At 44.2% G+C, this 1047771-nt stretch overlaps 2 protein-coding genes across 5 annotated transcripts; both read left to right on the top strand.

Moving 5' to 3' along the window:
• Positions 1 to 183603: 183603 nt before the first annotated feature.
• Positions 183604 to 291538, top strand: RAB32 (RAB32, member RAS oncogene family). Its single transcript, XM_033938538.1, is given in 4 exon segments — positions 183604 to 184233; positions 286786 to 286830; positions 286833 to 287065; positions 290521 to 291538. Coding segments are annotated over 4 exon segments (642 nt in total). The 5' UTR covers positions 183604 to 184019; the 3' UTR covers positions 290671 to 291538.
• Positions 291539 to 324095: 32557 nt separating this feature from the next.
• Positions 324096 to 957770, top strand: ADGB (androglobin). Of its 4 annotated transcripts, none has more exons than XM_033939743.1 (36): positions 324096 to 324246; positions 350250 to 350412; positions 359266 to 359355; positions 364783 to 364854; positions 396991 to 397200; positions 412543 to 412682; positions 418530 to 418616; positions 427612 to 427790; positions 448567 to 448677; positions 471534 to 471628; positions 501758 to 501932; positions 525041 to 525131; positions 570891 to 570974; positions 590247 to 590361; positions 615676 to 615730; positions 640152 to 640314; positions 665774 to 665837; positions 672592 to 672694; positions 684835 to 684976; positions 704348 to 704462; positions 733000 to 733170; positions 752310 to 752448; positions 785623 to 785751; positions 805644 to 805737; positions 811805 to 811939; positions 829440 to 829593; positions 848659 to 848846; positions 879246 to 879436; positions 890832 to 890992; positions 894602 to 894734; positions 906808 to 906959; positions 919062 to 919232; positions 928498 to 928603; positions 944457 to 944568; positions 944693 to 944876; positions 957063 to 957770. In XM_033939743.1, exons 1-36 carry the CDS (start codon positions 324173 to 324175, stop codon positions 957243 to 957245), a joined length of 4731 nt encoding a protein of 1576 aa, XP_033795634.1. In that variant the 5' UTR covers positions 324096 to 324172; the 3' UTR covers positions 957246 to 957770. The 4 variants fall into 4 exon arrangements, with proteins under 4 accessions (XP_033795634.1, XP_033795635.1, XP_033795633.1 ...); XM_033939744.1 differs by having other exon boundaries at positions 359263 to 359355; positions 894602 to 894713; XM_033939742.1 differs by having other exon boundaries at positions 359263 to 359355.
• The last annotated feature ends 90001 nt before the right edge of the window (positions 957771 to 1047771 follow it).

Below are 1047771 nucleotides of genomic sequence, written 5' to 3'. Positions count from 1 at the left end.
TATAAGACAGAGAAAAATGAATATCATCAGGAAGCCATCTTTTTTGGCTTTCTGAAAAATTGGTTTACATAACCAGCTATTTTTTTCCACACCAGATCTTAACAACTACTTATAAATTATTGTCCGAGGGAGAGGAAGAGGGAAAAGAGTTGAAGACAGTAACTGAGCTTTGGAATAGAGAATAAAACGGTGTCTGTTTTGTGCTCAAGTATGCAAAGTGCCAAGGGTTTACAATGATTTTATAAAGACCCAACAAAACAGATGTTGAGTACATAAGATGCAGTCAAGAGCACATGCGTCTCTTCTTCATGGTATCTTAAAGGGAACCGTTTGGTCTCAAAAACAGATATTACAACACAGAGAGAGATTATTTTTTCTCTAGGAACAACCTGACGACTAGAACTTTACCTTCTATGATAATAGCGACCATATATTTCTCATGCAACTACCATGTGTAGTTTCATGCTGCTGCCATTGGAAATTAAAAAAAAACTCAAACAAAGGGCAATTCTGTATTGATCTCACTGCATTCATTGTAGAAACAGAAGTGAGATTTGGGGGGTTTTAAACGTGTGTGTGTACGTTTGTACAGTGTATGTGATAGAATGTCAACTAACTGCCACTGGGAGATTGTCTTACAAATATGCTAATGATATTTTATTGTTCAATCATGTTTTCTATAGCATTGCAACAAAATATGTATAAAGGTTTGTAAGGTGCGCACATTTATTTCTAGCTGCGACAGGTGTCTTTCTTGCCCTTAAAATAAAAAGGGACTTCTATCGCAGAAATTTTACGATGTAAAAAATATGCTACTGATAATCAAGTTCTTTGGTGTTTGAAACGTATTGTGACCGTAGTCGAGTATAGCATTTTAGAAATACTGCACATACCAATATTTAAACTTCAGAGTAAAAGTTGGGATAATAAAAATTATTTATACCACTGCTAGATAGACTGAAAGGTAAAAGTTTATGTTTAAGACTAGAATCACACTATTAAGGTCTTATGAGACTGTTTCAACTTTTCTTAATTTTTGCTTTGCATTATACCTATACCTCATTTCCTATTCTTGATTTTTATGTACCTGGTGAATTTTACTCCTTTTTCTACTTGTAATTTCATAATCTGTTCTTTAATGTCCTTAATACCAGACGTTAGCAGTGATTTTTTTTCCCTGCATTACTAGAAGTATGCAAATGCTAACAGATTATGGGCTCCTTTTACGAAGGCGCGTTAGGGCCTTAAAGTGCGGAATAGCACGCGCTAAAATGCCGCACGTGCTAGCCTCTACCGTCTCCTCTTGAGCAGGCTAAAAACGCTAGCACGCCTTCGTAAAAGGAGCCCTATATATTGCTCCTGGCTATGTTGATTTTATGTCTCTCCTTTTCTTGCTAAACTCCTCTACAACCATATTACCATCACCACAACAAACTGTTTCATGCTTCAAGCAAACTGAGGCATGATGTCCAAGAAGACTTACTGCACCTACACTCCCTACCAAATTCATACTCACAGCTGTAATTTTGATCCTCTTAAAAAGCAATGATGCCAGTAAATTGGACAGTCCTTGATATCTTAACATGAAAATGATATATCTATACTCATAAAATCATATTTTGGTTTAAAATATAATGCCAAAACTATACCAATTTCAGCCCTGCCCCCACCACCCCTCTCTGCAACCCCCTCTCGATAATGAAAAAAGGCATGGCATCATAATGAATGTATGCAAGCACACTAATCCAAAACAAAGCAAATTACACTTCTCCCTCCATATTCGCGGTCTCAGCATTCGTGATTTCGATTATTCACGGTTTTTAGTTTGCTGGCTCTTCCCCCCCAAATGACATCAGCTTGCATAGAGAAATCATTGATTACAAGCATTTATAGAGAAAATCGCCAATTCCCGGCACTTTCCTCACCGTGTTTTGCCTCTCCTTCAGGAACAGGCCAGGTCTCCCACCATGTTATTCGCGGTTTCACCATATTCACGATGGTTTAAATAGAAAACAGCGAATAACATATGAAAAAGTTATTTGTGTTTTTTCTGTATTTGAGGTTCTGTTAATCCCCTATCACAGCGAATACGGAGGGAGAAGTGTATGATGTTATCTGCTATATAATTCTATTCATTTTGTCTCAGGCAGTTTGTATTGAACCTGTATGTTAACTGATTTTATTTGCCGCTCTGGGCTTATATGGAAAACCAGATCATAAATAAAGATGGATTTAGATCTGAACAAGTATAATTCGATTATGTTGAATGATTTGGTTGTGTTTATGCCAGAAGCTTAATGGCTTTTAAGCCTATCGCTTCAAGATAGCTCAAGTTTCCAACCTGCCTGATCAATACCATGTACTGAGCATAGAACTTTGATTATATATCTAATACTGGGAGTAGGACTTGAATTAAAATGTAATCTGTTGTATTAGCAATTACGTAGAAACTGGAACCATAAATCTATGTACAATAAAAGAAAACATACCTAAAAGGCAGGACCTCACCTCAGTGTAAACAAATTACCGTGCTTCTTGTAAGAGTTCATTTCACTAGCTTGTTAAATGCTTGATTTCAATTGCCATTTTGTCAAAATGATCTCAATTCTGTATAATAAATATTTTCTATTTATTGTACTTAGAAGTTTCTGTTTTTGTTTACAAAAGACTGGCAGAATGTGCATATCAAAATGTTACAAAAGAAAACTTATTTTAAATGTATTTTATAGAATAAGGTGGTTCTGGTGATTATAGTTTGAATTTGGTGTGTGGTCATCTAGCTGGGAAGTGTGGGACTTTTCTTTTTTTAATAAACTAGCAAGTGGTTTCAAATCTCATGTCAAATGTCAAAGAAATTTGGGGCCCTTATACAAAGATGCATTAGGAAAGAATGCACCCCTAACACAACTTAAAATGGCATTGTCAAGGGATGCATTTAAGTTTCCTGCGGTAACTGGTTCACTGCAATGCAGGGCTATGTTGTCTTCTGGTTATTCCTGAGGAGAGGATAACATTCAGTAAGCATGACCACTATTTTATTTATTTAATTTTCTAACCCATCTTCCCAGAAGAGCCCAGAATGGGTTATAAGTTTACATACATAATAAGAAGGGTCCAGGGAGTGTATTCTAGAAGTATGAAGAGAAATAAAAATGGCATAGAAACAGCTAATCTAATCAAATGTTATTTGTGCATCGCGCAATACCTACGGCTCAAGGCGACTTACAGCAAAAAATGAGATACATTAGAACACAAAAGGATCAGGGACGAATGGGATGAATTAGAGCGGTATTGAGATTAGGACAAATTAGACATAATAGATTGACATTTCACAAAGTTGGGAGGTGGAGGGATAGTAGTAGATGAAGTAGAACTTGGATTCAAGTAGAGTACAGGTATCAAAAAAAATGGTTTTCAGTTTCCTCCGAAATGTGTTGCAGTTAGGTTCTGTTCTGATAGTTTCTGTGAGGTCGTTCCAAGTTTTCACTTCCAGGAAGGTGAGCATGGAGTAGAATATTCATTTTGAGATTTTTTGTGGTGGGGAGGTTCAGTTGTATCCTGTTAAGATTTCTGCATGAAGTGGACCTTGCCATGGAGAATAGGTGAATGAGAGGTGCAGCTGAGTTTCCATACAGTATGCGATGTATAATGCAGGATGTTTTGAATTCGAGCTATAGTTGCTTGAGGTAGGCGAAGACTTAGTCATATCTTTTCAGTTTGAATATGAGTCTTATAGCAGTATTTTGAATGAGCTGCATTTTATGGACAAGGGTGACATTGATTCCCATGTAGGCGGAATTACAGTAGTCAGGCTGGGGAAGGATCGTCATCTGCATGATTAGGGCAAACAGGTGTTGATGAAAATATGGTCTGATGAGTCTGAGTTGTCTCTTGGTGAAGAAGGGTTTCTTCCAGAGGTGGGATATTTGAGGTTCCATAGTTTGTGTGGAGTTGAGGAAACAGCCTAGGATTTTGGAGGTTTTGTCTACTGTGAGGGTGTTTCCAGAATGGAGAGTGATGCTTGTTGGTGCTATCTGTTGGGTGGTATGAAAGTAGAGAACTTTGGTTTTTTAGGCATTTAGCTTTAGTTTGTGGCAGTTGCTCAGGTTTGGATTCTTTCTATGTTATCTGAGATTTTTGTGGTAATATCAGTTTGGTTGCTGGTTATAAGGATGAGGAGAAGTATGTCATCCACATTTGACATAATGCTCATTCTCAAATTTGATGTCTCCAAGCGAGCTCATGAACAGGTTAAATAGGATAAGGGAGAGCTGGGAGCCTTGTGGAACTCCACATAAGGCCTTCCAGCTGTTGGAAAGGACCCCATCCTTTTTGACGATGTATTCTCTGTTCTGAAGAAAGTCAGTAAACCAGCTTAGCACCGTATCTGCCACTCCTATCTCAGAGAGTTTCTTTAGAAGGAGGTGGTGGTCAACGGAATCGAAGGCAGCAGAGATGTCGGCCCATGCTTAATAATCATTTAATTTTGGTGATCAGGGTGAGGATAAGGAGTTCTGTGTTGTGCTGCTGTCAGAATCCAAATTGGGAAGGATGGAGGCAGGAATGTTATTCAATGTATGCTGTGAGCTGCTTGCTTACATGGGTTTCTAGCATTTTGGTAAGTATGGGGATGCCGGCGATGGGCCTATGAATGTGTAAGGTGGTTTGTGTTCCAAGATGCAACATTATTTAAGAAACCCTACCCCTGAAGAAACTTTCAAAGTGAAAACGGCTGAGTCAACGTCAGGTGAAAGCTAAGTGTTTCTTTTTCAAATTGGATCTTGAGCATATAATAAGGTAGGTGTGTTTAGGGATGGAGCGTGACTTAGGTACAGCTAGGTGTGATTCTCTAAAGGACTTAGGTGCCTATGTTACAGGCACCTAAGTTTTAAGTTAGCCACAGCTAAGAGTGATTCTGTAATGGGTGCCTAAGAGTGATTGACATACGATAGGTGCCATATTTATAGGCACCTTATCTTTTTTAGGTGCCAATTACAGTGTCTGGCCCAGAATGTCTAATGGTAAATTGCCCCAGCTCTAAGTTAGGTCCATCAAGTTGCCAAAGGGGAAATCCTGATTGTAAAATGGTTTGGGGAAAATTGCATACTAGGAGTCCCCTAGAGGTTCACAGTTCTTGGAAGCAGGGCTGGTTCAGTCACTGGGCCAGGTGAGGCTCTGGCTCAGAGCGCCACAGATACAGGGCACCTTAATCCCTGGCCCCTGAGCTCACCACCAATGTTTCACTTGGTCCAAAGCTTTCACCCCCTTCTCTCTCAGTCCAACATTCTTCCTCTCTCCAGCTCCTAATCTGGCATTGCTCCCTCTCTCTCTCCTTCTCCCACAGCTTGGGGGAAGGAGGGAGGGAGGGAGAAATTCTGGGCTAGGGGCTGGAGAGAGAAAGGCAGAAAGCTTAAAAGCTTTGTGGGCAGGAGCAGTGGTGTGACCATTGAAATTGGCTCATGGAAACATAACCCTTTGAGCCAGCCCTGCTTGGAAGTGTGTTGATAGAGAGATAATTGTTTTGGTGTGACTGTTAGAGCAATGCTTCTCTTGCCAGTCCTGGAGTACCCTATAACCAGTCTGGTTTTCAGGACATTCACTACAAATGTGCATGTAGTGGAGTCCAAGTATGCAAATCCATCTGATGTATTGTAGATTCATTTTGGATCTCTTGAAACCCAGACTGGTTAGTAGGGGGTACTCCGGAAACAGTCTCATGGGATTCATGAAGGGTTGCCCATTAGAAGAGGAGTCCTGGCTGAGGTTTCAGAACATTCTGAAGAGGAAGAGGAGTCCCAAGACAGAGGAGGAAGTAATCCAGTACCTGTTTGTCATCTTTTTGCTTTCCCATGCCTGTGCAGTTTAACAGACTGACATAATTCATATTGATCACTGAGTTAATTACAGCAGTAGTATTCAGCCAGCACAGCTAGCATTTTTTTTAAATGATAGCTGCTATTGACTGAATTGTGCCTCTATCTTGAAACCAGCATTGAGACCCTGATTCTATAAAGTCCACCTAAAGTTTGGCATGGATATCAGCACTAATTCTGTAAAACTTAGGCGTCCATTATAGAATTATGCTCAGCGTCGCCTAGGCTTGCTTAGGTGTAACTCAGCGTCCTAACATTTAGGCATCCCAAATTTATGCCATGGTTTTCTATGCCTAAAGTTAGGCATCGATATTTGCGCCTAAAGGCACCTGATTAACAAAGAGGTGCCTAATTCAAAATCATGCCCATGAAATGCTGCTAACATCACCCACTTTTAGTGTAGAGCGGCGCTTTGGTCTAGGTGCCTACTTTTTATAGAATCGAGATTTTGAGTTAGGCACCTAACTTTCAATTAAGTCCTATTGTGAGGTGTTGAATGATCAAACCTGTTGTTCAATTAAAGTAGGCGCTGATATTGGTGCCTAACTAGGCCTGAGTGTCTAGGCAGTCAGCAGCTGGCTGGAAGTTTTCAAGGTACTGCCAGGAATCTGGGTACTTGAATAGTGGTGGTACTTGGGTAACTCCTGGCTCTACCCTGACTCTGGCCCCAGATCACCCCAGCAGGGATCTCCCTAGATTTTCAATAGCGCTATCCAGTTATGTGCCATTGAAAATCCAGGAATTACTTGGTCAACGAGAGATAACCAGATAGGAGCCTCTCCTAGCTGGTTATCTCCTACTGATAATCAGATATACTCGTATGCATTCAATCAATTAGGAATGGATTTGGACTAACTTGGGTAGTAGAAGGAGCGAGTGAGGAAAGTGAGACTCTGGTGACCCATGTAAAGAGTTTATAAAAGGAGACTTTGAACATCTTTCTCCCACTTCATTGCTGTAGAAAGTTGGCATTAATACCAGTTCATTAAAGAGTCCACTACACAACAATGGACCAAACGGTGCTCTACAAGATATTCAAACTGATTTAAAGTGTCTTATAGTTGTCTCCATTCTATACCTTTGAATCATTTTATCGTGGGGATTTTACAGCAGCTCTATGTTTGGCATGTATAGATTTCTGCTTCAAGTTCTCTCTGTAGAACAGAAACAGCTTGGTTCTTCATCTGGGATTATTCAGATCAGCTACCATGACTGGTAATTGCTGGAAGAGGAAATAATGTGAGTATGCAATGATAACAAGTGTAAAGGTCTATGCAATTATAGGTTTGGTTTCTTATTCTTAATTAATTTTTGAATGTTTCCATAATTGTTCTTTCATGTTGAAAATATAAACACATTAACACTGTAACATAGTAAATGACAGCAGAAAAAGACCCACATGGTCCATCCAATCTGCCCAATAAATTGACCAGAGCCTTGTTTAAATGTTGGTTGTGAAGTCATCACCATGCCAGCCATGATGGAGATAATATGTGGTATGGAAAGGAGGGAAAGCATGGGTAGGGGATCATGGCCCCCAGCTGACAGCCTGAGAGGAGTTACTGAAAGAGGAACTAGAAGGTTAAAAATACAAACGTACACAGCTTTTATGATGCGATATAAGTAAGGAGGGGTGCAAATGTTGATATTGGCTCTCAGCTGTTGGAAACCCATGGTATACCAATGTGATGATCCCTACTTGAAGAACAGAAACCACCTGATATACCCTATATTACAGTTCAAAGGCTTGTATGGACACAGCTGTAAGAATTTTTATTTTTTAGCCTGAATGAATGTGGTCTGCTCTGTCCTATCTTTTTAATGGCATTACTTTTTTATGTCAATTTTAATAATGTAAACTGCATTGACCCATTCGTGGAAAAGATGGTATTTCAAGCCTCATTAAACCATAATTCTATAAACTAGTACCTAGAGGCAAGTACTACTTACCTAGGTCAAAGGCACCATTAAATTAACCACTAGGTGCTATTCTATCAGGTAATATCTAAGTGCCACAACTCCTAAATGTAAGGGGGCATAGATGTATGTGGGCCATAGGCATGTCGCCTAGTTACATACTTAGTTATAGCAGTGGTCGCCAACATTTTTCATTTAAAGGGCCACAGTGTGAATATGAAAAAGCTCTTGAGGGTCATCAAAAAATTTCATGTTTACACAAGCTACTACTTTTGCAAACCGCCATTGCAGACTGGATATTGAACATTAAAAATTAATACTAATATTGATCTTACAGCATTTCAAGGATATATTTTAAAAACTCACTATTTTGGATCGTCAACGGTAGCAAATTCCCTAATTGAGATACCTGAGTAACACACATGAGACTGTTTGCAGTTACTTTATCAAGTGGGCAAGATTGAAATTAACACATTTACAGGATTTAAAAAGCATTTCAGCCAACTGTTTGAGGGCCGTAATGGAGAACTTCAGGAGCCACACTTTGGAGACCACAGGTTTATAGAATGCTATAAGCAGCATGTGTTACTTGGTGCATTGAACAATGCCGACTTAGGTCTGCCATTGAAATGGTATAAGACGGTGTACCAATGCCGACAAGCCAGTATTCTATAAAGGAAACTTGGTGTCAAGATTCTGTTATAGAGCTGGCACTAAGCACAGAGTATCAGGGTGGCTAAAGTGAGGCGCAAATTTCTAGAATTGCTACGAGAGTCTGTAGTACTGTGGAGCACCCAGCAACAGTCAATCTTTACCAACCCTTCTGAAATTATTTATTATTTAAAAATTTATATACCACATACAACTAAGCGGTTCCCATATCATAAAATCATGTTTCCCTCCGATTATCACATATAACATAGACTTGTCAAGACAACATCGTTAATCGTCCCTGTTATAAAAGGGATAGATAACAAATTCAATCAATTCAGAAGTACAAACAAGCTTTAAATCATACATTGATGTCAGAAAAGTTCTAAAAGGTGATTATCAACTGAAATATATCTTAGCATAGGAAGGCATTGGCAAATAACTAAGTTTTCAGCATTTTCTTAAAATTTATCCTCCCCATACAAAACCACAGGATACCAGGCAAGGCATTCCATAGTTCTACGCCAGCCACAGATATCATTGATTCTCCGATCCTAGTATGCATAGTCGACATTTTACCCTCCAAACTTAATTTCATCCCATTTACATCGCTAAAGCCTTCTACACATTTATACTGAATTTGCACCCAAAAATACCTAGCATGTATCATGCACTTGTTCTGAACCTTGTACAATAAGTAATGACACACAGATAATAAGGATTATACATTTTCAAGTCAATTTTCAGTACAAGATCATGGGAATAATTAGAAACATTTACTCTAGAAGTCTCAAATTATTCCTATATTTAGCAGCACTCCCACATATAGCTGGTACCATGACATCTGCAAGGGTAAATTATGCATATAGAATGTAGAATAGGCTCCTAAGACTACAGCAGTATTAAACAGAGGAACCCAGTTGTAGAATTGCTCCTTTACACATGATCAAAATTATATATATAGCACTGAAAAATCATTTTGCCCAAAGTGCTATTCTATAAACGGAGCTCAGAGTTGGGCACTGTTTATGGAATAGAATTCGGTGCTGGGTTTTAAGCCTAATTTTAGGTATGAGGATTTACAGGAAGTAAATTCAGGTTCAAATTTTCACACCTAAAACAGCACATAAATTCCAGGAATGCTCCAATCCACCCACACCCCCTTTTCAGATCCATGCGTAACGTTTACACACTGTACCCAATTGTCGGTGCGAATTGGTTTGCCTGCAATTAAATTGTACGCTGATATTGGGCGCCCTTATTTCTGCATGCAATTTTAGCACTGTATATAGAATTAGGCCAATAAGGCCTTGATTAGAGGAGTAAGACCAGTACCGGGCAGACTTCAACGATCTGTGCCCTGAACATGGCATGCTATATCGAGATCAATTATACAATGTAACTTTCTGTGTGTCGAATTAGGTATAACTTGTACTGGAAACCTTGCATCATAAGGACAACCATAGCAAATTGTAACCAGTAAATTGTATATTATCATTAGCCCCTAGCATGTATCAAGTTAGGATAAAAACCTGTATCATAAACTTGTACAGAAATTATGTATGTTAAACTGTGATGAGTCAAAAGCGCGTGGGACAACCGCTTTAGTCTATGTACCATGTTAATCCTGTAACCCTTTCTGATCTCTTTGGGGACAACGAGCTAGAAAATGAATTAAATAAATTATGCACATGTTACATTGCATCATATCATATGCTATAAATTTATCTTGTTGGGTAGACTGGAGTGACTGTACAGGTCTGTACCTACTATCATCTACTGTGTTACTATGTTATATGTAAGTCCTAAGTTTGTCAAACATTTAATCTCTGCATCTATATGCTGAATGAAGACTTCCCGGACAGGCCGACAGCAAAAGGCTCATCTCATTGATGCTGCAGCTGCCTCAAGATTTAAAATAACAGCAACCAGGGAGGAGGTGTGGGAGATTCGGGAGCTGAAGAAAGAGGTCATGCCACAGGGTCCCGCTGGGGTGGGGGAAGGGAAGAAAGAACATATGCTACACACCAAAGATTTAAAATTAGAGCGGACAGAAGAGGAGGTAGGTGGGGGAGCAGAGCAACCACCAATTTGGGGGGAGGCCATGGGCCCTGTGCCCCACCCCTCCCGTTCCGCCGACTATGAGAATCCCTCTAGGGGATCAGTGGCGCCATTTTGAATCTAATGCCAGCAGGGGCAAGGGCGGCAGTGCATTGCTTTTGTTCTAGACCAGTGGTTCTCCGCACAGTCTTCAGGGGGACACACCCAGCCAGTCAGGTGTTCAGTATATCCACAATGAATATGCATGAGCTAGATTTACGGGTAAGTGTACATTGACAGGCATACAATAAGTGTTAGTAACCTAGACATTTGCATGTTTCAGTCTGCTTTCTGAAAAAGACTTGCCTTTGAACCTGAACTTAGGGGGCTCAGAACTGCATGCAGATTTTTAAGCTGGCCATATGAGGCATCTGTCAAACTCCCACATTGTATAAAAGGCACACCGCTTCTCAGTCCTTGGGTCTCAGTTTTTGGAGCACTGACATGGGCTTAACAGCAGGACAGTAAATCACACCAGCAACTTGACAGCATCACAGTGTCAGCTGGAGACATATCGGAACAGAGCATGAATAATCAGTTCATTTCCATTACTGAAAAAAGCTGTTGGTAGAAACAACGATAAACTAGCATCATGTTTTTAATCATTTATTTCTCTTTATTAATCAGTATTCATCAACATTCCGGATCCAAGGATCATCCAAAGTGGTTTTCAATACTAGAATAATAAAATAGGTCATACACAAAATAAAATACATTGAAACAAACAAAAAAACATTGAAAATCATAATGCATATGCCCAAGGATCAGAGAGTATTTAGGGGATAATGGCTCTACCACCTCTCTGGGTGGTACCACTGTATCCACCCTGAAGAAAGCCACAGCAAGATGGCTGACATGTCAGTCAAGTAAATGTGGATGTGGAACAACGTGGACAGCTGCAAGAACCACGATACCAGCCTTGGAAGACTAAGGGCTCCTTTTATCAAGGTGCACTACGGGGGGTTAGCGCATCGGACATTTCATCACGCGCTAACCCCCGCGGCAAGCCAAAATACTAACGCCCCGTCAATGGAGGCATTAGCGGCTAGCACGGCAGGTGGTTTAATGCGCGGTATTCCGTGCGTTAAACCCCTACCGCGCCTTGATAAAAGGACCCCTAAGAGATTATTCAGGGATAACTTTGCAAAAGGTTGCATAACTTGGAAAGCCAAATAGGTACCTCATTTGAGACTATTTTATAAAGATAGATGTGCCTATGTGTTTTTATAAAAACAAAATTTACAGAAATAATGAGTAAAATCACCTGTTTAGATTTACACCTGCTCAGGAGCTGGTGTTACTGTATGTGGGTGAAGTACATACGTAGGTGGTATTTTCTAAACTCTCCTCCTCATTCTATAACAGGTCGCTTACATTTAACTGCTATTTGCACACTAACCACCTAATTCTATAAAAGTGCCAAAAATCATGTGTGTACTTTTGGTTGCATACCCAAATTGAATGTGCAATTTAACAAGTTAATTAAACCTCGACCACTCCCATTTCCAACCTGCTGACAACAACGAGCGACCTCAAAACATTTCGAAGAGAGATCAAAACCCTGCTATTCAAGAAATTTGTCCAGACACCTTAACTCTCACCCTCACTCCTCTCCTCCCTGGTAAAATCCCCTCTCAAAGCCTCCACTTCTCTGGTAATCTTTTCCTCTTCTAAATATCAACCAAGATTACAGTCCCCTAAAATGTAAAGCTCCTGGAAATGTTCAACTTTCCCAATTGTTTCCCATTTGTAATATTGCCTAGAAATGTCCACTTATCTTATTTGTTATCTAATTCGCAATTTCTCCTGGAAATATCCAGCTTTCTTATCTCACTTGTAACAAAAAATTGTAACTATCCTGGAAATGTCCAGTTAGCTCTTTTGTAATCCGCCTAGAACTGCAAGGTACAGGCGGAATAGAAGTCACTAATGTAATGTAACGTAATGTAATGTAATTAGTACCAAAAATTGACATTTTAACGAGAAATTATTGCCATTAATTGGAATCACGCAAAGGTTATGTGCATAAATTTAGGCACAGGACACGCGCTTAAATGTTATGCTCAGCTCCAAAAAGGCGGCACAGAAACAGGTGGGTCATGGGCATATCAGGACGTTCCTTTCAGTTTTGCATATAAATTATTGAATATGGGCCTCCACACCTAAATTAGGACCCCTTTTATCAAACCGCGGTAGAGCTTTTTATCGCAGGCCAGCGAGATAAATGCTCCGACACTCATTCAATTCCTACGTGCCTCGGAGCATTCATCTCACCGGCCTGCGGTAAAAAGGTCTACCGCGGTTTGATAAAAGGGGGCCTTAAGGCACAGGCAGTTGCACCATGTTTTCCATAGTGCAAACGGCCGCACTTAGGGCTCCTTTCACAAAGGTGCGCTAGGGTCTTAACGCGCAGAATAGCTGGCGCTAGCCGCTACCACCTCCTTTTAAGCAAGCGGTAATATTTTTGCTAGCACGCACTAATCCGGTGTGTGCGCTAAAAACGCTAGCGCACCTTTGTAAAAGGAGCCCTTAGTGTGGTTCCAGGACATATGAGCAATTCTATAAACTGTGCCTAACTTTTAAGCGAGGCTTGTAGAATAATGTTTTTGGTGGGATGCCCTATGGGGCTGATTTACTAAGCTGCGCTAAAAAAATGGCCTGCAATATTAGCATGGTGGTTTCCCATGCACTGAGCCACTTTTAGCTGTAAAATGGCCACACGCTAATTTCCCAATTACCGCGTGAGCCCTTGCTGTTTTTTGTAGGCAATAAGGGATCCAGCACTAACCAAGCACTAATTAGTATGTGAGTATGTAGATGCACTAACCAATTAGCACTGGGCAGGCCTACTCTCCGTCCCAAAACATGCCTCTAGCACAAAAAAAAATAAAAAATATTTTTACTGTGTGGGACACACAAGCAGATCTGAAAAATACAAAAGGAATCCTGAGCACACCCCACAGTAATGGATTTTGATCTGCGGCAAGTACACATTAATATAGAAAAAATAAATAAATAAATAAAGTTATTAATGCTTACTGTAGCAACAGTAAAAAGACCCCTTACATTTATAGATACTACTACTATTTAACACTTCTACAGCACTGAAGGGTACACAGCGCTGTATATTTTGACATTAAATAGACAGTCCCTGCTCAGAAAAGCTTACAATCTAACTTGGACAGACAGACATGACATAGAAGGTTGGGGATACAAAACCCAAGGTGAGAAGAGTTAAGAGTTGAAAGCAGTCTCAAAGAGGTGGGCTTTTAACTTGAACATGAACACTGCCATACAGTGGCGTACCTAGGGTATGTGGCACCAGGGGCCCATCATTTTTTGACACACCCCCCCCCCCCCCCCATGTAAAAAAATATTTTTTGTAATAACCATGAAAAATAAATGGTCATAATAGAAACAGGCACTGAAAATTTTCTTTTATTGAACCTCATATATGTAACCATTATTCCAAACATAACATAAATTATGTCTGAATTGTCATGACATCAGAAGTACATATGAATTAGTTGCAGGTGATGCTTGGGACAGTTCTGATTGTGTTAATTTGGTTTTATGTGTTTTTTGAATAGAAGTGTTTTTATTTCTTTTTTGAAGGTTTTGTAGTTTGTGGTCGAGGTCAATAGGTTGTATAGTTGGGGGTCGAGCGTTAGGAGGTTGTCGAACAGTTTTTTTTCTTTTGACGACTTTTGTTGGAGGGTGTGTAAATGGTGTGCGAGTTCTCCTATGTCTGGTTGAAGTGGATTTAATTATTTAGCTGAAGAAATTAGTTACCCCCCCTCCCATTCCACACACATTAATTCTCTTCCATTATAAAAAAAACACTGATAAGTTCCCAGAAAAAAAATACATTAAAATAAAAAGTGAAAACAAAGGGCCCTACAGATGAGAACATAACATAAGAATAGCCTAACTGGGTCAGACCAATTGTCCATCATGCCCAGTAGCCCATTCTCATGGTAACCAATCCAGGTCACTAGTACCTAGTCAAAACCCAAAGAGTAGCAACATTCCATGCCACCGATCCAGGGCAAGCAGACACTTTCCCCATGTCTTAATAACAGACTATGAACTTTTCCTCCAGGAATTTGTCCAAACCTTTCTTAAAATCAGCAACGCTATCTGCTTTTACCATAACTTCTGGCCACTTCATTTTTAAGCTTAGATCTTTCCTTCCAAACAGAGACCTTGCTAGATGTCAAATACAGAAAGAACAAGGTAACTTCACAAGGACTTAGCTGTGCAGGAAATGTGAATCTCCTCATACACCCACCATATAGTGCAAAAATGTGCAAAGGTCTGGTTTTTTCTTTCGATCACTACATAGCCTAATGCCACACAAGCAGCGCTGTTATAAACATATTCTGAAGATCAATGCTAAGGTTAACAAAGTTTCCTTCCTTGGATCAGAAGGAGATACTGACAAACCACTGGAAGAGATCCCAAAACAACTACCCAGGCACAACACCCAAAGACCCACTCAGTGTGTGAACCAGTTAAATGGAGTGGACTAACTGGGGGGTGGAAATGGGCCCGGAGTTTGCTCAGCAGAATTTCCCAGACCACCTCTTCCTCTCAACACATTGACACGCTGCCGCCACCATCGCCACCATTAGGAACACCTCACCGGGTAGGCCAGCAATGCTTATAAACTTTATAAAACACATTATTATATTTTCTTATAAAGCACATATTTTAACTGAACTCTCCGACATCCTCAGCCTTGCCATTCACAAAAATAGAAGGAAGAAAAGTTCCTGTTTCCTGCTGTCTCATGTCCCCAGCCTATACAATATTTTTCTTCTGCAGACCCTTCAAAGGTCTGACCAAATCCTCATTTCACTTGCATTATAAAGTACTGAGGATGCCATTTCTCTCCAATCCCAGGTCCTAAAGTCTAAGACAGTAGCGCAAACTAGTGCTGCCCGATTCAAGAAAAAAAAAAAAATTCTATTCGTCAGAGGAGGAGCGGGACTGCGGCGCAGGAAGCAGCGCCGAAGCAGCTCAGGGATCGCTGATATCGCGATCCCACTGCCAGCTGCTTCTTGGTGGTGCAGGGAGGCCAGGTGGGTGAGCGGTGCTTTGGGGGTGGGGGGGACTGAACGGCAAGGCCAGGAGCACCCCCTCAGGGCTTGTCACCCGGGGCGGACTGCCCCCTCCGCCCCCCCCCCTTAGTAAGCTACTGCTGCCATAGATGAAGCCCACCGTAGGGTTTCAGGCCGTTTGTTTCAGGCATACGGCACAGCAAGACAGAAAGGATGGAGTCTGGAGTTGGCAGAGGAAGAGAAGGGCACAGATAGGAGGGACTTACCTGTTGAGCGGAGCTCGCGAGGGGGGGGGACATGGGAGAGAAGTGAAGAGAGATAATGAGGGGTAGCTAAGTGAATGCATTTGTAGGACAGTCAAAATTTTGGACTTTTGCTAATCCAACTATCTGACATATCCGACAGTAGAATGGAATGATTCATTGTGACCAGTTCATTGTGGGATGTTTCATCGCAGCCATGCTAAATCATCCTAGACACGCCTCTCCTTAACCAATGGAGCATTTGCAGTGTGGTGTGTTGTTGTTTTTTTCATTTTCTCCTGCCTCCACACTTGGCAGTTGTGCAGCTGCAGCGAAGGGGACTGGCGGTGAGCAGCAGGAACATCAGGGAGCAACAACAGGATCATCAAGGACTTTGGGAGAGCAGCAGAAGGGACAAGCAGTAAGAAGCAGAAGGAGCATTGGGGAACAGCCGGGATCAACAGAAGGTGCATTGGGACCAGATAGAGGAGTGGCATGGGCTGGGCTGCGGCATTAGAGGGGCTGTACGCATGTACTGTGGGTGGGCATCACACCCCTCCCCCATCCGAGCTGGCATGAAGCGTGGGTGTAGTTTGTGGTAGGAAAATGAGCTCTAGTTCAGCATCTCACCTCCCTCCCCCAGCATGGAATGGGATGATTCAACATTGAAATGGCTACGATAAATCGTCCTAAATCCATCCAACAGACCCCAACCCCCACCCGGTGACATCATTGCATTGCCATTAAGAAGCACACAGTTTCTTTGTCCATTTTCCAGTTTAGCACAGAGGGAAGTTTATCACTTGAAGTTTTGAACCAGGACCCTGTTTTTACTACAAAACAGCACTATACAGAACACTAGTTTACTTCTATTAAACAAACGCACATACAGTAATTCTGTTTTAGTGCTCCAATCATGCTGAAGAACGTGCTGTCAGTGGCGTAGTGGGGGGGGGAGTCCTCCTCAGGTACCACCATGGTAGGAGCGCAGGCTCGTCTCCGACCCACTGCCGCACGTGCTCCTTCTCTTCCCTAAGCTAAGATAGAGGATTTTTTTTTTTTTTTCTAATGTCAAATTATGATTTAGTGGCAGTATTGGAACAATTTCTGAATGGTGTTTCTCGTTCCAAGTGACAAGCCTCCATAATAGCCTGGAATTCTGGTTCAGTGTTGCAAAGTGAAGACAGGAGAGTTTGACGTTGTCTGGGTTCGGTGCCCGAGTTTCCTGCTGTGCGAGTGCATTGGCTGCTGCATCCTGTACTCTTTGCTAAAACTCAGCAGAATATCAGATCCTGTGTATTCCCTCCACCCCCAAAGCTTCCAAGAATTACAATTGCTGCCCATAAGGCTGGAGAAACTTTCGGTGGTTAATTTGGCTGGACAGCAGACTTGCACTGAACAATTTTCTCCACTGAATTTCAGATGTTATCTGTTTGTTTAAATTGCATTTTGAATAAGCATCTTTTTGAAATTTGGATGGATGTCATGATGCGTAATTTTAAGAGTCAACTACACCAGGTACTAACTCTTTCCAATTGGTTGACCACTTCAGTGGGTAGACCATGAATGCAAGATGATCTCTTAAATGCCATCCTGGAACAGGCATATGGGATCTCTTAGAGAGGAAGAGATAATGGTTACTGCAGATGAGCAGACTAGATGGGCCATTTGGCCTGTATCTGCCATCATGTTTCTATAATCAGAAAATTCTATGACATCACAATGCAAGTGTTAAGAGCCTTAACCAATAGGGAGAGGAGGAGATAGTGGATGCTGCAGATGTGCCATTTGGCCTATATCTGCCATCACATTTCTATGTTTCTATCCTGGATTAGACCATTGCTATTCTGAACACAGCATGCTATCTGTGTCTCTCCTGATCATTCAGATGCACCCAACAGATCCTGATAGGGAGATTCATTCCCCCTTCACTGCCAGGTTCTGGTAGGAGGAGGTGGCAATCCCCAGGCTTACTTGGCTAATGTTCCTTACACGTCCTGTCTTCTAGTTTATGAACTGAGCATGTGTGAGAAGTCCCAGTAGTAACTGGAGACATGCCACCAACTTCTGCATTAAAGGTGCAGTGCCAGGAGGAGGGGAGCAACTTGGAAATGGGATGATGGGGCTTCAACATCCTGCCAGCCATTTAAATGGAATGCTGCAGTTCCAGAGTTTTGGGGGGAGGGGGCAGGCCTCCAAGGTCCCCCCCCCACCCATGGCTTGAGAATGACATGGAGACAAATTTATCCCCATCCCTGTAAGTTCTGCCCCTGTCCTGTCTGCCTTAACCGCACAATTCTCGAACACTTACGATTTTAAAGTGTTCAAGGCTTGTGCGGATGAGGACAGAGCTTGACGCAACGGGGATAGAGAAATCCCATGGGGATGGGGAAGATTTGTCCCCGTATCATTCTCTAGGGGTACAGCACTGCTTGTTAACACTCACAGATGTTTAGAACAATAGCATTTGCATGCATGTGTATAAATTTCTACCTCAGCATTGTTTTGTGAATATCTGTATTACTTAGGTTGTGCCAGAGGTTGTGGTAAGAGCGGACAGCGAGGCTGGTTTTAGGAAAGATTTGGACAATTTCCTGGAGGGAAAGTCCATAGTCTGTTATTGAGAAAGACATGGGGAGAAGCCATGGAATGTTGCTACTCTTTTGGGTTCCGGAATCTTTTGTTACTCTTTGGGGTTCTGGAATCTTGCTATTCTTTAGGATTCTGAATGGAATGTTGCTACTCTGGGGATTCCGCATGGAATGTTGCTATTCTTTGGGGTTCCGGAATTTTTTGTTACTCTTTGGGGTTCCGGAATCTTGCTATTCTTTAGGATTCTGTATGGAATGTTGCTTCTTCTAGAGTTTTGGCCACATACTAAGGACCTGGATTGGCCACCTTGAGAACGGGCTACTGGGCTTGATGGACCATTGGTCTGACCCAGTAAGGCTATTCTTATGTTCCCTTGTATCTACCTAAAAATTACCATGGTGGTAGCGATTTTTCTTTTACCAGCAATGCTCAGCACAATGGCATGTAAATTATATGCATGCTATTCAAGCAGAGAATCACAGCACCTCTCCGCTCCCCCTATGCCACACTCGTACCCTCCCTTCCCCCCCATACCTCTTTAAAACCTTTGCCAGCGTGAACAACTACTCTAGCCTGTTGCTCGCGTAGGCCTGGCTCCCTCTGAAATCACTTCCAGGTCATGGGACCAGGAAGTGATGTCAGAGGGAAAGCCAGTATGAGCAGCAGACGGAGAAGCTGCGCTGAAGATTAAGAAGTACAGAGGAGGAGAGACTAAACAAACTACAGCTCTACACTCTAGAAGAACGTAGGGAGAGGGGAGACATGATTGAGACATTTAAATACATCACAGGACGTATCGAGATGGAAGATGATATCTTCTTTCTCAGGGGACCCTCTGTCACCAGAGGGCATCCGCTCAAACTCAGGGGCGGGAAATTTCATGGCGACATCAGGAAGTACTTCTTCACAGAAAGAGTGGTTGACCGTTGGAATGAGCTTCCAGCGCAGGTGATCGAGGCCAGCAGCGTGCTGGACTTTAAGAATAAATGGGATACCTATGTGGGATCCCTACGAGGGTCGAATAAATAGTCACTAGGTATAGACTTAAGAGGAAGGGACAGTAGGGTGGGCAGACTTGATGGGCTATAGCCCTTTTCTGCCGTCATCTTCTATGTTTCTATGTTTCTATGTTTAAGTGTGGTGGTGGGGGCACGGAAGGAGCAGGAGAGCAGAGAGGATGGTGCAGGGGGGTTGGAGCGGGGGAGCGGAGAGGATGGTGCAGGGTGGTTGGTGCAGTGGGGACACCACCCACCATCGCTATACCGCTGCCTAAATATAACAACTTGTGGGACACATAAAAGTGTGTGTACCGCCTTTTCATAGTGCATTATACACATACTGCATGTGATAATATTACAAGTTTTTTAACAAGGCTAAAACAGCATTTATATGTGATAAATCCTGTATAAAACTACCCATTCTGAGGACACCAGAAAAGAAACAGGTTTTAATTTTTTGGGGTGAAAATTAACAGGCTTAGAATATCATCTGCAAAATGCGGCAATGCTGCATCCCTCCACTGGCAAGCAAGAAGACGCACTGTGGCACAATACACACACTTCACATGCAAAGCGACACACTTCCCGGTTGTGTTTATATTTTTCTTTTTCTATGAGCTACTGACTAATGGCAAGCAAAACTGATTTTAGAGGTCAAGGCTGAAGAAGCTGACAGTTTTGTTGCAGCAAAGAGCTTTTTAGGAGGCTTTATTAAAAGCTTAGGTTACGAGTGCGTTAAGATTGTAAATCATGTTAAAAGAAAGCAGCATTGTGGTTTGCAGATGGCAGGGCTCCAGGCAGAGGGATTTCTCAGACCAATGGATGCAGCTTTGCTTGTTTTAGTAATAGTGCCATTTACAAGTATATAAGCTACTTAAAATACTTAAACTTGAAGGCAACAATGTTAATCCAACATTAAAGAGTTTGTGTATCAAACTGAATAAAAATCCACAGTTAGCATAAATTATTTGCCAAATCTAAGTCTGTGTTAAACCCAAGATCAGATTTACATATAAACTATAAACTAGACATGTAATCTGCAGTGACCTAAATATCACTGCGTTAGGACATGACAAGCTGCGTTGGAGCCCTTTTAAGCCTCGCTAAGGGGTAATTACTATGACTTAAGACCCTAGCAAAGCTTGATAACTTTTCCCCAACACAGCTGTGCCTTTTAGGGGGCTCTTTTACTGTAGTATAGCAAGATTTTACATTTACCATGAATTAGTTGTAAATCTAACGCATTGTAAATGCAAAGCCTGTGTGGTAAATGCAGAATGTGTGTCCATTATTAGCCCTACATTTACCACACAGGGCAAATGCATACTGTATGGCACCACATGTGGTCCAGATAGCACAGGTGTATGTGCTAATTGCCACTGTGGATAATGTTGTGTGGGCTGAAGAATTATTCAATAAATAATAGAGATCTGCCCTTGTGGCACTTCCCTACACAAATCCCCCCCCCCCCCCCCATATCTAATTCCTTCTCTTGAACTCCCCGCCCCCTAAATCCAGATCCATGGCATCCTATTCCTTTCACTTCAGTCAGCCCCGCTTTCGTTGCCTCACTGACGTACTGTGCCAGTAACAGTGTCCTTCCCTGAAGAAGACTTGAAACTCGAGTCGGGGGGACAGGGTCATTAGAATGGAATAAACAACTATCAATACAGAAATTGTTTTAATCAGCACGAGTCACTTTCAATACCACTGGGGTTCTATGCCAGCATTTTACTATCCGAATCAGATAAGTTTTTTTCTTTATTTATATTTTCAGTGTGGATGGTAATAGGGGACAGTGGAAACGATGATAGTCCCCCAATGAACCTCAGTTGGTGTTATCACTAGTTCACGGGTTCAGGGTCTGAGTTTTTCACAAATTATTTATTATAAGTTATAATTAATTGGAGCTGTGATTATTGTTAATAAATCTTATTCCTTTCAACACCCTCAATTTCACCCTTCAACCTCCCCACCCCTGTGATTGCAACCCTGACTCCCTTAGAAAAGCCCACCTCCAATCTTTACAGCCCCCTAATCCTAACCCCAGATAAGTGGCTTCCTTAAACCAAAGCCCCACCCAAAAGTTGGTAAGAAAATGATCTTCCAATCCTCCTCAGCATGTCCATAAAACAAAACTTATAAAAGCATGAAAAGAACTATAATAAAAAATAAGACATATATTTAATTCATGTATTGTAACACCATTACTGAAGCTCATGCAAGCCACTCTGAAATGACTCCCCAGTCATCAGTAGCGGTATAGAAATTTCCAATAAACAAAACAGAAGAAGAAAGGAGACAAATAGAAGAGCAGAAGGATAGGGTTAGAGAATATGCCTCTTCCAGTCCACCAGCATCACCAGTTCCCAGGGAGAGGCTCTAGGAATCTCTGACATAAGTTCTGCTGGTTGAGAATTCCAGAGGGTGGCAGTGATAAAGAGAAAAACAGCATATCTTGGGGATTCTAACCATGAACAGTGGACAGAAGGAACTGATAGCTGATTTCAAAAAGAGTGTAAAAAACGAGTGGGCCAATAAGGAACAATAAGGGAAGAAAAGGGGGAGGGAGTATTCCAGGATGAAGGAATTTATGTATCAGTGTAAGGATTTTATGCTGGATTCTAGGGGATTGGGAGCCAATGATGAGGCTGGCGGACTAATGTGTTCACAGCAGTGGGCATGGCAAAGGAGCCAGTGGTCTGAATAATTGATGTTTCTTAATAAGAGAGGAAGACCAGAGTAGATAATATTAGAGTAATCCAACTTTCAGGTTTCAGGTTTATTTAAAAATTTGATATACCGCCTTATTAAAAATTCAAAGCGGTTTTACATAATATAAAAACAGAGTATAATAAAAACATACATTAAAAACAAATTACAAACAATGCTACAAACAATCAAACGCACTGACTTACCAATACAAGATGGAGAAGGGCAGAAATACAATTTGTATGAAGAAAAGAAAGGGAAAGAGGGATCAAGACAAAAGGAAGGAGAACAAAGTATAAAAAGTCTAGAATTATGTAAAATAAGCTAAAATGATTAAAAGATGGCAGGAACAGATTTCCATTACCGTCCTTAAAAGGACTATTATACACCATATGCGTCTTTAAAAAGAAAAGCCTTCAAGTTACTTTTAAATTTATCAAGGGATTTAATTTCTCTTATATAATTTGGTGCTGAATTCCAGATGGTAGGGGCCGTGACAGAAAAAATGCTAGTGCACATAATGTATCTTATAGAGGGGATGGATAGCAAGTTTTGATTAGATGAACGCAATGTACGATGGGGGGTATGGAGGATTAATAGCCTGTTAATGAAATCAGGTTGGCCAGAAGTTTTGGTCTTGTAAGTTAACAACATTATTTTATAGGAAATTCGATGATCTATAGGAAGCCAGTGAGCATTGATCAAAAGAGGTGTGACATGATTGTATTTACGTGCTTTTGAAATCATTTTAATGGCAGTGTTTTGAATCATTTGAAGACATTTTATTTATTTCTTAGTGATTCCTTTGTATATTGCATTACTGTAATCCAAGCATGAAATAACGAGCTAATGAATAAGAATATTTAATGATGATTGATTTAATAGGGTAGCAAGAGATCTAATCATTCGAAGACGGTAGAAACATTTCTTAACTACTGATCTTATTTGTTCATGGAAAGAGAGTTTTCCGTCAAAAGTAACACCGAAGAGTTTAATGGAAGTGACTATCTGAACAGAGACTGATTTTATTGTTATGGGACAGGGAAGGGTAAGACCTTCCTTGATTGAGAAAATCATAACTTTGGTTTTGCTGATGTTGAAAGCTAGCATATTAGTGCTTTACCAAAGGCTGATTTGTTCTAGTTTCAAATTAAAAGACGAGATACCTGGAGGGTTGTCCAGATCGACAGGGTGAGTGAGTTGAATATCATCCGCATAGGCGAAGATAGAGAATCCAATGGATTGCTCTAATGTAATAAGAGGAGTAAGGAAGATATTAAACAGCATAGGGGAAAGAATGGAACCTTGTGGGATCCCATAGTCATTAGAGAACATGTTAGAGGTAGAACCATTGAACTGGACTTTCGAAGAATGATCTTTAAAATATGATTTAAACTAGTCTAACACTTGATCAGAGATCCCTATGTCGTAAAGCCTATGAATTAACAGTTGATGATCTATAGTATCGAAGGCTGATGATAAATCCAATGAAATAAGTAGAACTGATTTATGATGGTCTGATTGGTAAATGATGTTAGTGGTTAACCCTATCAAGGATAATTCAGTTGAATGGTGTTTACGGAAACTTGTCTGATTAGGGTGAAAGACATTTGTTTGTTCAATGAAATCAGAAAGTTGATTAAAGACAATTTTTTCTGTAAGTTTAGCCAGAGGAAAGAATGCATAAAGAAGCGTAGCAAATAAGGATGGAGAGATGGAATAGTTTGTAGAGAAAAGAAAAACTCAAGATTTAACAATTGAGATTTGACAATTGAAAGAAAGACTGGGATCAAGAATCACACCCAGATATTTCATGGGCTCTTAACTCTTTAAGAGTTAAAGGCAAACCATAAAGCCTGGGTGGAAATGAAAGGGTAAGTAATGTTACCTGTAACCCAAAGGGCAGCTGACTTGTAAGAATTAAAAACAAGATGGTTAGACCTAAGCCAGTGGTCAACTATGGAGAGACAGGGCTGAAGTATAGAAAGGTCCGCAGCATAAGAATCTTGAGTTGAAACCAGAAACATATTGACAGCATATATGTAAAAGCTAATACTGAAACTCTGAATCAATGTGGCCAGTGAACTGAGGGAAAGCCGGGAGGTAGAGGGGAAGGTACTGAGGGGGAGATTCTCTAATGTTCTCAGTAAAATCCGATGGGCCACTGTCACAGTTGTTATTGTAACAATTTCAAAAAAATGAGTCATTCTCAAAAAACCATGCATACAAATGGATAGTTCTTTTAATGCTCAGTACCTTCCCCTCTATTCTGGGTTGGGCCCATGTGCCTAAGGCCCCGCCCACAGAAGGGGCCTAAGGCAACTGGGCCTATTCTGGTTGGCCCAGGCGCCTCAGGCCCCACCTGTGGGCGGGGTTTGAGGCACCTGGGCCAATCAGGTCCTAAGGCTCGCCATTCTCATTGGCCCTGGTGCCTCAAGCCCCGCCATTCTGAGGATGGCGGGCCTGCTGGCCGGCCGGGCTTGGGACACGTCCATCCGGCCAACTTTCTTAAGGTACCTCATCCAGTCCCCAAGATCTTACCCATCCGCTAAAGCTTTCAGGTGTAGATGGCTGCTGTTCTTCCAAGCCAGCTGGGCCTGCTCCTGCTGTGATTTTCTGGTTTGTTCTTGAGCTCCGAGGACCACTGTATTCCCAAGAGCTCTTCTCCTTTGCTGCTTCTAGGGAGCCTTCTCCCTTGCTGGGCTACTAGTGCCGATCTCACCCTGGCAGCCTTATCCTTCTGTTGTGCTACTGGTGTCAAATGCGCCCTGGTAACTTTGCTCCTCCATTGGGCTACTAGTGCCAATCGCACCCTGGTAGCCTTATCTCTTCAAGAAGAACTTTTTGGATAGACTCCCAGCCCTCTGCAACTACCAGTAACAGGGTTCCCGCTAGAGGGCTGCCTCTGATCTTCCCAGCCCTTAGGCACTGATAGTGCCTACACAGGCCCTTTTCTTCTGCCCTGTGCCTTGAGCTTAACTGGGTTGCTGCTGTTTTTTTTTTTTTTACTATTTTCAGGACAGCCTCTAATGGTACACCTCTGCTGGTCCTCAGAATACCAGCTCTCATAAGAGCTCTGCAGTAACCAGTGACATGATTTTCCTCCAAATAACTATCTCCCAAGTGAGTATAAAGCACGGATATAACTCTGTACAGTACAAAAACTCATTTCCACAAAATGCCATGAGCCTAGTATCTTTATTTCCCCAACCATTTCTTCTTTCTTTTGACCTCATGGAGAATTGATTTCTACTTCCCCTATTCGGATTCAGCTCTTCTGTTTAGATCCCCACATTCATTTGGGCCCACAAATTTTATTCACATTTCAAGTTTATTATAAATTTGATTGATCGCTTATTCAAAATTCTAAGCGATGAACATATCAGTAAAATTGCAAAATTAAGGGGGGCAACAAAACAAACAGAGAACTAAATTTTACAAAACATATTGAAGACTAACTTTACAAGCATAATAAAACACGAGGAAAGGATGATTTAATCCCTTAAAAGGTAAAACATTCCTCCCAAATGTCTGTTTGTTTACCACCTCAGTGCATGATTTGTATAAGTTGTTTTCATAGGGTTACCACTACCAGATGTCCGGGTTTCCTTGGACATATCCACTGTTTTGAGAGTCCAGGTGGCTTTTTAATTTTACAACTTTTATCTGGGGAAACCGGATATGTGATAACCCTACAGCAGCTCATGCACCTATCTAGTATTCTTTACCCCCCCCCTCATGCACCTATCCGGAGTCCTCCCTCTCTCACGGGATCCGGTGCTTGCTCACCCAGCACTGTGTATCTTTCCAGAATGTTAGTAGTGTGAGTGAAGTAAATACACTGCCTTCAGCGACCTGGTAGCTTTCTCTCTGCTACTGCTTCCTGTACCCGCATACCCGCATGTTTACTTCACTCACGCTGCCAATGGCCAAAGAGTTACAGCAGCGCTGGATGAGCAAGCACCATATCCTGCAGTGGGGGGGGGGGGAGGGGAAGAGGGATAGCATAGGGAGGGTAAGAGACATGCTGGACTGCGTGATTGGGGCGGAAAGGGAAGGAAAGATGCCAGACCTCCAGGGGAAGAAAGGAAAGGGAAGGAACAGATAGAGATGGCAGATCACGTTAGGGGGGAAGGAGAGAAATATCAAACCACTGGATGGGGAAGGGGGGAAGAAAAGAAAGATGCCAGTCCAGGAAAAGGAAGGAGGAGGGAGAGATTCCAGACTAAGGCAAGGGGAGGGGAATGGAAAGACAGAGAGATGCCAGACCACAAAGGGGAGAGGAGGGAAAGGAAGGAGAAAAAAGAGATGCCAGACTGGGAAAGAGAGGATAAAGATCCCAGACCATAGGAGGGGGAAAGGGGGAAGACAGATGTCTGTCCATAGGAGAGGAAAAGAGAGGGAGGAGATGATACAAGGAGATGAAGGGGAAAGGGAGAGAGGGAGAGGACATGGTAGAAATACTGTTTATGGATAGATGGGAATAGGGGAGAAGAAAGAGAGAGGAGATGGGACACATGGATGGGCAGAGAGAGGGAGTGCACATGGATAGATATGAACATAAGAATTGCCATACTGGGATAGACGAAAGGTCTATCAAGCCCAATATTCTGTTTCCAACAGTGGCCAACACCGGTCCCAAGTACCTAGCTAGATCCCAAGTAGTAAAACAGATTTTAGGCTGCTGATCCTAAGAATAAGCAGTGGATTCCCCCAAGTCATCTCAATAATGGGCTATCGACTTCTCTTTTAGGAAATTATCCAAGCCTTTTTTAATACCCTGCTAAACTAACTGATTTCACCACATCATCCCGCAAGGAATTCTAGAGTTTAATTACACGTTGTGAGAAGAAATATATTCTCCGATTTCTTTCAAATCTACTACTTAGTAGCTTCATCACATGTCCCCTAGTCCTAGTATTTTTGTAAAGAATGAACAAGCGATTCATATCTACCCTTTCCAAGCTGAAGAGCCCTAGCCACTTTAGCCTTTCCTCATATGGAAGTCATCCCATCCCTTTTTTTCATTTTGTCACCCTTTTCTAAACCTTTTCTAATTACGCTATATCTTTTTTCAGATATGGTGACCAGAATTGCACACAGTATTCGAGGTGCAGCCATACCATAGAGTGATACAAGGGCATTATAAAATTTTCATCTTTGTTTTCTATTCCTTTCCTGATAATTCCTAATATTCTATTTGCATTCTTAGCAACCGCCACACATTGAACTGAGGGTTTCAACGTATCCTCAACAATGACACCTAGATCCTTTTCCTGGGCAGTGATTCCTAACATAGAACCCAGCATCATGTAGCTATAGTTCGGGTTCCTCTTTCCCACATGCATTAGTTTGCACTTACTCACATTAAACGTCATCTGCCATTTTGAAACCCAGTCTTCCAGGCTCACAAGATCCTGTTGCAATTTTTCACAATCCTCTTGAGATTTAACAGCTGTGGGAAGGGAACACATGGAAAAGTACCGTATTTGCCGGCGTATAAGACGACTGGGCTTATAAGACGACCCCCCAACTTTTACAGTTAAAATATAGAGTTTGTTATATACTCGCCATATAAGACTACCCCTTCTTCCGCACACCTTCTGTACAACAAATAAAACTTAAAAGAACATCAGAATTTATTTCAACAATTTTAATTAATTCACTAAAGCTGAATAGAACAATAAACCCATGGGAGCTGTCATGCTATTTGTTTTCTAAACTGTTAACCAAACTGAAACTGTCAATGATAGAAGGAAGATAACACATAGAGGGAGAGAGCAAGTGCCGGGCAAGTCCCTAGCAAGTTTGCTGGCATGACAGTTTCCCTTTAAAAGCCTTCAAAAGCCTCCTGTTCGCCCCCGCAACTTCCTTAAGGGCTAGACTTCACACACGGCCGCATGTGCGAGAGACGTAGTAAAGAGAAAAGGGGTGGGGCCAGAGCGCCGCTGCTTCCCGCTGCGCAGGATGAAGGAGCTGGCACCCTTGTCACACTGATGTCCCGCCATGGCCCCGCTGATGTCCCGGCAGGTTTACTAGTACCGTAAGCACCGTAAGGAGGTAAGGAAGGAGATATTAGGGCATGTAAAGTAAGGGCATGTAAACAGTACCCGGCGTATAAGACGACCCCCGACTTTGGGGAGGATTTTAAGGTACTGAAAAGTCGTCTTATACGCCGGCAAATACGGTAAATAGATTTGAGGAGGAAAGCAGAAAAATGGAAGAAAGTTGAATGTTAAAAGTTAATGCCAAAGATGGACGTAGGCAGAAAGTGAAGGAGAAAAAAAACAGAAAATGGATAAGAAGGCCCTGAAAACAGAGTTAAGGGCACAGAGAGAAGGAAGTTCAACCAAAGACTGGGAAAAGATGAGTAGAAAAATAAAATCACCAGACAACAAAGGTAGGAAAAGTGATTTTATTTTCAATTTAGTGAATGAAATGTGTCAGTTTTCAGAATTTACATCTGCTGTCTATATTTTGCACTATTCAGGAAGAAATGTATTTCTTTCTCTTTCTCTGGTGTTGTACTGCATGCAGATTCTGGCATCTTAGGGTTTCATTTAAGAACATAAGAATTGCCGCTGCAGGGTCAGACCAGTGGTCCATCGTGCCCAGCAGTCCGCTCACAAGGCGGCCCTTTGGTCAAAGGCCAGTGTTCTTAATGAGTTCAGCCTCACCTGTGTACGTTCTGGTTTTGCAGGAACTTGTCCAAATTTGGCTTGAATCCCTGGAGGGTGTTTTCCCCTATAACAGACTCCAGAAGAGCGTTCCAGTTTTCTACCACTCTCTGGGTGAAGAAGAACTTCCTTAGGGATATTTATTTATCCCAAAATGCCCCACCCCCCACGTGTCACCCCCTACATGTCCCACATGCCCCCCACATCCCACCTCCACACATGTCCCACATGCCGCCCCACATGACCCCCTACCCCCCACATGTCCCACAGGAATGTCCCTCTCTATGGGGCTGACTTGGACTTAAATGGCATCGGGAGTGTCAGTATTCATCTCAGCGAGCCCGAAAACTATGGGTTACACACTAATATCTGCCGTTTTTGATAATTTTTACATGTCACCCCCTTCCCACCCCCATATGTATACCAAGTTTGGCTGAAATCTGTCCATGCATTTATGGATTAGACACTAATATCTGTCATTTTCGAGGTCACCCCCTTCCCACCCTCTGCCTCCCCCCCCCCCCACAGTATTTGTCCTCAGATAGTAAGTCAGATGTATACCAACTTTGGTGAAATCTCTCCATGTGTTAGGACTTTTAGTTTGTGATCCTGTATTTGCATAGGGTTTATCTGTGTTCTACGTGTGTAATCCAAGGCCAGGTGTTCTGGTAGGAATGAATGTTGTGAAGCGTTATTGGTGTCATGTCCCAAGTAGGAAGATATATGTTGGCAGTTTGTCTGGGTTCTGGAAGGCTCCGAGCTCGAGGCCGCTTCCGGAGAGTGTGATAGGACAGAGTATGGTTTTGGGATTCAAGAAGGGATTAGATAATTTCCTGAAGGAAAAGGGGATAGAAGGGTATAGATAGAGGATTACTATAGAGGTCCTGGACCTGATGGGCTGCCACATGAGCGGACTGCTGGGCTTGATGGACCTCTGGTCTGACCCAGCAGAGGCACTGCTTATGTTCTTATGTTCTTAATTATCAATTCTTACAAAATTTTGTTAATAGACCCCAAATCTCTTTGAATTTATTATAGTTTCCCAATTGTAACGAATTCATACATTCAGACTTATAAATTTGGCATAAGGTTTCCCACCAAAAGTTGTAATTTAACCTATCCTAATTTTTCCAGTTTTTCGTCATTAGCTGCATAGCAACTCCTGTCATTAAGAGAAGTAATCTATTCTTATTTGCATTGATTGGACTCTTGAGCATTAATAATGTTCCAAACAACACTACATCATACCACAATGACAATGGGACTTCCAATATCGTATTGATTTGACCCCATATGGATCTCCAAAATTTAAGTATCAAGGGACAATAGAATAGCAGATGATCCAGTGTCCCTATATCAAGATGACAGTGCCAGCATCTATTTGACTTAGAACTGTCTAACTCTTGCAAATGAACAGGGGTCCAGAAAATTCTATAGAACATAAAAAAACAAGGCTGTCTCATAGATGCTGATGCTGTACATCTCATCCTCCAAGACCAAATATGTGGCCATTGAGTAGCAGAAATCTGCTGCTTAATCCCAATGCTCCAAATGTCTTTTAGACTAGTTTTAGGTTTCTTGTTCAAAAAGTCAGATATTAATTTATACCACTTGGCTGCCTGAGGCCCTATAAAATCCGTCTGGATTTTTCACAAATATCTAATATTCTAAAATCCTCAACTACCATGAAATCTGAGAAAAGAGTTTGCAGTGCAGCAACAATGTGCCCAAATACTGATTCCGATTAGAAATGCCATTGCGTTGCTTGGCTAATCAAATGAGTCTTTCAATTGAGATATTTGCAGTTAGTACCCTGTCTACCGAATTACCTCACGATAATTAAACTGTTTATTAAATGACTGCTTACTAAACCTTTTTGAGAGAATAGATTTTGTTATCCTAAAACTCCTTGGGGTTTGACATACCAATTTTCATTTTTTACTTTCAGTCAAGTATTTCATTAAAATCTACGTGCTGCTGCTCAGTCAGTATTAAGTGCTACAATACAATCCTGCTGTCTGATTGGCTGCATTCCTAATTAACCGTTATGAAACCTTTAAAAAAGAGATAATGCATTTAAAGTACTCCTTTAACGTGACCTTTAATAACAGTAATTCACTAAGCAAGCTGTAGCCATTGTTTGTAGTTAATACATGGTTTCGCTTCAGATAAAAGCTTCAGGGAAAAAAGAGAAAAAAAAAACCCACCCCGCTTGCTTGCATGGGGAATTTGGGTGCATGTTTAGCTGAGAATGAAGGGGCCGGAGAAGTTGCCGTACAATGAGAGATTAGAAAAAACTGGGCCTCTTCTCCCTTGAAAAGAGGAAAATGAGAGGGGACATGATTGAAACATTCAAGATAATGAAGGGAATAGACTTAGTAGATAGAGATAGGTTATTCACCCTCTCCAAGGTAGAGAGAATAAGAGGGCACTCTCTAAAGTTAAAAGGGGATAGATACCGTACAAATACAAGGAAGTTCTTCTTCACCAAGAGAGTGGTAGAAATCTGGAACACTCTTCCGGAGGCTTTTATAGGGGAAAACACCCTCCAGGGATTCAAGATAAAGTTAGACATGTTCCTGCTGAACCAGAACGTACGCAGGTAAAGCTAGTCTAAGTTAGGACACTGGTGTTTGACCTAAGGAGCGGACTGCTGGGCACAATGGACCACTGGTCTGACCCAGCAGCGGCAATTCTTATGTTCTTAAGAGATTTGAAAATCCAGCAAGAAGTATTTACAGATATGTTGCTGAATAAATGAATCACCAATTTTTAGGCCAGTGTTAAGAATATCAATTTAAGAGTGAAGCAGTATCAATATCTCAGCCCAGATCAATAGCTACACTCATATAACTATCATTTTCATTCACCCATAAACAAGTATTTCAAAATTATTATCCTTCATTCAATAGCGTTTCATTGCATATTTCATATACTTGAACATTCATTGAACAATAATTCATTCATTGAACAATAATAATAACTTTATTTTTCTATACCGCCATAGTCAGTCGACTTCTAGGCGGTTCACATCGAAAGAAGGCTGGACATTCAGCGAATTACAAATGCATGAGGGGAATGTTACAGAAGAAAAGGGTTGTAGGGAGGGAAAGTAAGGGGGGGAAGGGAAAAAGTGAGGGGGGGTAGGAATTGCCTGAAGATTGCTTAGGGGATTTGAAGGTGGAAAAAGAGTAGAGAGCACAGAAAGGTCTGTTTAGGTGAAGAATTTGTCAAACAGAGTGGTTTTGATAGATTTTCGGAATGCATTGTAGGTTTGTCTGGTTTTATTTATGTAGTTTCCCAGCCAGGATTGTTGTCGGTTAGCTTGGGAACATGAAGGTTCTGTCAAAGTAGGATTTGTATTTTGCAGTCAGTAATATTAGGATAGGCGAAGATGTTTTTGTTTCTGGTTGTTCGTGTGGGGATGTGTAGAGCAAAGTGTGCTTGCAGGTAGGAAGGTGCTAGGCCCCAGTGGCTACACTCGAACTATCTCTTTCATGTAAAGTTCGAGCTAACTGTAGCAAGCCTCCTCATTTCATTTTCATAAGGAGATCATTAAGCTAACTGCAAAAACAGTGGCCATAAACAACTCATCTTAATCAGCAGGGAGGGACTTCGACGTGAATTCGCGTTTCGCTATAAGTTTAAGTTTAATAAGTATTTGATTAATCGCTTACTCAAATATCTAAGCGATGAACAAATCATTCAATTTACAGATAATACAGGGGTTATAAAAGACAGATGGACACTAAACAAAACATATTAAATTAACGACTAACAGAATAATCAGAAAAGGAAAACAAAGGGAAAGGAAGGGTAATGAAATACAATAATAATGATAGAAAGAAGGACGATTATGGTAAAAAACAATAGGAGGGAAATAAAAGAAGTAGCCTTATGAAAATAAGCAAAGATAGGCTAGGACTCCTAAATATCGTAAGCGTCTTTGAAAAGAAAGCTCTTAAGTTTACTTTTAAATTTATCTAAGTTCTTTTCTTCTCTGAGATAAATAGGGAAGGAGTTCCAAGTTTGAGGAGCTGTAACAGAGAAGATAAAGTGCCGCCGTGTATTAATAACTTTAAGTGAGGGTGTAACTAATAGATGTTGGTCAATAGATCTCAATGATCTGATTGGGGTATAAGGGATCAATAACTTGTAGATGAAATCAGCTATCAGCTGTATCAGGGAATGTCCCCCTATAACAAACATAAAGCGCTATTAAGAAGAGCCTAACCTCTAGATATTCAGTACATCAATAATACATAACTAAATCCTAATGGCTCCTTTTACAAAAGTGCGCTAAAATGCCAAGCGTGCTAGCCACTCATTTTTCGGCTAGCGCTCACTAATCCTGTGCGCGCGCTAAAAATGCTAGCGCACCTTTGTAAAAGGAGCCCTAAGATTTCTCACTAGATCAGATCACCACACTCTCTGTGCTGTTCTAATTTGTTATCTGACCAAGGAAGAATCAGCTATGTGATAAGTGGTTCTTTTGATATTGACTGTTGCTAGATATCCTGCTGGCTCCCCAGGACTAGGTGATACAGTGTATTACCATTTAGAGAAAATATAAAACGAACAGAATAACTGAATAGCATTCTACCGAGATACTATGCACAGACTTTGGGAGAAAGTTCAGAACTGAAAGATTTATATTAGAATATTTAATAATATTTTTTTCTTTAAAGCTCTTTAAAGTTGTTTGAAGACTACTAAAAGTTCTTTGAAAATCTTTTTTTTTTTTTTTAACTTTTTTTTTGCACTAAGAGGTATATATGTCTGCCCAGAAATGGCTTAAGTAGTCTGGGGTGTGGGCTAGTGAACCACAGAGAGGAAGACCCAAGCCCAAAAGCCACTCTAACCACTACATCAATGGTGAAAAATGTGAGCCCACAGAAACCCCCCAAAACACTACTGTACTGCCATATAGGTGCTACCTGCAGCCATAAGGGCTATTGGAGTTGTAGACAGGTGGGTATAGTAGGTTTTGGGGGACTCACCATGACCTATAAGGAAGTTGTAAGATGTTTATGTGGCACCCTTTTTGTGTAGTTCACAGCAGTGCCCTGTAAGGTGCCCCACTGCTCTGCTTGACCTAAAATACTAGTGCCTAACTCAATCCACACTCAAACTCTGCTCCTAAACAGATCTACTCTTTATGTAGGCACCTCTGTGCAGAGGAGGGGCAGGACCGCGGCGGAGGAAGCAGCGCCGAAGCAGCGCAGGGATCGCTGGCATCGCGATCCCGCTGCGGGCTGCTTCGTAGGTAGTGCGGGGTGGCCAGGGGGGACGAGCGGGCCTTCGGGGGGGGACTCAACGTTAAGGCCGGGAGCACCCCCTCAGGGCTTGCACCCGGGGCGAACCTCCCCCCCGTCCCCCCCTTGGTACGCTACCGATTGTGCATAATACAAAAATAATAATAAAAATGTACATTTCTTAAAGGAGACACATCTCAAACTTTAAAAAGTATAAAATACAAATGCTGTTTTTTATTTATAAATTTAGATAATTATAATATCAGATGATACAAAAGAAAAAAAGGATCCTCATTAAATAATACATAATCATTTATACATAATTCCTTTTTAAGCCCACATAAATGGGGAGACATGATTCAATTACCAAAAACAAATTATAAGAAAAGATAAAGGAACTAATTCTTGATTCATCCTCGCGAATCCTAAACCATTCCTTACTCTTATAGGGATTCTTAATTTTTCCTCCTCTTATTCTCAGCAGTGAAACTTAAACCTCTTAAATTAACTCATTTCTGTTCTCAAGCAGTTAGAAATTTTGCAATTGTATGGGATCCCAAAAAACATATTCAATGTCTTGTAACTTAACAAGGCATTTACATGGAAATTTTAGGTAAAAAGATGCCTCTAGAGCTAAAACTCTAAATTTTAACTTCAGAAACTCTTTCCTCTTTAATTGAGTAGCTCTAGAGACATCTGGAAAAATTCTAACCAAACCCCACAAAATTTTGTTAACCTATTTTAAAATAAACTTTCATTATTAACCCAGGAGGTGGACCATTTGGTCATAACTGAAATTAATTTGACTGAGTTTTTGGAAGATAGTCAGGATGTGATCCAGAGTCGGTCCACTCTGGTGATAAAATGCTTTTTATTTTTCTTTTAAACCCTTTGTTGTCTGGACATTTAATTTTTCTAATTGGGTTGGTCTCAGGCTCTTGTGTAAGTCTTCACCTAAATTTATTTTCCAGATTTGCTTCACATTTCTTCACATGGGGGGAGGGGGTTCCACTTTTTCCCTCTCAATTGTAGTCTTTTTTTCACATCTCATTTCCCTATTTTTTTTTTAACCATCATTCTCTCTCCACATTCCAATTGCCCCCTCAATCTCCTATACCCCCCCCCCCCCCCCATTTTTCACCTACTTCCTATTTTCTATCCTCTGTACTCACCCTATTAGTCCTCATTTGCTCTTCACAGCATCTCATCCCAAGGACTAGCCTAGTGGTTAGTACAGCAGCTTGAGAACCTGGAGAACTGGGTTTAATTCCCACTGCAGCTCCTTGTGACTCAAGGCAAATAACTTAACCCTCCATTTCCCCAGGTACAAAATAAGTACCTGCAATATCATATGTAAACTGCTTTGGTTATAACCACAGAAAGGCGTTATATCAAGTCCCTTTTCATTCCTGCCTCTCCTTGCCTCCAGGACATTCTTCTATCTCTTACCCTAGACTCCATATCTTATTGCCTCTCTTTCATCATATTTTAACCTAATTTCCAACCTCACTCAACCTCTTGATAGACCCACCCCATCCCTTTTCAATGCATCTCATCCTCTTTCTAGCCTTCCACCTCGCACTCGCTCTCTCAAAACCACTGTGGTTGTACCACAAAATGGCTGTACTGTACATCAAATCTATGACCCTTTATCCTCTCTCACTCCCTTCCTGGGTCCAGTGTATTTCCTACTCTTCCTTCTCATCCATCCATCCATCTGATCTCTCTTTTCCTTCTACTCACCCTCATCTCAGTGTCTCTCCCTCTTGTGGGTCTAATGTTTCTCCCTCTCTCTTTCCCATCTCCTCATCTGAGCTCTCTTCTCATCTTCCTACCCATGGTCTGACATCTCATGTCATCATTTCTTTCGCCATTTCCCTTCCGTTGGTAATTCATCTCACTCCCTTTACCCTACCCTCAGAGTGGGTTACTTCTGTCTCTCTTCCTTCCTGCCACAGCGCTGAAATCCTCCAGTTTTCAGATTTGGCGCTGGCAGCCTCAGCATCATGAAAGCATTTCTGCCTTTGACTATCTCTAGAAGCTTTCCCTCTGCTAAAACTTCTTCTTCCCACATAGTAATTATTCTCACATACTAATTATTCAGGAAAAAAATAAGTGGCTGAGGGCATCCATACTAGGCTATGATCTTAGGTAAATTGAAAGGTTCCATTTATCCTTGGTTGTCTTAGGCTACAAAAGATAAATATCTGACAAAGTTTGGGTTTTGATAAGTAGAAACCATTCTAATAAGCTTTATTCAGTAGATATATGTTTAAGAAAAGGAATCTGGGGCACATAAGCTCCATTATTAATTCTCTCCAACCAGAAATGATTCACTAAAGATTATCAATCCAGCATCACCACCTTTATTTGCTTTATGCTCTCTGGGAGAGATTTTTGTTCCTTTTTATTTTAAGGTATTTTTCCTCTCATAACTATCATAGCAATCTAACTGAAACAAATTGTGCCCTTTCATTTATCACGAAAGGTCACAGAAGCTTCTTCAGGCTGAAAACCCACTGGCTGCACTTTCTTTTGACAAAAGGGGCCATACTGTGTTTTTCACAGCAGATTGAAGCATTTGTCTTTCTTAAACGTGCCTTTCCAGGCCCTTAATGCATACAAACAGCTGATACTACAGGAAGATGTAGAGCCCGTGGGTACATGACTTGTGGATTTTGCACCAGATCTCAAACTAATAGCATTTTCTCTTTGAAAATTTCCCAAGAGCAAAGTACCTACAGAGATCTGTACCTGTATTTTTTCTGACAGATTAGAAAGTATACAGTTTTGGAAATGTATTTATTTGATGATTTTTTTTTTTTTTTTTTAATAGCCTGTCCTCCTAAAGAAGCTGAGAAAGGGTTACAAATCAGGCACTGAAACATTTTTCCTATCTGTCCTGGCGGGCTCACTGTCTATCTAATGTACCTGGGACAGTGGAGGATTGAGTGAGTTGCCCAAGGTCACAATGAGCAGCATGGGGTTTGAGCTCACAGCCTCAGGATGCCAACCATACAGATCGCTAGTGTGCATTCCCGACACATGCACAGACCATCTGTGCATGGTCTACGTATGCGTCTAAGAACCGTCTAGAGCCGCGACTTTTTATTTTTTTAACTTTTACAAGCTCAGCGAGCCCGTGGTTTTTACCCACTTTAAACCCATGGGTTAAAACCACGGGCTCGTAGTGCGGGGAAGGGCAAGAGAGTCGGGGCAGCAGGCAGGAGAGATTTGGGGCAGGCAGGAGACGGCAGGAGATCGGGGCAGGCAGGAGATCGGGGCTGAGACAGGGCAGGAGATCAGGGCAGAGATGCAGGGCGGCAGAAGGCAGGGCAGTCGGAGAGGACCTCAGCGAATGGTCCTCAGCAGTTGCTTCTTGTGTTGATAGGCCAGCCCAGTCAGTTTGCAAGATTTCTGTAGTGAATCACATCCCTGCTTACTTTGTATGCCGTTCCCCTCATTTGCATGCACAGATCGGAATCGGATTGGAGGAGAGGTAAGTGAATCGGGCTGGAGTAAAATCGGGTCGCAAACCGATCGGTACACGAGCGGTTTGCTTAGTGAATCTAGCCCTTTGTTGCCTCACCCTGCTTACCCCCACCACTGGGAATATCTTCAGGAAAAAATGGAAGGACAAAATGCATGCACTATTACTCACCTTAATGAGGTGAGGCTTGAAATCAGGTGGAAAAAATTAATAGAATTCTTCACGTACAGGTTGAGCAATTTTCCAAAACAGTGACATTCACTCCCAGTCCTCACAGGGTCAGTTTCTCAGGATATACATATATAAGAGAGATATTGCTCTATTATATGCAAATCTTTTTCATGCATATTTGTTAATATTTAAACATACAAAAAAGCTAATCTTCAATAACTTAATCATTTATTACAATACATCAAAGCCTAATTATATAACTTTATCAATTACAATATATCCCACCATACATTCAATACCCAGACAGAGCCCTCCAGTTCATTCAACCCAATTAAAATCTCTTATTAAAGTGTATAGCGATGTCCATAACTTAGCAGCAACTGTATATCCACTTAATGTTTTTCATTGTTGGTCATAAGGAGAGAAAAGCAGAGAAGAGAACAGAGAGGGGAAGAAGGAGCAAGAGAAGAACCACAGAACTCTGGAACAACCTCACATCCCCGCTTAGAATTTCAAGCCCCCTCCAATCCTTCCGCAAACACCTGAAAACTTGGCTCTTTTCAAAAATCTAACACCTCCCGCTCTTTGGTACCCTGTCCCTCTTTATCTTCCTAGCTCCTTTCCTATAACCCTTCATTGTAGCTCCTTTTCAACCTAACCCTGTAAACCGTGCCGAGCTCTACGCTTGTGGAGATGGTGCGGTATACAAACCTAAGGTTTAGTTTAGTTTAGTTTAGTTTAGAAGGCAGGAGAGAGCAAGGGGCATCAGCGATAGGTAGCTCCACCCCCCACATCATCCACCTGAGTTCCTCCTTAAAAGGGGAGGGGCCAACAGAACTCAGTTAAACAGGCTTGTGCAGGCAAGCAGGAAAGAAGGAGAGAAAAGCAGAGAAGAGAACAGGAGAGGGGAAGAAGGAGCAAGAGAAGGCAGGAGAGAGCAAGGTGCATCGGCAAGAGGTAGCTCCGCCCACCCCCAGCATTACCGGAGCTCCTCCTTAAAAGGGGAGGGGCCAACGGAGCTCAGTTAAACAGGCTTAGGCAGGCAGGCAGGCAGGAAAGAAGGAGAGAAAAGCAGAGAAGAGAACAGGAGAGGGGGAGAAGGAGCAAGAGAAGGCAGGAGAGAGCAAGGGGCATTGGTGAGAGGTAGCTCGGCCCACCCCCGACAACATCCACCGGAGATCCTCCTTAAAATGGGATAGGTCAATGGAGCTGCCTGCAACCAATGCTTCCAGAGGACCTTAGACTTGCCAATTTGAATCTTAGAGTTCAACCATAAGGACTGACACGTGGATTGATGAATCTGAATAGGTATTAGGTTATTAACAAATTTTAATGTATGCCATGTGACAAATAAAATTCTATTGTCCTTATGAATCCGAGGTAACTTGATACTTAAAACATGACACAATCACAATGGAGACAAGAGTTGCAATTCTAATATTAGCCAGTCCAGAAGATGCTCCATGATGAGTTCAGGAAGGATCCAATATAACGGCTAAAGTGGCGCGCGGCTGCACGATACTTAAAGTCCTAGATTTCAAATGTACAAACTTTAATGCAATGGGAGAGTACCTGAAGAAAGAGTTGTTAGGATGGGAGGACATAAGAGATGTGGAAAGACAGTGGTCTAAGCTGAAAGGAGCAATAAAAATGGCTACGGACCTTTATGTGAAGAAAATCAATAAAACAAGAGAAAAAGGAAGCCGATATGGTTCTCCAAACTAGTGACGGAGAAAATAAAGGCAAAAGAGTTGGCGTTCGTGAAATATAAAAAACCCAAGAGGAGTGCAGAAAGGACTACAGGGTAAAACTGAAAGAAGCCAAGAGAGAGATATGTCTGGCGAAAGCACAGGCGGAAGAACAAATGGCTACAAATGTAAAAAAGAGAGACAAAAATTTTTTCAGATATATTAGTGAAAGGAGGAAGATGAAAAATGGAATTGCTAAACTAAAAGATGCTGGGTACTGATATGTGGAGAGTGATAAGGAAAAACTAAATGTGCTAAACAAATACTTCTGTTCTGTGTTCACAGAAGAAAATCCTGGAGAAAGACCGAGATTGTCTGGCAAAGTTACACGAGAAAATGGAGTGGATTCTGCGCCATTCACAGAGGAGAGTGTTTATGAGCAACTTGAAAAACTGAAGGTGGACAAAGCAATGGGACCAGACGGGATCCATCCCAGGATATTATGGGAGCTCAGAGAGCTTCTGGTGAGTCCTATTAAAGACTTGTTCAACAAATCTCTGGAGATAGGAGTGGTTCCTGGGGATTGGAGGAGAGCGGATGTGGTCCCTATTCACAAAAGTGGTCACAGCGATGAAGCAGGAAACTACAGGCCAATGAGCCTCACTTCAGTTGTTGGAAAAATAATGGAAGTGTTGCTGAAAGAAAGGATAGTGTACTTCCTTGAATCTACAGGTTACAGGATTCGAGGCAACATGGCTTTACAAAAGGTAAATCGTGCCAAACGAACCTGATTGAATTTTTTGATTGGGTGACCAGAGAGCTGGATCGAGGACATATGCTAGATGTAATTTACTTAGATTTCAGCAAAGCCTTTGATACAGTTCCTCATAGATGGCTGTTGAACAAACTTGAAGGGCTGAAGTTAGGACCTAAAGTGGTGAACTGGGTTAGAAACTGGCTGTCGGACAGACGCCAGAGGGTGGTGGTTAATGGAAATCGCTCGGAGGAAGGAAAGGTGAGTAGTGGAGTCCCTCAGAGTTCGGTGATTGGGCCGATCCTGTTCAATATGTTTGTGAGTGACATTGCTGAAGGGTTAGAAGGAAAAGTGTGCCTTTTTGCAGATGATACCAAGATTTGTAAAAGAGTAGACACCGAAGAGGGAGTAGAAAATATGAAAAAGGATCTGCAAAAGTTAGAGGAATGGTCTAATGCCTGGCAACTAAAATTCAATGCAAAGAAATGCAGAGTAATGCATTTGGGGATTAATAATCGGAAGGAACCGTATATGCTGGGAGGTGAGAAACTGATATGTATGGACGGAGAGAGGGACCTTGGAGTGATAGTGTCCAAAGATCTAAAGGCGAAAAAACAGTGTGACAAGGCAGTGGCTGCTGCCAGAAGGATGCTGGGCTGTATAAATAGAGGCGTAGCCAGTAGATGGAAGAAAGTGTTGATGCCCCTGTACAGGTCATTGGTAAGGCCCCACTTGGAGTATTGTGTTCAGTTTTGGAGACCGTATCTGGCGAAGGACGTAAGAAGATTTGAAGTGGTCCAGAGGAGGGCAACGAAAATGATAGGAGGCTTGCGCCAGAAGACATATGAGGAGAGACGGAAGCCCTGAATATGTGTACCCTAGAGGATAGGAGGGACAGGGGAGATATGATTCAGACGTTCAAATACTTGAAGGGTATTAACATAGAACAAAATCTTTTCCAGAGAAAGGAAAATGGTAAAACCAGAGGACATAATTTGAGGCAGTAGCGTACCAAGGGGGGGGGGGGGGAGGTCCGCCCCGGGTGCCGCCTTAGGGGGGGTGCACAGCTGGCACGGTCCCTATCCCACTCCTACCCTCCCAGCGAAAGCAGCATCGGCGCCATTACCGAAAAAGGTAATGGCGCCAGGCCTTGGAGCACCGAGGCAGACCGTTTCTCCCCCCTCCCAGCCGAACCCCCGCTGACCCTCCTATCTCTCCCCCCCCAAGTGAACCTTTCCGACCCTCCCAGCGAAAGCAGCAAACCTCCCCCCAGTAGCGTCGGCTTTCTCCTCCCTCTGCCACATCACTGATGACTTCATACCCTAGGTACGCCACTGATTTGAGGTTGAGGGTTGGTAGATTCAAAGGCAATGTTAGGAAATTCTACTTTACGGAGAGGGTGGTGGATGCCTGGAATGTGCTCCCGAGAGAGGTGGTGGAGAGTAAAACTGTGACTGAGTTCAAAGAAGCGTGGGATGAACACAGAGGATCTAGAATCAGAAAATAATATTAAATATTGAACTAAGGCCAGTACTGGGCAGACTTCCATGGTCTGTGTCTGTGTATGACCGTTTGGTGGGGGATGGGCTGGGGAGGGCTTCAGTGGCTGGGAGGGTGTAGATGGGCTAGAGTAGGTTTTAACGAAGATTTTGGCAGTTGGAACCCAAGCACAGTACCGGGTAGAGCTTTGGATTCTTGCCCAGAAATAGCTAAGAAAAAAAATTTAAAAATTTAAATTGAATCAGGTTGGGCAGACTGGATGGACCATTCGGGTCTTTATCTGCTGTCATCTACTATGTTACTATGTAATACATACCCTGCAGCATAATAAAAGCTTGATGGTATCTATAGAAATTTGGAAAATTTACCCCACCCGCTGCAATTGGTTTTTGCTATACTAAAGCTATTCTAGTAGTTTTACCCAGCCAAATAAATGTAGTGAGAATTCCATTCCATTTTTTATAGAAGGACCCTTGAAAATAAACCGGCAACATACTCATTTGGTAGCAAACTACAGGCAAAATCATCATCTTGATAGTTTGGACCCTCCCCCACCAAAAAAGATGTAATGGGTTCCAATGCTCACACATTTCTTTGACTTTCAGCAATAAAGATTTTTCATTTACTGTCATTGTATCTTCCAATATTTTTTGAATCAAGATACCCAAATATTTTATACCCTCTTCCTTCCAAAGGAATGGGAATGGATCAAATAGTTTTTGGTGCTAAGGCCCTGAAGCAGTGGTTACTGGCCACGAAACAATCGTCGGCCTGGCCTGTTTGTATTCAGTGTTTTTTACCATTAATCATTCTCGGCTATTTTTTGCTCCCACCTGCTAACTTTAAACTTGTGCGAAAGTTTTTTGCCTGTGATGCTTTGGTGGAAGAGTGTGGGTACACCTCTCCGTTTGTCTGAGGCTTTTCTTTCGCTTAAGTAATAAGCTAGCTTTCTTGGCTTGTGTGGTGCTTTTGTTTTGGAGTGATATTTTTGAATCTTTGTCAAATAGTCCTTTTACACAATGCACATTTAATCTGGCAGAAGGGGAACTATACAAGGTTTGAGTCATTTGTATATAGACTATAATAGTACCAAATACATTTAGTCCAGATGCCCATGTGGTTTGTCAAAAAACAATTGTACACCCTACTATGTCTGCAAGTGTTACATAGGAAAGCCTTGGGCCAATGTTCAGCCACAATGGTTCGTTATCATGTAAACTTTTCTTGGATTTTTTACAGATGTGCTGCTGGATTTCCAAATACAGTGAATCTGATATAGATTTTTAAAGAAATTTAAAGTAAATAAAGGGGAGCAAAATTATTTTTAAAATATTTCCCTCATTCTATTGAATGCCCATGAAAATAGATCATTCATCATTTCCAAGTAGAATAGGTTCAGTTTTAGAAAGAACTCTAATTTTCAAAGGTGCTTGTCTTTCAATATCCTCTAGAATCCAACAAACTCCTTTGAAATTATGATTCAAATTATTGTTTTATAATCTGAAAATGTTTTGTGCCCCAAATTGTAATGGTAATTGTATATCTTCTGTACCACTTTCATTACATATTATGGCATGATATGATAAGTACTCCAAAAAGTTCAATCCTTTGCACTAAGCAGCTAATTAGCAACATAAAAATTTGGGGCACTTAGGTAGTTTCGCATTTTCTAGCTTGAAAGTATGCTTATTGCCAAGAACAAATTTCCTTGATGTTCACCGAGTACATGGCTTCTTTATTGCACATTCATGACCATGTGTTCAGCTATGGCACCATGCCCTCTAGCAAAGTGGTTTAATAATTTCAGCACAGCACAGGTGGCCGTCAAAGATGGGATCAGACAAGCAGGCTGTGAAATTTTTCAACTTCTGTGTCTCTTGCTGAATCTCTATCCTGAATGTCAGTATTGGTATCACATGTTCCTTTGCACCTGCTGACATTTATATGCCAAAACCAAAATCATGAGCACTGGGGAGACTTTAAGTAGCATTGCCCCCTTTCTACAAGTATCCAGGAAAATCTGTAGACAAAAAGGCAGTGTCCAAATCTAATTTGTTGCACAAAGATACCATCTACAATGCCGAAAAGGATGTCATCAAATGTGTATTATATGTGCAGTACGCATTATAAAATGGATTACTCATTTTTTGCTGAAATTTTCCCCAAGTTTTCTGTTGGGCCCCTTTCATTATCTTCTAAAATCATGCTTTTCTCTATTTCAAGAAACATTCCTGTTGTCCTGCTATGCATTATAGGTTATAGAGTGACTATGATTAAGTTATGTTGTTAGAGAATGATTGGTAACATTGCAAAATCTTTATTTAATGATTATATGGAGCATAGTTTGCAGTACTATTGGAGATATTCCCTCTAATTTTATAGTCAGGTGTCCAAATTTATACTTACTGTGCAAAGCTGCAAGTATAATTTATAGAATAAAAGTTAGTTTCATCTGTACCTTCAATAATTAGCTATTAATCGGAGTACGTTACAAGGCTTCAAAGAAGGTTTGGATAGGTTCCTAGAGGATAAAGGAATTGAAGGGTACAGATAAGAGTAGCGGTAGGTTATAGGGATAGCCTGGGACCATTGCTCAGGCAATGGGCCTGATGGGCCGCCGCGGGAGCGGACCGCTGGGCGAGATGGACCTCTGGTCTGCCTCAGCGGAGGCAACTTCTTATGTTCTTATGTTCTTAACAACCAATTATTGGCTATAATTGGTTTTAATTGGTGCCAATCAGCACCAATTAGCAGTTTGTGTGAACTGCCCTTAGGGCTAGATTCACTAAGCAAACCGATCATGTACCGATCGGTTTGCGATCCCTTTGCGACCCGATTTCCCTCCGACCCGATTAAGAACATAAGAATTGCCATTGCTGGGTCAGACCAGTGGTCCATCGTTCCCAGCAGTCCACTTACGCGGCGGCCCTTTGATCAAAGACCAGTGCTCTGAATGAGTCCAGCCTCACCTGCGTATGTTCCAGTTTAGCAGGAACTTGTCCAGCTTTGTCTTCAATCCCTGGAGGGTGTTTTTCCCTTTAACAGCTTCCGGAAGAGCGTTCCAGTTTTCTACCACTCTCTGGGTAAAGAAGAACTTCCTTACGGTTGTACGGAATGTATCCCCTTTTAACTTTAGAGAGTGTCCTCTCGTTCTCCCTACCTTGGAGAGGGTGAACAACCTATCTTTAGCTACTAAGTCTGTTCCCTTCATTATCTTGAATGTTTTGATCATGTCCCCTCTCAGTCTCCTCTTTTTCAAGGGAGACGAGGCCCAGTTTCTCCAATCTCTCACTAGCCTATGTCCCAATCATCCTCTGATCTGTGCATGCAAATGAGGGGGAATGGCATTCAAGTGATGGCAGGCAGTGATTCACTAACAAAAAATCTGCAATACCAACTGGGCTGGCCGATCACAAGCAAGCGACTGCTGAGGACCAGTCGCTCAGGTCCTGTCCGACTGCCCTGCCTTCTGCCGCCCTGCTCTCTATCCTGTTTTTCTGCTCTGTGCCCAGAACTCCTGCTCTCAGCCCCAATCTCCTGCCTGCCCCGAACTCCTGCTCTCAGCCCCAATCTCCTGCCTGCCCCGAGACTCTCCCACCGTGGGCTTAAAGCGGGTTAAAACCACCGTCTTGGGAAGAAAAAAAAAAAGAAATTTCCTGCTCTGCCGAGCACAGAGGGCCAGCGCATGCGCAGACTATCTACAGATGGTCTGCACATGCTCAAGGATCGCTGTTCAGCAATCCGATTCAGTCTGTTGGGGGCATGATTCCGATCACCCTTATTTGCATGAGGGCGATTCGTGAATCAGCCCCTCCAGTGTTTCTCAAACATTTGTAGCTCCGGCACACTAAACAGAGCAAATATTTTTCATGGCACACTAAATGGACAACATTTTTTCACAGCACATTATAATTGAAATTATAAAAATGCAAATTAAATTAAATTAAATTTTAGAGTTATTTATTTAAAGTTCTTTAAACTATGTATGGGTAACTGTAACAACATTGAAATTAGATAGAATAGAATTGCTCATCAATGTGATGGATGTGCTTGTTTTTGAGTGCAAATTAACTCAAAATGTGGCTCGATATTGACAAGCAAACGCACATTTCATCATCCACAATCTGCAGTCATTCTCTCTTTATTTAATTTTTGTCAAAGTTGAAAATCCAAGTGTGCAAAGATAAGAAGATCCAAACAGTAACAAAGCCTTGATTGCTTTGTTGCTCAAGTTAGGATAACTACTGCATAAAAAATAAAAATAACTACAATTACTTGCCATGTTTTCAAGGACCAATCACGTCAAAGAATGGTGCTTTTCTGGGCAGTTGTATCCTTATGCATTCAGATGCTCATAACATTGACAGACTCTTGAGTATACAACATACATGTCATCTATTCTAGTGCATACTTTTGAAGGGAATTTTTTAAAATAAAGAAATTCTGGAATCTCTTTGGGGTGTGTGCTGTGCTGTGGCACACAGTTTGAGAGGCACTGCACTATTCTATAAGTTGCATACTCAAATTCCACTGCGTACAATTTCAAAGGGGCGTGGCCATGGGAGGAGCATGAGTGGGTCAGGAGCGTGGCAGGCAGTTAAAGTACACAGTTAAGAAAAACAATTATGTGTCTAATTGTCTTTGAGCTGGTATAAGTACTCAAGCCTAACATTAGATGTGTAGGTACACACTTAAACTAGTACACTTCCCCTTCCGTATTCGCAGTTTCATTAACCGTGGTTTTGGTTATTCGCGCATTTTCGTTCGCATGCTCTGCCCCCAAATTTATGTCACAGGAAATTGGGGGAGGAATTACCCGAAACCTGCAGTCGAGGCACAGCCCGATGAACTGACAGGATCCAGAGCTATTCCCAGAGACCCTGACCTGGTGGGAGCTCACAACCGAGCACACATGTGCCTGCAGCTCAGTGGGCACGCACCAACTCTATACCTGGTATTTTCCGGTGCCAGGCACGCAGTCTGAACCGGAAGTCCACTGCCAAACCACAGCTGATGCTGCCCCTGCACGAACTCCCCGAAAGCGACTCCCTGTCGTTTCTGCTCCCAGCCCGCAGCCAATGAGCGCGCTATTTACTACCGTCCGCTCGAGCTTTTTCACCAATGAGAGCAGTGACATTCATTGTCATTTCTAACTAATCCCCTTCCAACTTTCTCCACCCCTAAGTGGGCGCATTGAACCCACAGGCTGAGCCCAGCGCGCGCAGGTGGAGGGGTGGTGCCAGGTTACTGATCTCTCCCTCGTGCAGTGGTGGCCCTGCGCTCTGTTCTGTTCTGGAAGCGGTTTTCAGGATCTAGACCCACACTTTCCTTTACAGCCGGTGGTATTTGCCCAAGCGATGCACAGAGAAAATCGATCCTCCCAGCATTGTACAGAGAAAAATTGCTGCACAGGAACAGGTCAGGTTATTCACAGTTTTGTGTCTTTGCTAGGTTTTTTTTTTTAACAAAAAATCTGCAAATAACATATGAAAGGTTATTCGTGGTTTTTCTGTATTCGCTGCCATGCTGTTCCCCTATCACCATGAATATGGTGTATTCCATAACAGCGGCTCCATGTGGAACTGCTGTTACAGAATTTGTATTCAGTTCACATCATCCTCGTGCCTAAATTTGGGTGCCATTTATTGAACTGATTCTGTAATGTAGATTATTTTCATTTTCAATAGGAAATTCCTTATCTGCTTAATTTCAAGGTTCTTCATATCAGGTACAATAACAAAACCAATTGAGGGCTAATATTTATTTATTTATTAAAATTTATACACTGCCTAGAACCAATGCTGTTTCCATACAAACAAACATAAAACAGACCTTTAAAAATTATAAAATACATAAGAATTGCCGCTGCTGGGTCAGACCAGTGGTCCATTGTTCCCAGCAGTCCACTCACGCGGCGGCCCTTAGGTCAAAGTCCAGTGCCCTAACTGAGACTAGCCTTACCTGCGTACGTTCTGGTTCAGCAGGAACTTGTCTAACTTTGTCTTGAATCCCTGGAGGGTGTTTTCCCCTATAACAGCCTCCGGAAGAGCGTTCCAGTTTTCTACCACTCTCTGGATGAAGAACTTCCTTACATTTGTACAGAATCTATCTCCTTTTAGCTTCAGAGAGTGCCCTCTCTTTCTCTCTACCTGTCTTTATCTTGAATGTTTCGATTATGTCCCCTCTCAGTCTCCGCTTTTCAAGGGAGAAGAGGCCCAGTTTCTCTAATCTCTCACTGCACGGCAACTCCTCCAGCCCCTTAACCATTTTAGTCGCTCTTCCTGGATCCTTTTGAGTAGTACTGTGTCCTCCTTCATGTACGGCGACCAGTGCTGGACACAGTATTCCAGGTGAGAGCATACCATGGCCCGGTACAGCGGCATAATAACCTTCTCCGATCTGTTTGTCATCCCCTTCTTAATTATTCCTAGCATTCTGTTCGCCCTTTTTGCCACTCCCACTGCGCATTGCATGGATGGCTTCATTGACTTGTTGACCAGTTCTCCCAAGTCTCTTTCCTGTGGGGGGTCTCTCCAAGTACTGCACCAGACATCCTGTATTCATGTGTAAGATTTTTGTTACCAACATGCATCACCTTACACTTATCCACGTTGAACCACATTTGCCATGTCACGGCCCATTTCTTGAGTCTAACTGCCATCCAAATAATTCACATTCACATAAATGTTATTAAAAATAGCTGAGTTTTAAATAATTTATTGAAATTACCATATATTTGAATATAAACTGGCCCGAATATAAACCGAGGTAATCTTTCTTTCCCCACAAAAAGGAGGAAAAAGGTTGACTCAAATATAAACTGGGAGGGGGAGGGGGGTTAATATTCAAGTGCAGTGCCTTGCTTTGTCTTGTTCTGCTCTTCCAGACTCTGCATCCAGCCCCCTCACTCACTCCCTCCCATGACTTGCCAGTCTCTGTATCCAGCCCCCCTCCCTCCCTGCCAGGTTCTCTACCCTTTCCCCCCTCTCTCTCGATGCCTTGCAGGCCTCCATTAGGCCTGCCATGAGACTTGATGGTCTGGTGGGGGCCGGGATAGGAGAGATCCCTCGCGTCTGCTGTCCCAGCTTGATTATAATTATTTTTATCTCCCTCCCGCCTACCCCACGTAAATTAAGTATCCCTGGGGGTCCAGTGGTGGCCTGGACAGGAAGAATTCCTCCCGCCTTCTGTCCCAGACTGATTACAGTATAATTATTTTTATCTCCCTTCCGCCTCCCCCGTGTACCTTAAGTATCCCTGGTGGTCCAGCCACTAGAGCATCCACTTTTGGAAGCTTAAATTTATCCATCTCATTCTGAGACACTGGATATAACTGCCTCATAGCCTTTACCACCCAGAGACCCGCTTCCAGTGTGGAACATTCTGCCAAAATGAGCTCCTACATGGCTTCATGTACTGGAAAAGTCTTGGGAGGCTTTCTTGTGCCAACCATGAGGGGGTTGGCCGCCGTAGATTACTGTGGGTCAATTTGCGATTTATTGAGGCACTGCAACGCTTTAGAAATAAAAGTCATCAGTTCCTCCCTATGGAATAGGTGAAGCACTATGGGATCATCTGGCTTCCCCCACCAGAACATTCCCCAAATCCAAATCTTGCAACTCAATCTCATTCGAGGACCCTGGGAGAGAGAGAGAGAGAGATCCAGGTCTAAGAACAGGTCTTCCCTAATCACAGACACCACCTTAGCCTCCTGCTGACCCAACCCAGAGCCATCCAGAGGCTGGTCAGCAGAGAACCGAGCAGAGACTCCCAACAAAGTGCCCCCAGGCTAACTAGGCTTTACACTTTGCAGTAAAAAGACCTTGTGCAATAACAGCACGAACTCCAGGGGAAAGAGCAGAGCATCCTGTTCCCCCTCCCTCACTGCTCTGCCAGACTCTGCATCCAGCCTCCTCCCTCCCTCCCTCCCTCCCCTGCCTTGTCAGTCTCTGCACCCAGCCCCCCTCCCTCCCTGCCAGGTTCTCTACCCTTTCCTAGACTGCATGGCCTCCGTGCCCCACAGCCACCTGCTGAAATCCCGGCTGTAGCGTCAGAGAGCTCATCTACCAGCAAAGAGGCCTGCAAACCCAAAGGCGCCACCAAAAGAGGAGAGGAGCACATACGCACGTCATTAACATGGGAAACCAATGGAGCCTCCGACACTAAGATGGACTCTTCAACAGGGCCGTTCACACAACCAGCTGTACACATTCCCAATGTTCGGTGCTTCCCACAGCGTAAACACCGGGAAGGTGTGAAACGCGGACCTGACGGACCTCGCGGATCTAAAACCACGTCCTTAAAAATCTGAGGTCCGTGCCACTTACAATTAGTTTCTGGCTCTGACAGACCTCGATGACAATTTAGCGCTGACGGTTCCATCTCAGCATAGGGAGGGGAAAGTATTAGGATCTGTCAGCATTAAAATGTCATTGAGGTCTGTCAGAACCGCGGACCTCAGATTTTTAAATTTACTGGGGGCTGCAAGAAACCGGTTTAAAGAATTCGTTTTAGTGCCGCTCCAGCACTAGTCTCTGGCTCTGACAGACCTCAATGACATTTTAGCGCTAAATTGTCATCGAGGTCTGTCAGAGCCAGAAACTAACTATAAGTGGCACGGACCTCAGATTTTTAAGGATGTGCAGTTTTAGATCCGCGAGATCCGTCAGGTCCGCGTTTTACCCCTGTTTAACTACCTCAGCCACCATGAATATACACAAACAGCACAGCACGACTGCAAATAACTCCCGACCGAAATGAAATCACTTAAAGGGAAACACCCCATTTACGCAGACCTGGACGGCAACTCCTGTCACAGCCGGTAGTTGCAACCTTTCTGGTAATGATAAGGTGACCATACGTTCCGTTTTGAACGGGACAGTCCCTTTTTCACATCTCCTGTCCCGTTGTCCCCACTCACAGCTTCGGGACGCCCGAAATGTCCCGTTTTCAGAGAGGGCGTCCAAAGCTGTGAGGGGGGACAATGGGACAGGGGATCGCAGCCTCCTATCTCTCCCTCCCGACCTTCCCAGCGAGTTGACAACCTCCCTCCAGTAGCGTTGGCAGCCGCAGCAAGCTAAACAGGCTGCTTCGTGGCTTTCTCCTGCCGGTGAAGTGTCACTGATGACGTCACCGGTGACGCGGCAGAGGGATTCGCGGACAGGAGAAAGCCACGAAGCAGCCTGTTTAGCTTGCTGCGGCTGCCGACGATACTGGAAGGAGGTTGTCAACTCGCTGGGAGGGTCGGGAGGGAGAGATAGGAGGGTCAGCGGGGGTTCGGCTGGGAGGGGGAAAAGCGGTCTGCCTCGGTGCTCCATTACCTTCTTCGGGCAGCAGCAGCATTTACAATTCGCTGCTGTTGCCGGCTTCAGGCCTTGCTCTCTGCCGGATCCTGCCTACTTTCTGTTTTCATGAAGACAGGACCCGACAGAGAGGAAGGCCTCAGTGAGTTGTGAATGCTGCTGCTGCCCGATGAAGTTCAGGACACCAGGCCTTGGGTGACAAGGAGGAAAGGGAGCAGAGGGGGAGAGAATTGGGGAGAGTGTTGAAGGAAGATGAGGGAGGGAATGAAAGGAAATGCCATGGCTTGGAGGGAAGGAGGAAGGTATGCCAGGCCAAGGGAAAAGGAAGGGGGAGATGTCAGAGCATGGAGGGGGAGGGAGAGATGGAAGAAAAGGAAAGGAGAGAGATGCCGGGAATCAGGGAAGGGATGATGCCAGACCATGGGGGAAGGAAAGAAAGGAGAAGAGAGAGATGCCAGAGCATAGGGGAGGGTGTGGTGACAGAGAGAGAAAAACAGAGAGGTGACAGAACTGAAATCAATCATGTACAAAGGAGAGAAGGGGCACGGGATAGATAGTTTATGGAAGGAGCATAGAAAGAGGGAAGATGCCATATGGAAGAGAGAGAAAGAGAGAGAGGGCGGACACTGGATGGAAAGAGCACAGAGGGCAGTGAATGGAAGGGGCGAGATAGAGAGTGAACAGTAGATGGAAGGGATAGAGAGAGGGAAACAGACACTGAATGGAAGTGTGGGGGAGAGGTGGGACAGCCGTTGAATGGAAGTGTGAGGGCAGGGGGAGCAGACACTGGAAGGAAGTGGAGAGGAGAAAGAAAAAAGGGCACATGCAGGATTGAGGGAAGAGGATAGAGTTAGTTACTGGAAGGGGTGAGGTAAAGAGGTGGCAAGCTATAGGTAGACACAGTGAAAGAGGGAAATTGAGGACTGAATAGTAAAAAAGAATTTAGAGAGAGGCAGAAAATAAATTGAGAAGGAAGACCAGGGAAGAACAAGAGGAAGGGAGTGGAGAGAGAGATGTCAGAGCAGGGGGAAAGGAGAGGAGACAGATACCAGACCTGGGAGGAGGAAAAGAGGAAGGAGACAGATACTAGATCCGAGGGGAAAAAAGGAGGAGAGAGATATGCTAAAATCTGCTGGGAGGAAGGAAGGAAAGAAGGAGAGAAAGAGGCAAGGAAAGGGGGGGTTGTAAGCACATTAGAAAGACTACAGAGAAAAAGGCTTTGATGAAAGTGGAAAGACAGGAGGCAGATGCAGGACTTTGGGAGGTTCAAACAGAGGGGGAGAGAGAGGGAGACCTGGAACAAAAGTAGAAAGGAGAACTGACACTGAATCTGGGGAGGGTAACAGAGGGAAAAGAGAGAGAGACCTGGACCCAAAGGGGATGGGGCTGAATTCTGAAAGAAATGTTGAATGCAAAAGAAAGAAAGATTGGATGCACAGTCAGAAGGAAGTGCAACCAGAGACTCATAAAATCACCAAACAAAGGTAGGAAAAATGATCAATTTAGTGATCAAAATGTGTCTGTTTTGAGAATTTATATCTGCTGTCTATATTTTGCACTATATTTGTCTATTTTTCTATAGTTACTGAGATGACATTGCATATTTTAAAGTAATCTGCCTTGACATCTTTGAAAAAACCCTAAAACTCGTAAATGATAATTAATATTTTCTCTGCGTAGTGTGCATTGTGAGGTTTTTTATATTTTATGTTTACCATTATGAATTAATAAGATATTGTGTGTACAAGAAAATGAATGGAAGAAATTGGAGGCGGGGCTAGGGTGGGGATGGGGGTGGGGCTAGGGCGGGATTGGGAGCGGGACTGAATATTAATAGATGTCCCGTTTTGATGAAAAAAAATAAATGGTCACATTAGGTAATGACAGCTGATAAACTGCCATGCTCAAAAATGGTCTCCTTTTTTTGGGGGGGGAAAGAAGAAACTGAGACCAAACAATCAACAGGGGGAGGGTGGGGAAGGGACCTGTGGGGCCCAGATATAGCCCCTAAAGCTGACACTGCTCAGCCAGACACCCCTAAACTCTACTGAGGAACAAGCAACAGGAGATAGCTCTTCTAGTTACAGAAGCCAGGAGCTAGAGGAATGGCATTCATCCGCCTGCTGGAGATAGAGCATTCTAATTGCCAGGAGAAGTTCCATCATCCAAAAGGAGCACCTGCAAATCAGTTCTCTATCTCCACATGTTGGTAGATGTGCGCTATCCCACTAGACTCTGGATTGATCTGCTGCTGGCGCTAAGAAGATGTAATTGTGCAAAACTTTGAATAGTTCTTACCACTTGTAGTTCTCACATTGAATAGTTCTTACCATTTGACATTTCATGCTTAAGGTAGAATCTAGTTTCACACCTAACAAAAGCATTTCCCTATTAACCTTCAACCAAACACCATTACATGCAAGTACTCTGGCCATGATTCATCCTCAGTTCTTCCCACAAACATTAAATCTTGTAATAACATTAAGTTTCAGTTCATGTAAATTCATCCATCCCTTGGAGTACAGCAAGGACCGGCATACACCACTGATACGGCCCTGGCGTGCTTCCCCAAGTAGGAGGAAGTCCCTGTATTGGTGAGCTTACCTAGCTTATAATAGTCAGAATGGTTCACAATAGTTAAGTTTTCAAAAATTAAACAGAATTTATTTGGCATTCAGGATAATCAAAATGTGTTCTTTAGTACAGCCAATCATAGAGCACAAGAAACCAAAATTCAAACTTTCTCTCATCAGCCTGGTCTGGTGAACACCCTGAGTACTCAGTTCATGTCCCAGGAAAGTTATTCAGCAACAACAAAACAGGAATCAAAGCATCATCATTATTATCCAGTCCTTTAGAAGAAAAAAAAAAAACATTTCAGCTCAGGCATTGAGAAACTTCACTTCTCTCAATGCTTTAAGGAGAGCAAGGCTGGTGGATCTGCCAATTTGGCACTTTGCAAAAACAAAATGCATAAACCCACAAAATCTCTCCTCTGAGATGACGGGCAAATCCTGCCCCCAACGTTAATGTCTCCTTAGCTTTGATGAAGTCAAAACAAACTTCCCAGCAAAGACTTAACTCTGCTTAACTGCAGCAGAACTCCTGCCTGCAGTGCAGCCATCTTGAAAAGAAAAAAAAACCTTCAGCAAAAAAAAAAAAAAAATCAATTCATTGGCAGGTTTCCAGGGATAAACTTTCCCCTATCAAAAGTCCCAACAAGTTCACAAACATTCCAATAGAACTTTCAGTCAAGGGAAAAAAAACCCCAAACTTCCTTAGAAGTAGTTACCCCAGGAAACACACAAACCAAAACTCTTGCAGAAAAAAAAACCTTGTCAAAAAGCAAACAGTCAGCTCAACTCACTTCCATTTCTTCTGCAAGTGCTAGCTCAGGCAGGGCATTCCATTCCATGACTTCAGGCATACTATCCTCTTGAAAATCCTCTCCTGCCTCAGATGTCTGCATTTCAATATCCTCTGGTTGCTGGGATGTGGAGGCTCCTCCAACATAGGAGCTTCCCTGGGCTGCCTCCTTGACTGAGCTTCCCAGCCCTCTAAATGCTGCAGAGCTGTAGAGCCCCGATAAACGAGCACTTACAGCTACAGGCAGTACCACTTCAGGGGGATGCCTCCTCCGTCTGCCAGCCAACCTTCCACGCTGGGTGCCTTCCACACCATTTTGGAGAGCCTCTGAGCCCATGCAGCCAAGCGCCGTTCCACCTGAACGATGATCACCCACAACGTCAATCATTGACATTGTGCGTGATCATACGCAACGTTCAGATGGGACAGCAGTCGGCTATATGGGCTCAGATGCTCTCCAACATGGTGTGGAAGGCATCCAGCATGGAAGGCTGGCTGGCAGATGGAAGATGGGCTCAGGGGTTCTCCAGCAGCTGCCAGATGGAGGAGGTGTTTCCTTGAGGCAGCGCTGCAGCATCCGGCACCCAACAGGTACACACCCCTGGGCCACCCCACCCCACTTCTTCCCAGTGCCTTGGCACCTTTTGGGTTGTGGAACGAATTGTCAGCGATGCCATTATGGCATATGGGGAAAGTTGCTTTGATATATGAATACTTTGGATTACAAGCATGCTTCGGGAACGAATTATGCTCGTAAACCAAGGTACCACTGTACTGTAGTTTAAATTGAAAGAAAAGATAGGAGGTTTACACTTACTTTTGTTCTTCATCCGTCATACTGTTCTCTCTCCACCACCACATCCAACATTTCTCTCTCTCATCTCTCTCTTCCCCGTGCATCTGTACCTCACACCTCTCCCAACATCATGTCCAATATTTCTTTCTCCCTCCCATGCCCAACCTCTTTTTTTTTTTTATATTTCCCCATGTGCACCTTCTCTTTCTCCCTATCACTCAGGCACCCATGCCTAACACTTCTCCCTTTCTATTCCTTCCCCCACCTCAGCATCTCTTTCCCCCCCTCACTCCCTCAATTGTTCCTATCTTCCAAGTTCATGCTCCCTCCCTCCTTTCTTCCTTCCATCCTTTGTTCAAAGTTTGTGCTACCTCCGTTCTGTGTCCCAACGTGACCCTGCTTCTCCCTTTCTGTCCCAAAGTGCCCCTCAGTGTCTTTCCCTCCGTTCTGCGTCCCAAATTCATGCCTCCCTCAGGTGTTTAACTCCTCTGGCTGGCTCCCTCCTCCCATCGCTGTTCTCCTTGCAAAGTTGTGGCTCACGGCAGACCCTGCGGTCTTACCCTTCGTGCCTCCCATGGGTGTTTACCTTCTCTGCCCTTCTCTCTCTCCTCCCAGTGGCACTTCTTTTCGCGAAGCTGTGGCCCCTGGTTCCAGCTCACAGTTCGTAGCTGAACATGGAAACCTTCACTCTGACACGAGGAAGGCATTCGGGTCAGCCGCGAGCCTCATGCTGGAACCAGCAACCGCAGCTTTGCGAACAGAAGTACGACTGGGAGGAGATAGCCAGGTAAAATTCCACCCTCCATACGACACTCCCCTCACCCACTGCTGCCTGGCCCTCCTCAACACCCTGTACAACATAAGCAGGAGGATGCCCACTCTTTTCTGCCACCACTGCTGGGGTCTCCTGCCCTGTAACTTTTTAAATTGAAAGATAGCAGGAGGGATGCCCACTCCTTCCTGCCACCGGTGTCTTCCTCCTCTCTGCCACAACCTCCTGACAGACACCCCCCCAATGTCACTGTTCCCTCTAAGCTGAGCAGGTGTCCTCCAGCTGCATTGCTACCACTAGGGGGTGGAATATTTTCAGTCGCTAAGAACAGGTATGTTCCCTGAAGTCCTGCAGAACTTGCCTGTCCCTCACAATTGAAAATGTGACAGTAAAACAACACCCTCTACTGGTGAGACTGTGGGTGGAGGACTCCTGCTCAGCTTAGAGGGAACACTGCCATACCTTAAAACTGAAAGATAGCCAGAGGAATGCCCACTTCCTCCAGCCGGCAGGAACACCTCTTCAAAATGGTGGGCCTTCTCCTTCCCAGTGCATCCTGGGATGGCACTAGGAAGTGCACTAGGCCCTGATTGGCTCGGATGCCTAAAACCTCACCCAGGGGAGGGGCCTTAGGTGCCTGAACCAATCAAGGCCTTAGGCCCCTCCCAGTGCATCCCAGGATGCACTGGAAAAGAAAAGGTCTGCCATTTTGAAGAGGCAAGCCTGCTGGCCCGAGGGAGTGGGCTTCCCTCCAGCCGTCCCTCAATTTCGAGGTACTGGGAAAGCGGGGTCTGTTGGAGGGATGGAGGACGCCATCGGCAGGAGGGAGTGGGCATCCCATCTGCCATTTTTCAATTTAAAGGTTGGCAAATTGTTGGAGGGTTGTCGGGGGTGGAGACCCCAGTTGTGGCTTCAGCAGGAGGGAGTGGGTGTCCCACTTGCTGTCCATCAATATAAATGTGCGGGGGATGTCGTGGGGTTGTCAGGAGAGTGAGGAATGGTCACCCTCCTGCCAAACAGAGGGCATCACATCGAATAGCCCGGGGGGGGGGGGGGTTTGATGAGAGGGAGGGAGGAATCAAAGATCTTTTTTTTAATTTGGGGGGGAGGGGAGGTCTGAGCTGTCAAGCCTTACTTTCCTGTTAGTGGCTGAGGCAATTAGCGCTGAGGCACTGACTACAAAGTAGGGCTATGACAACTCAGACCCTGCCAGAAAATTGAGCCCACAAATGTAGTTCAAGGTTTGAGAATCACCCAGCGATGATAGAGAATTGCCCAGAGTGGTCATTTAAATATTAATGAGCTCATTTTACTACCATTTTAATAGTAATTACCTCGTTGTACTCATTTGAATGGCAGAGTCCGAGTCTGCTAAGAAGCTCGCTATTAGGGAGAAGTGACGTCATCGAGAAGTATGGCTGCTTAAGTCTCGAGCTCCGGAGGGGCTCGATCTCGTCAGTATAATCTAACCTCTCTACAGCCTAGTGGGAGTTTGGTAACAGCTACATACTACCTGTGAATGGATGGCGAGCAGGAAAAAGCTCGCGAAATTCCAATACTCGAGCGCAGTGAATGTGAAAACGAGGTCGCATGCTCTGGAGTCACCATCGGCCTCTGTTAAGATGGCGCAGCAACCTGGGCCTAAATCAGCGGAATCCGCACAGGCTGGCGCCGAGTCGGGAGGAAGTTTACTGGAAGGGACTTTGGAGAGATGGTTTCGAGAACTCAAAGAAGAAATGGTGGGGCTACGCTCGGATGTTCGAGTGGCTCTGGCGGAGATACGCTCCGAAGTGAGCGAGCTGGGTACTCGAGTGACGGAGACTGAGAGCCGATTGACTCACGTGGAATCCACGGTACAGGGCTGCTCCACAGACTTGCAAGGGGCGGTATCCCAGCTTGAAGTCCTGCAGAATCAAGTGGAGGACTTAGAGAACCGATCGCGGCGCCATAATTTGCGCTTTAAAGGGTTTCCGGATACAGAACAATATAAGGATGCAAAATCAGTGATCCAGGATTTTTGTACAGACCTGCTGCGAGAAGAAGATCAGGCCGACAGGAGTCTTATAGTTTTGCAACGGGCCCATCGGAGTCTAGGACCAGCGCGAGGCACGGCCAATAGAGACATTATAGCTTGCTTTGGAGACTTCCCGATCAAAGAACGGATCCTCCAGGCTGCACGGCGTCATCCTACCTTCACGTGGCAAGGAGTAGAGGTGGGGGTATACCAGGACTTAGCGGCAGTGACCCTCCAAAAGCGGCGTGCCTTTAAAGAAGTTACTCAACTTATGCGAGCTGAGGGGTACCGATATCGCTGGCTCTTCCCATTTGGACTGCTGATCACAGTGAATGGGAAACATCGCCGGGTGGATTCATTGGCAGATGCATGGATCGCATTGAAGGACTTGGGGTGCAGATTACCAGTGGTAGACCGCAATCGGAGCTCGACAGAGACGGAGGATGGAAGACCGTGCAGGGACATGGGGGCTCTTGCTGAGATTCCTCAGCCCTCCACATCAGGCACCTGAATTGCTGACCTATACCCGGAATTGATTGTTCTGGGGCTGATTACGTGTGATATCTCTCTATGAGATAGAAAGACTGTGGGCTTGTGGTTGTGGAATTATCTGGGGCAGGAGGTTGGAAGTGTCTGCTTTGCTCTCCTGTTGAGACCTTGTTGAATGGTTCTTATTTACTTTTCTAGCTTTAACACATGGATTGCATGTTTGCTTGTGAAAAGAAGAATGATGGGGGGGGGTGGGGGTGGAGGGTGGATCATTTGTTTGTTTGAAGGATTCTTTAGTAGTTTAGGTATCCCTGTAACATGCCTCACACTGATTCCATTATTTGGGAGTAGGTTTTTCACTAGTCTACTTAGTATTGTGCTGTTTAATTTTAAGGGTCACCTGCATATGTTCTTCTTTCCTTGAGATTTGGGATTATGTTTTAGCCAAGTTTTCTTATTGTGCTATTACTGAGAGAGTATGTAGGTTTGCTGAATGTAGAGTTATGGAAGGGGGGGGGGAAGGTTGAATGTATGAACGGCTTGTGAGACTGTAGAGACTATGTAAGCAATCTAAATGAGCCTCTTTGAAATGACGTACATTTCTAGTAATGGCTGATTCCAATTTGGGTAAATCAGCTAATTGGAGGGGGGAGGGGGGTGGGAGGGGCAGGGTTAGACGGAGGGAGCAGACCAGGCAGCAGGAAAGGGATAAGGAACCGGAGATTCTCATTGGATCCTGGAATGTCAATGGGCTGAATAGTCCTGGTAAAAGGAGCATGGTGTTTCGGGAGTTAACACGTATGAACTGGGATATCTGTCTGTTACAAGAGACACATTTGAGACCCCGTGATGTTGGTCTGCTTCAAAGACCACAATTTGACTTAATCTGGACGCATCAAAGTGAGAATGCTACTAAAAGGGCAGGTGGGCTGGCCATTCTGGTGAGAAAAGGGTTGGGCCTTCAAGTGGATAACATATATCGGGACAAAGGCGGGCGTTGCTTAGCTCTGCAGGGAGTGCTGCAGGGCCAACAGGTGACAATTATTAATATTTACGGGCCATGTTCAGCTCAAGTGGCTTTTTTTAAGGGCCTTCAATCTAACTTGAGATCTTTCGTTAGAGGGGCTATCTACTTGGGGGGTGACTTTAATGTTCCGCCAGATCCAGTGTTGGACCATTCGGGCGGGGGGCGTAAATCCCTGAAAAGTCCAGCTAGGGCACTAGGCAAATTGATGACTTCATTGGGTTTAGTGGATTGTTGGCGCTTACTACATGGATCACAGAAATCGTATACATTTTACTCTCATGCTCAAAATACCTATACTAGACTGGATGGGTTGTGGACTCATCGCAATCAGATGGGAGGGATCTCCCGAGCTGAGATAGAGCCGATGCATATTTCTGACCATGTACCTGTCTGGGTGGCCTGCACTGGGATGCTGGATCGGGGGGGGCGCAGATACTGGAGGCTTAATGAGTCTCTCTTAGGCTCTCCAGTGGTGCACGCAGCGGTGGAACACACGATAACGGACTATTTAGCACAGAATGATAATGGGGAAGTTACTGATGCTGTATTGTGGGATGCTTTAAAAGCAGTGGTGCGTGGGGAACTTATCAAATGGGGGGCCAGATTCAAACGATACAGAACCCAGAGATTCCTCCAGTTGCGCCAGAGGTTGTCTCTACTGGAGCGGACCCATCAGGGATCCCGGGATACGCAGGTATTGACCCAGTTACAGAGGGTGAGAGATGAATTATACCAACTTCAGGTGGATGAAATTGACAGGATGCGAGCACGGTTCCGACTTCAAATTTACGAACATAGTAATAAGGCGGGAGCTCAATTGGCTAGATATATTAAAATAAGGCAGAATAGAGCAACTATAACACGGATACGGGGGGTACAGAGGGGGGATATACAGGTGGTGGACTCGGAGATAAGACGGGAGTTCTTGGCGTTTTATTCTGAACTGTATAGTAAACCGGATCTGGTAGATCAGGAAGTTCAGGCTGCTTTTCTGGACTCCATTCCTTTGCCGCGACTATCAGCGGCGGACCAAGCGTATTTACAAGAACCAGTTACAGTGGCGGAAATTTTGGGAGTAATTAAGAAGTTGAAGAATGGGAAATCACCGGGACTAGATGGGTATACTGGCTGTTTTTATAAACAATTTTCAGGACAGTTGGGGCCACTTCTGGCGCGAGTGGCGAATGGGATCCCACAGGGATCCAGTCTTCCGAATACTATGGGGGAGGCTGGGGTTACTTTGCTTTTAAAGCCAGGGAGAGACTCTTTGTTATGTGGGTCCTACAGACCTATTTCACTGCTGAATCTAGATGCTAAAATCTTAGCCAAAGTGCTTGCTTTGCGCCTGGGTAAAGTACTGCCATCAATAATTCACCAGGATCAGGCAGGATTTATACAGCGTAGACAGGTGAGCGATAATATTAGGCGGACCCTTAATCTGCTATGGGGAGCGGGCCTTCGGTCAGATAAATCGGTATTGATGTCAGTAGACGCGGACAAGGCCTTTGACAGGGTGCTATGGGAATTTCTTTGGGATGTGATGGACCGCATGGGGTTGGGCCACACCTTTATTACATGGATTAGGGCTCTTTATAAGGACCCGCGGGCTTGTCTACGTATCAATCAATCTTATACGGATTTTTTTTCTATTGGTCGAGGGACTAGACAAGGGTGCCCGCTTTCACCTTTATTGTTTGCTCTTTCTATTGAACCTTTAGCGTTGAGCATTCGGAATCATCCAGACTTACGTGGATTTGAGATGAATGGAGTTGAACACAGGGTGGCGCTGTTTGCTGACGATATTTTACTATATGTGGGAAGGCCGGAGGTTTCCGTTCCACACCTGGTGCAACTCTTTGGGTCGTATGGGGGAGTCTCTGGGTTCCAAATCAATCTGGATAAAACGGAAGTTTTGAATTTGAATCTCACGCCCACGGAAGTGGAGAACATTCGGGGTGGTTTTCCTTTTAGATGGGTAACTTCTGGACTTAAATATTTAGGCATCTATATACCCAAAGATATAACCCTACTTTACGAGAAGAACTACCAGCCCCTTTACCGTCGAATAAGAGCTGACTTGCAAAGGTGGCATGGCCTTTGGTTAAGTTGGTGGGGCAGGATTGCGTTGGTTAAAATGAATGTGCTTCCAAGGTTGCTGTTTCTGTTCCAGACATTACCAGTGCGGGTTCCAGCTCGGGAGCTCCGGGGGATGGGGAAGGAACTGCGCAGTTTTATTTGGCAACGAAAGTCCCCTAGGATATCCCAAACGGTGCTGTGGGCGGCTAGAACTGAGGGTGGGAGGGGACTCCCGAATCTGGAATGGTACTATCAATCAGCTCAGATGAAAATGATCCTCGAGTGGGACTTGGGAGAATATAAAAACGGGGTTATGCTCGAACAGACCTCAGGGGGCGGATTGAGGTTGAAACATAGACTTTGGATCTCTGGGTCCCCTAGCTCGTGGATCCAGGGTATACCTAATCCATTTGTACAACACTTGGCTAAGGTGTGGAGTCAAGCTCGGGCTCGGTTGGGTAATGGTATATTGATTTCTTCTTTGGCTCCGATACAATTTGAACCTAAATTTCAGGCTGGGAGAGATAATAGGGTTTTTCATAGATGGGCCCAGAGTGGATTGAGGGTGTTTCGGGATTTGTTGGGAACTACCGGGATATTGTCCTTTGCCATGCTCCAGCAGAAATATAACTTACCGGACCGGGACTATTTGGCCTATTTTCAGATCAGACACTTCATGCAGGCTCAGGGTTGGGGAAGGCCTTTGAGCATTGAGCAGGAATCCCTTGAGAATCTCTGGTTGCTGCTTCGGCAGGTGCCCCGACCCCTTTCAGTGTTGTACCAATATTGGAGAGGTCACTTAACTGTACAATTTTCCTTTCAGAAACACTGGGAGCGAGACCTAGGGTTTTTCTTCACTACTGCACAGTGGGAAGTTATCTGTAGGGAGGTATCCTGGGCTTCTACTTGTGCTCTGGTCCAAGAAAATGCTTACAAAGTACTTACTAGATGGTACTATACTCCAGTGCGGTTACACAAAATGTTTCCCGGGGTTACTGCTACTTGTTGGAGATGTGGGATCCACGAGGGTTCCTTCCTACACATATGGTGGGATTGTGTGGTTCTTGGTCCATTTTGGACAGAGGTGGCAGGTACTTTGACCTCCCTGCTTGGAGATCTGGTAGAGGTGTCTCCTCAGTCGTGTCTTCTGGGGCTCTTTAATGAACGAGAATACCCTTGGCAGACTAAACTACGTCGTTGGGGTCTGGCTGCTGCCAAATGCCTCATAGCTAACCACTGGAAAAACACTGCTGCACCCTTATTATCAGATTGGAAGACTAGAATTTTGTCCATTGGGAGGATGGAGATGGCAGTGGCTACTCGTCGTCATAAGTTCCTGACACGATCTGTAACTTGGATCAAAATTAGAGACCTGTTGGATTCTTTATAGAGTATCCTCGGTCACTTCTGCCTGGTCTGCTCATTGGATGATGGGAGGGGTTCTGAGGGGGGGTCTACTAGGGGTAGGATGATGGGGAAGTGTGTGTGGCGGGGGGGGGGTTAGGGTGGAAGGGGGGATTGGGGCGCATTTAGTGTGGAGCAAGAGCATTTTTCTGTGAGGAGCCTTGTTAATAGTTGTTGACTTTGTTAATGCAGTGACTGAAGAATGCTGTATACTGATAGTTGTATAATTTGAAAAATTGAAATAAAAATTTAAATATTGAAAAAAAAAAAGAAGCTCGCTATTAATCAGCCAATAAAATACTGGCACTTTAAACTAGCTGCTACCGGTTTAGTGACCTTTGTTAAAGATATGGTAAAGTTTGAGAATCTGGCCCTTGGTCTTGTTAAGTTTCAAGTTTCAAGTTTATTTATTCATTTGATGAATCGCCTATTAAAATTGCTAGGCGATGTACAAAATCCATGATGATGATCCAAAATCCTTTTTTAATAATTCCCAGAATCCTGTTTGCTTTTCTGGTCGCCGTCACCACACATTGGGCGAAAAGTTTCAGCCTATTGTTTACAGTTACACCCCGATCTTTTTCTTGAGTGCTGACACCACCCCCTCCCCCCCCCCCCCCAAGGTGGACCCCAGCATCTGGTAACTGATTTGGGTTATTTTTCCCAATGTGTATCACTTTGCATTTGTCCCCATTAACTTTCATCTGCCATTTGGATGCCCAGTCTTCCAGTTTCTTAAGGTCTGCCTGCAATTTTTCACAATCCCTCCCTGAGGTTTTAACAGACTTGAACAGTTTAGTATCATCTGCAAATTTAACCAGGTATATTTAATGGCACTATCTGGTTAACTACTGCTGAATATATCTGGTTAGCATCCAAGCTGAAACTGGCTATTTTGTGGGCAATCTGAGGCAGAGTCAACACATATACAGTTAATTACTGATATTCAGCGCTTAACTCATGGGTAGGGAACTCCGGTCCTCGAGAGCCGTATTCCAATCAGGTTTTCAGGATTTCCCCAATGAATATATATTGAAAGCAGTGCATGCAAATAGACCACATGCATATTCATTGGGGAAATCCTGAAAACCCGAGTAGAATACGGCTCTCGAGGACCGGAGTTCCCTACCCCTGGTGCCTTAACTGCATAAATAGGACCACATAAAATACAGTTCTATCTTTATATGGCTCATTTTATGCAATTAAGTGCTGAATATCGCACTTAACTGCATATGTGTTTACTGGCCGTGTATGCCCAGATATTAAAATACTGGCACCCAGACATGACCAGCATTGTATATCAGTTGAATATCTACCCCTTAAAATCAATTGAGCATTGTTCTCTATCCATCTTCTACTGACAGAAATAATTCACTGAACTCCCGCTGAGATTGTGCAAGTATATATTATTCTTTGTGACCTAAACTGATTAAGCATGTAATCTGGCTTTTAATAGGGATTCACAGTCATCATAGAATTGCATTAACTATTAAAACAGCTGCTAAATACTTAACACTGACGTTTTTATTTGGGGTTTGGAATGGGTGGGAAACGATAAATAGTAGTAGTAAATGGGAAAACACTGACTTGATTATTGTGCTCTGTGATGTCCCATCACGTGTGAGAGTACCTTCCCAAGGGAGGGCTACACCGGAGTCTACCCCTCCTCAGAGTTCCCATGGGAAATAGGTAACCAGGGTTAAACAGAGAATAGCTGGGTTCAACTAGTTCCAAATGGGGTGGTTCTAGTCATAGAGAAATTCTAGGTGAGTGGTTTTAGGAACCAGCTACCCCTATTTCCCCGGAGTATTGGGTTGCCCAATAGTAAAGATTGAATGGCCTTGCCATTGGACTTGAATAACTAATTTGCATAAGACAGTGAATTGCAGAGAAAAGGGGTGATTTATATAGAAAAGAGACGCCTTAAAATCCAGGAAACAACTATCCAATTGAAAGGTCAATGTTTTGAGATAGTACCTAATTTGAAAATTCTGGAAATAACTTTAGACCGTAGTCTAACTTTTAGGAAGCATATGGATTAGTTAACTAAAAAATGTTACATAATACTATGAAAATTAAGGACCGTTAAGAAATATTTTGATACAGAGTCCTTCCGGCTGTTAGTCCAGTCTACCTTGGATTATTGTAACATCATTTATCTAGGGTTAACAAAAAAGTCCTTATTAAGACTCTGATTAGTTCAGAATGCTGCAATCCGTTTGATTTTTGGTCTTAAGAAATATGGCCATGTAAGCTCCTTTTATACTAGACTGTATTGGCTCCCATTCGAAGCCAGAGTATTTTTTTAATTTGGGTGTATTTGTTACAAGGCACTTTTCGGTTTACTGCCTTCGTATCTGGTATCTTACCTGAAATTATTCAAGTCAAACAAATGCACCAGAAATTCAGGTATGTTCATCTTCCCTGCTCTAAAGGCCTTTTTGAACAGGACACCAGAATACCAAGTAGGGAAGATGAATTCCTGGACATGCCCTCTGATTGCCCAATCCCACTCTTACCTCAAATTTAGGAAATTATTGAAAATTTGCCTATTTGATAAGCAAGAATGTTAACTTTTTTAACAGCATATCAACGATGATATATTTTATTTAGGAATGTGTATTTTAATTGAATTGTTTTTACTGATGTTGTATTTAAAGTAGTAATAAGTTTTCATTATTGTATTTTTTCACTGAAATGTTTCAGTTTCTCTTTTGTGAACCACCCAGAACTACTGGTAGGGGGCTATATAAGAAAATAAATTATTATTATTATTAAACTGGATTCCTGATAGGGAGAGGAGCTTTGGCTTGGACCCCCAGAATACTCAGGGGACATTTTGAGGGGGTCAAGAGGGACCTCACCTTGAACTGAAAGGGGGGTTGGTTAATGGACTCCCAGCAGAAAAGAGCATAGTTTGAGTTCTTGGAAACAAGAGCTCCAGGACAACTCTTGAGAGGAGAATGTTGGCTTCAGCCTAACTCTCGGTAAGCCTGAAACCTTCTCAGAGCTTCTGAGCTCCAGCTAGCTAGGACACTCGGCCTATACCCCGGTAGGCGGTGTACGGACACTTGGCCTATATTCTGGTAGATGGTGAACGGACACTTGGCCTACAACTTTGGGTAGGCAGGGCCAGGGGTGTGACATGCTCCTTTATCACCGTGTTGCCCCAGGATGACACTACATTTGTCAGTGCTCATGAGGCCACTTTTACTTATCTTCCAGCCTTGTCACAGATCCACTTAGTTGTTCCTGTGCTCCAGGTCCCACTCCTGTGATAGTCATGGTTGCCTGAAACATTGTCTCTCCTGCTTTGTCCTCTCTCCAGGACAGCTGCCCTGCTTACTTGACCTGACTACTCAGTCTTTCTGACTTTGACATCATGTTGATTTATGAACAGGATTTGTTTGGCTGCTTAGAGTGCTGCTTCTGTAATGTAAAACCATTCTGTGGGAAATTTGTACTTTATAGTACTTAGTTGTCCTACACTCGGCCTGAATCTAACAATGTGTCAATCACTAAGCAGTTATCCCTCTAGTGCTCCATCAGCATAAAATAAGACATGAAATGCCTTAAGCCCAAGAAGAAATGTAACATTGCAGTGAACACAAATAAGATCTCTGCCGCAATGCTGCTACATGGTAAAATGGCTTTATCAAACAGCACACACATTTATATTGAAGTAGAATGAATGACATTCAATTTGATCCTTTAATCTAATCTAGCTTTTTTATATCACCTTTTCGCCAACAGGGTCCACAACAGCTTACAAAAATATAGGAACTACAAAGTTACACAATAGAATTTAAGAAAATTTATTTTATTTTATTTTTTTATATTAATCTTTATTCATTTTTAACATATAATACAATAATTTATATTTTAACATCACTTAATATATAATCAAATTCTAACTCGCATTAAATGTCCCCCCTCCCTTATAACCAACAGTTATTCATAAGCAAAATAAATCATAACATATTTCCACCCCACCCTGGACGTGTATGAACAAAAGGGAAAAAATTAATATTTATTCTATGCATTAATTTCAATCTTTACAGTATCTTGTTAATGGCTCCCAAATAACCTGAAATTTTTTAAAATTTCTCTGCTGCATGGCAATTATCCTTTCCATTTTGAATATATGACACAAAGAGTTCCACCAAAAGCTATAATTCAGCCTATCCCAATTTTTCCAATTATTCATAATCTTTTGTATGGCAACCCCTGTCATAATGAGTAGAAGCTTATTGTTATTAGAGGATATTTGGCTTTTAGCTCTCATTGACATGCCAAACAATATGGTGTCATAGGATAATGCCACCGGATTATCTAACAAATTATTTATTTGACCCCCATATTGATTTCCAAAAAGCAAGTATTAATGGGCAATAGAATAACAAATGATCTAATGTCCCAGCTTCAAGATGACAGTGCCAGCATCTATTAGATTTAGAGCTATGTAATAGAAAAAAACAAATTTGTCTCATAGATGCAGACACTGTATATCTCATCCTCCAAGCGCAAATACGTGGCCATTGAGATGCAGTAATTTGATGCTTGATCTCAATGCTCCAAATGTCCCGATATTAATCCAGATATTAATTTATACCACTGAGCGGCCTGATGTCCCAGGAAGTACACCTGAAAGCATAAGAGCGGCAAACTGTACTGATTACTGAGATTTTTCCATTCAGGGAACCCAACCTGAATGGCCTGCTTCAACTGCAACCATGTATAATTTTGTGAAAGGACACTTCCTTGTTATGGTAGATAGGTTTGTGTGTTTTGATGACTCAGAGGGCTATGCTGTAGGGCCACCTGTATTTTATTTTATTTTTAATTTTCTATACTGTTCTCCCACAGGAGCTCAGAATGGTTTACATGAATTTATTTAGGTACTCAAGCATTTTTCTCTGTCTGTCCCAGTGGGCTCACAATCTTTCTACTGTACTTGAGGCGATTGGGTGACTTGCCCAGGGTCACTAGGAGCAGTGTGGGTTTGAACCCACAGCCTCAGGGTGCTGAGGCTGTAGCTTTAACCACTGCACCAGACAGTCCTCTGAGGAGAACCCAGATGAAAACATAGGGCAAGAGGGCTGACTGAGCAGATGTGTGGCAGGGAGCACTCCAGTGATCTGCTGGGTTAAAGTCTGCAGAAATAACATGGTGAAACAAAAAGGAAAAATATGAGGGCTGTTCAAAAAGTATCAGACCTTAATTTTTCTTGCGTAAACAAATAAAGCTAGGGATGCGTGGTTTGGTGCACATATGTAGGCGACCCTAATGCACATGCTTGAATTTTTTTCTTGCCTATAGAAGCTGTCAGTCACCGGCAGACCGTCAATGAGTGAGGAAGTGTAAGTAAGAGCCGTTTGATTTTCATTTTTGACAAAATGACAGAAAAAGGTTGTACAACGCTACTGCATTAAATTTTGTATAAAGCTTGGCGATTCCCAAGTGGAAATGATCCGCAAGATTCAACAGCCTTCAGGGGTGAAGCAATGGGCACCACACAAATAAAGGAGTGGTACAACCGCTTCAGAGATGGACACACATCAGTGGAGAGTGAAGCATGTTCTGGTAGGCCCTCCTCAACATCCAGAAACGAGATTGTCATTGACCAAGTGAGGACCCTGGTGATGCAGGATCGTCAAATCACCAAGGGGTAATACCAAGAGGTTCTGTGTCGCCTTCGTAATGCTGTGAGATGCAAACAGCCGGACCTGTGGGCACAGGCAATTGGCAGCTCCATCACGATAACGCACCTGCCCATTCTTCACATTTGATACGGAGTTTCCCGGCCAAACACAACACACCTGTGATTCCTCAGGCTCCCTACTCTCCAGACATGGCTCCTTGTGACTTTTGGCTTTTCCCCAAGCTGAAAATGGCCCTGAAAGGGACTAGATTTCAGTCAAGAGAAGACTTTATGCAGGATGCGACGAACCAGTTGCAAGCAATCTCAAAAGAGGCATTTCAGTGCTGCTTCCAACAGTGGCAGAACCACTGGAAGAAATGTGTGGCAGCCCAAGTGGACTACTTTGAAGGAGATCAGTATAAGATTGTTGTATCTGAATATGAGTATTTTTTATGAATAAAGGTCTGATACTTTTTGAACAGCCTTTGTATGCCACTATCCACCAATGGAAGCATTACCTTCAAACTCAAACCAGCAGACTCTGGAAAAAATTTTCACACAAGGAAGAAGCCAGAGGTACGGAACTGGGTGAGAAAGGATCCTTTCCAGTAGTGTTGGAAATCCTGCTGACCCCTGACCCATGTGAGACTCCCCTCAGAACCAGAAGTGAAGGCAGGCTACAGTGGCAGAGAACTGTTATGGACACTAAAGAGTTTCTTGAAGGCAGTGCCACTCAATCCAGCATTGTGATCCTTGTGGGAAGAGAACTCCCTTTGACAGAGGGTTCATAAGAATCAGCTGCTGTTTGGACTGAGTTTATTCCCAATGTCAGTAGAGCTGGAGACATACAACGCCTGGAGGGGCCAACTTCAGCAGGTGATATTACTCTGTTGGAAATATGGTTGGCATTTGGAGCCCTTAAGTAGACTGTTGTGGAAAATCTCGCTAACTTATTAGAATGTACACAATCTCTTCAGGCCCAGGCATGCTCTCATACTGAAGTTCTACCAAGCCAAGATGCTAGATTGCTTCTTTTTTCTAAATCTTTCAGTCTCTGATTAGCAAACAGTGCAGAATGTTGTGCTTAATGGAATATGGTAAGTCAGAGGCAGATGGAAAGACTGGAGAATTATGAGAGGTGTTCAAATCTTTGTTTCTTAAACTTCCCTAAATCATCAATACTATCACCTTTGCAAATGTTGGAAGAAATAGCTTAAGAAAGTTTTAAAGATTTTTTGGATGCTATGCTATGCAAGCTTACTTGGTTGGTGAAAGAGGTTGTGACCTTAATAAAGATGGAGGAAGGGGAATTGTTTATCTAAATTTGACAGACTTTTTAGAGAATTTTCAGGTTGTATTATCTAAAGCTGCTGTCATCATTACCTTTGCCATAGATCCCAGCTGTGTTTGGGTTCTAGATTTACATTTCCGGTATAAAGATACAAGGCTCAATATTATGCCTGCAGGAGGCAGTCTGGCTACCTCCTGTGGACCACAATGATCCTGGCTGGCCAGCTAAGGTAAAACACCCAAAGATAGACCTGCCTTTTAGGTGGGTCTTTGGGACCAGATCAAGTGAGTAGGGAGGGTGTTCCAATGCAGTTATTTGTTTTCTGGCTAAAAACTCCATCACAGACAGTGCTGTGTGAGCTGGTGCAAGAGCCATGAGTTGTTGGCGAAAAGTTCAGGTTGTTTTTGTCTAACTTTTTCATGCAGCCTTTTCAGCACTTCCAAATAGTAAACTTGGTTAACTGTTTGTCCAGTTGGTACAAATTCATAAAGAACAATCCCTTTGATATCAAAAAAGGTTAGCAATATCGTTTTGTTTCTTGATTTGGACTGGCAGAACTTTTTTGGTTGTGGAGAATTGAGAGTCGTATTGGTACATTCATATTTCATCACCAATGATAACAGGGCCCAAAACATCGTCTTGGCTCTCCAAAATGTCTTGGAAGCTTTAACTCTCCTTTGCTTTTATTCATCGGTGAGCTCCTTTGGGACCATTTTTGCACACACTTTTCTCATGCCAAGATTTTCAGTTAAGATTTTCCTGTTTCTCTATCGATGTTTACTTGGTCTGCTATGCTTTTCAAAGTCAGCCGACGAGTCTGATGCACAGTTCAACAAATGTTTGCAATGTTTTCATCAGTTCTGCTCATTACTGGCCTCCCTGAGGCCAGTAATCCTCTAGTGCCCACCACTTTCTTCATCAGTGACATTTTCTCTTCCCTCAGAAAAAAAAAATTAATCCATTTGTACACTGCCATTTTCTTCATAGAGGAGGGCTGCAGTCCGGCCATCGGACCAACGGTTGTCTCGGGGGCCCGTTCCAGCAGGGCACCCGACACTGTCTTCGCTCCTCCCCCATTCCAGCAGGGGAGAGCCGACGGAGGAGGGCTGCAGTCCGGCCATCGGACCAACGGTTGGCTCGGGGGCCCGTTCAAGCTGGACTTCAGTTTTGACTGTTTTGATTTTATTTTCACTTCTTTTTAGTTTATGATATATTTTTTAATCTCACTTATTGTTTTACCACTTATTTTGTTTTATTTTATCATTCAAATTTCATTTAAATTTCCCCAGAATTCTATTGCTTCAACGGTTCTCCCTCTGCATCTATTCTTATCTCCCCTCTTTTTAACCTTTCAAATTCCTTTAGATCATTGTAATCTTATTAGTACGTTTATTTTCTTATTTTTCTCCTCTATCTCTATTTTCTTTCTTTATTACTCTTCTAATTGTCATTATTCCTGGTACTTTAGTTAGATTGTGAGCCTTAGGGACAGTAAGGGAATTTCTAAGTACCTATCTTACTTATAATTTTAATGCACCAATATATTCATTGTAACCCGTTCTGGGCTCTTTTGGGAGGACGGGCTAAAAAAATCGAATAAATAAATAAATAATCCCCATAACTTGGACTAAAATGTCGCTAATTTCATTTCCACTCTTGCCAAGTTTAAGAAGAAATCTATGTTTGTTTGTTGCTCTAATTCAAGCTCCAACATTCATACAACGGCACACAAAAACATGCAACAATAATGAACGCCACTCAGCAAGACACCACCACATGTCAACACGAACACAGCTGTGAAACATTGATATACCAAGGCTATGAAACCTTACCGAGTTGTTTATACAGTGTTGCCAGCGTAAGTGCATGGAGGCAAGCTCACAAACTTAATCGTCAGACCTTGTATATGTCACAAAGTGAAAAGTGCTTCAATCAATTCCCTACTTAGAAAAATCTCACATATTGTTACAATTCTTCAAACTGTTCAAGAGATCGATCTTAGCAATGAATTTCTCTTGTCGGACACTGTCGGTGTTTTGCGGCCTCTACCGCTGCTGTCTCAGGGAAATAACTGTTTCTTACAATGATCCCGTGAAAAACTGCAAACTTCAGTGTACCTTCCAACTTCTTCAAAACTGTACAAACATTATTTATAGCAAACACTAACCTTTTGTTCAATATTCCATTCCCATTTTATGCATGTTCCCAACACAGTGTCTCAGTTCATCAAACAAACCCATTAACCGATTGCCAATCCTATCATTTCACATGGCAAAAGCTGATAGGTCTTCTATTACTCAATATAACTTTATTGTCACTATGGTGATTTAGACCAGTGTTTTTCAACCTTTTTACACCCGTGGACCGGCAGAAATAAAAGAATTATTTTATGGACCAGCAAACTACTAGGACTAAAATTTAAAAACCCTGTTTCCGTCCCATCTCCGCGAGCTCGGTCACCTCAGTAACTATATAGAAAAATAGACAAATATAGTGCAAAATATAGACAGCAGATATAAATTCTCAAAACTGACACATTAAGATCACTAAATTTAAAATAAAATCATTTTTCCTACCTTTGCTGTCTGGTGATTTCATGAGTCTCTGGTTGCGTTTCCTTCTGACTGTGTTTCCTTTCTTTCATTTCTTTCTTTCTGCACTCAGGCCCAAGAATTGTCCCTTTCTATTGCCTCCCTCTTTCCTTCCCATGTCCTTAGTGCCCCCTGTGCCTCCTTCCCATGTCTTTAGTGCCCCCAGTGCCTCTTTCCCATGTCCTTAGTGCCCCCAATGCCTCATTCCCATGTCCTTAGTGCCCCTTCCTGTCTTTAGTATCCCCAGTGCCTCTTTCCCATGTCCTTAGTGCCCCTTCATGTCTTTAGTGTCCCCAGTGCCTCCTTCCCATGTCCTTAGTGCCCCTTCATGTCTTCAGTACCCCCAGTGTCTCCTTCCCATGGCCTTATTACCCCTTCCTGTCTTTATTGTCCCTAGTGCCTCATTCCCTTATCTTTAGTGCCCCCAGTGCTTTCTTCCCATGTCCTTAGTGTCCCTTCCTGTCTTTAGTGTCCCCAGTGTCTCCTTCCCATGTCTTTAGTGTCCCCAGTGCCTCCTTCCCATGTCTTTAGTACCCCCAGTGTCTCCTTCCCATGTCCTTAGTGCCCCCAGTGCTTTCTTCCCATGTCCTTAGTGTCCCTTCCTGTCTTTAGTGTCCCCAGTGTCTCCTTCCCATGTCTTTAGTGTCCCCAGTGCCTCTTTCCCATGTCTTTAGTACCCCCAGTGCCTCCTTCCCATGTCCTCAGTGCCCCTTCCTGTCTTTAGTGTCCCCAGTGCCTCATTCCCATGTCTTACGTGTCCCCAGTGCTTCCTTCCCATGTCCTTAGTGCCCCTTCCTCTCTTTAGTGTCCCCAGTGCCTCCTTCCCATGTCTTTAGTGCCCCCAGTGCCTCTTTCCCATGTCCTTAGTGCCCCCAGTGCCTCATTCCCATGTCTTTATTGCCCCCAGTGTCTCCTTCCCATGTCCTTAGTGCCCCCAGTGCTTTCTTCCCATGTCCTTAGTGTCCCTTCCTGTTTTTAGTGTCCCCAGTGTCTCCTTCCCATGTCTTTAGTGTCCCCAGTGCCTCCTTCCCATGTCTTTAGTACCCCCAGTGCCTCCTTCCCATGTCCTTAATGCCCCTTCCTGTTTTTAGTGTCCCCAGTGCCTCCTTCCCATGTCTTTAGTGCCCCCAGTGCCTCCTTCCCATGTCCTTAGTGCCCATTCATGTCTTTAGTACCCCCAGTGCCTCCTTCCCATGTCCTTATTACCCCTTCTTGTCTTTAGTGTCCCCAGTGCCTCATTCCCTTGTCTTTAGTGCCCCCAGTGCCTCCTTCCCATGTCTTTAGTGCCTCCAGTGCCTCCTTCCCATGTCCTCAGTGCCCCTTCCTATCTTTAGTGCCCCCAGTGCCTCCTTCCCATGTCCTTAGTGCCCCTTCCTATCTTTAGTGCCCCCAGTGCCTCCTTCATATCTCTTTAGTGCCTCCAGTGCATCCTTCCCATGTCCTTAGTGCCCCTTCCTGTCTTTAGTGCCCCCAGTGCCTCCTTCATATCTCTTTAGTGCCTCCAGTGCATCCTTCCCATGTCTTTTGTGCCTCCAGTGCATCCTTCATATCTCTTTAGTGTCTCCAGTGCATCCTTCCCATGTCTTTAGTGCCCCCAGTGCATCCTTTCCATGTCTTTAGTGCCCCCAGTGCCTCCTTCATATCTATTTAGTGATCCCAGTGCATCCTTCATATCTCTTTAGTGCCCCAGTGCCTCCTTCATATGTCCCTCTCACTGCCTTCCACACTTTGTCCCACCCCTACCCCCCAAGCCAGCCTGCCTGCCTGTCTACCTCTCTCCCTCCCTCCCTGGCCAAAGCCAGCCTGCTTGCCTGCCTACCTCCTTCCCTCCCTGCCCCACAAAAAAAAAAAAAGCCTCCCTCCTTCCTTTCCCCTGCTTTTACTGCCTTGCTGCTGCTGCTAAAGCCGACAGGAAGTCTTTTTTCCGACGTCAATTCTGACGTCGGAGAGGATGTTCTGGGTCAACCAGGCAGCGATTGGCTGGCCCAGAACGTCCTCTCCGACGTCAGAATTGATGTCGGAAAGAAGCCTTCCTGTCGGCTTTAGCAGCAGCGGCAGGGCAGTAAGGGAAGGGGACCCGGTGAAAGGAAGGAGGGAGGGACAGGAAATGATCACTTTAATCTTGCCGGCCCTGCGCGGAACGGCAGAAATTTCCTGCGGACCGGCACTGGTCCACGGACCAGCAGCTGAAGAACAGTGATTTAGACAAAGGAGATGTCATTAAAATAGTGATACTTTTATTATAATTAGTTGACTTTAAGGGCTTTGCTCATAAAAATGTTGCCATTCTATACAGGAGCTCTCTAGAGAGGTGGTGGATAGTAAAACTGTGACTGAGTTCAAAGAAGCGTGGGATGAACACAGAGGATCTAGAATCAGAAAATAATATTAAATATTTAACTAAGGCCAGTACTGGGCAGACTTGCACGGTTTGTGTCTGTATATGGCCATTTGGTGGAGGATGGGCTGGGGATGGCTTCAGTGGCTGGGAGGGTGTAGATGGGCTGGAGTAGGTTTTAACGGAGATTTCGGCAGTTGGAACCCAAGCACAGTACTGGGTAGAGCTTTGGATTCTTGCCTAGAAATAGCTAAGAAGAAAAAATTAAAAAATTAAATTGAATCAGGTTGAGCAGACTGGATGGACCATTCAGGTCTTTATCTGCCGTCGTCTACTATGTTACTATGAATATAAACCCGTTGTTTCAACAGTGCTTAGTCTATAAATTCAGTAATGTTCCTGTTGTGCCAAAAATCTATTCAAGTCCCCTCCAAGTGGTCCAGGTCTAATTTTGGTAATAACCACAATTTTTTTTTTTTTATATAATCTTTATTCATTTTCAAACTTACAATAAGTGTGACAATCTGTCCAAACAAATAAATATATCACCACTATTTTAAAATCTTCAAAAGAATGAGAGAACTGCTTGCAATGATCTACCAATGGAGCATTGATCTTGTTACATTTAATACTACTCCTGTGTTCAATTAATCTGTTTTTTTAATTTCCTAGATGTTTGTCCTATGTAAATCTTACTGCAGGGGCATTAAAAATATGGAAACGCAAATTTTTTGAAATTTTAAATCATAAATGGTGCCATCCTCAGGATTTTTAAAAACGTTTGTGGTTAACATAATAGGAGGAGAATGTGGCGTAGTAGTTAAAGCTACAGCCTCAGCACCTTGGTGTTGTGGGTTCAAACCCACACTGCTCCTTGTAACCCTGGGCAAGCCACTTAATCCTCCCATTGCCCCAGGTACATTAGATAGATTGTAAGCCCACCAGGACAGACAGGGAAAAAAGCTTGAGTACCTGGTGACCTGTCACATGCACACAGGACAAACACACCCCGATATTTGCACACACGACAAATGCGCACATTGAATGGGAGGTCTACCCCAACAGGATACTATTTTGTCTTTTTGAGGGGGGTGGGGGGCCCCTCCTCTACACTATACTTAAAATATTCATTTTCTTTCCAGTGTTAGGGTAGGTTTACAGCAGTGGCATACCTAGCCTATGTGACACCCGAGACGAAAACATGATTTTTAGTAACAAACCACATGTCACACAAGAGTGTACCTAGGAAAAGGCAGCATCTTACATACTGCAGTGAGCAGTACAACATCAATACACCCATTGTAAAACTAAACAAGCCAGACTAGTGCAGATCAATCCTGCACAGTCAATCCTAACAGTAAACCGTGTCTTTCGAACACACAGAACACGAAAACACCTTTGCCTAGTATGGAATATGTAATCACAAACTAACCCATCCCCCTTTTATAAAACTGTAGTGTAGTTTATAGCCATGGTAGTAACAGTTCAGACTCTCATAGAATTCAGAGCATCAGAGCTGTTACTACCACAGCCGGCGCTAAAAAATACTCTACAGTTTTGTAAAAGGGGGATAAAATAGAAATACGCAGACAAAGGTTAAATTCAACCACCAAGGAGCTTGACTCTGCATACAATGCAACACCACAGACACAGCGATGCATCTCCCCTAAAGCAAAAAAATAAATAAATATAATTTTTTTTCTACCTTGTCTTCTCTGATTTCTGCTTTCCTCATCTTCTTGTTACTTTCTCCCTTTCATCCACTATCTACCCTCTCTCTGCCCCTTCTATAGGGCATCTTCTTTCATTCTATTCCCCTTCCAGAAACTTTATGCCTCCCCCTTCCATCTCTCCCTTAACCCCCATTGGTCTAGCATCCATCTTCTTCCCTTCCCTCCTCCAATGGTCTGGCATCTCTCTCCTCTCCTCTTCTTCCCTTCCCACCCCCCACCCCCATGGTCTGGCATTTCACTCTCTCCTCTCCCTTCCCCCCTTCCATCAGCATCTTCCCCCTTTCTTTCCATCCAACCCAATTCCTTCCAGTATCCTTTCCCTGCACACCAATTCCATCAGCATCTGCCCCCTTTCTTTTTCCTCCAAACCAATTCCATCCAGTATTCTTCCCCCTTATGTCTCTCTCCCCTTTCCCTGCACCACCAATTCCATGAGCATCTGTCCCCTTTCTCTCCTTCCACCACCCTTCCATACCACCCTGACCCTCTTTATCTCCCTCCACCACCCTTCTATGCTCCTCTCTCCCTCCCTCTAAACCGGCAAGGTCCCACAATGCCTGCGGCTGCTGGTCCACTCCCCCCCCCCCTGACGTCACTTACCTCTTCTGGAGTAGAGGCGGCAGACGGCAGTCATCGCGGGACAGTTCAGCGCAGCTGTCAACTCTGCTTCAGAATAAGTACGGCAGATGCAGGTGCCGTTTAGAGCAGCGCGGGAGGTTCCAGACATGGCTGGCTGTGCACCCTTCTAGGGCCGGCACCCAGGGCGGTCCACACCCCCTGCCCCGCCCTTGGTACACCAATGGTTTACAGCATGATTAAGGGAACCCTTTTAGTGGATATCTGGAAGGCCCTAATTTGCTGAGACTCCTCAGGCCTCATTCCTTTGGAGCCCCCCCTCCCTTCAGGGGATGGGGCCTGAGGAGTCTCAGCAAATCAGGGCCTTCCTGATATCCTTCATGGGCCGCAGTTGTCCATGTGCTTAATTGTCGGGGCGCATTTGTCAGAGCGGAATTGTCCTGCGCAGATTTGTCGGTTTACCAATTACCTGAATAAACTCATGTAATCTGTTCTGAGCTCTCCTGGGGGAACAGTATAGAAATAAATAAATAGGATACAGAACATTTTCTGCAGGGATTATGTCCCTTCTCAGTTGTGTTATGTTATATGTCCCTGGATTATGTTTTATGTCAGTTGTTTTATGGATTATGTCCCTGGATTATGGATTATGTTTTATGGATTTTGTCCCTTCTCAGGTGTCTCAGGATTATGTCCCTGGGGGTTTTCTGCGGGGAGTATGTCCCTTCCTAGTTGTCTTATGTATGACCTTGTTACATGGTATAATTGGACATAATACCTCTTTCAAATTCCTGTCTCTATAGTATGCAGTTCTTAAACCAGATCTTGCAAACACTTCTGAGGACTGTAGTATTCGCCAATTTTTTTTTTCAAAATAGCTAAAACTGAGTAACTTTTGGGAGTAAATCTCATCACACATGTAATGCAATTTCTATCAAAGGTTTCAATGCTTTTAGGTCAGAAAAGTAGCTCTCTTGTTATACTGAGCTCTTTTGTATGCTGTTTGTATCCACGTTCACAAAATCTGTCCATTAGCTTTCTAGTTTGTAGCTTAAACTCTCCCACTGAGGAACAAATTTACCTTACTCTCAAAAGCTGAGAAAATGGGAGGATGAAAACTGTCAAAATGAAACAATGTATTTCTATCTGTAGCTTTTCTAAATACATAAATTTCAAAATTGTTTGTGGTTAAGGTGAGCTTAACATCTAAAAAAGAAATTAATTCATCATCTTAGGACATTCAGCTATTCATTGAATCCCAATAATTGTTGTTCATTTCCCTTCCAGATGAAAAAAATATATAAATATCACTCATAGAACCACTTCCTGGAAAAAAAACAGGTGGAGTATACCTCCCAATGAATAGACCCCCCCCCCAAAAAAAAAAAGGTTGTGGGTTGAAACTCAGCGCTGCTCCTTGTGACCCTGGGCAAGTCACTTAATCCTCCACTGCCCCCGGTACATTAGATAGAGTGTGAGTATATTGGAACAGATAGGGAAAATGCTTGAAGTGTGTGGCGCAGTGGTTGAAGCTGCTCCTTGTGATCCTGGTCAAGTCACTTAATCCTCCATAGCCCCAGGTACGTTAGATAGATTGTGAGCCCACCGGGACAGATAGGGAAATTGCTTGAGTACTTGATTGTAAAACCGCTTAGATAACCGGACAAGAGGTCATAGCCTGAAACTGAGTGGCAGCAGGTTCAGGACAAATGTCAGGAAGTTCTGTTTCACACAGCGAGTGGTGGGCGCTTGGAATGCTCTCCCGGAGGAGGTTGTGGCGGAGACTACTGTTCTGGGTTTCAAGCGCAAGTTGGATGCACGCCTTCTTGCAAATCATATTGAGGGATACGGGAAATCCAGGTCTCCAAAAAGGAGTACCTAAATGGGCCTCCGCATGTGCGGATCGCCAGACTAGATGGACCTAGGTCTGATCCGGTGAAGGCGTTTCTTATGTTCTTATGTTCTTAACCTTGATAGGCGGTATGTAAAATCCTAATAAAACTTGAAACTTGAAACTTTTGAGTTTGGTTGTAAAACTACAAAAAGGTGGTATACAAGTCCCAGTTCCAATCCCAATTTCCAAAGGCTGAGGGAATGGTTTCAAATTTATCCTCAGAGACTGAAAGAATTCAAAGGGGCTTTCTACTTGGAGCACCTCCTAGCTAGTCAGATTTTCAGGTTATCTATAATGAATGTGCATGAGATAGGTTTGCATATATTGCAACAGCACATACAAATCTCGTAAATACACATGTATTATGGCTATGCAGAAAATTCAATAGAGTTGCAAAGTTCTACTGTAGCTGATGCCAAGAAAAGTGGTGAGGTGTTATCAGGTAAAATACAACTGAACGGCCATGAGTTACTAGAGACCATATTAACATGAAAGGCTGTATATATAAGCTTTGTGCAAACAGCTGTCCTATAACTAAGGTATTGCTTTCTTAAGTTTTATACTGTACACATTATTTGTTAAGGCATTTTATAAATAGATATATTGTATTCCCTCTGGAATGCAAGAAAACAAAATTTGAATAACACAGCTGTGTTATTCTTTACTCAGCCATTTCCTTTCCCATCTTAGAGGAGTTATATGTTATCATAGTCAACAGACTAACTTAGTTTTGATGGTTATAAATAATAATAATTTATTTTTATATACCGCCAAACCTTCAGTTTGAGGCGGTTTACAATAAGAAAAAGCTGGACATAGAGCGAATTACAATAATCATCAAATGGTTTCCTAGGAAAAATACAAATTGCAATTAATTCAAAAGTCTGAATCATAATTAATTAATCTCAAAGGCAGTTCCAATTAAATAGAAATCAAAGTATAATGAATAAAAATCATGCTCAAATATATGTTTCATATTGATATGTTTTCTCTGTATTTCTCTATAAACCTCCTGTATCTAATCTAATATAGCATTTGTGGATCGTTCTATGCCTGTAAAGGTTCAAGGCGATTTACAATTACTTAAAAACCTACTCACTGGTAGAGCTGCTGCCTCTGCACCCAGAGGTTGTGAGATCAAATTCCAGTGCTGCTCCTTGCGATATTGGTCAAGTCACTCCTCCAGTGGCAGTACAGTATAATCTCGTTATAACGGACTCGCTTATAACGAAAACTCATCTATAGCGGACAAGGTCCACTGGTCCCAGCTGTGCGCCTTTATAAACAGGCAGAAAATCATCGCTTATAGTGGACTCGGATATAACGGAAAACCAGTTTGGTCCCCAGAGCTGCTTTTAGCTGGAGTTTTGTTCGGCTATAACGGACATGCAGGCTCCGCCTACAAGGCGCATGGCGTGCTGGTGATACAGTATCAAAATGCAGCCCAGAATAAAATGACAGATTATTTTTCTTTCCAGTAAAGTACAACATAATGCTTTAGAGGCAGCTGGCAAGAAACATCCAAAACGCCATAGACCTAGCTTTAAACTGAAGAGAAGGGGAAAGCCGGAAGTCGATCTGGCCTCGACACACCGGACATTGGTATCAAAAAATGATACCGAACAAGGACATTGCAAAAGAGAGCTTGGGACCGAGTGGGATCTTTTGGACAAAGGGACTGAGAGAAAATTCTTGGGCAAAGGGACTATGAGAGGCTTCTTGGATAAAGGGACTGAGGGGACACTTTTGGGCAAAGGGACCGAGTGGGAACTCTTGGACAAAGGGGCTGAGAGGGACTTTTTGTACAAAGGGACTGAGGAGACACTTTTGGACAAAGGGACCGAGTGGGAACTCTTGGACAAAGGGGCTGAGAGGGACTTTTTGGACAAAGGGACTGGGAGGGAACTTTTAAACAAAAGGGCTGAGTGGAAATCTTCAGAAAAAAGGCCCACAGATGCAATGCAGGGGCCCAGTGCACAAACGAGCCTAACAGGCATGGTTGAAAGAGAACAATGGGAGCAAGAGGACCATCCAAAAAAGGAGATACTGGATGGGGGCAAAACGGACACGCCACGGGAGGTGGATGACCGAGTAAAGGCAAGCCAGGTGGGAGCGCCGAGCCATGGAAAGAAAATAGCAGGGCGGGCGACAAATCAGGACCTATATTGCCTCTACACAAATGCGAGGAGCCTCAGGGCCAAAATGGGAGAGCTGGAAATTATAGCCAGTCAAAAAGCCCTGGACATAATTGGAATCACAGAAACGTGGTGGGCTGAGGATAATAAATGGGATGTGGTCATACCAGGGTACAAACTTTACAGGAGAGACAGGACACACAAGAAGGGTGGAGGAATAGCGCTATACATAAAAGACTCCATACCCTCAACCAAAATGGAAACAGCAGTAAGGTCGGAAGGCTTGGAATCAATATGGGTTAAGCTACCAGGAGGATCTGGAGCAGACATCAAATTGGGTCTATACTATCGTCCGCCTGGCCAATCGGAAGAAATCGACCGGGACCTGGAGACGGAACTGCGGCAGGTATGCAAAAATGGAAGTGTGGTGGTGATGGGAGACTTCAACTACCCTGGGATAGACTGGACTATCGGGCACTCAAGTTGCGAGAGAGAGACCAAATTCCTGGAAGCCACGAGGGACTGCTTCCTGGAACAGCTGGTCATGGAACCTACACGAGGAGAAGCTACTCTTGATCTAATCTTCAGTGGACTGGGGGGACCTGCAAAGGAAGTAGCGGTATTAGACCCACTGGGAAACAGCGATCACAACATGATCCAGTGCAGACTAGAACTGGGATCATCCAGGGTGAAAAGAACCACAACAACAGCGCTCAACTTCAGAAAAGGGAATTATGATGCAATGAGGAAAATGGTGGGGAAGAAACTCAACGGCAGCACAAGGAAGGTAGAGTCCGTAGAAAGCGCCTGGACCCTGCTCAAGCGTACGGTGCACGAAGCACAGAACCTGTACGTCCCCAGGTTCAGAAAAGAGTGCAAGAAAAATCGAATAAAGAACCCAGCATGGATAACGGCAGCTGTAAAAAAGGCGATCAGTAACAAGAAAGCATCGTTCAAAAAATGGAAACAGGATCAAACGCAGGCCAACCAAAAGGAACACAAGGAAAGCCAGAAGGAGTGCCACCGAGTGGTTAGGAGAGCAAAGAGGGAATATGAAGAGAGACTAGCGGGAGAGGCAAAAAATTTCAAATCATTCTTCAGGTACGTAAAGGGGAAGCAACCAGCGAGGGAGGAAGTGGGGCCCTTGGATGATGGGGATAGAAAGGGAGTAGTGAGGGAGGAAAAAGAAATAGCTGACAAGTTAAATGACTTCTTTACGTCGGTCTTCACGAGGGAGGACACATCCAACATTCCGGAACCAGAGGAAATAGAAAATGGAGATCAAGATAACAAGCTGGTCAAATTAGAGGTGAGCCAGGAGGATGTCCTCAGGCAGATAGACAAGCTAAAGAGCGACAAGTCGCCAGGTCTGGATAGCATTCACCCAAGGGTGCTCAAGGAATTAAGAAATGAAATAGCAGAGACACTTCAGCAAATATGCAACCTATCCCTAAAAACTGGAGAGATCCCGGAGGACTGGAAAATAGCTAATGTCACGCCCATCTTCAAGAAGGGTTCGAGGGGCGACCCGGGAAACTATAGGCCGGTAAGCCTCACATCGGTCCCGGGAAAGATGATGGAGGCACTGATTAAGGACAGCATCTGTGACCATATCGAAAAAAATGGACAGCTAAGGTCGAGCCAGCATGGGTTCTGCAAGGGTAGGTCGTGCCTCACAAACTTGTTGTACTTCTTTGAGGGGGTAAACAACCAGGTGGACAAAGGAGAACCCATAGACATAATTTACCTAGACTTCCAGAAAGCCTTCGATAAGGTACCACATGAGCGGTTGCTCAGGAAGCTATGGAACCATGGGGTGCACGGGGAGGTCCACCGATGGATCAAAAACTGGCTGGCAGACAGGAAGCAGAGGGTTGGTGTAAAGGGCCATTACTCGGACTGGCAAGGGGTCACGAGCGGGGTTCCTCAAGGATCGGTGCTGGGACCGCTCCTGTTTAACATATTCATTGACGACCTGGAGGAGGGAACAAAATGCGAGGTCATCAAATTTGCAGATGACACCAAACTATTCAGCAAGGTTGAAACCACGGTTGACTGCGAGAATCTCCAAAGGGATCTTACGACATTGGAAGAATGGGCGAAAAAGTGGCAAATGAGCTTCAATGTTGGGAAATGCAAGGTCATGCATATAGGGAGAAGGAACCCGATGTTCACTTACAAAATGGGGGGATCAATGCTAGGGGTCAGTAATCTGGAAAGAGACTTGGGAGTGATGGTAGACACGACATTGAAGGCGTCGGCACAATGCGCCACAGCCTCGAGGAAAGCAAACCAAATGTTAGGTATCATTAAGAAGGGTATCTCGACCAGAACGAAGGAAGTCATCCTGCCACTGTACCGGGCTATGGTGCGCCCGCATCTGGAATACTGTGTACAGTACTGGTCACCGTACCTCAAAAAGGACATGGCAATGCTTGAGGGAGTCCAGAGAAGAGCAACTAAACTGATTAAGGGTATGGAAAACCTTACATACACTGACAGACTGAAGAAGCTGGGGTTGTTCTCCCTGGAAAAGCGGAGACTCAGAGGAGATATGATAGAGACCTTCAAGATCCTGAGGGGCATCGAAAAGGTTGACAAAGACAGATTTTTCAATTTGAAAGAAACCACAAGAACAAGGGGTCACTCGATGAAATTGAAGGGGGACAGGTTTAAAACAAACGCAAGGAAGTACTTTTTCACACAGAGGGTGGTGGACACATGGAACACCCTTCCGGAGGCCGTGATAGGAAATAGCACAGTACAGGGTTTCAAGGAAGACCTGGATAGGTTCCTGGAAGACAAAGGGATTGAGGGGTACAGATAAGAGCAGTGGAAGGTTTAGAGATAACTGTAGAGGTAGGCAATAAAATTAGTCAGGGACCGCTGACCAGGCAATATGCCTGATGGGCCGCCGCGTGAGCGGACCGCTGGGCTGGATGGACCTCTGGTCTGCCCCGGCGGAGGCGACTACTTATATACTTATGTACTTATGTACTTATCTTTTAGTGTTCTGGTTATGCAATCATTTCGTGCCATACCAATGTTTTGCTGAGTTTTGTTATTGATGTTGCTGATATTGTCTGCACTGACTGTTGTTCATTGATTGTATGTTGTTTCAAGTGACCTAAATAAGGTTTTTAAAAAATGCAACTCTAAATATAACGGACTGTTTTTTCAGGTCCTTTGAAGTCCGTTATAACGAGATTATACTGTATACAAGTCCCCATTCCCATTCCTGTATATTATCCACTTTCCACCCTTTGATATAGAAACATGATGGCAGATAAAGGCCAAATGGCCCATCCGCAAGACATGAGGGAATAGCTAACATGCATCCTATTGCACTTCTGGGGTTCTTTGTTAAGACTTTGAAGGACCCTTAAGGCTTACAAATTATAATACAACACATACAGTATTTTGCAATTACCTGAAGCTTTTGTTATGGGTCAAAGCAGATTACAATTTTGAAGATACTAGAATAATTCTTATTCTTAGGAATCTACAGCTTAACAAAAATAAAGGTGTTTTATAAAAACACAAGCTACCCCAATCAAGAATTTCTAAAAGAAAAAAAAGGATTTCAACTTTTCTGAAATTAAATAATTTTGTCTCTGATCTAATTACATTACATTACATTACGGATTTCTATTCCGCCTGTGCCTTGCGGTTCTAGGTGGATTACAATATAGAAAATATCTGGGACATTCCAGTAGAATTACATTTCAGGATAGGAGTAAGTTACAGGAACAGTGAAGAGTTATGATATTACAATTTCACAGAAGATATTACTTATTACAGAAGATCATACATATAGCAGAAGATAATGCATTTTGCAGAGGTAATACATGTCAACTCGATCAGTTAAGTCGGGTGTAGTGTAGAAGAGTTACAGTACATTCTTGATCACAGACAAAGGGATAATATGGATGAGTGATTCCGAAGTCGTTGAATGGGAACTCATTGGGCGGTGTTTAGAGTGATGGGAGATATTTTTTGAACAGTAGTGTTTTTATTTCTTTGCGGAACTCTTTTATGTCTGTTGTTTTGGTCAGTAATTTAGAGATGTCAGAGTCTATTTTGGCTGCCTGTGTCCCCAGGAGGTTGTCATAGAGTTTCTTACGACAGGTACCGTTGAGTGGTGGATAGGTGAAGAGGTTCTGTGTTCTCCTTTTTCTTGGTGGGTGGTAGTAGTGAAAATGGTTATTTAGGTAGCTGGGTGCCGTGCCATGGGTTACTTTGAAAATGAGACAGTAGAGTTTGAATTGTGTTCTTGCTTTTATTGGTAGCCAGTGGGATTCTAGGTATGCATTGGTAATGTGGTCGTATTTGCTGAGTGAATATATGAGTCTGAGGGCTGTGTTCTGGATGGTCTGTAGTTTTTTTATTGTGTTGGTCGGGCAGGGTAAGTAGAGGCTGTTGCAGTAGTCGACGATACTTAGTACCATGGATTGGACAATGATCCTGAATTGGTCTTTTTTAAAGAATTTTCTGATTTTTCTTAAATTTCGCATTGTGAAGAATGCTTTTTGGGTGATTTTTTGGATTTGTGTTTGCATTGTACAGCATCTGTCTAAGTGTATTCCAAGGATTTTGAGGGAGTTCTGTATAGGGTACTTGATTGAGTTTACTTCCAGTTCTGTTAGGGATGGTTTTTTGTCTTTCTCTAGTAATAAGAATTTGGTTTTGTCAGAGTTCAGCTTCAACTTGTGGTCTATCATCCATTTATCCACTGTTTCCAATGTAGTTTTCAGGTGTTCTGTGGAGATTGGGTTATGTATGTCGAATGGAAGGAGGATGGTAATGTCGTCCGCGTAGCTGAGAGAAGTAATATTTTGGGCGTCTAGGACGGTGCCTAGGGAGGATATGAATAGGTTGAAAAGTGTGGGAGAGAGGGGAGAGCCTTGTGGTACTCCACATGGATTGGACCATGGTTCAGATAGAATGTCTTTAGATTTGACTCTGTATGTTCTATTTTTGAGGAAGCCTTTGAACCAGTTATGAACTTTACCTGAAATTCCTATTGCGTCTAGTATTTGGAGGAGTATGTCGTGGTCCACTAGATCGAATGCAGCTGATAAATCAAATTGGATGATTAGCAGTTTGTTTCCTTGGCTGAGGTGACTTCGAGCTATGTCTAGTAGAGATACTAGTAGAGTTTCGGTACTGTAGTTGGTTCTGAATCCGGATTGGGATGGGTGTAAGATATTGTGGGATTCAAGGTACGTGGACAGTTGTTGTGCGACTAGTCCTTCTATTATTTTGACGTATGTTGGGATAGAAGCGATTGGTCTGTAGTTTGATGGGCTGTTTGTTAGACCTTTGGGATCTTTCAGTATTGGCGTGATTATAATTTCTCCGAGGTCTGGTGGGAACTGGCCTTCCCTGAGTGTGGTTTGCAGCCATAATGTGTAGCAAGCTTTGAAGTTGGTGGAAGCTGTTGCTAGTAGGTATGGTGGGCAGTTATTCAGATCACATGCTGATTTGCAATATTTTTTGTATAGCCTGTCCAATTCGGTCCATTGGGTTTTAGGGAAGTCGGTCCAGAACCTGTCTGCTGATATTGCTTCGGCTGTTGTGGGTTTTGTTAGAATCTGGTCTGTGTTGTATTGTGAGTTGTTGAATGTTGTTCTAATTGAGATGATTTTATTTTTGAAGTGGTCTGCTAATTGAGAGGCTGTAGGTGTTAGGTTTTCCTGGGTGGCTAGACATGGTTTAGTGTCGGTGAGGTTTCTTACTAGGTTGAACAGTTTTTTTGTGTCTGGTTTGTCGGCGCCTATGAGGTTAGAGTAGTAGTCTTTGCGTTTTTCCTTCAATTTGATTTTGTATTGCTTGAGTTGGGTTTTCCATTCTATTTTGGTAATAACTTGTTTCTGTTTTGCCCATGCCCTTTCTAGTTGTCTACATTTCCTTTTTAGTTGTAGGAGTTCGGTGTCAAACCATTTATCTGATTGTCTATGTATTTTGTTTTTTTCTCTTAGTGGTGCTAGTTTGTTCAAAGTCGATTCGCTGAGAGACCGCCAGGTGTTTATGAATTCACTAGGGTTGCTGGAATCTATTTCTGGGTCCACTGCGCTCCAGAATGTGTTTGGTTCGATTTTCTGTCTAGTCTTATAGCTTGTTTTGAGGGGGATGGGTTTGTTTTTGGTATGTTCCCAGTTGATGGTGAAGTTGTATTTATAGTGGTCCGAGCATAGGGTGGGTTGCCAGGTGCCATTGGTGATTTGGATGTTTTGTGTGTTGTAGTTTGGGGATGAGTATGCTGCGATATCGAGTTGATGACCTTTTTCATGTGTTGGTTCCGGGTTGAGGATCTGGTACGATAGGGTACTGAGGTATGATATAATATCTTCTACTTGTTTGGAGGAGTGGTCTTCTAGGTGGAGGTTTAAGTCACCAAGGATCAGATTGTTTGTAGAGGAAAGCGAGTTCTGGAGGATGAACTCTTCTAGTTCATGTTTAGTTATGTTCCATTTTCCTGGGGTGATGTAGCATAGAAGGCAGTTTAGATTTCCTGTTAGGGTGGTGTCAGAAAGTTGGCAGGCTAGAAGGTCTAGATGGGGGGAGGAGTGCTTGGCTAGGACTTTGATGTTGAAGTTGTTTTTTGCTATGATTGCAATCCCTCCTCCTCGTCTGTTTGCTCGGCATACTAGTTCAATTTTGTATCCTTTGGGACAGATTTCTATAATGTGAGGGTCTTTGTCGGATGTGAGCCAGGTTTCAGTGAGGAAGAGGCATCCTAGGTCTTCTTTGATTAGCCAGTCTTTGATTAGTTCTGTTTTTGGACCTACCGATCGTATATTTAAGTATGAACATGCTATTTGTGTGATTTTTGTGAGTGGGCAGGGGGTAGGAGCTATATTTGATAGTATTTTTTGTGTTGTCTGGGGTCTTTGAAAGCTTATCTTGGCTTTTGTTGTATGTCTTTTTGGGCCTAGGGTGCTAGTCGTCCAAAGTCGGCAGCGTCCAAAGTTCATTCTTGAAAATACGTCCAAAATATATTTTTTTTTTGAGAATTGTCTAATTATGCGTCGAGCCGTTTGATCGTCCAGACCGCCAAATCATCTCTTTGTACCGCATTCTTGTCCAAAACGTCTAGAAAAAGACCTTTTTGACATGGGAGGGGTCAGCAAAGTAATGGGCTGGCCACCCAGACATGGCAACAGAGTAGTGGGGCACATAAATATCTCACCACAATTCTGTTGCAGGTCATGTTGAGCCCCTCAAAACACCCCCAAAACCTACTATACCGACCTGTCTACCACCCCAATGGCCCTTATGGCTTATGGGGGGGTGATTTGGTGGTTCATATTTTCCACCATGAATGCAGTAGTTAGAGTGGCTTATGGGCCTGGGTCCTCCTCTCTATGATTCAATAGCCCACCCTCCAGACTACTTAAGCTACCTCTGTGCAGCTCTACTAGGCTTTTCTATGCCAGGTGCTGATGTTCCGGAGGCAGGTGTGTATATTTTTATTCCGATTTTTATGGCAGTATGGGGGGATTAGTGATCACTGGAGGAGTATGGGGAGGGTCTGTACTTTGTCCTTGCAGTGGTCATCTAGTCACTTTGGATACCTTCTAGGCACTTATACCTGTTTTTAGATTGCCTAAGTCACAATGTATAAATTCCATCTAGTCAGTCTCGTCAAACTTTCGATTATCGCTGAATTTGAGGATGATTTTAATCCAACAGGAAGACAGTTGGAGCATGTTCATGGGTATGTTCCATGGGCATGTTCAAGTTTTCTTTATTTGTGATATACCGTTTATCATACAGGTATCTAAACGGTTTACAATAATATGTAGTAAAAGTTAAAAAAAAAGAAAAAAACTTGGCTAAGCTAAAAAAAAAAAAGGGAGAAACATTTACGCATGAACATACATGATACATTAGGAAAGAATGGGAAGGAAAAGGTAATAAATACATCAAGATAAAAATAAAATAGGGAAATGGGAGAGGGAGGTACAATTAGGCTGGGGAGGTCACCTCTAAAAAAAAAGCGTTTTGGTTGCCTTAAGAATTCTGTAAAGGATAATTGAATTTCAAAGGAAATAGTATTTACAAGGTAAAGGCGTCTTTAAAGAGGATCGTTTTAAGTTTGGATTTGAATTTATCTAATTCTAAAGAGTTTTCTAAACGAAGATCAGTGGGTAGAGCAGTGGTTCCCAACCCTGTCCTGGAGGAACACCAGGCCAATTGGGTTTTCAGGCTAGCCCTAATGAATATGCATGAAGCAAATTTGCATGCCTATCACTTCCATCATATGCAAATCTCTCTCATGCATATTCATTAGGGCTAGCCTGAAAACCCGATTGGCCTGGTGTTCCTCCAGGACAGGGTTGGGAATCACTGGGGTAGAGCATTCCACAGTGTGCGAGCTGTCACAGAGAAAATAGATTTGCGTTTGGTGTCGTAAAATAGTTATTTCAGAATGTTGTTGGTATCGATGACAGAATGGACCAGTTGTGGAAGTATGCATTAAATATTCACTTGCCATTTCTAGAGATGCAATGGGCTAGAACAGGGGTAGGGAACTCCAGTCCTCGAGAGCCGTATTCCAGTCGGGTTTTCAGGATTTCCCCAATGAATATGCATTGAAAGCAGTGCATGCAAATAGATCTCATGCATATTCATTGAGAAAATCCGACTGGAATACGGCTCTAGAGGACCGGAGATCCCTACCCCTGGGCTAGAATAACTGATGTCATTATCATGAGGCTCTCCACACAGATGAGTGGTTCAGAGCTATTTTCAGAATAAAAGCTTTAAGAACAGACTTAAAAGTATATGGGTCCTGGGTCATATTATCTAATATGGTCCATGAATTAAATTGAGACATTCTTCTGGGGGTTTGTGAATCATGATGCGCCATTTTTGTGTGAACATTAAATGTTCAAATTAAAAATTATGTTGGACAGATAATTATATTCTCAGGCTGCTGGAATTGTTTCATAGATATCTTTCATTATGAATATTCCAAAAATGTTTCCAAAACATTTGTTGTACATATAACAGTTATTAGCAAAGGTTTAATCACGTTGAGCGAATAGAGTATATCCATCTATGTACAACATACTGTATTAAATTTAATCCACGAAACAATCACAAGGAACTTGATTCATCAAAATCTTTTTTGGCCACTGGAGGGCAAGCAGAGCCATACAAACCAATAGCAACTAACATAAATTCTACAATAAGGGCCTGTCTCAAAGAGTAGGATATACTTAATGTGACATAAGAACATAAGAAGTTGCCTCCACTGGGTCAGACCAGAGGTCCATCGCGCCCAGCGGTCCGCTCCCGCGGCGGCCCATCAGGTCTATGACCTGTGAAGTGGTTCCTGACCATTTCTATAACCTATCTCTACTTCTATCTGTAACCCTCAATCCCTTTAACCTTTATGAACCTATCTAAAACTTCCTTGAACCCCTGTACTGTGCTCTGGCCTATCACAACCTCCGGAAGCGCGTTTCATGTGTCCACCACCCTCTGGGTAAAAAAGAACTTCCTAGCATTTGTTTTAAACTTGTCCCCTTTCAGTTTCTCTGAGTGACCCCTAGTACCTGTGGTTCCCCACGGTCTGAAGAATCTGTCCCTGTCTACCTTCTTTATGCCCTTCAGGATTTTGAATGTCTCCTCTAAGTCTCCGCTTTTCCAGGGAGAACAGCCCCAGCATTTTCAACCTGTCAGTGTATGAAAAGTTTTCCATACCTTTTATCAGTTTAGTCGCTCTTCTCTGGACCCCCTCAAGTACTGCCATGTCCTTCTTGAGGTGCGGCGACCAGTACTGGACACAGTATTCCAGATGTGGGCGCACCATTGCATGATACAGCGGCATGATGACTTCCTTCGTCCTGGTTGTGATACCCTTTTTAATGATACCCAACATTCTGTTCGCTTTCTTTGAGGCTGTCACACACTGTGCCGATGCTTTCAATGTTGAGTCCACCATCACCCCCAGATCTCTTTCAAGGTTGCTCACCCCTAGCAATGATCCCCCCCATTTTGTAGCTGAACATCGGGTTCTTTTTCCCTACATGCATGACCTTGCATTTCTCTATGTTAAAACTCATTTGCCACTTTTTTGCCCAGTCTTCCAGTCTCATTAGGTTCCTTTGCAGGTCTTCACAGTCTTCCGTGTTTCTAACCCTGCTGCAGAGTTTGGTGTCATCAGCAAATTTAATAACCTCACATTTCGTCCCCGTCTCCAGGTCGTTGATAAATATATTGAACAGGAGCGGTCCCAGCACCGACCCCTGCAGAACTCCGCTCGTGACCCATTGCCAGTCTGAGTAATAGCCCTTTACTCCAACCCTCTGTTTCCTGCCTGCCAGCCAGTGTTTGATCCATCGGTGGACATCCCCTTGCACCCCGTGGCTCCACAGCTTCTTAAGTAGCCATTCGTGAGGTACCTTGTCGAAGGCTTTTTGGAAGTCAAGGTAAATGATGTCTATGGATTCCCCCTTATCCATCTGGCTGTTTATTCCTTCAAAGAAGTACAGTAAGTTCGTGAGGCATGACCTTCCCTTGCAGAAGCCATGCTGGCTCGTCTTCAGTTGTCCCTTGCTTTCTATGTGTTCGCAGATTGTGTCCTTGACCAGTGCTTCCATCATTTTTCCTGGGACCGAGGTCAAGCTCACCGGCCTGTAGTTTCACGGGTCCCCCCTTGATCCCTTCTTAAAGATGGGCATGACATTTGCTATTTTCCAGTCCTCTGGGATCTCCCCAGTTTTTATGGATAGGTTACATATTTGGCGAAGTGTTTCTGCTATTTCGTTTCTCAGCTCTTTTAGTCTTTTAGTCTTGGGTGGATGCCGTCCGGGACCTGGTGATTTGTCGCTCTTCAGTCTGTCTATCTGTCAGAGGACATCCTCTTTGCTTACCTCTAGTTGGACCAGCTTTTCATCATGGACTCCGTTTATGATCTCCTCGGGTTCTGGGATATTGGATATGTCTTCTCTCGTGAAGACTGACGAGAAGAACTTGTTTAACCTGTCAGCTATCTCTTTATCCTCCTTTACCACTCCCTTCCTGTCTCCATCGTCCAACGGTCCCACTTCCTCTCTGGCTGGTTGTTTCCCCTTCACATACCTGAAGAATGGTTTGAAGTTTCTTGCTTCCCCCGCCAGTCTCTCCTCATATTCTCTTTTCTCTTTCCTGACCATTCGGTGACAGTCTTTTTGGTGCCTTTTGGGCTCCTTCTGGTTTTCTTTTGTTTGGTCCTTTTTCCATTTTCTGAAAGATGTTTTCTTGTCACTTATCACCTTTTTCACTGCATTTGTTATCCATGCCGGGTTTTTTGTGCGATTTTTTTTTTTTTGCACCCTTTCCTAAACCTGGGGATATACAGGTTTTGTGCTTCGTGCACTGTGCCCTTGAGTAGGGCCCATGCTTCTTCTATGGTCTCCATTTTCCCTGAGCTGTTGCTGAGCTTCTTTCCCACCATTTTCCTCATTTACTCGTAATTTCCTTTTCTGAAATTGAGTGCTGTCGTTCTGGTTCTTTTCACCTTTGATGTTCCTATTTTTAGCTTGTACTGGATCATGTTGTGATCGCTGTTTCCTAGTGGCACTAGTACTACCACCTCCTTTGCGGGTCCTCCTAGCCCGGTGAGGATTAGGTCAAGAGTTGCATCTCCTCGTGTTGGTTCCATGACAAGCTGTTCCATGAAACAGTCCCTCACCACCTCCAAGAATTTTGTTTCTCTCGTGCAATTTGAGTGTCCAATGCTCCAGGGTAGAAATCCCCCATTACCACCACACTTCCGCCTTTGCATACCTGCCTCAATTCAGCTTCCAGGTTCTGGTCGTTTGCTTCCGGTTGCCCTGGTGGGCGATAGTACAATCCCAATTTTATGTCTGCTCCATTTTCTCCTGTCAGCTTAACCCATAGTGATTCCAAGCCGTCCGCCCTTACTGTTGTTTCCATCCTGTTTTACTGAATGGTGTCCTTTATATATAGCGCTATTCCTCCACCTTTCTTGTGTGTCCTGTCCCTCCTATAGAGTTTGTACCCAGGTAGGACCACATCCCATTTGTTGTCTTCAGACCACCATGTTTCTGTGATTCAAATTATGTCTAGGTCCTCCTTACTGGCTATAACCTCTAGCTCTCCCATTTTAGTTCTTAGGCTCCTAACATTAGTGTATAGGCAGTTTAAGGCCCGGTTGTTTACCTTCTCTGTTGGTTTTCCTCGTAGTTTGGTGCTCCTGCCGACCTCCTCATGGGCTGCCAGTCCCCGAACCTCATTTCGCTCATCCTCCTCCTGTGGTGTGTCTGTTTCATCCTCATTTTCCTCCTGTGGAGTGTCTATCTCGTCCTCAGTCTGCTTCCCCATTTTTGGATGTCCCTCTGTCTCCGGCTGTTTCCTCCTTTTTCCGCTCTTTAGCTTCATTAGTTCCTTGGGCCCCTGCATTGCGTCCTTGGGTTTTTTTTCAAAAAATGTTCACTCAGTCTCGAGCCCTCTATCGCCTATTCCCTGGTCAGTATCCTTGTTTGATACTCTGGTCCGACGTGTCGATGTCAGATCGACTATCGGCTTTCCCCTTGTCCTCAGTTTAAAGCCATGTCTATGCTGGTCTGGATGTTTCGTGCCAGCATCCTTGTCCCCGCCGTGCTCAGGTGCAGTCCATCCCTCCTGTAAAGCTTGTTTTTCCCCAGGAAGATTGTCCAGTTCCGTACAAAGTGGAAACCCTCCTCTTCATACTATCTCCTCAGCCAACCGTTTATTGCTTGCAACTCGGTCTGCCTCCTTGCATCCGCCCTCGGTACTGGCAGCATCTCTGAGAAGGCTATCTTCCTTGTCCTCACCATTTATTTTATTCCTCAAAACGGGACAGGACCCCCGGATCCTCTGGATCCCATTAAATATAGTGCAAAATATAGGCAGCAGATATAAATTCTCAAAACTGACACATTTTGATCACTAAATTTAAAATAAAATCATTTTTCCTACCTTTGTTGTCTGGTGATTTCATGAGTCTCTGGTTGCGTTTCCTTCTGACTGTGTATCCTTTCTTTCATTTCTTTCTTTCTTTTTTTCTCTTTTCCTGCCCCCCAAGCCACCCTGTTTCCCCGATGTACCCTGCTTCCCCTGCACCCTGACAAGCCAAGCCATGCCACCCTGCTTCCCCTGTTCCCCCAATACACCCTGCTTCCCCTGCCCCTATGCACCCTCACAGTGGCGTACCAAGGGGGGGGCGGGGGGGAGGTCCGCCCCGGGTGCCAGCCGTGAGGGGGTGTTCCCGGCCTTGCCGCTCAGTCCCCCCCCCCCACGCCCAAAGGACCGCTCGCCCCACTGACCTTCCAGCATACCTATGAAGCAGCCCGCAGCAGGATCGCGACGTCAGCAATCCCTGAGCTGCTTGGGCGCTGCTTCCTGCGCCACAGTCCCGCCCCATCTCTGACATCAGAGGAGGGGGCGGGACCGCGGAGCAGGAAGCAGCTCCTAAGCAGCGCAGGGATAGCTGACGTCGCGATCCTGCTGCGGCTGCTTCATAGGTAGTGCGGGGAGGCCAGGGGGACGAAAGGTCCTTCGGGGTGGGTCGGGGCATCAGGCCTTCAGGGTGGGGCGGGCGGGCAGGCAGGCAGGCAGGCTTTCAAGGGGGAGGGGGGTGACAGGCAGGCAGGCCTTCAAGGGGGGGTGCAGGCCTTCGGGGGGGGTGCAGACCTTCAAGGGGTGCAGGCCTTCAAGGGGGGGACAGGCCTTCAAGGAGGGACAGGCAGGCAGGCCTTCAAGGGGGGGACAGGCCTACAAGGGGGTGGGACAGGCCTTCAAGGGGGGGGGACAGGCCTTCAGGGGGGGTGCAGGCCTTCGGGGGGGTGCCGACCTTCAAGGGGGTGCAGGCCTTCAAGGGGGGGACAGGCCTTCAAGGGGGGGACAGGCAGGCAGGCCTTCAAGTGGGGGGGACAGGCCTTCAAGGGGGGGACAGGCCTTCGGGGGGGTGCAGGCCTTCGGGGGGTGCAGACCTTCAAGGGGGTGCAGGCCTTCAAGGGAGGGGACAGGCCTTCAAGGGGGGGACAAGCAGGCAGGCCTTCAAGGGGGGGACAGGCCTACAAGGGGGTGGAACAGGCCTTCAAGGGGGGGACAGGCCTTCAGGGGGGTGCAAGCCTTTGGGGGGGTGCCAACCTTCAAGGGGGTGCAGGCCTTCAAGGGGGGGACAGGCCTTCAAGGGGGGACAGGCAGGCAGGCCTTCAAGGGGGGGGACAGGCCTTCGGGGGGTGCAGGCCTTCGGGGGGTGCAGACCTTCAAGGGGGGGACAGGCCTTCAAGGGGCGGACAGGCCTACAAGGGGGTGGGACAGGCCTTCAAGGGGGGTGCAGGCCTTCAAGGGGGGCAGGCAGACCTTTAAGGGGTGACAGGCCTCTTTGGGGGGGACCCTGGTTTAGAAGTACAAAGAGGGAAGGGGGTGTTCAAAGAGACGTGCATATGCCAAACTTTGGGGGGGGAAAAAAATAATGGGTCTGAAAATAGAGGAGAGGGAGAGAGATGATGGACCATGGGATTTAGGGAGGGAAGGAACAGAAAGGGAGAGAAATTGGACACAAGGGATGGTGTGGAGGAGGGATAGAGATACTGGATAGAAGGGTAATTGGGAAAAGAAAGGGAGAGATGGTGAACTCTGGGGTGGTGGGGAAAGAGGGAGAGATGCCGGATGAAAGGGTAGTTAAGAAAAGGTGGATCTGTGGAGGGAGATGAAAAAAGGAAAGATACCAGACTTCCTGGGGAGGGAAGGGAAATGGAAAGGTAGGACAGAGTTGGCAGATGGATGGTTAGCATGCAGAAAGAAGAAAGAAGGAGACCCTGGCAAGCAAGTTATCGGAAGAAAACCAGAGCCTTGGACCAACAAGATTTGAAATATAACCAGACAACAAAAGGTAGAAAAATTAATTTTATTTTCTGTTTTGTGATTATAATATGTCAGATTTGAAATGTGTATCCTGCCAGAGCTGGTGTTGGACTGCAAACGTGAGCTAGGATTTAACAGAGAGAGGAAAAGTCCTTTTTGTTTCTTTATTTTATTTACACCATAGCGCCAGTGTGGTTAGGAGAAGCCAAAGGGGGTGAAAAAGCTATAAAACCCACCAGGAGTTTTGAAAAAAATCACCCAACTGAGCAGGAAAATCGAATTGAAAAACCAATTCAATAGGCTGAATCGAATCGAAATTTTTTTTTCCTGAATCTGGCAGCATTAGTTTGCGCTACTGTCTTAGACTTTAGGACCTGAGATTGGGGATAGATGGCATCCTCAGTACTTTATAATGCAAGTGAAACGAGGATTTGGTCAGACTTTTGAAGGGTCTGCAGAAAAAAAATATTGTATAGGCCGGGGACATGAGACAGCAGGAAATGGGAACTTTTCTTCCTTCTATTTTTGTGAATGGAAAGGCTGAGGATGTCAGAGAGTTCAGTTAAAATATGTGCTTTATAAGAAAATATAATAATGTGTTTTATAAAGTTTATAGCATAGCTGGCCTACCCAATGAGGTGTTCCTAGCGGTGGTGGTGGCAGCGTGTCAATGTGTTGAGAGGAAGAGGTGGTCTGGGAAATTCTGCTGAGCAAACTCCGGGCCCATTTCCACCCCCCAGTTAGTCCACTCCACTCAACTGGTTCACACACTGAGTGGGTCTTTGGGTGTTGTTTTGGAATCTCTTCCAGTGGTTTATCAGTATCTCCTTCTGGTCCAAGGAAGGAAACTTTGTTATCCTTAGCATTGACCTACAGAATATGTTTGTACAGCACTGCTTGTGTGACATTAGGCTATGTAGTGATCGAAAGAAATAAACAGACCTTTGCACATTTTTGCACTATATGGTGGGTGTATGAGGAGATTCACATTTCCTGCACAGCTAAGTCCATGTGAAGTTACCTTGTGCTGTATTTGACATCTAGCAAGGTCTCTGTTTGAAAGGAAAGATCTAAACTTAAAAATGAAGTGGCCAGAAGTTATGGTAAAAGCAGATAGTGTAGCTGGTTTTAAGAAAGATTTGGACAAATTTCTGGAGGAAAAGTCCATAATCTGTTATTAAGACATGGGGGAAGTGTCTGCTTGCCCTGGATCGGTAGCATGGAATGTTGCTACTCTTTGGGTTTTGACCAGGTATTAGTGTCCTGGATTGGCTACCATGAGAATGGGCTACTGGGCATGATGGACCATTGGTCTGACCCAGTTAGGCTATTCTTATGTTATGTTTTCATCTGTAGGGGCCTTTGTTTTCACTTTTTATTTTAATGTATTTTTTTTCTGGGAACTTATCAATGTTTTTTTATAATGGAAGAGAATTAATGTGTGTGGGATGAGGTAATTTCTTCAGCTAAATAATTCAATCCACTTCAAACAGACATAGGAGAACTTGTGCACCATTCACACACCCTCCAACAAAAAATGTCAAAAGAAAAAAACTGTTCGACAACCTCCTAGCCATTCGAGCTGCAACACTCGACCCCCAACTCTATAACCAATTGACATCGACCATAGACTGCAAAACCTTAAAAAAAAAATAAAAACCCTTCTATTCAAAAAACACATAAAACCGAACTAACACAATCAGAACTGTCCCAAGCATCACCTGCAACTACTCCATATGTACTTCTGATGTCATGACAATTCAGACATAATTTATGTTATGTTATGTTTGGAATATAAGAAAATTTTCACTGCCTGTTCTATTCTGACCATTTATTACGTTTCATGGTCATTACAAAAAATATTTTTTTCCATGGGGGGGGGTGTCAAAAAATGATAGGCCCCGGGTGCAACATACCCTAGGTACACCACTGCACCCTGATTACCTGACACAGCAACACCAAGGCGTGTGCAGCAATTGCACAAGCACCAGGCCCCCCCCCCCCCAACCCCACCCAACCCCACCCATCAATTCTGATATCTGGCCTGGAATTTCCTCTCCGAAATCAGAATTGACATCGGGGGAGAAGGCTTGTATGCCCGGCTGAGGTGCCTGGCCTGTTGCTGCATCAGGGAAGCAAGGAGAAGCAGGAAGAAATCCTGGGCTCTGAAAATGGGAAATTTCGGGTGTGCTTTGGGACGGTCCCATTCAAAACGGAACATATGGTCACATTAAATATACTACCCAATGAGGGAGACTGAAGACAAAAGAGTGACAATTTTTCAGTGGTGTGTTGGGTTTGAAAATCTGAAAAGATTTTATTATTACATTGCTCTTCAAATTAAAGAATCAATACAAAATTATATTTATTCTTTTTCGGCTTTATGGGAGCCCGAGGCCTCGTGCCGATGGGCAAAATATAATACGGGGCTGGTGGGCCTCCGTGTTGCTCATCGGCCGGGGCGGTCGGGGGGGCGGTGCAATTCGCCCGACGGCTGATTGGCCTGTTAAAAGGCGACAGCCAGCTTTTAATTTGATAAGGTGCGTGTCGGAGGAGGTGCGGAGGCGAGGGGATTTAAGGAGGGGGCAGTGGAGGACTCAACCGTTTGGGTCCTCCAGGGCGTTTTTTTTTTTTCGTTTCCCCTCTTCGGCGTGTCTGTTGCGGCGGCGGCATGGCGGCGAGGTCGGCGGTTGCGGGTGGTCCGGTGTCGGATGAAGCCGACATCTCTTTGCTGGCGGGCGATTCCCTTATCGAGGACCCGGAGGAGCAGGTGGGTTCGTCGGGCGTTTCGGGGCAGGGTAGGCCGGATCGCAGGTCGAAGCGTGAGGCGCTTTCGGCTATTGCGATCGCTGGTGCTGCAGGTCGTCTGGGTGGGAGGTCTCCCGCAGCGGGCGTCGGATCGGCTGGGGTTGCATCGACGCGGGGTCATGGGTCGAGTAAATCTGGTGGGGGGGGTAGGTCAGGCAAGTCGAGCGGGCGGCAGCCTGCTGGGCCGGAGGGCCGTAGCTCTGTGGCTCCTGAATTCGGGGTTAGGGCTTCCCCACTGGATCCCGTTTTGGTTTCTGGGCCTGTAGTTGCTCACCAGACTCCATCCTTGCCTGGTGTTTCCGAGGTTCGTGCAGTGCCGGTGTCGGGGGTGGAGGGGTCGGGTACATTAGAGGGGAGTCCTTTTCAACCGGCGCCTATGCCTTCCACGAGCTGGGGGGCTGGAGCGTGGGGTCCTGGTTCTGCGGGACATTTGGGGGTTCCTTATGGTTCCTTCCCGTGGGGTCCGGGGCAGCAGGGTTGGAGTCCTGCCTTGTTTCCCCCATTCTGGGCCGGGGGGGTTGCTCCTGGGTGGTCCGGGGGTATGTTACCTAGTGGGTCTGGCAGTGCTGGTTGGGGGGCGCCTGGGGGCGGTTTTCCGGGCTCTTTTCCTGGTTTTGGTTTCTCTCCACAGAGTCCGCTTGTGCTGCCGGAGCCCCAGTGGAATGCAGGCGGGGGCGCTCCAGGACACTCGACGGGCTGCCTTGGTTCTGTTTCGGAGCGGCAACACAGTGAGAGCGCATCAGCGGCTTCTGCGAGGGAGTCGGTGGCTGCTGGCGGAGGCGCGGCTGGTCCCTCGTCTGATGTGGTGGTTGCTGGCCGGGGCGTCACTGTTGAGGAGCGACCATCAGGAGCGTCGACGGAAGTTATTTCCTGTGGCACCTCTGTTGCTGTGGAGGGACCTTCCACTTCGGGTAAGGTGGCGCCTGCTGTGGTTGCTGGGGGGAGTGCATGTCGAAAGAAGGGTAGGGGGAAGCGACGGCGCAGGCGTGACTCTTCTTCGTCTAGTCAGTCTTCCTCGGCGTCCTCTTCGTCGTCTGCCTCCTCTTCCCCGGCTTCCGGGCCGGTGGGGGAGGTGGGTCAGGCCGGGAGTAGTGGCGTGGCTCCGCAGAGTGAGGGTCGTGGTGTGCCAGCTTTGGTGGCCCTGACGGAACTTTGGGAGCGGGTGCCGAGGGCTTTACGGCGTAAAATCAGACGCCGTTCTTGTATAGATATTTTTCGGCTTATGGAGGGCAGAGCGCATCGGCGGAGTCGTAAGAAGTCAAAGCGGGAGTCTGGCGCGTCCAAGATCTTTCCGGTTGCGCGATCCATTCTTAATTGGATTCGTTCTTTCATGCGGCTGGCTAGTGTTTGGGGGCGTGCTCATCCTGGTGATTACGGTTTATTGTTATCCTATGCTGACTCGGTGCTCGACGCGTACCAGCGCTTTGGGGGATGGACGTGGTTGAACTATGACGAGGCATTTAGGGATAAGATGGAGGAGAACTCGCATATGTCGTGACGCAAGATGTTAATCTGTGGCTCACACATATGTCCTCCAAGGGTGGGGTTGCCTCTGCGAGTGGGGGCCGTATACCTGTGGGCGTTTCGGGCGGCGGGCGGCCCTTTCGGTCCGGGGCGGGGGTTGGGACCGGTGGGGGAGCAGTTACTGACGTCTGTTGGAGATTCAACAAGTCGGGCTGCTCCTTCACTGACTGCAGGTTTCGTCATGCGTGCTCCCAATGCGGTCAGCCGCATTCCCTGCTTAAGTGTCCCAAGAAGCAGGTTGGGGGTGCTTCAGGGGTCGGCAAATAGGGATATGTTGTGTTCAGTACCGACGCCGGTTTTGGTGGGTGTTTTAGGCCCGTGGCTGCGTCGTTACCGGCCTTTGAGGGTAGCTACTCTGTTGGAGCGTGGTTTTTCCGTGGGTTTCGAGATACCGTTTCGTGGCGAGTTGTCGGGGGCTCGGTCGCGGAATGCGTCGTCCGTGCATCATTTACGTTCTGTAGTTCGTAGCAAATTGGAGGAGGAATTGCGTTTGGGGCGGATTGCCGGTCCTTTTCGGGAGCGGCCGTTTCCGGTTATGATGGTGTCCCCGCTGGCGGTTGTTCCTAAGAAGGAACCGGGTAAGTTCCGCCTTATCCACAATTTATCTCGGCCGGTTGGGTTTTCTGTGAACGACGGTATCCCGCGGGATTTGTGCACCGTGCGGTATTCTTCAGTTGATTGTGCTTTGCGGCTTATTCTCAGGGCTGGCCGCGGTGCTCTGTTGGCAAAGGTCGATATTCAATCGGCCTTCCGGTTATTGCCGGTCCATCCTCAGTCTTACCCTTTGTTGGGGTTTTGTTTCGAGGGCGCTTACTTTTATGATCGCTGTTTACCGATGGGTTGTTCTATCTCATGTGCCTATTTTGAGATGTTCAGCACGTTCCTGCATTGGGTGGTGGTTCAGCGTTCTGGGCTGGATGCCGTGGTTCACTATCTTGACGATTTTTTGTTCGTAGGCTCTGGTGATTCGGATGATTGTGTGCGTCTTAAGGGGGTTTTTGAAGCAATGGCTGCGGAATTTGGGATTCCGTTGGCGCAGGACAAGTCTGAGGGTCCAGTTTCGTCTCTGGTTTTTCTGGGGATTGAGTTAGATTCCGAGGCGTTGGTGACTCGTTTGCCGTCGGTTAAGGTCCGGCAATTGCTTGATCTTATTGAGCGAGTGTTATCTTCTACAAAATCTACCTTACACGTGGTTCAATCTTTGATTGGCTCTCTTAATTTTGCTTGTCGGGTTTTGCCCATGGGTCGTGCCTTTTCGCGTCGGTTGGCGGCTTCCACGGCTGGTGTCCGGGACAAGCATCATTTTTTGCGCCTATCGGCTGGGGTGCGGGCGGATCTGCGCATGTGGTCTTGTTTTTTGCGCGACTTTAATGGCTGCTTGCCTATGCAGGCTCTGGAGGTGTCTAATGGGGACTTGGAGCTGTTTTCTGACGCGGCTGGAGGTGTGGGCTTTGGCCTTTATTGTCAGGGCGCCTGGTGTGCTGAGCGGTGGCCCCAATTTTGGGTTGATCGGGGTATCACGCGTAATGTCACGCTCTTGGAATTATTTCCGTTCATTGTGGCCTGTGAATTGTGGCCTGACAAATTGAGGGATCGGCGGGTAGTGTTTTGGTGCGATAATCAGGGGGTGGTGGAAGTGGTCAACAGACAGGTTGCGCACTGCCTGTCGGTGAATGTGTTGGTGAGAGCGTTGGTTTTGCGCTGCCTGCGTCTTAATGTTTTTATTCGAGCGCGGCATGTGCCCGGTCTGCAGAATGGCATAGCTGATGCTCTCTCTCGTTTCCATTTTTCGCAGTTTCGTCGTCTGGCGCCGGAGGCCCAGGAGGACGGTTTGGCGATGCCGGAGCATTTGTGGAGCCTGGTCGAGAAGGAGTGTGGGAAATGCTCCGCCTGTCGGTAGCACCGACTACCTGGTCGCATTACTCAGCCGGGTTCCGTGTGGTCTTTACCTTTTTGGTCGGCAGGGGTTGGGTTCCAGGAGATGTGGCCGAGTCCTTTCTTGAGGATTTTGTGCTGGATTCTGGCAGGTCTGGGGTATCTAGACGGGTAGTGCAAGGGAGGTTGGCGGGGTTTGCCTTCTTCTGTCGGGCTTTGGGTTGGAACTGCCCTTCCTCGGGTTTTCTTGTCCAACGCCTGCTGCGTGCGTTGGGAAGGGTGGCCCCTCCTAGGCCGGATTCTCGTTTGCCTATCCGGCATGACTTGCTTGTTCGACTTTTGTCAGTATTGCCCGATTTGGCTCGCTCTCCTTACGAGGCGGTTCTTTTTCGGGCGGCTTTTTCTCTAGCGTTTTTTGGGGCATTGCGCGTGGGGGAATTGTTAGTTAGTGCAGCCGATATGGCAAGGGGGCGTGGTTTGTTGGTTGAACATGTAGAGCTGGGCGCCAGTGAGGCAAGAATCTGTGTGGCTAGCTCTAAGACAGATCAGGTCGGGCGTGGCCAGTGGTTGGTTCTCCGCCAGGTGGATGGTTGTGTTTCTTGTCCAGTGTCTTGTTTGAGGGCTTTTTTACTGGTGCGGGTTGCGGTTTCTCCTGTCTTATTTGTGCATGTGGATGGGGTCCCTCTCTCTAGGTTTCAGTTCTTGGCTGTGCTGCGCCTTGCTTTGATACGCTGTGGCGAGGAGCCTAGGAGCTACGGCACTCACTCCTTTCGGATTGGTGCCGCCACCAGCGCTTGTGCTGCGGGTATGTCGGAGGCGGGTATCCGGCGGTTGGGGCGATGGGTGTCTGGGGCTTTCCGCGGATACATTAGGCCGTCGTGTTCGGCTAGGGGGCGTGGGCGTAGTTCTGTGGGTCAGTGATTGTATTGGGGACGTGGGGTGAGTCTGTTCTGTTTGTGGCTGATTTGTTTTGTTTTTCAGGTGCTGGTCGGAGCTGTTCTGTGTGGATAATCGGGCATTCCTTTGTGCATTGGGCTGGAGAGAGGGCTTTGTTGCGCCCTGGAGGTCGACATCTTGGGCTTGGTCATATGGGTGTGCGGGTATCTTGGTGGGGGCAGCGTGGCATGAGATGGCATCAGCTTTTGCCGTTATTGTCACCTTTGCGAGCTGGCCCTCGTCGTCCGGATGTGCTCATTATTCACTTGGGGGGTAATGATGTTGATGTTATGACGGCTAGACAGTTAGTTAACATCATTAAGGATGATCTGCGGGTTCTTTTTGCTTGGTTTCCGGGTACGCGTGTTTTATGGTCGGATGTTATTCCACGTCCTCGGCGTCTTGCGTCCCGGCGGTGGACCCGTGGTTTGTCTAAATTTAACCGTCAGGTGGGGAAGTGGGTTGAGTCGCAGGGTGGTGAGCAGCTGTTACATGGATGGGTTGATGTGGGTTGTGGAGGGCTCTTTCACACAGATAGAGTGCATTTGTCTGACATTGGGTGGGATCTGCTCTTGGACGATTTTGCGGTGGGTTGCGAGCGTGTTTTGGGTTTGGGTTAGCCGCTGCTCTGTTGCCGGTGGGGGGGGGGGCCTGTGTGTTCACAGGCCTATGGCGGATCTCCCGAGCTATTCGGTCTTTGGGCTCATCGGGTGATGAGCGGTGGGCCGGCGGGGTGCCGTGCCCGGGGGGTCAGGTGACCCGGATAAAGGGGCATGAGGGACATGCCACCCCTCTGACCCTTGTTGAAGTGGCAGGGTCGAGGGCACTGAAAGTTGGTTTTTTGGGGTAGCTCGGGAGGAGCTCTTGGATTTATGTTAATCTCTGTTTGATGGAAATTATAATATGTTAATTTTATTAATAAACTGAGCTGCGGCTAATTCCCAAAGTTGTTGTCGTGTTTTTATTAAAAGGTAGGATGTGTATCAGGGTAACATTTGTAGGGTAGGGGTGGTTAGTCAGGGAGCAAAGGGGCACATCCAGATCCCGATGTTAACAATATTTAAATTGTACTTCTTTAATCCTGTATGGAAACATTCATGGACCATGGAGTTGCTGCATAGCTCTTTCCAAAAGTGTTCTTTACAGGATATACAGTATGTGAATCGTATGTATGTAATACCTGGTCCCAACAATCCCTCTGAATCTTCAGTCTGTTACCCACTCCACACAGCAAACCACCTCTTTTGGTTTCAGTTTCCCTCTTTGTTCTCTGGCTACCTTTTACCTCTATCTCACCATATTTGGCCCTCATCGTCATCCTTCCAAGTTGTTTTTATCTTTTCTGCCTTCAGTTTCGATCAACATTCCCACACATGCGCATCTAATTTGCCCCATACATTGCCAGCTTCAATTTCAGATCCTCCACTTTTTTTGGTCACAGAACCTGAGAATATCTGCTGTTTTCACACCTCCAGCTCCAGCTCCACTTCCTGTTTTCTTGAATGGCAGAGTCTGGGGATCCTCACTAGTCATTTGGATTCTCATTTGTTGCTTTCTTGGGGGCTTCCAAATGTAAAAGACTTGCCATCACTGTATAAAGTTTTATCTAAATATAGGTAGTACCCAGGTTAAGAATGAGTTACATTTTTAAAGTTGTTCATAAGTTGAATTTGTATGTAACTCAGAACTTGTACATTTTAAGATTCTTGTTGCTCACCTCTGCTCCCAGCTGACAAAGGGGCCAACTGTCCTATGAGTGTTCCCTCTAAGGTTCAGCATGCACAACCACAGACTGTTCTTAATGCATCATTCTGAATATGCTAAAGAAGAAGTGTAGGAGTCTATCCAACTGGAAATATTGCTCAATGAAATCATATTTAAGGCGGGCGTCTGTAACTTGGAGACTGCCTGTACAGGGTGAGGTCCCTATTTAATCTAACTGTACTTATATGGTAGTTCTGGGTCTGACAAAATCCAAGTATATTTCACACTGCTTTTGGATCTTACCAAAACAGAGGGTAGGGTTAAATGGTCATTTTTCTCAATGTAGGAGAGTAAACAGTGGAGTGGTCTGTACTGGGACCGGTGCTATTTAACTTATTTGTAAATGATCTGGAAATTGGAATGAGGTGATTAATTTGCAGATGACACTAAACTGTTCAAAGTTGTTAAAACGCATGCGGATTGTGAAAAATTGCAGATGGACCTTAGGAAATTGGAAGACTGGGCGTCCAAATGGCAGTTGAAATTTAATGTTGACAATGCAAAGTGATGCACATTGGGAAGAATATTCTGAATCACAGTTACCTGATGCTAGGGTCCACCTTGGGGATTAGCGCTGAAGAAAATGATCTGGGTATCATCGTAGACAATATGATGAAACCTTCCGCCCAATGTATGGTGGCAGCCAAAAAAGCAAACAGGATACTAGGAATTATTTTAAAAAAAGGGATGGTTAATAAGACTAAGAATGTTATAAAGCCCCTGTATCGCTCCATGGTACGACTTCATCTGGAGTATCTGGTCTCCTTATCTCAAGAAAGATATAGTGGCGCTAGAAAAGGTTCAAAGAAGAGCGACCAAGATGGTAAAGGGGATGGAACTCCTCTCGTATGAGGAAAGACTAAAATGGTTAGGGCTCTTCAGCTTAGAAAAGAGAAGGCTGAGGGGAGATATGATTAAAGTCTACAAAATCCTGAGTGGAGTAGAATGGGTACAAGTGGATCGATTTTTCACTCCGTCAAAAATTACAAAGACTAGGGGACACTCAATGAAGTTACAGGGAAATACTTTTAAAACCAATAGGAGGAAAAAAAATTTCACTCAGAGAATAGTTAAGCTCTGGAATGCATTGCCAGAGGATGTGGTAAGAGTGGATAGCGTATCTGATTTTAAGAAAGGTTTGAACTAGAGAGTTGCGCGGGGACAGAAATCTCACCCATCCCCGCCAGGATCCTCTCCGTCCCCACCCATCCCCGTCAGGATTCGCTCCGTCCCCACCCGTTCCCGCAAGGAATTACCTCCATCCCCATAAAAAGCAGCAATTTACTTCTGACTGGATCATCAATTCCACAGTTTCTTTTGTGTTTGCGCTGCCGTTTTCCTTGTGGAATCTCTTTGGTGGAACCCTTTTTTTTTGTTTTCTGTTCAGGTAATTAACTTATAAATCCCCTCTTTTACTAAGGCTGACATGTCCATTATATTATACGGATGAACCCTGCTTCCAAAGCCTTGCATCCCCATAGGAGTCCCATTGGCTAGAGGGGGGTCCCTGTGGGAGTCCCGCGGGTCAGAGTGGGGTCCCCGTGGGAGTCCTGTGGGTTAGGAGGGATTCCCGCAATCCCCGTTCCCGTGCAGACCTCTAGATTGAACAAGTTTCTGGAGGAAAAGTCCATAGTCTGCTATTGAGAAAAGCATGGGGGAAGCCACTGCTTGCCCTGTATCTGTAGCATGGAATATTGCTATTCCTTGGGTTTTGGCCAGGTACTAGTGACCTGGATTGCCTACTGTGAGAACGGGCTACTGGGCCTGATGGACCACTGGTCTGACCCAATAAGGCTATTCTTATGTTCTTATGAGCTTTAGTTAGTCTGACAACTTCTCTTCTTTCCTAGATGCATTAAAACAATTATCTTTTCTAGAAAATTTGCCTGAAATCTAGTTTGTGATTCATACAATAAATAATCCTTACTGGATTAATGCTGCTGAAAATGTCCAGTTGGCACCTCTCTCAAAACCAGCTATTTCAGGTAGACAAGCTCCAACAACTCCTAACTATATTTTTATATGTTGTTCTATCTGTCCATTGGAGATGGGCAAAAGAAGAGGGGTCATGAAATATTCCTTAACAAGTATTCCTCAATTGCTCAGACAACAATAACAAAGTTTGCCAGACTCCTGAGGTCTAAGGAGCTCCTAGAGGACACCTCATGGAAGCAGTCAGGGAAAGAAGTCTCCACTGCATAGTACAGAGCATCTCTTTGAGCCCTACAGTCTATACTCTCCCTCAGCCGGCAGCTACTAGTTCACCAATTCATGGCAAAATAATTATTCCTGAAGTTTCTGTCTGGGTCAAGGTAACCTAGCAGTAGTGATGGCGACAAGGCAAGAACCAAAGCTAGGGAGGTATGAAAACCAGAACGAGAGATCTTCTAGGTTCTGAAACTATAACGTCGGGAGCTACAGTACATTGGAATGCTGCTTAGTGGGGTCAGTTGGCATTACAGCACAGAATGATTGAGGTGGAGGAGTAATAACGTCAGTAATCTTAGACTATTTGGGAAGTGATTACAGATCTGAAAAGAACTTTGAATTTACCGTATTTTCACGCAAATAACACGCACCCGTATAAAACGCGCACACGAATATAGCGCGCAGAAATCACGATGATTTGCACAAAAACTTTGATATACCGCGCTCACGGGTATACCGCGCATGCTGCCCGACGCTCCTTTCGCCCGCCCTGACTTTCCGTGCGCTGTCCCGACTCTCCGTTCACCCCCCCTGACTTCCGTGCACTGTCCTCCCTTGAAGGTCTGTCCCCATCCTGAAAGCCTGATGCCCCCCCCCGACGTCCGATACATCCCTCCCCCCCCCCCGAAGGACCGCCGACTCCCCAACAATATCGGGCCAGGAGGGAGCCCAAATCCTCCTGGCCACGGCGACCCCCTAACCCCACCCCGCACTACATTACGGGCAGGAGGGATCCCAGGCCCTCCTGCCCTCGACGCAAACCCCCCTCCCCCCCAAGAACCTCCGACCGCCCCCCAACCGACCCGCGATCCCCCTGGCGACCCCCACGACCCCCCCACCCCCCTTCCCCGTACCTTTGGTAGTTGGGCCAGAAGGGAGCCCAAACCCTCCTGGCCACGGCGACCCCCTAACCCCACCCCGCACTACATTACGGGCAGGAGGGATCCCAGGCCCTCCTGCCCTCGACGCAAACCCCCCTCCCCCCCAAGAACCTCCGACCGCCCCCCAGCCGACCCGCGATCCCCCTGGTGACCCCCACGACCCCCCCACCCCCCTTCCCCGTACCTTTAGTAGTTGGCCGGACAGACGGGAGCCAAACCCGCCTGTCCGGCAGGCAGCCAACGAAGGAATGAGGCCGGATTGGCCCATCCATCCTAAAGCTCCGCCTACTGGTGGGGCCTAAGGCGCGTGGGCCAATCAGAATAGGCCCTGGAGCCTTAGGTCCCACCTGGGGGCGCGGCCTGAGGCACATGGTCGGGTTGGGCCCATGTAAATAAAGTATGTTGTACATAGATGGATATACTGCATTCACTCAAAGTAAAGGTTAAACCTGAATCAAGTTGAAGGTGAGCTTGCTTACATTATCCTTATGAGTAACTGATTCTGAGAACAACGCTGCTATAAAACTCAGCTTTTAATATACTATATCTGTTCTTACATAGAAACATAGAAATAGACGGCAGATAAGGGCCACGGCCCATCTAGTCTGCCCACCCTAATGACCCTCCCCTACCTTTCTCTGTGAATAGATCCCACGTGTCTATCCCATTTGGCCTTAAAATCAGGCACGCTGCTGGCCTCAATCACCTGTAGTGGAAGACTGTTCCAGCGATCAACCACTCTTTCAGTGAAAAAGAATTTCCTGGTGTCACCTCGCAGTTTCCCGCCCCTGATTTTCCACGGATGCCCTCTTGTTGTCATGGGACCCTTGAAAAAGAAGATATCTTCCTCCGCCTCGATGCGGCCCGTAAGATACTTGAACGTCTCGATTATGTCTCCCCTCTCTCTGCGCTCCTCGAGCGAGTATAGCTGTAATTTGTCAAGCCGTTCTTCATATGGAAGATCCTTGAGTCCCGAGACCATCCGGGTGGCCATTCTCTGCACCGACTCCAGTCTCAGCACATCCTTGCGATAATGTGGCCTCCAAAATTGCACACAGTATTCCAGGTGGGGCCTCACCATGGATCTATACAATGGCATAATGACTTCCTCCTTACGGCTGACGAAACCCCTTCGTATGCAACCCATTATTTGTCTTGCCTTGGATGAAGCCTGCTCCACTTGATTGGCAGACTTCATGTCCTCACTGACGATTACCCCCAAGTCTCGTTCTGCTACCGTTTTTGCTAGGATCTCGCCATTAAGGGTATAAGACTTGCATGGATTTTGGCTGCCCAGGTGCATAATTTTGCATTTTTTGGCATTGAAGTTGAGTTGCCATGTCCTAGACCAGCGCTCCAGCAGGAGTAGGTCATGCATCATGTTGTCGGGCATTGAATCTTCGTCTGTTGTGCATTTGCCCACTACATTACTTAGTTTGGCGTCATCGGCTAATAATGTTATTTTACCTCGAAGCCCTTCTGCCAAGTCCCTTATAAAGATGTTGAATAGGATTGGGCCCAAGGCTGAGCCCTGTGGCACTCCACTGATCACCTCCGTCATTTCGGAGGGGGTGCCATTCACCACCACCCTTTGAAGCCTACCTCCAAGCCAGCTCCCAACCCATTGCGTCAATGTGTCACCTAATCCTATAGAACTCATCTTGCCCAGCAACCTGCGGTGTGGTACGCTATCGAATGCTTTGCTAAAGTCCAGGTACACGATGCCTAGGGACTCCCCAATATCCAGCTTCTCCGTCACCCAAACAAAGAAGCTGATCAGGTTGGATTGGCATGATCTCCCCTTAGTAAATCCATGTTGTCGGGGATCCCGTAGATTCTTTTCATCCAGGATTTCATCCAATTGGTGTTTGATTAGAGTTTCCATTAGTTTGCTCACTATCGATGTTAGACTCACTGGTCTGTAGTTTGCTGTCTCCATCTTTGAGCCTTTCTTGTGGAGTGGAATGACGTTAGCCGTCCTCCAGTCCAACGGGACGCTGCCTGTACTAAGGGAGAGGTTGAAGAGTGCGGAAAGTGGCTCCGCCAAGACATCACTCAGCTCCCTAAGCACCCTGGGGTGCAGGTTGTCCGGCCCCATTGCTTTGTTAACCTTGAGCTTCGACAGCTCACTGTAGACACTGCTGGGCATAAACTCAAAGTTACTAAAAGGGTCAACTGAGCCAACCCTTGTCTGTAGCTGAGGGCCAAGCCCCGGCGCTTCTCGGGTGAAGACTGAGCAGAAGTATTCATTTAATAGTTGGGCTTTTTCCGAATCCTTATCCACATAGTCTCCGTCTGGATTCCTAAGGCTTACAATCCCGCCTGAGTTTTTTCTTCTGTCACTGATATACCTGAAGAAGGATTTATCTCCCTTCTGGATGTTCTTTGCCAGAGACTCTTCCATGTGGAATTTAGCCTCTCTGACTGCTGTTTTGACGGCTTTTGATTTGGCTTCTTATTCCCTCTGTAGCCCCCACCCTTCATTACCTCTTCTTCCCTTATTTGTCCCTTCATGAGCACCATATAGTGATCCACCCTATGTCCTATGTGTCTGTCGTAACTTAGATTGTAAGCTTTTATGAGCAGGAACTGTCTCTTGCGTGTTTAATGTACAGTGCTGTGTACATCTGCTACATAAATAATAAATAGTAGTGGTAGTATGTGATATAGTGTTTCTCAAGGATTTCTGTTAACAGGACGTACACAGAGCTCCTGTTCTACATTAATGTAGTGTGATTGCATACAAATTAAAATAACTTGATGCGAAATGTTGATTTAACCGTATGAGAGGCCAGGATAATAAGCAAAACGAGTTCAAATTTGTCACTTCTGTTCATAATCCTACTGTGCTTCTTACTCTTTCATGTTGTTTTTCACACCTCACATATTTGGAAACCTGCCTGTAACTTTCACAGACTGCTGCTACCATTTGCTAGTGAGAAGGCTCATTTCTTCCTTATTTACCAGACAGAAAGAGCACAGCAGCAACCGCCTCCCACCACAGAGAAATGTAGTGAGGTTCTGCTATATCAGCTGTCTACTCAAAAACTTCAATTGATTTATTTTATAAGGAAGTTGTTAATTGAATCCTTTGATTTCACAGTTGTTTAGGTATTTGCCCTATGATAGAACCTGAAAAAAGGCATTGGCTAAAAAAATTACATGTCTATCGTTCAAATATTGTATACAAAACTCAGATCCCCCATTTGACCACCCCTTTTAAAATAGTAATCTGTATTTAAATAGGTTTAAATCATCACTTCCTAGAAAGCTCACATGTGCGTCTGCAAAATATGATGGGTGCATTTTGTTTTTAGATTGCTTGGCTACCATATCTGTGAAAGATAAATATATCTCTTTATCTCTCTCTCTCTAGATATCAAAATTGGTCACAGGCAGTCCCCGGGTTAAGAATGAGTTAAGTTTTTAAAGTTGTTCTTAAGTTGGCTTTGTATGTAACTCAGAACTTGTAGATTTTAAGATTCTTGCTGCTTATCTCTGCTCCCATCTGACAAAACGGCCAGCTGTCCCCTGCAGTGTTCCCTCTAAGGTACAGCATGCACAACCACACACTGTTTTTAATGTGGCCATGCATCATTCCTGAATCTGCTGCAGGAGAAGTGTAGGAGTCTATGCCACTGGAAATACTGCTCAGTGAAAGCTGCAATTGCGTACTTAAGTGAGATGTCTGTAACTCAGGGACTGCCTGTATATACTCCTAGTGGGGCGGGGAGGGGAAGGGAAGATCACAGAGCAATAGCTCTTCAAGAATAAAAACAATTGTTCTTAAAAATTTGCAAGATTTAACTTTATTCCCTACCTACTTCCAATTTTTCCAATAACTTTACTTGGGTTCTGATTCTCTTTTTCTACGCTGTTGTAGAATGTAATAGTTTAATTATATCAACTAACCCAATTAGAACATAAGAGTTCCCTTATTAGGACAAACTGAAGGTCCATCACTCCCAGTATCCTGTTTCCAATAGTGGCCAAACCCAGGTCACAAGTACCTGGCAAGATCCCAAAAGAGTAAAACAGATTTTATGCTGTTTATTCTAGAAATAAGCAATGGATTTTCCCAATTCCATCTTTAATGGCTTATGGGCTTTTCACTTAGGTAATTATCCAAACCTTTTTTAAACCCTGCTAAGCTAACTGCTTTTACTACATTCTATGGCAGCTAATTCCAAAGTTTAATTATATATTGAGAGAAGAAATATTTTATCTGGGTTGTTTAAAATTTACTATTTAGTAGCTTCATTGCATGCCCCAAGTCCTAGTATTTTGGGGAAAAATAAACAAGCGATTCACATCTCCCCTCGGCTGTCTTTTCTCCAAGCTGTAGCCACTTTCACTTTTCCTCATAGGGAAGTCATTCCATCTCCTTTATCATTGTAGTCACCCTTCTCTTTATCTTTTCTAATTCCCCTATATCTTTTTGAGATATGATAACCAGAATTGCGCACAATATTTGAGATGTGGTTGCACCATGAAGCAATACAAAGGCATTATAGAATTCTCATTTTTGTTTTCCATTCCTTTCCTAAGAATTCTTAACATTCTTTTTGCTTCCTTAGATTCTTTTTCTGAACAGTGTCTCTTAATGTGGATCCTTGCATCTTGTCAGCAAATTTCATTACCTCACTAGTTATTCCCATTTCCAGATCATTTATAAATATAGGGCTCCTTTTACGAAGTCACGTTAGCGGCTTTATCACATGAAACTTTTCAGCGCACGCTAACTCCCGTGCTAGCCGAAAAACTACCGCCTGCTCAAGAGGAAGCAGTAGCTGCTAGCACAGCCCGCAAATTTGCGCACGCTATTACGCGCATTAAACCACTAACGTGGCTTCGTAAAAGGAGCCCATAGTATGTTAAAAAGCATCAGTCCCAGTATAGGCTCCTAGGAAACCTCACTATCTATCCTTCTCCATTGAGAATATTGACAATTTAACCCTACTCTCTATTTTCTATCTTTTAACCAGTTCTTAATCTACAATAGAACATTGCCTCCTATCCCATGACTTTCTAATTTCCTCAGAAGTTGTTCATGAGGTACTTTTGTCAAATACCTTTTGAAAATCCAGCTACATAATATTGACCGGCTGAACTAATCTGTACAATTATTCAGCCCAAAGAAATGTTGTAGATTGGTAACGCAAGATTTCCCTTGGCCAAATCCATGTTGGCTTTGTCTCATTAATCTATGCTTATGTCTACAGTATACTTCATAAGTACAGGGTGCTCAGCAGAGCATTCATGTCATAGAACATGAGGAAATTTCTTTTCCCTTTTGAATTAGGTACCCAACTGACAAGTCTGTCACACACAGCATTAGCGGGTTCTCTGAGGAAGCCAGGACGGCGAAAAACGTCAGAACCCCGCTGGGTCACCGCTGCAGAGACATTGAAACTAAATCTGTTTACTTATATTAGCTTTTCACAAAACTTTGGACTTTGGACTTTATTTTCACATTATGGAGATTTAAGAATTACTTATGAATCTATGAAGTTATTTAAAAATCATTTATTCTAACAAGATGGTGCAATGATTGATTCTATGAAAGTTTATAAAAGGGTTTTTCCCTATGCTGAGTTATTTTACTCTACTTTTGGATTCTAAACGCCATTTTTGAAACTGTATTAATAACTATTATTGTTCCTTTTTTGCTGTTTGTACAGTATACTATGACCTGAAAACTCATATCAACAAAAATTTGCCTTTTCATCTCCTTTATTCTTCCTTAAATTTGAATTTTAAAAGTACTGCCTGAGAATCCAGAAAATCAGCTCCCTGAGCAGTACAGATTTTTGGACTTTCATAAGGAGAGTGTGGCGCAGTGGTTAAAGCAGTACAAAAGGAAGTGGGGACGGACAATGAACACTTTTCTGAAATAAACAAGTTAGTTTTACATCAGTGATCTTAAGTGGAGTGTTCATTGACCGTTCCCACTTCCTTTTGTAATGTTTTATACCCGTGGGTTCTCTGTCCTGTTGGACTTTTTGGTGTTTGTTTGCAGTGGTTAAAGCTATAGCCTCAGCACCATGAGATTTTGGGTTGAAAATCACACTTCTCCTTGTGACCCTGGGCAAGTCACTTAACCCCCCCACTGCCCCACGTACATTAGACCAGTGGTTTCAAAACCCTGTCCAGGAGGACCACCAGGCCAATCGGGTTTTCAGGCTAGCCCTAATGAATATGCATGAGAGAGATTTGCATATAATGGAAGTGAGAGGCATGCAAATCTGCTCTGAAAACCCGATTGGCCTGGTGGTCCTCCAGGACAGGGTTGGAAGCCACTGCATTAGACATTGTGAGCATGCCAGGACAGGCAGGGAAAAATACTTAAGTATCTGAATAAATTCATGTAAACCATTCTGAGCTCCTCTGGGAGAACAGTATAGAAAATTGAATAAATAAATACTGTATTTTATCATGGAATCTGGGTACCCAGACCTCGGCGTAGGATAGGCTGTCACCACACAGCATTAGACTACCTAAAGGAGGGGAGAGAAGTGCCCACTTACAAAATTATCCCTTCTGTGATCCATGACATCTCTTTGAAATCTAAAAAATGTTATCAGGATGATCTTTTAAAGAAATGTCTGAGTAGAAGCAAGGAAGAAATATAAGCAATATCCCATGTGTAGCTTAATTGAAGAGCCCCAGAAGGGAAAGAAAATAAACGGTAATAATATGTATCAGATCAAAGGAGGAAATGAGAAAGTATAAAGAGTGAATGCCAGGCGTTCAAGTAGCAATTTGAGAAATTTCATTCCAGTAAGCCACATAACACAGTGCCATAAAGAAAATGTACTAAGAAGAAACTGCTTGTAATACTAGGAATGTGTTGGATATTTTGCACATAGGAATGGAGGAGTAGCCTAGTGGTTGCATTTGTAACTAATTGACTTTTTTAAAAAATATTTTCAATTGAAATGTTAGTGCAGCAGCCTGAGAACAGGGTAATTGGGTTCAGTTCCCAATGCAGTTCCTTGTGACTCTGGGCAAATCCCTTAACCATCCTTTGCCACAGGTACAAAATAAGTACCTAAACTAAACTAAACTAAACCTTAAGTTTATATACCGCATCATCTCCACAGATATTGTGGAGCTCGGCACGGTTTACAAGAACTTAAAATATAGGAAGAGAAGAAAAAAAAAAAAGGTTTACATGAACTTATATATAGAAGAGAAGAGTAAGGGGGGGATAGAATTACATTTTAGTGAAAAGCCAGGTTTTCAGTTGCTTACGGAATAATTGGAGGGAGCCCAGGTTCTGCAGCGGGGTAGTAAGGTCGTTTCAAAGACCTGTGATTCTGAAGAGAAAGGATTTTCCCAGTTTGCCTGCATAGCGAATACCGTGTAGAGAGGGGAAGGATAATTTATACCTTTGGGTGGGTCTGGTAGAGTCAGGACTCGAAGAGTTATAAGATAGTGGGATTAAGGGAGGAAGGATGCCGTGAATGATCTTAAAAGCCAGGCAGGAGCATTTGAAATGGATTCTGGAAATCACTGGGAGCCAGTGAAGTTTGGCTAGGAGTGGGGAGACATGGTCAGACTTGCGTTTTGCAAAGATCAACTTGGCTGCAGTATTCTGGATTAGCTGGAGTCTTTGAAAACTTTTTTTAATAGGCTTAAGTAGATGGCATTGCAGTAGTCTAATTTGGAGAGGATGATGGATTGGACAAGGACGGCGAAATGTTGTTGGCGAAAAAGTATATATATACCTGTATATATAATATGTAAACTGCTTTGATTGTAACCAGTGGTGTAATAAGGGGAGGGGTGGAGTACCCTAGGCACCGTCCTGGTGGGGGTGCTGGCACCTTCCCTCGCTCCCCAGTACCTTTTTATAATCTTCACCAGTGAGAACAACTACTCTAACCTGCTGCTCGCACTGGCCTGGCTCTCTCTGAAATCACTTCCGGGTTGCGGAGCCAGGAAATGACATCAGAGGGAAAGCCAACATTAGCGTGGGCAGCGGGCCAGAGAAGCTGCTCACACTGGCGAAGATGCAAAGAGGTACGGGGTGGGAAGGGAGGTGGCACGACTGTGGTATGGGGGCATAGCATGAGCAGAGTGCAGAGAGGAGGGCAAGGGGGTTTGGCATGGAAGGAGCGGGGGCAGAGAGGAGGGCATGGGGGGCACTACCACCCTAGGCGCCTCCTACCCTTGCTTTGCCACTGATTGTAACCACAATCGGAGGTGGTATATCAAGCCCCATCCCCTATCCCTGGATATGTGTGTGTAAAGTGCTTATTATAAAATTATCCCTATTCTCAATGATAAGAAAGTACATACTTTTATGTAACTCAAATGTAGGCATGCTTGGGAGTATAATTTGAACAGAGAACAGTCAAACTCACAAAGTATGAGTATAGGTTATAAATATGCACCTATGCACATATTCCAGCCACAAACATTTACACCACCTGTAAAAGGGGAAGTTTTACTAATATGTGATTTTAATATGCCAGATGTTGATTAGGGTTTCCCTACTGTGAGGTTTCCTAGAAGTAGGGAGACCTTGGATTCTCTATAGCAGTTAATGGAATCCATACGGGATGGGTCAGGTTCTATAAATTGCACCTAAGTTGGCGGGCGCCTATACAGTCACATGTCAATCATGCTTAGGCACTATTTAACGAATTGCGGCTAACAATACCTACCAGAAAATTTATGTAACAAGTTGCTGTCTTTTATCGCTTGAAACTGACAAATATTAGACCATATATTCAATCAATTCCATCATCTATATATAATTGCAACTGTTAATTCAACTTCAGCTGGATCTTCAGAGTACCAGCAAAGTAACATAACTTCAGCTGGCTGGAATCATCATCGATCCGGTTGCTGCAGTGAATGATTTATACTTTCTTATCAACACACCATTTTGTTAGTTATTTTGCTTTTTGTGGGGGGGGGGGGGTTGTTATTTTTAGTAATGCAATAATAATTTTGATTATGTACCTCTGAGTGTCCAGGGACTTTTTGTTCCACCTTTGTGTCTTTGGATTCATCTGTGGAACATTGGCCCTTTTTCTCCTTGATTGATGTTTGCTCTTGTCGGGTCACCTGCAGCAACTAAAAAGGCATTTCCTGAGGAAGCGAAGTTGTGAAAAGGGGAAGCTCCGTCAAGCGTTGGCCTATTCAGCTAAGTTGTCATCTATTGGTATTTTGTTGCTAATGCTGAGTCTGAGCTTTCTTATTTTCCTGTCAGTGCCTGAGCCAATCAGGAGGAGAGTTTCCATGTTGTAATCGCTGAAATTTTACATTTTTGAAAAAAAAAGATATAAAGGGAAAATGTACCCATATTTCTTCAGGAGGTCTTTATAACTAATGATAGTTTGCTCTAAAAAGTAAACAGCCTGGCATTGTTTGGGAATAAAAGGATATGTAAGAGCTATCTACAGACCTGGAGGTCAATCAACAAATATATTCAGATATGACTCAAGATTTCAACTTCTTTATGATCTCTCTCCTCCCACAGGATAACTTCCTCTTAATTTGGGTGATTACGGTAATTTGGGCTTCAGTGCATTTAACGTGGCAGCATCTACACCACAGCTTTGTGAAAGGGACCCTTTGTTATGTTTAATGAGTTGGTTCTATATGAATGTTAATAAAGACTTTATTGTAGCAATGCAAATTTCAGTCAAAATGATCTGCCAAGAAAAAAGAAAGAAAGATTCAGGACTTCGAAAAATGTTTAGCCCAAAGTTATCTATCAAGTCAAGCAAATATTTGTATTCTATATTTGAAAAAGGCAGCAAAAAGGTTGCATGTACTGTATATGAGAGAAGATGAATGCCCCATACAATCACTACTACATAATACATTCTGAGCTTGATAACAGTATACACTGAATTATTACACACTCTTAGAACATGAAGTTATGCTGCTGCTGACATTAGCAACATCTGGAATAGGGTAGAGGGGGTGTATAGAGCATACTCAAGGCATGATGTCAAGTATCAGCTAAAGACAAGAAACCAAAAATGCATGTCCTTATTTCAATAACCACACTGACTCTAATATACTGTCAAATACTTACATGCCCCTAGGCCACAGCAAACATTCGGAAATACAGGAAAATTAAAGTTCATATAGAAAATCTGTCAGCTACAGTCAGAAAATGAACTTTTTTGCTTCAGAAAAATATAAAGTCTGTAGGCCACTTTAACTTTGAATGGAGCCCTGGGCAAACATCTGTGGCTAGGTCTTCTTTTATTCATTCATTTTTCAGGTTAACCGCTTCTTCAGTGGCATGGTGCAGAGGGGGGGGACCGTCCCAGGTGCCGTCATGGTGGGGGGTGCTGGCACCTCTCCGCCCACCTCTTTAACATCTTCACCAGCGTGAGCAACTACTCTAACCTGCTGCTCACACCGGCCTGACTCCCTCTGAAATCATTTCCCGGTCACGGGACCAGGAAGTAACATCAGAGGGAAATCCAGCATGAGCAGCAAGCCAGGAATTGCTCGTGCTGGCGAAGATTTAAAGAGGTACGGGGATGGGAAGGAAGGACACAAGTGTGGTATGGATGGCATGGAAGGAGCAGTGGGGTTAATGTGGAAGGAGAAGGGGGCTGCACAAAAAGAGTGGTGAGGCGGAGAGGAGGGCACGGCGGGGGGGGGGGGGGGGGAACCCACCGCCCTCTGCGCCTCCTACCCTCACTATGCCTCTAACCTTCCCAAAATTATGTGTCCAGTAAATGCTACATCTCCTCCCATGGCACAATCAACTTTACATTTTTATTTTGTCATATCAAGCATCATCAAAATGGCGGGCCTTCCCTTCCCCAGGACATTCTGGGTGCTCTAGCAAAAGAAAAAGGTTTATTCCTGCTCTTAGAAACATAGAAACATGATTTGTGATTATAAAGTCATGGCCCAGCCAAAGGACAGTATCAACAAAGACAAAGCTGATAGCTTCTTTATAGAGAAATTGCAGTAAATCTATACGAAATACCAGTCAAGTCAGAAGAATATTGTCAGTTCCTGAGCAGGAGAGACAGCAAGCTACAGATCTCACACACTATGCATGGTGACAAGGACACTTAAAACCACAGAACATCACACGTATCCAGCAGGGGAGAATGAGTCCAAAATTACAAGGGGCCGCTGAAAAGTTCAAAGCCCAACCAACAAAATTGGGGCAGTCTCCATCAAGGGCTATACACCCAGTCCAGCGATTTTCCACTTTATTCAGTCCGTCTGAAAAATATGGAACAAAAAAAAAGGTGGAAAATCGCTGGACTAAGTGTATAGCCCTCGAAGGAGACTGCCCCAGCTTTGTTCATTGGACTGAGAACTTTTCAAAGGCCCCTCGCACTCTGGCAAATCTAAATGCAGTTCCAGAAGTTCTAGAACTTCTTTACCTGTCCAAGGGGGCTCAGTCCTTAGGGAGTTCCCATGAAAAGAATGTGGATTAGCAGCTCTATCTGGCATTTTTGGTGGGAGCCTCAGAATTCAGGCAACCATTTGTGATGGTTACATAACTCCATGCTTCATTGGTTCCAGCAGTTGCCAGGATTCCTGCAGATTTCTGACCTGCAGATGCAATGGCCTTTTTGGGTGCACATCCTCTATCATCTAGTCTGTCTGGCTTCCCAATCAGTGGCAGCGTTGGGGGCTGCCGTTGGTTGTGGCTTCTAAGAACCTTTTGAGTCAACTGCCCATTAGGAGGTATTTGATCTTTAGCGATGGCTTGGAAAAATTGGTGAAGGATATGGAGAAGTGTGGCTCTCCATCTCCCTGAGCTGTGGCAAGGGTGCACAGCAATCCTCAGCCTCAAGGGGACAGGCATCTTCAGGTCTGTTCAATGCACTTTGGCCAGGCAGGGAGAAGTCTCAGGTCCCTCAGGTAGGGCCTGCCCAGTAAAAGTGTGCCTGGTTCCTTATTGTTTCTGGTGGGAGGCAGGTTGTCTCTCTTCTGTACAATGTGGGTTCACATCACCTTATATCAGTGTATACTTGAGGGGATGCTCCATGGAGTTTGACTGTATGGTTCTGGATACCTTTCCATGTATCTTGGCTCTAAAGCACCAGGCTGTCGCTCCTACCTTTCAGTATCCCTGTGATATAGAGTGCAGCACTGAAATCAGGGTTACCAGTCTGTAATTTCCCAGATCTCCTCTGGAACCCTTTTTAAAAATCAGCGTCATTGGCCACCCTCCAATCTTCAGGTACAACAGACGATTTTAGCGGCAGGTCAGCATTTTCATGTTTGAGTTCTTTTAGTTCCTTGGGATGTATACCATCCGGTCCAGGTGACATCACTTTTTAACATGTTGATTATGCTTACGTACTACATCTTCCAGATTCACCAAAATTTATTTCAGTTCCTCCACATCAACACCCTTAAAACCATTTTCAGTCCAGGTAGATCTCTTACATCTTCTTCCATAAAGACCAAAGCATAGAATTCATTCAGTCTCTCTGCTATGGCCTTATCCTTCCTGAGCACCCCTTTTGCTTCTTGATCACCATGTTTGATTATCTCCCAATTGGGGAGAGGTTTTATGTGTGTGTTGAGTGCATAGGGCTCCTAGCACTCAGGGAACGGGTCCAATCTCTTGAGTAGCAAACTTGGAGGAGATGAGGGAAACAGAGAGGTACATAGAGGAGACCTACAAGGATGTTGTAGAAAGTCCCACCTCCAGTCTGGCAGCCTCTGTGCTGCCTTGGAGGAGAAAGTTCTTCTTAAAGGAAAGCATCACCCTGGTGAAGTAGGAAGCAGTCCTGTAGCCAGGACCTTCCCACCAGGGAATGCAATGTCCTCTCACATTGAGGATGTGTCTCCAGGGGCTTTGGCCCAAGAGGGAAAGGTTAGGATGGCTGCTATAGTAAGAGATTTAATCATTAGGCATGTAGATAGCTGGGTGGTTGGTGGACCAGAGACTCGCTTGATCACTTGCCCGTCTGGTGTGAAGGTGGCGGACCTCACGCATCACCTAGATAAGATGTTAGACAATGCTGTGGAGGAATCTGTTGTCTTGGTACATGTGGGTACTAGTGACATAGGGAAATGTTGTAGGGAGGTTCTGGAAGCCTCCAGGGTAGCATTTTCAGACATGCTCCCTGTTCCACATGCAGGACCCAAGAGACAGGCAGAGCTCTGGGGTCTCAATGCATGGATGAGGCAATGGCTCATTAGCCAATCCAGACAATACAAAAAAGTGTGGAGCAGGTATATGAAAGTATTCAAAAACATATTCATTCATTCAATATGTACAAATAGGTTGACTGATTCAATATCATAAAACTACTTGGTAGTTACCATTCAAATAACCATATGTGAGGAGTGGAGAGACCGCAGTAGTTTACAGCCCAAACTCATTATAGAGCCAATCTACTCCATAGGGCTTTTTATAATCATTAGTCAGACCACCTCCTCCATAAATGAATGTTAAATATGTGCTTATACTTCTATTTTCAATCATTAACTTATCTAAAAAAACTGGAAACTAAAAACTTAGCTGTAGATAGCAGGTTCAATCTGTAATTCCAGATCTCAACGGGACCCGTTTCGCACAGCTTCTTGAGGAGATCGAAAAAAAAAAAAAATTTCTCTAGCCACGTTCCGCTTTTAACCTATAACCCAAAAGTACACAATCAGCCAACATACACACAATATATAAAACTGGATCGCTAAAAACTGTACCCAAACTAGCCTACTTGGAAACCCGGAAAAAATAGGCTACCCTTAGAGAAAGCTCTGCAGGATAAACAACCCCCATTGAGCAGAGGAGAACTGAGTCACATTATCATCATTAGACTAAATACCTTAAACCAGGGATGTCAAAGTCCCTCCTCGAGGGCCACAATCCAGTCGGGTTTTCAGGATTTCCCCCAATGAATATGCATGAGATCTATTAGCATACAATGAAAGCAGTGCATGCAAATAGATCTCCTGCATATTCATTGGGGAAATCCTGAAAACCCGACTGGATTGTGGCCCTTGAAGAGGGACTTTGACACCCCTGCCTTAAACCAAACAAACAGCACAATCATATAATATCCATTTACTCACATGCATAAACATGCTTGACATATTCATCCGCTTATCGGACACCAGCTATCCTGAAATACTGTTTTCATTAATGGCTAACTTGGACGCCGCAGCAAAATAAAGCCCACCCATTCAGAAGACGTCAGCAATAACCAATCAAACAAGTGTCAACCCGGGCCAATCAAAACATTCTTGCAGCAAATGATCTCACTAAGAAAACTGCTGATCTTGACTAGCACACCACTTAACCTATAACTGACCTATAACCAGTGCAAGGACACACATTGTAAATCACCTCACTGAAATATATAACAACATTACTAAAAAAAACTCATCCTTGATATCACTCTACTACGGCTGCCATTATATACGAGTTTATTCATACATAGCCCTTATACTACCATGTACTAAAACTCAAAACTAGCCCCTCCACCAGGTTACTTAAGACACCTGTATGATGCTTTTCTAATCTTTCCCATACTAGATGCTGCTAGTCTAAAGACAGGTATATACTCTTTTATTCATATTTTTGGGGGATGAGAGTCCACCAGAATCCTACTATACTGCCATGTAGATTCCACCTGTCAATAAACTTTCTTGTGTTCACCCAGGTACTGGCCTTTTTTCCCTCCTTGTTGTGTTTGGTTTTTCATTTATTATGAGACTTATTTTTACCCTTTCTTTTTGTGTCTCATAGATGTAAAATAAACAGGAGAAAATATTTCTTCAGTCAACGTGTAATTAAACTCTGGAATTCGTTGCCAGAGAATGCGGTGAAAGCAGTTAGCTTAGCACAATTTTAAAAGGTTTTAGATCATTTCCTAAAAGAGAAGTCCATAAGCCATTATTGTTCCTAGAATAAGTAACATAAAATATATTTTACTCTTTGGGATTTTGCCAGGTACTTGTGACCTCGGTTGGGCCACTGTTGGAAACAGGGAATACTGGGCTTGATGGACCTGTGGTCTCTCCCAGTATGGCAACTCTTATGTTCATATGCATGACCTTTGAAGAACTATAATGTTTTGATAAATTTAAATCATCTTGAAAAACCTCTTATGGACAGTATGTCAAATATAAATAAAATATGAAAATTTGAAACTGATGTTAAGCAAACAAAAAAAAAAAAAGACAAGTGGCTGGAGGATGCACGGTTAATATTTGGCCTTAACAGTCTTACAGGACTGTTTTGTAATGCAGGCTCTCCTCCCTACCGCTGTTCCTTTTCTCAAGGCAGCTTTTGTGTCACAACCCCCAGGCAGACCCAAATGGGCAGGACCTCTGATTTCCTGGTCCTGTGACTCCAGTCAGCTGCTGCCACTTCAGAGAGCAAAGCAAGGGAAAAAAGGGGGGGTTTTCCCCCGCAAATTCAGGAAGTAGTCTACAGTTAATCGCAGCAGAAACAATGTCAGAAAGTAAACCAGAAGAGAACAGTAACAAGCAGGACTGGCAGTGCTGTTTCTAAGTTTGAAGCAGGCTCTTAGGTTTCTCTGGGAATTTCTATACGCTGAGTTAAAAGCCTGGCCCCTCTTTTCTGTGTCTCACAGCTGCTACCTTCCCCCTGGAATTTGGGGTGATACTCTTAGCTTTCCATTGCAGTTGCAGAAGGCTCCTCATTATGGCCAATTTTGACAGCCCTGATCACAGTGAGTATCTCTTCAAAGTGCTGGTGATCGGGGAACTCGGAGTGGGCAAGACAAGCCTCATCAGACGCTACGTACATCAGCTCTTCTCGCAGCACTATCGTGCCACCATCGGTGTGGACTTCGCTCTCAAAGTCATCCACTTAGACAGTAAGACGCTGGTGCGGATGCAACTCTGGGACATCGCAGGTGAGTGATGGGGGATAGCCGCAGAACCAGTGTGATGATATTAGGTGCCCCAGGCAATCCTTCAACCTTGTGTCCCTCTCGATAAACTTTCAGGCTCCTAGGCCACTCCCCCCTTCAAAAATGAGATAATTAAACTCAACAGTCAACAACATCCCTACTTGTTCAAGCACATAATTGGATGTCATACTTTTATTTTGAGCAGAGATTGTCTCATCTGTGTTTTGATGTACAGTGCTGCGTATGTCTAGTAGCACTATTAGTAATCATAGTAGTATATAACTATAATCGCAATTTCAGAAAGCCTTCACTCTCTCACCCTGGCAAATAACTAGTCAAGTAAATGAGCTGTTTGTTAATTGTCCTGCATGTGCAAGCTATGTTATCCTATTGCAGTTTTCGGAAGTTAATTAAGACCACTTTGTTCGATACGTTTATTACTTAGTGAGTTTTATTTTTGAAATTCTATTATATTTGCATTTTTTTGCTGTATTATTGTATTTTGCTGATTGTCCAGCTCTTTTTAGTGTAAACCGCCTAGAACTTTTGGTTATGGCGGTATAGAAGAATTGCAAGGTCAGTTTATGGCTTTGCCTGGCTGTTAGGACCTATTGTCATGCTGTAACTGCAGCTGCTATTTGCCACCACACTGATGCTGCCACCCTAGGTAACTGCCTAGCATGCCAAATAGTTAAGGTGGCTTGGGAGTATGGAGACAGAAAGGTCCACTTTTAGCTCAAGCACTAAGGGCTGGGGACATGTCAGCAATCTTTTCGCAGTCACTGCAACCTGTGTTAGTTATAGTGGCGTATCAAGGGGCGAGCGGGAGGGAGGGCGCCCTGGGTAAAGCCCATAAGGGGGTGCTTCGAAGGCCAGCATCATGAACTTCTTTTGACAGTGACAGCATTCACAATTCACTGTTCTGCCGGCATCAGGCCTTCCTCTCTGCTAAGTCCTGCCTTCGTGGAAACAGGAAGTAGGCAGGTCCCGGCAGAGAGGAAGGCCTGAAGCCAACCAGAGAAGTGAGTTGTGAAGACTGCACAGCCTCGGGGGGGAGGGGTGACAAAGCGAAAGGGGGGAGGAGAGAAATGTTTTATACCCAATTGGAGAGAGAGGGAGAAGAAAGACCAGGGAAGGGAGAGGAGAGGAAAGAGAGATGCCAGACCACAGGGAAGGGAAGAAGAGAGGGGAAGGAAGGAAGGAAATGAGATACCAGATCAAGGAGGGGGAGGGAGAGATGCCAGGACATGGGGGAGGGAGGGGAAGGAGACAGAGATTCCAGATCAGGGGAAGGGAAGGGAAGGAGAGCGGGAGGAAAAAGGAGATGACATACCAGATCATGGAAGGGAAGGAGAGGAAAGAGATGCCAGAGCATAGGTGAGGTGGTGGAGAGAGAGAGAAAAAAAATGGAGAGGGGTGAAACTGAAATGAATCATGTACAAAGGAGAGAAGGAACACAGAATAGACAATTTATGGAATGGACATAGAAAGAAGGAAAATGCCATATGGAAGGGGCAGAGAGAGAGGGTGGGTAGTGAATAGAAGGGGCAGAGAGAGAAGGCAGACAGTGGATGGAAGGAGTAAAGAGAAGGCAGAGACTGGATAGAAGGGGCAAAGAGAGAGAGGGCAGATGTTGCATGGAAGGAAGACAGGACAGACGCTGTATGGAAAGAAGAGAGCGAAGAGAAGATGATTAAAGCAGAAACGACAAAGGGTAAAAAAAAGATTGTTTTATGTTGTTTTAGAATAAAATAGTTTTGTAGCTGTATTGATACAAGTTTATAAACAGGAAATGGAAATAAGGCAATCTTTGTATTGGACTAAACTCCCTTCAGCAATATACTGTACTGACCTGAAGAAGGAAGATTTAGCCTCTGAAAGCTAATTGAAAAATGGATTAGTCCAATAAAATTGTATTTTCTTATTTCTCATTATTTGTTTTATTTCTGATTGCTTTTTCTCAGTTTTTTCAAATTTACATATGCTTTCTTTATATTTTGCACAATATCAGGGGACATGCATCACTGTTTCTGTGGTGTTGCATTGTATACAAAGCAAAGTCTAGCTTCTTTGTGGTTCAATTTAACTTTTGTTTACATATTTCTATTTTTAGGTTGTGATTACATATTCCATACTGGGCAAGGGTGTTTCTTTGTTCTGTGTATACGAAAGACATGGTTTTCTGATAGCACTGACTGTGCAGGATCGATCTGTACTAGTCTGGCTTTTTAGCTTTACATTGGGTATATTGATGTTCTACTGCTTGCTGTAGTATGTAAGATGCTGCCGTTTCCTAGGTACATTTAGAAGTCATGTTCGGGTAGTATTTGTAAGACCATCTTCCATACTGATGTCTTATCATGTCTTGACTATTGTAACCTCATTCTTCTAGGAATAACGGCCTCAATGCTGTGTGCTTTGCAGGTTGCACAAAACTCGGTTGTTAGGACGCTTTTTAGGCTGCGGATTCATGAACATGTGACAGAATACTATATTAAACTGTATTGGTTGAAATTAGAGTACCGGATATGTTATAAATTGTTGGTAATGGTGTATCTTTCTTTACATGGACTAGCGACAAAGTACTTATTGGATAGTATTCTGTCATATGTTCCGCTTCCAAAGCTGCATTCTGTGGATCGCACTGACTTGTATGTTCCACCGGTTAAGCAATTGCGGTTGAAAGTGTCCAGGGCAAGCATGTTTTCCTGTGTAGGACCACAAGCATGGAGTGAGATTCCGACATATATACGTGAGCAGGAAAATCTGTATAATTTAAAGAAATTACTGAACAGGTTTGTTTTGCAAGGTGAAGTATGGGAATTGAGTCCTTTATGGTCCTTTTAAGCGCTGGTCACTGAAATGTTTTTTTACTGTCTGTGCTTAGTCTGCACTGTATGTAATGATGTTATAATTGTGCATGTATTTACTGTGACCCGCTTTGTATAAAACGGGATACAAATAAATAAACTATAAGCTATACACTCTTGTGTGACATGTGGATTATTACTAAAAATCATGTTATTCTTATAGAGGATGGGGGTGTTAACAAAATGATGGGCCCCGGGTGTCACATATTCTAGGTACGCCACTGGTTAGTTATTTCCAAGTGGGGAGCACTTGTCCAAAATTGATCATTTTTAAGTGTTTGTTTACAACTGAAGAGAGAAGGAGATTGCGTCTGTCTGTCTGTGACCTCTTTTCAGCAGACGCACAAGTGAACAGATTGCAGTGAAATTAGAGACGGAATGGTTTGGAAGGTTGCCTAGTCCCAGTGTATGCAATTCCGGTCCTCGAGAGCCGGAGCCAGGTCATGTTTTCAGGATATCCACAATAAATATGTATGAGATGGATTTGCATGCACTGCCTCCTTGAGATACAAATCTATCTCATGCATATTTATTGTGGATATCCTGAAAACCTGACCTGGCTCCGGCTCTCGAGGATTGGAATTGCCTACCCCTGAAATAGGCAAACACTTTTGTTAGCACACCATTCTCATTGTTCCTTGTTCCTTCGTAGATACCATTAGTATGTGTGTGTGTTATATCTGCCTGCACAACACTGTTATGTACATTAAGCCCAGTGGCGTAGTAAGAGGGGTGCGAGGGGGTGGTCTTCCTCGGGGCACTGCACTCCTCCTCCTCTCTGCTCCCTTCCAACTCCTCCCGCTGCTACGCACACACGCCGGCGCCCCTTCCCCGTACCTTTTTAAATTTGGCATGAGCAGTGTCGAACTTGGTGCCTGCGTCGGCTTTGGCGCTTTCTCTGCCGTCACTTTCGGGCATGTGCAGGCGGCAGGGGAAGGTGCGGGGGAGAGGGGCGCTACTCCCCATGCGCCAGTCACCCTTGCTAAGCCACTGCTTTAGACCAAACTGAATTAGTCTGCAGCCTATATAAGGTAAATTCTGCTATACAGTAATGTGCACCTAATGGGAGCATGTAGCTCCTGGTGGGCTGAATCTTTTCCCTAACCTCCTGCAGCCCATTTTCTTGCCTTCAGGCCCATAAACAGATGTAACTGTTGGAACAGCAAGAAGAATTCTACACAAGGAGAGATCACAAAGCTCCACCTAAAATCTGAGAAAGAAACAAAGGTAGACAGGTAGAAGCTGAAGGGATGTATATTAGAGGAAAATGTGTGTGTGTGGGGGGGTTCTATTTGTCTACCTAACTACAGTATTTGCAAACAATCATTTTAGTAACTAGATACTTTGGCAAAAGTTGCCTGGTTTGAAATGTTGCCTTTCAGGTTTATGCTGATTTTATTATAGAGCTGTATGACAGAAATAGCTGCTTTACCAAAAAAAAAAAAAAAAAATTGAAAATTGAGTTTTGTGTTTTCAGACTAGGGCTATTTTAGGAAATGTGTATCTTACCCAATAGACCGTGGGGACTTGCAAAATGCCATGGGCAGGAATGTTGACTTCCTTGTTCTCGCTTTCCTTGAAATAGAAAAATAAACGGTTCTTTTTTAAAGTTCTTTTTTTAACTTTCAGTGGAAGGATAGTGCTATACAATTTGGAAGGGTAGCAAAGTACTTCAGTCTGCTGACCAATATGAAGAGAGGCATTTAGAACACTTATTACACTGAAGAGCTCTTTCACCATCTTTTTTATTTTTTTCTAAAGCAGGGCATTTAAAAAAAAATCTCTGTTTCTCCTCCCTCACCTCATAATTTTGTTGAGACACACTGCTTTGGGCAATACACTCTAAACAGGAACAGGCATTTTCACGCCTATCTTCTGCTCTGTTAAGGATGTCCAACATGCATTGTTAGCCTTTGCACAGGGTGGACTAGTCTGTTTTATAATATCTTAGACTTGGTTATGGACTTTTAGTGCTAATAACATTAATAAAGCATCCAGAAAGCACAAAATGGCAGCAGGACAGGCCAAGTTGGAATCTGATGCTTTTTGAGTCTCTGTGCACTTTACATATGTCATCATGGTGAAAGAAGATTACCAATGTTTTCCACTGAATAAAACAAAGATCTGTGAGGGCAGTGACAAGCTAGGAGGCTTTTTAGTACCAGGAATAGTGCCTGATCTACATTCAGCTGCAGAAAATAGGCAATTAATTCAAACAATCAGTATTATTAACATTTTACTTGGTGGCAGACAGCAACTAACAGAGGACTGGCAATGTACAGAAGTGCTGAGTCATTCCACTATGAAGATTTCAGCTGCATGCGCACATAAGGAAAAACATCTTTTTATCATATTACTATTGTTTAGGATTGATTCTACAAGGATGAAACCAGAAGGATATTGTTGAAACATCCTCTCCTTTAGGGAGCATGAGAGCAAAGGATTAGGATTTATAGTCCATGAAAAATTTGGTTGTAAATGTCACATGCTATACATAACTGTCCTTCATCTTCTCTCTTTCATTGCAAAACTATAGGAATTAAGGTCCTCATTTATCAAACCACGGTTGCAAGTACTGTATGGCGAATGCACTGAAGCCCATTCAATTACTATGGGCTTCGATGCATTTACCACCCATGCACCTGTGCCATTCAGCTTGATAAAAGAGGCCCTAAGGACTCCTTTTACAGACGCGATAAAGGTTTCTTTATCCGCGGGAAACCATCCCTTGTCATTCATTAGTGTCTATCTCAACCTCAGTCCTTCTACACTAGTATTCTTTAATGCAAGCCTTGAGGGTCAGTGGTAGTGCCATTCATACTCTGATTCTTCCCTTTCTCTTTAAAGAATAATACGGGGATGATTTCCTGCAGTTATCCACAGGGACAGGGACAAATTCTGTCCCCATGTCATTCTCTAGAGACCGGCAAGGTAAATGCACTGATGCTCATGAGCATCGCCGCATTTACCTCATCGGCCCATGGTAGAAACCTCTGCCACAGCTTTTTAAAAGCCAGGGTATATATGCAATTCCTGCACACCAAGACCCCTTTAACTGCAGCCATTAAAACAGCAATTTTCTATTTATTTAATTAATAGCCACGCGCTAATGTTCTTCAAAGATACTCCTCAAGATAACTCCTTTAGTGAAGACAATATTCTCCAAAAAGTTCACTTATTAAACACACTGAATCTCTTCCTCGATGTGATTAAAGCTAAGTTATTAATTCTATCTATGAAACCATTCTATTAAACCATTGAAGTATGTTTAAATGAGAATTATTGAAGAATTTTCAGTTTTCAGAAATTATTTGTTACATGCACAAAATGATTGAAAAAGTAATCTAGAAAAAGTTAAGCTAGTAGACTGATGATAAATATGGTGAATCAGATTATCACTGATTTTATTCTGATAATTTCACCTCTGAAGAATTGAATAACCCCCCTTTTTTTTATATATATAACCGTAGCATGATTTTTAGCGTCTGCCATGTTGGTAACAGCTCCGATGTTCATAGAATTCCTATGAGCGTTAGAGCTTTTACCACTGCGACCACCGATAAGAAACACTAACCCAGCTTCATAAAAAGGGGGTTAGGAATGCATTATTTACAAACCCTCTGGGAATAGGAAAATGTCTACAGTACCTCAATGTGCCTCTTCTTTAGCCATCACTGAAAAGATGTAAGCTAAATCCAAACTCTCAGAAAGATGTCACCAGTGAAATCAAGGCTGAGAGAACCACTGTAAATAATGACTTTGCAATATTTCAATCAGGCTTGTACTATAGGAATGGCAGGTGTCTGTGCTGAAACACAATTTAGAAAATTTAAACATTAGGACTGGGCAAAATAACATTTGTATTTTGAATATCCCAGAAGATATAGAAGTAAATAAGCTTATTAGATTTCTGAAGTCCTCTCTGCCCAAGATGCTTGATATGAAATTTTCCAAAGATTCTGAAATTACCATCTCATTGTGTCAATGCAGTGAAATTACCAAGGCTCTTTCAATTGTGAATCCTCCACTTCCTACACATTATGGCCATTACTGCAAAAGCTACATCTCAGGCACCTATGGTTTATGAAGGAGAGAGGCAACTAATTCTAAATTTGAATAAATGCATTTGCTATGGATTCTAGTGTATCATCAAAATGAGGGTAACTCTAAATAACCAAATTAGGTATTTTGAAGACCTAATTATTTACTATTATTCACTGAAATTGGATCTTTGTCTCCAACGGAAGGTTGCTAAAGAAGAGTTGCCCATTTTGTATTACATGGTATTATGGTCCCTTACTGCAACCCTGCTCCAAGACAATGGGATATATGTATTCGGTCCTTCTTTAGATGCTCATGTCTATCAATATTTCCTCCTTGTTAATGTGCATAGTTCTTATTTACCTTGTTTTGTGACTTCTAACCTTTGGTTGAGAGCCAGGCTTTGCCATCACCCTCTTCTATTAATGCCTTATTTAGTAACTTTCATTCTCAAGTTCAACTACATGCTATATAGCCTCAATCATGCAAGTTCTCTGCTATCTCTGATGAAGTTGCTGATGATTCAACTCACAGCTACTTGACCTCGATGTTCTTGGCTACTCTAAAAGTTATGTCTACATTCTAGCTTCCAATTCAGTATATCAAGGGGATCTTTTCCAATGATCTGATATGGCTTTTCTTGCAAGATAGCAGTATGTGGCCATATCTTAATTGTCTTTTAATTAATTCTCATGTAGTGTCTACCCTGGCAATCAAGATGGACATCTTAATTACTACTGCGACTCTATCAAAAGATATCATGTATATTTGGAGGCATGAGTTTAAATGTTAGTGGAAATGTGGAGTTCATAGACTGTGTTTGAATGGATGGACAAGTATTTTTGCTGTTCAGTCTGTATAACACAGTATTTTTCAACCTTTTTACACCTATGGACGGCAGAAATAAAATAATTATTCTGTGGACCAGCGGTTGAAGAACACGGGGCTAAGTCGTGGCCCATCTCCACCCCAGACCCCGCCCCCATAATAGTACTAATTGCACCTTGCACGTCCCGTGCCTCATCTGGAAGCCTTCCCTCTGACGTTGCAACGTCAGAGAGAAGGCTTCTGGTTCAGGCGCAGGATGCCCGTAGGAGCCACTGCTGGCTCAAAGATAACGCCGCATCGATCGCATCATGGACCGGCGGTTGAAGAACACTGTTTTGGGCCTGATGCACGTGCTGGTCCTGTGGACCGGCAGGAAATTTCTGTGCACCGACACTGGTCCATGGACCGGTGGTTGAAGAACACTGGTATAACAGATGTGTTACTGTTCTAAGATTGTTAACATAAGAACATAAAAATTGCCATACTGGGACAGACTGAAGGTTCATCAAGCCCAATCCTATTTCCAACAGTGGCCAACCCAAGTCCCAAGTAGTAAAACAGATTTTATGCTGGTTATCCTAGGAATAAGCAGTGTATTTCCCCAAGCCATTTCTTTTAAGAAATTATCCAAACCTTTTATAAACCCCCCAAAGCTGATTTCATCATATTCTCTGGCAATGAATTCCAGTTACACATGTGAAGAAATATTTTCTCTGGTTTGTTTTAAATCTACTAGTTAGTAGCTTTATCGCATGCTCCCTAGTCCTAGTATTTTTGGAAAGAGTAAACAAGTGATTCACATCTACCCTTTCCACTCCACTCAGTAAGTTGTTTTTTGGTTTTTTTTTATAAATCTGTATTAATTTTTAAGACTTACCAAAAAGTGCAAACAAATATGCATACAGATATAACAATTATCATCACTTATACTTGAACAAATCTTAACACAAATTACCCTCCTCCACCCCCCACCCCCCTTACCCTCCCCTCCTAACTGGGTGTGTGTGGAAAATTAAGAAATACCGGGAATTAAGGATATTACCAATTTAATCAATGTTCTGCTTATCATATGCTTCCAATGGACCCCATATTTCTTTAAATTTTATATTGTTTCCCAATTGTTCTGCATTCATTCTTTCATACCTGTAATACAAACACAATGGGCTCCTTTTACTAAGCTACGCTAACGTTTTTAGCACGCGCTAACCCCGCGCTGCACAAAATATACTAACGCCAGTTCTATGGAGGCATTAGTGTGTAGCGCGCGTGGCAATGTAGCTTGCTAACCCCGCGCTGTACAAAATATACTAACGCCAGCTCTATGGAGGCATTAGCGTGTAGCGCGCGTGGCAATGTAGCGTGGTAACCCCGCGCTGCACAAAATATACTAACGCCAGCTCTATGGAGGCATTAGCGTATAGCGCGTGTGGCAATGTAGCGTGCTAACCCCACACTGCACAAAATATACTAACGCCAGCTCTATGGAGGCATTAGCGTGTAGCGTGTGTGGCAATGTAGCATGCTAACCCCGTGCTGCACAAAATATACTAACGCCAGCTCTATGGAGGCATTAGCGTATAGCGCACTTGGCAATGTAGCGCAAAACTGCTAGCACAGCTTAGTAAAAGGAGCCCAATGTTTCCCACCAAAAAGAAAGGTTTAACCTATTATAGTTTTTCCAGTTCCTAGTTATCATTTGTATAGCAACCCCCATCATAATTAAAAGAAGTCTACTTTTATATGTGTCAATTAGATTCTTAGGTCTCAATAATGTTCCAAATAAAACCACATTGTAAGTCAATGGTATAGAGACACAGAGTACCATACCATATTAATTTTCCCCCATATTGATTTCCAAAAATTGAGTATCAAGGGACAATAAAATAACAAGTGATCCAGTGTCCCTACTTCAAGATGACAATGCCTACATCTATTAGACTGTGAACTATCCAACTTTTGTAAACAAACTGGGGTCCAAAAAATTCTATATGACAAAAAGAACCAAGTTTGCCTCATAGATGCTGACATTGTACATCTCATTCTCTAATTCCAAATCCGTGGCCATTGTATAGCAGAAATATCCTGCTTTGTTTCTATACTCCAAATATCTTTTAAGCTTGTTTTAGGTTTCTTTTCCAAATATTCAGATATTAATTTGTACCACTTAGCGGCCTGATGCCCTTGAAAATCCGTCTAGAAGCATAGGCCCGGCAAGCTATACTGATTTTTTAAGACGCGCCAATCAGGGAACCCTTTCTGAATGGCCTGTTTCAACTGCAACCATTTATAACCTTGAGATTTTGAAATGTCAAATGATTGTTGCAATTGTAATAAATTTACCATTTTCCCATTTGAAATTCATCCAGAGTACATATGCCTGCCTGCAACCAATGTTTCCAGAGGATTTTAGACACGCCGATTTGTATCTTGGTGTTTAACCATAGGGACTGACACATAGATTGTTGTATTGGAGTAGGAGTTAAAGTATATATATATATATATATTTTTTAATGTATTCCAAGTGGAATGAAGAATACTATTGTCCTTGTATATTCAACGAAGCTTGATATTCAAAATTTGGCTAAAATGTAATGGGGGCCAAAAGATGACTTTCCAGTATCAACCAATCTGGTAGAGTCTCCATGAGTTCAGGAAAGATCCAATACATACCCTGACACAAAATGAAAACTTGATGATACCTGTAAAAATTTTGAAAATTTACCTCTCCCGCCGAATATGATTTTTGCAAAGATACTAAGGCTATTCTAGAAGTTTTTTCCAGCCAAAGAAATTTTGTAAGAATCCAATTTAGTTTTTTATAAAAAGAATTTTGAAAATAAACTGGCAACATACTCATTTGGTAACAAACTACAGGCAAGATCATAATTTTGATGGTTTGGACTCTCCCCCAACAAGAAAGATGTAATAGATTCAAATGCTCACACATTTTTTTGACTTTCATTGTGTTTTTGAATCATTATCCCCAAATATTTTATACCCTCTTCTTTCCAAAGGAATGGTAATGGATCAAATAAAGCCTTTATACAATGTTCATTCAATGGAAGAACCTCTGATTTACTCCAATTTATCTTGTATCCAGAAAATTTTCCAAAACGATCAATCAATTCTAGTAAATGAGGGTTGGTTGATTCAGGATTTTTCAAATGAAGCAAAATATCATCAGCATAAACCGAAACTTTATAATCTCGACCTGCATATGGAATTCCCTGTATCTCCTTTGCCTGCCGAATAGCCAACAATAAGGGTTCTAAAACAATATCAAAAAGCAAAGGAGACAAGGGACATCCTTGTCTAACTCCCCTCTTCAGACAAAAACGCTCTGAGAATGTATTATCTAATATAATAAAATGGTAGGCCGCGCATGCGCACTAAAAAAAACGTGTTCCCTGAGCTGTCCCGAAAATACGAGTGCGCATGCGCGCCTACAACGTCACCACAGCCTGCTCTCCGTCTCCACCTCGCGCCGCTGCAGGCCCCACACTCGCAACTCACACATCCGCTGCAGCCTAGCAACTCCGACCACAACCTTCCACTCTCAACCGCCTATGCCGGCTCAGGCTGGCGCGTTGAGGAGTCGGAATGCAGACCCGGAAGAGCGAAGGAAGCCTCACACTGAGCAACTGTATTTACACTGTGCAACGAGCCTCTGCCACGGTCCCGGGTTCCTCTCAGCCTACCCTTCTCGCGGTCTGGCCGGCTACCTTAGTCCTTTGCCGCCGCCGCCACCCCCTTCCCTTCCCTACCCGCGGTTGACAAAACTCTTGCCTCCAGCAGCCGCCGCAGCACTGCTTCGCAGCACTGCTTCGCGGCCTCTACTGCCTTCATTTGCTCTTCCGTTTCTCTGATGACGTCATCAGGGACATGGAAGAGCAAATCGGGGCAGTAGAGGCCGCGAAGCAACGTGTTTACAGTGCTGCAGCGGATGCTGGAGGCAAGAGGTTTGTCGACCGCGGGAAAGGAAGGGGGTGGCGGCGGTGGCAAGGGACTAGGGGAGCTGGCCAGACCGCGAGAAGAGAAAATCGCGTGGGCCACGAAGAGACAGGGAGGAACTGGGAAGAAGGAAGAGGGAAAGGGGCCTGCTTTGGGGTAAGGGTGTGCTTGGAGGCACACAGCTTTGCTTGGGGGGGAGACAGAAGGGGGGCCACGGAGAGACAGGGAGGAACTGGAGCTGGAGAGGGAAAGGGGCCTGCTTTGGGGAAGGGCTGTGCTTGGAGGCAGACAGCTTTGCTTGGGGGGGAGACAGAAGGGGGGGCCACGGAGACACAGTCAGGGAGGAACTGGAGGGCCAGAGGGAAAGGGGTCTGCTTTGGGGGAGGGGTGTGCTGGGAGGTAGATAGCTTTGCTTGGGGGGGAGAAAAAATGGGGGGCCACGGAGAGACAGTCAGGGAGGAATTGGAGGGGTAGAGGGAAAGGAGTCTGCTTTGGGGGGGAGGGGTGTGCTGGGAGGCAGACAGCTTTGCTTGGGAGGGGAGACAGAAGGGGGACCACGGAGACACTGTCAGGGAGGAATTGGCAGGGTAGAGGGAAAGGGAGCTGCTTCGGTGGGGAGGGGTGTGCTGGGAGGCAGATCATTTTGCTTAGGGGGGGAAGACAGAAGGGGGGCTACGGAGAGACAGGGAGGAACTGGAGGGGGAGAGGGAAAGGGGGCTGCTTTCTAGCACCCGTTAATGTAACGGGCTTAAAGACTAGTTAATATATAATCTGGCAGAGGGAGAATTATAAAGAGTTTGAATCATTTGAATAAATCTGGATCCTATTCCAAACCAATCCATTGCTTGGTACATTAAAGTCCATTCTACACAATCAAAGGCCTTCTCTGTATCCAAAGATATAGAGAAGGCTGGATCATCCAGTGTTTTCGTTAAAATTAGCATATGAAGTACCAATCTGGTATTATTTGCAGAATGTCTTTAAGCAACAAAACCCATTTGGTGCATTCCAATCATATAAGGGAGAGCCTTAGCTAACCTCAGAGCCAATAGTTTAGCCAGTATTTTTCCATCCACATTAATTAATGAAATAGGTCTGTAGTTTGAAACCAACATGGGATCTCTGTTTGGCTTTGGCAAAACTATTGTTAACACTTCTGTCATAGTACCTACTATTTGACCTTTCGTCAGTTGTGATTGATATAATTTGAAAAGATGAGGTAACAGTATAGTTTGAAAAGATTTGAAAAACTCCACTGTGAATCCATCACTACCCAGAGCGGACCCAGCTCTGAGAGACTTCAATGCTGTGTGGAGTTCTGTTAATGATATAGGCGTCTCAAGTTCTTCTTTTATTTTTATTTTTAAACTTTATTTAATTTTTAATGCCAACAAAAAGTGCAATACAATTTACATACAAATAATAATAATCAAATAAGCACTTATAAACAATCAGAATCTATACAAAAAATAAAATTACCTCCCCCATCCAACATTACCATCAGGAATAATACCAAAACAAAAGATATACCCCCCTTCCACTCCCCCACTCCCGAATGTGTGGGTGCAAAACAACGAAAAAAAAAGATAAAGATAAAGGGTAACTATAACAAATCTATAAAAGACATCAATGGACCCCAAACCAATTTGAATATCTTATTATGCCCCAGCAAGTCAGCATTCATTTTCTCATACTTATAAGTTAAGCATAAGCTTGTCCACCAGAAAGGAAAACTAAGGTGCTCCCAATTCTTCCAATTGCAAGGCTATCCCGGTCATAATTAGGAAAAGCCAGCATTTATAGCGGTCCATGGGGGGCTTAATATGCAATAATGTTCCACATATGACTACCTCATACGTCAATGGAATTGATGCCTCCAGTATGGTATTAATCTGTCCTCATATTGACTTCCAAAAGTTAAGTATCAAAGGACAATAGAACAGATGATCCAGTGTCCCTACATCAAGATGACAGTGCCAGCATCTATTAGATTTAGAACTGTCCAATTTTTGTAAAAGAACAGGGGTCCTGAAACTTCTATGTAACAAAAAAAGCATGTTTGTCTCATAGATGCTGATGCTGTAGTGTACATCTCATCCTCCAAGTTCAAATTCGTGGCCATTAAGATGCAGAAATATGCTGCTTAATCTCAATGCTCCAAATGTCTCTAAGACAAGTTTTTGGCTTTTTATTCAAGAATTCAGATATTAATTTATACCACTGGGCGGCCTGATGTCCTAGCAAATCTGTCTGGAAGCATAGAACCTGCAAGCTATAATAATTTTTTAAATTTCGCCATTCAGGGAACCCCTTCTGAATAGCAATGGTATGTTTCAACTGCAACCACTTATAAATTTGAGACTTTGAAATACCAAAAGATTGTTGCAGTCGTGAAAAATCAAGCATTTTCCCATTTGATATAACATCATCTAATGTACGTATGCCTGCCTGCATCCAGTGCTTCCAGGCAATCTTAGACTCGCCAATTTGAATCTTGGAGTTTAGCCATAAGGGTTGACACATGGATTTCTCTACTGGAATTTCTGTTAAATTGTTAATCAATTTCAAGGTTTTCCAGGTGTCAAATATAATACTATTGTCCTTAACGTAACTAGGTAACTTGATACACAACACATGAGACAGCCATAATGAGGACATAATTTGCCACTCTAAGTGCAGCCAATCAGAATTATTTTGTGGACCGGCAAACTACTAAGACCGAAATTTAAAAAACCCACCTCCGCCCTGTCCCCGCAAGCTCGGTCCTGCAAACCATCTGATCCCATCCTTACAAGCCTCAAATAGTTTTGATTTTATATTGAACATATTTTATTAAAGTATAAAAAGAAACAATATTCTGTATAATTGTCATTTTATAAATACAAATAATACAGAGCAAGGATCAACAAAACCCCTGTCTCTCCTCCCCTTCAAATATTGTGATAAGCAGACTATGCCTGCTAGGAGTGTCCCTAGTGCAGGTAGAAAATCAGAGGAGAGAAGAACAGCAGGAGGAGAGGTCACCGAGCTCAGGGCTGAGAGCTCCTGATAGCAGCCAAACTCCTGAGTCCATGGAGTTTACTGAGGCTGGAGAGGAAGTACCTTCCAGTCTGTCTGAGGAACCGCTTGCCATGGAGTTGGAAATAAGCCCTGAAGCTAGTGCTGTGCTGGCTCCTGAGAATGCTCCTATGGAGGTTTGCCTCACAAAAACAAGCATCTGAATGTTGCTGAAGTTTATTGCAAGTTTGTTTTGCCTACCTTGTCTCAAGAATTGAATAATGCTCACTCATGCTATAGAGTGCATTTTCTCTATGCTGAAGCTAAGCAAGGACTTTTATTTTGAAGTTTTGTTTTTCCTTTTTGAAAGCTTAATTGTGCTTTCTCTTTGAGGAAAGTGTACTGTGGTATGCTAAGGCAGTGGGGCTTGCCCCGTGTTACGTGGTGGGATAGTGGGCCTAATTTCTGGCAATTAAAGACCATACGGAGCACACTGTCTTTCCAGCATTTGGTTGCTGAAGAAGCCAGTACAGTAGCGCTGACTTAGAGCTGGAGTATTTCATTCCAGAAGTATTGCTTTTTGTTTTGGGAAGTTTTCTTTTCTTTTGTGTTGGACTATTGCTGGACTGCAAACTAAAAAGAGAACTTATCTTTGTGAAAGACTTTCTTTGATTAATCCTGACAAATAAGTTGGTTTTTTTTTTTTTCGTTTTGAAGATTAAAAGCCTTGATTTCATTGAAGATGTGCCTATGACTTTTGAGAGTGTTCCTTATTCTGAACGCTAAAATTATCAACTCCTTGTGCGGCTCGTGGCAGCTCACAAGAATCTACTTGTACCGGTGACCCCAGACACCTTGCCTGCAGCTTACCAGCTACAATATATACCCTCTACTATCAAGAAAACTGAATAAGCCAAATTATTACAGAATGGTACACAGAAATATAATACTAGTAGAATGCTGCAGTCACACATGACAGGAATAGTGTTAGAGGAGTGCAACTAGGGCAACTGCCCCCTGGTCAGAGAGAGCCCCCAGTTATGTCAAACACCAGCTCTAGCAGGATACATATTTCAAATTTGATATATTCTAATCAAAAGATAGAAATAAAATTATTTTTTCTACTTTTTGTCGCCTCTGGTTTCTGCTTTCATTGTCTTTTCACTCTCTTCCATCCAGCATTTGCCCTCTGTCTCTTCAATCCAGCATCTCCCCTTTCCATATGGTATCTACCTTCTTTCTAAGTCCCTCTCCCCTTTCCATCCAGCCTGTGCTCCCTCTCTCCTTTTTACATGATTCATTCTGCTCTCATTTTTATCTCTCCTACACCAGATCTAGCATATTTGTCCCTCTCTCCTTATTTCTCATCTGACCCCCTTCCCAACATCAATCTCTTTCTACTTTCTCATTCCTCTGTTTCTCCCCTTTCCCTCATCTGATCGATCCATTCCATCCTAACTCCTTCCCCTCCTCTAATCTCCTTGCCAGCTGTTTCTATCCTATTTTCCTTCCTCCCCTGTCCAGCAGTACCCCTTCCCCTCCGTCCTCCCCTGTCCAGGAGTACCCCTTCTCCCTTCCCTCCCCTCATTTCCTCTCCAGCAAATGTTTCTTCTCTTTAGGCTAGCGGCAGCTCTGTGTGCTTCTAACTTCGGCACACAGCTGCCTTTAAGCAGTAGTTTAGCCACGGTTTCATGAGACAGCCTCAGGGCGTTTGGTAGGCCGGCCCACATCGCATCATCGAAGCGGGCCAGCCTAGCAAAGGCCCCGAGGCTGCCTCATGAAACCGTGGTTAAACTACTGCTTAGGGGCAGCTGTGTGCTGAAGTTAAAAGCACACAGAGCTGCCACTGCTGGTCTGGAGGTGCGGAGACATACACAGCAGGAGGTAGGAGATCCAGTGAAGGCAGGAGGCAGCAGTCCCGGCATACACGATGGCAACAGGAAGTTGCAAGTCAGCTGACACCGGCACCGCAGCCTCTCTTCCTGCCTAGTGTGCAGTTTGTAAAGACCCGAATCCTTCACAGACCGGCAATAAATTTTTGTGGACCTACACCGGTCCGCTGATCTGCGGTTGAAGAACATTGCCCTAGATGTTACAGCTGGAGAAGAAAATGTAGATTTGAAGAATGGAGGATGGGCAGAGATGAGGAAAAGGTTAGGCAGAAAGATGCTCCAAGTTTCAGGGTTGAAATGCTGAGTTATTCTTACATGTGATTGGATAGCTTAAAGTAAAATACTGGTGCTTTGCTGGGGATACAGCCACGTGCTCAAGATAGAGGCATAAGTATAAATGGGTTAAAGATAAAAGATTCTCAGGAAGTACCCAGAAAGCAGGGGAGGGAAGAGAAGGAACCAATAGGGACAAAGCTTGGCAACAGGTAACAGAGCGAGGTCATGCCTTTGCAGACCCATCAGAGCAAGGGTTGTAGGACAGACTAGGAAGTACAATAGTGAGACAAAAGACCGAAGCTTAGGTGAGAAGAAAAGGGAGGGATCTTAGGAGAAAGACCACTAGAACAAGGATTATACAGGTAAGCAGGAGTGACTGCAGTATGTAAGAAACTACATTACACACAATGCCTTGCTCACACAAACTGTAGCATAAATTCCCATAGAGAGAGGGAATACATTAAACACATTTTAAACTAGTGCAAACCCCTGAGGGAGTACAAGGAGCTTCTCAGGAGGTACAGAGTCTGTTACAAATGCTGTGCCTCACAAGCCACTGTGCCAGAGGCTGTAAAGTGCCATCCAAGTGCACAAAGTATGGCAATGACCATATGTCTGGTCCCTACACCCAGATAGTACAGATCTAAACCCCCAAGTCTCTCCTACCCCTCAGACAAATCACAACAGGCAGACTGAGGAAGAGATGGCTTCAGAGCGCCAAGTTACCCCAAAGTGCACAATGGTGTGTGGAGAAGAGCAAGAAGAAAGATCCTGCACTAAGATAAGCCTGGCCCTTTCCAACCCCCTTATCCCAGAGAACAACATGTATCCCTTTTTCCTTCTTCTGGGTGGTGCCACTGCCTTCCTTTTTCCCAAAATAACCAATAAAACAGTGAGAGCGTAAGCAGTGGTTAACTATATGTACAAATACCAAACTAGTAATGTACATGTGTTCACTGGCAAATGAACTTTACGTACTCTATTACTCAAAGCTGCACATATGAGAGCCAATTAAGAAGGCAGGTGAAATAGCTTTTTCTGGAGGTAAGAAGTGATCTAGTGGTAGAGCTGCTGCCTCAGCACCCTGATGTTGTCAAATCAAATCCCAGTGCTAATCCTTGTGACCCTGGGCAAGTCACTTAATCCTCCATTGCCCTGGGTGCAACACAAGTACCTGTATATATGTAAACCACTTTGAATGTGTAACCACAAAAAGCCCTTTCCCTTTTTGTTGAATTGACCTCTCAACTAGTAGCAGATAAAGACAGATTGGACAGATTCTCCAAGGTAGGGAGAACAAGAGGACACTCTCTAAAGTTGAAAGGGGATAGATTTTGTACAAACGTAAGGAAGTTCTTCTTCACCCAGAGAGTGGTAGAAACCTGTGGAACGCTCTTCAGGAGTCTGTTATAGGGGAAAACACCCTCCAGGGATTCAAGACAAAGTTGGACAAGTTCCTGCTAAACTGGATCGTACGCAGGTGAGGCTGGATTCATTTAGAGCACTGGTCTTTGACCTAAGGGCTGCGTGAACGGACTGCTGGACATGATGGACCAATGGTCTGATTCAGTAGCGGCAATTCTTATGTTCTTAAGTCTAAACAAAACAAGTAGCTGACACGTGTCTGCCTTGGAGCAGATATTCCTTGCCTATTCTTTCAATCTGCATGTGCAGAAGATATTAAACTTCCCTTTCATCTTTACATCTCTCAGCATGGAGTCTCTTAACTGGAATGTTGTTTTAGACTTTTATGTTGTTTCTGAGAAGGTATTAATTGATAGTTTTAAAAGCTTTCCAAAGTATGCACATTATTATGAACCTACAGAGAAATAACCTAGCAGGCAACTTGCTTCTAGACATGTTGGGAATAGGGACTGGAGAGGATACATGTGAATTATTTTTTGAACTCCTCGTGCTGTGGGGCTTGCTAGTTTCCAAATCTCCCTCCTCATAAATAAGGCAGCTGAGGTGTTTACTGTATGCCGATTGTAGTCCAATGTATTGATCACTGATACACCTAAATCTTAAATATAGCATTAAGAGGTGAAGTGTGGCCACAGTGAAAGCCATTGATTAAAAGAGCATTAAAAGGTGAAATGGTCCCTTTTACCAAATATTACTGTTTGACTGCCCTTTTTACTATGATTTTTGAATAACGGGATGTGATCCAATGATAACTTATAATTTTTGCTAAAAATGATTTTTGAGAAAGTTAATGAGCAATAACTAACAGTTCTATATGGCTCATCCTCTGTCAGTCACAGCCACAGCAGGCTTCAGCTTTCTTTGTGCTCAGGAACTGGAAGGAGATCTGCCTTATGATTCTAAAAATTGTAAGTCTGATTAAATAGTTTTAGACAAACAAAGAGAATAATGGAGCTCAGAAGCAGGCAAGCTGGAGAATCGGATGGAAATAATTATGCTCAGAATTAGGAGTACACAGAGGGGACATGCCTTCATTTTGCACAATAGATTCATTGAGGTACATCTATAAAATGTCAGCACAAACTTAATTTAATGCCAAATTAACTTATGAATCAATACATGTACAGTTGATTTCCATGCATTAAAAAGTTCTAATGTGGGTTCATTTTTTTTTTTTTACTAAGAAAATGTATGAAATGAACCAAAAAGAAAAATGAAAATCATGGGAAAAAGCCAACCCCTTCTTCCGCTACTATGCTAGCGGTTATTAGTACAGAGAGCGTCGGGAGCAGTGCTAGAAACTGCAAGCGCGGTTTCGGAGAAGAGGGGGAAAATGTTCTAAGAATGAACCAAAAACAAAACAAAGAAAATCACCAAATTGTTCCACAGGGAAAGGGAAAAACCAAACAAGGAACAAAACTGTGGAAACTGGAACCGTGGTCATACGGATTTACCAATTGGTCTGCATCACTTTTATTTGTGAAGAATTCATTAAAAACTTTTACATCAAGACCACGGTTCCAGTTTCCATAGTTTTGTTCCTTGTTTGGGGGGTTCGGGCCTGCACCTCGGCAGGAGGACTTGGGATCCCTCCTGCCGGTATTGTCGGAAGGGTTGGGGTGCCAGCAGGAGAGATTGGGCAGCCGCGATCAGCTCAGTGGCCCCTATTAGAAACTTATACCTGTTTTGACTTGGTCTAAGTCAAAACGTATAAGTTCCGACTGGGCAATCTCATTAAAGTTTTGGTTATACTAGCTGTACAACTAAGTCTAGGTCGGCCCACCTCCTGCCCTTTCCCCTCCTTTAAAAATGCCTCTTTTCGCTCTAGGCGTTTAGAGGCAGGGTAAAGGCCTAAGCTGGTTTTAGATACATCTAAAACCAGCTTTGATTATCGGTACTTGGACGATCGGTCTTCTTGATCGTCCAAGTACCGATTTAGTCCACCTTTTGAACATTTTTTTTTATCATGAGCCCCATACTATTCAAGAAATATGTCAAATGATCTAACCAAACCGTATCGACCTTTCCCAGGTCCTGGTGCAAACTATAGCTATCAACTTTGTAATCTCCCTGGGAATGCCCAGGCTAATTTCTTGTTATAAACCACCTAGAACTGAAAGATATTAGTGGAATAGAAGACACCAATGTAATGTAATGTTTCAAACCCCAGAAGAAGGTGATTCATAACCGAAACATGGACTGTGTTGGGCCCACACTACAATTTTTTCATTGTGTGTTATATGGATTTACCAATTGGTCTGCATCGCTCTTATTTGTGAAGACTTTTATTAAAAACTTTTACATCAAGAACATCGGTTCCACAGTTTTGTTCCTTGTTTAGTTTTCCAAGAATGAACCAAAAATCTACAAAGGACTAGTTTCAGCTAACTTCTATGGCTCTAGCTCAGTGCTCTCAAACTCAAACCCTTCGCAGGGCCACATTTTGGATTTGTAGGTACTTGGAGGGCCTCAGAAAAAATAATTAATGTCTTATTAAAGAAATGACAATTTTGCCTGAGGTAAAACTCTTTATAGTTTATAAATCTTTCCTTTTGGCTAAGTCTTAATAATAATATTGTAATTTATAGCTAAAGAGACATATGATCAAGAACTGTTTTATTTTACTTTTTGTGATTATGATAAACATACTGAGGGCCTCAAAATAGTACCTTGCGGGCTGCATGTGGCCCCTGGGCCATGAGTTTGAGACCACTGCTCTAGCTTGAGGAAAAGACAGAAACTGCAGCTGGGTCAAAAAGCAGAGATTCCCTTTATTGAATAAAGTCCAGAACAGACAGAAACCAAGGCTACCATGGTGGTGGGCAAACTGGGGGAGGCTTTTGAGGCAGGAAGCTGCTCTCTGTGACTTCTGGACCAGAGAGTTCCCTGATTCAGCAATAGACCTGAAGAATTCAAGTCTGAGGGTGACAACAGAAGTAAATCCCTACAAAGAGCCAATAACTAGCATGCAGAGCAGCTCACTGAGAGGTTTTTGATTAATATCTGTAAGTCTATTCCCTTCATTATCTTGAATATTTCGATCATGTCCCCTCTCAGTCTCCTCTTTTCAAGGGAGAAGAGGCACAGTTTATCTAATCTCTCACTGTACAGCGCAACTCCTCCAGCCCCTTAACCATTTAGTCGCTCTTCTCTGGACTGTGTCCTTCTTCATGTACGGCAGCCAGTGCTACATGCAGTATTCGAGGTGGGGGTGTACCATGACCCGGTACAGCGGCATGATAACCTTCTCCGATCTGTTTGTGACCCCCTTCTTAATTATTCCTAGCATTATGTTCACCCTTTTTGCCACTGCCGCGCATTGCGCGGACAGCTTCATCAACTTGTTGACCAGTACTCCCAAGTCTCTTTCCTGGGGGGTCTCTCCGAGTACCGCACTGGACATCCTGTATTCGTGTATAAGATTTTTGTTACCGACATGCATCACCTTACACTTATCCACTTTAAACCTCATTTGCCATGTTGCGATCCATTTCTCCAGCATGTTTATGTCACGTTGCAGGTCTTCGCAATCCTTCTGTGTATTCACTACTCTGAATAACTTTATATCGTCGGCAAATTTAATCACCTCGCTCATCGTACCAATTTCCAGGTCATTTATAAATATGTTGAAGAGCACTGGTCCAAGCACCAAACCCTGCGACACTCCACTCGTGACGCTTTTCCAGTCCGAGTATTGTCCATTTACCCCCACTCTCTGTTTCCTATTCACCAACCAGTTTTTTATCCATGTGAGTATTTCACCCTCGATTCCATGGCTCACAATTTTTCGAAGTAATCGTTCATGCAGGACCTTATTGAACGCCTTCTGAAAATCCAGATATACAATGTCGACCAGCTTACCCTTGTCTATCTGCCTGTTTACTCCCTCGAAGAAGTGCAGCAAGTTTGTCAAGGAAGATCTTCCTTTGCTGAAGCCGTGCTGGCTGGTCCTCATCAGATTGTGTCCATCAAGGTGATCAATGATGCGGTCCTTTATCAGTGCCTCTACCATCTATCCCGGTACCGAGGTCAGACTCACCTGTCTGTAGTTTCCCGGATCTCCCCTCGAACCTTTCTTGAAGGTCGGTGTAACATTCGCCACTTTCCAGTCTTCCGGAATCCTTCCTGATTTGATCGATAGATTGGCTATTAGTTGAAGCAGTTCAGCTATAACCCCTCTCAGTTCCTTGATTACCCTCAGATGGATGCCTTCCAGTCCTAGGGATTTATCATTTTTAAGCCTATCAATCTGCCTGCATACCTATTCTAGACTGGCCCTCAACCCTGTCAGTTTCCTGTCTTCGTTTCCTGAGTATAGTATGTCAGCTTCTGGTATGTTGAGTATATCCTCGTCAGTAAATACAGACGCAAAAAATGTGTTCAGTGTGTCGGCGATGGCTTTGTCCTTCTTTAGCACTCCCTTTATTCCATGGTCATCCAACAGCCCCACCGCTTCCTTTGCAGGTCATTTCCCCTTAATATATCGAAAGAACGGCTTGAAGTTTTTTGCCTTCTTGGCTATTTTTTCCTCATAGTCTCTTTGGGCCCTTCTTACCGCCTTATGGCACCTGCTTTGATGATGTTTGTGTTTTCTCCAGTTTTTGACCTTTTCCATTCCTTAAACGAAGTCTTCTTGCCTCTGATCGCTTCCTTCACCGCTACATTGAGCCACGCCAGTTCCTTGTTCTTTTTCCTCTTGTTCCTGCTGTTACATTATACTGTCCTGACCTGAGAAAGGGGTTTTGGTTGCTAAAAGTTAATTAAAAATGTATTAAAATTAGTCCAATAAAAAGATTACCTTATTTTCTGTTAATAAAAGTTTTATCAATACAACTACAATACTATTTTATTATAAAGCAACAAAAAAATATTTTTTCTACCTTTTGTCATTTCTGCTTTAATCATCTTGTCTTCACTCTCTTCTTTCTAGCCAGCATCTGTCCTCTCTCTGTCTTCCATGCAGCATCAGCCCCTTCCATCCACTGTCCGCTCTTTCCCCATTCCATATGGCATAGAAACATAGAAAGATGACGGCAGAAAAGGGCCACAGCCCATCAAGTCTGCCCACTCTATTGACCCACCCCATTGAGTGCTAGTGACCTAGTTCTTTAACTTGACCCTCGTAGGGATCCCACGTGGATGTCCCATTTATTCTTAAAATCGAGCACGCTGGTGGCCTTGATCACCTGCACCGGAAGTTTGTTCCAGTGATCTACCACCCTTTCCGTGAAGAAATACTTCCTCGTGTCACCACTAAATTTCCCCCCTCTGAGTTTGAGGGGGTGCCCCCTTGTGACCGAGGGTCCCTTGGGAAAGAATATATCGTTTTCCATCTCGACGCGACCAGTAACGTACTTAAATGTCTCAATCATGTCATCCCTCTTTCTATGCTCCTTCCATATCCTGTGCCCCGTCATCTCCATTTTTATCTCTCTCTGTCACCACCCCCTCCCTTATGCTCTGGCATCTCTCTCTTCTCCTTTCTTTCCCTCCCACCCCACGGTCTGGCATCTCTGTCTCCTTCCCTTCCCTGATTCCCTGGCATCTCTCTCCTTTCATTTTCTTCCATCTCTCCCTTCCCCTCCATGCTGTGACATCTCCTCCTTCCTTTTCCCTTGATCTGGCATACTTTCCTCCTTCCCTCCATGCCCTGGCATCTCTCCCTCCCTCTCTTCCCCCATGCCTTGGCATCTCTTTCCCCCATCCCTTCCCTCCAAGCCCTGGCATCTCCTTTCATTCCTTCCTTTCCCTCCAGTTGGGTACAGCAATTCTCTCTCCCTCTGCTCCCTTTCCTCCTTCTGTCACCCCATCCCCGGTCGTCAGTGCAGCCCCTAAGCGGGTGCTCCAAGGCCTGGCATCATGAACTTCTTCAGGCAGCAGCAGCATTCACAATTTGCTGCTGTTGTCGGCTTTGGGCCTTCTTCTCTTTCTGGTCCTGCCTTCATGGAAACAGGAAGTGGGCAGGACTCAGCAGAGTGGAAGGCCCAAAGCCAGCAACAGCAGCTAATTGTAAACGCTGTTGCTGCCCGAAGAAGTTGAAGATGCCAGGCCTTGGAGCACCCAGGGCAGACTGCTTCTCCACCTATAGACAAAATGTTCCGGGGCCCCTCTAAAAAGGAACATTTAGCTCTCCCTCCCATGTGAACCCCACTGACCCTCCCACTGTGAGAAGACCGACAAACCTCCCTCCAGCACTCGTCGGCAGCCGCAGCACTCTAAACAGGCTGCTTCATCTATCCTTTAATCCGGCCCTGACTATCACAGTGACTGTGACAACTTTGTAGGGTTCATAAAAGCAATTTGATTCTCTTGTGTCATTCATCCTAGTGCATTGCTTTCTCACATTGTTTCAGCTGTTAATGTTTGCTCTAATTTGACTTCTGTGCGACTGAAAATGGGAGGGGAGTTTTCTTATTGGAACCAAAATAAATTATTTTGACTGTTTAAATCTGGGTTTTGTGACAGAAATGGGTGTTTAGGGCAATCTATTGTCCTCTGCAACAAAGAAACCCGAGATAAATGGCTGAAATATAGACAGTCAGATACTGTGATTTTGTTTTTTGTTGTTCTGTGGAATCTGTTAAGAATCTACCTAACCATGACCACAGATCTTAAGCCGACCATGCTTTGTGATACTCAGCCAGCCATTGGTTACATGGCAGTAAAGGGTAAAATGCATGGAAGAAATGTTGCACTGTGATTAACAAAGTCATATCGATTTGCAGTCTCACTAGTAAAAACTTCATCTGTAAAAAAAGATGCTTGTCAATACAGTTCTGTAACAGTTTAAAAATCATCTACAGCCAGGAACATAGCCAACGCTGCTGGGTTCTTAAAAACTAGAGTAGATTTTGTGCTGATGCAGCGCTGTAGAGGCAGTAATACATGCTGCTGTCTGGAACAGTGACAGCCTTAGAGGATGGCAAACTGAGCAATTGCCAAAGGCCACAGTTTTGCAACAGATTTTTTGGGGAATTAAAGTGTTTGCTCTGTCTGCATTTTAACACTAGGGCCAGCTCAAAGGATCTGGCATCCTTGGTGAACCTTTAGCTGTGCACCCCACCCTTCCACCACCACCGAGGGAGCAACTCAATGTCTTGCCCATCATGTCCAGCATTCCAGCATCTCCCCTCCCAGGTATCCAGAATTTCTCCCCTTCCACACAAGGTGTTCACCATCTTTATCCTTCTTAAGCCTCACGCCCCACCCTACAAGTGTTCAGCATCTCCCATATCGTCCTTCCCTCCTGCCAAGATGTTCAACATCTTATGTTCACTTCCCCGAGATGTTCAGCATTGTATATTCCCTCCTTTTCCCCCTCCTGCCCCAATGTATTCAACATTCCACGTTCCCCCCCCCCCCCCAAAGTGTTTCCCTTACCTCTGGGATGTTCAGCATCTCCTGTTCCCTACCCTCCCACCAGGTGTTCAGTGGCTTCCCTTCTCTAACCAGCAAAGCAGTCAGCATGTGTAAAAATGCCTCACTACTGCTAGAGTAACCACACATGCATAAGACTGCTTGTTGCCACCCCTCTGAAACAGGAAGCTTGGAGTGGGTAGGATCTGGCAGACCTTGAGCTTGTTTAAAACAAAAGACTGTGGATGTGGATGCTCTGAAAGATGATTTATTATTCGCTCTTCACAATAAAAACATATAAATACAAATTAAAGTCAGAATATGTAATACATGTGTGATTGTCCTACCGGACCCTACACTGTCCGTGTTTCAGCGAAACCGCCTTCCTCAGGGGTCCAGATGATATAGGGTACACGGTGTCAGGTCAAAAGCGCACCGGGACAAAGGCGCGCGCAGACAACTGAGCGCAACGTGGAGGTGCGCACCAAAGAAAATGACTGTTTTAAAGGGCTCTGACGGGGGGGGGAACCCCCCCACTTTACTTTATACAGATTGTGCCACATTGTGGGGGCATTGTGGGGGGTTTGGAGGGTTGTAACCCCCCACATTTTACTGAAAACTTCACTTTTCCCCTAAAAAACAGGAAAACAGTTAAGTTTCCAGTATAATGAGGGTGGTTACAACCCCCCAAACCCCTCACAACGCCACCACAATCTGTATTAAGTAAAGTGGGGGGGGTTCCCCAACAAAACCCCCCGTCGGAGCCCCTAAAAACACTCTTTTTCTTCGGTGCGCGCTTCCGTCTTGCGCTCAGTTGTCGGCGCGCGCTTTTGTCTTCGGCAGTTTTGTCTATGAACCAGGGTACACAGATAAAAGTATGAACTAAAAACAATGTACGTGTCTTTGAGCAGAAAAATGAAAATGGCTTGAAACAAGCAGAGTGGCGCAACAGTGATGAGTCTTGTTCGCTGAAGCCTCCCAAACTGTGACACCCTAAGCAGATATCCAGTTCGCCTAATGTTCATGCCAGTCCTGTTTAATACTCTACTGTTTGTCCAGTTATTCCCAAACAATATTAAAGAGCCATGAAACAACTTTCACTGCAGTTCAGGGCAAAGTGAAATTAAAATAAAGAAATTTGAAAACAAACATATGCTGTTAGTGACACTTAGACCTGTGTGTATGGGGAACTTGGTAGGAAGAGTGTTCAGTTTTGGAGACCGTATCTGGCAAAGGAGGTAAGAAGACTTGAAGCGATCCAGAGGAGGGCGACGAAAATGATAGGAGGCTTGCACCAGAAGACGTATGACGAGAGACTGGAAGCCCTGAATATGTATACCCTAGAGCAGGGGTGCTCACACTTTTTGGCCTTGTGAGCTACTTTTAAAATGACCAAGTCAAAATGATCTACCAACAATAAAATTTTTAAAAAACACAAAACACACTGTACGCATAGAAAATGTTAATTATCATTCCTATTCCAGGGTTTTTCAAAGAGGTCAAAGCAGATGATTCTATGTACTATCACCTCAGTAACAACCATACAAAAATAGACAAATATACCCCCTCCCTTTTTACTAAACCACGATAGCAGTTTTTACCGCAGGGAGCTGTGCTGAATGCCCAGCGCTGCTCTCGACGCTCATAGGCTCCCTGTGCTAAAAACCGCTATTGCGGTTTAGTAAAAGGGGACCATAGTGTAAAATATAGACAGCAGATATAAATTCAGACATATTTTGATCACTAAATTTAAAATCAAATCATTTTTCCTACCTTGTTAACTGGTGATTTCATGAGTCTTTGGTTGCACTTTCTTCTTATGACTGTGCATCCAATCTTTCTTCCCTTCTTTCAGCCTGTATGCTTCCTCTCCTCCAGACCTCATTCCCTCCCCCAACTTTTTCTTCCTCTCTCCCTGCCCTTTCTTTCTCTCTGCCTCCCTTTCTTTTTTTTTCTGTTTCTCTTCTTTCCTTCTGTCTCCCTGTCTGCCCTTTTTCTTTCTTTCTCCCTGCCCTCCCCCAAGCCACTGCCACTGCCATCGGGGACCAGAACCCAAACCGCCACCAATAACAGGCCCCAAAGCCTACGCCAATAACAGGCCCGAAAGCCGACGCCGCCCCAACCTCTCCCTGCTTCGGCTGACCAGCATCGCGATTGAGCTGTTGGGGGAAATGCTGCCGGGTCCTGCCTTCGCGTAAACAGAAAGTAGGCAGGACCCGGCAGCAAGAAGAGGAAATGCTTCACTAACATGTCTCCCGCCTTAGCCCGTAGCGAACGCTTGCTTCAGGGCTCTCAACATGTGCGTGCTGGCTTCCCTTTCCCCCCCCCCCCCCGGACATAACTTCCGGTTTCAGAGGGAAGAGAAGAGAAGCCGGAACGCATATGTTAGAGCCCGGAGCATAAGTTCGCTTCGGGCTGAAATCTCCAAGCCGGTTTTTTTTAAATGTTCAGCAGCGGCGGCAGCAGCTAAAAAGCCCTAAGGAGAACACCGAGGAAGGCTGATCGGCCTGGTAGATCAGGACGGCAACACTAGTCTATCACGGAGCCCGGGATGAGCTCCGCGATCGACTCATGTTGCCTTCCTGAGCTACCGGTCGATCGCGATCGACATATTGGGCACCCCTGCCCTAGAGGAAAGGAGGGACAGGGGAGATATGATTCAGACGTTCAAATACTTGAAGGGTATTAATGTAGAACAAAATCTTTTCCAGAGAAAGGAAAATGGTAAAACCAGAGGACATAATTTGAGGTTGAGGGGTGGTAGATTCAAGAGCAATGTTAGGAAATTCTACTTTACGGAGAGGGTGGTGGATGCCTGGAATGCGCTCCCGAGAGAGAGGTTGAATGGAGGTGACGGAGTTCAAAGAAGCATAGGATGAACACAGAGGATCTAGAATCAGAAAATAATATTAAATATTGACTTAAGGCCAGTACTGGGCAGACTTGCACAGTCTGTGTCTATCTGTATATGGCCGTTTGGAAGAGGATGGGCTGGGGAGGATGTAGATGGGCTGGAGTCAGTTTTGACGGAGATTTTGGCAGTTGGAACCCAAGCACAGTACCGGGTAGAGCTTTGGATTCTTACCCAGAAATAGCTAATAAGGAAAAATTTAAAAAATTTAAATTGAATCAAGTTGGGCAAACTGGATGGACTATTCGGGTCTTTATCTGACATCATCTACTATGTTACTAGTATGTCTCAGTAGGATAGCAGGTGGTATGTAGGCAGGCATGTGATTTGGTGGTGTTTATGTGGTATGGGGTGAATGTTTTTCTCAGTTGGGAAGATATAGGGGTGTGAATGAATGTATCTGTGGGTGCTGGGTTGGTGTGGGTCATATTTGTCTTTGTTGGAGGTGGCTAAGGGGGAGTGTGTGGTGTAATGGTTAAAGCTACAGTTTCAGCACGCTGAGATTGTGGGTTCAAACCCATGCTGCTCCTTGTGACCCTGGGCAAGTCACTTAATCCCCCCATTGGCCCAGGTACATTAGATAGATTGTGAGCCTGCCAGAACAGACAGGGAAAAATGCTTGAGTACCTGAATAAATTCATGTAAACCATTCTGAGCTCACTGGGGAGAACAGTATAGAATATCAAATAAATAAATAAGTGTCTAGTCCTTTCAACCTCTTCCTATGCACCCTAGCATCCTTCTACCTTTCACCATTGTCTTTTCAACCTTTTAGGCCACCTTCCTCCTCCTCCTTGAAGCAAATGAATTGTGCGTGTTCCAAATGCAGGACTTCCTGATGCTGGTCTCATGAACCGCAAGAACTGTGAGATCTACTATTACTAATCATTTCTATAGCACTGCAAAACATATGCTTCTGTATACAGTCAGACTTCTCTTACTGGTTCACAGCTCCTCAGTATCTCTCCACTCTGATCCCTCTCTCCACCCCTCCCCAGGAACTCTGTTTATCAGGTAAGTCTCTCCTATGTGTACCCTTCTCCTCCACTGCAAACTCCAGACTCCGTTCCTTTCTTTTGCTCCACCGTATGCCTGGAATAGACTTCCTAAGTTGATACTGTCATGCTCTGTTTCTGGCCGTATTCAAATCTAGGCTAACACCACTTTGTGAGGCTGCTTTTAATCCTTGACCCCTATTCATCCTGTTCAATACCCATGGCCATTTTAGTCATTTCCCGATAACTCCCTAATCTTTTATTTGTTCTGTGTGTCTGTCTTGAATAGATTGTAAGCTCTGTCGAGCACAGACTTTCTGGTATGTATAGCACTGTGTACATCTAGTAATGCTACAGAAATGATAAGTACTAGTTGTAGCAGGGCTTCACACAAGCATGTAAGAGATGGTCCCTGCTTCACAGAGGTTACAATGTATTCCAGACAGACAGGAACATAAGAATTGCCGCTGCTTGGTCAGACCAGTGGTCCATCCTGCCCAGCAGTCCGCTCATGCAGCGGCCCCCAGGTCAAAGACCAGTGCTCTAAATGAGTCCAGCCTCACCTGCGTACGTCTCAGTTTAGCAGGAACCGTGGCTTTACAGATATCCACTGGAGGTACAAGAGAAGACTCAGCCTAAGAAGCTGCCTGACCCCGAGTGGAATGAGCTTTGAGAAATTCTGGAACAGGCTTCTTTTGAAAAAGGTACAATGAAGCGATAGTCTCCTTGATCCATCACGCAATGGTAGCCTGAGAAGCACCATCCCCCTTACGAGGACCTGCTATGAGGACTAAAAGACGATCCGATTTCCAGAACTCCTGGATCCGCTGAACATAAGAGTGAAGGACCCTATGGACATCCAATTTGTACAGCTACCTCTGCTCCAAAAAGCCCTCCCGACTACCCAAGACCAGGAGGACCACGGACTGGTTGACATGAAAAGGCAAAATCACCTTCGGCAGAAAAAAGGGAACCAGCTGCAGCATGACCCACTCCCTAGAGAGCTCCAGGAAGGGAGGCCTACATGAATAGTCCTGCAGTTCGGAAAGGCATCTCGCAGATGTAATAGCCACCAGGATGACCGCCTTAACTGCAAGATTCTTCAACATGCAGGAGCCAAGAGGCTCAAAAGGAGGGCGCACAAGCACAGAGAGAATCAGATTGAGATCCCAGGTTGGAACCAAAGGCCGCACTGTATGTATTTATTTTGGGAATGATTAAAACAATAAGGATATTGAACAGATAGATAAGTGGTTAAAAATTAAAAGCAGCCTTAAAATTATGGGCTTTTAGCCTGGATTTAAATACAGCATGACACTTCAATTGAGGAAGAACATCAAGATGCAGTTGAATAACTTGCCTGAAGAAGACCAGGGGAGGGAGTTTAAGTAGAAATAAGAGAGGAGAGATACTGAGTAGAGAATGACACGGTGACAAAATTCATCCCCGTTCCCGTCCCCGAGGATAACCACGGGAAACCATCTTCATGTCATTCTTTAAGGAGAGAAGGAAGAATCAGAGTATGAATGGCCACAACCACTGACCCTCAAGCTTTGCTTTGAAGAATGCTGATGTAGAAGGATTGAAGTTGAGATAGACACTACAGAATGACAGTCTCTAGTATCCAGAGCAGATATTGTGATGTCATAATGCCTCATTCCACCAGTGCCTAAGAGCCAATCACATCAGTGATGTCACAATGGCTTCATTATCCTTGGCTCACATAAGAATCGGAGTATGAATGACCACAACCACTGACCCGCAAGCTTTGCTTTGAAGAATGCTGGTGTAGAAGGACTGAGGTTGAAATAGACACTAGAAAATGACATGGGATTATTTCCTGCGGTTATCCGCGGGGACGGGAACGGTGATGAATTTTGTCACCGTGTCATTCTCTACTGAAGAGCTGTAGAATGAATCAGCAGCAGGATGCACTGTCTCCTTGACCTAGGGTTACCAGATTTTACTCTTGTGAAATCCGGACCCATAGCCCCACCCCCAGGCCCGACTAGTTCCACCCAACCCTGCCCCAGCCCCGTCCCCTCAGCCTCTTCTCATCCTTGGGACCATATTGGGAGGGCATCTGCACATGCCCGGATACAATGTGATGATGCCCACAAATGCGCAGATGCCCTCATGACGCGGTCCAGACACAGAAGCCAGGTTTTGAAAAGCCAACCAGACACTCGGACATGTCCTCTAAAAAGAGGACATGCCCAGGAAAATCCGGATGTCTGGTAACCCTATCCACAACCACCTGTTGCATGCAGTGCCGGTGTTACGGAAGAAAAGAAAGAGCAGTGAGGAGCTCGGGGGGGGGGGGGACTGCCTAGTAAATCACAAGGCTTGAGTGGTGGGGGGGCTGTTGGGGGTGGGAAGCTTGCTACCGGTGGGTACTTGGGGGGGGGCAGGAAGAAAGGCCCCCTAAGGCCCACTAGACCACCAGGCTTGTGTGGTGGGGGGCTGTCCGGGGAGTTTGCTGTTGGGTGCAGCTTGTTTGTGTGTGCTGTGCACCCATATTTTTTAAAGGCTGCAGCAGGAAGGAGTGGTCTTCCCTTCTGCTAATTTCAGCATGGAGTGGGAAGCATCAGCGGGGTCAGCAATGGCAGGGGGAGGCACTAGACCCCAAATACACAGTAAATCCCACCAAAGGGTATTCAAGAGAGAGATCGTGGAGGGAAAGGGTCTCAGAAACCTACTTGGATACGGATATTATAATCTGAGGAAATCTTAATCCAATGCCAAGTTATTAAAGGTTTGAGACTTCCATCACTGACCGGATCACCTCCACCTCCCTATTTGTATAAATCAAACTATACTGTATCATACATTAATTTTTGTTTTTTCATTGAAACAGCAAAATATCACTTATCTTTAAAGTGTGCAGAGCCTGATAAGCCTGAAGGGGACCTGTTTCGCCACTAAACACGGCTTTTTCAAGGGTTCTCAGGGCACTTTATTCTAGTCTCCCACCTCACTTAGGGCTGTTTTGTGGGGGGCTACATTTAAAAGGAATTGGGACTGGTGGCGAGTTGAGCTGCTTTATTTTCCTGTCAGTGCGAAAGCTAAGACCCTGCCGGTAAATATCGGCCCCACTTCCTCGTAAAAGGAGGGGCGTTCCCTTTTGAGAATTGCCCGGAGAGGTCATTTTTAATATTAATGGCCTCGTTTTAATACAGTTTTAATATTAATTGCCTCATTGTACTACATATGCATAGTACAATTGGAGGCTGCTAAAAAGCACATAAAAGACCACGGTGAGCTGTTTTAATAATCGGGTGTTAAAATATGTGTATTTAACAATGGTTTAGCACCATTGCTAAATGCATGGTGACTTTAGAGAATCCGTTTCTTAACCCACTAAGCTTTCGCAAGCTCCATTCTCATTATTTGCACATTTGCATTGCACGATTTCACGTATCTGTAGTTGCATCCATTATGACCAATATTCTCAATTCATGCCACTGTATTCACTGGCCTGCTCTGAAAAAAACCAGCTTTCTTTGCTTTTACTTTCACTTTGGGGTCTGGCGTTTATTTCCAGATATGGCTCCCAAGTGTCCAGAGAGTGAATTACAAGCATCTACTGGTATTCCAAGTGTCATCGCATATAGCAGTGTCTCTCAAACTTTCTCGAGCTGGGGCACACTAAAGGTAGTGACCACGGCTTGAGGCACCCAGAAATGTGCGGACGTCGTCATGACGACATCACACATATGCGTGACATCATCATGTCGACATCCGTGCATGTGCAGAGGCCCTCCACCAGTAGGAGGTGCCACAGAGAAGAGGGCCAGGGAGAAGTAGAGGCACTAGTGCCAGCTGATTGCCAACAGCAGTGTTTCTCAACTACTTCAAGCTAAGTACTCCCTAAGTCTAACAAATATCAACTGAGTACCCCACCTAAGCTCTGCCCCAGATCCCATCCCCTTTACTAATTGTAAAGCAATTTTTTCCATTCATTTTTCATATACACACAATAAACACAGCAGATATAAATTCTCAAAGCTGACACATTTCAATCACTATCTATATATATAAAATCGGAGGTATGTATGTGTGTGTGTATGTGCCGCGATCACGCAAAAACGGCTTGACCGATTTGAACGAAACTTGGTATGCAGATCCCTCACTACCTGGGGTGATATGTTCTGGGGGTCTCGCGGCCTTCCTGCACACGTGGGCAGAGCTACAAACAGAAAATCAGATTTCACCCATTCATGTCAATGGAAAAAATGTAAAAAGCTGCCATTCTCACTGTAATTCAAAATCGGCTTGACCGATTTGGACGAAACTTGGTATGCAGATCCCTCACTACCTGGGGTGATATGTTCTGGGGGTCTCGCGGCCCACAACTCTATGTTGCTTGCTCAAGGGTGGGTTCACCCAAGAATTTATATGTTCTTGCTCCAGGAGGTGAAACTAAAATTGTTGTTTATAATCACGTTTTGCGTTAGTTGTATTGTATTCATTTTGTCAAATATTTCACATTATTATTTGAATATTGTACTTTTTATTAAGCTGTAAAAAAATACTTTCATTCACCACTATAAAGTATCTTTATTTGAATCCATTTACAGTGTTATTGCTATAATTAAATACCCGTGCAACGCCGGGGCATCAGCTAGTATTCAAAATAAAATCATTTTACCTACCAGCGATCCTCTTCAGGCTGCTGTAATTAGCATTAAAGGTAAGACCGGGAGCCGGAGGATGCTAGAGAGAAGGGGGAAACATGCAGGCCTTCAGTGAATCGGGCAGCATTGGCGCTGTACCGCGTAGGGAAGTCAGCTGGCAGGCACCTTTCATCTTCCTCGGTGTGCGGTGGCACACTTGGAATCTCAGGAGGCACACAGTTTGAGATACACTGCCATACAAGAACCTAACCCTATTTTCCCAATAGGATCCATTGTTCACTTTCCGCAGTTTTGAGATGCAACTGGAACCTAACCTCTCTTCCCCTCAGACAGCATTTCAGGCTTTTTTTACTAAGCTGCATTAGGGCTTTAACGTGTGGAATTGCGTGCGCTAAATTGCCGTACGCGCTAGACCTTAACTTCAGCATTGAGCTGGCATTAGTTCTAGCAGCATAGCATGGGTTTAGCGCGTGCTAAAATGCTGCGTGCACTAAAAACGCTAATGCAGCTTAGTAAAAGGAGCCCTTCATTATTTGCGATTTTGTAGTTTGCAAACATTTTCAGGAACCACACTACCACAAATAACGAGAATGGACCAGAACCTTGAAAATCCTGGCCTATATTTCTAGCACCTACCTTTCCTGAAGCCACAATTATATAAATGGTGCTGTCATGTGATTGACACGCAATCGGCGGCCATTTTTAAGGTGGCTAATGACGATGGTGACGTTTATAGAATTCATGCAAGAATGTATAAACACTAAACATTCACTTCAAAAACATATATAGTAGATACACACATAAAAAACAAAACAGGAAATGTATATAACAACAATAAATATCCAGAAAAAGAAACTAATAAAAAGAACACATAGGAAGTTGTTCAAGACATAAGAACATAAGAGTTGCCATACTGGGACAAACTGAAGGTCCATCAAGCCCAGCATCCTGCCTCCACAAGTACCTGGAATGATCCCAAGGAGTTAAATAGATTTCATGCTGCTTATCCTAGGAATAATGAGTGGAATTTTCCAAGTCCATCTTAATAATGGTTTATGGACTTTAGTTATAGAAAATTATCCAAAGATGAAGAGCTATTGCACATGGAGAGACTAGTATTCATTTTCATGCATTTTTTATTGACTGAACTATTTAAATTTTTTTTAAAATGGTATACTAACTGCACAGCGATTTGTTATGCATTCAACTTGAATTAATATCATTTGTCAGAAATCAAGCCTGGCACTAGGGCACTGAAATGAGGATGGTAACTGTCTCAACTTCTAAATCACTCTATGGCTGTCAGTCTGGGGCAATTTAGAGGCTGAACAATATGGATTTGTTTTCCATAGCCACAGAATTGGAGGGGGGGGGGGGAGCTTTTTGAATAAAACTTTATTCACTAGCTCTTTTATTGTACATATGATATGCAGATAAATATAGTAGCAGGTGAAATCAGGCCTCTGATAATAAATATAAAAGATAGCCTGCTTATTGCAAGAAAATAAATTTCTCCAGATTTCTACAGTCACCATTAATCAGGATCGTTTATGGAGGTTTCTCCTCTCAAGGTGCTAGAGATTACAGGTAGTTTCTGTCAAGTGAAGAAATGAACTGCAGCATTTGTAAAAGGCAGCATAAGTACTCATCTTGGTTACTGGCAAGGAAACCGATTCTTTGTTGAGTCAGAGCTGGACCACAAAAGCAGTTCTCCTTTAATTGTTATGCAACAAACTTTGAAACTATTCTGCTTTAAAGTTTTCTTTTAGGAGGGGGTGCTGAAAAGTTCTCGGCCCAACCAAAAAGAGAATGACATGGATATGGTTCAATCAATGATCTGAAAGTGTTAAAAAAAAAAAAAAAAAATAGAGTTTCGTTTCTGCTAATTGGCAATTAATGAAATAAGATCAAACTCTTTTCAGCTACAGTGGCAAAATAATGCTCAGAATTTAGGAGTTTGGTTGGTTGGGCTGAGAACTTTTCAGCATCCCCTCTTGCTGCATTGAAATCAAATTGGAACACATTTAAAATTGATACAAGAAAGGGTAAAAGGGGACTTTGTATACTGCTTTTTCTGTGTAGATACAATCAAAGTGGTTTACATATTTTAGACAGGTACTTATTTTGTACTTGGGGCAAAGAAGTGTTAAGTGACTTGCCCAGAGTCACAAAGAGCTGCATTAGGAATGGAACTCAAAGTCTCAGGGTGCTGAGACAGCTGCTCTAAATACTAAGACTTCCCCCCTCCCCTGGCCTCAAGGCTCTATATTGCACCATTTTAACTTTCTTAGTTTCACTTTGTTATTGCAATAGATGCAAACTGCAAACATTGCCAGGATATCTAAAAATGTATGGAATATCCTTTAGTTTTATATGGTGCTTGGGTTTTACTGAAAAGACCAGGAAATGGCATAAGGCACAATTATTTATGACAAAATAAAATTAAAGAGAATTGGTCCAATAGCCCGTGCGGACAACTTGGTTTGATTTTTAGGTTAGCATTCCTGCTCCCCTATTCAAATCACCAGAGGCAGTATCCCTAGTCATCATATAATGATGACAACACCTAGTGAGAGGATTTAGAATCCATGATTACAAAGTTCCAAATAGAGCACTGGGACATGGCCTACAGTGGATGGTTTTCACTGTGATGATTGGGCAAGGCAAACTGGAAAAGGACATAAAAATTAGGACAAAAATTATTGGTAGCTGCAAATGTGCACTGCTTTATAAAGATCCCTCTTATCGGAATGCTTCCTGAGGGGTACTGTCTCTGATTAGGTTCATTTTGGGCCTACCATGTCAGGAACAAACCTCACTCATAAGCTATGGTGTAGTGTAGTGGATATGATAAACCAAAAAAACACTGTGGAGTGATGATGTTCCTGAAATGGACTTTATTAAAAAGCTCCTAAGATACAATTAAGCAATCCACATGAAAATAAAGTAATCTACATAAAAACCTAAAGGACCTAACTTATTGCTTTCGTTTCAAGCAGCGCTTTCCTCATGATTCGCCACATATCTGTTTTTCCACGTATCTACTACCATAGGACTTTCAGAGACCCCTGAAAAAGACTATCTTGTCAAAACGCAGACCGTGTTGGGTCCTACACTTTCAGCAGACTAGGTCCTTTAGATTTTTATATGTATTACTTTATTTTCATGTGGATTGCTTAATTGTATCTTTGGAACTTTGAAATTTTTATTAAAGTCCATTTCAGGAACATTGTTACTCCACAGTGTTTTTTGGGTTTCTCTTGGACTCTTTTCTCTCTGGATTCCCTAGGGTCAATTTTTTCTGGTAGTGGATATGATCTCACTATTTCAAATTTCTTTCTAGCATTATTTGCCATAGAGACACTCTTTTTCAGGCCAATGGTACCTAATGTAACTGAGGACAGACCAATGGTCCATCTAGTCCAGGGATCTCAAAGTCCCTCCTTGAGGGCCGCAATCCAGTTGGGTTTTCAGGATTTCCCCAATGAATATGCATTGAAAACAGTGCATGCACATAGATCTCATGCATATTCATTGGGGAAATCCTGAAAACCCGACTGGATTGCGGCCCTCAAGGATAGACTTTGAGACCCCTAGTCCATCTAGCCCAGTATCCTTTCTTCACAGTCACCAATCCAGATCACAAGTACTTGTTTGATCACTGTATACCAGGCAGTAGTGTAGTGAGGGTGAGAGGTGCCCCTCCCCCACCCTCATCTCCGGCCCCCCACTCCCCACTGCTGCCGTGCGCATGTCCCTTTCCTTCCCCCGTACCTTTAATTGTTCACCACCGCGAGTAACAACTTCAACGTGCTCCTCGCAACCCCGGCGGCTCTCCATCTGATGTCACTTCCTATGTGCGGCACCTAGAAGTGACATCAGCGGGAGAGCTGATGCAGTCGTGAGGAACACGTCATCGAAGTTGTTGCTCGAGGTAGTGAACAACTAGAGGAACGGGGAAATAGAAGGAGGAGCTGTTGCCCCCCTTGCCCCCCCTTTACTGCGCCACTGATACCAGGGGTGTTCAACCTCGACCTTTACCAGGTTGGGTTTTCAAGATTTCCCAAATGAATATACATGCGATCTATTTGCACACAATGGAAGCAGTGCATGCAAATAGATCTCATGCAAATTCATTGGGGAAATCCTGAAAACCTGACTGGATTGTGGCACTCAAGCACCGACATTGGACAACTCTGTTCTATATATTTCATATAATTTATCATCTAAAAATATGGGCAGTTATCAAAAGTTTTCATAAAGTCAATCTGTAAAAGCTTGAGGTTTCAAGTTTTTCCTACAGCTGGCTCTGATAACTATATTCAGCTTCAGCTGGTTTTTAGTTTCATACCATATGATTCTTTCTTTTTGCCGCTGTGTTCTTTAGCCATGATGTTATTAAAGTTGATATGACAGTATTTTCTATCAGCATACATTACAGTTAGCATACAGCTTGTAGATTGTAGGTAAGCAAGTAATTAGTCTAGTTTGGAGGAACGTTAATTGGTTCTCCCTTTGGAAAGGAGAATTCTTCTATATTGTAGCCATTGTGGTGTTAGTTCTAACTTTCTGCTCATATAAGTTCCACCACATAAGTTTCATCTTTGTTTGGTAATGTTTTACCCACAGAAATGTTCTCCCTCAGTTCTCCTTAAAACTTGTTTCTGTTTCTATTTGTTTTATTTTGATATTTCTTATTTCTGTTTTCTTCATTCTGCAGCTTTTTCTGCTTCTATTGTCATTTTCAATGTGCTCTTGAGGCATATGAATTAAATGTCTTCTGTTTGTGCTTCAGTTTGAGGTTTTGGAAATCTCATTATTTGGTGTCCTTGTTCTTTAAGGTACTGATTCCTAGGCATACCAACCACTGCATAAGGTGCAAATGCATTGTTCTTCTAATAACGTACTGTGAGGAATGAATCAATGAAAGTTACTAAAAACAAGTTAAAATTAGCAAATTCAGTGGTTTAATCACAGTGCTTCATTTAGAAGACTGAGTTTATATTTGGTCCTCTCCCCATTTCCCAGGCTGCCTGGGTTTAGGGATGCTGCAGAAGAAACTTCCATAGCTCACTTATAGGAGAGAGGAGGCCATAATCATCACACTACACTTGCCAGTCAGTGTTAAAAAGCATGGTTGTAAAGAACTGCACAGGAATGGGGACTGAGGGAATCCTGTAGAACCTGTGGGATTTCCGTAGGTATGGGAAAAAGTTCCACAGAATTCCCACAGAGATGGAAGATGTTTCCATAGGATTCCTGCAGGGATGGAAGAAGTTGCCATGGGATTCCCATAGGAGTGTAGTCAAAATCTCTGGTGGCTTAAGAATGAGGCTTGGAATGCACAGAGAGGCAATTGGAGCACTAGAATGAGGCTTGGAACGTACAGAGGGATGTCAGTTGCAACACCAGAATGAGGTTTAGAATACTCATTGGTTAAATAGTGGAATACTAACCAAAAAAAAACACCATGGGAAGCTGTTGGGGTTGGGAGAAATCAGAGGGTTATGCGCAAGTAAATTATAGTGTTGACTCTTGAGGTACAGGTGGGAATGGTGGAGATTAATTGTGGGGATGGGTGGGGCTGAAAGAGATTCCATTGGGGATGGGCGGGGATGGTTAAAATGTCCTCTGTTGCAGAGTTTTGGAGGGAGCCTTGCATGACTTCTAGTTGAGGATTGTTGCTGCAGTGATTGAGTTAGACAAGTGGAATAATGTAAAGGGAGGGAGAAAAAGTAACCCTGGGTAGTTGCTGCCCGGTGGAAGCTGTTAGCTCCAGTGGGAAGAAACTTCCAGCCAGTTGTCCTTCTATCCTTAACCAATAAAAACAGCCATACAGTATATAATAAAAAAAAAGCAATAAGGTTAATGACAGTTTAACCAGCTCTGCTTTCACTTTTGCTACCTACTTGCATTAATTTCCTGTTGTACAATCTGTTTTCTATTCTTGGTTCCTGCTGTAATACCTGTCACTTGCCTGACAGCTATAGCACAGAAAATTCAAATTAGGGCTTAATACTCTTTTTTATTGAGGCCTTTGGGTGATCTTGGTTGGCTTGAGGATTGACCTCAGAAGGGACCAGCAGCAAAATCATGTTCTTCCTCTCTTTCTTTGCATCTTCTATTCCCTCTACATGTTTTTAGATTGCAAACTGCTTGACTAAAAGGTGGTCCAGCAAATTTATCAACAAACTAAACAATTCATTTTCTTGGCTCAGCTACTACAACAAAATAATTGTCTATTTAGAAATTTTAAAATTATTATTTTAAATTTTGTTATAAGTACTGATCTTCCTTTTCATCTCTAACATGGAATATGAAAAAGATTCTCCTGGATCAAGATCTTTGAGGAAGGTACATCAGTTAAAGGACAGGGTGTCCTTAATCTTTTGGATCAATTACATCCAATCTGCCAGTTTCACCAGTTTCTCTACGGAATCTTAAATGGCTAATTGAGTGGTCAGTTTCTTCCTCTCAATAAGTAGTCAGGCTCTTCATCAATCCAAATGCACATTTTATCCAAATTCAATATTTTAAATTCTCAATTATATATTTTAAATTTCATTGCTGTATTTTTTTTCTTAAAAATTGGTTTGAATAGATTCTCTTGGCCACCTCTCCCTACATGAGTTCACATTTCAAAACATCTTCAACATCGAGGCACCAATATCTCCAAACATATCGGTAAAACACATCCTATTATTAAAAACATATTATGAGTACTCCATTTTATCATCCTTATATATCGTTAAAGCTCAAAACTTACTTCTATATACTGAAATCATCACTCAGCATAGTGGCTCATATATTTCTTATTACCACAAATGGTGGCGGCGTCTTCTGAGCTCTGTTTTAATAGAGTAGTGAAAGTGTCCTGATAGAATACGTCATTGTTATACCAGTGACATCCATTCCTGTTCTTCATTTAACAACATCAACGCAGGTGCCATAAGGCGGTAAAAGGGGCCAAAAGAGACTATGATGAAAAAATAGCCAAGGAGGCAAAGAACTTCAAGCCGTTCTTCGATATATTAAGGGGAAACGACTCACGAAGGAAGCGGTGGGACTGTTGGATGACCATGGAATAAAGAGAGTGCTAAAGGAGGACAAAGCAATCGCCGACACACTGAACACATTTTTTGCGACTGTATTTACCGAAAAAGATGTACACAGCATACCGGATCCCATCAGGCTATATGCTAGAAATGAAGATGAAAAGCTGACAGGATTGACGGTCAGTCTAGAGGAGGTGTGTAGGCAGATTGATAGGCTTAAGAGCGATAAATCCCTGGGACCGGATGGCATCCATCTGAGGGTCATCAAGAAACTGAAAGGGACCATAGCTGAACTGCTTCAACTAATAGCCAATCTGTCGATCAAATCGGGAAAGATTCCGGAAGACTGGAAGGTGGCAAATGTTACGCCGATCTTCAAGAAAGGTTCGAGGGGAGATCCAGGAAAGATGGTAGAGTCGCTGATAAAGGACCGTATCATTGATCACCTTGATGGACAAGGGCTGATGAGGACCACTCAGCACGGTTTTAGCAAAGGCAGATCGTGTTTGACGAACTTGCTGCACTTCTTTGAAGGAGTAAACAGACAAATAGACAAGGGCGACCCGGTCGATATTGTATATCTGGATTTTCAGAAGGCGTTTGACAAGGTTCCGCATGAACGACTACTTCAGAAAATTGCGAGTCATGGAATCGAGGGTAAAATACTAACTTGGATTAAAAACTGGCTAGATCATAGGAAACAGAGAGTGGGGGTAAATGGACAATACTCGGACTGGAAGAGTGTCACCAGTGCTGTGCCACAGGGCTCGGTGCTTGGACCCGTGCTCTTCAACATCTTTATAAATGACCTAGACATTGGTACGACGAGTGAGGTGAATAAATTTGTGGACGATACAAAGTTATTCAGAGTAGTGAAGACACAGGAGGACTGCGAAGATCTTCAACGTGACGTAATCAGGCTCGAGGAATGGGCATCAACATGGCAGATGAGGTTCAACGTGGATAAGTGTAAAGTTATGCATGTAGGTAACAAAAATCTCATGCACGAATACAGGATGTCCAGGGCGGTACTTTGAGAGACCTCCCAGGAAAAAGACTTGGGAGTTATGATCGACAAGTCGATGAAGTCATCCATGCTATGTGTGGCAGCGGCAAAAAGGGCGAACAGAATGCTAGGAATGATAAAGAAGGGGATCACGAACAGATCGGAGAAGGTTATCATGCCACTGTACCAGGCCATGGTGCACCCTCACCTGGAGTACTGCGTCCAGCACTGGTTGCCGTACATGAAGAAGCACACGGTACTTCGCGAAAGGGTCCAGAGAAGAGCGACTAAGATGGTTAAGGGGCTGGAGGAGTTGCCGTACAGTGAAAGATTAGAGAAACTGGGCCTTTTATCCTTCGAACTGAGGAGAAACATTCAAGGTAATGAAGGAAATAGACTTAGTAGATAAGGACAGGTTATTCACCCTCTCCAAGGTAGGGAGAACGAGAGGGCACTCTCTAAAATTGAAAGGGGATAGATTCTGTACGAATGTAAGGAAGTTCTTCTTCACTCAGAGAATGGTAGAAAACTGGAACGCTCTTCCGGAGTCTGTCGTAGGGGAAAACACCCTCCAGAGATTCAAGAAAAAGTTAGCCAAGTTCCTGCTGAACCAGAACGTACACAGGTAGGGCTAGTCTCAGTTAGGGCGTTGGTCTTTGACCAAGGGCTATCGTATGAGCAGACTGTTGGGCACGATGGACCACTGGTCTGACCCAACAGCAGCAATTCTTATGTTCTTTTGGTCATTTAAACCTTCAAGAGCTACAGTATTAAACTCAAATATCCAACATTGTTATTTACCGTAAAATTGAGAGTGCATTCCAAATTTAATCTTTTGGAGCAGGTGAAAGGTAAGAGGCTCCTAGACATATTAAACATATTGGGTCTCTAGCATTAAATACTCATGTAGACCATAATCCAGGAGGTCCTGGGTCCTTGTGATTTAACCAAAAATACCAATGGCAACCATAAGAGACTTGAGCATACTAACAGCAAGGCAAGGGTTTAACAGCAGAAGCATGGATAGAAAGGACATACTCATAGCTTCCAGGGCTTTCTCACTGGACATGAGATCAGGTTCTAGATTTTTATTAGATCTTGATAAAAGGCAGGCAACCTTGAGAGATCCCTGCCAAAACCTCCTAGATCAGACCTGGGCATTGTACGGCCCCCAGATCACATTCAGCCCCTTTAGCTGTCCCTGACCGGCCCACATGAAATAAGTGGCAAACTAGGAATCAAACATAATAATTCTACATCATACATGCAATACAACTGCATTGTTTTTATTTTGAAGGCGACTATTAATTTTTTTACAAACATAATCAATTTATGTACGTTTGTGCATGTGCGTGCGAGTGAGCGTATGCACCTTCACTGTAATGTGTTGCAAACAGATGTTTACAAGTGTTGTGTTATCTGTTAAGCCTCACAAATGTCAGCTTACATTAAGGTTGATAAAGAATGTAGAGTTTGTGGAGAACAGATTGCTGTGTTTAAGGATTACAATTTGAATCACCATTACGAGTTAAATTAATGCTGCTCTTTGAAAGGCTGCAAAAACATGCACATTTTCAAAATTGTCTTTGTGAATGTTTATTAAATAGTTGGTGATTTTACTATGTCCGATTCACATTTTCATTGCCTAATCATAACATCTACCAGTAGCAGCCAATCAAAACCATATAATTTACTGCTTTTATAAATAATAATAATAACAATAATAACTTTATTTTTGTATACCGCAGTACCATAACATTTCAGAGCGGTTAACAGAATAAGAGACTGTACATATACAGTGATGTTACAAATAAGTCAATCAGCTTAGCTTAACAAGTCAGGAGTAGTCAGGAAATCTGGAGGTATGTCGGAGATACAAGGCATGGTTACAAGGCGGGGAGGGAGTCAGAGAAATTTGTCAAAGAGATAGGATTTGATTGATTTCCTGAAAGTTTGGTAGGAGGGTGAGCTAGAGATAAAAGTGGTAAGACATTTATTCCATTTGCCTGCTTGGAATGCCAGGGATCTATCGAGGAATCTCTTGTAGACACAGCCCTTTAGGGACAGGAAGGTAAACAGGTGGGTATTACGAGTGCGGGTGAGGCCTGAACGTTCAAAGTGATCCGATAGGTAGATTGGAGATGAGCCTGTTAAGGTTTTGAAGCAGAGGCAAGCAAATTTGAAGATGATCCTTGCCTCTATCGGCAGCAAGTGCAGTTTTTTGTATTAAAGGCTTACATGATCTGATTTTTTGAGGTTGTAGATGAGGCGCACGGCAGCATTCTGAACGATTCTTAGGCATTTGATGGTTTTTTTTTTTTAAAGATCCTAGTCCTAGGTATATAATATTGCAGTAGTCCAGGATGCTTAAGATTAGTGATTGGACCAGAAGTCGGAAGGAGAGGAAGTCAAAATAGTTTTTGATGGTGCGAAGTTTCCAGAGGGTACCAAAACATTTTTTAACCTGAGCATTGGTATGGACTTCGAAAGTCAGGCAGCGGTCTAGGATGACTCCAAGGATTTTGATAGTGGGGTTAATTGGGTAGTCTAACCTGTTTAATTTCAAGGAGGTATTTGTTAGCTTGTTGGTGGGACTAGCCAGGAAAATTTTGGTTTTTTCTGGGTTCAGTTTTAATTTGAATAGTGTGGTCCATTGTTCTATCTTGATGAGGACGGAGGAGGTGAATTGTTCAGTCTCTTGAGTAAGAGAGGAATGATAATAGTGATGTCATCTCCGTATATATATGATTTCAGTTTTAGGTCAGATAATATATGACCCAACGAAGTCATTTAGACATTGAACATAAGAACATAAGAAGTTGCCCCCGCTGAGTCAGACCAGAGGTCCATCTTGCTCAGCGGTCCGCTCCCACGGCGGCCCATCAGGCCTAGTGCCTGAACAGTGGTCCCTGATTAATTTTGTAACTTACCTCTAATCCCATCCCTATAATCTACCTCTACTCTTATCTGTACCCCTCAATCCCTTTGTCTTCCAAGTACCCATCCAAAGCTTCTTTGAACCCCTGTAGCGTGCTCCTGTTTATCACATCCTCTGGTAGCGCGTTCCATGTATCCACCACCCTCTGTGTGAAAAAGAACTTCCTGGTGTTTGTTCTAAACCTCTCCCCTTTCAATTTCTCTGAGTGCCCCCTTGTACTTATTGATCCCCTTAATTTGAAAAATCTGTCCCTGTCTATTTTTTCTATGCCCTTCATGATCTTGAAGGTTTCTATCATGTCTCCTCTAAGACTCCGCTTTTCCAGGGAGAAAAGCCCTAGCTTTTTCAGTCTGTCAGTATATGAGAGGTCCTCCATGCCCTTTATTAGCTTAGTTGCTCTTCTCTGGACCCTCTCAAGTACCTCCATGTCCTTCTTGAGGTACGGTGACCAGAACTGAACACAGTACTCCAGGTGCGGGCGCACCATAGCACGATACAGTGGCAGGATGACTTCCTTTGTCCTGGTCGTGATACCCTTCTTAATGATACCCAACATTCTGTTTGCTTTCCTTGAGGCCGTGGCACACTGCACCGACGCCTTCAATGTTGTGTCTACCATCACTCCCAGGTCTCTTTCAAGGTCGCTCACCCCTAGCGCTGATCCCCCCATTTTGTAAGTGAACATCGGGGTTTTTTTCCCTATAAGCATGACCTTGCATTTCCCTATGTTGAAACTCATTTGCCACTTTTTGGCACATTTTTCCAGTGTTGTCAGATCTTTTTGGAGATCTTCGCAGTCCTCCATGTTATTGACCTTGCGATATAGTTTGGTGTCATCCGCAAATTTAATAACCTCACATTTTGTTCCTGCCTCCAGGTTGTTAATTAATATATTGAATAGGAGTGGTCCCAGCACCGACCCCTGTGGAACTCCGCTCGTGACCCATTGCCAGTCTGAGTAATGTCCCTTTACTCCAACCCTCTGTTTCCTGTCCGCCAGCCAGTTTTTGATCCATCGGTGGACCTCCCCTTGCACCCCATGGTTCCATAGCTTCCTTAGTAGTCTTTTGTGTGGCACCTTGTTGAAGGCTTTTTGGAAGTCAAGATAAATGATATCTATGGATTCCCCTTTATCCACCTGGCTGGTTACCCCCTCAAAGAAGTATAATAAGTTCGTGAGGCATGACCTGCCCTTGCAGAAGCCATGCTGGCTCGACTTTAGCTGCCCATAGTTGTTGATGTGTTCCCAGATGCTGTCTTTAATCAGTGCTTCCATCATCTTTCCCGGGACCAAGGTCAAACTCACCGGCCTGTTGTTTCCTGGGTCTCCCCTTGAGCCTTTCTTGAAGATGGGCGTGACATTTGCTATTTTCCAGTCTTCCAGAATCTCTCCAGTTTTTAGGGATAGGTTGTATATTTGTCGAAGTGGCTCAGCTATTTCGTTCCTTAGTTCCTTGAGTACCCTTGGGTGAATGCCATCCGGACCTGGCGATTTGTCACTCTTTAGCCTGTCTATCTGCTTGAGGACATCCACCTTGCTCACCTCTAGCTGGACCAGCTTTTCATCCTGCTCTCCTTTTACGATCTCCTCGGGCTCCGGAATGTTGCTTGTGTCCTCCCTCGTGAAAACTGACGTGAAGAACTTATTTAGCCTGTCAGCTATCTCCTTTTCCTCTTTTACCACTCCCTTTCTGTCCCCATCATCCAAGGGTCCCACTTCCTCCCTTGCTGGTTGCTTCCCCTTAACATACCTGAAGAATGATTTGAAGTTTGTTGCTTCCCCTGCCAGTCTCTCTTCATATTCTTTTTTTGCTTTCCTAACTACTCGATGACACTCCTTTTGGTGTTTTTTGTGTTCCTTTTGGTTCTCCTCTGTTTTGTCCTTTTTCCATTTTTTGAATGATGCTTTCTTGTCACTTATCGCCTTTTTCACTGCATTTGTTATCCACACTGGGTTTTTTGTTCTATTTTTTTGCACCCTTTCCTGTACTTGGGGATGCACAGGTTCTGTGCTTCGTGCACTGTGTCCTTGAGTATGGTCCAGGCATTTTCTACGGACTCCATCTTCCTTGCGCTGTCGTTGAGTTTCTTTCCCACCATTTTCCTCATGGCATCATAATTCCCTTTTTTGAAGTTAAGTGCAGTCGTTGTAGTTCTTTTCACCTTTGATGATCCAATTTCTAGCCTGTACTGGATCGTGCTGTGATCGCTGTTTCCTAGTGGGGCTAGTACCGCCACTTCCTTAGCGGGTCCCCCCTAGTCCGTTGAGGATTAGGTCAAGAGTGGCATCACTCCGTGTTGGTTCCGTGACCAGCTGTTCCATGAAACAATCCCTCGTGACCTCCAGGAATTTGGTCTCCCTCATGCAGTTTGAGTGCCCAATACTCCAGTTTATTCCCGGGTAGTTGAAGTCTCCCATCACCACCACACTTCCGCTTTTGCATACCTGCCTCAGTTCAGCCTCCAGATCCTGGTCAATTTCTTCCGTTTGTCCAGGTGGGAGATAGTACAGACCCAATTTTATGTCTGCTCCAGTTCCTCCTGGTAGCTTAACCCATAGTGATTCCAAGTCGTCCGCCCTTATTGTTGTTTCCATCCTGGTTTAAGGTATGGAATCTTTTATATATAGCGCTATTCCTCCACCCTTTTTGTGTGACCTATCTCTCCTGTAGAGTTTGAATCATGGTAAAGCCACATCCCATTCATTGTCATCAGTCCACCACGTTTCTGTGACTCCAATTATGTCTAGGCCCTTTTTGCTGGCTAGGATTTCCAGCTCTCCCATTTTAGCCCTTAGGCTCCTAGCATTAGTGTATAGGCAAAGTAAGTCCCGTTTGTTCGCCTTTCTTGCTGTTTTTCCTCGTGGTTTGGCGCTCCTGGCCCCCTCGTGAGTTGCCAGACCCCAAGCCTCGTCTCGGTCATCCTCCTCCTGTGGTGTGTCTGTTTCGTCCTCAGCCTGTTCCCCTGTTTTTGGTTGTCCCTCTGAATTCCGTTGTTCTCTATTAGTGCTGCTTGCCAGTTTTGTTCGTGCACTAGACCCCTGCAATTCTCCCTTAGGTCCTTTTTCAGAAAGTTCCCACTCAGACCTGAGCCCTCTTTTACAGTGTCCTTGCTCAATATCTTTGGCCCGGGTCCCCTGCATTGCGTCCTTAGGTTCCTTTTCCAAAAGTTCCCTCTCAGTCCCGATCCCTTTTTTACAATGTCCTTGCTCTATGTCCATGGCCCTGGGCCCCTGTGTTGTATCCTTAGGTCCTTTTCCCAAAAGTTCCCACTCAGTCCCCAGCCCTCTTTTACAATGAGAATAGAGAAGGGGATAGAGTGGAGCCCTGAAGTACTCCGCAGGAATTGTGCCAGGACTGGGAGAAGGTTCCGTTACAGTGAACTTGGTAAGTGCGGTTTTTGAGGAAGCCTGTGAACCAGTTTAATACCTGTCCGGAGATGCCAATGGAATTGAGGCATCTGAGTAAAATGTCATGATCTACCAGGTCAAAGGCACTGCTCAGGTCGAGCTGAAGTAAAAATAAATGGAGTGAAAATAAATGGAGGAGGTAATTAGTCAGAGAAGCTAAGACTGTTTCTGTGCTATGATTTGTGCGTAAGCCAGACTGGGAATCATGAAGAATGTTGAACTTCTCTAGGTAATTCATGAGGTCATGAATAACTAGACCTTCCATTATTTTTTGGAAGAGTGGTATATTGGCAATGGGTCTGTAGTTGGTAGCCGAAGAGGTAGGTTCCTTGGGGTTTTTAATAATTGGAGATACAAGGATATAGCCGAGTTCTGTCGGAAAGTGGCCGGTGGTCAAGCATAGGGAAACCCAGTTGAAGAGTTCAGCTTTAAATGGGGGGGGGGGGGGATTTCATGATAGAGGGGGGACAGTTGTCTAGTAGGCAGTTGGATTTTGCATATTTAGAGTAGAGCTTGAGGAATAGGTTCCAGTCTGGGCTTTTGAAGTGATTCCAGGTCATGTCTGCTATTGAACTTTCTTTTCCTATGGTAGGTAAAATTAATGTGGAGCATTTCTCGTGTGGCCCTTTGGGAAAGTAATTGTTCACCCCTATTCTAGATGGATAAAGAAGAGCTGCCAATTATACTTTTGGCCGCACAACTCATAAAAAAAGTAACAAGCTAGCATACTCTTTCATGGCACTGCTGGGTTATTGATAGGGGGAATCAACTATAGGTAATCAACTTGCAAATTATCTAGAATGTTTTGAAATCTTACATCAAACACAATTGGGTTTCCCAAAAAAATTATAGCAAGGAGATCTTTTAGGAACATTGATTACAGATATACAAACTGTTAAGCAGAGGCCATCAAGCAATATTGCTACAATTTGACCTTTTTCTGCTTAGTGGATCACATGTTATTTTTTCAACTGTTAATAAAAAAAAACCAGTAGGTCTCTCAGGTAAAGTTCTTAATTGGTTTCAGGGTTTTTTTTACAGCAAAACAACTTCCAAAGTAAAATTTCTAGATGAACCATCAGAACATTGATTTTTAAATTGTGGAGTCCCTCAGGGAACCCTCTTTCACCAATTTTGTTTAATCTACTAATGACCACCTCTAGTTATGCGGATGACATTACAATTCTCATACCTTTTGATCAACCAAAGACTGCCATGACAAACACACTACACCGAACACTAGAAACTGTAGCGACCTGGATAAAAGATCACAAACTGAAACTCAACCCAGACAAAACTAAATTCATCCTCCTCGAAAATGACAAAGTCCCAAGCACAACCAACATAGAAATCAACTCAATCAACTACCCCATTCAAACCACCCTAAAAATACTAGAAATGACTATAGACAGATGCTGCACCATGCAACCTCAAATAAATAAAACAATCCAAAAATCCTTCACAGTCATGAGAAACCTAAGGCAAGTCCAAAAATTCTTTGAAAGAACACAATTCCAACTCATAGTACAATCCCTAATACTAGGTCTACTAGATTACTGCAACATCCTCTACCCTGCTACAATGACCAAACAACTACAAACAATCCAAAATACAGCTCTGAGACTCATCTACTCATTGAGGAAACACGACCATATTACAGAAGCATACATCAACTCACAAGAATCCAAGAAAGAATACTATTTAAATTCTACTGTATGCTATTTAAAATCTTAAATGGAGATAGCCCAACCTACCTGAACAACCGCCTCATCCAAACTACCTCAACCAGGCATAGAAAAACACACACCCTATTCACACACCCCTCAATCAAAGAAGTTAAACGGAAGAAACTATACGATGGCCTCCTAGCCACCCAAGCAGCAAAACTAGATAACCAGATCTCCAATTTACTGATAACTACCCCAGACTACAAGATATTCAGAAAAGAAATAAAAACGATACTCTTCAAGAAATTCCTGAAATAGCTCTAACATCACAAATACCCTCCTCCCTCTTACTTCCTGCCACACAGATACTACCTGATCTACTCTTTACCTTCTCTAGAAGCGACCAATGATCTTCCATTGTAACCCTCCGTTTATAACTCTTTTGTAATCCGCCTTGAACCATAAGGTAATGGCGGAATAGAAATCTCTATTGTAATGTAATACAATGTAATGTAATGTATTTCAGGTATAGCAATATCAAATTCAGATGCATGGAGGGCCATAATCAAAAGAAACATCCAAGTCCAATTTGGACATAGGGTGTTAGTTGCCCAAAGTCGACAGCAGCAAAATGTCCATTCTCGAAAAGTACGTCTAAAATTTTTTTTTTTGAAATTTGTCTCTCTGTACATCCAGGCATTTGATCATCCAGACCGCCATTACATCTTTCTTTATACCACATTCTCGACCAAAAATTCATCCAAGTCCCACATGCCCAGAACAAGATCTTTTGGACGTGGGAGGGGCCAGCATTGTGATGGACTGGCCACCCAGACATGGCAACAGAGCAGAGGGGCACTTTATAGGGCAATGCTGTGAACTTCACAAAAAGAGTGCCAGATAAGCAGCTCACTAGAACTCCCTTATAGGTTATGGTGAGCCCCCCAAAATACCCTCAAACTTCATTATACCCACCTGTCTACAACCCCAGTAGCCCTTATGGCTGCAGGTGGCACTTGTATGGCAGTACAGTAGGGTTTTGGGGGCTCATATATGTAGTGGTTAGAGTGGCTTATGGATCTGGGTCCTCCTCTCTATGATTTAGTAGCCTACCCCCAACACTACTTAAGCCACCTCTGTGCAGCTCTACTAGGCTTTCCTATGCCAAGTGTTTATGTTCTGGAGGCAGGTATGTACGTTTTTATTCTGAAATTTGTGGAGGTGTGACAGGGTCAGTGAACATGGTTGGGAGCGTGTGTGGGTCTAGAAGTCGCAAGATTATGGCGGTATAGAAATAATAAAGTTATTATTATTATTATTATTTACTTTGTCCCTGCAGTGGTTATCTGGACACTTTTGATAACTTTTTGGCACTTATACCTACTTTTATATTGTCTAACTCACAACTTAGAAGTTTCACCTAGGAAATCTCTGCAGGATCATTAAGTCTAGGTCAGCCCACATCCTGCCCTAACCACTCCTCCAGAAATGCATCTTTCAGGTCTGGGCATGCAGCAGGATTCAGAGGCCTAAAAAGTCCCTGGATACGTCCAAAAAAACGTTTAAATTATTGGCACTTGGACGACCAAGTGCCGACTTGGGCAGGTTTTTAAGACGTGTTTAAGTTTTGATTATGAGCCCCATAAGTTTTAATATTCCTACAAAACATCATATAAGAGGCTTCTGATTTCTTTGCTTAGTTTAGCTGTCTGGTATGAACATTTCTTGAATAACTTCAGCCTTTAATACCTCTAGGTGATGGAAAGCAAAAGATATCTTCATTTAGGGTCTCTTTTACAAAGCCGCAGTAGTGATTTCCACACGACAAATGTAATGCAGCCCATTCAATTCCTGTAGGCTTCATCACAGTTGCCATGCCAGGAATCACTACTGTGGCTTTGGGCCTCTTTTACTAAGCTGCTTAGCATGGGCCACTGTGGTAACTGCCCCAAAGTTCATAGGGATTTAAAGGGCTTTGGGGCTTTTGCTATGTGGCATTCGCTAGCACAGCTTCATAAAGAAGGCCCTTTGTAAAAAGGGCCCTTAATTTCCTTAAACCTCGGTCTCCCTTTATAATATTAAATCAATAGCAAAAATAAACCAGAACTAAACCATATAAAATCTTATTAAGAAAGCAAAAAAATTTAAAAAGTATCCTTGCTTCCACAGTGTGATTGTATAAAATAGAGATATATTATCCAATTTCTTTAAAGAATAAATAATACATAACGCCACATTTTGAATTGTCTATACTGCTTTGTTTATCTTTAGTTGAACATCCTAATAAGCAATGTTATATGAGTCAATTTGACTTAAAATTACTGATTGAAATAAAATTTTAAACTGGACCTCTTTTATCAAGCCGCGTTAGGGTTTTTTATTGCCAGAGTTGCTGCACTTAATATTTGGTCCCAGGAGGGCTTTTACCATTGTGCTATTGCACCCAATCATTGTATCAGTTGTTTGATATCTAATTACCGACAGCACACGACTGCCATCTACTGGGCAGGTTTGGTTCTGAAGTCCATTTTTACGTATTTCAATCTATTGGACAGATGTCTTTGTATCTCTTAGTCAAAACACAGACCGTTTAAAGTCTGCAATCAATATTTGATTCAAAGATTGTTTTATTGACTTTTCATAAATACTTATCTTTCAACAAATATTCATCTACTTGTGTATCCCTGTGTGTATCCCTGGTTGATGTGTGCAGTTCCATCCCCATTCTTCATTCTCTGAAAGATCCCATTGGTCATACAGAAGATTGTCAAAATGTACAGATATACTTGATCAGCAAGGATGGAGAGATACCCATATTTGTTGAAAGTGTCTTCTACAGGTATCAACAGACCCAGACCATACCAAGAAAACATTCCCCAGACCATAATTCTGCTGCCACCAGCTTGTATACGTCCCAACAATGGTTGTTGGGTGTTTATTATCAGCAGTTTCATGCCTGAATGCCAATATTCATCTGTTCAATGGAGCTCAAAACATGACTCATTGGAGAAGGCAACCCTCTGCCAGTCAGTGCAAGTTCAATGTTGGTACTCCTGTGCAAATTGTAGCCATTTTTTACAATGAACCCTTGTGAGCATGGGTGCAGTCACCAGCTGTCTGTGTCCGGAGCCCCATTTGTAACAGGGTTTGCTGCCCCCTAGTTTGTTTGGACGGTGAGTTGCTCCACAGTAGTGTGACAATCGGCCCGCACCAACCTGAGCAGCCAACATTCACCTTTCACAATGATGGCTCAAGCTGCCCCCTAGTTACCACATCAGGTTGTCGAAAAGGTTTCATTCATCCACTCATGGTAAACTTTAACCACAGCAGCCTGTGAACAGTTCACAAATTCTGCCATTTCTGAAATGCTGCCACCCTTGGCCTAATAGCTAATGATCATGCCTTTTTTCAATGTTTGATAAATCGTGCTATTTTTCCCATGACAGCCACAGTTACTACTGGTATATTGGCAATTTGCTGACATTCCACATTATATAGCCACAAAGTTTGCGCACAACACCTGCATTCAATCATTGGCTGTGTGTCCTTGACATCAGAGGTAGGCGGTGGTCATAATAATGTGACTGGACTATATAGATAGATAGAGAGATAGTATAAGTACAACATTGGTCCTCAAAGGCTGTAATCCAGTCGGGCTTTCAGGTTTTCCACAATGAATTTGCATGAGATCTATTGCAGATGATATCTTTATACTGATTGAGATCTATTCAGATATTACCAACTTAGTTTCTAAAGTAAATCATTGCATTTCCAAACTTCAAGCTTGGGCTCTTTCTGTCCGGATGAAGCTTAATACAACTAAAACTAAACTTCTGTGGTTGGAATGTCTTCCTCCTACTGTAGCTTTGGAATCTGGGCCCTCTTTGCAGATCGAGTTCTCTTCTAAGATATTGGGAGTCCTTTTTGATTCCTCTCTTACCTTTAAGACCAAATTCCCTGGTCAAAAAATGCTTTTTTAGTTTACGAATGTTGAGGAAGGTTAGACATCTTTTTCATCATCGACATTTCTCTGTCTTGGTCCAATCAATCAAATTATCTCAACTAGATTATTGCAACGCTATCTATCTTGGCATCACAAAGATCTATCTCCAAAGACTACAATTAATCCAGAATACTGCTGCGAAGCTGTTTTTTGGAAAAAGTAAATGTGACCATGTGACCCCTTTGCTCCTGAGTCTTCATTAGCTCCCGGTTTATCTTAGAATGCAATTCAAATGTGCTTGCATCTCTTTCAAAAGTTTATATGGCATTTTTATTCTCCTCGTTCCCTTATTATGGAATGCTTAAAGATTTTCCTTTGCAAGAGGCATCCAACAATTCAAACTTTCCCTTCTTTCTAGAAAAGGAATTAAAGGAATTAAGATCTTCAGTCAATCTCTGGCTTTTAAACTTTCTCAACTATGGAATGAACCCCCATTAATTCTGAGGAGCCCCAGTTCTTTCCAATCTTTCTGCAAATTTCTAAAAACTTTTCTTTTTGAAACCTTTGCTATTACTTTCTTTAGTTTTTATTTAATCATTGTAAACTTTCTTTAGTTTTTATCTATTGTTGTAAACCGAGTTGAGCTTCCTTAGGTTGATGGCCCGGTATATAAAGTTAAGCTTTAGTTTATCTATTTGCATGCCCTGCTTCTGTTGTATGCAAATAGATCTCATGCATATTCATTTGGGAAATCCTGAAAACCTGACCTGGCGAGAGCCAAGGTTGGACTGCTGATAAGCTCTTAGGCCCAGATTCTGTTTAGGACGCCCGTCCGGGGCGTCCTATACAGAATCGGGCCTACACCCGCCCAAAGTAAACCCGATTCTGTAACCGACGTCCATGTTGCAGATGCCAGTTACAGAATCGGGTTTGTTTAGACGCGGCCTCTAAACTTAATTGCAGCAAGGGGTCTCCCGCTTTAGGAGGGATCTTAGGCACTTGGGTCAATCAGGTCCTAGGATCCTGTGGGTTGGGCAGGGGAGGGGCGGGCCTGCTTCATTTGGATGGAGGCGGGCCTGCCGGCCAACTTGCTGGTAAGCCTGAGGGGGGATCCGGGGAGGGGTTTCATTGGTGGGGGGGTCCGGCAGGAGGGGTTGGCCACTCTACTGCTGGCGATCTTCTGGGGGGCGGGTTCTGTCGGCAGGAGGGGTTGGGCACCCTCCTGCCGCAATCGTCGGGGGTAGGGGTGGGGGGCCTACCGGCAGAAAGCGTTGAGCACCTTCAAGCTGGCAATCGCGGGTTTTGTCGGCAGGAGGAGTTGGGCACCTTTCTGCCGCAATTGTCAGGGGGGTTGGGGAGGGGATACTGGTGGCCGTAGCCGCGGCTGCTATACTAATCGTGGCAGGGAGATCCTTTGCCGCGATTAAGTATAGCAGCTGTGTCTACTTACCATGTAGGCCAGCATTTTGCTGGCCTACATTGTGTCTCCCGCTCTACTAGGTAGATGCGTAGGCCGCCTAGGTTCGCCTAAGGCTACCGCCTAGCCTTAGGTGAACTTAGGCGGGCTTGCGGACCTCCCTAGGCTCCTGGAGGCACCTTCAATATAGGTGACCTGCCTGGGGAGCATTTTTTTAGAAAACGTACCTCCCGATTGGCTGATTAGACAGCTGTAGGACACCTACAGTTGCCTACAATCGGTACGCACTTTGCAGAATTGGGGCCTTACTGTCTACCAAATGAGAGTTGGTATATGCATATGCTAATTATTTTTAATGACAACTTTATCATTTGGCTAACAATACATGAAACAGAAAAAGGCCATATTTGATGCTGCTGTAAAAATGGCTTTAGCGTGTGGGAAAATCCTATGTGTGCTAAGGCCATCGTTTATCTCAGCTTTGTACAGTGGTTCCAAAACCTAGTCCTAGAGGCACCCCAGCCAGGTCAGGTTTTCAGGATATCCACAATAAATATCCATGAGAGAGATTTGCATGCACTGTCCCAACTACATTCAAATCTCTCTCATGAATATTCATTGTCTAGGAACCACTAGCTTAGTGAAAAGACCCTTAAATCAGTGTTTTCCAAGTTGGTCCTGGAATATCCCCTTGCCAGTCAAGTTTGCAGGATATCCACAATGAATATGCATGAAAGAGATTTTCATACAATGGAGGTAGTGTATGCAAATGAATCTCATTCATATTCACTGTGGATATCCTAAATTTAAAAATGTTCGATGATGCAAAAATATAAAGCAACAGAAAGTGCACAAATCATGCACTCAGATGCCTGTGTTGCACTGAGGAACTTACAGCAGATACTAAGGACTTTGAGAACTTCTGACTTGGCTACCAGAGGCATGTATAAAAGAGGAAGGGTTTCTTAATAAAAGTAAATTTAAAAAGAATTGGGGAGAAGAGGAGAAAATAAAATAAATCAAGAAGGAGAAAGCTCCCTTTCACACACCTCTATGGAAAATGGAAGAGGTGTGCAAAAATAAAAACAGAAAGTACGGTCAAGCAAGAAAGCAAAATGTGCTCTAAATTTGAAACACTATCAAGTTAATTAGGTGTCATTGACTCGTGTTTGAGTCCTAACGACTTGATGAATTACAGATCTAAAAAGATTAGTTTTGTGATAGTCTGGTAAGGTCCTCTAGTGTCATCCCAATGGTTGTTTTCAACATGTCCAGACATCTGATTACAGGTCGCCCTATTCACCTGGTTCCTTCAATCTTTTCAAACATAGGGCTAGATTCACTAACCTCCTTTCTGTGCCCGATCTGTGTCCGATCCTTGCAGGCCGGACCAATTCACAACACAAAAAAATTAAAATGAGAGCGATTAGAGGAATGCCCCCCCTCCGACCGCATGGATCGCTAGTGTACGATCCTGACGCATGCGCAGACCATCTACTTTCCCTGCAGATGGTCTGCGCATGCGTTTTGTGTCCGTTTTTGCTGGGGTTTTGTTTTGGGGGTTTTTACGGGCCCTGACTCTCCTGCTCTCTCAGGGAAGGGCGATCCCCGGCGGCAGCAGCCTCTTCCCCTTCACCAACACTGCCATTCACTGCCCCAGCTAGATTCACTAGCTCTGCTCTCTGCCCCTTCCAGCCGAGCCTTGCTCTTGCCACCCCAACTCTCCTGCTCTCTGCCATCGTTCCCCGCAGTGCAGCCCCGGTTTAACACCACAACTCGCACTGCGGGGAAGGGCAGCAGAAAGCAGGAGAGTCGGGGCGGCAAAAACAGGGTTCGGCTGGAAGGGGCAGAGAGCAGAGCGGCATCTGCAAAGATCAGAAGGAAAGAAGTTAAAGCAAGCAGACAACTCTGTGGATAGCATAACATGTGATTCTGTTCTAAAACACCTGAACTGTGGAACTTCAAACCTCAGGCTACAGCCTCTGAGACATCTCCAGACCCATGGCCTAATCTAAGTACTAAACCAGCCACAGTTTCAATCCAAAATTCAGAACTGGCTGCCCAAGAGGGATTTCAGGCCGAGGACAGTGGGAAAGGACATTTGTGACTGGTCCCAAGCAGTCGCTTCTTGTGTTGATCGGCTAGCCCAGTCGGTTTCCTAGATTTCTTTAGTGAATCGCGTCCCTGCCTACTTTGCATGCCGTTCCCCTCATTTGCATGCACGAATTGGAATCGGATCGGCACAGAGATAAGTGAATTGGGCCGGTGTAAAATCGGGTCGCAAAGGGGTTGCAAACCGATCGGTACAATGACTGATCTCCAATGACCTTTCTCTTCTGACAGTGTGACCAAAATAAGACAGTTGTAACTTCACCATTTGGGCTTCGAATGACATAGCCGATTTGTTCTCTTCCAGAATCGATTTGTTAGTTCTTCTGGCAGTCCACGGCATGCATAAAATCCTTCTCCAACACCAAAACTCAAATAAGTCAATCTTCTTTCTGCCTTGTTTTCATAGTGTCCAGCTTTCACATCTGTAATTGACCACTGAGAAAATGAGTTCTGGGCCTTTCTTCTGTGCGGTATAAATTTGATGTCATTCCAGTTGTCGCATCAAACGCAATCCTCCACTTCCAATACTGCCCATCTGCTGCTGTCCAGATTGATGGTACATCATTAATCTGGCATCTCCACTGAAACCTGCCCGCCTTGGGAGACCCTGCTGGTAGTGAAACTGTCAATGTCATAGCTTTCAGCTTCTCAGGATCACCAGATTTTATTACTTAAGTGCATCTTTTGAAGCGAACCCCACCCTATTATTTGTACCCCCTTCCTACTTTTCCCTCCCTCTTATGGTTTCTTTTAACCTCAAGGTAATTATCTACTTTCCTGTTCCCTTCTTCGCCCCATTTGTTCTAGTAAGTCTGTTTGTATTGCTCTCTCTTTTAATTATTTTTATTAACATTATTTATTGTAAACCATTTAGGTACATATTTGATAAATGGTATATCAAAGAATAAAGAAACGTGAAACTTGAAAATCCAGACTCTTGGCCCCGCCCCCCAAGCCTGCCGTATTCCACCCAAGTCAGGCCCCATTCCCTCCCAGCCCCGCCCCCTCAATATGTTCTCATGCTTGGAGCCACATCGGGAGGACATCTGCACATGCATAGGTATGACATGATGATGTTACATGCAAGCACGTGATGTCACTGCGTTGCGTGTGCAGATGCCCTCCTGACGTGGTCCTGAGCTAGACGCTTTTCAAAACCTGGACAAAGTGCCAAGTTTTGAAAAGCCATTTGGACGCCTGGACATATCCTCTAAAAAGAGGACATGTCCGGGTAAATCTATGTGCAAGCCTCAGTGGTACAACAAGCCCCATGTACCCCTATTGAACCCTAAACTAAACCCTACAGATCTGTGTGGGAGAAGGAAAAAAGTAGAATAGTGAGAAATATAGGGGAGGGAAAGAAAGCCTGCAGGTAATATGGACGGCAAGGCAAACAATACATTCTCATTTCCAACAAATTACAAAATTAAAACGCTAAATAAAAGTAAGAACTGGTGCCTGAGCCCAACCATACGGAAATCTGAAAGGCTAATAAAAAATAAATTTAAACTGCAGGAGCCAATATACAAACAGCATCTCAGAATGACAAATCTATATATGAAATTGGGCAAAGGACTGGATCTCTTAATACACGGCCTCCTTCGTAAGAAAATATGGAACAAGGTAAAGGACAGATCCCATGGACTCGTATGTTATTATTATACACTCGCCAGCACTAAACAACTTCTCTCCTCCCCCACCCCTTGCTGTTCCTAATTGGAGACTAAAGGATGGGGGTGAACAGGGCAGGATTAACCAATAGGCCAAGTAGGCACGTGCCTAGGGCCCGAAATGGTCAAGGGGGCCCAATGAAGGAAGGCATCAACATTGTTTTTTTTCCAAACAGCGATGGGCCCCTCCAGCATCGATCGGAAAGTAAGACAAGCAAGCAACGCGGGTAAGAAAGGCAACGGGAACTGTAATTGTGCAAGCGGTGCTGCTTGCCCAAAGCTTCCCTCTGAGGCAGCTTCCTGTTTCTGCCTGGGCGCACGGTGGGGTGGGGCGGGGCAGGGGGCCCAGAGTACTTGTGTGTCTAGGGGCCCTCGACGAATTAATCCTGCCCTGGGGCGTGAAGGAGACAGTAAGGTCCCCCTTATGCACTTTAAGCCCTTTCAGCTTGTATTTTGATCTGCCAGTCTTGTAGCAATACTTAGTAAAACTTCGTTTCCCAGCTAGAGCTGGTAGGAGGAGGAGCCCTAGCTACTCCTCTTCACCCTTCCCAGTGGTGCAATATTTCAGCCACACCCCGGCAGACCCACATGGCCCGGCCTTGTCATTTCCGGGTTCACTGAGGAGCGTTTAATTAACAGTAGGAAAGGTGTGGGGAAGGGCATGGTTACAAAAGTAAGGCTGTCGGAGCTCAATGCTTGGGTTACAAAGTAGCGTTCGCCCCGGAATCTCGGTAGGTTGAGGCTGAGGCCTCGCCCTCTGTGTCCTTTCCCCCAGCAACCCTGGTCAGGTGCCTTTCTGGCTCGGCAATGGCAAGCGCTGAAAGGTCTGAGGGCAGAGAACACCTCTTCAAGGTCCTAGTGATCGGGGATCTGGGAGTGGGCAAGACGAGCATTATCAAGCGCTACGTGCACCAGTTCTTCTCGCAGCACTATCGCGCCACGATCGGCGTCGACTTCGCTCTCAAAGTCATCCACTGGGACCGCGGGACGCTGGTGCGGCTGCAGCTGTGGGACATCGCAGGTGAGTGACGGGGGACCGGAGGAGACTTCCCCCCCCCCCCCACCCTAGCACACGTCAGCGAGAGGGATTGTAGTCCGTTTCCAGACGAGGTGGAAGCACTTACTTGGCCTAGAAACTTGAATTTTCTTTACTTCGGTTTTCCTTCCTTTTGTTTTGAGTCATGAATCAGCAAAAGGCTTCTCTATAGGACACGTGTTATTTGGGAGGCCTAACTACACAACATCCAAGTTAGCAAAATCGGATTTGTTTGTTTAATTCTGGCTCCAGCAGCTTGCCTTTTATTCATTTATTTAACTTTCTTTATCATGTCTTATTTCATATACACACAGGGATAACTAGATATAGCCAGTGGCGTACCTAGGGTATATGGCACCCGGGTCCCATCATTTTTTGACACCCCCCCCCCATGTAAAAAAATATTTTTTGTAATGACCATGAAATGGAATAAATGGTCAGAATAGAAACAGGCAGTGAAAATTTTCTTATATTCCAAACATAACATAACATAAATTATGTCTGAATTGTCATGACATCAGAAGTACATATGGAGTAGTTGCAGGTGATGTTTGGGACAGTTCTGATTGTGTTAGTTCGGTTTTATGTGTTTTTTGAATAGAAGGGTTTTTATTTCTTTTTGAAGGTTTTGCAGTATGTGGTCGATGTCAATTGGTTGTAGGGTTGGGGGTCGAGTGTTGCAGCTCGAATGGCTAGGAGGTTGTCGAACAGTTTTTTTCTTTTGACGTTTTTGGTTGGAGGGTGTGTGAATGGTGCGTGAGTTCTCCTATGTCTGTTTGAAGTGGATTGAATTATTTAGCTGAAGAAATTAGTTACCCCCTCATCCCACACACATTAATTCTCTTCCATTTTTGTTCCCATTATAAAAAACACTGATAAGTTCCCAGAAAAAAAATACATTAAAATAAGAAGTGAAAACAAAGGCCCCTACAGATGAGAACATAACATAAGAATAGCCTAACTGGGTCAGACCAATGGTCCATCATGCCCAGTAGCCCATTTTCATGGTAGCCAATCCAGGACACTAATACCTGGTCAAAACCCAAAGAGTAGCAACACTCCATGCTACCGATCCAGGGCAAGCAGACACTTCCCCCATGTCTTAATAACAGATTATGGACTTTTCCTCCAGGAATTTGTCCAAATCTTTCTTAAAACCAGCTACACTATCTGCTTTTACCATAACTTCTGGCCACTTCATTTTTAAATTTAGATCTTTCCTTTCAAACAGAGACCTTGCTAGATGTCAAATACAGCACAAGGTAACTTCACATGGACTTAGCTGTGCAGGAAATGTGAATCTCCTCATACACCCACCATATAGTGCAAAAATGGTCTGTTTTTTTCTTTCGATCACTACATAGCCTAATGCCACACAAGCAGCGCTGTTACAAACATATTCTGTAGGTCAATGCTTAGGATAACAAAGTTTCCTTCCTTGGACCAGAAGGAGATACTGATAAACCACTGGAAGAGATCCCAACACAACACCCAAAGACCCACTCAGTATGTGAACCAGTTGAGTGGAGTGGACTAACTGGGGGGTGGAAATGGGCCCGGAGTTTGCTCAGCAGAATTTCCCAGACCACCTCTTCCTCTCAACACATTGACACGCTGCCACCACCACCACTAGAAACACCTCACTGGGTAGGCCAGCTATGCTATAAACTTTATAAAACACATTATTATATTTTCTTATAAAGCACATATTTTAACTGAACTCTCTGACATCCTCAGCCTTTCCATTCACAAAAATAGAAGGAAGAAAAGTTCCCATTTCCTGCTGTTTCATGTCCCCGGTCTATACAATATTTTTTTTCTGCAGACCCTTCAAAAGTCTGACCAAATCCTCGTTTCACTTGCATTATAAAATACTGAGGATGCCATCTCTCCCCAATCCCAGGTCCTAAAGTCTAAGACAGTAGCGCAAACTAATGCTGCCAGATTCAGGAAAAAAAATTTCGATTCGATTCAGCCTATTGAATTGGTTTTTCAATTCGATTTTCCTGCCCAGTTGGGTGATTTTCAAAACTCCTGGTGGGTTTTATAGCTTTTTCACCCCCTTTGGCTTCTCCTAACCACACTGGCGCTGTGGTGTAAATAAAATAAAGAAACAAAAAGGACTTTTCCTCTCTCTGTTAAATCCTAGCTCACGTTTGCAGTCCAACACCAGCTCTGTCAGGATACACATTTCAAATCTGACATATTATAATCACAAAACAGAAAATAAAATTAATTTTTCTACCTTTTGTTGTCTGGTTATATTTCAAATCTTGTTGGTCCAAGACTCTGGTTTTCTTCTGATAACTTGCTTGCCAGGGTCTCCATCTTTCTTCTTTCTGCGTGCTAACCATCCATCTGCCAACTCTGTCCTCCCTTTCCATTTCCCTTCCCTCCCCAGGAAGTCTGGTATCTTTCCTTTTTTTCATCTCCCTCCACAGATCCACCTTTTCTTAACTACCCTTTCATCCGGCATCTCTCCCTCCTTCCCCACTACCCCAGAGTCCACCATCACTTCCTTTTTTTTCCCAATTACCCTCCTATCCAGTATCTCTATCCCTCCTCCACACCATCCCTTGTGTCCAATTTCTCTCCCTTTCAGTTCCTTCCCTTCCTAAATCTCATGGTCCATCATTTCTCTCCCTCTCCTCTATTTTCAGACCCATTATTTCTTCACCCCCCCCCCCCCCAAAGTTTGGCATATGCACGTCTCTTTGAACACCCCCTTCCCTCCGTGTACTTCTAAACCAGGGTCCCCCCCAAAGGCCTGTCCCCCCTTAAAGGTCTGCCTGTCCCCCCTTGAAGACCTGCACCCCCCTTGAAGGCCTGTCCCACCCCCTTGTAGGCCTGTCCCTCCCCCTTGTAGGCCTGTCCCCCCACCTTGAAGACCTGCCTGCCTGTCCCCCCCCTTGAAGGCCTGTCCCCCCCTTGAAGGCCTGTCCCCCCCTTGAAGGTCTGCACCCCCCCCAAAGGCCTGCACCCCCCTGAAGGCCTGTCCTCCCCTTGAAGGCCTGTCCCACCCCCTTGTAGGCCTGTCCCCCCCCCCTTGTAGGCCTGCCTGCCTGTCCCCCCCTTGAAGGCCTGTCCCCCCCCTTGAAGGCCTGTCCCCCCCCCTTGAAGGCCTGCACCCCCCCTGAAGGCCTGCACCCCCCCTGAAGGCCTGTCCCACCCCCTTGTAGGCCTGTCCCACCCCCTTGTAGACCTGTCCCCCCTTGAAGGCCTGCCTGCCCCCCCCTTGAAGGCCTGTCCCTTCCCCTTGAAGGTCTGCACACACACCCCCGAAGGCCTGTCCCCCCCCCCTTGAAGGCCTGCTTGCTTGTCACCCCCCTCCCCCTTGAATGCCTGCCTGCCCACCCGCCCCACCCTGAAGGACCGCTCGCCCCCTGGCCTCCCCGCACCACCTATGAAGCAGCACTACCTATGCTCCCGGCCTTGCCGTTCAGTCCCCACCACCCCCGAAGGACCGCTTGCCCCACTGACCTTCCTGCACCACCTATGAAGCAGCCGCAGCAGGATCGCGACGTCAGCTATCCCTGCGCTGCTTAGGCACTGCTTCCTGCGCCGCGTTCCCGCCCCTCCTCTGACGTCAGAGGAGGGGCGGGACCGCGGCGCAGGAAGCAGCGCCCAAGCAGCTCAGGGATAGCTGACCTCGCGATCCTGCTGCTTCACAGGTGGTGCAGGAAGGTCAGTGGGCGAGCGGTCCTTCGGGGGTGTGGGGGGACTGAACGGCAAGGCCGGGAGCACCCCTTCAGGGCTGGCACCCGGGGCGGACCGCCCCTCCCGCCCCCCCCCTTGGTACGCCACTGGATATAGCTACTGTTTTACTAAAATGAACTGTATCATTCCAAAAAATAATAGAAGAGTTGTCAAAAATATTAACTTATTTTGCTTTTAGAGTCTTTTTATAGGGGGAAAGGAGGGGGGTCTTTTGAAAACCGGGTAAGAAATTCACTGCTTTCAACTCCCACTCACTGTAAAATTACCTATGTCCATCTTATCATTCTCTCTGCACCCCTCCCCCTCAATCCTATATGTCCTGTCTGTCCAAATTAGATTATAAGTTCTTCAGAGCAGGGACCATCAGTGCTGCATGCACTGTTCAGCACTATAGAAATGATGAATAGTAGTAGTAGTAACTTTAGGAAAATACTACTACTAAAAACTGATTTATTCGACAAATATGTAAACTGATTTTCCAGAATATCGACTGGTAAATTGCATATTGATCTTATAGCCAGTGTTCCCGCTAAGCTGCGCTGGCCTGCGTTCGCGCACAAAATATTACATCGCAGCGCAAAGTTTCTCTTCACAGCGCACACACGCGTCGGTAAGGTAAGGGGACGCATTGGGGGGATTGCACTTCCCCACAATTGCCATGCTTCGGTTCCTCTTCTTCCTTCCTTCCTCCCCCCCCCCCCCCGCGGGACCCTGCGGCACCATCAACTCTTACTCCCTCTAATGTCGGCCCTGCAGCTCCAGACTTCCTCGCACCTTCTCCCCTCCCCCTTTGGATCGCTATTATTTTAAATGTTATAGCCGCGGAGCTGTATCCATCAGTGGAGATGTCTAACCTCGGCCTGCCCCGGAACTCTTACTGCAACAGTGACTTCCTGTTCCTGCCTAGACGGGCGTCTGCTGCAGTAAGAGTTCCGGGGCAGGCCGAGGTTAGACATCTCCACTGATGGATACAGCTCCGCGGCTATAACATTTAAAATAATAGCGATCCAAAGGGGGAGGGGAGAAGGTGCGAGGAAGTCTGGAGCTGCAGGGCCGACATTAGAGGGAGTAAGAGTTGATGGTGCCGCAGGGTCCCGCGGGGGGGGGGGAGGAAGGAAGGAAGAAGGGGGAACCGAAGCATGGCAATTGTGGGGAAGTGCAGAGCTGCAGGGAAGAGTGTTGCGGTACCCAGCTGGAGGGAGAAGGAAGATGAGGGAGGGAATTAAAGGAGATGCCAGGGCTTGGAGCGTAGGAGGAAGGTATGCCAGTCTAAGGGAAAAGGAAGGGGGAGATGTGAGAGCATGGAGGGGGAGCGAAAGATGGAAGAAAAGGAAAGGAGAGAGATGCCAGAGAATCAGGGAAGGGGAGATACCAGACTATGAGGAGAGGTGTGGGAGAGGGAAGGCGAGGAGAGAGATGCCAGACCAATGGGGTGAAAGGAGAGATGGAAGGGGGAGGCATACAGTTTCTGGAAGGGGCATAGAAGGAGAGAAGATACCATATAGGGGAAGAGAGACGGCAGACAGTGGATGGAAGGAAGAGAGTTACAAGAAGATGAGGAAAGGAGAAACCACAGAAGACAAAGGTAGAAAAAAATTTCTATTTATTTATTGCTTTAGGAGACATGTGTCACTGTTTCTGTGAAGCATTGTATGCAGAGTCCAGCTTCTTGCTGGTTCAATTTAACCTTTGTCTATGTATTTTTATTTTATCCCCCCTTTTACAAAACTGTGAAGCGTTTTTAGCACCAGCCTTGGTGGTAGCAGCTCTGATGCTCAGAATTTTATGAGCATCAGAGCTGTTACCTCCGTAGCTAAAATCCACACTACAGTTTTGTAAAAGAGGGAGGGGTTAGTTTGTGATTACATATTCCTTATTAGGCGAAGGTGTTTTCTGTGTTCTGTGTGTTCGAAAGACATGGTTTTCTGTTAGGATTGACGGTGTAGGATTGATCTGTGCTGGTCTGGCTTGTTTAGTTTTACAATGGGTGTATTGATGTACTGCTCACTGCAATATGTAAGATGCTGCCTTTTCCTAGGTACTCATGTGTGACGTGTGGTTTGTTACTAAAAATCATGATTTTCTTACAGATGGGGAGGGGGGGTGCCAAAAAATTATGGGTCCCGGGTGTTACATATGCTAGGTACGCCACTGTATGTAAAGATACCAGAAAGCTGGCGTAGCAAAAACTTCTAAGTTTTGAGTATTTATACCCTCCCACAATCTCACGGGCACTCGTTTCAAGTTTATTGAGAATTTTGATTTAAACGCAATATCAAATATTTTCATGCGTATAACAAAAATAAATTTGGGGAAATAAATAAAACCATTTGAACCAGTGTTCCCGCTAATGCTGCGCTGGCGTGCGCTGGCGCACAAAATATTACATCGCAGCGCACACGTTTCTCGTCACAGCGCACGATCGGAAGAGGCGTACGGCAGATGGCAGGGCGGCGAGAGGGAGAATCGGGCGAGTTGGCTCATAACTTGCTGGCGCCCGATATTTTTGGCTCACGGTGAAAAAAGTTTGCTCACAACACCCGCCCGCTTAGAGGGAACACTGCTTATAGCTAGTACTTTTTTGTGGAATTTTTATTGTATTTTAGCAAATTGTATTTTATTCATTGTATAATTTTAGCACTATATGTGAACTGCCTAGAACTATGTGATAGGGTGGTATATAAAAATAAACTTATTATTATTATTAGAATTAGAATTTGGACCTTGGTGGATAGTTAAGCTTTGGGATTCATTGTCAGAGGATATGGTAAAATTTGTGCAGCTGGGTGAATAAATGGTTATATAAATCATAAAGAGTCTATTATAAGGAAAATTGAGGAAAACCACTGCTTGTGTGTGTGTGGGGGGGGGGGAAGAGCAAGGTAAGCAGCAGAGAATCTTACTGCTTTTTGGTCTGTCTTGGCCATTGGTGGAAGGAGGACTCTGGGCATGGTGGTGGCCCTTTTGTCTGACTCATTATGGCAATTATTATGTTCTTATATTGGTAGTGGAGGAGAGGGACCAATTTAAGCATTAGTACCCGGAAATTTTAGGGTGAAGTGCTGACCCCCGCTCCCAACTACAGCTAGGCTTTAAAAAATAATTTTTATTGACATTTAAGATACTGTCCTTAAGCAGAACTGTTCATTGTATTGAATGTTCTAGAAGACTCCTGGGATACTGACTCCAAGGGTCAGATGCACACAACTCTGGCAACCCAGTAGAAAACACCAGGTTAGAAGAAAGTTACATTTTCCCAGTGATGCTCAGCACGAATAACATGCAAAATTATATGCATGCTATTGGTGCTGAGCATCACAGTGAAAAGGTGTGAACTATACCTGGCACTTGCACACACGAGCTGAGTGGTAGGTGCAGCTCTTGTGGTCAGGCCCTGTACAGTGCAGGGTGCTCTGCTCACTGGAGTTCCTTTTGCAGCTATTGTGCGTATTATGCCTGTGTGTGTGTCATATGCCTATGTCACGACGCAGCTGTTAGGCACAGGACACACCTGCACATAAAACACATACAAATGGCTACCTATTCAAGCTACTGACAGCTCCAGACCTGCTGGAAAATTTTGATAGCTGATAGGTAGGCGGTCCCTGCTGTCCATTACACAGAGTGCTCATTTTAATACTAATGAGCTGCTCCTAATGTATTTGCATACGATTCTCAGTGGCTGCTACTCAATTGGTAGGAGCCCTCGAGAACCCTTTTGTGTATCTGCTGAACTAACTGCCTACAAACCAGTCTTACTTGGCACGGAAAGTTTTTGAGCATCTGGCCTTAGTTCTGTTCTGTTCTAGACAGACTGAGATTTTAACTGGAAACAGACCCCAGAAGAAGATATATAAGGGCACTGATAATTATAGAGTGAATTAATAGGATGCAAAAGGTCAATTACAAAGACTCGGGGACACTCGATGAAGTTACAGGGAAATACTTTTAAAACCAATAGGAGGAAATATTTTTTCACTCGGAGAATAGTTTAAGCTCTGGAAAGCATTGCCAGAGATTGTGGTAAGAACGGATAGCGTAGCTGGTTTTAAGAAGGGTTTGGACAATTTCCTGGAGGAAAAGTCCATAGTCTGTTATTGAGAAAGACATGGGGCAAGCCTCTGCTTGCCCTGGATCGGTAGCATGGAATGTTTTGGTTTTTTTTAAAAAATTCTTTATTCGGTTTAAAACTAACAATAAGTGCAATATAAGTAATAAATACATTTCACACTTTAACAGCACTTAAATATATATATCAAACCCCCCCCCCAATTATACACCCAACCTTCAACCATAAATAAATTAAAGCATCCCCCCACCCACCCACCCTGGACATGTATATTCAGAGGGAAAAAATAATACTCATTCCTTGCAAAATTTTGTTAATGGCACCCAAACATCCTTAAATTTATTATAATGTCCCTGCTGTATGGCTATTGCACGCTCCATTTAAAAATATGGCACAAAGAGTTCCACCAAAAAGTATAATGCAACCGGTCCCAGGTTTTCCAGTTCTTCATACCCCTGTCATAAATAGAAGTTTGTTATTATTAGCAGATATTTGGCTTTTAGCCCTCATTGACGTGCCAAATAGCACGGTTCACGCCACTGGATTTTCCAATAAATTATTCACTTGACCCCAAATGGATCTCCAAAATCTAAGTATCGAGGAACAATAAATGATCCAATGTCCCTACGTCGAGATGACAGTGCCAGCATCTATTAGACTTGGAACTATCCAATTTCTGTAAACGAACAGGGGTCTAAAAAGCTCTATGTAACAAAAAAAACCATGTTGTCTCATAGATGCAGACACCATACATCTCATTCTCCAAGTACAAAATCGTGGCCATTGAGATGCAGAAATCTGATGCTTTATCTCAATGCTCCAAATGTCACGAAGACCAGTCTTTGGTTTCTTATTCAAAAATTCAGATATTAATTTGTACCACTGAGAGGCCTGATGTCCCAGGAAATCTGTCTGAAAGCATAAGATCGGCAAGCTATACTGGCTTTTAAGATTTTGCCAATCAGGGAACCCCTTCTGAATGGCCTGCTTCAACTGCAACCATTTATAAATTTGAGACTTAGCAATACTAAATGTTTGTTGCAGTCGTGAAAAGTCAAGCAGCTTTCCATCCAACATTAAATCAACCAAAGTACGTATACCTGCCTTCATCCAATGCTTCCAGGTGATCTTAAATCTGCCAATTTGAATCTGCAGGAATGTTGCTACTCCTTGGGTTTTGGCCAAATACTAGTGACCTGGATTGGCCACCTTGAGAACAGGTGACTGGGCTTGATGGACTGTTAGTCTGACCCAACAAGGTTGTTCTTATGTTCTTAAATGTAGCATTTCTTCTACTAATGCCTTTTTCCAATACCTTGTTATTATATTAATGCTAGATCTCTGATAAATAAGTCTGTTCTGATTAGGGATTTGTTAATATAAGAACCACCAGGATTATTTTTACTTCTGCCAGCATCTTGGAATCTCACAAGCTGCTTGTCTGTTAACTAAACTCTTGGAATGTAAAATAAGTCTTCAGCATGGACTGGTGGCAGTAGTTGCTGGGCAACCTTATGTCTAGGGGGATTTATGATGACATTGGACAGACACTGCAAGACCCTTTAGTATGTGACCAGAAAATGCCCTGGTAACAAACAGCTATTGGGTAGAGAGCAGTGTGTCTCAAACTTTTTCGAGCCGGGGCCACGGCTCAAGGCACCCAGAAGTGCAAGGATATTGCCGTGATGACATCACACGCATGTGTGATATCATCACGCCAACATCCATGCATGCGCAGAGGCCCTGCAGACAGGCCCTGAAATGCCAGTAGGGCGTGCCAGCAGGGAAGTCTTAACAAATATCAACTGAGTACCCCCAACCACAGACCTTCCGAACTCCACCCTAGACCCACCCAAGCTCTTCCCCAGATCCCACCCCCTTTACTAATTGTAATGCAATTTTTTCCATTCATTTTTCATATACACACAATATACACAGCAGATATAAATTCTCAAAATTGAGCAGTACCCCTTCTCCCTTCCCTGCCAGCAATACCTCTCCTATCACTGCTAGCGGCAGCTCACTGTGTGCTTTTAACTGGTTTCATCATGCAGCCTCAGGGCCTTTGCTAAGCCGGCCCGCTTCAATGATGCGATTTGGGCTGGCCTAGCAAAGCCCTTGAGGCTGACCTAGCAAAGGCCTTGAAACTGGGCTAAACTATTGCTAGCGGCAGCTGTGTACCAAAGTTAAAAGCACACAGAGCTGCCGCTGCTGGTCCAGGGGCGCGGAGACGAGGAAGGTAGGAGTCCTGGCAGACAGGCACCGGGGAGCCTCTCTTCCTACCCTGTGAGCTGTGGCACACTTAAAAACTCAAAAGGCACACTAGTGTGCTGCGGCACACAGTTTGTGATACACTGGGGTAGAGAGACCTCAGTGGTGGGAAGATGAGGAGAACAAAGGATTTTGGCAGACTCAAACAGTTGGTCATGAGGTGTGGGAAAGGTAACTTCAAGTTGGATGCAGGAGCAAAGACTGGAGTTGGGGCAAAGAGACTAAGACAGCTGGGATAAGAATCTAGGTGAGACTCATGTGTATACCTCAGCTGCCCTGAATCAGGTTACCGGGATCAGTCTCCTTGTATCTCCCTGCACTAGAGAGAGACAGAATCGGAGTCTGTACATTGCAAGAGCAAAATTCACCTCTGGTCATCAAAGGACTGACAGCTGTATGTGCTGGTGTGCATCCTGCCCAGGACTGATACCGGCAGAGGGTCGTAATTAATTCTGACAATCCACTACGGGGAAGGCCCCAGCTCCATGCATGTAACAGAGGATTGTGGTGAAAGCCGTTATCCCAGGACAAGCAGGCAGCATATTCTCACATGTGGGTGACGTCATCTACGGAGCCCCAGTGCGGACAGCTTTTCAAGCAAACTTGATTGAAGTTTCAAGTTTGCTACACTGCACCACGCATGTGCATGCCTTCTTGCCCACTAGAGGGCGCATCCCACCTCGTGGTCCTCAGTTCAGTTTTTTCCGCGGAGCCAGAAGCCCTGTGGAAATTGAGCTCTGCTGTTTTTGCCTTCTGTCGCCGCGTCCGGTGGAGTTTAATCGGTCGTTGTGCTTACTTTTTGTTTTTTTCGGTTGTTTTGACAGTTCGTAAAAAAAAAATAAAATAAATTTCTTTCCGTCGGCTCCGGGGGCTCCCGTGGGGCCGCGGTCGCGACCGGCCTTGCTTTCGGCCGGGTCGTTTTTTCATGTCCCGTCCCTTGACGGGTTTCAAGAAGTGCACCCGGTGTGAGCGGTTACTGTCCATCACCGATCCACACCGGTGGTGCTTGCTCTGCTTAGGGCCTGAGCATCCGACTGACTCGTGCGATCGGTGCTCCACTTTCCAGGCCAGAGCGCTCCGCCGACGCCGTGCTAGGATGGCGGAGCTCTTCGCGGTTGACTCCGCGCCGGGGAAGGCCTCGACGTCGGCCTCGGCCTCGGGATCCTCGGCGTCGCCGCGTCCTTCGACATCGCAGACTACTCCTTCGACTAAGCCTGCCTCGGGTAAGGCCTCTCTTCCATCCCCGACTCCAGGGTCGACGAAGAAGCCATCTTCGGGCTCCTCAAAGGCGGGTGGGTCGTCCTCGGCCCCGCCCAGGACTACGGCCACTAATGCCCCGAGGGAATACTCGAGACCGAGGTCGCCCTCCAGGGAGCACCCCCGGCCTCGGACCTGCCCACCATGGTAGGGATCCCGGCGTTCCAAGACTTGCTCCGAGCATTGATTGCCTCGGAGCTGTCTGGGGCCCTCGAGCATTTGCAGCAGGCTTCGGCCTCGACAGCTTCGGCCTCGAGGGCCCCGACCCCGGTCTCGGGGTACCGGGGCGGCACCGACCTCGGCCCCCGACCTTACCCTCGACTTCGACCTTGGGGGCCCTGCCTGAGAGTAGCGTTAGACCCCGTGGACAAGGTGCGCAGGGTGAGGGCGGATTTCCTCTTCCTCGAGGTCCTCCCGGGACTCCTCTCCCTCGGGCCGGCCTCGGGCGAGGTGTCGTCCGAGGAAGCCTAAGCGTTCGCGAGGTTCTCCTTGGCGACGAGGTCACTCCTCGCCGCTCAGGGGCGAGGCATTACGGGTCTCGGAGCTTCGCCTCGACAACCCGAGGCTGCTCCGTTCCCCAGCGAGAGGGGGTTCGCGTGACTCCTCGCCAAAGAGGAGGGGGCGTGCCTCGGTACCTCGGACACCTGGGACCTCTCCCAGGGGTTCTTCGAGACGTAGACGTTCCCCGACCCCCTCGAGGCCATTGGATCTGGCCTCTTGGGAATCTGGGTCCGGTAGGGAACCACGCTATTCCCACGAGGCTTCCCCCTTCTGTTCGGCGGGGAGGTCGAGAACCCCCTCGCCGCCTGCCAGACAGTCCTCTTTTTCCAGTTTCATGCAGGACATGGCACGTGCCTTGGGTCTAGACCTCATGGCTGGATCTCAATACACCAAAGAGTTCCTCGAGGAACAGGACCTTCCCACTCCCCCGAGGGAAATTCCCCGACTTCCCTTGAATAAGGTCCTTCATCAGACCTTCCTTAAAAACCTGACTTCACCTCTTACGGTCACAGCGGTGCCGTCTAAGATGGAGTCCAAGTATAGGACTATTCCACCCAAGGGATTCGATAAGGCTCAACTCTCCCACCAGTCCTTGCTTGTTGAGTCGGCGCTGAAGAAGTCACAACCTTCCAGAGTTTTCTGCGGCGGTCCCGCCCGGCAGGGAGGGTTGGACCCTGGACAAGTTTGGTCGTCGCCTCTATTCGAATTCCCTGATGGCAACCAGGGTGCTTAATTATGCCTTTACATTCTCATCCTATTTACGTGGCAAGGTGAAGGACCTGCCTCAGTATCACGACGATTTACCAGATTCCCGTAGGGAAGGATTCGCCAGGTTTATGTCCAACCTGTCTCAATTGCGCCTGTACCTGTTTCACGCTGTGTACGACGCGTTCGAGCTGGTGTCGAGGGTGTCTGCATTTGCTGTAGCTATGCGCAGACTAGCGTGGCTACGCACCCTCGATATGGATCCAAACCTGCAGGAACGCCTAGCGGATTTACCTTGCGTGGGGTCCGAGTTATTTGATGAATCCCTAGAGGCAGCGACCAAACGGTTGTCGGAGCAGGAGCACTCGTTAGCCTCGTTGGTCCGTCCGAAACCACGGGCCACGCCGCAGAAACCCTTCCGGCCTCCTCCTAGGCGTTACCCTCAGAAGTCGATGCCGGCCTTTTCTAGGCCTCCGCCACTGCGTCCACCCCAACAGGGAAGAGGGGGACAAACGAAACCTCCGGCGCAGGGTCCGTCCAAGCCTGCGCCGTCCTTTTGACGGGCTATGCGGATGGGGCCGGCCCCCCTCCGCCATCGCGATGGACCCCCTTCCCATAGGGGGTCGACTCCGGTCCTTTTATGCGGCTTGGACCGAGATAACATCCGACGCTTGGGTGCTCCGGACCGTCTCCGAGGGTTACTCTCTCAACTTTTGGTCTGAGCCGCCGGAACAGTCACCGGGGGCTTGCCCATACAATCGGTCCCAGCTCCCCATCCTCATGGCAGAGGCCAGGGCCTTGTTGAGGCTTCGGGCGGTGGAACCTGTACCCCCCGATCAGCGGGGACGGGGGTTTTACTCCCGTTACTTTTTGGTCCCAAAAAAGACCGGGGACTTGCGCCCCATTCTAGACCTCAGAAAGCTCAACAAGTTCCTGGTCCGGGAGAAGTTCCGGATGTTGTCACTTCCGGTATTGTATCCTCTCTTGGAGGAAGGGGACTGGATGTGCTCCCTGGACCTGAAGGAAGCGTATACTCATGTTCCGGTGCATCCCGCCTTCCGCAAATTCTTACGGTTCCAGGTGGGCGAGCTACACCTACAGTACCGGGTCCTCCCCTTCGGCCTGGCTTCGTCCCCTCGAGTCTTCACGAAGTGTATGGTGGTAGTCGCTGCAGCCCTGAGGTCTCGGGGGCTTCAGGTCTTCCCATACCTGGACGATTGGCTGATCAAGGCCCCAACCATGGAGGGGGTTATCTCAGCGACCCTACAGTCTATCATCTTCCTTCAGCGACTGGGGTTCGAAGTGAACTTTCCCAAGTCACAGTTGTGCCCGACCCAATCACTTCAATTTATAGGCGCAGTGCTGGACACTGTTCGCCTCCGTTCGTTCCTCCCTCCTCCTCGTTTGGAGGCTTTAGTTCGGTTGGGTCGTCTGGTTTCTCGGCTACCTGTTGTGTCGGCTCAGCGCATGATGATGCTTCTGGGCCACATGGCGTCTACGGTCCATGTCACTCCGTTCGCCAGACTACGCCTGAGAATTCCTCAGTGGACTCTGGCCTCTCAGTGGCGCCAGGATTGCGATCCTGTCTCTTGTCTCATAACGGTGACTCCTTCTTTGAGACGATCGCTCCGTTGGTGGACCGACTCTTCGAATCTTTCCGGGGGTTTGCTCTTTCTCGTCCCTCCACATCGCAAGGTTCTGACCACGGACTCCTCGGAGTACGCGTGGGGGGCCCACCTCGACGGTCTGCGGACCCAGGGCTTGTGGTCGGCGGAGGACCGATGCTGTCACATCAATGTGTTGGAGCTTCGTGCCATCTTTCTGGCGGCTCGAGCATTCTGCCACCTACTCCGCGATCAGGTAGTCCTCGTGCGAACGGACAACCAGGTGGCCATGTATTATGTGAACAAGCAAGGTGGGACGGGCTCTTGGTCCCTTTGCCGGGAAGCTCTGCGCCTTTGGGAATGGGCAATCTCCCAGAACATCTTCCTACAGGCGGTCTATATCCAGAGAGAACGGAACTGCTTGGCGGACAAACTCAGTCGGCTTCTCCAGTCGCACGAGTGGTCACTCAACTCCAGAGTCCTGCGCGAGGTCTTCGACCGCTGGGGGACTCCGCAGGTGGATCTGTTTGCCTCTCCGGAGACTCATAAACTACCCCTGTATTGTTCTCGGATGTACTCCCCGGACCGTCTAGAAGCAGATGCCTTTCTTCTCTACTGGGGAGGGAGGTTCCTTTATGCGTTTCCTCCTTTTCCCCTGATCTTGAGGACGTTGGTTCGTCTCAAATCATCCAGAGCCACTATGCTTCTCATTGCGCCTCGGTGGCCTCGTCAACACTGGTTCTCCCTGCTTCTTCAACTCAGTGTCAGGGAGCCTCTGCTTCTGCCTGTGTTTCCCTCTCTGCTATCTCAGAGTCGGGGTTCGCTGTTGCATCCCAATCTTCAGTCGTTACACCTGACCGCTTGGTTCCTTTCCCCCTGACTTCGGTCCCGGTTTCTCATTCGGTGAGGGAAGTGTTGGAAGCCTCGCGCAAGGTCTCGACCAGGCTTTGTTATTCCCAGAAATGGACCAGGTTTTCCTCCTGGTGTTCCTCGTGCCATCTGGAACCGGATTCGGTCCCGGTGTCTTCGGTGCTGGACTACTTGTTGCATCTATCTAATTCAGGCCTGAAGACTACATCCGTTCGGGTGCATCTCAGTGCCATTTCTGCTTTCCATCGTCACTTGGAAGGACGTTCTCTTTCGCTTCATCCTCTGGTGACTCGTTTCATGAAGGGTCTAATCAATGTTTGTCCCCCTCTGAAGCCTCCTCCCGTCGTTTGGGATTTGAATGTTGTCTTAGCTCAACTGATGAAACCTCCCTTTGAGCCTATTGACAAGTCTCTCCTGAAATTTCTTACTTGGAAAGTGGTATTTCTGATTGCCCTCACATCTGCTCGACGGATTAGTGAGCTGCAAGCTTTGGTTGCGGACCCGCCTTTTACTGTTTCATCATGACAAGGTGGTTCTCCGCACCCATCCTAAATTTTTACCTAAAGTTGTGTCTGATTTCCACCTCAATCAGTCCATTGTCCTTCCTGTGTTCTTTCCTAAGCCCCACTCCCATCCTGGCGAGACGGTGCTCCACACGCTTGACTGTAAGAGGGCGTTGGCATTTTATCTCCAACGTACCAGGTCTCATCGGAAGGTTCCTCAATTGTTTTTGTCCTTTGATCCTAATCGTTTAGTACACCCTGTTTCCAAGCGCACCTTGTCCAACTGGTTGGCTGCTTGTATTTCTTTTTGCTACGCTCAGGCTGGTCTTACGCTCTCAGGTCGAGTCACGGGGCATAAGGTCCGGGCGATGGCAGCTTCGGTTGCTTTCCTCCGATCCACTCCTATGGAGGACACATGTAAAGCTGCCACTTGATCTTCGGTTCATACGTTCACCTCCCACTATTGTCTGGACACTTTGTCCAGAAACGACGGCCGGTTTGGCCAGTCGGTGTTACGTAATCTGTTTTCCTAGATTGCCATCCTCCCACCTGCCCTTTTTTGGTTGGCTTGGAGGTCACCCACATGTGAGAATATGCTGCCTGCTTGTCCTGGGATAAAGCACAGTTACTTACCGTAACAGGTGTTATCCAGGGACAGCAGGCAGATATTCTCACAACCCGTCCGCCTCCCCGGGGATGGCTTCTTTGCTAGTTATGGAACTGAGGACCACGAGGTGGGATGCGCCCTCTAGTGGGCAAGAAGGCATGCACATGCGTGGTGCAGTGTAGCAAACTTGAAACTTCAATCAAGTTTGCTTGAAAAGCTGTCCACGCTGGGGCTCCGTAGATGACGTCACCCACATGTGAGAATATCTGCCTGCTGTCCCTGGATAACACCTGTTACGGTAAGTAACTGTGCTTTACTTATTATGGTGAGTCTGCACATCTTCCTATAGAGCTGGGGTTGGTTAGATAGATAGATAGACTTAAGGCATTCTTCCATGCTTTAGGTAGAGTTCACATGGCTTTGCTCTTAGATTATGCAAAAAAATTAGGTTACTATCACGGTATTATAATTTGTGTACATTTTTCAGTGTTACTGTGTTCATTTATAAATACTTACATTAACTAAGCTGTGCATTCACCGTATACCTGTGCAAGTTTGTTTATCCCAGGACAAGCAGGCATGATATTCTCACATGTGGGTGACGTCATCTACGGAGCCCCAGCGCGGACAGCTTTTCAAGCAAACTTGATTGAAGTTTCAAGTTTGCTACACTGCACCACGCATGTGCATGCCTTCTTGCCCACTAGAGGGCGCATCCCCACCTCGTGGTCCTCAGTTCATTCTCTTCCGCGGAGCCAGAAGCCCTGTGGAAATTGTGCTCTTAGTTTTGCCTTCTGTCACCGCGGCTGTGTCCTTTTTTCGACTCGGTCGCTGTGATTTTCTTTGTTGTTCTTTTTATTTCTTTCGAGTTTCGTCAAAAAAAACAAAACTTTTCCATTCGGCTCCGGGGGCTCCCGGTAGCAGCGGCCGCGGGACCTCGCTTGTTCCTGGCCGTTTTTTGGGCCCATGTCCCGTCCTGTGACGGGCTTTAAAAAGTGCACCCGGTGCGATCGGCTCCTGTCGATTACCGATCCTCACCGGTGGTGCTTGCGTTGCCTAGGCCCTGAGCACCCCTCCGACACCTGTTCCCGGTGCTCCACTTTTCAACGGAGAGCTCTCCGCCGCCATCAGGCTCGTATGGTGGAGCTCTTTGCAGTTGACCCCGCGGCAGGGAAGGCCTTGACGTCGGCCTCGGCTTCGGCCCCGGCCTTGACCTCGGCCTCGACTCCTTCGTCCTCGCCCCGGGAGCCCCCGGCGTCGAAGCCGGTGTCTTCGACCCCGAAGTCGGCGAAGGGTAAGTCCTCACTTCTTGCTTCAGTTTCAGCCTCGAAGAAGCCATCCTCGAGCTCCTCGGCGGGGGCGGGTGGGTCGTCCTCGGCCCTGCCCCGAGTGCCGAAGTCGGGTGCCCCGCGGGAATACTCGGTACCGAGGTCGCCCTCGAGGGAGCACCCGACGGCCCCGGACCTGCCGACTATGATGGGGGTTCCCGTCTTCCAGGACTTGCTCCGGGCTCTCATTGCCTCGGAGCTGTCCGGGGCCCTCACGCTCCTTCAGCAGGCTTCGGCCTCGGCTGCCCTGGCGTCGGTGACCTCGGTCTCGGTGCCCTCGACTTCAGGCCCGGGGGGGGTTTCGGCCTCGGCCCCAACCTTGCCCTCGACCTCGGTTGACCAGCCTGAGCGGAGTGTGTGGCCTCGGGACAAGGTGCGGCGAGTTCGGAGGATCTCTTCCTCTTCGTCCTCGTCGAGGTCCTCCCGGGGTTCCTCGCCCTCGGGTCGGCCTCGGGCGAAGCGTCGGTCGAGGAAGCCCAAACGCCACCGGGCTTCTCCTCGACGACGCGGTCGCTCCGAGGCGGAGACCCTGTGGGTCTCCGAACTGCGCCTCAATAACCCGAGGCTTTTTCGTTCGTCTGAGGTTGAGTGCTCGAGGGACTCCTCGCCAAGATGAAAGGGGCGTGCCTCGGTCCCCCATACCCCGGGGACTTCCCGAAGGGGTTCCTCGGGGCATGGGCGGTGCCCAACCCCGTCCAGATCGCTCGATGCGGCTTCTTGGGGTTCGGGGTCTGACACGGGGAAGGAACCTCGATACTCACGCGAGGCTTCTCCTTCCTTCTTGGCGAGGCGCTCGTCTCGATCTCCCTCTCCGCCTTCGAAGCCCTCCTCTTTCTCGAGGTTCATCCTTGATATGGGAAGGGCTTTGGACCTTGATCTGGGAGCAGGATCAAAGTACACCAAGGAGTTTTTGGAGGAGCAGGATTTACCCTCCCCTCCTCGAGAGACGCCTCGGCTACCTTTTAATAAGGTTCTTAACCAGACCTTTTTGAGGAACCTTGACTCCCCTCTTTCAGTCACAGCGGTGCCTTCTAAGATGGAGTCCAAATATCGCACGGTTCCGTGCAAGGGCTTTGATAAGGCACAGCTGTCCCACCAGTCCCTACTGGTGGAGTCAGCTTTGAAGAAGTCGCAGCCTTCCAGAGTCTCGGCGGCTGTTCCCCCCGGACGGGAGGGACAGACCTTGGACAAATTTGGTCGTCGCCTCTATTCCAACTCTTTGATGGCGACCAGGGTCCTGAATTACGCATTCACCTTCTCGTCGTATTTGAGACAGATGGTGAAGTCGTTGCCGAGGTATTATGGAGTCATGCCAGATTCCCATAAAAAGGATTTTGGGGCTTTTATGTCCAATTTGTCCCAACTGCGTCTCTACCTCTTCCATGCGGTGTGTGACGCATTTGAGCCGCCTGGCATGGCTCCGTACCCTGGATATGGACCCGAACTTACAGGAATGTCTGGCCAATCTTCCCTGTGTTGGCTCAGAGCTGTTTGATGAGTCCTTGGAGGCGGCGACCAAGCATTTGTCTGAACACGAGCGCTCTATTGCCTCTTTGGTCCGTCCCAAACCCCGGGCTCCGCCGCAGAAGCCGTTTAGACCTCCTCCGCGGCGGTACCCGCAGAAGTCGACGCCGGCCTTCTCCAGGCCTCCGCCCCGACGTCCCCAGCAGCAGGGCAGGGCGTCCCAACCAAAGCCTCAGGCGCAGGGAGCGTCTAAACCCGCTCCGTCTTTTTGACGTGATGCGCGGTTGGGGGCGGGCCCCCTCCGCACTGTCAAAGGACCCCCTTCCTATCGGGGGCCGATTGCAGGCCTTTCTCCCAGCCTGGGCCGAGATCACGTCGGACGCTTGGGTGCTCCGGATCATCTCCGAGGGCTACTCGCTGAATTTCTTATCCAGGCCACCGGAACATCCGCCGGGGGCTTCTCTTTGCTGTCGAGACCAGCTTCCTCTTCTCCTGTCGGAGGCCAGGTCCTTGTTGGGCCTTCGGGCGGTGGAGCATGTGCCCCCGAACCAAAGGGGACGGGGGTTTTACTCCCGTTACTTTTTGGTCCCGAAGAAGACCGGGGACTTACGCCCCATTCTGGACCTCCGGAGGCTCAACAAGTTCCTTGTCCGGGAGAAGTTCCGTATGTTGTCTCTTCCAGTCCTGTACCCTCTACTAGACTCGGGGGACTGGATGTGCTCCCTGGACCTGAAGGAAGCATATACGCATGTTCCGGTACATCCCGCCTTTCGCCAGTACCTACGGTTCCAGGTGGGGGAGTTGCACCTCCAATATCGAGTCCTCCCCTTCGGGCTGGCCTCGTCTCCTCGGGTCTTTACGAAGTGTATGGTGGTGGTCGCGGCTGCCCTTCGATCCCAGGGGCTGCAGGTCTTCCCCTACCTGGACGATTGGCTGATCAAGGCTTCATCCAGGGAGGGGGTTATCTGAGCGACCCGACAGACTATCATCTTTCTTCAACGTCTGGGGTTCGAGGTAAATTTTCCCAAATCGCAGTTGTGCCCGGCTCAATCCCTTCAGTTTATCGGGGCCGTGCTGGACACGGTTCGCCTTCGTGCATTCCTGCCCTCGTCGAGACTGGAGGCTCTGCTTCACCTGGCCCGTCAGATTCTGCTGCAGCGCTCCGTCTCTGCACACCGGCTGATGATTCTACTCGGCCACATGGCTTCGACAGTTCATGTCACGCCGTTTGCCCGATTGCATCTGAGACTCCCTCAGTGGACCTTGGCCTCCCAGTGGTGCCAGGATCGAGACCCGCTCTCCCTTCCTGTAACGGTCACTCCTTCCTTGAGACGATCGCTCCGTTGGTGGACCATCTCTTCCAATCTTTCCGGGGGTTTGCTCTTTCTCGTCCCTCCACATCGCAAGGTCCTGACCACGGACTCTTCGGAGTATGCGTGGGGGGCTCACCTCGACGGTCTGCGGACTCAAGCGCTATGGTCGGCGGAGGACCGTCGTTGTCACATCAATGTGTTGGAGCTTCGTGCCATTTTTCTGGCAGCCCGAGCCTTCGGTCATCTGCTGCGCTATCAGGTGGTCCTGGTACGGACGGACAACCAAGTGGCGATGTATTATGTAAGCAAACAAGGGAGAACGGGCTCTTGGTCCCTGTGCCAGGAAGCCTTGCGCCTTTGGGAATGGGCGACCTCCCAGAACATCTTCCTGCGGGCGGTTTACATTCAGGGAGAGAAGAATTGTCTGGCCGACAAACTCAGTCGTCTTCTCCAGCCGCACGAGTGGTCGCTCAACTCCCGAATTCTGCGCAAGGTCTTCGACCGCTGGGGGACGCCTCAGGTGGATCTGTTTGCCTCACCGGAGACTCACAAACTGCCCCTCTATTGTTCACGAATTTACTCCCAGGACCGTCTCGAGGCAGATGCCTTCCTTCTCGACTGGGGTGGGAGATTCCTTTATGCATTTCCTCCTTTCCCTCTGATCTTGAGGACGTTGGTTCACCTCAAGTCGTCCGGAGCCACTATGATTCTCATCGCGCTTCGTTGGCCTCGTCAGCACTGGTTCTCCCTGCTCCTTCAACTCAGTGTCAGAGAGCCTCTACTTCTGCCTGTGTTTCCCTCTCTGCTGTCTCAGAGTCGGGGTTCGCTGTTGCATCCCAATCTTCAGTCATTACATCTGACGGCTTGGTTCCTTTCCCCCTGACTTCGGCGGTCAGGGAGGTGTTGGAAGCCTCGCGAAAGGCCTCTACTCGGCTGTGTTATTCCCAGAAGTGGACCAGATTTTCATCCTGGTGTACCTCGCACCATCTAGATCCATGTTTGGTTCCGGTGTCTTCGGTTCTGGAATATTTGTTGCATCTGTCCGAGTCTGGATTGAAGACAACTTCCATCCGGGTACATCTCAGCGCTATTGCTGCTTTCCATCGGCATCTAGAGGGACGTTCTCTCTCTCTTCATCCTCTGATGGTTCGTTTCATGAGGGGTTTAGTTAATATTAATCCTCCTCTGAAACCTCCTCCTGTGGTTTGGGATCTTAATGTGGTCTTGGCTCAACTGATGAAACCTCCTTTTGAGCCGATTGACAAGTCTCTTCTTAAGTTTCTCACTTGGAAGGTGGTCTTTTTACTTGCGCTCACGTCTGCTCGTCGGATTAGTGAGCTACAGGCTTTGGTTGCGGACCCACCCTTTACTGTATTCCATCATGACAAGGTGGTTCTTCGCACCCATCCCAAATTTCTACCTAAGGTTGTGTCTGATTTTCACCTCAATCAGTCTATTGTTCTTCCGGTGTTCTTCCCGAAGCCCCACTCTCATCCTGGTGAGGCGGCTCTTCACACGCTGGACTGTAAGAGGGCGTTGGCTTTTTATCTCCAACGTACCAAGTCTTATTGGAAGGTTCCTCAATTATTTTTGTCCTTTGATCCTAATCGGCTGGGACATCCTATTTCCAAGCGCACCTTGTCCAACTGGCTAGCTGCTTGTATTTCTTTTTGCTACGCTCAGGCTGGTCTCACGCTCCATGGTCGAGTCACGGGGCATAAGGTCCGGGCGATGGCAGCTTCTGTTGCTTTCCTCCGGTCTACTCCTGTGGAGGACATATGTAAAGCTGCCACTTGGTCTTCGGTTCATACGTTCACCTCTCACTACTGTCTGGACACTTTGTCCAGAAGCGACGGCCGGTTTGGCCAGTCGGTGTTACGTAACCTGTTTTCCTAAATTGCCATCCTCCCACCTGCCCTTTTTTGGTTGGCTTGGAGGTCACCCACATGTGAGAATATCATGCCTGCTTGTCCTGGGATAAAGCACAGTTACTTACCGTAACAGGTGTTATCCAGGGACAGCAGGCATATATTCTCACAACCCGCCCACCTCCCCGAGGATGGCTTCTTTGCTGGTTATGGAACTGAGGACCACGAGGTGGGGACGCGCCCTCTAGTGGGCAAGAAGGCATGCACATGCGTGGTGTAGTGTAGCAAACTTGAAACTTCAATCAAGTTTGCTTGAAAAGCTGTCCGCGCTGGGGCTCCGTAGATGACGTCACCCACATGTGAGAATATATGCCTGCTGTCCCTGGATAACACCTGTTACGGTAAGTAACTGTGCTTTCTGTTGGGATAACCACATAATAAAGAAAATTGCTTTCAGAACAGTGTGGTCATGGCTCACAAGAGAATAGCCTAGCAAAAGTTGTTTCCTGGGACCATTTATGGCAGTGCTAAGATAACCCCTAGACACCCCAGCGTTTTATTGCTAGTAATTATTAGTTTAAGAATGCTCAACTTAACATCTAACTCGTACTTATGGACTGGGGTACTGTCTCTTCCTTCTTGTGCCAACGTGCCCCTTCTTCCTCCCTTCCTGTCCAAAAGCGTCCCAAATTTGTGCCTCCCGTGTTTACCTCCTCTTGCCGGCCCCCTCCTCCCAGCCGCACTTCTGTTGTCAAAGCCGCAAGCAGCGGCTCCAGCACGTGGTCCCCTGGTCTTGCAAAGCCACGATTTACTGCTCGTGCATGCGGCCCGCTGACCCAGAAGCATTCCCTCTGCTGTTTCCTCCGCCACCACCGCCATGCCTGGCGAAAGGATTTCAGAAAGTGAAATCGGAAATCAGCCCATGGCAAGGCCCGCGGTTGCACATGCAGTAAGGATAAGAAGGAATGAGGGGCGCATCAGCGAAGCGACATTATACAATCGAATATCCAGAAGATTCAGTCCACCCTGCCTTTTATCCAAGTTCAGGGTGGCAAAGCTTATCCGGGCTGTTTTGTTACGCCACAGGAAGGAAGCAAGGAGGGATTTAAAGATCTGTTCATCTTTGGTAGTGATCCACAGGGGAACTGTTTGGAGCGGGTATAAAAGTTTCGGCAGTAAGACCATCTTGAACAATGCCGCTCTTCCCCAAAGGGAAAGTAGCAAGTCCTTCCATTCACACAGAGCTTATGTATAGCCTCAATGTGATGAATAACATTATATTGAGAGATGAGGTGAGGTTGTGTACTCACTAAGACCCCCAGGTATCACATCGGTTTCCGGACAGGGGCCACTGGTAGAGCATCATGCCAACGCTCATGCTTATTAGAAGCTAGGGGCAAAAGTTCCGACTTGGCACAGTTAAAGCGAATGCCCGATATGGTCCCAAAGTCTTAGACAATAGAGAGGGCCACCGGTAAGTATAGGTGAGATTGTTCCAGATATAGAGGTATATCATCTGTGAATAGATTTATACGATTCTCTCTAGCCGTAACTCTAATATCCTGGATAGTAGGGTCGGAGCGGATCTTAACCGCCAATGGCTCAATAGCTAGCAGAAAAAGGAGCGGAGACGACGGGCACCCTTGCTGTGTTCGTCATTCAAGCGGGAAGGGCGGAGTAAGGTGTCCATTAACTAGGAGCCTAGCCTGGGGCAAGAAGTATAGACTACGCACCCATTCCACAAATGTACCCTCCAACATGTATTGACCTATGACCCCCAAAAAATAATAATAATTTTATTCTTGTATACCGCCAAAGCCATAACAGTTCGAGGTGGTTTACAAAAGAAGTATTGGACAATCAGTGAAAAAAATACAATACAAATCATCAGAAATATATACAAGATAAAAAATTAAAACAGTGAACCATTAGGTTACAAATCGATCAAACAACTGTGTTTTTACTAATTTTCTAAAAATAAAATAAGATGGAGCTCGCATAATAATATTACCCAGCCAGCAAATGCTATCGAATGCCTTCTCCATGTCGAGGCCCACGATAGCCACTATATTGTCACCCTCTCCGAGAGTAAATGGCCATCATCGCCCTTGTGAGGTTCATTGAGGCATATCTCTCAGATACGAATCAGACCTGATCTTCATGAATGAGAGCCATGAGGTGCTTAACGAGCAATGCTATGAGTAATTTTACATCTTGGTTAAGAAGCGCTATGGGCTTTAAGATCCCATCTAAGAGGGATTCTTGCCCGGCTTAGATATTAAAACAACATGGGCCATATTATAGCGATCCATGCTTTTCTGTGAATGTAAAGAATTATAAGCCACTGCCAAGGATGGGGAAATGACGTCGGACAGAATTTTAAAATATGTGGGCCCATAGCCGTTAGGCCCCGGAGATTTAGGGCTCTTTTTACTAAGGTGCGCTAGTGTTTTTAGCGCATGCACTAGATTAGCACGCGCTAGCCGAAAAATTACCGCCTGCTTAAAAGGAGGTGGTAGCGGCTAGCATGTGTGGCATTTTAGCGCGCGCTATTCTGCGCGTTAAGGCCCTAACGCACCTTTGTAAAAGGAGCCCTTAGTTAATTTGAGCCCCTTAATACCCGTCTCCACCTCAAGGCGGGTAATGAGGGCATTCAAGGCCTGAATCTGGTCTTGAGTGAGCTTAGGAAGTAGGCATTCTGAAAAAATAATCCCTTTCGGTGTCTGCATATGGCTTGTGGGCATAGAGGCCTTTGAAATAAGTCACAAATTGTTGATGGATATGGGCTTCATTCGTGTAAGTGTGACCTTGTGGATCTGTAATAGATGTAATACCCTGGCATTTGTGATAAGGACGGATCAATTGTGCCAGTAACCTACTGGTCTTCCCCCCCCCCCCCCCAAACGATGAAGGTTATAGCGACGGAAGTACAGCTCCTGCTCCACCTGCTGCGTGAGAATCACATTAACCTGTTGTCTAAGGGTACGCACTCTCAAACAATCGTCGTCCATCAAGCCCCCTTGGTGGCGTCTCCTCAGTCGCTGAAGCTCGCCAGACAGCGTCAGCCATTTCACTTCTTGTTTCTTTTTTTTTCCAGAGACATATTCAATAATGAAGCCGCGCAATATTGCCTTGGAAGCTTCCCAGAAAAGAGATCAGGGGCGTAATTAGTACCATAATAATCTAACCACTTATCTCGCAGATACTTGTGGAAAGCAAGGTCCTTATAAAGATAACCTAGGAAAGGCCAGGTCCGTTCGGAGGGATCACCAGCGATTTGAAGAGAGAGCACCACAGGGGCATGAGCAGTTTTTAGCGCAGGCCGGCGTGCTGAATGCTCTGTGCTGCTCCTGACGCTCTCAGGAACTCTGAGTGTCGGGAGCAGTGCAGAGCATTCAACGCACCAGCCTGTGCTAAAAACTGCTTCTGCAGTTTTGTAAAAGGGGGGGGGGTGTTAATTCCTGCAAAAATTACTATATTGTTATGTAGCTTCAACTGGCTCAGAAGACAGCAGAACAGGTCCTCCTGGCACTGGCCACCATTTCACAGTGCTAATACTTTTTTTTAGAGAGGCCAAAGAGAGCAGAAGTAATAAAATTGAATTGAAGTCTGAAAACCCCTGTAGCAGCAGTATTGGTACAGTGAAACTTCATTCATCTATCAGGTATTTTGTGGTTTCAAATGAATGCACATTACAGAGTTGCACAGGGACAGAAATTTCACCCATCCCCAGTGGATCCATTTACTCATTCATACCAGCTAAGACCCATTTTGTCCCCACTCACCCTCAGGGCAGGGTTAATCTTTTGATGGTCCCTAGGCATACAAGTACACTGGACCCCTAAATAATACAATTTAAAGGGGGGGTAGAGCCTGATCTAGAAGTGCCCTCAAGACAGATTTGACTCTTGGTGAGCACACAGTGAGGAACCTTCCCCCACTCGAGCATAAGCAACACTTCTGTTCTTCTCAGCTGCAACCCTTGCTGTCCCCAACTGTCACTAGACTAAGTCCCTTTTCTGAGCAGGGCCACCAGTCGGAGACAGACTTGCATCTGGATTCAAACACACAGCTATTCTTTCCCTAATTTTAATTAATTTACCATCCCCCCCTTTTCTATACCGTTCTTCCAAGGGAGGTCAGGACAGTTTACATGAATTTATTCAGGTACTCAAGCATTTTTCCCTGTCTGTCCCAGTGGGCTCACAATCTATCTAATGTACCTGGGGCAATGGGGGAATTAAATGACTTGTCCACAACCCCAGGGTGCTGAGGCTGTAGCTTTAACCACTGCGCCACACACTTCCAGCAAATACATTTCAAAATAAAATAGGTTTGTTTTTTTTCTTCCTTAGTTGCCTGGATATTTTGTTTTTTCCATCATGGTCCCAGTTTCTCTTATGACCTTTTGTAGGAAAGTATCCAAACCTTTTAAAACTCTACTAAGCTAACTGCTTTCACCACATTCTCTGGCAAGGAATTCCAGAGTTTAATTACACATTGAGTGAAGAAATATTTTCTCTGTTTTGTTTTAAATCTACTACTTAATAGCTTCATTGCATATCCCCCAGTCCTGGTATTTTTCAAAAGGGTAAACAAGTGATTCACATCTTCCAATTCACTCTGTCATATCTCCCCTTTATCATTTTGGTTTTTCTTATTTGTACCTTTTTCTAATTCTCTTTGTTAAGCTGAATACCACCACATTCGATGTGTTAGTCATGAAGAAATGCTTTTTGTCTGCCCTCAGCCAGTCTGCCTCCTCCCTCTCTCAGAGCTTGTTAATTTTGCTATCTCATGAGATTTGGCATTACAAGATCAACAGTTCTTCATGCACGTCACTTACTGCAGAATATCTAAAGCCCTGTCTGACATAATGACAAACTGCTTCGGGGCTTCCCCTGCTGCTCAGCTGTTTGGGCTTTCCCATACCAGCTCTGCACGTGTGTGAGAGCTGGTTTCTAAATGAATGATTGGATGGGATTACGGCACCTCTCCATTCCTCTTCTTTTTCAGGACTTCCCCCCCCCCCCCCCAACTGGCAGCTCAGGGTCCCATCTGAAGGGCCTCTGCACATGCGTGTACATTGACGGGATGACATCATCCATACACTTCCCAAATGCCTTCGAGCTGCAGCTGCCAGTTTAGCGTGCTGCAGCTAGTAAAGTTTGCGAGACACTGTGTTAGCAGAAGACCACTCCCTGATCACACACAGATCTTCAACAAATATGGTCCCAAAAGTAGCAGTTCATCTCCTTTTCTGCCCCCCCCACCAACCAGTAGCAGCTCCTCTCACTTTTGGCTAGCTTCACTAAGGAATCGGATCCGATCCATGTCCAGGGGGATGATTCATGAATCGCCCTCATGCAATTGAGGGCGATCGGAATTATGCCCCTAACCGACCGCCCGGATTGCTCTATAGCGATCCCGATACATGCGCAGACCATGTGTAGATCGTCTGCACATGTGTCGAAGAGCAGGGACTTTTTTTTTGTTTAACTTTTACTAGCCCAGTGAGCCCTTGGTTTTAACCCGCTTTAAACCTACGGGCTAAAATTATGGTCTTGTACTGCGGGGTAGGCCAGGGCAGTGCTTGGGGCAGAGAGCAGGAGAGTCAGGGGCAGAGAGCTGCACAGGAGATTTGGGGCAGAGCAGGGTGGCAGGAGAAAAAGACAGAGAGTCTGGGCAAGGAACAGGAGAAGAGATTCGGGGCAGGGCAGCAGGAGAAAAAGGCAGCGATTTGGCGCAAGGAACAGGAGAGGAGATTTGGGGCAGAGCAGGCGGCAGAAGAAAATCACAGCAGAGAGTGCATGAGAATTGGGGCAGAGAGCTGGAAAATCAGGGTAGACAGCAGGCAGAGAGCAGGAGATGGCAGTCGGAAAGCAGTGAACGACTGGTCCCCAGCAGTTGCTTGTTTGTGATCGGCCAGCTGAGTCAGTGTTGCAGGGTTTTTGTCAGTGAATTGCTGCCTGCCATCATTTGAATGCCGTTCCCCCTCATTTGCATGCGAGGATTGGAGGATGATCGGGACAGAGATTAGTGAATCAGGTTGCAAAGGGGTACACGATCGGTTTGCTTAGTGAATCTACCCCTTTGTCTGTCCCCTAATCTGTCTTTACTTGCCACCGCCCCTCCAAAGTGACAGACTGGGTCAGGAACTGGTTGAGTGGAAGGTGACTGAGGGTAGTAGTCAATGGAGATTTCTCTGAGAAAAGGGATGTTACCAGTGGTGTACCTTAAGGTTTGGTTCTTGGACCTGTTTTTAACATATTTGTAAGCGATATTGCTGAAGGGCTGTTGGATAAGATTTGCCTCTTTGAGAATGATACCAAAATCTGCAATAGAGTAGATACCCCTGATAATGTGAATAACATGATGAAGGACCTGGTGAAGCTTGAAGAACGGTCTGAAATTTGGCAGCTAATATTTAAGCTAAGAAATGTAAGGTCATGCATTTGGTCTGCAAAAACCAAAGGAAATGATACAGTTTAGAGCAGTGGTCTCAAATTTGCGGCCCGGGGGAAAACTTGTGCCTTAAGTGTCCAGTGGTCGCGTCCTGGAACGTTGCCCGCCTCACTGCTGTAACCTCACATAAGCGCTTTCCTGCGTCTCTACGTGATTGTTCTCTCCACCTCACAATCACATACAGATGCAGGAAAGCGCTTGCATGAAGTTACAGCAGTGAGGCGGGCAACATTCCAGAATGTAAGGTAACCTTTGGAGCCAGTGTAGCTTGTGCGTGTGTCCACTTTTGGAGGAGGTGAGAGCTGAAGGCAGCTGCGGATGTGACTGCCTGACACTTAAGGCACAAGGTTTCCATAAAAAATCATTCTTTATAACACCGAGGGCCTCAAAATAGTTGGTCCAAAATCTTGTCTCTTGCAGTTGATACTTTGATAGTTTTTCACTTTCTGCATATTGCACTGCTTTCAGCTGTGTATAGCTGAAATTTATCAGAAGCAATTAAGGAAAGATTTATAAACTGTAGCTTGGATTTGTAGGTACTTACCTCATGCAAAGTTGTCATTTCTTTAATAAGACAACTATTATTTCAGCGGCCCTCCAAGTACCTACAAATCCAAAATGTGGCCCTGCAACATGCAGAAAGTGAAAAACTATCAAAGTATCAACTGCAAGAGACAAGATTTTGGACCAACTATTTTGATACCCTCGTTATTATAAAGAATGATTCTTTATGGAAAACTTGTGCCTTAAGTGTCTGGCAGTCGCGTCCGCAACTGCCTTCAGCTCTCACCTCCTCCAGCACCAGACGCACGCACAAGCTGCACTGCTTCCAAAGGTTATCTTATGTTCTGCAATGTTGCCCGCTTCACACTGTAACCTTATACAAGTGCTTTCCTGCCTCTACATGATTGTGAGGTGGAGTGGAAAGGACAATCACGTACAGAGGCAGGAAAGCGCTTGTGTGAGGTTACAGCAGTGAGGCGGGCAATGTTCCAGAACTCGACCGCTGAATACGACCGCCGGACACTTAAGGCACAAGTTTACCATAAAGAATCATTCTTTATAATACCAAGGGCCTCAAAATAGTACTTGGCGGGCTTCGAGTTTAAGGGGGTGAAGAACTTGTGTGCAGAAAAGAGGAGCGGGACCTGGGTGTGATGGTATGTGATGATCTTAAGGTGATGGCAAAAGCTAGAAGGATGCTAGGGTACATAGGGAGAGGTATTGTGTAAATTCTGGAGGCCGCACCTTCAAAAAGATATAAACAGGATGGAGTCCGTCCAGTGGAAGGCTACTAAAATGGTCCGTGGTCTTTGTCATAAGGTGTATGAAGACAGACTTAAATATCTCAATAAGTATACTTTGGGGGGACAGGCAGAAGAGGGGAGGTTGGTAGAGAGTTAAATACCTACATGGTATAAATGCATATGAGGCGAGTCTCTTTCATTTGAAAAGAAGCTCTGGAATGAGAGGGCATAGGATGAAGCTAAAAGGTGATAGGCTCAGGAGTAATCTAAGAAAATACTGTTTTTACAGAAAGGGTGGTAGATGCATGGAATAGGCTTCCCGATAAGAGGTGGTGGAGACAGACTGTGTCTGAATTCAAGAAAGCATGGGACAGGCACGTGGGATCTCTCTTAAGGAGAGGAGGAGATAGTGGATGTTGTGGATCGGGAGACTGGATGGACCATTTGGCCTTTATCTGCCTTCATGTTTCCATGTTTGTTTCTAATTAATCTCCTCCATCCCCCACCCAATCTTGCAGGAATCGATGCAAATATTTACTTGCTCGCAACCTTAATTTTCCTCCCAACTCCCAATAACTTCCCATGGTTTTTTGGATGGTATTCAGTATTCAACCAACGGCTGTTCCAAGCCTCACTGGCATTCCAAGCCTCATTCTGGAGTCGCTAGAGATTTTGACTACACTCCTTGAGGAATCCCACAGTAACCTCTTCCATCCGTGTGGGAATCCTGAGAGTTCTGCAGGATTCCTGCGATCCTCATTCCCATGTATCTCTCTAATGCATATCCCTAGTCTCCAGTCATATTCTCTCTGTGATAAATGTAGCACACATTTCCACTCACATTTTCATGAACCTTTTATTAATGTGCTTATATTTTTAGCTTGCAATAAGCAACTAGTATTTGAAAATATCACATCCATGAATTAACTCTTTTTTTTTTTTAACTCATGAGTTAAAAGTAAAAGAAGGCACACTAAATGTTTGTGCACATTTTTTACTTGTATTTTATTACTTTTGGCCTCTCAGTAATGAACTGGGAGGTACTGCACATAAGACCTCTACATTAATTAAGAGAAAGATGGAAACTGAAAAACAGCTTAAGCTGTCTGGGCATTTTGTGTAGGTCAAAAGAATTATATTGCTTCTCTGAGCATGTGAAAGTCATTTCCCTGTCACTCATGAGATCTGCTGACTTCTTATCTCATCTGTCGTGCCTCAGAGTTTACGAAGAAAGTGTAAGAACTCTGAAAATGGGATAAGATGCAGTCATACTCCTTTAGAAGTTCAGGACCAGTGCAAGAATATTTGACAACCTAGGCAAACCTACAGCCTCTTCCCACCTCAATCTGGTTTGAAAACTGATGATCATCCACACAATAAGAAGAACAGACAGCACCATATCTAGAAACTCAAAAAAAATGTTCTGCTTATAAGAAGTAATACTGTATGGTTCTGCAATTCAGTAAGTAGAAACATCATGTGACTCAGAAAAATATGCAAGTGGAGAGAGAGACCTCCACATAGGAGCTTCAATCTATGCTTCAACTAGATTCACTATATGTTCACTTAATCATTTGTCAGAAAAAAAAACCCTCCTAATCATTTGTCAGAAAAAAGCCTCTACAATGCAAAAGGAGTCAAACTATAATAAAAAAAATCAAAATGACTGAACTGCACAAGCTAAAATGGCAAAAACAATGTAGAGCTGAAAGGTGAAAACCAAGTCTATCAAATTAACTACGGTAATGTCATAATATTCCAGGCAACGCTTGCATTCAGGCTTTCAGGATTTCCCCCAATAAATATGCATGCGCTGCCTCCATTGTATGCAAATAGATCTCGTGCATATTCATTGCGGAAATCCTGAAAACTCAACTGGATTGCTTCCCTCATTTCCAAACCCTGGCCATGGGCATATTGGGGGCATTCCAAAAAGTTGTTTGCATGGTTATAGTATGTTACTTCAGCATACCTAACTTTGAGTGCCAGCATTTACCCCAGATTTCAGCAGGCATAAATCTTGCAGTCAGTTAGGTGTGGGAATTGGTGTTAGGCGTGATTCTACTGTGTAAAGGGCATTCATCTTTTTTAAAATCACATTTAGGAAAGACCGTTTTTTAAAATCCAGATCCCAATTTTGAGCACTATTTATAGAATTCCCCCTCCCCCAAGAGAGCTACATGCATCGGTTACTTGTGTAACTTTCGATTATTGATGCTAATCATGCATGTAAGTGCTAGTATTCTGTAACATTCACATGCTATTGTTCCCTAAATTTAGGCACCAGCTTATACAGGGTGGCCACGGAAAAGTAGCCCACCTCCGGCGATAGTATGATGAGGGAATGAGCAACTGGATTGTTTTTATTCACTTTACCGACAAGTTACAACAGATGATGAAAGTGGTCCCCGTTCAAGTCTTTGCACCTTTGGGCATGTCGGATTATATTGGCTGATACTGTTTGCACTTCTTCAACAGTGATGCTGCGGATAGTGTTCGTGATGTTTTTCTCGAGTTCATCTAGGGTTTGTGGATTGTCGGTGTACACTTTTCTGCTTGAAATTTCCCCACAGATAAAAATCGCATGTGGACAAGTCTAGGGAACATGGTGGCCATAACCCATTATTTACAGTTTGCTCCTCTGTAAACAGAGGCAGGCTACTTTTCTGTGGCTCACCCTGTAGAATTGCCTTTCATATGTTGTTGGGAAGAAACTGGAGACTAGTAGAAAAGAGGAGAAAAGGTTGTAGGAAGTAAGACAAGGATTAGGAAGGAGGACTGAGTCAGGGTGGGTGAGGTTGCAGAAAAGCTTTGAGGGAAGGGTGGAGAAGAGGTGATTGGAAATAAGAGGAATTATAGAAGAGGAGGAGCTCACAGAGGTAGGGAAATAACTAGAGGAGAGCAGGATAAACTAAAGACTGCAGAAAGTAAAAGATGCAAAAGTGGAAGGGGAATATGCAGGTAAGAGGGTGGTTGCTTTGAGGACAATAACAGCTAATGGAGAGATTGGAGGATGAAAAATAGAAGAGCTACAAAGGATTTACAGATGACAGAAAAGAGTATTTTCAGATGGAAAAACAAATAATGTAGAGATATGATATGAACTAAAGTAAAATAATGGTGAGAGAGAAAAAAAAAACTTGGACAATATAGGACAGCAATTAAAACACATCTACAAAGTGATATAACATTTATTTTTCAGGCTAGGATACCATATTGATTCTTATATCCTGCAAGTGTCAGCTAGGAATCATTGAGGCTTACACAATTTTAGAAATTATAGAGGGGCCTAGATGTCTTACAAATGAGTGCATTAGAATAGGTCAATGCAATAAAGAGAATAAATGTGTTTTCAGCGCCTTCCTGAATTGAAAGTAAGAAGGAAATTGGAATAAGCTGCTCGGGAAACTGTTCAGATCTTGGGGCCTTGGAACTCAAAGGTGGTCTCAAAAATACTGACGGATGTTCTCCCTAGGACTTGATGATTAGGTGCACCACCTGCCTGATTATAATTCCCACCCTGCTGACTTTACTGGAATATGCACCATATTTGTTCTATCTAGTTGACAAGGGAGGCATGGTGGGGAAAAGTGAAGAAAGGAGGTTAAACCCCCCCCAAAACCAACATATGGGGAAAAGCAAGAAGCTACCTTCCATCTTTTTGCATATTCAAGCACCATGAGGATTGAGAATGAAATACCAAAGAGGCAAGAGGAGAAGGAAGGTGAGAAGAGGTAACAGGCTGGAATGTAGGACAATTAAAGATAGGTAGACAGGAAGACATACATCAAGCAAGGAGAAAGAAGCATGAGAACAGTTTGAAAAGAAAATGAATGGAGATGTAGTTTTCTCATCTCAGGTTGCTCATTTCCCTTTATTTGGATTCCACAAATTAATAAATACAATAGTTGGTTTATTTTCATTTGAGCAGTGATTACACTGGACAACAAATTTTTCCAAAGTTTGATACGCTGTGTGAATGTAGAAAGTGTATCTTCAGTGACTTCTTGTATTCGCTCCATAGGATGCACCCTTTTTTCCACCCACTTTTTTGGGGGGGAAAAGTGTGTCCTAAGGAGCGAAAAATACGGTACTGCATTGATTTGATATGTTTAAATATTTTTTTTATTGAAAAGTTAGTAAACAATGAGAAACATGATCATGATACGAGTCTTGTATTTTATTTCCCCCTCCCCCTCTTCTCTTTCAAACTGCTCGTCCAGTTAAGTTTAAGAGTGTTATGGCATTAACAAAGTACAACTTGACGGGGAAAAATGCTTGAGTACCTGAATAAACTCATGTAAACCATTCTGAGCTCTCATGGAGAATGGTATAGAAAATTGAATGAATGAATGAACGAACGTCAAGAATCCCATCAAAATAAAGAAAATATTTCTGTAAGCAGATAATATACAATCAATCAGTGATGACGCCAATGAAAACGAACAACAATATCTTCTCTCTCGTATTCCCCGCCCCTTTCCCCCCACTTAAAAAGAAAGTCACTAAATGAGAGAGCGAGCTGCTACGACAAGGAGACAAATTTGTCCCTGTCCCTGCGGAACCTCAATTTCCTGTCCCATCCCCACAAGCTCTGTCTTACCCTGTTCCTGCAAGCTCTGTCCTCATCTGCACAAGCCTCAAACGCTTTAAAATCATAAGTGACTTGCCCAGGGTCACAAGGAGCAGCGTGGGGTTGAACCCATAACCTCAGGGTGCTAAGGCTATCGCTTTAACCACTGCACCACACCAGTTTTTCAACAATAATTTCAGCCTATAACTACTCTCTGACTAATATAGGGAGCAAACTAAGCTTAAAACCTGCTGTAGACATGCATTTTGTAATATCTGTGTAATCAAGGGACATCATGTATAACTTGTGATCAAAATTTACTAAAGCCCCCAGAAAGCACAGAATGGGAGCAGGAAGGTCCAAATTGGTATCTGATATTTCTTGAGTGTCTGTGCGCTATATATCACCTCGGTGGAAGAAGATTACCAATGCTTTTGTACTGAATAAAACAAAGATCTGAGGGCTGACACAACATGCCAGGAGACTTTTTAGTATCAGGAATATTGATTCAGCTGCGGAAAATGAGCAATTAATTCAAACAACCCATATTGACATTTTGCATATAGACATTTGCAGACAGCAAATAACTGGTAAAGTACAGAAGTGCTGAGTCATTCCACTATGAAGATTTCAGCTGCATGAATACATGAGGGACAAACATTTTTAGGCGTGTTTGGCATAAGCAATTGCACCTACTGGGGAGGTTCCATCTGTTTGTACAAAGAGGCATATACTTGCACAGACAGACAGATGCTCCAAACAGCCCCTGTCATCCTAATGAGCCCCTCTTTATCCTGTCTTTTCACACCCTGTCCTCCAGCAGATGTGCATGAGTTAGCAAAATGGAGGAAGGTGAAACATGCCATTTTTTTTTGTGTCATACTAAGTGTGTGCTCTTCTTATTTTCTTTAATTCCTAGTTTAGGATTCTCTAAGGATGACATGCAACATGTTTTTGCAAACCTTCCTTCTTTGAGAAAAGTAGAAAGTGAAGAATGAGAGAGAGAGATCCATGTTGAGCTACTTCTTGCGAGTCCCCATTAAGTCCTGCTGAAAATCTTCACTGACTTCCCTGCATCCAGCTATCTATTTGATAAGTGCTATTCATTTTGGAAAATGTAAAATACCAATTGAAAAACAACAAAAAAACTTTATGGAATTTATTTATATAAAAACATTTATATTCTTACACATCCCAAAATCTGTGTGGGTTACATTAAAAAAAAAATCCACAATTTACAAACAAATGCAATAAAAAAAATTTACATTCCCAACGTCATCTCTGCATCAATTTAAAAAAAGCTTCCTGAAAGTAATAATGCTTCAAACATTTATGAAAAAGTACAAATGAAGATACTTGAACTGATTCCAGAAGAGCATTCAGAAGCTGAGGACCTACCACACAGAATACCCATATACAAACTGAGACGTTAACTGTCATAATGAAGGAACTTCTAACAACTGCTTAGACTGAGCACAAGGAACAGAAAGGTGCATAAGGTACTATTGAATTAGCTGGCACAGAAACAGGATTTGATGTAGTGCCTTATACACTAATACCACAATTTTAAACTTTATCCTCCAAATGATAGAAAGTCAATATAAATCAGCTAACAACAAAGACACATGCTTTCTTCATGAGAGACCCCCAATCGCCCAGGCTGCTGTGTTCTGGGATGTTGATGGGTACGGATGGTTCAACCTATGGACCAGGTAAGACCCTGGCCTAGGACAATGGTGGTAAAGGCTGCCAAAATCCTTGTCTGGTCTATTTTCAGAGTTCTAGAGCAGGGGTAGGCAATTCCAGACCTCGAGAGCCACACAAAATAAAGGGGGTAATTATTATGGTAGAGCCAGATCTAGAAGTGCCCTCAAGACAGATTTGACTCCTGGTGAGCACTCGAGCATAAGCAACACTTCTGTTCTCAGCTGCAACCCTTGCTGTCCCCAACTGTCACTAGACTAAGTCTCTTTTCTGAGCAGGGCCACCAGTCGGAGACAGACTTACATCTGGATTCAAACACACAGATATTCTATCCCTAATTTTAATTAATTTACCATCCCCCCCCCTTTATGAAGCTGTGTTGGGCTTTTTTTTATCACTGGACATGGCGGTAAAAATTCCGATGTTCATAGAATTCCTATGAGCATTGGAGCTAATGATGACACAGCAGGCGATTAAAAAAAGCCTAATGTGGCTTCATAATGGGGCCTTAATTATTTAAAAACTTGGGTTTTATTTTCAAACCCCCTAATATGAGTCCTGCACATGTGCTAACATGAATTCTGACAAAAATTACATTTTTTTAAGTCCCCTTCCAATCTCATAACAGGAGACATTCAAATTCTAGTGATCTGCACCAAAATGGGGTTTATCTGAAATCACAACACATACAAATAACTCCATAGTACCTGAGCATACCAATTTAAAATATTTTTAAACACCATCAGAAATATTTTTTAAACATTTTTTTAAAAAACACATGTTGGTGCAGGTCTCCTTAGGCTCTACTGAAAATGCTCAGGAAAATCCCACTGCTACTGGGCCCTTTGCAGTCCTCCCCTTCATAGTTCCCTTCATATTTCCCAGCCAACCCATGGGTTTTCCCTTCCCCTACTGTGGTTGCACATACACGATTGTGCAACCACAGGAGAAGATCAGGCAGGTCAGGTTTTCAGGATATCTACAATAATATGCATGTCAAAATACACTTAGGACATTAAATATAAAAAGCTAAATATTATTTTGTCATCAAAGATGAATCCACAGTGACACGATTTTATGATCTTCACAGGAGTTAAGTCCAAGTAGTATGAGATTAATAGAGAGACTTTTAAAGACTGGGCTTGGAATGATTGGACATTGAGGAACTGATGGGCCAGGTTTTCTAAGCAGTAGTGATATTGTATAATGAAATGTATGTTTTGTAAGAGTGGGGAATAAGCATATTTATAAAATATAAAAATATATTTATAGTAACAGTGGGAAAGGTTTAATAAATAGATTTGATAAATATATAAAAGTCAGCTTCTTCTGTTTTATAGCAATAAATATGCATGAGATAGATTTGCATCTCAAGGAGGCAGTGCATGCAAATCCATCTCGTACATATTCATTGTGGATATCCTGAAAATCTGACCTGCCTGTGGCTCTCGAGGACAGGAATTGCCTACTCCTGTTCTAGAGTAATCAATGCTGGATTGAGATTTTGGCACTCTCTTATCAGTGCCCTAAGTCAGTGTGCACCTGGTTCAGCAAGAGGGAGAGGCTTTAGGGGGGGAGGAGAGAGATAACAGATTGCACAGGGGGAGGGGCACTAGTGCAAAAGTTGGTTCAGGGTGCCACAGTCCCTTGAGCAGGTCCCGTTAATGGAGCTCTTGACTGCTTGAGAGATTTGCTTCCTTGTTGCTCTTCTGGGTGAACATTTACTTTCTCAGCCTGCACATTTAGGAGGGAATTGTACAACATAGATCCAGCCCTTTGGGTGTCAGGTACACACTCTAGCCCTCTTGCAGTTCCCTCACTTCACTCCATTCCAATTAAATTAGTCACTACCATGAAGTATCTGGGGGTTCTCATCAGTAGTGCTTTCACTTCTGTTCAGATTTCATCTGTGACCAATTCCTGCTTTTATTCACTTTGTTTTATTCATTCACTTGATCATTCATCTTTCGCTACACTATTGTTAGCACCGGTTGCTTCTAAATTGGATTATTGTAATGTCATATATGCTGGGCTCGGTCAGTACTCACTCATATTCAGTATTTTGAACATGTGACAACCCTCCCCCCTCCCCATCTAAAGGAAAACCTCTGGCTCCTGATTAAATTCCAAATAGACCACAAACTATTGACGATAGCCTTTTTTTTTTTTAATATCTTTATTTCGTTCCAAACAGCAAGTTACAAGCAGCCAGGTGTACAAATATAAGAGTTACAGTATATGTAAGTAAACAAATAGCTGAGAACGACATGAAATCATGAGGAACCTTTAACAGCCATAATATCAACCAGGATTGACGATAGTCTTTAAAACAGTGCATTCCGGACTACCTTCCTATGTGGCAATTTGCTCCTTACATTCAGCTTCCCTCACAACAACTGACTACCCCCTCTGTTCATATGACCAGGCTTATCTCTTCTCGGTCACTCTACCTTTTTTGCCATTGAGCCATTCTCTCCCTGTTAATCTCCGTTCAGAACTTTCCTATATGAAGTTTCATGCTCTCCTTAAAGCTTATATTTTTACTGAAGTGTTCTGCTCGGATGGTTAGATTTTCTGGCACATATCGGTGCACAGAAGTGAAATTCTGCTGAAATGCTATTCTGTAATTACACACTTAATTTACACAGGAAAAGATTCTGAGCGGGACTCACACACATATATCTTATGTGCGTAACTTGCAGTATTCTATATCTTTGACATTTAGGTGCTGCTATTTAATACCAGCTCTATGGCTGGGGGTAAGGGCTTGGGCCTAAATTCTAAGCATGTATTTCACGTGTTAGGCCAGTCTTATATAAATGAAAGTAGGAATTTATGTTTCTTTATAGAACAAGATCTTACCAGGTGTCCTGTTATAGAATTGCCCTGTTACTACTGACTTTGTCCTCCTTGAATGTGGCTAGTTGATTTGCAGCTGGGCTGTGGCTGTGGAATTTGCTACTTAGGAGCAAGTAGGATTTTAGAAAATGTAAAGCAATTAAAATCTCATTTCTTTATAGAAGCGATGCAGTGATTTTTTTTTTTTTTTTTTTTAGTGTGTCACTTAATCCTCCATTACTCCAGGTACAAGATTTAGGGCTCCTTTCACAAAGCTGCGGTAGAAGTTTCTACCACGGACCAGTGAGGTAAATGCTGTAATGCTCATGGGAATTCTAGGCGTGTCGGAGCATTTACCTCTTTGGCCTACAGTAGAAACATCTACCACAACTTTGTAAAAGCCAGAGTGTGAGCCCACCAGGGAAAGAAAAGTACCTGCACATAATATATGCAAACTACTTTAGTTGTACCCACAGAAAGGCAGTATATCGATTCCATGACACTTGACCCTTACCCTTTACTCCTTAGTAGCACTATAGAAGTGATGATGATTAGTAGTAGTAAAATCAACTGCTTACTTTTCAAAGCTGCGATACGAGCACTCTTCTTTTTCGTTGTTGTTGTTTCAGTGTTTTCTTTGTAAAATAACTTCCAAATATATGTATAATGCTGCAAGTGACTCCACTTATGAAAAGCTTAGAGTCTACTCAAATGGAAGAAAAGCCTCAGGTTTTATCGGCAGAGCCCAAGCTCAAACCACCACATCATTGGCAAAAAACTTCCACAGAGTGACAGTCTGCGATTGAGGTTTAAAAAATGGTTGAGGACTGAGATTTTACACAGCTAAAACAACTGTGATTGTATAAAGCAGTCTGATATGTTGCCGACATTTCACGGCACTAAGCCCTGTTACTGTCAATACGTTAAAATTCTTAACGTATGATATCTTATAAGCACAAGTGGATATAAAGTGATACACATTATTTAATTAGTTTTACAGCTCTGTGAGAATCTAAGCGAGGTCATATAGCCCTGAAGAAACGGCTTAGTTTCTAATTTGAGGTTTTATTATTAACATAATAATTTTACTGTATTAACATAAATATTTTTATTGTCTTTTTAGTTAATATGCTGTATTTTTACCATTAATATTTTGTATTTCGCTGATTGTCCAGTTTTTCTCTTTCTTATAAACCGCCTAGAATGCTTTTGATTGAGGCAGTATAGAAAAATAAAGTTATGTTATGTTATTACAAGAATGTATCTAAAGCATTAATTCGAACAGGTAAAGAATGGTGACAGTGAAGATGACTTGTAACAGTTTTTGCATTAGGTGCTCCTTTTGTCCCCTTTGGATTAAATATTGGGTCTGATAGCTTGCACAGAAGAGTCCTGCTCAATAATAAACCCACTTTAGTTGAAATATTATGTTTATAGAAAGTTAAAACACACATTTGCAGATGGCACAGTGGAGGTTCACTGACCTCAGTCACGGATTTATCTCATACCTGATGCTGTTAGAAGATCATATCTTTTAAGTGCAAGTTTGACAAACTTAATTTTTACTGTTAGTTTAGGTATGGTGTATTTTTAATCTGTTAATGTTTTAATTTTAGATTATTATTTTTTTTAATTTGTTTAGATCTGTGTAAGACGACTGCTAAATGTGATCAGTGAATGAAATGTTTTTTTTGTAAACCAAATAAAGTGGAATATGGACCTTACAAACAGGGAAGGTGGAGAATGTGAGGAAAATAAGCTTGCTTTACGCATCAGCCTTAGACCCAGCACTGCACTTTGAGTTGGGAAACTGACTTTTAAAATCCATAATCAGGACAGAAGAAGTTTTGCAGGTTCTTAAGTCGTTGGATTTCCCCATGTCATTTATTCATCTGTATTACTCAACTTAAACTGATTTAACTGTTAATGCTTGCTCTTATTTGACCTTTGTGTGATTGAGAAATGTTGGGGTTTCTGTGTAAATTTTTAGAGCACTTTCTTGCTTCCAACTGAAAGTATTTATTTATAACTGCTCTCATCTAATGTTATCAAGTCTATACTCATTCTGTAACTATGTCTTACCCTAAATGTCACGTACCCTCCTGGAAATGTCCAGCTTCTTCTTATGTAATCCGCTTTGAACCGCAAGGTACAAGCGGAATAGAAATCACTAATGTAATGTAATGTAATAATAGGCTAGTCTCTCTTGACAGCTTGATTTTTCTCTTTTTTTTCCCCCCAATATATGAACTCGACGTGAGTAATTGATTTCAGCTTTACAAACAGGATCTTAATGTGGTGTATGGAAAGATAAAATGATCAAACACCCTGCTCAGCTTTTGGGAAGCTGTCCAAGCTCTGTAGTGCAAGGTTATCAACGTGAGTGTGGCATTAGTTCTCCTCTAGGTCCCAGAATGCATCTCGGATAGTGATCTTATGTTCTCTCTACCCCCTGATACTGGTACCTTGCATTGTAACACAAAATAAAGGGGGTAATTGTTATGGTAGAGCCAGATGTAGAAGTGCCCTCAAGACAGATTTGACTCCTGGTGAGCACACAGTGAGGAACCTTCCCCCACTCGAGCATAAACAACACTTCTGTTCTTCTCAGCTGCAGCCCTTGCTATCCCCAACTGTCATAAGAACATAAGCAGTGCCTCCACTGGGTCAGACCTGAGTTCCATCGTGCCCAGCAGTCCGCACACGCAGCGGCCCAACAGATCCAGGACATGTACAGTAATCCTTTATCTATACCCTTCTATCCCCTTTTCCAGCAGGAAATTGTCCAATCCTTTCTTGAACCCCAGTACCGTACGCTGCCCTATTACGTCCTCTGGAAGCGCATTCCAGGTGTCCACCACACTTTGGGTAAAGAAGAACTTCCTAGCATTCGTTTTGAATCTGTCCCCTTTCAACTTTTCCGAATGCCCTCTTGTTCTTTTATTTTTAGAAAGTTTGAAGAATCTGTCCCTCTCTACTCTCTCTATGCCCTTCATGATCTTGTAAGTCTCTATCATATCCCCTCTAAGTCTCCTCTTCTCAAGGGAAAAGAGTCCCAGTTTTTCCAATCTCTCAGCGTATGAAAGGTTTTCCATCCCTTTTATCAGACGTGTCGCTCTCCTTTGTCTTCTCAGCTGCAACCCTTGCTGTCCCCAACTGTCACTAGACTAAGTCCCTTTTCTGAGCAGGGCCACCAGTTGGAGACAGACTTACATCTGGATTTAAACACACAGATTTTCTATCCCTAATTTTAATTAATTTACCATTCCCCCCCCCCCCCCCCCATATGAAGCTGTGTTAGGCTTTTTTTTTAATCACTGGACATGGCGGTAAAAATTCCGATGTTCATAGCATTGGAGCTAATGATGACACAGCAGGCGATAAAAAAAAGCCTAATGTGGCTTCGTAACAGGGGCCCTTAATTGCTTAAAAACTTGGGTTTTATTTTCAAACCTCCCAATATGGGTCCTGCATATATGCTAACATGAATTCTGACAAAAATTTTATTTTTTAAGTCCCCTTCCAACCTCATAACAGGAGACATTCAAATTCCAGTGATCTGCACCAAAATGGGGCTTATCTGAAATCACAACACATACAAGTAACTCCATAGCACCTGAGCATACCAATTTAAAATATTTTTAAACAGCATCAGAAATATTTTTTAAACATTTTTAAAAAACACATGTTGGTGCAGGTCTCCATAGGCTCTACTGAGAATGCTCTGGAAAATCGCACGGCTACTGGCCCTTTGTAGCCCCCCCCCCCACTTCATATTTCCCTTCATAATTCCCAGCCAACCCATGGGTTTTCCCTTCCCCTCCTGTGGTTGCACATATACGATTGTGCAACCACAGGAGAAGATCACAGCATCCCCTTGCCTCACTCTGGACTTTCACCTCTGCCCTTCTTGGTCCATTCACAAATTAAAGCTATTAAACTATTAAATTTTGGCTTCCTTGAACTCTCAAACACCCCTAAACTGCCCTTCCCAGCCCTGCTGACGTCAGGCTCACCTTACATGTGTGAGCCCATGATGTCATCACCATGAATGTGCGATGATGCTCCAGTGACGCTCTGAGCCGGCTCAATGCTGCCGGCAGTCCAGGCTCTGCTCTCCCAGCCTGCTTACTACCCACTGTGGCCTGATATGGCTGTGAAAACCTCGGATTCGCATCTGCCATGAGAAACGTGGCTGACATGTCCCAATGCTACCAGCAGCACCCGGGACCCCCTGGAGGTAAACTTTTAGCCCTGGTTACAGATACTTTACTTCAAGTTTATTTAAAATTTGATTTGATCGCAATATCATGATCCAATGCGATTTACAAATATAAAAAAAGGGTTTTAGTGAAAAATAAAAAAGGAATACTTTAAGACTCTGACAATACATGAGACAAGAGGGAAAGAGGTTGAACTACAATGTTTAGGACAAAAAGAGAACATATAGGGTTAGGACATTAGGATAAGTAAGCATCATGCCACATGTAATGTGAAGCCCTGAGCTGTAGCTTGTCTAGCTAATATGTGAAGTTGGCCCTGGGTCTTAGGCACACTGCGCTGTAGCCCCTTGTAGCCAATCCCAATTCTGGTGGATGGCAGTATAGTAGTTTAACACTTGTAGACTATTATAAAGCTTAGAAGGAGCTAGAAAGCAAAGCCAAAACTTGCATTCTGATTTTTTTTTTTTTTTTTTTTAATCTTTTGTTTAGGTCTGTTGTATGACTGGTCAGAATCCCTACTGTAGGCAGACTATTTGTCAGCATGATTCAAAAGCAATTAAAAAAAAAATTGTAGGCAGGAGCAGAATCCTGGATGAGTTGGGTGTCTTAAAATGTAGAAGAACTCAGCATACTGTCATAGGGTGGGCGTGGAGGATCTGGATCAGTTTCTGGGTCCTGAGGTACGCTGACAGACCCTAGGACAGGGGTGTCAAACTCAGATTCACGGGCCAAATCTGATCTACAGAATAATTGTATTTGGCCCACGAGAAAATACCCTTTCTGTTCCTTCCCTCCATGTTTCCCTGTTCTTTCTAGCGTCCTACGGCTTCTTGGTCTCACTTTAAAAGCTAATTATGGCAGCCTGCAGAGGATTACCGGTGCTGTAGTGATCCTAGCAGGCTGCCGTCGACCTCCACAGCACATTCCCTCTGCCGTGGTCTCACCCCTCCTCTGACATATGGGAAGAAATAATGGATCTAGAAAGAGGAGAGGGAGAGAGATGGACAATGGGATGGAGGGAGGGAAGGAACAGAAAGGGAGAGAAGTTGGACACAAGGGATAGTGTGTGTGTGGGGGGGGGGGGAGGTAGATATACTGGATAGGAGGGTAGTTGGGAAGAGAAAGGGAGAGATGGTGGACCCTGGGGTAGTGGGGAAGGAGGGAGAGATGCTGAATGAAAAGGTAGTTGAGAAAAGAAGAGATGGTGGATCTGGGGATGGTGGGGTCCATCACTGTAGCTGCGAGGATGGAGACGAAAAAAAGGAAAGATGCCAGACCTCCAGGGGAGAGAAGTGAAACGGAAGGAGAGGACCAAGATGGATGGTTAGCACGGAGTAAGAAGAAAATGACAAATAGGCAGGAGACCTTGGCAAGCGAGTTATCAGAAGACAAACAGAAACCAGAGCCTAGGACCAACATGATTTGAATAATGACCAGAAAACAAAAGGTAGAAAAAATAATTTTATTTTTTATTTTGTGATTACAATGTGTCAGATTTGAAATGTGTACCCTGTCAGAGCTGGTGTTGGATAGCAAGTGTGAACTAGGACCTAAAAGAGAGGAAAAGTCTTATTTTTTTTGTTTACACCACAGAGCCGGCTTGGGGTTGGAGAGATTGTAACCCTATACATATTAATAAAAAATTTGGCGAAAAAGGGGAAGCAAGATGGCTGACAACTTGTCCTCCAGCCAAAAAATTTCCTCTTTACTTGTGATCGAGGTTTTCCCCGATTCCGAAAAGGAGGGGGAGAGTGGCAGCGGCAGCCACAGCCCGGCAACCCGAACTCACCTCGCGACAGCGGGGGACGATGGACGGCTTCCTTACGTGTTCGCCCCGGGGCGAACCGGCTATGCCGAGTCAGAGGGAGGTCTCGGCACTCGGGAACGAGGTATCGCTCAGCCCAGCAGGACCTGTCCCTCCCCAGCAGCCACGAGAGAGGGGAACTACGGTGGCTCAGAAGGGACAGAAAATTACTTCCCTTCTTGAGCTGGAGGGCTCCCCGGTGTCCCTGGATTTACATGCAGCAGCTGAAGAGATCAAGGAGATAGCGGATAAGTCTTTGCCAAAGGGAGGACAGATTCCAGCTATTCCCATCTGGAAAGGCCAGCAGAGTTCACGTTGGAATCTGCAAGGTTTAGACTCCTTGTACCAGCTCTGTGCAGGAACTCTACCTCTAGTCAAGGACCATGGAAAAAAGATTGAAGAAGTACAGGAAGGAATGAAGACTCAGGGGGTAAAAGTGGATTCCTTGGACCAACAGGTTCAAGGGATACAAAAATCTCAAGTTACCTTAATGCAAGATAGACTATTGCTAGTAAGGAAAGTTGAAAATATGGAAAATTATACCAAAATGCTTAATCTAAGAATTCTTAACTTTCCTAAGGTTCTGGCAATGTCTCCTAGAGACCTGTTTAATACATTTTTAAAGGAAGTGTTTAAATACCCGGAGTCTGGACTTCCACCTTTACATAAGATATATTTCCTTCCAATATCTAAGAAGGCTTCACAATCACAGGCGTTACCTGATTCGACGAGTGTAATGGACTTAACAAGAATATTGGAACCCTCAGTGGAAGAAGCCATCTCATATTCTACACTTCTGGTGGTGACTTTTGTCTTTCAACAAGACAAAGAGGCACTTCTTAGGCTTTTTCTTTAGGCTTAAAGAGGTGACCTTTGTTGATTCTAAGATTTATATGTTCCCAGATGTTTCAAAGATAACGCAGACTAGAAGGAAAGAGTTCCTGCAATTGAGACAATCTGTACTGTCTTTGGGTGCTAAATTTCAACTTAGAAACCCCTGTAAATGTTTGATCCTCTTGGATCATCATTCTTATATTTTTTATTGACCCTCCTCAGTTACGGTTTTTCCTTGAGGGAAAAGGAATAATTCCTCCCAGTACCTCCACGCGGACTTATGGTTAATTTTTATATTACTTGGATATTTATCAGATCCCATGATGGAATGTGTATTGCTTCTCTCAAATTGAGGACTTATTTTTAGAGAGATTTGTTTAATTCTAAGGGAATTTATTTTATTTTCTTTCTTGTTTAACTATGTGTAATCTCTCTTTTTTCCTTCTTATAGATATCGTTATTGTATATCTATAAATTAAATAAATAAAATAAAATAAAAATTTGGCCCGTGACTTAGCCTGTGTTTTAGATTTTGGCCCCTTATGTGATTGAGTTTGACACCCTTGCCCTAGGAGACCTTGGTGACAATTACCAACTGACCTCAAAGCACATTTATGCTGAGTTACAAAGAGAGTGGCTTTGCATCAAGGATCAGCAATTTGACTGGGTGAGGAGTGAAAAACCCTGGAAGTGGAGAATGAAGGGCTTCTAATACCTTTTTAGATGTGGAAGCCCCAAACCCAGAATTTTGCAGTAAGAAGCTTCTAAGCTACTAAACAATAAAATGCTGAACAAAATAAATTTGATTGAAATGGCTTCCAGATCATGGCTTCTTATGGATCTTTTCTGCAAAAGGAGAACAGTTGCTTTAACTTTTTTATTAGGTCAAGAAAAACTTATTTTAACTTTTTAGTTCTCAAAAATTCACATAATACTTCTGTTTGTAATACGAGTTGTCACCACCAATAAAAGTTCATTTTTATCCAGAAACCAGAAAGATCTTTAGTATTCATGTTTGCATGTTCCCAAATTGACTAAGCTTTTTAAATGTAAAACTGGTGGATTATCTGCACATTTAACTTTTGTTATAGGCATCCCAGCTTGCATTAAAACTGTTTTTCAGATGTCAAGCTTTCCCACAAAGCGGTGTAGGGGGGTGGGTTATAGGAACAAAAACATTCTTTTGTGTTAACTTTATTTCAAATAGAGTCTTCTAATAGTAAATCATAAGGGACTGGTATTTGTATACCACCTTTTTGTAGTTTTACAACCACATACAGGTATTTCAAGCATGTTCCCTATCTGTCCCATGGCCTCGCAATCTATGTAATGTACCTGAGGCAGTGGAGGATTAAGTGACTTGCCCAGGGTCACAAGGAGCAGTGTGGGCCGGGGTTTGAACCCACAACCGCAAGGTGCTAAGGCTGTAGCTTTAACCACTACACCACACACACTTCAACTTCAGTATGGCTATACATTTCTCCCTCCAAATTCGTGGGTTTAAGACTTGCGAGTTTCTAAACCCTGACCCACTTTGCCTCTCGGACCTTTCCACACCTTACCTAGTGGTGAAGCGGGACAGGAGCGATCTTCTTACACTCCTGCCCCATGCAGAGCCATGAACAAAAATGGCTGCTGTGAGTTCCCGTGGTATCACGAGACTTTAATGGGAACTCACGGCAGCCATTTTATGTTCACGTTTCTGCATGGAGCAAGAGCGTAGGAAGATCGCTCTTGCCCTGCTTTACCACTAGACTACCAGGTAAGGTATGGAGAGGTGGGGGTGGGTCAAAGACGGCCCTAAAGTTATTCGTGATTTGTCCATTTTTACGGGCTGGCTCTGCCCCTAACTTCTGCGAATTTGGAGGGGGGAGTGTAAATAGGAAAGAAATCCATTGTAGACTCCCAGATTTACCTCTAATCAGGAAAGTTTCTTTTGGCACATAAGGAATGGACTCAAAGGGAAGTCAGTTGCTTTTGCCAAGATTAATATTTGAGACAGAGCTGGGACTACAAGGAGACCTTCCCCCTTTTAGTGGCTTTTGAAATATTATTTCTAATGTATTTGCTTTAATGCATTTCAGATGCAAACAGAATGCGCAGTCCTCTCTTAGAAACATGATGGCAGATGAAGTCAAATTTCCCATCCAGTCTGCCTATCCACAGTAACTATTATCTCTTCCTCTCTCTAAGATATTCCACGTACCTATCCCACGCCTTCTTGAATTCAGAAAGTCTCTGCATCCACTACTTCCTCTGGGAGATTGTTCCACACGTACCACCTTTTCTGTAAAAAAAAAAAAAAAGTATTTGCTTAGATTACTCCTGAGCCTCTTAATTTCATCCTATGCCCTCTCATTCCCGAGTCTCTTTTCAAATGAAAGAGACTCGACTTGTGCGCTTTTACACCATGTACGTATTTAAATGTTTCTATCATATCTCCTCTCTCCCGCCTTTCCTCAAAAGTATACATATTGAGATCTTTAAGTCTGTCCTTACATGCCTTATGATGAAGACCTCGCACCATTTTAGTAGCCTTCCTCTGACTCCATCCTGTTTATATCTTTTTGAAGGTGCATTCTCCAAAATTGTACACAATATTCTAAATGAGGTCGCACCAGAGTCTTATACAGGGGCATTAATACCTACTTTTTCCTACTGGCTATACCTCTCCCTATGCAACCTAGTATCTTTCTAGCTTTCGCTGTTGTCTTTTCAACCTGTTTGACCACCTTAAGATCATCACATACAATCATCCCCCCCCAAGTCCCGCTCTTCTGTTGTGCACATACAGTAAGTTCGCCCCCCCCCCCAAACTGTATCATTGCTTTGGGGTTTTGCAGCCCAAATGTATGACCCTGCATTTCTTAGCTTTAAATTTGTTTCTTAGCATTAAATTTTAGTTATTTGGCCTCATAGAGCAGTTGCACCACTACGGTGACAGGGCTTGTCTCAAGGTTTTGGAGTTGATATGCTGATGCAGTTTTGAGTAAATTTTGCTGCTGAATGACTGTAGCTATTTCAACATTTCACTTGGAGAAGTGTAAAAAAATAACAGCTCCAGTGGAAGGCTGTTTACAATAAAGCAGCAGATGGACGCGAAGCACTAGCACCGATCCTTTAAAAAGGCTTATTTGGTGGTTTTGTTTTGAAAGGTCTAGGGATGGCTTTTTTTTTCTGAAACAACTATTTAATTGCAGGGTTTACATGTTTATCTCAATGTGTAGGAGTCGATATGACTTCAGAGATTTTTAAACAGTAGTTTTGGTATATTGGCCCCCTACAGATACAGCTAAGCTGCTTTTGTTTTGGATACTTAAATAGATTTGTTGCCTGCCTCTGCTTGTAGATCAGCTGCTCATCTTTTTGTAATTCCCGTTTTGTTTAAGGTATCTGCTTTTCTTGTTTTGAGAACAAAACCTTCCCAATTTAATGATATGTCTTCAGCATAGTCTAGCTTAAGAAAAACTGGAATTACTTGTTCAATCAATTTTTATTTGGTATGCCGAAAAAGATAAACACGGTGTATGACGCAGCTTTTTTAAATATTCCTATTTAATCTGTTTAGTAAATATTTCTGTTAGACACACATTTTAAATCCCTCCCCCCCCCCACCACCATGTTTGTTTGTTTTTTCTCAAGACCTGCACAAATTCCTGTCTGGTTTGTGAATCTAACACCATGTGCGTTGTGCAGGATCTGCTGCATCTGGAACTCTGTGAGAAAACGGAATATGGTGTGTCGTCCTCCCCATCACCATTGCCCTAAGTGCAATAGAAGCTATTCTTCCTCTATTCTCCAGGAAGATTAAACAGCAATGAAGTATTAGGACTACCGGTAAACAGGATAGGCCAAATCCACAATGTAAACCCTGTACTTCTGGCTCTGTAAGTGTACTGTGCATCTATAGAAACTCCTCCAATAGCAGGTGCAGAGCAGAAACTCCTGAGATTCCTCCCTTAAAACTTGCCATGCAAAAAGAAATTAAGTTCTGGTGTCATAAGAATTGCCCCTGCTGGGTCACACCAGTGGTCCATCGTGCCCAGCAGTCCACTTACGCGGCGGTCCTTAGGTCAAAGACCAGTGCCCTAACTGTGACTAGCCTTACCTCCGTACGTTCTGGTTCAGCAGGAACTTGTCTAACTTTGTCTTGAATCCCTGGAGGGTGTTTCCCCCTCTAACAGCCTCCGGAAGAGCGTTCCAGATTTCTACCACTCTCTGGGTGAAGAACTTCCTTACGTTTGTCCAGAATCTATCCCCTTTTAACTTTAGAAAGTGCCCTCTCGTTCTCTCCACCTTGAATGTCTCAATCATGTCCCCTCTGTCTCCTCTTTTCAAGGGAGAAGAGGCCCAGTTTCTCTAGCCTCTCATTGTACAGCAACTCCTCCAGTCCCTTAGTAGCAGCAAAACACACTCCCTCCACAGGTATGCACCTTATTAGGTAATGGCAAACCCTGCAAAATTACAAAATCAATACCTGAGTTAGGAAACCATAACAGCAAAAGGCATATGAATTGTGAACCACTTCAAGCCATGAGTTGTGTAAAACATATCATCTACATTTTTTCTCTCGGCTCCACCTCCTGCCTCATAACGCTGTGCTGTAGTAGGGCTACCAGATGTATGGGTTTCCCTGGACACTCAGTTGGGCGTCCGGGTGGCTTTTTTTTTTTCTTCCTTTGTCCAGTCTTTGGTGACAACAAGAATATGCACAAAGCCACTCTGCTGAGGCACGTAGTGTAACCTCCAGGCAACCCTTCCTCTTAACTCCAGCAGGCAACATCATGCTATTCCGTTAAATCAATGAAAGTATATTTTAGCAAGAGTAAGTGGTCTATTATACTTCTATTTGATTGGTCCTTGCAGTCTTTAGGGAGGGGGGAAGAAATCTCTTCCAATTCACATTCAACCTCAGCTATTAAGTCGACAGCAGTGGGCAAAACCCATAGAGATCAGCGTAAAAGCACAACTAGGAACATTTTTCTTGTCAAATTAGAAAAATTTTGCCCATAGCTTTAAAAAGAAGACTTTCTTGCACCGTTCCCTCCCTACTTCCCCCTGGATTTGGAACCACAGCTCACGCATGTACTCTCTCTCTCGCTTCTGTGCTCAGCCTGGGCGAGGTAAATGCTGTCGCCCTTCACAGGCTGTAAACCATTCACTGCTATAAGAAAATGCTGTTCATTTCAAAACATCACCTACAAAGGAGTCTGGGAGTGTTTTCTGCTCAACGCTGAAAACGGGAGGAACAGTGCCTGCCAAAGAATCATGCAGTCTTGTTTCTCCCCCTCCCCCCTCCCCCATTTACTCTTATTTTTAAAACTGTCTCTCCTTTTATAGGTATGAACATAAGAATTGCCTTACTGGGTCAGACCAATGGACCATCAAGTCCAGTAACCCATTCTCACGGTGGCCAATCCAGGTCACCAGTACCTGGCCAAAACCCAAGGTGTAGCAATATTCTATGCTACCAAGCATGCTACCAAGGGCAAGCAGTGGTTGTTTCCTACCTTCTTCTCCTACTGCTGGCTCTCAAACTTTCTCTCCTTTTCTATAAGCAAGTCACCACCTCCTATCACTATTATCAGATTTTGAAGGATATTTGGAAATGAAAATTGTCCCAAATAACCCGAGGATAGTAGGGTCCCAGGCATGGGGGCAGTACAAGAAAGGATGGGGGATGCTATGAAGTCACATGCATAATTATAGCTTGCTACACACACACACACAGTCGCTGGTGTTTTCTCTAGTCAACATGGTTCCTCAACATCTTATGTTGCAGTTTGTGAAAACTGTATGTCAAAACTAGAATGAACAAAATGTATTTGCATAACCTTTGTGTTTAGTGTTTAGTTTCTTTTCCTCTGTAGCCACCTTTCTCAATCCTGATATCTTCCTCTCTATTTCTCTTTTTCTGTTATTCTTCTTATTGTTATTTATTTATTCAATTTTCTATACCGTTCTCCCAGGGGAGCTCAGAGTGGTTTACATGAATTTATTCAGGTACTCATCATTTTTCCATGTCTGTCCCGTCTATCTAATGTACCCAGGGCAAGTCTGACAAAGATGGCAAAAACGTTTATAAAGCATGGTAAAAATCTAATATGACAAAACATGGTATGGTGAGACAAAGCATGGCGAGCATAGTTCAGCAAAACATAGCACGGTAAACACAGTTTTACAAAACATAGCTAACATAGTATGACATGATTAGCAAAAATTGTTAGGCAAGCATTCATGATCAATAAACATTTCCAATAATCCAACAGAGACTATTCCCCTTTCAATCCTAAAAAAATTATTTCCTACCTTTTGGTCCATTCATTTTGGAAATAAATAAGAGCCTTTTCTCCAATGTCATCCCCAAATCCTGGAAATCTTCTTTAGTCTTCCCTAAACTAAAAAAACAAAATTCAGACGAATCCTAGCCAGCACATTATTGCCCAATCGCCAACCTTCCGTTCATCACCAAACATTAAAAAAAAATAGTACTTAACCAGCTTATTGAATTCCTTGATAAAACCAATGCTCTTCACCCATACCAAACTGGCTTCCATTCATACTACTCCACAGAACTATTTCTACTTGGTCTCTCTTCCACCATCTACTTCTTCCTCGATCATCGAAAATCCGTTCTTCTAATCTCTTTAGAATTGTCAGCGGCTTTCAACACTGTTGATCATCATCTCCTCCTCAATCGTCTCAAAAACTGTGGTATCGCAGGCTCAGTTCTCCTGTGGTTTACTTCTTACTTCGAAGACTGTAATTTCAGTCTACTCAAAAGAAATGACTTCATCACCAATTACTCAAACTTATGGCGTTCCTCTCCCCTTACTATTCAATATTTTTCTAGCCCTTCTGCTTACTCTGGCCCAGTCTATTAGATTCACAATCTTTGCATATGCAGATGATATCCAACTTCTTCATCCCATTGATCCCGCCAATATTCGCGACATACAGGAAATAAACTCTAAACTGGACAAAATCAGCGATTGGCTCCGTACAAACAAACTTTCTCTCAACATAAATAAATCTTGTGGTATACTCTTTCCGATCAGAAATAACGAAACTATAAACGGACAAATTTCCATCAAATTCTGCCCAATACAAATGGAATCTAAAATAAAATTGCTTGGAGTCATCTTTTTTTTTTTGAACGTCATGTTTATTCAAGAGACCACAACAGAAACAGGCCAATGCTCAATAATACAGAACAAAATTGCAGAACAAAATTGTATAAACAGGCAGGCAATACAGAAACATAACATGCTGCAACAGAAGAACAAGATAACCCAAGACAATCCAAGTAAAAACAACAGCCCGCCTCTTATGTAAGCCTCAGGAATTTTTTTGTTTTGAAAAGACAGACCCAACCCACCCCATTGATATCCCCCAAATGAAAGAGCATACATACCAACCAACGCAGAGCAGCCAACCAGACATGTAAACTCCTCTCATACTCTCCAGTCATACCAACCCCCCCTCCCCACCCACCCCACGCCGGAGAACCAGAGGTAGCTGCAGGAACACCCTCCAAAGAGCCAGGTACGCCAATACCTCAGGGTTGGAAGATCGTTTAGAATAGCAAAGTTCGAAACGCGCCAGCTCAATCATCTGATTCAGCCAGCTGTCCAGGGGTACAGACCCCGCCTGCACCCAATATTGTAAGATTGTACGTTTAACCGTCAGCAAAGTCATGTAAATAAAGCGCCTTTGCGGCACCGTAAAACCCTGCTCCTCCAACAGAGACTGGTCCCCAAGGAGTAATGTCTTGTAATCCCACTCAACTGATCTTTGCAATACCAACTGCAGCTGCGCAAAAGAAAAATTCCAGATAGATAGGGTAGGACACTCCAAAAAGGAGTGTAAGAACGTCCCCGGGGCCCCGGTGCACCTAGTACACAGTGGGTCTCCCCACAATCCCATGCCCGCCCCTCGTTCTCGGGTAATGTAGGCCCTGTGAAGGATTTTAAATTGAGTTTCCTGCCAAGCCGCCGACTTCACAAAAGCATGCAAAGTGTAAAAGAGATCAAGAAAAGTTTCAGGAGTATACTGAGCAACAAGATCATGGTTCCACCGCTCTCTAAGCGCAGATAAGTGACCCTGGGAAGCTGCAGAACGAATCACTCTGTACCAGACCGATAAGGAGCTCTGAGATGCTGGGATAGTAAGTAGGTAGTCATCAAGAGGGCCACACAGCCAATCCGCTCCAAACTGTTGATGCAAAGCCTGACAATAGTGACGGGCCTGTAAATAGGCAAAGAATTGCTGGTTAGGGATGCCCCAGCGGTCCCGAAGGGAGGCAAACGAAACAAAAGCGCCCGTGTCGGCCTCAAGCAGATATGAGAGGTTAGAAACCCCCCTAGATGCCCATGAAGTGAATGGAGAACGGCCGAGACCCGGGATGAAGCCAGGGTTACCCTGAAGTTGCAAAAGTGGTGATGCGGTCGGGGCCCGATCCTGCAGTCTTCGCCACCACCACCAGGCCAAATGAAAAGGGCGCAAGAAACGCAACCGGGAGAGCAGCGCTCCTCCCCCTCTCCCACCCGATGACACATGGAGAAGATTGATGAAAGTGTAAGGTGCGCACCACCCAGTCAGCCATCCAGAAGGAGAAAAACGAGCAACCCCAGTCACCCCTTCATGGACAAAACGCAGAAGAGCCGCCACATTGTACGCACGTATATCCGGGAGACTTAAACCCCCCTCCCGCTTAGGGAGGGTCAATTTCACATAAGCTATCCTCACTGCTTTATGGCGCCACAAAAACGAGGTAAAAATAGACCTAAGCCTCCTAACATCTCTCTGCAGCACCCAAAAGGGCACCGTTTGTAAAGGATACAGCAATTTAGGTAGGAGGATCATTTTAACCAGAGCCGCCCTCCCCAACAGGGACAGCGGGAGATCTCGCCAGGCAGAACACAAAGATTGAATTTTATCAATGGCTGCTAACACGTTACTTTTGTACATAACCCGAGGGTCAGTATGGAGATAAATACCTAGATATCTCATCGGCTTCCGCACAGGCGGTATCTGCAAAGTGGCATGCCAGGGTTCTGGACCCAGGCCAGACAGGGGAAGAAGCTCAGACTTAGCACAATTTACTTGGAGACCCGACAAGACACCAAACTCCGCTACCAAACGCAACGCCACCGGTAGATGAAGGGGGGCCTGATCCAAAAAGAGTAAGATATCATCCGCAAACAACGTGATACGGCACTCCTCACTTCCAATCTGGAGACCCTGCAACTGGGGAGTAGTACGGATCTTAATGGCGAGCGGCTCAAGCGCTAAGACGAAAAGAAGAGGAGAAAGGGGACACCCCTGACGCGTGCCCCTACAGAGCGGAAAAGAAGAGGAAAGGCCTCCATTAATGATAAGTCTTGCCTGTGGTAAGGTATATAAGCCCTGAATCCACATGAGAAAGTTCCCGGTCAACCCATACTCCTGTAGCACCCAGAAGAGATACTGCCACGAAATGCTGTCAAAAGCTTTCTCCATGTCCAACCCAACGATTGCAGAAGTGCCTCCTCCGCCGCGATGTTCATGGATCGCCGTCAAAGCTTTAAGGAGATTCATAGAAGCATACCGTTGGGGAACAAAACCAACCTGATCGTCTGCGATGAGATGGGGCAAGACCAAATTCAATCTGGCTGCCAGAATAGACGTCATCAATTTAACATCTTGGTTCAACAACGAAATCGGTCGATAGGATCCCACCTGCGTAAGGTCCTTTCCAGGTTTAGGGAGCAGGGTGATATGGGCTAAGTTAGTCCTGAGACCAGATGAAGATGTGGAGAGAAAGTTAAAGAAATTCCCCAATGGCTGCGCAAGAAGATCAGGCAAAAGTTTGTAATATTCCGGACCAAAACCATCAGGTCCCGGAGACTTGGTAAGCTTCAACTTACTGATCCCTAAACGAACTTCCTCCAGAGAGATAGGGACGCTCAGTTGTTCAGCCTGATTAGCGGAAATCCGTGGAAGAAAAATATCCCGGAAAAAATGCTCGCGATCGTCCTCCGTAAAATCCCGTCGTGCATAGAGTGTGCTATAAAAATCCACGAACTGTTCCCGGATTTGGGCTTCCTGAGTAAAGCTGTCCCCTCTAGCATTCTTCACCTGTCGAATAAGTTGTTTTTTCCGGTAAGGCCGAACTAGGTTCGCAAGAAGCTTACCCGCCTTACCACCCCACTGATAAAGCCGAAACTTCTGATAATAGATATCCTGACGGGCCCTATAGTCCAAGATCTCATTGATCTGACGGCGTAAAGAGGTAATCTGTTGTCTATCCGACTCTGTCAAGGACGTCCGGTGACGTTTGTGAAACACAGCCAAGCGGTCCGCGAGGGCAAGAAGTTTCTCTCCCTGCTGTTTTCTTTTAGTGGCAACATATTGAATAATATGGCCCCGCATCACCGCCTTAGAGGCGTCCCAGAACACCTCAGAGTCCACGTCAGGGGTATCATTATGCGCGGTATACTCCAGCCAATGAGCCCGCAAATAGATCCCGAAATCCCGGTCCGAGTACAAAGCAGCAGGGAACCGCCAAGTTCTATCCCCCTTCATACCAGTGATCCCGAAAGTAAGCACCACCGCCGAATGATCAGAGAAGGAGACATCTTCAACAGTAATCTTATCCACGCAGGAAAAAAAAGTAGTTGACACCAGAAGGTAATCCAAACGGGAATACATAGAATGAGGGTTAGAATAAAATGTATATTCCCTATCAAACGGATGAAGAGTTCTCCAGGCGTCCACTACCGCCAGCTGATCACATAAAAAATTCACCCCCAGGTGAGCAAAATTTCGAGGCCTCGGCTTGGCAGGAAAGCAATCCAAGGTTGGATCAGCAGCAATATTAAAATCCCCCCCCCCACAATCAATTGATAAGTGGGATATTGAGCTAGAATTCCCAGTAACCCCGAGAAAAAACTATGACTATAAACGTTTGGGGCATAAAGATTGCAAAAGAGGAGTTGAGAACCCCAGACCTCCCCCATCACAAGAACATATCGGCCGTCCCTATCTGGAATAGTCTTATGAATGTGGAACGGTAATTGTTTATGCACTAAAATGGCCACCCCTCTTTGTCTTCCATTATAAGCGGAATAACTCACATCTCCCACCCATTCTCTACGCAACTTCTCATGTTCAGTACCCGTTAGGTGGGTTTCCTGCAGAAAGGCTACATCAACGCGGTGTTGCCGAAGCCAAGTGAGAATTTTTTTGCGTTTAATTGGAGAGTGTATACCATCTACATTCAGAGTGACGACTGTTAAATTAACCATAGCTGCTAAGCAGAAAAAGCCACCATAGCAATCTAGTGACAAATAAAGAAAAACATGCCAGAGACCGGGCCTCCCAGCCAAGCCCGGCTCCAGGGAAAAACAGGAGCCCTGCAGCCCCTCCGGTCCCCCAGTCAGCACTACCCTCTAGCCCCATCCCACCCCACTGACTCACACACACCCCTACAAACATCCACAAACATACAACACACATTCTACCCCACGTACCACCGCACTCCCCCCTCCCGGAAAGACCTCCCCTAACTTTCCAATGCCCCCAACCCAAGAAAAACTGCCTGCACTCAACCATACCTCCCCCCTCCCGTACCCTGAACCAATATCAAGCAGAAAGGAAAATCCCGCTAAACCAGCACAGACTCCCAACCAAACCCCGAAACACCCCAGACTATGCCCACCCTAATAGTCATCCAATCCCCTACCCACTAAGACATACCCATCAAAGCAATAAGAAACTCCCTGCAGACCCTCTCGACCCAGAAGCCCCCACCTCCCAAAAGACAAGAAGGAAGGTTAGTCCCCACGTGCCCTAGAAGGAATGCCCAGCCATCCAAAGAACAGCAGCCCATCAGGTGGAAAGCCAGTCAAATACCAAGCACAATGGGAGCAGGGCACAATTATACCTCAGTACACATTCCCGGAAGCCCACTAACTCCAAGTATTAGCAACCCCATCTAGTCCAAACAATCCAACCCAGACCCCCCCCCCCCCCGAACCCACCTCCATGTCCAGTAGGGGAAAATAAAAACGCGAGAGAGACAGTAAACAGAGCCCCAGATGGGGATAAGACCAGCAGAGAGGAAAACACAAAACTAAGAGTCCCACACATTGCCCTGCCGATAACAAAAGCCAAAAAGGCGGCAACGAACAAAAGCAGGCCCACAGAGAGAGCACACAGCGGCCAGACCCCTCCAAGCAAGGAAAATAACACGTAGACAGGCAGCAGATGCAGGACAGAGAGAAATAGGGATAACAAGCGACGGGACCTCGATGCCACGTTCCCTCGATCCCGGGCCCCAAGATTACCAGCTCACTCCCCCAAAGGGGAACAGCGGTTCGCACCCGGATCCCGTGGGCCCTATAAACAAGAGGTAGGAGGAGGAGGAGGGAAGAAGCCAGAACAGAAAAAAAAGAAACACAAAGTGTCCAGGTCGTCGAGTTTGCAGCAGGGGATCACCCCCATGGAGTGCAGAGCAAAGTCTAGCCCCCGGTACAGTGCCATCGGTCAATGACAGAGATCACAGGGATCGCGCAGATAAAATACTCAGTCTGGCAAGCCCTCTAGGAAGGATCGAATCTCCGCCGGGGTGGTGAAATAGTGCGTCTTGTTGGCATGGTGTACTCTCAGTTTCGCCGGATATTGCAGAACAAAACGCAACTGTTTCAGATGTAGCTGAGTGCAGTACGGAGCCATAGCGCGGCGCTGCTCTGAAACACGAGGGGAGTAGTCCTGAAACAGGAGAAGCCGCTGGCCCTCATACAGGACATTGCCTTTCGCCTTATAATGGAGCATAATCTGGGTCTTGTCGGCAAAATTAAGGATACGGGCAATGACTGGCCGCGGCTTCCGCTCTCCTTCCCGATGAGCTCCAATCCGATGCACTCTCTCGATCAAGAGGGGCGAACCTCCCGTGTCCATTTCCAGCTCCTTGGGCAGCCACGTGGAGACCAAGGCATGCAAATCCGCACCCGCAATCGATTCTGGAAGACCGATAAGCCGGATGTTATTTCGACGGCTCCGGTTCTCAATGTCCTCAGCCCGGTCCTCCAATTTGCGGCATTTATCCTCCAGAGCTCGGGTTCCCGCCTCCAGAGCCGCCGTGCGATCGTCTTGCGCCGAGACTCTGTCCTCCACGTGTTGGAGACGAGTGTTCTGCCGTTCTACCGTGTCTTTAAGACCGTCGACCGTGGATTGCAATCGGGTGAGTTTATCATCTAGAAAAGTTGTAAGATGTTTTTTCAACTCTTCGATCGCGTCGGCCTGCAGCATGATGGTTGGGGTGAGCTGCATGCGGTCAGATGGAGTGTGCTCCGCCATCTTAGCCGGTGTAGCAGGGCCTCGCAAAGCTTTAGCAGACTTCTGGACTCTAGCTGGCATACCGGAAAACCCCGGCCAGAGTTGGTAGAAACGAGCAACCAGTGACTTGCCCCCGACGATGGATGAAGAACATAGGCTGCAAAAGCAGATTTGGAGCGGGATATAGCAGATAATCAGCCCAGAGTTCGGGAGAGGTACTCAGACACGTCTGATCAGGCTGAGTGCATCACATGACCCCCGCTTGGAGTCATCTTAGACTAAGATTTAACTTATCACGATCAGATAAGCTCCGTCATAAAAAGTTGCTTCTACAAACTTTGTCTTATCCGCTCCTTAACTTCTATCCTTGAAACCGCCACTATCACAACTCTGATTCACTTATTGGTCATTTCTCATCTAGACTATTGCAACTCCCTATATAACGGGATCACCCAAAAGGAATCATGTCACCTGCAGCTTATTCAAAACACGGCAATCAAACTCATATATATAAGGCAGGAAAATAGTTACCTATCTCGCATCGCACCATATATAAAATCATACTGCTGGCTTTTAAAATCAAACTTACATGCTTACCAGCTTTTCTTGATAAACTTATCATCCCTTACTCTTCTCCATGGACCCTCAGATCCGCTGACCAGAACTTATTGACTGTCCCCCCAATCAAGGAATTTTATTACACTAGAAACACTTTCTCTGTTACAGCTCCAACCCTATGGAATGCCATGCCATCCTAACTTCGTCAAGAAAATTCACTTGATAAATTCAAAACTAAACTAAAAATTTTTGTATTCCAAGACACATAACGTAGCGTTTAACAATACCTCCTTTCAACAGCGCAGCAGTATATAAAACGAACCACTTTTAAGAAGTGACACCCCCTTCTTGTCTTTTCCTCCCCCATCTCCCTCAAACTGCGTATGTCATTGTATTCGCCTATTCAGTGTCCAACCTTTTCTTTTTACCCCCATTCTTAAATTTATTTTAATGTTTTTAGCTTTGTAAACCGGCCAGATACACGATGATGGTCGGTATATTAAAATGTAGATAAACTTGGAAACTGGGAAACATTGAAGACATGGAACAGCAAACATTGTGTGGCAATGAGAGATTATAGCAGGGCCAACATAGTATGGTAAATATGGTGTATAGTAGGACAAGGATGGCAAACAATGTGACGGAGTGTGGTCGAACATTGGATGATAAAACATGACTCGAGACAGTGGAGAGTCGGGCCCATTGTCAGAAGGTCCAGGGAATTTGGGTTAGTGTTCTTTCCCACTCCCCCAGGTCATCTTCACTTTCAGTACTCTCTCTTTCTCTCACACTCCTCCTGCACACATCCCCTTAACTACCATTTTCCCTGGCCAAGTTCTCTCCCAGCCTGTTTCTCCCACTACCACAATCTCTCATGTAGACTTTATCATCACCTGAGGCTGCTAGCTCCCCTCCTTTTGACAATCTTCCTCCTATAGCACACAGCTCTTTGTATTTTCCCAATATAAAACATAATGTATTTCTTTTTCTTTTCCTCTAGTGTTGCGCTGCAACAGTGTGTGGCTTTGTGGAGTTTCTATTTTAATGTGTTGCATATTTCCATTTATCCTTTGCAATCCTTTTTTCTGCTTCTGGTCAGTCTCTGTGCTTTCTAGGTGGAATTCAGTTTGTTTTTCCATTATGCAGTGAAACTGGTATTTTCAAGCCGGGTACAATATCTTATGTGCTACTGCCATTTTGAGTCTTGGGCAGTTAGGAAGATTGGTCCTTACCTCGATAATTTTCTTTCTAGTAGAAAGGCAAACAAGTCTTGAACCAGTGGGTTATTCAACTTTAGTTGTGAGTTGTGTAGAAAGCATCATGTACGTTTTTTTTTTCTCTCTCAGCTCTGCCTCCTGCATCACAGTTTGTACCAAAGCAGTTGACAATTACTATAAATGAGGAGGTGGGATACAGGGAACTCCCCAACCAAGCTCATTCTGTTCTGCAACAATTAAAATGCAAAAAAAACTATGCCAACAGAAACATACTCTCAAACAAGGTGTAACCGAACAAGCCACTTAGCTGAGAGCAACCAGCACAAACACTTATATAGTTCTCAAAGGCTCTCATTTATCCTTTGCAATACAGTTAGCTTATCACTCTTCAAATCTGTGGACAGGAGAAAATCTAGCATTTGGAAATACCTATCTGTCAGAGCCAATAAGCAGGCTAAATGCAATCTTTGTGTGTGTGTGTGCATAATATCCTTGGGGTATAATACTGTCTTCTTTGCTGATACTCAACACAAAAACCAAAAGAGCAACTGATGTGGAAACTGAATTTGCCCTTCCAAAGATATAGCATAATGAATAGGGTACTGCTTTCTGTATCTGAGCATCCTGCAAAGTTCAGATTGCATGGTAGCATCCAGTCACCTGCTACCTTTAAGACACGTGGGTTTGCAGTGCTTCAAAAATGGCTGGCCTGCACGACTTGTGCTATTAAAAGAGTTGGATGCAATTGCTGCTGCTGCTGCTTCTCGTTTTAAATGAGTGCTTAAGAGAGAGTGCCACTAGGAAGAGGAAGGGACAATCCTGAACAGCCGTCTACGTAGCCTTCTGGGAAATTCAGGCTTGTTTGCCAAATGAGGAAGATCTCACATTTCTATTGCGTGGGGATTTTGCAGATCTCTGGAGGGGTACAGATAAGGTAGAGGTAGATTATAGGGATGGGATTAGAGGTAAGTTATAAAATTAATCAGGCATCACTGTTCAGGCACTAGGCCTGATGGGCCGCCGCGGGAGCGGACCGCTGAGCAAGATGGACCTCTGGTCTGACTCAGCGGGGGCAACTTCTTATGTTCTTATGTCTCTGAGAACAATGACCTTTACCTTGGTTTAATGTAATTTATAATGTAATATTGCACAATATATGTTGCCAAAATGTCAATGATTTTTCTTATTACTATCATTATCTATGGCAGAACTGTATTAATTTCATTTTGGTTTTCCCCTCATTGTCGCTTTCTCTGACTTGCTGTAGCAGCTATCCTACCCCTGAATAAATATACTGTATTTTTGTTCTGCTTCTTCACCTTTATTCTCTCCATGCTCTTATGAATTCTTATGCTACATAACTTGTCTCAATCATATCCCCCCAAAGCTTTTATAATTTTATTCTCTAAGTATTGTACACCGCTTAGACAATTTTTTAAGGGGTACTGTATATCAAATTTTAATAATCTTAAACTTGTAGCAGCTGAGTTGGGTCTGCTACCTCTGTTCTGGTGTGATGCTTTGCATGCATGGATTTGTGAACATCAGAACTGAAAATTCAAACATGCAAGTGGGTCAAAACCAAGGCTGAATTGGCCTGTGGACAACCCTAATCCTTCAAAAACCTAAGAAGTGTCACTGCTTTCTCCAGTCAAGAAAATGGATTAATATCTTGTTTAGACAAGTCTACAAAATCGATCTGAATTTTAAACCAAGTGGTTTAGCAGTAGCAATATGCATTGTGATAAGAGTAAAATGTTTTGGGGGCAACTTGCTTCAGAAATACCAGAATGCCTCTTTAAATAGTATAATAATAATATAAAGTGAAGGCTAGAAGAATAAAAAATAGCCTCCATATATCCTCACATTATAATTTTATGTGGACAAAAGTTACAAACACTTAAACAGAAGTCCTCCTCAATTGTTGAAATTAATAAGTTGTCTCATAGAAATAAGATACTGTACATTTAATCTACCTTTCAGTCCCATAATTTGTGATCTATTTATAAAGGCCACTGAAAAATGCACTGTTCTAATGCCAATATGTGCTAACCAGGCACCCGAATTGCTATATTTTTGGTATCCCACCATTCTGCACCCCTCCTTACATCACTTCCCAACTTTTTCCTTTTTTTTTAATGTATTTTTTTATATACTGCCTAACAAAGTTATCTAAGCAGTTTACAGTACCTATCTGTCCCTGTGGGCTCACAGTCTATCTAATGTACCTGGGGCAATGGAAGATTGAATGACTTGCCCAGATTCACAAGGAGCAGTGTGGGTTTTGAACCCACAACCTCAGGATGCTGAGGCTGTAGCTCTAACCACTGGGCCACTCCTAACCACATATCTCCTCTGATGGTGAAAAATCAGCCGCTTTCCTAATCTTCCACGCCCACTCTTTAGTATGGAAAAAAAAGTTCTACGTCCTCCCAGTGATAAAATGTCTTCTCCTACTTCCCAGGATGAAAAACATACCTTTTTCCTGTCCCTCCTTCTATTATCCAACTAGTGGTGAAAAACATGCCTCTGAATTCCTCTTTCAACCCACTTGAAAGGGGCATATTTTCTACCGTCCCTCTTTCCAGCTATCTGATGGTTAGAAACATGTGATGCCCCATCCTCTCCCTCTCCATTTTAAAGTCCTTAGGCCAGTAGGAGGTTCATAGTAACTTAGTAAATGACAGCATATAAAGACCTGAATGGTCCATTCAGTCTGCTCATTAGTTGTACACATTATAAATTCATGATTCTCTCTTTTCTTTGATATTTCTAGGCCATAGTCGGGTTTTCAGGATTTCCCCAATGAATATGCACTGAAAGCAGTGCATGCAAATAGATCTCATGCGTATTCATTGGGGAAATCCTGAAAACCCGACTGGATTCCGGCCCTTGAGGACCAGAGTCGCCCGTGTCTGGTCTAGAATGTCTCACCTATCTACTGGAAAAGAGCTTACTAGGGTTAAGTACATAATCTCCTTTAGCGCTGCATACATCTAGTAGGGCTACAGAAATGACTAGTAGTAGTAACTATACCAATTTTATTTGAATTGAAAAAGACAGGATGATTGGATAGGCTGGATTGAGCTTGGACGGCAACTTCAGCAGTTGGAACCCAGGACAGTACCAGGTGGACAAATAATCGAAACCGTAAATGCTGAAACCGCGAATACGGAGGGAGAAGTGTAGTTTTAGGTATTCTAGTGCACCATATGGACACAGAGTGGCTTTCTTCTGTATGCTAATGCATGCTGAGCTAGATCGACTCTGTGTATGTCAACTGAAGATGTTACCAAGTTGTAATGCCCAAACTGAATGCTGAACTTCTCTCTCTCTATGTCAACCCAAGATGATCTAACCTTACTGTGCACATGTAAATTCATAATCAATTTGTCTGTGTATTATGCATGTCAACCCTGTAACCTGTTCTGAGCTCATTGGGAATGATGGGATATAAAACAAACCAAATAAATGAATCCCATTTGTTTATATATGGTAAACTGAGGAAGCAGTTAATGTATAACTTCCTCATCAATATGTTTTAATCTCTATTCAGGTCTGCACACACAAAAAATGTAACATGATAACCTAATTTTTATTTTTTTAAAAAGTTCCTTAACTCCCAAAAGTTAGTCTTAACACCCCCTTTCTCAGGTCCAGGATAGAATGAGCAGGTTGGAGAAAAAGATGACATTTTTCTGGAAAATACTATAGAATATATGAGACGAAAAAGAGAGGGTTTGATTTCTTCTGCTTTCTTTTCACAAATAAGTCTATGTTAATAATAAGTCTATGTTAAAAATTCCTATTTATGTTCTGATGCTGCCTGCATTGATTGCCCTCTAGTGGGAAAAGGAAAAAGCTGTAAGGGCAGAATGATAGGTTGAATACAGCTTGTGAGGCCTTACTTATAAAACTGGCTCAGTTCAAAGGAATGTACTATCTTGTCTGAATTTAATTTTGAAGGTATTTCTACCCCTTCCACCCCTCTCCCACCAGCCATGTATGAGACTGTGGATATTAGGAATGTGCAGGTATTGGTGTACATTAATGTATTTCATTTATGTGAATTATGTCCGTTCTCAATCGATATAATGTGTATAAGCCTAGGAATTAATGGGCAAAATGTTGTGTTAAAACAAATGTATGAAACAAGCTTAAAAAAATCAACCAATTTTTTTTTTTTTTTTTTTTTTGGGGGGGGAACCAACCAACCAACCAAACATCTTTATCCTTTGCACACCCCCAACAACTTTTATATTTTTCTCAAAATCAACTTCTGCTCTATTTACAAGAGCGCTCCTGCTCCTTTTCAACTATTCTACCAGAAATCAGTCCTGTCCAAGGATACATAAGTGTTTGGAGCTGATTGTCACCACCAGTACAGCCATATTGTAATGTCCAGCATCAGATTATATTTCAAACTGTGGAAGTTTATAAGAAAGTGGTGAATCTGTATTTAATTTTGCTACAAACTGCTATAGTTTTTAGGATTTGTCACAGAACTGAGGCTCATAAGCTCAAAACATACCGTGCGTTTAATGATTAACGCTAAACTAGTTTTAACTGGTTTAACATCAAAGTATTTTAGCTGTTGACGGCCAAAATAGCTAATTGCGGTCTTTTCTGTGGTTTGTACCACAGAAGGCGCTGTTTCCAGAATCAGGCCTTAAATGTCATCTGTCATTTTGATGCCCAGTCTCCCAAAGTCCTCTTGCAATTTAACAACTTTAAAGAACTTTGTCATCGGCAAATTTAATTATTCCCATCTGATCATTTTATAAATATGTTAAAAAGCAATAGTCCCAGCTTAGACCCCTTGGGACCTGCACTATTAACCCTTCTCCATTGAGAATATTGACTATTTAACCCTACTCTGTTTTCTGTCTTTTAACCAGTTCTTAATCAATAACAGGACATTATCTCCTATCCCATGACTTTCTAATTTCCTCATAAATTTTTCCATGAGGTACTATGTTAAATGCCTTTTGAAAATCCAAATGCGCAGTATCTACTGTCTCACCTTTATCCACATGTTTGTTCATCCCTTCAAAGAAATGTAGTACATAAGAATAGGCTTACTGGGTCAGGCCAATGGTCCATGTAACCCATCTTCACAGTGGCCTATCCAGGTCACTAGTACCTGGCCAAAACCCAAATAGTAGCAACATTCTATGCTACTAACCCAGAATAAGCAGTGGCTTCCCCCATGTCTGTCTCAATAACAGACTATGTACTTTTTCTTCAGGAAATTGTTAAAACTTTTCTTAAAACCAGCTATGTTAACCACTCTTACCACAATCTCTGGGAACGCGTTCCAGAGTTTTATTCTCCGAGTGAAAAAATATTTCCTCCTATTGTTTTCCCTGTAACTTCATCAAATGTCCCCTAGTCTTTCTAATTTATGGTGGAATAAAAATCGATCCACTTGTACCTGTTTTACACCACTCAGGATTTAGTAGATTTCAAGCATATCTTCCCTCAGCTGTCTCTTTTTCAAGCTGAAGAGCCCTGAGAAGTTCCATCCCCTTTATTATTTTGGTCGCTCTTCTTTGAACCTTTTCTATTTCTGCTATATCTTTCTTGAGATAAGGTGATCAGAACTGAACACAGTACTCAAGGTGAGGTTGTACCATAGAGCGATACAGAAGCATTATAACATTCTTAGTCTTGTTAACCATCCCTTTTTAAAATAATTCCTAGCATCTTGTTTGCTTTTTTTTTTGGCCCTTGACTAAATCTATGCTGGCTTTGTCATTAATCCATGCTTATGTGTGTGATATTGTTCTTTATTATAGTCTCTACCATTTTGTCCCAGTACCAATATCAGACTCACCAGTGTGTAATTTCCCACATCACCTCTGGAAATATTTTTAAAAATCAGTGTTACATTGACTGCCCTGCAGTCTTCCAGTACCATGCTAGATTTTAAATATGAACTACTAATTGCTAACAATAATTCTGCAAGTTCATTTTTCAGTTGTCAGTACTCTGTGATGTTTACCATCCTTTACAGGTGATTTGCTACTCTTCAATGTGTCAAATTGCCTCATTTCATCTTTCAGTGTTAGAGAGCTTTGCTTCTCTGACTTATCAGCATTGAATACCATTTCGGGGTCACTAGGTGTCATGGACCTGGCCGCCTAGCGGTGTCTGATATTTTTTAATGAGTTTTTAATTGGTTTTTAATGGTGCTACGTCACTTAAAGACCAGTAGGCTCGATCTAGGTGCCTACCAGCGCCTAACTTTCAGTGACTTTTTGGAGAATCCAGCCCATAATGCTTACTCTTTTGGATACTATTTGTATCTCATTCTCTCTTGTCCTGTTAGTCTTGCTCTTATAGCTCTGAATATAATTAACCCCACTGATCATCTCTAGAGACCCCTAGTTGTTGTAGAGAAGAAGATCTCTATGTTAAGACTCAGCTCTGTGCTGTTCCTCTCCAATTAGTCTCCTATTTCTGCAAGCAGTGTTCTCTTTTTACCCTAAATTCGGTTGAAGTATCTACAAGAGACCCACCATACTTGTATTGAACCAGAATCTACGCAGCACCTTATTTCATCTACAGTACCTACAGTAATTCATTTTTGCTTATTTGTAACAAAACTGTTAGAAATGAAGAAAACAAGACTTATGGATGTTAGCAGTATGCATTTTAGCTCACATTCAGGTGGTTGGCATGCTTAAATTAATAATAATAATAATAACTTTATTTTTGTATACCACAATACCACAAAACAGTTCAGAGCGGTTTACAGGAGAAGAGACTGTATATATGCAGCAAGATACAGCAAGTTAGATTTCAGGTGTATAATATAACCAGTAGTAATTACAAAATAATCCGATAACAGTTGCAAGGGAGAGCAGAAAGGGGAGAGGAAAAACCGGGGGAGAAGAGGTAAGTAGATTAGAAGGGAGAGGAAGGGTAGGAAGGGAGGCGGGGTAGAGATTACTGAATTGGGAGAGGAGGGAGTTAGAGAAATTTATCAAAGAGGTATGATTTGAGAGATTTCCTGAATGATAGGTAAGATGGGGCAAGAGAGATGAGGGTGGTCAGGCAGTCACTCCATTTGCCAGCTTGGAAAGAGAGAGGGTTTTGTCCAGGAATCTTTTGTAGATACATCCTTTTGGGGAGGGGTAGGCAAACAGGTGAGCATTGCGTGTACGGTTGGAGCCTGGGAACACAAAGTGGCGTGACAGGTATATCAGGGATGAGCCGGTTAAGGTTTTGAAGCAGAGGCAGGCGAATTTGAAGATGACCCTTGCTTCAATTGGAAGCCAATGAAGTTTTCTGTAGAAAGGGCTAACATAATCTGACTTTTTGAGGCCATAGATGAGGCGGATGGCGGTGTTCTGAATGAGTCTAAGATGTTTAATGGTTTTCTTGAAGGAACCCAAGTAAATGATGTTACAGTAATCCAGGGTGCTTAAGATTAGGGATTGGACCAGCAATCTGAAGGTGGGGAAATCAAAGTAGTGTTTGATAGAACGGAGTTTCCAAAGGGTGGAAAAGCATTTTTTGACCTGGGCATTGGTATGGTCTTCAAAGGTGAGGCAGCGGTCCAGGATGACTCCAAGAATTTTAATGGTGGGATTGATTGGATATGTTAGCCCGTTAAGTTGCAGGGTGGTGGTCGTTAGTTTGTGGTTGGGACTTGCAAAGAAAAATTTGGTTTTTTCTGGGTTTAGTTTCAGTTTGAAGCGTGTGGTCCAGTGTTCAACCATGGTGAGGACAGTTGAGATGTATAGTTCTGTCTCTTGTGACAGTGAGGTAATAGGGATGATGATAGTAATGTCATCTGCGTAAATGATACTGAACAGGGAAGGAGATGGGGGGGAGCCTTGGGGAACTCCACAGGGGTTGCACCAGGTATGAGAGAAGGTTCCTTCGTTGTGGACTTGGTAGGAGCGTTTTTTTAGGAAGCCTGTGAGCCAGGTTAGTACCTGTCCGGAAATGCCAATGGAGTCGAGGCAACTAAGCAGTATGTCATGGTCTACTAGGTCGAATGCACTGCTGAGGTCAAACTGGAGTAGCAGTGCGCTGTTTCCTAGTGAGAAAAGTTGGTGGAGGTGATCGGTTAATGAGGCTAGAACGGTTTCCGTACTGTAGTTGGTGCGGAATCCTGACTGGGAGTCATGAAGGATGTTGAATTTCTCTAGGTAAGACATGAGGTCATGGTTGACTAGACCTTCCATGATTTTGAGGCAGAGAGGGATATTGGCAATAGGTCTGTAGTTGGCAGCTGCTGAGGGTGGTTCTTTGGGGTTTTTGATTATTGGAGACACAAGGATGTGGCCGAGTTCCAGCGGGAAGTAGCCGGTAGACAAGCAGAGGGTGACCCAGTTGAAGAGTTCGGCTTTGAAGGGGAGGGGGCAGTTTTCATGATGGGTGGAGGGCAGTTATCTAGTAGGCAGTTGGATTTGGAATATTTTGAGTATAGCTTGAGAAATAGGTTCCAGTCTAAATTGATTTAACACATAACCTATGAATTAGCGCACACTTCGAATTCCCAGCATGTGTGAAATTAAAAAAAAAAAAAAATCAGCCAAAGAAACCAAAAAAATTTGCTGTTTGTTTGTTTATATTTATTTTTAAAAGTACGATATATTGCCCAACTTACCCGGATCAGGGTGGTTTACAAAAGGCTAGATTCACTAACCTGATCAATCCATGTCCGATCCGGGCAGGTCCGATGGATTCTGCAACCAAGAATATTCTAATGGGGGCGATCGGAGGCATGCCCCCAACTAGAGAGATCCCGACGCATGCGCAGACCATCTTTATTACTAGCCCAGTGAGCCCGTGGTTTAACCCGCTTTAAACCCATGGGTTAAAACCACAGGCTCGCACTGCGGGGCAGAGAGTCGGGGCAAGGAGCAGGAGAGCAGATTCGGGGGCAGAGAGTCGGGGCAAGGAGCAGGAAAGCAGATTCGGGGGCAGAGAGTCAGGGCAAGGAGCAGGAGAGCAGATTCGGGGGCAGAGAGTCGGGGCAAGGAGCAGGAGAGCAGATTCGGGGGCAGAGAGTCAGGGCAAGGAGCAGGAGAGCAGATTCGGGGCAGAGAGTCGGAGCAAGAGAGCAGATTCGGGGCGGGGAGTCCGGGGCAAGAAGCAGGAGAGCAGATTCGGGGCAGAGAGTCGGGACAAGGAGCAGGAGAGCAGATCCAGGGCAGAGCAGGGCAGCAGGAGAAAATCACGGCAGAGAATCGGGGGCAGAGAGCTGGAAAGACAGCAGGCAGAGCAGGAGATGGCAGTCGGAAAGCTGTGAACAACTGGTCCCCAGCAGTTGCTTGTTTGTGATCGGCCAGCCCAGTCGGTGTTTCAGGGTTTTTATTTGTGAATCATTGCCTGCCATCAATTCAATGCCGTTTCCCCTCATTTGCATGTGCAGATCGGAGAATGATCGGGACAGAGGTTAGTGAATAGGGTCAGAAGGAAATCGGGTCACAAACCGATCGGTACACGATTGGTTTGCTTAGTGAATCTAGCCCATAGTAGATTACAACATAAAAAGGAAAAGGAACTCCATTAAAGATAGGACAGACCTAATGCATACATACCAAAAATCAATTTAAACTCCCACTCTATCATAATACAAAATATTAATAGGTTCCTCGGACCAAAAGTGTTCCAGGAGCACAAGCCAATCCCGCTACTATGAGGATGACGGTCCAAATGCAGTCTAAAAGAGATGGGCTTTAACACACCCTTAAACTTAGACACACCAGACCATAAGATGCACCCTAGATTTAGAGTAGGAAAACAAGAAAAAAAACATTCTGAACCAAATTGTGTACTAATATATACCAGCCCCCTCACTCCCTGCCAGGCTCTGCACCCTGTCCCCCCTCCCTGCAACAAACAGTTACAAACAGTAAAAGGAAAATAGTGACCAGTGCTCTTCATACTATATAAAATTCAGAGTGTGAAATTCAAATACAATACTTCATGTGACAAAAAAATGATTCTTCTTCAATACTTTTTTAAAACTCCATAAATAATTCTGCTGATGGATATTTGATGGAAGCTTGCTCCATTCCCTGGGGCCTATACATGAAAAATTATATAGTATTCAGTAATAGCCATCATTATGCTCCATGTTACCTGTCACGCAAAGACCCCGAACCCTAAGCTTGACAGCCCTGGGCCCAGGTGGAAAGAAGCGACTGTTGCTTAGGTTTCCATAAACAGCCCGAGGCCAAAGCCGCTGTGCTGGCCAAATAGGAGCCCGGCCCACCCCCCTGCACCTTAGTGATCCGGCCTCAGCTATTCCGGGAGTCGCAATTACCAGGCGCCCCACACAATCCCCCACTGTGTTATAACTGGGCAGTCGTCGTAAAGGAGAAGACCGAGGGCTCGGTGGTGATGTTGGTTGTGGGCAAGAGGAGACGCTTGTATAGTGCTCGGCGATGTTTCCAGCTGGGAGCATGTGCCAGCAAAATATACCCCAGAGAGAGGCCTAAGTGCGCTCTAGAATTCTGTTTTGCCCGTATGAAAAATGTGGCGCAGAATTCATGCTTGTCCCCCCCCCCCTGGGCGGTTCTGTACAGCAGGACCAGAGGGAGAATCTGCAGCTTTATAGGCTGCTGTGATGGCGCTGCTCACCATCTCTGCATCTTTGTTGTGCTCCCGAGGTTCTTCGGAGGAGAAGGAGTTTGCGGATCTGCACAAGAGAGCATTTAAAAAAGGTAACAGGCAGGCAGAGGTGTTTAAAAAAAAAAAATTGTATTCGCTCCATAAGACACACCCACATTTTGACCCACTTTTTTTGGGGGGGAAAAAAGTGCGTCTTACGGAGCGAAAAATACAGTAACTTTGACTCGGATTTCCTTTACTAAACTATTCCAAAGATTCGAGACAAACCAAAAGAATAATCTATGCCTTATGATAGTCCAGTGTGCCTTGGAGAAGTGAGGAGGTATCATTCTAAAATCCATGCAGAGATCTCGGACATCTTGCTGGCGAATATAATGATGTATATTTATTGAGATAGGAGGGTTCCTGTTCCCATAGGGCCTTGTGGGCTAAACAGAGCAGTTTGAGTTTGCATCTAAATGTAATCGGTAACCAATGATACTTTATGTACAGCAGAGTGACAGGATTATAAAAATTGAGCATTCCCCAGTAGCCTAAATCCAGCGTTCTGTAATGTCTGTAATCTCTTAATCAGGCCTTGCAGCAAACCCAAGTAAACAATGTTCCCATAGTCCAGTCAAGATGTAAAAAGGGCATCCAGTAATGTTTATAAGTCTGTCTCTTTTTAAAATACTTTGAGTGGAGTTGCCCTAGAACAGTGTCCCGCAAACCTTTCGGTGGTGTGGCACACTAAACCCAGTGTTCGGGCTGGAAGGCATCTAGAAGTGCATGGACATTGATGCGATGATGTTGCCTGCATGTGTGATGTCTGTGCATACACAGAGGTCATCCGGCTGCAACTCTGAACCTATCACTTCACCGATGGGGGATCCTGGAGGAGGAAAGGTGCAGGGAGACGAGAGATGCCAACAAGGAGGAGGGTCATCAGCGCCAGCTGATTGCCTACAGGACGTGCCTCTTGCTGCAAGAGGCACATCATATAAGCAGTCAGATGGCACCAGCATCTCGGGGCATACCTGGAATGTGCGGCACACAGTTTGTGATACACTGCCAGAAAAAGTACAGTGACAGTACTGTTTTTAAAATTCTGGCATGACAGTGTCTGAGACTGCTAGAGAAGCTGTTTTGAGTAGTGGAAACCCCACCTTCCCCCAGCAGCGGCAGAGAGGCCTACTCTCTCCCACTGCCAAGCGACACCCGCCCTGCAGCAGCAGAGGAGAGGTCCATTCTCTGCTGCTGCATCACAACACCCACCCTCCCTGCCTCCGACCCCTCTCCTCCATACCTTTAATTAGATGGCTGACCGGAGGGATGCCTACTCCCTCCAGCTAGGTGGCCCACATCTTCTTATTCTTCCATCCACTAAAGAAATAAAATAAGAACATAAGAATTTGCCTCTGCTGGGTCAGACCAGAGGTCCATCATGCCCAGCAGTCCGCACCCGTGGCGGCCATCAGGTCCATGACCTGTCATGTTATCTTGATTTAGCCCAATAGCCCCCTTGTTTTTATTTATACTCTTTCCATACTCTTATCTACCCTTATCTGTATCCCTCAATCCCCCTATCCTTCAGGAATCCATCCAATCCCTCTTTGAATCCCCGTAGCGTACTCTGCCCGACCACTTCCTCCAGGAGCGCGTTCCATGTGTCCACAACCCTCTGTGTGAAGAAGAACCTCCTGGTATTTGTTCTAAACTTCTCCCCTTCCAGTTTCTCCGAGTGCCCTCTTGTGCCTGTGGTTCCCCGTAGTTTAAAGAATCTATCCTTGTCTACCTTCTCCATGCCCTTCATGATCTTAAAAGTTTCTATCATGTCCCCCCTAAGCCTCCTCTTTTCCAGGGAGAAGAGCCCCCAGCTTGTCCAGCCTGTCAGCATACGAACAGTCCTCCATACCATTTATCATTTTCGTAGCTCTTCTTTGGACCTTCTCAAGTATCGCCATGTCTTTCTTGAGGTACGGCGACCAATATTGGACGCAGTACTCTAGATGCGGGCACACCATTGCACGATACAGTGGCATGATGACTTCCTTTGTCCTGGTTGTAATTCCCTTCTTAATGATGCCCAGCATTCTGTTAGTTTTCTTCGAGGCCGCTACACATTGCACTGATGATTTCATGGTTGTATCCACTAGCACACCCAAGTCTTTTTCAAGATTACTCTCTCCTAGCAATGTTCCCCCCATTTTGTAGCTGTACCTTGGGTTCCTTTTCCCTATATGCATGACCTTACATTTTTCTATGTTAAAGCACATTTGCCATTTGTTTGCCCACTCTTCCAGTTTGCTTAGGTCCCTTTGCAGGTCTTCGCACTCTCCTTTGTGTTCCTAACTCTGCTGCAGAGTTTGGTGTCATCAGCAAATTTTATAACTTCACACCTCGTCCCCGTTTCCAAATCGTTGATAAATATATTGAACAGCAGTGGTCCCAGCACCGACCCCTGTGAAACACCGCTTGTGACCCTCTGCCAGTCGGAGTATTGGCCCTTCACTCCAACCCTTTGTTTTCTGTCAGCCAACCAGTGCCTGATCCATCTGTGTACATCCCCTCCCACCCCGTGGTTCGACAATTTCTTAAGTAGCCGCTTATGGGGGACCTTATCAAAGGCCTTTTGGAAGTCGAGATAAATGATATCTATGAATTCCCTTTGTCCATCTGGCTGTTTATCCCTTCAAAGAAGTGCAGTAGGTTTGTTTGGCACGATCTTCCCTTGCAGAAGCCATGTTGGCTCGGTTTCAGCTGTCCATTTCTTTCTATGGGTTCACAGATGCTATCCTTTATTAATGCTTCTATCATCTTGCCCGGAATCGAAGTCAAGCTCACCGGTCTGTAGTTCCCCGGGTCACCCCTCGATCCCTTTTTAAAGATAGGTGTGACATTCGCTAGCTTCCAGTCCTCCGGTACCTTCCTAGTGCTTAAGGATAGATTACAGATTTGTCGGAGTGTGTCCGCTATTTCCGTCCTCAGTTCTTTTAGTATCCTTGGGTGGATTCCGTCCGGACCCGGTGATTTGTCACTTTTCAATCTGTCTATCTGTCGGAGGACATCCTCATAGTTTACCTCTAAGGTCTCCAGTTTTTCATCCTGATCCCCACTTATGGTCTCCTCGGGTTCCGGTACATTGGAGGTGTCCTCACTTGTGAAGACCGACCGAGAAGAACCTATCGGCTACCTCTTTTTCCTCTTTAACCACTCCCTTTCTGTCGCCATCATCTAACAGACCCACCTCCTCCCTCGCTGGTTGCTTCCCTTTCACGTATCTGAAGAACGCTTTGAAGTTCCTTGCTTCCCCAGCAAGCCTCTCTTCGTATTGTCTCTTAGCTTTTCTAACCACTCGGTGACATTCCTTTTGGTGTTTTTTGTGTTCCTTCCGGTTTTCCTCAGTTTGGTCCTTTTTCCATTTTCAGAAGGACACTTTCTTGTCACCTATCGCCTTCTTTACTTCTTTTGTTGTCCATACCGGGTCTTTTGTTCAATTTTTTTTTTTTTAAACCCCTTCCTAAACCTGGGGATGTACAGGTTTTGTGTTTCTTGCACCGTGTCCCTGAGAAGGGACCATGCTTCCTCTATGGTCCCCATCTTTCTAGAGCTGTTGCTGAGTTTCTTTTTCACCATTTTTCTCATAGCATCGTAGTTCCCTTTCCTGAAGTTGAGCGCTGTCGATGTGGTTCTCTTCACCCTTGAGGTCCTTACTTCTAATTTATACCGGATCATGTTGTGATCACTGTTGCTTAGTGGCTCTACTACTTCCACCTCCTTTGCAGGTTCCCCTAGTCCGTTGAGGATTAGGTCGAGAGTGGCGTCCCCTCGCATTGGTTCCTTGACTAGCTGTTCCATGAAGCAGTCCCTCACAGCCTCTAGGAATTCCTCTTCCCTTGCGCAGTTGGAGTGACCAATACTCCAGTCGATCCCCAGGTAGTTGAAGTCTCCCATCACCATCACAATTCTGCTTTTGCATTCCCGTCTCAATTTTGCTTCCAGGTCATGGAGGTTTGCTTCTGGTTTTCCAGGTGGGCGATAGTACAGTCCCACTTTGGTGTCAGCTCCATTTTTCCCTGTTAATTTGACCCATAGTGATTCCAATCCTTCTGCCTTTGCTGCCGTATCCATCCTGGCCGAGTGGATAGAGTCCCTTACATATAGTGCTATTCCTCTACCCTTCTTGCAAGTCCTGTCTCTCCTATAGAGTTTGTACCCTGGCAGTACCACGTCCCATTTGTTGTCCTCTGTCCACCATGTTTCTGTGATTCCAATTATGTCTAGGTCCTCTCTTTTGGCCATGATCTCCAGTTCTCCCATTTTGGTCCTTAGGCTCCTTGCATTAGCGTATAGGCAATTTAAGTCCTGGTTCTTTTTTACTTCTGCTGCTTTTTCTCGCGATTTGTTTCTCTTGCTGTCCCCCTCACGGGCTGCCATCCCCTGAAATTTGCTTTGATCCTCCTCTCCTTGTGGTGCGTCTTTTTTGTCCTGTAGTTGGCTTTTAGGTTCTTCCCAACATTTTTCATGCTCCTGGTGTTTCCTCTTCTTTTTGATCTCTAGTTTCACTTGGTCCCTTGACCCCTGTAGTTTGCCTTTGACCTCTTCCCTGTATTTTTCCCGTTCAGTATCTTTATTGGATACTCTTGTCCGAAGCGTAAACATCAGGTCAGCTGTCGGCTTTCCCCTTCTCCTCAGTTTAAAGCCTTCTCTATTTCTCTTTCGACGTTATTTGCCAGCAGTCTTGTCCCTTCTGCGCTCAGGTGTAGTCCATCCCTCCTGTAGAGCTTGCTCTTTCCCCAGAAAGTTGTCCAGTTTCTTATGAAGTGGAAGCCTTCCTCTTCGCACCATTTCTTCAGCCGTGCATTTATTGCTTGTAGCTCGGCCTGCCTCTTCGCATCCACCCTTGGTACTGGCAGGATCTCTGAGAAAGCTATCTTCCGTGTCCTCAGTTTCAGTTTCCTTCCCAGGATCCTGAACTGGTCAGTTAGTGCAGTCCTGCTGTAGTGTCTTCTGTTGACATCATTGGTCCCAATGTGGACTATCACCGTTGTCTCTTCCATCTCAGCTCCATCCAGGATCCTCTCGATTCTGTCGGTGATGTCCTTCGTTCTTGCCCTTGGGAGACATGTCACCAGTCGGTCCTCTCTTCCTCCTGCCACATGACTGTCCACTTCTCTCAGGATTGAGTCTCCCACTACGATAGCAGAATTTCCCTTCTTCAAATTCCTTTTCGGTCTCAGGTCTGTGTCCTTAGTGTGGTATGTCACTTCTCCCTCAGGGTTCTGGTGAGTCTTTGCCTCCTTCGTATTCTCGGTTTCTTCGTAAGGTCCTACTCCCCCGGTGTCTGGTGATTTCTGTCTTCCATCTGTTGGTTCCTGTCACATTCAGCACACTAATCACCTACCTCAGCGCAAAAACCTAGAACAACCTCCTGACAGCAATCAAAACCGAACCCGGCTATCTCAAATTTCGAAAAAAAAACCTGAAGACTCTTCGGGGCAAGCCTTCCATTGACAGTAACCTGCACAGACTAAGATTTCAATTTCTTCAATGTAAAATGTTTCACTATATTCTCCTCTTTACCTTATTTTAGAAGACTTTCCACCTTTCCTCTCCGGTCCCTTCTCCTCTCCTATTTATAAATGACCTGGAAATTGGTATAACGAGTGAAGTGATTAAATTTGCGGATGATACGAAGTTATTCAGAGTGGTGAAGACACAGAAGGATTGCGAAGACCTGCAACGTGACATAAACATGCTTGAGAAATAGGCCGCCACATGGCAAATGAGGTTAACGTAGATAAGTGTAAGGTGATGCATGTCGGTAACAAAAATCTTACTCAGAGAGACCCCACCCAGGAAAGAGACCTGAGAGTACTGGTCGACAAGTCGATGAAGCCGTCAGTGCAATGTGCGGCGGCGAAAAGGGCGAACAGAATGCTAGGAATGATTAAGAAGAGGATTACGAGCAGATCTGCAAAGGTTATAATGCCGCTGTACTGGGCTATGGTACGCCCCCACCTGGAATACTGCGTCCAGCACTGGTCGCCATACATGAAGAAGGACACAGTACTACTCGAAAGGGTCCAGAGAAGAGCGACTAAAATGGTTAAAGGGCTGGAGGAGCTGCCGTATAGTGAGAGATTAGAGAAACTGGGCCTCTTCTCCCTTGAAAAGCGGAGACTGAGAGGGGACATGATCGAAACCTTCAAGATAATGAAGGGAATAGACTTAGTTGATAGAGACAGGTTGTTCACCCTCTCTAAGGAAGAGAGAATGAGAGGGCACTCTCTAAAGTTAAAAGGTGATAAATTCTGTACAAATGTAAAGAAGTTCTTCTTCACCCAGAGAGTGGTGGAAAACTGGAATGCTCTTCCGGAGGCTGTTATAGAAGAAAACACCCTCCAGGGATTCAAGATAAAGTTAGACAAGTTCCTGCTGAACCAGAAAGTACCCAGGTAAAGCTAGGCTCGGTTAGGGCACTGGCCTTTAAACCAAGGGCCGCCGTGTATGCGGACTGCTGGGCACGATGGATCTCTGGTCTGACCCAGCAGCGGCGATTCTTATGTTCTCCCCCTCTCTTCTCTGCATTACTCAAATCGTATGTCACCTTGAACCTACCTAGGCATAGAGTGACTTTCAAATTGTAGATTCGATTAGAAAATAAGTGCAGTATTCATTCGAGGGGCGGTGGGGTGAAGAGGTTCAAATCTGGGATCTTCTACATGGCAAGTGTACATTGGGGGTCTTGCTTAAGAGTGTATTTAGGTTTCATATTAAAATGTAAAATCCGCTATGCATCTGTTGTAAAGTAAACTTAGTTAAGAGATTTTTACTTAGCTTTACATCGGTTAGTTCTAGTGTCCTCTTGTAATGAAAGCCTGGCACTAATAATTCTCATCACCCGAGGATTTGTGATTTGCTAGTGTCAAGGTACATGTAATATTTCTAGGGTGATTCAGTGAAGAATAGGCCCCGTTTTTATCTCGCACTTAAATAGTGCCATGTCTTGAAAATGCATGGATTAACTTATCAGCTCCTTTTATTCTGTAATTTGCCCACTTTCAGATTTATTGTGCATTTAAAAAATTATAACACTATAGTTGTTCCTGTGCCAATAAGACTATTTCTACTGGCAGCGTTGAGAAACCTGATGCCAGGGATGAATGAGCTTCAGAGTATTATTTCAGACATGCCACCCATTAATGCAGTGAAACTAAGTCTGCTTCAGTATCCCACACAAAAGCTTTTATTTCATGGCACATAATACAGGACCTCGGATGGCTTTGCTGTGATGGTACTACTTAAGACATCAAGATGGGCAGAACTGAATAAGAGACAAAACATGAACAGCTGATTCAAAGGGCACAGCAGAGAAATATAACCATTATGCAGTCGACCTTTTAGAAACAATTGAGCTTATTTTAAAATTCAGGTCTTAAGCACAGCAGGGTGCATGACACAACTATGAATAGGAGGTAAAAGGGATAAATAGCAATGATCCTACTGTGGAATGTGATGCAATAAAATTGAATTTTCTTATAAGGGAACTTTTAAAAACTTTGCTGAAATAACAAAATACACAGTAGATAGCTGTTGAAAACCTGAAATGGCCCATCTAGTTTGCCCAGTAGAGTGGTCAGGGTTACAATTGCTGCCGCCGGTAGATTAACCATATCCACCACATCCCTGTTAGTCGCAATAAAATAATTTCACTGTTGTTTTGGGCTGATGTGTTGAACAAGCTATTTGTAGTTTCCATCCTCTTGGCATTAAGAGGTCCTCTATGTTTATCCCATACCTTATCAATTCCTTCAACATTTGTCTCTACCACATCAACTGCGAGGACAATCCAGACATCTACCACCATCCCCATGAAACCTTTTCCTGATGTTTTTCTGGTTCAATCTATTTTGTCTTCATATCATGGCACATACAGTAGTTCTGTAGTTTCCTTGTCTTTGGAAGCTTCTAGTAAATACCTTTCAAATATTTAAATGTTAGAGAGGTGCATGCACAGGGAGAAAAATGTTTACCTTATTTTTAGCTCATTTGGCAGAGTAGTAGTGAGGCTAGGAGGTGGTCCCTTAGAAGATCACTGAGCTTATGAATGACCTAACATTCAGCAGCTCACAGCACCCTGCTTGCTATCGCAGTTATATTTACCTGTGACTTTTTCTTTTGTTTAACAATGTTTGGTTTTTCATGTACTATATCACCCTTCATAAATAGATTTCAAAGTGATTTTACATTCAAGTGAAGGAAAAGAACTCCAAGTAAAACAGAAAATGGTAGAATAGCACTTCTGAAAGATCAGAGAATTACTGATCTTCTGATATCCATCTTTGAAGTACAGACAAATGGGTCTTCATTTGTCCAGTCAAGTCTACTGTTCTGGGAAAGCTAAGAGAGCGAATAGAATGCTTGGTATAATCAAAAAGGGTATTACAGCCAGAACGAAAGAAGTTATCCTGCCGTTGTATCGGGCGATGGTGCGCCCGCATTTGGAGTACTGCGTCCAATATTGGTCGCCGTATCTTAAGAAGGATATGGCGTTAGTCGAGAGGGTTCAAAGGAGAGCAACACGTCTGATAATAGGTATGGAAAACCTGTCATATTCTGAGAGATTGGAGAAGCTGGGTCTCTTTTCCCTGGAGAAGAGGAGACTTAGAGGGGATATGATAGAGACTTACAAGATCATGAAGGGCATAGAGAGAGTAGAGAGGGACAGATTCTTTGAACTTTAGAAAAATAAGAGAACAAGAGGGCATTCGGAAAAGTTGAAAGAGGACAGATTCAAAACAAATGCTAGGAAGTTCTTCTTTACCCAACGTGTGGTGGACACCTGGAATGCGCTTCCAGAGGACGTTATAAGGCAGAGTACGGTACTGGGGTTCAAGAAAGGATTGGACAAATTCCTACTGGAAATGGGGATAGAGGGGTATAGATAGAAAATTACTGCACAGGTCCTGGACCTGTTGGGCCGCCGCGTGAGCGGACTGCTGGGCACGATGGACCTCGGGTCTGACCCAGTAGAGGCATTTCTTATGTTCTTATATGGAAGATGTAATTGGCTACTCTTTAATTTATCAAATAGCCCCCATTTCCTGGACTTGATGATATACATACCAGAGTACTGATAGAACTGAAAAATGAACTTGCAGAGCTATTATTACTAATGTGTAACTTATCTTTAAAATCAAGCATGGTACCAGAAGGATTGAAGGATGGCCAATGTAACGGCAATTTTTTAAAATAGTTCTAGAAATGATAATAGGAATTATAGACCAGTGAGCCTAACGTCGGTGCAGTGTGAAATGATAGAGACTATTATAAAGAACAAAATTATAGAGTATTTATGTGGGGGGCCATTTTCGATAGGACATCTGAGTTCGACGTTTCTCACAAAATGTCCAAAATCTGAAGCAGAGAAACAGTAACCAGCACCGCTAGATGTCCAAATTAAAAAAAAAAAAAAAAAAATCATGTACTTGGATGTCTTGGCCACAAAAACGTCTAGGCTATCAGGACATCTATGTTTAGTCACTATTTTCGATCAAAAAAACTGTCCAACTCCAACATGTACAAATGCTGATCATTTGGACAAAAGAGGGGCCAGTATTTTGATGGACTAGCAACACAGACATCTTAACAAAGCAGTGGAGCACCTTAGAGGGCGCTGTTGTGAACATCACATAAAGGGTGCCACATGTACATCTCACTATAACCCCTTTATAATGTATGGTGAGCCCTCCAGAACCCCCTCCTCCTCCGATTTACTGTACCCACCTGTCTACTGCCTCAATAGCTTAAGAACATAAGCAGTGCCACCGCTGGGTCAGACCACAGGTCCATCCCGCCCAGCAGTCCGCTCCCGCGGCGGCCCAACAGGTCACGACCTGTCTGAATCACCCCTTGGTTTCAGTACCCTACGATCCCTTTGTCCCTCAGGAATCCGTCCAATCCCTGTACTGTATTCTGCCTGATCACTTCCTCCGGGAGCGCATTCCATGTGTTCACGACCCTTTGGGTGAAGAAAAACTTCCTTGTATTTGTCTTGAACCTATCCCCCTTCAGTTTCTCCGAGTGCCCCCTCGTACCTGTTGTCCCTCTCAGTCTGAAGAACCTGTCCCTATCCACCCTCTCTATGCCTCTCAGGATCTTGAAGGTCTCTATCATATCTCCCCTGAGCCTCCTTTTTTCCAGAGAGAAGAGACCCAGCTTATCCAGCCTCTCGGCGTATGGGCAGTTTTCCAGCCCTCTTACAAGCTTCGTTGCTCTCCTTTGGACTCTCTCAAGTACCGCCATGTCCTTCTTGAGGTGCGGCGACCAATACTGAACGCAGTATTCCAGATGCGGGCGCACCATCGCCCGATATAGTGGCATGATGACTTCCCGCGTCCTGGTTTGATACCCTTCTTTATGATGCCCAGCATCCTGTTGGCTTTTTTCGACGCTGCTGCGCACTGTGCGGATGGCTTCATTGATGCATCCATTAGCACACCCAAGTCTCTCTCAAGTCCGCTGTCTCCCAGCAATGCCCCCCCCCATTTTGTAGTTGAACAACGGGTTCTTGTTTCCTATATGCATGACCTTGCATTTCTCAACGTTAAAGCGCATTTGCCATTTGTTTGCCCAGTCTTCCAGCTTGTCCAGGTCCCTTTGCAGGTCCTCACATTCCTCCCTGGTCCTAACCCTGCCGCAGAGTTTGGTATCGTCCGCAAATTTTATAACCTCGCATTTTGCCTCCGTTTCCAGGTCGTTGATAAATATGTTGAAGAGCAGCGGCCCCAGCACTGATCCCTGCGGCACACCGCTCGTGACTCCCCGCCAGTCAGAATATTGGCCCTTCACTCCGACCCTCTGCAGTCTACCCGACAGCCAGTGCTTGATCCATCTGTGTACATCCCCGCCCACCCCGTGGTTCCACAGCTTCTTAAGCAGCCTTTCATGTGGCACCTTGTCAAAAGCCTTTTGAAAATCGAGGTAAATGATGTCTATGGGTTCCCCTTTGTCCACCTGACTGCTTATTCCTTCAAAGAAGTACAGTAGGTTCGTAAGGCATGACCTTCCCTTACAGAATCCGTGCTGGCTTGTTCGCAGTAAGTCATTTTTCTCGATGTGTTCGCAAATGTTGTCCTTGATCATCGCTTCCACCATCTTCCCTATAACTGAAGTCAGGCTCACCAGCCTGTAGTTCCCGGGGTCACCCCTCGATCCCTTCTTAAAGATAGGTGTGACATTTGCCAGTTTCCATTCCTCCGGCACCTCTCCTGTTCTCAGGGATAGGTTGCAAACATGCTGGATTGTGCCTGCTATTTCCTGTCTTAGTTCCTTTAGAACCCTTGGGTGGATCCCGTCCGGTCCCGGCGATTTGCCGCTTTTTAGCCTGTCTATCTGTTTGAGGACATCCTCCTGACTTACCTCTATATGCTCCAATTTTTCGGCCTGTTCCCCATTCATGAGCTCCTCTGAGTCCGGTATATTGGATGTGTCTTCGCACGTGAAGACCGACGAGAAGAACGTGTTCAACCTCTCAGCTACCTCTTTGTCCTCCTTAATCACTCCTTTCCTATCCCCATCATCCAACGGCCCCACCTCCTCTCTCGCTGGTTGCTTCCCCTTACGAAAAGCTTCTACGGCTGCAGGGTTTTGGTGGCTTCACACTTTCTACCAGTATTTGGCCTATCCCCAAACTACATCAATACTCACTTCTATCTGAATCGCAACAACAAGCACTCCCGCAGAATTAATCTGTTTGTCTTCCCCTCCCTAAAACTATGTCACTCCAAAAGATTCCTTGACAAAACCTTCGCCTTCCAGGCTGCCAAACTGAACCCATGGCTAGCCCAAATGATCCTCGAGGCCCCCACCTACCTCGGATTTAGAAAATTACTTAAAACCTCACCTATTCCAAGGACACGACCCTTAATGCCCCTCAACGAACCGAAACCTCTACTTCCCCCTCTACTGTACTACCCCCAACCTTCTCACCCCATCTCCTCCTCCCTGACCTACTCGTTCCTTCTCTATCCAACCTCAACCACTTAGTTGCTTGCAACTCTGTACAACTGTCATGAACCGCTTGTAACTTTGATAAACAAATGTGAACCGCCTAGAACTCCCTTGGTATGGTGATATACAAAAATAAAGTTATTATTATTAATGTAGTGGGTAGAGTGGCTTATGTGCCTGGCGCCTCCTCTCTATGATTCACTAGCCGCTATCGACTTGTTTGTTACTCCCTCGAAAAACTGAAGTAAGTTTGTCAGGAAAGGGAAGTCATGCTTGACAAGCTTACTTCAGTTTTTCGAGGGAGTGAACAAACAAGTCGATAGCGTAGAACCAGTTGACATAATATACTTGGACTTCCAGAAAGCGTTCGACAAAGTACCTCATGCGAGACTTCTCAAAAAACTACAAAGTCATGGAATAGAAGGGGATATACTAAGATGGGTAGGAAAATGGCTAGAAAAAAGAAGACAGAGTGGGCATAAATGGGAAGTACTCAGACTGGAAGAAAGTAACTAGCGGTGTGCCTCAGGGCTCAGTTCTTGGGCCTATCTTATTCAATATCTTCGTAAATGACCTGGAAGAAGAAACGACCAGTGCTATCATCAAGTTTGCAGATGACACAAAACTATGCCGAGCAATCAGGTCACAAAAAGACAGCGAAGAACTCCAGAGAGATTTGAAGCAACTTGAGAGATGGGCAGAAAATTGGCAGTTGAGTTTTAATGTAGAAAAATGCAAAGTGATGCACCTGGGCAGTAAAAACAAGGAGCATGGGTACAAACTGTTAGGTATAACATTGGGGAGGAGCGAACAAGAAAAAGACCTGGGAGTACTGATAGATAGAACCCTTAAGCCATCGGCTCAATGCGCAGCGGCGGCAAAGAAAGCTAACAGGATGTTAGGCATGATAAAGAAAGGAATCACGAGTAGATCAAGGGAGGTCATAATGCCGCTTTATAGAGCAATGGTCAGACCACACCTGGAATACTGTGTCCAACACTGGTCTCCTTACCTGAAGAAGGATATAACACTACTGGAGAGGGTGCAGAGGCGAGCGACGAAGCTAGTAAAAGGTATGGAGAACTTGAGCTACAAAGATCGCCTCAGAAAACTGGGACTATTCACCCTTGAGAAGAGAAGACTGAGAGGGGATCTGATGGAGACTTTTAAATTGCTAAAAGGGATCGACATAATGGAGCAAGCTCACTCACCAGCAGGGGGAAAGGATGGTGAGCAAGAAACAGCGTTATTCACATTGGCAAATGTAACCCAGTCTCGGACCAGAGGTCATGGCCTGAAGCTGAGAGGGGACACGGCCAGGACAAACGTCAGAAAGTTCTGCTTCACACAGCGAGTGGTGAACGCCTGGAACTCTCTCCCGAAAGAGCTGGTGGAGGAAACCACCATTCTAGGATTTAAGGGAAAATTGGACGCACATCTTCTTGCAGAAGACATTGAGGGATACATAAGAACATAAGCAGTGCCTCCGCCGGGTCAGACCACAGGTCCATCCTGCCCAGCAGTCCGCTCCCGCGGCGGCCCAAACAGGTCACGACCTGTCAGAATCATCAGAAGGGGCTCCATTGCCACCTTGGCTTCCCATTTAAGTCCTGCCTTCCTATCGAAGCCCTAGCCCTCCGGTCTTTCACATGCACGACCTGGTTGGTTTTTACTCATTACCTGGTTAACTTTCTATACTTGTGTTACATCCCAGCTCCTCCTTCAGTATCCCATGATCCCTTTATCCCTCAGGAATCCGTCCAATCCCTGTTTGAATCCCTGGACCGTACTCTGCCTGATCACTTCCTCCGGTAATGCATTCCAAGTGTCCACGACCCTCTGGGTGAAAAAAAACTTCCTTGCGTTTGTTTTGAACCTATCTCCCTTCAGTTTCTCAGAATGCCCCCTCGTATTAGCTGTCCCCCTTCAGTCTGAAGAATCTGTCCCTATCCACCCTCTCTATGCCCCTCATGATCTTGAAGGTTTCTATCATATCTCCCCTGAGCCTCCTTTTCTCCAGAGAGAAGAGCCCCAGCCTATCCAGCCTCTCGGTGTATGGGCAGTGTTCCAGCCCTCTTACCATTCTCGTTGCTCTCCTTTGGACTCTTTCAAGTACCGCCATGTCCTTCTTGAGGTGCGGCGACCAATACTGAATGCAGTATTCCAGATGTGGGCGCACCATCGCTCGATACAGTGGCATGATGACTTCCTGTGTTCTGGTTGTTATGCCCTTCTTTATGATGCCCAGCATCCTGTTGGCTTTTTTCGAGGCTGCCGCGCACTGTGCAGATGGCTTCAGTGATGCATCCACCAGCACACCCAAGTCTCTCTCGAGTCTGCTGTCTCCCAACAATACCCCCCCCCCCAATTTATAGCTGAACAGCGGGTTCTTTTTCCCTATATGCATGACCTTGCATTTGTCCACGTTGAAGCGCATTTGCCATTTGTTTGCCCAGTCTTCCAGCTTGTCCAGGTCCCTTTGCAGGTCCTCACACTCCTCCCTGGTCCTAACTCTGCCGCACAGTTTGGTATCGTCTGCGAATTTTATAACCTCACACTTTACCTCCCTTTCCAGGTCATTGATGAATATATTAAAGAGTATCGGCTCCAGCACCGATCCCTGTGGCACACCGCTCGTGACTCCCCGCCAGTCAGAATATTGACCCTTTACTCCGACCCTCTGCAGTCTACCTGACAACCAGTGCTTGATCCATCTGTGCACATCCCCTCCCACCCCGTGGCTCCACAGCTTCTTAAGTAGCCTTTCATGTGGCACCTTGTCGAAAGCCTTTTGAAAATCGAGGTAAATGATGTCTATGGGCTCCCCATTGTCCACCCGAGTGACTAGTGTATTCGCCAGGGTGTGCCTGGCTGAGCCTCTGCGTGTGCGGATCACCGGGCTAGATGGACCCCAGGTCTGATCCTGTGCAGGCATTTCTTATGTTCTTAGCCTATCCACCAAGCTACTTAAGACACCTGTGTGATGCTCTATTAGGCTTTTCCATACCAGATGCTGATGTTCTACAGAGAGGTATGTATTCTTTCATTCTGAGTTTGGTGGCTTGGGAGGGGGGTCTGTGAGCACTGGGAGAGTAAGTTGGGGGTCATCTTACATCTCTGCAATGGTTATCTGGTCAATTTGGGCAGCTTTTGGGCAACTTTTTCATTGTTAAACGTTCTGAGCTAGACTTGTATTAAGTTCATCCAGGACGTCTTGGAAAAGGTTCGATTATGGCTGAAATACGTTAAAGTCTCAACCCATCCACCAACCCACAGCATGTTTTCCAACACGCCCCTTTGTACTTGGGATGCACAGCTTCTAAAAATCCCTGCTGGACATTCAGAAAGCAAGCTTCAAAAATGGGCACTTGGACATCCCAGCGATTGGGAACATCCAAGTGTTAACTTAGGCAGATTTTTGTACATTTTGAAAATGCCCCTAATAGGCATGGATTAATGAGACAGAGCCAACATGGATTTATTCAAAAGAAATTTTGCCTGACCAATCTTACTACATTTCTTTGAAGGGGTAAATGAGCATGTGGATAAAGGTGAATCAACTGATATTGTAAATCTGGATTTTCATAAAGCATTTGACAAAGTACCTCGTGAACGACTCCTGAGGAAATTAAAAAGTGTTGGGATAGGAGGTATGAGTAGGATTAAATGGTCAGTATTCTCAATGGAAAAGAGTATATAGTGGAGTTCCTCAGGAGTCTATATTGGGACAACTTTTAACATATTTATAAATGATAGAAATAACTAGTGAGGTAACTAAATTTCTAATGATACAGTTATTTAAAGTTGTTAGTCAGGCAATTACCAGCTAATTAATTGTGTTATAGACACAGTTATTTAAAGTTGTTAGTCAGGCAATTACCAGCTAATTAATTGTGTTATAATTGTAATTTTCAATTAACGGTACCAATTAAGGCTATTTAAATAGGCACCTAGATCGGCTAAGAGTGCCGATCTTGGCACATAACTTGGGGTCTTTTATAGAAGCAGAGCCTTAGTGCACTATGTTACTCAATTTGTTAAAATTTTAACTGATTACATTTTTTAAACTCCCCTCTGTTGTCCATCATTGCTTTCTCTCCCCTTGCCTCTCCCACAGTCTGGCATCTCTTCTCCCACTTCCCCATGTTTATGTTGACAGGCCTGGCTTTTCATAGGGTGGTCGGCAGAGGCAGCAATTCCCACATGCTGTCTGTGGCTGACTCAATAGCCTTCTCCCCTGCTGTGTCCTGCCCTTACCTGACACAACTTCTATTTCGCCTTCACATGCTATGATTAAGCACGATTAATTACATGATCAAAATTTTTAATCATTAAAATTTTAATCATTGACCACCCCTAACAAAAATATATTTATCACAAAGACAGATTTTACTGCCCTGACCAACAACAGGAAACGAAACCCCAAGGGCTGGATTCTGTATATGATGCCTGGTCTCAGAAGCCGCCTAAGTAGCTTTTGAGAATCGCATACGGGCGTCCTATTTAGAATCACATCTGTCTTCACGGACAGACACCTAAACCTGCCTAACCACCAAGATTCTCTAACCGGCACCAATGTTATAGGCGCCAGTTAAAGAATCGTGTTGCCACTGAGCTGATTGTGGCAAGGGAATCTCCCTGCTGTGATCAGTTTAGCAGCCACAGCAGGAAACCCATATTCCCGCCTCCCCTCCCACCCCCCCGAGAGATCCCCTGGCAAGAGGGATGCCCAGTCTCTCCTGCCGGAACTTCCGAAGCCGCCCTCCTCACCCCCATGTCCATAGCAGGAGGAGTGCCCAATTCCTCCTGCCACCACCCCCTCGAGACATCCCCCAGCAGGAGGGATGCGTAGTCCCTCCTGACGATGATGATCTTAGGGGGGAGGTTCCGGCAGGAGGGATGCCCACTCCCTCCTGCTGGAACCCCCCTTGCAGGCATCCCCCCACAAAGCCTACCCAGACCCACACCAGTACAATTTACTCGTTGGCTGGCTGGAGAGATGCTTACTTCAGCCGTCAGGCCCACCTCCACAGAATGGCGGGCCTTCCCTGTACATTGTAGGATGCACTGGGGAGGGGCCTAAGGCTCCAATTGACCAGATCTCTTAGGCCACTCCCATGGGCCAAACCCCCAAACTGGATAATCTAGCCACTCCATCTCTTGAGTGCTGACAGGTTTTCAGGACTAGAAATTCTCACCTCCCACTCTGTGGACTTCTTCCTTTTTCTTCCCTTCCTGTCATAGCCAAATAATTCTCCTTTTCCTTTATCCCAAGTAGTTTGGTTCTAGGACACAATCCCTCAAGGTTCAGAGCTAAAGATTATTTGAGCTCATTATCTCCATGATAGCAGGAAAAAGCAGATGAAGCATCTTTTTCTATAACCCATGGACTCCAGACTGCTGAGCTCTCAGCTGCTTTTGGATAGTAGAAAAGATGCAAAAAGTCAATTTTTCTTCCCTTCCACAGACTGTAACATCACCCAATCTCTACCCATCTCCTTCCAAATAAAGCAGTGATTGGTGATATACAGACCCACATATTTTGTTCATCTGCCAGAGCAAATGGTACCCCCTGAACCATATAAATATACTTCTAGGCCTGAGGCACACATATTTTCAAATTACTGTGGTATTTTAATGACCTGGCTGACATAACATAACAGGCAGAGGTGGCGGTGTTTAGTGATAAAGAGCACCAAAATCCTAGTCCACTGTTTCTGCCTCCACTCCCACTATCTAGTGTCTCCTTTTCTCTCTCAAATCCTCCCCGTCTTTACAACTCTAGAGGACACCAACAGCAGTAGCGATTCACACACACTGCCAGCACCTAGCCCAAAGCCGTCCATCTGCCTCGTCCATCTACCGTTTCTGTTAGGATGGGATGTTGCAGATGGGATACACTGGGAACTGGCAGCATGTGTGGATCGTTGCTGCTGCCAGTGCCCTCTTGAGTGTAAAGCTAGAAGGGCACGGGGATAGGAAAGAAGAGATACTTGATTGTGGGCTGTGATTAAGAAACTTGGGAGGAGGAAGCAAGAGTTAGGGCTCCATTTACGAAGGCGTATTAGGGCCTTAACGTGTGGAATAGCGCGCACTAGCCGCTACTGCCTCCTCTTGAGCAGGCGGTAGTTTTTCGGCTAGCATGCACTAATCTGGTGCGTGCGCTAAAATCGCTGGCGCACCTTCATAAAAGGAGCCTTTAGTGTTTAAGGATACACATTTGCACAAGCATGTTCTGTTGTGATTTGGTAACTAATGTTTTAATAATTTTAAATCCATTCAAATAGTATGCAATAAATATTAATCTGTGGATGATAGATGATGTAACTAAAATCTTGTGTTAATTAAACTTAAAAGAGTTTTCATAATGTGAAGGGCTTTTATAAAAATTAGACCGTAGTATATGCGCATAGAATACCAACTTACCTGTTTTGGAACAGGTGTAAATGTGTGCATTGCCATTTGCATGCTACAGGAGCTGGTTCTTGGAACCTATTTTATAAAAACATATGTAGCCTTTTAAAAACATGTGTTTCTTTGGGGTTTCTCCCCTAGAGGTCACGGTTATAAAATCAGATCTTAAGAGACAAAAATAAAAGCATTGGTTGATTTCCCCCATCTTTGATTTTTCCAAATAGCGAAAATGTTGAAATTACATGTCTTGCTTTATCATTCTGGTTATTTCTCAGCTTTATTATCTCACGGTCAGGAACCCACAAGGAAACATAAGATTCACCACTGGGCTGAAACTTCTAATCTTGGTATTCTAAATGCTTTACTTGGCTCCTTTTCTGAGTAATAAATTTGCTGTAAAATGAATAATTGTTACTTATAACCCATCTTTTTTTTTTTTTTTTTGGTAGAAAGCATTATGTACAGAAATTCATCTCAAGTTCAGCACTTATATTCTCTAGCCACCTTTACTTCTGTAACATTTACATCAGCAATGTTAAAATGTTTCTTTATGGAGCCCAGTTCAAAACTTTTCTAAAGCTAGAGATTTAATTATGAGATCTTTGGAGACTGCAGTCTTTATTTGCCTTTGAGCCTTCAAAAATAGTATCATTAATGTAGACAAGGACTTACATTTTCAGGTAATTCAATTATCACCTTTTACTAGTAATTGGTAGAGATATGCATTTTAGTATTTATGTAATAGTGTGCAATATTTCATTTTAAAGCCTATTTACTAGGCTGCATGAATTAATGTTTGGTAATTGGCATGGACTATTAAACATGGAACCAAGAAAATAGTTGAGGAACGAGCCTAGATAGAACAAGGAACATAAGAATAGGTTTACTTGGTCAGACCAATGGTCCATCAAGTCCAGTAGCCAGTTCTCAAGGTGGCAATCCAGGTCACTAGTACCTGGCCGAAACTCAAGGAGTAGCAAAATTCCATCCTACCAATCCAGGGCAAGCAGTGGCTTCCCCCATGTCTTTCTCAATAACAGGGTATGGTCATTTCCTCCAGGAACTTGTCCAACCTTTTCTTAAAACCAGCTACGCTATCCGCTTTTACCACAACCTATTCTCTGAGTGAAAAAATACTTCCTCCTATTGGTTTTAAAGTATTGCCCTGTAACTTCGTGTGTCCCCTAGTATTTGTAATTTTTGAAGGAGTGAAAAATCGATCCACTTGTACCCGTTCTACTCCACTAAGGATTTTGTAGACTTCAAATCATATCTCCCCTCAGCCTTCTCTTTTCCAAGCTGAAGAGCCCTAACCTTTTTAGTCTGTCCTCATATGAAAGGAGTTCCATCTCCTTTGTCATCATGGTCACTCTTCTTTGAACTTTTTCTAGTGCCGCTATATCTTTCTTGAGATATGGAGGCCAGAATGGAATGCAATACATTAACTGTTACCTGTGCTTCTTTATTTGCCATGTTAATATCCTTAGTAGGTATAGCTAGCTGCATTGCATTGTCATGCAACTGCTATGTGGTAAAGAACTTTTTTTCTATATTGACTGGGTGGCAGGATGCTGGGAACACTTTCGGTGCAGAAGTTTTCCAATACTGCAAGATTATTTTGGAAAATAGCACATGGTAACTGCAAATCCTTTGGGCAGTAAATAGCATGTGCCATCATAAAATGAGATTGAATGATATTAATAAGAGGGAAACAAAACAAATTTCAACTTCTAACAATTGAAGCTTATTTTTTTGTGACAATAGGGAATTTAAGGCTTCTTGTTAAAATGAAAACTGCTTCCTTGGGTACTCTAGTGATGACATCCAGCTATTGCCATCACAGCCAGATGGATTCTCAGCTGTAGCTGCTGCAACTAGAAGATAATGTTCTCATTTGCTGTCTTCATCACTTGCCTCTTAATTGTTTAGAAGTGGGCAGTGCAAGAACTCTAGCAGAGGAATGGCTGTTTCTTAAATCTCATGAGATTTATACTGCCAGATTAACACACCAGGCCATGGTGAAAAGGAGCTCATATGTTTTATTAGCAGTGACTGCATGTTTTGTTTGTGATAATCAGCCTAGAATCTGATAGTACCTGGTGAATCAATCATTGATAGACTGCCACAGAATGTTCGTATGTATTTAGGTTCTAAAGGGCTAAATTCACTTTGGAATAATTTTGCTTTCCATTAAGATATGCTCAAAAATTGAAGAAGTTAAGTTCCTATTTAGAAAACACTTATATACCACCTTCCTGGGCAGCTATACAAAGCAGTTCACAATCTTATAGAAGTCATTTTACAATAAAATAAAAATATGACATCAAATAACAGATAATGTATCAATTAGTAAGACCAATAAATGAGACATTTTTGAGACATGCCCACACTACTACTATTTATAATTTTCTATAGTGCTGAAAGGCGTATGAAGCGCTGTATGTTTAACATATAATAGACAGTCCCTGTTCAGAAAAGCTTATATCTAATTTGGACAGATAGACAGGACAAATAGGGTTGGGGAGTTTCTAGCAGAGAAAATGATAGATGAACACAGTTATCTTAAGGTGAGTGGGGAGTTTGGAGTTGGAAGCAGCTTTGGAAAAGTAGTCTCTTAGCTTGGATTTGAATAGTACTAGAGACAGAGCCTGATGTATTGATTCGGATAGTCTGTTCCAGGCATACGGTTCAGCAAGATAGAACGGACAGAGTCTGGATTTGACAATGGAGGAGACGGGTACAGATAGGGACTTTTCGGATGAATGGAGTTCACAGGGGAGTTTTCTCCTCTCCACTCCTTCCTGCCCTCCATAGTCCTCCCTATTCTCTTCTAACTCCTTCCTCTGTAATGTCACCTAGAGCTTGCATAGGTATGTACAACGCACAAATGGAAGAAATAAAATAAACATAGGGAGAGATATTGAGGGGCTGCAGAGTGAATGCACTTTATAGGTAAGTAAGAGTAGATTGAACTGTATTCAGAAATAGATGGGGAGTCAATGAAGTTACTTGAGGAGAGGGGTAATGTGAGTATGGAGGCTCTCATGGAATATGAGTCGTTCAGCAGAATTTTGAACAGATTGAAGGGGGAGAAGTGGTTGAGCAGAAGACCTGAAAGAAGCAAGTTACGGTAATCTTAGCGAGAGGTGATGAGAGTCTGGATAAGAATTTTGGTCGTGTGCTCAGAAAGGTCAGATTTTGGTAATATTATAATGGAAGAAATGATGGGCTTTTGCGGTTTATTGGATCTGAGCGGAGAAGAGTTGAAGATGACCCCCCAGGTTGTGAGCTGACAAGACAGGAGTAGGAAAGTGTTGTCCACAGAAAAAGAGAATGGGGGGGGGGGGTTAGGTGAAAAGGTAAGGCGCTCCATTTTAACCATATTCAGTTTTAGATGGCAGTGAGACATCCAAGTGGCAATGTTGGCCAGGCAGGCTGAGACTTGGTCCTGGGATCCACTAGAGATATCCGGTGTTGAAAAGTAGATCCAGTAGTCATCAGCATAGAGGTGATACTGAGAACCATGGGAGGAGATCAGTGTGCCGAGGGAATGGGTATGGATGGAGAAAAGGAGAGATCTTAAAACGGATCCTTGAGGTACACCAATTGATGATGGAATAGCAGTGGAGGAGGATCCACCATTGCATACACTGAAAATGCGATGGGAGAGAGAGGAACAGAACCCCAGTAGATCCTGGAAAAAAACCAGGAGAGAACAGAACCCTATGAGATCCTGGATTATCTACAAGGAGAACTGTTCTAGCATTTGGTAATGGTACCCAAGTGGGATGGGGTCATAATGGATTTAGTGCTTACAAATGGGGAAAGTGTTTCTGATGTTAGTGTGTGATCATCTAGCATCCAGTGATCACTGCAAGGTAGTTTAATATTAAGACGGGTATAGAGAGGGCTCATTCAAAAGTAAAGGTTCTAGACCAGTGTATCTCAAACTGTGTGCCGAGGCACACTAGTGTGCCTCCTGAGATTCCAAGTGTGCCACGGCCTGCATGTTTCCCCCTTCTCTCTAGTGTCCTCCAGATTCTCCCCTGGCCTCCCGGTCTCACCTTTAAAGCTAATTACTGCAGCCTGCAGAGGATTGGCGGTAGGTAAAATGATTTTATTTTCAATATAGTGATTGAAATGTATCAATTTTGAGAATTTATATCTACTGTATTGTATATCTGGAGGACCTCTGCACATGAGCAGAGGTCAACATGATGATGTCATTCATATGCATGATGTCATCATGGCAACGTCCGCGCACTTCTGGGTGCCTCAAGCGGTGGCCATTACCTTTAGTGTGCCTGAGAAAGTTTAAGACAATGTTCTAGACTAAAAATCTAACTGTTCGGATGGGGGATTCTATCAAGAAATTGTCTGGTTGAGAATGTCTGGAAGGAGTAGAAATGAAGTGGGCAAAATTGAAAGGAGGAGTTATAAGGCCGGCATATCTTTTTATGAGGTAAGTAAGTAAGAGGAAAAGAAGGTCGCTTTGGTTCTCAAAAGTAGCTGAGAAGGTAAGGAATATGATGTTAACTTTCATAAACTACAAAAGATCACAGAAAGAGGAGGACAGACAAAAATATCTGGAAAAGTTAAGAGAGGCTGATCGAGTAGTCAGGAAAGCAAAGATACAAATGGAAGAAAAAAATAGAAGACGCAGTAAAATGGGGAGACAAGATATTTTTTAGATATATCAGTGATGGGAAGAAGTGCAAAAGTGGCATTGTGAGACTCAAAAAGTGAAAGGGAGGAATATGTAGAAGCTGATAAAGATAAGGCTGAATTGCTTAACAAATATTTCTGTTCTGTGTTCATGGCTGAAGTGCCGGGAGAAGGACTGCAGAAGACAAACGCGATTAGGGATGGAGGAGTGGTAAATCATGATCGATTTTCAGAGGGTTGTGTTCTGAGGAGCTAGCTAAATTAAAGGTAGACCAAGCGATGGGGCTGGATGGTGTAAACTAAACTAAACCTTAAGTTTAGATACCGCATCATCTCCACAAAAGTGGAGCTCGACACGGTTTACAGGAATTAATACAGAAAGGAACTCCAATGGAAAGGAGAAGGGCTTAGTAAAAAGAAAGAAAGAGGGGACTTAGTATAATGGAGAGGGAGGGAGTAGTTACATTTTAGCGAAAAGCCAAGTTTTCAAATGTTTTCGGAAGCGTTGGAGGGAGGTCGAACTCCAAAGAGGGGCAGTGAAGCTGTTCCACAGCTCGGTGATCCTGAAGAGGAGGGATGTCCCAAGTTTTCCTGTATGGGATATGCCTTTTAAAGAGGAGAAGGATAATTTGAATTTTTGAGTGGATCTGGTGGAGGTAGGATTCGAGGAGAGCCAAGATAGAGGAAAGAGGGGAGGAAGGATGCCGTGTAGAGATTTGAAGGCTAGACAGGCACATTTGTAGTGAACCCTGATGATAACTGGGAGCCAATGAAGCTTAGACAAAAGCGGGGAGACGTGGTCGAATTTGCTCTTAGCGAAGATTAGTTTGGCCACGGTGTTCTGAATCCGCTGAAGTCTGTGAAGACTTTTCTTTGTTAGGCTTAAGTAGATGGAGTTGCAGTAATCCAGTCTGGATAGAATAATGGATTGAACGAGGACAGCGAAGTGTTGTTGGTGGAAGCAGGATCTTACTTTCCTTAACATGTAAAGATTGAAAAAGCATTTTTTTTACTAAGGAGTTTAGTTGATCATTGAAGGACAGTGTAGGGTCAATGATGATTCCCAGAACTTTGCTTGAGTGTTAAAGCTGCAGTTTGGTGCCAGAGGATAGTGGGATGAGGGTGGGTAGCTGATCTAATTTTGGGCCGAGCCAGAGTAGTTTTGTTTTGGTCTCGTTTAGTTTCATTTGAACGATGAGCGCCCAGGATTGGAGATTCGTTATACAAGAAGAGATGTTATCAGAGAGGTTGGTGAGGTTAGAATCGGTCTCGAGGAGGACAAGGATGTCGTCTGCGTAGGTGTAAAGTGTCTCCAAGGGGGATAGTTGGAGGAGTTTCAGGGAGGACATATAAACATTGAAAAGAATCGGGGATAGAGGTGAACCCTGAGGGACTCCGCAAATCGGTTTCCAAGGGGAGGATGAGGTGCCATTCATGTTAACGTAGTAGGAGCGGGAACGTAAGAATTTTGAGAACCAATCTAAGACTGTGGAGTTTATGCCAATTTCAGAAAGTTGGAGGATTAGTATGTCATGATGGACGATGTCGAAAGCTGCAGAAAGGTCAAATTGAAGAAGGACAGCGAACTTGTTGCAAGAGTGAAGATGTTGGACTTTTGAAATTAAAGAGGCCAAAAGGGATTTGGTGCTGAAGTTGGGTCTGAAGCCATGTTGGTAGGGAAGGAGAATGGAGAATCTCTCAAGATAGGATGAGAGTTGGGTAGCTATGATGGACTCCAGCATCTTGGTCAGGAGAGGAATGTTAGCTATTGAGCGATAGCTGGATGGTGTGGAGGGGTTTAGATCATCTTTTTTCAGTAGAGGGGATAAGGCAATGTATCCCATTTCTGCAGAGAATAGGCCTGAGAGTAGGGCGGAATTTATAAGTTTGGTGAGAGATGAGATGGCTTATGTGGGAATATTCTCGTATAAGTAGGAGGGGAAAGGATCCAAGGTACAATTGCAGAATTTTAACTTGAGGCAGAGTTTGGAGACCTGGGAATCGGAAACGAGCTCGAAGGCGGTCCAGGATCTATCGGCTGGGATATGGTTGGCCTCGGTTTGATTAGGGTTGGAGACAGCGAGCACCAGAGAGTTGTAAGAGGGTGTTGGAGGGAAGGAGCATCGTAAGGTAGTGACTTTCTCATTGAAAAATTTTGCTAGATCATCGGCAGATGGAGAGGAGGGGAGTGTGGCGGAATCATGTTTAGAGGATATGGAATGCCAAATGTTGAACAGTGTGTTACTTTGGTTGTTGGATCTGGCGATTTTGTTGCCGTAGTAGTTCTTCCTTGATTTTTTTAAATTCAGTATTGAAGAACTTAATATTCGCCCTCCAGGACTGTCTGTCGGTGGGGGATTTCGATTTTTTCCATTTGCGTTCCAGTATTTGACATTTCTGTTTCAGTTGTCTGTGATATGGAAGCAGGGCCGCCATCAGAAATTTCTGGGCCCCTTACTGAGCAATCCTATTGGGCCCCCCACGCACCCCTTCCCCCCCCCCCCGACCTCCCCCCCTTCTTCCATGGGCCGAATACACACATACTTTTCTCTGTCGCCACACTCTTTGACCAAACGATTTGTAAGCCTGCAACCACGTCAAGGTAGACTCTTTCAGCAGGGCCCTAACCTAACCTAACCTAAACTAGTCTATACCTATCTATTCTAAACTAACATATGTCTAATACTGAACTAATAACAAACTAACAAACATCTGCATAATAAATAACTAATAAATAATAGTGCTAGTAGCTATAATTCACTTTTGAATGTAAAATCTCAGTTAAGGATTTCTTTTGACCTTTGTAGGCCAGAAGTAGATCACAATTGCACAATATTTTTTGTAACAAGTATTAAATGTGTTTTTATAAATACTGTAAACTTAATAAATATATCAGAAAAAACTACACATCTGAGCGCATATCTGAACATACACATCTGTATGATCCCATCCTCCTCAGCTTGCCTATAGCTGCATCATGCATGTTAAAAATGTATATGTTATGTTGATATGTGCACCTTCCTTCCTTCCCATCCATCCTCCTCAGCCTGTCCTTACACATCCACAGCTGCATGTTAATAATGATGTGTATGTTATGATGATAAATAAGTGCATATGAGCACATCATTAACATGCAGCTATGGATGAATATAAAAAAGAAACAATATTCTGTACAATTGTCAATTTATAAATCAGCGTCTTCTCCCCACTCTCTCTTCCCCATTTCCCTTCAGCGTCCTCAGCCCACTCTCTCTCCACTTTCCTTCAGCGCATGCACATAAAAACAAGCAAGTAATTTATATCATTTTCATTCTATTCATTCATAGAAATTAAAGTCTAAATAATGCCAGTCACATAACAAAACATGATTTTACAAAAATAATTCCCTGCACAGTCAAGCCTGCAAGGATTACTAGATGTCTTTCAGCAGCTCCTCTCCCTCCCCCTTACCTTTGTGACCAAGTCAAAATGATCTACCAACAATAAAATTTTAAAAACACAAAGCACGCTGTACGCAGAGAAAATGTTAATTATCATTTATATTCCGCGGGTTTTCGAAGAGGTCAAGGCAGATGACTTTATGCAATGTCACCTCAGTAACAACTATACAAAAATAGACAAATTTTCCCCTCCCTTTTTACTAAAACGCGATAGCGGTTTTTAGTGAAGGGAGCTGTGCTGAATGCCCCACGCTGATCTCAACGCTCATAGGCTCCCTGCGCTAAAAAACGCTATTGCGGTTTAGTAAAAGGGGGCCATAGTGCAAAATATAGGCAGCATATATAAATTCTCAAAGCAGACACATTTTCATCACTAAATTGAAAATAAAATCATTTTTCCTACCTTTGGTAATTTCATCAGTCTCTGGTTGCACTTTATTCTTCTGACTGTGCATCCAATATTTCTTCCCTTCTTTCAGCCTCCTGTATGCTTCCTCTCCTCCAGACCTCATTCCCTCCCCAAACTTTTTCTTTGTTTCACCCTGCCCCTTCTTTCTTTTTCTCTCTCTCCATACTCCCTTCTGTATGTCTGTTTTTCTCTCTCTCTCACCCTGCCCCCTTCTTTCTTTCTCTCTCCACACCCTCTTTCGTTCTGTATGTCTGTCATTCTCTCTCTCCGTGCCCCATTTTTCTTTGTTTCACCTTGCCCCCTTTCTTTCTTTCTGGCTTCCTGTCCCCCCCTTTCTTTCTTTCTCCCTGCCCTCCCCTATGCCACCACCATTGGGAAAATGCTGCCACCGCCACTGGGGAATAGGCTGCCACTGCCGCCATCGGGAACAGGCCGGCGCCGAGTTTGCCCTGCTTCTCTTCCCCGCGGGGCCGACCAACTCTCGCCACCCGACATCAATTCTAATGTCGGAGAAGACGTTCTAGGCCATCCAGGCAGCGATTGGCTGGCCCAGAACGTCCTCTCCGACGTCAGAATTTGACGCGAGTGGTGAGAGTTGGTCGGCCTCACAGGGAAAAGCAGGGAGAACTCGGCGCCGGCCTGTTCCCGATGGCGGTGGCGGCTAAAGAGCCGCAGTTTGCTGGCCTAGGGAGAACACTGGAGGTGGCCAGCTGTGCACTCCCTTGGGACATAAGGGCCCCACCTTGGTATGCCACTATCTGTACCTCACTCCCTCCCTATGACCAAAAATTCTCCTCCTATTCCCCGTGTACACTACCATCTCTTTCCCTCCCTTCCTCTCTCCCAAGTCGATGCCTTCTGTGCCAAAAACCCATTCCCTCCTCAACATCTCTTTCCCTCCCTTCCTCTCTCCCCCAAGTCCATGCCTTCTGTGTCCAAAAACCTATTCCCTCCCCCACCTCAGCATCTCTTTCCCTCCCTTCCTCTCTCCCCCAAGTCTATGCCTTCTGTGTCCAAAAACCCATTCCCTCCCCCACCTCAGCATCTCTTTCCCTCCCTTCCTCTCTCCCAAGTCCATGCCTTCTGTGTCCAAAAACCCATTCCATCCCCCACCTTAGCATCTCTTTCCCTCCCTTCCTCTCTCCCAAGTCCATGCCTTCTGTGTCCAAAAACCTATTCCCTCCCCCACCTCAGCATCTCTTTCCCTCCCTTCCTCTCTCCCAAGTCCATGCCTTCTTTGTCCAAAACGCACTCCCTCCCCCCTTTTGTGTTCCGCATTTGCCTCCCAGCCCGTCTTTGCAACTTTCTCAGCAAAACGGAGCTCGAGCCGAAAGCTTGTCTCCTGCCTGCTCTGCCGTGCACAAATAGCCTACTGGAAGTATTCTCCGACGTCAGCGCTGACGTCGGAGGGCAGGCTTTGCTTAAGCCCTCCCTCCGACGTCAGCACTGACATCGGGGAACACTTCCGATCGGCTATATGTGAGCGGTAGGGCAGGTAGGAACAGAAGACGAGCCTCGCGGCTTGAGATGTATTGAACTCCGCGAGTTCACCGTCCAGCTCTCTCCTGTGCAACTGGGGCGGCGCGCCCCCTCCCTAGACTGTGGCCTAGGACCCTGGGAGAGCCCGGGCCCCCTGTCAGCTCCGGGTCCCTGAATGCAAGACTGGTAGTACTGCCCTGATGGCGGCCCTGTATGGAAGGTACCAGGGGGCCTTGCGGGAGTAGGAGACAGTTTTAGTGGAAAGTGGAGCAAGGGAGTGGTAGGTGGCCTCAGAGAGGGTGATCCAATTGTGCCAGTTGGATTCAGGGTTTGGAGGATTGGGAATGGTGGAAATTAGGTTGAGGAATTTGGTCCAGGACAAGTCGCTCACAATTTTTTTTCGGAAGGTAATGGGATTGGGGGTACGCGGTGGTGGCTCGAGGTGTGACATGAAAATGGGGAGGCAGAAAGCCCCTAGGAAATGGTCGGACCAAGGGACAGGTTCCCAGCGAGTGTCGTCATCCGAAGTTTTGTAATCGGTGAGATCGAGGAAGCCGAGAGTGCTGAAGGAACTTAGGGAACTTCTGGTAGCTCCGTTGACTGACCTTTTTCAATATTTATCTAGAGTTGGGAGTGGTACTGGAGAACTGGAGACAGGTGGATGTGGTCTCTCTACACAAAAGTTGAAGTATGGAAGAAGTAGGGAATTACAGGCCAGTAAGTCTGACTTCTTTGGTAAGCAAATTAATGGAAATGCTTTTAAAACAGAGAATGGTGAAGTTTCTGCAATCCTGTGGATTATAATAATAATAATAATAATAACAGTTTATATACCGCAATACCGTTAAGTTCTATGCGGTTTATAGGACCAGAGGCAACATGGATTCACTAGAGGTAGGTCTTGTTGGACAAATCTGATCAATTTCTTTGACTGGGTGACCTGAGAATTGGATAGAGGGAGTGCACTAGATGTGGTGTATTTAGATTTTAGCAAAGCCTTTGATGGTGTTCCACACAGACGTCTAATAAACTAACAGAGTGCCCTTAGGATGGCCCCAAAGTCACGGGCTGCATCAAGAGCTGGTTTAGTGGAAGACGACAGAGGGTAGTGGTTAATGGAGATCCCTCTGAGGAAAGGGATGGTACCAGTGGTGTGCCTCAAAGATCTGTTCTTGGGCCTGTTAATTTTTAACATTTTTATAAGCGATATTGCTGAAGGGCTGCCAGGTAAGATTTGCCTCTTTGTGGATGATGCCAAAATCTACATTAGAGGAGACACGCCGGATGGTGTGAATAACATGAAGAAAGACCTGGCGAAACTTGAAGAATGGTCTGAAATTTGGCAGATAAAATTTAATGCTAAGAAATGCAAAGTTATCCATTTGGGCTGCAAAAATCTGACGGAACAGTACAGTTTAGGGGGTGAAAACTTATGTGCACGACAGAAGAGTGGGACTTGGGGGTGTGATTATATGCGATGATCTTAAGGTGGCCAAACAGGTTGAAAAGGTGACGGCGAAAGCTAGAAGGATATTAGGTTGCATAGGGAGAAGGTATAGCCAGTAGGAAAAAGGAGGTATTGATGCCCCTGTATAAGACTTTGGTGAGACCTCATTTAGAATATGTGTACAATTCTGGAGGCCACATCTTCAGAAAGATATATAAGAAAGGATGGAGTCGGTCCAGAAAAAGGCTACTAAAATGGTGTGTGGTTCTTCATCACAAGGTGTATGGAAACAGACTTAAAGATCTCAATCTGTATACTTTGGAGGAAAGGCGGGAGAGGGGAGATACGAATAAGAGACGTTGTAAAATACCTACATAATGTAAATGCACATGAGTCGAGTCTCTCATTTGAAAGGAAGCTCTGGAATGAGAGGGCATAGGATAAAATTAAGAGGTGATAGACTCAGGAATAATCTAAGGAAATACTTTTTTACAGAAAGGGTAGTAGATGCATGAACAGTCTCTCAGAAAGAGTGGTAGAGGCAGAGACGGTGTCTAAATTCAAAAGGGGCCTGGGATAAGCATATGGGAATCTCAGAGAGAGGAAAGAGATAATGGTTACTGTGGATGGGCAGACTAGATGGCCATTTGGCCTTTATCTGCCATCATATTTCTATAATCGCAAATCTTGAAAAACTATTCATTTCTAAATCTGCTGTGGCAATCTTTGTATAACTTCAATATAAATGCATGTTAATTGTGATTCATATATTTTTTTTTATGACTTTATAAGAATGAAAAGATTAAATTTTGGCATTTTCACATTGCAAAATTTTGATTATCCTGGTCACAAAAGCAAAGTTTTATGGAAATAATGGACATTTTCTATACTTTTTAGGCACGAGCAATTAGGAAATTATACTTACTATCCAGGAATATAAATCGGTTTTGATAGTATCCAGTTTTTGGAATCCTCTATGGAGGAGGGTTCAGCTCAGGCAACTCAGAGAGTTCATTTACAACCCTTTCCAAAAATGAATCTGTTTTCCTTTCCCTCATTTGAAAGTCATTTACCCTTGCTACATAAAATCATTTCTTGCAAGTATTTGTTTGAATATTTCAAACAGTGGTACTAGTGTACTTGCCCAGCTTAAACCTGAAAAAAATAATAATTTGGTAACCTAATGAAAAAGAGCTCAAAGAATTCACCATTTTAAATGTTTCCATATTTCAGGACAGGAGCGGTTTGGCAACATGACACGAGTGTACTACAAGGAAGCGGTGGGGCATTTGTGGTCTTTGATGTGACAAGAGGCTCCACATTCGAGGCAGTTTCCAAATGGAAACATGACCTGGACAGCAAAGTACATCTACCAAATGGAGGCTCCATTCCTGCAATTCTTCTTGCCAACAAGTGTGACCAAAATAAAGAAACAAGCCGCCAGACCCTTTCTCATCTGGACCAGTTCTGCAAAGAAAGTGGCTTTGTTGGGTGGTTTGAAACCTCTGCAAAGGTGAGAGTCTGAAAAGAGGTTCAGGCTAGAGAGTTGCACAGGGACAGAAATTTCACCCATCCCAACCTGTATCCACTAAGATCCATTCATACCCACCCTTCCCCATCTGTACCCGCAAAAGTTAATGCTAGTATTTACTCTCTTTTAGCCCTCCGTTTCCTGCTGACCCCAAATAGCCCGTCTGCATTTCTTTGGGATGGTAGTCACTATTCAACCAATGAGCGGTCCAAGCTTCAGTCTGGTGTTATGGCTGCCTCTGTGAGCATTTCAGACTTTATTCATGTGCTCCAATTGCCCCTCTCAGTGCAAGCCAAGCCCCAATCTGGCATCACCAAAAAATTCACTATACTTCCATGCGAATCCCATGGCAACCGTTTCCATCGCAGTGGGAATTCCACGGCAACTTCCTCCATCCCTGTGGGATTCCCGCAATCCCCATTCCTGAGCAGCTCTCTAGTTCAGGAACATGGCTCCTGTAGAGTAGGCGTATTGAAAATTAATTGTACATGAGCTGACAGCAGGAAGGGTCATTTTTGCAGTTAAAACCCTAATTGTACAAATGAGCTTCTGTGAAATTGGCTGCTTGATATGCAGGTGAATTTAATGTGCATCCATTCTATACAGCTTTGAGATTACTAGGACTGAACAATCCCAGGGAATGATTTTCATCTACATGTATACTTTTTTGAAAATTTGAATATATGGACATACACTCCTTTTCAAGGTTTATGTATTTCAAAGATGAAGGTCATTTTCAAAGTGGAAGCACACATTTCTAAATCAGGGTAGACATGAGAGATTCTAGGAGTTTACTGCGGCCCATTAGTTTTTGCCTCTGTGTGATGGCTCATTTCTTTTAAAGTGTTTTTTGTCTTTGAAAATGAACTTAGAATCAATAAGGACTATACATTGCCTGTCAATGGAATTTAAGGATACCAACCAACCGGTACTGGTATTGGGAAGCAATAGCTTCCTGATTCAAGATGGTAGTAACATAGTAAATATCGGTAGATAAAAGACCTGCACAGGCCATCCAACACAAGGTGGCCAGAGTTGAATTTGGCATTCTGCACAGATTCTACTTCATGATTACACACTAGTATTCTTAATCTCTGTCTCTCCCTGGCAATTTTGAGGTATAGACAGTAGAAGTCTGCCCAGCAGCAGTCTTATTTCCCAACTATTGGAGTTACTGTCAAAGCCCAATCTAGCCTTGATCCTGATCTGGTTTTTTTTGTCATTTATGGAACCCAGACCATAGAAGTTTGACGTTGGTCTTACATCTACCACCAGGGGATTGGGGTGTCAAATTTGAATCACACCTGTTTCCTCACCACCCACCAAGGAGACTCTGGTAAATACCAGGAGAAGGCACAAGGTGTGGGGGAATTAGAAGAGGTTATTTTGTGAAAAGAATCAAGGGTTAGGAGTCTATATTGACAAGGGACTGTGTCAGGGATTGGGAGGATTACTTTTGAAAAAGAGTTGGGCAGTTAAGGTCTAGATGACAAAGAACTGTTCAATTTGGGGCACTGTTTGCTATGATAGAACAGCCCCTTTGATAGATAGCCTGATTTCGGATCCTCCTGCCTTTGCTTTGCTGTGGCTGGAAATGTCCACTACTCTACTGTAAAAATAATTTGTAGTAGTAGTTGCAGCAATGCAAAAAAAAAAAAAAAATTAACTCGGATAAATGAATCCTGCATGGGAATGAAGTACCATGGATTTGTGACTACTTATTGTAATTTTTTTGCATAGTAAAACAGTGCAGCGATGAAATTGGTAAAGTGTCAAAGGTCTAATTGTGACAAAGTAGGTGGAAGGAATTTAACGCTGACCAGTGTTTTAAGTGTCAATTTTTGCTAGGCCTATAAGGAGAATAATGTCAAATTTCAAAACTTTTAAATAATGGAAAGAACATTATCGTATTTTCACGCAGATAACGCGCACCGCCGTGTAAAACGCGCACACAGGTATAGCGCGCAGAAACCACGATTTTATGTACAAAAAACTTTTGTAATACCGCGCGTCACGGGTATACCGCACATGCAGCCCGACTGTCCTTTCGCCCGCCCCGACTCTCCTCTGGCCACCCCGACTCTCCTTTCGCCCTCCCCGACTCTCCGTGCGCTGTCCCGACTATCCGTTCACCCTCCTTGACTTTCCGTGCACTGCCCGCCTCTCCGTGCGCTGTCCCGACTCATCCGTTCACCCTCCCTGACTTTCCGTGCACTGCCCCGACTCTCCGTGCGCTGTCCCGACTCTCCGTTCACCCTCCCTGAACATGGGTGGGGCCCATGTGCCTCAGGCCGCGCCCCCAGGTGGGACCTAAGGCTCCAGGGCCTATTCTGATTGGCCCACGCACCTTAGGCCCCACCAGTAGGCGGAGCTTTGGGACGGATGGGCCAATCCGGCCTCATTCCGTCGTTGGCTGCCTGCCGGACAGGTGGGTTTGGCTCCCGTCTGTCCGGCCAACTACCAAAGGTACGGGGAAGGGGGGTGGAGGGTGTCGTGGGGGTCGGCCAGGGGGGTCGTGGGTCGGCTGGGGGGGCGGTCGGAGGTTCTTGGGGGGGGCAGTCGTTGGAGGGAGGGGGGTTTGCGTTGAGGGCAGGAGGGCCTGGGATCCCTCCTGCCCGTAATGTAGTGCGGGGTGGGGGTAGGGGGTCGCTGTGGCCAGGAGGGTTTGGGCTCCCTCCTGGCCCGATATTGTCGGGGAGTTGGGGAGTCGGCCGGGCAAGAGGGCTTGGGCTCCCTCTTGCTCCGATCGTAGATGCGGGTGCGGGTGGGAGCGCGTGCGAGCGGTCGTTCGGGGTGGGGGTGCGAGCGGTCCTGCTGGGGGGGGTGAATCGGGCGTCGGGCGGGGTGGGAACTATGTAAAAAAAATTTTGTATACCGCGCTCACGCGTATAACGCGCGAGGGGTATGCGCGGTAGGTAAAAACGCGTATAACGCGCGCGTTATATGCGTGAAAATACGGTAATTGAAAATATATATGCAAATGGAACAATATAAATGTATAATTCAGCATTCAAGAAATTAAAGAAAAGAAAATACAGTTGTGTGTTTTTATAAATGCTAGGATATTGCTGTATTAAACCCATTTATTTTAGTGTATGTGAAGCATTTGTGTCGTAATCCAAGAAAAGGGACCTAGTCTTAGAAATTAAGTTATTTAGCTGGCTAAGTAATCAAGAAGATGCTGATTCAAATACAACAAACCACATCTTTCTATCATTTCATTTGCCAGAGATATACCGTCTTAATTAACAAATTGTTGTATCTGATAAATAGACCCCAACTGACACTGTTGCCTCGTTTCTCAAGTAAGCGTGCAGTAAGACTCAGTACCTTTTCTTAGATTGCAACACATTTTTAATTCCTTTATTTGTAATTTAGGGAGATGCATGTTCTGTAAAAGAAAAATCCAAAGCTAAAACGTGTTTTTCTCTTTCCAGGATAACATCAACATAGATGAAGCTGCTAGATCATTGATAGAACATATTCTTTCAAACTACAAAAGCTTTCCCGCTGAAGAAAATGATGTGGACACAATAAAACTGGACCAGGCAGTTATGCATGCAGAGAGTAAATCACAGTGTTGTTAATGCTAATAAGACTTTTTTTTAAATGTCTGCCGCAAGAAGTTTTTCAGGAGTGGGTTCATCAATGAACAGACTGCTGCTATGGTGCTACCTAAGGCTAATTTAGGTTGTGAGGAAAAAAGGACTAACTGGAGTCCTTTGTCTTGTTACTCAAGTTTACGTATGAATTTTTTTTTGTTAAAATTTTATGTTTGAATTATACATCTATGTATCTTGGCAAGATAAAGCATCAGGAGAAAACAACAGTAAATTAACCCCCCTTTTTATCAAGCTGTCGAGCATCGCAAGCTGAATGCTGAGTCATCCATAGGATTAGAATGAACAGCTTGGAATTTAGCTCAGCACAGCTTGAGAAATAAAAAAAGGGGAGGGGGAGTTAAGGCTTTGCTTTCATTCTGTTTTTAAGAAAAATCCTTTCCAAACTTAAACATGTTTTAAAAATTGTTAAGCCTTGGATAAATTAACAGGTGAATTGGTTGTGAGGAATCCAAACCCTTGAAAAAAAAAAAAACCCCCCACAAAACACCACCACTCTAATTTCAAGATTTATAAGACATCTTAGGGCATTTTTTTATGCAAATCTTATTACTAGGAGCATGAATTCTTCAGTCATCCAAGTTTATCATTAATTTGGAAGACAGCCATCAAAATTAAAAATAATAACTTCTCCTTTAACGTAGCAAGTTTTAGTGATCAGAACCATGTAAAATTAATTTGCTACAATTATGGAATAAGTTTGGTTGAATGACTACAAAAGCTGTTTTGATCTAGTTTTTTTTCTATAAATGATTTCCCCCACATGTTGTATTTGAGAACTTTGAGAACTCTGAGCAAGTGTAAACACTAAAGTTAATAAAACACATGCATAGTATGTGAAAACTCATCTTTACTGACTTGGGAGATTCTGAAGATTGACAGTGATCCGGAAGAACTGAGCCTCTCACCTCTTTGCAGAGATTCAGAAACAGCCCAAGATGATCTATATGAAATGATTTGGTGATCTCGGTTCTCATGAAAAATATTCACACCACAATATATAATAATTCCTATGACAATTCAGCATTAATTGATATCTTGCAGGTACTCTGGGCCTGATTCTATAAACAGCGTCTAACCTCACCTAACTTCTAGGCACCGCTCCATGCAGTTGTCAATAAACCACTGGGGACCACTTCTAGAATCACGGTTAGCGGCGCCTAGGCATTGCTAAAGATAGGTGCTGGTATATTAGGGATACAGATAGAAGTCTGCCCAGCAGCAGTCTTATTTCCCAACTTTTGGAGTTACTGTCAAAGCCCAACCCAGCCTTTATCCTGATCCGTTATTGACATTTAAGGGGCACTGGGACCATCGAAGTCTGCTTGACGTTGGTCTTTCGTCTACCACCAGGGGACTGGGGTGCCAGTTTGAATCAGAAGCTGGTAGGGCTGGAATGCATGGGTATTGCACCTGCCTCCTTTCCACCCACCAGGGAGACCCTGCTAAATACCAGGAGAGGGCACAAGGAGTGGGGCCTAATTTACCGGGGCCTAAGTCAACTACATCTATTCTTCACCCCTAACCATGCTTGCTTTTCAGGTAGGCATCATCAGATGCTGCACAGATATCCATGTACACCCCAAATTAATGATTAAAATAATATTTTTTAGCTCAGTTTGTAATGGCATAGTTAATTACCACACCATTTAAATCAATTAAGGCGGCGTCAGGCATCCACAATTCGGGTGCCTAGCGACGCCTAACATAGGCACCATTTATAGAAACAGGCCCTCTTAAGATTTCTCAGGCATAAACTAAATTAGCCTCTTATTCTTAGAGTGACCCCTCCTGGGCAGGAGCTGGAACGCATGAACCAGGGTAATGTCCAAAAGCTTACACTCCTCCACTGCCTCTGCTACACCCATTCTGTGAATAAGTAGAGGACTTCAGTTTCTAGTGCTGGCCATCAAGCATCTTTCTCAAGCACTATATACACCAAGGGGAAAAAATGCATCAATTAAAATATTGTAATTGGTTTGTAGAGCAAATTTTAATGCACATGTTGAATTGTTACTTGGTCCATTTTGCCATTTGAAGTTCCACCCTAATTATGAATACAGTATGTCACAGGTAGTTCCCTCACCTTGATCTTGCACAGTAGCAGGTATATTTTCAAAATCTCAGACACTCCATATCAGACAATTACTATTAGAATGCAAATATGTTGCTTTCTTAATTATGTAATTGCCTAATTATGTAATTGTTAAAAGAAACATCTTAAAGTATTAGATTTCTCATTAACTCAAAATTAATGATCTACCCAATTATTCATTTTGGTTTTGTATGGTGGATTGATACCAAACAATGGAGAGAACCCATGTGGTTGAAACGGGATTCCATCATGAACCCTGCATACACAGAAATTGCACCTTTTGAAATTATTATACTGCACAATTTCAACAAGTTGTATAGAGATGATACAAATATTTGTAAACTGTACTTTTTATATCACTTATATTTGAGTAATCCTTTTTTATGAACATATATTCCTCAATGCTAATTCTGTATATGTTTAATGAAACAACATTTAGAGAAATAAAGTTTTCAGACAAGTTAAAGATGAAGCTTTTTTATTGGACTATATTTGTAATAAGCTTACTAAGCTGTCCTTCTTTCATTAGGTAAGTGCAGACTCTGCACATGATCTTAACAGTATCAATAAATACAAATATATTTCTTTAATACTATTGAGTCATTAAAATAATCAATTCAGTCTAATCTGGTACCAAGAGGCAAAAATATATGTGAGTTAGTTTTCAGAGAAGTCCAGTTTGATCTGCATTTTTACTTTTTATCAAAAGAAGAAAAATGTTATGGTGGTAATTTTTTGCCAGGCTGTAGTAAATATTGATCTAATAAATTCTTGGCTGAAAGAGCTAGAACAAAGGCCCTGATTCTAAAAACAGTTTTTTTAAATAAATGTGATATTTTAGACGATTATCAGTTTGGTTTCAGACCAAAATATTCCACCGAGCATCTTGTCCTTTCTGAGCTTGATACCATGCGGAGTGGGTTAGATCATGGGGTATCATATTTCATGGTGTGTTTGGACATGGCCATGGCTTTTGACACCATTAATTGCTAAATTTTGTTAGCAAGATTATGGGCGATGGGAATTTCAGGTAAGGTGTTGGAATGGTTTGGGTCATTTTTGGAAAACCGTTCTTTTTGTGTTGAAGTGAATGAAAAAAAGTCAGATTGGGATTCTTTGCCCTGCGGGGTTCCACAGGGATCTGCCCTTTCAGCGGTCCTGTTCCATATCTACCTGCTCCCGTTTTGTAAGGTTTTGCATACATTGGGTGTTAGGTTTCATCTTCACGCTGATGATATTCAATTTCTAATTCCTGATGAAAAATCTCAAGATGAAGCTTTATCATACTTGAATGATAGTTTTTCTGTTATTCAGGACTGGATGTCACAAAATCAATTAAAGTTAAATGTTGCTAAAACTGAAGTGTTATATATTGACCTTGGGAAGAACATGGTATGTTGCCCTTTCAAGATTTCCCTTGCAGGTAAGGTTGTTCCAGTGCAAAGGCAGTGTAGGTATTTGGGAGTGGTGTTTGATTACACTTTGTCCTTCAAGGCCCAAATTAAGGCAGTGATATCCGGCGTGTTTTTCAAAATGCGTCTATTGTGGAGATTACGTGATTATTTCTCAGATGATACCTTTTGAACAGTTATCGCATTGATGATAATGCCTCTGCTCACCTATTGTAATTCCATTTATTTAGGTTTGCTCAAATGTGTCCTGTGTGCATTGCAGTTGGTACAAAATGCTGCTGCACACCTTATTATTCATGCTTCAAAATCAGATCGCATTATTATACCAATACTTTGGGAGCTTCATTGGCTGCCTGTTGGTATGCGGGTTGAATTTAAGGTTCTTTGTGTGATGTTTAAGGTGCTTCAGCATAATTGTCTGTCTAGTGTCCGCTCTTTTTCAGTGGCATTGCCTTCGCGTGATCTACGGTCTTCAGATACTTTGAGATTAGAAATTCCGTCATTGGCGGCCATGAGGCTTACGGGGAACCACAATTCTGTTTTCTGTGCAAGGCCCAGCACTGTGGAATGCCTTACTTCTGGCGTTACGACAATCGAATATGCTTTGGCATTTCAGAAAGGGGGTAAAAACTGTGTTGTTTGAGCGCTTTTGTGCGAGCCATGTGACAGAGGGTGTGCAGTTCTTTTTTTTAATGCAGGTTCTTTTTTGTTATGATGTATTTGTATTTTTTGTGATTTTTGTATGTGATTATTGTTCCCTGCTTAGATTTGTGGATAGGCGGGCTATAAATAATTTTAAATAAATAAATAAATTGGTAGGTAATGGCACCTAAGCATGTCAATCAAATTAAGATGCTATTTATAGAACTGCATCTAGTTGTGCCTAACTCGATTTAGGTGTTGGTAAACGTCATAATGTGTGGCAGGTCAGGGTTTTCGTCATAATGTGTGGCAGGTCAGGGTTTTCCTAACATGTATACTGAAGCCTATGTCACTGCACACCCAAACTCCATTCCTAATCGCGCCCACTTTTTGCATAGGCATTGGTAGGTGCCCCAGTCTAGACACAATGATAATTTTAAATAGAGTTTCAATTATCATGCTGTTTAAGGCAATTAAATTTAGGTTCCATGCAAAAAATTGGCTAGGCACCATTTATATAATTGGGGCTAAAGTGCCCGAGTTACAAGGTGGCGAAGACCCAGAATCAGTAGCTTTTATGAGGTGGACCAAATCACCGAAGCAGTGGCATAGCAAGGGTAAGAGGTGCCTCTCTCCTGCCTTTGTCTCCACCCCCCCCGCTCCTTCCCTGATCCCGCCTCCTCCATGCCCCCCCTTACCTTGTACCTCTAGTTGAAGTTTTTGCTCGCGACGGTCAACAATATGCTAGTCGTGACCCCTCTGATGTCACTTCCTATGCGCAGCACCTGGAAGTGATGTTAGCATGAGAGCCAACAGGGTTGCGAACAGCACACTGTTGACTGCTGCAAACAGCAACTTCAACTAAAGGTATGGGGGAAGTGAAGGGGGTGCATGCATGGAGGGGAGGAATGGGAAGAGGCAGGGGGTGGAGAGGAGGAGGGGTGCCGGTGCCCCCACCAACATGGTGCTCAGGGCGGACCGCCCCCCTCTTACTATGCCACTGCACCTAAGCCTCTTACGGGAAACCCGTTAAAAAAATTCCATCAGAAATCAGAAACGTCCAATATCATTCCTTCAGGACAGAATCTTATAGCTGCTGAATAGCAGTGGAAGCAACAGAATGTAATGTGTTATCCCCCGGATTTTATATATGGCAACTAAAGTTGCACATTGCTGATTTATGTACACAACTTAACTGGATTTTAATATGTAAATTAGTGTTGATAATCACCACTTAACAAATAGTTGTCAGCACTAATTAGAATCTATGTGCACAGCTTGATAAACGTATTCTATAAAGTTGTGTGCATAAATTCTACCATGCAGATCTTGGAAGGAGGTATGGTCAGGAGTGGGGCAGGACGTCCCTATAAGTTATGCACACTGTATTAGAATATGCCTGATCTGCGACTAAGTTAGGCATGGAAATTTACACCAGGTTTTAGTTGGTGCAAATGGCTGCGCCTGAATTTTAGTTGTGGGAATGGGCACTATACGAATTCTGTAAACCACGCCTAACTTGAGATACAGTTACAGAATACCACTAAGCATAGGTTGTTGTTTTTTTTAGCACATATGTTTTTTTGTGCCATGTATAGAATTATGTCCTATGGGCCTGATTCTCTATAGCAGTGTTCTTCAACCTTTTTACACCTATGGACCGGCGGAAATAAAATAATTATTTCGTGGACCGGCAAACTAATACGACTGAAATTTTTAAAAACCCCATTGCCGCCCTGTCCCCGCGAGCTCGGTCCCATTAACCATCTGATCCCATCCGCACAAACCTCAAATAGTTATGATTTTATATTGAACATATTTTATTAAAGTATAAAAAGAAACAATATTTTGTACAATTGTCATTTTATAATTAATACAGGGCAAGGATCAACAAAACCCCCGTCTCCCCTCCCCTTCACATATATCCCCTCTACTATCAAGAAAACTGAATAAGCCAAATTATTAAAGAATGCTACACAAATATCATGCTAACAGAATACCGCAGTCACACATGGCAGGAATAGTGTTAGGGGGAGTGCAACTAGGGCAACTGCCTCCTGGTCAGAGAGAGCCCTAAGCTAAAGACGCACTGCCTGGGCTTTGCACTCCCCAGTTATGTCTAACATCAGCTCTAGCAGGATACATATTTTAAATCTGATATATTCTAATCACAAGATAGAAATAAAATTATTTTTTTCTACCTTTTGTCATCTCTTGTTTCTGCTTTCATCGTCTTTTCACTCTCTTCCATCCAGCATGTGCCCTCTGTCTCTTCAATCCAGCATCTGCCTCTTCCATCCACTGTCTGCCCTCTACCCCTCCCATATGGTATCTGCGTTCTTTCTATGCCCCTCTCTCCTACACCAGATCTAGCATCTTTGTCCCTCTTTCCTTATTTTTCATCTGACCCCCCTTCCCAGCATCAATCTCTCTCTACTTTGTCATTCCTCTGTCTCTCCCCTTTCCCTCATCTGATCTCTCCATTCCATCCTGACTCCTTCCCCTCCTCTAATCTCCCTGCCAGCTGTTTCCTTCCAATGTTCCTCCTCCCCTGTCCAGCAGAACCTTTTCCTTTTCTTCCTCCCCTTATCAAACAGTAACTCTCTTCCCTTTCCCTTCTCCCCTGTCAGAAGTATCCCTTCCCCTCCCTTGTCCAGGAGTACCCCTTCTCCCTTTCCTTCTCCCCTTATCCAACAGTAATTCTCATCCCCTTCCCTTTCCCTTCTCCCCTGTCAGCAGTAGCCCCTTCCCCTCCCTTGTCCAGGAGTACCACTTCTCCCTTACCTCCTTTCCCCTCCAGCAAATGTTTTCTCTATGTAGGCTAGCGGCAGCTCTGTGTGCTTTTAACTTCGGCACACAGCTGCCCCTAAGCAGTATTTTAGCCGCGGTTTCATGAGGCAGCCTCTGGGCCTTTGGTAGGCCGGCCCGTTTCGATGATGCGATGTGGGCCGGCCTACCAAAGGCCCCGAGGCTGCCTCATGAAACCGCGCTAAAATACTGCCTAGGGGCAGCTGTGTGCCGAAGTTAAAAGCACACAGAGCTGCCGTTGCTTGTCGGGGGGGGGGGGGTGCAGAGACTTACGCGGTAAGAGTCGGTGGTGGAAGGCAGGAGTGCCGACAGCGACGGCAACAGGAAGTTGCACGTCAGCTGACGCCGGCACCTTTTGCTGCGGCGGGGACCCGAATCCTCCGTGGACCGGCAAGATTTTTTTGCGGACCGGCACCGGTCCGCGGACTGGCGGTTGAAGAACTGTGCTCTATAGCAGTGGTTCCCAACCCTGTCCTGGAGGAACACCAGGCCAATTGGGTTTTCAGGCTAGTCCTAATGAATATGCATGAAGCAAATTTGCATGCCTATCACTTCCATCATATGCAAATCTCTCTCATGCATATTCATTAGGGCTAGCCTGAAAACCCGATTGGCCTGGTGGTCCTCCAGGACAGGGTTGGGAATCACTGCTCTATAGGACTCTGATCTAGGTGGATGCCTAAGAGGCAGCCACCAATTGCATGTCAATCTCGCATCGGCATCCTAAAGAGAATTGCGTCTACATTGCTGAACAGACGCCTTAAATATACGGAGATGTGTAGGAATGCTGAAGCATGCCTAAGGCCACTTCTGGGCAAAACCATGCCCACGCCCACTTTGGCATCCCTGTAGATGCCTAAAATGTCTTATCGCACAATTTCTTTTAAAAACGTGCATCCTGATTGGCTGCCAGATGGCGGTAGGATACCTACCGCTGCCTGCAATCGGGATGTGCATTTCAAAAATCAAGCCCTATATATGTAAAATAGTTTGAGGTAAAGTTTGCTGAGACTATATGGGGAAAAACAGGAAGGCAGTGTTTTACTCGTACTCTTTCCTGCTTGGTAAAATGTAATAGGGCTTGGCTTGATAGCATTGAGTACATCTGTCCTAACATTTGTTATTACTGTGCTGTGCACTGGAGTGATGAACACAATCTTTGCTTTGTCAGTACTCATTTGTTGGACCCCATATTGTGAAATTGTAGATAAATTTGAAACTCAATGCTGTGTAGCCTAGTGCAGCTCCAATAACTTGCTTTGCTGTCATCTTCTGCATTTCCTTATTGGCCTTGAAGATGGCTGTTGTTCCAAAAATTTCATTTGATCCCTTCTCATGCTTTTCATGGTTTTAAGGTGTCTACTCTGTATTAGTACTATCTGCAAAAAAAATCAAATATTTCCTGATGGCTTTTCCATGATGTTACTTATAAAATTTTTAAACAGAACAGGATCTAAGACTGATATGCAGGATAATACTGCTAACCCTCCTTTCTTCCGAATAAACACCTTTTAATGCTATTGTGACCTCCACTCTACCAGTTTCTAGCATAATCATTTTAGGCTCATACCTAGGGTGTTAACTCAGTGTCTCGCAAACTTTCCGGTTGGTAGCACACTAAATCCAGTGCCCCGGCCAGAAGGCACCCGGAAGTGCGCGGAAGCCCATTTGGTCGTGACCCGCTTTGGTGGAGGGATCCGGGAGGTGCGGGGAGAAGAGAAGAAACGCCAGCCAGGAGGAGAGTCATCTGTGCCAGCTGCCTTCCTATAGGACAGGACGTGCCTCTCACCGCCTTGGACTACTCTCCTCCTCGCCAGTGTGTGTCATGGCACACCTGAAATCTCAGGAGGCATGCTGGTGGGCCACGGCACATAAAGCACAGTTACTTATTGTAACAGGTGTTACCAGGGACAGCAGGCAGCTATTCTCGCATATGGGTGATGTTATCAGCGGAGCCCGTATGTGGAAGCTCGCAAGCAGACTTGCTTGAAGAAACTAGAAGTTTCGAGTCGACCGCACTGTGCATGCGCGAGTGCCTTCCCGCCCAACGTAGGGCGTGTCTCCTCAGTTCAGATAGCTAGCAGAGAAGCCAACCAGGGGAGGGTTGTGAAAATAGCTGCCTGCTGTCCCTGGATAACACATGTTATGGTAAGTAACTGTGCTTTATCCTAGGACAAGCAGGCAGCCTATTCTCACATATGGGTGACCTCCAAGCTAACCAGAATTGGATGGTGGGAGTGTTGGCAATTTAGGAGAATAAATTTTGTAATATTGTTTGGCCAAACTGTCCATCCCGTCTGGAGACAGTATCCAGACAATAGTGAGACGTGAAAGTATGAACCGAGGACCAAGTAGCAGCCTTGCAAATTTCCTCAATAGGTGTAGATCTGAGGAAAGCTACTGAAGCTGCCATTGCTCTGACTTTATGGCCTGTGACTCTACTGTGTAGGGGTAATCCAGCCTGGGCATAGCAGAATGAGATACAAGCAGCCATCCAGTTGGAGATGGTACGCTTAGAGATAGGATTTCCCAACTTATTTGAATCAAAGGAGACAAAAAGTTGAGGAGCAGTTCTGTGTGGTTTGGTGTGTTCCAAATAGAAGGTCAAAGCACGTTTACAGTCCAGAGTATGAAGAGCTACTTCTCCAGGATGAGAATGAGGCTTTGGGAAAAAACACTGGAAGAACAATAGATTGGTTGAGATGAAATTCCGATACCACTTCAGGGAGGAATTTTGGATGAGTACGAAGGACCACTTTGTCATGATGAAACACCGTGAAAGGTGGATCAGCAACTAAAGCTTGCAGCTCACTGACTCGTTGAGCAGAAGTGAGGGCGATGAGAAACACCACTTTCTAAGTGAGATACTTCAGATGAGCCTTGTCAATTGGTTCAAATCATCAGTTGAGCAAGGACAACATTGAGGTCCCAAACCACAGGAGGCGGTTTGAGAGGAGGTTTGACATTGAAAAGTCCTTTCATGAATCTGGAAACCACCGGATGAGCAGAGAGGGGTTTCCTTTCAATAGGTTGATGGAAAGCCACAATTGCACTGAGATGGACTCGGATCGATATAGACTTGAGGCCAGAAGTGGATAAGTGCAAAAGATAATCCAAAACAGAAGATAAGGAGGAATGTTGAGGCTCCTTATCATGAGAAAAGCACCACGTAGAAAATCTAGTCCATTTTTGGTGATAGCATTGTCTAGTGGTAGGTTTCCTAGAAGCCTCTAAAATGTCTCTTACAGATTGAGAAAACTGAAGAGGAATCATGTTGAGAGGTACCAAGCTGTCAGGTGTAGAGACTGCAGGTTTGGATGAAGGAGAGACCCTTGACTCTATGTAAGCAGAGATGGAAAAACTGCTGCTGAGTTGAAGTAGAAGGGAGTACCAAGGTTGTCTCAGCCACCAAGGAGCAATCGGAATCATGGTGGCATGATCGTTCTAATACTTGACCAGAGTCTTGAGAATGAGAGGGAATGGAGGGAATGCATATAGGAAGAGATTCGTCCATTCCAGAAAATAAGCATCTGCCTTGAGGCGATGAGGAGAGTATATCCTGGAGCAGAACTGAGGCAGTTTGTAGTTGTGGGGAGCTGCAAAGAGGTCTATCTGAGGTGTTCCCCACTGTGAAAAAATGTGATGAAGAGGCGAGGAATGGAGTGTCCATTCGTGAAGTTGCAGAAGACGACTCAAGTTGTCCGCCAAACAATTCTTCGCCCCTTGTATGTAAACAGCTTTGAGGAAGGCGTTGTGTCAGATTGCTCAATCCCAAACCTTCAGAGCTTCTTGACAAAGGGAGGTAGATCCCGTCCCTCCCTGTTTGTTGACATAATACATGGCGACTTGGTTGTACGACCGAATGAGGACTACCTGGTCGTGAAGATGTTGAAAAGCGTTGAGAGCCTTGAGGATCGCTCTGAGTTCCAACAGATTGATATGACACTGACGATCCATACTGGTCCAGTGGCCTTGTGTATGGAGACCATCGAGATGAGCGCCCCAAGCGTAGGTCGAAGAATCTGTCGTGAGGACCTTCTGATGGGGGGGGTGTTTGAAAAAGCAAGCCTCTGGAGAGATTGGAAGAGAGCATCCACCAACGGAGAGACTGCTTCAATGAAGGCGTGACTGTTAGGTGTCGAGAAAATGGGTCGCAAACCTGCGTCCATTGAGATGCCAGGGTCCACTGAGGAATTCTGAGGTAAAGTCTGGCAAAAGGAGTCGTGTATTGTGGAAGCCATGTGACCCAGGAGTACCATCATGTGTCTCACTGAGATGGAGGAGCAGGAAGACACTGTATGGCAGAGTTGAAGAAGAGCTTCCAGACGTTGTTGTGGGAGGAATGCTCTGAGTTGGACAGTGTCCAGAACAGCTCCGATGAATTGTAGATTCTGTGAGGGCTGAAGTTGGGATTTGGGAAAGTTGATTTCAAATCCCAAACTTTGTAGGAACCAGGTAGTCCGTTGGGTCACTACAATAACCCCCTGAGATGTTGAATTTTTGATGAGCCAGTCATCGAGGTAGGGAAATACCTGAAGACCATGGTTCCTTAGAGCTGCTGCTACCACTACCAGGCACTTGGTGAACATTCTGGGAGATGAAGCCAGGCCGAAGGGCAGCACTTTGTATTGATAATGCAGATTCCCCACCCGAAATCTGAGATATTGATGGGAGGCCGGATGAATGGGAATATGAGTGTAGGGCTCCTTGAGATCCAGAGAACATAACCAGTCGTTCTGCTCGAGAAGGGGATAAAGGGATGCCAGGGACAACATTCAAAATTTTTCTTTGACCAAAAATTTGTTGAGAGCCCTGAGATCCAGAATGGGCCGAAAATCGCCCGTCGTCTTCGGAACAAGGAAGTAATGGAAGTAAAACCCTCTGTTCTGTTCCAAAGGAACTGGTTCGATGGCATGGAGATGAAGCAGAGCTTGAGCTTCCTGAAGAAGAAGGGCGGTCTGGGAAGGATACTCTCTTGGAGGAAGGTCTGGTGGAACCTGAGTGAAATGAAGAGAGTATCCTTCCCTGATGATGGTCAGCACCCAGAGGTTGGATGTAATTGTCATCCATCGGTGGTAAAAATGATGGAGACGACCTCCTATAGGGGGAAGAGAAGTCAGAGACAGAATGATGGAGGTTATGCTCTTTTGTAAACAGTCAAAAAGGCTGTGAAGCCTTATGTGCAGCAGAAGGTTGAGATTTTTGTTGCTTCTGAGGCTGCTGTTTCTTAGGAGGGGGGTGAGTATAAGGAGCCGCCCTTGGAGCAAAATGCCTCTGGTAAATGGGAGGAAAACGTGTAGACTTGGCAGGAGTAGGCTTGGGCTTAGGTCTGACAATAGAAGCAAAAGATTTTACATGTTTAGACAACTTCTTGGTGGCTGACTCAATAGATTCATCAAAGAGATCATTGCCTGCACAAGGAATATTAGCCAAGCGGTCCTGAAGATTAGGGTCCATGTCAATGGTATGAAGCCAGGCAAGGCAACGCATTGCTACAGAGCAAGCAGCCGCCCAGGCAGACAACTCGAAGGCATCATAAGACGAATGAAGGAGATGTAATCTGAGTTGTGATAGAGAAGCAATGACTTCTTGAAATTCTAAGTGTTTTTGAGTATCCAAATAACTCAAAAATTTAGGTAAAAGAGTTATGAGGAACTCAAAATAAGTAATAAAATGAAAATTATAATTAAGGACTTTTAGAGGACATCATAGAATTTTGATAGATCCGACATCCGAATTTGTCCATAGTTTTCCCTTCCCTTCCAGGAGGAACGGTGGCATAAACCTTGGAAGGATGGGACCTCTTTAAGGATGACTCCACAAAACAGGGATTGATGAGATAACTGTGAGTTGTCAAACCCTTTGCGATGGAGAGTTTTATACCTAGAGTCCAATTTGCCTGGAACAGCTGGAATGGTATACGTAGTCTCTAGGCATCTGGCAAAAGTCTGAGAAAAAAGCTTGTGAAGAGGAAGCTTAAGTGATTCTGCCGGAGGTTGAGATAGATGCATGACTTCGAGATACTCCTTAGAGTATTTGGAACCAGCATCTAATTGAAGATCCAAGTCAACAGCCATCTGACGAAGAAAAGATGAAAAAGATAGCTGATCCGCGAATGCTTTGCCTTGAAAGGACTCGAGGTTGTCGAGGCAGCCTGGGTAGAAGATTAAGCTTAAGGAGACTTGGACGAAGCAATTGAAACCGCTGCATCCTCGAGGTGTGGAAGTGGAGACCTCGATCGAGGAGTCAACGATCTAGTCAAAGTAGGAGTAGATCGAGGCTTAGTTGAAGAGGGATGTTCTTTAGAAGAAGAACTATACCTGGAAGTATGCCTCGATGAAGGCCTCGATTGTCGGTGAGAACGGTGCTTGGAAGCAGATCTCGAAGATCAAGGAGACTTCACCTCGGAGACAGAAGCAGCCGATGCCACCAAAGAATGCATAGGACTGGAGGCTGTAGATCGAAGCTCCAGAGGCTTGGTAGAGGAACCTCGATGCACTCCCAAAGACTCTGCTCCTTGTATAGAGTGTGAGGATCCCTGCCGAGGCACTTGCAAAGATTCTGCTCCTTGCTTTACATGCTTAGATGCCAGACCAGACACTCGCAGAGACTCTTATCCTGCAAAGAGTGTGCAAGCTCAGACTGAAGCAAAGGAAGCGGCTCGACCTCGTGGGAGTCTGCAGAATGCCCAGGCTGGATGAGAGAGGAAGAAGCTTCGGTCCCATATTAGTAAGGAACTGAATGAATTGCTTCTCCAACATGGTCTGGAAAGAAGCCGGCAAGGATGGATCCGCATCTGAAACCGGACCATCTGCTTTGGCTGGAGGTTCCACCGAGGCAGTGTAAATGTGCTTCGACTTGGAAGTCTTAGGCACCTTAAGCACCACCGCTGGAACTTTCTGCTGAGCTATCTGACCTGAGGAGAGAGCCGCTGCGAGGTGGAAGCAGTAGAAGCAGGAGGAGTCTCGGTCGAAGGTGAGGCCGAGGTCGCCTTCGAAGTCGAGGGATCGGAGGAAGAATCCATCCCGAAGAGCTACTCCACCAAAAGACGACGACGTTTAAGGGCTCGAGGTTGAAGAGTAGCACAGCGCTCGCACGACTTCGGTTGATGATCCGGCCCAAGGCACTTGAGGCACCAACGGTGTGGGTCCATGAGGGAAATCGCACGCTGGCACTGACTACACTTCTTGAAGCCTGTTGCTGGTCGGGACATAGGAGGAAAAACAGCTGCTGCAAAATCGAAGCCCCTGGGCTGCAGCCGAGCAGCCTGCCCTGGCAGCCGAATGGAAGAAAGTAAAAATTTTTTTTTTTTTTTAAAGAAAGAAAATGAAAAAAACAGCAATTCATGAAGAAAAAAAACACAAACCGCGGTGTAGAGAAGGCACGAAGTATCAAAGTTAAACGCAGAGAGTCAAAGACGGACTTCTCGGCTCCGCGGAAAACTGAGGAGACGTGCCCTATGCTGGGCGGGAAGGCACTCACTCATGCGCGGTGCGGTCGACTCGAAACTTCTAGTTTCTTCAAGCAAGTCTGCTAGCGAGCTTCCTCATCCGGGCTCCGCTGATGACATCACCCATATGTGAGAATAGCTGCCTGCTTGTCCTGGGTTAATTTGTGATACACTGTGTTAACTTTTAAGTTCCTATGCAGAAGTGTACTAAAGTCCTTGCCTACAGCCTATGTTCTCTCCAATCCTATCTGGTTACTCCATGAAAGAAAGTGGTTGGATTCACATGGCAAAACCTGGTAAAATCATGTTTCCTAGGATCCTGTAATACACATTATGCTGCAATAATATACATCTTTTTTTGAATGGCCATGTTTAAAGGGTCAGATAGGGCAGTGTTTCTCAACTCAGTCCTGGAGTATCCCTTTGCCAGTCAGGTTTTCAGGATAGCCACAATGAATATTCATGAAAGAAATTTACATATAATGGAGGCAGTGTATGCAAATTGAGTTTATGCATATTCATTGTGGATATCCTGAAAACCTAACTGGCAAGGGGGTACTCCAGGACTGAGTTGAGAAACGTACTGAGGTATGGGACCAGATGTCAAGGCCTTAGATCAGCAATTTTCAATCGCTGTGCCACACACATTGGTGTGTCGTGAATGAGTGTCATGGGAGTTTGGGGGAGAGTCATAGCTCAAACAGCACTTAGCATCTTCCCTCCCCCCAGGCTGCAGCAGGTCATGACCAAGACAGCGATGAAACTACCTCTCTAGCTGTTAAGGCATTTCTTCTGCCAGTCGTGCCATGCTAGTGCTTACACAAACAGAGTCCTGGATCTTCCCTGATGACTGTACCTCAGCTGCTGCCCTGTGTCATGGAGGCTACCTTTTCTCCCACGTGCCTTGCCTGGTTGGTCAAGGAGGAGGTGGACTACTACTCTCACCCTTTTGCAGATTTCAACCCCTTTTCCCACCACCATCTCAATGCTCTTCCTCCTTTGAAGTCCATTCTATCCATCTTTTTTGCTCTCCTACCTCTCCAATAGCAGTCATCTACCGATCACCTGATACATCCTGCTCTTCCTACTCACTGACTTTGATTACTGGCTGTCCTCCTTCCTCGAACCCTCATCCCCTTCTCTCATCTTCGGTGACTTCAGTATACATGTTGATGACCCCTCCGATTCCACCTCTAAGTTCCTCTCCCTAACATCCTCATACAATCTCCTGCTGTGCTCCATCACCCCTACACACCAGAAAGGACACTGCCTAGACCGAATTATTTCCTCCAACTGCTCAACCACCAAATTCTGGGGCAGGAGTGCAGGGAATGGATGATTCCTGCCTTATAGATTGTGAAGGGTGTTGAATCCAGATGTATACAGCCCTTTTTGAGGTCAGAATGGCATCATCCTGGCACATCCTGCAAAATTCTGGCAGATCCTGTCCTGATTGGGAAGGAGCGCAGGGAATGGATGCTTCCTGCCTTATAGGTAGTGAAGGGTATTGAATCCAGATGGATACAGCACTTCCTGGGGTGAGAATTGCAGGATCCTGGCAGATCCTATGCTTTTAAGAACATAACATAAGAACATAAGCAGTGCCTCCGCTGGGTCAGACCAGAGGTCCATCATGCCCAGCAGTCTACACACTCAGTGGCCCAACAGGTCCAGGACCTGAACTGTAATCCTCTATCTATACCCCTCTATCCCCTTTTCCAGCAGGAAATTGTCCAATCCTTTCTTGAACCCCAATACCGTATGCTGCCCTATTACGTCCTCTGGAAGCGCATTCCAGGTATCCACCACACGTTGGGTGAAGAACAACTTCCTAGCATTGGTTTTGAATCTGTCCCCTTTCAGTTTTTCCAAATGCCCTCTTGTTCTTTTATTTTTCAAAAGTTTGAAGAATCTGTCCCTCTCCACTCTCTCTATGCCTTTCATGATCTTTTAAGTCTCTATCATATCCCCTCTAAGTCTCCTCTTCTCCAGGGAAAAGAGTCCCAATTTTTCCAATCTCTCAGCATATGAAAGTTTTTCCATACCTTTTATCAGATGTGTCGCTTTCCTCTGAACCCTCTTGAGTAACGCCATATCTTTCTTAAGGTACGGTGACCAATATTGGATGCAGTACTCCAGATGTGGACGCACCATTGCCCGATACAACGGCAGGATAACTTCTTTCGTTCTGGTTGTAATACCCTTCTTGATTATGCCTAGCATTCTATTTGCCTTCTTAGCGGCCGCTGCGCACTGTGCTGTCGGCTTCATTGTCATATCCACCATTACCCCCAAGTCCCTTTCTTGGGTAGTCTCCTTCAATAATATCCCTCCCATCGTATAGCTGCACCTCGGGTTTCTGCTTCCCACATGTAATACTTTACATTTCTCAACGTTGAACTTCATCTGCCATCTCGTCGCCCATTCACCTAGTTTGTTCAAGTCTCTTTGCAATTCTTCGCAGTCCTCTTTAGTCCGAGCTCCACTAAATAGTTTGGTGTCATCCGCAAATTTTATTATCTCACACTTCGTCCCTGTTTCTAGATCATTTATGAATATATTAAATAGAAGCGGCCCGAGCACCGAGCCCTGCGGGACACCACTCATGACCCTCCTCCAGTCCGAGTAGTGGCCCTTCACTCCCACCCTCTGTTTCCTACCCGCCAACCAGTTTCTGATCCATCTATGTATGTCTCCTTCCACCCCATGGTTCTTCAGTTTCCGAAGTAGGCATTTGTGGGGTACTTTGTCAAAGGCTTTTTGGAAGTCTAGATATATGATGTCTATAGGGTCACCTCTGTCCATCCGTTTGTTAATTCCTTCAAAGATGTGTAATAAGTTAGTTAGGCACGATCTCCCCTTGCTGAAACCATGTTGGCTGGTTGTCAGAAGTTTGTTTCTTTCAAAATGTTCATCGATGTTGTCTTTTATCAGTGCTTCCACCATTTTCCCTGGAACCGAGGTCAGACTCACCGGTCTGTAGTTTCCCGGGTCACCTCTTGATCCCTTTTTAAAGATGGGCGTAACGTTGGCTATCTTCCAGTCCTCTGGGATCACGCCTGTTTTCAGGGATAGATTGCAAATTTGCTGCAGTAGTTCCGCTATCTCCTCCTTTAGTTCCTTTAGAACCCTTGGATGGATTCCGTCCGGACCCGGGGATTTATCAGTTTTTAGTTTTTCTAGCTGCCTGCGTACGTCTTCCAGGCTCTCTTCCATGGATGTTAATTTTTTTTCTTGATCTCCCTTGAAGATTTGCTCAGGTTCCGGTATGTTGGATGTGTCTTCATTTGTAAATACAAACGAAAAGAACTTGTTAAGTCTTTCTACTACTTCTTTCTCTTCCTTCACCACTCCCTTCCTGTCCCCATCGTCCAGCGGTCCCACCTCCTCCCTGGCTGGCTACTTCCCTCTAACATATCTAAAGAACGGTTTGAATTTCGAGCTTCCCTGGCTAGCCTCTCTTCATACTCTCTTTTGGCTTTTCGAACCATACGGTGACATTCTTTTTGATACTTCCTATGCTCTTTCCAGTTGCCCTCAGTTTTGTCCTTTTTCCATTTCCTGAATGAATTTTTCTTATTGCCTATCGCTTCCTTCACTATTTTAGTTATCCACGCTGGGTCTTTTGTTCGACTCTTTTAGCACCCCTTTCTGAATCTAGGGATAAACAGTTTTGCGCCTCGCTCACAGTGTCCTTGAAAAAAGACCAGGCATGTTCTACCGTTTGCCATTTTCTGGAAGTGTTTCTAAGTTTCTTTCTTACCATTTCCCTCATTGCTTCGTAGTTTCCTTTCCTGAAGTTGAAAGTTGTCACTATGGTTCTCTTTCCTTTCGGTATTTCTACTTTGACCTTGAACTTGATCATATTGTGATCGCTGTTTCCCAACGGTCCTACTACTTCCACTTCCTTTGCAGGTCCCCTTAACCCATTTAGGATTAGATCCAGAGTGGCATTTCCTCTCGTCGGTTCTCTTACAAGCAATCTTGTATAGCAATCTTGTATAGCCTCCAGGAATTCTGTCTCCCTAGCGCATTTTGAGCTTCCAAGACTCCAGTCTATCCCGGGATTGTTGAAGTTTCCCATAATAACCGTATTACCGCTTTTGCATTCAAGCTTCATCTCGTCTTCCATTTCTTCATCTATATCTCTGGTTTGCCCGGGTGGATGATAGTTTAGACCCATCTTTATTTCAGGCCCTTTCCTTCCCGATATTTTAACCCATAGCGATTCCAGCTTGTTGGTCATCTCTGCTTTGTCCATTTTTGTCGATTGTATGCTTTCTTTTATGTATAGGGCTATTCCACCTCCTTTCTGTCCTGACCTGTCCTGGCGATAGAGCTTGTACTCTGGCAGTGCTGTATCCCATTTGTTTTCTTCATTCCACCATGTTTCAGAGACTCCAATGATGTCTATGTCTTCTGCATCGGCCATGGCTTCCAATTCCCCCATTTTGTTTCTTAGGCTCCTTGCATTAGTATATATGCAATTTAGATCCTGGTATTTTCTTGTCTTCATTTCCTTTCCCTGTGCTTCGGTCTTTAGTTTATTCTCTTGTACTACAATCCTTCTAACCTCTTCTGTGTTAGTCAACTCCTGTAATTTGACCATTGTTTCTTCCCAGCCTTTTTTCCCTTTAGTATCTTCACGAGATATCTGATGGGGAAGTGCAAGGAATGGATATTTCCTGCCTTATAGGTGGTGAAGGGTGTTGAATCCAGGTATATACAGCCCTTTTTGAGGTCAGAATTGCATGATCTTGGCACAACCTGCAAGATTCTGGCAGATCCTGTGCCTCTTCCCTTTGCTATTTATTTTGCTCCTTTCTGGAACATATTGATTGTATTTTATGCTTCTTTCAGCCCCCCATAATCACTCCCTGCAGCAGCTTCCACTATCTCACCTATCTTTTAGCTCTGCCAGTTGCAGCAACTGTTTTGACTGCCCTTCTGACATTCTGCAGGAAGTCCTACAAATGTGTCAGTATTTGAAACAGAAACAGCTTGGTAGAGGATTCTCCAGTGGCGTACCCAGCTTGTGTGACACCCGGGGCCCATCATTTTTTGGCAAACCCCCCTCCCCATCTGTACGAAAAACATGATTTATAGTAACAAGCCACACGTCACACATGAGTACCTAGGAAAAGGCAGCATCTTACATATGCAGTGAGCAGTACAACATCAATACACCCATTGTAAAACTAAACAAGCCAGACTAGTACAGATAATCCTGTAATCAATCCTAACAAAAAAACATGTCTTTTGAACACACAGAACACAGAAAACACCTTCGCCTAGTATGGAATGTCATCACAAACTAACCCCTCCCTCTTTTACAAAACTGTAGTGTAGATTTTAGCCACAGAGGTAACAGCTCTGACACTCATAGAATTCTGAGCATCAGAGCTTCTACCACCACGGCTGGCGCTAAAAAACGCTCCACAGTTTTGTAAAAGGGGGGATAAAATAGAAATACATAGATAAAGGTTAAATTGAACCAGCAAGAAGCTGGACTCTGCATACAATGCAATACCACAGAAACAGTGACACGTCTCCTAAAGCAATAAATAAATAGAAAATTTTTGTTCTACCTTTGTCTTCTCTGGTTTCTGCTTTCCTCATCTTCTTGTTACTCTCTTCCTTCCATCCACTGTCTGCCATCTCTCTGCTCCTTCTATGCCCCTTCCAGAAACAATATGTCTCCTCCTCCTTCCATCTCTCCTTTCACCCCCATTGGTCTGGTATCTGTCTCCTCTCCTTCCCCCCCCCTGCTCTGGCATCTCTTTCTCCGCTCCCTTCCTCCTGTTCTTCCCTGATCTTCCTTCTCAATTTATTTTCTGCCTCTGTCTAAATTATTTTTACTATTCAGTCCTCAATTTCCCTCTTTCACTGTGTCTACCTATAGCTTGCCACCTCTTTCCCTCACCCCTTCCACTAACTAACTCTATCCTCTTCCCTCAATCCTGCATGTGCCCTTTTATTCTTTCTCCTCCACACTTCCATTCAGTGTCTGTTTCCCTCTCTCTACCCCTTCCATCTACTGTTCACCCTCTATCTCGCCCCTTCCATTCACTGCCCTCTGTGCTCTTTCTATCCAGTGTGCACCCTCTCTCTCTCTTCCATATGGCATCTTCTCTCTTTCTATGCTCCTTCCATAAACTATCTATCCCGTGCCCCTTCTCTCCTTTGTACATGATTGATTTCAACTCTGTCACCTCTCCGTTTTTCTCTCTCTGTCACCACCCCTTCCCCTATGCTCTGGCATCTCTCTCTTCTCCTTTCTTTCCTTCCCACCTCACGGTCTGGCATCATCCCTTCCCTTATTCCTGGCATGTCTCTCCTTTCCTTTTCTTCTATCTCTCCCTCCCCCTCCATGCTCTGACATCTCCTCCTTCCATTCCCTTGATCTGGCATACCTTCCTCCTTCTCTCCATGCCCTGGCGTCTCTTCTTCCCTCCAAGCCCTGGCATCTCCTTTCATTCCCTCTAGTTGGGTACAGCCACACTCTCCCCAATTCTCTCCCCCTCTGCTCCCTTTCCTCCTTCTGTCACCCAAGGCCTGATGTCCTGAACTTCATCGGGCAGCAGCAGCATTCACAATTCACTGCTGTTGCCCACTTCAGGCCTTCCTCTCTGTCGGGGTCCTGTCTTCATGAAAACAGGAAGTAGGCAGGACCTGGCAGAAAGAAAGGCCTGAAGCCGGCAATAGCAGCGAATTGTAAAAGCTGCTGCTGCCCGAAGAAGGTAATGGAGCACCAAGGCAGACCGCTTCTCCCCCCTCCCAGCCGAACCCCCGCTGACCCTCCTATCTCCCCCCCCCAAGTGAAACTTTCCGACCTTCCTAGCGAGAGTAGCAAACCTCCTTCCAATAGCGTCGGCTGCCTCACGGCTTTCTCCTGCCGGTGAAGCGTCACTGATGATGTCATCAGTGACGCGGCAGAGGGAGGAGAAATCTGCGAAGCAGCCGACGCTACTGGAAGGAGGTTTGCTGCTCTCGCTGGGAGGGTGGGAGCGCGATAGGGACTGGGCTGGCTGTGCACCCAGTCTAAGATGTCAGAGGAGGGGTGGGACCGCGGCGGAGGAAGCAGCTCCGAAGCAGCGCAGGGATCGCTGGCATTGCGATCCTGCTGCGGGCTGCTTCGTAGGTGATGGGAGGCCCGGGGGGTGAGCGGTCCTTTGGGGTGGGTTGGGGCATCAGGCCTTCAGGGTGGGGCGGGCAGGCAGGCAGGCAGGCAGGCAGGCCTTCAAGGGGGGACAGGCCTTCAAAGGGGGGACAGGCAGGCAGGCCTTCAAAGGGGGGACAGGCCTTCAAGGGGGGGGGGCAGGCAAGCTTTCAAGGGGGGGACAGGCCTTCGGTGGGTGCAGGCCTTCAAGGGGGGGAATAGGCCTTCAAGGGGATCAGGCAGGCAGGCCTTCAAGGGGGGGGACAGGCAGGCAGGCCTTCAAGGGGGGGCAGGCCTTCAGGGGTGGGATGCAGACCTTTAAGGGGGGATAGGCCTTCAGGGGGGGACCCTGGTGTAGAAATACACGGAGGGAATGGGGGTTCAAAGAGACGCGCATATGCCGGACTTTGGGTGGGAAAAAATAATGGGTCTGAAAATAGAGAAGAGAGAGAGAGATGATGTACCATGGTTTTTAGAGAGGGAAGGAACAGAAAGGGAGAGAAGTTGGACACAAGGGATGGTGTGGAGGGGGATAGAGATACTGGATTGGAGGGTAGTTGGGAAAAGAAAGGTAGAGATGGTGGACCCTGGGGTGGTGGGGAAGGAGGGAGAGATGCTGGATGAAAGGGTAGTTAAGAAAAGATGGATCTGTGGAGGGAGATGAAAAAAGGAAAGATGCCAGACCTCCTGGGGAGGGAAGGGAAACGGGGAGGACAGAGATGGCAGAGGTATGGTTAGCATGCAGAAAGAAGGAAGAAGGAGACCCTGGCAAGTAAGTTATCAGAAGACAACCAGAGCCTTGGACCAACAAGATTTGAAAAATAACCAGACAACAAACGGTAGAAAAACTAATTTTATTTTCTGATTTGTGATTACAATATGTCAGATTTGAAATGTGTATCCTGCCAGAGCTGGTGTTAGACCGCACGTATGTTAGACCTCACGTATGAAGAAAGACTAAAGAAGTTGTGGCTGTACTCACTTGAGGAAAGAAGAGAACGGGGAGATATGATTGAAACGTATAAGTACATCACGGGACGCATCGAGTCGGAAGATGATATATTCTGGCTCATGGGACCCTCGACCACCAGAGGGCATCCGCTGAAAATCAGGGGAGGGAAATTTCATGGCGATCCCAGGAAGTACTTCTTCACCGAAAGAGTGGTAGATCATTGGAACAGACTCCCACCCCAGGTGATAAAGGCCAGCAGCGTAATGGATTTTTTTTTAAAAATGGGATATGTATGTGGGATCTTTAAGGGAGTAAATTCAGGAGGGGGGGATACTTGGAATGGGCAGACTTGGTGGGCTATAGCCCTTTTCTGCCGCTTTTTTCTATGTTTCTAGGATTTAACAAAGAGAGGAAAAGTCCTTTTTGTTTCTTTATTTTACTTACACCACAGCGCCAGTGTGGTTAGGAGAAGCCAAAGGGGGGGTTAAAAAGCTATAAAATAAACCCACCAGGATGTTTGAAAAAAAACAAAAAACACCCAATTGGGCAGGAAAGTTGAATCGAAAAACCAATTCAATAGGCTGAATCGAATCAAATTTTTTTCTTGAATCGGGCAGCACTAGTTTGCACTACTGTCTTAGACTTTAGGACCTGGGATTGGGGAGAGATGGCATCCTCAGTACTTTATAATGCAAGTGAAACGAGGATTTGGTCAGACTTTTGAAGGGTCTGCAGAAGAAAAATATTGTATAGGCCGGGGACATGAGGCAGCAGGAAACGGGAACTTTTCTTCCTTCTATTTTGGCAAGGCTGAGGATGTCAGAGAGTTCAGTTAAAATATGTGCTTTATAAGAAAATATAATAATGTATTTCATAAAGTTTATAAGCATTGCTGGCCTACCCGATGAGGTGTTCCTAATGGTGGTGGTGGTGGCAGCGTGTCAATGTGTTGAGAGGAAGAGATGGTCTAGGAAATTCTGCTGAGCAAACTCCGGGCCCATTTCCACCCCCCAGTTAGTCCACTCCACTCAACTGGTTCACACACTGAGTGGGTCTTTGGGTGTTGTGCCTGGGTAGTTGTTTTGGGATCTCTTCCAGTAGTTTGTCAGTATCTCCTTGTGGTCCAAGGAAAGAATCTTTGTTAACCTTAGCATTGACTTTCAGAATATGTTTGTAACAGCACTGCTTGTGTGGCATTAGGCTATGTAGTGATCGAAAGAAAAAACCAGACCTTTGCACATTTTTGCACTATATGCTACCCATACAAGCACGAATTCAATTCAAATTCCACTGCCTATTATTCAAAGCAGTACACGGCTCTTCCCCCTCCTACCTAAACAACCGCTTAAACCAGATCTGCACCTCAAGACACAGAAGAACTCCGAACCCTTTTGCCTTCCCCCCACTCAAAGGCACACAACGCAAGAAAATGTTTGACAACCTTCTGGCAACACTAGCAGCAAAACTCAACCATTCCATCTCCAACCTACTGACAACATCGGACAACTTCAAAACATTTCATAAAGAAATCAAAACCCTGCTTTTCAAAAAATTCATCCAAATATCTTAAACCCTCTCCACCTACCTCCAACTAATTCACCTACCTCCAGACAATTCACCTACCTCCAGAGAATCCACCTACCGCCAAATAATTCTCCCCCAAATACCCCACCTAAACACATTTCAAGTAAACAGACCCCTAAAATAGATTGTAATCTTGCCTACTCTAACTATATTCCATTTGCTAATTCACCCAGTTCGGCACAGTCAGTTTACTATCCAAACCGTAAGGTCCCCTAGAATTCTATCCAGCTACCCCTTATAAAAAAAAAAAAAATGTATCTTCACTGGAAAATGTCCAGTCAAATCTTCTGTAATGTGATCTTCACTGGAAATGTCCAGTCAAATCTTTAGTAATCCGCCTTGAACTGCAAGGTATAGGCGGAATAGAAATCCGTAATGGGGGGGGGGCGCTAGCGAGCCCGATGGGATAAGTCGTGGTCGGCACTCGCTCCGGCGCTGATCCAGCTAAAACAATCAAAAAGAGCTTCATATTCGCAGAAATTTCGCCGGCGGTGATCGGGTTGAGCAGGGGAACTCGGCGGGGTACCATGGCGACGAGCAAGCCGTCGAAACGTAAAAGCGCCGAGCCGGCTTCCCCGTGTAAAACTCCTCTCCCTAAGCCTGAGGACGCGACTTCCGCCGCCATCTTAGAGGAGCTGCGCTCAATACGTGAGCTTTTGGTGGACACGAGGCAGGACATCAACGACCTAAGGTCGGACTTTGCCTCCATGAAAGAGGAATTTGCCTCTACCCAGGCGAAAGTAGGTGAGCTGGAATCAAAATTTATGGGAGCAGAAGCATCCATCAAATCCTTACAAAAGCAAACTGCTAGGATCCCAGCACTTGAAAGGGCACTCGAGGCTGCTGAGAACCGAGCACGACAGAACTGCTTCCGTTTGCTGGGGCTACCGGATGGTAGAGAAGCCTGTGATCTTACAGAATTTTTGGCAGTATTATTACCTCAGCTGTTGAAAATGAATGATGACTTTAAAATTGAATTTGATAATGCTATCCGGCTCCCACAACCAAATGTTGTCCACAAAAAATATCCTCGTCCCATATTGGTCTCTCTGCTAAAACACCAACAAGTTCTCAAAATCATGCAACAAGCCAAACTGCATGCACCACTCACCTTTGAAGGTAACAAAATCCTTATCTTGCCAGACTTAGCTAAGGAAACTGCTAAAAGACGGAAGCTGCTATTATCATATCATCCACAGCTCAAGTCCATGGGGGCTAAATTTGGAATGTTTTATCCTGCACGCCTGCGGGTGACACATAACAATGTGACTAAGGACTACCACTCTCCATCAGCCCTAGCTGACTTCATTGAATCGGTGAATCCTACCCTGATTGACAAAACCTGATGTTTTGTATGCCACACAGACTTGTGATGTATGGTTTTTACATATGTTGCTCAGTATTTCTCAGTGTTTGCGCCAGGAGTGTTGCTGTACCTGTGACTTTTCTCTCACTGTTTGCTGACCCACAGTATGTTAGTTGTCTGTTTGAAGTTTATATTTGTTATTGCAGTGCTCATCACACATACCTTTACAAGATCTGAACTGATGATATTAGCTAATGAGAGGTTTATTATGTATATTACTATCTACCTAAAGTATATTGTATTTCGTGAGATGTTTCATGATATGTTGATCTCATGTCTTTAACCTTTTTTTCCTTAAATGTGAAAGGACTTAACAATCCGATCAAAAGACTCAAAATCTTAAAATACACTGAATCTCACCAACCGGACGTGGTTTTTTTCCAGGAGACCCATCTGAATGTGCTGGAAGCCTCCAAGATTGCACCGAAGTGGGCATATCCACCTCTTTTCTCCCCATCTTTGGGTCGTAAAAATGGTGTCCTTACTTTAATACGTAAGAGACCGGACCTCAAAATTGTTTCCTCAGCCCATGATATGGAGGGCAGATGGCTTCAAGTTCAACTCCTGATAAATAATGCTCGTTTTTACCTCTATAACATCTATGCACCCAATCAAGACTGCCCAGACTTTTTCGACACCCTCATATCTGTAGTTGGAGCCTCCTCAGACGGTCCGTGTATTCTGGGTGGTGACTTTAATCTCATTTTAAGTCCAGAGAAAGATAGGAAATCAAGAACGCCTTATAAAAAACCCAAAGCCTGGTATCATCTTCAGGATTTGCTTTTCCAACTAAAACTACTGGACCCTTGGCGCCTACAACATAAAGATGACTCTACTTACACATTCTTTTCACCACCACACACGTCTTACTCCAGGCTAGACTTTTTTCTCATCAGCTACTCCTTGGTGGAGAAATTGAGCGATTCAGACATACTGACATTATCAGTCTCAGATCACTCTGCTATCACACTGTCTTTACATAATCTCCTTCCATCTAAACCTCGCGGTATGTGGAGATTCAATGCCTCCTTACTGTCTGATCAGATGTTTGTAGATCATATTAATCTTCACATCAGAGAGTTCTTCGAGCTCAACCCTGTGGGTGATACCTCTTGGCAAGTCACCTGGGACGCTTTTAAAGCCTATATAAGAGGCCAGATCATCGCTTATGCATCAAAAAAGAAGAAAGAAGATAGACAACACCTTTTAATCTTGGAAAACAGAATTTCCATTATGGAAAAAGCTCATATTGCAGATATTACCAATCCTGATATATCTGTCCAACTTAGTAAACTCAGATGTGACTACAATTTACATCTTAGCACTAAGGCTTCAGCTGAAGTATTCTTCCAATCTGCAACTTACTATGCTACCAATAATAAAGCAGGACATCAACTAGCCAATTATCTGAAGATACTTACAGAGAAGACTCAGATACCAGCTATATGTACAGATACTGCTAACACCTTGACTGATAGTACGGACATTTGCAACTACTTTAAGGAATATTACAAACAACTTTACACCTCGGATATGCCAGATGTATCATGTGTCAAAGCATATCTCGATCAAACATTGGGTCCTAAACTGGACGAGCATGATAATGTCTCTATCACGCAACCCATACAGCTATCTCAACTTTCTGAATCCTTACAATCAATGGCCAAACGGAAGGCTCCAGGTCCAGACGGATTAACAGTTGAATTTTATCTGGCGTTCCAAACACTTCTGTTACCACTAATGTTGAAATATTTCCACTTTCTCATTGATACAGGTTACGCTAAAGGCTCCTTTACTGAAGCTGTGATAATCGTCCTACCAAAACCTGATAAAGATCCGCTGAAGGTGCAGAACTACAGACCTTTATCACTCATCAATATAGACGCTAAACTATTTGCAAAAATCCTGGCATTGAGACTACAAACGGTACTTCCAAAATTGATCAGTATGGAACAGACTGGTTTCCTGAAGGGAAGACTCTCCAGTGACAACACAAGACTCTTTGCTCACGTACTCTCACTGGCTCCAACATACTTACCTGATGGAATCACAATGTCTCTCGACGCTGAAAAGGCTTTCGACAGAGTGGAGTGGCCTTTTCTATTTCAAACACTACTATGGTTCGGCTTTTCCAAGGACTTCATCAAAATGATCAAGGTCCTATACTCTAATCCCTCCACTCGCCTTCGCATCAATAATGTCTTCTCGGAATCATTCATGCCAACTAGAGGAACAAGACAGGGCTGCCCATTATCGCCTCTGCTATTCAACCTAGCGCTGGAACCTTTACTTCTTACTCTGAGGTCTGATCCAATGATTCAGGGACTCTGCATTGATGATATACATGTTAAAATGACGGCATACGCAGATGACGTTCAGCTATATGCCTCTTTATCTTCATTACCCTCTATTATCAATAATATAGATGCCTATTCGAAGATATCTGGATACAAGCTGAATAGAACCAAGACAGAAGTCATGCCACTAACGGGTAAGCCATGTGGAGATATTATCAAGCAGTTGAATCTAAAATATGCTCCGGATAAACTCAAATACTTAGGGATATATTTTGGTGACTCAATGGAAGAAACCTTGGTTTTGAATACATCTTTGATACTCCAGATCATCAACTCCACTACTTCTAGATGGTCACCATTAAAACTATCATGGTGGGGTCGGTTGGACTCTCTAAAAATGATACTGATTCCGAAAATTACCTACATATTATCAATGATACCTGCTCTCCTGCCGGCGGCATCCTATAAAAAATTCGAATCACTTTTGTCCCAATATTTATGGAACAAGAAGACACCACGGATAGCTCTGAAAAAGCTAAAATGCCACAAGGACGGAGGTGGAGTCAACTTCCCTGACCTCTATTATTATCACTTGGCTTTCATTTGTAGACAGGGCTCCCAGTGGTTGTCTACCACCATAGAAGAACATCCTTCAATTTGGCTTACCCTAGAACGCAAACTTTTTGGAGAACAGCATCTAAAATACTTACCATTTCTACAACCGGATCATAAGATTAAAGGAAACCCTGTCATTAATGCTACTAGGATTGCACTACAAACAGTGGATGATCAAGCTCCCCTTTCTTGGAGTGAAACCATGGCTTCACCTATTTGGCGAAACCCACACTTGAAGATTCAGGGCCAATACATAGAATGGCAGTCCTGGCGCAGGCTGGGAATATGGTCCATTCAACATTTGAGAGACAATGATGGTTTCGTACCCTTCAACCAACTGATCCAGAAATTCGGTTTGTCCTCAACTCATTACTTTCAGTGGTTACAGTTAATGCATTGTCTAAATACGTATCTTAAACACAAAGAACTTTCCAATGATCAGCCTACTATATTACAATGGGTGACCCAATTACAATCTCTCCCAGGCCAAGCATCGCGGTGGTATAAAATTTTACATAATAAGAAATTTACATCACCAACGGTACTTTATGAGATCTGGGCCAGTGACGTTCAACATCCAGACCTAGTCCCGGAATGGGAGGATATATGGAGGATATCTTTTAAAGCGATGAAATCTTCAGCTATGTCTCAGCTAACTCTTTTTCTATACCATAGAGTGTACTGGACCCCTGCTAAACTGCACAAAATTAATGTATCTATTTCTGATAAATGTTGGTCTTGTACTACACATACTGGCACATATGCTCATATGATATTTCATTGTTCCTTTCTACAACATTTCTGGAACATGATATGGCTCACCATATGTAAGATCCTACACATTTCTGATCCCATCTCTTATAAGGTTGTTATATACGGTGCCCCCGCTCTCGTATCTCAGTTAGACAAATATGAAACTAGATTGTTTGCCTGTCTGATTCTCATTGCTTTTAAATCTATATTATCCTCCTGGAAAGACTTTTCACTTCTCTCCTATGCCCACTGGTGGAACTCAGTGTGCCTATATGCCAAGTTTGAAAAGGTTGCTGCGGAAAAAACTAACTCTCTACCGACTTTCTTGAAAATATGGACTCCTGTTATAGATTATTGCTCGATATAGAGTTATAAATTAGCTCGATTAAGCCTTCACAGCCTTACACATTGTGTATACTTACCTTTTTGACCTCTCACCGACGATAGTAAATGTGTGAACTTGTTCATAATTTTGATATTCACTGCTAGTTAAATTCAGATGGTCTCAATTGTAATTTTTGCTATTGATGATTACATTTGTTCAAGTTATGGTTTTATTTCTGTTTTATTTTTGAAATATACAATAAAAAGATGGAACTTAAAAAGAAATCCGTAATGGAATGGAATGTAATGTAATATATGAGGAGATTCACATTTCCTGCACAGCTAAGTCCCTGTGAAGTTACCTTGTTCTTTCTGTATTTGACATCTAACAAGGTCTCTGTTTGAAGGAAAGATCTAAGCTTAAAAATGAAGTGGCCAGAAGTTATGGTAAAAAGCAGATAGCGTTGCTGATTTTAAGAAAGGTTTGGACAAATTCTTGGAGGAAAAGTTCATAGTCTGTTATTAAGACAAGGGGGAAGTGTCTGCTTGCCCTGGATCGGTAGCATGGAATGTTGCTACTCTTTGGGTTTTGACCAGGTACTAGTGACCTGGATTGGTTACCATGAGAATGGGCTACTGGGCATGATGGACCATTGGTCTGACCCAGTTAGGCTATTCTTATGTTATGTTCTTATCTGTTTTCACTTCTTATTTTAATGTATTTTTTTTCTGGGAACTTATCAGTGTTTTTTAGAATGGGAACAAAAATGGAAGAGAATTAATGTGTGTGGAATGGGGGGGGGGGTAACTTAGTTCTTCAGCTAAATAATTCAATCCACCTCAACCAGACATAGGAGAACTCACGCATCATTCACACACCCTCCAACTAAAATCGTCAAAAGAAAAAAAACTGTTCGACAACCTCCTAACACTCGACCCCCAACTCTACAACCTATTGACCTCGACCACAAACTACAAAACCTTCAAAAAATAAATTAAAACCCTTCTATTCAAAAAACACATAAAACCGAACTAACACAATCAGAACTGTCCCAAGCATCACCTGCAACTACTCCATATGTACTTCTGATGTCATGACAATTCAGACATAATTTATGTTATGTTTGGAATAATGGTTACATATATAAGGTTCAATAAAAGAAAATTTTCAGTGTCTGTTTCTATTATGACCATTTATTTTTCATGGTTATTACAAAAAATATTTTTTTACATGGGGGGGGGGGATGTCAAAAAATGATGGGCGCTGGGTGCCACATACACTAGGTACACCACTGATTGCAAGACCTCGCTTATTTAGAATAGTCACTACCCTCCCGCAGCATCAGAGAGAGAAGAACCATTGGCTCAGTTGTGATGATGTGATACTTGTATTTCAAGACTTTGCTCATTTAGAACAGTCACTACACTATTGCAGTGTCAGAGAAAAGAACCATCCGCTCAGTTGTGATGTGTGTATAGTGTATGCAGGGCAGGATTAATTCATTGAGGTCCCCTGGGCACACAAGTACACTGGGCCCCCTGCCCTGCCCCACCCACAATGGCCTGCTCCATGTATTTACTTCTTTATTTCTTTTATTTTAAAATTCAAAAGAAATAAAGATTGCCATACCAGTGCCAGTGTACAGTTTTTCTTCTATACAACCTCCAAACATCTCTGACCAAAACTCCCCTTCCTTCCAAGAGGAAGAGATCGTCAGCTGGCAGGGCTTTGGGAAGCCCATCAATTTATATTTTGCATCTGGATAGGAGGCATGGGGCATAGCGGGAAGAAAATTTAGTGCCCATCATTTTATTGGACTAATACATTTTTTTCTTAGCTTTCAGAGGTTAAACCTCTTTCTTCAGATCAGTAAACTATACTGCTGTTACAGAATCCCTGTCCTGACCTGAGGAAAGGAGTTATGGTCTCTGAATTTGTAAAAAAAAAAAAAAAAAAAGTATTAAAATTAGTTCAATAAACAGTATCATCTTATTTCCATTTTCCATTAATAAACAATTATCAACACAGCTACAATAATACCTTATCCTAAAGCAAAAATAAATAAATAAAACAAATAGAAATTTTTTTCTACCTTTGTTGTCTGGTTTCTGCTTTCCTCATCTTCTCATCATTCTCTTCCTTCCATCCACTGTCTGCTCCTTCCAGAAAATGTTTGTCTCCCTCTGCCATCTCTGCTCCTGCCCCCCTTGGTCTGGCATCCATTACCTTCCCTCTGTTCCCCTCATGGTCTGGCATCTCTCTCCCTCCATCTCTCCTTCCCTCCCCCCCTGTGTTTTTTATCATCTCTCTTCTAATTTCCTTCACTGGGATGTGATATCTGTGTCCTTCCCCATTCTTTGGCATCTCTCTCTTCCCTTTCCTTTTGTTCTCTGGTCTTTCTTCCCTATTGTCTGCCTCTGTCTAAACTAAATTCTTTCTTACTATTCAGCCCTCAGTTTCCCTCTTTTCACTGTGTCTACTCACAGCTTGCCACATCTTTCCTTCACCCCTTCACTATCTCACTAACTCTATCTTCTTCCCCCCCATCCAGCATGTGGAAAAGCAGTAGCAGTGGTGAGGAGGTGAGGGCTGGGCACAAGTTTGCCCTACTTCCATCATCTGTCCTGCTCCCTTCCGTCTCCTTTCTTCTCACTTGTGTGCCTAGGGGACCTCAATGAATTAATCCTGTCCTGCCCCTTTCTTCCCACTTCCATCATCTGCCCTGCTCCCCACTTCCATCATCTGCCCTGTCCTGCCTTGCCCCCCTTCTCTCTCTCCCTCCACCTCAGGCACATCTTACCACTCACTTTTCACTCCCATTTTTTAAATTTTAGAACGGCGATGCCCCCCCCCCCAGCTTCGATCGGCAATGCGGCCCCCACCCCCATCGACGGAAAGTAATACAAACGAGCAATGCGGGTAAGAAAGGCAAGGGGAACTGTAATATTGCAAGCTGCTGCTTGCCCAAAGCTTCCCTCTGACAAGCCCAGGCGGAAACAGGAAGCTGCGTCAGAGGGAAGCTTTGGGCAAGCAGCACTGCTTGCAATATTACAGTTCCCCTTGCCTTTCTTACCCGCATTGCTCGTTTGTATTACTTTCTGTCGATGGGAGGTCGGGGTGGAACCTAAATCAGGCCCCCCCCCCCCTGACCATTTCAGGCCCCAGGCACATGCCTACTGGGCCTTTTGGTTAATCTGGCCCTGTGATGTACTTGTATTGCAAGACATTGCTTGTATATCCCCTCTTTTTAACCTTTCAAATTCCTTTAGATCATTGCAATCTTATTAGTATGTTTATTTTCTCCTCTATCTCTATTTTCTTTCTTTATTACTCTTCTAATTGTCATTTTTCCTGGAACTTTAGTTAGATTGTGAGCCTTCGGGACAGTAAAGGAATTTCTAAGTACCTATCTTACTTATAATTTTAATGCACCAATATATTCATTGTAACCCGTTCTGGGCTCTTTTGGGAGGACGGGCTAAAAAAATCGAATAAATAAATAAATATATCAAGTTAAAATTGAATCAAATGTTTTGCTTAAAACACTTGCAAACCAAGTAACTTTAATCCAAGGTTTTACTGTACTGCATCATAGCGGGTGGGACTTTACAGAGAAGGGTGAAAGAGCATGGGGCTTCCCCACTGAAAGACAGCAGCAGGCTGTCATAAAAGAATAGCATTCCATTCTTAAGGTGGTCTGTCCGAGATCCTGAGGATCATGGAAATCCTGGTTTTTAACCATATTTATTAGGTACTCACTGCACAGCAAACCCATCTTGCAGACTCTACGAGCGAAACCTGAGAGCACTAAGACCGCAGCAGGCTGCAGCCTGATACATCGCTGTGTTTCTTAGCAACGTTGGAGGACGCTGCACGCGCTTCTTCAGAGCCAACCGCTGCTGGGGCAGGGTAGGGCAGCCGTGTGGGTGTTGTGAAGAATCAGAGGCGAGTTGCCCCATTGCTGTGGGCTCTCCGAGAGCGCGCCTGGGCCGGCTCTCTGTCAGGACCATCATGTCCTCTAAACAACTCAGAAAGAAAGATTCCGCGCACCGCGGGAACTCATCACAACATTCGGCCGCTAAAGAGTAAGAAGGGTGGGCGTTAGGATTTGTGACGTAAACACCTGATTACGTCATAATAGGCCTCTCGGTGACATGAGAGAGTTACTATGGTCGAGAATGGTAGGACTCTGAGTGGCCAAACTAGTTGATGAGTGTTTTTTTGTCTGTCTCACTTTAGCTGAAACATTATTGTTCTTTAATTTCGGTATGTATGTATGTATGCATGTATTTCTTTCTTTCTTTCTTTCTTTCTTTCTTCTAAAGTAGCTGCTGCTTAGCAGCATATTATCCATGATCATTTGTAATTTTTTTTTATTATATTTGAGTTTGTTAAACCCAGTATATACCCATTTCTTATCCCCCCCCCCACCCTTGTATTCATGGGTTGGGTTGTTGTTGTTTTTTGGGGGGTTGTACTTACTGAGGCTGTGGGAGAGGCCTGTTTTATTTAATTTCTTTTTGTAACTCTTTATTTAAACACTGCGAGACATGTACAACGTGTACCATGTTGGCAAAACCACACAATCAGGAATACAGTGTATACATTGATATACCCCCCTCCCCCCCACACAACATGTCCCCTTCCCATCCCACCCCACCCCTTCCCCCCCCCGCCCCCCCCCACGACCCTCTGAATTACTCATCCCCCAGTAACATCTATAACCCCCCCCACACATGAAATAACAGAAAGGAAGAAGTAACAGGACATAATCCTAAAATGAAAACTCGGCAATGGATGCCCCACTTCGGAAAAGCACCTTCTAAGATTGCAATACAAATTACTCAGATTTTCCCTCCATCTCTAGGAACCTTCCCCATAGGTCCTCAAATTGTTGCCTTTGGCGCGTAAGTAGAGCAGAGAGCCTAAATTTCTCACACACCCATCCCAATTTCACTCGCATCATCGCCACCGTAGGTATCGTGTGGCTCTTCCAAAGAGATGCCAGTACAAGTCTAGCAGCTGTAAAAGCCAGTCTAGCCAACCTGTCCTGCGTGGCCTCCACTGTCCCAGGGAGTACCCCCAGCAAAGCCGCCCCCGCTCCAAACGGTAATTGACATTGCAAGAGACACCCCACATAACTGAACACCTGGGTCCAATAGTCCACAAGACGAGGACACTCCCACCACATATGCAAGAATGTACCCCTCAGACCACACCCTCTCCAACAGTCCCCCGTGCATGAGGCATTCATCTTCGCAAGCACCACAGGAGTAACATACCATCTCACTAGGAGCTTAAGCGCATTTTCAACCAATTGTGGAGCCACCGCCACATGATGTATGCGCAATGCTATTTGTTCCCATTCCTCAGTCGTATAGGTAATCCCCAAATCTACCTCCCAAGCCCGCATATAGGAAGTCTTCCGATCCGGGTCAGCCAGCAGTAAGCGATATAATTGAGAAATGCAGCCCCGACGCACTGGGTCCCCCAACATTAACTCAAACCTCGAGCGCTTATATGCTGTAGGGTCCCCCGCTTTAAAGCGCATAACATAATCCTTCACCTGTAGATAGGGGAATATATCACGCTGCTCCAAATGGAAAGAGGCCTGGACCTCAGGAAACCCACGAATACGCTCCCCCTCCAATAGCTGGCCAAACCATCTCAGCCCACCTCGCTCCCATCTACAAAAGACTCCACCCTCCCTACCCGGAACAAAATCCTCCGCATACCGAATAGGCAAAAAATGGAGACCCCGTATCTTACCCACCAGTTTTCTACATGCCCCCTTCCAGATCCGAAGCGTCCATCGTATAAAAGGGTTAGAGATAGCAGCAATATCCGTCTCCCGCAAGCCCACCCACGGTAGGTAAGACATAGCCGGTATACCCCTAGGATCCCCCAATAGGCCCAATTCCACCTGAACCCACAATTTAGCCGGGTTCGCATGCCAGTCCACAACCGCCCTAAGCTGCGCCGCCCTATAGTAGAGTTCCAAATTGGGTAATCCCAGTCCCCCCTCCTCCTTAAATTTGAACATGGCATATCTCGCAACCCGAGGACGCCTACCCCTCCATATAAACTGCAAAAGCGTCCTATGCCAGCGAATAAAATAGGCTTTAGGGACTTCAACCGGAAGCACTTGAAAGAGGTAAAGAAATCTGGGCAGGACCATCATACGTATCACCTCCATTCTGCCCATCCAGGAAAGGTACAGAGGGTCCCATCTATCAAGATCCCGTCGCAATGTCTCTCCCAAAGGGAGATAGTTAAGGCGGAACAGGGTATCCCACTCCACCCCAAGCCATATCCCCAGGTATTTAATAGGGCCCGTCACCCACCGGAAGGGTACCCCCTTTTGCAGTTCCAGGGCCTCCGCCGCTGGTACTGAAATATTCAAGATCTCTGTTTTAGACAAATTAGCTTTAAAGCCTGAAATCCGCCCATAATCTCGCATCAAATCCCGCAAAGCCAGAAGCGACCTCTCCGACCCCTCCACTATGGCCAAAATATCATCCGCGAAGAGGGACAATTTATGTTCCTCCCCCTGCACCCGCACCCCTTTCACAAGCCTAGACAGACGGATACTCTGAGCCAAAGGCTCGATCACCAAAGCAAACAACAGCGGAGAAAGCGGGCACCCCTGCCTCGTCCCTCGGTGCAATTCAAAGGGCTTGGAATAGACCCCATTAACTTTGACACAAGCCATCGGGTTGTGGTAAAGCGTAAGAATCCAAGAAATAAAACGCGACCCGAATCCCATCTGGCGTAGAACCGCCTCCATAAACGTCCAATCCACCCGGTCGAACGCCTTTTCGGCATCCACCGCCACCGCCACCCACGGAGATCCTGATCTACGAGCCGCCCACACCAAGTTCAGCACCCGCCTAACACCATCAGCCGCCTGACGCCCCCCAATAAACCCCACCTGATTCGGGTGGATCAGGTCCGGCATATGAGTCGCCATCCTATCGGCCAGAATACGGGCCAGGATTTTTGTATCTATTCCTAATAGAGAGATAGGTCTATAACTGCCACACAAAGACACATCTTTCCCTGGCTTAGGAAGTATCGTAATCCCTGCCAAGCGCATATAGAAAGACAAACGCTCTCCCTCTTTCAGAGAATTAAATAATCTAGTTAGTAAGGGTGCAACCAATGAAGAAAGTTTCTTATAGAACAGCCCTGTAAACCCGTCTAGTCCGGGGGACTTTCCCGGCTTCAAATGTCTAATAACATGTAGCACCTCCTCCACCGTGATATCCCCCTCCAGCCCCAGTGCATCCGAGCTAGATAGGGTAGGCAACCCCAAATCCCTCAAATATGCTTGGCTCTCTACCTCCGAGCCCTTAAGCTCTGGGGTATAAAGCTCCTGGTAAAACTCCCGAAACCGCCGCTGAATGCCTACCTCGTCAGTAATTACCGTGCCGTCACGCTCCTTAATAGCCAAAATATTACTCCTAGACTGCTTCAATTTGACCCTTTGAGCCAAAAGTTTGCTAGCCCGATTTCCTGATTCAAAATATTTAAGCCTCAGCTTCTCAAGATTAAACTTAATCACCTCATCTTCCAACTTCCCCAGGACCATTCGGGTTTCCTGAAGCCGAAGCCTCAACTGCGGGCCCCCCTGTCCCCTCTTATGTTGATCCACCAAAGTGCGTAGCGTCTCCCGGAGCTGCAATTCCTCCTGCTGCCGGGACTTTTTCTTATAGGCAGCTATAGATATCAATTCCCCCCTTAACACCCCTTTTAAACTTTCCCAGATCGTCATGGGGGAGAACTGATCCACATTGTTAAACTCTAAGAAATCATAAATCCCCGTTTCCAACTTTTGCACTATTTTCGGATCTCCCAGCAGGGCATCGTTCAGTCTCCAATACGTATCTCCCCCCCGAGGACCTCCCCATTTCAGATCCACCCAGAGCGGGGCATGGTCTGACCATCCAATGGTATCAATCTTGGTATCTATCACTCTACCCCCCACCCTTTATCCACACATAGCAGATCAATGCGAGTGTATACCTCATGCACAGGGGAGTAGAACGTGTAGTCCCGCCCCATCCAATGTTGAACCCGCCACCCATCCTCCACATTAAGGACTTCCAGAAATTTCTCCAGACATTTTCTATCCCTCTTAAGTTTATCACCCCCCTTGCCCGTGGAATCCCACTCTGGGTTAAGAACCAAATTAAAATCCCCCCCCACCACCACAGGCCCCACCTTAACCACCAAAATTTTAGACAGGAGGAGGTCAAAAAAGTGACCCTGTTGAGAATTAGGTGCATACAAATTAACCAACGTTACCCGAGTTCCATCAACAGTACCAGTCCAGATAAGCCACCTCCCACCTTCATCCCTCCATTCCCTGTCTGGGACCACCCGCAACCTATGGGAGAACAAAATCCCCACCCCCGCCTTTTTCCGCTCCACCCTATTGGAAGCCCATACCCTCATAGGATACTCCCGAAACTGTACCAGCTTTTCCCCAGCTTTTACAAAATGAGTTTCTTGAATAAAACAAATATCAAAACGTAGGCGCTTAACCTCTTTCAACAACAATTGCCGTTTACGTGGCATGTTAAGCCCCTTAACATTCAAACTGCCCAATCTAAGCACATTATCCCCCCCATCCCCCACTAAAGACAGCACCCCCATCACCCCTGCACCTCCCCCCACCTTCTATCTTCGTAACTCAGTCCCCCCCCTCCCAGTCCCACCCTCCCTCCATCGTCCCCCCATCTCCCCAACTCTCCCCGCCCCCCTCCCCACCAAACCCACACTCCCATTCTCCCCACTCCCTCCAAGACTTCAAGTGACTTCACCACCCCCCCATTTCACCTTTGTGATACCTCCCGTCCCCACATCCACACTCATACTCAACATGTCCCCCCCCCAAGCACTCCCCATACCATCCCCCATACATGCCCAGTCACACTCCCAAAGTCACCACTAGTTCAGCATCAGAGTCCAAGACCCAGTAACGGCTAAGCGCATCCGCCCTCAGCCAGCCGCTCAGGTGTCCGGGGCCGCAGCTGCCCTCTGCTCGTCTGTTCCTCCCTCCTGTCGAGCGCTCTGCCGTCCTCTCCGTCTCTGGGGCACCGCTTTCCACTGATACCGCTCCAACTTCTGCGCCGCCACTTTGCTCAAAACAGAATCTCCCATTTTCACCAGGCCCTCCTTCAGAAGCACCGCCTGCAGCTCCGCCACGGTCGTCACCCGCTTATGCACTCCATTGAAAGTAACCAGCAGCCCAAACGGGAACAGCCATCTATATCTCAAGTTATTCTGCTTCATCACGTCCAGCAACGGGCGAAACTCCCTCCTCTTCTGCAAAGTGATACTCGAGAGATCCTGAAATATCTCCACTTTCAAATTCTTCCAAGAGATAACGCCCAAGTCTCTAGCTTTCTTCACCAGACGATCCTTATCGGGGAAGTGGTGGATGCAAGCAATAATATCTCTCGGGTAATCCCCAGTCTTCGGACCCAGGGTTCGGTGCGCCCTATCTACTCTCAGGCTCCTAGTAGTGTCGTCAGGGGCCCCACCATCCGCCAGCAGGAACCGGCTGAGCTCCTGCACCACAGCCACAGCGTCCCCATACTCAGCTGTTTCTGGAACTCCCCGGATCCGGACATTATTCCTTCGGGATCTATTTTCCAGGTCCTCCACTTGAGCACAACAGTCCAGAAGATCTTTTTGGACTGCCTTCACCTGGGTTGAGAGTCCCTGAACCGACTCCTCTTGCTCCCCCAAGCGCTTTTCAGTGTCCTCCACTCTGCCCAGCAAGTCTGCAAAGTCCTGCCTGATCTCCTTTACGGCCTCTTTAATTTTGCCTTTTACAGCCGCCACCTCCTCTTTAATTTCAGTGGCCCACAGTTTCAGGTCGGCTTTTGTAACCGCCGCCGCCGACCCTGCTCGCCGTAGCCTCGGGGAAGCACCGCGCTCTGATTCCTCTTCCGACGCGCTGTCTCCCGACTCGCGCGTGGACATGCCCGAGGTCCCGCGCACGTGGCGTAGGCCTCCCTGCTCACCGCCATGCTCCGTCGATCTGCCGGACTCCACTCGCTTTTTGGTCGGCATCCCTCAAGTGCCCCGGGTTTCCCCCACACTCGTCCAACCTCGGGCGCTCTGAATTCAGCGTCCCGCAACGGGAAAGTTTTGCACTGTAGCAGGGAGAGTCAGAGCAAAGTCCCTAACCCTCCATCTTGGGTCGTGACGTCACCGGAAGTTGTTTTATTTAATTTCTGACTGCAAAAAGAATTATTTTTAACTGAAGATCTTTTTTATTAATTGAGTAATGAATGATTAAATACAGTCAGAGGAAAAACTCTCCACCACCAAGAACAAACAAATGCAAAAGCAAATACATGTGGTTCCTTCTATGCACCTGGCCATTAATAACCAATTCAAGGAAAAAAAATTGATTCGATTCAATTTGGCCTATTGAATTGACTTTTCGATTTGATTTGATTTGATTTGCTTTTCCTGCCCAATCAGGTGGTTGCTTTGTGTGTGGGGTTTTTTTGGTTTGTTTGTTTTCAAACATCCTGGTGGGTTTATTTTGTAGCCTTTCCACCCACCACATCCCCCTTTGCCCTTTCTGGTGCTGTGGTGTAAACAAAATAAACAATCAAAAAAGGCTTTTCCTTTCTTTGTTAGATCCTAGCTCATGCTTGCTGTCTAACACCAGGGGAAGGGGTAAAACACAGACCTGACAGACCTCGCGGATCTAAAACCGCACGTCCTTAAAAATCTGAGGTCCGTGTCCGTGCCACTTGTAGTTTCTGTCTCTGATAGACCTCTATGAGGATCACCCTCCCTGAGTGAGATGCTATACGATGGACCAGCCAGCCTATCAGGAGCCATGGAGGAAACACATATAACAGTCTGGACTTCAGCCATGGTTACACCAGGGCATCCAACCCTGCCCTTCCATTTTAGTAAATTCGGTTGAAAAACCAAGGTGCTTTCGAGTTGCATGCCATTGCCATCAGATCGAACGTCGGATGCCTCCAAAGTCCTGTAATGTCTTGCAATACCACAGGACCAATGACCATTCTCTCGGGTCCAACGTCTGTCTGCTGAGGTAGTACACTTTCACATTGTCCATTCTGGCTATGTGTGTCTCCATGATGGCCAGCAGGTGTTTTTCTGTCCAAGCGAACAGTAGTTTCGCTTCTAGTTGGAGCAATGTGCTTCTGGTGCCTTCCTGCTAGATGGACAACCTATGGTATATTTGCCACTGGTCTGTAGCTTGAAGGAAGATATGTTTACAAGGATGCACTTTCAGTAAGTGGACTCAAAACAATCCATCCTAATGATGGAAACATCCATCTTGGAGAAGATTATTTTGAATCAACATAAATCATTTTACTTTTTACTAGTGTTTAAGCCCGTTACATTAACGGGTGCTAGACTATATGCCTGTCTGTCTTTGTTTACTTATGCCTCTCTCCCTGCTCCTATCTCTTTCTTCCTTTCTTTCTGTCTCTCTCCCTCCTGGTCCCCTGTCTGTCTTTATTTCTGTCTGTCTCTCTCCCTGGCCTCCTTTGTCTGTCTGTCTGTCTTTCTGTCTCTCTCCCTCCCGCTGTGTCTGTCAATCTCCCTGGCCACCTTTCTCTGTCTGTCTTTCTGTCCCTCTCCCTGCCCCTGTGTCTTTTTTCCTTTCTTTTTGTCTCCCTCCCTCCCGCTGTCTGTCTGTCATTATTTCCCTCCTTTTCCCTATGCAGCAACATGTTCACCCCATTTCCCTGTACAGCTGCAACAGCATTTCCCTCCTCCCCCCCCACCACTTTCCTTTGCAGAAGCAGCAGTGGTATTTCCCTTCCCCTCCAGGTCCCTGTGAAGTAGTAGCAGCATTTTCACCCACCCTCCCATTCCCTTTTCTTCCCCCCCACTTTCCTTTGTAGAAGCAGCGGCGGTATTTCCCTTCCCCTCCAGGTACCTGTGAAGCAGTAGAAGCATTTTCCCCCACCCCCATTCCCTTCTCTTACCGCCAGCTGTCTTGCTCCGTTCGGCCCCTCCCTTCTCTTAACGATCTGGCCTGCTCCGTTCGGCCCCTTCCCCTTCCCTTCCCATGGTGTAGCCTGCGTTCCAATGGCTGGAGTCCTGTTCTTTTTCGGCCCCCCCTTCCCTTCCCGCAGGCTGGCCTGCAGCGGTCGAAGGTTTTTTTTTAAGTTTCAAAGTGCCTGCGGCAGCTCCTCTCACGATCCCCGCCAGCGTCAGAAGCCTTCTCCGACGCTGGTGCAGGCTCGCGAGAGGAGCCGACACCGCAGCTTGAGAGGTGGAGAGCAGGGAGTCCCTTCCAGCTCCAGGCCGGCCCCCGCTGACGTCGCCCTGGCCAGTTCACACTCCAAAGCCGCGGGAGATGCGGCGCTGTACGGCCTCTTCTTTCTGCTGCCGCGAGCGTGGATTCTGGGGAAGGATGGTAGCGGCGGCGACAAACTTACAGGAAGAGAGGGAGGGAGTACTATATACTGCAACTTACAGCCTTCTCATAAGATCTTCAGATGTGCTCCTTATAGATTTTGTGCTTCTTGGCTTTATCCTTCAGACGGCAAGAGCCGCCACGGCCGACAAGCTCTGCGCCGCCGCGTGCTTGTGCACTCCTACCTGCGGGTCCCTACAGCGCACGGAAAATGGGAGCACGCAGGTGGGAGTGCGCATGCGCGCTTAGGGCTTTATTATATTAGATTATTTGGAGTGGTGATCCACTGACTTCTGCAGGAAAGAAGCAGTGCAAGGAGGAGGGGAGTGGCAGCACTGCATTTGGCTGACAGGGTTTTGGCACCCCGTCAGCAAAAGTAAAGGGGTGCAGAAGTTCTGGAGGGGGCATGAGCCCAAAGCGAAGGGGCCCAGGCCCCAAGTAGTTAAACCAATATTCTCTTTTCCATTATTATACAGATGGTGTCAAGTCATTCAGTCACATTTTGAATTTGATACTACTCAAATAAAAATTAATCTAAATCTTTGGACACAATCACCAGTTTGTGCAGTGAACTTCTGAATACTGGTCTCTCTCTGCATAGAACTGGGAGGTTTACACCATCTACACACATTTGGTTTTAGACCGTATTCTATTGAATCAGTCGTATTGGTGCTGGTCTCTGAGAGAAAGACATTGTTTGCATATGGTAAAACTGCTATTCTTTTGCAGTTTAACCTTACTGCATCATTTGACATAGAAGATTATGATATATTATTGTATAAATTAGTGCTGTCCGATTCAGGAAAAAAATTTCAATTTGATTTGATTCAATTCGATTTTACTGCCCAAGAGGGTGTTTTTTTCAAACATCCTGGTGGGTTTATTTTATAGCCTCTTCACCCCTTTTATAGCCTCTTCACCTACTTTGCCCTCTCCTACCCACACTGACGCTGTGGTATAAACAAAATAAACAAACAAAAAAGATTTTTCCTCTCTGTTAAATCCTAGCTCACGTTTGCGGTCTAACACCACCTCTGGCAGGATACACATTTCAAATCTGACATATTGTAATCACAAAATAGAAAATCAAATTATTTTTTCTACCTTTTGTTGTCTGGTCATTATTCAAATCATTTTGGTCCCAGGGTCTGGTTGTCTTCTGATAACTTGCTTGCCAGGGTCTCCTGCCCATTTGCTGTTTTCTTCTTTCTCCGTGCTAACCATCCATCTCTGTCCTCCCCTTCTGTTTCCCTTCCCTCCCCCGGAGGTCTGGCATCTTTCCTTTTTTTCGTCTCCATTAGTGCTGCCCGATTCACGATTCGAATCGGTTCACCGATTCACTTCGGGTGAATCGATTCGAATCGATTTAAATTTTTTAAAAATCGGTTTCCCGATTCAGACCCTCTCCCCTCGCCCCCTAAAGCAGGAGCGGCAGCGCTGCTCTTGCTGACGGGCCGCTGCCGCACTGTTTTAGAGGGTGAGGAGGGAGGGTCAGTCGTGAAGTGCTGCTGTGTAGCTTCCCTCCTGGCCTCCCCGAAGGACTTCCCCCCCCCCTGGAAAGGTCTCTGTGTTGCCTCTGGCATCCCCGAACCATTTACCTTATTGCTTGAGCCTGCAGCCGAAAATCGCGGTTACAGCGTCTTTGTGCTTTAAGCTGTTTCCTCCACCACGAGCCTGACTCTGACGTCAGGAGGGGCGGGACCGCAACAGGAAACAGCTCAGAGCACTGCAAAGACGCTGGTTCACGAGCTCCTGTATGTGTTCCCTCTGTGGCCTCTGGTTGTCAGGTGGAGCCTGAAAAGGCCCCCATTTCGATAGTTCTGTCGTTCCTTCTGGAAAGGTCTTTCAGTGGCTTCCCTGAAAGATTGGGTTGCAGGCCTTTCATGTTTTCGAGCAAGCAAAGGCACTAGTTTGCTTACTGCTTATCCAGATGTGACCAGGTTTTTGAAGGGGGCGCTTCATCTGCATCCATTTGGCCGGTGCAGGAGGTAGTAGGCACCGGCGAAGAAAACAGGAGGAGGCGGAGGAAGAGAGGGGAAGCAGAGAAGAAGTGGACAGCGTGGGGTAGCGGTGAGAGGAAGCTCCTCCCACCCCCAACGCGTCATCAGTAGCGCACCCGGACTCCCCCTTAAAAGGAGGGGAGCCAACGGCACGCAGCTGTTCGGTGCGCAGCGAAGGCGAGCGGCAAAGGCGCTCGTCTTAGCGAGAGCGCCTTTGCGAAGGAGCTGCAGGAAGGAGCCAGGAAGTTAGGCTGACTCACAGAGAGCCCCAAAAACGTAAATTACAATCTTTTTTTTTGTTCTTTATCTAGCCACACAACACACATCTAGAACAAGCACCGCAGAAAGCTCAGCAGCACCAGAACAATTCACAACTAACAGAAGGACAGCGAACAGGAGTCAGGACGCACACAGCCGCCCGGGGCAGAAGGTTCACATAAAACTCAGACAATTCAGAAGAGGAACAGGAGATGATCGTCCACGGAAGCCAGAAGATGAGCTTTCCAGTCTTCTGCACCGGCTGCAATATGTATGACTATCTCCCCTTGGGGACTAGGGCATATGTTTGCAGTCGATGCAAGGAGCTGGAAAGCCTGAAACAGCAAGTCCGGCTGCTGGATGGAACTAGAAGAACTCCTCGCCATGAAAGAAGATAACCGCAAGCAGGAGAAGTTGCTAGGGGAGTCCAGTACCAGCGAAGTGATCGAGGAATTGGAGAGATTCATCGAGGAAGCCCACCAGCAACATGTGGAGGCCCCAGGGTTGGAGATAAGGGCCCGACCAACAACCAAGGAAAAGGGCCCGGGTGATATGGAAGGAGGCTCCACTACAATGGACGAGAAGACCAAAGCGGATATAGAGGATGACCACACACTTGGCGGAAATGGGAGCCCGTCTGAAGAAGCACCGCAGAAGGAGGAAGTCAGGTCCTACACCAGGGATACGGACCTACGACCCCCTAAGAATCCCCAGATAGAGAAGATAGGGATCATCGTTGGAGATTCCATCATACGCAATGTGGACAGTCACATCGCAGGAAGAAGAAAAGATAGACTGGTCACCTGCCTGCCTGGTGCAAGAGTGAAGGATGTTGCCAGCAGGATCACCAGGATCATTGATAATGCAGAAGGAGAGGACACTGCTGTGCTTATCCACGTGGGAACAAACGATCTGAGCGGACGGAAGTATGACAGGGAAGAACTGAAGGATCAACTCTGCTCACTCGGAAGAAAACTTTAGGTCAGGGAGGTGAAAATGGCCTTCTCTGAGATCCTATCACAACTATAAAGAACTTGTAAGACTTGGCTAAACAACTTTCCCAAGTCGAGTATTAAATTAATATGAACCCCTCAGATTCCTGTGCTGTTTAGTATAATGGCAGGTGGGCAGTTCTCTTTCATTGGGTGTTCATATTTTATTTTGGTTTTTTATATATAAATTATGCATTTAAAACCTTTTTTGTTATGGTCAATATGTTATACGTGACTCAAAAACAAAAAATATATATATATATGGCTTAGCGGCACTTATCTTTTATGTGAACCACTGATGCTTCCAATACACTCTGCCGTTGCTAGTGAAGCCCCGACGGGACCCGTTTCGCCGAGTAAGGCTTTATCAAGGGTCGGGGAAACACCAGAGGAAAAGAAGGGGGGATAGGGTTGAGGATACTAATAGGTTTAGTGTATTGGCATAGGAAGAAGAGGATGGAGGTGGGGTGTCCCAGAAGAGGACAGGCAGCAGGGAGGGAGGGAGGGAGGGCAGCAGGAATACCCGGTGGTGATTTTGGAAAGGTTGCGGGTTGAGAAAGTGGGAGAGGAAGGGGATGGGGGAGAGGCTTTTCTAAATACAGAGGGGATGGGAAGGAGGGTATGGAAGTAGATGGGGGGGGACATTTTGATGGGGGAGGGATGAGATTAAGGAAGAGGAAGATAAGGAAAGGGAAGGAATTGAGGAAGAGTTGATTCTGGCGGAGGGCGAGACGGTCCCACCAGGGGTAGTGGTGAAGAGGGGAATGGAAGAGGGGAGCGGAGAGAAGGGGGGGAAGAAATCTAAATTAGTTTCATGATGGGGGGGGTCCCGGTTTGAATATTGCAACTTTGAATGTTGCTAGTCTCCGGACAGAGAGAAAGCGGTTTCTGGTTTATGAGTTCCTGGCTTCCAAAAAACTGGATGTTATCATGTTGCAAGAAACAAGGGTTGACCCCCCAAGTTTATTGTGGAAAGCTAAAAGGGACTGGAAATGGGGACCGTCGTACTGGGTATTAGCCCAGGAGACATAAGGGGGGATGGCAATTCTGTTTAATTTCAGGGCAGTGGAAATGCATGGGGTGGGGGCAGATATTGGATTTAAGGGTGGAAGGGGAGGAGGTAAGGTTGGTGAACATCTACGGACCTCAGAGGAAGTGGGAGCGTAAAGCTCTAATCTACCGGATCAGACCATATTTATACATGGCCAGGAGGGTAGTGTGGGGAGGGAATTTTAATGGCAGTGGTAAGGCAGGAGGATAGGGAAAGGAGGAAATTTTCTTTAGGATATGATGAATTATTTTTTAAACAGGTAGGGGAGGGGGCAGGGCTGGTTGATATTTATACAGTTTTGGGGAAGCAAGGGGGGTTTATGTTTGGCAGGGGGAAATGCCGTAATCGTTTCGACAGGCTTTTTGTAAGGAGGGAAGACTGTTAGGTCCCTCCCCAAGTGCAGCATGTTGAATTTACAGATCACGCTTTGGTGAGCATACAGGTAGGGGGGAAGAACCCGGTTATTGTGGAGGCTCAACAATGCATGGCTCCAGGAGGAGAGTGTACAGGAGGCCTTTAGAGAGTTCTGGACAGACCAGCTGTCTACTGTGAGTGCATACCGGTCATTGGGGGGATGGTGGGAGGTTGTGAAGGGTAAGATTAAGGGTTTTTTCAAGAAAATAAGTAGGAGGGCATCACAAAATAGGGAGGGGAGGCTGGTAGCCCTGAGGAAAGAATTAAATTGGAGGTTGGAAGGGGGTGAAAAGGGGGAGGGGATTCAGGTACTCAAGAGAAAAATTGAAGCACTACAGTACGATAGATATAGGTCCTTAGTGTGGGAAAGGGACTATGGGCATTTCATCTCACCAGACCCTTTCAGGGCATGCAAAGAGAGGGTCAGGCGGTGGAAGGTGGGGAGTTTGTGGGACAATGAGGGGCTAGAGCAGGTGTCACGAGAAGGAATATTGAGGGTGGTGGGAGAGCATTTTGGGGGGCTCTTTGCAATTGGGAAAGAGGAAAGGGAGGGGTGGGAGGAATATATAGAAGGGACCCCGGGGTGGGGGGAGGGTTAACGGAGGAGCAGGCTGAAGCGCTGAATGGCCCATGGAGGGTGGAGGAGGTAAGACGGGCGATAGCCGGCCTGACCAGAGAGAAATCACCCGGTCCAGATGGGTTGACAGCCGAGTTTTTTAAGACATTTTGTGAGCAGATGATACCTTTCTTGGTGCGGCTGTTTACGAAGCTTAGCTGTCAGCCTGTTCTGCCGAGGTCCATGAGGGAGGCAGTATTGGTTTTGATTGCGAAGTCAGGGAAGGAAGGGTCAAGGGTGGGAAATTGGAGGCCGATTTCTTTGCTTAATTCAGATAGGAAAATTTTAACAAAGATGATGTGCGCAAGACTGGAAGAGGTGGCGTGCAGGGGAGAGGGGCAATAGAAGCAGCGGTAACAGTAAGAGAGGCAGTTGAGAGGGGTCGGAGGGCCCGGAGGGGGGCGGGTGCTAGTTAGTTTGGACCAAGCCACAGCCTTTGATAGGGTGCCATACGAATATTTGTGGGGGGTTCTTACAAAGTATGGGATTCTTGTGCAGTTTGTGGAGGGGTTGAAGACTCTTTATAGGGAGGCAGCAACCTTTCCCTTGGTGGAGGGGGGAGAGTTTCTCCATTGGGAAAGGGGTGAGATAGGGATGTCCCTTAAGTCCATTGCTATATGTGTTTGCCATCGATCCATTGCTGCAGCGGCTGGAGAAGGGTGAGGGTTTAACATGGATAGATATGGGGGAAGGCACAAAGGTCAGGGTGGTGGCATATGCCGATGACATCTCTGTGTTTGTGTCTTCAAAGAGAGAGTTTAGGTGGATGGAGGAAAAACTGGGAGAGTATTCAGAAGCCACAGGGGCATGCATTAACCAGGAAAAGAGTCATTTGTTGAAACTTGGGGATCCAGCATGGGAGGTGGAGAGTATAAGTGGGTTCTTGCCTCCAGAGGGGAGGGTAAGGGTGCTGGGGGTTGTCTTCAGTGGGGATGAGGCATATCAAATGGAGAATTGGAAGTGAAAAATCCAGGAAGGGCGGCAGAAGCAGTGGAAGCTGACATTTCTGGAACGGGTGCGTCTAATGAAAGTATATTTGGTTCCTTTGTTCCTATTCCTTAGTTATGTGTGTTTGCTCCCGCAGCGGTTGCACGCTACGATGTACAGTCTTTTTTTTCAGTGCCTCTGGGGCAACCGCTTAAATCCAGTAAAGAGGGGGGTAATGTATTTGGCAAAAGAACAAGGGGGCTTGGGGATGGTGAACCCCATTCTTTTTTTCTTCTCCCTCTTCCTCCAGTTCCATTTGGGGGGGGGGGGGTTGGTGAGGGGACGGCAGGAAAGGGTGGCATGGGTGGAAAGTATTCAGACGTGGGATACAGTGCTTTGGAAAGACTGGTTGGGGGGAGTGGAAATAGGGAAGAAGCGGGTAGTGGGGGTTTTGGCAGGGATGCCGGGACAGGCAAACATGGCCCGTTTAGTTAGGAGTTGGAGGGTAACGGTGGATGAAGTGGTGGAGGGGAGGAAGAAATGGACGGAAAGAGTGCTGCACCAGTGTTACGCGGTGGAACCTCTGCTGAAGGATTGCCTGGGGATACGTCAATAGCAGGCACTCCGTTATGTGGCGATGCCACGCCTGACCCCTAAGTACTTTGATTTGGCATGGCTGGCACTGCACGGCAAGATGTATGTCCAGGCAAATCTGAAGTGTAGACCTGTGGCTGGAGGGAGTGTTCAAGGGGGGAGTGCCAGGGAGTTTAGAAACAATGGAACATTTTTTGTGTTTTTGCCCCTTTTCAGTTGAGGTGGGGAGGAGGGTGGCCAGGGATTTGGGGTTTCAGGTGGGTTTGTTTAAAAGTCTGAGTTATGCGGATTGGGTTTATGGGGGTGGTGGGGGGAAGAAGGTGTATGGTGAAACTTTTTTTATTATTTTATCCATACTGAAGTATTTTATTTGGATGGCACATTGCCAGATGTCGCTGAGGCAGCGACAGCTAGCACCGGACACAGTGGCGATGGATGTGGTGCGGGCAGTGTGCCAAATTGCAGAAGCAGAGAGAAAAAGGAGGAGTGAACAGCAGTGGCATCTACTGTGGAAGGGGGTGCTGCTTCGGCTTCCCTGACGCTTGTTTCAGGTTTTGTTTTACCTAAGATTTTGTATTTATGTTTATTTATTGCTGGGGGGGGGGGGAGGAGGCGGGTTCTAGTCACTTTGTGTACAAGGTTTGGGGCTGTTTAGTTTTCATATGTACAGGTTTGGTGTGGGGATAGTGAAATGTCAGTTTATGTTTGTATTATTTGCATGATATTTGCTGCTGTGACTTTGTAATGTGTTGAATTGTAATGCTTTTTGGTGTAAGCCTATATAATAAAAAATAACTTTTCAGTAGTTGGAACTAGAGAGCTGCACGGGAACGGGGATGACGGGAATCCCGCGGGACCTGCGGGTTCCCCCTTTGGGTCACGGGGATCCCATGGGGACGCCCCCTAGGGTCGCAGGGATCCCGTGGGGACGCCCCCTAGGGTCGCGGGGATCCCGTGGGGACGCCTCCGAGGGTCGCGGGGTTCCTGCGGGGTTAGATCGCACTCGAGCCGCGAGGCTAGTCTCCTTCTCCTTACCTGCCCTGCCGCAGCACACAGCCGCACGGAGGTCTTCCCGATGTCAGCGCTGATGTTGGAGGGAGGGCTTAAGCAAAGCCCTCCCTTCCTCTGACGTCAGCACTGATATCGGGAAGATTTCCGGTCAGCTGTGTGCGGCAGGGCAGGTAGGGAGAAGGCAATGGCGTACGAAAGATGGGGGCGTTCCGCCCCGGGAGTGTGCACAGCCGGTCAGGTCCCCTTATCCTTTTGGCGCTTCCCCCGACCGACCAACAACAGGCCCGGCCGACAAACCTCCCTGCCCTGTAGCCGCGAATCTAAATTACTTTCTTACAGTAGCGTCAATACTCCAGCTGCTTTAAGAAGGTAATTTAGATTCACGGCTACAGGGCAGGGAGGTTTGTCCGACCGGGCCTGTTCTGTTGTCGGTCGGGTGGGGAAGCGCCACAAAGGTAAGGGGCAGGGAGGGAGAAAGGGAGGAAAGGTGGAGTAGAGAAGAAAAGACGCTTAAGGGAAATGGGTAAAACTGAGGGGGGAGAAGGCCGCTGAAAGCACTGGGGAAGACAAAGGGGTAGAGTAGGACGCTGAAAGGACATGGGGAAGACGGGAGGGGGGAGAAGGATGCTGAAAGCACATGGGGAAGACAGAGGGGGGAGAAGGATGCTGAAAGCACATGGGGAAGACAAAGGGGTGGAGAAGGACACTGAAAGCACATGGGGAAGACAAAGGGGTGGAGAAGGACGCTGAAAGCACATGGGGAAGACAAAGGGGTGGAGAAGGATGCTAACAGGACATGGGAAGACGGGGGGAGAAGGACGCTGAAAGGACATGGGAAGACGGGGGAGAAGGATGCTGAAAGGACATGGGGAAGACGGGGGAGAGAAGGATGCTGGAAGGACATGGGGAAGACAGAGGGGGGACAAGGATGCTGAAAGGACATGGGGAAGACAGGGGGAGAAGGACACTGAAAGCACATGTGGAAGGCAGAGGGGGGGAGAAGGATGCTGCCTGACAGGACATGGGGAAGATGGGGGGGGGAGAAGGACACTGAAAGGAAATGGGGAAGAGAGAGTGGGGAGAAGATGCTGGCAGGGAAGAAGACAGAGATGCCAGACTATGGGGTGAGCGGAGGGAAGAAGATGGGTGCCAGACCAATTTGGGAGGGGGGAGAAAGGGAGAGGCACAGTAACAGAGCAAATGGAAGACGCAGAGAGAAGAGAGACAGTGGATGGAAGGAATTGAATGAGAACATGAGGAAAGCAGAAACCAGGTAACAAAGGTAGGAAAAAAAATTATTATTTTTTTTTTTGCTTCAGGATAAAGTAGTATATTAGTTGTGTTGATTAAAATTTATAAACATTATAGTCTCTGGTAGAAACCCGTTTACAAAGTATGTATTCTTCCCAATTAATATTTCCAAATTAATAAAGTCTTTTTGCTTATTTTTAAATGGGTTTCTATCAGAGCCTTTAATTCAGTAGCATAATTAAATGAAATAACTCTTTCTGTAGTTTACAGGGACGGGCGGGGACGTAGGGGATTCCTCGCGGGGACGGCCAGGGACGGAGGGGATTCCTCAAGTGGACGGGTGGGGACAGAGGGATTCCTCACGGGGACGGGTGGGAGTCCTCGCGGGGACGGGTGGGATTTCTGTCCCCGCGCAACTCTCTAGTTGGAACCTAAGAACAGTACCAGGCAAAGCTTTAGATCATTGCCCATAAATATTTAAGGAGAAGAAGAACTCCCCCCCCAATAAATTTTTAGATTGGATCAGGTTGGGCAGACTAGATGGACCATTCGGGTCTTTATCTGCCGTCATCTACTATGTTACTATTTGCTTAAATCACTTTGAATATCAACCAGAGTATTAATTGTGAATGAGCTTATTATCACCCTAACTGAATATTATGAATATATATGCTTGATTTAGCACAAGTTCTCACCCACCCTAAATTGATAGTGTCTAGCATGTTTAGCATGAATTCTAAAAGTCTGAGTCTACAGCAGTGATTGTCACCCTTTTTATACCTGTGGACTGGCAGAAATAAAAGAATTATTCTGTGGACCGGTATCGGTCCGTGGACCGGCAGTTGAAGAACACGGGGCTAAGTTGTGGGCCAGACCCGCCCATCTCTACCCAATCTCCACCCCAGACCTCTCCCCCATAATAGTACTAATTGCACCTTGTACGTCCCGTGTTTCATCTGGAAGCCTTCCCTCTGACGTTGCAACGTCAGAGAGAAGGCTTCCGGTTCAAGCGCAGGATGCCCGTAGGAACCACTGCCCGTGGCTTTATGCACTGAATCAGTTTGGAAGATGTAGCTGGCTCGAAGATAACGCCACATCGATCGCACCATGGATTGGCGGTTGACGAACACTGTTTTGGGCCTGATGCACGTGCTGGCCCTGTGGACCGGCAGGAAATTTCTGTGGACTGGCACTGGTCCATGGACTGGTGATTGAAGAGCACTAGTCTACAGAATAACTGATTACCAACTTTAGAAATTGGGCCTTTTATAGTTAACTAATTTGGATATTAAAATTGTTTTCATGTCACAATGACTGAATAAAATTTTTCAGTGGTGACTGAATCAGTAAGCAGCTCTAAGAATCTTCTCCTAATAAATGTAAAGTTAGAATCATCTATTATCCCAGGACAAGCAGGCATGATATTCTCACATGTGGGTGACGTCATCTACGGAGCCCCGATGCGGAAGCATTTTCAAGCAAACTTGATTGAAGATTTAAGTTTGCTCTGCTGCTCCACGCATGCGTGCCTTCCTGCTCCACTAGGGGGTGCATCCCCTCGTGGTCTCCAGTTCAAAATTTTCCGCGAGCCTAGAAGCCGTGTTTTTCAGGCTCTGCCCCAACTGCCTTCTAGCACCGCGTTTTTTTTCTTGTTTTTTCACGATTAAGTCGCTGTGCGCGAATTCTTTACCTTTTTATTTGATTCCTGCTTCGTTTTCGAAGACCCGGAGGCTTCCGGGTCCCCGTGGCCGCGTGGCTAATCGAGCCGCGGCTACTTTCGATTTAATGTCCCGGCCTTTGACCGGCTTTAAAAAGTGCACCCGGTGCGAGCGGCTTCTTTCTCTCACAGATCCGCATCGCCGGTGCATCCTCTGTCTGGGGGCGGCTCATCCAACCGACTCCTGCCCCCAGTGCGCTAATTTCCAAAACCGGGCCCTCCGCCGAAGAAAAGCCCGCATGGCGGACCTCTTCACCCCGGACCAACCCCCCACCTCGGCCTTGAGGTCGGCCCCGGCCTCGGCCCCGGCCTTGACCTCGGCCCCGGATACCTCGGCATCACCTCGAGACTCGACCCCGAAGTCCTCGGGACAACAGAAAGCCTCGGCCCCGGGTAAGTCCCCTCTTCCCTCTTCAGGTTCTGTAACAGCGAAGAAGCCAGCCTCGGGGACAACGTCAACGCATGGCGGAAGCCCCATGCTTACAGCCCCGACTAAGCCCTCCAAGCCTTCGGGCCGTGCCTCCACCACACGGGAATACTCTGATACGAGGTCGCCCCTTGTGGAGTGCACCGAGGCAGTGGACATGCCTTCGATGCTGTCCGTGCCCATCTTCCAGGACCTACTCCGAGCGATGATCACGTCGGAGCTGTCCGCTGCAATGGCCCAGTTTCAATCGGCCTCGACCTCGAATGTGCCAGACCAGCCTGAGCCTCGCACCGAACAACCTCGAGGAAAGGTGCGCAACCCTCGCCGCATCCCATCCTCCTCGGACTCCTCGCCGAGGTGCCCGAGACGTTCCCCCTCCGCAGACCGCCGAGGGGCAAAACGTCGGGCTAAAACAACAGAAACCTCGAACCGCCGTGCCTCCAAGAAGGCCCGAGGTTCACCAACTCTACGAGGCCGTTCTCCCACACCTCGTACGGGACCACTAAGGGTGGCTGAGTTATCACTCTCCAACCCGCGCATCCTCCGAACTCCCCCTCGGACGTATTCTCCGAGGGAGTCCGGATCGAGGTCACCAATCCGACATCGATCGGTACCCCTAACCCCGGCATCGTCTCCGAGGGGCTCCTCGAGACGCTGAAGATCGACAACCCCGGAACACTCTCACAGTGCTTCCCCAGCCTCGGAGCATGGATCAGAGCATGAACCTCGATACTCGAGGGAAGCCTCCCCATCCTTCTCCACCCGACGAAGATCTCGTTCCCCGACCCCGCACGGGGCCCCGGGGACATCTCGCCCATCCTTCACTCGCTTCGTCCAAGACATGGGCCACGCATTGGACTTAGACCTCCAGTCCGACTCCAGATACTCTAAGGAGTACCTGGCGGAGCTGGATATGCCATCAATGCCCAGAGAGTCCCTTCGCTTACCACCTAACCCGGTACTCCAACAGGCCTTCTTCAGGAACCTGGAGACCCCCTACATGGTCACGGCCGTACCCTCCAAAATGGAGGCCAAGTACCGCACAGTACCTTACCCGGGATTCGAGCAACCACAGCTCTCCCACCAATCGCTGCTAGTAGAATCCTCCTTGAAAAAGGCTCACCCGTCCCGGGTCTCAGCAGCGGTCCCCCCAGGCCGAGAAGGCCGAACCCTGGACAAGTTCGGCAGGAGACTATACCAAAACGCAATGATGGCCTCTAGGGTGCAAAGCTACACTTTCACCTTCACATCCTACCTCAAACACCTCATTGGACTATTGAGAGCCTTTGAGACTGACCTACCGGCCTCCCGGCAAGGAACGTTCGGCCTGCTTTTAGAGTCCCTCTCCAACCTGCGCCTTCATCTATTCCACGCGGCCTACGATGGCTTCGAACTCTCCTCCAGAGAAGCAGCCTTCGCTATCGCCATGCGCCGACTAGCTTGGCTGCGCCTGGTCGACATGGACCCCAACTTACAGGACCGTTTGGCTAACCTCCCCTGTGTGGGAAAGGAATTGTTCGATGACACTATCGAGGCGGCTACAAAACGCCTCTCCAAACATGAACGCTCGTTTGCCTCCCTTGTCCGGCAAAAGCCCAAACCGCCAGCGTCCAGGCCGTATAGGGCCCCTCCGCGCCGCTACCCACAAAAGTCCACCCCTGCCTTCTCGCGGCCCCCACCCAGGCGTCCGCAAGCCCACCACAGGGCCATGCCCAAGTCCCAACCGCCTGCGACCACCAAACCATCCCCGTCTTTTTGACGGGACACGCGGAAGGGGGCGGGCCCCCTCCGCCATAGTCCCAGGCCTCCTTCCCATCGGGGGTCGACTCAAAGCCTTTTACCCTCGCTGGGAACAAATCACGTCGGACGCATGGGTCCTTGGCGTGATCTCATCAGGGTACTCTCTCAACTTTCGGGCCATTCCCCCGGACAACCCCCCAAGGAATTGCCCTCCCAACCGGACTCAGCTATCCCTACTCCTCTCCGAAGCTCGAGACCTGCTTCGCCTGAGAGCAGTGGAGAAGGTTCCCCCCGACCAACGGGGGAAGGGCTTCTACTCCCGTTACTTCCTGGTACCGAAAAAAACGGGAGACCTACGCCCAATACTAGACTTGAGACGCCTCAACAAATTCCTGGTACGGGAAAAATTTCGGATGCTCTCACTACCGACACTTTACCCCCTGATCGACGAGGGCGACTGGCTCTGCTCCCTCGATCTCAAGGAGGCGTACACACATGTCCCAGTGCACCCCGCTCACCGCAAGTTCTTGCGTTTCCAGGTAGGGGACTGGCACCTACAATACCGAGTCCTCCCCTTCGGACTAGCATCATCACCTCGGGTCTTCACCAAGTGCCTCGTGGTGGTAGCAGCAACCTTACGTTCCCAGGGCCTCCAGGTATTCCCCTACCTGGACGACTGGCTAATCAAAGCCCCGTCCAGGGAAGGGGTTATCTCAGCGACCCAACAGACTATTACCTACCTACAAAGTCTGGGGTTCGAAATAAACTTCCCAAAATCTCAACTACGCCCCTCGCAGTCCTTGCAGTTCATCTGGGCCACGCTGGACACGGTTCACCTCCGTTCCTTCCTCCCCCCTCCGCACCTGGAGGTGTTAGTAAGTCTGAGCCGAAGGATCTCCCTGTTGACCTCGGTACCAGCTCGACAGATGATGACCCTCCTGGGCCACATGGCCTCCACCGTCCATGTCACACCCTTCGCCCGCCTCCACCTGAGAATCCCTCAGTGGACCCTGGCGTCTCAATGGCATCAAGACCGGGACCCGATCGACCGCCCCGTGACAGTGACTCCTTCATTGCAACGATCGCTCCGCTGGTGGGCCGACTCTTCAAATCTTTCCAAAGGTTTGCTCTTCCTCACCCCACCCCACAGCAAGGTACTCACCACGGACTCGTCGGAGTACGCTTGGGGAGCCCATCTGGACGGCCTACGCACCCAAGGAATGTGGTCAGCACAAGACCGTCGCTGCCACATCAACGTGCTAGAACTTCGGGCCATCTATCTCGCAGCTGTCGCCTTCCAACATCTGCTCCATGACCGAGTGGTTCTCATCCGAACCGACAACCAGGTAGCGATGTACTACGTAAACAAACAAGGGGGGACAGGGTCTTGGTCCCTTTGCCGGGAAGCCCTGCGCCTCTGGAAATGGGCAATCTCCAACAACACCTTCCTTCGAGCGGTGTACATACAAGGAGAACAAAACTGCCTGGCGGACAGACTCAGCCGCCTCCTCCAGCCACACGAGTGGTCACTACACTCTCAGACCCTACGAGGGGTGTTCGAACAGTGGGGGACACCTCAAATAGACCTGTTCGCGTCCCCTCACAACCACAAGCTCCCTCTCTTCTGCTCCCGGATATACTCCCCGGACAGGCTCGAGGCCGACGCTTTCCTCCTCGACTGGGAGGGAAGGTTCCTGTACGCGTTCCCGCCGTTTCCTCTGATACTGCGGACGCTTGTCCATCTGAAAACAGTACAAGCCACCCTGATCCTGATTGCCCCTCGCTGGCCACGCCAGCCGTGGTTTTCCCTTCTACTTCAACTCAGTGTCAGAGATCCACTGCCTCTGCCTCTGTTTCCCTCTCTACTGTCACAGGGTCAGGGTTCACTGTTACATCCCAATCTTCAATCTCTTCATCTGAATGCTTGGTTTCTCTCCCCCTGACTGCTCTCCCCGTGTCTCAATCAGTCAAGGAGATATTGGAGGCCTCTAGAAAAACCTCGACGAGAACCTGCTACTCCCAAAAGTGGACCAGATTCTCAACCTGGTGCTCCTCCCACAGCCAGGACCCGGTGTTGGTCCCCGTCCCCCTGGTCCTTGACTATCTACTCCAACTATCTCATTCCGGCCTAAAGACCAACTCCATTCGAGTACACCTCAGTGCAATTGCGGCCTTTCATCAGCCCCTGGAAGGGAAAGCCCTCTTGCTCCATCCCTTAGTCACTCGCTTCATAGAAACATAGAAACATAGAAAGGTGACGGCAGAAAAGGGCTACAGCCCATCAAGTCTGCCCACTCTACTGACCCACCCCATTAAGTCTGACCCACGTAGGGATCCCACGTGGATGTCCCATTTATTCTTAAAGTCGAGCACGCTTGTGGCCTTGATTACCTGCGTCGGAAGTTTGTTCCAGTGATCTACCACTCTTTCTGTGAAGAAATACTTCCTGATGTCACCTCTAAATTTCCCTCCCCTGAGTTTGAGCGGGTGCCCCCTTGTGACCGAGGGTCCCTTGGGAAGGAATATATCGTTTTCTACCTCGACACGACCTGTGACGTACTTAAAAGTCTCAATCATGTCACCCCTTTCCCTGCGCTCCTCTAGAGAGTACAGCTGCAATTTGCCCAGTCTTTCCTCGTATGAGAGACCCTTGAGTCCAGAGACCTTCCTAGTGGCCATTCGCTGGACCGACTCAGCTCGAAGCACATCTTTACGGTAATGTGGCCTCCAGAATTGCACACAGTACTCTAGATGAGGTCTCACCATGGTTCTATACAGTGGCATTATGACTTCAGGTTTGCGGCTGACAAAGCTTCTATTGATACATCCCATCATTTGCCTCGCTTTGGATGAGGCCTTCTCCACTTGTTTGGCAGCCTTCATGTCTGCACTGATGATCACTCCCAAGTCCCGTTCCTCTGAAGTCCTAGCTAGTGTTTCTCCATTCAAGGTGTATGTTCTGCATGGATTTCTGCTGCTGAGATGCATGACCTTACACTTCTTAGCGTTGAAGCCCAGCTGCCATGTCGTGGACCATTTTTCCAACTTGATCAGATCCTGCGTCATACCATCCGTGGGATTGCTTCCACCCACTATATTACACAGTTTGGCGTCGTCGGCGAACAGCGCTACTTTACCCTGAAGCCCTCGGGTCAAGTCCCTTATGAATATGTTAAAAAGGGATGGTCCCAGGACTGAGCCCTGAGGCACACCGCTAGTCACCTCCGATGTCTCAGAGAGGGTGCCATTGACCACCACTTTCTGAAGTCTTCCACTCAGCCAATCGTTGACCCACGCCGTTAGTTTCTCACCTAACCCCATCGATTTCATCTTGTTTAATAGTCTACGGTGTGGGACACTGTCAAAAGCTTTACTGAAATCCAAGTATACTATGTCCAGAGACTCTCCCGAGTCCAGCTTTCCTGTCACCCAATCAAAGAAGCTGATGAGATTGGACTGGCATGACCTCCCCCTAGTGAATCCATGTTGACAGGGATCCCTCAGGGTCTGCTGAACGTCCACCCCCCTCTCAAACCTCCCCCGGTGGTTTGGGACCTTAACGTGGTTCTGGCTCAACTGATGAAACCTCCATTTGAGCCACTAGACAAATGCCATCCAAAATTCCTCACTTGGAAGGTAATTTTCCTACTCGCGCTCACGTCCGCACGGCGGGTTAGTGAGCTACAAGCTCTGGTAGCGGACCCACCCTTCACGTTATTCCATCACGACAAGGTGGTACTCCGCACCCATCCAAAGTTCCTACCTAAAGTAGTGTCTGATTTCCATCTCAATCAGTCCATCGTCTTACCCGTGTTTTTTCCAAAGCCCCACTCTCACCCCGGAGAAGTGGCGCTCCACACTCTTGACTGCAAAAGAGCGTTGGCCTTCTACCTCCAACGCACTCAGCCACACCGGAAAGTCCCACAACTGTTTTTGTCCTTCGACCCAAACTGGTTAGGCCACCCAGTTTCCAAACGCACCTTGTCCAACTGGTTGGCCGATTGCATCTCCTTTTGCTACGCTCAGGCTGGTCTCGCGCTGCATGGTCGAGTAACGGGACACAAAGTCCGAGCGATGGCAGCCTCCATAGCGTTCCTCAGGTCCACACCTATTGAGGAAATCTGCAAGGCTGCCACGTGGTCTTCGGTTCATACCTTCACCTCCCACTACTGTCTGGACTCCCTGTCCAGAAGCGATGGCCGGTTCGGCCAATCGGTATTGCGAAATCTATTTGCTTAAATTGCTAACTTCCCTCCATCCCTCTTCAGTAAGCTTGGAGGTCACCCACATGTGAGAATATCATGCCTGCTTGTCCTGGGATAAAGCACAGTTACTTACCGTAACAGGTGTTATCCAGGGACAGCAGGCATATATTCTCACAACCCGCCCACCTCCCCGAGGTTGGCTTCTTGGCTAGTTAAGTGAACTGGAGACCACGAGGGGATGCACCCCCTAGTGGAGCAGGAAGGCACGCATGCGTGGAGCAGCAGAGCAAACTTAAATCTTCAATCAAGTTTGCTTGAAAATGCTTCCGCATCGGGGCTCCGTAGATGACGTCACCCACATGTGAGAATATATGCCTGCTGTCCCTGGATAACACCTGTTACGGTAAGTAACTGTGCTTTCCTGTTTGAGGTAACATATGCCATTTTGTTTCTAGGATATCTCCTTTTGCACCCAGTGCTTTTACTGGTACAAGTGAACCCAAAAAGGTGAAGTTTCCCATTTGGCCAGAGTGGAATGAAGCAGATATCAATGCAGAAAAATGGGATATAGGAAAACCTGGCAAAGAAAAGGAAAAATATGGAAAGAGTCCTAGTCTGGTAAGTGAAACGTGTGTAGTGAGCAACGTCAACTATAATGCATCGGTCAAAAGAAAATGAAGAGAGTAGGATCTTTCTTTCACACATTTTAATAGGATTGTATTATAAGGCAACAAAACAGTGTTCCATAGAATGATGGCTTCATATTTCTAAGGACTTTACCTATGTCTTTTTTTTTAAATAGCAACTCATTTTGGTCATTTTTATGATCTTCCACATTTAGCCCTTGTTACAAGCCTTTGATTCTCAGTTTTTGACATGATAAAGAATCACTGTTTCACTGTCTATATGATCTATTGTACTTATTGGCTTTCTTTTAGTTATATTTTAGAAGCCATGCACAAGACAAGAGTTACCTGTTCATGTTAACAAAATTTCCTATGAATTTCTACTTTCTGCTGTCTGTGACATGATAGAGAAAATTAAAATACTAATTATTTAAACAATAAGAAGAAGCTTCAGCATTTGAAATTAATTCTCTGTGACAAGAATTTATGACTTAATTTTTAAAATATGGGACTTCTTTTCCAAAACTAGTGGTTCTTGTGCAGCAAATTTGATGAAGCCCATAGGAATTGAATGGGCTTTGTTGAGTCAATGCGTGGTTGAGACGATGGTGCAGGGAAGTAGGCGATTGCTTCCTGGAACAACTTGTCAAGGAAAATACTAGAGGAAATGCAATTCTGGACTTAATTCCAAATGGACTGTGAGGATTGGCACAAGATGTAGAAGTAGAAGGGACGCTGGGAAACAGCGATCACAATATGATCCACTACGATCTGGACGCAGGGGAGAAACATCAGTCCAAAACAACAGACACGGCACTGAACTTCCAAAAAGGGAATTACAAAGAGATGAGATTCATGGTAGGGAAGAAGATTAAGAAGAGGATAAGCACTGTAAAAACGCTAGAGAAAGCTTGGTCCCTTTTTAAGGACACAGTCACCGAGGTGCAAAATCTATATATACCGCGTATCAAAAAGGGATCCAAGAGGAAAAAGAACAAAGAACTGGCGTGGCTCACTGTAGAGGTGAAGTAAGGGATCAGAGAGACAAGAAAACTTAGTTTAAGGAATGGAAAAGGTCGCAATTGGAGAATTTCTTGATTGATAAGGTTACACTGAAAGTTTCAGATACTAATGCAATTGTTGAAGAAAGTTAAGGACATAATGGATTTGGTCATTTTGCCTGTCAAGGATGAATGTAATTGTTTTCTTTATAATTTTATTGTATTTTAGCTTGTACTGAGCGGCCCTTGTTAATGTGGACTTGGCATAAGTCTTAATTTGAATTTTAAGTTGTCTCTTTGAATTGTTTTCCTTTTGCTTTTCCTGATTTTTGTTATTGATGTAACAAATATTAATAAAAATGTAAATTAAAAAAAACGAAAACTTAGTTTAAGGAATGGAAAAGGTAAAAAACGGACAAAAACTGGAACAAGCACAAACAACATCAATGCAGGTGCCATAAGGCGGTAAAAGGGGCCAAAAGACACTAAGAGGAAAAAATAGCCAAGGAGGCGAAAAACTTCAAGCCGTTCTTTCGATATATTAAGGGGAAACGACCTGCAAAGGAAGCGGTGGGACCGTTGGATGACCATGGAATAAAGGGATCGCTAAAGGAGGATAAAGCAATCGCCGACAAACTGAACACATTTTTTGTGTATGTATTTACCAAAGAAGATTTACACAGCATACCAGAACCCATCAGGCTATATGCTGGAAACGAAGACGGAAAGCTGACAGGATTGACGGTCAGTCTAGAGGAGGTATGTAAGCAGATTGATAGGCTTAAGAGCAATAAATCCCCAGGACTGGATGGCATCCATCCGAGGGTCATCAAGGAACTGAAAGGGACCATAGCTGAACTGCTTCAACTAATAGCTAATCTGTCGATCAAATCGGGAGAGATTCTGGAAGACTGGAAGGTGGCGGATGTTACACCGATCTTCAAGAAAGGTTCGAGGGGAGATCTGGGAAACTACAGACCGGTGAATCTGACCTCGGTACCGGGAAAGATGGTAGAGTTGCTGATAAAGGACCGCATCATTGAACACCTTGACGGACACGAGCTGATGAGGACCAGTCAGCACGGTTTTAGCAAAGGCAGATTGTGTTTGACAAACTTGCTGCACTTCTTTGAGGGAGTAAACAGACAGATAGACAAGAGCGACCTGGTCGACATTGTATATCTGGATTTTCAGAAGGTGTTTGACAAGGTTCCACATGAATGACTACTTTGGAAAATTGCGAGCCATGGAATCGAGGGTGAAATACTCACGTGGATTAAAAACTGGCTGGAGCATAGGAAACAGAAAGTGGGGGTAAATGGACAATACTCGGACTGGACGAGCGCCACCAGTGGGGTGCCACAGGGCTTGGTGCTTGGACCCGTGCCCTTCAACATCTTTATAAATGATCTGGACATTGGTACGACGAGTGAGGTGATTAAATTTGCAGACTATACAAAGTTATTCAGATTAGTGAAGTCACAGGAGGATTGTGAAGATCTGCAATGTGACATAATCAAGCTCGAGAAATGGGCATCGACATGGCAAATGAGGTTCAACATGGATAAGTGTAAAGTGATGCATGTTGTTAACAAAAATCTCATGCACGAATACAGGATGTCCAGGGCGGTACTTGGAGAGACCTCCCAGGAAAGAGACTTGGGAGTTCTGATTGAAAAGTCGATGAAGCTGTCCGCGCAATGTGCGGTGGTGGCGAGAAGGATGAACAGAATGCTAGGAATGATAAAGAAGGGGATCATGAGCAGATCGGAGAAGATTATCATGCCGCTGTACCGGGCCATGGTGCACCCTCACCTGGAGTACTGCATCTAGCACTGGTCGCCATACATGAAGAAGGACATGGTACTTCTCAAAAGGGTCCAGAAAAGAGCAACTAAAATGGTTAAGGGGCTGGAGGAGTTGCCGTACAGTGAGAGATTGGAGAAACTGGGCCTCTTCGCCCTTGAAAAGAGGAGACTGAGATGGGACATGATCGAAACATTCAAGATACTGAAGGGAATAGACTTAGTAGATAAAGACAGATTGTTCACCCTCTCCAGGGAGAACGAGAGGGCACTCTCTAAAGCTGAAAGGGGATAGATTCCGTACAAACATAAGGAAGTTCTTCTTCACCGAGAGAGTGGTAGACAACTGGAACGCTCTTCTGGAGTCTGTTATAGGGGAAAACACCCTCCAGGGATTCAAGACAAAGTTGGACAGGTTCTTGCTAAACTGGAACGTACGCAGATGAGGCTGGACTCATTTAGACTACTGGTCTTTGATCTGAGGGCTGCCACATGAGCGGATTGCTGGGCAGGATAGACCACTGGTCAGACCCAGCAGCGGCAATTCTTATGTTCTTATGTTAATTTAGATTTGTTAGGAACTGGCTACCTTCTGGGAAAGTGGGAGCCTATTCTGAAAGGATGGACTCCACCTTAACCGGGATGGAACCATTCTGCTGGTGCTAATGTTTAAAAAGGAGATAGAGCAGCTTTTAAACTAAGATTGGGGTGTGGGGAAGCAAAAAGTTGCTCTGGAGCAGATGATTCAGTGTGGAGTATCCTTGAAGGATACTGTTGAATCAGAACATTTAGGGAGACCAGTAGAGAGGTTTGAAAAGTGGTGAAAGAAAGCCAAGAGTGCTTAAGAGGGAAGCAGAGTAAATGTGTCAAATTATCCCTGTCATCTTCTCAGCAGCATGTAGATACAAGGAAAAATCACAATTTGAAGTGTTTGTATACAAATGCTAGAAGCCTAAAAATAAAATAGGAGAGTTAGAGTATATAGCACTGAATGATGAGGTAGATATAATGAGTATCTCAGAGACCTGTTAGAAGGAGGACAATCAATTGGACACTGTATTACCTGGGTACAAATTATATTGCAAGGATAGAGTAGATTAGATTGGAGGGGGGTTGTGCTATAAGTTAAAGAGGGAATTGAATCAAATCAAATAAACATTTTGCATGACATAGATAGCAGTGTGGAATCCATATGGATAGAAATTCCATGTGTGAAGGGAAGGAATATAAAGGTAGGGTTATACTACCGTTCCCCGGGACAGAATGAGCAGACAGATGAAGAAATGTTTTCAGAGATTAGGAAAGCTAGCAAATTGGGCAACAATATAATAATGGATGATTTCAATTACCATAATCTATGTAGGAGAATGAGTAAGTTTTTAAATTATCAATAACTATCAGTATATTACTCAAATCAAAAAAAATATAGGAATTCCTTGTCTAGCAACCTTAATTGCTACTGGTCAACAATCCCTAAGTCGGGAGAAAAAAGGCCTCAGTTGGGCTTCATAGGCCAAAAAAACTCCCAACTTCTACTGATCTTAACAATACAGGATTGGAAGTATATTCCTTACTTGATATCCCACAGTCTTCAAAATTTATCAAATTTAACAACCACAGCAGGCAATGCAGGAAATGAATCTACTTCATTCAGCATAGCAGCGGAAAAACACAAAAATCAACTTAGGGCTCCATTTACGAAGGTGCACTAGCGTTTTTAGCGCATGCACCAGATTAGTGCATGCTATAGCGCGCGCTAGCTGAAAAACTACTGCCTGCTCAAGAGGAGTCAGTAGCGGCTAGCGCGCGTGGCATTTTAGCGCGCGCTATTCCGCGCGTTAAGGCCCTAACGCACCTTCATAAAAGGAGCCCTTAGCTTGCTCTGATTACATCCGTGCTCTGTTGGGCACTCTTCAGCTATTTCCAGTGGCGTTCTATTTCATAAACCGCAGAAGCCAAGGCAGAGAGCCTACAGGGTCATCCCTGTTTTGCCACTCCAGTTTCCTCAGGAAACTTCTGCTTTTAGAGTCCACAAGCCAGCTTGAGCAGCTCTCAAGAGATTAGGCAGTTGAAATTATCTTGAGAGCTGCTCAAGCTGGCTTGTGGACTAACCAGATGAATATTTCTGTAGAGCAGGGGTCAGATTGAAGCCAGAAGGCATCATATTTAGCTAAGGAAGCTAAATGGTAGTAAAAGAAATTAGGAAGATTCACGCCATCATTTATTTTAGACACTTTCAGTTTTTGGATAGAACTATGAGGCTTTTTGTTGTTCAATACAAAAATTGAAAATTTTAACATCAATCCAATGATAGAAAGATTTTTGGCATAGAGATGATAACATTGAGAAAATATAATTGATGTTGGGAACAAGAAACATTTTAATAGTGGATATTCTTCCCCACCAAGTTAAGTATAGAGGAGACCATTTGGTCAGAGTTTGGGATATCATGCTTTTAATTTTGCAACGTTTAAAGTTAAAATCTGAGAGGAATCTTTATGAATGAGAATTCCTAAATATTTTAGAGTGTGGGATGCCCAAGTAATCAAACAATTTAGAGGAATAATTTTTTTTCCAATTAACTTTATAGCCTGAAAATTGAGAGAATTTGGAAACAAGTTATATAAAAGCTGGAAGAGAATTAGCTGGATTTAGGACAAAAAGGCAGAATTCCATTTGCATAAACAGCCAATTTTATTTGTCTTGAATCCCCTGTATTTGAGGATTTTGGCGAATAGCAGACAAATGAGGGTTCTAAAGCTAAGTTAAACAAAAGGGGAGAAGACAACTCTGGCAGGTGCCTCTTTTTAATACAATTTCATTGGTTAATGAATCATTGATTAATACTCTTGAGATTGATTACCAATATAAGGCTTTTTGCCATTTGATAAATAATCGCCCAAACCAAACAATTTCAGAACCTGTAGTAGGAATGGCCATTCAACTCTATGGAATGCTTTTTCAGCATCTAAAGCCAATTCCACTAAGGATTCCGATATGTCTTCAGTCAGTGCATTAATGTTATAAAATAATCATAAGTTGTTGCCAATATATCTATTTTTCATAAGCCTATTTCATTGTTAGAATTTGTATACTAATAACTTTGTTGAGCCTGGTGGTCATTATTATTATTTATTTATTTATTCATTCATTCGTTTTATCAATAAATTTACAAGTATCCACTTGTTTTGAAATACAGAGAATGATGTATGAGAACAAAGAAAAAGGAATTTGACAACATTCCTATTAATAACAAATAGACCACAAATAGCGCTGGGGGGGAAAATATGATAAGGAGCTCAATCAATGTACAAAGTAGTAAGGTATATACTTAATGGGTTATAATGCCATCCAAATTTAAGTCAGCCCTGAATCTCCTGGACCAGCTTCTTAGTGTCCAAAAAGGCCCTAAGATATTCTGGGACAAAAAAAGTATATTTTGTCCCAGCATATTTAATTAAGCATTTGCATGGGTAACATAGCAGGAAAGTAGTCCCCACTGCTCTGTGATAGTGACATAAGGCTCTTTTTACGAAGCCGCGTTAGCGGATTAACGCACGTAATAGTGCACGCTAAATTGCCGGCCGCACTAGCCACTACCTCTTCCTCTTGAGCAGGTGATAGCTTTTTGGCTTTTCTACGATCTTGAGTAGATCTAGTCACATCGGGAAAGACCCAAATTCTCTGCCCAAGGAATAAGGCTTAAGAAAAACGAAAAAACATACGCATAACAGAATTTAGGTCTTGTTCAAATACAAATAAGACAAGAAGAGTTGGTCAAGATTGAATTTCTAGGGATTTTTCCAGCAACACAGATAGGTTATTTAAATCACCAATTTGTAAGTTTTCAACTTCAGGGATATTTTCCAACTTCTTTTTTTCATGAAGATAGTAAACACGGTTTATGGGCGGCATAGCCTCTGATGGAAATTTTAAAATTTCAGACAAGTATTTTTTAAACATGTCGCCTGGTGTTATCCCTATGGGTTTGGGAAAATTGAGGAGTCAAAGATTTAACCTTCTGTTAAAATTTTCAATCTGTTCAATTTTCCTTTGAATCAAAATTTTTTCCTTAAACAAGTTCCCAGTTAAATGCTGTAAAGATGAAACTTCTTTGCTCATCTGGTCAAGTCTTTCGGTTGTTTCCTTTTTAATAGATTCTACTGTCTTTGTTAAATCATCTATTTTACTCACAACCGTGGCAATTCCAAGGTCGAGTTAGTTACTGCTATTTCCAGCCTTTGTAGGACACTCCAGATGCCGTCCAGCATTACCGCCATGGGGAGGAGGGGGGGAGGGGGAGGAGAGCACAGATCTCTCCCTCCCTGGTTGATCCAAACATCAGTGGCAGGCAGTTGCTCTGCTCTCTCTTCGTGCGTCTACAACCGGTCTCCATGGATTGGAGACGCAACAATGTCACTGAATTCTGACATTGGGTGTGGTAGAGACAGAGTGAATGGAGGAGACAGAGATGTCTCTAGCCCCAAAACTCCGGAGGCTCCTTCCTCCGAAGCAAACGCAGGCAGCTCAACTCCGATTGTAGATGGGGAGCTTGCCATAAAGCGGTCCATCATCATCTGTCCAGGTGTAGAGAGATTCGGCCTGACAGAGCCCTTTCTTTTATTATGAGGCATTCTTGCTAAACAGCTGTATAGAACACCGAACACCGTCAGGTTCTATTAAGGAAAATGGTCAGGTAAAGATGGAACGCTTACACTGGCAGCTAACCCGCCACCATTTTGGTTCCCTGTAGACTGTAGTTATTAATTTTGCAATAATTTTATAGTCTAAATTTAAAAGTGAAATAGGCCTATAATTTTTGATAGCTTTAGGGTCTCTTCTGGACTTTGGAATGACAATAATGTTGGATTCAGTGAATCTACGTTGTTGCTGTTGTTCTGGAAATGGAAATGGGGGTCTTTTACTAAGGTGTGCTAGCCGATTTAGTGTGTGCTAAATGCTAACGCGTCCATAGAACATAATAGGTACATTAGCATTTAGCACATGCTAAATTGGCTAGTGCACCTTAGTAAAAGACCTCCTAAGTAAGGGGTGAGCTGAAGTCAAATTTTAAAAAAATTTCACTTGTTGAGCCATCTGGACCAGGAGCTTTGTTATTTGTAAGGGAGGCAGTAGCAGAAAGAATTGTTTTTTAGGTGATAGATAGAAATAGATCTTTTTTTTTTTTGAGGTAAGAACATAATTTTTCATTCTTTTTGAATATTAGAGCCATTAATTTCTGAAACAAAAAATGGCTAAATATTAACCAAAAATCTTAAAATGATCAAAAAACAGTCATTTTTCTATGCACATCCCTAAGCTATCTCTATAGCTGTGGTAGTAGTGCTGCATACATGGCACAGTAGATTTGGGTTCATTATTTGTTGTCTGATGGCGCTGACACAGCTTGGGAATGTTATAGAGGTGATGCACTTGATCAGTTATTGCTACTGTGGCATCTTCTGTTGATCATGGAAGTTAAGCACAGTACCAGGCAGAGCTTTGGATTCTTGCCCAGAAATAGCTAAGGAAAAGAAAAAAAGAATTAAATTGAATCAGGTTGGGCAGACTGGATGGACCATTTGGGTCTTTATCTGCCATCATCTACTATATTACTATAGGCTCCTTTTACGAATTTATCGCATGCACATTTTTAGCGCGCTCTAGCCGAAAAACTACCGCCTGCTCAAGAGGAGGCGGTAGCGGCTAGCGCAGCCGGCAAATTAGCGTGCGCTATTACGCACGATAAACCGCTAGCGTGGCTTCGTAAAAGGAGCCCTATGTTACTATCACAGAGCAGTGCTGAGAGACAGCATTGCAAGGACCTTCCCTTCTGTCCTTGTGAAAATAGTGAAAGAATGAAAATGCATGAATGATTTCAGATCTAAATTTATTGGCATCGTGTTTTCTTTTAATTGAATAATTGTTGATAGCACTGAATCATTTATAATCCAATTGTAAAGTTTAATAGCATGTTTTAATTAAAATGATGGATTGTAATATTGTTGTTCAGCTTCTTCACATGCATTTTCACAGCAGTTTTTTGAAGATCCTGAAGGAAAGATTGAATTGCCATCGTGTCTTAAAGTTCATTCGTGGAAACGGCCAGCTGATTTGTATGCTGCTATGGTAAGAAATATTTTTTCTTTATCAGGTTAATGTTAACCAAGGGGAAAGTTGTAATAATAGAGGAGTAGATTTCAACCAGCAGCAGTGAACATTTTTTTTTTTAACCACTGTTGGCATTATACCCAGATAATCAATGCCAGGCCATGACCAGATATTGCCATTGAATTTATTTATTTAAAAAATGTATATCCTGCTATATCCATAGTTCTAAGTGGATTACATAAACCATACATAATAAAATAGTGACAAACAAACAACAGATGAAAATGAAAATCCTTTTACAATTTACTTTCATCTGTTATAAACTGAATTCTGTTAGCAAAAATACAGTAAGTAAAAAAACTGCCTGCAATACATAAAGTAACTTACTTATATACTCTCTCAAACAGTATAGTTTTTAATCCTTTTCTAAACTGCATCACGTTGGAGGACTGCTTAATTTCAACAGGCAATGAATTCCATAACACAACTCCTTGAACTGACATCATAGACTGACAGTCTTACTGATCTCAAGTTCAATTATGATACTTTAAGATTCATTTGATTTTCAGAACGCAGAGCCCTCTTTGGTTAGTAAAAGCAAAACAAAGAGTTTAAAATTACTGGACTTTTATTGATCAAAACTTTAAAGATCAAACACAAAGGGGCTCATAATCAAAAGAAAAAAACGTCTAAAAACTGGCCTAAATGGCTACTTGGAAGATCAAAAAGCCTGATCATCCAAGTACCCATAATCAAAGCTGGTTTTAGATGTATCTAAAACCAGCTTAGGCCTTTCCCCTGCCTCTAAACGCACAGAGAGAAAAGAGGTGTTTTTAGAGGAGGGGAAAGAGCGGACGGTGGGCAGGAGATGGGCCGACCTAGACCTAGGCATGCAGCAAGTATAACCAAAACATTTGACAGGTTACCTAGTCAGCACTTATACGTTTTGACTTAGACCAAGTCAAAACAGGTATAAATGCCAAAGAAGGGGCCGCTGAGCTGATCGTGGCTGCTGCGATCAGCTCAGCGGCCCCAGCAACCTGCAGCAGGAGAGATGGCTCATCACCCCTGCCGCGATCCACCCTTCCCCCCCTCCCCGACAACAATCAGGGCAAGAGGGAGCCCAAGCCCTCTTGCCCCGGCGGCACCCCGACTCCCCGATTATGATCGGGGCAGGAGGGAGCCCAAGCCCTCCTGGCCTCTCGCCCCCACCCCTTACAAGATCGGGCAGGAACCCCTCCTGCCCAGACGGACCCCCTGCCCCCCACCTCCCACTACAATATGGGCAGGAGGGATCCCAGGCCCTCCTGCCCTCGACACAACCCCCCCAGCGACCGCCCCCCCGAAACCCCAAACACCCCCCTGCCGACCCACGACCCCCCTGCTGATTCTACTGTATACTATTTAAATCTATAAACGGAGACAGCCCAACTTACCTGAACACTGCCTCATCCAAACTACCTCAACCAGACATAGAAAAACACACACCCCATTCACACACCCTCCAATCAAAGAAGTTAAACGGAAAAAACTATACGATGACCTCCTAGCCACCCAAGCAGCAAAACTAGATAACCAAATCTCCAATCTACTGATAACCCCAGACTACAAGATGTTCAGAAAAGAAATAAAAACTATACTTTTCAACAAATCCCTGAAAAAGTCTTAACACCACGAATACCTTCCTTCTTCCCATCTTCTTCCTGACTCACTGATACTACCAGATCTACTCTTTACCTTTACTAGAAATGACCAATGATCTTCTTTTGTAACTCACCATCTATAACTCTTTGGTAATCCGCCTTGAACCACAAGGTAATGGCGGAATAGAAATCTCTAATGTAATGTAATGTAAGTTCAGATACACAGTTAAATATATTTTGTCCCATTGTAGTGCCACACATCGGTACTAGTTCCAATAATTTCTCAAACATGTTGAAATTCATGTCGTAAGCATAAAAAAACACAGCTAATTGAGCTACGCCTCCAATGTCCATTCTCTCGTCACAAGCAATGGAAAAATCTTCGAAACTAGATGATTTTGCTTTGATCTGATCACTTAAATTGCCGGCCAAATGAGTAATTCTTTCTGCAACTGTATTTCAAGACAAAGAGATTGTTTGAAAAACCTTCACACTTCTAGGACAAACAATTTCTGCAGCTTTAATTAGACATTCCTTGATGAAATCACCTTTGGTAAAAGGTTTCGAGTGTTTAGCTATCAACTCTGACAAGGTGTAGCTTGCATACATCTCCGCTTCACTTTCTTGTGATACTTTAGTAAACATGAACTCTTTCAACTTTTCTTGTCTCATTAATCCTTCGTAATTGTTATATAACTTTGGCACACTAATATCATTATTCTTGTACAATCCCTCTGGAGGCTGAACTCTCGGGTTGTGCATCTATTCCAGCCTTGGCTGCAGAACTTAGAAATAAAACCAACCCCCCTCTGCATGCCACCTGTGCGGACACTTCCCTTGAAGTTCAGTTTGTTTCTGCAACCTTGCTGAAAACTTCTAGTTTCTTCTGCTCGTGATTTTTTTTCTCAATTACTAGTCTTTTAATTTCTTCAGTGCCACGGATATTGCTCAAGTGCTGTGGATTCACTCTGAGAGTGTTCCTTTAACGGGAGATCGCAGACTTTTCCTTAAAGGTTGTCTGCTTCTGGAGTGTGCTCTGTAAGCTTAAACTGCAGTAAGCCCTCTAGATAGCCTGCAGATTGGACCAGGTCTCTGGGATTGGGAGCCATCTCTCCCCCTGGTTCATCCACAAAGGGTTAGAGTGCAGGCTGCTGTGATTCCATGGAGGTACGCCAGGATCGGAACCAGACCGCGTGTCTTCCTTAATTCCCTCTGAGGTGTCCTGGTGGTCATGATCTGTGGTGACAGGGAAGGTGAAGTGGTCAGAAAATCTGAAAAATCCAGTTTAATCAGCTCCTGAGGTTCTGAACTCCCTATACTTGCACTGTGTATTGCTGGCTGCCACTGAAATGCATTGCAGCACATGTATCAGAGCTGTCTGTGAGTCACAAAGTTTGCTGATTTTAGGGGGTGCTCAAATTGGAGTTTTGGGGGTTTCCCTGCATGTAAAATCCTAAAATCATCGTTTGTCGCGTTTTCCTTCATTTTTAATGGCCGTATTTCAGTCAAAATCGGCACCCGTGGTGGCCATCCTGGATTTTCTTCAAACTTTTTAAAACTATATATTTTTTGCTTCGTTTTTGCTCCAAACTTCACAGATGGCCATCTCAAGACAGGATGGCATGGATTCATGCCTTAGATGCGGCGGATGGCAGCCGGTTTCGCAGCTGTGTATCCCGTGCGTCGTGGGATGCAAGAGGGGGTAAGATGTGTGCGGACAAAAAAACTCAGCCTGTGCGCGAAAACACCGTTACGGTGGAGTATCCAAGTCATCGTCTTACTATTGCTGTTTTTGCGCACAGGCTGAGTTTTTTTGTCTGCGGTTTTATCTGGTACCTTATCCACCTGGGACCCCAATGAAGGCGTGTTTACCGAAACACGGACCGTGTCGGGTCCTTTGGTTTGATTCAAGGTGGTAACATTAACCGCATTCACGATTTTGGTTTAATAAATTTAGCCTGCTCCTTTGTACAGCTGTCTGCAGTTTTATAAATTATTTGGACACCATAAAATATAAATCACATTCGTGGATTGGCAAGTGGTGTGTTTCAGGTAATATGTTATTCCTGAACTTTGATTTTGAAATAATGCGCACTCTACTATTATTTCACAAAAAGAACACTGCCCACAAGATTGATGTCTCCCTGATGTTAAATTAGTGGACCTCAAAATCTCTTCTTTAGAAGTTTGACATAAAATATCTTCTGAGTTACTGTTTCTTAAAAAAGACATTATGAAATGCTTACCGGTAGTCTCAAAACATGGTAAGTTTCAATAAAGTGAAATGTTTCCTGAAAATCTTGGTGATCACCCCAGAATGTTTCAAGTTTTAAGGTAATTTGATATGTCACCTATCGTAATACTAAGCAAGTATACAAAATATTTAAAATCAGGGGATACACATCAAAAATTATATGATAACAAGACAAAGACAAAACGGACCAACATGGCACAGAAGGACTAGGGGTGACCTACAATAAAGTTTTGTTTGTTTTGGAAGTTTAAGATTGAATGAATTTTTCTATACATGTTGAGTTTTTTTTACAGACCTATGATAATATGAGCTCTAATGGATTTCTTATAAATCAAAGAGCCTAATATAGGGGTCCTTATCATAAGGCGCGCTAGCCGTTTTAGTGCATGCTAATCGCTAACACGTCCCCCTTAGTAAAAGAGGGGGATATTGAGGTCTGTTTTTCTCCACTTATTATTATAATTTTTTGTGTCTTCATTGTTTGTTCTGGTTGGTGGCTTGGATGCAAGAATATCTCAAATAACAGTATATTATAGGTTTTGAGTAGTAATATTTGGTTATCCAAAAACGTCTGTGTCCAGATCTATTTAGTGGCATGGCAAGATAGCACATAACAGTGCATGATAATATGTGTTAGGTATGACATGATATGGAATGTACGTCAGGGTAGTTTCAGTGATGGTTGAACTTGTGTAGACAGTAGTATTTAGACTGGAGCTATTTCTTAGAAGGTTAGAGGAAGAAGTGAGCTCTTATTGCCTTCCTGAAGTTCAGTAGTCCTTCTAGGGATCTGGTGTGACGTGGCAGTTGGTTCCAGAGGCGGGTTAGGTAGTGCAAGTAGGATCTTTTCCAGACATTCTCAAGGCAGAGGGAGCGTCCTGAAGATGTGAGTACTTTTCTTTTCTTCCTGCGAGTGAAGTTGCCAGTTTGGGGTGTAAAATGATAGTTTGGAGGCCATATAGGTTGGTACCATATTGTGGAAGACTTTGTAGGCCTTTACCAGGCCCCTGAATACATATCATTTTTGATAGGTAGCCAGTGAGCAGCGCGCAGTGCTGGGGCAATCGGGTCATGTATGTGCATGTTTTTAAGGAGGCAGATGGCGGCGTTTTGTACTCATTGTAGTCGGAGATTTTTTGAAGTGAGACTGTTTAGTAATGTTTTGCAATATACCTGAAAAAAGTCTTCTCTTCTTTTTATCTCTCTAGCCATTTTTTCCTCTGCCTACACTTTCACCATTGAAAGTACTATATGTATGTATTTTCAGAATATAGCTGGATAACAGTCAATTACATGTGCAACTGGCCAGAACTTTGACATTTACATGTGTTTGTGCTGACATTGCCTAGCTTTAGAATTGCTCTTACAATGCTTTAATTATTGGCTCCAGAGGAGCTAAAATGGCTCATTCCATACTCTATTTATGTAAATCTTTGTTGTACAGAGTTGAATATAACTTGAGGTAGCTTTTTCCTTTCAATAATGTTGCAAACTCAAATCTCTTGAAAATTGCTTGAATATCAGCTTTAAACATTTTTTTTCTTTCAGACTCCTGTGGTAGTGAAAGACGACACCTCTTTTGACCTTATATCAGCAAACAAACATTTATTTTCTTCTGAGGTATGTAAAAAAAAAAGTGTCTTGAACTAGGAAGAACAGATCGTAAACGCCCATTGCAAACCCCCCCCCCCCACCACCACCACCAAAACCAAGCTCTTTTTTAATCCATTTTCCCAGATAATTAGCTGGCTAAAATCTAGCCCAAAATATATGCAAGTTTCCATAGTGCATATAGGGCTCCTTTTACTAAGTTGTGCTAATGGTTTTAGCGCGCACTTAGCGCATGCTGCATTGCCGCACGTGCTAGATGCTAACACCAGCATTGAGCTGGTGTTAGTTCTTGGCGCGTATCACGGGGTTAGTGCGTGCGGCAATGCAGCGCATGCTAAAAATGCTAGCGCACCTTAGTAAAAGGAGCCCATAGTAGTACTGAATTGAAAGGAAGTGTTCCCAGTGGCATGTTTTTGGGAAAATACTGCACAGAGATTGTAAAATTTTATAGACTGAAATTTCAAAGGAAGCTATCTGGTCAGTATTCAACCAGTAGTGGTCAACATTTTTTTATGCACTGTCTTGGCTAAACTAGACCTGGATATTCAATGCTGGGCCATGCCAAGGCAGCAGCATTGAATATCTGAGTCTAACCATAAGAACATAAGAATAGCCTTACTGGGTCAGACCAGTGGTCCATCAAGCCCAGTAGCCTGTTCTCACGGTGGCCAATCAGGTCACTAGTACCTGGCCAAAACCCAAGGAGTAGCAATATTCCATGCTATCGATCCAGAGCAAGCAGTGGCTTCCCCCATGTCTTTCTCAGTAACAGACTATAATAATAATAATAATAATTTAAAAATTTATTTTCTTGTATATCGCCCAACCAGTAGTTCTGGGCGGTTCACAACAGGAGAATACTGAGACATTTCAGCACATGGTAGTTCCATAGAACAAACTATCTATGTACAATCTAAAATTATATAATAAAAGTAATACAATTGTTAAAAACATTCAAGTACAATGTTAAAAATTATTAAAAAATTAAAAACATGCTATGACAATAAGAATAAAAACAAAAGACCTCATTTAAATATATCAAAATTAATATTCTTCTTTGTCAAATAAATAGGTCTTTAATGATTTCCTAAATGTGAAATAAGAATTAGATTGAACAATCATCGGACTTAGACAGGAGTTCATCTTCCCAGCTTGATACTCCAAAGTCCTGTCTAAAAAGGTCTTAAAACGACAGGCCTTTGGAGTAGGGAAGATGAACTTTCCAGAATTTCTAGTTCCTTTTGTTGAATAAGAAAGTTTCAGATAGGGGAACAAATATGAAGGAGATAATCTAAAAAGCACCTTATAACAAATGCATCTGAACTTAAAAAGCACTCTGGCCCCAAAAGGCAACCAATGCAACTTGGTATAAAAAGGGCTAACATGATCATACTTTTTAAGATTAAAAACCAGGCGAACTGCAGCATTTTGCACCAACCGAAGTCTTAATGTAATCTTTTTAGGTAATCCCAAATAAATTATATTACATAAGAACATAAGAAGTTGCCTCCGCTGAGGAAGACCATAGGTCCATCCTGCCCAGCGGTCCGCTCCCGCGGCGGCCCATCAGGCCCATTGCCTGAGTAGTGGCCTATACCTATCTATACCCTTCAATCCCTTTTTCTTCTAGGAATCTATTACAATAGTCTAAAGTTGATAATACAATAGATTGAACCAGTAACCAAAAAGATTCGCTGTCAAAAAACTTTTTAATGGTTCTTTTTTTTTTTTAATAAATCTTTATTCATTTTACGTCTTACAACAAGTGTAACAATAAATAACAGTTAAATTGAATTGAACACAACACTTGAATCTCTATCATATTCAACATTAAACATTAAAATTTTTAACCCATTCCCTCCCAATCCAACCATAACCTATGCATTCACAAAGCTCATATACAAAATTCTTTATTATTGATCTAAATATTTAATAAAATTATAAAATCCCTCCCCCATCCCTTCCTTCTTATTGCATTTATAATGGAAAAATGGTATTTATTCATTACAATATCTTGTCAATGGCCCCCAGATTTTATTAAAATTATTATAGTTCCCTCTTTGTATAGCAATTGCTCTTTCCATTTTATAGATGTGACATAATTAATTCCACCAGAAGCAATAATTGAGTCTATTCCAATTCTTCCAATTAAGTGTGATTTGTTGGATGGCAACTCCTATCATGATCAATAAAAGCTTATTATTGTTAGACGAAATTTGACTCTGTGTCCTCATTGATATTCCGAATAGAATTGTATCATAAGATAATGCCACATGGCTTTCCAATAAACAATTTATTTGACCCCAAATAGATTTCCAAAAGGCTAAAATAAAGGGACAATAAAATAATAAATGATCTAGAGTCCCTACTTCGAGATTACAATGCCAGCATCTATTAGACTTAGAGCTATTCAACTTTTTAATCTAACTGGGGTCCAAAAAGCTCTATGTAAGAGAAAAAAAATCAAGTTTGTCTCATAGATTCGGAGACTGTAGATCTCATTCTCCAAGACCAAATCCATGGCCATTGAGACGCAGTAATCTGATGCTTAATCTCAATGCTCCAAATATCTCTAAGACCATTTTTAGGCTTCTTTTTAACTAATCCACTTATCAATTTATACCACTTTGCGGCCTGGTGTCCCAGAAATTCCACCTGAAAGCATAAGAACTCCAATTATAATGATTGTTAAGGGTTTTCCATTCAGGGAACCCCGCCTGAATGGCCTACTTCAATTGCAACCATCTAAAACTTTGCGATTTATTAAGGCCATATTTATATTGCAATTGTGAAAATTCAAGCAGTTTACCATTTGAAATAACATCTTCCAATATACTTATCCCTGCTATCATCCAATGCTTCCAGATGACCTTAAATCCTCCAATTTGAATCCTTGAGTTTAGCCATATAGTCTGATTTGTTGACTTTTGTATTGGATCAGATATTAAATTATTAATATATCGTAATGTTTTCCAAGTATCCATTAATATTCTGTTTTCTTTATACAATCTAGGCATTTTAATACTAAGAACATGACATAATCGTAGAGGAAACATGAGTCGCCATTCCAACCATAACCAGTCTGAGGTATTATCTATGAGTTCTGGGAGGACCCAATACATACCCTAGCACAAAATATAGGCTTATTGATACCTATAAAAATTTGGAAAATTTACCCCACCCTCTTTAATTGATTTTTGTAAAGATATTAGGGTGATTCTAGGAGTTTTACCTAGCCAAACAAATTTGGTAAGAATACTGTTTAACTTTTTATAAATGGACGCTCTAAAAAAAGCTGGTAACATACTCATTTGATAACAAACCACAGGCAATATCATCATATTCCCAATCTGAATAAGGAATACCCTATATTTCCTTTACTTGTTGGATAGCTAATAACAAGGGTTCTAATACAATATCAAACAACAAAGGAGACAGGGGACAACCTTGTCTAACTCCCCTCTGCATATTAAAACGTTCAGAAAAATTATTATTTATATATAATCTAGCTGCAGGGGAGCTATACAATGTTTGAATCATTCGTATAAATCCTGACCCCATTCCAAACCATTCCATAGATTGATACATGAAGGTCCATTCTACCCGATCAAAGGCCTTTTCTGCATCCAAGGACACAGAAAAAGCCAGATCTTTCATGGCTTTTGTTAAGTTCAACATATGAAGAGCCAATCTGGTGTTATTAGATGAATGTCTCTTAGCAACAAACCCAGTTTGGTGCATATCAATAATGAAAGGGAGAGCCTTGGCTAAGCGTAAAGCTAATATCTTAGCTATTTTTAATGGTTCTTAATTTCCATAAAAGCGCATAACTTTTTTTAATTAATAAATCTGTATGTTTCCTAAAAGTTAATGTGCGATCCAAAGTAACCCCCAGAATTTTCAAATTAGACACTATCTCGAAATTTTGGCCCTTCAATTGGATACTTTTTTCTTGAATTTTCTCATTAGAGCTTGCCAAAAAAAACCTTGTTTTTTCAGGATTAAGCTTCAACCTAACCTGTAGCATCCATAATTCTACCTTTTCTAAGATTATAGAAATTTGAGTAATCAATTCATTTGAGATGTTCTTACAAGGTAGCAATATAGAGATGTCATCTGCATAAATTACTTTATCCCAGGACAAGCAGGCAGCATATTCTTGACTGATGGGTGACGACGGAGCCCCGGTACGGACAATTTCAGAGTGATTGCACTCTAAGAACTTGGAAAGTTCTGGCATGCCGCACCGCGCACGCGTGAGTGCCTTCCCGCCCGACAGAGGCGCGCGGTCCCCAGTTTCTTAGTTTCCGCGGAGCTAAGAAGACGCGTTTTTTCAACAGCTGTTGAAAATTTTTTGACTTGCCTTCCCGCTTGCGTAAACCTTTTTGGCTTTTTGCCTCTTTCCTTTTTCTTTAATTTTTGTAAAAAAAAAAAACAAAAAACTTTTCTTTTTTTAGTCAAATTTGGCTTTTCCCCTGCGGGGCCTTCTGCCACCATCGAGGCCTCGGCCTTCGATTTGGCTGAAGCCGTCTTCACGTTCATGCCCCCTCAGCCAGGGTTTAAAAAGTGCCAGCGGTGTGCTCGGCCTATATCTCTCACGGACCCACACAACTGGTGCCTACAGTGTTTGGGTCCTGAGCATCAGGCCTCCACCTGCACCCGCTGTGCCACACTTAAAAAACGAACCTTAAAAAATCGCCAAATACAACAGCGATTACTGTTCGGTGCCGAAATGTCCGATCCCGTTCCATCGACTCCGACTTCGGCACCAGTTCAGTCGGCACCCTCTTCTTCGACGCCGCGCAACACCGCACCGGCGTCCCAGCATTCAGGTAAGCCGGCTAAGAAGCCTTCCCCGCTGGAACGTCCTCCGGTCTCGAGTGCAGTGAGTCCAATCCTGCCGACTGTGAGGCGCCAGCGGAAGCGCTCCGCCCCTATCGAGGTGAGTCCCTCGACATCGGGCTCCTCATCTCCGGGGCGTCGAGCGGCACCGCAGGTACCGCAGAAGAAAAAGGCGGTACCGGTGCCATCCCTTGATGACCGTATTGCGGCCATTCTCCAGGTGCAGCTCAAGGAGCAATTACAACAGCTCCTTCCAGCTATCCTGGCACCGAACCTTCCGGTGCCGGTCCGCACTGAGCCGGTGCCGATAGTGGAACAACCTGTGCTGTCTGTATCCACTCCTTCGGTACCGCTTCACTCGACCTCATCGGTATCGATGCCAGTCCTCGCACCGGAGCCGAGAGCTCAACATCAGTCGGTGCAGACTTCGGCACCGGTGCCACCGATTACATCGCCTGGCTCGGTATCGATGAGGTCGGGTAAGTCGGTGCGCAAAACCTGACATGTAGAACCATCTACTCCAGAGTCTCGGGACCGTTCTTCCCATGTCAGGGATCCTGATCTGTGGGGAGATTCAGAGGAACCCTTTCTCTCTGAAGGGGAATGTTCCTCAGATGAGGAGGATTCAGCTGTACATGACCCATCCTCTAGGCATGACACTTCATCTTTCTCGAGTTTTTTGAAAGATATGTGTGACTCGTTGTCTATTCCTTTGGAGGCTGAGTCCAAAAAGTCTAAAGCTTTTTTGGATGCCCTTGACTTTGACCAACCTCCAAAGGAATTTTTGAAGCTCCCTCTTCACGACATCTTGAGGGAGACTTTCTACAAGAATTTGGAGACTCCCTTAACGGTTCCAGGGGCCCCACATAAATTAGACTCTTTATACAAAGTAATTCCCATTCCTGGGTTCGACAAACCTCAACTTCCACACGAATCTTTACTTGTCGAATCCACCCTTAAAAAATCTTCAGGAGCCAGTGTATATGCTTCTGTACCTCCTGGCAGAGAGGGTAAAGCCATGGATAAATTTGGTAAGAGGCTCTACCAAAATGCAATGTTGGCAAATAGAGCTGGTAATTATGCTTTTCATTTTTCTTTCTACCTTAAACATCTCCTTACCACCATGGCTTCATTTGAGAAGTACCTTCCCCAACGGAAACAACAATCCTTTCACCATTGCTTGTCGTCTCTATTTCAACTGCGTAAGTTCATGGTTAGGTCCATTTACGACACCTTCGAACTTACATCCAGAGCGACAGCAATGTCTGTGGCAATGCGTCGCCTGGCCTGGCTTCGGGTATCTGAGCTTGATGTTAATCACCAAGATCGGTTAGCCAACGCCCCGTGCCTAGGGGATGAGCTTTTTGGGGAATCCATGGACTCGACTACTCAAAAGCTCTCTGCTCATGAGACACGCTGGGATACCCTGCTTAAAAATAAGAAAAAGCCTCCCCCAACAAGGCCTTTTAGACAACAGTCAGCCTATCAACGCCGCTTCACAGCTCGCCCATTGCCAGCAACAGCTCAGCAACCCAGGCGTCAGCGGCAGCAACAACGTCAGCCTCCCAGACAACAGCAGCAACAGCAGCCTGTGAAGCCACCTCCACAGCAGAAGACACAGCCCTTTTGACTTACTTCTCCAAAGTATAGCCAGTATTCCTATATCTGCTCTCCTGCCTCAACCTATAGGAGGTCGTCTTTCTCTGTTCCTCAGCCGGTGGGAAGTTATCACTTCGGACCAATGGGTCCTCAACATCATCCGCCACGGCTACTCTCTCAACTTTCAGACTCTTCCGCCCCAAAACCTGCCAAAAGAGTCTGCTTTGAACAGTCCTCAATCTGCCCTCCTTATTCAGGAAGTCCAATCCCTCCTCCTTCTGAACGCTATAGAAGAAGTTCCTCTAGATCAAAAGGGGCAGGGATTCTACTCCCGTTATTTTCTAGTACCCAAAAAACCAGGAGATCTCAGACCAATTCTGGATCTTCGCGATCTCAACAAACATCTGGTAAAGGAAAAATTCAAGATGCTTTCCTTAGCCATTCTTTATCCTCTTCTCAATCAAGACGACTGGCTATGCTCCCTCGATCTCAAAGAGGCATACACTCACATACCGATCAATATAACCTCCAGACAGTATCTCCGCTTCATGATCAATCATTGTCATTACCAATACAAGGTGCTGCCCTTCGGTCTTGCCTCCTCTCCAAGGGTGTTCACCAAATGTCTTATTGTGGTAGCTGCATTTCTACGCTCTCACCACCTTCAGGTATTCCCTTACCTGGACGACTGGTTAATCAAGGCCACATCCGCTCAAGCAGTTCTCCTGGCCACCAACCAAACTATCCTGTTTCTACGAATACTGGGATTCGAGATCAATCTACCCAAATCTCATCTCATCCCCACTCAGAGACTTCAATTCATTGGAGCGATGCTGGACACACTCCTCATGAGAGCATTCCTACCATCCAATCGTCTTCAGACCCTTCAGTCTCTATGTCAGCAGGTGCTTCCACAACATTCCATCTCGGCCAAACAAATGATGATACTCTTGGGTCACATGGCATCCACAGTCCATGTCACACCCCTCGCTCGTCTTCACCTGCGCACTCCTCAATGGACCCTTGCTACTCAGTGGTCCCAAGCGACGGATCCTTGCTCACGACACATATCTGTGACATCATCTCTTCGTCAGTCTCTACAATGGTGGTTGGTATCCTCAAATCTATCCAGAGGTCTTCTGTTCCATCTACCTCCTCATCAACTAGTCATCACCACCGACGCCTCTCCTTATGCATGGGGAGCTCATTTGAACGAGTTCCAGACTCAAGGACTTTGGACAGCCCAGGAAAAGAAGCATCACATCAATTTCCTGGAACTTAGAGCGATGTTTTATGCCCTCAAGGCCTTCCAACATCTTCTCTTTCCTCAGGTCCTGCTGTGCACAGACAATCAAGTGGCCATGTACTACATCAACAAACAAGGTGGGACAGGCTCTCGCCTCTTATGCCAGGAAGCCCAGAAGATCTGGACTTGGGCCATAGATCACCATCTCTTCCTGAAAGCTATCTACATTCAGGGAGAACAGAATTCCTTAGCGGACAAGCTCAGCAGAATTCTCCAGCCTCACGAGTGGACACTCGATCCTGTAACTCTACAATCTATCTTCGCTCACTGGGGCACTCCTCAGATAGACCTCTTTGCAGCTCCTCACAATCACCAGCTGCCCCTTTTCTGCTCCAGACTCTACTCTCCTCACCGTCTGGCAGCGGATGCATTTCTCCTCGATTGGTCCAATCTGTTCCTGTACGCTTTCCCTCCTCTGCCTCTCATGTTGAGAACCTTGTTCAAGCTCAAGAGGGAACGAGCCACCATGATTCTGATTGCTCTGAGGTGGCCCAGGCAACATTGGTTCTCCCTTCTACTTCAACTCAGTTCCAGGGAACCTTTTCTTCTTCCTCTGTTTCCTTCTCTGCTTACACAGCATCAGGAGACCCTTTTACATCCCAACCTCCAGTCTCTGCACCTGACAGCTTGGTATCTTTCGGGCTGACATCTCATGATACTCTTTTGTCTCAGCCTGTTCGTTCCATTCTAGATGCCTCCAGGAAACCAGCCACTCTGCAATGTTACCATCAGAAGTGGACGAGATTTTCTTCCTGGTGTCTTCTTCATCATCTTGATCCCACTTCCCTGGCAGTGGAGACGTTGTTGGATTATTTGCTTTCCTTGTCTGACTCTGGCCTTAAGTCTTCTTCCATCAGAGTCCACCTCAGTGCCATTGCTGCTTTTCATGAGCCGGTCCATGGAAAACTTCTCTCAGCTCATCCCCTGGTGTCCAGGTTCATGCGGGGTCTTTTCAATGTGAAACCACCTCTTAAAGCCCCTCCTGTTATCTGGGATCTCAATGTGGTTCTTTCCGCCTTAATGAAGCCTCCATTTGAACCTTTGGCTACCTCTCCTTTCAAGTTTCTCACTTGGAAGGTACTTTTCCTTATTGCTCTTACCTCTGCTAGGAGAGTCAGTGAGCTTCATGCACTGGTTGCAGATCCACCTTTTACGGTCTTTCACCATGACAAGGTGGTTCTGCGTACACATCCAAAGTTTCTCCCTAAGGTTGTCTCTGAATTCCATCTCAACCAATCCATTGTTCTGCCTGTTTTCTTTCCAAAACCTCATTCTCATTCTGGGGAACAAGCTCTGCATACTTTGGATTGTAAAAGGGCTCTAGCTTACTATCTAGAGCGTACGAAACCCCACAGATCAGTTCCCCAACTCTTTCTGTCCTTTGATCCGAATAAATTGGGACGTCCTGTTTCTAAACGTACGTTGTCTAATTGGCTGGCAGCGTGCATTTCATTCTGTTATGCTCAGACCGGACTGACACTGGAAGGTTCTGTCACGGCCCATAGAGTCCGAGCAATGGCAGCATCTGTAGCTTTCCTCCGTTCCACTCCTATTGAGGAAATCTGCAAGGCTGCTACTTGGTCCTCAGTTCATACTTTTACATCTCATTATTGTCTGGATGCATTCTCCAGACGGGATGGACACTTCGGCCAATCTGTTTTGCAAAATTTGTTTTCCTAATGGCCAACCTTCCCTCCATCCCTCTTTTTGTTAGCTTGGAGGTCACCCATCAGTCAAGAATATGCTGCCTGCTTGTCCTGGGATAAAGCACAGTTACTTACCGTAACAGGTGTTATCCAGGGACAGCAGGCAGATATTCTTGCGTCCCACCCACCTCCCCGGGTTGGCTTCTTAGCTGGCTTATCATAACTGGGGACCGCGCGCCTCTGTCGGGCGGGAAGGCACTCGCGCGTGCGCGGTGCGGCATGCCAGAACTTTCCAAGTTCTTAGAGTGCAATCACTCTGAAATTGTCCGTACCGGGGCTCCGTCGGTGCCGTCACCCATCAGTCAAGAATATCTGCCTGCTGTCCCTGGATAACACCTGTTACGGTAAGTAACTGTGCTTTACTTCTAAACTTTGGAGTAAATGCGCCAGGGTCACTAAATGGACATTAAACAACGTCCTCCACATGAGTTCCTCCAAGAGGGAGAATATTTCTCATCAGTAAACACTTTATATGTTATAAGAACCCTCTGAACCAATTTTATACCTTACCACTGATCCCGATTGAGTCCAAGCAGTTTAACAGTAGATCATGATCCATTAAATCGAAAGCGCTGCTTAGATCCAATTGTAGGATCAGGGCACTTGTACCAGTACTGAACAAAATGGTGAGTTGATTTAATAGTGATTCTGTATTATGTCCAGAATGAAACCCGGATTGATTTTCACGTAGGATATTATATTTCTCTAAATAATTCACCAATTCGGCATTCACCAGTCTCTCCATTAGTTTTTCAAATAATGGGATACTTGCAACTGGCCTATAATTTTTTCGCTAGCAATTGACTCCTTCTGGTTTTTATTATAGGTTAGGGGTGTCCAACCTTTTGGCTTCACTGGGCCGCATTGGCCGAAAAAAATGTTTCTGGGGCTGCACAAACATGCAAATGCTGCAGTAAGACACAGGAGGGAGCCGGTAAGACGGGGCAGCAAAGGAAAAACACTGCATCGCCCTCGATCGGGGCCACACAAAATACTTCACGGGGCCGCATGGGGCCCTCGGGCCACAGGTTGGACACCCCTGCTATAGGGGTTGTTATTAATTTTCCTAGGTTTTTTTCAAATTGTCCGGACTTTAATTGAGAAGTAATCCATTTATAGAGATGAGCTCTAAAGGTAGGCAAGGCATTCACCAATACGTTCCTTGGACATATATCTAAACGATAATATTTTTTTGCATACTTTGAATATAATTTGCTAAAAAGTTCCCAATCTGGGATAGCAAATTTTCCCCACATCATATCTATCCTAATTCCTTCTTGTTGTCCTATCGGATTAATAAAATTGATGACTTGATCATTCTTATTTTGGCTACTAAAAGCAGTTTATAAGCCATCAATTTTATCTTTAAAAAATGTTGCCAAATCATCAGCAGATGGAATATTTTCCTTATTTGGACACTTCTTAGAGTCTGTCTCAAATAGCCCATGAACCAGTTTAAAAAGTTCTCTACTATTTACCTGTACGTCTCTTATCTTTTCCTTATAATATTCACTACGCTTTTCTGTAATCAAATTTTTATATTCTCTAAGTTTCAATCTCCAGTTAGTTCTATCTTCTACTTTACCTGATTTCAACCAAATCTTCTCCATCCATCTGAGTGCCCTTTTTAGTTCTAATAATTCTGCATCGAACCAATTATTGTATATTTTGTCTCGCCTGACTATTTTTTTGTAAGGTGCTATTTCATCTAAAATTTGATTGCTTAAAATTTCCCAATAAGATTAAAAATTTTATTTTTGTCCCTCTATATTTCTCAATTCATAGTGTGACCAGAATTCTACATGGTGTACCTTACCCCTTCCCATAACTTCTATGTTCTTATTCCTAAGCCTTGAATTATTACTTACTTTACCCTGTTTTTTTGCCATTATAAATAGAAATTACATAAACGGTGATCTGACCAAACTGTATCACTCCATGTTACCTCTATGGACTTTTCCTCCAGGAAATTGTCCAAACCTTTCTTAAAACCAGTTACGCTATCCGCTCTTACCACAACCTCTGGCAATGTGTTCCAGAGCTTAACTATTCTTTGAGTGAAAAAAATTTCTTCCTATTGGCTTTAAAAGTATTTCCCTGTAACTTCATAACGTTTCCCCTAGTCTTTGTAAATTTTGATGGAGTGAAAAATCAATCCACTTGTACCTGTTCTACTCCATTTAGGATTTTGTAGACTTCAATCATATCTCTCCTCAGCCTTCTCTTTTCCAGGCTGAAGAGCCCTAACTTTTTTAGTCTTTCCTCATACGAGAGGAGTTCCATCCCCTTTATCATCTTGGTCACTCTTTTTTGAATCTTTTCTAGCGCCAATATATCTTTCTTGAGATAAGGAGACCAGGATTGAATGCAATACTCCAGATAAGGTCGCACCATGGAGGGATACAGGGGCATTATAAGTCTTGTTAACCATCCCTTTTTTAATAATTCCTAGCATCCTGTTTGCTTTTTTGGCCAATGGCACACATTGGGTGGAAGGTTTCATCGTATTGTTCAGATCATTTCATCGTATTGTTTCATCATATTTCATCTTATCGTTTCACTGTATTTCCCAGATTCTTTTCTTGGGTGCTAACCCCCAAGGTGGACCCTAGCATCCGGTAACTGTAATTCGGGTTATTCTTCCCAATGTACTTCATTTTGTATTTGTCCACATTAAATTTCATCTACCACTTGGATGCCCAGTCTTCCAATTTCTTAAGGTCTTCCTGCAGTTTTTCACAATCTGCAGCATTTTAACAACTTTGAACAGTTTAGTGTCATCTGCAAATTTAATCACCTCACTTGTAGTTCCAATTTCCAGATCATTTATAAATAAATTAAATAGCACCGATCCTAGTATAGACCCCTGCGGCACTCTACTGTTTACTTTCCTCCATTGAGAAAAATGACCATTTGACCCTACCCTCTGTTTCTATCCGATAACCAATTCCTAATCCACAATTGAACTTTGCCACCTATCCCATGACTCTTTAATTTTCTCAGAAGCCTCTCATGAGGAACTTTATCAAAAGCTTTCTGAAAATCTAGATACACTACATCAACCGGCTCACCTTTATCCACATGTTTATTCACACCTTCAAAGAAATCAAGCAAATTGCTCCTTGGCTGTTGGGACCTGAGACTTACGCACATCGTGGCCGATATTCAGTCGGGACCTGCATATGTGAATGCACTATTTCTAGTGCGACAGACACTCCATTCTTGAATGTATGAGTAGTCAATCCCAGCTCACAAGAATGCTTGTAGGTAGCTACATTAGCATTCTTTTGTTCTGCCTCACATCCATCTGGGCTGTTTTCAGTTGTTTTTCTACAAGCGAGATGGTAGGAGCTTGCCTTTTCTGCTCATATTTCTTTTTAAATTCATTGGTCTTTTTGCTAACTGTTCTTTCAGGGTTTCCACAGCTGGCATCATGCTTCTTTAGTTTGCGAATTCTGAGGAAGGTTAGACATCTTTTTCATCACCGTCATTTTTCTATCTTATTTCAATCAATTATATTATCTCATCTTGATTACTGTAACGCTATCTACCTTGGCATTACAAAAATTTGTCTTCATAGATTACAATTAATTCAGAATACTGCTGCGAAGCTGATCTTTGGAAAATGTAAATTTGACCATGTGATCCCTTTGCTTCAGAGTCTTCATTGGCTCCCAGTTTATTTTAGAATTCAATTTAAATGTGCTTGTATTTCTTTTAAAATTCTACATGGTATTTTTAATCCTCTTATTCCTTTGTTTTGGAACGTTTACCAATTCTCCTTTGCAAGAGGTATCCAACAATTTAAACTCTCCCTTCCTTCTAAGAAAAGGATTAAAGGAGTCAAGATCTTCAGTCAATCATTGGTCTTTAAATTTTCCCAACTCTGGAATGATCTCCCCTTATTTTTAAGGCATTCCAGTTAGTTTCAATTTTTCCGTAAATCTTTAAAAACTACTCTATTTGCCAAATATTTTGAAAATTAATTCTTTTGAAATTTTGCTATTATCTTCTATTTATCATTTGTAAATCATTCCCTATTTATTTAATTGCTGTAAACCGAGTCGAGCCTTCTCAGAATTATGACTCGATATACAAAGTTAAGCTTTAGTTTAGTTTAGTTTTCTGGGTCTTGCTGCATTTTGTCAGATAGAACTGATGTTTCAGCCATCATGCTGTGGCTTTCTTCAGGGTATGCTGTGAGATTTACAGTTCATATTTTATATAGAGATCTTCAAACCCAATTGATTGGGACTTAAGGTGAATGAGGCAGGAAAGTCTGTTCATCACCAATTTGAATTTTGGTAGGAAAGTCCATTAGTCACCAATTTGAATTTTGATGGGAAAATCAGTTGGTCTCTTTTTTCCCCATAGAATGGAAAAGTCTCTGGTGAGTTTAAAGATGTTCTTTCTATGAAACTGGGTTATATGTTTTCTCAGGGTTTCTGCAGATGGCATCATACTTCTAATCTAATCTAATCTTCCATTTGTGAGTCGCACAAACCTATTCAAGCTCAAGGTGACAGAACAAAGAGGAAGTGGGAATGTAGTAGAGGTGGGCATGGAGAAGCAAGGGAAGGGTGCTATACAGATGCTGAAAGTTAATTGTCAAAGAGGTGGGTCTTCAGGTTTTTCCTGAATGTAGTGTAGTTTGCCTCTTTCCTGATTGCTTCTGGTAGGTCATTCCAGGTTTTTACACCCAGATAAGTTAGCTTAGAGTGGAATATTCGCTTGTAGTGGAGGTATTTTGTGGATGGTAGGTTTAGTTGAATTCTGTTAATGATTCTTCTTGATGTCGACCAAACAGTAATGAATAGTTGGATGAGAAGGGCTGCTGAGTTTCCATACAGAATCTGGTGTAGGATACATGAAGTTTTGAAAATTATTCGGGATGATATTGGGAGCCAGTGTAGTTGTCTGATGGAGGTTGTGATTTAATTATATTTCTTTAATTTGTAGATTAGTCTAACGGCTGTGTTCTAGATAAGCTGCAGTTTGTGAATAAGAGTGGTGTTGATGCCAAGGTAGGTGGAGTTGCAATAGTCCAGTTGAGGTAAGACAATCATCTGAACGATCAGAGCAAAGTGATAGAACTTAACGACATGGAACCGGCAATCTAGAGGGGGATTTCCTTGAAACAGCCTGTGGAGAAACATAGTCCTATGTCGGAATATTTACCCCTAGCCGTGTTTATGAGATGAGTATTTATTTATTTAAAACTAAAAAAATCTAAATACACTATTAAGCACTAGCACTTTAAAAGGAAAAAAGAATATTAGACCGATGAAGAGGTTGGTATTGCTAATCTGTGTGTGGAGTTTGCTATACACACAGTTATAGGTCTAAAAATAGTTTATTTAAGGTAGTTGTCTATATGATTATCCATTGTGAGAGTGTCATCTAAGATGTAGCCAAGTACCTTGGTGGATTTTTCCATTGTGAGAGTGATGCCTGATGAAAGAGTGAGGTTAGATATGACGTTCTGTTGTGCAGTGTGGAAACCAATGGCTTTGGTCTTGGTAGTGTTCAGTTTGGATTTTATCTATATTGTTTGAGATTTTTTCGGCAATATTAGATATTTATTGGTTATGTGGATGAGGAGGAGGATGTCGTCGGCATAGGAAAGTTCAGTTTTGTCTTCTATTTTGATGTGTCTCAGCGAGCTCATGAATACATTGAATAGGATTGGGGATAATGGGGAGCCTTGTGGAACGTTATAGAATGCCTTCCAAGGGTTGGAGTATACTTCTTGCTTTTTGTAGGAAGTCAGCGAAGCATTTCAGTACAGGCCCTGTTATTCCAATTTCCGAGAGTTTGGTTAGGAGTAGTTGGTGGTCCACTGAGTCAAAGGCTGCAGAGATATCAAATTGGAGTAATATTGCCTGATGACCCGAGCTTAGCAACTGTTTGATTTTAGTGATTATAGTGATGATGAGGAGCTCGGTGCTGTGCTTTTTTTAGAAGCTGTATTGAGATGTATGAAGGCAGGAGTGTTGCTCTATGCATGAGGCTAGCTGCTTGCTGACATGTGACTCAAGGATTTAAGTGAGGATCGGAATGCCAGCAATCGGTCTGTAGTTAGATGCTGTGGAAGGTCTGCTTGGGCTGCTTTCGGTATAGGGATTAAGGCTATTTTACCCATTTATTTGGGTAGGTGCCCTTGGTTCAGGGAACTATTTAGCAGGTTGGTGAGCCAGTTAATGATATGATGCGGAGCTGCTGAAAGAAGGTATGGAGGACAGTTGTCTAGGGGGCTGCTTCGTAAGGCTTGCTTTGATATTAGTTTATTGGTATCGGGGATGGAAAAGTTAGTGAATGAAATCCAGATTTGGTCTGCTTTTATGGGTTCAGTGTATTCCGTAGAGTTGTGTTGGGAAGTGTTTGGAGTGGCTGTCTTTGCAACTTCTGATTGGACCAATTTGATTTTGTTGAGGAAGAAATCTGCTAGTTCTTGGGCTGAAATTTTATTAGAGTGGGTTGCAGATTCTTGGTACCAGGTGAAACAGTTTTTTTGCTATCGGTTGTGTTGCTTCCTAGTTTACTGGCGTAGTAGTTTTTCTTGGTTTTGGATATATTGTCCTTTTATTTATTTATGGTTGCTCTCCATTGTGTTCTGTGTTCTGGTGTCTTGTTTTTCTTCCATTTCCTCTCTAGACATCTACATAGTTGTTTGTCTAGTCTTAAGGACTCCGTAAACCAGGGTGAAGTTCGATTTGATTTTACTGTGCACGGGTGGAGGGGGGGTTATGGTATCTAGGGTTTGGGTTATGATTTTGTTCCAGTTGGTTATCATTGAGCTGGTGTTATTCGTGGGGGGAGGGAGAGATTTTGATACCATGTTCCAGAAGAAATCAGGTCTTGTTTTCCTGCGGACTAGTCTTGTGTCTTTGGTAACTTTGAATTTCAGGTCTATGTCAGTTAAGTTTAAGCAGAATTCTAGTGATCTGTCCATGGGAGAGGGGACCATTTGGCCCTATTGACTAGGTTTAGGGGGGAGGATGCAAACAGGTCTTTTTCATGGGTGGGGCCTAATGGTATGATTGTGATTTGGCAGTCCTCAAGTAGAGTCTTGAGTTTAGTGACTTCTTTATTTTCTGCAGATTCAAGGGGTAGGTTGATATCACCGAGTATGATTAGTTTGTCATTTTGGCAAGTGAGGTTTGTTATTATTTCCATCGTTTTTGTGATGGAGTCTGAATTAGTGCTAGGGGTTCTGTAGAGTAGAAGAATTCCCACGTTCTTGTGTGCGGGGTTGTGATTGCTTTCGAGCTTGAAGGTGATGTATTCTAGGTCGGGTTGGGAGCTTGAGACTGTCTCAGCGATGGCATATCGGTTTTTGTAGATTATTGCCAGGCCGCCTCCACATTTGAGCTTTCTGGGAAGATCAAGAATGTTGTGACTTTGTGGGCAGAGGTGTGGGAGTTCAGGGCTTTTGAGGTCTTTCAGCCATGTTTCTGTGATGAACGTCAGAGCAATATACTTGGATGTTATTAGGTAATTTAGGATGAAAAGCTTGTTTACCACTGATCGAGCGTTAACATACATGCATGGGATGGTGATTTTGTTTGGTTTTGGTTTTGTTAAGCATTTTATAGGTAGTGGGTTGGTGAGGGGTTTAGGATTCGTTTGTTTTTGGTGTCTGTTGTGATTGTGTTTGTTCCAGAGTATGGGGAGGATGTGCCGAGATTGTCCAATATATTCCGTCGATTGGTTTTGAGTTTCTGGTGGACTGGGTCTTTGTTGCTTGTAGTTCCATGGGGGATTGATGTTATTGTTGGGGGATATGTTATATAAGGCTGTGAGGGTGGAGAGGCATAGCAGAGGAAGTATAGGAATAAGAGGGGGCTTCATCATGAGGGTAGGAATGAGTGTTGCTGTCTGGGTGAGACTTAAGGCGTTGTGTGTCTCTTTTATCTTGTGAGATTTGATACTCTGTAGGTGTGGGTTTGGTTAATGAATGTAGTTGTGGAGCCGGTGGTTTGTATGGTGAATGTTCGGCTATGTTTGTATGGTGTGCATGTGTCTGTTTGACTTGTTGCAGGTTTTCTGGTCTCACTGTATTTTGTTAGCTAGAACCAATGTTTCAGCCATCATGTTCACCCTGAGAGAACATGTAACCTGGCTTCATGGGGAGAATATCTTTAAATTCACCAGAGACTTTTCCATTCCATGCTAACCTTTCCAGAATAATAACCTCGCTACGACAACCCAATTGCTGTATATAATATAGGTTTATTAGTAATAGACAAAAGTCAGCTTACATGGAACAACAGCAAATTGAGCCAATGGATAACATAGAGTAGCCAGCTTCTGTCATGGATCCATCCTGAAGCTTAAGCCATCTGGTATGCTACTTATATACTTTAGTTCAGTAGCCTAGAGTACTACCTAGTTACAGATTACATACCTGTACTCACTTTCTATTGAGTTGACACATCTATCATATCTATTGATTGTATAGTTTGCGTACTTATCTTGGAGCCATTTTGAAGCATGATATCAACAAGTGTCAAATTTGACCTCTCTATTTCCCCTGACAATGCATTTTTAATACTAAGTTCAATAATTTCAAAGAGTAGGCCCCCTCCTTCCTGAGCTTCATTGTCGCTCTATCAGCAGTGCAGATAACTGTTGGTAGGACATCTTGTTTGGGTTTGTCTTCTTGGAAAGTCCCAAAATATTAATCACTCAGTACTGTATGAAGATGAAAGTGAGGTATTTCAAACCTTAATAAATCCAAAACTACACCTCACTGTATAAGACGAGGAAATAGAAAAATGTAGCTCAATCTCCAAGAAGGGATAAGCTACAGTATCCACCTCTAGTATGTTTTAAGTTTTTTAAAGTTCACTGTATTCAATCATCCTCTAATATTTTCAGAAGTAAGACAAACCAGTGGCTTCTGATAATCCATTCGTTTCTTTTTCTTTTTCTTTAAAAGTGCAGAGTAACTATCATGCCCCGACGGGACCCGTTTTGCCCACCTTGGGCTTTCTCAAGTGTTCTCTTGGGCTCTTTCTTTAGCGTCCTCACATGACTCAAGCATCCTCACATCAGGCAAATCTAGCTCCGATTTATTAAAGTCCCAAAACATCCAATGTTGTTACAGTCGGCAAATATTTTCTAGCTACTAGAGCAAAGATGAACCTCTTACATAAGCATATTGTTTCTACTGACAGGGAGAGATATGTTTTATTCATTATTCAGAAAGCTGCATTCAATAGCACAATGTCTCACTGGGGGGTCTCATAGAGGTCTTCACCTGCATTTTCATGAAGTTCTTACTCCTGATTCTCTCTCATTGACCAACTGATTTCCCACCAAAATTCAAATTAGTGGCCAACGGACTTTCCTGCCACATTAATCTCAAGCCCCAACCAATCAGGTCTGAGGACCTACTATATAAAGACAAATTGTAGACCTCACAGCATACCCTGAAGAAAGCCACAGCATGATGGCTGAAACATTGGTTCTACCCAACAAAATACAGCAAGACCCAGAAACCTGCAAAAAGCTTTTTTGCTGTTTGCGAGGCTTTTTGGTGCTGCAGAGGATCCATCTTTTTGGGCAGCTCTGGCTGTAGGAGAGCACAGAATCTGAGGTCTAGAATCAGACTACTTTGCAATGCACCCAATTGGACATCCTGCACTAACAGTTCAGGGACTCGGGGACCGTTTCCTTCAGAGCAAGGTGTCCCAGGTTTGTCCACAGTGGGCTTGAATGCAGGCCGAGTGGCTCCATGGCAGTTTTTCCAGGATTGGTGCCATCTGATTTCCTTCCCCCATTTGCATATGTGGGATCCAGTGTGTGTGTGGGGGGGGGGGGGGGAGGGGGGGAGGTTTGAGGTCTCTAGCTGGTTTGTTAGACCTGAGAGGCAGTCAGAAGATATAAGCAGTCTGGATTTCAGGCTTTTTGAGGTAGAAGTTCTCCCTGTAAGCTGTTTGCAGCTGTCACACTTGCAGCTCCCATGACAAAGTGAGTAACAGGCTTGACAGCCTGGAAACCAAAATCAGGGGGGGGAAAGGGGAATCTTTAATTTAAAATTGATTTTTTTTTTATTTTTCACTTCTGGGGTTAGAGTTAGGTTCCCCCACCTCTAAAATCCTAAAATTGCTAAGTTTTAATCCCCAGTGTAGCTCTCCCATGTCATTTTTGGTACTAAAATCGCTGCCACAGTGGCTATCTTGAGTTTCATGATTTTAAAAATAAATGCCTCTATCTGCCTCAGAACACCTCGATTTTTAAAACAGGTGTGATGGCCTTCTCAGGCCAAGATATCTTAGATTCATGTCAGGTTTGCAATGTATGGCTTTCTGAGGATCGCTTGTGTTGCACATGCCACGCAGCACATGATGGAGAATGGGAGTCTCCTCTGGTCCTTCAGAGGGCTTGCCCAATTTGTTTGAGGGCCAGGGGAAAAAGTCCAGATTTGAACTGGGTATCAGAAGAGTTCCCTAATATAATCTTGTGTTTAATGTGTGTTTTTGGCTATTCTTTTGTAGGTGTCCTGAGAGGTCCTGGGTTCAGGCCTCAAAGCAGCAGTGGAAAGTAAAATTATGAAACAGCCAGATGGTGCATAAAAAGTATATTTTATAAGAATAGGCTTAATGTTACAAAGATACAATGCTTAGAGAGATGTGCTACAGAATTTTTTCTTTACTTTAGTGAAGAGAGAGAAAAGACTGGTTTTTTAGCAACTCTCCAGACCAGCATTGGTTATCTTACAAGCGGGTATTTATTTCATCATGAGCAGCAGATGGAGATTGAAAAAAAACTCTAGAATAGTACATAATAGGTACCTTTCCCTATTCCTATCAGTCTTCTTTCAGTCTCCAACAGGTGTGAGTGAGCTGTGCCCATCTCCCTTGGTAGGGCTGTTGGAATTTGTATAGGGATCCTGGTTCCCTGTTTTTCTGTCAGATTGAGCTTGGGTGGGCCCTGTTTTGGGGTCTGTCTGACCTCGGGGGTGTCACACCTGGCGGGTCTCATGCTGGGTCCCTCCCCCCTATTCCTCCATCTCCCTGACATTTTTGCAGAGGTGCCTCAGCAGTAAGCCTTGTCCCTAGTTCATGTAAGGCACAGGTGTCAAAGTCGGTCCTCGAGGGCCGGAATCCAGTCGGGTTTTCAGGATTTCCCCAATGAATATGCATGAGATCTATGTGCATGCACTGCTTTCAATGCATATTCATTGGGGAAATCCTGAAATCCCGACTGGATTACAGCCCTCGAGGAGGGACTTTGACACCCCTGATGTAAGGCATACTGCTTTGAGAGCCAGTGGAGTTCTGTAAAAAAAAAAAAAAAATCCTGAGGTAGTGCCGATCTAAAGGGTTGTTTTCCCTTTAAATTTGCTGTATTTTACTGTATTTTTCAACTAACTGGCACTTTTCTTCTAGCTAGGTCACGTATGGAGCAATGAGCACTTTACAAGGGAAAAAGTGCTCATTGTGCTCCAGACGTGAGGCATTCGCAGCCGGCCTATGCAAGCGGTGTACAGGCCGGTGCAGTGGTGCAGCCTCATCAGCAGCAGGTGCCAGCGTCCAGGGCTCCCTGCTGCTAGTGCCTTGCGAGTCTTCAGGGAGCCGTGGGGGAAGCCTGGTCTTCCCCCACCGCCCATAGAGGGGTTTCCTCAGCCGCCGACAGTAAGGGAAAAAGGATTCCCTTACCACAGGTTCGGCTGGGGATTCCCTCTCAGCTGTTTCTTTAACAGCTGATGCTGCTTGCTTGCTTTAGCGGCTGGGACAGTTCAGGCTTCCCAGCCGCTACAGGGTCTGGAGGGGCTGTTTTTGGCAGGAACTTCGCCATTTTTGATGGCAGCCCCCTCCATTTTGTCTGCAACCTCAGGTGACCTTTCCCTGTATTGGAAAAACAGGGGCAGGTTTCTGCTGGGTCTCCTGCTGTGGCAGGGAGTCCCATGGAACCGCCGGGGCTTTTGTCTCCTGATTTAATTTTTGCTTTGTGCAGAGCCTATTTTCAGGCGGCTTGGGGTCCCGGGTACACCCAGGGGGTTTCAGGGGGAGGGGGGTCCCACCGCACCCCCTGGGGCTTTGCCTTCCTCTACGCCATAAACTTATTTGTATATTTTAATTTTATTCTTATTGTACCTTTCCCTCACAATTCTTGGAATTTTGTTATATCTTTTCTATTTTAATACAGTGGTACCTTGGATTACGAGCATAATCCGTTCCAGGAGCATGCTCGTAATCCAAAATGCTCGTTTATCAAAGCCAAGTTCCCCATAGACAATAGTGGCAACAGCAACGATTGGTTCCAGAACCCGGGGTCTGTAGCTGCCGGGGCCGGGTGCTGCAGCGCCGTCTCCTCCGTCTGCCTCCTCCTTCCATCATCGGAAGAAGAACCCGACAGTGCCGCTTTGGGGGGTGCATGTAATGTCCGCCAGAGAAACCCGCAGTACCTTCAGAGGGATGCCTCCTCCATCTGCCGGCCAGTCTTCCACGTCGGATGCCTCTCGCATTCTGGAGAGCCCCCACCCGAGCCCACGCAGCCGATTGCCGTCCCACCCACACGCCATGCACAACGTCGATGATTGACACTGTGTGCGTCACACGCAACGCGCAGGCGGGACAGCACCCGGCCGCGCAGGCCCAGACAGAGGTCCACCAACCTGCAGAAGGCACCCGACGTGAAAGGCTGGCCTGAAAACGGAAGAGGAATCTCCCGAAGCGGCGCATCCTGGTCTGTAAGTGCTCGTTTATCGGGGCAGTGTTCGGTTTGCGAGTCAAAAGTTTGCTGAGTGTTTTGCTCGTCTTGCAAACACTCGCAAACCGGGTTACTTGCAAACTGAGGTTCCACTGTAATTGCTTACTCAGGTACGTTAGCTAGATTGTGAGCCTGTCGGGACAGATAGGGAAGTTCTAAGTACCTGTATTTTATTGTAAACCGCTTAGATCTGTAATATGCTTAAGCGATATATCAAATGTTAATAAAACATAAAACGTAAAGCCTTTGACGTCCCCTCTTCCTACTCCCTTGTCCAAGCACCCGAGGGTGGCTTGGGATGAAGATTTGTGGTTGGAGGAACATGGCGACCTGGATGAGAACCTGGATCCTTTTGAGGAATTCCAGGATACTCTCGATGGGATGGCCACTGGTGGCAGGACGTCAGGTTTCCCACTTTCCGGCGAGAAGGCGACCATGGTGTGCCTTTTTTCAGAGGTATGAGCTGACAGACCTGATTCAGCAGGTCTCCTCGATGCTGCATTTAGAATAGGCGCCACCAGAGGCCCCGCGTGTGGGGGACCATTTCTTAGAGGGATCCGTGATGCTTTCTGCTCTTTTCCTACGCATCAGGATATTTAGGATCTCATCCTGACGCAGTGGTATATGCCAGAGGCGCTGTTTTGGTTTGCATGCTCCAAGGCTCATTTGTATCCCATCCCGGAGGGGGATAGGGCTACCTTGAAGTTGCCAGTAGTGGATGCAGTGGTCTCAGTGATTGCTAAGCGGCATACCATGCCTGTAGAGGGCAGTTCTGCCTTATGGGACTCTGAGGAGCGTAAGTTGGAGACCATTCTTAAATTTTGATGTCTCTGCTTTGGGAGTCCAGGCAGCTGTATGTGGGGGGCTGGTGGCTCAGGTTGTTTTTCGGTGGGCTGATCATGTCCTGGATCGTGAGTCTGATGACTGGTCCTTGGTGGATCAGAAGGTGGCAAAGATTTAGATGGCTGCCTCGTTCCTCTCGGATGCCCTTTATGACTTGGTGCAGATGTCTACCAAGACTATGGCTTTTGGAGTGGCTGCATGTCATACCTTGTCGCTTTGCGCTTGGTTGGCGGATGCAGCATCCAAGACTAAACTCACTAAATTTCAGGGTCTTTTTTATTTGGAGAGGATTTGGATAAGTTGGTTTAGACTCTGACAGACTCTAAAGTGCCCCGCCTGCCTGAGGACCATGCCCACCCGGCAGTTTGTGGTGGCACAGGCTGGCGGCATCTGCGGGAGTTCCGCAGATACTGCCCTGGACATGGGGCTACTCCCTTCCCGGCTTCGCGGTTTTCATGGGGTCGTTTATATCAGTGCATGCAGTCTTTTCGGGGGTCCCGGCGGGGGACTGGGAATCCCTCCGCCGGTTCCCCAGCTGCCCATCCTGCCCAATTATTCCTTGCCGGCGCCCCTTTTGATTCCAGTGGGTGCCCAGCTGCGTGTTTTTTCCAAAATGAGCAGAGATCACGATTTTGCCCACTCTCTGCCAGATCATTTTCTAGCTTTTCCGTGTCAGGCGGCATGGAAGACGCTTGCTAGATCTCAAAGTAGTTGTTCCAGTACCCCTCAGGAGTGTGGCACTGGCAGGTACTCAATTTACTTTGTGGTGCCCATGAAGGAGGAGACCTTTCCATCTTTTCGCATGGATACACTGCGGTCTGTCATTCTGGCAGTTCAGCCAGGGGAGTATCTGACTTCTCTCAGTCTGATGGAGCCCTACTTGCATGTTCCAATTTTGGCCTCTGATCAGCGCTTCCTTCGCTTTGCGATCTTGGGTCAGCACTATCAGTTCTGTGCGCTTCCTTTTAATCTGGCCACGGCTCCTCGGATGTTCACCAAGGTAATGTTGGTTGTCGCGGCGGCCTTGCGGACAGAGGGCATTCTGGTGCATCCCTATCTGGACAACTGGTTGATTCAGGCAAAGTCGTTTCAGGAGAGCACCCGGGTCAAGGCTCGGGTGGTGGAGTTTTTGCAGTCGCTGGGATGGGTGGTCAACCTTTCCAAAAGTTGGTTGGCCCCATCTCAGCGCCTGAAGTACCTTAGGGTTCTGTTTGACACCTCCTTGGGGAAGGTCTTCCTCCCAGAGGCCCAGGTAAGCAAATTGTAATCTCAGATTCGCCTGCTTATGGCGTCCCGGTGTCCTCGGCCGCAGGATTTCCTACAAGTTTGGGGGTCGATGGCGGCTTCCCTAGATGTAGTGAGGTGGGCTCGGGCCCACATGTGTCCTCTCCAATATCCTCTGCTTCCGAAGTGGTCGGCCCTATCACCACCTATGCTTTAGCTGAGCGGTTTTAGGTGACCAGGTAGTGACATACATCTAAATACTGGCATGAGCCCCTTTGAAGTAGGGGATAACCTTTCAACTGTGATACCTGAGGGATGGTTCCAGTGTGTAATAATAAGCTTTATTAAAGCCTCGCTCACAGCAACCCCATGCCCTCCGGATACTTCCGGTGGCATGCACTTTACAGTCAAACGAATACAAAAGAATTTCTTCACAACAAAAATATAAAGCACTTTGCTCTGGGCTTTATCATACAAGAAACCAGTGGTGTACCAAGGGGGGGCGGTCCGCCCTGGGTGCAGCCCGCCCCAGGTGCAGCCTTAGGGGGGTGCACAGCCAGCCCAGTCCCTATTGCGCTCCCACCCTCCCAGCGAGAGCAGCAAACCTCCCTCCAGTAGCGTTGGCTGCTTCGCGGCTTTCTCCTCCCTCTGCCGCATCACTGATGATGTCATCAGTGATGCTTCACCGGCAGGAGAAAGCCGCGAAGCAGCCGATGCTACTGGAGGGAGGTTTGCTGCTCTAGCTGGGAGGGTCGGAAAGGTTCACTTGTGGGGGAGAGATAGGAGGATCAGCGGGGGTTTGGCTGGAAGGGGGGAGAAGCGGTCTGCCTCGGTGCTCCAAGGCCTGGCGCTATTACCTTCTTCGGGCAGCAGCAGCTTTTACAATTCGCTGCTGTTGCCGGCTTCAGGCCTTCCTCTCTGCCGGGTCCTGCCTACTTCCTGTTTTCATGAAGACAGGACCCGACAGAGAGGAAGACCTGAAGCATGGCAACAGCAGTGGATTGTGAATGCTGCTGCTGCCCGATGAAGTTCAGAATATCAGGCCTTGGGTGACAGAAGGAGGAAAGGGAGCAGAGGGGGAGAGAATTGGGGAGAGTGTGGCTGAACCCAACTAGAGGGAATGAAAGGAGATGCCATGGCTTGGAGGGAAGAAGAGACGCCAGGGCATGGAGGGAAGGAGGAAGGTATGCCAGATCAAGGGAAAAGGAAGGGGGAAAGGAAGGAGGAGATGTCAGAGCATGGAGGGAGAGGGAGAGATGGAAGAAAAGGAAAGGAGAGAGATGCTGGGAATCAGGGAAGGGATGATGCCAGACTGTGAGGTGGGAAGGAAAGAAAGGAGAAGAGAGAGATGCCAGAGCATAGGGGAGGGGCTGGTGACAGAGAGAGAAAAACGGAGAGGTGACAGAGTTGAAATCAATCATGTACAAAGGAGAGAAGGGGCACGGGATAGATAGTTTATGGAAGGAGCATAGAAAGAGGGAAGATGCCATATGGAAGAGAGAGAGAGAGGGTGCACACTGGATAGAAAGAGCACAGAGGGCAGTGAATGGAAGGGGCGAGATAGAGGGTGAACAGTAGATGGAAGGGGTAGAGAGAGGGAAACAGACACTGAATGGAAGTGTGGGGGAGAGGACGGACAGCTGCTGAATGGAAGTGTGAGGGAGAGGGGGAGCAGATGCTGGAAGGAAGTGGGGAGGAGAAAGAAAAAAAGGGCACATGCAGGATTGAGGGAAGATGATAGAGTTAGTTACTGGAATGGGTGAGGTAAATAGGGGGCAAGCTATAGATAGACACAGTGAAAGAGGGAAATTGAGGACTGAATAGTAAAAAAGAATTTAGACAGAGGCAGAAAATAAATTGAGAAGGAAGACTAGGGAAGAACAGGAGGAAGGGAGCGGAGAGAGAGATGCCAGAGCAGGGGGGAAGGAGAGGAGACAGATACCAGACCAATAGGGGTGAAAGGAGAGATGGAAGGGGGAGGCATACTGTTTCTGGAAGGGGCATAGAAGGAGAGAAGATGCCATATAGGTGCAGAGAGATGGCAGACAGTGGATGGAAGGAAGAGAGTACAAAAAGATGAGGAAAGCAGAAACCAGAGAAGACAAAGGTAGAACAAAAATTTTCTATTTATTTATTGCTTTAGGAGACGTGTCACTGTTTCTGTGGTGTTGCATTTTATGCAGAGTCCAGCTTCTTACTGGTTCAATTTAACCTTTGTCTATGTATTTCTATTTTATCCCCCCTTTTACAAAACTGTGGAGCGTTTTTTAGTGCCAGCCGTGGTGGTAGCAGCTCTGATGCTCAGAATTCTATGAACGTCAGAGCTGTTACCACCGTGGCTGAAATCCACACTACAGTTTTGTAAAAAGGGGAGGGGTAAGTTTGTGATGACATTCCATACTAGGCGAAGGTGTTTTCTGTGTTCTATGTGTTCGAAAGACAAGGTTTTCTGTTAGGATTGATTACAGGATTAATCTGTACTAGTTTGGCTTGTTTAGTTTTACAATTGGTGTATTGCTGTTGTACTTCTCACTGCAATATGTAAGATGCTGCCTTTTCCTAGGTACTCATGTGTGACGTGTGGCTTGTTACTAAAAATCATGTTTTTCGTACAGATGGGAGGGGGTGCCAAAAAATGATGGGCCCCGGGTGTCACACAAGCCAGGTACGCCACTGCAAGAAACACAGTCTCTATAGTCCTCTTCACCAGAGTTGTATATTAGAGCAAGCAATCTGCTATGAGAGCAATAGTTCTTTTATCTTTATTACTGTCCAGTGGAACAGGCTAACTGAACACACTCCATAAGGCTGCCTGAGTTTATCTTGCAAACGGAGCAGTCCTCAGTTCAGCATTTTCCCAAGATTGCAGCGACAGGCAGACTTATTTGATTTTCACACATTGCAGCTGTGAACAGACACGGAGGTTTGGTAACATGACACCATAGTTCTTCAGCTGTCTTCCTGCCCAGCAGTTTGTTAGCTAAGCTAAGCTTCACACAGGGATTGGTACAGGCACTTGTGCTTTACTCTTCTAGGCATTTAAGATTAAACTTTGCCCTCTCCAATATTCCAGTCTTGGTCATAACCTGCCCTCATACCCTAGTGAAACCAAAGAGAAACAACCAGGTAAGAAAAAAAACCTTTCCTTTGAACTCACAGGGTTTATGGTGTTTCCATTGGTTCAGGCTGGTATTCAATTGGGGCATTACTTCCTTCAACCATCATAGGCTCAGTCCCACTGGGCTCCAGAGAAGAGTTCACTACTGGCTCCTCTGTCATCTCCCAATCAGACTCCAACCACTGTCCAGGCTATTTCCCAGGGAAGATAGCCTCACGCTGGGCTCTTTGTCTCTGCACTGCTTGCCTCTCTGGGACTCTCCAGCCTACTTCCTCCTCCGTTCTCTCTAGTTCTCTACAGAGCCTTGGTTTAAGCTAAGGGAAGAAACCACTCCCCTGTAGCTGCAGGGGGGAGAGTTTCCTTCCCTCTGCTTGTATTGTTTTTCTCAGGGCACCCTGCTGATCTGCCTTCTGCCTAATAGGCACTGGATAATAGCAAGGCAGAACTTTCTTGCCTGGCTTTAGGACTGCTTCAGGAAAGTCACAGCTTTCCTGTCCTATTTCCATTTCTTCCTCGCTGTCTACAGGATAGTCAGCTGATCTACTCCCCTGGACCCTGACCTTGTCAGCCCTTCTGCACCGGGGTTTGTATATCTTTCTATATTTCTCTGACCAACCTCGGGGATGCAGTAGTCTGGATCTCCCTGTTCCTCTGAGGGGCTTAGCACGCTGCAGTCTTCGTTGGTGGCTCCAAACCTCCTATCTTGTTCAAGGGACATGTCTGGATCATCCTTAGTGGACGGTGCTTCTCACGGATGCCAGTCTCCTCAGTTGGGAGCTCAGTATCTAGGTAACTCAGCTCAGAGCACCTGGTCCATGGAGGAGGTGTCCTAGTCGATCAATGTTCTGGAGACCAGAGCTGTACATCTGGCACTGTTAGCCTTCCGCTCCTTCTTGACGGGCAAGTCAGTCCGGGTTCTGTCGGACAATGCCACAGCGATGGCCTATTTCAATAGTCAGGGGGACACCAAGAGCACTCAGATGGCGCAGGAGGTGGCTCTGCTCATGGTCTGGGCAGAGCCTCATTTTCAGGACATCTCGGCCTCCCACAAAGCCGGAGTGGAGAATGTTCAAGCGGACTTCCTCAGTCGTCACGTGCTAGATCCCGGAGAGTGGTGTCTAAGCCACATGGCCTTTCAGTTGATAGTGTAGTCTTGGGGTCAGCCCCTCATGGACCTGATGGCCATGAGTGTCAACTTCAAAACACTCCACTTCTTCAGTCTTTGCAGAGATGGTCAGGCCGAGAGCCTGGATGCTCTGGTTCAGCCATGGCCAATGGAGGGGCTGTTGTATGTGTTCCCTCTGTGGCCATTAGTGGGCAAAGTTCTACTCTGCATTGTTTGTCACCCGGGCCTGGTGGCTCCGGATTGGCCCCAACGTCCGTGGTATGCGGATCTGGTGCAGCATCTGGTGTCGGATCTTCTTCCTCTGCCTCTTTTGCCTGATCTTCTGACTCAGGCCCTATTCCCATGTTTGATCCGGGTCTCTTTTGTCTTACGGCTTGGTTTTTGAAAGGGAACACCTAGGTAAGAAGGGGTATTCAGATAAAGTGATCTCTACCCTCTTGGGGTCCCGGAGACTTTCTACATCTCAAGCTTATGTGCGGGTTTGGCTTATCTTTGAGGACTGGTGTGGGGCGTGTGGAGTGGTCTTTTTTCGCGCTTCCCTGCCTAACATCTTGGAGTTCTTGCAGGATGGCCTGGACAGGGGCCTGGCTTGGTCTTCTCTCCGGGTTCAGCTGGCGGCCTTGTCAGCCTTTCGTGGGTTGTTACGAGGTCAGCGATTGACTGCCATTCCTGATGTCATTCGCTTCTTGCGGGTGGCCAAATTGCTCAAGCCTCTCATGCGACCGTCTGTTCCCTCTTGGGATTTGAATCTGGTCTTGTCCAGGCTTGTGCGCCCCCCTTTTGAGCCTTTGGGTGCCTGCTTTTTGAAGGACCTTACTCTTAAGGCGGTCTTCTTGGTGGCTACTAGTTCTGTTCGATGTTTCGGAACTGCAGGCTCTCTCTTGTAAATCTCCCTTCCTGGAGTTTTCTGCCTGTTCCTTCCTTTTTACCAAAGGTAGTTTCTCCTTTTCATGTCAATCAGGCAGTGGTCCTTCCGGTGTTGGGTAGTCGGGAGGGATCTTCAGAGCAGAAACAGTTACGCAAGCTAGATGTCTGTCGGGTTCTTCGCTCTTATGTGCAGAGGACCCAGGAGTTCAAGAAATCAAATCATCTTTTTGTCCTTCTTGCGAGTCCTCGTAAGGGGGATGGCGCTTCTAAGGCTACCATTGCGCGTTGGATCAAGGAGACTATTGCGTCCGCATATCTTCTTCAGAAAAAGCCTGTTTCGGAATTTCTCAAAGCTCATTCCACTCTGGATCAGGCGGCTTCTTGGGCTGAGTGTTCGCTAGTGCCTCCAGTGGACATTTGTAAGGCTGCTGTTTGGTCTTCCTTGCATTCCTTTGTCAGACACTACCGTGTGGACGTTCAGGCACCTCAGGACGCGGTGTTCGGTGAGTGTGTTCTGGTGTCAGCCCTTTGGGGGTCCCACCCATGATGGGGACTGATTTGGTATGTCCCGCATGTAAGATACCTATGCCGGTTTGGAGAGTTGCTAAAGAAGGAGAAATTAGGTTCTTACCTGATAATTTACTTTCTTTTAGCCTTTCCAAACCAGCATAGGACCCCACCCTGTCTATTGTTGCTTTGTTCTTGTGTTTGTTGCGTGTGCAGATTTTGTTTTTTTCTGCGGTTCTAGTATTTTTGTAGGGTCGGGAAGAATTGAAGAACAGTGACTGTGGCTTGGCTAGTGTAGCTGGCAAGCTGTGGGGATATTTTCTTGCTGGGATCTCTCTTTTGCAATTTCCAACAGCATTCAGGTATATTAATTGCTACTCCTGTTCGGAGTCTTGTTTATTTCTGTTTCAAGTTCTTAGTTCTGCTTGGTTATTCGGCAGACTGATGGACTAGAGAAAGGCACCTATTATATACTATTCCAGAGTTTTGTTTCATTCTCCACCTGCTGGTCAGGATGAGATATATACCCACTTGTAAGATACCTATGCCGGTCTGGAGAGGCTAAAAGAAAATAAATTAGCAGGTAAGAGCCTAATTTCTCCTTGTATGAATGGGTGTCCTGTATGTCTCTGAATAGGTGAGATGTGGAAGTGTGAAGGGGCTGAGAGGGGGAGGCCAAGAGAGCACCAAGAGAGAGGGGGGGTGTTTGTGTTTATATAGGTTGGAATCTTGTTCTAAAAATAGTATCTATTGTTAGTAAATACTGATCTTAACATATTTTCCAGTATTCCATTGTGCCATAATTTAGTATCTTTTTGAGACAATGATCTTTAACTGATAAGGAAGGTGTGACTGTTTTGCAGGAATGGTAGATGGAATCAGTCAGTCTGGCTTCTTTTGTTCTATTCAAGAACTGGTAGTTAACATATCTTCTTGAGAAATCCAGGCTGGCTGGAAACTCCCATTCTGGCTCAAAATATGTGGATTAGGGGCAGGGGGCTTATAACAGTCTTATCTGCACTAATATTCTCAGGGTCAGAATTGTTTAATATCCCAAAGTCCTTTGCTGACATTCTGATTAGGCCTTCACAAATGCTGACAGCCAGCATACAGTAATGCTGACACTGGGGAGCAGCACAAGTGTGTCCCCGGTGAAGCACAGCCATGACACAACTGCAAAGTTCCAGAAAGGAGTTCATGAGCATCCGTAGGTGCCATCTGGACCTCCTGGTTTTAACCCTGAATTTATCAATATGATGTTTGAAGCTTGCATGATTAACAAGAGCCACATGGAACCCTCAGAGATCGCAGCCCTGCTGGTGCCAGGGGTTTCTCTCCCAAAGAGCACAATTCCACAGCAACTGTGCCATGCGCAAGACGGGGAAGTTTAATCTGAGGATGACTGGGATGAAATGTATTTCAATTCCTTTACTCTCCCAGTAAGGGTCCTCTGTAACAGGTGATGCTGCTTCATCTCTGGGGGACTGGATTCGGATCTAGTGGAAGCCCCTGATCTTGGGGAGGACCAACTGTGCACAGGCTGTTTAAGCCCTTGGCGCTTTTGGAGGTGATCACAGCCCATAAAGTTCGAGCTATGGCAGCTTCAGTAACTTTTGTCATTCCACTCCTATAGAGGAAATCTGCAAGGCTGCCACTTAGTCCTTGGTTCATACATTCACCTCACATTACTGTCTAGTCTTTTTCCAGATGGGATGGGCACTTTGGCCAAAAGTACTAATTTATTTTCCTAAAGTAAGGCCAACACTCTCTCCATCCCATTCTAGTTAGCTTGGAGGTTACTCACATGTGAGAATATGCTGCCTGCTTGTCCTGGGATAAAGCACCCACCTTCCCTGGTTGGCTTCTTTGCTGGTTATCTGAAGTGAGGAGCCACACACCTATGTCGGGCGGGAAGCACTCGTGCATTTGCGGTGCAGTTGGTCACGAACTTTCTAAAGTTCTTAAAGTGGCGATGCACTTGGGACCGTCCGTGCCAGGGTTCCGTGGATGACGTCACCCACATGTGCGAATATCTGCCTGCTGTCCCTGGATAACACCTGTTACGGTAAGTAACTGTGCTTTCTGATCCAATAACATCACCTATTAGTTTGTCTGATAGGTACAGTAGATCCTGCTGTCTATGGAGAAACCCCATTACAGGTAAACAATTTCATTACTTTTAATATAAATGATAATTAATGAAATTCAGGCTTTCTTAAAATAAATGCCTGCATGTGATTATCACATACTGTTCTAATGCAATCATTTTCTGATTTTTTTTTTTCAGTTGATGAGATGGTTTTTAAGTGAAATCTATTCAGTCTGGAGATCATATAATGGGAATGTTTTTACAGACAACTATAAAATCAATATAGCAGATCCGTCTCTGCTAATTTGGAAGCCATGGGAGCATATATATGCTCATTGTAAAGCTGTTAAAGGGCATGTCCCTCTGTATAATAGCTATGGAAAATACGTGGTGAAACTTTACTGGATGGTAAGTTGCAACTGAAAAGATTGCTTGTTAATACATTTCTATGTGGTACATAGCAGTCTTTGTTCATCCTGAGTTTATTAATTACTGAATTGATGATGCTGATAGTCAACCCTTAAGATTATCCAGTAATATTTTTAATATTGTGTTCTTTGTTGTAATTTTCAACCTATTAATAATCATTTTTATAGTGTCTCTGTTAAATAATTGATCAGTAAAATACTATTTGGAAAAAAATGATATATGTTTTAGTAACTTTGGGAATTAGACAAATCTTACTTTTCAAAATCCAACCCCTCCCTGTGCTGAGTGTTATGCATTCAGTGTGTTGGTCAGGAAAATCTAATTGCAGAAAATGAAGCCATGTGGAGCACAATGTAATTTATTTATTGGGATTTACTAACCAGCTTTCTAGTTCAATAGGTGTGTCATTCTGGGCAGTAGGGTATTCTCCCCATGCTCACAAGCCAAGCAGAAGGAATCCATTCCTCCTTCCCCAGAGGGTTCAGCTGTTCCCTTCAGTTTTTCCTTTTGCATGCGAGCTGGAAGGTGTCTTTCTTTTTTTTAATATATTTTAAATTCTTACATCAAGTGAAATACATGTAATACATTCAATTATGAAAAAACACTTGAAATTATTATTAAATGTTCTTACAATGTGAATTAAATAAACCCTTTATCAGAATTTTATATCATATTAATATTACAATAGTTTTCCCTCCCTACCCCTTCTATATGTTCTATACATGTGTTATTATATCTGATCAATAGAATAATTTGTCAATGGTCCCCATATTTTATTAAATTTTTTAATATAACCTTGTTGTAATGCCAATACTTTTTCCATTTTATATATATGACAAATTGAATTCCACCAAAAAGTGTAATTCAATTTAGTGTAATCCTTCCAGTTCTGAGTAATTTGCTGTATAGCGACCCTGTTAAAATTAATAAAAGTTTATTATTGTTAGCTGAAATCGGACTTTGTGTTCTCATTGCTGTTCCAAATAATATTGTAAGGTGTCTTTCTGATCTGCTCTGTATATTTATTTATTATTTTCTGTTTTTTTTTTCATGGTATATGTGGTTATCGGTGCACCAGAGCTCCCCAGGGTGGGGAAAAGCTCTGCCTAGGTGGAAAATAAGCAGACTTGGGTCAGCAGCCAGCAGGTTAATCCCCTGGGAACCTGTTTGGCCAGCTTGCAGAGAACTTTGTAAAGCTTGGGGTCCATTTCCCTAGTAGCTTAGCTCACCTGTTGAATCGCAGGGGCTAGAGTGCAGGCTGTTAAGCAACTGCAGGGAGGTCAACAGGGCTCTTCAGGGTACCGAGTGCGATTTTGCCTCTCCCCCTTTGCATGCACAGTTTCACAGAGGTTGAGGATCAATCTGACTTCAGTCTGACTGGCAGCCTGAAGGTCTCAATGTTTGGAGGACTGGCTGACTGAGGCAGGAATTCTTCTCCCAGATCCATCTACTTCTTAGAGCTGAGGCAGGCTGGAGTACCTTCAGAGCACATGTCACAGTGAGTAAGGCTATTACAACTTATGGGCAAAATTGGGAGGGGTGTGTATCTGAAAATCCTATTTTTGAAGGTTTTTGCCACATCCTGTAGGGTCCTGCCCTCTAACGTCCTCTTTTTTTTTTAAACATTAGTTAAGTCATTTTTTAGCTTTTTTTTTGTTGCAAAATGCTGCTTTGGTGGCCATCTTGGATTTCCCAAAATTTGTTTTCAAAGTTTTCCAGATTCTTCAAATCACCTTGTTTTGCCTCAAAACTGGTAGGGATGGAGTCCTTATCCCCTTTTACGCCTAATTCATGCCAGATTTGTGCTGGTTGGACACCGGAAGAGTGCCCTTGCGACATGTGCCGCACAGCATGTGAAGGGGGCGGGAACATCAGGCTTAGCCTCCCCTTTGATCTCTAGGGCTGAGGAACCTTTGAGGGGCCTGTCTATCAGAGAAAATCTCTCCCAGAGCTCTAGTGTAACTAAGCATAAAAGCATTGTAGCCATGGAGCCCAAGAGACGTAAATTGGAGTTACCTAAAGAGTTACCTAAAGTATTTTCTCCTGAGTTTATTAATTTGATGTGGAGAACTTATTTGAATAGCCAAGATCCTCATAAGAAGTCTGACAATGAGACGGGTCGCGCAAGGAGGCTTAAGCTCCCAGGGCGCATCAGGGTCTTTGGCAGAGACTGACTTTTCTGACAGGGACTCAGAGGGCGAGGGATCTCAAACAGGAGCAAGTACGCAGGAAGCAGTGGTGGCCCTTGACCAAGGGAAGGATCCTACAGTATATATGTTCAAGCCTTTGCCACTATTAGAGCTCATTACTGATTCCCTGTGGAAGTTACAGCAGGCCCCTTCCAATCAGTGTTCTATCCTGAATGGAGTGAGAGAGCAGCCCATGTCTTTTCCCTGGCATCCTGATATGAGTGTTTTAGTCATGGAGCACTGGCATGTTCCTGAGGGCTCTTTAAAGATAGCCAAAACAATATCTAGGCTATATCCTATGGCACAGGAGTGTTAAAAAATGTTTGCTCAGCCTAACATGGATTCAGTGGAATGTATAATGTTAAAGGACATGCAGGACCATAGAGTGGATGTGGTCCTAAAAAGGCAGTTTGAAACTTTGGCTTTGGAGCAGGTGCAGCAGCCTCTTTTATGGCACACACTTATCTTACCAAGATGAGAGGGCTCACCCTGTGTAGGACAAACCTGTGTCCCAGCTTATGCTTGCAGGGGTAGATTATGTGGCCGATGCTCTCTACAACATAATCGGAGTCATAAGCAAAGTTTGGGCTTATTCGATTTCAGCTCGCAGAATGCTCTGGATCAAGCAATGGGCAGGAGATTCCATCTCCAATATTACTCTCAGCAGACTCCTTTCAAAGGACAGATGTTGTTTGGAAAGGGTCTGGATGAACTGATGGCCAGCATGGCAGATTGCTTGCCAAAATCTCTGCCTGCCATTGGTTCTGGGTGGTCTAATTTCCATAATTCCAGGTGCTTTTAACAATACTTGGAAGGAGCCTCATCTCAGAGACCCTATACATGCTCAAGTTCGCTAATCTCCTAACAGACTGGTTTATGGACTCCCTGGTGGGATGCCTAGAAAAGTTATGTAGGGTCCCCTGTCCCCTTGGATAAACATGGGAAACCATCCCCATGTCATTTCTTAGGGAGAGAGGAAAGAACCAGAGTATGAATGGGCATTGACCCTCAAGCCTTGCATTGATAATGCTGGTATAGAAGGGCTGAGGTTGAGATAGGCACTAAAGAATTATGCAAGATGGTTTCCTGCAGTTATCTTTGGGGACAGGGACGCTGACAAATTCTGTCACTGTGTCATTCTCTAGAGTAGACTCTGCAATAATACAGAGATTTGTAGAAATTCAGGTCATAGAGGCAGTGCTATCAGAAGAATTGGGTTCAGGCAGGTACTCCATATATTTCATAGTGCCTAAGAAAGGCTCAGAAGATTGGAGACCCAGTCTGGATCTTGCATACGTCAAGAAGGCCTTGAAACTGTGCAGTCAGTCATCACAGTGGTAGCTCCGGGGGAATTTCTAGCTTCCCTAGACTTGACAGAACCCTTCCTGCACATTCCTGTATTTCTGGAACTCAGGTGATTCTTGAGATTCTATGTGCTGTAGAGACATATTGGTTCTCGGTATTCCTCTTTGGGTTGGCAATAGCACACCACATGTTCACAAATGTAATAGTGGTAGTAGTAGCACAACTCCTAAGGGCAAGATTGCAGGTGTATCCATATCTTGATGACTGGGTGATCAAAGCTCCATCATTATTGGATGGGGAACATGCAGTAGATTAAGTGATCCAGGTCTTGCAGAACCTGGGCTGGATAGTGAATTTTCCAAGGAACCAACTGGTTCCGTCCCAATCCCTGGAATACCTGGGAGTACTGTTCAGTACAACAGAAGGCTGGATTTATCTTCTAGAGACACACAGACATAAGTTTTGCTCTCAGATAATGGACATGATGGCCAAGCCAGTTCCATCTGCTTGGCACCACCTTCAAGTACTAGGCTCCAGCGATATTGGTATTTCTGGTCAAGTCCTACAGTGGTTTAACTCTTACTTTTCAGAATGAACTTCTAAAGTGGTTTTTAACTCCAGTTCTTCAGACACCTTCCCTAATAACTACGGCATCCCACAAAGGTCTCCAATATCTTATCTCCAATATTTTTCTGGCTGCCCTTTTAACTTTAGAACAGTCAATCAGTTTCACTTACACAGACAACATATAGCTAATACATCCTAGCGACCTCAATAATCCAGAAGAAATTATTATGAATCAGAAATTGGAAAAAATCAGGGTCTGGTTGAACATTAACAAGCTATCTCTAAACATCAACAAAACTAATGATCTTCCCTACTAAAGATGGATTATCACTCCTTAGCCCCATCAAATTTGAATCTTCCATTGTACAAATCGTCCCTACATTAAAACTTCTTGGCATAATTTTTCACAGCAAATTTTCCTACCATATTCAAATCAGTGCCGTTGTGCAAAAATGCTTCTATCGTCTGCATATGATCCGCTCGCTTTCTAAAATCCTCGACATACCATCCATAAACATACTTATCCGTTTTCTTGTAATTTCTTGTCATGACTATTATAATGCCCTCTATAAGGGTATAACACAAAAAGAAATCAGACGTTTACAAGTAGTACAAAACACTGCAGTTAAAATAATCTTCAAAGCAATAAAGTTTGTTTCACCACTATTGAAAAAAGCTTATTGGTTGCCAATTGAACATAGGATTACCTATAAGATTCTTTTGCTATCATTCAAAACCCGATCTAGTAATTCACCAGAATTTATTAATAGATTGCTTATTCCTTACTCATCCCCTCAGGTCCCTTTGCTTGGTCACTCAGAACCTTCTTGTTATTCCATTCTTGAGGCACATCAGCACTATGTGCTCCAATATCTTTTTGGTTACTAAAACGAACAGGATCCATTTCTTGGTCCCAAAATCGTCCTGCAAACATTCTATCATCTATTACAGACGTCCGGAGGCAATTCCCCTTAGAAAGAAAGATACCAGACAGAGTTCTAAAGGGATAGCCTGTTTTATTATTAGTCTGCATTCATTATATATCTTCAGTGGTATTAGCAGATGACGTAAGTACAGATCATATCTAGTGACAGGATACATAGGCTTCAAAGAAGTAATCAAAAAAGAGCAGGATATGTACTTCATTGTTTAAAGCTAAAAGGTGTAAAAAGCTTCCTTTATCTATCTCAACCGGTACATAGCAGTGGGGGGGTCGAGCCTTCATTGTCTGAGAGCTAACTTCGTTAACATAAATTAAATGACCTCTTCCCAAACCATTAAGAGAGTAAACAAAAACATTCTACATTTGATTACTTCCAGCATGGACAGACAGAAAACTTATCCATTAAAATGTGTCCTTTCATAGACAGAGACAGAAAACCTATCCTTTCCTTTCAGTTACCGTCCCCTCTTTCTGGAATTCTTTACCAAATCATTTAAGAGAAGAATCAACTTTAATCCATTTAAGTCCAAATGAAAAACCTTCCTTTTTAATGACGCGTTTGGAACATGAATATTCTTTTCAGGACAATTGGAAGATTCAATATTTTTATTCCCTTCCTCTTGTTTTTCCCCTTTCAGGTACTTTTTCTCTTGATTGTAGTTCTCCCTCCTTTTTTCCCTATGTTTACCTACGTCTAAAGAGTTCAGCTCTGTCATACAATAAGTTCCCTGTGCCATCTATGTCTCTCTCTTTTTAATGTATTTTGTTGTAATGTACACCACCTTGAAACCAGATTAGGTGGTTTAACAAATTTTAAATAAACTTGGAAACTTAGATGGTCCCTTGGGTGAAGATTCATATATGTCCTCTACAGAACACACTACTATCTCGGTGGTCCCTACAAAAGGATGCCCTTCAAATGACTCTCCAGTGGACTCCAGAATCCCACCGTAGTATGAGTTGGTGTCTCTGTCCACAGTCAATATTAAGAGACATGCACCTCAGAATAACTTTGTGGGTGATTCTCACAATAGATGCCAGTCTGTTTGGTTGGGGAGACCATTTCAATGCATGCCCAGTCCACGGGCAGTGGTTGACCTCCCAGAGAAAGTGGTCCATCAACAAGAATAGAGCTTCAGGCCATTTGATTGATGTAACAGAAACTGGAGAAGAGTCTGGAAGAACAGTGGTCCAAGTCTTCTCAGACAATGCTACCGTGGGACCGGATGGCATCCATCCGAGGGTCATGAAGGAACTGAATGGGACTATAGCTGAACTGCTTCAACTAATAACCAATCTGTCGATCAAATCAGGAAAGATTATGGAAGACTGGAAGGGGGCGAATGTTACATCGGTCTTCAATAAAGGTTCGAGGGGAGATCCGGTAAACTACAGACTGTTGAGTCTGACCTTGGTACTGGGAAAGATGGTAGAGGCGCTGATAAAGGACCGCATCATTGATCACCTTGACAGACATGGTCTGATGAGGACCAGCCAGCACGGTTTCAGCAAGGGCAGCTCTTGTTTGACGAACTTGCTGCACTTCTTCGAGGGAGTAAACAGGCAGATAGACAGGGGCGACCCGGTCGACATTGTATATCTGGATTTTCAGAAGGTGTTTAACAAGGTTCCACATGAACAACTACTTCAGAAAATTGCAATCCATGGAATCGAGGGTGAAATACTCACATGGATTAAAAACTGGCTGGAGCATAGGAAACAGAGAGTGGGGGTAAATGGACAATACTCGGACTGGAAGAACGTCACGGCAGGGCTTGGTGCTTGAACCCGTGCTCTTCAACATCTTTATAAATGATCTGGACATTGGTACGACGAGTGAGGTGATTAAATTTATGGACGATATGAAGTTACTCAGAGTAGTGAAGACAGGGGGATTGCGAAGATCTACAATGTGACATAATCAAGCTCGAGAAATGGGCATCAACATGGCAAATGAGGTTCAACGTGGATGTGTAAAGTGATGCATGTCGGTAACAAAAATCTCATGCACGAATACAGGATGTCCGGGGCGGTACTTGGAGAGACCTCCCAGGAAAGAAACTTGAGAGTTCTGATTGACAAGTCGATGAAGCCGTTTGCGCAATGCGTGGCGGCAGCGAGAAAGGGAGATCAGAATGCTAGTAATGATAGAGAAGGGGATCATGAACAGATCGGAGAAGGTTATCATGCTGCTGTACTGGGCCATGGTGCGCCCTCACTTGGAGTACTGCGTCCAGCACTGGTCGCCATACATGAAGAAGGACACAGTACTACTCGAAATGGTCCAGAGAATAGCGACTAAAATGGTTAAGGGGCTGGAGGAGTTGCCGTACAGTGAGAGATTGGAGAAACTGGGCCTCTTTTCCCTTGAAAAGCAGAGACTGAGAGGGGAAATGATCAAAATATTCAAGATACTGAAGGAAATAGACTTAGTAGATAAAGACAGATTGTTCACCCTCTCCAAGGTAGGGAGAACGAGAGGGCACTCTAAAGCTGAAAGGGGATAGATTCCGTACAAACGTAAGGTAGAAAAATGGAATGCTCTTCCGGAGTCTATTATAGAGGAAAACACCCTCCAGAGATTCAAGACAAAGGGCTGACCGAAGCCATCCCCCTCCCACAGTATGCTTCGGTCTCTACGCAGACAGAGGAGATGAGACAGGTAGAAGAGGACGAGGACATTATGCAGGAACTGCGGAGCCTCAGGGAGGAGGTGAAACGCCTGAGGTGCATCAGGGAGGATGAGGCCTTCATCGACGTTGCCATCCAGGAACTGTCTCATATCACAGAACGAAGCCTCGACAAGACCATCCTTGGCACTCCCAAACCTACAGCTCTAAATTTAACGATCAGAATACAGGAAATGATTGGAGATGCTGGCCCCTGGCAGCTGGTAACCTCTTCTACTGGCAAGCAAAGAAACCCCCCCCCCCCCCATTCTCACTTTCTTCTTCTTTTTCTCTCAAACAGGGCAGTTCTACACCAACCCCACAACTTTCCCTGAAGAACAGATTTCATGTCCTTCAAGAAGGAACTGTTGAGGATGAAACAGAGGGGGCTCAGGAGGATTCCGAACACAGAACATCGGCTACAGTTCTCGCTGCTCGACCCCCCCCCCTCGGAAGGAGCGTAGAGTGGTGGTCATCGGAGACTCCATGCTAAGAGGCACCGAAGGACCAATTTGCAGACCAGATTTGCAGTCGAGGGAGGTCTGCTGTCTCCCTGGAGCCAGGATCCGGGACATCACCACCAGTATAGACAAACTTCTGAAACCTACTGACCATTTCCCTATGTTTCTCATTCATCTAGGTACCAACGATACTGCCAGAAGCACAACAGACAGCATCCCTGAAGACTTCGAGGCCCTGGGAAGAAAGCTGAAGCAGACAGGAGCACAGGTGGTCTTCTCATCAATTCTCCCGGTAAGAGACAAAGGCAGAGACAGGGAAGAGCGTATCCATCGGACCAACGAGTGGCTTCGCGAATGGTGTTTAGAGATGAACTTTGGATTCCTAGACCACGGAGAGGCGCTACAAGGACTACAGGGACCTGACGGACTACACCTAACAAAGAGAGGCAAGAAAGTTTTTGGACATCGACTAGCACGCCTACTTCGGAAGGCTTTAAACTAGGTAAGTTGGGGGAGGGTTCATACATACATACAAGAGCAGCAAGGATCCACCCTGGGGAAGCAAGTAAAACCCACACTTCTGAGCCTAAGGTAAGTGCCCATAGTATACACAAAAAACAGGAGTCACACTAACGGGGATAGGCATCTCATCACAAATTTGGAGAGCAATGTATGTTAATGCACACAGCTTGGGCAACAAAATCCTGGAACTAGAAACAGAGATAAGGAATGCTGACCTTGACATAGTAGCGATATCCGAGACCTGGTTCACGGACTCGCATGGGTGGGATATGGTTATACCAGGCTACAATCTACTTCGTCGGGACAGAGAGGGCAAATTAGGAGGGGGGATAGCACTATACACTAAGGATAATATCAAAACTACCAGGATCACAGAGGTTAGATAAACAGGGGAATCACTTTGGGTAAACCTGGCCTTTGGGTAAACCTGGAAAAATGCCTTTACCTCGGTGTGGTATACAGGCCTCCGAGACAACAGGAAGACAAAGGCAAGGAATTGATTGAGGACATAGAGAACATCACTTTGCGTAGTGACACAGTACTGTTAGGGGACTTCAACATGCCAGATGCAGACTGGAACACCCTCTCCGCGACTACGAGTGGTAGCAGAAGAATATTAACCTCCATTAAGGGTACACAACTCAAACAAATGGTATTAGAGCCCACCAGGGAAAAGGCAATACTGGACCTGGTACTCACAAATGGAGACAGTGTCTCGGAAGTATCAGTGGGAGACACGCTGGCTTCCAGTGACCACAACATGGTATGGCTCAACCTCAGGAAAGGCTTCTCTAAATCAAACACAGCAACGAGGGTCCTCAACTTTAGGGGCGCAGATTTCGACCACATGAGAGACTTTGTCCATCTGGAGCTGCAAAACCATGCAGAAACTGACAATCCGGAAACTATGTGGTCAAATCTAAAATCCATCCTGAACGAAGCATCTAGCCGCTACATAAATACAGTAAGCAAACGCCGGAGAAACAAAAAACCACAATGGTTCAGCAAGGAAATTTTGGACCTCATTAAAAAGAAAAAAGAAGCATTTATCACCTACAAACATCTTGGGAAAAGGGAGGCAAAAGAAGACTATCTGGCCAGATCTAAGGCTGTCAAAAAGGCAGTCAGGGAAGCCAAACTTCAAACAGAGGAAGATCTAGCACGAAATATTAAAAAAGGGGACAAATCCTTCTTCAGGTACATTAGCGACAGGAAGAGAAACAAAGATGGGATAGTACGCCTTAGGCAATCAGACGGAAACTACGCAGAATCTGATAATACCAAGGCAGAACTGCTAAACGAATACTTCTGCTCAGTATTCACCTGTGAAGCACCGGGAGCTGGTCCACAACTACAGATAAGAGACAGCCAAAATGACCTGTTTCATGATTACGAGTTTACACCCAGTAGCGTCTACCACGAACTTTCAAGACTCAAAGTAGACAAAGCCATGGGACCTGACAATCTACACCCCAAGGTACTCAGAGAGCTGAGTGAAGTTCTGGCTGAACCACTATCCATGCTCTTCAATCTTTCCATGCGCACGGGAAAAGTACCCCTAGACTGGAAAACAGCTAACGTAATTCCACTCCACAAAAAGGGCTGCAGAACAGAGACAGAAAATTACAGACCGGTGAGTCTTACATCCATAGTGTGCAAACTCATGGAAACACTGATCGAACAGAAACTCAACAAAATTCTAGACGAAGAAAATTTACGTGATCCACACCAACACGGATTTAACAGGGGAAGGTCCTGCCAATCTAATCTGATTGACTTCTTTGACTGGGTGACCAGTCATCTGGATGCCGGGGAGTCCCTGGATGTGATATATTTGGAGTTCAGCAAAGCTTTTGATAGCGTCCCACACCGCAGGCTGTTGAACAAACTAAAATCGATGGGATTAGGGGATACATTCACTACATGGGTAAAGGATTGGCTAGATGGTAGGCTTCAAAGGGTGATGGTAAACGGTACCCCCTCCAAAACGTCAGCAGTGACGAGTGGAGTACCTCAGGGCTCCGTCTTAGGGCCGATTCTATTCAATTTATTCATAGGAGATTTGACCCAAGGGCTTAGAGGAAAAGTATCACTGTTTGCCGACGACGCCAATCTATGCAACATAGTAGGCAAAAGCAGTGTTCCTGACTTTATGACGCAGGACCTAAGGCAACTGGAACAGTGGTCATTAACTTGGCAGCTAGGCTTCAATGCTAAAAAATGTAAAGTAATGCACCTAGGCAAAAAAAAATCCACACAGAACTTACTCACTAATGGTGAAACCTTGTCCAGGACCACGGTGGAACGTGATTTAGGAGTGATCATTAGCGATAATATGAAGGCTGCCAATCAGGTGGAGAAAGCTTCGTCCAGGGCAAGACAAATGATGGGCTGCATCCGTAGGGGTTTTGTCAGCAGAAAACCTGAAGTCATAATGCCACTGTACAGATCCATGGTGAGACCTCATCTCGAGTATTGTGTTCAATTCTGGAGACCACACTACCGGAAAGATGTGTTGAGAATTGAGTCAGTTCAGCGAATGGCTACCAGGATGGTCTTGGGGCTCAGGGATCTCAGGTATGAGGAAAGGCTAAAAAAACTGCGGATGTACTCACTGGAGGAGCGAAGAGAGAGGGGGGACATGATTGAGACCTTTAAGTATATCACGGGGCGTATAGAGGTGAAAGATGATATCTTCAGTCTTACAGGGCCCTCGGTAACTAGAGGACACTCGCTGAAAATCAGGGGAGGGAAATTTCAAGGTGATGCTAGGAAGTACTTCTTTACCGAAAGGGTGGTCGATCATTGGAACGAGCTGCCTCAGCAGGTGATTGAGGCCAACAGCGTGTCAGATTTTAAGAGAAAATGGGATATTCATGTGGGATCTGTAGGGGAGTAAAAGTCAGGGAGTGGGTCATTGGTATGGGCTGTGGCCCTTTTCTGCCGTCAATTTCTATGTTTCTATGTTTAAGTTGGACAAGTTCCTGCTAATCTGGAATGTTTGCAGGTGAGGCTGGACTCATTTAGAGCACTGGTCTTTGACCTGGGGGCCGCCGCATGAGCGGACTACTGGGCATGATGGACCACTAGTCTGACCCAGCAGCAATAATTCATATGTTCTTATATCAGTCATCAAGGAGGCACTAAAAGTGCGCAGTTGAATCTGGAAGCCCACTTACTGTTTTGGTGAGTAGAGATACACTTACATGCAATCTCCATGGCACATGTAGTGGGAGTAGACAATGTTCAGGCCAATTACTTCTGCAGACATACCTTAGACCCAGGAGAATGGGCATTATCTGCAGCAGCATTCAAGTCCATCATTCTTCATTGGGGTCAGCCAACTTTCGATCTGATGGCTACGGCTACAGAGACCATTTCTTCAGTCAAAGATCCGAGCCCGGAAGTGAAGGTCTGAGCACCCTAGTCCAGCCATGGGCAAAGAGCAAGCTCTTGTATAAGTTTCCTCCATGTCCCATGATAGTGCAAATACTTCACAGAATAGTAAATCACCTAGGGAGAATAGTCCTCATAGTGCCAGATTGGCCAAGTAGGCTGTGGTATGCAGACCTAGTGTGACTTCAGAGGGGCAAGGGTATCAGACTTCAGGTACAACCCAATCTTCTATCTCAGGGCATAGTGGTCATAGAAGATCCAGATCGATTTGATCTTACGGCATGGTTCTTGAGTGTGAGGCATTAGAGCACAAAGGATACTCAGAGGTAGTCACTGCTACTCTCCTCAAAGCAAAGAAGCTTACAATGATCTTCATTTATGCTAAGACATGAGAGACATTTCAGCACTTGTGCACGAAAGAGAAGGTGAAGCTGTTTATTGCTCCAATCGTGGTGGTGCTAACTTTCCTCTAAGCAGGTCTTGACAAATTCCTCACAGTGGCATCCCTTAGGGTCCAAGTGGCAGGCCTCTTGTGCTTCAGAGCCCATGGATGCAAAGCTCCCCTGACTTCTCATCAAGACATAGTCAGATTACTAAAGGGGGCACCAAGGCTCAGACTACAACCGTTTCCATCGTGGAGCCTTAATGTGGATTTGCAAGGCCTTAGTCAGGCTCCGTATAAGCGTATTCAGGAGGCATCCTTGTTAGATCTTACCATCAAGACTGCTTTCCTTGTGGGCATTACGTCAGCGAGATGAGTCTCGGAGCTGCAGGCCCTGTCATGCAGGGATTCCTTCCTCAGGATCATGGAGGCAGGAGTTTCCTTGCACACTGTCCCATCTTTTTTGTCAAAAGTTATTTCGGCATCTCATGTCAATCAAGTGGTAAGATTACCAGTGCTCCAGGCCACAGAATCAAATAAAAATTTCTGAGAAAGATGGATGTGAGAAGTGTTCTCCTACATTATCTAGAGGCCATCAGTGAGTTCCGATTGTTTGACCATCTATTTGTGCTTACCAGTCAGGCTAGACGTGGTAGACCAGTCTAAGGCTGCCATTTCAAGAAGGATACGGATGGCGATCTCATCAGCATATATTGCCTGTGGCAAGCAATTACTGGTCTCCTTGAAAGCACATTCCACAAGAAGTGTAGCCTCTTCGTGAGAAGAAGCATAATGATTTCACCCAGGGAGATTTGTAGGGCAGTGACCTGGTCCACTCTGCACATGTTTTCCAAGTTCTACATCGTGGATGTAGCAGCATGGGAGGACACCGTCTTTGGTTCCTTAGTGTTATGAGCAGACGCAGAGTTCCTGCCCAAGATTTCTGGGACTGCATTTGTACATCCCTACTGTTCAGAATGATACATCTATTGCCCCAGATAAAGAGATTAGGTTCTTACCTTGCTAACAGATGGAAATCTTAAAATGCCTTATAAAAGGCCAATCTACTAAAAATGTTCAAATGTCAATTCTGGAAAATCAGAATTTGGATTTGCAGTTGGTCCAAATAGCAAGGAGGCATGTTGTGGCTGTGTTTTGGGTGGGACTAGAGGTCCCAAAAATAGAAGGCCCAACAGGGATTTTCTAATGGGAAGAAATGTCCATGTCTAAAAAGAAGGATATTTTTATCTAGACCTGGTTCAATCATATCCAAGTTATAAAACGTAGCCAGTTTATGTTTAGGTTACAAATACAAAAAGATGAATGCTGATATGTTGGGGCATAGCAAATTATTTAAAATGGTTTGGGGCCCGTTGACATCTTTTGTTACTTCAACAAATTTATCTTTGTTTAAATTTTTTTTCTATTTTTATATATATCCAGGATGGGGTATATGGGAGGGAGGGATATCTTTCTGGTTTATTTCTTGATTAAATTGTTGGATTGGAGGGGAGGGATATTTTTCTTCTGCATTGTTATTGATGGAATTTAAGTGCTTACGTTGATTATTAATGTCTGTATAATTATTGGCACTTTGTATTTGTTTTGAAAATTTAATAAAGATTTAAAATTAAAAAAAGTGAAATTGGAAAGGAAAACCAGGCTAAATGTCAGCTGTAGGTATTATAGCTTAGTGGTTAGTGCAATAGACTGTGCACCAAGGGTCCCAGGTTCAAGTCCCAGTTCAGCTGCTTTTTTTTATAATTTTGTCCCTTCCAGAAACAGAAAAATACCTACTATATCTAAATACTACATATGAGACAACTGCAAGCCTGAAGGCTATTGAAGTAATGTACATTCAGGTACAGTAAGTATTTTTCAGGTCTTGGAGAGATCACATTACAAAACAAAGAGTTATAGTAGGGTTTGAACCTGTGTCATCTGGTTTACTATCCACTTCACTAATCACTAGGCTATGCAAAGTTGTCTTTGTGGTCATATTTTTGAAAATGATGTCAGACAGACATTCATGCCCTCGGTTTTTTTGTCATGTAAAAGTTGAATGTTTCACTTTAGCAAATGGCTATTCATTTTGGATATTTTCAGTGTAAAAATGTCTGTCTTATAGTCATAATCAAACAGAACATCTAAATGTTTTTCCTGTTTGATCATGACTGTTAGATGGTTGAGAGGTTTTTTTGGACTTAGATGGTTTGTTTTTTGGTTTTTTTTTTTAAATGCCCATCTGTATCTCATTTGTTTGTAAACTTCCAAAAGAAAGGATAATTATTATCATCTTATAGGAATGTTAATGATTTGTCTATTGATGTTTAGAATTGTACTTCTTCAGAAATTTTTAATTTTAAAGACGTTTACTTGACAAGGTTTCTCCAGACTAATATTTTCTACATATATGTCCCAAAATGTCATAGTTCAATGTACAGAATACTAATAATGCCTTTCTAACGTTGTCACCTTGCAAGCCTGTTTAATGTGTGCATGCTTTTAGCTAATAACATGTTTTCCAGATGTTGTACCGAAAGCCAAATTAGAGCTTTAGTCTAATCATTTGGACTAAGTGGTATGCTAAGTCTTCACAAGTTAATAATATAGGTAAGTGAGAAGAATGGAGTCAGAAATGAAACATGATGGCTACCAAATTAGTAAGAAATTTCACTACCTGTCATGTGAAATATCTTTATTTGGCTTCCAAACTGTAATCTTACTGACTTTCCGTGTTCATTGGGGTCTTTACTAATTTCTATCATGCCACTGCAGGAATACAATATAAGTGCTCTGAGGAGCAGAGATAAATATCCTGCATTGACGCACTATTCCTTTGTCCAACCCTCAGCTTTATTGTTTCTCTCTTCATTTTTCTCCTTAGGGGTGCTGGCGCAAGATTACTGTGGATGATACACTACCATTCAATGAAGACAATTATTTGTTGCTTCCAGCTACATCCTATGAAATGGAACTCTGGCCAATGATACTGAGCAAAGCCCTCATGAAACTGGCAAATGTTGAGTATGTTGAGAGAGAGAGTATTTGAACTAAACTTTACCTCTACAGTATAATTGCATATATCAATTTAATTTTGAACATTTTTCCACCTGCTAGAACTGCAATAATCCTAACTCAAATTTGGTGGGTTTGTATGTAGATCATTAGATATTTTGTGATATACTACATACCTTAGATAGGTCATTATAGATACAGTAGTACAGAAAAGGTATATTGAAATTGGAATTTGGAGACTAGATTGATTATGGGTTTTTAAGATATATTTAATGTATAGAGCTGTATGTGTCTGGTAGCAGTATAGAAATAATAAATAGAGTAGAATACATTTATTTGTGGTGTATTCTATATATGAATGAGAAAATAAAGTACTTTTCTACCTCTAGTCACGAGTTGTATAGAAGGCATCATCTACATTTTTCTCTCTTGGCACAGATTCCTGCATCACAAGGCTTTTCTGTAGCCCCTCATTTTCTCCTTCTCCTTCTACTTGCTTTACCCCTGATTTGTTCATATTCATAGAGAATGACACAGGGACAAATTTGTCCCCATCCTTGAAGGATCTCAGTATCCCCATCCTGTCCCCCTGAGTTCTGTCCCTGTCCATGTCCCATTCCTTCAAGCTCTGTCTTAACCACACAAGCCTCAAACACTTATTCTAGACAAATAACTGTTTAAAGCACTGTAGACTTTTGAGAACACCCTGGGAGGCAAAGCAGTCAGGGTTTTCTTGGACAATGCCACAGCTGTGGCATATATCAACAGGCAGGGAGGCACCAGGAGTGCCCCATTGAGAAAGGAGGCCCAATTGTTTCACTGGGCAGTAGTCCACCTGCAGGCTCTATCAGCAGAACATGTAGTGGGAGTGGACAATGTGCAGGATGACCATCTCAGATGGCAGATCCTGGATCTGGGGGAGTGTTTTTTGTCCCACAAGGCCTTCGACAGCATTGAGTTGCAGGGGGTGTCCGATGTTTGATCTGATAGAGTTGGCAGCCAAAAAAAGTTGGGTCTTCAGCCAAAGATTTAAGTCCAGAAGTGCTGACTTGGATGCCCTAGTACAATCTTGACCAGAGTAAGGACTGTTGTACGTGTTTCCTCCACGACCTGTGATTGGCTGGGTTATTCGCAGAATAGTGACCCACCCGGGGTTGGTAATCTTTGTTGTTCCAGATTGGCCATGTCGGCCATGGTATACGGATCTGGTTCAGCTGCAGAGGGATAAGTGTCTCAAATTGCCACTTCTACTTTTCTCTTGCAGGGTCCAATTGCCCTGGAGGATCTGGAATGCTTTGGGCTTATGGCATGACTCTTGATCATGTGGCCTTGGCATGGAAGGGCTACTCGGAGGTGATAATAGCTACCCTCCTAAGATCTAAGAAACTGGCAGCTATTACAGCCTATACTAAGGCTTGGAAGAAGTGGCAGCACTGATGTGTTAAGCAGAATGTGGAGCCCTTTAATGCTCTAATGTCAGTGGACCTTGCATTCCTTCAGGACAGGCTCAAGAAGGTTCTGGCAGTTGGTTCCTTCAAAGTACAGATTTGCTACCTGTACTTTGAGGGAACCAATTGCCAGGCCCTCTCATGCTTTAGGGCTTGAGTGGAGAAAGTTTTCTTTGGCCTCTCTTCCTGATGCAGACAGATTTTTGAAGGAAGCATTGCGGCTGCATCCTCCTGTGTGATAGCCATTCCCGATGTGGAATATTAACATTGTTTTGCATGCCCTCAATAAGGCCTCGTATGAGTCGTTAAAAGAGGTGTCACTGATTGATCTTACGGTCAAGACAGTTTTCATAATAGCTATTGCCTCAACGAAAAGGGTCTTGGAACTACAGTATCTGTCGTGCAGAATGCCTTTCTGCAGATTTAAGGATACTGGGTATCGTTCTGCACGGTAACTTCCTTTCTACCAAAGATTGCTTCAGCCTTCCATATAAATTAGGAAATCTGGATACCCACTTTCCATACCACAGGTTTGAAGAAAAAGAACAAAGTTCTGGCATTGCTGGATGTTAAGAGAGTTCTCTGTTATCTTGAAGTGGCAAGTGTTTTTTTATTTCTCTAATTATCTCTTGTTCTGACAAATCCTGGCCGCCTGGGGAAGCTGGCTTCTAAGGCTTCCATTTCAAGAAAGATCTGCATGACTATTTCTTCAGCTTATATTGGGTGTGGGAAGCAACCATCGATTTCTTTGAGGGCACACTCTATGAGGAATGTGGCTTCTTCTGGGTGAAGTCCCAGGCAGTTCTGCCTGAGATTTGTAGGACAGCTATGTGGTCCGCCTTCCATAGTTTCACAAAAATTTACATAGGAAGGAGGCACTGAGGACATAGAAAGCATGACAGAATGCTGTCTTTGGGTCCTTAGTGCTAACAGCAGGCTCATCTGTCCCACCCTAGATTCATGGGGCTGCTTTGTACATCCCACTGGTTCAAAACTCATATACCTTTCACACTAGATTAGTTTCTTACCTTGATCTTCTTTCTAGTAGAAAGGCATATTAATCTTGAAGGCTCCTTTCCCACCCCATCAGATTTTAAATGAACCTGCTTGCTGTCTCAGACATATATGTATTCTAGATGCTTCTCTTTCACCTATCATCCAGGTCTGAATAATGATCAGATTATTCTCTATTGCTAAAACACAACTGAGAGATTGTGAGAACTACATAAGTTTTAGTGTCGGTTGCACTCAGGTAGGTGAATAGTTCTGTTCCATCTTATTCTATATTATGTTCTTATTGACATTGGATTCTTTGATTGTATTCATTAAGAGCAGAGAAGATTTGACTTTGTCAGGGAATTCCCCATGCACCTTCTTTTTTATTTCTTCTCTTATAGTGCTGTGGTACAACAGTGCTGAGGAGCAACAGCACAAAAGAAAATCCAACAAAGTCTGCAGTCAATAAAGCAACAAGCAAAAAACAAAACACAAACTGCAGGATATGTACAAGATGAAGGCAAGGTTTATTAAACCAAAGAAATTGCAGTGAATATACAACCTTATTACCAACCTAGGGACCCAACACGGTCCGTGTTTCGGACAACATGCCTTTCTCAGGGGTCCATGGTAAATAAGGATTAGGACAAATTGCAATAAAAATTATCAAACAAATGCCTTCCTGAACCAAAGTCTCAGAATGAAGGTACGTAGCGATTGCGACAAACTGAGGAGCTGCAGCATAGCCCAGAAATACAGCAGGCAGAGCCAAAATAATTTACATGATGCCTTATACACAACTCGTGATTAGAGGTGAATAACCACTGGTTCAGGATTAATATGCCTTTCTTCTAGAAAGAAGATTATCAAGGTAAGAACCTAATCTTCCCTTTTATTGTTGTGAAAAAAAGGAGATGGTATTATTCTGTATTTCAATTTGAGACTCAATCATAGATATCTGCATTTCAGAGCTGCCATAGAGAAGCAATTTTAAAGATTTTTTTCAAGACTGTGGCATCAAATACTGGCACAATCCCCTTCTCTTTCATGTCCTGCCAGTAAAATAACATACTAATTCTGATGACTACAGGGTTGGAGGAGAAGGGCAAAATATCCTCGATCCAGCCCAGCTAGCACATAAATCTTTATCAAAAACTTAAACAAATTTCCAACCTTTGTGTCTATATTTTAAATTCTCTCACCATGAAGCCACCCTCATGGCTCCTTCTCCTCCCACTCTGCTCCTCGCTCAACACCACACATATTTAAAATGGAAAGAACAATAGCAATACAAAGAGGGACATATATCAAATTCATAAAAATATGGGGGCCATTGACATTGACAAAATACTGTAATGAATAAATAATATGATTTTTCTTCTTTTCTTTATTTCAAGATTTTTTTTTATGACACACATAGAGGGGGGGTAAGGAAAATAATTTCTAAATAATATGTTATAAAATATTATACAATATATAATGTATGAATGAAAAGTAATAGAAGGGTGGGGGGAGGGAGAGGGGATAAAATTTATTTAGAACATAATGTATTAGATATAAAAATGTTATTGAATATTCATCAATTGTATTCTAACATGTTGCATACTTTTGGTAAAATTTTAAAATATTATATTAAAGTAATAAAAGGGTGGGGGGAGGGAGAGGGGGAAAATCAAATTTAGATATATAATGTATTAGATATAAAAGTGATAATATATATTTATCAATTGTATTTTAATATTTTGTACACTTTATGTAAGATTTGAAAATAAAAAATAATGGAAAAAAAAAAAATAAAAACACCACACTCTGCTTACTACCTCCCTCCCCCAACCTCCTTAATTCTGCAAGTCTCAGTAATATCTACTCTGGCTTCTGATCCCCACTCTGATACGCACTAGAAACCATCCCCCCCAAAAAAACCCTAGACGAACCAACCTTGCCTCTCTAAAGCCTATTCCCCCTGCCAACCTCCCCAACCTCGCCTCCGACTCCCTTACCCCAGTCCCAACACTTTATTGCAATGTCAGATCCGCATGCAACAAGATCCAAATTTTAAAGGATCTACTCGAGGACTCTGACCCTGGATTCCTATGCATCACGGAATCATGGATCACAAAAGATGACCAATTTACTCAAAACTAACTCTGCTCCCACGGCTACCATGGCCTCTTCTCCCCCAGAACCAACCGTAAAGGAGGTGGCCTGGCATTACTCTACAAATCATTCTTCGATGTCCAGCTCCTCAAAAAAGGCAGCCACACCTCACTAGAATACATGCTAGCCTCTGTCAACGATGAACTCCATCCCTATGCACTGGGTATCCTGCTTCTATACCGCCCACCCACCCCTTAGAACAAATCCTCTGAACTCGTCCTCGAGACTATAACAAATGCCTTCCTCAAATTCCAAAGACTACTAATTATTGGGGACATCAATCTCCACCTAGACGACTGCGGCTGCTGATGCTGCTGGAGCCAGGAGGTTTGTGGTTTTCTCGCGATGGGAGGAAGAGATGGGAGGATCAGTGGGGGTTCGGCTGGGTGGGGGGGGGGCGAGCATGACGCTGCTGCCGGCAAATCCAGCGAGGGTGGGGAGAAATGCGAGGACCCAAATGGCCCTAAAGCACAACACCAGTGTTTTTTTGCATGGCAGGGAGGGATAGGAAGCGATTGCCTATCCCATTGTCCCCGCGCACAGCTTCGGGACGCTGTCCCTGAAAACGGGACTTTTTTTGAAGTCATATACCCTCACATTCTCTTTCTGCTCCTCCCCCTTAGCTCCACTATCTTTATCTATCCCCATTACCCAGCCTCTCTTCCCTTTATAAATATTTCCCAGGATTTCAGAGCAGCATTGTCTCTCTTAATCAGTTACCCCTTTCCAGTCCCTTCATCCCTTCCTTGCTCCCTTTCTCAATATCTCTCTGTCATTTTTAACTTTACTGCTATAGATATTACTTTGGCAGTTTCAGTGTCAGTCTGCTGAATGTGCCTTGCACATTGGCAGCTGCTAGGGTACAGAAACTCCATCCTTCCTTGCAGTCTATTGGACAGACTCATGCCAACAGTCTGAATGGGGAGGTGGGAGCAGTAACTAAGATACAGAAGGACTTCCTTCCTGTGTTTTCTGTATCTCTGAAACATGGAGCTTGCTGTTCCAGATCTTCAGGGAAAAATATTAGGGGTGCTCAGTCACCCACAGAGCTGGCACCTGTGATATATCTGTGACTAGCTTTTGAGAGCTATCTTCTCTTCATCATATGAGACAATAACTCTCAAGAGCTAGTTATATAGTATTACCCACAATTTATTTGTTTATGATCTTTATTCCACATATCCAAGTAAACTAACACAGCAACTGCAATGCTTTGCTCATATTTTAAATATAATTGCTCATTTTTCTATTATAGCACAAATGGATATGAGAGATTGGCACTGGGCGAATTTACAGTTATGCATTCTCTCACTGGATGGTTACCAGAAGTCATTCCTCTCTGGTAAATACACTTATTAATCTAATTGTTTCAATATGTGTATTTCTAATAGTAAAATAAAAGCTAGGAATATAGAAGGCCAAGAAATCAATCAACCACCTCATTACCCTTTGGTCCTCTTTAGATTCTTTTTATGCAAGTTAATTTGAAAATGTTACATAGATAAGCATGCTTCTTTTTACTTTGTCTTTTTTTGCAACCTTTTATTTATTAAAATTTTGATAAAGATTTTAAAAAATATACACAATGTGTATCATTGTAAGGATATGGCCCTGGGTTCAGTACCCTTAAAAAGGTTCAGCAGGAAGCGAGATTAATGACAATGATAGCCAATATTGGTTGCATAAAGAATATATTGTGCAGAAATAAGCTTAATATTACAGAACTGCAATGCTTAGAAGAAAGGTACACCAAATATATGCTTGTTACTAATGTACAGAAAGATATTCTATTATGGAGTTGCTTCTTGTGCTTTTATGAATAAGAGAAAAGATAGGTTTTCCTTTGTGTCTCTTAAAAGATGAGATGTGGAGGTGCTGGTGGGGAAGAGAGGGGACAGACAGAGATAAGCCAGAGTCCACAGAGAAAAAGAGAGGGAAGATTTGTGTGTGGGAACAGAAGATAAAAGGGTATGGAAAAAGCAGGCAAGAGGTTTTATCTGAATGCTGTGAGTGTGCCTGCATGGGTAGAGGTGTATGAGGTGTGAAAAGGCTTGAGAAGAGAAAGAGAAACCAGGGGCAGGTCTGTCCCTCATAGATTTGAGTTTCGGGTAGTTTCCAGTATCTCTCTGTGACAGTGGCTCTTGATTGACCATAGGTAGCTGGGGCTAATCTTTTCCTTAAGCATCAGATCTTAGCATATCTGTTGAAACTGTGGATCCTCCCAGTCTTCTGTCAGGGTTCTTTGTTAATCTTAAATATTGGTTGTTCTAAAGTCTTTCTTGAGACTGAATGACCAGGAGCCCTAAGGGTTATCTGTACTGACATACCCAAGATCAAATCTGTTTAATATAATATCCCTTAGGCCTTTGCTGACATTGGTAGGCCAACAGAAAATGCTGACAGCTAGCAATGTAAGACTGACAACTATGACTCTTCAGTATAGTGCTTACAAGAACTCCTGAACCCAAATAAAAAAACCCTAAACTTCCCTTTTCTCTCCCGCCCAGTGTTCAATAGCAGCCCCAGAACAGGCATGAACTGCAAACTACTCAGGAACACTGCTGAACCCTCCACTCTCTTATTCTATTTACCATAAGAGTCCCATACTTTAGCGAAATTCAGAAGACTGTGCTACCGCAATGCTGTGAGCTTGAACATTCGATATGTACTGTACAGTATAGTCAATTTTTACAAAAACTTAATGAATAATAGGCACCTCCAGCTTCTTCCGATACTAATACCAGATGGCTTGCTGTGGTCACACAATAAACTTTTAAAGCGTAACTGGAAAGCCTTGTGAACCAATATTGAGTAAATCACAAGCTAAGTTCTTATACACTGGTGTTACCAAGATATCCATAAGTAATGCAAAAACAATTTCCCAGTAACTTTGAGCCTTAGGGCATGTCCACCAAATGTGTATGAAAGTCCCTCTTTTGCCATATGAGTGCCAACATTGATCGCTAGCAGTACCATATATATGCTGCAAGTGGACAGGTGTATAATACCAGTGGTACAGCATATTATATCCATTCTCTATCAGTTTACTTGCCACTGAGACATTTAAAAAATTTTTTAAAATTCACTCCCACTCTTTATGCTCAAAGGTACTTCACAGTATCCTTCCCACACAGAGATACAGGCAGCCCCCGAGTTAAGAACGAGTTACGTTTTTAAAGCTGTTCTTAAGTCGGATTTGTATGTACCGTATTTTCGCGGATATAACGCGCGCGTTATACGCGTTTTTACGTACCGCGCATACCCCTCGCGCGTTATATGCGTGAGCGCGGTATACAAAAGTTTTTAAACATAGTTCCCACCCCGCCCGACACCCGATTCACCCCCCCAGCAGGACCGCTCGCACCCCCACCCCGAACGACCGCTCGCACGCGCTCCCACCCGCACCCGCATCCACGATCGGAGCAAGAGGGAGCCCAAGCCCTCTTGCCCGGCCGACTCCCCGACGTCCGATACATCCCCCCCCCCGGCAGGACCACTCGCACCCCCACCCCGAAGGACCGCCGACTTCCCGACAATATCGGGCCAGAAGGGAGCCCAAACCCTCCTGGCCACGGCGACCCCCTAACCCCATCCCGCACTACATTACGGGCAGGAGAGATCCCAGGCCCTCCTGCCCTCGACGCAAACACCCCTCCCCCCAACGACCGCCCCCCCCAAGAACCTCCGACCGCCCCCCCAGCCGACCCGCGACCCCCCTGGCGACCCCCACGACCCCCCACCCCCCTTCCCCGTACCTTTGGTAGTTGGCCGGACAGACGGGAGCCAAACCCGCCTGTCCGGCAGGCAGCCAACGAAGGAATGAGGCCGGATTGGCCCATCCGTCCTAAAGCTCCGCCTACTGGTGGGGCCTAAGGCGCGTGGGCCAATCAGAATAGGCCTTGGAGCCTTAGGTCCCACCTGGGGGCGCGGCCTGAGGCACATGGGCCCAGGGAAGGGGGGTGGGGGAGTTGTGGGGGTCGGCCAGGGGGGTCGCGGGTCGGCTGGGGGGGCGGTCGGAGGTTCTTGGGGGGGCGGTCGTTGGGGGGAGGGGGTTTGCGTCGAGGGCAGGAGGGCCTGGGATCCCTCCTGCCCGTAATGTAGTGCGGGGTGGGGTTAGGGGGGTCGCCGTGGCCAGGAGGGTTTGGGCTCCCTCCTGGCCCGATATTGTTGGGGAGTCGGCGGTCCTTCGGGGTGGGGGTGCGAGTGGTCCTGCTGGGGGGGGGATGTATCGGACGTCGGGGGGGGCATCAGGCTTTCAGGATGGGGACAGACCTTCAAGGGGGGACAGGACTTCAAGGGGGGACAGCGCACGGAAAGTCAGGGCGGGCGAAAGGAGCGTCGGGCATCATGCGCGGTATACCCGTGAGCGCGGTATACAAAAGTTTTTGTACATATCATCGTGATTTCTGCGCGCTATACCCGTGTGCGCGTTTTACACGGGTGCGCGTTATATCCGCGAAAATACGGTAATTCAGAACTTGTAGATTTTCAGATTCTTGCTGCTTACTTCTGCTCTCAGCTGACAAAAAGGCCAACTGTCCCTACTAGTGTTCCCTCTAAGGTACAGTATGCACAACCACACACTGTTCTTAATGTGACCATGCATCATTTCTGAATCTGCTGCAGGAGAAGTGTAGGAGTCTATGCTACTGGAAATATTGCTCAGTGAAATCAAATGAAGCCACAACCACATTCTTAAGTACGAGTTGTACTTAAGTCGAGCGTCTGTAACTCAGGCCTGCCTGTACATTTTATAGGCTTAGTCTTCTGCAACAATAGGGCATGATAAAGTCTAGTGGCTCCCTCCTCTACCACTACTCATGTTCATTGCTTTTTCAATTAAAGTTTCCTCCATCTATAATTCACATCAAGTTTTATACCTAAGGAAATCACTGATTTGTCTACATTTGAAAATTTTTCACTGTTCCATACCATATTCCTCTCCCAATTCCTTAAATTCCACTACCTGACCTTCAATCAGCAACTGGCCTAAGTTGCACAATCCTTTTAATTCCCATAGTTTATATATTGGTTCTAGTGTACCTGGAGCAAACCCCTGAGCATACCTTATTGGACTACTCTGAAAACTATTCTTCCCTTATACCACAGTTCTAAAGTCAGTTTCAAAAAGGGATTAGGTGTGTATTGGATGCCAAGGTCAGAGCTGAAGATCTTCCAAGGAATATCCCACAAAGGAACAGATCCCATGATTTAATCTAATTTAATCTTTTGTCTTGTTGTATCGCATCATTCCTATAAGTTATAGGGCACGATGCGGTTTACAGAACAAAATATACTAGTGTACATTAATATACATAAAAAGTCATAGACTCTTTAATTTAAATTTTTTTAAAAATATAGTCTTTAAATATTTTTGGAAAAATTTGATAAGAACACAATCTTAAGAGAAAAGGTAGATCATTCTAAATGATGAACTACTCTAGTTGCACTCCACTTTTGGTCAAGTTACATTGGCACCTCCACATTAGCTGAGCTGCTTCATACTACAATTGAAAGTTGGGAACATACAAGCCCCCATTTGCTCTAAGTTGGAAAAGTATGCTTCTAAACATAGGAACATAGCAAAATGAAGGCAGATAAAAATAATTTCCGGCGCAAAAAGCACATAAGTCTTGTACCTGTGGATAAGTACATCTTCACCTGTGAGGGATGCAGAAGGTATCATCTTACATTTTCAATTCCACCTCCCTGCATCACTTGAAATTACCATCTCTCTCCTCAGTTTTTTTTCCTTCTGCAAGGGAGGAGTAGGTGTCTTTTCCATCTGCTCTACTTAATATTTATTATTTTCGGGTATTATTTGCCTTTTCGAGGCTTTGGGTGCTCTAGAGCTCCTCAAAAGTCCTGGGAGAGGTCTGCCTAGGAGCAGCTACAGATTCAGGGTTCTGAGGTCTCTGCTGGGCAGGCAACCCTTGCTGCAGGGTATCTGTTGGCCAACCTGCCCTAACACGTGGATTGGCTTGGGATTTGTCCCCTGGGAGTCTGCTCACCTGGTTTCATTTGAAGCTTATGAGCGCAGGCTGTTTTTGGGCTCTGTGCTGGTCAGAAGATCTTGCAGGTGCTGTCTGTGTTCCCCCTGAAGAATCATGTGCAGACTGGTGGGATAGGAGATTTCAGGCTGGTTCAGCCTGTGCAAAAGGCAGCTCGACAAGACAAGCCCCTTGAAAAACTTTTCCTCTATCCAGTTACTGCAGAGGTGTCAAACTCAGGCCCGCGAGGGAATGTGCTGCAGAGGCTGACAGCAGCCTGCTAGGTTCACTATAGCCGACCGGCAATCCTCTTGCAGGCTGCTTTGAAGGTGAGACTGGGAAGCCAGAGGATGCTAAAAAGAAGGAGGAAAACATGCAGACCTTCGGGGTGGGGGGGAGGAGCGGGGACAGGCCCTGGTGTAGAAGAACACGGAGGGAGGGAAGGAAGGTTCAAAGAGTCATGCATATGCTGGACTGAAGGTGGGGGATCGGGGAAGAAATAATGGGAGGAGAGGGAGAGAGATGGTGGACAATGGGCTGGAGGGAGGGAAGGAACAGAAAGGGAGAGAAGTTGGAGACGAGAGATGGTGTGGAGGGGGGATAGAGATACTGGATAGGAAGGTAGTTATGAACAGTTATATTTGTTTCTTTTTGTTTTGATGTGAGTGATTTGATGATGGCATATAGCATGGCAGTGTTTTTCACCTTTTTAATTTGTTTGGAATAGTGATCCTTTTTTGCTGTTAATTTTTGATTTATAGTATTTGGCGTGTTCCTTGTATTTGTTGAAATTTATTGTGCCGCCATTTTCTCTCAAGGGAGTTCAATTGTTTTTTAATCAAGGCCAGATTAGACGTAAACCAAGGTGTTTTTTTTTACTTACGTGGAGGAATAATGAAGATGATTACAGGGGCAAATGTATCTAGGAATTTGGATATGGAGGTGTTCCAGGCGGAGATTTTCCCATTTGTGTAGAGGTATTTAGTAATTTACTTGCCTGAGGGCTTATATTAACCTGGAGGCTTTGATCACCCTGCCCCAACAATTCTTGTTTAAAACCCTCTTCAGTAGGTTAGCCATTCCACTGCTGAAGATACTTCTTCCCTTCTTTGATAGATGCACACCATCCGTGCTCAGCAATCCTTGAGAAATCATCCCATGGTCCAGGAAGCAGAAACACTCTTGATTGTACCATTCATGTAGCCATGCATTCATTTCCAGGATGTGAGTTTCTCTGCCCTGGCCTTTACCTTCAACAGGGAATACCACTTGCACACTTAACTGCTTCACCTCCTCTCCTAGAGCCACAAAATGACTTTTGATACATTCAGAGAGGTACTTAGCAATATTATTAATGCCAACATGGATGAGCAGCATTGGATAATAGTCATTAGGCTTGATGAGTCTCGGCAAGCTCTCCGTAACATTTTGGTTTATGGCACCAGGCAGACAACATACCTCCTGGGACATCATGTCTGGTCTGCAGATGGAAGCCTCTGTACCCTTTAGAAAGGAATCACTATCCACCACTACTTTACACCTCCTAGTGATCATGGATCCATGGGGAATTCAAGTTTTGGTCCTTCCTTTCCCTGGCATTCTCTCATTCCCTCCACTTTCAGGGCTGTATACTGGTTCTTCAGTTCAAGAACAGGTGGTGTCAATTTTGCAGGGTCCTGTAATCTGACTCCACCTGTCCTCCCTCAGCACGGCCTCTTCTTTCCCACTGCTGGAAATCTTTGATGCCTCATGAAGCATTTCATCGATGTACCTCATTCTTCCGGATGCTTCTCAGCCTTGCCATCTCTACGCCCCCACCTGGAATACTGAGTCCAGTACTGATCGCCGTACATGAAGAAGGACACCGTACTACTTGAAAGGGTCCAGAGAAGAGCGACTAAAATGGTTAAGGGGCTGGAGTAGTTGCCGTACAATGAGAGATTAGAGAAACTGGGCCTTTTCTCCCTTGAAAAGAAGAGACTGAGAGGAGACATGATCGAAACATTCAAGATAATGAAGGGAATATAGATAAAGACAGGTTGTTCACCCTCTCCATGGTAGAGAGAAAGAGAGGGCACTCTCTGAAGCTAAAAGGAGATAGATTCCGTACAAACGTAAGGAAGTTCTTCTTCACCCAGAGAGTGGTAGAAAACTGGAACGCTCTTCCGGAGGCTGTTATAGGGGAAAACACCCTCCAGGGATTCAAGACAAAGTTAGACAAGTTCCTGCTGAACCTGAATGTACGCAGATAAGGCTAGACTCAGTTAGTGCACTGGTCTTTGACCTAAGGGCCACCGTGTGAGCGGACTGCTGGGCATGATGGACCACTGGTCTGACCCAGCATCGACAATTCTTATGTTCATGAGGGATTCAAGCTAAAGACAGCTTGCTCATGAAACCACTCCCTCTGCTTGCCTAACATTTTCTGTCTGCACAGTCAGAAGCTGTAACCTGAGCAACAGCTTTGGTGACACAATGTTTCCCAGCCATACTGTGGTTGCAGAAGTAGTCACACTTGATGAAAAAGAAGAAAAAGCACAAAAAATCCTACCAAAGTACAATTTAAGTACAAATACAATGCCCTGTTTCTAATTGGCTGATGAGTCTATAAATTGATAGAACCCGCTGCTATGCTCCTTCACTGACCTCTCGTCTAAGAGAGATTGACCATGCCAAATGCTATGTGCCTTAGAATAATGCTGATATTTTATTATAAAAATGCTATAGGTATAAATGAACAGCGAATAAAATAATTATAAAGAAACATTCAGCATATAATCAGACAGCACACAGGAGAGAAATTTACAACATGACAGAGTACCGGCCAATCTATCAGTATTAAAAAAAATGTCTCGAACTAGGGCTGTACGCTGGCCACATTTTTTTATACTTTTTATAATGTCACTAGAGGATCATCTGATCTGGTAAAACATAATTAACTTTACCCTGGACATGTCCTGTTCCTAATTCCCCTTCCCAGCTCTCATGGGCCTCCTTGTCCATATAAGGTGAAGTTTTTCCTGTTCTTGTCTTTCTTATACAACTGGAGTCAGCTTTTTCCATTCTGCTTAGCCTGGACTTTTGGCCAAGGAAAGATGTATCATCTATAGACAGTATTCAGGTCTGAATGTCCAGCTGAAAGTTTATTTCCTTGTAAATGCAGATAGTTTACTGGAAAATACACCAGCCATTATAGACTTACCGGTAGGTGTCAGTCTGTGCCATTTTGTATGCCTTCCTTGCCTCCAGCAACTTACTTAGACAGGTCAGAATCCATCTCAAAATCAGAAGATCAGCCTTTGGATGATCTTTGGGGAGGCTGGGAGGGAATCAAATACTAAACAGAGACTTTCCTCAACTGCTATCTGTGCCCTAATCTAATATCTTATGCTCTGAAATGCAACCTAAAATTCTAATCTAAACTAAAACACTTTTTATATAAAACCCTAACAGAGATTCTAAAGGCTACACTGTTGCCTAAACTGACTGTTGAAAAAGCAGAGTACTGAAGTAAAAAAGTAAAAGAGAAGGACAGTGAAATAACCTTTTGTAGTCCAAGTTTACCTTTTCCCATGTTTGAATGCCAGCAGGTAAGATATTTCAGTGGAGTGTTTCTTCTCCTTAGCAGATCCTCACTCAGCACCACTTCAACTAACACTTGGTCCAGGCCAGCATTGAAGGTTGTTTGAGAGAAGAGGTGTCTAATGGCTTCCCTTCTCTCCTACCAACCTGACCACCCTGCCCAAATGCATGCCTAAGCCTTCTCCTGAAACCTAACAAAAATCCCCAGTAGTCTGGTGGCTCCTACCAGCCCCTCCTCACAAGAGAATGGCCTGGTGATCTTGCTAGCCTACTGACCCATCCTGACCTGGTGGACCCCCAGTCCCCTAGTCACCACTGGCCCTGGTGATCTAGTATAATCCCACTCCCAGACCCCTCCACATACCTTGTGGTAGGAGGCAGGAGGGATGCCTACTCTGTCCTGCACTGGGCATGCCTTCTTTAAAATGGCAGTGCCCTACCCCTGCCTGGTATATCCTTGGATGGAGCCTAAGGACCAAATAAGAATAAAACTTATTATATGGTAGACCCTGCCCAGTGCATCTCAGGATGCACCAGGCAGTGACAGGGCGATGCTATTTTGAACAGGGTCCAAAGGTAGGAGAGAGTAGGCATCTTTCCTGGCTCTTAACAAGAAGTATTAACATTTGGGAAAACAATGAGCACATTCAGAGAGTGCTAATTTCTTTGCAACTGGTCAAAAAATGCCCTCAAAGAATATAGTTCAGTGTCCAGATTAGAATTTATTTACCTATTAATTCATTTAAGGGAATTTTTCTCTTCCAGCCCACAATACACAAGCAAAGTTTGGGAGTTCTTAAAGAAAATAGTAACAGAGTTCAAACAAGATGATGAATCCAGTGAATCTCAAGCATCAGGGATGGAATCACAAATTAAAGACGACAAAGCACCTGAAGTTAAAAATGGAGGCCCATCTGTCAAGCCATCTGAAAAATCTAGTAAAGGTAGTTTACCTGTAAGATTTTGTTTATCTTTTACTATTTCTGAGCAAAATACTCTTTCTTTTCTATTAATATTATTTGAATTAAAAAAATATAGAAAGTTGTCATTTTGGAAGACAAGCATGTTTAAAATCAGTTCTTTTTTTTGTACAAACTTATTGTGGTACTGGAATGATGGAACAGAAAACATATTTGTCTAGTCCCTTATCTGAGGACAAGAAGGTCATCAATAATATGATTTATAGAGGCTTGGATAGGGGTGAAACTTTTTGATGATTTTTCTGGACATTTCTGCGGCTTGATATGGTTAAGTATCAGATACTGATTGAGAGATTGCAGGATTTGGGAATTGGTGGTTTAGTACTGCAATGGACAAAATTTTGGTGTAGTTCTCTAGGCTTTTTTGTAGAAGGGAGAATCGATATCCGACTTGTTCCTAAAAAACTTGTGCCTTAAGTGTCTGGTGGTCGCGTCTGCAACTGCCTTCAGCTCTCACCTACTCCAGCACCGGACACAACTGCCATCTTACATTCAGCAGCCACCTCCAGGAGAGGTACCAAATTTTGCTAGAGTTCATGAGATTACATACACATGCACAAGCTGCACTGCCTCCAATGGTTACCTTACATTCTGGAATGTTTCCCGCTGCACTGCTGTAACCTCATGCAAGCGCTTTCCTGCGTCTGTATGCGATTGTCCTCTCCACTCCACCTCACAATCGTGTACAGACGCAGGAAAACGCTTGCGTGAGGTTACAGCAGTGAAGCGGAACAATGGTAACATAGTGAGGGCCTCAAAATAGTACCTGGGGGGCCGCAAGTTTGAGACCACTGTTCTAGGGTGTTCAATTTCACCCTCAAGAGAGTCAGAAGTTCCAAAATCCAGGGAAAGGATGTTCGAGCTCTGGAATCTTTTGGGAGGAAAGTTTTTCAGGGTTGTATGCTTATATCTCACATATAGCCCTATGGTAGAGGTCAGCCAAAACTGGTAGTTTTGGTTCCAGCCAAAATTAAATCTGCAGCCAAAATCCATGGGTGACCAGATAATTGGGTAAAGGAAATGTGCTAGATGTAGTGTATTTAGATTTTAGTAAAGCTTTTGACACTGTTACACACAGACATCTAATAAATACACTGAGTGCTCTTGGGATGGGCCCCAAAATGCCTGGCTGGATCAAGAACTGGTTAAGTGGAAGATGACAGAGGGTAGTGCTCAATGGAGATCGCTCTGAAGAAAGGGATGTTACCAGTGGTGTGTATAAAGGTTCTGTTCTTGGTCTTTTAAACATTTTTATAAGCCATATTGCTGAAGAGCTGTCAGGTAAGATTTCCCTCTTTGTGGATGATACCAAAATCTGCAATAGAGCAGACATCCTGGATGGTATGATTAACATGAAGAAAGACCTAGTGAAGTTTGAAGAATGGTCTGAAATTTGGCAGCTAAAATTTAATGCTAAGAAATTGATAGAGCCTGCTGCAAAAATCCAAAGGAACGGTATAGTTTAGGGAGTGAAGAACTTATGTGCATGACAGAAGAGTGGGACTTGGGTGGGATTCGATGTGTTGATCTTAAGGTGGCCAAACAAGTTGAAAAGGTGATGGCAAAAGCTAGAAGGATGAGGTATGGCCAGTAGGAAAAAAGGAGGTATTGATACCCCTGTATAAGATTCTAGTGAGACCTCATTTAGAATATTATGTACAATTCTGGAGACTGCATGTTCAAAAAGATATAAAAAGGATGGAATCAGTCCAGAGGAAGACTACTAAAATGGTGCATGGTCTTCGTCATAAGGTGTATGGGGATAGACTTAAAGATCTCAATATGTATACTTTAGAGGAAAGGCGGGAGAGGGGAGATTTGATAGAGACGTTTAAATAAATATTTACAATATTGCCAGCCAGCAGTGGGGTTTGCCACAAGAGAAAACCATTACTCGGAAACGTAGAGAAAAATACTCAGCTTTAAGGTGTTGACTATTCCTTCTTTCCAGGATTAGCCCGTGAAAAGTAGTGAACCTCATTTGTCAGCTCTCTGAGACAACTCATCACTGGAGCAACCCTTCCTCGCTCTTTGATAAGGCCCTTGTTTCGCCGATAAATGACTGCATCAGGGGAAATTTTCAAACTTCTACCAATGCCATCTTGTCGTGCGTTGGTAGAAGTTTGAAAATTTTCCCTGATGCAGCCATTTATCGGTGAAACAAGGGCCTTGTCGGAGGCTTGATTCCAGCGATGATGGGTTGCTCCAGTGATGCGTTGCCTCGGAGAGCTGATAGTTGAGGTTCACTACTTTTCATGGGCAATGCTGGAAAGAAGGAATATTTTTCTGCTAAAACCCTGTGCACAGTGGTGGGCTTAGGCTCCTATTTGAAACTTTCATTACTAAGTGGAGTTTTTTTTACTTCCCATGATAAGATATGAGTGGCTTGAAACCAATGGTAATTGCCATATCTGAAAGAAGTACTTAAGGCTTTATCTCCCCATTTCTGAGCAAAGGTTTTCTCTTGTGGCAAACCCCACCACTGGCTGGCAACATTGTAAGTACTGAATGAGTTTATTGCTATTTCTACATTTGTTGAGAGACGTTTCAATAATTATGTGGGGTAAATGTGCACGAGTCATGTGAAAGGAAGCCCTGGAATAAGAGGACATAGGATGAAGTTAAGAGGTGATAGGCCTGTTAAAAACCTCTAGTACTATATTCCGCGTTCTCCTCTTACAATGGATACAAACCATGCTCACAGACGGCCTTTTCCCGCAAGACCTCAGTGAAATCATTGTCACCCCAATCCTAAAAGACCCTAAAGGAGCAACAGATCAACCATCAAACTACAGACCCATAGCCTCAATACCACTTTATGTCAAGCTAATGGAAAGCCTTGTAGCTAAACTCCTCACCAACTACCTAGAAACCACAACTTACTCCACTCTACACAGTCTGGTTTCAGAACCAATTACAGCACAGAGACACTACTAGTATCCCTCCTGAACACAGCTAGACAACACCTCAGCACAGGCAGAAAAATGCTGATTATACAACTAGATCTCACCGCAGCATTTGACCTGGTGGACCATGACATCCTACTACAAATACTAGATTCAATAGGAATCGCAGGTAAAGTACACACATGGTTTCAAGAATTCCTACAATCCATGACATACAGAATAAAGACAAAGAAAAATCAGAACCATTGTCCAACCCCTGTGGCGTACTCCAAGGATCACTTTTATCCCCAACACTCTTCAACCTCTACATTGCATCCCTCGGCACCTGCCTAGACAAATTAGGCTTAACCTCCTATAGCTATGCAGACAACATCACCATTCTCCTTCTTTTTGATCAACCAACACCCTCCATGACAGACACACTACACAGAACACTAGAAACAGTAGCAACATGGATGAAAGATCACAAACAAACTGAATCCAGACAAAACAAAATTCATACTCCTCGAAAATAACAAAACCCCAACCATAACAAACCTAGTAATAAACTCTATCACATATCCCATTCAACCCACTCTAAAACTTCTGAGAATAATGATAGATGCTGTACCATGCAGCCACAAATCAACAAAACAATACAGAAATCATTCACAGTCATGAGAAACCAAAGGCAAGTTCAAAAATTTGTCGACAGACAACAATTCCAGCTCATGGTTCAGTCCCTAGTCCTAGGTCTTCTAGACTACTGCAACGTCCTCTATCTCCCCTGCCCCACTACCATGAAAAACAACTACAAACAGTACAAAACACAGCTCTGAGACTTATCTATTCACTGAGGAAACACGACCACATCACAGCAGCATACCTCGAATCACACTGGCTCCCAATAAAAGCAAAAATACTATTCAAATTCTACTGTCTACTATTTAAAACCATTAATGGAGCCACCCCAGCCTACTTGAACAACCGCCTAATCCAAACTTACCACTACCAGATATAGGAGAACCCACACACCATTCACGCACCCTCCAATCAGAGACGTCAAATGAAAAAACACTGTACGATGGCCTTCTAGCCACACAAGCAGCAAAACTAGTCTATCAACTCTCCAATTTACTGATCACGACCCCAGACTACAAAACTTTCAGAAAAGAAATAAAAACCATGCTATTCAAGAAATCCTTAAAGCCAAACTAACACTGCAAGAATCAACTCAATCCCCTGTAGCAACCCACTTCACTCAGTAATGCCTCTGGAAATGTCCAGATAACTTCTTATGTATTCTGCCTTGAACCACAAGGTAATGGCGGAATAGAAATCACTAATGTCTCAGGAGTAATCTAAGGAAATACTTTTTTACAGAAAGGGTGGTAGATGCATGGAACAGTCTCTTGGAAGAAGTGGTGGAGACTGAGACTGTGTCTGTGTCAAGAAGGCATGGAGATAGTTACATGGGATCTCTTACAGAAACATAGAGTATGACAGCAGAAAAGGGCTGTCGGCCCAAGTCTGCCCACTCAAAAAACCCTCCCTCTAAAAGAACCCTCCCCTTAAGCATTTCCCCGGAATAAACCCACATGTTTATCCCATCGTCCCTTGAAGTCGAGCACGTTACTGGCCTCAACTACCTGACATAAGCACATAAGCATGGCCTCTGCCGAGTCAGATCATGGGTCCATCATGCCCAGCATTCCGCTCCCACGGCGGCCCCCCCCCAGGTTCACGACCTATAAGTGATCTTATACCTAAAACAATTCTATTCCCTAATTATTTAATATCCTGTAGGTAACCCTCTAACTATACCCTTCAATCCCCTTTTCCTTCAGGAAATCATTTAATCCCATTTTGAAACCCAAAATCGTACTCTGATATGGAAGACCATTCCAGTGATCAACCACCCTTTTGGTGAAGAAGTATTTCCTGATGTCACCATGAAGTCTCCCACCCTTGAGTTTGAGTGGATGCCCTCTTGTTGCCATGGGACCCGTAGGGAAAAAGATATCTTATTCCACCTCAGTATGGCCTGTAAGATATTTGAATGTCTCTATCATGTCTCCCCTCTCCCTGCGTTCTTCGAGAGAATATAACTGCAGCCTGGTCATTCAGTTCTTTATATGGTAGATCCTTGAGTCCTGAGACTATCTTAGTGGCCATTCGCTGAACCATTCCATTCTCTTCACATCCTTTTGATAATGTGGCCTCCAAAACTGAACACAGTACTCCAGATGAGGTCTCACCATGGACCTGTACAAAAGCATTATAACTTCAGGCTTTCAGCTGACAAAACTTCTTCGGATGCAACTCAGCATTTGTCTTGCCTTAGCTGAAGCTCTCTCCACTTGATTGGCAATTTTCATATCTTCATTAATGATTACACCCAGGTCCCGTTCTGCGACAATTCTTGTTAAGTTTTCACCATTCAGGGTGTATGTTTTGCATGGGTTACCGCTACCAAGGTGCATAACCTTATACTATTTGGCATTAAAACTCAGTTGCCAAGTATTAGACCATTGTTCCAGTAAAAGTAGGTCCTGCCTCATAGTGTCGGGCACGGTTGCACTGTCCATAACGTTGCATAGCTTAGCGTCATCGGCAAATAATGTAATTTTACCTCGAAGTCCCTGAGGCAGGTCTCGTACAAAGATATTAAACAGTATCGGACCCAAGACCGAGCCCTGCGGCATTCCACTGGTCACTTCCGACATTTCCGATAATGGTAACTATGGATGGGCAGACTAGATGGGCCATTTAGCTTTTATCTGCCATCATGTTTCTATGTTTCTAACATCTTCCTGCTTCTGTTTAAGATGAAACAGGCATAGTACCAGCAGCACACATTTCTAAAAGCCTCTATTTTCCTCAGAAACACATCGATTTTGATTAAAATCATTAGATATGGACTCAGACTGTTTTGCCCATGATTCATGCAATGTTTGTGCTGGAGGGCCATCTGAGGAGCGTCCTTGTTCCTTGTCCTGTGGAGTATGTGAGGGGGGCAGGTGCATTGAGCATAGCCCTCTCTGGTCCCTCTAGGGTGATGGAGTTGCAGGTGACTTGGGTTTTGGGGAAAACCCCTTGCCTGGAGTCCTTGTACAGCGACTCAACATCATCTGTGAAGCGCAGGCATACAGAAGTTTGTGGGTCCATGAGGAGACAAGGGTAGTCCGTGGAGGTTAACTCAGGTTCTCCTGTTCTGGGATTTACCCCTGATTTTGTCAGAGTTATGTTTGATGCCTATATCACATTAGCTGGCTCACTTGAGAGTTTTCCCTCATAGAGTATGGCTAATCCCTGGCAGTTCAGCATCACGAACCAGAGGTCCAATTGGAAAGAGACAGGGATGATTGGGGGTCTGATTCGATCCTCTCACTCCCTAAAGTAGAATCTTCATTTTTGGAGGATAGATATGGACTCATTAGGCTCATCTGAGCTGTCAGGCAGATGCTCCGGGTCAGGAGTCCTTGATGCCTCTGGACCAAGGAGAGGACTTGGCAGTGTGCCAATTATTCTCAAACGCACTTATATCTTGTCCCTGAAGTATTTCACTAATCACTAAATTTCAAACATTCACTTCAAATAATTAAATATTTGAGCAGTGACCTCAGCAGTGCCGCTGTAGAAATTTTAACTTTTTTTCAATAAACTAATGCATCAGCATCTTCATTGGTCATTAGCTCATATATTCTTAACTTTTCTATTTTATAATGTTTTTATTCTTTCTCATTCAAAATACTATATAATTTATTATAAATAATTAGTTCTTTCTTTTGGTAGTACTCATCTGAAAACCAAAGGCAGGGGCAGATTCTTTGACATAGAATCTATGTTTTGCTTATCGCTTTTTCAAGGAGCCCACTTAAAAAACAAAACACAAAATTTAGATGTATAAATTACATATTTCTCCACATTTGATATATTTAGCTTAACATTAGTATAATCGGCTACCTTTCACAGTCGTCATTGTCACCCTTGCCTCCAGATTTTACGAAGATGGCAGTGACATTATTCTCTCAATATTTAAATCCCAACCAATCAGCTGATTTTAAACTAATGGCAAATTTCCAGTCCTTGTGCTGATTAGAAAAACTAAATAATGGTCATTCAGTCTAGTTCCAGATTTAATCCCTGAGGGGTTACTGAATTTACATTCAAAAATCCATCTTTGTTCTAAAAAATTTAATTAGGTGTGCCTTCGTTGAGTCCTTGAGGGTCTTGAAGCTGGAGCCCCCACAGACCTCCACTGCTGAGGGTTCAGTTATAAGCAGTTCTGTTACATATACACAGGAGTCTGTACTATAGCTGTTTATTTCCATTAGCCTCAAACTTGCAGAAGGGTGTCACTTTAAGATCTTGAACTCCTTCCCTTCTGCAGTGGACAGCAGCTCCCTGTTCAGTTTTGGCTTTTTTTTTCTATAAGGCTTTTCTGAATTTGTCAGTCTTTTATGGAAAGCCTACTTAATAGGATGGGGAAGCACTACGCTGCCCTCTTATGTGCGGGCTCTGCCTCAGAGGGAGCCTTCCAAGAAAGCATCTTTGCCTCATACCATGCTGGCTCTTAGTGTCAGTGACCCTTCGGAACCGTGTGGATGTAGCAGCTCAAGAGGATGCTGTTTTTGGGTGCTTGATTCTGTGGGCAGGCTCATCTGTCCCCTAGACCAGTGGTTCCCAATCCTGTCCTGGGGGACCCCCAGCCAGTCGGGTTTTCAAGATATCCCTAATGAATATGCATGAGAGAGATTTACATATAATGGAAGTGACAGGTATGCAAATATCTCTCATGCATATTCATTTGGGATATCTTGAAAACCCGACTGGCTGGGGGTCCCCCAGGACAGGGTTGGAAACCACTGCCCTAGATGTCTGACAGTGTTTGGTATGTCAGCTATAGTATGGACTCTTGTATGGATTCCTGTGTATATGTAACAACAAAAGATTAGGTTCTGACCTGGATAATCTTGTTTCTGTTGAATATACACAGGAGTCCATATGGCCCACCCAGTGCAGACTTTTGATTTGTCTGATTTCTGCCTCATGCGTTGTCAGTGTCTGACTTGGGGGTCTCTTCTACTGTATCTAAGATTCAGCAGAGACATTGCTACAGGAACAAGGAGTTCCCTATTCCCTTTCCCTTTGGAAAGTTTCTCTAGCCCCTACTAGTTGCACTTAGCAGGTTGGTTCCTAGCTACTCGTGTGTGTAATTTGTTCAACTTTAAATTGTTATTAATCATTGTTCTTTTATCATAAGTTACAGAGAAGAACAGAAGCTCCACGTTCCCCTCCTTATCTTTTCTTCTGTTTCAGTGGAATTTGATTGCTTTGGTAACAACTGGAGAGACAGCTGTTCTCCACTGCAGAAGGGGAGGAGTTCAAGATCTTAAAGTGACACCCTTGTGGCTAATGGGATCCAATTATTACAAAGCAAATTAACTATAGTAAAATAGTGATAATAGTGATCAGTCAATAAACACCATTTTACACCGGCAGCAGTGCGAGATAAATTATGTAAACACTCACATCATAGCACCCTCCCTACCTCCTAAACCATTATGGAAACAGCAGCAAAAAAGATATATATTATTCAATCACTTATTTTGCAGTTCTTCGCTGATTTCAAAAGAAGGCTGCGAGTGCTGTGAGATGAATTCTCTGTTGTTGGGTAAATTTAATGTACTCCCTATCCCTGTTGTGTAGTTCAATGTCCACCAAAAGTAATTTAAAAAACTCAAAAATAATCCCAAAGCAAAACACAAAAAGTTCTCCAAATCCAATGAAAAAGTTATTGAAATAATCATCTGTCTCTTCCTATTCGCTTCCTCAACACCGATCGTGTTTCATTCTAGCTTCATCAGGAGGAAGAACTTAATTCTAAGGAGAGAGCATGCATATTAAATATCTCATAAGTAGAGCAAAAACTTTTAAATAATGTCTTTGCTTCTTTACTAGGTGAGAGACGGAAACAAGATTATCAAGTTTATTAAAATTTTGTTATACCTCCAACTCTAAATTCAAGGTGGTGTACATTCAAAAATTAAAAAGACACATATTTAAAAGTACAAAGTACAGTGGGGTTTAGATGTACAATGACTTGACAGGACAGACGGACATACTGGAACATGAGGAAATTTGGTAGAGCTACATTGCTTTATAAAGAGAGTACATGTGGAAAGAACACTAGGAGAGTGAACAGGTAGCAGGTAGGCCAGTCAAATTCTAAAAGAAAACATCCTTAACAGGACGGTTAGACATTGAAAGTGTCTTTGAACAGGTAGGTTTTTAGTTTAGACTTGTCTTCTCTTAAGTGGTTCGGAATGGCATTCCAGAGGGAGAGAGCGGTAATAGCAAAAATGTATGAATGCATAGTATTAATGTGCCTCAGTGAGGGTATGGCCAGAAGATTTAGGGAGGAGGAACGTAGGGTTCATTGGGGGGCATGTGGAATAAGCAGTCTATTCTATTCTATCCAGGTAAGAACCTAATCTTTGATTCCAAACTTCAGACCACTTTCTATCCTTCATATCCAGAAATTATTATGATGCTTACGGAGCACTAGGAATCTCCAGAAGGTCCCTTGCTGGTTGCCAGGACCATGGCTAAGTTGTATCTGCACGGTATGGTTTATTATTAAGACAGGTGTAGAGAGGGTTCTTTTGAAGGTGAAGGTACTAAACTTAAAAAACAAAACAAATTTTGTTCAGATGGGGAATTATGTTAAAGAATTGTCTGGATGGGAACATTTGGAAGAATAGAGCAGTGGGCAAAACTGAAAGGAGCTATTGTAAGGGGAACAAACCATTTTGTAAGAAAAGTAAATAGCATAAAAGTAACAGGAAAAGAAGGCTGCTTTGGTTCTCAAAAATAGTAGCTGAGAAGATAAGAAAAACAAGGTTAGATTTCATAAACTACAAAAAGATCACAGAAAGAAGACAAGCAAAAATATCTGGAAAGTTAAGAGAGGCCAATCGAGTATTCGGGACAGCAAAGATGCAAATGGAAGAAGAAATAGCAGACATGGTAAAACGAGGGTCAAAATATTTTTTAGATATATTAGTGATAGGAGGAAGTGCAAAAGTGGCATTATGAGACTCAAAGGTGAAGAACTATGTAGAAACTGATAATTATAAGGATGAATTGCTTAAAAATTATTTATGTTCTGAGTTCACAGCTGAAGTGCTAGGAACAGGGCTACAGAAAACAAAAGCAAATAGCAGACCCTGATCAATTTTCAGAGGATTGTATTCATGAGGAGCTCGCTAAACTAAAGGTGGATAAAGCGATGGAGCCAGATGGTATACATCCAAAGGTACTGAGGGAACTTAGGGAAGTTCTGGTGACTCCGTTGGCTGACCTTTTCAATGCGTCTCTAGAGTCGGCAGTGGTACCAGAGAATTGGAGAAGGGCGGATGTGGTTCCTCTCCACAAAAATGGAAGTAAGGAAGAAGTAGGGAAAGTCTGACTTCTGTAGTAAATAAATTAATGGAATCATTTTTAAAACAGATAGTAGTGCAATTTCTGGAATCCAGTGGATTACAGGACCCGAGGCAACATGAATTCACTATAAGCAGGTCTTGTCAGACAAATCTGATCAATTTCTGTGACTGAGTGACCAGAGAATTGGATAGAGGGAGATCACTAGATGTGGTGTATTTAGATTTTAGCAAAGCATGTGACAGTATTCCACCAAGGCATCAAATAAATTGAGCATTCTTGGTATGGGCTCCAAAGTGATGGCCTGGGCCAGGAATTGGTTCAGTGACAGGCAAAAGAGGGTAATGGTTAATAGAGATCGCTCTGAGGAAAGGGATGTTACCAGTGGTGGGCCTCAAGGTTTTGTTTTTGGGCCTGTTCTTTTTAACATTTTTGTAAGTGATATCGATGATGGGCCAATTGGTGTGAGTTGCCTCTTTGCAGATGATACCAAAATTTGCAATAGAGTAAACACCCCTGATGGTGTTGAAAACTTGATGAAGGTCGAGTGAAACTTGAGGAATGATTTAAAATTTGGAAGCTAAGATTCAATGCTAAGAAATATAGGGTTATACATTTAGGCTGCAGAAAATCAAGGAAACAGTATACCATATTTTTCACTCCATAAGACACACTTTTTTTCCATCCAGAAGTGGGTGGAAATGTTGGTGCGTCTTATGGAGCGAAGATACAAATTTTTTACTTCCTGTACCGTTTTGAAACACCCCCCCTGCCAGCGTAACGTTTTAAAACAGCCCTGCCTGCTCGTGCCACTGTAGTTTTTAAAAACATCCTGGCGGTCCAGCATGTATCCCTCCCTCACTAGACGGCTGTCATCCTATTTCACAGCCAGCAGTATACAGGTCAAGAACGCGGAGGTCAGGAGTGAGCTTTCCACGTTACTGCCTGGGCCCGCACCACTTTCTGAATGGCTGCCGTCAGTTCTCGTGGTACTCACGATAACTGATGGCAGCCATTCATAAAGTGGCATGGACCTAGGCAGCAATGTGGAAAGCTCGTTCCTGACCTCCATGCTCCTGACCTGTGCGATGCTGGCTGCGAAATAGGACGACAGCCATCTAGCGAGGGAGGGATACACACTGGACCACCAGGAAGTTTTAAAAAGATACAGCGGGTGGGCAGGGGGGGTAATTATTCTGGTCACCCTCTCTGCAGTCTTTCTTGTACTTATTACAATAAACTGCATTTTTTTCTCTGCCTCAGATGCTTGGTCCTCAGCAACAGATTTTTAAAAAGGTACCGCGGGGGGGGGGGGGGGGGAGCTGCCTACTGGTTTTTCGCTCTATAAGACCCTATCCTGGCCTACCACAAGACCACCAGAGGGGGTACAGGGGCAGGGTGGTGGGAATTTTTTCTTGTGATTTCCTCCTCTACAGGTGAGTGCGTCTTATGGTCCGGTGCGTCTTCTAGAGTGAAAAATACGGTAGTTTAGGGAGTGAAGAACTTCTGTGCATAAAAGAGGAGCGGTACTTGTGTGTGATAGTATGTGATGATCTTAAGGTGGCCAAACAGGTTGAAAAGGCAACGGCAACAAGCTAGAAAGATGTTTGGGTGCATAGGGAGAGGAATGGCCAGTAGGAAAAAGCAGATATTGATGCCCCTGTATAAGACTCTGGTGAGACCTCATTTAGAATATTGTGTGCAATTCTGGAGACCACACTTTCAAAAAGATACTAACAGGATGAAGTTGGTCCAGAGGAAGGCAATTGAAATAATTGATAGTCTATGTCATAGGGCATACAGAGACAGACTTAAAGATCTCAATATGTGTACTTTGGGGGAAGGGCTGGAGAGGAGATATATGATAGAGACTTTTAAATGCCTATGTGGCATAAATACAAATAAGGCGAGTCTCTTTCTATTGAAAGGAAACTCCAAAGTGAGAGGGCATAGAAAGAGGTTAAGAGGTGATAGACTCAGGAGTAATGAAATACTTTTTTTCAGAAATGGTGGTACATGCATGGAATAGTCTCCCAGCAGAAGTGGTGGAAACTAAGACAGTATCTGAATTCAGGGAAGTGTGGGATAGGCACATGGGATCTCTTAGTGAGAGGAGGAGATAATGGATGCTGTGGTTGGGCATACTGGATGGGCCATTTGACCTTTATCTGCCATCATGCTTCCATGTTTGTTTGGCTCCGGATTTTCAGGAGCTGTTTGTCCTGTGTAATTTAGATTCCTTGGCTGCGCAGGTTACCAAATACAGTGAAGACCTCTACAGAATCTGCAGGGTTAATTTGGTTTTAAATCAACAGTTTGAGGCTTTGGAACTGGGGCTGAAGGCGGCGGCAGTGGCTTCCTTTGTAGCATGCACCTGCCATACTATCCTGCATCTGGCTCCTACAACAGAGGAGGGCACCTATCCCCAGTTGCTGATTTGGGGGCTGGATTATGTAGTGGATGCTTTCTGATGTGTTCAGGGTCTTGAGCAAAGTCTTTGCATTCTCCATTTCTGCCCATCGGATGCTCTGGATTAGACAATGGACTGGCTACTTTGAGTAGACTACATTTCAATGGTCACTATCTCTTTGGTAAGGCATCAGATGATCTTATGACCAATGCGGCGGATTGTCGACCTAAGTCTTTGCGAGACAGTAGACCAAGTGACCTGGAGGGGCAGGTTGTGGTTCTTTTCATGGGTCTCTACTGTGTCTTCCACTCAGAGGTTTTTCACTTCTCATGACGCTGACATGACAGGTAACCAGCCATACTGCAGCAATAATGATTCTGTGGGAAAATAATTAGTGATCTTAAATGAAAAAAATTAACAGGTGGTAACGGGTAGCCAGCTCTTCATGAAGCTTCGAATGTGAAAGGGAAGCTCTGTTGAGTATATGCCACCTGGATTAGAGTATTTATCACCCAGAGTAAGTTAACTTACCGTGGTTCTATTTATTTGAAGATACATCTAAAATTATAAAGAAATATTAAGGGAAGGTTTTTTTGATTAGTGATGGTTCTATAGTTCAGAGCTAAGGCAAGACTAATTCTATATCCTACCTCTCTAGAGCACTTGAAGTCTTTTCCTTTACAAAAATTACAATTTTACAGCTAAAGAGCCAGTAGTATAACAACAATTTCATTTTATGGGTAAGATTAACTAGAACAAAGAAGTCATCGGCATAGCAGTAGACATTCAGATCATGCAATATTCACTTCTCCCACAAGATGGCAGTATTGCTTGAAAATGTAAATACTTCACAGAGCATAACAGCATAAAATTGCTTAGGAAACAGTGAAAGAGCCAGGTGAATTGTTTTGTTTCATTCCCTAGCAACAGTTATCTCTAGTAAAGTCTACAAACCAGTAATAAGAGCAGAATACAGATATAAATGAATATGAACACATGGAGACCAAGAAGACTGACACACAAAAAAATATCTCAACAATATTCTCATTCAATAGCAGATTCATATAAGCTTGAGAAGTTTAGTAGACACTTTTCTCTAATATATCTCTACAGTTCATAGTAGTTAATTCATCATTTTTCAACTTTTCAACTCCTCTTATTTTTCATTACGGGAATAGACCTCAGTGACTACATCTGCACAAGGTCGTCTGTTAAGTACAGATTTCAAAACGTAGTTGGCCTCCTCATTGGTCATATCCCTACTCCTCCTTGTGTTAAATATTCTTAATTTTATACTATAAATTATTTTTATGCAATAAATTAATTTTTTAAACTTAGCTTTTTCATAATGTTTAGGCAGTTAAACAGGACTTCGACATGGATCCACGTTTCGCAGGTGCTGTTTCAAGGAGATGCCTCTAGGTAAAGAGATGCATCAGAGAAAATTTATTAGAGAATAAATATCTTAAATATAAAACATTCATCACTAAAGTTATATAGACATTCTTCTTTATTTACCGATATTCAGATCTGTTGCCAGTTTCGAGTCTCATTCAATATAGCGGCGGCGTCTGAGGAACTATTTAAATATCTACTTGTCACATGACTATCTAAACCAATCAGAATAGAGTACTATGCAGAGCATCGAGAGATTTAAAAGTTAGATCAGAGACGGATAGTTGTATTAAGATCAAAGATCCATTTTTGCTCATGAAAATTCAAATATCTATCAATAGATATTTGAATTTTTGTGAGCAAAAATGGATCTTTGAATAAGAAGAGTTGAAAAGTTGAAAAATGATGAATTAACTACTATGAACTGTAGAGATATATTAGAGAAAAGTGTCTACTAAAACTTCTCAAGCTTATATGAATCTGCTATTGAATGAGGATATTGTTGAGATATATACTTTTTGAACTGGACCTCATTACAACTGTACTTTAAAATAAATAGCAATTAATAGGTACAAAAAAAAATAAACATGACACATATATTTCTGAAGAAAGGTAAAACTCAAACTGACTTTTCTGGCTGTGTTTGATCATCCAGATTGCTGAGTCGTCTATCTTTATACCTCATTCTCCTCCAAAAATTTGTCCAAGTCAAAAACGCCTTGAAAAGACCTTTTGGACGTGGGAGGGGTCAGCATAATGATAGACTGGCCAGACATGGCAACAGAGTAGTAGGGCACCTTACAGGGCACTGCTGTGAACTTCACAAAAGGGTACCACATAAACATCTCACCACAACTCCCTTATAGGTCATGGTGAGCCCCCCAAACCTACTAGACACACATATCTACTACCCCAATAGCCTTTATGGCTGCAGGTGTCACCTATATGGCTTACAAAAAATTAATGTATCTTTTATGACTTGTACATACTTGCTGAATGTCCAGCCTTACTTTGTTGTGAACCTCCTAGAACCATTATGGTATGGCGGTATATAAGAATAAAGTTGTTATTATTATTATTATTATTAACTATTGTTCATTTTACTTGTGTATTCTGCAATTGGGATTACACTGAGAGGATTTCTGAGCAGTATTTATTTAAGAAAGGAAACAAGGTAAAAAAGCTCTTACCCTGTAAAGTTGTCTTCCATAAGCTGCTATAGTTCAGGATGGATCTCAATACAAGGCTCACTCCCCGCAGCAGAAGATGATGATCATGTCGGGGTTACAAAAAAGTCAGACTGCAAATTATCATTTCAATACAAAGTGGTCAGTTAAGTTTTCTTGTATTCAGAAGCTTAATTTCAATTAATGAAGGAATTTTATGAGACTGATCTTTGGCAATTAGATGTCAGTTCTGTTCTCATTAGCTCCTTGCCTAACAAAGGGAGTGTACAGAATTATATAGGTAAAATCATCTTACATCAGTGGATTAGCTAACAATTAGTTAGTTCTATGCAAGGAAATCAATAAGTCAGCAAAAATACATAAAGGGGACTTTGATAGGTAGGATACAGATTTTTTTTAATATAGATATAAGAAATCATCTGAGTAAAAGTTTTAAAATGCAGACTGGTGTAATCTTTCACATACGTTACAAACCATGATACTTATTAGAAATACAACCTCTTCTAAATCCATAATTATAATTAAGAAGCAATATAATAACTCAAGAAAAGTGGCTGTCGACCACATTACAGAGAGATTGACAATCACTAGATACAGATGTCTAAGACATAATATTTTTCTCAACTGTTGATATGGAAATTATATCAATTGCTTATGAGAGCTTATTTAACCTAAACATACTATTTGCAGCTTGGACAAAGGAGACAAACAGTTTTCAGTAGTAATTTTTACCTAAAAATAAGCACCTTGTACTTTAGATTTGTTCTTCTTCCTCCATCCTGGAGTCCTCATCTAGGTTTAAAAACAATCCAACTCACATGCTAATCAATTACAGGTTCTTTTTCCTGAAGTCTTTGAGAATGCTAAAAGGTACATTGTCTCAACAACTTTTACTACTGATCAAATTAAGAGACTCTTAAGTCTCCCATTACAATTTCTGATAACTGCTATTAAATCATTCCCCTTAAATAAAGCTCCAGGTATGGATAGTCTAGGACAGGGGTCAACAACATTTTTAAAGCAAAGAGCCATTTCATCCCTCCTGCAACATATTTTCTTCCCCTCCAACTCCACTCACAAATATGCTCTTTCTTCAGCGGATCAGTGGTGATTCCTACAGCTGCCTGATGTTAACCCAGATGCTTCTCCTCTGTCACATCCTGCCCGGGCAGAAACAGGAAGTTCTGACAGAGGGCGGGACGTGGCAGAGGAGTTGCTTCCGAGTTTATTGGCAAGCAACTGTAGGAATCACTGGCACTAACCTGTTGAAGCAAGAGAAGAGCTGCAGCCAAGTGGTGAAAGAGCTGCATGTGGCTCTTGAGCTGTGGGTTGCTGACCCCTGGCCTAGGACAAGCAGGCAGTATATTCTCATGTGTGGGTGACATCATCCACGGAGCCCAGTACAGACAGTGTAAAAAGCAAACAGGCATTTTATCCTAAATGTTTGACCCAAGATTTACAAAGAGCCACAAAACCATCCGGTATAGTAGAGAGCACTTATCTTTAGATGTCTTGTTTGTAGCTTAACAGCAGACAGTCCAAATGAATCCAATCCAACGCAGCAAGCATTTCATGGCAATACCACTTCTTCATCAGAGCAAATAAGGATCAGCTTCTCAACATTGGCAGTGGAAGCATCATTGGCAGTGTGAAGCACAATTTCTCCTTCCTCTCTATCCCTGCGTTTGTTTCTCCCTCTCTCACCACTCTCATCCCTCCAGCTGTATTATCCCTGTTGGGAGCTAATAACCAGAAATCTCTGGGTACTAAAAGTCATTCGAGAGGGATACTCTCTTTACTTCATCAATATACCTCTGGATCATCCGCCAAGAGTCCTTTTTCAACCCTCAACAGATGTCCGTTCTTCGGGAGATAGAATCCCTCCTTCTTATCAATGCTATAGAGGAGGTTCCACTTGCATAGAGAAACGAGTTTTTACTCCTGGTATTTTCTCATCCCAAAGAAGACAGGAGGTCTACGTACAATCTTAGACCTTATGGGCCTCAACAGGTTTCTAGTGAAGGAAAAGTTTCAGATGTTATCCCTAGTAACTTTATATCCCCTATGCTTTCTAGATCTCAAAGAGGCTTATACTCACATTCCAGTGAATCCGACCTCCAGAAAATTCCTCAGATTTCAGATGGCAAAATACCATTATCAATACAAGATCCTGTCCTTTGGCCTGCATCATCTCCCAGAATATTCAAAGAGCTTGGTGGTAGTGGCAGGGGCCTTGCGGTCTCCAGATCTCCAGGTGTTCCCCTATCTGGACGATTGGCTGATCAAAAATCCAACCTCTCAAGGGGTGATTGCAGCAACTGGCTTAAGAATTCTCTTCCTTCAATAGTTGGGTTTCAAAATCAATTTTCCCAAATTCCAACTTCAACCCTTTTAGAATCTGCAATTTATCAGAGTCCTGCTAGACACCATTTATCTCAGAGTATTTCTTCCTCAGCAAAGACTAGAACATTTGATTCAGCTTTGCACTCAGATTTTTCACCTGCAATCACTCTTGGCCAGGAAATGATGGTGCTACTGGGTTACATGGCTTCCACGATGCCTGTTACTCCACTTGCGAGACTTCATATCTGGCACCTCAATGGACTCTCACATCTCGGTGGTCTCAAGCACTCGACCCACTGTCTCAACACATTACCATCACTACTTCACTTCGACAATCTCTGCAGTGGTGGATGAACCCTTCTAATTGTTCCAGAAGGTTGTTCCACAAATCTCTATATCAAAAGGTTCTGACAATGGACTTGTCCACTTACGCTTGGGGGGGCTCATCTGGATGGTCTTTGTGCTCAAGGTCACTGGTCTGCCCAAGACTACCTTTGCCAAATCAATCTGTTGGAACTTCAAGCAATCTTCAATGCTTTCAAAGCTTTTCAGCACATTGTCACCAACCACATCCTTATTTGCACAGACAACCAAGTCGCAATGCATTACATAAACAAGCATGATGGCACGGGCTGTCTCCGCCTTTGTCAGGAGGCCCAAAAGATTTGAACCTGGGCGATTGTTCACAACATATTCCTGAAAGCAATATACATTCAAGGAGAAAAGAATTCTATTGTAGACAAACTCAGCAGGTTTGTTCAGCCACATGAGCGGATGCTCAATTCTGCAGTTCTGCATCACATTTTTTCTCAGTGGGGGGACTCCTCAGATAGACTTATTTGTGTCCCCCCTCAACCACAAGCTGCCCCAGTTTTGCTCCAGGCAGTATTCTTCCCAACGACTGGAAGCGGATGCTTTTCTACTGGATTGGACGCACAAGTTTCTCTATGCGTTTCCTCCAATCCCTCTCATCCTCAAGATGCTTGTCAAGCTCAAATGGGAGGAGGCCACCATGATTCTCATAGCTCCTCAGTGGCCCAGACAACCCTGGTTTTCCCTTCTGCTTCAACTCAGTACCAAGGAACCAATCTCTCTTCAGATTTCTCCATCTCGTTTCTCGCAGAGTCGCGGATCTCTTCTGCATCCCAGTCTTCAGCTTGGTACCTTTCGGCCTGACTTCAGCGGCCCTTCATCTTTCCCAGCCTGTCAGACTCATTTTGGAAGCATCAAGAATACCATCTACGCAACAGTGTCATCAATACAAATGTAAGCAGTTTTCCACGTGGTGTACTCTTTATCATCATGATGCTAAATCCACCTCTGTGCCTTTAGTATTGGATTACTTTTCTACATTTATCCAATTCAGGCCTCAAGACCACTTTGATTAGAGTTCATCTCAGTGCTATCAATGCTTTTCATAGACCAGTTATCAGAAAACCTCTTGCTACTCATCCTCTCGTATCCAGGTTTATGAAAGGACTTTACAACATCAAACTTCCTCTCAAACCACCTCCAGTAGTTTGGGATTTTAATGTGGTCCTTAGACTAATGAAGCCTCCTTTTGAACCAATGTCCTCGGCTCATCTTAAATATCCCACTTGGAAAGTGTTTTTGCTCATCTCTCTTACATCTGCTCGAAGAGTAAATGATCTTCAGGCACTGATGACGGATCCACCTTTTACAGTGTTTCATCATGAAAAAGTGGTGCTCTGCACTTATCCAAAATTCCTTCCAAAGGTAGTCACTGAATTCCATCTCAATCAATTTATTGTGCTGTCAGTGCTTTTTCCCAAGCCTCATTCTCACACTGGCGAAATGGCTATTCATACTTTGGACTGTAAATGAGCTTTGGCCTGCTACTTAAGCGTACTCAACCTCATAGGACATCTCCTCAACTCTTTGTCTCATTCGATCCTAATAAGTTGGGATGTCCTGTATCCAAAAGAACTATTTCTACATGGTTGGCGGCTTGTATCGCTTTCTGTTATGCTCAGGCTAGGCTAAAACTGGGGAGTCATGTCGCAGTTCCCAAGGTCTGAGCTATTGCAGCTTCAGTTGCTTTTTTACATTCCATCCTGTTGTCTGGAATCTTATTCCAGACGGCATGGTCACTTCGGCCAAGCAGTATTACAAAATTTAATTTCTTAATGGCCATCACTCCCTTAATTTCATTCTAGTAAGCTAAGGAGTCCCACATGTGAGAATATGCTGACTGCTTGTCCTGGGATAAAGCACAATTACTTACTGTAACAGGTGTTATCCAGGGACAGTTGGTGTTATCCAGGGACAGATATTCTCAAAACCCATTCACCTCCCCTGGTTGGTTTCTTAGCTTGCTTACAGAACTGAGGTACTGTGAGCCTATGTCAGGTGGGAAGGCACTCGCGCATGTGCGGTGCGGGCAGTTCACGAACTTTCTCAAGTTCTTAAAGTGGCGATGCACTTTTAAAGCTGTCTGTAACGGGGTTCTATAGATGACATCACCCACATGTGAGAATATCTGCCTGCTGTCCCTGGATAACACCTATTACGATAAGTAACTGTGCTTTCTTGTAACTCTGTTCTTTACTGAAAGGCACCTGGGCTACATTTGCCTTTCTTGCAGCTTCTCTGTTTTGATAATATCCTTCAAAGATACTTCATTCCATGCAATGATTGATCAATTGATGCTTTGCCTCAGTTTCTAGTGTATAGGTTGCTCTATTTTTTTGGGGTTTTTTTTTAAATAGTACCAATAGCCTGGTTCCACCTTGGTTAGGATAGATTCCATCTTTTCAGAATACATTCTTCACCCCATCCCCAGCTTCCCCTGACAACCTAAGTCCCCTTGTTTGTACTTTTGTCTCATTCATACACTGAAACTCTATTCTGCCTGCTTCTTGGGTCTCTATGCATTTCTAGGATTTGGTTTCCTACATTTGGTTTCCTGCAATTTTCTGTACTTTATGGGTACCCACTATACCCTAAAATCTTATCTAGTTTAAGGATCACTGGAATTTCTGTTTTATGTTTAACTAATAAATGATAATAAGAAAAAAATGTATATTTTCTTTATTTTTTCCTTTTTGTGACAGATAAGATTGACATTAAAGATGCTGGGAAGAAAAAGGGGGAAAAAGAGAAAACCAAGGCAACCTCTCGACCCCTTTCAGAAGTTCCAAATGTTCAGACATCAATTCATGAAAGTAAGCTATAAGTGCAGTCTATATTTTATAAATATTGTTAATAGAAAACATAACAAATGATCTTTATTCTCATTCAAGATATTATGGGCCCGTTTTACAAAACCACAGTAGAGATTCCCGCACGGCAAATGCAATACAGCCCATCCAATTCCTATGGGCTGTGTCATATTTGCTGTGCCAGTACCCACCACTATGGCTTTGTAAAAGGGGCCCTATTTGAGGTAATGTATGTGAAAGATGTTTTTGTAAATCTCATTTGGAAAACATATGTTAACCAAAGTTAAAACAATAATTGGCTTTAGATTTAGCCACTCATCTTTCCAAAGCTGTGCTTTAAAAAAGTAAGTTACAACTAAGATACAGGAGGTAAATCGATGATCCACAGAAAGTTTACATTCTAAGTAGGTACCTGGGGCAATGGAGAACAAAGTTAGTAGGCCCACAGTTAGAAGAAAGTAGTGCCTAACAACCTAGGATCTTCGATTTTGGCCAAAACCAACGCTGTGACTGAAATTTGCCGCTCAGTTTTGGCAGAAACTGTAAATTACCGTACCCTCCCACCCAACCCATAAAGTCTTCCTCCTCTCTACCCTCCTTTCCTGCCACCACTCTCCTCTGCCACCCCCCATCCCCAATTCCACTTGTAGGCCCTTCCCAGGCATACCTCAGGAAGGCCTTTGTTCAGAGGCAGCCATTTCCCAAGCAGGCTCCATTCACAAAATAGCTGCTGGGGCCCTCCTCTAGCAATCTCATGAGACTGCAGCAGAAAGCCTTGGTAGCCATTGAGATAAAGCAGCAGTACAGGCCAAGAACGAGTGAGATTTGTTCCTGTTCCTGAAGAAGTCACTAGACCACCGTGATGGAGAGGGGGAAATGATTGTGTGGTGGGGAAGTAAGTGATCTTGAGGAGCGGAGGATTGAGTTTCGGGTTGCAATCAAAAACGCACTGGCATTTTCTTTTGAAACCTGAACCCAGATTTTGGTCTGGTTTTGTTGCCGAATCCAAAACTGAAACAGACGAAGCATCAGTGATTGAAGCAGATTTTGAATACTTCCCTGTTTCTCAACTTGCTTAACTACTTGTCCATTTTGGAGTCCTCTATTAAATATGCATCTCCAGAAGGTTTATACTACCGTGGATATTCCCCTCATCAATTTTATTTACTGTTCTTTGTGTCTCCAGTATTTGCTTCTGCTCTACCAATGTAAAATAATATTTCTGTTGAAAAGCATAATGTAGCAGGCATCTGTGATACATAGTTCAAAATACTTTCAGTTTTGTCACTTTTCTTTGCACAAAAGGGAGGGAAGTTTTCAAAGGGGCCTTTGCTGTGGTTAAATTCATGTTTACCCATAGCAAATCCCTTTGATAACTAGCCATCCAAATATGTAATATTTATTTATCTTAAGGCTATACATTGAGTAAAACTTTTAATCACATGATTAATCATAATAAAAAATGTTAATCATGTGATTAATGGCATGATCCAAATGTAAAAGGGCTGAAATACATTTAGCATGTATATATGTAAATATATAGTTTACATTTTTTAAAATTGTTCCTAAACATTGAACAAATAACTCTGAATTGACTCCCTAGTCATTAGTAATGGTATAGAAACTTTCAGTAAACAATAATTCCAGTTCCAAAAAAAACCCCAGATTCCTTCAGGCATGTGAAAGGCAATCCTATAAGCTTGCGCAAAGAGATATGCACCAATTAAATGTCAAAAAGTGGCTGTTCGGGGAAAAAGTGTCAGCTCTAACCTGTGTGCCCTGTCCCCCACCTACCTCCGGATCAAATCAAACCTCACTACATTTGGTTTTGTTTTTTTATTAATTTTTTAAATCAGGCTTTTCCTCTCTGTTCAGAGTGGCCCTTCTGCTGCAGGTTCTTAATTTCTGCCCAGATACGTGGGCTTCTTTCCATGATGGTCTGCCTTGTCCCCCACCTACTTCACAGCTCGGCTGAAATTGAATCTTCAGGCTGCCCAGCAGCAGCAACAAGATGAACCAGTTGCCATCAGTCTCCCCCGGAAGCCACTTCTCTAGAGTGTCCCGCTATTGCGGGAACAGGAAGTTGCTTCAAAGAGAAGGCTTCCAGGCCAGGCTGATGACATCAGACTCACCTCGCTGCTGCTGCTGGCTGGACCGAACATTGAATTTCAGTGGGGAAGTAGGTGACGGACAGAGGAGAGAGAGAGATATATCGTCCCTTTAGGGGGGTGAAGGTTGGAGGGAAGGAGAGAGAGAGAGAGAAGCACTTACAGGAGAGGAGTTGGAGAGAGGGAGGGTGAGAGAGAAGAACCCATGGGAGACAGAGTTGTGTGGGGAGAGAGAGAGAAAGAAGCACCCTTGGTGGAGGGAAGGAGAAGCACCCATGGGGGGAAGGAGGGAGAAGCACCCATGGGGGGGAGGGAGGGAGAAGCACCTGCGGGGGGAGAGATGGAAGGAGGGAAAGAGGGAATCACTGAAAGGGTATAGAACAGGGGTGGGCAACTCCGGTCCTCTAGGGCAGGAATCCAGTCAGGTTTTCAGGATTTCCCCAATGAATATGCATGAGATCTATTTGCATGCACTGCTTTCAATGCATATTCATAGGGGAAATCTTGAAAACCTGACTGGATTCCGGCCTTCGAGGACCAGAGTTGCCCACCCCTGGTATAGAAAATGGTTGAAAAGGGGATGGAGCAGCAATGAGCCTAGTGGGTGGATGATTAGGGGTGGAGCTGGGGCAGGGCTCCAGGGGTGTCATTATTAGGTTCTCAGGCTTTGGGTTGGGCATTCTGTATATAACATTCACTACTTAAACATGCCAGCTTTAGTGTGTATAGGATATTTGACAAGAGTAGTAGCTATCATCCTGCGCAGCAAGAAGTCAACCATTGCTGCATATGCTAAGACTTGCTGGTGTTTTCAAGCTTAGTGCACTCAGAAGAGCAAAGACCCAAGCTCAGCATCGATCCCGTTAGTGTGCCACACAGACATCTAATAAATAAACTGAGTGCTCTTGGGATGGGTCGCAAAGTGAAGGGCTGGGTCAGGAACTGGCTGAGTAGAAGGCAACAGAGGAATCAATGGAGATCGCTCTGAGGAAAGGGATGTTACCAGTGGTGTGCCTCAAGGTTCTGTTCATGGGCCTGTTCTTTTTAACATTTATATAAATGATATTGCTGAAGGGTTGTCGGGTAAGATTTGCCTCTTTGCGGATGATACCAAATCTGCAATAGAGTAGACACGCCGGATGGTATGAATAACATGAAGAAAAACTTGGCGAAGCTTGAAGAATGGTGTGAAATTTGGCAGCTAAAATTTAATGCTAAGAAATGCGAAGTCATGCATTTGGGCTGTAAAAACCAGGGTGAATGGTACAGTTTAGGGGGTGAAGAACTTTTGTGTACAACGGAAGAGCGGTACTTGGGTGTGATTGCATGTGATGATCTTAAGGTGGCCAAACAGGTTGAAAAGGTGACGGCAAAAGCTAGAAGAATGCTAGGTTGCATAGGGAGAGGTATGGCTAGTAGGAAAAAGGAGGTATTGATGCCTCTGTATAAGACTCTGGTGAGACCTCATTTAGAATATTGTGTACAATTCTGGAGGCCGCACCTTATAAAGAGGATGGAGTCGGTCCAGAGGAAGGCTACTAAAATGGTGTGTGGTCTTCGTAATAAGGCATATGGGACAGACTTAAAGATCTCAATCTTTATACTGTACTTCAGAGGAAAGGCGGGAGAGGGGAGATATGATAGAGACGTTTAAATACTTACATAATATAAATGTGCATGAGTTGAGTCTCTTTTCATTTGAAAGGAAACTCTGCAATGAGAGGGCATAGGATGAAGTTAAGAGGTGATAGGCTCCGGATCTGAGGAAATACTTTTTAATGGAAAGGGTGGTAGATGCTTGGAACAGTTTCCCAGAAGAGGTGGTGGAAACAGAGATTATGTCTGAATTCAAGAGGGCCTGGGATAGGCACGTGGGATCTCTTGGAGAGAGAAAGAGATAATGGTTACTGTGGATGGGCAGACTAGATGGGCCATTTGGCCTTTATCTGCCGTCATGTTTCTATGAGAATGGGAAACAAAGCATGCCTAATTTCCAAAAGATTCTATGAACAGGTACGTTTTTAAAGCATGTCGAAATTATTGATGGGTCAACTGACATAATTAGGAAATTCAAATCCTTATCCCATAATGCCGCTTGGAAGGACAGCAGACGCTATTGAAATCTTTTAAATTTAAAACCCTTAGTGGATGGAAAAGAAAATAGTGTGTGAGATTTCCTGGAGTGCTTAGATCTATTACTTGTAAATGATTCCAAGAGATATTCTGGGATTAAGCCTGCCAGTATCTTGAAACAGAAGGATCCAAATTTAAACTTAATCTGTACTTCAATCGGTAGCCAATGTAGTTGAAATGGTGATGATCGGATTTATGTAATGAAAAAATATTTAAACAGAAATGTTTTAAGGTTAGATTTGAATTTTGTTAAGCAGTCTTCTTTTCTAAGGTAATGAGGTAAGGCATTCCATAACCTTGGTAATATTGAGGGGGAAAATTGTAATGGCAGTTGATCAAAGAATGCCGGAGTATGTTCAGCTCTTGCTTTAAAAGTAAGAAGAAGGATTTTATAGAGTTTATTCATTTGTATCTCGCTTTATTCAAAGTGGGTCACAGCAAGTAAGATGCTACAATCCGAGGGCTGCAAAAGGCCAGCGTGACCCGGCCTCTCTTCAGCCCACTGCGGGCCGCCGAAAGCTTTTTCTTTCCGCTCCAGCGCCTCCAAGGCAGAGGAAGGAGGAAGCTTCCTCCATCGTGTTCCTCCTTCCTCCACCCGACGCCACTCGAGCAGGAGGATTTGCCCTGCCCTGCTGACTTTGCGAGCCAGCTCTACTTCAGCCCATCCGAGGGCTGCAAAAGGCCAGCGTGACCTGGCCTCTCTTCAGCCCACTGCGGGCCACCGAAAGCTTTTTCTTTCCGCTCCAGCGCCTCCAAGGCAGAGGAAGGAGGAAGCTTCCTCCATCGTGTTCCTCCTTCCTCCACCCGACGCCACTCGAGCAGGAGGATTTGCCCTGCCCTGCTGACTTTGCGAGCCTGCCCTTATCCAGCCCATATTTTATTATTTCTTTTCTGTACCATATTTTACTATTCTTATCTGTACCATATTTTACTACTGTCTTTGCTCCTGTTTAGATGCTAAATTTTTCTCTGTTTTTGCTTAGTTCAGCACCAAATTTTACCATATTTTACTATTGTCTTTGCCCCTGTTTAGATGCTACACTTTTCTCTGTTTTTGACTAGTTCAGCACCAAACTGTATCCTCAGCCAAAGGTTTCTTACCAGTCTCTCACTTTTTCAGCTGACCCATTTCCCCTAGCACATCCTGGGCTACATACATACCTTAACTGTGCAATTCTCCCTCGTTACCCATTTATTGACCCAAGTCTCTCCACTCTAGGCACCACATGGAAAGCGCTTAGCCGCCAATTGTCCTCACTGATATAGCCCCCCTTAGTCCTAAAAAAAAAAAAAATAAGGCTCTCCCTCCCTACTTGCCCCTGCTCTTAGCCAGCTTGACTTAAATTTCCCCTGCTCCTTCCGCAACCAACTCTATTCCCCCTTGCTGCAGACTCTCTCACACCAACCACCCCACCATGAACCCATCCTTCTGGATCCTTCTCCTCCTACTCTGCTCACCTCTCCATCCTTCCCTCTGTCTGAAACCTCCCTCCCCCAACCTATTCGACCCCGCTAACACCAATACTATCTGCCCCGGACTCAGAATCCCCACACTGATACGCACCAGAAACTCCCCTCCCAAGAAAAACCCCCGAAAAGTCAACCAAGATTCTCTAAAGCCCCTACCCCCTGCCAATCTTCTCAACACTGTCCCAGACTCTCTCACCCCAGTCCCGACACTTTATTGCAATGCTAGATCCGCGTGCAATAAGACCCAAATCCTGAGAGACCTTCTAGTTGAGCTCGACCCTGGTTTTCTGTGCATCACAGAATCATGGATCGCCAAAGACGATCTATTCACACAAAACGAACTCCTCCCCCACGGTTACCAAGGCCTCTTCTCCCCCAGACCCAATCGAAAAGGAGGTGGTCTGGCACTCCTCTCCAAATCTTTCTTCGACGTCCAGCTCCTTGAGATGGGCACCCATGCCTCTCTAGAATATTTGCTTGCCTCAGTTAATGACGAACTCCGCGCCCACCAATTGGGCATCCTGTTATTATACCGACTACCCATCCCTTGGACCAAATCTTCCAATCTCGTCTATGAGACTATAACAAATGCCTTCCTTAAATTCCAAAGACTTCTAATCGTTGGTGATATCAATCTCCACCTCGACGACACCAATAACAATGATACGTCCGAATTCAACAACTTCCTTACCTCTCTAGGCTTTCCCTCACCCACCCCATCCCCAACCCACAAAAAAGGGCATACTCTAGACTTTACCACTTTCATTGATCTCACCGCCTTCAAAACCTCAACCGACGACACTCGCTGGGAACGAGTCCCTTGGTCTGACCACTTCTTAGGGACTACCTGCCTCCCCATCTTCATGTCACATCTTCACTCCCCACCCCACTCCTCTCATTCCATAACCTTCCGCAAAAAAACCTCTAGCAATCTATTCTGGTCCAAATTCCTCAACAAATTCTCCTCGACCCTAGATCTACAGACCCCAAATCACACTGGCACAACTGGACCGCCCTCTCCGAGTCCACCTACCACTCCCTTGCTCCATTAACCACCAAAACCATCTCCTACCCCCGAAAGGCCCCCTGGTACCTACCTCTTCACAGAGAATTGAAACAGAAATGTCGCGCTCTGGAGCGCAAATGGAAAAAATCTAAATCCCCCTCTGATAGACAGACCTGGAGGGCTAATATTAAATTTTACAATTCAACATTAAAAAAAGCCAGGAAAAACTTCTTCGGAGACAAGATTTCTAGATCCAACAACCAGACCAATGCGCTGTTCAACATCTGGCGCTCACTAACTACAAAAAATGACCCATCTTTGCTCCCACCATCTCTATCAGCCGATGCCCTTGCAAATTTCTTTAATGAAAAGGTTACCACCCTAAGATGCTCCTTCCCTCCCACAGTCTCCTATAATTCCCTGACCTCTATTGATCTCAACCCTACCCTACCTGTATCCACCTCCATTCCTGCCGACAGATCCTGGACCGCCTTCGAGCTTGTCTCCGAACCGCAAGTCTCCAAACTCTGCCTCAAACTAAAAACTTGTAAGTGCACTTTGGACCCTTTCCCCTCCTACTTATTCGAGAATATCCCTACACAGGCCATCGCTTCCCTCACCGAACTTATTAACTCTGCCCTAACATCGGGCCTTTTCTCCCCCGACATGGGACACATTTCATTGTCCCCTCTACTGAAAAAGGCCGATCTTGATCCCTCCATTCCATCAAATTACCGTCCTATAGCAAATATCCCTCTCCTAACCAAGCTATTAGAATCCATCATATCCACCCAACTCTCTTCCTACCTAGAAAGATTCTCTATCCTCCTACCCCACCAATTCGGCTTCAGACCCAACTTCAGCACCGAATCCCTCTTGGCCTCACTAATCTCTAAGGTGCAACAACTCCATTCTTGCAACAAATCTGCTGTTCTTCTTCAATTCGACCTCTCCGCAGCCTTTGATGTCGTTCACACGACATCCTAATCTTCCAACTCTCCGAAATAGGCATAAGCTCCACTATCCTAGATTGGTTCTCGAAATTCCTACGCTTCCGCTCCTACACCGTTAACACAAACGGTACCTCATCCTCCCCCTGGAAGCCGAAATGTGGAGTCCCGCAAGGCTCACCCCTCTCCCCTATCCTTTTCAACATCTACATGTCCTCTCTGAAACTCCTTCATCTATCCCCCCTAGAAACTCTCTACTCCTACGCTGACGACATCCTCATCCTCCTCGAGACTGACTCGAACCTCTCGAACCTCGCTGACAACATATCCTCTTGTATTACGAACCTCCAATCCTGGGCCCAATCTGTACAAATGAAACTAAATGAGTCCAAAACAAAACTACTTTGGCTTGGCCCTATTTCAGATCATTTACCCACCTCCATCCCACTACCTTCCGGCCCCACTCTTCAGCTTGAGTTTTCAAGCAAAGTCCTAGGCATCATCTTAGACTCCTCTCTCTCCTTCAATGATCACCTCAACTCCTTGGTAAAAAAATGCTTCTTTAGCCTCCATATGTTGAGGAAAGTTCTCACTTTCTCATTCTCACTTCGCCATCCTCGTTCAATCCACCATCCTCTCTAGGCTGGACTACTGCAACTCCATCTATATAAGCCTAACTAAGAAAAACCTCCACAGACTTCAGCTAATTCAGAACGCCGCGGCCAAGCTTATTTTCACAAAAGGCAAGTTTGATCACGTCTCCCCACTCCTCTCCAAGCTTCACTGGCTCCCAGTATACTCCAGAGTCCTCTATAAATGTGCCTGCTTAGCCTTCAAGATTCTACATGGCATCCTTCCCCCCGTTATCCCACTCCTTTGGAATTCCTCTAACCCACTCTCCTCTAGATCCTCCCAAAAACCGAAACTATCTTTCCCATCTACAAAAGGTATATCCCGCGCAGGAAAACTTGGAACATCCCTCCCCTTTAGAACCACAGAATTCTGGAACAACCTCTCATCCCCGCTCAGAAATTCTAGCTCCTTCCAATCCTTCCGTAAACACTTGAAAACTTGGCTCTTTTCAAAAATCTAATCACCCCCGCTCTCTAGTACCCTGTCCCTCTTCTATCTTCTCAGTCCCTCTCCTATATCCATCTTTGTAGTTCCTTTCCTCTCAACCTCTGTAAACCGTGCCGAGCTCTGCGCTTGCGGAGATGGTGCGGTATACAAACCTAAGGTTTAGTTTAGTTTAGCAAATACATACACAATATTAAGAAGACAGACACTAATCAGCAACCAGTGCTCGGCCAAATATAATAGACTCAGTTCCCATATTTCATTTTACAGAACAAGTGTCTCTTCAATAATCGCTTAAAATTACATAAATTTCCCTGCTGACATATATACATACATGGGAACATCATTCCATTCTTGAGGGCCCATGCATGAAAACATGCTCGTTCTTGACACCTTCAATGTATGTTATCGGATGAGTTATGGGAAGCCAGTGGGTGTCTTGAAATAGTGGTGTGACATGATCATATTTTTTTTCTTGTAGATGATTTTAATAGTAGTATTCTGAAATATTTGGAGTCTTCTCATCTCTTTATTAGTGATCCTTTTATATAGGGAATTGCAATAGTCTAGATGAGATATCACTAAAGAGTAAATAAGAATATTCAGTGATTGAGGTTCAAGAAAAGGGGTGATAGAACAGATAATTTTTAATTTGAAAAAGCATTTCTTAGCGACCGAGCTTATTTGTTTGTGGTATGAAAGTTTGTCATCTAGAATAACTCCAAGAAGTTTAATGGTAGTATCCATGACTCATATGCCTTTCTACTACCATTTTTCTCCGAAAATAAGCAACACTTTCCCCGCCCCCCCCCCCCCGCCGTACACCTGAACCCCTGCTGACCTCCATTGTTCCGTCCCATCCAAACCCCGCCTACTGCAAGCTATACCTCCCTCCAGAGCAGTGTTAGGCTGGCATCACTCTAAACAGGCTGCTTCGTGGCCTTCTATCGTCGGGGCCTTCCATGTGCTGCGTTATTGATGATATAATCGGTGATGCGGCAGAGTGAATTCCCCGATGGAGGAAGCTGCGAAGCAGCCTGTTTAGAGTGATGCCAGCCCAACACTATTCTGAAGGGAGGTATAGCTAGCAGTCGGCGGGGTTCGGATGGGAGGGAAGGATGGAAGGATCAGCTGGGGTTCAGTGGCATGGGGGGGGTGCTCAAGGGTTCTGCTGCACAAGGGATGGGAGGGAAGGATAGAAGCTGGGCAAGGGTTCTGCTGCACGAGGGATGGGAGGGAGGGAAGGATAGAAGATGGGCAAGGTTCTGCTGCATGAAGGATGGGAGGGAGGGAAGGATAGAAGCTGGGCAAGGGTTCTGCTGTACAGGGGGATAGGAGGGAGGGATAGAAAGATGCTGTAGAGGGAAGGCACAAGAGAATGGGTGAGAGGGGAAGAAAGATGCTGCACATGTGGGGGAGAGAATGGAAAGAGAAAGAATTGGAGTGAAGGAGAGGAAGGGAGAGATGATAATGTACATGAAAAAAAAAGCCCTACCCTGAAAATAAGACCTTGTGCATTTTTTGGGCCCAAAATTAATATAAGACACTGTCTTATTTTTGGGGAAACACGGTAGAAAGAAGATTATTGAGGTAAGAACTTAATCTTCCCTTACAAGATCCAAATTTCCCTTAATTCCTTAGGGAATCCATACAGTAGTATTATCAATTAAATACAGATACACCAGTACTTCTCAATATCCAATGGGATGCATTGAGGCGACCCTTAGAATAGGTTCAATCATTGCCTGTTCCGCTAAACTTAACTCTGGCAGACAATCTCAATTGCACTCTCTTCAAAAGAAATTTGATCACATAAGCCATGTGGTCAAATCTACTTTCTATAGACTTCGCCAAATTCGTTCAGTGGCTAAATTTTTATGTGCAAAATCTTTGAATATCTTAATTCATTCTTTAGTAATCTCCAAAATCGATTATTGTAACGCATTGTTTAAAGGTCTTCCACAAAAAGAAATCAGACGTCTTCAAATTATCCAGAACGCCTCTATTAAAATTATCTTTAAAGCCAAAAAAATTTGATCACGTCTCTCCATTACTTAAAAAGGCACATTGGCTCCCAGTTGCACACCGTATTTTATTTAAACTATGCTTGCTTACTTTCAAATCATTATTATTTAAAACCCCTGCTTTTATTTTTAGAGTCTTAATTCCTTATTTTACCTCAAGACAGTTGAGATCACAAGACCAACACTTATTGGCCATTCCTTCATTAAAAGTTATCAATACGAGGCGTCACACTATTTTCTCAATAACCGCTCCCCAGTCCTAGAATGACCTCCCATTATTTATTAGAGAGGAAAAAAATTTGGACAAATTCAAGACCAAACTTAAGAGTTTCCTTTTTAAAGATGCTTTTAGTGAATAAATTTAAAGATTTTGTCTCTTTTTATCTCATATTTTATTACAAACTATATTTGTTTCCCCTCCTACTGTTTTTCCCTTAAATATATTTAAATTAAATATTGATTGTAATCCATTAATAATTTTCCCTTTTGTTTTGATATTATATGTATAGGTTAAACTTTGTATAGGAATGTTTGTATTTGTTATTTTAATTTGACATGACTTTTGTTTGTTTGATTTGTTACCTGTACTTGATTATTTAAGAAATTGTACATCGCCTAGAAATTGAAATAGGCGATTAATCAAATTATATAATAAACTTGGATCACCTTGTAGTGCAACTTATTTCTTTTTTTTTAAGTTCAATCTGTTTATTGAAATTTAATAATAACAAATATGAACATCATATGACATATAAAGTTCAGGAAAGTCATTAAATTCAGTAACACATATCAGGATAGTTGGGGTTTTTTTTTCAAAATCTTTATTATTTTCAAAACTTACAGTAAGTGTAACAATAAATACCACATTTTATTTTATTTTATTTATTTATAAGTTTTCACATTAATTAACAAGCATATCATCTTGTACAGAAAGTGTAATTAAGATAACATAGTATTGAAATTACCATCCAAAAAATAATTCAAATTATAATAGGAAATTATATCTCTACTTAATCACACACTAGTCCTCAATTATTAGGATCCATGATTAGGACATAGGAGTGATTGAACCATCTAATAATTAACAAGAAAGCTCACTATCTGATGCTGAAACAGAGCTAAATTATTACTCGGACTTAGATATTATTCCATTTCAAGGCGCTTATTGGAGAGGAAGGCCGTCAACTGAGCCGGTTCAAAATAAATACCACATTTTATACAACAATAACTTATTATTCCATTAATATCCATTACAGAAATAGACCCCCCTCCCTCCTGAACAATCATAATGTTATCACACAAAATTTCTATAATAAACCCCAATATATCTGAAATCATAAATCTAACAGACCCCCATCCTCCCCCCTCCCGGATGTGCATAACATAGGGAAAAACATAATTAAACAGTATAGTATTTTGCTAATGGCTCCCAAATCTCCTGAAATTTCTTAAAATTCCCTTTCTGAATGGCTAATATTCTTTCCATTTTATACACATGACACAATGAATTCCACCCAAAACTATAATTAAGCCTCGTCCAAGTCTTCCAATTGCTCGTAATTTGTTGTATGGCAACTCCTGTCATCCTATATAATAAAACGCTAGCCGCACATGCGCACTCCTATCGGCGTGCTTCCATGATCAGTAGGTCTGTGGCCGCAGGAGTGCACATGCGTGAATCCACAGCACCTACTTACACTCGCCGGAAGAACTGGACCCCAGCGCTGGACATCCTGCTCTCCTGTCGGCTCCTCTCATGAGCCGCACCAGCGTCGGAGAAGGCTTCCGACGCTGGCGGGGATCGAGAGGAGCTGCGGAGACATCTCAAGGGGCGGGAAGGGAAACGCCAAAAAAAGATTCCAGCCGCTACTTTCTTCGCGGTCCCGACTCCAAACGCCGATTCAAGCAGCGTGTGCAGCACTCTACACACGCTGTTTTGGGGCCTTCTATTGCCCTGATTTGCTCTGCTGCGTCTCTGATGATGTCATCAGGGACATGCCAGAGTAAATCAGGGCAGTAGAAGGCCCCGAAGCAGCGTGTGTAGAGTGGTGCACACGCTGCTGGAGTCACAGTTTGTCGGGAAAGGGGAGCAGGAGAGAAGACATGCACTGCCACTTGCAGCAGGGGCTTAGAGGGCAAGAGAGCTGCAATTGAACAGACTGAGGAAGGAAATGTTCAGATAAAGAAGAGCTGAGACTGAAGAAGGAAAGAAAATTGGAGAGACTGAGGTAGGAAATGTTCAGAGAAAGAAGAGCTGAGACTGAGGTAGGAAAAAAAATAGGAAAAAAAATACCTACAGGGAAACACAAGATCAGGAGCATACAGAGAAAAAAAATACAGCATAGAAGTTTGCAGAAATAAGGAACACATAGAGAAAGTAGAGCAGAGACCCCTGTAAGAAGAGAAAAAGAGCAAAGAGACTGGGGATGAGAAAGAGAGCAGACATGCTTGCAGGAGAAAAAGCGAGGCAGTAATGTTACAGCTGGAGAGTGCAAAGTGAGGAAGAAAGCAGAGACAGCGCTACACAGGGAAATGGAGGGGGGAGGGAGACAGAAAGAAAAAAAAAAGACAGACATATATTCTAGCACCCATTAATGTAACGGGCTTAAAGACTAGTTATTAATAAAAGCCTGTTGTTCTTAGATGATAATTGACTTTTAGCTCTCATTGACATACCAAAAAGCACAGTATTATAGGATAATGCCACTGGATTTTCTAATAAGCAATTTATTTGGCCCCATATCCAAAAAAAAAAAAAAGCCAAAATAAATGGACAGTAGAACAGTAAATGATCTAAAGTCCCTGCTTCGAGATGACAATGCCAACATTTATTAGACTTAGAGCTATCCAATTTTTGTAACCGAATAGGGGTCCATAATGCTCTATGCAACAGAACAGGATAGTTAACATTGAAGTTTGTAGACTATGATAGGATTACTTAAACATCTGTCAATTTTCTGCAGCATATTGTTCATATCATTTATACAGACATAGTGAGTTCCACCAAAAAGAATAATTTAATAAGGAAGCAGATTTCCAATTTTGTAGGATTTGCTGAATACCAACAGAAATCATGATGTCAGTTCAGCTGATCGGAGATAACTTCCGCTGCAGCGATCATCTTATGGCTGCTACGGCCTGACTTTAGGATCTCACGTGGCATAGATAGGCGGCTAATATGTAGACCAGGGTTTAATGGGCCTACATTTCAGCCACCTGTCTTGGTTGAATTTAGGCGCTATTCTATAACCGGCGCTGTTGAGTGATTGACACACGATAGGTGGCTGCTTTTAAGGTGGCCACTGACATAGGCGCCGGTTACAGAATCTGGCCCTGAATCTCATCAGAATAAACTGGATTCATTTCTAATAGACATTCCTCCAATAATACTAGGTGGTGCTTTAAACTTCTTCATTTAGCCTAATCCCTGAACTGTCCTGCCTTCACAATTGCCTTAGACACCGAAAAGGCATTTGAAAGGTTTAATGGTATTCTATGTTTTCTTTCTTTCTTTTTTTTTATAAATCATTATTCATTTTTAAATCAAATCAACAAGTGCAGAAAAATATATCATAAAGTAATTCCAATATAGCACTGTAATATCTAACACATAAAAACTAATAGTGTAAGATCCCCACCCACCCACCCTTCATCACATTCTCAACAAAATAAAATATACTATTTTATACAACATATTATAACATATCTTATTGAATTATATACCAAATCCACCCTCCCCCTTGAGTGTGCTAAATAGAACTAAGAAAGAAAAGAAAAGGAAAATAAAAGAATTGATGCCTATTCATCACAATATTTTTCCAATGGCCCCCATATTTTTGCAAAGTTATTATATGTCCCTTTTTGTACCGCTATTGCTCTTTCCATCTTAAAAATATGGCATAACGAATTCCACCAGAATGTGTAATTAAGATTCTTGTAATGTTTTCTTTCTTTCTTTCTTGACATGGCTTGGTTTTAGCCCTGAATTTTGAAGATGCTAAATCTTTTATACTCCAACCCTCCTGCTAGATTATACTATGTCAAAAGAAAGAAAGATCTCTCCAAAAAATTGTGTGGAGCAACAGCAAGACAAAAGAAACACCAAAATTTAAAGTATATAAATAAATGATTAAATAAATAAATAATATTGTGCACTATCACTTGGTGGGTTAGGGCCCGGGGATGTAGCACAGATTGCCCTTTTTGGGTTTCAATTTGTGACAGCTTTCCTTAAAGGGATCTCCTTGGTTGTGTGTCCCACCATTTATTTATCTATTTAATCATTGTTCCTGGACAGTATGTCTAATTTCCTAATTGCTCATGCCTAAAAAGTATGGAAAATGTCTGTTATTTCCATAAAACTGCTTTTGTGAGCAGGATAATCAAATTTTGCAATTTACCTACTGTATATACTTGAATATAAGTCGATCCAAATATAAGTTGAGACCCCCCATCCCCCCAAAATGAGGAAAAATGGTTGACTCGAATATAAGTCAGGTGGCTTAATGTTCAAGTGCCCTGCCCTGCTAGGATCTGCACCCAGCGCTGCCTCCCACCCTCCTCTGTCAGGCTCTGCTCCCAGCCCCCTTTCCTCCCTTTGCGAGAATTCATGGAGCCATTCAGGAAGCCGCTGAGCGCCGAACAGCAGTGCCAAAGCAATCTCCTGCTCGGTACCACCCAGAGGCTGAAGCCAGAACTCACGGCAACAACCAACCAGGTTAGTGGTGGGGCAGGAATACGGAATTCTCGCTCCTGCCTGCTACACCTCTAGACCACCAGGAATTCCAGTGGCAGAAATACGATGAACAGGGCAGGGAGCGAGGACAGGGTGCAGAGCCTAGTGGCCCAGTGGAAGCCTGCAAAAGTCTGGTAGGGGAGTGGGTGGGTGCTGGCCAGAATATATTTTTGGCCCAAAAATCTTGGTTTATATTTGAATATATATGATATATAAAACATGAAAATGCAGAAGTTTCATCCTTTCATTCTTATAAAGTCATAAAAAGCAGCATTTGAATCATATTGAACATGTACAAGTAGTTATATTGAAGTTATACAAAGATGACCACAGAAGATTTAGAAGCGAGTAGTTTTTCAAGATTTGCAATTATATTGTACAGTAAGTCACTTTTACAAATCAGCTGCCAAATGTGGTCTCTCATATTCTCGTTATATGGTCCTTAGTAACGGCATTCAAACTCCACTATATCCTGGTGGAAGCGCTCCCCTTGCTCCTTTGACTATGCTCCCATGCTCTCCTTGAATGTCTCAAGATGAGCATAAAGGATATGGACTTTGAGAGACATTCTACATCCCATTTTACTATAATTTCTCACCAGATTCTCTACCAATTCCCATGTAGTTTTTGGCCTTGTGATTGTCCAGGAAGACCTGAACCACTGCGACAAAGCTGTTCCAAGCCGCGTTCTCCTTCCTAGTTAGCTTCTTGGGAAATTCCTTGCATTCCAGGTTCTTCTTTATCTGTGGTCTCACGAAGACACCAGCTTTAAACTTTGCCTCAGAAGATGTCTTCAAGGTACTTGAAGGCTGCTGACTCCATATCTAGATCTCTGACAAATTGTTTCATGACAAATCGTTTCATGACAAATTGTTTCATGACAAATCGTTTCATTAGGCCCAATTTGATAGAAACATGATGGCAGATAAAGGCCAAATGGCACATTCAGTCTGCCCATCTGCAGTAACCATTATCTCCTCCTCTCTCTAAGACAGGGATGTCAGAGTCCCTCCTCGAGGGCCGCAATCCAGTTGGGTTTTCAGGATTTCTCCAGTGAATATACATGAGATCTATTTGCATGCACTGCTTTCATTGTATGCTAATAGATCTCATGCATATTCATTGGGGAAATCCTGAAATCTCTTTTCTCAGAGCAATCTCCATTGATCACTACCCTCTGTCACCTTCCACTCAACCACTTCCTAACCCAGCTTGTTACTTTGGGACCCACCCCGAGGGCACTCAATTTATTTATTAGACGTCTGTGTGGAACACTGTCAAAGGCTTTGCTAAAATATAAATACACCACATCTAGCACACTCCCTCTATCCATAAATTGATCAGATTTGTCTGACAAGACCTACCTCTAATGAATCCATATTGCCTCTGGTCTTGTCTCCCTGTTTTACTGTGTCAGCTATTTTTTCTTCCATTTGCATCTTTACTTTCCTGACTACACGATCAGCCTCTCTTAACTTTTCCAGATATTTTTGCCTGTCTTCCTCTTTCTGTGATATTTCGTAGTTTATGAAAGCTAACCTCTTATTCCTTACCTTGCCAGCTACTACTTTTGAGAAACAAAGTGGCCTTATTTTCCCTTTACTGTTATTTATTTGCCTCACAAAATGTTTTGTTGCTCTTACAATTACTTCTTTCAGTTTTGCCTACTTCATTTCCACTCCTTCCAGATGTTCCCATCCAGACAATTCCTTGATGTAATCCCCCATCTGAACAAAGTTAGTTAAATCTAGAACCTTTGTTTTTGAATGAGCCCTCTCTATACCCATCTTAATATTAAACCGTGCCATGCAGTGATCACCGAATGCCAGATGATCAACCATTATAACATCAGAAATACTTTCCCCGTTTGAAAGCACTAAGTCCAGTATGACCCCTTCCCGCGTGGGTTCCATTACCAACTGCTGGAACAGTTCTTGTAGAGAATCCAGGATATCCCTACTTCTAGAAGACCCTGCAATAGGGTTACCCCAATCAACATCTGGCATGTTAAAATCACCTATTAGTAAATCTTCCCCTTTTTTAGATATATTCTGAATGTCTGCTATTAGATCTCTGTCAACTTCTTCTGTCTGTGAAGGAGGTCTGTATATCACACCAATGTAAATATTTATTTAAAAATTTATATACCACATACTAACTATGAACTTTACAAAATTACATACATGCATATTTATTAAATAAATGCTAAACGTGTTTCATCAGAACAAACACAGGTAGACATTAACAGACAGTATTGTTTTCAAAATCTTCTTTAAATTCATCCTACCAGGATGAAGATGCAAAATCCCAAAAAAGCATTAACAGGCAGAAGAAGGTATTAAATATATTCACCATTCCCTCTTTCCAAATTGATCCACAGTACCTCTTCCTTGCCCTGCAGATCCTGTAATTGTGAGGCTTTAATATGATCTTTAACATATAACGCTACTCCCCCTCCTTTTTTTTCTACCCTGTCTTTCCTGAAAAGATTACAGCCCGGTATAACTAAATCCCAGTCATGATTCTCCATGAACCATATCTCCATGATTGCCACTATGTCCAACTCATCTTCTTCCATCACAGCTTCTAGATCCAGAATCTTGTTTCCCATACTTCGAGCATTAGTGTATACTGCTTTCCAGACATTGCTCCCTTTTCCCATTCGTGTAGAGGTATTCAGTGATTTACTTATCTGAGTTCTTATTTATTTTTTTATTTATTCAATTTTCTATACCGTTCTCCCAGAGGAGCTCAGAATGGTTTACATGCATTTATTCAGTATTAAAGCAGTTGGGGGCTTTGATCACCCTGCCCCAACACTTCTAGTTTAAAGCCCTCTTCAGTAGGTTAGCCGGCCTGCTGCTTAAGACACTTCTTCCCTTCTTTGTTAGATGCACACCATCCCTGCTCAGCAGCCCTTGGAAAATCATCCCATGGTCCAGATAGCCAAAACGCCCTCGATGATACCATCCATGCAGCCACACATTCATCTCCAGGATGTGAGCTTCTCTGCCCTGGCCTTTACCCTTGATAGGGAGGATGGACGAGAATACCACCTGCGTACCTGACTGCTTCACCTTCTCTCCCAGAGCCACAAAGTCACTTTTGATATGTTTGCAGGGGTACCTGGCAGTATCGTTAGTGCCATTGTGGATGAGCAGCATTGAATACTAGTTGTTAGGCTTGATGAGTCTCAGCAAGCTCTCCGTGGCATCTTGGATTTTGGTACAAGGCAGACAGCATACCTCCTGGGACATCATGTCTGGTCTGCAAATGGATACTTTGTACCCCTCAGAAGGGAATCACCAACTACCACTATCTTATGCCTCCTAGTAGTCATAGATCCATTAATTTTTGAGATTTCATACTTTGGTCCTTCCTCTTCTTGGGATGCCCTCATCTCCATTTCCAGGGCAGCATACCGGTTCTTCAGTTCAAGGGTGGGTGGAGTCACATTACCAATATTACAGTGTTCCATAATCTGAGTCCAGCTGTCTTCCCTCAGCATAGCCTCTTCTTCCCTACTGCTGGAAATCTTTGATGCCTCATAAACCATTTCATCAATGTACCTCTCATTCTCATGGATGCTTCTCAATCATGCCACCTCCTCTCTCAGTTCCTTTACTGCCTTCATGAGAGATTCAAGTTGAAGACAGCTTGCACATGGAACCACTCCCTGTGCCTGGGTAACATTTTCAGCCATACTGTAGTGCAGAAGTACTTATACCTGGAAGAATAAAGAAAGGGCAGAAAAATCCTACCAAAGTAATGCCCTGTTCATGGTTGGCTGAAGAGTCTATAAATCAAAAAGTTCTGCCTTGGTGTGGGCGAGGGAGAATTAAATTAACACCAGAGTCTTTCCTCAACAACTATTTGTGCCCTTATCTGATATTATGCCCTGAAACGCAACCTAAAACACTAATCTAGGCTAAAACACTCTTTTGAATTAAATCCTAACAGAGACTCTAAACACTACATTGTTACCTAACTGATTTTGCATCAGCACCTTCCAGATGTCCACCAATGGTTCCCATTTGATGTTGTTTCTCCCTACAGAGAACGTGGTCCACTGTAGCCAATCCTGCCTTTTGTATGTGCCTTTGTGTCCCTGCTGTCACAAAGGCAGAGATAGCTGGGAGACTTGGTAAAATCACCTTAGAGACCCATTAGGAATGCCACCATTTTGAAGTCTCTGATGACCTTCCAGCCATATTCATCATACTTAAGGTGCCTGGTAAGGTCTTGGTACTGTTGTAATCTTCTTTGAGGTGCACTGAGTAAGCCAGTGGAAGAGATGGGTACATGTTCCCGTTATGGAGCACCACGGCTTTGATGCTTCTGGATAAGCAGTCAGTGAAGAGGCACCACTCTTTTGGGTTTCAGGCGATTCCAGTTACTTCATACAGACTGGTCACATTATGGCAGAAGCAGTGCCCATCTTGAAGGGTGAAGAAAATTGTAAAAGCTTGGTGATGCTTCCTTTGATCTGTGACTTGCACACTTTCATCCAAAAAGTTCCACTGCTTGAGCCTAGACATCAAAAGCTTGGCACTGGACTTGGCGAAACCAAGATCTCTGATCAAGTCATTGCGGTTTTTTTGGGTTTGGATAATATGGGTTTCTCTCATTAGCTACAGCACTGATATTGTAAACTGGATCTACAATATCTCCCTCACTTTCTGACCTGTTGCTCCTTTCAGATGATAGCTGCTCTCTCTCTCTGGAGGAGTGGGTAGGGCGAGCTCAGGTCAATGTGGCACCGGGACGATGGATGAAGGAATGTCCAGATGTGTGATTGCAGATGCATGCTTGCCAGTTTAATGTTTGGAATGGTCCACCATGCAGAATTAGCAGTTGCTTCAGTCGGTTCCTGCCAAATTCTTAAGATAGCAAACTTCATGGATCTCTTTTTCCCCCTTTACCATCCTGTAGAAGAAGAACAAAATGAAAATATGGCAATGAAAACAATAAATTTATTTCACCTATGACTAATTTGTATGAGATTCTCACAACATATTTCATATATGATATACAGTAAAACCTTGGTTTGCGAGCATAATTCGTTCTAGAAGCATGCTTGTATTCCAAAGCACTCGTATATCAAAGCGAATTTCCCCATAGAAAATAATGGAAACTCAGACGATTCGTTCCACAACCCAAAAACTATAATACAAAATACTATATGAACTTGTATTGTAAGACCTCGCTCGTTTAGAACAGTCACTACACTCCTGCAGGGTCAGAAAGAGAAGAACCATCAACTCAGTTGTGATGTATGTATACTGTATGTACTTGTATTGCAAGACATTGATTGTATATCAAGTTAAATTTTTTTTTTTTTGTAATTGTTTATTTATAACTGAAAACAATACAGCGAAACAGCAGTACAGCACAAAAGTAGTACAAGCACCAAAACTGCAAAAACCTTCTGATGTCAACCCCAACCCTCAACTCCCCTCAAAACGCTGGATAAGAAAGAATGTCAGTGCTATTGCATTGATTATGATCATTGCTTTTAGGAGTGGTGAGCTCAGGGCTTACTTTTGGGGGGAACTTCCTAGAAAGCAATTCTGCCATCTCTTTTCAGAGTAGCAGGAATGTTCTGCAGTAGTGAATGAGACGGGGGAAAAATTTGTCCCTGTCACTGTCCCGCAAACTCATCACCATCCCATTGAGCTCGGTCCCCGTCACCGTCCCATCCCATCAAACTCGGTCCCCGTCCCTTCCCCACAAACCATCTGATCCCTCGAATAGTTTTATACTGAACTTATTTTATTAAAGTATAAAAAGAAACAGTATTCTGTATAATTGTCATTTTATAAATCAAAGTTCTGACTGCTGAACTAGAGAAAGAGATGTTGAGCTGGCAGGGCTTTGTTTATAAATGTTTATCAACACAACTAATATACTACTTTGTCCTAAAGCAAAAAAAAAAAAAGAAAATAGAATTTTTTTTTCTCCTCATTCAATTTATACCATCCATTGTCTGTCTTCTCTCTCCCCTCCATCTCTCCCTTCACCCCCCACCAATTGGTTTGGCACCCATCTTCTTTCCTCCGCTCCTCCCATAGTCTGGCATCTCTCTCTTGCCCATTTCCCTTTAGTATCTTCTCCCCACTCTCCACTTCTCTTCTCCATTTCCCTTCAGTGTCTTCTCCCCACTCTCCACTTCTCTTCCCAATTTCCCTTCAGCATCTTCAGCCCACTCTCTCTTTCCCAATTCCCTTTAGCATCTGTTCCTTTCCCCCTCTCTCCTTACTTCTCTTCAGCATGCGTGGTCCAGCAGCCCCACCCCCTCCGATTGCCAGAGATCCTCCCTCCTTCCCGATCGCCAAAGTCATCTCCGAGTCATCCGAGGGCATCTCCCTCCCTTCCCCTCACCTTACAGTGCCGATTTTCAGGGCTTTTTTCGTTTCCCAGCTGCCTGAGCCAGCTTTCATCAAGTCACATGTGGCTGCCGAAACTTCTCTGACGCAACTTCCTGTTTCCGGTTGCATCAGAGGAGAAGTTTCGGCAGCCACACGCGACTTGATGAAAGCTGGCTCGGGCAGCTAGGAGACGAAAAAATCCCACAAAATCGCCACGGTAAGGGGAGATGCCTGATCGGTGACTGCACGCATACCTGACCTTAATTGCAGAGACAAGGCCATTCACCGCTCCACGGGGTGGTGAATGGCCTTGTTCCCGTACCCGTGGCGATGACAACTTTTTCTCCCACCATTTTTGAGGGTTACCCGCAGCTACCCGCGGGTAACAGCCACCATGTCATTTTCTATTCTGAAGTCTGTAGGGAAGACAAGGGGAGGGGTGAGGCTGGATCAAAGCAGAGAACAGTCATTTTACTTTCTTTATCCAGCCCTCTTTCTGTTGTTTCTGCCCCTGGCCCTTCAATCTCTGTGAGCTTAGTAGGAAGAAATCTGAGCACACCTTCCTGTGTACTACCTTCCCCTCCTCTATTCTCTTCTTGTGCACCTACAAGTACCTATACACATACTTTAATGAGAGGAGGACATTTTTCAGTCATAAAAATGTACCCATATTTATTTGCAAAGCAATGCTACACTTAAGATAGCTTGTATCTTATATCTTGTTCCAAACATATGTATCTTGTTGTAACTCGGCACGACTCTCATTGTAAACCGCTTTGAACTTAGGGTATAGCGGTATATAAGAAATAAAATTATTATTATTATTATTATTATTAAATCATGCTAGATTTTTACCCAACTGAAAAATCTCATTCTGTAGAGTGATAAATCTACCTCATTATGGGACGGTTCATCGTTGGCATTTCTGGAAATAGTATCACATAAAGTAATATATTTCAATAATAAGAGTGCTTTTCTGTTTTCACAGACTTTGTAGGGCCACAAGCACCTCAGATGGTGGTGTATGCTAGCTATTTGCCTCTTCATGTGACTGAAAAGAAGATTACATTGCTTAGGCAAATGGTAAGGCCTTAATTATCTCAAATGATAAATTAACTTAGAATGTTTTGTAAAGCTACATATTAAGGTATAAAGAGGTCAGTAATTAGAAGGTTTGTCTAGAAAATTTTTGATGTTATTGCAGCTAAATAAAACTCAGTGATTGAAATTTATTACCCCTTCCCCCTAACTCATCTGCTTGATATTGTCTGGGCAAGTTGTTGCCTACACAGAATTTACCTGGCTATAAAGAAGTGGAGCTGTGGATGTGCGTGGTTAAATTGTAGCTTACTTTAAAAAAAAATGAATAAAGATATGGAAAAATAAATTGTAGCTTACTCAGGTTAACCAAGTAAGCTATCTTAATGTTATTGGATAACTAAAATAAACAAGGGAATTTACTAAGTATACTCCAATGTCCCCTATTTCTGATTACTAAAATTCTGATATTCAGAAAGGGAATCTACCAGACAAAGTAAAGCACTTGCATACTATTTGTTAAAGTAGTGCCCTGAATATACATTTAAGTGGCAACCAGTTCGCTGCTTCAACTTTGCTGGTATGAATTATGTGTACAATTTATCTAGAGAGTGTACAATTTATCTAGAGAATGGCTGAATTTTTAACCTATTGGATTGCCTTTCTTATCCATAACCTTCTCTCAATTGCTGACTCCAGACTGTGTTCCTTCTATCTTGCTGCACCGTATGCCTGGAACAAACTGTTTCAGTCAATATGTCAAGCTCTGTCTCTAGCAGTATTCAAATCCAAGCCAAAAGCCAACTTTTTCAAGGCTGCTTTCAACTCCTAACTCCCACTCATTGTAAGACACCTATGTCCATACTATCATTCTCTGTGCAAGAAACTCTCCAACCCCCATCTGTCCCATTTGTTCTGCCAGGCCTGAAAGAACCAGCTGCTAGGCTCCTTCACTGACCTCTTGTCTAAGAGAGAATGACCACGCCAAGCGCCATGTGCTTTAGAATAATGTTGATATTTTATTTTTGCAGTTTAATACTTTTAGCAAGTGAACAGCATAAAATAATCTTAAAGGTCTCAGCATATACAGTAATCAGTGGCACACAGGAGAGACAATACAACAGACAGAGGCCAGCAGATCTATCAGTGTAAAAGTTCTCTCTGCCTGGGGCTTTGTTCCGATCCCCTTTTTATACTTTTATTGACATCATTAGAGGATCATCTGATTTCTAGTAATACATAACTAACTTTACCCTGAACACGTCCTGTTCCTAACCCCTTGCCTCCTTGTCCATATAAGGTGTTGTTTTTTTTCTTATGCAACTGGAGTCAGCTCTTTCCATTCTGCTTGGCCTGGATTTTTGGCCAAGGACAGATGAGTAATCTATAGACAGTGTTCAGGTCTGCACATCCAGCTTAAAGTTTGTTTCCTTGTAAATGCAGGTAGTTTACTGGGAAATACACCAGCCATTTTTTTATAGACTTAGGTTTCAGTCTGTGCCATTTTGTATGCCATCCATTTTGTATGCCTTCCTTGCCTCCAGCAACTTACAGGTCAGGGTCCATCTCAGTACTAATGAGATTATAAACTCTTATTCCAGGACAAGCAGGCATATTCTCATGTATGGGTGACGTCACCGACAGAGCCATGGTACGGACCACTTTAAAAGTGCATCGCCACTTTAAGTGTTTAGAAAGTTTGCAATAGTTCAAACCGCACATGCGCAAGTGCCTTCCCCTCCCCCCCGGACGTGGTCGCGCTGTCCCTCAGTTTCTTAGTTTCCGCAAAGCTAAGAAGACGTATTGTATCTTTTTTTCTGCTGCCTTCCCGCTCTCGCGGTTCTCTGACTTTTTAATCAGTTTTTGTTTCTTTCGGTATTGTTTATTGTTAAAAAAAAAAAAAAAGTAAGTAAAAATTTTTATTTTTTCCCTTTCGCGGTTTTGGCCCGGCGGGGCCTATGTTTTCATCTTGGACTTTGATTTTGCCGAAGCTGTGTTCTCAACAATATCCCGTCCGCAAATGGGTTTTAAAAAGTGTGGATATTGTGCTCGCCCCATTTCAATAACTGTTCCACATCGCTGGTGTCTCTAGTGTCTGGGGCCTGAGCACCATCCAAAGACTTGTTCCCGCTGCTCGTCGCTTCAGAAGTGGACACTTAAGAATCGCCTCATCCAGCAGAAACTTCTTTTCGGCCCCAGCATGGAAGGAGACTCGACATCAGTCTTGGCATCGGTGGCACCATCTAAATCAGCACCACATCTCTTGACATTAGGAGAGCCCTCTTTGGTGTCGCATGCAGTGGGTAAGCCAGCTAAGAAGCCTTCCCCCATACCTTCGGGCTCTCAGGTCATTGCAGCAGTGAGTCAAGTCCTGCCGACCTTGAGGTGCCCCAAAAAACGCTCCACTCCAAGTATGGTGAGTGCCTCATTGCTGGAATGTAGAGCGGCACCAAAGATACCTACTAAAAAGCCAGCAGTACTGGTGCTCACTCTTCAGCAGCAAATTAGGGAACTGCTGCAGCAGGAATTAAAAAAGCAATCTCAGCTGCTTATGCCAACTCCCACGTCGACATCGACTCCTCCGGTCCCGGTCCGGTCTGAGCCATCGACACTGGTTGCACCTATTCAAGAGTCTCCAGTGGTAACATCAATTCTGGTGCGGGAACCGACTTTGAAGACTTCTCGATGCTGATCTTCTGCACAAATGTCACCTAAGATGGTGTCAGTGCAGTCCGGAAAGGCACTGAAAAAGTCAAAGCATCTAGAGCCTTCGGTACCGTCTGCTCGACACCAACCCCGAACTACTAGAGATTTGGAGCTCTGGGAGGATTCTGAGCAGGAGCTCCTCTCTGAGGATGAGGATTCCTCAGAGGATAATTCTCGTCACACTTCTCAAGAGGCTCCTCTACCATCTGAAAAGTCAACTTTTGCCAAGTTTCTCAGGGAGATGTCTGAGACTTTATCCATCCCCTTAGAGGCTGATTCTAAAAAATCAAAACAATTCCTGGATGCCTTGGACTATGATCAGCCACCCAAGGAACTCCTCAAGCTTCACCTCCATGATATCCTGAGGGAAACTTTCTATAAAAACTTGGAAACACCTCTGACCATCCCGATGGCTCCTCGCAAATTAGACTCTCTTTATAGAGTGGTTCCTATCCTGGACTTTGATAAACCACAGCTGCCACGAGTCTCTCCTAGTAGAGTCAACATTAAAGAAATCTTCGGAGTCAAGTGTTTATTCCTCTGTACCTCCTGGCAGAGAGGGCAAAGCTATGGACCGGTTTGGCAAACGTTTCTATCAAAATGCAACGTTAGCCAACTGGTCTGGCAACTATAATTTTCATTTTTAATTTTATATGAAACATCTCGTAAAACAAGTTGCTATGTTTCAGAAATATCTCCTGAAACATAAACTTCCTGCTTTTCAGCACTTCATCACCGACTTGCTTCAGCTCCGCAAATATATGGTTAGATCCACTTCGAGCTCACCTCACGTGCGGCAGCAATGGCAGTTGCTATGTAGCATCTAGCTTTACTTTGGGTGTCGGAAGGAGACGTGAATCATCAAGACTGGCTAGCAAATGCAACTTGTCTGGGGGACCAGCTTTTTTGTGGTTCAATGGATACGGCTACCCAGAAGTTGTCTGCTCATGAGACCAGATGGGACACTCTGGTCAAGCTCAAGAAAAAGCCTCCACCATCTCATCCCTTTAGGCCACAATCGTCATATCAGCAAAGGTTTGCTGCAAAGCCTATGGCCCAGCCTCAGTCTCAGCCCAGGCAACAGAGACAACAGCAGCAACCACATCAGCAACCTCAAAAGCAACAGGCTGCCCCTCAGAAACCAACCCAGCCTTTTTGACGTGTTCATTCAGAGGATAGCCAATGTCACCATTCTACAAACCTTGTCTCAGCCCATCAGAGGTCAACTTCAGTTCTTCATAACTTGCTGGGAGCTCATAACATCAGACATCTGGGTCCTCAACATCATTTTTTCTTGGTTATACTCTAAATTTTCAAACCTTGCCTCCAGACCATCCTCCAAGAGAGTCTGTTTTGGACCCTGCACAGTCCTCCTTTCTTCTGCAGGAAGTTCAATCCCCACTCCTGCTGAATACCATTGAGGAAGTTCCTCTCTCTCAGCAGCAATAGGAATTCTACTCCCATTACTTCTTAGTTCCCAAGAAGACCGGAAGACTGAGACCCATCTTGTATCTCAGAGCTCTCAATAAATTTCTAGTCAAGGAGAAATTCAGGATGCTATCCCTCGCCCTGCTTTATTCTCTCCTCAATCAGAGCAACTGGTTATAATCTCTGGATCTCAAGGAAGCTTACACACATATTCCAATTCATCCAGCTTCCAGGAAATACCTTCGTTTTCAAATTCAGCAACATCTCTACCAGTACAAGGTACTTCCATTTGGCCTGACATCTTCTCCAAGAGTATTCACGAAGTGCCTGATTGTAGTGCCGCCTCTCTCCGATCACACAACTTCCAAGTCTTTCCTTACCTGGACGAATGGTTGATCAAGGTTGTATCCTCTCAGGAAGTGGTCAAAGCAACATCTCAGATCATTTATTTTCTTCAAATACTAGGATTCGAAGTCAACTTCCCCAATTACATCTCATTCCGACTCAACATGTACAGTTCATTGGGGCAATCCTAGACACCACTCTCTTGAGAGCATTTCTACCTCCATAGTAACATAAGATAGTAACCTAGTAGATGACGGCAGATAAAGACCCGAATGGTCCATCCAGTCTGCCCAACCTGATTCAATATAAATTTAAAAAATTTTTTTTCTTCTTAGCTATTTCTGGGCAAGAATCCAAAGCTCTACCCGGTACTGTGCTTGGGTTCCAACTGCCAAAATCTCCGTTAAAACCTATTCCATCCCATCTAAACCCTCCCAGCCATTGAAGCCCTTTCCAGACCATCCTCCCCCAAACGGCCATATACAGACACAGACCAGATTGCCTTCAGGCTCTCATATATCTGTGTCAGCAACTACTTCTTCTTCAAACCATCTCTGCCAGACACATGATGGTTCTTTTAGGCCACATGGCTTCCACTGTCCATGTAACACCACTGGCAAGATTGCATCTTCGCACTCCTCGGTGGTCCCTTGCTTCCCATTGGTCTCACGGATCATCTCTCACAACATATATCTGTGACATCATCTCTTCTGCAGTTGCTTCAGTGGTGGATGACCTCTTCCAATCTCTCCAGAGGTCTTCTTTTTCATTTGCCCCCTCATCGCAAAGTCATCACGACAGACGTGTCCCCTTATGCCTGGGGGGCACACATGGACGATCTGCAGACTCAAGGTATTTAGACCGCCAGGGAGCGGAAGTTTCACATCAACTTCCTGGAACTCAGAGCAATGTTTTATGCCTTCAAGGCGTTTCAACATCTCCTCTCCCCTCAAGTTGTCCTCCTTTGCACAGAAAATCAGGTAGCAACGTACTACATAAACAAGCAAGGAGGCACGGGCTCTCTCCTGTTGTGTCAGGAGGCCCAGAAAATCTGATCTTGGGTGACAGCTCGCAATCTGATCTTGAAGGCTGTCTACATTCAAGGAGAGAAGAATTCACTGGCAGACAACCTCAGCATAATTCTCGACTCTGCAACTCTCCAGTCCGTATTTGCTCAATGGGGCACCCCACAGGTGGACTTATTTGCAGCCCCTCACAATCACTAGTTGCCCCAGTTTTGCTCCAGATTTTACTCTCCTCTCCATCTGGCACCGGATACTTTTCTTCTGGATTGGACGGGTCGGTTTCTATATGCCTTCCCTCCACTTCCTCTCATGTTCAAGCTACAGAGAGAAGCAGCCACCATGATTCACATTGCTCCACGGTGGCCCAGATAACATTGGTTCTTCCTTCTTCGTCAACTCAGTTCCAAGGAGTCCATACTTCTTCCTGTTTTTCCTACTCTACTTACGCAGAATCATGAATCGCTTCTACATCCCAACCTGCAGTCTCTACACCTGACAGCTTGGTTCCTCTTGGGATGAGTTCTTCTCAGATTTTCCTCTCTCAGCCTGTTTGTCAGATTATTGATGCCTCCAGGAAACCAGTCACACTGCAATGTTATCAACAAAAGTGGACTCAGTTTTCTTCCTGGTGTCTTCTTCATCATCATGATCCAATTTCCTTGGCAGTGTTGGATTATCTACTTTCGTTGTCTGACTCTGGACTTAAATCTACATCCATTCGAATCCATCTCAGTGCTATTAACACTTATCATGAACCAATATAGGGAAAACCTCTTACTGCTCATCCTTTGGTCTCCAGATTCATGAAGGGCCTTTTTAATGTGAAACCACCTCTCAAGCCTCCTCCTGTTGTCTGGGACCTTAATGTGCTACTTTCCAGTTTGATGAAGCCACCTTTTGAACCAATGGCCACTGCTCATCTTAAATTTCTTACCTGGAAAATGGTCTTTCTTACTTCTTTCTCACTTCTGCCAGGAGGGTCAGTGAGTTACAAGCACTAGTGGTGGACCCACCTTTCACAGTTTTTTATCCAAAGTTTCTTTCAAAAGTTGTCTCTGACTTTCATCTCAATCAATTGATTATTCTACCAGTCTTTTTTCCTAGGCCTCATTTCCATGCGGGAGAAGCAGCCTTGCATACTTTGGACTGTAAACGAGCTTTGGCGTACTACCTTGATTGCACAAAGTCTCATAGAACTTCTCCAACTTTTTATCTCTTTTGATCCAAACAAGTTGGGGCATCCTGATTCCAAAAGAATGATTTCCAACTGGCTAGCTGCCAGTATATCGTTCTGCTATGCTTACACCGGACTGGCACTGGAGAGCCGTGTCGCAGCCCATAAAGTTAGAGCTATGGCAGCTTCTGTTGCTTTCCTCAGATCTACTCCTATTGAGGAAATCTGTAAAGCTGCCAACTGGTCCTCAGTTCATACCTTCACTTCTCATTACTGTCTGGAGTCTTTCTTCAGAAGAATATGCTGCCTGCTTGTCCTGGGATAAAGCACAGTTACTTACCGTAACAGGTGTTATCCAGGGACAGCAGGCAGATATTCTCACATCCCACCCACCTCCCCGGGTTGGCTTCTTTGCTATCTTATTTTAACTGAAGGACCGCGTGCCTACGTTGGGCAGGAAGGCACTCGCGCATGCGTGGTGCGGGCCATCGAGAACTTTCCAAGTTCTTAAAGTGTCTGTATCGGGGCTCCATTGGTGATGTCACCCATCAGTGAGAATATCTGCCTGCTGTCCCTGGATAACACCTGTGATGGTAAGTAACTGTGCTTTCTCTGTATAGAATCATTTCTTCTCCGAGTTTTGATAAACCACAGCTTCAGCATCAATCATTGGTGGTAGAATTAACTTTAAAAAAGTCTTTTGCTTCCAAAGTCTATGCCTAAACACCACCAGGGTGTGAGGGATGAACTATGGGCAAATTTGGATGTCGCCTGTATCAAAATTCCATGTTGACGAACAGGGTCCTTAATTATAATTTCTACATATCATGCTATATAAAACATATTGTACGAAAGTTATCTTCTTTTAATAAATATATTCATGCACAACATCTTTAGGAATTTCACCACATCTTTTGCACTCTTTCTCAAGCTAGAAAGTGTTTGATGAGATCTGCCTACGATACGTTCAAGTTATTGGCTATGTCAGTGGCGATGAGAATCTCGGATATGGACATCAACCTTCAGGACAGATTGGCTAATATTCCCTGTTTGGGAGAAGAGCTTTTTGATGATTCCATTGAGGTGGCCCCCAAAAACTCACTGATCATGAAAAAGAATTGGAATGCTTTGGTTAAAAAACCAAGTCTAAGCCGCCCTCAGCTTCTCAGTCATCTAAATCTTCTTCATACCAGAGGCATTTTTCTGCCAAACCTGTTGTTTCTCGTCCACTTCTGCAGAAGAAGCAAAAGCAACAGCGTCCTCTGAAGTCTCAACCAGCAACTCCTCAAAAGTCTACCCATTCTTTTTTATGTGTTCATGGAGAGCATAGCTGCTGTTCCTCTCTCTCAGCCTCTTCTTCCTCAGCCAATCAGAGGTTGACTCCAATTGTACCATCCACTTTGGGAGCTGATAACAACAGACCTCTGTTTTCTAAAAGTCATTCACAAGGGTTACTCTCTTCATTTCATTGCTGCACCTCCAGATCATCCTCCAAGAGAGCTCTTTCAACTCTCAACAGATGTCCCTGCTTCTTCAGGAGATAGAATCTCTACTTCTTTTGAATGCAATAGAAACGATCCCTCCTGCACAGAGAAATCGGGGGTTTTATTCCTGGTATTTTCATGTCCGAAAGAAGACGGGAGGTTTACCTCCAATTTTATACCTCAGGGACCTCAACAAATTCTTAGTAAAGGAAAGGTTTTGCATATTGTCCTTGGTGACTCAAATCCCCTCTTAGATCAAAATGATTGGCTATGCTCTCTGGATCTAAAATAAGCTTATTCTCACATTCCAATTCATCTTGCCCACAGGAAATTTCTCAGATTTCAAGTAGCCCATCAACACTTTCAGTACAAGGTTCTGGCATTCGGCGTTGCATCTTCTCCCAGAGTATTCATCAAGTGCCTGGTAGTAGTGGCAGCAGCTTTACGGGCTCAAGGTCTTCAGATTTTTCCTTATCTTGACAATTGGCTCATAAAAGATGCCACTCAAGGGGTGCTTGCAGCAACATAGTCAACAATTCTTTTGCTTCAGCAGTTGGGGTTCGAAGTCAATTTTCCCAAATATCAACTTCAACACTCTCAAGCTTCAATTCATAGGAGCCTTGTTCAACACCATTCAACTCAGGGTGTTTCTTCCTCAGCATAAACAAGAAAATTTGATTCAGATTTGCAACCAGATTTATCACCTTCCATCCATTTCGGCCAGGTGGATGATGGTCCTTCTGGGCCACATGGCATCTACAATCCAAGTTACCTCCTTTGCGAAACTTCATCTCAGGAAACTTCAGTGATCTCTGGCATCTCAATGATCTCTAGCTCTCGACCCACTATCACAGGAGATTATAGTCACATCTTCACTTTGCCAATCTCTGAAGTGGTGGATGAACTCTTCAAATCTTTCCAAAGGGCTCTTGTTTTAAATCCCTCCACATCAGAAAATTCTGACCATAGACTCATCCAACTATGCTTGGGGAGCTCATCTGGATGGTCTTCATACCCAGGGTCACTAGTCTGTCGAAGATCAACAATTCCACATCAATCTCTTGGAACTCAGGGCCATTCGCAATGCTCTCAAGACTTTTCAGCATATTATAGCCAATCAAGTCCTCCTAATTTGCACGGACAATCAGGTGGCAATGTATTACATAAACAAGCAAGGAGGAACGGGTTCTCTCCTCCTTTGTCAGGAGGCTCAGAAGATTTAGCACTAGGCTATTGCTCACAATATATTCTTCAAAGTCTGTGTAGACTTGGCCTTGACTATTGGGGAAGCAAATTCAGAAAGGTTATTCCCAACTTCATATGTTGTACAGGCTGAAACCACTTTTAAATAATTATGATTTTCGAACTGTGGCTGAATCTTTGCTTTTGACAAGATTGGACTACTGTAATTCCTTGTGGGGCTTGCCTAAGATGAAATTGAAGGCTCTACAGGTGTTTATGAATTCTGTAGCTAGGATGATTAGTGGGGTTGTAAGGACAGCACATATAACTCCCACATTGAGAAGTTTGTACTGGCTACAGATTGAGCAAATAATTCAATTCAAAGTGTTATCATTGGTATATCAGATTGTATATCAAACTGCACCATATTGGTTTCAGTTTCTCTGGGAGGTTTGTAAACCTCAAAACATACAATATATTTTTATCCCCTTCTACTGGTAATGGGAAATGAAAATGCTGCACTTGATTGTGAAGGAGAAAAAGACCTCAATTATAACGAAGCACTCATCATAGCAGTATGCAAAGCTGTAAAAAGAATGAGCCCTCAGTTCATCATAAGCCATAAAAAACTCCTCCAACAATCAAGCAGAATATATTTCCAATCCACAGTAGGAAAGCACAAAAAAGGAAAAATCTTCATCAAATGAAAATGCAAAATTGAGATGTGAAAAAATATACAAAAGTTGAGGCAGTCAATGAAAATCCAAAAGCAATAAATGTCCAGATGTTCCAAGCCAACATGTATAGAAAATCTCCACTCACTCTGGAAAAACAGAAGTCAAAGGATAGCAATTCAACTATATATCCCAATGAAAAAACATAGTACTTATCCAGAGCAGAAACGTCCTTCCTTGGCTGGAATTGGAGTTTGTCAGAATTTCATCCACTGTCGACTCCTCAACGAAAATACTCTGAAATCCCCTATGAGGATTCTTTTGCTTCATTTCAGTGCTTGAACAAGTTTTTGTGATGTACGTTGTGAGTTGTGTTGACGTGAGCAATGTTGGATCTTTACTCTTAGCAACAAACAAAAAAAAAAAAAAAAAAAGGGGGAGGTTCCAACCTAAACTGCAGTAAAAAACAACCGAGAGCAAACAAAACAAAACTGCAGATCTGTACAAGACGTAGGCAAAATTTATTGTGACAAAACAATTATATGCAAACCCTTTTACCAATCAAGAGACCCGACACGGTCCGTGTTTCGGACAAACCTTCGTCAGGGGTCCTAATAGGTACAAATGTAATATAAAATTTATTATTAAAATAACAATAATACACATAATAAAAGATAAAAATAATAATTAAATGATAAAAATAATAGTTAAAAAGCCATTTTAACAAAAATGGTGTTTACAACAAAACTTATATCCAAATATGTGATGAATTCGACAAAAAAACAAATGTGCATATTGGGAAAAAAAATTTTTGATATAGGATGAACCGAAGTTAGAGTCAGGTGGTGATGGCATGCAATTTCAATGAACTACATGCAGAACGAAATAGGTGATGTTAATGACCCAGAGAACATGAATTTGACTATAAATACATTACTGGCTCTAAAATATATATATATATATATATATATATATAAATATATATATAAGGACAAAGATAGATGAAGAAAGTGACCCATAAAGAAAGAAAAAAGTGTGTGAATGAATACTCTAACACTAACAAAAGGTGAAATACATACCATGGTAAAAAAAGGAATAACAAGAAAGTCACAAAAAACTGTAGAGTAGCAGCTATGAAATAAAAGAGCAATATAGTCATAAGGGTGTAAGATAATGTACAGACATTATAAATTATAAAACATCTAAGAAAAGAATAAAAAGACCGTTACAGAAAGAAAAAAATATATAAATATATAAAAACATAATAATCAAATAAGAGTGAAAAAACATCTCTAAAAAACCTTATGTACAGAGGTTATTACACAAATAAATAATGATTAATAAGATTATAAATGTCAGACTAAAAATAAATGATGCTTATCAATGAGTATATCAATATGTCACACAGCTACAGAGATAATAAAAATATATAATAAACACACTAGAAATCTTATTAATGAAACGGACCAAGTAAATAACAGTTATAAGTAGATATATAAATAAAACACACAACCATAAATATTGATAAAAGCAAATATCAATAAAAACCCTTTTCAAAGCCTGAGTTGAACAACTGTGAGTTTTGTGTTTGCTATTTTGGCTGAGGTAGTTTTGTTTTCCAGCCAGTTTCATGGACTGTTTGAACTGTGAGATTTTGGTACTGCACTGTTTTGTTCTCTGCTCATTTTGTGAAAGAAGCTGGGAGTGTTTGTGGGGAGAAGTTTGCCAACACCTGGGTGGGTTTATGAAAGCTGTGTTTTTGTGCTTTTGTAAGGCAAACTTGAGGCACTCCCCTATTCCCAGCAGTGTTAAAAATAAGCTGGAGGCTTGTGTCTTTGCAGAGACTGTGAGTGTTTGAAGCAGCATAACAGAGAACGGAATTCTTTTGCAATCTGCTGAGGAGCAGACTTTGAGAAGCCTTGTTGAAAAGAAGCTCTGTAGGGAGCAGAATCACAGAGCAGATTATTGACTGTGGTGAGGAGAAAATCCTGAACTTTTTCCAGAGTTTTCCCTTTGGGAGTTTTCTTTTGTGTTGTTTTGAAAGTTACTTTGATTTTCGCCAATCTGACAATTAAATTTTCTTTTTGAAAAACTGAACCTGGAGCTGTGTGCATTGGTTCTGGTTTTTGTTTGTTTTACTCATATAATTTACAGTGTCTGCACTTTTTTTAACTGTAACCAATAGGGGTGCTGAGGAGTCCCGTGGCTAGGCTCTAGTGCTGGTTACAACATCCGAGGGTGCTGAAGGTACTTAGGGAAGTTCTGGTGGCTCCGATGATGCACAATGGAGGAGTCGTGAGGATGAGATGTCAGCAGCTCCGCTGACCTTTTCAATGCTTCTCTAGAGTTGGGAATGGTATCGGAAGACTGGAGAAGGGCGGATATGGTCCCTTTCCACAAAAGTGAAAGTAAAGAAGTAGCAGGGAATTATAGGCCTGTAAGTCTGACTTCTATGGTAAGAAAATTAATAGAAACACTTTTAATACAGAGAATGGTGAAGTTTCTGGAGTCCGATGGATTACAGGACTGGAGGCAACATGGATTCACTAAAGGTAGATCTTGTCAGACAAATCTGATCAATTTCTTTGACTGGGTGACCAGAGAATTAGATAGAGGGAGTGCGCTAGATGTGGTGTATTTAGATTTTAGCAAAGCCTTCACACAGATATGTAATAAATAAACTGAATGCCTTCGGGATGGGTCCCAAAGTGATGAGTTGGGTTAGGAACTGGTTGCGTGGAAGGCAACAGAGGGTACTATTCAATGGAGATCACTCTGAAGAAAGGGATGTTATCAGTGGTATGCCTCAAGATTCCCTTCTTGGATCTGTTCTTTTTAACATTTTTGTGAATGATATTGCTGAAGGGCTATCAGGTAAGATTTGCCTCTCTGTGGATGATACCAAAATCTGCATTAGATTAGATATCCCAGTTGGTGTGAATAACATGAAGAAAGACCTGCAAAGCTTGAAGGATGTCTGAAATTTGGCAGCTAAGATTTAATGCTAAGAAATGCAAGGTTATGCATTTGGGCTGCAAAAACCAGAGGGAACAGTACAGTTTATGGGGTAAAGAACTTATGTGATTGGCAGAAGAACGGGACTTGGGTGTGATTGTATGTGATGATCTAGAGTGGCCAAACAGGTTGAAAGGCGAAAGCTAGAAGGATGCTAGGGTGCTTAGGGAGATGTTTGGCCAGTAGGAAAAAGGAGGTATTGATGGGACCTCATTTAGAATATTGTGTACAATTCTGGAGATCACACCTTCAAAAAGTTATAAAACGGATAGAGCCTTTCCAGAGGAAGGCTACTAAAATGGTGCGTGGTTTTTGCCATATGTGTACTTTGGAGGAAAGGCGGGAGAGGGGAGATATGATAGAGACCAGGGAGGGGAGGAATGGAGTCTGCAGGAGCTGTGAGGAAGCGGAGCTGATCAGCACAACGGCTGGTGATCTGAGGATGTCTCTCTTTGCGTCGGGGTAGGTGACCTGTGGCTGGTGCGCAGAGGATGGTGGTGGTGGTGGTTGCCCGGCTGAGGCGGCTGATGCATCAGGGATGATAGTGATGGTGTCCCGGCTGATGCGGAGTTGAGACCCTCCTGCCTCTTCTACTATTATATCCTGCCGTTGCCTTACATATGACTGAACCTTTATTTAATTGGACCTTTATTTTACTTCAGTTTCATTTTCTCTATTTTTTAAATTTCTAATTTGCTTAAATTTCCTTTTTTTTATTTTTAAAGTAATTTTTATTTTTGTTTTTGTTTTTGTAGTGAATACTTGTTCAGATATGTGCACATATCTTGTATCTTTCTTTATCTCTACCTTTCCTATCTGAATATGTTCAATGAAATTTGCTATTTGAATATGTTCTATGGAGTTCCTTTCTGTTTTTGTTACATTGTAAACCGCTTAGGTTATGAAAATACAGAAGTGGTATATCAAATTTCTATTAAACATAAACATATATGGCATACATGCGCATGTGTTGAGTCGCTTTAATTTGAAAGGAAGTTCTGGAATGAGAGAGCATAGGATGAAGTTAAGAGGTGATAGGCTCAGGAGTAATTTAAGGAAATACTTTTTTACAGAAAGGGTGGTAGATGCATGGAACAATGCTACTACTACTATTTATTATTTCTAAAGCGCTGAAAGGAATACGCAGCGCTGTACATTTTAACTTACAATACATGGTCCCTGCTCAGAAGAGCTTACAATCTAATTTAGACAGGACATTTTGGGGTTGGGGAGATTATGGTAGAGGAAATGACACAGTGGGTATAGGTATCTGATAGCAGTGAGTGGGAGTTAGGAGCTGAAAACAGATTCAAAAAAGTGGGCTGGAACTTCTCAGAATTTCATCCATTGTCAACTCCTCAACGAGAATACACTGAAATTCCCTACGCAAGACCCCGTTTCGCTTATGCATTGTCAGTTTCAGGATCACATTTCTTGCCCCATGGCAAGATTATACTAAGTTAAATTATACATTTTGGTGGAATTCAGTTTGCCACATATACAAGATGGAAAAGATGATAGCGTTACAACAAGGAAAATTTAATGTTTTTAAAAAAATATGGGGACCATTGACTACTTACTCTAATGATCAGATGTCTTAAGCACATGGTTAGTTTATATTTGGGTTAGGGTGGGAAACATGTATTATATGGTCATGGGAATATTGATAATAGGGGGTATTTATTTTTATTTTATAAGAATATATGATTGTATTTACAAATGATTTGTGAAAATTGTTGTATTATTTATAATTCACTTGATGTAAGATTTAAAAATGAATAAAGATTTATAAAAAAAAAAAGGATCACATTTCTTAACTTCAGCACATCTCAATGTTGCTTATTCTAAAACACAATACCAGACCATGCAAGTTAAATAATCACTGAGCTCCTTCAAAGAAACGCCTTCCATTCAACAGCATAATTAAGGCCAGCTGGAGCTACGGTGCCAAGAGTAACGATCCAGATCTGTATAAGACGTAGGCAAAATTTATTGTGACAAAACAATTATATGCAAACCCTTTTACCAATCAAGGGACCCGACACGGTCCGTGTTTCGGACAAACCTTCGTCAGGGGTCCTAATAGGTACAAATGTAATATTAAATTTATTATTAAAATAACAATAATACACATAATAAAAGATAAAAATAATACTTAAATGATAAAAATAATAGTTAAAAAGCCATTTTAACAAAAATGGTGTTTACAACAAAACTTATATCCAAATATGTGATGAATACGACAAAAAAACAAATGTGCATATTGGGAAAAAAAATTTTTGATATAGGATGAACCGAAGTTAGAGTCAGGTGGTGATGGCATGCAATTTCAATGAATTACATGCAGAACGAAATAGGTGATGTTAATGACCCAGAGAACATGAATTTGACTATAAATACATTACTGGCTCTAAAATATATATATATATATATATATATATATATATATATATATATAAATATATATATAAGGACAAAGATAGATGAAGAAAGTGACCCATAAAGAAAGAAAAAAGTGTGTGAATGAATACTCTAACACTAACAAAAGGTGAAATACATACCATGGTAAAAAAAGGAATAACAAGAAAGTCACAAAAAACTGTAGAGTAGCAGCTATGAAATAAAAAAGCAATATAGTCATAAGGGTGTAAGATAATGTACAGACATTATAAATTATAAAACATCTAAGAAAAGAATAAAAAGACCGTTACAGAAAGAAAAAAAATATATAAATATATAAAAATATAATAATCAAATAAGAGTGAAAAAACATCTCTAAAAACCTTATGTACAGAGGTTATTACACAAATAAATAATGATTAATAAGATTATAAATGTCAGACTAAAAATAAATGATGCTTATCAATGAGTATATCAATATGTCACACAGCTACAGAGATAATAAAAATATATAATAAACACACTAGAAATCTTATTAATGAAACGGACCAAGTAAATAACAGTTATAAGTAGATATATAAATAAAACACACAACCATAAATATTGATAAAAGCAAATATCAATAAAAACGAACCCACTTTGCATCTTTTGATAGAACATGCAAGGAATAAAATACACAGGACCAAAATACCAGCTATATAAATCTTATGCAGAACTATTTTTGCAGGGAGAATTAAAACAATACAACCGAGTAAGTATATTAAAATTTGCCAAAAAAAGACAGGGATATCTAATGTAAGGGGAAACAATAATAGCAAGTCAGAGATAAAGATATGAACAGAAATGCATAATAATTACGAACAGTACTATTGTCAGAAAAATGGAAAGGGGGTGAAATAAGCTTACTAACATAAGAAATGCTTATTGACTTTAAAAACTTACAGGGCTGCTCAGGCTGATGGTACTAAGGACATAACGTGGTTAGGGCATTTGTGATGACCTATCAAATTCTCTGCACAAAACCCGTGCCACGGTCCACAGCACAGACCGGCGCGTAGACCGCCACACGCCACCCCTAGTGTCGGTAAAGCTGCCGGGGTAGCGCGGGACGCCCGGCGCACGGGCCCGGGCCGGGAACACACCACAGCGGCTCCGCAAAAAGGGAGGAGGAGGGGCATGCAAACCCACTGCTAGATATAAATAAATTACAAAAATGTGTAAAGGAACTCCTATATGAAAGCTAGTAAAAACTGTATATAAATAGAAAGACTCTAGCGAATAGGCCGTCAAAAGATCAAAAAGTATAAACAAAACTTACCATAGTATGGGCGACGTCAAAATTCGCCACCTCAAAGAGCCGTCGCAAAAAATGAGCAATGATATGGGAATGCTTAAATACATGAGAAACGTAAAAAAAGTCGTAAATAGCATAAATTGATGTCGGGAGAAAAAATGTTGATGGAAAGAAAAACCAGCCAATCAGCATTCAGGATGGGCGTGTTTTAAGTACATTAGTGAAAGTTTATGTAAAACTAAAAGTGTAGATGATGGCATAAAGTAATGAAGACCAAAAAAAATGTGAATGTTGCAGATAAAGGAAAAATAGGGTAGAAGGAAGAAAAAATGAAATATGTATAAATATAAACTAAAACAGGAACAAAAAAAGGAATGTGTAGCTATGGAAAAAATAATAAATATGAATATATAAAAAGTGAATTGGATAGCTAGCAAGAATGTAAATGTAGTGGTAAATCTTTGTTATAACCTTATATTGTGAATTATGGAAATAGTGGGGCTAAATATTAAAAAATGCATAATAAAAGGAATTAGAGAGACCCATACAGAAAACAAATATGTGGTAAGAAAGCTGAAATATTACGTAAAGGAACTAAAGAACGTAAGTGTATGTCTAATAACACAATTGGAAAAAACAAATGAATACAGTGAGCATAATAATAAAGAAGAATAATAATAAAGATAAAAAAAGCAAAACATAGATTTTACAAATACAGTTATCACATAATAAATAACAAAAAAACAGCAAAATCATAAGAATGGGAGGAAATCTATATCTAAGTTTAAACCTGCTGGTGTGATGGTATTCAATTCAAATATAATTCTCTGTTCTGCCCTCAGTAATGTATTATCAAGATCACCACCCCTCCAATTATTTTTAAAGGTTTTAAAGACAAAAAAGCATAGTTCGTCAATCGTGTGAGCTAAGTCTTTCCAATGTTGGACCAAGGGTGCTGTGCAGACTTCTCTTAAAATGCAACTCCTGTGTTCTATAATTCTTGTTTTAATCTTCCTCTTGGTTTTACCAACATATAGAAGATTGCATGGACAAATAATGATATAAACAACATGCTCGGTGTTGCAATTGCTGCTAAAATTTAAATTATATGTCTTTCTTGTACATGGGTGCATAAAAGTTGTGATGCTCAAAGAATGCTTGCACACTGAACATGACATACAAGGTTTGAGTCCTGTATGGTGATGCTCTGCAGTCGAAGTTGTCGGGAGTGTGGAGGGCACCAATTTGTCTCTAAGATTTGTGTTGCGTGCCAAGGCAATCATAAGAGGTCTTGCCTCTGAAGCACGGATGTAATTCTAATATACACAAATTCATAAAATATAAACCAAACATGGATTTTTTAGAGCTCAGAGCCATCAATGAACTTAAAAAAAACACAGATATAGTTATCAAACCTGCAGATAAGGGTGGAGGCATAGTCATTATGGATAGGGAAAAGTATGTAAGTGAGATTCATAGACAAATTACTGATGTCTCTTATTACACTCCTTTGGACCAATCTTATTAATCATTGTTTATTTGTGTAATAACCTCTGTACATAAGGTTTTTTAGAGATGTTTTTTCACTCTTATTTGATTATTATATTTTTATATATTTATATATTTTTTTTCTTTCTGTAACGGTCTTTTTATTCTTTTCTTAGATGTTTTATAATTTATAATGTCTGTACATTATCTTACACCCTTATGACTATATTGCTTTTTTATTTCATAGCTGCTACTCTACAGTTTTTTGTGACTTTCTTGTTATTCCTTTTTTTACCATGGTATGTATTTCACCTTTTGTTAGTGTTAGAGTATTCATTCACACACTTTTTTCTTTCTTTATGGGTCACTTTCTTCATCTATCTTTGTCCTTATATATATATTTTTATATATATATATATATATATATATATATATATATATATATTTTAGAGCCAGTAATGTATTTATAGTCAAATTCATGCTCTCTGGGTCATTAACATCACCTATTTCGTTCTGCATGTAGTTCATTGAAATTGCATGCCTTCACCACCTGACTCTAACTTCGGTTCATCCTATATCAAAAAAATTTTTTTCCCAATATGCACATTTGTTTTTTTGTCGTATTCATCACATATTTGGATATAAGTTTTGTTGTAAACACCATTTTTGTTAAAATGGCTTTTTAACTATTATTTTTATCATTTAAGTATTATTTTTATCTTTTATTATGTGTATTATTGTTATTTTAATAATAAATTTAATATTACATTTGTACCTATTAGGACCCCTGACGAAGGTTTGTCCGAAACACGGACCGTGTCGGGTCCCTTGATTGGTAAAAGGGTTTGCATATAATTGTTTTGTCACAATAAATTTTGCCTACGTCTTATACAGATCTGGATCGTTACTCTTGGCACCGTAGCTCCAGCTGGCCTTAATTATGCTGTTGAATGGAAGGCGTTTCTTTGAAGGAGCTCAGTGATTATTTAACTTGCATGGTCTGGTATTGTGTTTTAGAATAAGCAACATTGAGATGTGCTGAAGTTAAGAAATGTGATCCTTTTTTTTTAATAAATCTTTATTCATTTTTAAATCTTACATCAAGTGAATTATAAATAATACAACAATTTTCACAAATCACTTGTAAATACAATCATATATTCTTATAAAATAAAAATAAATTCCCCCCCTATTATCAATATTCCCATGACCATATAATACATGTTTCCCACCCTAACCCAAATATAAACTAACCATGTGCTTAAGACATCTGATCATTAGAGTAAGTAGTCAATGGTCCCCATATTTTTTAAAAAACATTAAATTTTCCTTGTTGTAACGCTATCATCTTTTCCATCTTGTATATGTGGCAAACTGAATTCCACCAAAATGTATAATTTAACTTAGTATAATCTTGCCATGGGGCAAGAAATGTGATCCTGAAACTGACAATGCATAAGCGAAACGGGGTCTTGCTTAGGGAATTTCAGTGTATTCTCGTTGAGGAGTTGACAATGGATGAAATTCTGAGAAGTTCCAGCCCACTTTTTTGAATCTGTTTTCAGCTCCTAACTCCCACTCACTGCTATCAGATACCTATACTCACTGTGTCATTTCCTCTACCATAATCTCCCCAACCCCAAAATGTCCTGTCTAAATTAGATTGTAAGCTCTTCTGAGCAGGGACCATGTATTGTAAGTTAAAATGTACAGCGCTGCGTATTCCTTTCAGCGCTTTAGAAATAATAAATAGTAGTAGTAGCATTGTTCCATGCATCTACCACCCTTTCTGTAAAAAAGTATTTCCTTAAATTACTCCTGAGCCTATCACCTCTTAACTTCATCCTATGCTCTCTCATTCCAGAACTTCCTTTCAAATTAAAGCGACTCAACACATGCGCATGTATGCCATATATGTTTATGTTTAATAGAAATTTGATATACCGCTTCTGTATTTTCATAACCTAAGCGGTTTACAATGTAACAAAAACAGAAAGGAACTCCATAGAACATATTCAAATAGCAAATTTCATTGAACATATTCAGATAGGAAAGGTAGAGATAAAGAAAGATACAAGATATGTGCACATATCTGAACAAGTATTCACTACAAAAACAAAAACAAAAATAAAAATTACTTTAAAAATAAAAAAAAGGAAATTTAAGCAAATTAGAAATTTAAAAAATAGAGAAAATGAAACTGAAGTAAAATAAAGGTCCAATTAAATAAAGGTTCAGTCATATGTAAGGCAACGGCAGGATATAATAGTAGAAGAGGCAGGAGGGTCTCAACTCCGCATCAGCCGGGACACCATCACTATCATCCCTGATGCATCAGCCGCCTCAGCCGGGCAACCACCACCACCACCATCCTCTGCGCACCAGCCACAGGTCACCTACCCCGACGCAAAGAGAGACATCCTCAGATCACCAGCCGTTGTGCTGATCAGCTCCGCTTCCTCACAGCTCCTGCAGACTCCATTCCTCCCCTCCCTGGTCTCTATCATATCTCCCCTCTCCCGCCTTTCCTCCAAAGTACACATATGGCAAAAACCACGCACCATTTTAGTAGCCTTCCTCTGGAAAGGCTCTATCCGTTTTATAACTTTTTGAAGGTGTGATCTCCAGAATTGTACACAATATTCTAAATGAGGTCCCATCAATACCTCCTTTTTCCTACTGGCCAAACATCTCCCTAAGCACCCTAGCATCCTTCTAGCTTTCGCCTTTCAACCTGTTTGGCCACTCTAGATCATCACATACAATCACACCCAAGTCCCGTTCTTCTGCCAATCACATAAGTTCTTTACCCCATAAACTGTACTGTTCCCTCTGGTTTTTGCAGCCCAAATGCATAACCTTGCATTTCTTAGCATTAAATCTTAGCTGCCAAATTTCAGACATCCTTCAAGCTTTGCAGGTCTTTCTTCATGTTATTCACACCAACTGGGATATCTAATCTAATGCAGATTTTGGTATCATCCACAGAGAGGCAAATCTTACCCGATAGCCCTTCAGCAATATCATTCACAAAAATGTTAAAAAGAACAGATCCAAGAAGGGAATCTTGAGGCATACCACTGATAACATCCCTTTCTTCAGAGTGATCTCCATTGAATAGTACCCTCTGTTGCCTTCCACGCAACCAGTTCCTAACCCAACTCAACACTTTGGGACCCATCCCGAAGGCATTCAGTTTATTTATTACATATCTGTGTGAAGGCTTTGCTAAAATCTAAATACACCACATCTAGCGCACTCCCTCTATCTAATTCTCTGGTCACCCAGTCAAAGAAATTGATCAGATTTGTCTGACAAGATCTACCTTTAGTGAATCCATGTTGCCTCCAGTCCTGTAATCCATCGGACTCCAGAAACTTCACCATTCTCTGTATTAAAAGTGTTTCTATTAATTTTCTTACCATAGAAGTCAGACTTACAGGCCTATAATTCCCTGCTACTTCTTTACTTTCACTTTTGTGGAAAGGGACCATATCCGCCCTTCTCCAGTCTTCCGATACCATTCCCAACTCTAGAGAAGCATTGAAAAGGTCAGCGGAGCTGCTGACATCTCATCCTCACGACTCCTCCATTGTGCATCATCGGAGCCACCAGAACTTCCCTAAGTACCTTCAGCACCCTCGGATGTTGTAACCAGCACTAGAGCCTAGCCACGGGACTCCTCAGCACCCCTATTGGTTACAGTTAAAAAAACTGCAGACACTGTAAATTATATGAGTAAAACAAACAAAAACCAGAACCAATGCACACAGCTCCAGGTTCAGTTTTTCAAAAAGAAAATTTAATTGTCAGATTGGCGAAAATCAAAGTAACTTTCAAAACAACACAAAAGAAAACTCCCAAAGGGAAAACTCTGGAAAAAGTTCAGGATTTTCTCCTCACCACAGTCAATAATCTGCTCTGTGATTCTGCTCCCTACAGAGCTTCTTTTCAACAAGGCTTCTCAAAGTCTGCTCCTCAGCAGATTGCAAAAGAATTCCGTTCTCTGTTATGCTGCTTCAAACACTCACAGTCTCTGCAAAGACACAAGCCTCCAGCTTATTTTTAACACTGCTGGGAATAGGGGAGTGCCTCAAGTTTGCCTTACAAAAGCACAAAAACACAGCTTTCATAAACCCACCCAGGTGTTGGCAAACTTCTCCCCACAAACACTCCCAGCTTCTTTCACAAAATGAGCAGAGAACAAAACAGTGCAGTACCAAAATCTCACAGTTCAAACAGTCCATGAAACTGGCTGGAAAACAAAACTACCTCAGCCAAAATAGCAAACACAAAACTCACAGTTGTTCAGCTCAGGCTTTGAAAAGGGTTGCCAAGCCTACTTCCATCGGCTCAGGAGCCACTCCCAAGTCCTCAGGGACAAGCTCTCCTTATAGCTCCATTGGTAACTCCTGGTCTGCTTCAAGCCACTCTGAAATGGGACCAGCTTCTTCCACTTCCATTGGGTCATAGGTGTTACCCGTGCTTGAGCTAGGGAGCTCTTCTTTAGGGAGAGACCTGAGCTTCCTCCCTAACCTGCCTAGTAGCTTGCTAACCTCTACTGGTCTTTCAAGAGGGGAGCCACGCCCTGCTCTAGCTGAGCTTGCTCTCACCCGGGCTTCTCTGGGGCTTCCCCGGTGGACAGTAGAGCAATAGTCTTCCTCACTTTTCTTTGGACAAGGTTTAAAGTCTATGTTCCTAGCCCTCATGTGAGGATGGTAATCATTGGGCAGGGTTTCCTCTTCCCCCCATTCTGGGTCAGTGGCATCCTCAAGCGGGGCAGATTGGTACTGGGAGCTAGCCTTGGCAATCCCATTTTTGGGCTTCTTGGTACCCTTTCTTCCCGCTTTCATAGGGACCTTGGCAGGCCCGGAGCCTGACTGGTCACAATGTACACCATCAAGCCCCATCATTTTGTCTGTCTTTTTTTTTTTTTAATAGATTTTATTGATTTTATAAGATAAATTAACAAACTAACAAATTAACTGTCTGCCTTTAATTTAGCTAACTCCCACAAACAGAAATCTTTGAAAATCGATCATGATCTACCACTCCTCCATCCCTATTCATATTTATCTTCTGTGGTCCCACTCCCAGTGCTTCAACCATGAACACAGAATAGAAATATTTGGTAAACAATTCAGCCTTTTCTTTATCAGCTTCTACATATTTCTCCCCTTCACCTTTGAGTCTCATAATGCCACTTTTGTACTTCTTGCTATAACTGATATATTTAAAAAATGTCTTGTTTCCTCGTTTTACCATGTCAGCTATTTTTTCTTCCATTTGCATCTTTGCTTTCCTGACTACACAATCAGCCTCTCTTAACTTTTCTAGATATTTTTGCTGTCTTTCTCTTTTGCGATCTTTTGTAGTTTATGAATTTATGAAAGTTAATCTCTTATTCCTTATGTTCTGAGATCCAAAGCAGCCTTCTTTTCCTCTTACTTTTAACTTACTTGCCTTACAAAAAGGTAAGTCGCCCTTACAATAACTCCTTTCAGTTTTGCCCACTGCACTTCTCCCTCCAGACATTCCCATCCAGATAACAGTTCTTTAATGTAATCCCCCATCTGAACAACACCCGGTCCTGCTTCCTCGAACCAGATGAAGCAAAAACAGGAAGCCAGACTTCCTGATTCACATGGAAAGTGGAAACCACTTGGGAAGAAAGGAAGGAAAGGTGCACAGCATCACCCTCCGGAATCCATAATACAAAGCAGTCTAGATACTAGTGATGGTCTTATTGCAATGCAGGATCTGTACTGCTTTGGTCTTACGACATGGCTCTTGAGCGTGCGGACTTGACTAGCCAGGGCTATTCTTCGGCTGTGATTCCCACATTGCTTCACAGCAAAAGGAAATCAACAGTGGTGGCCTAAGCGAAGGCTTGGAGATATTATCAGGCCTGATGCAGCCTGTGACCAGTCTGTACCATCAGTTCCTTGTGTCCTGCAGTTCCTTCTGGATGGCCTGAAGAAGGGCCTAGCGGTAGCTTATGTCTGGATGCGGATTGCTGGTCTTTCGTGTGTGGGCCCTCCTTCTCTGAGGGGCTGCTTGGCAGCTCATCCGGATATGACCCATTTTCTATGGGGCGCTCTACAACTTTGGCCTCTGTTGCGCCTTCCCTGTCCAACTTGGAATCTTAACCTGGTTCTCTGGCTCATCCTTTGTATGATCCTCTGGAGCAGGAGTCCCTTATGGATCTCACGATCAAGATGGTCTTCCTGTTGGCTATTTCCTCTTAGGGTTTCAGAGTCTAGGCTCTCTCCTGTCGGGATCATTTTCTGTGTATTATGGATTCCAGTGTGATGCTGTGCCCTGTTCCTTCCTTTCTTCCCAAAGTGGTTTTCACTTTCCATGTGAATCAGGAAGTTTGGCTTCCTGCTTTTGCTTCATCTGATTCAAGGGAACAGGACCGGGTGTTTTGGTCCTTGGACAAACGCAGGATCTTGTAGTACCTGGAGGCTGTTTCTCTGGAAGAGATTTAAAGGATTGATGTGGTGACCAAGCAGGTTTCTGCTTTTGATGCCTCTGTTTTGGCAATGGTCTCATCAGTCCTACCCTGAAGTTTCAGGACTGCTCTGTTACATCCCACTGGACCTGGAATAAAGTGGGATTGTACAAGAATGAAAGATTAGGTTCTTACCTTTGCTAATCTTCTTTCTTGTAAATCCACACTTTATTCCGGGAAACCGCCCTATACCTTACTGATTCACTGATTGTCTGCCTTTACATGTACTGTTAAGCTGGATTTCTGTTTCTGACCAGCCTTTATAAGCGTGCCCTTATAGTTTAGCACTTAGTTTTGGGGGGTCCCTAGTTCAGGCACTCCCTTTTGACTGTGCAGGCTGTGTCTCCTTATAGCAATGTTTTGTCATTCATGTTTTTCATGTTTTATGACCCGTTCTTTTGATTTTCATTGTTGCTCTTTTGCATTTGTTGACATGAGCAGAATAGACTTACTTGCTGGGGAGTTTCCCCATTCCCTTCTCTCTTTCTTGTTATCCTCTACAGATGTTTTTGGCTGCTTTAAGACTAACTGATGTTCACAGGGACAATGATAAGGTAAGAGAGGAAGGGGTTTACGTCTCTGAAGTTTGAGGCTTCCTACAAAGTCTTGGCGGGTAACCTACTGCTCCCGGAATAAAGTGTGGATTTACAAGAAAGAAGATTAGCAAAGGTAAGAACCTAATCTTTTGTTATCAGCTAAATTAATTTGTTACTGTTTTATAAAGTGTTTCCACAGCAAGAATGCTTAAAATACTAGGGTTACCATATTTGTGAAGTCAAAAAAGAGGACATGTGACCCCACCCCTGGCCTGTGTCCTACTAGTCTTGCTCCTGCCCCACCCCCACCTTTTACTAGTCTCACCCTGCCCTGCCTTACCTTTCACCCATGTCCTTAGTCCCCTTTCCCATCTTCTATACTCTTTTAGTACTTTTCTCTTTCCCTCCCTTCAACCCTCCCCCTGTGGGTGCTTCTCTCTGTCTCTCTTTCCCCTCCTTCCAACCCCCCTGTGGATGCTTTTCCTTCCCTCTCTTCAACACTCCTGTGGTGCTTCTCCTTCCCTCTTCCCCTCCCCATCCCCCCGGTAGGTGCTTTTCCCTCCCTCCCTCCCCTGCTGGTGCATTTATCTTTCTCTCTCTAAAAAACCCTCTCCCTTAGGTTCTCTCTCTCAACCCCCCACTCCCACCTCGCTGGATGGTACTTCTCTCTCCCCTGTCCCCCCACCTACCTCTTTGCTGAAATTGAATCTTTAGGCCAGCTGGCAGCAGTAGCGAAGTGAGTCTACTGCCATTGGCATGCTCTGGAAGCTGCCTCTCTGGAGTGACTTCCTGTTCCTGCATAGGCATAATGATACACTGGAATGCTATAGCCTGTCACTACAAAATTATAGATCTCTCGTCCTCTTCTCAAAAAGAGATTACTTTAACAGACTTATTGACTTCTCCCTGAGCCAATCCAAGAATCTATTTTGCATCGTATCTAATCTCATCACACATAGCAAGTCTCTGTGTGTTAGTGACACAGAGACTCTTCAATCATTTTTGGACTTTATCCGTCTAGGTTTTAGTTGAGGTGAGTCCTTTCTCCCAGCTAGCCTGGACAGGGCCGCCATCAGAAATTTCTGGGCCCCTTACTGAGCAATCCTATTGGGCCCCCCCACGCACCCCTTCCCCCCCACTTTTGTCCGGGGTGGTGCTATCAGGAAATCGGCAGGGGACAAAAAAAAGTATGACAGCAGTGTTTATTGTTTATTGTTGTGCACAGCAGAAGCATAATATAGGAATTTGTGCTATGGTGGCCTAACAATGTTCCCTCTAAGGATTGATGAGGTGTGTGCAAAAAAAAAATATGCATGAGCGACAAGTTACATACTCCACAAATTTATGAGCAGGCGCGGAGGACGCATTTTTAAACAAATGTAGTTTATCCTTGTACTCCTTATGTAATTTTAATCATCTATGGATATGTTTGTATATTTATTGTTCAAATGGTTTTATTTATTTCCCCAAATTTATTTTTGTTATACGCATTGAAAATATTTGATATTGCGTTTAAATCAAAATCTCAATAAACTTGAAACGAGTGCCCGTGAGATTGTGGGAGGGTTAAATACTCAAAGCTTAGAAGAATAACAATTTACTTAAAGTTTTTGCTACGCCAGCTTTCTGGTACCTTTACATACAGTGGCATACCTAGCATATGTAACACCTGGGGCCCATCATTTTTTGCCCCCCCCCCCCCCCATCTGTAAGAAAAACATGATTTTTAGTAACAAACCACACGCCACACATGAGTACCTAGGAAAAGGCAGCATCTTACATATTGCAGTGAGCAGTACATCAATACACCCATTGTAAAACTAAACAAGCCAGACCAGCACAGATCAATCCTACACCGTCAATCCTAACAGAAAACCATGTCTTTCGAACATACAGAACACAGAAAACACCTTCGCCTAGTATGGAATATGTCATCATAAACTAACCCCTCACCCTTTTACAAAACTGTAGTGTGGATTTTAGCCACAGTGGTAACAGCCCTGACGCTCATAGAATTCTGAGAATCAGAGCTGTTACCACCACGGCTGGCGCTAAAAAACGCTCCACAGTTTTGTAAAAGGGGGGATAAAATAAAAATACACAGGCTTCAACGCTCTAGCTCAGGGGTGCCGAAACTTTTGGGGCTTGTGAGCTACTTTAAAATGACCAAGTCAAAATGATCTACCAACAATAAAATTAAAAAACATAAATCACATTATAGGCTGAGAAAATGTTAATTATCATTCCTATTCTGGATTTTTTTCAAAGAGGTCAAGGCAGATGACTCTATGCATTGTCACCTCAGTAACAACCATACAAAAATAGAAAAATATACCCCCCTTCCTTTTTATTAAACCATAATAGAAGTTTTTAGCGCAGGGAACTGTGCTAAATGCCCAGCGCTGCTCTCGACGCTCATAGGCTCCTTGCACTAAAAACCACTATTGCGATTTAGTAAAAGGGGGCCATAGTGCAAAATATAGACAGCATATATAAATTCAGACACATTTTGATCACTAAATTTAAAATAAAATCATTTTTCCTACCTTGTCTGGTGATTTCATGAGCCTCTGGTTGCACTTTCATCTTCTGACTGTGCTTCCAATCTTTCTTCCCTTCTTTCAGCCTGTATGTTTCCTCTCCTCCAGACCTCATTCCCTCCCCTAACTTTTTCTTCCTCTCTCCTTGCCCTTTCTTTCTTTTTTTTCCTCTTGATGCCCCCTTTCTTTTTTCTGTTTCCCTTCTGTCTCCCTGCCTGCCCCCTTTCTTTCTCCCTACCCTCCACAAAGCCACTGCTGCCACCATCGGGGGAAACAGGCCCCAAAGCCACCGCCGCAACCATCGGGGGAAACAGGCCCCAAAGCCACCGCCGCGGCTGCCCCAAGCTCTCTCTGCTTCCCACCGTCCAACCAGTATTCCCCCGACGTCAATTCTGCCGTCGGAGAGGAAGTTCCGCCCAGCCAGGCAGCGATTGGCTGGCCCGAACTTCTTCTCCGACTGCAGCCTTAGGGCGGGTGCACAGCCAGGGCAGACCGCCCCTCCCTTGGTAGGACACTGAAGACGTGGCAGCGGCTCCTCTCACGAATCCCCACCTGCGTCGGAAGTACGATGCAGTCGGGGATCTTGAGAGGAGCCGCCGCTGCATCTTTTAACTTTAAAATACAGGCCGCCACCGCTTCCTCTCACCTCCTCCCGCCCTCGAGTGAGCGACAGGGGAAAGCGTATGAGCGATGCCACTGAAAATAGTGAGCGATCACTCATGCGCTCACCTTAGAGGGAACACTGCGGAGCCTGGGCCCCCTGTCAACTCCGGGCCCCTGAATGCAGGACTGGAAGTACTGCCCTGATGGCGGCCCTGAGCCTGGACATCTTGACTACCTTTGATACTATCCATCATCAACTGCTTCTTAATAGACTGTTTTCCATTGGTTTATTGGGCACTCTATGGAAGTGGATTCAGTCCTTTCTTTCTAATAGATCCTATTTTGTATTTCCCAAAGCAGATCCAATGAAACTCTCATTACCAGTGCCGTTCTTTAAGGTTCCGTCCTTTCACCTATTCTATTCAATATTTTTTTACTGCTACTTTCTGCCACTTTGTAAACTGCTTATAGTAACATAGTAGATGACGGCAGATAAAGACCCAAATGGCCCATCCAGTCTGCCCAACCTGATTCAATTTATGTGCCTTGGTATTGTCTACCATCTCTATGCTGATGACGTTCAATTCAAGTTAAAAGCAACACTGATGAGACAATTTTAGAACTGAAATCATACTTGAACCTGATAGAACACTGGTTACATAATAACATCTTGAAGCTAAATTTTGCCAAAACCTGTGTCATGTTTTTATCTGATCTCCCTTCTCCTGATATTTCAAAATCTCTTAGGATTGGCAATTTCGGTATTGCTATAAAGGATAAAATGTGTAATTTTGAAGTCATTCTAAATTCCAGCCTCTCCATGAAGCACCATACCTTGAGAGTAGTCTCTGTGATTTTTCATAACTTAAGGATTGTGAGACGTTTTTGTGAGGTACTATCCTTTTCTATTGTTCAGTGTTTCAGGCTTGTATTATTCCCTGCTTTGAATACTGTAATAGATTTTTAGTGGGAACCTCAAAGAAGCATCTGAGAGACCCTACAAGTTGTTCAAAATACCACAGCTAGAATCATCACTAGTACTGAAAAAATTGCCCATATATCTCTGGCTCTAATCTCACTTCACTGGCTTCCAATTGAACAGAGAATCATCTTTAAGCTTCTCTGCCTAACTTTCAAAGCATAACTTAGGGCTCTCCAGAAAAGCATAGTTCATTTGGGTAGTTGTCCTGCTCTCTATGCTTATTGAGTCTTTGAGGATGTTTTTCTATATTGTTATAAATATATGTCACACCCTCAGTAGGAAAGGAAAAGAATAAAATACACACTAGTTGTTTTATATAATTGATAGGTTGAAGTGTGTTCCCTCACGTTGTGTCATTAACTTGACCCAATATGATCTGTGTTTCAGCTCAAAAGAGCCTGCAGCAGGGGAACGTTATAATATCTAAAATGAATATACGTAACAAATAATTAAAACCATAATGAAAAATAATTTAAGAATATGGAATAAATTTATCAAAACATAATACAAAAAGATATAATATAATACATAAAAAGGACATGGTGTGCAAGTAAATGATAAAACAATGGAACCTCACGAGTGGTAGAAGTACTTTGAATAAAGGATGAAATCACTACTACAGTGTATCAAACACCGTAACAGTTAAAAATGAGAATTGTATTGAACTGGAACAATGATATAAGTAAACTGAAGACAAAACTATAGTCTATTAAACAGTGTGAGCTTTTTAAGATAGGTGATCCTTTTGTCAGTTTTACTAATATTTTATTATATTATTTTATAGGCAGATTCCTCTGAGAAAATGAGACTATATGGACTTTCCCACACATTTAGCCATCCTGTATATATTACCAGAGTTAGAGCTTGTTCTCTAGTGCCTATACAAAAACCTCAACCACTTCCTAAATGGAAACTTATCCGACCAAAAAAAGAAGTTGCTGTGACCTCTGAAAGTAAAGGTATGTATATACTTCTTTGAGAGTACCTTAATCCTTTTGCTGTATACCAGGGTTGCTTCAAGCTCCTCTGTTTCATGACTCATTATTCAAATTGTATGCACCATCCTACCTGTCTAGGTATCCTGCAGCTAATGCAGAAAACATTACTGCAGGTTTAACATGGTTTTTACCAGAGGTTTTTCTGTCCAATCACAGAAACTCTTACACAGCAGGAGGGGGCAAGAAAACCCAGAGGAAAAGCGGGGAAGTGGAGTGGCGGAAATGTGGGGAAGCTGAAAGCTACAAGGGTAAAGGCGGAGGGCAAAGCAGAAGTACAGGGAACAGGAGAGGCGGCCCAGGTGAATGCAGAGGTGAATGCAGAGGTGGAGGAAAAACGACGAGACCTGCGGTGCTTCTACACAAATGCAAGAAGCCTCAGGGCCAAGATGGGTGAACTAGAGATCGTGGCCAAGGGGGAAGACCTGGATATAATTGGAATTACAGAAACATGGTGGACTGAGGAGAATCAATGGGATGTGGCGCTGACGGGGTACAAGCTCTACAGGAGGGACAGGACCCACAAGAAGGGGGGAGGCATAGCACTATATATAAAGAACTCTATCGACTCAGTCGGGATGGATATGGCAAAGAAGGCAGAGGGGCTGGAATCGCTATGGGTCAAATTGCCGGGAAACAAGGGTGCAGACATAAAACTGGGGATGTACTATCGCCCACCTAGTACGCCAGAAGGAGTCGGACACGACTTGGAAGCTGAACTGAGACAGGAGTGCAGGACTGGAAATGTAACAGTGATGGGGGACTTTAACTACCCGGGGATAGACTGGAGTACGGGTCACTCCAACTGCACTAGGGAAACAGGATTTGTAGAAGCTGTGAGAGACTGCTTCATGGAGCAACTGGTCAGGGAACCGACGCGAGGGAGTGCTACTCTTGACCTCATCCTGAACGGATTAGGGGGGCCTGCAAGCGGGGTAGAAGTGGGAGGACCACTAGGCAACAGTGACCACAATGCGATCAGATTCACATTAGAAAGGGGGACACCCACAGTAAGGAGGACCGCAACAACTGCGCTCAACTTCAAGAAAGGGAACTATGTTGCTATGAGGAAAATGGTGGGGAAGAAGCTCAGAAATATCTTTAAGATGGAGACGGTGGAAAGCGCCTGGACCCTATTCAGGGACACCCTGCAAGAAGCACAAAAAATGTACGTCCCCAATTTCAGGAAAGGCTGCAAGAACAAGCGGTCAAAGGACCCGATTTGGATCTCAGCAGAAGTAAAGAGGGCAATAAATGACAAAAAAGTATCCTTCCGGAGATGGAAAAAGGACCCAACGGAGGAAAACCACCAGGCGCACAGGAAATGCCAAAAAGAATGCCACCGAGAGGTTAGAAAAGCAAAAGGGAAATACGAAGAGGGGCTGGCCAGGGAGGCAAAAAACTTCAAGGCATTCTTCAGTTACATAAAGGGGAAACGACCAGCGAGAGAGGAGGTGGGGCCGTTGGACGATGGGGATAGGAAGGGAGTGATTAAGGAGGATAAAGAGGTAGCTGAGAGGTTGAACACGTTCTTCTCGTCGGTTTTCACGAGAGAGGACACATCTAATATACCGGACTCAGAGGAACTCATGAGTGGGGAACAGGCTGAAAAATTGGAACACATAGAGGTAAGTAAGGAGGATGTCCTCAAACAGATAGACAGGTTAAAATGCGGCAAATCACCGGGTCCGGACGGGATCCACCCAAGGGTTCTGAAGGAACTAAGACAGGAAATAGCGGGCACAATCCAGCATGTTTGTAACCTATCCTTGAAAACTGGAGAGGTACCAAAGGACTGGAAATTGGCAAATGTCACACCTATCTTCAAGAAGGGATCGAGGGGTGACCCTGGGAACTACAGGCCGGTGAGCCTGACTTCAATTGTAGGGAAGATGGTGGAAGCTATGATCAAGGACGGCATTTGCGAGCACATTGAAAGAAATGGTCTACTGAGAACAAGCCAGCACGGATTCTGTAAGGGAAGGTCGTGCTTAACGAACCTTCTGTACTTCTTTGAGGGAATAAGCAGTCGGGTGGACAATGGGGAACCCATCGACATCATTTACCTCGATTTTCAAAAGGCTTTCGACAAGGTGCCACATGAAAGACTGCTTAGGAAGCTGTGGAACCACGGGGTGGGAGGAGATGTGCACAGATGGATCGAGCACTGGTTGTCGGGTAGACTGCAGAGGGTTGGAGTAAAGGGCCAATATTCTGACTGGCGGGGAGTCACAAGCGGTGTGCCACAGGGATCGGTGCTGGGGCCGTTACTCTTCAACATATTTATCAATGACCTGGAAAAAGAGGCAAAGTGCGAGGTCATAAAATTTGCAGATGATACCAAACTGTGCGGCAGAGTTAGGTCCAGGGAGGAGTGTGAGGACCTGCAAAGGGACCTGGAGAAGCTGGAGGACTGGGCAGACAAATGGCAAATGCGCTTCAATGTGGAAAAATGCAAGGTCATGCATATAGGGAAAAAGAACCCGTTGTTCAACTACAAAATGGGGGGGGCATTGTTGGGAGACAGCAGACTTGAGAGAGACTTGGGTGTGCTGGTGGATGCATCACTGAAGCCATCTGCACAGTGCGCAGCAGCCTCGAAAAAAGCCAACAGGATGCTGGGCATCATAAAGAGGGGCATCACAACCAGGACGCGGGAAGTCATCATGCCATTGTATCGAGCGATGGTGCGTCCGCATCTGGAATACTGCGTGCAGTATTGGTCGCCATACCTCAAGAAGGACATGGCGGTGCTTGAGAGAGTCCAAAGGAGAGCGACGAAACTGGTAAGAGGGCTGGAACACTGCCCATACGCCGAGAGGTTGGATAAGCTGGGGCTCTTCTCCCTGGAAAAAAGGAGGCTCAGGGGAGATATGATAGAGACCTTCAAGATCATGAGGGGCATAGAGAGGGTGGATAGGGACAGATTCTTCAGACTGAAGGGGACAACAGGTACGAGGGGGCACTCGGAGAAACTGAAGGGAGATAGGTTCAAAACAAATGCAAGGAAGTTTTTTTTCACCCAGAGGGTCGTGGACACTTGGAATGCGCTGCCGGAGGAGGTGGTCGGGCAGAGTACGGTACAGGGATTCAAACAGGGATTGGACGGATTCCTGAGGGATAAAGGGATCGTGGGATACTGAGAGAAGTATCCAGGAAATAAGTATAGAAACCCGACCAGGTCGTGCATGTGCAAAACCGGAGGGTTAGGACTTCGGTGGGAAGATAGGACTTAAATGGGAAACCAGGGTGGCAAGGGGGCCCCTTCTGATGATTCAGACAGGTGACCTGTTTGGGCCGCCGCGGGAGCGGACTGCTGGGCATGATGGACCTATGGTCTGACCCGGCGGAGGCACTGCTTATGTTCTTATGTTCTTATGTTCTAAAATTCCTGGTAATGTAGACATAATGAATTCCACAACTGTGCAATAAAAGAAATGTTTTATGTGCACGTTGAGTGCAGAAAACATTTGGCCAGGTCTGGGACAGCATAAAAGAGCAAAAGTCTTAAGTGGCCACCCCTCATGTCCTGACCCATCTCCTTCCTCTGATATAAAAAAAAGTCCTGGAAATCTAGTGGCCCCTCTCCTTCCCTACTACCACTTTCAGAAAAGCTGCTGGTGTCTAATGGCACCCATCCTCTCCTCTTTACCTTCCCCCTCATCCCAGACCTGACTTAACTAAAAAACTTCCCTGATGTCTATTTGGCCCCTCATCACTCCAAGCCCCTTGCCAAGGCCTCTCTCAGACCCCATTCTTTAAATGAGACACGAATGATGCCCACTCATTCCTGTCTCTCATGCCATCATCTTCAAAATGACAGCACCCTGCTCTGCATGGTACATTTTGGGATGTACCGGGTGTGGCCAGTCTACCATATAAGATAATTTTTTCTTATGTGGCAGACTGGCCTCACCAGTGCATATCAGGATTCACCATATGGGACAAAAAGATGACATTCTGAAGATGATACTACCGGGGCCAGGAGTGAATGGAGGGGGAGCCTTGGAATCACATGGTGGTTCAGGAAAGGGGAGAGGAAGGAGTGGGTACCACTAGACACTAGAAAATTCTTTGAAAGTGGGGGGAGGGAGGAAGTCCTCTAGACTATCAGTGAATGATTTTTATTTTTTTTTTAAATATCACCTTTCCTGTCAGTGTCTGAGTCACTTGCCACTCAGGCTTGACAGGAAAGATGTCATTTAGCAATGAGCTGTGAATTACTAGCTCAGTTAACACAGCAGTAATTTTTATGCTCATTGCTTATAGCACAAGTTCTCAACACATGGTACTGTATACCTGGGGGTACATGGCGCTGGCATGTCTGTTCCCCACATCACCGCTGCTGTTTTGTCTCCTGTACCCCAACACTCTCTTTATTATAACTTGTCTGCACAACAGCTAGCGTTGGAATAGCAATTCCCTGTGGCAGCCTTGGGGCACTTACTAGGCCGTGCCTGCCTCCAATGATGCAACTTTCTTGGAGTCAATCCTGGACTAACAATGCTCTAAGGCTGCCACAGAGAATCGCTGTGCTAATGCTGGCAGCTGTGCAGGCAAATTATAATAAACAGAGGTGCTGCTACTAGTCAAGTGGGGGGAGGGAAGGGAGAGGAGAAGGAGCTGCTGCTAGTCAGGTAGGGGAAGGGAGAGGAGGTGCTGCTGCCAGTAGGGTGGGAGAGGGTTATAATAAACAGAGGTGCTGCTACTAGTCAAGTGGGGGGGGAGAGAGAGAAGGAGGAGCTGCTGCTAGTTGGGTGGGGGAAGGGAGAGATGGTGCTGTTGCTGCTGCTAGTCGAGGAAGGAGGAGAAGGGGAGGTGCTGCTGCTAGTTGGAGGGGAGGGGAGCTGCTGGACCTGGGTGAAGGGGAGAGGTAAGAGGGAGAGGTGCTGTTGGACTCAGGATAGAAAAGTGAGAAAGAAGTACTGCTGCACTGGGAGTTGAGAAAGAAGAGAGAGAAATGTTCCTGGACCTGGGAGATTGGGGGGGTAGGGGAATGAGAGGGAGAGGTGCTGCTGGACCTGGAAACAAAGGAGGGAGAGGTGCTGCTGGATCTGGAAGCAGAGGAGAGACAGAAGAGGTGCTACTGGACCTGGGAGATGGGAGAAATAGGGAGAGGTGCTGCTGGACCTGGGTGGTGGGAGGGAGAGGTGCTGCTGGGCTGAGAATGGAGGAGGGAGAAGGAGAGGTGTTGCTGGACCTGGGTGGTGGGGGGAGGTAAGAGGGAGAAATGCTGCTAGACTTAGTGGAAGATGGAAAAGTGGTGTTGGGCAGTGAAGAAGGAAAGAGAAAGAGAGACTGGATTGGGGGAATGGGAATACTGAATTCAGGGAAGGAGAGATGTGGATTGTAGGAGGAGAACAAGGAATAGAGAGGGAGACATGCAAACCACAGGGTGGGGAATGTGGGCAGAAAAGAATAGAGAGGTGATGCACAGAAAGAGATGCTAGGTATGGAGGGAGGATGGCACAGACACAGAGAGGGAATGCTGGATGGGGCCACTTAAGGGCAGTACGGATCACAGAGGTAAAAGGAGCAAGAACATTGAGGTTAGATGCTGTACACAATGGGAGGAAAAAAGGTTGACTCAAATATAAACTGGGGGGAGGGGGGTTAATATTCAAGTGCTCTGCCCTGCCAGGCTCTGCACCCAGCCCCCCTCCCTCCCTGCCAGGCTCTGCACCCTGTCTCCTCCCTCCCTGCCCTGTATCCTGTCCCCTCTCCCTCCTTCCCTCACGATGCCTTTCAGGCTTCCACCAGGCCTGCCGTAAGACCTGATGGTCCAGCAATGAGCCGGGATAGGAGGAATCCATCCCACCTCCTGTCCCGGCCGACTGTTAAAACTTTTATAACATGACATTAATTTTTATTTATATATCGCAAAATCCTTTCCCTCCCGCCTCCCCTACATACCTTTAAAATCCCTAGTGGTCCAGTAGTGAACTGGAGCAGGAGCAGTTTTCCTGTGCTCCTGCCCCGTGCAGAACTGCTAGTGATTGTCTGCCGCGAGTTCTCTCAGGCCTCACGAGAACTTGTTGCAGCCAATCACTAACAGCTCTACACGGGGCAGGAATTTCAGGAAGACTGCTCCTGCTCCAGTTCACTGCTGGACCACCTGGGATTTTAATGGTACGCAGGGGAGGCAGGAGGGAGGTAAAAGTTGTAACAGTCATCCAGGACAGAAGGTGGGTGGGATCCCTCCTGTCCCAGCCCACTGCTGGACCACTAGGTCTTACAGCAGGCCTGTAACAGTTCTGGGAAGGGGACGGGTGGGCACTGACACGAATATAAGCCAAGACCCCCATTTTTGGGCCCTTTTTTGGCCCAAAATCTCACCTTATATTCGAGTGTACACGGTATGTCAAATGGACATGATACCTTCAAAGATATAAGAAAAAAACAAAGAATCACCACGAGCAAAGCAAATGGAAAAATAAAATACTCAAGATAACAAATGTAGAAATAAGTATTTCAATCTGAATTTATTAATTGAAATGTTTCCGTGTAGAAATTTTGTATCAGTCCCATTGTTCTATTTTCTCATTAGGTGTTGTATTAGTGTTTTAGGATCAGGTGTAATATTTCCAGTACTTTTTTCACACATAAGATTGTTGCTCTTTGAGTCCATGGAGATAGTGCTGTTATCCCAGGACAAGCAGGCAACATATTCTCAACATAGACATATGGGTGACATCAACCACGGAACCCCGATGCGGACAGCTTCAAAAGCAGACTTGCTTGAAGAACTTTTGTAAAGTTCACGACTGCCGCACCGCGTATGCGTGAGTACCTTCCTGCCTGAAGTAGGGCGTGTGTCTCCTCAGTGTCTCCTCAGTTCTAAGTTTTCCGTGGAGCTGAGAAGCCCTCGTTTTGATGCTCTGCGCGAGATTTAGTTCGTACCGTGCCTTCTCATTGCCGTGGCTCGTATTTATTATTTTTTCACAGTTGTTGCGGTGTGTGTGCTAAAAAAAGTAACTTTACAATTTTTTCCATCATGTCACGGTGGGGCCTGTTCCACGGCGTCAGCCTGCGGGCTTCGATTTGGCCGCGGCCATTTTCCATTCCATGTCCCAGCCAGTTACAGGGTTCAAGAAGTGTAGCCGGTGTCAACGTGCAATCTCTATCACTGACTCACATAAGTGGTGTATTCAGTGTTTAGGACCGGACCATCGTCCAGAGTCATGCGCTTGCTGTGCTATACTTCAAAATCGAGATCTTAAATGCCGTTGAGATCAGATTGAAAGAATTTTCGGAGCCATGGATCTGCCTCCAAAACCCTTGACCTTGATCTCGACTGTGCCGAAATCTGCTGTGGAACTTAAATCTTCAACCTCGACCTCACTAAAGCTTCCCTCAATGGGGAAGTCTTCATCTTCGGAGAAATTGGCAAAATCATCCCGGGAAGGGCCGCTCTCCTCAGTGTCTACTTCAGGTAAGATATTGAAGCCAACCCTTCAGGAGTCACAACACACTCCAATGGCAAGCTCGGTAGGATCTGTTGCTTCGAGGCTTTCCAAGAAGCGGGTATCCAAGTCGAGGAAGCATTTCGTCCTCGAGATCATCTTACTTGGAGTCTCTAGCCACACCAATTGCACCAGCTCCAATGGTCTTGGTTCTGGCTTTGCAGAATATGTTGGAGGCTATTCTGCATCAGGAGTTTGGTACTATGCTTGCCAAATTAACTCCTGCCTCGACCCTGCTTCCTGCAGTCTAGCCTGAGCACTTAGCAGTATCACAAGGAGTTGAGTCCTTGAGAGTGCCTCAAGGTCAATCTGAACACTCTATACAAGGAGCCGAGTCCTTGAAAGTGTCTCGACCTCGATCTTCGACCTCCAGTACTCCACAGCAGGAGGTATTACCTTCTTCAAGGCACAAGACGAGGACACTTCGTCACTCCTCATTGAGGCTAGATTCGACTCAATCAATGACTCCTTCTCCGAGGCATAGTTCATCTCCACACATCTGTCCAGGCATTCATCTTGACCCAGGTCTTCTTCTCGAGGTAGGCCTCGTTCATCAAGGCATCACTATTCTTCGAGGCCTCCAACTTCCTTGTCGAGGACATTGATTGCAGAACCTCATCAACAGCATTCTCAATAGTCGAGCTGTTCTCCTGTGAGATTTTCTTCACCAGCTTCTTCAACAAAAAGGAAACGTTCTGCTTCTCCTGTTCATTCCAGGAGTGGACATTCCTCCACATCTTTACCTATTGATTTGGATCTTTTCATCAATATTCTAGGGAGGCTTCACCTTCTTTCTCTGCAGTAAGGGGAAGTTCTCCTTCACCTCAGCAGGGTCATTCCTCTTGTGATTCAGTGTCCTTTACTAAATTCCTTTGTCAAATGAGTAAAGATCTCAACATTGCTTTGGAGTCTGATTCAAAATACTCTAAGGAGTATTTAGAAAAACTGGGTATGCCTAATCCATGTAGGGATTCTTTAAAATTACCCATGAATGGCATTCTTTCTCAAACTTTCAAAAGGAATCTGGATACACCATACTTAATTCTTGCTGTGCTGGCAAAGCTAGAATCTCGCCATAAAATGGTTCATTGTAAAGGATTTGAGAAGTCTCAACTGTTCCATCAATCTCTTCTCATGGAGTCTTCTTTAAAACGATCCAATCCTGCCAAAGTTTATGCCACAGTCCCTCCTGGCTGAGAGGGAAGGACCATGGACAAGTTTGGCCATTGGCTGTATCAAAATTCGATGATGACAAATCAGATTTTAAACTATAACTTTGTCTTTACATCTTATCTCAATCATTGGGTCAATGCTATGCCTGCTTTCTTCAAGTATCTCCCAAAACATCGGCTTTCAGAGTTCCAGCATATGCATTCTACTCTAGGTCAACTGCACATGTATATGGTTCAGGCTGCATATGATGCTTTTGAGATATCCTCCAGGGTCACTGCATTCTCGGTTAAGAACTGTGGACATGGGTCCAAACCTGCAAGATCGACTGGCCAACATCCCATGTCAGGGAAATGAGTTGTTTGATGACTCCATTGAGGCAGCTACAAAGCGCTTGTCGGAGTATGAGAAATCATTTGCCTCTATTGTAAGGCCGAAGCGTAGGCCTTCCACTGCTAAGAGCTATAAGCCCCCTCCATCTTATCAGAGGCGTTATCCGCAGAAGTCAGCACCTTATTCAAGACCGCCTCTTAAAAAAACAACAAGGGCAACGTAAACTTCAGACTCTTGCTGTGCCCAAGTCCACTCAACCTTTTTGACCACCTAACACAGAGCATAACATCAATCGTTCTGCCTCTGTCCTCTCCTCTTCCCATCAGAGGTCGTCCCCATCATTTTTATCAACGATGGGAATTCATTACATCCGACCTCTGGGTCCTCACAATAATTAGGGAGGGTTACTCTCTTCGCTTTCTTCAGGTTCCACCAGATCTCCCCCCCCAAAAGTGTCCTTCCAATTTATGGCAGCTCACCCTTCTTCAGGAAGCTCAAGCTCTGCTTCATCTCCGTGCCATCGAGGAAATTCCTCTGGAACAGCAGAGCACGGGGTTTTACTCCCGTTACTTCCATGTTCTGAAGAAGATGGGAGATCTTGGACTTCAGAGTTCTCAACAAATTTCTCATCAAAGAAAAATTCCGGATGTTATCACTGGCATCTTTGTATCCCCTTCTGGACCACAATGATTGGTTATGTTCTCTGAATCTCAAAGAGGCTTACACTCACATTCCCATGTTCTTTAAGCAAGTCTGCTTGTGAAGCTGTCCACATCGGGGCTCTGTGGTTGACGTTTCCCATATGTAGAGAATATCTGCCTGCTGCCCTGGATAACTCCTGTTACGGTAAGTAAATGTGCTTTCTGATATGGTAAGGTTCCAACTTTATTTTGCACAAGTTTGTGCATAATGTATTACAGTGGCAGGATTGTTTATTGGCCTTACTGAATTGATATCAAAACTTTTTAATATAATTTGTTTTAATATCAGACAAGGATTTAGATGTTTCGCACTAACTGAGATGTATTGAGGTGCAAGAAGAGCCTGTTGATCTTGTAACTCCCAATCTCATGAGATAGCAAATTCCACAAGCTCTCAGAGAAAGAAAGGCAGAGTGACTGAGGGCAGGTGGGATGTGTGTATGTGAGAAAGAGAAGAGCAGAGTGGCTGAGGACAGGTGGTATGTTTATGAGAGAACTTGCCCAATCATATTTCATTTTCCCAGAGGAAAGATGAAACTGCATTTGCCACTAATGGCAACTTTTGTGGCAGTCCTCCTTTTCTTACAAATAGGCCCCATTGTTCTTTCACACTCAGTTTGTAAAAATGACACCTCCTGTCAAAGGACTAGTTAATATGAGTATGAAATATAACAGATCATGCAAAGTATGCCTTTGTCTTTAGGCCAGTTGCAGTGACTTGTATCTGTTATGTATGTTGCCTAGTTAGTTACTGTTTAACAATAAAATGTCAAATTCAAAATCTCTGCTTCTTGAAGCTCAGGGGTAGTTGGTTGAAAAATTTTCAATCAAGGGGGACATAGCAAGCCATAGCAGTTTTGGAGAGGTTTTCTGTATCAGCTCCCCTATGGAGTATATTCTGGAAAGTTTGGTCCACTGTAGTTGTGTCCAAAGGACATGATTCCTTTGTATTGAAACCCACGTAGAACTTATGTACTAAATGGTGAGACCTTGGTTAGGACCACGGCGGAACGCGATCTAGGAGTGATCATTAGCGAGGACATGAAGGTTGCCAATCAAGTGGAGAAGGCTTCCTCCAGGGCAGTGGCGTACCTAGGGTATGTGGCACCCGGGGCCCATCATTTTTTGACACCCCCCCCCATCTATATGAAAAATATGATTTTTAGTACCAATCTACATATCGCACCACAAGAGTGTACCTAGGAAAAGGCTGCATCTTAAACATTGCAGTGAGCACTAGAACACCAACACATACATTGTAAAACTAAACAAGCCAGATCCCGCACAGTCAATTGGTCCTGTAGTCAATGCCAACTGAAAACTATGTCTTTTTCATACACACAGAACAGAGATACACCCTCGCCCAAAATGGAATAATCACAAACTAAAAATAGAAATATGTAGACAAAAGTTAAACTGATCCACCAAGAAACCAGACCCTGGATACAATGCAACACCACAAAAAACAGTAACACATGTCCTCTAATACAGTGCAAAATATAAAGACAGTAGATGTAAATTTGAAAAACCTGATACATAACAATCACCACTTTATAAATTAACAAATAAAAATAAAACAAATAATGAGAAATAAAAAAATACCATTTTATTGGACTAATCCCCGTAAGCTCGGTCCCCATCCCCGCAAACCACCTGATTCCATCCACACAAGCCTTGAATTGTTTATATTAAAGTATAAAAAGAAACAATATTCTGTACAATTGTCAATTTATAAATCAGCGTCTTCTCCCCACTCTCTTCCCCATTTCCCTTCAGCATCCTCAGCCCACTCTCTCTCCACTTTCCTTCAGCGCACGCACATAAAAACAAGCAAGTAATTTTATATCATTTTCATTCTATTCATTCATAGAAATTAAAGTCTAGATAATGCCAGTCACATAACAAAACATGATTTTACAAAAATAATTCCCTGCAGTCAAGCCTACAAGGATTACTAGATGTCTTTCAGCAGTTCCCCTCCCTCCCTCCCCCTTACCTTTGTGGCCAAGTCAAAATGATCTACCAACAATAAAATTTTAAAAACACAAAGCACGCTGTACGCAGAGAAAATGTTAATTATCATTTATATTCCGCGGGTTTTCAAAGAGGTCAAGGCAGATGACTTTATGCAATGTCACCTCAGTAACAACTATACAAAAATAGACAAATATTCCCCCTCCCTTTTTACTAAACTGCGATAGCGGTTTTTAGCGTAGGGAGCTGCGCTGAATGCCCCACGCTGCTCTCGACGCTCATAGGCTCCCTGCGCTAAAAAACTCTATTGCGGTTTAGTAAAAGGGGGCCATAGTGCAAAATATAGACAGCAGATATAAATTTTCAAAACGGACACATTTTGATCACTAAGTTGAAAATAAAATCATTTTTCCTACTTTTTTGTCTGGTGATTTCATGAGTCTCTGGTCCTTCTTCTGGTCCTTCTTCTTTCTCTCTCCCCCTGGCTCCCCTCTTTATTTCTGCCTTTCTTTCTCTCTCCTCCTGGCCCCCCTCTTTATTTCTGCCTTTCTTTCTCTCCCCTTGGTCCCCCTCTTTCTTTCTGCCTTTCTTTCTCTCTCCCCCTGGCCCTCCTCTTTCTTTCTGCCTTTCTTTCTCTCCCCCTTAACCCCCTCTTTATTTCTGCCTTTCTTTCTCTCCCCTTGGTCCCCCTCTTTCTTTCTCTCTCCCCCTGGCCCCCCCCTCTTTATTTTTTCCTTTCTTTCTCTCTCCCCCTAGCTCGCACAAAGCCAGCAGCCGATTTCTTCCTGCTCCTTCCCCGATGTCCTGATGTCCTGAACTTCATCGGGCAGCAGCAGCATTCACAATTCACTGCTGTTGCCCGCTTCAGGCCTTCCTCTCTGTCGGGTCCTGTCTTCATGAAAACTGGAAGTAGGCAGGACCAGGCAGAGAACAAGGCCTGAAGCCGGCAACAGCAGCGAATTGTAAACGCTGCTGCTGCCCGAAGAAGGTAATGGAGCACCGAGGCAGTCCGCTTCTCCCCCCTCCCAGCCGAACCCCCGCTGACCCTCCTATCTCCCCCCCCCCTCCGTGAACCTTTCCGACCTTCCCAGCGAGAGCAGCAAACCTCCTTCGCGGCTTTCTCCTCCCTCTGCCGCGTTACTGATGACGTCATCAGTGATGCGGCAGAGGGAGGATAAAGCCGACGCTACTGGAGGGAGGTTTGCTGCTTTCGCTGGGAGGGTCGGAAAGGTTCACTTGGGGGAGGAGAGATAGGATGGTCAGCGGGGTTTCGGCTGGGAGGGGGGAGAAGCGGTCTGCCTTGGTGCTCCAAGGCCTGGCGCCATTACCTTTTTCGATAATGGCGCCGATGCTGCTTTCGCTGGGAGGGTAGGAGCGCGATAGGGACCGGGCCAGCTGTGCACCCCCCCCCTAAGGCGGCACCCGGGATGGACCTCCCCCTCGCCCCCCTTGGTACGCTACTGCCCTGGGGAAACAGCCTGCAACAAGATCGCGCGATGCCAGAGATCTTTGCCTGCTTCGGCTGTTTCCTCCGCCGCGGTCCCGCCCCTCCTCTGACATCAGAGGAGGGGCAGGACCGTGGCGGAGGAAACAGTCGAAGCAGGCAAAGATCTCTGGCATCGCGATCTTGCTGCAGGCTGTTTCCAGACGCGACACCCGGCGCAGGGGGGGGAACTGGACCGGACCGGGAGCACCCCCTCAGGGCTTGGTACCCGGGGCGGACCGCCCCTCCCGCCCCCCCCTTGGTACGCCACTGCTCCAGGGCAAGACAAATGATGGGGTGTATCCGTAGAGGTTTCGTCAGCAGGAGACCTGAAGTTATGATGCCGTTGTACAGAGCCATGGTGAGGCCTCACTTAGAGTACTGTGTTCAGTTTTGGAGCCCACACTACCGAAAGGACGTGCTGAGGATCGAGTCGGTTCAGCGAACGGCCACCAGGATGGTCATGGGGCTCAAGGATCTCACGTATGAAGAAAGACTAAAGAAGTTGCGGCTGTACTCACTTGAGGAAAGAAGAGAACGGGGAGATATGATTGAAACGTATAAGTACATCACGGGACGCATCGAGTCGGAAGATGATATATTCTGGCTCACGGGACCCTCGACCACCAGAGGGCATCCGCTGAAAATCAGGGGAGGGAAATTTCATGGCGATCCCAGGAAGTACTTCTTCACCGAAAGAGTGGTGGATCATTGGAACAGACTCCCACCCCAGGTGATAAAGGCCAGCAGCGTGACGGATTTTAAAAAAAAATGGGATACTCATGTGGGATCTTTAAGGGAGTAAATTCAGGAGGGGGGGATACTTGGAATGGGCAGACTTGGTGGGCTATAGCCCTTTTCTGCCGCTTTTTTCTATGTTTCTATGAGGGAAGGAGTGGTACACCCTGAAGCTCTGTGGGCAATACTTATTTTTCCCTTGCTTCCCTCCAGGGGAATTCTGCCTTCTTCTATCTCATAGAGCAAAATAGAATAATATAACTTAAACTCAGTTCTGAGCTACAAGGAAACAGGCAATCTCCTTTATACTCAGACCCCGTTCACTCTGACTAGCACCATGGCTGCTCTAACCTCCAGTGGCTATCACTGTTCTTCAACCAGTGTTCTTCAACCACTGTTGAAATCACTGTTCTTCAACCGCCAGTCCGCGGACCGGTGCCAGTCTGCAGAAAATTCCTGCCAGTCCTTGCAGGACCGGCAAGATCAACATCTCCAATGTCCTGCCGGTCCGTGTAGGACCGGCAAGATCGACGAGCTGTAGTCAACGCAGGGCCGGAGAGATCATGGGGAGCCTCCGACAGTGTGCTTTCTCCCCTCCCAGCGGTTCTCCTTACTTACCAGCGCAGTGATTCAGGAAGGCAGCCTTGGGGCTTTTGCTGAGTCGCGGCCGCCTCTGATGATGCAACTTCCACTTTCCTCAGAGGCGGTGCGACCCAACAAAGGACCCGAGGCTGCCTTCCTGAATCGCTGCGCTGGCAAGTAAGGAGAGTTGTTGGGAGGGGAGAAAGCCACTGTTAGAGGCTGGGAAGCTGCTGGGCATGGTAAAAAAAAAAAAAAAGGGACAGCTGCTACTGGACCTGGAGAGGGATAAGGAGAGATGCTGCTGGGAGGGGAAGAGGGAAAGGAGTCTGGAAAGCTGCTGGGCAAGGGAAAAAAAGGGACAGCTGCTACTGGACCTGGAAAGGGAGAAGGAGAGATGCTGCTGGGAGGGGAGGAGGGAAAGGAGTCTGGGAAGCTGCTGGGCAAGGGAAAAAAAGGGACAGTTGCTACTGGACCTGGAGAGAGAGAAGGAGAGATGCTGCTGAGAGGGGAGGAAGGAAAGGGAAGGGAAGAGAGTTACTGCTGAAGAGGGGGAGGAGGGAAGGGAGAAGGAAAAAGGAAGGAAACAGCTGGCAGGGAGATTAGAGGAGGGGAAAGGGAGAGACAGGAATGAGATGGGAAGGGGGGTCAGCAGAGAAATTGAGAGGGGCAAAGATGCTAGATCTGGTATAGGAGAGAGAAAAATGAAGAGAGCAGTGAAGCTGGAATGAATCATGTAAAAAGGAGAGAGGGGCATAGGCTGGATGGAAAGGGGAGAGGGGCATAGAAAGAAGACAAATACCATATGGAAGGGGGAAAGGTCAAACAGTAGATGGAAGGGGCAGATGCTGGATTGAAGAGACAGAGAGGGCAGACGCTGGAAGGAAGAGAGTGAAAAGAAGATGAAAGCAGAAACCAGAGACAACAAAAGGTAGAAACAAATAATTTTATTTCTATTTTGTGATTAGAATATATCAGATTTGAAATATATATCCTGCTAGAACTGGTGTTAGACATAACTGGGGACTGCAAAGTCCAGGCAGTGGCTTAGGGCTCTCTCTGACCGGGGGGGGGGGGGGGCAGTTGCCCTAGTTGCACTCCCTAACCCTATTCCTGCTATGTGTGACTGCGGTATTCTGTTAGCATGATATTTCTGTGTAGCATTCTGTAATAATTTGGCTTATTCAGTTTTCTTGATAGTAGAGGGGATATATGTGAAGGGGAGGGGAGACAGAGGTTTTGTTGATCCTTGCTCTGTATTATTTGTATTTATAAAATGGCAATTGTACAGAATATTGTTTCTTTTTATACTTTAATAAAATACATTCAATATAAAATCATAACTGAGGCTTGTGCGGATGGGATCAGATGGTTTGCGAGGACCGAGCTTGCGGAGACGGGGCGGAAACGGGGTTTTTAAATTTCAGTCCTAGTAGTTTGCCGGTCCACAAAATAATTTTTTTTTTCCCGCCGGTCCATAGGTGTAAAAAGGTTGAAGAACACTGGTCTAAATAAACATAACAATCTTATTGCATTGATAACAGCACTTACAGTCAACTTGCCTCTGAGATACATCCATTCTTTACAGGTCTTCCTTCATGCAGGTAGCTTCTCAGGAGAAGCATGAAGGTTTTTAATTGTTGCTGTTTTCTGGGTCTAGCCACATCTGGGTAGGTAGAACCAATGTTTCAGCCATTATGCTGTGGCGCTTTTCAGGGTAAGAAAGCCACAGAATGATCGCTGAAATGTCGGTTCTACCTACCCAGATGTGGCAAGGCCGGGAAAACAGCAACAATCATGATGCCAGCGACGGAAGCCTAAGAGAACGTGAATGTTTTCTTTTCTGTCTTTATCTTTAAATATTGTGTCCCATAAGTCTAAGTTTCAAGTTTAATGGGGACTTGATATACTGCCCATCAAAGAGCACTGAGTGGTTTACAGATAAAATAAGATAGGGCTTAGAAATATATTAAAATTAACATAAAAAGGGAGTAGGAGGAAGGAGATAGAAATAAAATAATCTATAGGAAAGAGGGGATAAGGGTTGATAGGGTAAGTAAAATGAGAATTATACTTCACACAGGCTGGTGCTAAATGATATTTCTACCATAAGGCACTGGGCACATGTGTTTGGTTTTGTGTTTTTAAAAAATCAGAACATCTTTCAATAAAAAGCTCTTAAGAGCAGTTTTATCTTTGTCTAATGAGGTTTCTAATTTGAGTGAGGGAGGCAATGCATTCTATAAGGTAGGGCTGATAATAGAGAAAATGTAGTGGGTGGAATCATGTGTAAGCCTCAGTACTTATAAACAGCAGCATTTTGAAATTATTGTTTGCAAATGTAGTAAATATGTGTAAATTCTACCAGTTAGCCAGGGCAGGTTTAATTATTTGGTAAACAAGTGCATTCCAATGCTCCCCTCCCCTATCATAATAGAAATACTTTTCTAAACCCTCACAAATAGGGACCTTGTGTAAAGTAAAGTAGATAAGCAGTACAGTACTTGCTATCCATCCTGCTGACTGTAGGGCAACGCACAGAAGGTAGTGCACTGCAGTGGCTCTGGCTTTTACCCCCTCCCCTGCCCAATATTCATCTTTCTGCTAATAACATATTTACCATGACAAAACTTGCCTTGGGAGTCATTGAATTAGCACTTCGGAGAGGACCCCTCTTAAATGTTTAGGCCCTAGGCACATGCCTAGTTTGCCTGTGCTTTAGTCCTACTCTGCTTCTAGAGGTTTCTAAAATGACCTCCATAGGCAAGCAATTGAGGGTGTCATTGTGGCATCTATTACTGTGCTCTTCACTTGTTGAAAAAGTTATTCTCAGATCCAAAATAATTTTTCATGAGTATATTTGAATTTATTTGGCAAATTTGACCTTAGTGACAGATGAATAAGATTTTAAATCCTTATATATAGCATCTACCGCAGCAGCCATAAAAAGACATGGCAAGCTTCTTCTTTTTTTAATCTGAGTTCTCCAATCCTGGCAGGAAAGGCAACGTTATCCCTTTAAAAGTGGTTTTACTTGTAGAAGTTTTACAAATAATGGACAGTTAGTTTTGCATTTCATAGTATGTGATAAAAGAAACAAACAAACATTATTTTGTTGAGGTAGTTTGCTTACTTATTCAAAGACAAGAAAAAAAATTAGAGATTTTAAAAAACAAACCCATAAAAAATGAGAACTGAATGATTCAGGGCCAGATTCTCAAAACTAAAATCTGCCTTTAACATGCTCACTAAAGTAACTCCAGTTGGTTTAGCATGCATGTATTTTAGCGGCGGATTATCAAAATGGCTTACTGAGGTCTTTTCCGAGTTTTCTAGCAGTCTCTGATACTGCCTTGCAAATGTAGTAAAACGAGGTCATTAATATTAAAATGATCACTCTGAGCGATTCTCTATAATTGCCAATGTCATTGTGCCACATTTGCAGCCAAAATTTATCGACAGGTCTGAGATGTCGTTGCCTTACTTTCTAATCAAGTTTCAAGTTTAATAAATTTTGATTTTACGCAATATCCAATATTTCAATGCGTATTACATAATTCTAATATACAGTAAAAGCCAGGGATGACAAATACAAATGAGACAAAATTATACAGACTAATCATTTTGTTCTATTGATACAAACTGGAACAAATAGGTAAAGGGTAGAAATACAATTTATAAAATTTTTAAAAAAAAGGAACATTTAAGGTTTGCACACAAGGATAAGGTCATTTGAGAAAGAATATAAAAATAATTGATTGAGAAGGCGTTAATTATTTTGAAATAATTTAAAAAAAAATGAGATAATGTTGAGAATGATTGATCAGTTTAAGTGTAAAAGGCCTTTTGCATGAAAAAAGTAAGAAGACTAAGATTAATATTAATGACCTTTTATAAGAAGAGAAAAGTAAGAAGATTAAGATTATAAAAGCACTTATAATTTCCATATTGATATCCTGTTCATTTAATTCTTTGGGGGCTAGGTACAGCGTTTATTGGAATGTTCTATCTATGTATTAAATGCATCTTTATAAAGAATGCTTTTCAAGCCGCGTTTGAATTTGTCTAATGATGATTCATTACATAAATACATTGGTAAATTATTCCACTGTTGGGGTGCTTGTACTGAAAACATAGTTGCTCTTCTAGTCCCAATTATTTTCAAAGAAGGAATAGTTAATAAATTTTGTTGCGAAGAGTAAGGTATTAGTAGTCTGTCCAGAAATAACGGCTCATGTGATTGTTGAATTTTGAATGTTAGTAATATAATTTTAAATGTTATTTTGTGTATAATAGGTAGCCAGTGTGCATCTTGTAGGAGTGGTGTAACATGGTCATACTTTTTTGAATTTGTTATAATTTTTATTGCTGTATTCTGTATTATCTGTAGTCTTCTTATTTCTTTATGAGCTATACCACAGTACAAAGAGTTGCAATAATCTAATCTAGAGATGATTAGAGAATGAATAAGAATATTAAGTGCTTCTGGTTTAAGGACCTTAGCTAATGATCTGATAAGTCGCAATTTATTGAAACAGTTTTTGACCACTGTACTGATTTGATTACGATAGATAAATTCTTGATCTAAGGTTACTCCCAATATTTTTGTTGTATTCACTTGCTGAAGGGGAGTATTGTTTAGTAGTATCTGAGATGAAAATTGTTCCTTTAGCTCTCTTTTCCAAGGGAAGAACATCACGGAGGATTTTGTTGGATTCAATGCTAACATATTGTCCTTAAGCCATTGGCTTATTTGTAGTAACTTATTATTTATGGATGTTATCTATTTTGAATCTAGTAGATTTAAAGGATGAAGTAATTGGATATCATCTGCGTATGCAAATGTAGACAATCCAATAGATTGACTGAGCGTTAGTAAAGGAGCCAAAAAGATATTAAATAGAAGCGGTGAAAGAATTGAGCCAGTTCTAGCAGGATATATATTTCAAATCTGATATATTCTAATCACAAAATAGAAATACAATTATTTGTTTCTACCTTTTGTTGTCTCTGGTTTCTGCTTTCATCTTCTTTTCACTCTCTTCCTTCCAGCGTCTGCCCTCTCTGTCTCTTCAATCCAGCATCTGCCCCTTCCATCTACTGTTTGACCTCTCCCCCTTCCATATGGTATTTGTCTTCTTTCTATGCCCCTCTTTCTATGCCTCCAAAGGAATTGGTGAAATTATTAGATGTTGAATTATTGAATACTACTCTTGCTGAGCGGTCTTGGAAATATGATTTAAGCCAACTTAGCACATGTCCTGAAATGCCAATTGAAGAAAGTCTGTTAATGAGTAGATGATGATCTGTAGTATCAAAAGCTGCAGATAAATCAAGTGAAATCAGAATAGTTGATTTATGATGATCTAAATGGTATTGTATATTAGTTGTAAGTCCTATCATCGAGTGTTCTGTTGAGTGATTTGCTCTAAATCCAGTTTGATTTGGGTGTAGTATATGTATTTTTTCTATGAAATTAGTTATCTGATTAAAACTACTTTTTCTATTAGTTTAGTGAGGAATGGCAAATTGGCTATTGGGCGATAATTCGATATTACTGAGGTTGCTTCTTTGGGATTTTTTATCTTCGGTTGAATAGTAGCTTCTTTCCATTCTTTAGGAATGTACCCTGTAGTTAAACTAGATTCTATCATGCTCCGGATAAAAGGGCCAAAAAAAGAAAAATGTCATTTTAATATAAAAGGGGAAATAGTATGAATGTCTGTTCCCTTTGTGTTAATTGTTCTTAGAAGAGATTTAAGATCTTCAATAGAGGGTATAATGAAATTGGCGCATTTGGAAGTAGGTATTGTTTGTATTTGTGTTTCCTCTTGGCAAAAATTTGTATTTGGTTTAATGTTGCACAGACAGGAAAGTAAGATTTGACAGCTCATACCCCCCCCCCATTACGCAAATTAGAATAATAAAACAAAAACAAAACACAAAAATTGATGATCGGCAGGAGAGATGCCCACTCTCTCCTGCCATGTTGCACCCTTATCCAACACTAATACCCCCCTACTGCCAAGAAACAACCCTAACAATCCCCCCAGCAGCGGAAGAGATGACCACTCCCTCCTGCCGCCATCAAGCAACCCCCCACGGTTCTCTAACAAACAATTTATTTGATCCCAAATAGACTCCCAAAAATAGACTCCATTTTAATGAATGGACAATAAAACAATAAATGATCTAAAGTTCCAGCTTCAAGATGACAATGCCAACATCTATTAGACTTAGAGCAATCCAATTTTTGTAAACAAACGGGTCCAGAGTACTCTATGCAACAGGAAAAACCATGTTTGCCTCATAGATGCAGACATTGTACACTTCATCCTCCAGGACCAAATACGTGGCCATTGAGACACACTAATTTGATGCTTAATCTCAATGCTCCAAATATCTCTAAGTCCAGTTTTTGGTTTCTTATTTAAATAGCCAGATAATAATTTATACCACTGTGCGGCCTGGTGACCCAGGAAGTCTGCCTGAAAGCATAAAAAATCCAAACTAAATTGATTATTAAGAGATTTCCATTCAGGGAACCCTGCCTGAATAGCCTGCTTCAGTTGCAACCACTTATAACTTTGTTTTTTATCTAGACCAAATTTAAGTTACAGCTGTGAAAAATCCAGCAGTTTGCCATTAGATATAACATCATTTAAGGTTCGTATACCTGCTTTATTCCAATCCTTCCAGACAATCTTAAAACCACCTATTTGGATCCTGGGGTTTAGCCATATATTTTGATATATAGATTTTTGAATTGGAAGAGGTGTTAAATTATTAATAAATCGTAAAGTTTTCCATGTGTCCACTAATATTCTATTGTTTTTCCGAATTCTAGGCATTTTGATACTAAGAAGATGACGAAGTCTAATGGGAAACATGAGTTACCATTCCAAATATAACCAATCTGGTAGCTGTAACAATTACAAGGGAGTGCAGAAAGGAGAATAATCAGATTACAAGCAGTTGTTCAAACAATTACTAATAAACTTCCCTAGCCCTTAACATTTTGGCTAAACAAAATGATCAACTCCGTAATGCCATTTACCAAAACCGCCTGGCTCTAGACTATTTCCTCGCTTTGGAAGGAGGGATTTGTGGGAATTCTTTTTTTAAAAAAATTTATATTTATTGAAATTTTAACATAATTCACAAGAATATTCTTCTTGTTCAAGTAAAACAGAAAAGGAAATAAACTAAAAACAACTAGCATTTACTGCTACTAGGAAAATAGTCAATCTTTCTTAACTCAAGGGACAGAGGAGAACTGAATAAATTAAAGAGATACAAAACATAAAGAAATAATAATAATTATGAAAGGCTTAACAGCTTTAACCCCTCATTCTTCCTGCTCTTAAACATTCCCAGTAGCCAGACCTTTCAAATCTAGAAAAGCACGTAATTGATCTGGTGTATAGTAGACATATTTAACACCTTGATATTTAATCAAACATTTGCATGGATATGCTAGATATGCTAATAAAAATGTCGCTCCAAGAGTTAAAGTCTCAACTCTCATAGCAAGGAATAATTTTCTTCGTTCCTGCATTGTTCTCATGACGTCGGGAAACATCCATACTTTCTTTCCTTGAAACAATAATTGAGGATTTCTAAAATACAATCGCATGATTGCATTCATGTCTTGTTCAAAGACAAAATATATAAACAATGTGGCCCTCTCTGTAGATTCAGAAATGGTAGTTTCTAATAATTTAGTAACATAGAGAGAGTCTGTTGGTAAAGGTTCCTCTGTACTTGGGGCAGTTCCTACAATATTCTTTTTAGGCAAATAGTAAATTCTGTTAAGTGGAGGTATATGCTCTGGGGAAAATTTTAATATTGACGAGGCGTTAGTTTTTTTGCTTGACGTGGGGATTAGTGCGTGATGAAATGTCCTACGCGCTAACCCACGTAGCGCGCCTTGATAAAAGGATCCCCTAGTCTAGAAACAGCGTCTGTGTGAGGTCTGTGTCATTTCCAAACAGTAATAGGGTCTCCTTAGCCCCCTATTAGTGGCCATCTCTCCCACTGCTGGGAAAAGGAGGGTGTCGGGTGGGGGGGAGGGTGCTTGACTTCAGCGGCTCAATTTGATGAGCGGGGTTTTTACATTTATTCTGCGCATTTGCCCATCGCTATCACCAGCGATGGGCACATGCAGATTTAGCAAATCTTTACTACTCTCCACTGACCTCATTTGCATGAGCTTTGTTTGGAGAATTACTCATTTAAAAAATATTGCTACAATAATGGCTGCGACAGTGGCTCATCAGTTTTTATTGTGGAGTTTTGAGAATCTAGCCTTCAGACCTCAGCTTCAGACTAATGCCAGCCTAAAACAGGAATTAATTTATTCAGGTTGGTGGGCTGCCAAAAATATTTAATACTACACATGTATTTAGGTATATAGGTCCTTGTGAACTGATCTGTAGATACTGTATAGGAATAAATGGGATGATTATAGGAGATCCTCCATCTGCATGCTTCAAATATCTTGTTTGGACTATGTGTCTTCTGAACTTTTTACTACTCTTCTAGATGAAAATGACAAAATCTGCTGCTATTTTTTCAGACACAAAATTAATTCTAGATGACTAATATTAAGCTTCTCTTTCTTCCAACCAGAAATTGTAGTGCCAAAGCCTGAACAACATGTTGAGATTAGTAGTCCATTCCTGAATGTGAAACGACCTCGTAGTCCAGTACGCTCAGATTTGTATGTATCTTAAATTTATTTTGTCTTTCAAAAGATAATTTATTGTATTAATTTGCTTATATAAAGAACAGGCACAAATAACACAGGTACTTAATACCCATAATAATCAAAGTACCATTATTTCAGATTATATTTTGATTGTTTGTGCAGACATTACATTACATTACATTAATGACTTCTATTCCGCCTGTACCTTGCAGTGCTAAGCGGATTACAACAAAAAGATAACTGGACATTTCCAGGAAGAGGAATACAATTAAAGACGTTGGGCCTAATACATCAAAATGATAGCTGGACGTTTTCAGGAAGAGGAATACAGTTAAAGGCGTTAGGTCTAAATCACATTTTGAAGGGAGGATCCTAAGAGGGGGAGAGAGGGGAGAAGAGTGGGGTTAGGAAATTAGGATGAATTTCTTGAATAGTATGGTTTTGATTTCTTTTCGAAAAGCTTTGAGGTCAGTTGAAGCTGTCAGTAGGTTGGTGATGGAGGGGTCCAATTTAGCTGCATGTGTTGCTAGTAGGTTGTCGTACATCTTTTTGCGCTTAGTTCCTTTATAAGGGGGGTAGGAGAAAGGGGACTGGGTTCTCCTTTGTCTGGAAGAGAGGTTCCTATTTAGGCGGTTGTTTAAGTGGGAGAGTGCCGTTCCGTTTAATGTTTTGAATAATATGCAATATAGCTTGAATTGGATGCGGGCTTGTATTGGAAGCCAGTTTGAATCTAGGAAGGCGTTGGTGATGTGGTCAAATTTTCGAAGGGAATAGATCAGTCTGAGGGCAGTGTTCTGGACGGTCTGTGGTTGTTTTATTAAGTAGGTGGGACAAGGAAGGTAGAGGATATTGCAATAGTCCAGTAGACTTAGGACTAGGGATTGAACTATGAGTCTGTATTGTTGTTTGCCGAAGAATTTTCTAATTTTGCAAAGGTTGCGCATGGTAAAGAATGCTTTTTGTGTGATTATGTTGATTTGCACCTGAAGAGTGCAACATCTATCTACTGTTACTCCAAGGAGTTTGAGAGTGGGCTGTATAGGATATTTGGTGGTTTTTATTTCTAGTTCTGTTATCGAAGGGGTTTTGTCTTTTTCGAGCAGTAGAAATTTAGTTTTGTCTGGATTGAGCTTCAGTTTGTGTTCTGTCATCCATTTTTCCACTGTTTCTAGGGTTTTTACCAGGTTATCTGTTGTAGTGGGGTCTTGTGAGTCAAAGGGGAGGAGTATGGTTATATCGTCTGCATAGCTGAATGAGGTTACTTCGAGTTTGTCTAATAGAGTACCAAGGGAGGAATTGAAGAGCATGGGTGAGAGTGGTGAACCTTGAGGTACTCCGCAGGGATTGGTCCAGGTTTCCGATATTAGATCTTTTGTTTTTATTCTGTATGTTCTTATTTTGAGGAATCCTTGGAACCAGTTGTATACTCCGCCTGAGATCCCTATTGCTTCTAATATCTGAAGAAGTATACTGTGGTCAACCAGGTCAAATGCGGCTGAGAGGTCTAGTTGAATTATCAGCATCCTTCTTCCTTTGCTAAGGTGTTGTCGGGCTGTATCTAGAAGGGAGATTAGCAGTGTCTCAGTGCTGTGGTTGGATCTGAACCCTGATTGAGTTGGGTGGAGTAGGTTGTGGTCTTCAAGGTAGTTGGTGAGTTATTGGGCAACCAGACCTTCTATTAGTTTAACATATAATGGAATAGAGGCAATGGGTCGGTAGTTGGAAGGGGTGTCTATTGGTCCTTTGTGATCTTTCAGTATTGGAGTGACTATGATTTCTCCTAAGTCTTGTGGGAATTGGCCTTCCGTGAGCGTTGTTTGGATCCATTGCAATAGGCAAGCTCTAAATTTGGGGGAGGCATTTGTTAGTAAATATGAGGGGCAATTATTCAGGTCGCATGACGCTCGACTATATTTATTGTAGAGTTGGTTAAAGTCCCACCATTGCACCTTTGTAAAGTTGGACCAGTGTCTGTCGGCTGCAGTGGCTTCATCAGTTGTGGGGTTTATTATGATCTCATCTAGGAGGGTCGGTGAATTGGAGAAGGAGGCTCTGATGGTAGCGATCTTGTTCTTGAAGTGGTCTGCTAGTTGGGTGGCCGTTGGAGGGTGGATTCCTTGAATGGCTAGGAATGGCTGAGTGTCTGTGAGGTTTTTCACAAGTTGGAAGAGTTTCTTTGTGTCTATGGATTCTGTGCCGATTAGTTTGGAGTAGTAAGCTCTTCGTTTTTCTTTAAGTTTGGCTTTGTATTGTTTTATTAGGTTTCTCCAAGCTACTTTGGTTAGTTCTTGTTTCTTTTTTTGCCATACTCTTTCGAGTTGTCTGCAGTGTCTTTTTAGTTGAAGAAGTTCTGTGTCGAACCATTTGTCTGAGGATCTGCAGAGTTTGTGTTTTGTCTTTTCTGGGGCTAGTCCATTCAGGGTTGTTTCGCTCAGGGAGCGCCACTGGCGAATGAATACATTGTGGTCTATGGAGGCGATTGCGGGGTCTACTGTGGTCCAGAATGTAGAGGGGTCGATTTTTGGTCGGGTTTTGAAGGAGGTTTTGTGGGTTTCGTGTTTGCTTGTGCTTTGTGTCCAGTTGATGTTGAAGGTGAATTTGAAGTGGTCTGACCATAGAGAGGGGTTCCAGGCCCCATTGGAGATATGAATGTTAGGTGTATGGGGGTGTTGGGCCATGTAAGCTGCAATATCGAGTTGGTGGCCTTTTTCGTGTGTGGGTTGAGGATACAGAATTTGGTAGGAGAGTGCATTGAGGTATGAGATTATGCCTTCAGCTTGTTTGGAGGAGCTGTCTTCTAGGTGGAGATTTATGTCGCCGAGAAGCAGGTTGTGTGTTGAGGTTAATGAGTTCCGGAAGATGAAATCTTCAAGATCATGTTTTGTGGCATTCCATTTTCCTGGAGTGATGTAACAGAGGATGCAAGTTAGGGTATCTTTGAGTGAGTTACTGGAGAGTTGACAGGCAAGCAGGTCTGATTGGGGGGTGGAGTATTTGCCGAGAAAAAAAGCGAGGGGGCGGTCTGGCCATCCTAGTGAAAAACAACCTTACCATTACAGTCCTAGACAGACTAATTCGAGTTTGTATCCCTTAGGGCAGAATTCTGTAATGCTAGGGTCCGAGTCGGAGGATAGCCAGGTTTCGGTTAGGAAAAGGCAGCCTAACTGTTCTTTAACTATCCAATCTTTTAATAGGTCTGCCTTTGGGCTGATTGATCTTATGTTCATATACGCACAGGGGATTGTGATATGATTCTTGTGGATGTTGGGAATAAGCTGTGGGTGAAGGAGGTTCTTGGATGTATGGGAGAGTTTGTGACCTGACTTCTTTGTGTTGTGGGGTGGTTTTCGTCCCCATGTGGTTGGGATGCTTTCTTGTGTGGTTGTTGTGCATTCTATCAGGTTTCCTATCTGAAGTTTCTTGTGTGGATGTGTCTGTCTGTGTGTTGTTGTCACTATTGGAATTGTTGAAAAGTGGTAGCCTGCTATTTTCCAGTTTGTTGAGAGTAGGGAAAGCAGTAACAGGATGCATAGGAGTTTAGTAGTGGAGGGTGCCATTTTGCTGAGATTGCAATTATCCCTGTAGATTGCAATTATCCATGGTATTCGTATCTAATTGGGGAGTTTAATTATTACCAACTATATATATCAGGAAGTCTCAAAGGACTTTTGCGGTGGATTTCCCTATTAATAACTACATGTGTATGAAGTGCTATTTTATACCATTTACATATGTGACACTATGCATGTGTATGTGCTGATTTGCCAGCTCTACAGATGCATTTTAGATTGTATCTTGGAAGTGATGCTGACATGATGTAACATAGTAACATAGTAGATGACAGCAGATAAAGACCCGAATGGTCCATCCAGTCTGCCCAACCAGATTCAATTTAAATTTTTTAATTTTTTTTTCTTAGCTATTTCTGGGCAAGAATCCAAAGCTTTACCCGGTACTGTGCTTGGGTTCCAACTGCTGAAATCTCCGTTAAAACCTACTCCAGCCCATCTACACCCTCCCAGCCACTGAAGCCCTCCCCAGCCCATCCCCTACCAAACGGCCATACACAGACGCAGACCGTGCAAATCTGCCCAGTACTGGCCTTAGTTCAATATTTAATATTATTTTCTGATTCTAGATCCTCTGTGTTCATCCCACACTTCTTTTAACTCAGTCACAGTTTTACTCTCCACCACCTCTCTTGGGAGCACATTCCAGGCATCCACCACCCTCTCCATAAAGTAGAATTTCCTAACATTGCCTTTGAATCTACCACTCCTCAACCTCAAATTATGTCCTCTGGTTTTACCATTTTCCTTTCTCTGGAAAAGATTTTGTTCTACGTTAATACCCTTCAAGTATTTGAACGTCTGAATCATATCTCCCCAGTCCCTCCTTTCTTCTAGGGTATACATATTCAGGGCTTCCAGTCTCTCCTCATATGTCTTCTGGCGCAAGCCTCCTATTGTTTTCGTCGCCCTCCTCTGGACCGCTTCAAGTCTTCTTATGTCCTTCACCAGATACAGTCTCCAAAACTGAACACAATACTCCAAGTGGGGCCTTACCAATGACCTGTACAGGGGCATCAACACCTTCTTCCTTCTACTGGCTACGCCTCTCTTTATACAGCCCAGCATCCTTCTGGCAGCAGCCACTGCTTTGTCACACTGTTTTTTCGCCTTTAGATCTTCGGACACTATCACCCCAAGATCCCTCTCCCCGTACGTGCATATCAGCTTCTCACCTCCCAGCATATACGGTTCCTTCTGATTATTAATCACCAAATACATTACTCTGCATTTCTTTGCATTGAATTTTAGTTGCCAGGCATTAGACCATTCCTGTAACTTTTGCAGATCCTTTTTCATATTTTCCACTCCCTCTTCGGTATCTACTCTGTTACAAATCTTGGTATCATCTGCAAAAAGGCACACTTTTCCTTCTAACCCTTCAGCAATGTCACTCACAAACATATTGAACAGGATCGGCCCCAGAACCGAACCCTGAGGGACTCCACTACTCACTTTCCTTCCTCCAAGCGACTTCCATTAACCACCACCCTCTGGCATCTGTCCGACAGCCAATTTCTAACCCAGTTCACCACTTTGGGTCCTAACTTCAGCCCTTCAAGTTTGTTCAACAGTCTCCTATGAGGAACTGTATCAAAGGCTTTGCTGAAATCTAAGTAAATTACATCTAGCATATGTCCTTGATCCAACTCTCTGGTCACCCAATCAAAAAATTCAATCAGGTTCGTTTGGCACAATTTACCTTTTGTAAAGCCATGTTGCCTCGGATCCTGTAACCCATTAGATTCAAGGAAGTACACTATCCTTTCTTTCAGCAACACTTCCATTATTTTTCCAACAACTGAAGTGAGGCTCACCGGCCTGTAGTTTCCTGCTTCATCCCTGTGACCACTTTTGTGAATAGGGACCACATCCGCTCTCCTCCAATCCCCAGGAACCACTCCCGTCTCCAAAGATTTGTTGAACAAGTCTTTAATAGGACTCGCCAGAATCTCTCTGAGCTCCCATAGTATCCTGGGATGGATCCCTTATGGTCCCATTGCTTTGTCCATCTTCAGTTTATCAAGTTGCTCATAAACATTCTCCTCCGTGAACGGCGCAGAATCCACTCCATTTTCTCATGTAACTTTGCCAGACAATCTCTGTCCTTCTCCAGGATTTTCTTCTGTGAACACAGAACAGAAGTATTTGTTTAGCACATTTGCTTTTTCCTCATCACTCTCCACATATCAGTTTCCAGCATATTTTAGTGTAGCAATTCCATTTTTTCATCTTCCTCCTTTCACTAATATATCTGAAAAAATTTTTGTCTCCCTTTTTTACATTTTTAGCCATTTGTTCTTCCGCCTGTGCCAGACGTATCTCTCTCTTGGCTTCTTTCAGTTTCACCTTGTAGTTCTTTTTGCACTCCTCTTGTTGGGTTTTTAAAAATTGTATTTCCAGTCCCTGAAGCACCCTCTAGAAGCCATTTTACATAAACAAGTGGAGGGGCATTTAAAAAAAAAATGTCTAAGTCCAACTTGGAAGTTTCCAGATGAATGTCCAAAATTGGAGGAACAAAAATGTCCATTTTCAAATGGCAAACTGCTGGACATCCAAATATATATATATATATATATTGTGGCCGGGCCAGTTCCTGAGTAGGTGGGAAGCCGGGGTCGGACCACAGGTAGATTTATTGTAGCGCCTTTTATATGGCTGGCAGAAAGGAAAACCCGGATTCTGGATTTCTGGTCCAAGTCCTCCAAGTTTATTACCACATTCAAAATAAAGAAAAACAAAAATGGTTAAACTGTGCAATAGTTTCCAATGTCCCTTTGGTGCAATGTCCAGCAACTCAGATCAATATTCCTGCACCCAGTTATGAGGACCGTGAACAAACTTGTTCCTGTCCCCCAAAGAAAAAAACAAAAATCAAAATCCAGTAGCAAATTTTCTTCTACTGGCCTCTATTTTTCCTCCCCAGGGTCACTGACAACTCGCAGCTACTGCTATTTGGCTCCCACCCTGTTGGGCAGGTCTCACAGGAGCTTTTGAGTTTTCCTCACATGCTTCTATTAATCTTAGCATCACATAATTAGTAACTTTGGGTTTTCCAAAAGTAATGATTTCTCCGCCTTCACCACAGGGGTATGCACCGCTTTGCCTGATAAGCCGTGCAGGGGCAAGCCTCCCTTAATTAGGTCTTCAGGCCCCCCCAAAATCATGCCCTCCAAGTCCCCTCTGTGTTTAGCTTTTCTATGGCAAGGCAACATAAACTTTAACACAAATAGCTTCCTTCAGCAACAGGACTGCCTTTGGCCCTGCTCCCAGCCTTAATCCTGAATTCCACAATAACCTGAACTGGATTCTCCTGGGGCTGGAGGAGACACTTCACATATCAGTTCCCCCTAGTTTCATGCCCTCCTCATATTCAGTCTCATCAGGGATAGTACTCATCTCCCATCCATTCGTTAGGGACTCAAGGCTGTTTCTCCATTCCCCTAGCTGAGGCTGTTCCTCCCATCCCCCTCCTTGCCTGCTTGTCAGTTCTCTGGCAATGTTTTCTCTCTGAGCCAAAACCCCCGGGTCTCCCTCCCAAGGCTTGTTGGGCAAGGCACTGTACCTCCCCGGGATTACACTCTCCCTCCTGCTGGGCTAGCCTCTGGGAAACGTTTTGGGCTGGGGAGTAGGAACTCCCTGGTAGCTGCAGTCACGGCTGGTTGCTGGCTTCTCTGGATTAGAGCCACCTGAGCTTCCTTGATTGCTCTCTTTGCTTCTCACTTGTAGCAATTTGTTTGACACACCCCAAGGTCTTACTCCACCCCCTCCTGGGTTGGCTTTCAGTTTCTGGGCTAGAGGAAAGATTGATAGGGGAGATACTTAGTTTTCAGTGCCCTCCCCACCTGGCTTTTGGGCTGTGCTACAACCTGCTTATGCACTTTCCCTCCTGGCTGAGTCGGCTGTCCTTGCTCCAGGCCAGGTTTTACAGAGCCCAGTGCTGCAGGCTGGGGAGGTTTAGTAGTCCTTTTCATTGGGACAGGAGCTTCCCTGTCACAATATATATATATATATATATATATATATCTAACATAATAAAATGGTAAGCCGCGCGTGCGTACTTCCTAAGCGTGCGTCCGTTTTCTGTGAGCTGTAGCTAGGAAGTGCACATGCGCGGCTCACCCCCTGCCCTCTCCGTCGCCTCCCGACTCCAGCGGCGTGACAGTTTTCAAAGAAGCGCGAGATTCTTTCAACGCGGAACCACCAGCCATTAAAGCTCCTGGCGCTGACTCCCACGGTGGAGGAGAGGCAAGGTAGAAGAAGATTTCCGCTGCCCGGCACCCAAGTCCTTTGCCGCCCCCCCTTCCCTTACCGTGGCCCCGACTGGCGATTTCAGCAGCATGTCCAGCAGTCTTCACACGCTGCTTCGGGCCCTTCTACTGCCCTGATTTGCTCCGGACGTGCCAGAGTAAATCAGGCCAGTAGAAGGATCCGAAGCAGCGTGTGAAGACTGCTGGACACGCTGCTTTAATCGCCATGTGTAGTCGGACCCAAGGGAAGGGAAGGGGGGCCGCCAAAGGACTTGGGCCCGCGTTTGTAGTCGCTACTGTGGGAAGGGAAAGGGGGTAGTGGAAACAATAATGCTGCTGCACAGGGAACTGGTGTGGGGGGAGGGAAATGGAAGGGGGAGGGAATGTTGCTTTGGACAGACAGACAGAGGGGGGAAGGGAGACAGAAAGACACAGGGGCAGGTGCACAGGGAACTGGTGTGGGGGGAGGGAAATGGAGGGGAAGGGAATGCTGCTTTGGACACACAGACAGAGGGAGGAAGGGAGACAGAAAGACAAGAAGAAAGACACAGGGGCAGGAGCACAGGGAACTGGTATGGGGGGAGGGAAAGGTGCTGCTGGACAGGGGGGAGGTAAAACAAAGGGAGAAGGGCTGCTGCTGCTGCTGCATAAGGAGAGCTGTGAAGGGGTGGTGGTGGACACAGGGGAGGTAAAAGGAAGGGAGAATGGACAGGGGGAGCAGGCAAGGGATGGTGATGAACAGCCAAGGAAAAAGAAAGAAAGAAAGCGGCTAAGGAGAGAGAGAGAGAAAAAGAAATAAAGAGAGACACACACACATATATTCTAGCACCCGTTAATGTAACGGGCTATAAGACTAGTATATATATATTGTATATACAGTATATTTGAAAATCGTCTACTTAGACTTCTTGGCCGCCAGAATGTCTAACTTTATACCCCATTTTCGAACAGAAAAATGTCCAGGTCAAAAACGTCCTAATCCTGACCATTTGGACGTGGATGAGGCCAACATAGTAATGGACTGGCCACATAGATGTCTCGACAGAGCAATGGTACAACTTAGAGGTCACTGCTGTGAACTTCATATAAAGGGTGCCAGCTGTATGTCTCACCATAACCCCTTTATAATTTATGGTGAGCCCCCAAACCTACAAAACCCTCCTGTGCACCACCCCAATAGCACTTATGGCTACAGGTGACACCTATATGGCAGTATAGTAGGTTTAGGGTGGGCTCACACATTCTACCATAAATGTAGTAGTTAGAGTGGCTTATGGACCTGGGTCTTCCTCTCTATGGTTAGCCCACCCACCAGGCTGCTTAAAGACACCTTTGTGCAGCTCTACTAGGCTTCCCCTTACCAGATTCTGCTGTTTTAGAGGTAAGTATGTACATTTTTGTTCTCATTTTTGTGTAGTGGAAGTGAATCTGTCAGCACTAGGAGAGTTTGGAGGGTGTCTTACCTTGATTCTAAAACTTGAGGGCGTAATTTGAGGTTGCAGAGAAGAAGAAGACTCAGGAGCAATGTTAGGAAATTCTTTTTCACGGAGAGGATGGTAGATGTCTGGAATGCCCTCCCGAGAGAAGTGGTGGAGAGGAAAATGGTGATGGAATTCAAAAAAGCGTGGGATAAATATAGATGATCTATAATTAGAAAATGAAGGATATAAATTAAAGAATTAAGGCTAGTACTGGACAGACTTGCATGGTCTATGTGCAAATCCCAGTTGTACCCCCTTCACGTAAACCTAGCAAACCTTATTGTAAAAAACAGCAAACGCTGAGGAAGCTTAAACACGCAACAACCACTGACACTCCTTACCATCAAAATTTTCATGGGCTCTATTTAAATATACGATCTATCAGGAACAAGTCGCAGCTAGTTAAAGACTGGCTAGAGGAGACCAACCCGGATTTTGTTCTTTTAACTGAAACATGGTTGGTCTCAGACAATGATATTATTATATGTGAGTGTCTGCCACTTGGGTTTAAAATTACCGTATTTTCATGCATATAACACACGCGTTATACACGATTTTTACAAACCGTGCATAACCTTGCGCATTATATGTGTGAGAGCGTTTTATAATGTTTTTTTTACATAGTTTCCCCCCCCCCCGACATCCGATTCACCCCGCAGGACCGCTCGCACCCCCCCCCGACGTCTGATTCACCCCTAAGGACCGCTTGCACCCCCACAGCTTCCCCCCCACCCCATCATGGAGAAGCTCCTACCGTTCTCCTACTGCTTCCTCTGCCGGCGGTCCCGGCCCTTCTGCGAGCCCTGCTGTGAAATGCTTCCTCTTCCGGCGGTCCCGGCCCTTCTGTGAGCCCTGCATCTGCGCTGCTCTTCCGGCGGTCCCGCCCTTTCTCTGACGTCAGAGAAAGGGCGGGACCGCCGGAAGAGGAAGCAGCGCAGACGCAGGGCTCACAGAAGGGCCAGGACCGCCGGAAAAGGAAGAATTTCAGAGCAGGGCTCACAGAAGGGCCGGGTCCGCCGGCAGAGGAAGCAGCAGGAGAACGGTAGGAGCTTCTCCATGATGGGGGGTAGGGAGGCTGTGGGGGTGCGAGCGATCCTTCGGGGTGGGGGTGCAAGCAGTCCTTCGGGGTGGGGGTGCGAGCGGTCCTGCGGTGGGGGGGGTGAATCGGACGTCGGGGGGGCATCAGGCTTTCAGAATGGGGACAGGACTTCAAGGGGGAGAGGAGAGTCGGGGCGGGCCAGAGGAGAGTCGGGGCGGCCAGATGAGAGTCGGGGCGGGCGAAAGGAGAGTCAGTCGGCGACGGAAGAGTCGGGGCGGCATGCGCGATATACGGGTGTGCGCGGTATATAAAAATTTATTTACATAAATTACAGTTTCCCGCGTGCTATACCTGTGTGCGCGTTTTACACGGGTGCACAGTATATGAGTGAAAATACGGTATATCTCAACCTAGAAGCAGGGGAAAAGGAGGAGGATTAGCTATTATTTTAAGAGAGTCCTTTGAGTCTACCATCTTAGCTTCAAACTCCTCAGTAGATCTTGAAATTTTTTCCTGTAAACTCTGGACAGATCAGTTAGAAGATGGTTTAATAATTACTCTATTTTATATTCCTCCTAAGAAATGGTCCACAGCTAAGGCAATTTCTATGAATTCCTCCTTACACTAAATAGCAGGCCCCTATAATCTACTGCAGTGGTTCCCAACCCTGTCCTGGAGGAACACCAGGCCAATTGGGTTTTCAGGCTAGCCCTAATGAATATGCATGAAGCAAATTTGCATGCTTATCACTTCCATCATATGCAAATCTCTCTCATGCATATTCATTAGGGCTAGCCTGAAAACCCGATTGGCCTGGTGTTCCTCCAGGACAGGGTTGGGAATCACTGATCTACTGACTGGTGATTTGAGGATCCACCTTGAGCAGGATGAACAGAGTGGCTCTAAAGATTTACTATCCTTTATTTCATCATTAGACTTCTTTGTGCCAGCCCCAGAAAAGACCCACCAAAAAGGCTATCAGTTAGATCTAGTTACTTTTTCTTCTAAAGATCTAGATAATCCCAAGATCTACTGGAAGCAAGCCACTTGGACTGACTCTTTATGGTCAGACCATTGATTATACAATTTCCAATTTAGTTGGCAAGTAAGACGCTCTCCAACCAAATCCAAGGAGGCAAAAAGGAATAAGAAAATGGTAGCTAGCAGAGGTTTGGTGAACCCAGTGGAATTCTGGTCATACAATGACATAACTTCTGTTTCAGATTCAGATTCTTTTTCGATGGATTCTTGGTCTAATACAAGTACGCAGATATTAAACAAAATGGCCCCCATTAAATTAAGAAAAATGAGAAATAAGAATTTGGAAGGCTGGGGAAAAAGTAAATACTACAGAAGGGATGGACTACACCTCAACAAGGAAGGAGCAAGAGTTTTGGCAGGCAACATGAAGAAAGCAATAGAGAAGGCTTTAAACTGAAGGACAGGGGAAAGCCGACAGTCGACCACCGGTCGATGGCACGGACAACAGGATGCCCCGACGTAGGAACAAAGGACTACTACTCATACACAAAAGAGGTCGACCTCACAGCCAACAAAGGAGAACAAGCAGGAAGGGACAACTCAGACACAGGAGGGGATGACCACACAGCAAACATGGGAGATAACACAGGAGCAGTAAAGGATACCGTAAATGAAACTGTAAGGACAGCCAAGAGTAGAAGGTCCAAAAAGGTAACACGAAGGGAACTTAGATGTATGTATACAAATGCTAGAAGTCTAGGAAACAAAATGGGAGAACTAGAGACGATAGCAAGACATGAGAACATGGATATCATTGGCATAACAGAAACATGGTGGAATGAAGAAAACAAACGGGACACAGTACTACAGGGATACAAACTATATAGAAGGGATCGAGAAGGGCAGAAAGGTGGAGGTATTGCCCTATATGTTAAGGAAGGAATAGATTCTGTTGGAATGATTACAACAGACAGGAAAGAGAAGCTGGAGTCCCTCTGGATCAAAATTCCTGGTCACAATGGCGCAGATACAAAAATTGGCCTTTACTATCGTCCCCCAGGACAGGCGGAGGTCACTGACTCAGAAATGATGGAGGAAATCAAACAAGTATGCAAGACAGGCAATGTAGTTATATTGGGAGACTTCAATTTCCCAGGAATAGACTGGAAACTAGGAGCCTCCAACTGCGGCAAGGAGGCCAAGTTCCTGGAGGTGCTAGGGGATTGCTTCCTGGAGCAAATGGTAAAAGAGCCGACAAGAGGCGACGCCACCTTGGACTTGGTCCTAAATGGTCTCACCGGACCGATAACAGAAGTAGAAGTCGTGGTTCCACTGGGAACGAGTGATCACAATGTAATCAACTTTAAACTTGACATCGGGAAAGGGAAACATGCCAAAACCTTAACCACCACCTTAAACTTTAAAAAGGGTAAATACGATTGCATGAGAGCCATGGTAACAAAACGACTCGAGAAGATGGTGGACAAACTTGAAACAGTAGACCAGGCATGGTGCCTATTGAAAAATACTATTGCAGAAGCACAAGATCTCTACATTCCGAGGATTTCCAAAGATCGGAGAACTAAAGGCAAAGGAGAACCAGCATGGCTTACCATACAGGTGAAGGAAGCCATAAAAGAAAAGAAGGACTCTTTCAAAAAATGGAAATGCACGAAGACAACCGAAGCCTGGAACAAACATAAAGATGAACAGAAGAAATGTCACAAGGCGGTGAGGGATGCAAAACAGGACTATGAGGAAAAAATAGCCCGGGAGGCCAAAAACTTCAAGCCCTTCTTTAGATACGTGAAAGGGAAAAAACCTGCAAAAGAGGCAGTGGGACCCTTGGACGACATGGGAAGAAAAGGGTACATCAAGGAAGATAAACAAATCGCAGACAAACTAAATTCCTTCTTTGCGTCTGTCTTTACGAAGGAGGACACCTCAACAATACCTGAAGTGGAGAAACTGTTTACAGGAGAAATAAAGGACAGCCTCACCACAGTTGAAGTGAACTTAGATCAGATATACTACCAGATCGACAAACTTAAAAGTGACAAATCCCCTGGACCGGATGAAATTCACCCGAGAGTCTTGAAGGAATTGAAGGTCGAAATCGGAGAGTTACTGCAAAAACTTGCAAACCTGTCAATCAGAACTGGTCAGATACCAGACGACTGGAGGAAAGCGAACGTCACGCCAATTTTCAAAAAAGGATCGAGAGGAGAACCGGGCAACTATAGACCTGTGAGTCTTACATCTGTCCCCGGCAAGATGATTGAATCACTGATCAAGGATAGCATAGTTCAGCACTTGGACACACATGACTTGATGAAACCCAGTCAACATGGATTCAGGAAAGGGAAATCGTGTTTGACGAATTTACTCCAATTCTTTGAGACCGTGAACGAGCAAATTGATAGTGGAAAGCCGGTGGACATAATATACTTGGACTTCCAGAAAGCATTTGACAAAGTTCCACACAAAAGACTTCTTAGGAAACTACAAAGCCATGGCATAGAGGGAGATATACAAAGATGGATAGGCAAATGGCTGGAAAACAGGAAGCAGAGAGTGGGCATAAATGGGAAGTTCTCCGACTGGGAGAAAGTGACTAGTGGTGTACCCCAAGGCTCGGTACTTGGGCCGATCCTTTTTAATATTTATATCAATGACCTGGAAAACGGAACATCCAGTGAGATCATCAAGTTTGCAGACGACACAAAACTCTGCCGGGCAATCAGATCGCAGGAGGACAGTGAGGAACTCCAGAGCGACTTGTGTCGGTTAAAAAAATGGGCGGAGAAATGGCAGATGAAGTTCAACGTGGAGAAATGCAAGGTAATGCATTTAGGCAGTAAAAATAAGGAATACGAGTACAGAATGTCAGGTGCAACTCTGGGAAAAAGTGAACAAGAAAGGGATCTGGGTGTACTGATAGATAGGACCCTGAAGCCGTCGGCACAATGCGCGGCAGCGGCAAATAAGGCAAATAGAATGTTGGGCATGATAAAGAAAGGAATCTCGAGTAGATTGGAGAAAGTTATAATGCCGCTTTATAGGGCAATGGTCAGACCCCACTTGGAATACTGCGTCCAACATTGGTCTCCCTACTTAAAGAAGGATATAAAACTGCTGGAGAGGGTGCAGAGACGAGCAACTAAACTAGTGAAGGGTATGGAGAAACTGGAATATGAGGATCGACTTAAAACACTGGGATTGTTCTCCCTTGAGAAAAGGAGACTGCGTGGGGATATGATCGAAACCTTCAAAATACTGAAAGGAATCGACAAAATAGAGCAGAAAAAACTATTTACATTGTCCAATTTGACACGGACAAGAGGACATGAAATGAAGCTAAGGGGGGGCAAGTTCAGGACTAATATCAGGAAGTTCTGCTTCACACAGAGAGTGGTTGACATCTGGAATACTCTCCCAGGGGAGATTATTGCGGAATCGACAGTCCTAGGCTTCAAAAGCAAACTAGATGCATATCTCCTTGAGAGAGGCATATAAAGATATGGTTGGCTATAAAATAAGCCAGGTGTATACCTAGCAGGGCCTCCGCGTGTGCGGATCGCCGGACTTGATGGACCGAAGGTCTGATCCGGAGATGGCGCTTCTTATGTTCTTATGTTCTTATGGTACGATGCCGAATTAGGTAAAGTGAAACGGGAGTTACGGAAACTCGAAAGACAAAGGTTGAAATCAGGAGATAGTGAAGGGAGATCGAATTGGAGACTAAAATTAAAAGAATACAAAAAACTAATAATAAAGAAACACACCAATTTTTACACTCAAAAAATTGGCTCACCGAGCATTAATAGTAGAAATCTCTTTGAATTAGTTCACAATCTCTATGATATACAGGCCTTTTCCTGTTCTACCTTAGACTCCACACCATCTGCAGATGCTCTGGCTGAATTTTTTAACAACAAAATCAACAATTTGAGATCCAAATTAAAGGTCTCCACAACCAACCACTTGAACTACCCAGTTGCGCAATACAAACATGAACCTAGGGTAGATATGTCCTGGAATAATTTTACTACTCCTTCCTGGCAACAATTCTGCAAATTTTACACGAAATATGCTGACTCTTATTGCAGATTAGACTGCTGCCTATCAAATATCATGAAAGTTGCTCCAGTCACCTTTAAAGCCAAGCTATATAAATTGGCTTTCTTCTTTACTATTGACTGGCACATTTCCCGAGGATTTAGGTCAGATCTTGATCACACCAATTGTAAATATCTCAAGGAATCTATTAAGTTGACATCTAATTACAGACCTATTGCGAGCACTTCCTTATTCGTAAAACTGATAGAAGGTTTGGTTAACCAGGACTTAGTTATGTATTTGGACAAATTCAGCATACTACAAGACAATCAGTCAGGTTTTTGATCTGGGTTTAGTACTGAAACAGTCATTGCTTCATTGCTAGATTTCCTGCATAGTTTATTTAGTCAAGGTACAAGTGCACTAGTTCTTCGATTTAGTCGATCATGTTATTCTGAGTGACTGTTTGGAGTCAATTGGACTTTCTGGTAATGTGTTAAAATGGTTTCAGGGTTTTTTGAGTAAACGATCGTATCAAGTCTATAGTGATAATAAACAATCCTGCAGCTGGGTAAACTCTTGCGGAGTTCTACAGGGTTCACCTCTATCCCCTACGTTGTTTAACATTTACCTTGCCTCATTGGGGAATTTATTACAAAGTTTAAAAGTCAAATTTTACATCTATGCAGATGATATCACTATAGTTATTCCCCTTACAACCCTGACCTCAGAGACAAAGAATCATCTGTCATTTATTTTAAAGCAAATTGAATTATGGATGACTGAATTCAAATTGAAACTTAACTCAAATAAAACCAAATTTTTTTTGCCGAGCCCAAATGACAAAATTAAAGACTCATCGATTTCTCAGAATGGTCAGGACTTCCCTATTGACTATTCCATAAAAATTCTGGGAGTGAATTTGGACCGTCACCTAACTTTAGATGTACACACGGAATTATTGGTTAGAAAATGCTTCTCGATATTATGGAAACTCAGAACCATCAGAAAATATTTTGATGCAGTATCATTCCGCTTATTGGTTCAATCTTCCATTTTAAGCATGCTTGACTATTGTAACATCATTTATTTGGGAACTTTCAAAAAAAAACCTTCAAAGACTCTGAGTCATTTAAAATTTGGTAGTTCAATTGATTTTTGGTTTAAAAAAATGGGAACACATAAGTCCCTATTATCAAAAAACTTCACTGGCTGCCCCTGGAAGCAAGAGTTTTGTTCAAATTTTTCTGTTTTTCCTTTAAATCAATATTTGGTCTGGCCCCTATGTACTTGGTCTCTCAATTTAATTTGGATAGCTCTGTTAGGCCCACACGTAGAATTCATATGTTCACCTATCCGACAACAAAGATCTGCCGTTATAAAAGATTCCTGGATAGAACTCTCGCTTTCCAGGCAGGTAACATTATCATGCATTCCTCATCCTATTTTAGTTTTAGAAAATCAGTAAAAACAAAATTGTTCAATCAATTTGTAACCTAAAAATTCTAGTTTTTGCTTCTTCTATTCTATATGCATGTATTTGATGACTATATTGTGACTATTTCTCTGATTGGCCAGCACCTCTTGTTGTAAACCATCTCGAACTGTTATGGCTTTGGCGGTATATAAGGATAAAATTATTATTATTATATATGGTGATTTGGTATAGGATGGGCTGGGAAGAGCATTAATGAGAACTCCAATAACATGGAACATGAAGATGTTACTGGTCAGACTTTATGGTAGATATCCTGCAAAGAGGATGATTGGATAGACTGGAGTGAGCTTGGACGACATCTTCAGCATTGGAACCTAAGACAATAACAGGTGGACTTTACAGTCTATGACCCAGAAATATCAAAGAAGAGACAAGTTAATTTAATTATGTATTTGTATAATAATAATAATAGCAGTTTATATACCAAAGGACCGTGAAGTTCTATGCAGTTTACAATGATTAAAAAGAATGCTACAATTGAGTAGAACTTACATAGTTGGAGGTTAGTGACTAACAGAATATGAGAGCGGTTGTTGTGGGAGAGATTATGCAGATCAGCTACCTAGGTAATTCAAGAACAGATATGTTTTTAGGTGTTTCCTAAATTCACCATAGTTTGTATGCCTAAGTAGTTTTTCCAGGTCTTTGCCCTATGATGCTGCTTGATATGAGAGGAGATGTTGATGGTGTCTTTTAAATTTACATCCTCTAACTGGTGGGAAGATGAACTTCGGGTGTGAGCTTCTCTTATGTTTGTTGGTTGAGAAGGAGAAGAGGTCAGTTATATATTTAGGGGCTAAACCGTATAGTGCCTTAAAGCAGAAACATCCCAGCTTAAACTTCGAACGTGTCTCCATTGGCAACCAGTGCAGGAGTCGGTAGGAAGGGGTTATGTGATCGTACTTCTTCAACCTAAAAATCAGCCTAACCGCTGCGTTCTGCACTAGTTGTAGTCTCTGCAAGTTCTTCTGGGAGATTGCCAGGTGGGCGATATTACAGTAGTCCAGATGGCTTACTATAAGGGATTGTACCAGAATTCTGAATGTTGAAGCGTCAAAGTATGCTTTGATGGACCGAAGCTTCCAGACAGTGAAGAAACCCCTTCTAATCAATGAGTCCACTTGGTCTTTCATGGTTAGGCCTTGGTCAAGTATTACTCCCAGAACCTTCATTGTAGATTGGATAGGGTAACTGAGTTTGTTGATGCATAGTGATGTTTAATGACGAGTGGATATGGCGAGGCTACAAATAATTTGTAATGGGTATAACTAATGGGCAGACTGGAAGGACCGTTCAGGTCTATATCTGCTGCCATTTACTTTGTTACTATGATTCATGCAGTGGCCATCTGGCCAGTTTGGGCACCTTTGTGTCATTGTGTCTAAAAACAGGTCTAGTTCCAAATGTATAAAGTTCCATCCAGGATATCTTGCAAAATGTTTGATTATCCCAGGACAAGCAGGCAGCATATTCCCACACATGGGTGACGTCACCGACGGAGCCCCGCAGCGGACAGCCTCGAAAGCAAACTTGCTTGAAGATCTCGAGCTTTCGAGTGCTGCATCGCGCATGCGCGCATGCCTTCCCGCCCGAACTAGGGGGCGCATCTCCTGTGAGGATCCTCAGTTCAACGTTTTCCGCGGAGCTGAGAAGACTTGTCGACTTGGTTCCCGTAGCGTTGTGCCTTCTCTTCACCGCGGCTGTTGTTTTCGGTCACTGTGTTCTAATTCTGTTCTTTTCTAAAAAAAAAAAATAAATAAAAATCCTTTTGTGTTTTATTTGACGTCGGGTTGGGAGATTGAGGCCTAGGCCTCTCTTCCTCGTTCTCGACACGGACTTTGTCCTATCTATGTCCCGGCCTGTTACCGGGTTTAAAAGGTGTTATCAGTGCGGCAGGACTATCTCCATCACTGATCCCCATAGTCGGTGTATGATCTGTCTCGGGTCGACTCATCGCCCCGAAGATTGTCTTCGCTGCCTCACTCTTCAACCTCGTGCCTTCAAGCGCCGCTGCGACAGGTTCTTAGAACTTTTCCCTCGCATGGAGCCTGAAAAAGCTGTGGCCTCGGTCGAGGCATCTGTTAAACCCTCGACTTCGGGGCAACCCTCGAGTGCTAAAACCTCGACCTCACCTCCTCGACAGGCCTCGGCCTCGAAGACCTCCGGGTCCTTGGCCTCGAAGGCCTCAGCGGTGTCCTCGAAGCCTGGATTGGGGGGTAAGTCTCCTGCTTCCTTTTCAGGTACCATCCCTAAGAAGCCGACGGAGTCTGCGTCCACGCAACCTGGGGCTCCAGGTTCGACTCCGTCTTCTCGACCATCTTCAAAACGTGCTTCCAAGTCCAGGGAATACTCTCATTCGAGGTCGCCCTCCTTGGAACGCACGAGACCACCTGTGACTCCAAGTCCCTTGGTCTCCGTCCCCATGTTTGAGGACATGCTTAAGTCAATTTTGACTACGCAGATTTCCTCGATAGTGGCTCAGTTGGTCCCGGCCTCGACTCTGTCTTCACAACTCCAGCCTGAGCAGCAGTCTGCACCTTGTCGACGATCTCCTCGTCGCAGGTCTCGATCTAAGGTTTCCTCGTCGGATTCCTCTCCTGAACGGGTTGCTAAACAATCATTGCCTCGATCGAAGCATCGGTCTCGGTCTTCGAAGCTCACTTCCTCGAAGAGCTCGAGGCATTCGGATCTCGCTTCGAAGATTGTGCCTCGCTCTCACAGTACCGTTGCCTCTTCGGTTTCATCGAGGCATTTGAGGTCGAGGTCTCCACCTTCGAGGCGTTTGTCTCGGGATCAATCTCCTCTGGCTAAACCTCGTACTCCGCGCACCTCTCCAACTCGGAGCCTTAAGCGGAAGCATTCAGCCACTCCTCCTCTGACTGGCAGTGGAGCATCCTCCATCACTTTGCACCTCGAATCGGAGCCCGTCTCTCAATATTCGCGCGAGGCTTCTCCATCGTTTTCAGTGGCGCCTCATACTCGTTCTGCCTCCCCTGAGGAAGCCTCGACCTCGAAGTCTTTTTCATTTGCATAATTCGTTTTCGACATGGGGCAGGCGCTTAATATAGACTTGCATTCCGATTCGAAGTACACGCCTGAATATCTGGTGGATATGGAGCTTTCCCATCCTCCTAAGGAGACTTTGCGTCTGCCCATGACACCGGTGCTGAAGCAGACTTTCCTGCGGAATATGGAGACTCCTTATTCTGTGACAGCGATCCCATCGAAGTTGGAATCTCGGTATCGCACTGTTCCCTGCAAAGGTTTCGAGAAATCTCAACTTTCTCATCAGTCTCTAGTGGTGGAATCGTCCCTGAAGAAAGCTCATCCTTCTAAGGTGTCTGCAACAGTCCCACCGGGGCGCGAAGGACGAACTATGGACAAGTTTGGGCGCAGACTTTTTCAAAATTCAATGATGACAAATCGAATTTTGAATTACAACTATGTCTTTATTTCATATTTTAATTATTTTTTGAAGCAGTTGTCATCCTTTTGCCCAGACTGGCCCAAAGAACGCCTTTCTGAATAAAAACACATTATTCAGTCTCTCTCTCAATTGCGTCTCTTCATGTTGCAGGCATCTTATGATGCTTTTGAGCTTTCTTCCAGGGTCTCGGCATTTGCAGTGGCCATGCGACGTCTTGCATGGCTCAGGATAGTGGACATGGATCCCAATTTACAGGATCGTTTAGCGAACCTGCCGTGCCTAGGTTCTGAGCTTTTTGATGACTCTATTGAGGCGGCTACTAAAAGACTCTCTGAGCATGAACGCTCCTTCGCCTCTCTTCTTCGTCCAAAACCAAAACCTTCTGCGACTAGAGCTTACAAATCTCCAGCTCGTCGCTACCCGATGAAGTCCACGCCGGCTTTCTCTAGGCCTCCACCTAGACGGCCCCAGCAACAACGTCCTCAAAAGTCCCAGGCGCCTGCTCCAACCAAAACAGCTCTGTCTTTTTGACGGTCCAGTGGTGAGCATTCCAACCTCCTTGCATCCAAACTCCTCCCTACCCATCGGAGGTCGCCTTTCCCTTTTTTCATCTGTCTGGGAAACCATTACATCGGACCTTTGGGTCCTTACGGTCATCCGCGAGGGATACTCTCTGCGCCTACTTCAGGTGCCCCCAGATCACCCTCCAGGAGAGTGTCTTTCCAGTTCCTCGCAACTCCTCCTTCTTTTTCAGGAGGCTCAGGCGCTTCTTCGCCTTCGAGCGGTGGAGGAGATTCCTCCTTCCGAACACAACCTGGGGTTTTACTCCAGATACTTCCTAGTTCCAAAGAAGACGGGGGATTTGCGACCCATTCTGGATCTCCGAGCTCTCAACAAATTTCTAGTCAAAGAGAAATTTTGCATTCTCTCTCTTCCGGTTCTGTACTCCCTCATGGATCAGGGAGATTGGATGTGCTCACTGGACCTCAAAGAGGCTTATACTCACATTCCTATCCATCCAAATTTTCACAAATATCTCCGGTTCAAGGTGGGGAACCTTCACCTTCAATACAGGGTTCTTCCGTTTGGCTTGGCAACCTCTCCCCGGGTCTTCACCAAGTGTCTAGTCGTGGTAGCCGCGGCCCTTCGTGCTCGGGGACTTCAAGTTTTTCCTTACCTTGATGATTGGCTTATCAAAGCTCCTTCTCTTCCAGGGGTTACTCAAGCGACCCTTCAGACTATCTCTTTTCTTCAAAGTCTGGGGTTCCATATCAACTTTCCCAAATCTCAGTTGGTTCCAACTCAATCGATCCAATTTATTGGCGCCGTGTTGGATTCTGTTTGCATGAGAGCTTTCCTCCCCCTCAATCGTCAGGACACTCTCTTGCGCCTTTGTCATCACGTAACTTCCCTGTCGACTCTCACGGCTCGACAAATGATGGTCCTTCTGGGACATATGGCATCTACGGTGCATGTGACTCCTTTTGCAAGACTTCACCTTCGCATCCCTCAGTGGACACTGGCATCCCAGTGGCAACAAGCTCTGGATCCACCCTCTCGTCATATAGCGGTGACGCCTTCATTGAAGAAGTCTCTCCGCTGGTGGATGCTCTCTTCAAATCTTTCCAGAGGTTTGCAGTTTCACCATCTTCCTCATCAGAAAGTTCTCACAACAGATTCGTCCGAGTACGCATGGGGAGCCCACGTAGATGGTCTCCGTACGCAAGGTTTATGGACTGCCACAGATCGTCGATGTCACATCAATCTGTTGGAACTCAGAGCGATATTTCTTGCTCTCAAAGCTTTTCTTCACCTCCTTCACGACCAAGTAGTCCTTGTTCGGACGGACAATCAAGTAGCGATGTATTATGTCAACAAACAGGGCGGGACGGGTTCCCACTCCCTTTGTCAGGAAGCTCTGAGGTTGTGGCATTGGGCGATTTCTCACAACATCCTTCTTCGCGCTGTTTATATTCAGGGCCTTCAGAATCGCCTTGCAGACAAATTGAGTCGTCTGCTTCAGCCTCACGAATGGACGCTCAACTCCCCCACACTTCGTCAAGTATTCACTCAATGGGGGACTCCTCGGGTGGATCTCTTTGCGTCACCCAACAACTTCAAACTACCTCTGTTTTGTTCCCGCATTTTCTCGCCTCTCCGTCTCGAGGCGGATGCTTTTCTTCTGGATTGGAGGGGTCAGTTCCTCTACGCCTTTCCTCCTTTCCCTCTGATTCTCAAAACCCTTGTCAAGCTGAAGTCGGACCATGCCACGATGATTCTTATAGCGCCTCGGTGGCCCCGTCAACCTTGGTTCTCTCTTCTTCTTCAACTCAGCATCAAGGAACCTCTTCTTCTGCCAGTTTTTCCTTCTCTGCTCACTCAGAGTCAGGGGTCTTTACTTCATCCAAACCTGCAGTCTCTTCATTTGACAGCATGGTTCCTTTCTACTTGACAGATTCTGCTAAATTTTCTCAGTCTGTTCAGGATGTATTTCTGGCCTCCAGAAAACCGTCCACTCGTCAATGTTATGGTCAAAAATGGACCAGATTCTCGACTTGGTGTTCCACTCATAGTCTTCAGCCAAAATCTTCTCCTTTGGCTTCCGTTCTGGATTATTTGCTTCATTTATCTCAGTCAGGTCTTCAATCTACATCTGTTAGAGTTCATCTTAGTGCAATTGCTGCTTTTCATCAGCCTTTGGATGGGAAACCGCTCTCGGCACACCCTCTGGTTTCTCGTTTTATGAAGGGTCTTTTTAATCTCCATCCACCTGTCAAACCGCCTCCTGTTGTATGGGATCTTAATGTGGTTCTGGCTCAACTGATGAAACCTCCTTTTGAACCTATTGACTTGGCTCATTTTAAATTTCTTACTTGGAAAACTGTTTTCTTGATTGCCCTCACTTCAGCTCGTCGAGTTAGTGAGTTGCAAGCTTTGATCTCGGACCCGCCTTTCACAGTTTTTCACCATGATAAGGTGGTTCTCCGTACACATCCCAAATTCTTACCTAAAGTAGTGTCTGATTTTCATATCAATCAATCTATTTGCTACCGGTATTTTTTCCTAAGCCGCATTCTCACCCTGGTGAGGCGTCACTGCATACTTTGGACTGTAAACGTGCGTTGGCATTTTATCTTCAACGTACTCAACCTCACAGAACTTCTCCTCAACTTTTCATTTCTTTTGACCCAAATAGATTAGGTCATCCAGTCTCGAAGCGTACCATCTCCAATTGGATGGCTGCTTGCATTTCTTTCTGCTATGCTCAGGCTGGTCTTCCTCTACAGAGTCGAGTGACGGGCCACAAAGTCAGAGCTATGGCGGCTTCTGTTGCTTTCCTCAGATCAACTCCTATTGAGGAAATTTGCAAGGCTGCCACTTGGTCCTCGGTTCATACTTTCACCTCTCATTACTGTCTGGATACTTTATCCAGGAGGGATGGCCATTTTGGCCAATCTGTTTTGCAAAATCTTTTTTCGTAAATTGCCAACTTCCCTCCCCCCTTTTTATTTACTTAGCTTGGAGGTCACCCATGTGTGGGAATATGCTGCCTGCTTGTCCTGGGATAAAGCACAGTTACTTACCGTAACAGGTGTTATCCAGGGACAGCAGGCAGATATTCCCACAACCCTCCCACCTCCCCTGGTTGGCTTCTTGGTTTGGTATATGAACTGAGGATCCTCATAGGAGATGCGCCCCCTAGTTCGGGCGGGAAGGCACGCGCGCATGCGCGATGCAGCACTCGAAAGCTCGAGATCTTCAAGCAAGTTTGCTTTCGAGGCTGTCCGCTGCGGGGCTCCGTCGGTGACGTCACCCATGTGTGGGAATATCTGCCTGCTGTCCCTGGATAACACCTGTTACGGTAAGTAACTGTGCTTTATTGCTGCAAGATATCCATGTCTAACCCACCCTTGAGACCACCCAAAGCCTTGCTTCATCTTTGCAACCGAGTGTCCGCTCTACAAAACATCTCAGTGAAACAAACGATGTGTGTCATGAGTCACATGATATCAACTATTCATGTCACTCCTTATGCTCAACTTCACCTAAAGACAGCTCAGTGGCCTTTGGCATTGCAATGGTCTCCGGTAGTGCTGCCCGATTCAAAGAAAAATATTTTGATTCAATTTGATTCGATTCAGCCTATTGAATTGATTTTTTTAATTCGATTTGATTGGGTGTTTTTTTCAAACATCCTGGTGGGTTTATTTTATAGCCTCTTCACCCCCTTTGCCCTCTCCTACCCACACTGGCGCTATGGTGTAAACAAAAAAGACTTTTCTTCTCTCTGTTAAATCCTAGCTCATGTTCGCGGTCTAACATCAGCTCTGGCAGGATATACATTTCAAATCTGACATATTGTAATCACAAAACAGAAAATAAAATTATTTTTTCTACCTTTTATTGCCTGGTCATTATTCAAATCATATTGGTCCTAGGCTGTGGTTGTCTTCTGATAACTTGCTTGTCGGGGTCTCCTGCCTATTTGTCATTTTCTTCTTTCTCGGTGCTAACCATCCATCTTCCATCTCTGTCCTCCCCTTCCCTCCCCCGGAGGTCTGGCATCTTTCCTTTTTTTGTCTCCTTCCCCACAGCTGCAGCGATGGACCCCACCATCCCCAGATCCACCATCTCCTTTTCTTAACTACCCTTTCATCCAGCATCTCACCCTCCTTCCCCACCACCCCAAGATCCACTAGCTCTCCCTTTCTCTTCCCAACTACCCTCCTATATAGTATCTCTATCCCCCACACCCCCCCTCCACACCATCCCTTGTGTCCAACTTTTCTCCCTTTCTGTTCCTTCCCTCCCTAAATCTCATTGTTCACCATCTCTCTCCCTCTCCTCTGTTTTTAGACCCATTATTTCTCCCCCCCAGTCTGGTATATGCATATCTCTTTTAACCCCCCTTTTCTCCCCCCATCTGTGTACTTCTACACAAGGGACCCCACTGAAGGCCTGTCCCCATTGAAGGCTGCACTCCCCTTGAAGGCCTGTCCCCCCGAAGGCTGCACTCCTCCTGAGAGCTTGCACCCCCTCCGAAGGCTGTACTCCTCCTGAAGGCCTGTTCCCCCATGGCCTCCCACTCTTACCTCCTCTGACATCAGGGGCAGGATCGAGGCAGAGTCAATGTGGTGCTGAGGATGATGGCAGCCTGCAAGGATCGCTACAGCACCGCAATTCTCTCTGCAGGCTGCCGATTATCTTAAGGTAAGAGTGGGAGGCCAGGGGGGAAGCCGGAGGATACTGCACAGGGCCAAGGCAGCAATTCATGGGAATCCTGCAGGTCCCACAGGTATCCCCCCTAGGTCAACGGGACTCCCAAAGGGACCCCTCCCAGGCCCCCTAAAGCAGAAGTGGCAGTGGCAGTGGCAAGGCAGTAAGAGGCAGCGCTGCCATTCCTGCTTTAGGAGACGAGGGGGGAGGGTTGCTAACCGAATCAGCGAGGCCGATTTTTTTTTTTTAAAGCAAATCGATTCAAATCGATTCACCCAATTCAAATTGGTGAATCAATTCAAATCGGAAATTGGGCAGCACTAGTCTCAGGTCATGGATCCCTTGTCCCAACTGATCAAAGTCACTTTGCCTTTTCGGCAATCTTTCCACTAGTGGTTGAACTTAGCAAATCTCTCTAGAGGTTTGCTGTTTCACATTCCCCCGCATCAGAAAGTTCTCACAACAGACGCATCCATGTATGCTTGGGGAGCTCACCTAGATGCTCTCAAAACTCAAGATTGGTGGTTTCCTCGAGAATGGACATTCCACATCAACCTGTTAGAGCTAAGGGCAATTCGCATTTGCTAGTTGCCTCACTTGACGCCAAAAAGGCATTTGACAGGGTAGAGTGGAGATACCTCTTTTGCGTGTTGCCTCATTTTGGCCTTTTTGAGGTTTTCATTCACATGATATCTTTATTATACAATAACCCGGTTGCTAAAATAATTGTTAATGATGACTCTTCTACTCCCTTTGCTTTACATAGAGGTACAAGACAGGATCATCGTACAACCCAGGGTTCCCTGGTAGCATGAAATAATACAAACAAAAAGGCAAAAGTTTTCACTTCATTCACCAAGTCTCAATAATCAGCTTTGGGCTTGCTTGACAAACCCTATACAGTCCTCTGTACCAGAGTCCTTCAATTGGGCATACCTCCTGATGCCAGCACAAATTACAGTCTATTAGCTTTCAATAAAGCTTAGCAGTGCAACAGTTAATATAAACAGCTTTTCAATGCAGAGCTATAGGAGGAACATTCATAGTCTGTGTTTTATTTTGCAGTGCAATCACTGTCCAGCTGGGCTGGACATTCCCAAAGGAAACGGAGCAGGATTACTCTCAGATTCTTAATCTCTGTTCCTAAGAGGCATGCAGGCTAATTACCTTACACAGTTGCTATGATAATCAGTTCCCAGCTGGGCTCTTGCACGGTACTTGGAGAGACCCCCCAGGAAAGGGACTTGGGAGTTCTGGTCGACAAGTCGATAAAGCTGTCTGCACAATGTGCAGTGGTGGCGAAAAGGGCAAACAGAATGCTAGGAATGATTAAGAAGAGAATCACAAACAGATCAGAGAAGGTTATCATGCCGCTGTACCGGGCCATGGTACGCCCTCACCTGGAATACTGCGTCCAGCACTGGTCACCGTACATGAAGAAGGATATGGTACTACACGAAAGGGTCCAGAGAAGAGCGACTAAAATGGTTAAGGGGTTGGAGGAGTTGCCGTACAGTGAGAGATTAGAGAAGCTGGGCCTATTCTCCCTTAAAAAGAGGAGACAGAGGGGGCATGATCAAAACATTCAAGACAATGAAGGGAATAGACTTAATAGATAAAGACAGGTTGTTCACCCTCTCCAAGGTAGAGAGAACGACAGGACACTCTCTAAAGTTAAAAGGGGATAGATTCTGTACAAACGTAAGGAATTTCTTCTATACCCAGAGAGTGCTAGAGAACTGGAATGCTCTTTCGGAGTCTGTTATAAGGGAAAACACCCTCCAGGGATTCAAGACAAGGATGGACAAGTTCTTGCTGAACCAGAACGAACGCAGGTAGAGCTGGTCTCGGTAGGGCACAGGTCTTTGAACTACGTGAGCGGATTGCTGGGTGCGATGGACCACTGGTCTGACCCAGCAGCAGCAATTCTTACGTTTTTATGTTCTTATGTCCTGAAACCAGGGAGCCTTAAGTTTTACCAGGCTAAAACTACAGCCTAGCGTTTGGCTCAGCTGCTCATATTTCATGGAGAGGGGAAAACTGTCACATTTCTTAGAGCTCAGCAAACTATGAAACACTGCAGTTCAGGATTACATTCCTCTGATAGTCCACACAGTCAGCCTCTCAACAAGAGGAACAAACAAAAACCAGGCAGAAAAAAAACATCTTTTCACAGACTCACAGTTGACTCAGCTACCTCCATGTCCTCTGGCCAGCTGTCAACCACAGCACTATTATCTTCCACCACCATCGGCTCTGGGGGAAAGAATTCTGGAGACAAGTTACCAGCCTGCTCTTCAGTCATCTCTCAGTCAGTGCTGTTGAACTGCCTTGCAGGGTCTGAGGCAAGCTCAGCCCCGTTCTGCACTTCCTGCCTCTGCTCTCCTGCTGTTTCTGTCAAGCCTCTCTCTGACGAGCCTGGCTTTAAGCTGAGGGAAAGAACCACTCCCCCTTGGCTTCTGATGAGGGAAGGGCCTTCCTTCCTCAGCCTGAAACACTGCAGGGAAACTGTGAGCTTTCTGTCTTACAGGAACTGGATAATAGAAAGGCAGATTTTTCTTACCTGGCTTTGGGACTGCTCTAGCTAAGTCAAAGCTTTCCTGTTCTATTTCCATTTCTTCTTCATCACTCACAGGGTAGTCAGCTAACTTAATGTCCTGTGCACTGACCTGGTCAGCCCTTCTGCACCGGGGTTTGTATACTTTCTTATACTTCCCTGTGACAAACCTCGGGAATGCAATAGGTTTATCACAACATGGAAACTCCTTCCTCCCTCAAGTCTGATGCCATTTTCATTTCAGCTAAATCAGCATTCTCCTATATAGATAACCTTATGGATGTAAAATGGTCTTCCTCTCTCCACACCCCCATTTGGAATAAACCACTGATTAAGATATAGAAATCCACAGTCTCTTGGAGAATTTGGCAAAAATGTGGGATTTGGTCACTTCGCCACTTATGCAATCATCAATCCTGGTTGAGCTTTACAGAGTTGGTCTCATTATACAATCTTCCTATTAGTCAACAATTCAGGTGGTTACAACTTACTCACTGCCTGAGGAAGGCTTTCCCTAATTTAGAGTCTCTTCAGGAATCACCAGATTTACTATCTTTTATGCACAAACTCTCAACGCTACGCTCCAAAGGCGTGGCCTCTTTATGGTACAAATTCATACAATTAAAGAAATATGTGATTCAATCTGTTAACTCTTCAAAATGGTTTGATGATCTACACCAGGGGTGCCCAACATGTCGATCGCGATCGACCAGTAGCTCAGGAAGGCAACGCGAGTTGATCGCGGAGCCCATCCCGGGCTCCGTGATAGACTCGTGTTGCCGTCCTGATCTACCGGGCCGATCAGCCTTCCTCTCCAGTGTTTTCTCTAGGGCCTTTTAGCTGGGCGGTCTGCCCAGCTGTCATCTGCTGCCGCCGCCGCTGCTGAACATTAAAAAAAAACAAAAAAAACCGGCTTGGAGATTTCAGCCCATAGCGAACTTATGCTCCGTGGCTCTAACGTGTGCGTGCCAGCTTCCCTTCTCTTCCCTCTGAAACTGGAAGTTATGTCCGGGGGGGGAGAAGGGAAGCCAGGGATAGCCCTGAAGCAAGCGTTCGCTATGGGCTAAGGCGGGAGACAGGTTAGTGAAGCATTTGCTCTTCTTGCTGCCGGGTCCTGCCTACTTTCTGTTTCCGCGAAGGCAGGACCCGGCAGCATTTCCCCCAATAGGTCAATCACGATCTTGGGCCAATCAGCCTTCCTCTCCCCGACGGCAGAATTGACGTCGGGGAGAGAAATGTTGGTCGGCCAAAGCAGGGAGAGCTTGGGGCAGCATCGGCTTTCGGGCCTGTTATTGGTGGCGGTTTGGGGCCTGTTATTGGTGACGGTTTGGGTCCTGGTCCCCGATGGCAGTGGCTTGGGGGAGGGCAGGGAGAAAGTAAGAAAAAGGGCAGGCAGGGAGATAGAAGGAAAGAAGAGAAACAGAAAAAAAAGAAAGGGAGGCAGAGAGAAAGAAAGAAAGGGCAGGGAGGGAGGAAGGAAAAGTTGGGGGAGGGAACGAGGTTTGGAGGAGGGGAAGAAGGGAAGAAAGATTGGATGCACAGTCAGAAGAAGAAAGTGCAACCAGAGACTCATGAAATCACCAGACAAGGTAGGAAAAATGATTTTATTTTAAATTTAGTGATCAAAATGTGTCTGAATTTATATCTGCTGTCTATATTTTACACTAAGGTCCCCTTTTACTAAACCGCAATAGAGTTTTTTAGCGCAGGGAGCCTATGAGTGTCGAGAGCAGCGCTGGGCATTCAGCGCAGCTCCCTGCGCTCTAAAAACTGCTATCGTGGTTTAGTAAAAAGGGAGGGGGGTATATTTGTCTATTTTTGTATGGTTGTTACTGAGGTGATAGTGCATAGAATCATCTGCTTTGACCTCTTTGAAAAACCCTGGAATAGGAATGATAATTAACATTTTCTATGCGTACAGTGTGCGTTGTGTTTTTTTAAAATTTTATTGTTGGTAGATCATTTTGACTTGGTCATTTTAAAAGTAGCTCGCAAGCCCAAAAAGTGTGGGCACCCCTGATCTACACTTTTTAGCAAATGGCGATTCCTGGTCAAAAATATGGATGCATTGCTTTAAATCTCTTAAATCCTCTTCTTTGCTCCAATCAATGTATTTTTTTTATACATAGGGCCACATAGACTCCTGTACTCTCCAACAAGATTAATGCTACTTTACTTTCTACGTGTTGGTCATGTGGTACCCATACTGGTACTTTAGTTCATTTGCTTTTTCATTGCCCCTTACTTCAACATTACTGGAATAGTATCTGATATTTTATGAAGGCACTCATATTCATGATTATTTTGAGGCCCAACTTTTCCGCATATTATCGGCATTGGCCCTCCAGAATGTCCTTTATAATTGGAAAAACCTGGCTAATTTTGAATATAATATATAGTGGAACTCTGTATGTTTTTCAGCTAAATATGAAAAAAATCAATTCTGAATGACGCAATACATTCCATTCTTATTGTAAGATTTGGTCACCTATATTAACCTACTGTGATAGGGGTCTCCATGCATAACCTTGGCTGGCTTTATGTGTTTATGTGCTTGGTTTCATAACTTATGTATATTTTCTCATACTTATAAGGATATCGATAGTGTCATCATTATTATTCCTCACTGATAGCTAACCGCTTGCTTATAATATTTTGATGTATAATCCTGTTTTCTGATTGCTCTGTTGTGACATAACTATTACGTGGTAGGGCATAATCGAAAGGGACGTCTAAGTCCGTTTGCGTCCAACTTGCAAGTCGTCCAAAGTAAAACACAGCCTAGGACACATTTTCAAAAAATACGTCCAAAATTTTTTTTGTTTTGAAAATCGTCTAACTATACATCCTGCCGATCTGATCGTCCAAGTCACTAAATCGTCCATCTTTATAACACATTTTCGTCCAACTGTTTAAAATTCTGTGGTTTAGAGTGGTATAGAGCCTGCATTTACATTACATTACATTAGTGATTTCTATTCCACTTGTACCTTGCGGTTCAAAGCGGATTACATTGGAAGAGAGCTGGACATTTCCAGGAGGTTGCATTACATTGTAAAATTGCTGGTATAGGTTACAACTTGAGGATTCATATTATATTACATTGGAAAAATTTCAGGTTACATTACAAAGATGATTCAGATTAGCGTTACATTGGAAACAATTTCAGGTTGCGTTACATTGATGAATATCCGGCTTCCTTGTATTGGCAGATATCTTGAGATATTAGGATATTGGTTGATTACTTGGGTATCCGGTACTTTTTGGGACGTTGAAGAAGTGAGCTATACATGGGAAGAAAAAAGTAAAGATAGGATGGGAATGAGGGGGAGATTAAGTTGAATGAATTTCTGTTTAAAATCCTATGTTTTAGGGTAGTTACTGATCTGGTATAGAGCCTGTATTTCTGACTTACTTGTTTTCAGCCATTGTGACTGCTGATTAGGTGGAGAAGGGAGGGGCTCTGATTTACTACTAAGGTTAACTGCATTATCTTTGGGACAGTGCTGTGAACAAGTCTGCCCTGCGAACTTCTAAAAGCTAAGGGGCTCATAATCGAAAGAGAAAAACGTCCAAAAACTGGCCTAAATCGGCACTTGGACGAATATTTCCCAAATATGTCCAAGAGCCGATACTAAAAACGGGTTTTGAATGTATTTCTAAACGACCTAGGCCTACATAGTGCCGCTGAACGACTAAAGCTAAATGGGGCATTTCAGGAGGAGTGTTGAGGGCAGGAGTTGGGCAGGACATGGGCCGGCTTAGACTTAGTCATACAGCATGTATAACTGAAAGTTATACAGCCCACTATCGATGCTCAAGGCCCAGCGCAAAGAAGGAGGCAGATCTTTGAGCACCGGCACCAGCATGTCCTGTGCGTTAGTGCTGGTGCCGGTGCAAATGGGGGTAAGGAATGTGATCGGGTGGGTGGGTTGATGCCTGGAGCATGCCGGATCGTGGTGGGGGGGGGTGCGATGCGAGCGGGGGGTGCCGGATCGTGGGGGGGAAGGTGCCGGATCGCGGGGGGGGGGGGGAGGCGGTCATAAATCGAGGCATGCTCGGTTTACGAGGCGCCGATTTTCTGGATGTTTTGCTCATCTTGCAAAACACTTGCAAACCGGTGCACTCGTAAACCGAGGTACCACTGTATTGTTGTTATAAAAAGTTTTTTGACTATTCCTTGGCTTATCAAGCAGGTAAAGTTCAAGCAAGTTTAGATGATCTAATTCGACAGACTGCATCATATTGCACTTTTAGAAAATCAGTTAAGACCTATTTGTTAAAAAATTTGGTACCTGATCAATGACTATCATAGTTTTCATGCTGTAGTTTTATAAATTAAATATTGTATTTTGCCTTCTTGAGTACTTTGTATTATAACTGAAATGTTCATAAGAACATAAGAAGTTGCCTCCGCTGAGGCAGACCATAGGTCCATCCTGCTCAGCGGTCCGCACCCGCGGCGGCCCATCAGGCCCATTGCCTGAGCAATGGTCTATACCTATCTATACCCCCCAATCCCTTTTTCTTCTAGGAATCTATCCAAACCTTCTTTGAAACCATTTAATGTTTTCTTGTCTACAACAGCCTCTGGAAGCGCGTTCCATGTATCCACCACCCTCTGAGTGAAAAAGAACTTCCTAGCGTTTGTTCTAAACCTGTCCCCTTTCAATTTCTCCGAGAGCCCCCTTGTACTTGTGGCGCCCCTTAATTTGAAAAATCTGCCCCTGTCTATTTTTTCTATGCCCTTCAGGATCTTGAAGGTTTCTATCATGTCTCCTCTAAGTCTTCGCTTCTCCAGGGAGAAAAGTCCCAACTGCTTCAATCTGTCGGTATATGGGAGATTTTCCATTCCCTTTATCAGTTTGGTTGCTCTTCTTTGTACTCCCTCAAGTACCGCCATGTCTTTCTTGAGGTACGGCGACCAGTACTGGACACAGTACTCCAGATGCGGCCGTACCATTGCACGATACAGCGGCATGATGACTTCCTTCGTCCTGGTCGTAATACCCTTCTTAATGATACCCAGCATTCTGTTTGCTTTCCTAGAGGCTGTGGCGCATTGCGCCGATGCCTTCAGTGTTGCGTCTACCATCACTCCCAGGTCTCTCTCCAGGTTACTAACCCCTAGTGGTGTTCCCCCCATTTTGTATGTGAACATCGGGTTCTTTTTCCCCACGTGCATGACCTTGCATTTCCCCACGTTGAAGCTCATCTGCCACTTTTCGGCCCACTTTTCCAGCTGCGTTAGATCCTTTTGGAGATCCTCGCAGTCTTCCTTGGTTTGAGCCCTGCTGTATAGTTTGGTGTCATCTGCAAATTTAATGACTTCACACTTAGTTCCCGCCTCTAGATCATTTATGTAGATATTGAACAAGAGCGGTCCCAGCACCGACCCTTGCGGAACTCCGCTCGTGACCCCTTTCCAGTCTGAGTAGTGTCCCTTTACGCCAACCCTCTGCTTCCTGTTTGCCAGCCAGTTTTTGATCCATCGGTGGACCTCCCCTTGTACCCCGTGGTTCCATATCTTTTTAAGCAGTCTCTCGTGTGGCACCTTGTCGAAGGCTTTTTGGAAGTCAAGGTAAATGATGTCTATAGATTCCCCTTTATCCACCTGGCTGTTCACTCCCTCAAAGAAGTACAATAAGTTTGTGAGGCATGACCTACCCTTACAGAAGCCATGTTGACTCGGTTTTAGCTGCCCATTTTTTTCGATGTGTTCACAGATGCTGTCTTTAATCAGTGCCTCCATCATCTTTCCCGGGACTGAGGTCAGGCTCACCGGCCTGTAGTTTCCCGGGTCCCCCCTTGCGCCCTTCTTGAAGATGGGCGTGACATTTGCTATTTTCCAATCCTCCGGGATCTCTCCGGTTTTTAAGGATAGGTTGCATATCTGTCGAAGTGGCTCCGCTATTACGTCTTTTAGTTCCTTGAGTACCCTTGGGTGAATGCCATCCGGACCCGGCGATTTGTCGCTCTTTAGTCTGTCAATCTGCTTGAGTACATCCTCTTGGCTTACCTCTAAATAGACCAGCTTATCGTCTTGGTCTCCTATTACGATCTCCTCGGGTTCTGGAATGGTGGTTATATTCTCCATCGTGAAGACTGACGTGAAGAACTCATTTAACCTGTCAGCTATCTCTTTCTCTTCTTTTACAACTCACTTTCTGTCTCCATCGTCCAATGGTCCCACTTCTTCTCTCGCCGGTTGCTTCCCCTTGACGTATCTGAAGAACGACTTGAAGTTTGTTGCTTCCTTTGCCAGTCTCTCTTCGTATTCTCTTTTTGCTTTTCTAATCACTCGGTGACACTCTTTCTGGTGTTCTTTGTGCCCTTTTTGGTTCTCCTCTGTTTGGTCTTTTTTCCATTTTCTGAACGATGCTTTCTTGTCGCTTATCGCCTTCTTCACTGCACTTGTTATCCACACTGGGTTTTTTGTTCTATTTTTTTTGCACCCTTTTCTAAGCTTGGGGATGCATATGCTTTGTGCTTCGTGCACAGTCTCCTTGAATAAGGTCCAGGCTTTTTCTACGGATTCCTTCTTCCCTATGTTGCCTTTGAGCTTCTTTCCCACCATTTTTCTCATGGCATCATAATTTCCTTTTTTGAAGTTGAGTGCCGTCGTTGTGGTTCTTTTCCCCTTTGATGATCCAATTTCAAGCCTGCACTGGATCATGTTGTGATCGCTGTTACCTAGTGGGGGTAATACCGCCACCTCCTTTGCTGTCCCCCCTAGTCCGTTGAAGATTAGGTCAAGAGTGGCATCGCCCCTTGTTGGTTCCGTGACCAGCTGCTCCATGAAACAGTCCCTCGTGACTTCTATGAATTTTGTCTCTTTTGCGCAGTTTGAGTGCCCAATACTCCAGTCTATCCCAGGATGGTTGAAGTCCCCCATCACCACCACATTTCCGCTTCTGCATACCTGCTTCAGTTCAGCCTCCATCTCCTGGTTGATTTCTTCCGGTTGTCCAGGTGGGCGGTAGTACAGACCCAGTTTAATGTCTGCTCCTGCTCCTCCCTGTAGCTTAACCCATAGTGATTCCAGGCCATCCGCCCGTACTGTTGTTTCTGTCCTGGCTGATGGTATGGAGTCTTTTATGTACAGCGCTATTCCTCCACCCTTTTTATGTGTCCTGTCTTTCCTGTATAGTTTGTACCCTGGTATGGCCACATCCCATTGATTGTCCTCGGTCCACCACGTTTCTGTGACTCCAATTATGTCTAGGTCCTTATTGCTGGCTGTGATTTCCAGTTCTCCCATTTTGGCCCTCAGGCTCCTAGCATTTGTGTATAGGCAGTTTAAGACCCAGTTTTTAGTCCTCTCTTTTTGTTTCCCTTGTGCTTTGGTATTCCTGTAGTTTCCCTCATGGTTTGCCAGCTCCTGAGCTTCGTCCTCCTCCTGTTGTGTGTGTGTGACGTCCTCTGCCTGTTTCCCCTGCGCCTCCTGCTCTCCTAGTTCCCACTCCGTCCTGGGCTCTTTTTCACAATGACTTTGCCCCTCTGTTTCCTGTTGTTCTGTGTTGGTGCCGCTTACCTGGTCCATTTGTGCCCTCGATCCCTGCAATGCGTCTTTAGGTCCTTTTTCAACCCATACACCCTCAGACCCGAGTCCTCTTTTACACTGTCCCAGTTCAGTACCTTTGTCAGGTACTGATGTCCGATGTGTCGAGGTCAGGTCGACTATCGGCTTTCCCCTTCTTCTCAGTTTAAAGCCAAGTCTATGACGTTCTGGACGTTGCGTGCCAGCATCCTCGTCCCAGCTGTGCTAAGGTGCAGTCCATCTTTTCTGTAGAGCTTGTTCTTCCCCAAGAAGGTAGTCCAGTTCCTAACAAAGTGGAAGCCCTCCTCCTCGCACCATCTCCTCAGCCAAAAGTTAATTGATTGTAGTTCGCTCTGTCTCTTTGTGTCCGCTCTCGGTACTGGCAGGATCTCTGAGAAGGCTATCTTCCTTGTCCTTTGTCTCAGTTTCCTCCCCAGGGTCCTGAACTGGTCAGTTAGTGTAGTCCTGTTGAAGTTTCTCCTGCTGATGTCGTTGGTTCCGATGTGGATCACTACTGCTGTCTCCTCCGTCTCGGCTCCCTCCAGGATCCTCTCGATATTGCTGATGATGTCTTTTGTTCTTGCCCCCGGGAGACATGTTACCAGTCTGTCCTCTCTCCCTCCGGCTATATGACTGTCTACTCCTCTCAGGATTGAGTCCCCGACCATGATAGCCGATCTCCCCTTCTTCAACTGTCTCTCTGGTCTCAGATCTGTGTCATATGTGTAGTCCGTTTGTCCGTCCTCTGGGCTCTGCTGTGTCTCCGCCCCTGGTCTCAGGTCTGTGTCATCTGCGCAGTTCGCTAGTCCTTTCTCCTGGCTCTGATGGATCTCCTCCTCCTCTGCCTGCCCAGGTCCTCCGCAAGGTCCTAGTTCCATGGTGTCTGGTGATTCCTGTCGTCCAACTGTCGGTTCCCTCCTGGTGTGCTGGTGGTCTTGTGCCTCTACCATCTTGCAGGCCTCCTCAATGAATTTCTCGAGCTCCCTAACTTGTTCTGCGATGTGGCTCTCTCTGGCGGTGTCCACGGTTGTCCAACACTGTTCTTCCAGGGTGCACAGTCCCTCCAGTTCTTGTACTCGAACCTGCAGTCTCCCGACCTCCTTCTTCAGACTATCCAGTTCCTGACATCGATTGCAAATGTATACCTGCCTCCCGGAGGGGAGGTAGTCATACATATGGCACTCGATGCAGAAAACTGGGTAGCTCCCCTGGGTTCCTGTAGCCTCCATTCCTGTAGCCTCGGTGATTTGGGAGCGGTGCCTGACGTGCAGTTATCTGAAAAAGTAGAGAGAGAGAAAGAGTGATAAGAGGAGAATAGAATTTTTTTTTTTTTTTTTATTAGGTTAGAAGTTATTGAGGTTAGAAGTTAGAAGTTGGGTTAGATTTGCTGCTGGGCTGCCTGGGCTCCTTCACAGGCTTCCTTCGCAAAGGCGCTCTCGCTAAGGCGAGCGCCTTTGCCGCTCGCCTTCGCCGCGCGCCGAACGGCTGGGCGCCGTTGGCTCCCCTCCTTTTAAGGGGGGGGAGTCCGGGCACCGACGCTGCTGTGAGGCGGCACGGGTGGGCGGAGCTACCTCTCGCCACCCGTTTCGCGCTGTCGCTAGCCCTGCCTCCTCCTCCGACCTGAAAAAAAAAAACAAAAACAAAAAGCAAGCAAAAACGCCTCCTCTCCCTTTGGCTTCCTCAGCCGCTGCCCGCCCTTGCTGCCTCCACGCGCTGAGGACCCTTAGCGCCGCTGGCCCCTCCTTTTAAGGGGGGGAGTCCGTGCACCGACGCTGCTGTGACGCGGCACGGGTGGGCGGAGCTACCTCTCGCCACCCGTTTCGCGCTGTCGCTAGCCCTGCCTCCTCCTCCGATCTGAAAAAAAAAAAACAAAAACAAAAAGCAAGCAAAAACGCCTCCTCTCCCTTTGGCTTCCTCAGCCGCTGCCCGCCCTTGCTGCCTCCACGCGCTGAGGACCCTTAGCACCGCTGGCCCCTCCTTTTAAGGGGGGGAGTCCGGGCACCGACGCTGCTGTGACGCGGCACGGGTGGGCGGAGCTACCTCTCGCCACCCGTTTCGCGCTGTCGCTAGCCCTGCCTCCTCCTCCGACCTGAAAAAAAAAAACAAAAACAAAAAGCAAGCAATAACGCCTCCTCTCCCTTTGGCTTCCTCAGCCGCTGCCCGCCCTTGCTGCCTCCACGCGTTCAGTCCACTTACTTTGTGAACCGCCTAGAACTTTTCGGGTGTTGGCGGTATAGAACATAAGAACTGACGCTGCTGGGTCAGACCAATGGTCCATTGTGCCCAGCAGTCCGCTCCAGCAGTGGCCCACAGGTCAAAGACCAGTGCCCTAACTGAGTCTAGCCTTACCTGTGTAGGTTCTGGTTCAGCAGGAACTTGTCTAACTTTGTCCTGAATCCTTGGAGGGTGTTTTCCCATATAACAGCCTCCAGAAGAGCGTTCCAGTTTTCCACCACTCTCTGGGTGAAGAAGAACTTCTTTACGTTTGTACAGAATCAATCCCCTTTTAACTTTAGAGGATGCCCTCTCATTATCTGTACCTTGGAGAGGGTGAGCAACCTGTCTTTATCTACTAAGTCTATTCCCTTCATTATCTTGAATGTTTCGATCTTGTCTCCTCTCAGTCTCCTCTCTTCAAGGGAGAAGAGGCCTTGTTTCTCTAATCTCTCACTGTATGGCAACTCCTCCAGCTCCTTAACCATTTTAGTTGCTCTTCTCTGGACCCTTTCGAGTAGTACTGTGTACTTCTTCATGTATTGCGACCAGTTCTGAACGCAGTATTCCAGGTGGGGGCGTACCATGGCCCGGTACAGCGGCATGATAACTTTCTCCAATCTGTTTGTGAACCCCTTCTTTATCATTCTTAGCATTCTGTTTTCTGTTGGCCCTTTTCGCCACCACCACACATTGCGCGGACGGCTTCATTGACTTGTCGACCAGTACTCCCAAGTCTCTTTCTTGGGGGGTCTCTCCGAGTACTGCACCGGACATCCTGTATTCATGTATAAGATTTTTGTTACTGACATGCATCACCTTACACTTATCCATGTTAAACCTCATTTGCCAGGTCACGGCCCATTTCTTGAGCATGTTTATATCATGTTGCAGGTCTTCGCAAACCTTCTGTGTCTTCACTACTCTGAATAACTTCGTATTGTCTGCAAATTTAATCACCTCTCTCATCGTACCAATTTCCAGGTCATTTATAAATATGTTGAAGAGCACGGGTCCAAGCACCGAACCCTGCGGCAATCCATTTGTGACGCTTTTCCAGTCCGAGTATTGTCCATTTACCCCCACTCTCTGTTTCCTATCCGCCAACCAGTTTTTAATCCACGTGAGTATTTCACCCTCGATTCCATGGCTCGCAATTTTTCAAAGTAGTCTTTCATGCGGGACCTTGTCAAACACCTTCTGAAAGTCCAGATATACAATGTCGACTAGGTCACCCTGGTCTATCTGCCTGTTTACTCTCTCGAAAAAGTGCAATAAGTAAGATCTTCTTTTGCTGAAGCCATTGTGTTCATCAAGGTGATCAATGATGTGGTCCATTACCAGCACTTCTACCATCTTTCCTGGCACCGAGATCAGACTCACCAGACTGTAGTTTCCCGGATCTCCTTGAACCTTTCTTGAAGATCTGCATAACATTCGCTACTTTCCAGTCTTCCGAAATCCTTCCTGTTTTGATCGACAGATTGGCTATTAGTTGGAGCAGTTCAACTATAACCCCTTTCAGTTCCTTGATTACCCTTGGATGGATGCCATCCATTCCCGGGGATTTATCGTTTTTAAGCCTATCAATCTGCCTGCATACCTCTTCTAGACTGACCGTCAACCCTGTCAGTTTCCCATCTTCATTTCATGCTTATAATAAGCCTATTGGCTTCCGGTATGTTGTATATATCCTCTTCAGTAAATACAGATGCAAAAAATGTGTTCAGTTTGTCGGCGATAGCTTTGTCCTCCTTTAGCACTCCCTTTATTCCATGGTCATCCAACAGCCCCCCTGCTTGAAGTTTTTTGCCTCCTTGGCTATCTTTTCCTCGTAGTATCTTTTGGCCCCTCTTACCGCCTTATGGCACCTGTCTGTGGCGCCTTATGCACATGTCTGTGCTTTTTCCAGTTTTCGTCCATTTTTTACCTTTTCCATTCCTTAAACGAAGTCTTTTTGTCTCTGATTGCTTCCTTCACCACTACAGTGAGCCACGCCGGTTCCTTGTTCTTTTTCCTCTTGGATCCCTTGTTGATACGCGGTATATATAGATTTTGCGCCTCGGTGACTGTATCCTTAAAAAGGAACCATGCTTGCTATAGCGTTTCTAGAGTGCTTATCCTCTTCTTAATCTTCTTCCCCACCATGACTCTCATCCCTTCGTAATTCCCTTTTCGGAAATTCAGTGCCGTGTCTGTCGTTTTGGATCAATGTTTTGCTCCTGTGTCCAGGTTGAAGCGGATCATATTGCGATTACTGCTTCCCAGCGTCCCTTCTACTTCTACACCTTGCGCCGGTCCTCGTAGTCCATTTAGAATTAAGTCCAGAATTGCATTTCCTCTCATATTTTTCTTGACAAGTTGTTCCAGGAAACAATCGCCTACAGCATCCAGGAACTTGGTCTCCCTACTGCAGCTGGATTTGCCTAGGTTCCAGTCTATCCCCGGATAATTGAAGTTACCCATGATAACTGCGTTGCCTCCCTTGAAGTTGTATTTAATTTCGTCCGTCATTTCTCCATTAGTTTCTTTGGACTGCACTGGGGGTCGGTAATAGATGCCGATCTTCGTTTGCATTCCATTTGTTCCCGGAATTTTGGCCCATAGAGACTCTACCTTATTTTTTGTTTCTGGCATGTTTTCTCCAGTAGACTCAATTCCCTCTTTGATGTAAAGTGCAATACCCCCACCTTTTTGACCTACTCTTTCTCTGCATAATAGCTTGCATCTTGGTAGCACAGTGTCCCGAACGTTTTCCTCAATCCACCATGTTTCCGTGATGCTGATGATGTCAAGGTTATCTTTTTGTGCCATAACTTCCAATTCCCCCATCTTATTCTTAAGGCTCCTGCGTTCGTGTGCATACACTTAAGTTTGCCTGTTACTTTCTTGTATTTCCTTCCCTCTTGTGTCCCTTTCGAACCGTCAGGATTTCTGTCTTGCCTATGATCCAATGAGTCTTCCCCACAATCTTCCTGCATGGTATCCTCTGGGTATACCGTTTTCCAAACCATCAACTCTTAGTCGACTGTCGTTTTCCCCTTCTTCCTAGTTTAAAAACTTTTCTATTTAACTCTTGATGTTGCTTGTAAGTAGCCTCATTCTGTCTCCGCTGAGGTGAAGTCCATCGTTTCTGTATAGTTTGCTCTTCTTCCAGAATATTGTCCAGTTGCGCACAAAGTGGAATCCTTCTTCCTCACACCAGCGCCTCATCCATGCGTTGACTGCTTACAGCTCCATCTGCCTCTTCTCGTCGGACCGGCAGGATCTCTGAGAACGCTACCCTCGGCATTCTGGTCTTCAGCTTCCTTCCTAGCATCCGGAACTGGTCCTTCAGTGCTTCTCTGCTGTAGTTCCTGTTGCTCACGTTGTTTGTCCCCAAGTGGATCACCACTGCCGTATCGTCTTCTTCCACGCTGTCAATGATCCTGTCAGTGCGGCTCACTATATCTTCTACCTTGGCTCCCGGTAGGCAGGTCACTAGCCGATCCTGTCTTGCTCCCACTATGGGGCAGTTGGCTTCTCTAATGATGGAGTCCCCCACGACGATTGCTGTCCTCTCTATCTTCTTTTGTCTCTCTAGCCGCAGGTCCGTGTCCCTGGTGTATGTCCAACTCTCAAGATGTAGGTCCACGTCCTCTGTGTACTTCCATCTTCCCTCAACCTTGCGTTAAATTGCGCCAGACTCGTCTTCCTGTGGGTTCCCTCCGCTGTTTCCAGGACTCGCTACTTTGTCACCTATTTCTTCCTTGTGGTTGTCCTCCAGGTGGTCCTCACTCACTGTAGGTGTATCTTGGCAGTTCCTCTGTTGTTTGTGATTTTCCACGGCCTCCCTGTATGCCTCCTCAATGAACTTCTCTAACTCCTGGACTTCTTCCTCAATGTTTTCCTCTGTCATGAAGTTTTCTGCCTCTCTGTCCTCCTCCTCCACTGCTCGAAGTGCTTCTAGTTCCAGTATTCTGCCATCCAGGAGTCTGACTTGTTTCTAGAAAATTAAAGTTATTATTATTATTAATAAAAAGGTACTGGGGGGGATTTAAAAAGGTACGGGGAAGGATTTAAAAAGGTACAGGTAGGTGTAAAAAACAGTTAGTCAGCTGAGATGGATCCCTCCTGTCCTGGCCTACCACTAGACCACAAGAGGGGGTGGACAGGGGACAGTGCAGGGTGGTGGCACAGGGTACAGAGCCTGGAAGGGAGGGGGGGGGGACAGACAGGGTGCAGAGCCTGGCAAGCAGTATGGGGTTGGGTACAGGGCCTGGTATATTTTATTAAATATATTAGTACACCATTTGGCTCAGAATATTTTTTTCTTGTTTTCCTCCTCTAAACCTAGGTGCGTCTTATGGTCAGGTGCATCTTATAGTGCAAAAAATACGGTACTTACTGTAACAGGTATTAATTGGGGACATCAGGCAGATATTCTTACACCCCTCCCACCTCCCCTGGTTGGCTTCTTAGCTTGCTTACGGAAATGAGGAACCGTGAGCCAACATCAGGTGGAAAGGCACTCACGCATGTTTGGTGCAGGTAGTCTTGAAGCTATGCAAAGCTTAAAGTGATAGAAACATAGCAACATAGAAGATGACGGCAGAAAAGGGCCTTGGCCCAACAAGTCTGCCCACTCTAATGACCCACCCATTAATTTCTTCCTTGAAGTGATCCCACATGCTTATCCCATTTTCTCTTAAAATCCAGCACACTGCTGGCCTCCATTACCTGCAGTGGAAGACCATTCCAATGATCAACCACCCTTTCAGTGAAGAAATACTTCCTGGTGTCACTATGAAATCTCCCACCCCTGAGTTTCAACGGATGTCCTCTCGTTGCCATAGGTCCTTTAAGGAAAAAGATATCCTCTTCTACCTCAGTACAGCCAGTAACATATTTGAACGTATCAATCATGTCTCCCCTCTCTCAATCATGTTCCTCAAGTGAGTATAGCTGCAACTTACCCAGTCTTTCTTCTTACGGGAGATCCTTGAGTCCTGAGACCATCCTGGTGGCCTTTCGCTGAACCGACTCAATTCTCAGCACATCCTTTTGATAATGTGGTCTCCAGAATTGTACACAATATTCCAGATGAGGTCTCACCATGGATCTGTACAACGGCATTATAACTTCGGGCTTCCGGCTGACGAAACTTCTTCGGATACAACCCATCATTTGTCTAGCCTTGGATAAAGCTTTCTCCACTTGATTGGCAGTCTTCATGTCATCACTAATGATCACTCCCAAGTCTCGTTCTGCTGCAGTTCTTGCTAAGGTCTCACCATTTAGGGTGTAAGTTCTGCATGGATTTCTTCTGCCAAGGTGCATGACCTTACACTTTTTGGCATTAAAACTTAGTTGCTAAGTTGAGGACCAATGCTCCAGTAAGAGTAGGTCCTGCGTCATACAGTCGGGTACTGTGCTTTTGCTTACTATGTTGCATAGTTTGGCGTCATCGGCGAATAATGTAATTTTACCTCGCAGCCCCTAAGCCAGGTCCCTTATGAAGATATTAAATAGGATCGGACCCAAGACCGAGCCCAGACCCAAGACCAAGCCCTGTGGTACTCCACTGATCACTTCCGACGTTTCGGAGAGAGTACCATTCACCACCACCCTCTGAAGCCTACCTCTGAGCCAGTCTTTTACCCATGCAGTTAATGTTTCTCCTAATCCCATCGAACTCATCTTGCTTAATAACCTGCGGTGTGGGACACTATCAAAAGCCTTACTGAAGTCCAAGTACACGACGTCCAGGGACTCCCCCATATCCAACTTTTTCGTTACCCAGTTAAAGAAGCTGATCAGATTGGATTGGCAGGACCTTCCCTTTGTAAATCCATGTTGATGGGGATCTCATAGATTCTCATCGTTCAGGATCATATCTAATTTGTGTTTGAGTAGTGTTTCCATAATTTTACTCACCGGTCCTGCATCCCTTTTTGTGGAGCGGAATGACATTAGCTGTTTTCCAGTCCAAAGGGACTCTTCCTTTACTTAGGGAAAGATTGAAGAGCGCGGATAACGGTTCCACCAGCTCATCTCTCAACTCCCTAAGCACACTGGGATGTAGTTTGTCTGGTCCCATGGCTTTGTTCACTTTGAGCTTTGAAAGTTCATAGTAGACGCTGCTGGACGTAAACTCAAAATCTCAAAACGGGTCTTCCGAGCTTTCCCTTGTCTGCAGCTGCGGACCGGATCCTGGCACCTCGCAGGTAAAGACTGAGCAGAAGTATTCATTTAGTAGTTCGGCTTTATCAGAGTCCGATTCTACATAATTCCCGTCAGGTTTCCTAAGGTGCACTATCCCATCTGTGTTCCTTTTTCTGTCACTAATATAACTGAAGAAGGATTTATCCCCCTTTTTAATATTCTTTGCTAGATTCTCTTCCATCCGGAGTTTGGCCTCTCTGACTGCTGTTTGACAGCTCTAGACTTGGCCAGTTAGTCTTCTTTAGTCTCTCATTTTTCTGATTGTTTGCAGGAGATAAATGCTCTTTTCTTCTTTTTTACGAGGTCCGAGATCTCCGCAGAGGACCACTGAGGTTTATTGTTCCTCCGCCGTTTACTTACTGTTTTTATATAGAGGTTAGTTGCTTCGTATAGGGTAGATTTCAGAGCTGACCTCATTACCTCTACATTATCTGTTGCGGCCTGGTTTTGCAGCGCACGATAGACGAAATCACCCATGCTTTTGAAGTTAGTGCCCTTAAAGTTGAGGACCTTTGTGGATGTGTTAGATCTAGTGATTCCTTTCCTGAGGTGAAACCACACCATGTTGTGGTCACTGGAGGCCAACGTATCGCCTACCGAAACCTCTGTGACACTTTCTCCGTTGGTGAGTACCAGGTCCCTAGTGGGCTCCAATACCATCTGTTTGAGTTGTGCTCCCTTTATGGAGGTTTGTAGCCTTCTGCTGCTGCTGGTCGTAGCGGAAAGTTTGTTCCAATCTGCATCAGGCATATTGAAGTCCCCTAACAACACCGTGTCTCCACGTAGAGTGATGGTCTCTATGTCTTCGATTAGTTCTATATCTATGTTTTTCTGTTGTCTTGGAGGTCTGTATACAACACCAAGATACAGGCATTTGTCATTCCCCCTGGCCAGGTTCACCCAAAGGGATTCCCCGATGTACTTGACGTCTGCGATCATGGTAACTTTGATGTCCTCTTTAGTGTATAGTGCTACCCCTCCTTCTGTTTTGCCCTATCTGTCTCGACGAAGTAAGTTGTATCCCGGTATAGCCATATCCCACCATGGGAATCCGTGAACCAGGTCTCAGATATTGCTACCACATCTAGGTCGGTGTTCCTCATTTCCGTTTCCAATTCCAGAATTTTATTGCCTAAACTGTGAGCATTAACATACATAGCCCTCCATACTTTATGTTTGCTAGGTCTCCATGGCGATTTTCCCGCCTGAGTTAGTGTGGTTCCTACAGTACTGTTTGCCATGTGTGTACTTACCTCAGACTCAGAAATGGAGTGGCAAGTTACCCCACCAGGATGGTTACTTACCACACCAGTATGTGAGTGGGTACCCTCCCCCAACTGTATGTATCGGCCTCCGTGAATGATGTCACCTACATGTGAGAATATCTGCCTGCTGTCCCCGGATAACACCTGTTATGGTAAGTAACTGCTTTTTGGTTGTTCAATGTTTAACACATTTGTTATAATTTCAGAACAGAGCAGATTTGTTCTTTGGGGTGTTTCTCCATACCCCTACTTCACATCAGTTTCTAGAAGGAGCTATTGCCTGCTTTGGAGTTAGCTGTAGGGGGCAGCAGAACCCTCTGTGAAGTAGGAGGGATTCAAAATCTGGTGTGCATTCCTTCTGCAAGGCTCACAAGCACAGTGATATAACTCGCTTTTCCAGAATGGCACACCTATCTACTAGAAAAGATATAAAAAAGGTAAGAACCTAATCTCTTTTTTTGTACATATAGACAACTACAGACAGCAACAGGAATTGTTAATGACTGGATAAAAGAGAATGAGGACGAGAAAGACAGAAGAGGAAGGACAAAAAGGTAAAGGATAAAGATGGTTAAAGGGAGAAAAATAACAGTATTTTAGAGAGAAAATCAGACAAGCTGCAATCAAGTTTTCTTATCAGCACCGGATAATGTAGTTAACATATGTGCATGGTTTATAGCAGGTACAAATGCTGACATTCAAAAATACAACCCTTGGCATCCATGGGCTTTGCATGCCATTTCTAGGAAACCTCTAAAATGTCCCCAATACATCTCCACTGTGGTTGTCCAAGCATGTATTGCTGGCATTTCAGTATACATGTAGTGCCTATTTGAAAATTGTTCTTTACCCTTGGATTTCATTTACAAATTCCACTGTTTATTAGGGATGTGCATTCAGATTAGAGAATGACACGGGGAAAAAATTTGTCCCCGTCACCGCCCCGTCCCCGGTCGACTATCCTCTGCACCGCCCCGTCACCGCCATCCCTTTCACCGCCCCGTCACCGCCACTGCCATCCCATTCACCGCCCCGTCACCGTCACCGCAGCATGCATAAAAGCCTCAAACAGGTATGATTTTATATACTTATCTTTATTAACGTATAAAGGAAACATTCTTTACAACTTTACAACTTAGTTAACTATACAAAAACAAAACACAACCTGTACTTTTAATTGTCCTTATTTTTTAACCCGTGGATGAACAACAAATCATCTGCACAAATGCAAACCTGCTATCATGAAATCTGATTTTTAAGGGCATGCATTCGTGCAATTGTGCCACAGCAAATGGACTTTGGTGCATTTGCCAAGGGAGAATCGCTACTGTGGCTTTGTAAAAGGGGCCCTTACTGAGTGAAGTCCATAGTCACCTAGACCAGTGTTTCTCTCAACCAAGTTTCCCAGGCCAATCTCCACCCCTGACCCCCATCCCCATCATAATAGTAAATAGTACTAATTGTAATGCAATTTCTTCCATTCATTTTTCATGTACACTACTATATATAATATTAATTCATTATGGTAACCACAAAATTAAAAGAAACACAAAGCACACTGTATGCAGAGAAAATATTAATTAATATTTGTTTCATTTTTCAAAGAGGTCAAGACAGATGACTAAAATATGCAATGTCACTTCAGAAACAACTATAGAAAAATAGACAAATATAATGCAAAATATAGATAACTGATATAAATTCTCAAAACTGACACATTTTGATCACTAAATTGAAAATAGTCATTTTCCATACAATTTTTCTATCACTAATCTTCCCCCACCCCATATATATTCCGCAGGTTTTCAAAGAGATCAAGGCAGATGATTTTATGCAATGACACATCAGGAACAACTATACAAAAATAGACAAATATACCCCCCTCCCCTTTTACTAAATCGCAATAGCGGTTTTTAGCGCAGGGAGATGCGCTGAATGCCCTGCACTGCTTTCGATGTCATAGGCTCCCTGTGCTAAAAACCGCTATTGCGATTTAGTAAAAGGGGGCCATAGTGCAAAATATAGACAGCAGATATAAATTCTCAAAACAGACACATTTTGATCACTAAACTGAAAATAAAATCATTTCTCCCACAAGTGGACATGCTCTATGGCTGCTTTAACTGTAAGGCGCCTGAATCTAAGGCTATATGCTACCATTCTGTAATGGAACCTGGGAGCCCATTCACTGCTATAGAATAGGCGTTCCCTGTACAGTCTCAGGGTGCCTACTAGGAAGAATCCACTTGGAAAATTGCCCCTTATTTTTTAAGGATTATAAAAACAGAAGCAATAATATGAAAAACAAAACCCAGCCTTAAAACAGGCTGAATTAATTTGTGAACCATTATTTAAAGGATACTCAGAAAAAATATTGTTTTCCCTTAACTTAAATGAAATAAACATATTCCTATCCATCATTTGACTATAGCTAAGGGCAAAAGAACCTCATAGAGCTGCAGTGAAATAGAAAAGTGATTTTGTTTTACTGTAATCTCTGCATTAAGTAGATTTGCACACCCCAAGTTCCTTAAATCCTGATGCACTTCTAGCTTTTCCTGTATTAGACTTTGCAAGATTAATAAATGGAGCATTCTTCTGCCTGCCAGTTAAAGGATGAAAAAAAAAAAAAAGCCTCTAAAGTTCAAATCACAGCTTGACTAAACTCGAACTTTTTTGATTTCATTCTTCCTGGCTGACCACAATAAGCACCAAGGTTGGGGAAGGGGTAAAATGCAGACCTCACGGACCTCGCGGATCTAAACCCGTACCGCCTTAAAAATCTGAGGTCCGTGTCGGCCGTGTCCGTGGCGAGAGCAAGCAGAATCAGGTCCAATGTCCGTGCGTTTTTTTTTTTTCTCAAATTGTATACCACTACACTTGCTGCTTTTACTTGCTTCGGGCCTTCCTCATTGCTGGGACCTGCCTACTTTCTGTTTCCGCGAAGGCAGGACCCGGCAGCGAGGAAGGCCCAAAGCAAGTAAAAGCAGCAAGTTGTAAGCTTCCCTCCGGGGCTCTATTGTGTGCGTGCTGGCTTCCCTTCTCTTCCCTCCGAAACCAGAAGTAGCGTCCTGGGAGGGGGGGAAGAAAAGGGAAGCCGGCACGCATACGATAGAGCCCCGGCCTGGAGGGAAGCTTACAACTTGCTGCTTTTACTTGCTTCGGGCCTTCCTCACTGCCGGGTCCTGCCTTCCCGGAAACAGAAAGTAGGCAGGATCCGGCAACGAGGAAGGCCCAAAGCAAGTAAAAGCATGCTGGCAAAAAAAGGCAGGCGTCAAACAAAATTTTCGGCGGCGAGTTAGCCCGGGAAGGAGCATCGGCAGCATGGGTGGTCATCTAAATCAGCCAGGGAGAACACTTACTTGTACCTGACGAAGTGAAACGAGTGAATCCAAGCGAGGCAGCGACTGCAAACAAAATTCAAATCCTGGGCTCGGCTCCGAAATCCAATCGCTACTGCTGCACTACAACCCATTAAATATCAGGTGTGGCAGTAGCGATTGGTCCCCTTCTTTGAGCAAAAAGAACTGACCAATGAAGAGCCTGTATATTAGGGGGCGGAGTCAATGCGGCAACGTGCAAGTCGGGTAGAGACTAGAGAGTTGAGGAGACAGACCACGCGGAGACAAACATGGCCGCCAGAAAAAATCTGACACCCGGTCCCGAACTAAAGACTCACGGTGAAGACAAGGTAAATAGCGGTACATAGAAGGGGGTACATTTGCCTGCGGGGACAAATCTTTTCACCGTTTTTGTGGGCTGTGAAAACTTTTGTCCCCATGTCTGCGGCGATTTGGCTATGGAGTCTCCAAAGCCCGCAGCCAAACCGCAGCCACCCCGCGGCTCCCTGCGGGGATCGCTCCCCGTGTCATTCTCTAATTCAGATCAGGTGTTTAGTTTGTTTGGGTATTGTGACGGGACCAGGGGTAAGCCTAGCACTGGCAACCCGGCTCCCACCCCAGGCGCAAGTATTAGTGCTCTTTGGAGGACCACTCTGGAATAAGAACAGCAGAGAAAAGGAAAAGGGGAAAAAAATCCTCCACCAATAATTGCCAGTTCTAAGTTTTAATATCCAGTTCAGTTTGCACTGATTCTGATACAGCCACACCAGCTGATGATGCTTGGAAAGGTTTATCACAAACAAAGTTCTCCTTTTACAGCAAGTCCTTGCTTCAATCAGGAAAGAAAAAAACAAACAAAACATTTTCCTTTAAACCAGGGTTTCTTTCTCACAACTCAGCTGCCATGTTTTGCACAGTTCTGGGCAGCATTCTGGTTTCAAGAACTTATATACAAGAGCCCCTGTGGACCAGCTGGCCCTGGGCTTTAGTTCCACGCCTTTTGAGGCTTGGCCCAAATTATTGTATTGAGCACACTGTTTCTTCAGGAAGTTCTCCCCACCTGACTACCTGACTACCTGACTACTAAATACCCCCACTACCCTTCTTATTTCTGGGCAATGGGCTGGGAACCATCCACCCTTGTTTTAATGGTCTAAGATTCCCCTCCCAAAAGTTCCCACTATCAGGGATGTGGAATGTCAGGTCACCGAACCACTCCGGGCTTAAGGATAATATGTTAGCCTGAACATAACAAAATCTTCAGTAATGTTTTTTCCCATGGAAAAATTATCTTAAATTTTCATCACAGATATTCCTAGATAGTTTCCCACTCCAAATAGTGAAAACAATGAAAATATTGGGAGTGATACTAGATCAGGAACTTTCTTATCATGATCAGATTAGTTCAGTGGTTAGAAACTGTTTTTATAAGTTATGTCTCATTAGATCACTATCAAAAGTTCTAAAACCAGAAGCTCTTAATATTCTCATTCACTCATTAATTATTTCTAGGCTTGATTATTGCAATACATTATATCATGGTATAACCCAAAAAGAAATAAGAAGATTACAAATACTACAAAATACAGCAATAAAAATTATTACTAATTCAAAAAAATATGACCACGTCACACCACTTCTACAAACAGCACACTGGTTACCAATCACACATAGAATAACTTTTAAAATTTTATTGTTAACATTTAAAATTCAACAATCTAATGCTCCTATATTCTTGGATCATCTCTTGATACCGTATTCTCCATTCAGGGCACTTAGATCAATAGAACAGTATTTATTGACTATCCCTTCTCTAAAAGTAATAGGATCTAGATATACTATTTTTTCAGTTATAGCACCCCAGCTCTGGAACAATTTACCAATTTACTTATGCAACGAAACCTCTTTAGAAAAATTTAAAAGTTCTTTAAAAAGTTTCTTGTATAAGGATACATTCAAGATACAGATAGTATAACTTATCAATCATTAAATCTCATGATCTAAAACTGAAAGTTTAAATTTTAATTAGACCTATGCATAGGTCGCAAACTTCTCTTCTTTCTTTTCAATTATCTTTGCTCTTATATCTTTTCTTGTTACCCACCAGATGTGTTTTTCCCTAAATGTTTCTTCACTTTCCTTAAACATTGTAGTTCATCCCCCTCGCCTTCTGTACCAGTTATTTATTTCTACATATATACTATATATTTAATTGTATAAAACTGCTTTGTTTGCATTTTTAAAATGTTATACACATTGAAGTACTCGATATTGCGTGTACAACAAACCTTAATAAACTTGAAACTTCTAACACTAGTTAGTATTAGCCCATCCCCCACTCATTATGCTTTGCTGGCATACAGGGATTCTGGATTAATTTCTACTGTTAGGCAATCCTCACATTCACACATCAAACTTTCATTCTTTATACAGTCCCACATAAGGACAGAAATGTTCCTTTTAAGAACTTTAAACCATTGTTATAAAACAAACTTTAATTCCCTTCCCCCACATAGTACCTTACTAACTCATGCTGCATTCAGACATATAGTCTAAGGCTTCTGGGTTGCAGTCCATTTCATTCTCCTCAGAGATATCTCCCTCTACCTCCATAAGAGATCCCTCACTCTCTGAAGCTGGATACAGGCTATCCTCTGAAGCAACATTTGGCCAGAACCTGCTCATGGAGCTTTTCCCTTCCAATTAGTCTCTGCTTAGGAAGCAGAGTCTTATCAGCATGGCAGTGCTGTGCCGGGACTGGTGGTTTCTTAGCAGAAGGCAGGAGGACAGTGCTTCTAGCCTTAGGCGCCCTGTTCTGTGAGGAATGTCCTTCCCTCCAGGTTCCTGATTGCTTATGGGTGTTCTCAGCTGCCTTTAATTTATTCTGCTGTGCAACTTTCACAGCCAGGTTCTGCCTGTCAGCTCCACCCCTTTCCTTAACCCTTGCTGTGTCAGATTGCCTGACCAGAGGTTTTACTGGAGAATTAACAGATTATAAAAGGGATTATAGTGACTTGGAACAGGTATTCTGTTCTTCTCTGCCATCCCTTCTCTGTTCTGCCCTGCCTTTCGGATCTTAGCACTGGGAACAGGATTAATGGGCAGCTTCCTTGGTTTAGGAATTAGGAATAGGCACATTTTCTTTAGTGGCAGGGTTTAAAGCAGGTTTTGAACCCGTGACAGGAGCTTCCCTGTCACAATATATGCAATATTAAAATTTGCACAAATCACTTGTGTGCATGTATATGTATGAACACACACACGTACAGTTGATTTATCCCAGGACAAGCAGGCAGCATATTCTCACATGTGGGTGACGTCATCCACGGAGCTCCGGTATGGAAGGTCCCAAGGGCATTGCCACTTTAAGAACTTTAGAAAGTTTGTAACTGACCACACCGCGCATGTGCGAGTGCCTTCCTGCCCGACGTAGGCGCGTGACTCCTCAGTTCAATGTTTTTCGTGGAGTTTAGAAGTCGCATTGAATGTTCGTTCTTTTTTCTGCCTTGCCTTCCAGCTCGAATGTATATTTTTTCATTCTGTTATTCTTTCTTCGGCTTTCTTTTTTTTTTTTTTAACGTTAAGTTGTTTTTTTCCTCGTCACCTTCAGGCTTTGACGGCGGGGCCTACATTTTCACCTCAGCCTCTCACCTTTGATTTGGCTGAGGCATTTTTTTCCAAATTTAATGTCTTGGCCGTTAACGGGGTTCAAGAAATGCAGCAGGTGCCAGCAGACAATTTCTGTGATAGATCCACACTCGTGGTATATACAGTGTCTTGAGCCGGACCACTGCACTGATTCCTGTACACGGTATTCCACTTTGAAAAAGCACACCTTAAAAAGCCACCTTCTTCAGCAAAAATAACTCTTCAGTGCCGCCATGGAAGGGGACCAATCTTCATATCCTTTGATGTCCACGGCACCACCAGTAAAGGCACCGCACTCCGCGGCACCATCCTCAAAGGCACCGAGGTCTTCCTCAGCACTGCCTTCCACCCCTGCGTCGCAGCCTCTTGCTCCTTCAGTAAGCCAGCGAAGAAGTCACCAGCTTTCCAGATAAGGTTGCAGGCCACTATGGCATGAGTTCAGTCATGCCGGCCAAGTGGCGACCCCTCATGCGACTCACTCCAAAATCCATGGGTTTCTCTTCTTCTGAGTCATCCTCTTCGGAGCGGGTCGCGGCACCGATGGCTCCGGCGACAAAGCCACAGGTACCAGTGCCTTCTCTGAAAGAACAGTTTGAGGCATTCTTTCATGCAGAGTATGGTGGTATTTTTCAAAAATTGTTAACCCAAACACTGACTCCGCAGGTACCGGCCCAGCCTGAGCGTTCCAGTACCAGGGATGCCAGAACCAGTTCTCAGCCTTCAATGCCGTCTCCTTGTTCTTGGCACCACCCATCATGCAGGCATGCATCAAAGACTCCTGCTTCCAGTCACCGATCTAGCTCATCAAGGTATCATTCCTTTTCATCTCGACATTCTCAATCCAGGAAGTCTTCTCGTAAGTACAAATATATTTTTTCTAAACATTCAGAGAAGCGTAAACGACATACATCCTCTCCGTCGCTGGATTGATACAGACGCAAGAGAAGACATAGATCTCAGTCTCTGGTCATAGATTCTGACCTTCCCATCAAGTCTTCTATTGCTGTTTCTCCATCAACAACAGAAGCTTATGATTCTCTGGAACAGCACTCTCTGCAGGCTCCTACCAAAGAATCATCTCTACCAGAGACCCTTTCCTTTACCTGGCTTATAAGACAGCTTGGAAAGGACGTGTCTCTTAAACTGGAAGCAGACTCCAAATACACTCCTGAACATATGGATACTAAAGAACATATGGATACTAAAGAAGTCATTAAACTTCCTCTCCATTCAATTTTGAAGGATACTCTTCATAAAAATTGGGAATCTCTATTAGTACCAGTTGCTCCCAGGAAGCTGGACTCTCTTTATAGGATTGTTCCCACCCAAGGATTTGACAAGCCTCAACTGTCTCATCATTTCTTAATTTTAGAGTGGAAAATTAAATATAGACATAGTTCAGTACCTACCTCCATATTTTTTTTTTTAAATATCTTTATTCAGTTCCAGTCATACAACAGTAGAAAAACAATAAGAATGTACAGTCAATGAACAAAACAGATCCAACAAGTGTCAAATAAATGCTAAGTGCAAATCTGAAAGGAACTGTATAACAACATTTTAAATCCTGAGAAGGAACCCTACCCCCAAACTAAAACCCATCTCTCCCTCCACCCCATGCTAGGTGGGATACGATGTTAAAGAACAAAAAAATCCACTAAGTTAAATCAACTTAAATGGTCAATAAGTGGCTTCAGCCCACAGGTGTTGATGTATTCCAGAAGGGTTCCCAAATAGTGGTAAACTGCTGTCCCAATTTGGAGTTCATTTCTTATAACTCTTCTTTCCATTGAGGCTTGCATCATCATTAGGGAGCGCCATTGAGACAGAATGGGTGCAGTCAACAGTAGCCAGTACTGCAGTATGCTCCACTTGCCCAACAGGATCAAGCGGTGAAGAAAGTCTTGTAAGCCCCTGGTCTTTGGGTTCACAACATTATATTGTCCAAACAGCATCAGAGGAAAGGGGTGCCATATAATGCGAAACAGTGGATACAATGGTTGTTCAAAAAGAGAAAATATTTGGGCAAGCCCAAAACATGTGTCCAAGAGAAGCAACAGGACAGGAACATTTAGGGCAATTATCTGATTGACTCAAAGTGGCAAGATAAGCCCTGCTTGGTGAGATATACATTCATGCGTACATATGGAAGAGAAATTTTTAGTGATGTTCATAAAGAAGGACATTCATAAACTTCACTCTGTTTTTACCAAGACATTGATGAAATTTGTCACAAGAAAGGGTAGGTACTATATCCCTGTTTCATTTCTCTACTTACTATTCCCATTGAGTCTCAAGGAGTTTGTCCAGCAAGTATTTGTGATAACATTTCAGTGGGACTAATAACTGTGTATCTGTAAGGAAGTCTTGTATTTCTTTAGTCAAAGAATGATTTGGGAGAGAAGCTATGTAATGAGTCATTTGTAAATAGCTAAACAGCACAATAGTTCAAGTTAAATTTTCTGTGAGAGTATAGCCCGAACTTCAGATTGGAAGGGTGTATATTCTCTTACCCCTCCTAAATCTATTCACAGTAAATAGTACATTTATAGATCCTCAGAAGTACCACCTAGCACTCATACAAATTCATTGTGTCAGGCTTTATGTACTACTTCCTCACCGGATCTTCCATACTTGCCTCTTCTTAGCCGAAACCTGGCTAACCTCCGACTCAGACCCATGCATAACCGAATTCTGTCCCAAAGGACAACTAGAACTAGTCTGTAGACAAAACAAGTGAGGGGGAGGACTAGCTATCCTAGTAAAAAACAACCTCAACCTAAAAGTCCTAGATAAACGCTCCTCCCCCCACCTGGACCTTCTAGCCTGCCAAATATCCGATCACACACTCACAGGTACCCTGATATGCCTTCTTTGTTACATTACATCAGGAAAATGGAACGCCTCCAAACACGAACTCGAAGACTTCATCTTCCAGAACTCTCTAAACTCAACACATAACTTGCTCCTCGGAGACATTAATCTATACCTAGAAGACCACATCTCTAAACAAGTTGAAGGTTTAATCTCATACCCCAATGCAGTATCCTACCAAATTCTTAACCCCCAACCCACGCACGAAAAAGGCCACCAACTCGATATTGCAGCATACACAACCTAAAACTCCCTCACACCAGATATCCACATCTCTAACGGTGCCTGGCACCCCTCTCTCTTGTCAGACCATTACAAATATAACTTCAATATCAACTGGGCACAAAACAATAACAAACCCGAACCCCACAAAACCTCCTTCAAAACTCGCCAAAAAATCGAACCCACCACATTCTGGGACAAAATAGACCCCGCAATAGGCTCTACAGATCCTAAAGAATTCATATGCCACTGGCATACCTTAAGCGAAACAACACAATGAGCTAGCTCCATTAAAACCAAAAAACAGAATCTGTAGGCCATCCGACAAATGGTTCGACACCGAACTTCTCCAACTAAAAAGGCACTGCAGACATCTCAAAAGAGCCTGGAAAAAACAGAACCAAGAACAAACCAAAGTAGCATGGAGAAGCCTAAACAAACAATACAAGCTCAAACTTAAGGAAAAACGGAAAGCCTACTATTCCAAACTAGTTGGCACCGAAGCCCCAGACACAAAAATGCTCTTCAAACTAGTAAAGAACCTCACTGACACCAAACCTCTCCTAGCCACTCAAGGAAACCACCCACCAACAGCCTCCCAACTAGCTGACCACTACAAAAGCAAGATCACCACAATCAGATCCACCTTCAATAACTCACCAACCTACCTCGACGAGATAATAGCTAAACCTACAATAGAAGAAGCCACAGCAGCCGACAGGACCTGGACCAACTTCCCACTAGTTCAATGGTCTGATATGGACCGTCTCTACAAAAAATACAGCAAAGCATCATGCGACCTGAATAACTGTCCCTCATATCTCCTAACAACCGCCACCCCTAAATTCAGAGCCAACCTCATGCAATGGATTCAAACCACACTCACGGAAGGTCAAATCCCACTTGAACTAGGTGAGATTATAATCACCCCACTATTGAAAGATCTCAAAGGCCCAATAGACACCCCCTCCAATTCTAGACCTATCGCCTCAATCCCACTATTCGTTAAACTAATAGAAGGTCTAGTAGCACAATATCTCACCAACTACCTAGAAGCCCATAACCTACTTCACCCCTCTCAATCAGGATTCAGAACCAACTATAGTGCAGAGACATTATTAGCAACACTACTAGACACAGCCCGACAGCACCTCAGTAAAGGAAGAAGGATGTTGCTAATTCAACTCGATCTCTCTGACCTGGTAGACCACACCATACTACTTCAGATACTAGACACCATAGGGATCTCAGGAGGGGTATACAACTGGTTCCAAGGATTCCTAAAAACAAGAACGTACAGAGTTAAATCAAACAATCATAAATCAGACCCCTGGTCTAACCCCTGTGGAGTTCCTCAAGGGTCACCGCTGTCGCCCATGCTCTTCAACCTCTTCATATCCTCCCTTGGTACCACTCTAGATACCCTAAACGTAACATCTTTCAGCTACGCAGATGATATAACCATACTCCTCCCCTTCGACGCCCAAGACCCCACCTCATTAGGCAACCTAAAAACAACACTGGAAGCAGTGGAAGAATGGATGTTAGACCACAAACTGAAGCTGAATTCGGACAAAACAAAATTTCTATTACTTGAAAAGGACAAAACCCCATCAATAACAGAATTAGAAATAAACGTCACCAAATACTCCATACAGCCCTCTCTCAAAATCCTCGGAGTGTCGATAGATAGATGCTGCACAATGCAGGTCCAAATCAACAAAACTACTCAAAAAGCATTTTTCACCATGTGCAACCTATGAAAAATAAAAAAATTCTTCGACAAAGAACATTACAGGATCATAGTCCAATTCCTTGTCCTAGGACTAGTGGACTACTGTAATATCCTCTACCTACCATGCCCCACAATCTTGATAAATCAACTACAGACCATTCAAAATACAGCCCTCAGACTGATCTATTCACTTGGAAAATTTGACTATATCACTAATGCCTACATAGATTCACACTAGCTACCGATAAGAGCTCGAATTCAATTCAAATTTTACTGTCTATTATTCAAAGCAATAAACGGAACTGCACCTACCTACCTAAACAACCGCTTAAATCGAAACCGCACATCCAGACTAAGAAGAATCCAGATCCCATTCTCCTACCCACCACTCAAGGGAACTCAGCACAAGAAGATGTACGACGGCCTCCTAGCGACGCAGGCTGCAAAGCTGGACTCCTCCATCTCCAACCTGTTGACAACTACAAGTGACTTTAAATCATTTCAAAAAGAAATCAAAATTCTGCTATTCAAAAAATCTTTCCAGTCTTCTTATCCCCCCCTCCACCGCTTCCTCCCTACTCCATGCAAATTTCCAGCTGACCTCCTACCCCTCTTCTAATATTCCCTCAATGACTCTATCATGTAACCAGCCTCTAAGCTGCAACTTTCCTTCATGTAATCCTCAACTCTCCACCCTTCCTTCAACTTCTCCTCAAAGCCTCTACTATGTATCCAACTCCTAAATTGTAACTTCCTGGAAATGTCCAGCTATCTTCTAATATAATCCGCTTAGAACTGCAAGATACAGGCGGAATAGAAGTCACTAATGTAATGTAATGTAATGTAATACTTTGCTATTAAATTTATAAATACTTTTTTCCACCTTAGTGTATAAATAGTTTAAATACTTAGCTTAAAACTTGTGGTCATGCTTTCAGGGATTTATACCACCAACATGTTTCACCCGAAAGGGTTTTATCAAGGCACCATATTCCTAATAGGATCAAAACAAACATTTTAATACTCACGTATCTAAACTATGTTACTATCTTAGACTTAGTTAACTACCATATCCCAACACAAAGACATTCAAACCTTTCAGCTTACCTTTCTAAAGCTTAACGCCGCTGTAACCGACCACTGAATAGTTAATTCAAAATGGCCGCAGCTTGTTCCTGTCCCATGGCCATTTTTACAGCGGCGTTAAGCTTTAGAAAGGTAAGCTGAAAGGTTTGAATGTAAAAGGGGAGGGGGTATATTTGTCTATTTTTGTATAGCTGTTACTGAGGTGACATTGCATATTTTAAAGTCATCTGCCTTGACCTCTTTGAAACACCGAATATACATTATAGTTAACATTTTCTCTGCATACAATGTGCTTTGTGTTTTTAAAAAAATTTATTGTTGGTAGATCATTTTGGTCATTTTAAAAGTAGCTTGCAAGCCAAAAAAGTGTGGGCACCCCTGATTTAAAGGGTACAAACTGGGAGTTCAGATGCTGGTCTTGTCCTGCATCCACCCATTCTCCACCCATTCATGCACTCTTTAATGGCTGTCAAATATACATGTGGCATATGTGCACCACTTTATGGCACTGCAAAATCACAATTAGCATGGAACTGCTTTTGTTATACCTAAATGATGTAGTCATGCTCAGCTTCAGCGCATAACATAAAAACATAACAAAAAAATCGACCTATAGACCGCATAACCATAAGGATCTATGCGGTTTACAAAAGATTAACTTGTATCACAAATAGAACAATGAAGAAAACTAATTACCCAAAAATCTAGAAAATAAATAAGTCTTCAAATGCCTTCTGAACTCCAAGTATGACATAGATACAAAGAATAGTTGCCTAAAATCTTTATTCCAAAGAGCAGCCTGATATGACAGTGTACGTTCATGCTATTTTTTAAATTTGCATCCCTTCACTGATGGGTTAATGAAAAAAGCATGAGCTTTGCGAGAATATTTTGGATTAGGGACTGTAAATACATCTAACAGATAAGAGGTGCCTGGCCTGTTATGATTCTCTAGTAAATACAACCAAACTTGAAAATGATACGGGCCTCCATGGGCAGCCAATGCAAGTTGCGATAAAAGGGAGATACGTGATCATATTTTTTTCAAACCATAAATTAGTCTCACTGCTGTGTTCTGTGTAAGTCGTAGTATGGAAATATTCTTCTTTACCCCTGCTAGAGAGACTATATTGCAATAGTCTTGATCAGTGGTTCCCAATCCTGTCCTGGAGGACCACCAGCCAGTCAGGTTTTCAGGATAGCCCTAATGAATATGCATGGAGCAGATTTGTATGCCTGTCACCTCCATTATGCATAGTCATTAGATTTGTATGCCTGTCACCTCTCTCATGCATAGTCATTAGGGTTTTCCCGAAAACCTGACTGGCTGGTGATCCTCCAGGACAGGGTTGGGAACCACTGGTCTAGATATCTCAATACCAGCGATTGAATCAGTGACTTAAATGCAGTGATTTTCTGACAGTCCGCAATTTCCATAAAATGTGGAAAACCTTGCGAACTACCTTATCGACTTGTTTCTGCATAGTCAAATTCTGATCCAAAGTAACTCCCAATATTTTAACCAAAGAACAAACAGGATATTGCAGTCTTGATTGTAATAGTATCCTCATATAAATTTTTACGGGATGAAGCAAAAAAGAATTTTGTTTTTTCTGAATTCAGTTTTAATCTAAATTCCAACATCCAACTCTCAATTAATTCAATTACTTCAGCAATGATGTGAGTAATATTGGAGAATAAAGAAGGGCATGGAATTATAACTGTGATGTCATCAGCATAACTAAAAAGTTTCACTCCCAATTTTTTCAGTCTGTTTCCTAATGAAGAAAGATAAACATTAAATAGAAGTGGGGAACCTTGCGGGACACCACAAAGATTATTCCAACCGGAAGAACAGATATTGTCCATTCGAATACAGTAAGAGCGAGAGATCAAAAATCCTTGAAACCAGGCATAAGCCTTATCTTGGATCCCAAAGGAATCTAGACATTCCAACAATTTGGGATGATCCACCAAATCAAAAGCACAACTTAAGTCAAATAGAAGGATAATGGCATTACTGCCTTTGCTAAATAGATGGTGTAAAAAAATCCAAAACTGCCACAAGTACTGTTTCAGTGCTATACTGAGAATGAAAGCCAGATTGAGAATCATGTAACAGTGAATGATTGTCTAAAAGTTTGATAACTGATTTGAACTAGCCCTTCCAAAAGTTTTGTGAAAAATGGTATAGAGGCTATTGGTCTATAATTGGAGACCAAAATCGGAGATTCTTTGAAATTCTTAACGTTTGAAGTAATAATAGTAGAACTTCCATTTAGTGGAAATTTTCCAGAGTCTAAGAGATGAGTTAACCAATTAAATAATTCCATTTTAAAGCTTATATTTTTATTTATTTTATTTTATTTTTTAATTTATTCAATTTTCTATATCATTCTCCCAGGAGAGCTCAGAACGGTTTACATTAATTTATTCAGGTACTCAAGCATTTTTCTGTCTGTCCCAGCGGGCTCACAATCTAGCTAATGTACCTGGGGCAATGGGGGGCTTAAGTGACTTGCCCAGGGTCACAAGAAACATCGTGGGTTTGAACCCACAACCCCAAGGTGCTGAGGCTGTAGCTTTAGCCACTGTGCCACACTTTCATGATAGCCAGTGAACAATGATCCAAAGTGCAATAAGATTTTACATATTTATTATAAAGCTTTACAAATTGATTCAAATCAGGTTTATGAAATAACAACCATCAGCATGACAACCTTCACGGCCTCTTTTACAAAGCCACGCTAGCAGCTGCACTGCGCTAACAGCCCCAAAGCCCATAGAGATTTAAAGGGCTTCGGGGCTGTTGCCGCGCTGCAGCCGCTAGCGTGGCTTTGTAAAAGAGGTCATCATTATCCTGGGAAGCATCTTAAATAGATGGGTGTTCATATGAGATACAAGATGATCATAAAGATGTAATCTTTGATCTTAAATAATTAGCCAAATCATTTGATGCTGGGGCTACAATATGAGAAGATTGTGTAAATTGGGACATATCAAAAATATCTGAAACCAAATGAAACAATTTTCTTGTATTAGTAGCAGATTTCCCACTTTTGTGGAATATTAGGCCTTCCTTTTTTCCTTAAGTCGAAGTTTGTAATGGTGAATTTCATTACACCATCTCTCACGATCCAAATTTTTTAAATTTTTATCCATTTTCTTTCTAAACGCCGGACTAAACATTTTGCTTCATGAGGTCCATTATCAAACCAATCCTTGAACTTACCTGAACATTTTGGGGCTATCTAAACTAAACTAAACTAAACCTTAGGTTTGTATACCGCACCATCTCAACAAGCGTAAAGCTCGGCACGGTTTACAGGGTTAGGTTGAAAAGGAGCTACAATGAAGGGTTATAGGAAAGGAGCTAGGAAGATAAAGAGGGACAGGGTATCAAAGAGCAGGAGGTGTTAGATTTTTGAAAAGAGCCAAGTTTTCAGGTGTTTGTGGAAGGATTGGAAGGAGCTTGAAATTCTGAGCGGGGATGTGAGGTTGTTCCAGAGTTCTGTGGTTCTAAAGGGGAGGGATGTTCCTAGTTTTCCTACGCGGGATATACCTTTTGCAGAGGGGAATGATGGTTTCAGTTTTTGGGAGGATCTAGTGGAGTTAGGGTTAGAGGAGTTCCAGAAGAGTGGGATAACGGGAGGAAGGATGCCATGTAGGATCTTGAAAGCTAAACAGGCACATTTAAAGAGGACTCTGGAGTGAACCGGGAGCCAGTGAAGTTTGGACAGGAGTGGGGAGACGTGGTCGAACTTGCCTTTAGCGAAAATAATCTTGGCCGCGGTGTTCTGGATTAGCTGAAGTCTATGGAGTTTTTTTTTAGTTAGGCTTAAATAGATGGAGTTGCAATAATCCAGTCTAGAGAGGATGGTGGATTGAACAAGGACGACGAAGTGAGAATGATGAAAGTACGATCTCACTTTCCTCAGCATATGAAGACTAAAGAAGCATTTTTTTACCAAGAAGTTGAGATGGTCATTGAAGGAGAGAGAGGAGTCTATGATGATGCCAATGACTTTGCTTGAAAACTCAAGCTGAAGAGTGGAGCTGGAAGATAATGGGATGGAGGTGGGTAAATGACCTAATATTGGGCCGAGCCAAAGTAGTTTTGTTTTGGACTCGTTCAATTTCATTTGTACAGAATGTGCCCAGGATTGAAGGTTCATTATACATGCGGATATGTTCTCAGCGAGGTTAGTGAGGTTCGAGCCGGTCTCAAGGAGGATGAGGATATCGTCAGCATAGGTGTAGAGAGTTTCCAGGGGGGATAGATGAAGGGGTTTCAAAGAGGACATGTAAATATTGAAAAGGATAGGAGAGAGGGGTGAGCCTTGCGGGATTCCACATATCGGCTTCCAGGGAGGGGATGAGGTACCGTTTATGTTAACGGTGTAGGAGCATAAGCATAGGAATTTCGAGAACCAGTCTAGGACTGTGGAACTTATGCCTATTTCAGAGAGTTGGAAGATTAGGATATCATGATGGACGACGTCGAAAGCTGCGGAGAGGTCGAATTGTAGAAGTACAGCGAATTTGTTGCGAGAATGAAGTTGTTGTACCTTAGAGCAGTGGTTCCCAACCCTGTCCTGGAGGAACACCAGGCCAGTTGGGTTTTCAGGCTAGCCCTAATGAATATGCATGAAGCAAATTTGCATGCCTATCACTTCCATCATATGCAAATCTCTCTCATGCATATTCATTAGGGCTAGCCTGAAAACCCGATTGGCCTGGTGTTCCTCCAGGACAGGGTTGGGAATCACTGCCTTAGAGATTAGTGAGGCTAATAGGGATTCGGTGCTGAAGTTGGGTCTGAAGCCAAATTGGTGGGATAGGAGAATAGAGAATCTTTCTAGGTAGGATAAGAGTTGAGTGGATATGATGGATTCTAACATCTTGGTTAGGAGAGGGATATTTGCTATTGGATGGTAATTGGAGGGAATAGAGGGGTCAAGGTTGGTCTTTTTCAGTAGAGGGGTTAGTGCAATATGTCCCATTTCGGAGGAGAAAAGGCCCGATGTTAGAGCATTGTTTATAAGTCTGGTGAGGGAAGTGATGGCCTATGTAGAGATATTCTCGAATAGGTAGGAGGGGAAAGGATCCAAGGTACATTTGCAAGTTTTTAGTTTGAGGCAGAGTTTGGAGACTTGCAATTCGGAAACAAGCTCAAAAACGGTCCAGGATCTGTCGGCTGGAATGGGATTGGAGACAGGTAGGGAAGGGTTGAGGTCAGTAGAGATTAGGGAGTTGTAGGAGACTGTAGGCGGGAAGGAGCATCTTAGGGGATAACCTTTTCATTGAAGAATTTTGCAAGGGCATCTGCTGATAGAGACGAGGGGAGCAAGGATGGGTCAAATGTTAAACAACGCACTGATCTCATCAAGGATACTGGTATTATTCAAATAATCTGAAAATTCTGCGATATCGCCTATCGCTGGAAATATTTCAAAGCGTTTCCAAAATTCTCTAGGATCAGGTGAAGTTCTAATACTAACTGATCTAGAATTAGAAGGTAAATACATAATGCATGCTGTTTACTGCAGATCCCATTTTGTGTAATGGAATCTATTTAGTTACAAGGGTAAATGAAAACGTAAAGACAAAATACATTTAATGGCTTTAATAGAAGTAACTGTGAGTAACTGAACATATTACTTTTCCACATAGTCCCCATGCATTTGTTGAATTGTTCAACTAGTTTCTGCATTCCTGCAGAGAAGTTGTTTTTCGGCTGCTTCCGAAGCCAGGTGAGCATCCCTTCCTTTACTTCATCATGCTTTTTCTTTTCTCTCTGGGTCGCCATGATGCACCCATATCTTGTCGTCAGTGACAATTCTCTGTACAATTCTTAGATCTTCTTCATACTGTCTCAGGAACTGGGTTGCAACCTCCACACACTGTTGCTTATGCAGATCAGTAAACTGTTTGAGAACCCATTGTGTGCAGACTTTACTGTATCCCAAGTCATCATGCATTATGGCAAATGCAGATCCATAGCTGATAACCAAATTTGCAGCCAACTGAGAAAACCGTTATCCGTCAGTCTTCTCTAATCAAGGTATCCATCCTGTCAATGTGCTTTTGTGTGCACGATGTTTTTAGGCAACCAGAACGGTCTTCATTGGTTACACCTGCTCTTCCTACTTTAAACCTTTTTACCCACTCATAAACCTTTCATAGATTCATGGTGCTATGTCCATTCTGAGTCAATATCCACAGGTTTTATTCTCCTCCCAAAAAAACACACTATTTCATGTTGTATGTCGATGGTGCAATCTTGCAATGGAGTGTCCATGTTTCTGATTTCATGGCTGTCACATGATTAAAGGCTGAGCACTTCAATGGTGTAATCTTGCAATTGAGCACCATGTTTCTGACCTCATGGCTATCATACGATTAAAGGCTGAGCGCTGCACTGTGCATGGATGAACTATCCAATAGGCAATGTATGAGAACTTATGTTGCATTTTGCTAGCTCTGTTGCAGTTATTGTGTAATTTTACAATTGCCTTTAATTTTTTATTTGCCCTCGTATAACACACATTAATAACATGAACATATTCTACAGTAGTATAGTAAGGCACTTTAGTAAATCTAGCTCTATGTAAGGTCTCTAATCATCAATTAAGGATATTAATTGGCAGAACTATCATTTATTAAAATAAAAATATTTAAAGCTTGAATAATGTCATTTAAATATGTTTCTTTTTTAATGTTTTCCCACTTATTACTGCTACAATGGACTTAGCAGCAGGATTTTTCTATCTGAGAAAATCAGTTGGGATGCCTCAACACATTTCTTTGCAAATTCAATGATATCAAAAGTTATTTTTCAAAATAATATGTAGAGGATATCACTGGCAGTATATTTCGTTTCTTTTTGTTTGTTTAATCAAATTTCTCCAATATTTTAGGAAAGTTTTGCCTAGCCTTGCTACTCTCATGGAGTATGATGGACACTATCGGCATCACAGTTTGATTCTGAAACAAACTTTTGATCAGATAGCGGAAGAAGAAGTGGACGAAGAGGTAATAATCAAAATTTTTTATTGATTAGTTTTATTCTAAAGAAGGTATAGAATTAAAACTGTATAGTAAGTGAAAATTCTTATTATCCGAGGACAATCAGGCAGCATATTCTCACGTGTGGGTGACATCATCCACAGATCCCCAGTATGGACAGTCAAAAAGTGTACTGTCACTGTAAAACTTTAAGATTGCCCATATCGCATGTGTGCTGGTGCCTTCACACCTGACGTCAGCTCGCGGGTCCATCGGTTCTTAGTTTTCCATGGAGCTAAGAAGTTGCTTCACAGCGTTCTCTTCAGCTTGTGCCTTACTTTTTACATTTTTTGTGCCTTCTCAATATATTTTTCCTCAATTTCTGCTTTTTTTTGTCTCATTTCTGATAAAGTTTCATTATTTTTTGAACATTTCTGTTTTTTGGCCTTGTGCCCCTCCAGGGTATCTCCCCCTCCTAAGTGCATCAATAGTTTTCAGCTACTCTTCTACTCAAGCTTCCTCACAATTGAGTGATTTGATCTCACATCAGCAGTGTTTCCATTGATGTCAAAGATGCCTAGCAGGTGCTTTCGGTGTATTCGGACCATTTCGGCCACTGACTCACACTCTTGGTGTGTTTAGCGCCTTGGCCCAAGCATTGGGACATCATCTGCAATCTTTGTGCCTGTTTACAGACTCAAACATTAAAATCAAGGAAACCTCAATACAAGAAGGTTTTTGGTGCAACAACAAAAGCATTAGACATGCCTGGGACTTCTGATTCTGATGCTCACTGTACCTTAGCATCGACCCCTGCATCAGCTCCCTCAGCACTGAAACAAGGTGATCCTCTCCATTGTCCACCATCTGCATTCTCCACATTGGTACCGCCATCCTCTGATATTAAGAATAATAAAGAAACACAGACTTGGGTTATAGCCAACTTCCTCTGAGTTTTCCAATTATTCTTCCCTTTCAACGCATCCAAAGCGTTGATATCAAGATGACCAGTCTCTTTCACTTCAATTTCTCTCTCCTCAGAGCTCGCCCAGATCTTGACACCCAGATGCTGCATACTACACCTACAGTCAGAAAGGAGTTACTGGTGGTATGAAGAGATTCAACTAGTTGATTGTAGAATGTAGCCAGGTCAGGTTGAAGATGTTGTTGAAATCTTGATAGCTGAAGAAGAGGAGACTTCATACTGTATATGCAGTCAAAAAGGAGTTACCATTTTCGAAATTCAGCGATCCAGACTGTGAACCAAGAGGATCCTTAACCTGCGAGTCCTTATTCTTACTTAATACTGAAACAATTCTGAAATAAGCAAAAACACTTGCTGAACAAAAGAGGTTTCCTTTCACTACTGAGAATGAGAGTACCGGTGAAGAACTAGACCCCTGATACAGGCCTTTGGCTGAAACACTGATAGTTTTGGGTCCCTGTAAATAAAGAATATTTTAGTCCCAGTTCTGTAGGCCAGTGTACTTTTTGTTTCATTTGTCACTGTTTGGGTACTCGTCGATCCCTTTCTCTCTGATGTCATTGATAAAGAAAGCTAAACAAGAATATGAAAACAACTTGCCAAAGTGGCAAAAACTCATAGTAACAATTTTTCTAGGTACATCAAAATAAAAAAACCCATTAGGGAATCTGTACACCGCTTTGAACTGTGCCTAGCTGGTATATCAAATTTTTAATAAACTTGAAACTTGGGACCGTTGGATGATAAAGGAGTAAAAGGTGTGCTCAGAGAGGATAAGGCCGTAGCGGAGAGACTGAATGAATTCTTTGCTTCGGTCTTTATAGAAGAAGATGTAAGACATTTTCCTGAACCAGAAATGGTTTTCAAGGGTGATGAGGCTGAGGAATTGAATGAAATCTTGGTGAACCTGGAAGACGTACTAAGCCAAATCGACAAGTTAAAGAGTGATAAATCACCTGGACTGGATGGTATACATGACAAAACCAAAAAAATTGACCCTAGGGAATCCACAGAGAAAAATGTCCAAGAGAAACAAAAAAAACCACTTTGGAGTGACGATGTTCCTGAAATGGATTTTATTGGGAATTTCAAAGATCCAAAGGTACAATTAAGCAATCCACATAAAAATAAAGTAATCCACATAAAAACATGAAATTGCTGATCTGTTGTTTGCTAAAATCGTCTGTGGTACCTGGAGATTGGAGGGTGGCCAATGTCTTTCAATGATCACCTCAATTCCCTGGTAAAAAAATGTTATTTCAGCCTTCATATGCTGAGGAAAGTCAGATCTTGTTTCCATCAAAAACATTTTGCCGTTCTCGTCCAATCCATCATCCTCTCCAGATTGGACCATTGCAATTCTATCTTCATAACCCTAACAAAGAAAAACCTTCACAGACTCCAACGGATTCAAAATGCCGCAGCCAAGCTTATCTTTTCAAAAAGTAAATTTGAGCACGTCACACCGCTCCTTTTCAAGCTTCATTGGCTTCCGATAATTTCCAGAATCCACTTCAAATGCATCTGTCTAACTTTCAAGATCATCCATGGCATCATTCCTCCATTAATCCCGCTCTCTTGGAACTCCTCAAACCCTAACGCCTCCAGACCCATCCAAAAAATTGAAACTCTCCTTCCCCTCACTAAAAGGCATTTCTCTCCCAGGAAAATTAGGGACTTCCCTCCCCTTCAGACTCACTGAGCTATGGAACAACCTTACCTTCCCTCTTCGGAACCTTAGTGCTCTCTAACCCTTCCGTAAACAGCTGAAAACCTGGTTATTCTCTAAAACCTAACATCCCTCCTAATTTGACACCCTTGCCCTCTAACCTCCCTCTTTCCTCTGTTCCTCTTCTAACACTTTCCATGGAGTTCCTTTCAAATTACTATTCATGTAAACCGTGCCGAGCTCCACGATTGCGGAGATGGTGCGGTATATAAACCTAAGGTTTAGTTTAGTTTCGCTGATTTTTTTAAAGGGTTCTAGGGGAGATCTGGGAAATTACAGACTGCTAAGCCTCACTTCAGTGCCAGGCAAAATGGTAAAAACAATTATCCCAGGACAAGCAGGCAGCCTATTCTCACATATGGGTGACATCATCGACGGAGCCCGGATGCAGAAGCCTCGCAAGAAGACTTGCTTGTAGAAAGTAGAAGTTTTGAGTCAGCTGCACCTCGCATGCGCGAGTGCCTTCCCGCCCAGCGCAGGGCACGTCTCCTCAGTTCTCAGTTTTCTGCGGAGCTGAGAAGTCCGTCTTTGATTCTCTGCATTTAACTTTGTTACTTCGTGCCTTCTCTTTCCGCGGTTTGTGCTTATTTTCTTCACGAATTACTGTTTTCTTTTATTTCTAGTTTAAAAAAAAATAAATTTATTTTTTCTGTTCAACGGCCGGGGCAGGCCGCTCGGTCGCACCCCGTGGGCTTCGACTTTGCGGCGGCTATTTTTCCTCCTATGTCCCGGCCAGCAATGGGCTTCAAGAAGTGTAACCAGTGCCAGCATACGATTTCCCTCACAGACCCACACCGTTGGTGCCTCAAGTGCCTTGGGCCGGACCAACAACCAAAGTCGTGCGAGCGCTGTGCTACTCTTCAACCTCGAGCCCTTAAATGTCGTCGGCTTTTAGTGGAGAAGCTTTTTGGGATGGATTCTTCGACCACTTTCCCGACTTTGACAGTGGCCTCTGTCCCACCTTCGACCAAGAGTCCTTCTGGTTCCACTACTCCGACCTCAAGCCTCATCAGACCTTCTTCGTTTGCAGTGGCTCTTACCTCGACTAAACCTGCTGTATCTTCCCCTGCATCCTCAGGTCAGATAGCTCAGCAGAAGGTTCCAGCAGTGGTAATCAAGGTGGCCAAGACTTCCAAGTCGAAGCACATTTCCATTGCCTCTGTGGAACCTCCAGCCAAAGCAGGTGGTCCGGTTTCAGACGCGGATCCATCCTTGCCGGCTTCTTTCCAGACCATGTTAGAGAAGCAATTCATTCAGTTCCTCACTAATATGGGACCGAAGCTTGCTACTCTGATCCAGCCTGGGCATTCTGCAGACTCCCACAAGGTCGAGCCTCTTCCTGTGCCTCCGGCTGAGACTACATACTCTATGCAGGGAGCATAGTCTCTGCGAGTGTCTGGTCTGGCATCTATGCACGCGAAGCAAGGAGCAGATTCTTTGCAAGTGCCTCGACAGGAATCCTTACACTCCATACAAGGAGCAGAGTCTTTGGGAGTGCCTCGAGATTCCTCCATCAAGCCTTCTGAGCTTCGCTCCACAGCTTCTAGCCCTATCCATTCATTGGTAGCAACGTCTGCTTCCATCTCCAGGGTGAAGTCTCCTTGATCTTCAAGATCTGCTTCCAAGCACCACTCTCACCGACGATTGAGGCCTTCCTCGAGGCATACTTCCAGGCATACCTCTTCTTCCAAAGAGCGTCCTTCTTCCACTAAGCTTCGATCTATGCCTTCCAGTTCTACTAGACCACCGACTCCTCAGTCGAGGTCCCCACTTCCAGACCTCGAGGACTCAGTGGTTCTATTGCTTCGTCCAAGTCTCCTTTCTCTTTTGATGCCTATTTTCCTGCCGAAGCTTCATCTTCGACCCAGGCTGCCTTGATGTCCTTGAGTCTTTCTTGAGGCAAGGCATTAACGGATCAGCTATTTTTCTCTTCTTTTCTTCGTCAGATGGCTGCTGGCCTGGACAATCAATTGGATGTTGGTTCTAAATACTCTAAGGAGTACCTCGAAGTCATGCATCTTCCTCAACCTCCTGCAGAGTCACTTAAGCTTCCTCTTCACAAGCTTTTGTCTCAGACTTTTACACGATGCCTGGAAACTCCTTATGCAATTCCTGCTGTTCCAGGCAAGTTGGACTCCAGGTATAAAACTCTATATTGCAAAGGATTTGAGAATTCACAGTTGTCTCACTAATCCTTACTTGTGGAGTCCTCCTTGAAAAGATCCCATCCTTCCAAAGTTTATGCTACCGTTCCTCCTGGAAGGGAAGGGAAAACTATGGACAAGTTTGGACGTCGCCTCTACCAAAATGCCATGATGTCCTCTAAAGTTCTCAATTACAATTTCCATTTTGTCACTTATTTCAAGTTCCTCCTTGAACTTCTTCCTAAATTTCTCAGTTATCTAGATACTCAAAAGCACTTCGAACTTCAAGAGGTCATAGCTACTCTGTCACAACTCAGATTACATCTACTTCAATCTTCTTATGATGCCTTTGAGTTGTCCGCCAGGGCGACTGCTTGTTCTGTAGCAATGAGCCGCCTAGCCTGGCTTCATACCATTGGCATGGACCCTAATCTTTAGGACCGCTTGGCTAATGTTCCTTGTGCAGGCAATGACCTCTTCGATGAATCTATCGAGGCAGCCACCAAGAAACTGTCTGACCATGAAAAATCCTTTGCTTCTATTATCAGACCAAAGCCCAAGCCAGCTCCTGCCAAGCCTGCACGCCCTCCTCCAATTTTCCAGAGGCGTTTTGCTCTGAGAGCGGCTCCTTACACTCGCCCTCCTCCCAAGAAACAGCAGAATCAGAAGCAACAGAAATTTCAACCTTCTGCTGCACCTAAGGCTACGCAGCTTTTTTGACTGTTTAAAACAGAGCATAACCTCCACCGTTCTGTCTCTGAACTATCTTTCCTCTATTGGAGGTCATCGCCATCATTTTTATCACCGATGGGAGACAATCACATCTGACCTCTGGGTGCTGTCAATCACCAGGGAAGGATACTCTCTTCATTTCAATTAGGTTCCACCAGAGCTTCCTCCAAGAGAGTATCCTTCCAGTCCATCCCAGACCACCCTTCTTCTTCAGGAAGCTCAAGCTCTGCTTCATCTCCGTGCCATCGAACCAGTTCCTTTGTAACAGCAGAACAGGGGTTTTTACTTCCGATACTTCCTTGTTCTGAAGAAGACGGGCGATCTGCGACCCATTCTGGATCTCAGGGCTCTCAACAAATTTTTAGTCAAAGAAAAATTTTGCATGTTATCCCTGGCATCCCTTTATCCCCTCCTAAATCAGAACAACTGGTTATGCTCTCTGGATCTCAAGGAGGCTTATACTTATATTCCCATTCATCCGGCCTCCTGCCAATATCTCAGATTTCGGGTGGGGAATCTGCATTATCAATACAGAGTGCTGCCCTTTGGCCTGGCTTCATCTCCCAGAGTGTTCACCAAGTGCCTGGTAGTGGTAGCCGCAGCTCTCAGAAACCATGGTCTTCAGGTATTTCCCTACCTGGACGACTGGCTCATCAGAGATTCAACATCTCAAGGGGTTATTGTAGTGACCCAACGGACTACGTGGTTCCTACAGAGTTTGAGATTCAAAATCAACTTTCCCAAATCCCAACTTCAACCCTCTCAGAATCTACAATTCATCGGAGCTGTTCTGGATACTATCCAACTCAGAGCATTCCTTCCGTAACAACGTGTGGAAGTCCTCCTTCAACTCTGCCATACAGTGTCTTCCCACTCCTCCATATCAGCGAGACACATGATGGTACTCCTGGGTCACATGGCCTTCACAGTACACGTGACTCCTTTTGCCAGACTTCACCTCAGAATTCCTCAGTGGACCCTGGCATCTCAGTGGATGCAGGTTTGTGACCCACTTTCTCAACACATTGCAGTCACTCCTTCATTGAGACAGTCTCTCCGCTGGTGGATGCTCTCTTCCAATCTCTCCAGAGGCTTGCTGTTTCAAACGCCCCCTCATCAGAAGGTCCTCACAACAGATTCCTTGACTTACGCTTGGGGCGCTTATCTCGATGGTCTCCGTACTCAAGGCCACTGGACTAGTACGGATCGTCAGTGTCACATCAATCTGTTGGAACTCAGAGTGATTTTCAAGGCTCTCAAAGCTTTTCAACATCTTCTTCAAGATCAGGTAGTCCTCATTAAGACGGACAACCAAGTCGCCATGTACTATGTCAACAAACAGGGAGGGATGGGATCTTCCTCCCTTTGTCAAAAAGCTCTAAAGGTTTGGTACTAGGCAATCTGCCACAACACCTTCCTCAAAGCTGTCTACATGCAAGGGGCGAAAAATTGCTTGGCGGACAACTTGAGTCGTCTTCTACAACCTCACGAATGGACACTCCATTCCTCATCTCTTCATCACATTTTTTCACAGTGGGGAATGCCTCAGATAGACCTTTTTGCAGCTCCCCACAACTACAAACTGCCTCAGTTCTGCTCCAGGATATACTCTCCTCATCGCCTCGAGGCAAATGTTTTTCTTCTGGAATGGACGAATCTCTTCCTGTACGCATTCCCTCCATTCCCTCTCATTCTCAAGACTCTTGTCAAGTTGAAGAACGATCATGCCACCATGATTCTGATTGCTCCTTGGTGGCCGAGACAACCTTGGTATTCCCTTCTACTTCAACTCAGCAGCAGGGAGCCATTTCTTCTACCAGTTTTTCCATCTCTGCTTACAGAGTCAGGGATCTTTGCTTCATCCCAACCTTCAGTCTCTATACCTGACAGCTTGGTGCCTCTCAACTCCTCTTCAGTTTTCTCAACCTGTAAGAGACATTTTAGAAGCTGCTAGGAAGCCTACCACTAGACAATGCTATCACCAAAAATGGACACGATTTTCTGCGTGGTGTTTTTCTCACGATAAGGAACCTCAACATTCCTCCTTATCTTCTGTTTTAGATTACCTTTTGCACTTATCCGCCTCTGGCCTCAAGTCTGGGACCTTAATATTGTTCTTGCTCAATTGATGAAACCTCCATTTGAACCAATGTCTATGGCTCAACTGAAGTATCTCACTTGGAAAGTGATGTTTCTCATTGCCCTCACTTCTGCTCGAAGAGTCAGTGAGCTGCAAGCTTTAGTTGCTGATCCACCTTTCACTGTGTTCCATTATGACAAGGTGGTTCTACGTACTCATTCTAAATTCCTCCCTAAAGTGGTTTCGGAATTTCATCTCAACCAATCCATTGTTCTTCCAGTGTTCTTTCCAAAGCCTCATTATCATCCTGGAGAATCAGCTCTTCCTTCTCTGGACTGTAAACGTGCTTTGGCCTTCTATTTGGAACGCACCAAACCACACAGAACTGCTCCTCAACTTTTTGTCTCCTTTGATCCAAACAAGTTGGGACATCCAATCTCTAAGCATACCATCTCCAACTGGATGGCTGCTTGTATCTCATTCTGCTATGCCCAGGCTGGATTACACCTACAGAGTAGAGTCACAGCCCATAAAGTCAGAGCAATTGCAGCTTCAGCAGCTTTCCTCAGATCTACACCTATTGAGGAACTTTGCAAAGCTGCTACTTGGTCCTCGGTTCATACTTTCACTTCTCACTAGTGTCTGGATGTTTTCTCCAGATGGGATGGCCATTTTGGCCAGAGAGTATTACAAAATTTATTCTCCTAATTTGCCAACGCTCCCACCATCCCATTCTGGTTAGCTTGGAGGTCACCCATATGTGAGAATAGGCTTCCTGCTTGTCCTGGGATAAAGCACAATTACTTACCATAACAGGTGTTATCCAGGGACAGCAGGCAGCTATTCTCACAACCCACCCACCTTCCCTGGTTGGCTTCTCTGCTAGCTATCTGAACTGAGGAGACGTGCCCTGCGCTGGGCAGGAAGGCACTTACGCATGCGCGGTGTGACTGACTCGAAACTTCTAGTTTCTACAAGCAAGTCTGCTTGCGAGGCTTCCGCATCTGGATAAGTAACTGTGCTTTATATAAAATAAAATTGTGGAACACGTAGAAAAACATGATTTAATGAGATGGAGTCAGCATGGGTTCAGCTGAGAGAGATCTTGCCTCACCAATTTGCTTGACTTCTTTGAAGGTGTGAATAAACATGTGGATAAAGGCAAATCAGTTGATGTAGTGTATCTAGATTTCCAGAAAGCTCTTGACAAAGTTCCTCATGAGAGGCTTCTGAGAAAATTATAGAGGTAAAGTTGCAGAGGTAAAGAGTTCCAAAGTTGTGGTGCTATTACCGAAAACATATCTTGTCAACGAGTTCCAATAATTTTCAGGGAAGGAACAACTAAGAGTTTTAGGTTGGTGGACTGAAGGGAACGCGACGTACTATAAGGAATAAGTGCATTATTGATAAATTGGGGTTCTTTAGGATCAAGGGTTTTGAATACTAATAATAAAATTTTGAAAGTAATGCGGTGGTTAATAGGGAGCCAGTGAGATTTAATTAGAAACGAAGTAACGTGATCATATTTTCTACCATTATGAATAAGTTTAACAGCAGTGTTTTGGATAATTTGTAATCGTTTCTTTTCCTTTTGTGTAATATTTATTAATAATGAGTTATAATAATCAAGTTTGGCAATAATCAAAGAGTGAATTAGAATATTTAGAGATTTTGGCTCTAGGAACTTAGAAATTGACCGAATCATACGTAATCTAAAAAAGCAAAACTTTACGATATTACTTATATGCTTGTGATATGAGAATTTGTTATCGATGGTGACACCAAGAATTTTTAAGAATGATGCATGTTCTAGGTGAATGTTATCAAGGGTAAAGGGGACAGTCAAATTTATTCCCTGTTTCCATGTAAATAGTAAAGCTTTTGTTTTTTGTATGTTTAAGGCTAACATGTGGGAACTAAGCCATTGTTTAACATTCTCTAATTTTAAATTGATCTTTAGTATTTCATCTTTGTTTTCTGGATTTAGAGGATGGGAGAGTTGAATGTCGTCGGCGTGAGTGAAGGTGGTGAAGCCTATAGACTGACATAAGGTCAGTAGGGGGGACAAAAAGATGTTGAATACCTTGTGGAATACCATAATTAAGGGTGTAGGGTTTAGAAACAGAATCATTAAAAGTAACTATAGAAAAGCGATTAGACAGAAAGGATCTGAACCAATCATGTATTTGATCACAGATACCTATGGCTTTTAGTCTGTCGAGAAGTAAGGCATGATCAATGGTGTCGGATGCAGCTGACAAATCTAGTGAGAAAAGAATTAAAGATTTGTGATGATCTAAATAATAATGTTTGTATGTTTGTAGTTAGACCAATCAGTGAATATTCTGTAGAATGGTTTTTCCTAAACCCTGTCTGGTTTGGATGAAGTGCATTAGTTGATTCAACAAAATCCGATAGTTGATCAAATACTATCCTTTCAGTTAGTTTTGCTAGGAATGGTATGTTAGCTATAGGACGATAATTTCAGGGGACCTCGAAACTGGATTAAGTTACAGGGAAATACTTTTAAAACCGATAGGAGGAAATATTTTATCACTCGGAGGATAGTTAAGCTCTGGAACGCTTTGCTAGAGGTTGTGGTAAGAGCGAATAGCGTAGCTGGTTTTAAGAAAAGTTTGGACAATTTCCTGGAGGAAAAGTCCATAGTCTGTTATTTAGAAAGACATGGGGGAAGCTACTGCCTGCTCTGGATCAGTAGCATGGAATGTTGCTATTCTTTGTGTTTGGCCAGGTACTAGTGACCTGGATTGACCACCATGAGAACGGACTACTGGGCTTAATGGACCATTGGTCTGGCCAAGTAGGGCTATGAGAAAATTATGAGATAATTTCAAAGCAAAACGAAGGAACTGAACAATTCATGGACACTTGGATTAATAACAGTACCCATATCTTGAATGAGATGGCCCTCCGGAGATTATGAAAGCGGCACCACCAGAATTCAAAATATCACTATTACACTACCTAACCCACAACCTAAAAAATGGGACTTTCCTTACTAACAACGGCCACATAATAATAACCCCCATTCCAAAAAATAGAAAAGAATCCTCAGCGCTAATAACAAACTACAGACCAATAGCATCTATCCCTTCATTGTAAAAATCATGGAAGGACTAGTACACACCCAACTAATTGACTACCTTAATCAATTCTCTCTCCTGCATGAAACTCATTCCAGCTTTAGAACCCTATTCAGTACGGAGACAGTAATTGCTGCCATCCTAGACTATGCGCCTATTATTTAGTAAGGGCCTCAACGCCCTGATCATGCAATTCAACATGAGCTCTGCATTCGACTTGGTAGATCATGAGAAAATGATGCAATGCTTAGATGCCATTGGTATCAGAGCTGAGATACTAAACTGGTTTCGTGGCTTCCTCACATCCCGTTCTTACCAGGTACGCTTTAACAACGAACACTCCGACACCTGGAGCAACTCATCCGGAGTGCCACAAGGGTCACCGCTTTCCCCACTGCTTTTCAATATTTACATGTCCTCATTAGGTGTGAAACTAATCCAACTAGGAATAAAACTATTCAGCTACGCAGATGACTTTACGATCATCATCCCATTCGCCAACTCCATCTCGGAAACCATTCCCAAGGCATCCGATGCCATAATGAGATGGAACAATGGATGACAGATTTCAAGCTCAAGCTCAACCCAGAAAAAACAAAATTCTTCGTTGCCTCCCCTCACCCACTTGACAATAAAACCCCACTATGCATCAATAAACTCAACTACCCTATTCAGCCCACCATGAAAATACTAGGTGTTATTCTAGACCAATGCCTAACAATGAAGGAACAAGTGGATTCCCTATTCAGAAAAGGTTTCCTTACTCTCTGGAAACTCAGAACCATTAAATCATACTTCGATACGTCAACATTCAGAATCCTAGTGCAATCCCTCATACTGAGTCAGCTTGACTACTGCAACATCGCCTATCTAGCAATCTCACAAAAGAATATGAGACGTCTCCAAATAATGCAAAATGCTGCGATCAGACTTATCTTCGGGCTGAAGAAATTCGACCACGTGACACCCTACTTTCGGCAGCTGCACTGGCTACCAACGGAAGCCCGAGTAAGGTTTAAATTTGCCTGCCTCTGCTTCAAAGTACTATACGGCCTGACCCCCAAGTACATAACAGACCTTTTCGCATTTTCTAATAACAAACTCAAGAGAAACACACACCCAAAACTCATTTCCCCTCCAGTTAGAGGCTGCAAAATGAAAAAACACCACGAACGCCTTCTCTCTCACCAAGCAGTCCTATGGGGCAAAGACCTAGAGCAACTGCTTTCGCCCACTACATACGGGGAATTCAGGAAACGCCTAAAAACATACCTGTTCCAGAAATACCTAAACAAATGACCCGCTCTCCCTCTCCCTCCCCCCTCCCTATTCCACCTGAACTTACAGCACTGTTATAAATATAATCTGTTATCTTCATCTTATCGTAACTTTACGTTGCTATTTATCCCCAACAGGTCCTCTTGAATTAGAGGCTGAAATAAGGAATGCCGACCTAGATGTGGTGGCAATATCTGAAACTTGGTTCACAGACTCACATGGGTGGGATATGGCTAAACCGGGCTACAATCTACTTCGTCAGGACAGAGAGGGCAGGTTAGGAGGGGGGGTAGCTTTATACATTAAAGAGGACATCAAAACCACCAGGATCACAGATGTCAAGTACACCGGGGAGTCCCTCTGGGTAAACCTGGCAAGAGGCAGAGAAAAATGCCTGTATCTAGGTGTGGTATACAGACCCCCAAGACAACTGGAAGACATGGACGCAGAATTAATTGAAGACATAGAGAATATCACTCTACGAGGAGAAGCTGTACTGTTAGGGGACTTCAATATGCCTGATGCAGACTGGAACTCATTTTCAGTGACAACCAACGGTAGCAGGAGGCTCTTAACCTCCATAAAGGGAGCACATCTCAAACAAATGGTAACGGAGCCCAACTAGGGCCCAGGCGATCCTCGACCTGGTACTCACCAATGGGGAAAGTGTCTCAGAGGTCTCAGTAGGAGATACGCTAGCCTCCAGCGACCACAACATAATATGGTTCAACCTTAGGAAAGGCTTCCCTAGATCAAACACGAAAACAAAGGTACTCAATTTCCGGGGCACAGACTTCGCACGCAAGGGAGATTTCGTCCATCGGATGCTGCAGGACCAAGCGGAGACCGATGATGTAGAAGCTAAGTGGTTAACACTGAAATCAACCATACATGAAGCAACTAGCCGCTTCATATAATCAGTAAATAAACGACAAAGAAACAATAAACCCCAATGGTTCACCGCGGAGATCTCGCACCTCATTAAGGAGAAGAAAAAATCATTTCTCTCCTACAAGCGCATGGAGAAACGAGAGGCAAAGGTAGAATATAGGACCAGGTCTACAGCGGTCAAAATGGCAGTTAGGGAGGCAAAACTTCGAGTGGAAGAAATTCTGGCAAAAAACATTAAAAAGGGGGACAAATCCTTCTTCAGGTATATTAGTGACAGAAAAAGGAACACAGGCGGGATAGTACGCCTTAGAAGACCGGACGGAAGTTACGTGGAAGCAGATTCCGATAAAGCCGAACTACTGAACAATAATAATAATAATAATAACTTTATTTTTGTATACCGCAATACCACAAAACAGTTCAGAGCGGTTTACAGGATAAGAGACTGTACATTAACAGTGAAGTTACATCAAGGTTATAGCGAAGTTAACATCGAGGTTACAGCATATCAAGAAGACAGTTCAGGGCGATTTATACAATGTAGGTGCAGAGAGTTAGTTAGCAATTATATGGTATAAACCAGTGATAATTACAAAAATGATCCAGTAACTGTTGCATGGGGGGAGGGGAAGGGAAAGGGAGATAGGCAAGGGATTATTAGTTCGGTAGGGGAGGAGCGGGGGTTAGAGGAATTTGTCAAAGAGGTATGTTTTGAGCGATTTCCTGAACGATTGATAAGTAGGGGCAAGAGAGATGAGAGTGGACAGGCAGTCATTCCATTTGCCAGCCTGGAAGGAGAGGGTCCTGTCGAAGAATCTTTTGTGGATGCATCCTTTTGGGGAGGGGTAGGCAAACAGGTGTGCATTACGTGTACGGTTAGAACCTGGGAAGGTGAAGTGGCGTGACAGATATATCGGGGCTGAGCCAGTTAGGGTTTTGAAGCAGAGGCAGGCGAATTTGAAGATGATCCTTGCTTCGAACGGTAGCCAGTGAAGTTTCCTGTAGAAAGGGCTGATGTGGTCTGATTTTTTGAGCCCGTAGATGAGGCGGACGGCGGTGTTCTGGATAAGTCGTAGTCGTTTAGTGGTTTTCTTGTAGGAGCCCAGGTATATGATATTGCAGTAATCCAGGGAGTTTAGAATTAAGGATTGGACCAGCAAACTGAAGGTGGGGAAATCAAAGTAATGTTTGATGGAGCGGAGTTTCCAAAGGGTGGAAAAGCATTTTTTGACCTGGGTGTTAGTGTGATCTTCTAGAGTGAGGCATCGGTCCAATATGACTCCGAGGATTTTTATGGTAGAGTTGATTGGATACGTTAAACCATTGAGTTGCAGGGTGGTGGACGTTAGTTTGTGGTTGGGACTTGCAAGGAAGAATTTGGTTTTTTCTGGGTTTAGTTTCAGTTTGAAGCAAGTGGTCCAGTTTTCTACCATGGTGAGGACCGTAGAGATGTATTGTTCTGTCTCATATGACAGTGAGGTGATGGGTATGATGATTGTAATGTCATCTGCGTAAATGTAGGATTTCAGGTTACGGTTCGATAACATGTGACCCAGAGATGCCATGTAAATATTGAATAGTGACGGGGATAGGGGGGAGCCTTGGGGGACTCCACAGGGGTTGCTCCATGTATGGGAGAAGGTTCCGTCGTTGTGGACTTGGTAGGTTCGGTTTTTTAGGAAGCCTGTGAGCCAGGTTAGTACTTGTCCGGAGATGCCTATGGAGTCGAGGCAGCTAATCAGAATGTCATGGTCTACTAGGTCGAAGGCACTGCTGAGGTCGAACTGGAGTAGCAGTGCGCTGTTTCCCAGTGAGAATAGTTGGAGGAGGTGATTGGTTAGTGAGGCTAGCACAGTTTCCGTACTGTAATTGGTGCGGAATCCAGACTGGGAGTCATGGAGGATGTTAAATTTCTCTAGGTAAGACGTGAGATGGTGATTGACAAGTCCTTCCATGATTTTTAGGAAGAGAGGAATATTGGCGATGGGTCTGTAGTTGGAGGTTACAGAGGGGGATTCTTTAGGGTTTTTAATTATTGGAGATACGAGGATGTGTCCAAGTTCCAGTGGGAAGTGGCCGGTTGACATGCACAGGGTGATCCAGTTGAAGAGTTCTGCTTTGAAGGGGAGGGGGGCAGTTTTCATGATGGTTGGAGGGCAGTTATCTAGTAGGCAGTTGGATTTGGAATATTTTGAGTATAGCTTGAGGAATAGGCTCCAGTCTGGGTTTTTGAAGTGAGACCAGGTCATGTCTGCTGGTGAGCCATCATTTTCTGGAGAGGGTGGATGAATATTTGGGTAAGTGCTAGTTATTGTGAGTGTTGTTTTCAAGTTGAGAATTTTGTTGGCGAAGTAGTCAGCTAGTTTTGTTGGGGAGGGTGGTAGATCTGTGGGGGAGCTTTTATGTGGGACGGTGTCAAATAAGGAGTTAACTATTTTGAAGAGTTTATTAGTGTTTAGGGATGGGGTGTTGATAAGTTGAGAGTAGTGCTTGTGGCGCTTTTCTTTGATCATTTTTTTGTATTCTGTGACTTTAGTTCGCCATGAGTGTCTGTCGTTGTTTGTGCCTGATTTGCACCAGGTTCTTTCCAGTTTGCGTACTTCACGTTTGAGGGCAAGAAGATCTGCATCGAACCATTTGGCAGAGGAGTGGTGTTTTTTCTTGTAAAGTTTCAGTGGAGCAATGTCATTTAGGGTCTTATTGCTGAAATTGTTCCAGTCTGAGATGAAATTGGGGTCAGGATCTGGGATGGATGTTGGGTTGTAGTGGGACCAGAATTCTTCTGGGTTGAGTTGGCCTCTAGACCATTTTGTTTTTTCTTTGTGGATGGTTCTTGGTTGTTTTTTGGTTTGTTTTATAAGCCAGTGTAATTTGAAATTGCAACGGAGGTGATCAGACCAGGGGGTGGCGGACCAGTTTTCTTCTTTAAGGTTAATGCTGGGGATTGAGGGGGTATTGGGGAGGAAGGAGATTAGATCTAGGTGATGGCCTTTGTCATGGGTTTTTGTGGGAGGTGGTTTAGAGTAACCTAGGGATGTTAGGAAGGAGAGGAGATCGGTCACGTTGGAATTTTCTTCTTGTTCAAGGTGTAGATTGACGTCGCCTGCGAGAAGGTTGTGAGTGCCCGCGACGGAATTTGTGAGGAGGTATTCGTAGAAATCTTCTTTGGCTTGGTTCCATTTGCTGGGGGGAGAGTAGAATAGTGTAATCGTTAGATTGTCTTTGCAGTCAGCTTTGGAGATTTTGCAGGAGAGGATTTCCAGAGCGTTGGTCAGTTTAGAATCGAGGATTTGGAACTGGAAGTGGTCGCGGAGGATTATTGCTAGGCCCCCTCCTCTTTTAAAGTTTCTTGATAATGGAATGATTTTGTAGTTTGGAGGGAGTAGGTCTCTGATGATGGGGTCATGATCGGAAATTAGCCATGTTTCGGTGAGGAGTAGGATGTCGAGGTGGGTTTCATCTAGCCAGTCTTTGATCAATTGTGCTTTGTTTCTAGCTGAGCGGATGTTCAGATAGGCACCCAAAATTGTTTGGTGTTCCGAGGGAGTGATAGGTTGAGTACTTGGTAGATTTTTTAGGAGCCTGTTTCTTTTTTGTGTTGGTCTGGAGGAGTGTCGGGTGGAGTTGATTACAGTTATCGGGAATGGGCCTGATTCCTTGTAGTCATGGAGGGTATTGGAGGGGAGAAGTGGTTTAACTGGTTTGATGGTTCTGTTCCAGGTGAGGTAGGTGGGGATGGATTCGAATGCTAAGGTTCTGGTGATCCAATTTCTCGTGCTGAGTAGATAAAGGAGGAGGAGAGTTAGCAGTTTTCCTGTGAAGTTAGGCATGTTGGGCCTTGCCGAGGTTGGATGGAGAGTGGTGAAGGGTTGAGTAGGGGTTTGAGGGGGAGATTGATGGTGCTGGGGTGAGTTGAGGTAGATCTAAAGAGTTGAGGAAGATTGATTCTGCGGTGGTTGGTAGGAGGGGAATCCGAGGTTGATGAGTCTAGCTGGTGGAGTATGCAGTTGGGGTATACTGTTGGGGGACTGAAGTCATGCGGGGGGGAGAGTGATTGTTAAAGCGTGTAGATAGGTGAAGGAGTGGTCATGCAAATACTTAGCTGTTAGGCCAGTCTGGGATATCCTGGTCAGGTTGGAAAATTTGGGAGCCGTCGTCGGCTCGAGGCTGTCTGGTCCGGTTTTGAGGCGGCAGGTCTGGAGAGCTGGGAGAGGGTGGTGTAGGGTGGAGAGGTAGATTTGGGCTCCGCTTGGTCGCTTCGCGAAGGCGCGTGCTAAGGCGCAAGGCACGCGTCTTTGCCGTGCGCCTTCGCCGGCGCGCCGAACGGCTACGCGCCGTTTGGAGGCAGTCTTTTTTAAGATGTCCCGGCAGGGTTTGTTAGGGGGGCGGAGCTAACTCGGACGCCCAGCCCAGCAGTAAGATGGTTGAATTCGGGAGAGGCAGGAGGAGACGATGTCTGCGGGCCCCACTCGGGAGGAGGGCAGGCGGGCTCGGCGGGTGCGCGAAGGGGCAGCAGCCGCTGCAAGGAATGGCTCCACGCGCCGTTTGGAGGTAGTCTTTTTTAAGATGTCCCGGCAGGGTTTGTTAGGGGGGCGGAGCTAACTCGGACGCCCAGCCCAGCAGTAAGATGGTTGAATTCGGGAGAGGCAGGAGGAGACGATGTCTGCGGGCCCCACTCGGGAGGAGGGCAGGCGGGCTCGGCGGGTGTGCGAAGGGGCAGCAGCCGCTGCAAGGAATGGCTCCACGCGCCGTTTGGAGGCAGTCTTTTTTAAGATGTCCCGGCAGGGTTTGTTAGGGGGGCGGAGCTAACTCGGACGCCCAGCCCAGCAGTAAGATGGTTGAATTCGGGAGAGGCAGGAGGAGACGATGTCTGCGGGCCCCACTCGGGAGGAGGGCAGGCGGGCTCGGCGGGTGTGCGAAGGGGCAGCAGCCGCTGCAAGGAATGGCTCCACGCGCCGTTTGGAGGCAGTCTTTTTTAAGATGTCCCGGCAGGGTTTGTTAGGGGGGCGGAGCTAACTCGAACGCCCAGCCCAGCAGTAAGATGGTTGAATTCGGGAGAGGCAGGAGGAGACGATGTCTGCGGGCCCCACTCGGGAGGAGGGCAGGCGGGCTCGGCGGGTGCGCGAAGGGGCAGCAGCCGCTGCAAGGAATGGCTCCACGCGCCGTTTGGAGGCAGTCTTTTTTAAGATGTCCCGGCAGGGTTTGTTAGGGGGGCGGAGCTAACTCGGACGCCCAGCCCAGCAGTAAGATGGTTGAATTCGGGAGAGGCAGGAGGAGACGATGTCTGCGGGCCCCACTCGGGAGGAGGGCAGGCGGGCTCGGCGGGTGCGCGAAGGGGCAGCAGCCGCTGCAAGGAATGGCTCCACGCACCGTTTGGAGGCAGTCTTTTTTAAGATGTCCCGGCAGGGTTTGTTAGGGGGGCGGAGCTAACTCGGACGCCCAGCCCAGCAGTAAGATGGTTGAATTCGGGAGAGGCAGGAGGAGACGATGTCTGCGGGCCCCACTCGGGAGGAGGGCAGGCGGGCTCAGCGGGTGCGCGAAGGGGCAGCAGCCGCTGCAAGGAATGGCTCCACGCGCCGTTTGGAGGCAGTCTTTTTTAAGATGTCCCGGCAGGGTTTGTTAGGGGGGCGGAGCTAACTCGGACGCCCAGCCCAGCAGTAAGATGGTTGAATTCGGGAGAGGCAGGAGGAGACGATGTCTGCGGGCCCCACTCGGGAGGAGGGCAGGCGGGCTCGGCGGGTGCGCGAAGGGGCAGCAGCCGCTGCAAGGAATGGCTCCACGCGCCGTTTGAATACTTCTGCTCAGTCTTCACCTGTGAAGCACCGGGACACGGTCCGCAGTTGAAGGCAACACAAAGCACAGAAGACCCGTTTCAGAATTTTGAGTTCACACCAGGTGAAGTTTACAGTGAACTGGCAAGACTCAAGGTGAACAAAGCCATGGGACCAGACAATTTGCACCCAAGAGTGCTCAGAGAATTGAGCGATGTCCTGGCGAAACCGTTTGCTGAGCTATTCAATCTCTCCCTAAGTAAGGGGAAAGTTCCCCTGGACTGGAAATTAGCTAATGTCGTTCCTCTGCATAAAAAGGGTTGCAGGGCAGAGGCTGCGAATTATAGACCTGTGAGTCTCACATCAATAGTGTGCAAACTCATGGAAACACTAATTAAAAGCAAATTGGACACAATCTTGAATGAAGGGAATCTTCGGGATCCCAGTCAGCATGGATTCACCAAGGGTAGGTCCTGCCAATCCAATCTCATCAGCTTCTTTGACTGGGTAACAAGAAAGTTGGACTTGGAAGAGTCTTTGGACGTCGTGTACCTGGACTTCAGTAAAGCTTTTGACAGTGTCCCACACCGCAGGCTGCTAAGCAAGATGGAATCGATGGGGTTAGGAGAGACACTAACTGCATGGGTCAATGATTGGCTGAGTGGCAGACTTCAGAGGGTGGTGGTTAATGGTACCCTCTCTAAAACATCGGAGGTGACCAGTGGAGTGCCGCAGGGCTCGGTCCTGGGTCCACTCCTTTTCAACATATTCATAAGGGATCTGACTCAAGGGCTTCAAGGTAAAATAACACTATTCGCCGATGACGCCAAACTATGTAATATAGTAAGTGAATGCAGTTTACAGAATTATATGGCGCAGGACCTGCTTACATTGGAAAGTTGGTCCTCAAACTGGCAGCTAGGCTTCAATGCTAAGAAATGTAAGGTCATGCACCTCGGAAGCGGAAATCCATGCAGGACGTACTTCTTGAATGGAGAAACTTTAACTAGGACTTCAGCAGAACGAGATTTAGGAGTAATCATCAGTGCAGACATGAAAACTGCCAATCAAGTGGAGAAGGCTTCATCTAAGGCAAGGCAGATATTGGGTTGTATCAATAGAAGTTTCATCAGCCGAAAGCCTGAAGTCATAATGCCGTTGTACAGGGCCATGGTGAGACCTCATCTGGAGTACTGTGTGCAATTCTGGAGGCCACATTACAGTAAAGATGTGCGCAGAATTGAATCAGTTCAGCAGACGGCCACCAGGATGATCTCGGGGTCAAGGGTCTCTCGTACGAAGAGAGATTGAATAAATTGCAGCTCTACACTCTCGAGGAATGTAGGGAGAGGGGAGACATGATCGAAACATTTAAGTACCTCACGGGACGTGTCGAAGTGGAAGATGATATTTTCTTTCTCAAGGGACCCTCAGCCACAAGAGAGCACCCGCTCAAACTAAGGAGCAGAAAATTTCATGGCGACACCAGAAAGTATTTCTTCACAGAGAGAGTGGTTGATCATTGGAACAAGCTTCCAGTGCAGGTGATCGAGGCAGACAGCGTGCCAGACTTTAAGAATAAATGGGATACCCATGTGGGATACCTACGAGGGTCAAGATAAGGAAATTGGGTCATTAGGGCTAAGGAAAAACATAAAAACTTCTATGCCCAAAAAATTGCTAATGTCTCTATTAATAGTAGGAGCCTTTTTATATTGGTAAATGATCTATGATACAGAAACCTTTACTAACACTCATGAAGAATTTACTTTATCTGTGAATAGTCTGGCGGACTTTTTCAATCTCAAAATACAAAAATGAAGATCTTCATTTTAAAGTGCTATATTGGAATTAATTTATGATATATTTATGTGCACTTGTTGTTTGATTTTAAAATGAATAAAGAATTGGGAAAAAAAAGATCTTCATTAACTGAGCCTGCAAAACCTCATTAGTGTTATTCTATTCTGCAGGACTCTGATGCTCCTAGAACTGATTTCTACTGGAGCAAGTTTACAGCTATTGATTGGCAATTATTCAACAAATTTTACAATAAATATGTCAAATCTTATTGTAGACTGGATACAGGCCAAGTTGTTAATCTGGATTAATTCGTTATTATCCTTAGGAAAATTCCCAGTGCAACATGGTCATTTAATGATCACACCAATCATAAAAAATGCCAAAGAACCCTCTAATATAGCATCCAATTTTAGACCTATCGCCAGTATTCCCTTGGCCACCAAAATATTGGAAGGGTTAGTAAATGTTGAACTTACTACCTATCTGGAGAAATACAATATTCTTCATGACAACCAATCCGGTTTTAGGGCAGGCTACAGCACAGAAACAGTAATAGCTTCACTGATTGATCACTTGCACTCACTTTTTAGCTTAGGTTCAAGTGCTATAATTTTGCAACTTGATCTAAGCAGTGCATTTGATTTGGTGGACCATTCTATTCTTTTGGACTGTGTAGAATCCATCGGACTCTCAGGCAATGTCTTGAACTGGTTCCGAGGGTTCCTGGGAAAAAGATCCTACAAGGTGCTAAAAGACGATATTCTTTCTTATGATTGGGAAAATTATTGCGGAGTACCTCAGGGCTCCCCTTTGTCTCCTACCCTGTTTAACATCTATCTTGCTTCATTGGGCAACCTTTTACAGAGTTTAAAGCTTAAATTCTTCATCTATGCAGATGACATTACTATTGTTATCCCACTAACATCTGAGCTTATAAATTCCTTATCAATTATTTTAAGTCAGGTTGAACTCGATGTCTGCTTTCAGACTAAAATTAAATAAAGAAAAGACCAAATTCTTTTTAGCAGCCCCTAATGATAAAATCAAGGCAACCACGATACATGTAAATGGGTTGAATTATAATATTGAACAATCTCTAAAAATACTAGGAGTAACCTTGGACAAACATCTTACATTAGAAAAGCATTCTGATTTAGTGTTTAAGAAAAGTATTTCAGTGCTCTGGAAACTCTGTACTATTAAAAAATATTTTGACTAAGTTTCCTTTTGTCTACTAGTCCAATCTTCTATCATGAGTATTCTTGACTATTGCAATATTATTTATGTAGGTGCTCCCAAGAAAATTATTAGAAAATTAAGGATGGTCAAAACTCGGCTGTCCTCCTTATTTACGGCCTAAAGAAATGGGAACATATCACCCCTTCCTATCAAAGGTTTCATTGGTTGCCATTTGAATCCAGAGTTAAGAACATAAGAAGTTGCCTCCGCTGGGGCAGACCAGAGGTCCATCTCGCCCAGCGGTCCGCTCCCGCGGCGGCCCATCAGGCCCACTGCCTGAACAGTGGTCTCTGACTAATTTTATAAATTACTTCTAATCCTATCCCTATAACCTTACCTCTACTCTTATCTGTACCCCTCTATCCCCATGTCCTCCAGGTACCTGTCCAAACCTTCTTTGAAGCCCTGTAGCGTGCTTCTGCTTATCACATCCTCTGGTATCGCGTTCCATGTATCCACCACTCTCTGGGTAAAAAAGAATTTTCTGGCGTTTGTTCTAAACCTCTCCCCTTTCAATTTCTCTGAGTGTCCCCTTGTGCTTGTGGTTCCCCATAGTTTGAAAAATCTGTCCCTATCCACTTTTTCTATGCCCTTCATGATCTTGAAGGTTTCTATCATGTCTCCTCTAAGTCGTCGCTTTTCCAGTTCTGATTAAGTTTTCTTGCTTCTGTTATAAAATAACATTTGGTATGCTTCCGAGTTACCTAAACTCTCATTTTAATTTGAATTATACAAATAAGAGCTCTTGAAGATTACATTTGTTCGCCTATCCCTCAGTTAAATTTTGCCAGCACAAAAGGTTTTGTGAAAGAATCTTTACCTTTCAGGCAGCTAAATTAAATATTTGGCTTGCCCGATGTGTGTTAGAAGCCTCTTCCTACCTAGATTTTAGAAAACAGATAAAAACTCAATTATTTAATAGGCTAAGGCCTTAATACTTTTTCTATTTTTATCTTGCTATGTAAAATTCTCCGCATTCTCTTATACTGCATGCATTTTATAAATTATGTATTTCTTTCCTTAGCTGCCTTCAATTGCTGTCTTTTTAAATAACTTGTACTGTTTGTATCTAATCCAATTGTTGTGAACCGCCTAGAACTCTCGGGTATGGCGGTATATAAAAATAAATGTATTATTATTATTATAAGAACATAAGAATTGCCGCTGCTGGGTCAGACTAGTGGTCCATCGGGCCTAGCAGTCCGCTCACGCGGCAGCCCTTAGGTACGTTCTGGTTCAGCAGGAACTTGTCTAACTTTGTCTTGAATCCCTGGAGGGTGTTTTCCCCTATAACAGCCTCCGGAAGAGTGTTCCAGTTTTCTATCACTCTCTGGGTGAAGAAGAACTTCCTTACATTTGTATGGAATCTGTCCCCTTTTAACTTTAGAGAGTGCCTTCTCGTTCTCTCTACCTTGGAGAGGGTGAACAACCTGTCTTTATCTACCAAGTCTATTCCATTCATTATCTTGAATGTTTTGATCATTTCCCTTCTCAGTCTCCTCTTTTCAAGGGAGAAGAGGCCCAGTTTCTCTAATCCCTCACTGTACGGCAACTCCTCCAGTCCCTTACCATTTTAGTCGCTCTTCTCTGGACCCTTTCGAGTAGTACGGTGTCTTTCTTCATGTACGGCAACCAGTTCTGGACACAGTATTCCAGGTGAGGGCGTATCGTGGCCCGGTACAGCAGCATGATAACCTTCTCCGATCTGTTTGTGATCCCCTTCTTAATTTTCTTATGACCATAAGAGGGGGAAAGGGGGTAGACAAATGTCAGACCATAGGAGATGGAAAGAGAGGGAGGAGATGGTGCACAGGGATGGAGGGAAAGAGGAGAGAGAGGGAGAGGACATGGTGCACAGGGATGTGAGGGGTGGAGAAGGGGAGAGTAAGGGAGATGATAGTGCATAGAGATGGGAGGAGTGGAGAAAGGAAGAAAATGGAATAAATGCTGTTTATGGTTAGATGGTCCATATAGATAGATGAGAAATGGAAAGATGGAAAAGTAGATAGATTTGAGGAGGAAGCAGAAAAATGGAAGAAAGTTGAATGTTAATGCCAAAGATGGATATAGCCAGTCCGTGTCTAACAAAAAACAGGGATAATATGCTTTTATAGAACGTCAGTAAAGTCTAATTATGATAGAAACAAACTGACTATAATGAACACCAATTCCAAGAGAGTGAAATTTCACTCTCTTGGAATTGGTATTCATTATAGTCAGTTTGTTTCTATCACAAAGATGGATATAGGACAGAAACAGCAATTGGATAAGGCGATGGAAACAGTTAAGAGCACAGAGAGAAGGAAGTGAAAACCAGAGACTGGGAAAAGATGAGTAGAAAAATAAAATCATCAGACAACAAAGGTAGAAAAAGTGATTCATTTTCAATTTAGTGATTGAAATGTGTCAGTTTTCAGAATTTACATATGTTGCCTATATTTTGCACTGTTCAGGAAGAAATGTATTTCTTTCTATTTCTCTGGAGTTATACTGCATGCAGAGCCTGGCATCTTAGGGTTTCGTTTGTGTATATTAGGACTTTTAGTTTGTGGTCCTGTATTTTAAATAAGATTTATCTGTGTTCTGCACATGTGACTAAGGCCAGGTGTTCTGGTAGGAATGAATGTCATGAAGCGTTATTGGTGTCATGGCCCCAAGTAGAAAGATATTTGTCAGCAGTTTGTCCTGGTTTTGGAAGGTCCCAAGCTCGGGGCCACGTCTGAAGGGCCTCTGCGCATGTGCAGATTTTGATGTGATGACATCACATGCATGTTCGCATGAGCATGATATAATCATATCGATGTCCACGCATGCGCGGAGACCCTCAAGACACAGACCAGAGCTCAGGGAAGGAAACATGAGGTTCATGTGGGGGCGGGACTAGGGGCAGATTACAGTGGGGCCGGAGGTGGCCAAGTGTCCTCTTTTTTAAAAGAAAAAAAATCTGGTAACCCTAGGAGTGAGAGGCTTTTGTTCCTGCCTCCATCAACCCCAGTGGACCACCAGGGATAATAGATAGGCCCAGGGGGCCTACTGAATAAGGGAGAGGGGATCAGAGAGTTATTCTAGGGGATAATGAAAGAGGCTTTATGATTTGCGGGCTTGGAGGAGGGGGAAAGGAGGGGTGTCTTTTTTAATTTGGGGTGCTAAAAAGAAAGAAAAGTTATGCAGATCCCAGCTGTTCTTCATAACTGTCTTATGCTGGCCCTGGCTTAATATCGATTGAGATCTGCATAAGCTCCGGCAGCTAGGGCACTTTCAGTTTGCCCTGGATATTCAGTGCCGATGCCCAGATATGGCCCAGCATTGAATACTGGAGGCTAATCTAGCTGATGACGGTAAGTATTAAAAAAAAAAATATGACTGCTACCCGCTGAATATCGGTCAGATATTTTGCAAATGTCATATTTATTTGCAGTTCTTGATAGTCATTTAAAAGATATCACAAGCTACAAAAATTCTAGTTTCCTCCAAGGCCTGTATGGTTATTAGAACTAAATATCACAGTGTTCATAATTGTTTTATAAATTTCATTTATAGAATTCAAAAGTAATATATTATATGCTGTATTTTTTTTATGAACAGGAACATTTTGACACTGAACTCCTAAATACGCAACAAACTAACACAATTAGCAGAGGTAAGAGTGTATATTTGTGTTGATATTGATTTACAGATATTTTTCAGAAAACAGTCTATTTTTAAACTTACAAAGTTAATAGATTCATGAGTGTAAATCAGAATTCTTTAGCACTTTCCAGACCGGTATAGGATTAATCTTACAAGCGGGTATATATTTATTTATTTCGATTTCTATCCTGTTCTCCCAGAAGCTCAGAACGGGTTACAAGTAGACATTCACAATCATTTGAAAACAGACTAGTCATGACAACAAATAGGTTACAGTAGACAATAGCAGAGCTTATTCTAGAGACCAGACTGGTCATAGTGAAGAGTACTAGGAGACGTATATTGAGGAGACAGTTTTTAATGGCCCAATTGGCAGAAGAGGAAGGTCATTACTGAGTCTAGCGACCTGATCTGTGTGAGTAGTCGGTTCCATAGCTGAGGTAGGAAATGGCTGTAGGATCGTTTGTACGCTGTACTCATTCGGAGGGATCTCCCTGCGGGAATGCTGAGTCTTTGTTCTGCTTTGGAGCGGAGGGGATGGTTAGGGGTGTATAGGTGTGGCTTGGATGCTATGTAGGCTGGGTTTTTTTGGTAGAATCTCTTGTGTGTCATGACCAGGGCTTTGAAGATGCATCGCTTTTTGACTGGTAACCAGTGAGCTGCATAGAGCGCTGGAGTAATGGGGTCATGGTAGCTGAGGTTGTATAGGAGTCAAATTGCTGAGTTCTGGACTTTTTGGAGGTGTTTTAGATCTCTTGCAGCGATGCCATTGAATATGGAGTTGCAGTAGTCTAGTCTAGAGAGTACATAGGCATATAGCAGTTGGGCTAAGTCTGTTTCTGTGAGGTAGGGTTTGATCCTTCGCAGTTGGCGTAGGTAGTAAAAAGATGTGGAAACTACCTGCAAGACGTGGGCGGAGAGGGACAGGTAGCCATCCAGTATAATTCCAAGACTTCGTACCTGGTCTTTTGCTGTTAAGGGGGTGGATTCCCAGGATAGTGTCGGACGAGTGAAAGTAGTGTTCTTTTTCCTGATCCAGAGTAGTTCAGTCTTTGAGGCATTCAGCTGGAGTTTATTGGCTGTCATCCAGTTTTTCAGATCAGAGAGGCAGTGTAGGAGTTAGTGAGTTGGGTTGGCCGATCACCACCTAGGGGGAGCAATAGTTGAAGGTCATCAGCATAAGAGTGAATCTTAATGTTGTATATGTGTGCAATGTCGATGACTGGCCTGATATACAGATTGAAGAGAAGAGGGGATAGCAGGGCACCTTGGGGAACTCCGTATTTCATTGATTTGGGATTTGATTTAGCTGTCCCTAGTAGCACAGATTGTGTTCTTTGATCCAGGAAGGAGGTGAACCATTGCAGTGCTGAGTTCTTGATTCCTATGTCAGTGAGTCAGTCTAGTAGAAGTTGATGATCTATAGTGTCGAAGGTGGCACTAAGGTCAAGCAGGATCAGTAGGGCATCATTTTCTTTATACAGCATTGACCAGCTGTCATAAGTGATGTCAAGGAGGACAGATTCTGTACTATGGCCTGGTTGGAAACCTGATTGGAGTGGAGATAGAGCTTCATGTTGATCAATGAAAGGTTGCACTATCTTCTCCAGTAGTTTGGAGATGAAGGGGAGGTTGGAAACAGGGCGGTAGTTGCTTGGATAATTTGGATCGAGGGAGGGTTTCTTGAGGGTGGGTTTGATAATAGCCGATTTCCAGTTGAGGGGAATTTTCCCAGTTGACAGTGAGGCGTTGATGATGGGGGAGATTAATTCTGCAAAGGCATCTTTGGAGGACAAAAGGAGGTTGGATGGGCATGGGTCAAGGAAGGAATTGGAGGATCGGAGCTCTTGTAGCATTTCTAGGAGCTCAGCATGTGTGACCGGGTGAAGTTGGAAAGGGTTCTACAAGGTGGGGTCTTGGGCATGTTAGGGGGATGAGCCTGGGGGGGGGGATCTTGCTGGGAGCGGAGTCGAGATTACTTTGGATGTTATCAATTTTTGTTTGGAAGAAGTTAGAGTTTCACTGTCTAGGTTAGTGGGGGTATTATGATTACATCCATGAGCAGTGGAGAAGTGGTGGTTAATCAAGGTAAACAGGTATCTGGAACGGTTTGGAACTTTCTGTAAGAGGTGTGTGTAGTGAGCTCTCTTTGCTTCCAGAATGGCAGCTTTGTAGGTGTTTGATAATTTTCTATAGTGTGATTTGTAGTTCTCATTTGGTGTTTGACCCATTTCCTCTCTGCTTGTCTCAGAGCTCTCTTTTGGGATCGGAGGTCATCATTGAACCAGGGAGCAGGGTTTTTGTTAGTAACTAAGCGTGTAGTTTTTGTTTGTGCCAGGTTGTCGTAGAGGGCAAGAATCCCTGTGTACCAGGTGGAGGCGGCCAGGATGATGGAGTGGAGATTTTGGTTGCAAGTTTTACTGAAGTCCCGGATTCCAGTGGACATGGCTAGTGGATCTACTGTGTTTGGATTCCGAGTTTGCTTAGTTAGGGTGGAACCCTGAGGTTTGGAGGAGGCAGCCATGGGCGGAAAGCAGAGTTGGATGAGGAGATGGTCTGACCATGGGACTGGTGTGGTGGTGTAGGTCAGCTCAGGAGGCACGGTGGTCTGGTCCCTATGACCAGCATGTGGAGAATGAGACAAAACTTTGGAACTGTACATATCATGTGACTCCTCCCTAATTACCTCAGTCTTCTCTGAGTCTCCAGCAGGTGTGGTGAGCTGTACCCATTTCCCTTGGTAGGGCTTTTGGAAATTGTTTAGGGATTTTTGTCTCTTTTTGTTGCCGGATTGAGCTTGGGTGGACCCTGTTTGGGGGTAAGTCCAACCTCAGGGGTGTCAAACCCGGCAGGTCTCGAGCGGGGTCCCTCCCCCCACCTTCCTCCACATTTTTGTAGAGATGCCTCAACAGTAAGCCTTACCCCCTGGTGGTAAGGCATGTTGTTTAGAGAGCCAGTGGAGTCTGTTCTGTGAAAAAAAAATCCTGAAGCAGTGCCGGTCTAAAGGGTTGCATTTCCTTTACATATGCTGTAAATTACTATATTTTTCAACTAACCGGTACTTTTCTTTCAGCTAGGTCAAGTATGGAGCAATTGAGCACGTCTCAGGGGGGGAGGTGCACAATTGTTCTTGCTCATATCTCTTTCTGCTATGCCCAGACTGGACTGCATCTACAGAGTCGAGTCACAGCCCACAAATAATAATAATAATAACTTTATTCTTAAGACAGAGTCATGGCGGCTTCAGTAGCTTTCCTCAGATCCACTCCTATTGAGGAAATTTGCAAAGCTGCCATCTGGTCCTCGGTCCATACTTTCACCACTCATTATTGTCTGGATGTTTTCTCCAGATGGGATGGCCATTTTGGCCAGAGAGTATTACAAAATTTATTCTCCTAAGTTGCCAACGCTCCCACCATCTCATTCTGGTTATTCCCTCCTTGGCCATTAGTAGGCAGAGTTCTACTCCGCATTGTTCGTCACCTGGGTCTGGTGGTTCTGGCAGCTCCAGATTGGCCCAGGCGATCATGGTACGCGGATCTGGTAAGGCATCTGGTGTCAGATCCTCTTCCTCTGCTTCTTTTGCACAATTTTTTGACTCAGGGCCTTATTCCCATGTTCGATCCATCCCTTTTGTCTTACGGCTTGGCTCTTGAAAGGTCTCGCCTATGTAAGAAGGGGTATTCAGACAAAGTGATCTCCACTCTCTTGGGGTCCTGCGGACTTTCCACTTCTCGGACTTATGTGCGAGTTTGGCGTATATTTGAGGAGTGGTGTACGGCACGAGGAGTGGTTGCTTTTCGCGCTTTCCTGCCTAACATCTTGGAGTTCTTGCAGGATGGCCTGGGCAGGGGCCTGTCTTGGTCTTCTCTCCGGGTTCAGCTTGCGGACCTTTCAGCCTTTCGTGGGTTACTACTGGGTCAGTGTCTGACTGCCATTCCTGATGTCATTTTCTTCTTGCGGGTGGCCAAGTTGCTCAAGCCTCCTTTGCAACCGTCTGTTTCCTCTTGGGATTTGAATCTGGTCCTGTCTGGGCTTGTGCACACTCCGTTTGAGCCTTTGGATGTCTGCATGTTGAAGGACCTTACTCTTAAGGTGATCTTCTTGGTGGCTATTACTTCTGCTAGACGTGTTTCGGAGCTGCAGACTCTCTCTTGTCAGTCTCCCTTCCTCGGGTTTTCTAGAAAGCAGGTAGTGTTGCGGCCTGTTCCTTCCTTTCTGTCAAAGGTAGTTTCTCCTTTTCGTGTCAATCAGTCAGTGGTCCTCCCAGTCCTGGGTAGTCGGGCAGGTTCTTCTGAGCATAAACAGTTGTGCAAATTGGATGTTGGACGGGTCCTTCGCACCTATTTGCGCAAGACCCAGGAGATCAGGAAATCAGATCATCTTTTTGTCCTTCTAGTGGGTCCTCTTAGGGGGATGGTGCTTCCAAGGCTACCATTGCGCGCTGGATCAAGGAGACTATTGCTTCCACTTATCTTCTTCAGAAAAAGACTATTCCGGACTTTCTCAAGGCTCATTCTACTTGGGGTCAGGCAACTTCTTGGGCTGAGTCTTCGCTGGTGCCTCCTGTGTATATTTGTAAGGCGGTGGTCTGGTCTTCCCTACATTCCCTTGTCAGTCATTAATGTGTGGACATTCAGGCGTGTCGGGACACAGTGTTCGGTGCGCGTGTTATGGTGTCAGCCTTTTGGGGGTCCCTCCCATGATGGGGACTGCTTTGGTATGTCCTGCTTGTAAGATTAATTCTATACCAGTCTGGAGAGTGCTAAAGAAGGAGAAATTAGGTTCTTACCTGCTAATTTACTTTCTTTTAGCTTCTCCAGACTGGTATATGAACCCACCCTTTATATTGATGTGTCCTTCATGCAGATTTTCATTTTTTGATCGGTTTCTAGTATTTTTCTAGGGCCGGGGAGATTAAGAACAACAGCTGTGGCTTGGCTGGTGTAGCTGGCAAGCTGTGGGGACCTTTGCTTTATCCCAGGACAAGCAGACCGCGTATTCTCAACATATGGATGATGTCATCCACGGAGCCCCTGTGCAGCCAGCTTCACAAGCAGACATGCTTGAAGAACTTTTAGAAAGTTTGTGACTGCTGCACCGCACATGTGCGAGTGCCTTTCCGCCCAAGGGAGGGTGCACATCTCCTCACAAATGGACACTCAATTCCTCCCCTCTCCACCACATTTTTTTCTCAGTGGGGAACTCCTCAAATAGATCTCTTTGCGTCTCCCCACAACAACAAGCTGCCTCAGTTTTGCTCCAGGATCTACTCTCCTCAATGCCTGGAGGCAGATGCATTTCTTCTGGAATGGCCCAGCAAATTCCTGTATGCGTTTCCTCCATTCCCTCTAATTCTCAAGACACTAAATAAAGTAAAAAAAAATAATAATAATTCTCAAGACGCTCGTCAAATTCAAACACAAAGATGCCACCATAATTCTCATAACTCCTCGGTGGTCCAGACAACCTTGGTTCTCCCTTCTACTTCAACTCAGCAGCAGGGAGTCACTCCTTCTACCAGTTTTTCCATCTCTTCTTATAGAGTCAGGGGTCTCTGTTTCATCCCAACCTGCAGTCTCTACACCTGACAGCTTGGTACCTCTCAACGTAACTCAACTGCCACTCTACAGTTCTCTCAATCTCTTAAGGACATTTTAGAGGCTTACAGGAAGCCGACCACTAGGCAATGTTACAACCAGAAATGGACTAGGTTTTCTGTTTGGTGCACCATTCATTACAAGGAGCCTCAATCTACCTCCTTATCTTCAGTTTTGGATTACCTGTTACATTTATCTCATTCAGGCCTCAAATCAACATCCATTCAAGTCCATCTCAGTGCAATTGCTGCTTTCCATCAACCTATAGAAGAGAAACTCCTCTCTGCTCATCCCGTGGTTTCCAGATTCATGAAAGGACTTTTCAATGTCAAGCCACCTCTCAAACCGCCTCCAGTGGTTTGGGATCTCAATGTGGTTGTTGCTCAGTTGATGAAGCCTCCATTTGAACCAATGTCTTTGGCTCATCTGAAATATCTCACTTGGAAAGTGGTTTTTCTCATTGCTCTCACATCTGCTCGCAGATTCAATGAGCTACAAGCTTTAGTAGTGGACCCTCCTTTCACAGTATTCTGTGTGGTGACTGTTTGGACTGTAATATTGTTTAATTTTATAGGTTCGGTGATATTCTGGTCATTATTCCACAGAAATAATATTGATTTTGATTTAGCATGTTTTCATTTAACCAACTGCTAATTTGTTTTAATTTTCAGTTTAATTTGTTTTAATTTTGAGTTTATTTTGATTACATCTTCGGGGTTATTAGTATCAAGTGGGTGTAATAGTTGTATATCGTCTGCATAGGAATATATTTATGAACCCAATTGATTGGCCTAGTGGCAGGAGACCATCAGCGGCAATGGGAAGCCTCCTTCCCGCACCGAAACTGAAGAGACCAGCTCCAGCAGGGCGGTTGAATCCAGCACCGCCCCTTCCCTGATCCTGCGGGGAGCACAGTGAGACCAGCAGCGGCAACGGGAAGCCTCCTTCCCGCACCGAAACTGAAGAGACCAGCTCCAGCAGGGTGGTTGAATCCAGCACCGCCCCTCCCCCGATCCTGCGGGGAGCACAGTGAGACCAGCAGCGGCAATGGGAAGCCTCCTTCCCGCACCGAAACTGAAGAGACCAGCTCCAGCAGGGCGGTTGAATTCCGCACCGCCCCTCCCCTGATCCTGCGGGGAGCACAGTGAGACCAGCAGCGGCAACCGTTTGTATGTGGAGAGGAGCGTGGGAGCTCTACTCCGCCCCTCTTCCAAACAAGCAGGAGACTTCCACATAAGAAGCAACAACACCAACGAGCCTTTGCGAAGCGTCTGCGTGAAGCGAGCAAACCCAAAACAAAAGATAAGTTCTTCTTAACAGTGTATTCTCTAAAACCTGCATGTTGAGTCTGCACTTTTAGCCAGCACAAAGTTACCTATTACTCAAAAAGTATAGACTATTGCCTAAAAAAAAAAAAAGGGGTATCTGTTGTTAGAAATAATAGTATAACCTATTGCATTGTTTAGAAATAATAGTAAAACCTATTAAATTGTTTACTATAAAACCTATATAAAGTTACTTATTACTCAAAAAGTATAGCCTATTGTTAAAAAAAAAGAGGGGGATCTGTTGTTAGAAATAATAGTATAACCTATTGTACTGTTTAGAAATAATAGTATAAACAGCAACCAACACTAGAAATAATAGTATAACCTATTGTATTGTTTACTATAAAACCTATTGCTAAACATAAAGTATAGCCTATTGTTAAAAAAGCGGGGGGGGGGGGGTATCTGTTGTTTAGAAATAATAGTATAAACAGCAACCAACACTAGCAGGCAAACTAACCAACTCACACCAACAACCGAAATACAAACCCAGGTATAACAAAAAAAAAAAGACCAAGAATGGCAGGGAGGACGAGAAGCACCAAAGCTGAAATCAAGAACAACCCCCCGGCTGCAGAAGAGATCCAGATGAAGGCCACAGTCTCCGTGCAAATTGAGGAAAGTCCTCCCCCCCCCCCCCCCGATGGACAGCGGAGATCTCTATACAGACTGAAGCTGAACCCCACCTGATTTCAGTCTCTGTGCAGACGGAAGAGGACGACCAGCAACAGCTCAACGGAGACATCCTACTGGAACTGACAAGTCTGAGGGAAGAAGTGCAGCGGCTAAGAAGTATCTGATAGAGCGAGGCTTTCATCGATGGAGCCCTCCTAGAACTAGAACTATCCCAGGTCTCTGAGCAAGGGCAAGAAGTCAAGCCCGCAGCATTGGCAATATCAGCTGGGGTACAAGAAGAGACTAGAGACAAGGACACCTGGCAATTAGTCACCTCAGCAAGCAAAGAAGAAGAGACTCGAGACAAGGATACCTGGCAACTAGTTACTTCGGCAAGCAAACACGAAGGCGATCCAACTCCTCTAGATTATCTTCAAGCAAGCACAACAACCTTACTTCAACTCCGCAAATCACCCTGAGCAACAGATTTCAGCTTCTACAAGAAAGTCCCGCCAGCAGAACTCAGGAGGACATCCTGGAATGCAATCTCGAAACCCAACAGATGACCACAAATCAGCACCCCCTCAAGAAACGCAGAGTAGTTGCCATTGGGGACTCTATGCTGCGGGGAACCGAGGGGATGGTATGCAGATCTGATCTACAAGCAAGAGAGGTCTTCTGTCTTCCAGGAGCCAAGATCCAGGATGTGAATAAATGCATAGGCAAATTAATCAAGCCCCAAGACCACTACCCAATGCTCCTCATCCACGTTGGAACGAATGACACAGCCAGGAACTCCCCAGAGCAGATACAAGAAGACTTCAGAGCCCTAGGAGAAAAACTGAAGCTAATGGAAGCGCAAGTGGTCTTCTCCTCCATCCTACCGGTAAGAGACAAGGGGAGAGCCAGAGAAGAACGGATCAAGAGGACTAACGAGTGGCTAAGGGGTTGGTGCAGGGAGATGAACTTCGGCTTCCTGTACCACGGAGGGGCACTTCAAGGACTGCAGGGGCCTGACGGCCTACACCTGACCAAAAGAGGGAAGAACGTCCTGGGACGACGCCTGGCTCACTTACTTCATAAAGCTTTAAACTAGGTGATCCGGGGGAGGGGACCACACCCACACTCACACAAGTAACTCAGAGGCAAGAAATCACGCAAATACTAAAGGGGACAGAGGGAGGGAAGAAGGAAGAGTGGAAGACAAGGACTTAGGGATAAGCAATAAAGTCAGTAGAATGGAGGACAAAGGAAGAGACAGAGTCTCAATCTTGGGGTCAGTGGAATAGACATGTTTATTTTGAACCTCAGCAGTTGATAAAATTTATTTCTGCAAAAGAGCAAATTTAATATTCCCGAGAGAATTGTAGTTACAACCCGCTTAGTTTAATTAGGTTCCTTGCCCCTACTCAATACCATCTGTATTTTCTTAGTAATGTTTGATTGAAAATTCAGCGAAAGTAGCTTTCTCCCCCTTTATTGAGGTCTAATTTTTCCAATCCAGTTTACTTAGAATTATAAGGGAAAATTTTTCCTATTGTACTGTACTATTGTTTTGTTTATTTTTCTTTTTTGCTATTTTAATTTACCTTTTTGATTATTATGTAACAATGGTTGAGACTGGTATTGGAATATTTCTTTGAATTGACTGTCCATTATGTCAAACTATAAAATTAAATAAAGAATTAAAAAAAAAAATCTTGGGGTCAGTGGGGAAAACCCGCATGGACAGGACGTCAGGGGGGAGAAATCGCTTAGACATTGAAGGAGACCGAGACATCAGAAAGGGTGACAAAGGCACGATGGAAGGGGACAAACTATCTAAATCAGAAAACACTCTATACAAAATGAGAGAATGGACAGCCTTGTATGCTAATGCCCGTAGCTTAGGCAACAAAATACTAGAACTGGAAACGGAAATGAGAAAAGCTGACCTTGATGTAGTGGCGATATCAGAAACTTGGTTCTCGGAGTCCCACGGATGGGATATGGTCATACCAGGCTATAACTTACTCCGTCGAGACAGAGAGGGAAAATCAGGAGGAGGGGTAGCTCTATACATTAGAGAAAACATCAAAGTTATTAAAATCACAGACATCAAATATATGGGAGAGTCCCTCTGGGTGAACCTTGCCAGGGACAATAACAAATGCTTGGTGTTGTATACAGACCGCCTAGACAAAAGGAGCAAGCAGACGATGAACTAATGGAAGACACTGAGACCGTCACACTGCGAGGAGATACAGTGCTAGTGAGATTTCAATATGCCAGATGTGGACTGGAACGAACCTTCCGTTATAATCAGCGGTAGCAAGAGGATACGAGCCTCCATGCAAGGAGCATGCCTCAAGCAGATGGTACTGGAACCTACCAGGGGCCAGGCGACCCTGGACTTATTGCTCACAAATGGGGAAAATGTCACAGAGATATCGGTGGGTGACACCTTGGCATCCAGTGATCACAACATGGTGTGGTTCCACCTCAAGAAAGGAAACACTAGGTCAAATACGTCGACTAAGATACTAAATTTCAAAGGAACGAATTTTCAGGGTATGGGGGACTACGTCTACAACGTGCTGCAAAATCAAAGCATGACAGACAATGTAGAGGAACTATGGTCGACTCTGAAATCTACACTGCTGGAAGCAACCAACATATACATAAAAACCGTGAGCAAACGAAGCAGGAACAACAAACCAAATGGTTCTCCGCGGAGATCTCTGAGCTAGTAAAACAAAAAAAAAAAAAGCATTCGTTACCTACAAACAATCACAGCAATTTGAAGCTAAAGAATCCTATATGGCAAAATCCAGAAAAGTTAAAACGACAGTCAGAGAGGCTAAACGCCGGATGGAAGAAAACATAGGCAGGCAGGTAAAGAAAGGGGAGAAATCTTTTTTCAAATACGTTAGCGACAGGAAGAAGAGCACAAGCGGTATTGGGCACCTAAAGAAACCTGACGGTAACTTTACAGACTAAGATGCAGACAAAGCAGAAATACTTAATAACTACTTCTGCTCAGTCTTCACCTGCGAAGCGCCAGGATCCGGTCCTCAGCTACAGACAAGGGGGGGGGGGGTTCGGAAGACCCATTCCGGGACATGGAATTGACTGCAAGCGAAGTCTACTGTGAGCTATCAAAAATAAACGTGAACAAAGCTATGGGCCCGGACAATTTACACCCTAGAGTACTTCGAGAACTGTGCGATGTCCTGGCAGAGCCATTGGCCGTGCTCTTCAATCTTTCCCTGAGCAAGGGAAAAGTGCCCCTAGACTGGAAAACTGCCAACATTATCCTGCTCCACAAAAAGGAAGGTAGGTCAGAGGCTGAAAATTATAGACCAGTGAGTCTCACATCAATAGTGAGTAAACTCATGGAAAAATTGATTAAGAACAGATTAGACACGTTCCTGGATGATGAAAGATTAAGGGATCCCCACCAGCATGGCTTTACAACGGGAAGGTTTTGTCAATCCAATCTGATAAGCTTCTTCGATTGGGTAACAAAATAACTGGATGAGGGTGAGTCCCTGGACATAGTATATTTGGACTTTAGTAAGGCTTTTGATAGTGTCCCACACCGAAGGTTATTAAACAAGATGAACTCGCTAGGAATAGGAGAAACACTGACAGCATGGGTACAAGATTGGCTTAGCGGAAGGCTTCAAAGAGTGGTGGTAAACGGTATCCCCTCAAAAACATCGAGAGTGATCAGTGGAGTGCCGCAGGGCTCGGTCTTGGGCCAATGCTATTTAATATCTTTGTTGGGGATCTGACTCAGGGACTTCGAGGCAAAATTACACTATTTGCCGACGACGCTAAACTATGCAGCGTTGTGGGCAGGGCCTCAAATCCTGACAGTGCAACCAGGCCCAACACTATGGAGCAAGACCTGCTTGTGTTGGAAAAATGGTCCAGTACTTGTCAACTAAACTTTAATGCCAAGAAATGTAAAGTAATGTACCTTGAGAGCGGAAATCCATGCAAAACATACACTTTGAACGGTGAAAACTTAACAAGAACTACTGCAGAAAGGGACTTGGGAGTTCTCATCCGGGAAGATATGAAAGCTGCTAATCAGGTGGAGAAAGCTTCAGCGAAGGCCAGACAAATGCTGGGTTGCATCAGAAGGAGCTTTATCAGCCGAAAGCCGGAAGTCATACTACCGTTATACAGATCCATGGTGAGACCTCACCTGGAGTACTGTGTCCAGTTTTGGAGGCCACATTATCAAAAGGATGTGAAGAGAATGGAGTCGATACAGAGAATGGCCACTAGGATGGTCTCAGGACTTAAAGACATCCCATATGAAGAACGCCTGATCAAACTGCACTTATATTCTCTTGAAGAGCGCAGAGAAAGGGGGGGCATGATAGAAACATTTAAATACATCATGGGCCACATCAAAGTGGAGGAGGAAATCTATTTTCTAAAGGGTCCCACAGCGACAAGAGGGCATCCACTAAAACTTAAGGGGGGAAGATTTCATGGTGACACCAGGTGATTGATCGATGGAATGATCTTCCCCGCCAGGTCGTCGAGGCCAGTAGCGTGCTTGACTTCAAGAGTCGATGGGACAAACAGGTGGGAGTACTACAGAGTTATGCTCAATCGATAGATACTCCAGGGAGGAAGGGTCCTTGAGTGGGCAGACTAGTTAGAGGGAGGGTTCTCAAGTGGGCAGACTTATTGGGCCGTCGGCCCTTTTCTGCCGTCACATTCTATGTTTCTATTAGTGGAGCTAAAAAGATATTGAAAAGAAGGGGGGGTTAATATTGAGCTCTGAGGTATAACGAAGGTAGTAGAGGATGATGTTGAGGTTGAATTATTAAATTTTACTTTTGACACACGGTCTGTGAAATATGAATGAAACCAGTCTAATGCAAGGCCGGAGATTCCTGTCGCAGCAAGCCTTTTAAGAAGTAGTGAGTGATCGATTGTATCAAAAGCGGCAGAGATATCTAATGAAATTAGAAAGACAGACTTGTGATGATCAAGATAATATAAGATACGAGTCATCAGTCCTACTAATGAATGTTCCTTCGAGTGATTGGTTCTGAAACCTGTTTGATTTGGATGAATTGCCTGTGGGGTTTTTTCCAGAAAGTCTGTCATTTTATTGAAGATAACTTTTTTGCAAGTTTGTTGAGAAATGAAAAGTTAGTGATTGGTTGATAGCTTGTTTCATTAACCGGGGATACTGAGTGATCCTTCAGAATTGGCCGGATATTGGATTCTTTCCAGGATCTTGGAATGGACCCAGTAGACAAACTGGTTGAGATTAGCTTATGAATAATTGGTGCAAATACTGAGAAAAAATGTTTTATTATTGTTGGGTGGACCACGTCAAGGCTGGAGCCTTTAGTATTTATATTTTGTAGAAGTTTTTTTTTTTAAGTCCATTAGGCTGAGAATACTGAATTTGGTACATTTTGAAATGGGCAAAGACTGAAGAACTTCTTCATCTGTTTTTTGGAAGGATAAGTTTGTGCTGATATTTTGTCTGATTTTGTCAACTTTTTCTTTGAAGTAGTTTGCTAAGGTTAGGGCTGTTAAATGGCTATTTAGATTTTTTTTTTTTAACCTTGATTGGTTTTTGTTAGGGAATTTAAAATGGAAAAAAGGGCTCCAGAGTTTTTTGCATTAGAAATTCTTCTAGAGTAATATTTTTTTTTATCTTATTGATTTTAAGTCTATAATATTTTCCCTGTTCCTTGTATTTATTGAGGTTAACAGGGGATTTATTTGATCGCCATTTTCGCTCTAAGGCTTTCAATTGCTTTTTAATGAAAGCTAATTCTGCAGTGAACCAGGCATTTTTAAGTTTCTTGGGGTAAATCATATGGGTCTTTATTGGAGTCAAGAAGTTTAGAAGATCCTGTATAGCATCATTCCAGAGCATGTCCTATTCAGTGGCGTACCTAGGGTATGTGGCACCCATAGAAACATAGAAACATAGAATATGACGGCAGAAAAGGGCTGTAGCCCATCAAGTCTGCCCACGCTAATGACCCACCCCCAGACTTCACCCGGCTAGAGATCCCACATACATATCCCATTTCTTTTTGAAATCGAGCACGCTGCTGGCGTTAATCACCTGCAATGGAAGTTCATTCCAATGATCGACTACCCTTTCGGTGAAGAAATACTTCCTGGTGTCGCCATGAAATTGCCCACCTTTGATTTTCAGCGGATGACCTCTTGTGGTTGAAGGTCCTTTAAGAAAGAAGATATTATCTTCCACCTCGATGCGGCCCGTGATATATTTAAAAGTCTCAATCATGTCCCCCCTCTCTCTACGTTCCTCGAGCGAGTATAGTTGCAGTTTATTCAGTCTTTCCTCATATGGGAGGTTCTTGAGTCCCGAGACCATCCTGGTGGTAATTCGCTGAACCGACTCGATTCTCCGCACATCTTTTTGATAATGTGGTCTCCAGAATTGAACACAATATTCAAGATGAGGTCTCACCATGGATCTGTACAGGGGCATTATGACTTCGGGCCTCCGGCTGACGAAACCTCTACGGATGCATCCCACAATTTGTCTAGCCTTGGATGCAGCTTTCTCCACCTGCTTGGCAGTTTTCATGTCTGCACTAATGATTACTCCCAAATCACGTTCTGCCCTAGTCCTAGCTAAAGTCTCACCATTCAGAGTGTAGGTTCTGCATGGGTTTTTGCTGCCAAGGTGCATGACCTTACATTTTTTGGCATTAAAGCCCAGCTGCCAAGTCGAGGACCAATGTTCCAATAAGAGCAGGTCCTGCTCCATACTGTCGGGTAAGGTGCTGTTATCTACTATGTTGCATAGTTTGGCGGCGGCGGCGAATAGTGTTATTTTACCTTGAAGCCCTTGAGTCAGGTCTCTTATGTATATTTTGAAAAGGATCGGTCCCAAGACCGATCCCTGTGGCACTCCACTGGTCACCTCCGATGTATTGGAGGGGGTACCGTTAACCACCACCCTCTGGATTCTACCGCTTAACCAGTCATTGACCCATGTCGTCAATATCACTCCCAATCCCATCGAAGTCATCTTGCTCAACAATCTGCGGTGCGGGACGCTATCAAAAGCTTTGCTGAAGTCCAAGTACACGACGTCTAGAGACTTCCCCATATCCAGTTTCCTTGTAACCCAGTCAAAGAAGCTGATCAGATTGGATTGACAGGACCTTCCCTTTGTGAATCCATGCTGCTGGGGATCCTGTAGATTCTCCTCGGTCAGGATCGTATCTAATTCTTGTTTAATAAGTCTTTCCATGAGTTTGCTCACTATTGAGGTGAGACTGACCGGTCTGTAATTCGCAGCCTCCGTTCTGCAACCTTTTTTGTGCAATGGAATGACGTTAGCTGTTTTCCAGTCCATGGGGACTTTTCCGGTACTTAGGGAAAGATTGAACAGCACGGATAGCGGTTCTGCCAGGACATCACACAACTCCCTAAGAATCCTGGGATGTAGATTGTCCGGTCCCATGGCTTTGTTCACCTTGAGTTTTGATAGTTCACCATGGACGCTGCTGGGTGTAAACTTGAAGTTTTGAAACGGGTCTTCCGAGGTTTGCCTTGCCTGCAGTTGTGGACCGGTCCCCGGCGCCTCACAAGTAAAGACTGAGCAAAAGTATTCATTTAGTAGTTTGGCTTTATCAGAATCCGTTTCTGCATAGGTCCCGTCTGTTTTCCTGAGACGTACTATCCCATCTGTGTTTCGTTTCCTGTTGCTAATGGATCTGAAGAAGGATTTATCCCCTTTTTTAATGTTTTTCGCTAGTTGTTCTTCTGTTTGAATCTTGGCCTCTCTGACTGCCGCTTTGACTGCTTTAGACCTGGTCAGATAGTCTTCTTTTGTCACCCTGTTTCCTGTATGCTTGTAGGAAATAAAAGCTTTTTTTTTTTCCTTGACAAGATCCGAGATCTCTGCAGAGAACCACTGGGGCTTGTTCTTTCTCCGTCGTTTGCTTACTGTTTTTATATAGCGGTTTATTGCCTCATGCAAGGTGCATTTCAGGATTGACCACATAGCCTCTACATTATTGGTTTCAGCTTGGTTTTGTAGCGCCTGATGGACGAAGTCTCCCATGCGTTTAAAGTCAGTGCCCCGAAAGTCGAGGACCTTTGTTGCTGTGTTTGATCTAGTGAAGCCTATCTTGATGTTGAACCATACCATGTTGTGGTCACTGGAGGCTAGTGTATCGCCTACCGAAACTTCTGAAACGCTTTCTCCGTTGGTGAGTATCAGGTCCAGTGTCGCCTGATCTCTGGTGGGCTCCAGCACCATTTGTTTGAGTCGCGCCCCTTTTATGGAGGTTAAAAGCCTTCTGCTGCCGCTGGTAGTAGCGGAAAGTGTCTTCCAATCAGCATCGGGCATATTGAAGTCCCCTAGCAGAACCGTGTCCCCGCGTAAAGTGATGTTCTCAATGTCTTTGATTAGTTCCATATCCCTGTCTTCCTGCTGTTTTGGGGGCCTGTATACTACACCCAGATACAAGCATTTTTTGTTTCCTCTGGCCAGGTTCACCCAGAGTGATTCCCCGGTGTAGTTCCGGGGCCCATCAATTTTTGACACCCCCCCCATGTAAAAAAATATTTTTTGTAACGACCATGAAACGGAATAAATAGTCAAAATAGAAACAGGCAGTGAAAATTTTCTTATATTCCAAACATAACATAACATAAATTATGTCTGAATTGTCATGACATCAGAAGTACATATGGAGTAGTTGCAGGTGATGCTTGGGACAGTTCTGATTGTGTTAGTTCGGTTTTATGTGTTTTTTGAATAGAAGGGTTTTTATTTCTTTTTGAAGGTTTTGTAGTCTGTTGTCAAGGTCAATAGGTTGTAGAGTTGGGAGTCGAGTGTTGCAGCTCGAATGGCTAGGAGGTTGTCGAACAGTTTTTTTCTTTTGACGTTTTTGGTTGGAGGGTGTGTGAATGGTGCGTGAGTTCTCCTATGTCTGTTTGAGGTGGATTGAATTATTTAGCTGAAGAAATTAGTTACCCCCTCATCCTATACACATTAATTCTCTTCCATTTTTGTTCCCATTATAAAAAACACTGATAAGTTAGCAGAAAAAAAATACATTAAAATAAGAAGTGAAAACAAAGGCCCCTACAGATGAGAACATAACATAAGAATAGCCTAACTGGGTCAGACCAATGGTCCATCATGCCCAGTAGCCCATTCTCATGGTAGCCAATCCAGGACACTAATACCTGGTCAAAACCCAAAGAGTAGCAACATTCCATGCTACCGATCCAGGGCAAGCAGACACTTCCCCCATGTCTTAATAACAGATTATGGACTTTTCCTCCAGGAATTTGTCCAAATTTTTCTTAAAACCAGCTACACTATCTGCTTTTACCATAACTTCTGGCCACTTCATTTTTAAGTTTAGATCTTTCCTTTCAAACAGAGACCTTGTTAGATGTCAAATACAGCACAAGGTAACTTCACATGGACTTAGCTGTGCAGGAAATGTGAATCTCCTCATACACCCACCATATAGTGCAAAAATGTGCAAAGGTCTGTTTTTTTCTTTCGATCACTACATAGCCTAATGCCACACAAGCAGCCTAATGCCACACAAGCATTCTGTAGGTCAATGCTAAGGATAACAAAGTTTCCTTCCTTGGACCAGAAGGAGATACTGATAAACCACTGGAAGAGATCCCAAAACAACACCCAAAGACCCACTCAGTGTGTGAACCAGTTGAGTGGAGTGGACTAACTGGGGGGTGGAAATGGGCCCGGAGTTTGCTCAGCAGAATTTCCCAGACCACCTCTTCCTCTCAACACATTGACACGCTGCCACCACCACCACTAGGAACACCTCACTGGATAGGCCAGCTATGCTATAAACTTTATAAAACACATTATTATATTTTCTTATAAAGCACATATTATAACTGAACTCTCTGACATCCTCAGCCTTTCCATTCACAAAAATAGAAGGAAGAAAAGTTCCCATTTCCTGCTGTCTCATGTCCCCGGCCTATACAATATTTTTTTTCTGCAGACCCTTCAAAAGTCTGACCAAATCCTCGTTTCACTTGCATTATAAAGTACTGAGGATGCCATCTCTCCCCAATCCCAGGTCCTAAAGTCTAAGACAGTAGCGCAAACCAATGCTGCCAGATTCAGGAAAAAAAATTTCGATTCGATTCAGCCTATTGAATTGGTTTTTCAATTCGATTTTCCTGCCAAGTTGGGTGATTTTTTTCAAAAATCCTGGTGGGTTTTATAGCTTTTTCACCCCTTTGGCTTCTCCTAACCACACTGGCGCTGTGGTGTAAATAAAATAAAGAAACAAAAAGGACTTTTCCTCTCTCTGTTAAATCCTAGCTAAAGTTTGCAGTCCAACACCAGCTCTGGCAGGATACACATTTCAAATCTGATATATTGTAATCACAAAACAGAAAATAAAATTAATTTTTCTACCTTTTGTTGTCTGGTTATATTTCAAATCTTGTTGGGCCAAGGCTCTGGTTTTCTTCTGATAACTTGCTTGCCAGGGTCTCCTTCTTTCTTCTTTCTGCATGCTAACCATCCATCTGCCAACTCTGTCCTCCCTTTCCATTTCCCTTCCCTCCCCAGGAAGTCTGGTATCTTTCCTTTTTTCATCTCCCTCCACAGATCCACCTTTTCTTAACTACCCTTTCATCCGGCATCTCTCCCTCTTTCCCCACCACCCCAGAGTCCACCATCTCTCCCTTTCTTTTCCCAATTACCCTCCTATCCAGTATCTCTATCCCTCCTCCACACCATCCCTTGTGTCCAATTTCTCTCCCTTTCTGTTCCTTCCCTCCCTAAATCCCATGGTCCATCATCTCTCTCCCTCTCCACTATTTTCAGACCCATTATTTCTTCCCCCCCCAAAGTTTGGCATATGCACGTCTCTTTGAACACCCCCTTCCCTCCATGTACTTCTAAACCAGGGTTCCCCCCAAAGGCCTGTCCCCCCTTAAAGGTCTGCCTGTCCCCCCTTGAAGGCCTGCACCTCCCTTGAAGGCCTGTCCCACCCCCTTGTAGGCCTGTCCCACCCTTGAATGCCTGTCCCCCCCTTGAAGGCCTGCCTGCCTGTCCCCCCCTTGAAGGCCTGCACCCCCCCTTGAAGGTCTGCACCCTCCCCGAAGGCCTGCACCCCCATGAAGGCCTGCACCCCCCCCGAAGGCCTGTCCCCCCCTTGAAGGCCTGTCCCACCCCCTTGTAGGCCCTTGTAGGCCTGTCCCCCCCTTGAAGGCCTGCCTGCCCCCCCTTGAAGGCCTGCCCCCCCTTGAAGGTCTGCACACACCCCGAAGGCCTGTCCCCCCCCCTTGAATGCCTGCCTCCCCCCTTGAAGGCCTGCCTGCCTGTCACCCCCCTCCCCCTTGAAAGCTTGCCTGCCTGCCTGCCTGCCCTCCCGCCCCACTATGAAGGCCTGATGCCCCGACCCACCCCGAAGGACCGCTCGCCCCCCTGGCCTCCCCGCACCACCTATGAAGCAGCCCGCAGCAGGATCGCGATGTCAGCGATCCCTGCGCTGCTTCAGCGCTGCTTCCTGCGCCACGGTCCCGCCCCTCTTCTGACATCAGAGGAGGGGCGGGACCGTGGCGCAGGAAGCAGCGCCCAAGCAGCTCAGGGATCGCTGACATCGCGATCCTGCTGCGGGCTGCTTCATAGATGGTGCAGGAAGGTCAGTGGGGTGAGCGGTCCTTCGGGGGTGGGGGGGACTGAACGGCAAGCCCGGGAGCAACCCCTCAGGGCTTGCACCCAGGGCGGACCGCCCCCCCCTTGGTACGCTACTGGTCCTATTTAACTATAGATAAATTTTCTAATGACTCTTCTTTCAATGTGAATTATGAGGAAACCGACTAAAGATCATGCTTAGTGTATTTCCTATATGTGATTGACTTCGGAGAATAAATTTGTTTAATATTGAAAGGTTGAATCAGAAAATAATCCTATATAATAAAACGCTAGCCGCGCATGTGCACTTACCTGCGTGCTTCCGTGATCCCTGATCTGTGATCAGTAGGTCCATGGCCAGCAGGAGTGCGGATGCGGCGGCCAAACAATCGGGAAAGCGGAAAAACAGCACAGCCGGCGACTCCCCCCTCCCGCCCTCACTCAGCGCCAAAACCACCACTGCCAAAGCCTCCTCCTTCTCGCTGGCTCACCCGAGTTTAAATTGAGAAAAGCGCTGCACCGCGCTAACGCTGGCCTTGCCGTCTTCTGTCCACTGCGGCCCGCCCTCTCTGACTACTTCCTATTTCCGCTAGGGTTGGCCGCAGTAGATAGAAGACGCCGAAGCCAGCAGTAGCGTGGTGCAGCGCTTTTCTCAGAATTTAAATGCGGCGGCTGGGTAGGGGGTGGCGAGAAATGCTGCTTCTGCACAGGGAAGGCCGGGAAATGTTGCTGCTGCACAGGGAAGTGTGTGTGTGTGTGGGGGGGGAATGCTGCTTCTGCACAGGGAAGGCCGGGAAATGTTGCTGCTGCACAGGGAAGTGTGTGTGTGGGGGGGAAATGCTGCTTCTGCACAGGGAAGGCCAGGAAATTCTGCTGCTGCACAGGGAAGTGTGTGTGTGTGGGGGGGGAAATGCCGCTTCGGCACAGGGAAGGCCGGAAAATGCTACTGCTGCACAGGGAAGTGTGTGTGGGGGGGAAATGCTGCTGCACAGAGAAGGGTGGGAGAGAAATGCTGCTGCTGCTGCACAGGGAAGTGGAGGGGATGGAGAGGGAAAGGGGGCCTGGGAGCAATCTTGGTTTGCTTTGGGGGAGGGGAGACAGAAGGGGGCCATGGAGAGACAGAAAGGCAGACAGGCAGTGCATTAGAACGAAAGACAGAAACACAGAAAGACAGAAGGCAGGGAGAGAGACAGAAAGAAAGAAAGACAGACAAGGTGCCAGAGAGAGAACCAAAAAGAAAGAAGGACAGAAAGAAAGGAAGAGAGAGACAGGGGCAGGGAGAGACACAGAAAGTAAGAAAGAAAGACAGACAGACATATATTCTAGCACCCGTTAATGTAACGGGCTTAAACACTAGTAGTAAATATTGAAGCACTAAGGCCAGTACAGGGCAGACTTGCACGGTCTGTGTCTGTATATGGCCATTTGGTTGAGGATGGGCTAGGGAGGGCTTCAATGGCTGGGAGGGTATAAATGAGTTTGCCAGAGACTTCAGTAGTTGGAGCCTAAGCACAGTACCGGGCAGAGCTTTGGATTCTTGCCCAGAAATAGCTAAGAAGAAGAAAAAAATTTAAATTGAATTAGGTTGAGCAGACTGGATGGACCATTCGGGTCTTCATCTGCTGTCATCTGCTATGTTACTATGTATATACTACTCCTGCATTTTACTGACCTAAGCGGTTTACAATGTATCAAACTAAAATGAAATTAGGTACTTGAGAAAAACTACCTTATGTGCCCAATCTAGCTAAAGTACCTGAGGTTCACAATCTAGCTAAAGTACCTGATTAAAATAAAAATATATAATACATTTCCAAGATCAAAAATCAAAGAAATAGAAAATAGAAAGAATGAAAGAAGATAAAAAATTAAAAATAAAATAAAACATATTTAAGAGATAGAAAAATCTCTGAGGCAGCTTGATAGTAAGTTCAGTCTGCAGAACCAGGTCAACCGGCCACCACCAAAGAAGCAGGACCAGGAACCACGCCAATGAAGACCACCATGACACCAGTCACCAGACAGGCAAGGCCAGATGCCGCCGACAGCAGACCCCTGAAGTGAAATTCAGTTTCCCTTCCATGTGTCCAACAATGCAGCTGCAGGAGTTCAAGTCCACCGAGGAGAGGGCAGACCACAGGAGATCCTCCAACACCAGCATCAATCTACCGCTGGTGACCATGTCGGGGCTGTGCTGTATCGCGCCGATGGTTTCCCCCTTCTGCTGCTGGACAAAAGCCTGAAAAAGGAAAGTGATTGGCTGGCCCAGAACTTCCTCTCTGATGTCAGAATTGACGTCGGGGGAAGGCTTGTGGGCTGGCCAATTGTGTAGTCGCTGCTCGCTCTGGCACATCCCTGTTGCCATGTCGGAGGGGGGGGAGTATGTTGGGTGGTAGGGATGGTGTTGGGGGTGGAGTGTGTCAGGTGGCAGGGTCAGTTTCAGGGATGGGGAGCCAGAAAGAAATCAGACATGGCTGCAGTTTCAGTGGGTGGGAGAGGCAGGGAGAGATCCCGAGTGGCAACCAACCTGCGTACACCCAACAGACAGCCCATGTACCCCCTAGGGTGTGCATACCACAGAATTAGAAATACTGCTCTAACTGTTGGAGCATTTATTTGCGGGTTTAAATGTAAGTCCGAGAAGAAACGAAGAGAGTCATTTGTAAGAGTGTTATCTTTTTCATCGAAATGGATATTGAAATCACCCATTATTACTGGGTTAGAACTTGAGGTGCAAACGTCGAAGACAAGTGATTGAATTAGAGAAAGATTATCTTGATTGATAGGGGGTAAGTTATATAGAAGGAGAAAATCGGATTGTGGAGAAGTATTGGTTTTAAATTGTAAAAACTCAGTGGGAGAGAGAGATCCAGGGTGCATCTTTCCCACTTCCTCTACTGCCACATCCAACATTTTTCCCTCTCTCATGCCCAGATCATGTGCTGCATTTTTCACCAGTCCACCAGCCCCATGCCCAACATTTGTCTTTCTATCACCCCTCTCCAGCACCATGCCACACCACTCCCTTCATCACTATGTCCAACAGTCCTCCCCTTGCAACCCCTTCAATGTGTCCCTCTGTTCCCTCTCCACCACCATATCCAACATTTCTCCCTCATCCTTCTCTTCCCCGTTTATTTCTACCTCACTCTTCTTTCTCTCTCTACCCAATAATTTTCCTCTCTTTCCCCATGTGCACACACTCATGCCCAACAGTTCTCCCTTTCTATTCCCTCCCTTGTGTTCCAAGTTCATGCTCCCTCCCTTCCTTCTGTGTCCCAAGTTTGTGTGCCCCTTCCATGTCCCAACACTCTCCTTCTCCCCTCCTTTCTTCCTTTGTCCCACATTATCCAAAGCTACGATTCTGCAAATGGCACCGTAACATGATTGACATACGACCAGCATCGTTTTGAAGGTGTCGGTCAATTATGGTGCTATTTGAAGAATCTGGCTCTAAGGGGCTATTCCTACAAACATAGTGATGCACCAACTATGCACAAATTATTAGAATACTGTATGTATGTAAATGCTGAAAATCCACTTAAGCTCTATTCTGTAATAAGTGCATATTTTACAGGTAAATATATACATGGGTATAGTCTGAACAGAGGATGTGTAGGACTCTCAGCTCAATATGTGGCAGTGGCTAAGAAAGCAAATAGAATGTTAGGAATTATCAGAAAAGGAATGGAAAACAAAGATGAAAATGTTAAGATGCCCTTGTTTCGCTCTATGGTATGGCCGCTTCAATGTTGTGTGTAGTTTTCGTTGCCTTATCTCAAAAAAGATATAGTGGAATTAGAAAAGATACAGAGAAGGGTGATGAAAATGATTAAAGGTTTGGGATGTGTTCCGTATGAGGAAAACCTAAAGTGGCTAGGTCTCTTCAGCTTGGAGAAGAGACAGCTCAAGTGTGCTGTGATAGAGGTCTATAAAATACTGAGTGGAGTGGAAAGGGTAGATGTGAATTGCTTGTTCACTCTTTCCAAAAAATATTAGGACAAGCTGGCATGTGATGAAGCTACTAAGTAACAGATTTAAAACAAACCAGAGAAAATATTTCTTCACACACATGTAATTAAACTCTGATGGGGTTTAAAAAAAGGCTTGGATAATTTCCTAAAAGAGAAGTTCACAGGCCATTATTGAGAAGGCTTGGAGAAATCCACTGCTTATTCCTAGGATAAGTAGCATCAAATCTAGCTACGTCCTTGGGACCTGGTTTGGCCATTGTTGGAAACAGGATACTGGGCAGAAGTTATGTGCTCTTCTTATACACTTTATTACACACAGTCATTTATATCACAGCCTAAAATTGAAAATTAACATTAGTTATGTATATGTCTCAAAGACCAGTGATGAATGCACCATCCCAGTAAGGGCACAAAAGAAGTTCTAGTAGTGCCTTTGGTGTTTGAGGTCTTGTGAAAGAAGCTAGCTATATTTTACAAGTTTGTTTTCTTTATATTTGCATTTTTTTATTTTTTGGCGCAAAGTTAAGTTTTCCTTTATTTTGTTTGCATATTTTACTTATTACACATGTATTCTATAAAGGAAAGCAGGCACATACTTAGTAAATGTTAAAATTCCACCCAAACATTCTGTAAATATAAGCATATATTACATAGCATGTATTTTACAGATAGGCACACACTAGGACAGAGTCTTAAGCTACACATGGGCAGGGCTCACACTTATGTATGTAATATATACTGTAGAATACTATAATTTACATGTACAGTACCAGCGTTTAGGCTTTGCTCCTTAATTGGCTGCTTTTATACTTATAATTGGCTGCAATATGAATCTTACACACATAATTACCAGCATTTATATCTGGATAGAATGAAACTCAACACTTCCATGTATATTCGCCAGCTCTTACACGTAGAAGCTGCCAAGCAATGGTGATCCTTTTCTGATTATGTGATTTTGTGAAATCACTGTACCTGCTGTGTTTGTCAATAAATGCACATGTATATGATATCATTCTTATATGTAATTTATGAAAAGCTCTGCATTCAACAGAACCTTTTGTAAAATTCTGAGATAACTGTGAACGCCCTGCCCTGGTCACCCCAATTCCTGTATAAATATTCTATACAAAATGGGGATTCACACATGATTATAATGTTTCTATGGAGTTTCCTAAAGTGAAACAGTTATTATAGTGTGGTTGTAAAAATTCTATGCATAATAAATTCATATTTATTCTTTCTATTTAAGCAAGTGACTATGATGACTTTACACTTTTTGATGGGGATGTAATTGATTCATCTAGTCAGTCAGCATACTTGATGGATAAATTGGAAGAAAGCAATATTTCAGATGTTAAAAATGTCATCAAAGAGACTTGGATGGACTTTGAAGATTTCTGCACATGTTTTCAGTAAGAAAGAACAGATTTATTCTTCTTTTCAAATACGAACATTTACCAAAATAACTTTTGCTTTGGTAGTGCATGCCAACAAACATTTACTAATTATGATTATGCTCACTGAAAAGATTTAATAATTTAAAATATATAAGTTTTATCAAGTGCATGCATGCATTATGTTAATATATGTTATTCATATCAATCTTTGCTACTGTATTTTTTATACCATTAAACTACAAGGTAAATCATTTTAATTATTATCAGTTTATAAGGAAATGCATATTTCTCAATAATTATGTACCAGTACTTGCTATACTCTATAATTGAAGATATCTGACATCTCTAATAACCAAAAATCTAGAGAAGCAAAATTAGCTTTTATTATGTTTTATAGCAAAATACAAAATTGCATGAGCATAATGTGTATGTAGTTGAGGGGGAAAGACAAGGTGTGGGGTTCTAAAATTTATTGCTAGATAGATATTGTGTATGAGAGATGTGATTTCTGAGGAAAATTCAGTAAATCTCTTAAAAGTACCTCAAAAGAAAACATCATGGCTGTGGTAAACTTATATAAAAACAACTTTTGTGATATCACATTGTCAAATTATTCAAACATGAACCTCTGTTACCACAGAAAACAGACAATACTGGGGTGAGAGAGTTTTATGCCTTGTAAACTTGCCTAAAAGATTATGGTGACATTTTATTTGCAGTGTTTTAAGCAAGAGTCTGTCTTTATGTATGGATGCAAAAAGGATTCTTTTTTAAAATTTTATTTAATTTATATATCACTTATACCACTGGACAACAAATTTTTCCAAAAGTTTTGCTTCCTTAAAACAAACTAGTGATTATTTATTTATTTATTATTTTTATTTATTTAGAAAAACTTTGTATACCGCCTGGAGTCACAGCGGTTTCCATATTAACATACATAAGCCAAAAACAAATAACAATACATATCACTCTTAAAAAACACATAAGAATACAACCTACAGATTCTTCAGTAACATATAAGTTACATGTTACCAAAATACCAAAACAATTTCATGAAAGACAAATCAGAGGTAATACAAACAGCTTGGTTTTCAATATCATCTTAAAGCTATAATGATCTGCACATAATCTTAGTTGGCCAGTAAGCTTATTCCAATATGACATCCCAGAAATAGAAAACATTTGAAGTTGAGTTGCCACATATCTTACTGTCAGTGCTACCAGTTTCATGCCCCCTCAGAACGCAATGCTCTAGGACAGTGTTTTCCAACACACGATACGTATACCCTTGGGGGTACGCGGCATGGCCACCACAGAGAATATTCCCTGCCTGCCCGTCCGTCCATTGAAGCTCCACTGCTGTCGCCGGGGATCCCTCCCCGCCCCCTTCGTCCCTCCCGAAACTGACCCACAGGTGCGTTCCATCATTGATTCACTGATGCCAGGGGAGTTTCCGGCCTCCGATGTCAGAGCTCACATCAGAAGAAAGCCTTCCGGGAGAGTGGAAGGGGGGTTTCCCAGTCACCTCCTTGCTGCACTCACTTCTTCTGCCTTCAGCAGCTTGGGGGACACGCAGCTGGCAGCAGTTCACACGCTGCACGTAGCTGACCCGGAAACCTCTCCGATATCAGAGCTGACATCAGAGGGAATGCTTGTGGGTCAGCCATGTGTAGCATGTGAATCGCTGCCTGCGTGGTTCCCCAACAAGCCACTGAAGGCAGATGGAGCGAGTTCGGTTCAAACAAGTAACGGGACACAATCTTTCTGGGACAAGGGGGGAAGGAGTGTGTTGGGGCATTGGTGGGGCATGATTCTTGGACAACAACTGGAAGACAGGGAGGGGAGGGGGAAGGGGCACAAATTTGACTCAGGGAGGTGGCAAGAACATGGGACACAGAAAGGAGGGAGGAAGGGGGCATTAACTTGGGACATAGGAAGGAGAACATAAGAATTGCCGCTGCTGGGTCAGACCAGTGGTCCATCAGGCCCAGCAGTCCGCTCACGCTGTGGCCCTCTGGTCAAAGACCAGCACCCTAACCAAGATAGCCCTAACAGCGTATGTTCTTGTTCAGCAGGAACTTGTCTAACTTTGTCTTGAATCCCTGGAGGGTGTTCTCCTCTATAACAGCCTCCATAAGAGCGTTCCAGTTTTCTACCACTCTCTGGGTGAAGAAGAACTTCCTTACGTTTGTACGGAATCTATCCCCTTTCAACTTTAGAGAGTGCCCTCTCATTCTCCCTACCTAGAAGAGGGTGAACAACCTGTTCTTATCTACTGAGTCTATCCCCTTCAGTACCTTGAATGTTGTGATCATGTCCCCTCTCAATCTCCTCTGTTTGAGGGAGAAGAGGCCCAGTTTCTCTAATCTTTCGCTGTACGGCAGCTCCTCCAACCCCTTAACCATCTTAGTCGCTCTTCTCTGGACCCTTTCGAATAGTACCATGTCCTTCTTCATGTACGGCGACCAGTGCTGGACGCAGTACTCCAGGTGAGGGCGCACCATGGCCCAGTACAGCGGCATGATAACCTTCTCTGATCTGTTTGTGATCCCCTTCTTTATCATTCCTAGCATTCTGTTTGCCCTTTTTGCTGCTGCCGCACATTGCGTGGACGGCTTCATCAACTTGTCGATCAGAACTCCCAAGTCCCTTTCCTAGGAGGTCTCTCCAAGTACCGCTCCGGACATCCTGTATTCGTGCATGAGTATTTTGTTACCGACATACATCACTTTACACTTATCCACATTGAACCTCATCTGCCATGTTGATGCCCATTCCTTGAGCCTGATTATGTCACATTGCAGATCTTCACAATCCCTCTGCGTCTTCACTACTCTAAATAACTTCGTATCGTCCGCAAATTTAATCACTTCGCTCGTCGTACCTATGTCCAGATCGTTTATAAAGATGTTAAAGACCACAGGTCCAAGCACTGAGCCCGAGTATTGTCCATTTACCCCCCACTCTCTGTTTCCTATGCTCCAGCCAGTTTTTAATCCACGTGAGTATTTCACCTTCATTTCCATGGCTCGCAATTTTCCGAAGTAGTCGTTCATGCGGAACCTTGTCGAACACCTTCTGAAAATCCAGATATACAATGTCGACCAGATCGCCCTTGTCTGTCTGTTTACTCCCTCAAAGAAGTGCAGCAAGTTCATCAAACACAATCTGCCTTTGCTAAAACCATGCTGACTGGTCTTCATCAGCCCGTGTACCAAGGTCAGACTCACAGGTCTGTAGTTTCACGGATCTCCCCTCGAACCTTTCTTGAAGATCGGCGTAACATTTGCCACCTTCCAGTCTTCTGGAATCCTTCCCGATTTGATTGATAGATTGGCTATTAGTTGAAGCAGTTCAGCTATGGTCCCTTTCAGTTCCTTGATGACCCTCAGATGGATGCCATCCGGTCCTGGGGATTTATCGCTCTTAAGCCTATCAGTCTGCCTACACATCTCCTCTAGACTGACCGTCAATCCTGTCAGCTTTCCGTCTTCGTTTCCAGCATATAGCCTGATGGGTTCCGGTATGCTGTGCACATCTTCTTCGGTAAATACAGACGCAAAAAATGTGTTCAGTTTGTCGGCAATTGCTTTGTCCTCTTTTAGCGCTCCCTTTATTCCATGGTCATCCAACGGTCCAACCGCTTCCCCTTAATATATCGAAAGAACAGCTTGAAGTTCTTCGCCTCCTTAGCTATTTTTTCTTCGTAGTCTCTTTTGGGCTCTTTTACTGCCTTATGGCACTTGCGTTGATGTTGTTTGTGCTTGTTCCAGTTTTCATCCGTTTTTGACCTTTTCCATTCCTTAAATGAAGTTTTCTTGTCTCTGATCGTTTCCTTCATCTCTACAGGGAGTCACGCCTGTTCTTTGTTCTTTTTCCTCTTGGATCCCTTGTTGATATGCGGTATATATAGATTTTGCGCCTCGGTGAATGTGTCCTTAAAAAGGAACCAAGCTTGCTCTAGCATTTTTACAGTGCTTATCCTCTTCTTAATCTTCTTCCCTACCATGAGTCTCATCCCTTTGTAATTCCCTTTTCGGAAGTTCAGTGTCGTGGCTGTCGTTTTGGACCGATGTTTCTCCCCTGCATCCAGATCAAAGCGGATCATATTGTGATTGCTGCTTCCCAGCGTCCCTTCTACTTCTACATCTTGTGTTGGTCCTCGCAGGCCATTTAAAATTAAGTCCAGAATTGCATTTCCTCTAGTATTTTCTTTGACAAGTTGTTCCAGGAAGCAATCACCTACACCATCCAAGAACTTGGTCTCTCTAATGCAGCCAGAGGTGCCTAGGTTCCAGTCTATTCCCGGATAGTTGAAGTCACCCATGATAACTGTGTTGCCTCCCTTGCAGTTGCATTTAATATCGTCTGTCATTTCTCCATCAATTTCTTTGACTGCCCTGGGGGTCGATAGTAGATACCGATCTTCGTTTCCAGGCCATTTATTCCTGGAATTTTGACCCATAGAGACTAACTTATCCATCAGTTGCGACGTGTTCTCTCCAGTAGATTCAATTTCCTCTTTGACGTATATGGCAACGCCCCCACCTTTTTGAGGCACTCTGTCTCTGTGGTATAGTTTGTATCCCGGTAGCACAGTGTCCTAGACGTTTTCCTCAGTCCACCATGTTTCCATGATGCCTATGTTGTCAACGTTATCTTTTTGTGCCATGGCTTCTAATTCAACTAACAAACACACGGATCATTACCCAAAATATCCAACCCACAAAACTGTCAAACACGAGAAAAAAAAAGGGGGTATGAAGGATAATTAATACAAAAATTATTTTAATAAAATTTTATGTTTATTTAGTGCCTGACTTCTTGTTTATGAAACAATCTATTATTGCTAATAACTCACACTTATGATATAAAACCTTATTTTAAACATACACTTTAACCCTAATGTATAAATAAAATCATCAAATTTAATTTAATTTAAGAAGCTGAAGTATCATAATAAATGCATTATTCTCAGTAAAGAGACCTCTTATAACTTAGATGTTATTTCAAGTCTTCATGCTGAGTGCGTGTAATGTAATCATTTACGTCAAATCTCCTTCCTACCTCAAAAAAATTTTTATTGTTTATATTTAATCGATTTGATTAAATTTGATTAGAAAGCTATCGACTAACTAACTAAGGTGCATAATTTAATTTCTTAACTTAAAATGACTTTATTAAACATATCAAAATTGTAATTAGTTTGATGTTTATCTAAAATTCAATTCAATTCAATTCATCCAATTCATCAAAGATATATTATAGTGTATCAAAGAAAGAAGAACAGCAACACTTATCTTAATGGCTTCCCAGCCAAAACCAACGTTGGTGGGTTGTGAGCTCCCTCGGTTCTTCAGGTGCAGGGGCTTCCCTGCAGGTTCAGATTGTAGGTCTGTCCTGCCTAGTCCCTATTGCCTTGAAAGGATCTTTGGTTGTTCTTCCAGACATGGTCCATCTTCTATGGGATGCGATTCGTCTGAGGCCTATTTTGTGCCTCCCTTGTCTGATGTACAATCTGATTCTGGTCTCCGCTGTCTGGCTCGCCCACTTTATGAGCCTCTGGAGAGGTGTCCATGATGGATCTCTCTCTTGAGACAGTATTCCTTGTGTCTGTCATGTCAGCTTGGACAGTTTTGGAGATTCCAGCTCTTTCTTGTCAGGATCCTTATAGCGTATTGCGGATACCAAGGTACGTACGGTTCCTTTCTCCCTCCGAAAGTGGTTTCTGTTTTATATGTGAATCGTCTTCTGGCATTTGTTCCTTCCGGTTCAGGCCCAGGACCGAGTGCTGCAGTCTCTAGATGATCACAAGCTTTTGCGGCAGTATTTGGAGGTAACCGAGTTTCGGGTCTCCGACCACCTGTTTGTCTGGTGGGTCCTGCCCACAAGGGCTAGCCTGCCTTTATCTTTAATAAGTGTTGATTTGCTGTGTATAAAAAGAAAAAGTAAAATGAATTTATGATATAGTAAAAATTGGTTACACAAAAAAGGTGGTGGAGGTAATTTGGTCAGTGATGGTAAACTTTAAACCTGAATAACTTGATATTGGATGGAAATATCCTGGGATTATATTATCCCTATCTAAGTGGGTTACTGAGACCATTTTACAACATAATCATTTTCAAATACCCTTTGGTGGGATTTATTTTGTATTGAGGTTATTCTTGAAGAATCCCACTTTCCATCTTTGTTGTTCTATTGTGCAATCACCCATCTTGTTAAGGGCACATTCAACAAGGGGCGTAGCTTCCTCATGGGCAGAGGCTCGGGAAATTCCACCCAAAGAGATTTACAGGTCTGTGTTCTGGTCTAATCTTCACACTTTCACCAGGATTTACAGGGTGGATGTGGCAGCAAGAGAGGATGCTCGAATTAGGGCCTCAGTACTTCAGGCAGGCTCCTCTTGCCCACCCAGAAGTTTGGGACTGCATAGTTACGTCCCTACAGTACAGCATATCATCCATATCACAATGGAAAAAGAGATTATCCTTAGACAAGCAGGCACCATATTTTCACATGTAGGTAATATCATCCTTGGAGCCTGGTACAGACAGTGGTAAAGTGTACTGTCACTTTAAGCTTTTAGCAAAGCTTAAAGACTGCTTGTACTATGCATGCGCAAGTGCCTTCCCACCTGATGCTGGCTCGCTAGGATATCAGTTTTTCATTTTTCGTGGAGTGAAGAAGACGTATCTGAATTTGTTCCCTCGAATTTGCCTTCTCGCTTCTCTTTTTCATTTTTACTGTTATTCTAATTTCTTGTTTTTCATTTCTACCTTATTTTCTAAAAAAAAAAAAAAAGTTTAGGTGTGAAGGGGCCTATAGGCAATTTTAAAGCTTTTGTCCCTGCCGATAGCGTCATAAGAACATAAGAATTGCCGCTGCTGGGTCAGACCAGTGGTCCATCTTGCTCAGCAGTCCGCACATGCGGCAGCCCTTGGTTTAAAGACCAGTGCCCTAACCGAGCCTAGCTTTACCTGCGTACTTTCTGGTTCAGCAGGAACTTGTCTAACTTTATCTTGAATCCCTGGAGGGTGTTTTCTCCTATAACAGCCTCTGGAAGAGCATTCCAGTTTTCCACCACTTTCAGCCTTCTTTTCACTCCACCACGGTATCGTCCTATCCTGCTGGTCCAGGGCTAACAACAACAACAAAAAAACATAAAACCCCAAACAACAAGAAGAAACAAACTAACAATGTTTTTTTCTTATTTCTAAATATTATTCTCTTTTAGGAAATATTAGGCCTGGAATTAGATTTCTGGCAACTTGGACTTTTCTGTAGTGCCCTGTCCGTACCGGTGGATATCGACATCGACTTCGACTAGCGTCATTAGCATATCTAGCATCGAGTCTCCTGATGCATGCGTCTCATTAATGCCATTGTTCTTTGATGCAGGCTGTCATTTCTGAAGCGCATTGCCTATTGAAGCAACCATACTTCGACACCTGCTGCATCTTCGGTACTAACCAGCTGCTCTTCTTCATTTATCGAGATCTTCTCCAGTGTTGTGACTGTTTTCAGCATCGAGTCTTTTAATGCATGCCTTTCAACTATGCCATCATTTCTCAGTGCAGGCTGTCAATTCTGAAGCGTTCTGCCTCTTCAGGTATCAACACTTCGATGCCCTGCTGCACATACGATAACGACTTGATGGCATATGGTACCAGTGCATCTATTCACTTTGTTCAATATCAGAGGACTATGTGATGCATTGAGTTAGCCTTGACAGCATCGACAGTACTGGCGGATGAGCCAACGGTACTGGTGCACTCCTTCCGAGATCAACTAAAGGAGTTCTTCAGGAGGGATTTCAGTGACGTTTTCAAGTGTGGCACCAATGCTAACATCGAATCCCTAAATAATGGCCCATACTAAACATAGTACATAAAGGCTTGCAGATATCGACTCCAGTTTTTTCATCGAAGCATCGATGAACATAAAGATCTCATGGCAAGGCATCATCACATTATCCCAGGACAAGCAGGTAGCATATTCTCACATGTGGGTGATGTCATACAAGGAGCCCAGTATGGACAATGTAAAAGTCTACTGTCACTTTAAGTTTTAGAAAGCTTTAAGACTGCCTGCACCACGCATGCACGAGTGCCTTCCCATCTGACGTCGGCTCACATGGTCTTCAGTTTGCCTTCCCGCTTCGTATTTTTCCTTAATTTCCTTATTTCTTTCTTGTTACTTGTTTTTCTTTTCAATCCTTTACAATTTCAAGTAAATTTCTTTATTTTCAATTTCAGGGCCTGTAGGCATTTTTGTAACCTTTGACCTCGCCGACGGTACCCAGGATGGTGTGAATAACATGAAGAAAAACCTGGCGAAGCTTGAAAAATGGTCTGAAATTTGGCAGCTAAAATTTAATGCTAAGAAATGCAAGGTCATGCATTTGGACTGCAAAAAACCCATGGGAACGGTACAGTTTAGGGGGTGAAGAACTTAAGTGCACGACAGAAGAGAGGGACTTGGGTGTGATTGTATGTGATGATTTTAAGGTGGCCAAACAGGTTGAAAAGGTGATGGCGAAAGCTAGAAGGATGCTAGGGTGCATAGGGAGAGGTATAGCTAGTAGAAAAAAGGAGGTATTGATGCCCCTGTATAAGACTCTGGCAAGACCTCATTTAGAATATTGTGTACAGTTCTGGAGACCGCACCTTCAAAAAGATATAAAAAGATGAAATCGGTCCAGAGGAAGGCTACTAAAATGGTGCATGGTCTTTTATCATAAGGCGTATGGGGACAGACTTAAAAAATTCAATCTGTATACTTTGGAGGAAATGTGGGAGAGGGGCGATATGATAGAGACATCATCAGTAATGCGGCAGAGTGAATTCACGTACGGACAAGGCCGAGGCAGCCTGTTTAGAGTGCTGCCGGGCCGACGCTGCTTAGGGAGGTATGTAGGGCTTGCGGTCGGCGGGATTCGGATGGGAGGGAGGGAAGGATGGGTGTTTGGCTGCAGGGGGAGGGTGTGCTCGCTCATGGGTTCTAAGGCACAAGGGATAGGAGGGAGGGAAGGGAAGCTGGACAAGGGTCCTGCTGCACAAGGGATGGGAGGGAAGGGAAACTGGGCAATGGTGTGCTGCAGAAGGGATGGGAGGGAGGGAAGGATAGAAGCTGGGTAAGGGTCCTGCTGCACAAGGGATGGGAGGGAGGGAAGGGAAGCTGGGCAAGGGTCGTGCTGCACGAGGGATGAGTGAGAGGGGAGGAAAGATGCTGCACATGTGTGGGAGAGAAAGGAAAGAGGAAGAATTGGGGTGAAGTAGAGGAAGGGAGTTGATGGCACCTAGCAACAACAACTCTAAGTGCTCCCTCATTAACTCTCTGCAGGTACTGCATGCTAATGGCAACATTAAATAAAGATACGTATTTGGCTTCTTTGTCCACAGGTTACCTGATAGCTATGTACAGGGCCGGATTAACCAATAGGCCAAGTAGGCACGTGCCTACGGCCCAAAATGGTCAGGGGGCCCCGCTGAAGGAGTCCATTCCCCCAAAAAATTTTTCAGACAGTGACAGCCCGCCCCCCCCCCCCCCAGCAGCGATCGGCAACACCGGGCCCCCCCTCGATTGGCAACCCCGGGCCCCCCTCGATCGGCAAAACAGAGCCGGTGACTGCTTTCTCCTGCTGCTGCCAAAGCCTGTAAACAACTTTAACACACGCTGCAGGGCTCTAACAGTGCACTTGACGCTACCGGCTTCCCTGTTTCACCGATCAAGGGGGGGCCCTGTTTCGCCGATCAAGGGGGGGCCCTGTTTCGCCGATCAAGGGGGGGCCTGTTTCACCGATCGGGGGGGGCCTGGTGTTGCCAATTGCAGCGGGGGAGGGCGGGCTTTGGCAGAAGCGGGAGAAAGCAGTAAATGAGTTGAAGTCACAGGCCTGGGGAGGGGAAGATGGAAAGGCAGTCGAAATATGTTGTGTTGTAGCAGGGGATGAGAGGGAGGGAGAGAAGGGGAAATTTTGGACAAGGGCAGGAGGGCTGCTAGATCATAGGGCGACAGGGGGAGAGAACAACAGGAAAGAGAGCGGAAGCAATCTTGGACCCTGAGGGGGAGGGAAAAGAGAGGTGGTGAGATGATTGATCATGGGGAGAGGGACAGAAGGGAATAGAGATGGGATAGGAAGATAGTGAAGGAAAAAAGACAGGAAGATGTCAGGAGAGGAGATGCTAGGCTACAAGAATGGAGGGAGGGGATATGCTGGAAATTGTGAAATTTTGGGACTGACCAAGGGATGGGGGTGGCAAAGACATGAATGAGAGGAAGATAACTTCTAGCCCCTCACCGCTGCTGCTTTCCCGCATGCGCTTGACGCTGAAGGCACAAGTTCTTCCCACTTCCATCATCTGCCCTCTTCCCTCCCTCCCTCCACCCCAGGCAATTCACTGAGTGGGGCAGGATAACTGATGGAATTGCCTGGAGTGGAGAGAGAGAGAGAAGGGGGCAGATGATGGAAGCGGGGAGAACTTGTGCCATCAGCTTCAGGCGCATATGGGAAAGCAGCAGCGGTGAGGAGGTGAGGGGCCCTCACTTCCTCACCACTGCTGCTGCTTTCCACCATGCTGGATGGGGGAAGAAGATAGAGTTAGTGAGATAGAGGATGGATGAAGGAAAGGGGTGACAAGCTGTGAGTAGACACAGTGAAAAGAGGGAAACTGAGGACTGAATAGTAAGAAATAATTTAATTTAGTCAGAGGCAGGAAATAGAGAAGGAAGAAGAAAAGGGAAGAGAGAAGAGAATTCCCAGAAACGGGGGAGACAGATATCAGATCTGAGTGGAGGAAATGAGAAGAGAGAGACACTAAAAACCACAGGAGGGAGAGAAGGAGAGATGGAATGAGAGAGATGCCAGACCATGGGGGAACAGAAGGAAGATGATGGATGCTAGACCAAAGAGGGGTGGGGGGAGCAGAAGGAGAGATGGCAGAGGGAGGTAGAGATTTTCTGGAAGGAGCAGACACTGGATAGAAGGAAGCGAATGACAATAAGATGAGTAAAACAGAAACCACATGACAGAGGTAGAAAAAAATTATATTTTTTTATTTTATTGCTTTATAATAAAGTAGTATTTTAGGTATGTTGATAAATGTTTAGAAATAGAAATGGTGATCCTTTTATTGGACTAATTGTAATATATTTTTGGCTAACTTTCAGAGACCAAATTCTTCCTACTCAGGTCAGTACAGGATACTGTAACAGCAGTATACTTTACTGACCTAAGGAAAGAGGGTTTGACCTCTGAAAGTTAATTAAAAAATGTATTGCTCCAATAAAATGGTATCTTATTTTCCATTTTCCATTTTTTGTTTTATTTTTATTTATTAATTTGTAAAATGATTTGTTATTTCTCTTTTTTTCAAATTTACATCTGCTATCTTTATATTTTGTTCAGTATTGGGGGATGTGCACCACTGTTTCTTCACCCCTAAACTGTACCGTTCCTTCGGTTTATAACATAAGGCAGCATGCTGAATGCTTTGCACTGCTCCGATGGTCACAGAATTCCTATGATTGTGAGAACAGCACAGAACATTCAGCCCACCAGCCAGCGCTAAAAACCTCTTCCGTGCTTTTGTAAAAAGGGGGGGAGGGAGTTTAGTTTGTGATTACTTGTTCCATACTGGGTGAGGGTGGTTCTGTGTCCTGTGTGTATGAAAGACATGGTTTTCTGTTAGCATTGACCAGCCTTCTTTGGCGAAATGCATCAGGCATGATTCCTGGGAGCACCTTGAATATACCTGATTTGAATCTCCTTATTGGCTGTCGATCTTCTTTTGTTCCACATTGGATTCTTTGGTGGACCGCTTGCCTTGTTGTTTTGTTACAAATTAACATACATTGAGTGGAACATACTAGAGTAGTTACCCATATGTATGTATTTTTATACATACATATGGGTTACAGTTGGACGACATAGAGTGAGGCAGTTGAGAGGAATTGCAAACTTGGTTATTAATATAGACTTATGTTTCGGATAGTATTACTGCTTTACAATGCATTTGAACACTTTTATATATGTATGGAAAGGGTTTAGAGTTAAAGTCCTGGGCAAGTAGGTTGGAAGGGAAGGGAGGGAAGGGGGGTTTTGTTCAGAGATGTTTGGGGCTTGCATAGAACTAAAACTGTACACTGGCACTGGTATGGTAATCTTTGTTATTTGTTTTGAATTTTATAATAAAAGAAAAAAGAAATACAAGTTGAAATAAAGAAGTAAATCAGAAAACAGGTAAATAAATGTGGGAGGGGCAGGGGTGGGGCATGGGTGGGATGTGGGCGGGGCAAGGCTAGGAGGTCCCATTATACTTGTGTGCCCCGAGGCCCCTCAACGAAGTAATCCTGCCCTGGCTATATATGTGTAGCGAATTGCCATATCCACAAAAGAAAAGTTTAGTTTCTCATAAAATTCTGCCACAGTTTTATGTTGCTGTTGCCTGTTCAGGGAAGATAACTTATGTAGGGGTCCTTTCACAAAGCTGCAGTAAAATGTGGCCTTAGTATGCCCTTGCGCAGGTCATTCCTATATGCTAAGGCCATATTTACCGCAGCCAGAAAATAGCCAATTTTCCATTTTCTGAATTAATTAGCACACACTAATATTGCCATTAGCACACAGCTATTTCCCCAAATAGGCTTGTGAGCCCTTCTTTACAGCCCAGTGTGAAGATGCTGCAGTGACTCTTTAGTGGAGCTCCATTAGTCACATCATCTGTTTTATATTTATGCTGACGACATCACTATAGTCATCCCCTTAACGTGTCTGGCAGTAGAGATAACAAATTTTATAACAACTATTCTGAAACAGATTGAATTCTGGATGATTGATTTCAAATTGAAACTGAACTCTGAAAAAGCTAAATTTTTTTCTTGCAAGTCCTAGTGACAAGATTAAAAAAATCAATGATACACCTGAATGGTTGTGACTATCCTATAGAACAGTTCATAAAACTATTGGGAGTGACTTAAGATCGACACCTTACCTTAGAACAACACACAGATTTGTTACTCAGGAAATGTTTCTCAGTTCTTTGGAAACTCTGAACCATTAAGAAATATTTTGATACAGCTTCCTTTCGATTGTTAGTTCAGTCATTAATACTGAGTATCCTTGATTATCCCAGGACAAGCAGGCAGGTATTCTCACTAGTGGGTGACGTCATCCAACGGAGCCCCGATGCGGACGTCTCACAAGCACACTTGCTTGTAGAAACTTTAGAAGTTTCCAGTCGCCCGCACTGCGCATGCGCGAGTGCCTTCCCGCCCGATGCACCGGGCGTGTCTCCTTAGTTCTTACTTTTCTGTGGAGCCGAGAAGTCCGTCTTCGACTCTCTGCGCGAAGTTTCTTCACTTGTGCCTTCTAGATCCGCGGTTTTGGGTTATTTTACTCATAATCGTTGATTTTTCATCATGTTTTCTTGTTTAAAAAAAAAAAAAAAAAAATTTTTCAACCAGACAGGCCTCGTGGCCATGGCCCCGCGGCTTCGATCTTGCGGCGGACCTTTTTCAGCCTATATCCCGGCCTATTACCGGTTTAAAAAAAAAAAAATGTGTGTAAAGTGCCCTCATCGACACTGTCTGCAATGTCTTGGGTCTCTACACCTTCTGACATCGTGCCGTCCTTGCTACCGCACTTACTGCCGGGCTTTCAGGCGTCGCTGCTTCTTGTGGGAGTCGCTGTGCCACATGGAGGCGTTAACGGAGCAGTCCTCATCGAAGAGCACCTCGCTTTCGACTTCCGCCCCGATTCTTCCCGCTTTCACCTCTGCGGCCTCGAGTCTCCTCAAGCCTGCTTCGTTTGTGCGGGCTTCGACTCCGACATCTGCTGCGGTGCCTTCCTCTGTCTCTTCAGGGCAGGTAGCTCAGCAGTCCATTCTCCCTGTGGTGCTCAAGGTGCCCAGGGCTTCTAAGTCCGAGCACCTCGGCGCCAGGGACCACGAAGTCCATGCAGGAGATCCCATTGCAGATGCGGATCCCTCCTTGCCGGCTTTGTTTTCAGACCTTGATGGAGAAGCAGTTCATCGAGCTCTTCACTACTATGGGGCCGAAGCTTCTCTCCCAAATCCAGCCTGGGCAAGCGAAGGCTTCCCGCAAGGTCGACCTGCATCCGGTGCCCCCTCGACGTACACTCTCGCTGCAGGGAGCAAAGTCTCTGCGAGTGTCTGGTCTGGCGTCGAAGCATGCATTGCAAGGACCAGAATTTTTGCCCATGCCTCCCTTGGAACCGATTCACTCGATGCAAGGAGCATAGTCTTTGCAAGTGCCTCCGTTGGATCCGTTTCCCTCGATGCAAGGAGCAGAGTCTTTGCGAGGGCCTCCTCCAGACCCGTTGCCCTCGATGCCGAGTCTCGAGGCTTGGCGGGTGCCTCGAGGTGCTTCTGTCCAACACCGTTCTAGCCCTATTCACTCGCTGGACGCCTCGACGCCAAGCTCGCCTTGACGCCAAGCTCGCCTCATCGGTCGAGGTCTGCTTCCAGACACAGTTCTGGTCATCGTTCGAGGCATTCATTGAGGCATTCCTCGAGGTATGCCTCGCCTCGTCGCAAGCAGCCTTTCCTCGAGTATTCTCCGCTGGTTTCGTCTCCGCTTCCTCTGCCGGAGCTCAAGGACACGGTGGGATCTTTCTCCCCCTGCCGATCCCCAGTCTCGATGGAGCCTGACGCCTCGACTTCTTCGAGTCCTTCTCGAGGCCCTGCGCTGGCTGACCAGCTGTCTTTCTCCTCTTTCCTTCGGCAGCTGGTTGTTGATCTGGACATTAACCTGGACTCGCGTTCCGAGTTCTCCAGGGAGTATTTGGAGACAATGCCTCTCCCTCATCCTGCTGAGTCTCTCACCTTCCTCTGCATAAACTCCTCGACCAGACCTTCATGAGATGTTTTTGAGACCCCTTACTCCATTCCGGCTGTGCCCGGGAAGTTGGATGCCAGGTACCGCACGGGGCACCATAAGGGCTTCGATGGTGCCCAGCTTTCTCCTCAATCGCTCTTGGTTGAGTCCTCCTTGAAGCGGTCTCACCCCTCCCAGGTCTATGCCACCCTTCCACCTGGCCGGGAGGGCACGACCATGGACAGATTTGGTAGGCACATCTATAGTTTTCAATTTGCCACCTACTTTGAGTCTTTTCTCTTAGTCCTGCAGGGTTTTCTGCCCTATGTGGTATCTCGGGCTCGCTTCACATGCCAGGAGGCTCTGGCCTCGTTGTTCCAACGTCGCCTGCAGCTGATGCAGTCGTCTTCCGCCGCTTTTGAACTCGCTGCACGGGCTGCCGCTTGTTCGGTGGCCATGCGACGCCTGGCGTGGCCGCTGCCATTAATATAGCCCCGAATCTCCAGGACCAGCTTGCCAACGTCCCGTGTGTGGGAGCCGACCTCTTTGACGAGTCCATCGAGGCGGCCACCAAGAAGCTGTTGGACCATGAGACATCATTTAAGTCCATTCTACGTCCGACGCCCAAGCCTGCTCCTGCTCATTCCTCACGCTCGTCTTTGATCTATCACCGGCGTTTTCCACCGAAACAGTTGCCTACCTTCCGTCAGCCTGTTACGAGACAGCTCCAGCAGAAGCCTCAGCCTTCTACCGTCCCCAAGGCTCCTCAGCCTTTTTGACTGTCTCGTAGAGGGCATAACTTCCACCGTTCTGCCCTTCTCTCTTTTCCAGTAGGGGGTCGTCTACATCTTTTTCCCCATCGATGGACGGCTGTTCCACCGATATTTGGATCCTTTCCATCGTTAGAGAGGGATACTCTCTTCTGTTCCATTAAGTTCCTCCGGAACAAATCTCCAAGAGAGTGTCCTTCCAACCTTATCCAGACTACCCTTCTTCTTCAAGACGCTCATGCTTTGCTCCGGCTCCGAGCCGTCGAGCCGGTCCCTTTGGACCACCAGTACAAGGGTTTTTACTCCAGGAACTTCCTTGTTCCGCAGAAGACGGGCGATCTGTGTCCTATTTTGGACCTCAGGGTGCTCAACAAGTTTCTGGTCAAGGAGAAGTTTTGCATGTTAACCCTAGCTTCTCTCTATCCCCTCCTTGAGCAGAATGACTAGTTATGCTCTCTGGATCTCAAGGAGGCCTACACTCACACATTCATCCGGCCTCCCGTCAATTCCTCAGATTTTGGGTGGGACATCTTCATCTTCAATACCGAGTGCTTCCTTTCGGCCTGGCCTCGTCACCCAGAGTCTTCATCAAGTGCCTGGATGTAGTGGCTGCAGCACTCAGGAACCATGGTCTTCAGGTGTTTCCCTACCTCGACGACTGGCTCATCAAGGATTTCACATCTCAGGGTGTCGTCCAGACGACACAGAGGACGATCTGGTTCCTGCAGAGTCTGGAGTTCGAGATCAACTTTCCAAAATCCCATCTGCAACCTTCCCAGACTCTTCCCTTCATCGGAGCTGTTCTGGATATGACTCAACTCAGGGCGTTCCTGCCTCCGCAACGCCTGGATGCTCTGCTTCATTTTTTGTCACTCCGTGTCCTCTCGCCCGTCCATCTCAGCGAGACACATGATGGTTCGTCTGGGCCCCATGGCCTCGACAGTTCATGTGACTCCTTTTGCCAGACTTCCCCTCAGACTTCCTCAGTGGACCCTGGCTTCTCAATGGACGCAGGTGTCCGACCCCTGCCTCGACACATCCAGGTCACTCCTGCTCTGCAACAGTCTCTGTGCTGGTGGATGCTCTCTACCACTCTCTCCAGAGGTTTGCTGTTTCACCCGCCTCCCCATCAGAAGGTTCTCACGACCGACTCCTCAACCTATGTTTGGGGGGGCTCATCTGAATGGTCTGCGCACTAAAGGCTGTTGGCCCAGTGCGGACCGTCTGTGTCTCATCAATCTCCTGAGTCTCAGGGCGATTTTCAATGCTCTCAATGCTTTTCAGCTTCTTCTTCACGACATGGTGGTTCTCATTCGTATACATCAACAAGCAGGGGGGCACGGGATCTGCCTCCCTCTGTCATGTAGCTCTGAAAGTTTGGGATTGGGCGATTCGCCACAACACCTTCCTCAATGCTATCTACATTCAAGGGGCGGACAATGCCTTGGTGGACAACTTGAGTCGTCTTCTGCAGCCTCACGAATGGACTCTCCATTCCACGCCCCTGCATCACATCTTATCTCTGTGGGGCACGCCTCGGATAGATCTCTTTGCAGCCCCCACAACTTCAAACTGCCTCAGCTTTGCTCCAGGATCTACACTCCTCATCGCCTCGAGGCAGCTGCTTTTCTTCTGGACTGGAGGACTCTCTTTCTGTATGCGTTTCCTCCATCCAATGATTCTAGTCAAGCTCAAGTCGGTCCATGCCACTATGATTCTGATTGCTCCTCGGTGGCCCAGACAACATTGGTTCTCCCTTCTACTTCAACTCAGCAGCAGGGAGCACTTCCTTCTGCCAGTATTCCCTCTCTGCTTACACAGCATCAGGGGTCTCTGCTTCATCCCAATCTGCAGTCTCTACACCTGACAGCTTGGTTCCTCTCAATGTAACTCCCCTTCAGTTTTCACAACCTGTGCGGGATGTTTTGGAAACTTCACGGAAGCCTGCTACTAGACAATGCTATTCCCAAATATGGACTAGATTTTCTACTTGGTGTTTTTCTTGGCATACGGAACCTCAACATGCCTCCTTGTCCTCTGTTTTGGACTATCTTTTGCACCTATCCCATTCTGGCCTCAAGTCTACATCGATCCGAGTCCATCTGTGTGCAATTGCTGCTTTTCATCAGCCTCTTCAAGGGAAACCTCTCTCTGCTCATCCTGTGGTTTCCAGATTCATGACAGGACTTTTCCATGTCAATCCTCCTCTCAAACCGCCTCCAGTGGTTTGGGACCTCAATGCTGTTCTTTCTCAGCTTATGAAACCTCCATTTGAGCCTCTTAACAAGGCTCATCTCAGGTACAGTGGTGTTTCTCATTGGCCTCACTTCTGCTCGTTGAGTTACTGAGCTTCAACCTTTGGTTGCGGATCCACCTTTCACAGTGTTCCATTATGACAAGGTGGTGCTTCGCACTCATCCTAAATTCCTTCCTAAAGTGGTCTCGGAATTTCATCTCAATTAATCCATTGTTCTTCCAGTGTTTTTTCCAAAGCCTCATTCTCATCCTGGAGAATCAGCTCTTCACACTCTGGACTGTAAACGTGCTTTGGCTTTCTACCTGGAACGCACCAAGCCACATAGAACTGCTCCTCAACTTTTCATCTCCTTTGATCCGAACTAGTTGGGACGTCCTATCTCTCAGCGTACCATCTCCAACTGGATGGCGGCTTCTATCTCTTTCTGCTATGCCCAGGCTGGATTGCCCCTTGACAGAAAAATCACAACCCATAAGGTCAGAGCGATGGCAGCTTCTGTAGCTTTCCTCAGATCGACACCGATTGTGGAACTTTGTGAAGCTGCCACTTGGTCCTCGGTTCATGACTTCACTTCTCATTATTGTCTGGATACTTTCTCCAGACGGGATGGACAGTTTGGCCAAACTGTATTACAGAATTTATTCTCCTAAGTTGCCAACTCTCCCTCCATCCCATTGTGGTTAGCTTGGAGGTCACCCACTAGTGAGAATACCTGCCTGCTTGTCCTGGGATAAACAAACTCTCACAGCAACAGATTCAATCCATATACCAAAGCCAGAATTTCATTTATACCGGCTGAAAGGTTTGATAGAGGACCTAAGGGATATCAGACAGCCCTCCAAACAACATAGTTTGGATGGGTAAATTCCTCATTTGTCCCAAGGTACCTCCACCACCTAATTTTATATATATCTTTTTCTTATTCTTAATTTCTTATATATATATTTTTCTTATTTTTAATCTTATAACTTGTTTTTCTTAAGCATATTAGATGTACTTAGCTTTTTTTGCTAGCATTCAGCTGCAAACTATTTCCCCGAACGCCAACGCGTTTCGAGATCTTTGTCAAGGCGATAAGGGGAACTTAAAATTAACAAAGAACAGCATACCGTCTACCCGTATCCAAAAATACGCCTTGACAAAGATCTCGAAACGCGTTGGCGTTCGGGGAAATAGTTTGCAGCTGAATGCTAGCAAAAAAAGCTAAGTACATCTAATATGCTTAAGAAAAACAAGTTATAAGATTAAAAATAAGAAAAATATATATATAAGAAATTAAGAAAAAGATATATATAAAATTAGGTGGTGGAGGTACCTTGGGACAAATGAGGAATTTACCCATCCAAACTATGTTGTTTGGAGGGCTGTCTGATATTCCTTAGGTCCTCTATCAAACCTTTCAGCCGGTATAAATGAAATTCTGGCTTTGGTATATGGACTGAATCTGTTGCTGTGAGAGTTTGCTTTATTGTTTTGAATTAAGGAAGTTTACTGTAAGATGTCCTGGGATAAAGCAATGTTACTTACCGTAACAGTTTTTATCCAGGGACAGCAGGCAGCTATTCTCACGTCCCACCCACCTCCCCTGGGTTGGCTTCTCTGTTAGCTATCTGAACTGAGGAGACGCGCCCGGTGCATCGGGCGGGAAGGCACTCGCGCATACGCGGTGCGGGCGACTGGAAATTTCTAAAGTTTCTACAAGCAAGTGTGCTTGTGAGACGTCCGCATCAGGGTTTTGTTGGATGATGTCACCCACTAGTGAGAATAGCTGCCTGCTGTCCCTGGATAATAACTGTTACGGTAAGTAACATTGCTTTATTGTAATATAATCTACCTGGGCGCCTATAAGAAAATCTTCAAAAAACTAAGAGTGGTTCAAAACACTGCTGTCCGACTGATTTTCGGTCTGAAAAAATGGGAGCATGTAAGTCCTTATTACCAAAAACTACACTGGCTACCGATTGAGGCTAGAGTTTTATTCAAATTTGCATGTATTTGCTTCAAATCAATCTTCGGTATGTCCCCAGGTTACCTTGTTTCCCATTTCTCTTTAAATCACTCCAATAAGGCCACACGTAGAGTCCAGTTATTCACATATCCTACTGTCAAATTGTGTCATTCGAAGAGATTTCTCGAGAGAACTCTCTTTTTCTAGGCAGCCAAAATGAACGCCTGGTTTGGCAAAATCATGCCAGGAGTCTCATCCTATTATTTTTTTAGAAAACTATTAAAGACACAATTATTTGACAAATTTGTAACCCAAGCTTCCTAATTGCTTTTTAAATATAACATGTATTGTGTACATTCTAGAAATTGATTTATCTTTTTGAACTGGATGTTCAGCCTTATCTGCTGTGAACCGCCTAGAACCATTCGTCTGGCGGTATATAAGAATAAATTGTTATTATTATTATTACTCGTGGATCACATTTGCAAACTTTCTGTGCTTGTATGTTTTGCCCTTGTAGGTTTTATTGATTCCTGACACAGGCTGATTAGTCAAAACATAGCTGTGTCGAGTCTAATTTCAACAATAATAAAGCCCTTCTTAGAAAATTGTCTAAACCAGTGTTCTTCAACCTTTATACACCTATGGACCGGCGGAAAAAAAAAATTATTTTGTGGGCAGGCAAACTACTAGGACTGAAATTTAAAAACCCCGTTTCCGCTCCGTCTCTGCGAGCTCGGTCTTCGCAAACCATCTGATTCCATCCGCACAAGCTTCAGTTATGATTTTATATTGAATGTATTTTATTAAAGTATAAAAAGAAACAATATTCTATACAATTGTCATTTTATAAATACAAATAATACAGAGCAAGACTGGAAGGTAGCGAATGTTACGCCGATCTTCAAGAAAGGTTTGAGGGGAGATCTGGGAAACTACATACTGGTGAATCTGACCTTGGTACCGGGAAAGATGGTAGAGGCGCTGATAAAGGACCACATCATTGATCACCTTGACGGACAAGGTCTGATGAGGACCAGCCATCACGGCTTCAGCAAAGGAAGATCTTGCTTGCCAAACTTGCTTTGAGGGAGTAAACAGGCAGATAGACAAGGGTGACCCAGTCGACATTGTATATCTGGATTTTCAGAAGCTGTTTGACAAGGTTCTGCATTAACGACTACTTCAAAAAATTGCGAGCCTTGGACTCGAGGGTGAAATACTCACATGGATTAAAAACTGGCTGGTGGATAGGAAACAGAGTGGGGGTAAATGGACAATACTCGGACTGGAAAAGCGTCATGAGTGGAGTACCGCAGGGTTCGGTGCTCGGACCCGTCCTCTTCAACATATTTATAAACGACCTGGAAATTGGTACAATGAGTGAGGTGATTAAATTTGCAGATGATACAGTTATTCAGAGTAGTGAAAATGCTGGAGGATTGCGAAGACCTGCAATGTGACATAAACGCGCTTGAGAAATGGGCTGCGATATGGCAAATGAGGTTTAACGTGGATAAGTGTAAGGTGATGCATGTCGGTAACAAAAATCTTATACACGAATACAGGATGTCTGGTGCGGTACGTGGAGAGACCCTCCAGGAAAGAGACTTGGGAGTACTGGTCAACAAGTCGATGAAGCCGTCCGCGCAATGTGCGGCGGTGGCAAAAAGGGCAAACAGAATGCTGGGAATGATTAAGAAGGGGATCATGAACAGATCGGAGAGGGTTATCATGCCGCTGTACCGGGCCATGGTACCCCGTCATCTGGAGTACTGCATTCAGCACTGGTCGCCATACAGAGAAGAGCGACCAAAATGGTTAAGGGGCTGGAGGAGTTGCCGTACAGTGAGAGGTTAGAGAAATTGGGCCTCTTCTCCCTTGAAAAGAGGAGACTGAGAGGGGACATGATCGAAACATTCAAGATAATGAAGAGAATAGACAGTAGATAAAGACAGGTTGTTCACCCTCTCCAAGGTGGAGAGAACGAGAGGGCACTCTCTGAACTTAAAAGGGGATAGATTATGTACAAACGTAAGGAAGTTCTTCTTCACCCAGAGAGCAGTAGAAAACTGGAACGCTCTTCCTGAGTCTGTTATAGGGGAAAACACCCTCCAGGGATTCAAGACAAAGTTAGATAAGTTCCTACTGAACCAGAACGTATGTAGGTAAGGCTAGACTCAGGGCACTGGTCTTTGACCTATGGGCCAACGTGGGAGCGGACTGCTGGGCATGATGGACCACTGGTCTGACCCAGCAGCGGCAATTCTTATGTTCTCATGAGAACCCCTTTCTCCCCTCCCCTTCACATATATCCCCTCTACTTTCAAGAAAACTGAATAAGCCAAATTATTACAGAACTAGTCTTTAAGCCCATTACATTAACGAGTGCTAGAATATCTGTCTGTCTTTCTTTTTCTCCCTGCCCCTGTTTCTTTCTTTCTTTCTTTCTTTCTTTCTGTCTCTCTCCCTCCCACTGTCTTTTTTCTATCTGTCTCTCTCCCTGGCCCCCTTTGTCTGTCTGTCTTTCTGTCTCTCTTCCTGCCCCTGTGTCTTTCTTCCTTTCTTTCTGTCTGTCTCCCTCCCGCTACCTATCTTTCTTTCTCTCTCCCTCCCACTGTCTGTCTTTCTTTCTGTCTCTCGCCCTGCCCTCTGTGCAGCAGCAGCATTTTCCTCCTGCCCCCACTTCCCTGTGCAGCATCCGCAGCAACAATCCCTCCCCCTCCATTTTCCTGTGCAGCAGCATTTACCTTCCCCCACTCCACTTCCCTGTGCAGCAGCAGCATTCATCCCCCTCAATTTCCCTGTGCAGCAGCATTTCCCTTCCCCACCCCACTTCCCTGTGCAGCAGCAGCATTCTCTCCATCTCCACTTCCCTGTGCAGCAGCAGCAACAGTATTTCCCTCCCCCTCCACATCCCTGTACAGCAGCAGCAGCATTCCTCCCATCCCTTTCCTTCCCTTCCCAGCAGCTGGTTGTTTATGGCCGGCTCCCTTAGTCCCTTGCCGGAGTTATTTTTAAGTTTAAAGCTGCCGTAGCGGCTCCTCTCACGATCCCCGCCTATGTCGGAAGCCTTCTCTCTGATGTGACATCAGGCTTCCGACGTAGGTGCGGCTGTGAGAGAAGTCGCTGCCACGGCTTTGAACTTAAAAATAACTTCAGTCAGGAACTGTAAGGGAGCCGGCCAGACCACGGAACAGTACCTGGGGCGCCGCGAGTGTGGGGCCGTTCTGTTAGACAGAGTGAGGGCGGGAGGGGGGAGTTGCCTCCTTGTGTCCCTGCTAAGGTGACTCCACAAGCACAGAAGAAACCACCGCTGACTCCTTCTATTGTGCATGCAGGGCCATGGAGCTATGGATCACAGATCATGCAGGTAGGAGTGTGCATGTGCGCTTAAGGTTTTATTAGTGATGCTACACAGAAATATCATGCTAACAGAATACCACAGTCACACATAGCAGGAATAGTGTTAGGGGAGTGCAACTAGGGCAACTGCCCACTAGTCAGAGAGAGCCCTAAGCCACTGCCTGGGCTTTGCAGTCCCCAGTTATGTCTAACACCAGCTCTGGCAGGATATATATTTCAAATCTGATATATTCTAATCACAAAATAGAAATAAAATTATTTTTTTCTACCTTTTGTTGTCTCTGGTTTCTGCTTTCATCTTCTTTTCACTCTTCCTTCCAGCATCTGCCCTCTCTGTCTCGTCAATCCAGCATCTGCCCCTTCCATCCACTATCTGCCCTCTTCCCCCTTCCATAAGGTATCTGTCTTCTTTCTATGCCCCTCTCCCCTTTCCATCCAGCCCGTTCCCCCTCTCTCCTTTTAACATGATTAATTCCAGCTTCACTGCTCTCTTCATTTTTATCTCTCCTACACCAGATCTAGCATCTTTGGCCCTCTCTCTTTCTCTGCTGACTCCCTTCCCCTCCTCTAATCTCCCTGCCAGCTGTTTCCTTCCTTTTTCCTTCTCCCTTCTCTCCTCCCCCTGTCCAGCAGTAACTCTCTTCCCTTTCCCTCCTCCCCTCCCAGCAGCATCTCTCCTTCCCTCCAGGTCCAGTAGCAGCTGTCCCTTTTTTCCCCCTTGTCCAGCAGCTTCCCAGCCTCCTTTCCCTCCTCCCCTCCCAGTAGCATCTCTCCTTCTCCCTCCCTCCAGGTCCATTAGCAACTGTCCCTTTTTTTCCCCTTGCCCAGCAGCTTCCCAGCCTGGCTTTTTCCCCTCCCAACAGCTCTCCGTACTTGCCAGTGCAGTGATTCACTAAGGTAGCCTTGGGTCCTTTGATGGGTCGTGCTGCCTCTGAAGAAAGAGGAAGTTGCATCATCAGAGGCGGCCGCGACTCAGCAAAAGCCCCAAGGCTGCTTTTGTGAATCGCTGCACTGGCAAGTACCGACAGCTGCTGGGGGTGGAGAAAGCCACTGTTGGAGGCTCCCCATGATCTCGCCAGCCCTGCGTGGACCTTCAGCTTGTCGATCTTGCAAGCCCTGCGTGGATCAGCAGGAAATTGCAGCTGTCGGTCTCGCTGGCCCTGTGCGGACCAGCAGGAATTTTCTGCAGACCAGCACCAGTCCGCAACCGGCGGTTGAAGAACAGTGGTCTAAACCTTATTTTATTGTAGGCCTTGCTTTATTGTTTTCTTCTTTGGTGTTCATGAGGCAGATATCTTCTTTTGTTCTTCCCTATTTTGAAGGCAGTAAGAGCCTGATTCTATATAGGATGCCTATATTAGGCGCTGCAAGGTGCCCTAATCAAGGACATCTAGCAACACCTAACTTTGGAAATCATGTGCAACTTTTTAAAATTGACATGGTAATTGACCGCACCAGTTTTCAGCTAAACAACAAAAAAATTAACAATTAAGAGTTCTGCACAGAACTCATAGGATGCCTAGCCCTTCGATGCCTAACGACACCTACCTGAAAAGTAGGTATGGTTAGGAATGGAGAATAGACGCGATTGACTTTGGCATCACTAGGCGTCCAAGTTAGGCTCTAGTAAATTAGACCAATTAAAACCTGATGTACTGGCACCTACCTCTAGGATGCCTAGGTGCCGCTAGGCAGAATTCTATAAACGACACCTAACGGCGGTTGATTGGCAACCATGCCGAGCGGTGCCTACAGTGTAGATGCATAAACTGATTAGCACAGAACCGTCCACCCTCCACCCCAGACATATCCCCTCTGTTAAATTTTTTTTTATATTTTTAGTGTGTGGTCTGTACATGCACATTCGGAACTTACTGCAGGTAAGCATGTGCTAGTTCCTACCACAGCTTAATAAAATAACTCCTTAGTTTCTATCCTGAGAAAAGTTTATACAAAGTGCACAATGTAGCATGTAATGACTGACTGGCTAATTGTTTTCTATGGGTCCCCTCCACACTGTAGGTTTCATTTAAAACACAGTAGGTTGCTAAGTGAACTATTGTCTCCTTATCAAATATGAACCTGTATAGTATTACTCCTTTGTCGGCACTGATTCCAGATTTTCAGTGGCAGCCACTATCTAAGTACTGCCATTGATAATCCAGATTTTTTAAATCTTAAGCAGCCAGTGTTTAATAGAATTCTGATCACTATGGGCTTAATCTCAGTAGGGATTGTATAGACATTGTTTAATATGGAATTTTTTTATATTAGCATTTTGTTTTATCTTTCTAGGAACCTGTTTGTTTTCCACAAACCATATACATATCCTTATTCTTCTCAGAAGTCAGATCTTAAGGTAATTATAGTCATTTTTGGGTTTCTAATTCTTTGTTCATGTATATATTAAATATAAAACAAATATTAAAAGTGAAAAGAATAATTTCTAAATGATAGAATGTTGGTTGGATCTTGATTAATGTGTTCATTGCAATAGGATCAATAATATAATATAAATGTCATAAATATCTTATACAGGAAACTCAATACATTTATAAACATCTGGGGGCAAATCCATTAGAACACAAAAGTCACTTAGGGAATTAGTGCACACTAAGGCAACTTAGACATCCAAATAGATTGAATAATAAGCACAGTTGATGACTTTAACAAGAAATAATTGAAAGTTAGTCGTCCAAAGGCTGTGTGCGATTCACAGAATAGGTGTCCAAAAACCATGTAAACACACTCCGCTTAGCTGAGGCACCAGTAAGGAGCCGAAAAGCTCAAATTATTGGGAAATGCTAAGGCGATGGGACGGAGCCCCAAATCAGGCAGCCATCTCCTCCTGGTGCGGTTTTTAGCACAAGCCACGGTGGTAACAGCTCGGATGCTCATAGGAATTCTGTGAGCATCAGAGCTGTTACCACCGTGGCCGGCGCTATAAACCATGCTATGCTTTTGTAAAAGGGGGGGAGGGGTTATTTATTTTAAAAAAGTATATTCTGCTTATACCCAAGTGGATTACAAAAAAAACCCCAACACAAACATAATCATTCAGTATAAAACACAATAAAACAAAACAATATACAAATAACATTTCCATTAATCACTTCATTCCTTCAGTCACTGCTTCTTAACCACTTAAAAAGCTTTTATAAAAAGAGATGTTTTAAATATTTTTTTAAACTCTGAAAGTTATTATTCATTCTCAGTTGTCCAACCTGATTATTCCAAAGCTTCAGCCCTGCCACTGAAATAGCCAAAGTTCTGGTACTAGCATACCTCACAAGCTTTAACTCATCAACAGATAAATGCATTGTATTCTTTAATTTTAAGGATCGACGGGGCTGTATAGTGTCACAGCATGTGAAAGATACTACGGTATCCCTCATTTAATTGCTTGAAAAATCAATGCCAACACCTTAAGAACATAAGAATAGCCTTACTGGATCAGATCAATTATCCATCTAGCCCAGTATCCCGTCTTCACGGAGACCAATTACAGGTACCTGGCAAAAACCCAAGTAGTAGCAGCATTCCATGCCATCGATCCAGGGCAAGTAGTTCTTCTCCCATGTCTGTCTCAACAGCAGTTTATGAACTTTTCCTTCAGGAATTTGTCCAAACCTTTTTTTAAAACCAGCTACATTAACTGCTTTTACCATATCCTCTGGCAATGCATTTGAGAGCTTAACTATTCTCTGAGTGAAAAAAGATTTCCTCCTATTGGTTTTAAAAGTATTACTCTATAACTTTGAGTGTCCCCTAGTCTTTGTAAATCTTGATGCACTAAAAAATCGATCAATTTGTACCCATTCTACACCACTAGTATTTTGTAGACTTCGACCATATCTCCCTTCAGCTATCTCTTTTACAAGCTGAAGAGCCCTAATCTCTTTAGTCTTTCCTCATATGAGAGGAGTTCTATCCCCTTTATCATCTTGGTTGCTCTTCTTTCTAGTGCCACTATATCTTTTTTAATATAAAGAGCACAATACTCAAGGTGAGGTCACACCATTGAGCGATACAGAGACATTATAACATTCTTAGTCTTGTTTACCATCCCTTTTCTAATAATTCCTAGCATCTTGTTTGCTTTTTTGGCCACCGCCGCACAGTGGGTGTAAGGTTTCAGCGTATTATCCACTTTGACACCCAGATCCTTTTTTTGAGTGCTGACCCCCAAGGTGGACCCTAGCATCCAGTAACTATGATTTAGATTATTCTTCCTAATGTGCGTCACTTTGCATTTGTCCACATTAAATTTCATCTGCCATTTGGACGCTCAGTCTTTCAATTTCCTAAGGTCTTCTTGCAGTTTTTCACAGTCCTTATGCGTTTTAACAGCTTTGAACAGTTTAGTGTCATCTGCAAATTTAATCACCTCACTTGTAGTTTCAATTTCCAGATAATTTATAAATAAGTTAAATAGCACCGGACCCAGTAAAGATCCCTGCAGCACATCACTATTTACTCTCCTCCATTGAGAAAAATGGCCATTTAATCCTACCCTTTGATTTCTGTCCGATAACCAATTCTTAATCCACAATTGTATATTGCCTTCCATCCCATGACTCTAATTTTCTCAGGAGCCTCTCACGAGGAACTTTATCAAAAGCTTTCTGGAAATCTAGATACACTACATCAACTGGCTCGCCTTTATCCACATGTTTCAAGTTTCTTTATTTTGATAAACCGTCTATCAAAACAAGTGTCTAAACAGTGTCCAATATAAAAAGATTGTAGAAAATAATTAAAATAGGTAAATAAAAGCAATATTTTATCAATTATTAAAATACTAGACAAATTCACATTGACGTACAAGGAACAAAAGGGAAGTTGGGGAGGGAAAGGTTGTTTAAAATACATCAAAGTAAAATTAATAAAAAAGGAAGGTAAATGGGGAGTGGCAAAACATTAGGATGGGGATCGCTTCAGAAGTAAAGCAAATTGGTGAGTCAAGACCTCCTTCAGCTGAACCTATGTTGACTCTGTCTCATTAAATCATGTTTGTCTACATGTTCCACAATTTTATTTTTTATAATTGTTTCCACTATTTTACCTGGGACTGAGGTCAGGCTTATCAGCCTGTAATTCCCTGGATCTCCCCTGGAACCCTTTCTAAAAATCGGCATAACATTGGCCACCCTCTAGTCTTCAGGTACTACAGATGATAATAGATCAGAAATTTCATGTTTAAGTTCTTTCAGTATCCTGGGATGTATACCATCTGGTCCAGGTGATTTATCATTCTTTAACTTGTCGATTTGGCTTAGTACTTCTTCCAGGTTCACCAAGATTTCTTTCAATTCCTCCGCCTCATCACCCTTGAAAAACATTTCCAGTTCTGGAAGATTTCTTAAAGCATCTTCTGTAAAGCCCGAAGTAAATAATTCATTCAGTCTCTCCTCTATGGCCTTATCCTCCCTGAGCGCACCTTTTACTCCTTGACCTTAAACACTACTCGAGATTTAAAAGGTAGCCAATGCAATTTTCATAGTAATGGTGTCACATACTCAGATTTACTGCCATCAAAGATTAAATGTACTGTAGCTTTCTGAACCACTTATAAAGATCTACCCAAATATAGTGCATTACAATAATTCAACTTTTGTAATAAAACACTGTACTACAAGATGAAAATCATATGGGGACAGCATTGGTTTTAATCTACTCAAAAGCTGCATCTGAAAGAAAAAAAATGTAATAGAAACATAGGCCAAATGGCCCATCCAGTCTGCCCATCTGCAGTAACTATTATATCTTCCTCTCTCTAAGAGATCCCATGTGTCTAAACCAGGCTTTCTTGAATTCAGACACAGTCTCTGTCTCCACCACCTCTTCTGGGAGACTGTTCCCCCATCTACCACCCTTTCTGTAAAAAAGTATTTATTTCAATTACTCCTGAGCCTATCACCACTTAACTTCATCCTAAGACCTCTCATTCCAGAACTTCCTTTCAAATGAAAGAGACAAATAAAACCTGATCCTTCATGAATAAAAGAGAATCTATCCAGATGCCAAAAATGTTCATTTTTGTTCGCACTGTAAGCACCATGCTACCTACCTCGTCATAATGGATCTTCAGCCCTTCCTACCAACATCAACTCTGTTTTTGCAAGATTCAAAACTAGTCTATGACACATCATCCAATCATTAATCGTACACAAATATAATGTCAATTTATCCTTCAACTCACTTTGCTAATCTGAGGAAAGAAAAATTGTATATTGTTTGCATACAGATAATAACTAATACCTAACTTACGAAATACATTACCCAATAATAATAATAATGATAATAATAACAGCTTATATACCGCAATACCGTGAAGTTCTATGCGGTTTACAAAAGATTAAGCAAAGGTACAAATTGACTGACTTCAAGAGGGGAAGAGGAAAGAGAAGTAATTAGACAGGAAATTCATTGTTGAGGAGAAAAGTGATCAAAAGGACAGTAGGTCGCTCTTGTGGCCGGGCCCGTCCCCGAGTAGGTGGGAAACTAAGGCCTGGACCACAAGTAAGAGTTTTAGTACGCCTTTTATATGGTAGTGAAAGGAAGACCCGGATACCGGATTCCTTGGAAAATAGTATCAGGTTTATTACGGTCCCAAAGCATACAGAAAAGAAAACATAAGCAAAAAGAAAAACATTCACCTTGGTTGGTTACAGTCCTTTAGGTGCCTCCTGCACACTATGATATTCCAGTTCAGGTGTTTTTATTGAGGAGCTGGATTGCACCTCCTTATCAACAGCAAAAATTATTATAACATCAAAATATTATCAGTTCAGTGCCTTCCTTGGCTCATATTCCCCACTGGGATTTATTGATCTCTCTGGACCTTTAACACCTTTTAGCTTCTCTAGCTGAGCAGGGCTTGCTTCAAGCCTTTTCCCCTCTCAGCTCTCTTTATCTGCTTAACACGTTGTTCTCACCTCATTAGCTTTGCCAGCACTGCTCTGGCTGTCGGGAAACACATACAATGAGGGAACGTTCTTCAGGAGCTTAGCTGAGGACTCTCACATATTGTATTCCCCCAGGTCCATGTCCTCTTCACTCATATCACTACTCAGGACACTGCACATTTCCCATTCACCCTCATGGGAACCTTGGCTTAAAGTTTCCTTACTTCTCTCCGGTTGTGCTGCCCATCCCCCTCTCTGCAAGGCTGCCAAAATACCTGCAGCCTTTCCCTGGGGATAATTTCTCAGCCCTTCTCTCTGGGATTTAAGTTGCCAGTCACTGTACCTCCCAAGTGCTGTGCCACCTTTCCTTAGGTGCTGGCTTCCTGCCATACGCTCATGCTGGGATTCAGGCACCCTCTGTGACCTGGAAACTCCTGGAGTAGTTTGGCTGCTCTCATCAGAGACAGCTGTGTCCTCATTCTCTCTCTTCCTCCAGCTCTCCTGCTCCTCTCTCTCTTGCTTCCTCCTCTCCTGCTTTCTCTCATCTGTAAACTGACTCTGCCTATAAGGCAATCTCCTGGGTCTGACTCCACCCCTCTCTATATTGGTCTCAGGTTTCTCCCTGACCTCTGGAAAGGAGTGATAGGGGAAATTAGTGGTTTTCAGAGCCTTCCTTAATTGGCTCTTCAGCTGTGCTGGAACCTGCCTGGGCTTGCATTCTTTTGGCTGAGCCAGCTGTCCTGGCTCCATGCCGGGTTTTACAGAGCCCTGTGCTGCATTCTGGGGAGTTTTAGCAGTAGTTTTCACCGTGACAGGAGCTTCCCTGTCACACTATTGAGAGGAAAGAGATAAGTGGATCAGTTGTCAAGATGTTTGAACAAAAGCACAAATAGCGCAGAACCTTGCAGTACTCCCCTGTCTATAGTCAACTTTGTAGAAATGCATCCTTTGCTTTTCACTTGCATAGATCTGTCTTGAAAGTAGGAAACAAACCAATCTATGACAGAACCTCCTATCCCCATATTACACAAAGTACCTGATAAAACCTTAGTATCAACTATATCAAAAGCAGATGACAGATCCAATGACACAAAATATTTTATTTTTATCAATTCCTCTTTTCAACTTATCCATCATTGAAACCATCAAAGATTCAATCTAGTAGGTTCTCTTGCTCTACAAAGTCCTGTGATTTTTTTTTCTGAACCACCTTCTCAATGATATTCCCTACAAAAGGCAGCACAGCAATTGATCTTACTAAAATACTAGGCTCTTCTCTTTCAGTTATTGCTTGTATTTTATACTATTAACATTATTGCAGCATCAGTAGCACAGGTTTTTCTGTGCACTGAGGCCACTTTTAGACTAGAGCTGCTATAAAATGGTCACATTTCCTATTTCTCTCATTAATGGCCACATGGCAATTTCCCAGTGGCCATTAGTGCAGGAGCCCTTACTGACACCTATTTACTAAGCAGTAAACATAGAAACATAGAAACATAGAAGATGACGGCAGAAAAGGGCCACAGCCCATCAAGTCTGCCCACCTCAACAACCCTACCCCCTTGAATTTACCCCCCTAGAGATCCCACATGTGTATCCCATTTCCTTTTAAAATCCTTCACGCTGCTGGCCTGAATCACCTGAGGTGGAAGTTCATTCCAACGATCGACCATCTCAGGTGATTCAGGCCAGCAGTGTGAAGGATTTTAAAAGGAAATGGGATACACATGTGGGATCTCTAGGGGGGTAAATTCAAGGGGGTAGGGTTGTTGAGGTGGGCAGACTTGATGGGCTGTGGCCCTTTTCTGCCGTCATCTTCTATGTTTCTATGTTTCTATGTTTACTGCTTAGTAAATAGGTGTCAGTAAGGGCTCCTGCACTAATGGCCACTGGGAAATTGCCATGTGGCCATTAATGAGAGAAATAGGAAATGTGACCATTTTATAGCAGCTCTAGTCTTTGTTAACCACATGCTAATTGATTAGTGTGTGACAATGCAATTGGGCTAACCAATTTGCACTGGACATATCTACTCTCTACCCCAAACACACCCCAATGCTAAAAAATATTTTCTATTTTTTTAGTGCATGGGTAGCACGTACATGCCCCAAAGTAATAGAATTTAACAGCTTAGTAAAAGGGGTCCTCAAGCTTCAAATATATTTAAATAAAAAATAAAAATCATTTTCTTTTTTATTCTAGTCCTTAGATGATCGAAAATCTTATTTCTTATTTGTGGATAACTTGAAGCCTACTGAAATTTTGGTCAGTTATTCTGCATTAGTACGATGGGGAGATTCTGGAAGTAAGTACTATAGAAAATAAAAACTTCATGCTAATATGAAAAAGAGCAGAGTGTTGTAGACTTAGGCCTCCTTTTACGAAACTGCGATAGCAGTTTCTAGTGCTGAGGAGTGGCACTCGCTGGCTGAAAGGGGGCACTATAAAGTAGCAATGGCATGGATAATGAATAAGATGTGTTTGTGGAGTATTTTGTGGAGTTTTTCTACAAAAGCGCCTGCTTTTCGTATGGTTCTGGGTAACTCTAGTTAGATACAAGCACATGTGTTAGTTAAGACCACGCCCAATAGAAGTGTATGAAAAGTTGGTGAATAAAAATCTGAATATGGATGTATCCAAGGCCAGAAAAGCACACTATAGATTAATAATAAGGAAAAGCATAATAATATTCTCTTTATGTACTTTGCTATTAAGCTAGAATCATAGAGGAAATTAGGTAATGCGTAACATACATACATAGAAATATTAATGACTCCATTTTGTTCTCTGTCTTTCTGTATCCTCTGCTGGGCTTTACTCCATTTTGTGTTCGGCCTATGTCTCTCTCTCTGTCTGTTCTTTGTTCAGCTTCCCGCCTTAAGCCTCGTGGGTCTAATTGATACCAGATGTGCTTAGGCCGGTTAGGAAGAGCGTATTAGACTCCATATTCCAAACTGAGATATAACATGTATTAAGTATGAATGTAATATATTGTGTTGGATGTGTGAAAGGGGCCCCGAATGAATGATATATGAATGATGTGTGAAGATATACTAAACATGAGAGTGGATTTTGAAAAACATATTTTATATATTTGCAACCTAAAGAAACTTACAGGGAGCCTGGGAGGCAACATCTGGGGTTTCTGAGTTTGTGTGAAATTTGAAACTCTCAGTTCTTGTACAGCTCAGAGCAGGGGGGAACAGCCCCTCCTTTTTTCCTGTGCTGATAGGGACAAGAACTTTTCAGCAGGTTGCCTTTTACATAGATGAACTGTCTGAAATAAGGTTTGAGAGTGACAAAAATAATATTGGATATATAGTAAAAAGGTTATGTATATTCAGAAATGAATGTAAACAAAAATATGATTTCTGAAACTTTTATTCCATGTTAAAAGGAAGTTCTTTGTCCAAATTTAAGGACAGCCTCTGTTAATGGATTGGTTGACAAGTAATGATGTCATGCAGGACAAAAGGTACATATTGGGGAGTAATGAATTCTCAGATTGAGATCTTTGTCAGAAAGGCCAGCATTTTGGCATCTGTAAAGATTTCCCAGATGACGCAAAACTAACTTTTTGAGGTCCATTATGACAATTAATAAACGAAATAACTATTTTAATAAAATTTGCATCATGTGTCATTTTCCATGTACTTTTTGTACACCTAGAGCGAAAGCTAGCAGCTTAATTGGCAACTGCTGCTTAAAGCGTGCGCTTGTGTACCTATGCTCAGCGCGGGGAACTGAGATGAATGGCCCGCACTGCTCCTGATGTTCATTGAGTTCCTATGAGCATCGGGAGCAGTGCGTGCCATTCATTGCAGCTCCCCGTGCTAGAAACTATCGCAGTTTCATAAAAGAGGGGGGTTAGCATTTCCAACATAGAAAACAGAAAAGAGCCAGACCATATGAAGAAACACTTTGACCGATATTCAACGTTATTTGCCTGGCCAGGAAAGGCTCCTGGTCAGCCAAATAGCATTTAGCCAGCTGTCTACTGATGTTCAGTGGGAGATAGCTGGCTATCTCCAGCTGAATATCCAGATTGCTGGCTAGCCTCGTGACTTCAATGCTAGGGCTGTATCTGGCTACAGAAATTGAACTTCTAGTGTAAATTTAACCACTGTGGACTTATCTGGTCACCAACAATATTCAGGGTGTCAACATCTAAAGCACACAGCCAGATAGATCTGCCTAAAAAGAAGGTCTATCAGTGGGTGCTAGGCTTTAACTGACCAGCCACTGAATATTGACTTGGCTGCCTAAGTCCGCAGTGACAAACTTTACAGCAGATACAGATACACCAGATACAGTCCTAGCATTACATTTCCTGGCTTACCGCAGCTCACGGGAGATAGCCTGGCTGCCTCCATGGGCTAAATATCGGGGCCACTGTTTTTATTAACTCGTATATGCTCCCAGGATTCAGACAGAAGTGTCCAATGTAACCACATTTTGCCAACTACGGCTGTGTCAGAGGCAAGACAACTGAAATAACAAACATAAATAATGATAACAAAATTATAATAAAAATAAACATTAAAAGCCAAGGAATGCCATGTAGTACACCAGCTGTAACTAGTAAGCATACCTAAATACGCACTAATGTTCTAGTAACTCATATCCATCAATAAATAAGCAGACGATTAAAAACAGTATTTCCAGTACAAAGGCTACAGTAGTGTAGACTTTAGGTTTTAACCCCTAATCTCGGGAAACCTGCAGGAGGCATCAAACAGATTCTTGTGTCTATGGACAGTGCCCTTCTCCCTCAGTTCTTCCTATAGCAAGCAGGTTGTGAAGGTGTCTTTTCTTCTGCTCGGCAACTGTTTTATTATTTTTAGGTTTTTTTTATCCGATTCTGTAGGATTTCTTTGTGGATTCTTCAGCCAGAAGGCCAGAGAAAGCAGCCAAAATCTGGGTGACAGTAAAGCTTCTAGTTTGAAATCAGGCCATGGAGCCCCATCCCAGCTGCAGACTCAGTCTCAGGCCTCTATATACTTCATGGTGCCCAAGACTCTGCAAAATGGTGGAGGGCATGTTTTTCTTCCAAAACCATGCGAACTGAAGCAATGACATCAGATTCTGGACATATGGATCATGCCAGCCCCCTTAGCTTGGCAGTACCTGCAGGTGCTGGAATCAATGGCATCAATCATAGAAGAGATCCCCTGGGCGAAAGCTCATAAAATTATAAGAATTGCCATACTGGGACAGACTGAAGGTCCATCAAGCCCAGCATCCGGTTTCTAACAGTGGCCAACCCAGGTCCCAAGTACCTAGCTAGATCCCAAGCTAGATCATCCATGCCCTCTTCAGAATGCTCTGTTGTTCCGCTGGGTTCTGAAGGCAGACTCGCTCCAGATGCCATTACCCTGGACGGCAGAAGCATGTCACAGTTTTCAGTGGTGGTTCCAGGAGGAGGCTCTATCCAAGGGAGTGCCTCTTTGCATCTTGTCTTGGGTGATACTGATAACATATGCCAGTCTATTCAGCTGGGGAGTTCAATGTGAGGGACAGCCAGTTCAGGGTCGCTGGTTACCCTCACAGAGAAAATAATAAACAGATTGTAACTCAGAGCCATTCACCTAGCACTGAAGACATTGGAGGCAGTCCTGGAAGGTCAGGTGGTCAGGGTCTTCTCATACAAAGCCTCAACAGTGGATTACATCAACATACAGGGAGGCACCAACAGTGCTTTGTTGAAGCTGGAAGCACAGTTGTTATTCCGTTGGCCGGAAAATCATCAGCAGGCAATAACGGCAGCTCACATAGTGAGAGTAAACAATATCCAGGCAGACTATCTCATTCGTGAAATCTTAGATCCAGGAGAATGATCTCTATCCCAGAGGGCATTCAACAGTATTGTGAAATGTCTGGGGATGGCTGACTTTCGATCTGATGGTGTGAAAAAAACTCTCTTGGTATTTCAGCTGCAGATTCAACCCGGCAAACACTAGCATGGATGCTGTAGTATAATCTTGGCTTACATAGGGGCTCCTATATATGTTTCTCCCATGACCAATGATAGGCCAAGTCATTCAAAGAATAATGGAACATTGCAGTCTGATGGTTCTTGTGGCACCAGACTGGAAGGGATGCCCCTGGTATGTGAATATAGTTCGGCAGTCACAGGACAAATGACTCAGGTTGCAGTCACTTCCAGATCTTCTGTTGCAGGGATAAATTGCATTGGAAAATCTGGATAATTTTAGAATTATAGCATGGCTTTTGAGTGCACAGCACTAGAGCACAAAGGTTATTCAGAGGGCGTTATTACTACATCATAACTCCAATATTAAAAGACCCCAAAGGAGCAACGATCCAACCATCCAACTACAGACTCATAGCCTCAATCCCTCTGTACGTCAAACTGATTGAAGGTCTCGTAGCCAAAACTTTAGCCTCTTATCTAGATAATCACAATGTACTCCACCCCACACAGTCAGGTTTCAGAGCAAACTACAGCATGGAGACACTACTAGGAACACTAATGGACACTGCAAGACAATACCTCTGTACAGGCAAGAAAATCCTGCTCATATAACTAGACCTCTCTGCAGCCTTCGACCTGGTAGATCACGACATTCTTCTACAAACTTCTACAAACTCTAGACTCCATAGGAATCTCAGGCAAAGTATTTGCATGGTTCAAAGGCTTCCTACAATCAAGAACATACAAGGTTAAAACAATGCAAGAAAAATCAGAACCACGGTCCAACCCCTGCGGAGTTCCCCAAGGATCACCCCTATCACCCACATTATTCAATATATACATAGCCTCCCTCAGCTCCTACCTAGACAATCATGGAATAACTTCATATAGCTACGCAGATGACATCACTATTCTCCTCCCCTTCGACCACCCAGAACCCACCATGACAAGCACAATACACAGAACACTCGAAATGGTAGCAACATGGACAAACCCTGACAAAACAAACTTCATCCTCCTAGAAAACAACAAAACTCCAACCTTAACAAATCTAGTAATAAACTCGATCTTATAGCCAATTCAACCCACACTAAAACTTCTAGGAGTTATAATTGACAGAGGCTGTACCATGCAACCACAGATCAACAAAGTAATAAAAGCATCGTTCGTGACCATGAGAAATCTAAGACAAATCCGAAAATTCTTTGACAAGAAGCAATTCCTACTTTTGGTACAATCTCTTATCCTTGGACTAATAGGCTACTGCAACATACTATACTTCCCATGCCCAGCGACCATGATAAAACAATTACAAACAATACAAAATACAGCCCTGAGACTCGTCTACTCACTGAAAAAATATGACCATATCACAGAGGCATACCATGACTTACACTGGCTTCCAATACAAGCAAGAGTACACTTCAGATTCTACTGCCTACTTTTCAAGGCTATTAACGGAGAAAGTCCAACTTACTGGAATAACCGACTAACTCAATTCTCTTCAACCAGGTACAGGAGAAGCCACTCACTATTCACACACCCATCATCCAAAAATGTCAAACAAAAAAAACTATCTGACAACCTAATAGCCTCCAAAGCAGCTAAACTGGACAGACAAAACACCACTCTGTTATCATCGACCACAAGCTACAAAACCTTCAAGAAAGATATTAAAACCATACTCTTTAAAAAATACATAAACCCATCTCCACCCCCTCCCCTATGCTTTGGCATCTCTCTCTTTCTCTTTTCCTTTCCTTCCTTCCTTCCCACTCCACACCATGGTCTGGTATCTCTATCTCCTTCCCTTCCCTCCCCCCATGCCATGGCATCTCTTCCCTCCCTCCCATGGACTTTGCACCTCTGGTTCTTCTCCCTTGTCTTCCTTCTCCCTCCTTCCCTCTCTCTCCCTAATTGGGTGCTGCTGCAGCAGCATTTGTCTCCCCCCTTCCCTGTGCAGCAGCAGCAGCAGCATTTCTCTCCCCCTTGCATTTCTCTACACCTCCTTGTCTGTGCAGCATTTCTAACCTCCCCCCCATCCCTGTGCTGCTGCAGCATTTCTCCCCCCCCCCCTTACCTGTGCAGCATTTCTACCCGCCTTGCCTGTACAGCATTTCTACCCTCCCACCCTTCCCTATGCAGCAGCAACATTTCTCTTCCCTGCCCATCATTTCTGGCCGGTTCCCCTGCTCAAAGCCACGGGCGTCTACACCTCATGCGATCCACGGCTGCATCGGAAGCCTTGTCTCTGATGTCATGACATCAGAGGGAATGCTTCCGATGTAGCCGCGGATTGCGCAAGGAGCCGATGGCCGCTGCTTTGAGCAGGGGTGCCTGCCAGATGCTGAAGAACCGCCAGAGGGAGCACAATATGGGCCGTGGACAGCCCTCTTTATAGTTTACTGCCGCTGCTGCTGGTTAAGGAAAGCAGCAGCGGCAGAATAGGGAGGGTGGCCGGCTGTGCACCCCCTTGGGGCGTACACCCGGGGCGGACCGCCCCCCCCTTGATACGCCACTGCACTGAGTATATAGTAGGAAGCCCAACTATTAAATGAATACTTCTGCTCAGTCTTCACCCGAGAAGTGCTGGGGCTCGGCCCTCAGCTACAGACAAGGGTTGGCACAGTTGACCCATTTAGTAACTTTGAGTTTATGCCCAGCAGTGTCTACGGTGAGCTGTCAAAGCTCAAGGTTAACAAAGCAATGAGGCCGGACAACCTGCACCCCAGGGTGCTTAGGGAGCTGAGTGATGTCTTGGCGGAGCCACTGTCGGCGCTCTTCAACCTCTCCCTTAGTACAGGCAGCGACCCGTTGGACTGGAGGACGGCTAACGTCATTCCACTCCACAAGAAAGGCTCAAAGATGGAGACAGCAAACTACAGACCAGTGAGTCTAACATCGATAGTGAGCAAACTAATGGAAACTCTAATCAAACACCAATTAGATAAGATCCTGGATGAGGAGAATCTACGGGATCCCCGACAACATGGATTTACTAAGGGGAGATCCTGCCAATCCAACCTGATCAGCTTCTTTGACTGGGTGACGGGGAAGCTGGATATTGGGGAGTCCCTGGACATCGTGTACCTGGACTTTAGCAAAGCATTCGATAGCGTACCGCACCGCAGATTGCTGAGCAAGATGAGTTCTATAGGATTAGGTGACACATTGACGCAATGGGTTGGGAACTGGCTTGGAGGTAGGCTTCAAAGGGTGGTGGTGAATGGCACCCCCTCCGAAATGACGGAGGTGATCAGTGGAGTGCCACAGGGCTCAGTCTTGGGCCCAATCCTATTCAACATCTTTATAAGGGACTTGGCAGAAGGGCTTCGAGGTAAAATAACATTATTCGCCGATGACGCCAAACTAAGTAATGTAGTGGGCAAATGCACAACAGACGAAGATTCAATGCCCGACAACATGATGCACGACCTACTCCTACTGGAGCGATGGTCTAGGACATGGCAACTCAACTTCAATGCCAAAAAATTCAAAGTTATGCACCTGGGCAGCCAAAATCCATGCAAGTCTTATACCCTTAATGGCGAGATCCTAGCAAAAACGGTAGCAGAACGAGACTTGGGGGTAATCGTCAGTGAGGACATGAAGTCTGCCAATCAAGTGGAGCAGGCTTCGTCCAAGGCAAGACAAATCATGGGCTGCATACGAAGGGGTTTCGTCAGTCGTAAGGCGGAAGTCATTATGCCATTGTATAGATCCATGGTGAGGCCCCACCTGGAATACTGTGTGCAATTCTGGAGGCCGCATTATCGCAAGGATGTGCTGAGACTGGAGTCGGTGCAGAGAATGGCCACCCGAATGGTCTCAGGACTCAAGGATCTTCCATACGAAGAACGGCTTGACAAATTACAGCTATACTCGCTCGAGGAGCGCAGAGAGAGGGGAGACATGATCGAGACGTTCAAGTATCTTACGGGACGCATCGAGGCGGAGGAAGATATCTTCTTTTTCAGGGGTCCCACGACAACAAGAGGGCATCCGTGGAAAATCAGGGGCGGGAAACTACGAGGTGACACCAGGAAATTCTTTTTCACTGAAAGCAGTGGCGTACCTAGGGGGGGGGCGGGGGGGGGCGGGCCGCCCCGGGTACCAGCCCTAAGGGGGTGTTCCCGGCCTTGCCGTTCAGTCCCCCGCCACCCCCGAAGGACCGCTCGCCCCACTGACCTTCCTGCACCATCTGTGAAGCAGCCCGCAGCAGGATCGCGAAGTCAGCGTCAGCATCCCTGCGCTGCTTCCTGCGCCGCGATCCCGCCCCACCCTGAAGGCCTGATGCCCCGACGCACCCCGAAGGACCGCTCGCCCCCCTGGCCTCCCCGCACCACCTATGAACAGCCGCAGCAGGATCGCGAAGTCAGCGTCAGCATCCCTGCGCTGCTTCCTGCGCCGCGATCCCGCCCCTCCTCTGACGTCAGAGGAGGGGCGGGACCGTGGCGCAGGAAGCAGCGCAGGGATGCTGACGCTGACTTCGCGATCCTGCTGCGGCTGTTCATAGGTGGTGCGGGGAGGCCAGGGGGGCGAGCGGTCCTTCGGGGTGGGTCGGGGCATCAGGCTTTCAGGGTGGGGCGGGCGGGCAGGCAAGCAGGCTTTCAAGGGGGAGGGGGTGACAGGCAGGCAGGCAGGCCTTCAAGGGGGGACAGGCCTTCGGGGGGGGGGTGCAGGCCTTCAAGGGGGGCAGGCAGGCCTTCAGGGGGGTGCAGGCCTTCGGGGGGGGGGTGTAGGCCTTTGGGGGGGTACAGACCTTCAAGGGGGGTGCAGGCCTTCAAGGGGGAGACAGGCCTTCAAGGGGGAGACAGGCCTTCAAGGGGGGGAAAGGCAGGCAGGCAGGCCTTAAAGGGGGGACAGGCCTACAAGGGGGGGACAGGCCTACAAGGGGGTGGGACAGGCCTTCAAGGGGGGGACAGGCCTTCGGGGGGGTGCAGACCTTCAAGGGAGTGCAGGCCTTCGGGGGGGGGGTGCAGTCCTTCAAGGGGGTGCAGGCCTTCAAGGGGGGGAAAGGCAGGCAGGCAGGCCTTCAAGGGGGGGACAGGCCTACAAGGGGGGGAGAAGCTACAAGGGGGTGGTACAAGCCTTCAAGTGGGGGACAGGCCTTCGGGGGGGGGTGCAGACCTTCAAGGGAGTGCAGGCCTTCGAGGGGGGGGGGTGCAGGCCTTCAAGGGGGGGCAGGCCTTCAAGGGGGGACAGGCCTTCAAGGGGGGAAAGGCAGGCAGGCAGGCCTTCAAGGGGGGACAGGCCTACAAGGGGGGGGAGAAGCTACAAGGGGGTGGGACAGGCCTTCAAGTGGGGGACAGGCCTTCGGGGGGTGCAGGCCTTCGGGGGGTGCAGACCTTCAAGGGGGGGACAGGCAGGCAGGCCTTCAAGGGGGGGACAGGCCTACAAGGGGAAGGGACAGGCCTTCAAGGGGGGTGCAGGCCTTCAAGGTGGGACAGGCAGACCTTTAAGGGGGGACAGGCCTTTGGGGGGGACCATGATTTAGAAGTACACAGAGGGAAGGGGGTGTTCAAAGAGACATGCATATGCCAAACTTTGGGGGGGGAAGAAATAATGGGTCTGAAAATAGAGGAGAGGGAGAGAGATGATGGACCATGGGATTTAGGGAGGGAAGGAACAGAAAGGGAGAGAAATTGGACACAAGGGATGGTGTGGAGGAGGGATAGAGATACTGGATAGGAGGGTAATTAGGAAAAGAAACGGAGAGATGGTGGACTCTGGGATGGTGGGGAAGGAGGGAGAGATGCCGGATGAAAGGGTATTTAAGAAAAGGTGGATCTGTGGAGGGAGATGAAAAAAAGGAAAGATACCAGACTTCCTGGGAAGGGAAGGGAAATGGAAAGGGAGGACAGAGTTGGCAGATGGATGGTTAGCATGCAGAAAGAAGGAGACCCTGGCAAGCAAGTTATCAGAAGAAAACCAGAGCCTTGGACCAACAAAATTTGAAATATAACCAGACAACAAAAGGTAGAAAAATTAATTTTATTTTCTGTTTTGTGATTATAACATGTCAGATTTGAAATGTGTATCCTGCCAGAGCTGGTGTTGGACTGCAAACGTGAGCTAGGATTTAACAGAAAGAGGAAAAGTCCTTTTTGTTTCTTTATTTTATTTACACCACAGCGCCAGTGTGGTTAGGAGAAGCCAAAGGGGGTGAAAAAGCTATAAAACCCACCAGGAGTTTTGAAAAAAATCACCCAACTGGGCAGGAAAATCGAATTGAAAAACCAATTCAATAGGGCTGAATCGAATCAAAAATTTTTTTTCCTGTATCTGGCAGCATTAGTTTGCGCTACTGTCTTAGACTTTAGGACCTGGGATTGGGGAGAGATGGCATCCTCAGTACTTTATAATGCAAGTGAAACGAGGATTTGGTCAGACTTTTGAAGGGTCTGCAGAAAAAAAATATTGTATAGGCCGGGGACATGAGACAGCAGGAAATGGGAACTTTTCTTCCTTCTATTTTTGTGAATGGAAAGGCTGAGGATGTCAGAGAGGTCAGTTAAAATATGTGCTTTATAAGAAAATATAATAATGTGTTTTATAAAGTTTATAGCATAGCTGGCCTACCCAGTGAGGTGTTCCTAGTGGTGATGGTGGCAGCGTGTCAATGTGTTGAGAGGAAGAGGTGGTCTGGGAAATTCTGCTGAGCAAACTACGGGCCCATTTCCACCCCCCAGTTAGTCCACTCCACTCAACTGATTCACACACTGAGTGGGTCTTTGGGTGTTGTTTTGGGATCTCTTCCAGTGGTTTATCTCCTTCTGGTCCAAGGAAGGAAACTTTGTTATCCTTAGCATTGACCTACAGAATATGTTTGTAACAGCGCTGCTTGTGTGGCATTAGGCTATGTAGTGATCGAAAGAAAAAAACAGACCTTTGCACATTTTTGTACTATATGGTGGGTGTATGAGGAGATTCACATTTCCTGCACAGCTAAGTCCATGTGAAGTTACCTTGTGCTGTATTTGACATCTAGCAAGGTCTCTGTTTGAAAGGAAAGATCTAAACTTAAAAATGAAGTGGCCAGAAGTTATGGTAAAAGCAGATAGTGTAGCTGGTTTTAAGAAAGATTTGGACAAATTCCTGGAGGAAAAGTCCATAATCTGTTATTAAGACATGGGGGAAGTGTCTGCTTGCCCTGGATCGGTAGCATGGAATGTTGCTACTCTTTGGGTTTTGACCAGGTATTAGTGTCCTGGATTGGCTACCATGAGAATGGGCTACTGGGCATGATGGACCATTGGTCTGACCCAGTTAGGCTATTCTTATGTTATGTTCTCATCTGTAGGGGCCTTTGTTTTCACTTCTTATTTTAATGTATTTTTTTTCTGGGAACTTATCAGTGTTTTTTATAATGGGAACAAAAATGGAAGAGAATTAATGTGTGTGGAATGGGGGGTAACTAATTTCTTCAGCTAAATAATTCAATCCACTTCAAACAGACATAGGAGAACTTGTGCACCATTCACACACCCTCCAACCAAAAACGTCAAAAGAAAAAAACTGTTCGACAACCTCCTAGCCATTCGAGCTGCAACACTCGACCCCCAACTCTACAACCAATTGACATCGACCACAGACTGCAAAACCTTCAAAAAGAAATAAAAACCCTTCTATTCAAAAAACACATAAAACCGAACTAACACAATCAGAACTGTCCCAAGCATCACCTGCAACTACTCCATATGTACTTCTAATGTCATGACAATTTAGACATAATTTATGTTATGTTATGTTTGGAATAATGGTTACATATATGAGGTTCAATAAAAGAAAATTTTCACTGCCTGTTTCTATTCTGACCATTTATTCCATTTCATGGTTATTGCAAAAAAAAAAAAAAAAATTTTTTACATGGGGGGGGGGGTCAAAAAATGATGGGCCCCGGGTGCCACATACCCTAGGTACGCCACTGGGTCTATGATACAACATTTAAAATGTATTTTATGACCATCTATAGCATTTTTACTATGTGCACTGTGACAGGGAAACTCCTGTCACGGGTTCAAAATCTGCTTTAAACCCTGCCACTAAAGAAAATGTGCATGGGGGGGGGGGTGTCAAAAAATGATGGGCCCCGGGTGCCACATACCCTAGGTACGCCACTGACTGAAAGAGTGGTTGATCGCTGGAATAGTCTTCCACTACAGGTGATTGAGGCCAGCAGCGTGCCTGATTTTAAGGCCAAATGGGATCGGCACATGGGATCTATTCACAGGGCAAAGGTAGGGGAGGGACATTAAGGTGGGCAGACTAGATGGGCCGTGGCCCTTATCTGCCGTCTATTTCTATGTTTCTATGTTTCTACTTGTAAAGCTGATGGCTGTGAATTCTTCAAAGTTGAACAGTAGTAGCAGTTCAGTGTTTTAGCATGCTTGTAATGAGTTATACCGAACATATGACTAGAAAATTTTAAACAAGTATGAAAGATAGGAGAAATTATTTCTGCAGGAAATTTGTTTTCATTACTAAATTTTAAAAAATTTGTGTTACAGTTACACAAAAGAATGGACTTGATCATCCTCATGGTTTGCTTATTGCTGAACACTATACTTGGAAGAGTCTGGTCACTGGAGAAATGGCACTAAAGATACAGACTTATGCAACCAAAGCTACAATTCTAAGTCTGCCCCCAGGGTTAGTAGATCTCTTTCTTTCCATTACATACTGGATTATGTTAAGCATGTTTATATTGTATTAAATGAATAATATTTCACCTCGTATAAGCAAAATTTTCAAAAACTTGTATAGGATTATGTTAAGCATGTTTAAATTGTATTTCACCTCATATAAGCAACATTTTCAAAAACTTGTATAGGAGTTAGAAGAGCAGAAGATGAAAGGCTGAGATCTGCAACACTAGGGCTGTAGAACAGAAACAAGATGGCCATATTTGACCCATTCAAGGATGCCAGGGGATCATGGTCAAACAGATGTGGAGGGGGAATTTTTATATGATGTCCAAAGCTGAATTTGGATGTTTTGCAAAACATGCACAAAAATTCAATAACAAACATGACATTTTTGAAACAGAAAAGTCTATCTTTTTGTTTCAAAAATGGCCATTTCTCAGATTTGGCTGGGATGCTCATAGAGGTTTGGGAGTCCTCAGATGGTCCCCTTAAATGTGCTAGGGCCATGGCGTGCTGGTATCCCATAGCCCCAGCGTTCGCCAAATGACTGGTTTCGCCGATGGTGGATTCGGCGCACTTCTTTACGCTCTGATGGAGAGGTCATCCTGAAGATGTTCAGGATAGGAGAGTGGATTTTGTCGTCAAGTGTCTTTTTGATTCTGCTGCGGCAGGAGTGAGAGCTGCAGCGGCCACTTCCTTTGTGGTCCAGGCAAGTCACACTAAGGGCTCCTTTTACAAATGTGCGCTAGCGGTTTTAGCGCTCACGCTAGCCGCTATCACCTCTTTTTAAGTAAGTGGTAATTTTTCAGCTAGCACACACTAATCTTGTGTGTGCACTAAAAACGCTAGCATACATTAGTAAAAGGAGCCCTAAGCTCTGCCAGGATCCCAAGAAGGTTGTCCTTTAGGACCTTGACTTCCTAGTCTCCGGGGTGTGTTAATTGGCTGATGCCCTTTATGACATTATGAAGTTTTTCGCTAAGCTTGGAGCTTATTCAGTCTCCGCCCAGCGAATGCTGTGGATTCACCAGTAGTCAGGTGATTCTTCTTCTAGGGCCACGCTGAGCAGGTTGCTTTTCAAAGGTTTGCTCTGGTTTGGCCAGAGTTTGGATGACCTCATAGCCAGTGTTCAGGACCGTAAGCTTAATGAGCTACTTGGGTCTAAACCTTGTCAGCCCAGGGGTTCGGGACAATCAAATTTTCTTCCCTACTGGTGGCTTCACCAGTACGCCGGGCCCCCTGCAACGGGACAACGTTTCAGGCCCCCTCAAGATCTCGTTTTGAGGGCCTCTGGCGATTCTCCTTCGGATCAGGGGCAACTTTCGGCCTTCCTTATGGAGTGGCACAGGGTGACTTCGGACCAGTGGGTCCTCGAAGTGCTCAGAGAGGGCCTCCGACTTCAGTTTTTCTGACCTCCACCAGATTTCTTCCTGACTTCGCCCACAAGAAATCCGGACAGAGCCCAAAGAGTGCGAGCCACCGTTCGCAAGTTGCTAGATTGGCAGCAATAGAACCTGTTCCTCAAGACGACTTGGGCTCAGGGAGATACTCGATATACTTCATCGTGCCAAAGAAAGGCTTCAAAGATTGGAGACCTACTCTGGACTTGAAGGCAGTGAATGCTTTCCTGTGAGTCCCGCATTTCCGGATGGAAATGGTACATTCAGTTGTGGCAGCTGTGGTGTTTGGGGAGTTCTTGGCTTCCTTGGATCTCACGAAGCGTACCGCCACATCCTGATCTTTCCAAAACACAGGAGGTTTCTGAGATTCCAAGTGCTCGGGCAGCACTTTCAGTTTGTGGCTCTGCCTTTCGGACTGGTGTTAGCACCCAGATCCTTCATCAAAGTCATGGTGGTAGTAGCTGCCCACCTGCACTCACAGCTCCGTATCTGGACAGCTGATCAGAGCTCCATTGCTGGAGGAAGGCCACAACGCGGTTATCCAGGTAGTGCATCTGCTGGAGAGTCTCAGCTTGATGATCAATCTGAAGAAGAGCCACCTCGAGCCACCGCAGGACTTGGATTATCTGAGAGTCCGGTTCCACACGGGCAGGAACCAGGTGTTTCTGCCAGACTCCAGGAAGCTCAAGCTTCGGAGTACCATTCAGGCCATGTTGGAGGTTCAGGCTCCGACAGCCTGGCAGTATCTATAGATTCTGGGTCTCATGGTTGCGACCATAGATATGATACCGTGGGCCAGAGCATGACACAATCCTCTTCAACTGTCCCTCCTGACTCAGTGGAATCCCCAGTGGAATTCACTGGGGGTGAAGTTGCCTTGGTTGGCGGTGGCCCGCAGCAGATGTCTTTACAAAGGGACCATGCTTGCTCTAGCGTTTTTACAGTGCTTATCCTCTTCTTAATCTTCTTCCCCACCATGAGTCTCATCCCTTCGTAATTCCCTTTTCGGAAGTTCAGTGCCATGGGTCGATATTTTGCCCCTGTGTCCAGGAGCATCATATTGTGATCACTGCTTCCCAGCGTCCCTTCTTCTATACCTTGCGCCGGTCCTCGAATCCATTTAAAATTAAGTCCAGAATTGCATTTCCTCTCGTATTTTCCTTGACAAGTTGTTCCAAGAAGCAATCGCCTACAGCATCCAGGAACTTGGTCTCCTAGGTTCCGGAGGTGCCTAGGTTCCAGTCTATCCCCAGATAATTGAAGTATCCCATGATAACTGCGTTGCCTCCCTTGCAGTTGCATTTAATCTCGTCCTTCATTTCTCCATCAGTTTCTTCGGACTGCCCTGGGGGTCGGTAGTAGATGCCGATCTTCATTTCCGTTCCATTTGTTCCCGGAATTTTGGCCCATAGAAATTCTACCTTATTTTTCGTTTCCGCATGTTCTCTCCAGTACTCAATTCCCTCTTTGATGTATAGGGCAATACCCCCACCTTTTTGACCTACTCTGTCTCTGCGGTATAGCTTGTATCCTGGTAGCACAGTGTCCCAGACGTTTTCCTTTTTCCGCCATGTTTCCGTGATGCCGATGGCCCTTATCTGCCGTCTATTTCTATGTTGCTATGTTTCTATGTTTGTGCAATAGCTTCCAATTCCCCCATTTTATTCCTAGTATCCTTGCGTTTGTCTACATACACTTGAGTTTGCGGCCTGTTACTTTCTTGCATTTCCTTCCCTCTTGTGTCCCTTTCGATCCATCGGGATTTCTGTCTTGCCTATGATCCGGTGAGAGATTAGAGAAACAGGGCTTCTTCTCCCTTGAAAAGAGGAGACTGAGAGGGGACATAATCGAAACATTCAAGATAATGAAGGAAATAGACTTAGTAGATAAAGACAGGTTGTTCACCCTCTCCAAGGTAGAGAGAACGAGAGGGCACTTTCTAAAGTTAAAAGGGGATAGATTCCGTACAAATGTAAAGAAATTCTTCTTCACCCAGAGAGTGGTAGAAAACTGGAATACTCTTCCGGAGGCTGTTATAGGGGAAAACACCCTCCAGGGATTCAAGACAAAGTTAGACAAGTTCCTGCTGAACCAGAATGTACGCAGGTAAGGCTAGTCTCAGTTAGGGCACGATGGACCACTGGTCTGACCCAGTAGCGGCCTGTTTCCCACTATCTTCCTGCATGGTATCCTCTCAGTATACTGTTTCCCGAACCATCGATTCTTGGTCAACTGTCAGCTTTCCCCTTCTTCCTAGTTTAAAAACTTCTCTATTTCTCTCTTGATGTTGCTTGTAAGTAGCCTCGTTCTGTCTCTGCTGAGGTGGAGTCCATCGTTTCCGTATAGTTGCTCATCCCCCAGAATGTCATCCAATTGCACACAAAGTGGAATCCTTCTTCCTCACACCAGTGCCTCATCCATGGATTGACTGCTTACAGATCCGTCTGCCTCTTCTCATCAGCCCTGGGTACTGGCAGGATCTCTGAGAATGCTACCCTTGGCGTTCTGGTCTTCAGCTTCCCTCCTAGCTTCCGTAACTGGTCCTTCAGTCCTTCATTGCTGTAGTTCCTGTTGCTCACATTGTTTGTCCACACATGGATCACCACTGCTGTATCTTCCTCTTCCATGCTGTCTATGATCATGTCGATGCGGCTCACTATATCTTCTACCTTGGCTCCTGGTAGGCAGGTCACCAGCCGATCCTGTCTTCCTCCCGCTATGTGACTGTTGACTTGTCTGATGAAGGAGTCCCCCACAACGATTGTTGTCCTCTCTATCTTCTCTTGCCTCTCTAGCCGCAGGATTGTGTCCCTGATGTATGACCACCTCTCCAGGCGTAGGTCCGTGTCCTCTGTGCACTTCCATCTTCCCTCATCCTGGCGTTGGCTTGCACCGGACTCATCTTCCTGTAGGTTCCCTTCGCTATCACCTATTTCTTCCTTGTGGTATCACCTATTTCTTCCTTGTGGTTGTCCTCCAGGTGGTCCTCACTCACTGAAGGTGTATTTTGGCAGCTCCACTGTTATTGGTGATTTTCCACGGCCTCCCTGTATGCCTGCTCGATGAACTGTTCTAACTCCCTGACTTCTTCCTCAACAGTTTCCTCTGTCATGAAGTTTCTGCCTCTCTGTCTTCATCTTCCACTGCTCGAAGTGCTTCCAGTTCCAGTATTCTGCCCTCCAGGAGTCTGACTTGCTTCTTCAGGCCCTCCAGTTCCTCGCATCGAGTGCATACATAAGACCGCCTCCCAGAGGGGAGGTAGTCATACATATGACAAACGATGCAGAAAACTGGGTAGCTCAACATCCTGCTTCTGTCTGCTGCATCTATTGCTGTCCGCTAGCCGGTCTGTCATCTGAAGTGGCTTCTCCTTGTGTAGGAATATGTGTAGCGTCCTAGGTGTTACTTGAAGTCCTTTTCTTTATTTTAAACCTGCTACCACTGTTGCTTGTGTGTATCCTCTGTGTCTATTGTGATTGCCCTCTGCTACTACTGTTTTTGTTTATCTTCTGCTTGTCTGTCCTGTTGCCCTTGTGGTACTTGCCTGTGTAGGTGTCCTTCCCTAGTGTTTCTTCTTTGCAGTGTTCGTCCCTTCTTAAGGCTATTCGCTAAGGCGAGCGCCTTTAACGCTCGCCTTCGACACACTCCAAATGGCTGAGCGCCGTTGGCCCTCTCCTTTAAAGGGGGAGCTCCGGTGGATGATGTCGGGGGGGTGGGCGGAGCTACCTCTCACCAATGCCCCTTGCTCTCTCCTGCCTTCTCTTGCTCCTTCTTCTCATCTCCTGTTCTCTTCTCTGCTTTTCTCTCCTCCTTTCCTGCTTGCCTGCCCAAGCCTGTTAACTGAGCACCGTTGGCCCCTCCCCTTTTAAGGGGGAGCTCCGGTAGATGACGTCGGGGCGGTGGCGGGGCTACCTTTCGCCGATGCCTCTTGCTCTCTCCTACCTTCTTTATGCTCCATCTTCCCCTCTCCTGTTCTCTTCTCTGCTTTTCTCTTCTTCTCCTTTCCTCATAGTTGCTCTGTATGTGCTATGATGGTAGAGGGCTCTACTTTTTTTGATCCTAGAACAAAATAAACTTACAGTTAATGTTCTGATACTTCCTACACTTCTTGTAATATGATTTACCTGTTGATATGTATATGTGGTCTTTATTATGTGGGACAATCTTCACAACAACTTAAGCCTTGTCTCATTGAATATAGACACTGTGGGTGTCCCAATTGTAGGTGGCGGTAGGTGTCCTACTGCTGTCTAACCAGCCTATTGGGATGCACGTTTTCTAAAAATAGAAAAAAATAAACCCAAGTCAGACCGCCTACACTTTAGGCATCTATCACATTTGCAGGGAGGTGCCTAGGGAAGCTTAAGCATGCCCAAGGCTGGGTGTGAGCGTGGTTTCACCCAGAAGTGGCCTTAGGTGAGCTTATATGGCCCTAGGCATCTTCCTAGGGCCATGATAGGTGACTGAAATGTAGCCAAGCAAAATGCACTTGTGGCTTTAGGTATCTGGCCATTCGGAGTCTTAGGCCACTTCCAGTTCATCCCAGAATGAACTGGGATGGAGGCCTGAGACTTCGGTTGGCCCAGGTGCCTAAAGTCCCTCCATTTTGAAGAGGTGGGTATCCCTCTGGCTGGTCTTGCTTTTAAAGGTATGGCGGGGTTAGGGTTGTGGGGGGGGGGAGGTTTGGGGAGGTCATGGGTTTGGGGGGGCGGGGTACCGGCAGGAGGGAGTGGGTATCCCTCCTGCCAGGGATGTTGTGGGAAGGGGGACCGGCAGGAGGGAGTGGGCTCTGTATTTAAGGACACCTCGAGGGCCATTTTCAATAGAATGTCAAAGTCTGAATTTGGACGTTAACCGAGTGATGTCCAAAGTTGGAAGCAGAAAAATGTCCATTTTCGAAAGGGATACCAATTTTTTTATTTTTTTTGGAAAATCGCCTATTTGTACATCTTTGTTGCCAAAATGTCTAGACTGCCAGGACGTCCAACTTTATTCACCGTTTTCGACCACAAAAACATCCAAGTTAGAAACATCCAAATCAGCACCATTTAGATATGGGTGAGGCCACCATTCTAATGGATCGGCCACATAGACATGCCAGCAGAGTAGAGAGGCACCTTAGAGGGCAATGCTGTGAACTTAACCTAAATGGTGCCCATTATACCCCTTATAATTTTTAGTGAGCCCTCAAAAACTCCCCCAAAATTATACCCACCTGTCTACCACCCCAATAGCCCTCATAGCTATAGGTGGCACCTATATGGCAGTATAGTAGGGTTTTGGTAGGCTCATACTTAACAACATAAATGTAGTTAGAGTGCCAGTAGTCCACCTACTTGGTTACTTAAGACACCTATGTGATGCTCTACTAGGTTTTCTCATACCAGATGATGCTGTTCCAAAGACAGGTATGTACTTTCATTCAGATATTTTGGGAGTTGGAGGGGGGTCAGTGATCACTGGAGGAGTGTGGTGGTCATTGCTTAATCCCTCCAGAGGTTATCTGGTCAGTTTGGATACCTTTTTGGAACTTAGATGCTTCCAAAAGAGGTCTAGCCCAAAACGTCTAAGTTCTGTCCAAGAAGTCTTTGGAAAGGTTTGATTATCCCAGCAAGACGTCCAAGTCTAGCCCACACAAAGCATGCCCTAACACACCTCTCAACATTCCCTGTTGAACTCTGAATGCACAGCAGGTGAAACGTCTCACTAGACATCCAGAAAAACTATTTCGAAATCAGCATTTGAACATTCCAGCAATTAGAATGTCCAAGTGCCGACTTAGGCATTTATTTAGTTGTTTTAGTTATTTGATTATGCCCCTATTGGTCTACTATAGTTTCCATTACAACCTCGCTATATGGATACCCTGTCTTCCCTGTTTTGTGATATCTTTTTAAGATACCTTGTTGCGAACCATACTCTACAGGACTACAGGGGGAAACTGAAAGAAGCCAAGAGAGAGATACGTCTGGTGAAAGCACAGGCGGAAGAACAAATGGCTAAAAATGTAAAAAACGGAGACAAAAATTTTTTCAGATATATTAGTGAAAGGAGGAAGATGAAAAATGGAATTGCTAAACTAAAAGATGCTGGGAACCGATATGTGGAGAGTGATGAGGAAAAAGCAAATGTGCTAAACAAATACTTCTGTTCTGTGTTCACAAAAGAAAATCCTGGAGAAGGACCGAGATTGTCTGGCAAAGTTACATGAGAAAATGGAGTAGATTCTGCGTCATTCAAGGAGGAGAGTGTTTATGAGCAACTTGAAAAACTGAAGGTGGACAAAGCGATGGGACCAGATGGGATCCATCCCAGGATACTAAGGGAGCTCAGAGAGGTTCTGGCGAATCCTATTAAAGACTTGTTCAACAAATCTCTGGAGACGGGAGTGGTTCCTGGGGATTGGAGGAGAGCGGATGTGGTCCCTATTCACAAAAGTGGTCACAGGGATGAAGCAGGAAACTACAGGCCGGTGAGCCTCACTTCAGTTGTTGGAAAAATAATGGAAGTGTTGCTGAAAGAAAGGATAGTGTACTTCCTTGAATCTAATGGGTTAAATGATCTGAGGCAACATGGCTTTACAAAAGGTAAATCGTGCCAAACAAACCTAATTGAATTTTTTGATTGGGTGACCAGAGAGCTGGATCGAGGACATATACAGTGGTGCCTCGCATAACGGACGCCTCGTACAGCGAACGCTGCGCATAACGAACTTTTTGTCTTGCTCCCTATAACGAACTTCGTTTCACACAACGAAGTCGCCCGAGGGGCCCGGGGGGGGGGGGCGGAACTACTCTCGCCGCTTTCTAATGTGAGCCGGGAACAGCAGCACCCTCCTGTCTGAATGCAGTGTTCCATCATCTCCCTCCACCTTACCTTAAAAACCGAGTTTTCCGGCTTTCTTTTTCGGCCAGCCACACACTTTCAAAGAGCAGCACATGCGCGCATGCTCTGTTGTTCAATCTTCTCCTCTGACGCAACCGGAAACCGGAAGTTGCAGGAGAGAGAACATTGATCAACTCCAGCAGCTGCGCGTGCACAGCTTTTTGAGATCGTGCGGCTGGGTGAGGGAGAAGGCTGGCAGGCTCTGCATGTGAGGTGAGGTGGAGGGAGGGAAATGTAGGGCTGCAGAACGAATTATTTTGTTTTACAGGTATTCTTATGGGACAACAGGGCTGCAGAACGAATTATTTTGTTTTACAGGTATTCTTATGGGAAAACGCGTTTCACACAACGAACGTTTCACATAACAAACTTGCTCCTGGAACGGATTAAGTTCGTTGTGTGAGGCACCACTGTACTAGATGTAATTTACTTAGATTTCAGCAAAGCCTTTGATACAGTTCCTCGTAGGAGGCTATTGAACAAACTTGAAGGGCTGAAGTTAGGACCCAAAGTGGTGAATTGGGTTAGAAACTGGCTGTCGGACAGACACCAAAGAGTGGTGGTTAATGGAAGTCGCTCAGAGGAAGGAAAGGTGAGTAATGGAGTCCCTCAGGGTTCGGTGCTGGGGCTGATCCTGTTCAATATGTTTGTGAGTGACATTGCTGAAGGGGTAGAAGGAAAAGTGTGCCTTTTTGCAGATGATACCAAGATTTTTAACAGAGTAGACACCGAAGAGGGAGTGGAAAATATGAAAAAGGATCTGGGCTAATGCCTGGCAACTAAAATTCAATGCAAAGAAATGCAGAGTAATGCATTTGGGGATTAATAATCAGAAGGAACTGTATATGCTGGGAGGTGAAAAGCTGATATGCACGGACAGGGAGATGGACCTTGGAGTGATAGTGTCCGAAAATCTAAAGGCAAAAAAACGGTGTGACAAGGTAGTAGCTGCTAGCACAACCAAAAAAAATGGGAATCAGAGGTCCAACTGTCTGCAGTAAAAAATAATCCAAAGCAAACAAAACAGAAGACTGCAGACCTTGTACACGATGCAGGCAGACTTTATTAATAACAAGTAAATCATTAATTAAAAACCTCTTTCTAGGCAAGGGACCCAACACGGTCCGTGTTTCGTACAATCTTCATCAGGGGTCCTATTAGATAAAAAGAAAAGGTATCAAGGGGGTAACCTTGGACAAATAGCGATAGATGTGACACGCTGTAGGAACTAAAACGCTGGTGACACACTGTGGAACCTGCGACGTTAGTGTCACGCTGAAAAGACTGCCTTTTCTTTTTATCTAATAGGACCCCTGATGAAGATTGTACGAAACACGGACCGTGTTGGGTCCCTTGCCTAGAAAGAGGTTTTTAATTAATGATTTACTTGTTATTAATAAAGTCTGCCTGCATCGTGTACAAGGTCTGCAGTCTTCTGTTTTGTTTGCTTAAGGTAGTAGCTGCTGCCAGAAGAACGCTGGGCTGTATAAAGAGAGGCGTAGCCAGTAGAAGGAAGAAGGTGTTGATGCCCCTGTACAGGTCATTTGTAAGGCCCCACTTGGAGTATTGTGTTCAGTTTTGGAGACTGTATCTGGCGAAAGACATAAAAAGACTTGAAGCAGTCCAGAGGAAGGCGACAAAAATGATAGGAGGCTTGCGCCAGAAGACATATGAGGAGAGACTGGAAGCCCTGAATATGTATACCCTGGAGGAAAGGAGGGACAGGGGAGATATGATTCAGACGTTCAAATACTTGAAGGGTATTAATGTAGAACAAAATCTTTTCCAGAGAAAGGAAAATGGTAAAACCAGAGGACATAATTTGAGGTTGAGGGGTGGTAGATTCAAGAGCATTGTTAGGAAATTCTACTTTACAGAGAGGGTGGTGAATGCCTGGAATGCGCTCCCGAGAGAGGTGGTGGAGAGGAAAAAGGTGACTGAGTTCAAAGAAGCGTGGGATGAACACAGAGGATCTAGAATCAGAAAATAATATTAAATATTGAACTAAGGCCAGTACTAGGCAGATTTGCACGGTCTGTGTCGGTATATGGCCATTTGGAGGAGGATGGAATGGAGAGGGCTTCTGTGGCTGGGAGGGTTTAGATGGGATGGAGTAGGTTTTAACGGAGATTTCGGCAGATGGAACCCAAGCACAGTACCGGGTAGAGCTTTGGATTCTTGCCTAGAAATAGCTAAGAAGAAAAAAATTTTAAAAATTTAAATTGATTCAGGTTGGGCAGACTGGATGGACCATTCGGGTCTCTATCTGCCATCATCTACTATGTTACTGTTTTGAGTGACTCGTTTTTTTCCCAGTTTCTAGTTTAAAAGCTGCTCGATCTTTTTAAATGTTGATGCCAGAGGCCTGGTTCCACCCTGGTTGAGCTAGAGTCCATCACTGGAGAATAAGCTCCCCCTTTCCCAGAATAGAAACATAGAAACATAGAAGATGACGGCAGAAAAGGGCCACAGCCCATCAAGTCTGCCCACTCCAACAACCCTACCCCCTTGAATTTACCCCCCTAGAGATCCCACATGTGTATCCCATTTCCTTTTAAAATCCTTCACGCTGCTGGCCTGAATCACCTGAGGTGGAAGTTCATTCCAACGATCGACCACCCCTGATTTTCAGCGGATGGCCTCTTGTGGCAGAGGGACCTTTAAAAAAGAAGATATCATCCTCCACCTCAATACGGCCAGTGATATATTTAAACGTCTCTATCATGTCTCCTCTCTCTCTACGTTCTTCGAGTGAATATAGCTGCAATTTATTCAGCCTTTCTTCATACGGGAGGTCTTTGAGTCCCGAGACCATTTTGGTGGCCATTCTTTGAACCGACTCAACTCTCAGCACATCCTTTTGGTAATGTGGCCTCCAGAATTGTACACAATACTCCAGATGAGGCCTCACCATGGATCTGTACAATGGCATTATAACTTCGGGCTTCTGGCTGATAAAACTTCTTCGGATGCAACCCATCATTTGTCTTGCCTTTGATGAAGCCTTCTCCACTTGATTGGCAGTCTTCATGTCTTCGCTAATGATCACCCCCAAATCACGTTCCGCCTTGGTCCTAACTAAGGTTTCTCCATTTAGTGTGTAAGTTTTGCATGGATTCCTGCTGCCGAGGTGCATGACCTTACATTTTCTAGCATTGAAGTTTAGCTGCCAAGTCGAGGACCAATGTTCCAATAGAAGTAGGTCCTGCGTCATACTGTCTGGTAAAGTGTTCTCACTTACTATGTTGCATAGTTTGGCGTCATTGGCGAATAATGTGATTTTACCCTGAAGCCCCTGAGTCAGATCTCCCACAAATATGTTGAAGAGGATCGGGCCCAAGACCGAGCCCTGAGGCACTCCACTGATCACCTCCGACGTTTTTGAAGGGGCACCATTTACCACCACTCTCTGAAGTCTACTGTTTAGCCAATCACCGACCCATGTAGTTAACGTCTCTCCCAGTCCCATTGATTTCATCTTGTTCAATAGTCTGCGGTGCGGAACGCTATCAGAAGCTTTACTAAAGTCCAAGTAAACGACGTCTAGGGACTCACCCACATCCAGTTTCCTTGTTATCCAGTCAAAGAAACTAATTAGATTGGATTGGCAGGACCTGCCTTTGGTAAATCCATGTTGGCGGGGATCCCGTAGATTCTTCTCGTCTAGGATTGTATCTAATTTATGCTTAATTAGTGTTTCCATGAGTTTACTCACTATGGATGTGAGACTCACCGGTCTGTAATTCTCAGCCTCTGTCCTGCATCCCTTTTTGTGGAGTGGGATTACATTGGCTGTTTTCCAGTCCAAGGGGACTTTTCCCGCCTTCAAGGAAAGATTGAAGAGCACAGACAATGGCTCTGCCAGGACATCTCACAGCTCTCTAAGCACCCTGGGGTGTAGATTGTCCGGTCCCATGGCTTTGTTCACTTTGAGTCTTGATAGTTCGCAGTAGACGCTGCTGGGTGTAAACTCGAAATTCCAGAACGGGTCATCTGAGCTATGCCTTGCTTGCAACTGTGGACCGGACCCTGGCGCCTCGCAGGTAAAGACTGAGCAGAAGTATTCATTTAGTAGTTCGAATATCGCCCATTTCCTAACAAGTATAAAACTCTTCCCTATAAACTAAACTAAACCTTAAGTTTATATACCACATTCTCTCCATAAAGATAGAGCTCGGCACGGTTTACAGGAACTTTAATATAAGGAAGGAAAAACATAATAAGAATTAGTGATTATAAAGAGGGTAGCGAGATTTACATTTTTGAGAATAGCCAAGTTTTCAGATGCTTTCAGAATAATTGGAAGGAGCCCAGATTCTGCAGCAGGGCAGGAAGGTTATTCCAAAGCTCAGTGATTTTGAAGAAAAGAGATTTCCCTAATTTTCCCGCATAGATAACGCCTTTTAACGAGGGGAAAGATAGTTTGAGTTTTTGGGTGGACTGGTAGTGTCAGGTCTCGTAGAGTTCCAAGATAGTGGAATTAGGGTGGGGGGAAGAATACCATGAAGGGTCTTGAATGTTAGGCAGGCACATTTAAAGTGAACCCTAGAAATTACTGGAAGCCAGTGAAGTTTTGACAGAAGCAGGGAAACATGATCAAATTTACTTTTTGCGAAGATCAACCTAGCCGCAGTATTCTGGATCCACTGATGATCCTCATCCATGCGTTGAGACTCCAGAGCAATTTGGAACGGGAAGCACTTCTGAAAATGCTAGCCTGGAGATTTTGTATTTTAACTTCCTACCTATGGGCATAAATTTGGCTTCCCTAACCTCCCTACCACATTTCCCAATGTCATTGATATCCACATGTACTAAGACAGCAGACTTCTCCCCATCACTGTCTAAAATCTTATCTAGGTGATGTGTGAGGTCTACCACCTCTGCACCAGGCAGGCAAGTGATTCCATTTCAATGTTTGAGTCCTAGCAACTTGATGAACAGAAGTAGATTACATTACTTTACATTAGTGATTTTTATTCTGCCATTACCTTGCGGTTCAAGGTGGATTACAAAAGAGGATTTCTGGACATGTCCAGAGGTGTTACAGAATAGAGCAGGTTGCTTCAGAGGATTGAAATGTTTCATGAGGTGTTAGTTAGTCTTCATGGATTTCTTGAATAACAGGGTTTTTATTTCTTTTCTGAAAGTTTTGTAGTCTGGAGTCGCGATTAGTATATTGGAGAGTTAGTGGTCTAGTTTTGCTGCCTGTGTGTCTAGAAGACCATCATATAGTTTTTTCCGTTTGATGTCTCTGATTGGAGAGTATGTGAATGATGTCTGGGTTCTCCTGTGTCTGGTTGTGGTAGTTTGGATTAGGCGGTTGTTCAAGTAGTCTGGGCTGTCACCATTTATGGATTTAAATAATAGACAGTAGAATTTAAATAGTATTCTTGTTTGAATTGGGAGCCAGTGTGAGTCAAGGTATGCCTCGGTGATGTGGTCGTGTTTTCTTAGTGAATAGATTAGTTTCAGGGCTGTGTTTGTTTGTTGTTGTTTTATCATTGTTGTGGGGCAGGGGAGATATAGGATGTTGCAGTAGTCAAGGAGACCTAGGACTAGGGACTGGACTATGAGCTGGAATTGTTTTCCATCAAAGAATTTTCAAACTTGCCTTAGGTTTCTCATGACTGCGAATGATTTCTGTATTGTTTTGTTGATTTGTGGTTGCATGGCGCAGCATCTATCTATCATCATTCCCAGAAGTTTTAGAGTGGGTTGAATGGGGTATGTGATTGAGTTTATTACTATGTTTATTATGGTTGGGGTTTTATTTTTTTCCAGAAGTATGAATTTTGTTTTGTCTGGGTTCAGTTTTAGTTTGTGGTCTTTCATCCATGTTGCCACTGTTTCTAGAGTTCTGTGTAGCATGTCTGTCATGGTGGGCATTGGCTGATCAAAAGGAAGGAGAATGGTGTTGTCGTCTGCATAGCTATAGGATGTTAAGCTTATTTTGTCTAGGCAGGTGCCGAGGGATGCAATGTAGAGATTGAAGAGTGTTGGGGATAATGGTGATCTTGGAGTACGCCATAGGGGTTGTACCATGGTTCTGATTTTTCTTTGTTTGTCTTTACTCTGTAGGTCCTGGATTGTAGGAATCCTTGAAACCATGTGTGCACTTTGCCTGTGATTCCTATTGTATCTAGTATTTGTAGCAGGATGTTGTGGTCTACTAGGTCAAATGCTGCGGTGAGATCTAGTTAAATAATCAGCATTTTTTTTGCCTGTGCTGCGGTGAGATCTAGTTAAATAATCAGCCCAATTCCTGTAAACCGTGCCGAGCTCCACGTTGCAGAGAAGATGCGGTATATAAACCCAAGGTTTAGTTTAGTTTAGTTTAACATATTTTTTGCCTGTGCTGAAGTATTGTCTAGCTGTGTCTAGAAGGGAGCCTAGTAGTGTCTCAGTGCTGAAGCTGGTACTGAATCCAGATTGTGGTAGGGTGGAGCAAATTGTGGTTTTCTAGGTAGTTGGTGAGGAGTTTAGCTATGAAGCCTTCCATTAGCTTGACATATAATGGAATTGAGGCTATGGGTCTGTAGTTGGATGGTTGATATTGTGACAAACCCATAGCCAGTTTTGTCCCTGTAATGGATAAAAGCAGAGCATGGTCCCTGGTCAGGGGAGCTGACCAGGTTAAAAGTAAAGATAGGGAATTGGATGACTACCCCTCAGACAGTGAGGTAGAGCAGGAAAGGTATGAGCCTAAGAATATCCAGCAGAGTGCCATATCATAATAAGTACACCAGAAAGCCTGATAGGACTTTTACTGAGAAGTGGAGACCTAGTCCTGCAAGGTATGCACATTATCAGCCTAGGAGAAACCTGAGTTATTTCCCTAGGGATTTCCTGCTCAACCCCCCCTGCTCCTAGGAGAGAGGGGTGGGGCTATAACATATGTAAAAGCAGAGCATGGAATCACAGTGGGCAGAGCAGGAACAGGGGAAGCTGAGGAACCAGGGCAAAGGCACGACCAGCAGCAGTGCAAACAAGCAGATGAGGAGAGAAGTCTCCATCCTCAACTCCACAGTAGTGAGGACGTGGAGATGGCCGAGGACTTCCCAAGCTTGAGCCCAGCTGCTGGAAAAGAGGAGGCAATGGACACTGCTGAAGTGTGTCCAGAAGCTGACTATCATCCAGAGGGAATGGAGGTTAGTCCATGAGGGAAGTAAAGCAAAGTTGTGCTTATGTGCTGGCTCTCTGTAGCCTGAGCCCAGCTGGCCTTGATTAGGGAGAGAAGGAAAACCTCTCCGTTTCACTTTGGGACTGCCCGGAGGTCAGTGTTTGCTTAAAGAACTGTATTGTTGATAGTGTGAAGACTCTGTGATAAAGCCTCAGTAAAGCTCAGAGCTTATCTAATACCCTGCTGTGCTCCATCAGCTGGGAAGCTCAGCTGATGCTAATGAGCCTAGGAGTCGAAAACTGGACACGTTACCCAGCTAGGTTAGCTGGAAAGCCTGGAACTTTATTTCTAAAGTTTACTACTCCATTTATCTGCTTTGTTTATGCAATTTGTTTTCAGTATTTGAAAGTTTATTTTCATGGCATTTCTGCTTATTTGAACCTTGGTGAAGAGGACTATCTTTGAAGCAGAGAAAGTCCAGGGAACTGCGATGGTATGCCATACTTGAACTTTAAGCCATTCTGACAATTCTGACAGCTGTATGCTATTTTTGTTTTATGCTTAATTTTTGCATTCCATGAGGGTGGCTGATAGCATTCAGACCCCCTGGTTTAATAAAGCCTAGGAACAAGTTTTTGAATAGACTTAAATTGTGTCGTCTCCTTTTTGGCAAGCATATCTCAGTGTGGTCTGGCAGACTAGGCAGGTGCCTAGGTCTGTTGTACCTGAAAAGCCTTCCTCTTTCCTGGGGAAGCCACGCCGACAGGTCAGGATTCGGCACAGCTAAGCACCTGCCGGTCAGAGCAGGGGATAGCTGTGTGACAATATGTTGCTCCTTTTGGGTCTTTTAAGATCGTGGTGATGATGATTTTGGAGAGGTCTTGTGGTAAAAGGCCATCTGTGAGCATGGTTTTTATCCATTCCATGAGGAGAGTGTAAAATTCTAGGCTGGAGGTTTTTAATAGGTATGGAGGGTATTGGTTGAGGTCGCAAGCTGCGTGGCTGTATTTTTTATAGAGTTTGTTAAGGTTGGACCATTGTATTGTGGAGAAGTGGGACCAGGTTCTATCTGCTGCAGCTGATTCTTTTTCTGGGGGGGGGGAGTATTGTGATCTCTTAGGTGGGTTGGGGTTCATGTAAGGTTTGTCCTGGCAGTTGTAATTTTGTTTTTAAAGTATTCAGCTAAAAGGGTGGCTGAAAGAGAAGGGTTGTCGTTTTTGGCTAGGTAGGGTTTGGTGTCTGTGAGTTCTTTTAGTAATTGGAATAGTTTTTTTGTGTCTTGGGCTTCTATGCCTATTTGGTTTGTATAGTATGTCTTTCTTTTTTCTTTTAGTTTTAGTTTGTATTGTTGGTTTATTTTTTTTCCATGCTTCTCTTGTGTGTTCTTGGTTACTTTTTCTCCATTTTCTTTCTAGTCATCTGCATTGTCTTTTGAGTAGGAGTAGTTCATTGTCGAACCATTTGTCTGATCGTCTGCTGATTCTGGTTTTTGTTTGTATTGGAGCTAGCTCATCTAGGGTAGTTGTACTTATATTGCACCATTGTGAGATGAAGTCTTTGCGGTCACATTCTTGGATTGTAGCATCTGTTTTATTCCAGAATTTGGAGGGGTCGATATATGTACGTGATTTGTAGGTTAAGCTTTGGGATTTTGGTTTGGTTTTGCCTTTGGCCCAGTTGGTATTGAAGGTGTATGTGTAATGGTCTGTATTGTATTGTCAGATGGATCTGGACCATTTTCCATTTGAGGTTTGAATCTCTGGTAGAATGGGCTGTTGGGTCATGAAGGCTGCAATGCCTAGTTGGTGACCTTTCTTGTGTGTGGTTTGTGGGTCTAAGATCTTGTAGGTTAAGGCTTCAAAGTAAGATGCTTAGAGGTATGGTCTTTGAGATGGAGGTTTAGATCGCCTAGGATTAGGTTGTAAGTTGTTGTTAGTGAGTTTCGGTATATAAAATCTTCAAATTCTGGTCTTGCTGTGTTCCAATTCCCTGGTGTTATGTAGCAGAGCATGCAGGTTATGGATCCTTTTAGTTTGGTGCATGAAAGTTGGCAGGCTAGTAGATCCATGTATGGGATGGACGTTTTGTCTAGTATGTTTAAGTTTAGGGAGTTTCTGACTAAGATGGCTAGACCTACTTCTTTTTTTTTTTCCCTACAGGCCACTGTTATCTTGTATCCCTTCGGGCAAACTTCCGTTAACCTGGGGTCCGAGGCTGAGGTTAGCCAGGTTTCAGTGAGGAAGAGGCAGTCTAGATTTTCGGTTTTTATACAGTCTTTTATGTGTTCTGTCTTTGGGCCTAGAGCTCTGATGTTTATGTAGGCACATGTTAGTGTGGTGTATTCTGTTTGTGCACTATTTGTTGCTTTTGGGTAGACAAGTGCTCTTGGTTGGGGGTATGGTTTAGTTCTGGAAGGGTTTGTTGGTCTTCTCCTCCATGTTGGTGTGATGATGTGGTGTATGCAGGTCTGGGAGTTTATGTTTCTGTCTGTAATGGTTCTCCTGGTTGATGGTGAATTCTATTTGTAGTTGAAATAATTGGTATTGGGGAGATGTTGTTTGCTGCAGCCTTTCAGTTGGTTAGGAGCAAGATGATCAGTAGGATAGTTTGTGTTTGTGGTATAGCTTTCATTGTGAAGGATAGGAGGTAGGGAGTTGGTGGCAGTGAGGTTGTAGGTGATTTCCTGGGGGTTAGATAGTTGATCTTTCTCTAGGTGTTTGTTGGTGGCAAGTGATTGGGACTTGCGCCTTAGACAGTGATTGGGACGTACACCTTAGACGGTGCGCCGATCAGCTGCGCGCTATTAGGTGCTGAGCTTTTTAACTGGCTCAGTGGCTGGAGCATTGGTGAGGGGCAGAGTGCTCTCCCACACCCGAGGGGATTCTCAGTTGCTCCGGGAAGAACAAAATGGCAGAACAAAGGAAAGGGGAACTTTTAAACAAGCAAGGCTTCCTGCTGAGCCCTCCAACTAGCTCAGCAGCTGGAGCTTTGGTGAGGGGAGGAGTGCTCTCCCACGCCCGAGGGGATATCAGTTGCTCCGGGAAGAACGAAATGGCAGAGCCAAAGGAAAGGGGAACTTTTAAACAAGCAAGGTTTTCCACTGAGCCCTCCAGTTGGCTCAGTGGCTGGAGCATCAGTGAGGGCCAGAGTGCTCTCCCATGCCCGAGGGGATCCTCAGTTGCTCCGGGATCCTCAGTTGCTTTGGGAAGAACGAAATGGCAGAGCTAAAGGAAAGGGGAACTTTTAAACAAGTAAGGTTTCCTGCTGAGTCCTCCAACTGGCTCAGCGGCTGGTGCGTCAGTGAGAGGCAGAGTGCTCTCCCACGCCTAAGGGGATCCTCAGTTGCTCCGGGAAGAACATCACTGCAACTAATTTAACATGTCTATGGCTTAGGCGCTCGCTGCGGTGTGGCGGAGGCATGGCTCGGGCTGGCTCTCTCTGGGTCTCGGTGTCCTGTCTCATCTCCTTCTCCAGGTCCGGCGAAGATGTCACCATTTCCACATCAAATGCAGTCCTCCACCTCCAACACTGCCCATTCTGCTGACTGCCCAGAGAGGTGGGCCATTGTATCTGACATCTCCACTGAAACCTATCTGCCTTGGGAGGCCCTGCTGGTAGTGAAACTACCGATGGCATAGCTTTCAGCTTCTCAGATGCATGCAAGCCCCAGTGGCATGACAAGCCCATGTACCATGACTGGAGACGTAATAAAAACTCTATTAGTAAATACGATGCAATATATTGCTTATATTTTTGAATCATGCATGAAGTGGACCTAGCACTTGAAAATAATAAGTACTTAAAAATAATAGAGTTCGCTTTTACATTGTCTGGTTTACCTGTTGTGCCTTTGCATTCTTGACAATTTTGAAAATGTGTAAGACTCATATTTTATTGTGTGTAGGAAGTAAGAACAATGTTAGACAATCACTCCTGCAAGGGATAGTAATTATTTTTTTTTATACAGGCGGCATGTTCTACACTTCATAGCACGTGCTCCCATAGGGCATCATATCCACCTGTGTAGTACAGTACCGTTTGTATTTGGTGAAGAAGAAGTTATTATGCCACATCTTGAAAAGGTATGTAATTTCATTGATAATTATTGGCCATAGTTTATAACACACTGATCTTATATTCTCTTATATTTTTTGATGTTCAAAGAAGATGTAAAAAGGGAAGCATCTTAGATTTAAGAAGATAGTTTACAAATAGTTAAAATGATTCTTTATTATCCAGGTAATTCAGCCTCAACAGTGAGCATTTGTTTTAAATGTGGCTGCCTCGGCTGATAGAAATCTAGATATTTAGCACTACTATCTGTATTAGTGGGGAGACCCAGCAACCAACCATTTCAAATTGATGCAAACATTTACTTTTAGTTATCGCATTAAAGGTTTGGGTCTAAATAACAACATCAGTTCAAGTGGGTAATGATCAGCTCACTTGGGGGCCTGAACCTTCCTTTTCTCAGAAAGTGAAAATATTCAAATTGCTCTAACATTTGAGTTGGTAGTTCAGTTTGAACATATTTGGTGTCATTAGCCGTCAAATAAAGAGCTGCACATTTTTATTTAGAATTATTTTGTCTGTAAAGAGTGCTGTGTTTATGATATCGGCAAAAATCCCTCATGTTCAATTTTGAAGACTGTATCTGGCAAAGGACATAAGAAGAGTTGAAGTGGTCCAGAGGAAGGCTATGAAAATGGTAGGAAGTTTGCACCAGAGGATGAATGAGGAGAGACTGGAAGCCTTGAATATGTATACCCTAAAGCAGGGGTCTCAAAGTCCCTCCTTGAGGACTGTAATCCAGTCGGGTTTTCAGGATTTCCCCAATGAATATGCATGAGATCTATGTGCATGCACTGCTTTCAATGCATATTCATGGAGGAATTCCTGAAAACCCGACTGGATTGCAGCCCTCAAGGAGGGACTTTGAGATCCCTGCCCTAGAGGAAAGGAAGGACAGGGGAAATATGATTCAGACGTTCAAATACTTGAAAGGTATTAACGTAGAACAAAATCTATTCCAGAAAAAGGAAAATGGTAAAACCAGAGAGCATAATTTGAGGGTGAGAGGTGGTAGATTCAAGAGTAATGTTAGGAAATTCTTCTTTACGGAGAGGGTGGTTGATGCGTAGAATGCACTCCCGAGGGAGGTGGTGGAAAGGAAAACGGTGACAGAGTTCAAATAAGCATGGGATGAACACAGAGGATCTCTAATCAGAAAATAATGTGTATATATTGAAGGAACTAAGGTCAGTATTGGGCAGACTTGCACGGTCTATGTCCCATATATGGACATTCAGTTGAGGATGAGCTGGGGAGGGCTTTGATGGCTGGGATGGTTAAGATGGCTGGAGTGAGCTTTGACGGAAACTCCAGTAGATAAAACCTAAGCACACTACCAGACAGGGCTCTGGGTTTCTGACCCAGAAATATCTAAGAAAAAGGACCATTTAAATTAAATGATTAATTTATGGAGCATGTATGGTTGGGTAGACTGGATAGACCATTCGGGTCTTTAGCTGCTGTCATTTACTATGGGTTTTTATTATTATTATTATTTATTTATTTTAAATTAAATACTAAGTATAACTTGTATAAAAAAGCATATTAGTCAAGGTCTTACATTTTGTTAAAGTAAAACACTTATTACACTTCAACTAATCAAGAAGAAAAAAACAAACAAAAGAATATACATTTTAGACTAATTCAGCTAAAGTCCTCTATTTTGAATCCAAGATTTCAATTAGGCGAGACAAAAGAAAATATAGATCAATACATTAAAGAATGCTATAGACTATAGAACTGAGATAGGAGTTACATATTAACTTATAGAGCACTTGATTTATTCCCATCCAGTCGAGATAGCGCCAAAAAAGTAGTTAATTGCTGGGGTTCAAAGAAAACATTTAATTGATCGGTGGCAAACAATAGACTTTCAAGAGTGCCTCAAATAAAATGTGGCCCCAATGAAATGACCCCTAGTCTCAGAAGAAGAAATTCTCGTTGATGCTTTTGCGTCTCTCTTGAATGATTGGGGAACATTTGTATTTTACAACCAAGAAATTCTTTCTGTTTATTTTTAAAGAAAATCCTCAATAACCATACTTTATCAATTGAGAGAGCTACAGTTAGAATCAACTTAGAAGGTATTACTACATCCTTGTCTGACGTCTCCAAAATTTCTCAAACATTCAGTGATACTTGATCAGGAACTTTTAACTGTTGCGGAGACTTATTCTTGTTAGGTAAGTAGTATACCTGAGAGAACGGAGGTAAAGTTTCCTCTGAGACTTGGAGAATTTCAATTAGATATCTCCTAAGCATCTCCCTAGGAGTAACCATTCTAAGCCTAGGAAAGTTAATCATTCTCAGATTATTATTACGTGAATTGTTCTCAAGCATTTCTTTAAAAAGAATTTTTTTTTAAATTGATTTCAAATTATAGTATCAAGAGCAACTAGTACAGAAAGCAAATTAAACCAGCCAAATTTAAAAAGCCAAAGCATAATAAATTAAACAAAATTAAAAGAGTAATTATAATGGTAAAATTAGCTTAAGTCCTCTATTTGGGTCCAAGAAGTTTTAAACTGGCGAAGTAAAGAAAGTATAATCTATACAACAAAGTAATGCTGTCTTCTATACGACGCGAACGGAGCTACACCTTTTACTTATAGAACTCAAGATTTATCTTTATCCAAATGGGACAAAGCCAAAAAATTGCTTAATTGTTGAGGCTCAAAAAAACAAACATATTTAGTTGAATGGTAGCGAACAATGCACTTACATGGATGTCTTCAATAAAATGTAGTCCCTAGGAGATGACCCCTGGCTTTAAGAGAAGAAAATCATGTCTGTGTTTTTGTGTTTCCCTTGAAACATCAGGGAACATTTGAATTTTACAACCAAGGAATTCCTTCTGTTTATTCTTAAGAAATAGTCTCAATAACCATGATTTATCAATAGAAAGAGCTAGGGTTATAAGCAATGTTGCCACCTCCGTATCCGACTTCTCCAGAATCTCAATAACATTCAACGCTTATTGTTCAGTGGATACAAGTTGTTGTTGGTGCAGAATCTTGCTAGGAAAGTAATCCATTCAAGGAGGTGGGAGGAAGGGGCTTCAGAGTCCTAGTAAAGCGTTGTGAGCTTTGATGCTCTCTCTGGGGTTGGTTGATAGCTGGAGATTATTACATGGTTCACAGCGCAATTACACTTTTTATTCCCACGCCCAACATACTTACACTAGACTGGATGGGATTTGGATTGATAGGAATCAAGGAGGAGAGTTGAGATGGGCAGAAATAGAGGCCATGTACATCTCTGATCATGCCCCTGTTTGAGTTGCATGTCAAGGACTTCTTGATCAGAGGGTAGATGATTTTGGAGACTCAATGAATCACTTCTGAGTGGCCCACAGGTGGTGGCCGCAGTTGACAAAACTATACAGGAGTATTTAGCCTTGAATGATAATGGGATGCCACATTATGGGATGCTCTTAAGGTGGTGGTTCGGGGGGAATTGATCAAATGGGAGGCTAGGTATAAGCGCCAGAGAGCCCAGAGACACCTTCAGTTACGTGAATAATTGTTACAGTTGGAGCACAGGCATAAATGCAGCCCAGATTCCCCAGCTCTTGGTCCAACTGCAGAGAGTGCGAGATGAGTTGTATCAATTTCAGGTGGAGGAAACTGAGAAGATTTAAGAATGGTTTAATATCAAAATCTATGAGCATAGCAATAAGGCTAGCTCCTATTATGCTCGGTATATTAAGATCAAGCAGTCCAGGACCTGAATAGCTCGGGTGCAAAATGATAATTGTGGATTGCAGGTTACTGATTTGGCTATCTGTCAGGCTTTCTTGTACTTTTATATCAGATTATATAGCGCCCCGGATCCAGTCGATCGAGGGGAGCAAACTCGTTTTTTGGATAAGTTACCTCTTCCGACGCTGTCGCTTAAGGATAGTGCATACTTGCAGGAACCCATTACTTTAACACAGGTCTTGGGGGTGATAAAAATGTTGAAGAATGGAAAATCTCTGAGTTTGGATGGATATTCTAGTAGGTTTTCTAAACAATTCTCATGTCAACTGGGGCCTTTACTGGTGCATGTGGCTAATGGGGTACCTCAGGGGTGCGGTTTGCCAGGTTCCATGGGATAGGCCGGGGTTGCACTTTTTACTGAAGCCAGGGAGAAATCCTTTGAATTGTGAATCTTACCGGCCAATCTCTTTGTTGAACTTGGACGCTAAAATCCTGGCTCTCCATCTGGGGAAATTGCTCCCCTCGCAGGTACATTTGGACCAGTCGGGTTTTTTTCAACAACAGCAAATGAGTGATAACATCAGGCGTACGCTACATTTATTGTGGGAGGCTCAGTCGCGCTAGGGTAAGTCGGTCTTGATGGCGGTTGATGCTGAGAAGGCTTTTGACTGTGTATCATGGGGATTCCTTTGGGATGTTATGGGGCGTATGGGTCTGGGGGTACATTTAGTCAGTGAGTTCAGGCTCTCTATGCGGAGCACCGACCTTGTCTTCGTGTCAATCATTCTTATACAGATTTTTCTCCAATCTTGCTGGGACACGTCAGGGTTGTCCACTATCTCCACTTCTGTTTGCAGTCTCTGTTGAACCACTAGTGATCTATGTTCATACTCATCCTGAGATGCTTGGGATATCAACACTGGACGTGGAACATCGTATTGTGCTATTTGTCGATGACATTTTGTTATATGTGGGGGAGCTGGAGGCCACTATTCCGCGGCTGTTATGGAATTTTGATGATTATGGGAGGGTATTGGAATTCAAAATAAATTTTAAATAAAATGGAAATCATGAATTTGACCCTGACTGACCGTGAGGTTGTAGGGCTCTGAGGACGTTTTTCTTTTCGATGAGCTTCCCAGGGCATTAAGTATTTGGGTATTTATATTCCCAAAGACCTCTCCCAGCTTTATGCAAAGAATTATCCTCCTATTTATAGGAGTATTAGATGTAATTTACAGAGGTGGCATGGTTTATGGGTTTCTTGGTTTGGGTCGGATAGCCATAGTTAAGATGAATGTACTTCCCCGATTGTGTTACTTTTTGTTTCAAACATTGCCAGCATCTGTGAAAGTTTCAGGCTATCCAGCCCCACATAAGAGCAATGCACAGAGCCATTTCAATGTAGATCCCTCCTAACATTACAAAGAAACTTGTCTTCTCCAGAAATTTCAGGAAAGAGCCACTAGACTGCCTTTGCAATGGCAAAAAGTGGTTGATCTACCACCAAAGACTAATATTAGTTACGGATTAAAAAATTCAATTATTTTTTTCACAGGCTTATTTTTGTCAAATCAGTCCTGGTGAAGCTGCTTTTTCACAAATAGTAGTAGAAAGGCTTCAATACATTTATTAGCTGTTCCAATAGCATCATATCTAGAAATATGGTATGATAATCACATGATTGGCACTGTCTCCCCTTGTCAAACGAACTCAGGAACATTGGTTTTACATATTTTACTGGAGATTGATCTATAAGATTTCTACAAACACGAAGTACAAGCATAGAAAAAGAGAAAAATAAAGGCAGCTAAAGACCATATGGACTATCTAGTCTGCCTATCCATACCATCTAGTTTCAAGTTTATTTAAAATTTCTTATACCGCCTAATTAGGCTTCTAAGTGGTGTACAGTAATCATAAAACATACATTGACTAAAATACAAACTTAAAATTACAAGGTATCGTTTAGGGTAGCTAATACATTCAGAGACGTTTAAAGTTTCAAGTTTCAAGTTTCAAGTTTAATTTTATTTGATGTATCGCTTATTACAAACTAAGCGATTAACAAAGTATAACAATCATCGTTAAACTATATAATATTGAACACAAAAAAGGGGTAAAATAGCAGTAAAATAATATTTCTTTAACTAATAGGAATTTGACACACAAAACAATATTGACAGACTATGACACATATGGAAAAAACATAAGGAATTAAAGTTACAAAAATATTTTCCCTGGAAAGGGAGAAAGAGAGGTCTGAAAGGGGAGGGAAAAACAATGGGACGGGATTGAAGGTGCTCTGTTCGAAATTGGTAAAGAGATGAGTTTAGAGATCGAAAGATAATTTAAAAAGAAATGTTTTTAAATTGGTTTTGAATTGGTTTAAATTTTTATTTTTCCTGATATATAGAGGAAGAGAATTCCAAGTAAGAGGAGCCACTACAGAGAAAATATCGTGGCGTTTTGTCCCTACTATTTTTAAAGAGGGTACCATTAATAATTCTTGAGAATCGGAACGTAAAGAGCGATTTGAAGAATGGGGTATTAGTAAACGGTCTATGAATTGTGGTTCATTAGTACTAAGTGTTTTGAAAATAAGTAGAGCTATTTTATAAGTTATTCGATTATTTATGGGCAGCCAATGTGATTTGATTAGCAGAGGTGTTACGTGGTCGTATTTTTTACCATTGTGAATTATTTTGATTGCTATGTTCTGTATAATTTGTAATCGTTTTTTTTTCTTTTTGAGTAATGTTTTGCAGCAGAGAATTACAGTAATCAAGTTTTGTTATAATAAGAGAGTGCATTAGAATGTTTAAAGATTGTGGTTCTAAATATTTTGACATGGAACGAATTAAACGGAGACGATAAAGACAGCATTTAACAGTATTGTTAACTTGTTCTTGATATGTAAACTTGTCATCTATGATTACACCTAAAATTTTGAGAGATGTCACTGTTTCAATTATTAAGTCATCTATCTTGAAAGGAGAAGATAATTGTATTCCCTGTTTAGAAGGAAAAAGGAGGATCTTTGTTTTTGGTATGTTAAGCGCAAGTTTGTTACTAGTGAGCCATTCTTTAATTTTGACTAATTTTTGATTGATTTGAGCTATTTCAGTAGGGTTTTCTAGGTTACATGGATGTAATAATTGTATGTCATCCGCATACGCGTATGCGGAAAAGCCTATGGACTGGCTGAGACTAAGTAAAGGTGAGAGAAAGATATTAAAGAGTAAGGGGGAAAGAATTGAACCCTGGGGAATTCCAAAACTAGATGAGTATGGAGTAGATTTAGTGTCATTGAATTGGACACTGGAAGAGCGTTCTGATAAGAAAGAATTGAACCATTGTAGAGCTATGTCCTTGATACCGATTGAATGAAGTCTGTCTAATAATAGAAAATGGTCAATGGTGTCAAATGCAGCGGAAAGATCTAGGGAAAACAAGATGACGGATTTGTGTTGGTCTAAATTATGTATAATGTTAGTAGTGAGACCTATTAATGAGTATTCTGTACTGTGATTTTTCCTAAAGCCAGTTTGGTTAGGGTGTAGAACATTTGTGGATTCGACAAATTCTGATATTTGATTAAAAATTACTTTTTCTGTAACTTTTGCTAGAAAAGGAATATTTGCGATAGGACGGTAATTCAGAGGGTCTTCTATACTTATTTTATGATCTTTTATTATGGGAATTATTGTTGCCGTTTTCCATGATTTGGGTACAATACCGGAGCTGAGGCTATTTTTTACAAAGGACAGAATATATGGTCCAAAGCAGGAGAAGAATTTCTTTAAAATGACAGGAGGAATGATCTCAGAGGGGGAACTTTTTAGGTTTAAATTTTGTAGTATCAGTTTAATTTGTGGTAGGGAAGGAATGTTGAAGTTAGAGCATTTTGCGCAGGGAAGTTTATAGTCATTAGATGTTTGATTTGTAAGTGACTTATTATCTTTGATAGTTGCAAATTTCTTTCGTATATTTTCAATTTTAATGCAAAAAGTGTCTGATAAGTTTTGCGCTGTGAGTGTTGAGGAACGAGGTTGTTTGTGTGTGTTTGAATTGAAAGATTTTACTATAGAATATAGAATTGATGGATTTTTTGCCGCTTTGATTTTTTTGCTGTAATATGTTCTTTTTGCATCATTAATTTTACCTTTATAGAATAAGGATTGCTCTTTGAATATTGCCAAATTTTCCATTGATTTGTTTTTACGCCATTTCCTCTCACAGGATCTAAGTTGTCTTTTGATCAGTAATAGTTCTGGAGAGAACCATGGGTTATGAGTTTTACGGTTATAAATAACTTTGTTAATCCAGGGGGTCTCTTTGTCTAATAAAAGTTGCATTGAGAGGTTCCAAGTAGAAAGTTGGTCTTCTAAGGAGTCTGACTCTGGTATTGGGGGCAAAGAGCTCATGAAAGACGAAATAATTGAATGATCAAGTATGTTGAAGTCACGATAAACTATTTTTTTAGGTGGAGGAACAGATTCTTTTTTCTTTATAGTAACTAAATTAAATGAGATGATGTGGTGATCAGACCATGGAACTGGTGTATTTTGAATTTTGGAAAACGAAAAAAGGTCAATGGTGGGGGCAAAGATCATATCTAGCGTATGACCTGCTTGATGAGTTGAATCGTGAATAAGGGGTAAGTAATTGAGCATTTTGGTGTAATCTAATAGTTCTTTGGCTAAAGAGTTGGTACTATCATCGAAATGAAAATTAAAATCTCCTAAAATCACTGGAAATTCAGTGGATGAACTAAAATCGAAAATTAAATTTTGTAGTAAAGAAAGAGTATTTGAAATAACTGGTGGCGGAATATAGAGAAGTAAAAAATCTATTTTTGGAGTGGTATTAATTTGAAATTGAAGATATTCGATTGTCGTGTTATCGTTGGAAAGATCTGTAAACTTTATAGTGTCGTTTAAGTAAATAATAGCCAAGCCGCCTCCTTTGCGTTTTTTACGATGGTTATAAAGAAATGAATAATGTGGGGGGCAGCAATAAGACAGGTAGGCTTCTTCGCCGTCTGTTAGCCATGTTTCTATTAAGCATATAATATGAAATCCTTCTGCAGTAATTTTTTCTTTTATTAAATGATATTTTCCTTTAATGGATCTAACATTGATTAGTCCTATTTTTAGTTTTGCAGTACTGGGGAAATTGTGAGAGGTTTTGGATGAAAGTTGGTTAAGTGTAATTGATGTATTTGAGTTGGGACGTGATTCGTTGTTTTTATTACTGGGGGGACGTCTACCCCAATATGACGGTATTTTATATGATAGATTTGTAACCGAATTGGGTTGGGTAGAAGTGTGGACAAGCATGGCTATCAAAAGCAAGAAGCCTATAGAAATGAAATTATTTATCAAGGAGACTTTACCAGCAAAATGTTGTTTTAGCTTTTGTTTTGGGTAGTTGAAGATTGTGGTGCAGCACTCAGTTAGCGCACGAAGGAGCGCACCAAGGAGCAGGACCTGCTCCTTTGGCGTGCTCCTTCGGCGCGCGCCGCAGGCGCGCGCCTCTGCGGCGTGCGCCGCAGAGTGTCCAATTTTATAGGGCATGCGCTGACCTGAGGGGGAGGAGTCCAAGCGGGCCGCCGCTTTGCGGCGGCAAAGGAGAGTAAGTTCAACTAAAAAGAGAAACAACAGCAGCAGGTAAAATAAAAATACAATAAAATCTATTAAGAACAGTTAGAACAAATTAAAAGTGCTGTTATGTGCCAAGGTGAGCTGAGGTGTAGTTGAGCAAGGCGTGCGCCGCAGAGTGTCCAATTTTATAGGGCATGCGCTGACCTGAGGGGGAGGAGTCCAAGCGGGCCGCCGCTTTGCGGCGGCAAAGGAGAGTAAGTTCAACTAAAAAGAGAAACAACAGCAGCAGGTAAAATAAAAATACAATAAAATCTATTAAGAACAGTTAGAACAAATTAAAAGTGCTGTTATGTGCCAAGGTGAGCTGAGGTGTAGTTGAGCAAGGCGTGCGCCGCAGAGTGTCCAATTTTATAGGGCATGCGCTGACCTGAGGGGGAGGAGTCCAAGCGGGCCGCCGCTTTGCGGCGGCAAAGGAGAGTAAGTTCAACTAAAAAGAGAAACAACAGCAGCAGGTAAAATAAAAATACAATAAAATCTATTAAGAACAGTTAGAACAAATTAAAAGTGCTGTTATGTGCCAAGGTGAGCTGAGGTGTAGTTGAGCAAGGCGTGCGCCGCAGAGTGTCCAATTTTATAGGGCATGCGCTGACCTGAGGGGGAGGAGTCCAAGCGGGCCGCCGCTTCGCGGCGGCAAAGGAGAGTAAGTTCAACTAAAAAGAGAAACAACAGCAGCAGGTAAAATAAAAATACAATAAAATCTATTAAGAACAGTTAGAACAAATTAAAAGTGCTGTTATGTGCCAAGGTGAGCTGAGGTGTAGTTGAACAAACTTGAACAAACAGGAACAAAAGTTAAAAAAAGGTGAGAACTACAATATTCTGAGAAAAAGGTGACAGATAGGGGAAGAGCATTAGGAAGGGTTGCTGTGGGGAAAAACAGCATAGGCTCGCCTTTATAAGGGCACTTAGGTTTCAAAGGCATCCAAAAATGAGAATATTTTTAGCTTTGTTTTCAACTGATTTAGCGATGATTCTTCACGTAAATAGGTAGAGATAGATTTCCATAGAGTGGGTGCGGTCACTGTAAAAATGTTTGATCTCATAGTATTGATGTGCTTCAAAGACAGAAGATTCTGAGTCAAGGATCGAAGGATCTTAGAGAGGTTCTATGGAATAAGAAAACTGTCAATGAATTCAGGCTGGTTATTCTGTTGGGTTTTGAATGTTAGTAAAAGAATTTTATAGCTGATTCTGTATTCTACCGATAACCAGTGTGCTTTGTACAAGAGGGGAGTGACGTGGTCATAAGAACATAAGAATTGCCGCTGCTGGGTCAGAGCAGTGGTCCATCGTGCCTAGCAGTCCACTCTCGTGGTGGCCCTAGGTCAAAGACCAGTGACCTAACTGAGACCAACCCTATCTGCGTTTGTTCCAGTTCAGCAGGAACTTGTCTAATTTTGTCTTGAATCCCTGGAGGGTGTTTTCCCCTATAACAGCCTCCGGAAGAGCATTCCAGTTTCCACCACTCTCTGGGTGAAGAAGAACTTCCTTATGTTTGAATGGAATCTATCCCCTTTTAACTTTAGAGAGTGCCCTCTCGTTCTTCCTACCTTGGAGAGGGTGAACAACCTGTCCCTATCCACTAAGTCTATTCCCTTCAGTATCTTGAATGTTTCAATCATGTCCCCTCTCAGTCTCCTCTGTTCAAGGGAGAAGAGGCCCAGTTTCTCTAACCTCTCGCAGTACGGCAACTTCTCCCAGCCCCTTAACCATTATAGTTGCTCTTCTCTGGACCCTTTCGTGTCCTTCTTCATGTACTGCGACCAGTGCTGGACGCAGTATTCCAGGTGGGGAGTACCATGGCCCGGTACAGCAGCATGATAACCTTTTCCAATCTGTTCGTGATCCCCTTCTTAATCATTCCTAGCATTCTGTTCGCCCTTTTTGCCACCGCCGCACATTGCGCGAAGGCTTCATCGACTTGTCAACCAGTACTCCCAAGTCTCTTTCCTGGGGGGGGGGGGGTCTCTCCGAGTACTGTACCAGACATCCTGTATTCGTGTATAAGATTTTTGTTACCGACATGCATCACCTTACACTTAACCACGTTAAACCTCATTTGCCATGTCGCAACCCATTTCTCGAGCGTGTTTATGTCCCGTTGCAGGTCTTTGCAATCCTTCTGCATCTTCACTACTCTGAATAGCTTCATATCGTCCGCAAATGTAAACACCTCGCTCGTTGTACCAATTTCCAGGTCGTTTATAAATATGTTGAAGAGCACGGGTCCAAGCACCAAACCTTGCGGTACTCCACTCGGGACACTCTTCCAGTCCCAGTATTGTCCATTTACCCCCACTCTCTGTTTCCTATCCGCCAACCAGTTTTTTATCTACATGAGTATTTCACCCTCGATTCCATGGTTCACAATTTTTCGAAGTAGTCTTTCATGTGGGATCTTGTCGAACGCCTTCTGAAAATCCAGATATATAATGTCGACCAGCTCGCCCTTGTCTATCTGCCTGTTTACTCCCTCGAAGAAGTGCAGAAAGTTCGTCAAGCAAGATCTTCCCTTGCTGAAGCTGTGCTGGCTGGTCCTCATCAGATTGTGTCTATCAAGGTGATCAATGATGCGGGCATTTATCAGCGCCTCTACCATCTTTCCTGGTACCAAGGTCAGACTCACTGGTCTGTAGTTTCCCGGATCTCCCCTCAAACCTTTTTTGAAGATCGACGTAACATTCGCACAGTCTTCTGGAATCCTTCCCGATTTGATCGACAGATTGGCAATTAGTTAAAGCAGTTCAGCTATAGCCTCTTTCATTTCCTTGATTACCCTCGGATGGATGCCATCCGATCCCAGGAATTTATCATTTTTAAGCCTATCAATCTGCCTGCATACCTCTTCTAGACTGACTGGTCTTATTTTTTTGTATTGAATATAATTTTTATTGCAGTATTCTGTACTATCTGGTCATTTTATTTCCTTTTTTATTATGCCTCTATAGAGGGCATTACCGTAGTCTATGCAAGAAATCACCAGAGAGAGAATCAACGTGTTTAAAGAAGAAGGTTCAAGCAATGTAGAAAGAGATCGCATCATTCGTTAGTGGTAGAAACAGTGCTGGACCACTGTACTGATGTGAAGGTGATAATTGAATTTGTTATCGAAGGTAACTCCTTACAATTTTACAGATGATACCACTTTGATGAATAAAGATTTTAATTTTAGAGGAGCCTGTAGGAACAATCCCTCTTTGATGGGAAAAATCATTAGTTTGGACTTTTCAATGTTTAGGGATAACATGTTAGAATCTAGCCATGACTTAATCTTTTCCAATTTTAGGTTTATAGTTGTTACCTCATCTGAGTTGTTTAGATCAATAGGATGAATTAGTTGGACATCATCCGTATAAGCGAACATTGTGAAACCAATAGATTGACCTAGAGTTAACAGATAATAAAAAGTAAAGGTGATAGGATCGAACCCTATGAAATGCCATATTCAGTCTTAAAAGGATCTTAGGTTGTTGCATTAAAGGCTACTTTTGAGGACCATTCTGTAAAAAAGGATGAGAACCTATCCATAACCTGGTCTGTGATACCGATTTCACTGAGACACAACAGAAGCAGCTTGTGATCTATCGTGTCAAATGCTGAGGAAAGGTCTAAGGAAATAAGAAGAACTGACTGGTGGTGATCAAGATGATAAAGTATTTTTGTGGTCAGGCCGATGAGTGAGAGTTCTGTGGAATGGTGTTAACGGAATCCGGTTTGATTTGGGTGCAAAACTTTGGTTTTTTCCATGAAATCTGAAATTTGGCAGAAAATGATTTTCTCAGTAAGCTTTGCTAGGAAAGGGATATTTGCAATGGGTCAGTAATTTGACACTTCTTGTACGCTGATTTTGTGATCTTTGATTATGGGGTAAATGATTGCCTCTTTCCATGTTTTAGGTAATGATCCTGAGGATAGACTTGTACAGACCAGATCTAGGATGTCCGGGCCAAAGATTGAGAAGAAGCGCTTCAGGAGGAACGGTGGAATAACTTCTGAGCTGATTCCTTTTATGTTTAGCGAGTTCAGACATCTCTGGATGTCCTGAAGAGTCGATAGGGTAAATTTTGAGCATTTAGAAAAGGGAAGGTTTGTGGACACAGTCAAAGCAGTTGAATCTCCCAAGATGCAAGAGGAGGAATTACTGCTAATGCTGTTTGCCTGTAAGATAGAACTTTTGATTATTTGGATTTTGTTGATAAAGTGGGTGTATATGGCTTGAGTTGAGGGTAGTTGGACAGTCATGTTGGTTTCTTTCTTTTATGTGGTAAGTGATTTTGTTATAGCACATAAGGCGGCAGTGTTTTTAGCCTTTTTTATTTGTTTAGAATAGTATTCTTTTTATCCCAGGACAAGCAGGCAGCATATTCTTGACTGATGGGTGACGGCACCGACGGAGCCCCGGTACGGACACTTTTAGAGTGATTGCACTCTAAGAACTTGGAAAGTTCTAGAGGCCGCACCGCGCGTGCGCGAGTGCCTTCCCGCCCGACACAGGCGCGCGGTCCCCAGTTTCTTAGTTTCCGCGGAGCTAAGAAGACGTGTGTTCAACGGCTGTTGAACAATTTTTGAATTTTTGCCTTCCACGCTCGCGTAAACCCTTTGGGAAAGATCTTTTCCCTCATTTTTTCTTTTATTTCTTTTATTTAAAAAAAAAAAAAAAAAATTCTATTAGTAATTTTTTTTTCCTTTTCTTTCGGTTTCGCCCCGGCGGGGCCTATTGCCACTATCGAAGCCTCGGGCTTCGATTTGGCTGAAGCCGTTTTTCCATTCATGCCCCCTCAACCCGGGTTTAAAAAGTGCCAGCGGTGCGCTCGGCCAATTTCACTGACAGACCCACATAACTGGTGTCTGCAGTGTCTTGGTCCGGATCATCGAGCGTCAACTTGTACCCGCTGCGCATCGTTAAAGAAAAGGACTCTGAAAAACCGCCAGATCCAACAGCGGTTGCTTTTCGGTGCCGAGATGTCCGACTCCGCTACACCGGCACCGACATCGGTTCCATCGCAGTCGGCACCTTCTTCGTCAACACCGCGCGACACCGCGCCGGCGTCGCACCCTCCAGGTAAGCCGGCTAAGAAGCCTTCCCCGCTGGAGCGTCCTCCGGTCTCCACTGCAGTGAGCCCAATCCTGCCGACCGTGAAACGCCAGTGGAAGCGCTCCGCTCCGATTGAAGTTAGCCCTTCGACATCGGGTTCTTCTTCGGAGTGTAAAGCGGCACCTAAGGTACCGCAGAAGAAAAAAGCGGTACCGGTGCCTTCCTTAGATGAGTGCATTGCCGCCGTCTTGCAGGTTCAGCTCCGGGAACAACTCCAAAAGCTAATCCCTGCTATTTTAACCCCGATCCTTCCAGAACCGGTCCGGTCTGAGCCACCGATACCGATAGTGGAGCAACCTTCTATTCTTGTGTCCACTCCCTCGGTGCCGGTGCACTCGGCCTCATCGACATCGATGCCACTTCTTGCACCGGAACCGAGACATCAGTCGGTACAGACTTCGGCACCGGTGCAACAAGTGACATCTCCCGGTACCGTGTCGATGAGATCGGGTAAGTCGGTACGCAAATCCCGACATTTGGAACCTTCGACTCCAGAGTCCCGGGATCGTACATCTCATGTAAGAGACCCTGATCTGTGGGGAGACTCTGAAGAACCATTCCTTTCTGAAGGTGAATGTTCTTCTGAAGAAGAGGATTCTGCGTTGCCTGATCCTTCTTCAGGACAGGAATCCACATCTTTTACTTCTTTTTTGAAAAATATGTGTGACTCCATGTCTATTCTTTTGGAGGCTGAGTCTAAAAAATCTAAAGCTTTTTTGGATGCACTTGATTTTGACCAGCCTCCTAAGGAATTCCTGAAGCTCCCTCTGCACGATATATTACGGGAGACATTCTATAAGAATTTGGAGACTCCTCTAACAATTCCTGGAGCTCCCCGTAAGCTTGATTCCTTGTACAAGGTGATTCCTTTTTTTTTTTTTTTTTTTTTTTTTACCCTGAAAAAATCTTCAGGAGCTAGTGTGTATGCTTCTGTACCTCCTGGCAGAGAGGGTAAGGCAATTGGCAAATTTGGTAAGAGGCTTTACCAAAATGCAATGTTGGCCAATAGATCTGGCAACTATGCATTCCATTTTTCTTTTTATCTCAAACACCTACTTACCACCTTGGCCTCTTTTGAAAAGTACCTTCCCCAACGAAAACAGCAGGCTTTTCATCAATGCTCTTCTTCGCTATTTCAGCTGCGAAAATTTATGGTTAGATCTATCTATGATACCTTTGAGCTAACCTCAAGAGCTACAGCTATGTCTGTAGCTATGCGTAGACTTGCCTGGCTTCGGGTATCCGAACTTGATGTTAACCATCAAGATCGGTTAGCCAATGCACCATGCCTGGGGGATGAGCTTTTTGGGGATTCCATGGACTCGACTACTCAAAAGCTCTCAGCTCATGAGACACGTTGGGATACTCTGCTCAAAAATAAAAAGAAGCCTCCTACTACAAGGCCTTTCAGACAGCAGTCGGCTTATCAGCGCCGCTATGCAGCTAGACCATTGCAGACACCTTCCCAACCACCTAGACGTCAACGTCAACCACAACGTCAACCTCCCAGGCCTCAACAACAACAACAGCCTGTGAAGCCACCTCCACAACCAAAGTCACAACCCTTTTGACTTAGTTCTCCAAAGCATAGCCAGCGTTCAAATTTCCACCCACCTTCCTCAACCTATATAGGTGGTCGTTTATCTCTTTTCCTCAGCCGATGGAAAATCATCACATCGGACCAATGGGTCCTCAACATCATCCATCACGGCTACTCTCTCAACTTTCAAACTCTGCCGGCTCTAAGTCCACCAAAAGAGTCTGCTTTGAACTCCCCTCAATCTGTCCTTCTAGTTCAAGAAGTTCAATCTCTCCTTCGCTTAAATGCAATAGAGGAAGTTCCTCCAGATCAGCAGGGGCAGGGGTTCTACTCCTGTTATTTTCTAGTCCCCAAAAAAACAGGAGATCTAAGACCCATTCTAGATCTTCGAGATCTCAACAAATGTTTGGTAAAAGAAAAATTCAAAATGCTTTCTTTAGCCACTCTGTACCCTCTTCTCAATCAAAACGACTGGATATGCTCCCTCGATCTCAAAGAAGCTTACACTCACATTCCGGTCAATCTGACCTCCAGGAAATATCTTCGTTTCATGATCAATCATCATCATTACCAATACAAGGTACTACCCTTCGGTCTTGCCTCCTCTCCAAGAGTGTTCACCAAATGTCTCATTGTGGTGGCAGCTTTTCTTCGCTCTCACCATCTCCAGGTCTTTCCTTACCTAGACGACTGGTTGATCAAAGCTGCCTCATCTCAGTCAGTTCTTCTGGCCACGAATCAAACCATCCTCTCTCTTCAAATCCTGGGATTCGAGATCAATCTTCCAAAATCTCACCTCATCCCCACTCAAAGACTTCAGTTCATTGGGGCAATACTGGACACAATCCTCATGAGATCATTCCTTCCATCCAATCGTCTTCAGACCCTCCAATTTCTCTGTCAGCAGGTACTGTCTCAAAGTTCCATATCTGCCAAACAAATGATGATTCTTTTGGGTCACATGGCCTCCACAGTTCACGTCACTCCCCTTGCGCGTCTTCACCTGCGCACTCCCCAATGGACCTTAGCCAACCAGTGGTCCCAGGTGACAGATCCTTGCTCACGACACATATCTGTGACATCATCACTTCGTCGATCTCTGCAATGGTGGTTGATATCCTCAAATCTATCCAGAGGTCTTCTATTTCATCTGCCTCAGCATCAGCTTGTCATCACCACCGATGCATCCCCTTATGCTTGGGGAGCTCATTTGGACGAGTTTCAAACTCAAGGGTTTTGGACACCTCAGGAAATGAAACATCACATCAATTTCCTGGAACTCAGGGCAATGTTTTATGCCCTCAAAGCATTTCAGCATCTTCTCTTTCCTCAGGTACTTCTACTTTGCACAGACAATCAGGTTGCGATGTATTACATCAACAAACAAGGTGGGACAGGCTCTCGCCTATTATGCCAGGAAGCCCAGAGAATCTGGACTTGGGCCACAGATCACCACTTGTTCCTGAAAGCGATCTACATCCAGGGGGAGCAGAACTCATTAGCGGACAAACTCAGCAGAGTTTTACAACCACACGAATGGACTCTCGATCCATCGACCTTGCAGTCCATCTTCGACCAGTGGGGCACTCCTCAAGTGGACCTCTTTGCAGCTTCTCACAATCACCAACTGCCCAGCTTCTGCTCCAGACTCTACACTCCTCACCGTCTGGCAGCGGATGCATTCCTCCTGGATTGGTCCAATCTGTTCCTGTATGCTTTCCCTCCACTTCCACTCATGTTACGCACGTTGTTCAAGCTCAAGAGGGACAGAGCCACCATGATTCTAATCGCTCCAAGATGGCCCAGGCAGCATTGGTTCTCCCTTCTACTTCAACTCAGTTCCAGGGATCCTTTTCTGCTTCCAATATTTCCTTCTCTGCTTACACAGCAACAGGAGACCCTTTTACATCCCAACCTCCAGTCTCTACACCTGACAGCTTGGTATCTCTCGGGCTGACTTCACATGATTCTCTACTGTCTCAGCCCGTTCGTTCTGTCCTGAATGCCTCCAGGAAACCGACCACTCTTCAGTGTTACCATCAGAAGTGGACAAGATTTTCTTCTTGGTGTCTTCTTCATCATCATAATCCCACATCTCTTTCAGTAGAGTCATTGTTGGATTACCTACTTTTTCTGTCTGACTCTGGCCTCAAATCTACCTCCATCAGAGTTCATCTCAGTGCTATTGCGGCTTTTCATGAGCCAGTCCATGGAAAGCTCCTTTCAGCTCATCCCCTGGTCACCAGATTCATGCAAGGTCTTTTTAATTTAAAACCTCCTATTAAAGCTCCTCCTGTGGTCTGGGATCTTAATGTGGTTCTATCCGCTTTAATGAAGCCTCCATTTGAACCTTTGGCGAATGCCTCTTTCAAGTTCCTCACTTGGAAGGTACTTTTCCTTATTGCTCTCACCTCTGCCAGGAGGGTCAGTGAGCTCCATGCACTAGTTTCTGACCCACCTTTCACAGTCTTTCATCATGATAAGGTGGTTCTGCGTACACATCCAAAGTTTCTTCCTAAGGTTGTCTCTGAATTCCATCTCAATCAATCCATTGTTCTGCCTGTCTTCTTTCCGAGGCCTCACTCGCATTCTGGTGAGCAGGCTCTACATACTTTGGACTGTAAGCGGGCTTTGGCTTACTATTTAGACCGTACTAAGCCCCACAGATCATCCCCTCAACTCTTTCTGTCCTTTGATCCGAATAAATTAGGACATCCGGTTTCTAAACGTACGTTGTCCAATTGGCTTGCAGCGTGCATTTCATTCTGTTATGCTCAGACCGGACTGACTCTGGAAGGTTCTGTCACGGCCCATAGAGTCCGAGCTATGGCAGCATCTGTAGCTTTCCTCCGGTCCACTCCTATTGAGGAAATCTGCAAGGCTGCCACTTGGTCCTCAGTTCATACTTTTACATCTCATTATTGTCTGGACGCTTTCTCCAGACGGGATGGACACTTCGGCCAATCTGTTTTACAAAATTTGTTTTCCTAATGGCCAACCTTCCCACCATCCCTCTTTTTGTTAGCTTGGAGGTCACCCATCAGTCAAGAATATGCTGCCTGCTTGTCCTGGGATAAAGCACAGTTACTTACCGTAACAGGTGTTATCCAGGGACAGCAGGCAGATATTCTTGCGTCCCACCCACCTCCCCGGGTTGGCTTCTTAGCTGGCTTATCATAACTGGGGACCGCGCGCCTGTGTCGGGCGGGAAGGCACTCGCGCACGCGCGGTGCGGCCTCTAGAACTTTCCAAGTTTTTAGAGTGCAATCACTCTAAAAGTGTCCGTACCGGGGCTCCGTCGGTGCCGTCACCCATCAGTCAAGAATATCTGCCTGCTGTCCCTGGATAACACCTGTTACGGTAAGTAACTGTGCTTTTTAGCTCTATTGATTTCGGATTTATAATAGGTGGCCTGTTCTTTAAATTTTTTCAGATTGGATAATGCTTTATTATTCCACCATTTTCTCTCAAGAGAGCGTAATTGTTTTTTATTGAGGGTTAGGTTCTACGTATACCAAGGGTTTTTTAATTTACGTACGGAGATGGTATAAGTGACGATAGGTGCCAAAGTGTCTAAAAGGTTAGAAGCCTTCCAAGAGTCAATTTTTCATCAATGGAGGATCCTGACATTACCTCTAGTTTGGATTCAAAGTTGGAAATGATGGATGCAGCATCTAGCTTAGAGTATTCACGAGAAGTTACTATCTTGGGACTAAGTTTTAGAGATGGAATCTTGGTAAGCTGAGAGAAGGAAATAAAGAAATGATCAGACCAGGGAATTTTTTTAATGGCTGCTACCTGGAAACGGTTACCATGTGATGCTGGCACAAGTACCATATCAAGGGTATGCCCTGCAGTATGCATTGGACTAGTTAACAGAGGTAGGAAATTCAAATCTTTCAGAAGGGTAAGGAGCTCGGAGGTGGCTGTGTTATTAAGATCATCAAAATGTATATTAAAATCACCTAGGATGATTGGGTTAGGGGAGGAAATGGAGAACTCAAAGATAGTAGATTGGAAATGTGTAAAGGTTTGACTACTAATGGGAGGCATAAGGCAGAGTAGTAAGTAGTCTGAGGAGGGGTTGACTTTTAGTTTAAACTGGATGAATTCCAGGAAGCTGTTACCAGGAGAGTACACTTCTCCCTCGGTATTCGCGGGGTTCAGGTGTAGGGCTGGACCGCGAAAAGTGAAAAACCATGAATAACTTTTTGGCCGGCTCTGATCCACCCCCGCTTCCCTCCTGCATCCCTGGAACCTTACCTAGTGGTCTAGCAGTGAAGCAGGGCAGGAACGATCTTCCTATGCTCCTGCCCTGTGCAGAGCCGTCACCAAAATGGCTGCCATGAGTTCCCGTTGTAGTTAATCCAGGTCACTAGTATCTGGCCAAGGAGTAGCAATATTCCATGCTACCGATACAGGGCAAGTAATGGTTTCCCCCATGTCTTTCTCAATAACAGACTATCGACTTTTCCTCCAGGAACTTGTTCAAACCTTTCTTAAAATCAGCTACGCTATCCACTCTTACCACATCCTCTGGCAACAGATTCCAGAGCTTAACTATTCTCCGAGTGAAAAAAAAATTTCCTCCAATTGGTTTTAAAAGTATTTCCCTGTAACTTCATCGATTGTCCCCTTGTCTTTGTAATTTTTAATGGGGTGAAAAATTGATCCGCTTGTACCCGTTCTACTCCACTCAGGATTTTGTAGACTTCAATCATATCTCCCCTCAGCCATCTCTTTTCCAAGCTGAAGAGCCCTAACCATTTTAGTCTTTCCTCATACGAGAGGCGTTCCATCCCCTTTACATTCTTGTTCGCACCTCTTTGAATCTTTTCTAGCGCCACTATATCTTTCTTGAGATAAGGTGACCAGAATTGAACGCAATACTCCAGATGAGGTCGCACCATGGAGCGATACAGGGGCATTATAAAATTCTTAGTCTTGTTAGCCATCCCTTTTTTAATAATTCCTAGCATCCTATTTGCTTTTTTGGTCGCTGCCACACATTGTGCGGAAGATTTCATCATATTGTCTATGTTGACACCTAGATCCTTTTCTTGGGTGCTAATCTGCAAGGTGTACCCTAGCATCCAGTAACTGTGATTCAGGTTATTCTTCCCAATGTACATCACTTTGTATTTGTCCACATTAAATTTCATCTGCCATATGGACCACCTCCTTTTTTGCCTATCCGGTGGTTGTACTGATAAGAGAAGCCCGGAGGACATGAGTACACAAGATAGCTTTCTTCAACCTCTGCTAGCCAAGTTTCTGTAATACAAAGTACATCAAATTTTTTTTTTTTTTTTGCATTATTGAATCACGCAGCAGATGGTGTTTAGATTTCAATGATCGAGCATTAATGAGACCAAAATTAAGGACGTCTTACTGCAAAGTAGAAAAGTTGTTTGAAGGAAGTGGAAGATTAAATTAGCTTTCTGAGAGACCGAAGGAAAGGCAGATTGGCAAAAGGGGGAGTGGCAGTGGCCCCAGTGCATAGGAATTTGAAAATTAGAGGGAGGCATGTTAGTAGTGAAAATATCCAGTAATAGCAGTACTGGAACAAATAAGTTTGAAAGAAATCGCATGAGAAAAAACCCTATAAAAGGGGGCCAGATAGGGGCGCACTTAGGAGGCACACGAAGGAGTGTACTAAGGAGTGTTTCAAGCTCCTTATGCACGCTCCTTTGGGTCCTCTGCTGTGGCAGTGAGTCTCATGGGACTGCCAGGGGGTTTTCCCTCTGAATTTGTTGCAAGGCGTATCTTCAAGCAGCCGGGGGTCCTGCTTCTGCCCCGGGGATCTCGGGAGGGGGGGTTCCCTCTGCATCTACTCTTGTTTGGACCCCCTCAGTGCCAGTTTCGTTCCCGTCTCCTCTCTTGTCCAAGCGGCCGAGGGTCTCTTGGGATGATGATTTTGGTTATCTATATGTCCACCTTGAAGCTTTTCCATCTCTCCCCCTTTAAAATGCCTGCATACATATGCAGATGACATCTTCGTCCTTCTCGAGATAGGTTTGAATCTTACTAACCTCACCAAGAATATTATAGAATGCATAACGAAACTTCAATCTTGGTCCCTTACTGTACAAATGAAGCTAAATGAGTCCAAAACAAAACTACTGTGGCTTGGTCCAAAGTTAAATCAGCTACCTCCATTCATTCCACTGCCTTCTGGACCTTCACTGCAGATTGAATTCTCAAGCAAAGTTTTGGGCGTCATTATAGACCCAACACTTTCATTTAATGATCGTCTTAACTCTCTAGTACAGGGGTGGGAAACGAGGGCCACAATCCATTCAGGTTTTTAGGAGTTCCCCAATGAATATGCATGAGATTCATTTGCATACAATAGGAGGCAATGCATGTAAATAGATCTCATGCATACTCATTGGGGAAATCCTGAAAACATGACTGTATTGTGGCCCTCATTGCCCACCCCTGCTCTAGTAAAAAAAAAAATAAAAATGCATTTTTAGCCTCCATATGTTGAAAGTGAGATCCTGTTTCCACCAAAAACATTTTGCTGTCCTTGTTCAATCAATCATTCTTTCAAGGCTGGACTACTGCAACTCAGTCTATTTAAGTCTGACCAAGAAAAGTCTTCAAAGACTTCAGCAGATCAAGAATACTGCAGCTAGGCAAATTTGACCATTTTTCGCTGCTCTTGATACAACTCCACTGGCTCCCAGTAATTTCCATGGTCTACTTTAAATGTGCCTGCCTAACTTTCAAGATCATCCTTGGCATTCTTCACCCTTTAATTCCTCTATCTTGGAATACTGCAAGACCTGACATCACCAGATCTATCCAAAAGCTCAAATTATCTTTCCCCTCACTAAAAGACGTTACCTACATTGGAAAACTAGGGAAATCTCTTCTCTTCAAAACTACAGAGCTCTGGAATAATTTCCCTGCCCAGCCCCTGCAACCGGGACTCTTTCTAGCAATTCCGTAGACACCTGGAAACTTGGCTATTTTCAAAAATGTAAACCTGAGCTATTTCCAACTATTCCATAGACACCTGAAAACTTGGCTATTTTCAAAAATGTAAATTTCCGTTCCCCCTACCACCATCTTCCCTTTTAATTTTTGTAAACCGTGTTGAGCTCTATATTTATAGAGAAGATGCAGTATATAAGCTTAAGGTTTAGTTTAGTTATGAAGAGTAGTTTTCTCTTGAGGAGGACCTGGACTTTTTGGGAGACCTCCAGGATCCTCTCAGGGGGATGGATGCCATTAGTGGTGGCTTTGCACTTCCGTCTGCTGGCGAAGATGCGTCAGTACGCATTTTTCAGTTGGAAGAGCTCCAGGAGCTTATTCTTCAGATCTCCTCAGTGTTGTGCTTTGAGGAAGATGCGAAGGAGCCCCTGTGTGTCGTGAACTCTCTGCTTCGGTGGATCTGCTGTGCATCCCACTCTTTTCCTGTGCATCAGGATATTCATGATATTGTCTTTGCGCAGTGGAAAGTGCCGGAGGCGCCCTTTCATTTTGCGCACTCTATGGCTCATTCCGGAGGGGGATAGAGATACCTTGAAGTTGCTGGTGGTGGACACGGTGGTCTCGGCTATTGTGAAATGGCATACGGTGCCCATTGAGGGCAGCTCAGCCTTAAGAGACTCTGAGGAGCGTAGATTAGAGACCCTTCTTAAGCAGAATTTTGATGTCTCTGCCTTAGTGGTCCAGGCAGCAATGTGTGGAGGTCTGGTAGCTCGGGCCTGTTTTCGGTGGGCCAAGCATGTCCTTGACCATGAGTCTGATGACTGGGGGCCTCTTATCTCTTTGATGGCATGTATGACCTGTTGCGAGTGTTGGCCAAGTCCATGGCTCTTGGGGTGGCCGCTCATCGTACCTTGTGGTTTCGGGCTTGGTCAGCGGATGCAGCATCTAAGGAGCTGACCAAATTTCCCTTTCAGGGGTCTTGTTTAGCGAGGATTTGGACAAGTTGGTTGAAACCTTCACGGACTCTAAGGTTCCTCGTCTTCCTGAAGACCGTGCTCGCCTGTGTGGAGGCCATTGCTTGGGGGCTTTTATGTGATTTCTGCAGGTATCGCCCTGGTCAAGGGGCTGCTTCTTCTCCAGCCTCTGGGGTTTCTCGGGGCTATTTCTTTGAGCACATGCAATCCTTTCAGGGGGCCCCATCGGGGGGGACGTCGTGATTCCTTCACCAGCTCCTCCGCCGCCTGTCCCGCCCAATGACTCCTTGTCGGAGCCTCCCTTGGTTCTGGTGGGTGCTCGATTACAAGATTTTTACCATGGATGGGCCGCGATCTCTATGGATCAGTGAGTCCTGGATGTGATTTGGGACGGATATGCTCTGGTGTTTTCCCGCTCCTTGCCAGATTCTTTTCTTGCTTCTCCTTGTCAGGCGGTATGGAAGAAGCGGGTTTTTCACCAGACACTTCAAAGATTGCTAGATCTCAAAGCAGTGGTGCTAGTGCCTCTGCAGGAGTGGGGCACAGGCAGGTATTCGATTTATGTCATGGTACCAAAGAAAAAGGGGGCTTTTCGGCCTATCTTAGATTTGAAGTGGGTCAACAGGGATCTGCAGGTTCCGTCTTTTCGCATGGAGACCCTGAGATCTGTCATTCTGGCTGTTCAGCTGGGGGGTATTTCTGACCTCTCTTGATCTGACGGAGGCATACTTGCATGTTCTGATTTGCGCCTCCCATCTGCAGTTCCTTCGTGTTGCAATCTTGGGACGGCCCTACCAGTTTTGTGCACTTCTTTTGGTATGTCCACGGCTCCACGGACATTCACCAAGATTATTGTGGTCATGGCAGTGGCCTTGCACAAGGAGGGCATTCTGGTTCATTACTATCTGGACGGCTGGTTGAGCTGAGCAAAGTCATTTCAGTAGAGCTCCTGAGTTACGGCTCGGGTTGTGGAGTTCCTGCAGTCACTGGGATGGCTAGTCAACCTGTCCAAGAGCTGGTTGGCTCCATCTCAGTGCTTGGAATACTTTGGGGTTCTTTTCAACACCAGCTTGGGGAAGATCTTCTTGCCAGAAGCCAGAGTGTTCAAGTTGCAGTGGCAGGTTTGCTTTCTGCTGGCATCCCGGTGTCCTCGAGCTCAGAGTTTTCTCCAGGTCTTGGGGTCGATGGCAGCTTCCCTGGACATGGTTTGGTGTTCTTGAGCTCACATGCATCCACTTCAGCATGCTCTGTTTCAGCGATGGTCATCCCAGGTGCACAATATGGACTCTCCCGTTCTTCTTCGGGGGGGGGGGGGTTAGTTCATCACATTCTCCTTTGGTGGCTACAGTCTTACAATCTGATGCAAGGAGTGAGTCTGGATCAGCCCCAGTGGACAGTGCCTCTCATGGACGCCAGTCCCCTCGGTGGGGGAGCTCAGTGTCTCAGTCGCTCTGCTTAGGGCAGCTGGTCTCCGGAGGAGGCATCTTAGTTGATCGATGTTCTGGAGACCAGAGCCATCTGGCTGGCGTTGCTAGCATTTCAGATGTTGTTGAAGGGCAAGTCTGTTCATGTTCTCTTAGACAGTGCCATGGTGTTGGCTTATGTCAATCATCATGGGGGAACCAAGAGTCATCTGGTGGTGCAGGAGGCAGCTCTGCTCATGGACTGGGCAGAGACTCATCTTCTGGTCATCTCGGCTTCCCACAAAACAGGAGTGGAGAATGTTCAGGCGGACTTCCTAAGTCATCATGTGCTAAATCCTGGAGAGTGGTGTCTCAGTCCCATGGCCTTCGAGTTGGTTGTGTAGACTTTGGGTCGGCCGGTCATGGACCTTATGGCCACGAGTTTCAATGCCAAAGCACCTGGGTTCTTCAGTCAGCACATGGATGTTCAGGCCGAGGGGCTGGATGCTTTGATATAGCCTTGGCCGAAAGCGGGCCTCCTCTACGTGTTTCCTCCATGGCCAATGGTGGGCAGAGTTCTTTTTCGCATTACTCGACACTCCAATCATGTGATCTTGGTGACCCTAAACTGGCCCTGATGCCCATGGTATTCTGATCTAGTTTGTCATCTTGCAGCAGATTCTCTTCCACTGCCCCTCTCGTCTGACCTGTTGACTCAGGGTCCCATTCCAATGTTCGATCCGGGTCCCTTTTGTTTTACAGCTTGGCTCTTGAGAGGGAATGCCTAGGTAAGAAAGGTTATTCAGATAAAGTTATCTCCACTCTCTTGGGGTCCAGGAGACTTTCCACTTCTCGGGCTTATGTGCGAGTTTGGCGTATATTTGAGGAGTGGTGTATGGTGCATGGGGTGGTTTCCTTTCACGCTTCTTTGCCTCACATCTTGGAGTTCTTGCAGGATGGCCTGGACAGGGGTCTGGGCTGGTCTTCTCTCCGGGTTCAACTTGTAGTTTTGTCTGCGTTTCGCGGTTTGCTGCAGGGTAAGTGTTTAACTTCTTTTCCAGACGTGGTTTGCTTTTTGAGGGCGGCCAAATTGCTTCGGCCTCCGGTGTGGCTTTTGGTTCTTGTTTGGGATCTCAATCTGATCCTGTCCATGCTTGTATTCCCTCCCTTTGAGCCCCTGAGTTCCTGCTCATTGAAGGACCTTACTCTCAAGGCGGTCTTCCTGGTGGCCATTACTTCTGGAAGACGTGTTTCGTGTTTCTGAGCTGCAGGCTTTCTCTTGTAGGCCTCCCTTCCTGGAGTTTTCTAGGGAGCAGGTTGTGCTGGGTACTGCTTTGGTACATCCCATCTCTGAAGCTGTACTGAAGGAGAAATTAAGTTCTTACCTGCTAATTTTCTTTCTTTTAGACTCTCCAAACCAGTACAGCACCCCGCCTTATCTGTCTGTCTGTCTGTCCTTACGGGTCTTTCGTGTGAAGAATATGATTTTTTTTGCGGGTTCTAGTATTTTTCTAGGGTCGGGAAGATCAAAAGAACTGTGTTGGTGTAGCTGACGAGCTGTGGGAACCTTACTGAAGGGGCTTTATATATGCATCTTCCAACAATATGTTCGTTGTTCCTATGTTTGTGTTGCTCCTGTTAAGAGCGTTGTTCCTATTATATTCAGCAATGTTTAGTTCTGCTTGGCTATTCGGCAGACTGAGGTATGAGAGGGAAGCATAGCTATTTCTACTACAGCCAAATGATTTTGTCTCAGACTGCACCTGCTGGTCATGATGAGCTATTACCCATCAGTGAAGCTGTGCCAGTCTGGAGAGTCTAAAAGAAAGAAAATTAGCAGATAAGAACCTAATTTCTCCTTACATACATGTTTAATAAAGAGGGGAAAAATCACTTTGTTCTTCAAAGCCACCTCATACACTTCACAGTATCCATCACATAAAGACATTTGCAGGTATTCAAATTTATCTCATCACATGAAGGCATTCACAAATAATTGCGCTTTCAACAATTGCTTAAAACCTAGTCTAACTACAGATAAGCAAAGAGCTCCTGGCAAAGCACTCCAAAGCTTCACACCCCCTACTGATAACATAGCGTCACCAGTCCTGGAGTGAGAAATTATCATCCTACTACCCAAACACAGTTTCATACTATTTTCCGACCTCAAACACCTAGGATGATAAATTTCTAAAATTCCTTGTAAAACAGTAGGAGATACGTGATACAGTATCTGATGTACTATCGACAGAATTTTATAGTGTATTCTTTGTTGGATTGGCTGCCAGTGTAGCTGCTTTACAATAGGTGTTACCAGTACAAGGCGTACCAGTAATTAACTTTGCTGCAGAATTAATGAGCAGCTGCAACGCACTCATCTTCATTTTTGCAAGCCCCAAGTACAATGCATTGCAGTAGCCTACCCTATTCAAAATTAGCGCTTGCACCACAATACGAAATCATAATTTTGAAGCATTGGTTTTAACCTGTACAACATTTGCAAATGCATATATCCTACCTGAATTGTCTTCAATATTTGTTTTCCATGGTCAGTGCACTGTCCAAACACCCCCAACACATTCATCGCCTTTTTAACCAACAGTCACTCTCCCATCACAGTTACATTCTCTGTCAAAACTATCTCGTGGATTTTTTATAATCATTACCTCTGTTTTGTTCACATTCAATTTGAGATCATGATTATCCATCCATTCCACAATCTTTTCCATATACCTTCTAATTCACATCCTTTTCTAGGTTTTCATTCTTATTACTGTTCTATCTCTGTTACTTTTGGTAAGCACTTATTCCCTATAACAAATATTTTCTAGCGATATGGTTTTCATGTGCATGCAAGCCTGCCCTTATTTGAGGAAGGCTCATGCACATGTATATCTCTTTCTGCACCTGCATTTTCTAAGTCTTTATTTCAACTACTCCTTCCCTCTCTTCCTTGTAATTTTCCTGCCTTCCCTATCCTTGTTAAGCAATCCAATTATTTATCCCCTGATGGTCCCATACAATTTTGTCTGATCTGAAGAAGGGTTACCTTCAAAAGCTAATAAAAAATGTATTGCTAGTCCAATATAAAAGGTATCATCTTATTTCTTTTATTTTTGTTTTATTTTTATATATTAAATAAAATAGTTCCTCTATTCTGTAAAAATGAAATATTTTGATAGTGCTGAATTAAACAAAAAGTTTGATTAGTTATCCTATATTTCCAGGAGAGCCACCGGTTTATAGAACAGTCTAAAACTATGCTGAAAGCTCTTGGAAATGTGATAAAAAGTTTCAGCAGTGAGAAGGAATTTGTAAGAGCTTTGGAGAATCTAGAGTTAATTCTGTGCCCTCCTCCCTTTCAAAAATCCACAGAGCTGACGGAAGAATACTTCAAGGTAAAAGCAAAGTTTGTGCTCTAAGATTTCAATCGAAGGGGGTGGGGGGTGATGGGGATGAGCATTGGGTGTATATGATCATAGGAATCAATCCTGTGTTTTTTTCTATAATTGATACTGCAATTACTCCTTGGGGAATTCTGTACAAACCGTGCAAGCATCTCTGCACATCGGCCAAACTTTTGGCATTAAGGTCTCTCCTCAGTCTCTCTCCCCCTCCCCTTCAAAGATAATGCAACAGGAGGAGGAAGAGAACCACTTTACACCAGGTCACTTCCTCTTCCTTTGCCAGCTTAGACCTAACTGTTCATATAAACCACTGGGCTTCAAGCAGGCCCACACTGTTAATCAAAAGCTGGGTCTAAGCCGGCAGAGGAGGAGAAAGTGACCTGATGAGCAGCAGTTGACTTCCTCCTCTTCCTGCCACATAATTTCTGCAGTGGAGAGGGAGAAAGCAACTGATGCCAGCTGAGTATGGCACAGGGAGTGTGTGGGGAGGGTTAAAGCAAGGTGAGTGAGCCATGGAGAGGAGGGAGAGGACAGAGCAAACTAAGTGTGCCATAAGAAGGGTAGGGAGGGATTGAGTAAGAAGTATGCAATGGGGAGGGTTAAGGGCAGAGCAAAGGTTAGTGTGCTATGAGGAGGGTGGGAAGAAAGGTACAGCAAAATAAGTGCCCTGGATAGGGTTACCAGATGTCTGGATTTTCCCGGACTTGTCCTCCTTTTAAAGACATGTCCAGGGGTCCGGACGGCTTTTCAAAACTCGGCACTTAGTCCAGTTTTGAAAAGCCTCCCTCAAAATTGCCATCGGGCAGGAGGGCAATGCAATGATGTCACGCGAATGCATGTGCGTGTGACGTCATCACGTCGCATGCACAGATGCCTTGCTTGACCAGAGCAGGCAGCAGGGGCTGGGCTAGGGTAGGACTGGGGGCGTGATGGGGCAGAGATGGGTGGAACTGGATGGACCTGAGGGGGCAGGTCTAAGGGGGTCCGGATTTCCGAACGGAAAATCTTAAAACCCTAGCCATGGGAAGGGGGGGCAGTGCAAGTTGAGTATGGCATGGAGAGGGTGGATGGGCAGAACAAGGCGAGTGTGTCATGGAAGGGAGACAGCAGAACAACTGAGCAAGCTGAGAGTGTGGAGATTTTTTGGGTACCAGGGCAGATAGTGTGCAACTGGTTTGGGGAGAGATCGTGCTTGAGAGGTACCATAGGTGATGGTGATGGGGGGAAGAAATAGTGATAACTGGGAAAAAGAATGAGAGCTGGGATATGTGCCTGGGTGGATGAAGAATGAGAAGAGGGAGATTTTGGGTGCAGACAGAATTAGAGGTCTTTCTGGAAGTTAGAGAGAGAATTGCAGCTGAAGTGAGAGATGGAACTGGAGATACTGGTGGCTGATATGAGAAATCCAGTGGGAATTTCAGGCCTTATGATGAGAAAATTCTGTGCAAAAAAATTTTTTAAAAACCCACTACAAATAAACAATGCAGAATTTTGCAAGGTTTTTAAAATATTGTTTGCAGAATTTTCAAACATTTTGTGTAGAATTCCCCCAAGAGTATGCAATTGCAGAGAGGAGGTAGAACACTAGATTTGACAAAAAATGAAAACACCAGAGGAAAAGAAATAATGGGTTGTTTTAAATAGCTTGAGGAATTGTCAGAGGTTTGGCATGTAGGATTCAATGCAAAAAAGAAGTTATATACAGTCAAACCTCGGTTTGCGAGTAACCCGGTTTGCAAGTGTTTTGCAAGACGAGCAAAACATTCTCGCAAAACTTGTCTCGCAAACCGAATGTTGACTGAATTTGCGAGCAACCCCCCCCCCCGAGAACCAGCATCGCTCCCCCCAGCTCGCAGCCCCCCTCCCCGCATGAACTGGCACCCCCTGCCCGAACAACTTGAACTTACTCCCATGTCTGGCACTGGCACGCAGCCCACAGGACGTGCCAGTGCCGCTTGAAGTTCTTCCTGCCTCTGCCAGGCCTTGAGCATGCATCTGCACCCCTCTGGAAACCCCACCAACTTACAAAGGGAAATATGCATGTAATTCATAGTGAGGCTGGTCAAAGACAGAAATGCAGCTTACCAGTTACTGAAGAGGCAACCTGCGAATCAGACAAAACAGATGGGCGGGAGTTCAGCCTCCAGAGGAGATTTACAAGAAGGAAGATTAGCAGAGGTAAGAAATCTAATCTTTCATTCTTGTACAATCCGTCTGGAGGCTGAACTCGAGGGACGTATCAAAGCAGTCCCAAATCTCAAGGGGGGTGCCCCGATGAGCCTGCCATGAGAACAGAAGCGCCAAAGGCCGAATCACCCTTAGCCACCACATCAAGCCGATAAAACCTGAAGGGAAGCCCACTTGGCCACCCGACAAATCTCCTCAAGCGAGACCGCATGAGACTCAGCCTATGAGGAAGCCATTCCTCTGGTAGAGTGATCCTTCAACCCAAGGGGAGTGTTCTTCCCCACCGTAACATAAGCCACAGAAATGGTCGCACGTATCCAACGTAAAATGGTAGCCTTGGAAGCAGGTCGATACCGACACGCAATGCCTGCCAGGACAAACAGATGGTCCAACAAATGGAAGTCGTTAGTGGCCTCTAGGTATCTCAAAATGAGATGCTGTATATCCACAGACCGCAAAACACAGTCCTGAGACTTGGAACCCGAAGGAACATAGGCTTGCAAATGAACTTGCTGGTTAATGTGGAAAGTGGAAACCACTTTTAGAAGAGTAGAAGGCACAGTCCTCAAAATTACCACAGACTCTGTGATGCAAAGAAACGGATGTCTGCATGATAAAGCCTGAAGCTCTGACACTCGTCATGCCAATGTGACTGCCACCAGGAAGACGGTCTTAATGGTAAGATCTTACAGAGAAATCCCATCCAGGGGTTCATAGGATGGACGAGTCAGGAAGCATAGGACCAAATTCAGGTTCCACAATGGGCAAGGCAGTCACAAGGGAGGCCTCTGCCTCCCGGCCCCCCTTAAGAACCGGACAACATCTGAACCCCCTGAACGAAGAGGGACCTAAACAGGAGAGTCCCACAATTTGAACATGTAGAGAAGAGACTGCCAGACCCTTCCTAAGGCCAGCCTGCAGGAAGTCCAGAACATGAGCCACCGACGGTACCAAAGGGTCCACCTGAACCCCTGCACACAAAGCCTGAAAATACCTCCAAGCTTTTGCATAGGCTGATACAGTCGATTTCTGCTTGCTCTGCAGGAGCATGGCGATAACCGCAGAGGAATAATCCCTGGCCATCAAGACTGCCCACTCAAGCACCAGGCCATAAGACCAAAGCGGTACGGATCTTGAAGTGCAATTGGCCCCTGCATGAGCAACCTCCAATGACAAGGAAGACGCAGACCTCTCTCCGAGGACAACCTCACAAGGTCTGTGTACCAAGGTCTCCTAGAGCAGTCCAGAGCCACAAGGACCATCGGACCCTTGTGAGAGGACACCCGGCGCAGCACTTGCCCTATCTTAGGCCATGGGGGAAAGATGTACAGAAGTTCCCTATTGGGCCAAGGTTGAACCAGAGCATCGAGTCCGCTGCTGACCTCCTGTCGTTAGCTGAAAAATATGTCGGCCTTCCTGTTCTGAGAAGACGCCATCAGATCAAAGGTAGGACAACCCCAGCGGCGCACTATGGTCTCGAAATCTGATGACTGAGAAAGTCTGCCTGAACATTGTCTACGCCGGCCATATGAGCTGCGGACAAGGCCAACAGATGTCGTTCCACCCAAGAAAAGAGTAACCGAGCCTCCAAGCCCAGCAGGGGATTTCTTGTACTCCCTTGACAGTTGACATAGGCAACAGCTGTCGCATTGTTGAGAACACACGGACAGCCTTCCGGTGGAAACAATCTTGAAATCTCAGTAGAGCTAACTGGATCGCTCGGAGCTCCAGTCAATTGATGGACCATCTGCTCTCTTGCGCCATCCAGCGGCCTGGACCGGGACTGACATGCAAACTGCACCCTAGCCAGAGAGACTTGCGTCCGTGGTCAGGATCAACAAGTCCAAGTCCCGCAGAGGGAGCCCTTTGTTCAACCACCACAACACACTGCTGTGCGCCAGTGTCAACCAAGGCAGCCTCACCCCCAGCGCATCTCTTGGGATTCCACCACGTCTGAAGTGAAAACTGAAGAGGACGCAGACAAGCTCTCACCCACAGAATCACATCTATGGTTGCCACCATGAGACCCAACATCTGTAGGCAGTGGCGTACCAAGGGGGGGGCGAGAGGGGCGGTCCGCCCCGGGTGCCAGCCCTGAAGGGGTGCTCCCGGCCTTGCCGTTCAGTCCCCCCACACCCCCGAAGGACCGCTCGCCCCACTGACCTTCCTGCACCACCTGTGAAGCAGCAAGCAGCAGGATCGCGAGGTCAGCTATCCCTGAGCTGCTTGGGCGCTGCTTCCTGCGCCGCGGTCCCGCCCCTCCTCTGATGTCAGAGGAGGGGCAGGAACGCGGCGCAGGAAGCAGCGCCTAAGCAGCGCAGGGATAGCTGACGTCGCGATCCTGCTGCGGCTGCTTCATAGGTGGTGCAGGAAGGTCAGTGGGGCGAGCGGTCCTTCGGGGGTGGTGGGGACTGAACGGCAAGGCCGGGAGCATAGGTAGTGCTGCTTCATAGGTGGTGCGGGGAGGCCAGGGGGGCGAGCGGTCCTTTAGGGTGGGGCGGGTGGGCAGGCAGGCAGGCATTCAAGGGGGAGGGGGTGACAGGCAGGCAGGCCTTCAAGGGGGGGGACAGGCCTTCGGGGGGGTGTGCAGACCTTCAAGGGGGAGGGACAGGCCTTCAAGGGGGGGGCAGGCAGGCCTTCAAGGGGGGACAGGTCTACAAGGGGGTGGGCAGGCCTACAAGGGGGTGGGACAGGCCTTCAGGGGGGGTGCAGGCCTTCAGGGGGGGTGCAGGACTTCAAGGGGGGTGCAGGCCTTCAAGGGGGGGACAGGCCTTCAAGGGGGGGACAGGCAGGCAGGTCTACAAGGGGGGGGACAGGCCTACAAGGGGGGGGGACAGGCCTTCAAGGGGGGGGACAGGCCTTCAGGGGGGTGCAGGCCTTTGGGGGGGGTGCAGACCTTCAAGGGGGGGACAGGCCTTCAAGGGGGGACAGGCAGGCAGGTCTTCAAGGTGGGGGGACAGGCCTACAAGAGGGAGGGACAGGCCTTCAAGGGGGGGACAGGCCTACAAGGGGGTGGGACAGGCCTTCAAGGGGGGTGCAGGCCTTCAAGGGGGGACAGGCAGACCTTTAAGGGGGGACAGGCCTTTGGGGGGGACCCTGGTTTAGAAGTACACGGAGGGAAGGGGGTGTTCAAAGAGACGTGCATATGCCAAACTTTGGGGGGGGGGATGAAGAAATAATGGGTCTGAAAATAGAGGAGAGGGAGAGAAATGATGAACCATGAGATTTAGGGAGGGAAGGAACTGAAAGGGAGAGAAATTGGACACAAGGGATAGTGTGGAGGAGGGATAGAGATACTGGATAGGAGGGTAATTGGGAAAAGAAAGGAAGAGATGGTGGACTCTGGGGTGGTGGGGAAGGAGGGAGAGATGCCGGATGAAAGGGTAGTTAAGAAAAGGTGGATCTGTGGAGGGAGATGAAAAAAAGGAAAGATACCAGACTTCCTGGGGAGGGAAGGGAAATGGAAAGGGAGGACAGAGTTGGCAGATGGATGGTTAGCACGCAGAAAGAAGAAAGAAGGAGACCCTGGCAAGCAAGTTATCAGAAGAAAACCAGAGCCTTGGACCAACAAGATATGAAATATAGCCAGACAACAAAAGGTAGAAAAATTAATTTTATTTTCTGTTTTGTGATTATAATATGTCAGATTTGAAATGTGTATCCTGACAGAGCTGGTGTTGGACTGCAAACGTGAGCTAGGATTTAACAGAGAGAGGAAAAGTCCTTTTTGTTTCTTTATTTTATTTACACCACAGCGCCAGTGTGGTTAGGAGAAGCCAAAGGGGGTGAAAAAGCTATAAAACCCACCAGGAGTTTTGAAAAAAATCACCCAACTGGGCAGGAAAATCGAATTGAAAAACCAATTCAATAGGCTGAATCGAATCGAAATTTTTTTTCCTGAATCTGGCAGCATTAGTTTGCGCTACTGTCTTAGATTTTAGGACCTGGGATTGGGGAGAGATGGCATCCTCAGTACTTTATAATGCAAGTGAAACGAGGATTTGGTCAGACTTTTGAAGGGTCTACAGAAAAAAAATATTGTATAGGCCGGGGACATGAAACAGCAGGAAATGGGAACTTTTCTTTCTTCTATTTTTGTGAATGGAAAGGCTGAGGATGTCAGAGAGTTCAGTTAAAATATGTGCTTTATAAGAAAATATAATAATGTGTTTTATAAAGTTTATAGCATAGCTGGCCTACCCAGTGAGGTGTTTCTAGTGGTGGTGGTGGCAGCGTGTCAATGTGTTGAGAGGAAGAGGTGGTCTGGGAAATTCTGCTGAGCAAACTCTGGGCCCATTTCCACCCCCCAGTTAGTCCACTCCACTCAATTGGTTCACACACTGAGTGGGTCTTTGGGTGTTGTGTTGGGATCTCTTCCAGTGGTTTATCAGTATCTCCTTCTGGTCCAAGGAAGGAAACTTTGTTATCCTTAGCATTGACCTACAGAATATGTTTGTAACAGCGCTGCTTGTGTGGCATTAGGCTATGTAGTGATCGAAAGAAAAAAACAGACCTTTGCACATTTTTGCACTATTTGGTGGGTGTATGAGGAGATTCACATTTCCTGCACAGCTAAGTCCCATTAAAATGTGAAGTTACCTTGTGCTGTATTTGACATCTAGCAAGGTCTTTGTTTGAAAGGAAAGATCTAAACTTAAAAATGAAGTGGCCAGAAGTTATGGTAAAAGCAGATAGTGTAGCTGGTTTTAAGAAAGATTTGGACAAATTCCTGGAGGAAAAGTCCATAATCTGTTATTAAAGACATGGGGGAAGTGTCTGCTTGCCCTGGATCGGTAGCATGGAATGTTGCTACTCTTTGGCTTTTGACCAGGTATTAGTATCCTGGATTGGCTACCACGAGAATGGGCTACTGGGCATGATGGACCATTGGTCTGACCCAGTTAGGCTATTCTTATGTTATGTTCTCATCTGTAGGGGCCTTTGTTTTCACTTCTTATTTTAATGTATTTTTTTTCTGGGAACTTATCAGTGTTTTTTATAATGGGAACAAAAATGGAAGAGAATTAATGTGTGTGGGATGAGGGGGTAACTAATTTCTTCAGCTAAATAATTCAATCCACTTCAAACAGACATAGGAGAACTCACGCACCATTCACACACCCCCCAACCAAAAACGTCAAAAGAAAAAAACTGTTCGACAACCTCCTAGCCATTCGAGCTGCAACACTCGACCCCCAACCCTACAACCAATTGACATCGACCACATACTGCAAAACCTTCAAAAAGAAATAAAAACCCTTCTATTCAAAAAACACATAAAACCGAACTAACACAATCAGAACTGTCCCAAGCATCACCTGCAACTACTCCATATGTACTTCTGATGTCATGACAATTCAGACATAATTTATGTTATGTTATGATTGGAATATAAGAAAATTTTCACTGCCTGTTTCTATTCTGACCATTTATTCCATTTCATGGTCATTACAAAAAATATTTTTTTACATGGGGGGGGTGTCAAAAAATGATGGGCCCCGGGTGCCACATACCCTAGGTACGCCACTGTCTGTAGGTGCTACCAGGCTGTTGGGGCCGAGATTGCTAACATGTCCCGAATCGCACTCCGGAGTTTGAGTTTGCTGGATTCTGGAAGAAATATCAGGTTCCGACCTGTGTGGAACTGGATTCCCAGATACGCCATATCCTGGGTCGATTCAAGGTGACTCTTCTTCACATTGATCACCCATTTGAGATGTTCCAGCAAAGACACACTTGGCGAACCGCCAAGCGGCCCTGCTCCCATGAAGGAGCTCTGATCAGCTAGTCGTCAAGGTATAGATGCACGAGCACACTTAGGTCAGTTAAATGCAGTAGCGGTATATCAAATCTTAAATAAACATAAACACACCCAGGGATCGCAGATGGGCAGCCACCACCATGTGGTAAAAGATCTGGGCGCCGATGCCAAACTGAAAAGGAGCACTGTGAACTGGAAATGCTTCCTGAGAACATGAAACCTCAGGAACCTCCGATGATCTGGGAATATCGGGTTGTGGAGATACGCTTCCATGAGATCCAAGGAAGCCAAAAACTCCCCAGGTGCCACCGCTATTATGACAGAATGCACCATTTCCATCCATTAATGCGGAACTCGTAAGAATGCATTCACTGCTTTCAGGTTCAGAATAGGTCTGCAATTGTCGGAGTCCTTCTTTGGCATGATGAAGTAAATCGAGTGTCTCCCGGAGCCCAAGTCATCTCTTGGGACTGGCTCTATGGCTGCCAGATCCAGTAACCAACGCACCATAGCACGCACCTTGCTGGCCTTGTCCGGATTTCCCTCAGGAGAGGACAGGAAGAAGTCCAGCGGCAGTTGGAATAACAGCAGTCGAAGATCGTCCCTGAGTACCTCTAAGACCCACTGGTCCAAGGTTATCGTTAGTCATTCTGGAAGGAAGGCCGAAAGCTGCTCCCCGATTTGGTGGGGCCTCGCCAGAGACCTGGCATCATAATTTTCTCTTCGAAGGGACAGAAGGTCAAGAGTTGGAAGGCTGTTGGCACACTGCACCTCTAAAGCGAGGTCTGTAGGACGCTCTGAAATGCTGTCCTGCCGCAGGGGGTCTGGCATACTGTGACGTTCTCCAGAAGAGATGAAAATTTGATCGTCCCATCCCCCTGGGCAGACAAGGTCTAGAGCCAGGGAGCGTCTTAGGCTTACGGTCCTGCACACTTGCCATCAGGTCATCCAAACCCTGGCCAAACAAGAGCAGACCTTTAAAAGGCAACTTGCTCAGCGTAGCCTTGGATGAAGAATCACCCGACCACTAGCGATTCCATAACATTCTCCTAGCAGAAACTGAATAAGCTCCTAGCTTAGCAAAAACTTTCAAAATATCATAGAGTGCATCTGCCAAATAATTCACTCCAGAAATTAGGAAGTCAGTATCCTGAAGGACAACCTCCTCAGGATCCTGATGAAGTTTAGAATAACATGCCCAGGCCACAAAGGAAGTTGCCACTGCAGCTCGCATTCCTGTCGCAGCAGAATCAAAAAGATGCTTCATGACAAAATCTAGTCTTCGGTCCTGGACATCCTTCAGGACAACCCCTCCATCCGAGGGCAAAGAGGTACGTTTAGTGACCTGAGTCATCGCCAAATCCACCCTCGGCAGGACTAGGTGCTTGGAAAATTCCAGTGCCATGTTATACAATTTAGCCATGGCCCTAGCGCACTTCAGGGGACCCTCCTGGGCCTCCTATACCTCCAAGAGCATTTCCGCCAGATCTGCGTGATCCAGAAATGCAGTGGAAAGCGGAGACTTAGAACTCATGATAGAACACTCCGCCTGAACCGTGGAATCTGAATCAAGTTTCAGTGTCCGCAGGGATTCAGAGATAAGATCAGGAAGGCGACTGGACTTTAAGAGCCTGTGCATCATCTGATCCTCTCCCAGATCACAGAAATCAGTGTACTGGGAATCCTCGAGATCCGCTGGGCTAGCCACATCAGCGGAGCCCGCCATAGAGCTGTGCAACAGCAACGGCATAGAAATTGACACAGGCACTGAGGCAATAGTGGGAAGTTGCCGCTGGCTTTCAGGCAAACCAGCAATGGAGCAGATTGGCATGCTGGAATCCAAAGGCTGAACAGACTGATGCACCAGAGTCAGAGAGGGAGACACAGGCAAAGCCCGCTTTCTCATGAAAGCCTGATACATCATATCCACAAATTCCGGCATAAAATAGTCCCTGGCGGCCAGAAACGATCTGCAGGTCTCCAATTTGGAATGTTTTGAAGATTTATGAAACTTTGCCTATAAATGAAAGCATTAATTCTCCTCTCCCTTGTCAATACTGGTACACATGATCAGAAAGCCCTGCACTTAGTGAGAAGGACACAGTATGATAGGGCAGGGTGTAGTAAGAAGATAGCAGAGGCGCTATTCCCAAGATTCTAATGCCAGAAGGTAGAACTAGCAATGCAAGCGGAAAACAATCACTTACCTTGCGAAAGCCCATTGAAAGCTGCATTCACACAGCGGGCAGTCCTAAGCACATTTCTGAGCCAATGCAGCATTCTGGCTCCTCCTCCCTAACGTCCTGAACATAAGAACATAAGTTCCCGGAACTGAACTTGCGTTCCATGAAAACACCTTCCTCGCCCAATTTTGGCATCCCGGACGCTGGAATCACATCTCCGGTGGAATCGGATGAAAGCAGAGCCTCTCCGGAGGAGGATAGTGCGGAATCCATGCACGGTTCACCCCCCTCACGGGCCATGGCGCACAAAATACACGGCTATGAAACCGCAATTTATCCTCTGCATTTACGCCATGAATCCATGCCATCCTGTCCTGAGGTGGTCATCTGTGAACTTTGGAGCAAAAACGAAGCTTCTAAGTCCAAAAAAATATAGTTTTAAAAATTTTAAAGAAAATCCAAGATGGCCGCCATGGGTGTCGATTTTGCCTGAAAAACACCCGTTAAAAACGCAGAAAATGTGAAACAAGGCAATTTTAGGATTTTACAGGTGGGGGGACCAGGGCATGCAGGGAAACCACCCAAAACCCCAATTTGAGCACCCTCCAAAATCGGCAAACTCTGTGACTCACAGACACCAGAGACGTGCTGCAATGAAAGTCTATGACAGCCTGCAATACACAGTACACTTCTCCCTCTGTATTCGTGGTTTCCGTATCTGCGGTTTCACTTATTTGTGATTTTTCTGCTGCTGACTCCGTCCCCCCCAAATTACATCATCGCGAAGGCGTCTTAGATCAGGGAAGGGCCAAGTAAATGGAAAACTGCAACTCTTCTTCCTTACCTCGGGCTGTAGGCTTCCGGCAGTGGCTCCTCCTTACATGCTGCTCCAGAGCAGAACTTCTGAGCCTACCTAACCACTCAAAAAACAAAGCCTTGAAGAGATTATCTCCAGGTGCGGAATCCAAAAAGCCTTCGACAAGGTACCCCACAAATGGCTGCTTAAGAAGCTGTGGAACCACGGGGTGCAAGGGGATGTCCACCGATGGATCAAACACTGGTTGGCAGGCAGGAAACAGAGGGTTGGAGTAAAGGGCCATTACTCAGACTGGCAATGGGTCACGAGCGGAGTTCCACAGGGGTCGGTGCTGGGACCGCTCCTGTTAAATATATTTATTAACGACCTGGAGGCGGGAACAAAATGTGAGGTTATTAAATTTGCGGATTACACCAAACTCTGCAGCAGGGTTAGAACCGCGGAAGACTGCGAAGACTTGAAAAGGGACCTAACGAGGCTGGAAGAGTGGGCAAAAAAGTGGCAAATGAGCTTTAACATAGAGAAATGCAAGGTCATGCATGTAGGGAGAAAGAACCCGATGTTCAGCTACAAAATGGGGGGATCATTGCTAGGGATAAGCAACCTTGAAAGAGACCTGGGGGTAATGGTGGACACAACATTGAAAGCATCAGCACAGTGTACGACAGCCTCAAAGAAAGCGAACAGAATGTTGGGTATCATTAAAAAGGGTATCACGACCAGGATGAAGGAAGTCATCATGCCGCTGTATCGTGCAATGGTGCACCCACATCTGGAGTACTGTGTCCAGTACTGGTCGCCGTACCTCAAGAAGGACATGGCAGTACTTGAGGGAGTTCAGAGAAGAGCGACTAAACTGATAAAAGGTATGGAAAACTTTTCGTACGCTGACAGGTTGGAAATGCTGGGGCTATTCTCCCTGGAAAAGCGGAGACTTAGAGGAGACATGACAGAAACCTTCAAAATCCTGAAGGGCATAGAGAAGGTAGACAGGGACAGATTCTTCAGACTGTGGGGAACCACAAGTACAAGGGGGCACTCGGAGAAATTGAAAGGGGACAGGTTTAGAACAAACGCTAGAAAGTTCTTTTTTACCCAGAGGGTGGTGGACACATGGAATGCGCTTCCGGAGGTTGTGATAGGCCAGAGCATGCTACAGGGGTTCAAGGAAGGTTTAGATAGATTCCTAAAAGATAAGGGGATTGGGGGGTACAGATAGAAGTAGAGGTAGGTTATATGAATAGTCAGGGACCACTTCACAGGTCATAGGCCTGATGGGCTGCCGCGGGAGCGGACTGTTGGGTGTGATGGATCTCTGGTCTGACCCAGTAGAGGCAACTTCTTATGTTCTTATGTTCAGGACGTTAGGGAGGAGGAGCCAGAATGCTGCATTGGCTCAGAAATGTGCTTAGGACTGCCCGCTGAGTGAATGCAGCTTTCAATGGGCTTTCGCAAGGTAAGTGATTGTTTTCCGCTTGCATTGCTAGTTCTACCTTCTGGCATTAGAATCTTGGGAATAGCGCCTCTGCTATCTTCTTACTACACCCTGCCCTATCATACTGTGTCCTTCTCACTAAGTGCAGGGCTTTCTGATCATGTGTACCAGTATTGACAAGGGAGAGGAGAATTAATGCTTTCATTTATAGGCAACTAGGCGGCCTTTTGCTCCTTGTTGGTCCTTTCACCAGGAAACCTAATAGTAAATGGGCCAACTAGCAAGTATTTTAAAGAGTTTATTCGCGGTTTCAATACAAAAACGCTAACTTTTACAAAAAAAACGCGAAAAACATTTAAAAAAGTTATTCATTTTTTTTTTTTCATATTCACGCCTTATGCTGGAACGTATCCACCGTGAATACGGAGGGAGAAGTGTACAAGCAAGGAGATCAGTACCACAGGAGCTGATTAAACTGGATTTTTCAGGACTTCTGACCGCCTCACCTTCCCCGTCACCTCAGATCACGACCATCAGGACCCCTCAGGGAAATCAGGGAAGACACGCGGTGCGGTTCCGATCCCGGTGTACCTCCATGGAACCGCAGCAGCCTGGGCTCTACCCCTTTGCGGACGAACCAGGGGAGAGATGGCTCCCGATCCCGGAGACCTGATCTAATCTGCAGGTTGTCCATAGGGCTTACTGCAGTTTAAGCTTACAGAGCACCCTCCAGAAGCAGACAAAATTTAAAATGTCTGCGATCTCATGAAGGATCACTCACACAGAGCTGATCTGCAGCATGTGGGCAAACCTGCAAAATAAATTTTAAAAAGACTAGGAATTGCAAACAAATCACGAGCAGAAGAGACTGATTTCAACCATGCAGAGAAGCTGCAGGTACAAAACTGAGCAAAACAGGAAACTCCCGGGCAAGTAGCCCAAAGGGAAGGGATCAAGTTTTAGTAGCCCTGCAGCAGAAGCTACCAGACATACAAGAACCCTCGAGTTCAGTTTCCAGAGGGATTGTACAAGAATGAAAATATGTCTTTAAACTACTTTTCACTGTAATCCCTGTTTACCTCCAAGCATTTTTGAGACTAGGAGACAAGCTTGACAATCCCTTCATTGAAAAAGTCTTGCGCCTGTTCCTAGAACCATTGTTGACAGTTTTGTGTACATCGATCTACATGCGTTTTCTGCCCAAAAGTTCCTTTAATTTCAGGAGAAGATGAAAGTCGAATGGCGCCAGGTCCAGGCTGTTTGGAGGATGGTCCAGTATCTCCCACTGAAACTTCTGCTGTATTTCAAGCAACGTGTTATCGTGCAGCAGACCTCGCCGTCAGTTTTGTATAATGCTGCATAACTTTCTTAAGGTTTCACAGTACCTATGCAAATTATGGATTCTCTTCGAGGCAGATAAACAATCAGGAGAATGTCTTTCCAGTCCCCCCAAAAATGTTGCCATGACTTTCATGGTCGAAGGTGTCTATTTGAACTTTTTGGGTTTTGTTGGAGAATGTGAGTGGTGCCATTCAAGAGACTCCCATGTCTCATCTCCTGTCACTATGCGATCTAAGAATTTGTCCACTTCAGTACCATAGTGCTCACATAATGCTCGAGAAGCAGCCATTCTTTTCTCTTTATATTCTGGTGCTAGCATTCTTGGAACCCACCTTTCACAAATCTTGTAGTGAAGGTAATCAGTGACAATTTCATAAATAACAGAATAAAAAACATAAGAAAAAGCCACATCAATTGTGAATCTCCTGCTGAATGTATGTATCAATAGCAGTTTCTAATTCTTTGGTGATGGCAGACAGGCATCCGGATCTTCCTTCATCATGCACATTTGATCTCCCTTTGTCAAACAACCAACACCATTTCCATGCATTTGCCTCATCCATTACACCTTCACCATACACTTCAACTAGCTGTCGATGAATTTCAGCTGCGCAAATGTTCTTTGCATTTTAAAAAATGACTCACTGAACGCACCCCACAATCAGCGGGATTGATGATAGACATGGTTAATAAAATACCATTGAAAAATTATGTCTGATGCACTGAAAAGCTTGGAACTGATAGGAGGGGTTACAGACAAGTCTAGATATGTTCCCGACAATGTTCTAGTCAAAAGCACCTACTTACGTTGTTAATATACACAAATGATTCTTACTTATTAAATAGGCTTAGCATAGGCACTTTAAAAAGTGTTTTAACTAGGTATCCTCTTACTTTCTTTGTGCCTATTCCACTTTAGTCAAAGATTTTCCTTAGAGTACGCTTATGCATACTGTTTTAGTGTTGAAACATTTTATTGATATTATATAAAAAACAAAATGCAAGTACAGTAATTACATCAAAAAACACAGTCCCCATACCCTCCCCCCCTCTTCCACCAGCTACTTCCAGGGCCGCCATCAGAAATTTCTGGGCCCCTTACCGAGCAATCCTATTGGGCCCCCCACGCACCCCTTCCCCCCCCCCGCCGATTCCCTCCCCCTTCTTCCATGGGCCGAATACACACATACTTTTCTCTGTCGCCGCACTCTTTGATCAAAAGATTTGTAAGCCTGCAACCACGTCAAGGTAGACTCTTTCAGCAGGGCCCTAACCTAACCTAAACTAAACTAATCTATACCTATCTATTCTAAACTAACATATGTCTAATACTGAACTAATAACAAACTAACAAACATCTACATAATAAATAACTAATAAATAATAGTGCTAGTAGCTATAATTCACTTTTGAATGTAAAATCTCAGTTAAGGATTTCTTTTGACCTTTGTAGGCCAGAAGTAGATCACAATTGCACTGGAGGTTTCTGTTGCAGGATTAGCTGCTCTAATCGGATACCATCATAGAAACATAGAAATAGACGGCAGATAAGGGCCACGGCCCATCTAGTCTGCCCACCCCAATGACCCTCCCTACCTGACTCTGCGAATAGATCCCACATGTCTATCCCATTTGGCCTTAAAATCTGGCACGCTGCTGGCCTCAATGACCTGAAGTGGAAGACTGTTCCGTAAACCTAGGGATGTTACATTACACAGACTTTGTGTAATGTAACATGCTGTATGTGACATGCTAAGGAGGATGGGAAGGAAGAGATGCACACTCATAACATCATTATATATTCATGAATCAATCTGATAAGCATCACCACCAGGCTGTGTGTGTTATGGGATAGAGGAAGAAAGGTGCATAGGATGGAGGAAGAAAGGTGCATGTTTAAATTGTGCGGGGACAGAAATCCCACCCGTCCCCGCCAAAGTCCCACCCATCCCCGTGAGGACTCCCACCCGTCCCCACCTGTCCCCGCGAGGAATCCCTCCGTTCCCGCGAGGAGTCCCCGCCCATCCCCGCGAGGAATCCCCTCCGTCCCTGCCCGTCCCTATAAACTACAGAAATAGTTATTTCATTTAATTATGCTACTGAATTAAAGGCTCTGGTAGAAACCCATTTAAAAATAAGCAAAAAGACTTTATTAATTTGAAAATATTAATTGGGAAGAATACATACTTTGTAAACGGGTTTCTACCAGAGCCTCTAATGTTTATAAATTTTTATCAACACAACTAATATACTACTTTATCCTGAAGCAAAAAAAAAAAAAAAAAAAGAATTTTTTTCGGACCTTTGTTGCCTGGTTTCTGCTTTCCTCATGTTCTTATTTAATTCCTTCCATCCACTGTCTCTCTTCTTTCTGCGTCTTCCATTTGCTCTGTTACTGTGCCTCTCCCTTTCTCCCCCCTCCCAAATTGGTCTGGCACCCATCTTCTTCCCTCCGCTCCCCCCATAGTCTGGCATCTCTGTCTTCTTCCCTGCATCTCTGTCTTCTCCCCACTCTCTCTTCCCCATTTTCTTTCAGCGTCCTTCTCCCCCCCATCTTCCCCATGTCCTGTCAGCATCCTTCTCCCCCCTCTGTCTTCCACATTTGCTTTCAGTGTCCTTCTCCCCCTGTCTTCCCCATGTCCTTTCAGCGTCCTTCTCCCCCCCTGTCTTCCCCATGCCCTGTCAGCATCCTTCTCCCCCCTCTGTCTTCCACAGTTGCTTTCAGTGTCCTTCTCCACCCCTTTGTCTTCCCCATGTCCTTTCGGGGTCCTTCCCCCCTCTGTCTTCCCCATGTCCTTTCAGCATCCTTCTCCACCCCTTTGTCTTCCCCAGTGCTTTCAGTAGCCTTCTCCCCCCTCAGTTTTACCCATTTCCCTTAAGCGTCTTTTCTTCTCCACCCCACATTTCCCCTTTCCTCCCTTTCCCCTGCCCCTTACCTTTGTGGCGCTTCCCCACCCGACCGACATCAGAACAGGCCCTGTCGGACAAACCTCCCTGCCCTGTAGCAGCGAATCTAAATTACCTTCTTACAGCAGCTGGAGTATTGAAGCTGCTGTAAGAAGGTAATTTAGATTCGCTGCTACAGGGCAGGGAGGTTTGTCGGCCGGGCCTGTTGTCGGTCAGTCGGGGGAAGCGCCACAAGGCTAAGGGGACCTGACCGGCTGTGCACACACCCCCCATGGCTGCACCCGGGGTGGATCGCCCCCCCCCCCCTTCGGTACATGACTGCCTTTTCCCTACCTGTCCTGCCGCAAGCAGCCGACTGGAAGTCTTCCCGATGTCAGCGCTGACGTCGGAGGAAGGGAGGGCTTTGCTTAAGCCCTCCTTCCGACGTCAGCGCTGACATCGGGAAGACTTCCGTTCGGCTGTGTGCTGTGGCAGGGCAGGTAAGGAGAAGGAGAGGAGACTATGCTTGCGACCCTGGGGGAGCCCGGGCCCCCTGTCAGCTCCGGGCCCCTGAATGCAGGACTGGTAGTACTGCCCTGATGGCGGCCCTGGCTACTTCTGAACTGGAAGGGATAACCCAGTACCCAGTCAGCATGGATTCACCAAGTGTAGGTCCTGCCAATCCAATCTCATCAGCTTCTTTGACTGGGTAACAAGAAAGTTGGACTTGGGAGAGTCTTTGGACGTCGTGTAGCTGGACTTCAGTAAAGCTTTTGACAGTGTCCCACACCGCAGGCTGCTAAGCAAGATGGAATCGATGGGGTTAGGAGAGACACTAACTGCATGGGTCAATGATTGGCTGAGTGGCAGACTTCAGAGGGTGGTGGTTAATGGTACTCTCTCTAAAACATCGGAGGTGACCAGTGGAGTGCCGCAGGGCTCGGTCCTGGGTCCACTCCTTTTCAACATAGTCATAGGGGATCTGACTCAAGGGAGCTCATGGCAGCCATTTCCTATTGGCGATCTACACGGGGCAGGAGCGTAGGAAGATCGCTCCTGCCCCAAAAGCCCGCTAGACCACCAGGTAAAGATTAATCTATGAAATGCTGAATTACTGTATATCTGAAGGTCTTAAACTATGCTTTTATCCCCCCCATGGAAACGGCGGATAATTGAAACTGTGAACCCCGAAACAGTGAATAGGGAGGGGGAAGTGTATTAATGATCTAGAGATGGGAATAACTAGCGAGACAATTAAATTTGCTGATGACACAAAGTTGTTCAAAGTTAAATTGCAAGAGGATCTTGCAAGACTGGAAGACTGGGCATCAAAATGGCAAATGATGTTTAATGTGAGCAAGTGCAAAATGATGCATGTGGGAAAGAGGAACCCGAATTATAACTATGTGATTCTGGGTTCTATGTTAGGAATCATTGCCCAGGAATAGGATCTTAGTGTCATTGTTAAGTATACATTGAAACCCTCAGCTCAATGTGCGGCAGCTTCTAAGAAAGCAAATAGAATGTTAGGAATTATCAGGAAAGGAATGGAAAATAAAAATAAAAATGTTATAATGCCCTTTTATCCCAGGACAAGCAGGCAGCATATTCTTAACGTATGGGTGACGTCACCGACGGAGCCCCGGTACGGACCTTTTTAACTAGAAAGTTCTAGTTGGCCGCACCGCGCATGCGCGGGTGCCTTCCCGCCCGACGGAGGAGTGCGTGGTCTCCAGTTTCTTCGTTTCCGCGGAGCGAAGAAGACGCATGTGCTTTTCAACGGCCGTTGAAAACTCTCAATTTGCCTTCCCGCTCGCGATTTTATGCCCTTGTATTGCTCTATGGTATGGCTGCAACTTGAATACTGTATGCAGTTCTGGTCACCGCATCTCAAAAAAGATATAGCGGAATTATACAAGGTACAGAGAAGGACAACGAAAATGATAAAAGATCTGGAACAACTTCCCTATGAGGAGAGGCTAAAGTGGCTAGCGCTCTTCAGCTTGGAGAAGAGATGGCTCAGGAGGGGGTTATGATAGAGGTCTATAAAAATACTGAGTGGAGTGGAAAGGGTAGAATTGAATAACTTGTTTACTCTTTCCATCGTTAGGGGACATGCGATGAAGCTACTAAGTAGTAGATTTAAAACAAACTGGAGAAAATATTTCTTCACACAATATGTAATTAAACTCTGGAATTTGTTGCCAGACAATGTGATGAAATCAGTTAGCTTAGCAGAGTTTAATAAAGGCTTGGATAATTTCCTAAAAGAGAAGTCCATAGGCCATTATTCAGATGGCTTGGGGAAATCCACTGCTTGTTCCTAAGATAAGCAGCATAAAATCTGTTTTACTATTGGGATCTAGCTAGGTACTTGGGACCTGAGTTTGCTACTGTTGGAAGCAGGATATTGGGCTTGATGGACCTTTGGTCTGTCCCAATATGGCATGTTCTTATGTAGTTATATTTTTTGTTGTTAAAAAAGAGCCTTTCATAATTTTATTTTATTTTATTTTCTAGGCTTTTAATTCTGCCTTGTGGCATTTTATAACTAAAGAAAATGAAAATGATGTTCCACATAACGTAAAATTTGCATTCAGAGCCCTCACTAGAGAAATTACAAATAAAAGAGATTTTGAAGAAGAGACACTTTCTGCAGGTATCACACATATAATTTCTTTTTCTTTTTCTTGGTCATAATGTACTTGGCAATCTCAAATGTATCTTTGTCATGGACATATTGTGATATTATCAAAACTTGCAAATTCTAAAGTATATCTTAAAAAAATGCCCTCTTTACTTTGTGCTATATTTCAAAAATATACTTTGTAAATAGCAATATTCTATATTTTTGATTATACACTGTGAACAGAAAAAAAAAGACACCAAAATGTTTTTTGTCGCATCTTCCCCAGAATTTGGCTGATTCTTATGAAATTTAGTTTGTCATATCCTGAGGGAAGTTGATGTAAATATATCCCACTGTATATCCTGTGAGAATTCAGGGGAGCCATTCAGGAAGCCGCTCAGTGCCGAGCAGTAGCACCAATCATCAACTCTTATAAATCGACTGGATATCACCTTGGTGCTTGTATTCATATAATTTATAGAGAAAACGCCTCAGCCCCACCACTCCACCGCACAAACTTTAGTTTAAATCGCGGGAAGCAACGTGTGGTGCTTCATCATTGGCTGTCTTCACTATTTTACTGTATGTATGTAATTCTTCTAACAATCTTTTTTAATTTTATCAATAAAACTTGGTTATCAACCTTCATTTCTTGTTGGTAATTCAATATATTAGATAATACTTATCTCAGCCAACCAGGGGAGCCAGACCCGACATGTTTCGCACATATAACGTGCTTTCTCAAGGGTCTCCCTGTAAAATATAGAGACGGAGCTATAACATACAATTGTGACCGACCCCCTCTCTACATCACACTTAATCCTTTATACGAACAATCTACCTATGAAATAGCTTACCGAGGTACGCCGCCGTCATCCGACTCCAAAAGTTTAAAGAGCAAAAGATGGCGACGGCGTTCCAGGTCCTCAATTTAAATACCTTCACCTGTTATTTAGTACCCACCCCCCTCGCAGCCTATTGGCTCCACTCGAGAAACAGATTATACCAAAGAATTCCACTCAATCAATTCAGACAACTCCCCTGGTTGGCTGAGATAAGTATTATCTAATATATTGAATTACCAACAAGAAATGAAGGTTGATAACCAAGTTTTATTGTTAAAATTAAAAAAGATTGTTAGAAGAATTACATACATACAGTAAAATAGTGAAGACAGCCAATGATGAAGCACCACACGTTGCTTCCCGCGATTTAAACTAAAGTTTGTGCGGTGGAGTGGTGGGGCTGAGGCGTTTTCTCTATAAATTATATGAATACAAGCACCAAGGTGATATCCAGTCGATTTATAAGAGTTGATGATTGATCGCTATCCTTTTTGGCTGGATAAAGATTGAACTTTATAAGTGGCCATTACTATCTGCTTTAAGTGAGCAGTAGCACCAAAGCATACTCCTGCTCAGTGCCACTCAGTGGCTGAAGAAACCAGAGCTCAAGGCAGCGACCGACTGACCGGGTTAGCAGTGGGGTAGGAGTGTGGAAAGCTTGCTCATGCCTGATGCACCTCTGGACCACCAGGGATTGGCAGAGGAGGTACGATGGATAGGGTTCAGAGTGAAGGAGGAAGGGGGCTGGGTGCTGAGCCTGACGGGAGGGAGGGAAGGAAGGGGTCTGGGTGCAGAGCCTGATAGGGGAGGGAGGGAAGGGGGCTGGGTGCAGTGCCTGGCAGAGGATAGAGGGTAGCGGGCTGGGTGCAGAGCCTGACAGGGCAGGGCATTTGAATATTAAGCCGTCCGACTTATATTTGAGTCAACCATTGATTTTAAAAGTATTTCCCTGTAACTTCATCGAGTGTCCCCTAGTCTTTGTAATTTTTGACGGCGTGAAAAATTGATCAACTTGTACTCGTTCTTCTCCACTCAGGATTTTGTAGACTTCAATCATATCTCCCCTCAGCGTCTCTTTTCCAAACTGAAGAACTCTAACCGTTTTAGTCTTTCCTCATACGAGAGGAGTTCCATCCCATTTATTATCTTGGTCACTCTTCTTTGAACCTTTTCTAGCACCACTATATCTTTCTTGAGATAAGGAGACCAGAATTGAACACAATACTCCAGATGAGGTCGCACCATGAAGCGATACAGGGGCATTATAACATTCTTAGTCTTGTTAACCATCCTTTTTCTAATAATTCCTAGCATTCTGTTTGCTTTTTTGGCACATTGCGTGGAAGGTTTCATCATATTGTCTACGATGATACCCGGATTTTTTCTTGGGCGCTAATCTCCAAGGTGGACCCTAGCATCCGGTAACTGTGATTCAGGTTATTCTTCCCAATGTGCATCACTTTGCATTTGTCCACATTAAATTTCATCTTCCATTTGGATGCCCAATCTTCCAATTTCCTAAGGTCCACCTGCAATTTTTCGCAATTTTTCACAATCCGCATGCGTTTTAACAACTTTGAACAGTTTAGTGTCATCTGAAGATTTAATCACCTTACTCGTCATTCCAATTTCCAGATCATTTATAAATAAGTTAAATAGCATTGGTCCCATTACAGACCCCTACGGCACTTTACTGTTTACTCTCCTCCATTGAGAAAAGTGATTATTAACCCTACCCTCTGTTTTATATCCAATAACCAATTCCTAATCCACAACTGAACTTTGCCTCCTATCCCATGACACCTTAATTTTCTCAGGAAACTCTCGTGAGGAACTTTATCAAAAGCTTTCTGAAAATCTAGATCAGTGGTTCCCAAACCCTGTCCTGTCATTTTTGTTCCCGCTAAGCTGCGCTGGGGTGCGCTGGCGCACAAAATATTACCTCGCAGCGCACATGTTTCTCGTCACAGCGCACACAGTGTAGAGCACAGTTCTTCAACCGCCGGTCCGCAAACAAAATCTTGCCGGTCCGCGAAGGATTCGGTCCCCGCCGCAACGAAAGGCCGGCGTCAGCTGACTTGCAACTTCCTGTTGCAGTCGCTGTGCCGGGACTCCTGCCTTCGCCGGGACTCCTGCCTTCGCCGGGACTCCTGCCTTCCACCGCGTTTGCCTCCTGCCTTGTCTCCGCACCTCCAGACCAGCAGCGGCAGCTGTGTATGCTTTTAACTTCGGCACAGAGCTGCCCCTAATCAATAGTTTAGCGCGGTTTCATAAGGCAGCCTCGGGGCCTTTGCTAGGCCGGCCCACATCGCATCATCGAAGCGGGCCGGCTATCAAAGGCCCCGAGGCTGCCTCATGAAACCGCGCTAAACTATTGATTAGGGGCAGCTCTGTGCCGAAGTTAAAAGCATACAGAGCTGCCGCTGCTGGTCTGAACTCTTGGGCCGCTGAAGGAGGGCAAAAAGCAGCTGTCCTGGAGGTTTCCCTTCCTCTCGCCTTTACAGGTTCCTTTTTTCCACCTTTTTTTTTTTTCCTTCAAACGGCAACGGGCCCCAGCATCGACATCAATCAAGTAAGTTCCACTGTCAATCAAGCGGTTCTGCTCGGCCAAAGCTTCCCCTGTGACATGAGCCACCCTCAGGGGAAAGAAAGTGACCCACAAAGGTGAGGGGAAGGGGGGCAGATGATGGAAGTTGGGGGGGGGAGAGAGAGAGAGAGAGAGAAGGGGCAGATGATGGAATGGAGGAGAGGAGAGAGAGAGAGAAGGGGACAGATGATGGAAGTGAGAAGAAGGGAGAGAGAGCAGAAGGCAGATGGATGTCAGTTGAGAAGGGAGAGCAGATGCTGAATGGAAGTGGGGAAAGAACACATACTGGATGGAAGGAGGAGATAAATAAAGGGGGAAGAAAATAGTAAGATAATGGAGGGGTGAGGGAAAGGGGTGACAAGCTGTGTGTAGACACAGTGAAAAGAGGGAAACGGGACTAAATAGTAAGAAAGAATTTAATTTAGATGGAGGCAGAAAATAGAGAAGGAAGACCAGAGAAGAAAAGGGAAGAGAGAGCAGAGAATGATCAGATCTGAGTGGAGGAAATGAGAAGAGAGATATGCTAAAAACCACAGGGGGGAGGGAAGGATAGAGATGCAGTTATTTTGAAGCTACACTGTTAAGTTAATATGCTGTTGGTAGAGTTGCAGTGGCATCCTAAACATATTTCTGGCAAGCCAACTGTATATGGTGACATTATTAGAAGATGACTGTGTGAAACTTTAGGGAACTTGGATGCCAATCAGTTTTTGGAAGCCAAAGGAAAACATACATTTTTTGTATGCTATACTGTATGTTTGGCTCGTTTCTACTTCAGTTTTGTTCTTGCCTTTTCGTTTTGTCTTCCTTCCACCATCTCTTATCTGCCTTCCTTATCATCCTTTTCAATGTGATTTGGCAGCTCCTGTCAATCATAGGCTGGCTGTGCAAGATTGCTAATTCTAGATGCCTGGGTGACCTAATGCCTGTGCATGTGATTTTCTGTTTTTGTGTTTAAAACATTTTGCTGAAAGCACAACAGTGCAAAAGAGTAAAACAGATTTTATGCTGTTTATTCTAGGAATAAGCAGTGGGCTTTCCTAAGTCCATCTTAATAATGTCATGCAGATTTTTTAAGGAAATTATCCAAATCTTTTTTTAATTACATGTTGAATGAAAAATATTTTCCCAGGTTTGTTTTAAATCTACTACTTAAAAGCTTTATTGCATGCCCCTTTACTCCTAGTATATATTTATTTTTATTTTTTATTTTTTAGTATATATATATTTATCTTTTGGCATGGCCCATCAGTTATAGCATTTGCTACATGATGGGCCATGCCAAAAGATAAATGTAGCATTTGCTACATGAATTGATTTTTTGTCACGTATGGTTAAGGGGCTGGAGGAGTTGCCGTACAGCGAAAGATTAGAGAAACTGGGCCTCTTCTCCCTTGAGCAGAGGAGATTGAGAGGGGACATGATAGAAACATTCAAGGTACTGAAGGGAATAGACTTAGTAGCTAAGGCAGGGAGAACGAGAGGGCACTCTCTAAAGTTGAAAGGGGATAGATTCCATACAAACGTAAGGAAGTTCTGTGGTAGAAAGCAACATATTTATTTGGCTCATAACTTGCTGGCGCCCGATATTTTTAGCTCACAGTGAAAAAAGTTTGCTCACAACACCCGCCCGCTTAGAGGGAACACTGGTCCTGGGGGTCTTGAAAACCCCCAGGGATATCTTGAAAACCCGACTGGCTGGGGGTCCCCCAGGACAGGGTTTGGGAACCACTGATCTAGATACACTATATCAACCAGCTCATCTTTATCCACATGTTTATTCACACCTTCAAAGAAGTCAAGCAAATTGGTGAGGCAAGATCTCTCTCAGTTGAACCCATGCTGACTCCGTCTCATTAAATCATGTTTGTCTACATGTAACACAATTTTATTTTTTATAATTGTTTCTACCATTTTGCCCAGCACTGAAGTGAGGCTTACCGGTCTGTAATTTCCTGGATCTCCCCTGGAGTCCTTTTTAAAAATTGGCATAACATTGGCCACCCTCCAATCTTCAGGTACTACAGATGATTTTAGCGACAGGTTACAGATCACTAACAGCAGGTCAGCAATTTCATGTTTGAGTTCTTTTAGTACCCTGGGTTGTATACCATTCAGTCCTGGTGATTTTTCACTTTTTAACTTGTCGATTTGGCTTAGTACATCTTCCAGATTCACCGAGATTTCCTTCAGTTCCTCCGCATCATCCCCCTTGAAAACCATTTCTGGTTCAGGTAGATCTTACATCTTCTTCTGTAAAAATGGAAGCAAAGAATTCATTCAGTCTTTCCGCTATGGCCTTATCCTCCCTCAGCGCCCCTTTCGCTTCTTGATCATCCAACGGTCCCACAGATTCCCTCGCAGATTTTCTGCTTCTGATGTACCTAAAAAAATTGCTATGCGTTTTTGCCTCTTTTTCAAGTTTTCTTCATATTCTTTCTTAGCTGTCTTTATCAGTGCTTTGCATCTAACTTGCCAGTGCTTGTGTTTCTTCTTACTTTCTTCATTTGGATACTTTGGAGTAAAGGGACATTACTCAGACTGGCAATGGGTCACGAGCGGAGTTCCACAGGGGTCGGTGCTGGGACCGCTCCTATTCAATATATTCATTAATGACCTGGAGGCAGGAACAAAATGTGAGGTTATTAAATTTGCGGATGACACCAAACTATATCGCAAGGTCAATAACATGGAGGACTGCGAAGATCTCCAAAAAGATCTGACAACACTGGAAAAATGGGCCAAAAAGTGGCAAATGAGTTTCAACATAGGGAAATGCAAGGTCATGCATATAGGGGAAAAAACCCGATGTTCACTTACAAAATGGGGGGATCAGCGCTAGGGGTGAGCGACCTTGAAAGAGACCTGGGAGTGATGGTAGACACAACATTGAAGGCGTCGGCGCAGTGTGCCACGGCCTCAAGGAAAGCAAACAGAATGTTGGGTATCATTAAGAAGGGTATCACGACCAGAGCAAAGGAAGTTATCCTGCCACTGTATCGTGCTATGGTGCGCCCACACCTGGAATACTGTGTTCAGTTCTGGTCGCCGTACCTCAAGAAGGACATGGAGGTACTTAAGAGGGTCCAGAGAAGAGCAACTAAGCTAATAAAGGGCATGGAGGACCTCTCATATACTGACAGACTGAAAAAGCTAGGGCTTTTCTCCCTGGAAAAGCGGAGACTTAGAGGAGACATGATAGAAACCTTCAAGATCATGAAGGGCATAGAAAAAATAGACAGGGACAGATTTTTCAAATTAAGGGGATCAATAAGTACAAGGGGGCACTCAGAGAAATTGAAAGGGGAGAGGTTTAGAACAAACGCCAGGAAGTTCTTTTTCACACAGAGGGTGGTGGATACATGGAACGCGCTACCAGAGGATGTGATAAACAGGAGCACGCTACAGGGGTTCAAAGAAGCTTTGGATAGGTACTTGGAAGACAAAGGGATTGAGGGGTACAGATAAGAGTAGAGGTAGATTATAGGGATGGGATTAGAGGTAAGTTACAAAATTAATCAGGGACCACTGTTCAGGCACTAGGCCTGATGGGCCGCGCGGGAGCGGACCGCTGGGCGAGATGGACCTCTGGTCTGACTCAGCGGGGGCAACTTCTTATGTTCTTTTTCCATTCTTTAAAGGATTTTTTATGGTTCTAATAGCCTCTTTCACTTCACCTTGACACTGCTTCTCCTGAGGCCTTTCCAAATCATATAGCACTTCAGGAGTTTACTTACCACTTAATTAAAACCAACTATGATGCCTATGATATGATGACTAGAACTGCGGCAGTGGCTATAGCTACCCAATGCACAGCATGGTAAAGAGCATTGGACCTCAGAGATAATAATAACAACTTTATTTTTTCTATACTGCCACAATCTTGTGACTTCTAGGCGGTTTACAGTGAAGAGAGCTGGATAATCAGCGAATTACAGAATACAAATAGGGAAGATGTCACTGAACAGTCAGTGATTACAGAGTACAATTAGTGAGAACACAATATCAACATGTTACAGTGAGGTGGGCTGCCAACCACCGGGACAGACAGGAAAAAATGCTTGAGTACCTGAATAAATTAATGTAAACCGTACTGAGCTCCCTTGGGAGAACGGTATAGAAAATTGAATAAATAAACCTGTCATGACCTCCATGACAGGTTGGCAGATGCTCCCTACTTAGGAGACAGCTTGTTTGGAGAAAAAGTACAAGCCACTGTCTCACAGCTTAAAGAGGATTCCTCTTTATGTCCACTGTGAAGAAGGTGTTGAGGCAGCAAACTTCACCGCTTGCTGCCTCCCCCCACCGGGGGAGGGAAGCTCAGCGCCGCCAACGCCAGCAGAAAAGTTGCAGTTGCAGCAGGACACAGAAAGAAACCTTTCCAGAGAGGTGATACTCCCTCTCCACCGGCAGCAATTTTAGCAACACGTCCCACATAGAGAGGCACTGAGACGGTGCTGTTAACAATACAATAGGTATCACAGATAAAGTGTACTCATGGTTTAAAGGATTCCTAAAATCAAGAACCTATAGAGTAAAATCAGACAAAGAAAAATCAGAACCTTGGTCTAACCCCTGCGGCATCCCCAAGGATCCCCACTATCCCCTACACTCTTCAACCTCTATACGGCCTCCCTCAGCACCCACCTGGACAAACAAGGCATAACCTCCTACAGCTATGCAGATGACATTACAAGAAATAAATTACATTACATTACATTACATTACAATTCTCATACCTTTCGATCAACCAAAACCATCCATGATAAACACAATACACCAAACATTAGAAACAGTAGCGACTTAGATGAAAAATCACAAACTGAAATTGAACCCAGACAAAACAAAATTCATCCTCCTCGAAAATAACAAAATACTAACCATAACCAACATAGAAATCAGCGCAATCAATTACCCACTCTAAAACTACTAGGAATAACAATTGACAGATGCTGCACCATGCAACCGCAAATCAATAAAACAATACAAAAATCATTATCAGTTATGAGAAACTTAAGGCAAGTTTGGAAATTCTTCGAGGAAACACAATTCCAGCTCATAGTACAGTCCCTAATACTAGGCCTACTAGACTACTGTAATATCCTCTTATCTCCCCTTCCCTGCAACAATAACAAAACAACTACAAACAATCCAAAACACAGCACTGAGACTCATCTACTCATTGAAGAAACATGATCACATAACAGAAGCATATCTCAAATCGCATTGACTTCCAATTCCAGCAAGAATACAATTTAAATTCTACTGCCTACTATTTAAAACTTTATATGGAGATAGCCCAAACTACCTGAACAACCGCCTCATCCATAATACCTCGACCAGACATAGGAAAACTCACACCCCATTCACACACCCCCAATCAAGGAGGTTAAATGGAAAAAAAAACTATATGATGGCCTCCTAGCCACTGAAGCAGCCAAACTAGACAACCAAATTTCCAATCTACTGACGGCTTCCCCAGACTACAAAACATTTAGAAAAGAAATAAAGACCATACTCTTCAAGAAATCCCTGAAAAAGACTTAACATCGCAAGTTCAATTCCCTCCTCTCATTAAAGCCCCAACCCCAAAACAACTAACCCTATTCTTTACTTTCCTTAAAATGACCAGATATCTTTTTGTAATACATTTTCGATAATTCTTTTGTAATCCGCCTTGAATCGCAAGGTAATGGCAGAATAGAAATCCCTAATGTAATGTTTCTGGAAAGTCTCCCGGGGCTTAGTTTCAGCCTTATAGTCCTCTCCCAGCTCCATGCTAAAATATTTGACTGCAACTTTGGAATTCCTCAACCTTCAGCAGTGCCAGAACAATGCTATAAAAAAGGTAATACTCCTTCAAATAAATCAGGGGTTGTATTCAAAAGTTTTCCTAATTCCCAAGAAGACGCAAGATCTACACCCGATCTTCGATCTCAGACCTCTCAATGCTTGCCTCAAGAAGGAAAAGTTCAGAAGTTCAGAATGATCTCCCTTCCAGCAATTCTTCCCTTATTGAAACAACACAATTGCTTAGCCACCCTAGACCTCAAGGATGCATATACTCATATTCCCATTCATCCATCCCACTGGTACTTTCTATGCTTCAAGTTTCTCAACATGCATTTCAAAGTCTTGCCCTTTGCCCTATTGTCAGCACCATGGATGCTCACAAAGTGCCTAGCTCCATAAAAGATTTGGTGCATTTGCGAAGACAGCACCATATAGTGTTCCTTTACCTAGACCAGTGGTCGGCAAACTGTAGCTCTTTAGCCACTTGAGTGTGGCTCTGCCAGTAGCAGAAGGGCCCCGACACAGCAACTGTTCTCACAAGCTGCCGGCAGTTGCCCTGAAGTTTTCCCTCTGCTGCAACTTCCCGTTTCTGACAGGGCAGATTACCACAGAGGAAAAGCTTCGCGGCAGCCGCCAGCAGTTTGAGAACGGCTGCCATCAGGACTGGATCGCAGCAGTCATCACCCCTTCCCCCCCCCCAGTGTCATCGTCCCAGGCCCTCCCCCCAGCGTCATCACTCCGGGTCCTCCCCGTCGACCCTCCCACTGCAAGAAGACCAACAAACCTCCCTCCTGCACTCGTCAGCAGCCGTAGCACTCTAAACAGGCTGCTTTGCAGTTCGCGGCCTTCTGCTGGCGATTCCTTCTGCCGCATCACTGATGACATCATCAGTGATGCAACAGAAGGAATCATTTGCAGAAGGCTGCAAACTACAAAGCAGCCTGTTTAGAGTGCTGCGGCTGCTGACGAGTGCTGGAGGGAGTTTTGTCGGTCATCTCGTGGAGGGGACCCGGTTACAGGGAGAGAAGCGGTCTGCCCTGGGTGCTCCAAGGCCTAGCATCTTTAATTCTTCGGGCAGCAACAGCGTTTGCAATTAGCTGCTGTTGCCGGCTTCGGGCCTTCCTCTCTGCTGAGTCCTGCCTACTTCCTGTTTTCATGAAGTCAGGACCCAACAGAGAAGGCCTGAAGCCGGCAACAGCAGCAAATTGTGAATGCTACTGCTGCTGCCTGAAGAAATTCATGACGCCAGGCCTTGGAGAACCCACTTAGGGGCTGCACTGCCGACCAGGGATGGGGTGACAGAATGAGGAAAGGGAGCAGAGGGGGAGAGAATTGCTGCACCCAACTGGACGGAGAGGAATGAATGAAAGGAGATGCCAGGGCTTGGAGGGAAGGGTGGGAGGAAGAGATGCCAGGGCATGGAGGGAAGAGAGGGAGGGAGGATCAGATGCCAGGGCATGGGGGAAGAGAGGGAGGGAGATATGCCAAGACATGGAGGGAAGGAGGAAGGTATGCCAGACCAAGGGAAAAGGAAGAAAGAGATGTCAGAGCATGGATGGGGAGGGAGAGATGAAAGGAAAGGAGAGAGATGCCAGGGAATCGGTGAAGGGAAGGAGACAGATGCCAGACCATGGGGTGGGAAGGAAAGGAGAAGAGAGAGATGCCATAGATAAGGGGAGGGGGTGGTGATAGAGAAAAATGGAGAGGTGGCAGAGCTGAAATGAATCATGTACAAAGGAGAGAAGGGGCACAAGATAGAGTTTATGGAAGGAGTATAGAAAGAAGGAAGATGCCGTATGGAATGGGGAGAGGGTGGACAGTGGATGGCAGGGGCAGAGAGAGAGAGGGCAGACATGGAAGGGGCTGATGCTGCATGGAAGACAAAGAGAGGAGAGATGCTGGCTAGAAAGAAGTGATTGAAGACAAGATGATTAAAGTAGAAACGACAAAAGGTAAAAAAGATTTTTTTGTCAATAAATAAGATTATTATTATTATGATATCTGGTTTTAGTTAATTAGTAGCTAGTTTAAACAAACTCCTAAAAAACATGGTTCTAGAAAAGAAATTTGGCTCTCAAAAGAAATCGTAATCATGGTACTGCTGATCTTTGGCTCTTTTGACTAATGAGTTTGCCTACCACTGACCTAGACAATAGGTAGCCCATTCCAAAGACCATCTGCTACTCACCATTCAAATCACAGTGCACACATTGCAAACTGGGTTTCACTATCAGCTTCGAGAAGTCCAGGCTAACTCTAGTTTGTTCCCTCACATTCATTGGAGTACTTTTAAACACAATGGGGGTAATAATCAAAACAGAAAAACGTCTAAAAAAGCGCACAAGTCAGGGTTTGGATGTATTACCCGGCAAAACGTACAAGTAACCATAATCAAAGGTCGGCCAGCTGCACGTCCCACGCCGCAAAACGTCGAACGTAAGTCATCGAAATTGGGGGCGTTCCAGGGGCAGTCCGAGGGCAGGTTTAGGCCCCAAACGTAGAAATACGATAACCAAAGCCACATCAGTTTGCTCAGTACGTTCAAAGTAACGTTTTGACTTAGACCTGCTTTCACAATGTCTAAGCTATTCCAGCGTGTGTCGTGCAGTCTACAGGTAAGGGAAGAGTGTGTAATATCGTGTCTGTATACCCCCTCACTCCCACCATCTCTATCTCAACCTCCCCACGTATATTAAACTAAACTAAACTAAACCTTGGGTTTATATACCGCACCATCTCCATGGTTATGGAGCTCGGCACGGTTTACAGGAGTTGTAATGAGAAAGGAACTACAAGGTAAAAACTAGATAAGGATCAGAGGGTAGAGGGAAGTTAGAGGGCTAGGATGTGAAAAGAGGAGGAAGAGTTAGATTTTTGAGAATAACCAGGTTTTCAGAAGTTTACGGAAGGGTTGGAGAGCATTCAGGTTCCGGAGGTGGGAGGTGAGGTTGTTCCAGAGCTCGGTGAGTCTGAAGTGGAGGGAAGTTCCCAGTATTCCTGGGAGGGAGATGCCTTTTAGTGAGGGGAAGGATAGCTTCAATTTTTGGGTGGGTCTGGTGGTATTAGGATTTGTGGAGTTACAAGAAAGCGGAATTAGAGGAGGGAGGATGCCGTGAACGATCTTGAAGGTTAGGCAGATGCATTTGAAATGGACTCTGAGAATTACCGGAAGCCAGTGAAGCTTGAGGAGGAGCGGTGAGACATGATCAAATTTACTTTTTGAAAAGATAAGCTTGGCTGCGGCATTTTGAATCCGTTGGAGTCTGTGAAGGTTTTTCTTTGTTAGGCTTATAAAGATAGAATTGCAATAGTCCAGTCTGGAGAGGATGATAGATTGGACGAGAACGGCAAAATGAGTTTGGTGGAAACAAGATCTTACTTTATCCCAGGACAAGCAGGCAGCATATTCTTGACTGATGGGTGACGGCACCGACGGAGCCCCGGTACGGACAATTTTAGAGTGATTGTACTCTAAGAACTTGGAAAGTTCTGGCAGGCCACACCGCGCACGCGCGAGTGCCTTCCCACCCGACAGAGGCGCGCGGTCCCCAGTTTCTTAGTTTCCGCGGAGCTAAGAAGACGCGTTTCTCTCAACGGCCGTTGTGAGAAAATCTTTTTGATTCTTCCCGCTCGCGTAAACTCGTGAAGGAAATATTGTTTCCTTCCTTTTTTCTTTATTTTCTTTTCTTAAAAAAAAAACAAAAAACATTTGTTTTTTTCTTCTTTTTTCGATTTCGCCCCGGTGGGGCCTTTTGCCACCATCGAGGCCTCGGCCTTCGATTTGGCTGAAGCCGTTTTTACATTCATGCCCCCTCAACCCGGGTTCAAGAAGTGCCAGCGGTGTGCACGACCAATTTCACTCACTGACCCACATAATTGGTGTCTACAGTATCTTGGTCCCGATCATCGAGCGTCTACCTGCACCCACTGTGTAACTTTAAAAAAGCGAACTCTGAAAAATCGTCAAATCCAGCAGAGATTGCTTTTTGGTGCCGAAATGTCTGACTCTACGACATCGGCACCGACATCGGCTCCGGCGCAATCGGCACCCACCTCATCGACGCCACGCGATACCGCGTCGGCGTCGACTCCTTCAGGTAAGCCGGCTAAGAAGCCTTCCCCTTTGGAGCGTCCTCCGGTCTCGGTGGCAGCGAGCCCAATCCTGCCGACCTCGAGGCGCCCACGGAAGCGCTCCGCCCCAATAGAGGTGAACCCCTCGACATCGGGTTCCTCATCCTCGGGGCGTAGAGCAGCACCACAGGTACCGCAGAAGAAAAAGGCGGTACCGGTGCCCTCACTCGAAGAGCGTATAGCTGCTGTTCTGCAAGTGCAGCTTAAAGAACAGTTGCAACACCTTCTTCCTTCACTCTTGGCACCGAGCCTTCCGGTCCCGGTCCGGTCTGAGCCACCGGTACCGACAGTGGAACGCCCTATTTTATCCGCTTCCACTTTGTCGGTACCGGTACAATCTGCTTCCTCAGTCTCCATGCCGGTTCTAGCACCGGAGCCGAGAGCTCACCATCAGGCTGTACAGACTTCGGCTCCGGTGCATCCAGTGACATCTCCCGGTACCGAGTCAATCAGGTCAGGGAAATCGCTTCGCAAATCTCGTCACCTAGAACCCTCCACACCAGAATCTCGGGACCGGAGTTTTCAAGTTCGAGATCCTGATTTGTGGGGTGATTCAGAGGATCCTCTTCTTTCTGAAGGGGAATGCTCCTCTGGTGACGAGGACCCTTCTGCTTTGGGACCTTCCTCTAGACCAGATGTGTCCTCTTTTTCTTCCTTTTTGAAGGAAATGTGTGATTCTCTCTCCATCTCCTTGGAGGCTGAGTCAAAGAAATCCAAAGCTTTTCTAGATGCACTGGATTTTGACCAGCCTCCAAAGGAATATCTTAAGTTACCTCTCCATGACATCTTGAGAGAGACCTTTTATAAAAATTTAGAATCTCCTTTAACTGTACCTGGAGCTCCCCGCAAGTTGGACTCTTTATATAAAGTCATTCCCATTCCTGGGTTTGACAAGCCCCAACTACCTCATGAGTCCCTTTTAGTTGAATCCACACTCAAAAAGTCTAAGGGGGCTAGTGTGTATGCTTCAGTCCCTCCTGGCAGAGAGGGTAAATCCATGGACAAATTTGGAAAAAGGCTGTACCAGAATGCGATGTTGGCCAACCGGTCAGGAAATTACGCATTCCATTTCTCATTCTATCTAAAGCAGCTTATACAAAATCTGACTGTTTTCGAGAAATATCTCCCCGACCGGAAGAAATCTGTTTTTCACCAAACTTGTTCCTCCCTTTTGCAGCTTCGTAAATTCATGGTCAGATCAATTTATGACACTTTTGAACTGACCTCCAGAGCCACAGCTATGTCTGTAGCTATGCGACGGCTGGCCTGGCTTCGAGTTTCCGAACTCGATGTCAATCATCAGGACCGGCTAGCCAACACACCTTGTTTGGGGGATGAGCTGTTTGGAGATTCCATGGATTCCACTACTCAAAAGCTCTCGGCTCATGAAACTCGGTGGGACACTCTTCTTAAAACTAAGAAAGCAACTCCACCTACCAGGCCTTTTCGTCAGCACTCGGCCTACCAACGAAGATTTGTGGCCCGTCCTCTGCCACAGACTTCACAACAGCCTAGACGTCAGAGACAACAAAGACCACCTGCTAGACAGGCTCAGCAACAGCAGCAGGTGAAACCTCCCCCTTCACAAAAACCTACTCAACCCTTTTGACTTGGTTCTCCTGGACATAGCCAATCTTCCTCCTTCTACTCATCTTCCACAGCCCATAGGAGGACGCCTTATACATTTCATAAGCCGTTGGGAAATCATCACCTCGGACCAGTGGGTCCTCAACATCATCCGCCACGGCTACTCTCTCAACTTTCAGACACCTCCTGCCCAAAGTCTGCCAAGAGAGTCTGCTTTCAACACTCCTCGGTCTTCCCTCCTTCTTCAAGAGGTTCAATCCCTCCTCCTTCTGAACGCTATAGAGGAAGTTCCTCTAGATCAGAGAGGGCAGGGATTCTACTCCCGTTATTTTCTAGTCCCCAAAAAGACAGGAGATCTAAGACCCATTCTAGATCTTTGCGATCTCAACAAATGCTTGGTAAAAGAGAAATTCAAAATGCTTTCTCTGGCCACTCTTTACCCTCTTCTCAATCAAGGCGACTGGCTATGTTCCCTCGATCTCAAAGAAACATACACTCATATACCGGTCAATCTGGCCTCCAGACAGTACCTACGCTTCATGATCAATCATTGTCATTACCAATACAAGGTGCTTCCCTTCGGTCTTGCCTCCTCTCCAAGAGTTTTCACCAAATGTCTGATTGTGGTGGCTGCCTTTCTACGATCTCACCACCTTCAGGTCTTTCCTTACCTGGACGACTGGTTAATCAAGGCCAATTCATCTCAGACTGTTCTCCTGGCCACCAACCAAACCATCATGTTTCTTCAACTTCTGGGGTTCGAGATCAATCTACCCAAATCTCATCTCATCCCCACTCAGAGACTTCAATTCATCAGAGATGTCTTGGACACAGTCCTCATGAGAGCGTTCCTGCCATCCAACCGTCTTCAAACGCTTCAATATCTGTGTCAGCAGGTGCTTCTACAACTTTCCATCTCTGCCAAGCAAATGATGATACTCTTGGGTCACATGGCCTCCACAGTTCATGTCACACCCTTCGCACGTCTTCACCTGCGCACTCCTCAATGGACCCTAGCTACCCAGTGGTCCCAAGCGATGGATCCTTGCTCACGTCACATATCTGTCACATCATCTCTTCGTCAGTCTCTACAATGGTGGTTGATATCCTCAAATCTCTCCAGAGGTCTTCTGCTCCATCTACCTCCTCATCAACTAGTCATCACCACCGACGCCTCCCCTTATGCCTGGGGAGCTCATTTGAACGAGTTCCAAACTCAAGGCCTTTGGACAGCCCAGGAAAAGAAGCATCACATCAATTTCCTGGAACTCAGAGCAATGTTTTATGCCCTCAAGGCCTTCCAACATCTTCTCTTTCCTCAAGTTCTCCTGCTGTGCACAGACAATCAAGTTGCGATGTACTACATCAACAAGCAGGGTGGGACGGGCTCTCGCCTCTTGTGCCAGGAAGCCCAGAAGATCTGGACTTGGGCCATAAATCACCATCTATTCCTGAAAGCTATCTACATTCAGGGAGAAAAGAATTCCTTAGCGGACAAGCTCAGCAGAATTCTCCAGCCTCACGAGTGGACACTCGATCCTTTCACTCTACAGTCCATCTTCGCTCAATGGGGCACTCCTCAGATAGACCTCTTTGCAGCTCCTCACAATCACCAGCTGCCCCTATTCTGCTCCAGACTCTACTCTCCTCACCGTCTGGCAGCGGATGCATTTCTCCTCGACTGGTCCAATCTGTTCCATAACGCCCCCACAACGCGGCACGATCTCTATTAAGTAAAGTGGGGGGGTTCCCCCACCACGCCCCCCCCGTCGTAGCCCTAAAAACAATAATTTTCTGCGGTGTGCACCTCCGCGCTGCGCTCAATTGTCTGTGCGCGCCTTTGTCCCGGCGCGCTTTTGACCTGACACTGAGCCAGTGCTGGAGGGTGGTGCAGGCACCTCATCAGTGTGGTGGCTTGTGGAGGGAGTACGGTGTGCAGCTCGCAGCTCACTGCGGAGGCATTCCAGCTTGCCAACGATGGCAGTGTTGGTATGCACAAGCTGGCGCAGAAGGTAATTCATCTCCCGTTGGGCCTCCACTCCCTGCAGTTTCGCCTCCACTCCCTGCTGTTTCGCCTCCACAGCCTCTCTCAGCAGCTGGACCTTCTGCTGGCGATACCCCTCCAGGGTCAGATTCTGGCCCAGTAGCTTCTGGGCCAGTCGAACCAGGTGTCGATGCTGGCGACTGGGTGCCCTCCAGCGGCCAGCCTGGCCTCCCTCACTGCCGTCTTCAGTCTCGCCAACCACAGTGGCAAACTGCTCAGGTGATGGGAGAATTGGAAGGTCCTCAGCTCCACTCGCAGGCTCCTGTGTGAGGGTGTGCTGGGACCCCTGAAGCTCCTGCTGGCTGACTGTAGCTGGCTCATCCTGTGGAGTTGATGTGTCCATGCCACTACCGCAGTGCTGTTCCTCATCAGAACTGGCATCTACATAGGGGAAAAGCACATATAGATGTCACCGCATAGCACAGGTGCGCGACCTGTGTGTAGGTGAGATGAGTTGCCAGTAACATGCATCCCAAAGGTGTAGTACCACATAGCCAGCAACCATAGGGTGGTGTGTTGGTGACAGTATGAAGGGGATGAACGCAGTGTATGTGCAGACACCTTACGTGACCACACCTGCTGATCATAGCAAATGCTTCAATTTGTGAGTATAAGGGTGGTGGACTCTAATTCCATGCTGTGGCATCAGCAGTACCAAACAGGTGTTATGTGAAGGACTGAACAGCAGGTGTACTCACTGGCCCATTAGAGGGGTAGAGGAAGGCGGATGAAAGAGAGGGCTCTCAGAATATGGGACATAGCTGTGAGACTGGGGATGAGGACAGGTACTTACCAGAAGGCTGTGCAAGTGGGGCAGCTGAGGTGTCCTGGGTGCCCACACCATAGGTGGAGGATAGTGATACAAAGCTCAGCACCAGTTGCTCCATGGGGCTGAGGTCTGACATGTCTCCATCCGGAGGCCGGTTCCCCACCTTTGCTCGCACCTCCCTTTTAATGGCTCGCCATTTCTTTTTGCAGTCCTACACATCCCGCTTATGGTGGTGGACTGCATTGAGGCGGTGAGCAATTTCGGTCCAGAGCTTTCTCTTGGAGTATGCCCCGAGTCTTTCTCCCTGAGGCGAGAAGAGGCGCTGGTGGTGATTGTGGACCTCCTGCACTAGCCGTTCGGGTCTCAGCCTGGGTGAAGTTGGGTTTTCTCGCCATAGATTTCTGTGCTTTGGGAGCCATGGTGTCAAAGTATCCACACTTTTGATAATATGAAGTTAGACGTATTTATACACAATTAAGCACATGCAACAATAGGTTAGATGACCTGACGTAATACGTTCATCTGGTCGGTTATGGACAAATCCGAAAGACGTCTAGCCCACGTTCCTTGGTACGTTTAAATTCTGAGGGCCGTGATACGTCTACATCACCATGAACTTCCGTCTCCTGTCTGTTCGGAGACACCTTCCTATCTACTGTTGCAATCCGCACTCGTTTGCTGAATGTTACACATTACATGGGCTGCCTTTTCAAGCCTGTGGCTGTACTCAGGTAAGCAAGTATTCCTGCTTCATCTATGATGTTTGGAATGCTCATAGTAATGTCTGGGGCTCGCGTTGCTGGTCACCCTCTGGAAAGGCTGTGTGAAATAGCGTATAAGAACATAAGAACATAAGAAGTTGCCTCCGCTGAGGCAGACCAGAGGTCCATCTCGCCCAGCGGTCCGCTCCCACGGCGGCCCATCAGGCCCATTGCCTGAGCAATGGTCCCAGACTATCCCTATAACCTACCGCTACTCTTATCTGTACCCCTCAATTCCTTTATCCTCTAGGAACCTATCCAAACCTTCTTTGAAGCCTTGTAACGTGCTCCGGCCTATCACAGCCTCCGGAAGCGCGTTCCATGTGTCCACCACCCTCTGGGTGAAAAAGAACTTTCTGGCATTTGTTTTAAACCTGTCTCCTTTTAATTTTTCCGAGTGCCCCCTTGTACTTGTGGTTCCCCGTAATCTGAAAAATCTGTCCCTGTCTACCTTTTCTATACCCTTCAGGATCTTGAAGGTTTCTATCATGTCTCCTCTAAGTCTCCGCTTTTCCAGGGAGAACAGCCCCAGCTTTTTCAGTCTGTCAGTATATGAGAGGTTTTCCATACCTCTTATCAGTTTAGTTGCTCTTCTCTGGACTCCCTCAAGTACCGCCATGTCCTTTTTGAGGTACGGCGACCAATATTGGACACAGTACTCCAGATGCGGTCGCACCATTGCACGATACAGTGGCAGGATGACCTCCTTCGTCCTGGTCGTGATACCCTTCTTAATGATACCCAACATTTTGTTTGCTTTTCTTGAGGCTGTGGCGCACTGTGCCGACGCCTTTAAAGACGTGTCCACCATCACTCCCAGGTCTCTTTCAAGGTTACTTACCCCTAGCAATGATCCTCCCATTTTGTAGCTGAACATCGGGTTCTTTTTCCCTACATGCATGACCTTGCATTTCCCTACATTAAAGTTCATTTGCCATTTTTTGGCCCATTCTTCTAGCGTCGTTAGGTCCCTTTGCAGATCTTCGCAGTCTTCCATGGTTTCAACCCTGCGGTAGAGTTTGGTGTCATCCGCAAATTTAATAACTTCGCAATTTGTTCCCGCCTCCAGGTCATTAATAAATATATTGAACAGGAGCGGTCCCAGCACCGACCCCTGCGGAACTCCGCTCGTGACCCCATGCCAGTCTGAGTAATGGCCCTTCACTCCAACCCTCTGTTTCCTGTCTGCCAGCCAGTTTTTGATCCATTGGTGGACCTCCCCTTGCACCCCGTGTCTCCACAGCTTTTTAAGCAGTCTTTCGTGCGGTACCTTGTCAAAGGCTTTTTGAAAGTCAAGGTAAATGATGTCAATGGATTCCCCTTTATCCACCTGTCTGTTTACCCCCTCAAAGAAGTACAATAAGTTTGTGAGGCATGACCTACCCTTGCAGAAGCCGTGCTGGCTCGACTTTAGCTGTCCATTGTTTTCTATGTGTTCACAGATACTGTCCTTAATCAGTGCTTCCATCATTTTTCCCGGGACCGAGGTCAAGCTCACCGGCCTGTAGTTCCCCGGGTCCCCCCTTGAACCCTTCTTGAAGATGGGTGTGACATTTGCAATTTTCCAATCCTCCGGGATCTCTCCAGTTTTTAAGGATAGGTTACATATTTGGCGAAGTGGCTCTGCTATTACGTTCCTTAGTTCCTTGAGTACCCTTGGGTGAATGCCGTCCGGACCTGGCGATTTGTCGCTCTTTAGTCTGTCTATCTGCCTGAGGACATCCTCTTGGCTTACCTCTAGTTGGACCAGCTTTTCATCCCGATCCCCATTTACGATGTCCTCCGGTTCCGGAATATTGGATGTATCCTCTCTCGTGAAGACTGACGTGAAGAACTTATTTAACCTGTCTGCTATCTCTTTTTCCTCTTTTACCACTCCTTTTTTGTCTCCATCATCCAATGGCCCCACTTCTTCCCTTGCCGGTTGCTTCCCCTTCACATATCTGAAGAACGATTTGAAGTTTGTTGCTTCCCCCGCCAGTCTCTCCTCATATTCCCTTTTAGCTTTTTTAACCACACGGTGACACTTCCTTTGGTGTTCTTTGTGTTCCTTTTGGTTGTCCTTTGTTTGGTCCTTTTTCCATTTTTTGAACGATGCTTTCTTGTCACTTATCGCCTTTTTCACTGCAGTTGTTATCCACGCTGGGTTTTTTGTCCGGTTTTTTTTTTGCACCCCTTCCTGAATCTGGGGATGTACAGGTTCTGTGCCTCTTGCACCGTGCCCTTGAGTAGGGACCAGGCTTTTTCTACAGACTCCATCTTCCTTTCGCTACCATTGAGTTTCTTTCCCACCAGTTTCCTCATGCCATCATAATTCCCTTTTTTGAAGTTGAGTGCTGTCGCTGTGGATCTTTTCACCTTTGATGGTCCAATTTCCAGCTTGCACTGGATCATGTTGTGATCGCTGTTTCCTAGGGGTTCTAGCACCGCCACCTCCTTTGCAGGTCCCCCTAGTCCATTGAGGATTAGGTCGAGAGTTGCATCCCCCCGTGTTGGTTCCGTGACCAGCTGTTCCATGAAACAGTCCCTCGTGGTTTCCAGGAATTTGGTCTCCCTTGTGCAGTTTGAGTGTCCAATACTCCAGTCTATCCCAGGGTAATTGAAGTCTCCCATCACCATCACGCTTCCACTTTTGCATATCTGCCTCAGCTCAGCCTCCAGGTCCTGGTCGAGTGCTTCCGTTTGTCCAGGTGGGCGATAGTACAGGCCCAATTTTATGTCTGCTCCTGCTCCTCCAGGTAGCTTAATCCATAGTGATTCCAAGTCGTCCGCCCTTACTGTTGTTTCTATCCTGGTTGAAGGTATGGAGTCCTTTATATAAAGCGCTATTCCACCACCCTTCTTGTGTGTCCTGTCCCTCCTGTAGAGTTTGTACCCTGGTATGGCCACATCCCATTTGTTGTCGTCAGTCCACCACGTTTCTGTGACTCCTATTATGTCCAGGTCCTTTGTACTGGCTATGACTTCTAGTTCTCCCATTTTGGCTCTTAGGCTCCTAGCATTAGTGTATAGGCAATTTAAGTCCTGGTTGTTTGCCTTTTCCGCTGGTTTTCCTCGTGGTTTGGCGCCCCTGCCAACCTCCTCATGGGTTGCCAGCCCCGGAGCTTTGTTGTGTTCATCCCCATCCTGCGGTGTGTCTATGTTGTCCTCAGCCTGTTCCCCCATGTTTGGATGTCCCTCTGGCTCCTGTTGCTCTCTCTTAATTCTGCTTGCTAGGTTCGTTTGTGCATTGGCTCCCTGCATTGCGTCCTTGTGTCCTTTTCCCAAAAGTTCCCTCTCAGTCCCGAGCCCTCTTTTAGAAATTTCTGGTTCAGTATCCTTGTTTGATACTTTGGTCCGATGTGTCGAGGTCAGGTCGACTGTCGGCTTTCCCCTTCTCCTCAGTTTAAAGCCAAGTCTATGCTGCTCTGGACGTTGCGTGCCAGCAACCTCGTCCCAGCCGTGCTCAGGTGCAGTCCGTCCCTCCTGTAGAGCTTGTTCTTCCCCCAAAAAGTTGTCCAGTTCCGTACAAAGTGGAAACCCTCCTCTTCGCACCATCTCCTCAGCCAACCGTTTACTGCTTGCAGCTCGGTCTGTCTCTTAGCATCTGCCCTCGGTACTGGCAGGATCTCCGAGAAGGCTATCCTCCTTGTCCTCAGCTTCAGTTTCCTCCCCAGGATCCTGAACTGCTCAGTTAGTGTAGTCCTGTTGTAGCTCCTCCTGCTGATGTCGTTGGTTCCAACGTGGATTATCACCGCTGTCTCCTCTGTTTCAGCTCCGTCCAGGATTCTCTCTATTCTGTCAATGACGTCCTTCGTTCTCGCCCCCGGGAGACATGTCACTATAGAAGAAGAGTGGGGGGGAGGCACTCTTTATTGGGGGGGGGACACCTCTTCCCTGTCCCTGTCCTCCATCCCTCCCTGGGGGGGGGGGCTTCCTTATCCCACAATGCCACCTCCTTCCTCCAATGATTGCTTCACCTCACCCCCCTCCCCTCCCCTGGGATACCTGCCTTACACACCCCTGATCCTGGCCACAGGTGTATGTGTGGCCATGTTGGTGGGTATGCAGTTACAGCTTTTAGGTGTCATTGGGGGGGGGAATACCTTCTCATTTTTCACAGCTCTGCTTCCTAGTGCCTCATCTTGCACATGTGATGCTCTTATGGCATCTACCTGATTGCATATGATTCCCAGCATTGCAAAGCAGTCACCAGATGTCCTGTACATGACTCCTCAGGTTTAGGATATCCCGTCAGTCTAGGGTTAGCACAGGTCTCTAGAATGAGGGGGAGCTATTTGCGCTGTCAGGTGGTACATGCATTGCAAATCATGGAACCCACAGGTCTATGTCTCTCCCCTCATTCTAGACCTCTTACTAACACAACCTCTGTCTCAGGTCCTGCATGTGACATGGTCTCATCCACATCTCACTTACAAGATGGGCACCTTCCCACTTTCAGTAGGCTGCCTGACCTTTTGTTAGGTGCAGGTCAGTGACATGACATCAGGGAGCACACATGACACCCAGTTTAGAGGTAGATATCTGTTACTTATTTACTTCTGCTTTTGTTTTGTCATGATTCATATATAAATGCATACACCATTGCTGAGGTAGACATGAATGCTAGACCACCTGGTCACAATAGACTGTCATAGAACATTCACCATACATATATGTACGCTTTATGAGAAAACACAATATCATACATATGGTAACAACATGGCACATGCCAGGCTGATTGGCCCAACATGCCTGAAACTGCTCCGACCTGTGCAAAGTAAGCGAGCAGTTCTCAGCCTCACATACTTTTTAATTTGTAAGGGACAGCAAATATCTGTGAGGGCTGTCCTGCTGCAGCAGCCTCTATCTCCAGAGGTTGTGGCTTCTAATCTCACTGCTGCTCCCTGTACCCCTGGCCTGGTTACATCATCATCCATTGGCCCATAGGTTAGGCAAGCTATCTATCACCTCAAATATGCAGCCTACCATTCCCACGTTTTCAGTGTCACTCTTTGGGCCTCCACACCACATGCCATTTCACTGCATACCTCTTTTCCACTGATATGGGATAGGTACCCTATATTGCATATAACACTGTCCCACCATATGCATGTCTTCCTACCCTAGACATGGAGTGAAAACAACACCTTCGGTGCAACTATTGCACACCTTAACCATCAATGTACAGTTTGCATCTGTACATCACATCTCAACACTTGCAATCATTGGCAGAGAATATGGTGACAACATTGTAGGCGACAGCCTGTAACATGCAAGTATGTCCCAATGGGATACAGTAGGTAAAGTCCCATGAATATGCAAAGGAGCGCCCATGTGATGTCCTTTCAGTCATTGGATATCTGCCAGCTACTTGTGAGATGTCAGGGACACTGTTGGTATCATGATTGGGGCCTCAATGGTCCATTGCCACCATGGCCCTCAGGTCTTCCCCTTCGGCTCCTACACAGGCTCCTGGAAGATGCCTACCAGCTGGCTCAGGAGCCTGACAATCTCCGCCAGGGCCTCCATCGTCTCCTGCCTCCCCTCCTGCAGTTCGGTGCGCATATCGGCCACAACGTTCAGTAGCTGTTCATAGGCCTCAGGAGGGGGAGGAACAATTGGGGCCGCTGGCTGCACATCCTGGGCTGGGGTTGGCCCTGCTGCCTCCATCGCCACCTCCTCATCCCCTTCAAGAGGGGGCATGTCTGCATAGACATCGGGGACCTCCCATGCTCCCTGCTCCTCCACCACGTGCTCTGGCGCCACCTCCGCCACGCCCTGTGCCACATCCTGCACCTCAGCTGCCTGGCCCTCCTCCTCCACATCTGACACCTCCACTATGTTGTCATGTGGCAGACTCTCCTCAGATGCAGAGTAGCCTTCCTCCTCATCTGCTGCATCTGCCCCTGCCACTGCCTCCCTGGCAGCCTCGAGGCACATATTCTGCACCACCTCCTGGGCTAGGCCCTCTGCAGCATGCTGTGCATGACCTGTGTATGGACAGAATATGATGTTAGGGTAACCATAGCGTGCATAGCTTTTATACTACATACACAATTAGCTACCCCCCCACCCCCACCCAACCCATTGAGACTAGGTGCGAGACAGCTCAGGCCAGTGTGTGAACACATATGTAAACTACTTTCTGTGTTCAGTGACACCGGTATACATCTAAACAAAAGGTGGCCAGGCTTATGCAGGTGACACTGAGTGGCCTTGATGTATATGTTGACACAGTGGCCTGACTGGCATCTCATCACCCACATTTTGGGTGGCAATAGGTTGCATATCAGAACAGCTGCCAAAGAAGAGCACATTGACAAGAAGGTGAGCGTTGAGAGGTAGCAGACATGAGATGACAGAATAGAGGGTGACAGGTGCAACTATGAAGCACACATGATGCTTAGATTCTGATCATGTCTCTCTGAAGCCCCTCTCCGCAATCATCTGCATTGACAGGGAGGCATACCTGAACAAGGGATATATGCCTCCACAACAGCAGGCCTGACATTGGTCTGGAGGTATGAGGGTGACCTCCAGAGCAACATGTGGCCGGCAGCCTCTGAGGCCTATATCCCTTGTTCGGGTATGCCTCCTTGACAATGCAGATGATTGCAGTGAGGGGCCTCAGAGAATGAGCACTCAGTATGCTATCAGCACCGATATCAACTGCAGAGATATTCATTGAGCTGACCATTAGCTCCATTATAGCTTTTTAGCATCTGAGAGTCACCTCCACTTTTCAGGATTTCTGGTATTTATTACAAGGCAGCTGTCATAGCTGTGCTACTGACTTTAGTGTTTTTTGTTTGGGGGGGGGGGCTGCCACTTACATCCAGCTCGGAGGCGATGTCTGGTGCGCCGGATGAGGACTGGGTTCTCCCGGTGGACTCTGCACCACCTGCGCCTCAGGGACTTGAGGTCCCGGTACACCCCATAACGCCTGGAAGAAAGATATGCTGGAGAATACGGTCAGGTGACAGTCCTTTTCAAACATATGCAGCGTTATGAAGGCACTGAGCACATCACATCTGTCAAGTAGATTCTGATGAGGTAGGGATCTATCCAGGTATTAAACATCTGCCTGCCAAAATATTGTTATCCTTCATTATCTGTCTATGTTTCCTTTATATCTATCTATCTATCTATCTTTTTTTATGCAACACAGAATAAGCAAGCAGGTCCTTGACAAATGGGGGTGGGAACAATAGGTTACAGGTTAAGTTACAAGGACACACTGGCTACATAGTGATGGGTACTGGGGTGGTTCTCACCTATGCAGGGTGTCCCGTATTCTGGCCCAGGCCCTCATGGCGACGTTGCGGGGTGGCCTCCTGCCATTGTGGCCAAACACCCATGCCTCATATTGGAGACAGAGCTCCACTAATGACTCTGTCTTCGCTAGGGAGTAGTTGGGCTCCCTACGCTCCACCATCACACCCACACGCACTCACAGAAGCTCTCACACACTCCCACACCCTCTCCCACACTCACCCTGGTGGCCACACACTCTTCCTGGCACGCCCTTCCTCACTACACTATCTCTCACTCCCACAGTCGCTCACACTATCTCTCCTGTCTGTCTCCCTTACAATCTCTCTCACTTGCTCTCACACACACACTCACAGAAATACCCTCCAATCACTCGATCCCACTCAGTAATCAATTTAAACTCTCCTAACCTCCACCAAACTCCAACCACTCTCCTACTCCTCACTAAACTCCTACTACACCCACAAGGGTCGCACTTCCACGTGGTGGTTTATACATGGGCATGCAGGACGTTGTTGGGGACAGTGTGACATCAGTGGGACATGTGCCAGGCCAACTAATAGATAAAGAGTGCTACACGACTAGCAAGTCATCTAGCGGAACGCGGCGACAATAGTTGTACGTCCTGTTTGGATGAGTGACATTTTGGTAGGTAAAGTTGGACGCTTCGGTGTAGCGCATGTGGACGTGTTTCTGGTGGACGTGTTACGTGCCAATAATCGACCGGCTTGGACGTCTTTCGATTATTGACACATTTCCCTGGACGTTTTACGCCGCCGACGTGTGGAGCTTTTATACGACTTATCGTTTATGCCCCTCCACATCTGCAAAGGCTTATGTTCCTCAGAAAAGACATCAGACTATAATCATGCTAGCAGACCAAGTAAGGCAATTTTCTTCCCTACCAGCTCGAACTATACTACACCTTTTAGGCCACATGGCGGCATCGCTTTTGCTGGTGCCACATGCCAGATCCCACATGCATCCACTATAGTGGCACCTGAAGCTACACTGGAATCAACGCTTCCATCCACTTTCAAACTAATTCCTGTGCCTTCAAAGTTCAAAGATTCTCTCCTGTGGTGGATTCATTACACCTTCCTGCAGACGAAGTAAAGGATCGGTGCTGGGGCCGGTCCTGTTCAATATGTTTGTGAGCGACATTGCCAAAGGGTTAGAAGGAAAAGTTTTGCCTTTTTGCAGATGATACCAAGATTTGTAATAGAATAGACACCAAGGAGGGAGTGGAAAACATGAAAAAGGTATCTGCAAAAGTTAGAAGAATGGTCTAATATCTGGCAACTAAAATTCAATTCAAAGAAGTGCAGAGTAATGCATTTGGGGATTAGAAATCGGAAAGAGTCTTATGTGCTGGGAGGTGAGAGGCTAATATGTGCAGATGAGGAGAGGGACCTTGGGGTGATAGTGTCTGAAGATTTAAAGGCGAAGAAACAGTTTGACAAGGCAGTATCTTTTGCCAGAAGGATGCTAGGCTGTATATAGAGAGACAGGACCAGTAGAAGAAAGAAGGTGTTGATGTCCCTGTACAGGTCGATGGTGAGGCCCCACTTGGAGTATTGTGTTCAGATTTGTAGACTGTATCTGTCAAAGGACATAAAAAGACTTGAAGCGGTCCAGAGGCTTGCAGGGCCTGTGTCCCGTATATGAACATTCAGTTGAGGACGGGCTGGGGAGGGTTTTGATGGCTGGGATGGTTAAGATGGGTTAGAGTGAGATTTGATGAAAACTCTAGTAGATGAAACCTAACCACATTACTGGGCAGGGCTCTGGATTTCTGTCCCAGAAATATCTAAGTAAAAGGACCATTTCAACTAAATAATTAATTTATGGAGAATGTATGGTTGGGCAGACTGGATAGACTACTCAGGTCTTTAGCTGCCGTCATTTACTATGTTAGTATTCCAACTTCCACCTCTGTTTCCATCCAGGGCTGGGGATCTCACCTCAACAGCCTCAAAACTCAGGGTCAGTGGTCAACGAATGAAAAGACCCTGCATATCAATCACTTAGAAGCTTGAGCAGTTTATCACGCTCTTCAGGCCTTCCATCTGTGGATTTCCAAAAGAAACATTCATCCAGATAGACAATCAAGTGGCTATGTTTTATGTCAGGGGTGTCCAATGTCGGTCCTCGAGGGCCGCAGTCCAGTCGGGTTTTCAGGATTTCCCCAATGAATATGCATTGAAAGCAGTGCATGCAAATAGATCTCATGCATATTCATTGGGGAAATCCTGAAAACCCGACTGGACTGCGGCCCTCGAGGACCGACATTGGACACCCCTGTTTTATGTAAACAAGCAGGGGGGCTTGGGATCCCTCCGACTCGGCAAGGAAGCTTACCATCTATGGAACTATGCTCTTTCTCTTCAAGTGGGCCTTCATGCAAGCTTTATTCCAGGGGAACACAATGTCTTGGCAGAGTCCCTCAGCAGGAAACTCGATCCTCATGAGTGGACCCTAAATCCTACTGTTCTACACCACATTTTCTTAAAATGGGAATTCCCCAGGTGGATCTCTTCACTTCTGAGATCAATGCCGCTCCTGCTTTAGGGGGCGAGGAGGGGAAGGTCAGTCACCGAATCAGACCAATTTTTTGTGGTTTTAAATCGATTCGAACGATTCACCCAAAGTGAATCTGTGAATCGATTTGAATCGTGAATCAGGCAGCACTAGTTCTCACGCTCACCTCTCTATACTGTCTGGAATCCTATTTCAGACCGGATGGTCACTTCGTCCAAGCAGTATTATAAAATTTATTCTCTTAATGGTCAGCTCTCCCTCCATCTAATTGCAGTAAGCTAGGGAGTCCCATATGTGAGATTATACTGCCTGATTTTCCTAGGACAGGGGTAGGCAATTCCAGTTCTAGAGAGCCGGAGTCAGGTCAGGTTTTCAGGATATCCACAATAAATATGCATGAGATAGATTTTCATTTCAAGGAGGCAGTGCATGCAAATCCATCTCATACATATTCATTAAGAATATCCTGAAAACCTGACCTGAATACACCTCTGCCTGCACACCATCACCGGATACCTCGCATGTGCTTTAACCAAAATATGTGAAATACCATAGTGAAGTAACTAATTATCACACAGGTGAAGTCAATCATTAGAACCACTCTGAGAACCCCCAGCCAACTCCCCAAATAGATCCGGACTTAGCTTAAAGAAGTATCCATAAGTCTTGCTGGAAAAAGGGGGTAGCACAATGATCCAAACACCCCTAGATGCTGGGTTCAACCAAGCCCAGTTTCAGGAACTCAGCATCCCTTCATCAGGAACCCGTAGCTTTTGAGTTTCAGTAACACAAGTCCTTTCAACACCAATAGGAGGACATATTTTTAGAGAATAGTTAAGCCCTGGAATGTGTTGCCAGAGGTTATGGTAAGAGCGGTTAATGTAGCTGGTTTTAAGAAAGGTTTGGACAAGTTCCTGGAGGAAAAGTCCATAGTTTCTTATTGAGAAAGACACGGGGGAAGCCACTGCTTGCCCTGTATCGGTAGCATGGAATATTGCTACACCTTGGGTTTTGGCCAGGTACTAGTGACCTGGATTGGCCACCGTGAGAATGGGCTACTAGGCTTGATGGAACATTGGTATGACTCAGTAAGGCTATTCCCCGGGACTGGATGGCATCCAACCGAGGGTCATCAAGGAACTGAAAGAGACCATAGCTGAACTGCTTCAACTAATAGCCAATCTGTCGATCAAATCAGGAAAGATTCGGGAAGACTGGAAGATGGCGAATGTTAAGCCAATCTTCAAGAAAGGTTCGAGGGGAGATCCGGTCTGACCTCGATACTGGGAAAGATGGTAGAGTCATTGATAAGGGACCGCATCATTGATCACCTTGATGGACACGGGCTGAGGATCAGTCAGCACGGTTTTAGCAAAGGCAGATCTTGTTTGACAAACTTGCTGCACTTCTTCGAGGGAGTGAACAGGCAGATGGACAAGGCGACCTGGTCGACATTGTATATCTGGACTTTCAGAAGACGTTCGACAAGGTTCCGCATGAACGACTACTTCAGAAAATTGTGAGCTCTCCAGGCCCTCTGGAAGACACAGAGGGAAGGCAGGTGTCCTCGGGAGGAATAGTTGATCTCCCTCCTGATGGGCATGCTCTTCCTGTTGTTCCTCTCTCTCCTGCCTCAGTCTCCACCTTTCTCCCTCCTCCTCTCACTCTCTCACACTGGAACCTGAACAAATCTTCAAAGGAGACCAAGCAGAAAAATTAACATCCATGGAAGTAAGCCTTGAAGACGTACACAGGCAGATAGAAAAATTAAAAACTGACAAATCACCAGGCCCTGACGGAATACACCCTAGGGTACTGAAAGAACTAAAGGAGGAAATAGCAGAACTACTAGAGCAAGTATGTCATCTATCCCTGAAAACAGGTATGATCCCGGAGGATTGGAAGATAGCCAATGTTATGCCCATCTTTAAAAAGGGATCAAGAGGTGACCCAGGTAACTACAGACCTGTAAGTCTAACCTCAGTTCTGGGGAAATGGCGGAAGCACTGATAAAAGATAGCATCGAGGAGTATCTAAAAAGGAATAAACTTAAGATAACAAACCAACATGGCTTCTGCAAGGGAAGATCGTGCCTGACGAACTTATTACACTTCTTCGAAGGAATTAACAAACAGATGGACAAAGGGGACCCCATAGACATCGTATACTTAGACTTCCAAAAAGCCTTTGACAAGGTACCCCATGAACGCCTACTTCAGAAACTGAAGAACCATGGGGTGGAAGGAGACATACACAGATGGATCAAGAATTGGTTGGCAGGTAGGAAGCAGAGGGTAGGAGTGAGGGGCCACTACTCGGATTAGAGGAGAGTCACGAGTGGTGTTCCGCAGGGGTCAGTGCTTGGACTGCTGCTATTCAATGTATTTATAAATGATCTAGAAACAGGGACGAAGTGTGAAGTAATAAAATTTGCAGATGACACCAAACTATTTAATGGGGCTAGGACTATAGAAGACTGCGAAGATTTACAAAGGGACCTGAACAAACTAGGGGAGTGGGCGACGAGATGGCAAATGAAGTTTAATGTAGAGAAATGTAAAGTCTTGCACGTAGGAAACAGAAACCCGAGATACAGCTACACGATGGGAGGGCTGGCATTGAGTGAGAGTACCCAAGAATGGGACTTGGGGGTAATAATGGACAAGACAATGAAGCCGTCAGCACAGTGCACGGCGGCCGCTAAGAAAGCGAATAGAATGCTAGGTATAATCAAGAAGGGTATTACAACCAGAACGAAAGAAGTTATCCTTCCGTTGTATCGGGCGATGGTGCGCCCGCATCTGGAGTACTGCTTCCAATATTAGTCGCCATACCTAAAGAAGGATATGGCGATACTCCAGAGGGTTCATAAGAGAGTGACACGCTTGATAAAAGGTATGGAAAGCCTTTTATACGCTGAAAGATTGGAGAAACTGGGGCTCTTTTCCCTGGAGAAGCGGAGACTTAGAGGGAATATGATAGAGACTTACAAGATCATGAAGGGCATAGAGAAAGTGGAGAGGGACAGATTTGTCAAACTTTCGAAAACTACAAGAATGAGAGGGCATTTGGAAAAATTAAAAGGGGACAGATTCAGAACCAATGCTAGGAAGTTTTTCTTCACCCAGAGAGTGGTGGACACCTGGAATGCGCTTCCAGAGGGCATGATAGGACAGAGTACGGTTTTGGGGTTCAAGAAGGGATTGGATGATTTCCTGAAGGAAAAGGGGATAGAAGGGTATAGATAGAGCATTCCTATATAGGTCCTGGACCTGATGGTCTGCTGTGTGAGCAGACTGCTGGGCATGATGGACCTCTGGTCTGACCCAGCAGAGGCATTACTTATGTTCACTCTCCTCTCACCCTCCTACTCTCTCTCCCACTGTTTCTCACCCTTTCTCTTTTTCTCCCTTGTACTCTCTTACACATTCTCCTATCTCATTGCCATCTGTTTCTCTCCTCCTCACTGCAATTCCCAAATAAATGTTTCTATATATGTAGTGCTATATATACATATTGAGCACATCACAGAAACGTTGTTTCATCATCGTGGTACCATCTAGATATCATCACTGATGTTCTCCATGCACAATCATACATTGGATGATTTGCGTGGGTATTTTCAATGCATGGAGACATTTATCGGCGAACAGTGATACTGTCTGTAGACATCAATTTCCTAGATGTTTATCTTGGTAATTTTCAAAACACACTGTACATTTTTGGGTTTTGTTTGTTTATTTTTGTTATAGCTGTTAGATTTTGGACATCTTCCGGGTGACGTCTAACTTTGGAGTAGATGTCATATCGAAAATTGCCCTCCAAGTATCTTTATACAATAGGTGCCTCTTTAGCCTTCCCATATAGGTGACCTTTTATAAAATGACACTAAGGGGCTCATAATTTAAAAAAAACTCAAAAACGTCTAAAAAGTGGCCTAAATGGGTTCTTGGACGATAAAAAGCCTGATCAGGGTTCAGGAGGGGGCCTTGCGTCGAGGGCAGGAGGGCTTGGGCTCCCTCCTTCCCCGATCCTGTCGGGGGGTTCGGGGCTGCCACGGGGCAGGAGGGCTTGGGCTCCCTCTTGCCCCGATGTCATGGGGGGGGGTGGATTCTGTAACCGGTGTTGGTTTTGACAGACACTGGTTACAAAATCCAGCTTTTAGGTGAAGGACAGGCTCCTCCTTCGCCTAAAAAGCCCTTGTTTTGGATGTTTGGGGCTTATGCTTTTTTTAGGTTGATTAAATGGTATAAGTTTAGACGTAGTGGTGGTCTGGGCGTTTAAACAGCTGAACGTAGAGGCAGGCCATTATAAAAAAAACTCCTTTTGGACGTTTTTTTTGATAATGGACATTTTCCCTGCTTCTACTTTCAACGTTTAAGGCCTTAGGCCAAAAGGAGACTTAGACGTGTTTTTTTTTTTATATGCCCCTCCACACTTCTAAATTATACCATCTTCAAAATGCCCCAAATGCCTCCCCTTTTTCAGAAGTATCATGTTTACTGTATAACAATTTATCTAAAATTATCCATTCTAGTAGCCAGTATTTAAAAAACATAATATAAGGTCTGCTCCACCACAAACTGCATAATTGTTTCTGGATATTGACTTCTCTGCTTCTTAAAACATTTTATTAAAATCTTATATCACAATAAATAATTGTTTTCCATAAAAATGCCTTGAGCCTTCTTGTTACTGTCTGGAGCAAAAGCACTACTACTAATCTTATTATACTACTAAAATTATATTGTGAGGTTTTCACACCTTATGATACTATATTGTTACAATACAATAAAAACACTTTTATGTTATCTTTTCCAAGTGTAGGTTAGCTGGAATTGTTTTGTATTTCTGTTGATAGCATTCAGGCTGATTCATTAACTTTTCTCTAGATTCAAGAACTGAAATTCCTGTATGGCAGAGTAGAACACGGTTCTCTTCAGAAGAAAGTATAAACAGTATAATCCAAGAAAACGAGGGAATAACCCAAATAATTAAAATGAATAATGCTAGAATACCTGGTGGGTATTATTTTTACCAACTATATTATTTGAATATAAAAATGATAGGAAAAAAATATTTTCTGCTCTTAAATTATAATGTTTAAGCTTTTCCATGATAACATTGCTATCTGAGTTCAATCAAATGAATCATATGCGACATAAGAATATCTAGAGCAATGTTCATCAATGTGTCCTTCCTATCCTGCAGAAGCAGCAGCCCCAACAAGATTCCCTGATGTGATCCCTTTCCCTACCCAGAGCTGGCACAGAGCACTGCTGCAGAATAATGTCTTATGGCACAGGAACTGATGACTACTGTATATACATGAATATAAACCAAGATATTTGGGCCAAAAATGAGGGTCTCTGTGTATTTTCAAGTCTACATTTGAGTACTTCTCTAACTAAAAAAGAAAAAAAAAAAAAAAATCACAATTTAAACATACCAGAGGTCTGGCTGTGGGAAATGGAGTTGCAGGTCCAGGGCAGGCCTGAAATGCGAGGCAGGCAGCTGATTCCTCCCGGCTGTGGCTGCGGCGGCTGTCAGGAGGAGGGGGGAGAGGGAGGAGTCTGGATTGTGTCTGGATTGTGATGAACCTGCCTTTGGCCCCGGTAACGCTAAACTGGCTGGCAATGAAGAACATATTATTCCCGGGAATAATATGTTCATCTAAGGTTGTATATGTGATATCAATTAAGTTTAACCTTGGAAAAGAAATATACTCTTTATTGCCTTATTTCCTGGCAATGAAGAAGACAGACACCACAGGGGCTTTCCCTCTTGCCAAGTCACTATAGGCTCTGCCAGTCTCAATCCTACCCCTCAAAATCAAGAAGTAACCAGAGGGGGGCGGGATCAAGACCAACAGAGCCTACAGTGTCTTGGCAAGAGGGAAGACCCCTGTGGTGTCTGGCTTCTTCATTGCTAGCCAGTTTAGCGGGACCACGTCCAAAGGCAGGGCTCATCACAATGTAGATGTACCGCTGACTCCTCACTCTTCCTGGTGGCCAGCAAACAGCATGGACGACCACTGCAGCCACCACCCAGAGGAATCATCTGCCTGCCAATCGCATTTCAGGTCTGCCCCAGACCCACGACTCCGTTCCCCACAGCCAGAGTCCCAGGTAGGTAGTGCTGTAAGTGGCAAGGAAAGGGTGATGGGGAGAAATCTTGGATGGAGGTGGAGGGAGAGAGATGAGGTGTTGGAGGAAACAGGGGAGTGGTTATGCTGGATGGAGGGTGGCAAGACAGTAGATACTGGTTAGAAGAGTGAAAATAAAGGGAGAGAAAGAGAAGATACTGGAAGGGGTGAGAGAGGGAAGAGTTAGCAAAAAACAAACAAACCCTGGAGAATAATAGGATGAGGGAGATGGAAAGCTGTAAATTGAAGCAGATAGGGATGCAGAAGAATGAATGAAGGAAAAGGTTAAAGTCAGAGATGGATGTAGGAGAGGAAGTGAAGGAGAGAAAAGGCAGATAAATTGAAGACCCTGAAAGAAAATTAAGAAAAGACAGAAGAAAGCAGAAACTGGGATAAACGTTAATAAAATAGCCAGACAACAAAGGTAGAAAAAATAATTTTATTTTTAATTTCATGAACAGAAAATGCAGTCTTACTGTAAATTCACACTGCTTTCTTTTTATTTTCCAAGTTGTTTCTCTTTCTCTGTTCTTGAACTGCATATGGCTTCTTGAGGTTTAAGTTTGATTTTTTTGTGTTCAATATTTTTATTGCCATTTGGGTATGTAATACAGCATATCAATAAACAAGGAAAACAGGGAAAACATCAACATTAGATAATCAAAATAGAACCAGCGTCCAGATAGCAAAAAGAAAAAGTCAGTACAAATAGGCAGGCAATATGAAAAGTAAAAGATACAGAACTATATGCATTGATAGAACGTCTGAGGTGAAAAGGATTAGGTCCCAATTCCTGCCCCATACTTTCTCTGTCTCTGTCATTTGTAAGTCAGATGCATCTGGGGACATATTGTAGAGGCAAGAAATGATCTCCAAATATATCCAATTTTATTATGAGCTTCACATCCCTTTTATATCATTCATGAATCAGTGTTGTCAGCATGTGACATAAACACAAACCATATATGGACACAGGTTACATGAAACTTTAAAAGAAATAACAAATTACATGGGTTGTCAGCATTTTTTCTATCTCAAGACTGAAGTCCACAGAGGGTGCTGTGGTCAGCAGAGCTTTTTTCTTATCTAAAGCTGTTTGTAAATACGGCTTAACAAAACATTGAATTCACTTCACAACAAGTTAAGAACATATTTTTTCAAACATAAATGTCCTTGTACTATCTTCAAAGAAGGAAAGACAAACGGTCTGGATTTACAGCTTTAAACAACATATGCCTAAGGAAAATTACCAAGGTTCATGATACGTGTCCCTTCAATCCCCTCTTACGTCATGAAAATGACATCATAAATACACAGCATGAGCTGGAAGGGAGTGATACTCTAGAGATGTCTCTCGAGGAGGGGTTTTTTAGGAGCTGTAATACGAATAACACAGTACATGAGCAGTCAAAAACAAGAGTGCAGATAATAGAGATTATAACAATAAAAAGATCTTTTACCCAACCCTGCATTCAACTAAAGTGCTGATCCCAAGAATTAGATAAATCTGAGTTACATTTGAGCTCAGCAAAGAGGTCTGCTAATTTCTGAATGGCCATAGTAGGACCTATATTGTCAGGAATAAAAATACAACAGCATAAAATACTGGGAAGAATTTTACAGAATTCTTAGCTAGAATCATATCTAGGGCCACACGATTTTGAAAACCATCTGAGAAGTGAAGCCTAATTGATCAGTAATACCTTGTAAGGCGTCCCTAGAGTAGTTCACAAAGCGTTGCTGATTATAATAAATTTAATTAATCCAATCAACATTCTTATTAATAGTAATAAAGGGAATAAGGAACTCAAACCCAGCCTTAACCTGAGCTCGGGCCTTAAATTCATCTGGGACCCTTATAGCATCTATGTATACATGTGATCAGAACAACCAAGGAGATCAGATTTATGTGAGACAGAAAAGAGGAAAAACCATGTGAATAGGAAGAATGCCTTTCAGAAAAAATATGCAGGAGCATGGTAACCTTAGCTAAAGTGCACTGGCCTATCCACTGGCTGGGTAGCTTCAAAAGTCTCCATAAAGCCAGTAAATATCACCTAGGTTGAAAATCTGATGTAGCAACAATGGGGCATACCTATGAGCCAAGACAGAACAACAACCTGGGGGTAAATTACCTACAAAACTACCTGTGTCAGATTAGAAACATGACATATGTAATTGCCCTTATAGATGGTAACGGCAATATCAAGCTTTTGCTGTCCTGGCAACAAAGGGTATTTAGAACACCACAGTGCACAAAGGGGATAAGTAAAATTAGAGGAGGTAGATAGATCCCATAAGAAAACTGATGGGTCGGATAGCTAGACCCACCCTTAAACCACATGCCCATAATGTACATACCTTCATCAGTAGGTCTAGGGTTGTCAATAGTAAGAGAAAGCTTAATAATTTGTGCAGGAACACTTTTCCTATAACAATTTCCAACCTTATGAAAGGTCATACAAGTAAGCAGTGATTTGCCATTTTGGTCCACCTTTTTTCAGAGTATTTTCTGGTTTATAAGCCCAGTCAGTATCAATATTCCACCCTACCGCTCCTCAGAATGCACACTTATCCCCCCAACGTGAGTCAGTAACATATATATATATATATATATATATATATACATATGTCTTTAGTTTTAGGAATCTCTGAGGACCAATGGCACAGCCTTGGGATATCAATTGATGAACAGTCCACAATGTCACAATACTCAAAGGAGAAGGTGGCAACTTGCACACTGCTGGAATTATACCAAAAGGTACTGTCTGTCTTTCTGGATTCCAATTGAAGGACAGCCTTTGCGAGGGAGTAGTCCAGCTTGACGTCGTGTTCGCAAAGAGATGCCGGGGGTGCTGTTTACAGCAGGAGTGTCATTTACAGATGGGTATGGGCAGAAAGTGTCATGGACCCAGAACACATCATCTCTGTAGACCCAGTTAGAAATGATCCATACAGAGAGAAAAACTAGCAGCAGCGTTGCCAGTAAGAGAATGATAAAGTTGGTAGAATGCTGCAATGAGATCATCATGTTGTTCCACTGGAGGAGATGAAATCTGCGCAGGGAAGACTTGCTTCTGGGATTTTAGGTTAACCCTCTTCAAGCGACTTGCGTGGATCCAAACAGGAAACTCCTCAGTGAGTGCAGCAGGCCCGGTCACAGCGATCACAGTAGTGGGAAGGCCAAAGGGGAAATCCGTCTGCTTCCGATCCTTGGAAAGCTTCTGGACAATCACCAGGCTGGAAAAAAATGGGTAGGAATCTGTGGAGAGAAAGGAGAAGTGCAAGACACGTTTCTTTGAACAAGCCCTAATATTTCAATGAGCTTTTGGACGTATTCCTCCTGTATCAAAGGAAAATCACTCCTCTCAACTATTGAGGGTTTGTCTACCCATGGGGCGGGGAAAGGTCATCCCGTGAGAATCTCAAAAGGAGAGCAGCCAGACGTCTATGCATACAGAAAGAGATACTTGAAAAGAGATGCTTGAAAAGCATTCCAAATATCATTCAGCAGCTGTACTCCAATGTGATCCAAATAAGAGGAAAAAAAACAAAAGAGAAACCGTGTTGCCTGTACTGAATGTGGCAACATGTAACAATACCAATGCATTTACTTGATATAGCTATGGCAAAAGAGAGACAATACTCAGTTACTTAAGGTTCTTAATTGAACAATCCAAAAAGATATGTTTTTGCGTGCTGCATATAACTATTATGCACTTCAGAGAGACCATACTGATGTACTGAATGTATTCAGAAATGTATACTGAATGGATAATATGTAGGGAACACCACGAAATAAACGCTATATAAGGTAAAGCTTTTTCTTAAACATATAACCCTTAACTAAACTATATTCAGAATATAAAAGCTATAAGTAAAAGAACATTGCGCAGTTAGACTAGTAAGAAGTGGAAAAAGAGCTCTAGAAATGGCCAATGTTATGTATCCTGGGGTACCCACTAAACTAAAACAAATAGACATGACACAGACAAAACATAAAGTTTTAAGCGTGGAGCTATTACTCCATCTGTCAAGTGTGCAGGGCTGAATTTAACTCTGCAAATAAACACATTGATATAAAAAACCAAAACTACAAATAATGTATATCATAACCATCTCATATTTGGAAAAAGGCATAAAGCTAATGTCTCTTTGGAGCGTCTCTATCTCTGCAGTGATAAAGAGGACCCTTGGAAAACATTAGAAATATCTGTGCCAAAACTGATCTGGGATGGCTCTGTATACATCCGGACAAAACATTTTAAATTAGCAACATCCTAATTTCAGCTAAAACAATAGAAAGGAATTGTATTTTCCAATTTATTTTCAATTCACAACTGTGCCAGCTGTAATTATCGAGCTATATATATCTGTATCAAGGAGCAAAAGGTCAAGAATGAAAATATCACTAGCAAGAAGTTAAAATGTCGAGCGAGCACTACGATAACCAATACCATGATATTGGGCAATGAATAAGGGAGAGCTAGAAGCTGGTATCCAGGGTTTCCCCTCTTTGCACCAAAGTCCGTCCAAAAGGGCGGCTTTGGGCACCTGCCAAACGCCAGGCATCAAGTTCAGAGGGGGGGGTAACAAAGGACTGAAGCTGTGAAAAAAGAGAGGAAGAGAATATTCACCCGTGAGACCCAGGAGCCCATTTAAAAGAAGGGCTTGGACATCGTGAAAAGTGTGAAGGGTAATGGGGTGACCAAGGGTCAGAGGAGTAACCATCTCTACCACCATAGCACAAGCAGCCAGGGCGTTCTTGAACAGGAGTGACTATAGGAAAAAAGGCAACAGAGCGTAACTTACCGCCATGTTCTCCCTTCATGGTGTTACAATAGTCCCAAACAAAGAGATAAAACATGTGGGCATAAGCAGGAGAACCCAGACCTGAGCTAGAAACCAAAGCACATCTCCAACATTTCATGAGTCCATCTGATAAGAGCAGTCATTTCAGAAACCAGGGTCTGTCTCAGAATCTGGTCATAGAAGGAACAAGCAGAGATCCATTGGCGGCAGTGACCAATCATATCAAGAAAAGTAAGCATGTCTTTCTTGGTAGCTGGGCGGGGCAGACCCAGAACAGCAGCAGTGCGGAAAGTGCAGATTTTCCTCTGACCATGAGACAGGACAAAACCCAGGTATTTCACTTCAGATTTATACCAGTGCAGTTTATGTCGTGACACCTTGTGACCACACACAGACAACCATTGTAAAAGGTGCAAACTATCAGCCTGACAGGTCTCCTAAATTATGGAACACAAAAAGAGATACAGAATAAGGACAGGACCATGAGGGGCAGTGCATGACTGTAGAATAGCCCGAAGGACAATGAAGTCAACATAGCCCTGGGGCATTCCACACCAGGTATACTGTTGCTTAAAGGTGAAGGCAAAAAAGAGCTGAAAAGCCTCACCAACAGGGACTAAAATAAAACATTCTTTAGGACAATGAAAGAAAAAAAAAAAAACATTGGCTGCCGGTGGAATGGAGGAGAGAAAGAAACATAAGAAAACAGCCCTAAAATCTAGGACGAAACGGGGAATGCCATCAGCTTTGACAACAAGAGCGATGGGCGTATTGTAAGAAGAGATGGTGGTTTTGATAATGCCGGAGAAAAGATAAGTGACAAGCAGTGGAATCACACCATACTGCTTGATAAAAACAAGAATGAGTAACTTCAAAGAAACACTATAGGGGGTACATGAAATACAACATTGTCAATGAAAGCCCAAAAACCGGGAAGTCAGGGGGGAGGGACAAAAGCATTCATGCACGGACCCTGATAATGAAAGCTGCTTGTGTACAAGCTGCGAAGGAAAGATCTTAGACTGATTCAAACAGTGCTTTCAATTCATCCCACATAACAGCACGTCCTACCTCAGTGTTATACGGGAAAGGATTGATGACACAGAAAGATGTGAGCTGAAGGAAGAATGTCACACACACACAGCCTTACAAGTCTCATCTGTCTAGGAGGGGGAGACTCATTACAAAAACAATATAACAATGCAAAAATATTCGCTTATCTTACCTTATAAGCGAGGTACAGTAATAAGAGACAATAAAATCTTATACTCTATAAAAATTTTAACCTTACAAATGACAGAGTGGGCAGGGGGGTTCTATAAATAATTTCATTCTTCCCGAAAGAATAGCAGCTGCTTATATTCACGAGGGGCGCTTACTGAAAGTACCCCGAGATTTTTCCCCCAAAAAACTCCATAATAGAACCCAAAGCTTGAACTTAAAATAAAGGGTGGGTACAGGTCACCACTACCTAGTGAGTATTAAAGAACAGAAAAAATCAGAAATACTCACAAAATACTGGTGATATCATCTGCCCATCCCAGACGAGCGCCCAACTGAAAAGGATTAGGTCCCAATTCCTGCCCCATACTTTCTCTGTCTCTGTCATTTGTAAGTCAGATGCATCTGGGGACATATTGTAGAGGCAAGAAATGATCTCCAAATATATCCAATTTTATTATGAGCTTCACATCCCTTTTATATCATTCATGAATCAGTGTTGTCAGCATGTGACATAAACACAAACCATATATGGACACAGGTTACATGAAACTTTAAAAGAAATAACAAATTACATGGGTAAGGGTCGTCAGCATTTTTTCTATCTCAAGACTGAAGTCCACAAAGCAGAGCTTTTTTCTTATCTAAAGCTGTTTGTAAATACGGCTTAACAAAACATTGAATTCACTTCACAACAAGTTAAGAACATATCTTTTCAAACATAAATGTCCTTGTACTATCTTCAAAGAAGGAAAGACAAACAGGGTCTGGATTTACAGCTTTAAACAACATATGCCTAAGGAAAATTACCAAGGTTCATGATACGTGTCCCTTCATGAGGGAGATGGAACAAGATGGTGTATCTCAAGTAATACACATATATTTCAAGATGGTGTAACTCAAGTAATACATATATATATATATATATATATATATATATACTAGTCTTTAAGCCCGTTACATTAACGGGTGCTAGAATATATGTATGTCTGTCTTTCTTTCTTTCTGTCTCACTCCCTGCCCTTGTGTCTTTCTTCTTTTCTTTCTGTCTCCCTCCCTCCTATTATTTGTCTTTCTTTCTATTTGTCTCTCTTTCTGCCCCCTATGCAGCATTTATGTCAAGCCCGTTACATTAACGGGTGCTAGAATAGATGTGTCTGTCTGTGTTTCTTTATCTCTCCTTGGCCGCTGTCTGTATCTTTCTGTCACCCACCTCCCCCCCAAATGTCTCTCCATGGCCCTCTTCTGTCTTCCCCCCCAGAGCAAAGCTGTCTGTCCCCTTTCCCTATCTCTCCATGGCCCCTTCTGTCTCCCCCAGCACACCCCTCCCAACAAAGTAGCCCCATATCCCTCTCCCTGTCTCTCCATGGCTGTTTGCCTCAAGCACACCCCTCCCCACAAAGCAGCCCCCTTTCCCTCTCCCGCTGACTCTCTCTCTGGCCTCCTTTCTCTGTCTGTCTTTCTGTCCCTCTCCCTGCCCCTGTCATTTTCCCCATTTCCCTGTGCAGCAGCATTTCCATCCCATTTCCCTATGCAGCAGCAATAGCATTTCCCTCCTATCCCCCCCCCTTTTCTTGTTTAGAAGCAGTAGCAGGATTTTACGCCACTCCCCCTTTCCCTTTTCTTACCTTCTCTTCCCTGCTCCGTTTGGCCCCTCCCCCTTCTTTTACTGCCGTTGTCGATCCGGCCTGCTCCTGACCCTCCCACCGCAGACAAACCTCGGGACTCCAGCCGCGTAGGCAGCACTTTAAACACGCTGCTTAGCGGCCTTCAACTGGCGATTTCCTCTGCCGCGTCTGTCTCCAATGATGTCATAAGAGACCCGGCAGAGAAGGGCGCGAAGCAGCGTGTTTATAGTGCTGCCTACGTTCGAGAGAGGAGCCAGGGGTGAGGAAGGCCGCCGCAGTTGTGTACCTGTTTTTTTTTTATTTGAAAGCCGCCGCCGCAGACTTGGATAGAGTCCTTGGGCCCCCCCCTTCCCTTGTAAGTCGGCGATTCAAGCAGCCTGTGCAGCAGTCTTCACACGCTGCTTCGGGTCCTTCTACTGCGCTTATTTGCTCTGCCGAGCAAATCAGGGCAGTAGAAGGGCCTGAAGCAGCGTGTGAAGACTGCTGCACAGGCTTCTTGAATCGCCGGGTAGGTATTCGGGTCAGCAGCAAGGGAAGGGGGGTGAGCGGCAAAGAACTCCTCTGGTCTGTTGCGGAGGGCGGCCTGGCTCGATTTATTGATTCGTTGGGGGGGGGGAATTCGCTGTGTTGGGGGGAAGGGTAGGCAGACGCGGGGACCGTCCAGTTCGAGAGAGGAGCCGGGGGGTGAGGAAGGCCGCCGCAGCTATGGAAATTTTTTTTTTAATTTGAAAGCCGTCGCCGGGGCCGCACATGAGCAATCGTGTTTCCGCGACGGGATCAGGGAACACGATTTTTTTAGTGTGCATGCGCGTCATACCATTTTATTATATTAGATATATATATATATATATATATATATATATATTTTTATATCAGCAACATAGAGAACCTATGTAATGTCAAGGAATCACATGTAATGTAATGGAATCACATGGAACAAGCAGAACAATAGTTCAAGAGAGGGTCCCATACCTCATTGAATGTTCTAATTGATCCAGTAAGTTTGATTTTTGTCTACATTTATTTAAGTTTGTGGTTGCTTGTAGTTGCGTTTTCCTATGTAGGGGCCTTGTGACTATGTTAGCTTTGGGAAATATGCATCACAGATATTTGTATTATGTTTAGTGACCTACAAGATAGCTGATGGGGAGGAAAGGTGAACAGTCTTTATAGATTGGCTTACCATGATAATCCAAATTTCTAACCTCCAGTTTATATTTGAGTCAACTCCCCCCCCCCCCCCCCCCCCTTTTTGGAAGGTGAAAAGGATATCTCGGTTTATATTTGGATCGGTTTATATTCAAGTATATATAGTATTCAATGTTCCTTCTCTGGTACAGTTGTACAAGACCTGAAGTTCCTAAAGCCTGTTGCCAGATTTGGTAACTGCATGAAAGAGCTGTACTCTTCCAAGATGTTGATGCTATTAAGCCACCAGACAAGAACAGAATGATAAGAATATTTTTGAAGGAGCTAGTAACAATGACAAAGGAGGATGGGAACACCCATGTTGATTCTGTTAGCAGTAGGAAGGGAGAGGAAGCTTGAGGTAAATAAAGATCAGCCTCCTGGGAGGAACATGAAAAGAGAAAGGGGAGTGCTGGAAATGTGTGAGAATAAAAGTATCCAGATTCCAGAGCAAACAATGGTGTGGTAGGTTTTTCAACTGAGCAGATCATTCTGTTTAGCTCTGGTTTTATTTTATTTTGTCTGTTTCACTGGTTTCATTATGTGATGTATATGTTTTTGTTCATGATATCTGTTAAACATTAGCATAAGAGTTGGAAAGAGAATGAGGAAATGAGAAGGGGGAGCTGCTGGGCAGTGAAAGAGAGGAAACTGTTGGATGGAGGAATAAAGAAAGCTAGAGAAGGATGCTGTTATTAGGCAGAGATGGTATATGAGGGGGGGAATGCTAGTCAGAAGCTAGGTAGATGGGAGCAGAAGGCGAAGATACTGCTGGGTATAATGATGTCTCCATAAGGGGGAGAGGATAACTGCATCCCCAAATGGCTTATTTCTCCTTTCACTCTCTCTCACCTAGCTTTGAATATGCCTGGCAATAGCTTGACACACCTTCCCCTTCCTAAACTGCTGTTCCTATATCTGGTACTATAAATAAAGTTCTGGATATTAAATTTTAAGTATAACTTTTGGCCTCAGACCCACCACTCCACCGCCAAATGAAATCTTATAGTGGGAAGAATTACATGGCTCTTCATCATTGGCCACTGAATATTTTTCTTACAACCTAATTTTTACTCATCGTATTTATTTTTGATAGTTTTATATTACTGTATATTTAATCAGTACATTTTTCTAATAAATAGTACTTTACAGTTTTTCTAAAAACTTAGCTTAGTACGTGTGACCCGGGAGAGGATTACCTGACATATTTCGCACTGTTGTGCTTTATCAAGAGTTCCACTATAAAAAAGGAAAAAACAGTCAGTACCCTCCACTGACCTGCTTATCCCACTAACTTTTAATCATACACATCCTCTTAATAATCAAAATTTAAAACTGACTCACTGCGGCTGACTTTTTTTCCTTTTTTATAGGGGGACCCAAGGGGTGGGGCCTTAGGCGCCTGAGTCAATCAGGCCTTAGGCACCTCCCTCTGTATCCAAGATACTGAGGGAGGAGCCTAAGGTTCTGATTGGCTTGACCAATTAGCTTGACCAATCAGGGCTTTATGCTCTTCCCTCAGTATCCTAGATACAGAGGGAGGTGCTTAAGGCCTGATTGACTCAGACACCTAAGGTCCCACCCCTTAGGAGGGGCCTTAGGTGACAGAACCAATCAGGGCCTTTAGCCCCTCCCCATGCATCACATGATGCACCGGGGAGGGGAAGGTGCGTCATTTGAGATTGGCAGTTGTGGTCAAAGCAGGAACCACTCTGCAAGCTTCCTGCTTCCAATATTTTAAAGAGGTATATCAGAGGTTTGGGGGGAGGTTCGGGGGGTGTCCGGTGGCAAGAGGGAGTGGGCATCCCTCCTGCCATTTGTTTTGGGTTCGGGGTGGCGAGGCATCTGGTGGCAGGAGGGATTGGGCATCCCTCCTGCCATTTGTTTTGGGCTGGGGGAAGAACAGTGGCTGGGAGGTACACTTTGTTGGAGGTCATTGGGGAGGTCCATCGTTAGCAGTGGGGAACTTTTTTCATTTTTTATATGGGACAGATATTTTGCATGTGTAATACACTCAAAATATCTGTGCCACTGTAAAAAAAAAAATCACCCAAAAACCAGACAGACCTATCGGGCAACTACCACCGTAGGATGGATCCTTTCCACTTTGCTGGCATCCTCTCTTCTTTCGGTCTGTCAATGGAAAAACAGTTTGTTCAACTTATAAATTCACAACTGGCTATGAACAAACAGGTATAGAGTTCAAATTGTACACAAGACCTCAAACACCCAAGACATTAATATAATGTACTTCGTGTACTTACTGGGATCATCATCGGTCTTGTACAGGATTCATTGTTTAGTACAGACGAAATAATTTTTGTACTCTATTGTGATGGAATAATTCATATTAAGAAGAGCACTTAACTTAAGGTCTAACGGCAACCCAACCGTTTCACTGGTAAGTTTCCTCAGGGGCTGATTCTCTTCAAAATCACACCTATGTCCTGCATTAATAATTTATAATAAGTGAAAATCCCAACAATCCTATTTAAAAGTGTATTTCTCTTAAATATTTCATTTTATTTTTATTGTGTCTTTAAGAAATCACATTAAAATTGTAACCTATATTTTATCTACAACAAATGAAATGAATCACTAAAGACAGAGTACAACAGATAAATGTTTATAACAATGTTAATATCTGCTTTCTTATGCTTTCATATATATAATAGCTGCTTTAGGTATCTAACTGAAAACCATTCAGATACTTTGCCATTGAACTTATCAATTTATCTCTCAGTGTTTTAATTCGAAAAGACCACTAATGACTCTTATTAGTTTAATATATTTGTCTGTTGAATTGTCACTGTCTGGATTTACAAGCATTGCTTGCTGCTGATAGTGTAAAATTAATCCTACTGCTAAAATGGCTATTCATTTACTGGACTGACTGGAGAGATACTTATTATGTTTTATTAAAATACAGGTACCTCTATTCACACTCCCTTGGTGGAGCACTGGAGGGAGAAACAACATATCTGGGACCAGATTACATGGAGAGTTATAGATCAAGTTACAGAAGGGTGGGAGGGTTGGTATTGTGATCGTATTCTAAATCATAAAGAGCAGAAATGGATATTCTCTTTGGATATTGTAACTCTTTGAGGTTTGAACCTCGAGATTGAGGGAATACATTATTATAATTTATTATGGGTGCCTGACTCTCAGTAATGGAGCCAACTTCCTGCACTTCCATTCCTTCCAACAACTCTGGGAAAAGACAGGTGGAAGTGGGAAGGCTTTCTTCTACCTCCTGCATGAGCCAATCTGGGACATCAGTCACTTCTTCTTTGTCCCAAGGCTCTGGCACTGCTCTGGGCTGCTGGAGTGACTCAGCCTCATCACTCCTCCCCCTACTGCTTGCTTCAGCCTGCCTTTAATCAGCTCACAGCCAATCCCCTTCAGCCTATAGAGGGGGATGGGCTTTGGTTCCACTGCAGGCTTTCCTTGCCTTTTTTGTCTAGGTTTTCTAGACTCAGCTAGCTTCTCTTTGTCTGCCTTAGTTGACTTATAGACAGGACGCCAATGTTGCAAATCTGCCTGCCCTTGTTCTGGATCACCACTGCTCCAGTCATATGGGCAAGGGAGGTCAGCCTCAAATCGGTCACCAGAATTAATCTGTTCAGCTCTTCTGCACAGGATCCTATTAGGAGCAAAACTAGTGCTGGTGCTAGGTTTGTCACACAGTGCAATTGCTACTTTCCATCAACTTATAGAAGGGAAACCCCTCTCTGCTCATCCTGTGGTTTCCAGATTTATAAAAGGACTTTTCAATCTCAAACCACCTCTCAAGCCGCCTACAGTGGTTTGGGATCTCAATATGGTTCTTGCTCAGTTGATGAAGCCTCCATTTGAACCAATGTCTTCGGCTCAGCTAAAATATCTCACTTGGAAAGAGGTCTTCCTCATTGCTCACGTCTTCTCGCAGAGTCATTGAGCTACAAGCTTTCGTAGCGGACCCACCTTTCACAGTATTCCATCACAATAAGGTGGTCCTCCTTACTGTGACAGTCCCATCCCCAAGGATGATCCTGTCAAGGTTAGGGGTTAAGCCAGCTCCCCTAGCCAGGAATCCAGAAGCAGATAGAGCCTCAGAGGTTGTAGAGGACAGGGCTGCTTATCCCGAGGAGAATGAATCTGACGCAGACCTAGATCCCTTTCCCGAGCCAGAGCCTGTCAGAAAAACAGACTCCCTTAGGAAATATAACCAGCTCTCAGAGTGTAATATTACCACTGAACTGAGAGGGAGCCAGAGAGCCTCCAAAGCAGCACCTCAGCCACCTAAGACAGGGAGTGGCTCTTCTCCCTTAAAGCAGCTCTCAAAGAATCTGAGAGGGACAGCTCAGGAAGGGCTGGCAGAAAGAACCCTCCTGGCCAGGCAAGGGCAAGCTCCCAAACCAGAACCCATGGATTGGGAAAGTCCTGTAACACAGGACATGGCAGAGCAAGAGGTTCCAGAGGAACAAATGGAAGTAATAGAGTTTGTAATGCCTGGAGTGGAATCCCTGGAACCCATGGATGTGAGTGTGGCAGTTTCCTGCCCATGAATTATTCTTTTGTTTTTGGAAGTTTTCTTTAAAGAGTTTTGTTGGGACTATTTCAGAGAAGTTAAGCCTAAAAACTGGGGAGATCCCAGAGGACTGGAAAATAGCAAATGTCACGCCCATCTTTAAGAAGGGATCAAGGGGTGACCCGGGAAACTACAGGCCTGTGAGCTTGACCTCGGTTCCGGGAAAGATGATGGAAGCAATGGTAAAGGACACAATCTGCGAACACATAGAAAACAATGGACAACTGAAGGCGAGCCAGCATGGCTTCTGCAAGGGAAGGTCGTGCCTCACGAACTTGCTGTACTTCTTTGAGGGAATAAACAGCCAGATGGATAAGGGGGAATCCATAGACATTATTTACCTTGACTTCCAAAAAGCCTTCGACAAGGTAACCCACGAGCGGCTACTTAAAAAGCTGTGGAACCACGGGGTACAAGGGGATATCTATCGATGGATCAAACACTGGTTGGCAGGCAGGAAACAGAGGGTTGGAATAAAGGGCCAATACTGGCAATGGGTCACGAGCGGAGTTCCACAGGGGTCGGTGCTGGGACCTCTACTGTTCAATATATTTATTAATGATCTGGAGACGGGGTCAAAATGTGAGGTTATCAAATTTGCTGATGACACCAAACTCTACAGCAGGGTTAGAAACACGGAAGACTGTGAAGACCTGCAAAGGGACCTAACGAGACTGGAAGACTGGCAAAAAAGTGGCAAATGAATTTTAACGTAGAGAAATGCAAGGTCATGCATGTAGGGAAAAAGAACCCGATGTTCAGCTACAAAATGGGGGGAACACTGCTAGGGGTGAGTAAACTTGAAAGGGACCTGGGGGTGATGGTCGACACATCACTGAAACCATCGGCGCAGTGTGCGACAGCTTCAAAGAAAGCAAACAGAATGCTGGGCATCATCAAAAAAGGTATCACGACCAGGACGAAGGAGGTCATCATGCCGCTGTATCGTGCAATGGTGCGCCCGCACCTGGAGTACTCAATACTGGAGTGTTCAATACTGGTCGCCATACCTCAAGAAGGACATGGCGGTACTCGAGGGAGTGCAGAGGAGGGCGACTAAACTGATAAAAGGTATGGAAAATTTTTCATACGCTGACAGGTTAAAAATGCTGAGGCTGTTCTCCCTGGAGAAGAGGAGACTTAGAGGGGACATGATAGAAACCTTCAAAATCCTAAAGGGCATAGAGAAATTAAATAAGGACAGATTCTTCAAACTGTGGGGAGCCACAAGTACTAGGGGGCACTCAGAGAAATTGAAAGGGGAGAGGTTTAGAACAAATGCTAGGAAGTTCTTTTTTACCCAGAGGGTTGTGGACACATGGAACGCACTTCCGGAGGAAGTGATAGGCCAGAACTCGGTACAGGGGTTCAAGGAAGGTTTGGATAGGTTCCTGGAGGATAAGGGGATAGAGGGGTACAGATAGAACTTGAGGTAGGTTATAGAAGTGGTCAGAAACCACTTCACAGGTCGCGGACCTGATGGGCCACTGCGGGAGCGGACCGCTGGGCGAGATGGACCTCTGGTCTGACCCAGTGGAGACAACTTCTTATGTTCTTAAGAAGGACTTGGCAAAGAATGTTTTGAAAAGTGTTTGGGTTTTTTTTGTTGCACAGCAGCGAGGCTGGGCTATAAGCAAGTATTGGACTTGTGCCTAGCACTGATTAAGCTACTCTGCACCAGCTGGGACAGAGTTTTGTGAGAACCTGGTGTTGGAACCGGACCCAGCTTAGGACCTACAGGATTGGGGGAGGGTTCACAGAAGATTTCAGGTTGGGGAATTTTGTGGATGCTTGTTTAAAGCCTTTTTGTGAAAGTGAACCCGGTAATCCTGTTCCTGAAACACCAGGACTGGAGTGCTGCATAGTGTTAGAGCAGGGGTGCCCACACTTTTTGGGCTTGCGAGCTACTTTTAAAATGACCAAGTCACACAAAGCACACTGAAAGGCAGAGAAAATGTTAATTATCATTCATATTCTGGGTTTCTTTCAAAGAGGTCAAGGCAGATGACTCTATGCAATGTCACTTCAATAACAACCATACAAAAATAGACAAATATACCCCCTCCCTTTTTACTAAACCACATAGCAGTTTTTAGCGCAGGGAGCTGCGCTGAATGCCCCACGCTGCTCTCTACGATTATAGGCTCCCTGCGCTAAAAACCGCTATTGCGGTTTAGTAAAAGGGAGCCATAGTGCAAAATATAGACAGCCAATATAAATTCTCAAAACAGACACATTTTGATCACTAAATTGAAAATAAAATCATTTTTCCTACTTTTGTTGTCTGGTGATTTCATGAGTCTCTGGTTGCACTTTCTTCTTCTGACTTCTTCTCACTTCACTCTGGCTGCACTTCTTCTTCTGACATCTTCTGACTTCAGCCTACTCCTGCATCCAATATTTCTTCCCTTCTTTCAGCCTCCTATATGCTTTCTCTCCTCCAGATCTCATTCTCTCCCCCAACTTTTTATTTCTTTCTCCCTGCCCCTTCTTTCTTTCTCCCTGCCTCCTGTTCTTTCTTTCTCTCTCTCTCTCCATGCCCACTTTCTTTCTGCTCCCTGTACCCTCTATCTTTCTGTTTCCCTTCTTTCTTTGTCTCCCTGCCCCCCCCCTTCTTTCTGTCTCCCTGCCTGCCCCCTTTGTTTCTTTCTCCCTGCCCTCCCCTAAGCCACTAGGTTTGCCACCGCCACAGGGGAACAGGCCTCCAAGCCACCGCCGCCCCAAGCTCTCCCTGCAGAAACCTTGCGCTGACCAGCGTTCCGCTCCCCTTCAATTCTGATGTCGGAGAGGAAGTTCTAGGCCAGCCAGGCAGCGATTGGCTGGCCCAGAAATTCCTCTCCGATGTCAGAATTGATGTCGGGGAGAGGAATGCTGGTCAGTGCGAGGCTTCTGCAGGCCCAAATCTCCGGACGCCCAGGGCCAAGGAAAAGAAAAAGCCAGTCTATAAATCCTTCCATGAAAGCCGTTCGTCTCCTTTCAGCACGGCACTTACAAGAATGCATAGCCCCCCCCCCCCCCCCCATAGGAACCACCTCAACTTCCCATTTTCAGGCTCAAGACGTCAGAGCAGCAGCAGCAGTTCTTGCATTTTTGGGCAGAGCACCTCCTGCTCCTGACCACCTTTCTCCAGTCTGGCGGCTCTGTCGATTCCGCCAGGGGCAGCCAGCGCTCAGCTCTCCAGGGTCGTGATTTCCCTAGACCTCCCTCCCACTTTCTCCCGAAAGAAGTGACATCATCCCCCAGTCTATCAAAGAGTGTCTACGGGAGAAAGCGAGAGAGGGAAGACAGGTTCTGGCAGTCGGGCAAGGAAGGGCACAGCGAGAATGGGTGTGCGTGAAGTGATGACCGGTGGGGAACCTTGGGTAGAGGAAGGCTGATCGGCCGGTCGATCGGGTCGGCAACACGAGTCTATCACGGAACCCGGGATGGGCTCTGCGATCGACTCACGTTGCCTTCCCGATCGACCGGTCGATCGTGATCAACGTATTGGGCACCCCTGTGCTAGAGATTTTGTTTTGGTTGTTTAAAGCCAAGGACCTGGTGAAGACCTGGACTAAGATAAACTGAAGTCCAGAAATCCTTGGAATATAATGAACTGGTGATTGAGAGTTTTGCATTTCCTGAAGGAACTCTTAAAAACTGCTCTGAACTCAGGACTTAATGATATTTACCTGGAGCAGGCTGTTTATTTTGTTTCCCCTTTGGCTTGTTGAACTGCCAGGAGCCTTGGGGAAATATTGTTTGTTTCTATTTTCCTACTGCCAACAGAAAGTCAGTCTTATTACTTTGTTTTGTTTTGTGTTGGTTTTTTTTTAATTAAAACTGTTTGCAAGCTGCGGAGTATCTGACATTGGTCTATTATTAGTGATACACCAGTGAACTGAAGTACTGTGTAGGGTCTTCCCTCTTTGGAGCCACGCTAGGGTCGTGCTGCCACCAGTCAGCGGACCCCGCACTGCCCTCGCAGGCCCAACTGGGTGACAGTACTCATCCTAAATTGGTTTCAGAATTTCATCTCAATCAATCCATTGTTCTTCCAGTGTTTTTTCCAAAGCCTCATTCTCACCCTGGAGAAACAGCTCTTCATACTCTGGACTGTAAACATGCTTTGGCTTTCTACTTGCAAAGGACTAAGCCACAGTGATCTTCTCCTCAACTTTTTGTCTCCTTTGATCCAAACAAGTTGGGACATCCAGTTTCCAAGCACACCATCTCCAACTGGTTGGCTGCTTGCATCTCTTTCTGCTATGCTCAGGCTGGACTACATCTACAGGGTCGAGTGACAGCCCACAAAGTTAGAGCCATGGCGGCATCCGTAGCTTTCCTTAGATCTACTCCTATTGAGGAAATCTGCAAAGCTGCCTCTTGGTCCTCGGTTCATAGTTTCACCTCTCATTATTGTCTGGATTCTTTTTCCAGATGTGAGGGCCACTTTGGCCAGGCAGTATTACAAAATTTATTCTCCTGAATTGCCAACACTCCCACCATCCCATTCTGGTTAGCTTGGAGGTCACCCATATGTTGAAAATATGCTGCCTTCTTGTCCTGGGATAAAGCACAGTTACTTATCGTAACAGGTGTTATCCAGGGACAGCAGGCAGATATTCTCACAACCCACCAACCTCCCCTGGTTGGATTCTTAGCTAGCTATCTGAACTGAGGAGAAGCGCACCCTACGTCGGGCAGGAAGGCACTCGTGCATGTGAGGTGTGGCAGTCGCGAAATTTCTGAAAGTTCTTCAAGCAAGTCTGCTTGTGAAGCTGTCCGCATCAGGGCTCCGTGGATGACGTCACCTTTATGTTGAGAATATCTGCCTGCTGTCCCTGGATAACACCTGTTACAGTAAGTAACTGTGCTTTAATGGAGGACACAGGTGTGATTTTGAAGAACATCAGCCCCTGAGGAAACTTACCAGTGAAATGGCTGGGTAGCCATCGGGCCTTAAGTTAAGTGCTCATCTTAATATGAATTATTCCACCACAATAGAGTACAAAAATTATTTTTTCTGTACTAAACAATGAATCCTGTACAAGACCGATGATTAACACTTCACCCCAATAAGTACACGAAGTACATTATATTAGTGTCTTGGGTGTTTGAAGTCTTATGTAAAATTTGTCCTCTCTTCTTATACAGCTGACAGTACAAAATGGCCCTGCTGGCTACCTGGATCCCCCTCCTCTTTTTTCTGGGCAGCCACTGTGAGATGACTCTATTGGCCTCTACACTGATATTATCTTCTTGTCTGCTATTTCAGTGGGGGGCCTGGAACAAGTGAGAAAAATGTACTCTTTAACTTGATTAGATGAATATATGATGTTTTTCCTTTATGTTAATTATTTATAGGTACAGAAGAGAATTCTATTGTGATAGAAATTCTAAAGAAGTTATGGTTGAGAATTGAAAATAAGTATGAAAAGAGTGGTGTTACTATCTTGAGGTAAGTACTTTTATAGAGACAAGTTGACCATGACAAAATAGTATCTTGTTCTGTAAACTAATTTTGAATTCTTTATTTTTGGTAGCTAAATTTTTTTGTAAAATCAGATGGGATTTTCTTTCATTTTCATGTCAATAGCAGATACCAAGTAGTTGTAGTGTTATTATTATACCACACAAATAAGCTTAAGAGACAAGAGAAGCAAATCAGTTGTCTTTAATACAGGCACATTTCACTGTTGTATATTGATAATGAGTTCTTTCTGAGTTCTTCTGTCTCTGAAACATGGAGGGAAGAGCAGGGATGGCTGTTAAGTAAACTAAACTAAACTAAACTAAACCTTAGGTTTGTATACCGCATCATCTCTACATTCGCAAAGCTCGACACGGTTAACAGGAATTAGGGTAGAAAGGAACTCCAGATCAACAAGGCTTATGAGTCCTTGACACATGATGGCCATGGATGGGAGTCACTGTCATGCTTTCCCAGTCACAGCAAAACAAGCAAAGTTCATGCATGATATATTAAACTACAGTTCTGAGCCATTATGGGTTAGTGAAGTCAAACAGCACAGAGCACACTGTTTTACCATGGCTTAGAAATGTGACTTGTCACCGGCAGCCGCAGGGCAATGGGTCCTGGGACACCGGGACAAGGAAAAACTCTTGTGAGCCGCTGCGGGCAGCACAAGGAAGGAAAAAAGAAGTGTTATCAGAAGGGAACACCACCACACCAAGTAAGTAATCTTCAGGAAATAACCGGGTTTATTCTTCAAATTAAAATACTCAAGCTAGCTTTGCTCGTTTCCACAAACTTGTCAGGATGTTCAACTATCAAGAATAGTCCCAAAAACACTCAAAATATGTAGTTAAACAGTCTCTGGGTGAATGTTGGTTAGATACAAGTCCAAACACATAAGGCAAATCTTTCCCAAAGCTGTGGCTGGCTCTCCAGCCAATTAACAGTCCAATGACTTGTAAAGCTTCAAAGCAAAAACAGTCTCTTGTGCTGAAATCTTCAGCCTGAGTCAGTGCTACAGCCCTGACCCTCCCAGCAGCTGACGTGCTGGCCAGGCAGTGTGCTCCGCGTGGTAATAACTTTGCCAATAATAGGCCTCCAATCCCACCACAGAAAACATGGGGCAAACTCCACTGCCTGGGACTTGGACAGCCCTTCCCCCACACAGGGGAAACAGAAAAAACCTCTAAATTCAAAACCAGTCTTTCACAGTTCTCATAGGAGCCCTCACAGTTCTTCAGCTCCTTCAGGGTTACCAAAAAGAAAACTTGGAAGCAGCTTAGATAAGCAGGGTTTCAGTTACTCACTTAGGCAGTTTCAACTACTTGCCTCTGAAACAGCAAACCTCCATGGGCAGGACTTCACTCTGTAGCTTAGCATATGGCTCTGGGTCCAGCTCCATGTCCTGAGGAGCTTCAGGCATGCAGAGAGGCGGTTCCGCTCCAGCCTCAGTCAGCTCCATGCTTTCCAGATGATTGCTGCCATTCAGAGCTCTCAACCCTGAGCGCCGCTGCCTGTCCTCTAGCTGCTTCTGTCTCTCCAACTGCTCAGCTCTCTGGGATAACAGTCGGCAGCCCCGCCCCAAACCCTCAGGTGAAAAAGATTTCCTGGGAACTAACCTAGGATTGTGTAGGGGATGGGAAACCTGCACTTCTGCTCTCCCGCGCTCTCTAAAGGGCAGAGAAGGAAAGTCACCCAACTTGTCAGTTTGGGGTATAAATGAAGCTGTTTGTGGAGTGTCTGCTCTTGAACTGTGCACTGCTCTAGGATACAGATCTAGCAGGCATAGGCTGCATACCACAGACTGTATATTCTGATAAATAGCATGTGCATACATTCATTTTAAAAATTACTGCACAGTCCTTGATTTAAAAGCATACAGCTATGTAAAAATGTCTCCCTTAATTACTAGGCAAATACAGTTGAGAAGCATGAGATGTAAATGAATATGCTAAAGCTATCGCACTCATTACTGAGTTCTATTTAACTAGCCAGGAATGGCTCCTAGTCAGTTAAATAGCCAGCTAAGCGCTAATATTGAGTGCAAGATGGTCACTGAATATTAGCACTTACCGGCTAGCCCAGACATGGCTGTCATGCTAAGTTTAGTGGCCAGATAGACCTGAATAAATAGGTCTATTTTTGGTCACTATATCAGCTTAACCGGCTATGTAAAAAATGGCTATGCTTAGCGCACTTCCGCCTTCCAGCCGCAGTTCCTTTTTTTTAATTATTATTTATGTTTTAACAAATTAACAAATAAATCAATACTTGAAAGGAAATATAACAATCAAATAAGGAAAACAAGTACCAATTATAAAATAATAACACACAGTGACTATGACTAAAGTCCACAATTTAAGGAGAGAAGGAATCAATCACTTCCAAGGGTAGTTGGATTCCAGGAAATAATACTAAACTAAATCAAATAGCAGAGTGCAGTTGGAGTTATTTAACTAATGGCCTGCTTGGCTGATTCCATGGAGGTCTCTGGAATTCTTGTGGTTACTTTACCTTCAAGGAAAAACTGCAATTGATCAGGTTCATAAAAAATATATCTATTACTCTGATATATAATGCAACATTTACAGGGAAAACGTAATTGAAAGGTTGCCCCCAAACTCAAAACAGACTGATGACAGGCCAAAAACTTCTTGCATCTGGAAATATATAGAAATTTTGAATCCGTGAAATTCCACCTTATCAGTCCTATAGAATAGACGAAGAATTGCTTCTTTATCTTGAAGAAAGACAAAAGTTACCAATAAAGTAGCTCTAGTCACTGTTTCTTCTTGAGATGTCTCCAGCATACCAGTGAGATCCAATTCTCCTGGTAATGCATTCCCTCTATCTTTATCCTCCTTTGGTAAATTTAAGTAATATATCTTTTGTAATGGTGGCATATTATTTTCTGGAAATTTCAAAACTATGTTTAAAAAGGACTGAAATAAATCCCTAGGAGACTGAAACTTGGAAACAGGAAAATTTAAAAGTCTCAAGTTCAAATTCCTATTAGCGTTCTCCAAATTTTCAATTTTCCTAGTAAGTAAAGCTTTTTCCTTAAGCTGTAAATTAGTAGTAATCTTCCAATCTGCCACAGATTTCTCCAATTTGTCCATTCTTTGAGACTGTTGCTGGAGTTTCTCTTCAAAAGTTTTAAATTTAATGTTAGAATTTTATGTGGAAACAACAAACTGGGAGCATACCTTGTGTAAAGTCTCCAAAGCGCTCCATAATGCTTCCATGTCTATCACCGCTGGTTTAATCAGGGGAGCAGGGATAGCTATTCCGGGGAGCTCCACCAAGAGTTCCATCTCCACCTTTCCCGCTTCATGCTGACATTCAGGTTCTCCAACTTCCAATGCTGACTGTGAAAGAGTCAGCAAGCTATGGTTCCCATCCGGGGTCAGGGGTGAGACCTGCAGCGCCGCCGGAGACATCAATTCCGGCGCTTCCTGTGCATCTGAGGGCGTCCCCGACATCATCCCGGGACGCGGAGGAGCTCCAGGCCCGAATGGGCTAAGCGAAACGTCGCCTTCCAAGACCGAGGTCTGCCCTCCTCGGTCAGCGGATGCGCCCACTCCAACTGGAACGGCATAGGATGTAATTGCCGCTTGCTGAGTCAAAGAAGTGGAAGAGGAGGCAGGAAGCACACTCCTCTGCTTACCCCTGCAGCCATCAAAAGAGCCACATCTGGCTCGCAAGCCATAGGTTCCTGACACCTGAGCTAGACCCATTTTAATAGCATAAAAATGCCAAAAAGGTACCCAAACTGAACATATGACCACTGGAGGGATTAAATAATGATCCTCCCCACACACACTCAGTGCTCACTGACTCTCTCCCCACCCCTCCAAAAATATGAATGAAACAGTACATACTTATCTCTAGAACAGCAACACCTGGTATGGGAAAACCTAGTATAGCAGCACACAGGTTTCTTAAGTAGCCTGGTGGGTGGTGTAGTGAGCCTTAGAGAGGAGGAGCCAGGCCCATAAGCCACTATACCCAGTACATTTATGGTGAAAAGTGTGAGCACCAAAACCCTACTATACTGCCATATAGGTTCAACCTGAAACCATAAGGGCTATTGGGGTGTTAGACAGGAGGGCATTGTAGGTTTTGGGGGAGTTTTGGAGGGCTTACCATTCATTAGATGGGGTTCTTGTGAGATGTACACCTTTATGTGAAGTTAACAGTGCCTTCTAAGTTGCCTTACTGTTGTGTTGGTATTTCTGTGTGGCCAGTCCATTACAATGCTGGCTTCTCCCATGTCTATATGGTCTGGATTAGGACATTTTGAAGGTGGATGTTTTTAGATTGAAAATGGCAAATAAAATTAGGCATACTAAGGTTGGAAGTCCTGTTGGCCAAGATATCTAAATATATGATTTAAAAAATAAAATTGGACATCTAGCGGTTTCGAAAATGGCAGTTTTGAAAATGTCTATTTCTCCGCTTCTGAATTTGGACATCTTACAGGAAACATCCAAATTTGGACTTAGATATCCTATCAAAAATGGCCCTCCAAGCCATATTTTTGATCTAAAGTCAGGGCTCCTTTTACAAAGATGCGCTAGCATTTTTAGCGCACGCACAGGATTAGTGCGCGCTAGCCGAAAAAATACCACCTGCTTAAAAGGAGGCGATGGGAGCCCTCAATGTTTGTTCATGCCAATAATAAGCCATGTACTAATTTTTTGGGGTATGTACTCCTTGCTTAGCTTTATTAGAAAGATGGTATATCAAATCCCTTTCCCTTTATTGCTGAAACATTGCCTTATTCAGCAGACTGAACCCCTAGTGGTATATCAGAACACACCTCTAGGGATCAGGCACTGCCATTTTAAAAGATGCAGTACTGGGAGCAAGAGCAAATGGGCATTATTCCTGCCATTAGAAGTGATGGGGAGTCCAGGGGTATCAGGGACGGGTCGGGGGGGAGTTAATAGGAGCTGCCATTGCTCATGGGCCTTGCAATAAAGAACACTGTCATAGGCAGTCGGCCTTTCAGAATGTCCATAAAGAATATTCATGAGATAAATATGCATACTCTTAAAACTAATATTAGCTAGGCAATAGAAGGTCCTGAAGCAGCGTGTGTAGAGTGCTGCAGACGCTGCTGGAATCAGAAGGTTTGTCGGGACCACGGGAAGGGAAGGGGGGGAAGGGACTAAGGGAGCCGGCTAGACCGCGGGAAGGGAAAGGGGGGATAGGGGAAATGCTGCTGCTGCACAGGGAAGTGGTGTGGGGGGAGGGAAATGGAGGGGGAGGGAATGCTGCTGTGGCTGCTGCACAGGGAAGTGGTGGGAGAGAAATGCTGCTGCATAGGAGGCAGGGAGAGAGACAGATAGATAGAAAGAAAAGAAGAAAGACACAGGGACAGGGAGAGACACAGAAAGACAGACAGACAAAAGGGGCCAGGGAGAGAGACAGACAGCGGGAGGGAGAGAGAGACAGAAATAAAGACACACAGACATATATTCTAGCACCCGTTAATGTAATGGGCTAAAATACTAGTATATATATATATATCTCAAAAAAGATGCAACAGAATTAGAAAAGGTTCAAAAAGCATAAGCAAAATGATATATGAGAAGAGTTCCTTCCCCTTTGAAGAAAGGCTAAAGAGGTTAGGGCTCTTCAGAAAAGAAACGGCGGGGGGAGGGGGGGGTAGAGATATGATTGAGGTTGCAAAATCCTGAGTGTTGTAGAACGGGTAAGAGTGAATTGATTTTTTGCTCTTTCAAAAATTACAAAGACTGGGGACTGCATATGGAAGTTATATGGAAATACCTTTAAAACAAGTAGAGGACAATTTTTTCACTCAGCGAATAGTTACGCTTTGGAACTTGTTTCCAGAGGATACAGTTTCTGCCAGGTACTTGTGACCTGTATTGGCCACTGTTGAAAAAAGGATACTGGGCTAGATGAAGTATTTGTCTGACCCATTATTGCTATTCTTATGTTCTAAGTATGCGTCTTTATCATAGTGAAGTATGATGTCTGATTTTAATCTACATATCTTTTTGATCTTTTTGTTTCCCAGGCATATGTTTCAATACAATTCAAAGATATGTCAAATATATCCCAGCTTTGAAGACGAAATCACCAGAATTTCATTTAACGATTATACAGTTACATATATTGAACAACCAGCAAATAATTGGTTTGTGGTTTTCAGGTAATATTTTATAAACCTTTTTTAACTAGTATTTTCAGGTAGCATTATTTACTAACCACCCAATGTGATTTAACCAGGCAGGAAAGGTTCTTGCTCAGTTAAAACACTTGTGGCCACTTAACCAGTGATATTGAAGAGCACTTAACTGGACAGTGCTGCTGAATATCAGCACTTACTATACCTGCACTGTCCGGTTTGTGTTGAAGCGGTCCACAGGTGTTTTGGTGGAATCTGGGATGAACCTTAACTTGTTAGTGGTGATATTCACACCACTGGCAGAGAAATTCTATAACCAGTGCCTAAACTTAGGCGTTGATAGCACCTTGCCGATGCCTAAGTTAGTTGAAAAATGCCATCAGAAACAGAAAAAAATGGCAGTGTTGAAGCATCTACCAATGCCTAAATAAAAGGTAGCTAGCATCGCGGCTAGGTAGTTGTTTTAGGCCGTGGTATGACAAAGTAGGTGTGGCCAATGCCAGAAGTGGTGTTAGGTGGGCTAGAGCAGCTACCTAGCTGCGATTCACAGCAAGATAGGCAGCTGAAATGTAGGCCGGTAAAACCCTGGCATACATTTCAGCCGCCTATCTATGCCGCTGCGGGATCCAAAAGTCAAGCTGCAGCAGCCATAAGCATCTCAGTGCATCTTGGGATACACCAGGGAGGGGCTTAAGGCCTTGATTGACCTAGGTGCCTAAGGCCCCAACCATAGGACGGGCCTTAGGCATCCAGGTCAATCGTGGACTTAGGCACCCCCTTCCCGGTGCATCGTGGGATACTGTCCCCTCCCAGTTGTTGTTTTTTTAGTATGCGGGTGTGTTCTGCACTTGTGCTGATCACTACAACCAGTGACTCATCTCATGTAAATTTAACGAGCCTACGTGAATATCTGCGAATCTCATTTGCATGCAGCATCGGGAATGACTCACCTTTTTGAAATCTTTACAATAGTGACCTCGATAGCAACCCGTCGGATTTTACCATTAAGTTTTGAGAATCTTCCCCTTAGCACCTTAGGTCGCTTTCACTGTGTTCCTTGATATTCTACTTTTTTTTTTTTTTTAAACCGATTTATTCAAGAAAACAAATCAAGCACATATACACTGGTACAGAATTTTCACAGTAACATAGACACTAAAATCCTATGAAATACAACACAGGTAAAACAGCATGAATCCAGGTTTTGGTTCTTATAACCCAGACTCGACCAAGAAGAAACTATCCTACAGCAAGTTCACTTCTTCCTCCCCCTTCCCAGATAACCCTCTCAACGGCAAACAATAGGCAACAAAGGTATCGCTGGTTTCTGTAATCAATTTACAATTTAACTCTGTACAATGGGCGATAGAATATCTGGATAAGAAGACCAAATAGACAGAAAGACCTTACTCCGGCCTTTAGAGAAATGAGCCGACACAGATTCCCAGACCATAAAAAGGTGAAATTTATTTCTCCAATACCAAATAGTGGGTGGGGAGGCTTGTAAACAATGATTTAGAATGCATTTCTTCCCTAGAATATAACCTTTACTAAGGAGCAAATTATCTCCAGCAGAGTGTCCCTGCAGATAAGCCTTAGCAAGGAAAATAATCCCCTCAAAATGATATGGGAGGGCATAGCCTACTAGGAATTGGAGATACATTCCAAACATACTTCTAGCCAAAAAGCACTGATCTTTGGACAGGACCATAGACTATGTGTTAGGGAATTGTCTGACCTGTTACACTTGAAACATTTGGATGCCTGGAGAGCCGGAAAAGGACAGATAGTACCCTCTGCTGTAAGGAACTGTCCCAAGCAGCAGAGCTCTTTCCTAGCCCAGTGTTTAAACATTGCATTGTCCTATCCAGGCCTGAAGTCCGCGTTAACTACTAGTGGCAAAAAAAGCTGTACTATAAGGAGATTGGCCCCAGAAAGATAATAATGATCTCCAAGCGCATCAGAGTGGCCAGACCAAACAGCTACCTGCCCCTGGGCCTGACAGAACTGTACCTTTTCAGTGCAAAAGATATATCAAATTCCAGGGAAAGAAATAATCCTTTTCTAAAACTACATCTATAAACTGCGAGCTATCCAAAAGCCAGTCTCTCAAATGTTGAAGCAGAGAGGCAAGATTGTAAAATTGAACATTAGGGAGTCCCAATCCCCCAGTAGACCAGGGACCCTGCAAAAATACACCCTTCATCTTGCTTTTCCTCTCCTCCCCCAACAAAAGGAAAGAACTAGCCTACGGAGAAGCTCGATATCCTTTTTAAGCATAAATAGCGGCAGCGTCTGGAAAAGACAGAGCCATTTAGGAAAAATAAGCATACAAAAAAGGTGTATGTGCCTCATCAATGAGAAAGAAAGATTCCTCCAGCATCTCAGGAGTATCTGAGTCTCAGCCAGCAATTTATCTATATTCAATCTACCTGTATATAGAAATTTAACATCAACAGGCAGCTGGATGCCTAGATACTGAAAATAATTTTGTGCCCATTGCAGCTGGAACGTGGGTCCCCAGTCTTCACGCAGGGATTCTGGAAATGCCAGGGCCTCCAAATTCACATAGTTGAGCTGGAATCCCGATAAATATGCATACTTCCGAAAGCTATCCAAGAGGATAGGCAAAGAGACCTTGGGCTCAGTCAAATAAACCAATATATCATCCGTGAAGGCCGCAACTTTAAAATGATAGGCTCCTACTATCATCCCCTGTATCTCCTGATTGTCTTGGATTTCTCTAATAAGAAGATCCAAGGTCAGTATAAATAACAAGGGCAATGTACCTCTGCAAATTGGGAATAAATCTGAAAGAACATCGTTCGCCCACACTTGCGCCTGTGGATCCTTGTAAAGGGTACCAATTGCTTGATTGAACCATGGTCCCAGTCTAAATGTCCTTCAAATAAGAAACCCCAATCTATCTGGTCAAGGGCCTTCTCGATGTCAAAACTGACTACCAGAGAAGGTAGCTGGTCCTGAGCCATCCTCTCCAGAGCTGCCAAAATTTGGCCATTCACAAAGCCAACTTGCTGATCTAAAATAAGACCAGAAAGTTCTGTGGCCAAGCGATTGCCCAAGACCTTTGCAAAAAGTTTTGCCTCAAAATTTAACAGCAAAATCAGCCTAAATGATTCAGGCTTATTCGGCTCTTTGCCCAGCTTCAACAAGACAATAATTTGTGCTACATTTAAGTGTCTAGAGCAGACATGGGCAACTCAGGTCCTCGAGGGCCGGAATCCAATCGGGTTTTCAGGATTTCCCCAATGAATATGCATTGAAAGCAGTGCATGCAAATAGATCTCATGCATATTCATTGGGGAAATCCTGAAAACCCAATTGGATTCCAGCCCATGTCTATTCTAAACATAGAAACACAGAATATGACGGCAGAAAAGGGCCAACGGCCCAACAAGTCTGCCCAATCATGATCCCTTCCATCCTAGAGAAACTATCCTCTATCATACCTCTGTAACAACCCCACATGTATGCCCATCGTCTCTTGAAGTCGAGCGTGCTACTAGCCTCAACTACCTGACTTGGAAGACCATTCCATCTATCAGTCACCTCTCGGTAAAGAAGTATTTCCTGGTGTCCCCATGAAATCTTCCTCCCCTAAGTTTTAGCAGATGTCCTCTTGTCACTGTTGGACCCATAAGTGTAAAGATTTCATCCTCCTTCTCGATGCGGCCTGTTATGTACTTGAAAGTTTCTATCATGTCTCCCCTTTCTCTGCGCTCCTCGAGCAAGTATAAGTGCAGACTGCTCAGACGATCTTCATATGAAAGATCTTTAAGTCCTGAGACCATCCTTGTGGCCATTCTCTGAACTGACTCAGTTCTCTTCACATCCTTTTGGTAATGTGGCCTCCAAAACTGGACGCAGTACTCCAGGGGCAGTCTCACCATGGATATGTACAATGGCATTATAACTTCGGGCTTTCGGCTGATAAAGCTTCTTCTGATGCAGCCAAGCATTTGTCTAGCCTTTGCTGAGGCTTACTCCACCTGATTTGCAGCCTTCATGTCTTCACGGATGATTACTCCCAAGTCCCTTTCTACTTCAGTTTTTGTTAAGTTTTCTCCATTTAGGGTGTATGTAGTGCAAGGATTCCCGCTGTCAAGATGTATCACCTTACATTTTTTGGCATTAAAGCTTAGTTGCCAAGTACTGTACCATTGTTCTAGCAAAACTAGGTCTTGTTCCATAGTGTTTTGCGCGGTTGCGCTGTTAGGTTCTGTTGCCCTGCCCACAACGTTGCACAGTTTAGCATCGTCGGCAAATAATGCAATTTTGCCTCAAAGTCCTTGAGTCAGATCCCTTACAAAGATATTAAATAGCACTGGGCCCAAGACCGAGCCCTGCGGCACTCCACTGATCACTTTTGACGTTGTTGAGAGAGTACTGTTTACCATCACCCTTTGAAGTCTGCCGCTAAGCCAGTCTTCTACCCATGCAGTCAGCGTTCCTCCTAGTCCCATCGCGTTCATCTTGTTCAATAACCTGCGGTGTGGAACACTATCAAAAGCTTTACTGTGGACCAAGTACACGATGTCAAGGGCCTCCCCCCCGTCCAGCTTTTTTATTACCCAGTCAAAAAAGCTTATCTGGTTGGATTGACAAGACCTTCCTTTCGTAAAACCATGTTGGTGGGGGTCCCTTAATTTTTCCTCGTCCAGAAACGTGTCTAATCTGTTTTTGATCATTGTCTCCATTAGTTTACACACTATTGAAGTGAGGCTTACCGGTCTGTAATTCTCAGCCTCTGACCTGCATCCCTTTTCTAGAGAGTCTATCAGCCTCTACAGCTTCATTAAACACAGTAGCCAAAAGAGGGGCTACCTCGACACACAAGATCTTATAAAATTCACTTCTCAGCCCATCAAGACCCAGTGACTTTCCCAAGGCACTAGTTTTGAATGGCCCATTCAATCTCCTCAGTTGAAAAGGGGGCATCAGTTTTACTCTGGATGAAACTGAAAGAGCAGGGAGAGTATGACCCAAAAGATACATCTCACCAGCCAACAAAGGGTCACGAGGTCAGGAATATAATTTCTCATTGAAAGAACTGAGAACCTTATTAATGTCAGTATCTGAGTTCACAACACTATTCCTCTCATCCAGCAACATGTCAATAAGGGTACCAGGGCAGGATTAATTCTTCAAGGGCCCCTAGTCACACAAGTACACTGGGTCCCCTGCCCCTCCCATGCCCCGTCCCATTTATTTACCTGTTTGGTCTGGAATCCATCATCTTCCCTCTGTTTCCCTCATGGTCTGGCATCTCTCTCCTTCCATCTTTCCTGCTCTTCCTCCTGTGGTTTTTAGCATCTCTCTCTTCTCATTTCCTCCACTCAGATCTAATATCTGTCTCTTTCCCTGTTCTTTGCCATTTCTCTCTCCTCTCTCTTCCCTTTCCTTCTATGGTCTTCCTTCTCTATTTTCTGCCTCCTTCTAAATTAAAGTTTCCCTCTTTTCACTGTGTCTACTGACAGCTTGCCACCCCTTTCCTTCCCCCTCCACTATCTCACTAACTCTATCTTCTTCCCCCCCCCATCCAGCATATGCCCCCCATCAATCATGTGGGAAAGCAGCAGCAGTGCTGAGGAGGTGAGGGCCCCTCACCTCCTCAACTCTGCTGCTGCTTTCCCATATACGCCCGACGCTGATGGCACAAGTTCTCCCCATTTCCATCATCTGCCCTGCCCAGCTGCCCCCGTCTCTCTCTCTCCCTTAAGTTCTCCCCACTTCCATTATCTGATATGCCTGACTGCCAGTGCCACCGTCTCTCTCAGTCTAACTGCTTCGTTGAATTGCACAGCCCTACAGGTGCAAACACACTGTGCCCCTAACTTGAGTTTAAGTCCTAACTGGGATTTCTCAGGTAGGTAGGCTCTGACCAACTTGCCATCCACTTCACTTCCGATCAGTAAATACATGATACCTAGCCTTAGATTGGGAGTAAAGATGACTGGTAAAGTCTAAGAAACTATTATGCAAATGGTAGCCCCACCCCCCTCCCCTCCAGTTATAGGTGTCCTGCATGGTTCAAACCACAAATCAGACCCCCACTTACTTGGCTTTGGTACTCTCAGTGCCAGACCAAGGCCCAAACAGCTCTCCCGGCTCCACCCCAGGCCCATCTTCCTCCCTTCCCCTCACCTTCGCATGGTTCAGTGATTGCTAGAATATTTCTTAACTTCAAAGACAGATCTGTATAAGTTTCACAATTTCCAAGACAAAGCTGAGCTATGGAAAGGCTTCATTGCTAGAAGTTTTTAATCACAACAAATGACACAATTCACTCTCTGGGATCATGATACAATAGTGAAACTGCAGCAAGCCCAAGAGCTGCTTCTCATTTTACTACCCTGCCTGCCTTATTTATCACTAATTGTTCAAAATGCAAAAAGATATTCATGCATCATTTTACCAAAAACCACACAAAAATAAAAAAGCCGGAAAGCTAAGAGCTAGACAATTTATGACAATTAGTGTCTCTCCACCCCTATGGCTGTAGGTAGCCCTTAAAACCCAGGACATTAATGAAGTCCTACTCCTAGCCTTCTCTTATTCAGGACAGGGGATGTTCCTAGGTAGGGCGAACCGATAGTGCTGGTGATATTTTAGAGCTTAGGGCAGAAATTTGGGTGGGACCCTCTCTCCCAGTCCCAGCCCAGGCTCAACAGCATGCTGTATCTTCTTCGGCTTCAGGTAGGCTGGGGGGTGGGTCCCGTCCCTTCTAGCATGGGAACTGAGGGTAATTGCCCTGTTTGCATCCCCTCCCCCACCCAAACCAGTCATTTTGCTGATTATCATCATCGTTTGTCAAACTCTTCCACCTCCCACCCCCCCACCCCCCACCCTCAAGGTTGCAGACATTAATGAAAAAAAAACCATTAGTACTAGTACTCACTTCTTTCTGATGGTTTTTTGTCGTTGTTGTTAAAAAAACGGATCCATCTGGCATCGATTGGCAGCGTGACAGCAACAACCGTTCTCTTGAAAACTGCAAGCGGTGCTATTGCTGCTTGGCCAAGGCTGCCTTCTGACGAATCACCCAGGTGTAAACAGGAAGCTGCATCAAAGGGGAAGCTATTGGCTGAGCACCGCTTGCAATAACGGTTTCTGGAACTTGCCGCTGATGCCAGGGGGGGGCAGGGCTGGTGCTGCCTATCTTTCCCGGGGTGGGGCTGGCGCTGCCGATCTTTTCCAGGGAGGGCCCAGTACTGCTGATCTTTCTCAGGCGGGGGGGGGGGGGGGGGGAAAGGCCCCACCCACCCGCGTTGTCAAAAGAAAAAAAAACAAACCAAAACCTGAGTCCTCTGTTTCTTCAGCGGAGCCCCCTAACAACTTCGGCCCTAGGCACATGCCTACTAAGCCTACCCGTTAATCCAGCCCTGACAGGTACTTCCCTGCTGTTGCTTCATCAATTTAGCAAAGAGTTTGCTGCCTCTATTAGCAAAACGAAAAAGGTGAACATAAGAAACGCCTTCACCGGATCAGACCGAGGTCCATCTAGTCCGGCGATCCGCACACGCAGCGGCCCATTTAAGTACTCCTTTTTGGAGACCCGGATTTACCATATCCCTCAATATGATATGCAAGAAGGTATGCATCCAACTTGCGCTTGAATCCCAGTACAGTAGTCTCCACCACAACCTCCTCCGGGAGTGCATTCCAAGCACCCACCATGCGCTGTGTGAAACAGAACTTCCTGACATTTGTCCTGAACCTGCTGCCACTCAGTTTCAGGCTATGACCTCTAGTCCATGTCACATTTGAAAATGTTAGTAATGCTGCTTCTTGGTCTATTTTATCAGATCCTTTTAATATTTTAAAAGTCTCTATCAAATCCCCTCTCAGTCTTCTCTTCTCGAGTGTAAACAGTCCCAGTTTCCTGAGTCGATCTTTGTAGCTCAAATGCTCCATCCCTTTGACAAGTTTCGTGGCTCGCCTCTGCACTCTCTCCAGCAGAGTTATATCCTTCTTAAGGTATGGAGACCAGTGTTGGACACAGTATTCTAAGTGCGGTCTGACCATTGTTCTATATAGTAGCATTATGACCTCTTGCGATCTACTCGTAATCCCCTTCTTAATTATGCCCAACATCCTGTTTGCTTTCTTTGCCGCCGCCGCACATTGAACCGATGGCTTTAGGGTACTGTCAATCAGTACCCCCAAATCCCTTTCTTGTTTGCATTTTGCTAACTTCACTCCCAACATCTTATACTCATGTTCTTTGTTTTTCTTTCCTAGATGCATCACCTTGCATTTGTTTATGTTAAAGTTCATCTGCTACTTTGTTGCCCACTTTTCCAGCTGGTTCAGATCTTTCTGGAGGTCCTCGCAGTCCCTTTGAGTGCCAACCGCCCGACATAGTATTGTATCATCAGCAAACTTTATTATAATGCATGTTGTTTCCTCCTCAAGGTCGTTTATAAAAATATTGAACAAGATAGGTCCAAGAACTGAGCCCTGGAGCACGCCACTAGTTACTTTCTCCCAGTCCGAGAATTTCCCATTTATGCTAACCCTCTGCCTTCTGTTTTCTAGCCATTTGCCGATCCATCTGTGCACTTCTCCTCCTATTCCATGGCTTAGTAGTTTCTTCATAAGCCTCGCATGTGGGACCTTGTCAAACGCTTTCTGAAAGTCCAAGTAAATTATATCCACTGGATCTCCACTATCTATTTGTTTGTTCACTTTCTCAAAGAATTGCAGTAAATTTGTCAAACATGACTTCCCTTTCCTGAAGCCATGCTGACTTGCCCTTAATAGATTGTGATCCTCCAAGTGTTGTACAATGTTTTCTTTAATTAGTGTTTCAATTATCTTCCCTGGAACCAATGTGAGGCTCACTGGTCGGTAGTTTCCTGGATCCCCTCTTGATCCTTTTTTGAAAATTGGGATGACATTTGCTATCCTCCAGTCTTCTGGTATTTGCCCAGTTCTAATCGACATATTAGCTATTGTAGCGTGGCCGGCCTTCGAGGCTTGCGGTAACCGGCCCACGCTTAAAATATTCTCCCCAGCGTGCTTCCCCAAGAGGGAGGAAGTCCCTGTTGTGAATAAACTTATCCTATGTAAATAAAACAGAATGGCCTCACACAGGTAAGTAATGAAATAAAGAAATTAAATTTATTGTTCAACTGAACAGGTCCAAGCAAAAATGCATCAAAAGAAAATGTACTCAAAAGGTCTTGGTCATAATCATGGAAACAAAATATATTGTAATTACCAGCCTGGTCTGGATAATATTCCCAAAGTTCTTTCATCAATGTCCCAGGTATCACAGAGTCTCCGGCAGTCCTCGACTCTCCCAGAGTCTTACTTGTTAATTGACAAACAAACTATGGTACACTGCAATGTGCAGCGCTGCCCTTTCAAAAGTAGTGGCAGCAGGCTGGCGGATTTGTCAAAGGGGCTCCTTGTTACCAATAGCAAAGTAACCTGCAAACCCTTCACTAAGGTACTGGGTAAATCCTGTCCCAGCTTTTAGGATATTCACTCCTTATGAAAAGAAATTGCTGAAGTTCTTTTCACAGCAGCCATCTTGGCAAAAGAAAAAAAAACTTCCCATCAAAGCAAACACTTTGCTAGCATATATCCCTTTAGCTAGTATGCTCAAGGAAAATCCTTTTTGCCCAGCAGAAATGGAAACATTCAAAAAAATATAAACTCAGAAAGCAACTCAAACTAATTAATATCCATTTCTTCAATCAATCCCACCTCTGGTAAAGCACTGCAATCCATTGCTTCATAATCTGGGTTTACCAGGGTTGTTCCTTCTGGTTCAGAGTCCAGCATCTCAATATCGTTTGGCTCTGGGGGACTTGGAGCTCCTTCCACCTGAGAGCTTCTCCTCTGTCTCCCTTCCTCCTGGTCAGCCAGCTCTCCAAATGGTGCAAAGCTGCTGTACCACGCCCAGCCCTACTCAGGGGCTGAACTTCCTTCAGCTGAGGCTGCCTTCTGCCCTGTTTAGCCAGCTTCTCACAAAATGGAGGATTTAAAGGGGCCCTACCAGTTTTCACCAGGCTGTGTTCTGCAGCAGGTCTGAACACAGCCTGTGCTTCCTGTTCCTGCCTATCAGGGACTCAGTGATTAGCCCGGACCAGTTTCAGGGGATGTTTTCTCCGGGGTTTAACTGGCACAAGGCCGGCATTGGGCTCGGGTTTGTGACACTACGTATTGCAATAGTTCATCAATTTCCTCCTTAAGTTCCTTTAATACTCTCGGGTGAATTCCATCCGGTCCAGGGGATTTGTCACTTTTTAGTTTGTCAATCTGAACGTGTATCATGTCCAACGTCACATTTACTGTTGTGAGGCTTTCCTCTATGCCCCCGGTGAATATCCTCCCTGTGGCTGGCATTGTTGAAATGTCCTCATTTGTGAAGACTGAGGCAAAGAATGAATTCAACCTATCGGCAACCTGTTTGTCCTCCTTAATTGACCCTTTCCCTCCTAGATCGTCGAGAGGGCCCACTGCCTCTCTTGCTGGTTTCTTTCCTTTTATATATCTAAAAAAGGGCTTGAAGTTTTTGGCTTCCTGCGCTATCTTCTCCTCATAGACTTTTTTGGCGTCTCTTACCACCTTATGGCACCTTTTTGGGTTGATTTTGTGACAGTTCCAGACTTCCGTTGTTTTTTCTCGTTTCCATTTTTTGAACGAGTTCCTCTTCTCCTTCACTGCATCTTTTACCTCTTTGGATAACCAAGCTGGTTCTCCTTTGTTCCTTTTTCGCCTTCCTTTGGATATCTTCGGAATGTGTAGATTCTGTACTTCTGTGATGGTGTTTTTCAGTAGAGACCATGCTTGTTCAACTGTTTGAGGGTCTGCACTGCCCTTCCTGAGCCGTTTTCTAACCATAGTTCTCATGCTGTCGTAATTTCCTTTTTTGAAGTTAAAGGTCGTGGTTTCAGTCTTGATTGGTTTCCGCTTTCCGATGCCAATGGTAAAATTGATCATATTGTGATCACTTGTCCCTAGCGGGGCCGTAACCTTTACGTCTGCTGCCTTTCCAGCAATGCCATTTATGACCAAGTCTAGAACTGCATTTCCTCTTGTCGGTTCTCCTACCATTTGTTCAAGGAAGCAATCACCTAACCTTTCAAGGAATTTTAACTCTCTACTGCAGTTTGACGTTTCCAATTTCCAGTTGATCCCTGGAAAGTTGAAGTCTCCCATGATCGTTGTATTTCCTGATTTATTTCTACGACTAATTTCCTCCATCATTTCATTGTCTGTTTCCTCCATCTGTCCCGGGGGTCGATAATAAAGTCCAATTTGTATGTCTGCTTCTTTATGTCCAGGAATCTTTATCCAGAGTGATTCTAGTTTGCCATTTGCTTCTGTCTCTCCTACTCTAACAGACTCTATTTCTTCTTGAACATACAGGGCAATACCTCCCCCTTTTTGCCCAATCCCATCTCTTCTATATAGTTTGTAACCTTTCAATGCCGTGTCCCATTCATTCTCTTCATTCCACCATGTTTCTGTTATTCCTATGATATCCAGTTGTTTTCTTCTTACTAATTCTTCCAGCTCTCCCATTTTTTTTCCTAAGCTTCTGGCATTCGTGTACATACATCTAATTTCTGTTCGTGCTACTTTACTGGATTTAATGGTCCTCACATCCTTTTTTGTATCCCTTTGATCTTTTTCTTCGGCTCTTGTAGTATCCTCATGTTCTTGCCCTATATCAGTGTGGTTGCTTGAAGTTGCCTCCTCAGTATTAACTGGTGTCCGGGCCATCGACCGGTTGTCGACTGTCAGCTGTCCCCTGATCTTTAGTTTAAAGCCTTCTCAATGAATGTCTTTAAGTTCTCAGCCAGGACCCTCGCTCCCTGCTTGGCGAGGTGTAGTCCGTCCTTTCTATAGAACCTACTTCTTCCCCAGAATGTTGTCCAGTTTCGCACGAAGTCGAAACCCTCCTCTTCGCACCAACGCCTCATCCAAGCGTTCACAGCTCTCAGTTCATCCTGCCTCATGGCGTCCGCTCTCGGTACCGGAAGGATTTCCGAGAAAGCCACCTTCACCTCCCTGACCTTCAACTGCCTTCCAAGTGAGCGAAGCTGGTCCTTCATTCCTTCCCTGTCATACTTCCGTCCGCAAACATCGTTGGTTCCCACGTGGATAAGCACCGCAGTATCCTTTCCTCCTGCTCCATCTAATATCCTGGTGATCCTGCTGGCCACATCCTTCACTCTTGCTCCAGGCAGGCAGGTGACCAGTCTATCCTCTCTTCCTCCCGCAATGTGGCTGTCTACATTTCTTATTATAGAATCTCCGACTATAATCCCCATCTTTTTTAGTAGGAGGTTCCTCGGGGGTCTTAAGTCCGCATCCTCGTCGTAAGTCATATCTTCTATCACCCTCACATCCTCAGATGGTCTATCGTCTATGTTGATTGGATTGGTGCCCCTTTCTGCTTCAATTATTCCACCCTCCAGGTTTGATCGGTCGCTGATCTCCAGCCCTGGGGTCTCCACAATCTGCTGGTGAGCATCTTCGATGTATCTCTCCAATTCTTCAATCACCTCACTAGTGCTGGACTCCACAATCAACCCCTCCTGTGTGCTATTTGCCTCTTTATTGATGAGAAGTTCTTCTAGTTCCTTCACCGTTCCCTCCAGCAGTCAGACTTGCTGTTTCAGGCTTTCCAGCTCCCTGCACCGGCTGCAAATGTATGCCATAGTCCCCGAGGGGAGGTATTCATACATACTGCAGCCGGTGCAAAAGACTGGAAAGCTCATCTTCTGGTTTCCGTGGGTGCTCATAACCTGTTCCTCCTCCGAGCTGCCTGTGCTGTATGTGTGATATATAAATTTGTAAAGTTCCATAGATTTCTTAGTCTGCTGATGTAAAAAGGCATTTAGTGAGCATTGAGCCTCTAACAACTGAGCCTTATCAGATAGCGCATGAGTGTGACTGTATTGCTGTCACAAAGAAGAGACCAAGCATTCCAAATGTAACAATTCCCACTGACGTGCTTTACACTGTAAACTAACATAAGAAATTATTTCTCCCCAAAGTACAGCCTTAGCTGTTTCCCATGTAAGTGTTGGATTATCAAAGTGGGTGCCATTCGTCTCACAGAAAGTTCACCATTGGCCTAACAAATTAGCATGAAATCTGCTACCTCTATAGAGATAGCTGGGGAATCTCCATCTGCAGGCCGATCCCAATACAGGAGCCAACCGCCATTCCACCACCACCCATGCATGGTCCAAGATCTCAATGGAGCCAAATTTAGAGTCAGAAAGCTTGATACCTCTTGGCCTAACATCAGCTGATCTTCATCTTTCTCAGCCTGTCAGACTAATCTTGGAAGCATCCAGAAAACCGTCTACGCAGCAGTGTTACCAGCAAAAATGGACATGGTTTTCCACATGATATGCTCTTCATCATCATGAGGCTAAATCTACCTCTGTCTCTTTAGTATTGGACTATCTTCTACATCTATCCAATTCAGTTCTCAAAACCACTTCAATTAGAGTTCATCTCAGTGCTATTAATGCTTTCCACGAGCCAGTTGATAAGAAATTTCTCAATGTTGATCCTCTTGTGTCCAGATTAATGAAAGGACTTTTCAATGTCCAACCACCTCCAGTAGTTTGGGATCACAATTTAGTCCTTGCTACTTTGATGAAGCCTCCTTTTGAACCAATGTCTGTGGCTCATCTCAAGTACCTTACTTGGAAAGTGGTCTTTCTCATCTCCCTTATTTCAGCTCAACGAGTCAGTGAACTTCAAGCACTGGTGGCGGATCCTCCTTTCACAGTGTTCCACCATGACAAAGTGGTGCTTCACACCCATCCTAAGTTTCTTCCAAAGGTTGTCATGAAATTTCACCCTAATCAATCTATTGTACTTCCAGTATTCTTTCCTAAACCTCACTCTCATCCTGGGGAAACGGCTCTTCACACTCTGGACTGCAAACGAGCAATGGCCTACTATTTGCAGAGAACTCAACCTCGTAGAACATCTCCTTAACTTTTTGTCTCCTTTGATCCTAACAAGTTGGGACATCCAGTATCCAAGAGAACGTTTTCCACATGGTTGGCCTCTTGTATCTCCTTCTGTTATGCTCAGGCTGGGCTATTACTGGAGAGTTATGTTACAGCCCACAAAGTCCGAGCTATAGCAGCTTCAGTTGCTTTTCTTCGCTCCACTCCTATTGATGAAATCTATAAAGCTGCTACTTGGTCCTCTGTTCATACATTCACATCTCACTACTGCCTACAATCTTATTCCAGACAGGATGGTCAATTCAGCCAGCAGTATTGCAAAATCTATTTTCCTAATGGCCAACTCTCCCTCCATCCCATTCTAATAAGCTAGGGAGTCCCATATGTGAGAATATGCTGCCTGCTTGTCCTGGGATAAAGCACAGTTACTTACTGTAACAGATGTTACCAAGGGACAATAGACAGATATTCTCACAACCCACTTACCTCCCCTGGCTGGCTTCTTAGCTTGCTTAAAGAACTGAGGAGCTGCGAGCGGCATCGGGTGGGGAGGCACTCGTGCATGCGCAGTGCGGGCAGTTCACAAACTTTCTCAAGTTCTTAAAGTGTTGATGCACTTTTAAAGCTGTACATACCGGGGCTCCTTGATTAACGTCACCCACATGTGAGAATATCTACCTGCTGTCCCTGGATAATACCTGTTACGGTAAGTAACTGCTTTTTTTTAACTTACCATTTTATTGAGGACAGCAAATGGAGCCACATGGTTGTATTTCTCTTAACTTAGTATTTCATTAGCAGTCCATCTCCAAATATCTTTTTGAATGCCGCAAATATTTCTCACATATTTCCTTTCTGTACCAAAACTGGACCCTACTGAAAGTACCAAGAAATCAAATTTGATGTATCAAAGTATTATAATGCTCGTATTCATTATTACATTTCTTGTACAATCCCTCTGGAGGCTGAACTAGCATCCATTCCAGCCTTGGCTTTAGAACTTAAAAATAAAACCAACCACCTGTGTGGCCACTCCTCTTGAAGTTCAGTTTGTTTCTGCAGCCTTGCTGAGAACTTCTAATTTTCTGCTGCTCGTGATTTATTTCTCAATTCCTAGTCTTTTATTTTCTTTGGTACCGCAGGCTTGCCCACGTGCTGCAGGTCAACTCCCCCTCTGTTGGAGAGCAGATGGTTGTTCAGTCGGCTGGAGATGCGTACGATCTGTCTGGCCCTGCTGCGATTTCAAGGGAATCTCCGTATATTCTCAGACATTGCGACGGCGGTTGACTATGTCAACTGTCACAGGGGCATGAGGAGTCCTCTGCTGAGCCTAGAGTCTTGGATGCTTGTTGCCTAGGCAGAGAAGCATCTGATGGCTTTATCCTCGGCTCATTTGGCAGGGGTGGACGATGTGCCGGTAGACTTCTTCAGTTGTCAGATTCTGGACCCGGGAGAATGGTCCATGTCCAGGCTAGCGTTTGAAGCCATGTTTCGTTGGTGGGATCGCCCTGCCTTCGATCTGATAGTATCCTCAGGGAACCAGAAGGCGGACAGGTTCTTCAGTCGCCGACGGAAGGTCAGCAGAGCAGGGCTCAGTACTCTAGTTCAACCATGGGTGGATGGGGAACTTCTGTATGGCTTTTTCCCGTGGCCTATGATAGGGCGCGGTCTGGGCCGGGTGGCATCTCACGCAGGTCCGGTGTTCCTAGTGGCCCCGGACTAGTCCAGCCATCCTTGGTACGTAGACCTAGTGCAGTTGAGCTCAGTGAGGGGTCTGCATCTTCCTTGCCATCGGAGATTGCTTACCAAGGGCCCGATAGCCCTTCAAGTTCCGGACAGCTTGGTCTTGCTACCTGACGCTGTACGCGCAGCTTTGAGGGCTAGGGGCTTCTCTTCTGCTGTCATTGCCAGGTTTCTTCACAGCGACAGGAATTTGACGTGGTCGGCCTCCGGGCGAAGGCCTAGAGGTGCTTTTCTGCCTGGTGTGCAGGAGTTCACGTGGATCATTTGGCCTGTCAGTGGAGCATGTTCTGGCCTTCCTGTGGGATGGCCTCAGGAAGGGGCTGGCAGTTTCTTCCGGATCCTCATTGCGGGACTGTCATGTTCGGGTCCCTCTTCTCTCGGGAGTTCTCTGGAGTCTCCCCAAGATGTTGTACGCTTCTTACGGGGGGGGGGGGGGCAGGGGGGCGGGGAAGCTGCAGGAGATGTCCTCCGTGGAATCTGAATCTGGTTCTCCACTCATTGGCTCATCTGATTTATGAACCCCTGGATGGGATTTCTCTGAGAGATGTTGCCGTCAAGTCCACTTTCTTCATTACGGTCGCTTATGCTCAGGGTCTGTCGGAGCTTCAGGCTATATCATGCAGGGATTCTTTTCTCTGCATCACGGGGTCTGCAGTTGTTTTGAGGACCGTGTCTTCTTTTCTTCTGCACATGGGGTCAGCAGTCCACATCAACCAGGTAGTTTGACTACCAACTTTTGTTCTGTCGGGTTCCAAGTCTAAGACCTGTGTTTCACGGTCTCTGGAGATGCGGTGCCTCCTTTTGAGATGCCTTGAGGCTACTAACGACTTCCGTCTGTCAAACCATCTGTTTGTCCTGGCGGGCCCTGTGCACCGGGGTCAGCCTGCTTCTGAGGCTACCTTCTTGCATTGGATACGTGCAGGCATTTCCGTTGCCCATGTGGCCCTTGGGGTGAGGGCTCACTCTACCGGAGGAAGGGCTTCCTCATGGGCTGACTCTCATGTGGTTTCACCTGAGGAGATTTGTCGGGCGGCCACATGGGTTTCCCTTCATACTTTTTCTGACTTGATTTGGCAGCTATGGGTGATGCGGCCTTTGGCCCTTCTGTTCTGGCGGTGGGCTCATTAGGCCCCCTGAGATTTGGGACTGCTTTGATACATCCCGCTAGTTCAGCCTCCAGAGGGATTGTACAAGAATGAAAGATTAGGTTTCTTACCTCTGCTAATCTTCCTTCTTGTAGATCTCCTCCGGAGACTGAACTCCTGCCCATTTGGTTTGTCCAATTCACAGGTCACCTGCTAGTAACTGGTAAGTTGGCTTTCTCTCTTTGACCAGCCTCGCTAAAATTTCCCTGAGTGTCCTTTTATGTAAGCTTATGGGTTTTAAGGGACCTGGAGTGGTGCCCCTTCTGCTCTTTAGGCTTTAATGACCTATTCCTCAGTTTTGCAGGTGTGAAATAAATTTCTTATTATCCTAACTTGGCCTCTTTTGGCCGTTGTTGATTATGTATTTGCTTATCATGAGCAGCATTTATTTGTATCGGGGAGTCCCCGCATCCCCCTCTCTTTTTCCTGTGTTTCCTGTTTGTATTAGATACTCCTGGCTTTGCTACCTAATGAACTTCAAGGGGAGTTGCCACAGAGGTGACCTCGAAGAGGGGGTTGGTTTTATTTTTAAGTTCTGCAGCCAAGGCTTGAATGGATGCACTACCCACTAGTTCAGCCTCCAGAGGAGATCTACAAGAAGGAAGATTAGCAGAGGTAAAAAACCTAATCTTTCATTGTTTTTCTCAATGTTTATTTCAGGGAAATATTTCATGTAGAAGAAGACATGCTTTTGGTACCAAAGGTGTATTCCTCTATCCCAGTCTATATTCTTCACATCATCAATAATGACACAATGGAGGAAATACCCAGGGTGTTTCACAAAGTGCCACCTCAAATTTTTACCAAAAATACAGTAAGTATGAACCAATATAAATACAGAGAGCTAGGTTCTCAAAAATCCGTGTTAAAAAACCGATGGGCCGCTGTAGCAGTCATTATTGTAGTGACTTTAAAAAAAGCGAGTCATTCTCCAAACAACGCTCATGCAAATGAGGATGGCGGAGAGTAACGAAGATTCATTAAATCTGCACATGCCCATTGCTGGTCATAGCGATGGGCACATACAGAAAAAAAACCCAAACAAAAACAAATCAAGGAGAGGCCTTAAACAACCTGGGCCAATCAGAGCCTCAGGCCCCTCCCCGGTGCATCACAGGATGCACCAGGGAGAAGAAAGCCCACTATTTTAAAGAGGCAGGCCAGGTGGCTGGAGGGAGTAGACATCCCTCTAGCCAGCCATCATAGGTAAGGGGAAGGGGGTGGAGATCATCAGCAAGCAGTGGCTTCACCCATGTCTTTATGAATAATGGACTATAGATTTTTCCTCCAGGAAATTGTCCAAACCTTTCTTAAAACCAAGCTACGCTATCCGCTCTTACCACAACCTCTGGCAATGCATTCCCGAGCTTAACTCAAGGCTGCCCAAGTCCGGTCCTCGAGATCTACTGGCAGGCCAGGTTTTCAGGATATCCACAATGAATATGCATGAGAGAGATTTGCCTGCACTGCTTTCTTGGTATGCAAATCTCTCTCTCATGTGGATATCCTGAAAACCTGGCCTGCCAGTAGATCTCGAGGACCAGACTTGGGCAGCCCTGGCTTAACTATTCTCTGAGTGAAAAAATATTTCCTTGTATTGGTTTTAAAAGTAGTTCCCTGTAACTTCAAGTGTCCCCTAGTTTTTGTAATTTTTGACAGAGTGAAAATCGATCCACTTGTACTGTTCTACTCCATTCAAGATTTTGTAGTCTTCAATCATATCTCCCCTCAGCCTTCTCTTTTACAAGCTGAAGAGCCCTAACCTTTTTAGTTTTTCCTCATACAAGAGGAGTGCCATCCCCTTTATCATCTTGGTCGTTCTTCTTTGAATCTTTTCTAGTGCCGCTATATCTTTCTTGAGATAAGGAGACCAGAATTGAACGCAATACTCCAGTTGCTGTAACTCTCCCCAGTTATGATTGTTTTGTGAGCCTCTTGCCAGCTAAACCCCACTGAGCAACCCAGCACTTGTTATTCAGTGGCACTTTACCAGTTAGTGCTACAGAATATCACTTCTAACTGGCCATCTCCTAACTGCTTATGTTGGGGGCAGAGTGCCTACTTAGCCGGTTAGCGGTAATTTTGAGTCCACTAATCAGCTAAATAACCACAAAAAGCTGTCCTAACTTTGTGTTCTATAGTTAACTGGGCAGGTGGGTCTGAATTAGAGAGCAGGCCAGGGGCAGAAATTCCATCTATCCCCACCTATTCCCAATGGAATCTAACCCATACCGATTTGTATCAATTAATTATAAAATTATGAAATTATAAAATTAGTCAGAGACCACTGTTCAGGCAGTGGGCCTGATGGGCTGCCGCGGGAACGGACCACTGGGCGAGATGGACCTCTTGTCTGCCTCAGCGGAGGCAACTTATTTCTCTCTAAGAACATAAGCAGTGCCTCTGCTGGGTCAGACTAGAGGTCCATCATGCCCAGCAGTCCGCTCACGCAGCGGCCCAACAGATCCAGGACCTGTATAGTAATCCTCTATCTATACCCTTCTATCCCCTTTTCCTTCAGAAAATTATCTAATCCCTTCTTGAACCCCAGTACAGTACTCTGTCTTATCATACCCTCTGGAAGAGCATTCCAGGTGTCCACCACCCTTTGGGTGAAGAAAAACTTCCTAGCATTGGTTCTGAATCTGTCCCCTTTTCATTTTTCCAAATGCCCTCTCGTTCTTGTAGTTTTCGAAAGTTTGAAGAATCTGTCCCTTTCCACTTTCTCTATGCCCTTCATGATCATGTAAGTCTCTATCATGTCCCCTCTAAGTCTCCACTTTTCCAGGGAAAAAAGCCCCAGTTTCTCTAATCTTTCAGCGTATGAAAGGTTTTCCATACCTTTTACCAGTCTCGTCACTCTCCTCTGAACCTTCTCAAGTATCACCATATCCTTCTTAAGGTACGGCAACCAATACTGGACGCAGTACTCCAGATGCGGATGCATCATCGCCCAATACAACAGCAGGATAACTTCTTTTGTTCTGGTTGTAATACCTTTCTTCATAATACCTAGCATCCTATTCGCCTTCTTAGAGGCCACTGCGCACTGTGCCGACGGCTTCATTGTCCTGTTCACCAGTACCCCCTAGTCCTTTTCTAGTCTACTTTCACCCATTACTAGCCCTCCCGTTGTATAGCTGTACATTGGGTTTCTGTTTCCTACATGCAAGACTTTACATTTCTCTACATTAAACTTCATCTGACATCTTTTCGCCCACTCTCCTAGTTTGTAAAGGTCCCTTTGTAAATCTTCACAGTCCTCTTTAGTCCTAACCCCACTAAACAATTTGGTGTCGTCTGCAAATTTTATTACTTTGCACTTCGTCCCTGTTTCTAGATAATTTATAAATACATTGAAGATCCATTCTATCCCTACCCATCCCCATAATTACGTAGTCTCCTCCATCCCCACCTGTACCCGCAGGATAATGCTATTATTTACTTGCTTGCAGCCCTCTGTTTCCTCTGAACCCCAAGAGCCTTCCATGGTTTTGCTCACAGCTGCGGGCTAAATATTACCCAAGTATTTTATAAAATACAAGTATATTTGCTGATTCTATCCCCACACTGCCTGTTTTCTGCCCCTAGAAAAGTCTACATAAAAGTAGATGCTATGATTTCTATCCTTCTACTTCTACACTTGTATGCAACTCTACCTATGAAAAACAGGCAAGGCAAACACTAACATACTTCCCATTGGGAGGCATGGGTTAGAAAATAGAACAAGCTGAACTTCCACAAATCCCTATGTAAAAACTACACACTAGAGAATGACACAGGGACAAATTTTTCCTGTTCACATGGAACTCATGTTCCTGTCCCTTCCCGGAGAGTTATTTTCCTGTCCCTGTCCCTGCCCCATTCCTGCAAGCTCTGTGCTCATCTGCACAAGCCTCAAACACTTTAAAATCATGTTTGAGGCTTGTGCAGTTAAGGCAGAACTTACAGGAATGGGACAGGGACAGCGACAAAACTCATGGGGCTGGGACATGGAAATTGAGCTCTTGCGGGGACGAGGAAAACTTTGGTCAAATGTCATTCTCTACTACATACTAGGAGAATACCTGACCTTGGCCATACATGCAAAGCAAAGACAGACCCTCACGAAATACAAAATAAGTAACCATAGAATAGAAATAGATACAAATAAAAACTGAACTAAAAATCTCAAAAAGTCAGTGTCAGTGCAACTGCAAAAAAGAAAAAAAAAAAATAGAAACAGAAATGCATTTCATCTTATGCTATTCAAAATGCAAAGTTGTGACATATACATTTCCCAAAATCGTGACAGAAGGTGGTAGATTTCCCACAAAAGAATGAACAAGAAATACGTTATAATTCTTGGAGAAACAAAGAAACAGCAGCTATCACAGCAAAATGTGTTATATTCTGCCATTAAGGAAGAAATGTAACCTGATCCTGGACAAAACAGATGAACACTAGAGGAGAAACTCTTTCCATAATCTTTCTAGAAAGTAGAATTTTGTTTCTTTCTTAATGTGTATGATTTCCCACACTGTGTTATTGGCAAAGGACTACCTTAGGTCTTTTAGTGATACTTGAGAATTTCCGTGCTATAATCAACTGAGAACACCCATTACAGGTATACACAATTTTGTTTTCTCTGAGAGTAAATAAACTAGCATATCTTTACTAATGGGTGATATCACAGATGGAAGCCAAATGTAGAAAACAATTCTAGGATAACTCTGACTTAGATAAATCTCTGGTGTAGTAGTCTGACTTTGGGCATGTCTAGCAGTTATGGGTATTAGTGTGGGCATTCCTTCACTGTCAGTGTCTAATTACCATTGTTTTCCTTATTGTCTTGGTGGCTTAGTCAGGTCTTTTTCTTTTTTTCACAAGATCGAATCATTTGATTTTATATGTGTTGTTATGAGCAGTATGAAACAGAAGAAAACGCTCAGATGCATTAAGAAGGGCTATTCAGTAAATGGGATGTGGCCATGCCAGGGTACAAACTCTACAGGAGGGACAGGACACACAAAAAGGGTGGAGGAATAGCGCTCTATGTAAGAGACTCCATACCCTCAACCAGGATGGAAACAACAGTAAAGGCGGATGGTTTGGAATCACTCTGGGTTAAGCTACCAGAAGGAACTGGAGCAGATATAAAATTGGGTCTGTACTATCGCCCACCTGGACAATCGGAAGAAATCAACCATGACCTGGAGACTGAACTGAGGCAGGTATGCTATAGTGGAAGTGTGGTGGTGATGTGGGACTTCAACTACCCTGGGATAGACTGGAGTATCGGGCACTCAAACTGCACGAGGGAGACCAAATTCCTGGACGCCACGAGGGACTGTTTCATGGAACAGCTGGTCGCGGAACCAACACGGGGAGATGCCACTCTTGACCTAATCTTCAATGGACTAGGGGGACCCGCAAAAGAGGTGGCGGTACTAGCCCCACTGGGAAACAGCAATCATAACACAATCCATTGCAGGCTAGAAATTGGATCAACAAAGGTGAAAAGAACCACAACGACGGCACTCAACTTCAAAAAAGGAAATTATGATGCCATGAGGAAAATGGTAAGAAAGAAACTCAACGGAAGCGCAAGGAAGATGGAGTCCGTAGAAAAAGCCTGGACCCTACTCAAGGGCACGGTGCACGAAGCACAGAACCTGTGCGTCCCCAAGTTCAGGAAAGGGTGCAAAAAAAATAGAACAAAAAACCCAGCGTGGATAACAAATGCAGTAAAAAAGGCGATAAGTGACAAGAAAGCATCATTCAAAAAATGGAAAAAGGACCAAACAAAGGACAACCAAAAGGAGCACAAAGAACACCAGAGGGAGTGTCACCGAGTGGTTAGGAAAGCAAAAAGAGAATATGAAGAGAGACTGGCGGGGGAGGCAACAAACTTCAAATCATTCTTCAGGTACGTTAAGGGGAAACAACCAGCGAAGGAGGAGGTGGGATTCTTGGATGATGGAGACAAAAAGGGAGTAGTAAAAGAGGAAAAAGAGATAGCTGACAAGTTAAATGAGTTCTTCACGTCAGTCTTCACGAGGGAAGACACAACCAACATTCCGGAACCCGAAGAGATCGTAAACGGAGACCAGGATGATAAGCTGGTCCAATTAGAGGTAAGCCGAGAGGATGTCCTCAGGCAGATAGATAGGCTAAAGAGTGACAAATCGCCAGGTCCGGATGGCATTCATCCAAGGGTACTCAAGGAACTAAGGAACGAAATAGCAGAGCCTCTTCAACAAATATGCAACCTATCCTTAAAAACTGGAGAGGTTCCGGAGGACTGGAAAATAGCTAATGTCACGCCTATCTTCAACAAGGGTTCAAGGGGTGACCCAGGGAACTACAGGCCGGTGAGCTTGACCTCGGTCCCAAGAAAGATGATGGAAGCGCTGATTAAGGACAGCATCTGTGAGCACGTCGAAAAAAATGGGCTGTTAAAGTCAAGTCAGCATGGCTTCTGCAAGGGTAGGTGATGCCTCACAAACTTATTGTACTTCTTTGAGGGGGTAAACAGCCAGGTGGATAAAGGGGATTCCATAGACATCATTTACCTTGACTTCCAAAAAGCCTTCGACAAGGTAGAAACATAGAAACATAGAAAGATGACGGCAGAAAAGGGCCACAGTCCATCAAGTCTGCCCACTCTACTGACCCACCCCATTAAGTCTGAGTGCATATGACTTAGTTCCTTAGCTCGACCTTCGTAGGGATCCCACGTGGATGTCCCATTTATTCTTAAAGTCGAGCACGCTGGTGGCCTTGATCACCTGCACCGGAAGTTTGTTCCAATGATTCACCACCCTTTCTGTGAAGAAGTACTTCCTGGTGTCACTGCTAAATTTCCCTCCTCTAAGTTTAAGCTGGTGCCCCCTTGTGACCAAGGGTCCCTTGGAAACGAATATGTTGTCTTCCAGCTCTACACGACCTGTGACGTATTTAAATGTCTCAATCATGTCACCCCTTTCCCTGCGTTCCTCTAGAGTATAGAGCTGCAATTTGCCCAGTCTTTCTTCGTATGAGAGACCCTTGAGTCCGGAGACCATTCTAGTGGCCATCCGCTGGACCGACTCAGCTCGAAGTACATCTTTACGGTAATGTGGCCTCCAGAATTGCACACAGTATTCCAGATGAGGTCTCACCATGGCTCTGTAAAGTGGCATTATGACTTCAGGTTTGCGGCTGACGAAGCTTCTCTTGATACATCCCATCATTTGCTTTGCCTTGGATGAGGCCTTCTCTACTTGTTTGGCAGCCTTCATGTCTGCACTGATGATTACTCCCAAGTCCCGTTCTTCTGAAGTCCTAGCTAGTGCTTCTCCATTCAAGGTGTATGTTCTGCATGGATTTCTGCTGCCGAGATGCATGACCTTACACTTCTTAGCGTTGAAGCCCAACTGCCATGTTGAGGACCAGTTTTCCAACGTGATCAGATCCTGTGTCATACTATCCTTGAGATTACTTTCACTTACTATGTTACACAGCTTGGCGTCGTCGGCGAACAGTGCTACTCTACCCCGAAGCCCCTGGGTCAAGTCCCCCACGAATATGTTGAAAAGGGATGGTCCCAGGACCGATCCCTGCGGCACTCCGCTAATCACCTCCGATGTCTTAGAGAGGGTGCCGTTGACCACCACCCTCTGAAGTCTTCCGCTCAGCCAATCATTGACCCATGCAGTTAGTTTCTCACCCAGCCCCATCAATTTCATCTTGTTTAATAGTCTACGGTGCGGGACACTGTCGAAAGCTTTACTGAAATCCAAGTACACTATGTCCAGAGACTCTCCCGAGTCTAGTTTTCTTGTCACCCAGTCAAAGAAGCTGATGAGATTGGATTGGCATGACCTGCCCCTAGTGAATCCATGTTGACAGGGATCCCTCAGATTTCCCTCATCCAATATCATGTCTAATTTGCCTTTAAGTAGAGTTTCCATGAGTTAACACACTATTGATGTGAGACTCACTTGCCTGTAATTCGCAGCCTCTGCTCTGCAACCTTTTTTGTGCAGAGGAACAACGTTGACTGTTTTCCAGTCCAGGAAACTCTCCCTGTACTTAGGGAGAGATTGAAGAGCATGGCTAACGGTTTCGCCAGAACATCGCATAGCTCTCTGAGCACTCTTGGATGCAAATTGTCCGGTCCCATGGCTTTGTTCACCTTGAGTCTCGACAGTTCTCTGTAAACATCAGCTGGTGTGAACTCAAAATTCTGGAATGGGTCTTCTATGCTTTGCTTTGCTTCCAGCCGTGGCCCGTGCCCTGGTGCCTCGCAGGTGAAGACTGAACAGAAGTAATCATTCAGCAGCTTGGCCTTATCGGAATCTGTTTCCACGTAGTTCCCTTCTGGCGTTCTAAGGCGTACTATCCCGTTTGTGTTCTTTTTCCTGTCGCTAATGTACCTGAAGAAGGATTTGTCCCCTTTGTTAATGTTCTTCGCTAGAGTTTCTTCCATTCGAAGTTTGGCTTCCCTGACTGATGTCTTGACCGCTGCAGACTTTGCCCTGTATACAATGTTTGCTTCTATTTCCCCCGTGCGTTTGTATACGAGAAATGCTCTTTTCTTCTCTTTGACGAGGTACGAGACCTCATCAGTGAACCATTGGGGTTTCTTTTTTCTTTGCTGTTTGGTTACCGATTTTATGTAGCGTTTAGTTGCCTCATGAAGGGTCGATTTCAAGGTAGACCACATAGTTTCCACATTATCAGTTACTTCTTGAACCTGCAGCGTCTGATGGACGAAATCTCCCATGCGTGCAAAGTCAGTGCCTCGGAAATTGAGTACTCTTGTTTTTGTTTGTGACCTAGGGAAGCCTTTCTTAAGGTTAAACCATACCATGTTATGGTCACTGGTGGCTAGCTTTTCTCCCACCGAGACCTCCGAGACGCTTTCCCCGTTCGTAAGTACCAGGTCCAGGATGGCCTGGGCCCTAGTGGGCTCTAGTACCATTTGTTTGAGCCTTACTCCCTTCATGGACGTTAATATCCTCCTGCTATCACAAGTTGTTGCTGAGAGTGTGTTCCAGTCTACATCAGGCATGTTGAAGTCTCCTAACAGAACGACGTCCCCCCGTAAGGTGATATTCTCAATGTCTTCAATTAATTCTGTGTCCTTGTCCTCCGATTGCCTTGGAGGTCTGTATACCACACCAAGATACAGGCATTTTTCTCTGCCTCTGGCCAGGTTTACCCAGATGGATTCCCCAGTATACTTGACATCCGTGATCCTGGTTGTCTTGATGTTCTCTTTGATGTAAAGTGCTACCCCTCCTCCTAACTTACCCTCTCTATCTTGTCGAAGCAGGTTGTATCCTGGTATAGTTATATCCCACCCATGAGAGTCTGTGAACCATGTTTCGGATATTGCTACTACGTCCAGCTCTGCATTAACTATTTCTGTTTCGAGTTCTAGAAATTTATTCCCTAGGCTGTGTGCGTTAACATACATAGCTCTCCACTCTTTCTGTTTACTAAGCTCCTGTAGTGAGCCATCCATTTGAATTAAAGTGTCACCTAGTGATTCTTTTGCAATAAGGGTACTTACCTTAGACTTAGAAGCGGAGTACCTCACGAAAGACTGCTTAAGAAGCTATGGAACCACGGGGTCCAAGGGGAGGTTCACCAATGGATCAAAAACTGGCTGGCAGACAGGAAACAGAGGGTTGGGGTAAAGGGCCATTACTCAGACTGGCAATGGGTCACGAGCGGAGTTCCGCAGGGGTAGGTGCTGGGACCGCTCCTGTTCAATATATTTATCAACGACCTGGAGGCGGGAACAAAATGTGAGCTCATTAAATTTGCGGATGACACCAAACTATATAGCAGGGTTAAAACCAAGGAAGACTGCGAAGATCTCCAAAAGGATCTGATGACACTGGAGGAATGGGCCAAAAAGTGGCAAATGAGCTTCAACATAGGGAAATGCAAGGTCATGCATGTGGGGAAAAAGAACCCGATGTTCACTTACAAAATGGGGGGATCACCTTTAGGGGTGAGCAACCTAGAAAGAGACCTGGGAGTGATGGTAGACACAACATTGAAATTGTTGGCGCAGTGCACGACAGCCTCAAGGAAAGCAAACAAAATGTTGGGTATCATCAAGAAGGGTATCACGACCAGGACGAAGGAAGTCATCCTGCCACTGTATCGTGCAATGGTGCGCCCACATCTGGAATACTGCGTCCAGTACTGGTCGCCGTACCTCAGGAGGGACATGGCAGTGCTAGAGGGAGTCCAGAGAAGAGCAACTAAGCTAATTAAGGGAATGGAAAACCTCTCGTATACTGACAGACTGAAGGATCTGGGGCTGTTCTCCCTGGAGAAGCGGACACTTAGAGGTGACATGATAGAAACCTTCAAGATCCTGAAGGGCATAGAAAAAGTAGACAGGGACAGATTTTTCAAATTATGGGGAACCACAAGTACAAGGGGACATTCGGAGAAATTGAAAGGGGACAGGTTTAGGACAAACGCCAGGAAGTTCTTCTTCACCCAGAGGGTGGTGGATACATGGAATGCACTTCCGGAGGCTGTGATAGGCAGAAACACGTTACAGGGCTTCAAAGAAGGTTTGGATAGGTTCTTAGAGGACAAAGGGATTGAGGGGTACAGATAGGAGTAGAGGCAGGTTATAGGGATAGGAGTAAGAGGTAAGTTATAGAAATAGTCAGGCATCACTGCTCAGGCAATAGGCCTGAAGGGCCGCTGCGGGAGCGGACCGCTGGGTGAGATGGACCTCTGGTCTGCCTCAGCGGAGGCAACTTCTTATGTTCTTATGTTCTTATATCCAGAGTAGATGCTTACAACTGGTGTTTGAAGAACCAGGAGCCAGATCACAAAGTTTTTAATTGTCATTTGTGCCATCAAATGACAGAAAGAGGTCTTTGTGGTCATGAAAAGCAGAAGGAAAGGCTCTTCGGTTTGTTAAAGTTTGATCCATGTTCATTGACCTTTGGATACAAAGTACTGTTGAGCTGCTCTGGATGCAGAGTATGCAGTAGTGTTGAAGAGATCAAACTCTCTCAATGCTGAGTATTGAGAGAACCATTTTAGGATTGCATATCAACTGATACTAACCTTAAAAATGAAAGTCACTATCTCTTCAGCACCAGCAACAAATGCTTCTAATGTCAAGCATCAGACAGAGGTAAAAAATACTCAGTAATAAACCTTATTGGAGCATAATGCCAGGAGCAGCAAGATAAAGCACCCTTAGATGGAAAGATGCTTAACTTCCTTGACACCAAAGAGTGCAAGGCAGATTTCAAGTTCCCAAACCAAGTCACCTATATGCCTCAGGTGACCCAGGAGAATTTGGCCTCTTCTGCTGAGCCCCCTGTTTTCTCATCCACATTGTTCTTGACTTTATTATCCTTAAAAAAAGAGCTTGATAAAAGGGCATCTTACCTACTCCCTAGCTCAAACCAATGTTCTGACACTGTGTGATGGGATGTATGTCCTATCATGTGGCAGGGAGATTCCCCATAACTTAAACCCCCAGGAAGACGTGGGTGTAAGGGTAGCCTTGTTGCATTCCTGGCTTATAGAAATATGATCGCAGATAAAGACCAAATGGCCATCTAGTCTGCCCATCCACTGCATTCACTATCTCCTCTCCCTGAGAGATCCCATGCACCTGTCCCACACTTTATTGAATTCAGAAACAGTCTTTGCCTCCACCACCTCTACCAGAAACCTATTCCACGTATCTACCACCCATTCTGTGGATGGGCAGACTAGATGGGCCATTTGGCCTTTATCTGCCATCATGTTTCTTTGTTCTGTTTCTATTCTGTAAAAAATAATTTTCTTAGATTACTCCTGAGCCTATCACCTTTTAACTTCATCCTATGCCCTCTCATTCTGGAACTTCCTTTCAAATGAAAGAAACTTGCCTAAGGTGCATTTATGCCATGTAGATATTTAAATGTCTCTATCATATCTCCCCTCTTCCGCCTTTCCTCCAAAGTATACATATTGAGATCTTTAATCTATCCCCATATGCCTTATGATGAAGACCAGTGACCATTTTAGTAGCCTTCCTATGGACCGACTCCATCTTGTTTATATCTTTTTGTAAGTGCGGACTACAGAAATGTACACAATATTCTAAATGGGGTCTCACCAGAGTCTTATATAGAGGCATCAATATCTCTTTTTCCTACTGGTCATACCTCTCCATATGTACCCTAGCATCCTTCTAGTTTTCGCCATCACCTTTTCAATCTTTTTGGCCACCTTAAGATCATCACATACTATCAATCCCAAGTCGCACTCCTCTTTTGTACACAAAAGTTCTTCACCCCCTAAACTGTACTGTTCCCTCAGGTTTTTCCAGCCCAAATGCATGACCTTACATTTCTTATCATTAAATCTTAGCTGCCAAATTTCAGACCATTCTTCAATCTTCACTAGGTCTTTCCTCATGTTATTCACACTATTAGGGGTGTCTACTCTATTGCAGATTTTGGTATCATCTGCAAAGAGGCTAATCTTATCTGACAGCCCTTAAGAACATAAGAATTGCCATTGCTGGGTCAGACCAGTGGTCCATCATGCCCAGCACACCGCTCCCGCGGCAGCCCTTAGGTCAAAGACCAATGTCCTAATTGAGTCTAGCCTTACCTGCGTTCGGTCTGATTCAGCAGGAACTTGTCTAACTTTGTCTTGAATCCCTGGAGGGTGTTTTCCCCTATAACAACCTCTGGAAGAGCATTCCAGATTTCTACCACTCTCTGGATGAAGAAAAATCTATCCCCTTTTAACTTTAGAGAGTGCCCTCTCATTCTCTCTATCTTAGAGAGGGTGAACAACCTGTCTATCTACTAAGTCTATTCCCTTCATTATCTTGAATGTTTCGATCATGTCCCCTCTCAGTCTCCTCTTGTCAAGAGAGAAGAGGCTCAGTTTTTCTAATCTCTCACTGAACGGCAACTCCTCCAGCCCTTTAACCATTTTAGTTGCTCTTCTCTGGACCCTTTCGAGTAGTACAATGTCCTTTTTCATGTACGGCGACCAGTGCTGGATGCAATATTCCACTTGGGGGGCATACCATGGCCCGGTACAGTGGCATGATAACCTCCGATCTGTTTGCGATCCCTTCTTAAATCATTCCTACCATTCTGTTGGCTCTTTTTGCCACCACGCATTGTGCGGACAGCTTCACTGACTTGTCAACCAGTACTCCCAAGTCTCTTTCCTGGGGGGTCTCTCCGAGTACTGCACTGGACATCCTGTATTCGTGTAGAAGATTTTTGTTGCTGACATGCATCATCTTACACTTACCTATGTTAAACCTCATTTGCCATGTCGCAGCCCATCTCTCGAGCGTGTGTATGTCACGTTGCAGGTCTTCGCATTCCTTCTGCGTCTTTACTACTCTGAATAACTTTGTATCGTCTGCAAATTTAATCACCTCGATCGTTGTACCAATTTCCAGGTCATTTATAAATATGTTGAAGAGCACAGGCCCAAGCAGTGAACCTGTGGCACTCCACTCGTGATGCTTTTCCATTCCAAGTATTGTCCATTTACCCCCCACTCTCTGTTTCCTATCCAACCAGTTTTTAATCCACATGAGTATATCACCCTCGATTCTATGGCTCACAATTTTTCAAAGTAGTCATTCATGCGGGACCTTGAACGCCTTCTTAAAAGTTCTCCTTGAAGAGAATCCAGGATCTCCCTGCTTCTAGAAGACCCCGCAATAGGGATACCTCAATCAACATCTGGCATGTTAAAGTCACTTATTAGTAATATTTCCCCTTTTACAGTTATATTCTGAATGTCTACTATTAAATCTCTGTCCACTTCTGAGTGTGAAGGAGGCCTGTGTATCATACCAATGTTAATACATTTTCCATTCTCTCTTTCCAGATTGACCCATAATGCCTCTTCTTTACCCTGCAAATCTTTCAATTGTGTGAATTTAATATGATCTTTAACATATAACAACACCCGCTTCTTTTTCTTCCTATCCTGTCTTTCCTGAAGAGATTATATCCATCTCTGTGATAGCCACTAAATCCAGCTCTGCCTCTTCCATCACAGCCTCTAGAACCAGAACCTTGTTTCCCACATTTTGAGCATTGGTATATACAACTTTCCAGACATTGCCCCCCTTTTCCCTTTTGTGTATAGGTATTTTAGTATTATCCCAGGACAAGCAGGCAGCCTATTCTCACATATGAGTGACGTCACCGACGGAGCCCGGATGCGGAAGTCTTGCAAGCAGACTTGCTTGAAGAAACTAGAAGTTTCGAGTCGACCGCACCACGCATGCGTGAGTGCCTTTCCGCCCAGCATAGGACGCGTCTCCTCAGTTCTCAGTTTTCCGCAGAGCCGAGAAGTCCATCTTTGACTATCTGCGTTTAACTTTTCACTTCGTGCCTTCTCTACACCGCGGTTTGTGATTTTTTTATTTACGAATCGCTGTTCGTACGTTATTGCTTTTATTTTCAGTTAAAAATTTTTTTAGTTCTTCCATTCGGCTGCCGGGGCAGGCCGCTCGGCCGCAGCCTAAGGGCTTCGACCTTGCAGCGTCTGTTTTTCCTTCTGTGTCCTGGCCAGTGACAGGATTCAAGAAGTGTAGCCAGTGTCAACGTTCGATTTCTCTCATGGACCCTCACACTTGATGCTTCAAGTGCCTTGAGCCACAACATCATCCGAAGTCATGCGAACGCTGTGCTACCCTTCAACCTCGAGCCATTAAACGTCGTCAACTTTCGGTGGAGAAGCTCTTCCAGATGGATTCGTCCACATCTTCAATTTCAAAGCCCACTTCAGTCTCACCTTCGACCGAGGGCCCTCCTGCCTCCATCGCTTCGACTTCAAGCCTCATCAGACCTTCTTCGTTTGCAGCTGCTCTTTTTTAGTCAACATCTGCTACATCTTCCCCTGTTTCCTCAGGTCAGATAGCTCAGCAGACAGTTCCACCGGTAGTGCTTAAGGTGCCTAAGACTTCTAAGTCAAAGCAATTTCCACTGCCTCGGTGGAACCTCCAGCCAAGGCAGGTGGTCCGGTTTCAGACGCGGATCCATCTTTGCCGGCTTCCTTCCAGACCATGTTAGAGCAACAATTACTTCAGTTCCTTACCAAAATGGGACTGAAGCTAGCTACTCTAATCCAGACTGGGCATTCTGCAGACTCCCGCGAGGTAGAGCCTCTTCCTCTGCCATCGACTGAAACTTCACACTCTATGCAGGGAGAAGAGTATCTGCGAGTGTCTGGTCTGGCATCTAAGCACGTGAAGCAAGGAGCAGATTCTTTGCAAGTGCCTCGGCAAGAATCCTCACACTCAATACGAGTCTTTGGGAGTGCATCGAGGTTCCTCCATCAAGCCTCTGGAGCTTTGATCCACGGCCTCCAGTCCCATCCATTCTTTGGTGGCATCGGCTGCTGTCTCCGAGGCAAAGTCGCCTCGATCTTCAAGATCTGCTTCCAAGCACCATTCTCATCGACAATCGAGACCTTCATCAAGGCATCCTTCCAGGCATAGTTCTTCCTCTAAGGAATGTCCTTCTTCCACTAAGCCTCAATCTACACCTACTTCTACTAGACTACCAACTCCTTGTTCAAGGTCTCCACTTCCACACTTCAAGGATTCAGGGGCTTCCATAGCCTCGTCCAAGTCTCCCTATTCTTTTGAGTCCTTTTTTCCGGCCGAAGCTTCATCTTCGACCCAGGCTGCCTCGACGACCTTGAGTCCTTCTCAAGGCAAAGCATTGCCAGATCAGCTGTCTTTCTCATCTTTTCTTCGTCAGATGGCTGTGGACTTGGACCTTCAACTAGATGCTGGTTCCAAATACTCTAAGGAGTATCTTGAAGTTATGCATGTTCCTCAACCTCCAGCAGAGTCACTTAAGCTTCCTATTCACAAGCTTTTGTCTCAAACTTTTACCAGATGCCTGGAGACTCCTTATGCAATTCCAGCAGTTCCAGGCAAATTGGACTCCAGATACAAAACTCTCCATTGTAAGGGATTTGATAATTCACAGTTATCTCATCAGTCCCTACTTGTGGAGTCCTCCTTGAAGAGGTCCCATCCTTCCAAGGTTTATGCCACAGTTCCTCCTGGAAGAGAAGGAAAAACTATGGACAAATTTTGGCGTCGCATCTATCAAAACGCCATGATGTCCTCAATTATAACTTCCATTTTGTCACCTATTTTGAGTTCCTTATTGCTCTTTTGCCTAAATTTCTTACCTATTTAGACACTCAAAAACACTTCGAATTTCAAGAAGTCATCGCTTCTCTATCACAACTCAGACTCCATCTACTTCAGTCATCTTATGATGCCTTTGAGTTCTCTGTCCGGGTGGCTGCTTGCTCTGTAGCCATGCGTCGCCTTGCCTGGCTTTGTACCATTGACGTGGATCCTAATCTTCAGGACCGCTTGGCTAATATTCCTTGTGCAGGCAATGACCTTTTCGATGAATCAATCGAGGCTGCCACCAAGAAGTTGTCTGAACATGAAAAATCTTTTGCTTCTATTGTCAGACCTAAACCAAAGCGGACTCCTACCTAGCCTACACGCCCTCCTCCCATTTACCAGAGGCATTTTGCTCCAAGGGTGGCTCCTTATACTCGCCCTCCTCCTAAGAAACAGCAGCCTCAGAAGCAACAAAAATCTCAACCTTCTGCTGCACCTAAGGCTTCACAGCCTTTTTGACTGTTTACAACAGAGCATAATCTCCATTGTTCTGTCTCTGACTTCTCTTCCCCCTATAGGAGGTCGTCTCCCTCATTTTTACCACCGATGGATGACAATTACATCCAACCTCTGGGTATTGACCATCATCAGAGAAGGATACTCTCTTCATTTCACTCAGGTTCCACCAGAGCTTCCTCCAAGAGAGTATCCTTTCAATTCATCCCAGGCCGCCCTTCTTCAGGAAGCTCATGCCATCGAACCAGTTCCCTTGGAACAGCAGAACAGGGGGTTTTACTCTCGTTACTTCCTTGTTCTGAAGAAGACGGGCGATCTGTGGCCCATTCTGGATCTCAGGGCTCTCAACAAATTTTTGGTCAAAGAAAAATTTCATATGTTGTCCCTGGCATCCCTTTATCCCCTTCTAGAGCAGAATGACTGGTTATGCTTTCTGGATCTCAAGGAGGCCTACACTCATATTCCCATCCATCCGGCCTCCCGTCAATATCTCAGATTTCGGGTGGGCAATCAATACAGAGTGCTGCCCTTTGACCTGGCTTCATCTCCCAGAGTGTTCACCAAGTGCCTGGTGGTGGTGGCAGCAGCAGCTCTATGGAACCATGGTCTTCAGGTATTCCCCTACCTCGACGACTGGCTCATCAAAGATTCCACATGTCAGGGGGTTATTGTAGCGACCCAACGGACTATGTGGTTCCTATAAAGTTTGGGATTTGAAATCAACTTTCCCAAATCCCAGCTTCAACGCTCTCAGAATCTACAATTCATCGGAGCTGTTCTGGATACTATCCAACTCAGAGCATTCCTTCCACAACAACATCTGGAAGCTCTCCTTCAACTCTTTCATACAGTGTCTTCCCGCTCTTCCTGCTGCTGCTGCTACTACTATGCTACTTCTTTAGGCACACAAAGCCCAGTGCCTCCACCACTTCTGCCTCATTTGAATTTTTGCAAGGAAAGGGATCAATCCCTGACCATAGCCCCTTTGAATATAACAGCTGCCAAGACAAAGTACATTTAAAAAATGAGATTTCAATTCCTGGTATTCATGCTTCTACAACCTTCGCCCCTTTTTTCATCCTTCTAATGAAATAAGTTTTTTTACCCAAGTGACTGCAAGATTGCAACAAAAGAGCAAATAGCAGTTACACAAAACTGATCCATCCAGCTTAATTAGCAATATTGTACACTCCTACCCAGTGAGACTTGGACTCATTCAGTTGTGGGGAGCAGCTGATAGATTCAAAACATGCACACAAACATCTGAAAATTATCTTTTCTTTGCTTGTTCTTGATTTTTTTTTCTTCCTAGTTTCTTTTCTCCTGCCACTTCCATCCCTCTTTTCGCCCATTAGTGTTTCATCCCTCCAAACTGATACTCTCTTCTCAATCCTTTTCTCAGCCTATCTCCCCTATTGGTCCCCTCCTCTTTGAATACTACACAGTTCCCCTCTCTGTCCTCTCTATTTCTTTGTTCAGTCCACTCCTCACCCACTTCTCTTTATCACAGCCCTTGCACGCCCCCCCCCCCCCAGCTTACATTCATTTCATCTCTATGCCCCTTTTTACATTAGTCTTCCCTCATCCTCTCTGCCTCTCACAACCCATTTCTTCCACTCTTAATATTTATTGCTGCCTTTATTATTATCCACCTTAAGCCAATTAGGAATGGGCAGACTAAAATAGACTTCAGCTTGTGGACCATGGGGAGCTGACTAAAATATGATTGTACAACTCATCTGATTTGAGAGCACATAATGAAATGGCTATCAAATTTCATGTTGAAGTTAATAATCTCATCAAGTAGCTGAAGTAGTGTACCACCTTACGTGGGATAGAACAATAATGGCTTATCTATTCTGGAAATCCTCATGGTTCACGACTTCTCTGTTTTAAAATCAGATTTTGATGCCTCAACCACTCTTCAGTTAAATTGTCACGTTATAGTCACCCTTTATAAATATTATCAATTGTATGTCATCTGCAAATCTCAAAAATTTCCCTATTAAAATGCTCTAAAATCTTTGCCAGTGGTGTTAAATACAGATTTAAAAGAACTGTAGATGAAAGAGATTCATGTGGAACACCAATCTTTAAAAATCTGAAGCTAGACAGGAAGGGAGCTGAATTAAATCTAGGTGTTTGGCACCAGTATCAAATAGTGGCCAGTGCTGAATGTTTGGATTTAGTGCTGTCTGCCAGCACTATCCAGATATCAGCAGTATTTAGCCCAATATTTAGCAAGCTACCTGGTCAACCTTTACGCAGACTGAATATTGCTGCTAAACCAATAATTGACAACAGATAGTGCTGGGGCAGACTGCTTTGATTTTCAGTGGCATTACAGTATTTGAATCTGAAAAACAAAGGGGTGACAAACCATAAAATTCAAATCAAAAATACAAGGTGTGGAAAAGCCACAAATAACTAGGATGAGAACAGGAGTCCAAAATGAAGTCACTTTATTAAAAACACTATATGAAAATGAAGCAGCAAAATCCAGATGAACAGATGTGCTAAGGACCCAACACGGAAGGAGACTAATACACTATTGTGCATATCAACCTGGTTTTAATCCAAATATCTACCATTTTATATGACACAGTACAGGATATACAGACTCCTGATGAAGGTATAGGCTGCTGAAAGACAGTTCATGTTGGGTCCTTAGTACATCCATTCATCTGGATTTTACTGTTTCATTTTTTATATAGTGCTTTTAATAAAGTGACTTCATTTTGGACTCCTGCTCTCATCCTGGTCATGTGTAGCTTTTCCACCCCTTGCATTTTTTATTTATTATTTGAATCTGGTTAAGGCCCTGATCAGTGCTACTTGTCCAAGTAGCAGTACCGTCTAACTGGATCAATAGTTTTGAATATTGGGTGATAGTTCTGTTCCCTTACTATATTAACACACCATTTCTAAATTCATTTTATTGTTTCTGTTTTGTATGTTTCAAAAAATATGGAATTTTTCAATTTATACCCTTTTTATTGCATAAGAAAACATGTTTCCTATTTTAAAAAGTTTATCTTGGAAAGAACTTGCAAGTCTCTCAATATTATTCTTGGGATTCACAAACTTTTCCTCAGCACTGTAAGTGCCTTTTGAATATCATCAGCTTGCTTTATGTTTAGGCTGCATATTCTAATACATTTTTTATTTGTTGCTATGTGTATTCACATAGGATGAACCTTTGTATCTATCTTTCAGAATGGATACACATTTATGACTGAAGCTTCTACTGGTGATTACCCAGTAATGCCTGGGAAGTGGAAAATGCGTCTTATTGGTTCCTGTCATCCACTTCCACAACTCTCTCGTGACTTTATAAATAATGCCTTTGCCATTAAGGAAATTAAAGATTATTTTATTCCTAATAAAAAGCACATTATATTAAGGTAAATATCAATATTTAAGAACATTTTTGGGAATGTCAGGCTTAATATTACTTAACATAGATTAGTATGGTTGTTTGTAGAAAAAGGGCAGTGTGTAGCTGAAAACTGAGCATGCTTTGTTTAAATATTTCCTTATTAGCAAGGATACATTTAAGCATCCTGTTTGGCTTATTATTTTGGTGTAATGAGTCAAATTTTCAAAATGATATTTCAAAGTAAATCAGATGTCTGAAAATTGGCCACTATCTATGGGGCTCATAATCAAAACTTAAACACGTCTAAAAACCCGCCCAAGTCAGCACTTGGACGACCTAAAAGACAGGTTGTCCAAGTGCCGATAATCAAACCTATTTTTTTAACGTATCCAGGGACTTTTTAGGCTTCTGAATGCTGCTGCGTGCCCAGAGCTGAAAGGGGCTTATTTGGAGGAGTGATTGGGATGAGATGTGGGCTCACCAAAACTTAGTCATCCTGTAGGGATAATCAAATGTTTTACTATACTTCCTTGATGGAAATTTATGCATTGTGAAACTGAAACTGAGTGGCAGCAGGTTTAGGACAAATGTTAGGAAGTTCTGTTTCACACAGCGAGTGGTTGGTGCTTGGAATGCTCTCCCAGAGGAGGTTGTGGCGGAGAATACTGTTCCGAGTTTCAAGCGCAAGTTGGATGCACACCTTCTTGCAAGTCATATTGAGGGATACAGGAAATCCGGGTCTCCAAAGAGGAGAACCTAAATGGGCCACTGCGTGCGCGGATCGCCGGACAAGATGGACCACGATCTGATCCGGTGAAGGTATTTCTTATGTTCTTATGTGACTTAGACAATGTAAAAACAGGTATAAGTACCCAAAAATATCCAAAGTGACCAGATAATGTAATGTAATGTAATGTAATTTATTTCTTATATACCGCTACATCCTGCAGAGACAAAGTAAATACCCCATACACTCCCCCAGTGATTACTGACCCCCTCACACCCCCACAAAGATCGGAATAAAAACATACATACCTGTCTCCAGAACATCAGCACCTAGTATAAGAAAGCCTAGAAGAGCTGAACACAGGTCTCTTAAATAGCCTGGAGGTGGGCTAGTAAACCATAGAGAGGAGGACCCAGGCTCATAACATACTCTAACCACTACATGTGGGTGGAACATGTATGCCCACCAAACCCCCTAAAACCCTACTGTACTGCCATATAGGTGATACCTGCAGCCATAAGAGCTACTGGGGTTGTAGACAGATGATTATAGTGGGTTTTGGGGGTGTTTTAGGGCGCTCACCATAACCTATAAGGGAGTTCTGGTGAGATGTTTATGTGGCACCCTTTTTGTAAAGTTCACAGGAGTTCCCTGTAAGGTACCCCACTGCGCTGTTGCCATGTCTAGGTGGCCAGTCATAGTAGCATAGTAGATGATGGCAGAAAAAGACCCAAATGGTCCATCCAGTATGCTCAACCTTACCCTCTCTTTAAATTACTGATTTAATTTAAATTTTCCTTCTTCTTAGCTATTACTGGGCCAGAATCCAAAGCTCTTCCCGGTACTGTGCTTAGGTTCCTTCTACTGAAATCTCACTCTAGCCCAGTAGTCTCAAACTCAAACCTTTTGCAGGGCCACATTTTGGGTTTGTAAGTACTTGGAGGGCCTCAGAAAAAATAGTTAATGTCTTATTAAAGAAATGACAATTTTGCATGAGGTAAAACTCTTTATAGTTTATAAATCTTTCCTTTTGGCTAAGTCTTAATAATAATATTGTAATTTATAGCTAAAGAGACATATGATCAAGAAACTTTTATTTTACTTTTGTGATTATGATAAACATACCGAGGGCCTCAAAATAGTACCTGGCAGGCCACATGTGGCTACCGGGCCACGAGTTTGAGACCACTGCTCTACCCCATCTAAACCATCCCAGCTGTTGAAGCCCTCCCCAGCCCATCCTCAACCAAACAGCCATATACGGACACAGACCATGCAAGTCTGCCCAGTACTGGCCTAAGTTCTTCAATTTATACCATTATTTTCTGATTCGAGATCCTTTGTGTTCATCCCACACTTTTTTTTAACTCTTGTTACTATTTTCCTCTCCATCACCTCCTTCATGAGCGCATTCCAGGCATCAGTCACCCTCTCCATAAAGAAGAATTTCCTTACATTGCTCTTGAGTCTACCACTTCTCATCCTGAAATCATGTCCTCTGGTTTTACCATTTTCCTTTCTGGAAAATATTTTGTTATATGTTAATACCTTTCAAGTATCTGAACGTCTGAATCATATCTTCCCTGTCCCTCTTTTCCTCTAGGGCATACATATTCAGGGCTACCAATCTCTCATTATATATATGTCTTTTGATGCAAACCTCCTATCATTTTCATCCTCCTCTGGACCGCTTCAAGTCTTATGTCCTTTGCCAGATATGGTCTCCCAAACTGAACACAATACTACAAGTGGGGGGTCTCACCAACGACCTGTACAGGGGTATCAACACCTTCTTTCTTCTACTGGTTATGCCTCTCTTTATACAGCCTAGCATCCTTCTGGCAACAGCCACCACCTTGTTATATTGTTTCTTTGCCTTTAGATCTTCGGACACTATCTCCCTAAGGTCCCTTTCCCTATACGTGCATATCAGCCTCTCACCTCCCAGCACATATGACTCCTTCTGATTACTGATCCCCAAATGCATTACTTTGCATTTAATTTTAGTTGCCAGATATTAGACCATCCCTCTAACTTTTGCATATTCTTTTTCAAGTTTTCCACTCCCTCCTTGGTGTCTACTCTGTTACAAATCTTGGTATCATCTGCAAAAAGGCAAACCTTTCCTTCTAAATGGTCAGCAAAGTCACTCACAAACATATTGAACAGGATTGACCCCAGCACTGAACCATGAAGGACTCCACTACTCACCTTTCCTTCCTCCAAGCAAATTCTATTTATCATCACTGCCTGGTATCTTGTCTGTCAATCAGTTTCTAATCCATTTCAACCCTTTGGGTCCTAACTTCAGCCTGTCAGGTTTGTTCAAGAGCCTCCTATGAGGAACCTTGTCAAAGGCTTTGCTGAAATCTAAGTAAATTACATCTAGCATATGTCCTTGATCCAATTCTCTGGTCTCCCAATCAAAAAATTCAATTAGGTTCGTTTGACAAGATTTACCTTTAATAAAGCCTTTTTGCCTCAGATCCTGTAACCTATTAGATTCTAGGAAGTTCACTATCCTTCCTTTCAGCAACACTTCCATTATTTTTCCAACAACTGAAGTGAGACCTTTCCTGCTTCATCTCTGCAACCAGTTTTGTGAATAGGGACCACATCCGCTCTTCTCCAATCTCCAGGAACCACTCCCATCTCCAGAGATTTGTTGAACAAGTCGTTAATAGGAACCACCAGAACCTCTCTGAGCTCCCTCAGTATCTTGGAATGAATCCTGTCCCGTCCCATCACTTTGTCCACTTTCAATTTTTCAAGTTGTTCATAAACACTTTCCTCTGTGAACGGCACAGAATCTATTCCATTTTCATGTGTAACTTTGCCAGACAATCTTGGTCCTTCTCCAGGATTTTCTTCTGTGAACATAGAACAGAAGTATTGTTTAGCATGTTTCCTTTTTCTTCATCACTCTCCACATATCAGTTCATCTTTTAGTTTCACAATTCCATTTTTCATCTTACTCCTTTCACTAATATATCTGAAAAAAAATTTTGTCTCCCTTTTACCTATTTAGCCATTTGCACTTCTGCCTGCACTTTCACCAGATGTATCTTTGTCTTGGCTTCTTTCAGTTTCACCTGGTAGTCCTTTCTGTACTCCTCTTCTTAGATTTTTTTATATTTCAGGAATGCCAACTCTGTTGCCTTTATTTTCTCCGCCACTAGTTTGGAGAAACATATCGGTTTCCTTTTTCTCTTGTTTTTATTTATTTTCTTCACATAATGGTCCATATCCATTTTTATTGCTCCTTTCAGCTTAGACTACTGTTTTTCCACTTCCCTTTTGTCCTTCCATCTTATTAAAGTCCTTACGTTTAAAATCTAGGACTTTTAAGTTTTGTTTGGCTGCTCTCCACTTTAGCTGTTATATCATACCAAATGTTTGATGATCATTATTTCCCAGATGGGCACCCACTCGAACATTAGAGATACTCTCCCCATTTGTGAGGACCAGATCCAATATCGCTTTTTCCCTCTTGGGCTCTATCACCATTTGTCTGAGCAGAACCTCTTGAAAAGCATCCACAATCTCCCTTCTTCTTTCCAATTCTGCAGGTGGAACTTTCCAGTTCACATCTGGCAGGTTTAAATCTCCCAACAGCAGCGCCTCCTCTTTCTTTACAAACTTTTGGATATCTGCAATCAGATCTTTATCAATTTGTTGTTATTGAGTTGGAGGTCCGTAGACTACACCGACATAGATAGAAGTTCCATCATCTCTTTTCAGAGCAATCCATATCGCTCCTTCCTCTCCCCAGGTCCCTTGAGTTTCGGTTGCTGGGATATCGATCTTTACATAGAGAACTCCTCCTCCACCTTTTTGACCATTTTGTCTTGTTTGAGATAAAATATTCCCAAGGTGTTTAAGCCGAGAAAGAAAAGTGCAAGTATAGCTTGCATTTTCAAGTTTAAGTTCATATTTTAAATAAAACTGTTTGCACCTATAAATGCCTTCTTGGTTCCACAGTCCCTTCCTTCCATCACCTCCCCACCCCCAGCCCCATAATAAATGCCTTCTAGACACCCAATTCCTATCCCTAAATACAAGTAAAATATGCCTTATGAGCTACTCGATCTCTCCTTCCTATCTCCCAAATTAATACATGTGCCCTCTGGAATCCCAATACCTTTCTTCTTCAACTCTCAACTCCCAATAACAAAAAAATGTCTACCAGGATCACTCCCCCACCCATCTGCTACTATTTGCAACATCAAAGTCCATAATGTCATTAAGTGGTTCCTGGTACCTTTAAAATCAACTTGCACTGTGACATATAGCAGCAAGTGCATGCACAAAGGAGCATCTCCAAAGAGGAACATTCTTTGGGAGCTCTTTTAGAACAACTAGGGAGCAGTTGAGCTATTTGCAGGGGTCTCAAAGTCCCTCCTTGAGGGCAGCAATCCAGTCGGGTTTTCAGGATTTCCCCAATGAATATGCATAAGATCTATGTGCATGCACTGCTTTCAATGCATATTCATTGGGGAAATCCTGAAAACCCGACTGGATTGCGGCCCTCAAGGAGGGACTTTGAGATCCCTGAGCTATTGCTACTTTCTTGACCTGGGAACTGCTGGACTTGGTGATTATGTATTGTAACCTTTTGATGTGGAAATCATTAGGGAAAAGGAAGATTGAGCCTAAGGCCTTGTCTGCCTCCTCCTCCAGAGGACAGACATGTGACTCTACTGGATGCTGGTGGCAATGGTTCATAGTCTCCTTCCTTTAGTGAGGGTATATCCCTCAGTTTCAATGCTAGGACTCCTTCATTACTCCATATGACCTCTGGTGGTTTTGGCTTCATGCCACAAACTGATCTCCTAGCGCATTATTAGCATCTCCAACTGTTGCAGCTGTTTTCCAAGTATTGTCAGGGACTATGGTGTCCAAAATAGTCACTATGTCAGAGTCTAGGCTGTTTCTTTAAATTCTAGATCCATATGCTATATCTTTTTTGGACATCTGGCAAGTAGTTAGGCAGACTGAGGGATTTCTGTGGTGAATTGTTATGCACTTATGTAATTTTACTGAAGAAGAGGTAGCTAAGTTTCAAGATATTGGTTAGATTGTTCATTCACTGAATAAGCTGATGCTGGGTCTTGACCCTCAGGCTCAGTCTGTTCAGACAGTCATTGTTTGTTATAAAGAATAGTTTATTTCTTCATTACAAAACTGAAGCTTTGGAGAATAGCATGAGGACCAAGGACCTCCCCCCCCCCCCACACACACACACACACACTCATTCTATAACAGGTTGACTAAATATAGGCATTATTTGTGCCCCTATATTTATAGACAAACTGTTATTTATATGAGTAAGTGTACACTTATGTAAACTTACACACGTAAATAGCATCCGTATTTTCAGTACAATTCTATAATGTGGGAGCACAACTTGCTTAGTGCATAACTGCAGATGTCTAGACCTGGGAAGAGACAAGCACCAGATGATAGTAGCACCCAGGTAGCAGTTGGTGGCAGATAACAAGCCGCAGCCCATAATCATGTGCTTTCTCTATTTTGAGACTCTGCCCCAGAATGTCCCCAAAATGGCTGATTTTGAGTTAGGTGCTGAATAGTCATTTTCATCAGTAATTTAACTGGCCAGGAGCCATTTCTGGTGGGTTAAATTGCTTTGAATATCGACCCATACATAGATACAATTAATCAAGACAAATGCAAAGTGATGAAAGTAGAGAAGAATAATATTGATTGTGAGGCCTGTTCAATTAAGTTTTTCTCCCATTTTGTCTTTATGAGAAAATGCTTAGTAAATAAAGCCCTAAGCAGCATAGTTACTAACATGGGCTACCATTAAAATATATTATCTCACTGCTAGTTTCAGTTATTAATAACTAGCCAGTTAATATCCAGCCAACGGTGGGCAGCATGTTTTTTAAATGCTGACTTGTGGCAGAATTGAGCCCCAATATTAATTGCTAGGCCATGTTCTGGCACTGGTATTCAATATCCAGGTTTCACTGCTTAAGTAATACTCTCTAGGATTTATATAGGTCCTCGCCAATATTCAATCAGGACCGACATAAAATACTTATGTGTGTCCCAGCTGAATATCGGCCAGAACCCACATAAGGGATCAGTTATTTCTCCATCCCTCAGTCTTATCCCTCCTCCATCCTGCCCCCAAACATCAGTGCTCTGTTCCTCCTGAACAATCCAAACAGCAGGAAAACACTTCTCTAGAGGTATAAATGGTCCATGCTTTACATGAAGAAAATGCTTTATAAAATTACTTCCATCTACTGGATTGTATGGATGGATTCCTTTTCTATGTGATATGTAATTTTGTGTTTGTAGGTTTATTCTCACCTATACATTCTGGTTGTTTCACTAATATAGCATCCCTCTTGTCATTTTCTTCATTGAATGAAGAAGACAACACAGTATGAAAACTTTTTTCAGGACCAGATCACTGTATCAATGACTTCTTGTTCAGGATACTATTAGAGAAATTCAGGACAATCCAGGAATGCAAGATACTTTAAGTTAAAAATAATCAATATCAGTTCTAAAATAAATGTGACTTTAGGGTTTGGTTTTGTTTTTAACTTCCCACCAGACATAATCCTCTCACTTTTTGCCATTCTTTTTTTTTCTTTTTTTATTTCAAATAATTTTTATTGAGGGTGGCAAGGAGAATGCATCACCCTGTGGTTGTGGGTTCAAACCCACGCTGCTCCTTGTGATCCTGGGCAAGTCACTTAATCCCCCCATTGCCCCAGGTACATTAGATCGATTGTGAGCCCGCCGGGACAGACAGGGAAAACTGCTTGAGTACCTGAATAAATGCATGTAAACCGTTCTGAGCTCCCCTGGGAGAACGGTATAGAAAATTGAATAAATAAATAAATAAAAAGCAATACTAACCACCTCCACACATGGGAGGAAAAATCAAGCCACATAAATAAGCAAGATAAACAGAATCAGAAAAGTGCATTTGTGTTACACCCCCCTCTGCACACCAATTTTTAATATACATGTGCAATCAAATATGCCAGCCCTGCACAAAACAAACCCCACACTGTCCAAAGGCATAGCCAACTGTCACCGTACACATACAGCCACACAACTCCCCACAACCAACCAGCTCACCCACACTCACATCCCCCCACCCCCCAAATTGCAGACGTGAAATTGCAGCATCAAGAATTGCAGCAGCTAGAGGTGGGCCATCAAGCCCTCTCCTTCACTCAAAAGGCTGGCAGTCTAAGACATCTGTCCTCTCTTCACCCTTTTCCCATCAAATGACTACTATAATGTAGTCATGATTCTCTATATGTGTGTTCAGGCATTTTCAGCTTTACCTCTGATGTTTTCATTCTTTTTAGACACGAGGAAGAGTGTTAGCTTCTTAAAGCTAATCAAGAAGGTCATTTTAGAAATAGTGAATGACATTTACATGTGTAGATTGTGTACATATATAAATGGTAATTTCAGAAATCTGCCATTTACATTTGGAGGTGTCTTGGAAAGCACAGATTTAAAGAAAGTATGTGTTGAGTGTGGTTTGGTAAGGTCAAAAATGGGAATACATGTACTGTATAGTACTATCAAATCCATAGGTCCATCAGTTTTGCATAAAATTCTGCAAAGTTCTTGTGTCAGCCAGGTCTTGAAATAAGTAATTGAGGGAGTAATTGTGCTTATTAAACCACCCCCAATGCTTTTTTTTTATCCTTTAAAATGTAAACATTCATTTCATGGTTCTGATGCTTAATTTTCTGCTGTTATATCTATAATATGGTTTTTATAGTATACTAGTATTTTAGCCCATTACATTAACGGGTGCTAGAATATATGTCTGTCTTTATTTCTGTCTCTCTCTCTGTCCTGCTGTCTTTCTTTCTGTCTGTCTCTCTCCCTGGCCCCCTTTGTCTGTCTGTCTTTCTGTGTCTCTCCCTGTCCCTGTGTCTTTCTCTTTTTCTTTCTGTCTCCCTTCCTCCCGCTGGTGCTAGAATATATGTCTGTCTTTCTTTCTGTTTCTCTCCCTACCCCTGTCTTTTTCTTTCTGTCTCTTTTCCTCCCGCTGTCTTTCTTTCTGTCTCTCTCCCTGCCCCTGTCCCTGTGTCTTTCTTCCTATCTCCTTCCCTACTTCCCTCTGCAGCAGCCGCAGCATTCCCTCTCCCTCCATTTCCCTGTGCATCATCATTTTTTCCCTCAGTCTAGCTTCTCCTGCCCCTCCTACACTCACTACTTTAAACTTCGGCCCAGCCTGTAGGTCAGGGGTTTCTCAGGCTAATTGCCACCCGCTGCTGGTGGCTCCGTGCTCCGTGCTCGCCCGCCGCGACCTGCAGCCGCCGACAGCCGCCGTGGTCTGCAGTCGCCAGCAGCTGACAGCCACCGTGGCCTACAGCTGCTGCGGCCGACATCCGCCTCGGGGGAAGAGAGAAAGAGAGAGAGATTCGCGCGCATGCGCACTCCTACCTGCGGTGCCCTGCAGTGCACGGAAAATAGGAGCACGCAGGTGGAAGTGCGCATGCGCGGCTTAGGGATTTATTATATTAGATGTGCATATAATTACTGTAGGTTTTTTGAAATTGATGCTCCCAGTTTATGCTGGAGAAAACATATGGGGGAACCGTGAATGTCCTTCCCCAACTTCCTGTGCAAAATGGTGCTTGAAATGTATTAGGTCAGCAGCAGTGAGGTGTAAAACCAGCACCAAATAACAGATAAAATATTTCAATAGGATATCAGTCATAATAAACAAAAGAATACTATATTATGAAGGGTAGAAGAAGAGAGTGGGGGAAGATAGAGAGAGAGAAGATGTAGGGAGAGAAAATAAATGAGCAGAGAAGTGGCAGGAGAGAGAAAAGACAAAATTTTAGGTAAAATTTTATCAATGCAGCTAAGTATATGTGTTATTGAACCTCCAATAGAGGAAGGGGTGTGCCTAGGCCAGGCAGGTCAGGGAATGACTTTATGAGGATAATTTATAAAAACATTTTATTTATCAGTATTTGGTTTTGGTTTTACTCCTTTTGGTTGCTTTTTATTTGTACAACATTGCCTATATGTATTAAGCGAATCCATCAGAAGGTATCACCTTTTTATGTTTACTGAACTTTGTTTATCCTAGGACAAGCAGGCAGCATATTCTCACATGTGGGAGACATCATCCATGGAGCCTGGTACGGACAGTGCTAAAAGTGTACTGTCACTTCAAACTTCTTAATAAGCTTCGAAACTGCATGCACGAGTACCTTCCTGCCTGATGTCAGCTTGTGGTTCCTCAGTTCTTCATTTTCAACAGAACAAAGTTGTTTTGGGACTCTGTCCAATTGAGCTGCCTTCCCAGTCAACTTAATTTTTTCCTTTTCAGTTCGTTTCTTTTGTTTAGTTTTATAATTAAAATTATTTTCCTTCAGTTCTTTTTCTTTAAAAAAAAAAATAATAATATTTTTTTTTCCTCAATAAGGCCTTTAGGCCTTTTTCTCCATTTTTTTTGTTTCAAATTACATTTCGCTCTTGGTTTGCAACCATTGCGTGTTTTTTTTTACCTTGCTACCGAGATTTTTCCTATAATGTCAAGGCCTTCTAGTGGGCTCAAAAAGTTCACTCACTGCCAGCCACCTATCTCCATCACTGACCTGCACAACTGGTACATTCAGTTGGGCTGGAGCACAGAGTAGACACTTGTATCTGCTGTTCTACTTTACAAAAACGCTCTCGATGCACCCAGCAAGAGAAACTATTTGGACTGACCATAGCCTCCAGCAACAAATCAATGCCATCGGTACTGACGGCACCAGCATCGATGCCTCCCTCGACGTCAGACTCCATTCCTGTATTGGGTAAACCTGCTTAGAAGCCATCCTCTTCACATCCAGTGTCACAAGCATCTTCAGCATCGGGTTACTCAATGCATGTCAACATCAACGTCATCACCGATTTCAAGTTAAAGTTTCAAATTTATTAAAATATTTGTTTGACCCTTAATCTAATTTCTAAGTGGTTAACATAATAAAATTACATAAAAACAAGTTAAACAGTTACATTGAGACGTATATTAAAACAGGGAAAGCAAGTGACTTGCACAGACATACGGCAACAAAAGGACGGATGGGGAAGAACTACAATTGATATAGGATAGGCAGAACATAAATGGCTAAAACAATAGGTTAGGTAAAAAATTATTAAGAAAGATTAAGATTTGATTATAAACTTGCCCCATAAAAGGGCATTTTAACAAAAAGCGTCTCGGAATAAAAATGTCTTTAATCCTGTTTTAAATTGTTTTATATCTGATTCGTTATGAAGATATATAGGCAATAAATTCCAGAGAGAAGGAGCAGTAACAGCAAAGTTGTTGGTGCGTAAAGTATTAGTTGATTTTAATGAAGGTATAACTAAAAGATTTTGAGAAGTTGAGCGGAGGGATTTTGACGTAACATACGGGATTAAAAGGCTATTAACAAAATAGGGTTGGTTATTCATTCTGGTTGTAAATGTAAAAGTAAAATTTTATAATTAATCCTGTATTCGATTGGCAACCAATGAGCGTTGATTAGAAGGGGGGAAACGTGATCATATTTCTTTGCCCCGCTGATGATCTTAATAGTGGTATTTTGGACGATCTGTAGTCGTCTGATCTCCTTTTTTGTAATGCCCTTATAAAGGGCATTACAGTAATCTAAACAGGAAATTACCAATGAGTGAATTAAAGTTTTCAGTACGGCAGGTTCCAGTAACTTAGAAAGAGAACGAATCATTCTCAATCGATGGAAACATTTCTGGACGATTGCTTTGATATGAGAATGATACGAAAATTTACTGTCAAGGGTAACGCCCAAAAGCTTTAAAGTTAGAACAGTTTAATAGGGGAGGATTCAAATTTCAAGGGAGCTTGAAGTGTTGTACCTTCTTTTAACGGAAAGAGCATTAGTTTAGATTTATTAATGTTAAGTGAAAGTTTGTTAACATCCAACCAGGATTTAATTTTTTCTAATTTGTGATTAATGAGAACTACTTCTTCCTTCTGTGCAGGCTGTGTCTCCTTCAGGGCATGCTTCTTCATCGAGGTCAGCTACCCCTCAACACCCTGCCACACCGATGGCACTAGCTGTTGAAACAACGGTACCGGTGCAGTGCTTCCAGGACCAACTTAGAGGTTTTCCAAAGGGAGCTTGCTAGCTTATTTAAGCTACATGCGACACCGGTGCTTGCATTGATTCCCTCAGTACTGGCCCAGCCTAAGCATGGCACATTGAGGCCACAGGTTACTAAATCCAGCTCTCCCTAAACATCAACGGACATCAAGATCCTGCAGTACTGATGCTTGCTCTTCTAAATCCAAGAGAACATTACACAGTACCGATTCACATTCACCTCGATGTAAGTCAAGATCTACACATTCTTGACATCGATCTTCATCTTCATCTGACTGGTACTGACGTCATTGAAGGAGTTATTCTCAATGCTCTCACAGTCATCGTACTCAGACCAAGAAGCATCCATCTTCTCCTTCCTATAGAGAATCTCCTGGAGTTGGGGATGTTGATTCCGATCTATCTGCATAATACTGATCTTAAACCCACGTTATCTGCTTCAGAGTCGTATGGCATCTCATCAGATCCATTTCCTCCACTGCCAAGATGCAGATCTATTCCAGATGGATTATCTTTCACTAAATTTATCAGGCAGATAGGGAAAGCTTTGCCTATTAAACTGGAGTCAGATTTTGAGCTGAGAGCAGAACTTCTTGAGGCATTAGATTTTGATGAGGCTCCTAATGAGCTTCTAAAATTGCCTCTTCACACTCTACTTAAGGAAGCTATGTTTAAGAACTGGGAGACTCCCCTCACCCTTCCCATAGCTCCAACAAAAATTGACTTTCTCTATAGAATACAATCGTGTCCCAGCTTTGATAAGCCACAATTGCAGCACCATTCTTTGCTGGTTGAATCCACTCTATAAAAATCCTCCAGTACAAGACTATATGCTACTGCACCACTAGGACGTGAAGGCCGCACCATGGATAAGTTTAGGCAGCGCCTTTTCCAGAACTCTTTGTTGACCAGCAGAGTTTTCAGCTATAATTTCTTCATGCCATTCTATCTTAAACAACTTATAAAGAAATTGGCTGATTTTGAACAATGCATTCCATCTGAACAACTTCCAGAATTCCAGAAACTACTCATAGCCTACTTCAAACCAGAAAATTTATGGCAAGATCAGCTTTTGATGCATTTGATGTGACATCTAGAGCATCGGCTATGTCTATTGCTATGAGACGTCTTGCATGGTTGTAAGTCTATGACATGGACATAAACGTTCAAGATCATTTAGCAAATATCCCCTGTCTAAGTGAAGAGCTATTTGGGGACAAAGTCGACGATGCCACGCAAGGACTCTCTCAACATGAACAGAGCTGGACCACCTTAGTAGAGTCTATGTCTAAGACTTGCCCATCTATATTTTCACAGAGACCTGCTTCCTCTTCATATAAGAGGAATTATCCAACAACCTCATCCAAACCCCCACCACAGAAGAAGCAAAAGTTGCAGAAACATCAGAAGCCTCAGCCTTCTCCACAAAAATCAACTCAGTCTTTTGACATGCTTCTAGAGAGCATAGCCACAATTCCCCCATCTCAGGCACCTCCCCAACCCATCGGAGGCCAACTTCTCTTATATTATCAATGCTCGACTCTCATTACCACAGACACCTGGGTTCTCAAAGTCATACAGGAGGGTTACTCTTTTCATTTTATCACAATTCCTTCAAACAACCCTCCAAGAGTGTCCTTTTTCACATTTCAATAGACATTTCTTCTTCTTCAGGAAATCAAAGCTCTATTTCAAATGAATGCCATAGAAGTAGTACCCCCCTGCCCAGAAAAACCAGAGGTTCTACTCCAGGTATTTCCTAATTCCAAAGAAGATGGGAGGTCTTCATCCCATTCTCGATCTCTGAGCTCTCAACAAATATCTAGTAAAAGTTTTGCAGGCTATCTCTGGAGACTCTATACCCACTTCAAGAATGAAATGATTGACTGTGCTCTCTAGAATAATGGTTCCCATCCCTGTCCTGGAGGACCACCAGCCAGTCGGGTTTTCAGGATAGCATAAATGAATATGCATGGAGAAGATTTGCATGCCTGGCACCTCCATTATATGCAGATCTCTCTCATGCATATTCATTAGGGCTATCCTGAATACCCGACTGGCCGGATGGTCCTCCAGGACAGGTTTGGGAATCACTGATTTAGACCTCAAAGAGGCAAACACACATTCCCATCCATCTGGCCCACAGAAAATGTCTTCATTTTATCATCATCTTCCATACAAAGTTCTGTAATTTGGCCTCGCTTCATCTTCAAGAGTATTCACAAAATGCCTAGTGGTAGTGGCAGCAACCCTGCATTTCCACAGGTTTCAAGTGTTTCCTTATCCTTTTCCTACCCTTTCTCATTTTTAAGTTCTTGTAAACCGTGCCGAGCTCTACTTCCGTGGAGATGATGCGGTATATAAACTTAAGGTTTAGTTTAGTTTAGTTTAGTTTAAAAGCTGCATTGCTTCAAGCAGTGCACTCAGCTACACAACTTCTCTCCAGCTTCTGTGCTTGGAAGTCAACTTTCCAAAGTCTCATCTTCAACCCTTTCAAGTGTTGGCGTTCATATTAGCTGTGCTCAACATGACTCTCTTATGAGCTTTTTTACTACAGCAAAGACAAAATGCCTTGCTCCTTCTTTGCAATCATGTGGTCCATTCTGCAACACATCTCAGCAAGGCAAATGATGTGTCTCATGGGTCACATGTCATCTACAGTTCATGTCACTCCCTTTACTCAACTTTACCTCAGATCAGCTCAATGAAACCTGGCATCTCAGTGATCTCAGGTAACAGATACCTTATCCCAATGGATCAAAGTCACCTTGCCTCTTCGTCAATCTCTCCAATGGCAGTTGAAACTGACAATTATCTCCAGAGGTTTGTTGTTTCACATCCCTCCATATCAGAAAGTACTTACGACAGATGCCTCAATATATGCATGGGGAGCTCACCTGGACAGCCTCTGGACTCAGGTCTGCTTGAGAGAAAGCATTTCATATCAACCTGTTAGAACCGTGAGCAATTTGCAATGCTCTCAAGACGTTTCAAGATCGTCTTTCCAACCAAGTTCCCCTTGTTCGAATAGTCAATCGAGGGGGAACAGGTTCTCTTCCTCTTTGTCAAGAAGCCACATATTTGAAACTGGGCAATTCCTCAAAAAAATATTTCTCAAAGTGATCCATGTGCAAGCAAAAGAGAATGCCTTAGCCGACAAGCTCAGCAGCTTTCTTCAGCCACACAAGTGGGCTCTCGACTCTAAAGTCTTGCGCCATATCTTTTTGCTTTGAGGGACTCCTCAGACCTCTTTGCATCTCCCCACAACTACCTCAGTTCTGCTCCAGATAGTTCTCTCCTCATCATCTGGAGGCAAATATGTTTCTTCTGGACTGGTCATACAAGTTCCTGTATGCGTTTCCACCAATCTCTCTAGTTCTGAAAACACTAGTCAAACTCAAAGAGGAATCAGCCACCATGATTCTCATAGCTCCTCAGTGACCCAGACAACCTTGGTTCTCTGTTCTACTTCAACTGAGTGTCAAGGATCCAATTCCATATAGATCTTTCCATCTCTACTCACTCAGCCAAGATTCTCTTTTGCATCCCAATCTGCAATCTCTGCACCTAACAGCTTGGTACTGACACCACAGCACACATAGAGAAACTAATCAGCGATGTCAGTATGTGGGCCACGTTGAACTTTCTCAAACGCAACAAACTGAAAACCAAAATTATATGGTTCAAAAACTTCAACATACTACCTCATACTGATCTGGTACTGACAACAGCTCAAAATAGAGAGATGCTTCTGTGTAAAAATCTTATAGCAGTCCCATTGTTTTGTTTTCTCACTAGGTGTTGTATTAGTGTTTTAGGACCTTGTGTAATATTTATGGAGCATTTTTTTCAAACATAAGGTTGTTGCTTTTTGAGTACTAGGAGTTAGTGCTGTTATGATATAGTAAGATTCCAGTTATTTTTTTAAACAAGTTTGTGCATAGTGTTTTACAGTGACAGGATTGTGTATTGACCTTACTGAGTTGATATCAAAACTTTTTAAATATAGGGCCCCTTTTACAAAGCTGCAGTAGCAATGCTGTTGCAGTAAATGCACCAAAACCCATTGAATTTCTATGGGCTTCAGTGCATTTACCATGGCAGCATCAGTAACTTTGTAAAAGGGGCCCATAGTTTGGTATAACATCAGTCAGGGCTTTAGACATTTTATAGTAACCTGTATGTGTTGAGGTGTAAGAAGAAACTGTTGATCTTGTAGCTCCCGTTCTCATGAGACGACAAAATCAACAAGCTCACAGAGAGAGAGAAAGGCAGGTGGGATATATGAGAGAACTTGCCCAGAGTGGCTAATCAGATTTTATGGTTCATTTTTCCAGAGAAAATATTAAATTGTATTGGTCACTAATGGAAAATTTTGTAGATATATTCCCTTTTTCCCTTTTCTTGTGCATATATCCTCACTTAACAACCAAGTTCCGTTCCACCGATTAGGTCATTAAGTGAACTGGTCGATAACCGAGGAGCCACCTGTTTGCTCCATTTATAACATTTTTAGTACTGTATGTCATGCTGTATTTATAAATGTTTACAGTAGTGTACTGTATACTTTAATAAACAGAATACAGTAGAGAAAATCAGCTCTAATATACTGTGGCCACCAGGCATTCCCTGTCTCCCACCACAGGTGCTAGATCCTGCATCTCTCTGGAGTACCAGTGGTAGGGTTTTTTCAGTTAAGTTCAGCAACACTCTGGATATCATAAGTTGCAACCAAAAAGGTGCTTTATTTCAGTCGCAAGTCTTTTTTTCACAAGTTCACATTTCAGATAATATTGCTCAAACGGTTCTTGCACTGTCTTTATCCAGGCCACATGCCCCAAAAAAGAAAACAAACTTTCTTTTTTTTTTTTTTAGTTCAATATTTTTTATTGAGTTTTTTGAAAAAATATAAGAAACAGTTCAAGTACAAGATATCAAAAAATAAAACAAAACATTTAGTATAACAAATATTCAGTTACAGTGTGCAATGTAGAATTGAATCGTTTTAAAAGATCCAAAGTACTAGGACTGTTCATGAAAAAATAATAAAAGAAAAGATAAGAGGAAAGAGAAATTGAAGGAAGAAAGAAAAAGAATAAAATGAGGAAAAAGATGAAGGTAAAGAAAAAGAAGAGGAAGAAGAAGAAGAAGAAGACAGGAGTGTCTATGAAATAGATTGAACATATGAGTCCAGGAATTTCCAGGGTGATTTACATTGTATCAAACTTTTGGAAAGTCGAATTATATTTTTCTTTTCATAAGCATATGATTCAAATTTATGATACATGCTCAAAGAATTCCACCAAAAGGTATAGTTTAGTAATGAAGAGGACTTCCAATTTTTCAAGATGTGCATAAGGGCAGTCACAAACATTGCATCAATGAGTTTAGGAGGACAGTTCGACTGTGTAAAACAAGGGTGTTGAGATCGGAGAATTATAATGTCAAAGGAAATTTCTTCTAAACAATTGGTAATAGATTTTATGGTGTCCCAAATGCACGTCCAAAAGGAACGAACTTGAGCACAGTGGAAAAGCATGTGATCAAGAGTCCCAGCTTCTTTCATACAATTCCAACATATAGAGTCTTGTTTTAGGTTAGCTTTCCACATCCGAAAGGGTGTCCATACCGCATTCCACATAATGAAGAACATTGATTGTGAGACTCTGGATGATAAAAGAGGTCGGTTTGTCGAGGACCAAAAGAGTTCCCAGTCAACATCAGAAAGTGAGGTTGTCAGCATAGATTCCCAATGTTTCATGGAATGAGAGGAAAATGTAAAAGAGTGATCTCTTAGAATACTATAAAAGAGAGATATCGCTTTACCTTTTGATATAGCCAATGTGGACCAGTGATACAAAGTGTGAATGGATGTCATATAATCAAAGCGTATAGACATAGAAGATAACATCTCAGTAAGAGAAAGCCACTGTGAGTAAGCAGAAGGAGACAACGAGTAAGTAGAGCAAATTGTGACAAAGGGAACAAACGAGGTGAGAGTGGTTATCTGATGGAGAAACCACAAACCAGCCTGCTGCCACCTCTTCCATGAAAGAGATTTACTATTGATTTGGATTTTGGGGTTATTCCAAATGGACAAGAGTAGACTGTCTTTAATTGAAATCTCTGCGATTGCATCTAGTATATGAAGGGCATGCTGCGTTGCACTCAATAAGGAATATTTTCTCAAAAGTTTGGGCACTGGCACCGTCAGCAAGCATGAAACATGTAGTGGTGCACATAAAAACCGTTCCAGGTCAAACCAGGTTGGTGAGTCTTGGGTACTAGGGTTAGTAATCCAATAGGCTCCATATTTGGCCAATGATGCGATATAATAAAAATGAAAATCTGGTACATTCAAACCCCCATTAATTTTAGAGGCTTTCAGCTTGTCGAGAGCAATACGAGGTTTTTTGTTATTCCACACAAAGTCAGATATTTTCTTATTCAACCAGTGAAAAAATTTCTTCTTGCATAAGGAGGGAAGCATTGAGAGGGTATAGTTTATCTGAGGAGTAAGGGTCATTTTGATGGAAGCTATTCTGCCCCACCATGAAAGGAAGAGTGGAGACCAACGAGTCAGGGTGTTCAGAACTAAGCTTTTAATTTTAAATATGTTCAGATCTTGAGTTTGAGTCGGATCTTTATGTATTAACACTCCCAAGTATTTCACAGCTCCGTGTGACCACGTGAAGGGAAAATGGGAGAGATCTGAGGGGTAAATGAGATCATTAAGAGGGAAAATTTCTGATTTTTCCCAGTTAACTGAGTATCCAGAAAGCTTGGAGTAATGAGAGACAATATTAACGAGAGAGGGAAGGGAAGCAACAGGATCTCGGATAAAGAGAAGGACATCATCAGCGTATGCTGCTAATTTGATATGACAATAAGTGGTTTCAATTCCTGTTATTGTTGGGCATTGTCGGATAGCAGAGAGGAGAGGTTCCAACGCTAAGTTAAATAGCAGCGGCGACAGAGGGCAGCCCTGGCGAGTACCTCTATGTAGGGAGAATTTGTTGGAGAGAGAGTTATTAATTAAAATGCGAGCTGTGGGTTGACGATATAAAGTTTTAATCCAATCTGTATAGAACGGGCCAAAGTTGTACCACTTTAAAATTTGGAATAGAAAAGGCCATTCAACACGGTCAAAGGCCTTTTCGGCATCTATGGCCAAGCCAATTACGGGATCTGAGAGTGTTTTAGCATGGGCATTAATATGATGAAAGAGGCGTATATTGTCTCTTATAAACCTTTGTTTAATAAACCCCGTTTGATCTTTGTGAATAAGAGAGGGGATCACTTTGTTGAGTCTCAGTGCAAGAAGTTTTGCCATGATCTTGTAATCTAAATTAAGAAGAGAAATGGGGTGAAAGTTTTTAACCAAGGTAGGGTCTCTGTCAGGTTTGGGAATGACTACTATAGTGGCCTCAGTGAAGTTGAATTGTTTGTCTGGATCAGAGTGGAGGAATTCATAGTAAGAAAGAAGATGAGGAGCCAGAAGATTATGAAACTGCTTAAAAAATTCATTGGTAAACCCGTCAGGACCTGGGGCTTTGCCGGTAGGCATAGATGATATTGCGGCTTCTATCTCAGATACAGTAATGGGAGAGTCCAGTTTCAATTTCACAGAGTCCGATAAGGTCGGATGAACCAAAGAAGCAAGAAAAGAGTGTATCCCCATAAGAACATAAGAAGATGCCTCCACTGGGTCAGACCGAGGTCCATCTCGCCCAGCGGTCCGCTCCCGCGGCGGCCCATCAGGTCTGCACCTGTGAAGTGGTTTCTGACCACTTTTATAACCTACCTCAAGTTCTATCTGTACCCCTCTATCCCTTTATCCTCCAGGAACCTATCCAAACCCTTCTTGAACCCCTGTATAGAGTTCTGGCCTATCACTTCCTCCGGAAGCGCGTTCCATGTGTCCAACACCCTCTGCGTAAAAAAGAATTTTCTAGCATTTGTTCTAAACCTGTCCCCTTTCAATTTCTCCGAGTGACCCCTAGTGCTTGTGGCTCCCCTCAGTTTGAAGAATCTGTCCTTATTTACTCTCTCTATGCCCTTAAGGATTTTGAAGGTTTCTATCATGTCCCCTCTAAGTCTCCTCTTCTCCAGGGAGAACAGCCCCAGCATTTTTAACCTGTCAGCGTATGGAAAATTTTCCATACCTTTTATCAGCTTAGTCGCCCTCCTCTGCACTCCCTCGAGTACCGCCATGTCCTTCTTGAGGTACGGCGACCAGTATTGAACACAGTACTCCAGGTGTGGGCGCACCATTGCGCGATACAGCGGCATGATGACTTCCTTTGTCCGGATTGTGATACCCTTTTTGATAATGCCCAGCATTCTGTTTGCTTTCTTTGAGGCTGTCGCACATTGCGCCGATGGTTTCAGTGATGAGTCGACCATCACCCCCAAGTCCCTTTCCAGGTTACTCACCCCTAGCAGTGTTCCCCCCATTTTGTAGTTGAACATCGGGTTCTTTTTCCCTACATGTATGACCTTGCATTTCTCTACGTTAAAACTCATTTGCCACTTTTTTGCCCAGTCTTCCAGTCTCGTTAGGTCCCTTTGTAGGTCTTCACAGTCTTCCGTGTTTCTAATCCTGCTGCAGAGTTTGGTGTCATCAGCAAATTTGATAACCTCACATTTTATCCCCGTTTCCAGATCGTTAATAAATATATTGAATAGTAGAGGTCCCAGCACCGACCCCTGCGGAACTCCGCTCGTGACCCATTGCCAATCTGAGTATTGGCCCTTGACTCCAACCCTCTGTTTCCTGCCCGCTAGCCAGTGTTTGATCCATCGGTAGATATCCCCTTGCACCCCGTGGTTCCACAGTTTTTTAAGTAGCCGTTCATGTGGTACCTTGTCGAAGGCTTTTTGGAAGTCAAGGTAAATGATGTCTATGGATTCACCCTTATCCATCTGACTGTTTATTCCCTCAAAGAAGTACAGCAAGTTCGTGAGGCATGACCTTCCCTTGCAGAAGCCATGCTGGCTCGCCTTCAGTTGTCCATTGTTTTCTATGTGTTCGCAGATTGTGTCCTTTACCATTGCTTCCATCATCTTTCCAGGAACCGAGGTCAAGCTCACAGGCCTGTAGTTTCCCGGGTCACCCCTTGATCCCTTCTTAAAGATGGGCGTGACATTTGCTATTTTCCAGTCCTCTGGGATCTCCCCAGTTTTTAGGGAGAGGTTATATATTTGGCGAAGTGTCTCTGCTATTTCGTTTCTCAGTTCTTTTAGTACCCTTGGGTGGATTCTGAAGCAGAAAAATCGGATTTATATAAAGTAGTATAGAAGTTTTCAAACTGAGAAGAGATCAGAGACCGGGTTTTAACCATCTGCCCCAATGGGTTTTGAATGGCTGTGATATGTAGACGTTTGGATTTGGTTTTAAGATATCTAGCCAAAGGGCGTCCCATAAGGTTGTCTCCCATATAATGTCCAGAGGTTGAGATAAAAATATCTCGTCTAGCAGTACTGGAAACTAAAGTGTTAAATTCGTATTTAAGATTTTGTATACGTTGAAAAGTGGATGGATCATGTAAATGAGCAGACATATGTTGTAGTTCTAACTCTTTGATAGAAGATTCTAAGTCTTTCTCTTTTTTCATGGATTGTTTCTTTTTCCAAGAGGCAAGATTGATAAGTTCACCCCTAAGGGAGACTTTATAAGCCTCCCAGACAATGGATGGGCAAATTTCTGGATCTTTGGAGTTAAGTTCGAAGAATTCAGCGGTGAAAGATTGAATTTTGTCAGCTATTTCTGAATCTAAGAGTAAAGCATTGTTTAGTCTCCAAGAAGAAGATTCTTTGCGAGGGGCAGAAATAAGTAGGTGTAGGGAGGTGGCCGCATGATCTGTAAGAGAAATTGGGTGAATAACATTGTTTGCCAGGTCCCGAATGAGAGAGGAGGATATAAGAAAGAAGTCTATTCTTGAGTAGGTATTATGAGGTGCTGAGAAGTGAGAGTATTCTCTACCCTTTGGATTAAACAAACGCCATGGATCTACAAGGGAGAAGGCATCTTTGAGGGCATGTAAGGCTGTGAATGACTTGGATTTGGAGGGTTTGCAAGAAGATGATCTATCAATATAAATATCTTGAATTTGATTGAAATCGCCTCCAAGTACTAAAGAGCAAGAACTGTATTCTACTAACGCCACCTGAAGGTCTTGGAAAAATTCTGGGTGGTCTAGGACTGGAGCATAAATGTTAAGGAACACAAAGGTCACTGAGTGCAACGCAACGTGCACCAAGCACCATCTTCCATCCTTGTCCGTCGCAGAAGAGTGAATTACAAGAGAGAGTTTATCATGAAAAAATATTGAGACTCCATTTTTCTTACGTTGAGTCGCAGGAGAATAAAAGTGAGAGGAGTATCCCTTTAACTGGAATTTTAAGGCAGCAGCGAGTGGCAGGTGAGTCTCTTGTAAAAAAACCACATCAGGGTGCTTATTAAAAATATAGTTAGCTATCTTTTTCCTCTTAATGGGATGATTTAGTCCATTCACATTAAAAGAAAAAATATGCAATATTAAACTTAAATTAATTAATTAATTAATAAATAAATTAAAATAGAAAACAAACTTTCTAACACAAAAATAGTCCAGTTCTCATCTGAATGAGGCAGCTGCATATAGTGGGTCTGGCACAAGTATCTCAGTCCTGGCTTCACTTCCTTCTGGGCTGGACTCCACGTCCAGGCTTCTGGGCTGACAGTAAAGCCACCCAGCATTAGAGCTACATCAAATGTTCACTTATACTAGTCCCTGCTCAGTTCAATGCAGCACTGCAATTCCTGCTGTAGTTTGGTCACTACTCAGTTCAGTACAGCAATGTACATAAGAACATAAGCAATGCCTCTGCTGTGTCAGACCTGAGGTCCATCGTGCCCAGCAGTCCGCTCACGCGGCGGCCCAACAGGTCCAGGACCTGTGCAGTAATCCTCTATTAATACCCCTCTATCCCCTTATCCAGCAGGAAATTGTCCAATTCTTTCTTGAACCCCAGTACCGTACTCTGCCCTATTACGTCCTCTGAAAGCGCATTCCAGGTGTCCACCACACATTGGGTAAAGAAGAACTTCCTAGCATTTGTTTTGAATCTAATCTAATCTAATCTAATCCTTAGGTTTGTATACCGCATCATCCCCACGTTCGTAGAGCTCGACGCGGTTTACAGTAGGAGAAATAGGAAGGAACTGTCTCCTTTCAACTTTTCCGAATGCCCTTTTGTTCTTTTATTTTCCAAAAGTTTGAAGAATCTGTCCCTCTCTACTCTTTCTATGCCCTTCATGATCTTGTAAGTCTCTATCATATCCAGATAGCCTAAAAAGAAGCAACCAGCTTACTCGATCAAACACTTTTTCCACATCCAAAGAGAGAACCATTGAGGATATTTTCTTTTCCCGTGCCTGCCAAATCAAATGAAGGGCAGATTTGATGTTGTCAAATGTTTAGCATTGACATATAAAGCCCATCTGAGCAATGTGGACCAGATGTGGCATCAATAATTGGAGCCTTTGGGCCAAGATTTTGGGAACTATTTTATAATTAGTATTTAATAAGACAATAGGCCGGTATGATGCACAGTTCTCAGGATTCTTTCCCAGGTTTAACAACCATGTCACCATCGCCAAGAATAAGGCAATTGCTTCAGACTGCTCAGCAAGTTATAAACTCTAGTTAACAATGGGGCCAGGAGCAATTTAAAGCATTTATAAAATCCATTAGTGTAGCCATCCAGTCCCTGTGAGGTCACTGTAAGGAGTGACTCTATTGCATCCAGGTCCTCTTGTGTTGAGATAGACAAGGACAGGTGGGTCCTCTCTCCCTCCGTCAATACCGGAAGCTCAATCTGTTCTAAATACAGTACCATGTTTCCCCCAAAATAAGCCCTAGCATGATTTTTAAAGATGCTCCTAATGTAAGCCCTACCCCCAAAATTAGCCCTAGTTAAGATCAACTCCTGAAGCCCCACCCTCCCCAAATGTCCCCAGTACTCCCCAACTCCATCCCTGACACTAGCGCTGCCCAATTTGCCCAAAAAAATCAACCCCTCCCCCCATTCCGGTGAGACCTGACATACCTCCACTCTGAGGCTTCCTAAAGCAGCAGCAATGCTCTGAATGGGCTGCATTGCGGCCTTCCCCGCCGGGGCCTTCTCTCTACTGCATCACTGACGACATTGCTTATTTTCACTCACTTTAAAAGAATAACACACCACCTGTCAAGGGGCCAGTTTACATGAGAATGAAATTTAACAGATCATGTTAAGTATGCCTTTGTCTGTATGCCAGTTGCAGTGACCTGTATCTGTTATGTATGTTGCATAGTTAGTTGTTGTTTAACAATAAAATGTCCATTTCAAAATCCCTGCTGCTCAGCTCTCGGGATTACTCGGTTGAAAATTTTTCAATCTAGGGGTTACTTGGCTTGAAGAAGTTGGGAAACAGTGCCTTAGAATGTATATGTTAGTCATGTTGTAATTATTATTGTTTTGGAATAAAGTTTGAAATATAATCTATTTGATAATGATATTTAATTTTCCCATATCATATCAATTTATTAGTTTGAGGTCTGCTTGTCTTCCTAATTCAGTTCATGATAATATTTTAAAAATAATTGTATTCGGGGGCGCTAGTGAGCTCTAACACGTATGGCTGCCTAGCGTGTGAGCTCCGAGAAGAGCAACGAGTTCGTGCCTCATAGCGCAGTATAATTCTGCTTAAATAATATTCAGCGCTAAGAAATCTGCGGCGGAATATGGCTGCTACTAAACCCGGCAAACGCAAAAGCGTTGAACCGCCGTCTCCTCAGAAAAACGCCGGGGGAAAAAATGACGACGAGACGTCGGCCATCTTGTCCGAGCTCCGTGGCATAAGAGATCTGCTCACGGAGACGAAGCAAGATATCGTGGATCTCAAAGACGACTTAGCCTCCCTAAAAGGTGAATTCGCTAAGGTGACACCTAGGCTCGAGGTACTGGAAGCTAAAGCTGCTGTAACAGATGAATCTGTTAAACAATTGCGTCGCCAAACAGCACGAATTTCTGTCCTGGAACGTGCTCTGGAGGATGCAGACAACAAGGCGCGTCGAAATGGTTTTAGGCTATTGGGCCTACCGGAGGGTCGTGAAGCATGTGACCTGGAGGACTTTCTGCGTGCTCTATTACCTCAACTGTTAAAACTACCTGATCACATAAAGCTCGACTTCAATAGTGCATTCCGGGTTCCTCATCACCGTCACCAGGCTTCTCGCTATCCCAGACCCATAGTGGCCAGCCTGATACATCATAATCACACCATGCTGATTATGCAACACGCTAAGTTACATGGCCCGATCATGTTTGAAGGGAATAAACTCTTGTTTCTACCTGACTTGGCCAAAGAAACTGCCAGACGCAGGAAACAATTCCTGGCTTATCGGCCCCAGTTGAAGGACTTGGGTGCTAAATTTGGTGTCCTATTTCCTGCAAGAATGCGTGTGACATACCAGAACAAGACCAAGGATTATAATGACCCGTCTGAGCTTGCTGACTTCATTGAATCAATCCAGCCATCTCCTATTGATAAAACCTGACTCTCTTGTCTACAATTCCTGCTGAATAACAATCCACTATCTGTGATATTGTTTATTTGATCACAGTTGCTCTTTTCTTGGCTTACTTGCTGGGTTGCTAGTGTAGTCACTACTCCCATGGGTTTTTGTCAGCCGTTGCTGACCTTTCACAGGTTCCTGATTGGTGTCATGTTTTCTTTCATTTCTCTATTACAGTATTATGCCCATGTTATTATAGAGTACATTTTATATGCGTGTTATTATGCTGCAAAACATTACTGCCTCCTTTTTGACTTGCCTATACTTTTCACATGTCAATAACCTGTTTTTCCCTTAATGTTCAAGGTCTTAATAATCCAGTGAAACGCACCAAAATTATGACCTACATATCGAAATTTAATCCTGACATTATATTACTGCATCTCTCTAATTCTGAATCTCTTAAGATTTCCTATAAATGGTGCCACCCAGCACTTTACTCTCCTGCCTTGAATAAGAAAGGTGGTGTGATCACTCTTATAAGGAAACGTCAGGATTTCAGCATAGTGGCTCATACTGCTGATGTTGAAGGAAGATGGGTGAAAGTGGATTTACAAATTCATGAAAATCTTTTGAGTATAATCAATGTATATGCTCCAAATACTGATTGCCCGGCATACTTTGACACTTTAGCATCTCTTTTGACAAATAATACTAGTACTCAATACATTCTTGGTGGAGATTTTAATTTAATACTGAATCCTATGTTAGATAGAAAATCCAATGTGCCTTATAGGAAAACTAAAGCTTGGTTTAAGTTACAAGATCTTATGAATCAGATAAAATTAGGTGACCCTTGGCGTATACTGCATAATGATGACTTGAAATTCACCTTTTTCTCAGCCCCTCATGCCTCATACTCACGCATAGATTATTTTCTGATTTCCTATCCTCTGATGTCAAGTATCATAACAGCTGATATTGGTGATATAGTTGTATCTGACCATGCTCCCATTTTCTTAACTCTTCAGGGATTGGGAGCTAAAAAGCACACTGGCTCTTGGAGGTTAAACACCTCATTATTACAGGATGAAGTTTTTCTCACTGAAATGCGCTCTAATATTACTGATTTTTTTGTAATCAACAGAACTGATGACATCTCCCCTATTGTCCTCTGGGATTGCTTTAAGGCATACATCCGAGGTTTAATTATTTCTTTTGCAGCTAGGAAGAAAAAGTCTCTTACTATGTTGGAGAAAGAATTACAACTTAAATTGCAGAGAGCTGAAGAACAACATATTTCTCATCCCTCTGACCCTACATCTTTGGACATCCTTCGGAAAATAAGATTTGAATATAATCTACTATTAAGCTCCTCTGCTGCCAAGGATGTTTTCATGAGATCGGCCTACTACTATGCCAATATGAATAAATGCGGCCACCAGTTGGCTGAATACGTCAAACTCCGTACAGAGAGGACCTTGATCCCTGCAATACAAGATGATAATGGCAACACATGGCTCTCCAATGAAGATATTGCTTTACAATTTCATGATTTTTACTCTACATTATATACCTCGGATTCTCCTGATATAACATTGTTTGATTCATTTTTGGACCCTCTGCCTCATTCTACTATCTCTGAATCGGATAATGAGATTCTATCTGCCCCGATATCTCCATCTACTATCCAGGAAGCTCTATCACAGATGTCTAAAAACAAGGCTCCGGGACCAGATGGTTTCCCTGTAGACTTTTATGTGTCTTTTCAGGAAATCCTACTTCCAGAACTATATCTTCTTTTTTCTTACCTAATTGACACTGGCTCTGTCAGTGGAACGTTCACAGAAGCTATGACAGTGGTGATTCTAAAACCCGAAAAGGATCCTCTAAAAGTGGCTAATTATAGACCCTTGGCTCTGATAAACACCAATGCAAAACTTTTTGCCAAAGTATTAGCACTGCGATTGCAACTAGTGCTACCTACTATTATTCATACGGATCAAAATGGGTTCATGCATGGTCGATTATCATCTGACAACACCCGTTTATTCTCACATATCATTCATTATGCTCAACAGAATACGACACCCCTAGTTGCTGTGGCCTTAGATGCCGAAAAGGCCTTTGACCGCGTAGAATGGTCCTTTCTTTTTCGTGTATTATCCTGGTTTGGATTCAGTGCTACCTTCTTGAACCTAGTGAAGATTTTATACTCTCACCCTGCAACTTTTCTCCGAATTAATGGAACCACATCTCCAGCTTTCTACCCCACTCGTGGAACCAGGCAAGGTTGCCCACTTTCTCCATTGCTGTTCAACATAGCGTTGGAACCACTTTTGATAGCAATTAGATCTGATCCCCGTATACATGGATTCAAGTTGGGAGATTTTCACTTCAAATTGTCGGCATATGCCGATGACGTGCTATTGTACTCTGAACCAGACTCGTTAGCATTTATATTCGACATCATCGACGATTATGCTCAAATCTCTGGATATAAATTGAATAGACACAAGACTGAAATAATGTCACTCAACAATTACTTAGATCCTGAAATACTTCGCACCTTTACTCTATCATCTGCTGGCCGGAAATTGAAATATTTAGGAGTCTACTTTGGTCCTACTTTAGAAGAAACTAGTGTCTACAATATAAACTATCTGCTCAGCATTGTCTCATCACTCACTGAGCGCTGGTCCCCATTGAACTTATCATGGTGGGGTCGTTTAGATACTATTAAAATGATTCTGATGCCTAAAATTAATTATCTACTCTCCATGATCCCATTTTTATTCTCTACCAAAGTGTATGCTAAGATTGAATCAATCCTTGTCAAATTTCTTTGGAAACACAAAACTCCGAGAATAGCCTTAAAGAAATTAAAAGCTTCAAAAGAAATGGGTGGAGTCAACTTTCCTAGCTTCCATGAATACCATTTGGCATTTCTAAATCGTCAAGGAGTTCGTTGGATTAATGCTACCTCGTATACTTTGATACCAGCATGGTTATTATTGGAACGTACAATCATCCCGACTGAACAATTACCACTTCTCGCTTTTACTTCTCCTCATGGTACGATCACCAATCATCCCATTTTTTCATCTACTAAAACTGCACTGTTGGCACTTGATGCGATTGGAAAATATAAATGGCATGATACTCTTCACTCATCCATATGGCACAACCCTCAATTTAAGATACAGGGTCAATATATCGAGTGGAAATCGTGGATAAAGCTGGGGATTTATTCCATTGCACACATATGGGATGATACAAAATTAGCGTCTTTTCCTACTCTATCACAACGTTATAACTTACCGGCTAATCAATTTTTTCACTGGCTACAACTTCACCATTGCATCTCTGCATATACTACTACAAATCCTTTACATTCTACTCTTCCATCACTAATACAATGGATTACGGAGATTAGTGGTCAAAAGAGTGAGGCCTCAGCCTGGTATAAATTGCTAAGAGATTATAATTTCCCTGCATGTACTGCTTTACATGATATTTGGAATCTTGATGTTAATAAAGCGTTTACGATATCTGACTGGGGGAAAATATGGCTAACGGCACGTAGATCCTTTCGATCATCTGCCATGTCCCAAATGATGTATTTTGTACTACACAGAGCCTATTGGACCCCATATAAACTTTCTAAAATAGATAAAAAGCACACGAATATCTGCTGGTCTTGCTCTCTAGACATTGGTACCTTTGAACACATGCTTTTCTATTGCCCTAATGTTTCTGGTTACTGGAATTGTGTATGGGGAATTATTTGTGATATTCTCCCTATAAAATCGACTATTTCCTTTTCAGTAGTGATATTTGGTTCTTTAGTCTTAACAGAAGTATTGGACTTTTACCAATCTAAACTTCTGTCTTGTTTATTACAACTTGCTCTTAAGTCAATATTCTCCCACTGGAAAGACTCAGCTTCTTTGCATTCTAATATATGGTGGAATACTGTATGTTTATATGTTAAATTTGAGAAAATTGCAGCAGAAAAAACTAATTCATTATCTTCGTTTACTAAACTTTGGGCCCCTATTACTGACATGATCTCCGATCTTTAGATATTTTTGCTCTTTATCAGGTTATTTTGCTATACATGCTATTCATTGTTTGTACTACAATATTATAGTATTGTACTCTGTTGTACACTTTCTGTTATATGTGGAAGATTTTGACACTGATCTATGACTTGTGTTCATTGAACTGTTTCTTTTGTACTTGTTTTTTATTCTTAAATAAAGAAACACATTGAACTTAAAAAAAAAAAATAATTGTACTCATGGCTATTGTTCTAACCACTGTAGTACACAATTGGATAAACTATTAACATATTTGTTTTTTATTCAGGTGGTCTTCTATTTGTATTATTTTCAAGCGTGGAAAATTTTTTAGTGGATCATAATTCATTAGATAATTTTAACAAATTGTGGGATCTCATTATATAATTTTGTGCTAATTCTAGATGCAGTTGATGCATTTCCTCTTAAGACTGATACGTTTTTTAATTTTTTCTTTTCTGTATCCTGACTTTCAGTGATTAATGGGTGTACTTATTTTCTCATTGCTGGAAAACATGCTTAACTCTGTCTTATGGAACTTTAGAATACAATGATATTGTTATGTTCTTATATCATTTTGTTATAATTGTCACATATATCAAAATCTTAATAAAAAGTTTGAACTAAAACGAAAAGAGTATACACAATTTCCTGTATTCTGTAAGTTGCTTGTGTAAGTGGCAGCTCCTCCTATATTTTGCCCTTGTGAACATCTCCTCCCTTGCATTTATGCACTGTGCCACTTATGTATGCTCTTACAGAAAGCCACTTAGATATTTTCACTGCCACTTGCGTATATAAGTGTGTACCTGACCGCAAAAGTGACAGTATTCTGTACACTCGTATGCTCAAGTAGGACATATATATTGGTGCCTATTATAAAATTGTCTCAAAAATGTTTTTTTTTCCTTGACTTTGTGTTAATAGGTATGGAGTGAAGGTTGACTGTGATCTAACTGTTACAGTGCACATACAAACATCTAAGTCAGACGTGTTCCTCAAGGTTCAAATTTTAGACAATGAGGAAGAAGTAGTAAGCACTACTGGCAAAGGACAGGCTGTCATCCCTGCATATCAATTTCGTGTTCAGCCTAAGGAAAGAGCTTTAAGTTCTCAGTGTAAGTACAAAGTCTGTCTTGGAATTTTTATTCAAGAACTAAAATGTAAGTATGGACTAAATATGCAACAATATGAAGGTTTACCATATAGTATATATAAATCCAGTACAGAAGATTACATTTGTTCATCTTTTTCACCTTGTAGCCACTGCTGATACTGCAGGGCTTAACATTTCCTGAAATGTGCACACTCTAACAATAATGTGATCTATTAGGATTTAGCATGAACTAAATGCATGATAAAAGGGGACCACTCGTAAAATCTCGCTCTGTCTTCTAATTAAGTATAAGGTGGAAGTAGAGAAAGGAGCAGAGGAAGTGGATAAGGCAAAAGGGCAAGAAGAGCAGGGATGAGAAAAAAGGTAAAGAGAGTAGGGAAGGTTAGCAGTAAGAAAAATGGGGAGGACATAATTATTTGTTCTCTGACTCCAATCAGCAGACTTTTTAGTGGTAAGGAAATCTTCTGTTACAGCTAGGTCACCCTCAAATGTTCCTTAACCAGCATGTCTTAGGCCATTGTAGCACTTTTCATGATAAATGTAAATTTCCTATTTTTATTTCCTTTTGGTTTCTCCACTAAATTTATGGGCAAAAGATTGGGATTTCGATTTTCTTATGTTTTAGTTATTTCTTTAGAATGTTACTTCTCTATTTCTGTCATTCACATTGTTTACTTGATTAATGTAATATGAAATTAAGCATAAAAATAAAATTAAAAAATTAAATGGGGAAGGTTTGTAGGAGGATAAAAAGGGAGAAAGAAAATATAGGAAGAGAGAAGATACAGGGAGAGCAAAAGAGTAAAAGGAGAGAGAGAGAGTAAAGGAGTAAAAGGAGAGAGAGAGAGAAAAAAAAAAATGACAGTGTTTTAGTTAAAAATTTAGTAATGCAGCCAAGTATATGTGTCTTTGATTTGCAGTAGAGAAAGAGCTGTGCCTAGGCCAGGCAGGACAGAGGAATGATTCTGTAAGGATACTTTATTGTGAGAGCACCTTGTTAAAGTTGCTTTTAAGGTGCCTATAAGAAGCCTATTTTATAAAGACAAGTAGGTGCCTATTACAGTCATTGGTCAAAAAAAGATTCCACTTAGTCCATTGTCACAGAAAAACGAGCAAAATATACTGCTGAAGGCAATTAATATGTAGAACAATTGTCCCAAATATATCAAACATTCATTCTACAGAAACTGCCCTTACAAAAGTCTTCAATTCTCTGCTCTTGGCCAAACCCAAAGGCCTCTACTCCATCCTCATCCTTCTTGCAGCTTTTGACACAGTAAATCACCACTTCTTTGTCAACCTCTCCAGACCAGTACAGCCTTCACTGATGGGTAATAGTAGAGAATGACATGGGGAAAAAATTTGTCTCCGTCTCTGCCTTGTCCCCACAAACTCACCCCCGTCACCGTCACGGGGCCGTGAATGGCCTTGTCCTTGTACTCACGGTGACCTTTTTTTTGTCACCGTTTTGGAGGGTTACCCATGGCTAGCCATGGGTATCAGCCACCGTGTCATTCTCTAGGTAATAGCTCACCATGACCAGCAGGTGGCGACTGACCCCAAACTTTTGGCTATAGTGCATAATAGCTGTCCCTCCCTCTATCTAATAGTCTTCTCTCAGTCTCCAAGCAGGTGGTCAGTGAACTGTGTCAATCTCTCCTTGTTAGAGCTGTTGGAATTTGTTTAGGCTCCTTGTCCCCATTCTGGTGCCGGACTGAGCTTGGAGGGGCCCTGTTTGGGGGTCCGTCCGACCTCAGGGATGTCACACTCGATGGATCTCATGTTGAGCCCCCCCCCTTCCTCCACCTCTCCAACATTTTGTAGAGGTGCTTCAGCTGTAATCCTTACCACCAATACAGGCAAGGCATATAACTTGAGTGGAGTCTGTTCTGTTAAAAATAAACCAACCCCTCCCCTTGAGGCAGTGCTGGCTGAAGGGAGCCTTCCCTTTTCTGTTATTGCTTTTTTTTAACTAACCAGCACTTTATATTCTAGCTAGGTCACGTATTGCGCATTGAGCACTTTCACTGGGAGAAAGTGCTCATTTTGCTCCAGACGCGAGGCACTAGCAGCTGGCCTGTGCAAGCGCTGTGCAGGCCGCTGCGAAGGGGAAATCTCGTCGGCAGCAGTTGCTGGCATCCAGGCTTCCACTTCGCGAGTGCCTCGCTTGCTAGCATCTGATAGCAGGGAAGCCTGGGCTTCCCCCATTGCCCATGCAGGGATTCCTCATCCACCGACGGTCAGGGTAAAAAGGATTCCCTTACCACCAATGTTGCTGGGGATTCCCTTACCGCTGCTGCCGGCTTGCCTGCTTTAGCGGCTGGGACAGTTCAGGCTTCCCAGATGCTACAGGCCTCGAAGGGGTCATTTTCAGTGGTAACATCTCCATTTTTGGTCGGAAGCACCTCCATTTTGTCTGCAGCCTCAGGTGACCTTCCCCCTTATTGGAAAGACAGGAGCAGGTTTCTAGGTCCTCTGCTTTGGCAGTGAGTCCCATTGGGGCACCAGGGGGTTTTACCCCTGATTTTATTTTTGCCTTTCAAGCGGCTGGGGGTCCTGCTTCTGCCCTGGGGGTTTCCCTCCACGTCCACTCTGGTTCAGCCCCCCTCAGTGCCAGTCACGTCCCCACCTCCTTCTCCCTTGTCCAAGTGGTTGTAGGTGACTTGGGATGAGGATTTTGTTTTTGAGGAACAGTTTTCTGTGGATGAAGACCTGGACTTTCTAGGAGACCTCCAAGATTCTCTCAGAGGGACGGATGCTGGTAGCGGGGCCTTTGCGGTTTCGTCTACCGGCAAAGATGCATTTGTGGTGTGCATTTTTCAGCGGGATGAGCTCCTGGAGCTGATTCTTCAGATCTCCTCGGACCTCCTCGTTATATGTGGTGGTCTTGTGGCTCAGGCCGTGTTTCAGTGGGCCAAGCATGTCCTTGACTGTGAGACTGATAACTGGTCCTTGGTGGATCAGGAGGTGGCAAAATTGAGATGGCTGCCTCTTATCTCTCGGATGACTTGGATGACTTGTTGCAGATGTCGGCCAAGTCCATATTTCTCAAGGTGGCAGCACATCGTATCTTCTGGCTTTGTGCTTGGCGGCAGATGAAGCATCTGACTAAACTGACAAAATTTCTCTTTCAGGTGTCTCTTTTGTTTGGAGAGGATTTGGACAAGTTGGTTCAGACCTTGATGGACTCTAAAGTGCCCCTCCTGCCTGAAGACCGTGCCCGTCTACCTGTGTGGGGTGGCACTGCTTAGGGGCATTTGCGTGAGTTCTGCAAATATCGCCCTGGTCAAGGGGCTGTGTCCTTCCCGGCCTCTGGGTCATCCCAGGGTCGCTACTTTCAGCACATGCAGTCCTTTCTGCGGGGCCAATCGGGGTGACATGATTCTTCCGCTGGCCCCTTTGCCACCTGGCCTGCCCAATGACTCCTTGCCAGCACCTCCCTTGGTTCCGGTGCGTGCTCGGCTGCGAGACTTTTACCAGGGGTGGGCCAAGATCACGTCGGATCAGTGGGTCATTGAGGTGATTCGGGATGGTTACACGCTGTAGTTTTCCCACTTGTTGCCAGATCACTTTCTCGCTTCTCCTTGTCAGGTAGCATGGAAGAAGCAAGCTGTCAGGTGACATGGAAGAAGCAAGCTTTTTGCCAGACGCTTCACAGTTTGCTAGATCTCAAGCGGTAGTGCCCGTGCCTCCGTCAGAGTGGGGCACCGGCCGGTACTCCATTTACTTTGTGGTGTCCAAGAAAGAGGGGACCTTTCGGCCCATCTTGGATCTGAAGGGGGTCAAAAGGGCTCTGTGAGTTCCATCCTTTCGCATGGAGACCCTCCGATCGGTCATTCTGGTAGTTCAGCCGAGGGAATTTCTGACTTCTCTTGATCTCACGGAGGCTTACTTGCATGTTCCGATTCAGGCCTCCCATCAGCGGTTCCTGCGTTTTGCGATCATGGGCCAGCACTTTTATTTTTGTGCACTTCCCTTTGATCTGGCCACGGCTCCTCAGACATTCATCAAGATCATGGTGGTCATAGCAGCGGCCTTGCACAAGGAGGGCATTTTAGTTCACCCCTATCTGGACGACTGGTTGATCCGAGCAAAGTCGTTTCAGGAGAGCGCCCGGGTTATGGCTTGGGTTGTGGTGTTCCTGAAGTCGCTGGGATGGGTTGTCAACCTGTCCAAGAGCCAGTTGGCTCCATCTCAGCACCTGGAGTACCTTGCGGTTCTTTTGACACCATCTTGGGGAAGGTCTTCCTGCCGGAGACCCATGTGGTCAAATTGCAGTCGCAGATTCACCTTCTGACGGCTTCCCGAAGTCTTCAGGCTCAGGGTTTTCTCCAAGTTCTGGGGTTGATAGGTTCGGTGGGCCTGAGCTCACATGCATCAACTTCAGCATGATATTCTTCGGTTGTGGTCACCCCAGGTGCACGATATGGACTCTCCCATTCCTCTTCAGAGGTTGGTTCGTCGCAGTCTCTGTTAGTAGCTACAGTCTTCCAATCTGGTACAAGGAGTGAGTCTGGATCAGCCCCAGTTGACAGTATTTATCATGGATGCCAGTCTCCTCGGTGGGGAACTCAGTATCTTGGTCACTCGGCTCAGGGCACTTGGTCTCCAGAGAAGGCTTCTTGGTCAATCAATGTTCTGGAGACCAGAGCCATCCGGCTACCGTTGCTAGCATTCCAGACCTTGTTGATGGGCAAGTCTATTCAGGTTCACTTGGACAATGCCATGGCGGTAGCATATGTCAGTCGTCAGGGGGAACAAGAGTGGCAGAGGCAGCAGCTCTGCTCATGGACATCTCGTCTTCCCAAATAGGAGTGGAACATGACCAGGTGAACTTCCTCAGTCAGCATGTGCTATATCCCAGAAAGAGGTGTCTCAGTCCCATGGTTGATAGTGTGGACTTGAGGGTCAGCCAGTCATGGACCTGATGGCCACAAGTTTCAATGCCAAAGCGCCTCATTTCTTCAGTTGGCACAGGGATGTTTAGGCCGAGGGGCTGGATGATATGGTACAGCTGTGGCTGGCAGGCCTTCTATTCGTGTTTCCCTCATGGCCAATAATGGGCAGAGTTCTTCTTTGCATTACTTGGCACCCCGGCTGGGTGATCCTGGTGGCCCCGGATTGGCCCCGGTGCCTGTGGTATGTGGATCTGGTTCATCTCATAGCAGATCCTCTTCCACTGTCCCTCTCGCCCAACCTTCTGACTTAGGGTCCCATTCAAATGTTCGATCCGGGTCCCTTTTGTCTTATGGCTTGGCTCTTGAGCGGGAATGCCTTGGTAAGAAAGGTTATTCAGATAAAGTGATCTCAACTCTCTTGGGATCCTGGAGACTTTCCATTTCTAGGGCTTATGTACGTGTGTGGTATCTCATTAAGGAGTGGTATGCTGCGCCTCTTTGCTTAATATCTTGGAGTTCTTGCAGGATGGCCTGGAAAGGGGCCTGGCTTGGTCTTCTCTCTGGGTTCGGTTTGTGGCCTTGTCCGCTTTTCATGGGTTGCTGCAAGGTTGGCACTTGACATCTCTACCGGACATGGTTTGCCTTTTGAGGGTGGCCAAATTGCTGTGGCTTTCGGTTCCATCTTGGGATCTCAATCTGGTCCTGTCCATGCTTGTGCGCCCTCCTTTTGAGCCCTTAGGTTCCTGCTCGTTGAAGGACCTTATCTTAAAGCGGTCTTTTTGGTGACTATTACTTCTGTGAGACGCGTTTCTGAGCTGCAGGCTTTCTCTTCTAGGCCTTCCTTCCTGGAGTTTTCTAGGGAGCAGGTTGTGTTGCGGCCTGTTCCTTCCTTTCTGCCAAAGGTGGTTTCGCCTTTTCATGTCAATCAGTCGGCAGTCCTCCCGGTGTTGGGCAGTCAGGAGGGCTCTTCGGAGCAGAAGCAGTTGAACTCCATTCATTGGATAAATCTCTCTTATCTGTACTCTTCTTCTCAACAGCCAACTCCATACTTTCTACCTTGCTGCACCGTATGCCTGGAACAAACTGCCTGACTAAATTCGCCAAGCTCCGTCTCTGGTAGCATTCAAATCCTGACTCAAAGCCCACTTCTTGGAAGATACTTTCAATTCCAAATCCAACCTACCTTCTAAGCACAAATATCTGTCTTGTGATTCCCCCATCCAAGCACAGTGTATTGATAAACCTTCTTGCCCAGTTTGTCTGTCTTGATTAGATTGTAAGATCTTTTGAGCAGGCTCTGTCTCTTCTATGTTTTGATATACAGTGCTGTGTATGTCTAGTAGCACTATAGAAATTATTAGTCATAATAGTAGTAATAATTTCAAAAAATTCTTGACGGTATCCAAAGCTTTATCAAGAGAAATGGTTGCAGCTTCAATTTTCTTCCTCAAAAAAATAAAAGTGAAATCAGCTTCTGTACATCATAGACTCCTAAATTGGAAATCATTCTGCCAGCTAATCCATCTTCTATTTAAATCAAAAACACTTCCTCTTCAGCGTGAGCATGTACAAACATAATGATATCAAGAATATGCAAACAATTGAATGAAAAATTATTCAAAAATTCAGGAAGCACTGAAAAAAGATGCACCGGAATGATTGGCCCAGGTGCCTAAGGTCTCTCCCACAGGCGGAAGATACGTGGAGAAGCTAAACAGTCCAAAAATACAAACTCATAGGAGCTTGTCCATGTATCTTCCACCCTAGGACTAGCAGGGACCCCTGAGGAATACTCTACTGTCGAAACACGGACAGTGTAGGGTCCAAAGCTCCCAGAGGACTAGGTCCTTAAGGTTGTTTATGTGGATTGCTACATTGATTTTTTTGTTTCTTAATATTTTTAATAAAGCCCATCTCAGGAACATCGTCTTTTCACTGTGTTTTTTGGGGTTTTCTTGTCTAATAATAAAACATTCTCATTCCTTGATAACATATATGTGAAAGATTTTAGTAAGCTATAGCTAGGCCCTAAATATATGGAAATAAATATCTTGTGAAATGTATGAGAAAGAGAACAGGTTTCATCAATAGATACATTTATACTATAACACTTTATTTTAACCTACAGGGTGAAACAAAAACAAAAATCCCTAGTTTTTTTGTAGTTCTCAACAACCTCTTTGAATTTCAACAATAAATTTTACATATTTTTTAGTCATCATATTTACATGCTACTATTAAACAACATCTAATTATCTTAAGCTATGTTGATGTTACTGAAATTTTAGCATTACTACCTAGCAATTTTTGCATGTTAAAAATGATCGAAGTAAAACACAGTAAAATAACATAATTGAAACGATACGGTTAACATTGTGTCCAAATTTTGCAGTCATTGTGAATGCTCAAAGGCCCAGAGTCTAGAAACAGTGATGTAAGTTTGGTGGCAGTAGGTGCCCTACCACTACCTAATTGATCATCTGACATCCAGTGATCACAGTATAGTATGGTTTAATATTGAGATTGGTATAGAGAGGGCTCATTCAAAAGTAAAGGTTCTAGACTTTAAAAACTAACTTTGTTCAGGTGGGAGATTACGTCAAGGAATTGTTATCTGGATGGGAACATCTGGAAGGAGTACAAATGCAGTAAGCAAAACTGAAAGGAGTTGTTATAAGAGCGACAGACCTTTTTGTGAGGTAAGTAAGTAAAAGTAAGAGGAAAAGAAGGCTGCTTTGGTTCTCAAAAGTAGTAGCTGAGAAGGTAAGGAATAACAATATCTGTCATAAACTACAAAAGAACACAAAAAGAGGAAGACAGGCAAAAATATCTGGAAAAGTTAAGAGAGGCTGGTTGAGTAGTAAGGAAAACAAAGATACAAATGGAAGAAAAAAATAGCTGATATGGTTAAATGGGGAGACAAAACATTTTTTAGATATATCAGTAATAAGACGAAGGGCAAAAGTGGCATTGTGAGATTCAAAAATGAAGGGGAGAAATATGTAAAAACTGATAAAGAAAAGGCTAAATTGCTTAACAAATATTTCTGTTCTGTTTTCATGGCTGAAGCGCCGAGAGCGGGACCACAGAAGACAAACACGAATAGGGATGAAGTAGTGGTAGACCTGATCGATTTTCAGAGGATTGTGTTTGTGAGGAGCTAGCTAAATTAAAGGTAGACAAAGCAATTGGACTGGATGGTGTACTTTGTTACCGACTGAGGCTAGAGTTTTATTCAAATTTGCATGTATTTGCTTCAAATCAATCTTCGGTATTTCCCCAGGTTACCTTGTTTTTGCCCACGTGTAGAGTCCAGTTATAAACATATCCTACTGTCAAATCGTGTTGTTTGAAGAGATTTCTCAAGAGAACTCTCTCTTTCCAGGCAGCCAAAATGAACACCTGGTTTGGCAAAATCTCATCCTATTATTTTTTTAGAAAACTATTAAAGACACAACTATTTGACAAATTTGTAACCCAAGCTTCCTAATACTTTTTAAATACAATATGTATTGTGTACATTCTAGAAATTGATGTATCTTTTTAACTGTATATTCGCTGGATGTTCAGCCTTATCTGCTGTGAACCGCCTAGAACCATTCATGGTCTGGCAATATATAAGAATAAATTATTATTATTATTACATACGATGGTGCTGAAGGAATTTAGGGAAGTTCTGGTGGCTCCGCTGACTGACCTTTTGAATGCTTCTCTAGAGTCGGGAGTGGTACCGGAGAACTAGAGCAGGGCAGATGTGGTCCCTCCTCCACAAAAGTGGAAGTAAGGAAGAAGTAGGGAATTACAGGCCAGTAAGTTTGATTTCTGTGGTAAGCAAATTAATGGAAACGCTTTTAAAACAGAGAATGGTGAAGTTTCTGGTATCCGGTGGATTACAGGACCGAAGATTCACTAGAGGTAGGTCTTGTCAGACAGATGTGATCAATTTCTTTGAGTGGGTGACCAGAGAATTGTATAGAGGGGGTGCGCTAGATATGGTGTATTTAGATTTTAGCAAAGCCTTTGACACTGTTCCACATAGACGTCTAATTAACATTTTCTCGAGCTCAGGAAAGTGGGTTAATGGGAGGTGGAGCCCAACTAAAATGGCGGCTGGTTGCTCGTGTTGAGACACCGCAAACCTGCTGGAGAGAAATTTTGCCTTACCATTCATGGTTAAGAGGAAATCAAAGCTCCGGGTTTTCCCGGAGGAACCTGTGGACTCGATGAATCTGTTCCTCGAGCGTGGAACCCGAACGAGAGACCCAGAGAATTCCTCGGCTATGGGAGGCATGTGTGCTGAGACGTCGACACTCTCCATCGAGGGAACATCTCTCTATCCAGAGGAGCAGAGTCCTCCGAGTCACCCTGAGGCATTAGAGAGGAAGTTGGAGGAGAAAACGTCCTGGAGTGTTCTCTTTCCTGACCAGCAGAGTACAGCAGTCAATCAGAGAAGTTTTTTAGACAGACATCGCAGCACTTGGAGGAAAAGGAGCAGCAAATCCCAAAAGATTTTGTGATGTTGAAAGCAATTCCTCTTGAGGCCACAGGCACTGTTACCTTATCCGAGAGCCTTGGAACAAAACTTGTGCCCTGCCCATGCAAAGACCCAAGGTTTTTAATATGGAAACATTATGGGAAGCGATATCTAATTTGCAATTATCCTTTGGGACCCAAATGCAGCAACTTACAGAGTGTTATACAATGGTTGTATCAGAAAATTTGGATTTAAAAAACAGTATCTAGCTTGGAAAATGAATTGGACGGACACAAGACCAGAGTGAAAACTGTTGAATCCCATGCCTTAACCTGGGTTAAGGACAGTGGAAACCTTCACTTTAAAGTTGAATTGCTAGAGAACGCGATCAAGAGATGTAATCTTCGGATGATAAATTTTCCTAAGTTACCACTTATATCAACACATGATACGTTTAAGAAATACCGGACTGAAGTTTTGAAAGTTCCTGAGTCCTCCTATCCACCTCTCCCTAAAATTTACTACATACCAAATAGAATTAAGGATCAAAAACCAAGCCAGCACAATTTATCTGCTGATAGTTTGGATTTAACAAATTTCTTAGAGAGATCTGATAGCGAGGCACCAGCAACTGCTACGCTGTTTGTACAATTTGCTATTGATTTAGACAGGGAATGGATGCTTAAGCTTTTTTTAAATATAAAGATATTCCCTTTATGTCAAAAGTTGTGAGAATGTATCCAGATGTGTCAAGATCTACCCAAAGGAGAAGAAAACAGTTCCTTATTCTAAGACCCCCAGGTTCTGCAGTTGGGTGCAACGTTTATTCTAAGATATCCCTGTAAATGTGTTATGACCTATCAAGGGACTAGATATGGTTTTTTTGAACCTCAACAGTTGTCTAAATTTATTTCAGCCAAAGGGCAAAGTGTAGTTACTTCGTGAGATCTGCTACTTCAGTGTTAGCTCAATGAAGTTAAATTCAGTGTCCACCTGGTCACATCTTTATTTTCCTTAATACAATTTTTGGTGGAATATTTCAGCTAATTCATAACTCCAGCCTCCTATATTGTGGACTAATTGTACAAAACCAGTAAATTTCTTTTCCTTCTGTATATTTTTGAACTTCTTGAAAGGAGGTTTCTTGCTGTACATGTTTCTCTTGGTATTTTTGAATTGTTTGAAGGATCATAAATTGGAAAGCTGGGATTGTAATATTTCTTTGTTTTGACCAAATATGTATGTCAAAAGTTAAAATATAAATAAAGAATTAAAAAAACAAAAACACATTTTCTCTGTGTGTAGAGTGCTTTGTGCAGTTTAATTTTGGGTTACCATTATGTATTGTTAATATGATTATATTGTGTGCAGTGGCATAGTAAGGGGGACTTGAGGGGGGCGGTCCACCCCGGGCGCAGTGTTACTCAGGCGCTGACACCCCTCCTCCTCTCCACCACCCTTCCCACTCCTACACCTGTGTGCATACACATACCTACACCTCTTCCCTGTACCTTTTTAGCTTCGGTGTGAGCAGAGAATAATTTGCTGACTGCGCTGACTTCACGTTGCTTTTTCTGACGTCACTTCCGGGAGGACATGACATCAGAGAGCTCTAAAGCCAACGTGGGCAGCAAGTTCTTTGCTGCTTGCGCCAGAGTTAAAAAGGTATGGGGAAGGGGTGCAGGCGCATGTGTGCATTGGTGGGGGGGGAGAGGGGTGCCTCTGTACTGGGTACCGGTCACCCTCGCTATGCAACTGATTGTGTGTATATGAAAAATGAATGGAAGAAATTGCATTACAATTAGTACTATTAATATGGGGCAGAGCTTGAGTGGGTCTGCGGTAGAGTTTGGGCAGGGGTACTCGGTTGATATTTGTTAGACTTAGGGGGTACTTGGCTTGAAGAAGTTGAGAAATACTACATTAGTGTATTATGAATGTCAATTCTTATGCATTTTTCCCTCATGAATCTTTAAAAAAAATATTTAGGAACTCAAGTTTGATATTTATCTCTCTTTTGACAGCCAGCAGAATTGAAGGTCTGGGTGTAGCTTCACCAAAGAAAGAAAATGACAGCCCTAATAGAAGCAACAATAGCAAGATATCTTATAGTATGGAAAATGACAAGGACATTCAGGATTTAGCAAGTGATGTAATCAATGAGCAAGCAGTAACTCCATCACAGGTAAGATAGATACTACCAAGTTTATTGTGCTGGATACTACCAAGTTTATTCATGGAATAATCATTGTGGAGTACCACAAGGGTCTCCATTATTGCCAACTCTTCAACATCTATCTCATATCTTTGGCCAATTTGTTGCAAAGCTTGAAAGTTAGATTTCATATCTATGCTGACGATATCATGATAATAATACCAATGACAGCATTTACGGCAGATTTGGAAAACCAGATTTGAATTCGCTTGGCCCAAATTAAACACTGGATGATTCAATTCAAACTCAAGCTTAATCCGGAAAAAACTAATTTTTTTCTTGCCAGTCCCACTGATAAAATAACTGATAGAACATTTCAAATCAATGGCCAGAATTACTCAATCGCCAGTTCTATTAAAATCTTAGATGTAACATTAGATCGACATCTCACTTTAGAGCAGGGGTGTCCAACCTGCGGCCCCGTGAAGTATTTTGTGTGGCCCCAGTCGAGGGCAATGCAGTGTTTTCTTCTGCTGCCCCCGGGTGTTTACCATCTTGCCGGCTTCCTCTTCTGTCTTGCTGCAGGGTTTGCACATTTGTGCGGCCCCAGAAACATTTTTTTCGGCCAATGCAGCCCAGGGAAGCCAAAAGGTTGGACACTCCTGCTTTAAAGGATCACACTGACTTGATGGCTAAAAAATGCTTTGCAATTCTTTGGAAACTTCGAACTATTAAAAAATACTTTGATGTATCATCTTTCAAATTATTAGTTCAATCCTCAATTTTGTCAGTTTTGGACTACTGTATTATCATCTATTTGGGCTCCCATAAAAGAACACTACGAAGATTTCAAATAATACAAAATGTAGCAGTTCGCTTGATATTTGGGCTCAAGAAGTTTGATCATGTAAGCCCATATTTTCAACATCTTCACTGGTTAAAATTTGAGTCAAGAGTTGTGTTTAAATATGGATGTATTTGCTTTAAAGCATTGTTTGAACTGGCTCCAGGATATTTATCCTCTCAGCTACACTTGCATAAATCCAATAGGAACACTCAAAATATTCATATGTTTACATATCTGACCTTAAAAGCCTGTTGTTTTAAGAGATTTTTGGAGAAAACTTTTTCTTTTCAAGCTGGGAAAATGAATGCCTGGTTAAGTACTCTTATACCACAAGCCCAATCTTATTATTCCTTTAGGAAGTTGTTAAAAACCTACTTATTTGATAAATGGATAAAATGAGATTGAATATATCCCCTTTGAAATGTTTATGTATATTTCACTGAATGTACAGTCTTCTTGGATGTAAACCGCTTAGAACTTATGGTAGGGCAGTATATAAGAATAAAAGTTATTATTATTATTATTATTAATAATACTATGTAGAGCATTTATGAAATGTCTATGGGTAGTTGCAAAATCTACAGCTGTGGATTTTGCATCAGTTATGAAAAGGAATGTATGCATGCATTATTGAGGGAAACTGTTCCCACTGACATCTGGCTTTTAGGGTTATTTTTTTGTCTGGAAAATAAAACAGATAATTCTATACCCTGTACATTCTCAATTTCATTGCATGCAACTCAAAAGAGTGCATGGTCATGGATGGATCAGGGGCATTCCCAGAAATTAGGTACAATGTTATAGAATACCTATATTTGCACACCTAACTGCCATCAGTAGGGCATGAGCTTTTATACCAGCTTTTGGAAGGTATAAGTGCTCATGCCCAAAGTCAGGCACAAGAAGCATGCCAAGCTAGTATTCTGTAAAGGGCACTCTGACTAGTGTTCTTTAGGGAATACTGTCTTAGCATGGATCATAACAGCACCTAATTTTGGGTGCTATTTACTAAATCTGGCTCTATTTGATTTTCTGAAACCATGATGATGAGGATCTAGAATGGCATGCATATGGTGGCAATTATTGCATAGCCTGCTTTCTAAAATTTCTCTCCATGTTGCAAAACAGTCATACAGATAAACAAAGGGGTGAAATAAACACACAAAAATACAACCAACAAAAAAAGTAGAAAGAATCACACAATATTTGGATTATGCAAGTAGACTACCACAAAATGTAAAGTAGCGTATCATAGAGTTGAATGGCGTATACTCGGACTCAAAATGGTCTGGGTTTCAGCAAAATCTGCATTTCTCAGGAGTCTATATCCAGTTATATCTTATATAAACTGTATGAATTGAAGGAAAATCAGTACATCAAACTATCCCACAAAGAAATCACTGTAAAACTATGATATGCCATGTTATCCTTTTGGAATTTTAATAAACACGTGGAGGGACATAATAAAAAAAAAAGTCTAAGTCCCTTTTTGGCCTAAAGCCTTAAACGTTGAAAGTAGAAGCAGCGAAAATGTCCAAAAGGAGGTTTTTTTTAAATAATTGCTGTTTAAACGCCCAGACCACCACTATGTCTACACTTACTATATATAATGAACCCAAAAAAAGCCTAAGTCCCATATGCCAAAAACAAAGGCTTTTAGGCGGAGGAGCCAGTCCTTCGCCTAAAAGGTGGATTCTGTAACCGGTGTCTGTCAAAAACAACACTGGTTACAGAATCCACCTCCCCCCCTACAATGATTGGGGCAGGAGGGAGCCCAAGCTCTCCTGCCCAGCGACACCCCGAACCCCCGACAGCATCGGGGCAAGAGGGAGCCCAAGCCATATTGCCCCGCCAGCCCCAAACGTCCCCGACAGCTTCGGGGCAAGAGGGACCCATGCCCTCTTGCCCCGCCAGCCCCGAACGTCCCCAACAGCTTTGGGGCAAGAGGGAGCCCAAGCCCTCTTGCCCCGGCGATCCTCAACCCCCCTCCCCCCCTTCCGCCAGTTACGATATGGCCAGGAGGGAGCCCAAGCCCTCCTGGCCACAATCCCCTCCTTACAAGATCGGGCAGGAGGGAGCTCAACTCCTCCTGCCCAGGCGAAGCCACTACCCCCCCACTCCCAATCCCCCCACCCCGTACCTTTAAATCGTTGGCCGGACGGACGGGTGCCAAGCCCGTCCATCCTTTAAAGATATTGTATAGAGGGGCCTTAACCAAATATCAACCCTAAAATCCGTTGAATGGCTGGCCTTAGGGCCTGATTGGCCCAGGCGGCTCAAACCCCGCCCACAGGTGGGGCCAGAGGCGCCTGAGCCAACCGGAATAGGCTTTTTGATTTCCAAGTACCTATTTAGGCCACTTTTTAGATGTTTGTTTTTTTTGATTATGAGCCCCATATGTTTTTAAGTTTTTTTAAGGTCGTCCACTGGCATCATCCAGATACTGAGTGATTCTTTCTACTTTTTTTGTTGGTCAAATAGTAATGCTACAGGTCAGAAATGGCCTCAATAAGTATGTATGGTTTTAATTATACAAGAAACCTACATTTATAAAGACAACAAAATTTGCCAATTATTTTTTAATATCATCCTATATAATATTCAGTGTAAAGTACTCTATTGTACTTACCATTGATAACAGCTGGATCAAACATAATATCCATTGTAAATTTCTCTACTGTACTTACCAAAGATAACAGCTGGATCCAATATGTACATACTTAATAAAGTATGAGATGTATTTTTTATTTATTGATATTGCTGTCAGTAATATAATACGTTTACCTTTACAGATGCAAAAGTATATTATACAAGTGATGGAATTGCATAATAGCTGGTCACTCACTGACACCCAATTGTTATTTGTTCAAGAACTGAAAGAAATTGAGAAGAATGAAAATACAGGTATACTGTATGAAACAAACAGTAAGGGAATTTTTCAAATTTCTTTCTTATTTCTAATCTTAATGTATATTTTCTGTAAACCGCTTAGAACCTAACGGATGTAGCAGTATATAAGAAATAAATTACATTACATTACATTACATACACCAACAGTTGATGAGTTACAAACTAATGTGCTACAATCAAGATTTATTCTCGTACAATAAGATTGTAACTGAATTCTAGAACGCTTGCCTGCCTGTATGATTGAGTTCCAGAAACCTTTTGAGAAAGTTCCACCTGAGAGACTCCTAAGAAAATTAAAAAGTCATGAGGCAATGTTCTGTTCTGGATTAGGAATTGGTTATTTGAACAGAAGATGGAGATTAGGATTAAATGTCCATTTTTCTCAATGGAAGAGGATGAATAGTGGAGGGCTGCAGGGATCTGTTCTTGAATCAATGCCATTTAACCTTTTTCTAAATGATCTGGAAATCAGAACAAATAAAGTGATTACCGTATTTTTCACTCCATTAGATGCACCTGACAATAAGATGCACCCTAGATTTAGAGGAGGAAAACAACAAAAAAACATTCTGAACCAAATTCTCCCTGCCAAGGTCTGCACCCAACCCCACATGCCTTGACAAGCTCTGCACCCTGTTCCCCCACCCTGCCAGGCTCTGTACCCTGTCCCCCCTCTAGTGGTCTAGTGATAGGCAGGGACAGGGCAGGCAGGCCTGGTGGCTGGCAGGCAGGTAGGGACAGGGCAGGCAGGTAGGTAGGCCTCTTCTTTCCCCCCCTTTCCGGCAGGCGGCAGGCAAGCCCCGGCCTCTCCCTTCTTATTTTTAATTCGGCAGGGCAGAGCAGGCAGGCTTTGGCCTCCCCCTACTCCCCAGGCAGGCCCCCACCTCTCCCTTCTCCCTCCCTAACATAGTAACATAGTAGATGACGGCAGATAAAAACCCGAATGGTCCATCCAGTCTGCCCAACCCGATTCAATTTAAATTTTTTAAATTTTTTCTTCTTAGCTATTCCTGGGCAAAAATCCAAAGCTCTACCCGGTACTGTGCTTGGGTTCCCACTGCCGAAATCTCCGTTAAAACCTACTCCATCCCATCTAAACCCTCCCAGCCACTGAAGCCCTCTCCATTCCATCCTCCCCCAAACGGCCATATACCGACACAGACCATGCAAATCTGCCCAGTACTGGCCTTAGTTCAATATTTAATATTATTTTCTGATTCTAGATCCTCTGTGTTCATCCCACGTTTCTTTGAACTCCATCACCGTTTTCCTCTCCACCACCTTTCTCGGTAGCGCATTCCAGGCTTCCACCACCCTCTCAGTAAAGTAGAATTTCCTAACATTGCTCTTGAATCTACCACCCCTCAACCTCAAATTATGTCCTCTGGTTTTACCATTTTCCTTTCTCTGGAAAAGATTTTGTTCTACATTAATACCCTTCAAGTATTTGAACGTCTGAATCATATCTCCCCTGTCCCTTCTTTCCTCTAGGGCAGGGGTGTCCAACCTTTTGGCTTCTCTGGGCCGCATTGGCCGAAAAAAATGTTTCTGGGGGCTGCACAAATGCGCAAACACTGCAGCAAGACAGAGGAGGGAGCTGGCAAGACGGTAAACACCCAGGGGCAGCAGAGGAAAACACTGCATCGCCCTCGACCGGGGCCACACAAAATAATTCATTGGGCTGCAGGTTGGACACCCCTGCTCTAGGGTATACATATTCAGGACTTCCACTCTCTCCTCATATGTCTTCTGACTCAAGCCTCCCATCATTTTTGTCGCCCTCCTCTGGACCGCTTCAAGTCTTCTTACGTCCTTCGCCAGATATGGTCTCCAAAACTGAACACAGTACTCCAAATGGGGCCTCACTAATGACCTGTACAGAGACATCAACACCTTCTTCCTTCTACTGGCTACACCTCTCTTTATACAGCCCAGCATCCTTCTGGCAGCAGCCACCGTCTTGTCACACTGTTTTTTCGCCTTTAGATCTTCGGACACTACCACCCCATTGTCCCTCTCCCTGTCTGTGCATATCAGCTTCTCACCTCCCAGCATATTCGGTTCCTTCCGATTATTAATCCCCAAATGCATTACTCTGCATTTCTTTGCATTGAATTTTAGTTGACAGGCATTAGACCATTCCTCTTAACTTTTGCAGATCCATTTTCATGTTTTCCACTCCCTCTTCGGTGTCTGCTGGGCTGTATAAAGAGAGGTGTAGCCAGTAGAAGTAAGAAGGTGTTGATGCCCCTGTACAGGTCATGGTGAGGCCCCACTTGGAGTATTGTGTTCAGTTTTGGAGACCCAGGCAGGTAGCAGGCAGGCCCCAGCCTCTCCCTCCTCCCTCCCTATTTTTAATTTGGATTGGCAAGGCAGGCTCGGATCGGCAGGGCAGGCCCTCTTCCTCCTCCCCCCCCCCCCCCCACGCTGTTTTTCTAACTTCTGAGCCATCCCTCGCTGAGAGCGGTGCACAAGGCTGACTGGCTGTCTGTTTCCCGCCGCTTACCCGAGAACGGCTGCCTCCTCTTCTGTTCTTTTGTGCATAGCAGCACACCAGATTGCCTGTTTGGTCATGCGAGAACTGAGTTTTTGCAGGAAGCGGCTTCGGGACCAGGCAGGCAGCCTGGTGTGCCGCTATGCCGCAAGAGAAGAGGAGGCAGCTTCGTCAGCCGTCAGTTCTCAGGGGTAGCGGCGGGGAACCGTCAGCCAGCCAGCCTTGTGCGCTGCTTTCAGCAAGGAAGGGCACCACGTCCAGCGAGGTAGGGCGGCAGCATTTAAATAAGGTAACGGGGGGGGGGGCGCTTCGAGTATTCGCTCCATAAGATTCACCCTTATTTCCACCCTCTTTTTTTGGGGGGGAAAAATGTGTCGAACGGAGCGAAAAATATGGTAAATTTGCAGACAACACAAAACTACAAAATTATTAAAACATATGTGGACTGAAAAATTGCAGGCTCCGGAGAGTCCTGCCGTCTCAGCTAATTGTGGGTAAAATAGCTCTGCTACGATCAGCTTAGCCGGCTGCGGCAGAGGACCCCACCCCCTGATACCAATCCCCCCTGAAATTGTCAGGAGTGATGCCCACTCCCTCCTGCCGCCAGCTCCCCCCAAACCACTGACCGCCCCCCATGGTAGATTGACAGGAGGCATGCTCACTCCCTCCTGCCACTGGTCCCTCAAACCGCTGACACCCCTGCAAACCCCACCCTGACAACCCTAAGCCCACCCCAACACCCCCCACCCCTTTCAGAAGTAAGGAGGGCTGGAGGGATGCCTACTCCCTCCAACCGCCAGGCTTGCCTCTTCAGAATGGGTGGCCTTCCCCTTTCTGGTGCATCCTGGGTTTCACCTGGGAGGGGCCTAAGGTTCTGATTGACTCAGATGCCTAAGGCCCTTCCCAAAGGAGGTACCTTAGGCATCTGAGCTAATCAGGGCCTTAGGCCCCTCCCCAGTACATCCCAGGATGCACCAGAAAGGGTAAGGCCAGCCATTTTGAAGAGGTGGGCCTGGTGGCTGGAGGGAGTAGGAATCCCTCCAGCCTTCCTTAATTTTGAAAGGTACTGGAGGGGGCTTTGGGTTGTTTGGGTCGGGTGTTGAGGTTTGGGGTTTTTGGGGAGGTTCGAGAGGTGTTGGGGTAGGATTTGGGGGATGTTGGTAATTGGGGGTGACCGATTCAGGGGGCCTTTGACAGAAGGGAATGGGCATCCCTCCTGCTGATCTACCTTAGGGGGTTTCAGCAGTTCCGGGGGAGGGGGGCGGCAGTAGGGAGTGAGCATTCCTCCTGACGATTTCTGGGGATTGGTGTCAGGGGCTCCTCTGCCGCAGCTGGCTGAGCTGATCATGGCAGGGGTATTTTCCCCCTGAACAGCTGAGCCGGCAGGACTCTCTGAAGCTGTGGCTTTGGGGAGTCCTGCCGGCTTAGCTGATTGGGGATTCCCTTGCCACTATTAGCTCAGCCGGCCACATCTACTTTTAGGATTTGAAATGTAGGGCAACATTTTGCAGGCCTACATTTCAGGCATCTGTTGCAGCTCTAGTGAAATGCCTAGGGCTGCTTAAACTTGCCCAAGGCCAATTCTGGGTGAAACCATGCCCATGCCCAGCCTTGGGCAAACTTAAGTGTCCCTACATGTCTCCCTAGACCCACAACAAACGCCTACAGTGTAGATGGCCTGCCTCTGGGAGCTTTTTTTTCTAAAAACATGCATCCTGATTGGTTGCCAGTCGGCGGTAGGACGCCTACATTCAGGATGTCCATTTATAGAATCAGCCCCTTTCTATATAATTTCATGACAGGATCATTAAATCCAATCTTTCTGACAAGTAAGTACCTCAATAAGCATATTTCATCAGGCAAAATAAATTACTTTTTAAATGTTTCTTAAATTGACACAAATCATTTAACTGTCAGAGATACACTGGAAGCTTGTTCCATTCTTTTGGTCCTGCACATGAAAATGTGCTTTTCCTTACACTGTCCAAATGGAGTTGCTTTTGTGTTGGTACTACCAATCCTGATTGTGCTGCTGAATGTAAAGATCTCGGTGGTACATAGGGGAAAACAGATGAAGATCAGAAAACTGCAACTGCCTCATACTGTATTACTGGAAGGCCTGCTTAATCAGCCATGTTTTCAGCTCTGATTTAAAAATTTTGTACTTTAGTTCTTGTCTTATGGAGATGGTTAAGGTAGTCCAAAAAGATGGGGCTGCAAAGAAAAAGGCCCTATGTCATGTGGATTCTACCTAGGTATTTCTAAGGCCAGGTAAAACTAGCTAGTGGTCATTTAAATTGCAAGCTGGAGAATAGGGTTTAGAAGTGTGGCAAGATATATCATCATTGCCTTGAAGGTGGGGGTTAGAATCTTGAAAATGAGAGGCTGTTCAACCAGTAACCAGTGGTGGTTTTGGAAAAGTGGGGAGACATGATCATAATTGTGGGCATGGCCTAAAAGCCTGATGGCAGTATTTTGAATGGATTGCAGTCATTTAAGCTGGATAGAGGCACAACATTGGTAGACAGTGTTATAATAATCAAGCCTGGTAATCAGGAGTGACAAAATAAGTGAATGAAAGGTGTTGTCAAAATAGCACCCCACTGAATGTAGTTGACAGTAGAAAGAAACATGATTTACAGAATTTAGAGATCTGTGTGGCAAATGTAAGCTGTGAATTAAGGATGATGTCTAAATAAAGAAAGGAATTTACTGGTTTGATGTCTGTTGCATAAATTCATTTAATGTCAGGTGTGGGAAGACCCCTCCAGTGAAAGAACAGGCTGTAGTCTTTAGCTTATTCAATACTAGTTTGTGGGTAGAGAGCTCTCATCACTTCCTCCCAACCAGTGTTTACATTACAGGAATCACCTTCAATATCTTGAAGAGTTGTTTGCTCCTCTTTCTCAGCCATGCAACCAAATTATCAGCAGTTTCCTTTATAGAATTGGTGCCCTGAAGACACCTAAATATAGGCATACAGTTATAGAATTACTCCTTTAAAGCTCTGGGTTATAAAGTGATAATTTGCAGTATGTTCTCAGATAGTAGGCATATTCTGCTGGACTATAGCCTATAGGATTAAAATGGTCTAATTTTAAGGTTTTGGAGGTATGACCATAGACTGTATATTCTTGTACAATCCCCCTTTATTCTGGGAAAGGTGGGAAGTAGTGTTCCTCGGCTAGCGCAGTTCCATGGAGGTACGCCCAGGATCGGGACTGGACTGCAACCCTTCCCTGAGTAATCTAGAGGTGTTGGAAGTCACTGACCGAGATGACCGGGCAGGTGAGGCAGTTAGAAGACTTGAAATCCAGTTTTCCAGCTTCCTGAGGCTTGAGATCTGCCTGCATGCTGTTTTAGTATTGCCTGCCATTTCTCCCTTACAGCACATAGCACAGTGCCTGCCTGCCTGCCTGGTTTAGTGATTTGGGGGGGGGTCCTAAAAAGGTTTCCAGGGGGTTTTCCCTGCATGCCCTGACCCACCCCCTCTAAAATCACAAAATCGCCAATTTTCCAGGGATCCCTGTATTTTCCCTGTGCTATTTCAGGACAAAATCGGCACCCGCAATGGCCATCTTGGATTTTTTTTCAAAACTTTTTAAAGTATATTTTTTGCACTTAGGAGCTTCGTTTTCGCTTCAAACTTCTCAGATGGCCTCCTCAGGACATGATGGCATGGATTCATGCCTCATTTGTAGCGGATGGCTGTCAGATTTGCAGCCATGTTCCATGTGCGCCGCAGCCCGCGAGGGGAACAAGGTGTACACAAATCTGGCGCTTTCCACCTCTGAAGAGGTCCTTCTTGGATCCATTGATGCAAGTACTGCGAAAATCACGCCGGGAGACCCTCAGAAGAGCAATGGTGGTGTTTTGGTGAAATGCAAGCGCAGATCTGGTGAAAAGTCTCATAAATCATCTAAACACTCTAAGTCTGAAGTGCATGGAGTGGCCCTTGCCGTGCGGGATTTTTTTCCCCTCGGATTTTGTGAATATGATGTATCGGGCATACTTGGTTAAAAAGTGCCTGCGGCCCCCCCTCAGAAGCCCCTCGGTCTGCTGGTTCTTCCCCTCCACTGGACTCCAGTCTGTCTCTGTGCTCACAGATGGAAACCCTGGAAACCAGGCGGCCGATGCCTTCCATCATGTCCGCCTCTCTTTCCATACCTCTGCTTCCTCAGAGCACCTTGGTGGCTTCCACTGATATGGCTAACCTAGCTGATCTGCACAATCAAGATTCATGTGGGTCGTGAGATCTAGCAGACCCTTCCATTCACAGATTTTTCAAGCCTAGTCATCTTGCAGATCTCATTTCAGAATTGTGGGGCTCATGGTGGCATCAATCAATATGGTTCCATGGGCCAGGGCACGGCTGCATCCCCTTCAGGAGTTATTGTTGTCCCATTGGAACCCGCAAAGGAACTCGTTATCTGCACCACTACCCTGAACGGAAGCAGCGCGCAGTGGCTAAGTTCACTGACTGTCCAAGGGCCTTCCGCTTCGGATTTCAGACTGGGTGACTCTCTCCACTGACTCGAGTCTCTCCAGTTGGGGAGCAGCCTGTATGTCTACCCCGGTTCAGGCCTGGTAGTCGCCCTCGGAGAGCAAGTGGTCGATCAATCGCCTGGAGATGAGGGCGATCCACCTCGCCTTGATACATTTCCAGAAGTATCTCCATCAACACGCTGTCTGAATGTTCTCGGACAATTCAACAGCAGTGGCCTAGGTCAACCGGCAAGGAAGCACCAGGAGTCCTCCTCTGAGCATGGAAACTCAACTACACTGCCTGGATGGAAAGCACCTAGTAGCTTTGCCAACGGCTCACGTAGTGGGCATAGAAAACATTCAAGTGGATTTTCTCAGTCAACAAATGCTGGATCCCGGAGAGCATTCGATTGCATCATGTGCCAGTTGGGTCATCGACCTCATGGTGAATACCATGAACAGGAATCTCATTGGCAAGTGGCTGGCAGCGAAGGTCTGGAGGCTATGATGCAGTCCTGGCTTCAATGCGGTCTCCTCTACATCTTTCCTCCATGGCCCATGATAGGACGAGTTCCCCGTTCCCTTCTCTCTTTTGTTTCTTGTTTCTCCTGTAGAGATTCCTGGCTGCTTGAAAACTAACTGGTGTCCAGGAAGCATGCTTCAGGGGATGAGTGCAGTGGAAGGGGCTGAATTTCTGTTAATTTAAGTTCCTACTGCTCCTGGTTAGCCAGGGAACACTACTTCCCACCTGTTCCCAGAATAAAGGGTGGATTTACAAGAAATAAGATTAGCAGATGTAAGAACTAATCTTTTGTTCCTTATGGTTACTTCTGCTTTCTGTGTGGTGTAGTGGTTAGAGCTACAATCTCAGTACTCGAGGTTGTGGATTCAACTCCACACTGTTCCTTGTAACCCTGGGTAAGTCACTTAATCCTCCACTGCCCCAGGTACATTAGATCAGAGCTTCTCAACTTCTTCAAGCCAAGTACCCACTAAGTCTAACAAATGTCTCTGCCCCAGACCCACCCAAGCTCTGTCCCAGACCCATCCAAATGCCACCCCTGACTCTACCCTCATAATAGTACTAATTGTAATGCAATTTCTTCCATTCATTTTTCATATACACACAATATAATCTTATTAATACACTAGTGTTTAAGCCCATTATAGTAATGGGTGCTAGATGTGTAGACTTTTAGCACAATGGGGCTCTGAGGCATTTCTTTCTGTCTGGTTTTCTTTCTTTCTCTCTCCCTGCCCCGCCTGTCTTTCTGTGTGTCTGTCTTTTTATCTTTCTTTCTGTCTTCCTGGCCCCCTGTCTGTCTGTCTTTATTTCTTTCTGTCTCTCTCCCTGCCCACTCTTTCTTTCTGTGTCTCTCCCAGCCAGCTGTCTGTCTGTCTTTCTTTCTGTGTCTCTCCCAGCCAGCTGTCTGTCTTTCTTTCTGTCTCTCTCCCTGTCCACTCTCTGTCGATCTTTCTGTTTCTCTCCCTGTCCCCTGTCTGTCTTTCTGTCTCTCTCCCTGTCCCCTGTCTGTCGGTCTTTCTGTCTCTCTCCCTGTCCGCTGTCTGTCTATCTCTCTGTCTGTCTCTCTCCCTGTCTGTCTTTCTTTCTGTCTCTCTCCCTACCTGCTGTCTGTCTTTCTTTCTGCCTCTCTCCCTACCTGCTGTCTGTCTGTCTTTCTGTCTCTCTCCCTGCCCGCTGTCTGTCTGTCTTTCTTTCTTTCTGTCTCTCCCCCTGCCCCCTGTCTATCTTTCTGTCTCTCTCTCTCTGCCCTCTGCCTGTCTTTCTTTCTTTCTCTCTCCCTGCCCGCTGTCTGTCTTTCTTTCTTTCTGTCTCTCTCCCTGCCCCCCTGTCTTACTGTGTGTCTTTCTGTCTCTCTCCCTGCCCACTGTTGGTCTTTCTCTCTGTCTCACTCCCTGCTCGCTTTCTTTCTGTCTGTCTCCATCCCGCTGTCTGTTTCTTTCTGTCTCTCTCCCTGCCCCCCTGTCTTTCTTATGTCTTTCCTTCTGTCTCTCTCCCTGCCCGCTGTCGGTCTTTCTCTCTGTCTCACTCCCTGCTCGCTTTCTTTCTGTCTGTCTTCATCCCGCTGTCTGTTTCTTTCTTTCTGTCTCTCTCCCTGCCCCCTGTCTTTCTGTGTGTCTGTCTATCTTTCTGTCTCTACCCCTGTCCCCTGTCTGTCTTTCTTTCTTTCTGTCTCTCTCCCTGTCCCCTGTCTGCCTTTCTTTCTTTCTGTTTCCCCTGCTCTGCAAGGATTTTATTCCTTTCCAATTGGTTGGGAGGGAGGATTCAGCTTTTTTGCGTTTTCCAGCTGGGGCAATTGCGGAGGTAGTTAGGCTGCGTCCCCGAGATGCAGGCAAGATGTCCGATCACAGCTCTCCTCCCTTTTACTTCCGGCTTCTTGGCATCCCCAGCAAGCAAACCCAGTCACAACGCCTGTTCCCCCCCCCCCTCCGTCTCTCCGCTCCTTCACATCGGGATTCTCTCCCCCCCCCCCTCGCACGCGCGCTCTCTCACTTAAACTGTGAGTTTCAGTCAACTTCGCTCTCACCGGGCCGGTCTCGTTCGCCTCTGCTCTTGGACTGTTCCAACCCCCTTTGTCACTCCCAAACGGAGGCAGTCTGTTCCCTCAGAACATGACCGTCTCTCTTCACCGGTTCAACTTTCTGACGGTCACGCCCACCTTCTGACCACGGCCGTCTCTCCTTTCCTTCACCCTCGCCCAGAAGGCAGAGCGGTGTACTGCGCATGCGGAGGCATGGAGTTTCAAGTGTGCATGTGCGCTAAGGGTTTTATTATTATTGATAATGGTAACTACAAAATTAAAAAAACACAAAACACACTGTATGCAGAGAAAATGTTAATTATCATTTATATTTGGGGGGGAGGTTTCAAAGTCTGATGACTTTAAAATATGCAATGTCAACTCAGTAACAACTATAGAAAAACAGACAAATGTAATGCAAAATATAGACAGCAAATATACATTTTCAAAACTGACACATTTCAATCACTAAATTGAAAATAAAATCATTTTTCCTACTTTTGTTGTCTGGTGATATCATGAGTTTCAGGTTGCATTTCCTTCTGACTGTGCATCCAATATTTATTTATTTATTTCTGCCTCCTGCACACTTCCTCTCCTCTGGACCTCATTCCCTTCACCACCGACATCGTTCTCTGTCTCTTCATGAGTCCAAATTTTATTCCTCTCTCCTCCACCCCTATTGGCAACATGTCTTCCTCTCTCGCTCACTACCCATCTGTCTTTCCCTCATTCCCTCCCCTATTGCAAAGGGAATGGAGAAAGAGAGAGAGATCCAGGGTGCATCTCTCCCGCCCCCTATACTATCACATCCAAAATTTCTCCCTCTGGATCTTGTGCAGCATTTTTCACCACTGCCCATCAGCCCCATGCCCATTTCTCTTTCTATCACCCCTCTCTAGCACCATGCCATATCTCTCCTGCATCCTCTTCAATCTGACCCTCTGTTTCCTCTCCACCACCATACCCAACATTTCTTCTTCTCATTCATCAATTCCCCATACATCTCTACCTCACTCCTCTCTCTATGCCCAACAATTTTCCTGCTTCTTCCTTTCCCCATGTGCACCATCTCTTTCCCTCTCACTCACACACTCCATCCCAAGTTAGTTCCCCTTCCTCCCTCCCTTCTATGTCCCATGTTCATACCCCTCCTTTCGTTCTGTTTCCCAAGTTCATGCCCCCTCCCTGAATTTGTCCCAAATTCATGTCCCTCCCATGTCCCAACACGCTCCTTTCTCCCCCCTCCTTTGTCCCACAATCATGTCCCCTCTCTCCCTTACTTGTTACAATGTGCTTGCTCGCTCCCTTCAGGACCATTCAGCTGGGCTGCTCCTTTCTGCCTGCAGCTGCATTTTTGTTGGGATGCGGGCAGTGGCTCTTACATGCCGCACATAACTGACCCACAAGCCTTCCCTCTGACGTCAGCTCTGACGTCGGAGAGAAGGCTTCCGGGTCAGCCATGTGCAGCGTGCAAAAGCCGCTGCCCACATCCTTGCAACAAGTGCAGCTGAAGGCAAGAAGGAGCAGCCCACCAGGTAGGAGGTAACTGGGATCCCCCGCTGACCTGGAAGGCTTCCCTCCAATGTCAACTCTGACATCGGAGGGAAGCCTTCCGGGTCAGCTTCGGCGGAGGTGGACATGAAGCTGGAGGGCAGGAAGGAGAGCAAGGGATCCCCAGCGGTGGTGGCTGCGGTGGCCATTAAGGAGGAAGGGGAGCAGGAGACCCATGGCTCACGCATGTTGAGAAGCTCTGCATTAGATAGAGTGTGAGCTCACCGGGACAGACAGGGAAAATTCTTGAAGTACCTGTATGTAAACAACTTTGAGTGTGGTTGTAAAATTACAAAAAAAAGTGGTATACAAGTCCCTTTCCCTTCTGATTTGTCTTCTTACAATCTATTTCTTTTTTTGGGGGGAGGGGGTATTTTTTTATGGGGTGCAAGGAGGAAGGGTTCCATTTAGAATTCTTTTATTTGATAAATTTGATGAGCTGTTTGTGATCTGCAGTTACGATATTAATCTGGATCCATGACACAATATTAATGTTTACTTGTTTTAAGATTTGTGTTTTATGTAAAGCTACATTTGCATCTTTTAAATATGAATTTTAAGACCTTTTGTATGTCTTTTAACATGTTTTAAGATTATGTATGTACACTTTGTTAACAGTTTAGTTGTAAACAGTATAGAAATTTCTAAAATAAATAATCATCTTAGAATAAAGAATGCTTATCTGTAAATTGAGCATACTATACATAGGTTATTTACTTTGTTATATAGTACTACAGATATAGCATAATTGTAGTACATCAAGGTTGAAAGAGGGTTAAACAAGTAAGTATTGAGAGGAGGGGCTCAGTATTTTGTTTGGGTTTTTTGCATTTATGCTGTACTATAACTGCATTGCATATTTATGGTACTGCACATGTTATAACTACTAACTTATTGCTTCTTTATTCCCATCTGGCTCAACACAATTTCCTTCACAATGTGCCTTTGTTGGGATGACCTTTGATCTTTTCACTGGTTACGTTCCATGCAACCTTAATTATGCTATGTGTAGTGTTTGGTGACAAACTCGTTCAGGAGAGTGCATCTGGTGAAGGTCAAAAATCTGCAGGCACCCCTAAGATTTCTCGAAAAGGAAGAATAAGTAGAGAAAGTAAAGAAAGTAAAGAAAAAGACAAACAGTTAGCTTCCAGACCTGGATCTCAGGTAAGGGTAACTTCCTTTCATCTGGAGCGAAAATTACCATACCAAATTAATAACTATGAAATGATATTCTGTAATTGTTATTTTTCAGCCAATCAAGAATATGATAGTTGGCATTTCCAGTGAATTGTACAAGATAGATATTTTCTCTATTGCTTTGCATGTGTTACAGAAAACAGTTACTCGTATATAAAAATTACTGTGAAAACCATCCAGAGTCACTAAAAATGTGGATTTTATTTATTTATTTAAGCTTTCTGGATTGCCTTACCAATCAAGATTGCTCTCGACAAGTCACAATATAAAATATAATTAAATATGTGGAGAGGCATAATCAAGTCTGATTTGGATGTAGGGCCCTAGTTGCCCAAAGTTGGCAGGGCACAAATGTCTATTCTTGAAAAATATATCTAAAGTATATTTTTTTTCAAAAATTGTCCATCCATACGTCCAGGCGTTTGATTGTCCAGATTGTCACTACGTCTATCTTTATAACACATTCTCATCCAAATATTCATCCAAGTCCCAAACTCCCAGAACAAGACCTTTTGGATGTGGGAGGGACCAGCAATGTGATGGACTGGCCACCCAGACATGGCAACAGAGCAGTGGGGCACCCTACAAGGCACTGCTGTGAACTTTACAAAAAGGGTGCCACATAAATATCTCACCATAACCCCCATATAAGTCATATTAAACCCCACAAAAAGCACCCCCAAACCCACTATAACCACCTGTCTACAACCCCAATAGCTCTTATGGCTGCAGGTGGCACCTATTTGGCAGTACAGTAGGGTTTTGGGGGGGTTTGGTGGGCTAACTCCAAGTATTACTTAATACTAGTGATTCTCAATCTAGAGCTGTGGGCACAGGTATATATAAGTCTAATGTAGATTCTGGAATTCCTTCTAGATGGTTTTGATAAGACATCTGGTAATGTCTCTTTGGGAACTTAATTTGGCATCAGCTTCAATGCAATGAACCTTTATAGGATGCCACCTTAAAGACAATTTTTCTGTTAGTGATCTGTTCAACAAGAAGGTTATTAGAATTGCATAATTTTTTTTATAAATTGTCAGAGGAACACTTACAGCAGTGTTTCTGAACCCGAGGTACATGTATCCTAGGGGGTAAGTGGGCCGCCTGTTGGGGGTACGCAGGCAGGCCGCCACCCGGGATCTCTCCCTGCCTGTCCCCTCCCCCCCAGCTGAAGCCACCACTGCCACTGATTCCTCCCTGCCACCTCACACACTCCAACCCCCCGCTGCAACCGCCACTGCCACCCAACACACTCGCTGCTTGGCTGGCCCGGAACCTTCTCTCCAACATCAGAATTGACATTGGGGGGAAGGCTTATGGCTGGTTGTGCGCAATCGCCGCACACGCCTGGACCGTCCGTGCCCGGAGTTGCGGCAGGGGATGGATGGATGGAGCATGTTGTGTGGCAGCAGTGGTGGGGGATGGGATGGAGCTTGTTGGGTGGCAGGGAGGAATCAGCAGTAGTGGCATCTTCAGCGGGGAGTAGGCAGGCTTCAGCACGGGTCGGCTTCAGGGAGGGAGGAAGGGTGTGTGTGGGCGGTGCAACTTAATTTTGGATTAAAGGCTGGAAGGCAGTGAGGGGGAGGGGCATGAACATGGGACACAGAAGGGAAGGAGGAAGGGGGCACTAACTTGGGACAGGAGGGAGGGAATAGAAAGGGAGAATTGGGCATCGGTGTGTGAGTGAGAGGGACAGGAAGAAAGAGGAAAATTTGGCATAGAGAGAAAGAGGAGAGAAGTAGAGATGCATGGGGAGAGAAAGATGAGACTAGAAATGTTTGATATGGTGGTAGAGAGGGAACAGAGGGATAGATTGAAGGGGATGCAAGGGGGAGGAATGTTGGGCATAGTGATGGAGGGAGAGATGTGGCATGGTGTTGGAGAGGGGTGATAGAAGGAGAAATGGGCATGGGGCTGGTGGGCAGTGGTGAAAAATGCTGCACATGATCTGAGGAATGAGAGAGTGGGAAATGTTGGATGTGGCAGTATAGGGGTAGGAGAGATGCCTGGATCTCTCAAGACAGATGGACAGAGAAAGAGAGAGAGAGAGAGAGAGACATGTTGTCAATAGGGGTGGAGGAGAGAGGAAATATTGGATACACAGTCAGAAGGAAGTGCAACCAGAGACTCATGAAATCACCAGACAACAAAGGTAGGAAAAATGATTTACAACAAAGGTAGGAAAAATGATTTTATTTTCAATTTAGTGATCAAAATGTGTCAGTTTTGAGAATTTATATCTGCTGTCTATATTTTGCACTATATTTGTCTATTTTTCTATAGTTGTTACTGCATATTTTAAAGTCATCTGCCTTGACCTCTGAAAAAAAACCTGAATATCAATGATAATTAACATTTTCTCTGCGTACAGTGTGCTTTGTGTTTTTTTGTAGTTACCATTATGTATTAATAAGATTAAATTGTGTGTATATGAAAAATGGATGGAAGAAATTGTGTTACAATTAGTACTATTATTATGCGGGGTGGAGTCAGGAGCGAAGTTTGGGTGGGTGTACTCAGTTGGTATTTGTTAGGCAAAGGGGTACTTGGCTTGAAAAGGTTGAGTCTTCGACACTACTGGGACGTTGAGCGTAGGGTACAGGAGGGGCCTGGGTCAAGGGGCAGTTGGATACACTTTTTTCGGCCACACCAGCACCAGCTGACCCTCCATTCCACTGGTATCGCTTACTGAAATCCTCTATCTCCCTATCTGTGCTTACACCTTTAAGGTCCAAATGGGAACAGGATCTTGGGCACAGTCTTTCCAAGCCGCAATTTCTGGCTTGTTTCCAGACCCTCTACTCCACTAAATCTGCACATTTTCAGGAGTTCCAGGTTAAGATCCTCCACCGAGCCTATTTCATCAAACAGAGAGGGTCGCGTTTGGGGCTCTGGGACAGCGACCTTTGTGTTAAGTGCAATTGTCAGGCTGGTACTTATATTCCTTCCTTCCTAGAGTGCTCCAAACTGAGCATTGGAGGGAAGTACTCCCCCTCTTGGAGAGCGCTGTGCATCGTACAGTTGAGTGGGATTATGGGTTCCTTTTGCTGGGTTTGCAGGCCTCCTTCCAGGATCAGGGCTTTACCATTTCCCAATGTCGTTTCTTTTATAATGTTATCCTTCTCGTTAAGAAATTGATTTTGACTTACTGGATGTCAAAGGACCCACCTCCGGTGAGTCAGTGGAGGAGTAGACTTCGGGAGTTAGCCCAGTTTGAGATTCAGTCTTATGCCAGGTCTCCGCATCTGGCTAAGCAGCACTATGTTATTCTGTGGGAGAGCTTGTGGGATTTGGGGGGGGGGGGTGATTTCACACCTTCTTTATCTCTGCCAGTTACTAGTTTTCCAGTGGGCCTGTAGTTTCCTTGGTACCCTGGGGTTGGGGGAATGGAGGAGGGAGTTCTGGTGTGTCTGAGGGTATATGAATTCTGTTGTTTGGAGCGGCTGAGGCAGTGTGTTTGGGTGGCGAGTGATGTAGATGGTTGTTTTTTGGGACACTTATTTCAAAATGGTGGAAGGCCACTGTACTTGCTGTTTTGATATTTTGCACTTGCCTGTCCGTTTGGGCTCCTCTTACCAAACGGAGCCCTGCTCTTTTCTGTTTTTTTGTACCTACGGGATCCTGGTTGGGTTCAGTTGGGGGAATTGCTAATCTTGTTGCCTATTTCTTGTATATGGACTTTTTCACATTTCTGCTGTTGAGTTTGTATTCTGCCTGGTTGTGACCTTTTTTCACTTTCAATAAAAATATATTTTTTAAAAAAAAAGGTTGAGTCAGGGGGCAGATGTAGAGAGAAGTAGATTGGCACAGGTTCCTGCACAAACCAGTCCCAGTACATAACCTAGGGTGCTACAGGAAAAGAAAACACCACTTAAAAGCAGTTCTCAATCTGGGTCTAAGTTTCCAAAATCTTGTTTATTGTTTCCTAGCATACAGACTAAAGTTTTAAAAGCAGAACTACAAATCCCAGCTAGGCTAGAGCCGGCCAAATGTAAACCCAGAACTGAAACAGTTTCAGCCAACTCTAGGCAACGAACCGGTTCAAACCAGTCCAGCAAACAGAAGAGCACAGAGACAATCAGGGCTAAAAACACACCTGCACTCAGGTCTAATTGCCCAACTGCAGGGAGCAAAAAGGGTGGATCCTTTAGCAGCAAGAGAGAGCAGCCATAGAACTGGAAATCACTCAGCCAGACTGAGGAGTTCAGGACTCCTAAAGCAGTTTCGAGGCGCAGCATGGTTAAGGTGACCATACGTCCCGTTTTGAACGGGACCGTCTCGTTTTTGGTTCCCCTGTCCCGTTGTCCCCACACACAGCTTAGGGATGCCGAAATGTCCGATTTTCAGGGACAGCGTCCCGAAGCTGTGCGTGGGGACAATGAGACAGGCGATCACTTCCTGTCCCTCCCTGCCGCACAAAAAAAAGCCTCCCTCCAGCGCCCGATTTAAACCCCCTCCCCCCCCGGTCCTCCGCCACTGTTGCTCTCCTTACTTCCCTGCTGCTAATCGCCGCACAGAAGCCTTCTTCCCAACATCAATTCTGACGTCGGAGAGGACGTTCCAGGCCAGCCAGGGAGCGATTGGCTGGCCCGGAACGTCCTCTCCGACATCAGAATTGACGTGGGGAAGAAGGCTTCTGGGCGACAATTAGCAGCAGGGAGGTAAGGAGAGCACCAGCAGCGGCGGACCGGGGTGGGGAGGGAAGGAAGGAGGGAGGCTTTTTTTTTGCGTGGCAGGGAGGGAGGTAGGTAGGCAGGCAGGCTGGCTTTGGCGGTGTGGGTGGGACAAAGTCTGGAAGGCAGTGAGGGAAACTAGGGAAGGAAGTACTGGGGGCACTAAGGACACAAGAAGGGGAACTAAGGACATAGGAAGGAGGCACTGGGGGGCACTAGGCAGGAAGGAGGGAGGGAATAGAAAGGGACAATTGTTGGGCCTGAGTTCAGAAAGAATGAATACACAGTCAGAAGTAAATGCAACCAGAGACTCATGAAATCACCAGACAGCAAAAGTAGGAAAAATGATTTTATTTTCAATTTAGTGATCAAAATGTGTCAGTTTTGAGAATTTATATCTGCTGTCTATATTTTGCGCTATATTTGTCTAAAATATGCAATGTCACCTCAGTAACTATAGAAAAATAAAGTCATCTGCCTTGACATCTTTTAAACCCCCCAAATATAAATGATAATTAACATTTTCTCTGTGTATAGTGTGCTTTATAGTTTTTTAAAATTTTATGGTTACCATTATGAATTAATAAGATATTATGTGTACATGAAAAATGAATGGAAGAAATTGGGGGTGGGATTGGGGCGGGGCTAGGGTGGATTGGGGTGGGGTGGGACTGACAATTAATAGATGTCCCCTTTTGATGAAAAAAATAAATGGTCATATTAAGCATGGTACACCACATTATGAGGACCAGGTAGAAACCCAAGATTGGGAGAATCTGGGTGACACCATATCTGTGTTCTGAAGATATGGAAATTGAGGAGAGTCTGAGTACCTGTAATGAGGGTGGTGTTTATTCAGTGGCCCCAGACCTTGAGGAGATGAACATGACTTAAACCAGTTAAAAGTGGGTGGCTGACAAAAAAAAAATGCTGTTTGTTTTTGCATCAAATTTGAAAGCAGAATGCAAACAGGTTTTAAAGTGATAACTGTTTGTTAAAGGAAGTAGCATTGCAATAAAGGAAAGGCAAGAAGCTTGTTTATTTATTGATTCAATTTTCTATACTATTCTCCCAGGGGAGCTCAGAATGGTTTACATGAATTTATTTAGGTACTCAAGCATTTTTCCATGTCTGTTCCGGCGGGCTCACAATCTATCTAATGTACCTGGGGTAATGGGGTGATTAGGTGACTTGCCCAGGGTCACAAGGTACCCCTTGGGTTTGAATCCACAACCTCGGGGTGCTGAGGCTGTAGCTTTAACCACTACACCACACATTTGCTAACACCAAAGAAAAACTATTTTTGAGAATTTGTTTTAAGAAGTTCCTGAATGCCACGCTTGCTGTGTGAAAATCTCTGCAATTGGAAATTCACTGGAGAGAAAAGTTAAAATCAGTTGGGATATTCTTTTTGGGAAGCAAAAAATTTCTTCAGTGGTAATACTGCGGGAGAATGTAAAAGCAGTGCTGGAAGTTTGGGGGAATTGTCTTACAATATTTTCAAGTACTGAAGTAGTATGCTGGTCTGGTGCAGCTAAATAAAGCCAGACTGAAGCAAGCAGGAAGGCAGGAAAACACCAAATAATAAAAGAATATTTATTTCTGTGTGGTGTTTGGTACTTGAAAAAAAGTTCAGGATTGAAGTGAATTAACTTTACTTACCTGAGGGGAAAAGTCCCTGTTTTTTTATTTGTTTTTGCTTACTGAATGATTCTCTGCTGAATTTTTGAAATATATATGGGGAAAGACCAAATATAAGGAACATTTGGAGTTTATCAAGAGTGGATTTGTTTTTCTTGACCTTTTGCAGTATAACCATTCTACCAACTCCCTTGTCTTCACTCAGTCAGGGTTATGTGGCCTTGGACCTGGCCACTAACAGTGTGACCACGCCCGGTCACAATATCTAGTTTTTTAAGAGGAGAAAGTGTTTTTTAGGTCAGTCCTTCCTAAAATTGTTATTCCATTCCACCTCAATTCATCAGTTGCCTTATCGGTATTCAGACAGTCTGATGATAGTGATCATAGCAGTTATCATAAGTTAAATGGCCAAAAGTCTCACTAATGTTACTTGTAGTCAGATTATTTTTTCTCTTTGGTTGTCCTAGGAAAAATGTAGCCTTGAAAGCTACAGTGGCTCACTGGATTATAGAAGTGATTGCTTTGGCCAGTGGCATACCAGGGGGGGGGGGGAGGTCCGCCCCAGGTGCAGCCTTAGTGGGGGTGCACAGCCAGCCCGGTCCCTATCACACTCCCTCCCTCCTTACTGCCGCTCTCCTTACTGTCACCGCCGAGTTGAATCAGCTCCCTTTCTCCCTCCCTGTTCCTTACCTTTGTGGCACTTTCACCTCCTCCCCACAACAGGCCCAGTCCGACAAACCTCCCTGCCCTGTGGCCGGCGATGTCTAAACTGCCTTCTTACAGCAGCTGCAGCGTTGAAGCTACGTGTGGCTGCCGTAAAGGTCATCTCTGACGCAACCAGAAGTTGCATCAGAGACGACCTTTACAGTAGTAATATGCAACTACAACGCTCTGGCTGCTGTAAGAAGGCAGTTTAGACATTGCCAGCCACAGAGCAGGGAGGTTTGTTGGACCAGGCCTGTGGGGGGGGGGGGGTGAAAGCGCCATGAAGGTAAGGGGCAGGGAGGGAGAAAAGGAGGAAAGGTGGGGTGGAAAGGAAAAGACGCTGAAGGAGGGAGAAGGACACTGAAAGCACATGGGGAAGACAGACGAGGAGAAGGACGCTGAAGGGAAATGAGGAAGAGAGAGTGGGGAGAAGACACTGAAGGGAAATGGGGAAGACAGAGTGGGGAGAAGACACTGAAGGGAAATGGGGATGACAGAGTGGGGAGAAGATGCTGAAGAAAAATGGGGAACAGAGAGTGGGGAGAAGATGCTGGAAGAGAAGAAGACAGAGATGCCAGACTATAGGGGGGAGAGGAGGGAAGAAGATGGGTGCCAGACCAATTTGGAAGGGGGGAGAAAGGGAGAGGCACAGTAACAGAGCAAATGGAAGATGCAGAGAGAAGAGAGACAGTGGATGAAAGGAATTGAATGAGAAGATGAGGAAAGCAGAAACCAGACAACAAAGGTAGAAAAAAAATTATATTTCTTTTTCTTTTTTTTTTACTTCAGGATAAAGTAGTATATTAGTTGTATTGATAAAAATTTATAAACAAAGCCCTGCCAGCTGAACATCTCTTTCTCCAGTTCAGCATCCAGAACTTTGATTTATAAGGAAGGAATAAGCTAAATATTGCAGTACAGAGGCTTGTATGGATGCTGCGGGGGTGGTGAAGGGAATGGCGGTGACGGGGTGGTGAAGGGGACAGTGAAGTGACGGGGACAGATTTTTTTCCCCGTGTCATTCTCTAGTGCTCACGTCAAAAGCTTCCCTCTGATTCAGCTTCCCGTTTCCGCTTTTGACTGAGCACAGCGTTGCCGATCTGAAGTTCTGTTGATGCCAGGGGTAGAAGGAGGCCCGTTGCCGATCTTAAGTGTCATCGTGTGGGGGGGGGGGCCGTTGCTGATCTTGTTGCCAAAATCGGAAAGGTGAGGAAGGAAGAAAGATGGGCCTGTGGTGGATGGAGAGATTGAGAGAAGGAGTAGATGATGGAAGTGGGGAGAGAGAAGAGGGCAGATGATGGAAGTGGGGAGAAGGGAGAGCAAATGCTGAATGGAAGTGGAGAAAGAGAACACATACTGGATGGAAGGAGGGATAAAAAAAAAGGACATATGCTGGATGAGGGAAGAAGATAGAGTTAGTGAGATAGTGGAGGGGTGAAGGAAAGAGGTGGCATGCTGTGGGTAGATATAGTGAAAAGAGGGAAACTGAGGACAGCATAGTAAGAAATAATTTAATTTAGACGGAGGCAGAAAATAAAGAAGGAAGACCAGAGAAGGAAAGGGAAGAGAGAGAGATGCCAGAGAATGGGGAAGGAGACAGAGATATCAGATCTGAGCGGAGGAAATGAGAAGAGAGAGATACTAAAAACCACAGGGGGGAGGGAAAGAGAAATGAAAGAAGAAAGATGCCAGACCATGAGGGAACAGAGGGAAGATGATGGATGCCAGACCAAAAGGGGGGGTCTAGAGGAAAGATAGCAGGGGGAGACAGACAGTTTCTGGAAGGGGCAGACAGTGGATGGAATGGGCAGATGCTGGATTGAAGAGACAGGGTAGACGCTGGAAGGAAAAGAGTGAAAAGAAGATAAAAGCAGAAACCAGAGACAACAAAAAGTAGAAAAAAATCATTTTATTTCTATTTTGTCATTAGAATATATCATATTTGAAATATATATCCTGCTAGAGACATAACTGGGGACTGCAAAGCCCAGGCAGTGCTTCTTTAGCTTCTAGCTGGCTTAGGGCTCTCTCGGACCAGGGAGCAGTTGCCCTAGTTGCACTCCCCTAACACTATTCCTGTCATGTGTGACTGCAGTATTCTGTTAGCATGATATTTCATCTATAATAATTTGGCTTGTTCAGTTTTCTTGATAGTAGAGGGGATATATGTGAAGGGGAGGGGAGACAGGGGTTTTGTTGGTCCTTGCTCTGTATATTTATATTTATAAAATGACAATTGTACAGAATATTGTTTTTTTTATACTTTAATAAAATATGTTCAATATAAAATCATAACTGAGATTTGTGCGGATGGGATCAGATGGTTTGCGGGAACTGAGCTTGCGGAGACAGGGCGGAAATGTGTTTTTTAAATTTCAGTCTTAGTAGTTTGCTGGTCCACAAAATAATTCTTTTATTTCTGCCGGTCCAGAGGTGTAAAAAGGTTGAAAAACACTGCTCTAGAGCAGAGTCGGCAGCTGCGCTGAGGTGCAGGAAGGTCCCCCGATGACTCGTCTGCCGTCTTTGCTCCGGATGAAGTAAGTTATGATGGAGGGGTGGACCCGGCAGAAGCTGTCATCGCGGGTCCTTGCCGCAACTCCCTGCGTCTGCCAGGTCAACCCCCTCCGACGTAACTTACTTCTTCCAGAGCAAAGCCTGGAGTCATCGCGGGACCTTCCAGCACGTGGTTCCCGACTCTGCTCCAGAGCTAGTACGTCGGAGTGGGGTGTACCGGCAGCCAGCAGCTGCAGTCATCGCAAGAAAGGAGCAGGACTGCTGGAATGAAAGAGTGCTGCAGGGAAAGAAAGGGGGCAGGGTGGTATGGAAGGGTGGTGCTGATGGAATTGATGTACAGGGAAAGGGGAGAGAGATATAAGGGGGAAGGATACTGGATGGAATTGGATCGGAGGAAAAGAAAGGGGGCAGATGCTGATTGAAGAGGGGTGGATGAAGAGAGAAAGGGCAGACATTGGATGGTAGTGTGGTGGGTAGAGGGGGAGCCTATGCTGGATGGAAGTGCAGATGGGAGAGATAAGGGAGCAAATGCAGGAAGGAAATGGGAGGAGAGAAAGAGGGGAGCAGACGATGGAAGTGGACAGAGAGAGGAGAAGGTACTAGATGGAAGGGGTAGAGAAAGAGGGCACATGATGGAAGGAGGGGATAAATAAAAGGAGGGCACATGATGGGGGAAAAAGATTAAGTTAGGGAAATACTGGAGGGGATGAGGGAAAGAGGTGGTGAGCTGTAAGTAGACAGTAAAAAAGGAAATTGATGAGAGGGTAGTAAGAACGTAATCTAGATGGATGCAGAAAATAAATTGAAAAGGAAAATGAGGGAAGAAAGAGATTGCAGAAGAGAGGTGTGGGAGAGGGAAGGAGAGGAGAGAGATGCCAGACCAATGGGGGTGAAAGGAGAGATGGAAGGGGGAGGCATACAGTTTCTGGAAGGGGCATAGAAGGAGAGAAGATGCCATATAGGGGCAGAGAGATGGCAGACAGTGGATGGAAGGAAGAGAGTAACAAGAAGATGAGGAAAGCAGAAACCAGAGGAGACAAAGGTAGAACAAAAATTTTCTATTTATTTATTGCTTTAGGAGACATGTGTCACTGTTTCTGTGGTGTTGCATTGTATGCAGAGTCCAGCTTCTTGCTGGTTCAATTTAACCTTTGTCTATGTATTTTTATTTTACCCCCCCCCCCTTTTACAAAACTGTGGAGCGTTTTTTAGTGCCAGCCATGGTGGTAGCAGCTCTGATGCTCAGAATTCCATGAGCATCAGAGCTGTTACTACCATGGCTAAAATCCACACTACAGTTTTGTGAAAGGGGGAGGGGTTAGTTTGTGATGACATATTCCATACCAGGTGAAGGTGTTTTCTGTGTTCTGTGTGTTCGAAAGACATGGTTTTCTGTTAGGATTGACGGTGTAGAATTGATCTGTATTAGCCTGGCTTGTTTAGTTTTACAATGGGTGTATTGCTGTTATACTGCTTACTGCAGTATGTAAGATGCTGCCTTTTCTTAGGTACTCATGTGTGATGTGTTGCTTGTTACTAAAAATCATGTTTTTCATACAGATGGGGGGGGCAAAAACTGATGGGCCCCGGGTGTCACATATGCTAGGTACGCCACTGTCTTTGGCATACGTTTGGTTGGGCAGCCCAGTTCCCTTAAGTCTTAAGAAAATGTGGCAGAAGGATACAGAAATATTTCCCATTGTTTTAAGCGCCACCGGCCATCATCTGTGCTTTTTTTTAACTTGAGGCAGTATCTGAGGTCTCTGGTTAGTACAGTGAGCTGGGAACTTGAGGAACTGGGTTTGATTCCAACTGCAGCTCCTTGGGCAAGTCACTTAACCCTTTATTGTCCCAGGCATAACACTTAGATTGTGAACTTACTACAGACAGAGAAAGTACCTGCTTATAATAAATGTAAAGCAAAAAACCAAAACAAAACTGTAGGGGAATGTATGGGATGCAGGAATTTATTCAATAAAATCAACAGAAATCATAAAAACATATATCACATATATAAAATGAATACATAAGCTGCAATATCTATATCCAAAAGCTGGTCCTTATATTCATGTGGATCAGACCCGACATGGTCTGTGTTTCGAAAAAACAGTTCTTCTTCAGGGGTCCCGAATGCTTACTGTAGTTCTCCCTACTTCCCTTATGTATTGGTACGTCATGTTCGTATGTGTCGGTTGTAGTTAATAATTAAAACCCTGTTTTTAATTGCATGGGTTTATGTCTTAACCAGTCATTATTTATGAACTTGAATTTTTGTGCATAGTGATATAAGTGCAATGCAAACACTGTACTGCATTGCAAACAGGAGCTTTGCTTGAAAATCCCAAACTGATGACTTTTTAGCATATTTCAAGGCATATTTGAATATTTTTGGGCAAGAAGCTTCACTTGTAAACAAAAAAGATACACCTTTGTACATTAGCCTGTAATTTTACAGGCAGATTTATAATGCCCTAAAAGGGATTTGGAAGTTGGATACTTATTGTTCTAAGCTTCTTGAAATGCTCCTTTGTAGGTCTACCAACCACCCACACTGGATACAACCAAACCACACTGGATATTGCGCGTAGTCACAGAGCAGAGTGAAGCAGATGCATTGGAATTAAAGAAAGACACAGAGAGAGCAGATGATATTAAAGCCATGAAACAAGCGTGGGAGTCCACAGAACCAGGGCGATCTATAAAGGTAACTAGAAACTTTAGGAGGTCATTTAAGAAGTCTTATGTGGCATTTGCAAATGGCCCAGTGTGCTGATTTTAGAGACTGTGGAACACAATGCCCTTGATGTAAAGTTTATTGGAAATCATAAAAAGCAAGTTCATCCACAGTAGGTAGCAGCTGACACAATAAATAGCAGCGGACCCGATACAGCCTGTATTTCAGCTTCACAAGCCTTCCTCAGGGGTCCTAAGGATGTAAAATAAATGTATCTGTATATGAGACTAAGGGCTCCTTTTACGAAGGTGCGCTAGCAGTTTTATCTTACGCACTGGATTAGTGCACGCTAGCCAAAAATCTACCACCTGCTCAAAAGGAGGTGGTAGCGGCTAGCGCACACGGCAATTTAGCGCGCGCTATTCCGTGCATTAAGGCCCTAGAGCATCTTCGTAAAAGGAGCCCTAACTCTAATGTAAATGAAGAATAGAAAATAAGAGTGCTCCATGGTGAGTATCGTGGTTCAAGGGAATGATGCTGTGGAACTGTGGGGCTTTTGTTGTGTGGCATGTATAACTACAGCATGCACATTTTCAAACATGATGTTCTGGATGTAGTTTGGCCGACCCTCAGAGGTATGGATATTTTCCCTTCATGCATTCATGTAAGCTTTTTTGAACCTGAGGTTTGAATGAGTGATGAGGGTGCAATTTTGCTAACACCTTTTTCTTTAAAAGCTACTTCAAAAATCCTAAAATTTGCTTTTTAGGATGAAGTTTGTCCTGTACTAGTCATCGGGGTAACCATTCATGAGCATGATTGTTCATCCCCATGCCTGCTACTGGGTGATCATCCATGAGCATGATCATAATCACCCACAAACATACTGGAGAAGTTTTACCAATAGAGTTCTCTTCTAGAGTCTTGGGGAAACTTTTTAGATTCCTCTCTTTCGTTCAATCATCAGGTAAATCATCTTATTAAGAAATGCTTTTTGAGTTTACATAAATTAAAAAGTGTTTGTCCTCTATTTTACAAACACTACTTTGTAGTTCTGATCCAATCAATCATTTTATCCCAATTAGACTATTACAATTCCATCTGTATTGGTTTAAGTAAAGGAAATGAGAAAAGGTTGCAGTTAATTCAAAATACAACTGCAAGGATGATTTTTGGGAAATCAAAATTCGATCCTGTGACACCTTTCCTAAAGATCGTATATTGGCTTCCATTTCATTTTATGTTTATTTGTATTTATAATCCTCATAGTGAAAGACACCACCATTATAGTATCCTCCCACCCAAGCACCCACCACTATAACCTTGATCCTCAACAACACCTCTCTGTGTTCAAATCATTTCATTACACAGAGCTTTATGTGTTAAATCGACACCGGATCTTCACCAGATCCAGTGACTATTTAACACGTAAAGCTCTGTGTAATGAAATGATTTGAACACAGAGAGGTGTTGCTGAGGATCAAGGTTATAGTGGTGGGTGTTTGTGTGGGACGATACTATATTGGTGGTGTCTTTCATTATGAAGATAGTAAATGTTTAATGGCCAAAAAAGAAGATATAAAGTGCTGTTTTAGTGCAATATTTATATTTACAGTATATACTGTTCTTTGTTTATAACATCAGTGCGGTGTACATCAGTGCAGTGCATGCACGGATGCCCTCCTGACCAACGAGCAATCTGAGGGGACAGGGCTAGGGGTGTGGTGCGCGCATAATGGGGCAGGAATGGGTAGAACTGGGCAGGGTCTATGGGTCCAGATTGTACTTAAGTAAAATCTGGTAACCCTATTAGGTCAGAAATTTCTTTCCTGCCCACCCACCAGTGTGTCTAATGAATAGATGTTCCTCAGAGATTTATTGAGTCCACATCATTCATGGTTAGCACTAGATCTGGTAGAATATATAATACTCATAAAGACAAATATCCTCCTGCTTGGTTTCCCTCAATGTCAGTATAAAAGGGAAAGGACTTAGTGCATAGCTGTACTAAATCATGCATGCCTTCCCACACCCTTTGACCCCATTCCCTTGCTGTGGTTTTCTCAGTTACCACTCTAATCGCAGCTGTCTGGTCTCCTTTTTCTATTGAGCTCTGTTAGCCTCACATACAAAAACAAAGAAAGAAAAACCTCCTCTTTTCTTACCCTTCTATAGTGCCTGTTGCTGTTGGGCCTGTACTTTTGATTCCGTGCCCTCCTGCATTGTTGCTAGTGCCACTCTAGTTGCTGCCACTGTACCAATGCCAATGCCTGCATACTCTTGATTCAGTGCCCCCTTGCATTATTACTAGTTACTCTCTTGCTGCTGCTGCTGCTGCTGTCTGTTGTGATCAGATGCTATATCAGTGTCTGTATTTCCCCAAAATGAAAAAAGATAAACTATACAAGAGCAAAAAGAAAAATGTTTTCCTCCTTTAGTGCTAGTATCTTGGGTTATTCATGCCACTGACAGTTTATTGTGCTCTGTCCTACTTTTGGTACCTTGGTGTCTTCATGCCACTCTAAATTTGGCTACCCAATAATCAGCTACCTTTTCACTCTTTTGTTTTCACCAAGGTGTTTTGTTCATTATGAGAGAAATGTTGTTGGGGTGATTATAATTGTTCTGTTTAATTATTCAAATTCTCAGATGGAGGAGGAGTTATAGAGATATAGGAGGAAATCGAAGGGTCCACAAAGCTAAGAGTTCACATAGGGGTGATTAATACCCTTCCATTCTCTCTACTTGAAAGGATAGTGAAAAAGCAAAGGTACTCACCTGTAGCAGATGTCCTCCAAGGACAGATATTCTCACATGTGGGTGACATCTTTCACGGCACAGATGATCAAAAGTATAACGTTACTTTAAATTTTAGGACTGCCCATAACGCATGCATGCTGGTGCCTTCCCGCTTGACATTGATTCGCAGGACCTGCAGTTCAACTAGGGAAGGTGGAAGGGTTGTGAGAATATCTGTCTACTGTTCTCTGATAACACCTGCTCTACAGGTGAGTAACTTTGCTTTCTCTGATGACAAGCAGGCAGTATATTCTCACATATGGGACACCGTAGCTGCAAGGGTATTGCCTCTAGGAAGAGGGTTGTACTTAACCATGAGCTTGACAAAATCCAAAGGGGTGGAGGGAAGTTGTCATTAAGTTTTTATTAAAATTTGATGTACATGCATTGTCAAATATTTCAGCTAAGTAGAAAATAAATTTTGTAGAACTTCTTGCCCAAATTGACTATTCCTTCTAGAAAAATTCTCTAGACTGTAATGGGAAGTGAAGGTATGGATTAAGGACCATGTAGCTTCTTTTCAAGTGTCCTCAATAGGTGTAGAACAAAGATGGGCTATTGAAGTCGTCATGGATTGGATCTTATGAGCAGTGACGTGATCTTAATGTGTCAGTCCAGCCTGAGCATATGCGACGGAGATACAGTCCATTAGCCAAGTTGAGATGGTTCTCTTGGTGACAGGAGTACCAGACAAACATTTGAGCAGTAGTTCTGGGCAGCTTGGAGCAAACTAAGCAGTAAGCCAGTACAAGTTTACAGTCCAGTGTGTAAAGTGCTGCCTCACCAGGATGAGTGTGAGGTCATGGGAAGAAGACAGGTAGAACAATAGACTGGTTGAGATGAAATTTAGAGATGACTTTCAGGAGGGATTTCAGAGGAGTGCAGAGTACAATCCTATTATGCATAAAGTGAATCCAAGTGCATAATCTTGCATAAAGTGAATCCATGACAAGTGCTTGAAGTTCACTGACTTTTTATGCAGACGTGAGGGCGATTAGGAAGATCACGTTACACGTACGAGGTCTGTTCAAAAAGTTCCAGGACTGATTTTATAAAAAATGTATTAAACAATCTTACAACTTAATCCACTGGGTCCCCTTCAAAGTACTCCCCTTTCCTATGTATACACTTTTCCCAATGTTGTTTACACTTCTGGAAACAATCCTTAAATGCATCTTTAGGGATCGCCAAAAGTTGCATTGAATTTTACTTTATATCTTCAATTGTGTTGAATCACTTTCCTTTCCGCGTGGATTTACGTTTTGGAAACAAGAAGTCAGCAGGGGCCAAGTCAGAAGAGTAAGGTGGCTGGGGAGGAACTGTCATTGCGTTTTTGTGCAAAATTCACAAATTTTGACACATTCAAAACACCTTCCATGACTTACGCCATGTTCCCCATAAGCCACTTTCAACATTTTCATAAGTTTCTGTAGCAGTCTTACCCAATTTGAAACAGAACTTCACGCTGTTGCGCTGCTCATTGAAGTTGCACATGATGGAAAATAGACGATCATGAAAACACACTTTCACAAAAACCACTATAGTTCAAAGATGAAAACAGATATCAACAAATGGAAAAAAAGGAAGCTACTCATAAGGTTTCAAGCTACTCAACGCTGCCTAGCTCATCTTAAAATAACTTCCCAATGGCATGCAATTCAAACTGTCCTGAAACCTTTTGAACAGACCTCGTAAAATGTTTGAGGGAAGAAGCTATAAGTGGTTCTAAAGGAGACTTCATCAGAATGGAAAAAAACTACATTGAGGTCCCAGGTGATAGCTGGAGGCTTGAGCGGAATCTTAGTATGGTACAGGCCTTTCATGAATCTGGAAACCAAAGGGTGCACAGATAATGGTTTCAATGGAGATGAAAGATGCTGATAGTGCTGAGGTGAACACACACTGAGAAAATTTTAAACCCAGAATTGGAAAGGTGAAGCAGGTAATCCAGTACTGAAGGCAGGGGACATGATACTGGATCTAGTGAGTGAAGATCACACCAGACAGAGAAGCAAGTCCTTGTGAACTGATAGCATCATTATGTAGAAGGTTTTCTGGAAGTTTTAATAATAACTGAAACGGGTGCAGAGCGAGTGAAAGCATCTACTCGGTGGAAGAAAGATACCACATTGTGAGTGCTAATGAGCGTAGATTGGGATGAAGGAGATAGCCTTCATTCTCTGTGCGTAGTATTGGAAACAACTAAAGTCTGCTCTTTAGGAGGGGAGGGAACCATGGCTGATGAGGCCAACAAAGCTCGATGAGAATTGTGGTGCCTTTTTTCTGGTGAAGTTTAAGTAAAGCATGTATTCCCTCCACTTCCTTTTGTCAGAAACTTGTCTGTCCAGTCCAGCAGTAAAGCATTTGACTCCAGGCAAAGGGGAGTATAGAGCCTGGAGCAGAAGAGTGGAAGCTTATGGTTGTGGGGGGAAAGCAAACTGATCTATTTTAGAGGTTCCCCAATCTGCAAAAATTTGACATATAACGGATGTGATGAGAGAACACTCAAGAGGATGAAGAAGTCTGCTGAGTTTATCTGCTAAGATGTTCTGCTTCCCTGGAAGATAAACTGCTTTGAGAAAGATATTGTTTGCAATTGCCCAATTCCATATTTATATCACTTCTTGACAAAGAGGGCGTGAGCCCATGCCTTTTTGTTTGTTCATGTAGAACATTGCAACCTGATTGTTTGTCCAAATGAGGACTACCTGATTCTGCAAGTGATATTGAAGGGTTTGGAGGGTGTTGTGAATTGCTTGAAGTTCCAATAGGTATATTTGGAGAGTTTGTTCGTGAGTGTTCCAGACTCACTGAGTCTGGAGACCATCAAAATGGGCTCCCAGCCTATCATGGAAGCATTTCTCACGAGTAACTTCAGATGGGGACAAGACTGATAGAGGAGGCCCCTAGAGAGGTTGGGCAGAATCATCCACCATTGGAGGGAGTGACAATACTAAAGTCACTTGTGTCTGGGCAGCTAGAGATCCAATGGCCTGAGACCAATGGGTGGAAGGAGTCCATTGTGGAACTCTGAGATGTAGGTGTGCAAATGGAGTGACGTGCACCATTGAAGTCATGTGACTCAGAAGACATAGCATTTGGTGTGCAGAAATGCATGATAGAGTGGAGTCTTTCTGGCATAGGTGAATAAGGTTGTCATCCCTTTGCTGGAGTAGAAAAGCTTAGTCTTAAGTAGTATAGAGAAGAGATCTGATGAACTCCAAGGTCTGCATGGGTTGGAGATGTGACTTCTGGTAGTTCACTACAAACCCTAAGAGTTCTAAAAGATTACATTAAATAATAAGAGACAAAATAGAGCCCTGTGGCACTCTGTATTTGAGAGCGTAGAAAGAAATATTTGAGAGTGTGGGAAGAAATCATTTTGGAACCCAAAGAAACTGAAAAAGTCCAATCTGTTAAGAAGGAAGAAAACCAGCTGTGAACTACCCCAGAAATACCCAATTGAGAGAGCCTAGAGTGAACAACGAGATCAAAAGCTGCTGAAAGGCCTAATGACACTTTGAGAATAATATTACCGTTAATGTTATTACAGTATTCTAAATATTTATGCATGTAACATGTAAATGAGAACACCAAGGTCACAGAATTTCCCTCCACATGTGGAAATATATTTTTGGCTTACTCCTTTCTATACCTAGCTTTGACAAATTATCTGGCCCCAGTACTGTTCCATGTAATCCCTACCCTTAACTAAAACAAGGTCAAAGTTTTAAAAAATGGGGAAAGAGGTGTAATTCTGAATATTTCCTCCAAAAGCTGTTCTTCGCTCTGCTAATAAGGACAATGTGCAAATTATAGGGCACAAGAACTCATATAGGGGAAAAGTATTAATAATATAATCATACAAACCCCATATGTGACAAGTAGGAAAAAGGTCTAAGAAAATGGTTAGTCTGCCTGGTCTGGGTTAGTCTGCCTAGAGAGATTGAGCTAGAAAACTACCTATTTTTAGATAGAAATTATTTTAAATAATGAATCTCACTCTTAATTGTAATGCCAATTTTACTATTAGCAAAGCCTTAAATATTGAAGCCTGAAGAAAGACCACAGAAACAGCTGTTGTATCTCAATTCATATGTCTCACAGGGGTTCATTCCTTAAGATATTCATTCATATTTATCATTTCTTGATATACTACCAATCACACTATGGGCAGACTAGATGGGCCATTTGGCCTTTATCTGCCGTTATGTTTCTATGTACTTACCACTAGGTGGTTTATAAATTAAAATGAGTCCTAGATTCTTTAAAAAATGTGTTTAAAACGAAGGGCTGCTATCGCAGCCGTTCTGGTAGTGAATTTTAAAAAGCAAATCATTCTCCCAAAAATGCTTATGTAAAGGAGGTTGGCGGAGAGTAGCGAAGACTCGCCAAATTTGCATGTGCCCAATGCTGATGATAGCGATGGGCACGTGCAGAAAAAAAACAAAAATAAAAACACAGCATCTCTCCTGCTGCCAACCAACACAACCCCCCTCCCCTGCAGTGGGAGAGATGCCCACTCTCTCCTACTGCCAAGCAAAACCACCCCCTCAGAGTGGGAGAGACTCTCCCACTGCATCACAACATCCCCCCTTCAACAGGCAAGAGACCGTTCTCTCCCACTGCATTACAACACCCCTCCCTGCCTCTGACCCATCTCCCCCATACCTTTTAATTAGATGGCTGACCAGAGGGATGCCTACTTTGGCCAGCCTCTTCCAAAATGGGCCTGGGGCTCTGATTTGCCCATTGTGTATAAGGCCTCCCTGCTGCTGGTGTTGTGTGGCAGCAGGAGAGAATGGGCATCTCTCCCACTGCTTAGGGGGGAGGGGGTTGCTTCTCAAAATAGCTTTTCTAGCAGTCTCCGACACTGCCATGCTGGGGTTTTAAACATTGCTGTCACTGTAGTGGCACCCCTGGACCAGTCGCTGATTTTTTTCGCCAAAAGCCAATGCTGATCTTAGAGAATAGCTTGATGATTTTAAGAATCCACCGGAGTTCTCATTTTAATGTTGACGAGACAATTTGCATGTCAGTGTCGAGAAACCTTGCTAAAAACAGAGATAAGCCGTTTTGATAATTCGCCTCTAAAATGCATGCAGGCATGCAACGGCGTTAAACTTTTGAGAATCTGGGCCTGAATGAGTTTACAGGAAGGGCTGTTGGTCAAGCTAATGATGGGATGCTAAGACAGGAGACAGAGCCAAGATGGTGGTGATAGCTCTATGAAGCATGGTGTGTTTATCTATTCTGTTCTTTTCCTCTATTATGAGTAAGCATTGAGGCAAGATCTGAGTATTTCCCCCTGCAGTGGGTCCAGTGTCAATGACAGGCCTGATTGATTCATTTGTCTTGCACCAGGGATTTCCTGTTCGTTCTGAAGCAAAAAGCCCTCTAGAGCAGCCAAGTTGGAGCTCATGCAGGTTCTCCTGGGCATTATGTCACATTAATCCTGGATGAGATGTATTAAGAGATAATTAATTGAGGTTCTGGGTGTTGCTGCAGAATCTATTTCACTGCTATTTCGTACATAGAAGGAGATGCTCCATTTAAGATGAATATGTTAAGACATTTCTGGAATAATCGAACAGTCAGATACAGATACTATAAGTTTCTCAACTATGTTAGTTTGTACATTTTTACATTAACAATTGATAAGGTGAATGTTTAAGATTTTTTTCAGACATCAGAATAAACTGTTTCTTAGTCCTAAAATCAATGGGGATAATATTCAGCTGCTGGAGGTCAACATTTTTTTTTAAATACTGACCGTGGCCAGCTAAATTAGCATTGGATGTACAGTCACAGGTATTGAATATCTGAGGCTAATGTACCCACTGCTTTCTGCCAGTGCTTATACAGATCCCAGTAATATTCAGCTAAGACCTGCATAACTTTTTTAACCCCGTCTAATCCCCTTCCCACCCTTTGTATCCCCCCTCTTCCAGGTACCCTCCCATCAACCTGCAACAGTAATAACCCCCTCCCCTGTAATCTCTCCCAACACTCTCCCCCACAAACTTGATAGGCTCCCCACAGGCCTACCTTATATCCATGGTGATTCAGTGGGGATTCTCTGTAACACCGCTATCTGTGAACAGTTTCTTCCTCTGTAAACTGCTCTGAACTGCTTCTGGTATTGCGGTATACAAAAATAAAGTTGTTATTATTATTAATATTATTATGATGGGGCAGGAGTGAACCCTACTTGCTCTTGCTCCTAGCAACAGCACCTTAGGTTTCGTTAGGCACTGGTAAATTAGACCAGGAAAATCCCAGCCTAATATACTGGCACCTAACATTATGATTCCTAGTGGTGTATAAGTTGAATTAGGCGCCACTAGATGTGATTCTATAAATAACACCTAACGGTTGATTGTCAACCACACCAAATGGCACCTAGGAGTTAGAAGCCGTTTATAGAATCAGGGCCTGTCTAGTCACAGAACTTTGCAATGCCATTTTCACTATGTATTATTAATCTATTTTCTAGGCTTTGCAGGCACGTCTTCAGTTTATTAACAAATACATGGAGAGTATGTCATCAAGACCCCAAACAGAACAAACTGGTGTCCTTATCACAGATGAGACAGAAAGAGGTATGGATCCAGTTTTGTAACCTACCAGTGTAAGATCTACTTTAATATAAAAAGAAACAGTAGTGGGGGAGGGGGAGGTAATTATTAAGCTGTGTTAAAGAACACTAACACAAGTTGTAGTACCATACCACACGGTATAAGTTATACACTAATGAATAGGTTATACAATAATGAAATACAAAACATACAAATGTATAGAAAGCAGCTCATTAGTATGTAAATTCACAACACAGTTCATGGTGAACACTGCAAACCACATTATCACAGAAAAAATAATCTCAGCCAGAAACTAGGGTTATTTTACTGTCCTGAGTGCACTGGACAGCAAAGATATGGCCAATGCTCCCAGGCACATCTCATATGGACCAACAAAATATGAGCTGTCCCTGACCTGAACCCTCCTAGTCATGATTTTGCCCTCCCAAAGACCCCATCAAACTTAAGCACCCTCCCCCACCCAAAAGGCTTCCCAAATCCAGATCTCTATCCTTCCTGAACTCCCTCTCCAATTGAATCACTCAGAAGTCCTCCCACACATTAAAGATCCCCTCCATCCTCTGAAAAATATCCCCCACCCCTTATCTACTTGTCAGTTGCCTGATGTCTACTGGGATTAGGAAAGAGTGATCCCCAGTCCTTCCTGCTCTTGTTGGCATGGGGTTAAAAATGGCACTAGTGATCCCTAGTGGTGTTCTTATGATACTGCATCTGGGTAGCTGCCCAAAAAAATTAAACGGAGCTCAAGAAGCTCCTTGTAGCCTTCCCTTGGATGTGATGCATTCAAGGCTGTTCTGCAGAAAATTGCAGTTTCTTTCTGAAGGAATGAGGTATCTGCATCAAACATATCGTCTGCAGCAACCTCATGCAAACCTGGTCTATGTATGGCCAATGTTGCTAAAATCTTTTGAACCCCACAACATATGATCTTCCACTAACTCCAATCAGTTGGGTGATGATACTTCCAAGCACCAGTTCCATCATATTATGTTGACAGGCGAGCCATGCTAACTCTCGTCTTACTGATGATTCAATAAGGGAAAAGCACTGTTCTTCAGGCCTGTATTTCTAAGACCTTGAACATGGCCAGATGAGCTGCCTCTTTCAAAGCAGTGTTTTTGTCGTTGTGTAAGTACATCACCAATAGAAGAACATCCCCATTGGTTGGAAGATGTGAACTGGACAGTTCATCAGTGCCCTTCCCTAGCAGCAATACTTCAATATTGCTTATAGTCTTTGATATTCTTCTTAGTTTATATCCTAAAATATGACATCAACTCAGTTTTCAACTGTCTATTTATAACTAAACTTACTTTCAGCAGTGCTGTCATTAACAACAGCTTCAAAGTACAGTGGAACCTTGGTTTATGAGCATAATTCGTTCCAGAAGTATGCTCGTAAACCAAATTGCTTGTATATCAAAGCGAGTTTCCCCATAGGAAGTAAGGGAAACTCGCTTTGATCCGTTCCACCTCCTCCCCCCCTGGGCACCCAAGTCTTCACCAATGCTGCTCCATACCCCCCTACCACGATCCGGCATCCCCCCCTGCGAACCGGCATCATCCCCCCCGCTCACGTCACCCTCCCCCCTCCCCCGCGATTCTACATCCCCCCCCGAGCACCAAAACGAAATCCCTTACCCCGATTGGGCACCGGCACCAGCACCAATGCATAGGACATGCTGGTACCGGTGCCCGAAGATCCTCCCTCTTTTGGGCTGGACGGTGCGTCAGAGATCCTCCCTCTTGCCTGTGCTGGGATGGACTGGGCCTTGAGCATTTGCGCATGCTTAAGGCCTTCTGGTCTCGCTCTCTCTGAGATTCTCAGATTCAGAATCTCGGAGATAGCAAGACCAGAAGGCCTTGAGCATGCGCAAATGCTCAAGACTCAGTCCAGCCCAGCACAGGTAAGAGGGAGGATCTCCGACACACCGCCCAGCCCAGAAGAGGGAGGATCTTCGGGCACCGGCATGTCCTATGCGTTGGTGCTGGTGCCCAATCGGGGTAAGGGATTTCGTTTTGGTGCTCGGGGGAGATGTAGGATCGCAGGGGGTGGGATGGCGTGAGCGGGGGGATGCCGGATCGCGGGGGGTGGCGCTCGTAAATCGAGTCAAACTCGGTTTCCGAGGCACCGATTTTGCAAATGTTTTGCTCGTCTTGCAAAACACTCACAAACCGGTGCACTCGTAAACCGAGGTTTGACTGTGTAGCTATTTACCAATCAATATTAAATAATGGTTTCTAACCACATTACCACATTGTTATGAATAGCCAGCTGCATTATGAGGATATTGAAGGGCCAAGAGCAACCTCTAAATTTGTCCCAAACTACTTCATATTTTAACCATATCTTTCATCTGCATGAGGTAAAACATATTCAGACTTGTAGATGCATGCTCTGATGAATTTTTACCATATTCTTATGGACCACCTTAACTGCTACCCAATGGACAAGTTGCCATTTAAGGGCCTATTGTGCCTTGTATGGCAACTTAGCCCTTAGCAGTAATACCATGAGACTACAACTAAGGGTTGTCGGGGCCATTTGAACCCAGTTTCAGAAAGGACAGGAGCAACTGGGGCTCTCACTCCTGCTGAACACAAGTAAACATCTGGGAACTGACATGGTAGTCCTGGGTGTGTTTGAAAGGTTAGAGAGTGGGGGGGGGGGCTTTGATGTCTGAGAGGATCCTCTAGGTGAGGTGGTAATTGATAGATTTATCGACTTTTACTACACCTTGAAAACTTCCCATCTAAATGGATCCTTTAGGAGAAAGCATATGTTGAAAATACAATAACCACTGAACTGCAAACTCTTCATGTTTGAAATATTTATTTTATTTCCTGATTTGTTTGAGTCTAGAAACTTTAATCACATTCTTAGCTTAATATATGATCCTCTGCAAGAGAAATTTTTGCACACCAGAAAACCTTTCTTGATTGATCACCCTCATTCTTGTGCTTTGAATTTGAGATTTATTATTTTAGGAATTACTCCATATGCAAGGGTTGGATTTCTAGCTTACTAAGGGAACAATTCTATAACTTTGTGCATCCAATTAGGGGTATTGATACCATGCACTGTGTGCAAGTTCAATAATGGCATGTATGCCATTATAGAGTATTAGAGTAAGATGGCATTGATATTCCTAAATAGATGTGAATAGTTATGCCAGATCAATGGTCTGTAAGTTATGCATGTAACTTGGAGATATGCCGCCTTGCAGTTATGTGCTAATGTACCTATACATTTATAGAATAGTGTGCATATACCCCTAAGTGCCGATTATCTCAGCACGTATGTGCATATGGTATGAGTAATTACACTGGCATGAGTAACTATAGAATTGCCTTTAAATGTGGTATGGATTTAAAGAGGGTTGTGCTGCTGGTTCAGGTTGGGCTGGTTGCCTTTACCTTGGAAAGGCTTAAAGGTAAACAAAGGAGGGATTCCATGCAGAGCATATTTGGCCCAAGTCAGGCTGGCTGTTGCCATGGGAGCAAATAATTAGAAGGGATGGAGAAGCAACCAGCAATCAAGGAGAATTTTGATTGTAGTGGGAGGCACTCACTGACATTGTAGTTCTGTCATTGCATTTCTGGCTCTTCCTTCTCTGTTGCAGCACATAATAATAATAATAATAATTTTATTCTTATATACCGCCAAAGCTGTGGTAGTTCGAGGCGGTTTACAACCAAGAAGAGCTGGACAAACAGCGAATACAGGTACAATGTAAGATCATCAAAATACAGGAGAGCATGGTACGGAAGTGAGGCAAGAGATTTTGGGAACAACTCGGTTAGGGTTGGAGAGGAGAGGCTTGAGAGGACTTGGTTACAAATTGGTTAAACAAGTTTGTTTTTACAAGTTTTCTGAAACTTAGATAGGATGAGGAATGCGTGATAATGTTACCCAGCTAATCGTTCAGTTGACCTGCTTGGAAGGCAAGTGCTCTGTTCAGGTATCTTTTGTAACGGCAGGCCTTTAGTGTTGGGTGCTTAAATAGGTGTAGTCTGCATGTGGGTCTGGATGGGGAACCAAGTATAAGGGGGCCGAACCTAGAATGGAATTGAAACAGAGGCAGGCAAATTTGAACACCACTCTCGCTTCGAGGGGCAGCCAGTGGAGCTTATGGTAGTAGGGAGTTAGATGTGCCCATTTTTTAACCCAAAAATCAATCGGATTGCCAAGTTTTAGATAATTCAGAGTCTTTGAATGATTTGAAAGACCCCAAATAAATGATGTTACAGTAGTCGAGTGAGCTTAGAATGGAGGATTGTACCAGTAAGCGGAGTGAGATAGTATCGAAGTACTTTCTGATGGTTTTCAATTTCCACAATGTTTCCACAATGTTGAGAAGCCTCTTCTGACCAACGAGTCTGTGTGCGCTTCAAGGGTAAGGTAGCGGTCCAGAGTAACTCCCAGAATTTTTATGGAATCCGCAATCGGAAAAGACTAGACCATTCAAGGAAATTGAATGAATCTTTGATTTTGTCGTTCGGGGCTCGCCAGGAAGAATTTGGTTTTTTTTCTGAATTGAGTTTTAATTTGAAATCGGCCATCCATAGTTCGATTTGCTTTAAGATGGATGCCAGGTGATTCTTCGTCTCGGGTGTTAGGTTTGTTAGAGGAAAGATAATGGTGATGTCTTCGGCGTAGATGTAAAATTTGATTTTTAAACTTTGCAATAGGTTCTATAGTGCGTCCAGGTAAATGTTGAACAGTGTGGGGGATAAGGTTGAGCCCTGTGGGGACTCCGCATGAGTTTACCCAGCTGAAGGGAATGAGTGTTTGTCCGCTGTAAACTTGGTAAGATCGTTTACTCAGAAAACCCTGGAACCATTTTAATACATTACCAGAGATTGACTCCAAACATTCCATAAGAATAGCATGATCAACTAAGTCGAAGGCACTACTTAGGTCAAATTGCAGGACCTGTGCCCTGGCTAAATAAACTGTGGAGGGAATCTAGCAGTGAGGCAATAACAGTTTCAGTGCTGTGCCTGACTGGTTGTCATTTAGTATACTGAATTTGTCCAGATAGGTTACTAAATCCTGGTTGACTAGGCCTTCCATCAATTTTACAAAGAAGGGAATGCTTGCAATGGGTCTGTAATTAGAAGACAGTTTAATTGATTCTTTGGGATTTTTTACTATCAGAGTGATCAGGATCTGGCCTAGGGCCTCTGGAAAAGTACCTGACTGTAGAAGGGAAGAAAGCCAACTGTGTAGCTTGGTTTTGAAGGTGACCGGGGCGACTTTCATCACATTTAGTGGGCAACAGTCTAATTTGCAATAGGAATCAGCATATTTAGAATAGAACTTGCAGAATTGTTGCCAGGTGGGGGATGGTAAAAGTGTTCCAGAATGCTGCCTCCTACAACTGTCACCTTAGGCGCTAGTCCACTATGTGCTACAGTTGGACCTGGTCCAAACTCTTCCAACGCAGACAAAACTATTGAATTATGAAAGGGTGCTGAAAAGTTCTCAGGCCAATCAACTTCCTAAATTCTGAGTGTTATTTTGCCACTTTTGCAAAGTGCCAATTTGCAGAATCTTAATACTATATTTTAACATTGTTTCAGATCATTGATTGAGCCATGTCGACGAAAAGTGTGGAATTTTCAAGAGTGGAACTCTGAGCCATCATGACGATCCTATTCTTGCAGAAGAAAACTCCAAAGAAAATCCATGAATGTATGATGCAAACATTGACTGACAAATGCCCATCATACTCCACAATGAAGAAGTGGTGCACAGACTTTCAGCGTGGAGTTTCAAGACCAAAGTTGCATTAATATCTGGGAGGCCTCAAACATTGTCAACTCCTGAAATTGTTGACCATATCCATGACCTGATTTTGGCAGATCAGCGAATATCAGCTAAAACAATTGCTGAGATACTACAAATATTCAGGGAATGTGTTGGGTGTATAATCCATGAGCAACTGGGTCTGCAGAAGCTGTTGGTCAAGTGGGTGCCCAAATGTTTGAATGTTGATGATAAACATTGAGTGGATACTTCCAAGTTGATTTTGCAGCACTTTTAGTGAGCTGGTGGCAACCTTTTAGAACAACTAGTTACTGTATTTTCACGCATATAACACACGCGTTATACATGATTTTACAAACCGAGCATAACCATGCGCGTTATATGCGTGAGGAGCGTTTTACAATTTTTTTTTTTTACATTGCTGGTCCCCCCTCCCTCCGACGTCCGATTCATCCCCCAGCCCTGAAAGCCTGATGCCCCACCCCGAAGGACCACTGGCCCCCCACCATGAAGGACTGCTCGCACCCCCACCCTGAAGGACCGCTCGCACCCCCCCGACGTCTGATTCATCCCCCAGCCCCCCCCCCCCCACACCGTTTGCGGTGGAGAAGCAGCCTACCGTGGGTTCGCGATGCCAGTGAGCCTGCTGCTTCCTCTGCCGGCGGTCCCGCCCCTTCTTTGAGCCCTGTGCTGCTTCCTCTGCCACAGTCCCGCCCCTTCTCTGACGTCAGAGAAAGGGCGGGACCGCGGCAGAGGAAGCAGCGCAGGGCTCAGAGAAGGGGCGGGACCGCCGGCAGAGGAAGCAGCAGGGCTCAATGGCATCACGAACCCACGGTAGGCTGCTTCTCCACCGCAAACGGTGCGGGGGGGGCTGGGGGATGAATCGTATGTCGGGGGGTGTGAGCGGTCCTTTAGGGTGGGGGAGCCAGCGGTCCTTCAGGGTGGGGCATCAGGCTTTCAGGGTGGGGACAGGACTTCAAGGGGGACAGGCAGACCTTTAAGGGGGGACAGGACTTCAAGGGGGGACAGGCAGACCTTCAAGGGGGGACAGGACTTCAAGGGTGACAGGCAGACCTTCAAGGGGGGACAGGACTTCAAGGGGGGACAGGACTTCAAGGGAGACAGGCAGACCGAAGGGGGTGAAAAAGCTATAAAATAAACCCACCAGCGTGTCAATATGTTGAGAGGAAGAGGTGGTCTGGGAAATTCTGCTGAGCAAACTCCGGGCCCATTTCCACCCCCCAGTTAGTCCACTCCACTCAACTGGTTCACACACTGAGTGAATCTTTGGGTGTTGTGCCTCAGTAGTTGTTTTGGGATCTCTTCTAGTGGTTTGTCAGTATCTCCTTCTGGTCCAAGGAAGGAAACTTTGTTAACCTTAACATTGACCTTCAGAATATGTTTGTAACAGCGCTGCTTGTGTGGCATTAGGCTATGTAGTGATCGAAAGAAAAAACCAGACCTCTGCACATTTTTGCACTATATGGTGGGTGTATGAGGAGATTCACATTTCCTGCACAGCTAAGTCCTTGTGAAGTTACCTTGTTCTTTCTGTATTTGACATCTAGCAAGGTCTCTGTTTGGAAGGAAAGATCTAAGTTATGGTAAATGCAAATAGCATTGCTAGTTTTAAAAAGGTTTGGACAAATTCCTGGAGGAAAAGTCCATAGTCTGTTATTAAGACATGGGGGAAGCGTCTGCTTGCCCTGGATCGGTAGCATGGAATGTTGCTATTCTTTGGGTTTTGACCAGGTACTAGTGACCTGGATAGACTACCATGAGAATGGGCTACTGGGCATGATGGACCATTGGTCTGATCCAGTTAGGCTATTCTTATGTTCTCATCTGTAGGGGCCTTTGTTTTCACTTCTTATTTTAATGTATTTTTTTCTGGGAAACTTTATCAGTGTTTTTTATAATGGGAACAAAAATGGAAGAGAATTACCGTAATGTGTGTGGAATGGGGGGGGGGGGGGTTTAACTACCGTAATTTCTTCAGGTAAATAATTCAATCCACCTCAACCAGACATAGGAGAACTCACGCACCATTCACACACCCTCCAACCAAAAACATCAAAAGAAAAAACTGTTCATTCTTATAAACTACCGTATAACTTTTAATCTAGAGTTAGTGAGTATGAATTCAGCAACAAGAACAGAAATCACATGTTCATTCTTATAAACTATAACATTTACCGGTAATCTAGATCAAACAAAGTATCGAGGACAAAATAATCTAAATACAGTTACCGTAATTACGGCAAAAGTTGTAAATAAACAAAGTTTACTGGTTTATTTAGTCATCATCATCACAGTCATCTGAATCGTTGAATCCATCAAAATCCGAATTGTCATCATCGTCATTAAATAAAGTGAGCTCGGCCTGCAGACGATCCTCGTTTATTTCCGAAGTGATATCGTCATCGTCGTCATCATCATCATCGCTGATATCCGTGTTGTTGCCTCCTTCCGCTGCATGATTACCAGTAGTAGTGTCATTGGTTTTATAAACAATGCCTGCTTTTCTAAATCCATTTCGAATAGTATCTGGTGTTATTTTATCCCATGCTGAAGCCACCCACTTGCAGACTTCTGTGAAAGTTGCCCACTTCAGCCGCCCTGTAGGTGTGTACTCGTGCGTGCCGCTCTGCATCCATTCCTCCCACTCCTTTCTAACAAAAGTCTTGAATGGATGATTCACTGCAATGTCAAGTGGCTGCAGCTTACACGTCAGGCCTCCAGGTATCACAGCGATGTGGGCACCAGTAGAATTAATGTAGGCCTGAACATTTTTTTCTTTTTGGGCAGCCATGGCATCAAAAATTAACAAGGATTTTTTTGAAAAAAATCCACCCTGTCTTTCCCTAAAGCATTTATCTACCCACAATCTCATTACGTCGCAGTCCATCCATCCCTTCTTGTTGCAGTGCAGTGGGCAGTTTTTCACGGGGCATAGTGACCCTTTTGAAAATGACCATGGGCTTTAACTTAACCCCGCTAGCTGAGCAACCAAGAACTACTGTAAAACACGTTCTTTCATGCCCAGTTGTTGTGATGGCAACAGATTTAGTACCTGTGGAGACTACGGTTCTTGTCGCTGGAATGTCAAATACCATTGGAATTTCATCCATGTTGATGACGTCCTTTGCAGTGATGACAAGTTCAGATATTTCTTTGGCGACAAAGTCACGGAAATCGATCAATTTTGCTACCAGTCATCCGGAAGTCGCTGGCCAACAGTTGTTCTCATTCGAACCGATAGTCCGTTCCTTTTCATAAATTTCGAGATCCATGTGAAGCCAGCTTTGAAGTCAGGTATTCCTCTTCCATTGGCAAGTAGTTTTGTCTTCATCTGAATTGCAAGGTAGAGACTGATTGATTTTGCTCCCTTCTCCTCAGAATCCACTGCTTCAAGTCATCCTCCAGCTGAGGCCATTTTGGTTTGGCCCCACGACGTGCCCGTTTGCGCAGATTGCATTTCTCCAGTTCCTTCTTATCTTTTCTCCATTCACGCACCGATGTTTCTCCAACATCGAACTCTCTCGCTGCGGCCCGGTTGCCTATTTCCTCAGCTTTCGCAGCGACTTTAAGCTTAAAGTCCACTGTATATGACTTTCATCTCATTCCTGACATTATGGCGGTAAATTTAAATTTAATTGATAAACTCTACTAGATAAATGCAGAATACCAATCTGAAGAGATCAAATTAAAATGTGGGCTCTACATGCAGCATTAATGATTTTATAGGCTTATCCAAAGGCTGGGATGCTGTTGTATAGGCAAAATCCTATTCAATGGGTCACTGGGCAAATTACAAGGCCAGATAGACAACAGATTGAGATGAAGGGGGACACGGCCACAGTGATCAAAAGTGCGCCGCGACAAAGGCCCGCCTTGGTGACAGGTCAAAAGCGCACCCCGACAAAGGCACACTGACAACCCGGCAGCAGAAAACTGTGCGCAAGAATGCTCAGACCATCTTATTTGTCTGTAGATGGTCTGCGCATGCTTACAGAGCTGGGAGCAGGGCAGGGCGGCGAGAGGAGAGTCGGGACATCAAGGCAGGAGCAGGGTGGCGATTCGGGGCAGAGCTGCGAGAGGAGAGTCGGGACGTCAAGGCAGGAGCAGGGCGGCGATTCGGGGCAGAGCTGCGAGAGGAGAGTCAGGGCAGAGGGCAGGGCGGTGAGAGGAGAATCGGGACGGCAGAAGGAGGTTTTAATTCAATGAGCAGCATGCGCGGTATATGCGTGTGCGTGCTATATATTAATTTATTTACATAAATTTCTTTTTCCTGCACACTATACCCGTTGCACATTTTACACGGGTGCGCGTTATACGTGTGAAAATACGGTACTGTTGCTGAAACATGGTTACACCACTATGATCCTGAGCCAAAACAGTCCATGCAATGGTGGCATTCAGGTTTTCCAAGGACAAGAAAATTCAAGACTCAAAAGTCAACAGGAAAGGTAATGGCCACAGTGTTTTGGAATCAGGAAGGTGTAATGACTATCTTCCAAGGGGCAAAACAGTTAATGCAAAACGCGACTATAACTTACTGTGCCGATTAAAGGAGACATTGAAAAAAAAAAAGGAGAGGGAAACTGTAGAAAGAAGTTCTCTTTTTGCAAGGCAATGCACCTGTTCCCAAGGCTGGCAAACAATGGATGTTTTGACGCAGTTGGGATTTCAGTGCATAGACCATCCATCCTACTCACCAGATCTTGATCCATCTGACTATTTTCTGTTTCCAAACCTTAAAAAGAGTTTGAAAGGGCAACAATTTTGAGTGATTTTGAGGTGATTGCAGCAGCGGAGCAGTATTTCAGTGACCAGACATCAGAGTATTTTTTGGAAGAGTTACAGAAACTTCAGACATGATGTGCCAAATGTTTTAAATTTAAGGGGCATATGTAGCCTAACGTGTAAATTTCATGGCTCCACATCATTCTCTTCTTGGTTGGGCTGAGAACTTTTCAGCTCTTCCTCGTACTCTGATGCCTAATGCTGTACTTTATACCTGCTGTCAAAATGTATCTAGCTGTTTTAATATTTCTTCATATGCTCTTGCTGTTCTATCCAGGTTTTGAAAGGCAGTAGAACAAGAAGTTAACTGTTCAACTAGCAGGTTTTGAATTTAATATAAGCCACACTCTTTAAAGGGTTCAACCTAACATAATTGTAATGTTCTGGCCTACATTTAGTAAGTATGAACATAAACACAAGTCTGATTAGCTCAAAAGCCTTTAAACAACTAAAAGGGAATTCAATAAATGGTGCTCAAAATGCACGCTGATAAAATTGAGAACCAAACACTATTCTGTAAGGGAGTGTGCCTGTTATAGAAAAAGAGATTAGGTTCTTGCCTTGATAACATCTTTTCCACTAGATATTATGCTGAACCATAGAGTTGTACATTTGTGCTCATGAGTATACTGCAGAAGATGCTAATCACAGCTTTTCAACTCCTTCTCCACAGTCTCTGCTGCCCCCTTTGGTTCATACCAAAGCCAGCAACAGCCCTACAGGAGAAGGAGGGGTACAGGGAATTTCCTGAAACGCAGATAAAGTTAAAACAGTCACTGAAGAAACAGTAATGTAGTTGTCTCTAAGAGGCACAATGAACGTAAGAAAATACAAATTAAGCAAGAAACATAAACAACCCGAACATTTATGGAGCTCAACCATTTCTCCCTTGTAATCCTATAAACAGACTCTTCATAATTCAATAGTCTGACTGACAGTAATATCTTAGCTATGGAGCTGACCATTAAGCTTGAGTCAGAATGCAGGTGCATCAGATATTATCAAGGTAAGAACCTAATCTCCTTTTCCAGTGCAGTAGGAATGGTATGCTGAACCATAGTATTCTTAAGCAGTCCCCAAAGTCTAGTGTGAGAGAGATGAGCCTACATTTAGGACTGAGGACCCAAAAGTGGCTTCCTCATGTGCTGCTATGTCCACCTCGTAGAATTTATGAAGTATGAAAGGTGAAAGTATGAAGGGTGGACCAAGCTGCTTAGCTACAAATCTTCCATTCAAGAGGCCATTCCTCTTGTCAAATGCACCTTCAACGAGATAGGCGGCTGATTGCCACAACTGATGTATGCAGAGGATATAGCTCTACGAACTCATCTAGAGATGGTGGCCTTGGAAGCGGATCTGCCTTGTATCACCTGATTGGTTAACATGAAAAGATGATCTGAGAGACGAAACTCATTGGTCACCTCTAGGTAACACAATAGGACTCTTCCGATATCCAAAACCTTTAAGGCTCTGTCTTCTTGGACCTTGGGTGAAATGCTGGCAATCTAACTTCTTTGTTGACATGGAACGCCAAATTAACTTTCGGTAGGAAGGAGGGAGCCATATGCAAGGTCACTCCCACTGCCATGATCCTGAGTAACAGCTGTCTGCACAACAGGGCCTGCGATTCTAAGACTCTCCTGGCAGAAGTAATTGCCTCCAAGAAAACCAGCATGCAGGCCCCTCTGGATACTGAGACCACTTCTTCCCTGAGTGGAGGTTATTCCGGATTCTGATGGTCCATTGGACAGGGACTCAGAGGAAGAGGATCAGATTTAATCCCTTTATTGTCCCAAAGTAAGGCTTCCCTGGTGGGAGAAGCAATCACCCATCTAGAAGACCAGGAGGAGATATCGGCCATAGACCAGGGAGAGGATTCCTCCCTTCACCAATGTTTTAAGCCCTCTGCATTGCTAGAGATTATTACTGAAGAATCTGCAAATCCCTCTGCAAATCCCATCCTCCTAGTGTTCTCTTCTGAGCATGGTCTGGGCTCATCCAATTATGAGCTTGTTAAAGCTCATTTAGGTAATTAATGTAGGTGCTGAAGGTGCCTAGCAGCACCTAACATAAGCATCCTTTATAGAAACTGTCCTATAGTGTCTCAAAAACACATTATCTGTCTCTCATCTAATCAGCTTTCCAGTTTGAGGCCAACAGAACATCAGCACATTTTGAACTCTGTTTTGAAGTGCTGTTCTAAACATTACACTTTAGTTAGCGAACCAACCTACTATTAGTCAGTTAAGAACAAAAGATCTGACATATCAAGTCAGACCTAAAGGTCCATCACCTCAGTATCTTGCTTCCAACAATGACCATTTCAAGTCCCACGTAACAGTTAGTGCAGTGGCCTGAGAACCTGGAGAACTAGGTTTCATTCCCACTGCAGCTCCTTGTGACTCTGGGCAAGAGGGGAATTTATCAACAGGTACTATCATGTTAGCGCACACTAAACTCTAAAGATGCCCATTATATTTCTGTGGGTGTCTTTAGCACTTAGGCCCTGATTCTCTAAAAGTGCGTCCCGATTTTAGGCAGCTGTAGGCGTCCTACAGCTGTCTAATCAGCCAATCGGGATGCACGTTTTTTTAAAAAAAAATGCTCCCCAGGCAGGCCGCCTATATTGAAGGCGAGGCCCACAAGACACCTAGGCCCTGATTCTGTATAGGACGCCCGGGAGAGGCGTCCTATTCAGAATCGGCCTAAACTAAACCCCGATTCTGTAACCGGCGTCCATGTTACAGACGCGGGTTAGAGAATCGGGTTAGATTAGACACGGCCCGCTACACTTATCGCGGCAAGGGATCTCTCTGTCGCTATAAGTATAGCGGGCCGTGGCCCCCTGACCGATCACTGGCAGGAGGGTGCCCAAACCCTCCTGCCCGAAGACGCACCCCCCTCCCCGACACTACCGACCGCCCCCTCCGACACTACCGATCGCCCCCCCCCGACAATATCGGTCGCTGGCAGGAGGGTGCCCAATCCATCCTGCCCGAAGACGCACCCCCCCCCGGCGCTAACAACCCCCACTCCACCAAACCTGTTCTTACAGATGGGTCTTGCACGTCGAGCAAGCAGGCACGCCTTGTCGAAATGAGGCGGGCCCGCCCCTTCCCGGCCCATCCCGCCGAAGCCTAAGGCCTGATTGGCCCAGGCTCTAGAAGCCTGGACCAATCAGGCCTTAGGAATAGCGGGTCCGCCCATCCCTACTAAGTCTAAGGTCTGATTGGCCAATCAGGCCTTAGATTAAGTGGGGATGGGCGGACCCGCTATGCCTAAGGCCTGATTGGTCCAGGCTTCTAGAGCCTGGGCCAATCAGGCCTTAGGCTTCGGCAGGATGGGCTGGGAAGGGGGCGGGCCCGCCTCATTTCGACGAGGCGTGCCTGCTTGCTCGACGTGCAAGACCCATCTGTAAGAACAGGTTTGGTGGAGTGGGGGGTTGTTAGCGCCGGGGGGGGTGCGTCTTCGGGCAGAAGGGATTGGGCACCCCTCCTGCCAGCAACCGATATTGTCGGGGGGGGGATCGGTAATGTCGGGGGGGGGCGGTCGGTAGTGTCGGGGAGGGGGGTGCGTCTTCGGGCAGGAGGGTTTGGGCACCCTCCTGCCAGTGATCGGTCAGGGGCCACGGCCCGCTATACTTATAGCGGCAGAGAGATCCCTTGCTGCGATAAGTATAGCGGCCGCGTCTACTTACAATGTAGACCAGCATTTTGCTGGCCTACATTTTTAAGCTTCTCATCTACTAGGGAGACGCGTAGGGCCGCTTAGGTTCAGCCTAAGGCCCGCCTAAGGCCCTTAGACGAGCTTAGGCATCTTGCGGGTCTCCCTAGGCTCCCGGAGGCGCCTTCAGGCCTGCCTGGGGAGCATTTTTTTTTTTAAAAACGTGCATCCCGATTGGCTGATTAGACAGCTGTAGGACGTCTACAGCTGCCTAAAATCGGGACGCACTTTTAGAGAATCAGGGCCTTAGTGTGCACTAATTATTAGTACCCGTTGATGAAGTCCCCCCTTAATCATTTATTGCCCCAAGTACAAAATTATTTGAATATGATATGTAAACCTTTTTGATTGTAACTAGAGAATGACACGGTGACAAAATCCATCACCGTCCCCGTCCCCGCGGATAACCGCAGGAAATAAACCCATGTCATTTTCTAGTGTCTATTTCACACTCTGTCCTTCTATACCAGCATTATTCAAAGCAAAGCTTGCAGGTCAGTGGTTGTGGCCATTCATACTCTGATTCTTCCCTCTTTCCTTAAAGAATGACATGAAGATGGTTTCCCGCGGTTATCCGCGGGGACGGGAACAGTGATGAATTTTGTCACCGTGTCATTCTCTAATTGTAACCACAGAAAGGTGATATATCAAGTTCTATTCCTTTTCCCTTTAAATAGACTTCGTGCTGATTACTCTCAGGAATAAATAACTACTTCCTCCAAGTCTATTTTGTTAATAATAGTTTATGGATTTTTCCCCTAGAACTTGTCCAAACCTAATTTAAACCCAGCTTCACTAACTGTTTTTACTATATGTTTGAGCAAAGAATTCTAGGGCCTGAGTCAACAACAAAAAATATTTGCTTCAATTTGTTTTAAATATGCTAGTTCATAACTTCATGATGCTTCCCTTAGTCTTCCTACTAACAGCGAATTCAAGTTTACTCATTCCATCCACTGTATCATAGATTGTTGAGGCTTTATTCTAGTCCCTCTTTTGTTTCTATTTCTTTGTAAAATAATTCTAACCTGTCATAAAATTTTGGCTGCTACTGCAAATTGAGCTGAGAATTTTGATGAATTGCCTTTTCCTGTTAATTCCTAATATGCAACCCCTTATTGCATACACATTCCTAATTATAAGATCATGTTAGGTTATGTTTTTCCCTATATGTTTCATTTTGCTTACATTAAATTTAATCTGTAATTTAAATTCCCAATTTCCCAGTCATACAATATCATTCTGAAATTCTTCACAATTCACTCATGTTTTAACTATTTTGAATAATTTTATGTATATAACTCATTGCTCTGTTTTCCCCTAAGATGCTTTACAAATCTATTTACATTTAATATAAAACTAATTTTTGTCTTTATGTGAAATGGGTGTAATAGTATGTGGGGGGAGGGTCCTGTGCCATCTTGGATTTAATAGACTTTCATCTAAAGATGGTTTTGGATTGTTAGGTAACAGCAAAAATGGATTCCATTGAAAAGGGGTAATAATACCCTGACACTTTCCAAAGATAAATTATATTTTTGGTTTTATTGCACAGATATATCTCCCATATCTTTGGAAATGTCGGCAGTGTCATTGACAGCCCTTGACTCAAGCACACCGAGTAAAAAAACAGAATGGGAACCTTTAGATCTTAGGCCTTATATGAGGTAAGTTATAATGGAATATAAAAAATATTCAGTAATTTATTGAGCACTGAAATTAATTGCTCTGAACAATATAAGCTGGGATGATATGCAATTTTCCATCTTTATTTGTTGCTACTTCACACAGGAAGACAATACCAATACCTGTAGTAAAGGATGAGCCTCTCATTCTGCAACAGCAGATACAAAAGGCAGACGAAATTCGCCAGTTCCGACAGTTTCGGGAGCTTGTACTAGAAACGAGAATGAAAGAACAGGAGGATCGCAATTCACAGAAGAAAAAACTATTTCAACTGTATGAGAATCTGCAGGCTAGTACCCGTTACAGTTTCTGATAGGAACAGTACTAGTGATATCTTTATAGATAATTCAGTTGACAGTATTTATTTATATTCAGGGGTCAATATTCAGTATAGTTTAAATGGGCAGGAGAGGCTTTTTTCTGCCTAAACTACAATGGCACTTAACTGAGCAGTGCTGCAGCTAATTTTTTTTTTTTTTAATACTTTTTTATTCCAAAACATAGTAACATAGTAGATGATGGCAGATAAAGACCCGAATGGTCCATCTAGTCTGCCCAACCTAAAATGGTTTAAAAATAGTTACATACATAAAATATAAAATTCAAAACAAGGTTAAAACCAAACAAACAGAGTTAGTCCTTACATAAAATCAATTTCTCAAAGAAATGCATCTACAAATAATTATGTTTTTAGCATTTTCCTAAATGAGCTCTTATCTCTACATTTTTGGATTTGACCAACCAGGCTATTCCACAACTTAACCCCTGCACATGTAAAAGTCATGGCATCCGTTTCCATATATTTAGGGTTAGCCTTGGTTTTCAGCAATGCTGAACTTTCAGAGTGCAATGATCTTAATGGTTGATACTCAGATATCAAACCTTTAAAAAAATTCAGGGATCGTACCATATAAAAATATTAGCTCTGATTTCTGCAGCATTCTTGGTCAGTGCAATGGCAGTCTGTAGATGGAGTCTGAGAGGAGTCAGAAGTTACGTGAGCACCAGCCATATTCAGTTTCCCTAGTTAGGGTATTTCAGACATTTTAAAGAGTTGTTTTTTAGTGGTTCCTGTGAACCATCCTGATGTAAGCCACAAGGCTGCAGGCTCCCTAGTTACAGTATTTCTATTTTTGGATCATTTTTCTGAGCTGCAATTATTTTTTTTACACCTAGTGGAGGAGTAGCCTAGTAGAGCTGTAACCATCAAAACTAGGCTTCAGATCCTTGTTCTCCTATTGAGGGTCCTTTTGACCTTGGGCAAATCATTTTATCCTCCATCGCCTCAGGTACAGCACAGAATAGAACCTGTCATAGTTTGAAATATACCTCTTGAACTCAGATTTGTAAAGGCAAATAATGAAATTCAAGTCTCCATCATCAATTTTTATCACAGTATTTGAGAAGACTAGTGGCTTTGAGTTTTACCACATGTATACACAGTCCATCATTTTTAAATAGGTCACCTAAGGCACCAATTTGCATGGCTGAGTTATAGAATAGTAGCACTTACACATGTGATTGTTACAATTACGCACTTAAAAGTTGTTGAATGCTAACCAGTGTTTAATTTTAGTGAGCCAAGTTCCCTGAAATGATCTCTGAGTAGGGGACCCCACTGAAGACTGACAAGATTGTCTAGAACAATGAAAAGTACCACAACCTGAGCCCTCAGCTGCATGTGGTCTACAGTCTGGTAAAGGGCGACAATCTATCACACTGGCCATCAGGTCGTCCAGCCCCTTGCCAAAGAACTTTTGGCCTCTGAAAAGAAATCTGCTCAACGTGGCCTTGGAAGCATAATCTACTACCCATTGCCTGATCCAGAGCATTCTATGGGCAGAGATAGAATAAGCAGATACTTTGTTCATGACACTGAACATGTCTTATAGAGCATCTACTACATAATCCACCCCCATAATTAGCAACTAGAAGTAAGCATCACCCTTTACTGATGGAGCCCGATGCAAAATAATATGGCAGGCACCTGCAACAAATAAGGCCACAGCCACAATTTTCAGACCCAAATCCAAGGCCTCAAACAGTCTCTTGAGGACTAAATCCACCCTGTGGTCTTGCACATCCTTTAAAATTCCTCCACCTTCATTAGGAAAAGAAGTACGCTTGGTAACTTGTGCCACCAACGAATCCACTTTAGGTGTGACAAACAGCTGCTGAAAATCAGAAGCCATCGAGTACAACTTTGACATAGTCTAATCCTAGCCACTTGCAAGGGGCCCTCTGGAGACTCTCAGTGCACCGTTAGCATTGCTGTAATGTCTGGATGCAAAGGAAAAAATGTGATCTGAGACTTAGACCTGCTCATGACAGAAAGCTGAGTAGCAGAGGTCTGTGGGGTAGAGAATGACACGGAAAAAATTTGTACCCGTCCCCATGAGCTCATCCCCGTCCTGTCCTCGCGAGCTCAGTCCCCATCCCTGCAAACCATCTGATCCCATCCACACAAGCCTTGAATAGTTTTATACTGAACTTATTTTCTTACAGTATAAAAAGAAACAATATTCTGTACAATTGTCATTTTATAAATCAAAGTTCTGCTTTCCTCATCTTCTCCTCATTCAATTCCTTCCATCCACTGTCTGCCTTCTCTTTACCTCTTCCATTTGCTCTGTTACTGTGCCTTCCCCCCTCTCCCCCCCCCCCCCCCCCATTGGTCTGGCATCTCTGTCTTCTTCCCTTCCAGCATCTTCTCCCTACTCTCTGTTCCCCATTTCCCTTCCAGCATCTGTTCCTTTCCAAGCCGCCCTCCTCCACCCCCCCCCCTTCAGCACCCCTCGCACGGTCCGTGCATCCCCCTCCCTTCCCCTTACCTTTGGGGCCATTTTAATGTAATTTGTTCAAGCAGCCCGAACCTGAATTCACGTGCGTCTGCGAAAGCTTCTCCTCTGACGGAACCGGAAGTTGCATCAGAGGAGAAGCTTCCGCAGACGCACATGACTTCAGGCTCGGGCTGCTTGAACAAATTAAATTAAAACGCACCCCAAAGGTAAGAGGAAGAGAGGGAGGAAGATAGATGCGGCGGCGATCGGAAGGGAGGGAGGGGGCTGCATGCAATCGGTGACCACGCACGTTCCCTCCCTTAACTACAGAGAAAAGGCCATTCACCACTTTATGGGGTGGTAGATGGCCTTGTCCACGGGGGCAGTGGATGGCCTTGTCCCTGTATCCGCGGTGAGCACTTGCTTTTTCCCCACCGTTTCGGCGGGTTAGCTGCGGGGAACAGCCACCATGTCATTCTCTACTGTGGGGGGTTCAAGATTTAATTCCCTCAATGATTCTGTAATAACTTCTAGCAAAGTCATTGGTTTAAAAAGATGGCATATCGTAGGGTCCTCTCCATGGTCCAAGACTGCCACAGACTCCTAACTGGTAATCCCCAGCTAAAACCCTGAATCCTCCAAAACTGTTAGGGAGTAAAGGCATTGACTCTGAACCCCAGTCCTTTTCTGACTGGACCTCTGGCTCCTGTGGATGCAATTTAATCTGGAAAACCTCACCCTGTGATGGTAAATCACCCTTCACAGGCACCAATATGTCACCAGACAGCGCAGGTTGACCCCGATAAGCCACATAGGTTTCAAACATTAGACTCTCAAAATCAGGAGTAAAGCCCTGAATAATATGCCCAGATAAACCTTGCAGGGATTCCTCTTGTTTCCTTGTGGGCCCTGAGGTGTCTGCGCATTTGTGCTTTGCTGAAGATACTGAGTCATGAACTGAGGGCTCTATGGGGAATTTCTGTAGCAAAAAAAACAGGCCACCTGCAACTCCATCATCATAGAGGGACCAGAGGGGAGGGAGGGAGAGAGAGAGAGAGGGAGAGAGGATAGAATCGTAACCTGCCTGCCAGGAGCACGAGTGAAGGATGTGGCCAACAGGATCTCCAGAATCATAGCGCAAAGGGAGAGGACACTGCTGTACTTATCCACTTGGGAACCAACGATGTGAGTGGACGGTAGTATGACAGGGAAGAGATGAAGGGCCAGCTCCGCTCACTTGGAAGAAAACTGAAGATCAGGGAGGTGAAGGTGGCATTCTCCGAGATCCTCCCGGTACCAAGAGCGGAAGGAGACAAGGGGCACTGCAAGCAATCAACGTCTGGATGAGACGATGGTGCGAAGAGGAAGGCTTTGACTTTGTACGCAACTGGACGACGTTCTGGGGAAGAAGCAAGTACTACAGAAAGGGCAGACTGCACCTCAACGAAGAAGGAGCAAGAGTATTGGCAGGCAACATGAAGAAGGCCATTGAGAAGGCTTTAAACTAAAGGACAGGGGAAAGCCGACAGTCGACCACCAGTCGATGGTCCGGGCGACAGGATGTCCCGAAGAGGGAACTACGGACAACTACTTAGACACAGGAGGAGACAACCACCAAGCAAATAAGGGAGACAAAGCAGGCTCAGAAAAGGATACCGTGAAAAAACCAGGGGAGACTGCTAAGCTTAAAGAGTCCAAGAAGGTTAACGCAAAGGGAACTCAAATGTATGTATACGAATGCTAAAAGTTTGAGAAATAAAATGGGAGAATTAGAAGCAATAGCAAAAAACGAACTGGAAATCATTGGCATAACAGAAACCTGGTGGAATGATGAAAACAAATGGGATACAGTATTACAGGGATACAAACTGTACAGAAGAGATAGAGTGGGGCAGAAAGGTGGAGGTATTGCCCTATATATTCGGGAAGGAATAGAATCTGTAAGAGAGACTATGATGGAAAAGAAAGAGAAGCTGGAATCCCTCTGGATAAAGATTCCCAGACACAACGGTGCTGACACAAAGATTGGCCTTTACTACCGACCGTCAGGACAGAGGGAAGAGACAGACTCGGAAATGATAGAGGAAATTAAAAACGAATGTAAGACTGGTAATGTCGTAATCTTGGGGGATTTCAATTTCCCGTGGATAGACTTGGACCTGGGAACTGTGGCAAGGAGGCAAAGTTCCTGGAAGTGCTAGGGGACTGCTTCCTGGAACAATTGGTGGGAGAGTCAACAAGAGGAAACGTCACCTTGGACTTGGTCCTAAATGGCATTACGGGACCGGCAAAGGAAGTAGAAGTCATGGTCCCGCTGGGGACGAGCGATCACAACATGATCAACTTTAAACTCGATGTCAGGAAGGGGAAAGGTAATAAAACCTCAACCACGACTTTAAACTTTAAAAGGGGAAGATACGATAGCATGAGAGCCATGGTGAAACAACGGATCAAGAAAAAGATGGGCAAAGTTAAAACAGTAGACCAGGCATGGTCCCTACTGAGAAATACTATCACGGAAGCACAAAGCCTCTACATTCCGCAGATGTCCAAAGCAAAGAAAACTAAAGGCAAAAAAGAGCCAGCATGGCTCACTAAAGAGGTGAAGGAAGCCATAAAAGAAAAAAGGACTCCTTTAAAACATGAAAACGCACGAAAACAATCAATGCTTGAAACAAACACAAAGATGATCAGAAGAAATGTCACAGGGCGGTGAGGAATGCCAAAAAGGACTATGAGGAAAAAATAACGCACGAGGCCAAAAACTTCAAGCTCTTCTTTAGGTATGTAAAAGGGAGAAAACCCACAAAAGAGGCGGTGTGGGACCACTGGACGACCGGGGAAGGAAAGGGTACATCAAGGAAGACAAACAAATTGCAGACAGACTAAATTCCTTCTTTGCATCTGTCTTTACGAAGGAGGACACCGCAACAATTCCAGAAGCAGTGAAAGTGTTCAAAGGAGTAACAGAGGACAGCCTCACTACAGTAGAAGTGAACTTGGACCAGATTTACCGCCAGATCAACAAACTCAACAGTGACAAATCTCCTGGACCAGACGGAATTCATCCGAGAGTCTTAAAAGAACTGAAAGTGGAAATCGGAGAACTATTGCAAAAACTAGCCAACCTGTCAATCAAAACAGAACAGATACCAGACGACTGGAAGATAGCGAACGTCACACCGATATTTAAAAAAGGAACAAGAGGAGTGCCAGGCAACTATAGAGTCTCACGTCAGTCCCTGGGAAAATTGTAGAGGCGCTGATCAAGGATAGCATAATCCGGCACTTAGACACACACGACCTGATGAGAGCCAGCCAACATGGATTCAGGAAAGGGAAGTCATGTTTGACAAACCTACTTCAATTTTTTGAGACAGTGAACAGACAAATTGATAATGGAAAACCGGTGGATATTATATACTTGGATTTTCAGAAAGCGTTTGACTTCTCAGGAAACTGCAAGGCCATGGAATAGAAGGAGATATACTAACATGAATAGGCACATGGCTGGAGAACAGAAGGCAGAGAGTGGGCATAAATGGGAAGTTCTCAGACTGGGAGAATGTGATTAGTGGTGTACCCCAGGGCTGGATACTTGGATCCATCTTATTTTAATATTTTAATCAATGACCTAGAGCAGGGGTGCCCACACTTTTTAGGCTTGCGAGCTACTTTTAAAATGACCAAGTTAAAATGATCTACCAACAATAAAATTTAAAAAAAACACAACGCACACTGTACGCATAGAATTGTTAATTATCATTCCTATTCCGGGGTTTTTTCAAAGAGGTCAAAGCAGATGACTCTATGCACTGTCACCTCAGTAACAACCATACAAAAATAGACAAATACCCACCCCCTCCCTTTTTACTAAACCACGATAGCAGTTTTTAGCGCAGGGAGCTGCGCTGAATGCCCAGTGCTGCTCTCGACGCTCAAAGGCTCCCTGCGCTAAAAACCTCTATTGTGGTTTAGTAAAAGGGGACCATATTGTAAAATATAGAGAGCAGATATAAATTCAGACACATTTTGATCACTAAATTTAAAATAAAATCATTTTTCCTACCTTGTCTGGTTATTTCATGAGTCTCTGGTTGCACTTTCTTCTTCTGACTGTGCATCCAATCTTTCTTCCCTTCTTTTAGCCTGTATGCTTCCTCTCCTCCTGACCTCATTCCACCCCCCCCCAACATTTTCTTCTTCCCTCCCTGCCCTCTCTTTCTTTCTCTCTTCATGCCCCCTTTCTTTTTTTCTGTTTCTCTTCTTTCCTTCTGTCTCCCTGCCTCCCTCTTTCTCCCTCCCTGCCCTCCCCCAAGTCACTGCCACTGCCGCTGCCATCGGATAACAGGCCCCCAAAGCTGCCCGCCGCCGGCCAAGCTCTCCCTGCTTCGGGCCCACCAGCATTCCTCTCCCCGACGTCAATTTTGCCGTCGGAGAGGAAGTTCCGCTGGCCAGAACTTCCTCTCCGAAGGCAAAATTGACGTCGGGGAGAGGAAGGCTGATCGGCCCAAGATCGACCTATTGGGAGAAATACTGCCGGGTTCTGCCTTTGAGGAAACAGAAAGTAGGCAGGACCTGGCAGCAAGAAGAGCAAATCACAAGCTTCACTGACCTGTCTCCCGCTTTAGTCCGTGAACGGGGCTCTAACATGTGCGTGCCGGCTTCCCTTCTCTCCCCCTCCCCCTCCCCCCCGGACATAACTTCCGGTTTCAGAGGGAAGCGAAGGGAAGCCGGTACAAGCACATGTTAGCCCCCGGAGCATAAGTTCTCCAAGCCGGGTTTTTTTTTTTTTTTTTTATGTTGAGCAGCGGAGGCAGCAGCAGAATTCAGGAGCAGGCCAGTTAGGAGGGGAAAAAAGAGAAGGGAACCCGCTCTGCGATCGACTGGGGTCGCCTGAGCGAGCGACCTGTCGATCGCAATCGACGCGTTGGGTACCCCTGACCTAGAGGATGGAACATCCAGTGAGATCATCACGTTTGCAGATGACACAAAGCTATGCTGGGCAATCAAATCGCAGAAGGACAGTGAGGAACTCCAAAGTGACTTGAGTCAATTGGAGAAATGGGCAGATAAATGGCAGATGAAGTTTAATGTGGAAAAGTGCAAAGTGATGCACTTAGGCAGAAAGAATAAGGAACACAAGTATAGTATGTCAGGTGCAACTCTGGGAAAAACCGAACAGGAAAAGGACCTAGGTGTACTAATTGATAGGACCCTGAAACCGTCGGCGCAATGTGCGGCGGTGGCGAAGAACGCAAATAGAATGCTAGGCATGATAAAGAAGGGAATCACGAGTAGATCGGAGAAAGTAATAATGCCGCTTTATAGAGCGATGGTCAGACCACACATGGAATACTGCGTCCAACATTGGTCTCCATACCTAAAGAAGGATATAAAATTGTTGGAGAGAGTGCAGAGACGAGCAACAAAGCTAGTGAAAGGTATGGAGAACCTGGATTACGAGGAACGACTTAAGAGACTGGGGTTGTTCTTCCTTGAGAAAAGGAGACTGCGAGGGGATCTGATCGAGACTTTCAAAATACTGAAAGGAATCGACAAAATAGAGCAGGAAAAATAGTTATTTACAATGTCCAATGTGACACGGACAAGAGGGCACGGACTGAAGCTGAGGGGGGACAGGTCCAGGACAAATATCAAGAGGTTCTGTTTCATGCAGCAAGTGGTGTACATCTGGAATGCTGTCTCAGAAGAGGTAATTGCAGAATCCTCCGTTCTAGGATTTAAGGGTAAGCTAGATGTACATCTCCTTATGAGTGGCATAGAGTGATACGGGTAAGGGTAAACTAGATGCACATCTCCTTATGACAAGCATAGAGTGATATGGGGACTAAAACTATGCCAAGGTACACCAGGCGGAGCCTCCGCATGTGCGGATCGCCGGACATGATGGACCTAGGGTCTGATCCAGAGATGGCAATTCTTATGTTCTTATGTTCTCTCTCTCGCTCTCATCCCTCCTCCCACAGGCCCATGTGGAAAAAGGATGCTGCTCAGCCAGCCAGCCAGCCAGTGCAAATCTGGAATGAAACAGGTGTAAAACACGCTCTATCAATTTAAATCCAAATCAAGGTATTTTGAGGCAGATAGAGGCTTTTAAAATTAAATTGGGAAATCCAAGATGTCCACTGTGGTAGCATTTTGGCACCAAATAAACTACTGGGAGAGCTACACCAAAGTTCAAAAAGTTAAGGAAAGAGGATTTTGGAGGTGGTGGATCCTACATCTAGCCCCAGAAACCCCCCCCCCCCCCAAAACTTAAATTAGAGATACCCCTCCCCCCAACCATCCCTGACAAACTGTACTCATAAGAACATAAGCACTGTCTCCGCTGGGTCAGACCTGAAGTCCATCGTGCCCAGCAGTCCGCTCACGCGGCGGCCCAACAGGTCCAGGACCTGTGCAGTAATCCTCTATCTAAACTAAACTAAACTAAACCTTAGGTTTGTATACTGCACCATCTCCACAAGCGTAGAGTTCTGCACGGTTTACAGGGTTAGGTTGAAAAGGAGCTACAATGAAGGGTTATAGGAAAGGAGCTAGGAAGATAAAGAAGGTCAGGGTACCAAAGAGCGGGAGGTGTTAGATTTTTGAAAAGAGCCAAGTTTTCAGGTGTTTGCGGAAGGATTGGAGGGAGCTTGAAATTCTGAGCGGGGATGTGAGGTTGTTCCAGAGTTCTGTGGTTCTAAAGGGGAGGGATGTTCCTAGTTTTCCTAAGCGGGATATACCTTTTGCAGAGGGGAATGATAGTTTCAGTTTTGGGGAGGATCTATCTATACCCCTCTATCCCCTTTTCCAGCAGGAAATTGTCCAATCCTTTCTTGAACCCCAGTACTGTACTCTGCCCTATTACGCCCTCTGGAAGCGCATTCCAGGTGTCCACCACATGTTGGGTAAAGAAGAACTTCCTAGCATTTGTGCTGGTGTATTGTTGCTTCAGCTGAATCAGCAGCTGGAATATGTAGAAAAATACTGCCTCAGACAAGCATATAAAAGTGATCTAGGTGCTTGTGTCATTGAGCTTCCAGTTAGACCCTGAGACCCCCATATGTGTCGGAGGGGATGGGGGGGAATACAGCCAGTATCACTAAGTAGAGTCCTCAGGACTGATACAGGGCCACACAGCCTGCGCTCAAGCTCTGGGAGTACCTGGAGTGAGCCTTGCTAGCAGGGGCATGGACACCGAGACACCAAAATAAATGTTAATGCAGGCCAGACAAGCAGGTGCCCTGTAAAAGGGATGCTCTCCCAGCTATAGACTTCTGATTCAGAGAATCTGTGTCTTCTCCCAGGCAGAGCTGCCCCAGTAACACTAGAGACCTTTGAAGCACCAAGGATCCTTAAATTCCAGGTACAAACCCCACAATAATAAACCAGAATCGGAGCAGATCAGAAAGACACTTTCCAACTTGCATGTAGAAGGAAAAACTGAGGAACTACAGCACAGCCCAGAGCTGCAGAAGGTGGGGCTGAAAAATGTAGATGATGCTTGCTACACAATTCGCTATTAAAGGAGAATAATCTACTGGTTCAAAACTCATATGCCTTTTGCACTAGAAACACAGTGCAGTGCATCCCATAGATGTGGTCCAGTTATTATAAATGGGGTAGATCAGTACTCAGTCCAAATGAACATGATGAAAGAGGGCACTTCAATAATGCCTTATCAGCTGATCTTAAAGCTATCGTAGGCCGAAAAATTCTCAAAGAAGTAGGAATGCAAAGTGGATAATCATCAGTTTAGTCTTAAAAATCAACCCAAAAATCTTGAACCAAATCCTCCATATTTAATCTGATTTAAACAAGTGTAATATGTTTGAATTGGGAAACTTTACAGATCAACCAAGAAGTTGCATTTTGGGCAACTTACAAAAAATGAAAAGAATACAAAGGAAGATCAATAAACAATGTATTACAATAATCAAAAAAGGAAAAACAGAGCACTGAACAGACGTAGGAGCCCTTTTACTAAAGCACAGTGCTCACTAATGGAAATTAGTGTGCATTAAATGCTAAGAAACCCATTATATACTTGTGAGCTTCTTAGAGCATAGCACACATTAATTCTGTTAGCATGCACTAAGCTTTAGTAAAAGGGGTCTGAATAATACCCCTAAAATGAGGTTTGATCAACAATGGAGTATGTGGCACAGTGGTTATCACTACAGCTTCAGCACCCTGAGGTTGTTCAAACCCCATGCTGCTCTTTGTGATCCTGGGCAAGTCACTTAATCCCCCACTGTCCCAAGTACATTAGAAAGAGCACACCAGGATAGATAGGGAAAAATGCTTGAGTACCTGAATGTAAACCATTTAGGGCTCCTTTTATCAAGCCGCGCTAGCGGGGTTAGCGCACGCGACTTTTAATCACGCGCTAATCCCCACGCTGCTCAAGGCAGGCGTTAGCGACTAGTGCGGCCGGCGGTTTAACATGTGTTAAACCACTAGCTTGATAAAAGGAGCCCTTAGGCTATAAATACTTAAATAAATAAATCTAATGTGACTCCAAAATATTTGCTTTCAGTCTTTCTGTAATCTGAAAAAAAGAGAAAAATATAGAACTAATCAAAGGCTGAGGATTTAATAGCCAAGTGCATGTTTTAAACTCTTAAATATAGAAAACCAAGTTTATTTAATTAATCTTTGAAATTTCTGTTTCAAACTTTATTATTCATAAGTTGAAAAGCATACAAGTTCAGTAAAAGAATAAAGCAGTATTTCTAACCTTACAATGAGAGAATACCATCTCTATAATTTTGGATGTACGGTATCTGCAAGGGATTGGTTCCAGGAGCTTCCACAGATACTAAAATCAGCAGATGCTCAAATTCTATGAGTGTTGGAGCATTTAGCGCTCCAGGCTGCAGTGGAAACCTCTACTGCGACTTAGTAAAATGGGTAGGGTTACCAGACGTCTGAATTTCTCTGGACAGCTTTTCAAAATCTGGCACTTTCTCCAGGTTTTGAAAAGCTTCCAGCTAGGAGTGACGTCGGGACAGCATCTGCGCATGCATGGATGTAATGCGGTGACATCATGTGCATGCGTGTGACATCATTGTGTCACACCAGTGCATGCTCAGATGCCCTCCCGACAAGTGAACAGGTTGAGGGGATGGAACGGGACAGGCCTGGGGCAGGGCCATGGTTCCAGATTTTAGTTCCGGAAATCTGGTAACCCTAAAAATGGGTTAATTCCCTCCTCCCCTTCCCCCTGCATGATCTGGCATATCACAGCTCTCTCTCTTTCTGTGGTCCCCTGCACCTGGTCTACCTTTGTAGGCAGTCTTTGGCCCTGCAGCAACAGGTGCAGCCATACTCAAAGGCTTCCTGCTGCCTGTACTGGGCCTTTCCCTCTGAGTCATCCCACCCCTTGTGACTCAACTTTCTGGGCAGGCCAGGTAAGAGGGAAAGGCATGGTGTAGGCCTCAAAAGTGGCTGCTGTTGCTGCAGGGCTGACCACTGGTTGCAAAAGTACACTGGGTGTGGAGGACCTGAGAGAGAGAGAGCCATGGTCAGGTTCGTAGTTGGTTGAACCCAAGAATGTGGAACCTGCGCATACAGAGGTCTGACTGTATACCTAAATATTACAGCATGTTCTCTTTTGTTATATTCTTCAGATGTTTGCATACTTTATGAACCCAACCTGTAAAATGTATACCATTCTCTTTCTTCAGATATCTCTAGATACAGCACGGAGTAGTATTTATAGTGTTCGGGAAATCTTCAGAAGAAAGCTAATAGAAGAGGAGCTGAAAAGACAGGAGTCTGCAGCTATGCAAAAGTTACCTTCTCCAACAGAGCAGGTGAAGCCAAGCTCATCAGCAAAAAGAAAGAAGGGTGGCAAAAAGAAGAAATAATTGGAGATGCCAACTAATGTTTTTCTGAATATTAAAAAAGAAAACATTTGCTTATTGATTTTAAAATATCTGTCATATTTTACAATTTCTTTACTTAAATATTCTAACTACTATAGCCAATGGATTGTTTGGAGGAACATTATCAATATGGGCTACCATTTTACCTCAAGTTGTGCTGTTTTAACACAGGATCTCATTACATAAAATAGCACTCCTCTGGTAAATTAACCCATCCTATCAGTAGCCCATATTGATAACTTCCCCCCACCTTTTCTCCCCTATTACTTTCTAGTGTTGTATGTTTTCTTTAAAATTTGCTGCTGTTTAATTTTTATGAAAAATATTAGCCATTGATGTTCCATTTAACCTATTTTTGGAAATAAAAATTTTCACAAAATGTTATTTTGTTCTCACATAATTACAGGAGCCATCAAAATAAATGAACAAAAACATCAATGGGGAATTCCCTGACCCCTTTTGTGTCCTTAGTTTAATTTTTTTATATTTATTTATTCCACAGAAAAAATAACAGCCATAATAACAATAGTGAATTCCAAATGAACTTAGTTTTTTTTTACTAAGCAGGGCTAAAAAGAGGCCTATTCTAGCCCCAAAGAAGGTCTTTCCCATGATGCACTAAGGCCACATCTAATAGTACCATTAAGTATCGTATTTTTCTCGCCATAAGATGCACCTGACCATAAGACGCATCCTAGATTTAGAGGAGGAAAACAAGAAAAAAACATTCTAAACCAAATTGTGCACCCAGCCTCCCTCACTCCCTGCCATGCTCTGCACCCAATCCCATGCTCAAGCTCTGCACCCTGTCCCTCCTTCCCTGCAAGGCTCTGCACCCTATCCCCCTCACTGCCAGGCTCTACACCCTGTCCCCCCTCACTTCCAGGCTCTTCACCCTGTCCCCTCTTCCCTGCCAGACTCTGTACCCTGTCCCACTGTCCTGAAATGTTGCCTGCCCCCCCCCCCCTCACCTCTGGTGGTCTAGTGGTAGGCTGGGACAGGAGGGATATGTCCCAGCTGACTTAACAAATTTTTTTTCCTCCCCCTCTCCTGGTACCTTTTAAAAAAAACAAACAAAAAACGCCCACCCTTTTAAAACACCCCCTCCCCCCATGCCCAATCACCCGGCCTTCCTTTTAAAACATCCCTCGTCCCACAGTACGTTGGTTTTTTTTAGATATCTTTATTAATTTTCCATATGAAAACAGTGCATTGAATTATACATACAATTGACTTCAAGACAGCACTTACAATCGTTCAAAGAAATACTACAAAACATTTCCACCCACTCCCCCCCTATTCAAGAACCCGAACTCTTTCATTTGGTCCACTAATACAATAGAATATAATACTCACACACCCCCCCCCACCCTGGATGTGCAAATCGAATAGGATAATCCAGCTAATCAGTGTTAACAAAATTTGTCAATGGACCCCATGTTAATTTAAATATCTTATTATTACACAAAATTTCTGCATTCATTTTTTTCATATTTATAGCATAAACATAAAGAATTCCACCAAAAGGAAAAATTAAGTCTATCCCAATTTTTCCAGATTTTAGTAATCATTTGCATGGCTATCCCAGTCATTATGGCAAATAGTCTGCTTTCACATCTATCTAATGGAGGTTTAGGTGACAACAATGTACCACAGATAACCACCTCATAAGATAACGGAATCTAAGACTCCAAAATCAAATTAATTTGTCCCCATATTGATTTCCAAAAGATGAGTATCAAAGGACAATAAAACAACAAATAATCCAGTGTTCCTATTTCAAGATGACAGTGCCAGCATCCAGTGGCGTACCTAGGGGGGGGCGGGGGGGGCGGGCCGCCCCGGGTACCAGCCCTAAGGGGGTGTTCCCGGCCTTGCCGTTCAGTCCCCCGCCACCCCCGAAGGACCGCTCGCCCCACTGACCTTCCTGCACCACCTGTGAAGCAGCCCGCAGCAGGATCGCGAAGTCAGCGTCAGCATCCCTGCGCTGCTTCCTGCGCCGCGATCCCGCCCCTCCTCTGACGTCAGAGGAGGGGCGGGACCGTGGCGCAGGAAGCAGCGCAGGGATCGCTGACGCTGACTTCGCGATCCTGCTGCGGCTGTTCATAGGTGGTGCGGGGAGGCCAGGGGGGCGAGCGGTCCTTCGGGGTGGGTCGGGGCATCAGGCCTTCAGGGTGGGGCGGGCGGGCAGGCAAGCAGGCTTTCAAGGGGGAGGGGGTGACAGGCAGGCAGGCAGGCCTTCAAGGGGGGACAGGCCTTCGGGGGGGGTGCAGACCTTCAAGGGGTGCAGGCCTTCAAGGGGGGCAGGCAGGCCTTCAGGGGGGTGCAGGCCTTCGGGGGGGGGTGTAGGCCTTTGGGGGGGTGCAGACTTTCAAGGGGGTGCAGGCCTTCAAGGGGGGAAAGGCAGGCAGGCCTTCAAGGGGGGGGGACAGGCCTACAAGGGGGGGACAGGCCTACAAGGGGGGGACAGGCCTACAAGGGGGGGGACAGGCCTTCAAGGGGGGGGGCAGGCCTTCAAGGGGGAGACAGGCCTTCAAGGGGGGGAAAGGCAGGCAGGCAGGCCTTAAAGGGGGGACAGGCCTACAAGGGGGGGACAGGCCTACAAGGGGGGGACAGGCCTACAAGGGGGTGGGACAGGCCTTCAAGGGGGGGACAGGCCTTCGGGGGGGGTGCAGACCTTCAAGGGAGTGCAGGCCTTCGGGGGGGGGTGCAGTCCTTCAAGGGGGTGCAGGCCTTCAAGGGGGGGAAAGGCAGGCAGGCAGGCCTTCAAGGGGGGGACAGGCCTACAAGGGGGGGAGAAGCTACAAGGGGGTGGTACAAGCCTTCAAGTGGGGGGACAGGCCTTCGGGGGGGGGTGCAGACCTTCAAGGGAGTGCAGGCCTTCGAGGGGGGTGGTGCAGGCCTTCAAGGGGGTGCAGGCCTTCAAGGGGGGACAGGCCTTCAAGGGGGGAAAGGCAGGCAGGCAGGCCTTCAAGGGGGGACAGGCCTACAAGGGGGGGGGGAGAAGCTACAAGGGGGTGGGACAGGCCTTCAAGTGGGGGACAGGCCTTCGGGGGGGTGCAGGCCTTCGGGGGGTGCAGACCTTCAAGGGGGGACAGGCAGGCAGGCCTTCAAGGGGGGGGACAGGCCTACAAGGGGAAGGGACAGGCCTTCAAGGGGGGTGCAGGCCTTCAAGGTGGGACAGGCAGACCTTTAAGGCTGGACAGGCCTTTGGGGGGGGACCATGATTTAGAAGTACACGGAGGGAAGGGGGTGTTCAAAGAGACATGCATATGCCAAACTTTGGGGGGGGGGAAAAAATAATGGGTCTGAAAATAGAGGAGAGAGAGAGAGATGATGGACCATGGGATTTAGGGAGGGAAGGAACAGAAAGGGAGAGAAATTGGACACAAGGGATGGTGTGGAGGAGGGATAGAGATACTGGATAGGAGGGTAATTAGGAAAAGAAAGGGAGAGATGGTGGACTCTGGGATGGTGGGGAAGGAGGGAGAGATGCCGGATGAAAGGGTATTTAAGAAAAGGTGGATCTGTGGAGGGAGATGAAAAAAAGGAAAGATACCAGACTTCCTGGGAAGGGAAGGGAAATGGAAAGGGAGGACAGAGTTGGCAGATGGATGGTTAGCATGCAGAAAGAAGGAGACCCTGGCAAGCAAGTTATCAGAAGAAAACCAGAGCCTTGGACCAACAAGATTTGAAATATAACCAGACAACAAAAGGTAGAAAAATTAATTTTATTTTCTGTTTTGTGATTATAACATGTCAGATTTGAAATGTGTATCCTGCCAGAGCTGGTGTTGGACTGCAAACGTGAGCTAGGATTTAACAGAAAGAGGAAAAGTCCTTTTTGTTTCTTTATTTTATTTACACCACAGCGCCAGTGTGGTTAGGAGAAGCCAAAGGGGGTGAAAAAGCTATAAAACCCACCAGGAGTTTTGAAAAAAATCACCCAACTGGGCAGGAAAATCGAATTGAAAAACCAATTCAATAGGGCTGAATCGAATCAAAATTTTTTTTTCCTGTATCTGGCAGCATTAGTTTGCGCTACTGTCTTAGACTTTAGGACCTGGGATTGGGGAGAGATGGCATCCTCAGTACTTTATAATGCAAGTGAAACGAGGATTTGGTCAGACTTTTGAAGGGTCTGCAGAAAAAAAATATTGTATAGGCCGGGGACATGAGACAGCAGGAAATGAGAACTTTTCTTCCTTCTATTTTTGTGAATGGAAAGGCTGAGGATGTCAGAGAGGTCAGTTAAAATATGTGCTTTATAAGAAAATATAATAATGTGTTTTATAAAGTTTATAGCATAGCTGGCCTACCCAGTGAGGTGTTCCTAGTGGTGATGGTGGCAGCGTGTCAATGTGTTGAGAGGAAGAGGTGGTCTGGGAAATTCTGCTGAGCAAACTCCGGGCCCATTTCCACCCCCCAGTTAGTCCACTCCACTCAACTGATTCACACACTGAGTGGGTCTTTGGGTGTTGTTTTGGGATCTCTTCCAGTGGTTTATCTCCTTCTGGTCCAAGGAAGGAAACTTTGTTATCCTTAGCATTGACCTACAGAATATGTTTGTAACAGCGCTGCTTGTGTGGCATTAGGCTATGTAGCGATCGAAAGAAAAAAACAGACCTTTGCACATTTTTGCACTATATGGTGGGTGTATGAGGAGATTCACATTTCCTGCACAGCTAAGTCCATGTGAAGTTACCTTGTGCTGTATTTGACATCTAGCAAGGTCTCTGTTTGAAAGGAAAGATCTAAACTTAAAAATGAAGTGGCCAGAAGTTATGGTAAAAGCAGATAGTGTAGCTGGTTTTAAGAAAGATTTGGACAAATTCCTGGAGGAAAAGTCCATAATCTGTTATTAAGACATGGGGGAAGTGTCTGCTTGCCCTGGATCGGTAGCATGGAATGTTGCTACTCTTTGGGTTTTGACCAGGTATTAGTGTCCTGGATTGGCTACCATGAGAATGGGCTACTGGGCATGATGGACCATTGGTCTGACCCAGTTAGGCTATTCTTATGTTATGTTCTCATCTGTAGGGGCCTTTGTTTTCACTTCTTATTTTAATGTATTTTTTTTCTGGGAACTTATCAGTGTTTTTTATAATGGGAACAAAAATGGAAGAGAATTAATGTGTGTGGAATGGGGGGTAACTAATTTCTTCAGCTAAATAATTCAATCCACTTCAAACAGACATAGGAGAACTTGTGCACCATTCACACACCCTCCAACCAAAAACGTCAAAAGAAAAAAACTGTTCGACAACCTCCTAGCCATTCGAGCTGCAACACTCGACCCCCAACTCTACAACCAATTGATATCAACCACAGACTGCAAAACCTTCAAAAAGAAATAAAAACCCTTCTATTCAAAAAACACATAAAACCGAACTAACACAATCAGAACTGTCCCAAGCATCACCTGCAACTACTCCATATGTACTTCTAATGTCATGACAATTTAGACATAATTTATGTTATGTTATGTTTGGAATAATGGTTACATATATGAGGTTCAATAAAAGAAAATTTTCACTGCCTGTTTCTATTCTGACCATTTATTCCATTTCATGGTTATTGCAAAAAAAAAAAAAAAATTTTTTACATGGGGGGGGGGGGGTGTCAAAAAATGATGGGCCCCGGGTGCCACATACCCTAGGTACGCCACTGCCAGCATCTATTAGATTTTGAACTGTCTAACTTCTGCAAATGAACTGGGGTCCAAAAAACTATGTAACAGAAAAAACCAAGTTTGTCTCATAGATGCTGACGCTATACATCTCATCCTCTAAGACCAAATCCGTGGCCATTTAGTGGCAGAAATCTGCTGCTTTATCTCAGTGCGCCAAATATCTTTTAGACTAGTTTTAGGCTTCTTGTTCTAATATTCAGATATTAATTTATACCACTTGGCAGCCTGATGCCCTAGCAAATCTGTCTGGAAGCATAGGCCCGGCAAACCTTTTTTTTTTTTTTTTTTTTTAAATGCAAGATATCAGAGAAGTTTATTTCCAAAAGCTAACATTTAAATTAATAAATGCAACTTATTTTGCCAGGATTGTGGCGAATGGGACTTTTCCTGCCCATGCTAATCGAGCTCAGATAGTGCTGATCCCTAAGCCTGACCGTAACCCCACGTCAATGAATTCATATCTGCCCATTTCGCTAATTAACTTTGAATTAAAATTGATGGCAAAAATTTTGGCCTCATGTTTGTCCTCTTTGTTACCTGGGGTGATTCACCCGGACCAGGTTGGTTTCGTCTGGGGGAGACAGGCGGTGTAGAATGTGCGAAAAGTCATGGCTGCTTTGAGACAGTGTTACTCATTCCCTCCCGGCTTTGTTGATCAGTTTAGACGCTCGTAAGGCTTTTGATTTTGTGGCTTGGGATTATTTGTTTTCAGTCTTGGGTAAATATGGTTTGGGGGGCCCCTTTCTGGACATGGTGTGGATTCTTTATGCCAACCCTAGCGCGGTGGTGCTGGTGAATGGAGTTGTGTCTGCCGGGTTTATGGTAGAGAGGGGAACACGTCAGGGATGCCCGCTTTCCCCCTTACTATTCATTTTATGTTTGGAGTCCTTGTTGCAGCATATTAGGGAGGACAGCTCTATCTTGGGTCTTTCGGTGGGACAGGAAGAGGTACGCTGTCTGACCTTTGCCGATGATGTCTTATTGTTGCTGACTCAACCCCAAAGTTCTTTTCAACTGGTTTTGCAGTTGGTTGATCTTCATGGGGAGGTATCGGGGTTTGAATTAAATTTAGAAAAATCTGAGGCTTTGCCAATTAGTGGGTATAATTATGAGGATTAGACTTCCCCTTTTCCTTTACGAAAGGTGGCGCACAGACTCAAATATTTGGGGATTTATATTACAGCTGACCTAAAGAAAGCTTATGCTGAATACTTCACTGTATTGTTGGGAAAGTCACAGGATTTATTGGCGCTTTGGACCAAATTCCTTCTGACTTTGAGGGGCAGAATTGCTTTATTCAAAATGGTGTTGTTTCTAAAATGGATTTATGTGATGCAAACTTTTCCTATGTACGTGACTAATAAGGATCTGGGACAGTATTAAAAAGTTTTACGAAAATTTCTTTGGAACAATAAGAAACCCAGACTGACTTTAGCGCAACTCTCTTTGTGAGTGGGGAGAGGTGGCCTGGCATTGCCGGATTTCAGATGATATAATATTACCTATCTCCTCCGCCATCTGGTCGATTGGATCAAGAACACTCAACACTATACCCCTGTTTCTCTTGAACAGCAGCTCATGGCACCAACACACTTGTTATATTATTTACATGCCAAAAGACCTTATAGGATTTTTCCTACCCATTCCCATCCCCTGTTGAAATCTATGCGACAGTGCTGGCAATGGTTATGCAAACGTATGCATTTGCCTTTCATCTCTACAGTATTGTTGCCCTTAGGAGGGAATCGAGACTAGGATCCAGACGGCTCTAAGCTGTATTTGCAGAGATGGACAGGCCGTGGTTTATGCTATGTGCAGGATGTGGTGTCTGAGCACGGACTTCGTCTGTCCTTTCAGGATCTCCAGGCTTGGGGAATTTTGCAGGCTTGAGATTGGTTTTCCTATGGTCAAGTTACGCATTACCTACACTCTGGACCATAATACTTTGAGTGCGGACATGGCGGATCTGGTTCAGCAAACTTTTACCCTGTGTCGACAGCCTAAAACCAGTTTGTCCTTTCATCAGGTCAGTTTGGGCAGTTTCAGTGCTCCTTGGTATTATGAAGCTGTGGCGGTGGTGTCGAATCAGGATCTTGCATCCTCTGAACAGATAACTGGAGATGATTTACATCTTCTTATGAAACGTCTCCCGCGTTTGACTCACTCTGTGATTCTGCAGGAACAGTATATAAATTCCTGTTATGCCTTTATATCTCACCTTATAGGGCGTATGTGGCAGGGTTTGCCTCTCATGCCAGCTGCCCAAGTGCCATTCAACACCAGCTAGACTCTTTCATATATTCTGGTCCTGTGACAGATTGCAAACCTTTTGGTCATTTGTTGGTCTTCACCTGCAGACAAATATGCGGAGGCGAGTTCCATTGTGGGCAAATGTCCTGCTTTTCTCTCACATCTCTTTCTTGGGATTGTCTAAGGGTAATTCTTTGTTATTGCAAAAAGCTTCTTTATTGGCTAGGAAATGTATACTCTTATTGTGGCGCCAGGCAGAGGTACCTAGGTGGAAAAATGAACTATTCACCCTGTTAAGGTATGAATATTTGGATGTTAAGAATTGTGGGCCTGGTCGCTGGAGAAAGTTCCGGGCCATTTGGGCTCCTGTTTGGGATAGCTTGTCCTATGGAGTCCAAAGTGCTCTGTTGAAATTTTGATTCTTTGGCGCTTTGACACTGGAGTGCTAGGGAGGATGGGAGGGGGGTATGGGGTGGGATTGGGGTGGGGGGATGGTTTTAAACTTGTTTCGTTGAGTTCTTTAGTCTCCTTGCAGAAACCCCGCGGATGACTTATCTTTAGTTTTGTATAGGTTGTGTATGTGTTCCAACTGTTCTATTTCCTTTGTATGCAAATTTGTTAAAATAAAAATTTGGAAAAAAAAAATAATTAATAAATGCAAAATAGAACACTTTTTTCTACCTTTGTTGTTTGAACACGTTTTGGGTTTTTTTTGGTAATTTACTTTGACTCCATGTGCCTCTCTTCCATTTTTATCTGTTTCTTCTGTTTGTGCAGGGTCTCCTGTCCCTCTGACATTTCTTCTATTCCCAAGTCCACCATCCTTGTTCCTTCTGCACCCCTATTTGCCCTACCCAGCATCTTCCTTCTCTGTCCCTGTCCCTATCCTACATCCATGTCCCCATCTGCCCTTTTTCCAGCATTGTCCCTTGGAATCCTAATCTTCTCCATTTTCCGCATTGCCTCTATGTTCCACTGTTCCTACCCTCTCCCTGTCTGCCATTGACATTCTGCATCCCTGACCCTGCGGTCCCTCCTTGCCCAGCATCTCTCTTCTATGTTCTTATATCTCTCCATGTTCAGCTTCTCTCCTGTCTCTTCTCTTCTTCTAAAGATCCCCTCTCCCCACCCCATCTCACCTCACTCAAGGCCACATATCGTCCCGGCCTGCAACCCCTCCCCCCCCCATGCTGGCATCTTTTCCCCTCTTTTGCTCCTCCAGTGCAGTCCCTTTCTTTCCTTTCCACCTGCTCTTCCTCATCCCCATTACTACTCCGGCAGCAATGATTGCATGCAATCTTCCCCACAGTACCTTTTAAAACGCCTCTTAAGCCTGGTGGTCCAGCGGTGTAAAGGGAAACACAGCCGTATAAATCAATTAAGCAAAAAAAAAGAAAAAAACGCACTGTTGATAGTCTGTTTTTCTCCACTTTTTTGTGCTTTTTTTTTTTTTTTTTTTTTAAGTACAAGAGAACTTAATAGAATAAATATATATGTGCTCAGTGATGTGAGCAAAACTGAAAGCCACTGGAAGGCTAGTGAAAATTCAGCTCATAACATTGCACATGCCCTCCCTACCTCCATCATAAAGATGTATCTTAATCAAACTATGTAAAAGAGTCTAAGATGTTAAACAATAAATTACTTATCTCAATCTTTGTAGGCTCTTGCAATCCTCAGGGCAGGGGGCACTGAAGCATAAAAAGCAATGAAGTCCTCAACCAGCTGGCGTAAAAATGTGTGTGTGTCAATTTCCCCCAAAACAATCAAAAACCCCCAAAATCAAAGTAAATCAATTAGAATCCATATAGTCCATGCATATGCAGCAAATCCAAATTCTGCTTCCTCGACACAAATCGTATTTCAAGTTCTTTCTCAAGAGGAAGAGGACGTGGGTGGAGAGCAGAGACAGCACAATACCAAGTTCAGTGATACAGTTACCGTTGAATGGATGATTGAGATTATCTGCAGAGCTTATCAACAGTGCATTTTTTTTCTTTTTAGACATTAAGGGCCAGATACCGTAATCAGCGTCGATATCGAAGGGCACTTTAAAAGTAGCTGCCAATCACGTGTCATTCACACATTGGTGCCTGTTTCAGAATCACGCCTATGGGAAAGATAGGTGCCAGAAATGAAGGCCAGGGTTTTCTGGGCCTACATTTTCGGCACTTATCTTTGCGTGAATCACACCTACATAGGCACGTTAGGTCGCCTAATGCCACGTCTGGCGATGGCCATGTCTGCTTTGGTGTTCAGCAACCTAAAGCGCCTACTTAGGCTTTTATTTAGGCACCAGTAGGCACTTCAACCTCACCTTTTTTTTGCTATTTTTAGCGGTGTTCTTCAATTAACTTAGGTGCTGGTGGGGCACCTACCGGCGCTTAAATGTAGGTGCCGGTTTTAGAATTTCCCCCCTTATTCCCCATTTCAGAAAGGGAATGAATGGCTGTGTCAAACGGATGGATATTGGAAGATAGACCTGCTCACTAGGACATCAGTTTTCAGAAAAGTGCTCCTATTGGGCAACACACGACTGAAAGGATTAGGGGGTTCACCTCCTTCAAACCCCATTAGTTGTTATCCCCCCTTCCCCTCAAAAGCAAGCCTAGCAAGGGATATTGGGGTCTGTGACAGCTGTGGAGGAAATAGACATCTATGTTTTTAAAATGGCTGACACAACTATTTATGATGCAACACATAAACATCTGTGTTACCATCTCATAAGACTGATGTTCATATTTGCCACAGAGATATTTCTGTTCCCGTGTTTCTCAACTGATATTTTAGATGTCTTTTGTTCTAAAATAGACATTCACGCCAGTGGCGTAGAAAGGGTGTGGGGTGCCCGGGGTGGTGGCACCCCTCTTCTGCCCTCTTTTCTGCCCCCTGCTCCTTCCCGAATCCCCCTGTCAAGCCTGCACCCTCTTCCCTTCCCCCATACCTTTTTAATTTTCCAGGCGGGACCCACATAACAAACTTACTACCCGCATTGCGTCAGCTAACCCTATGATGTCACTTCCTAGGCCCGGGGCCCGGAAGTGACATCAGAGAGAGGTGACACCAATGCGGGGAGCAAGTTTGTAATGCTGCTCGTAAAGGGAAAATTAAAGAGATCAAGGGAAGGGGTGCGGGCAGAGAGAAGGACGAGTGCTGGCACCCCTACCAAGACTGCGCCCGGAGTGAAACCCCCCCTCTACTATGCCACTGATTCACACTGCACATTCCTGGCACATGAAGGTGCATTTCACCATGTATGATGTTGGCAGATCCTGTTCTAAGATGCTAGCAGAACCTCACAGTGGTATAGCGAGGGAAGGAGGCACCCAGAGCAGTGGTGCCCCCTCACAGCATGCAACCCTCCCCCACCAATATATGCCCCCCACCCACATACCTCTTGAAATTTTGGCTGGCAGCGAACAGCACCTCCTCCCTGCTGTTTGCACTGGCTTCGGATCTCTCTCTCTGATGTCACTTCCTGGTCCCGTGACTTCAGATATCTCAACTTGGATATCTATGTTCTGATTTCTGAAATGCAGATCTATATTACCATTACAGCAGATCTCTTTCTATCCTGTATTTGCCCCTGTAACATCAGTTTGTCTTTTATGATCTAAATATTACTTGGCAATAATAATAATAATAACTTTATTTTTGTACACCGCCACACCAATAACTTCTAGGCGGTTTACAGCAAGAAGATAATGTACAATCAGTGAATCATATATATACATGTTACATAACACCAATCTGGATGCATCACTAACAATCAGGATAAAATTTATCTTTACTTTACTTTTTTCCCCTTTTAAATAATTAGCTAGTAATCTTCCCGCTTTATTCGAGTTTCCATAATATAGTGTATAAATATTTTATTTATTGTTCTTCACTTATTGAAATTATTTTAAAACGAATAAAGATTTTTTTTTTTTTTTAAAAAGGATAAAATTTATCGAACAAATAGGTTTTCAATAATTTTCTAAAAGAATAATAGGATTGAGCTTGAGGAATTTAAAGTACTCCACCAGGTTCATTTTACTAGCTTGGAAAGCAAATGTTTAATCTAAAAATCTTTTAAAGCGACAAGATTTTGGCAATGGAAATACAAACCAGTAGGCTTTGCATGTGTTCTTGTTCAGTTTTTGCAATTCAAAATGAGCTATAAGGTAAACTGGAGCTAGCCCGCATAATACCTTCTAACAAATACAACCAAATTTGAACAAAACTCTCGCCTCAAATGGAAGCCAATGAAGCTGTCGATAGTAAGAACTGACATGGTCATATTTTTTCAGATCAAAAATCAAGTGAACTGCACCAACATCAGAATGTATCAAAAAAATATGTATTGCTGTTTTGTAAAGTTTAGCAGAAGACATTACTTTATGCTCTAGTAAAGAAGTGTTGCTTATAAATAGGAATGCAATCTAGGTTACTGCCTCTTCTTATCTATTGAAGACACTTTTGGAGAAATTGGAATCATTCATCTGGAATTCTGTCCACCAATACGGGTACATCACAACATACTATAGTGTAAATGAAAGATATTTTCTTCCACTTCTTTCTTTGGCCATAATGAGGAGCTGTTACACCTCTTTACCAGGTCAAGTCTCTCATTTCATTTATGGATAATGCAACAAAAATATTAGCATTTTCATAAGCACAGTTTATTTAAAAAGTAATCATGTCTGTTGCAATATCACCTGCTTTCAGTAGATAAAAAACTTGTCTGGTTGGACTCTTCAGCTTAGAGATGTTTGAGAGCAGATACTGTAAAAGTTTATAAAATCACCAATGATATGGAATAGATTAATAGGCAATAGTTAATATATATTTTTAAATAGGAGTAGGGATACTTCTTAAAACTAACTGGTAGTAAACAACTTGAGGCTTTTTTTCTGTTGTTGTTCAGCCAGTGCACAATTAAGCTATGAAGGTTGTTGCCCCAGGACGTGGTCAAAGCCAGTAGTATGGCTGGGTTTGAAAAGGCTTGGGAAATGCAACTTCTTTCTGACAGAAGGAATCACCCATTAGTAGGCTGGGGTATTTCCAAGCAACCCAGATTGGTTATTCTTCGAGATAGGATGCTGGACTTACTGGACCATTGATTTGACCTAGTTTGACAATGGGGTTTATTTTAATATTCAGAAAAGGTGAGGGATCACTGAGTGGAGTGGCCTAGTGATTAGAGCAGCTGCCTCAGTACCCTGAGGTTGAGAGTTCAGTTCCCACTACAGGTCCTTGTAACTCTGTCTAAAATATGTAAACTGCTTTGAATGTGTAAACCACACAGAAAAAAACACTTATGTATTTTAACCGTACAGTGCCACCAAATGTGAACCCTAACTGCCCCTGCCCTGTCCTGTCAATGCAGGGTGGTCTGTGGATGAAACTTGGGCAGAGTCAATTACTTAATTGGTCAACAGCAATATTTACCCGCTAATCAGTTACGTGAATAAAGTTAGAACAATGAAAAGGCTGTCTGGATATTGGCCAGTACATGGTCAATGTCTGGCTGGTTGCAGTAACTGCATATTCAGTGCCAGAGCCTGGGCATAGCCTGTCTTTGAATATCCAGGAACAGTTTACCTGTGAATGTCAGCAGTTTAAAAACCACTAACCACCATGGGCTGAATATATAACAAGAAATGTTAATGTTGGGGAATGGCAGTACCTGCTTATGTCTTAGCTCTGTGTACTATTTAAGAACATAAAAATAGCTTTACTGGGTCAGACCAATGGTCCATCAAGCCCAGTAGTCCATTCTCACAGGTCACTAGCACCTGGCCAAAACCCAAAGTGTAGCAACATTAAGGAAGAACTAGATTCTTATTTTTACCCAGCAAGTTTATTTACAAGATAATAAAGTAATTTTAGTTACAATTTAAGGATCTTTAAACAAGGAGAATGTACCACAAGTTAGAATATTTTTTAGAGACAGATTATGCTGGGAGAAAGTAACTCTCTCTGGTAATGGAGGTCTTGTATCTGCAGAGGATAGATTGAGATGATGGTCCCTTGCTGGAAGGAAAGTTCTTCAGTTGGAGACTTAGATGCAGAGGAGATTTCATCAAGGTGTGTTGGAGGTCCAGCATCGATCCCAAAAGGAGGAGCTTAGGTGAATCTCCCTTTTTATGGGCTACAGGAGTGGGGGTTATACATTTAGCAGTCCAATCAAAATTCAGGGATAGCTAAAAATTGGTTTCTTGCTAGGTCTGGTGATGTCATCTGGTTTGGCTGGTCACGTGCTTCCTAGATAGGCAGACCCCTGATGGGATTACATAGAGTCATTGTCTGGGAGTTTCACTTAGAGAATGACACGGTGGTTGTTACCCACGGCTAGCTGCGGGTAACCCGCCGAAACAGAGAGAGAAAAAATAGTGGTTGCTGCAGGGACAGGGACAAGACCATTCACCGCCCCATGGAGCGGTGAATGGTCTTGTCTCCACAGTGAAGTAAGCACAGATCGCGGGGTCCAGCATCCCTACTATGACACACTTATCCCTTACTCTAACCAGCAGAGGGACTAAGTGTGTTGAGTTCTGGCCTGTCGGCGTGGCCTCCTCAGGTTGGAGGAAGGCTTTTCAGGGTAGAACAGACCTAGGCGCCTGCCCAGTCTGCCAGGCCACACTGAGAGTAACTTATAAAGAGAAGACCACACAGGTAAGTCTTGTTACAAAAGAATGTTCTTGAGCTTTATTGAACCCGGGGGTCTGAATACCATCAGCCACCCGTATGTCATGGCAAAAAATTATAAAATACAAAATAACTTGCAGTTGTCAGAATGGCTTGCTATAAATGCCACATACAATTCAATACCCTGGACTTTCCAGTTTAACTACAGTCCTCTTCATCAGGGAAAAAGGCAAATGAAAAATATCAAGAAAATAAGACTTTCAAACTTGGCACACCTTGTGACTACAGCCAGAGTAATTACAGTTTCCAAACTTAGTACTGAATTTCTTAAACGTTTCAGCTTACCTAGCTGAGACACGGATAGGCTTGCAGAGCAGGCTTCACAGCTCGTTATAATCAGCTGGGCTTCTTGACCGACAGAACACAATAAGGCATTATATAAGCTGTGAACTTTACTTGGGTTTTACCCACGGAGCTTTCACACCCCTACAGATAAGGTTCCTTGAATAAACAAAGTTCTCCGGGCAGTCATACAGAGTAGCGGAGAGATTTTCCTGCTCTTCTCCTAATCTCTGTCAGCTGGGCTTGGGTTACGGGAGACAGCATAAGCACAGCCTTGCTTCCTTTCCCTTAGTAACTAACCTCCATGTCAGTGGGGAACTGGCTAGCTTCCAGCAATGGCTCAGCGATGTCCATAGCCTCTGTCTGCCCAGCAGCCTCTGGGGTGGAGTTGAGGTATTCCTCTGTCATCTCCACGTCCTCACTGCTGCGTGCTGGAGGAGAGAGACTTCTCCCCTCATCTGCCTCCAAGCTCTGCTGTCTCTCTTGCCGCTGCCTGAGCTTGTTAGCCCTAGCTCTGTCCCAGCTTTCCCTCCCCCCTTACTGAGATTCCATACTCTGTTTTTATGTTGGTTAAAGCCCCACCCCTCTCTCCTCAGAGCAGCTGTGTTAGGCAGGAAATCCCTAGGGAAATAACTCAGGTTTCTCCTAGGCTGGTAATGAGCATCCCTCCCAGCCCTAGGACTCCACTTCTCCATAAGAGTCCTCTCAGGCTTTCTAGGGTACCTGTCCTGAGATGGCGCCCTCTGCTGGATGTATCTACGTTCCTGCCTCTCCTTCTCTACCTCACTGTCTGAGGGGTAGTCAGCCAAAACCAAACTTTTACTTTTAACCTGGTCAGCCCTTCTGACCAGGGACCATGTTTTGCTTTTATCCCATACAGGGACAAAGCTGGCCACAGGTTTGTCACACTACCCGATCACCGCAACTCGTGTCCTGCCATCTCCCTCCTTCCACCTCACCTTAGGTGCCAAATTGAATCTTCTTCTCCCAGCGGCACACTTTCAATAAGTTGCAAGTGGCTGCTTGAGTTGTTGAATCTTCTCCTCTGATGCAACTTCCTGTTTTCAGTTGTGTCAGAGAAGATTCAACAATTCAAGCAGCCGCGCATGCAACTTATTGAAAGTGTGCCGCTGGGAGAAGAAGAATTCATTTCGGCACCTAAGGTGAGATGGAGGAAGGGAGATGGCAGGACATGGCAATCGGGCGGGAAGGGGCTGCTGGACCATGCGATCCGTGATCGCGCATGTTACCTCACACTAGGAAGGAGGGAGTGAAAGGGGAAGAGATGCTGGGCCAAGGGGATGAAGAGGAAGAGAAATAAACCCACAGCAGGAAAGAAAGGGGAGGATAGGCAGGTGAACCAGATGCTGGAAGCGGGGGGGGGGAAGAGGGAAAGAAGCTAGATGGGGTTGGAGAGAAGAGACACATTGGTGTGGAAGAGGAAGAGAGGGGAAATTTGAACACAGGAAGGTAAATTATGTGCATGGGGCATAGGGACAGAAACATAAAGGGGACATACATGGGGATGGTATATGGACATGGGGAGGGGAGGGGCAATGCCAGCTACAGAGGGGAGATATTAGAAATGGTGAAAATAGGAACACAGAAACGAGATGGTTTGTGCAGATGGGATCAGATGGTTTGTGGGGACAGGATGGAGATCGAGCTCGCAGGCTCCAGTGGCTTGCACAAATTACATTGTAACACGCCATGAAGGTAAGAGGAAGGGAGGGAGATGGTCAGATCATGCGAGGGGTGCTGAAGGGGGGTAGAAAGTAACAGATGCTGAAGGGGGTGGTGAGAGGGAAGGGTGGTGGTGGAAAGGAATGGAACAGACGCTGAAGTGGGGTGGAGAGGAACAGACGCTGAAGGGAAATGTGGAAGACAGTGGGGAGAAGACGCTAAAGGGAAATGGGGAACAGAGAGTGAGGAGATGCAGAGAGAAGGCAGACAGTGGATGGAAGGAATTGAATGAGAAGATGAGGAAAGCAGAAATCAGACAACAGAGGTAGGAAAAAAAATTAATATATATATATTTTATTTTTTTTTGCTTTAGAATAAAGTAGTATATTAGTTGCATTGATAAAAATTTATAAACAAAGCCCTGCCAGCTAAACATCTCTTTCTCTAGTTCAGCAGCCAGAACTTTGATTTATAAGGAAGGAATAAGCTAAATATTGCAGTACTGAAGCTTCTATGGATGCTGTGGGGACAGTAGTCGTGGGGATGGTGCGGGGACAGTGGTCAAGGGGATGGGGATGGGGCAGGGACAGTGGTTGCATGGATGGGGACGGAGCAGGGACAGTGGTTGCGGGGATGGGGCGGTGACAGGGACGGTGGTCGTGGGGATGGGGCGGTGACAGGGACAAATTTTTTCCACATGTTATTCTCTAGTTCATTGCCAGATGCACAAAATACAGTCACAGGTCTCTGTGGGCTAATTTGTTGACTGATTTCTAAACAGCGATCAATGTTCAAACAGCTGCCCATGCAAATGAGTTTTGCAGAGGGCAGTTGTTATCCCATCTGATCGCTCACTTAGAAACTGGCTCTCACACATGCGCAGAGCTGGTTTGGGGAAGCTTGAACAGCTGAGTGGCAGGGGAAGCCCCCAAAGCAATCTCCTGCCACTCAGCTGTTGGTGATTTTTTCTATTTTTTTAATGGCACAGATGTGCGGGTGTTACACTCGCATAATATCAGCTGCCTCTCCCCCCCCCCGCCCCCCCCCGATGATGGTCTTCACCCGCTCTCAAGGAATCCCAGAACCAAAATAGAGGCAGAAGTGCTTCCACGACCACTCCACCATGCCAAGCCAAACCACCCTCCACTGCAGGACCCCCACTCCCCGCACTTCAATAAAATTTGGCAGGAGGGATGCCAACTCCTTCCTGCTGCCACAAACCCCCACCCACCAAACTGACCCCCCTGCAAAGACCTCCCCTGAACTGACTCCTCCCCTCCCCTTCCCCACTTTGCCAAAAATTGGTAGGAGGGATGCCCACTCCCTCCTACCACCAGATTCCCCCCTGGCTCCCCCAAACCATCCCTCACACCCTGAACTTCCTTGTACTTCAAAATTATGATGACAGCAGAAGAGGTGCCCAGTTCCTCGCTCACAGCCCTGCCACTCCAAAATGGTGGGCCACCCCCTTCCCGGTGCATTCTGGGATGCATGGGAAGGGGACTAAGGCCCTCATTGGCTCAGATGCCTAAGACCTCTCCCAGGTAGGGTTACCAGATGTCCAGGAAAACCCAGTTATGTCCTCTTTCTAGAGGACTGTCTGGGCTCCTGGACAGACTTTCTAAAACCTGACAGTTTGTCCAGGTTTTGGAAAGCCTTAACAAGCTCCGGCTGCATCAGGAGGCCCTCAGAACATGTGTGAATGATGTCACATGCATCTGCGCATGCTCCAGGACCTCCAAATATGGTCAGAGCTTGTCGAGGAAGAGAGGAGGCTTTGTGGGGGTGGGGCTGGGGGGCAGAATGGGGTGGGGTGGGACTGGAAGTGGAACTGGGCGTGGATGGGACAGAACAGGGTGGGGCTGGAGGCAAAATGGGGCAGGTTCACGTGTCTGGGGTTTCCCTCACTAAAATATGGTAACCCTACTCCCAAGGATGCCCACTCCCTACTTCCTCTGACCACCCTCCCCGAACCATCCCCACACCCCTGAACCTTCCCCTTCATAGTGCATCCCAGGATACAAAGGGAGGAGCCTAAGGCGCTGATTGATTCAGATGCCTAAGGCCCCTCCCCTGGGAAAGGCCTTGGTAGATTCAAATGCCTAAGGTACCTCCCATGGGAAATGCCTTGGTAGGTTCAAATGCCTAAGGCCCCTCCCATGGGAGAGGACTTAAACATCTGAGCAAATCAGGGCTTTGGACATCTCCACATGCATTCCAGGATGCACCGGGAAGGGGACGGCCTATTTTGGAGTGGCAGGCCTACAAGCAGGAGGGACTGGGCATCCCTCCTGCTGTCATAATAATTTAGAGATATGGGGGAGGTTGAGGGGTGTATGGAGGAGGTTTGGGGGGCTGCATCCTCACCAATTGGTACCTCCAAAAATCCACCATCCAAATCAGACCCCCCCTAGATGATCCTGGAGGTCTACCCCAAGATCCAAGTCCTCATCCCGTGAAACTGGATCAGCCATAAAAAATCCTCATCCCAATTCACCCGCGGCCACTTGAATGATGGCTGAGGGGCCTGGACAGAGGCAACTGGATCAGGAGATTGAATGGTGGCTGTAAATACCCCCCCCCCCCCCCGAAAACTACAAGACCCCCAGGACAGAAGCAGGACCCCCAGCCGCCTGTAAATAAGCCTTGTACATGGCTAACACAAAATCAGGGCAACACTCCCCCTCTCCCCCTCCCCCGGCAGCAATACAGAATTCACAGCAGGATCAGAAGACACATTTAAGACCTGTTCCTGTCGTTCCAAGACAGGAGGAAGGTCACCTGAGGCTGAGGGCAAAATGGTGCTTTCCACAAAAACTGAGGGAAAGCCCGACAACAAACTGTCTCCTGAAAGAAGTGGCAATGAGGCCTGACTAGACTCTGCCACTAAAGCAGGACCGCCCGCAGCTACTGGCTCCATTGGCAGTAGGGAATGGGCTTCCCTCCTGCTGATTTTTTATAAAATGGGGAAGGGGAGGGGAGGGGTCAGTTCAGGGGTTCTGGTGGGGGGGGTCACTTCAGTGGGGGGGGGGGGGGGGGTCACAGCGGCAGTAGGGCTGCAGGGGTGGTCCACAGGGCATTCCTCCTGCCAATTTTTATTGAAGTGCGGGGAGGGGGATCCTTCAGGGGGTGCAGGTTTAGCTTGGCACAAGGGTTTCATAGCAGCAGGAGCGAATATGCATCCCTCCTGCCTCTACTTTTGTTCAGGGAGTTCATGGGGGGGGAGAGATTGTCATTAGGGGGAGCTTTTATAGGCCAGATATTCGTGTGTTACACACACACTCATTTGTGCCGATAGAAAAAAAAATGAAAAACATGTCAAACCTTTCTAGACCTGTCAGTTTTGTCAGGTTGAAATTACCAATCCAATTAAGTCATGCAATGTTAGGGCATCGATCAGATGGCTAATTTTAATATTAATTACCTCATTTTAATAGTAACAAGGTTGTTTGCATGTCAGAATTGGAGAATGTACGACTGCACGGAAAACCTCGCGGTGAGCCATTTTGAGAATTGGGTCGGCAAATTCCGTCAGTTGCTAAACTGGTTTAGCGACCGTCGATACCCAATCAGAGCGTTTAGTGCATCTAGCCCTCAGTGGCTTTTGTTTCATTTCAACCTCTGATTGCTTAGGTATGGTTCCTGGAGAACCTGTTAACCCGGAGAGATTGTTAACACCTCTGCTGTCTCTTGTCTCACTTTAGCTTCTGTACTGTGTATATCTTAGAGGGTAGAATTCTGTATTGCACTAGTACACCACCCTGCCATCCTTTGTTATCTATAGATTGAGCAATTAACACCTTTTGATTTAGGCTTTCAGTATTCTAAAGGCAGATGGCTAGAGTCTTTCAGAGGTCAGCCTCAGAAATACATTTTTATAACTGTTAGAGCCAGCAAAATTAATCTTTTCATTCTACATACAGCAAAATTAATCATATCATGCTACAAAATATTATCCCCTAAGCTCCTAAGTTAGGCTTCTAAATTTTGTCCTATTTTCAGCCAAACTTAGAAGCATACTGTTAAGTTTTTCATCTCAAAATTCATCTTAATTTAGGAGCTTGACAGAGAACGTGGTGAAAGCAGTTAGCTTAGCAGGGTTTAAAAAAGTTTGGATAATCTCCTAAAAGAAAAGCCTATAAGCCATTATTAAGATGAATTTGGGAAAATCCATTGCTTACTTTTAGGATAAGCAGCATATAAATTTAAGCCTGCTACTAAATTGCCTAGATTTATGAGTCTAAAACTGGGATAAGTTCTAAGCTCATCATTTTTTTCTTGCTCTAAATCTGCTTCTGTTATCATCTACTTTTTATACTCCTAAATTTAAGAGTTTAGCGAAATTGTGGGCCCAACATTCAGTTCACAGTGATAAACAGTTTGTCAGCCTCTCACAACCATGGGCTGAACTAACCCTGGTTATTCAATGCTGAAGTATGCATGGTTTTCAACATCAAATATCCAGGCAAAAAGTTAACTAAAAGTTAACCAGGCATTGGTTGATATTCATACTGGTGCCCGTTTAACTCGGTGGATTATGTTAGAACAGCTGTTCTAAGTTTATCTACTTAGGGCTAGATCAGGCCTGCACAACTCCGGTCCTCAAGGGCCGAATCCAGTCGGATTTTCAGGATTTCCCCAGTGAATTTGCATGAGATCTATTTGCCTGCACTGCTTCCATTGTATGCATACTGATCTCATGCATATTCATTTGGGAAATCCTGAAAACCTGGCCTGGCGAGGGCCGAAGTTGTGCAGGCCTGGGCTAGATGCACTAATGAGGATCAGTACGATCGTGTGGGTCTGCTCCAATCCAATTTTTGGCCGATTCAAAAAGAGCTATTGGTGCACTACAAAGTTTGCATGCAATAATTCATGCAGAGGTTTGTTGTTAACCCCATCTCTCCTGTCTGATTGATCGCTATGAGAGCGACTATCACACATGCACAAAGCCAGCAGGGGAAGCCCTGAAAGCAGCCTCCTGCCACTTAGCTGTTCGGGGCAGGAAAATATTTTCTTTCTTTCTTCTTTTTTTTTTTTTAATGAGCACAGATGCTGTGCATGTTACACACACACAATATTTGCCCTATTAAAATAAAAGGAATGCTCCTCTGAGGGACAGATATTTTGCACGTATAACACACATCCACAAAATATAGAAAAATAAGTAAAACAAAACGGTTCATAGTCATCCGCGCGCGAGACTTCAGCTTGTCGATATTGCAGCGTAGACAATTCAGTGCAAGACACCAGCACACTGCTTAAAAAGTGACTTTTAAAGGGCTCCGACGCGGGGTGTGAGTGGGGGGGGGATTGGAACCCTCCATTATAGAGTAAACTTAACTTTTTCCCAATTTTATAAGGAAAAGTTAAATTTTCTCTATAATGTGGGGGGTTGCACCCTCTACACACACCTTGGAAGGAAGAGATAATTTAAATAGTTGATTACCTCTTGCAAAGGAAAATCTGTAAATGTTCCAAGATAAAGGAAGGAGAGGAGTAAAGATAGGATTTTAAAAACAATGCAAGTACCTGTAATTGTCCTCCCTCAATTCCTTTCTGGGCCCTGAGTGTCTCACCCTCCCCATGTACTCAAGCCTAACTGTCCTTTCCAGTTTGAATCCCCTTCATTGTCAGATCCAGAACTAAGGAGGCAGAGAGGAGTGACCCGCTTTTAACTCTCAAAAATGAGGGCAAGTTTTTTTTAAATCCTCGATTTCTGCAAGTGAAATGTCTTTTTATCAGTAGAAAGGTATTTGAATATTTCCCTGAAATGGGGAAGGGAAATATTTTTCCCCAGGCCCTTCTGCCACTTGTTGCCATGCAAAGACTTGCCCTGGCAGCTGGCCGCAAGCTGCCATCCCCAGGGCCGGATTAAAGGATAGGCCCAGTAGGCATGTGCCTCGGGCAGTGGCGTACCAAGGGGGGGGTCCGCCCCGGGTGCATGCTCCAAGGGGATGCACAGCCGGCCAGGTCTGGAAGCTTGCTGGTGAAAATGGTACCTCAGCGCAGCTGCCGTATTTATTCCAGAGCATAAATACGGCAGCCGCGCTAAAGTGCACGAAGGTCCCGCGATGACGACTACTGCTGCCGCTGCTTTGGAAGAGATAAGTGACATCGGAGGGGGTAGACTGGCAGCTGCAGTCATCACGGGACCTTGCTGCAACTCCCAGCGTCTGCCGGCCCAGCCCCCCCTCCGACGTCGCTTACCTCTTCCGGAGCAGAGGCAGCAGTAGTCGTCATCGTGGGACCTTGCTGCTTTCGTTTACAATTCGCTGCTGTTGCCAGCTTCGAGCCTTCCTTTCTGCTGGGTCCTGCCTACTTCCTGTTTCCATGAAGGCAAGACCTGACAGAGAAAAAGGCCCAAAGCCAGTAACAGCAGGGAATTGTGAATGCTGCTGCTGCTGCTTGAAGAAGTTCATGATGCCAGGCCTTGGAGCACCCGCTTAGGTACTGCATTGCCCACTGGGGACGGGGTGACAGAAGGAGGAAAGGGAGCAGAGGGGGAGATAATTTCTGCACCCAAATGGAGGGAGAAGGAAGATGAGGGAGAGAGGGAAAGGAAGGAATGAACAGAGATGCCAGGGTTTGGAGGGAAGGGAGGGAGGAAGAGATGCCAGGGCATGGAGGGAAGGGAAGGAGGAAGGTATGCCAGACCAAGGGAAAAGGAAGGAGAGGAGATGCCAGAGCAGGGGGAAAGAGGAGGAGATAGATACCAGACCTGAGAGGAGGAAAGGAGGAGAGAGAGGAATGCTAAAATCTGCTGGGAGGGCAGAAGAGATGGAAGGGAAGAAGATAGATTTCACACCATGGGGGGAGTGGAGAGAAGTAGATGGATGCCACACCATTGGGGGGAGGGAGAGATGGAAGGGAGAGGCAGACAGTTTTCTGGAAGAGGCATAGAAAAAGAGCAGATGCCATATGGAAGAAGCAGAGAGGGCAGACAGTGAATGGAAGGAAGAGAGTGATAAGAAGATGAGGAAAGCAGAAACCAGACAACAAAGGTAGTAAAACGAGAAGTCCGGAAACATGAAAGAATCTGGCGTAAATCAGGGACTGATTTAGACAGACTTACCTGGCGACTGAAAGTCAAAGAATACAAAAAACAGATCATCGATAAGCGCAGTAAACACTACTCCCAACTAATAAACTCCCCTTCTCTAAACAGCAAAGCACTTTTTAGACTAGTTAACTCTCTATTCGACATAGACTCTCACAAACGCCCCACCTCCGACCTCCCTCCCTCCGCAATCACTCTAGCCGACCACTTCGCGAACAAAATCCACACTCTAAAACTGTCTCTTTCAGCTCACAGCCCCGATCCCCCACTCAACCTACGCGCAGCAGACACAGAAGGTTCAATAGCCGACATGTCCTGGACCTCCTTTGTAAATCCTGACTGGAATCTATTCCTCGAACTTTATTCTAAATACGCCAATTCCAACTGCCTATTAGACACTTGTCCTCCCACCATCATGAAATGCGCCCCCCCATCATTCAAAGCAGAACTCTTCAATTGGGTATCTCTATGCCTGTCCACTGGACACTTCCCGTCCGAACTTGGCCACATCCTCATTTCCCCTATCCCTAAACAACCCAAGGAGCCAATCTCTTCCATCACCAACTACAGACCCATCGCCAACATACCACTCTTCCAAAAACTCATGGAAGGTCTTGTCAACAACAACCTTACGAATTACCTCGACAAGTACAATATTCTTCATGACTCCCAGTCCGGTTTCCGCCCAAATCATAGCACCGAAACTGTCCTAGCTGCCCTGACAAATTACCTCCTCCACCTGTTCTCACTGGGTAAAAGCGCCCTGATACTTCAATTCGATTTGAGTAGTGCCTTCGACCTGGTCGACCACGACATTATGCTCAACTGCCTTGACTCCATCGGCATCTCCGGTCAGGTAATAGATTGGTTCACAGGCTTCCTAACCAACCGTACCTACCAGGTCCACAGTAATGGAGCCTTCTCCCACCACTGGCGTAACCCTTGTGGAGTCCCACAAGGCTCTCCCCTATCCCCCTCCCTATTCAATATTTACTTGACCCCTCTGGCACGAAGCCTAGCAAACTCTAACCTAAAATCGTTCATATATGCAGATGACATCACCATCATTGTTCCCATTACCTCACTCACTCTAGAAACGGAAAAACTCATCGCATCTATCCTCACCAAGTTAGAACTGTGGACCTCAAAACTCAAATTAAAATTGAACTCTGAAAAAACCAAAATCTTCCTAGCGAGTCCCAACCACAAATTAACAAACACTTCCCTCAGATTGAATGGGCTAGATTACCCTATCTTACCCACCATAAAAATCCTTGGAGTCATCCTGGACCGCACCCTAACCTTCGATGACCATACCAGTGCCCAGGTGAAAAAAATGTTTCTGTACCCTCTGGAAACTGCGCACCATCAAACGTTACTTCGACCACCAAGCCTTCCGTCTACTCGTCCAATCTCTGGTATTAAGCATATTAGACTACTGCAACATTATTTACCTGGGATCCTATAAAAATACCATCAAACGTCTTAGAACAGTCCAAAATGCGGCCGTCCGCCTCATCTATGATCTCAAAAAATACGACCATGTTAGCCCCTACTACACCAAACTCCATTGGCTCCCAGTAGAGGCAAGGATCATCTTTAAGTTCGCCTGCCTCTGTTTCAAAACTCTAACAGGATCTTCCCCAATCTACTTGTCTGAGCACCTTGAAATAGCAGGCCCCTCTCGCACACGAAACGCCCACCTATTCACCTTTCCCTCCCTAAAAGGCTGCCTCTACAAGAGATTCACTGATAGAACCCTAGCATTCCAAGCGGGCAAATGGAACAATTGCCTTACCGCCCTCATCTCCAACTCTCCACCCTACCACCTGTTCAGGAAGTCACTAAAAACCTACCTCTTCGACAAATTCCGCTAACGCTGCCTTCCCCCCTTCCCTGCACCCTCCTGACCTCGACATGCCTCCATTCCCTCTGACTACGCCCCCCTCCCAAGCCACTATGGCCTCTCTTTCTCAAGCTCTGTTTTATCTAATTGCCCTGCCTTTTCATAGCCTCATATTTAACATCACTGTAAATGTACCACCGCTTTAACATGGAACATCGCTGTATACGTACAGTCTCTTCTTTAGTATATGCCTTTTTATTACTGCTATTTATGTAACATCTTTGTAAATGTAATAACACTGTAATATGTATCATCGCTGTAAATGTACAGTCTCTTCTATTGTTAACCGCATTGAACTTCCATGGTATTGCGGGATACAAGAATAAAGTTATTATTATTATTATTATTATTAAAAATGTCTATTATTGTAGCTGTGTTGATAATCATTTATTAATAGAAAATGGAAATAAGATGATACAGCTTTGTAAAAGGAGCCCTATGTGTGAAGACTGTTCAATAAATTATTGAGGTCAATTCCTTTTGTTTTTTTTCAATAAATTGTTAGCAACACAATGAAAAACTGTGGTGCCAGCATACATGTTTTCTACTGTATATTTGGGTAGTAGGCACTAATTTAAGATGAAGCAGTAGCAATACATTGTTCTTTTTTTTTTTTTTTATGTTCCCTTAGTGGGAGATGAGGGCTCCCTAAACACATCGAATGGTGTCCTGGCATCATTCCAGATGTATCCCTGTTAGGCATTTCTTTCACTATTATCCTGGGAAAAGGTTTTTTGGGTGGATTTCTAGTCACACTGAGGCTAATTACCAGAGTGAATTTTGGCACTTGAATTGCCATTTTGACCTGGTTAACTACATATTAATCTTCAGAAATATTAATGAGCTATTTTTAATTCTTACAGACACTGGCAGCAATATTTATTGGGCTCTATGTCCTTTCAAAGCATATACACTAGACACTCATCTGAAACAGAACTGCATGGCACGATGATGCCTGAAACCATCCTGTCCATATAAATATAGACATGAACAAATATTTAGTTTCCTGCTTTACTCTGAGGAACTAGTTTGATTTATGAGCAAAACATGACCCATCTTGGATGAAACATAGCATGAATCCTAGCCTTTCAGAGTTTTAAGACTTGCAGTCTGCATTAGGCCAATGGACAATCCTAAAACATCAAGGTAAATTATAGCGCACCCTGAGTTCATTCAGTAAAGCATAAATAGATCTCGATTTGCTAGTCTCCCTGTACTAGTGAAATACAATATAATATGAGTATATTTCTTCCAAATATTTTTTCACCTTGCATATTCAACTTGCTTCCAATCGTATTTGCATCAGGTTTTCATGTAGCCACTGCAGCAAATCCTCCATTTAATATTTATTTTAACTTGTGTTATTTCAACTACCAAATGTTTTTTAATGTATGTATGGGTTAGGGTTAGGGTTAGAGTTAGCCAAGGAAGGAAGGAGGCGTGGCTGAATGTCAACGGTAGTGAGGTAGAAAGGATTTAATTCATCCTCATTTGTATAGCTATCTAATTGGCTAAAGAAAGATTCCCAAAGAAGTTGGACAATGATAGTTTATTTTCCATTGCATTTCTTACAATTTATATTCATATTAAGTCTTACATTCAGCAGAAAATGAGAGGATACAGTAACAATATTTTAGGACTATTGGTTAACAGTTGCTCCTTATTTCATTGTTCCATGAGAATACCACCATGGGGTATAGCCACCATTCTGAACCCAGGACTCAGAAGGGGCAGAAGCAGAAGGTGATCACTCTTGCTCTGTAGGCTAGATTACTTGGGATTGATTCTGTGAGTTCTGGGGGAGAGGTCTTATTAGGGGGCCTTATCAGAGGAATGACATCTTGGCTTTGTAGGCTTATGTGGAAGTCATTCTATAGGAAGTTTATGTGGGGGCATAAGATTGGGGAAGGTACTTTTGATGGGGGATCGGATGGAGGAGAGTGCTTGGTTGCAATATTCTTCTTCTTAAACTTTGATATGGGGCAGCTGTCGCATTGCCTGTCTGACTGCCAGTAGCATAGCTGCACGTCATGTCACCCGTTGAGGTAGTGTTAAGTGTAGAGTTACCATATTTGTGAAGCCAAAGAAGAGGACACATGGCCTCACCCCTGTCCCCGCTCCTTGCCCCTCCTCTCCCCTAGGCGGTTGCCTGCTGTGTGCAGACAGGGTTGCAGCAAGCCCTGCTGTGTGCCTAGGCGGTTGCCTGCTGTGTGCAGTCAGAGCTCTGTGTGACTTGCCCTCCATGGCACCCCCATCCTTTCTTGTGCTGTGCCCATGATATAACAGACTTTCAGTTGTGAGTCTATAAAATACTGAGTAGAGTAGACCAACCCTTGAGTTGATAACTATGTGGAACAATATTAAACAGTCCTCCAGTTGTAACAGATCTGAAACATCAGTGGCAATTGCAAACACTTACCAAACACCAAAATAGCAGGCTCTGTGGGCTTTATTTCAAAGCATAGCTAGGGAAACTAGCTCTCTTTTATAACCACAGTCAGCTTCAGTACCTCTCCCTCCCAACCTTTTAAAAACATTCAGCAAATGGTCATGTATAACAAACAGGCCCAGAGATCCAGTAACACATGAAAAACACAGATTGTCCCCTCCCCCCCCCAAAAAAAAACAAACAAAAAAACAACAACAAACAAAATCTCTACTGCAGTGTACCTTGCACATTTGACACCCAGGGCCAATCATTTTTAAAATCCTCTTCTCTATATGAAAAAAAAATATACCGTATTTTTAGTAATAATTCATGAGTCACACCTAGGTAAAGGCAGCATTTAACCACTGCAGTGAGAACTAGAACATCAATACACCCATTGTAAAATTAAACAAGCCAGATTAGTACATATTGATCCTTTACAGGCAATTCCAACAGAAAAGTATGTCTTTTTTTCTCACACATAGAACACAGATACTTATTCTATACTGGGTGAGAGTGTAACTACAAACTAAAAATAGAATAATTAGACAATGAAACTGCACCCCAAGAAATCAGATTCTGCATAGAATACAGCACCACAGCTGCTCCTTGTGACCCTCCCCCCCCCCCCCCCCCCCCGATTGCCTCAGGTACATTAGATAGATTGTGAGCCCACTGGGACAGACAGGGAAAAATGCCTGCATACATGAATAAATTCATGTAAACCATTCTAAACTCCCTTGGGAAATCGGTATAGAAAACTAAATAAATAAACAGATAAAAAAAATTATGCATGTACCCTAGTACTGTGCAAAATATAAAGACAACAGATGTAAATTTGAAAAGACTAAAATGCCAATCATATAAACAAAAATGGAAAATAAGATACCAAATCCATTTTTCAATTAGCTTTCAGAGGTTAAAATCTCCTCTCTCAGGTCAAGTTTCAAGTTTATTAGGATTTTATATACCGCCTGTCAAGGTTATCTAAGCGGTTTTTTACAATCAGGTACTCAAGCATTTTCCCTCTGTACCATATACTACTGTTAAGGTATCCATTCCTGGCCTGAGGAAGGGGGTTTTGGTCTCTTAAAGATAGTCAAAAAAATGTCCTAAAATTAGTCTAATAAAAAGATCCCCTTATTTCCATTTTCAAATTATAAACATTTGTTAACACAGCTATAATACTACTTTATCCTCAAGCAACGCCCCCCCCCCCAAATAAAACCCATAACAACACAAACCTTTTACCTACCTTAGTTGTCTCTGGGTTTCTGCTTTTCTAATAATCTTTTCACCCTCATTCTTTCCAATGTCTGTCTTCTTTCTATGCCCCTTCCATATGGCTTGACCCTCTTTCCCCCCCCCCCCATTCCATCCAGCCTGAGCCCCCCATCTCTCCTTGATTCACCATTTCCCTTCTGTGTCCGTCAGTGTCACCATTCTACCTCTTTTCCAGAATCACCCTTCTGTGTGCCCATGTCACCTATATGCCTATCTCACCTCTTTTATAGAATCTTCATTGTGTCCCTGTCCTTATCCTCCCTACCCCCCATGTTCACCATCTGCCCTTTCTATGTCCCTATGATCAGCTTATGATTGCTCCCTCTCTATGTCCCTATCTCCTTTGTCCCTATGATCAGTTTTGCTTCTCTGTGTCTCTATTTCATCTCCACCTTTTCAGCATTATCCCCCTTCAGCATTGCTCCCTCTCTTTGTCCCTATCCCTATGATCCTCCTTTTTCTTCTATCTATACTCTTCCTAACCTATTTCTACTTTTATCTATACCCCTCAATCCCCCTATCGTTCAGGAATTTATCCAATCCTTCTTTGAATCCCTGTAGCATGCTCTGCCCTATCACAACCTCCGGGAGCGCGTTCCATGTGTCCACCACTCTCTGGGTGAAGAAGAACTTCCTGGCATTGGTTCTAAACTTGTCCCCTTTCAGTTTCTCCGAGTGCCCCCTTGTACTTGTGATTCCCCATAGTCTGAAGAATCTGTCCCTGTCTACCTTCTCTATGCCTTTCATGATTTTGAAGGTTTCTATCATGTCTCCTCTAAGTCTCTGCTTTTCCAGGGAGAAGAGCCCCAGCCTTTCTAACCTATCAGTGTATGAAAGGTTTTCCATACCTCTTATCATTTTCGTTGCTCTCCTCTGGACCCTCTCAAGTATCGCCATGTCCTTCTTGAGGTACGGCGACCAATACTGGCGCCCGCACCTGGAGTACTGTGACCAGTATTGGTCGCTAGTGTACGTGTACAATTTAATTAATTGGTCTAATCAGTGCTGATAATTGGCAATTAACATCTTGTAATTCTGACATATGCACGTAGGGTTGTGATCTGTGTAGGATTGTAGAGATAGTGTGGAATTAAATCTTGTAATCAAATAAATAAACACATAATCGACGCTATTTGGGACTAAATAAAGGATACGTGTACAACTCTGAGAACATGATACACCAGTTTTAGTGTGAAAATTTGAAAAGGGGATTGGGCGGGGCAGATTGTTGACATTCCTAAAAGTTTGGTGCATTTTTGTGGAATATGCCTGATGTGCACAGACATTTAGGCATTTAGCTGGCCTAAATGCCTGAGCCTAAGTTACTGCATGTGTCATACACCGGCTCTAAGCATGGTTCTATAATAGGTACGTGCAGCTTATAAAATCGCGCTTAGTACCACACTAACTGGCACCAATTTTTTTAGCCATGATACATAGAATCAGACCCTTAGGTCCCGATTCTCTAACCAGTTCCTTATTCTCATTTTCTACTAAGTTTGGTGTCTCTGTTGGAAGTTTCTGGGTCACTTTTGATTTAAACTTTAATTCTTTTTTATTCGTATGCCACAGCAAGCCATCTACATCATGATTTTTGGGAACATTTGTCACAAAGTAAATGATTTCTTTCTTGGAAGCTGAGACTCATAGCTATCAAATAATACATTTGTCTGATAAATGAGACATAGGACGTCATCACTTTAAGAAAAAATAATCATGACAAGATAAGAAACAGTGTATACTGAAACAAACAACACATGCACCGGTTCATTCTATGACTATGTATCAGAGACATAATATTAGATATAAATGGAATGTGTTCCTGGTTCAAACATAAAATTTGAAATATCAATCAAATGATGTTTCAATAAATGATTGCTTCTTGGAACAACTGGTCCGGGAACCAACATAAGGGGGAGCTATTTTAGATTTAGTCCTTAGTGGAATGCTGGGCATAGTACAGGAGGTAAGCGTCCCTCTGCTCCCAGGATGAAATATGCCTCAAAACGCCTCCTGGTCGTGCTCTTCAACTGCAAACTACCAAACAAGTTCAAGTTTCAAATTTATAAAAAATTTGATTCGATTGCTTATCAGATTTCTAAGCGATGTACAACGCCTTAAAATTGGGGATACAGTGGTGCCTCGCATAACGGACGCCTCGCACAGCGAACGCTGCGCACAACGAACTTTATGTCTTGATCCGTACAACGAACTTCGTTTCACACAACGAAGTCGCCCGAGCTGCATCCTTCCGCGCAGGCACTGCGCTTAACTGCCCTCTCTCCGCCTGGTTCCCTCTTGCCCCCCCGACTCCCCGACACGATCGGGGCAAAAAGGAGCCCAAGCCCTCTTGCCCCGCCGATTCCCCAACTCCCCACACAATATCGGGCCAGGAGGGAGCCCAAGTCCTCCTGGCCACGGCGACCCCCTAACCCCACCCTGCACTACATTACGGGCAGGAGGGATCCCAGGCCCTCCTGCCCTCGACGCAAAACCCCCTCCCCCCAACGACCGCCCCCCCCAAGAACCTCCGACCGCCCCCCCAGCCGACCCGCGACCCCCCTGGCCGACCCCCACGACACCCCCAACCCCCTTCCCCGTACCTTTCTGTAGTTGGCCGGACAGACGGGAGCCAAACCCGCCTGTCCGGCAGGCAGCCAACGACGGAATGAGGCCGGATTGGCCCATCCGTCCCAAAGCTCCGCCTACTGGTGGGGCCTAAGGCGCCTGGGCCAATCAGAATAGGCCCGGGAGCCTTAGGTCCCTCCTGGGGGCGGGGCCTGAGGCACATGGGCCCAACCCGACCATGTGCCTCAGGCCCTGCCCCCAGGAGGGACCTAAGGCTCCCGGGCCTATTCTGATTGGCCCAGGCGCCTTAGGCCCCACCAGTAGGCGGAGCTTTGGGACGGATGGGCCAATCCGGCCTCATTCCGTCGATGGCTGCCTGCCGGACAGGCGGGTTTGGCTCCCGTCTGTCCGGCCAACTACAGAAAGGTACGGGGAAGGGGGTTGGGGGTGTCGTGGGGGTCGGCCAGGGGGGTCGCGGGTCGGCTGGGGGGGCGGTCGGAGGTTCTTGGGGGGGGCGGTCGTTGGGGGGAGGGGGGGTTTGCGTCGAGGGCAGGAGGGCCTGGGATCCCTCCTGCCCGTAATGTAGTGCAGGGTGGGGTTAGGGGGTCGCCGTGGCCAGGAGGACTTGGGCTCCCTCCTGGCCCGATATTGTCGGGGAGTTGGGGAATCGGCGGGGCAAGAGGGCTTGGGCTCCCTTTTGCCCCGATCGTGTCGGGGAGTCGGGGGGGCAAGAGGGCTTGAGCTCCCTCTTGCCCCGATCGTGTCGGGGAGTCGGGGGGGGCAAGAGGGCTTGAGCTCCCTCTTGCCCCGATCGTGTCGGGGAGGGCAAGAGGGCTTGAGCTCCCTCTTGCCCCGATCGTGTCGGGGAGTCGGGGGGGGGCAAGAGGGCTTGAGCTCCCTCTTGCCCCGATCGTGTCGGGGAGTCGGGGGGGCAAGAGGGCTTGAGCTCCCTCTTGCCCCGATCGTGTCGGGGGTGCCAGGGACCACACGGAGTCACCCACCGTACCACCCGATTCGGGTAAGCGCAGGTATCGGTGGGTGGCTTATTTGCGGGGGGGTGCCTTATTTTACATTTTTTTCTAAAAAGGGGGGGCTGTCTTATTTGATGGCCCTGCCTTATCATCGGGGAAACACGGTAGAAAAAAAAAAAAAAATGAACAGTTAAGTCCCAGTTTTTGCCGCTGAGACTCTGCCCTCTCTCACTGTAAAATTAGACTCTACTTAGTCTGTCTTTAAATTTAAAAAATGTGTGTTGTTTTAAAAAACAATTATGTTTTTAGATGTATCTAAATAAAAATAATAACCAAAAATTTATCTTTTTTTATGTCATCTTAGCATATTTTATGCTACAGAACGAATTATTTTTTTTAACATGTATTGTTATGGGAAAACGCGTTTCACATAACGAACTTTTCGCATAACAAACTTGCTCCTGGAACGAATTAAGTTCGTTGTGTGAGGCACCACTGTAATACATACAGCATATTTGAATTGAACACAACACTAACACGACTTGGACAAACACACAGATCAAGGTAAGGAAGGGAAAGAACTACAATAGTTACAGGACATAAGAACTCGGAAGGTGAAAACATTAGGGGGGGATGTCCTTATAAGGGGCACAACGTTCTTATTCCCACTTCATACTGAGCCACTGGAACTGACTGCCACCACAGATCAGATCCCTTGAAGGTCTCCTCAACTTTAGGAAAGCAATCCAACTCTCCTGCCACTACAGATTTGATAAAAAAGAAATGTCTATTGGTTCTAGATCCTCGGTGTATGTCACGTTAGGATAAAACTTGTATTGAAACATCTGGAACTGTAATTATGGCAAATTTAACCTGTAAACTGTATATTATGTACATTGGCATTAGATCCCTAGTATGTGTATTGAGTTAGGATAAAATCTTGTATCAAAAACTTGTACCGTAAATTATATATTATGTATGTTAACCTGTAACTCAAGAGGAGGCTAGCGCAGCCGGCGGTTTAACGCACGTTAAACCGCTAGCGCAACTTGATAAAAGGAGCCCCAAGAATGTTATAATGCCCATGGTACAACCTCACCTTGAGTTCTGCGTTCAATTCTGGTCGCCTTATTTCAAAAACGATATAGCAGAACTAGAAAAGGGTCAAAGAAGTGCAACTAAGATGATATGAGGAGGGGTGCTGAAAAGTTCTCAGCCCAACCAACTTCCAAAATTCTGAGCGTTATTGTGCTACCCTAGCTGAAAAGAGTGTTATTTTGTTTTGCAAAGTGCCAATTTGCAGAATTGTAATGCTAAGTTTTGATATGGTTTCAGATCATTGATTGAACCGTGTCAACAAAAATTTTCAAGCGTGGAACTCTGAGCCATCATGACTCCTACAGCAGAAAACTCCAAAAGAATACATGACAAATACCCATCATCCTCAACAGTGAAGAAGTGGTATGCAAAATTTCAGCATGGAGATTTCGAAACCAAAGTTGCAGCAAGGTCTGGGAGGCCTCAAACGGTGTCAGCTCCTGAAATTGTTGACCATGTCCATGACCTGATTTTGGTAGCTCCGTGAATAGGGGCTAAAACAATTGCTGGGACACTACAGATATCCAGGGAACATGATGGGTGCATAATCCATGAGCATCTGGGAATGCAGTGGAGTGCTATAAGGATCTATACTGGGACCGGTGCTATTTATTTATAAATGATCTGGAAATTGGAACGACGAGTGCGGTGATTAAATTTGCAGATGACATTAAGCTGTTGAAAGTTGTTAAAATGCATGTGGATTGTGAAAACCTTGCAGGGAGACGTTTTGCACTGAATGCACATTAGTTACCTTACCTGTGATGACCCTATTAGGCTAATAACTAGCCATCCAAGTCCTGAAGGGATCCCTTGGTTAGAAGGGACATGCCGGGCCAGAAGTTAGTCATTATCCTGTAGGCTTGCTGCGCTTATCAGGGGCACAGGTATAACACTGTGCACTATTTTAAAGAGTTACGCATGGTGCACACCCACAATTAACTGCCAATTATCTCAGCATTTACTTGCATATGGCACCTGTATGAACACATGCCTAGTTATAAAATTGTTCTTCACCTGGTTTATTCTGCTACAGTGGCATAGTAAGAGGAGATGGGGGTGCAGACAGCCCCGGGTGCCACCTTGGTAGCAGCATCAGCATCTCTCTGCTCCCCATGTCACGCTTGCGCCCTCCCTTCCCGCCCGCACTTCCCCCCCCCCCGTACCTCTTAAAAATCTTTGCCAACTACTCTACCCTGCTGTTCACGTTGGCCTGGCTCCTTCTGAAATCAATTCTGGGTCGCGGGGCCAGGAAGTGATGTCAGAGGGAAAGCCAACGCCAGTGCGAGCAGTAGGCCAGAGAAGCCACTTCACGCTGGTGAAGATTTAAAGAGGTACAGGTTTGGAAAGGGAGGGTGTGAGTGGGGCAAAGAAGGAGCGGGGGACAGAGAGGAGGGTTTAGGGGGGTGCCTCTAACCTCACTACGCCACTACATTACATTGTTACATTAAACAATGGCAGTTTGAGAAGAAAGAAAAAAAGACCACAGTAATACATCTAAAACACAGAACTGAAAATTTTTTTGACTCTCTCAGGTCAACAATGTCCTCCTGTAAGGCTTTCCAAAAATAGCATACACCATGTAAACAAAGCACTGCCAGATCACATTCTGACAGTTGGCTGGATTTCAAGAAGACAGAGTTAAAATTGTAGCCCAAGGTGAGACAAGACTGATAGTGTCTGAAAAATTCAGTTCCAAATGAGGCACATAGACTACTCCAGCAGAGGATCTCAGGCAGGCTTAGATACACAGAAACACAAAAAAGTACAAAGAAAGCACATATGTGTTTCTTATGTCCATAGTAGAGGTAAATTTATCAAGGACTTTTAGAATGTAAAACAGCATTTTACACATTCAAGTAAGCTCTTATACAATGAAGGCATATTTGCATAAGAAATTATTGTAAAAAACAACACCTACTTTTGTTTTTAAACTTTATTTAGTTTTTAATGCCAACAAAAGTGCAATACAAGTTACATACAAATAATAATAATAATCAAATAAGCACTTATAAACAATCAGAATCTATACAAAAGATAAAAATTCTCTCCCCCATCCATCATTACCATCAGGAATAATACCAAAACAAAAGATATACCCCCCTCCCGCTCCCATCCCCCCTGGATGTGTGGGTACAATACAATGAAAATAAAGATAAAGGGCAACTTAGTAAAAGGAGCCCTTAGTCTTAATGTACAAAAGACGTCAATGGACCCCAAACCAATTTGAATATCTTATTATGCCCAAGCAAGTCAGCATTCATTTTCTCATACTTATAAGTTAAACATAAGCTCACTCACCAGAAAGGAAAACTACGGCGATCCCAATACTTCCAATTGTGAGTAATCATTTGCATGCCTATCCCGGTCATATGTCAATGGAATGGAAACATAACACCTACTTTTAAATGATGAAGAATAGGTGAAATGGGGGCAGGAGTGGCCCTTGCACATAGCAGTACTTTCTAACATAAATTATGTATATAGATCATTAGAATAATTACATCTGTGCAGGTTTGTGTGCACATAAATGCTATATGCCTGATATTCAGCTGGTGGCGGTCAATGTTTTTTATGCCCACCAATGGCGTTATCCCCAAATATTCAATTTCAAGCCATGTCCAGACACTGGCATTGACATTTGGGTTTAGGTGGCTGGATAAAACTTATCTGGTTAGGTATGATATTCAGCATTTAACTGAATAATTCAAACCTGATAAAGATAGGATTGTGTTTAACGTGGTTAAGTGCTGACTTTGTCCCTGGAATGCCCACCAACTATCTGGTTTCAACTTAGTACCGCTGAATATATTCAGTTTGCATCTAACTCATATCTTTAAGCTAGCTTTCCCTTTCCCTTTGTGTGTACACCAAAAGAAGTTATACAAATCCACTTTCATATTCCAAGGCCCCAAAAGTTGGAATGGCCTCCCATAATACCTGCGTCAACCGGACACATATTACAACTTTAGGAGAATGCTTCTCTGTTTCCTCCTCTTCAAACTTATAATTCAAAATGCAAAGACATTTCTACTTCTTCAAACCTGTAATATGAGGGTAAATCCAAAAGAAAAGGGAAAATACATTTAACGGCTGTAATAGAACTGTGAGCAATTGAGTATATCACTTTTCCACATAGTCACCATGCAAGACGACACATTTGTTGTATTATTCAACTAACTTCTGCATTCCTGTAATGAAGAAGTTTCTTGGCTGCTCCCAAGGCCAGGTGAGCACCGCTTCCTTTATTTCATCATGCTTTGACTTTTGCTCTCGGGTCATAGTGATGCACCCATATCTCGTCGCTGGTGACAATTCTCTCCAGGGTACTTGAATCTTTTTCATACCATCTCAGAAACTGGGTCACAACCTCTACACACTGTTGCTTGTGCAGATCAGTAAGCTGTTTGGGAACCCATCATGCGCAGACTTTCCTATATCCCAAGTCATCATGCATTATGGCAAATCCAGATCCATAGCTGATATCCAAATTTGCAGCCAACTGAGACACCATTATCCGTCATTTTTCTCTAATCAAGGCATCCGCCCTGTCAATTTGCTCTTGTGTGCATGAAGTTAATGGGTGACTAGAATGACTTTCATAGGATTACACCTGTTTTTCCCACTTTAAACAATTTTACCCACTCATAAACCTTTTGTTGATTCACAGTTCTATGTCCATACTAGAGCTGCCCGATTCAGAAAAAAAATTCGATTCAGCCTATTGAATCGATTTTCCTGCCCAATTGGGTGTTTGGTTTTTTTCCAAACATCCTTGTGGGTTTATTTTATAGCCTCTTCAACCCCTTTGCCCTCTCCTACCCACACTGGTGCTATGGTGTAAACAAAATAAACAAACAAAAAAGACTTTTCCTCTCTCTGTTAAATCTTAGCTCACGTTCATGATCTAACAGCAGCTCTGGCAGGATACACATTTCAAATCTGACATATTGTAATCACAAAACAGAAAATAAAATTATTTTTTCTACCTTTTTGTTGTCTGGTCATTATTCAAATCATGTTGGTCCCAGGCTCTAGTTGTCTTCTGATAACTCGCTTGCCAGGGTCTCCTTTTTTCTCCGTGCTAACCATCCACCTTCTATCTCTGTCCTACCCTTCTGTTTCTCTTCCCACCCCCGGAGGTCTGGCATCTTTCCTTTTATTCATCTCCATCCTCGCAGCTGCAGCAATGGACCCCACCATCCCCAGATCCACCATCTCTCCTTTTCTCAACTACCCTTTCATCCAGCATCTCTCCCTCCTTCCCTACCACCCCATGATCTACGAGTTCTCCCTTTCTCTTCCCAACTATCCTCCTATCTAGTATCTCTATCCCACATGCCCCCTCCATACCATTCCTTGTGTCCAACTTTTCTCCCTTTCTGTTCCTTCCCTCCCTAAATCCCATTGTCCACCATCTCTCTCTTTCTCCTCTGTTTTTAGACCCATTATTTCTTCCCCCCCCCCCCGTCTGGCATATGCATGTCTCTTTGAACCTCCCTCCCTCTGTGTACTCTTACACCAGAGCCCCCCTCCTGAAGGCCTGTCCCCCCTTCCCCATGAAGGCCTGTCCCCCACCCTTCCACCACGAAGGTCTGCCTATAACCCCCTGGTCTTACTTTTTTAAAATTAGAGCAAAGAGGATGCCAGTGCTAGCGATCCTTGCAGGCTGCCATCGGCCTCTGCAGCTGTCGTTCCCTCAGCTGCGGTCCCACCCCTCTTCTGATGTCAGGGGCAGGTTTGCGGCAGAGGAAACGACACCTCTGGAGGCTGATGGAAGCCTGCAAGGATCGTTAGCACCAGCGATCCTCTCTGCAGGCTGCTCAGCTGCTCTACAGTAATTAGGTAAATGTAAGAGCGGGAAGTCAGGGGGAAGCCTGGCACTGCAGCACTTCCCAACTGACCCTCCCCTTGCCCCCTAAAGCAGGAGCAGCAGCCAGCCAGCAAGAGGCAGCGCTGCCGCTCCTGCTTTAGGGGATGAGGGAGGATGGTCAGTCACCAAATCGGGAGGCCGATTTTTTTTTTTTTTTTTTACAAAACACAAATCGATTTGAATTGATTCACCCGAAATGAATCGTGAACCAATTCGAATCGTGAATCGGGCAGCACTAGTCCACCTCCATACTGAGTCACTATCCGACGGTGAATTTCCAGTTTTCATACCCTCTGCCTAAATAAAGCGCCCTATTGCATATTGTTCTTTGATGGTACAATCTTGCAATGGAAGATCAATGTTTCTGACCTCATGGCTGCCACACAACTAAAGACCAAGCGCTACACTGTGCATGGAAGTTTTGATGAAAGAAAGGATAGTGAACTTCCTAGAATCTAATGGGTTACAGGATCCGTAGCAACATGGCTTTACTAAAGGTAAATCTTGTCAAACGAACCTGATTGAATTTTTTGATTGGGTGACCAGAGAGCTGGATCGAGGACATATGCTAGATGTAATTTACTTAGATTTCAGCAAAGCCTTTGACATGGTTCCTCATAGGAGGCTCTTGATTGGGTAACAGGAAAGCTGGACTCGGGAGAGTCTCTGGACATAGTGTACTTGGACTTCAGTAAAGCTTTCGACAGCGTCCCACACCGTAGACTATTAAACAAGATGAAATCAATGGGGTTAGGTGAGATACTAATTGCATGGGTCAAGGATTGGCTGAGTGGAAGACATCAGAGGGTGGTGGTCAACGGCACCCTCTCTGAGACATCGGAGGTGTCCAGCGGAGTGCCACAGGGCTCGGTCCTGGGTCCACTCCTTTTTAACATATTCATAAGAGACTTGACCCAAGGGCTTCAGGGTAAAGTAACTCTGTTCGCTGATGACGCCAAACTATGTAATATAGTAAGTGAAAGCAATCTGCAGGATAGTATGACGCAGGATCTGCTTACGTTGGAAAACTGGTCCTCGACATGGCAGCTGGGCTTCAACGCTAAGAAATGTAAGGTTATGCATCTCGGTAGCAGAAATCCATGCAAACCTTACACCTTAAATGGAGAAACACTAGCTAGGACTTCAGAAGAAAGAGACTTGGGAATAATCATCAGTGCAGACATGAAGGCCGCCAAACAAGTGGAGAAGGCCTCATCCAAAGCAAGGCAACTTATGGGATGTATCAATAGAAGCTTCGTTAGCCGCAAATCTGAAGTCATAATGCCACTGTACAGAACCATGGTGAGACCTCATCTGGAGTACTGTGTGCAATTCTGGAGGCCACATTACCGTAAAGACGTGCTTAGAGTTGAGTCGGTTCAGCGGATGGCCACCAGGATGATCTCGGGGCTCAAGGGTCTCTCGTACGAAGAAAGACTGAACAAATTGCAGCTCTACACTCTAGAGGAGCGCAGGGAGAGGGGGGACATGATTGAGACATTTAAATACATCACGGGACGTGTCGAGGTGGAAGAAGACATCTTCTTTCTCAGGGGACCCTCGGTCACAAGGGGGCATCCATTCAAACTCAGAGGAGGGAAATTCGATAGTGACATAAGGAAATATTTCTTCACAGAAAGGGTGGTAGATCACTGGAACAAGCTTCCAGAGCAGGTGATCAAGGCCACCAGCGTTATTGACTTTAAGAATAAATGGGATGCCCTAGTAGGATCCTTACGAGGGTCAAGTTAAGGAACTAGGTCATTAGTACTCAGACTTAATGGGGTGGGTCAGTAGAGTGGGCAGACTTGATGGGCTATAGCCCTTTTCTGCCGTCATCTTTCTATGTTTCTATGTTTCTATGTTTCTATGAATAAACTTGAAGGGCTGAATTTAGGACCCAAGGTGGAGAACTGGATAAGAAACTGGTTGACGGACAGACACCAGAGGGTGGTGGTTAATGGAAGTCGCTTGGAGGAAGGAAAAATGAGTAGTGGAATCCCTCAGGGTTCAGTGCTGGGGCCAATCCTGTTCAATATGTTTGTGAGTGACATTGCTGAAGGGTTAGAAGGAAAGGTTTGCCTTTTTGCTGATAATACCAAGATTTGTAACAGAGTAGACACCGAGGAGGGAGTGAAAAACATGAAAAAGGATTTACAAAAGTTAGAGGAATGGCCTAATATCTGGCAACTAAAATTCAATTCAAAGAAATGCAGAGTAATGCATTTGGGGATTAATAATCGGAAGGAGCTGAATATGCTGGAAGGTGAGAGGCTGATATGCACAGATGGTGAGAGGAACCTTGGGTGATAGTGTCCAAAGATCTATAGGCAAAAAAAAAAAATGCGACAAGTCAGTGGCTGCTGCCGGAAGGATGCTAGGCTGTATAAAGAGAAGCGTAACCAGTAGAAGAACAAAGGTGTTGATGCCCCTGTACAGATTGTTGGTGAGGCCCCATTTGGAGTATTGTGTCAGTTTTGGAGAGTATATCTGGCGAAGAACACAAAAAGGCTTGAAGCGGTCCAGAGAAGGGCAATGAAAATGATGGGAGGTTTGCGCCAAAAGATGTATGAGGAGAGACTGGAAGCCCTGAATATGTATACCTTAGAGTAAAGGAGGGACAGGGGAGATATGATTCAGACGTTCAAATACTTGAAAGGTATTAACGTAGAACAAAATCTTTTCCAGAGAAAGTAAAATGGTAAAACCAGAGGGCATAATTTGAGGTTGAAGGGTGGTAGACTCAAGAGCAACGTAAGGAAATTATTCTTTACAGAGAGGGTGGTGGATGCCTGGAATGCACTCCCAAGAGAGGTGGTGGAGATGAAAACGGTGACGGAGTTCAAAAAAGCGTGGAATGAACACAGAGGATCTAGAATCAGAAAATAATAGTTAATATTGAAGAACTAAGGCCAATACTGGGCAGTCTTGCACGGTCTGTGTCTGTATATGGCCGTTTGATGGAGGATGGGCTGGGGAGGGCTTCAATGGCTGGGAGGATGTAGATGGGCTGGAGTGAGCTTTGATGGAGACTTCAGTAGTTGGAACCTAAGAACAGTCCCAGGCAGAGCTTTGGATTCTTGCTAAGAAGAAAAAACCCAACAAATATTTAGATTGAATCAGGTTGGGCAGACTAGATGGACCATTTGGGTCTTTATCTGCCATCATCTACTATGTATCCAACAGGCAATGTACAAGTACATATGTTGCATTTTGCTAGTTCTGTTCCAGTTATCATGTAATTTTAACAATTGCCTTTAATTTTTGTTTGCCCGCATACATTGTTCATCACCACTGATTATTTATTTATTTTAAAATTTATATACCGTCTTATCAACTAGGTGGTTTAGAAATCTTGTTGTAAACTGCATTGAATCCATGTTGAAACTTGCGATATAGAAGAAAATGTATGGTATAGTATAGTATCTGGTTAGGGTCTGTTGAAAATTCCTTGTTAGCCTGAACAGGTGATTTACTGTAAACGGCCAGGCTGTTTATATCATTTTAAATATAAAGCTGCCAAAGTCTTCCTAAGCTCTATTCCATGTATGCATAGTTTGTATTTTATAGGTAGGCATCCTCAAATGTGCAGTCTGGGCAGGACTCATATTTATACATGCAATGAGTATTGCAAGCAGAGCTGTGGAGTCAGTAGATAAATCCTTCAGCTCCGACTCCTCAGTTTCTGGTACCCACGACTCCGACTCTAGGTACCCAACATTGTCTCCAACTCCTCGACTCTGACTCCAGCTCCGATTCCACAGCCCTGATTGCAAGTCATGCTTATCTCACCGGAACTTAGGTGCACACACTTATGTCAGTGCTATGCTGCCATACGTGCTCAAGTCTATGCTAATGTTCTATGAAGGAAAATAGGTATTTAATGTTCCTTTATAGAATAGGCTTTTTACTAGGTGCCCTCTATGTGCAGACACCAGGAAGATCCATGCTAAACCAGTGTTCTGCAAAGGGCACTATGTGGAGATCCCTTTAAAGAATACTAGTTCTGCATGAATCTCACACCTACATATAAAAAATCTGGGGATAGAGCGCAAATAGCAGTGCCCCAATATTTAGGCATCTTCCTGTTTGATGCAACTACACTGATAACCGGTTAAGGCTAGGATTGTCTTTAAATTAGAATGTGTAATCTTTAAGATTTTTGAGTGATTGAATCCAGAATATTTGTTTAATTTATTCAATTTTCCATATAGAGTTTATTTAACTTATTAGTTTTCTTTCCTTCTTCAGGTGTACAAAAGAGCTATGACTAGCTTAGTGCAGGGGTGTCAAACTCAATCACATAAGGGGCCAAAATCTAAAACAAGGGCCAAAATTTTTCATTAAGCTACTTAGGGCTCCTTTTACTAAGGTGCGCTAGCGTTTTTAGTGCGTGCTGAAGTTTAGCACGTGCAAACCTCATGCTAAATGGAAAAAACTAACGCCAGCTTTATGGTGGTGTTAGCATCTAGCGCTTGCACTAAAACCACTAGCGCACCTTAGTAAAAGGAGCCCTTGGTCTTAGTAAAAGTATAGGGTTACAATCTCTCCAACCCCAAGCCGGCTCTATGGTGTAAACAAAATATATAAAAAAGACTTTTCCTCTCTTTTAGGTCCTAGTTCACACTGGCAATCTAACAACAGCTCTGAGAGGGTACACATTTCAAATCTGACATATTGTAATCACAAAATAGAAAATATAATTATTTTTCTACCTTTTGTTGTCTGGTCATTATTCAAATCATGTTGATCCCAGGCTCTGATTTTTGTTTGTCTTCTGATAACTCGCTTGCCAGGGTCTTCAGCCTATTTGTTGTTTTCTTCTTTCTTAGGGCTAACCATTCATCTTCCATCTCTGTCCTCCCCTTCCGTTTCCCTTCACTCCCCTGGAAGTCTGGCATCTTTCCTTTTTTTCATCTCCACCCCTGCAGCTACAGTGATAGACCCCACCATCCCCAGTTCCACCATCTCTCCTTTTCTCAACTACCCTTTCATTCAGCATCTCTTCCTCCTTCCCCACCATCTCAGGGCCCACCATCTCTCCCTTTCTCTTCCCAACTACCCTCCTATCCAGTATTTCTACCTCCCCCCTCCACACCATCCCTTGTGTCCAACTTCTCCCTTTCTGTTACTTCCCTCCTTCCATCCCATTGTCCACCATCTCTCTCCCTCTCCTCTATTTTTATTTCTTCCCCTCCCCCCTCAGTCTGGCATATGCATGTCTCTTTGGATCCCCCTTCCCTCCCTCCGTGTACTTCTACACCAGGACCACTGCCTCCCCCCCCGAAGACCTGCATGCTTTTCCACTTCTTTCTAGCATCCCTCTGCTGCAGTCCTGCCCCTTCTCTGATGTACTGGATTGTGGTAGTGGGAACTTGCTGCAGAGGCCGATGGCAACCTGCTAGGATAGCTACAGCTGACTGGCGATCTTCCGCAGGCTGCTTTGAAGGTGAGACCGGGAAGCCGGGAGAGAGATAGTGGACAATGGGATGGAGGGAGGGAAGGAATAGAAAGGGTATTTTCTCGCAGGCCAAATTTAATTACATTGCGGGCCTGAGTTTGACACCCCTGGCTTAGTGTGTGATCAGATGGAACAGGCTTGATCCTGTCTTTCCATAGACTTAAAATAGATTGGAACTTATTCTCTTTTTCATCAAAATTTAAAAATGTATGGATTTAGGAAATATTTATTATGATTCCTTTTTATTTTTGGCCAGAACTTTTGGTTTAGTTGTGTTGTTGTGTTTTATCGTAAGGAAGGATTAGGTCTTACCTTGATAATCCTCTTTCCTGTAGAACAGCATACAATTCTTTACAGTATGATTCTATACCCAAACTTGTGAGTTAGATTGAGATGTCAATCATTTTTCTCAGTTCTGCGTCCTTGTCTCCCTGGGCAGTGCCCTCTCTCTTAAGTCCATACTAAAGCAAGAGATAGCCCATAAAAGAGAGAAATTACAACAAGGAGAGGTTTGGGGAACTCCCCGGTACTGTTACTTACAATCTGCTCTGCACAAGAAAACAAATAGGCAGTAAACATTCAATAAAGACTGGCAGCGTAAAGATGAAACCAACCTATCCAGCTACCTGTGTGTAACCGGCACTTACACTTGTGTAGCTCTTCACAGTTAGCGTACTTTAATTGGAGTGATTCCGATATCCTGCCACCCAAAAATTATTTTCTAATCTTTTTGGCTGCCATGAGGCAAGCTACTGGAAATTCAAACCCAGGCATTTTAGCAATCTGACAGGGCAGGGTGCAAGGAATCATTTGCTTTTCTACAGGAAAGAAGATTATCGAGGTAAGTAAAGTAAACTAAGCCTTAGGCTTATATACCGCATCTTCTCTATAACAATAGGGCTCGGCACGATTTACAAAAAATTAGAAGAAAGAACAAATACAATATGAATTTGGAATAGTATGGAGAGGAGCAGAATTTACAACTTTGAAAATAGCCAAGTTTTCAGATGTTTTCGAAATAGATCGAAATTATTCCATGACTCAATAATTTTGAAAAGTAGAGATTTCCCTAATTTGCCAATGTAGATTACGCCTTTCGACATTGGAAAGGACAATTTAAATTTTTGAGTAGATCTGGTGATAAAAGATCTTACAGAATTCCAAGACAGGGGAATTAAAGGGGGAAGGATGCCATGCAAGATCTTGAATGTTAAGCAGGCACATTTAAAATAAACTGGAAGTTATTGGAAGCCAATGAAGTTTTTGCAAAAGCAGAGAGACATGATCAAATTTACTTTTTGCAAAGATCAGCCTGGCCGCAGTATTCTGGATTAATTGAAGTCTTTTCGAAGGCTTTTCTTGGTCAGGCTTAAATAGACCAAATTACAATAGTCCACCCTCGAAAGAATGATTAATTGAACAAAGACAGCAAAATGTTGTTGATGGAAACAGGATCTCACTTTCCTTAACATATGGAGACTAAAAAAACATTTTTTTTAACCAAAGAATTAAGGTGGTCATTGAATGAAAGTGTTGAATCTATAATGACACCCATAACTTTACTTGAGAATTCAATTTGCAATGAGGATCTTGAGGACAACAGAATGGACGAAGGTAGCTGCTCTAATTTTGGGCCAAGCCAAAGTAATTTTGTTTTGAACTCATTCAGCTTCATTTTTACAGTAAGGACCCATGACTGAAGTTTTGTTATATTCCCAAAGAGGTTAGTGAGATTTGAGTCTATCTCAACGAGAATACAGATGTCATCTGCATACATATATAGTGTTTCGCAGGGGGATAAACGGAAAAACTTCAAAGTAGTCATGTAGATGTTAAAAAGAATAGGTGATAGAGGTGATCCCTGTGTGACTCCGCATGATGGCTTCCAAGAGAATGACATAGTGTCATTCATATTAACTTTGGTCTTACAACAGAGGATATTTGGATAGTACCTAATCCTTCCTTCCTGTGCAAAACAGCATATGATTTTTTTTATAGATGGGACATACCAGAGCAGTCCCTTGAGTCTAGGGCGGGACAGATGAGCCTGCAACTAGCACCGAGGACCTGATGTGTCTGCTTAGCCGGCTGCCTTCCTTTTGGGGGGTTGGCAGACCTCAGGACGTTTGACCACTTCAACTGAATTATCTAGTCTCAGTTTAAAGTACAAGAATCTGTATCAGTTTAATTCTGTCCTGGAATGGCCACCATCTGGTAAGTGGAAATTGATCATCCCTATCCTGTCTCTTGTCTCCTGCCTAATAAGCTGAATTTTAGCTTAATTTTACAAGTCAGCTCTTTGGGGTAGGAACCTGATACAGATAGTGGGTCTGCCTTTCCTGTGGCCATATTTCCACTAATTCCAAGTATGCCTTCCTCGTGTCACCTACCTTGGCTTTCAAATCTCCCAGGGCACCAGGTCCCTTCCTACACCCGTGTCCAGGCTGTCTGTAGTCTCCCTGTTTCTGTCAATCGCAAGGCTCTGCACCTTCCTTGGTATTGTCAGATACTGTCGTATCTGGATCCCTGATTTCTCTACTATTGCCCACCCTCTGTATGATGCCTCCAAAACTTCTGATTCAGGCCCCTGCCCTCTGGCCCTTCTGCCCAAGCAGCTGAGCTGTATGCCCTCACTTCTGCCCTGCGCCACTCTGCCTCTCAGTCTTGCAACATCTACACTGACTCCTTTACCTTGCATTCCCATAGGGCCATCTGGAAATATTGAGGTTTCATTACAGCCTCCGGCCGCCTGATCCATCATGCTCCCCTCATTCTTGACCTTCTTGAGTCCGTACAACTACCCTCACGTATTTCTGTTATGCACTGCCATGCTTACAGACATGTGACAGACCTTGTCTCTCGTTGCAATGCCCTTGCCGACCGCACAGCCCAAGCTGCCAGTCTCTGCCCCCTCCTTTGGCTCTTCTGTATACAATCATTCCTTTTCTGGACACCCTTACACCCCAGTACACTTCTCAGGAACAGACTTGGGCATGCACTATTTTGGGCCAGTTTGTCCTGAAAGGGGGGTGGATACACTGATACTTCAAACGCAAGCAAAGCGGGTACCCTCATACTCATTCCTCAACACCTGGCCCTCACAATTGTCAAAAAATTATGGTCCGACAGTGTGTTGTCAGTTCTAGAATAAAATCCCCAATCAGATGTTCCAATGGTTGGACACCAACCATTGGAACATATCCGATGCAGGTTCTATCTGTAAACTTCACCCACATGCCCATTTCCCGTTCCTTCAGTCACCTCCTACTCACACTGAACGTGCCAGGGACGTAACCAAACACTTCCTAAATGACATAATTCTGCGGTTTGATCTCCTGTTTCTATAGGCAGTGACAACGGCCCTGCTTTCATTGCCGATCTTGTCCAACAAACTGCTCAGGCCCTCCAAATTGAATAGAAATTATATGCTGCTTACCATCCTGAGAGCTCTGGTCAGGTCGAAAGAATGAACAGAACTCTTAAGACCCTTCTCATGAAACGAATTGAAGAAACTAATCTGTCCTGGCCTGTCCTGCTGCCTTCTGTTCTTTTTCAGATTAGATGCACCCCATTTAAACCCACTAAATTGTTCCCATTTGAGCTCATGTTCGGCCAGCCACCACCCATTATGAATCCAGACCCTGGTTCCTTTGCTACTCTGGGATCAGATATCCTCCAGAGTCAGGTCCAATCCTTAGCTAAGGCTCTTAAAGAGCTCCACAAATGGGTCCTGGAAAGGGCCCCAGTATCGATAGCTACATAAGTCCATGGGTATGTCCCTGGAAATACAGTATGGCTAAAACTTGGAAGTCAGACCCCCTGAAACCTAGGTGGATAGGACCTTTTACTGTCCTAATTTCTTCTCTTACAGTTGTCAGGGTGTCCGGACATGAAACTTGGTTCCACTACAACACGGATCTTCAGCTGAAGTTTTTCTAAGACCTCAAAAGTTCTGAATATTTACCATTGTACTTAGCAGGTGTTCTGAATACAATTCTTTATAAGTGTTTGAAAACTTTAAACAGTTATACTCAAGACACTTGCTAAAGGCAGTGGTGAACCACAGGCAGTCAATTAAACTCAAAGTTGTGCCTGAAAGAAAAATGAGCTTCATATGTTAGTATATATATATATATATGATATTTGTGTTGCCCTCACTGCCTTATGTTTCTTATTCTGTATTTCTGTCCTATTGTACTTAATAAGTGTCCTAGCCTTTTGCCTGATGTTTGTTTGCAAGAAGGAGTTAAGTACAGAAAGTGTCAAAACATCAGAGGGTATTTTCTGTTTCCAACCTACTGGTGATGAAGTTTAAAAGTGGGTGGAAATCTGCATTGATAATGTTGAGGGTCCACTTATCAACTAGACTCTTATTGTAGACCCCACTCGCCCGGTGTCTTTGTACTGTGATACATGTGTGCTATTTGATGTTGCTCAGGGTCATGGTTTTGCCCCTAATACAGTTTTGTGTGGCTCCCTAGATTGACAGCGTTATTATACCAAATGTGCTAAGTATATATGTCTGTATAACCTGATGCCTTTAAGAACTGCCCCTATGAGGAAACCTTCACTAAGGTGGAGCCTGTCCTTTATGAGAAAGTGTCTCGTGGGCTACCTACAATAACCCACACAAATATCCCCCTAATACTCCCTCTGCCTCCCTTACTATAGGTCCTAGCTCTGGCCCCTTGTGTACTACAGGCTACTGTAATCCCATGGTTTTTACTATCACTGACCCATATAACTGGAATGCCAAAGTCCAAGTCCAGAAGGCCAGAGACTGCATGGCATTGTATATTGATGGTAAAAGGTGAGACCCAGGTACTGATGTATATGTCCGTATTGTATCCCGCTCATGTGCTCCTGTCCATCACTCTGTGGTGTTTCCCCAGTTTTATGAAATTCTGAAAGAAGATACTGATATCCTGTAATCACTAGAAATCTGTTTATACAGTTTGCTGAAACTATAGGTCAGACTCTTAATGTTAGCAATTGTTTTGTATGAGGAGGGACTGGTATGGGAGAACAGTGGCTATGGGAGGCAAAGCAGCTGGACATGTTAAACCTGACTTCAGACACTCACTTTTACGTCAGGTCCACAACCTTCACGATGGGCCTTGCAAACCTCCATTGTTGCTTCCCACTGTCTTCAGTGCCCTTCAGACACTGCTTAATGGAACTTCCTATGAATGATGGTCAGTTCCTGATAGTTGATATTGGCTCTGTGATCTGTTTGCCTACTCTTGGTTGCCTGCTAACTGGACTGGTACATGTGTACTTGGCATGATCCATCTCAGCTTCTTCCTGTTACCGCTGGCCGATGGTGAACACCTGGGAGTCCCTGTATTCAACACCAGGGGTCGCCAAAAGCGGTCTACTTCCACTAATTCCCTTAAAATAGGTGAATGGGGTGATGACTGGCCTGCAGAATGGATCATTGCTGTTTACGGACCTGGCACATGGACCGATGATGACACCTGGGGCTATTGGACCCCAATCTATATGCTGAACTGCATTATTTGTCTACAAGCTGTACTCGAACTGATAACTAATGAGACCATCTGAGCTTTGAGTATCATTGGCAGAGCGAATGCTAAAATGCGCACTGCTATCTATCAGAACTGCCTAGCTCTACACAGAAGGTGGTGTCTGGGGTACCAACTGCTGCCTTGAACTTGAGTAAAGTGATTGAGGACGATGTGGATCGTATCACCAAACTGGCTCATGTTCCTGTTCAGACCTGGCGTGACCTTACTGCAGACTGGATCTCTGGTACCTTCGGCTCCTGGTTGCCCTCTGGTACAGCACTGAAGACCATCTTGCTGGTTGCCGCCCTGTCTTCTCTGCTCCTTTGCTGCCTGCCCTGTGTGATCCCCATAGCCATAAAGCTGCTCCACTGAACTATAGACTCTGCTGTCAACCGTTCCACTGCTGCATTGGCCCTTGCCCTCTCCCAGTATCGTCCCTTACCCACTGGGGACCCCGACTTTCCTGACCCCTAACTTTATTTTGTCAGGCTTGGCTCCTTAGGTACGCCAGCCTGAAAGGGGGGAATGTAGGGTCATGAAATGGTTAACTGTTGTTTAAAATATTGCTCTGACCTACATAGCTGAAAACAGTGTACAATCTATTGACCTCATCTGCCTAAAATGTATGTTCCTACCTTACCACATTGCAAGCTAAATAGATAAGAGTTTGAGCCATGATGTACCCTGCCCTTCTGTACATGTAACATTTAGACCTGTAAGATTTAGATAAGCAGAGAAATGAGCTAGTTTCCTATAGGACTATAAGTTGTATCCCTGAACCTATCATAAGTGCTGTCTTAGGACCAATAATAATTGTAGAAAAGTTATAGAAGTAACAAATGAAAATTGTAGTTTTTGCATATATTAGTTTGCGTATGCTTAGTGAAAAGGGCATAAAAGTCCATGCATTTCCTGATTTTAACACTCTAGTAGGCAGGCTGTTAACTGCACTAGAGTCTGGCATGCTGTAATAAACCTCTTGTACTTTCTTCACGCCTCTGACTTTGTGTGTCCAAGTGACCTTTCAACATCAGTTATATTTATCTTTTCTGATTTTATAGTTTGCATAATTATGTCTCTTAATTTTGTTTTTATGGTTTGAATGCGCATTTCCTTAGCAACAGCAGCAGATGAATCCAGAGACCAATGGGATAGCACACATCTACCAACAGGCGAAGATAGAGAAACTGATTAACAGGTGGTCCTATTGGCTGGCACTCCTCTTGTATCTCAAGTATGCTCTATCTCCCAGCAGCTGATAGTAGCTATTCGAATAGCTCCTGGATTCTGGCTGTGACTGGAACTTTATTTTCTCCTGTTGAGGTTTCTCTTCAGTGAGCTGGCAATGCTATTTCTCCTGTTGAGATTTTCTCTTCAGTGAGACAGGGGTGTCCAGCTGAACGGTGCTGGCTTTAGGGGTTACACCTGGGCCCTCCAGGTCCCTGCCTCACCCTCCCTCCATTGCTAGAGGGTCTGACTGGGTCTCGATATTGTTCTTCTTTCCCTTCTCTTTTAAACAAAACAAAAAAAGAGACCACAGTTGCTACATTCTGCTCTGTTAGTGCTGCACATCCAGCTCTAACTGGCTTCAACTGGCCCTAACAACAAGCTTGTGAATATGTATGTGTGTTTTACTGTTTGAACTTCAGGTTCTGTTTGAGTCGTACTGTGGGTTCAGTCAATATACGTTTAAGGAATGGATATTTTATTGAGGCTAAGTTTTATGACTAGAAATCCGTTGAGGGAGCTGGGACTTTCCCGCCCTTTGCATGCACGCGCTTGGTTTCCTTGTTGGTTACAGCGCGGCAGTAGCAGTGCGATTTCATGCTTGCACTTCTTCTCCTTGTTGGGTTTCAGTGCAGCAGTAGTAGTCTGAGGCTCTCTTTCGTCAGTGTTTGTCACAGCCATGTGCAAGTGCCGGTTTATAGCAGCGTGCATGAGATGGGACATGTTTTTCCGGCGCTGTGGGAAGCACCGCACCGTTCTGGTTAATCCCCAAGTCTGTGATTTTCTTTCTATGCAGGCCGTGGCAGGGTAAATTTTGCGGGGCTTGAATCCGACTATGTTTCTAAGAGCGTTGATGCAGCGGCCACGTGTCGGCGAGAATCAGGTGTCCGCTTGGGTCTCCGGCGTTGGCGGGAGCGCTACATTGTTCCGGTAGTTTATTTACAGCTGACTTTGGTCAGGCTATGCCAAGGCTTCTCTCCTTTCCGGTTTAGACAAGTTGTACATGTTTCACCAGCTTTGGGACAAGCTTGGGCAGATTTATATGTCCATGTCTGTGTTCCTGTTGTATTCCCTTGAAGGAAGCTGCTAGTTTAATCAGACTCTGGGGTTAGCACTCAAGGGAATTACTAGAGAGACTCTGACCTGTGCTAGGTCACCCAGTCTCGGTTTGTCTCCGGACTGGGTCAACATACAGCAACTCACGGCACAGTGAGATCAGCAGTAAGATAGTGCCCTGTATTTCACACGGGTATCTCTTTGTCTCGGGTCCCTGCAGATTGAGCCTTTGTCCGTTGGTAACTGTCCTTCTTATTTGGGCCTCTGTGCTGCGTTGCATGTGTGGCATAGGATAAATATGCCTAAAGGTAGTACTAACAGTTTCCAAGTTCGGGCTGTCTCTATGGGCATAATGACACTGCGCATCTTTCTGCGGCCAGGACTCTCTTTCTCTATTTCTGAGGGGGCCTGGACTTCAGATTTCCATGCTTATTACGCTTGTTTCTCCTGTCGCCATTTTTTCATGGCACATGCTAGACGGGCCCCCCGACCAGACAGAAAGGGCTGTACAGCTCCTTTTAACCAGGAGGCAGTTACCTATTCTATCAAACCCGTGGAGGATCACACGCTATGTGGCTGGTAGCCTCATCCCTGAAGCTCTCATTAGTGATGTGAGCTTTGTCTGATACCTGTAAGGATGCTGTTGTTTTTTACGGGGCGGTAGATGCAGCATCTTGATTGAGTCTAGTACATATTCACTTTAAAGGACATACGTATTTCGCTCATGTTGCATGGAGTTAGTAATGTTTTTATGGTTCCAGTATATTCCTCTTTACATTGTGCAACTTGATTTTTCCTAGGAGAATCTTCTTGCAGATCCTACAGTTCTCATTCTGCCATTCCCTGACCTTCTGTGCTTCATTCTGAGGGGATCTTGACTTCTTCCAATGACTCTTCAGGCTTTCTCATGAGGGAGAAGACGCTATAATGTCAGGTCAGGGGGCTGTGAAGATTTTTCAGGATGCTTGCAACTTTGCATCCTCCTCAGGTTTCCAGTTCGTTCTTGGAGTCTCTATGTTTTGTGTTTCTCTTTTCAGTGTTACTGGTCCTCAGGGCAGTTCTTGTAGTTCTTCGGGAACTAAGGGACGTTGTTCCACTTACTGCATGGTGCCCAAGACGGGGGCATTGGGCTGGCAGGATCCCATTCTGCTGAATTAGTTTCTCAGGGTTATACATTTCTGCAGAAAAACTGAGAGAATATTTACATTTTCCCTATGGACTCAGAATCGGCACTAGGTTTGCTTGCCTCTCTTTGAGCAGCGCTTTCAGGTTTGGCACATGCCATTTCGCCTACCCAAGGCTTCACAAACATTTTAGAAAATGTGGGCAGTGGTACCGGTTTGGCGCTACCAGGCGATTCACCTAATTTCTTCTTGACTGACTGCTTGATTTGGACGTCTTCCAGTCGGGCCATTTGACTGACATGAAAAGGGTGGTTTCTTTTCCTCAGTTCTTTGGACGTGAATCTTCGAATTTGCACAGCGCTCTTTTCTCCTGTACTATTTATAGGTATATCGGGGAGATGTTTTTATTCATATAGAAGAGAAATGTGTTTCTTCCCAGAGACTAGGGCGATGAGTCACAGTCTCAGATTTGCATTCGTCTTCGGTCACCATGACAAGAGTATTGGATTCAATACAGGTTCTAGGATCCATGTTGCTTACTCCACTGGGAACTTCGGCTTGCTTTCACATTATAACGCTACAAAAGTCGCTTTTGTTCCGGTGGTTCCTGGTATCTCAGGCTCCAATTATTTGATAGGCTCTTCAAGCATCACTCTGTCTGATTTGGTAGCTCAGCGTGATTTCTCTTTTCAAAGGCATGCCTCGGTCTTTGCTGGACTATGCTATGCGGATCTGATGAGTCTTTCGACAGCCGGACTGTTGAGTTTCCTGGTATCTCTGGATTTGCTCACCTAGGGTCCGATCAACATGGATATTCGTACTACTTTGGTATTGTGACCTAGCTTTTGAAAAGTCATGGCTGATGTGTAAGGGTTATGTGAAGCAGGTTGTTTCTTCTCTTATCCAGGCGCTACAGACGTCTTCACCTGTGGCTTCTGCTTCCTTTTGGAGGTTTTTCCTTTCTTGGGTACTTCAACATTTGCACCCTTCCAGAGTTCTTTTTTGGCACAAGTGTATTGCCAAGGGCTTAGCGTTCAATTCCCTTCAATTTCAAGTGCCATTCTTAGCTTGTTACAAGGGCTAGGTATATTGCTCTTCGATTACTTCTCGGCTTCATGTAGTTCAGTTCCTAAACGGAGTACGATATATTCGTACACCTCTTAGAAAGCCCTGTCCGGAATACAGTCTTAACGTACTTCTTCGCAGTTTACCGATGGCTTTATTTCATCCTTGTCTTTTGAGATTCTAAAGGGCTGTGCCGTTGAACACGGGGTTTCTTGTGGCCATGGCTTCAGCTTGACTGTTTTCTGAGTTGCAGGCCTTGTTTGGCGGGGATTCCTATTTCTGATTTACAAAATCTGGGGTGTCAGTTCGGACGGTACCACAATTTCTTTCTAAAGAGGTGTCATCCTTTTTTTTATCCAATATCAACAACTAGGTGAATGAGTAACTAATGAGTAATTGTTCCAAGGAAATATAACGAAAGTTATTAATGAAAGTAATAATGAAAGTTATTAATGCCTTTCTAGAGCGGCTCTAGAAAGGCATTAATAACTTTCATTATTGTTTCCTTTTTGTTGTTGCTTATCCTTTCTTTTATGACACTCACTTTTCCTTCCTTCTTCCTGGGAGGAGAAATGGGGAGACGTGCTTTTATTCACTGCATTTTTTTTGAAAGTGTGTAGCGTTCTCCGCGAGCTAGGTTTCTCACGATTTTTAGTTGTTTAGATCACCTTTTTGTATTCTTCACGGGACGCCTCAAATGTATGGCGGCGTCCAAAGCCTCCATTGCTTGATGGGTCCAGGAGGACATTCTTTACGCTTGCTTGATGGCAGGGAAGCGATTGGCGAAAGAACTTCATGACCATTCCGCCAGAGTGATGGCTACTTCTTGGACTCGGTCCAGAGGTTTTTTCCTTGGAGGAGTTTTGTCTCGCGGCTACTTGGTCTTCCGAGAGTGCTTTCTCTCAGCATTACTGGTTGGATGTGGGGGCGCATGTGGTAGATGCGTATAGTGCTTCGGTTGTTGCTGAGGCGGCGTTTGCTTCCCACCCAGATTGAGGATTGCTTTGCTATACATCCCATTGGTCTCTGGATTCATCTGCTGTGTCTAAAGGAAAGACAATTAACAGGTAAGAACATAATTTTTCCTTCCTTAGCAACAGCAGCAGATGAATCCAGAGCCTCACCCCTTTCTGGATATTGTCTGTCGGGTTTTTCTTTTCCAACTTTCGAAGTTTATTTTTGATGGATATATTCTGTATTATTGCCTTTTGAGATTTGTTATGGGAAAGAAGTTTTTTATATGCTATGCCTATTGATGGTTACGGATGCTTGGGCAAGGAGCTATACTGGAGATACAGGAGGAGTGCCAGCCAATAGGACAACCTATTAATCAGTTTCTCTATCTCTGCCTGCTGGTAGATGTGTGCTATCCCATTGGTCTCTGGATTCATCTGCTGCGTCTAAAGGAAAGAAAATTAACAGGTAATAACATAATTTTTCCTTATCAATGTATATTATTTTTGCTTTCTGTTTTTAAATGTATTTTTAATGCTTGCCAATGTGCTATATCTCTCTCAATAGTGTCCCCTGAATAAAGAGTTCCCATATGCCGAAACAGGGATCCTTGTTGGAACAATTATTTTTTCAATAAAGACTATCATTGGTTGAAAAGACACCTCCCTTGCCTTTTTTGCTTGATAGTTTATACCCCAAGGTGAGATGTTCTTCTGTCTGTTTGCTCTGCTTTTGATAGAATAGAACCTAGCACAGGGGTGTCCAACATTTTGGCTTCCCTGGAGCCGCACAAACACTATCACTAGCTGATAAGCAAAAAAAAGTTGAGCAGGTCCCAAATTTGCAATCGCTAATATAGAAGATGTACATATCTAATAATAAACCTTCATTAAGGGGACACTATGGACTTTGCCGAGCGGCAGGTCTGACATACAGTATGATTTTGCTTGAAATGAACTATAAATTTCTGTTATGATTATATAGATCCCTGGCTTATTTGTATAGGGCTAAACTGTGTGCCTCTGTTAACTGCCTTAAGTGTCAACACTCTCCAGCTACTCTTAGATTTCAGTTTTGTACATGTGCGCAGGTACAAACCTTCTGACAGCAGGTTCATCAGCATATTATGGCTATGTGGCCCTATACCTATGTGTTTGGACCGAAACTGTTGTTTACACTGGAGTCCCTTCAAAGAGATTCCCCGAGGGGTTTCAGGAGTTTTTTGGATCGTGCGATCCTGCTGGGAAAGAAAGTGATACTTCATTGTTGGATTTCTTCCGATTCCCCTACTCTGCCTCATTGGCGCACATTGATGTTGGAACAGGCATCCATGGAGTGCCTCCAATTTCCCTCGGACATGTTACTGGGGCAAGCGTTCTGTTCTCGCCGGGAGCCGTTTTGGTCTACTCTGACTCCCCGAGCTCATAGCCATTTGTTGAATGTCTGATTTTTTTAATTTTTTTTTCTGGTTAAGACACACTGGAATGGAGTTTATAGTTTGTTAGTTGCTGTTTTAGTATTCTTGGGAGGGAGGGGGGAGAGAGGGGGGAACAGAATATCATGGTGAAATGTAAAAGAATTTTGGGACTCATTCACTTGTCTTGTACACTGTGAGGGGCATAATCAAAAAAAGCGTCTAAGTCTCCTTTTGGCCTAAGTCCCTAAACGTTCAACCCAGAAGCAGGGAAAGTGTTCATAACCAAAACAAATGTCCATGTTTTGATTATGGCCTTCCTCTGCCTAAACGCCCAATCTCCACTACGTCTAAATGTACACCCATACCATGTCTACACATTTTAGCCATAATGAAACAAAAAAACGCCTAAGCCCCAAACATCCAACAGAAGGGCTTTTAGGCGAAGGAGGAGCCAGTCCTTCGCCTAAAAGCTGGATTCTGTAACCGGTGTCTGTCAAAAACAACACCGGTTACAGAATCCCCCCCTCAACAATGATCCAGGCAGGAGGGTGCCCAAGCCCTCCTGCCATGTCAAACCACCAACCCCCCCTGACACGATCGGGGCAAGAGGGAGCCCAAGCCCTCTTGCCCTGCGGAAGCCTAGACCCCCCCAACATGATCAGGGCAAGAGGGAGCCCAAGCCTTCTTGCCCCGCGGCAGCTGCGACCCCCCTGACACGATCGGGCCAAGAGGGAGCCCAAGCCCTCCTGGCCCAGGCGACCCCCTACCCCACCCCCCACATTACGTGCAGGAGGGATACCAGGCTCTCCTGCCCTCGATGAACCCCCTCCCCCCCACGTCCCGCCCCCCCCAGAACCCCTGATCGCCCCCCCAGCCGACCCACGACCCCCCCGGCTGACCCCACGACCCCCCACCCCCCTTCCCCGTACCTTTTTTACGTTGGCCAAACCCGTCCGTCCGACGGGTCGCGGCAGTTCGGGTAGAGGAGTGATGGAATCACGGTAGGGGAGATGAGGCATCTCTCCTGCCGCAATGATTAGGTTGCCGGGCCGCTGAACTGATGGCGCCAGTGGCCATCAGCTCAGCGGCCCATTTCGGCACTTAGACCTGGTTTTCTTTCGTATAAGTCAAACAGGTCTAAGTGCCGACTAAAACTGTTTTGGTTATAGGTGTTGTACGCGTAGGTGTAGGTCGGCCCACCTCCCGCCCACTGCCCGCCCTTTCCCCTCCTCTAAACACACTTGTTTTCTCTCTGTGCGTTTAGAGGCAGGGGAAAGGCTTAAGCTGTTTTTAGATACGTCTAAAAACCAGCTTTGGTTATGGGTACTTGGACGATCAGGCTTTTTGATCGTCCAAGTAGCCATTTAGGACACTTTTTAGACCTTTTTTTTAAATTATTAGCCCATGTGTTATTCTGTGTTTTGTTTTGTTTATTATTGAAAATTAATAAAATACATTAAAAAAAAGACACTATGGCGAAGAACCCAAAAAAGCAGTAATACTTACCCTGACTGAGTGACCCTCCATGTGCACTGCTGACAATGGAGCAGCCACAGGCTTCTGCATTCCCACTCTGATGAGCAGGGATGCGCACTCCTGGTTTTCCCATTCACTTCTATTACAGCTACGGTGAGTCTCTTCAGAAGTGAGCCTCATCAGAGCGGGGATGCTGTATCAGCTGTCAGTGGCGCACGTGGAGGATCGTTCAGTCAGGATAAATATTACTGCTTTTTTGGGCTCCCACTTTGAGCTTAGGCTCCCTCAAAATGAACATCCCCCCTGCTGTAGCTAGAAGGGATTCCCAAGCTTCACCAAATGCTGGCCACCTCTTCCCCCTCCAAATTTCCCAAGTTCTGCAGTTGGCAGCAATATTGCAGAGCTGCTGCCTTCCCTCCTCCCTTCCCCCTCCCCCCTTGGCTTTCGTGCATGCATGAAAGCAGTGGCAACTTGAGGATATTGACATTGGCTGCAAAGTGTGGAGATTTTGAGTTGCCAGACTGGAGGAAGATGTCTTCAGTTGGCAGGGCTTGGGAATTCCCATTAGCTCAAGTATTTATAAATTGCACTCAGGCAGGCAGAAACTTTAGTGCCCATCCACTAATTTTGGGCTCCAGTCCCTCCCCCAAATCAGTAGTATATGACTACGCCACTGAATACAAAAATAATTGTGATGCATATGCCAAAGCGAACATATTCTAGTTAATAGATTCAAAATAAAACAATTTTTTCTACCTTGTTGTCTGGATGTTTTGTTTTTCCATCATCTTGGTCCCAGTTTCTCTTTCTGCTTTTTGTCTATCTTCAACTAATTCTCTTTCCTGTGTCTGCTGTCCATCTTTTTCTCCTCTTCTCTCGTTCATTTCCTTCTTATGCCTGTCTCCAATATATTGATTTTTTTTCCCTTTCAGCTTTCTTAACTTTTTAAAAACTTTTTGCCTCTGTTCACTCAAATCTTGTCTTCTTTCTCACCCTTCTTCTTTTTAAATGTTCAGCTACCTCTCAATTCTTCATCTTCTCTCAGTCCCTAGCTCTCATTTCTCATCTCACTCCTTTCCCAGCCTCCTATTTCCTGCTATCTACTCCCCATTACCACATTTCTACCACTGTACTCACTGCTCTCACTCATCTTGTCATCTCTCTTTTGACATCATCCACATGGCTCACCACTTTCAGAATCCCCCTCCCTCTCTCCTCTAGTCAGGCTATAACTCCCTGTCCCTTTCTTTCCATTTCCTAGCATCTTCTTATCCCAGCTCTCTTTCCTCCTGCCCTCCAATGAGTCCATCTCTGCTCCTCTATCCCCATGGTCCAACATTTTGTTCCCTCTCTTCTGTTTTTCTTCTTCCTCCTCCCTTAATGCTGAACAATGAAATGGAGGGGAAAAAAGAGATGCTGCATCTCTCTGCCTTCCATCCACAGGCCTAACATTTCTCCCTCCCTTCCATCCCTAGATCCAACTTCTCTCCCTTTCTCTTCCCAACTGCCTTCCTTCCCCAGGTCCACCATTTCTCCCTTTCCCTTCCCAACAGTTCTCCCTTCAAATATCTCTTTCCCTCTTCTTCCACACCACTCCAGGTCCAACGTCTCTCCCTTCAGACCATTGCCCACCATCTATCTCTGTTCTCTGTTTCTGGCCCCATAAGCTCTCCCCCAACGCCCAGTCTAATACTTCTTTTAATACCCTCCCCCTCTGTACTTAAAAAAAAAAGTCCAGGAGGCTTTTACCACTTTTGCACTTCTTCCTATTACTAATATACCTAAAAAAGTCTTGTTCCCCAGTTTTACCTTGTTGGCTATTTTTTCTTCCATTTTCATCTTTGCTTTCCTGACTACTCTTAACTTTTCCAGATATTTTAGCCTGTCTTTCTCTTGCTGCAATCTTTGTAGTTTATGAAAGCTAACCTTCTTTTTGAGAACCAAAACGGCACCTTCTTTTCCTTACAAAATGATTTGTTGCCCTTACAATAGCTCATTTCAGTTTTGCTCACTGCTTTCCTATTTCTTTCAGATGTTCCAATCCAAACAACAGTTCCTTGATGTAATCCCCCATCTGAATAAAGTTACATTACATTACATTACATTACATTACATTAGGGATTTCTATTCCGCCATTACCTTGCGGTTCAAGGCGGATTACAAAAGGTTAGTTTAAGAACAGAATTACAATGAATAAAGAATTACAGAGTTACAGAATAACAGAATTATATGAATTGTAGAGAATAGCTAGAGAGGTAATATGAAGATCTTGAGGGCTTTTAGTGGTCGTGTTGTTATTTCTGTTTTAGGAATTTCTTGAAAAGTGTGGTTTTTTATTTCTTTTCTGAACGTCTTATAGTCTGGGGTGGTCATCAGAAGGTTGGAGATTTGGTTATCTAGTCTTGCAGCTTGTGTGGCTAGGAGGCCGTCATGTAGTTTTGTTCTTTTCACTTCTTTGGATGGGGGGGTATGAATGGGGAGTGCGTTTTTCTGTGTCTGGTGCTGGTTGCTTGGATGAGGCGATTGTTCAGTTAATTTTTTTTAAAGTCTAGAACCTTTACTCTTGAATGAGCCCTCTCTGTAGTTGTCCTAATCCATACCATACCATACTGTTTCTTATACCCCGCAATTATCAGCATGGAATCAGTGGGGTTTACATCCTCTATAATAAAACCCTAAGCGCGCATGCTCACTTAGGGCTTTGTGATCCCTGCCACCGTGATGTCTGTCTCCGTGCCGAATTTGATTTCTGGCGTGTGGGGCGGCTTGCGACGGCCGTGGTGGTTTGACTCCTGCGCTGCCGCTGCCGGGATGCCTCTTCTCACCCCTAGACCAGCAAACACAGCAGCCGCGGGACATTTGCTAGGCCGGCTCAAATCAAGCAGTTTCTTACTTGACTCGCACAAGGAATCTCCTGACATCCTGTTTCTTGGAATGATAGACTCACACTGAGCCGCAACTGTGAATGAGTAATCTTGAGACATATCACAACATGCACAAACTTGTTTCAACATGCTTGCTACTTTCTTTCATACTCAGGTAGCTGAAGGGGCATCTAGAATAAATCCCACATTGCCCCAGCTTGTTAGCCCTCCAGAACAGACAGGAAAAAATGCTTGAATACCTGCATAAATTCATCTAAATCTTTCTGAGCTCTCTTGGGAGAACGGTATAGAAAATTGAATAAATAAATAAAATAGACCAGTTTGAACATCAATTCCTTGTACATCCATGATACAGGATCCATATTTTCAGCCCTGGATTAGCCGTTAAACAAAATAAGCATGTGTTTAGGGCACCAAGGGAAGAGAGGCACCACCAAATTTTTTTTATCCATATCATTCACTTAATTCTTTCACTGTTGTCTGCCACACCCATTATCCAACATGAATTTAAGGGCTCCTTTTACTAAGGTGCGCTAGCGTTTTTAGCGCATGCACAAGATTAGAACGCGCTATAGCGCGCGCTAGCTGAAAAATTACCACCTTCTTAAAAGGAGGCGGTAGCGGCTAGTGCACGGGGCATTTTAACGCGCGCTATTCCACGCGTTAAGGCCCTAACGCACTTTTGTAAAAGGAGCCCTAGACTTTTTTCATATAATAATATTTCTCAGTACTTATTGAGTCTTAATATCATTTTAGTTAAGTGACAGAAATTTTGAAAGGCACCACTTTTGGGCTGTGCTTAGAGCATCAGTTGGCTTTAATCTGGCCCTGAAAATTTGCATATCAGGATTTCATTTAAAATTACTTTACCCTTCCACCATACAACTTAAAAAAAATGACCTCCTAGAAATTATACCTACATGAGAGAAGCTGCAGATGGGTCTCTTCTCATCCCTTCTTCTGCCATCTCAATGGCTTGTTTCATCTCCATTTTTTTGTAAAGAGTCACAATGCTTGATTTAGGCTGTTTCTTCCGAATCAGAATTTTCCGCAGGTATTTGTGATCAAACTTTTTATACCTATAATAGAAAAAAAATCAACATACTTCTCTTTATATCTTTCAGATCATTAATTTTTTTTATAACAATAACTAATCTTTAAGCCCATTACATTAACGGGTGCTAGAAAGCCCGCTTTCCCTCTCCCCCTCCAGTTCCTCCCTAACTGTCTCTCCATGGCCCCCCTTCTGTCTTCCCCCAATAAGCAAAACAATCTGCCTCCCAGCACATCCCTCCCCCCGAAGCAGCCCCCTTTCCCTCTACCCCTCCAATTCCTCCCTGACAGTGTCTCTGTGGCCCCCCTTCTGTCTCCCCTCCCAAGCAAAGCTGTCTGCCTCCCAGCACACCCCTCCCCCCCAAACCAGACCCCTTTCCCTCTACCCCTCCAATTCCTCCCTGACTGTCTTTCCGTGGCCCCCAATTTTGTCTCCCCCACAAGCAAAACTGTCTGCCTCCAAGCACACCCCTCTCCTAAAGCAGGCCCCTTTCCCTCTCCAGCTCCAGTTCCTCCCTGTCTCTCTGTGGCCCCCCTTCTGTCTCCCCCCCCAAGCAAAGCTTTGTGCCTCCAAGCACACCCCTCCCGCAAAGCAGGCCCCTTTCCCTCTTCCGCTCCAGTTCCTCCCTGTCTCTTCGTGGCCCACGGCAGAGCAAATCAAGGCAGTAGAGGCGGCAAAGCAGCGTGTTTACAGTTCTGCAGCCACTGCTGGAGCCAAGAGGTTTGTCGACCATGGGAAGGGAAGAGGGTGGTGGCGGCGGCAAGGGACTAAAGTAGCCGGCCAGACCGCGAGAAGAGAAAATCGGGTGGGAGGCTCAACGGGGATTGGGGGGGAGAGGCGAAGACGACGACGAAGACGAACTGAGCCCTTGCTTTCTCCCTAGCTCCCAGTGCCCTACCGGTCTGTACACCGCGATCTGGAGAACAGGGAGTCCAAGGCAGGGCGGCTGGAAAGCAATGCGGCTGGGAAGCAGTAAGGCTGGGGACTCGCGCATGCGCACTCCTGCAAAGCCACGGACATACATCTCAGGGATTTCAGATCACGCAGGTCTGAGTGCGCATGCGCGTCTAGCGTTTTATTATATTAGATGGCTCTTCAATCAACAACAGATCTAAAATTATTTCCATCATAACCATCTAGTCCATATCAAAGGAAAAGGGAATTACTGTAGCCAAATAAAACAACAAAAAAAGAGAAAATAATTAGGCCCTATGCCTTAATTACAACATGGTATAGCATTTAATCCACTAATCTAAGACATTATTTCTCATGACTTTTAAGAAATTGTTTTAGATGTAAAGAATCCCCCCAATATAATTTTTACTTAGAAAAGTAAGCAGTGACTTTATTTATTTAATATTTCAGTTATACCATTCTTATAATTTGTCTGTGTATCAACTGTGTACATTCAAAAACATAAAAAAATAACAACAAATCTCAGAGAACAGAAGCATATGTAGGCACAGGCATAGGCGGAACGTTACAGAAAGAATACTTCCAGGGCAGGCAGACGGCTGAAATGTTAAAAGAGTCTGTGCTATTTAGATTCTTTGAACTACCAACTTTCCCATTACTTGCCTATGTCTTCTCTTCAGATCTAATTACTAAGTCCATATTCAGTTGCGTGGTCAATGTTTCTTTTTATTTTTATTATTATTATTGCCAGAAGTTGCATTTAAAAACACATATTCAGCAGCAGTCCACATAAGGGGGGTCAGTTTACTAAGCTGGGGTAATCACGAACATGTGCTTACTGCAGCAAAAAGAGGCCTTTCTGCAGGGCATATTTAGGCACCCAATAACAATTTTGTGATCAGCTCATGCTTCCCATGTGCTATACAATAGATATTATTTTTTAGTGCTGGGGTTGGTCTAGGTAGAGAGTAGGTGTGTTCTGTGCTAATTGGTTAATGCAGCTACATTGATCTTCACTAACCAATCAGGGTGCGATTAGTGGATGAGCCCTTACTGCCTACAAAATAGGTGGTAGTAGGGGCTCATGAGAAAATTAGTACATAGGCATTAATTTAAAAAAAATTAGAATAAGGAGCCATTAAGGCTACTTTTTACCACAGTTTGGTAAAAGGGCCCCATGTTAGCAGTGCTGAATATATGTATAGATCGCTCACTGCAGCAGGTCTGCATATAGTAGAGATATTCAGGAACTATCCCCCGAATTCTATATACATTATAGCACTCACATTTGGATGCATTGCTGAGATGTGCGTCAGTTAATTGGCTAATGAGCTCTTAACCATCAATAACCAGGTGACAATAACTAATTACTGATGTTAATTGGCACTCATTAAGATTTGTGTGAGCATCTGGCTGCATGATATTCTATAAAACGGAGCACCTAACTCACTTAGTAAAAAGAGGCATTGCCATGTCAGGGACATTCTGAACAGCTGTGCCTTACTTCTGTCTTTGAAAACGAAAGTGGTCTGGAAAGCTGGTGGGAGAACTAAAAGGGATTATGCCTTTGAAAAAGCTCCGGCGAAACATATCGGCAAGATAATTCCAATTCACTTTGGACCACATATACTGTACAGCGTATGAACAAATAAGCTTTATGATTCCAGCTATTTAAACCTTTAAAATTATTATAAGCTATTGAAATATTTATATATAAAATTTTGCACTTTCACAAAAGAACCAGTGAGGAAAGGACACATCAAGCCTAAGGCTATGAGCTAAGTGAGCCTGGAGTGGTGTTCTGAGGTTCTGGTTCTAAAAATTCTATCTGCTTTAGAAATTGTATGTATGTTTTTACTGAGCATACACGAGTGGAAGTATATAGTGTTAAGCGTCAGTAAAATAGTGCTACAGAATACTTATTTGGGCATCAATATCTCCAGAGGAGGGCGACGAAAATGATAGGAGGCTTGCCCCAGAAGACCTATGAGGAGAGACTGGAAGCCCTGAATATGTATACCCTAGAGGAAAGGAGAGACAGGGTAGATATGATTCAGACGTTCAAATACTTGAAGGGTATTAATGTAGAACAAAATCTTTTTCAGAGAAAGGAAAATGGTAAAACCAGAGGACATAATTTGAGGTTGAGGGGTGGTAGATTCAAAGGCAATGTTAGGAAATTCTACTTTATGGAGAGGGTGGTGGATGCCTGGAATGCGCTCCCGAGAGAGGTGGTGGAGAGTAAAACTGTGACTGAGTTCAAAGAAGCGTGGGATGAACACAAAGGATCTAGAATCAGAAAATAAGATTAAATATTGAACTAAGGCCAGTACTGGGCAGACTTGCACGGTCTGTGTCTGTATATGGCCGTTTGGTGGAGGATGGGCTGGGGAGGGCTTCAATGGCTGGGAGGGTGTAGATGGGCTAGAGTAAGTCTTAACAGAGATTTCGGCAATTGGAACCCAAGCACAGTACAGGGTAAAGCTTTGGATTCTTGCCCAGAAATAGCTAAGAAGAAAAAATTTAAATTGAATCAGGTTGGGCAGACTGGATGGACCATTCGGGTCTTTATCTGCCATCATCTACTATGTTACTATGTTACTATACACAGAATTCGCTTAGCATCAATTTTTTACAGCAATAAATTTTGAGTGTCATTTATGGAATTCTTTCCTATTTGTATAGCTAAGTAGTTTAATTTAGGAAAGGCTAAATAAAACTGCTCAACTGCACAGATTGCAGATGAATACTGCTACATTCTGTACCAAGGTCATAGCAAGGTACTTTATGGGCAGCAGAGGGCATAAGGGATGCAAAGGTGCAAAACTGTGCCCCATTCATTGTCTCCCCTGCTTTGTTGTGCCGTAATGGGCAGGATGGGAGCACTAAGGAATAGATCACATAGAGTGTGTTTCCATCTCAGGAGAATCATGATCTGGGTAGTTGGACAGAGTATCTGCCCTAACTCCATCCTGAAACCAAAGATATACGTACATAGATCCAGAATGACATGATGGATTTTCAGCAGTACAATGGGAGTTATTTTATATAGAGATTTGTATACATTTGTGGTCATATATGCATATAAATGACCTCTTATAAAGTACTGACCTTTGTAAAGTACCAGTTGATATTCAGCCCACAACAGGTAGCACTGTTTCACAAGCTGGCCTCCATGAGCAGAATTAACTCTGAATGTTCAATGGTAGTCCACATCTAGGCACTGGCATTGAATTCATAATATAGAAACTAATTCATAATATAGAAACCACCAGGGATTATGAAGGTCCCAACTCGTATTCAACTGGAACCCATTCACTCTCCTTGATCATGATCCTTTCTCCTTCCCTTCCCTCCACTCAGGCTTACTTACCTTGTACTCACAGGTATTACAAAGCTTCCACCAGAGGTCGCAGAGTTATAGCAGGAGTGAGTGTACATCATTCCTGCCCATAGGACCCCAATGGACCACCAGGTAATTTAAGAAGGATCCAGGGGCCTATGGGGGTGGGTGGTGGGAGCATTGGTTGGCCCTAAATACCAACACTTTCCAGAGCTTAGCTATTCTTTGAATGAAAAAATATTTATTCCTATTAATTTAAAAAAGTATTTTCCTGTAACTTCATCGAGTGTCCCCTAGTCTTTGCAATTTTTGATGGAATAAAAAATCAATCCATCATTCAGGATTTTGTAGACTTCAATCGTCTCTCTCCTCAGCCATCTCTTTTCCAAGCTGAAGAGCCCTAACCTTTTAGTCGTTCCTCATACGAGAGGCGTTCCAGCCCCTTTATCATCTTGGTCACTCTTTGAATCTTTCCTAATTCTGCTATATCTTTTTTTTGAGATAAGGTGACCAGAATTGAATGCAATACTCAAGGTGAGGTCGCACAATGGAGTGATAAGAGGCATTATAGCATTCTTAGTCTTGTTAACCATCCTTGTTTTAATAATTACTAACATCTTGTTTGCTTTTTTGGCTGCCACTGCATGTTGGGTGGAAGTTTAAGCGTATTATCTACAATGATACCCAGATCTTTTTCTTGGATGCTGACCTCCAAGGTGGACTCTGGTAATTATGATTTTGAGTTATTCTTCCCAATGTGCATCACTTTGAATTTGTCTACATTAAATTTCATCTACCACTTGGACTCCCAGTTTTCCAATTTCCTAAGGACTGCCTACAATTTTTCACAATCTATACACATTTTAACAACTTTGAACAGTTTAGAGGCATTTGCAAATTTAATCACCTCACTCATCATTCCAATTTCCAGATCATTTATAAATAAGTTAAATAGCACCAGTCCCAGTACAGATCCCTGCAGCACTCTACTATTTATCCTCCTCCATTGAGAAAAATGGCCATTTAATCCTACCCTCTGTTTTTTTATCTGATAACCAAGTCCTAATCAACAACTGAACATTGACTCTTTAATTTTCTTAGGAGTCTCAATGATGTAGTACTTTTCATGCAGATGATTTGCTCTCCATTTAATAAATATGAGAACATCCAGCTCCCTTATCTTTCATAAGATAAAAACACTCATGATATCAAATGCACCAGGCCATCCAAAAGGAGTTTCATGAATGGCAAAACTTAAAAGCTCAGTATAGCTTGCCAGTCCTATGCTTCCAGACAGATTTACTGGGGCATCAGGCAACCAAGTGGTATACATTAATATCTGAATTTTTGAATAAAGAAAAGAAACCAAAAACGAGCCTTCAGGATATTTGGAGCATTTAGATTAAGTAGCAGATTTCTGCTACTCAGTGGCCACAAATCTAGTTTTGGAGGATGAGATGTACAGCATCAGCATTAATGAGATAAACTTGGTTTTTCCTGTTGGATAGAAGTTTTTGGACCCCTGTTCGGTTGTAGAAATTACATAGTTCTAAGTCAAATAGATGTTGTTGTTCAAATGTTCTGAATTTATTCCTTTATGTACTGCACCCATGCCTCCGATCACTTTTAGAATGAACTACAAAGCAACTCGATTTACGATGAACTACCAAGTAAGTGCAGGTATTATGCCAGCGCACGAGAACTGTTAATGGGGTCTGCTTAAAGGCAGGAGTGTAGCAAGGACAAGAGAAGTAGGAGGTAGAGAGAGAAATAAGGAAAATACGCATTGACTTTGTTGTACATTATAAATTTAGCAGTTGTGGCCTCCTCATCTCCCCTTATAGCCACACCCATGCCACCAATCACTTTTAGAATGAACTAGAAAGCAACTCAATTTACGATGAACTACCAAGTGAGGGTTAATTATGCCAGCGCAGGAGAATTGTTAATGGGGTATGTTTAAAGGCAGAAGTGTAAGAAGACAAAAGAGGGAGGAGGTAGAGAGAGAAATAAGGAAAACAAGCATTGACTAGGTAGTACATTATAAATTTAGCTGTTGTGGCCTCCTCATCTCCCCTTATAGCCACACCCACACCTCCAAATCTTTTAGAATGAACTAAAAAGCAACTAAATTTAGAATAAACAACAAAGTTGGAAAAATTCAGTACAGTTTTTAGGCCAGGGCAGGAGAATTTTTAATGAAGGAGGTAGGAGAGTAGCAAGGCAAGAGAGTAGCAAGGCAAGAGAGTGAGGAGATAGAGAGAGAAATAAGAGGTCAATGTAGAAATGAACCACAAAGCAGCTCAATGTACACATCAACCACAAAGCAGTTCAATGTAAACAATAACCACAAAGCTCCTAAAAGTACACAAGTACCAGAAAGAACCTAAACGTACACAAGAACCAGAAAACACCTAAAATGTACATCTGAACTACAAAACAAGCTAAATATACAACTGATCCACAAAGAAAGCTAAATCTACACATCAACTACAAAGCAGCTAAAACGTACACATGAACCACAAAGCAGCTAAGTGTACAAATGAGCTACAAAGTGGGAATAAATCAGAGCGGGTTTTATACCACTGCAGGAGAATTGTTAATGGGGTCTGCTTAAAGGCAGGAGTGTAGCAAGGACAAGAGAGGGAGGAGGAAAAGAGAGAGAAATAAGGAAAATACACATGGACTTTGTTGTACATTATAAATTTAGCAGTTGTGGCCTCCTCATCTCCCCTTATAGCCACACCCATGCCACCAATCACTTTTAGAATGAACTAGAAAGCAACTCAATTTACGATGAACTACCAAGTGAGGGTTAATTATGCCAGCGCAGGAGAATTGTTAATGGGGTATATTTAAAGGCAGAAGTGTAAGAAGACAAAAGAGGGAGGAGGTAGAGAGAGAAATAAGGAAAACAAGCATTGACTAGGTAGTACATTATAAATTTAGCTGTTGTGGCCTCCTCATCTCCCCTTATAGCCACACCCACACCTCCAAATCTTTTAGAATGAACTAAAAAGCAACTAAATTTAGAATAAACAACAAAGTTGGAAAAATTCAGTACAGTTTTTAGGCCAGGGCAGGAGAATTGTTAATGAAGGAGGTAGGAGTGTAGCAAGGCAAGAGAGTACCAAGGCAAGAGAGGGAGGAGATAGAGAGAGAAATAAGAGGTCAATGTAGAAATGAACCACAAAGCAGCTCAATGTACACATCAATCACAAAGCAGTTCAATGTAAACAATAACCACAAAGCTTCTAAACGTACACAAGAACCAGAAAGAACCTAAACGTACACAAGAACCAGAAAACACCTAAAATGTACATCTGAACTACAAAACAAGCTAAATATACAACTGATCCACAAAGAAAGCTAAATCTACACATCAACTACAAAGCAGCTATAACGTACACATGAACCACAAAGCAGCTAAGTGTACAAATGAGCTACAAAGTGGGAATAAATCAGAGCGGGTTTTATACCACTGCAGGAGAATTGTTAATGGGGTCTGCTTAAAGGCAGGAGTGTAGCAAGGACAAGAGAGGGAGGAGGAAAAGAGAGAGAAATAAGGAAAATACGCATTGACTTTGTTGTACATTATAAATTTAGCAGTTGTGGCCTCCTCATCTCCCCTTATAGCCACACCCATGCCACCAATCACTTTTAGAATGAACTAGAAAGCAACTCAATTTACGATGAACTACCAAGTGAGGGTTAATTATGCCAGCGCAGGAGAATTGTTAATGGGGTATGTTTAAAGGCAGAAGTGTAAGAAGACAAAAAAGGGAGGAGGTAGAGAGAGAAATAAGGAAAACAAGCATTGACTAGGTAGTACATTATAAATTTAGCTGTTGTGGCCTCATCTCCCCTTATAGCCACACCCACACCTCCAAATCTTTTAGAATGAACTAAAAAGTAACTAAATTTAGAATAAACAACAAAGTTGGAAAAATTCAGTACAGTTTTTAGGCCAGAGCAGGAGAATTTTTAATGAAGGAGGTAGGAGAGTAGCAAGGCAAGAGAGTACCAAGGCAAGAGAGGGAGGAGATAGAGAGAGAAATAAGAGGTCAATATAGAAATGAACCACAAAGCAGCTCAATGTACACATCAATCACAAAGCAGTTCAATGTAAACAATAACCACAAAGCTTCTAAACGTACACAAGAACCAGAAAGAACCTAAACGTACACAAGAACCAGAAAACACCTAAAATGTACATCTGAACTACAAAACAAGCTAAATATACAACTGATCCACAAAGAAAGCTAAATCTACACATCAACTACAAAGCAGCTAAAACGTACACATGAACCACAAAGCAGCTAAGTGTACAAATGAGCTATAAAGTGGGAATAAATCAGAGCGGGTTTTATACCACTGCAGGAGAATTGTTAATGGGGTCTGCTTAAAGGCAGGAGTGTAGCAAGGACAAGAGAGGGAGGAGGAAAAGAGAGAGAAATAAGGAAAATACACATGGACTTTGTTGTACATTATAAATTTAGCAGTTGTGGCCTCCTCATCTCCCCTTATAGCCACACCCATGCCACCAATCACTTTTAGAATGAACTAGAAAGCAACTCAATTTACGATGAACTACCAAGTGAGGGTTAATTATGCCAGCGCAGGAGAATTGTTAATGGGGTATATTTAAAGGCAGAAGTGTAAGAAGACAAAAGAGGGAGGAGGTAGAGAGAGAAATAAGGAAAACAAGCATTGACTAGGTAGTACATTATAAATTTAGCTGTTGTGGCCTCCTAATCTCCCCTTATAGCCACACCCACACCTCCAAATCTTTTAGAATGAACTAAAAAGCAACTAAATTTAGAATAAACAACAAAGTTGGAAAAATTCAGTACAGTTTTTAGGCCAGGGCAGGAGAATTGTTAATGAAGGAGGTAGGAGAGTAGCAAGGCAAGAGAGTAGCAAGGCAAGAGAGGGAGGAGATAGAGAGAGAAATAAGACGTCAATGTAGAAATGAACCACAAAGCAGCTCAATGTACACATCAACCACAAAGCAGTTCAATGTAAACAATAACCACAAAGCTCCTAAATGTACACAAGAACCAGAAAGAACCTAAACGTACACAAAAACCAGAAAACACCTAAAATGTACATCTGAACTACAAAATAAGCTAAATATACAACTGATCCACAAAGAAAGCTAAATCTACACATCAACTACAAAGCAGCTAAAACGTACACATGAACCACAAAGCAGCTAAGTGTACAAATGAGCTACAAAGTGGGAATAAATCAGAGCGGGTTTTATACCACTGCAGGAGAATTGTTAATGGGGTCTGCTTAAAGGCAGGAGTGTAGCAAGGACAAGAGAGGGAGGAGGAAAAGAGAGAGAAATAAGGAAAATACGCATTGACTTTGTTGTACATTATAAATTTAGCAGTTGTGGCCTCCTCATCTCCCCTTATAGCCACACCCATGCCACCAATCACTTTTAGAATGAACTAGAAAGCAACTCAATTTACGATGAACTACCAAGTGAGGGTTAATTATGCCAGCGCAGGAGAATTGTTAATGGGGTATGTTTAAAGGCAGAAGTGTAAGAAGACAAAAGAGGGAGGAGGTAGAGAGAGAAATAAGGAAAACAAGCATTGACTAGGTAGTACATTATAAATTTAGCTGTTGTGGCCTCCTCATCTCCCCTTATAGCCACACCCACACCTCCAAATCTTTTAGAATGAACTAAAAAGCAACTAAATTTAGAATAAACAACAAAGTTGGAAAAATTCAGTACAGTTTTTAGCCAGGGCAGGAGAATTTTTAATGAAGGAGGTAGGAGAGTAGCAAGGCAAGAGAGTACCAAGGCAAGAGAGGGAGGAGATAGAGAGAGAAATAAGAGGTCAATGTAGAAATGAACCACAAAGCAGCTCAATGTACACATCAACCACAAAGCAGTTCAATGTAAACAATAACCACAAAGCTCCTAAACGTACACAAGAACCAGAAAGAACCTAAACGTACACAAGAACCAGAAAACACCTAAAATGTACATCTGAACTACAAAACAAGCTAAATATACAACTGATCCACAAAGAAAGCTAAATCTACACATCAACTACAAAGCAGCTAAAACGTACACATGAACCACAAAGCAGCTAAGTGTACAAATGAGCTATAAAGTGGGAATAAATCAGAGCGGGTTTTATACCACTGCAGGAGAATTGTTAATGGGGTCTGCTTAAAGGCAGGAGTGTAGCAAGGACAAGAGAGGGAGGAGGAAAAGAGAGAGAAATAAGGAAAATACACATGGACTTTGTTGTACATTATAAATTTAGCAGTTGTGGCCTCCTCATCTCCCCTTATAGCCACACCCATGCCACCAATCACTTTTAGAATGAACTAGAAAGCAACTCAATTTACGATGAACTACCAAGTGAGGGTTAATTATGCCAGCGCAGGAGAATTGTTAATGGGGTATATTTAAAGGCAGAAGTGTAAGAAGACAAAAGAGGGAGGAGGTAGAGAGAGAAATAAGGAAAACAAGCATTGACTAGGTAGTACATTATAAATTTAGCTGTTGTGGCCTCCTAATCTCCCCTTATAGCCACACCCACACCTCCAAATCTTTTAGAATGAAATAAAAAGCAACTAAATTTAGAATAAACAACAAAGTTGGAAAAATTAAGTACAGTTTTTAGGCCAGGGCAGGAGAATTGTTAATGAAGGAGGTAGGAGAGTAGCAAGGCAAGAGAGTAGCAAGGCAAGAGAGGGAGGAGATAGAGAGAGAAATAAGACGTCAATGTAGAAATGAACCACAAAGCAGCTCAATGTACACATCAACCACAAAGCAGTTCAATGTAAACAATAACCACAAAGCTCCTAAATGTACACAAGAACCAGAAAGAACCTAAACGTACACAAAAACCAGAAAACACCTAAAATGTACATTTGAACTACAAAACAAGCTAAATATACAACTGATCCACAAAGAAAGCTAAATCTACACATCAACTACAAAGCAGCTAAAACGTACACATGAACCACAAAGCAGCTAAGTGTACAAATGAGCTACAAAGTGGGAATAAATCACAGCGGATTTTATACCACTGCAGGAGAATTGTTAATGGGGTCTGCTTAAAGGCAGGAGTGTAGCAAGGACAAGAGAGGGAGGAGGAAAAGAGAGAGAAATAAGGAAAATACACATGGACTTTGTTGTACATTATAAATTTAGCAGTTGTGGCCTCCTCATCTCCCCTTATAGCCACACCCATGCCACCAATCACTTTTAGAATGAACTAGAAAGCAACTCAATTTACGATGAACTACCAAGTGAGGGTTAATAATGCCAGCGCAGGAGAATTGTTAATGGGGTATATTTAAAGGCAGAAGTGTAAGAAGACAAAAGAGGGAGGAGGTAGAGAGAGAAATAAGGAAAACAAGCATTGACTAGGTAGTACATTATAAATTTAGCAGTTGTGGCCTCCTCATCTCCCCTTATAGCCACACCCACACCTCCAAATCTTTTAGAATGAACTAAAAAGCAACTAAATTTAGAATAAACAACAAAGTTGGAAAAATTCAGTACAGTTTTTAGGCCAGGGCAGGAGAATTGTTAATGAAGGAGGTAGGAGTGTAGCAAGGCAAGAGAGTACCAAGGCAAGAGAGGGAGGAGATAGAGAGAGAAATAAGAGGTCAATGTAGAAATGAACCACAAAGCAGCTCAATGTACACATCAACCACAAAGCAGTTCAATGTAAACAATAACCACAAAGCTCCTAAACGTACACAAGAACCAGAAAGAACCTAAACGTACACAAGAACCAGAAAACACCTAAAATGTACATCTGAACTACAAAACAAGCTAAATATACAACTGATCCACAAAGAAAGCTAAATCTACACATCAACTACAAAGCAGCTATAACGTACACATGAACCACAAAGCAGCTAAGTGTACAAATGAGCTACAAAGTGGGAATAAATCAGAGCGGGTTTTATACCACTGCAGGAGAATTGTTAATGGGGTCTGCTTAAAGGCAGGAGTGTAGCAAGGACAAGAGAGGGAGGAGGAAAAGAGAGAGAAATAAGGAAAATACGCATTGACTTTGTTGTACATTATAAATTTAGCAGTTGTGGCCTCCTCATCTCCCCTTATAGCCACACCCATGCCACCAATCACTTTTAGAATGAACTAGAAAGCAACTCAATTTACGATGAACTACCAAGTGAGGGTTAATTATGCCAGCGCAGGAGAATTGTTAATGGGGTATGTTTAAAGGCAGAAGTGTAAGAAGACAAAAAAGGGAGGAGGTAGAGAGAGAAATAAGGAAAACAAGCATTGACTAGGTAGTACATTATAAATTTAGCTGTTGTGGCCTCATCTCCCCTTATAGCCACACCCACACCTCCAAATCTTTTAGAATGAACTAAAAAGTAACTAAATTTAGAATAAACAACAAAGTTGGAAAAATTCAGTACAGTTTTTAGGCCAGAGCAGGAGAATTTTTAATGAAGGAGGTAGGAGAGTAGCAAGGCAAGAGAGTAGCAAGGCAAGAGAGGGAGGAGATAGAGAGAGAAATAAGACGTCAATGTAGAAATGAACCACAAAGCAGCTCAATGTACACATCAACCACAAAGCAGTTCAATGTAAACAATAACCACAAAGCTCCTAAACGTACACAAGAACCAGAAAGAACCTAAACGTACACAAGAACCAGAAAACACCTAAAATGTACATCTGAACTACAAAACAAGCTAAATATACAACTGATCCACAAAGAAAGCTAAATCTACACAACTACAAAGCAGCTAAAACGTACACATGAACCACAAAGCAGCTAAGTGTACAAATGAGCTATAAAGTGGGAATAAATCAGAGCGGGTTTTATACCACTGCAGGAGAATTGTTAATGGGGTCTGCTTAAAGGCAGGAGTGTAGCAAGGACAAGAGAGGGAGGAGGAAAAGAGAGAGAAATAAGGAAAATACACATGGACTTTGTTGTACATTATAAATTTAGCAGTTGTGGCCTCCTCATCTCCCCTTATAGCCACACCCATGCCACCAATCACTTTTAGAATGAACTAGAAAGCAACTCAATTTACGATGAACTACCAAGTGAGGGTTAATTATGCCAGCGCAGGAGAATTGTTAATGGGGTATGTTTAAAGGCAGAAGTGTAAGAAGACAAAAGAGGGAGGAGGTAGAGAGAGAAATAAGGAAAACAAGCATTGACTAGGTAGTACATTATAAATTTAGCTGTTGTGGCCTCCTCATCTCCCCTTATAGCCACACCCACACCTCCAAATCTTTTAGAATGAACTAAAAAGCAACTAAATTTAGAATAAACAACAAAGTTGGAAAAATTCAGTACAGTTTTTAGGCCAGGGCAGGAGAATTGTTAATGAAGGAGGTAGGAGTGTAGCAAGGCAAGAGAGTACCAAGGCAAGAGAGGGAGGAGATAGAGAGAGAAATAAGAGGTCAATGTAGAAATGAACCACAAAGCAGCTCAATGTACACATCAACCACAAAGCAGTTCAATGTAAACAATAACCACAAAGCTCCTAAACGTACACAAGAACCAGAAAGAACCTAAACGTACACAAGAACCAGAAAACACCTAAAATGTACATCTGAACTACAAAACAAGCTAAATATACAACTGATCCACAAAGAAAGCTAAATCTACACATCAACTACAAAGCAGCTATAACGTACACATGAACCACAAAGCAGCTAAGTGTACAAATGAGCTATAAAGTGGGAATAAATCAGAGCGGGTTTTATACCACTGCAGGAGAATTGTTAATGGGGTCTGCTTAAAGGCAGGAGTGTAGCAAGGACAAGAGAGGGAGGAGGAAAAGAGAGAGAAATTAGGAAAATACACATGGACTTTGTTGTACATTATAAATTTAGCAGTTGTGGCCTCCTCATCTCCCCTTATAGCCACACCCATGCCACCAATCACTTTTAGAATGAACTAGAAAGCAACTCAATTTACGATGAACTACCAAGTGAGGGTTAATAATGCCAGCGCAGGAGAATTGTTAATGGGGTATATTTAAAGGCAGAAGTGTAAGAAGACAAAAGAGGGAGGAGGTAGAGAGAGAAATAAGGAAAACAAGCATTGACTAGGTAGTACATTATAAATTTAGCAGTTGTGGCCTCCTCATCTCCCCTTATAGCCACACCCACACCTCCAAATCTTTTAGAATGAACTAAAAAGCAACTAAATTTAGAATAAACAACAAAGTTGGAAAAATTCAGTACAGTTTTTAGGCCAGGGCAGGAGAATTGTTAATGAAGGAGGTAGGAGTGTAGCAAGGCAAGAGAGTACCAAGGCAAGAGAGGGAGGAGATAGAGAGAGAAATAAGAGGTCAATGTAGAAATGAACCACAAAGCAGCTCAATGTACACATCAACCACAAAGCAGTTCAATGTAAACAATAACCACAAAGCTCCTAAACGTACACAAGAACCAGAAAGAACCTAAACGTACACAAGAACCAGAAAACACCTAAAATGTACATCTGAACTACAAAACAAGCTAAATATACAACTGATCCACAAAGAAAGCTAAATCTACACATCAACTACAAAGCAGCTATAACGTACACATGAACCACAAAGCAGCTAAGTGTACAAATGAGCTACAAAGTGGGAATAAATCAGAGCGGGTTTTATACCACTGCAGGAGAATTGTTAATGGGGTCTGCTTAAAGGCAGGAGTGTAGCAAGGACAAGAGAGGGAGGAGGAAAAGAGAGAGAAATAAGGAAAATACGCATTGACTTTGTTGTACATTATAAATTTAGCAGTTGTGGCCTCCTTATCTCCCCTTATAGCCACACCCATGCCACCAATCACTTTTAGAATGAACTAGAAAGCAACTCAATTTACGATGAACTACCAAGTGAGGGTTAATTATGCCAGCGCAGGAGAATTGTTAATGGGGTATGTTTAAAGGCAGAAGTGTAAGAAGACAAAAAAGGGAGGAGGTAGAGAGAGAAATAAGGAAAACAAGCATTGACTAGGTAGTACATTATAAATTTAGCTGTTGTGGCCTCATCTCCCCTTATAGCCACACCCACACCTCCAAATCTTTTAGAATGAACTAAAAAGTAACTAAATTTAGAATAAACAACAAAGTTGGAAAAATTCAGTACAGTTTTTAGGCCAGAGCAGGAGAATTTTTAATGAAGGAGATAGGAGAGTAGCAAGGCAAGAGAGTAGCAAGGCAAGAGAGGGAGGAGATAGAGAGAGAAATAAGACGTCAATGTAGAAATGAACCACAAAGCAGCTCAATGTACACATCAACCACAAAGCAGTTCAATGTAAACAATAACCACAAAGCTCCTAAACGTACACAAGAACCAGAAAGAACCTAAACGTACACAAGAACCAGAAAACACCTAAAATGTACATCTGAACTACAAAACAAGCTAAATATACAACTGATCCACAAAGAAAGCTAAATCTACACAACTACAAAGCAGCTAAAACGTACACATGAACCACAAAGCAGCTAAGTGTACAAATGAGCTATAAAGTGGGAATAAATCAGAGCGGGTTTTATACCACTGCAGGAGAATTGTTAATGGGGTCTGCTTAAAGGCAGGAGTGTAGCAAGGACAAGAGAGGGAGGAGGAAAAGAGAGAGAAATAAGGAAAATACACATGGACTTTGTTGTACATTATAAATTTAGCAGTTGTGGCCTCCTCATCTCCCCTTATAGCCACACCCATGCCACCAATCACTTTTAGAATGAACTAGAAAGCAACTCAATTTACGATGAACTACCAAGTGAGGGTTAATTATGCCAGCGCAGGAGAATTGTTAATGGGGTATATTTAAAGGCAGAAGTGTAAGAAGACAAAAGAGGGAGGAGGTAGAGAGAGAAATAAGGAAAACAAGCATTGACTAGGTAGTACATTATAAATTTAGCAGTTGTGGCCTCCTCATCTCCCCTTATAGCCACACCCACACCTCCAAATCTTTTAGAATGAACTAAAAAGCAACTAAATTTAGAATAAACAACAAAGTTGGAAAAATTCAGTACAGTTTTTAGGCCAGGGCAGGAGAATTGTTAATGAAGGAGGTAGGAGTGTAGCAAGGCAAGAGAGTACCAAGGCAAGAGAGGGAGGAGATAGAGAGAGAAATAAGAGGTCAATGTAGAAATGAACCACAAAGCAGCTCAATGTACACATCAATCACAAAGCAGTTCAATGTAAACAATAACCACAAAGCTTCTAAACGTACACAAGAACCAGAAAGAACCTAAACGTACACAAGAACCAGAAAACACCTAAAATGTACATCTGAACTACAAAACAAGCTAAATATACAACTGATCCACAAAGAAAGCTAAATCTACACATCAACTACAAAGCAGCTAAAACGTACACATGAACCACAAAGCAGCTAAGTGTACAAATGAGCTATAAAGTGGGAATAAATCAGAGCGGGTTTTATACCACTGCAGGAGAATTGTTAATGGGGTCTGCTTAAAGGCAGGAGTGTAGCAAGGACAAGAGAGGGAGGAGGAAAAGAGAGAGAAATAAGGAAAATACACATGGACTTTGTTATACATTATAAATTTAGCAGTTGTGGCCTCCTCATCTCCCCTTATAGCCACACCCATGCCACCAATCACTTTTAGAATGAACTAGAAAGCAACTCAATTTACGATGAACTACCAAGTGAGGGTTAATTATGCCAGCGAAGGAGAATTGTTAATGGGGTATATTTAAAGGCAGAAGTGTAAGAAGACAAAAGAGGGAGGAGGTAGAGAGAGAAATAAGGAAAACAAGCATTGACTAGGTAGTACATTATAAATTTAGCTGTTGTGGCCTCATCTCCCCTTATAGCCACACCCACACCTCCAAATCTTTTAGAATGAACTAAAAAGTAACTAAATTTAGAATAAACAACAAAGTTGGAAAAATTCAGTACAGTTTTTAGGCCAGAGCAGGAGAATTTTTAATGAAGGAGGTAGGAGAGTAGCAAGGCAAGAGAGTAGCAAGGCAAGAGAGGGAGGAGATAGAGAGAGAAATAAGACGTCAATGTAGAAATGAACCACAAAGCAGCTCAATGTACACATCAACCACAAAGCAGTTCAATGTAAACAATAACCACAAAGCTCCTAAACGTACACAAGAACCAGAAAGAACCTAAACGTACACAAGAACCAGAAAACACCTAAAATGTACATCTGAACTACAAAACAAGCTAAATATACAACTGATCCACAAAGAAAGCTAAATCTACACATCAACTACAAAGCAGCTAAAACGTACACATGAACCACAAAGCAGCTAAGTGTACAAATGAGCTATAAAGTGGGAATAAATCAGAGCGGGTTTTATACCACTGCAGGAGAATTGTTAATGGGGTCTGCTTAAAGGCAGGAGTGTAGCAAGGACAAGAGAGGGAGGAGGAAAAGAGAGAGAAATAAGGAAAATACACATGGACTTTGTTGTACATTATAAATTTAGCAGTTGTGGCCTCCTCATCTCCCCTTATAGCCACACCCATGCCACCAATCACTTTTAGAATGAACTAGAAAGCAACTCAATTTACGATGAACTACCAAGTGAGGGTTAATTATGCCAGCGCAGGAGAATTGTTAATGGGGTATGTTTAAAGGCAGAAGTGTAAGAAGACAAAAGAGGGAGGAGGTAGAGAGAGAAATAAGGAAAACAAGCATTGACTAGGTAGTACATTATAAATTTAGCTGTTGTGGCCTCCTCATCTCCCCTTATAGCCACACCCACACCTCCAAATCTTTTAGAATGAACTAAAAAGCAACTAAATTTAGAATAAACAACAAAGTTGGAAAAATTCAGTACAGTTTTTAGGCCAGGGCAGGAGAATTGTTAATGAAGGAGGTAGGAGTGTAGCAAGGCAAGACAGTACCAAGGCAAGAGAGGGAGGAGATAGAGAGAGAAATAAGAGGTCAATGTAGAAATGAACCACAAAGCAGCTCAATGTACACATCAACCACAAAGCAGTTCAATGTAAACAATAACCACAAAGCTCCTAAACGTACACAAGAACCAGAAAGAACCTAAACGTACACAAGAACCAGAAAACACCTAAAATGTACATCTGAACTACAAAACAAGCTAAATATACAACTGATCCACAAAGAAAGCTAAATCTACACATCAACTACAAAGCAGCTATAACGTACACATGAACCACAAAGCAGCTAAGTGTACAAATGAGCTATAAAGTGGGAATAAATCAGAGCGGGTTTTATACCACTGCAGGAGAATTGTTAATGGGGTCTGCTTAAAGGCAGGAGTGTAGCAAGGACAAGAGAGGGAGGAGGAAAAGAGAGAGAAATTAGGAAAATACACATGGACTTTGTTGTACATTATAAATTTAGCAGTTGTGGCCTCCTCATCTCCCCTTATAGCCACACCCATGCCACCAATCACTTTTAGAATGAACAAGAAAGCAACTCAATTTACGATGAACTACCAAGTGAGGGTTAATTATGCCAGCGCAGGAGAATTGTTAATGGGGTATATTTAAAGGCAGAAGTGTAAGAAGACAAAAGAGGGAGGAGGTAGAGAGAGAAATAAGGAAAACAAGCATTGACTAGGTAGTACATTATAAATTTAGCTGTTGTGGCCTCCTAATCTCCCCTTATAGCCACACCCACACCTCCAAATCTTTTAGAATGAACTAAAAAGCAACTAAATTTAGAATAAACAACAAAGTTGGAAAAATTCAGTACAGTTTTTAGGCCAGGGCAGGAGAATTGTTAATGAAGGAGGTAGGAGAGTAGCAAGGCAAGAGAGTAGCAAGGCAAGAGAGGGAGGAGATAGAGAGAGAAATAAGACGTCAATGTAGAAATGAACCACAAAGCAGCTCAATGTACACATCAACCACAAAGCAGTTCAATGTAAACAATAACCACAAAGCTCCTAAATGTACACAAGAACCAGAAAGAACCTAAACGTACACAAAAACCAGAAAACACCTAAAATGTACATCTGAACTACAAAATAAGCTAAATATACAACTGATCCACAAAGAAAGCTAAATCTACACATCAACTACAAAGCAGCTAAAACGTACACATGAACCACAAAGCAGCTAAGTGTACAAATGAGCTACAAAGTGGGAATAAATCAGAGCGGGTTTTATACCACTGCAGGAGAATTGTTAATGGGGTCTGCTTAAAGGCAGGAGTGTAGCAAGGACAAGAGAGGGAGGAGGAAAAGAGAGAGAAATAAGGAAAATACGCATTGACTTTGTTGTACATTATAAATTTAGCAGTTGTGGCCTCCTCATCTCCCCTTATAGCCACACCCATGCCACCAATCACTTTTAGAATGAACTAGAAAGCAACTCAATTTACGATGAACTACCAAGTGAGGGTTAATTATGCCAGCGCAGGAGAATTGTTAATGGGGTATGTTTAATGGGGTATGTTTAAAGGCAGAAGTGTAAGAAGACAAAAGAGGGAGGAGGTAGAGAGAGAAATAAGGAAAACAAGCATTGACTAGGTAGTACATTATAAATTTAGCTGTTGTGGCCTCCTCATCTCCCCTTATAGCCACACCCACACCTCCAAATCTTTTAGAATGAACTAAAAAGCAACTAAATTTAGAATAAACAACAAAAGTTGGAAAAATTCAGTACAGTTTTTAGGCCAGGGCAGGAGAATTTTTAATGAAGGAGGTAGGAGAGTAGCAAGGCAAGAGAGTGAGGAGATAGAGAGAGAAATAAGAGGTCAATGTAGAAATGAACCACAAAGCAGCTCAATGTACACATCAACCACAAAGCAGTTCAATGTAAACAATAACCACAAAGCTCCTAAACGTACACAAGTACCAGAAAGAACCTAAACGTACACAAGAACCAGAAAACACCTAAAATGTACATCTGAACTACAAAACAAGCTAAATATACAACTGATCCACAAAGAAAGCTAAATCTACACATCAACTACAAAGCAGCTAAAACGTACACATGAACCACAAAGCAGCTATGTGTACAAATGAGCTACAAAGTGGGAATAAATCAGAGCGGATTTTATACCACTGCAGGAGAATTGTTAATGGGGTCTGCTTAAAGGCAGGAGTGTAGCAAGGACAAGAGAGGGAGGAGGAAAAGAGAGAGAAATAAGGAAAATACACATGGACTTTGTTGTACATTATAAATTTAGCAGTTGTGGCCTCCTCATCTCCCCTTATAGCCACACCCATGCCACCAATCACTTTTAGAATGAACTAGAAAGCAACTCAATTTACGATGAACTACCAAGTGAGGGTTAATTATGCCAGCGCAGGAGAATTGTTAATGGGGTATATTTAAAGGCAGAAGTGTAAGAAGACAAAAGAGGGAGGAGGTAGAGAGAGAAATAAGGAAAACAAGCATTGACTAGGTAGTACATTATAAATTTAGCTGTTGTGGCCTCCTCATCTCCCCTTATAGCCACACCCACACCTCCAAATCTTTTAGAATGAACTAAAAAGCAACTAAATTTAGAATAAACAACAAAGTTGGAAAAATTCAGTACAGTTTTTAGGCCAGGGCAGGAGAATTGTTAATGAAGGAGGTAGGAGTGTAGCAAGGCAAGAGAGTAGCCAAGGCAAGAGAGGGAGGAGATAGAGAGAGAAATAAGAGGTCAATGTAGAAATGAACCACAAAGCAGCTCAATGTACACATCAACCACAAAGCAGTTCAATGTAAACAATAACCACAAAGCTCCTAAACGTACACAAGAACCAGAAAGAACCTAAACGTACACAAGAACCAGAAAACACCTAAAATGTACATCTGAACTACAAAACAAGCTAAATATACAACTGATCCACAAAGAAAGCTAAATCTACACATCAACTACAAAGCAGCTAAAACGTACACATGAACCACAAAGCAGCTAAGTGTACAAATGAGCTACAAAGTGGGAATAAATCAGAGCGGGTTTTATACCACTGCAGGAGAATTGTTAATGGGGTCTGCTTAAAGGCAGGAGTGTAGCAAGGACAAGAGAGGGAGGAGGATAAGAGAGAGAAATAAGGAAAATACGCATTGACTTTGTTGTACATTATAAATTTAGCAGTTGTGGCCTCCTCATCTCCCCTTATAGCCACACCCATGCCACCAATCACTTTTAGAATGAACTAGAAAGCAACTCAATTTACGATGAACTACCAAGTGAGGGTTAATTATGCCAGCGCAGGAGAATTGTTAATGGGGTATGTTTAAAGGCAGAAGTGTAAGAAGACAAAAAAGGGAGGAGGTAGAGAGAGAAATAAGGAAAACAAGCATTGACTAGGTAGTACATTATAAATTTAGCTGTTGTGGCCTCCTCATCTCCCCTTATAGCCACACCCACACCTCCAAATCTTTTAGAATGAACTAAAAAGTAACTAAATTTAGAATAAACAACAAAGTTGGAAAAATTCAGTACAGTTTTTAGGCCAGAGCAGGAGAATTTTTAATGAAGGAGGTAGGAGAGTAGCAAGGCAAGAGAGTAGCAAGGCAAGAGAGGGAGCAGATAGAGAGAGAAATAAGACGTCAATGTAGAAATGAACCACAAAGCAGCTCAATGTACACATCAACCACAAAGCAGTTCAATGTAAACAATAACCACAAAGCTCCTAAACGTACACAAGAACCAGAAAGAACCTAAAATGTACACAAGAACCAGAAAACACCTAAAATGTACATCTGAACTACAAAACAAGCTAAATATACAACTGATCCACAAAGAAAGCTAAATCTACACATCAACTACAAAGCAGCTAAAACGTACACATGAACCACAAAGCAGCTAAGTGTACAAATGAGCTATAAAGTGGGAATAAATCAGAGCGGGTTTTATACCACTGCAGGAGAATTGTTAATGGGGTCTGCTTAAAGGCAGGAGTGTAGCAAGGACAAGAGAGGGAGGAGGAAAAGAGAGAGAAATAAGGAAAATACACATGGACTTTGTTGTACATTATAAATTTAGCAGTTGTGGCCTCCTCATCTCCCCTTATAGCCACACCCATGCCACCAATCACTTTTAGAATGAACTAGAAAGCAACTCAATTTACGATGAACTACCAAGTGAGGGTTAATATGCCAGCGCAGGAGAATTGTTAATGGGGTATATTTAAAGGCAGAAGTGTAAGAAGACAAAAGAGGGAGGAGGTAGAGAGAGAAATAAGGAAAACAAGCATTGACTAGGTAGTACATTATAAATTTAGCTGTTGTGGCCTCCTCATCTCCCCTTATAGCCACACCCACACCTCCAAATCTTTTAGAATGAACTAAAAAGCAACTAAATTTAGAATAAACAACAAAGTTGGAAAAATTCAGTACAGTTTTTAGGCCAGGGCAGGAGAATTTTTAATGAAGGAGGTAGGAGAGTAGCAAGGCAAGAGAGTGAGGAGATAGAGAGAGAAATAAGAGGTCAATGTAGAAATGAACCACAAAGCAGCTCAATGTACACATCAACCACAAAGCAGTTCAATGTAAACAATAACCACAAAGCTCCTAAACGTACACAAGTACCAGAAAGAACCTAAACGTACACAAGAACCAGAAAACACCTAAAATGTACATCTGAACTACAAAACAAGCTAAATATACAACTGATCCACAAAGAAAGCTAAATCTACACATCAACTACAAAGCAGCTAAAACGTACACATGAACCACAAAGCAGCTAAGTGTACAAATGAGCTACAAAGTGGGAATAAATCAGAGCGGGTTTTATACCACTGCAGGAGAATTGTTAATGGGGTCTGCTTAAAGGCAGGAGTGTAGCAAAGACAAGAGAGGGAGGAGGAAAAGAGAGAGAAATAAGGAAAATACGCATTGACTTTGTTGTACATTATAAATTTAGCAGTTGTGGCCTCCTCATCTCCCCTTATAGCCACACCCATGCCACCAATCACTTTTAGAATGAACTAGAAAGCAACTCAATTTACGATGAACTACCAAGTGCGGGTTAATTATGCCAGCGCAGGAGAATTGTTAATGGGGTATGTTTAAAGGCAGAAGTGAAAGAAGACAAATGAGGGAGGAGGTAGAGAGAGAAATAAGGAAAACAAGCATTGACTTGGTAGTATATTATAAATTTAGCTGTTGTGGCCTCCTCATCTCCCCTTATAGCCACACCCACACCTCCAAATCATTTAGATGAATTAAAAGCAACTAAATTTAGAATAAACAACAAAGTTGGAAAAAATCAGTACAGTTTTTAGGCCAGGGCAGGAGAATTGTTAATGAAGGAGGTAGGAGAGTAGCAAGGCAAGAGAGTAGCAAGGCAAGAGAGGGAGGAGATAGAGAGAGAAATAAGAGGTCAATGTAGAAATGAACCACAAAGCAGCTCAATGTACACATCAATCACAAAGCAGTTCAATGTAAACAATAACCACAAAGCTTCTAAACGTACACAAGAACCAGAAAGAACCTAAACGTACACAAGAACCAGAAAACACCTAAAATGTACATCTGAACTACAAAACAAGCTAAATATACAACTGATCCACAAAGAAAGCTAAATCTACACATCAACTACAAAGCAGCTAAAACGTACACATGAACCACAAAGCAGCTAAGTGTACAAATGAGCTATAAAGTGGGAATAAATCAGAGCGGGTTTTATACCACTGCAGGAGAATTGTTAATGGGGTCTGCTTAAAGGCAGGAGTGTAGCAAGGACAAGAGAGGGAGGAGGAAAAGAGAGAGAAATAAGGAAAATACACATGGACTTTGTTGTACATTATAAATTTAGCAGTTGTGGCCTCCTCATCTCCCCTTATAGCCACACCCATGCCACCAATCACTTTTAGAATGAACTAGAAAGCAACTCAATTTACGATGAACTACCAAGTGAGGGTTAATTATGCCAGCGCAGGAGAATTGTTAATGGGGTATATTTAAAGGCAGAAGTGTAAGAAGACAAAAGAGGGAGGAGGTAGAGAGAGAAATAAGGAAAACAAGCATTGACTAGGTAGTACATTATAAATTTAGCTGTTGTGGCCTCCTAATCTCCCCTTATAGCCACACCCACACCTCCAAATCTTTTAGAATGAACTAAAAAGCAACTAAATTTAGAATAAACAACAAAGTTGGAAAAATTCAGTACAGTTTTTAGGCCAGGGCAGGAGAATTGTTAATGAAGGAGGTAGGAGAGTAGCAAGGCAAGAGAGTAGCAAGGCAAGAGAGGGAGGAGATAGAGAGAGAAATAAGACGTCAATGTAGAAATGAACCACAAAGCAGCTCAATGTACACATCAACCACAAAGCAGTTCAATGTAAACAATAACCACAAAGCTCCTAAATGTACACAAGAACCAGAAAGAACCTAAACGTACACAAAAACCAGAAAACACCTAAAATGTACATCTGAACTACAAAATAAGCTAAATATACAACTGATCCACAAAGAAAGCTAAATCTACACATCAACTACAAAGCAGCTAAAACGTACACATGAACCACAAAGCAGCTAAGTGTACAAATGAGCTACAAAGTGGGAATAAATCAGAGCGGGTTTTATACCACTGCAGGAGAATTGTTAATGGGGTCTGCTTAAAGGCAGGAGTGTAGCAAGGACAAGAGAGGGAGGAGGAAAAGAGAGAGAAATAAGGAAAATACGCATTGACTTTGTTGTACATTATAAATTTAGCAGTTGTGGCCTCCTCATCTCCCCTTATAGCCACACCCATGCCACCAATCACTTTTAGAATGAACTAGAAAGCAACTCAATTTACGATGAACTACCAAGTGAGGGTTAATTATGCCAGCGCAGGAGAATTGTTAATGGGGTATGTTTAAAGGCAGAAGTGTAAGAAGACAAAAGAGGGAGGAGGTAGAGAGAGAAATAAGGAAAACAAGCATTGACTAGGTAGTACATTATAAATTTAGCTGTTGTGGCCTCCTCATCTCCCCTTATAGCCACACCCACACCTCCAAATCTTTTAGAATGAACTAAAAAGCAACTAAATTTAGAATAAACAACAAAGTTGGAAAAATTCAGTACAGTTTTTAGGCCAGGGCAGGAGAATTGTTAATGAAGGAGGTAGGAGAGTAGCAAGGCAAGAGAGTAGCAAGGCAAGAGAGGGAGGAGATAGAGAGAGAAATAAGAGGTCAATGTAGAAATGAACCACAAAGCAGCTCAATGTACACATCAATCCACAAAGCAGTTCAATGTAAACAATAACCACAAAGCTTCCTAAACGTACACAAGAACCAGAAAGAACCTAAACGTACACAAGAACCAGAAAACACCTAAAATGTACATCTGAACTACAAAACAAGCTAAATATACAACTGATCCACAAAGAAAGCTAAATCTACACATCAACTACAAAGCAGCTAAAACGTACACATGAACCACAAAGCAGCTAAGTGTACAAATGAGCTATAAAGTGGGAATAAATCAGAGCGGGTTTTATACCACTGCAGGAGAATTGTTAATGGGGTCTGCTTAAAGGCAGGAGTGTAGCAAGGACAAGAGAGGGAGGAGGAAAAGAGAGAGAAATAAGGAAAATACGCATTGACTTTGTTGTACATTATAAATTTAGCAGTTGTGGCCTCCTCATCTCCCCTTATAGCCACACCCATGCCACCAATCACTTTTAGAATGAACTAGAAAGCAACTCAATTTACGATGAACTACCAAGTGAGGGTTAATTATGCCAGCGCAGGAGAATTGTTAATGGGGTATATTTAAAGGCAGAAGTGTAAGAAGACAAAAGAGGGAGGAGGTAGAGAGAGAAATAAGGAAAACAAGCATTGACTAGGTAGTACATTATAAATTTAGCTGTTGTGGCCTCCTAATCTCCCCTTATAGCCACACCCACACCTCCAAATCTTTTAGAATGAACTAAAAAGCAACTAAATTTAGAATAAACAACAAAGTTGGAAAAATTAAGTACAGTTTTTAGGCCAGGGCAGGAGAATTGTTAATGAAGGAGGTAGGAGAGTAGCAAGGCAAGAGAGTAGCAAGGCAAGAGAGGGAGGAGATAGAGAGAGAAATAAGACGTCAATGTAGAAATGAACCACAAAGCAGCTCAATGTACACATCAACCACAAAGCAGTTCAATGTAAACAATAACCACAAAGCTCCTAAATGTACACAAGAACCAGAAAGAACCTAAACGTACACAAAAACCAGAAAACACCTAAAATGTACATCTGAACTACAAAATAAGCTAAATATACAACTGATCCACAAAGAAAGCTAAATCTACACATCAACTACAAAGCAGCTAAAACGTACACATGAACCACAAAGCAGCTAAGTGTACAAATGAGCTACAAAGTGGGAATAAATCAGAGCGGGTTTTATACCACTGCAGGAGAATTGTTAATGGGGTCTGCTTAAAGGCAGGAGTGTAGCAAGGACAAGAGAGGGAGGAGGAAAAGAGAGAGAAATAAGGAAAATACGCATTGACTTTGTTGTACATTATAAATTTAGCAGTTGTGGCCTCCTCATCTCCCCTTATAGCCACACCCATGCCACCAATCACTTTTAGAATGAACTAGAAAGCAACTCAATTTACGATGAACTACCAAGTGAGGGTTAATTATGCCAGCGCAGGAGAATTGTTAATGGGGTATGTTTAAAGGCAGAAGTGTAAGAAGACAAAAGAGGGAGGAGGTAGAGAGAGAAATAAGGAAAACAAGCATTGACTAGGTAGTACATTATAAATTTAGCTGTTGTGGCCTCCTCATCTCCCCTTATAGCCACACCCACACCTCCAAATCTTTTAGAATGAACTAAAAAGCAACTAAATTTAGAATAAACAACAAAGTTGGAAAAATTCAGTACAGTTTTAGGCCAGGGCAGGAGAATTGTTAATGAAGGAGGTAGGAGTGTAGCAAGGCAAGAGAGTACCAAGGCAAGAGAGGGAGGAGATAGAGAGAGAAATAAGAGGTCAATGTAGAAATGAACCACAAAGCAGCTCAATGTACACATCAACCACAAAGCAGTTCAATGTAAACAATAACCGGACCATGATCAGACACTAATCTTTATTCACTGTGCTACTGAATGAATCTATTCCGTTTAGGCTTTGTGTATGCGAAAAAGAGGCGTTCCGGTGAGCAAATGGGAGACATGACAACCCCTGGTTCCCCCCCACACCTGTTTGCTACCCCACTTCTTACCTTTCCAACCTGGCCCTCAGACAAAGATCAATGTGATAAGAGTGATCAATTTACCTAAAGAAACTAATACCTGTGCACTAATCAATGTATCTGATTGGGCCCTGGCATTCCTTTGGTAAGTAATCACAACATCCACAAATGGTTTAAGATGTTTATTGTAGGATATCATATCATTTTTTTGACACTCAAATGTACAATCCTTGCACACTCCAGAAAAGCGGTGTGCAAGTGTAACATCATGCAACTGCAGTTCGCTGAGATGGATCACAGCTACACCGGTATACAGAGTAAGCCACTCCTAGGTCCAATTCAACTGCCAGCCTACAGGAGGAAAGGGTACAAATGTCAGGTCGCTTTTAATTATTAAGGTTTCCTCACGGACCCCCCGGTAGGATAAGGCAGGTTGTAGGAAAAGAAAGATGGATTCAGAGATGTAGGATGTTCTTCGGTGCACTGGAAGAAAGGGAAGTAAGGCGGTCAGAGAATAAAGGCCAGAGCTTTCTGCCATTGAAGCAAGGGAAATAAAAGCTGTCTTCCTTGTTAGAGTCCATATGAGAACTAGGAACCTATACACAGTTTGGAATGTTGAAGGTTAGTGGAGGGGAGCATAAATGTCTCGTACCTACCTATGCACAAGTATCAGGAATAGGTCACAGGATCCGCCCGTATCACAGGAACAGCTTCACGATGAGATGCTAGCCACAGGAGGAGGTCAGCTGGGCCCGAACACCTGCAAAGAGGAGAAGCATGTTAATACATTGGAGAAGTCCCCCACCTCAAACTGTCACAACACCTACAGTTACCCTATAGCTTCAGTTGAACTTGAAGTACCAGCATGGAGAAGGAGGGGGGTGCTATAGTCTTATGCTACACAGAAATGTGTAGACCAATACCATAATTAACTCCTACAAGATGTGGAAAGCTGAGCGGCATATAGGCATCTGATAGTCTTAGTTTAAGATTTTTAGCAGTATAGGTCATCCAATCAGCTTTATCTGAGCTTCCAATATAGATGTCATTTATACCTAAAACTAAGGGGGGTGTTCAAACAACACATATGCTAACCTAACACCAGCATGTGTTGATTTACGAGTTGCTGTTGGTAAAACAAACAAAAAACCAAGAGGTCCTAAACT

Source organism: Geotrypetes seraphini, chromosome 3, assembly GCF_902459505.1.
Source record: "Geotrypetes seraphini chromosome 3, aGeoSer1.1, whole genome shotgun sequence".
Taxonomy (NCBI): domain Eukaryota; kingdom Metazoa; phylum Chordata; class Amphibia; order Gymnophiona; family Dermophiidae; genus Geotrypetes; species Geotrypetes seraphini.
The sequence above is the reverse complement of the archived record's forward strand: the minus strand, read 5'-3'. Positions and strand labels throughout refer to the sequence as shown.

Excerpts from the sequence above, each read along its gene's own strand:
- ADGB (XM_033939742.1), top strand. The coding sequence starts at position 324,173 with ATGTCCTCTAAACAACTCAGAAAGAAAGATTCCGCGCACCGCGGGAAC. Across the intron at positions 733,171-752,309 it reads TGACGGAAGAATACTTCAAG|GCTTTTAATTCTGCCTTGTG; the intron begins GTAAAAGCAAAG and ends TTTATTTTCTAG. Across the intron at positions 829,594-848,658 it reads AAATTTTTACCAAAAATACA|AATGGATACACATTTATGAC; the intron begins GTAAGTATGAAC and ends TCTATCTTTCAG.